The sequence below is a fragment of the Rhyacophila brunnea genome, unplaced genomic scaffold (assembly GCF_057557595.1).
Source record: "Rhyacophila brunnea isolate RB1 unplaced genomic scaffold, BYU_Rbru_1.0 scaffold_18, whole genome shotgun sequence".
In the NCBI taxonomy this organism is placed as follows: domain Eukaryota; kingdom Metazoa; phylum Arthropoda; class Insecta; order Trichoptera; family Rhyacophilidae; genus Rhyacophila; species Rhyacophila brunnea.
The window spans coordinates 20,337,072-21,490,504 of NW_028232837.1; the positions used below are offsets into that span (position 1 = coordinate 20,337,072).

The 1,153,433-nt window shown below is 33.1% G+C and overlaps 8 protein-coding genes across 10 annotated transcripts; 7 read left to right on the forward strand and 1 right to left on the reverse strand.

Moving 5' to 3' along the window:
• The first annotated feature begins 17,949 nt into the window (after positions 1–17,949).
• On the forward strand, positions 17,950–30,977 carry LOC147073302 (saccharopine dehydrogenase-like oxidoreductase). Its single transcript, XM_085945408.1, has 8 exons — positions 17,950–18,080; positions 19,442–19,627; positions 24,391–24,578; positions 25,627–25,756; positions 27,638–27,833; positions 28,781–29,177; positions 29,869–29,963; positions 30,367–30,977. Exons 2-8 carry the CDS (start codon positions 19,456–19,458, stop codon positions 30,479–30,481), a joined length of 1,293 nt encoding a protein of 430 aa, XP_085801534.1. The 5' UTR covers positions 17,950–18,080; positions 19,442–19,455; the 3' UTR covers positions 30,482–30,977.
• Positions 30,978–45,838: 14,861 nt separating this feature from the next.
• Positions 45,839–54,802, forward strand: LOC147073303 (receptor expression-enhancing protein 5-like). Of its 2 annotated transcripts, none has more exons than XM_085945411.1 (4): positions 45,839–46,089; positions 46,166–46,398; positions 47,504–47,627; positions 53,403–54,802. In XM_085945411.1, exons 1-4 carry the CDS (start codon positions 45,960–45,962, stop codon positions 53,441–53,443), a joined length of 528 nt encoding a protein of 175 aa, XP_085801537.1. In that variant the 5' UTR covers positions 45,839–45,959; the 3' UTR covers positions 53,444–54,802. The 2 variants fall into 2 exon arrangements, with proteins under 2 accessions (XP_085801537.1, XP_085801538.1); XM_085945412.1 differs by having other exon boundaries at positions 53,421–54,802.
• A 1,338-nt stretch (positions 54,803–56,140) lies between these two features.
• On the reverse strand, positions 56,141–59,718 carry mRpS16 (mitochondrial ribosomal protein S16). The gene is made up of 3 exons (XM_085945416.1): positions 59,499–59,718; positions 58,804–58,963; positions 56,141–57,190 (listed from the first exon to the last, which is right to left on the reverse strand). The coding sequence occupies exons 1-3, from the start codon at positions 59,622–59,624 to the stop codon at positions 57,081–57,083; spliced, it is 396 nt and encodes a 131-aa protein (XP_085801542.1). The 5' UTR covers positions 59,625–59,718; the 3' UTR covers positions 56,141–57,080.
• A 24,470-nt stretch (positions 59,719–84,188) lies between these two features.
• On the forward strand, positions 84,189–136,668 carry LOC147073305 (ATP-dependent DNA/RNA helicase DHX36-like). The gene is made up of 24 exons (XM_085945402.1): positions 84,189–84,368; positions 85,012–85,115; positions 88,399–88,823; positions 90,031–90,119; positions 93,170–93,356; positions 95,342–95,562; positions 97,366–97,479; positions 98,171–98,224; positions 100,459–100,606; positions 113,495–113,705; positions 117,179–117,298; positions 117,700–117,854; positions 118,043–118,173; positions 119,731–119,914; positions 120,075–120,238; positions 121,764–121,917; positions 123,210–123,346; positions 124,729–124,917; positions 125,267–125,431; positions 126,239–126,455; positions 127,639–127,813; positions 130,211–130,290; positions 131,356–131,914; positions 136,002–136,668. The coding sequence occupies exons 1-23, from the start codon at positions 84,242–84,244 to the stop codon at positions 131,639–131,641; spliced, it is 3,837 nt and encodes a 1,278-aa protein (XP_085801528.1). The 5' UTR covers positions 84,189–84,241; the 3' UTR covers positions 131,642–131,914; positions 136,002–136,668.
• Positions 136,669–137,832: 1,164 nt separating this feature from the next.
• Positions 137,833–146,554, forward strand: RpS11 (ribosomal protein S11). Its single transcript, XM_085945413.1, has 4 exons — positions 137,833–137,862; positions 138,490–138,606; positions 144,838–145,043; positions 146,355–146,554. The coding sequence occupies exons 1-4, from the start codon at positions 137,851–137,853 to the stop codon at positions 146,476–146,478; spliced, it is 459 nt and encodes a 152-aa protein (XP_085801539.1). The 5' UTR covers positions 137,833–137,850; the 3' UTR covers positions 146,479–146,554.
• A 14,624-nt stretch (positions 146,555–161,178) lies between these two features.
• Positions 161,179–169,486, forward strand: LOC147073307 (uncharacterized). Its single transcript, XM_085945330.1, has 3 exons — positions 161,179–161,349; positions 162,426–162,564; positions 167,779–169,486. The coding sequence occupies exons 1-3, from the start codon at positions 161,278–161,280 to the stop codon at positions 168,090–168,092; spliced, it is 525 nt and encodes a 174-aa protein (XP_085801456.1). The 5' UTR covers positions 161,179–161,277; the 3' UTR covers positions 168,093–169,486.
• Positions 169,487–190,541: 21,055 nt separating this feature from the next.
• LOC147073308 (anosmin-1-like) lies at positions 190,542–262,853 on the forward strand. The gene is made up of 9 exons (XM_085945405.1): positions 190,542–190,894; positions 199,285–199,589; positions 255,596–255,785; positions 257,925–258,126; positions 258,822–259,152; positions 260,189–260,330; positions 261,640–261,793; positions 262,082–262,166; positions 262,492–262,853. Exons 2-9 carry the CDS (start codon positions 199,371–199,373, stop codon positions 262,660–262,662), a joined length of 1,494 nt encoding a protein of 497 aa, XP_085801531.1. The 5' UTR covers positions 190,542–190,894; positions 199,285–199,370; the 3' UTR covers positions 262,663–262,853.
• Positions 262,854–267,114: 4,261 nt separating this feature from the next.
• Positions 267,115–953,962, forward strand: LOC147073309 (peripheral plasma membrane protein CASK-like). Of its 2 annotated transcripts, none has more exons than XM_085945407.1 (11): positions 267,115–267,791; positions 279,495–279,607; positions 379,006–379,111; positions 396,662–396,739; positions 482,503–482,684; positions 538,659–538,834; positions 539,966–540,088; positions 540,871–541,063; positions 564,230–564,345; positions 620,744–620,893; positions 952,124–953,962. In XM_085945407.1, exons 1-11 carry the CDS (start codon positions 267,733–267,735, stop codon positions 952,151–952,153), a joined length of 1,326 nt encoding a protein of 441 aa, XP_085801533.1. In that variant the 5' UTR covers positions 267,115–267,732; the 3' UTR covers positions 952,154–953,962. The 2 variants fall into 2 exon arrangements, with proteins under 2 accessions (XP_085801533.1, XP_085801532.1); XM_085945406.1 differs by lacking the exon at positions 952,124–953,962 and adding an exon at positions 684,270–684,893.
• Positions 953,963–1,153,433: the final 199,471 nt, after the last annotated feature.

Below are 1,153,433 nucleotides of genomic sequence, written 5' to 3' on the forward strand. Positions count from 1 at the left end.
CTTATTTTTCTGACGGTTTAAAAAAAATTGAGAAACGTCTAACCAAGTGTATTGAGCTCCAAGGAGATTATGTTGAGAAATAAAAAAAAAATACAAAAATAAAAACTGTTTTAATGCTTTTTTCTAAGGAATTATTGACCCACCCTCGTACCAATTCAGTAACCTTCGCGGGTGTTGGCAAAATTACTGACGAAAGTTTTATTGCAATCCGATGAATGGAATAGGAACGCATACGAATAAAAGAATATAGAATAGAAGAAGAAGATGGTTGTACTGACTCAGAAACCTTTGCGGGTGTTACCACAACAACTGACGAAGGTTCCATCGCAATTGGATGAATGGTATAGGAACCATACGAATAAAAGAAGATATAATGAAGAAGAAGATGGTTGTACTAATTCAGAAACCTTCGCGGATGTTGGCACAACCACTGACGAAAGTTCATCGCAATCGGATGAATGGTATAGGGACCATACGAATAAAAGAAGATATAATGACGAAGAAGAAGAAGATGGTTGTACTAATTCAGAAACCTTTGCGGGTGTTACCACAACAACTGACGAAGGTTTCATCGCAATTGGATGAATGGTATAGGAACCATACGAATAAAAGAAGCTATAATGAAGAAGAAGAAGAAGATGGTTGTACTAATTCAGAAACCTTTGCGGGTGTTACCACAACAACTGATGAAGGTTTCATCGCAATCGGATGAATGGTATAGGAACCATACGAATAAAAGAAAATAGAATGAAGAAGAAGAAGAAGATTATGATTTTTCTAATTCAGAAACCTTCGCAGGTGTGCATACAATCACTTACCAAAATTTCATCGCAATCGGATGAATGGTATAGGAACGCATACGGGATAGACAGGCAGACAGACAGACATACAGACAAACAGACAGGCAGACATTCATTTATATATATTATAAGATATAGCCTATACTTTTCGCGAAAGTGCAAGCAATAAGTTGACAAAGTTTTATCGCAATCAGATGAACGGTATGGCAGGGCATAAAATACGAACAAACAAACAAACAAATATTGATTCTATATATTAGATAACATTCATTTAATACTATACATAATAATTAACAATGAAAACATAAATAAAACCCCATAAATTCGGTATAATTAGTGACGCTATATTACTAAAACACGTCATACATTGTCATTATCCTGTTTTCAGACGTTTTAGAAATATAATTATTAAAAAAAGGCAACGTATTTTTTTTCCAAAATTTAGTTCATTGCTGAATATTATTTTAACTGACGTAATATTTACATAAGAACAGTGTTCAACAAAACGTAAGCCAGTCACAGGGTTGCCACATATTTTATAAGGTAGGTTGCGTGAATTTCTTGAAATCAAAAATATTTTTATTAGATTTTTGTGCACGTTAATTTAAAAGATAATTTACTAAACTATATTCTTTGAAGGTGGCTTCGTATTATCAAAATAAAATCGTGAACGGTACATTTGCCAAACCAAGCGCTGGTCGCCGTCGAAGTGGAAAAACATCTCAAATGATTGCCCAACGGTAAGTCTAATATTTTTTTGTATCAGATAATCATGCCTTTCCGTTAGCAATTTTTTTTTTCGACGATGTCCGATCCTGATAGGATCATATGGGCCTCCACAGAGTGGAGGTTTGTATTGACAGATTTTGTTTTTTACGAGAAATGGATGTCAGCCACTTGCTCAACCTATTAGGTCCATACCCTGACACACACAAATTGAAAAACAATATGTGTACTTGCCAGACCCAGGATTCGAACCTGGGACCCACGGCTTTATAGTCCAACGCTTATGCCGCGCGGCCACCGTGGGCAATTTATTTTAAGATATTTATTATTTATTATTTTTAAAATTATTTTTATAACACACCCACGATGGCCGCGCGCCTTAAGCGTTGGCTTATTGCGTCGTGGGTCCCAGGTTAGAATCCCGAGTCTAACAAGTACACATAATATTGTTTTTCAATTTGTGTATGAGTCAGAGTATGGACCTAATAGGTTGAGCAAGTGGCTGACATACATTTCTCGTAAAAACAAAAATCTGTCAATACAAAACTCCACTCTGTGGAGGCCCATATGTTCCTATTAGGATCGGACACGGTCGAAAAGAATATTATTTTTTTACTATCCCACAATGGAGTAGTTGGCATAGCGAAGTGGGGTGGGTTCGAATCCCACCTCTGGCAAAATTACATGTTTTTGCAATGTGTGTTTAATCCAGATTAACTACCATTCCTCATAAAAAGTCTGATAGTATTAGCCTCCATATGCTACGCTGTGGTATTTAATGTAACATAGTTTGTTGCCACCGGGGCATTTTAATTAATGTAATAATTAACATGATATTTGCCATTTAAAAATTAATTGCGCATAATGCGTATTCCACGTTCCCCGGTGCCAATGAGTTAGTTATCTAGCCGCAAACGCATTATTATGGATACTTACTTATTTAAATGTAAGAAATCAAACATTTTAAAAAAATATTTCAGTGGACAACCCTCGTCCAACGTTGTGTAGCTGCTGACAAAATTATATGAATACATTTGAAACTCATCGAAATATGAGCTCTACTCGCATGTAGCGAACAGCGACATTGCCAAGCCATATTGAATTGCATATACCATTTTCGATATTATCGGCTCATTTTCATTATTATAGGCCGGTCAGTGGGTCTATTCTATGCTTATCGACCGCTAAAGTGATAAATATTATCAAACTTAGGGTAGGTTTGTATCAAAATATTAGCACTTATTGTAACAATTACACGACGCTGGTTTTTATTGTTGCAATAAGTGCGATATTTTAACAGCAGCAAGATAGGTGCTGTTAAAATATCGCACTTATTGCAACAATAAAAACCAGCTTCGTGTAATTGTTACAATAAGTGCTAATATTTTGATACAAACCTACCCTAAGTTTGATACTATTTATCAATTTAGTGTTCGATAAGTATAGAATAGACCCACTGGTGTTATCAATAATTATAATCATATACATTAAATAGTTTCTTAATTTGGATATAAACAATTTTTGGATTGATTTAATTTTTAATACGTGTATTGTTTCAATGATATAAATGACAGACATTTCACTTCCCGTTTTTATTTATTATCTATACTATAATTTCGAAAATATATTTGGATGTTTGTATGTTTGTACCGTTGTGTCGGTATTTGTTTATAAAAATCCATACGCGCAGTCGGATTTCGACAATATTTGGAGGGTAGACGGAGGCTGACGAGCCGGAGTGCGTGGTGGAGGTCTCGAATTTCAGATTTAACCCGCTTCTTCTTCTTCTTTGCATACATATTAATACTATTTATAACGTTTGCATATTTTGGATTCGATTTTAATTTAGTGTTTTTTGTTTGACCTTTACTCCTATTAGAATTATTTTCATATTGCCATATTATATTGCACAGATATTTTAGATAAATGTATCCACGAAGCGACCCTGTATTGTATAATTTATTTTATACTTTCATTTATTTCATAAATGTGCGTCTGTTGGGAAACCCCTTTAAGATTTGGATGGACGCCGCATTGTAAATTTTAATTATTGTTTTAATCGCTTCATTGAAATATCAAGTAATTCAAATTTTTTTTCATGTACTATAGTGACTTTATATATATTTTCCGAAGTTAGAAGAGGGTCGGTATCTGAATTTGTTATTAAGTGTAATATGTGTGACTTATCTTTTACTCTCAGTACGGATGAACCTAAAGCGAAGCAAAAAGGGTTAAACGTATAATTTGTAATGAGATTATGAAAATTAATAAAATTATATTTGTTCACACTTTCGTTTTTTTTTGTATTCATACATACCGATTTTGCCTTGAGAAAATTATATAATACTTCTTCTTGGTCGTGCACTCATGGCTGAGGGTCGTGACCACATTCAAATTTCGCCATCCTTTGAGCGACCAAGACCCTCCATCCTTCTCGATCCTCCGCTTCTCTCAGGGCAGATGGTGCCCCCAGTCAGCTCTTTCACTTGGTCGCTCCATCGCGCAGACGCTCTTCCTCTGCTTCACCTTCCCTGGAGGTTACCCAAAACTACCAGTTTCTCCAGGTTGTCCGGTCCGCGCCTGACAATATGTCCAAAAAACTGCAGAATTCTTCTCAGACATATCGTCGAGAGCCGTTCCTTTATCTTTAGTCTCTGGATGATTGACCGGTTCGTCCTGTGCTCCGTCCAAGAAATGCGAAGCATTCGGTGCCAACATCACATCTCAAAGGCAGTGCTCGAAATGGAACGGAACGCACCGGAGCGCCGTTCCGACTCGTGACATTTGTAAAATTATCGCTCCGTCTCGTGGAAAAAATATGTTGTCCGTCTGAGCTAGATAGGCCATAGAATAGAAAATCTGACACACTTATCTTTATAAAATACACGTACGATTTGATTACTATGTAAATATCTTTAGAAAATTTGTCGAGCGCTCCGGTTCGTAAACTTTTCCATTTCGAGCGCTGCTCAAAGGCATCAATTGCCTTCCGTTCTCTTGCCTTCAGGGTCCACGACTCGACTCCGTACAGAAATATCGAGAACACTAATGTTTGCACAAGCATCATTTTTGTGGCAATCAAAATTCGCCGATCCTTCCATATAGTGGTTAGGCGGTCATCGCATTTTATGCAATCTGTGTGGGCCTTCTTATTTCCGATTCACATCCGCCCTTTCCACTGATGGTCGATCCAAGATATACCAACTCGTCGACTGTTTCGAGGTTTTGGAGTGTATTTGGTGTTGGTAGAAGATTGGCCCGATCAACAACCATTAACTTGGTCTTATTCCTATTAATAAGGAGGCCGTATTTGCGACTCTTTTCCTCTACCCGGTTTAGCAGCTCTGTGAGTTCTCTTTCATCAACAGCGATTAGTGTGGTATCATCGGCGAAACTTAAGTTGTTTATTTTCTGGCCATCAATTGTTATTCCGCCTTGCCAATGATCTAGGGCTCTTCGCATTATATGCTCTCCATATATTATCTTGAATAACTGGGGAGATAAAACACATCCCTGACGAACTCCCTGCTCGGTTCGGAAACGCACTATTTACTCTTACCTTTGTGTGGCTATTGTTATATATATATATATATATATATATATATATATATATATATATATATATATAAAAACTTAAAAAACTACATTTTAATAATAAATATGACCATAAAATAATATAAGTATAATAATAAGATGGGACACTTTAACAAATTCTCATTCAAAAGTAACTAAGTAGTTTATCTTAAAATAGAAAATATTTTTCTTTTTAATGTTTTCAGAATAATATTAATTAATTATTTATACAGTTGAAATTACCGCAAGGTGCCTCTCGTAGGTAAAGACTTCGCCTTCTCACGACTTCATTGTCAACATCACGTATATTTTCTATCTATTCCTGTATATTTGCAAGACAATATTTTATCAATGATAATATAAATGCTGACCCAAATAACAATATTTATCATTTTAGTATGAAAATTTCCACTGAAAACTTGATTACCATGCTTTTTTCATATTTATATGAAAGTTCTTTATTTTATTCCAAATTTGCCTGGCCTAGGTGTATCCACCTAATAAAATTTGCTTGGCATTGGGTAATTAAATGGGTAGTTAACTAAATTTAAATTATATATTAAAATTATGTAATAGTTTTGAATTGTAGTGACGGTGCAAACTAGCAAGTTACGTCAGCTATAACCATAGATAACAGACGTATATATATATATATATAAGTAAATAGATTATATATCTATTTATACAAAATTTTCGAGATAGCATGTTTAAATGAAACAGGTAAATTATTAAAAGGATCAACGGTAGAGAAATACATATTATAATTTAAAAAAGAGCGCCGAATAAAGGAGTTTTGTGCATAATTAGAACCGCTACGACTGATATGGTACACAGTTTGGTTTCGCGTAAATCTTTATGGACAATGGAAACCCACCCTTTCGAGTAGGTTTGGCGAGTCAACAAAACCATTGATAATTTTAAAAAGAAAATATTGATCAGATATAGAACTTCGACTTTCCAAAGATGGTACCATAAAAGTTGCAGTGGTCGAAGTAGAATTAGATAAATCATAACAGTAGGCTTTAAAATTAACGTGCTTGCGAAATCGTTTTTTCACCGCTTCGAGCCGATTTATATAATATGTAACGTACTGTGGATTCCACACGACAGAGGCATACTCAACTAAGGATCTAACATATGACAAGTAAAGAACCTTCAGAACATCAGGTGATCTGAATGGTTTAGAGATCCGAAGAATAAAACTTAGTAATTTTAATGCTTTATTGATAGTTTCATTGATATGAGCGTTAAAATTCATCTTATTATCCATTAGGTACCCTAATACCCAGGTAGATTACCTAGGTCAGGTATTTTTGAGGTGCGTTTCAAGGGTTCGACTCCTAGTTTGTATTCTGTGTTGATGGGTTTCATACTTATGGAGAATGTTATTGACGAGCATTTGTTGACGTTTAGATAAAGGTGATTCAGTTGACAGTATCTATACAGTCTATCTAAGTCAGATTATAACTCAATACTATCATCGACTGAAGAGATATTTTTATATATTTTTGTGTCATCTGCATAGATGGAAAATTGTGAGTTGTGAAACAGGTGCTCATATCATTAATATATAAGATGAATAATAAGGGACCAAGGTGGGTCCCCTGCGGTACTCCAGATGGAATGTGTATAAAACTCGAGACGAATATTTTAATTGCAACAGCTTGCGACCGATTTGAGATGTATGAAGAAATCCAACGGAATAAATCCCCGTGAATCCCCAGGGCCCAGAGTTTTTTTTAAGTAAGATGCAGTGATTGATTTTATCGAAAACTTTAGAAAAGTCCGTATATATCGCGTCCACTTGTGTTTTACTGCCCATAGAATTAAGTTTGAAATCAGTGAACTCGAGTAGGTTAGTTTCTACGGAGCGTTTCCTGAAAAAACCATGTTGATTTGGTGTGATGAAGTTACGTAAGTTTGGATATCGGCCTGTAATTAGTAATGACGCTTTTGTCCCCACTTTTAAATATTGGAGTAATTAATGCCTTCTTCCATACATTAGGAAAACATCCGCTTTTAACAAAAAAGTTAAATAAAATTGATAATGGGGAGGCCAATTCTTCTCCACAAGAAGCAATCAAAATGGGAGGAATACGATCAGAACCTGCACCTTTATTTATGTCTATGTTTTTAATGTATGAAAGAACTGATGACGGAGTGAATATTATTGAACTAGTTATCATAGTGCTAACATCTTGCAAAACAGGTGTCTGTAAGTATAACGGAATAAATACAGATTTAAAATACCTAGTCATTGAATAAATTACATACAGATTTGCCATTTGAAACAATTTTTTCATCAAGGAGCATTTCACCGGGAATATTGGACCCATTGGATTTGGATTTAACGAATGACCAAAAACATTTTGTTTCGCTTAATGGATTTTTCTGCCCGTAAAATGAAATCTTCATAACATTTTTTAGCAAGGCGTTTTTGCCTTTTTCTTAAAATGACAAATGTCCATTTTTTATGATACGAGGGTGGGTCAATAATTCCTTAGAAAAAAGCATTAAAACAGTTTTTATTTTTGTATTTTTTTTTTATTTCTCAACATAATCTCCTTGGAGCTCAATACACTTGGTTAGACGTTTCTCAATTTTTTTTAAACCGTCAGAAAAATAAGTTTTCGGAAGGTCCTCAAAATAAGCATTTGTCCGATCGATGACGTTGTCCACTTAGCCATTTTTTTAAGTTTGGGAAAAGGAAAAAGTCACTGGGGGCTAAATCTGGCGAATACGGTGGGTGGTCGACCAATTCGAACTTCAATTCTTCAATTTTAGCCATTGATCGTAAACATGTGTGAACACGGGCATTGTCCTGATGAAAGAGGATTTTTTTCCTGTTTAAATGAGGCCATTTTTCTTCAATTTCGTTTTTTAGCTGGTCCAATAAAGATGCATAATAATCCCCTGTTATTGTTTTTCCTTTTTCCAAATAGTCAACGAAAATAATTTCACGTGCATCCCAAAATACAGTAGCCATAACCTTACCAGCTGATTTTACGGTTTTCGCCTTCTTTGGACATGGTTTGTCTTCGCAATCCACTGCTTTGACTGTTCTTTCGTCTCGGGAGTATATTGGTGTATCCATGTTTCATCTACAGTCACAAAGCGACGAAAAAATTCATCCGGATTGCGTTGCATGAGCGACAACAGGGCTTTAGAGGCCACCACCCTATTGCGTTTATTGTCGACTGTGAGCAAACGCGGCACCCATGTTGCAGAAATATTTTTCATGCCCAATTTGTCATGTAAAATAGAAATGACGCTACCTTTTGAGATCCCTGTAACCTCAATTATCTCACTCAACTTTAATCTTCGGTCACTTAACACCATATCGTGGATTTTATTGATCATTTCTGGTGTAGTCACCTCTACAGGACGTCCTGAGCGTGGTTCATCCTTTGTTGATGTACGACCACGTTTAAATTCATTTAACCAGTTATAAATAGTTGCAAGTGAAGGAGCAGATATGCCGTGAACTAAGTCCAACTCATTTTTTATTTCCTTTGCTGTTAACCCTTTTATATTAAAATGTTTAATAACAGCTCTAAACTCAATTTTCTCCATTTTCCATTTTTCCATTTTCCACAAGCAAATTTTTTTTTAAATGTACGAAAAACACACAACAACCCGACCAATCTGATTGAAACTTCGCAGCATACTGAATCGGTAGTGCCGCTGCATGAAAACAAACCGCTTACAGTACTAGTCGCGCCACTTGTCGGCTTTTCTAAGGACTTATTGACCCACCCTCGTACTTTAGTTTTTCATTTATAACTTTTATTAAGGGTTTGGAAAACCAGGGAGGATAACGATGACTTGGAGTTATGCATTTTTACGGTACGTTAGTATCAATTAACTCCCAAAGTTTATCATAGAAACAAGCCGAGGCATCCTCCATATTCATGTTTGGTAACATAATAGTTTCCCAAGATACTGCGGAGAGATCCTTTTTGAGTTCGATATAATCGCAATTTTTAAATAAATATGTCCACGAACAGCCGCTTCTAACGTTGTCTTTTTGGTTATACTAAAACTAATAATAAGGGATTTATGATGTGCATCTTCTGGAGTAAGGGGTGTAATACACGAGATAACCACGCAGTTACTAATGTGAGAAATTACAAGATCAAGAATACGATTATTAATATTACATTTAGAGTTAAATTGATGCATGTTCGTAAAGGATAAAAAATCAGTTACACTGGTACAAAACGGATCATTGTTGTAATCAGGGTGGAAATAATTGACGTCATCAGATGATGTCCAGTCTACATTTAGAAGATTGTAATCTCCTACCATAATAAAAACTTCATCAGTATGAGAATGATATATGGTAGAGCTTTTTTCCAAGTGCGCGCTCAGATTGGTTTTAAAATCAGTTCCGCGTGGATGGTAGGAACAACATAGATTTATAATTTTAGTGAGACTTTCAGTCTTCAAGGTAACCCAAAGATCCTCAGCACTACTATTCCATTGAGGCTGAAGGGATGCACTGAATTCCAATTTTACTGCGATTAATACACCACCACCCATTTTTTCCCCAACTGATTTATAATCGCAATCTCGGCGAAAAACGTTATAAGTACCTAAAGTCAATTAGTTCGTGATCCCTAATTTCGTCCAAAAGCCAGGTTTCAGTAAGACAAATTATATCATAGTCGCAGTTAAGGACACTATTTAAAAAGTCATACGTCTTCGTGCGGACTCCACGTACGTTTTAAGAACAACTGGTCTAAAGCTACAATATTTATGTCGAATTCCACCGAAAAAAACGTTTTTTAATTTACACCACCACCGCCTGTGGTGGGCACGGCCCCCACATCATGAATCGGGCCCTTAGGCGAGGATGTTTGGCGGGCCCCCTTACCTATCACCAGGGTTAAGGGCAATGTGATGTTCTACAGTAGTGTTCCCAAATGGTATTCCGTGGATTTATCTACCTATATTTTTAAATAATCCCCCTGAATTATTGATTTGTCGGACCTCATATCATATTATCGATCGTTATCATACTATGAACCACTGGTCACGACCCCTCTTGTGGCAGCCAAGTAGCATTCGACCCTTCGATATTGGATAAAATAACCATTTTTATTTTTCTAGAAACACTAAAAATAATTGTAACTAATATAAAATGATACACATACCTACTACATATTTTTTATATTAATTTTGATGAAGAAGTATAGCGCCACATGCGATTTTTTTATAATATAATAAATATCTGGTGAGTGTTTATCTCACAATTGGACGAGCCACCACGCCGGACTCTCTTAGGCCCGGGCCCCCAGGCTGTAGCCTTGTCAGCCCATGGTGGCCATGTCAGTAATGGGTCATGGTGGTGGGTGTAGTCGTGGTTTTCGCCGAATTTTATCGTTGATTTTGGATTTTTTTAAATTGAAGTTCCAAAATATTAATTGAAAATGGAAAAAAAGTATTATTGCATTTAACTTATACACAAACCTACCCAAAAGAACTCAGCCTAATTTCTCGTTTATCGGACTTTTGTCTATTGCACTTGGTGTACACCACTCTGGAATTCGGGTGGACACCGAGAATTTTTTGACATTTCCATTTGAGATTGGGTTTCTCAAAAACCCCGACATTAGTGTTTCGAAATTTTTGTGCTGGTGAATTGAAATAATTTTTTTGCCGGGTTTTTATTTGTCTAAATTATTGGCTTTCAATTTCAATGTTTTTGGGGGGTGCCAGGGCCTATTGCCCCCCCCCCCCCCCCCCCCCCGGGTGCGCCACTGCCCTCTACTAACGTTAGAAATAAGAAATTAGAAAAATTATATGGATTAATCGATCAAATGGTCTCTTTATGTTAATTTTGCAAAATAATTATATATCCAAATCGTCTGAAAAGAGGATACACACATGATACGTACAACGTGTTTTGGTAATATAGCGTCACTAATAACAGAATGTATAGGGTTTTATTTATTTTTTCATTGTTGATTATTATTTATGGTAATGAATAAAAATGTTATATTATAATAAAAATACATTTTTATTGTGCAGTGTATATTATTTTGTGAAAAAAAATCATTCAATATTGGCTAATTTATGCTCAAACTAAAATGGCTTTAAAATCTTTATTTATCTGACATTAAAAAAATTACGTCAATTAATCAAATAATGTATTATTTTACATATTTCTTTCATACATTATATACCTCCAAAACTATTATTAATTTTACAGGCATTGTGGCGTGAGAGTAGTTTTGGCCAATTTCGAAAACAGGACCGACTATTTGTCATTTATTTTAAAAAGTAACGCGATTCGTAAAATTTTAATGAAACAAATAGTTGCATTGGAATACTATTTATCAGATTTTGAATAAATAAAGAGTTTATTGTCTATCAATTCGTTTTAATCGTGCATGGAATATACATGTTTCCGAGAAGACAGGAAAAAACGGGTCCAATGGCCTTAATAGACATAGGTACCTAGTTTTAAGTACTTACATTATTATCTATTTATTTATAGGTACTACATATTATATTAATACAAGTGAATATCATTTGATATAATTTTATGCGACGTAATAAGGCAAAGAGGCGTATCAGTGTAGTAAAATGTGCAAAGTTATAAAACACATACGTATTTTACATCACTTCGCACTATCTATGCTTTGCGAAGACAATACCACAAATCCACCTGACGCGCGCGGTAAGCTCATGATGGTTTGACATCCGCTGCTCGCTCGTTTCCCGCACTGGCGCCCTTCCATTCAGTGCAGTGACATCCCTAGACAAAATGCCGCCCCTAGGCAGCGTCAAAATGCCGCCCGTGGGGGGCATGGTATGGATACCTACATTACTAACAAAATATCATATACCTACCACTAAGCTGAAACATACAAAATTAAATTTAGATATTAATAAATAAATAAGCGAATAAAATATATAATATTAGTTAGACACTTACCCAAATCACCAGTCTGAGATGCTATTTGGTTGATATTTCTGACACATTTGGTTTGTACAATGACGGGTTTGTATCATTTTTAGTAATACGAGGGTGGGTCAATAAGTCCTTAGAAAAGCCGACAGGTGGCGCGACTAGTACTGCAAGCGGTTTGTTTTCATGCAGCGGCACTACCGATTCAGTATGCTGCGAAGTTTCAATCAGATTGGTTGGGTTGTTGTGTGTTTCTCGTACATTTAAAAAAAAAATTTGCTTGTGGAAAATGGAAAATGGAGAAAATTGAGTTTAGAGTTGTTATTAAACATTTTAATATAAAAGGGTTAACAGCAAAGGAAATAAAAAATGAGTTGGATTTAGTTCACGGCATATCTGCTCCTTCACTTGCAACTATTTATAACTGGTTAAATGAATTTAAACGTGGTCGTACATCAACAAAGGATGAACCACGCTCAGGACGTCCTTTAGAGGTGACTACACCAGAAATGATCAATAAAATCCACGATATGGTGTTAAGTGACCGAAGATTAAAGTTGAGTGAGATAATTGAGGTTCAGCGCTCGAAATGGACAGGAACGCACCGGAGCGCCGTTGTGGTTCGTGGAATTCCAAAATATACCGTTCCGGCTCGTGGATTCATTTAAAATTGCGTTGCGGTTCGTTAGATTGAGGTATTTATGTGTGAATGTATCTTTTAAAGTTTTTCTCAAAATTAAAAATTAACGAAGTTATGTCATGCCGGGCGTGCAAGGGTTAAAAATAAAATTTATGACATCCCTAAATTTCTTTCAATTTTCTTTTTTGTGTCGATACATCCGTGTCTAAATGCATTGTCTAAACACTCCAAATAATTGCATACTTACATAAAAAAAGTAACTACAGCTGCAAGCTACAAAAGAATTGTGCCTTTGCTGACATTGTTTGAAAACCTTTTGTACTTAAATAACTTAAATTCAATAAAAAATAAAGATGGCACCTACATATTTGTATAATAATTTCTAAAGTATGAAATATCTCAGTACAGTCTCGCTTTTACCTTTGACTGGTATGCATTGCGAATTTACTTACCTACTAATTTATTACTTATATTTTATTGTGAGTGATAAAACTTATTTATTTTCATCGCCATCTAATCGCCGTGTTAATTTTATACCCACGTCTATTTTTGCGGGCAAAATTTTCGGTGGGAAAATTAATATGATAAAGTTTGGTAATTTAAATCGTAAAATTCCGCTAAAATCTACTTATTAGTGATAATCGCTTGTTTTTTAAAACATTTTGTATTATTTAAATTTGTTCTCTTGAAATTTGGTTAAACATCTCAGCAGGCGATACCTTTCTATATATTACATATAAGTATATTTTTTGTCGTTGGTATCCAAACTGATTTAACATATAATGCTGTTGACCATTGGCCACAAGCAGAATTTTTTCGTTTTGAAAATGATAAATATGAGTGGATATTTATAAATTTTATGAAGGTTTAATTAAGTAGTAGGTACTTCGTGTAAATCTGCTAAAAAAATAAGAATTCACTCCGATAAGCATTTAAGATCGACAATACAGTTGAAACAGGGTTTTCTGATTCAATGTCATTTCGACAATTGACTCGACGTGTTAAAAATATTTATGACGTGTCGTAAACCCTTATTTTTACAATGAATAATAAATGAATGCACCATTATGCCATTTTCCTACAAAAATGTTTTTGGTATGAAACTATTGAATAGCCTACCGTAATTAGTTTATTTTTAAGGGACGTTTCTATTGTGTTATTACATACGTTGTAACTTGCTACTTTAAAAATAAAAGAAATAATAGATACCTACTATGTAGAGAACTTTTAGTTAATTTTTGTTTGTAAATTTGTTTTAAAAAAAAAGAAATATCCTCCAATAAAATTTTATTACTATCATAATAATAAATTATTGTTCTGTACCTATTATCATTATTCATCACCGTGGCAATAATAATGACTATAATGAGACTAGGTAAGGACAAACATCACAAATTGAATCGTTTAGTTTAAAATACACTCACAAATTAGGTAGGTACGTGTTCAGTGCGGGCAACAAATAATTTTAGATGGTAGTCATAGATTAAATAAATACGGTGGTAAGTTCTTTAATCTGAGGTGGTAAGTGTACGTATATTACAATAATGGTAACCAAAGCATCATCATTGTAACATATAGGTCATGGTCTCCACAACGAGGGGCTGAAAGGGCTCTAGCCTGGGAGCCCGTGCTCAGGAGGAGCCCGGCGAGGCGAATCGACCAGATAAGTGAGATAAACACACATCACAAATTTGCTTTAATAGTAAAAAAAAAGAATTTTCTTACAATACTATTATTTATAGTTATGTGGTTATACGAAACAATTCTTAATTGTTTATCAATACTCGACATCTCCATAATTCGTATGGATGTTTTAAAATATACAATAAAACACTAAATATACAGATTATTGTTACCCCGTACATACTGCCTTTATTCTTAGCGATAAGAAGGGGGCCCCACCAAAGATCCTAGCCTGGGGGCCAGCTTCACGATGTGGGGCCTATGGTATAGGTATATACATACACTACAATATTAGTCCTTATAATGTTGAATATAGGTAGGTACCTACTGATTAATGACAATTTTATATTATTCTATAGGAATCGTGTTTAGCAATTCGAGTTGCACCTTCCGTCATGTTTTATCTTATATAATTAATGATACTTCTTCTTCTACCCTGTCATGTCCTAATATTGGGGCATAGGGCAAGCATTGGCGCCACTTCCCTCGGTCCATCGCCATGCGCCTCCCGCCATGTCAGACCTGCAGCAAATAGGTCGCTTTTGTAGCACCGCTGCAGGGTGAGGGAGAGGCGGCCACGGCGATGGAACCCTTGAGGCTGTGCCACAAGGGTACGAAGTGCCGCACTCTTTGGCGGCATCCGGAATACGTGTCCCAGCCACGTAAATCGTCTCTTCGTGATAACTTCAATCACCGAAGGCTGCTGTGCTCACGAACTCGGGTATTTGTAACGCGGTCGTACCAATGTACCCCTAAGATTCGGCGGAGACATCGATTCTCAAAGCTCAAAAGCCGATAATTAATGATACACCATTGGTAATTTAAAATGCTATAATTACGTAGTTTGGTGATGATAGCTTGAAGCTTTTCTTAGAAGTAGGTATGGCCTAATGGCCCTTATGGTGGAGAAGGTCCAAAAGAAATCTTTGAGGATCCTTTGTTTGAAGCTGTGTGGATGCCATCCATGGCTTTATCCGATTGATTTATCTTAAGAACGCTTACACACTGTGTTCAACCAAATCGCTTCGGATATTGGTATATTCCTCCTGCGTGAGAACGAGTTTATGTGAACGATTTATAAATTCTTAGTTTGATAACTTCTTAAATAATTAAATGGCGTAGTTAGCTCTATCGGTATACAGATATGTACTGTATAAATTTTGTATTTACTCGTCTCTGTATAGGTACTTACTATTTTTTCTAATAGTTGCTGCATCTATTTCTTTATTTTTAAACACTATTTTAATACTATTTCTTTAATTTTTTTTAAAATATTCTGTGCTCGTCTTGAATCTATAATCTGTAAAATTTGTTATATGTAAATTAATTTTTAATTTGAATCTTTATGGTAGGTATGTGGATATGTTGTTTTTTTAAGTTTAATTAATTAACAAACTGAACTATCCCAAATGAGACAGTAATATAAGTTATAAGCAGTGACGAGTGGTGGTAGAAGTAACATGCCTGCTGATTATGGGTGGTAGATAAAGTAAGAGTAAAGAATAATAAAATTCTTGACGGTATACTTTGTTGAGACGAGGTTCTTTCGCCTGCGGCGCTGACAATCCTTGCCCACTTGCTCAATATACATCCGCGTAAGAAGTTCAAAGTTTATTGTTGCATTTATACATCCAACGTACGTACGTATGTAAAGAAAAAAATTAAGCATACCGTTTTTTCGGAAAATTATAGAGCGTTCCTGTTCGTGAAATTTTCCATTTCGAGCACTGTTGAGGTTACAGGGATCTCAAAAGGTAGCGTCATTTCTATTTTACATGACAAATTGGGCATGAAAAATATTTCTGCAAGATGGGTGCCGCGTTTGCTCACAGTCGACAATAAACGCAGTAGGGTGGTGGCCTCTAAAGCCCTGTTGTCGCTCATGCAACGCAATCCGGATGAATTTTTTCGTCGTTTTGTGACTGTAGATAAAACATGGATACACCACTATACTCCCGAGACGAAAGATCAGTCAAAGCAGTGGATTGCGAAGGCAAACCATGTCCAAAGAAGGCGAAAACCGTAAAATCAGCTGGTAAGGTTATGGCTACTGTATTTTGGGATGCACGTGAAATTATTTTCGTTGACTATTTGGAAAAAGGAAAAACAATAACAGGGGATTATTATGCATCTTTATTGGACCAGCTAAAAAACAAAATTGAAGAAAAACGGCCTCATTTAAACAGGAAAAAAATCCTCTTTCATCAGAACAATGCCCGTGTTCACACATGTTTACGATCAATGGCTAAAATTGAAGAATTGAAGTTCGAATTGGTCGACCACCCACCGTATTCGCCAGATTTAGCCCCCAGTGACTTTTTCCTTTTCCCAAACTTAAAAAAATGGCTAAGTGGACAACGTTTTTTTTCAAATGAAGAAGTCATCGATCGGACAAATGCTTATTTTGAGGACCTTCCGAAAACTTATTTTTCTGACGGTTTAAAAAAAATTGAGAAACGTCTAACCAAATGTATTGAGCTCCAAGGAAATTATGTTGAGAAATAAAAAAAAAATACAAAAATAAAACCTGTTTTAATGCTTTTTTCTAAGGAATTATTGACCCACCCTCGTACCTACGCCAGGGAGGGCAAACTTTTTGGACGGAGGGCCAAATTCAAGAATTCAAAATGAGCGGCGGACCGCAAGTAAAATACTATTTTAAGATATACACTATTTATTATCACGAAAAATAATCATTGCAAAAAAAAAAAATGAGAAGAATGAAACTCTTGTACATTGATGAGAAACAGTTGATATTGTCAAAACTGCTTGTAAATGGGCTTTTAATTGTTGAATTTTTATTGAGGTTCATGATCGAAAATGTTTGTTCACATATATAGGTTGATCCAAAAATAACGAACATTTTTCTTACATAATCTTTCAAGCTGGTCGAATTTGTCTGAATAAAGGGCATTGTAAAATTTGAAGATTTCTTCACGACGATGCAATTCTTTTAAATCAGTGTCACACTGCAGATCAATAATCTCAAGTTGTAGCTCTGTCGGCACATTATCAATATCTATTGAAATCGATGTTCAACGTAGAAAATAGTGGTTACATAGTGTGAGACGAGGCGCAAGGAAGACGTACTGAGATAATACATTTACAAAATAACAAATTCTTCAAATTTTAATCTATTGTCAATATTTTTTAAAAAATTATAAAAAAGTTATTCGTAATCAGAAGTACAATCAATGATGGCGGGCCGCAAAAAAATACCCGGCGGGCCGCAGTTTCCCCCCCCCCCCTGACCTACGCAGATGTATTATTTTCACACAATTTTTCTATATTGTATTATTCCATTTTTTTAAATAATAATTATAAGACAATAAGGTTGATAATATGAGGAATATAATATTTTGATTACTGGCAGCTCTTACTATTATAGCATGTCTATAGCAGTGATGCCAACCGTACTATAATTATAGTACAATACTATAATTTTAATTCCACGAAAAATGTAAAATACTATAATTTTACGCCAAATATATCAAAATACTATAATTTTAAATGATTCAAGACGAAAAATGTTCCTGTACTATATATTTTTAAGAAATACTATAATTTTTACGCCTTCGTACTATAATCAGCATATAAAAAAATGGCAACACTGGTCTATAGTCTAGATCGATGTCATGTCATATCGTCAATTTACTCAATTTGTGTAAGTTGTAAACAGGCAAATAAAGATTTGAAAAGGATTTGAATTTGTTTATCTATTTCTCCGGTATCGACGCATAAGGTGAATAATAATCATTGAATATTTTAAAATACATAATATATACGATACGTGTGTTAATTAAATTTGAAACTGTTTAAATAAGTTCGTGCTTATAAAAACGCATCAAGAATAATACCGGATTATTATTTTGTGTGGGTAATCGCTTTTCAAGTCCATCGCCCGGTTGCCAATTAGTTATTTTTACTGAAATATAATACTGTATAATATATTAAAATAATAAAGGCATAATAATTGATATCCTTATTTGTATTTTATATAAATTAATGGAATATTAGATAAACTAATCTCGTTTGCTTCATCATGCTTGACTGGGATTAAAGTCTTACTTTTTGATGAGTCTGATATTTTTTTTCTTCGGGCCGTATTATAATTAATAAAAATGTGTACCTAAATCTACTGTGATATTATCATTTATGATATTAAATCAATTGTTTTAAATTAGCAAATCAATATTGCTGATGTGTTCATATTATCTTATTGGGAGCACATGTTTGACCAAATTACTGATGTGTATTATCTTAACTTGTCTTTTGTAACTAAGTAGGTATGTATTCTAAATTCAAATAATTACGTGATAAAAAGAAGTTTTTATATACAACGTTTTTACATTTCCTGTTGAATTATTATGCTAAATATGCTCAAACTTGTACTTGATATGAAGTAAATAAAAAACAAACAAATATAGAATACTGAAATGTCATTTTGACATTTCATTTTGATTTCCATAGTTGCGCACGTATATATTAATAATTTAGTTGCTAGGACCACCCCTTAGCAACCAATAATAGTCTTACTTTTACGGATTTTTCTGAAATAACTTTCCATACAGAACAGAATTAACTGAAAATTAATTAAATTCTGCTTAAAGATGGCTAATAGTATTTAAAGAACGCATTGGCATCGTGTTCTGATATATTCTAAAAGTTTCGAATGTCTAGCTAGTCGGGAAGTTAGTTAAAAATCGATTGCAAGACTTGTACTGGACAAACAACCACCGGACAAACAAGAATACGAGCTAATAAAAACGTTGTAAAAATAGAGAGATAATATTTTTAGCCATTTATACCAACATTAAAAAAATATAACATTGTTTGATCAATAAGTACTTAGGTATTTGGATTAAAAATTAATAGAAATTTGACATATCTTATTTGAAAGCTACTGTTCATAATTTTTGTTTTAACCTATGGATGCAATCTATATTTTATTAGTGATGTTATTTTATATTTCATTTTATAGTTAGAAATTATCTAAAATGTTTACTTATAATTCATAATATTTACTTAATACTAAAAACTAAAGACTTTTCACCCCAAAAATATAGTGCACACCTGTCACACATAATATGTTTTCCTTTGCAGTTCATATTATCAAAATGTCTCCACGGTTAGATTTGATAATCTTCGGAGCCACTGGCTTCACTGGCAAATACACTGTCCAAGAATTGATCAGAATAAATAAGAACCAGCCGAACCTAACTTGGGGAGTTGCCGGAAGATCTAAACCTAAATTAGAGGCACTTATGAAGGAATTACAAACCAAAACAGGTGATGCTTGATAATTTACTCAAAATACGTATATATTAATTTAGTAATATATTAATTAGCTACTATAGCTATATCCAATGTCCACTATTACAGTCAGGCCGTGATACGAAACTGTAAACTACGATGGTAATGCTAGTAATTTCCATTATTTCGAGTACAATATGGTAAACTGTAGAAAATGACGATTGTTGCATATTAATAATTTGAACGAAATAATTAATATGCAGACAAAAATCTTAATTTAATGCAAACAGGTTACCGCATTGCATTCGAAGATAACCAATAACGATCACTACCATTGTAATTCGGTCTTGGGTACATCATTACAGTGGCACCAGAAGGATTCATATAAACATTTTATATTGCATGCAAGATTTGACACGTATTTCGGAAATTTTGTAGTGTGGATGAATTGAGCGTAGTTATGAGCAAAGCAGCTAGTCCACACAAACCTCAAACAGAGATAGAAGCACTCTTATGTAAAGTGTTTCTATAAATCCATAAAGCCTCTGTATACTGTTTATACCTTTTGAATGATAGATATTATATAATAATATATATTATATACCTATGTGATTTTGTGTAACTTTTAAGCATTAAATCTATTAAATTTTGGTGTTTTAGCAGTCCAGGCTGTCTTGTGCAAACCGTTGGTAATTGTGCCGCAGAGGTGGCCATGAGCTTTTATATTTTTTTTTACGAAAACAGTTTATTCCATGTAGACAATTATAATACCTTTTTCTGTCGGCGCATCGGCTTTTCGATCCAATAATTATTAATTGAAAATTTGAAATTTTCATACATTTTGGTGCACCATTATCACAAACTAAGATTATACGAGGTAATATTAGGTTGGGGTAGGTTAGATTAGGTTAGGTTTGGTTTGGTTTGGTCTAAAAAGAAAGTTGTAAAATCTCATGGCCACCTCTGCGGCACATTTACCAAACCGTTTTTTTAGAATGTTCATTCTGCAGAATGCAGCTAACTCTTATTTTTGCATCTATTTTCTTTAAAAAAAAACCTTCGAAGTTACATGGGAATTTCAAAGTTCTGAAAATAATTGGAAAAACTTGTAAATTATAAATTAATATTTAGCTGCCTTGCACTAATTTTTACATGAAAAATCAATATATTATATACAATAAAATGAAAAACATAATTGAGAAAATAATGTTTATTAATAATTGAATGTAGAAAAACACACCTTACACAGTCAGGATTTTAATAATTACATAATTTTATCATGTGGTTGCTTTATGCAGATCGAAAATAGCATATTTTAAAACGCATTTATATGACATTTTTGTGTGACAGTGGCTTGGTCGCTTTATGCAGATTGAAAATGACATATTCTGCTATAAGCGAAATCTTTAAAACACATTTAAATGACATTTTTGTATGACAGCAGCTTTGCTGATTTGTGCAGATCGTAAAACAAACGTGTGAGATTAAGGCAACCATAAAACTAATAATACGCTATGTGTCGGCAGCATAAATAATATGGCGGCCTGTTGACATGTTTTGTTATTTGCTTTTTTGTGATTGTTCATCTATAATCTATATATTCTATATAATGATTTTTTTTACTAAAACTCCGATATCTGTAAAATCTTTACTAAGTATAACAATATTTCATTTACCATGTGTGTGTACATTGTAAATAATGAAAATCACACTAAATATTTTGAAAAGATATTTGATAGTTACTCGCAAATATTCTTTGAAGACACGGATCCAGTGTAAATTTTTATTTTGACCTATTAACGAATTCAATGTGACCTATCAGTCCTAATTATTCAGACAATTGGTGTCCGTTTGTATCGTCCACCCATGTACAGTATCTTTAACAATTATTACCTACACAGTTTCATTATATCTTATTGTTGCACCGTAATATACTATCTTGAAATATTTCGCACCTTTGCCTCGCTTGACAAATTGTTTTCTATAACAAGCCTACATACCTGATAAAATAATCAGATAAGCATGACTTATCTGAATCCTAAATAAATATTTTTTCATATTTAAAGTATTATCACTATGTGCATAATCACTCTAGGGTCATGAACTTACGTTTCAACAAGAATAGTAGATAATCTCTTCCATTTAAAAAAAAAATGAATTGTACATTTAAACAATTATTATAAAATACATTATTGCATACCAAAGGTCTTGAAGAACATCTTCTTCTCTTATGATGTAGCCTAAATATATGAAAGTGACGTTGAAAAATGGGTTACTAAGGCGATTTGATTTTACACTGTCAATTTTGTCTGTGTCGTAATGGTCGTAACTCAACATGAGTTTTTCCGCGGTGTAGCTTGTCTTTTTGCCGGCAGGTTCACCACTATCATTCTACTAAAAATCCCAACTGTCGCATGAAAATTTGGAAGCCTCCAAACTTTTTTGATTCATGCATGCAATCTTGCAACTGCAGGATAATACGTGTTTACACGTACATTTTCTTGTTATGGCCGCGATAATACGTACTGACAGCAGTAAATCCACGCACATGTAAACGGGGTATAAACGTCGATAGCAGACCACCATTTGAATCTATAATTATTATCAATTCAACCTTATTAAATTCATTCTTGCATTGCTGTCAAATGTTGTGAATGTTGAATGAATGTTTGAATGGGTTCCTCTTAGGTGCATACGGAAAATGGTGTAGGGTTTTACGATGCAATTTGATCAGTATTCATCTCGTACAACACATCGCAACATCAACACCACGCCACGCTGTGAACTTTGCACCTTTCTATATTACAAACTGTTGCACAATTAAATCATCCTTTGGTCATAAAACCATTATGAAACATTTTAAAAAAGAGAATGTAAAAAACACGTAATCGCATCATTATTTTATTGAACCTTTAACCTGTTTTTTGCTTACTCATTTTTAGTTTTGTTCAGTTTATTCATTATACTACAATTATGTCAAGTCATTCATTGTCAAAAGTTTGAAGTTCATTTATCTATCTATCGATATTAATCATTTATGACACATTTTTATATGAATATGAAATAATATGAATGTATTAATTCGAGTGCTTAAAGTCAGACAACGTTATCTACAAAAAAGTGTTTTTTTTTTTTTTTTGATATAACGTTAGTTTACATTTACGGCTACATGATAGTCTTCTTTCTTTCTTTCGACCATGTCCGATCCTAATAGGATCATATGGGCCTCCACAGAGCAGAGGTTTGTATTGACAGATTTTGTTTTTTACGAGAAATGGATGTCAGCCACTTGCTCAACCTATTAGGTCCATACCCTGGCACCCACAAATTGAAAAACAATATGTGTACTTGCCAGACCCAGGATTCGAACCTGGGACCCACGGCATTATAGTCCAACGCTTAAGTCGCACGGCCACCGTGGGCGTTAACAAACAACGTTATGTCAATCTTTTCTAATTTCTTATTAAATCGTCAGTAAAGTTTAACGCTAACTATATAAGTTACCCTTGTTTTCATATTTTTTTAAAACTATCCCTATAAATTTTCATCATAAGCAAGATAAATGTACAATACACAATAAATTATAAAATATTAACATTAGGTTTTAAATAAACATTTCCCTTGTTGAGTTACAAGAATCTAAAATAACGATTTTTGGCTCTCCTGCAAAGTTGCACTTTTGTAGATAGTGTTGTTTGACATTAAGCCCTCGAATTTAATGATAACATTCATTGATTTCATGGGCGCCGCCAGGATTTTGTGTAAGGTGGTGCATGTAAGAAAATTCATATTCTTATTCATGACGGCCCCCCTACCTATTGTAAGGTTAAGAGCGGTGTGCTTTTCTACAGTAATGTTCCCCAAATGGTTTCCGCGAAACCCATTGGTAAGGGTATGCCATGTAATTTTAGCGATTTTGAAATAAATCCAGTTGGTTTATTGAGTTGTCGACACTCAGCATCATATCATAAAATACTTAATATAAGTCATATTGGATAAATAGCCAGTAAGTAGACTATTTTAGTTATAATAGGAATTTTTTTTTTTACTATTGGAGCAAATTTGTGGTGTGTTTTTCTCACTTAACTGGTCGATCCGCCACGCTAGCCCCCAGGCTAGATCCCTGCTAGCCCCCCTCCCCTGTGGAGACCATGGTTCCATATCCCTTCGACATTCACTTACTTATACCTTTCTATGCGGCTAGTAATTCATACCTAAACTTCGAGGGTTATCCAAGATTTAAAAATCAGGTAAATTTTATTTTTACAAAAAAGAGCATGCAACATTTTAGGTACATATCCCCACTATTTTTCGACGTAGTCCCTGTTTCGATCGATAGGTAGGGCTTAATGAATTTTAAAAAACTAACCAACACCATCTGTAATAATATGTATTCTTAATTCAAATAAGTATGATTGAACAAGTGTGCACTATTTTTGTCGGATTGCCCAAAGCATGCCTAAACTATTATGGTTTGGATTAGGTAGGGCTTAATTGAATTTTAAAAACCAACCAGCACCATCTGCAAATTGTATTCTTAGTTCAATGAAAACAAATAAGTATGACTGACAAAGTTTAGTGTGCACTATTTATGTTGAATCTTAACAGCCTACCTGCTATTTACCCCGTTCACTTGCATTCAACTATTACTATGAATAACCGAATGTGGGTCTTAACTTAACTTCCTACAGACTCCCGACTATCCGCTGAAGGTTTTTTCCATTTTCGTGGACCCAAAGATACCGTTTCTTGAACTTTCGCCATATACTAACCTAACCTAACTAAAATTATTTTTTCAGGCACCGATTTATCGAATATCAAGATCTTTATAGCCGATGTAAGCGATGAGGACTCTCTGAAGGATATGTCGAAGAACGCCAAAGTGATGGTGAATTGCTGCGGACCGTACAGGTTCTACGGGGAAGCTGTCGTGAAGGCCTGCATAGAGACGCAGACCAACCATGTTGATGTCAGCGGAGAACCAGCCGTGAGGCATTTTTATATGACTAAAAAAGATAACAATTTATTGAACAGCTGAGGGCAAAGAATATGATAATATGGGCAGACTTTGACAAAAGACAAGATGGCAGTATTGCAATAGCTTAAAGCCTCACTCTGCCAAAAATATGTCACCTAAGACACACTATATCTAAATTATAATGCAAGAAGCTGGAGACATTTATGAATACAGTCGAACTTGGTTATTATGATCACGGAAATAGCGAGATCTCGGATGTAATGAGGAAACATTCGTTGACATTTTAGTTTATGATTTTCTCCATACATTTATTCACTTTTGTAACGAGCTACTTCTTCATTTTCGACCCTATCCGACCGGGAAGTTAACTAGACCGATGCCACCGGGATCGGATTACGTTTATGACACTAGTTAAGTGTCTGAGTACCTAATTGGTGTTTTCGTCGACAACATTGAAAAAGTATCCACGCATATGGTTGAAATTGCATGTAAAAAATCCAAGCTTTGTGAAGTCAGTAGGTACCTACCAGCGCCGGCGGCTCTGAACTTCATTACAATAAACAACTTCATTTGTAGTTTATGAAAGCCATGCTTGTTTCGGGGATTTTTACGATGGTTTCAGATTTTTTATGTTCTATGCTTAAATAGAACGTGGCGCGAAAAATATAATATATAACGAGTAATGCTCATAACGAATAAATTCAGTCGGTCCCATCTTCCTCGTAATAATTAAGTTCGACTGTAGTACAAAATTATTGGTCCAATACTCCTAATTCAAATTTATTTGCTTTGCATTGCAGATATAAGAGGGTTTCAGAAATTTCATCTTAACTTATCCCATTTTTTTTAAATTTAATATTATAATAATATATATAGTTATTCTATTTTATTTACTTCCGTCCAACAGGCATCTGGTATTAACTTCTACAGATTTTTAATATGATTTATAATCTCATTTTATAAAATGGAATCTACTAAGTAAATGCTAACTCAATTAATCAAGTAATTCTTATCTATATCCTCAATGAAAATCTTAAAAGTATAATATTATTCATAGTTCATGGAGCGAATGCAACTGGAATACAACGAGGCAGCCCAAAGAGCAGGTGTTTACATCATCAGTGCTTGCGGTTTCGACAGCATTCCTGCCGACATGGGCGTCATATACTTACAGCAGCAATTCAAAGGTGAATGGAATGTTTCAAACGAGATTCTCAACGTTGTCTCCTAAATGTAACTTAGAAATTTTATTAGCTGTCCCTTTCTCACATTACATTGGTCTTCTTCTACCCCCACCACACAGTATTGACAATGATGATTCTAGTATTACATAATCAATTAAGTGAAACACAATATGTGAAATAATTTGTGGTGATTACAAAGTGAAAAGTACATTTAATTTACAACATTTTTAACTGATGTTGTGTCAAAGATATTGGAAAAAAACCCTTCTCCATTTGTGGATATTGCCAAAATAAGCCTTGAATACGTAAATTCATAGTATTAGATGGTATAATTAACGCTTTCGCTGCTGAAGAGATAATGAGATTTTAATTGCCCCCTTTAAAATGCACGTTAATTACATCGATCGGCCGCCTGGTCATTACGCGCCGTATGCGTCTTCCGCGTCCAAAGTATTAAATTCCACTTCAATTTGACATTTCACGCATCTCACACATTGCTGTGTTGTCATAAGTGGACATTTGAATATAAAATTCAGCTATATTATGTAAATACAAAAAAGATATTCAAATTCTAATGGATTTAAGACGATACTTTAGTGAAACGGAAAATAATTTTCAACTATAGGCACGACGAAATTTTGGACTTGCTGGCAATCGGAAGGCGAACGTCGAGGTGTGAATACGTCAATTTGTTTCGTGATGGCGACGGCGGTATAAATTCTTAAATCGTGTAAAGATGACTAAAAACGTTAACCATTTACTTGAAAAAGAAAACATGTCAATGAATATATTATTATTGTTACTAATAGAACAATAAACAGAACATTAAATGGACGCATGTTGGATTTATATGACAAATTATATTTCGTTCGGTATGCGTCATTTGCACCCGTGACCCGCAATCCGCGCATCGCCTAGCCACGATCTTTTTAGATCATGACTCAACTGAGGTATAGCCTTAAGTTTTGTACTATTCCATTTGAGTCGTTTTTTGCGACCCGGGTTTCGCCTTTCGACATCTTTAGGCACTGTGTCCACTCACCAAAAGGCAAATACACACTCTCAGTGAAGATGCTGAAAGGCGAAACCTGGGTCGCAAAAAATGACTTAAATAGAATAGTGCAAAACTTAAATCCATTACAATTTAAATTCAAATTCCATGAAGTACCTTCGATCGATAGTATTAATATTAAAAAAATATTCCTTCTTAAATTTCAAGTGGGCAGTCAAAAGCAATACATTGACCATTATTTTTAAGTTGAATGATCACTTAAAACACCGAGAAATGCGTGCGTAGGTTATATAAATAAAGTAATAGACTTAAAACCAAAATGCACCTGCCATTTTGTTTTTGAGGCTGCCAATAGCAGAAGAAAATAATGAACTTGTTACCAATACAATCACAAGTACAATTATTGTTTGATTCGAAAATCAAAGTGCCCGGAAAATTCCTAATACGAATGAGTATACGACCCCAAATTCGTTGACACAAATGGAATTTTGCTGTGACTAATTTTGGTTACTGCACTTCTATATGCAAAAAATACTGGTCCGAGGCCGCCATATGAATATTTTTATGGGGATATGTAGTGAACCCATTAAGTCAATGCTCTGAATCGTTTAAAAAAGCCAAGGTATGAATTTAACCCAGCTGCCGGATTTAAACCTGCTACTTTCCAACCAGGAGCTGAGCATGCTAACCTCTGCTCTACACTTCTCAAGTCAACTCTAAATAATTTAAGGTGTTCATGTTGTTATAAGTTTTGTTTTGTGGTTAATTTTATTGTTTATGTAATAATTCATAATCCTTTTTCAGCTAATAACGTTCAATATTTCGTAAACATTGCATCTGCGGGAGTGTATTAATAAATTGGAGTGTTATAGGCGAGATAAATTCGGTGGAATCGTATATTCGAAGCGATGTCCCGTCCAAGTACCGTGAATTCGGCAAAGCTGCAATCCACTACGGAACGTGGGAATCGTTGGTTTACGCACTCGCTGAAATGGGAGAGCTGGGAGCCCTCAGAAGAAAGTTGTACCCTGTACGCGTTGAACCAATGCTACCCAGATTGCAACCAAGGTAAAGTTAAGTCAACACTGCAGTGAGTTAAGTCATTTATGACTATAACATATTTCTAATGGGTTAATCCTTGGTTAACATTGATACTGTATCCTAGTTTTAACTTAACTTACACATATGTACTGATTTTATACATTTTGATTATGTTACATTGTTTAATTTTGTGTGAAAAATATAAATTCTCAGGGCAGCTATTTGTACCCTTGGCATTCTGTGGTAAATCAGATTATATGTTTTTGGATGTTTTTAAATTGTAGTACCTAAAATGTTTGTAAATTCTCAAATAGCTGCTTTGAGAATTGATATTTTTAGACTTTCAACATATTCACAACAATTTTCCAATTTTTAAGTAGGTATTCCTTTGTGAAGTACTTTATACCAATGGTGAAGGCTCCATACTAGCTGATTATTTAATGCCTGACTTCTAAGAAAAATAGACTAAAGATGTTATAAAGTTAAAAAATAAACAGCTATTCGTCTTCGAAGTGTCAAACAAAATGATAGTAAGTATTTTAAAACTGGAAAAATTCACCAGATGGTAGTGCAACCTGTCAACGTTCTTGTCGACATGATCAATAATACTATTTAGTTAAAAATAATATCATAAGCAAAGCAAGATGTATAGGGTAACAATATTTATAGCTAGAGAATGCATCAATTTGAATACCAATATAGATTGGTAGGTATATATTTCGATATAGCCGGTGTATTTTACATGTGTAAGTATGTGAGCGAAATGCATATTCGAGATTAAGTGCAGAGCACAAGAGAGGGATGCAACGTGTGTTTTCTATTCATTATTAACTCGTTCGCATGCAAATTTACATGCGTCAGAGAGAGACCTTGTGCATTACAGACAGACAGATAGATGAATTGAGACAAATATATAATGTAATTTCACATACCATCCTATTTCGGTAAAATTTTTAATTGCTTGTTGTTTCCAGGGGTGTTATTCACAAGAGTAAAGTAGACAACGCATGGTATTTACCATTCCCTGGCTCTGACCGTTCAGTAGTCATGAGGTCACAGCGTTACCTCTACGATGCGGAGAAGAAGCGGCCCGCCCAGATGCATGCATACGTCGGCTTCCCCTCACTGCTACCCCTTCTGGCGGTTCTCTTCGTGGCCATCTTCATCGGAGTGCTCACCAAGTTTTCTTGCTCAAGAAAATGGCTGCTGAAGTATCCCAGGTTGTTCTCGTTCGGGACCGTCTCCCATGAAGGACCCTCCGAGGAACTGATGATCAACACCACGTTCTGGCACACTCTCTACGGAGAAGGTTGGGCAGAAGGAGAGAAAGATATTGATGGAAAGAAACCCACCAAAAGCATCAAAGTTAAGGTATATATTATTGACTGTACCTTACATGATATTTATTATTTCCACAACATTATAATGGAGTTATTATATTCTATTTTCAAATATTATTTACTATTTAAAAGTTTAAAGAAAAGTGCATTACATACCATGGTTTTGGTCCTGAGCAGAGCGTATATGCAAGAACGTAGCGGTCGGTGGCGCGGCAGCGGCGCGCAGAACTCAAACGTATAACCGTGTGTAAAATGTTTGTAGACAGTGTATTTTTTTGAACATATTACACACGGTTATATGTTTGAGTTGTACACGCCGCTGCCGTCCCGCTGCCCGCCCGTCACTGTGGCCAAGCGCTATGAGTTACCACAGGGTGGTCATATTAACAGATTTTTTTTATAAAGAATCAAAGTGAAATTCGTCAAACTGGTTGGGTCGTGCACTCGATCAAACACGCATATAGTATTTTAGAAAAAGAGCATTATGTATTGCACACTTTTACTCATTTGCAGCTAATTTTGTACCAATGTACATAATATTATTTTTTCTATGGCTACCAATTCAATACTAAGTTGTAATACAAATAATTCTCATGCGTCCCCCTACTTTTAGTCAAAAATTTTTGGTTTCCTTGTTTGCTTAAAAACTACGCTGTTGTCTTGTAGATTGCAGAATGTTTTTTAGTAAAATTCTAAACAGGTTTATTATATCTCTATTAAAGGTCTCTGGAACAAATCCTGGCTATGGGGCGACCTGCACAGCACTTCTGTATGCTGGGATTACCGTATTGAAAGAATCTGACAAAATGCCAGGAACGTAAGTATATTAGCAAATACGTATGAGTCTGATCAGTCAAAATCGTCTTGAATTGAATTTGTCAATAATTGTTGGTTTTCACAAAACGCATGTAACTTAATGTACCATCGCACACAGTATGAATTCAATGTTTTGGGTTGAAAACAACATCTGCTATCGCATGCAATAAATTTCACAACAAATGTTTTGGTACCGCATACATAGATGTTGCTCTACGCGGTCAGTCATTTGTTTCGGCTTAAGATATATAAACATACCATGGTTTCGGGCTAGCTGCATAATGTCACTGTCGCTTCAATTTCCCTGCTATGTGAAGAGAGTGGTGACCTTGCTTTGATTTATAGCCATATTGCAGACTAAAATAAATTTCATCTGAACGTATTTTTTTCTCTTCTTCTTTCAGTGGCGGTGTATTAGCACCCGGTGCTGCTTTCGCAAAAACCTCCCTCATCGAAAACCTGAACAAAAACAATTTAACGTTCGAAGTGCTCAGCGTGGATGACATTGCTGCCGAATAAACACTACTTCAAAATTCTTTTCAATTAGTATTTATACTTTCGCACAGACAGCTTTTTTGTATTTTCTTTATGTGATGGCAATTACTAATTCCTCTAGATATATACCAAAAATAATGCATTAAATTTAACCATAAAAGTTGTTTATTGAATAAAATATTTTATGCCTTTACAGCGATGAGCATATTGTAATTTTTTGACAGCAGTTGGTTGACTTAAGCACCGGCTAGACGCTCATGCTTTACGACAAGCTTACCTGCGCAAACCGGTTTGTATCAGGAAGCCCGTGTGTATGAACGGGAAAATTGTATGTGCAAACCCAAAAGTGCTGTAAAAGTGTTCCATATTTTATACCGCGCAGGCAAGTCACTGCCGTCTAGCCGGCGCATTACTCAATATATTTTTAAACTATATATAATATAATACAGTGAAACCTCTTTATTAGGAAATTCAATAATATTATGTATAGCAAAAAAAACCATAAAAATATTTTTTTTGCAATTGTATAACATTATTTTTTATTTAATTTATATTAGATCAATATCAGTGCTGACTAAATTATGGTTCAGTGAAAGAATTATTAATAAAAATCACTAAATAGAATTTATGAATTTTGGCAATCATTTTGATTTACAGCGTATTTCGAATTAACTGTTTTCTTATTGTAGTAGATTTTTGGGTTTCAAACATTATATAACCGTTTTCTTATTTATGAGGTTTTATTTGTATAGATTTTCACAAAGGAGTAGTAGCTGTTGCATTTCTCGTAGCTTTGTGATGGCAATTATTAATTTATAAGAAGATAATATGCAATGCATTTAATTTATACAATATTATACCAAATAACTACTAACAATATTTTTTGGTAGTAAGTAAATAAATTAATATATTATAAAGGATATTTTTTTATTATATATCTATGTACTAGGAATAACATTATCTTCTTTTTTTTAAAAAAGTGATTATGTAGTAGTGATGTAATAAGTGTACATATTTCATTACCAGAATCGTATTTATAAAAAATATCTTATGGCTAACGTTTTCCAATTAACATAAATACTATTTTATAAGTACTTACTAAACGCATTTAAAACTGATACATATTATTATCTTTGTAACCCGTTTATTATTTTATATGATTAAATCATAACAACACACATACTCATACGATAATAGGTACAAAGGGCACATATTATCTGTAAATGTTGAACTGTAGATTTAAGATTAAATCATAACTATTATTATTGTGGATTCTGTCTGACCCGTTCCTATAAGCAGACTGCATATTTGATTTATATTTACTTTATAACAATCGAGTGTAGGTTTAGTATTATCAATAATTCCCATGACAATAATCCCAATAGGGGAAGGTATGCTATATCGTACCACTTGTACTTAACTCCCTTTATTTATCGATTGAAAAGAGTCTAGAAAGTGAAAGAAGATTTAAATGAAAGTTCATCAAATTTCAGATAATATTTTATTAAAAAAAAAACTTTTTAATAACTGGAACACATTAAAATATCAAGTTTTAAAAAAAAGGGCTTTCGGTACGATTTGTCAAACTGGTAGGATAAATCGTACCACAAGTTCGGTAAATCGTACCTAGGTTCAACATTTCAAATTTGCAAACAGGAAAATAAAATATGTTTGGCCATAATTGGCAAAAATCCCATTGGTAGTATTTTTTTGTCGATGTCATCTGAAATGATAACATGAAAACAGTTTGTCACAAAATCAATAATGGTTTTAGTGTGGTAAGGTAAATCGTACCGGTACGTCTTACCAAATCATGGGTGGTACGATTTATCCAACTCTGAGTTTTGTAAAATTAATATCACCAAAACATAACCTTTATATTTAAAACATTTTTACCGTGACTCAATATTAAACTGTATGAACATGTTAGCAAAACTTTGTTTGAGAAAAAATTAAAAGACTTACCTTCACCCACGAAATCACCTTACGCAAGATCCGAAAAAGTTAGATGAAGAATCCAAAAAAGCGAAATTACTCAATAACAAACGCACGCGTGCATTAAACATAAATCAAATATGACAGGTCAACTATGAACTTGGCTACGCTTTGCTGAATGTTACTAGTCTTAAAAAATGTTGGCTAGTTTTAGAGATATTGAGGTGGTACGATTTATCTAACGGTACGATATAGCATACTTGCCCCTATATAGTCAAAGTTTTTTATGCAATTTAACATGATTATTGTCTGTATAATTAGCAACTTGCATTTAATTTAACAGCCATACAACAGCTTAAAGGCAACTCTAGGATGAATGGAACATAAAACATAACTCCGTTAGCGTATGGTCATTGTTTTATTTTAATATGCCTCCTGTAAAATAATATGAAACAGTGTAAACCAAGAAGGTACATGTTAAAAAGACTAGCGCACGGGTAATGCGACTTGCAGCGAACTGATGTAATTATGTACCGCATTGTCCTAACACGCATGCGCTGTGATGTGGCCACGTGACAGTGATAGCTTTCGCACCTAGTTGGCCATCCATTAATAATTTTAGATGTGTTTTATCTTTAGAATGTCCTGTGTTTCTGAAGTAAAGCTTACGCTACAGAATTTACATTCGCTTTTGAACTGAGATATGTGTCGCTAAATTTTAAAACCAGCTATAACACCTTTTCATTGTTTTGAGAAAATCAATAAAATCTTTTTGAACTAAAAATGTTACACATAGTGTTATAGCGGGAATTGATCGACGCATTAATTTTGTTTCATAAATGACAGTCAATCGTAGCGGATTTTGAAAGAGGCGATAAAATTTCTTGTAGAAATTTTAATAACGAATCCATTGATATATCATATATCTTAATTATTTCAAAAAAGTGTTATATTTAGCGACACATAATCTTTGGTCAACCAACAACCCTTATATTCAGGATTTCCACCCAATTATACCTATATTTTGGTTTTCTTTTAGCTAGCTTAAGTATTTGGTTCGTTTTTGTACTTGAAATTTTAATAAATCATTAACAATACTTGCACTGGCAATAGGTTCTTGCCTAGTAAGTGTAGAGAACACGATTAATCAATTGCTTTAAATTATAATGTATCTAGCTTAATCCTTTCCACGCGGACGACACACCTGTTTGTGCCCCCACTATTTGGCCAATCGATATTATTAGCATGTTATTTAAATGCGGTAATTAAATAGTAAATGCTCTGTGCTCAACAAGTTAAATAATACGATGACAGATCATTTTGTTGCACTGCGCATGCGCGGGGTCGCAGTAGGAGTCTGCCATAGACTAATATACTATGAGTCTGCTTCGTGTATCATTGCAGCGGTTAGAATGTGTTAGTCTATTTAACGTGAACCAGATTCAATATTTTTGGTGTAGACAATAGAAAGAAGAATATAAAAATAATCCCAAATAAGACTCTTATACTATAATATTTATTTGTTCAGAGTTGCAATTATTGTAAAAAATGTGAATTATATATTGTAAACATATTGTAAAACCAAATTTATTTATTATTATCATCTGGCACCTAGGTATTTACTTCAATTTGTATGTGTATTATTTTATTTGTAAGAGGCAATAATTTGTTTTTGTTTATTGATTTGAGGCTTCCTATACATGTAAACAATAAAGGGTTTTGATATTTCATTATTTTTTTACTTATACCGTCGCCTGTAGCAAAGGGTGGAGGTAGGCTTTTAAGATCCACCATAAATGGACGGTGGTGTTATGCAGTAACCATTTATCCACCAAAATGGAGTTTTGAGTAATAAGCATTTGAAGTTAAAATCTATGCCATTTAGTCAAGATAATGAAAAAAGTTATAATTTAAAAATTGTTTTGCTATATCCCACTATACACCCAAAGTGTGATTTTATATTAACATATAAATCCCCTAAATCCATAAATATCCCCATCAACAAAGGTGTCCGGCAAGGTGATACCATTTCACCTAAACTATTCACCGCTACTCTTGAGGACTTATTCAGGAAACTTGATTGGGAGGAAAAAGGTGTTCCAATTAATGGGGAGCACCTCAGTCACCTGCGCTTTGCAGATGATATTGTTATATTCTCACAAGACCCAAAGGACCTCCAAGGTAGAATGCAAGAACTCGCAGATGTCAGTCAAACGGTCGGCCTAAAGATAAATGTCTCAAAGACAAAAGTGATGAGGAACTGCTTTTCGGACCCTGCGATTATCTGTATTAATGGCACCCAACTCGAGCAAGTCAGCAGCTGCGTCTATCTCGGACAGCAGGTGCCCATAGACGGAAGCATGCACGATGAAATTGCTCGCAGAACAAAGCTGGGATGGAGTGCTTTCGGACGTCTGAATTGTATCTTCAAGAATGACCTACCATTATGTCTTAAGCGTAGGGTGTTCAACCAATGTGTGCTGCCCGTGCTCACGTATGCGAGACGTGGACCCTCAACACGAGAGATGTCCTTAAGGCTAAGAGTTGCATGGAGAGGTGTATGTTGGGCATCATGCGAAAGGACCGTAAGAGAAACGAATGGGTTAGGAAGCAGACAGGAGTACGCGATGTAATAGACGTTGTCAAACAGCTGAAATGGAGATGGGCGGGGCGGGGCACATTGCTCGCTGAAAGGACGGCCGCGGGAGAAATGCCGTCATCCAATGGTACCCAAGGGGCATGAAACGGCCACAGGGTCGCCCTAAAAGCCGCTGGATTGACAAACTGATAAAGTTTGGCGGAAATACGTGGCAGCGAATGACACAGGACCGAGAGAGTTGGAAGAAACTTGGGGAGGCCGATGAGGATATTAACATATCAGTTATTTAAAAAACATAGTTATCATTATTAAAAAACAATATAAACATGGAATATTTATTACAAAATAATGTGTTTATTACAATATAATATGAATAACTTCATTTGATAAATAATTATGGTCAGTTAATGTCTATTTTTGGTTCCACTTCATTTGGTAAATGATGCTGGCCATCATTCATCATTCGAAAGAAATATAATATAAATACATCGATTTGTTGTAAATCGAAAACATTAGTGGTAGGTTGTCTATTAATTGAATCTAATGGAGAACTAATAAAATCTTGAAATTGATGAGAATTAAGTGTGTGAAACTTGGACTGTATTATCGTTTAATGTGCCTCCAAAACTAAAACCATCTTCAATAACATTGACAGTATTATCTACTGGTGAAACAACACCTTCTTCAATCATTACCGAGCTGGTAAATAGTGGTAATGACTCTTCTATTTTTAAAAGCTATTTCATTTCTTGCTATAGCAACCATGAGTTTGCCTCTATTCATCCGGGAAATTAGGGAAACAAAATATTAACACCAATAATCCCCATTTACACAATATAAATAAAATTATTTTAATAGAAAAAAATCCTTACAATACATTTTATATACTTATTAATGAATTATTAATAATAAGATGATATTAATGTATAAACCAAATATTTCAATAAATCGTTTTGTAACTACTAATTAAGCACCAAATAGAATTTAAAACGTAAATCATATTTCGCAATAATCAGTTTAGCAACTGATTATGCACTATAAAAGTGTGAAGATATCTTTTGCAATAATCAGTTTAGTGACGGCTGAAAATGATAGATTCTAAATACACCATATTTATTATTCAATCCAACTTACCTTAGCCTTGTATTTCCACTGAAACTTATAAAACAATAATTATAATGAATTTAAGTAAGTGGGACGACGATAACTAGGCAGATATTGTAAAAAAAATACAAAAAACGACAATGTGTGACAACAGCGGCCATGTTGTTTGGTGGATGACTGTTTACTGCAAAATGGATTTGTTTATTATTGTATACACACATTTTTTTAAAGTCTCAGATGGCAATACAGACCGAATTTGACCATGATCTTTTTTGCAAAACGTAGAAATCATATTCATATTGTCGTTAAAACGAAAAACACTTGCTTAACTGGTTAGTGCATAACAACGTTTAAATACTGCACATTAAACTTTGTTAGTCATATAATATATGTATTTGTTTTTATTGAACTAAGACTACAATTTACAGATGGTGATTACATTGTTTTTGCTTCAACTCACCAAGTTTGTCTCTATCCATCCCACAATAACATCTCATAATATTTCGATTCACCCAAATTTACAATACCTTCACTACATCACTGGCGAGGGGTGGAGGTAGGCTGTTAAAATTCGCCATAAATAATGCACATTAAACTTCGTAGGTCATATGTATTTCTATTGAACTAATCTAGAATTTACAGATGGTGTTGGTTAGTTTTTAAAAATCAATTAAACCCTGCCTAAACCAAACCATAATAGTTTTGGTATACTTTGGGCGATACGACAAATAGTGCACACTTTTTCATTCATATTTATTTGTTTTCGTTGGATTAAGAATACCTAATATTACACTTATTGTTGGTTTATTTTTACCAAACCATAATCGATAAAAAATATTCTTCTGTATGTGTGGTTTAATTTTAATGGCATAATTTTAGATATTATTTTATAGATATACTAGTATTTTTTACTATTATCTATTATGGATTGGTTTCACAGGGTTTAATTGAGTTTTAAAAACTAACCAACATCATCTGTAAATTGTAGTCTTATTTCAATGAAAACAAATACGTATGACTAACAAAGTTTTGTGTGCTCTATTTATGGCAGAATCTTAACAGTCTACCTCCACCCTTCGCCACTGGTATTAGAGTACATGCTTCATAACTTTGTACTCTGGCTCTAGGATGAAAATGGTGTAATATATACTAAAAATATTTTATTTACATATATTATCTACGCATCTATTTATTACTACATATATTAATACAACTGAATATCATTTGATCTAATTTTATGCGAGGTAATCAGGGAAAGAGGTGTATCATTGTAGTAAAAAGTGCAAAGTCATAAAACGTACGAGGGTGGGTCAATAAGTCCTTAGAAAAGCCGACAGGTGGCGCGACTAGTACTGTAAGCGGTTTGTTTTCATGCAGCGGCACTACCGATTCAGTATGCTGCGAAGTTTCAATCAGATTGGTCGGGTTGTTGTGTGTTTCTCGTACATTTAAAAAAAAAATTTGCTTGTGGAAAATGGAAAAATGGAAAATGGAGAAAATTGAGTTTAGAGCTGTTATTAAACATTTTAATATAAAAGGGTTAACAGCAAAGGAAATAAAAAATGAGTTGGATTTAGTTCACGGCATATCTGCTCCTTCACTTGCAACTATTTATAACTGGTTAAATGAATTTAAACGTGGTCGTACATCAACAAAGGATGAACCACGCTCAGGACGTCCTGTAGAGGTGACTACACCAGAAATGATCAATAAAATCCACGATATGGTGTTAAGTGACCGAAGATTAAAGTTGAGTGAGATAATTGAGGTTACAGGGATCTCAAAAGGTAGCGTCATTTCTATTTTACATGACAAATTGGGCATGAAAAATATTTCTGCAAGATGGGTGCCGCGTTTGCTCACAGTCGACAATAAACGCAATAGGGTGGTGGCCTCTAAAGCCCTGTTGTCGCTCATGCAACGCAATCCGGATGAATTTTTTCGTCGCTTTGTGACTGTAGATGAAACATGGATACACCACTATACTCCCGAGACGAAAGAACAGTCAAAGCAGTGGATTGCGAAAGGCGAACCATGTCCAAAGAAGGCGAAAACCGTAAAATCAGCTGGTAAGGTTATGGCTACTGTATTTTGGGATGCACGTGAAATTATTTTCGTTGACTATTTGGAAAAAGGAAAAACAATAACAGGGGATTATTATGCATCTTTATTGGACCAGCTAAAAAACGAAATTGAAGAAAAATGGCCTCATTTAAACAGGAAAAAAATCCTCTTTCATCAGGACAATGCCCGTGTTCACACATGTTTACGATCAATGGCTAAAATTGAAGAATTGAAGTTCGAATTGGTCGACCACCCACCGTATTCGCCAGATTTAGCCCCCAGTGACTTTTTCCTTTTCCCAAACTTAAAAAAATGGCTAAGTGGACAACGTCATCGATCGGACAAATGCTTATTTTGAGGACCTTCCGAAAACTTATTTTTCTGACGGTTTAAAAAAAATTGAGAAACGTCTTACCAAGTGTATTGAGCTCCAAGGAGATTATGTTGAGATACAAAAATAAAAACTGTTTTAATGCTTTTTTCTAAGGAATTATTGACCCACCCTCGTATATTCTTAACACATTATGGCAAAAGGCGAATCACCATTTCAATCGGATGCGGAGGTATGTCAACAGACTGCTTACGCGAATTAGTTGTTAGCCATTTGTCCATATCTTATTCACAGGGAGGACATACAAATTTATTTATCAACATTACAAATTGTAAGTTTAAGATATTCACATTATTAAAAGGAGATGTCCGACCATGTTCTGGATCATCATTGATACTACAACTTAATACGGGTATTGCGTGTCTCCAGGAAGCATCACCGCTGCCCTCTGTTGCGAGCTTCCTTCATAGCCCAAGCTAGAAGGATGATGTCGTTTTACACAATCCGACCGAATTAACTTAGATCTTCCAGACCCTAGTTTTTCCTTCTGGTTAGTTAAAGAGGAGCCTCTTTGGTGGTTGGATGCCTTTTATCGATGTCTTTTATTGATGAGCGGAGACGACATTTGAGTGAAGAGTAAAACCGGATAGATCGTGCCAGTGGTGTATGACCAAAGAAAATAGTGGTGGGTATTTAAAATATTAACCTCCCCTCCACCCATAAGCGCATTCTTCATTATTATGGTTAGTTATTATTAGTGGCAATACACTTTCTCACAACTTTTTTGGAATTGGACTGACTAATCGCTTCTTTCGCATGTTTTCACTCAGTTGAGTATCAATATAATATGTACTGATACCACTATTGAAGAAGACTGGAGAGGGTGGAGTGGCAGTACCTCATTGCCAAGATACTTAGCAAACATTTTGAGAATACAAGTTATTATAGAATGAAAACATGATATTCGACAGTGTCATCTTGGTTTACTGATTCATTTGAGATAATAAAAGATACAAGAATAATTATTGAGCTACACAGATACGGCAAATTATTTAGCCCCATGTGTAGATGTATATGTCCGAACTCTACCCCGGGTAAAAGATGCCCAAAAGAAATTCGGTCTTCAACATTGAACAAACATAGGCCGTCGGCCTGTTGGAGGGACAATGATGGAGCGATATGATATACGAAGAAAGTGTGTCATCAGACATCAGCTGTCCCTTTGTAGAAGACATGTTACTGTCGGTATATTGAAGCAGATTTAAACTTGCTGAAATAAAAATTATTGTACTGTTGGCAGCACCCTGATGTCTTCATTTGATAATAAGTACCTACCTATTTAAATTTTCAATATTTTCCCATGTTAAAAATAACAATCACCTAACTAAAATTAATTATTGTGTGTAACATAATATTGATGAGAACTGGTCCAGGTATGCGAGACGATAGGGGGATGTACAATGCATACAGTCATTAAAATCAAACTGTGGTCAATGGTATTAAGATACAGTCATGATAATAATTTCATCTTCACATACCAAAATCCAGGTATGCAAATTTAGTCAGCGTTTCTCAAATAAGGTTTTCATGAAATAAGATTAAGGATTCTGTGAAAACTATAAAAATTTGCAGATTCAAACTTTAAAACATTGTATATCTTAACTTATTTGTAAACATGGTATATCTGGCTGACAAGACAACAATTGGGTCAGGTCATTGTTACTGCACAGTTTCTATACTAAGGGTTTCTCAAACTATGTTCCGTGGAATACTGGTGTTCCGCAGAATGTGAATAGGTGTTCCATGAATTTATGAGAAGGGTACCCAAGTGTGTCAAAACAAGCTATTATTGTTTTACTTATGTTTACTACGATTTATTTATATGAATCAGGATTTTCTTATTACGCTGCAACAAAGTCCAGGAACAGGCTGAAAGCCACGCCAGAATCAAGAATTTAACTTATTAATATTGTAGATTGTTGGCGGTTAATTCAAAATGTTGTAGTGGGTAATTCAATTACCCGCGGGTTGCCGACCGCTGATCTACTGTATTATACTACCGTACCTAAATACAAGGAAACAATACGAAAATGGCTGTGGTTTATGGTTATCGTTCCCCGGGTCCCCTCTCAGTACTCAGTAAAATGTACAAGTCGCAATGTGGTTCCGTGTGCTATCCGCACACAGGGCCGGATTTACATTTGAAAGGGCCCTGGGTGCTTTAAAAAAATTTAAAAATTAGGAAAGATATTTTTTTTGAAAAACATGCAATATTGACTTATGTGATTGTTCCCACCCCGCCGAATTGATAATATGTTTGACCTTGAAATTATATCCTTACGTGATGCATTTATTTTTAATTAGATGAGCCAGCTGGCGGTCGACAGTCTGTCCCGCTAGGTCTTGCAGACAGCTTGGCGGTGTTGGATATTAATATAATTGTGTAGTATGCATAGACGGCGCCATAGTTTTCTCTTCGGGATGGATTTTCATTCACCTCAGTTTGACATTTTGCTGAATGTCAGTTTTACGATTTGCAAGTCGTCACTGAAATATAAATTTGGGCTCAAATGGGTAGTCTATTCTGGAGTCTGGCCTTCACAATATCGTCTGACACCACCTCAGGCTCTTACGCCTAGCAGAATAGCTGGCAAACGACGTTTGCTACCACTGACATTTTAATAGAATATAATATGTTTATATATTGCACTTTTTAATTCATACTTATTTGTCTTCGTTGAACTAAGAATACATATTACACATATTATGTTGTTGGTTAGTTTTTTATAATTCATTAAACCCTGCCTAAAATAAACAATAATAGTTAAAAATATTATTCTATCTATTAAATATCCAAAATGATGTATGATTTAATGGCATAATTTTAAATATTTTATAGACAGGTGCATATTATGGCTTGGTATCACTACTGTTGCTACCACTGACATTTTAATAGAATATATGTGTAGGTTTTTAAATGTTTAGTTAAATCATGTGCAGTCATTCGAATATAAAGCAATATATGTGAATATGATAAATAGTGATCCAATATAATGTGAATATTAATCTCCCACGGGACCCATTTAGATAATAGAAGAAGGTTAGCAGTGTAAAAAATAAATTTAAACATTATTTTGTTCCATTGTCTATAAAAAATAAATGCTTGCAGCTGTAGAATAATATTTAAAAAATCGTTTGAATTAAAATTTTACCTTACAATATAGTTTTGGTGCGGGACATTCATTTCGAAACAAATGTTGATAAATAATGAAGCAATACATCTGAGAAAAATAGACCAATTCTGATGAGAGTAGGGATTTATTGGACCCAAAGGTGTGGAATCAGCTTAAAGAGGCCTTTATCCAGCAGTGGATTGATACAGGTTTTTGAAGATGTAAATGAGTAGGTATATAAAATCACAAATTTTGAAAAATATAGCAATTTATATGACCAAGAACAGTAGAATTAGGTTAAGATAACCTTCATCTAGCAGTAGATTGATCCTGGTTGATGATGATAACGACGATATGAATAGGTAAATATAATATCAGCCATTTTGATAAATATAGCAATTCATATGTCCGACAGAAATAAAAACAACTTAGAGAGGCCCTCATCCAGCAGTGGATTGATTCAGGCTCATGATAATGGCATTATCAATAGATAGATAAGTATATATAACTTCACCGATTTTGATAAATATAGCAATTCATATGACAGAAAGGAGTCCCATCAGGTTAGGGAGGCCTTTATCCAGCAGTGGATTGGTCCAGGTCGATGATGATAAGGACGATAAAAATAGATATAATATCACAAATTTGTATAACCGATAAGAGTAGAATCAGATTGCGGAGCTCTTCATCCTGTTGTGGATTGAAATAAATAATATTGTAATATGTAGATAATATAGTATGCCGCGCGGCATAAGCGTTGGACTATAAAGCCGTGGGTCCCAGGTTCGAATCCTGGGTCTGGCAAGTACACATATTGTTTTTCAATTTGTGTGTGTCAGGGTATGGACCTAATAGGTTGAGCAAGTGGCTGACATCCATTTCTCGTAAAAAACAAAATCTGTCAATACAAACCTCCACTCTGTGGAGGCCCATATGATCCTATCAGGATCGGACATGGTCGGAAGATATTACAATAAGTAGGTACTATAATATCACCCGTTGTTATAATAATAATGATGTCTTTCACTAAAAATGTCTTCATTCTTCGCAATGATTCGAATTAACCATAAATAATTAGTACTATTTTAATAGCTTCAAATATATTTAGGTAATTATTCAATAAAAAAATAGTGTGTGAACAGCCACAAAGACGTATTTAAAACGATTATCTATGGAATTAAACCAGTGACAGCGCTGACAGACAATGCGAGGATTTCGAATCGTTGCAAAATTATAGTTTTTTCACCGCAAAAAAATTAAGTGCGCCAATGTGTACATAGTGACATTTGAATAAATATAATTAGTTCTATCTGTCAATAAGGATTAGAGAGTATTAAGCGACGAAGATGTAATTTTGATAGGCGTGAACAGTAAATATGATCGTACACGGTATGTAAGAAAATATCGGATATAAACATCACGCAGTGGCGCACCCAGGGGGAGCAAGGGGCCCTGGCACCCCCCAAACATGAAAATTATCAGAATGATTTTAAACATTGAAATTGAAAGCCAATAAACTATACCTTGGGCTTAGGACAAATAAAAACATGGCAAAAAATGATTTGTAATTCTCCAGCACCGTTTTTAGAAAAATTTCTTAGATTTTAATTTCGAAACACTTGGTGAGCAGTTGGTGCGTTTTCCAAAATCTCATAATATATTATAGGAGATGCTGCATTATTATTTTTATGAGGTTCCATTATTTTTCTCAGGTTTCTCATTTCAATTTATTTGAGAAACACTGATTTAAACAAAATAAATTAACATAATATGTACATAGCTTGGCTACAAACTTCTTGAGATGTACCTATATATTTGTTTATCACTAGATAATAATTACGTAAGGTTAGTCGGGGTAAGTGTGACATATAATAGGTGTGTTTTAAACAGTTGAAAACTTTACCGTAGGATCTACAAAAGCATTACAATTATTATGTACAGAAGAAACCCACTGTATATCTTACTATAATAGGTACGAGATTTTAATATTTTTTGATCACTAGTCAGATTGTTACACTTACCCCAATATTGGGGTAAGTGTAACTAAATTCATCTTTATTCCAAAAATACTTCAAAACCATAATGTATTATATGCATAGAAAGGTAATATTTCATTTAATGGATATTGTGCGAGCCTAATACTACAAGGTTCTAAGTGTTCGTCCTTGAAAAAACAAACCCAACAATGAAGTAGTATTCTAATCTGCCTCATTGTTACTTTTGTTTCTCCAAGGACAAACACTTAGAACCTTGTAGTTCTCCACTCGCGATTGAGTCTTGAGTTAAAACTACAGTATAGAATTTCAACAAAATGGACTAAAACATTTTTATTGCGGTAAGTGTGTCATACTAATGTATGGAGCGCTAGTGATGTCCCGAAAGAAAAACGACGTATTTTTTATTAAATAACGTAGGTAGTTGACTGAAATCCGATGACACTAACGAGTTTACTTTTTGAAGGATCGTGGGAAAAACTTGTTATGTCAAGTTGACAGTCAACATTATGTATCAATTGTGGACATTCCTTTAAATCCAGGTTGATGATTGTACTGTTTAATAAGACAAGTTATAGTACCAATTGATTACAAAAGGATCGCAAATTTTTCAAACATATTTTACGGCTTGCGGTTTTTAGCATGGAACATGCTTTTATCTTGACCACCCGGCCGGATTCTTTACAAAAACATCGCACAGGCAGCGGTAACGAAAACAAAAAATAAAGTCTCGAAAGTAGCAGCGGCGCGGCTGGAGTGGCTTCAGTCTGCCGCGAACGGCGCTTCGGGAATGACGTATGACTCGCGCCCCGCAATTTATTTTATTTTCCTTCGAATTTGGACAACCAGCATTCAGAGAATTAGTGGGCAAAGCATGTTCCATGTTTAATAATTTTAGCCGTTAGGGTTTAAGTAACCATCATATTCAAATAATAACTTATTTCTTTTAATAAAACCTATAAACCAATTGTGTCCGGGTACTTTGTTTTTAAGCGGTGTGTTAATACTTATTATTTTCTTTAATATACTGTCCAATAATTAATTCGAGGACTACTTTTTTTGTGAGAAATGCTTTTACAAATTTTCTGCAAATAAAGATGTTTCAATCTCTTTGGGTAATATTGTACTTCTGCTAAAACTGTCTACTCGTCTTTCGTAAACATGATTATACATATTATCCATGACATATCCTGTTTTTTGTAATTTTTCTTGGTCGTAAGCTCCTTTATCTGTCTTTCGTTTATACTTACATGTGGGAAAAATGCACATTAATTATTATCACATGTTAGATAAGCACTTATTTTAAAAACTTGTGTATTAAATTGAAACACATGCACTCTTCCGAGTACCTACCTACTTAGCTAACATAAAATTATAACAGTAAAATTATAAACATTTTATTTCAATTGCGAACATTTTTTCGATCGATATAAATAATGCGTCGTGTCCCATCACTAGTTAAAATAATGACTATGCGAATTCATAGAAAATATATGGGGGAAGTGTGACACAAAACAAAGTTGCACTTACCCCACGCATTTACTTTCGTGGGGAAAGTGTGTCTACTCGATGAAAGCTTTAAAATGCTTATCAATAAGTAAAACGACACGTGAAGCGGGGTATCAAAACACATATACTCACCAAATTTTACATCCATAATATACAGGTTTCCGTGTTTTAAAAAATAGTTTAGTAACAGCTACCATCTCACTCATCGACTTCAAAATGTCGTCTGGAGAATAAGCCATGTAGTCACCTCAAAAAACATTGTATCGACACCATTAATTCTGATTATTTTTATAAATCGGTGACTTTCCTATCACCTTTCCATAGATGGCATCGTCCAATTTGTAGTAGATACTGAGATATCTTAGTAGCTACACTTACCCCGACTCATCTTACTTACCTATCACAACGTAACAATCAAAGATTTTTTTACAAAGAGATATTTCTCAGGGTTATAAAGTTTTTGAAAGAATGTGTAGGTAAATTAAAGTTAAAAGTGATTTAATTTTAAAGAGGGTTATAATATTTTCAAAAAATGACTTTCGGATTACCTTGAGTAACAATAAATTTAATAGGTAATTGACAAGAAAATTATTGATTAGACGCGCCTTTACAATTTATTGTAAAGCCATACTGGCCGTTCAGTGTGGCCATCATACCGGATGTTAAGTAACTGTACAACATTGAACATTCGGCAAAAAAGAAGCCATTTCCATTTGTCAACGATCGTTGTGGCGCTTAGCTCGTCAGGTGTTTCAATTTTTCTTCCGATACACCTTCGTGTACTTTCGTAAAAATGGCAGCAAAATTGATGGAATATCGTGATGTGCTCCAGAAAAGTCTAAACGACAAATCGAAACCGTGGACCAAGTGGTTAGAGATGGCCGAAGCGAAAACGGGCGTAAATCGGTTATATTTATTTGCCGGTGGGTCTCTGCGGTGTCATTTTTTAAATTTTTTGCGGCTATTTTTAGGTCTTACTAAATGATGGCATTATTTTAGGTGGAGCCGCGTTTCTCGCGCTTTATCTTGTGTTCGGTTTCGGTGCTGAATTAGTATGCAATACGATTGGTTTTGCTTATCCAGCCTATGTGTCAATGAAAGCTTTGGAATCGCCACAGAAAGATGACGATACTAAATGGCTCACATATTGGGTTGTCTACGCCTGCTTCTCCATCGTCGAATACTTTTCCGATCTGCTGGTTAGCTGGTTCCCCCTTTACTGGCTCGTTAAGGTAAGATATATCACAATAACTAAAAGTGTACCCTCGACATTTAGACGTCTTAATTAGTTTCGTCGTAGTATTTTTACCATTATTTCACAGAGCTTAGCCTTTTTATCGATTTGAAAACCATTCATCTACCGTTCATAAAATTTGCAAAATATAATTATGGATCATTTTATGATTCTTCATCTCTCTTCCACTTGCGATGTACGAATTTTCAATGTAAAAAATATTCCATTTAAAAACAGGTTTGGATCAAATTTGATTCAATCAATACGCATCATTATTTTTATGAGTCACGTATGTAATTTACGATTTCCGAACGTAACAATTGGCTCACATCATTGATATTTTTATTCTCTATCTCACGCTAATTACACTACCTACCTGTTGGATACCTACATCAATTTATTTTGTTCAGAATTGGCATTGAGATTCATACAAATTGCGAAAAAATATATTAGGCTGACGATTATTTTTATTTTTTAGTTGTTTTGTTAAATTGTGTACCTATATTTGTAGTCATAAATCAATTCCATTCTATCTTGTTTGTATTGCAAAGGCACTAGGATTTGAATAAAATGTTGCCAACTAATCAAACATTTACAGTAGGTGTTTGCACTCTAACAGAGCAATATTTCATTGTTTTTGCGCCTATGAGTATTCATTTTATGTTTCCATGAGATTTTGAAATTATTTGTGCTAGGTAAGGTACACTAGATGTTGAAATTGGTAAATGTGCCGCAGATGCTGTCATGGGATTTTATAACTTTCTTTTTAGACCAAACCAAACCTAACCTAACCTACCCCAACCTAATATTTCCAAATATAATCTTAGTTTGTGATAATGATTCATCAAAATATATGAAAATTTCAAATTTTATATTAACAATTATTGGATCGAAAAGCGTATGCGCCGTCAGAAAATGGTATTTATTATTATAATTGTCTACATGGAATAAACTGTTTTCGTAAAAAAAAATGATAAAAGCTCATGACGGCATCTGCGGTACAATTACCTTGAAATTCTTTGTACACAACACAGACAGCTTGGAGCATTGTACAACAGCTTGTTATTTTCTCTGTAATTAAAACTGTTTGACGCAATTTGCAGTGCATTTTCCAAATATGGTGCTTTGTACCCCTGGACATCAACGGCTCTCTGTTGATCTACCGCAAGGTGATCAGGCCATATTTCCTGAAGTATCACAGCCAAATCGATGAGATGGCCGACACAGGTATAAAGATATATCAATATTTCTAACTACAACATTCTCTAGACCTAGAATTAACATGCATAAATTTAATTTGACAATATTAAATTTGATTGTCACTGAGAATAGCACAATAATAAAGAAGTATTTTATACCATTATCTACATCGAGAGATTATTAATTGTTCTGTTTATTGAATTGATATAAATTTTTATCTCATGAGAATCTCCTATACAGCACTATAAAAGTGACTTTTGTCACTGTTAAGTTATGCATGTTAATTCTGGCCAATTTACAAACATGAGGCGTCTATTTTCAAAAACTGAAGTCCGCATATGCTTAAAACCTAACAATTATTGTATGTACTTACATATTATTCAATATACATAATAACCTCCTAAAGCTTCGAAAACCCGTGTAAAAGCATACAATAAAAAAATAATAACTTAATTACAGAAACTGATTAGGAAGATACATCATAATAGATTTATGGGTTGTCTGTCACTGTGTGTTCTTCCTTTTACCGACATTTCGGGCTCATTGCAAAACTCGTCTCTTGAGAATGCATCTGCAACGAGCCCAAAACATCGAGGAAACCAAATTTTGGTAACACCATGAAAGTCAAAAAATTATACAAAAAAGATAAAAACAATATACAGTATAACCTCGTTTTTACGTGCCCGGAATTCACGTTTTCCCAGCAATTGCGTGTATTTTTTTCAGTCCCGGTGTATTTCAGTACATTTAATACCCGCATTTACGTTTTTCTTTCCCGCGATTTACGTCGGAAATATTCAAAATATGCGAGTTACGCGCACTTGACAATGATTGGGTCGTGACATTCGAACGATTTTTCAATAAAAATTTTAATTGAATGTTGTTTTTTAGTAAAAACGTTATTTTTTTAGAAACATAAAATTTAAATGTTCTTTTTTTCAATAAGTACCCCCTCCTTTTACATTTTCCCTCCAATTAGGTTTTTTTCTTCAGTCCCTTAAAAAACGTAAAATAGGGGTTATACTGTAGGTACAATTTGTCTCACTTTTATTTTGCTTATATTTATTTCAATGAAGGGTTGATCTAATGCTAATACTTAACGCTGGAAACATTATTTTTATTTGAAAATACAATACGATGAAAAAAGAAACTACCTTTAAAACACATTATTTATGCTTGAAACACAAAAACATTGTTTAGCACAAATATTGACTTGTAGACATATTTTTTTTGAAATATAATATTCATAAAAATTCTCACCAGTATATAATGTATTTTTCCACTTTGTAACATAATAATCATTTCACTGGTCAAAGTGTTGGATAAGTAAATTTGTTTTTTTTATATTAACTTTGACCTTGCCAATATTGAATGCCAAGGTAACTTATCTGTAGACCTCGTTTGACCTCTGTGTTTTAATTGTTTTATAATACAAAACGTGTCTTTTTGCCACATTTGTTTAACCAATGCATGATTTCGCCTTATTATTATTATCTATTGGCTAGAATAACATACAAGCTTTATTTATAACAGCAACTAATTTATTAAATTAAAGTTCAGCCGGAAACAAGGAAAAGTAAATCATTTTGAGTCACATATGCCAGCAAATTTAGAAATGTATTATACTCATTAGATGGTTCAAGGTCACTAAATGGGACAACATAGTGAACTTGGCCAATTAGAGAGGAAACATGTCGTAAACTTGTTTTTTTTTTAATTCAACATTAAACTTTCAAACACCATTTTCTCTTATCGATAGTGTTCCTATTCGTGTTTATTGGATTGGTTTATTTAACCAATAAGTAAAATGAAAATTCTGTATCAATGTATTTTTTACAGACATAGTCCAAGATACATGGATAACCGAGTTACGTTAAATCGAAATAACGCCAACAATGCATAATAGTCAAAATATAATGACAGCTGCGAAAATTGCTCGCTATTGAGACAATGTCACATTCGAAGCCAGAATTATTTGAATTTACCTATGATTATTAATTTTATTTTTGTCATACAATGGTTAAGTATGCCAATGGCACAACATCATTTGATTAATAATCTATTATAAATTAATAGTTAATATAAACTTTAAATGATTATTGATTACTTTACCACATTGTTTTATTTGTAAATACACGTAAAGTATAAAGTATACCTACAGTGTTATTTATTTTTTAATGTAATAAATTTAATGTTAATATTTTTTATTGACATTGCATGAAATTCATATAGTACCTACATATATATACTTACGAAAATACATAAGGCGGCTATCAATGGCTAAAGTGATAAATTTTATCATATTTATGAATTGGGGCGGTTAATTGTTACAATAAGGTAACCGTCAAAACTATCTATCTCACTCTAAAAGTTAATACAGCCAAGAGGGGCTGTTAAAACATAGCACTTTTTGATAGTTTAGACAGTTAACTTATTGTAATGATAATTAACCGTCTCAATCCATAAATATGGTAAACTACCGTCGATAGCTGCCATGTGTATAGAATAGCTTTGTTGATGTAGATGTCAACAAATTTAATAAGACATGTCATAATGCTAGTTTTTTGTGTTTGCATATAATAATCGATACTTAAAATAATTTTATTTTGTCAGAGACAAGTTAACAGCATTAAAATCAATTTATTTGGTTTTGGCGTTTTGTGCGCATGAAATAGCGTTTATCAGCTAATAAACAGTTCAATGGCATATAACGATTCGTGACATTCCATGCATTTCGGCTATAGTTATTAAAACATATTATATAAAATCTTTGGATCGATTTGACTCGTTTGCTGATATAAAATGGCAACTATTTTGTCAGATAAAGTGTTTTGAAAAATATAAAAGTTTAAATATTGTGTGGCTTTTAACTCATTTTCGAAACATTGGTTGCACTAATGTAATCGGCGGTTATGATATTAATTTCTTATCACAATATAACACATGTAATCTCTGTAACCATATGCTTTTATTTTATCTTTTCGATTACAACTTCATTGTTTACATTGCACCTGATAATTAATTTCAATGTATTAAAAAACTCTCATTTATCTATAATTTCAAAGCATTTTATAATTCATCATACATTATATAATTTTCTAACATTTTCACTAATCTATAATTTGAAAAAATGTTGAATGTGTTAATTTTTATACATTGTTAAATCAACCAGTTCACTTCTGGGCAGGCATATATAAATATACATCCATTGTTAAGATATCCCAATTACTTTGTATGGGGTTGTCTGCTGGACCCGGTACGCTCAATCTTTTAAGCGGAACTCTGGGTCCAAATGCATTTATTTATAACTAAATAAACATATTTTTTATCATAAATGTGATTGAAATATAAAATCATGATTTTGACTTCTATAACAATTAAAACATAATTAACATAGAATTTGCATTCAACCTTTTTTGTTTTATTTAATGGTATTTTTGCTTAATTTAGTCAAGGTACATGATATTTTTTAAGAATTAATTACTTTGACCATTCCAACATAATTAAAAATAAACGCATATATATCATGATTTGGAAACTTTCAATTAAACCACAGTAAAACCTCGATTATCCAGATTCCGTTTTGATTTATGTATCAGTTTTAGTTGTATGATAATCACGGATGATTGTTAAATTTTTCAATGAATATTATGAAAAAATGTTTATGCTCAAAGTAAAATACATTTTTTTTTGTTTTTTTTTTTATTATCCTTACTGTGCCTTCATACCCAAATAGTCCGGATTATCGAGGTTCTAATGCAATACAAATTACTAACATTCCAAAATAACATTTTATTGTATAAAATTAAGGAATTTATTGTCTTTGTACAGTTTTTTTTTTTACTTGAACCACATTGTTGGGTATCAATAATACATAAATTTTCTAAAATTACAATTGGTCCAATGATATAAAATATTCGATATATATGAGTAGTCAGTGTTCTAGTTACTACTAATAAACAATGACCTTGCAGATTGTAAAATCGTCCATACCAATTGATAAGTTTTATATAGCTTTATTTGTAAGAAACCGATTAATTCACTGCATAAAATGAGTAAAACATGGATTCGTTCTGAACAAGTCTTATCTTGTTCTAATTTAAATTCTATTCACCTATTTGGAATTATACACAACTTCTGTTTTATAATTAAACAAAATACATATTGATTGAAAGAATTTTGAATTATTTAGGATCTATTTAATTTTGAGCTATCCATTTAACTTTGTAGGCAGGATTAGTTCATGGCTTGTGATATGTACTAAGTAGCTAAGTTATTCATAAACCCAAAAATATTCAGCAATCTCTTATACACGAGTACGCTAAGTAACCGAAGCAATAAATCACTTGGAAAATGCTTTGAATGTAGTGTGATTTCTTGGGATGTTGGTAATATGTATTCAGCAATTCAAAATGTTTACGAAACCGGAGAGGTAAAAAAAATATTCAATTCTTATGGAGGTTGATAATCAGCTGGCTGGGTTTTATATAAAGACTGACTTAAATAGTGATTGCGCAAGCTGACAAAGTGGTGATGGACCAAATCCACCGGATCGGGACTAAATTAAAAAGTGCCGGCTTACTGAAATAATTAAATGTAGGTAATTATTCGTCTTCTCTTTAATTCAAGACATTTTTGCTTTTTTTCATTTTGTATGTGGAGGGAAATATTTGGTTTTTTTTTTAATGTGGTTTCAGATAATTTTGTAATGGCTGTCGTTTGGGTTTTATTGATCGGTCAAAGTTACGATTTTGTTATGGCACTCGGCCAACAATGTGTCTTGTCAAATAGCTGAAATGCCTTTCAAGCAAACAGTTTTTTTTTTTATTCTGTAATGTATTCGTAAGAATAACTGAATATAGTGTATAAAAAAATTATATTCAAACTTCGATGATTATCTTTCGTGATAAAATGTTCTGTCCGGTTAGGTGAATGTTATAGGGCATTTACACACACAGATTTACTGTTGATAATATTCACTGGCATAATAGTATAAACAACATACAAATTTTAACATTGCATTGCATGCAAGTTAGTAGCCTTCTGACATTTTGTACTACAAAAAATAAGCAAGCTATATAATATGTTATTTCTGTGCCTGTTTAGTAATAATTTATAAGCAAAAATTGTAAATCTGAAATGCTTATAGAATTTTTAGAAGCATATAAATAAAATAGAGAACAAGAGAGAAGAGTGTATATAATATAAAGATGGTGAGAGCTATGGATATTGATGGTTTGAGTTCTACGATTAATTTAGTTTTAGGCTAAAATATGTTTTATAGGGAACTCGATCGAACTATTGGCAAAAATGGTAAAACATTGGAAGTTCGGAACAGAAGTCATTTATGCACCAAAAGTAACCATGGGTAAAATTTTGCATCGAATAGTAGAATCGCAATTTAATATATACAAATAAAAAATTGTATTATATGTCATGTTATAGTTATTTTGCACTAATTATCTTGTCACATCACCATTCGCCACACGTTATAAACATTATGCACAAAATAAACCAACACTTGCACTTGTAAAAAGAGATTGGCGAGACAAACTAGCATTTCCGTGTGTCGACAGAAAATCTATGCAGTGTAGATGCCCTATTATATTATATATGCAAGTAAATTTCATGCTATAATAAAAGAATGAATATAGCTTATGCGATAAATGTTTTATTTCTTGAGCAATTGCTATTAAAACTATTCTTTTCTGATCTTTTGCTTATCAATCGATTGTATGTATCGTTCGTAATAATACACTAATGCTTTACCTAACATATATATTTTTTGTACTCTAATTGCAGCTTCCAAATTTGTCTCAGATACAATTAAGAAGGCCCATTGAAGAAAGTAATGCGCATCGTCGACAGACAAAAGAACATTCACCAACATCAGCTTTCTCACATTAGATTTTAAGAAATTTATGAAAGTCTAGTTTCTCGTGCACTACCTTTTATATGAATGAATTGTAACTGCCTCATTGTTCATGCAAAGCATAATATTTATTTAACTAGAAATAGTAATCAAAACCGTCACTGAATCTCCTGTAGTATTTTTATCGGGTGCAGGCCAACAAAATTGAAGCATTGTCAAAAACAATATGCTTACTGTGCATATATATATATATATATAGTGGATTAAACAAAAATGTATCTATGGATATTAGTTTAAGACGAGCTTGGGTTAATTAATATATTCGTATTTTTGGCATCGTGAAATGTCTCGTTAGCTGTTTCTACTGGCTTAATACTATTTCCAAAGTGTATTGACTTTTATTTGGCATGCACAGTGAAGTTACGGGACCGTCGACTTTTAAAATGTACTCAATTATAACAAAAAAAAAAAATACAAATTATTCGATAAATCATTTCACACAAAAGATTTATGTTCTTTATATGAATTAAAATATACAGAAGTTTATTGTGCGACGGATATTTGTGTATTGATGTGTGCCTTTTACAATGTGTAACTTGTATTCTGTTTTTTTTTTACACAAAAAGGGCAGAATTTTTATGAATCTGATTATGAGGTGCTCACTGCTGGAAATTATGCATTGTTCTTACATAGATTTTAGCATTGTTACCAAACATTTTGCCATAAGTTTCGTATTAACACACTCATTCTATTGAAAAAATCATTAACTCTAGTGTGGCTTGTTCGAAACTAAGTTATTAGTAATAACTGAGGACCCATTATTTATTTTCATATACTGGACTGACACAATTCAATGCAATTTTTAATGTTTTAACCTACTTTAGTGATAACTTATTGATTTTATTGTACTGTAATTTAAATTTTAGTCATCACAGTAGTCTGAAACAATTTTTCTCTGAATTGTATTAAAGGCATGTTAGCTTATTTTTTTTATTATTTAATTATGTCATATACTTGCTCAATCTAATTCGTACTAGATTACATACTGTTATTCGTTACCATATTTTAACAACTTGAGACCCGATGATTATTAATAGAGCTTTTTGTATTACGTGTTGATGCAATTTTTATCCTAAATAGAATAAGTTTCTCAGATACTTTTTTTACTTTTGGTAGAGTTAAATAAAAAAAAAAATCATGTGTTTTTAGTTTGGAGGTGGGTTTTCTTTCTAGCATTCGCTTGATAAACTATTCTCGTTAATGCAATGCATACAATTATTTAATATTTTGTAAAATTGTTACAGATTGAATAAAATCTTGTCTGATCTTATTATCTGTATTTTATTTATATTTACTTACACCCCTTCCCCCACACTGCAGTGTTTTTCAACCTTAGTAAAATGGGACCCTTGAACCTATGGCATACCAAGCATTGATATACAGGCGGCCCTCGACTTTCACACGTAATTGGTTCCTGAAAATGTGTTAGTAAGTAGAGGGATGTAAAAAAAACATCAAAAAGTGTACAGACCTACAAACTTATCTGAAGAATGGGATGGGGGAGCCACTGTCGAAAACTACCCAATCAAGATTCGTAACTGGACAAAATCTGACATTCAAATGAAATTTACAAGATGGCGTCCTATGGTCGTTTTTTAGTTCCATTTTTGGCCATTCTACAGATAAGTTTGTAGGTCTGTACTTAAAAATATTTATTTATCAATCTGTATAATAAAGTTAACGAGGCGTATTAGCAACAGGTGTTTTCTTTATAAACTTGTCAAGAGATAGTTGAATATCATCCTTTTACATATTTGAGAAGGTGGCTGAGCGGAGGAGAGAGGAGTGACTGCATGGACCTCTATTAACACAAAATTTCCAGTGTGTATTTGGCTCATAAAAAATGTTAAGACGCTCGATTGTTTCTTCATCACACAGCATTGCGCATGGTAACAGGTTCTGTTGTCATGTGGCGTGACTTTGGTATGTTAATAGGATTTTATGTGTATTTTTATAAAATTTTAATATTGTTTTTGAGAATGTTTATCTAAATTCAGGTAAATTAACCAATATTTTTCTATCAACCTGCTTTATTATATAATGGACACCCCCTTACATCAAGGTTTATAATAATTGGACATGGTGGTGTTGGTGTGAAAATCCTAGTTCATAAAGGTGTGGTCTAGAACATAGTTTCTTAACCGGTGGTCAGCGAAGATTTTTGGGTGGGCCACAAAAATTTTCTGCAGTTCAAAAACAGTTAGTGTCCATTTTTAAAAGCTTCTATTAAATTTCAAGTGATAAATATCTTTCAGAACTCGTGCACCTACAAGGGTTCACAATGAATTAACAAGTCATTTCTGGAATGAATGACACTATTGTATATAGTTATAAATCGTTTCATAGAATTTCATAGTTCACCTAGAAACCCAACATTTGAACTGAGGTTGTATTATATTTCGACAATTGTTTCAAAGATAGTGTAAATATAAATATTTATTATTTTATTCCAATGTTGATGGTCCGCAAAACATTTTTTGATTTTTTTGTAGTCCGCGGATGTAAAAAGGTTAAGAAACATTGGTCTAGAAAATGTTATAGCGTCAAGAGTTTATTTTCTATAGTTCATGCCACGCTATGCTATATAAATGTTTATCCAGATTTTTTTGGGAATATATCCAAAACTCTCATCGTTCAAATAGGGTTAATTATTTCTGCTCCATCTTGTAAAAGGCTTTGATAAGGAAAAAGATTTTTATTGAATATGCTAGTATGTATTATTAAATTGCTGCCAAAGGTTGGTATGTAGATAATTTAGAGGTAACGTATTGTGTCTATATAAATCTACATGCTAGAAAAAAAAATTAAGGTCATCTGATTTATAAAATCAATCATTATTTAAATTTGTCAAAATAATGATCAATTTGGTAGGTATGAGGTGTTTGAGAGAGTAAAAAACATATAATAGCTTTCCATCTACTAAATATCTTGAAAAGTACTACATACTATTTAGCTACAGTTTTTGTATAATTATCTTTATTTTGTCATTTACTTCTATCAGACTTTTTACCTTGTCATTTTGTATAATAAAAGGCTAAAAAAAACTACATTTGACAATATGTTTTCTTGATTCTTCCACTGATACACAAAATTAACTAAAAATATAAATAAATAATATAAGAGTTCAATACCTAGAAATTTAATATTTAAAGGATTTATTTGAATGCATTGAATAATAAATGACTTACATGAATCAGTGTGCCTTTTTAAGTGATCCTCAAAAATTCACCATCTCCAATACTATAACAGGCCATGAGGCCCAATAAAAGTAGTGTAGTAAAACAGTAATTTAGTAGTAGAAGTGAAACAATCAAACACCCAGGCTTTGAGAAAATCATATCTTGCGTGTCATAGAATGCTGAGAAAAGTGGTACCAACCTGTTGTGAAGGCTTTTTAACAGTGATGAGGTCTTGACGAAGAAGTAATATTATGAAGTGGGGGGTGGGGTTTGGACACAACTCTGCAGTAATAAACAAATAAGTATTGCTTTCAAATTAATTTATTTTACATAACTAAGAATTCTAAAGATAATAAAATGATAAAAACATCACGCTTCCCCTTTCGATATCTGTTCTTCTTTGGATGGCATACCTTCCTTTCTATTTCTCCACGCCCTCATGTATGACATTGGATGAATGGGAAGAAAGCCTGATAATCCTGTAAGAAATGAAACAATGTCTGTAAATACAAAAATATTATAGCAAGTATACATACCTCACCAGTATGTTCAAGAGGAAAGTATTATGCATTTGGTTCCACCAAATCTATTCTGACATCACATCCTTACTAATGTTAAGCGCTTTGAGTAATATAAGCCCAATGCAGACATCTTGATTGACTCAGATGGGCCTGTCATGTTAGATGCAATGGATTTCGAGCTCTCCATAAGCTTTGTGAAGAAACTAGCCTGGAGGAGACGAGTGGGCAATATCAAGAGGGAGGGATTCAGAGAGACTAGGTGTGATGTGATCCTGGCTGGAGAGCTCAGGATAGAGATTCCCGGAGCAAATTTGTGTAGTCAGGCATGGACCTGAATAGTCTAATACCAGTTTAAGAATATCATTTTTCATTGGCTCCATGATCCAATGTGGATCTTGGTACCTCATAGAGGTCTTTTGACGGATTTTTTTATGAGAAATGAATGCTAACCACTTGCTCAACCCATTTCATGGTCTGGGTTCAAACACAATAAGTAAACTTTGCCCGACCTATGATTCAAAACTGAAATCCATGAGTGAATGGACAAATTACTAATTTTCCAACAGGCGTGTAAGGGAGAATGTATATCTATGCTGAACAAATCCCAGCAATGTGGAGGTATTGTATCAGACTTTCTATAAGCAATGGTTGTTCAAATTTTACTCAATACATAATATTGTGCAATTTCTCAGACTGCATTTGAAATTACGATGCCAGTGCTGCGACACTACTACTCGACAACAGTGGCAGTAATACTGCAAGAAATTAATTTAGGCATGAGCATTCAATTTTTTTTTAAATTTGGAACGTGTACACCAGTTTATATAATGAAAAAAAGTCACTGAATGGTTCATTACCATCTATCGATGACAGAAACAAATGCAGTATGATAATACGTGCTTGTACGATAATACGTGTTTACACTTGTATTTTATTGGTATGACCGCGATAAGACGTACTGCCAGCAGAAAATCGATGCATGTGTAAATAAACTAATATATGTTTATTTAATTCATTAAAAAATGTAAATTACAGAGCATTTTTAGAGTTTATTTTTATCGATATAGAGTAATGTATCTTTACCGAATGAAAAAACATATCGTGGGAGTACAGGCAAAAGTAACTAACTCCAGTTTTGACGAAATTGAGATTTTAATGTCATTATATAGAAAAAGTAATGCTGCTTGACTGGCAGAAGTCACGATTTAAGATTATTTAACATATAAAAGTAATGAATAACTCAATAAATAAAGATTTTACAACCATTTTAAGAATACCAAAAAACACAAAACATCGATTATCTCAGAACTGTGTATTTGGAGTTAGTGACTTCTGCCTGTACGACCACAAATTATATTCTTTACATTGCTTTCAAATATTCTTACTGAATTTAAATATCAATTTCGCTAAATAAATAGGAACTCACCACATGGGCATTGACAACAAAATGTTAAAAAAGATTTTAGCCCGGAGACAAACTCTTAAGTGATACTTAATGCATTGGTTGAATCTTGATTCCTTAAAAACTAGAACATAATAGCTTTTTAAAAATATTACATAAAACAACTTACCTAATAGCTCAGCGACTGGTTTAGACATCTGTGCACCTTTGCCCAACCATAACCGAATTCTTTCATAGTTGAACGCCACTAGTTTTTCACCAAACTGATTTTCCATCGGGTCATAGCTGCCGAGTTGTTCAATAACTGGTTGATGCTGATTTTTCATTCGCTGCAATGGAAACAATATGAAAATTAATTGTCCATATGAGAGGGCAAACAAATGTCATTTTTTTTGTATAAGATTGATATTATATTGAGATACACATATCAAGAGTCAATGTTAATAATAAATAATATTTTCAATCAATTCAGCAGTTTGATCCAAACAGATTAATTTACAATACCTATTAACTTCAATACAAGGCACAGTAGTTAGTATAGCTTCCAGTTATAATATACAAGTGTCTGTTAACCTGTACAATTAGCAGCTCTTGCAGGATGTATTATACCATTATTCGAGGAGGCAAAAGATTCATTAACATAATATGTTAACTAACACTAGCAATATCTCTATAAATATTATAATACAACATAGAAGTTGGATCATGCTTTAAGAGCTATGGGTTCCGGTTGGGTATTAGGGCAATTAATTTAGCAGTAAATCCAAGATAATGTATTTTACTGCAACTAATAGTATCGTATTCGAGAATAAGTTTATTTACTGCATCTATGTATGTAATGAGTATTAGTATATTGTACTTTACATCCATAACCACAATGTGAAAGAAGGGCCGGTTTGCACATCCATAACGCACGAATCTGATAATTTTACACGCACGATAAGCGGATTTTCCTATACCGCTTGCAGGTGTAAGGGTTAATAACGGCATTTCTATGTTGTGGATCAGAATAATATCGGACTTAAATATTAAAGTTTAACAATAAATAATTTAATTCACACTCCTCTTTTGACGTTTATTTAACACATAGACAAGAGCAATAGTATATTAGTCTATGGACAAGAGTATTTTAGTCTATGGCTTAAAACACAGACAATGTTTGCTAATATTTTTTCAAAAATAATGCTTCAAACACACTCTATGACGATCGGTCATTTATTATATATGTCGAAAAACCCTTTTCTTATGTTGGCGTCCTGTGTAACACAGTGTAAATACGATGTCATAGACTGTCACATATATGTCAAACGATCTATGACAGCCTTCAATGTCATAGTTTTTCGGCTCAGTGTAAACACCTCGGTTATTTTGTGTGACTCTCGTTCCTTGTATGTAACGAAACAGAATACCTAGTAAAGAAATGGAGTAAAGAAGTCGCAAAATAGTGTTGTAGTGGACGGATGAAGCAATTGTTAATTTAATCGGAATGGTGGAAGCTAATCCACTATTGTGAGATTGTACAATGACCGATTACAAAAACAAAGTCAAAAGAAATGCTGCTTGGGTCCAAATCGTACAAGATTTGGGCCTTGAAAGCAGTTCATACTCGGTGTATGATGCCACACGAAAGTGGCAGAGTTTGCGTTGCTAATACAAGGACTACAAAAATAAAAAAAAGCGACGAAGAGTGGCCAAGAGACCAGCGACAGGTACCACGTGAGATGGAAGTTTTTCCGGCCTCCTGAAGTTCCTTGACTGCGACTCGATAGCTGTCGCCACTACTTCAAATTTATTAAGTATCGCAACGATTTTTATTAGACATTCCACATCGAGTTAAGTGTTTCTCTAGCGGCAAGCTATTCCAATTCAGATAACGAGCTTTCTTTGCAAAGTATATTATTATATGAAATGTATATAGGTACCTATCTACACAACAGACAATAAACAGCCTTGAGGTACGTTCCTTCCTGTAACTTGGTATTGTATTCGGCAGATGCTCTGTGAAATTAAACATAATGTCCTATGCAGTAGCGCACCCAGGGGGGGGGGGGCAGGGGGCCTTGGCCCCCCCCAAAATATGCAAATCATCAGAATGATTTTACACATTGAAATCGAAAGTTAATAAACTATACCTTGGGCTTAGACAAACAACACGGCAAAAAATAATTTGTAATTCTCCAGCACCCTTTTTAGTAAAATTTCTTAGATTTTAATTTCTAACACAAAAATTTCGAAACACTGATGTCAGGTTTTTTTAGAAACCCGTTCCCTAATGAAATTCTCGGTGTCCACCCGAATTCTGGAGAGGTATAGGTGATTGTTTGGGATGGTTGACAGGGCTCTAGCCTGGGGGCCCGGGCTGTGGGGGGCCGGCGTGTCGGGTTGACCAGATAAGTGAGATAAACACACCCCATAAATTATCTTTAATAGTAAAAAAAGTCGTCTGCGGCGCTATTACACTTCATGACTATGAACATTTTAAATTATATAATTGTCCAATATATTTTCAGATTATTATGTGTCGATACTCGACAGCTCCATTATTAAAGTAGATGTATTGAAAATTGCCAATAATTCACTGTAAAGTACCCTCAATTTTAACTAAAACACAATTTGAAAAACGTTAATGTAGTATTTCACACTGTCTTTAAGCTAAGCGGTGGATAGGGGGCCCGTAAAATACCCTAGCCCAGTGATCGGCAAACTCATTAGTCAATAGAGCCAAATATCAACAGTACAACGATTGAGATTTCTTTTGAGAGCCAAATTTCTTATATGCGTAGGTAGTAAGTAGGTACACTGCTAATTTACTTAATGAACTTTAGTTAAAGTTTTAAGTCCTAATTAAATTATAGGTAGGTACACTGAATAAAACTGAATATCATACGTAATAATGATCTTATTTATTATTAAAAATTAAATTGTAAGTCAGGTATCCATAAAATTGAACCATGACAATGACTGACAAACTCAATGTGAATAATGGCCTTGCATCTCCTTGTAAAGTTTGGGTAAGTCAGGTTCGTATGTTGTTGATTTAATTTTAAGCACGATTTCAGGTTCTCATCAGTAAATCGATTTCTCAATTTACTCTTGATTTCCTCTCTTGGAAATCTTTTTACTAACCACAAAACTTGCAATATTAACATTGTTGAAAGATTTTATTCAGTACCTAATTAAATTCAGAACTTTATTTTTCTTGACTCTTCTTCTCAGCTGCTTTCTTCCTTGCATCATCGACAGAATATTTAGCGCAAAATTACGAGTTTTTAGTTGTAGTATCTCTCTAAATTTGAATGCGCTAATTTTTCCCGACACATAAATAAAGGTCGGTAAGCCATTTAAGTTTTGAATAAACGCGAAGTCTCGGTCTATTCAACATTATATTTGCGGTTATCCTCTTCCATTTTCTTTGCTTCTTCTTTTTAGCCATGTCAAATATGGCAGAGAGCATCTGTGGCAGAGCCGCACTCAAGGGGCCAAGGAGCCGCAGTTTGCCGACCAATGCCCTAGCCTGAGAGCCCGTTTCAGGATGTGGGGGCCATGGTGTAGGTACACCGAGTGCAATAGACAAAAGACCGATAAACGAGATATTAGGCTGTGTTGTATTGAGTAGGTTGTGTATAATTTAAAAGCAGTAATACTTTTTTTGTCCATTTTCAATTAATATGTTGAAACCTCAATATTAAAAAACCAAAAATCTACGATAAACATTCGGCGAAAAGAACGACTACACCCATTACGGTGGTGGTGTAAATCAAAAGAACATTTTTTTTTGTGGAATTCGGCATAAATACTGTAGCTCTCTAGACCAGTGTTCCCCAAACTTTCGACATCTGTGTACCCCTTCTTTAATTTTCGTAACACTGAGTACTCCTCATCAAAGAACAATGCATATAAGTACTTTAATAACAATCAAAATATATTCCTTTTGTAGTACATGAACAAAATAATGATAAACGAAAAATAAAATTCATTCATAATAAAATCTGTACCTCAGAGGCAGACGGATGCAACTCCGTTTTTGGGGAAAATGAGTTTTTTTAAGAATCGTCAGCATAAAGGCTTTATTTATTAGAGGCAGAGAGATGAAAGTCCTAGTTGCTATAATAAGAAAGATATAAAGAATAGCATAAAGATGCAAATGCCATACCTACCTTAGAAGCAGAAAAATGCAAATCCAATAATCTGCAATATGTACTAAACGAGAACCAGCCGGGAGAAGAAGCCGGCTTTAGAAGACGATACAGAACTATGGACCATATCCAAGTCATCAGAGAAATCAGAGCGGTAACAGGAATACAAGCTGCGCTATCCATGGGTTTTATAGACTATGAGAAAGCGTTCGATTCTATAAAGAAATTTTCAATACTCGATGCACTCATAAATCAAGGAGTCCCCGGGTGATATATAAATATTTTCTCCATAAACCATCAGCAAAGGAGTCCGACAAGGTGATACGATCTCACCTAAACTATTTACAGCTACCCTTGAAGACTTTTAAGGCAACTTGACTGGAATGGCAAGGGTCCCCATAAATGGAGAATACGTGAGTCATCTGCGCTTTACCGATGACAATACATAGTAGTTTGCAAGACTCAGAAAACCTCCAAAGCAGAATGCAGGAACTCGCTGAAGTAAGCAACAAAGTAGGCTTGAAAATAAATGTATCAAAGAAGAAAGTCATGTTCAACTGCTTTGCGGGTCAAAAAGAGATCCTCATCAATGCCATTCAGCTCTAACAGGGGAAAAACTACATCAATCTGGGACAAGTGTCTATAGATGGATGTATATTTGATGAAATTGTTCGCAGAGTAAAGCTAGGCTGGAGTGTTTTTGGGCGCCTGAATAATGTCTTCAAAAGTGACCTTCCACTGTGCCTAAAGCGCAAAGTTTTCAACCACTGTGTGCTTCCCGTGATCACAGAAAACGAGATCAAGGAGAGATCCAGAAACATACGAGTAGCACAACGTGGTATGGAGAGGTGCATCCTGGGCATAACGCGAGAGGACAAAAAGAGGAATGAGTGGATAAGGAAGTAGACAAAGGTTTGCGATGTAATAGAGTTTATTAAAAGCTTTAAATGGAGATGGGCTAGACACATAGCTCGAAGAAGAGACAATCGTTAGACAAATCTAGTCATACAGTGGTATTCAAGAAGTAAAAAACGTCCGCAAGGTAGACCCAGAGGCCGCTGGATTGATGAAATGATAAAGTTCTGCGGAAGTACATGGCAACGCAATGCACACAACTGAGAGAAGTAGAATCAGCTTGGAGAGTAGCGAGGCCTTCATCCAGCAGTGAATAGATTCAGGCTGATGATGATGACATAATACAAATTGTTTTATTTTGGCTAGATAAATAAGACACAAGTCCACATTAACAAAATATCTTTAGAGGCAGAAGGATGCAAATTCATACTACGTTTTTTATTTTATTTTTTAGATATACAATTGTATTATATTTCTTCCTTTCTTACATGTTCCAGAAGTACTTTAATTGAATTCAAATTCAAAAAATAATGATCAATCTATGTATATTTTCTTGGGAGTTATGAGTATTCGTTTAAAATAAAAATTGTTTTTGTTTGTTTTCTGGCTTTCCTGAACAATTGGGTATTTGGCACTTGCATCCGTCTGCCTCTGAGGTACAGAAATATAAATAAAAGTTATATTATAAAAAATAACATTCATTATAAACCATGAGAAGGATGAAATTATTTTTGTTGAAATGACAGATCATCATAATTTGGTTCCCTGGTTATTAATTTTAATCTGAGATGCGGTTCCACACCCAAAGGCTGTTCCTTTTTTTGACTTAATGTCTACAAATGCTGAAAAAGCAACTTCGCATAGATATGAAGTTGAAAAATGCAATGTATTTCAGGAATTTCTCTGTTAAAACTGGATACACATGTTGCATTTGCAACCTTAATGATGTTTAAGTACACTCCTTATATTTATTTTGCAAGAATCCGTCTGAAGCTAATAATTCCAACAATTGCTTTTCTTCCGCATGCGATAAACCTTCTAGCAACATCCATGTATTAATGCTTGTTGCACCAGGCGTAGCCATAACCCGGTGCAGCGCGTACCCCCACCAAACTCTTCCCGTACCCCGGGGTGTATGCGTACCACAGTTTGGGAAACACTGCTCTAGACCAAGCGGGTAGCACAGCCGATATTATTTAAGTAATGTTTAAGCATACTAGGTACACATGTCCAGCATGGTCGCTGTTCACTTCCAATCCGCCAGTCGCTGATGACACGCTCAACGGTTACCGCCACTATGCCTCCAATTTAATAAAAACTAGGAGAAACTGTACAAATTTATCGCCGTGTATTGTGAAATTATGTAAAAATATTAGTATGAAGAAGAAAAAGAGCCTATGGGACTAATGTCCATTCTCCTCCTTCGCCCCCCCCCCAATAATAAATCCTGGGTGCGCCACTGGTCCTATGACCATTCAGTCTCAGTTCTCTTTTCAATTCACAACTTGTTTAGGCTATTAAGCTAGGTAAAGATACTCTTCTCCATATCGTTGTGATCTCAAAACATCTTACTGTAACCCTAAAATAATTAGGTTTTTATGTTTTGGTCTAGGCCAGGGGTCGGTAGTTTGTCAAGTGAGAAGAGCCAAATTGTCAAGATTGTATGTGATGGATGTTGACAACAGTAAAACTGCACTAGGTATGTTTATGTTAATTCAATCCTTTTTGATTCTATTTTTGGAATTACACATAAATATATTAACTTAATCATATTAAGTGTATGAGTAAAATTCAACAAAAATATTGTGTAAAAGAAAAAATATACTCACATGTTATAAGCACAATATATCTACGGAGCTATCTATGATAATAATATAATATTATGTACTTAGAGGAGGTACCTAACCTTTATATTTACATGCACATAAAATTATTAATCTTATTGCTTAATGCAGGCCAAGATATACCTACCTACATAATAATACATGAACAGAAGTTTAAGAACATCTCAATTAGGTTTAAAATGTTTGTAGGTATACAAATTAATGTGAAACAGAAAACATTGGTTATGTTAGGTAGGTACATGGAACATGTAGATATTATCTTGGTTCGCGGTCGGAACTGGTCAAAACCAGTTTATTAGCTCAATATACCTATACATAATGAAGGAAATATATAGTAGGTACATATCGTTTTTGTGATTGAGGTCTTTTGAGATCAAAAAACAAACACAACCTAGGTACGTCCTACTGTAGGTAACCCAATAGTAAGTAGGATGTGTAAGGTTTTGGTCTAAAACCTTACAAAATACCACAATGACGACATGGAGTACCTACTTCTCTACCTATATGTATATTATATCTTTAGCCACAATAGAAATGCTATGGTGCATAATGTCAGATGCAAAAAAATAATCTTAAAGACTACCTACCTAACCTAAAAAAATATTATCGACGAATATAAAATGGGTATTTTCGTGACCGATACCGAATATGATTGAAGTATTGTAAATGATACCTAATTATAACATTATTGATATGCTCGAAAGTCGAAACCAAAACGTCAAACGATTGCAATCAGTAAGAACTGTCAGTGCACTAACAATCAAAGTTATAAAGTTTCTGTTATTAAAGGCTGTGCATGACGCAAATTAATAATATGTATTTTTTTAATATCGGGACCTTAGATTAAAGTTAATTATTTATAATAGCGTATTCATGTTGTCAAAAAACTTTACATACTTAGGTTAGACAGAGATACCTAAGTACATAATATTATAATGACGACCTTCTTACCATTTTCAACAATTTCCCTGACAATTTCATCCAATATCTTATCTTTCTTTCTTGTGTTTTGTATTCACTGTCAGAGAAATCATAAAGGATTGAATATTTCCGGACCAACTCGATCAGCTGCTCGATATCATCGCCATTTTGATTTTACTAATTCCCTTGGCGAAATCTGTCCGCCGCGAATAATTCGCTGTCGACAGAGTTCCCGAAAATCGCAGCGAATATTCGCTGCAAATTCGCACTCAAGACGCAAGGCGGTCTCGCAAGCGTGCTCTGTCCCGTAAGCCAATACGAGCTTGATTGGCGAATAATTCGCTTTGGTGTGTGGACCCCTTTAGAACAAAAAAAGATAACAAATTTACTTTTCCAAAAAAAATATTAAGAAAAAGAAAAATTATACCTACTCACGTTTGTTAAAAATACATAAATTTGGAGCACTAAAACATGATATATTAAAAAAATTATAACAATGTTTGCCAAGAAAAAGACAAATTATACTCACATGTTATAAAATATACATTTAGAGCAATAAAACATAATGAAAGGAGTTTTACCTACCAATAAAACTCTTATTATTCATGTTGACTTTGAAGTCCTTGAGATAGGGTTTGCTCTTTCTTCTTCGCGTGAGGTTATATTCTACTAATTTATTTTCCCTTTTCTTGTCGTTGGTCATTCCTCCTTTTTTATTTACTGGTCATACCCGCGCGTCAATTTTTTATTTAGGGAGCTTGGAACCCCTTTGTCTTCATTATGATATGGCTCAAGGAACCAGGTAGAAGTTACCTGGACTTCAAAGTCAACATCACAACAAGAAGTGTGAGGTCATGAACCCTTCGTCCCGATGTAGACAGAGTAGGTAGCTGTCCTGCGAGACGTTTCGAATACGTTGTAATCCACCGGTGTTGTTTTCCTAAGATGATCTACCACTTGTTCTGGATCCCAAACCGGTGGTTTGACGGGTTTCGTTTTATGTACAGAAATTGCCTTTAACATATTGTGTTGTACTACCACGTTGATGCTGATATCTACAATGATAATCGGTTTGCAAAATGTGGCTATGGCTGACTTATGCACCAGGATGGTGTTGTACGACAAACCCTCCATGTTGTGCAAGTAGCCTAGGTATCTGGCCAATTCCATTGGTTGAGGGCTATTATGATCCATTAGGTTCATGTTACACCATGTCACTGTCTTCCATTTGTTCCAAGCGGGTTTAAAAGTTTTTAGAGTCGAAGGCCGCCATCTGGAAGTAAGGAGTGCCCTTTCTTCCACCATTCAATTTGATGTTATTTCACCCCACCCGAAATTATATATAGTTAAAGGGACAGGTCCTGGGTCCTTGGAGGTGGATGGTTGGTCTCCGTATCAACTAGTGTCGTATGTAGGTGAGGTATTGTATAAGGAGGTACAATCGCCCTTTTTCGTAAGTCCACTCCCCAAAAGCATTGTTTCCAGCTCGGTGCGACTAGTAAGTACTTCCCTTTTGCTAAGTTCAGGTGCACTAGGACTCGTGAAAGGAAGTTTGGTGGGGGAAATATCCACGCTAGTCTGAAGTCCTATACTCGGCTGAAGGCGTCGTGAAACAGCGCGCCACTGTCTGTAACGTCTCGTGAGACATACGTTGCAACGACATGTGCTGTTTCGCTTGCGAATAAATCGACCTCGGGAGCTCCCCATCTTTGAAACAGGGGGTGGTTGCGGTGTTGATGAGGTGATCCTATCACCTGGAGCCACCACATGATGTCCTGTTAGGCCTGTGGTGGGATTGTCGTCTATTGGCGAGAATGGGACCTCGACAATATTGATAACTGGAGCTTTGTAGCCGTCGGCAATGTAACCTTCCTCGTGGAGGTAGGATGCGAAGTTAAGTCGCCCCAGAAGGGATTGAACATGTGCCTGTTTGAGGGACTAACTACCTTTTTGTACCTGCGTTGTATCAACTCTGAGGATCCTATCGCCTAGAGTCACCACATGATGTTCTGTTGGGCCTGTGGTGGGATTGTCATCAATTGGCGAGGATGGGACCTCGGCCATATTGATGACTGGAGCGTTGTAGCCGACGGCAATGCAACCTTCTTCGTGGAGGTAGGATGTGAAGTTGAGTCGCCCCAGAAGGGATTGGATATGTGCCTGTCTGAGGGACCAACTGCCTTTTTGTACCTACGTTAGCAGATGGTGACGGAGTGCTACACACTTCTCCGGCGACAGAAACTTCCGCTTGTTGTGTGTGTCTCACGTGATGTCCAGGAACCCTCATTGTTGGCTTGGGATCAGACAAGATCTTTTTATATTTATTAACCACCCTAAAGACTGTAGGAAGGTTATCCTGTATTCCACCTGAACCAAGACTGTTTATCGGATTTGTTGGCTACTAAGAAGTCGTCTAGGTAAGTGAATATTCTCAGCCATTCTTTCGTAGGCGTTCGGCGACCCAATTGGTTAGAAATGCAAACATAATCGGAGCGGCTGACAGCACGAACGGGAGACACGTGAATTGTAGGAGCTTCCCTCGGTAGGCTAGTCAAATGAATCGACGATGTTGAGAAGCCATGGGTACCTGGAGGTACGCCTGGCTTAGATCTATTATTTCTAGCCAGTCTTCTTTTTGTAAGACGGCTGGAACCTTGTAATGGTGAATTAGTTTGAATGGCTTTGGCTGTAGGAACGCATTCAAACGCTTTCGGTTGAAAACAGGGGATAGGGTCCCATCTTGTGTCTTGATCAGAAACAGGGTTAAGAGGGAGAGTGACCTCTGCTGATTGCGGGTTAAATTCTTTCCGTAAAAGTAAAGAAGGACTTACCAATGGTGATGTCCGTACAAAAGGTATGCGGGCTACGGCTTTTGTTTTACCAATGTTAGGGGGGAGGGGGTACCCTACGCCATCCAGACTCCCCGAAAGTCTCTTAGGCGGCCCCCAATGTTGTTGGTCGTCCAGATGCGGTCACCTCCGCTTGGAGTACAGATCCCTGGTGGAGCCCGTACCTCCCCTGGAGAACTCCCTTCCCACAGGACGTCTCCCCTTGGGAGTACCCCGGCTATAATGTGAGTTTGAGGGCCTTCCGGGACTCTGAGTTCGGAGGAATCCTTGATAGTGCCTCCCGAGTGAAGGTTTCCTTCACTGAGGACGAAATCACCTAGCGCCGAGCTTGCATAATCTGTATGCATCCAGTGACGTCCCTAGACAAAATGCCGCCCCATTTTTTTTATCATCCTTTCATTACTCCAATATCAAAGAAATGTGTTGTATGAAGCATGGCCCCCTCATCCTGAAGCGGGCCCCATGTTTAATATATACACTTGAATTATAGAGTTTTTGAGTATCGCTACACAATTATAAATTGTATTGTGTGACCACATAATTTTAAATATTATCATCATTGAAGAAAAATAGCGCCGCAGGCGAATTTTTTTCTATTAGAGCAAATTTGTGATATGTGTTTATCTCACTTATCGAGCCCGGGCCCCAGGCTAGAGCCCTGTCAGCCCCCCCTTGTGGGGGCCATGGTATGGATACATTACTTATAAAATATACACCTACCACTAAGCTGAAACATACAAAATTAAAATTAGATATCAATAAATAAATAAGCGAATAAATATAATATTAGTTAGACACTTACCCAAATCACCAGAGTCTGAGATGCCATTTGGTTGATATGTCTGACACATTTGGTTTGTATCATTTAGTAATACCTACGCAGATGTATTATTTTCACACCATTTTTTCTATGCTATTATTGTACCCTACAACATGTATACAAAATAATTTTCCTCATTATTTTTTTAATATAAACCTAAATTTAAGCATAAATACACTATTAATTAATAGTCTCAACATTCAACCGTTGATGATTGAAATAAACTAGAAATCCACACTATTATCAGCAAAAAATATGTTTACAAAAAAAACGACTTAAAAGAAGGTATTGCACAGTATTGTATTCACAGCACGATGAATATGATATAATCTAGGTAGATACCTACTAGTGTACATTTTTATTACAATTAGCTGGTACTTAACGTAAATACCTATTATATGCACGAATACTAAATGATTATGTCAAATGTAAATAAGGATTGATAATCATTATGAATAGGTATCTATTTGCAATAGGTACATCCGGCAACTTTAAATCTCGCGAGTGACTGGCAAAAATATTTGGTTAAATTAAAAAATACGGTATGTACCTTCCTATAAATCTCTACCATAAATTCTCCTTGTTTCGTTACCAACGTTGATATAATATTATTTTCTTTTAATAACTATGGCGCGACATAATTATTGGCTTTTGCGCAGTATACCTACCACTGTTATGAAAGAAACTTTTTAATCTGAGTAAATGACATTATATTATTATGACTGATTTATTATTCGTTTGTGGTGTTTTACATTTATAAAAATATTCATAATGTGTCTAGGCGCCAAGTTTATTAGCATTTGTATACGAAGCCGAGCAGTCAAAAATAAAATAAAAAAATCACTAGCGGAGCGTGGTGACATCATACTAAAATCGCTGCAAGTACCTACTGGGTAATAATAAAAAAAAGCATCCGGAACAAAACATCCCAACGCTCTGGCTATATTATAACTAAGTTTAGGTAGCTATTTTTATATAATACCAAATGATTCTCCTCGATTTGCCGCCTCCAAGCGACGCTCAATCTGCCTACCCCCACGGGACGTCACTGTATGCATCTGAGTTATGTCCTGGAAAATTTGATTATGCGTTGTCCCCAAAACTCTCTTCATTTTTTTTTGGTACAGGCCCATTCCTGTTATGATGTTTTGAGGATTGGTTGCCCAATCCACTAACCCTTGGATACCATTCCAGAAGCTGTCCCGTTTGGAAAACATCGCATTCTGGAAGGCCGCGATGGTCCTTTCCGTCAGATGGTTAGCTGATGACGAGTGGTCGCACCGACGCAACTCGTCATTTAGACCTAACTCTACGATCGCAGGGGCCGCCAAGAATTGTTTTTGGGCGTTGTGTCACTTCTTGCCGGTCCCCCTGCTGAAATAAGGTACGTAACGAGGATACCTCCAATATCAGCATCTTATGCCAGCGCTCCATTGGCGAGCCAAAAGTCCGACGACAATAAGTCTTCAGATTTTTCTACGTTCTGCTACTGGCCAACAGACGTTCAACGAAACGAGTATATAATTAATTTGACGAGTAAAACAGTCGACTTTGACAGCATAGATAATATACGTATATCTGACAGTTAAATCGTGATGGCGTTAAATGATACCGACGTTTTATGTTTTTTGGGTTATTGGGTGGCAGATAATGTAATAACGAAGCAAAGGGTACACAAATACTGGGTGAAACATTGGATAAGGAAACGAACGACATTATCCCACACAAATTTAATACGAGAATTGCGTTTGCAACCGAGCGATTTCCGCAATTATTTGCGAATGTCGGAGGATGTATACACAGAACTGTATAATTTGGTCTCCCCATTTATTAAAAAAAAAAATACTATGATGAGGGAAGCTATATTTTCTCCTCATGATAGATTATGTGCAACCCTGCGATTTTTGGCTGCCGGCGGAACATTCACTGACTTGCATTATAGAACTGCGATTGGAAGACAAACTCTGGGCAAGATAATTCCCGAAACTTGCCAAGTCATCATTGACGTTTTGAAAGGAGAATATTTCAAGGTGTGTATTATATTATACGTCATCTAATAAAGTTGGGCAAATTTACAAATATATCATTAACAAGTAGACATTGGTTGGTCTTATAAAGTGAACGTTTAGTGGATTGTTTTACCTATATAAATCATAGACGGCAACATCATAAGAATGGCAGACAAGATGCATTTGAGATAGGTATATATATAGTCACAAATAAGGCCATCGTTGACATGCTAAATATTCAATAGACCATTAGAATGCTGTACCTAGCCAGGACTCTCCATATAGGCTGTAAGCAAGCTGCTTAATTATTCCTGTTGAATGTATTGTAATACTAGTCATATTCTTCGAAAAGCAAGCATGGAATTTGATTTCTAAATGAGGCCACATAATAATATAGGTTTGCTAACATAGCTCAAATACTTACCATTTGTTGTATCGCTTAAGCTAAGGTTTATAGGCATAAAAACAAACAAAAAAACAAATATTTTTACAAGATATTTATTCATACAAAAAACATTAATTTATTATACCGGCTTTTGTACATTTTTGCTTAATATACGATAAACTGGTTGAGTATGAACAGTAGTTGCTGGCGTTATTTTGTCACTTTGTCCCATAAAGGCAACTTCATGCATCAGCTTCTCGGCCAGCAATCTTTGTCCCTGTGACATCGATCGTAGTTTCATGGCCATCATTTTGCCAAAAACATCAAATTCATCTTCAGTCTTGCTTAGTTTGTCGGTGATTAATTCTAACACTTTGTTGGCGCTATCATTCGATTTTTTTCGTTTGAACGATGGGGGTTCTGGTGCTCTATTGAGATTCGACCTTGGAGTAGTCGACAACGTGGATGTTGAAGGCGAATATTCTATCTGTAAATAAAATGTTGATTATTTTTTGTTGCAGTTCCCTGTTACGCACGAAGAAATGGAGACGATTGCAGAAGAATTTAATAGTAAATGGCAATTTCCATATTGCCTGGGCTCAGTTGATGGGAAACACATTGCAATCGTGCCACCTGCAGGCGCCGGCTCCCACTTTTATAATTACAAACATTTCCACAGCATTGTTTTGATGGCGATTGCAAATGCTAATTATGAATTTATTTATGTTGATGTTGGAACAAATGGACGTATTTCTGATGGAGGCGTACTGAGAAAATCTGATTTTTTCAAACGTTTAGACGAAGGCAGATTAAAAATACCTGCACCAAAAAAACCTACTGCTAATTCTGATGCACTGCCATTTGTTTATATTGGCGATGAAGCCTTTGCATTACGTAACGATTTCATAAAGCCGTATTCACAAAGGCAATTAAATCACAGTAAAAGAATATATATTATCGGACATGCAGAGCCAGGCGAATTATAGAAAATGTTTTTGGCATTTTAGCTGCTAGATTCCGCATTTTTCAAGCTCCAATAAACATGAAAATTGAAAATATCAATACAGTTGTATTAACTTGCTGTGTGCTGCACAACTTTCTTCGTCGCAAATCAACACATACTTATACTCCTTCTCATGACCTTGATAGGGAAAATCCTGAGACAGGTTTAATAGAGCTCGGACTGAGGTCACAGGACACCTTAGCGCCTTTGGAAGCAACGACTAATCGGAACTCGACTGCCAATGCTAAGAAAGCGCGAGGAGATTTCGAAAAATATTTTAATACTACCGGGGCTGTCACATCGTCGCTATAGGATTTGTTTCCCGAATATCCATTTTTGTCGAAATCGACATTTTAATGCAGTTCAATTTCTTTTATCGAACTCTACCGAAATCATTTATAAAAACAATACATTTTTATCTAGGAACAGAGATATTTTTTTAAAAAACCCGAATACGCCATGTTAAGTTACAATTACTCCGTGGTGTTCTCCCGAATGTCCAACTATTCGTACCTGAATATCCAAGTTAATTTCGGTCGAAATATATCTCTGGCTGAGTGTTTATTTCCCGAATATGACTTTAGCCAATCAAACCGCGCTCACGCCGTGCATCTCGCTCCCACATTCACGCTGTCTAGCTCTAAAACAATCACGCCCACTTTCATATTTTTCGAGCGTCCGGAGACTTCTTTCAAATTTCGTCTTATTGATATTGTTTTTAACGTTACTATTGTTTTAATAGTGAATTCATCAAATTTGAAGAGATCATTCATAGCTTATACATCTCCAGTTCGCCCTGAACTTACAGTAGAGTTGTGGAAGTGAGTATTTTAACCTAAATAACTGCATTTTGTTTTGATAAATGACACAAAATCCCAACGGTTATATGAATTCTACAGTATGACCTGGCAACTACTATGACGTAAAAAATAATTATTATTTCAAATTATTATTAATCAAACATTGTTTGTCTTTATTTTACTTTTAATCTAGGTATTTCTATGAAAATAAAGGCGATGCTATTATTTATTTTTGAATGCGCTGATAGTTAATTTAATTTGATATGTATGTTAGTAACTATTTATTTGGTGGATATTATATACTTAGGATATTGGTACCTACCTAATATTAGCAGCCAATGGTAATTAATTTATACATGCTATTATTTTGTGTTGTTATTCCTTACAATAGTAAATATATAATATTTATTTGATGGTTTGTAATAAGTTTAATTGTCATTTATAGAAATATATAGATATAATAATATACAGATATATATAAATAGATTTTTTTTTTTTTTGGAAAAAGTATTAATATAAAATTGTTAGCAAGTACGAGTAAGTATATACGTATTGTCCCCAATAAAATTATCTAATATTATCTGCTATTATCTCCAATAAAATATTGGAGAAATGACCGTGACGTCGGTTAGTAATTGAAGTAGTAGATACCTTATATAATATATTTTCTCAGAAGTGATTTAAAAAAAATATGTAAGTATGTTCAATTGTTAGAATGGTACATTCTTAAATCTTGTGAATTATTCGTTCAATAAAAAAATAGTTAATTACTTAATCCGAAAAAAATCGAAAAAGCGATTGCTGCATGTTATTATTACATACGAACTTGGGTAATTACGCTCATTAAGTATTTAAATAGTAGAGGTAATTATTAACAATTATCGTGTAAATAAATATAACATTTGAGGCGCGTACTTTTTGACCACTCAGTAATCTGTGGGCCGTGCAGCAATACGCTACGGTCTTAAATCCCGAACGTCCATGTTTTGTCCCGAATATCCATTATTCTGAGAGAGCGCTAAAAATTTCCCGAATATCCACAGTGAGTACTTGGAAATAAAACGCATTTTCTGTGCATTTAATGATTTATACCAGTATATTATTCTTGGAATCTATTTTTAGATAATGTTGCAATCATACAGTGTAGAAAGAATGATTGATACATCTACTGATATTAAAATATACGACAATGAAATTTGTTTTTCGTTTCCTGTAAAATTGACATTTGGTCTATTCGGGAAACAAATCCTATAGCGACGACATGGCAAGAAAGTATGATAAGCAATAGATAAATTAAACCAATGTAACAATTTAGTTAAAATGTTTTACCTCAATACAATCTTCGTTGTTTAACGAGTTGGAGTAACTCTCATCAGGAGACATGTTTTCCAAATCGTCCACCATGCTGGATATTGAGCTCGATTCTGTAAAACAAAATGTAAATTGTTAAAATACAACATAATACTCAAACTTGTTTTTTATTATCTCTCCCCTAAGTACCCATTCCTTCATACGGTTAATATTGATATTGGTATAATTGGTGTAATCCAGTATATCGGGTATTTTCAAAATGTGTTTTCCGCTGTATTCCTCATAACCAAACTGTACCATTAATTTTGATTGATGATTGACGATTTATTGATTGTCTCTGAAGGAACCTAACTCGAGCGATTTTTGATTTTATGATCATTTCTTTTCTTCTTCTTTCGACCATGTCCGATCATAATATGGACCTCCAAGGAGCGGAGGTTTGTATTGACAGATTTTGTTTTTACGAGAAATGGATGTCAGCCACTTGCTCAACATATTAGGTCCATACTCTGACTCATACACAAATTGAAATTCAATGTGTACTTGTCAGACCCAGGATTTGAACCTGGGACCCGACCACGACTCAATAAGCCGCGCTTCCACCGCCATGATCGTACCTATATATTATTATTTCTTACCTACCTCAGCAAAGAATAAATAATTTTATTGTGACTAGAAATGATTCATAGCTGTATGTTTTAATTGCTTAATAGTAGCTAATCTAATGCGATGTCACTTTCAGAGATACGACAATGTCATAGTCTGCACGTGTATAATAAATAGCTTTAAAGCATTCCCTCGTACCTATATATTATTATTATTTATTACCTACCTCGGCAAAGAATAAGAAATTTTATTGTGACTAGAAATGATTCATAGCTGTATGTTTTAATTGCTTAATAGTAGCTAATCTAATGCGATGTCACTTTCAGAGATACGACAATGTCATAGTCTGCACGTGTATAATAAATAGCTTTAAAGCATTCCCTCGTACCTATATATTATTATTATTTATTACCTACCTCGGCAAAGAATAAGAAATTTTATTGTGACTAGAAATGATTCATAGCTGTATGTTTTAATTTCTTAATAGTAGCTAATCTAATGCGATGTCACTTTCAGAGCTAGGTACGACAATTTCATAATCTGCACGTGTATAATAAATAGCTTTAAAGCATTCCTACGTACCTTCCATTTGGTCGTTCAAGAACTCCAAATTTTTATAGTACCACAGTTTGGGTAGATAAACTGCGTCTGTGCCGGCTCCGCTTCGATATGATGTCCTTACTTTATTTCTCTCCTTTCTGTAACCCGACCTCAACGTCTGTATTTTCTTTTTAACATCGTCGACCCTTGCCTGCGGCTCCACCTTGATTAAAATCTCCAAAAGTTCCGCATACGCCAAGGACTTGGCATCACGATTCTTGTATAGTGGGCTGGTCGTCTTCCACAACGATGGGTTGTCTTTAAAACAACTAATAAAATCTTCCAAGAAACTTTTCGAATGCACTCGTAGATCTACCATTGTTGTTATCGATGTGAGATGTCCGAACACTTTGAATGACAGTAAAATAATGATGGCGCTGTCGTCCGTCGGCATAGATATAAATAATGTGACGGTAAAGCGTGGTGAACGTACGAATTTCAGCGGCTCGGCGAGTAAAATATCAAACATGTTTGAAATCCAACGAGCCTGGTCTGCGGATTAAAAAGTCCGCAGACCTGGGGTGCTCCACGCGAAAAAAAAGTCCGAAGACTGTAAATCGTCTGACTTGCGTGCCAATGGAGCGCCGGCATTAATCGACGCACATACGTTGAACTATTCCTCCTGTAGCAGTTCTGCTTCGTCGTCTGGTGTCTATTGCTTTTAGAATATCCTCCTCACGGTCATTCAGATGTTACGCCATAATCACTGATCACTTAACGTTCACTTAACGGTCGTCCAAGATATATTTTTTTTGATAGTTAGAAATGAAATGTCAAACGCAACATCTAAACAGTAAGGCCTACCGCGCATGAACGATTTATTATCGTACGGCCAACAATCGAGGAGTTGTCACCATCGTATTGCAATGCAACCCCGCGCATGGACGATCGAGCGAACGGCCGAGTTGAAAATCTGTGTTCAGACACAAAATTTTACACCGATTTGAACCAGCTGGGGCCCCATTGGCAATGCTTTGCCCGCGCATGACACGTCATAGCCGGCCGAGAGTGCACTCATGCATGCACGCACAAGTGACGCGGTCGCATGGAGCGCACGCATACATCGAACCATTACGAGATCCACATTTGACAGTTCATCGATGCGTACCTATTGGCTTTGCATGCGCGTACCAGTCCCATTTTTTCAGTTTATTTCTTCATAAATTAATAAAATATATATACCCACATTTTAAAACAGTTTGATTATCTATACAAAACCTCTATATATTATATAATATAAGCTCTACAAAATCCATTATAACGTTTCTTATCATATTGCGTGCACCATTTTTCGGTGCGGACTAATATATTTAGTGCGCGCGCATTGCCTCCGATGTATTATCACGCCATGCGCGCTCAAAAATACTGGCCGGTAATAAATTAGACAATGCGCGAGTAAACCAACGATTGTCCAAATGCTACCGGCCGGTTATGTAATCGTCCATGCGTGGTAGGCCTAAGAAAGCCAAATCCAGAATGAAGACAAAGGGGTCCCAAACCCCCTTCATAAAAAATGGACGCGCGGGTATGACCAGTAAATAAAAAGGGAGGTATGACCAATGTCAAGAAAAAGGAAAATAAATTAGTAGAATATAACCTCACGCGAAGAAGAAGAGCAAACCCTATCTCAAGGACTTCAAAGTCAAATTCGACTAATATATTTTAAAAATAATAAATTTACTTTGCAAACAAAAATATTAAATAAAAGAAAAATTAAGTATATTCACATAATATAAAAACATACTTACATACATTTGGAGCACTTAGATAATTATTATATATTTAAAAAAAAACTACTTAATAAGCATCTATACGATTATACACAATAGGTTGAAAATATATTATACATGTTATAACAATTCACATAAATTTTGAGTGCTTACGCATAACAATGATATGAAGTAGGTATATCCTTCGAGTAATTAAACATAATTATATTGCCATGCCACTTTCCCATCAGTCACAAAATAATAAAATCAAAATAAAATAAATATCATCTGCAACCATTACATAAGGCACCGGTGTAATACCATTTTGCAATGGTCGTGCACTCGGTATATTTAATGAGTTGGATTGTAATGCTGCAGCATTAGATTATAGACTGCAGCTAATGTGGACTCATTAAAAACACTCCCATCTGATGCCCGACCGTTACAACCGACATCAATATAAGTAAATTTATAATTGGCATCAAACATCGCCATTAAAATAATGCTGTGCATGCCCTTATAATTGTAATATAGACTGCCACTTTTTGCCTGGCGGCACATGCTTTCCGTCGATCGCACCTTTGCAGTGGGGAAAATTCCACTGCTTTTCAAAATCATTGGCATGCTGTAGCCACTCATATTCAGTATTCTTACATTTATTTGTTTTATTTTTCAGTCATCGAGTACGGACTCATTCATCGATGAATTATGTACACCGACACCGGTCTCCTTAGCTCGAGGAAAAAAAAAGATCGGGTACAGATTTCGACATAGAAGCTATTCTAAAAAGGGCCATCGACGTGATATAAAAGCCACGGGACGATAACCAAATATGGGGCATTCCAGCACAATTATATGAATTGAGTTATTAAAATATAATATATATTGTTACCAAACAAGAAAGAAAAGACCCCGGCGCGACAATTTCAAATTCCAAATCCACAATTTAATCAAAGTCAGGGGGCCCCGGCCGAAGATTTGAATTCTCTGCCGTGCGAGATGGCGCTCCCGCCTGACCGACGATTTCTCAGAAGAGCCGATTCGCGCCCGAAATGCACGGTCCGAAGCGGCGACAAATAAGACGCCCGCGCCCCTCGCGTACCGCACCTTCCGAGCAAAAAAGTGCACCGATCCTCAAAATCTGTGATTTTAGATAATTGTAGGACAGTACTTATTCTCCCGCCAAAGTGGAAGCTGGTATCTAGGGCTGCACCCTTGGTGTGGCCCGGATTCTTTACGATGTAAACTGTAAAGTCGCGCTCGTTTCATTATTATAAATCAGTGAATCCCTTTTGTGTAATCGGCTCAATAATAATCCCTATAACCACCTCAAAACCACGCGTCGCGTCCTCGATAAAACGCTTTCGCGCCAATTTGGCTAATGTGTTCAAACACGTGCTCCCATATAATAACTGTGCGATAGCTAAATCTAAGACTCCTTTAAGTGTAATTCATGATGTAATCCAACCGATGTCTGAAAAATTAATGTAATTAAACGTCCCTGCGCAGGGAAATTGTTAAATCAAAAAGATGTGTTTTATATGATTAAACCCCGTGATGTCACACATCCCTCGATCGAAGTAATGCTCCAGAAGAAACCTGCCAGTCCAGCATGTCTCCATTCCATTCTTCTGGGTATTAATATATATATATATATATATATATATATATACTAGCTGACCCGGCAAACATTGTTCTGCCATATAAATTATTTCTAGTAAATATTTTGGTTGTTAAATAAAAAATAACGAAAGTATCGTAAGTGTGTGGGGATGGGATATATGACAGAAAGAGGAATAGAGCGTTGTAGACGATGACCGCCGATAAAAACAAAAAAACATCAACCATTCATTTTTTAAATTCAAAATGAGTAATGATGTTCATAATGAATGAATTACCTGTGACAGGATCTCGTTGTTTAATGTTTATGCAATATCCGTCTTGTCCCTTCTAGAAAATTAGCGGATATTGGAGAGCGTCCTATGAACGGTGTGTGTCAGCGATGAACTCCGGATTATTGTTTCTTCTTCGAATCACGATTTCTCGCGTCGATGTGCGGTCGCCAACCATGATTCCAGCAATGTCGTCAACAACAGGCGCATTGAATCGACGCACGTGCTCTCCAGCTGGTGTTTTATCAGGATTGATGACAATAGCGTGATTGTCACTTTGCAATTCGTGCATGTGTGCTTTGAAGAATTTCAATAATTCATTGTGCTCATTCAACAGGGCGTCCAGTTCGCCGACGATGTGCTTGGCATTAGGCGAATTGAGGCTATTGTAGCCGCAACGTGCATCCACATGATTGATGTCCTCACCGCCCATGAAGTAGATTTGTAAAAATTTATGTGGTTCGTTTGACATTGGCAGCAATGAGCCTACTTTGTGGTATACTTGGCCTTTGATTTTGAACGTAGAATGGAATTGTTGACCATTTGCCGCAGTATTGTGAACTATTTCTGTTGCTCCGAACGAAGTCATTTGGAAGCATGAATCGAATGTGCGAATGGACTTCAGGAACAGGTTTGAATCTGGAACCGTGCCGATGAGCAAGCCGTTCAATGGTTCTGGTGGTATCTCAATTTCAATTTGCACTTTTCCTGATGCGCAACACATTCCGGCTGACTCATGTTTGAATTTGAGCGCATGACAATGGGGACATTCTTTGTCCATAGCACCAATCAGCACTTTTGGATGAGCGGAATATTCAATATCTGGCTCGTACTCGAATGCGAGACGAAGGAACGAAGCGGATGTAAATGTTCGATGCACTTGTTGGCGTTGTCGGCCATTTGCTCTGCATATTGTGTTAACTACGAACCGGCGCGCTTGGCTCTGTTCCAATTGTCGTTATTGATTTCGTTCAGCTCGTGCCTCTTGTGATTGGGATGCACGCAATTGCGACATGCTTACACGCACGTTTTTGTTATCTTGTTGGATTTGTTCGTCTGTTCTTTCTGCTCTACTATTTCGCATGTTTGTTGCTTTATTCGTTCGACGGCCCAAATAGCCCCCTGGCATTGTGCACTGTAATACACGAACATAAAAATAGATAAATTAAAATAAATCGTACAAAATTTTGCACGCACTGCGTTGTGATATGCCGAATGAAATGTCAAAATGACGCGACGCTTCTCTTGAATTCTTCTCGGACGTAGCGCCATCTGTCATTCAACAACATAAATAATTTCGTTTTGTTTGAAATAAGAACGACGGTTAAATTTGTTCATACAAAAATAATAAAATCGCGATTAAAAAATGGGAGGGTAGGGGTAGGAAAGTGAAAATTTGGGGTTATTGGTATTTTTTTATTCCAAATAATAAAAAAAATACAAAATAAAAATTGTCAAAAAAATAAAAGAAAATTTTTCTGGATAGAGATATTTTAATCATTTAGCGGTATGAAATATACTTGTTGACCTATTCTCATACCTAACAAATATACATAAAAAAAATTCATAAAAATCGGTCGAGCCATTTCGGAGGAGTTCGACCACAAATATCGTGACACGAGATTTTTATATATATAGAGATATATATATTAATTAGATTTTCATTCATCTGCGTCTGATATGTATTTACTAACGAAACTTTTGAATCCGAAAGCATTAAAGCAACCATGATTGAATAAAATGAAGCACCAATTAAAGGATCAAATGTAAAATAGGTAATACCATTCGACAATAATCAAAATAATTCACTGAATCATAATGAAATACGGAAGAAAACAAGTACGTATGACAATTATTCTTATCAAAAAACGCGGGCTGTCAGTTGCAATCTGTCAAACATCGACTCTGTCATTTAGCAATCGGTTCGCTAAACTTTATGGTAGAGGGGCATTCTGTTTCTAGATTCGGCGAGATGCTTATATACAAAATCTGGATAAACGCAATTATACGTTTTGCACGCCATCTGGCGTAAAATCGTATTCAAAAATATTGGGTGGATGGCCTAGGCCCTAGGTCTTGTAGGTGGAAAGCAGTATGCATCAGCCATAAATTTCATTTATAGTCTTCCCATGTTCTTCTTATTTTAAACTGTGTAATAAAATTGTATTATGTAAAATTATAATAGGTATTGTTTAATTTACCTTTAAATAATCATCCTTGAGGACATCATTATAATATGGCGTCGCAGACCTCAGGTTTGATACCGGATATTTTTGTCTGAGGTACACGAAATATGTAAATCAAGGATTTATAGGAATCACCTGGAAAATTGTTACACTACATTGTAATTATAGGTCAGTATTATTATCGTAACCGATAGATTCTACCAGTTCTACCGCAAGGTTCGCAGAGAATGGGTAAAACTGAAGACAGCCGATCCTTACAGTACTAATTTCGGTTCCAATCACGATCATCAGTCATAGAGTTACGACGAGAAAGAGATTGTTACAGCAATTTCCAATAAATAATAATTACTGAATGATTGATCGGCTATCAATATTAACGTAAGTAGAAATGGAATCTTTATACCAAGACAAGGAATGACCAGACACCGCCAAAATAAATATAATATTATATGGGTATGTATTTGATTAGTTGGACCATACATACGCTGACACGAGTTTTTGGTAGGTAATTTTATAGTATTCCATATCGTTATTGTGGTTAAGGTGTTTTGATACGCAGAACCTAATTATTTTTGGGTTACGTTTGATTTATCGTCACAAAAAACTATATGGACAACTATAAAATTACTGAGTGTTCAAATAAAAGTCAGTTGTGAAGCACGATGTATATTTCAATTACGTGAATAGGCATGTTTTTCTTACCTGTGGCTAAATAACGCAATGTTATTGCCAATCGCTCACCGGTCGCAATGCATTTACGCATACGGGTGTCTTTTTTTATAATCAGCTCAACCTTTAACAATAATGCATCGAAATCTTCCAGCGACAAGCGTACGAAATTTTTATACATTGCCGTATCCTCAGCTCTTAGCTCTCTTATTAAATTACCTACTGTAGCATCCATGAGTCTCCCGTCTTGCAATCCACTCACTCACTCACGCACTCAAGCTCTTCTGCGCCTTGGTTTTGTATTGTCTACCAACAATAAATATGCCACGATTGCCGCGGCAGTAGCTCTATCCGCCGGCATTGTAATATGATGTGGACAGGAACCAAATAGTTAAATAAATTTAAAATCTCACTAACAAGCCTATTGATTTATTTCGTTTTATATTATTATCTGCTTGGCGTTTACGAAGGCGTAGCAACCATAAAGTTTGTCAAACGTCATGTTGGTAGTATCTTTAGGTGGCAAATTACGTGACAAATAGATTTTACGGCATCGAGTGTAAACATATTGGCATATACGGGTGCCATAGATTCTATGCCCACGCCTCTGTCATAGATTTTTTGACATATATTCGCTTATGCGTTAACGGAAAGGCATAGATATGATCATAGACACTAAACGCTCTTGGCACATATTTGCCCAACTAGTCTATTTGAACCTTAAAACAAAATCTTACACATTAATTGAAACAAATATAATATTATCTAACTTATAATTACTAAAAAAATCTTTCTGTACTAGACAGAATTCAATGATTTTTTAGTCAAATAGGTAGAGAAGTAAATTTCCATTTTTTTCAAAGTGGAGGTTTTTTTCTTAGCTTCCATTCAATCGGATACGTATATTATCTATGGTCGGATGGCAGAGAATATCTGTGGTTGAAATACCTATATTATCTATGGTTGAAATTGACAGTCTGCGAACTTCAAATTTCATGAGATTCTCATAAAAATGTGGTCTTATAATTCTTTACGCTGCAGAGTTTTCAGTCCATCTCATAACCCATTAAAATTGGCTATTTCGAAATTCCATGGAATCAACTCGAGCCAAATATCAGCGTGCTGGATAAATTCTATCGGTGAATATCTAATAACCTCAAAATTATTAACAATATATTATACAATACATACATGTCATAATTATTACTGAAGACGCAGGTCTCTACTATTATGTATAATCTTTCGGATTATTTAATATTTTGGTACTATACAACAGTAGTGCAAAATTCTGTTTGAGAAAATGCTTGTGTATGAGATATTGTTTGTTAGAGAAAATATCAATTAGTACATATTATTATAGCTTATAATATTAGGTTAATTTACCTAATTTACCAGAATCAATGCCTGTTTCACCAGAAGTCTCAGATAGCGCAGTTATTAGGTTAATATCTGTAAAGTTAGTAAGTAGTTACTTGTGTCGGTCGCTTAATTTGATGCCCGGAAAATGAAAGATTTATGTTCAAGGATTATTCTAATATTCATCTCTTTTAGACTTTTCCAATTTCCAATGAGTGGGGAGGGGGGGGGGGGTTTGGTTATTTAGAATGGACCTGTCACAAAACCAATAAAATATAAAAAATTACCCTCATTTTTTCTGGGAATAATATATTCTGTGACAACATTGTACTTACTGATATTGATAATTTTCAACCAATTTATTTTTTAACAAATGGGGAATAGTTCAAAAGAGAAGTGTTAATGAAGATACAATTTGTTATATAGGTACAAATGAAATCAAGCATACAAATGTGCACAGACATCTGCAGAATGTCTCTTACTCGAAATGGATGAGGTCCAAACAGGTGTACGCATCATTCCCGAGTCTGGTAATTTTTTGTTTTCCCCTATTAAAATTACTTAATTTACTTTCGTTTCTTTCTTTTTACTTATAACATAGAATATTATGGATTCCAATATGTGAGGTGTCGTGAGCAATCCTCTACCTACCAGAGATGCCTAGCGGAAAAATACGGAGCTTGCAATTTGAGACATTTTTTTAATAATTTACAAGACTCCATACTGGGCAATTATTTATACTTCTTAAGAAAAATATTTTTTAATTGCATTTTAACGTATTTATAATATGATCACTTGATTATTTTGTATTCCATAAAAATAATTTAATTAACGACAGATGTCGTATATGTAGGAATGTAGTATATTTAAAAATATATACCACAGCGCGCCATCTGTCTTGACGTAAATAAATGTCGATTATCTCTCAAGGAATTGTGAATTTTTTTCGTATGGACTTTACGTCACGGAACCCCGCCCAGTCTATCGAATTGTATGAAAATGGTAGGCTCCTATCGTAGAGCCTAAAACTGTCGTGCATAATATTAAGTCTGTATCATTCAACCTGAATCAAACAAATGAAATGGGACCGTTTGGTAAATGTCCACGGAAACGCTTTTCTGACGACTAATCAGTGTTGCCAGTACTTAAATAAATTCATAACATATTAGTCTCTAAAACAGAAACATATTTATTGAAACGTCAACTTCTTATGAAATTCTAACCTCCTATCGTCGTCTACAATAATACAAATTCGTATTCATTCATTTTAAATGTACAAAATATAAAGAATGCTTCGTGAATAGGTAGCCATTAAGTTAATTTATAAGATTTATAGGTATAACAAGTTTTTAAAAAATACTTTTGATAAGAGCTTTTTATAATTGACCACGTCTTGTTCATGTCGACAGTATGATTTTGTGACTTAGACGACAATCGAACATATTAAATTGATAAAATTCGTTAGGTAGGTAATATAAAGATCATTCCAGGTTGATTTAACACAGTTTGTAGTTTAGAATCTCCGTTACAAAATATAAATAAAATAAAAATATAGGTATTCTTTGCATAGAAAATATGTCTGGATTTTGAGATAATAAGACCAAAGGCGGCGTCTTGTTCGCGTATGGTTACTTATGAATAATAGGTATTGATTATTAATCTATAATATACATAATTCAAGTAAACTTCTATGGTGTAAATGTCTAACATATTAATATGAACACCTCACGATATATAAATGCCGAATAATGCTTATCAACACTTTGACAGATTGCCATTAGTCTATGGATCGCCCGAATCGGTTTGACGTTTCATGTCAAACTCATCTGTCATTTCTGATGGTCCGAGAACGGTTTGATTTTCAATGATACACTGAACCAAACGTCAAATCTCAAACCATTTCCGGTCTACTTTCTACTCATACAATTGTACGTATATTGTCTATGGTTTAATTTGATTTGTTTCGTTCAGGTTGAAAGATACGAACCTATTGTTGTCATGACCAAAATAATTAATAATTAGATAAAAAAAAATATATATATATATCTGTGGCGTTTCATCGCATATTAATAAAATATAGATTGTTTTTAAAGATAAAAAGAAATTTTATCTAATGATTTTTGATGTGTATAAATGTTTTGAAAAATATGTAATTTAAACTCTTTGCTCAATTTTATGTCGTCAGTGAGTTTTTGAAATTCCATTGTATTAGTGTGTCGTTATCATTAGTGAGTAGGTGAGTAGGTACCTATTCATCATAGTAATATCGTATTATCTACTTATTTCCCGTACCTGACAAGTGTGTTCATTTTCTCTGATGTCCACAGACTACCTCTTTCCAAAAGTCACCCTTCGCCACTGATAAATAGGTATGTATCTGAAAACATTGAAAAGAAAAATATTTTAAATATATATAAATAAAAAGGATTTCAAGTTAAGTATACACATTTTCATTTTTATAAAGAGTCGATGGTTTTTAAAATGAATATAAAGATAATTAAAACTATGAAGTAGTCAAAAATCTCTTGATAACATTATAGAAAACTTAATAAACTAAATTCTTATAATACATATGACTATAAAATAATATGTAATAATAAAATGGAATCCTTTAATAAATTCACATTTTATACATTTTTTTAAAATTGTAAGTAGTTTATCTTTGACTTAAAATAAAAAATATATATTTTTTTAATGTTTTCAGATACATATTTATTAGTTAATACAGTTTAAATTGTAAATCATCAAAAAAATGTCTTAAATTTCAAGCTTCGTATTTTTGATCTACGTGCCTCTGGTAGGCAGAGGATTCGCCTTAATGCGCAATGCACACTGACATTCAAGTCGACATCAACATAATCACAAACTCATAAATGCCAACCAATTTGTATTTACTTAATTCATAGAGTCAAAATTTGAAACACCAATTGTTAAAATAATCAAGCCGGATAAACGTCATTGTACATCAGACAAAGACAGTGTTTAAAGAAATAAGAAACAGTTGGAAATATTCGGTACATTGAAGTTAAAGATCTTACCAAACCAACCCATCCAGCATCACACCTGGGCTTAATTAGGTGTCTCACAAGATCCTACGATTGGTGTGAAGCATCAGTAAATTTTTTATGACTCGAGAGCAGCTATCCAATACTGTAGTCGAAGTAACTTTAAACTGTTTACCGATTGGGTTAATCTTGTATCCACAGCAAGTATGCTCTGAAATCTGAAACAGTAGACAAATATGTATACTGGTATCGACCATGAGTGGAAAAGGCAGATCTGAAGCTGAAATTAGACGGTTGCACACAGATTGCGTAAAGAGCAATGGCACGTCTTACCACGATATGGAACGATTGAGGAATTTCAATTGCCATGCAAATGATGCTTGTGCAAACATTAGCGTTATTCATATTTTTGTTCAGTGGCCATGGTGTGATCAACCAAAATCCATCCATGCGATTGACTAGTTGGACATGCTTGCGCTACAACAACATTTACGTTTAGCGTTTCCAATTGTGTTGCATGCATCAATAGGTTATTTTTCCAACCAACAGTGTTACATAAATGGTACATTAGGTTACATGTGTTTTGTGAATGCCAACAAAATTATTACTTGTTCATTTTTCATAAGTGGATCTATTACAGTGGCATCCCACACCTTGTATGTGTTACTCCCTCCATGATACCATGTTGTTACTATCGGGACTTTTACTTTCTTGATGAAAAACCTCGAAGAAATCCTGTTTCAAAGGCGTCCCTAATTTTTTGTATTACAAAAGGTTTCAGCAGTACATCTATTATTGTTTTTTGCAGGTCCATGGAAATGAGACTAAAAATAATATCGATCTGCAATCACAATTTATCAATGATTTTACCCTTATTATAAACTCGAGGGAAAGTCTAAGCGGGCAATTCTATTTCAAACCGTTTCACATAAATAAAAGATTCCTACACACCAGTTGCACGAATGACCAAAAGAAGAAGAGAAGTGCCCGAGAAGTGAGCCTGTATGATGATGAGGATGTTTTCAATCTAAACGAGGAGGAAGTCAAAGATGTTATCTCCAAAAGGTATCAACCAAATAATGATTCTGACGAGAAGTCAAGCGGAAAACAGTCTATATATTTCGAAGAAGATGCTGGCTTTCAACATGACAGAGAGAATGTCCGCCACAGAAGAAAATCATCTTCTCTCTTGTCCAAACGTCCAGACTATACAATGGAAAAAGAATCTAATAGGTATCTATTATTATACTATGTATTTCACTCACTCTTATATTTAGTAATGTTGTTCCTGTAAGATTATATATTTTGGGTGCTTACACCTGATAACCACTCGTGGATGCAACAGATCGTAGGCCAGATGTTCATTGAGTGGAATGGATGCGGGAAAATGCGGATTCCGTGGAAGTTACAAGACGCAGTAAGGCAGAGTGCGAACGGGACTCCAACAGCTAGTTGTTGGAGTGTAAAGTATTCTCTGTCCGGTTCACATCACCGCACATTCCTCGCATACATTTTTAACACCGAAGTGACTAGCAAGTCTGCCACTTATTCCACCCCTGAATACCGTACAGCTAGTTGATGCCTCTGCATATTATGTAATAATTACTATATATATATTTTATATTAAATTATATTTTTTTCATTCAAACTGAATAAACACAAGATTTAAGAATGTACATAATTTGAAAACATCTCATGCATATGCACACTAGAAAAAATCATTTTGTAGAAGAAAAAAAATACGACCCCCGATGGGACTTGAACCTATATCTGCTGGATTCACGCCAGTATGCTTTATGCTTATTTGTTGAATAAAAGAAGTAGCTTATTAAAATTATTAACAAGAAATTATGTATATTCAGTATACAGAATGTTACATTCTGAAATCTTGTGTCTTATTCGTTGAATAAAAGAAGTACCTAGTTTATTAAAATTTAAGAATGTATTTGTTGAAAATACATAACATTGAAGAGCCTCAGAAATCGGGCCAAATGTGGTTTGAATACACAACTTTCGCTGTCGGTGAGTGCTTTATTCATTAGGCAGCATTCATTACTGGTAATTCAATTTCTAAATTTTTAATCATCTTTTTCTCTAATCAATTTAAGTTTTGTACTATTCCATGGAATAATACAAAACTTAAATCCATTAGAATTTAAATTGAAATTCCACCACATATCCTCAGTCTCATTAGTTCAATAATGATTATGACAGTCTAAACTTTCAAAATTCTTCATTTTGAACGCTATGTTAAACGTTTTTTATTCTATTACAAACCAAAAAGGTCTTTTGTATTGTGTACTCTTTAAGATTTTTTTAAGAACTTCTTCGATGCTCAGGTCGGTTTATGTCGAGACGGAAATCGAAATCGAGATGGAAATGACCAGAAGGAGGAATATTGCGTCTGGTTCTAGATTATCATGATATTTTTCACTTACAGTGCTTCTCATCCAATCGAGGCTGACAAAGAAGTTCACGTTGAAGACAGCACGGGTTTTGCCAAAGAAATGTCAGATCTATCAGCAAATGGTGAGTCTGTCTATATCTATCATCGACAGGAAATGCAACCGAAATGCAATTGCATGTTTTCGAGGGACTTAGTACATTTATTATGTTTCAGTGAATAATTTCAAAATATATTTTTTTTTGAACTTTTAAAAGCCTTATGAAATTTCAAGTTTCAATCCAAATATTGAAGAAACGATTACAGTAATCATATATTTTTTTTACTTATGCTACTATAATATTGAACTACAGTACTCTCTCAGTAATCCGCCACCCCAAAAACCAGACAAGTGTCCAATTAGTGAAAGCGGCGGATTATAGTGCATACATACAAAATATGGTAAAAATTAAAACAGGTATTTCGTAAAAACTATTTTTTGAGAAATTTGTACTAGCAAATTACGGTTTTATTTAGAATCAAAATCAAGTATTTCCTAAATTATACATATTTATAAACTAAATATTAAACAGTAAATCACTTGACACAACCAGTTGTTCAGTGAGGCAGATATTCTTGAATGGCTTAGGATTCCTGGCTTTCCCTATGACCAAAAGCTTCAGTTTGTGTGTCCTGGTTGCATTGGAGCACGGCATAATTGTGATTCTTGGGCACTTTCCTCCCTGGTGCATTACTTTCTTCGTGATGAACGTACGTTTTATGAAGGAGAACTTTCCAAAATAAACCTCTCTCATCTGCGTTGTATACTTGTACGTGGCAGACTACTGAATTTGACAATCGAATACCGGCGAATTATAGAGTTTGATTTTGTGCTTTCAACTAGTAAAAATAATGGCGAATTATAGTAGTTGTCGGATAATCGAGCGGCGGATTACTGAGAGTGTACCGTATCTTATTTTTTCGATTTACGGCCTCGTTGAATTAATGTACGAGGGTGGGTCAATAATTCCTTAGAAAAAAGCATTAAAACAGGTTTTATTTTTGTATTTTTTTTTTATTTCTCAACATAATTTCCTTGGAGCTCAATACACTTGGTTAAACGTTTCTCAATTTTTTTTAAACCGTCAGAAAATAAGTTTTCGGAAGGTCCTCAAAATAAGCATTTGTCCGATCGATGACTTCTTCATTTGAAAAAAAACGTTGTCCACTTAGCCATTTTTTTAAGTTTGGGAAAAGGAAATAGTCACTGGGGGCTAAATCTGGCGAATACGGTGGGTGGTCGACCAATTCGAACTTCAATTCTTCAATTTTAGCCATTGATCGTAAACATGTGTGAACACGGGCATTGTCCTGATGAAAGAGGATTTTTTTCCTGTTTAAATGAGGCCGTTTTTCTTCAATTTTGTTTTTTAGCTGGTCCAATAAAGATGCATAATAATCCCCTGTTATTGTTTTTCCTTTTTCCAAATAGTCAACGAAAATAATTTCACGTGCATCCCAAAATACAGTAGCCATAACCTTACCAGCTGATTTTACGGTTTTCGCCTTCTTTGGACATGGTTTGCCTTCGCAATCCACTGCTTTGACTGTTCTTTCGTCTCGGGAGTATAGTGGTGTATCCATGTTTCATCTACAGTCACAAAGCGACGAAAAAATTCATCCGGATTGCGTTGCATGAGCGACAACAGGGCTTTAGAGGCCACCACCCTACTGCGTTTATTGTCGACTGTGAGCAAACGCGGCACCCATCTTGCAGAAATATTTTTCATGCCCAATTTGTCATGTAAAATAGAAATGACGCTACCTTTTGAGATCCCTGTAACCTCAATTATCTCACTCAACTTTAATCTTGGGTCACTTAACACCATATCGTGGATTTTATTGATCATTTCTGGTGTAGTCACCTCTACAGGACGTCCTGAGCGTGGTTCATCCTTTGTTGATGTACGACCACGTTTAAATTCATTTAACCAGTTATAAATAGTTGCAAGTGAAGGAGCAGATATGCCGTGAACTAAATCCAACTCATTTTTTATTTCCTTTGCTGTTAGCCCTTTTATATTAAAATGTTTAATAATAACTCTAAACTCAATTTTCTCCATTTTCCATTTTTCCATTTTCCACAAGCAAATTTTTTTTTTAAATGTACGAGAAACACACAACAACCCGACCAATCTGATTGAAACTTCGCAGCACACTGAATCGGTAGTGCCGCTGCATGAAAACAAACCGCTTGCAGTACTAGTCGCGCCACCTGTCGGCTTTTCTAAGGACTTATTGACCCACCCTCGTATTAAGCAGGTTTTATTGTATTATTTGATTCTTTTAGAAATTAGATCACTGAGACATTAGTATGTAATAGAAACTTTGTTTCCCATGAGTAATAGGTATATCACTTGTTTCATTTGTTCGATCGTAACTAAAATGGTAAAATTACAAAAATGCAACTGAAAGATTTTACGCTTGCACTCGAAAATGAAAGCATCACAGTGAATATTTTCCCCATCACAAACTGTGATTATATTGAGTTGAGTAGGTACCTAGTCGAAAACTGCGACTTGCAGATGTCCTTGAGAACGTCAAAGAACTGAAATGTGCCTTGAGATTGCGAAAAGACAGAACAGATCGGTAAAATCGTTTGTTAGCTCTTTAACAGAATTTAAGAGAATCGAGAATAAGCTAATTTTATCTTAATCTATTGTAAAAATTCAAAATTGGAAGGAACAAAAAACATACTTTGTATTTTATCTATGTGGACGGCCATATTATGATCCTCTTAGGATTGAACGTGGCGATCACAGAACAGATTAATAAATGGAATTCCGATAGGGTATACCCCAATACACTACATTTTGACGAAGGGTTTTGAATGTATGAGTGTCCTATGAAAATTAACCACACATTATAGACATGTTAGAGCCTTCAAATATTGAATAAGCATCAGTGCATAAACCGAGCAGTTGTCAGAACGAAGTACAAGCGTATTCTTGACACGTGTTTAAGTTTATCCCATATTCTTCCATACTCTAGATCGGTTACCTATTATGCCACACACGTTAGGTATTTTAGTTCCCATTATTTCTGAGTTCCCTAGTGGCGATGTAATATATGTAGATTTATTATTATTATTTGAACAGTATAATGTTATGTACCTATTATTAATTTATTTTTGCAGATGCGGAAAAAATCACTAAACTATTTCCAACTCCAAAGGTGACACTTAACAATCTGCAAGTCATGTTGGGAGAGAAATTCTATGAGGAGACAAGTAAGCCAATCAAAACCAAAGGAAAAACTACACGGCAAACACCGTGGCTTTCCACATACCGCTTGACGTGGCCGGAAACTATACAGTTCCACTCGTAAGTAATTCTTTATTATCTAATGATTGTGGTCTATAATATAAAATAACAATATTTTTCCTCAAGAATGAATATTTTTGTAATAATACATTACAATTTCACTAATCCGCCTCTTCAGAGGTCCCGTATGTCCATAAATTCAGCCCTATCTGAGACGTGGGCTGTGCAGGTGATCGAGTCTCGCCATAATACCCCGTTTACACGTGCATGGATTTACTGCTGGCAGTACGTATTATCGCGGCCATAACAAAAAAATGCAGGTGTAAATACGTATTATCGTGCAAGTTGCAAGATTGCATGCATGAATCAAAAGAGTTTGGAAACTTCTGAATTTTCACGCGACAGTTGGGATTTGTTCGAGTTCGCCTGCGCAAAATGAATCATGATCAAAAAAATGAACTGCACCGCGCAAACTCATTTTGAGGTTAACCGTATTTCACGACCTGTCAAATGGTACCATACAGTGACAACATCGCGTCTTGCGTACTCTCGAAGAATGATATTGGCGAGACGGTCAGCACTTTTACGTGTTAACAGTTATTATCGCGATAGTTTAGAATACACACTATTGGTGCAAGTAAATCCATGCACGTGTGCAGGTGCTATAACACTTTTATTTGTTAATACAATAACATTATGTTTCACTACTATATACCTATAAATGCCTGATTTTAATATGAAATATGTATGTATTATCTTTAATTATGTACAGTGAAAATTGGTTTGGAGTAGATTATGTCAACGTGTTCTTTCACCTTTTCGAGAATGAACTTTTTTTGCTTTATTTGAACATAGATGTATAAAAAAAAAATAACACTTATGCAACCCCATTGTGTAACCTTGGTCGTGAGCACTGCTGACATGTCTATAAATAGAAAAGGAATTGCACACATGCATCTGGAATTCATTTCAATGATTACTGTGCATTGAATTGAATGTGTTCAAATAGATTAGATTTTCAATTTTAATATGTGATTATAATTGAATTTTGAATATGTCAGACGAAAATTGCTGGAAATAAAAATGTAAAACTGGGAATTAAATATACTGGAATGAAACAGGACTGCAGAAACTATATGCAAATAGTGGGATTACGGACACCTAAAATCGGGGTTCCATTGTATTTGATTTTTCAGTTTTCTATACAATCAAGTAATCCAGTAATCCGGTAAGTACCTTTAGGTTTATATAGTGCCAAGTATACCAAACAGTGCTGGTATTTATTTAATGGTCTTCCAGTACACGTGAATTCGATTGTCTGAAAGTAAATGCAATACAGGTGGAAAGTATCTTGTGGAATCAGTAGCGATGTTGCATTGATTTAAATTTTGTCACAATGATCGCAAAACTTAGATGTATTGAGACGCTGCATGGTCCGCTCGTGTATTTCCTCGTTTCGGACAAAATCATACTACCGCATACCTAATATCTGCTACAAATATCGTCCCGAAGCTCAACATACGGTTGTTCCGAGTCTGTGACTCGATTACGTAAAGCAGTACCGTCAGAATGAAAGTGTTGAACGGTCGGTATTTGGTTTTAACTGAGTACAGCTTTGAGTCCCAGACATTCCGCATTGGGTAGAATTTCCAGTCATTCTCATTCATTCGAGCACTCACTGTGCATCTCCTGTAATGCGCACGTATTTAAAGCTGTTGACACTCTCAATGCTCTGTCCATTGCTAATCACAGGGAAATCCGGATCGGTACAGTCATGTTGATTTTAAAACTGTGAGGAATTATAATGCAGGCTGTCAATTGTTTCTTGAATGCCCTTGATAGTACAGCATCATCAATGTACTCCAGGTCACACAGCTTCAAAGTTAGCATGCAACTAGTAGATAACATTGTTTGATTTAAAATTATCAATTTTACCCCGCCGTGCTATTCGAATCGAGCGTGTCGACTTCTACTTTGGAGACAGGGGACAGTGGATCTGTATTAGGGGATTAGATGCTAATACATACATTTTTATTTAATTTCAGTCAAGCGCATACAAAGTCAATTGCCTCCAATAAAGCGGCCCTGAAGGTTCTTCATTATCTTTATTCAAAAAACAATATAACTGCGGAAGGCCAGATGGTGCATTCGAAAGAAAAAATTGACCAACTAAGGAAAGATCTCAACCCACCTTTGTTATTGACCATCACGCCAGAAGAGTTAACCAAAATCAATGACATTGTGAATAAATTCGAAGAGTTTATTGGTAAGCTTTGTTTTTCGATTTTTGATTATTAACTTTTTTATTAGCTGAGTTGGCGTTTACTTGATAAGATTGTAAATACGACTCATAACGACATGTGTATATCAAACAAGGCATTTAAGGTAATCAAAACTAAACAAGCCCAATCATCATTGGTGAATGCTGTTCTTTAGAGGCACTCCTTTAGAGGCTGTCCTTTACAGATGGGGTCTGGACCCGAAACCGGGGGGGGGGATTTCCCTTGTGTGCCTGCTACACGTAACATTTGTTTATGTGGCTTATTGATCGTGAAAGCATTTCACTATGAGGATGGTACTATGGTAACACTCATTCAAACTCACTCTAATGACAATATCGGTATTGATAACACGCGTACTTGTAAATCTTGTATATTTATTAATTTGACTATCCTATTAAACATAACAACAGTGAGTGTATTTGTATTATTAATTTTAAACCCATTCAATGTGTGTAACATAATAATATTATACTTAGTCTTAAGTACGCTGTACTTAGATTATCCAGGTTCATATAGTGTGATCATCAGTTTCATAAGATTATAGGAAAAATCTATGATGAATAAAAGTGGAAATTTCAAAAAATAATTTTAAAAATACATTCGAACTTGGTTATTACGAGAAAGATGGAACCGACTGAATTTGCTCGTTATAAGCATTACTCGTTATATCATTACATAAAATCTAAGCATAGAACATAAAAAATCTGAAAACCATCATAAAAATCCCCGAAACAAGCACGGCATTCATAAACTACAAAAGAAGTTGTTTATTGTAATGAAGTGCTGAGCCGCCGGCGCTGGTAGGTACCTACTGACTTCATAAAGCTTGGATTTTTTACATGCATATGTGTCGATACTTAAGCAATGTTGTCGACGAAAACACCAATTAGGTACTTAGACATTTAACTAGTGTCGCATCGGTCTAGTTAACTGCCTGGTCGGATTTTATTGCTTAGGGTAGAAAATGTTGTTTTTAAACGGTCGACACATTAACAGTTTTGCTCAGTATACCCGAGAAGTAGCTCGTTATAAAAGTGAATAAATGTATGGAGAAAATCATAAACTAAAATGTCAACAAATGTTTCCTCATTACATCCGAGATCTCGCTATTTCTGTGATTGTAATAACCAAGTTCGACTGTATTAGATTCTTTATTACATAATTTTCAAACATTTAAGCCCTATTTGTTAGCACCTATTTTTAAATATTTTTACATATTCTAGGTTTAAGCACATATTTTCACATATTTTCACATAAACACAAAATTTCAATGTTCCTGGACCAATTAAATAGTGTTTTAAATAAAAATACTGGACTTCAAACGCTGCAAAATATTAAAGCTGTTTTGGCGAAATCCATCAGATGCCTCAGATGTTTCAATTTTTTCTACTTCAGAAATAGTTTCATTTACATACACAATAATAACATAATATGTAGAAGTGGAAAGAAGATCAAATCGTCAAAGATTCACTTTCGAAAATTTGAAGCAATATTTTATTATTTATTGTATTAAAGCATTTTCTGTTTGTGAATAAATAATAAATTAAACTGTTGAAATATGATTTGTTGTAATATGTACTTATTTAAATTTTTAGCACCTATTTAAATTTTTTTAGCACATACATATTTATGAAATTTTAATAACATATTTTCCAATTATATCTACATATTTTGGGTACCTATTATTCATTTTTTAGCAAAACCTAAAAATCCTAAGCCTAATAGTAAGTGTCTCGAAACATAGCGATTTTTTGTGTTTTACTCATGTACATATCCTCTTATTACAGAACCCCTCTTAGAGAATGCCAAACATAAGCTATTGAAAGAAAGACAGTCATCTATACAAAACATACCTATTGATTTGACAACATCAGAAGTGAATGAAGAAATGGAAGAAGAAGGTATTTGTTTATTTTATTTTTTACCATTTATGTAAAACCAATGATATAAAACAATCGCACTGTGGCGTAGGCTGTTAAGATCCGCCATAAATAGTGCACACTAAACTTTGACAGTTATACTTATTTGTTTTCATTGAAATAAGACTACAATTTACAGATGGTGTCAGTTAGTTTTTAAAATTTAATTAAACCCTACGAAAACAAAGCCATAATAATAGTCAAAACATACTCGTCTATCTATAAAATATCTAAAATTATGCAATTAAATCATACATAACTTTAGATATTTTATAGATAAAATGATATCTTTTATCTATTAGAGTTTGGTTAGGCAGGGTTTAAAAAAATGAACCAACAATATGTGTAATATGTATTCTTAATCCAACGAAAACAATTAAGTATGAATGATAAAGTATGCACAATTTTGTCACATTGCCAAAGATTATTATGGTTTGGTTTAAGCAGGGTTTAATTGGTTCTTAAAAACTAACTAATACCATCTGTAAATTGTAGTCTTAGTTCAATAGAAACAGAGACGTATGACCAACAAAGTTTAATGTGGACTATTTATGGCGGATCTTAACAGCCTACCTCCACCCTTTGCTACTGCAATCACATAATATGATGCTTCCTCTAATTACACTTGAAACTATTTGGACGTTAACACGATAAATAACTCTCATTTTTTCAGATGGCGGTCTTCAGAATGAGACTGTAGCTAGAAACGTTCACAGTCTTAACTCAAGTAAGTATTTTTATGTTTAAATTAATTAATAATCATACCGATTGCTCATGATTACTGTCAAATATTAAGTTTAACGTTGCCCAGAGTCAATATTCGTCCTCACATCTTTTCACTTCTGTACATTCAAACATATAAAACCAATCTAGGTTACTGTTATCCGGTGGCTCGACTCTGTAGAACTATGAATATTCACAGTGATGGAGTGGAAATGTTTTGTTCTCTAACCTCTTTTAAATTAACTTAATCCAAAACGACTGCTTTTTTGATTATTTAGTAGTTTTTCAATTTTTCATTCTCTCAGGATTAAGTATGTATTATTTATGTGTTTTACTCTTTTAATAATTTAATCTCTCTGTCGACCTAACAAAATAAATAAATAAAAAAAAGTATTGGTTATCAAAATTTAATAAACTGTTGTTAATCCAGGTTTGTTGTTTTTGATACCATATTTTGTTGTTACCATCAGTGGCGGCTGCTTGAATACTATACAAGTGCATTGCACTCCTTACAATTTTATAAAATAAAACATCACTCAATCTTAGTATTCACTTACGTGAGTGAAAGATGTCTTGACCGACAGAACGTACATTTATTTATATAAAAAATTAAATTTGGAAAAAGTACTAAAAGAAAATAAATTGTACTGTTTAAGGCAGGGGGGGGCAAACTGCGGCCCGCCGGGTTTTTTTTTGCGGCCCGCCATTATTAATTGTACTTCCGATTACGAATAACTTTTTTAAATGTTGTATATTATATTCATACAATTATATTCTTAAAAAATATTGACAATAGATTATAATTTGAAGAATTTGTTGTTTCGTAAATGTATTATCTCAGTACCTCTTCGTCTCGTCTCACACTATGTAACCACTATTTTCTACGTTGAACATCGATTTCAATAGATATTGATAGCGTACCGAGAGAGCTACAACTTGAGATTATTGATCTGCAGTGTGACACTGATTTAAGAGAATTGCATCGTCGTGAAGAAATCTCCAAATTTTACAATGCCCTTAATTCAGACAAATTCGACCAACTTAAATTAAAGATTATGCAAGAAAAATGTTCGTTATTTTTGGATCAATCTATATATGTGAACAAACATTTTCGATCATGAACCTCGATAAAAATTCTTTACGATCAAATATCTCCGATGCCCATTTACAAGCAGTTTTGAGAATATCAACTACAAAATTAACACCTGAATTTAAAAAAAATGTTCAAAAATGTACAACAGTTTCATTCTTCTCATTTTTTTTTGTAGTGTTTAGGTTTGGTGATAATAAATAGTGTATATCTAAAAATGGTATTTTACTTGCGGCCCGCCGCTCATTTTAAATTCTTGAATTTGGCCCTCCATCCAAAAAGTTTGCCCCCCCCTGATTTAAGGTGATGAATGCAATAGGTATTTGAGAAATTACCTGAATTCCTTCGCAGTGAGTAATCGACTGCCGTCAAATGCATGATATAATATGGTTTATTAAATCGTAATTCTTGTATAATAAATTTAAACTAAACTATATTTGAACATACATAATTTTGAAAACACTCATGAGAAAATATAGCCAATATGAATCGAACCTACGTCTCTTGGGTTTCGCGCCCTGTGCATTACCACTATGCTACAAATGCCATGCTTAATTGCGACAAACTTTATAACTATTTGCCTTATTAATACCTGCTCATAAGCGCTCTCTTTGTTCAATAATTAGAATGGTACATTCTTAAATCTTGTAAATTATTCGTTGAATAAAAGAAATAGTTAATTACAAACTATATTTATTTTCATTATTTTTGCATTGGGACCGGGATTGCAATTCTATAAGTATCCAATTAAAAATAGTCCCAGAATAATGCAATAATTGATGTATTATCAACTTAATTTCGAAGTGAATCAAAAAACAAATTAGCTACATCAATCATTCAATATTATTACGATATATTATTTGGTATAAAAATCCAGACAACCATCACTTTTATTTCTTTGATATTTTGATGTAAGTAACCTTTTTATATATTGTTTGTGATGGAAAATTGGATTGTTTAAATAAACAAATATGTATATAAAAAATACTTAATATTCACATAAAAATATCTAGGTATCTTTCGAAAGAATCATAATTATTTTGTTTTCTTCATATTATGCTTGTTTGTAAACAAGTCTCCTGATCTTGCGATTTGTTGTGTTTCAGTCATATTTCCTTATAATTAAGAGATATTGTTTGTTCATTTAGTTCATCCGGATAGTGGCTTCATGGACCCAATATTCAGCATGGCACCCCAAGACAAGGACCCCGCCAAGATGAAGAGGAGGAACACACAGCTGCAGTACAAGTTCGAAAATGCCAGACCAGAAACACATCTTCCAATTACTCCGTTCAGGTTTGTGACTTTAAGATACTTTGATAAATGTTTTAAGGGGTATATGTGATATAAAAAATGTAATGTGCACACAATGTTTTTTATGAAAATATATAAGAGCTATAGATTCACACCGAGTATGAGGAAGCACCACATCGTGTTGGAGGTTGTTACTGCATCTGGTGGATTTCTGTCATTCTTATATCATATTTTATTATTAAATGGGTAGATATCAGTGGTGAAGGGTGGAGGTAGGCTGACTTTGTCAGTCAAACGCATGTGCTTTCATTGAACTAATACCCCGTTACACATATATGGATTTACTGCTGACAGTATGTATTATCGCGGCCGTAACAAGAAAATGCATGTATCAAAAAAGTTCAAAACCTTCTGAATTTTCACGCAACAGTTGGATTTTGTGTTTTGGAATCTGGTTGCGATTTAGTCAAAATGTTAATCGATAATGTACTATTGGCTATAAAAATAAAAGCTTCTGCGCTTTCTGTACAAGATATTCATAAGCATGTATCTAGATCATGGGTGGCCAACCCGCATGCGGCCCACTGGGTGTCAACTTGTGACCCGTGGAGCAGTGAGAAAATAAAAATAAAATCAAATACTACCGCTAGATGTGCTAATTTCGCAAATTGAGATTCGATATTGGCTCATGATTTTAAAAACCACCTTGTGCTTTTTGCTGCATTTGCAACGCCATTCTCCGTAGACGTGAATTTATTACCGGGAAATTTACAAATGGAACATTGTGAAATATGTTGCGATGAACAGTTAAAGGAGAAATCAGGTTGGTTTGGAAGAGTTTTACAAAACATATTTGGACAAGGAGAAATATCCTGCATTTTACAAACATACTCTAATGATGACTTCGCTATTTGGAAACACTTACACGTGTGAACAGTTTTTTAGTTAGATGAAGCATATCAAATCCCGAGTAAGAACACGAATCACTGATTTGCATTTGGAAAACTGTTTGCATGTAGGAACAACCTCACTCGATATCGATATTGATGCACTTAGTTCTGCCACACAAAATCAAACTTCTCAATAAAATTCAAATTCGTCAAACCTTGACTTAAATTTTAAACTTTGTCATTAAAAAAGAAACTATGTATGTGTTTGTGGGTGGGGGGGGGGGGGGTGTAAATTTACCGCACCGGATGATACCAACCCTGCACAGATGCGTTGGTGATCCACACACACATTAGAAAAATTAGAGGGAACATTTTTGTATTGTAACATTTTGGCCCAATTGCGAATTCCACATCAAATTAAAAAATTATTATATTTCTTTCAAAAAAATGTAGGTATAGCCAGCATAATAATAAATTCTAAAATAAAATAATAGGTAGATACATACATCCAGTAAAGCAAATTTACTTGAATGTGTCAAATCATTTCTAAGCATATCGGCAAGGGTCATAAGTTTTTAAAATAAAATTGACAAAAGCAAATTTACAAATACGTCGCACATGTGAGACGCTGTAGCTGTAACTGAATACGGTAGGTACGGTAATGGTAGACTCCTAGAGGCCTAACGACCTGTGTGGCACCACACCGAATCATCGGTAAACACTATGTGATATCTGATTAAAAACAATGCAACATGTAGTTGAAGTGCTGTTATATATGGGAAATTTTTTTCTTGAGATCATGAAGTGTAATATAATAATGTATTTTGATTTTAAATTTACTGTCCCAATTAAGAGATATAAATAATTATTGTTAGTTCTTTGGTTTGGTTTCCGTTCCTTGAGTTTAGCCAAAATAAGAGGCTGCCCCAATTAATCGGTGGTCCACTTAGTCGGCTCGCACATCGGAACTCGTCTCGCCTAAAAACGTGTCGAGTGCGTCGATGTGACGTCATCGTTGTTTACGAAACAACATAACACGCGTTGCCAAATGGAGCTTCGCAGATTGATCGAATGCAACTGTTTCGTCTGAAAAAAACATCTGGCTGTTGCATTCGACATGTTGCATCCTTCTCGGGCTCCGAGTCGGAGGGTCGAAGTCACAAAGAAACACATACGAATTTGTCATTCCTATACCGGCTCGCCGATCACCGCAAAAAATCTTAATTTCACATTTAGATTGTTGAAATCACCAATAGGACATGATTTTTATAGATTTTTTAAAAAAATATTCATGCCTAATTGTAAGCTACCGGTCAATTAATGGGTAAGTGGTATACATCACAAAACAGATTAATAAATACAATTCCGAAACCCCAATATACTACATTTTGAAGCAGGGTTTTGAATGTCTGAGTGTCCTATGAAAATGAAACACACATTATAGACGTGCATTAGTGTGTGTTGCAACCTTCAAATACACCAATATTGAATGAGCGGCAATGCATAAACTGAGAGCAGTTGTCAGTATGAAGGACAAACTTAGAATGACGTATTCTTGACACGTATTTAAGTTTATCCCATATTCTTCCACACTCGAGATCGGTTGCCTATTACTCCACACCCGTTAGGTATTTCAGTTCCCATTAATTCTGTGTTCCGTGGTATACATACTCCACATCTACAAGTGGCTGTCTTTAAATAAAAAAGTAAGCCGTGGTTAACGGGTTCGAACTGACATCCAGTCAAAAATTCATTTATATCCGATCCTGTGCAAGGACCCAATGGGTTGGGAGAATGGCTAACAACTACTCCTCGTAAAAATAATGATTCTTCATTGTATAAAAACAACATGGAACATAAATGGCTATGCGTTTTTATCACAGTGCGCTGCCATGCCAAATACATATTCTCAGAGTGCACAAATGTGATGTTTGCTACAAATGAATCTGAAAAGGTGATTTTCACACCTCTTCTCTTAATAGCTTCTAACAATTCTTGAACACATTTTTTATTATTAAATGAATAAATCATAAGATTTGAGAATGTAACATTCTTTATTCAAATTATGTATGTATAATATCTTTTGTTTGGAACCAATTTATTTTCCTCAAAACATTACCAAGGGGTTCTCTGTAAAACTGTTTTTGACCCCCCCCTCACTTTCATGGTCACATTTTTTAATCCCCCTATTCGTTGAAATATAAATACATACTAAGTTTATATTTTGTTTCCTTTCGTCACATTTTCTTCACCCCCCCCCCCCTAATCATCACATTCACAGATCCCTCCCCCCATTAGGGCGTGGTGTCATATTTGGACGATCTTTATCAAAATGAACATTCGAGAGCAGTTTTTCCTTGCCTTTTTTCCTGACTTGTTAGCGGTATATAATTATTATATTTGTGGCGATTTGGAAATCCTCCGTGACCCAGTGTCGACGCGCGAAATGTGGGCCAGTCCGCTGCAACGAAGTGATGGCGAATCGGGGTAACAAGACCGCCGACCGCCTTCGCGACTTAAGAAGTGGGTAACCAGATCTAGGCCAGTCCTACAAAGCCACAAGGAAAGTGTAACACTGACATTATGAATGTCCTCTTTTTAAAACTCTCTCGCTTATTGTGCAACACGCTGTTGCGACTCATGAGTTTTCTATAGAAATGACGCTAAAATTACGTGCAACAAGATGTTTACAATTCGCATATACTATGACGAGTCTGGCGTCATAAATTTCCGTTTAAAAAAACGGAAACGGAAAAAAGAGCGTACTTCAGTGAAACGGCAAATAATTTTCAACAGTAGGTGCGACGAAAATTCTCATCAGTCGCCAATCGGAGACTGACAGTTGAGCTGGTGTCCTCGCGTAGATTTGTTTTGTCATGGCGTCGGATGAAAATATTCTTAAATCGTGTAAAGATGACTGAAAAACTTTACGTATGTACTTAAAAAGAAAACATGTGAACGAATATACTATTATTATTAGTAATATAACAATAAACATAACATTAAATGGACGCATGTTGGATTTTTATGACAAATTATATTTCGTTCGGCACGCATCATTTGCACAAGCCGCGCATCGCCTAGCCACGATCTTTTTAGACCATGCCTCAACTGAGTACCTATGCCTTTTCAACCGCGGTAGTGTAAAATCGCCCGAAGGAAAAGATTGTGAGACTAAAATTTAATTTAAAAAGGAATTTAAAATATACAACGTTTCACGCAAATACGATATCCTGGTCATTTTAGATACAACATTTTGTTGATTTTTTAAAACGTTCATTTCGATTTATACACTCCCACAATATCTTATTAATTGAACGAATTTCACAACAATTTCCATACTATGGCGATATTTAAAAATTTGTGTCTCCTATTCGACACCATACTTATTTTCATCTTCCCGTCGACTTATCACAGGCCTGAAACCTTTTATCTGATTATCACCTACATACTTTGTATATAATTATAGTACGGTTGGAAAAACTGATCACCAGTCTCTCTCTTTCCCAGAAAAAAGACCAAAATGACCTAGATGTTCTAGATTAGTTCACTAGCTAACGTGCGAATTTTTTAAAAACAAATCTCGTCAAAATACATTATTTACCACTTTTTTATTTAAAAAATCCTTATCTCGCGGAAAATTCTTGACCGTTGACAACCCTACACACACGACCAGCGTAACCCGCGCTTCACATGTAATTTCCGCGAAAAAAAGCTCACATCATGTCAGCGAAAAGTCAACAAACAAAATAATTCCTACTTATCCGCCCAAAAATACCTTTATATGCATTTTAATTGACTGTCAATGACTTTTATTATGATTATCATATTTCTACCATTCGTGTCGTATTTGACCGACTTTCTCGTTTGCCGTGCATGGAAATTGATTTCACTTTCGATTTCTGACCCACATTTCCTCTCACTTTCGTTTACTATTAAACAATTTTTTACGGAAATCTACCTACCTAAACGTAACCGAGATGCTAACCTGTTGATTGCCTCGGTATATTAGTCATCTGGTATCAAAGCTAGCAGTGGCGCACCCAGGGGGTGGGCCAGGGGGCCCTGGCACCCCCCAAAAATGAAAATTATCATAATGATTTTAAACAATGAAATTGAAAGCCAATAAACTATAACCTTTGGGGTTAGACAAATAAAATACGGCATAAAAAATGATTTGTAATAATTCTCCAGCACCGTTTTTAGAAAAAAATTTTAGATTTTAATTTCTAACACAAATATTTCGAAACATTAATGTCAGGTTTTTTTAGAAAATCAATCCCTAATGGAACTGTCAAAAAATTCTCGGTGTCCTCCCGAATTCCGGAGTGGTGTAGGTCATGGCTGGGGAGGGCTGACAGGGCTCTAGCCTTGGGGGCCCGGGATGTGGGGGCCCTGCGTGTCGGGTTGACCAGATAAGTGAGATAACCATACATCATAAATTAGCTTTAATAGTAAAAAATCTGACACCACCGCAGAGATCCGAGGACGTTCCTTACAGGAAGACTGTAAGTGACATTGTGTACAAGACCGCATTTGCGGCATGGCAGGCGAGGTGGACCGCCTCCCCCAAGGGGCGGCACACTTACCGTTTTTTTCCAGACGTATTCTGCAGGCACCAAACTAGAAGACTCCAACCTTCGCACTGGATTAGCCAGTTCCTCACCGGCCATGGCAACTTCGCCGCCAGACTCCACGAGTTTGGCTTGATAGTAGATGGGCCGGGTTGTACCTGCGGGCATGACCACCAAGATGTTGAACACATCCTCTGGGATTGCCCGCTTATGGAATTCGAACGAGCGGAGCTGTTTGCCAGAGTCCGTCCTCACACGGGCCCAATTGGTCATGGAGATCTGGTAGCAACCGAGGCCAACTTTGCGGCATTTGAGAAATTTTCAGCGTCGTATGGGGTGCGGGATAGTCCCGACTCTTCTGTAGACTCATCCATTTCAATTCGTGACACTCAGTATGCGGATTCACAAAGCGCTTAACGTCAGCGGACAGCAGAGCCAGTCCAAAAACAAACATTTTCTTTCTTAACTTTCTTCTTTAAGCACTACGGTGCATGGTTGCAGCATCAGTCCCGTGCGGCTCCGTCTCGGGACGGAATGAGCACTTAAAATCACTTCTTTCAGACACGTTTAAAGCGTCATAGAAAGCGGCCGTGCATATCCACGGTTGTGCATATATGACGGGTGGTGGTGGGCACTTTAACTTCATGCCCATGAATATTTTCAATTAAGACTCATATAATTGTGCCATATTTTTTTTTATTATTATTTGGATACTCAACAGCTCCATTATTAAAGTAGATGTATTAAAAATCGCCAATAATTCACTGTATAAGTACCCTTAATTTGAACTAAAACACAATTTGAAAAACGTTAATGTTGTGTTTCACACTGCCTTTAATCTTAGCGGTAGGTAAGGGGCCCACCAAATATCCTAGCCTGAGGGCCCGTTTCTGGATGTGGGGACCATGGTATAGGTACACCGAGTGCAATAGACAAAAGACAGATAAACGAGAAATTAGGCTGTGAAGAAGAAAAAGAGCCTATGGGACTAATTTACATTCTCCTCCTTGCCCCCCCCCCAATATTAAACCCTGTGTGCGCCACTGAAAGCTAGAGTTATCCCATAGGTATTATACCGCATTACATGGGATAGTTCTAACCACTGGCGGCTCCCTCTATAGGTCATTCGGTCATTGACCTGCCAAAATAAATACCTTACAATCGACATAATGATATTAATAATATGTGCAATGTCATATATAATAATATTAATAATAATCGGTGGATTTGAAATTATAGGGCGCGCGATATTGTGTCAACCCAGTCTATAATTCCCCGAACAAAAATATTGTGTTCGCCGGCAGTCTGAAAATTGACCCAAATTGAATATTTTTATAAAATTTTCTCTCTCGTTTCTCATACATAAGACAGAGATCGATATAACACAAAATACGAGATCGAAGCTTGTAACGGTGCGTGAATTACTGTAATATCGGCAATGCCCGAGTGTGAGACAAAAGATTTTTTCACCTAATTAAATGAAACAGAATGATAACACTGACTAGATAATTGGTCTCAAGACGCAACTGTGTATGCGGTTCGGATTCGTTGACAGGTTTTGACGAATGCCTTTGGTTATTTTAATAATATATAAGGAGTTTTTGGTGATTTATAACATTTTTGTGAAGCAGTTAGTACGCACGCAGTAGCAATTGAAGTCTGTGATACAATTATAATGGAAATGGAAGCACGATTTGCATCCAACGATCATCTCATTATATCCGATTTGTTCAATAAAGAAAATTACACTGATTTTAAAAATAATTTTCCCACACGTCAAGTAAATTTGGTAAAACTGTTAGAAGAAATAAACATAATCAAGTTAAAAAATGAATTATTGGTGTTTTATCAACGAGATGATTTGCATGGCGCTATTAGTGCAGTTTCTCTTCTACATTTTTTACTCAGCAATAATTTCAACGAAACATTTTCCGAGTCGATCAAAGTTCTCCAATTTATTTGCGTCATACCAATGACAACAGTTGAAAGTGAAAGATGTTTTTCCACTCTCAAAAGAATAAAAACCTTTCTACGCAATAGGGCCAGGATAGACTGACCGCTCTTGCAATGCTCAGTATTGAAAAAAAATATGTGGGAAAAATAGACAATTTTTATAATCGTGTGATTGATGATTTTTCAAAAAGCAAAGAAAGAAAAGTGGACCTGATTTACAAAAAATTATAACGCGTTGTGTGCAATTTCGGTTAACGATGGGTTGGCGTTATGAAAAACGGACATTTTTTGAAGGGTTAGTAGGTACCGACCTATAACAATTTCTAGCACTTATTCTATAATGTATAAAAAGTCAATTTGCAATACGTCTTTTCAGTATACAACGAAAAGGCAAATTAAAATAATATATTCAAAATTGACCTGCTAGGTTTTTCCGGATTAAGCCGCCAATGGTTCTAACTATGATAACAAACGACTCAAATCGCATTAAAGGTATCATAATATGTTATTACTACGAAGATGCAGAACATAGTAGTCCAGAGCTGGAAATAGGATTGTAACCGAAACCATTGATTCCGAATATTGAGACCCAGACCGGAACTCGAACTAATTTATAGCCTTCCGGAGATTCCATTGTTCTATTATTGTGGTCACCAATCACGCTGGAGCCAGTTATTCCAATAAAATAATTTTAGAATATATTTACTTATAATAAAGTTATTTTTCCGATTTGTCATTGATTGATGGAACCGAACCCAATTTGATTTTTCAATAAGAACCGAACCTTTGAAAATAGCATAGTTCTATCCAGGGCTTCGAACCGTTATTATTTCGTTTCAGTTTTCATTCCGAAAAAATAACGGTTTTTCTGGTCTTCGGTTCAGCTCCGAATGATTAATTTTTAAATGTTTCCAAGACCCAATATGTAAGAGTATTGCGCCTACGACAATCGAATGACAGCTGAAGTGAGGAGTAAGATCACGCTAACGCGCGTGTTTGAACATGTACCGTACCGAAAAAACCGATATTTTTTTCGGTTCGGTTCCGTTTTTCGTTCCGATAAAAATAACGGGTTTTTCCGGTTTTCGGTTAATTTCCGGTTAGAGGCCCTGCACCGCGATTTCCTAACTATCGACTCGTGTGTCACCCGACGACATGACGTAATTGTGACGTCAGCCAATACATGCTCGATGCATGCCGCCCAACACGCACTGCTCACCATAGATATTATTATGATGAAACACCTATTTGTGTATGGTGACAATGAATAACGCCACTATTTGACTAGCGTTATTTTCTCGAATGCTATTATCACTCCGGTAGTAGGTCACAATGATGTCATATGACGTCATGTCGACCGGGCGGCTTGGACTCGCAAGTTCTAACATAGGGCCCCTGGTTCTAACAGCTCTGTGTAGTACGCAGTATCAACCTTAAGTTTCACGGCAATACATAATTGAACCCTAGAATCTGGAAATCTCTTTCAATATACAGCCCTTTGCGACAGCGTTTTGTACCAATCTAAATTCTAGTTTCCGATTTTCATGTTTTCATTCTGGAAACGCGCTTTTTTATTTATAGTAAGTACCCGTGCATAATATTAAATAATTATATACGTACTTAATAATAATATGTTGAAATGTTAATGTAAAATGAATGTGTCATCGTGTGATATCGTCACGCATTCGAATTTAAATTCAATAATATCCTTCAACTACCTTCAGTCAATAGTATTTTTTTAAATATACGATACTTACTATATTGAACATGGAACAAAATTTCTATCAATATCTCACGGTGATAAGTATCTGCACGTTCTCACCTATGTTAGAGCTAATTATTGAAAATTCCGTATGCGATTTTCACAAACAGTAAAGTGGTAAGAACCCTGTTTAAAGTTTCAATACCCGGATTGCGATTGTTGTGGTTTCGACAGACTTTATTTACTGATTATTAGCAATTCGTCAAACTCATTAAATTATTGCTCTGGATCAAACACAATGAAAAAATAACGCGCTAATCTTCCTGCCGTAAATTTATTTTATAATAATAAGTAGGTAATAACGCATGGTCGTAATTAATTGGAAACGACCGTTTGGCAATATTTGCCTACCTTTTCAAAAAAAGTTGGGTAAATGATCTTCTTTTGTCTTTGATATTATTCCATTTTCAAATTTATGTTCCGGTTATATTTAATGCTTGCCCCGTTTAAAAATCAATTGCAAATCAATCAAACCTTGGATGTGCATTATAATAGAGTTCCGCGCGAAATCGGAAGGTCGTCGAAGTTGGACGAAGCACTCCGAAGGTCCCCGATCGGGGTACAAGGTCCTGCTAGGTCAGAGCGTCGAATGGGGGTCGCGATTTGCTCTGGGAAGGTTAAATAAGGTCACGGCCCTGCGATCGTGGGCTACGGACGAGTCCAATTTGTCGTAATGCGGGAGGTGTTGAGGGTTAACACATTAAATGCTGGTAATTTTATTACTTGCTCGACTTACTGCAATACTTTGAATTTGTCGATGTGATTTTGTTATTATTCACAATAATGACATGTAACCTATTGTGCTGCCGCACATAGCGTCGCTGCTATAATTTTGTTAGAAATACAAGTGGTTGTCGCGTGCAACAAATTTCACTCGAAGCTGTTTTTTCATTCGTTTCGGTTGACCGTGTGACATCACTATCCCGGCATGGTCTCGCTTGCGTGCTGAAGAGAGTTGCAACATCACGCCTGGTTTTGATTTATGACCATACGTGCGACCGGACTTATACAGTAAAAATAGTGTACGTCCAAAATGCGGCATTTGAAATGACTATGTCCTCATTCAAATAATATGTTCATTTCGCCCTTCGATTTTCAATTGAGTCAAATCTTTCAAATTCGATTTCTAACATACATCATTGGACATACGACATGGGTGTACTAACTAATCTATTTAATTTATCACGTTTTCGGATGTGTGTTTACGAGAATGAATGAGTTGTTGATATTACGTTTTATTGAAAATGTAAGATTGGTTCTTGTCTATTTAGTCGAAGTCAGCGGATTTTTTTTTTTTTTTGTTAGGTTATCATGCTTGAATTCAAGAATTTTGCTGAAATCGGCTATGAAAATTGCCGCTGTTCTCGCCTGGCTTCCAGTAAACAGACTTGTACTGTAAATTTTTTTAAAAACGAATTTGAAAATATTTACTTTTGACCAAAATCGTAATTTTTATAAAATACTTACCATTTTTAGTTGAATAAAAATATACCATTAAAACGATTGAAGCATTCAACAAGTTAATTTTATACGTCACAATTCGAGTGGCCATGAACGGATCTCATGACGTCACTGCCTTACTTTTCCTTTCGTTGACTCGCGCCCGGTACGTCACTTCTCATCCGTGACGTCACTATACTTCACTCTCGATTTCGTTGTATCGTGACGTCGCGCAGATTTCTCTTCCTTCACTCTCGCTTTCGATTTGAAAATGGAACCTTGGGCGAGTTCAAAAGTGTGTCGCGGATTTGGAACGCTTTCTAGTTTGAATTTAGAAAGATCTTCTGCCAACAGATGGCTCTCATGTTGGGTACAATTAATTATTACAAAAAATATTATTTTAATATTCAAAAATTAAATAAGTATAGGTATATAATATTATGTATTAAAAAAATATGCCTTTTAAATTTATATTGTAAAGCGAGAAAAGATCGATACATCTTGTGATATCTGTACAAATACGGTGAAAGTTTTATGAAGAGAATTTTTCACTGTTTTAATGACATTTGTAATATTAATAAAATTAATCAAAATTGGTCCATCCAGATGGCATTATTTATAAATTGTTTTTTTGTCATTTTTATCACTTTTATAATCATCATCGGCTGGTGCATATTTATTAGGTATTGAGTGAAGGGCATCCCAAATTGCCATTTCGAATTTGCTCAACATAGTATAGCCGGTATTATAGCACATTTTATAATCGATTTGTGTGTGCGTTTAAATGCAACAAAATTGGCCTTTGTGGCGTCAAGGTCTGATGGGTCCAACAACTGGTTGAACCGACTTGAGCAGCTCATCCCTTTCCGTACACGTTTTGGGACATTCCTAGAGAATGTTGTTTCCATCATGTATTTTTCCGCCACATGGGCATGTTGAACAGGTAATACGACCAAGCTCATAGAACCTGCCAGCGAAGTCACCATGTCAAGAATTGACTGGTGTAATGGATATTGAGTCAAAGTGGTCATCTCCATTTGGTATTTGGAAAAAAACATATTATATGCCTGCCTTTGGTGGAGGTATCCAGCATCATTAGACAGACGGTCCGCTTTCTCTTGAATAGTTTTTCACTATCATTGCGAAAATTTGCAGCGGCTTATTGCCTTATTGAAGATCTCTTCACTTTTAATATTCGGCAGTTTTGTATTAGCCGGCTCGCACATCACAACTCGCCTTGTGTGCCTGACGGCCATAAATCAAAACTTCCGAAACCCGCCGGTCAGTGTTGCATGACACAACCTCGCACATCTCGACATTCGCGCGTAATCTCCTGAAACGTCAAAATATACTCTAGCTAGACGACGCAATTGCGCAAATATGTCATCAGACTCGGAAACAGCGATTATTATGTATTGGTACCGCAGACATTTAAGTAGAAGGCTCTCTCTCGTCTGCCATTTTTGTTGATGTTGATGATTTTGATGATGTATGGACAAACGTCAAACGCGGCGACCAGCGATGAGCGAGCAATGACAGTCTAGACAGAGACAGAGACAGAAATGGCCGATTGTGCGGCTGTGCGCATGCGCGGAGTCGATGTCGACATGCAGGTTCTGACACAATGCAACTCGACGAATGCGGCAGCAACATATTTTTTTCAAGCGTCGCAGTTGCATCGGCCCATCTGCGAAGCTTCATTTGATAACGTTTGTTTCTTGGTTTACGATGACGTCACATCGACGAATTCGACATAAGACGCATGCGGCGAGTTCTGATGTGCGAGCCCACTTAGCTTTTGTTACTACAATTTTAAATTTTGCCTCTACATGCTCCTCTCTCCCATGGGTACTTAAAGTTATGTAAATTCAGTCAAAGCACATTTGAGTGCATGGGTATGGGCATGGTACCAATAATTGGGTAACTGCTCCTGAAACATTCCCAGTCATAAAAAAAATGATGCTTCACAACTAAACATAGGGAGGGTCCTGTGATACACCCGATTAAGACTGAGTGTGGTTTGGTGGGGCCATTAACTTCAATGTGTGTGCGTTTCTATTGAAATCTCGTTTGTATAAAACGTACATTCAGATTATTGCAAACTGCACAGCGTGCGTGTATGCGTATTATGATAGCTCTGCGATATTTTGAAAATGTTTACCTAATATTGTATAACAAGGAAACTAAAATAAACAAATGCAATTTATGAAGCAATAATTGAACTATTATTATTATGCTCCTAATCTACAGCATGTATGGATAGCACGCCATTGGTATCTACATGTTTAAAGTTTATTTCCTGTTTTTGCAGACAAGAGTTGGTGGAGACAATCGCTGCAAACCGAGCGATGGTGGTCCGGGGTGCTCCTGGATGCGGTAAGTCGACACGGGTGCCGTCCTACATCCTGGATTCATTCAGTGAGCGCGGCGAGGGCGCCAACTGCTCCATACTCATCTCACAACCAAGGAGAGTGGCTGCTTTGAGTTTGGCGGCGCGCGTTGCTCACGAGAGAGGAGAAAGGGTGGGTCAAAATTGCAATCATTTTATCACGGCCCATCTCTTCCAGAAATTTCTTCTTCCCCATCTGAAAATTTCTCACTTTGTATGACGTAATTCCTGAGATTTGGCTGCGATGCATCCGAGTGTCCTCAGTTCTAGACTTGCAATATATTATATTTGATTTTTAAATTTAATAATCCTTGCAAAATACTGATTATATAAAATAATTACAAGATAAAAAGAACTTTTTATATACAACATTTTTTAATTTTCTGCTGAATCGTATAAACTTGACTTGACTAGCTTAAACGATCAAAAAAATTTGTACTTGATAGAAATAATACTGAAATGTCATTTTGACATTTCATATTGAGTTCCATAGTAACGCACGTGTATATTAATAATTTAGTTGCTAGGACCCCAGAACCCTAGCAACCAATAATAGTGGATTGGATTACGGATTTCGTCCGAAATAACTTTTCATACAAAACAGAATTAACTGAAAATGAATTCAATTCTACTTAAAGATGGCTAAAAGTATTAAAAAAATGCATTGGCATCGTGTTAGTTAATAGTAATAGTAAGTTGCATAGTTAAAAATCGATTGCAAGATTTGTACTGGATAAACAACCACCGGACAAATAAGAATATTACCTAATAAAAACGTTATAAAAATAAAAAATGCATGTGTTTCTATTCGTTTCTTCTGCCACGTTCTTTGTTTGAATAAGTTAACAAAATGGAGTCTTCTCGAAAGCGTAAACATGACACACCAACTTTAAAACAAAAATTGGAAATTTTACAAAAGATAGATAGCGGAGCTTCATTTACTGACATTGCTAAAATGTACAATATTGGTCGCTCAACTGTTTATGGTATAAGAAAGAACAAAAGCATGATTGAAGATTTTGTGACAACCGCTGACTCTGGAATTGGGCATCGGCAAAGAATGAGGACGGGCGATTATCAACAGTTAGAGGAAACGCTTTATTCGTGCTTCTTGTAAGAGCGTCAGCGACATACATTGATTTCTGCAGACATTTTACGCCAAAAGGCACTGTTCTTGTATGAGAAAATTTATAAAAAAAACGATTTCCGAGCTAGCGAAGACTGGTTAAGTAAATTCAAAGGAAGATTTGGCATCCGCATTTTAACTATGACCGGAGAGAAGTTATTAACTATTATACTTCTTCTTATTGTGCCATCTCCTAGCGGAGGTCGGCCACCATCAAGGCGATCTTATCTCTGTTGTCTGCTACCCGAAACAGTTCAGTGGAGCTGCACTCAGAATCACGGAGGTTCTTAAGCCACGAAATGCGGCGCCGTCCTCTGCTACGCTTCCCATTGATCTTTCCTTGAATGACAAGTTGGGGAATGCTGTATTTTTGTCCTCTCATAATGTGGCCGAGGTATTGTAGTTTCCTGGTTTTCATACTACGTAGAACTTCTCGGTCCTTCCCCATTCGGTTGAGAACTTCAACATTTGTCACCCGGTCAGTCCAAGGAATTTTGAGGAAGCGTCTATACAGCCACATCTCGAAAGCTTCAAGTCTCCGTGACATCTCTTGGTTTAGCGTCCATACTTCCAAACCATAGAAAAGAATTGAGAGCACATAACATCGTACCATACGCAGTCTCAGACCTAGGTTAAGATCTCGATTGCTAAGGAGGCGTCTCATTTTGAGAAAGGCGCTCCTTGCGATCTCAATTCTAGTTTTTATTTCCTGAGACTGGTCCCATTTCTCATTGACCCATGTACCTAAATATTTATAATGGGTCACACGTTCGATTGGTTCGCTGTTAATGACAAAATTTGTGTTGGTGTCTGGTGTCGCTGTTTTTGATACTAGTAATAGTTTTGTTTTCTTGAGGTTCATTTTTAAACCATAAGAATTACTGACCTCATTAACCTTTTCTACCAGTTGATGTAAAATCTTTAAACTATCAGCAATCAGCACAGTATCATCGGCATATCGTATATTGTTAATATGTTTGCCATTAACCATAATACCCACCGATTCACCTTTTAAGGCTTCCTTGAAAATAGCTTCCGAGTACATGTTAAATAGCAAAGGTGACAATATGCACCCCTGTCTTACACCGCGACGAATTTTTACCGCTCCACTGATTTCGTTTTCAATCTTAATATTCGCTGTTTGATTCCAATATAAGTTAGCTATCAGTTGAATGTCTCTTGCATCGATGCCTTTCTCCTGTAAGAGTTCGAGAAGTTTAGGATGCCTAACAGTATCGAATGCTTTCTCGTAATCGATGAAACACATATAAACATCAACATTAACATCTAGGCATCTTTGCACTAGAACATTCAAGCTGAAAAGTGCTTCGCGAGTGCTCAAACCACTTCTGAAGCCAAATTGTGTGTCATCCATGTCTTCTTCGCATTTTCGAAAAATCCTATTATGGATGATTTTTAATAAAACTTTTAACATGTGGCTATGTTTTTAGAATTTCGTATTGCGTTTATTATTTCTGCCCTATTTATGCATGGGGCTTGTTCACATTCATTAAAAGTATAGCCAATAGGTCCCCTATCATCATCAAACAGATTTTCAATATGTCTTCCAACGAGTCAGCTTCTTTTCTATATCTAATATAATACACCCATCTTCGTCTTTCAAGATAGTTGATAAGGTTCCTTTCGTAAGATAGATAGCGGAGCTTCATTTACTGACATTGCTAAAATGTACAATATTGGTCGCTCAACTGTTTATGGTATAAGAAAGAACAAAAGCTTGATTGAAGATTTTGTGACAAGCGCTGACTCTGGAATTGGGCATCGGCAAAGAATGAGGACGGGCGATTATCAACAGTTAGAGGAAACGCTTTATTCGTGGTTCTTGTAAGAGCGTCAGCGACATACATTGAATTCTGCAGACATTTTACGCCAAAAGGCTCTGTTCTTTTATGAGAAAATTTATAAAAAAAACGATTTCCGAGCTAGCGAAGGCTGGTTAAGTAAATTCAAAGGAAGATTTGGCATCCGCATTTTAACTATGACCGGAGAGAAGTTATTAACTATTATACTTCTCCTTCTTCGATGGCGCTACAGCTCAAGTTGAGCCCTGGCCTCCTCATAACTATTATACTAATTTGTACAAATTTCTCAATAAAAACTATTTTTACGAAATATGTACCTGTTTTAATTTTTACCATATTATTTTGTATGTATGCACTATAGTCCGCCGTTTTCACTAATTGGACACGTCTGGTTTTTGGGGTGGCGGATTACTGAGGGTGTACTGTATTATAACCAAACTTCTTAAGTCGTAATTTTGATTATTTTGTTTTAAATGTATTCTGTGCAAATAAATTACTTATGAAGGTAACTCGCAGTTGTAAGGTTACAATCCCGATGTAGTAGTGATTGTTATTTTGTGACATACAATCATGAGGCTTGCGATGCCCAGTGATTGGCATTCCTTGTTAAGAATATCCACTGCAAACACAATGTAATAAGCATAATCTTGGTTATAGGTTGGCGATGTCTGTGGACATCAGGTGAGGTTATCGACAGTATTCCCGGAGCCACCCGGTGGTGCTTTGCTCTACTGCACAGCTGGTGCGTTGCTCCGACGATTTGCAGCTTCACCCGAAGTAAGTAACAATAGTTAAAAAAAATAATTAACAGATTGCACTAGTACATAATATATATCACTTCCAAATGTTTATAGACCTGGGGCCTTATGTTGTAACTTGCGAGTTGAAGTCGCCCGGTCGACATGACGTCATATGACATCATTGTGACGTATTACCGGAGTAATAATAGCATTCGAGAAATTAACGCTACTCAAATACTGGCGTTATTCATTGTCCCCATACACAAATAGGTGTTTCAGCATAATAATATCTATGGTGAGCTGTGTGCTTGGGCGGCTCGCCTCGATGCGTGTATTGAGGTTACGTCACAATTATGTCATGTCGTCGGGTGACTTCATGTCGCAAGTTATAACATAAGACCCCTGTGCCTCGATTAAAATGGTATTTGTTTATTTTAGTTACCCGGTTGCAGTCATCTTGTTTTGGATGAAGCCCATGAAAGGTCCGCTGACTCGGATGCAGTTATGGCCCTCTCCAAAAGGGCTATGAAACTTAATCCTAACCTCAAAGTTATCGTTATGAGTGCTACAATCGACACAAAGTTATTCAGCAGGTACCAAAAAATCCTATTCATTTAAGTCACTCTCAATCTGCTGCTGGATGAAGGCCTCTCCTTGCTGTCTCCACTTTTCTCAGCCTGTAGTCTTTCACTGCTACATATTTCTTGGAGAACTTCAATCTCTCCTCACAAATATGTTGTATATAAGGTGCTAATATTGGTTTGTTTTATCTTTTATCTAGGTACTTTGACAATTGTCCAATAATGGATATCCCTGGCTTCACGTATCCTGTTGAAAGTCATTACCTCGATGAGTTTACTTCTGGAAATTGGCTTTCTCTGGATAAAACTTGGGAAGCAAACAAAAGAGAAGGTTTGACCCAATTATGACATTTTAAAATTTTACTTTAAAATTCATAGATATTATATGTAATACCAAACACGTTGAAGAAAACCTTCAGTAGAAGATGTAGCCTTAATAAATGAAAGTGATGTATTGTGAAGAAGAGAAACAGAAAAAAGAAACTTTTAATTCCTCTCAATAGTGCCAGTATCTGCTACAGTGTTGCCATCTTTTTCTATGTTGATTATAGTACAAAAAGGTAAAAATTATAGTATTTCTGATAAAGCTACAGTACAGGAACATTTTTCATCTGGAATCCTTAAAAATTATAGTATTTTACATTTTTCACGGATTCAAAATTATAGTACAGTTGGCAACACTGATCTGCTATGACAAATGTGATGTGCTGTGATGTAAAAGTTGCACTGTATATTGTTGATCTCGGTGAATATTGTATTTTTAACCGATTGGAGACAATCAACGCCGCTGTTGCAGGATGCAGGACATGGTGAAAATCAATCATTTTTAATCATATTTTGATATATTTATTATTTAATTATAGAGGTAGTTACCATTTTTTGGTGTTGCAGAGTCCGATATATTTTTTAAGAATTATTTGATTTATAAAATATATTTTTATTTAAATTTGTTAAAATAATGATCAGTTCGGTAGGTATGAGGTGTTTGAGAGAGTAAAAAACATAATATAATGGCCTTTATAATAATATAATAAAATAATAATAAAAAAATATAATTTTCTAAATATCTTGAAGAGTTATTATGTTTAGCTCGATTTTACAACGTTTTTATTAGGTCATATTCTTATTTGTCCGGTGGTTGTTTATCTGGTACAAATCTTGCAATTGATTTTTAACTAACTTCTCGACTAGCTAGACATTTGAAACTTTTAGAATATATTAGAACACAATGCCAAAGCATTTTTTTAATACTTTTAGCCATCTTTAAGTAGAATTGAATTTATTTTCAGTTAATTCTGTTTTGTATAGTTGTTTTGGAAGAAATCCGTAATCCAATCCACTATTATTGGTTGCTAGGGGAGGGGTCTGGGGTCCTAGCAACTAAATTAATAATATATACATGCGTTACTATGGAAATCAATATGAAATGTCAAAATGACATTTCAGTATTATTTCTATCAAGTACAATTTTTTTGATTGTTTAAGCTAGTCAACTCAAATTTATATAATTCAACAGAAAATTTAAAAACGTTGTAGGAATATAAAAAGCTCTTTTTATCTTTTAATTATTTAGTATATCTTTCTTTTATCGTATATAGTATATCTACTTCTATCATAGACTTTTTATCTTTGTCATTTTGCATAAGAAATGGCTAAAAAACACAAAAAAAAAATATTTGACTTGTTACAAATAAATACCAGGAGAATACGATACCTTTAAAAAATATTTTAAAAATTAATTTGAATTAAACGAGTTATATCAATTTTAGTAATCAGTGTACCTTGTTATATTAACTGATTCTGCCAAATCTACCTTGTTTCAATGGGTTTTAATATTTTACTTACGTATTTTTAATTGTCTTTTTTTGTTGTTATTTTTATCATTCAGATGGGAAGGCCTTTGTGGACGCAAATGATGTTGCAGAGATGATTAGATGGGTGGACAAGACGAAGCCAGAGGGCGCCATTTTGTGTTTTCTCCCTGGGTGGGGTGAGATCAGAAAAGTCAAAGACCAACTAGAATACCAATTGGGAAACTCCAGGGCCCATTTTATATTACCTGTTCATTCAAGGTAAGTTAGTACTTTACCTGCTATTCTTGCCAACACGGCGTCCTGATAGTAGTTAACTGTTACGATAGGTATTCATAATTCCATCAGATCACTATTTAATTATTTAGAGTGACATTCTTTATTAAAAAAATGTAACTCTAGAAATAATTTCTTCAAAAAGGCTATCAAATCAAGACCAGCAGAAAATATTTTCGGCTCCTCCTCCCGGTGCCAGGAAAATTATTCTCGCAACTAACATCGCAGAAACCAGCATCACTATTGACGATGTCGTCTACGTGATCGATACTGGAGTGCACAGAGAACAGCGACTAATGGACGCCAAAGGTACATATGATATTTTATCACTTAAATGCAGTACTACCCTAAGTCCCTGATGTATAGAATGTCGATGCTATGTAAAACTAACACAACCATAAAAGCTATGTATCATTGGCGAAGGGTGGAGGTAGGCTGTGGAGATCCAACATAAACGGTGCACACTTCGATACGATTCTGGTATCGATACTTTTTCTTTAGATATGACGGCCCTGGTCATGTGTATGTTCAAATAAAGGTGTCTTTTCATGTTATCACTTTTATACACTACATAATATTTAGGTGATGTTTTTACTTTGTTGTTGAGTTATGGTATTAAATTAATTATCTATTAATTTTGATTATTTTGTAATTACACCACGGTCGCATTGCCAAAAAAATGATTTTGTATATATCTTATTTAATTGTGAAACACTTAATCATGAACATGCGCAGTTGTAATTTTTTATAGTGCGCAGTAATTATGCAGGACTAATGTGATTATTGTTACAGTTTTTATTGTCGACTTCACTTACACGCAGCCTATTGTATCGCTTTCTCTCGCTCCCATTATGTTTTGTTTCGTGCCAAAACTATATAACCTCACACTTGTGTTACTACAATATGTTTATAGTGGTAACACGTTTCTTTCATATATTCCCCATCACTGAATCTCTGTTTGCGGCAAAAAACAAGCAGCTGTTATATTTGAATGACAGGCGGTACATTTCATTAGGTTTATTGATTGAATATTTTTATTAATAAAACTGAAAAGACACGCATTGCTATGTCATCATTATGTTTTAATAGTATTACATATATCGTCGCCATAGATGTCAAGGGAGTCAGTCCACAAAATCATAATGCTGAGAAACAGGCATGCAAAGATTTTGTGTGACAAATAAAAATGACATTTTTTTATTGAACTTTTTTGTTTTTAAAGATATACCGGTGAAACTTTGAACATAGAATATACTTTGTGGTGTTACCTTTTTATTATTTTGTACAAATAACTAAAAAAAATAGTTATGTGTTAATATTGAAATGTACAAAAAATGTAGTCAAAAGAGTTTTGTGGCTTAAATCCATTGACCACTGCATCTTTGATGATTTTAAAATGCTTTTATATACTTAACTCATTTTCTTTCAAAAATCTTAACACCGCTGCACATTCATGTACTGAAATATGACTATATTCTAAAACATTAGAGCGAGAGGTTTAAAAGAACACTATTTTATGTAATAAAAATACTTTTTGCAGTCATCAAATGTTTAAAATAAATATAAAGGATAACAAGGCTTCAAAATTATATAAATAGATTATCTACAACGTTTAAGGAATGTCCAGGATCATGGTTTGAAAATGCAATAAAAGTTCCATTTTGACCTACGCTGAGCATGTCCCCCCTTAATGGTTTTGAAGTTTTTTTGTTAATTCTATTTTATGTTAAAATTTTATATTAAAATATTATGAGCGGGCTATAAACCTATTTTTGGAACGGTTGAGTATAATCGCCAGTTCAATTAATTAACTATAATGTTTGCTTGCTTACAGGAATATCATCATTGGACAGTGACTGGGTGTCTCAAGCAAATGTCGCGCAGCGTAAAGGCAGGGCCGGCAGAGTGAAGCCAGGCCATTGCTTCCATATGTATACACAAGAAAAGATGCACTCCTTCATTGAGAATCCTACACCTGAAATTTTACGGTTAGGCCCGTTTCAGACGTGACACCGGTGTCGCGCTCGTATATAATAAGGAGGCCATTGTATTCGAATAAAAGGGCCTTTGTATTATGTTTATGAACGCCCCGAGCTAATGAGTCAAAGCGTGTCCGGTACACTTTTCCGTTGGCCGCTACATTCTCATGCCGCCGATACACGTGTTTTTATGACCGCAGCCAGTTTTATGTTCTAATTTATATCGTGAAATTATGCGTTGACTCATTAGCTCTGGGCGTTCATAAACATAATACAAAGGCCCCTTTATTAGAATACAGATGCCTCCTTATTATATACGAGCGCGACACCGGTGTCCCATCTGAAACGGGGGTTAGAATAATTTGATTTCACTATCAGTATATTTTTCATTCAAATATTAATTTCTATTTAATTTATATTCACATTGTAATGAATAAATATATCAAAGGGTCGATGCACAGATTTATGTTCAGTTTTATATATCTTCTGATACTTAAAGTTAATATTTGGACGTTTTCATCATATGTATATTGCAAAAAACAAAGATTCCTGCAAGAGTTATATATGTATTCATCAAAAGTCAGCTGTCTTTGGGCAGCCGTTTTATAATCAAGAGAAATATGAGTGTTCAGTCGATGGCTGTTTTGATTTTTGCATCATTATCAAGACTACTCATAGATTCTTTTATTGTGTTTACTGTCAATTCATGGTGGAATGGATTGTATTATTGATTAATTTAATAAAACGCAAAATTTTTAGTACTTTATTTTTATTATTTAATAAATCTGGACCGGTTTCGTCCGCCTCAGAGGGACATTTTCAACTGAATTTTCATCCGAATTTTTATCTGATAGTGTCCCTATGAGGCGGACAAAACCGGTCCAGATTTATTAACTTGTTGACCGCGGAGCATTTAATGACTATATAATTACTACATTCAAATTTTGCGTTTTATTAAATTAATCAATAATACTACTCATAGTCTCGGTGGAAGTGTAAATGGAAATCGTCCAAGTCAATACTAACCAGTGATGCCAACCGTACTATAATTATAGTACAATACTATAATTTTAATTCCGTGAAAAATGTAAAATACTATAATTTTACGCCAAATATACCAAAATACTATAATTTTAAAAGATTCAATACGAAAAATGTTCCTGTACTATATATTTTTCAGAAATACTATATTTTTTTACGCCTTTGTACTATAATCAGCATAGAAAAATATGGAAACACTTATACTAACCCAATTAATTAAATAATGTCTTAAATCTAAACTTATGTTACCAATGTTTTAGTGTACCTCTGGAGAAGACTGTATTGGATTGCAAAACATATAGTGAAAAAGAAAAGGCTCTGGATTTCTTAAAACAGTTTCCACAACCGCCCCGTGCAGAAGCCATTGAATTGGCTGTCAATGATTTGATAGATTTGGGTAAGTCACAAGTGCACAGCGAACAGCTATCGAATATTTACTTTGACTCGTAAAAATAATTTGATTATTAGAACAACATAATACCTAGAAACTGACAGTGGCAAAGGGTGGAAGTAGGCTGTTGAGATCCAACATAAATATTGCATACTAAACTTTTGTCAATCAAACGTATTTGTGTTCATTGAACTAAAGCGTCAATTACATTGAGCTACTTTACGAGCTGTTTGTTGGCAAATTTAAAAGCGGGCGATTCAGCTACTGCGATTGTGATGATGACACACAAAACTTTCCATTCGCTGAGAAGCCACAAGCCAGCGACTATTTTGACAGAACGTAGTTCGCTTTTTTACCGGGAGTTTGCTACTACGCTCTACTGCGCAGACGCAGTAAGCCCGGCCCACACGCCGGCGTGTAGCGTGTAAAGTTGACCGGCTTTCATCTTTTCTCTGTAGATTGTTTACAATCTGCTTGTTAGCTTGTTCAATGATTACACTGGGCGACTTTACATGCAGATTGTAAATTCGCCAACTAACAGCTCGTAAAGTAGCTCAATGTAATTGACGCATTAGCCTACAATGTGTAGATAGTGTTTGTTAGTTTTTAAAATTCAATTAAACCCTGCCAAATCCAAGCCATACTAGATAATAGTCAAAAATATTCGTTTATCCATGAAATATTTAAAATTATGCCATTTCATAATTTAGATATTTTGTAGATTGAAGAATATCTTTTATCGATTATGGTTTGGTTAGGCAGGGCTAAATGAATTTTATAAAACTAACCAACCCCTTCTGTAATAAATTATGTGTTCTGAAGTCAAGAAAGCCAAATAAGTATGACTGAAAAAGTGTGCATTATTTTGTTGGATCGGCCATAGTATACATAAACTATTATGCTTTGGTTTAGTCAGTGTTTAATTGAATTTAAAAAACTAACCAGCACCATCTGCAAATTGTATTATTAGTTCAACGAAAACAAATAAGTATGACTGACAAAGTGTAGTGAGCAATATTTATGTTAAATCCAGCCTACCTCCACCCTTCGCCACTGGAAACCGACAGCTATAACTTGGGGTGCTATAACACAATACACTGGCAATACTCACATTGTGTCACACGCCTCAAGTTATAGTTGTAGGACTATATATACAAGAGAATTCCTATGAATAACGTGATTTGATTTAATAATTAATAAAATTACAATGTAAGAAATGAACGACACCTTTGAATACCATGAAATTGTTGGTCTGTAATTGTAACTAGTATTTTTATGAAGATAGCTGATTAGTGCTGTGTATTGTTATTCTTTTCATTTCGTTATAATCAGTAATATATAAAGTTTCAGTCTGTCCAGTATGTATGATAATTTGTTTTTATTTAAAGGTGCGCTTGACAAGTTTGAGAACCTGACATCCCTCGGAAGACGTATTGCGTCGTTCACTACGCACCCTAAATTATCGAAGGCTCTTGTTCATTCCACCATTTTCAAAGTCGTCAGTCCGGTGGTTGATATCTCTACAATTTTATCCAATAACACTGATGTATTTACCTGTCTAGTCAACCAACGAGATGGTAAATATATTACGTAAATTATGTGAATTGCATTTTAATTAACATACATAATGTCTCTCCATCAAGAATGGACAGTTTACAGCATTGAAGCGATACTAAATCATTCAGATCTCTACATATTACATTAATAACAAATGACAATAAAATTTTGTTTATGGTATGTTTATTAAGTTTTTGTTTATACTAAAAATTTTAAATTTAGAATGTTTATACATAAAAATTTTGACAATTCCAAATTGATAACAATGAATGTGTAGATTTAACATTCAACATAGCATACACATATACCACATTATTATTTTTGATGTATTAAGACTCAATTATTACGTTCTGTTTGTTAATATTACAGAGGTACGAAGAACCAAGCGCAAATACCATCCAACATCTGACCACCAAGCGCTGTATTGGTTGAATGACCACTATGAAAGAATCAAAAGGGAAGAAGGCTTCAGGTCTGCAAATGATTTTTGCCGACAGTATTACCTAAGGAGAGAAAGAATGAATTCAATAGGAGGTATGCCTAAGAATAAATCGCGGAAATATATTTTTACCACATAAAAATGGCACATCAATCAATCATCGGCGCAAAATACTACTTATGTATGTGTCCAAATTCCCTACATGACAGTTTTGATACTTGTCCAAGATAGATGACACTGTGACAGATGTTTATCAAATGACTAACAAATATTTTTCAAAAAAGATGTAAATGATTTTGAAATTTTCCACGATATGAGTGAGTGACTGTAATTTCGTACTATTTGCCCTTTGATCAGTGTTGTGACTATTTCCATGATATTCAAGCACAAAATATACTGTCGAACAAGTACTTCTTGTCCACATGTTAAAACTGTGAACTAACAATCCCCTCCAGTGCAGCTAATCGTACTCCCATTTTGAAATGATTAACGCCCCCAAATTTATCATTTCATTTTATGCTCCCGTAGTGTACAGATCTGTCAATTTACGTAATTTGAAGCTTTTTAAAATAAAAAATATGTCTAAAACGATCGGAAGTAATGTTAGAATTTTTATTAGTAAACGTTTGGTTTATTGCAAAGAAGAAAAGAAGTCATTAAAAAAAAAGAGTCGATACATTATTTAAACACACTTCTATCATGCGTTGCCATGCCATGACAGTGCACATTAAATTGCATCAAATATGCATATACACGGCATGGCACTCATGCAATAGAGTATATTTCTTCATTGTGTATATTTGTCTACATTTTATTTCTGTTTTTCACGTGGGCAAAGTCACAGGTCATTGCTGGTCCGTCATGTAAACGTTGCATGTATTGAATGTGATTGTCCATTTCAGATTTGCGCAAAATCTGCCTGGAGCATTTGCAGCAATGCAGGATGTTGAGCAAAATTCATGATTACGACAATATCGCATCCATGAGGGAGAATAAATATGCGTCGGTGGATGAACTCGTCAAGGGAGTGTTGCTATCTGGACTCAACACTGTCATTCAGACCAGGTTCAATGTCAAATCCAAAGGCAAACTCGAAAAAGTCAAAGACGTTTTTACCGAGTAAGTGAATCACTATCTACTTATTTTTTATGACTGATTTTTCAAACGATGAATTCGAATTTATGATACAGCAACTAGTAATTTTTTTGGTAGATCTAACCAAGACGTTGTGTAACAAAAAACCGTCATAGGCAATTTTAAGATTAAAAAAAAACACTCACAGTGATAGGCCATGCGGTCAGCCACAAATTACCAACCTTTCAGTTGACAGCCAAGCGTGCACCAAATGCACCATTGAGGTCGTAGCAAATGTGAAAATTTTTGAGAATACACAACCAATAAAATTCTAATTGATTTAATTCCATTTGAGTCAGTTTTTGCGATCCGGGTTTCGTCTTTCGGCATCTTCAGGTGCCTGGTCCTTTACCTAGGCCTTGTCCACATGGCACATTTTGACTCGCGCGCATTCCAAGTACATGTGACCTCATTGAGCCGTCCATGCGCACTCGCACTGTGGTAACTGTTGCGCGCTATTGAGGTACAGGTGACCTCTTTGAGGTGTCCACATGCACTCGCGGTGAGACACGCGCTATGTGGACAAGGCCTTAGCATGTAATAAGGTTTTACATTCTTTTGTATTAATTTGTCACATATATAAACGAGAGTAGTCCGTGTGCATTTACCATTGGTGAGTGTGCATAGTGCCTGAAGACGCCGAAGGGTGAAACCCAGGTCGCAAAAAATTACTCATGGAATAGTACAAAACTTAAATCAATTAGAATTTTAATTCAAATTCCATCAAGAACCTTTTAAGTTTGTTATGTCTTCACATATTATGTAAGACTCAGTCCTATTATTGTGGGTTCATTGCTCATGTTTTTATTTTTTTGCTAAAATCTTTGGATTCAACTATCTCAAAACTATGATCTTTCACATAGTACTGTCTGGTTCCAGGATGGTGACATTTATTACCTATTTTGTCTTTTACATATTATACAAATCCATGTCACAAAGATAATTTTTTAATTGACAAGTGCCTTTGTATGTGGAGAACCTTAGTATGTAGAAGTGAATATGAGATAGTTTACAGTGATGACAAGAATTCGATCCACACTTGACGATGGCAATGTTGAAGATTATGAAAATGGGGAACACGACAAATAGCTTTACTTCTGTCACCTTTTTTATATTATACTTTATTTTTCAATCACTTTCAATATGTATATTTATTTTGCTCTTTCAGCCGTGGCCAGCGAGCATTTATGGCGACTGACAGTGTGAATCACCAAGCACAAAAACTTATCCCCGACGGAGTGTATCTTCATTGCGGAGCTGTCCATTCTGAGGAAAGAAGAGGCGTTCTCGTCAGGGATACTTCTCTATTGTCACCCATAACACTTTTTATGTTCTGTTCTAAGGTCGGTACCTTCTGTTTAACTTTATTTAACTATTTCGGTTGTAATAAATGAAATATTGTTGGACATAGCAATATCTAATTTAATTTTACTAAAATCCACTTTACATAATATGTGAATTTGGCTCAATTTACCGAGAGTACACCGCAGAGAAACGTCAGATTTTTTTAGTCAATACTTGAAAGCATCTAAGCGCCACTTTTTGAGCATAGACAATCATTGAAAAATTGCTATTATATGGCTTAATCGCTATTATAAGCGTAGACAATAAGCACAAATATAAAAATCTTTTACAATGAATAAAATTCAAACATTTTCAATTACCTAATAAAATTCGCCGTTTTCAAAAATCAGTATAGCATATTAGAGTTCGCCAATGCATTTCATAAAATTTAAATAATTATAAAGTAACTTTTGACACAGACACTCGTGCTTAAACCTTCATATAAAAACGCTCTAAATAGGTAGGTAAGTATGCGAAAATAAGGAACATTTATCAAAATAACGTTATAGATAACAATATTTTCATATATTAATCACTAATCAAAGAGTAAATACAAGCCATCCAAGCCATTATCACTCGTATTTCTTATTTTATTGATCAAATTTGAGTCGGAATTATCTGAAATTATAACAATGTCGTTTAGTTAACACGGCTCAATTTTATATATAAAATATTGTTATTTATAACATTATTTTGAAAAATGTTCCTTATTTTCGCATACCTACTTACCTATTTAGAGCGTTTTTATATGAAAGTTTAAGGCTCGCACAAACCAACGCGAATATTCACCAAGTACCCCGTCAAAATATCCCGAAAAAAGCACCCGCCATCGGAAGGTCCGGTCAAAAGAGTCTCAAAAAAAGCCAATGCCGCTGTAATGCTCCCTACTTACCTGTTGTTAATGAACAAACGTAACATTTATTCACGTAGGGGATCAAAAGATACAATGAAAGCCATCAATTTGTCATATATTTGGCTATTTTTTTAGACTCTTTTGACCGGACCTTCCATATCGATGCGGGTGCTTTTTTCGGGTTATTTTGACGTGGTAAATGCGAATGGATGGCAGTGTCGGAGACAAATAATTGTATCAATGATAATATAAAATTATTGATATATTATTTGAATGCTTGATACCGAAACGTCAAACAATCGCAACGCTCCATATTGAACTTTGTAAGATAATATCTTAATTCCCTTCCGAAATCTGAACGTCGCGTGCTCTTTCCCGTAAGCCAATACGAGCTTGATTGGCGAATATTCGCTGCGAATAATTCGCTTTGGTATGTGCACGAATGTCTTAGGTTACTTTATAATTATTTAAATTTTATGAAATGCATTGGCGAGCTCTATTATGCTATACTGATTTTTGAAAACGGCGAATTTTATTAATTTAAAATGTTTGAATTTTATACTTACATTGTAAATGATTTTTATATTTGTACTTATTGTCTACGCTTATAATAGCGTTTTCGCCATATAATAGCGGTTTTTTCGCTTAGATGTTTTCAAGTATTGACTAAAGAAATCTGACGTTTATCCAGGGTGTACGGTCGTAATATAGAGCCGTGAATTTTTAATTTGGAATGACAGAAATATTTAAGAATGATGTTTCAATTAATGTCCTGATTGGGTAGAAGTTAGATGGACCGGTAGGGACCACAAAAATGTGGTTACCTGTTATCAATGGCCAGTCACACTCGACCGTAGGCAGTCGCAGGTTTGTGGTCGGTTGCTGTACATTGGCAGATTCTGACGACGACCGTTTGCCACGATCGACACCGATCGTAGAATGCCACTTTGGATCGTTCCCTGGAGTCATAACCAAAATAGAATAATTCCTATGTTTAGTATCAGATTCACATGCCGGTTAATAACAATTGGGTCGAAGATTTCTAAACGAAAATATCCGAAATAATAATGAGCTTTTATATAAGATTCGCACGTGGCGTGACCTGTCTTGATTTTGACATAGCACAATTTTGACGTTTACATAATGAATGTTGCTTGACTTTATTCATTATTTTATATGTATTGTAGAAAATAAAAATAATATGCCAATAAATACAATCAGCAACCTGTTACTTGTCTAAATGTAATCTCTAATAGTTTCCATTGGTATTTAAAAGTAGCAAGATATGGTGAGGGAAGACTGTTTAGTGTTGTCACCAAGCTGACTTTTGGTTTACTCATAATTATTATTAATAACCAATCAAACCAAGCGTCAACACGGTCGGACCGATAGTATAATCATGTAATTTCTATTATTTAAAGTCAATGATTGCTCAGAATGGTCGGCGTGGATCGTTGAATATTATTGGGACTGTGAGTTTGCCGATGTAATTAGGCTTTAATACATAAATAGTAATTGTTATATTTTTTTTACATTTTTTCAGATCAAAAAAGTATATCAAAATGAAGAGAAAGTCGTGTTTGAAATTAACAACCGAAGAATAATGATGCAGTGCACTCCAACGTAAGTTACTATTATTTCTTGATGTCGTTTATTTTCTTCCTTTGATAAGTTTCTTTCAGCGTATTTTGGTAAATCTGGTAAGCAGATTAGAAATGTAAAAAGCATTCAAATCTCTGTATTATAAAAGTAGTGTCAAACTTTTTTTTAAATTAATTACTGTTTAATTGTGTTTACAAAATCGTCTGGTTTCCCTGGCTTACACTCTATAATCTATATGGTTATTATGTCGATATGAGTCCAAGACGAGTCTCATTAGTATTTTAAGCACAGGGGAAGATTTTATACAACGAATTATCATTATTTAGATGAGCAATTAATATGTAATATCGTAAATAATGTTACCTAGGTGAGAAAGCAATGTAAGAGTGCCAACATCAGGGCGCATTTGTTTTTATTTACAATATTTTCAGTACTGCCAACACAAAGAGAATCAAAATTTTCTATAGTTTCAAATTAAGCTGTTTTGTGCAACAATAATCCAACCCATTTTACAACGTTTTTATTAGCTCGTATTCTTATTTGTCCGGTGGTTGTTTGTCCAGTACAAATCTTGCAATCGATTTTTAACTAACTTCCCGACTAGCTAGAAAAAATTTAGAATACATTAGAACACAATGCCAATGCATTCTTTTAATAGTTTTAGCCATCTTTAAGCAGAATTGAATTCATTTTCAGTTAATTCTGTTTTGTATGAAAAGTTATTTCTATATTTGTTTGTTTGTTTGTTTTTTATTTACTTCATATGAAGTACAAGTTTGAGCATATTGAGCATAGTAATTCAACAGAAAATTTAAAAACGTTGTATTTAAAAAATTCTTTTAATCTTGTAATTATTTTAGTTTAATTTGAGTTATATACATATTTGAAATCTGTGTTATTTCTTCGTTACTCTTAAAGTTAAATAACTGCATACCCAGTATAGGACCCAAATATCTGTTCTCGAAGCTCAGTACATATGTGATTATTGTGAACCTTCGTGAGGTGCCATGATTGCCATATAGCAGCACTGTGAAAATACGAACGTTAAATAGTTTGTGGTTAGTAAATTTATATTTCTGTTTTCAGTGAAGCCGATGCCTTGGTGCAGTTACGTGACATCACCTGGTCTATAGTCGAATATTACATCGACAACCGCGGCTTCAGGCAGCACGACAAAATGGACGCCTACAGAAAACTCCTTGATGAAGAAAATTATAGTAATGCGAAAGATAAAAAGGAAAATGACGATTTCAATATCATTGAACATTTCAGAGAATCTCTCATCAAAGTTTTGGCCAAAATGCTGAACGACTCAGAAAAAATCATTGATTATTCTACGCCAAAAATGCCAAAATACAGTAAATACGATTGAGATGATTAATTTAATCTAATGAATATGTCTTATTATTCAGAACATAATTTTCTTTACCAATTGTGATAGTTAAATAAATTATTAGTTTAGTTTCATAAGGATAGATTAGTTGTAATCTGACTGTTTCGATTTATAAAATATGTTTATCAGCATTCTTGGTGTCCTTTCAGTTCAGTAGTGTTGCGAGTTCTAAAATTATAGTGGTTCTCCATAAAATTCTATTGTCTTTGTTCAATTTATGATAAGTGTAAAATTGGTAGGTAATTCCGAGCAGTGGCGCACCCAGGGGGGGGGGCAGGGGGCCCTGGCACCCCCCAAAATAAAAATTATCAGAATGTAATTCACCAGCACCTTTATAGAAAAATTTCTTAGATTTTAATTTCTAACACAAAAATTTCGAAAATGTCGAGTTTTTTTAGAAACCCAATCCCTAATGGAAGTGTCAAAAAATTCTCGGTGTCCACTCGAATTCCGGAGTGGTGTACACCGAGTGCAATAGACAAAAGACCGATAAACGAGAAATTAGGCTGTGTTGTGTTGAAGAGGTTTGTGCATAAGTTAAATGCGATAATACTTTTTTTTTGTCCATTGTCAATTAATATTTTGGAACCTCAATATTAAAAAATCGACAATAAAAATTCAGCGTAAAGAACGACTACAACCACCACAGTCGGCGGTAGTGTAAATCAAAAGAACATTTTTTTTCGGTGGAATTTGGCATAAATATTGTAGCTCTTGAGTCTAGACCAGTGCTTCTCAAACTTTTTCATACCACGGGCCCCCGAAATCAGAAAATAAAAATTCAAGGCTCACTTCCCCAAAAATTTTCGTCTTTAGTGACCAACAGTACTTTATTTACCATTAATTATTATTAAACCTATTATGTATATTTTTATTTAAAATAATAGAACATTTTCATTTACTTGCTTGTAAAGCAAAAACAAAAAAAATAACTTAAAATGCATTACAGTTCAGCCTACAAACACAATTTAATGAGAGGGGAATGATAGCATGCATATTTTTACATAAAAGATCAAAATCCGGTACAATGTTTGAAATGATATTTCACAGGGTTGTTCCCATTGAAAGACATGTTCTGTGTTTATTTTGTATTACCAGTAATAATAAAAATGCTGTTTCGCATAGATATGACTTGTCGCAATTAGGTCAATATAAATTTTGTATAATATTTTGTCTATCTAAAAAATCTAAATAATTTAGAAATATTAGCAGATTATTTATCCATATCGGATAGTGTTTTCGAAAAATTTGATCCGAGATTTTAACTGGTTTGTATCAGGTATCACATTTTTATGATTTTTATTCAAATACTTATTGAAATATTTCGCGGCTCCCTAGTAGGAGCTACAGGGTCCCCTAGGGGGTCGCGCCCCCCAGTTTGAGAAGTACTGGTCTAGACCAAGTGGGTAGCATAGCCGTTATTATTTGAGTAATAGTTTAGCATGCTCCGTTATATAAGCCGTATAACTTAACTAAAACATAATATTAGTCTTACGACGAGTCGTTTTTTATTTCCTGGAATATTTTTAAGTATTTACAAAATAATTCATATTGCATTTTTGAGATTACGTCATATAAATAGCACTTGGTAAAATTCGGTAATTCGGGGAATAATTTCAGCAACACCGATGTAAATTATTGATACGCTGTGATTGGTGACATGCTCTATTTGAGTTGTATTAATTAGTCTAGACTCTTAGACGCTACGTAACAATACATGCTAATCACCTCGCCAAACCTAAAATTGGCGTTAGTGTTGAAGTCACAGGCCCATATTGCACTCTTGGTTTAAGATTAACAAAGTTTTTATTTAGCATTTGTAAATTTGTTTCTATCATTAATTTAGTGAAGTGAATTTGTGTAAAAGATTAAGTGAATTTTGTGCTTTCAAATATGGCTGAAAAACGTAGGACAAGTGATATATCGAACTATTTCTTAAAAAAGCTGAAAAAAGATACTTCAAATGGGAACACCAATATCAACGATATTGAAGACAATTTGATTTCGGTTTCAACAGTCGCAGGTCAAAATCATCAGGATCATCCCAAAGAAATTTCTTCTTCAGTCGTAATTATAAATAATTCTCACGATATCGCAATTTTCAAAAATTATTATATTTATTATTATTATTATAATAACTTAGATATCGTGAAAAAATTATGGAAACCTGATCCAAATTATAATTTCCCCGCAACCTGTACAGGAAATCATAACAGAAGGTTCCAATATATATGGTTTGAAAAATTTACATGGCTTGTGTACTCTAAGATGAAAATAATGCGTACTGTAAATATTGTGTGTTTTTTGCACCTACTAATGTTGGAAAATCTAAATAAAAAGATCCCGGACAGTTAGTTACGCTAGGATATAATAACGGGAAAAAAGCCATTGAAAAATTCAATAATCACCGAAAAACAAACTATCATATTATAAAGTCTATTATGGCTTACGAGATGCTCCGTAACATTCGAGACGGAAAATGTCTTTCAATCGATCGGGAAATTGATTTGGGAAGTGCATCACAAGCAGAAATTAATAGAAAGCGATTAGAACCGATTATAAAAACCGTGATTTTTTGTGGTCGGCAAAATATACCGTTGAGAGGACATCGCGATTATGGAGAATTCTCATTTGAACTGGAACCAACCGTCAATGAAGGTAACTTTCGAGCATTGTTAAGAGCTCGAATAGATGTGAGCAATGAACACCTCACCGAACATTTTAAACATGCCGGAAAAAACGCTACCTACGTTAGCTGGAATATACAAAATCAGATTATAAGTGCATGTAACAATATTATTTTGAACCGTTTGACAGAAAAAATTAATAAGGCGAAATGTTTTTCAATCCTTGCTGACGAAACTTGTGACATTTCGACAACGGAACAATTTTCTTTGTGTGTTAGATACATCGACGATGAAAATAACAACAAAATTTGTGAACAATTCATCCAATTTGTTCCTGTAACAAGCACCACAGGAAAAAGCTTATCTGACAAAATATTGGAAAGTTTCCTTAATTTTGGTATCGATTTGTCATATTTACGTGGACAAGGTTACGACGGTGCCGCATCAATGAGCGGGAAGTTTAATGGTGTCCAATCTCATATATCCGCCATATATCCACAAGCTTTATATGTTCATTGTGCATCACACAGTTTGAATTTAGCAATTGGAAATGCTGTAGCTGTGACTGAAATAAGAAATTGTATTGGCATTATTGAAAAAGTATATAATTTCTTTAATACCCCTAAGAGACAGGCAGTCCTTGTTGAAAATATTGATAAATATTCACTGGAAACTAAAAGACAGAAACTACGTCAAGTATGCCCAACTATGACCATGGTGGAACTATTTGATGCAGTGATTCATAGTTTAGAAACAATTACTTGTTGGGAAGATAGAGATTCGTCTTCTAACGCAAAACTTTTGAATAATTCGTTATGTGATTTTGGTTTTATATTATCATTACTGTGCTTGCAAACTATATTTGCGTACACCTTGCCATTGTCTAAAATATTGCAAAAATCAGACAGTGACCTTTTAACTGCCCTAACTTTTGTTGATGATGTTGTGGGTGAACTAAATACCGTTCGCAAAACAACAGAATCTTCATTTAAAGTTATTTATGATGAAGCGTGTGCAAAAGCCAATACCTTTAATGTTGATATAAAAAAGACGCGAACTACATCGAAGCAAACATTGAGGTGTAATGTTCCAGCTGATTCAGTAGAAGAGTATTTTAGAAGAACTATTTGTTCCATTTATTGACCAAATATTAAATCAGCTCAATGAACGTTTCATACGACATCGCACAGTACTGAAGCAGTTTTTAACTCTTCTTACAACAAATATTGCAATTTTGAACGCCGAATTGAAATTGTGGTACAAAAAGTTCGATAAATCAAATGCAGTCACTCAATGCAGAAATGTTGTTGACGCCATTTCAAAATGCGATAAAACGATTTACCCCAACATCTATAATTTACTTAAAATATTTGGAACACTTCCCGTCACAACATAACGATCATTTTCTACCTTACGCCTTTTAAAAACATACTTAAGGTCTACCATGACGCAGTCAAGATTAAATGGACTGGCCTTACTTTATATACACAGAGACATTAAAGTAACCACGGCCGAAGTAATTCAAGAGCTTTGCAAAAAGAAAAGAAAACTTGATTTTGTTCTGTAAATTGTCTAAATTGTAAATTGTAAATCTGGTTGTTGATCAAATCCTAGGTATGTATTATTTTTTTTTTAATTGCATGAAAAATATATTTAACCTTCTTATTTGGCCCTCCCCAATATTAAATCCTGGGTGCGCCACTGATTCCGAGATGGGTATATAGTTAATTGAGCTCTTTCGTTTCATAAATACAAACAATATGTAGTATTAAATATGATGGTTAGTTATTTTAATTTTTCCTTCTCGGTTAGGGAGAAATTAAAGGTTCAAACATTTCTAATGAAAAATATCAGTTATTTATGCACTTATCGTAAATTGACCAAAGGCCACAGAATTGTTAGGTTTGATATTTTAGTCAAGTCGAAATACAAACAAAACCGTCTTTATTAACATGATTCTTAGAATTCAGGTTTGGTATGAAATCTGGGCATTTAATGACATGAATGTAAGGACTGCAAGATTTATCCAAATGAAGATATATTTTCGCCATTTTGAAATACAGAGCTCAAGTTCGGTATGATAATATTTGCATTATTAAATATTACCCATTCCACACACCAATACCATTATTTTTTACAATGCCTATCTGTATTTGAAGTAATAGCTTATAGAAATAAGTAAAGTTTAGTTGAAAATTGGACACTTTATGATACGTTATTACATTCGCTTTAATGATGCATTGTCGGGTGGGTGACTATATCACATTCATCATAATTTTATTTGTACACTAGAAATAAAACACTGTAGGATTGCTGATTTATAATGTTATTTTTTTGTTTTGTAAGAGTTTTTTTTAAATAAAATATTAATTGAAGCCTATTTTTTCTTTTTTCCTATTATTTCCTGTTATATTCCCATACAATCATTCTATGAATTTATCAGAAACGATCCAAATATGAGTGAGTATATTATTACTGTTTTCGATCATGACCCTACGCTTTATGTCAATGAGCTGTTTATGGCTAAAATGCAATATTATATTTTTTAATTCAACTATTTTTCTATTCAGTGAAAAAATAATACAAGACTTAAGAAACGTAATGTGATGAAAGTAAAAACTGCTTAGTTTATAATAATATGGTATGATTATATAGATAGGTAGGTATTTCAGTGTTATTTTATTCTGAATTCACTCTTGAGAAAATGTGAAGCTCTCTTTAAGGTCCCGCCTACTCGACAGCGAAAAAATACGAACCTTGCAATTTGAGACAATTTATTAATAATCTATCTGCATATCTAAAAACTTTTTTAAGTCAAAGGTAAACTTACAATAAAATGTGAATTTGAGGATCCCGTCGTTTTATTAAATTATTTTAAGATAATAACTATGTTTAGTCAAAGAGGCTGGACGGTGCCTTCAATCTCTGTGTTCATCATTAAAATTAGGATGTCTCTCTAATGCGTAAAAATATTGTTCAATTATTTGCATCTATTATGAAGGTAGGTACCTATTTTACATATTATTTTAAAAAACATCGATCATTATAAAAAATAAAAATGTGTAGGTACCTACTCGTAAATCGTTGATAACTGATTATCGATTCCTTTTGGATGGAGACAGCTTCAATAATAATTGTGTTCTTTTGTTATCAGTTAGGTATATAAATTGCATATACTATCTATTAAAATAAATGTATGTAAAAGATAGTTGAGTAGGTACATACCTACCTAATAATGATAATAATTGAAAAACAAAATTACGTATGGGTATATTATTAGTACCTATTTACTTTGGGTAATCCTTGTTTATGAGGCACCGGGCGAGGGCCCTTATCCCCTTCCTTTCTAGTTGTATATCTGTAGTGTACCTAATTATAAAATAAAATTCTTTACACTGACTGGACAAAAATTTACCTACCTATAAATTCGTCGTTTTTTTAAATTTAAAATAAACATAATTTGCTTATGGTTTTAAATTGCTGGATTATTTTATGCTAATGGCCACACAACCATAATGACCATAGAGCAAGCTAGTTTCCTTTCTTTTCATCGCGGGCAAGATGGCTGACCAGGTACGGAATATTGAAATATCCTTCCGCGTCAAGGAAATCGCCTAATACATCAGTTAATTTGTCATCCAGGAGTGTTAAAATCTGTATTATATCAATTTATCATATATATACATGCAATTTACTTGATTCTCATCAGATACAACCACATATTTTGTATTGTGTATGTCCACGTGGTGGGCATTGCCGTTGTGGTTCTGATTCTCTAAAGTGAATTATTACACCTATTCGGCGTAATTACCTTATAGGAATGTAATTAATAGGCAGTTGTGATATAGTTTCAGCCGATGAATGAGGTTTTGTTCATTCGCTGACGTTTCATTGCAAGATAACAAGGTTCGAGGTTAGCTGTCATCGATGGTCCTCTCCGTCTGTCATCGGACGACAAGTTGTGTCAATGTATTCAAGCATGTGTTGTGGCAATTTTACAGAACGAGCGCTCATTTCAAAAGCAGCCGACGGTATTTTTAAACCGAAAGAAGGGCGTCAACGTGAAGAAGGGGCGAAAATCCGTACGCTACCACAGGGATGTCGGTCTGGGTTTTAAAACCCCGCGCGAGGTATGTGCCGGTGTCGCGCTTCCTGTGTGAGCATGGTGTGCTAATGTAGTTGTGATTATTTGTTCTGCAGACAGAGAAAGCTTTCCAGAAGCAGCCGACGGTCAACTTCAATAAGAAGGGCGGTCTGAAGAAGAAGTTTATGCGATACCATCGCGATGTCGGGCTAGGATTCAGGACCCCGCGTGAGGTAGGCGACCATTTTAACGAATTTACAGGGCGATGGGACGCAGATTGATGAGGGATCTTGGGATCAATCCTGCTGCTGTCTTACTACTGTTGCTTTGGGAATGCTTATTAACATTTTATGGTAAATTTTCAATGTATCTAGCACATTTATCTCAATATTATTAGAACTGGAATTAACATATTCACATGCTAAACAATATGAACAAATCAAGATTAGTCCCACTGAATATCATTTAACGAGTGTTTGGGCTAATGTAATATTAATAATTCACTTTTCAAACGGTAATTTACAGCAGGTTGTTCATGTTCTATGATATTATCATAGAACAACATTTAATTGCTCTCGGAATTCAGTTACTCCAATTTCAGAGTATAAATCGATCTAAAACGTGGCAACTTCATAGTATGTATCAAGTGTGCCATCTGCACCGACTTGATAATTGTCCATTATGAAAAATTAGATTAGTAGGTAACTGTGTTTATTTTTGGAATTGGCTTAAATTCCATAACTGTTCGTGTGAAGCACTTGCATCTATTAATTTAGCGTAAAGCTGAGGTTACTTACAATGATACCTGCCGTCCGGATGTCTAAGCTTTGTGAGAACAGTTACATAGACCATAAAATTTCATTTTGCAAAGCGTAATTCAGGTATACTTTATAATGCAAATATCAGCTAAAAAATGTATTCCATTCATTTTGGCTTGTGAATGTGTTTTTCTATCTAACAATATTTAATACAGATGTGAATCTACATTGTAAAATTGCCATATTTTATCTTACTGTTCGGTTGCACTGTTCGGATTTTTAACCGAGTTTATACCTATTCATAATATTTTTGTTGTCTTTGGTAATTGGACAAAGACAACTTGCGAGCCTAATACTACAGGGTTCTAAACCATGGGTGGGCCCGTTTTTTCAGCAGCCAGGCTAGATTCTAAAAATGAGATATCCTACCGGGCCGCACAACCAATTTTTTTTATTATACAAAACAAATAAGAAATATATAGGTATTAATAAAATAAAACAAAAATGAGAATCAAATATAGTTTAGACCTATAGAGTTATTAGATTAGACCCTTTTTAATAATAAAAAATAATAAATTTTAGTGAGAAGTCTATTTTGTGTGGCAGAACCATTGATATACTACTAGATGAGCAGTTCCCAAACAAGTGTCATTTTAAAAACGTACCACAAAAGATATAACAAATATCGTCTTATAATATTTCCTTGTAGGTATAATGCGTTAAGACCGTTAACATGGATTCCCGAATTTCACCCGTATTGCCCTGGCTGTAAAACTAAATTTGCGTTCTTGGAATAGTGAACCTAAGGGTGGCTGCAACGCAAAACAGACAGAGCAAGTCGTCATGCGCTGACTATTAGTTAGAGTAAGATGCAAGCTAGACCGGGCTTACTCAGTAAGTTTTAACAAAGGCCAACTCGCTGAAAATCGGGCGTCATTTTAAGAAGCATATGATTCATCCAGTAGTATATCAATGGGCAGAACTAAGTGCATCGATATCGAGTGAAGTTGTTCCTACACGCAAATAGTTTTCCAAATGCACATCAGTGATTCGTGTTCTCACTCGGGATTTGATATGCTTCGTCTACAGAGAATGGCGTTACAAGTGCAGCAATAAGCACACAGTGCTTTTTAAAATCGTGAGCCAATATCGAATCTCAATTTGCGAAATTAGCACATCTAGCGGCAGCATTTTTTGATATTCTTTTTATTTTCTCAGTGCTCCACGGGCCACAAGTTGACACCCAGCGGGCCACATGTGGGCCGCGGGTTGGCCACCCATGTTCTAAATGTTCATTCTTGACTATAATTATAAGCATGGCCCATGGTGCTCGATATATTATGAAAGGCTTGTCAGTATTGTAGTTCTCGAAACGACCACGCTTCACGTTAAACTTGCCGCAGTCTAAGCTCTCATTGTTACTTTCGTTTTGTCAAAAACAAACGCTTAGAACGTTGTAGTTCTCCCCACGCAAACTGGATATATGTAAATTGTATGTATTACATTTTGGCATACTACAGTTCACTGTGATGTGTCGTACTGGAAAGAGATAGCCTTACAGCATTGAGATAAAAAAATGACATGTTCCAATTTTATCACAGGTTAATTAATTTGTTGTTGATCGGTTTCAAATATCAGGATACTTACGGGCACCTACTTTTGAATCATTTAGTGTTTTATATAAATCTATAATTATGATATTTATTTAGTTACATATATATTTTTTCTGTCTCCCTTGTACTCGGGTGGTTTGTTTGTATTACATATTTTAAAGTGTTTTATTTAGATATGAATTTGATCTCCATGGTTTCCAATACAACATCTCACAGTCAACTGTACGGTGTAAGTGTACGGGTAATGCACAATTTTCCGGACACGTAGCCAACTTAAGGTATAGGCTCGTTTCAGATTATTCCTAGTTGACCTGCAGTGCTGAACTTATTTTCCAACACAGATGGTTCAACTGATTAAAGCAAGCCGTGACTGCCAAGTGTAACCATGGCAACTAATAATTTTTGTCATTTTCCTTAGCTGATAAAATCAGGCTACATCATTTGTTTCACCCAAGTCCGCAGTGTTACTGAACAGCATTATTATTTTAATCAATACATGACTTACTAACACATCTATCAATTATTAACTTTGTACATACACGTGTCATTCATTCTAAAATAACTGCCTGTTTTTACTCTCATAGTTGACAAAAAATTCAATTTAGGTAGATAGGTATACAAAGATTTCTAACACGGTTTTACTAATCAGAAAAATTGTATAATCTTTTTATGTCAATATTAGTTATTAAATTTATACTGTAAATAACCAAATTCCTAACATATTTCTAATTAAACATACTAACTATGAGTAACTATGAAAATTTTCAACACAGCTATTTTTTTACGCTTGTACGGATTTGGATGTAAAAAATAAGTACTATATTATTTATAAATGCCTATAGTATTTAGGTATAAGTCTGTTTACTGGAAGCCAGGCTGGAACAGCTGCAATTTTCCTGGCTTATTTAGGTGAAATTCATGTATTCAAAAATGATAACCTAACCTAACAAATAGTTTAGTATGTGTGTGTTAATTCATTTTACCTGACAAAAATTAGGTAGGTATTACATATTTGGAGTTAGACACGTACATTTTACTTGCAATTTATGTTATTACTATAATATCGTCGGTCCCTATTAAAAAAGTCGGATCTGAAATTTTGTCATTTTCGGATTATTACGTAAAAGTTATTTAAACACTTTAAACATTTATACCACAATCACAGTTTTTTTGTTTGTTTGAAAAATTTCGAGATATTCCAGTTAAAAATGACGGATCTACAGAGAGTGTCCGAATGACAATGTCGGTTCTTACCAACCGACATTGTTGGCTGGGCGTGGGTGAGCAAAATGCTTCGGATCTGACAGTGCTGCTATGTTCACCGGACAGACGGATGTTTTTATAAACGTTTAGAGAAGTTTCTATAACCCGTATTTTTATTCATTATGGTAAGCAATAGGTCACAAAGGATATTTGATGAAACATCTTTGATTGCTCGTACTGAAAAATAGCATTTTGCAGATCCGACTTTTTTAATAGGGACCGACGATATATTAACATAAAACAGTGCATAACGTAAACAATGCAATTACAATGATATTAATTGTAAATTAAAGCGAATTGAAAACAATTTCAATTGAGAAGTATTTTTGACACATCACATATCCTATAAATCGCATGGAGGTGTTTTAAGTGAATTAGCAAATATTGTATTACTTTTCTCAGATATGGTGAAATCAATTAATCGATAATAGACAATTAAAACACAATATAAGTTGTAACAGGCCGTTTCATACCGATATAGATAGAATTTACAATAGCTCTACTCGTGTGTGATATAAAAACTTCAAGATGTAATTTTAAACACTAACAGTTCTTGTCGGGATTATTTGTTGCGTCCATATTAACACCACACTTTTCAAGAATCATTTTGCTTCGTTCTGTTGCCATTTTCACTCAATGTTTATACTTTAAATGATGTTTTATGAAAAGACTGTCGAAATCCGTGTTAACTGTCAAACGACTGACTGAGAAATGTACGTGGCTTAAGTCTTCCTTCTGGTTCATAACCTTACCTGGTCGGCCGGCAGAGTTTAGTAAAACTACCATTATTTTTATACATTTGCAACCTAAGATGCAAAATGCCTTTTTCCTTTCCGTAAAAGATTACTTGAACTACTAATGTAATTGATGTGGAATAAATCCTTTTTCCTGGACGCAAATTTCAAACGTCCTTCTTTTTTAAAAATTAAAAGTTAAAATTTATAATAATTTGGCATTTTGCAGCTTACATCCTTTAGACAGAACGTGTATTTAGTTGTGTGCAATGTTATTCAACAAAACCTATTTTGCAAAAAGTGAGGGTTAAATCCTTTTGCCTTTCCACAGTCGACATGTTATTGTGTCTTGGGCCGCTGCCCGTTACGATAGCAGTCTAGGTAGATTAGGGAGATTACACAGGGGAGTGCCACATGCCCAATCTTCGCTCTTCAGTTATAGTTCTTCAAGTCATAATAAAAAAAATACAATTTTAATTGAAAATATAAAGTTTTGGTATTGAATTTTATGTGAATGCCTCCAATTTTTTTAATGACAGGTATATATTATTCTTATTTTTAGCACTTCCTTTGTGAAATCAAATAGGGACAAGTAATCGCTTCATTATACTAATTAACCTATTCCACAAAACATCACATAAACTAAACAATTATTTTCTTTTGCATTAATTATATGGTAAGGACTCGTCTCATCTTATTCTACTCTCTCGAAGTAAGTTCCTTCAATTCAAATGCATCCTGTTTTATTGCGAATAGTTTTCGTAGTGGTAGCATATTTTTTCTTGATATTAGTTTCATAACTGATGGTCTGTTTGTATTCGATTTTGCATGCTAAATAATTCCAGTGATATTCTTGTTTGTAAATTGCATATTAATATTTTCATGTTTTGTGGTTAGATTACTGTTTTATGTGAATCTCTCGAAGACAGTCAATTTAGTTTCCAATATTTTACCAGCGCATCTATTATATTATACACAAGGCTGCTATCAGCGGGTATCGAGGGTAGTTTTATCATATTTATCTATTGAGGCGGTTTGAAGGGTGTCTGTCTGAATTTTCAAAAAGTGCTATGTTTTATCAGTATCTCTCTTGGCTGTGTTAACTTTTAGAGCAGTTTTGACGGCTAGTTTATTGTAACAATTATAATACCTCAATACATTAATATGATTAACTACCGTTGATAGCTGTGATAGATTGTGTATAGAATAAACCCATAGATACACTAAGGGTGTTATTGGTTGTGTTTTATGGCTACAAGATATAATGCTTATGGCATGGGATACTTGGAGTAACTATAAAAGATTTTTTTCCGCTTATACCTATGCTTTGGTCAATAACTGTGTGTGTCAGTGTGTGTGTGTCAGAGTGTCAAACTTTTTATAATAAAATTTTACATTTTTAAAAATACTTTGAACATAATTATTGAATTGAACTCCCGTGTGCTTGTGTGTTTCAATCTATAGGCCCCGTCGTAGCGTAGGAGCGTTGAGTGGCGCGCACAACTCAAACGTATAACCGTGTGTGAAAATGTTAGTAGACTATGTCTTTTTTTTGGTTATACGTTGCGCGTGCCTTAACGCTCCACCGAACGCGCCTACGCTGGGCGGGGGCTCAGTTTTCGATTTGTTTTATTGTTTTTCTGTGGTGTGTTTTTGGCATGTCCATGATACAATGTTAGTAGGCTTTTGTTTACATTGGAACATCTAGACTGGTATATGTATCAATAACTATTTTTTTCTTATGATGATCCAGACGACGGTCTTCTGAAACATGTATGAAGACGAAACGTCTCTTCTGATTAAATTTTAAAGACATCTTTACCATAGATACTAGGAATTTTTGACAGGCATAATGCAATTAATCTTCAATATACTAATGGTTTATTTCTTTCATGCGTGATAGATTAACCATTCGTTGACATCATTCATGAAATAAAAATATACCAGATATTTTTCAGAGGATTAATCGCATAATGTCATGAATCTATTTCCAGCAATACTAAGCCGTTATATTTGTACATAACAATGTCTATTATATTGCAGATTAATTCAAGTATTTCTGTGCATATAATCTAATATATTTGTTATGTTGTCAGGCGATAGAAGGCACCTACATTGACAAGAAGTGTCCATTCACTGGAAATGTGACAATCCGAGGCCGTATCCTCACAGGAGTGGTGCAGAAGCTCAAGATGCAGAGGACCATTGTCATCCGAAGAGATTATCTTCACTACATCAGAAAGTACAACCGCTTCGAGAAAAGGCATCGCAACATGTCTGTTCACTTATCACCTTGCTTCAGGTCTGTATTTCATTAATACTTTGTCATAAACTATTTAAAGAGTATATTCTAGAAACCAGGCTCACCTGTTCATTCCGTAGAGAATATAAGATTCGTTTACTGATGTCGAAGTAATTTGAAATGATTTCTCTCCAACATGTATTCAATTATGAACATTATCAAGTAGACTGGCAAGTATAACGTGAAGCATGGCCGTTTCTAGCAATTCACTGACAATACTGCCTATGAGCGGAGCATATGGACTCAAACACGTTTTTTTACGAGGAATGGTTATTTGCCACATTGGGTTTTTGTACTTAGTTCGAACATACACTAAAAGAACAACCAGTATTTTTTGTGTGAGATTGAACCTGCCACCCACTGTTTCAAAGACAACTGCTTTACCAAGCAGGCCACCATGAGTGGCGTATAGTGACTATAATTGGATTATCAAGCATTAATTTGTAATTCGCAAACTGTAGACTCTCCCTGGAACAATTTTTGAGAATACCGTTTTAGTGTTGCACTGCAAATTGACAAATTATCTTATTGACTCATATTAAATGCTCGCAAACCAAGTTTAATGCATACATATTAATCAATATTCATAATTATTGTACTGTTTCATTTTGCCATATTTTTTTTTTGTTGATTGACGATAACATCCTGGAGTCTTTCATTCTCTCATTGTCAATGTCAAATGAAAGAGGTTGTACACACACAGTTATTTATTCTGAATAATTATTTCGAGTCAGTAATAAAATTATTGAGTGAAGTCCACAGTAAAAAATGACATTGTAGAAATTAATACAGCTAGCTGAAGAATATGATTTATATGTCAATAAAAATAGTGATTGTTTCACAATGTAGTAGGTATCCTCTGTCTGCGCATTGATCATTATTATATTTGTAGAATACTTTATGTATGACGGGCCTGTTTAGATATGCCATGTTCTCGCCTGGCGATTTTTGTTGTTCTAACTGTCTGATGAATGTTGAACAAAAAATCACAAGGAATGTTCCCACTTACCTATCGATTTAAGTTGAACCAATAGTCATAATTAAAATGGTGTCGAGTGAAACAAACAAGTTTGACATGCTGATGAAAGTTGTTGTCATTTAACATACAAAGTTCCATAGGAGAAATCCTCAAAAATACTCCTGGTTTCTAGATATTCAATATTTTTATATGATGATAACACACGACGGTCTTCTGATACCTATTTGATGATATCGTTTTTCTAAACCAAAATTTCTGAAGAATCGATTCCCTATCTGTGACTTGTGTTATTATGACATGGTACTAATGTATTTTGGTTGATTTGTTCACAGGGACACAGAGATCGGAGATGTTGCGACGATTGGAGAGTGCCGACCCCTCTCCAAGACCGTCAGATTTAATGTTCTCAAGATCACAAAGGGCAAGGGATCCAAGAAGAGCTTCAAAAAGTTCTAGATGACTAAGTCTTTTATAGCTCATAAGTTGTACAATAAAATGGCCCGTTGAAATAAATTATTCAATTTGTCATCAATTTTGTTGTTTTATTCCATATTTGCCATTTTCGATTTATAACAACATTGATAAACATATTTACAGTTATACAGTCGAACTTAGTTATTACGATCACGGAAATAGCGAGATCTCAGATATAATGAGGAAACATTCGTTGACATTTTAGTTTATGATTTTCTCCATACATTTTTATAATGAGCTACTTCTCAGGTATACTGTGCAAAACTGTTATTGTGTCGATCGTTTAAAAACAACATTTTCGACCCTAAGCAACAAAATCCGACCGGGCAGTTAACTAGACTTGCTGCCGGGATCGGTTTACATTTATGACACTATTAAGTGTCTAAGTACCTAATTGGTGTTTTCGCCGACAACATTGAAAAAGTATACACGCATATGGTTGACATTGCATGTAAAAAATCCAAGCTTTGTGAAGTCAGTAGGTACCTACCAGCGCCGGCGGCTCTGCACTTTATTACAATAAACAACTTCTTTTGTAGTTTATGAATGCCATGCGTGTGTCGGGGATTTTTACAATGTTTTTCAGATTTTTTATGTTCTATGCTTAAATAGAACATGGTGCAAAAAATGTTGTATAACAAGTGATGCTTATAACGAGCAAATTCAGTCGGTCCCATCGTCCTCATAATAACCAAGTTCGACTGTGTTGAGGTTTTGATAGTTTTGGCACGGAATATGATAGTGGAATGTGCAAAAAATGAGTGAAGCGATGCAATAGGCTTGATGTAAGGTGGACAATAGCAATCATAACATTTAGATTTGCATAATTATTGTACACTAGAAGAAATCGCATCTACGCATGCATATTCATGGTTAAATAGTAACAATCTATTGAACATACAAATAGAAAAATTCTATTTAATAGTGGATTGTTCATATAATTTATGGTTTATGAAGGAATTATAAATTGGAAAAACTCAGCAATTCTTATTTCCGGGACTGAAAGTATACTTTTCATGAGTTCACAGTATGAATGTTTTGTGAACTACATATTATTGTGAGTTTCGTCGATGGAATTCCTATTTTAACATGTAACGAATGGCTCCTATTTCTACGCGCATAGCCATTGATTTGAATAAGGGAATGAATGTAACTTTGAAAGGAAACACATCAAGTAACATTCCATAATTACTGTTCTAGATTTTTTTCTGATGGAACCTGCATTGGGACCTAATGCTAAGTACCCGCGCACGTTCTTGCTCGATGGTTTTACTCTCATTCGAACATGTGTCAACGTGTCTATACCATCTCGCTTGATGCTTTTTTGTTCGATGCGAAAAAGATGCAAGGGCCTTAATTCTTGCTCGATGTTCGACAAAAATTCGCTTGATTATGACTCAACGTGTGCGCTTTGACTGAGCGTCTTGTGTTGAGCTGCTCGAGCGTTAGGGCGCAACGACGAGCATGTTCGATCAAGCAAGAACGTGTGTGGGTACTTAGCTTAAGGTTATAAGTAGGGAGCGGATTTATATGCAACAAAAACATGATTATATGCACTTAAAATCATTAATATATGCACTAAAACCATAGAAATATGCAGTTAAAAATCAATTTTTTACGGAAAAAAATTGAATAACAAATTAGTAATCGTAATCAATATACCTAGTACAATAACAAAAAAACACAAATAATCAATATAAAGTTAATCAATTACAATTTTCAAAATAGTTTGATTACAGTACAAATAATTGGATAAGAAATGCAATGTAAAATAAACACAACTTTAAAAAACAAAAACAACACTTAACTAGGTATTCCTAAATACTATTTTTTGTTTTTTTGTCCGAAAAAAAAGTTAAGTACAATATTTTTTCCAATATTATGCTTTGGCATTAAATTTTTCCGCATATTTGTCAGTATATTGTTGATATGCGTAAAATGACCTCTCAACATTCACAGAGGTGATATCGCAAAATTTAATTAAAGATGCCCTAGTTGACTTCACTTTTTCTGATAAATCCACAGCTCGGGGATGCATCTAAACTATCTACCTACCTAATTTAGCTATATTTCGATAAAATAATTAAAAAACATTAAATGCAAAAACTTTAAAATATTCATTTATTTATGAAATATGCACTAATGTCTCAAATATGCACAATAAAATTTTATTTTTGGATTCTGCATCTTTCAAAACGGATTTCTATGCAACTCTCATAGCTGCGCATACACCATAACAAAACATGCACTACCATATAAATCCGGTCCCTAGTTATAAGCATTGTGGATTGTTATTAGATGTATGGTCACTCCGGCTATACCATTGGGATATAAGGAGAGCAGTAGCTCCTACCTCTACTAAGCAGAGATACTGATCAATGCTGTTAAATTGGCCGAGTATCAGATATTCACAGATGAGGTTGTGTAATTAACGTTTCCTACAAAAGTTTGATAATGATTATTGCCAACAGAATTGAAATGTTAATAAGATCTCAAAGAATTAAATTTGTAAGAAATTTATACCGGTTTATGTTTATTGATTTGTTACTATGATTGTTATGTCAGAGTAACACAGACAACGATACGGTGAACACTAATAAAACGCAAGGTAATAAAACAAAAACCAGGATCAAACATTTACGGCGTGAGCTGCGTTGCATGACACACTTATTCTGTGGAAAACCCATATTAAATATTACATACCTTTACTCATATTTTTGTATGAGCGAGTTTTATGGTAGGTCAGAAGTGTGTCAAAGAGTTTTATGTTTTTTAACAATGAGACTGCTTATATGTGTATATGTTGCAATCATTGTCAAAACGTTCTGTATGCACAAGTGTGGTGAATAATATAAAAAATTATATTGAAATATTTTGGCTTTTGCTTAACCATTCCATTGGCACAATTTTAAGATTTATTCTGTGTTTTTTACATTATTATTTTTTTATTCAATATTTAATAAACATGAGATTTAAGAATGTTGTATTCTTCTTATCGAAACCACATGGGAAAACATACATACCTATTAGAAAAATTCTTCTGAGGCATCTGTAGCACATGGCAGCGCTCGAAATGGAAAATTTTATAAACCGGAACGCTCGATAATTTTCCGAAAATAGTACCATATATTTTATCGAGTCTGAAGTATGTTAGATTTTTTGCTATAATATAGCCTACCTAACTCAGACGGTCAAATTACCTTTTATACGACACAGAGCGATGATCTTGGGGATTTCACGAACCGGACTTACGAAGCGTTCTGGTGCGCTCTAGTCCAATCCAGACCCAGTGTCGCTTCTTCACTCTGTGATGAAAGGCTGTATGATTCTCTCTCTCTTATCTTCTATACTTCTAAAGTTATAGCCTGGGAGCCTGTGCTCAGGGCGGGCGTGGCATGGCAGGTCAACCAGATAAGTGATATAAACACACATTACAAATTTGTTGTAGAGTGTCACACTGCCTTTAACCTTAGTGATAGGTATGGGGGTCCACTTCAGGATGTGGGGACCATGCACAGTATAAACTGCAAGCATCTGTTAGTAAGGTGCCATGACTCATTATGCTAAAGCAGTACCGTCATAACGGACAATTGATATTAGAGTTGAATCCCAGACATTCCGCATAAATCCATGTTTTTATTCTTCATAAAACCTAAGCTTGTTTCAGTATAAATAAAAATGATTTATTTTATTTTCTAAAAGAAACATTGTTTTTTACATAATTATGATAAAAGAATAAACTACTTATTCAAAAATCTCTCCCAAGATATCCTCTTAGATAGAACAGACCGCTTAGTAATATTGTTTTTTAAATGGCAAGTTTATCTGCACTTAAAAATATAGTTTTACCCAGGTTAAGAAGCGCGCATCTGACTCAGTGGTTCTCAATCTATTTGATCGAAAGAACCCTAGGAATATTTTGTAAAATCTCAGGTAAGTCTTCCTCCTGACCTGACGGATAAAATATTTGGTACCAATCTATAGTTTCGTGATGTTAACCATGACTTTTTAAATGATTTAAAAACAGGTGGCATGTCACAGGTGATTGGGAATCACCGAGTATATGAAGCGCCTAGTTTGAAAAGCCCCTAAAACGGTTTTCATAAAATTTTGAGTATAATATGTTGGACAAAGTTATAGTTTCAAAAAAGGCCTAAAACCTTATTATCAAAAATTAGGCTTAATTTCAAAACCCCCTAAAACAATTGGCGTGTGAATTTCAAATCCCCCTAAAATGAATAAGCCAATCAGCGACTGCTCTGATGGTCATGTGATACGGATTTCAATATGTCTACCTGAACAAAATTAAAGTGACTTCGTGTTGATCGCTCTGTAGATTAATAGTATTTTTCGATATTTGTGTGCTAGATTTCAAAATCAGCCAAGTCCATAATAGATGAATAGGAGAAAAACACCATTTTGTTTTCTCAAATACACAGTCACAAGGGTGAAAGTTTATATCATTTCGAGTATAGAATATTTAAAATGAATAAATTCCACATTTTGATTATGCAGAAATGTTAGAAAGCAGTAGTTCTTCAGCAATTCACAAAAAAGTAAAAAATACCTAAAGGTGGACTTGGCTGATTTTGAAATGTAGCGACACATTTAAAATGAATGCTTGAATATTGGAAATTTCTGCGTGTTATTTGTCCAATAATAAAGTGGTGTCTCGTCATACTGTCCCTATTGTTGATTATAAAATTACTTGATTTAAAATAATTACAGTTTACCATTGAAAACGTTAAATATGTACCTATACTTTTTTCACATATTTTATTAATTATCAGGACCGGTTTTACCAACTTATTATTTTGTATACAAATATTTAAAAATGCATAATAACAAAATATAAAGTAGTAAAGCCACTAACTAGAATATAAATAATTATTTGTACACTATACCTATACCATTCATCCGATTACGATAAAATTTTGGTGAGTTATTGTGTGCACACCTGCTAAGGTTTCTGAATTAGAAAAATCATCATCTTCTTCTTCTTAATTCTATCTTCTTTTATTCGTATGGTTTCTATACCATTAATCAGATTGCGATGAAACTTTCGTCAGTTGTTGTGTGCACACCCGCAAAGATTTTTGAATTAGTACAACCATCTTCTTCTTCAATTCCATCTTCTTCTATTCGTATGCATTCCTATACCATTAATCCGATTGCGATGAAATTTTGGTGAATTGTTGTGCGCACGCCCACGAAGATTTCTGAATTAGTACAACCATCTTCTTCTATTCGTATGCATTGCTATACCATTCATCTGATTGCGATGAAACTTTCGTCAGTTGCTGTGCTCACGCCCGCGAAGGTTTCTGAATTAGTACAACCATCTTCTTCTTTTTCTATTCTATCTTATTCTATTCGTATGCATTGCTATACCATACGTCCGATTGCGATGAAACTTTCGTCAGTTGCTGTGCTCACAAGCGCGAAGGTTTCTGAATGCTGATTGTACTAATTCAGAAACATTTGCGGGCGTGCGCACAACAAGTCACCAAAGTTTCACTATAATCGGATGAATGGTATAGGAACGCATATAAATAGAAGAAGATAGAATAAATGAAGAAGAAGAAAAAGATAGTTGTACTAATTCAGAAACTTTCGCGGGTGTGCGCACAGCAGCTGACGAAAGTTTCATCGCAATCGAATGAATGATATAGGAACGCACACGCATACAAGAAGATAGAATAGAAGATGGTTGTAATAATTCAGAAACCTTCACGGATGTGCGCACAACTGAAGAAAGTTTCACTGCAATCGGATGAATGGTATAGGAACGCATACAAATAGAAGAAGATAGGATAGAAGAAGAAGAAGATAGTTGTACTAATTCAGAAACCTTCGCGGGTGTGCGCACAGCAACTGACGAAAGTTTCGTCGCAATCGGATGAATGGTATAGGAACCATATGAATAAAAGAATATAGAATAAAGAAGAAGAAGAAGAAGATAGTTGTACTAATTCAGAAACCTACACGAGTGCGCGCACAATAACTGACGAAAGTTTCGTCGCAATCAGATGAATGGTATAAGAACGCATACGAATAGAAGAAGATGGTTTTTCTAATTGAGACACCTTCGTGAGTGTGTGCACAACAACCGTCGAATGTTTCATCCCAATCGAATGAATGGTATAGGTACCATACGAATAAAAGAAAGTAGAATGAAGAAGAAGATGATGATGATTTTTCTAATTTAGAAACCTTTGCGGGTGTGCGCACAACAACTCTGACGAAAGTTTCATCGCAATCGGATGAATGGTATAGGAATCATACGAATAAAATAAGATAGAATGAAGAAGAAGACGAATAATATAGTTTTTCCAATTCAAAAACCTTCGCTGGTGTGCACATAATAACTCACCAAAGTTTCATTGCAATCGGATGAATGGTATAGGAACGCATGCGGGACAAACAAACATTCATTTTTATATATAAGCATAGACTACTGTTCTATTTCATTATTATTTGTAATATTTTTAATTATATAATATGTATACAATAGTAAATTCTATATCGTTAACATAATTTATATTGTTAATTTTAGTTACCCACTTCGAATAAATATTTTTTTTTAATTTGTACAAAACATATTTATTTTTTCTCCAAGAAATATAACCACAGGACGCCTTTTGCAATTTCCTCATGCGCCATTGCTATAATGTAAGTTTCATGACCCCCTAAAATCATACATGTTAATTTCAAAAGACCCTAAAACGGTAGTTGAGTTTCAAAGTCCCCTAAAATGAAAATCATTTGATTTTTAATATATTCTCTCAGTAAAATATGCAAAAAGTGAGTAAAGGATACTAAATATTATACTCTATAGTGTATAAATCAAATAATAAATACATAAAATTCACGCATTCAATAGATATGACTTTTTCTCATTTTTCTCAGAACTGTCAAAACTCGTTTTAGGGGCTTTTGAAACTAGACGCTTCATAATATGTAGTAGTAGGAGATAAGTAGGACGTAGTAGGTAGGTATGTTAATGTTGGTTATCCACAGTGTGGAAAAATATGCAAAACAATGATTATTAAATTTTGTCTTACTAATAAAATAAATATTATTATTTTAATGCGATCTATCGATTAAATTGGGGCTAAGTAAATATTTAAAAATAATTTAAATAATACAAATAATGTAGTCCGGATGTCAATGTTTTTTTTGTAATATGATAATATTCTTGAAAAAACATTTACTATCATTACAGGGTTGTGCACAAATTTTAAATTGCTGGCAATGCTCTCAAAGCGAGAAAATACATTCTTTTTATTTTGTAACTGCCCCTACAGACTATGTACCTCAGTGGTTTGTTTTTCGTTGTTTGTTTTTCAATTTGTGTGTGTCAGGGTATGGACCTAATAGGTTAAGCAAGTGGCTGACATCCATTTCTCATAAAAAAACAAAATCTGTCAATACAAACTTCCACTCTGTGGAGGCCCATATGATCCTATCAGGATCGGACATGGTCGGAAAAAAAAAAAACTTTGTCAGTCATACGTAGTCTTTTCATTGAAATAAGACTAACTAACTAAACTAACCAACACCATCTGCAAATTGTAGCGTAGTTCAATAAAACAAATACGTTTGACTAACAAAGTTTAATGTACACTATGGTGGATCTTAACAGCCTACTTACACCCTTCGCTACTGAATTGTACCTATATACAAATCCACGATCGACTGCACAACCATCTCCAGGACACTTTATCTCTCTCTAGTCGGTCAGACTCAGTCTCTCTGCATCTCCCTTGACATTGTCCGCATGGGTGATGCAACGTGGAGATAGGTAGGTCATGCGTTGCGTAAGGGCGGCAAATGAAGGAACTAGTACGAATATTATAACTGTGAAGCAGACGATTCAGTCGATTCGTTGAAAGGTACCGACTTGTTAGTTTAAAAATGAATGGAAGCATTTAAAAATCCTGGTAACCTATTTTTGTATTGAAATACCCAATGGCGGATTATCGCACAGTAAAAATGTTCACAGGGGGGCTTCAAACCTGTTAGATCCTCAGACCTACACGCATGGGCGCCGCCATGATTTTGTGTAAGGTCGTGCATGTAAGAAAATTCATATTCTTATTCTACCAAATTTTGGATATTTCGCGTAGGCGTCGCAGTTTATAATTTGCAGCCACCCCATAGTTCCCTGGATGACCCCGACATCCTGAAGCGGGCCCCTAGGCCAGGATATATGACGGCGATAGTGTGTGTTTTTCTCACTTAACTCGTCGATCCGCCACGCTAGCTCCCCCCTTAACCCGGGCCCCTAGGCTAGAGCCCGAGAGGGGGAGCATGAGAGCATAGAGAAGGGGGGAGGGGATGGTTCCCTGTCCCTTCGATATTCACTCACTTAAACCTTACTATAACGGTACCGCTTAAGCGGCTAGTAATTCATACCTGAACTACGAGGGTCGTCCAAGATTTAAAGACCTTTATTATTTAAAAAATCGGGTAAATTTTATTTTTACATAAAAAGCATGCGACATTTTAGGTACTCGTACATAACCCCACTATGTTTTAATTAATTTTGTTTTGTTCTACTCTTAACATGATTTTTTATTTGTAGAACTTGCTTCAATAAATAATATTGTTAAGTATATTTATATATTATAAAAAATTATCTAAAAAAAATTTAACCAAAAGTGGTGCACTTGCAACACGCTGCCGGCGTCCATGCCTACACGTACCTACAAACACCGCTGTTTGAGACTGTCTTTCTCTAATCCCCAGTAGATAGGTAGATGATGACTAATAAAATAGGTCGGGAGTAGGGAATCCAATCCCGAGCCAAAATTCTGATCCCGGGATTTCGGGATTACAATTTGACAATTCCGGGACTGGTCCCGGGATTGGCATTTTTTTCCATTGTTAATATAAAATTTTAATATTTACAAATAACATTGATAAAATCGGTCAAAAATAAATCTAGTATAATTTATACTATTTAAGACATTTATTGTTAATATTGTATACGTTCAATCTTGTTCAAGTTTAATGGAGTAAATGATATTGTAATATAAATAATAATGTAAATTTAATATGAAATTGCTGTTTCTGATAGTAAAGACTTAATGAATGGGTTATCGAGATTTAAAATAGTAAAGCAAATCATGGTGTACTTATCAGTGGCGAAGGGTGGAGGTAGGCTGTTAATATTCGCTATAAATAGTTCACACTAAACTTTTTTAGTCATATGTATTTGTTTTTATTGAACTAAGACTACAATTTACAAACGGTGCTAGTTAGTTATTAAAAATCAATTAAACCATGCCTAAACGAAACCATAATAGTTTTGGTCTAATTTGGGCAATACGACAAAATTGTGCACACTTTTTCTTTCATAGTTATTTGTTTTCGTTGGATTAAAAATACATATTACACATATTGTTGGTTATTTTTTTTAATTCATTAAGCCCTGCCTAAACCAAACTATAATAAATAAAAAATATTATTATATATATAAAATATTCAAAGTTATGTATGATTTAATTGTATAATGTTAGATATTTTATAGATAGACATGTATTTTTTGACTATTATCTATTATGGCTTGGTTTCTCAGGGTTTAATTAAATTTTAAAAACAAACCAACACTATCTGTAAAATGTAGTCTTATTTCAATGAAAACAAATATGTATGTCTGAAAAAGTTTAATGTGCACTGTTTATGACGGATCTTAACAGCCTACCCCCACCCTTCGCCACTGGTACTTATGGCCTTTCCGCTTCATAAATCTAATTAGTCAGCCAAATATGAAACTGCCGTAAAACGTATGAGATCATGGTGGAATTGCAATTTGCAATTTAGCAAGATTAGCAAAGCATTGTTTTTATGAAAAAATAAAATGAATCGGCAACTTACACATGGGTATAAATCAAATTCATTCAAACTCAGTTTATTTCTAATGTAGTTGTTATTAAAAGTATTTTTCTGTTATATTTTCGTCCCGATCATAATCCCGAATGTTTCGGAATTATGTTTATCAATCCCGGGATTCATAGGTATCGAAAATAACTCGGGATCCCGGGATTGGAATACATAGTCGGGAGGAACTCAACAAATTTGCATTCAATTTGAGACTAGAAATGAAGAGGCATGGCATTCTAAATTTGCTTAAGGCCGGCACTTTGGCTTAGGACGTCACTGGTTCGCATGAATACATAATAGCACCGTGAAATTAACACAATCCCTATTGATTATTCCAATTAGAATCTAATATGAGTATTGATTAGGTACCCAACAGTAATTATTTGTGAAGCTACGAAAGAGAGATACCTATTTATCCACATCTACCTACCATATATTAAATTAAATGTTGATCGTACCTATCTAACTATAATTTATATTATTAGTGTATTAGGCATGTAACTTTCGTTGCGTCGTATTTTGTCGATCATCGGTGATCGTCAACAACGACAATGTGCGACCCTGCTTGTTTATAATATTTTTGTTAAATTTAATGACAAAACTAAATAGGAACTTAATTCACAGTGGGCACCAACCATGTAAAAAATGTTTTTGTAACTTTATATAATTATAGTAGATGGTACCAACACTAAAAAAAACTTAATAATTCGTTCGTATGATGATAATCGATAATAATAGGTCGCTTAGTAGAGAATATATCAATCAGGAACGGCATATTTTCTTCACAGTTTCTTATAAAAACGAGGCTTAGGCATAGCGCAGACAAAACCAATTGTGGTTGCAAACAATGGTAGCCACACGCTGCGGATTTCCTTTCTCATACTGTTTGCGAAGCGTAGCATGCGCGAACGCGTGCTTGTGCTGCAGAAGTTGATAAACCGGCAGCTTTTCGGAATGATCGCACCTAAAAAACACGGTACTGCGACGCCAACGGCAACATCTAGGTTGTAGCTGTGACCTGTCACATCCATAAGTGGTTACGTCGGGGATAGCTTTTAGTAACTTGAGACCTACTTATCTTTAAGGCTGGTTTACACGGGCTTAGTGCTAATCATTAGTCATGAACCCCACAAGGGGAGGGGGGTGGGCTGACAGGGCTCTGGCCTGGGGGCCCGGCGTGATGGGCTAACCAGATAAGTGAGATAAACGCACTTTAATAGTAAAAAAGTCGCCCGCGGCGCTGTTTTACTTCAAAGGTATGAACATTTTAAAATATGTGGTTATGCGATACATTTTTTTATTATTGTGAGACAACTCCATAATTATTCAAGTAGATGTTTTCAAAAATACGAAAATCGCTGAATAATTTTACCTCGAACACCATTTGGAAAATGCTTGTATAGTATCACACTGCCTTTAACATTAGCGATAGGTAGGGGGGCCGTCAAAGATTCTAGCCTGGGGACCCGTTTCAGGGTGTGGGGCCATGCCATTACTGCAACGTTCCCTGTAAGGTGTGCGCAGGGAACTCAGAAATAATTTCTTTTCTATTAATAATTCTATAATATATCTATATATAATAATATATCTAATAATTTTCTTTTCTGTGGGTGTGCGCGTGTAAGGTGTAAGGTGTGCGCGCACACCTACCAAAATGTGTCCGCACACATCTTTTCATCCCCCGCACAGTCCTCACACAAAAATATTGTAGAATAAAGTTTCCTTTGGCAGATTTCAGTAATAACTACAAGAGTGTTAAGTGTACGTAACAAACAATTCAAGTGAACAATACAATTGCTTGCACAGTTATATATTATATTGTACAATAATTATACTTATTAATATATAAATATTTATTATAGAAAACTTATCCACTAAAAATGTCAAAAAGGAGTGGATGTGATGCGATCATTAAGAAGAAATCCTGCGATAAATTTAAATTGGAATGGCTCTGAAATTGTCGAAACAGAAATGCCATCTTCAATGCATTCGCAAAAAGTAAGAATTTGTGATATTATAATTTTTGGTGATTCGGAAACAGATGATTACGTCAAATGCATCATATTATGCACCGCAGCAAATATGCAAGGAGAGTTCACGTCAGGAAAGAAGTGGATTAAATAGAGGTTGTATCTTTTAAAGGCGTACACCGGGATGCTATTACGAAATTGAATATTTTGAAAAGAGGTGACTTTTGAAAATAATGACGGAAACACCCGAAGAACGAAAGAATAGGATGGAGATCGCTGAGCGCATAACAACTGGTTGCGATTTAGTCAAAGTGTTAATTGATAATGTTGATTGTTAATTGGCTATAGAAATAAAAATGCTTCTATGTTTTCTGGGCAAGAGATTCATATTTATCTAAATACACAGATATTCCCGAAAGCTGGTGAAGTAAAAATTATGCGTTAGAATTTGTCATGCAGTCATTAAAAAATATTTGTTGACGAATTACGGAAGTCTAGGTTTCATACATTAATGTTGATGAAAGTACGGATATATCTGTGCACTGGGTGACGAGCAATGACATTAATATGGACGAAGCATCTGGAAAAAAAAATGTCGGGTCTGCCGAATGGCATAATCTGTTCTAACGCCATTACAATAAAGGTGATATTGCTATAAAGTACCGATGCTTTTTGTCGGGTCTGCCGAATGGTTCGGTTCGAACAGGTTCGCTCAAATGAACATTGACACTAGAAACACTGATCTAACGCCATTACAATAAAGGTGATATTGCTATAAATTCCCGATGCGTGATATCGTATATTGGAAATTGCGTGACGTCTACCTAAACATGAGCGAATATCGCTATGCGCGAATTTACTTGCTAGCTACTGTATTGAGTGCGTTGTCTATTAATAATGTCATTGGTGACGAGTGACACTGCTCAGATGCGTTGATGATCCGCACATACAATAGAAAAATTAGAGGGAACGTTGGACTCATTAGTACTCACTACTACATTAATGATTGGTACTAAACCCTTAAAGAGCACTTTAAACTGATGGTTACCAAGTAGTATTTGAGTCTGATGCGATATTGTATTAATTATGGCATCACCATACCCGAAAAAGTAAATTCAATACATAGGTACTTATACACCAAGCCAGTGACCTCCCGTGGGCGTAGGCAGGCTACGCATTACTTAGGGGCGCTTCAAATAAATAACATAATTAGTCTTTTGAGAATAAAACACGCCGAATTAAAAAGATTTTGCCTGCGGCACTCACAGAGTTATTCGGGTAGGTATGCAAGGCTAGCGGAAGTGTTCTGTTGAATTTTTAAAAACATTACATTTTTCCGCAAATAAATTTAAAATGTCTTTGGAAATGAAACTACATAAAACGAATGATAAAAAGGGTAAAGGTCGGCATTTCTAGCGACGGCACTTTGCCTATGAAGTTACCGCATCAAATCCATCTTAGACTACAATATAAAGATATACCCATCCAAAGCAATTACTCCGTACCACACACGGGCTATCACGAGACCCTACACAACAATTTACAATTTCATCCGTAAAACTAGATATTTAAAAAAACTTTTTATTTTTCAAAATATTATATTTAAAACACTGACGAATGACTAGGTACCTACAAATATCAGGTAATCAACAGTCAGAAAATACAATAATACGCTGAATTTTGATCACAAAAATCTTAAATTGCGTCAAATCAATATCTTGACTTGACAAAAAACTGAACAAGTTAATGGCTTAACTCACTGAACCATTTTAATGTGTTACATTCATCAATTAAATGATATAAAATTAAAAAAAACGATTAAATAGAGTTAATTTTTATTTTTAAAAACAATATACTTAAAGGTATTTTTTTATATGTTATATAAATAATATTACTATAATATTATGCGCAAAGGTTTTAGGCTTCGCCTTTCGATCCTACCGTGTTGCATACATTTCGGTAAACGGTGCTGAGGTCACGTGACCTAATGGCCATACAAAATAAATCTGAATTCCTAACAAAATAATCGTATAAATACAATAATAGTCGAAGACAAATGGCGCTGTCGCATATTTTATACCTTTATAAATTCAATAACTTAAGCCTCAATTACATTGAGCGAGTTTACAAGCTGCTAGCCGGCGAGTTTAAAAGCGGGTTAGTCAGCTAGTGCGGTAGTAATGATGACACACAAAACTTTCCGCTCACTCAGTAGCCAACAAGCTGGCGAGTTGAAACCATGTGTTGTTTATTTAATTTGCTCGTATTCGCAGCTAGTTAACTAGAAACTATGATGACTCACGGGTAGTTTACTAGCTAACAAGCCCACACGCCAGCGAGTAGCGAGTAAAGTAGCCCGGCATACAACTTTTCTCGTAGATTGTTTACAATCTGCTAGTTAGATGATTACACTGGGCGAGTTTACTAGCAGATAGTAAATTTGCCGGCTAGTAGCTTGTAAACTCGCTCAATGTCATCGAGCCTTTAAGATTCTGACAACAGATGGTTCTGTTTATTATTTAAATTTATAATGTATAGTCTATTTTTATTAGAACTCCGCTTTTTTATGCGCCATTGACAGGCGTAGTACTAACTTTTATAATGTTTCGGGGGAAAAAATGCTTCGATATCAGTTTTTATTACATCTGCAGGTTCATGTTTGTCACCACTGGTCTAATGTGTCATATTTTCGTACGGAAGAAAGGTACGTGCGCCAATCGTCAACGACTCATTGTTTAATTTTTATTAATGCATATTCGAGATTATTTGCATAGGTGCTTGAATGTTTTCCACAAATAAAACTAATTCCAACGAAGGCTACGCGCCGTTTCTTTATCACTGGAGATTAGCATACACCGACTATAAAAATGGATAATTGGCTAAAAAGGGATCATTCAGAAATAATCCAAGAAACAAGTGCGACATGTCGGCCAGAAACCTTTTTGTAATTTTGTTAATTGGGGTGATCGCCAAAGATGTCGGTGTTGCATCAAAAGTGAGTAAATATTCTTCTTCTTCTGTCAGTGCTAGGATGCGTCTCCTGGAAGATGCCTCGGTTACTGTTTCGGCCGCATCATTGTTTAGTTGCCTCCCCATGATAAATAATCAATCAAAAACTATAAATTCAAACTATCAACGTACCAAGTAAAAATATCAACGTATCTCTTTCTAGAATCACACCCTGTCTATAAAAATAATTATCATTGCATAGTGATGACACCTATTAATATTACCTAGTGGCTTATTTGTCATGTATAAGTACGTACGTTACTCCTGACTCCTTTGATGTTAGTTGCAGAGATTTTGTTGTAGAGTCTGTTTTCTATAAGCTGGCGTGCCGGTTTCCCCCCGCTTCAGCATCCCATTGAAAACTTTCAACAGTTGAACGCGATGACACAATGCTTTCCGTGTGACGTGTACGCCAATTTATAGAATACAGACTCTAGTTTGTATAATATTAGTGAGAAAAATGTATAATTTTGGAATAATTTAATAATTGTATGGCTGGCTTAATCTATTTCGAGGCTCCCTTTGAATCCCATGCCGAATCTATTGCGTGAAAATCATGGAAAGAAAAGTAGATGAAGTGGGGCTCGTGGAGAGAACCTCACATCTTTTTCCTGACTTGGTGACTGCTCTTGTCTCTTGAGCTATCCTTTATGAGTTTATGGACCAATATTACTTTTCACGTGATATATTGCAGGCCCCAAGTGCCTACATGGGTCGTCAGTCCTAAAAAGATCATATTATATCCCAGGAACTGTGGACTATTGGTAAAAGTGTTTCTTCTAGCAGGTAAATATAGTGATTTCTTTTGCAAAAGGACATTGTCAACAGATACCCTGATCGTTATCAAAGGTTATCTATACATTTCGTTCTGTCTTATATTTTAATATGGTTACTTTCCACCAAGATAAACGATATAATTATCTGACTCTAATGTCTGTTGGGGTTGTTTGGCGAACTGTAATTTGTAAACTTACATGTTTTAATAATGTCGTTATAATTATCAACGTATAATTCGGACAATTAAATAATTGACTAAATTTTCATATTTTTATTTTGTTGCAGCCATGCTTCAGTTCACTGAGCGCTATGATTGACAGCCTCTTCGGAGGAGACTACTCTTCGGAAGAAAGCGGAGAGTCACACAAGAAGTCTACGACTACTGCGAAGCCAGTTATTCCTCCAGTTATCACTGTTTTGTTGAGTAAGTATCACGAGTTAATAAACAATAATTATATTTATTGTCTATTGCTAAAAAAATGCATTTACTACAACATAATAAAGGAACAACTTTTAAATTTATAGGTAGGTAGATGATAAATTAAAAAATACCTATACGAATAGATCGAAATTGGAATAGACAATAAAATTGTGTATACCAACTTTAATATATTTTAAAATTCGAACACATCAACCTTATAATTTTATTACTCTTCATTCGACTGTTTTGGTCTGGACGCAAGCTTTGTTAAAAACATAATACTATTTATTTTAATCTAAATAACCTAATAAATGTGGTAAAACATGTCTCAATCGTACTGTGGGTAGATATTATTTAATGTTATTGGTGGCAAATTCGCTATAAATTACAGAGAAGAAAAGATGCTCATCTTTTTACAGGGCTTTAAAAAAAAAACAAAGGTGTCGGGACTCACTTATTGTCAAAATTCTTACCTACCATAGACTAATATACTATATACTATAGATAAGCCACATCAATGTGTAGAAGTGGTTCAAAATCATTCTCTATATATCTCTCTCTAATTTGGACTGGAGGTCATCGTTTTAAAAAATGGCTCGAATCTTGAACTGGAGGTCTTTGTTTTAAAAAGTGGCTTGAATCTTGGACTGGGACTTAGGCGGGAATTAAAAACAAAAAAATATTATATGTTTGACATTTTATTTTTTGAAATACACAGAACAGCATATACAATAAAAATATAAATACATAATATTACAACAAAATATCATCAGATTATCGAAAACAGAATGTAATATGACAAATTCAATAAAATCTTAAATCAAAGTAAGGTTTAACATTTTTCAATTAATCACAAGAAATTTTACTGAAGGCTTATATAATTTATATTAAATGAGATAGCATTTAATTGGAATAATTCCATTTGTAATGCAATATTGAAACTATGTACACTGATAAATGAGCGGAAAACATTGCAAAAATAAATAGGTACATTTTCATTATAGACGATTAACGCCATGTTAATTTAAATACTTACACAAATTAATTCATGTAGTTTTATTTAATCTATTCAAGGTTCAAAATGATAAAATGTCATTTACTCTTAAAGAGTATTATATTATGATTCTCGCTAGAGAATCGATTTTTTGAGGAACACATTAGTTTATTTAAAGTACCCCTTAAAATATCAAATTTATCAAAAATCATGAGAATTTTTATCCTTATGTATAAATAGGTAGGTACCTTCTTCTTCTTTCTCGGCACTACATCCCGGGGCGGGATTTGGCCTCCTCTACAATTGTCCTCCACACGCACCTTTCCCTGGCTGCTCCTCTCCAGTCTCCAGCCCTCCCCATCTTTCTCCAGTCCTCTTCGATACAGTCAGCCCACTTCTTCTTTGGTCTGCCCCTAGACCGTTTCCGCTGTGGGATCCACTTGGTCATGATTTTTAGCGTCCTGTGCTCAGGCATTCTCTCAACGTGTCCAGCCCACCTTAGTCTTTGGGATCGACAGAATTTCACCACCGTTTCATGTTTTATTAACTCTTCTTACTCGTGGTTGGTAAATTATCACACCCTTTTACTGCACACCTATCCTTTGACATTATTTAATAAATTTTATCTAATATTAATTATCACTAGTCAATTATTACGAAAAATATTTAATTTCACACACGTTTTAGTAGATTTCAATGTGTTTTTCACCAATCCGGTTGTGTTTTGTTTCATATTCATTTGACATTTGAAAAATCCAGTAAACAAAATATAAATATTCAAAATAAGAACTCTCGACCTAATAAACTTATTTTCATAGGATAAATATTATGATGTATTATATTCCATTTTAACCTCTCTGCTGCGAATGTCTCAGAGCAGAGTACTTATGGTTAGTACGTTTGATTCCTGATCGGTGTGCCATCTGTTGAAAGTCACATTGTTTTTTTTTTTTTGCAATACCTACCTCATGGATTCATGAGTGTTTTCATTTTGGATATGATCTGGAGTTAAGCGAATGATGAATAATTATTTATTTGTAAGTCAGTTAAGATGACACAACGAAAATGATAATTTACACATTATTATTTAAAATAGAAAGGCTAGATCAAAAAAAAAAATGGCGCATCAAAAATGTTAAAAGATAAAAATATACAGTACGACAAACACTTATTAAATCAATAAGCACGATATGGTCACAGAGTAAATTGAATCGAGATTAAGGTACAAATTTACTGACGTATATTTATGTTTGGCCCATGATATAAACTTGTAATCTCTATCTGTCTATCCGTTTGTCTGATTTTAACGCAAAATCCACTCAACCGATATACCAATTATACAACCGAATATAGCAATTCAAATGACAGAAAAGAGTAGAATCAGGCTAGGGAGGTCTTTATCCAGCAGTGGATTGGTTCAGGTCGATGTTGATAAGGATGATAGAAATAGGTATAATATCACAAATTCGTTTAACCGCTAGTAATAGAATCAAGTTGAGGAATCCTTCATCCAACAGTGGATTGACCGTAGTTGTTGATGATGATGATGATAATAACGATATGAATATGTAGATAAATATAATATTAACGATTTTGATAAATACAGCAATTCAAATGACAGAAAGGAGTAGAATCAGGGTAGGGAGGCCTTTATCCAGCAGTGGATTGGTTCAGGTCGATGTCGATAAGGATGATAGAAATAGGTATACTATCACGAATTTGTTTAACCGCTAGTAGTAGAATCAGGTTGCGGAACCCTTCATCCAGCAGTGGATTGATCCTAGTTGATGATGATAACGATATGAATATGTATATAAATATAATATCACTTATAGTAGGTATGGTATAGGTAGGTATTTTTTTGCAACAATACTAACATCCATATATCACAAATTAAATAATATGTCACAATTTATTATAAATTATAACAATATACCTAATAAACATGCTGCACAATAAAAACTCTGTAATATGAAATATTATTAATAAATTATCTAGAGGATAATTAAATTACTGGAAATAATTGAAATAAGATTTCTCCACTTGATAAACACAAGGTTCAAAGAATATATTTATTTTATAAAGAAACATTAATAAATAATGAAGAGATAATAAACATACATTATAATTATTTAATCCTTCACGATCCTGCTGGGTGTCGTATTTGTTTCAAAAAGATTTTTTCTAGTAGTTATATATTTTTCAGAAGTGTTTTAAAATTATGTAAGTATGACATTTCTAAATCTTGTAATTATTCGTTGAATAAAAAAAATATTTATTACACATGGCAAATATAAATGTACAATATAGCTGGATAACATCTATGATAGCTGGTCACATTTTTCACCGCCATTTTGTAACAGTAGTTCTAGTAGATATCTACAATATCCTGTCACATGACATACCGCCATTTTGTTAAGCAGTCGATCCAACAGATCTCTACAGTCTGGACTGCATACAAATCATTTAATACCTCTTAGGTGTATGCCTGATACACCCCCCTGTTACCTACTAAAGAAAATTATATTCAAATATCATTTAAAGCAACTTATGCCACGAAGCGTATAAAAATTAAACAAATGAACAACTAAAGTTGTAAAAAATGAAACTGTGAAAGTGATGGTATTTGAATAGTAGGTAAGTATAAACAGTTTTTCAGGATAATAATTGTCTTTTCATATAAGATGATTCAGGAAAATTAACTTTTACAATATAAGCGCGAACATTGTTTCGTTTAATTGGTTTTGAAACATTAAAAATACCGTGAAAAAAGGTACCGGAACGCCGTTCCACCGAGTTACACGATAAAGAAACCCTGCATATAGATACATGATTCAATCATTGAAAGGTCAATAATTGGAATTTTGTCGAATATATCAGTATAATTGAGCGGTTTTTCTAATTAATTAACTTATTTGCCACCACCTTTCCGCCACGGATTTACCCCCTTCTGCCGCAGCGTCTGTCAGTGGAAATGTTTCAGGAGCAATTTTTACGACACTAGATTGTGTTTTTAAATAATTAACCCACAATGAACCTTTCGCCGAGAAAAGTCGCAAGCAGACGCAGTACATTACAAGGGAAGCGAGTAGTCAGTTTAATTCCGAAGAAATTACGGAAAAGTGTTCTGCTTTTTTCATACAGTGGTAAAATTTTAAATTTCCGGTACCTAATCATCAAATTATTGAAGTGTTTTTGGTAAAGTGTATTGGGGTGGGTAATTAAGATTATAAAAACCTAGTGAATCGGCACTATTTTATTTAGCTCTACACCATTGTTCATGAACATATCTAGATAATAGAAAAATGTTTATACGAATTGAGATCTAGGTACTTGGTCTCCACATTATACTGCCCTCCAAGGAGAAGGCAGTAACTTGCAAAAATTGTGAAATTGAGTTATAAATGCCATCCGTTAGGTAATTTTGAAAGCTTTAATATTCTGTTCACTTTAATATCAGTATTACCAGTAAAATAAGTTAAAACCCTTAGTGAAAAAATGGACATCTCCTAAAATGATACACATTTCTTAGCAAAAAGGCAGTCATTGCACCTATATATTGCATTTACTGCTGTGTGTATGTGTGAGAGTCAGATACTGCCTTCATCCTTGAAAGGGCAGTATAGCGGCCTATCTTTTGATGTTATACTCGTATCACCTTTTCATTTTGTCAGAGAAATGTTTGATTCTCCCATTTTGCGGACGTTCGTCCTCACTGCTGACAGTTGACAGACCCTCACTGACCGAAGAAGCTGTGTTACCCTCGACTATCCTCAGCAATTCTTTCCTGCACTCCTCTGCTCTTGGTAAAGTGATGTCCATGCGTTTTTCACCTGGTCACTCCGTTATAACGCACCTACTATGTATTAATAAAAAAATAGTTTATTAAATTATTAGCAAGTGTAAATACGTTATAACTAAATTTTGGAGAGATCCTGACACCAAATTGTAATTAAGGTAATTGATACTTTGATTTAAAATACAAAAGCCAACTAGCAAAAATTAACGGAAGTTAAGAAGCGCTTCAGAGGGAATTGTAAAAACTACTAGTTATTTAATCGCAATTAGATAAGACTCACATAGCTTAGTTGGTAGAGCACATTTGCTCGGATCGAATCCCGCTGGGCGTCGTATTTTTTTTTTCAAAAAGATTTTTTCTACTGGTTATATAATTTTCTCTGAGCTGTTTTCAAATTATGTAAATTACTATTTGTCAATTTCAGCGCCTACAGCAAATCTATCAGACCTACCAGCCATCCTTCAAAACGGATCTAACGGAAATATTTTCCTGCTGCCCGGTCTGTTCCCCCTTCAGTCTGGAGGCGCCGCAACCACTGCGGCTCCGCCCGCGACGACTGCGGCCCCACCGCCGACGACTGCCGCTCCGACTGCCGCTCCAACTGCCGCTCCCGCCCCCGCCGCCCCAGCTGTAGCCCCAGCCGCTGCAGCTCCGGCTGCGGCTCCAGCGGCTGCTCCTGCGGCGGGCGCACCTGCGGCTGCACCGGCCGCAGCCCCGACGGCGGCACCTGCTGGATAAAAGACAAATTTTTACACTTACAATAATAATTAGGAGATTAATACCTTTAATGAACTATACGTTTATGAAGCATCAATTTTACCCTCGTCTGTAATTTGGCTGACGATTTTCATTGTCATTGATTAGTTGTATACACTCAATAATCGAAACACAACCGAATGTGTCAAAGTTTTTGTTTGTCTAATTTGTATGCCAAGGTTACAAAGTAACCCGGTTTAAAATCTCTTTCGAAAAAGTCTCGTTCAAAAAGTCTCTTTATAAATTTTATTATTGCTTGTCTACATTCTTAAAAGTTATGAAGAGACTTTAAGAGGTTTTAATAATAATACAGATATAAGAATAATGACATAATTTCATGAAATAAATATATTTAACCCAATAATGGACTACGCGTGACTAGGTTACCTGGAAAATTAGAAGAATCCCATTATAGTCACCTGTATATTATTAATTATTCAATATTATATAATATTTTCTAACATTATATTATAAATACTTATTTGTATTATTAAACACACATTTTAATGTTTGTAAACATATATTTTTTTAAATACTTTCGTGAATGGTAATCGTGAGTTTTTGTAATAATTAATATTGTATTGTGTGCTATGAAAACATTTTAAGTATATTTTTTTACGCCATATATATTATAATTCTATCATATCCATATGTTATATTATATTCTATACTATTCTACTATATTGTTGTTCAATATTATTACTTACGCTTTCATATAAAAAAATGTGATGAAAAGAAGATTTTTTATTAAGCGCTTTTCCCATAAATAATCATTTTTGAATCCAAGCCGTGAAGAGGTTTTTATAAAAAAAAATCCTTCCGAGCGGTTTCTTGAAATTGACTATGGTTAAGTTCTTTTCCTACAATGCTGTCAACAATCTTAATTTCAACCACACTAACTTTACAATACACGTGGTTTTTATGAGAAAATCTTTTTTAATCTTCAATAATAATAGTTATTATTCATAATACAGTTTGAACCTAGCAGTGGTGAGGGATGGAGGTAGGGTGTTAAGATCCGACATAAATAGTGCATACTAAACTTTGTTGGTAAAAAGTATTTGTTTTCATTAAACCAAGACTACAATGTATAGATAATGTTTGTTAGGTTTAAAATTCAATTATACCTTGCTTAATCCAAGCCACATTAGGTAATAGTAAAAAAAATGTTTATATTATATATACTCGTAAAATATCAAAAATTATGCCATTAAACCATACGTCATTTTAGATATTTTATAGATATATAAATATTTTTATATCAATTATGCTTTGACGAGGCAGGGGTTAATGAATTAAAAAAAACTAACCAACACCATCTGTAATAATATGTATTCTTAATTCAATGAAAACAAATAAGCATCATTGAAAAAGTGTGCACCATTTTTGTCAGATCACCTATAGCATACCTAAACTGTTATGGTTTGGTTTAGGCAGAGTTTAAATGAGTTTTTAAAACTAACCGGTAGGTACTATCAGTAAATTGTATTCTTAGTTCAATGAAAACATATCAGCATGACTGACAAAGTTTAGTGTGCAATATTTACATAAGTATCTCAAATCAGAACAGCCTACCTCCACCCCTCGCCACTGATACCTAGTTTTATTATTACATTCAATATTTCTCGAGAACATCACGCACGTACCTACCTAAAGATCGCGCGAGATTTGTTTGCCCTATTACAGTGGTCGGCAAACTCGTTAGTCAACAGAGCCAAATATCAACAGCACATCGATTGAGATTCATTTTGAGAGCCAAATATCTTAAATTAAACTTAATAGTATGTAGGTACATACACTGTTTATTAACTTAATAAACTTTAGTTGAAGTTTTATGTCTTCATGAAAATATAGGTACAATGAATAAAACTTGATATCATACGTAATAATGATCTTATTTATTGATAAAAATAAAATTTAAATTATGTGAATAATGGCTTTGCATCTCTTTGGAAAGTTTGTGGAAGTCAGGTTTGTATGTTGTTGTTTTTAATTTTAAGCACGATTCCAGGTCCTCATCAATAAGATGACGTCTCAATTTACCCTTGTTATCCTCTCTTATAAATCTCTTTACTAACCACAAAACTTGCAATATTAACATTGTTGGAAGGGGTTACATGTAAGTTGTACGTATGCAGTTCTTCGTGGGACACTTATTCGTGCGCCGCAGTACGTGAAACATGAGTTCGTGCAACATTTAATCAAATGACGAGTTCTTCGTTGAACATTTCACCGTGGAATACGTATTCTACAACATGTGGCGCTTAATTAAATACAGAACTTGATTTTTCTTGACTATTCTAAAGTTCCTAAACTGCTTTCTTCTTGCATCACCAACATGATGTTTAGTGCTAAATGACGCGGTAGGGCGTGTTTAGTTGTAAAGTATCTCTCCAAATTTGACTTCTTGTTATACGCCAATTTTTCCAGACAAATAATACATGTCGTTAGGCCATTTAAGTTTTGAATAAACGCGAAAGTCTCGGTCCATTCAACTTTAAATTCATAGTTTTCGTCTTCCGTTTTTCTTTGCTTCTTCTTTGTAGCCATGTCAAATAGGGCAGAGGGCATTTGTGGCAGAGCTGCATACAAGGGGCCAAAGAGCCACTGTTTGCCGACCACTGCCCTATTATAAAAGAACGTTTCCTAAACTTGACATAATCACGACTCAGTTTCTTCAGTAGGTAATTGTTAATTTTTTTGGATCGTTGTATAGATCGAAAGAGAAAATTGTACCCTCGACATCCCTACTTGGTGCTTTACTTTCACTCAAATCGTAGTTAGTTTTATTTGTCTTTAGCCGTTTGGTTGCGTAGTTATCGATAAACAAACTTTATGTATATAATGACCATGACGATATAGCTACGATACCTACCTAAACGTATTAATTTACTACTATTTCTGGGACCCAGTACTGGGTTACGACCCACCGAAAGAGAATTGCTGTCAAAGAACGGTAAGAAGGTTGGATCGTATAGATCAGGGGTTCACAAGCCTTTTCGTCAAAGTGACAATTTTGAAATCAAAAATATTTGGCGGACCGCCCTTTCTTTTGTTAATATTTTGTTTTAAAAAATCAAAAATATTTCATAGTGTAATCTTATATTTTTAACTAAATGTACATTGTTATTACTCTTATTAATCTACTAAAAAATAATATTTAAATTTTTTCACCATGTGATTTATGCAATTGTTTGTTTGAAACTAAATTCTGAAATCTAGGCTCAAATTTTCTGGATCATTCTTTCTTGCCGGAGGATATTTAATTTGAAATGTAATTTTTAATATTCGATATGAAGAATATAAACTAATACAGATTTAACATAACTCTCGTGGGACATAATTGGCCCGCGGGACACAGTTTGTGAACCCCTGTTATAGATAGTGGATCTTTAAATTTTAAAATATAAATTATCGTAGATGGAAGAGTATCCAAGTAGATAGATAGCTGTAGTGAAGATAATGTAGAGCGGGGGACCTCACCGGGTACAGTTAATTAAATGGTTATAGTTTGTACCCTTGGCCGGTTGCCGTGGTTGGAATTGCAATTTTATGGAAATTCGCGTTCGCATGTGCGGTCACTTTCTACGAATCGGGTTATTTATGACTAACTTACTTAACTCGCCGAACTTCGAATTTTGCGCGGCGCCCCGACTATGCACGCCCGGGTTATAATATTACAAATAGCAGCTGATTCTTAATCCGTGGTTCCTAGGGATACGTAAATTATTTTTCTGATTTTTTTTTTTTAAACAAAATACATATTTTTCACATGACGCATATTACAGACATGCATACTCAACTCAGATACCGGTGGCGAAGGGCGGAGGTAGGCTGTTAAGATCCGACATAAATTAATACATACGACATAAACACTAAACTTTGTCAGTCAAAAATATTTATTTTCATTGAACTAAGACTACAGTGTGTAGATAGTGTTTGTTAGTTTTTAAAATTCAATTAAACCCTGCCTAATCCAAGCCATAGAAAATATCTAAAAGTAGGTATGCAATTAAACCATACACATTTTATAGATATAAGAATAATTTTTATCGATTATGGTTTGGCATAGGCAGGGTTTAATGACTTAAAGAACTAACGAACACCATCTGTTATATGAATTATTAATTAAACGAAAACAAATACGTATGACTGAAAAAGTGTGCACTATTTTTGACGGATCGCCCATAGCATACCTAAACTATTATGGTTTTGTTAGGCAGGGTTTAATTGAATTTTAAAAATTAACCAGCACCATCTGCAAATTGTATTTTTCGTTCAATGAAAACAAATAAGTATCTGACAAAGTTTAACGTGCACTATTTATGCATAATCTTAACAGCCTACCTCCACCCCTCGCCACTGACAGATACTTAGCATAAATACGCAGTCATCATTCATAACACCATCAAATGGGGTCTAGGACGATTCGGCGCCGCTGAATGGACGATGGGAAGACTGGGCACCGTTGAATGAAAAGCTAAAAGGCTCATATACTTACATCAGGTTTGGAAGAACAAGTAGACACGAGAGTATATATACTGCAATGTATTAGTAATTTTCAATATATTGTGGTATCTATCCCATATTTTATTCCACTATATCTATCAATTAGAATGCTCCTTCACAATTTGGAATACGAACTACTATCGGTTCTAACCTTAGACTATAGATACATCTAGACGCCACCATTGCATTGCTAAATGAAACTGCGTGCCGTGCGTTTGGCAATTATTTGGTAGCTAGGATTTTTTGGGACGGTTCGACGCCGCCGACTTGACGGAGGAACTGACTACGAATTTCTGGCCACCTGGGCACTGAAATGTTACCTGTTAAATTACCTGAAATGCGTAAAGAAATACTACGTTACGAACCAGAAAGTAGACTAGCAAGTCTAATACAAAGTATCCATAATAAAGTGAGCTTTATTGTTGCAAATACTCATGCCGATGTAAAAATAATATAAAATTTGATTTTGGAAAATTGTTTTTTTGTCGTAGCTTACATTCAATATGGCTTTTAATTTTGCACGTTATTGAATGAAATGAATTGAGGCTGTACCCAGCGCTCGAAATGGAAAAGTTTACGAACCGGAGCGCTCGAAGTTTTCTGAAGATATTTCCATAGTTATCAAATTTTATGGGTATTTCATAAAAATAAGTGTGTTAGATTTTCTATTTTTGGCATATCTGGTTCAAATGGTCAAATTATTTTTTCCACGAGACGGAGCAATAATTTTACCAATTTCACGAACAGGAACGGCGCTCCGGTGCGCTCCTGTCCATTTCGAGTCCTGGCTGTACCTCTCTAGTGAGTACTATGTATTATTTGATAATATGTTTAATTTTATAGAGTATCTACATGTTAATATTTATTAATGAAGTTTATATTAATTTAAAGAATATTATATTTATTTATTTCCTATTTTTAAAAAAGTTGAACGGCATTAGGAAATGCGACCACAATCACAAAAGCGGCCATTAAAGATAGAACAAACGAACCAAATGAATATTGTTTTGACACGACACGGCATTTCGCGCACTGCAACGGTGCATTTTATGTAGATACAGGCAATATTTTATTATACATCGGAAAACATGATTTTTAATACTAATAACAAGGTATTTAAATGTATATTTCAGTGTACATTTTTGTATTATAAATTAATCTATTTATATATTATATTTATATCAAAGTATGTTTCTACGATCTGTTAAGATGCCTTCAATCCTCTGAGAGATTTATCCCTAAGCTCAAATTACATTGATATATTCTCAAGCCAACGGTCCGGCCCGACCGTCTGCCACGATTGTGAAAAATCACTTTTGAATTGTTCCTTGGAGTCGTAAGCGAATTGGAACAATTCCTATTTTTTTTTTGGCACGATCGTGATAATTGACATGGAGCTTCCATGAGTTGCCGCGCGAGCGTTTCCTGTCTTGCGTTTGACATAACAATACAAATTTGAAGCTTACATAATGAAGGCTGCTTGACATTATTCATTATTTTACCACACAAAAATAATATCCTAAATCAGCAACTCGTTACTTGTCTAAATTTCATTAAATTTGTTGCTTTACTAACTTATTATTATTGTTCATACTAGCAACTGAGCTTATATTATGAACCAATCAAACCATGTGCTAACACGATTGAGTTGGTAGCTGAATCGTTCCGTGTAATTGCTATTAATTTAATGTCGACGATTGCCCACGACGATCGTTGAATCTGGTTTGGTCTGCGGGTTTGATGGCCTAGTTAGGCCTTTATAAGAACCTAAGCTAATATTATATTATATTGGGGACCTAAACATTTTATAAATAACAGACATACACCCTAAAGTGAATTAAAATATGTTCTAAGTGTTAGATCTTTCGAATGTGAATACATTGACTTGGTAATTTATAACAATCAAAAAGGTTTAGTTTGCTATAAGTTTATACGTTCTTTAAAAGCTTTAAGCGTAATATTTTATTATAATTCCAAATTTATTTATTTCACATAGATTTTTGTGACAATATCAGTTTACTGTAACGGTGGAAAAGGTTTTTTTTAATATTCGAAGTTAATGAAAAACATAAGAACATATGGAATCGACAGTGTTAATAAGAGATTCAACATCCTTGCATTTTTTTAAATTGAAATTGTGAGGAATTACAATAATTCTTGTAAAATAAAAATATTTTTGATGATAAAAATGTACGAGAAATTTTATGATGTTAATTTGGTATTTTTTTAATATTATTATCAAAATGTTTACTGTCTGGTAGATTGTTAAGTGTTCGGGGTCTGCTATAATAGGCTCTCGCTCCAGTTACAGGTGATCATGCAGGGACGGCAGATTATAAAGAGCGGTAAGTAAAGGAACAATTAATAATTAATCACAATCATTTGGTACAACTTTTGAAAGCAATGATGGTATTCCATGAAGCGGGTGATTTGGTCACTTCGTTAGAACGTACTGACATCTCAATATGTTTTAACATTCATAAGGGACCTCTAAACTTGTAAACAGTGCCTCAAATCTCTAGACACCCTAAATCATTACCATTTAGAGTATGTTTCGTGGAAATGCTCTAATCCTAAGTAGATGATATGTATATATTTTTGTTCAAGATTTTAGTTGGATTTGTCACTGTTATCTGTTTAGGATAATTAATTGGGTAGGTGTACACATTTTTGAATACAAATTGAGACTTAAAAAGAAAAGGGGACGGCATTCTATGTCTGTCTAAGGGCGGCTCTTTGCCTAGGGAAGTCACTGTGCATACACATACGTTATAGTGCAGACATATCCAACTGTAATATAATATGATTGTACTCAACTATACCAACGATACCATCATAAATAAATACCTAAGTTTCCATTAATGGTGGTCTTCTTTAGTTTAGGACACTCATTAAATTCATCGTTAAACGATTAATCTACTATGAAAAGGGCATATTGCGAGACGGCAATCACTTAAGTAAATATCATTTTTTAAAACAAAGTTTACCAGGTTATTTTATGGTGTTGCGCTGCAGGTTCTTATGGTGGTCGTAGGCATGGTTTTATTGTAAAGCTTTATTGAGTGAGGTGTGTCTTACAACTAAACTTGAACATTTGAAAATATAACGAAGCCAAGAATATTAATTTAAAATTTAGCTCATTTTGATTAAGAACCATAAAAAATAAAATATTATTTATATTGATCGTGCATCGACAATGATTTATGTAATTGATATATTATAGAAAAAGGATACTTCTTCAGCCATATCCGCCCCTTAGTTGGAGCATATGGACACCATGTCGTGGCGCCTACAAGAATCCCTGTCGCTACACAGCCGTCTTGCATTATTCAAGGTCATACCACCCACCGTCGTGTATACTATATAGATAGAATTTAGCGGTCTTCCAGGATGCCCTAATCTGGTTGACTTGAAGAACAGGCAAGCCAGGTCGTTATCTTCTAGCACCCGCATCACGTGGCCGAGCCAGGTCCAACGTCGCCTCTTCACTCTCTGCAGCACCGTCGGAATGTAAGCATCGAATAGGCGGGGTTTGCTTTTGACCGAGTACAGACACTCCGTATCGAGTTGAATGTTGCTCCAGTCATTCCCATTCAGATAGCGAGCTCTCTGTAAAATGCCACGTATAAATGGAACGGCGTGCGCCTAGAGTCAACCGTTGTATGTTTCGTTGATTTGAAAGAATCGAATCGAGTCAGCCTTCATTATGTATTATTTTTTATGTTCGTATTCCGCAGGGTAGTCTTCCCCCTTTTATAATAATATGTATTATACATAATTGCAAATTTAATATTTTGAGTAGAAGTGTTCGAACTATCAAGCACTATCATTATTTAAATAGTGTTACTAATAGACTGACCGCAAAATCGATAATTTTCCTGCTAGAATTCAAAGATTGGATTTTTAGCGTGTGTTATAGGTATCTGTTAGATAAATATTAGATACATACCTATGTATAATGACAAGTCACAACAATGGTTTTTATCTACATATTTAATAAATCAACAAAACCTGTCGTCGCAATGTCATGCCTCATTGGCCGACATCCCAAATCGTGGCAGCATAGTCTAGGGTCAATATCGCATGTGGTGATAGAAGATAGAATAAAGCAGATACGGATAGTTTGATAAAAGCATACTAATAATATTATGAGCTACATACCTACGTGTGACGTAATATATTATTTTGACGTAAACAAATCACTGATTGCAACGGTTTGAATTCAGCTGATTCAAATTGGTACGTAGCATAAATAAATAAAAGACAAATAATCTTATAAAAAGAAAATTACTTCGCAGACAGATCTAATGGAGGGCCGAACGCACGTGTAAAGTGATTTAGTATATTCCAAGATTGTATATTTACGTAAGTATTGCGCAATAGCATTTTTTGTTGCAAGGCCTAATTGCAAAAAGATTTTCCGCCAGTGACGTGGGATGTTTTGATGCAAACATTTTTGATTCCATGTAATTGTACGTATACATTACGGTTGTGAACATTTAATCAAATGACAGGTGGCATATCAGAATTCAGAATCAGTTCTCTGAAGAACCATACATAGTTAGCATAGTTAGAAGACATAGTTATCATTTTTTTTTGTATATATCATAAAAATAAGTATGTTAGATTTTCTATTACATGGCCTATCTAGCTCAGGCGGTCAAATTGTTTTTTACACGAGACGGAGCGATAATTTTATCGATTTCAGGAACAGGAACGGCGCTCCGGTGCGCTCCGGTCCATTTCGAGCCCTGGTTACAATACTTACAATTAAGTTGAATTAGACAATTTGACAGTGATTCATATCAAATGTCTGATAGTGATAACTGATAGGTAACTTAAGTACTTGCCAGAACCAACTTAATACTTACTTACTTTTGTATTATTCAGAATTCTTCCTATACATATCGACGTTAGAAAGGAAAAAGGGCCTCAGTTTTTTCAAAATAGGTTTTATTGCATAATAACGCTGTACACGATTAAGCTGTAAATGCCGATGTATTATCTAAATTTAGCTAGCAATTAAAAAAAGAAGGAAGTGACGTGGGAAAAACGACTTAACCATAATTTTTGTTGTTGTTTTTTTTTTAAATTAACTATATAATTAATATCAGACTAAGGATATAAAAACCAAATTATTCATTATCATGTACTTCTAGGTTATGTCTATTTTGTATTTTATCTTTGACCGAAAACCATAAGCAACAAAAACGTTCTTGTGCCTCCTGTAAAATTTGATTTGCGTGGATTACGCCCGCTTCCTTTCCACAGTCGACATATTATATTTTTGTGTTATTAATTTAAAATTGAAACTATATAAATATAATACGATATTATTGTATTTATAACATACCTGTATATTTTCTTCTGTTTTTTTATTATTATTCCGGTAGATTTTATTATTATTACGTATTTTTTATTATTATAGGTCAATCAAAATAATATGTAATATTTATTTAACCCTGGCGATACTAAACATAAACACAAATTATATTATTAACATATTCTATAAAAATCTATTAAGCGTATTACCTAATATAAATAATTAGTAACATGAGTCAATGAAGAATGGGACCAGTCTCATTAAATAAAAACAAGAATTAGGATATAAAAAGTGCCTTTCTCAGAATGATGTAATATCCTATATCCTTAGAAATCGAGAGCTTAATCTGAGACTGTGTATGGTTTGCAGTAATGTTCTCTATATATATTTTTTATGGACTGTATGTATGGACGCTAAACCAGGAGATGTCACAGAGAATTGAGGCTTTAGAGATGTGGCTGAATAGACGAATGCTCAAAATTACTTGAATTAACTGGGTAACAATTAATGTTTACGTTTTCAAATGACTGGGAAAACACGGAGAATTTCTGCATAGTAATAAACTCGGCGTGACAATTTTATTCAAATGTTTTTTTCAATAAATTTTTAATATAATTAATAATTATAGGAGCCTCACACCAGAAAACTACAGTAACTCAGCCAGAATTATGAGAGGACAAAAGTTCAGCATTCCCCAACTTGTCATCCAAGTGATCAGCAGTAGCTAAGTAGTAAGTAACTTAGCAGCAGATGATACCGCATTTCGTGGGTTGAACCTACGTCATTTGTATGAGTGTAATTCCCACAGAATACTACCCACATATACATAATTCCGATAGGTTATATTCCAATACACTACATTTTAACGCAGGGTTTTGAATGTGTGAGTGTCCTACGAAAATGACCTACGCACTATAGACGTGCAATAGTGTGTGCTATAACCTTCAATACACCGATGCATAAACCGAGAGCAGTTGTCAGTATTCGACGTATGACGTATTCTTGACACGTGTTTAAGTTTATCCCGTATTCGAGATGCGAGATTCGAGGTTGCCTGCTTTCCCACATCCGTTAGGTATTTCAGTATCCATTATTTCTGAGTTCCCTGGCAATTCCACTGAACTGTTCCGGGTAGCAGATGATAAAGTAAAGATCGTGGTGGTGGTAGCGGCCGACTTCCGTCTTGAATCTTGAAATAAATCAGTTTTAGCACCTACCACCGTCTTACTTAGGTAATTATACTTGATATTATTTTTATAATGTCATGAATAATTATGTACAGTAAATATACCTAATGTATCATAATGTATACTTATCTAATAAACGTTAATTATCTACAAAGATATTGCTTTTCTGTCGTCTATAATCAAATTGTTGTCAGGATTCTTCAGTTGGGGATTTTTTTTTAAATTCATTGTGATTTTTAACACTAATAACTGAAAAGAAAATATTATATTAGTAAATGGTACGCCAATGGCGGGCTTCTTGTCTAAATCTAGCGAAACACAATATTATGTCTGGTATATTAGACGTTGAAATAAATAATATTTTTTTTAGCCGAATTACTCTTCAATTGAGAAAAATGTTAGACTACGTAATTGAGTTCTATAATCTACAATTTTTCGACACAAATAAAATATTTTCACATGGAAACAATACTCAATGTCACTCAATGGCGAAGGGTGGAGGTAGACTGTTAAGATCCGCCATAAATAGTGAACACTAAACTTTGTCAGTCATACGTATTTGTTTGCGTTAAAAAGGACTACAATTTACAGATAGTATTGGTTAGTTTTTAAAATTAAATTAAACCCAGTGAAAACCAAGGCATAATAGATACATAATAGTCAAAAAATATGCAATTAAATCCTACAAAACTTTGGGACATTTTATAGATAGAATAATATTTTTTATCTGTTATAGTTTGGTTAGGCAGGGCGTAATGACTTTAAAAAATGAACCAACAATATGTGTAATATGTATTCTAAATCCAACGAAAACAAATAAGACAGTATGAATGAAAAAGTGTACTTACACAATATTTTTGTCGTATCGCCCAAAATATACCAATATATGGTTTGGTTTAGGCAGGATTTAATTGATTTTTAAAAAGTAACCAACACCATATGTAAATAAAATTGTAGTATCAGTTCAATAAAAAACAAATACGTATGACTAATAAAGCTTAATGTGTACTATTTATGACAGATCTTAACAGCCTACCTCTACCCTTCGCTACTGAATTGGCACCACTTACGTATGTACAGGCTTGATAGTATGCATGCCTTATAATCAAGAAAATAAATTATACAAATTTTGCATGTCCGAGTTTAAATTTATTATTTTATATTTCGAACAGACACATTTAAAATACGGACGAATGACAAGGGCTACATGGACAGCTAGACGGACAATAATTACTATATTATTTTCTTGTACATATTTACTTTAAGGAGCACTATCTATTTTAGGCTACATAGAAGGACAAAGACATCTACATAAAAAATTTGCAGTTCATAAGGGCGAACAAAAATTATAATTGTGGCCAAAAATGCAGCAAACATAAAACTATACTTTAGATTTTGGTCAATTCGTAGTAAATATATTTACTACACAATCAAGATATAATAGTTTCAGCGCATCTTTTATATACACAAGACTGCTATCGGCGGTTATCGGAGGTAGTTTATCATAGTCATGTATTGAGGCGGTTAATTGTTACAATAAGTTAACCGTCTGAATTGTCAAAAAGTGCCATGTTTTAATAGCATCTCTCTTGGTTGTTATAACTTATAGAGCGAGATAGACAGTTTTAACAGTTTAGATGGCTAACATATTGATGATATGATAAATTATCCTCGATAGTCACCAATAGCCGCCGATAGCAGGTTTGTGTATAAAATAGATGCGCTGGTATAGGTTATTATTGTGTGCAACAAGGTTCACTTCGAATTTGTAGTAGGCACCTATTTACGTATATCACGCATTTTTAGAGTTGTTTTAGTGTCTCTCTAAATATATTTGTTAATTTTTATCAATAAGAAATATAATATACCTTCGTATAATAACAATCATATCGTCTATAAATAATTTGAAAAAACCTCGGATAGGTATATACATATTTATTTGAAAAAAATCTCTGATAAAATACGACGTCGGGTGGGAATCTAACCCGCATCCATCGGATTCGCGCCAATGTACTTTACCATTCAGCCACCTGCGTTCTACCCGATTACCAAAATTAGCTAATATTAATACATTTGAAATGCTTTGCAAATTGTGTCATTTTTTGGCAACCGCTTTGTGGTTCGAATCAAGGTACTAATAATAATTGGTACTTACTCTGAGGCGATTTCAAATTATATAATATGTACAATAAAAAATGTTATAGGTATCGACTACTTAATATGCAAACCATAATAGAAAAAACATACCTAATAACTTAACTATCGAGCGGAATTTAACGCTTGGATTTTTTTTTTAAATAAACTTTAAATGAATTGTACAAATGAATTAATACATTATTATTTTAGCTTCCCTTTTAATATATAAAGGAAATTTATATAAAGAGCGGAGTTGTTCCATTTATGATATTGGAAATTTGGCACCTGCAGTTGAAAGTTTTGCATAAAGCGTGTCCGGAAATTTGTACGTATCCATGTACGTAACCGTGAAATAATGTATAGGAAATGGCTATATATTAAAGACCGTCCAACCTCTTTGGGTCGTATAGTACATACTGACATAAAATTCATGTCTAAATAAACACGGTTATTGTCGGTTTACACTTTATAGTAAGCCAGCAGCAAAAAAAATTGAAAATAGCCAATATACTGGATTATTTGTTAGGTTAGATTCTTAAATTCGTGAATTTTGCCAAAATCAGCTATGAAAATTGAATTAATGTTCATATTGAATTTAATAAAATTGGTGACCGTATAGTATACGGTCATCTGTTTCCGATAGGAAAGCTCACGGCGAACTGTGCTACGGTGAAATGTTTTACGTACAATTTACATGTCACCGCGTGAATAACGATAACGCATTTATTTATCGCTTAGGAGTTTGAAATTTTGTGTGAGCATATCTTTCTAATATCTTTATAACAAAATGTCAACAAAATATCAATTCTGGTGAAAAGTGCAGTTGGCTGCTTTGCAGATTATGCAGTCGATATGTATTATCTAATCTTGCTAATTATTCGTTGAATAGTTTATTAAATCATATCGTCCTTGAGTTAAAACCTCCGATGTGACAAAAAATAAGTTTTACAGGATAAACAAAATCTACTTTCAGCAACAACAGACTTTCATTTTTTATGCAAGTCCCTTGAGGAAGGCTTGTCATCATCGGGTGTTTGGAATAATAGCTCTGCGGGATGACTTCATACAATTTAAGTACATGTTCAGGTCTTATTAAAATGAGGCTTACGTGGGACGTTTCTATATATCATTATTTTAATTATATTTTGTTGGTAGGTAGGTATATATAACATTGAGGGTTTTACCAAACCATGCGGTCACAAAATAACGGAAAGTTTATAAAAAACTTTTGACAAAATTGTCACATCAGAGGTTTTAACTGCTCCACAACAATGTGACCTTTAAAGATGGAAGGGCGAGGTGTCTTTTAGAAATATCGCACGAGGTCGATTTTGGCAATGTCAAAACTGGCAATGTTGAAGATTTGAGAAAACGTGTCCGTAAAACGATTCTCCTATTTTCAGTGGTCCGCAGGTGTAAAAAGGTTGTGTGACACTGAGCCTTACAGCATGCGAGTCTAGTAATGACACACATTGATAGTTTTACTAGTTTTATTTTATATTTTATTGCGGGTGCCTCTAAATCAGTCAGTACCTCGCGTCTCTTAAGTCACTACTTAAACCCGCCACTGATTGGTGTGAGTATAAACAATTATGTTTGATCGTAGACGCATTTGACAAAATTAATAACAATTTGTCATCATGAGTGAAAAATTAAATAAATATTTTATATTGTTTATGTTTATGTTTCGTAATTTAAAATATTATTCGGAGGAGTAGTTAAACTAGTGACAAGTATATATAGTTCAAAGGTTCTCAACTGGAGTAATATTAAAATGGCGACATTTCAGTATTGTACCCAGGACCGGTCTCAGTACGAGAGAGGTACGGTTGGAGCATTGCGCGACGCCCCTGACGAAAATCTTATATTACCTTCCAAAAATGGTTAACGACGGTGAGGAAGATACTTAGTAATACGAATAGTTTACTGTTTATATAATAAAAAAAATACGGGACATTTTAATACCAAATCTAATAAAACTCCCTACTTACCCAATCAATATGATATTTTTGTTTGTTTATAAAATCTAAATTCCCAACTTCTTCAGTAATAGTTATTAATTAATACATAGAATTGGAAGACAGCAGCATACTTGATTTGTAGTAGAAAAGGTTATAATACGGTCGGATTTTGTTGTATAAGTGTCCCGTATATATTTCATAAAAAATAAAAATCAATTTTTGTTTTTAAGATTTTTTTTTGTTTATTTCTAAAGACGTCTACAGGGCACGGGGTTCCCTAGTGTGTGAGTCAAGATGGAGCCAAATCGGTCAAATCGCATTATGACTTTGGATTATAATGATAATATAAAGATCTAGCTGTAGTACCCGGCTTTGCACGGGTCATTTGATCGATATACATTTCTCAAAATAACCGTCTTTAGGCATACAATGTGTTTATCGTGTAATGTCTTGTCTGACGTGGTATAGTTTCCAATCCTGATATTCTAGAAAATTTGAATTTCTATGAAAACTGTTACCACTAGTGGTATATCAGGCACCATTATCGAAGGCTGTGCGGATGGTCAATGCGCTTCCTAGAGACATGGACATTTTTGTTAATTTTTTTTTGTTTAGAAAATTTTCTTTCATTGTTTATTTGTTTCTACTTATAAGATTATTATTTGATTTAATTTTTCTATTATAACTTGATTGTAACTTGATTTACCTTTTTTTATTCTAAATGGCATGTTGTGCACTTCTTGAATCAATAATTTGTTATGTACTCATTTTTTTTAAAATAAATAAATATCTAGTGGTAGATCAACATATTCATTAAAGCCGCGTTGACACGGTCCAAGTATGAACCAAGTATACTTTTTTTTTTTTTTTTTTAGACATTAATTTTATCTCAATGCTATACGGCCATCGGTTTCCGAAATAACAGATCGTGGTGAAATGTGGTACGGCCGACTACAAACGGGCCCTATGGTACTGTAAGCTGTAAGCTATAAGCGAAAAACATACTGACAATTTCATGACAGATTCGTATCCTTCGACAGCCGTTTTGTTCAGACGATAATACAATTTAATTTGATTTTCTCTTCTTGACACGTCGACCATTCGTCCCTAATTTTCGAGGATATTCTTCTGTTTTACTGGAGTGTGTGACACGGTCGTGTTCTCTTGATTTCAAATAATCATTTATATGTTCAAAATTTTAATAACGAGAAAGAAATACCTTTAAAAACGACACATGGGTTGACTCGTAGAAAAAAATCTCTTGATCGATGAAGATAGTGGTACGCCGGTGCGGAGTCACCAATCAAACCTTGTCATATTTTGGTTTGTAGTAGGGGTGTATGGATGGATGGGAATTGGTAGGAAAAGGTGGGAGTGGATTGGATAGGGATAGGAGCGCGGAGAGCATGAGACTTGCGGGAAGGTGCAGGGTCGTGAGTAGATTGACAATACCTCTAAGACCTCAGTTACCTGTCCGGTTACTTCACTCGTTCGTATGTGTTCGTATATTAATAAAAGGCATAATTATGGAATTAATATGAAATCTCGGTTTGAGCGCCACTCTATGAAATGCAATAGAGACAATATGATGAAAGGTAATTTAAATAAAAAGCATATAAAGAAATTTCAACAAATGTATAATTAATGTATATAAAATTTACTTGCGGGCAACAGTGTATAAAGTTGTATAATTAATCAAATGAATTACGAGCGCCTAATGCCATATAATATTTAGACAATTTAGCACAAAAAAAAAGCTAGTTCGGTGGACCGTAACATAAAGAGAACAACAATAAATACCAAATACAAAAATAGGCTCTTCAGTTTCCTTCGCCGTCCTCGAGTCAGGTCCATGGGGCTTCCTTCAATCTCCTGGCATGATGGGAACGTCCTTCAGTGGGACCATCATCAACGTCTCCAAAACGTCAGGAAATCAAGGCCATGTGCCCCCCATGACTTCGTGTAAACAGTTATTGTCATGATAGTTTAAAATAAGCACGCGTACAGGTGCTATAATACTCGGTATACAAGTGCATGGATTTACTGTTCACAGTAAGAAAATGTATGAGTAAAGATGTATTATCCTATAGTTGGCAAGATTGCATGCATGAATCAAAAAAAATTGGAAGCTTCTAAATGTTCATGCGACAGTAGGATTTTTTCGATCTGCGCCTGCGCAGTAGAACGATAGTGGCGAACCTGCCGGCAAAAAAACGAATTTTCAGGTAGACCGATTTTCATTGCCTGTCAAATAGTATCAACGAAATAGTACCATAAAATGACAACATCGCGTCTCGCTCATTCTTAAAGAATGCATTTCTACGTTCGCATTTTTACGTGTAAACAGTTATTGTCACGATAGTTTAAAATACGCACTATTGCCGCCAGTAAATCCATGCAAGTGTGCAGATAATGTATTAAAATATTTATATTTAGAATTGGTACGTGTGCTATTTAATATAAGCTGAAAGTGATACAAAGTTTGCTGGTGTTTAACCAAAAATAAGTTTATTTAAAAATAAACGCAATCTGCTAAGTCATATTAAAATTAGAAGTATAGGAAAATCAGTTAATACGACAGAGGCAATCGGAACTTTTAACTTATTATTTATTTATACCAATCACCGCTTAAAATAACTTTTTTCATACTGTTTGTTCGTATACTAGTTCGAATAATGCGTTAGATCCGTATATAATTTATAAACACTACAGAAATGAACAATTTAATATTTTAAAACAAGTGGGCGATGATCCAGGGTTGAAATGAAAAATTTGAAAGTTTATACATTTATATCATTCCCAAAACAGAAAACAATATTATAAATTCGGCTAAGTATTCGAGAAGAATTGTTTATTTCAGGTGTAGGCGTTTGTGCAACTTTAACTTGTTACGATGAGATGAGATGTTTGCGGATAGTTTTTCTTTTATAAATATTTATAATGTAGAAAAAATATTAATATATACAAGAAAATAAGGTTCTTGTCTATTTAGTGGAAGCCATCGGCAAATATTTTTTTAAAATAGCCGATATATTGGATTATTTATTTGGTGAGGTTAGGTTATCATTCTTGAATTATTCACGAATTTTGAAAATTGCCGCTGTTCCCGCTTGGCTTCCAGTAAACAGACTTGCACCGAAATTAAATTGATATAACAATACTTAGTAAGAAAACTGTAAAAGTAAAAGAGTTGTGGTTTAAGAACAACTTATTATCAACTAAGTTACTAAGGCCTAGTCGACGTTGCGCTTTTTGTGACCTCATTCAGTCGCCCACAAGCACTCGCGCCGTGACGACTGTCGCGCGCGGTCGAAGTACAGGTGACCTTATTGAGGCGTCCACACGAATCGCGATGGGTTTGGTCATAAGTAGATAGGTATTGGCAACTAGTGAAATTTATACTTCCATCAAGATTTTGTTTTCCGTAATAATAATTGAGTCACCGAGTCGCGAAACCTGCCCTGGACATTTAAAAAACCCATTTATTGTAAATTGCATGACATTTCCTTGCAAATTAGGGTAGATATTTGTCATCACCACTTTATATCAGTAAATATGATATGAGAAAATAAAATCTGTAGTAAGATGGCAAAACACGATATGTCCGTTTTTCTAAATTGTTCAGGAGAACAATTTTAAACTTCGAAAGAAATTCAAATAGTGGACATATCATATAATATTGACACAGCTTATTTATCCCAACTTATAAGATCTAGACATACCATATTTTAATATCTTGTAGATTACATTTCAATGAGACAAGTTTAGTCTGGAGGTATACATAACTCAATTTGACAAAATACGGACATATATAATGCTTTGACATAAGCTTATATATACTTAATTATATATGTTACGCCGAATGTGCGAAATTGACTATTACATGAAATGGGCAAAATTTTGGCTAATTCATGTAATAGTCAAGCATGTTGCCTTATTCATGAATTGGGTAAATTTTCTGCCGAGTACGTGAATTCGCCAGGTTATGGAATTCTTAAACTGTCAACATGACAGTAGAAAAAGTAAATTTAATACGGATGGTTTTATTAGTTATAATTGGACATAATATAATATTATTATTATTATTATTAGGTTAGGTTAGGTTTGGTTTTGTAATTCTGAATTATTCAACTGAATGTCAATTTTGAGGTTAGCTAACAAGTGTCAACTAACTATCACAAACATACAATTGACCATTGCACGATTGATACCCAAGCACGAACCAAATCGCGAAAATACCTTTCAATAAAATTCTTCCGTTATCATATTATAGTTCTAAATTTTTTTGCGCATAGTAAATGGAAATGAACGTCATTGTAGTTATTGATTGGTATATTCTTATATTATAATCAATGACATTTGACACATTTGGTTAGTTTGATTAGTTGCAAAAAACACCACCGGAGCGCGACCATCTATTTTGACCATAGATAATATACGTACATTTTGACCAATGCATGAGCATTTGACACATTTAGTTTAGTTGCAAAAAATACCACCGTAGCGCTATTATCTAATTTGTCCAATGCATGAACTAGGCAGAAAAATTACTGCCGAATTCACGCACTCGCCAGATATTTTGTTGATTAAATATTGGCTTGCATTTTTCATGATTTAGGCAAAATTTTGCCCATTTCATGTAATAGTCAATTTCGCACATTCGGCGTAACATATTATATATTGACTTAGAGGTGAAAACCATTTTCTGTGATTGTAAGAGTAATCCTCTATTATTAGAATTTCAATGTTATCATTTTGGGGTATTAACTTCCTGATGACGTCATACCCTAACAGTATTTAAGATTCAAGTATTACGTATGATAGGAATGTCCAACCTCAAGTAGGTTGTGATGTACTATCCAGTATCAAAACTGGCAGTTACTTATGATAATCTCCCATTGTCATTTAGATCGGGTAGGCGGTGGGTCTGAGTACCTATACATAATATGAGAGACGCAGTTTCTCTTCTGATTCATCTACCTGAGTCGATATTGTAGACGAAAGGTCATTATGCCAGCCCCAGAAGTGATCGTGGCTCCCACTCCTCATATCCGAAACTTGGCACTTCAAGGGACTGTGCGCTCGCCTCGGTTTCGTATATGAAGAGCACATTTTCTTTTGTAATTCGTCTACCAGAGACAATAGTAAACACGATAAACAGAGCTAGAAATGGACCGGAGCGCACTGGAGTGTTGTTCTGGTTCATAAAATTGCCGAAATTAACGCTCCGACTTGTGGAAAAATTAATTTGACCGTCTGAGGTAGGTAAGTCACATAACAAAGAATCTAACACACTTTTTTTATAAACCAACTACACATAAAATTAGATAACTGTGTATTTACATGTTTATATCTGTAAATATTTTCGTAAAATTATCGAGCGCTCCGGTTCGTAAAATTTTCCATTTCGAGCGCTGAGTCGACAAGTCACGGTACAATCCCCAGATAAGGTCATGTATCCCAGTCCTCACTGGTATTTCCAACTGCCATCGACAAAAATATTCCAGATAGGGTATGAAAACAAGCTAGAATTTCTTATAATTAAAAAAATGTAGGATAGAAATTAGCACCACAAAAAAAAATGTTTTTCATAATTTTGAACATTGGTTTGCAAGAACAGAATAATATATCGAAATATAATTAATTGCTACGCAACTCATGTCAATATAATATACGAGTACAACACATTAATAATCATGTACGAAATTTGGTCACAGCATTTATACGATACTAAAGGTACAAGAGGTCAGTACCTATGTTAATTTTCAAGCAGATTAGAGGCTTTTGAGAGAAATTTTATGCTGCATGCGGTGTCGAAAAACCCTAGATTTAATGCTATACGTATAGTAGATGCGTATTTCTCAAGCTAGACGTCTATTAAAAAAATGCCAGATCTGGCAAAAAATACGCTGGTCTTTCTCGAACTTGGTATATTATATGCACGCTGACTTATGTAGTGTTAAGTAGGTGCCGTTTGATAACATTATTCTTCTTCTTCTTCGTCGAGAACTTAAGGCTTATTATCAGGACATGAATGATTTTTCCGTCAGTCAGGAGACTTATCAGGGTGTGACTTATTCTACCCCTCTCGACATACAGTGGCATTCCCCGCGTGGTACTTTTGATTTTATCCAACCATATGTATTAAATTTGGCTGACGATACGGACGTGTTACAAAATAAATTATTGAATTTTTTCTCAATATCAGTAGGAAATACTAAAATTTCCTATGCGTTATGAAAAGTCTAAGGTTATGGGTGCTCATTACACTTATCATTAAACTATTATCCTGTTGTGCAAAGAGTCTACCGCGTAACAGTAAGACGAACTACGCCTCAGTTAAAGGCAAGGGGATTCACATATTCTCCTTTTCTCAATTCTCTATGGTAGCTCGTGAGTAATGCGATTCAAATCAAGTGATACGATAAGGTTATGCAGGCTTCCTCATAGTAAAACCCAATTTACACGTGCATGGATGTACTGTGCACAGTAAAAAAATATATGAGGAAACATGTATTATCCTGAAGTTGGCAAGATTGCGTGCATAAATCAAACAAGGTTGGAAGATTCCAAATTGTGATGATTTATTGCGCGCAAGTAAGATTATTTTCGATCTGCGCCTGCGCAGTAGAGCGATAGAGAACATGCCGGTAAAAAAAACGAACTACCTACTCATTTTGAGCTCCGATTTTCAATACGACCTGTCAGATAGTAGTATAAAATGACAACCTCGCGTCTCGCTTACTCTTGAAGAATGAGATTGGAGAGAAAGTCAGCACTTTTACGTGTAAACAGTTATTGTCATGATAGTTTAAAATAAGCATAATTGCCGACAGTAATTCCATGCATGTGTACAGGTGCTAATAATTTAAAGAAGGTTTTCACGCAAGCTGTTTATAGAAATAAAAATAAGAATGGTTCATGCTTCCCCTCCAAAATATCAATGAAATCAAATTATAATATTACAACTAAATTTACACACTTTTACATTTTCAAGACCAAAAATTCATCCCGCGGTCGATGTCTGTCTGCTATGGCAAACTTATAATCACATTCGGTAGGTAGTTTTCACGTGGGAAAGCAAATAGTGAAAAACTCTCGTCTATTGCCAATAGGACAACTGAAACGGGCTAAACTTTGGATTATACGTGTGATAGTATCATTTTAACCTTTCAATGTCACGTAGGCAATAATACCATTATTTCTTCCATGAAATGACGTTGGTATCGTTGAGTATTGGGGGTTAATATGGAGAAATGGGAATAGCCTCAACACTGGATTGGATTGGATAACGTGCTTCCTTTATTCGAGATTCAGTCACGGCTTGCACACCGTTCGCGCAACACCTGTCCTCCGCAACCTCGCATTGTTTCACATAACATTTACGCCACCCCGAAAAAATTATCGCTACGAGTTTAGTTCACGGCGGGAATTCGCGCCAAAACTTCGCGCTTTTTCATTTGACAGCTCAGATAAACTTTTCACTGTTGACATAATATTATTGTTCCATTTTCAAATTGAAAAAAAAACATAGATAAAATAAATACTACTATAATATTGCCATGTTAATTAAATTTTATTCCATATCATAAACACACTTTGTATTATTATTATCGTTCTGCATAATTGTGTGTTACGTAGTGTTTTGGATTTCTACAAAAATATCAAGTAAGCTATTTACGAAACATAATTATTATATTTAAAGTGTTTAATGAATTATTTATTATTTTGTAAAGGTTTCATATAACGTAGTATTAATACTATAATAATTTTATATTAAGCATTGCAGTAAATTATGTTCCGTTGTTAATTACATTAATTCTGCGATTCTGTTTGGGAGGGGTACCATATTATTTTGTCCTGCAGCGGACTGAATAATGATCGGTGATTACAAATTTATCAATATAATATCGGTTATCTATGATTATTCCAGACTAAGACACATCTGTTCTTTAACGAATGAATATTGTATAAAAACTGTATACCTACTTACAAACATTCAAAATGTTCTGATAAAAATAATGTCAATGTTATTTTTTATATTCCACCACGAAGAGAAATCATTGCTCACGTACAATCACTGATCTAAGTACCTATTAAACTTTAGTTCTCAACCCTTTTTTGTCATAATATGTGTATTTAATTTTATTTTTAATTAAAATAAAACATAATATATTATATTAGAAACCTACCTACGAAATTCACATAATTTAATAAACATTGTAAAAAGTGATGTTTATAAATTGTTGAAAAGGTGAATATCATTCAAATATACCTACAGTCGAATTTGGTTATTACGAGGAAGATGGGACCGACTGAATTTGCTCGTAATAAGCGGTACTCGTTATATTAGAGAATATGTATTTTTAAATGAGCGGTCATATAACAAAAAAGTCGACAACAAAAAATCTGAAAACCATCGTAAAAATCCCCGAAACAAGCATGGCCTTCATAAACTACAAAAGAATTTGTTTATTGTAATGAACGCTGGTAGGTACCTACGGACTTCACAAAACTTTTTCATTATTGTCGGCGAAAATAACAATTAGGTAGGTACTTAGACACTTAACTAGTGTCATAAACGTAATCCGTCCCCGGCGATTTTATTGCTTAGGGTCGAAATGTTTTTAAACAATCGACACATTAACAGTATTTAAAGCTCGGTATATCCGATAAGTTGCTCGTTATAACAGTGAATAAATTTATGGAGAAAATCATAAACCAAAATGTCAACGAATGTTTCCTCATTACATCCGAGATCTCGCAATGTCCGAGATCGTAATAACCGAGTACGACGGTATAATATAATAGATAATTATATTAAGGGAGCAGAATTATAAATCCACTGTGAACAAACTTTGACACATTATTTTTGAAATTGTTTGCGAAAATTCATTTTGACAAAAAAATTAATGAAATTAAGCTATTCATTTTATGATAGCGGGTCATTACAATTTATTATTCTGAAACCAAAAAAATTACATAGGTGCATATCCAGATATATATTGCCTGATAGGTTTATTGTCCTAAATCAATTATTTTTGATGGTTTTCAATAAATATTGATTGCTTTTCCAAAGACAGGTTCCTGATATGGTATTTGATCTTGTAAAACATAATAGTTACCGATAAAAATTAATATGTATAATATGATAGAAAAAAATATTAGTCTGTTGCTACGCGATGTTGCTACATACAAAAAATATTAATATGCGTGAAGTTCTTTCTCGCAGAAAAATTCCGAATCCTCGTATGTTGTCAAAGAGTTGAAAATATGTTTTATGAATCAATGATTCCATAACATTTGTTATAATTTTTTTTAACTGAAACTAAAAAATATCTTATTGTGGATTCACATCTTCCGAGTTTCAGGCTCAATAATTGGAAATTTGTGATTTGTGACACACCCTTGTAACTTTTGTTTATCGCTAGAAGTTTTTAAATTTCCGTAGAATGCACTAAATGACAATCAAATATGGCGGAGATGAACAGACGGAAAATAGTTTAACGTTAAATTTAACTTTGGATAATACATTAAGCAGATAGGTAGGTACATAGTAATTAAAGAAAATTTTATTCTTTAAAGATGGAACCTAAACGTATGAACATTTTAACTTAAGGGCCTACATGCCAAACGAAGGTCAAAATGGAGATTATATGGTATTTTCAAAGCAATAGCCTGAACATTCCTTAAACGTTGTAGATAATCTATTTATATAATTTTGAAGCCTTATTATCCTTTATATTTATTTTAAACATTTGATGACTGCATAAAGTATTTTTATTACATAAAATAGTATTATTTTAAACCTCTCGATCTAATGTTTTAGAATATAGTCATATTTCAGTACATCCATGTGCAGTGGTGTTAAGATTTTTTACATTTATTAATTTTTAAACGCATTTATAAAAAAAACCTTTAGTAAAATTTATGTTGACATTACTATAGTGAAATATTTACGATAAAAAAATATATTTATAATCTCTGTGATCCCAAATTTGACAAGAATTAGGCATTTTATTATTAAAAAAATGGGCAAGATTACCACATTTGAAGATAATTATAAAGATACTGATTTTAAGCTATGTCTTTGATCATTCAAATGTGATAAACATCCTACGAATAATGATTGCTTTATAATAATTATTGACCTAAGAATAAGGGTATTTTTTGAAATACGCTATTTCTATTGGCATTTCCCAGTGGTTTGGCTACAACATTCGGCCGTAGCCATAAATTGACAAATTATAACTGAAGTAGGGAGTAAGATCATGTTAACGCGTGTGTTTAAACATGTACCAAACCGGAAAAAAAATCGTTTTTTTTTCAGAAAATATTTCGCGCGTTTGTTTAAAAAATGTAGATTTATGAAATTAATAATTATGAAACGTAGGTTCTTGTACAATTTCCGGTAGTCTGTTCAATGGAAGCCAGGACTACTTTCATAGTCAATTTCGGCAAGAATTCATGAATTCGAGAATTGTAATCTATCAAACCTAACCTAACAAATAATCCAGTATATCAGTTATTTTAAAAAATTGCTTGCCGCTGGCTTCCACTAAACAGACAAGAACCAAAATATATTTCTCCCAATTTCCCAAAAGCCCCAATTGGTTCTGCGAGTAGGGCCACCGAATGATTAAGTTCGCCTCTGGATCTCACCTATTAATCTATGGTTTCACGCATATATTCAAAGTTACGTATGTTATGCAATATCATAATATTAAAATTCACTTACCGCTGTTTCCTCGTCTGAGATATTCGACCATAATAATTTGATTTTTAGTTAGGGTGTCTTATTGTTTATTGTCAGGTAAGGCTTAGGTTAGGTTAGGTTTTTTAGAGTTATTAATAACCATGTCCTTGCTTTTTCGTACAAGGCGGTTGTTAGTAATTTTGAACAATCACAAACACACAGACTTTGAGAAAATTACATAAATACTGTGTCCTCACCGGGAACGAACCCAGAACACTCGGGTGGAGTTAGGTTAGGTTGCGGTAGATTACGTTAAGTTACGTAGAATTACGCTAGGTTACTTTACGACACAAAGTATCAAAATATAAGTTGTTGATACATTCGCATATTCAAAATAGCTTTTTAATAATATGTGCACGTAATGTACTACAAAATTAAACATAGCCGGTATGTTATAAACTCTTTTACACCAGTTGTATTGATTGATTTATTGGCTTATGAATGAACCATTACAAAATCGCAATGTTGAATGCGCATTTTGAAAAGCTCACAATACAAAGAACAATGCGTATTCTCAACACTTTGTTATGTGGAAGAGTTATTGTAAATATGTTCAATACTTTGTTTATTAATTCGGCTTATTTTAGTACCAACTTACTTAATTCATTGCTTACTGTTCAATTTTAATACGCCAACAGTGCACGAGCATAATGTAAAAGCTTCATGCGAACGAACAGTTAAGTAGTAGAGCTTTTTGTGACCAATAAAGTTTCATTTTATATACCCAACTAGGTAGTTGTAGTTAGTATATTATTTAAGTATTATAAATAATTTTACTCAATAGAATATACCTACTACATAAAACCATCAAACTAATTCATTATATGGTGTATTTTATTAAAAATTTACTAATAATAAAACTATTACATACTGCACTTAGTTACTTATTTATTGGTAACATATTATAAATTGTACGTATTACATTTTGCTGTATCACAGTTTACTGTGAGCTATTGTTCCAGAAAGATGTGGCTGCATGGTATTGAGATCATAAAAATACGCCTTGTTCCTGGAGCATTACAGAGAGTAATGTTTAAATTTTATTAGATTCGATAAGAACGTTCATTTGATATTGATTTGTATCAAATATCTGATAATAACGCTGCCATTATTATCAGATATTCTTGATACTTACGAGTAGAGTTGGGTTTCGGGAATTTCCCGACGGGAATTCTCGAGAATTTTTCGAGATTTTCCATCCCGAATCTCGAGAATGGAAATTTTAACATTTCGGGAAATCCCGGATCTCGTGAATCTTTTCTCAGGATTCGGGATTTCTTTAGATATTATAAAATATTATTTGAAAAAACGATTTTCTATATGGACAAAGTGGACAGAAAACACAAAATTCAAGGACTGATCGGGGCATTTAACACAATTAAGCCAACGTCGAATCAAAATGAGCGCAATTTTTGCAACATCAGGGAATTTTGTGTCTCAAACGCGTATGCGATTGTCAGACGCAGCGATTGAGAGTCTGTGTTTTTTGAAATTCTATTTCAATATAATAGTGTAAATAGTAATGTTGTAAAATAATTTTGTTTTCCTTCTTACATAGATAAAAAAAATCATATTTTTTTGGAATTTGTCTGTTTTTACACAGATTTTAGAATTTTTACAAGTTTTTTTGAAATTCCCCGATTTTTCGAGAATTCTTTTCTGGAAATCCCGAATCTCGAGATTGAGATTTTCTCGGGAAATACCCAACTCTACTTACGAGCACCTACTTGTTAACCTACTAATCGACTTACCTAGCCATTTTCTTCTGTGTTTCCCTTGTATTCCAGTGGTTTTTATTACGTAATTTTAAAGTGTTTTCTTTAGAAACGAATTTCATCTAAACGTCATACGGCCATAGATTCCCGATACAACAGCGCACGGTAAACTGTGATACGATCAGCTGTATTCGTTTAAATTTCCGGACACGCCCATTTATTAACTACATACGCTTAAATTAAGTCTTAGTTAGCTAGATGGAGGCATCACTTAGGTCCTCCCACACTTTTCGGACCATAGTTAATATCTGCCACGTAAATCCGCTGAAATTAATGAGGTCGTCGATTATGTGATTGTTTAGTATGACTACATTTAATTTCATCACCATGTTCAATCCTAAGAGAACCGTATGGGCCTTCACAGAGTGGAAGCTGTATTAAGAGATTTTTGTTTTAATGAGAAATTGATGAAACAGTTTGATACATACTCCTAAACAGACATTGTAAAACAAGATCTGTATTTACCAGACCCGGGGTTCAATCCCGGGACTCAAGTTATTATAAGCTGACACACCTATTACCGATCGATTATTATGATTGTTTCATTTTTACCGCGTTTTTATTAGCTCATATTCTTGTTTGTCCAGTACAATTTTTTCTTGTTTGTCCAAGATTTGTATTGGAAGATTGAAGATTTTTAACTAAATTCCCGACTAGCTAGACATTTGAAACTTTTAGAATATATCAGAACACGGTTACAATGCATTCTTTTAATACTTTTAGCCATCTTTAACGGCCCACATGCTCGTCGTAGGTCAAAATTGAGTTTTTATTGTATTTTCAAACCATGATCCTGGACACTCCTTAAACGTTGTAGATAATCTATTTATATAATTTTAAAGCCTTATTATCCTTTATATTTATTTCAAACGTTTGATGACTGCATACAGTATTTTTGTTACATAAAATAGTATTCTTTTAAACCTCTCGCTCTAATGATTTAGAATATAGTCATATTTCGGTACATGAATGTGCAGTGGTGTTAAGATTTTTTACATTTATTAATTTTTAATCGGATTTATAAAACCATTAGTATAATTTATGACGAGATAATTTTATTAAAATATTTACGATAAAAAATTATATTGATTATCTCTGTGATCCCAAATTTGACAAGAATTAGGCATTTTATTATTCAAAAAATCGGCAAGATTAACACATTTGAAGATAATTCTAAAGATACTCATTATAAGCTATGTCTTTCACCATTCAAGTGTGATAAACATCTTATGAATAATGATTGCTTTATAATAATTATTGACCTAAGAATAAGGTAGTGTTTTTTTGAAATACGCCATTTCTTTTGTCATTCCCCAGTCGTTAAGCTACAACATACGGACGTAGCCACAAATTGACAAACTATAATTGAAGTAGGGAGTAAAATGATATTAACGCGCGTGTTTGAACATGTACCGTATAAAAAAAATAGAAAAAAATTTCGGTTAGGTACATGTTCAAACACGCGCGTTAACATAATTTTACTCCTTACTTTAATTATAGTTTGTCAATTTATGGCTACGGCCGTATGTTGTAGCTTCATCACTGGGGAATGCCAAAAGAAATGGCGTATTTCAAAAAAGCACTACCTTATTCTTAGGTCAATAATTATTATAAAGCAATCATTATTCGTATGATGTTTATTACACTTGAATGGTGAAAGACATAGCTTATAATGAGTATCTTTAGAATTATCTTCAAATGTGTTAATCTTGCCGATTTTTTGAATAATAAAATGCCTAATTCTTGTAAAATTTGGGATCACAGAGATTATCAATATAATATTTTATCGTGAATATTTTACTAAAATTATCTCGTCATAAATTATACTAATGGTTTTATAAATGCGTTTAAAAATTAATAAATGTAAAAAAATTTAACACCACTGCACATTCATGTACCGAAATATGACTATATTCTAAAACATTAGAGCGAGAGGTTTAAAAGAATACTATTTTATGTAACAAAAATACTTTATGCAGTCATCAAATGTTTAAAATAAATATAAATGATAATAAGGCTTCAAAATTATATAAATAGATTATCTACAACGTTTAAGGAGTGTCCAGGATCATGGTTTGACAATACAATAAAAACTCAATTTTGACCTACGACGAGCATGTCCCATTTTCAGTTAATTCAGTTTTGTATGGAAAGTTATTATTGCTGGTTGCTAAGGGGGTCCTATTTAGTTAAATTATTAATATATACGTGCGTTACTATGGAAATTAATATGAAATGTCAAAATAACATTTCAGTATTCTATATTTATTCAGTATTTCTATCAAGTACAAAAAATATTTATTAATACATAGAATTGTCAAGTTTATAAATGATTCAACAGAAAATTGAAAAACGTGGTATATAAAAAGTTATTTTTATCTTGTAATTATTATTACTAATTACACTACTGTCGTATGACCTCATCGTCTATTTTAGTGTTAAAGAAGAATATATTATATAATATATACATTACTTTAAATAATCTACTAGACAATTAATTATTGTAGGTGAAACTGCATTTAGTCAGTGATTATTAACCCATCTAGCGACCGTTTCATTTTCATCAGCATGTCGAAATCTATCAAATCACGTACCTTCTCATATCTGCCTTCGTATGCATTTGTCTATTTAGTGTTTTTCGCATTATGACCAACATCCATTTTCTCTTTCATTAATGTTCTGAGAACCAAATGCATGGTTACAGTTAAGTGCCTGAGTGGCTTTAAGCAACGACTATCTTACACCTTACAAGATCGCCGACTTTTTAAAAATTAAAAAATAAGCAGGGAACACAAAAATAACGAAATTGGCTACTTACCTACATTATTCTCGGTGTGGCTTTAAGAAGCTACAGTTCTCGAGTATGGAGAAATATGAAATAAACTTAAATACGTGTTAAATAATATGTTATTTTCAATATTTACATCTGTGTCACAATAATATGGGTACTGTTCGGTTATACGGAATACAGCGGAAAATACATTTAAAAAATACCCGATAATCTAGTATGATTATTTGTTTGTTTGGGTTAGTTTAGGTTCGGTTAGGTTTGGTTAGGTTAAACTAACAAATAATCCAGTTTATCGGCTATTTTTTAAATGTGTTTTCCGCTGTATTCCGTATAACCGAACAGTACCATAATATGCATTAAAGTTTGTCACGTAAACGAAACGCGGATTCAATGTGTATTAGTAATATTTGAGGACATTCAGTGGGCTTTGTATTGAATGCGTTTTATGGTCTGATTGTCATTAAGTCATACACTGAAACCGGTATCTAATCTTTAGTATATTTCTATCATATTAATTTGTTCTGCGGAAATAAAACAAGCGATGTGTTTATTAATATTATTCTTATTAAAACGTCTTAGTTAAGTTTAACTTATCTTCGATATCTGTGCATTTAACCAATAACAGTGTAAATGAATTGAATAAACATAATCATTTTTGTATAATAGAATATTAAAATTTATAATAATCAGATGTTTATTATGTATTAATGTTGGACGTCATCATTATTGATTTCAGATTCAAATCAGTGCTTCTAAAACTCTTCATATGTGATCCTCCGAGATAAAACTATAAACAACTTAGAAAATATTTAAACCATCAACATGACTGGACATCGTAAAGTCTCGTCACTTCAGTGCTGGACAGTGATCGTGGTGCTAGCCGTGTCGTTTTCGGCCATTGGTGCACGAGGTGGCAAGAAGTCTGCGAGATCAGGCCAAGGAGTGATTGCTGGGAGCAGTGGAAGGGATCAGCATGATGCTTTGAGGCTTGCCAGGTGCGACGCCAAGTGTTGGATGCAGAGAAAACCGGAGAAAGGAGAGGTACGCAAAATTTTATTATATTTCAAATGGATAGGTACCTATACTTAGGTATTGTCATCGAGGCATATGTATTTTACGAATTAGCTACCTACGAGTGTATCATAATATAACTAATCAATTAATGTCCTATGTAGAGTCCTAACGTAATAAGCTTAGTCGAGACCGACATATTTTATAGCTGTCCCAGCGCTCGAAATGATTTTTTTTACGAACCGGAGCGCTCGACAGTTTTATGGCAATATTAACATAGTTATCTAATTGAATGTGTATTTTATAAAAATAAGTGTGTTAGATTTTTTATTATATGGCATATCTAGCTCATACGGTTAAATTAATATTTCCACGAGACGCAGCGATAACTTTTGGGATTTTATTAACCGGAATGGCGCTCCGGTGCACTCCAGTCCATTTCAAGCACTGATCTATTCATAAACAAATAAACATGGTATAAAAATTATGTATTTAAAACATTTGTTAAGAATTATTTATTACATATTGCCATGTTTTGGAATGTCACCGCGGATAGAAAATATGTGCAAACACACTGATAAATAAGCAAATGTGGACATATTTTATGGAAGAATTTTACTGTTTCATCAAGAGTAGCGAAGTTAGTTGAAGCGCACATATTTGTACGATGTCGACTTTCCAAAATACTTACATTTTATTTGATAGCAAATTTTACACTTGTAGACATGCATTTGTCATCAAATAAGTAAACATTTCTTCACATGCATCTGTGTAGTGGCGAATGTTTAAAAACAATTGTATAATTTATTAGCGGACAGATGTATATTAGTCTAGCTAGACATAATAACCATCAGTATAAGAATACTATATATTTCAATAATTTTATTTTCAACGGATATTATCATTACCTACTTGTAGATAATCGTAAAGTATTTCGTATATGAGCGATTTATGAAGTAAAAATAAATTTAAGTAAGCAGCAAAAACTATTATTTTGTACAAAAGTTGTCAATTTAATACTTCCACATTTTAATCAGAGGTGAATCAGTTGATCATATAAAAATTTGGCCCAGGAAGTATTGGATGATAATATCATGTAAAATCAATAAACCTTATTTTTTGTTTGTTGTCGAAATATTATTAATTACCTACGTAATTGTTTTTAAAATATATCAAACCTACCAGACTGCAACACCATCCACACCGTAATACTTCATCTGCCGTGAACCAAGATTACATTAGATACAAATACCTAAGTATTATAGATAATAGTAAGTATGTACCTACATTGTACAGTAATACCCCGACTTACGCGAACTCGGAGTTACGCGATTTTTTATCCGACAATTTAGACCCAGTTCCACCAGAAAAGCACATGACAATAATTGCAAGGTTTACAGAAGGTCTCAGGTCAATTAGAAAGGGCTTAAAATTAAAAAAAAATATATATTATACCTACTCCAACAAAGAACGCGTTATAGCTACTAAACAAGGAATAAAAAAAATATTAGAAATGTCAGTTGTCAATGTAAGTTGTCAAACGAATTTGTTACATTTTATGAAACCATCGACATCAAAATAACCCTTTTACGTAACTCATTTGTTTTTTTTATTATCATTTTGTACATAATGATAATATGTATTTAAAAAAGAACTGCAATTATATTAAATATTTTTTTTCTAAACTAGTGTTTCTGTTATTCTTTGATCACAATTAAATGTAAAGTTATACCCCGACTTAAACGAATTCGACTTTAGCAATTTTCGTCGGACCCACCTATCGCCTAACTTCAGGGTATTAGTGTATTATATTATATTGTTCAATAGTATCATTAGAAGCAAGAGTCACAGTACGCTACTGATAAGTACAAATTATAACCTTCACAAGATTCATAGAGAAAATATACGCTTAATATGTAATCTCTACTCTTGTTAATCTATGGTTGATATAGTCATAATTTAAGCTTCGTTTACGATATTTTATCGACGCAGTGTGGTTGTAATCGAATGCTAGATGAAGCGTGAAAAGGTTTTATGGGAGCGTAAAAGCCTGAAACTTATTACACGTCGGTCACTACCAATACAATTAATTAGCTTTATTGAAAAGAAAAGTAGATAATGTAGATAGGCTTAGTACCTATAGCGCAGTCAAAATTATGGTTATTTTTATTTAAAATGTAACTTACCTTTGTTGATTAATATCATTATAATAAATTATGCTACGTCGTACCTACACGGCTGATGATCTTAATCACTACGAAATTGGTAGTGATACGTTCTGGATCAATTTTCTTTAGTTTTCCCTATCTTATGTAAGTCTTATGGTGAATTCTATCAGTTATTTTGTAAATTCCTTCATTTGGTCACTCCACTTCATTGGTATTAGTTTTCTGCTTCTTGCCAGGCTCATCCAAGGCTTTCTGGCTCACAGACAGAATGACAAAATAAACGTAACATACGACGCAGGCACACAGAGATAATCTCAAACACTAAAACAGGCCATAATAATAGCCCAATGACCACCGGCGAAGGGTGAAGGTAAGCTGTTAATATCTGACATAAATAGTGCATACTAAACTTTATCAGGCATCCGTATTTGTTTTCATCGAACTAATACTACACATTACAGATAGTGTTTATAATTCAATAAAACCTTTTGTAAACCAGGCCACAATAGATAATAGTTAAAAATATTCGTGTATCTATAAAATATCTGAAATTATGCCATTATTAAATCAAACATAATTTTAGATATTTTATAGATAGAAGAATATTTTTTATCTATTATGCAAGGCTCAATGAATTTAAAAAAAGTTAACTATCTATATTATCCAGCACTGTTTATGTCAGACTTAAACAGTCTAAATCCACCATTCACCACTGTCAATGACAGTAGTGAAGTGAAACAGTAGTGTAATTAGTAATATAAGTGCAAACATCCCAAACGATAAAACAAACGCAAATATATATATATATATATATATTGAAACGTAACTGGGTCGAACCCGGAGACCCCGGATAACAGGCCATCGCCTTACACACTGGACTACGAGGACCTGAATTTTTATTTATGACAGCTTGCTATCTTTGTATTGTATATAGGTATGTGAAAAAAATATTTATACTAGAATAAAGATAAACATAGTAATACCGATTATGTTGATATTTTCTTCATGTGTCATACTAATAATTATTGTCTAAAAACATTTTATCTAAATACTACGTAGGTAAAATTTATTATAAAGAGGTTATTTTTAATAAGGTGGGTGTTGGGTTGACGCCCTCCGAAGCTTACCGCCATAGTGGAAACCATATTTGGGCCGTATTCTGAAGGCGCCCCTGATCGTTTATCTACAAAGCAAAAAAAGTCTCAGGTTTTTTAAATTGATTGAAACTTAATGTCGCTATTTTGACCTCGGTCCGTAAGATCATTTAGCAGCGGAAACATTAATGTGACTTCACCATAATAACATGAGAAGTAAAATATTAAAGATATAATATTTTGATCCTCGTTAAAATAAACAGTCTTGTATTTCTTTTCATCGCCGATGCGGTAAAGCAATCAATGTCGAATTTATTTATTTATTTACTGCCAATTTCAATAACACATTACATTTTATTTCAAAACAATTTTTAACAAAATTATCTCTGGCTATAAAATTGTAATATAAGTACATAAAATGTCACATCACGAATCACGATTAAATAGCCATAAATAATTTAAAAAAATATTTTTTATTGTGTGTGTCTCATATGATATAATTTGAATTTGGAAGCCTGTCATGGATTATCTATTGTTTTATTTACATCGATATTGTCATAATTCATAATGTCACTGTCTGACTGTCTCAGTTATGGTTCTACCTGTGTACCACGGAAGGAAAAATAGACAGGCTTTGATGGTTGATAAGGTCAACCAAGTGCATCCTTCCTTCGTACCTCTAAAACCGTTACGTATGACGTACTAATACGCCATCAGCGGTTTACGAACAGTCACGAAATGACAGTTTTGATTGATTTATAAAATACAACACGAATATCTAGTGTTGCCATCATTTATTAACAATATTACCGCACTTTTATGAAAAGTATCTAAAAATATAGTACGGTTGTATATTACTGTATTTTTTATGTAATGAATGAATAAATAGTCCCTTTTTTAGCTTTTCTAAGCTGTAAACTGAAAACTTTCCTGTCAATGTCAGATTCGAGAGCTTTTTTAGGTATTCCTAATTGATTATTCACTCGGAATCACGTGTGAGTGTTTTTTTTAGTGTTTTAATGTTGGTAATCGAATATTTTATTTTTAGAATTAATGTCATGAAAAAAATGTGTATTTGCCAGATCCATGATTCGAGACTAGGATCCATGACATTATAAGCCGATGCGTAAGCCGCTCGGCCATCACTTAATATTAAAAAAAATGTTGTCAACGATAAATAAGGAAATATCACAATCAATAATATACCAAAACGATGAAGTGTAGTCGTCGTCTATATATTTATAATTATAAAACGATAGGCGACAGCGTGAAAAGTGTATTTGTTGGAGCATACGCATGACATATACCGTTCGGGTACTATTTTCACGCAATCACTCTGAGAATAAATTAACAGCCCTTTCTCGACCATTTCACCCGCACGCCGGCTTTGCTGTCAATCCTGATTTTAGTTATTAGATACAACATAACGATTTCGGAGGAGCTTTCAAAAATATTTTTCTAAAACTATCCATGAAAATTATGTAATGGCAACACAAATATAGACTTACAAATTTATTTCTGAATATGTACCCAAACAATATTATATTTATATTTGTTAACAAAATAAATCATTGGGAGCCGCTGTTAATAACTGCTTACTGTACAGTAGACGTATTTAATATCAATAAATCTCGCCAAATAGACAAGAAAGATGCAACCAACCAGTGGTCTCAAACATTTTATATAGTAACAGTGCTTCGTATATTCATTCTGAAGCGAAATATTAAAAAAATGCGTTGAACTCCTAGCCAGTGACGTCCCGTGGGGGTAGGCAGATTGAGCGTCGCTTGGGGGCGGCAGTTACTCGAAGGGCGGCAAATCGAGCAGAATCATTTGGAATGTATAGAAATAGCTACCTAAACTTAGTAATAACGAAAATATCTTTCCATGAAAAAATCAGCTTACTGGTTTTGTTGGGTTCGCGATATCTAGTTTACTTCCGTTGCCTTTCGACGTACTTGTTGACCAGAAACGACACGTACAGATTTTCGAATAATTAGTCTGATATTTTGATAGTAATGTATCCATACAATACTTTTCTTAGATATTGGACTCATGAAAGGATGATAAAAATACTGTATAACAAATGAGGCGGCATTCTGGCGCTGCCTAGGGGCGGCATTTTATCTAGGGACGTCACTGCTCCTAGCTGCAGTGTAGTGTGTCTGAGCCCTTATATACAAAATCATTGGTCAACGAACAGACACGCATTCCGTGATCAATACTTAATACAATAACAGCTGACGTAAGAAATAAGACATAGGTATTCAGAGATAAAAAAAAAATCAAATATTTTTTTTTTTTACGATATTTGAGATAAAACGCTGTGTGTGCTATACCTACTATAGCTAAGCCTACACTTGTTCGGATTCGTCTTCAACTTTCAGCTCCACTTTTGAACATCAATAATTGTTTAGCGCATGCTGAATGTGTTGGACACATTCCTTTAACTGTCTACAGTCTACATCTAATAGTTTTTAATTTTTCATTATTGTAGACGCGAAGAAAGTGTTGTCATTATTTTTACGCTGATTATAATACTTCTCCTTCTTCGATGGCGCTACAGCTCAAGTCGAGCCCTGGCCTCCTCCAGCCGGAACGGTCCTCCGCACGTCTTTTCCAGTTCCTGATTTTTAACAGTTGGTTGGCATCTTTTGTAATGTTATCACCCCATCGTGTGCGTGGCTTTCCCACTGGTCTTTTCCCTCCTGGGTTTCCTGCGAGGATCTTTTTTGGTATCCGTGACTCAGGAATGCGCTGGACATGGCCTGCCCAGTTTAGCCTTTGGAGTTTTATGAAGGTGGAGAGTTTTGAATCTTGGTATAAGCGGTATAGTTCCGTGTAGTACCTAATTCTCCACTCCCCACCATCATTTATGGGTCCGTATATCCGCCTCAGGGTCTTTCTCTCAAAGCAGTCCACCATTCCAGCTGCTTTCATATTTAGCGTCCATGACTCGCACCCGTATGCAACGACTGTGCGTATGACGGTTTTATAGAGCCTGGTCTTAGTTTTTCTGTGGACATTTCTGGATTTGATAATTTTTTCATTATTGTAGACGCGAAGAGAGTGTTGTCATCCTTTTTACGCTGATTATAATACAAAGGTGAACGAATAAAGTAACTGAACACAGACTTTTCTATTTTGGCGTTAACTTATAGTGCAACTGATAATTATCTATACATTTTTAACAGAATCATTTGATTTACAGGATTGGTTTGATGCAAGCCAATGCGCATGTTTCACGCATGCGTTGTGTCGCGACGCGATTCGTCTAGCACACAAATGTGAACATAGATTATGAAATCAACGTGAAGATATGTTTTAAAATAAAATTTATTATTAAACGTAACAATGATATGTCTGGTTTTGATTAAATTATGTTAACGAGTTCATCGCGCGAGCTTTCGCTGTTACCTCATTCAGATTCCTTGCATATTGACAATGACTATTGATGTTAATGATAAAATCCATTATTTAATTAGTTAACATACATTATAGTGCGGATGTACCGAGAAAATACAAAGTGTATTTAAAAATAAATGAAACAAAATGATTTATGTAGTTCCCCACGCTACCCTTGCAAAAGCTCATTTGACTAAATGCATCTCTAGTTCTTCGATTATCAATTTTAATATTATTCCCGCGAAAATGGCGAAATTAATTTGAATGAGAGGTCAATAGATAATTAATTTCCTCATAAGTGGTGGGTTATTAGTGGTGCTGTGCGATGATTTACGCTCCGCTGGGCTCATTACGTCGACTTTATGTTCTCACAGAGACGTTGGATTTCTTGGAACGGCGAAGAAAAACTGGACCCAACCCGTGAATGACCAACGAGTGCGAGGTGTATTTAAAACTGAGACGAATGTACTCCATTGACGTTATTGACGATTTGTGATGGTTACCATGGGGGGGGGGGGGGGGTATTAGACTATTCATGTTCTTTATAACCATGTATAGCGTCTAAAGGGCATTTTTTTAGACGAGCGTAAAATATTTTATAAAATTATGTTTTAAAAAAATGGAGAATGAATGTACCCAGGGTTTTTAATGTTTTCAAATAATTTATTCCTATTTTATCACTTTTTATTAGTTCGTATTCTTGTTTGTCCGGTACAGATTTTTTCTTGTGCAGTACAAATTTTTTCGTGTTTGCCCAAGATTTTGAACTAACTTCCCGACTAGCTAAACATTTGAAACTTTTAGAATAAGTATATCAGAACACGACAAGGCATCCTTTTAATACTTTTGGCCATCAGAAGCAAAATTGAATCCAGTTAGTTAATTAATTCAGTTAATTCTGTTTTGTATGTTTCGGAAAAAAAATCGTTAAAAGTAATATTTACTACTCACTATTATTGGTTGCTAAGTGGGTCCTAGCAACTAAATTATTAATATATACGTGCGTTACTATGGAAATCAATATGAAATGTCAAAATGACATTTCTGTATTCTATAATATATATTCAGTATTTCTATCAAGTACAATAAAAAGTTTTTATTAATACATAGAATTGTCAAGAATAAAAACGAGGTACTTATATAAAAAAAGTTCTTTGTATCTTGTAATTATCTGTAATGGGGATGCCGAGTTTTATAATATTACACTTTATATTTTTCGTATTCTATAATCAATAATTTTTTTATTAATTTCTTGCCGTCTTCATTCTTTTAAATGAGCTGTCATAACACAGTGGCGTAGCTACCTCACCTCGACAGTACAAAGTATTAATCCCCAACCGCAGAATCGGTTCTAAATCTCTGTTTAATTATGATGTTGTTAATGTTATTCCTATTCTATTACATTGTATCTTTCACCAAAAAGTATCGAATAAAAATAAGTCACACCAGAAATTTAAATCAGTTTAATTGTGACACGCGCGATAATCATGAATTCTTGAAAGATTTTGAATATAATGTATCAATTTGAACGATGTACATATTTTAAAACTTCAATGATATGACAATCTTTAGGTCGAAGAAGAAATTAAGCCTCTGAGTTAATTTTATTTATACGGTCATAAGATTAATAATCTATTATGTGTCGATATATTATATGTTGTCTACGCTACTGTAATAAAACAGTGTAAAAACATTCTAAATACTTACTCATTAATTATGTCAGCATTAATTATTTAGTGGAACTCCATTTAACAAGACGATAATAATGTGAATTATAATTTCTTTTATTTTTAATTTCTTTTATTTTTTTAACTGTGAATTCATGGTGGAACTGCATTGTATTGTTGTTTTTATTTAATAAAACGCATTTTTTTTGTAGTACTTATTTCACTTTTAATCAAGAGATTAGGACCGGTTTCGTCCGCCTCAGAGGGACATTTCCAACTGAATACATTTTTTTAAAACAATATAACAATAGGTACATAAATAATTATCCGTCAAATAATACCTTCCCAATAACAGATTAATTTAAAACTAATGAGGTTGGACATTAATATTTCATACTACGTCAGGGGCATTAAACAAATTTTTAATAATTTGTTTAATGCCCCTGACGTAACATGAAATATTAATGTCCAACCTCATTAGTTTTAAATTAATCTGTTATTGGGAAGGTAGGTATTATTGGACGGATAATTATTTATGTACCTATTATTATATTATTTCTATCGCTTTGGATTTTGTTTGATAAATATATTTTTTAAAAAATGTATTCAGTTGAAAATGTCCCTCTGAGGCGGACGAAACCAGTCCTAATCTCTTGATTAAAAGTGGAATAATTACTACAAAAAAAAATGCGTTTTATTAAATAAAAACAACAGTGAATTATAAATATTAAACTCTACAGGCTGTTTTTAAGTCGCTAGCTATTTCGGTTGAAACACCATTCTCAATACTATCTTCTTGGTTGTCTTGATAGTCGGCTTTCGTAGACCAGTGCATAAGGCGGTGGTCTTTCATCCGGGGGTTCTGCGTTCGATTGAGGTCACGATACATTATTTTATGAGAAATTTTATAAAGAAAACAGTTTTCACTTCTTTCGCGTGTGCATCGTTATACTGTCATATTGTTTTATAAATTATTTTATTGAATATACTTTCATAATTTTGAAAACACTTCTGAGAAAATATATTATAACCTATAACATTCTTAAAACTTGTGAATTATTTGTTGAATAAACAAACAGTTAATTAAAAATTATTAGCAAGTTTAAGTAAGTTACAACAAAAAATCTTGGAGTGATCCATGGCGTCGGTGAGTAATTATAAGTAACACCTACTTTGGTTTAAAATACAAAAGCCGATCGTCAATAGTAGTTCAATTTGGAAAAGCGCTTCAGAGAGTATTGAAAGCCATTAGTTAAAATTTGTCGCAATTAAGTAGTTATGGTGCCTTTAGCTTAGTGATCTGTATGTATGGGCGCGATATCCGAGAGATGCAGGTTCGATTCCTTACTTTTTTCAAAAAGATTTTTTCTACTGGTTATAATATATTTTCACAGAAGTGTTTTCAAAATTATGCATGTTCAATACCTAATAAGAATGTTACATTCTTAAATCTTGTGAATTATTAGTTGAATAAAAAAATAGTTTATTAAAAATTATTTTATTGTAGTGAAGATAGGGTTATACGTATTCGCGCATCGGAACTGTTTGACGACAATGAACGTCGCGTCGCACTTGGTTGACAAAAAACTCGGAGAAAATTACTTTGTGAGGCCCGCATTACTTTATTTGGAGCGGCAAATTAACAACGATTTTGAATCACTCGCCCTAAGTGCCGGCGAGTGAGCTTTTTTGCGGCCGCGGGAGCTTACATTGATATGTCAAAGGAATGGACACACCGCACTGATTGGCGACATAAAATTTATTCCACGGTCTTATCCTTATTTATTTGTGTGTTTAGTTCACACCAAATTTCTTATGGTCGCTATTTTAAAAGTATTTTTTGTATTTATTTTAAGGCTTCCTCTATCGAAATTGAATAAGTAAGTTAACTACCTATAAATTGTAAAGATCCACGGTAGGCGATCCCAAGATTTAGAATTTAGATTTATGATTAAACATCAAATTTAATTTTGGTATGGTCAAGAAGATGGGCTGGACATATAGCTCGAACAAAGGACAATCGTTGGACAGTGGTACCCAAGACGTAGAAAACGTCCGCAAGACCTAGCGGCCAGTACGTGTCAACGCAACGCACATGACCGAGAGAATTGGATTCAGCTTGAGGAGGCCTTCATCCAGCAGTGGATAGATTCAGGCTGATGATGATGATGGTCAATATATTGAAGTACGATTGTCGATTAGATATAAGTAAATAAAGAAGGATTTTAATTTATTAACACTTATATTTTTTATGAAATCGAAATTTTTTGGAATAAATATAAAAAACATTAAAGCTATGAATTAATCAAAAATCTTTCTGTAAGTAAGAGAAAAATTAATAAACTAAATTTAAAAAATAACCATAAAATATTATGTAATAAGTTTTGTTTTTTAAATTGTAAGTTCATCTATGACTTAAGATAAAAAATATTTTTCTTTGTAATGTTTTTAGATATGTACCTACGTATTAATTAAAATACTTTAAAATGTAAATTATCAAAAGAATGTCTCAAATTCTTAGACTATAGATACATCTCAAATTGCAAGCTTCGTATTTTACCGCTAGGTGCCGCTGGTAGGTGGAGTATTCACCTTAAATAAAGAAGGGAGGGGGGTTGACAGAAAAGTGAATTTATTTTTATAAACAAGAAAGGCTTCTCAAAAGGGACAAAGGATCGAAATTAATATATCATGTTTTTCACGCACCTTTAAGTCACTAGACTTTACATACAACCAAATTTATTAATTCCTTCTACAAGATAATATAAAAAATATTCGTAAATGCAACTGACGCCATCTGTAATAATTTAATTACAATAATTACCTTGATTAATTATTACAAAAGCTAGTTGCAATTCCATTTTTGGAATTTGTAACATCCGATTAAGTTAGTTGTTAGGTTTAATGCGTATGTTTTTCAAGAGTTAATTAAATAAGTATTTTCTGTATTGATTAAAAAAAAAAAAAATTCTTTCTATAAAAAATGAAGATTAATATCATTTTTTTATGAATACAAAGAACATGTCTTAAATGAAGTTATAAGTTTAACAAAACACGTAAAATTTATATTCAATTAAAATCACAACACTATTAAATTTACATAATTTAACATCGTTATAAGACAAGTTGTGTTGACTTATATAATTAAGTATGCTAATTTCTTGTAAAATCTTCACTACGTTAAATTATACTGAGATCAGATTTCAGATTATAACGGGATTATGTTAATTTGTATGTAACTAATTATTAATTAGGACTATTATGAAGGCATACTAATGGTATCCGTTTAATCTAGATATAAATAATCAGTAGATGCTGGTTTGTTTAAATGTCAGTTGTTAGTTGTACGAAATTCGTTTTTTATCTTTGAATCAACATGGGTACATATTGAGCTGAATCGTTGAATGTCATACGTTAGGCATGTCCAACGCGACCGGTCGATTGCGGGATGTAATGCAGGATGCGTGCATTCAGTTGTAATATAGTATGATATCATTGAAATTTTGAATATGAATGGCTATCGAGGGTGGTTTGTCATATTTATGCATTGAGGCGGTTAACTGCTACAAAAGTTAACCGTCTGTACTGTCAAAAGGTGATATGTTTTAACAGCACCTCTCCTGGCTCTGTTAACTTTTAGAGCGAGATATACAGTTTTGACAGTTTAGATGGCTAACTCATTGTAACAATAATATCTCAATACATAAATATGATAAACTACTCTCGATAGCCGCCGATAGTCGCCGATAGCAGCCCTGTATATAGAATAGATGCGCATATGTGAGAATTTGCCTTAGCAGTACTTTATTAGTTAGAGATAGTTATCAGCATGGCCCCCACAAGGGGGGGGGGGCTGACAGGGCTCTAGCCGGGGGGCCGGGCTCAGGAAGGGCCGGGCGTGGTGAGTCGACCAGATAAGTGAGATAAACACAGATCACAAATTTGCTCAAATGGTAAAAAAAAGTCGCATTCAATGATATTGATAATTAAAAATATTTAGTTCTAGGCACGATACCATTTTACTGGTATTTTTTCTGGATGTACCTACATATTAAAAATACAAGAAAGCTACAAATACACCTTAATTTTACCGCGTACACCATTTGTAAAACGAAACTGCAGCGCGTCCCTTACCCTTAGCGATAGGTAGGGGGGCCGCCAAAGATCATAGCCTAGAGGCCCGCTTCAGGATGTGGGGGGCATGGTTATCAGGGTCACAGATCGACACAAAGGAAAAATAAAGTTCTCACTTCATGTCTTTTGAGTCTGATAATAGTTAGACTAATTAATCAGGAAATTTCTGGTTGTCAAAATCATAGCATCTGTAAGGGATGTACTAAAGAGTCAGTGTGTTAAAATATTCAATCATAATTCAAGGCATTTTTTATCCACAACCTTGGGACAACTAGATATAAACTTTCATTCAAGATTGTAAGCCAATTTTCTTACATGTATTTTTATTTATAAATACGCTATGTTAGCATAACTATTTTTTTATCAGTAAATAAATATTTTTTAAACTGACAACTTTACAGAAGGTAAATCCGTTAACGAGGGCGTTTTTTAATAATAATGTTCATCATAACACCTGAACGAATTTCGTTTAACGTTTAAAAAGATTAAGATTTTTAACGTTGATAAAGGTTTGTAGGTAGTTTTATAAAAAAAAAACAAGGCAAACGGAGAACTTATATTATTAAAACATGATAGAATAACAAAGATTATTTTGCAAGAAATAAAGAAGAACAGTTTATTTTTATAATACACATTTCTATTCTTATCTATAGAGAAATGAGACGAAATTACTGATTAAAGAAAATATTATTTTGTGACGTATATTCATACATTCTTTGTTAGTCATTTTTTTCTTCTTTTAATTATTCAGTGGCGGATGTTGGGATGTGAATGCCCGAGGCACTGCGTGATTTTCAGGCCCTTCACGATAAAAATAAAATAAAAACCATAAGTTCTAAATAATGGAAACTGAAATACCTAATGGGTGTGGAATAACAGGCGCAAACTTTCACCGCTAGTGGCTCTGCCTGAGCAGGGCATTTGCACGCGCATATCCGTTGTACACTAATAAAATTACTAGTTACCCGATTATCGGCTGATTACTAATTAGAATTATACGCAGTGACGGCTCGACGACTTTCTAGGTGGTGGGGTTTAGGCATTAATTATTAAATATACATACCTACCTACTTTATCATATTATACATTATGTACCAAGGTACTTATAATAAAATACTTTATTAATGAGGAAATGAGAAAATTTTCAGAATAAATATTATAATTATCTTCATCGTACTTAATTACATCTACAAAGCATGCTTAAAATATTAACTTAATTAATAATAATTATTATAGACCATTACCATTATCAGTTTTGAACAACGACATACAGCGAGCGTTTTTACTCAACTAGGTGTTATTCGATTCGCTCCCCAGTATGCGTATTAACGCTAATGCATGCACATCCATTGCAGAACGAAATTTGTACCGCGGCGACGGTTTGGGATTGAGTGACCGCGGTCAGCAAAAAATAGATGCCATAGCTTTCTTAATGTGTACGTAGGTGTCGCCGTGATATAAGGCGTATTTAATTTAATTACTTAATTATTTTAATACCACGTAATCATCATTATGCTATTTCATAATTTACAGTCATTGCTTTATTTATTTTTATAATAATTATAATAAATATCTTTATAAAATTGCGACGGGATTAGATGGATAAAATAAATGAAATAGTTAATTTAAACACGTAATTAAGTGGGTATATGATAATGATAAAAATATCGGACGTGTATTTTTGAGTTGATAACGATGTGGGGATGGTCCCTACGAACCCTTAAGGTAGAGCCGCCCCTGGTTATACGTATCAAGATTTAACCCAATTATTTATTAAATCCATTTGATAAATGTAACCTAGTAACTATTGAAAACAATAAATTAAATTGTGACTTCTCTTTTGGGTATTAGCTTGCAAGGCTTTGTTTTCAATGGCCGAAAAGAGAACAAAAAAAAGACACAAACACGCCAACTTGGCAAACACGAAAGGCTAGGGTAGAGACATACTAGTCGAGTCAGGTGATTTATACTTAATTAGTCATCGCGAGTTTGCCGCGATTTAGTGACTTATTCATCTGTTCGAAGTAGAATGTTCATTGATCACAACTTTACTGTGTGACCGCGGTGTGGCGTGCTGAACGCTTCAGGTAGCGGGCCGACCTTAATGGGTTGCGATAAATCTTCACATACTTCTGTTTCTAAACATACGATGCTGCCTTAAAATGCACTTTATTCTTTTTCGCTTTCATGTTCAGGGCCGAATTTAACACAGGGCTAAAGGGACTGTAGCCCGGGGCCAAAATTTGGTCTGCTCGCCCCAGAGTCCGACAAATAAATTCAAAAGATCCATATTATGTGAAACATTGAGGCAGAAAAAGCAGTGGCTATTTTCCGAGCCAGGCTCGATAGAAGTGAGTAGTTAAATTAACATTAAAATATAATAATATTGAAATCAATCGAAACTGTGGATCTAAACATTGGATTACTTAGTTTGTACAATTTTTAAATTACGAGTTTTACAAGTCAACGTTCGAGTGACAACTTTTAGATTATATTATTAAACTGGCGCTAGGGGCCGTTAAGGTCCATGGCCGACTGCACAACGTTTCTCCAGGAATCTCTGTCCAGCGCTCTCTCTCTTCCCAGTTGACTATCCCCAGCCTTTCCGCATCCCTTTGAATGTTGAGTGTTTTAGATTCTAGAATATGGAAATTACCTTTGTACATTTCCAAATGTTCATATTGGTTTGGGAATTTTTATTGGGTACCTGCAACCTGCAACTAATTGTCAATGCAAAAAGTGATTTTCCACATTGTCATGGATGACAAAATATTTACGCAACACCATTTATTAGGTCACCAGCCAAAATCGAAACGTTTGAAATGTGGAATGATAAGAAATCCTCGAACAAAACGTAAGAAGATTATTCAAAAAATCCCAAGGTTCAATAAGTTATTATAATGTGTATTAACAATGTGTATTATCCCAGGACCCCCCCAAGTGTGAATACGGCTCTATTCGTGTTCTTTACTGTTGAGGATCACGACTCCGATAAAAATGGTGAAGATAAGTGTGTTGTGATTCCTGATTTCCACCGTCCATAGATGAATGTCTTGACAGGACTATTATAACAGCCATCATTAATTTGGTCATTTGTAGGGCCAACGTTGCGACATCTATGTTTCCGCAACGACGAGTCTTTCCAAATTATTGATTTCCTTTCTGGCTATATGGCCGAAGGACTGGAAGAATTCTCTGGAGACATATGTTTGACCACGCTAATTTCTTTCGGAATGGAGATATTTATCTCCTTTGCCATCCATGAAATCTTTATCATGCGTCTCCAAGATGATATGTCAAAGGCATAAAATCAATCGGACGGCTCTCTTTTTCCCATGATCTTGATCAGGTGATCTTTGGTTTCACAGAACAGAATAATAAGATAGAAATGCGAAAGCCGGTCGCCGTAGAACGAGGCTTTGCAGCCAGTATTCATTTGTTATCTAAGGTCCTCAAATATTACCAGTATTGAATGCGCGTTTAATTTACCCGACAAACTTAAATGCATATTGTGATACTGATGTAGGTAACTATTGAAAATATAATTTTGCTTAATATGTGTTTAAGTCTATCCCATATTTTTCCACCTGAGAATTACACCTTCTTACTTTGTATCGTAAGTTTCCACTGCGGAAGAGACAAGGCGCGGTAACCCAGAATGTGAGAGGCCAATAGAACTTTACTGTACTATATTACGTCCTGGCATAGAAATCAATTATCACAATCTAAATCCTACATAATATATTGTTGGATTCTTTATTTATTTGTTATTTTTATAATCAGCCTATATTTTAAAATTACGTTGGGATACATTGTTTAACGTATCAAAATAATATAATATATACCTATATTATGTCGCACCCCCAGTAAGATACTGTCGTAAGTCTGAAATCGGCGTTTTCGAGTTATGGATGTGGTTGGATTCGTATTTTTTTTTGCTATTTTAATAAAATATTGTCATATCTCAAACTCAAATATTGTCAGAGAGAAAGCATTTAATACAGTACATTACTTTCCGAAAACTGTTAAATCGATAATAAAATAGTGTTGTAACTAAGTTACGACAGTATTTTACAAGAAGCTTTCTAAAAAACTAAAACAATATTTTTCAAAAAAATACTGTTGTAACTCTGTTACTACAGTAAGATCTTGAGATACATCGTAACTTTCTCACTAGTTGCATGGATATTATTGTTCCAAAGTATTCAAACAAAAAAACTGGAAGCAGCAGAGGCAACAATGTTTGTTATCAACTTCAATTAAATGGAAGTAAAATACAAGAAGTATGCAAAAAATACTTTATCAACACATTTGGGGTGAGTGAAAGGTACTGCTACACTGTGTGGAAAACAAGGGATCTTCTTTTCGGAACGCCAATTCCAGAACAAAGAGGTCACCATGGCAATCACAAAAAAATTGAAGATGATTTAAAAAAATATATAAGAACTCACATTAAGTCTTTCCAGTGATCGAGTAACATTATTTGCGTGCACAGACATCTAGATTGTATTTAGATGGTAAATTAACAATTGCTGAAATGTATCGGTTATACAAAAAACAACAAGCTGACAGCAATATGCCATTTGGAAAAGAACACTATTATACACATCCATATTTAATGACGAATTTAATATTGGCTTCTTTAAGCCTAAAAAAGATTTGTCGGTTGAATGCGACCCATACAATAATTGTTCACCAGAAGAAAAAGAACAACTTCAAGAAAAGTATGAGACACATCAACCTGGAAAAAAAGAGGCAAGGGATGAAAAGACCAAAGACGTAGCAGAGTCCCGAACTAATGGCCAAAACAGCGTCATTAATGTAGCTGTATATGATTTGCAGGCTGTTTTACCGCTTCCTTGCGGAAATGTGTCAACTTTCTATTATAAACGAAGTCGGCAATGTACAATCTTACAGTCTATAATATCACTGAAAATATTGCAAACTGATACATGTGGGATGAGAGTCAAGCTGCATGAAGATCCAATGAAATTGGTAGCTGTGTACTCGATTACATTGCATGTGAAAAATATCATCACATTGAGCTTTTTATTTTTTACAGAGACAATTGTGCCGGGTAGAATAAAAATAAATACATTGCTGCAATGTATTTATATGCCATCAGGAATTCACAAAAAAATAAAACGATCTCTCATAAGTTTTTGGTCATCGGGCATACCCAAAATGAAGGCGATATTGTCCATTCTACAATTGAGCAGCAGAAGACTAGGGCTCTAAAAAGTGGACCAATATTTGTGCCCGGCCAAATGATTACCATTGTACAAACAAGTTATAAAACAGGACAACCATACATTGTTAAACCCATGACAACAAATAATTTTCACAACAAGAAAAAACTAGCAGATGAAATCGGTAAAAATTACAACACGGATGAAAATGGAGAAAAATTTTTGTGGCAGAAGATTAAAGTTATAAAAGTAGACAGAGACTATCCATACATTATTTTTTTAAAACAAGTTATCATGAAGAATGTAGTAAATTGAATGTTCGTCAATGGAAAATAGGTAAACCGTTACCGATGGATGGTCTCGATTCATCCAAAGCATATCAAGAGCGGCCAAAAATAACGACAATTAAAAAGAAGGATTTGCTTTCTCTCTGAAATGCTAAACATCGTGAATTTTATCATGATTTTGTTGCTTCTCTTCCAAGTGATGTTTAAAAATTAAAAATCGTATCTAGAAATTTTATTTGCCCATTAAATAAAATAATTAAGTATTTTTTTGTTGTTTTGAACTAATAATTGTATTTTTCTTGTTTTTTTTCAATAAATCTTTAAAGATTGTACCATAACTTAATATTTTGAAAACCTTCCTTTACAGTGCCCAACAAATTAGTTGAAATTATTAGAGTGATGGTAGGGAAATTTACATAGAAAATATTGAGTTGATTCAAATTTTACCATGAAATTTTCAAATATCCTAATAAAATACTGTCGTAACTCAGAAATATTCAAATATCTTTATTTGTATATGTTTTAGAGAAAAATGATGGATACAGTTGAAAATAGATCATGTTTTTCCATAAAAATGAGGAATAATTTTTACATTCAGACTTTTCCTGTATTTACAAAGAATATTTGAAACTTCAAATGGCTCTCCTGCAAAATGCCATTTTCTGGATTACTACAGTATTTTACTGGGGGTGCGATGTGTTGAAAGTCAGCCGATTTCGGGCCAACATTGTTGTCGATGTATTTATTGGCAAGCTCTCACAAATAAATTAGCGGGCGATTGCATTTCAACCCCTTCGATGCCCGCCAAATTAATCACCGCTATAAATTCGTAACTAGTTACTATATTATATTTACATATACTGTGATTCATATAAAGTTTTATAATACACAATACTATGGTACTTGTTACCCGAAACTGTTGCGTGATTGTGGAAGTTTATATTCGGTAGGTAGTATAAATTAGTGAAATTTAAAATGTTTGAAAATTGGTTAAGAGTGGAATATTATTATCATACAATACATATTATTATATTAAGGCTATACTTCAGCTGGGCCACGGTCTAAAACGATCGTGACTGCGCGACGCGAAGAATGTACAAACGACGCGTGTAGAACAAAACATAATTTGTCATAAAAATTCAACATGTGTCCATTTAGTGTTATGTTTATTGTTCTATTTGTAATAATAATAATATATTCATTTACATGTTGTCTTTTTCAAGTAAATGGGTAACGTTTTTTAGTAATGTTTACACGATTTAAGAATTAATTCCCCCGTCGCCATCACAAAACAAATTGACATGTTCACAGCTCGACTTTCGCTCTCCGATTGGCAGCCAGTCCGAAATTTCGTCGCACCTATGGTTGAAAATTATTTGCCGTTTCTCTGATGTATGCTCTTAACAACAAATTTGTAAATAAGTTACCCCAATACAATTCAGCATGTCCTATCATTACGTAAATTTGTAAGATGTGCAATTCTCGGCATAAAAACAAATAATGAAAATAATCATAAATCAAATCATTGGCAAACGAAACTTGTTACATTTATTTTGCAGAAGACAAGTATTAAAAAAATCACAAAGGATTCAATTATTAACCAATTGGCCAGAATTTCTGCTGATAACATTAAATTTGACAAATCCGAAATTCTTAAAACATTGACGACATGAAAAATAAATTGTGTTTTTTCCTAAGTATTATTATTATTGGACATCAGGTAGCCTGGCTCATGGTTACACATTTTTATGATTTTTGTGTAAATATCAGAGAATTCTCGAGGAAATAATTTGTCATAAATTTCGATATTCTCATTTTACGACAAATCATCAATGAGAGTCTCGAGAATTCTAAAAGTTAATACGATACTAAAAATGTTGCGATGTCGAATTTGATCTGAAATTGAATTTGTGAAATTTTCCGGTAGATTTTTTTTGGATCATCGACTTTTCCGGATGAGTGGAAACAAAAATTAAAGATAATTCCACTGCATACAATAAAGCTCGAGAGAGAGAATTCTCGAGAAAAAAATATTTTTGAATTCGATAATTTTTGAATCTAGAGAAATGAAAAAATTTGAGAAATCACAAGCTCTAGGTACTTGGAATATGAAAAATATTTGGGAATAGATCGTTGGTAAACAGGTAATGGATAACATTATGGGTAAAATAATATTTCATTCATAAACGTTAGTATTACAACAATGACATTCATATAATGGGAATACAAACTATTAAACAATATGATTCTATGTTCACTTGTTACATATATAATTATATAGGTATTATTTACGGCAGGTAATATAATATTTTATGACAGTCAATGAAAAAATGAATACATATTATATTTACCGGATATTTGTCTAACAGCTGAATATACGAGATTTTTTTTTATATCACCTGGATAAATAGAAAAATATATTAATTTATAATTCTTTTCTTTTCTGAAATTTATTCTTAATTATATTTTTCCATTGCCTCTACAATTCCATGTGGATCTCACCACCTCCTGAAAGATGTTTCTTTATAAAATTCTAAAACGGAATTGAGTATCGTGAAATAGACATTTATCACCCCAGTTAAAAATTGTTGCTAATGCGATTTATTAATATTGAATTGAAGATGAAATCCGGTTATGTACGATATTGGTGTATTATGAGAATATAATTTAGGGTAACAGAGACCGGTTGATAGAATATAGCAATACCTGAAGAGAGATCAAGACCATACATGTTTGTGATACTATATGGCCATTAAAAATGTAATTTTCCCAATACAAGTTAGACACTCAGTGGTGAGTTTAAGGACGTGGATATTTGAGGCACTCACTAGTTTTGAGGCCCCCCACGATAAAAAAAATATCAATACAAACCATACATTCTAACTCCTGACGTACCTACTAAAATATTAACGTAATTCCTTCCTTCAATCACATACTTACTGTAAATAAAAATATTTAATATTGAAGATGACAGTGGATAATAATATTTATAGTTTTTGGGATTTTGTTTTCATTTTATACTTTCTCAATTTGTAAGATATACGAATCTTTTAAAGATTTTGGTGTGATTTTGGACGCTTCACACAGAGAGTGTCTATAATATGCCAAAATACAATATCAAGTAATATTAAAATGTTTGTAACAAAGAAAATAAGTATTCCCAAAATAGTTCTAATAATCTTCTTTCATGGCAATATTGCGACATCGCCTTGAGAGTTTGGAAGGATTTTTTATCAATGGCACTCAAATAATCAAAATATAAACTTTTTGTGGTCAATAATAAATAATAGATTTACTGTAAATATAGAATTGTCTTATATGTATTACTATTTATAATATTTTTTTGTTTTTAAGCCAAACAATAAATGTAAAAATTATGTAAGTATTTTAGTAATTAGGTGTTATAATATACCTCTTCCAGCGAGAGATTGGCGAAACGTGGAAAGAAAATTTTGGGGAATCCCTATGTATCTCGTCTCCAGAAATAATAAAAAAGGTCAATCTCGAGAAATATTTTTTTTTTAATTTAGAGAATTATCACTTCTCGAGAATGAGAATCTCGAAAATAACTACCGACAGAAAACGGAATTTTTAAAAATCGCCGTCAAAAAAATGAATCACAAAAGTTTGATTGTTTCAATTTTGAACGCAATTTCTAGAATTCGGATGAAACCGGTTTTCGATTAATATTTTTTTTCAGACCATATCCGATCCTAATAGGATCATATGGGCCTCCACAGAGTAGAGGTTTGTATTAACAGATTTTGTTTTTACGAGAAATGGATGTCAGCCACTTGCTCAACTTATTAGGTCCATACCCTGACTCACACACAAATTGAAAAATAATATGTGTACTTTCTAGACCCAGGATTCGAGCCTGGGACCCACAGCGTGATAGTCCAACGCTTAAGCCGCGCGGCTACCGTCAATTAATATTAATATATTATATATTGCGGAATTAAAAACAAATAAAACATTAAGTAAACATTCAAGAAGTGTTTTTCCATACAGAATTTAGAGTAAAAATTATATAAATTTCGTATTGATATCTGTTGTTTTTTTTATAATTAGCCAACATAACTATTACTTGAATATACTCAAACTAAAATTCGATTTATGTACCTATATTAAGTTGTTTATGTTAATAGCAACCCACGTGAAACCCTTGATTCTTTCTCTGCTTTATTCATCAACAACAAAGTTGACGTGATGCATTTTTATTCAAGTTTTTGCGAGTTTTTGAGAAAGTCGAAATTATTTAGCTAATAGTATGCTATAACTAGAATTCAGAGAATAATAAATTGAGTGCAGGGTAGAAGAAGCGTATGTAGAAGGAGACTTTCTTGGCAACGTAACCTCGGGAAGTGGCTCAATATCCAAGGCGTTGGGGATCTGTTAAGGTTGATCCAAGATAGGGAAGTGTACTATAGGTTAGTCACGAATCTTTGTTAGAAGACAATGTATTGTTAAGAGGATTTTTACAACGTTTTTCTTAGCTCGTATTCTTATTTGTCCGGTACAATTCTTGCAATCGATTTTTAACAAACTTCTCGACTAGCTATACATTTGAAACTTTTAGAATATATCAGAACACGATGCCAATGCATTTTTTTAAAATACTTTTAGCCATCTTTAGTAGAATTGAATTCATTTTCAGTTAATTCTGTTTTGTATGAAAAGTTATTTCAACACCATTATCGGTTGCTAGGGGTCTGGGGTCTTAGCAACTAAATTATTAATATATACATGCGTTACTATGGAAATTAATATGAAATGTCAAAAACAATTTTTTTTGATCGTTTAAGCTAGTCAAGTCAAGTTTATATGGTTCATCAGAATTTAAAAACGTTGTATAGGTACAAAAAGTTCTTTTTATCTTATAATTAATATAATATTGTTATCTTTTGGTATTGAAAGACTAAAACATGATGAAAAACGTGATAATTGTAATGTAATATAGTACCAAAATGCACATTGTTTTTGATTGCGGCGAATCTTTGAACTCTGTCGCTGCAATACCTACTAACTCAAGAATCTTGTATAATGATATTTTATTATTTCGTTTTATTTTGCAAACGTTCATAATCTTTTATTGATATTGAGCCTAAATAACAAATTATGAAATGTCTTATTTCTCGATGTTTTTCATCCATTGTGTCTCAGCATGACCAAATCACTTTTCTTGGTAAAATTTTTACGTAAATATGTTTTTATATAATATTTAAAAAACACCTTAAGTCGGTAAATATTTTGATATTGTGTTTGGAAAAGATTATTTAACATTTAACTCTTTATAATTCGTTAGGGATTGCAACACCGAACAAAAATACTAATACCGGTATTATATAAAAAAGGTCTTTAAAATATTAATATTTTATGGCACGTGCCATTACTGATCTCCATGGGCGTTGAAGGGCAACGGAAGTAAACCAGACATCGCGTAACCCGTCAAAAAATACCAAATTGAACCTTTTTATGTTAGATAATACATTTTGTGTCCACTTTTAAAACCGAATATATCGGTATTGTTCGATTTTTAAAACCGGTATTTCAGTATCGAAAAATACTGGGATACCAGTTTTTAAACACCGATATTGCAATCACTATGCGTGATCAAATATTTTTTCCCATTCATATTTATGCAGGACTTGTAGCAGCATTCGAGTGAGGAGGTGAGGTGGGGTAAAGGAGACGCGCTTACATCCAACCGTCGTCGATCGCGCTGGCTCCACTGGGCGGAGGGATGCATACCTAGAACCACTCGTAGTCTAAATCATTGATATGAAAAAAAATCGAATTAGTTTATTTCTTTATTTTATTAGTTTTCGATGCCGTAATTTACGTTGAACACAGTTTGATATAAAAACGTAGGACATGAGTTTACATTTTGACATACCTAGGGCTATTTTTATTTCTTAGATGCCTTTATGGATACTTCGTATTTACTATCCAGGTTTCATTGGATGGTGGACCTTGGCGCTCAAACTACTCTACTTGATGCTAAGTCAGTCGCATTTGTGCCGATTGAGAAAAATGTCTTAATGAAAATAATGCATTTCCGCATCGGGAATTGGTGATTTAGATTCGGCCATGGTCTATGAAACCGCGTTGCGAAAACCCTAGAAAACTTTTTGTAGCGCAAGGCGGTGGTGATGAAGCTTTAAATTTGACCCAAAGGTCACGCAGTCTGCACCGGTTCTGTTGTTGCACCGATTAACGGACGTCATATTCCAGCAGCAATCTAAGTCCCCTGGGTGGCTCTTTCGCTGGCTCCGTAACCAAAGGGTCCTCGACAAGAAAGTTGAAAGGTGTATTTTGTAGGCGATGTAGAGTGGAGTGGGGCAGTGGGAGAGTGGGGTGAGCACGCATGCGCGTTTTAATTGAAACGTATCGGCCGCTCGCGAAGCTGCGTGTGGACCTGCCGCAAAGCGCTTGAAAGCATTCAGAGGAGGTTGGGCTAACTAGAACATGATAATTTATTGAGTAGAATTAGATTTAATATTTTTTTTGTGGCATTAGATTTAATCATGGGGTGTCTGTTTTTTACCCTCAGTTCTACAATGATGATTTTTTTAGTATGCCCGACAATCCAAGGAATACTGAACTGATGTTTTCACAAACTCTGAATCATCGATTAGCTACTATTATATTTCATATTTCTGAAGTACGGAGAAGACAAAGTTTTGCGCGAAATGCATTTGAATCAACGATTATTCGCCTCTGTTTTTCCACATCCTTTCAGACAGAGACATTTCAATCTTCCGTATTATTAGTTCTCCATTACATGCTCTACAATTGTCGATACACGGTCGCAGATAGACAATCTATGTTATAACCATAGCGATCCTTAATTTCATCCAGAAATCACTTCACTGTAATCATTTTTATGGGTCGTGGATTCCTCCAAAAACTTTTTCCATCTTTCCAGTTGCTTTGGCCGAGCATCCCATATCGCTTAGTGGTAATAAATTGGAAGTAACACCCAATACTACTTCATATCGACTGCTTAATCGGCAAACCGGCTAACTCTATTTGGGAAAATTTTTTAAGAAGGAGAAAAAAAATACTAATTTAAATATAGAGCGGAATTTAACAATTCCAAAAATACACTTGTAATTTATTTTTTTACAAATAAGCTGCACCATGGATTAATACACTATTTTAGCTTCCCTTTTATATATAAATAATTACAAGATAAAAAGAACTTTTAATAAACAACGTTGCTGTAATGCTCAAACTTGTACTTGATATGAAGTAAATAAAAAACAAACAAACAAACAAATATGGAAATATTGAATACTGAAATGTCATTTTGATTTCCATAGTAACGCACGTATATATTAATAATTTCGTTGCTAGGACCACCAAGCAACCTTAGCAACCGATAATAGCGGATTGGATTACGGATTTCTTCCGAAATAACTTTTCATACAAAACAGAATTAACTGCAAATGAATTCAATTTTACTTAAAGATGGCTAAGAGTATTAAAAGAATGCATTGGCATCGTATTCTGATATATTCTAAAAGTTTCAAATGTCTAGCTTGTCGAAGTTCGTTAAAAATCGATTGCGAGATTTGTAGCGGACAAAGAACCACCGGACAAATAAGAATACGAGCTAAAAAAAACGTTGTCATAGCGGAGTTGTTCCATTTATGATATTGGAAATTTGGCACCTGCAGTTGGCTATTTTGTGTGAAGAACGATACCACATTTATTCATAGGTTGAAGAATTTGAAATTTTGTGTGAGCATAGAAAACATGGTTTATAACAAAATGCTATCTAAATCTCATTTATTGGTCAAAAGTGTAGTTAGCTGGTTTGAGCAGTCGATATGAAGAATGTCTTAGATCTAATCATCCCCACAAAAGTTGCTTTGGTAAAATTTGGGCATTCAATAACATTTAGATAGCAGCAGTTGTCGATGATAGTTGAGGTGCAGCATTAAAAAGCAATTAATTTAAAGTACCCAACTTTTTAAGGTTTCGTTCTACCCGGGACTCCCCACCGTACTTCATTAATATCGAAGTAACGGCAAACTGAACAAACATGATATATTGTCGACAGCCGTTCACCAACTTGCTTCTTAGAGGCGTGTGGGACGGTTCCCAAACTTCCTGCAACATATTAATCGATATAATAAATTATAATCCATTAATCTATCCGATGCAATAATGGATGAAACAATAATAGACATGATTATTGACATATAACGATACTTATAATAAATTCAAGATTTAAAAATGTACTTCTCTTTAATTTCTTCTGTAATTAATATTTTTGAACTTACACAATCCTGAAATACTTCAGAAACATCTTTTTATGTCATATTCGCCCTTTTACTAGAGCATATCGTACCCTGAGATCTATAGGGTCATAACTGCAAAAAAACCCAAAAATAACTTATGAATGCAGCTCGATAGAAAAAAATCTATTTTTAATGCTATATGGCATTAACTGCTACTTGGAAGCAGTGGCCTCCTACACAATTGTGTCCACGGTTTTTTTATATTTTAAAATTTAATTTAGAGCTATGTAGAGGCATTATCTTACATGAGGCCCTTTTGCCTAAAAATATTTCACCTTTGGTACAATATTTATTGTGCTAGACCGCCGTATTTTTCAGCAGTCTACTGCAATTAATTAAATTGTAGTTAATTATTTAACATTCAAACTCAAATTACTCAAGAGAATGTTATTTGCAGTTATGACCCTATAGATCTCAGTGTGCGATATGATTATGGACACCACACGGCGCCTCCAAGAATTCCTGTTGCTCACAAGTCTTCTTGCGTCATTCCTGGTCATAACAGCTCCGCCGCGTACACCATACAGAATATATAGATAGTATTTAGTGGCCTTCCGCCGGAATCTGGTTGGCTTGAAGAATAGGCAAGCCAGGCTGAAGTTCTCAGAAACACACCTATTAGAAAAAATCTTGAATACAATAATATAATCCAGCCCGGTAACATATATATATATTTTAAATATATGTAATATGTTTCAGAGGTTATTCCAAATTATATAAGACATTTTTTTAGAATTATTAATAACCATGTCCTTGCTTTTTCGTACAAGGTGGTTGTTAGTAATTTTGACCAATCACAAACGCCCAGGCTTTGAGAAAAACACATAAACATTGTGTCTTCACCGGGATCGAACCCAGAACTCTCGGGTGGAAGGCCAGCACCTTACGCACTACATCACTTGAGCCGCTAAAATAAGTCATATTACACGTCAATGGGTATGAATATTGAATGAAATTGGTGACGACGTACTTAATAAAGTAAGCAGAAATTCTTCGCTGACGGCTAAAATATCGTGCTTAATATTTTACCAAAATGACGAAGAGTCGCTTGTGAAGATCTCGTGTCTTCCCAATTTGTATATATGTCTCTGAGATGTATATTTCTTATATTATATTATAAAGGCAGAGGCTAGGTGATTTAGAAAGAGGTGCTTATATACTAATATATTAAAAAAATGCATGATGTGTTTGAGAACCACTTTTCTGGTCTTTTTACGCTTTGTTATACATGCAAAGGTAAATGAAGCAAAAAATGGCCCACCCCAGATTTATTTGTCCATAAATTTTTGGTCCGATAGTTAGCGACGATTGTTTCAATCAGGAAGCGAATAGCCCCAGGCTTCAGCCCAGTAACGTTACCAACACGTTGGCTGGAAGGGTCATAAAATAAAGAAAAAAATCACAGTAACTACCTATTGTATTCATTAAATAATTTAAAGATGGAACTTATTTGTAATGTCAGAATAGATTTTTTCTCAATATGGTGCAAGCTAAATATTATTATTTTCATTCATCTATTGCAGCGGTTCTAAGAGCAACGTTTGCATTAATATAACCAAAAGTATTTGATATGTAAATAGTTACAGAATTCACCCAGGATGAACAGACAGAACACGCAGGATGGCCGCGCGGCTTCCTGTAACGCAATGGATCCCAGGTTCGAATCTTGGGTCTGGCAAGTGCACATATTGTTTTTCAATTCGTGTATCAGTAAGAGTATGGACCTAATAGGTTGAGCAAGTGGCTGACATCCATTTCTCGTAAAAACAGAATCTGTTAATACAAACCTCTACTCTGTGGAGGCCCTTATTAGGATTTATTAGGAGGATCTTATTAGGATCGGACATGGTCGGAAAAAAAAAGTTACAGAATTTGAATGTAGAAACCATCCACGGCCACGTCTTGAAACTATCAAAAAAATTCTAGTTTCATGACAGCAAATCAGTCGATCAAAGATCTTAACAATTACGATCCAAAAATCCCCAACAAATTTACGGTTTGAGACAAAAGAGAAGCCATTTAATTCCCCTTTATCTGCATATACAGTTATTTTCTTATTTCACAATGCTAATTTCGTCAATTCGAAGGAAAAATCGCTGTAGGTATAAATAGATGTAAACTATATATAAATATAGAGTTTTTCTCCCCATAGACCCACTAAGAAGGGTCATGAGCTTTTCGCATGTATGTATACGATAATAATTGTGAGTACCACACATTATGACGCGGATGAAAGGACGTTTGGCCTTGGTGCCTCATGGTATACATAATAATATATTATATACAATATAACTGACTCACGTATCTACTCCGAGGATCGAAGGAAATTCGATGAATTCATAGTGAAAGTCTCAAGCTTGATATAATTTCAAATTTTTAAACCCCATTTGATCGTTTTATGATGGGGACACATCAAACAATTTAGGTAATTGTTTGATGTGTCCCTACCTACATTACCTACATCATATATATTTAGACAATATATTATGATCAGTACATACAAAAATAATTCTATTCAATAGAGGAATTCCAATTATAATAATTGAATAATAAAATGAACCATTTATTATCAATAGTTTGAATTGATCAATCGAAAGAGCTCACAAAATTTTGTAAAACTGTATACCTACCTACTTATCTCTAAATTACTAATTTAAGAAAATATTTCTATTGGCGATATGATGATATGATATGTTAATTTCGTCGTAATTAGATAAGTCGCCCGTAGTTTAATCGATAAAGCACATTGACGCGAATCCGGTGAATACAACATCAAGTACCGTCGGGCGTCATATTAAAAAAGGTTTTTCTAGTAAGTATGTAGGACCTATAAATATATCTGAGGTATTTTTTTTTAAATTTAATTAATTTATTAGTTTTAACAATGTGTAAATATTAATTTACCGACAGCCGATTGTTAACCATTATCTAAATCAGTATTGAAAACGTAAAAAACTGCATTTAATTCTTGGATTAAAACATAAATATACCTACTATTTTATGTAAAATTAACAATAACTTAAGGTTTAATTAATTTTATTATATACCTACCTTCATTGTAATCATGTTACCAACTTAAAAGCATATTTTTATTGATAGTTATCTTTAAAGAGCCATGCAATTGTGCACAGTTTTAATTACTTATATATATTATCTAATTATGAATTGAAAGGACGTCACTGATTCAAATTTAAGGGACCGATACATTTTTTTGATTTTTTTTAAATAACCAAAAAAACCAGTTATCGATTAATCCTGCTTAGCAAACCATTGAAAGGGTATTATTTATTGACTTTAGGGTGAATAATCAAAAACTAATATATGTATTAGTTTGTAGAGAATATTTTGTTTTAGTAGTTATTTATTAATATTAATAAATAGTGAGTTAGTTATTTGGGTTCCTTTAATTTTGATAAACTTTGCTGAAATTGGTTTTTATGATTAGTTTGAATACTTTTGATACCTTTAATGTTTAATATACCTGAAACAAAATCCTAAAATTCTGAGTAGCGCTAGCATAGAAAGGTGCACGTTGGGCATAACGTGGAAAGATCACAAAAGAAACCAATTGATAAGGGCGCATATAAGAGTATAGGTATGATGAGATATAAGTTTCCAAGATGATGACTTGTCACTCAGCGAGTGGCCAACTGCCTAAAAAATGTAGTCACATACCCTAAAACACGCTGGATCGACGAACTGGTGGACGATTTTGGTGGATATACGTTGTAGCAGCAAATAATTACTGACCGAACTGAGTGGAAGGTGCTAAGGAGGTCTCCATTCAGCAGTAGATCTATCCCGATGGTGATGTTTTTTATAATCTGTACTTCGAAGCAGGCTTGAGAGTGAGTCTGTCGTTTGGGCCCCATATCAGTAGAAGGACGGCCTTATGGTAAAGGGGATCAAAATAAATTTCAGAGACTCCTTTATTTGAGGCTGTATAGATGCCAACCGTGACTTTAATGTATCTACTGATTTTCTATTAAGTATGCTTATATACATACTGTGGTCGAAAAGTTAGAATATATATATAGATAGCAGTTGGTTACGTACTTTTTGGATTTATACTCAATGTAAATGAGAACGCTGCCATTCTTATGGTAGTGGTGAGTGGTGACCTATATAGTATGTGTCCCTAATAACTATCTTAGAAATCGGAAACATCAGTTATTTATTTTCCTAAGGTACAAAACTAACCTTTAATTGGTAATTCCTATTGGGCGGGTAAGAACTGTGTTTAACTAATTGGCTTTGGATATTGATAAATTCCACCTCCGTGAGAATGAGTTTAGGTCTTTCGGTGTAATTCCGCGTACCTACCTACTTTATGATTTTTGTATTTATTTACCCTTTATAATTAATAGATACCTACTGTCACTTAACTATTTTTACATACCATGTTGCGAACGTCTTGAATTTGTTAGTTGAAAGCTTCACTATGATACGTAAAATAAATAAATTTTAATACGAATATAACACTCATACTACGATCAAAATCTAACCTATTTCTAGTTGATCGTGGTATTGATGATTATTGGATATTTATAATCATTACCATGCAGGTTATTAAATTTGTCACTTTTGTGCGAGTTCGGAGAAAATTAAGACTATGAGCATATTCATGTAGAGTAGTTATATTTAGGCCTGGCATGGCGTACGGAATTTTCAGCAATATAGGTACAAGTCTTCGGCTTAAGGCGATACTTCAGTGAAACGGCAAATAATTTTCAACTAAAGGCGCGACGAAATTTTGGACTAGCTGGCAGTCTGAGAGCAAACGTCGAGGTGTCAATACGTCATTTTGTTTCGTGATGGCGACGGGGGTATTAATTCTTAAATCGTGTAAAGATGACTAAAAACATTACCCATTTACTTTAAAAAGAAAACATGTCATTGAATATATTATTATTGTTACTAATAGAACATACGTTAAAGTGCCCACCACTACCCGTCATAATATATGCACAGCCGTGGATATGCACGGCCACTTTCATTCATTCCGTCCCGAGACGGAGCCGCACGGGACTGATGCTGCAACCATGCACCGTAGTGCTTAAAGAAGAAAGTTAAGAAAGAATTAAACATAACATTAAATGGACGCATGTTGGATTTATATGACAAATTATATTTCGGTCGGCATGCGTCATTTCCACCCGCGACCCGCAATCCGCGCATCGCCTAGCCACGATCTTTTTAGACCATACCTCAACGCCCTCAACTGAGGTATAGCCTGCTTAGGCGGATGAGTGGGGTTAACTCAAATCAGTTTTTACTCACTTATCTGCACCATAATGTGTATTAACACAATAATAGTTCTGATAAAATTGACTATTGGTGGCCGAATGCTCATATCTTCATTCGGACATCATGTCTAATTGTACGAAGTCTAACTGCACATAGTTTTCCCGGACCAGTCTCTGCATTCACATGCTGATCCGATGCGGTCTTGGCATAGGTATAATATATTGCTCCATATCATAATTATGTGAAATATTGCTATATACCTGCTTATTTTTTTAATTCTTGCAAATCACTAGTTTGGCTAAGTAGTGGTCATTGAAACAAATTTCATTCGGATTGAATTTAATGCTATTTGTGAATCGGCCTGATATTTTCGGCTATTTTTCTATCGTATAAATGTTTTCGTACAAATTACAAAATACATATAATGATTTGACTTCATTATAAAATAAATAAAAAGGGCAAGGACTCTATGAGTTTACAATGGCGCTGAGGAAAGCTCAGTCAAACCGGTTTCGATTAATATGTCACATAGATAGAACGTAAGCTCCATAAAACCTCTTAATTAATGGTAGTTATAAAATAAAGATATGCGGAAGCCATAATTAATAAATCGATAAATATCGAATCGATGTATTGACATGTCGCCGTAAATAAAAAGAATAATGTCCTATCTAAAAACCATTAGATTTTGAGCGTAAAATATAAGTAGGTATTACAAAAAAGCGAAACAATTATTTAATACCAATATTTATAGGTTAGATCTGACAGAAAATTTTGTTTCATTTGTTTCGAATGCTTTGTATCTAAAATAATGTCTTCATGTTTTTCAAAATATTGTGTTTACGACGTTTACGTCAAAGGAATTTTACATTAATGTTAGTGTCACATTTATATGCAAAGAATAATAAATGAGATAGCTTATGTATACAGAACAGATTCTTTGTTCCCTGCTTATCTAGTATTTTTATCAGGGTTTGTTTGTAAATTAGTGGTTCATTTTGCCATCGTTTAGACGGACTCCCATCGAGTACATTCATCATACTCAGACTCTCCACACGTTAAGATTAACATCTAGCCTGCAGCAATAACTACACGTGCTCTCCTGCAAGTTATTGTGGTCTGTCTGACGTGTACTAGAGTGTGCGTGATTCCTACTTTCATATATTTTGAATCGGGTCGGAATGAGCACTTAAAATCACTTCTTTTAGACACGTTTATAGTGTCATGCAGTGACGTCCCATGAGGGTAGGCAGATTGAGCGTCGCTTGGGGGCGGCAGTTACTCGAAGGGCGGCAAACCGAGGAGAATCATTATGTATATATAGAAAGCTACATAAACTTAGTAATAACGGAAATATCTTTTCATTAACAAAATCAGCTCACTGGTTGGAAACAAAATATATCTATTAATTAGATAAGTACTATACTTACTTACAATTTTTAACAGGTCTTTATTTTTTGTCGGGTTCGCAATGTCTAGTTTACTTTCGTTGTCCTTGGACGTCACGTTCTTCACAGTCACTCGCGAGTTATGGAAGTTGTCAGGTGTATTTTTAAATATACCTATCTGAATCCGTATTGAATCAATATTGTATATTGAAGCAGAGATGGCATTTAAGTTAAATTTAGTAGTATAGGTACCTATATATTGTTAGTAATGTATACATACAATACAATAATTAGATATTGGAGTCATGAAACGATGATAAAAAGTGCTGAATAAAAAAAATGTGGCGGCATTTTGGCACTGCCTAGGGGTTTTGTCTAGGGACGTCACTGGTGTCATGGAAGGCGGCTATGCATATCCACGGCTGTATATACATGACGGTTGGTGGTGGGAACCTAATCTTTCATATAGTCAATTCTCGATAAGAAAATTCCTTCTCGCTCGCCATTCAATGCCGCAAACTTTTTGAAAGCTGGGAAATTTTCCCTCGAAGATTCCAAGTAGCAATGACAGTTCCAGAGGATCTGATTGGCGTCCTGCAATTCGCCACATAGGCGAGTCGGAGATTCTATTGAGCCAAGCCAACGCCATATTTATTAATAAAGCCCGAGCATATCTTTTTGCACTAGCAACGAGTGGTCCACTGTTCAGCTGTCAAAATCAGATCCCAGATTGCTTGACACATTGATTCGCCCTTTCTCGTTTCAAATTGAATTATAAAAAATTCTCAAAGCAAATATATTATTAACTATCAGTGTTATTTATAAAAAGTATACATTCCTATTATTCATCAGCTGTCAAAGTCAGACTAGTCCTTCACACAAAAACCGGTGGTAATATCGATTCCCAAAAAATATGTAGCATTCATTGACCTATGCATTACATTTGTAGAAGGTGTGTTAATGCGAGTGTACTATTTTTTATCATGTAACTTATCTATTCAAATCAAACCATTCCCTGTGTGAACACGACAGATGCGTCAGTATGAGCACTCTATAGAACAATGACAGGTAATGACAGGTCATCCATAGACAACAACGGGAGGGGCGGAAAAAATAGGACCAGTCGTTGTGAATGTATCGGCTTTCTACTTGAGTCGGCAATGGCCAAGCTTACAGAGCTTGGTGGCAAAACCGTAGTGTGTCCGGTTAATAACTGCATGATTTTGAATTATCCTAGTTATCTCCATGTGCCACTTCATATTTGCGAATGGTCGACCACATCTGGCGATGAATATGCATCCAAACTGACAAACACATTTTACAGCATACAACTACAAGAAAGTCGCATGGGATATTGCCAGTGCCAACGTAATGATGATTACTTTTCCATGCAAATTGACATGCAACATCGAAACGGTTATTGCTTGCAGTTTTCTGCTTTACCGACCTGACAACGGTCGCAGATTTCTTTGGCTGATTGGTAATTATTGCACTATATAGATACCGACCTCCGTGATCTGAGTTGGCAACATTTTGTAGGTATAATTAAATCGACGGTAGGTACTTCAAAAGAAAATTCGATGTGTGAGCATAATATGATTTACATGTCATCAATAACTGGTGTGACTGTGTCACATACACACGTGTTTACCTACAATAAAAAACAACAATTTCACGTCCACGAAATCTACTATAAAATATGTATAAAATATTCATAGGTTTTGCCTTAATTTAGTGACTTAGCAGCGCATGATATGCATATTCTCACGGAACCTCAATACTTTTAACATTTATTAATAATAGTTGAGCGTTTATTCCGTGAAATCTAAATCAATATTATTAACATACCTAATAAAATACATCAATTTGTGAGGAATACACATTTAGAATTTTGTATAATTTAAAAATTATTATTGCATAACTGGTTTCAATCGTTTGAAGGTTGCCTTTAAATATTCTGACGAATCGGTTGCGTCATTTACGTCAAAGAAAATCGCCGATGCAAACACAAACGCTGGGGTCCGGACCGCCCCATAATAAACAATAAACAGTGATCTCACATGAATATCGTCCATCTATAGTCGTAATACTCCAAACGTAATTTTTTCTTCTTCGTAAAAACACTTTTCTAGTTTAATTTACTACCTTGAAGTAATGTCGAGTCAATAGTCAGCAGTGATTCCCAATGAAGTTCTGCGAGATTCGGCTATGTTTTGCGAGTAAGATTTACCACATTTTTCATATATATTTAAATATTCAATGTTTTCATGTGGCCTAGCCATGAATGAAGCTCATTGTAAAAAGGTTTGTCGTTATTTTACACCTGTCTAATTTAATATGACGTTTCAACCAACCAGATAGGGGTCCGCTGAGATTTAAAAAAACACTTCATGGGTTTCTTCACTCAAAAAATGTTGGGAACCACCGTAAAAGATGATTGGCATGAAATCTAGTGGGTCCGTATTAGTTTGGTTTAACTTTGATTTTTGTTATGATTCTCTAGTTAGGTATAGTGCCGCCCTGATGCAAACTTTGAATGCCACCCCTTTCATTTTTAGTTACAAATTGCCTGACAATTTGTTAGGTATCTATCTTACAGACAACTACGCCAAAAAATTGACATACACCATTTGCGGTGAATTAGAGTATTTAAAATAAAACATACTTTTAAATAGTGTTGGTTTTAGGTACGTGGAGGTTTTGATTTGAACAGATTTGAAGGTACCCCAGTGAAAATTTCACCTGTACGATAAACCGCCATTACATTATGCATTCGATGGGTTTTACAGAATAACAATAGGTAGTTAATTTTTAATGTTGATAAGATATCGATAGTTTATATCATTGAAACCCAACACTGTTTGATCATTGAAACCCAACACTGCGTTCAAAAGTTGTAATATTAATTAATTGTATTCGTACCTTTAATCGCCGCCCTTTATTATGTGTCACCCCTATGCAACACATAACCTGTTTACCCCCACGGGGGTTACATGTAAATTGTACGTATTACATTTCACCGTAGCACAGTTCGCCGTGAGCTTTCTATCGCACCAAGATGAAAAAAATACGCGTTGTTCGTGGAGCATTGCAGACAATAATGTTCCTAACCTAACTTAACCTAACATAACCTAACAAATAATCAAGTGTATCTGCTATATTAAAAATTTATTTGCCGCTGGCTTCCTATATGCTGACAAGAACCGTGGTAGGTATATGACCATATTATAATTCCGATTTTCCGGCAACATTTCACGGTGAAGTGTGATACGGCGAACTGCATACGTACAGACTTCCGGACATGCCCCACGGGACGTCACTGGATATCCATATTTATTCCCGGATAGTTTCCCGGGATAATATGTACCTAATCAAAATGTATGCATAAAATCAATTAATGATCTTGCCCATTACGAACGGCTTATTAACCTATGCAGAAATTGGACGTATTTATTACAATTGCAATTATTTTAGTATGTATTCACTGAATAAGACGTAAATAAAAGTAATGATAATAATATTATGACAGTCGATGAAAGATTTCTCACGTTGTAAGTGGTAATTGGCATTTCTTCGAATGGTTGATTTGAGCTGCTGAAACCGTTTAGCAGAGGGAAGTGTCCTCAGGCATTTGTTTCAATAATAAAATGAAATTGCTCTCAGTTCCCACCGGTGTGAGCGGCCGCTTAGGGCCACACTAAATGGTCTCGTACAGTGCTCGAATTGGTACAATTGGTCTAATAATTAAAATTTTACTAAAAACTTAAATGAAATAGTATATATTATTCTATCATATTGTGTAATATCTTTATTAAGAGCGTACATAAGTGAAACGGCAAATAATTTTCAACTGTATGTGGAACGAAAGTTCGGCCGCGTTGCCATTCGGAGAGCGATAGTCGACCTGTTTGCACGTCAATTTGTTTTGTGATGGCGTCGGAGGAATATATTCTTAAATCGTGTAAAGATGACTAAAAAACGTTCCGCATGTACTTGAAAAAGAAAACATGTCAATGAATATACTATTATTATGACGAATCTAATAATAAAAATAACATAAAAAGAACGCATGTTGAATTTTTATGACAAATTATATATCGTTCGGCTCGCGCCATTTGCACAATCCGCGCATCGCCTAGTCACGATCTTTTTAGAGTTTTAGACAATGCCTCAGCTGAGGTATAGCCTTAATAAAGAGGTCTTGGCTGAAAGTCAATTATTAAGCTAATAAACTTAAGAAGGTGGTTTCATATTAGGTCACTTACATGGTTACGTCGGCTTTCTCAGATACAGTGGTGGGTTTAGGGATGCGAAGGCCCGACGCACTGAACGATTTTGAGGCCGTCCATGATAAAAAAAATAGAAACTATATAAAACCTAGTACAAATATCAATGTATCTCTTTCCTAAATCACACCATTTAAATGAAAATAATTAGGTATTATCAAATATGACAGTATGCCACATAATAAAAGGGATGGTTTATTTTTTTGTACTAGTACCTACATATTATTTGTTTCAATGGGGGCCTGTTATGTTAGTTTCAGGGATTTTGATGTGCTTTCGGTACTAGTTATTATTATTACAACGTTTGTATTAGGTCGTATTCTTGTTTTTCCGGCGGTTGTTTATCCATTACAAATCTTGCAATCAATTTTGAACTAACTTCCCGACTAGCTAGACATTTGAAACTTTTAGAATATATCAGAACACGATGCCTATGCATTCTTTCTTTTAGGCATCTTTAAGTAGAATTGAATTCATTTTCAGTTAATTCTGTTTTATATGAAAAGTCATTTCGGAAGAAATTCGTAAAAAGTAAAACACTATTATTTGTTGATATGGGTCTGGGGTCCTAGCAACTAAATTATTAATATACACGTGCGTTACTATGGAAATTAATATGAAATGTCAAAATGACATTTCAGTATTCTATGTTTATTCAGTATTTCTATGAAGTACAATTTTTTTTGATCGTTTAAGCTAGTCAAGTCAAGTTTATGTGATTCAACAGAAAATTTAAAAACGTTGTATATAAGAAGTTCTTTTTATCTTGTAATTATTTTATATTCAATTTGTGAGAAATCTATTTTTAAAATTTTAATATTAATTAATATTTTTGTATAACTGGTTTGAACTGTTTGAACTGTTTGAACGCTTTGCATGCAATGTGCATTTATTTTATAATATTTTATGACTGGCAAATTAATTCTGACGGATGTCTATCAATTATAATATTATCTATAATGTTATCGATGTTGAAAATAGTATACTATTTTAGGTATATGTAATAGGTATTTCTAGCTAGAAATATGATTACGAAGTGCATATTAACTGAAATATTTACAGTTTAACGTGCTGGGTAACCTAAGGTGACATTGCAGTAACGGGAGTGTTAAAACCACAGAGATTTTTTTACTATTTGTAAAACAGAATAATCCATCTTCACGCACTGCTTGCACTGTGGTAATTAGTACCTCGGCGGGTCGCAGATCCTGCAGCGTATCCCAAAGGCCGCATCCTCGGCCTCGCCGTGCCCTCACTGGCAGTTTATTAGGGCAGCGGCCTTCTGGAGAGGCGCTTGCGAGGCCACGGCGGTTCTGACCTCAACTCCTGCAGGCCGGGGCTCATTTAATGTGATTTTAATCCGAGCGTAAATCACTGCTGTTTATGGTTTTGACGGTGGTCGCATTTTTGGTATGATTTGATGTGTGGCTAATTTTATTCATCATAAACTTACCGTTTTTATAGGTGGAAATATACCTACTCAAACAAAATGTACCGGTCGATTGCACTGTTAGAAAACCTTACTCGTGAAGGTTATATTAATAACATTATAGAATTCGATATATGGTTGGTTTTAATCAGGCACGCACACAAGGGGGGAGTTTTCGGGTAAGGACTAGGGATTGATATACGAGATGAATATATCAATACCGGTATTTCGGTATTTCTTATTGAATACTCGTATTAATACCGGTATAAAACCGGTCAAAACATATTATAGGAAAAAAGAAGAACCTATCAATAAACATAACTATTAAAATCTATTTAAAACACTATTTTATAGCAACCTAAAGTACCCACCGACATATAATGTTGAACTTTGTAAATATTATGTATACCTAGATCATAATATTTTAAAAGTGCTAACTTTTACAAAAATTTCTAATATAAGTCCGGATATAGAAAAATCTCTATTCAAAGTTTGATGATCAATAGTTATAGGATAATAATTGCAAGATAAACAGAACTTTTTATATACAACGTTTTTAAATTTTCTGTTGAATCATGTAAACTTGACTTGACTAGCTTAACGGCCCACATGCTCAGCGTACGTCAAAATGGAGCTTTTATGCTATTTTCAAAGCGTGCTCCTGGACATTCCTTAAACGTTGTAGATAATCTATTTTACATAATTTTGAAGCCTTATTATCCTTTATATTTATTTTAGACATTTGATGACTACATAAAGTATTTTTCTTACATAAAATAGTATTCTTTTAAACCTCTCGCTCTAATGTTTTAGAATATAGTCATATTTCAGTACGTCCATGTGAAGTGGTGTTAAGATTTTTTTGTATTTATTAATTTTTAAAAGCATTTATAAAACCATTAGTAAAATTTATGTCGACATTATTATAGTGAAATATTTACAATAAAAAAATATATTGATAATCTCTGTGATCCCAAATTTGTCAAGAATTAGGCATTTTATTATTCAAAAAATGGGCAAGATTTACACATTTTAAGATAATTTTAAAGATACTGATTATAAGCTATGTCTTTGACCATTCAAATGTGATAACCATTCATATTCGATAAATTCATTTTTGAAAAACATATATAATACGTGTATGCTTTCTGAATACCGAAAATACACGTATTTTGGATTTTTGAAACCGGTATTTTGGAATCAATAAATAATTGAATACCGGTATTGCAATCCCTAGTCCGGACCATCCAAAAACTGTTTTTAGGCATATGGAATATTACTTATTCGTTTTCTTCGTCAGGGCTCCATGACTTAGGATTGTGTCCGGGATGATTTTGCTGTCGAGCAGGCTTATCAGTGGGTTAAGCTAAATCATTTTATTATACGACTGACGATTGAAAACCTACATATTCATGAATTGATGCAACCATCTGAGGCATCAAATGTTTGCTTTAATATTTTCACGTGAAGACGACGCGGACGACGCAAATGGGCACTAACGATTCTAATAATAAGGATGTCTGCCAATATCAAAATAAATTTTATCCATTGGGTTTACGATGGTAACTGCCGCACAAAAGAAAGGAAACTACACAAAACGGAAATGAAAACTTGCTCATTACTGATATAGTTAACACACAATAGTTTGATTTATTTGACTGCAAACTTGCGGAGTCTGACTGCGGGCGTGAAGATCTATTCACATTATCTTTGCTGTCCGTATGATTAGCTTCGTTTTCTTTGTTATATATACCTTAAATACACTTTCTTTATCGTAATTTCTATGTGCTTTTCTCTTCCTGGCACCTTGCATTAGAGTAAATTCTTTGAACTCAGTCAGAGCTCACCTTGAGCGTAGCAACCTCAGTCTTGGGTATTTTCTTCCAGGGCATTCCCGCGCAAAATTGAAATAGATGCTTCATATCGCCACTGTAGGGTCCCGTAATACGCTCGATTACGACCGAGTGTGGTGCGGGGCGGGTTTTGGTTTGGAGGGATTAACTTCAATGACTGCCAATCTATTTACAATACTCATCTTATTAAAACGTCATTAGATATATTATATGTAGATATAGTATATGTGTGTAAATTTCTTTCAATCAGAGCAAATTCGACTTAATGTTTCACGTCATATTTTTATTGCATAACAATGTAGAAAATAAACTTTCGCCTTGGCAATTAGTTGTAGGAATACTGAGTGAAATCTGACATAATAATTTTTCCCATGTCAATTTCGTCATTTAATTCAATAATTCTATATTTTATTGAGTCCATAATTATATATTTATGTACTTCTGTCGAGCCTTTGATCCCCTAAATTCATTAGCATAGAGGCTGCGGATTCCTATCAGTCAAGTTATTTAAAAAATATATTTTCCAGGCCTGATCTATATAACTCCATTGGTAAATCCAGCGCTATAGGTTTCTGCATTAATATTGATAGAATGTCCTAGTATAAAGCAATCGTTGTCATACAGTTTTTATGATTTCGTCTAGATATAGTGAAAACTTTTCGGTGAAAATATTAATATTAGAATCTTTACCCGAAAAGAAAGTGTTATTGTAGCCATGGAGGTAACATCCTCGAATTACTATCGAATCGTGTTGATTGATCGCATTCTAGATAGCCCTTCTCGCTTGCATGCCATATAATTTCCTATGTTTTTAATTTATTTTTTTGTCCATCCACTGAACACTGAATGTCGGCCATAAAAGGGCAAAGCGGTAATCTGTTTTACCATAATCAAGATTAATACGATCATGATTTCACCTGCCAACACCAATTTATTTAAAATTAAAAAATGAACTCTCGTTAACCAGCAGTTTCGTGATGGTTATTACAGATAATAAGAGGTAACCTATTTATTTGTTATACCTACATCCCCGTTTTACCCAATTTATCTTATCTGCGCTTAGTTTACAGTGACGTCCCTACACAAAACTGCCGCCACCTTTTTTATACGGTACCTTTTTTCATCCTTTAGTTTCATGACTCCAATATCTAAGAAATGTGTTGTATGGATACATTACTAATAACATATTATATATATTTTCAGCCGGGGTCGATCCACTGCTGGATGAAGGCCTCCCCCAGCTCCCTCCACTCTTCCCGGTTCCTTGTTTTTCTCTGCCACGTACTTCCACCAAACCTGACAAGTTCGTCAATCCAGCGGGTTTTGGGGCGCCCCTGTGGCCGCTTAGTGCCCCTCGGGTACCACTGAATGACTGCATTCGTCCAGCGGCCGCCCATTCATCGTGCAATGTGTCCGGCCCACCGCCATTTCATCAATTTAGTGACCTCTATCACATCTCTCACTCTTGTTTGCTTTCTTATCCATTGGCTCCTTCTGCGGTCCTTACGCTTAATGCCCAACATGCACCTTTCCATGCCACGTTGCGCAACTCTCAATTTTTGGATATCAAATACCTACCACTAAATCTAATTTAAATGCAATCTCTGGTTCAATAGACAATATTGCGAGTCTACGAAATACACTTGACAACTTTACTTCCAAAACTCGCGAGTGACTGGAAAATATATTTGGATAAATTGTAAATTAGGTATGCACGTGTCATTGCTGTTCACCAAGAATGTGACGTCCAAGGACAACGGAAGTAAACTAGACATCGCGAACCCGACAAAAAAATAATGTTCTGTTAAAACTTTTATAGTAACTAATTAATACATTTTGTTTCCAACCTGTGAGCTGAATTTTTTAATGGAAAGATATTTCCGTTATTACAAAGATTATGTTGCTATTTCTATATATACCTAATGATTCTCCTCGATTTGCCGCCCATTGAGTAACTGCCGCCCCCAAGCGACGCTCAATCTGCCTACCCCCACGGGACGCCACTGTTGGTATAACATTATCTTTTTCAGACTATAATCAAATCAACTTGTAGGTAGGTATATTGTGAACTGGGTCACGTGGAAATTTTGTTAATATCGAGGTAACTCTCTTCTCTGCATGGTGCTGTATTCGATTGAAGCAAAACCAACAAAATTTGGTTCATCCTCCTATCCTGGGCTAGTGGAATCAGATAACCTACGTATTGGAGACCGAGGTTGCATAGCCAAAAGAATTCCTTTCTCCGTATGCATCTGCTTTACCTTTAATTATATTTCTCATTGCAGAAAATATGCAGTTTGTCTACATTTTACTGTAGGTAATTATTTGGCAAAACCACCATATTGGTAGGTAACCACAGAACAGATAATTAATAGAATTCCGATAGGTTATATTCAATACGCTACCTACATTTTGATGCAGGGCTTTGAATGTGTTAGTGTCCTTCGAAAATGAAACACGCATTGTGCACGTGCAATAGTGTGTTTAATACACCAACATTAAATAAGATAATAACCACAGAAAGAACAGAATATAAATAGAATACCGATAGGCTATATTCAATACGCCGCATATTGATGCAGGGTTTTGAATGTGTGAGTGTCCTACGAAAATGAAACACGCGTTATGCACGTGCAATAGTGTGTGTAATACACAAACATTAAATGAGCGTAAATGCATAAACCGAGAGCAGTTTTCAGTATTCGACGTAAAACGTATTCTTGACACGTGTGTAAGTTTAACCCGGATTCTTCCTTACTCGAGTCGGTTACCTGCTATCGCCTTACCCGTTGCGTATTTCAGTTCCCATTATTTCTTAGTTCCCTGATAATAACAATAAAAACAGATAATAAATAAAATTCCGATAGGCTATATACCTACTAATACTAATACAGTAAATTTTGGCACAGGGTTTTGAATGTGTGAGTGTCCTACGAAAATGAACCACGTATTATAGATGTGCAATAGTGTGTGTCAATGCATAAACCGAGAGCAGTTGTCAGTATTCAACGTATGACTTATTATTGACACGTGTTTAAGTTTATCCCGGAGTCTTTCTTACTTGAGATCGGTTACCTGCTACTCCTTAGTCCTTACCCGTTAGGTATTTCAGTTCCCATTATTTCTGAGTTCCCTGTGAATGATGTCTTCTTTTGACGCCGTCTTCTATCGAAGGTTAGCAACCAACTTTCAGGACACCTCCTCACAAAGATTTACATCACCTTGGATATTGAGCCACTTGTGTAGCTAAGAGAATACCCTTCTACTTAGACTATAATACTGTCCTATTTTTTCCCCTTACATCAGTGGTCTCCAACCTTTATGTTACTACGCCTCCCTTTAAAAAAAATCTAATCTTGGCGCCTCCCCCCCTTTATTTCATTAAATAATACAGACACTTTTTTAACACACAAGTTTTTACTACTTACTTATATTAAATTCATTTTTTAATAAATTTTTTTTTCATGCGACGAATGAGCTTGTTTATTACCACAATCAATTTTAATAGAAGTCAACCAAATTCATCATCGTTCATTGACAAAAATTAATGGATTCTATCATGGGCTCCACATACTGAATAGGGCCCACAGGCCAGGATCTTTCACCCATATATTTTTTTTTTTTACTAATAATAAAATAATATGAAAAATGCATTAGCAAACTAACCAAGAACTCAGGAAATAGATTTTTGTTTGCTTCAATATATCTGGCGTAGAAATCATTTAAAAGTGGAGACATGTATTATTGTTATATTATATTAAAGAAATCACGTCAAAAACAATTAAAAAAAACAATATCACACCCTGCCTACACGCTTCAGTTGACACTTTAGCTACGAGTGACATTTAAATTTGAGGTTATTGTTTTCATGCAACCAGCGGTCGTTTTGTGCATTACCGAAACAGAGCGTTTGCAAAAGCGCCATTTTTAAATTTCTCCGCTCCAAATATTTTTTAATAGGATTTAAATATATGTATTATGTATTATATATTAAAATAAACATCCATGCACTGAATTTTCACTGTTACGTTAAGATATGAAGTTTTATTTATTTGTAGATATTATGGTATAAAAATTAATTTATTAAAAAATTTTGGCGCCTCCCCTGGCAATAGATCGCGCCTCCCCTGGGAGGCGCGCCTCCCAGGTTGGAAACCGCTGCCTTACATTATAAGTTGGAGTAAACCATACTTCTCATTGAGGGAAATATTTTCGAAGTATGAAGTTTTTCAGCGCTTTATAATAATAACCACTAGTTCTCTTATCTTATTGGTTGTGTGAAATCTAAATCGACATAATGTAAAAAAAAAAAACATTAATTGTGTGAAATAAGTAGGTACATATTTTTTGATTTTGATATAAGAATTGAAAAATTTATGACGTGTTTGAATAATTTGGAGGCCGAGGAAACTCAGAAATAATGGGAACTGAAATACCTAATGGGTAAGGAGAAGCAGGCAACCGATCTCGAGTAAGGAAGAATACGGGATAAATTTAAACACGTGTTAATAATACGTCATACGTCGAATACTGATAACTGCTCTCGGTTTATGCATTGACTCTGATTTAATATTGGTGTAATGTCTTTGTGTATTACACACACTATTGCACGTATATAATGCGTGGTTCATTTTCGTAGGACACTCACACATTCAAAACCCTGCGCCAAAATGTACTGTATTGGTATTTATAGCCTATCGGAATTCTATTTATTATCTGTTCTGTGGGGCCCTTTTTAAAAATTCCTGACGAATCGATTGCGTCATCTAATATTCTAGTATGCGAAAGAATGAGTAAATTTATTGTCCAGTGGTGGAGGCGTTTAATTTTGAGTTGATTGTCAAAACTATCGGTGGCGGACAGCGGACGGCCACCCTTTCGATGTTGTTGGCATGTTTACTGTTTAGTGCCGAATATTGTTTTATTTACCGGCATCGTAAAAACCAGAGCAGGAAGACGTTAAACGGCTGTGGGCAATAAATAAAAATCGATTTCATTTCGGGCCATAAAACCCGCGTTCGTTTTATGACATTAGAAGGTTGTTCGGATAGCGGGAGCAAAATCACAGGGTCGAATCGAGAGATGACCCTTGGAATAATATTTTACGGATTTTTTTGAAAATTATTGTAATGCTATCCATTTTTTAAGACTATTGACCGGTCCTGTTTTCTTTTGTGAACACGCGTCAGTGAGGTGTCTATTTTCAAAAACCGCTAAGTCCACATATGGTAAAAATCTAACACAATCATTTACCTACTGTAGTCTGTGACCTAATGAATTCGTTAATAAAAATGGCAGGCGGTCAAGCGAGATTTTTTAGAGGGGGTTTAGAGTATTTAAAAATTGGATTTACCACGTGTTCAGATTTTTTTAAAATTAGAACAGAATTTACATTGAGTATTAAACACTTAATTTGGTATAGTTATATAATACGTTGGCAAATGACAGGCAGGAGAATGACTCCCCACAGTAAAATCGGTTAAATACATTTTTAAAATCAATTTGTTTATCTTCTTGGCCACCATTTTGGCAGATAGCGGCCGACTGACTTTCTGTTGGTTGCCTCTATTGTTCCGGCGATCCTCGGCACTAATATCACTGGAAACACGCACCTCTGTTGATATATATTTTTTGTGTTATGTGCCATATTTTCAACTTAGAATAATTAAACATAAACAGGCCATGTTATTCTTATTCCAATCAGAATAATCCACCGGATTAGAAATTTCTCTATAACGTTAGCATGGTGGTAACACTAGGTACATGTTCGTTATATATGCGATTTCACACACTATGACAAAATTATTTATAACTTACAAAACCAGTCAAAATCATAAAAGAACGTTTAAAAATTCAATGAATTAGGTACTAAAACTGATTAATAAAAATTTTACAAATACATCCCGATATTATATCCGATTTTACTCTGCTTAAATTTATGACAATAATTATTGGATACAGATAATAAAAGTAGGTAGGTATGTATATTTTTCTAATTTGAATGAACGATACAATGAAAAAAATAAAGTTTAATATTAAACAATACATTCACGCTTGAAATACAAAAAAAAGTCTTTTACCACAAATTTTGAATAGTGAACTTATCGGTATTTGAAAATAGATACCTCCTATCAGGTACGTTTATAAAAACCTTCATTGTTTTATTGACTCTCTGTTTATTTTAATGGCCTGGTTTAATAATATTAATACATGTAACGACGTAAAACACATTTAAAGTAATATTGACGGTTTCACCGATGGACACAGTTCTTGGGTTGTCACTCCCTGCGGTCCTGCGTAGTAAACACAGGCCGAGCGGGAAGTTCAAAAACCTTTAGAAATGAGTCCCTCCTCCCTGGGCCACGGTCCGACTGTGGGACCGCCATGATCATCATAGCAATCTGACTAATTATCTTTCTGGTTCTGGGAAACGATCTTGCAAACAGACGCCGCCTCCTGTCTTCACGTGGGTCGTGGGATTTCGAATCCTGCAGGTAATTGCTTGTCACGTGATGTTCGAATCGCACCCAGGATATCTTCATAACTGATATCTATTTGAACTTGATTGGTTAATTTCTCTTGTATTAAACAAAAGCCATCCCTTGAATGGATATAACAGTACGATCATGAATAAATTAGAGATCGTAGAGCTCAATTGGAGTAATCATTATGTTCTAATTATCTATGGATGTAAGTTTTGTACTATTCCATTTGAGTCGATTTTTGCGACCCGGGATTCGCCTTTCGGCATCTTCAGGCACTGTGTACACTCACCAAAAGGCAAACACACACTGATAACGAATACTATTAACTCTAACTTATATAACAAATCAATACAATAAAGTAGATAAAAATTATCTATTTATTTATTTTTTTATTTTATTTATTAAGGAAACAAACAGTAACATATTGATTACAAAAATATAAAATATAATAATGAAAAGTTATTGCAACCAGCAAAGTTTCCATGTATACATTATAATATAATTAAGCCTAACAAGATAGAGAGTTAGAATAACATAAATATAAAGAAATTACATAAGAAAATTACATGAGAAAAATGAGGAAGAATAATGAATAATTAAATTATATACAAAAGAAAGTACTTAACATAAAAAATATATATACTTACTTAAGTATATATATATCTATTTAAACAAAATTTTGGAGATAGCGCGTTTAAATGAAACAGGTGAATTATTAAAAGGATCAATCACCTACCTATCTATTATGTCAAGGATTACAATAAAAAATATAACAAATTACGAACAGATGAAGTGTAAAAAACTCCCTACCTTATCATCTTATCAATAATAATTCACTCGATAAGCGTATAATAAATCGTCAAAACCTAATAATGGATCATTAGTAATATTATAAACAATAAAAATAGTACACTCAAGAGGTGTAAAATCGTCCATTCTGGGAACAATCGCAATGTATTGGGAATTAATGGAGTTAATTAATGAGATAATATATATATATGATAATATTATATTGTGTGAAAATTAGTTTACCTATGCATTTAATTACCTACCTGGACTGTGTTTATGGACGTGGTGGTTCGACTCACTAATAGACTTTGAGAGGGAGAGAGAGACAATAAAAAAAAAACCACAAATCACATTGTGACTCATACAATATATATTTTAATTAGCAAGCTAAATTGAGACAATATTATAATTATACGTAACATGCCATTTTTTTTCTTTTTAACTTAGGAAGTAATTATCGAAATGGCAGAGCTAAACTACTAAGTTGTTCAAATAACACAATATTATTTAATATTCAAAGCGCTTTCCAGCTTTGTATTATTGTTGTATACAGAATAAATAGCTTATGGACTGTCGGAAGTTTGTTCAAACAGGATTTTCAAGTAATTCTTACAATCTACTCTAATTGAAACGATAACTGACTTAATAATCCTGATATTATTATTAACACTACTTAGAGTTTTAATGTTAGTTGTAAACACAACGGTTACAAAGAGAATAATAAGTAGGTGTGTAATGAGATTTTGAAGCTCTTCCATATTTTCAAAAAAAAATATTTTAAATATGGAATTTGAATAAAAATAATAAATTGGTAAGTAAATCAAATTAGAACAGTGTGAAGAAAACAATGAAACGTGAAAATTTATCATGTGAGTAATATCCTACCTACAAGTACTTTACAGATTTTACAAATTTTAAAGCCTAAAGCGAGTATTAGTCTTTGGCCCTGAAAACATAGATAACAACAAAATTATACATATTTAGAATATTTCATGCTTATTGCTTGTTGATTAAAATAATGGGGTACGTTTTGCAAAGCATAAACAAATATTGGAAGGTTTTATAAGACACTGGCCATTTGGATGACTTCAATAATTTGAGACATTATTTTCTTTGGCATGGATAAAAATATGATAGAATTATGTACCAAGTATAATATAATAACCCAATAGGATTCCGGCGTCCTGGAAGGCCGCTAAATACTATCCACAGAGTGTAAACGGTGAAGCTATTGCATGGCGAGCGACATGGATTCTTGGAGGCGACGTGTGGTGTCCATGTGCAACGTCTAAGGGATGTACGTGGTCAAAGAAGAAGGGGGCTTTATGCAATCCTTTTCTTCACGAGCATGTTCGTAAATTATAGATGCCAGCATAAATTAACAAGAATTTAGATATTATTTCGTGCATCCTTCGATGCGATGGGCTTTCCACCTAGTTAGTTTATCCAAGGACTGGATGTTTTGGGTTTCATGCTCGCCCACTTTGAGGTGTTTTATTATTCTTATGAGATACGATTGCATTCTTTCTTTCGTGATACTGTTTTGGTCGTTATGCGGTACATTTCGCCCTGATTAAGTTGGCAAAACGCAATATAGTCACCACAAAACATTATTCTGTAATGCAAAGGGTAGTGTAACGTGAATCACATTCTATATGACGTGTGTCTTGTCGTAAGTTGTGGATTATTTTGGTGGACGTTCGAGAGTTGTTCGGATGCTTCTGTATTATAATATATACATCAGCGAGATTCGCGCGTAATAAAAATACTTCAAGAATGCCTCAAACACGACCTAATTGTGTCAGTGAATAAAAACATTACTTTTTTTATATTTTGAAAAGTATTTTTCCATTGTTGTCGAAAACGTATGTTTCAAAAAATGCGCCAATAATATGACGATACCCCATGTCTTATTGCAAATAATGTAAACACAATATTATTTATGGCGAAGAAGCCATTTTGGTTTCAGCTATTACTGCCTTATTTACTGGTGGGGTTGCCGGAAAACGAATTATTTTGAAACGCATGCATCAGCGGCTTATCGCTCCCATCGACCAATGGAATATAAGGAAAATGAAAACGACCGGAAACGGATATTATTTGAATAATATTCGATTGTTCGAAAAATTCTTTACTACAAAATAAATACTTATACATGCATCACGAATCTGTGGCAATTGTATCACGGAGTAAGTCATGAAACACGAAATTAGCTCAATATTATTACTAACAAATATTACCAGGTGGCAGAACCACCTGTCAACATTATCATACATCTTCTCCCTGTTTCCCATATCTTATATGTTATACTGTCTGTTTCCTGGTGTATTAGACTCAATTATATGTCTACTTTGCCGAGCACGTCATCACTGCACTCGTTAATTTGCTGATGGTTCTTCATTATTCATAATGTTTCTATTTTTATTCCTTGTGTACATTTTCTTAGGTTAAAGTAGGTTAGGTCTTTTAGATAATACACCAATTTCTCCATACTCTAATCATTTAGTATGCAATTACCGCACTGTAAGCATCGGTCAAACTACTATGAGAGTATAATTTTGTTCTCTTTCACGACCCATTTAAAATAAACGACTCCTTGGATTGTTTCAAATTTAGAATTTGCGTTTATACGTGTGTGTTTAATACGCATTCTCACTGTATCGCTCTTTCTTAGACATTTTCATATGTTTTCTCTCGTGCGTTACAGATAATCCAAGACACAAATATATTATATTGATACCTACCACATATTTTAAAATGTGTATCTAAATCTCTATGGACAAATTAATAATAATGCATGTTAATATATTGAATTGAAAACTATAAAGTAAGCGATAGTTTATCAAATATTTACTGCACTTGTCACAATTAGGGATTTCAATTCCGGGATCCCAAATCCCGAGCTATTTTCGATACCTATGAATTCCGGGATTGATAAACATAATTCCGAAACTTTCGGGATTGATTTTTTTATCAATTTTTATGCAAAATAAAATAAAAACGAAAATATAACAGAAAAAATACTTTTAATAAGAAATAACTACATTTGAAATAAACTGAGTTTGAATGAAGTTTGATTTATACCCATGTGTAAGTTGCCGATTCATTTCGATTAAGTTGCGGATTGTCAAATTGTAATCCCGAGATGAGAATTTTTGCTCGGGATTGGATTCCCTAGTCACAATATTATTGTAAAATGAGTCAATCATGTAATGTTGAAAGGGACTGTATTTTTTTTTTCCTAGATGCCTTTATGGATACCTTGCATTTACTATCGAGGTTTCTTAGGGACTTTGGCACGCAAACTACTCTACTTGATGCTCTCTTCTTGGTCGTGCACTCATGGCTGAGGATCGTGACCACATTTAAATTTCGCCATCCTTTGAGCGACCAAGACTTTCCATCCTTCTCGATCTTCCGCTTTTCTCAGGGCAGAATGGATGGTGCCCCCAGTCAGCTCTTTCACTTGGTCGCTCCATCACGCAGACGCTCTTCCTCTACTTCGCCTTCCCTGGAGGCTACCCAAGACTACCAGTCTCTCCAGGTTGTCCGGTCCGCTCCTGACAATATGTCCAAAAAAACTGCAGAATTCTTCTCAGACATATCGTCGAGAGCCGTTCCTTTATCTTCAGTCCCTGGATGATTGACCGGTTCCTCCTGTGCTCCGTCCAAGAAATGCAAAGCATTCGGCGCCAACACCACATCTCAAAGGCATCAATTGCCTTCCGTTCTTTTGCCTTCAGGGGTATAGGAATATCGAGAACACTAATGTTTGCACAAGCATCATTTTTGTGGCAATCGAAATTCCCCGATCCTTCCATATAGTGGTAAGGCGTGTCATCGCACTTTTTGCAATGCTTTTTGCAACGCAATTTTTGATGCTAGTCAAATGAAAATTGTGGCGGCTGAGAGAATATGCCTTATTGAAAACTGTTCTTCTACCTGCATCGGGTATTGCTAATTTGAATTCGGCCAGGGCCTACGAAACCGCCTTGCAAAAACCCTGGAAAATTCTTAGTAGCGCAAAGCGGAGGTGATTCTGATGAATATTTTGTCATATTCATTGGGAACTGAGGACTGCGATTTGTAGTCGAGTTTTTTTTTCCCGTGGTAAAAGAAATGTCACATAGGACTGATATTCTGAGCATATACTTATCCTATCTTATATGATTGCAGTCACTGGATCTGAAAGGCATGAATCATCTTTACATGTCGCCATTTATTATTTTTATTCTTTTTATTACATCAATACAGAAATTAAATAGTGCGTCTCTTCCGGCCCGTTTGCCATGGTCCCCGGAAGGTCTCGAATGTCCGCATCTGCCATCTGTAATAAAAAGTTCAGGTTGTGCCGCTCCTTGCTAAAGATTTGACAATCTAGGAGTAAATGTAGGACGTCCTGGTCGCTTCCGTCGTCGCATGGACACTTTCCATCAGATGTTATTTTAAACCGGTGCAGGTATGCTCGCATGACTCCGTGACCTGTAAGAATCTGAGTCATCTCGAAACACAGCCCCTTATGCACCCTGACGTCTCGTGCTGCTAAAATTGAAGGTAAAAACTTTCGGGTCAACTCCCCTGTCGATGAGTTTATGTATCGTGAGTTCCATTCGTTTTTCACCATATCTGAAATTGTAATTTTCGCGTAGCTCAGAGGAAATTTGTCATAAGCTATCGCGGTCTTGGGTTCAGAGGCACCATGCCGAGCCAATTTGTCAGCTCTTTCATTTCCTTCTATCCCGGTGTGTCCCCTTATCTACTTGAAGTGCACCTCGGGGTGGCGCCGTCTCAGTATTGCGGACTCGCTGTGAATAGAAAAGACAATCGGATTAGTAATTTGTCATATATTTCTTCATATACCTAGGTAATATGTATTATAACATATTATATTATTATATAACCAATAAAAAAAATGGAAAAAAATCAGTGCATATATTTTATTATTCAATAGCCTACATAACGAGTTGCAGACATGAATTCTCTCTTATAAGACAAGTACGAAAAGAAAGTTGTCCTCCCTCTTCACGCACACTTACTGTTCAAGAATTAAATGCTTCCCCCGTATGAAACTGATATCCGGAAAAAGGGTTGTTTTACCCCAGTTTTACAAGAACGCACTTGATAAAACCTAAACCATACATGCAAAAACGTGACTCGCGAATGTCACGCAATGATAGCGAATGTTCACTATTATTAGATAAGAGATAAGTCTCGTATACTTTGCAGGTAATTAATACACTTTTTTAGTTTAGTTAAATGTGTGGCGGGTTTGATTGAAGCGCAAGATACGCTCGCTACGTCAGATAGTCGAATATGCTTGATGATGATGACAGAAGAAGATTTAAAATACAGTCGAACTTCGTTATTACGAGGAAGATGGGACCGATTGAATTTTCTCGTTATATGCGTTACTCGTTATATCAGAGAATTGGTATTTTTAAATGAGCGGTCACATAACACAAAAAGTCGAAGAAAATTCATAAACTACAAAAGAAGTTGTTTATTGTAATGACTGATTTCACAAATCCTTGGATTTTTTACTTATTTCAACCATATGCGTGGATACTTTTTCAATATTGCCGGCGGAAACACCAATTAAGTAGGTACTTAGACTGCGACCCCGGCGGCATCCTGTCCGGTCGGATTTTATTGCTTAGGGTCGAAAAGTTTTTAAACGATCGACAAAATATTAACAGTTTTAAGATAATTTTTGAGAATATTTTAGATCGGTATATATTATCCGATAAGTTGCTTGTTATAACAGTGAATAAATGTATGGAGAAAATCACAAACTAAAATATCAACGAGTGTTTCCTCATTACATCCGAGATCTCGCTATATCCATGATCTTGGCCCCCATATCCCGAAGCGGGCCCCCAGGCCAGGATCTTTATCGGGACCCCCTACCGATCGCTAAGGTTAAAAGCAATGTGACGCTCTACAGAAACCTTTCCCAAATGGTGTTCCATGTAAAATTAAGGGTACCAATTCAGTGTATTTTTAGCGATTTTTTGTATTTTTCAATAAATCCACTTGAGTTTTGAAATTTTCGAATATCGACACACAATAATCGAAATTTGCATCTCACAATCACATATTTAAAAATGTTAATATTCTTAAAGTAAAACAGCGTCGCAGGCGACTTTTTGACCATTAGAGAAAATGTGTGATGTGTGTTTATCTTATTTATAAGGTAGTCTCGCCACGCAGGGCTCCCTCAGAGCCCGGGCCCCCAGGCTAGAGCCCTGTCAGCCCCCCCTTGTGCGGGCCATGTCCGTGATCGTAATGAACGAGTTTGACTGTATGTTTAAAGTCTAAACAAAAAGATTGCGGCACATTTAGTTACGGTATGTTTGACGAAATGTAAGTTAAAATTAAATACCTAAATTAATATATCTACCGTCTACACGTAGTTAACAGATTGATGTGTGTGGGTAAATACTTCAATTTGTTAATAAAATTAATTCAATGTAATCGGAGTATATACATAATTATAAATTTAGTATTTAAAAAAAAACCAAAATTTAATGTTTTATGTTTTACTTATATTGTGGAGGACCAGCGCCCAGCTGCCTCTGTTAGTATTGGATAATAATATTATTGTCCGATATAAATATTATGGTGTCAATGGATTTGAATACAAGATCGTAGAAAAAAATCTTTTTGAAAAAAGTAAGTCGGGGTGTAAAAGTAGGGAAAAGTAAGTAAGTAAGTAGTAAGTAAAAGGGGGGAAAAGTAAGTGAAACCCGAGAGATGCAGGTTAGATTCCTGCGGGTGTCCCACTTTTTTCAAAAAGATTTTTTCTATTGGTTTTGATATAATATTTTCTCAGAAGTGTTTAATATTACACATATTACTTCGTTTTAGTCGTACATGAAAAATATATTCTAATGCAGGGGAGGGCAAACTTTTTGGATGGAGGGCCAAATTCAAGAATTCAAAATGAGCGGCGGGCCGCAAGTAAAATACCATTTTTAGATATAGGTACACTATTTATTATCACGAAAAATAAACATTACAAAAAAATTAATGAGAAGAATGAAACTGTTCTACATTTTTAAACATTTTTTTTTTAAATTCAGGTGTTAATTTTGTAGTTGATATTCTCAAAACTGCTTGTAAATGGGCATCGGAGATATTTTTTCGTAAAGAATTTTTATTGAGATTCATGATCGAAAATGTTTGTTCACATATATAGGTTGATCCAAAAATAAACGAACATTTTTCTTGCATAATCTTTAAGTTGGTCGAATTTGTTTGAGTTAAGGGCATTGTAAAATTTGAAGATTTCTTCACGACGATGCAATTCTCTTAAATCAGTGTCACACTGCAGATCAATAATCTCAAGTTGTAGCTCTGTTGGTACACTATCAATATCTATTGAAAATGGATCGCGTACTATTGCTAAACTTGTCTCAATTTTCAGTCAAGTCACCAAATCTTTGTGAAAAATCGTCATTCAGAGCTTTAATAATTTTACCATATTCTTCAAATTTATATTCTGGTATATTCAGCAACTACAAAGTTGGAAAGTGGTCCACGTTGTTATTCGATATTGGTTGAAGGAATAACTTGAGTTTTAATTAAAATCTATTCAAACTTTTTACCATATTGGCATATATTTTTTTCCTTGCAACGCGGAGTTAAAAGTATTTAAAAGTTATTCGTAATCAGAAGTACAATTAATGATGGCGAGCCGCAAAAAAATACCCGGCGGGCCACATGCGGCCCACGGGCCGCAGTTTGCCCCCCCTGTTCTAATGGATCCTAAAGAATAATAATCTACTATTAGGTTTCGACGATTTATTATAATAATGTGCTATCGAGTGTATTGTTATTAATAAGATAGGGTTTTTACTAATTAGGTTTTTTTTACTGACACTTCAACTATTCATAATTTGTTTATTATATTTTTTGTGACCTCTGACTAGATTGGTAGGTAATGGAGATTTTACCTACTTTATTGTATTGATTTACTATAATTATAAGGTAGAGTTAAGAGTGTTGTCAGTGTGTGTTTACCTTTGGTGAGTGTACACGACACCTGAAGATGCCGAAAGGCGAAACCCGGGTCGCAAAAAACTACTTAAATGGAATAGTACAGAGCTTGAATCCATTAGAATTTAAATTCAAATTCCATCAAGTACCTTCGGTCGATAGTATTAATATTATGAAAAATATATGTTTTCGACAAGACAAGAAAAACGAGCGCAATTCCCATGATGGCAATTAATTTTTTTATCCTTTATTTAACATTATACTTTACAGCATGTAAATTTAAATGTGTTTATTTATATCTATTTCAGTGTGTTTCGACGTGCTTGTCAACTCAGAAGAAACCGGGGCTGTGCGCGACGGCGCGGGATATGAACGCATGGGACTCGGCGTGTGTGCGCGCGTGCGCGACGGACGCCAGGTGCCCCGGCGTGCTCAAGTGCTGCCGGCACAAGTGCGGCGCAACGTGCCAGCTGCCGAGAGGATTGCATGATGCACCAGGTCAGGAAAACTGTCTCTTTGCTTTTGGCACGCTGTTCACTCAATCACGTGGCGATTTTTGTCGTTCAACCGTGTGTTACATGATAGTTGAAAGTCAATTGAAAAGTGACAATCATATTTCAACAAAGTTGATCAACTTTTAAATTAAATTGAATGAAGTTGAGGTCTTTTCTACTATTTTCTACTATCATCATTCGATTCGCCTAAAGTCATAACTCACATTTTACAATTTTGTATTTTTTTTGTTAAAGTACCAAGTGATTCTAAAGACATTAGTCTATATAAAGAAAAATAATTGGCGACCGAAGGTCACTTTGAACCATGTGAAAATCGTTGACAAATTTTACTGTTGGTGTCATAACTAACATTTTCAAAGAATAATGTGAGTTCTGTCATCAAGGCCTTTCTAACCAATCAGGGAGCTCTATTTCTCATAGTGTGCTCACTCACTCATTAATATACAAGGGAGTCCAATACTGTTCTTCTAATTACAAAAAAACAGTGCTCTGGTGAGTTTTTGCGATTATCTCAAAACTCGATTTTTGGAATTTATGTGAGTTATGACTCTAGGCCAGTGGTTCCCAAAGTTGACTGGGCTCCGACCCATCTAACAAAAATTTCCAATCTTGGGACCCACCTCTTAGCTGTCTTAGAGAAAAGAGGGCATAAATATTGGTAATGCTCAGATTCCCTAGTGGCGAGTCGTGGAACTACTTAATGCTGTCTTTTGTTCTAATTGAAATAAAAAAATATTTTTTATAAGTGTTACCAATATGAATGAAAGACTGTTGAAATAAGAAACAACTTAAATAAAAAAAAAATATTACTTAAATACCTACACCTGCAAGGTTTTTTTACAAAGTTATTTCAATGGGAAGGATGTATTTGTTTCTTATTTTTCTTCATTACAGTTTTAGCATCAACTTCAACTTTAGTTACTTTTAATCGCAGTGAGTTTGATATATCCAATTTATTTCGGTATTTAGTTTTAATGTTAACCATAGCCGAAAATCCGACCTCACATAGATATGAGGTAGTAAAGAGGAGGAGGACTTTCACAGCTTCATCGAACAGGCAAGGATAATTATCAGCAAATGAGAGCCAGAATTTCGTTGACTGTTTACGATTGAAACTATTTTTCAGTGACGTATCTTCTGATAAATCAATGAGTTGTTCACTTGCTTTTGTTTACATACTAGTTGGTAAGTCGTCTTGAAATGGGTTACAAAACCAACGCAACGAATCAAACTTTTTCATCTCTTCTTTCTTCCCTTTCTCCTATCTCCTCTTTCTTCTATCTCCTCTTTCTCCGCTAGCTGGCGATATTCCGCGACTGTGCTGCCATCTGTAGTGCATTGGCAATTCAAATTATTACCTATTATTTTATCACAATATTTTCCGTAACTTAAGTTTATTTAAATTTTTAGGAATTATAAATAGCTGAATGAAATATCAAATCTATCACTTCCTATTTTTTTAATTCATGTATACAGTGGTGAGGGCCCACTCAATATTCGCTCGCGACCCACTGGTGGGTCGCGACCCATAGTTTGGGAAACCATGCTCTAGGCAACTCATTCGATTCAACTGATTGTCTTGCAAGTAACCAAAGTGAAAAATACTCCATTGGCATGTAAAACATATTTGTTTTATTTGACGCCATCTTCATTACGACTATCGGTTCAACTTGAATCGATTCGTGGTTACTTATATTCCTTTCAATTTCTTGTTCAACGTTCAACATCGAACAGCCAGTTGAACGACAAAACTCGCCACGTGAGAATGCGGCATAACGCTCCTTTCACATTATACGGCTTTTACCGTACCTACGGCAAAAAATCGAAGGCGACATTCTTTTAGTGGCATGAAGAAGAGCAGAGCATCATGCAAAGAAAGACCCATAGAGTAAAATTAAACGGGGATATTTCAAATAGCCAACTGAAAAATTCTTGACGTTGTGACATGTGACGGTCCGGCGTTCAATTGAGCCACGTTAAAATTAATTTTACTAGTGCCCCATGTTAACTAATCATAAATACAGAAATGGTTTCGGAAATGTGTCGCCATCTGCAATTAGGATAAAATATAATTAAACAATATTATAGAGAGACAGAAATAAAAATATTTCTTTTCCACCAGGTTTACCAAGTGTCCCCGCAAACGTGACGATATGTGAGCATCGCCGAGGCCGTGCTTTCAGAGTTCGCTGGGCAAGTCCTGACGAGCTGACATATTCGGAGACCACTCCGTTACTCTTTGTCGTCGAAGAGCGCCACCACGTTGGGAGACACTTTGCGGAAGAGAGACTGGGTGACTGGACGCCGAGGCAGAGATCAAAAAGGTCCTCATTTGAAATTTGCCAGCCATGCTAATATTTTGTTTTATCTATTGTACTTTAAAATAAAAGAATGTTCCAAATAGAGAACACTTTATATCCAATATTCCTTGCTTAAAGAAATTAAAAAATTGTCTAAAACCATAGAGGTATTAAATAAACAGAGGGGCAAGGAATCGACTTTCTCATACAACTGAATGAAGCACGCCAACAATAGCCGACAACTTACGAGAAATAGCAACGCGATAAAAAAAATGCAGGGCAACACGGAGGATTTACTTTGGTGATTATAACGTACCCATATAATAAAATGATAACGTGGAAATTGATTACCAGCCTGGCTCACCATACTTTTTCACCATCCTTTCATATAACCTGCCACCCTTAGTCTAAAACACAGCAGCGATTTTCTTTGACGCAAATAACACAACCGATTCATCAGAAAATTTTAAAGTGGGTCTTCAAATAATTAATTAATTCAACAATGTTTTAATAAGTGACGTTCTATGAAAGTAGGCAGATCATACTGTGTTGCTAAGAGACAGCAAATTAAGACAGAAAGTGTAGATTTCGTGGATGTGAAATTGTCATTTTTTGTGGTAGGATACCTCAAAATCAGGCATAGTTCTACGTCCCTAAATACGCCACTGGTACAACATGTGAACAATAATGCAATTATAAATTACTATTAAACATTCCAGATCTAATATATCATTGAAGAACGTCGTTAAACTAGGGAGATGGTACCAGTTCCGCGTGGCGGCAGTCAATGAGAATGGGACAAGGGGCTTCTCCATTCCATCGGCACCTTTCACTGCATCGCACGGGCCCAGACCACCTGGCCAGCCACTGACTCTTGCAGTAGATGGGTTACGACACCATAATGGATCCCTGCGGGGGACACTTTCCTGGAGACCACCTCTTTCTTCTGATCTCCCAGTGCATAAATACAAAGTCTTTTGGAGTAGACGGCTTCAAGGAGTCGATCAAGAACTTGATTCGGTGCTGGTGAATCATCATACAGTTGGAAAGGTAGTTATTACTTTTTCATTTCATTCAATCATTGAAACTGTTAAAATTGTAGTGTTTTGTATCGGACAACAGAATATTGTAGGATCAGGGGTAAAAACAGTGAGGGTTTTAATAATGAGGAGACCCAAGGCGCCGACTGAGTTTCAGCCGTGCAGGTCTTCTTTTACACTTAAGGCTATACCTCAGTTGAGGCATGGTCTAAAAAGATCGTGGCTAGGCGATGCACGGATTGCGGGTAGCGGGTTCAAATGACGCATGCTGACCGAAATATAATTTGTCATATAAATCCAATATGCGTCCATTTAATGTTCTGTTTATTGTTCTATTACTGTAATAATATATTCATTGACATGTTTTCTTTTTAAAGTAAATGGGTAACGTTTTTAGTCATCTTTACACGATTTAAGAATTAATACTCCCGTCGCCATCACGAAACAAATTGACGTATTGATACCTCGACGTTCGCTCTCAGACTGCCAGCGAGTCCAAGATTTTGTCACGGCCTATAGTTGAAAAATATTTGCCGTTTCACTGAAGTATCGCCTTAATGGATGTGTACATTTTGCTTGTACGGCATTCCATGTATGAGGATGATTCAGCACTCTTTGCATTTTTATATGTCACATGTTTGTGTCACTATTCATTAATTAAATATACTCCTAACTCCTCTTTATATTTCAATCTAAAATGACATAGGATTGTCCTCTTAAATATACTTATCCATTTTTATCTCTGTGTGCTGATTGTCCTGTATTTTGATCCATATCTTAATAAGGGACCTAGTTCTGCAGAACCATTTGATACCAAAATAGCAATAATTGTAGGTGAAATGGTACAGAAATATTATTGTTATCCCTTTTTTATTCTAAGACTCCTATGTGTCTGATTGATCACTTCAAACAATATGAAATTATTATATAATTTATATGCAGCATATTCACTAAATAAATGTCAAAGCTATTATTACTTATGTGATTTTGGTAAAATTTTATTTGCACCTAAATGCAACTCTACAATAAATGGTATTTTTTTAAAGGATCAAACATCGTTTGAGCTAAAAGGACTTCAACCGAGATCTCTATACTTCTTACAAGTTCAGGCTTTGGCGCAATTTGGGACTACACGATTGAAGAGTGAAAAATCAGCAATAGTTCTCAATACAACAAACTATTCAAATGGTATGTATTATATAAAAAGATATGGTACAGTTCGGTTATGAGGAATACAGCGGAAAACACATTTTGATAATACCCAATATACTGGATTATTTGTTAGTTTGGGTTAGTTTAGGTTAGGTTTGGTTAGGTTAACCTAACAAATAATCCAGTATATCCGGTATTTTCAAAATGTGTTTTCCGCTGTATTCCTTATAATCGAACTGCAGTGGCGGCTCGTTGACTTTCTAAGTGGTGGGGTTTAGTCATTAATTATCAAATATATGTACAAGTATGTACCTACCTACATTATCATATTATTATAGGTAGTTACATTATAAACGAAGCTACTTATAACAATATGATTTTATTAATGAGGAAAGGGGTAATTTTTCAGAATAAATAATATGATTATCTGAGTCGTTACTTAATCACATCTAAAAATCATGCTTAAAAATATAAACTTAATTAATAATAATAATTATTATAGATGTACCATCTTCAGTTTTGAACAACAACATACAACGAGCGTTTTTACTCACCTATGGGGTCCTTCTATTCGGTCCCTAGTATGCGTGTAATAACGCTAATGCATTCACATACTTTGTAGAAAGAGACTTGTATCGCAGCAACGGGATGGGACTGAGTGACCCCGATCAGCGAGAAATAGACGCCATAGCTTTCTTAACTTGTACATAGGTGTCACCGTGAAATAGAGCGTATTTAATTTAATAAATTATTTTAATACCGCGTAATCATTATTATGTTATTACATAATATACTTACAATTATTGTTTTATTTATTTGTATAATAATAATAAACATATCTCTAAAATTGCGACGAGTATAGATAGATGAAATAAAATAAATAATTCATTTAATCATTTAATTAAGTAGGTATATTATAACAATGATAGCAATTTCGGACGTTTTTTACGCATTTTCCCCATGATAAGAATGTGGAGATGGTCCCTATGAACCCTTAAGGTAGAGCCGCCCCTGCCGAACTGTACCAAAGATATTATAATATACTGGGAAGCAATAATATTATGTACTTACTAGATTCTAACAATATCATCAAGAATCAATCAGTTTGCATTGTTTGTTTTCACTGAAAAGCGTTAAAAAGTAGTTTCTCTGTTATACAATTAAAAAGATTGGATTAAAATAACTACTGATATTATGTCACAAGAACATTTAGAAACAAATTAATTAATACCTAAACAATCCTTAGAAGATACCAATTATAGATATATTGATCTTTTAAAATATTAATAACAATATGCTTATTATGAATAATGAAATATAATATCGTACCTTGTATTCTTTTCAGATTCAGTGATACCATCGGAAGGCAACAGTTCGAAAAGAAGTGCCGAGGATAGAATTGAAGGAGTCGAGGTACAGAAATTCTTTTGGAGTAAAGATCAGTTACTCGCTAGGGTCGTCTGGAAACCAGTGTTTGGAAGACCTGGAAGGACTATAAGGTACATTGAAATTTCTGTTCATTCTATAATATAATCAGAAATTTTAATTATATTTAATGTCTTACTGCCATCTATAAAATATTATGGATATCAATTTATTAATCATCTTTCACTTAATCCAAGTTTCAAACCAAATGACATAAATAGAAAAACTGTTTTATCAATTTTATTCCAGAATACAGTTTTTCTAAAATACTTTTTTGTTATTTTTACCATTTTCTTTATTATTAAATAATAATCGGATAGAAGAATCGTTATTACTAATTAAAATAATTTTTATTATTTCAGATATTCAGTAGAATGGTGGACAGGTCCATGCGAAGGAGAAGATAAAGGGCACAAGATAAGAAAACAGATTGCAGTTACAACTGATGTAATTTTATTACAATAATATTACCTACCTACTTATAATTTTATAATTCTCTCTTTTAGGATACATATTCCTTTATTTATGAATAAATGTTCTAAAACTATTTCAAGATTGTTAATTTACTAAATAATAAGTAAAAGTACAATAAGTTTACCATGAGCAGAGTAGTGAACACTCTTTTCTAGATTGTTTATTTAGGAAGCAATATTAATAGCAACACTAAAAATACACGATTATCATAAAAGAATGAGTAATTTAACAAAGCAATGCAAATATCTTTGATTTTAAAAGACAAGTGAGCTACAACAAGCCTGATTATTGTTTCCAGGTGCCGAAACTCCATCTGTATGATCTCCATTTTAGTTGTAAATATTTTGTTCACGTCAGCAAGATATCTCCCGATGGAAGGAAATCCAGAGAAGCTGTCATCCGCTTCAATACGCCGTCCTGCGAAGAGTTTCAGATGTCAGCGAAGAAGGAAATAATTAAATGCAATTGAATTGAATGTTTTATGTTGTTAATTACTGTTGTTTTTTTTATTGTGTTATTTTAGTATTAATATTTGGATTATTGTAATTACTTCTTTATAAGATAATATATAAGGCTATTTTAATACTTTGTGATTGCTAATTAAAATTTAATTATTGTATTCTTTAATCTCTTTTTGTAAAATATAAATGTATACTAGCTAATTGTGAGTATTCATTTGTTTAACCATCTTTATTTACTAATTATCAATTTGCTAAAGAAATATTAATTGACCGACCTTAATCTTTACCTTACACGAAAGATCAAAGACTATTTTGCAGTGACAGGCAATGTGAATTTTATTATTAGAAGATTTTCTTAAGCCAAGAATTTCGAAATGGTTGGAGCGCATTGGAACTCGGCTCCGGTTCATTAAATCCCCAAGATTATCACTTCGTCTGGTGAAATAATTAACTTGAGGGTCTGAGCTAGTTAGGTCATATAACACAAAATCAAAAACGCTTATTTTTATAAAATACACATATAATTAGATAAATATGTTAATAGAGCTCCGGTTCGTAAAAATTTCCACTTCGAGTGGTGTCCTAAGCAATCAAATCAAAACAAATAAAAGATTCAAAAAGAGAAACCTATACAAAAATAAGAGCATTTTGTTTATCATCCGTGTTTTCAAAAATATTAAGGCAATACTTCAATGAAACGGCAAACAATTTTCAACTATAAGCGCGATCAAATTTTGGACTCGCTGGCAGTCTGAGAGCGAACGTAGAGGTGTGAATACATCAATTTGATTCGTGATCGCGACGGGGGTATTAATTATTAAATCGTGTAAAGATGACTAAAAACGTTACCCATTTACTTTAAAAAGAAAACATGTCAATGAATATATTATTATTGTTACTAATAGAACAATAAACAGAATATTAAATGGACGCATGTTGGATTTACATGACAAATTATATTTCGGTCGGCATGCGTCATTTGCACCCGCGACCCGCAATCCGCGCATCGCCTAGCCGCGATCTTTTTAGACCATGCCTCAACTGAGGTATAGCCTTAAGATATTCGTTCTTACAAGAACCAAGTAGTGAATTTTAATGAACATGATGTCATTATCCACTATACGAGTGCTTTTTTATGGATTATCATTTCGTCGGTCCCTATTAAAAAAGTCGGATCTGAAATTTTGTCATTTTCGGATTATTACGTAAAAGTTATTTAAACACTAAACATTTATACCACAATCACAGTTTTTTTTGTTTGTTTGAAAAATTTCGAGATACTCAAGTTAAAAATGACGGATCTACCGAGAGTGTCCGAATAAGAATGTCGGTTCTTACCAACCGACATTGTTGGCTGGGCATGGGTGAGCAAGATGCGTCGGATCTGACAGTTGCTGCTATGTTCACCGGACAGACGGATGTTTTTATAAACGTTTAGAAAAGTTTCTATAACCCGTATTTTTATTCATTATGGCAAGCAATAGGTCACAAAAAATATTTGATATAACATCTTTGATTGCTCGTACTGAAAAATAGCATCTTGCAGATCCGACTTTTTTAATAGGGACCAACGATTTTATTGGACATTGAATAGTATTCTCAGCGCTCGAAATGGAAAAGTTTACGAACCGGAGCGCACGAAAATTTTCTGGGGATATTAACATGGTTATCAAATTTAAGTGTGTTAGATTTTTTATTATATGGCATATCTAGCTCAGACGGTCAACATATTTTAACCACGAGACGGAGCGATAACTTTACAGATTCCACGAACCGGAACGGCGCTCCGGTCCATTTCGAGCCCTGAGTATTCTTCATAAAAGAATAAAACATCTTTTTTGTAATATTATAATTTATGGGGGTACACAATTTGGTACACAAAAATTTGCAGGTTATCAAGACACATTTTGTTCTGATTTCAAAACAAACATCATAATATAATAATATTATTATGAATAAACCAATACAATATGATTTTTTTGATAGATTATATGAATATAAAGAATATTTTATAGATATGTTTGTTTATTTATCCAATTTTAGATGTTATTTTATAACCGACTGCAACAAAACATCAAAAGTTTGCTTCATCGAAGAAATAAAAGCGATAATCATCTAGTTTTTTTATACACACTATAATAATTATTATCATCATAATATTTAACATTTTCTTTTTAGATTTTCCTTGAAATTTGATAGTTGAACATAAATTATTACACACTGTTTACTATTAACCATTTACAATTAAAATATTACTCTGCGAGACATTTATCAAATTCATCACACGTGCGACACCTCACTAAATGGCATGACGTTAATTCTATGACAAATATTTTCACGGGACATGTAGTAATTTTTAATACAAAATGACTAAATTATAACGTAAAAACTTTATTCTTATTGTGTATTTTACCACTGCTTACACACATATCACAATGTGACTAATGTACTACCATAAATCCAATGGCATCGAGGTTAAAAATACAATTTAAAATATATTATGTTTATATTTATTAAATAATTAAATTATATAGGTACAGGTTATGGAGATCAGTATAATATACAATTTTTTTTACTTTGAACATGTGGCTTCCGCTGTTAGCAGATAGTACAAAATGTTGACAGAGTGTGCCACATAATAGATCTACACCTATGTAATAATTATGATTTTAATTATTATTTCCTTGAAAAGATAATATCTGTGATATAGATAATAATGGTTTTATGTTGATTATGTAAGTATCTTCTCATAAATGGTACAAGAAATAAAATATGAATATTGAATTAAAATTATTAAATGCAAACTGTTACATTATACGTGCGTAATGTGCATTGCACAACGCGGGTGAATTAAGGGGATTTAAAATAATCAATAGATCACATGGAACTGCCATAAAATAATAACATCTGCCTACTAGAAAAGAATACACGAATCAGGGCTGGATTGACACACCAACATGTTCAAAAGTAATTAAAAATGGTTTTTTCTTCATATTAATAACTATTTTTCCTATTTTTTTGTTGTTTTTAGATTCCATTGACGTTAGGGCAATCTATTTTGGTCAATGGTGTTGTAAATAAGTTTTGATTCATGTTGGTACAGAACATGACCTTTCGCATTGCCAATTAATTTCATGTAGGCATGTATAAATGAAGAAACAATCTGAAAGTAACTTAAATGTATGGCAATATACTGAGAATTGGGATCCATTTTTTGAAGTGCTCACATTTAAGCCATTTTAAATTTTTCATTGTCGTCTTGAATTAATTCTTTCTATTTTTTCTAGATTTCAATGATAGTATATTATAATAATTATTATTGGTACATATCATTGGACTTTTGCTTGCCCGGATGCCATTGAAAAAAATAAATAGGTACCTATGCCTATTATGTGCTATGGTAATTCTGCCATATTCTGAACATATTATTTAATATATGAAAAAATGTATAATTTAACGTAAACAATAACGATCAACTGCAAAAGTTTCCGTAAATATATTATAATACAAATGATGTAAGTAGGTACAGTTAAGTAAAATTTGCCTTAAAATTATGCAAGAAATTCCAAAAAAAAAATATGTTTCTAGGGATGCTCCACTGGTACCTAACAATTTTTGTAAATCTTGGGTGGATGCTTTTTTGTCTAAAAGCTTTTTTCGGATTTTTCCAATCTGTTTTTCTAGCCATAGGCTGAAGCCTCTTTAGGCCGATGGTAAATCCAGCACTGGCAACAACAGTAAAATAATTGTTTTTGCCTAGCACCTGCAGCTATCATTTTTTGAATTTGAGAAATTAAAATTTATTTGTTCATTTATTCTTTATTAATCTTTTTGCTTTTTTATTTGCGAAATCACTTAAAATTTCAGAAAATTGTAATTAATTTATTTTATCTTTTTTTTCTATACTTACTAACTTCGAAGAAAAAAATGTTTACAAAGATATTATTTTGAATAATTTACCATTTCTATGACAAACAATTAAAATTCTTCAAAATTCGGGGGTGGCTTTTTGGGAATTCGTATAGGGGCGGCCGAGTCATTTGTGGCGAGCCTGCTAACAATAAAGATAGGTGAGTAATACAAAAGTTGGATTTGAAGGAAAACTAAACATTAAAAATAAATTATTATTATGCTTACATGATTCCAATTGGATAAAACATGGGTGGGTATTATGATATAAAAATTAATAAATGGGGTCATGAGGTTAGAATATTATCTTTCTATTGTGTTTTTGTGGGTAGAATTTAGTATTATCTGAGACGTCGAACTAATTTAATTGGTTGTTTCAAATTCTATAGCGATAATTAACCATAAATTTTAAACGAGATTGACCGATGAAATATTCAAAGGGTTATCCCATGGTTATTCATCCCTGATTGAAATGGTTGCGGTCAGCTGCATCAAGGATCTGATTTCCAGCATCCACGTGCTCGCGCGCACACCTATTGCGCAACGAATGCAGCCAACTTCAAGGCGTTCCAATGTCATTCCTGCCCTTAGCAGTCACTCGCGTCTACTTTCGCGTATAAATTGTTTTTGACGGTTTTAAACCGACTCCTCGCCTCGGCTATGTGATTCCATAATAATTCTCGTGCGAAAACCGCAGTGCGTCGAATGTTTTTGTGTCACGCATTCCGCGAAATGGTTCAGTGAAACTGTGAACTGACAGCGCGGCCATGTTCGTAAACCGAAACCGGGCTCCTAAGTACGGCCTGCAATAGTAACTCGCGATCGACACGCCCCTCCCCTCCCCTTGTATATACTACACTACAAACGTCAAAATATATGTTTGACAGATTACATTTATTGACAAAATTTATTCACATTTTAAAATTATCAAAGCACTTATACTTCTCGCACGATTACTGCATTCAATTTCACAATATATCGTAGTGATTCTATCTGATAAGATTCCAATTTGAATAAGTATCTCGTATGTTTTTGACATAACGTTCTGTGGGCGTAACCTAACCTCAATGTGCGGCAGATAAAAAAAATACCCGACAGTGTTTTTGTTTGTGACAGTGTCCGTGTTGTTGTGATTTTGTGATAATCTTGTGCTAAAATAGCGTGGAAATATGGCTGACGACGAAGTGTTATTTGACGATGTGTACGAGCTCTGTGAGATAATCGGAAAGTAAGTATCTGACAGCTATGTTTGTTTTCCTCATTTTAATCTCACCTGGTATGGCACAATGAAGTGTCGGGGTCCCAGGTGGACGGCTCAATTTCCTAATTAATATTTTAATACAATTCGATAATATTATATATTTGTTTAGAAAATGTAATTAATATAAAACAAGATGATAATACCGTCGTTCCAAGCTAAACTGTCAAATGAACCAAGCGGAATCTTATATGAATCCTATTACTAAAATAAATCAATCGTTGCCTCATTACCGAGGATCGTGATGTTCACGAGCAGTTCCCACACTGCTCACAATTCTACCCTACGTGTAGCTCGACATCCCTAAGTATAAATTTTTAAAATAATCCTAAGATCATTTTCTTACTCTTCATTCGTCAATTCACACTATTTAATCGAAATCTATTAAATTGAACATTTCAGACTCTATTGATATAAGAAAAAGAGGTGATATCTTTGACGCTAATGACGCAATCTATTAGTCAGAAAATCTAAAAGGGGGGCTCGAAACAGTTCAAACCAGTCATACAATTATTAAATTAGGTACCTATCTACACAAAAATATTAATATAATATGCGTATACCTACTTCTATTGAATATGAAATATTATCCAAAGCATAGCAAAATCATTGCAAATAACATCAACATAATCACTACCACTTACCTAAGCATTATAATATGCTGTCAGTCTCATTTTTATAATAATTAATTTTGGTTAAAGGATGGTTTTTATTTAATTTTTTATCGTAGGGTCAAAATGGGAGTCAAAATTCAAAATCACTCAGTGCATTTAATCTCCACGTCCCTAAACCCTGCCACCGATTAAAGGAAGTGAACATGATCAACGTTGACTAAAATGGTGTTTTTAATGCTGAGAGCAGTGATAGGCAGGAACAAGATGGGTAAAATTATCGTTGACGTCCGAAAAAGTATAATATGGCACATAATGAAGTAATAAATTGAACCCGGCTTCAAAACCTTGGTCCATGGCGACTGGCTATCACATTCATATCTAATTATGATTAACTTCTGTTAATCTTCCTTTTTTACCGTTTACTTTGCCAATCATGACAAGTCTCTTTTTAGGTACGCGGAGGCCCAATACGCCGATAGTTTTAGGTTAGAATTTGGCCTGGGCTTCTTTTACGGTTCGATCAAGTTTTGGTGAAAGATCAAGTTTTGTGAAAATACGGATATTTTAAAATTTTTGATACTTTCTGCTGCTTCTACTGCCTGGTAATATGTTTCATGAAAAATCGCCACTGGCAATGAGTCAAATAACATACTTTAACCACTCAGTGTTCATTTTAAAGGACATTAACGATTTAAATAATATTATGTTCAATTACTCCCAAATGGTTTTAAAGTTACGTAGGAAAAATATTATATTGTATATTTATCATAAAAATACTTCTCTTTTGAAGTGACTGAATTAATAATTATTACCAAACTGTAGGGTAGACAGTCTGGCCCGAAAGAATTTAACATGACCTATTTAAATTTAGTAAGAACTAGTGGAATTTAATAGGAAAGCTACACTGCCTGAAATCTAATAAAGCGTTTTCTTTATTTTTTTGGAAAATAAAGATATTTTAAAATTCATGTCATGTTGACAGATTTTGCCTCCATTATCTCATTTAATATTTGAATTATTATTTTATCTGCATGTTTAAATAATTTTTTTTGTTAATTTTAAATAAATTATAGATATCTAAGTATTAGTATCTATTACTAATTGTAAATTAATAAAGATTTACTCCATTTAAGCCTCAATATGGTTTCCCAAAGACATTAAAATATCTCAGGAACCATAAAAGTTTAAAAAAATGTAGGTACTTTATGTAATAACATAATTTGGCAAAATCTCAGAAACATACCAGGACGGGACCGGGGATCCATCGAATTACGTGTTTCAAAATTATGTATGTTATATTCATCTAGTGAATTATTCGTTGAATAAAAATATAATTTATTACAAATCTGAAATAATGTAGCTACTTAAGTTCCTAATTATAATTTAAAGACATGAACAAAGCTGTTATTTTTGACCTATATTAAGGTTCTGAAAGGGTTAATTGTGGGTACTTAGTTCCAAAGTTAGTTACCTGCATAAACTTTTATTTACTTTAGTATGACAGGCGGCTTCAACAATTTACTCGGAATACAAGTTAATGGAGTTTTGTCTTTGTGAAAGCGAATCTTTCCTTGTCAAACATATTAGGTATTATAGAATAATTAGAAATGCTAGTGGCGAAATATGAAGACCAAATTGTACACTCTCATTAGTAGAAATCAATATTTTCTATTAGTTAAAATATAGTGTTTCTATTTAATATTTAAACACAATTCGAGGGCTTAGTGTCAAACAACACTATCTACAAAAGTGCAACTTTACAGGAGAGCCAAAAATCGTTATTTTAGATTCTTGTAACTCAACAAGGGAAATGTTAAATGAAACCTAATGTTAATATTTTATAATTTATTGCGTATTGTACATTTATCTTGATTATGATGATGTTAAAATTTATAGGGATAGTTTAAAAAAAATATGAAAACAAGGGTAACTTATGTAGTTAGCGTTAAACTTTACTGACGATTTAATAAGAAATTAGAAAAGATTGACAAATCGTTGTTTGACTATCATGTGGCCATAAATGTAAAATAACGTTATCTCAAAAATAAAAACACTTTTTTGTAGATAACGTTGTCTGACTTTAAGCACTCGAATTTTGCCGAGGAAAGCAGCTAGATTATTAATGAAATATATATGAACTAAGTGCTTAATTATTTAATATCTAAGCAAGTAGGTAATACTAAAAAGGTGCTTCTTCGTATCTTTTGTCTCATTACTGACGATGGTGATCAGTTCATTTACAAGCGTTGCCAACAATTTTTTACCATCTGGAGTGATCCTGCGCTGATCTTTTTGCTTCCTTGATGGTGCTGCTTCAACTGGAAAGCGCACGCGTTCGTGACACTCTCACTTCGACACCATCTGAGATCATTCTTTTCTCCTATCTAAGTACGTAGGTACATGCTAGAAAATAGTGCTTAAAGAACACAGTTGTTAACAAATAATAATATAAAAATAAAATCGAGGAATATCTTCAATTGTATCTATATTGAGCTCTCTGTAAGTCTTTGAAATTAGCAAAAAAACATGGTTTAGCATCTTCTCATATAATATACCTACTATGATAGGCATGGCCCCCACATCCTGAAGCGCCCCCCCAGGTTAGGATGTTTGGAGCCCCCCCTACCTATCGCTAAAGGTAAAGGAAGTGTGACGCGCTATAGTAGCGTTTTCCATGGTGTAAGCGGTAAAATTAAGGTGTATTTTTAGCGATTTTTTGTATTTTTAATATGTACATCCATTTGAATTATGGAGTTGTCAAGTATCGGCACACAGTTAAAAATTGCATCGTACACTCAAATGTTTTAATTATTAATAATTATTGAACTAAAATAGCGCCGCAGGCGACTTTCTTTTCTATTAGACCAATTTTGTGGTCTGTATTTATCTCACTTATCGGTCGACTCGTCACGCCGGGCCCTTCCTGAGCCCGGGCCCATAGGCTAAAGCCCTGTCAGCCCCCCCCTTGTGGAGGCCATGATGATAGGATACCGAATAGGAATATTATAATCAGCGCTCGAAATGAAAAAGTTTACGAACCGGAGCGCTCGACAGTTTTCTGAAGAACAATACATAGATATCATAGTTAGAAGACATAGTTATCAATTTTATGTGTATTTCATAAAATAAGTGTGTTAGATTTTCTATTATATGGCCTATCTAGCTCAGACGGTCAAATTATTTTTTCCACGAGACGGAGCGGTAATTTTGCCGATTTCACGAACAGGAACGGCGCTCCGGTGCGCTCCGGTCCATTTCGAGCCCTGATTATAATATGTTCCGTTTATCCTCCATATTCGAGTCATAAGTTAATACTAATTGGACGGTGTTCCAATGTATCCAATTGGAATGGTCTTGCTTGATTCCAATTAGATGCATAATTTGGAATCAACTGCGTTTACACGGAGCCGTTTGCCATGATGTCTAGGCCCTAAGCGAAATTTCTGCCAATTTGATATTAATTAGTGTTACTTGATAGTGTTTAAAATTTGATATTAGAAATATTATGTAGGTATGTCAATCCAGGGCTCAATTCAGTTAATGAATATTTTTACCTATTGCTTATCTAAGTTGAAGGTTATTATTATTATGTAGTTAATAGTATGAATATTCATAATATATGTAGGTATACTTTTCCCCAATGTAATGTCGCTTCATACAAACTCAAATCTATTTAGGTAAATTACATGTACGAATATATAGAAAATATTAGTTAGGACGTTTACAAGTCGTGATATAATGCAGTGACGATCCGTGGGAGTAGCAGGTCATACGTTGTTTAGAGGCGGCACATTGTGAAGGACAGTTAATGAAGGAATGAATGAGAATATTATTACAACTTTTGAGAGCAGTGACGGTTTTCCACGAAGTAGCCGATACGTTCGCTACGTTAGAAGGTATCGACATCGGCCGACGAGGGGTCCTCCAAGCCTGTCAACTCCTCAGACCTTCACGCGGTTACCTAAAGACACCGCTGTAGATTTCGTGAAAATGCTCTACTCATCAGTAGATGATAAGTATGTACATATGTGACCTTTTAAAAGATTTTTGTTTAACTTCTTGTATTTAAGATAATAAATATGTCGTTCAACAATTATTTGAGATTAAAAATGAAAGGGCTACGCATGCTGAGGCTGCTTAGGACGGCACTTTGACTAAGGACGTCACTAATAGAATGAAAATGGCTGAGTTAATATTAATATAATTATCGAATAAAATACCTACTAACAAAAATTATAACTACACATTTTAAATAGGTATCTAGATACTTGTTATTTTCAATCACATAACAGAGTGAAAACAGTGAAATATTCCTAACAGCCTTATAATCAAAAATGTTGTGGGTACAAATAATATACTTACAACATCTGCATCGTTATCCCGCTAGGCGTCGGCACTGCTGGTTTCGCTTTAAGTCGGTTATCACATCTAAACTCGCCTCGTGTGCCGCACAGCCATACATCAAACCTTCCGAGAACGGCGATCCAGTGTTGCTTATGAAGACCGCGCTCGTCTACCTAGCGGCAGTCGCGCGTAGCCTTCGAAGCGTCTACATATTTGAATGCGGCGATCGGCGAGCCGGTATAGAAATGACCAATAATTGGACCAATAATACGAATTATTCGTATGTGTTTATATGCGACCTGGCGTCGTCGACTCGGAGCCCGAGAAGCACGCGACTTGTCGATTACAACAGCAGATGTTTTTTTCAAGCGAAACAGTCGTATTTGACCAATCTGCTGAGCTCCATTTGGCAACGTGTGTTTTATGAATAACGATGACGTCACATCGACGAATTTGATACGTTGTAGGCGAGACGAGTTTTGATGTAAGGGCTAGCTACAACGCCAAATGATTACAGTTATAAATATTTCTGAAGTAAATTAAGTTTCTTGTTCAACGACATCGACGATAATATTATATCCAATCAACCAACAACAATTAAATTGCAATGTTATAAAAATATGTATTTAAAAAAATATATGAAATGCGAAAATGAGTCCGCGGGCAACAGGGTTGGGAATTCCTGGCTATAGAGGTTCTAGTTCAGCACAATATTATTTGTGAAGGTTATCATTGCAAAGAGATCCGTCTTGATAAAATTTTGTGTTTACTAAAACTAGGGATTGCAACACCGGTATTTTGGTATTTCTTATTGAATACCGGTATTCGTCAAAACATATTATAGAAAAAGAAGAACTACCTATCTATAAATATAACTATTGAAATCTATTTGAAACACTTTGTAAATATGTATACATCATAATATTTTTGAACTGCTAATTTAAACAAATACTATCAGTCCGGGCACAGGAAAATCTCGCTGAAATTCAATGTTTGTTGGATGTACTATCAATGTTGGATCAATATAAAATTATTGTTGATTTTTTATTTTATTTATTTTCCTATAAAATTATTTTTTGCTTTGTTTTTTCTCTCTACTAAGTTCATTTATCTGTACTTTTAATTCTAAATGTCATGTTGTGAACGTCTTGAATTAATATTTTTTTATGTGCTCAATGTGTCTTTTTTAAATAAATAAATAAATACTTATATGGAAATATTTGCTACGAATGTTTTCTTTTTCGAAATATTTTAATTCATCGCGATAATTCTATAAGTATATTTGAGAAATTTTATTAAAATATTGTTTAGCTTTTGTTGATTTCAGTCAATATATTAATTGCGTTTTGGCAGCGTAAAAGTTATAAGTACACTAAATTAAATATACAATATAGTATAAAGTAGTAAGTAGGTAATTATATTCATTTTTGAAAAACATATACGTGCATGCTTTCTTAATACCGAAACTACCGGTATTTTGGATTTTTGAATAATAAACAATTTAATCCCGGTTTTGAAATACCGGTATTGCAATCCCTAACTAAAAAGGCACATAGCGATGGAATGAAAGTATTAAATGTTTGCTTACGAAATATTTCATATTATTTGTTTACAAAATGCTTCAAGAAAAAAGAAAAATAATCGCCCGAGTGTACACTATACAATATTATGCTAACGTATTCATACAATATTAAATGTTTACACATCGTTGTGTTTTAAAGTCAATAAAAGTCATAATCTGTATCAGAAAACGATAAGAAAACACGCTACTAGGCTACTGGCAAAACAGCTGACTTTTAGTATGTAAGTTCTTACTTAGTTATTCTAGTGCGGTTGATAGCTCACATCTGGTTAAGTAATCATGAATAACCAGTAGCCAATAGGTTAATAAAGAAAATAACGTTATTATAATTCTATATTTAACTTATATAGTTAAGTAAATGATAATATTACAAAAAAAACTATTCATACTTGTTGATTTACTTCAATAAATGGAATTAAGTAGGTTAAGTCATTGTTATGTCACGTACCACGTACCTATTGCTTATCAGTACACTAAAAATGGATTGATGCAAATTATCTTCATAAAATACTTAGCTTACAATTATTAGAAAGACAGCTTATTCATTCACAGAAGGGCCTGTGACCCTGTAACCATGGCCCCCACATCTTAAAGCGGGCCCCAGGCTAGGATCTATGGCGGGCCCCCCTACCTATCGCTAAGGTTAAGGGCAGTGTGATTTTTCACAGCAGTGTTCCTCAAATGGTTTCCACGGAACCCTAGGGTTAAGGGTATTCCGTGTATTATTACCGATTTTTTTGATTTATTGAGTTGTCGTTGAGCATAAATTATGAAGCACTCGCGACCTCATTTTGTGGTAGGTACCCAAGTAACATGGAACCCTTCGCCATATTATATTCGCCAGAAAACACACAAAATAATTATATAACAAAATTCTACGCGTGAATTATCAATCAAAATATCACATCAAATTATATCGCACAGACACATATTTTTAAATGTCAATAATACTGAATGACTGAAGAATAGCGTGAAAATCTGCATTTCTTAAATTTACCTACAGTTTTCTACATATTATACATTATTATCTGCGTAGCAGTGGCGTCCGATGACCTTTAATTGTAAGGATCTGTTGAAAAAACATCATATTATAGGTTTCCAACTTTGAATTAAGTAATATTCAACACTATATTATAATAATGCACAATAACTGAACAACAATCAAATAAGACGGTACCTAGATAAAACGTACCTATAAAATTGATATTTTAGCCACCGTCTTAGTATTTTATGGGCTTCGAATTGGAAAACTTTAAAGTTTAATTTCAAATTGGTATTCAGCACCATAAAATACTAATTCAAATTGAAAATCAATGAAATCAGACGGTATTTATAGAAAATTAAAATTTTCTTCGCCATGTTGGAATTTAGGGGCTTATGGATAAATTTTGAAGTGGCTCTATATCTTAAAAATGCGTTTTATCATGATTTTATATAAAGTGTACATTGAAGTTAATGGTCCACCAAACCAATACCTAAAGGTCCTAAAGCCTTGTGGAACGCGAATTTCGCATGACGAGATAGAATTTTATCCTAATAGTATTTAGCTCTACGCCGAGATTTGTGACTATCTTAACACTGGTATCTCCCATGCGGACTGTAGATGTCTGCTTCATTAACATATTATCTAGTCCCATAAGGACAATGTTTTCAGTTTTATTTGATACAAACTGTCAGTCTAGCTCTAGCCTAGCAGCTAGGTAGACTCTGGTATGTACCTATCTGACAAAATAGTTGACCAGGCTTCGTTGATAGCAGTCTCGCCCTGCCTTTGGCTTCGACCACACAAACACGTCCTTTAAACCAAACCCGCCCCGCTACACACTCGGTCCTAATCGAGCGTATCACGAAGCACTACGTTTGATGTGAAATATCTGTACAGTTGCTTCGATCAGCAGCAGCGCATCATCGGCATAGGCGATGTACGGACAATTATCTTCTTCTTCTTCCACCCTGTCACGACCCAGCATTGGGGCATAGCCACTTCCCTCGGTACGCCATCAACTCTTGCGCCTCCCCCCATGTCAGACCTGCAGCACGTAGGTCGCTTTTGTAGCACCGCTGCAGGGTGAGGGAGGGCTGGCCACGGTGACGGAACACTTGAGGCTGTGCCACAAGGGTACGAAATGTCGCACTCTTTGGCGGCATCCGGAACACTTGTCCCAGCCACGTAAAGCGTCTCTTCGTGATAACCTTTATCACCGAAAGCTGCTGTGTCTGCTCACGAACTCGGGTGTTTGTAAGGCGGTCGTACCAATGTACCCCTAAGATTCGGCGGAGACATCGATTCTCAAAGCACAAAAGCCAAGACTCTTGAAGCTTAGTAAGATGCCATGTGCCACAGGACAATTATACTCATCGTATAATTTGTACTCACGTTGGACTAGTGAGTAGAGCGGTTGTCTTTATGTAAAAATGAAGTCAATGGTTCGAACTCGTGGTCGGTCAAATGTGCATGTTATTTTTTCAATGTGTATTTGATCCAGTGCAATGAGCTAATGGGTAGACAACTGACTAACAACTTTACTATTCTTCATAAAACTCTGATTATTTATACAACTACAAGCGCATATGAAGGTACCGATGTGGATGGATCATTGTAATTTACTTTTGGTGACCGTTAGACTGAATATTGTCTATATTTACATTCTTCGCCCAATTCTTCTTCCCTCAATAAAGGTTGGAAGCCATCTAATTTCATTTATATCGGTACTTAAACATTGCAAATAATGTCCATCTTCACTCCCACCTCTACCACTAGGGAATCCAATCCCGAGCCAAAATTCTGATCCCGGGATTTTGGGATTACAATTTGACAATCCCGGGATTGGCATTTTTTCCATTGTTAATATAAAATTTTTATATTTACAAATAACATTGATAAAATCCGTGAAATATAAATCTAGTATAATTTATACTATTTAAGACATTTATTGTTAAGGGGGGACATGCTCGTCGAAGGTCAAAATTGAGTTTTTGTTGTATTTTCAAACCATGATCCTGGACACTCCTTAAACGTTGTAGATAATCTATTTATATAATTTTGAAGCCTTATTATCCTTTATAGTTATTTTAAACATTTTATGACTGCATAAAGTATTTTTGTTACATAAAATAGTATTCTTTTAAACCTCTCGCTCTAATGTTTTAGAATATAGTCATATTTCGGTACATAACTGTGCAGTGGTGTTAAGATTTTTTACATTTATCAATTTTTAAACGCATTTATAAAACCATTAGTATAATTTATTACGAGATAATTTTTGTAAAATATTCACGATAAAAAATTATATTGATAATCTCTGTGATCCCAAATTTGACGAAAATTAGGCATTTTATTATTCAAAAATCGGCAAGATTAACACATTTGAAGATGATTCTAAAGATACTTATTATAAGCTATGTCTTTGACCATTCAAGTGTGATAAACATCTTATGAATAATGATTGCTTTATAATAATTATTGACCTAAGAATAAGGTAGTGTTTTTTTGAAATACGCCATTTCTTTTGGCATTACCCAGTGGTTAAGCTACAACATACGGCCGTAGCCATAAATTGACAAACTATAATTGGGATTCGTAGGTATCGAAAATAGCTCGGGATCCCGGGATTGGAATCCCTATCTACCACTAATTGCCTATTCATATTGACATATTCTCAAACACTCCGTCCTTTTTTTTTAAAATGTGGTCAACAAACGCTCAACACTCTACTACTATATTGAGAATATCCATGTTTGTGATTATATCCACCCACTCCATTCGTGTTATCCGTCGATAGCGTAACATGTTTGTGCTGATAAACCCACATTACTGACCTAATTAGCCCGGTCGCACATTGAAAATTATCTCGATTAGGATACGGTCATAAATCAAAATCATGCGCAATGTTGCCACTCTCTTCCGTGCGCACAGGCGAGGCCGTGCTGGGACAGTGTCGTCACGAGGCTAGCTGAAACGAATGAAAACATTTTGTTATTTTACTTGCGTTCCATGTCGAGTTAAATGTGTTACACGCGACAAGCAGATGTTTTTCTCCACCAAAAATTTCCCACCGATGCTATGTGCGGCAGTAGATTAAGTTATATAATATTGTGTTTTGAGAATGTCATCAAAATCACATCGACAAATTCGACGTGTTGCCGTCGAGACGATTTTCAATATGCGACCAGGCTTACTGGTGTATCATCACGTCATATTATGATGTGTAGGTTACCTTCTGTTTGTGGCTATGGAAAAATACGTTTCTGAAGTGTGGAGAAATATATATGGGATAAACTTAAACATTCTTAAAGAAAATATTATTTGAAATATTTATGTCTGTATCATACATATTATGCATAGGTATATGCATTAAAATTTGTCAGGTAAACGTAACGCGTCTTTGGTCTATATTCTATAACGATCGGCTTTCGCATTTCTATCTTATTAATCGGTTCTGTGTTGAGTAGTTACCAGTGGCGAAGGGTGGAGGTAGGCTGTCATTCGAGTTAAATAATGTACACTAAACTTTGTCAGTCATACTTATTTGTTCCTATCGGAGTTCAGCCAATTTCATGCCGACCATAGATTTATCTTCTGCTACCCACAATAGTTGATCTGTGGAGATGTACTTGAATAGATCTTGTGCCACTAAATGCGGCGTCGTCCTCTGCTACATTTACCGTTGTTCTTTCCTTGGATAAATTAATTGGGGCATTCTGTACCCATATCCTCTCATAATGTGATCGATGCACTGTAGTTTTCTAGTTTTTATACTACGCAGAACTTTTAGGTTATTAATATTTACCATTCGTTTGACGTATTTAACATTTGTCACCCTGTCAGTTCTTTTTTAAATTCATGTAAACGCTGAATTAAAATTCGGAGCACGTAGGTGTTTTAAAAAATATACTTACGGACATCCCAAAATAAATTCTTTCTACCCTTTCTTCTGCTAGCCTATTCCGGTCATCCGTCCATTGAGATTTCATTAATGAAAATATTTTTAGAATTGTTGCCAGAAATTGTATTGAAAATACGAGACGTATGACAACTTAACCTAACAATGAATATTATTATTCGCATGAATAGTATCTAATTTGTGAATAAGCTGTGGTTGATCTGTTCTAATTCCATGTGCTTTTTTCCAGGGGTCCTTTCAGCCTGGTGAGGAGATGCATTCACCGGCAGACCCAGCAGCAGTTCGCTGTGAAGATCGTGGACGTGGCCAAGTTCACGGCGAGCCCTGGACTTAGCACTTCTGGTATGTGACCTAATCCCTGATGGAGAGCTGATAATAATAATAATTTAAAATACACATACAATACTATTATACAAGGTTACTTTATTAATTTGTATTTTGTATTTTACGATAGCTGACTGTGTAACTAAGTTGTCTCGCACATAATATTAATATATTATTCTCTACGCGAAATCAACTCATTATCTATCATAAAATACTGTGAAAGAGGAATCGTCTTTATGAGGTTCTATTTGTGACATGTAATAATTTGTATCAATATATATTATATGAACAATTTAGGTATCATACATATTATTATTGTGTTGTTATTAACAGGTAAATTGTATATAATATACCTCAGAATCTCTCACCTCAGCCCCCGTAGTTCAGTGTTTAAGGCACTGGCTTTTTATCCGAGGGCTTCCGTTTCGATACCCGGTAAGTTCGCAATATAGGTATTAATGTTATTTTATCAAAGCCTGGGTGTTTGTGATTGTTTCACTTCTATTATGTACTACCTACATTATTGTTTTACTACACTACTATCGTTGGGCCTCATGGCATGTTGTAGTGCTAAAAAGAATATATTATATGTATCTATATAAAAAAACATGCCTTTTGGTTTACCATTGGCCGGTTAATTTCGCTGTAATTAGGTAGGACGCAGGTGGGTAAATTGGTTAAGTACGTTGGTCGGAATTCGAGTCCCATTTATATTTGTCATATTTTTTCAACATTTTTGCTGATAGGTATATTTCTAATGTGTTTTAAAAAATTGTAGTATGTTAAATATACAATGTTGTACCTATATAAAGAAAATATCAAATATCGTGAATTATTTTACGTATAAAAATAATATTACATTACATTATTAGTAAGTACAAGTACGTTAAGACTAAAATTTGGAAAGATTCCTGACGCTGGTTAGTAATCATACGTAATTACCTATTAATTGTTGGTACCTACCCAGTCGCCAATATTAGTAAAGTAAACTAATGTAAAGCGCCTCAGTTGTATGCGTATGTACTATAGATATACCAATATAAATCGTTAAGTGTTCGAATTTAGAACTAAGTTCGTCAAATGTTAAATGTCGATATGTCAAAGCATGTGGCGCCCTCATTCAGCGGACAACTTATACCTACAGGTGGATTAATAGTTAATTATGTTGTAATTAGGCTGGGCAAAGGTGGCTCAATTAGTAAAAGCACATTGGCGTGCCTGGTATCTTATTTTTCCCCTTTATGTATTTATGCGGTGTTTTCAGATTATGTGTGTTCAATAAAGAATGACACATAATATTCAAATCTTGTGAGAATAAAAATATTAGTCTAGTAAAATATATCATTAAAACATCCAAGGAAATCTGTAAGTTGTTACGTATTTTATTCAATTTGATTGATGATATGTTGATGAATTATAATAATAATACATTATGTAAAACTGACAAAATATTATAATATATTATCATGAATTGAAAACATGACATGAAATAAAAGAAAATACTCTGTTTATTCCTACATTATTTTCGTCGATCTTACGTATTCGAAGTTCGTTCTGATTTATCATTCGTGACATCAATAGGAGATTTCTGGTCTGACTGTGTTCGCGTTTTTTTTTTATTATTTAGGTACACACAGGTGGGGTACCCTGGCTACCTGCCTGTGATGTGTTATAATATTTTATTACGAAATATCAACGTACGAAAGTTTTCACGCATGGATGAGTTTCATGAAAGTATCAGTCAACAATATTAGGTATTTTGAAAGTTTATAATTTATACAATTTTATAATGGGGTTTAATTTATTTCGACAAGGTTTACAATAATGAAGAGGACGTTGTGACCTCCATTTCGTGAAAGCTAAATAGGTTTTCTTATTTATTGAGTTGTACGTAGACCGCCAGGCAATGGCGAAGGGTGGAGGTAGGCTGTTAAGATCCGCCATAAATAGTGCACATTAAACTTTGTCAGTCATACGTATTTGTTTTCATTGAAATAAGACTATTATTGACAGATGGTGTTGGTTAGTTTTTAAAATTCAATAAGCTCCACCTGAACCATGGGTGGCCAACCTTTTCAGCAGCCGGGCCAGATTCTAAAAATGAGATTTCCTACCGGGCCGCACAACCGATTTTTTTATTATACAAAACAAAAAAAAATATATATTAATAATATAAAACAAAAATGAGAATCAAACATATTTATTAGCTTAGACTTTTTTTAAATAATAAAAATAAACAAAATAATATAAATATAAACAATAAATTTTAGTGAGCAGTTTGATTTTGTGTGGCAGAATTAAGTGCATCAATATCGATATCGATTGAGGTTGTTCTTACACGTAAACAGTTTTCCAAAAGCACATCAGTGATTCGTGTTCTAACTCGGGATTTGATATGCTAAGTGTTCCCAAATAGCGAAGTCATCATTAGAGCATGTTTGTAAAATGCAGGACATTTCTCCTTGTCCAAATATGTTTTGTAGAATTCTTCCAAACCAACCTGATGGAATTTCTCCTTTAACTGTTCATCGCAACATATTTCACAATGTTCCATTTGTAAATTTCCCGGTAATAAATTCACGTCTACGGAGAATGGCGATGCAAATGCAGCAAAAAGCACACGGTGCTTTTTAAAATCTTGAGCCAATATCGAATCTCAATATTCTAAATTAGCACATATAGCGGCAGCATTTTGGCAGCGGGTTGGTCACCCATGACCTAAACCAAACCATAATAGTTTTGGTATATTTTGGGCGATATAGTCCGGGTACAGAAAAATCTCTCTGAAATTCAACGTTTGTTGGATGTATTATCAACGTTGTATCAATCGTTATAGAATAATTGGAAATATTTGCCATGAATTTTTGGAAATAATATGCTAATTCGTTGCGACAATTATTCTATAAGTATATTTGAGGGATTTTCTTTTAATATTATTTAACCTTTGTTGGTTTCAGTCAATATGTTTGAAATTTGGCAGCATAAAACTTATACACTAAATTTAATATACAATATAGTAATAGGTAATGAAAAAATAACATTAAATTAATTTTTGAAAAACATAGGTTGTGTATGCCACCAATATTTAGAATTTCTGAAACCAGTATTTCGGTATCGAAAAATAATTGAATACAGGTATTGCAATCCTTACTTTGCAACAATACTTTTTCAGCACCAAGGTTTGGAAGCAAGGTGAAAGTCACCAACAACGGCCTTCTCACCTTTGAGGAGCATCGTGGATGCACCGCGAGTGCAGTCAATCCAATTAGAGAATTGACCCCCAAAATCATCACGAAATACTAAACAGGATAACACAGAAACAATACATAAAATATGTAATAGGTACTGGCCATAAATAAATTAGGGGATGAATGGAGGAAAATAGCAATAATACGGTAGGTACCTGTTTATCAAAAATTTCTCACCACAGACTCCATTTTAAACCCGAAATGTAAATATACTATAGCAATTTGTAATATTTTATACGTAACCTAACATTAATTCATCTTTCTTATGGATGCTCTCTAAAATTGCAAAATATATAGGTAATTGAAAATATATAATATGTCCGACCGTGTTTAGGAAAAAGGACGTAACCCTCACTGAACAAATTTTACAGGAGAGGCAAAAAACTTTTATGAGAGTTTTTAGTTTAATATATTTTTTTAAATAGGCACAGACATTGGGTGCATGATGATTGATGATTTGGTGTAATATATTTTTGATCTAATAATAATTAAAGAAGTTATTGCAGAAAAATCATTAAAATTGAGGATCAATGCTTTTTTCCAAAAATAAAAATTAATTAATCCCAATTAAAACCTGAATTTAGATAATAATTCGGCATTTGCGGCTTACTTCCTTTTTATAGAACGTGTATTTAGGTATATACATTGTTAATATCTAATAAAAGCACTTTTCGAAAAATCGAGGGTTACGCCCTTTTTCCTAAACACAGTCGATTGTGTGATATAGTACAGTGGAATCTCGATATAACGGACTAATGCGGGTGAGGGGCTATCCGTTAAAGCCGAAAGTCCGTTATATAAAAACACAAACAAAATTCTATTTATTCGTCTTCGAATGATATAATCACACCCATTGTGGAGTGATGTTAATGTTCGATGTCGACGCGCTTGCTTTCGACAATCCTGCTTAATAATTATTGATAAAAAAGATTCAAGTTTTGTTCGCACTTTTAAAGTCTGCTGGTTTTTTATAATCAACTCTCTAAAATTATGAAAATGCGTGTAATATATAGAATTTCAGAAAGTCAATAAATGTTATTATATCGTCGAGATACTTTTTCTTTGTTTTTGGGCGTGTTGTTTCTTTTTCCACGCTATCTACACTTCCATCCTCATTTTCCAAGTGATACTCGGGGTCACCTTCATCTACTTCTTACCATTGTAAACTTATTGAATGGAGTAATAAATGCATCCATTCGCATCGAGTAAACAAATTATTAAACATTGTTTACAAGCGGTGACACTTGGATTTAAACATGTATAACATTAAGGCTATACTTCAGTTGAAGCATGGTCTAAAAAGATCGCGGCTAGGAGATACGCGGATTGTGCAAATAACGCGTGCCGAGCAAAATATAATTTGTCATAAAAATCCAACATGCGCCCATTTAATGTTATGTTCATTGTTATATTACTAATAATAATAGTATATTCATTGGGCTACGCAGATGATTTGGTGGTGCTCGGAGAATCTGAAGAAGAAGTCAGAGATATTTTCACTCCTCTGGAGGACACAGCGAAAAGGTTGAACCTACGAGTAAATGTGGGAAAGACCAAGTATTTGAAAATGACAAGAGGCATTGAACCCTCTGGAAACATTGGAATAAGAAACTCCTCGTTCGAGAGAACCTCTCTCTTCAAGTACTTGGGCTCCAACATTACCTCTAAAAATGAAATGTCCCTAGAGCTCTCTGACCGACTGAGAAGTGGAAATGCAGCGTACTTCGCGCTGAGTCGTCTGTTCAGGTCCAAAATGCTGTCCATCAAAACGAAATTCCGGGTGTATAACGTGGTCATCAAGCCAATCGTCATGTATGGATGTGAAACGTGGGGTTTAACAGAAAAACAAGAAAAGGCGCTCCAAGTGTTTGAAAACAGAATCCTCCGGAGAATACTTGGACCCGTCAATGAGAACCACCGGTGGCGCATCCGCACAAACGCTGAGCTCTTCGACCGATACCAACCTAGAATCACTAATATTCTGAGGTCAAGAAGGCTCAGATGGGCGGGCCACGTTGTACGATCTGAAAGATCTAGAACTCTCTATAGGATTTACAAAGGCACACCAGCTGGCACTCGACCTCTTGGCCGCCCTCGACGGAGATGGGCGGACAACATTCAAAGGGATGCGGAAAGGCTGGGGATAGTCAACTGGGAAGAGAGAGCGCTGGACAGAGATGCCTGGAGAAACGTTGTGCAGTCGGCCATGGACCTGAACGGCCCTTAGCGCCAGTTTAATAATAATAATATTCATTGACATGTTTTCTTTTTCAAGTACAAAGTTTTTTGGTCATCTTTACACGTTTTAAGAATATTTTCATCCGACGCCATGACAAAACAAATCGACGTGCGCACACCTCCCTGTTGGTCTCCGATTGGCGACGAGTGCGTAATTTCGTCGCACCTACTGTTGAAAATTATTAGTACGCTCTTAACATAATGTTTTTAACAATTTTCACACTTGACCGTAAACTTTGTCCGTTTTATCGAGGTTCTACTGTATAATAACATGATAACCTAGTATGAAAAAGCAAGGTTATTGTTAGTAAAAGGTAGTAATGAAAATTTCATTAAATAATAGTAAAATTTTCTAGCTAAACGTAACGAAGAAAGTTGAATCTTTTTGGGGTAAAAATCTACTTTAACTGAGTGTAATTTTTCACATTTGAATCCTATAACTAAATCGTTTGGAAAGCAAAAGTAGTGCGATATCTAACACCCTCCCACTCGGGTGTTGCGTAAGTAGGCGCGGACCAGAGAGGCGGTTTTCATTATGGAATTTAATGGTTCGGCAACGGGAAATGGCGAAAAAAAACAATGGAAATCTCGACAATCAACACGATTAATGAAACGAAAAACGTGTTCGTATATTTCGCACTTACCATGCCGAAAGACTTGGTTGGAATGAAAATCATTCTGGCTGTAATCCTGTCACAAGAAGACCGACAATGAATAATTCGTGGTGTTACTGCTAAAAGTCTCAAAAACAAGTTAGACCATTTTAAAGTCTGACCTTCTATTAAACCAGTCTTTTTATTTTTCTTTAAACTAAGTTTTTTTTATTAATATCATAAGTTATGCGTCAATGACATTGAGCTACTTTACAAGCTGTTTGTTGGCGATTTTAAAAGCGGGCGATTCAGCTACTGCGATTGTGATGATGACACACAACACTTTCCATTCGCTGAGAAGCCACAAGCCAGCGACTATTTTGACGGAAAGTAGTTGCAGATCATAGACAATAGATACTATACGTACTATACCAATGTTTTAGTGTACCTCTGGAGAAGACTGTATTGGATTTCAAAACATACAGTGAAAAAAGAAACAAAAAGAAAAGGTTCTAGATTTCTTGAAACAGTTTCCACAACCGCCCCGTGCAGAAGCCATTGAATTGGCTGTCAATGATTTGATAGCTTTGGGTAAGTCACAAGTGCACAGCGAACAGTTATCGAATATTTACTTTGACTCATAAAAATAATTTGAATATTAGAACAACATAATACCTAGAGACTGACAGTGGCAAAGGGTGGAAGTAGGCTGTTCAGATCCAACATAAATATTGCATACTAAACTTTTGTCAATAAAACGTATTTGTGTTCATTGAACCAAAGCGTCAATTACATTGAGCTACTTTACGAGCTGTTTGTTGGCAAATTTAAAAGCGGGCGATTCAGCTACTACGATTGTGATAATGACACACAACACTTTCCATTCGCTGAGAAGCCACAAGCCAGCGACTATTTTGACAGAACGTAGTTGCAGATTATAGACAATAGATAATATACGTAAAAAAGCGTAGATAAAATACACAAGCTAGCGAGTTGAAATCATAATATTGTGTTGTTGTTTACTTTTATCGGGCTCTAACGCTATGAAGTGGAACGGAAATAAACTAAAATGCTTGCCGAATAATGTTTCCATTTTAAAACGTCAAAACGGTAAATGTCAAAATGAGTAAGTAGTTCGTTTTTTTACCGGGATGTCGCTACCATCGCTCTACTGCGCAGACGCAGTAGGCCCACACGCCGGCATGTAGCGTGTAAAGTTGACCGGTTTTCAACTTTTCTCGGTAGGTTATTTACAATCTGCTTGTTAGCTTCTTCGATGATGATACTGGGTGACTTTACAGGCAGATTGTAAATTCGCCAACAAGCAGCTCGTAAAGTAGCTCAATGTCATTGACGCTTTAGCAATAATTCGAGTGCGAGAGGTATGACGTGATTATCATTTGTAGAATATTGTTTACCAGCGGTGACAGTTGGATTTAAACATGTATAACATTAACAGGACGTTTTTAACAATTGATCGGATATTTTGTCCGTTATATCCGAAGTCCGTTATATCGAGGTTCTACTGTATTAATCTTAATTTCACAAAAACGATGATTGTCCTTTAACTTCAGGTCAATTATTTAAAAAAGGTAACTTGTTACTTACTATACTTTATACCTACATATGTGGCGGTCAACGGGTCCGTGAGAACCAAAGTGTCAGCAAAATCTTGACATACAAATTTATATTATTTATTTATTTTAATTATTGTTTATTCATTGTTCAGAGGCCGTCGGCAGTTTTGAATAATGCTAACTCGGTGAGAAACGCCGAACATATCATTGTTTATTACATGTATTTTTCTTGCATACAAGCTTCACACAATCTAATTAAAACTTGCAAATAAGCACTTTTCACCTCAGCAATAATTAATATTTATGACCGAAAGCCTGGGATACTCAGTCTAAGCATTTTCAATCGTGATGGGTTTCAATAAACAGGCTATCACGATTGAACGAATATCTCACTCCGCATTTTATCTTGGTAGAGAACTGTCACTAAGTAACATCGTGCCTCGGGCGAAAATACCTACGTCGCTGTTATCTTTTATCGTTGTACCTATGTAAACTGTATCTGTCAATTCGGAAATAAACTCGCCATCTCCGTTAGCAGCTACTAGTCTACATTCTTCACACATCACCCTCATCATCCATCATCATTCACACACTTCATGCCAAACATACGAAATATATGTATACACAATCACAATTCCTACTATCAGAAATAATATTAAATCCGCTGAAATGATACAAACATTTCTACTCGCAGTAGCTTATTGGAATAATTGAGTATATTTACTGTCGATTCAGTTAATTGAGCTTTTGATAGTTACAGCTTTTTGACCGAATCGTTTATTACTAATTTATGAAAAGCTGTATAAACTTTCGTAAACGCAAAAGCTTATCTTAACTCTCAACGGCTTTTTCGTTTATTTCCGTATACTCAGAAAACATGGCAAATAAAAATGACATAACCGCACTATGGTAAATCGATATTGATGTAATTCGCACACAAAAGCCATGATCTATGACGAAATAACGGGGATCGAGGGATGACGTGTCAACTTATAATATCGTGGCTTCTGGGACCAAATTCTGAGTCTGGCAAATTCATATTAGGTATGTTGTTTTTCACCAGGTGTTTGAACCTGGTGGTTTACTGTGACTAACACCCATTTCTTAAAAAAAAATCTGTTGATACAACCTCTGCTCTGTGGAAGCCCATACTATGATTATCTTAAAATCGGACATGGTGCTGCAATGTTTCTTAGTCTTTTAATAATATTTTCTGTCCAAAATCTTACTTATTGTTTTAATGAGAAATGTGTATTCAAAAAACATCAATACATTTAGTTTCTTTATAAATTTAAGGTTGGTGTTTTTTTAATTGGCTGATTGCTTTTGAATAATTAACTATTTTACATGACTAATAAAATAATTAATAGAACAATTAAGCATTTCGAAAATTCGGCGTGTTACATATTCGCGTGATGGTTTCCTATTATCGAACACTTTGAAAAAGAAAAACACACACAATGGGTATAATTAGAAAATATAATAAATTTAAACAATGTTTGTTTTTGGTCAGCAGGTAAATGACGCCACGCTTTGTCACAAGAAATGATACCCCCTGTCTACATTACATTACATTTTTGAACTCTCACGTCATTCGTTAAAAAACAATTTCATTGAAAATGATTTATTTCAGTAGAATGTTCTCACAGAATATTTTGCCTATCTGAATATCTCACCTCGCTCTATTATTACCTTCTTCACAAACCATCACATTATATCCGGCAGTCCGACTGTCTTTCATTTTGGTCATAGATGGACGTCCCCTAAATCGTAATCAATATTAATAATTTTTTTATCCGGTGATGTACCCTTGATTTTGTAATTATTTCAAAGATAGCATACCAAACTAATTGATTTGGGCAGAATTTAATTGAATTTAAAAAATGAACAAACACTTTAAGTACATATCGTAGTCTTAGTTCGATGAAAACAAAATACGTTTGACTGACAAAGTTTAGTGCGCACTATTTATGTCGGATCTTAACAGCCTACCTTCACACTTCACCACTGCCACCTACGTGAGTTGAGTTTAGGTGATCGTTGTTTGATAAATTCTTAAAATAGGGTATCATTCGGCGTACTACCATGTAGTTCATACTTTTTGTATTCAGTCTTTTACTAATATTTCTTCTGTTTCTTTTTTTTTTAATACTGTTTTAATATTATTTCTTTGTTTTCCCCTGTTATTATGTGAACGTTTTGAATGTGTAATTTGTAAAGTTCAGTGTATGTAAATAAATAGTTTGTAATAAACCATTTCTTTTATTCAATGAATAATTCACAAGATTTCAGAATATAAGTAACATTTTATATATTGAACATAATACCTATGTACCTAACTTGAAAACACCTCAGATATATACTTACCTACTAAAGTACTAGAAAAAATCACATTTGTTAAAAAAAATACGACACCCGACGGGATTTGAATCTGTATATCCACTGGTATCGCGCCAATATGCTTTAACCAATTAAGCTACGGACCTCCTACTTAATTACGATAATTTAAACTAGTAGTAGGTCCTACATGAAATGCTCATCAAATTGCGTTATTTTTTGTGTTTTAAATCAAGGAATCATTAATTTCCTACTAACCGACGCCCCGCTCTCGCCAAATATTTAGTTATAACGTCTACTTGAACTTGCATACAATTTTGGTTAAATTGTGTTTCCAAGTTATGCATGTTAAATAAATATTAGTTTGAACGTATATTGTCTGCATGGCCCCACATCCTAAAGCGGGCCCCAAGGCTAGAATATTTGTCCCCCCCCCTACCTATCGCCAAGGTTAAAGGCATTGTGATGCTCTACAGTAGCGTTTTCCGAATGGTGTTCACGGTAAAATTAAGGGTATTTAGTGTATTTCTAATACTTGCATCCAATTGAATTATGGAGTTATCAAGTAATGACACAATTAAAAATTACATCGCACAACCATATATTCTAAAATACAAACAATACAATAGGAAAATAGCGCCGCAGGCGACTTTTTTTACTATTAGAGCAAATTTGTGATATGTGTTTATCTCATTTATTGGGTCAACTCGCCATGCCGGGCCCCCAGGCTAGAGCCCTGTTAGCCCCCCCCCCCCTTGTGGAGGCCATTATTGTCTGTACCTACTTAGTTACTAATTATATTAACTGTGGACTTGTGGCTAATTGATATCTTCAGGAGAAAAACCAGTTAGGTTTGTTCGCGTATTTTTCGGGTGTGTGAATATAGCGTGCCGAATGAATTCGCAAGTCGAGCATTATCTTCAAAAGGGAAAACTATTTATTTGTTCGCCGATAGCAACAAAAAAAAACTTGGCAAACTGGCTTACGGTTAGAAATCCGACAGGCCACAATCTGATTCAATCTAGGGACTTTAACCCTTCGTGACAAACGACTTTTGCTTAGCCGCGACATGGAGGGAAAATAGGAAAAACGCGTCGGAAAAACACTCGGCGGCACGAAGCCTCGGAGGGTTTGCGTGATGCTAACCGCCACTCGATGATTGTATTATTAATGTATATATTTTTAAATAATGGCAACTCACGTGAGAATATCATTATGCATGCTATTTAACTATTAAGTAGGCATGTTTTGATGTCGGGTTTGTTTTAAAGTATATTTCTTTTGTCTAGACTCTAAACTGGTGATTCCCAACCTTTTTCGAGTGGTGGAATACCTACTTGAAAATATTTGTATAATCTTGGGAAATGCCTACATGACTGACACAATACATCAAGGTACAGAGGGGTAACATACAAAATACATGTATGGAATGCTGACAAAATGCCACCCCATACTGTTATTAGTAAGTACTAAATGTTATATAGAATATAATTCTATTTAAATACTCATACAGAAAATCGTTCAATTCCAATTCAGATTCATACATAAATGCAGTCTGCGAATGCCGCAGGCGAAAAAGTGTCATATTCTTGCAATTTACTCTCAAAATATGCATTATTCGCATCCCTTCATTAATTTGAACGAAATACGGAAAATTCCCTCCCAAGTTAAACGTTCGCTTCTTCACAGATCCGTCTATAGTCTGGCCAATGCACTGAATTGTGAGTTCCGGTGATAGTGCTAGTTATTGCTTAACCGCAATGCAGTAACCTGTTCTCAGTAAATGAAGATTTTAGATTATATAATATAAATACAATATAATTTCATTATCAATAATCACTGTTTTATTACATTGTATTAGACGTATAAGCAAAAACTTGGACTAGGTACCATTGAAATTCACAGTTTCGTGCCAAGGCCTAGAGGGCCTTTCAGTTCTTCAATAATATAAATGAATAATAATGTAATCATACTACTGAAGGTTTTAAAAATAGGTCTTGATATGGTACCAGAACGTACCTAATGCTTCACAAGCTCACTTCGAATTATCTGATACGGCTCACAGAACTTCATGGTTTCGCGGAACCCTGGTTGGGAATTACTACCCTAGGCGTATATTGACTAGACGCTGAAAATAGGTTTATTTCCGTATAACGTAGGTATAAAGGCTACATGAATTAAATCAATATTATATCCGGTACCAATACAATGAACAACACAATATTATTTAAATATCATTCGGTACCGAATTCATATACCTACTTACGTGTTAATATACAAAGGCAAGTAAACTAAATGCCATTTAGTAGAAGTCAAGTAGGTATATACCTAGTGCATAAAGGGGTTTATTTACTACGTACTGTAAATCAAATTAATTTTTTTTTATTAGTTCATAATCCAATATACAAAGTCTTGAAAAAAATATGATGCCGGGCAGGCGTCGAACCCGCATCCGTTGGATACCGGCCACCATACCAAATTACGACAAAATTAGCTAATATGTGTGTAAATGATATGTTTATAAAATGTTAATATTCTCAATTTAAGCGCGGGGATTCATGGGAATCCTGTGGCAGGTCGTGAGAGATGTAATATGAATCAAGTGATACTCCAATGTTACGTGAGCTTCCTGACGGTTAATTTGGAAACGACTTTCACGTAAGCTGGTTAAGGAATGGTTAATTATTTCCTTAAAATTCTTAATGAAATTAAAGTATTTATTACAACTGAATATAGGTATGCACTTTTCACATTTTCACAACTTAATGTATATGGGTGGAATGACCAAAATCCATTGAACGATTGACGTGTCACTTATAATTTATAATATAAGTTATAAGAAGGTATGTAGTCGTCAGTGGCGAAGGGTGATTTTTGGAAAGAGGTAGGCTGCGGAGATCTGATAAAAAGAACACAATTGTCAGGTATACTTACGAGAAATAAGAAGATAATACGATATTACTACTAATCAATATGTAGGTACACACATTAACAACGACACACTAATTTAACGAAACTTCAAAAACTCACTGACGACATAAAATTCAGCGATCAGTTTAAATTGAGTACCTATGTATTTTTCAAAACATCTATACACATATAAAATCATTAGATAAAAGTTCTTTTTATTTTTAAAAACAGTCTCTATTTATTAATATTCCATTAAACACCGTAGCATTTTTTTTAAATTATCTAATTATTTAGTTTAAGGTTCTGCGATCGGAGCTTACCTTAGTTCATACAATTCGATAGACTGGGTGGGGCCACCTGACGTAAAGTCCATATGAAAAAAATTGAGAATTATTTGAAACATAATCCGATCTTTATTTAGGTCAAGACAGATGGCGCGCTGTGGTGTATTTTTAAAACCTTTGCAGATTGTTTTGTAAATATCTGTGTAATACATTCCTACACATACGGCATCTCTCGATGGCAAAATAAATTATTTTATAGAATATATAATCAAGTGATTATATAAATAAGTCAATATGCAATTAAAAAATATTTTTCTTAAGAAGGTAGGCTTCAAATAATCGCCTAGTATGGAGTCTTCGCCACTGGTAGTCGTTATTTACTTTGTTCCAACTACATCCGTTATTAGTTTGATGTCAGATAGGTTGCTCGTGTGTATGTGACGTGCGTTTGGGTAGATATCGACGGGCCTCAGAAAAACCGTTGTAAGTCTGAAATCACAAATATTATGAATAAGAATAATACACGAGTTGGTGTTTTATATCGTTTATATTATGGCGCACATTAACTTGTTTGTTATTTACACGGCAATTAACATGGTGTTAAATTATATTATATCACTATGGTTTAACATGAGCCTCTTAACTTGAGAATTCAGCGAATGACTGGATTGTCCTTGCAACCTGTACACAAGAAAGAGGTTTCTAGACAACTGTCAGATTCTTATATCCGCTTCGCCATTGTCTACGGCCCAAACATGAGCATAGACAATGGTGTGGAAGTTATAGATTTGGGTAAAACCTCTACAGAGTTCAATTAACCTTATGGATTTAATCAGAGTGGAATTTTATGTGAATAATTGATGCCAACAACTCCATGTCTATGCTATGTTAAAAATGTATATCACTACAAAAAGCACAGTTATTTTAACATTTTTCCTGAGCTTTCAACATCGACCCACTGGCCCGTAGCGGCCGATAGAACCAATCCTCGATATATTTTATTAATCCTACTTCCAAATAAATATCTGAACGCTCGGCGGGCGGAGGAAATAAAGAATCGAAACTTACGAGGGGGTGCAAGTACAGAAAAGAAACTCGTAGACCTTGCGGCCAGGAGACAGTGTCGATGGGCCGTCATAAATCTTGTCGATCTATTGTGTGCGCCGTCACTGGACGCACCGGACCGGCGGTCGGCCCTGACGTATACTTTGCCAATTCAATACGTACAAAAGGTGGGAATATTGTAACTGCGCCATGTGGTAAAAAATCGTTCTACCTTCCCGTATCTATAGAAAATTACAAGGTTTTATTATGTGATATTTATAGAAACGGGGTATTTGATGTGGGAGATTAGGACTCAAATAATCGGACTCGAGTGTAAAGATATCAGTAACATCAGTAGCGAAGGGTGGATGTAGGCTGTTAGGATCTGCCATAAATAGTGAACATTAAACTTTGTTAGTCATACGTATTTGTTTTTATTGAATTAATACTGCAATTTACAGATGGTATTGGTTAGTTTTTGAAAATCAATTAAACCCTGCCTAAACCAAACCAAAATAGTTTTGTTATATTTTGGGCGATACGACAAAATTGTGCACATTTTTTTATTCATACTTATTTGTTTTCGTCGGATTAAGAATACATTTCACAAATATTGTTGATTTTTTTTTAAATTCATTATACCCTGCCTAACCAAGCTATAATACGAGATGAAAAATATTATTCTATCTATAGAATATCCAAAGTTATGTACGATTTAATTGTATAATTTTAGATATTTATAGATAGACGATTTTTTTATGACTATTATTTATTATTGCTTGTTAAATGAAAACAAATACGTATGGCTGACAAAGTTCTGTGTGTACTATCTATGGCGAATCTTAACAGCCTACCTCTACCCTTCGCCACTGAGTAACATTATACACATTGTCTATCAGTTAGTGCACAGATGTTGTTATCCAGTTTTTTTAGCGAATCGGATTGAGATTAGAATCAATTGGAAATCGAGAATAGGGTGGTTATAATTAATTACCTATGTATTTGAATGAGGCATATTTTGAAGTACAATATTTTTTCAACATGCATATATTTTGCAGGCGGCAGTGACGAAGGGTATCTATTAAAGGAAAGTAGGCTGCGATAGGTAGTATATTATCTATGGGTAGGTAACTGAAAAAAAAATCATGTCAATTGGGCGGGAAATAACTGTGTTCAACTGATAAAATGATGCAAAAAACTTTTAAGCGATCCTTTGTTGTATATTTTCAATCTATGTTTAAGTAAATCTACCTTCCCTGAATGTTGGAGCTTAACTCGTATACGACCGGTGTATAAAAATGGCTCGGTATCTGAAATAACTAACTTCTGACCAGTGGCTGTTCTCTCTGCACCGGTCAAACTATTTGAGTCCATTTTACATAAATATATATATACACATGTGGATGGTCAGCTGACTGACGCTCAACATGGTTTTCGATCTACTCGATCAACAGTTACCAACCTCATGGAGTACACTGAATACATATCTCGTTCACTAGACAATCATTGTCAAGTTGATGCACTTTATACGGATATGTCAAAGGCTTTCGATCGAGTTGATCATGATATTCTTTTAACTAAACTGAGTGCAGTAGGCGGATCTATTAATTTTGTAAATTTTTTCAAATCTTATTTTTCGCATCGTTGTCAATATGTCGAGTACGCTGGGTGTGCATCTGAAGTCTTTCAAACTCTTTCAGGTGTTCCCCAAGGATCAAATCTTGAACCAATTATGTTCCTCATATTTGTCAATGATATAGTTAAAGCCATGGATGGAGTAGATTTGAAATTATATGCACCGATTTGCAATGAGTTGGACTGTTGCATGTTACAGATAAATCTCTGTTCAATTGAAAGTTGGTCAAAAAAGAATAAATTAGAATTTAATACTGACAAATGCTTTTGTATTACTTTTTCTAGGTCAAGAACTCCGATTAAATACAATTATATTATGTCAAAAAATTCTTTAAAACGTCAATCTGAGGCGAAAGATCTTGGGATAATTTTTGATTCTTCATTATCCTTTCACTCGCATATAACTTCCACGGCTCTACATGCGAGTAAGCTTCTAGGATTCATCATGCGACAATCCAAACCATTCAAGAATCCTAATGTATTACGTACACTCTACGTCTCATTAGTGCGTAGCATTCTTGAATATGGGTCGATTATCTGGTGTCCTTATGAGGTTTCCTATAAGCTTATTTTAGAACGCGTCCAGAAGAAATTTCTTCGATGTCTTTATTTTAAAACATTTAACTATTTTCCTTTCGATAATTCGTCAGATGATTATTTTCCGACTGCCTTTCTACAAGGCATGCTTACTTTTCACTCTCTTGAATCTCGTCGGTCTCTTCTGCTGTTGAAACACTTTTGCCTGTTATCGCGAGGGATGGTTTCCAATCCTGGTGTCCTAATGAATTTGAATTTCCATGCGCCGGTCAATTACCTACGTGGTCGCAGTCATGATGTATTCTGGATTGGAACCGTTTCCTCGCGTCAAGCCTATCAGGCACCATTAGCGAGGGGTGCAAGACTAGTAAATGCGCTCCCTAAAGACATAGACATTTTCAATTATGTACTTTGCATTTTATTTTTGAAACTGTATTTTTCTGTATAAAATTGTATATTTTCCGTTCTCAAAAATTATATTTTTCTGTATTAAATTATACTTAAGTATGTTTTGATTATTTTTTTTTTTTTTTTTGTTATCATTATTGTTATTATATATATATTTCTTTTTCTATATTCTCTTCTCTCTTGTGAGGGTAATGTTTGACTTATAATGTAAATCTCATGTTGTGTACGTCTTGAATTTAGATTTGTTATGTCCACAATGTTTTGTATTCTTAAATAAATAAATAAATAAATATTTCACCTACGTGAGAATAAGTTTATGACATTGATGTATCATATATCAATGGTTTATGAGGACACTGTTTTATATATTCTTAATGTAAAGTTTGCTTAGCTCGTTCGGCGTACTTCCGTGTACTTCATAATTTTTGTATTTACTCTTTTACTAATTATTGTTTCTATTTTTTTCTGATTATCTGATTATTTGTTTTTCCATGCCATGTTGTGAACGTCTTAAATTTGTAATTTATAAAGTTCACTAAGTAAGTATATTATGTGAATAAATTAATTTGAATTGAATATTTACGGGACTCATACAATTTGCCGAACATAAAATATTATAACATTTTTCATTAAAAAGACAACATGCACTAAAATAGATATTTTACAAAAAAAAAAGTGATCGCTCAAAAAATTCTACGACTTCGTTAGTTGGGTTTCTTGCCCGGTAGGTCACCCGGACTTTGTCTATTGTGTGCAAAATAACAAAGCAATACCTATGCGAATAAAGAGCAACAGTCGTTTCATATAATGAAGTAGTCAGTTTTTAGGTGTCACAGACATCATATAAAAACTTTGGATTGTATAAAGCCTTTATTTGCATGTTTTAGTAGAAGATTCCATAGACTTGGCTACAGTAGGTATAACATGCGTCCGCATCTGTTATCGAAGCTTAGTTAGTATACGGATACTCTGAGCATTCGTAAGGTGAACATAACTCGCTACCGCAATTCAAACGTCGAACAGGCGGCATTTGGTTTCAACTGAGTATAACCGTGAGGGAATGGGACGACTGCCCTCCGGACAATTGGACGCCGCACTGTCGTAGACACGTGTAGACGAGGTATTTTAATCAGTTTCTATCTACTACTTAGTAGTTTGAATTCATTTTACTCTTAACATAATGTATTCTTTATCGCGGATTGAGAATTACCATGCCTAAGGCTTTTTATAAAATAAAAAACTCTTTTTTCATTGGAACTTAAACATATGCACGATTAAATCATTGTTTACGTCTGCATATTTACATTCTTACCAACTATTTAATCATAATATAATCATTGAAGTATAAATAATAATATTGAATATTTTTTTTAAAGTACCTATAAGTACATAATGTCTATTTACTTTCGAATTCCGTGGCGTCCAGTTGTCCAGTGCCAAATCGTCCTAGACCCTAACCGTGAGTACTGGACATTTCGCATAGAATTTTCAGCCATTCCCATGCGGATAACGAGATTTTTTCACTAAATGCCATATTGTGTTCGTTTAGTTATTTAAAACTGTCGACATTCCTAGGTTTTTTCCCCGTCACTAATCAGGGGGAAATCTGAGTTTTCTTCGCGTTGATTTTCATTATTTTCATTAAATTTCATATTAGCGGAGTTTCCCTACTAACTAATTAGAAACAGTCTACTTTTAAGTTACCATAATATAGCAGCATTGATGTTAAGTGTGTTTTGTAAGCATATTATATAATTTTCTCTCTGCATGCATAAAAGCTTTAGCGTGTAATGACTACTGTTTCGTTAAAACTAGGGAAATAAATTAGATTAGGGCCCAGTTGAGCCCTGTTAATGACACGGAAAATCCTATCTCTTGTAATTAGTGTCTGCTAGCACTTAACTGATGGAAATCGTACTGGCATGCACTCCCTTGCAAGCTGTATTCTCTGCCTATTTATTTCTGGACAATAAATTCTATTTACAGCAAAGAGTTCTGAATAAACAAGGAGTGTTTTGTGCTCTAATAAAACAGACTTCGGCGGAAACTTGGATGCACGACTTCAGCGGTGCCGATTCTGTCAATTAGGATCGCGGTTTAATTTAACCAAAGTATCGTATCTTCGACTTACCAAACTTAAGTATCAATTAACCTGCATTCAACACTTTAATGTAAGCTGCCCTTTTAGTTACTATCTTCAAAGAAGGTATATCGTCACCTCAATACTACAACTAGATAACTCTGATTTGGTTATTGTTGGGAAAATGAAATGTAAACTTTACTTGATTAAGGCGATGTCTTTACCTACCAGAGGCAACTAGCGGAAAAATACGAAGTTTTCAATTTGATACATTTTTTTGATAATTCACAATTTCAATGCTTCGTAATTCGGGTAATAGATAACGTGACCATTTATTTTTACAACGTTTTTATTAGCTCTTATTCTCGTTTGTCCGGTGGTTGTTTGTCCAGTACCAATCTTGCAATCGATTTATAACTAACTTCCCGACTAGCTAGACATTTGAAACTTTTAGAATATATCAGAACACGATGCAAATGCATTCTTTTAATACTTTTAGCCGTGTTTAAGCAGAATTGAATTCATTTTCAGTTAATTCTGTTTTGTATGGAAAGATATTTCAGAAAAATCCGTAAAAAGACTATTATTGGTTGCCGAGGGGGTGGTCCTAGCAACTAAATTATTAATATATACGTGCGTTACTATGGAAATCAAAATGAAATGTCAAAATGACATTTCAGTATTCTATATTTGTTTGTTTTTTATTTACTTCATATCAAGTACAAGTTTGAGCATATTGAGCATAATAATTTAACAGAAAATTTAAAAACGTTGTATTTAAAAAGTTCATTTTATCTTGTAATTATTTATATCTCAATATCTTATATTTTATACTGTATTTTAATTTGTGTTAACTGTGTTTTCTACTAATTTTTAGGTTAGTAACTATATGTGTATTCAAGAAAACGCATATTTTTCTTCATAATTTTTATTTATCAATGAAAATAACAGGAATGAATACGTGAAAATAAATAATTTGTGTGGTATTATATTTTTCTGAAGAACAAAGTATATTTGGTTTTGATTTCAAATATAAATGAAATTCTTGGCAGTGCTTCTTAAAATTAACTTTTGTAATTAACATTGCTTTAAAAACTGCGACTTGCATCTGTGTTTTTTCTATCGATGTTTTTATGTTTCGCGCCTTTTTTTGAAATTGTTACCGCGGGAGTGCTCTCTTTCTGAAAACGGGACATTTCGGCGTCCCGAAGCAGTGCTTGGGGACAACGGGATAGGCTACCTAAAAACGGGACGTATGGTCACGTTAGTAATAGATGGCTCTATGAAATCGCAACTTTTGATGTGACCCCCCTTAAGATTGATAACGAGAGGGTGGGGTAAATCACAGCCAGTTTTGATTATCAATAGTAGATTGCAACCTTCTTGAAGTTGGACATGCCTACTTTACCGTTAGTAGGTACACAAATAATTTTCTCAACTGTAATATCATTTTGATTTTTGACGAAACACTGTAACTCGTCGGTGGATTGATTGCGATGATGGATCGAATCGGTCTGATTAACAACATACGGATTTCTCATACAATTTATTGTAAAAGAAATCAGTTTGCGTAATAATTTTTTCAAGCGTAAAATCTATTTGTTGCAAGAAATGCAATTTTCCGATAATAAAATATTGTTAATTCGATTGGAATTCCTATTCTAGAGCTTGATCATAATATATTTTATGGATAATAAAGGTGACATTGGGTCGATCACGCCAGTAAAAGCTAATATGGTTAAAAAACGTACATGGAAGCACACGGAGTGAGTTAAGTTAAAATTTTATAAAACAACATCCACCTAAACTCTCCCTCAGCAAATGAAATTTATCGGTATCTGAAACTATTTGATTGAACTCAATGCTTGATTGTCTAACTGTCTTTTCGCCGTGTTTGTTTTTTTGCGTTGTGTATTCCTGTTTATATTGTCGAAGCTGGGAGATTTAACAATCTTCGGTAGCTTTATCCAGGGGCCTAGGGCCTAGGCCAGGGGTCGGCAATCCGCGGCTCTCAATCGGCGGCAATCCCAAATTACCAATTCACAATTTTTATATTTTATCATTGATTTGTACTATATATAATGACATTATCGAGAAACTAATTTTTCCTCCGTGATGGTTGATGCAAAAAGGTATGATTGTTGTTGTTTTAAATCCGCCCATTGCAAAAGTCGACAAATTAAATTTTTCTCCATTTGATATTTCAACAATAAAAACATATATTTACGTTAGTTTTATTCGGGAAATCTTCTTTTATTAATAAATTCATTTAAATAAATCATATTCATAAAAATATTCGATACCTTAGTTCTATAGGGAAATTTCAAGGTTTTGAGTTAATAATGCTATTCAATGTAGAACGGTTGTATCTTCATAATTCAATAAAAAAAAATCTCTTAAACGGGTCAAAAAATCGAATAACAGTTTTTGGGATTAATCATTATTTCAAATATTAACGGGAATGTCTGAGTTAATTATTGTTTAACAAATAACATTTTGTAACATTTCATTTTTCATTGCTAAGTTAATTTGAACTAAATAAAAAATAAATACATTTACTTCAAAAATCAAGGCTTTAACATCGAAATGAAAATTTGTTAAAATTTTTCAAACGCCATTATCTTGGAACAAGGTGTTTTGAGTTGTTTCCCTATAGAACTAAGGTATCGATATTATGTAGGTATGGCTCTCGAATTTTTTTAAACGTTGTGCCACTCATATTTGGCTCCTTTGGTCGAAAAGTTCGCCGACCCCTGGGCCCTAGGCGATATAGTATGTACATAGTAAATTGCTAAAGTTAAGTCATATAGAGACAGATACGTAATTAATGTGTATTAATAATAAATTGCCGTTGGACACGCCAATATCGACATTGGTATTTATTGTCCGGCAACTTCATCTTGGCTACGTGGCAAAACTGTGAACTACAATCAGCTAATCGAACTTCCGGTTTCAAAAAAGGAACGCCCCCAAATTATTCATTACATTTTTTGACAGTCGTATTGGACGCATCTATCAATTTACGTAATTTGAAGCTTTTTATATTCAAAAGATGTCTAAAACAATACGAAGTCATGTTCGAATTATTATTAGTAAACTTTTGATTTATTGTGAAGAAGAAAAGAGTCGCATTTAAAAGGCGAGCCTATAAAATATCATATCACGGGTTGCTGTCATTGTCAGGTATGTCAAAATTCAGTGTGGTAATACTAGAAATATTTTCCCAAAAACTGGGAATTATGTTTGTATATTATATAGTTGTGTGTATTGTAATCTATTTTATTAATATTTTTGTCGTATAATAATTAAGTATAAATGATCATTTAAGTACACTGGCAGTGTAATAATAAATTGGCAAGAAGAATAATTTCAAGAATAAACATTATTGGCATTAAATCAATTATTACAAAGATGTAAAATTTACAAAAATGCTTAAAATTATCTAGATACTTATACGTAGTGTATCATTAATTTACAAGAATATCCCAATGACAGTTTGTAGAATCATGAAAGAAATGACTACAGCGAGTGCCTCCTCTTCAAAAATCGTAACGCCTGGAAAAAATAAGATTCCATTGGGCAGTATGGACTAATGTACCATACGTCAAAAAGTGCAGGAGTTTTATACTGTCCACAAGCAAGTTCCGACGCTGCAAAACTTACTGGTTTCCTTAGGAGAGTGCATGGATTTTCAAGGAAGCAAAGAATTTTTACGGCGACGGTTACATAAGCTAGGGTTTTAATTAAAAAAAAGCATTTCTAAAAGAAATGTTATCATAGAGAGACACGGCATAGTTGCGTGGAGAACATTCCCACAAATTCTATAATAGTTATGGATATTGCCCCTTACCATAGCATTAAAATAAATAATCCGCCAACTATGGCCAATAAAAAAAGCGTTATGCAAAAATGGCTGAAAGACAATAATATTATATTCGAAGAAAATATGGTTAAAACTAAATTAAAAAAAATAATTGATAGAAATAAACCACCACCAAAGTATTTATTCGACGAGCTGATTAAAGAAAAAGGCTCAACAGTAGTTCGTCTACCACCATACCCCTGTGATCTTAACCCAATAGAATTTATCTGGTCACTTGTGAAAAGAAAAATTGCAAGTAATAATGTTGATTGCCGAACAGCTGACACGCAGAGGCTAACAGAATATGCTTTTGGAACGATAACACCGGACGATTGGAAAAAACAATGTGAACACACAACACATTTGGAAGATGATTATATGGTAAAAGATCGTAAAATCGTTAAGAAAAGTATCGAGTGATGATGAAACCAATATGTCTGGTGTAGAATACCTCACATGATGATTGGTTTAATCTATTGTTTATGTCGTGTCCTTGGAAATATACTTTTAAAAGTTGTGTTGATGACCTTATGACGTTATCAATTATTTTATTCTTATTTGTATTTACGGTTAGTTAATTAATTGTCCTTGTATTTTTAAACCGATAAGTAGGAACATATTGTTTTAAAATTTATAAAGTTAGGTGGATATAATTTAATTTATAGACAATTATTTTCACAGTAGGTATGTGATTCGACAACAATTTTACTAAAAATACGATATAAAAGACATCATTTGTAAATTATAAAAAAATGTGATTGGGTCATCAAAATAATATTGAATATGTTATATCTTTCACTTCTACTTATTTAGTCATAATTTGTGTTCTCCTAATTATTTAATTAATAAATAGGTACCTGCAGCAATATTATCAGTTAATGTGGGTTCAATGATATATTTCCTTCCAAATTCAATAATTACGCTGTATTAATTATCCTAATATAATAGTAATAATTAAGAGGTGAAATTATTTAAAATAATTTTTCTATTGATACTTATCGAACAATAATTGGACTCCTAAATTAATTACTTAATGAGAACTTACTGATTGATATAAATTAAAAACCTAATTTCGCGGGATTTGTTTTCTCAAAAAATGACAACACTGAGAAATATTCTATGCGCGATAAGGGCGACTTCCTGTTGTCGCCTAAATAATGTTGTCGTACAGTAGGTACTAATTACATATAATATGTCAATTTTATAATAATTAAGTAGGTACTATTTATAATAATTAGTTACCTAATCACCTACACACAGTTACTTTGAAAAGTAAAACAGTGCTTCCTAACCTTTTCACGCTACGGTACACTAGGTACGTATTAAATATTGTACAGTTTTCATAGCACGTCGAAGAATATTAGCCCTTTTCAAAATATTAAATTTATATAGGCACCTACCTGTGGATATTTAAAATGAACAAAATAACCGGACCAAATTCCTTGTAAGGGCGCAGACACGACACTGCATCCGATTTGAATCGGGAATTGGATTTGTTTTACCCAATTCTACTGCAATACCGTGTGTCTGCAGCCTAAGAGAGGTTTTTTTGTACGAGCATAAAATAATATTATCATCATCATCAGCCGGGGTAGAAACTCTACTGGATGAAGGCCTCCCATAGCTTCTTCCGCCTTTTCGGTCACTAGTTCTCCACTGCCAATTACATCCACCGAGTTCGTCGATCCAGCGGGTGCTATGCCGGCATTTGTCCGTTTGCCGAGCGACATGCCCAATCCATTTCCATTTCACCCACTTGGTGTCCTTTATCACATCGCGTACTCTTGTCTGCCTCCTTATATATTGGTTTATTTTGTAGTATTTCCGTGTTATGTCCAACACGCACGTTGCGCTACTCGTATTTCTTAAATTCATGTGCGACGAATTTTGGACTCGCTGGCATCCGGAGAGAGAACGCCCAGCTGGGAACACGTCAATTTGTTTCGTGATGGCGACGGGGGTATTAATTCTTAAATCGTGTAAAGATGACTAAAAACGTTACCCATTTACTTGAAAAAGAAAACATGTCAATGAATATATTATTATTGTTACTAATATAACAAAAATAAGTGCCCACCACCACCCGTCATATATGCACAGCCGTGGATATGCACGGCCGCTTTCTATGACGCTTTAAACGTGTCTGAAAGAAGTGATTTTAAGTGTTCATTCCGTCCCGAGACGGAGCCGCACGGGACTGATGCTGCAACCATGCACCGTAGTGCTTAAAGAAAAAAGTTAAGAAAGAAAATTTTTGTTTTAACGGTAAGTGTGCCGCCCCTTGGGGGAGGTGGTCCACCTATATAACAATAAACAGAACATTAAATGGACGCATGCTGGATTTATATGACAAATTATATTTCGTTCGGCATGCGTCATTTGCACCCGCGACCCGCAATCCGCGCATCGCCTAGCCACGATCTTTTTAGACCATACCTCAACTGAGGTATAGCCCTAAGACACAATGCAGGGTCATTTATGAAGATACTATTCAGGCGCCCAACTGAGCTCCATCCCAGTTTGGTTTTGCGTACAATCTTTATTTATAACTGTATAATATTGTGATGTTCAAATGTTTGTTAATATTAATTGAAAATGTCCGTCAGGGACAAACCAATTTTGTGTTAAAAATGATAAATTAATCACGGAAAAAGTACAAACAATAATTATAACTTACATATTGTATTGTTTGTTATTGGCTTCGAATCCTGGGTCTGGCAAGTACACATATTGTTTTTCAATTTGTGTATGAGTCAGGGTATGGACCTAATAGGTTGAGCAAGTGGCTGACATCCATTTCTCGTAAAAACAAAATCTGTTAATACAAACCTCTACTCTGTTTTTATAATATCACATATTTCCATGAAGTATTGACAGTTAAAAATTAATAATAAATCTCGTTTTCTGTTTATTTTAATAGTAAATAAAATACATAATTTTTGATTGATCGAATATTTTATTGGACAGCCAGCCATTGGAATTAATAACAACGATATGCGATAGAGCACGCGTGCACACACGGGGGATTTTTGTCCGGATCACCCCCAGGAACAAAAAAAATACTTACATTTAGTTGAGTGGAGTATCGCTTCTACTTCTTCTTCGCTAGGATCTCATGACTGAGGATCATAACCCAGATGATTAGCTGTCGACAGCGACGTCCCTAGGCAAAGTGCCGCCTTTAGGCAGAATTGGAATGCCGTCCCCTTTCATTTGTAGCCTTAGGCATAAAGTCCACTAAAGCAGGCTTTTCGTGCATTTTCTATGTGAATAATCGAAAATACAACGTAATCAAATACGCCAGCGCACACTGGATTTGACGACGCATTCTGCCCGCGTACCCCACGATTCATCGTTTTTTGGCTTCTCAGCGATACGAATTAACGAAAATAAAACGTAGTCCATTCATTGAACACGGCAAGCAAAATCACGCTCCTCGAAGCGTCGTCGATAGACGGGCGAGAAGCCATTATTTAAGAACAGTGATCTCTTTGTTTAGTTATTGCGTGACCGATATTAATTACAAGCCCCGAGAAATTTAATAATATTTTTATTGCTTTGTTATGAGAGACGCTGATAATAATAATTATTTTGTGCTCCTTGAGCCCCTTATTACATAGGTGAAGGGTAATGCGCGGGTGGGAGGGGGACTACTCAGTAGTGAGCGCACCGAACGCTTTTTTGGTGGGCTTTATGCCTTAAGGCTATAACTTCAGCTGGGGCACGGTCTAAAACGATCGTGACTACGCGAAGCGAAGATTGTACAAATGACGCGTGCAGAACATTTGTCATAAAAAGTCAACATGCGTCCATTTAATATTATGTTTATTGTTCTATTACTAATAATAATAATATATTCATTGAAATGTTTTCATTTTCAAGTAAATGGGCAACGTTTTTTAGTTATCTTTACACGATTTAAGAATTAATTCCCCCGTCGCCATCACAAAACAAATTTACGTGTTCACAGCTCGACTTTCGCTCTCCGATTGCCAACCAGTCCGAAATTTCGTCGCACCTACAGTTGAAAATTATTTGCCGTTTCACTGAAGTACCGTCTTAAATTTTATGCAAAATTGTCAGGTGCGTACCTACCTAGTTTAAACTCAATAGAAAATGCAAAATAAATCTTGAAAAAAATAACGTACACAATAATTACAATCTATTTGTTTTCCCCTCCACCATCCGCCACGTCTCCATACCTGTTATGTAGGCGTATACCGTGACGTATATTATACCATTTCCACGAAACCTACTCCCGATAGCAGTGGTTTTAGGTATGTAGAAATGGACCGCAATACCATTTCTCTGTGTACGCGCCTGTATTATTATAGCAATCCTCACACGATTGCGCTTCTTTCAGATACCACATATTTATATTACTGCGTCGATGCTTGAAAGAGCTACTCACAATTATTTATTCGTGGTCAACACATTTTAATGACGAGTCTTTTAAATACTTGATAATAGAAATTGACGAGAAAATGGTAGACAAAAATCTCTATTGAATTTAACATAACGTATAAACCTTTTTTTACATTCAATTTATTCAGGCATCTGAATATACCTATATTAAAAGAACACTATTTCAATTTATCTTCATTTTTCTTTCAAATTAAGTTCGAAATATTTTTGGATATCGATGAAAAAGGATGAGACAATGAAAGCCAAATGCAACGAATCTTGCGACACTGAGTAGGTAGGGATTGCAATACTGGTATTTCAAAACCGCTATCCCAGTATTTTTCGATACCGAAATACCGGTTTTAATAATCAGACAATACCGATATATTCAGTATTGACAGTGGAAACACAATGTATTAATTAACACAAAAGGGTTAACAGGACTGTATTTTTTATCAGGTTACGCGATGTCTGGTTTACTTCCGTGGCCCATCATCGTCCTTGGTGACCAGCAGTGACCAATGCTATATAATATTAATATTTTAAAGAGATTTTTACATATATAAAATTTGTTAGTAGATACCTAATTCTGTTTTTTTTTAAACTATTTTTCGAATACCGGTATTCAAAAGGAAATACCGAAACACCGCTATTGGTATTTTTATTCGGTATTACAATCCTTATTAGAGTAGGTAGGTGCATATTATTATTCGCTTGAGTTACTGTATGCATCTATTATTTTATTTGCGACACACGTATCGATTGCTGGAGGCACATCACTTGGGAAGCTCTGTTCTATCATTATCTACTTATTGTTCTTGGTGACCCTGTATGCGAGTAATTGCCGGTAGCTGACCTCTGGGCGTCGATCAATTAACGAAATGATGTCATGCGACATTTCTGTTGGTCGAATGGATACGAAATTCAATTTAAATTACAAAATAAATCTGGAGCTATGTTGTAGTGACGAAATTATCGGTTTATTGCACTATTTAGTCGTAGTGCCCACTGGGTATCTATTGACAAATACGGCATTCGGTCATCGTGCAATTAATATCACCTAGTGATTAAATGTCTGCTGTCAATTCTGCCAATAACAAACTGGGATTATAACTTATAACAGGGTTCGCGAACCTTTTTATGTAGGCGTGCCAAAATTTCCCAAAAACTATTTTTAGACTGTCTGACATGCCAGTTTTTTTTATGGGGGTGGTTTTTAAGAATTCTATTACAATTTACAAAAAAATACAATTGAGTTCTTGGGATCCTACTTTCACTGTGTTTATAGCCGAAGGCATGTCTTTTGTTCTTTGAATATTTTTTTTCTTGTTAAAATTTTAAATTGATTTCCTTGATTTTATGATGGAGTGATTTATGGTTAATCTCATTATAACCATTTTATAGACGAATTTCCGCATACAACTGTCCAGAATACAAAATAAATACTACTTTATTGCCTTCGTTAATCATGCTATATTCCTGAGTCCACCAACTTAATATAGATAATCTCTGGTGCTGGATTCTAATAATTTTGTTTTTTTTTAATTTCTACTAGCCATGTTAAATTAAATAAAATGCATGCACTTATCTTCCACTGGACAAGACGTAGTGTTACTATGGCGAACATTAGTTTGATCTAATAATTATTGTAACCAATAACAAACATAACTTCCAATAATAACTAATAATAAAATCATATTAAAAACCGAAGAAAATACGCATGGCTATGTCGTCATTATTTTTTAAATTATTATAGGTGATTTTATTTTCTCTGGTGGTGGTGGTTGTTAACGATTCGTTTTTTGTCGGTTTAACTCATTTAATTGGTGTATTTTCTCAAAGTCTGTGTGTTTGTGATTGTTTCGCTTCTATTACTAACTACACTACTTTCACTGGGCCTCATTGCCTGTCGCAGTCTTTAAAATAATATATATGTAATATATTATACAGTTCAGAATATTACATTCTGACAGGGCTCGAAATGACCGGAGCGCATCCGAGCACAGCTCCGGTTCATGAAATCCTCGAGATTACCGCTCCGTGTCGTGAAAAAATAATTTAAGACATAGCAAAACTTATGTATATTTAATATAATATATTATGTAAGTACCTAAATTTAGATACATATGTTAATATTTTCAGAAAACTATCCAGTGCTTCGGTCCGTACAATTTTCCATTTCAGAATAGATAGTGTTACATTCTTGAATCTTGTAATTTTCCACCCATGTCATTCGTAATTCTACTGTACCTTTTCGGTTCCATGACAGAACAGTGACAAAACAGAACAACGATAAATATAACTATGACCTTTCAGGAAAAATATAAATTTAATATTTAAATTGTCCTATCTCTATTATGTTGATAGATTTTTAATAGTACAGATTTTCAATACGCCATAATAAATAAAAATAAATTATATACCTAATAGCCTTAAATAAACGGGACTTTGCCGGCAAGTTTAAGATATTTCATCTTAATCAATATACTATGTTCAAAATGATTGGGTGACTATGTACAACGAAATAATGACCTAACCTAACCTAACCTAAATAGATTCCACAAAAATTAATGTTTCATTTTTCCCCTGGCTGTTCTGTTTTGTCCGGTTACCACCTTTTCAAATACTTAATAACGCACGTGGTTTTCCATGAAAATATCGTATATTGTGCAATTATTGGTCTATTTGATTGTACCGCTTTGATTAAACGACCTACTTATTTGTACTAACTCATTAAAAAAATTAATCGCGTTACTTACTTTATACACCATTGTCTGTTTTTTTCCTACAGCACTGTTCGAGCCATCGCCTAACTAAACCCTTCTCATCTCACCCTTCAGCTTCTCGATTTACTTACCTAATATTTAACTGTTTTTTTCCGTACTATATATTATAATATGTAGCGAATAATTGGCTATCATGGCTCATAGACTATAATGCCGTAATATTGGAATTACATACATAAAAGAAATATCCAATATTGTAAATCCCGGATAATTTCATCAGATTTTCTGATTACTTAGATGGGAGTAAGTATTACGGACTGTAATAATATCCCAATATCTAAAAGCAAGGAAAAGCCGATGTTATGTTACAATCCTACAATATATCTGACAGTAAGTTACTAACATCTCCCTAGCTAAAAGGCTTCGTATTTGACTTGTAAAGTATAACATGACGGTCTTATTTAGGGCTTTCTGTGGGGATAATAATATTACAACGGGGGGACTAAATGGTCCGTAACAATTCGGCCTGATATATTGTAACGAAAAATTACCATTTTCGTGTATATTTTTTCTTAGCTTTCTGCATGTAGTTTGGTGCACTATTGAAGGGGTTGCAAATCTATAATATGCGTGCCATTTTAATGTAAAAAATAAGTACATGTGAGCACACTTAATTAGATAATATTAGTATCTATATATACGTAATTTTTTACGCCAATGGCACAGTAATCTCCGTCATATTAATGTATATTTTATTTCATATATAATATACTATTGTGGATCCATTTTACTACTTAATTCTTTTTTTAAAACATTTACTGTGGAGAATTGTGGTGCGAAAAATGTGGGCGAACAATTGTGAATGAATAATGTTTCGGACACCCTAATGAATCACTGCAATTATCTGTAACGCATGAGAGAAAACATGTGAAAATATGGGAGAGAGCGAGTTTGGAAGAAGACGATATTATATTAAACGTACACGTATAAACGTAAATTCTATTTTTTTTTTAAATTGAGTATCATTTAAAACAAGTGATGCTCTCTTAAGAGCATACTTCAGTGAAACGGCAAATAATTTTCAACTATAGGTGCAATGAAATTTCGGACTGGCTACCAATCGGAGAGCGAAAGTCGAGCTGTGAACACGTCAATTTGTTTTGTGATGGCGTCGAGGGAATTAATGCTTAAATCGTGTAAAGATGACTAAAAAACGTTACCCATTTACTTGAAAAAGAAAACATGTCAATGAATATATTATTATTATTACTAATAGAACAATAAACATTACATTAAATGGACGCATGTTGAATTTTTATGACAAATTATGTTTTGTTCTGCACGCGTAGTTAGCACAATCTTCGCGTCGCGTGCGTAGTCACGATCGTTTTAGACCGTGCCCCAGCTGAAGTATAGCCTTAATAGTAGTTATGGCAGATTCTTACATTGCGGTAATAGCATATCGAGTATTGTATTTATACATGTTGACAGGTGACACTGCCACCCGGTAATATTTGCTAGTAAGTATGTATTCTAAACAGCTTATATTATTTGGGTGCGTATGTAAACGTTTGGCGTAAGTATATACGGGTGTTTCGCTTTTTGTAGTTCACTTGTACCGTAACTCTCACTAGGTACTACTAACGGGACACAGCACCAAAGTGATATTGCATCCAACAGTAACACAATATGTGTGAATTCTATACAACATTAAGAGCAAATACACTATTGTACGTATGTTCAACGTTCAAGCATTTTCTTCCATGTCATTGTTCATTTTAATTGTGATATAGTTTTATTTATGTGAAATCATTTGTTTTTGTTTAAAACTGTTTCTATCACATAGAGAAAAGATAATCGTTGGATAAATCTAGACACCCAGTGGCGCTCAACTGTTAGAAAATGTCCAAACTTTGCTGGTTGCAATAACTTTTCATTATTATATTTAAAAAATTTGTAATCAATATGTAACTGTTTGTTTCCTTAATAAAAAAAAAATGTAGACCCAGGGACCTGAAAAGAAATACTTAAATTCTGAAGTAATATATTAAATGACCGGGATGAATACAGTAAATTTTGACAGGTCTTCATCCAGCAATAGAGAGATTCAGGCTAATGATAACGCCGATCGACTAGATATTAAAACTATTTTACAACGTTTTTCTTAGCCCGTATTCTTGTTTGTCCGGTAGTTGTTTATCCAGTACAAATCTTGCAATCGATTTTTAACTAACTTCCCGACTAGTAAGACATTTGAAACTTTTAGAATATATCAGAACACGATGCCAATGCATTCTTTTAATAATTTTAGCCATCTTTAAGTAGAATTACTTTCATTTTCAGTTAATTCTGTTTTGTATGAATAGTTATTTCCGAAGAAATCCGTAATCCAATCCACTATTATTGGTTGCTAAGGAGGTGGTCCTAGCAACTAAATTATTCATATGTACGTGCGTTACTATGAAAATCAAAATGACATTTCAGTAAGTATTCTATATTTGTTTGTTTGTTTGTTGCAAAATAGCAAAAAAATGATTTGCTGACAATTGCCTTATTTGTCCTAAATTATTAATGCATAGAATTGTCAAGTTTATATGATTCAACAGAAAATTTAATCGAATACTTATACATAATTTAAAACACCTCAGTAGTAACATAATATATCTTCTTTTTATTACACATTATAATCCGGGCGAGAGTTTCTTGTAAAAACTAACTTTTTGAGAGAGGCGGCGTAACCAATGTTTCAGACGGAGATAGTTAGTAATAGATACATAATATATTAAGCATATTCAAAATTTAAAAAGACATTAAGCTAGCAGTTTGGAGCGATATATTATTATCTGACATATCCGCACAGTCGTTGTGTTCTGTGTGAGTAGTAGTACATACGATTTTAACGAGCAGGAAACATATTTTACTGCCCCAGATTTATGTTGTTTTTTAGAAAAGCTTGAGAAAAGCTCGGAACGTGAAAGGCAGAGTAATTGTTAACACTATATGTATTGTTGTTGGGAAGAGAGTGTACAATATGTAAATGACATGGCGCGTTAATTAAAATATGTAGCATATGTATCAGTAGCGAACGGTGGAGGTAGGCTGTTAAGATCCGCCATAAATAGTGCACATTAAACGTTGTTAGTCATACGCATTTGTTTTTATTGAATTAAGACTACAATTAACAGATGGTGCTAGTTAGTTTTTAAAAATCAATTAAGCCCTGCCTAATCAAAACCATAATAGTTTTGCTATACTATGGACGATACGACAAAATTGTGCATCATTCATACTTATTTGTTTTCGTTGGATGAAGAATACATATTATTATTTACACATATTGTTGGTTCATTTTTTTAAATTCATTATGCCCTACCTAAATCAATATTTATAATAGATTAAAAATATTCTTCATTTATAAAATATCCAAAGTTATGTATGATTTAATTGTATACTTTTAGATATTTAGTAGCTAGACTAGTATTTTTTTGACTTTAATATACGATATTATGGCTTGTCGCAGGACTTAATTGAATTTAAAAAACTAGCCAACACCATCTGTAAATTGTAGTCTCATTTCAATGAAAACAAATACATACGACTGACAAAGTTTAGTGTGCACTGTTTATGGTGGATCTTAACAACCTACATCCACCCATCGCCACTGATATGTATAATAATGTCTATTAGGCGGCTCATGCACTGTCGATGGGTCTCCAGTAGGAGGGCTGGAGTGACTAGTAGAGCAGATAAACAAACATCAACATTTTGCCCTAATAGTAAAAAGTCACCTGCGGCGCTTGTTTTACATATTAAATATATGATTATGCGATGCAATTTGATGTAATATGATGATTGGTAGAATTAAAGGATAATTGACGTGTAGAATTTTATAGACTTATATAAATGGCTATTTATCTAATATGGCGAAGGGTCGCATAATACTCGGTATCTTCACAAAATGAAGACGAGTGCCGACAACTCAATAATTCAAGCGGATTTATGTAAACATACAAAACATCGCTAAAATACTTGAAACTGGAAACTTGGAGTTCCGCGGAATATCATTTGAGGAGTACTGCTGTAGAACATCACACTGCCCTTAACCTTATTGATAGGTAGGTAGTTAGCGCTGCAGCATTTGGGGGCCTTTGTTTAACCAGTAACCAGAAAGTGTCTCCGGTTGTCAAAACCACGTGCGTAAGGCTGCCCGGCGAACCAGACGATTCTTCAGAGGATTCTGAGGAATCGTGAGGATTCGTTGCATCAGGTGGAGTGTGTGTGGCGCGGTGTACAATTGATTTAACGCAAATAGAAATAAACTCAACTGGTTTACGGAAAATCACTTTAAAGTATTTACTTGTTTGAGGAAATGGTATTCTGTGTTGATAATATTATTAAATATGCTTACTTAGTTTATACATTTGGGGCATTGCCAAATATTACATTTCATTGCAGTAGATTGATATATTATTTTCATATAAAGAATTTAATTTGTATATAATGTTATATTAAGTTTTTTTTTCCATCGTTAAATTGAAAACATGAAAATAAAGGTGAAACTTTTCGAATGCTTATGGGTTATAATAATTGAAGAACAATAGACCGTTCAAAGAACTTGTGATTTATTGTTTAAAGATGCATCCCTGTTAATATAAAATTCATAAATATCCATGAACCTTTTAAGTAGACACTCCAATTTCAACCACACCGACAAAAATAATACCCAATAATAAAATAAATACAATCAGTTATTCAACTTATTACTCATTTAAATTTAATTTGTTGCTCTACAATTCAGTATTACAATCAAGCGTCAACATGATTGAGTTGGTAGCTGAATCTATCCGTGTAATTGCTTTTAAAAGTCGACGATTGGTCTGGTATAATTAGGCCTTTAGTAAGTTTGTCGGTAAGTGTAAAGTGTGAAAGTTGGCCGTCATTTTGTCAGTATTGACAGAGTACGTGTCCCCAGAATACTGCAACCCTGCCTCTGTTCAAGCTGCGCTACATTTAATAAAACGATATCTCGTCGACTCTTCGGGAATGTTTTCTCCCCTCCCCTCCGTTCGCTATCTCCACGTGGATCGCCACCCTGCGCCCCTCCCCCCTGCGAAGTCTCCGACCCCTACCCCGTCGCGACGCTTTTCTACAACTGCGTTTCCGAGTCGAGTCTGGCGAGTGTGTATATAAGATTTCGATGCAAACCGCGCCCCAAAAGGAAACCTCGATCGACTACTATATTGTAATATTGGTACGAATTTTTTGCGGTGTCAGTACCTACTACCTATGTCCTATACAACGGTAATTTATCATTTTCGCTTCAATATATTATTATCATCAACACAAATAAGATATGAGGCGTAGAGTTACTAAACCCGCTCTTTTTCTAGACTTTTTTGAGTTTTGAGTAAATCACGAAAAACTGTTTTGGGCATATTATGATGATTTAAGTGTAATAATTTGAGATGTTATATTTCTTCCGTTACATACGGAAAAGTATAATAAAATGTCAAATCCAATGTATAAGCCGTATTTATTCAAATAAATGCATTTTAATTATCCCAATAGTGGTCTTTGTCAATCGCTACCTGACAGAGCGGCGTTCGACGCGGATTTTTTTTGAAAAGAGCGGTGTTGAGCGATGTTTGTGGACGTGTTAAATAGGTTAAATTTATAAGTGTATATATTAATCATGTTTATTTAATATTTACATAAACACATGCTGTCTTTTCTACTTTCTTGTTATATTAGTTGTTATTTGTAATTAAGACATTTTTATAAATTTGTATTTATTATGTATTATGGCGCATTGGCCAATCGCTGTAATGCCGTAATACCATAGACTATAGATACATCCGTAATACTCTTTTTCTAAATAAATAAATAAATAATATTTAACAAACATTAAGTGGTTGTTATTCGATATTCTATACTGCCCTTCCAAGGAAGAAGGCAGTTACTACTCTCACACACTTTCGAGATAAATGATATACTAAATGTTTTTTTTTTTTAATTTTAGTAAGTAGGTACTGTGAATTAATAAAAAAAACAGTGGTATTTTTTATAAGTAGGATGTGAAATTACAAACAAAGTAATAATAAACAAGCAGTAATTGCACTAAATAGGTGCAATGACTGCCTTTTTGCTTAGAAATGTATATCACTTTTACAGATGTCCATTTTTTAACTAAGGATTTTAACGGTATTTTAGTGATAATACTGATTTTAAAATGAACAGAAAATAATATGGCTTTCAAAATTACCTAACGAATGGCATTCATAACTCAATTTCACAAATTTTGCGAGTTACTGCCTTCTTTGCCTTCTTCCTTGGAAGGGTAGTATATATAGTGTAGAATTTCCCGAAGTCTGGCTATTTTTTTCACGATCTTTAAATGAATTATTTTGGTATAAAACTTGTAATTAATTATAGTGAAAGTTAAGTTTGCATTTGCCTGGCAAGTGTGTAATATTGTCTGAAGATGCCTAAAAATGAAACACGGCTCGTATGAAACGATTCAAATAGAAAAGTATAACACGTAAATCAATGAGACTTTGTATATAAATCAAGTACCTACCCTTAGTCGATACTATCGACTCCATAGTATTGATTTTATAATATAATAATATGTGATTGTTATCCCCAGGGAACACAACATTAACGGGAACTGTCTTATTTTATTGGGTGTGGTATAACTAACGCGACCATATATTTTTTCCCCAAACCGAGACACCTAAAAAAGGTAGGTACTTATCCATTTTAGGCGCCTCATACTTTCATACACAATTGACAAGATAGTAACGTTTTTCCATGTCATATTAGGTTACCTATTTTATTTATTTATTTATTTATTTATTTGAAGATTATCGGTAGGAATGTTTGAGTAGACGCATACAATGCTTGTAACTTTTTAATAGTACATATTATTTTATTTATTAATGAAAAGTACACACAGGTAATAAATACATGAACATTTATCTGATGTTATAGTTTTCCGAAGAACAAATTTAGTATAATATCTGGTGTCGATTTCAAAAACGAATGAAATTCTTGGCAGGATTTTTTCGAATTTACTTTTATAATTAACATTGCTTTAAGGACATCTACTTTCAACTGTGTTTTTTTCTCTTGTCCACAACTTATTTATAAGAGAGAAGACCCTTTCTACTGGTACATTAGTGCCGGGCAGACATAAAATATATTCAATAATTATACGAAAATTTTTGTGATCCAAATTATTGGCGCGAAAGTGTTTGAACAATTCCACCCAACGACTTTTGGTTGAAACATTCCCAGTGTTCCATTCAGACACTTTTTGCGGTGTAATGTAATTAGAAAAAAGTGAATACTCATCAAATATTTCTGTATCTTGGTCACAAGTTTCTTTCTTTTCGAAAACGGGACATTTTGGCGTCCCGAAGCTGTGGGGGACACCGCCTGAAAATGGGACTGTCCCGGTGAAAACGCGACGTCTGGTCACATTAGGTATAACCGGCAACGAATATCGAGTGCGGACAAATATGGTATACACTTAAGCGTAATAATACACATTAATGTAACGTGCATTCACTATTGAGGGCAGTCGGCACGCTTTGTAATACTTAGGTTTTATGGTATGACTGTCATAAATTACCCTGGTTCAAAACCTTGGTACTTGGCTATGTCGTTTAATTTATTAGTCTGTTCTATGGTTATCCCCTAAATAGGATCGCACAGCTACTATCCACGTATAATCCTTATAAGATTAATATGGTGTGCGATTTCTATAATATGGTTCCTATTTAAGAGGCTTTAGGGTATTTCACTAGTCATATAATATTTATAATGTACCTACTATCTACCAGAGAATAGTCTCTCATGCAGTTGAGTATGCTCCTCTTGGACTTATATCCCAATACATACTTAAATAAGTATTTGCAATCAACGTCCCTCTATTTTACAAGTTTTTATTAGCTCGTATTCTTATTTGTCCGGTGGTTGTTTGTCCAGTACAAATTTTACAATCGATTTTTAACTAACTTCCCGACTAGCTGGACATTTGAAACTTGTAGAATATATCAGAACACGATGCCAATGCATTCTTTTAATACGTTTAGCCATCTTAAAATAGAATTGAATTCATTTTCAGTTAATTCTGTTTTGTATGAAAAGTTATTTCGGAAGAAATCCATAATCCAATCCACTATTATTGGTTGCTAAGTGGGTGGTCCTAGCAACAAAATTATTAATATATACGTGCGTTACTATGGAAAGCAAAATGACATTTCAGTATTCTATATTTGTTTGTTTTTTATTTACTTCATATCAAGTACAAGTTTGAGCATATTGAGGATAATAATTCAACAGAAAATTTAAAAACGTTGTATATAAAAAGTACTTTTTATCTTGTAATTATTTTATATTATGTATCCGGATTATCAACTGATTTTTGAGAAGTAAATTTTGTAAAAAAAACAAACCATTTTTGCGTAGATAAATGAATTCGTCAATTTATTATCTAGCGTCATATTGTGACGACATTCGTCCTGTAAAAAGTAGTTTATTAAGTGTTGAATATTATTTAGTCTATTTGGAGCATGGAGGAACCAAAAATATAGTATCGCATACTAGGTACTCAAATTTCTGGAAAAAATTATGCGGATTTTTTAACAAGTGTTCGTGCGCACACCTTAGGACCAAGACACATGGGGGTGCAAATCGACACAGACCGCAGTGCCACAAAGCAAGAACTATCACAGTTCCAGAAAATTTGCTTCGTAGCGTGTTAGATAGAACATCGTTAGCAATGTGACGTGTGTTTAGTATAGCTAAAGTTTCTCAACTATTAGTATTACTATTATCAATGTTGGCTTAATTTCCTTTAGGTGGCAGGCTGTAATTTATTTTCTTACACAGTTTGTTTGTCCGCAGTGTCCGTAAGTTTGAGAAGCACTACGTTCACACAAACGGGTGTAATGTGTAATATAGTTTAGTTTAGATTCTCTGAGTGTGGTAAACATCACTTAAGAAAACTACCCCCTGAATTACACCCCCGTATATAATTATGAACCAAAATGCTTATTTTAGATCATTAAATCTCGGTTACTTACATATGCCATGAATATTTCATTTAAGCCGACATTAGGTTTCTGTTACCCAAATGTAGAGCTTTTAGCAAAGTGATAATGACGTTGTATGAAAGTTTGCTTGATTTGAATCTACGCAGTTAGTTTCTATTTTATATTTACCATATTACTGGAGCAGGTTTTCCTTGTTTAAGCCTATTTTGCTAGTAGTTAAAACCACCTGAGACTTTTCCAAGAAATTTTCTTTATGTAGAGTAAGTAGGTATCCATATCATAGCATTATAAGCCAGCTATATTAAGCATACAATTATGTAATTACTACCTACAGTATATTATGTGAATATTATGTGCCACGTGTTACATAACATTATTACAAATAGGGAATCCAATCCCGAGCCAAAATTCTGATCCCGGGATTTCGGGATTACAATTTGACAATCCCGGGATCCCGGGACTGGTCCCGGGATTGGCATTTTTTCCATTGTTAATATGAAATTTTTATATTTACAAATAACATTGATAAAATCGGTCATAATAAATCTAGTATAATTTATACTATTTAAGACATTTATTGTTAATATTGTATACGTTCAATCTTGGAAATGGAGTAAATAATATTGTAATATAAATAATAATGTGAATTTAATATGAGATTGCTGTTTCTGATAGTAAAGACATAATGAATGGATTAGCGAGATTTCAAATAGTAAAGCAAATAATCATGGCGTACTTATGGCCTTTCCGCATCATAAATCTAATTAGTCAGCCAAATATGAATTTGCCGTAAAACGTATGATATCATGGTAGAATAATTACTTTGTTAAAAGTGCGAAGCATTGTTTTTTCCCAACCTTTCCCATTTTTAATAATTCATGTGAAAAAATAAAATGAATCGGCAACCTACACATGGGTATAAATCAAACTTCATTCAAACTCAGTTAATTTCTAATGTAGTTATTTTTTATTAAAAGTATTTTTTCTGTTTTATTTTCGCTTTTATTTTATTTTCCATAAAAATTGATAAAAAAATCAATCCCGACATCACGGGATTATGTTTATCAATCCCGGGATTCATAGGTATCGAAAATAGCTCGGGATCCCGGGATTGGAATCCCTAATGACAAACCTATAGCTACCATGTAATCAAAATTTAATATAAAATATCACTACTACTACATCACTCCATCACCAGTGGTGTACTGCTAAATAATGTGGTCTCTAACTAGCTTTTTTTTAAAAACCAAACCCATATTTTTAAAAGCACGGTGTTCAATGTTTCAGGGTGTTTAAATAGGTACAGAAAATTGCAAGTAAAAAAGACAATATATTTTAATTTTTGTATATTCAAGTGATTCAAAATTATTATGTGTAGGTATTGTGTATATTACACGTGCATGTATTTACTGCTGACAATACGTATTACCGCCGTTATAACAAGAAAATGCACATATTATAAACAGGTATTATCATGAAATTGCAAGATTGCATGCATGGTTCAAAAAAAAAAAAAACACGCGACAATTGAAACTCGTGCGATATCTGCGCCTACACAGTAGAATGATAGTGGCGAACCTGCCAGAAAAAATACAAACTACACCACGTAGAGAATTTTGACGTTTCACAATTTTCAGCCATCAAAAATAGTACCATAAAATAACAACAACGCGTCTCGTTTACGCTTGACAAATGAGATTGGCGAGACAGTCAGCACTTTTGCGTGTAAACAGTTATTATCGCGATAGTTTAAATTACACATTATTGGTGCCAGTAAATTCATGCACGTGTACAGCGCTATAATATTGATAGAGTATGAGCCACGACCACTTCCGGTCCTGGAACCATAACTTATCGTGTATACTGTGGTCTCAGGTAGACGAATCACTAGGAGCCCAATGCACAATTCGTACTTACCAATTTTTCCTTAAGGAATCGAAAACCATGTGGTAACTATAGACTAAAGAGTTATGAACACGTCGCCTTCTGTATCCATACAATAACGAACTGTCATTTTGAGAGTAAATTTTACGGAAAAAAACTAGGTCAAGTAGGCAGTGCACTTTCCACTGTCAAAATAAAATCGCGTGTCTATATAACAGTACATACACACAAATTCATTAAAAAATATCTTAATATAAATGATGTAATATATAATATACTAATAATTGTACGTCAGCCCAAAGAAATATGAAGATTGATATTTTTTGAAGATCGATAAATGTTTCGTTCGACGCTTGACAATAGTGTTACCATGTTAAAAAAATATCTTACGGGACCTGTGAAATCACGTATAATGACTGATAACGGATACATAAAAGTATTATAATTAAATATTAATTGTGTATTTATAGTTATTGCATTTATAAAGTGCAGTTGTCATATTGTTGTCAACGTTTAACAATTACAAAATAATTTACCTAAATTATGGAAAAGACATATTTTATATATGGTATTATTTTCAATAGAAAAAACAGAACGAAGCTATATAAGATATGGTGGACCATAGACAACTCGATCATAACTATGACAGGCTTTCAGCATAGTGTCTTGTGCTAAGGAAATTTTAGTTATGACAGACGGTTGTGCATTGGGCTCTACGTAAATAAACTACCTCTTTAATAAAATTTGTGTAAGTATACGAAGATGGTCACAGCACCTGGAATATAATACTTTTTTTTATCAATTAATACCACTTTTACGCTGTCATTTTTTTCGAAAGTAAAACGAATTTGTTTCGTCAGCGTAAAATGTAAATCCGAATGTGAAGTGAAATCGTAACGATCAATCCAATGCGTCGACTTTTAAATGTGCAAATAGAGTCGCCAATGACGTCACGTGTGCCATCTACTCAAAACGACCGTGTACCAGTTGATTCGATTATCGGAATACGGTACTTCCTTCCGCCAAATGGTAAATAAAACGTTTCGTTAAAAAAATACATTGCTCGGCATTTTCACAGATTATTTATTTATTCAGGAAAAATGTTGCATCGCAGATATTCGACATTAGTCCACAATAGACAGTACATACATAAAAAAAATGTACACAGTAAAATTAAAGAAAATGCAATAGATATAAAATTAAAACTGTGGCGAAATGAACAAATTAATGGTTTTATTGAATTTGTCAAAAAACCAACAACAAATTTATGTGTGATGTGATGCTCGAGGCTGCCCTTATGGTCCAATGCGGTAGGCGCTGGTCTTTCATCCGGGGGCTCCGGGTTCGATCCCGGTAAGGTCATAATATATTTATGGAATTTTCTCAAATCCAAAAAAGGATAATTGTGATTGTTTTACTTCTATTACTACACCACTGTCATTAATTAGACCTAGTAGCCTGTTGTAGTGCCAAAAACATATTTTACTTAACGCTCGCTAGTAATTAAAGTAAGTACCTTGATTAAAATGGTTGTAAAACATTTCAGCTGAATGACTACTAATTAATTTTGTCGTAATTAGCTAGGACGCAGCTGCCTAAATTGGTAAAGCGCATTTGTCAGAATCCCATTTTCTACCCTTATTTTTCCACATTCAAGAATCCCTTCTCATTTACATTATTTTATGTTCCATGGTGCTCAGAAGCCATGTCTTTTCACGCGGAAAAGGTATATTAATTTAATTATAATCTTTAAACTATCTAAGGTTGGTCTACAATGTTTGCGAACTAGTCCTATTGTATCGGGTTGTCTCGCCCCAACCCTCGCTTTTTCTTGTTATCCGCCCGAACTGTCGAACCTTATTTACAATACAGTAGGTACCTACATTTATAGTGTTGACAATAAATATGAAAGCTGAGTATAATAGATTTGGTATGAATGTGGAGGTACGTTAGGAAAACAACAGATACGATCAATTATTAACAATGAAATTACTTCAAGCCAAACGGATTCCGGCGTCCTGGGAGGCTGCTTAATACCATTCACAGGGTGTAACTCCGGAGATAAGGGTGCTGACGTGCTCTGCGACGATGCAAAGGGACTCTTGGACGAGCTACTTGGTGTTCATATCTTCCATTTATGCAGCAGACATTGACGAAGAAAAATAATTTTATCTAGTTGTCATAAATTAAATATTAAATAATTACAAGATAAAAAGAACTTTTTATATAGAACGTTTTTAAATTTTCTGTTGAATTATTATGCTCAATATGTTTAAACTTGTACTTGACATGAAGTATACAAAAAACAAACAAACAAACAAACAAACAAATATAGAATACTGAAATGTCATTTTGACATTTCATTTTGATTTCCATAGTAACGCACTTATATATTAATAATTTAGTTGTTAGGACCACCAAATAATAGTCTTTTTCGGATTTTTCTGAAATAACTTTCCATACAAAACAGAATTAACTGAAAATGTATTCAATTCTGCTTAAAGATGGCTAAAAGTATTAAAAGAATGCATTGGAATCGTGTTCTGATATATTCTAAAAGTTTCAAATGTCTAGCTAGTCGGGAAGTTGTTAAAAATCGATTGCAAGATTTGTACTGGACAAACAAGAATTCGAGCTAATAAAAACATTGTAAAATAGTATTATAGAAACTTGAGTCAAACGCGAAAAAGTCGTAAGGTTTCGGGTCACCTTTTCGCATAGCAAACATTTAATAACTACAACGAATTTTTTGCAAGTTAATTTTTCGTGAATAGTAACTAACTATTTTTTTTGAGTTTTTTTTTGTTGGTTATCAAAATCTTCAAAAGTTATATAAAGTTCATGTAAAAGAAAAATTAATAGCCAAACGTCATAATATTGGAAGTAATCGTACATTTTTATACATATTAGACTATCGGAATAATATTAGATTTTTTTGTATAGGTAGGTATATATTTTATTTTTTTAATTTACTTAGAAATTAGATCGTTAATAGATAAACTATGGCTCATGCCTGGACTACTTACAATGACTTACAAGTCAAAATGTACTCCGCGAGATGTCTGCACAATCGTCTGTTAGATTAGTCAAAAGTTAGTTTATCGAAGTGACAGGACTGTAACCCATACTTTGACGCATTTGATTTTATTTATAATAACAAAATTACTATAATAGTACTTAATATCTCTATGCTTGCACTCGAAAAATAATACACTCCGTTGAATATATTATACCCTAACACGAAGATAACGATAACAATTATTACAATACGTTTTAAATTATTGAATGATAAATTAAGAAATCTTAGAGCATCGTGTATTTTTTCTTTATTTTTTTATAAATACAATCAAAAAATCTTGATAAAAATACATACATTTTTACGAAACCTACTCTCAAACAGCGGTGATTATAGGCACGTGAAGGTCTGAGGCGCTGGCAGGTTTGGTCATTAAGATGTCGGTACTTTCTAACGAAGCGTCCGCATCGTCCACTTTATGGAAAACCGCTACTGCTTTCAAAAGTTGTAATCATCGTATTAGTTCCTTTATAATTTGCCGCCCCTAAGCAACGCATGGCCTACCTACCCCCGCAAGACTTCAATGGGCACTTTTTTCTTTCTTCGTCCTAGATGCCTTTATGTATATCTCGCATTTACTATCGAGGTTTCTTTAAGGACTTTGGCACGCAAACTACTCTACTTGATGCTAGTCAAATGACGGCTGAGAAAGATGCTTTATTGAAAACCATTCTTCTACTCGCATCGGGTATTGCTAGTGCACTTGGACAGTTAAAGAATTATCAATATAGTTCAAATTATATGACTCATTTACATCCTTATAACTAATGTCTCATATGGATTCGGTCTCTGCTACTCTCAGGCTTGGGGCAACGCATACATGGCAACGCAGGTCCTACTTGATTCCAAATGCATACAATTGGAATCAAACAAAACCATTTCAATTGGATACATTGATTCCAATATGATACATTTTGAATCAAGTGAGACCTACGTTGGCGAAACGCCGTCTACGTTGCTGTGTGTTTTGGCACTAAGACGCCATTACTGCACCGTTGGTGTTGAGAGAAGATTCTATCGAACTGAAAATAAAAATAAAACTGACAAAAGTCACTTTCGCTTGTCGATCGCGTAAGAAGATCGTTGTCATTTTTGCGGGTAGGAAGTTTCATCCTTCAATACATTCTACAGTCCCTAAGCATATCATTAATAAACTTTAAGTCTCACTTTAGGGGCTGTTCATCTAAGTAAATATTGATTAAAATAAATTGATGAAGAAAAATAACCTCTATAATTTATCAAGACAAACTTGAAACAACTTCCAAGAGTTTAGCTAGCATAATGTATAAATTTGCATGCTTAGACTCATAACAATAATAAAATAACACCCTTGAGTATTTTCTCTTAGGAGAAACGCTTGATCGCCGCCCATCCCAGCATTTCACCGCCTGGACCCCAAACCACACAGTAATTTAGATGACAGACCCAAAACCTGAATCAAAACTACGCATATATCACTTCTATTAATACAAATTTAATATTAAATCAGGTAAATTGCAACGTTTAAAGTTATTGGAAATAAATCTGCTGTCGATTAATTGGTACGTTTAACTCATAGGTGGAGGTTAATGTGAGAGTGGTTGGAATCCTTGATTGAAGCGCTCCCTACCTATATCGACCGCCCATTCCGCCGCCGCCCCTGCCCTCCTCCACCAACCCTCACCACTTCCTCATTCCATCCCTGCTGGTGTGTGTAGACATGTTTTGAATCCAGCTTCCCATGCCTGTACAAATTGTGTAGGTACGTCCGGAAGGACAAGGCTGTATGTTATACAGTGCTCATTAAATTCAATTTAACTATTAATTATTATGTTGAATATGTTAACGATAATCTTCTTGCAATAATTAATTTTCAGTTTAAATAATGTATTAGGCAATATTCCTGTTAAGACTGCGTTCTGGGAACATCAGACGTGATTATACCGTCACCACAAATTTAATCATCGAAATCTGAATGTTCCTCACATGTAATGACAGTATTATGTACATACCTATATTAGAAACAAATAAAGTATGCATATTCAACGCGTCGATCGCGGGGATTTATTATAAGTCAATCATACCATAGGCCCATAGAAATTGAGTCATGGGAATGTAAAAATGCACATTCAGTAAAGTTGTAATATAATATTATTTCATTTTTTTTTTGAAGGTAATACTAGGTAACCTCAGAGTAATAATATAAAAAGCGTGGGTATTATTCGGAAAACTGATGCCGCGTCTTTTGCGTATAACGCACGGTAGAACCTTAATTTTATTTTTATTAACTGAACTATGAAACGTTATACCACCACGTTGCTTCTCAGTAACTTTATATTTAACACAAAAACAATAAGTTTCAACAACACGTACTCGCAGTTTTTAAATGACTGTAGTCATTCAAATTCGTATTTACCGGCGACGTGTAAATACAAAAAAATATTTAATTCAGCTGTAGAAATTCTATCTTACTCTAACGCATATTGCGGATATATAAGCGTGCCGAATGCTTTCTCACTCTCACTTATGGTTCGTTCATGTTCAGGTCTTAGGAAACACTAACTATTCCGTTTAATTTAGACCACAGTCTAATTGAAGTTGGACATGTCTAGAATAAAGGAAGATAGAACTCGAAGAATTCACATATTGTGAATCATCCATCGTTCCTCAAAATGACACCAGCCAATGCGTTAGGTAGTAGAAAAATATTAATTTTTGCGTCTTCCACTGTTGAGAATCATGACTACAGTCCAATGTCATAGTTATGTCTCTCCAACCTTTCATTCTGCCGTTCGCATAAATGAAGATGTTGAGAAATCTGTATAGTCCTTCATTTGGGTAGATTAGTGATGTCCTGTGGGGGCAGGCAGGTCATGCGTTGCTTATTGGAGGCAAACCCTAAAGGGATTGATTCTTTTTTCAAAGCAAAAGCTTACTAAAAGCAAGCGCGTCGACATCGAACATTAACGTCAATCCATAACGGGTGTGTCTGGATACATGTATCATCTGAAAACGAATAAACAGGATTTTTGTTTATATTTTCATATGACGGACACACCCTCACTCGCATTAGTCCGCTGTAACCCAGTATTATTTTTATCAAATGTTTCTGTTTAAATTGACACTTTTATATCCAATTCATACGTTTTTATTTTTCTGACCAGACCGTGCTGGAATGGCATATACACCATTCAGTGTTTACTTGGATACAACAAACGTTTTTAGCCTGAGGACGATAGAGAATTCGCTGAGCAAAGTCTCCATCATACAACCCCGGTACTTATCTACACAAATCTTCATAATTTATTTCTTTCCTTCATATTTCCAAGAAATTCTTATGGCATTTATATGTTTTCTATGAGAGAGAAAAAAAACTATGTCAGTATTAATTCTAGTGGTCTGACAAAATTATGTCACATTGGGCAAAGTGAATAAAAATACTTAAGTGACTATTTTTGCTTTATATTTTTGTGAAGTACTTTTCTGGTTAGGTACTTCTGTTTCCCGTAGTAACTTGTAAGGTTTACCAAACAATTGTGTTCAGCGGTGAAGCAAATTTAATACTTATTTTCATTTACTTGACCCATTCCCGCATACAACGTACCTATTTAAATATTCAGAACAATATTCATTACACGTAAATTTCTCGGTCATATGCTTTCACATGTTTCTACGCCTCCCTAGGGGGAGGGTAAAAAGGATACGGATAAGTGTGAACAATGTTCACTCTTGATTAAATTTCTTCGTAATTTTATTTAAAAAAAAAAATGAGTAGGTATAGGATTTACTAAAGTTAAAAAAAATTCTTCTTTTTATACTTATACTTAGGTATCAAAGATCGTGACTCTCTTCGTCGCATCTCTCAGGCGATTTTTTTCAGTTCACCCCTCGTATAGAAAATATCGAGAGGCTTCTTGCTCCATTCACTTGGTCAGACCATTTAGTAGGAGAAAACCTTCTTTCGCCTCAAACCCATATATTTTCGGTGACAATGCACCTGTCTAAATTGACACAATCTCTTTTGACTGTGGGAGCTTCTGAAGATACATTTCGGAGAGCCGGTCCTTCATGTTTATTTCTTCTACTACGGAAACTTCGTCATTTTTGTTCTTTTTTGCGCATTGTTTGCATTATAATGCTCAGTGGTGGAAAGTGGTTTTTTTTATTCATTTTTTAGTCTGATACAATTTCATACTTTTTAGATACACAAGTGTAGGTACACGTTTAAGTCTGGAATTATATCTACTTATACGGTTTGCTAGCTTTAAAAAGTTAACTAATACTTGACACATGTACATACATAAGTCCACATACTACGCATTTATTTTCTTTTGTACATTAATAAATAAATTTCCTATTATGAAACCTGAGTTATGCTTTAGAAAATTATAAGGAGTGCAGTGCACTTGCTTGGTTTTTAGTTTGATTATATTGACATCGCACTGTTTTTCCATAATTATTCTGTTGAATGATTTATTTATTTATTTAAAAAAAAGACACGTTGAGCACATAACAAATTATTAATTCAAGACGTTCACAATATGACATTTAGAATAAAAAGTACAAGTAAAAACAAGGTAGAGAAAAAAAAAACAGGGCAAAAAATTTTTTTTTATATAAAAGAGAGCTCCTGTTGCTTTTATAATAAGTCGAGGTAAACAAAGTCATAAACTATCTCCAGACTGTGAAGTGAGTCGTTATTGTGCATCAGACTGATCCAGTTTATGATCAAGATTCAATATAATATTAGCATTGCTAAATTTGGTTCTCTTTGACCACGTAATATTTTCTCTCATATCGCTTCTTTACCTGCTTAGTATGTTCAGTACCGAACTGTCTGTACATCTTTACCGGAAAAATAGGATACAACCAGTATTTTTGCTCGTATAATAATACTCATTTTCTCAAAAGTGAATCAAAAATTCTCGCTGATAGCATTCATATTATTCATTGACTCTTATAATGGTAAATTGTCGATGACATATTGCACAGAAAAAAGACTATGCCAAATTGTTCATTCAAAACAAACAGGGATGTTCAACAGGTTGACAGCGGAAAGATTTTCAGCCATCCATTGACAATAAATTTTCGCGCTGTTTCGTGGAATTTTTGAATGATCCAGAATGTTATATTATTAGAATATTTCGACCACTTTATAGGTCGAGATTGCTCTTCTATTTAAGCATTGTAATCATTTTATTTAACCTTTTTTATTAATAGTTTTTATATATTTTTATATGTAGATAATGCTCCTACTTATATAAGTATGTGAAAAATTACCTAGAAAAGATTTTCCTGTTTTTTGTTAGTAATTTGAGAACTTTGAGAAAAGACGCTTCGTATAACTACTAAATTTTCGCCCAAGGTAAGGGTGAAAAAGTTAAGAACCCCTATTCTAGATGTGGAAATCTTACAATATTTATTAATTATTGTAAAACTATCTGATATTATAGTACTGATATTATGGAGCTCTGTTGTGGGTAAAATGGAAATTACCATAGTCGACCATCGCATGGAGCAGAGGTTAGCGCTTTGATATTGTTATCATAGTGGGGGATGTATGGAGTTCAGCAATTGGCGAGCAAATAATTCCCATGAAACTACTTTAGATACATTCACACTGCAGATCCATAATTTATTCCACCTTGGAGCGAAAACGGTGATTTTTTCCCTTCTATATTTAACATACCGTTTATAGCGTAGGTTACTTTCTTGACGATCCTGCGGGTTTTAGAGGATCCCTGTTGGTCATTTAGTGCAACTTGGGTATGATTTTGTCCAGCTTTACTTCCAGATTACTTGCCGAGCGATATTCCAGGCCATTGCCATTTCACCTACTTGGCAACCTCTACCACACCACCTCCTTATCCATCTGTTTATTTTGTGGTCTTTCCGCGTTATGCCTAACATGCAATTTTCCATGTCACGTTGCGTTGCTTGATTTTTTATATTTCTTCAATATTAAGGGTCTATGTTTTACGTGCATGTGAGCACTGGTCGTACACATCAGTGGAACACTTTTACACTTAAGCCACTATGGGAGGTTGGTTTCGAAGATGCTATTCAGATGCATAAATGCACTCTATGCCAATTTGGTTCTGCGAGCAATTGTAGAGGTTTCGTATAACTCTACAAACTGTCATGTTGTGGTCTGTGGTCATTCATAGACCAAAGACAACATCTTCCGGCCTAGCTACAATGTAGTCGATACGCCCGCTCGTCCGCGTATCCTTCTAAATTCATCAATCTACTTAAATCAACCAATATAGATGTGACAGTCATTTCTTCTGTGCCGTGTTTATACTAAATTTATTACTACGATATAAACCATGAACATACTATCTCTGTGCGTTATTCATCACGTCCCGAAACACTCCATGTCACGTACACATCCGCAACCTTCAAAACAGATATTCATAACATGCGGAACTACCAATCTTCTTCCTATTACCACCGATGCAATCACGTAATGCATGTCGATTTGAGTGTCATTGATAAGGATCGTTTTTGGTTCAGCAAAGCAGTTTTTCATTACTTTTGTCTTTGAGATATTTATTTTTAAACCTACTTTATAACAAGTTCATAAACGTACATATTTTCGAGCGCTGGCACTGTTTTCTGGTGTTACATTAATATTACATGACATAATAAAAGTAATGACAGACGACTTGCTGTCCGGAATTCTTTTTTGTATAATTAATTATGACGACGTAGAAAATATGTCGGAGCGTAGTTATTTAAAAAAAAATATCTGATCCAAATTATTTTTGATTGAGAATCTTTGTCTTCGTCAATCTAATGCTCTATTTTACGTAACATTTAAATTAAGGTGAATTTTCTAAATTTTAATTGGAACGATTTTACAACGTTTTTATTAGGTCGTATTCTTATTTGTCCGGTGGTTGTTTATCCGGTACAAATCTTGCAATCGATTTTTAACTAATTTCCCGACTAACTAGACAACTTGAAACTTTTAGAAAATATCAGAACACGATGCCAATCCATTTTTTTAATACTTTTAGTCATCTTCAAGTAGAATTGAATTCATTTTCAGTTAATTCTGTTTTATATGAAAAGCTATTTTGGAAGAAATTCGTAATCCAATCTACTATTATTGGTTGCTAGGGGTCTGGGGTCCTTCTTTCATCCATGTCCGATCCTAATAGGATCATATGGGCCTCCACAGAGTGGAGGTTTGTATTAACAGATTTTATTTTTTACGAGAAATGGATGTCAGACACTTGCTCAACCTATTAGGTCCATTCTCTGACTCATACACAAATTGAATAACAATATGTGTACTTGCCAGACCCAGGATTCGAACCTGGGACCCTCGACACTATAGACCGGCGCTTAAGCCACGCGGCCGTCGTGGGCGTCTGGGGTCCTAGCAACTAAATTATTAATATATACGTGCGTTACTATGAAAATCAATATGAATGTCAAAATGACATTTCAGTATTATTTCTATCAAGTACAATTTTTTTTGATCGTTTAAGCTAGTCAAGTCAAGTTTATATTATGATTCAACAGAAAATTTAAAAACGTTGTATATAAAAAGTTCTTTTTATCTTGTAATTTTGAATTCATCTAACTATAAAATTAAGTTTTCCTGGTTTAGTTTAGTCGAGATATCAAGTGACCCGAATACACGTGTCTTTTACACCAGGCATTATCACGACAGGCCCGCGAGACGTTAGCTGTTATCGAGCTGGCTTTCCTGTCTTATCAATGGACTGATTCGATAAATCAATTTGTTCGAAAAGCCGATGGAATTGTTTACCTCAGGTTTACAATCTGACACTTATGTTAGCCCGGCCGGAGTGTTTGAACGACGGAACGGGATGAAGCGATTACGTCGATGTTAAGATAGCTGTGTTTATTCTGAGGCTTTTAATGTAGATACAACATTTTTTTATATATACAACAAGCAGTTTTGAAGTAAAGGTAAACGATACAAATATAAATACAAATTTTACAACCTAACCTAACCTTATAAAGGGATAAATGTTAGAACCATGGCCCCCACATCCTGTAGCGGGCCCCCAGGCTTGGATCTTTGGCGGGCCCCCCTACCTATCAGTAAGGATAAAGGCATTGTGAGACTCTTCAGTAACGTTTTCGAAATGGTATAGATATGCGGTAAAATTAATGTGTAGATATATTTAGTGTTTTTTTTTTTAATATATTTTAATACATCCATTTGAATTATGGGGTTGTCGAGTATCGATACACAATTAAACAACCACATAATTTTAAATAATAACATCACTAAATGAAAATAGCGTCGCAGGCGACTTTTTTTTTAAAATATTAAAGCACATTTTTATGATGTGTGTTTATCTCACTTATCTGGTAGACTCGCCTCGCCGGGCCCCTCCTGAGCCCGGGCCCCCAGGCTAGAGCAGTGTCAGCCCCCCCCCCTTTGTGGGGGCCATGGTTAGAACACAAGATGTTTAGCTAAGAGTAATCGTAGCTCATAGTATAATCAATATGCACGATTATGATTTATCTATCTGTCTATCACTCTGTCTGTAACGAATGACTTTTTAATGAAGATACCTACAACATTTTTTTATACATACAGCAAGCAGTTTTGAAGTCAAGGTAAACGATACGAATATAAATACAGATTTTACAACCTAACCAGCCTTATAAAGGGATGAAAATGTTAGAACACAGGATGTTGAGCTAAGAGTCATCGTAGCTCATTTATAATCAATACGTAAAATTATGATCCTCTAAGGATCGAACATGGTGAAGTAAGAAGTACAAGTAATATTATTAATATTAAGTAAGTAGTTATTTAAAAAAGATATCAAAGCTTCCAGGCTGCAGGACCGTACACTATATTGGTCACCCGCCAATACTAGATTAATTACAAAAATCAGTCGTAATATTTAGTAAATTACGTAAGGTTCAACAGCTTCAACAAAATCCATATAAGCAAAAGTTACCATACGCCACTGGTATACAACACTTTTGTTTCAGCGTTCATATGATTTAAAAGTAAAATATTTTTGTTTATTTGATTCAACAGCACTACAATTTTCACCTCTTGCCCTTTGACTTTTGGAAAATGTTAAAATGTATTTTTATTTTTGGCCGGTACATAGTAGTAGGTACATGTGTTGTATTTCAGAATGTCTCGACGGCTAATTTCATAACCAAACACAGGGGAACCACTTTTTTTTTGAATAAACACATCAGTATTATACATGTGAAAGTGAAATGAAAATAATTCACTGAGAATTATTAACACGTGATGCTATAAATTATGGTATTATATTTTATTAAAAATTCTGTAAGCAGCATTATTACACGCCTACGTAGTTTTTTTACCTTTTGAATGGTCCCCATAGGGCAGTGGTTTTGAAACTTTGTCGTTTCAGGGCGCCATAAGTGTAGGTATAAAGAGTTAAAAAAACCATTTCTTTTATTCAACGAATAATTTACAATATTTAAGAATGTAAAATTCTATATTGTATTATTGAACATACATAATTTGAAAACATCTCATGCATATATATCCACAAGAAAAAAACATACCCGACGGGACTTGAACCAATCTTGATTTAATATACAAAAACCGATTTACGCAATTTTAAAAGCATTTCATATAAGAACTACTAGTTAAAATTGTCGTAATTAAGTGGGATGCCCGTGGCTTAATTGGTAAAATACACTGGCGTGAATCCAACAGTTACAGATTCAAGTCCCGTCGTGTGTCTTATTTTTTTTTCTAGTGGGTATATGCATGAGATGTTTTCAAATTATTTATTGTCAGTATAAAGAGTTTTTAAAGCACTCTAGAATTATGTACCTGTTATGTTAGAAACACGCCACGTTCGTCGCAAACAGTGTGCAATGTTATTTTATCTCCCGTCCCGTAACACATTTTCAGCCGAAAACGAATAGCAAAATCTGCCAAAATATCAGAAACACACTAAGGTCATCTCACGCGTATCACGCCATACCACCAACCGCAGGCGTGATACAACATTTTCAGTACCTACATGAAAATATACAGATAAAAATGTTTGGAACAAGTCGGTTTACGGGAAGTCGGGCGGGACCGCGCCAATTGACATGGTTTTGGAAAAATTCATGAATTCATGAATGAAAACCTAACCTAACCTAACCGAAACTAACAAATAATCCAGTAGGTATTTCGGCTATTTTCAAAATTTGTTTGCCCTTAACTTCCCTTAAATCAACAAGAATCAAAAGTTCTGAAGTAATGATATAGGAGGTGTATTATGTCAGCGACGTAGGCGAAAATTCTCTATTCCAAGAAACCTCTTCTCAAAAGTTTGATTAATATCTTTCTTTCCTTTATTTTCCACTCCATATAATGTGACGACTGCCACCCTAAGCAGTGGGTGGCCTGACTATTCCCATGGGACGTTAATGGGTGAGCCTGTTATTCATCAAGCATTTTCTAAACTCTTGGAATCAAAGTAAACATAGCTACTGTTATACTCCCAAATGGTCCCCATTTGGGGATGTCTCTGTGGATCTGGAGAAGCCCGAATCAGTATCAAGCCGACAAATAATAAGGGTTGATTACGAAAATAAATAATAATAAAGCTGGCAATGCTGTAAATCGCGGCCGTTTCAAAAATATCTGCAACGTCGCCATTGTAGACCGCTTTCAGCGGAAGAGGTCGCTGAAAGCGCTGTCGAAAATGGCGCATCTCGCTGAGAGATGGCGGACACAATGCTGCAGACAGTCAAAGAGTAAACATTATTAACTCGCGCTACGCATAAAAGAAATTATAAAAATGTAACTTAATAATATTACACAAAATAAACCTCGTCGTTTCCGACCACAATTCCGGTGTGTTATTTGTTCACCTCCAAGTCCCGAACCCAGACGAAAAACCTTAAAAAATAAAAATGACAGCATCTTTTCACTTTCGTAAATGGAGGGAGATGACACTACCATCTTTATATCAAGTCTTGAATCAAACTTGAACTTAACTTAAAATATTTATGAAATCACCTGAGATAATAATCGCTTTTCAAAATAAAATTGTATACCGTGTCGGAATCGGAAGTCATCATTGATGTGAGGTCACAAAATGATATAGCAATAATTGTGACCGTGTGGTGTATGTCAGCGCAATCAATTAAAATTATCTGAAATATTTATAAAATTTGTCAACAGCCTGCGTCGCCACAGAGCGCGATTACGTACAGTTTGAATACCACTGCCTTAAGGGAAAAGAACATATTTTTTATGCACCTAAGTACTTTAGTAACATGACTGTAATTCTTCTAAAACAATCGCTATATTGTGTGGGTACTTAAAAAAATTTACATGACTGGCGACAACATTTTTTTATGTACATACGTTACGTGGTTATTACCTACCATCATATTTTTTTACTTTTACATTTATTATATTATACGAGTTATTTTTGCCAATTAGCTATTTTTGCCAATGATAGTTGGCAACACTGATAAATAATAAATAATAACAGACAATTTATATCAAATAGCAATTTACTAGCAATGGGTTACTGGTGGACATGGGGGGCTTACATGGGGCCGACGAGTGGATTTTTCGAGGGTCGCTCTCCTGCAAATATACAATTTTCAAATTTACGAATAACGGCAGGGCCGCGCTAAGGGTTGTCGCCGCCCGGGTGCCAACACAAAATTGCCGCCCTCTCCCAAAATATAAAAATATTTTTATTGGGTATTGAACCTATTGAGACTTCGAGAGAATACTTTTAAGTATATTTTTGTACAACTGTGATGTCGGAGTTCTTTCGATAAGTTTTCGATTCACCGCCATTTGGTGACTGTCATGCTTCGGTAGTATGCAACATGTATAATATATATTATGTATCTACTTTATACAGTTCAACATTAGATTAGGTATTATAAGTATAGTATTTTCTTTATATTTTAATACCCCCTAAGTAGTGACGCCCGAGTGTTGCGCACCCCTAATACCTCTGCTTGGCGTGACCCTGGATAGCAGGTTATGGCGAAAAACAAATTATATTTGTGTTTTCGGCCAACACAAATGATTTGATATGCTGTCCGATATGTGATTTCGCAGAATAATAACTTACCCACTGTCGAATTATTTTATTTTCTTGTATAACTGAACTGAAAAAATATTGAAGAAATCGCTTGTAACCAATATAATAAATCATCCCCATAAATCGCAACACGTCATTCCGTTGTAGACAACTCGGATCCGCGCGTATTTTTTCTCCTCTCGATGATTGGCGGCCGTGCGCTAATGGCGTTGGCGCGCCGCAGACAAGTCTGACGTTTTATTTGTCAGAAACGGCGTATCACCGTGACCGATTTATTCGTCCGCCCGGGCATTAATCTGTCATTCTTCGGCCGCCATGACGTATCGGTACATCTTTCGCGCGCGCATCCTCGCGCCTTCCGCCGGATGTGACGTCACAATGGAACAGGTGAAACATAGTATACCCGCCTTGAATTGTAAGCAGATAAATTTGGTATTTATTGTAATTATTATTGTTTTCCATATTCCACCGGGTTTATTCACTCTAGTTTGCTTATACAATATCATATAGAATCGTGGGGTTACTGTCAATATCTATGAATCTACAATGCCTAATATAAGGAAAATATCGCTATGTGGCATTGTGTGGGTTCACGTGACAGTCACTCGGTATTGTATGATATTATTAATAGTATCTATTATACCAATCAAAGTTCCCATAACTAAAATTAATTACAATAAACAAGGAATACTTATGTACGTGTTAGAAAAGCTCTCGCACTACTACACAGTGATGTGAGTGTCTATACGTATTGAATTCAGAATCCGTAATATTGCGAGTGCAATAGCCTCGATCCTGCACCCTGCACAATCCTGCATTGCGGAAATGCTCTGGCAGGGATGTGTGAACATTATCTCAATAGACATGCAAAAGTAAGATTTTTTTTAAAATATCCAGTAAAATGCAAGAACACGTATTGCTTAAGCCTTAAATTAAATTATTTTAAATTAAATGCGATCGCTCGATTAGCAAACAATTGAAAAAAAAACGGTTTTTGTGTGGCATTGCGTCAATTGTATAGATATTCAAGAAAAGACAAACTTCATATTACAACAAAATACTCTTCTAAAAACTTAGTAAAACTTATTTACCGTAAGTAACCTTCCTAAATTAAAAGTATGTCCAACTTAACCACTCACATGCCCTGTATAGGTCGTAAATGAAGAATTTGGGGTATCTTTGGAAGCTAAGTCTGAACAATCTATAGACGTAGTGTTATTATTATGCCCTCTCGTATTCCTTTCTCAAAATTAACGTATATATAACAATATATTTTACACCATAAAATAGTTTTATCGTATGCATTTTGAAATTGGGGATAACGCCATGTTTTGATGTCTACATCAGATGTAGCACATTTACAAATTACTCTCTAGCCAATATGTGAATTAAGTATATCTTCAATTTAAAAAATAAACAACAATATTATACATACCTACATAACTTGAAAACACCGCAAATATGTATGCCCACTAGAAAAATCACAATTGAAAAAAACGACGCCCGACGAGATTTGAACTCGTTTGAACTGGTATCGCGACAATATGCTTTAATCAGTTAAGCTACGGGCCTCCTACTTAATTACGATAATTTAAACTATTACAAAGGTCCTACATGAAATATGCTTATCAAATTGCATTATTTTTGACTAAGTATCGGTTTTTGTGTTTTATGATGGGTTAATATATTACTATCACTAGAGTTATTCGAGAAAATGAGAGATTTTGACAGATTGTTTTTTTTATTCATTATTCAAAACTGAAGACTCGAAATCTTTTTCATTCCTTCATCTTTTATAGACAAACTAATAATATAATATCCATTTCGTCGTTGGTTTTATGTCTATCATTCACTTTATTTATTTTTATGATCTCGTTCTTTACGGTTGTTTCTTTTCGAAGCGAATGGAAGAATATTTTCTTGTATACTATTATACGACCTTTTTGTTTAATCTATTTTCCAGTTGAATAATATTGTGATTTCCATAATTTGATTCATGCTGTTTTGTTAGAATACCAAAGAAGTCCAACAGGCATTCGGTAAGTCATCATCATCACCACCATTCGTGGCGCGACAAGTCATCCTCATTCTGATATATCCACTGATATCATCCTAGCATCAGAGACGTTGATGTCTTGAGCATTCTGGATTACACCATCCAACCACTGTCCATTTAGACGTGCGACCCTCATGTATGATATATTAAAACTATATGAGACAGATGCTGACCGTAAATCAGTCGTACACCAACCATTTTCTACGTGCATGCGTCATAACTGATTCATGACGTCTTGGATAATATGCAATGCTTTCATCCAGCGGACGTGATCAGCATTTTTCTTGTCAGATATAGCATTTTTCAATAGGCATCTAGCTTATCCAGTCAATCGTCTGTGCCGATCGTGACATGTTATTTATGAATCGTTCGCTGTAGTCATGTCCAAAATAGAATAGGGTAAACTAAGCTTTCTCTGTGATAGTTGCATAATCCGCGATAGTTCTCATTTCTATGATAAAAGCGTAACCAAGCAAGAATTAATATCTCTATTTAAAAAAAACCGTTTTTTTTAAAACCATATTTTTTAAATTGATCTGCTTAGAAATATGTTAAGGTGACGCATCAGTGAAACGGCAAATAATTTTCAACTGTAGGCGCGACGAAATTTTGGACTCGCTCGCATTCAGTGAGAGAACGTCGAGCTAGAAACACGTCACTCTGCTTCGTGATGGCGACGGGCCAAATAATTCTTAAATCGTGTAAAGATGACTAAAAACGTTACCCATTTACTTTACAATAAACATAACATAAAATGGACGTATGTTGGATTTATATGACAAATAATATTTCGTTTGACAGGCGTCATTTTCACCCGCGACCCGCAATCCGCGCATCGCCTAGCAACGATCTTTTTAGACCGTGCCTCAACTGATGTACGGCCTTAACTATGAGCCATTGATGAATATTGTCGACGCATTTGCTGAATTCCTATGGATCAACACTTAGCCTCGTGATTTATGAGTATTTTCAATACATTTCATCGGATATTTATACAATTTATATTAAAATGAAACTAAGCAATAATTCGTCAGCTAAATGCAGAACTCTTAACTCACATTTTAAATATCTTAGAAGGGAGTTCTTTGAAGCAACCTACTAAAAGTATTTATTATTTGTATAGATAGATTTATACATCATAAATGTGTCTATATAAATAATAAATAACTTAAATAGGATGTTACAAAGAACACTTCTGTAAAATATTTCAAATGGGAGTTAGAATAGTTCTAGGTGACGAATTTATTGTACAAAATATAGTCTAACAGAACCTAATGATTAATTTACAAAAATGGTCGGCTGAACTAACTATTTTATATTACTACTCGGTGGTTACTATTTTACAACGTTTTTCTTAGGTCGTATTCTTATTTGTCCGGTGGTTGTTTATCCGGTACAAATCTTGCAATCGATTTTTAACTAACTTCCCGACTAGCTAGACATTTGAAACTTTTAGAATATACCAGAACACGATGCCAATGCGTTCTTTTAATAGAACCATCTTTAAGTAGAATTGAATTCATTTTCAGTTAATTCTGTTTTGTATGAACAGTTATTTCGGAAGAAATCCGTAATCCAATCCACTATTATTGGTTGCTAAGGGGGTGGTCCTAGCAACTAAATTATTAATATATACGTGCGTTACTATGAAAATCAAAATGACATTTCAGTCTATATTAGTCAATATTTTACATTTTATACTTTATTTTAATTTGTGTCGGGAAAATATTTCTTTGACAACCAGATTATGGCAATTATTAAAGATGTAGAAAAAAACTACATTTTTCCTATTCAAAACACCGAAAGTCATAGCACGACTCAGTGGATGATTAGTGACGGCTGGGTCGACGATTACAGTGCGTTTTTGATAATCGTCGATCCAAGATGATATTTCACGAAGGGAAATAATTGGCGTAGACCATGGTTTCCCAAACTATGGGTCGCGACCCACCAGTGGGTCGCGAGCGAATATTGAGTGGGCCCTCACCACTGTATATATGAATTTAAAAAAATAGGAAGTGATATATTTGATATTTCATTCAGCTATTTATAATTCCTAAAAATTGAAATAAACTTAAGTTACGGAAAATATTGTGATAAAATAATAATAATGCTATTATAATAAGGCTATGTGCGGGAAAAATAGCAGTGTGGTTACGAGAATTCTTGTACAAAGTCCCTGTGCTTTGTGGACATACTGTAGCATTCATAGAGAAGCACTGGTTTCCAAAGCATTGCCCGATATGATTTCAAAACAGCACTTGATACAGCTGGGAAAATTGTAAATTATATTAAAACAAAACCCTTACAAGCCCGCCTATTTCAAAAACTATGTGAAGAAATGGGTAGCCGCCATACATCTCTTCTTCTGCATACAGAAGTTCGCTGGTTATCCAGGGGAAAAGTACTGACACGATTAGTGGAATTGCGTAATGAAGTTATAATTTACTTGGAAGGAAAAACTGAATATATTAAACATCTACTGGACGAAGAATTCATTCTCAAGCTCACTTATTTGGCGGATATTTTTTTGAAAGTAAACGAACTTAATTTGTATTTGCAAGGATCAAACGGATCAGACATTTTTGCAGTTCCCGATAAAATTCGAGCGTTCATGAAAAAGCTTATGTTGTGTAAACGTAGTATTGAAAATGGCAAGTATGATTGTTTTGAAACTTTTATTATTGAAAACCAAGTGCAGCCTAAGATGAACGTACTATCTGAAATTTCCAGTCATTTATCACTGTTAATAAATAACTTTGACGACTATTTTGGGGAAGAGATGAAAAAGTTTGATTCGTTGCGTTGGATTTGTAACCCATTTCAAGACGACTTACCAACTAGTATGTCAACAAAAGCAAGTGAAGAACTCATTGATTTAACAGAAGATACGTCACTGAAAAATAGTTTCAATCGTAAAGAGTTAACGAACTGGCTCTCAGTTGCTGATAATTATCCTTGCCTGTTCGATGAAGCTATGAAAGTCCTCCTCCTATTTACTACCTCATATCTATGTGAGGTCGGATTTTCGGCTATGGTTAACATTAAAACTAAATACCGAAATAAATTGGATATATCAAATTCACTGCGATTAAAAGTAACTAAAGTTGAAGTTGATGCTAAAACTGTAATGAAGAAAAATAAGAAACAAATACATCCTTTCCATTGAAATAACTTTGTAAAAAAACCTTACAGGTGTAGGTATTTAAGTATTTTTTTTTTATTAAAGTTGTGTTTCTTATTTCAACAGTCTTTCATTCATGTTGGTAACACTTATAAAACATATTTTTTTTATTTCAATTAGAACAAATAAGACAGCATTAAGTAGTTCCACGACTCGCGACTAGGGAATATGAGCATTACCAATATTGATGCCCTCTTTTCTCTAAGACAGCTAAGAGGTGGGTCCCAAGATTGGAAATTTTTGTTAGATGGGTCGGAGCCCAGTCAACTTTGGGAACCACTGGCGTAGACGATTGGCTTGAAAATTTGCCCGTGTAATCTGGGCTTTAAACTCTCAAAGGTTTGACACCTTTGTTATACGATTATCATGACCGTGTCGTGGTAAATTAATACACAGCATTTCTATACACGTATAACGTTAATCTTAATTAAAACTCTGAATGTGGAGCATATTTAAATTGTCAAATAACTGTGATGCAAGTATTATCCCTAGGGCAAAATCGGTAAATTTGTATGACGGTGTTTTCTGCCACACTATTTAGCTGTGCACGATATTGTCTACCGGATACAGGGCCTAAAAAGAAATCAAACTATATAAATATAGAATAATTTGACAAATAACTAGGAAGATTTCCGAGATAAATAATAATTGGGTGGGTACCTTTATACTTTTCAGATGGTGACAGTATTTTAAAATACAAAACTAAAATTAAAATTTACTGCCAGCCACAGACGTGCGGATGCTCTTTGTTATTCGGAGCCCTTTATGTGAATAATTTTGAGATAATCTGACTGCGCAAACTTGATTATCTGATTCCTTAATTCCGTTTACACGTATTCTAATTAATTTTCAACAATAAAACGGTAAACAGTCCTCGGATTAGTAGCCAAAGTTCGCGGGTTTATTTATAAAGCCTACCCACTATCAGATACAAAGTCAACATCAAAGCTTTCACTGTGTAGCCATTTTATTCGCTTCAAATGCTTTTAACAGTTCAATCTGTCGCCACATTTGAAAAAAAAGATACATTTCAAAAATATATTTTGGTATTTTTTTAATATTGGCGTATTTTATAGTGATATATATAACCGGAAAAGTTATTTCAAATTTTAAATCCCGACAATTGATAGCAAGACAAATAAACAAAAAAGATATCAGAAAACAAAATCACAAAACTAGTCGCATAAATAGTCAAAGTGGTACTGGCAAAGGATCAGATAATAGCCTCTTGTTTGAATTGGTATACAGATGAAATTCCTCCTGGGAAGGCACGTACGTTGGATAGTTATATGAATCTAACCAGACTCGCGAGGTGAGGATTCTTTCAAGTACCTACCACTATACATCATGTTATTATTGTAAGTTGTGTAAAGAAAGCCCTAGACAACTGATAATAAGTAAGAAAAAGTTACCTTATCTCCCATCAGAAAAATACTCCCGATTTTTGTGTGTTGGTTATAGGGATTGCAATATCGGTATTTCATAACCGGTATTTTTTATTTATCGATACCGCAATACCGGTTTCAAAAATCAAATATGCCGGTATTTTGGGTATTAAGAAAGCATGTACGTTTATGTTTTTCGAAAATGAATTTAATGTTATTTTTTCATTACTTGCTACTATATTGTATATTAAATTTAATCTATAAGTGTTGTATGCTGCCAAAACGAAAATAGATTGATTGAAAACAACAAAAGTTAAATAATATTAAAACAAAAGTGAATTGTCGCGATGAATTATTAACATATTTCTAAAAAAAGAAAAAAATCGTCGCAAATATTTCCAATTATTCTATACCTAAGCATTGATCCACCGTTGATAGTATATCCAACAAAAGTTGAATTTGATACGAGATTTTCTTTTACTTGTAAAGGTATTTTATTTGTAAAAATCAGCAGTTTTAAAATATTATGATTTATACATATTTATAAAGGTAAACAAATTAAATGCAGGTATGTTGCTATAACATAGTGTTTTAAATATATTTTAATAGTTTTATTTATTGATAGGTATTTCTTTTTTCTATAATATGTTTTGACGAATAGGTACTGGTAGATATTCAATAAGAAATAGCGAAATTTCTTTTATTTTGTTAACTGTCAATTCATGGTGGAACTGCATTGTATTGTTGTTTTAATTTAATAAAATGCATTTTTTTTGTAGTACTTATTCCACTTTTAATAAATAAATTAGGACCGGTTTCGTCCGCCTCAGAGAGACATTTTCAACTGAATACATTTTTTTTTATATAAAACAATATTTATCAAACAAAATCCAAAGCGACAGAAATAATATAACAATAGGTACATAAATTATCCGTCCAATAATTCCTTCCCAATAACAAATTAATTTAAAATTAATGAGGTTGGACATTAATATTTCATACTACATCAGGGGTACTAAACAAAATAATTTTAAAATAGTAACAAAACACAAAATATGAAACAATCAACACTACAATAACATTAATATCAACAAATATTTGTGATTGTAAAAATTTACAATAAAAAATATATAAAAAGTAATAAAATTAACAATATTATCAATTGAAGTAAGATCGAATACAAAAAAAAACAATTACAACCAAAATATGAGTCAAAATTAAATAAAAAAAAAAAAAAATAATGCATAACATATAAAGTTATGTTATAATAATCCCAAATATTAAATTTTACTAATCATAAATATTTGTTGATACTAATGTTATTGTAGTGTTGATTGTTTCATATTTTGTGTTTTGTTAATATTTTAAAATAATTTGTTTAATGCCCCTGATGTAGTATGAAATATTAATGTCCAACCTCATTAATTTTAAATTAATTTGTTATTGGGAAGGTATTATTGGACGGATAATGTATGTACCTGTTGTTATATTATTTCTGTGGCTTTGGATTTTGTTTGATAAATATTGTTTTATTTAAAAAAAAAAGTATTCAGTTGAAAATATCCCTCTGAGGCGGACGAAACCGGTCCTAATTTATTGATTAAAAGTGGAATAAGTACTACAAAAAAATGCGTTTTATTAAATTAAAACATCAATAAATAGCGAAATACCGGTATTGTTACATTCATTCGGTATTGCAATCCCTAGTCGGTTGTATATATTTTTTAAATTACTTCAGAAAGAAGTCGAGAGCTTTTTTCTTTTGGTATTCCTTATAATATTTTTAAAACTCCTTCAGAAAAAGTCGACAGTTTGTTTTGTTTGATCTACCGGAGAAAAATCACACCTAAAATTGTAACATTTCAACATGACAACTTCTTTTCTGGTTTGCTGAAGACGAATCTAAAATCGTCCTCTCACGAGATTGTGGTGGCACATTTTTATGCTTGCTGAAAAATTAAATCTTTCTCCGTCTCTCTTCAACCAAAAAAATAGACACTTTACAACATTTATACATTTTCAATTGATTGAAATACATTTGAATTTGACATACTTACATACAAATAATTACAATAGTGTAAAGGGTCCCAGGTTCGAATCCTGGGTCTGGCAAGTACACATATTGTTTTTCAATTTGTGTATGTGTAGTCAGAGTATCGACCTAATAGGTTGAGCAAGTGGCTGACATCCATTTCTCGTAAAAATAAAATCTGTTAATACAAACCTCCACTCTGTGGAGGCCCATATGATCCTATTAGGATCGGAGATGGTCAAAAAAATATAAACTTGACTTGACCAGTATATAATGTAAATAATACTGAAATGTCAAATTGATTTCCATTGTAACGCACATAATATATATTAATATTAATAATTTATTTGCTAGGACCCACTTAGCAACCAATAATAGTTTTACTTTTTACGAATTTCTTCCGAAATAACTTTTCATACAAAACAGAATTAACTGATAATGAAATCAATTCTACTTAACGGCCCACATGCTCGTCGTAGGTCAAAATTGAGTTTTTATTGTATTTTCAAACCATGATCCTGGACACTCCTTAAACGTTGTAGATAATCTATTTATATAATTTTGAAGCCTTATTATCCTTTATAGTTATTTTAAACATTTGATGACTGCATACAGTATTTTTGTTACATAAAATAGTATTCTTTTAAACCTCTCGCTCTAATGTTTTAGAATATAGTCGTATTTCGGTACATGAATGTGCAGTGGTGTTAAGACTTTTTACATTTATTAATTTTTAATCGCATTTATAAAACCATTAGTATAATTTATGACCAGATAATTTTAGTAAAATATTTACGATAAAAAATTATATTGATAATCTCTGTGATCCCAAATTTGACAAGAATTAGGCATTTTATTATTCAAAAAATCGGGAAGATTAACACATTTGAAGATGATTCTAAAGATACTTATTATAAGCTATGTCTTTGACCATTCAAGTCGAAATTCAAGAAATCTACTGATATTTCTGATTTTGTCGATAGGATTTTTTTTGTCTAAAAAAAGAAAAAAGGAGACGTCAATTATCTTTGCTGCTGTAAAAATGGAATTATTTGACTTTGTCGATATGGATTTGTCTAAATAAAAGGATATGTTAATTACTTAATGTGTAAAAACGGAATTACTTTGCCGATAGTAACTTTTGTCTAAAAAAAGGAGATGTTAATTGCGCTTCGTGTAAAAACGGAATTTATCTGGAAAAAGATCTCATTAATCACTTTTTCCAAAATCTACTGATATTTTATGGAATCTACTGAATTTTTTTTTCAAAATCTACTGAAATTTAAAATTTTGACTTGGCAACACTGGTGTATACTCTGCGAAATTGTGGAAAAAATTATATTCCTTTTCGTCAAGGCAAGTCAGGGTAGTATTTAGTATTTTTATACCCTTTTATATAAGTCCTAAGCTGTCAACCGCGAGTTGTAGAAGTGTTTTATTCTACCGGCGCCCCTGTCGTTATCGCATCCCGCTAATAGCCATCCGCTAAATGTCGTTAATTATTGCGAATGTCATTCGCGCACAAGTCAAACGTTTTAACCGCCTTTAATTAAAACGCGCGTGCTCTTTATAAGTTACGTCGCAAACAATGATATATTAATAATATCAGACGTTCAGACTTCAATTCTAAACAGCTTTCAAGATGATAGACTGCTCTGTTTGGTAAACAGAATATAATTATTATCCAATGGAAGTGAAGTTTTGTTATTTAGTGCAGGATCCCATAGACTTGTCGTATACATAATATGCGGAACGCATTCTGACAATTGGAATAGGTTTTAGGGGTCACCAAGATATATAATGTCGATGTTGCCAGGCGATATTAGTGGTCAATTTTTTTTTATTGAGGTTTTAATTTTTTTCTTATAACCCACCAAAAATTGTTCTGAATTCTTCAATAAAACCAAGACCGAATCAGGGATTGATTGAAAATGCAATAATTGTACCATGCCATCGGCATGGTCGTAGAACGGTTCGTCCCATTTGAAAAAATAAAAATAGCGGGTAGTGCAATGTGATCAAAATTATCGATTCTTAGGATCCTCCTTGGCTTAAATTATTTTATTTAGTAGCATTTTTGATAAAATCACTCAGATTGGTTTCTTTACTATATCTATGCTTATGACATTAGTTTTAGTATTATGGTTAATCCAGAAACAGTGTAGGTTGCATATAGAGGTAGGTGAATAAATAAATAACGATAACCACTAACCACACTAAGTACACATTTATTAAAAAAAAGAAACAACAAGTCAAGTGTTCAAACTGCTTTAAGTAAAGTATCATGATCACAGTTTTTACAAACACTACTTACACATTTGCACAATGATATACATGTCAAAGCCGATTTCTTATAACTACATGATAATGTACGGCAGTTAGAATTACATTTGCATGGTTTAACTAAATAATTTGTTAAAGGTTCATTCGTGATTAATTATCTTGGATACAAATTATTTTCTCGTAACTCATAGCCAAGTTGAAGGAAATAAATAGGCTCAATTAGTGGATCAGGTGAGCTTTTCCATAAATAAACCTGTGCTGAAGCCCTTTAAATATTGTAAATACGATGAATCATATCACTCTTGACAAATTTAAACTAAATCCAATATTTTGGGAAATAAATTTACATCGAAGTTCATCCGCTGTTGTTTTTTTGTTTATAAATGAGTAAGTGCAAACTTTTTCCAGGTCTTGTAACTGCTGTGGTCTCCAACAATCCATTTCATAAAGCTGAAAGTGCATCTTGGACAAAACTCATTAACGAGATCGTTACAGCTTGTTTTTTTGTACCTATTCGACTAGTGGTGCCGCAGCCGGTTAAAGAATGTAATGCCGGCAAAATATTACAAATATTTCAAGAGATTCAGCTGCCAAATGGCATCCTAAAATACGGGATTTCTTCTGAGATCTCTTAAACCATAATCCACGGCAACCAATCGTTGCAAGTTTATTCCAGAAATAAATGCCTAAGATTAAAACATCTGTATCGGGACTGTAATAATCTCCAAATTTTGCATTTTTACAGCATGAAATATATGAGAGCATTCTAGAGTTTGCTTCTAAATGATTTTTATTTTAAATCAATGGCGTCAGTGAAAATTGATCCCTTCAATTTAAACCATAGTGTGTGGTCGTCAAATCCACCATAAATGTACAGCTCACTTTCTTCGTTGATTTTTGCAAATGTGAAGCAAAAGCAAATAAATTTAAAAAGCTGTAATTTATTTTGAGGGCTCACAAAAAAATCTTTGCAATTAATCCACCACATCTAAGGGACGATCTCCAAGGCTTACATCTTATAAGTATTTACACTGTTTAAGGGCTTCAGCACAAGTTTATTTAAGAAAAAGCTCATCTGATCTACTATTGAGCCTATTGATTTCCAATAACTTGGCTATGAGTTACGAGAACATAAATTGTATCCAAGACAAATGACGAATGAACCTCTACCAAATTATTTAGTTAAACCATGCATATGTAATTCTATCTGCCGTACATTATCATGTAGTTCTAAGAAATCGGCTTTGACATGTATATCATTGTGCAAATGTGTAAGTAGTGTTTGTAAAACCTGTGATCATGATACTTTACTTAAAGCAGTTTGAACACTTGACTTGTTGTTTCTTTTTTTTAAATAAAAATGTGTACATAGTGTGATTAGTGGTTATCGTTATTTAATTTATTCACCTACCTCTATATGCAACCTACACTGTTTCTGGATTAATCATAATACTAAAACTAATGTCATATGCATAGATATAGTAAAGAAACCAATTTGGGTGATTTTATACAAAAATGCTACTAAATAAAATAATTTAAGCCAAGGAGGATCCTAAGAATCAATAATTTTGATCACATTGCACTACCCGCTATTTTTATTTTTTCAAATGGGACGAACCGTTCTACGACCATGCCGATGGCATGGTACAATTATTGCATTTTCAATCAATCCCTGATTCGGTCTTGGTTTTATTGAAGAATTCAGAACAATTTTTGGTGGGTTATAAGAAAAAAAATTAAAACCTCAATAAAAAAAAATTGACCACTAATATCGCCTGGCAACATCGACATTATATATCTTGGTGACCCCTAAAACCTATTCCAATTGTCAGAATGCGTTCCGCATATTATGTATACGACAAGTCTATAGGATCCTGCACTAATTCAGGTAGGTATATGATATGTCATTGGGTATAGATAGGCGATGTAAATTGTTATACTTTATAATATTGATGTAGATTTTTCGTTGTTTTATTATCGACTACGACGGTCGTGTAAAATCACATTTTTAAAGGATTATGTTGTATTTTGTTGTTGTTGATAATACGATGTATGTTTTTGAGGTTGTAAAATAAAAAAACGTTCATATTTTAATTAAACATTGGCAGGTGGACTTAGTTGGTGAAATGATTTATAAATAATTACAAGATAAAAAGAACTTTTTGTGTACCACGTTTTGAATATTTTCTGTTGAATCATATAAACTTGACAATTCTGTGTATTAATAATTTAGGACAAATAAGGCAATTGTCAACAAATCATTTTTTTGCTATTTTGCAACAAACAAACAAAATATAGAATACTGAAATGTCATTTTGATTTCCATAGTAACGCACGTATATATTATTAATAATTTAGTTGCTATGACCACCCCCTTAGCAACCAATAATAGTGGATTGGAGTACGGATTTATTCCGAAATAACTTTTCATACAAAACAGAATTAACTGAAAATGAATTCAATTCTACTTAATTATGGCTAAAAGTATTAAAAGAATTTATTGGCATCGTGTTCTGATATATTCTAAAAGTTTCAAAAGTCGGGAAGTTAGTTAAAAATCGATTGCAAGATTTGTACCGGACAAATAAGAATACGAGCTAAGAAAAACGTTGTAATAAAATACAAAACCATCTAATTATACTACTTATCACACTTTTGAGCTACTGAAAAATTGTTGTGTTAGGTACCTTTAATAGGTCAACTAAAATAATATTACCTGCTGATACTCCGTAAACAAGACAGAACCGGCATTTGTCGGCCAAATAAGTGGAGTTAGCGGCAACATTTTTGATTAAGTTTAATTTTTGTATGTAATGATCGGATTGTATAGTTGGTATGTAATTAAATTTGAATTCAGTTTCATTTTACATTAATTTCATGCATCTCACAATATATTGCCGAATCAATGAAGATATTTGAATATTACATATAGCTATAAATACCCGTTGAAAGATACTTTCTCGTAAATTTACTGTAGGTAACCAAAAGCAATACGTTGACCATTATTTCTGTGTTTGCAAGGTAAAAGTTCATAAGTCGCGTTTTTCCGAAATTAAAATTTCAATGCCAAAGTGTGTAAAGAATTGTACGCTTTTTTGTGTATCATAGATTTTGTCACATGTAAGGAAAATAAATAGATATTTACTTACCAATTTTAATTTGTAGAAATAGTTTAAATTGAGAATATCATTTTTAACTATGAAGTAAAATTACTTATTTAAAACATTGAATATAACACAATATCAAGAACTTAATTATATATATATAAATAATGTAAAAAACAATGAAAAAAATTTACAGCAATTAACTTCTAAAGAAATGTATTTTGAAAGCTTGGATTTATTTAAAAACCGATTATCTCAGCTGACACCAAACTGACTTAACGGCCCACATACTCAGCGTAGGTCAAAATGGAGATTTTATGGTATATTTAGAGCATAACCCTGGACATTCCTTAAACTTTGCAGATAATCTATTTATATAAATTTGAAGCCTTATTATCCTTTATATTTATTTTAAACATTTGATGACTGCATAAAGTATTTGTATTACATAAAATAGTATTCTTTTAAACCTCTTGATTTAATGTCTTAGAATATAGTCATATTTCAGTACATCTGAAGATAATTCTAAAGATACTGATTATAAGCTATGTCTTTGACAATTCAAATATGATAAACATCCTACGAATAATGTTTGCTTTACAATAATTATTGACCTAAGAATAAAATTCTTCAAAATTATATAAATAGATTATCTACAACGTTTAAGGAATGTCCAGGGTTATGCTCTGAAAATACCATAAAAGCTTCATTTTGACCTACGCTGAGCATGTGTGCCGTTAAGCACTTTTATCACGAAACCACAATTTTTTTATGATGAATAATCCTGCAAAACACCGTGAAATGCGTGCGTAGATTGTGTAAAAAAAGCAACAGACTTCAATCGGCACGCGAGCCGCTATTTTGTTTTTGAGCCTGTCGTTAAAAGAAGAAAATATTGAACTCGTTACCAGTGCAACCACGCGTACAACGCTGCCTTCAAAATTCGTTTAATACCTACTCCTTCCATCTAGACTCCATAGTAAAAAATATTTGGCTGGCCATAATATTTGTTTGCATTGTACGGGCGCTTTTATGTTGTTTTGTACTTCTGATGAAATGCAGAATTAAAACCGAATAATATGAGTTAAAATGAGTAATATTCCTTGGAAACGCTACGAGATGAGCCCTTTATAAACTGCGCGCCACTGAAAAGAATGAATTCAGTAGCGTACGCGTTCAAGTACGATGTAGCGCACCTTCCACGTCATCCTCTTTTGTGCCCAGTGGCGGAGAAAATGAAAGGTTTATTTATTTTCTCAAAAGAACTGTTTAACTGTTATTAATTAACCTATAACGCTTTTATATGTTAGAGAATCGTGTTTATTGGTTCAATGGTGTGATTACATTATATGTAAACAGATCAAAGCTGTTAAGGTAGTTATAATTTGCTTAAGGCGGGGTGTTGCAAAAACTTTAAAATTGTTTTAACTACACAATTAAAATAAAACAAAATATTTCTTACAGTTGACATCACTTTCATTAATTAATACACGACATAACATCGGAACTGTGTGCCAAATATTCTAAAAAAAGTAATTCAACAAAAACGTCGTTAACATAATGTAAAATTCAAAAATTAATTATTTTACAACGTTTTTTTATTACAACGTTTTTTTATTACAACGTTTTTCTTAGCTCGCATTCTTATTTGTCCGGTGGTTATTTGTCCGGTACAAATCTTGCAATCGATTTTTTACTAACTTCTCGACTAGCTAGAAATTTGAAAGTTTTAGAATATTTCAGAACACATGTGCATTTTTTAAATATTTTTAGCCATCTTTAAGTAGAATTGATTTCATTTTCAGTTAATTCTGTTTTGTATGAAAAGTTATTTCGGAAGAAATCCGTAAAAAGTAAAACTATTATTGGTTGCTGAGTGGGTCCTACCTAGCAATTAAATTATCAATATTAATATATACGTGCGTTACTATGGAAATCAATGACATTTCAGTATTATTTCTATCAAGTACAATTTTTTTTGGTCGTTTAAGCTAGTCAAGTCAAGTTTATGATATGATTCAACAGAAAATTTAAAAACGTTGTATATAAAAAGTTCTTTTTATCTTGTAATTATTTTTAGTGAATTCGAATACATTTACAACATAAAATAAATAAAGTACATAAACGTTGAATAACATTAAATCTTTATACATTCTAAAATAAACCCACAAACACAATAGATTATTAGATACAATTTATAACATTTGAGTTTATATAATCACAATAGAAGTTATACACTAGATGTCACCGCTTACGTTTATGATTTGGATACATATTGACAGTTAATCTAATGGGCCGTTGACTTTATTTCATTGTAGAATCTCAGGCATATCACCGAACTGTCAGGGAAGGTACAATAGACACATAATAATATGTTTTACTTTCACTAAGCCCAAATGAAGTATTCATATTATGTTTAGCTCAATGCGAATGCGATTATAAAAAAAAATGTTGTCCAAGTGTGTGCTTCCCGTAATCACATATGCGTGTGAAACACGGACCCTAAGTAAAAGAGAGATCCAGAAACTTAGAGTAGCACAAAGTGGAATGGAGAGGTGCATGCTGGGCATAACTCGAAACGACAAAAAGAGGGATGAGTGGATAAGGAAGCAGACAAGGGTTTGCGATGTTATAGAGTTCATTAAAAGCCTCGAGTGGAGATGGGCTGGACACAGCTCGAAGAAGAGACAATCGTTGGACAAATTTAGTCATCCAGTAGTATTCAAGAGCATGGCCCCCACATTCTGTAGCGATCCCCCGGGCTAGGATCTTTGGCGCGCCCCCCTACCTATTGCTAAAGATAAAGGCAGTGCGAAGCTCTACAGTGGCGTTTTCTAAATGGTGTAGGTACGCGGTAAAATTAATGTGTATATATAGTGGTGTTTTTTTCTATATTTTAATACATCCATTTGAATTATGGAATTGTCGAGTATCGATACACAAATAAAAACTGTGTCGTACAACCACATAATTTAATAACTTTATGGAAGAAAAATAGTAATTTTTTTTTATTATTAAACAGAATTTGTGATGTGTGTTTATATCACTTATCTGGTCGACTCGCCACGCCGGGCCCTTCCTGAGCCCGGGCCCCTAGGCTAAAGGCCTGTCAGCCCCCCCCTTTGTGGGGGCCATGTCCAAGAGGTACAAAACGTCCGCAAGGTAGACCTAGAGGCCGCTGGATCGATGAGATGACGTTCTGCGGAAGTACGTGGCAACGCAATGCACAGCAATGTAATTAGGTGGTATCCATGTAATACAATATGTAACAATTTATTTGCAATATAATAATATAATTTCAATGAAATATTAGAATTTTAATTCAAATTTTATCAAGTACCCTAGCTATTAATAATTATTTGGGTTCAGTATGGGTTATAGAAACTAAGCTTTTAAAATAAATACATTGCTCAAAACTGTCTAAGTTGAAAAATAAGTCTTTCCGCAATTTTTTTTTTGTCTTAAAGTTATTGTACACATAAATCACAAAGGACTGACAGGTAGAATAGAAAAAAAATGTCAACCCCCGCACCCAGGGCGCACTTTTTCACCGGCGGAGCGGAAAAAAGCACCGCTAAAGTCTTGTGTCAAGCCTCGTATGTATACTCTATATTAAATCGTTTATCGCTATGTCTATTTTTTAAATGGCTCTCCAGCGGCCTGACTCCATCCGCCCTGGGGCAGGGCCGCCCACCTGCACCTGGGCGCCTGCCGCACCCCCGGCCTTCCTGCGCGAGATGTATAGCCCTCTTCTGTGTGCATCACGCGAAGTTGTAATCTCGCCAGACAGTATGCGAGATATTAAATGCGGTCATTAACTGTAGCTGCTTGGATTATTTATGAATACATGAAATAATTTCTTATGATATAGGTAGTGTGTCATTTATATCACTTTTGTTGTACTTTGAACACGTCTGAACACGTAACCAGACGTAGCTGAAGCAGTGTTGCCATCTTTTCAGAGTAGAATTATAGTACAGTGCCTCCAAAATTATAGTATTTGGGGAAAAAATATAGTACGCGTTGTCATTTTGTTGAAAATGTACAGGTTTTTTGTTTCTCAGAAAAAAAATAACGGAAAATTTGAGAAACTCCGAGATCCCTTTTTATTTAGGTACCTCTTCTGACCAAAAATGCTTACCGAAGAATTCAAGAAATTTCAATTTTTTTCAAAGTTCTCCAATTCTTCTTATATTGCGAAATTATAGTACTTTGCACCAATTTATCGAACGGAAATATCGAATTTTTTGTACTTTTTACATATTTTTTCCGATATTCAAAATTATAGTATTTTGGGCGTACTATACCCGTTTTATATCGTACATAGTACGCGGACCAAAATTATAGTACAAATACTATAATTATAGTACGGTTGGCAACACTGAGCTGAAGTAACCTCCTGTCACAATATTTTTTATCCCCCTGTCTGAATTACGTCACATTTTTGAATACCCACGGAATATTTTATTCTCAGTTGACAATTTTTTGGTTTTGTTATATTTTGATTGGTCACATTTTAGACCAGCGATTTCCAAATTGGGGCGCGAAAAGTTTAACACAATAATGTAGCCACAGGTATGCAGTTTGCAAGTGCATAGTTTATAAAATGGCAGCTAGTTATAAACTACATAAAAAAACAGTCCTATAAAAGTTAGGTTGTTTTCAAACCTGTATGAAGATATGGAGACTAATTTTATTATACCCCATTTCTATACTATTGTGCATGGCCCCCATAAGAGGGGGACTGACAGGGCTCCTGCCTGGGGGCCCGATGTTGTGGATCGACCAGTTAAGTGAGATAAACACACACAACAAATTCGTTCTATTGGTAAAAGAAGGTTACAGCATATTAACATTTTATAATATATCTATGTGTATGTGTGATAGATTTTGATGTGATTGTGTTGTGTGTGTGATTGATGATAATTCGCACGTAGTATTTTATTTTATAATTATTTGTAGTGTATTTCCTGACTAATAAAAATGGCTATATGGAAACAAAAACCTTTGTTTAATTTTCGTTGAATCGTACTGAAGAATAGTATAATACTTTGTCAAAAAAAGCAATGCAAGTAGGTAGGTACTGCTACCATTCGTAATATCATATTTATGCGAAACGGAATTTTCTGCATTAGATGCAATGAAATCCATATATCGAGCCCGTTTAGTAGAAAAAAAGCACTTTGTATCAAATGAAATAAATGGGGGGGGGGGGGGGGGGAGGCGCCAAGATTAAATTATTTTAAAAGGCAGGCGTAGTAACGTAAAGTTTGGAAACCACTGTTTTGGACAATCCCCCTTACCTCTTCGTCTCAAATTATTACATAATTACAGACCTCTTCCTCCGATAGGTTATTACGTCACAATATATTATGGACGACCACAAAGCCCACTATAGTTGGGCTGTAACATGCAACTGTAAATTTCGATCGTACTACTTGTTATTGCTCATACTTCGAGTGCAATATGGCAAACTGTTTATGTATAATGATTAGGGCCCGGATTTATATGCTAGTGCATGTTTTGTTAGGGTGTATGCACAGCTATGACAGTTGCACAGAAATCCGTTTTGAAAGACGCAGAATCCAAAAATAAAATTTTATTGTGCATATAAATGTATATTTGAGACGTTAGAGCATATTTGAGACATTAGTGCATATTTCATAAATAAATGCATATTTTAGGGTTTTGGTATTTATACTTTTAGTTTATTTAAATTATTTTATCGAAATATTACTAAGTTAGATAGGTAGATAGTTTAGATGTACTTGCATTTATAATGGAATCCCCGAGCAGAGCACAATATTGTAACTTTTTTTCGGTTAAAAACAACAGTAAATAATATGGTGTATTTCGGGGTAGATTTGTTTTTTAAAGTTGTGTATAGTTTGCATTTCTTATTCAATTATTTGTACTTGTAAACAAACAATTTTTATAATTGTAATTGATTAACTTTATATTGATTATTTATATTTTTTGTTATTATGCTATATTGATTGAGATTATTAATTTGTTATTCGATTTTTATCAATAATATTGGGTGAAGTGGGTGTTTACAATTTTTTTTCCATAAAAATGTAAATTTTTAACTGCATATTTCTTTGATTTTAGTGCATATTTTAATGATTTTAAGTGCATATGTGCATGCATATAATCATGTTTTTTGTTGCATATAAATCCGCTCCCTAATAATGATGATTGTTTAATATTGAAATACACAGTAATACGTTAATTGATTTGAACGAAATGTCTAAATCAAAAATCTTCATTTACTGCGATCAATAACTAGCACTACCATCGTAACTTGTAATTCAGTATACCGGTCTTTTTATATAAGGTTTTTGGACGAACACTATGTGTATTGGAAAAACTAGTGAAATTTTTCTGCTAGTTGAACACATCTAGTAAAACTCATAACATGATCTTCCTTACACATACTATGGCCACTTGTGGTAGCGACAAGCCGCATGTGCTTGTTTCTCCCCCGCCGTTACGCGTCATCGCAATGACTGTTTAGACACATTTCTGTGATCAGTTGTGGGAATGTATGTGCGAGGAGATCGGTGAGTGGAAGCAGCGATTAGCTGGAGATACAACCGTTCAAGCGGCGACACTGTGCGTGCGAACCAAGTGCGAAAGTGTCATGCAAACAGTTACCTATAACAAACGCATTCAAATTATTCATATTTTATTTTTAAATGAAAGTTCTACAGCTAGTTTCCATTAGGACTGTGTTCCCCAACTCTCGAATCATAATATAGGCTACGCTCGAGCCTAATTTGTGTTTTCCTCAGCTATTTCTAATAATTGTAGTTATGATATATAATGAACTGATATATGAGTAAATGTAGGTACTTGTCATATCCATTACATCATTAGTATTCAAATAAGACACGACCGTAAAAAACACCCAGTCAATACTTGAGGCAAAAGCTCTGGCCGCCGGCAGCTTTTATAAACTTTCCAGTTTTAATGGATTCATTCGAAAGTTCAAACTTTTTCATAGAGCTTTCCCGGCGAAAATTATATATTCAAAATTCTCTCGCTAAGTACTTCAAAATTTCAATACTTTTCTCACGCGAAAGTATTACAAATTTTTGCCTAAAATACTTTCAGTTATTTTGGGCTTTTTGGGATTGCTACTTAATACATTATACTTCATTTTGTATCTACAACTCTAAAATCAGCAAATAAAAAATATAAACTAGATTCGCTTTAATTATAGTATGTTTCCAAGAAGAGTAGGGGAACGCGGGGTATAATGGTATACTTAAGGAAAGGGGTTGTAGAACTCTAATATAACAATATGATACGAATGTTTTGTTTGATATTATGAGATATTTGGTTATAGGAGAGATAAGTAAATTTATTACAGGCTTTATATTTTCCCTACGTATTGTTCCAATTATTTAAGCTAACAACAATTTGGTCGAGTTTAATGTACTAGTTGGACACGTAAGAATATGTAACTAGTTGAAACAATACTAAAGTAAAAAGTAATGCATGTCAGTAAGACTGGTTCTATCGACAGTCACAAAGAAAGTCAAACGCTCTAGTGTAGATGATTGACGCTTGCGCTGTTCCTACTTGATATAATTTGAAGACTGACAGTATGAATTATATTGGCTTCCAACTCGCTACAATATATTTATTAACATTGTGTCATATATAAAAAAGGTGTTTATTGAATGTGTATAGATAAAAAATAAACACAAAATGTTCATTATTTATATGAGTTCTTATGGTCCTTTTTAAATGTGTGTTTGGTGCATAGCAAGGTCCTAATAACTGTGAAAATGGCTAATAACAATTCTTCATAAACAAACTGGGTAATTAATTTAGTTGTCATTTTTTGAATGTAACGTTAAGGGTATATCATACGGGTTAAAATTGTAGGTACATAAAGCGAACATGACTCGATGATGATAGCTATAAGATTTTTTTTACATCTAATGTAGATAGGCATGGGAACTTTCATCACTATCTTAGACTTTTTTTATTTATAGTTATATTTATTTATATTTGACTATAAAACACAGTAGCTGAGCTTTTGTGGACTGTAATTTTGAAGGGTGCTGAATTGGTGAATTCCGGATCTGGGGGGTGAGAGGGGGTGGCGATTTACACGAGAATACAAGGCACTGACCTTTGATGTAGGAAGGGCTGGCGCGCACTGGCACTGGTTCGGTGTTCACGCACTCACGCACTGGTAAACGGACGATACACTTTTGTATGGATGATATATTGTGAGGTTGATGAATGATGAGAATGAGTTCAGGATAGATGATATACACGCGACGTTCGCTGAAACCGTATCAGATTTAGCGTAAGAAAGTCGAACAGATGTGTTTTATATGAGTCACGCTATAGTTAGCGACGGTAAAGGTATAACAAATTTATGCGCTCGAACTAACTATTCTTCGCAATTACCGTCGATTCATGACCCGTAACTGTCGGTCGCCCTGGTCTAGCGACAATAATTAAGAATGGTAGGTGTGCTATATTTTTGCGAGTTGGATGGGATTGAGATTATAATCGGCCCAATCACACAGTTATGAATATTAATATTTCTAGACGACGACTTTACTAAATTCCAGTTTTTTAGCTACTTTTTTGAATTTCGGATGGTAAAATAGTATTGTTTTAGTCGAACAAATTTCGGGGGCGTTCTGTTATGCTTCGGGTGTCCGATATGTCCCGTGTTCCCCTAATTATTATTACTGTACTAGGAATGCTCAAAACAGTCGTAATCAGTCTGTATTACATACAGAATCCTATATGGGAATGTTAATATCGTCGTGAAGAGCAATCCTTTCGCAGATCTGGCACTTCCCCCGATCACACGCCGGCAGGAGCCGAAACGGGAAAAGCCGGGAAGCTCAGCTTATGTGTAATTTTGTTTAACTTCAGCCCGCATTAAGTCGGGTTTACAACGTGTAAGGTTGCGTATTATTTCCGCCGAATGTTTCACAATGATAATAATTGTGTGTCGTGTGTTGATTTCTATGAAGTTCTGAATGGCACGATAAGTGTAACATTCAAAGATACCCTTCGCTATAAAATAAACCCTAAGGGGCTTTATTTAAAAAAAAATATATGTAATATGGTTAACCATTTTTACATATAAACTACCAATAATTTAATTAAATAACATCTTTTGTATAGGGTCTGGCGATATTTTTAAATTGACTGTAATTTTGAATGTTGGGTTTGGTAGCGTAAGGAGTATGAAGGGACTCCGGGCACTAACCTTTTTTGTTAGGTGGATAGAAAAAATTTTCCTGGATTCCTGGAGCACCACAGGACACTCACTCGCAATATCGTTATGTATTAATAATCAGTTCGTTGTGAGCTTTCTTATCAAAAAGATATGGCCGTATACTATACGGTTATCTTAATAGCACCGATATGAAAGAATTGCGCGTTGTTCGTGGAGCATTGCAGATAATAATGTTCCAATTTTAATATTATATATTATCAACCTTACCTAACAAATTCTTCTTTTTTTTTTTCTTTAGACCATGTCCGATCCTAATAGGATCATATGGGCCTCCACAGAGTGGAGGTTTGTATTGACAGATTTTTGTTTTTACGAGAAATGGATGTCAGCCACTTGCTCAACCTATTAGGTCCATACTCTGACTCATACACAAATTGAAAAACAATATGTGTACTAGCCAGACCCAGGATTCGAACCTGGGACCCTCGACTCTATAGGCCGGCATTTAAGCCACTCGGCCATCGTGTTTACCTAACAATTTACACACAACTTAACAATGTGTATTGTTTTATTTAGACATGAATTTTGTCTCAGTAGATACTATACGGCCCAAAGAGGTTGGGCGGTCTTTAAATACGACAATATATTTCTGATACAACATTTTTCACGGTGAAGTGTGATTTAACATACCTGGAATCCCAATCCGAGACCTACGACTTCAAAAGTTTTTGCCACTCGTCCATCGCGAGCGCCGCTAGCATAACAATATGGATTATGTAAATATGTTTGCGGTAGACAATTAAGAAAATCCTCATTTCGTATATTGCCGTTAGGGGCGCAATTGGGGGTTTAATTACTGCCCTTATGAATTTGAAATTCGGAAAAGTTTCACTCACATGCAATATAAATGTGGCCCCAGAGATTAATTGCCTTTCTTATATTAATTTATCAATATTATATACGTAGATATTCGCTGATGAACTACAAAATTAACGTTTGCAAATTAATCATGTCTTTATACGGTATAACGAATGGGTACGGTCGTACAGATGACGTATCCATCCATTATTTTTAATGACAGTAACATTCATAATGATAAATTGCTAGTTATGGATACGTTATGTACCTAACAGTTAACAAAATGCCATTTTAAAACAGTATAAAAATTCGAGTTTTAATTGGTGGTACTTTTAGCAGAGGACTCTAATTTGAAGGTGATGGTGGTAGTGGATTGGGTATATAGGAGAGGGAGGGGGTTTACACAGGATGCCAGACACTGACCTTTATGTTGAGAGGGCTGGCGCGCGCTGGGGCCGGTTCGGTGTTCACGCACTTACTCACTGGTAAATGGACGGTACACTGTTGATGGATGATATGTGAGGTTGATAAATGATGAGGATAAGTTCAGGATGGATGATATTGACGCGACGTTCACTCAAACCGTAACAGATTTAGTGAAACGAAGGTCGAACATAATAATTATGCGTTTTGAGTCACTCGGTAGTTAACGACGGCTAAGCTATCAGAATAATAAAAACTGGCGACAATAATAAATAAGGATTCGAGAGTAGGTGGGAAGAATGGATGAAGGCTAGTATATTTGGCCCAACGACTAATTGATTTTTTTTTTACACTACAATGATATTTCAAATTGAAAATATCATCGAAAAAACAGAGGGTTGGAGCGGAGTCCGGAGCAGGAGCACGTAGCAGTGGAGCAATGCAGTTTTACCTGTAGCACCGAAAATTTGTAGTGCTCCACTGCCCCAAATGTTTTTTTTTTATTAAAACATTTTCGTCCTAAAATCCATTGAAAATATTGAAATAACCTTACTTTTTTTGACAAAAGAAGCAGATAATGAAAGACGTTTCTTATGATTAATGAAAATGACGAATAATAAACATTATATCAAAATTTTTTTTTAAGATTTGTGCATATTACAATACAAATTAGATTTTTTTAACCGGAGCAGAGCAGACCCCGGAGTATTAGGTCCCGAAGCAAAGTGGAGCGGAGCAACTCAACAAACGAAAAAACACAAAGAATTTTGTAATAAGTATTAGCGGTATTTATACAGATAACAGTGATCATTGATCAATATTAGAACAATAAACAGAAACATCATCAAAAAAATACTTCCATACACTGATATAAGCTATATAGACCCTTTTAAAGAATTTACAAAACAACGTCCACCTAAACTCATTCTCACATAAGTACATTATATCAATATTTGAAGCCATTAACTATAACACAGTTTAGTAACATCTATCAATATAAAATATAACTAACGATTTCGGACGGTAATTAAGTAGGTATTCGTGATTCGAACTTATCATATACATTAGATATAACGACTAGTCGATATAAAACATTTCAATCAAGCAGTTCACATATTAATCTCTCAATTAAATAGTCATTAGAAATACTGTGTTTGTCCGAAAATGACGTAACACTATTAAATACATAGATAACTAAATTTAACTATTATCTAAATATTATTATAAGTACATCCTCAAATTGTAATACAGCGTACAAGTGCATACAATAAAACAACTGTTAAAACAGTTCTGTGTTTATTAATCTGATATGTATGTATCCATATACGATTAATAAACTTTGTAGTTGGACATCATACCGAATAAATAACTATAAATGCTGATCCTGACGAAAAATGATGAACGACTTGAACAGTTACTAACTGCTTTACCAATGGCAAGTTAGTATTGCACCTTGGGAAAATAAACAACTGATGCTCCCGATTTCTAAGATCAGGGAAACAACGGCAACCAATTAATATTGGCAGAGTTCTCGTTTACACCGCATAAACGTCGGAATATATGTTGTTAATAATACAGAAGGATGAGTAATGATGTATTGTTTCGTAACATAATTGGTTTGGATCAGTTTCGGAATCCGATAAATATATATTATTTAATTTAACCCATGTGAATAAAAATGACGCCAGCGATGGCCGAGCGGCTTAAGACGATACATCAGTGAAACGGCAAATAATTTTCAACTATAGGCGCGACGAAATTTTGTACTCGCTGGCATTCGGATAGAGAACGTCGAGCTGGGAGTACGTCAATTTTTTTCGTGATGGCGATGGGGGTATTAATTCTTAAATCGTGTAAATATGACTAAAATCGTTACTCATTTACTTGAAAAAAAAAAACATGTCAATGAATGTATTATTATTGTTACTGATGGAACAATAAACAGAACATTAAATGGACGCATATTGGATTTATATAACAAATTATATTTCGTTCGGATTGCATCATTTGCACCCGCAATCCGCGCATCGCCTAGCCACGATCTTTTTAGACCATGCCTCAACTGAGGTATAGCCTTAAACGTCGGCCTATAATGTCATGGGTCCCAGGTTCGAATCCTGGGGTCTGGCAAATACACATTATTTTTAAATTTGTGTTTGGAGAGAGTGGCTATTGTTCGGCCAAATGAATCCGTGTTTCTCGCGTATAACACACAGTAGAACCTCATTTTTTTATTATTAACTTAACTATTAAACGTTATACTAACCTTGTTTCTTAGTATGGCTACCAAATTTTAACATAACATAGTAAAACTTATTTTCTACAAAATTAACTAAAAATAATTAGTGTTAACTTTATATTTAATACAAAATAATAAATTTTAGCAACACCTATTCGCAATTTTTAAATGAATCTAATCATTCAAATCAATATTAATTTTATTACCGGTGACGTTTCCAAAAAATATTTAATTCAGCCGTAGAAATTCTATCTTACCCTAACGCATCTTGCGGAGATATAAACGTGCCGAATGCTTTCTCATTCGTTCGTTTTTGTTCAGGCCTTGGTTTGTAGTCAGAGTATGGACCTTATAGGCTAACATCCATTTCCCGTAAAAGCCTGTGGAGGCCCGAAGAAAAGAAAGGTTGTTCATCACTGGTATAGACGAACATAATATTTTTTTTAGATTAAAAAACATATTCGTTTTTTTCATAACATTACATAAAAAATATTCAAAAAAAAAATACAATCTTTTTACAATTACACATTTTTTCAAGTGATGAGGTTTTTAATTAACATGCTAATAAGGGTTGCGACGCAGAAATATGATAATGTTAAACAAATTTGCAATGTACGTATTTAAATAAAATGTGAGATTTGTATATTAACATTTTTTAATTCTTTTGTGTTCGTCTTCTTGGATTTCATGTTAATTTACATATCAATGTAATATTATTTTCTCATTCGTCATATTATTATGCTGTTACAAGTTGACAATAGAACGGTTAACGTATGAAATATATAGTAATAATGTGAAACTAACGTATTATTAATGCAATGCGACGCTTTTGCACTGTCAACAAACGACTCATTTGAATATCTGTTAAATATGATAAGGAAATTCAAACCTCCGTGGTAGGTGTAATATTCTATATTCCTAGTAGGTAATTGGTGTTTATTTCAGAAACGTTTTACAATATGTTGTGTATAATAATAATATAATTAGGTTCGATTTAGTCTTGTCGCCAGATGGAGGGATCTGGGGTACAAGGTTTTTTTTTACTTTGTGCAAACGACGCCATCTTGGTAAAATGGTGACCAAAAACTGTTTTGGGGGTAATATTTCCGTAACCGTTATCTTTACAGGAATTTTATTCAGATATGAAATAAAGATCGTTAAATTCTACACAAAAATATGTTTCACATATTTTTTGGTATCTTAAGTTAAACGGTTTTACCACAATTTGAGAAATTTATGTTAGCATTTAGCTGTCAATTCTTTGACATGTTTTGTTAAAACAAAGCGAACAACCTTGTTTAATTCTTCGTATACTGTTGCAATACACTGCTGGATGAACACATCCTCAAGATCAATCTACTATTCTCAGTTCCTTGGTATTCACTGCCACATAATTCTGACGAACCTTAATATTTTGTCAACCCAATGTACCTTTAAGCAGCCTTTCGGTCATTTTATGCCACCAGGAACTACGTTAAAGTTCCCACCACCACCCGTCATATATGCACAGCGGTGGATATGCACGGCCGCTTTCCATGACGCTTTAAACGTGTCTGAAAGAAGTGATTTTAAGTGCTCATTCCGTCCCGAGATTGAGCCGCACGGGACTGATACTGCAACCATGCACCGTAGTGCTTAAAGAAGAAAGGAACTACTGAATCATCGCATTCATTAGACCTCTCTATTGCTATATCCTGGGCTATTGAAGTTAATATTGCCCTACCAAACCACATACGCTCCTCACCACATACGGTTTTAATCGGGCGTATCACGGTGATTTAGCCTCAGGATCAATTATCCAAGACTGAGGCTGCCATGCAAAGTATTTTGACTAGATTTACATGACTAAACGTAAACCCAAGAGATGCAGGTTCGACTCCTGCCGGGTGTCTTACTTTTTTCAAAAAGATTTTTTCTAATGGTTATAATATATTTTCTCAGAAGTGTTTTTGAAAATTATATATGTTCAATAATTAGAATGGTACATTCTTAAATCTTGTGAATTATTCGTTGAATAAAAGAAATAATTAATTACATGACTAAGTTAAAAGTGCCTATGGGTCTAACGGTAAGCATCAATGACGAAGGGTGACTTTTGGAGAGAAGTAGGCTGTGCAGATCTGAGAAAAAGAGTACACTTTTCAGGTATAAATGCAAATGTACTTCTATTTTTTTTTATCTGCCTTTACCTTCCCCTGCACTCTGAGATGGAGTAAATTATACTTATCATCGCGAAAATATGACCGAAGTATTCAGTTTTTTTTGCGCTTCATAGTAGTTATAATTTTTCTTGTCTTGACTCATCTTAAAATCTCCTCATTGGTAATGTGATCAGGCCAGAATAATATCTTATTAATTGAGTTAGCATTTACTTGGTAGAATTCCATTTTACAAGAAATGAAAATATAATTAATATTAAATTCTACAGGTTTTTAAAAAGGTTTGTCGATAGCTATTTCGGTTGTAACACCATTATCAAGACTATTCAGATAGGCCGTTTGTCTTTGCTTAAATACCATACGTATAGATAAAGACAGAATACATGTTCTTATTCGTTCAAACGATATTATGACTTTGTATACTTATTATTAATTGTAATATTATTAATACTTTGAAAACCCTAAATGGGTTTTAATGGATATCAAAATTTACAAAATTTATCAAAAGTACAGTGTTCGAGTGCTTTGGTTATTGATTGACATTATTAATCAATTAAAATATTATTAGTATAATTGTCTTAATCGTGTGCTTAAATTATATTTAATAGTGGCGATGAATGCATTATCAAATTTTTATTAATTATGTGATTACTTTTGGATAATTCGCGATTAATTTCCAACTGTTCGAGTAAATTTAATTTTAGACCTTTGTTACATATATGCAAACATTCTGGCGTTATATTATTATTGATGCTATGCGAATTAGATATCAAATATTTAGTAAACTGAGAATCTGTTTTACCATTCCTGATCCTATCTGAATAGTCTTGATAATGGCGTTACAACCGAAATAGCTATCGACATACCTTTTTAAAAACCTGTAGAATTTAATATTGATTATATTTTCATTTCTTGCAGAATAATATCATTCATGGTCTGCCAATACAGCGAAGTTTCGAAAGCCTCCAGTCTTCCTATTGTTCGTTCTTTTAACATCCAGGCGAGTGCCCAGAGCTATGTCTTGATTAGTGAAGAAAATAAATGGTATATTTAAAAAAAATGATTCTGCCGTGCGTAAAAATTAATTAATAAATAAAATATTTCTAATACATTGTCGTAATTTAATTATATTTTACAAATCGTTGTGAACATTAAATAATCGTTTTGTACATAGTCTTGCCATTGTTGGGTACATGTTGTATTCTCTACGTGGCGCTTGCAAATTTCCGTCTTGGATGTAAAGAGATGTTCTGTAAAACGCTTCGAATTTTCCTCGCGGAATTCCATGTCGAGTATTGTGTCGTAGTATAACTGCATCAGTGATGGTGAAACTCGAAAATATTAATTCGTTTCGGTTAACTAATATATGTCGTTTTAAAAAAAATGTATTTTGATCAAGACAGTGGCCGTTTCAGATACGGGGACGCCCGAGGCACTGCCATATTTGAAGGCCCCATTCTGAGAATGTACGTGATAAACCACCGTTAAGTGTTGAAAATACACTTACAGTTGTGTTGCCATTTTTTAAAACACTGATTTTTATACTCACTTTTTAAAATATGCGCATTTTCTAAAAATCAACGTGATAAAGGTTGCAGTGTTTCATCTGTCCAGTGGGGACACGAAACTGGATCATTATTATTAAGTGTTCAGTGCAGTCGAAGGTTGAATTAACAGTTTTAAGCATATTCGAAAGGTCAGGTATGAATAGATTAGTTATCTATAATAAATTACCCGCTGTAGATAATAGATTCAGCTAGAATAACATACTAATAAAACGTAGAAATTTACGTTGGCATCTTTCGATAGTTAGGATGTAAATATGTCAATTATATTTTATTGTCTCTTCCCGGCTCTTTTAATCTGACAAGTTCAATGAAAATATTAAAATTAATAGCAAAAAAATCAATTTATTTGACACATTTAATATAAATATGGAAAGATGATGAGTAAAGTATAATCATTCACTCTGTAAATTACTTTGAAATAATTGCAGTTTTGTTGAAAATAATTATTGTGATTAAAAACGTCAATACAGTATTACAGTATACAGGTATACAAAGGGAGATTGTAGAGAGTTAAACAAATTATTCGATACCTTTATTTCAACGTATAATATATAACTATTTTCCTTTTGATAATTTTCCAACCGTAGCTGTTTTGGATGAAAATATGCATTTTATTTCAAATATTCGAGTACAGGCGGACCTCGACTTACGAACGTTCGACTTTCGCACAATTCACTATTTCGCACATTTCAAAAAAAATCGTTTTTTTAAAACGTCGCGCTGGCCGTGGGGTTAAGATATCCCCTTCTCGCTCGCTCACAAGCAAGTGCATTTCTTGCGTACTTGCATCCTGCTCGCACCCGTCACTTTGCTTGTGAGCTAGCTAGGATAGGTGTCTTGCGCAGGAGCGCGTGCGGGCGTGTCATGTTGTGCGTTTTGCTAATTTTCTTCATTTGAAATACTTCACCCTAAAAATTTATAAACATGAGTGAGAAACGGAAAAACTGCAGTGTTGATACGAACAAAAAGAAATCAAGGACTTATAAACTTCACATGACGTTCTGATTGCGGTGAATCTTTTGCTTCAATCGGACGTTCGTATGATACAAACAGGTCTACTACGATATGTTCAATTTTGAAAAATAAAAATAAAATTAAGGAATACGTTCAAAATTGTGGAAATATATTATCTTTAAAGGTTGTTTCTAAAGGACACGGCATAGTTATGGATGAAATGGAAAAATATTTGTCATCATGGATCGAAGACCAACATCAAAAAGATGTCCCTCTGAATATTTCAATTATTCAAGCGAAGGCTCTTAGTTTGTACAAAGATTGGAAGGCTAGAAAAAGAAGATTCTAACACGATTTTTCAAGCAAGTAACAGTTGGTTTATATTAAAATCACTGGAAAATCGGCTGATGCGGATAAAGATGCTGCAAAAGAATTTATTTCCTCATTATCCAAAATTATTGAAAATGGAGAATATTCCTCTAGCTAAATATTTAATGTAGATGACACAGGTTTATTTTGGAAAAAATGCCTAGTCGTACATTCTTATCTAAGGAAGAATCAGTTGCCCCAGGGCATAAACCTTCTAAAAACCGATTGACATTGCTTCTTGGTGGAAACTTGGCTGGTGATTTAAAATTGATGCCAATGTTAATTTATCAACCAGAAAATCCCAGAGCATTGAAAGGAAAGGATAAAGAATTGCTTACAGTAATCAAATAAAAAAACCTGGGCTTACTGCGTTAATATTAAAAGATTAGTTCACTTTACATTTCGTGCCAGCAGTTAAGCAATATTGTAAAGTTAATGATTTACCATTTAAAATATTTTATTTAAAATAAGAAAAAGAAGCGTGGCAAAGAGCTAACTCTTGATAACTTTTTAAGGGAAACACCCGCAAACCCCACTTAAACATGTCTCTTAAACATCTTATATTTACTTGATAAATAAATATTTCAAAATACACACATTTTTTTTTTTTACTTCCCTCTACTTTCGAACATTCAACATTCGCACACCTTTTCATGAACCAATTATGTGCGAAAGTCGAGGTCCTCCTGTACTATGGCCCTCGTAGTCGAGTGTGTAAGGCACTGACTTCTCATTTAGGAGCTCCACTTGCGTCTTGCCAAACCCGCGATATATATTATAATGTGACAGAGCACAGGCAATTTTCGCGCCTACATCGATATAGTTTTTGGCAGCCCCATTTCAACGTCGCCAATACAAACTAATCGGAAATCAGTATATCGCAGTGCCTTTGACGCGAAACTGCTACGCGTTTAGGCGTAAAACTAACTTAACGCAGCGAGTGGGGCGTTCGCGCAAAATTTCACAAGTGGCGCGTAAATCATCGAAAATACAACGTAATCAAATACGCCAGCGCACACTGGATTTGACGACGCATTGTGCCCGCCTGCCCCATGAGTCACCGTCATGTGGCTTCTCAGCGGCACGAATTAAGGCCGTGCATTAGTTGAGGCACGGTCTAAAATGATCGTTGCTAGGTGATGCGCGGATTGCGGGTCGCGGGTGCAAATGACGCCTGTCAAACGAAATATTATTTGTCATATAAATCCAACATACGTCCATTTTATGTTCTGTTTATTGTTCTATTAGTAACAATAATAATATATTCAATGACATGTTTTCTTTTTAAAGTAAATGGGGAACGTTTTTAGTCATCTTTACACGATTTTAGAATTAATTGGCCCGTCGCCATCACGCAGCAAAGTGACGTGTGTATGGCTCGACGTTCTCTCAATGAATGCGAAGCGAGTACAAAATTTCGTCGCGCCTACAGTTGAAAATTATTTGGCGTTTCACTGATGCGTCACCTTAACGAAAATACAACGTAGTCCATTCATTGAACACGGCAAGCAAAATCACGCTCCTGGAAACGTCGTCGATAGACGGGCGAGAAGCCATTATTTAATAACAGTGAACTTATTGTTTAGTTATTGCGTGTCCGGTATTTCGCTGGTAGAATGATGTCATCGTGAATATTAATTACAACCCCCGAGAAATAATATAATATTTTTACTGCTTTGTTATGAGAGACGCTGATAAAAATAATTATTTTGTGCTTCTTGGGCCCCATATTACATAGGTGAAGGGTAATGCGCGGGTGGGAGGGGGCCTACTCAGTAGTGAGCGCACCGAGCGCCGCTTTGGTGGGCTTTATGCCTTATACCGCTCATATAGAATGTAATGCTAAATCCTATTCGTACACTGCCAACGAAGCAAAATTAAATAACATCTTATATTTAAAAAAAACTGAATACGACCAAATAAACTCAAAACCCAACATATTTTTTAGAACTTATCATTCATAATACGATTTACAAAAACTGCTTCTGCCTTGCTTTCTGATAAGTAGGGTTCGGGAAGACGCCTCCGGATTAGATTTCTGGCAAGGTCATAACACAATTGATTTATGTCGTTTTCTCAAAGCATGGATGTTTATGTAATAGTTTTATTTCTACTAGTTACTACACTGTCATTGGGATTCATGACCTGTTGTAATGTAGTTTAGTTCTATATAATTTATAATCGTATATTTTAATAAGTCGATATATGATATTAAAATTACATACGAACTCGGTTGGAAATAAACAAATCTTCATTCATCTCAAATATCTTGCAAATGTTGTTAAACATTTGTTGAAATTATTAAAAATAATATATTACAAATACTCGACTAGTTGACTGTCACTGTAGCATAATATTGCAATATACTTATCCACATTATTATATCTACGTTTATACCGAAAACAGTTCAGTTATATTACATACTTGAGTCTTTAAATGTTTAAGTTATTTTGTATAATAAATGCGTACACATTTTAGCCTACATAATTCTCTTTATAGCAAGTAAAACTTTAATTATTATTATTAATCAAACGGGGTCCAGGGAAAAGACGTTTTGGTTAAAAACTTTTTGAAAGCGTTTTAATGCCTAATCTGTCTTTACATCCATGGAAGCTTATTTCAGTCGCCATAACAAATTTATCATTTTGAGTACGTTACTGGTAAAAGAAAATAACATGTTCATTATTTTCCAAGTGTACGTCGAACGGTCGGCTTAACTTTAAAGCATCATTTAGAAAAGCTTCGTGACTTACTTTCTTATACTCCCTGTATCGAACATCGGTTTTATAATAGTGGGCGTTTAATTTTAATTTATCTTAGTTTTGTAATATTATATTTGAATTGTTTTAAGCAACCCAAGTTTCGCTTTTCGATAATTTCAGACACTAATGCACATTAACATACAGTAGCATTCCACTCAATTGGTCAAAACAATATAAGAGTGTCGGCGCTGGATCGTCCAGGATGCAGGAAGTTTTTGAAGGAGGCCAAGATCCACCAAGGGTTGTAGTGCCATAAATGATGAAACATTCAACTGACACAGATTACCATTACTTAATGCTTATTTTAACAATTACAATAAAACACAATAATTATTAATACAATGCATTTCCACCATAAATATACAGTTAACACCATAAAAAATTCCTGCTTATATACTAAAAAAACATGCGTTACACTTGTTCACCGCGACCTCGTTATATTCACGGAACATATTAATAAATATAATTCCGATAGGCTATATACCTCATAACAGTCATAACACTACATTTTGAAGCAGGGGTTTAAATGTGTGAGTGTCCTATGAAAATGAAATACACATTATAGACGTGTAAATAGTGTGTGTTGCAACTTTCAAATATACACCAATATTGAATGAGGGTCAGTGCATAAACCGAGAGCAGTTGTCAGAACGAAGGACAATCTTAGAATGCCGTAATCTTGAATTATATTCTTAAGTTTATTCCATATTATTTCACACTCGAGATCGGTTGCTAGTTCCCATTAATGATGACATGTGTTCCATGATTATATCAATTGATATAATTGATTTTTTCATTTCGTACTTGTTTTGATGTGCCACGTGCTAGGAATCATCATAATGAGCGGAATCACGTGTAGGATCAGATTATTTGACAGGTTAATTCGACACATTAAGTCTAGACAGGTTTTGTTTGGAATTTTGTCAGTCTATCGCGAAGCGATTTTACATTTATATATTGTGTATGGCGTTTATTTTGTTATTAATTGTTTATTGTAGTTTTAAGTTTTCATATTTTAAATTGTTTTGTTTTTCAAATTCCCAATTACATACCCTATTATAGGTCGACCACCATCAGAATAATCTTCTTTTTAGCGTATACAACATAGAAGGCGTCAACTCTCCACAGTGACGTCCTAAGACAAAATGCCGCTGTTAGGCAGCGCCAAAATGCCGCCCCATTTTTTATACCGTATTTTTTATCATCCTTTCATGACACCAATGCCTAAGACATGTGTTGTATGGATACATTACTAACGATACCTATATTCTAATTTATATGCCATTTCTGCTTCAATAGACAAATATTGTGAGTCCACGGTTTTAGATAGGTGGGTGAATTTTAAAATACAGGTAACAACTTCCAAAACTCGCGAGTGACTGGAAAAATGTTTGGAAAAATTTTAAATTACGTAAGTATGTACCTACCTATAATTAAAATGTAATTCGCAAATCTGCGTATGTCATTGCTGATCAAGTGATCACCAAGGACGCGACGTCCAAGGTCAACGGAAGTAAACTCGACATCTCAAACTCGACAAAAAAAATACAGTCCTGTTAAGCCTGTTATAGTAATTAATACACCTTGTATCCAACCAGTGAGCTGATTTTTTTAATTGAAAGATATTTCCGTTATTACTAAGTTTAGGTAGCTATTTCTATAAATAACTAATGATTCTCCTCAGTTTGCCGCCCCCAAGCGACGCTCAATCTGCCTACCCCACGGGACGTCACTGACTCTCCATGATAGTTCCTTGTTCAACGTCAACACGTTATCAAAGGTATTAATAAAATACTCGCATAGTTAGTTAATTATGATTCTGGGTAAGTACTTGTTATGTTAGGTAAGTACGGGATATAAATAATATCTGACGTGAAATATTTAAAGTTAATGAACTGGTACTACGCAGTACCCCGCTGCGAGCTTTAAGCTCTTACGAAATCTAAAATGTCTACACTTACACATTATTTGCGCTCTGAATTTTAAAGCTAACGGCATGTTCGTGAATATTATATTTATATTAGGTATTCTATTCCTTTGCAAATTTAATACTGCTACTATTTCAAATGTTTCTCTGCATCTAGATTTATTTCACAATATTATTTTACTTCACACAGAATAAGAATTTACATGAGTTTATGTCAAATTGTATTTATTATAACGTTTTCGTCCATCAATTTTCAATACTCATTGTATAAAATTGAATAAGTCAAGTGTTACACATAAATATTATCACATTGCTACGATCTCATTCTATTGGCATTCCAGTCAGTCAGTTTCGTCACAAAGCAACTCGTTATGCTTCCAAAAATAAGCTACTGTTTACATAATTATGACTAAATAAGCCCATTTAAGCTAATTAAATCAAGTATGTCTTAGCGAAAAGTCTGTTGTCCAACAACTCGTGGATGTACATGACAAATGCACAAATAATTGTGTATTAAATTTGTAGACCTAGTTCCACAAGTACTACGACTGTTGTATTTGCGAAATATTCATGTTCAAGTTATGAAATCATTTGCTATTCTTTGACCATTTATCAATTTTTTCAAGATTTTTATTTTTACGAAAAATGGGTGTTATTTGTTATTTACAACTTATTGTGTCCATACTCTGGGTCCAACCATAAATTGAAAAACAACATATTGTGAATTTTGCCAGACCCTGAATTCGAACCTGAAACCCACGAGATCAAAAGCCGACACGTTACCGCTAGACTATCTTGGATAGAAACTAACAATATATGCTAAATATTACCGCTTATTATTATTATTATTGTAGAGATACTTAATATTTCTCAAAAATAAAATAAATTACCATGAAATAAATAGAAAAAAACCAATTTCGCAGGCATTAAAAATGACAAAACACTTAGAGGGGAGGTATATATTTACTGCTTTCAAAGAAAGTTGTGAAGGCACAACTTTGACGGCATTATTTTTATCTGTGAGTAAGCAGCGTAGACCCCCTACGCTTCTACGCCGCTCACGTAGCCCGTAGGAGCGTAGAGGGTTAATCGTCTGCCCGACAGGTTCTCGCTCGCGCTGCTATGAATTCGCAATCTATCATCGTCGTGATTAGGGTTGGGTCATACCGGTTTTTCTTTTCCATTATACCGGGTTTTAGAATGTTTCAATGGCCATCGAAATACTGAATAGTTTTTTTTTATTTCATCGGTGTATATGAAATAGTACTGCGAATGATTTATGACAATGTTCAAGAGAGACAAAAACCTTGTTACTATGCGGATTTACTTTCACGTAATTCGATTGTGATTATTCTACACTATAGTAAATATACAAAACTGTACTGTGTTAAGCTTCTAGCGACAGAATTTAAAAACTACAATTATTACTTAAATAAACTTTACTGATCAATTTCATTTTTATCAATACCTATATATACCATTAAAAAGATTTTCTTATGTGTAAAAGTACATAACATAATATTACAACGAAGCTTTTTCTATTCGGCATTATCGACTGCGCGACCTCTTGAAGTATATCGTAGACTTATTTATTTTCTATTACCATGTTTGAACACAATATGTGTACTTATGTGTCCGCAGTGAAGTAGTGGATTGATGTCTGTCTCCCTTTTCAATGTATGTTTGGTTGCAGAGAAAACATATTATAGGTTTGCCAATTGGCTAATAATTTGTTCACCTAGAATCTAGATAGTCTCTTAAGAGCCAAGGTGCTGTGTGAAGTGTGTATCTTTGTGCGCTTAGTCTAAATAATCTGTAAACTTTGAAAAACAAATAAATATATCGTTCTACCTTGTATTTTCTCATCTTAGAAATTAAAATTTAATGACTGCATAAAATATATTACTAACGTAAAAGAATATTGCTGTAAATAGACTATATTTGACTATAAGTCGTAAGATAATAGACTAAGTTGTAAGATAATAGACTATATTGAGAATAAAGCCATAGTTGGTATATCAGATGTCCGTAGTTATAGCACTTTTTATAATTATTATTTTATCAATACATGTATTATATCTTCAATATTCATTAAATTTAACGGACTATCAAATAATGTATTCGGGAAAATTTTCAATGGAGTTTGTAATTAGAGAATTGGAGGTTTAAAAAATGGTAAGAGACAAGTTATCATAATGTCATATTTGTTTTTCGTACAAAGTCTACAAATTATCCAGGCTAAGGTCATAAATATACCCCAAATTCTTAATTTTAGACCTTTACACAGCCTTCTGTATTATCAACTATGTACAATAAATTACACTGAGCTAAAAAATAGAATTTCTGACACTGCCGTTGTAACGGTTTGCGGTATGTATTTGCCATGATATGTAGGTATATGTATTTATTTTTTGGACGGTTTCATTAATTTATAAATAATTATTATCTGAACGTCTATTATTTGCCATTCAAAAATGCTAAGATTAAAATTTAAAAAATCAATTTCTATTATAAAAATAAGGTTCTCAAATGTTTTTTTTTCCATCTATTTAAAACTTTTTATAATCTTATTTAAAATGTTTTCAGCTAACTAACAATTAACTGAAAGTTGGTGGCGCTTTTTGCAGTGGACTGTATAACTATGAAGGTGATGTTGATTCCGGATCTAAAGGGGGGATTTAACAGAATGCCAGACACTGATCTTTATGATGATTTATGATGGCTCCGTGGTCTGGTTGCACTATCGCTTGCGCGGTATTGTTTGTCGGGTTACCCGGTGCGCGGCACTTGACGGTACACTGTTGATAGATTATATAATATGGGGTTGATAGATGATGATGATAGGTTGTATGAATGATGGACGCGACGTTCACTCAAGCCGTAACAGAATTGGTGCAACGAAGATCGAACTGATATGTTTTGAGTTTACTTTTGAATCACGCTGTAGGTAAAGTATAACAATTTGCCCACGTCCGCTTGCTGCATATTACTTGAGCTAATTGAATGTTATTTGCCTCACGGTCTATCATGACCCGTGACTGCCGGTCATTTGGTCTTGTGACAATAATACTGGGATTTGAGGGAGGTGGGAAGTAAGGATAACGGCCACCATAATTTGGCGCAACCAATAGTATATAGTGTAACTTTTGATAGTGTTTAGGGGTTTGAAGGGAATTCAATTTTAATGTTGCGATTCTTATGACTTGTTATCCTGAAGACCGATTTTCGATTGTCTTATAAATCTGAAGACCGAAAAACCGGTCATTCATTTCGCACCGGTAATTCGCAATCCATCATCGTACGAATGAAAGTTTCTTCGTGAAATTGTGCGGCCGGTGGGCGATACTGAGTAATCTGAAATTGATTCGTTCCCCCGTAAGCCGATTTCAGGAAATTATCGATTTCTATAGAAAGGGCTATTCTGCCTTAAAAGGTGCATTTACGGATGAGGGCTCTTTGAATACGATTCACACGTCAATAAGGGGGTTTTAATCATGCACTTAGAAACGCGGACATGGTTTTTAGGGCTGTGTGTATTTAAATTACGTTATTACAAGCTGCTCGGTACTGCTACTTGTGGCGTCGTGTGGGAATTCCAATTAATTGATAGTATTTACACAAGCAATTCCCCGTTATTTTTATAAGCACCGTCAACTATATATACGTATAATTAAGGCACGAATGGCAGTAATAATGCATTATTTTGTTTTGATCGGTCATCGAGTAGTCAGTAGAAATAATGTTATTTCAAAATTAGTATATGCGGCGCGACAAAAGCATACCTATACAACCAAAGGATCGTTTTTGTATCATTTCACAATATCTTATGTGCCATCTTATGAACGAAGCGTTTTCCTCATTTAATACGGTAACATGTAAATTGTACGTATTACATTTCACCGTAGCACAGTTTGCCATGAGCTTTCTTATCGGAAAGAGATGACCGTAGATAAACTAAACGGTACAGTCATCTCTATCGCACCGAGATGAAAAAAATAAACGCAGACATTGCAGACAATAATGTTCCAATTTTATTAGATTCAATATGAACAATAATTCAATTTTCATAGCGGATTTTGGCCAAATTCATGAATTCAAGAATGAAAACCTAACCTAACCTAACCTAACAAATAATTCAGTATATCGGTTATTTTCAAAATTATTTTGCCGCTGGCTTCCTGTAAAGTGTAAACCGACAAGAACCGTGTTTTATTTAGACATGAATTTTATCTCAGTAGGTATTATACGACCCAAAGAGGTTGAACGGCCTTTAATATATGACCATGTATTTCCGGTACAACTTTCACGGTGAAGTGTTGTACGGCTAACTGCATACTTACAAGTTTCCGGACACGCTTTGAGACCGCTGACCGGAACAACAAGATTAATATTCTTTGATGACAGTTTGTATTTGGATTCTTCAACCATTTTGTGATTAGTCTTCTGCTCGGTCCTATATTTCCTGGAGTCTTCTCATGTTTAAGTTATATGAGGTGGCACAATTTCTGTACTTTGTGGGGTATGATTAAAATGGTTGAAGCTGCTTTATATTTATATTATATATTAAATATGTTACGCCGAATGTGAGAAATTGACTATTACATGAAATGGGCAAAATTTTGGCTAATTCATGTAATAGTCAAGCCTGTTGCCTTATTCATGAATTAGGTAAATTTTCTGCCGAGTACGTTAAAAGTAAATTTAATACGGATGGTTTTATTAGTTATAATTGGACATAATATAATATTATTATTATTAGGTTAGGTTAGGTTAGGTTTTGTAATTCTAAATTAAATTATTCAACTGAATGTCCATTTTGAGGTTAGCTAACAAGTGTCAACAAACTATCACAAACATACAATCGACCATTTCACGATTGATACCCAAGCACGAATCAAATCGCGAAAATACCTTTCAATAAAATTCTTCCGTTATCGTATTATAGTTCTAGATTTTTTTGCGCATAGTAAATGGATATGAACGTCATTGTAGTTATTGATTGGTATATTTTTATATTATAATCAATGACATTTGACACATTTGGTTAGTTTGATTAGTTGCAAAAAACACCACCGGAGCGCAATCACCTATTTTGACCATAGATAATATACGTTCGTTTTGACCAATGCACGAGCATTTGATTTGACACATTTAGTTTAGTTGCAAAAAATACCACCGTAGCGCTACTATCTAATTTGTCCAATGCATGAACTAGGCAGAAAAATGACTGCCGAATTCACGTACACGCCAGATATTTTGTCTAATTCATGAATAAGGCAACGGGCTTGCATTTTTCATGACTTAGGCAAAATTTTGCCCATTTCATGTAATAGTCAATTTCGCACATTCGGCGTAACATATATAATATTATTATAATACCGTGTTGTTTATTTATTATCTTGTCTTTTTACGATAGTTTAAGCATTAGTTTATGTATCCAACACTTAAGACAATATGTATGATACATCGTTTATGGTTGCCCCAAATCTGGCAATAAACACCCTAAATAGGACTGTCGCTTCGCTTGCTTTTATGAATTTGTGATTTACGAGTATGATGAGATTATTGATGATTGTAAATAAATATCGTTAAGTATTTTCAGATGCAAGAGTATTGTTATATTACGGCATTTATTAGGATGTGATGCTTACCTAAGTAATTATATTGTTTGAGTAAAACGATAATTTGGGATGATTTAAAAATATCGATTTGATAACTTAGAGCAGAGATTCCAAGAGTTATTTGACCTACTGCCGCCTTTTTAGAGAACAATAAACAACGCCCTCCTGGAAGCTACCTTTAAGTGAACAAACTGAAAGACACAGTGATAGAGCTGCGTTCTATGTATCTATATTTATGTCTATGGAACTTGGTAAAGAAAGATGTTATTGAAAATAAGATGTTCTGAAGCTTTAACAACGAAATTATCTATTTAAGATCAATCATAGTAACATTCGCATTAAATACAGAACATTAGGATAACGAAACATAATTGGAATAAAATTAAAAATAATTCTAATGAGAAGGATGAATCTAGTGCGCTGCTGCCAATTTATCACTGTTCAATTTTATTTTTGTCAGCAGCACATATTCCTGCCGACAAGCTCACCTTCCAACACTTGTTTATTTAAGACCTATCAGCTGGCATAAGTTTTATCTTTATATAGAAATCTTTGCGAATTTAACTGTATTTTGACAAATTAAAAATGTATAGTTTTTCAAAATTCACTTTTGCGTTCTTTGCTTCCACCGCCCCCTTATTTATTACCACGTATTTATTAGCTCGTATTCTTGTTTGTCCAGTACTATTTTTTTTTGTTTGTCCAAGATTTGTATTGGACGATTGAAGATTTTTAACTAACTTCCCGACTAGCTAGATATTTGAAACTTTTAGAATATATCAGACCACGACGACAATGCATTCTTTTAATACTTTTAGCCATTTTTAAGCAAAATTGAATTCATTTTCAGTTAATTCTGTTTTGTATGGAAAGTTATTATTGTTGGTTGCTAAAGTAGTCCTGGCAACTAAATTATTAATATATACGTGCGTTACTACGGAAATCAATATGAATAATGTCAAAATGACATTTCAGTATTCTATATTTATTCAGTATTTCTATCAAGTACAATAAAAAGTTTTTATTAATACATAGAATTGTCAAGTTTATATAATTCAACAGAAAAATTAAAAACGTGGTATATAAAAAATTATATTTATCTTGTAATTATATACGTATAAATTCAATAGAGGGCGATATTGTCTAATTTGAGAAACGTCATATAAAGTATTTTTATTATCCTGCTGGCCGATAATTCTGGGGACTCCACTAGTCAACCTAATTGCAATTACAGAGAGTAATTTCAAGTTGAGTTGACACCGATCCGATCAATATATTGACAATTAGTTTGTTGGCACTCAGGAGTCTAACTTGGTGTATTATGATTGGTTTCAGATCTGAAGAGGGAGGCTACCATATGCCACATGCTGAAGCATCCTCACATAGTAGAGCTCTTGGAGACGTACAGCTCTGAGGGAATGCTTTACATGGTGTTTGAATAGTGAGTATATTAATTAAATAATATTGTCATTAAGAATAAGCCTGCTGACCGGTGACATTTTGCAATGGATTTATGAAATATAAAATTTAATACAATTTTACAAATTTAATTGTAATGGTAATAATATTTTCAATTGATTAGTGAACGAATTATATTAAAATTTACCTAGAAATTACTCAAAAGAAATATGCTTATTTGTCTACAATTTCATAATGAATGAAACTTTTCCCGTCTCTTTATTAACCTTTAGGGGTGGATTGGCGGCCTGAGACTGACTTGCCGGGGAAATTTTGTAGTCTATCTACTGGACCAAAATAAAATTGTATATTATATACCACTTAAATTATCGAATCCCAGAATATTTAATGGCTCGGATTGTGATAGAAATTTAATAAATACAACACGACAATGCAACAAGATTTATTCCAGCAACCAGGTGACACAAAAACGAGTCGGGTTACCATTTGGGCGTGGCCGTAATAAAGTACAATTGTTGAGTGTGGAAAAATATTGAATAAACTTAATCACGTGTTAAAGAATTTGTCATGTAAAAGAAACGCGCATTTAATATTGGTAATTTTATGACATGGCCGTCATTAAGTAATATTAGACCAAAACTGGCTTCTTAGTATTGATCTATGGCGACTGACTTTCGCATTTCTATCATATTAATCTGTTCTATCCATGTAACAGTTAAAAATAATAAGTGATGCCATAATTGGAATCTTTACATGTGTTGTTTCCGATTTGCAATACAAACGTTTAGCAATACATTTGGGTGTCCCTCTGGGCCAATCCATTCCTGCTTACCGCCCTAGTTGCATAATTTTCCCTACCAGTATAACTGATTTGATGGATCAAATGGAGGGAACAGCGTTGCGTTCGTATGATAGTAAGCATATTGACGAGCATTTTACGAAAGGCTTTCGTTAATTTATCTACCTCAGAAACCGATGACAGATCTGAACGATTTTTTTTCTATTTTTTCAATATAGTTAGTTCTCTGACAGCTCAATGCACTCTGTTCAGTTCTCCTGCAATAACGTTGACCCAACTAAAAAAAACCTTTCTGCTGTTCTGCAAACCTGGCCGTCCAATTCTCTATGATTTCTTCACCGCTTGAAAAGCGCTGCCTTCAAAGATTTTAGAGTGGAAGTCGCAGCACGTTTGATGTGAGGTTTCCACGCCTTTTATCATCGGTAGAAATTGTCATTTATTGATGTACATCCAATGACATTAATATGGACGAAGCATCTGGAAAAGAAAATGACACTCACTTTTTTGTAGATCTGCCGAATGGCATAATCTGTTCTAACGCTACAATAAAGGTGATATTGCTATAAATTCCTGATGCTTTTTGTCGGTCTGCCGAAAGGTTCGGTTCGAACGGGTTGGCTCAAATGAACATTTACACTAGAAACACTGTTCTAACGCCATTACAATAAAAGTCATATTGCTATAAATTCCCGATGCGTGATATCGCATAATGAAAATTTCGTGACGTCTACCTGTACATGTGCGAATGTCGCTATGCGCGAATTTACTTGCTAGCTTACTGTATAGAGTGCGTTGTCCATTAATAATGTCATTGTGTAGGTACATCTCTCTTCTTATGATTGAGTTGAAAAAGAATAAGACATCATCATCAGTGTTCGATTCATTGATGGAAGAAGGCCTCTCCTAGCCCTTTCTACTCTTTTCCGTCCCTAGTTCTGCGTTGCCACATACTTCCACCACACTTTATTAGTTCGTATATCTTGCGGTTTTTATAGCGTCTGTGTGGTCGTTTTCGACGTAATTTGTCCAGCCAGCAGTTATCCACTCACCGAGCGATATCTCCAGCCCACTGTCATTTAATCTGCTTAGCGACCTCTACCACATCGCTTGTCCTTGTCTACCTCCTTATCCTTTAGTTTATTTTATGGTCTATACAGATAATAATACATATATAAATCGAGTCACTTAAAGTCTTCGCGTAAATTACGTATCGTCTCGTTCTTACTGATTAAGTCATTCGAGTCAGTATGAAAAGAAAAAATCTCATAGAACGTATTCAAGGAAAACGCGGACTTGCTTATATCTTCAGAGCGTTCACTATATTATACAGTCTGACTTGCTCCTTTATTAACAGCGTTGATAAAGTACCTACTCAATGACTCGCGATTGTTGTCAGTGTTCACAAAAGACGTTGGTTGGATGGAGACGTAGTTTTTATTCATAACATCTGAATCAGTCATAACGCATGTACAGACCTACAAACTTATCTGGAGAATGGCCAAAAATGGAACTACGAACTACCATAGGATGCCATATTGTAAAACGTCATCCAAATGTCAGATTTTGCCAGTTAGTCGTGATTGGGTAGTTTTTGTCAGTGGCTCCCCCGTCTCATTCTCCAGATAAGTTTGTAAGCCAGCGCTCCATTGGCGAGCCAAAAGTCCGATGACAATAAATCGTCCGATTTGTCTATGCTCTGCTATTGATCAACGAACGAATAAAAAAGTCGAGCTAACAAAAGTAAAAAGTTGCGATTATCGTAATGTCTTCCGATAATCCTATAATTTTGTGTTATTTATATGTAGATTTGCATAAAATAATATAGCAGTGAAAACAACACAAGTTTTACTTTTTCTTTTTTGAATTTCATAAATATAAATAAAAAAATAATTGATAAATCTCTCATTTTCTAATGTGTAAATTAACAAATTAATCAATGAAAAGTTTTTTTTCTGTCCGAATGATATTATGTATGTCAAATCGAATTTTCATAGTGATCGACGGATGAAGTCTGCCAACTCGGAGAGTAAAATATCAAACATGTTTGAAATCTAACGAGCCTGGTATGCGGATTAAAAAGTCCGCAGATCTGGGGTGCTCCACGCGAAAAAAAAAGTTCGAAGACTGTAAATCGTCTGACTTGCGTGCCAATGGAGCGCCGGCAGTAGTAGAAGACGCATGAAACCTGGTGAATGACTGTTTCATGGGTAGTAAGTCTCTGACTCACATTTTTGAAGTCAGTCGTACATGAACGACGCATGACTAATTTGCATCTACATCCGAATTCATTTTTAAGACGCTGTCCTGGCGTTATCCGCACTGTCAGCCCATAATCGTTAAAATATTTTTATGACTCAATTTTTATTCAATAATCTCAAGCAAGGCCTTTTCCATTCATTTTAGTATTACCATAAAACATATTTTACAACAAAGTGAGATAAAAATGAAATCTTTTAGGGAAGCTCCATCATTCTTAATTAATTATTTTTACAACGTAAGATAAAATCGCGTATTTAAAATATGAAAGAAAAATGCTTTTCACAAAGAACGTGAATGTATGAATAATAAATATGACATAATTAAAAAAAAAAACGGGAATTGGGTTATCGCTTAAAAATAAAATCTTTGTCGAGCGTTTTTTTTTATTCATTGGGAGATTTCCTAAAGCTTTATTATGTATTAATTAAATCAAAACGACAATAAATTAAACGGAAATTCGTGGTATTTATGATCAGTTCATCAGTGCTCTGGTGGATTTTTGCGATTATCTCAAAACTTGATTTTTGGAATATGTGAGTTATGAATATATTATTATACACATAAATGAAAATAAAGGAATCGTTTTGTTGAGATATAGCCGTCTAATAGAATAATATAATAGAATAAAGAAGTACGAGTCGATATCTAGCGCTCGCTCCGCCGAAGCTAGATACCGACTATTGTTTGTAAGAGGGAGACAGATTCTTCTTCCCCCTCTTATGCCGCACCTGTGTGTGTGGCGTGATAGTATTTAGTTCTCATCGGTTATTTGTAACACGCGCATATAAAATGTGATCCTTCTGTATATAATTATTCATGCAGTTTAATATAAATAAAGTTAATCGTATATTAAAACTACGTTGCTTGTTTACCATCCTCAAAACAATCCACAATTCCCAACACGTTTATTTTGTGAAAGAAACCAAAATGATAATGTACCTCCTCTCATAATAGATTGAAGATGATTTTACATGTGATTTTAATAAAAAAAAAAAAAGGTTGCACAACTAAGCCACATCGAAGAATGTTGACATATAGCATTGCCATGTAGTAAATAAGTACTCAAAAATATAAAAACCATAAAAAATAATTTTAAACCAAACTGAAAATTATGTATGACAAGTTAGGTATTTAGTTACATTTTTTTTCCTGCAGACACGTCTTATTTTTAGTTTCCGGATTTTTCTGTGTTTTTATTCTGGGGTATATCATTATTAATATATCTAAATTAGCACTACTAAGGTATCACTACTTAACATAGTGCATCACAGAAACACAAATATGATTGAGAAAATCATAATATAATAATATATGAATATTTGTGACCTCGCCTAGTGACTTGGTAGTGTCAGAAGCCAGCGTCTTATGCATTGGACTATGGGGGCCGCTACATTTATGCCGAGTTTAATGTTTTATACCCCTTATAGATAATGTGATAAATCTAGACGTAAGCTTTTCAAACTTCAACATAATTGTATTAGAGAATATGACAAAGCTCTCTCAACTTTACGGAAATTTCAACCGAAATATACAATGTCACAAAGTTCATAATTATATGACTCGATGTTCCGAAGTCGGGGTTACAAATGACTTGATAATAATCAGCTGCGAGAATTACACCAGCTGCACATATGTTTGTGTAATTTGGGAAGCTATGCATATGTTGTATCATAATGTTAATTATACTCCGTCCAACAGACTAATAACGACCCCAAGTTAAAGGACCTCTAATATTAATTACACTGTGATATATAACATACTTGTTCATGTATATAACTCATAAAGGAAAGATGTACCTACTATTAAATTTACTGTTGATATAAATATATTCATCTTTCTGCTGGTTGAAGTCCTACCCAAGCTCATTATAATATTCCTCTCGATTCTGTATAATTATAGTGTATTTTATATTAGGAATAAAATATACATTAAAATCCTGAGTGCTGTGTGATGTTCGAAAATAAAGAATTTGGAAAAGGTATCCTTGCGAGATTAGTCTATGGCGATATTACATATTATTACAAATCGAATTAATAGGCATTTCCATGTAGGTATCAAGTCAGAGATAACTTTGTAAATCAATGACCGCGACAATAATCTTTGTATATCTGTTCTCACTTAGTTAGTTAATAGCCTAATTATTATATAATTATAAGTTGATAAAAAAATAATCAGTACGTCATGATTGATAAAAAGAGAATTATTCGATTGTAAGTTTTCGACTGAAGAATATCGCTCTGTGCTGTGATTCGCATTATTGTAACAATTGTACACCTGTACCTACCTATGCAAGTTAAATAAACTCACACCCTTCATAATCACTACAACGACTTCTCATCTCTCCTCGTCACAACTCCATTGGCCCTCACAGCGACGACCCCCTACAAGTCTATTTAATCTGTAGACTGTGTACAAAAAATGTCATTATAAGATATTGTTTTATCTCATCTTAAAAATGAACTTAACAACCATATTTGGTACATCAGCGCATCTATTCTATATACAAGACTGCTATCGGTAGCTATCGAGGGTTATTTATCATATTTTTATATTGAGGAATTATAATTGTTACAATAAGTTAGCAGGGTAAGTCAAAATGGTCTATTTCGCTCTAAAATTAAGCACATCCAAGAAAGCACTTATTGTGACAATTACAACTAACTTATTGTAAAAATTATAATACCTCGATACAGGAATATGAAAAACTACCCTGGATAGCCGCCGATATCGGCCGACAGCAGTCTTGTGTATAGAATAGACCAAATGTCCGTTGTTAAAGAACTTTTTCAAATAAATATTCTATCAACACACGTATAGTATCTTCAATTTTCATCAAATTTATAAGATTATAATTACAAATATATTCGGTAAATTATTCAATTGAGTTTGTAATCGACTCATAATTTTGGATAATTGGAGTTTTCTAAAATGAGAAAAGACAAGCTATTATTATGTCATAAACGTTTTTCCTACAAGTCCACAGAGTAAGCAGGCTAAGCTCAGTAAGCTCAAAAAGATGTCCCAAATTTTTCTACCTTCTAAAACATATTAATAAGTACCTAGGTACACAAAAAGAGAATTTCTGACACTGTCTATGAATTAATGTTAGCTAGCACCTGATGGTAATTCGTTAATTTAAAATCACAAAAGATGTACGCCAATATTGGAGAATTTAAAATTACACCTAAATGCATTTTATGTCCAGATTTAGCGTGTCCGAAATTATACGTATGCAATTGTCCGTATCACAGTTCACTGTTAAATGTTATCCCGGAAACAGGTGAACCATGTCGCATTGGGATCGCGGAGAATCTTTGTTACAAAACACAAAGCAAAATATTTTGTATAATTAATTGATGATTTTTTAAGTAGTATGTAGAAAACCATTGGCTGTATAGCATTCTGGTCGAATTCATGTCTAAATAAAACACTTAAAAAACGTAATAATAACTACCGAAATACAAGATAAAGACAGAAGACAATATATATAAATTGGAAATTAAATCATATTCTGTGTATTTATATAAATGATAAAAATGACAGTGTTGATATCAAATTAATGTTATTATTGAATGTAATCGAATTGGATCATTACTGTCTACAATGCTCTACGAACAACACGTTATTTATTTATCTCAATGCTATACCTACGGCCATGTATTTCTAGTACGACGGCTTAACGTTGACTATGATACGGTGAAATGTAGAAATTACATGGAACCTTTACGTAGTATTATATTTATAATAGTTACAGACAGACAGATAGATAAATCAAGACACATTAGAATAAAAATTCAGGGTCATCCGATTTATAGGTAGAACATGCACACACAGCACAAAGAAATTACCATTATGTCCGATTTTAGACGGCATGTCAAACTTCAAATTGGAATTACTCCATAACATGATTTCGAGACTTTACAACTTTTGGCAGTAAGCCACGATAATATATTGTAATTCATTTTAAAACAATTACAGAAATGTATGGTTTAAAATAAATTCTTTCTTCATTAATGTCGTAGAATCTACGACTAACGTAGATGCTTATATTATATCGTACGGTATCAGATATCGCCGGCTAGACCTGGTTTCTAGACGGTGTCAATAGTGACGTAATAACACTGGCACTTTCTATATGCACGTGACAAAATAAAATACCTTGTTTTCATATTGGATTGGATTTATTAAGCGTGTGGGATGTTGATACTAATGTAAGCTGTGTCGCCGCAATAGAATTTTAGTTTTCTTTTTACATCAGACTGATAGTTTCAGTACCTATCGTAACCCCTGTGATGTTTAGGTTTTTAAATTAAGAATGAGCCCGTGTGATCTCGTTGTTTTGCTTGATTCGTATTGAATTACTTAACTTACGACTTGCCGCTGAAGTAATAGAAAAAGAAGATCTGAATTCCCCCGCCATAAGCTGAGGTATAATTTCCTCTTATCGTTGCACAGTAGGGCCTTTACAGAGTTTGAGATGAGTATGAGTGCACTCAGTGACGCCCCTAGATAAAATGCCGCTCCATTTTTTATACAGTATTTTTTATCATCCTTTCATGACTCCAATATCTAAGAAATGTGTTGTATACAAACATTACTAACAAAATATAATACCACTAAATCTAATTTAAATGCCGACTCTACTTCAATATACAGTATTGCGACTATTGCGAGTCCACGGTTTCAGATACATTTAAAAATACACCTGAAAACTTTAAAAATTTGCGAGTGACCGGCAAAAATATTTGGATAAATTAATTAGGTAAGTACGTAGGTACCGACCTATAATTCTAAATGTAATTCGCAAATCTGCACGTGTCATTGCAGGTCATCAAGGACGTGACGTACAAGTACAACGGAAGTAAACTAGAGATCGCGAACGAGACAAAAAATTACAGCCCTGTTAAACCTTCTATGCCAATTAATACATTTTATTTCCAAGCAGTCAGCTGAACTTTTCAATGGAAAGATATTTCTGTTATTACTAAGTTTGGGTATCTATTTCTATATATATATATAGGTACCGAATGATTCTCCTCGATTTACCGCCCTTCAAGTAACTGCCGCCCCCAAGCGACGCTCAATCTGACTACCCCCACGGGACGTCACTGAGTGCACTGAGTGTCCAAAATAAGACAAAAATTATCATATTCACGACACGTGTGTATGAGTATTTCTTTGTTCTGGTAAAAGACAAGTGTTTTTGTTTAATTTGTAACGCCTCAGTGATTTCAGTTAAATATTATAATACGTTTACTCAAGTTGACGAATGGCAATAATTGGTAGAATACTGCAGGCTTGAATACTGGATAGCAGTGGCGAGGGTGGAGGAAAGCTGTTAATATTCGACATAAATATTGCATGCACATTTAACTTTGTCAACCACACGTATTTGTTTTTATTGAACCAAAAATATAATTTACATAAATGGTGTTGGTCAGTTTTTAAATATCAATTAAACCCTGCACTAACCAACCCATAACATGGTGATGGTTAGTTTTTTTTAATGCATTAAGCCAAACCATAATCGATAAAAAATATTCTTCTATCTATAAAATATCTAAAATTATGCCATTAAACCATACATAATTTTAGATATTTTATAGATAAACGAATATTTTTTCACGATTATATACTATGGCTTAGATTAGGTAAGGTTTAATTGATTTTAAAAAAACTAACAAAGACAATCTACATACTGTATTCTTAGTTCAATGATCACGAATACGTTGGACTGATAATGTTTAATGTGCACTATTTATGGCTAATCTTAACAGCCTACCTCCACCCTTCGCGACTGCTGGATAGTACCTAGATAACAGCCTATTTGAAGCTGTTCGACATGCCTGCTATAAGCGATTGCAAATAGCATACAGTGCGTTTGCTATGATGCCCCATGATGCGCGTAAAGATTCCAAGCAAAAAGATCATCTAGCTCTCAAGCAATTTGTAGAGTTAATTTTTTTTTTCTAAGCTACCGGCAACTTGATTTCAGGTTTGTTGTCACGTGTATTTATTGATTAATTTAAAACATACATAATTTCGTTTGCCTTGTTATGAAGCGTGTGATTGTTTAATGTACATCTGACAGTATGTATTCGCATTTGAGTTGCATAACTGATTATGATTTTGAAATACCCAATAGAACATTATTAATGAATAAAAGATTGCCGTAAAATCAGTAAAGTTGACTGTTGACGTTCAATAATTATGTAGGTATGACGTCACACCCAAGAGGGGTCTTATATGACGTGTAGAACGGAATAAGGGGTGATATGGAAAATGGAAACCAACATATAAACTGGTTTTATTCACAGAATAAAATATTATGTGAGAACAATATAATGTAATTTTCAATTTAAACGAATTTGTTTGTTAACGAATGTGTAAAATATGATGTAAATAAATAGGAGGTGAAGGATTTATGACAAAGTATTACAATGGGAGAGGCGGGGTCATGTATGACCTTTTAATATTGCTTCAGAACACAAATATATACAAGTATTTTTCCTGTTTAAAATTAAAAAGTTTATACCGGTTTGTCAAACGTTATATTGATCTAAACTCGTAGCATGGTATTTGTTCGTAGTGCCACATCCTGGTTCGTTTCTATCGCATACTGTAGTTCAATTTCACTGATACATGACAAAGTAAGGTTCAGAATGACTTTTTCTCGCCGAAGCAGACGAGGATTCAATACAAATATTGACTTACCATACAAATCACCTGTGCCGCTATAGTTTGCATTATTTTTATTTGCAATACGATAGAACAGGCTTGTATTCTATGAGCGTGTAGCAAGTTTTGTTATGGACATCTCGTATCAAGGGGTGGTCTCTTGCAATGGAAGTATATAACGTACTCCGATATTTTTGCAGTGAAACTTTTTTAGTCACGAGTGTAACTTCGTTCAATGGAAATCAAAATTTTAAACCGATAGGCTTTAAACGGTGAGAGTAGCACGTGGCGATTTCTTTATCACACTTGTAAGTGAGTCGAGAGAGTGACCAACATATGAATCGCCCATTGCATTGGAAATTATTTGCTACGGTTCGAACGAGGTGGACGTGTCATTTCGTGAATATTGGTGATTTGCGCAATTTTTTTTTAGATATTTATAATAATTACTAAGTTACAGTAGCTCTATACAGTACACACAATATTTTTTTATTGTAAGATCGTTGCGATTTTGATGAGGCTATCTGTATTGAAGAGTCTTATAATTATTTATATTAACCCGAATTCAGTACAGATGTTTTTAAACGTAAGACAAATATTTGGTTATAATGTAAATTTTATTTTATATGTCGAAATAATGAAAAGCGTGAATTATACCTTGACCTCCAAATGCCGTCGTCGTGAACAACCCTAAAGATTTTTCTCAATACTATTCTCAAGATTTTAATTTTTCTTTCATCCTAAGTGCCCGGCGTACGTTAATACTGGGCGCAGGGGAGTTTTATATAGGGTTGTTTTGGGTTTCCTTGTCAGTGCCTCGCTACGAGACCAAAATAGCATGTATTGGCGAGGTTGATTCATTGAAGTTAATGGCCCCACCAAACCACACCCGGTCTTAATCGGGTGTTTACTGGACCCTACGTTTGGATGTAAATAATCAGTATTTTTATGACTGGGAATGTCTCAGGAGCAGTTACCCAAGATTTAGGTCGCCATACATTTTTATGACTAAGTTAAAAGTGTCCAAGTGAACTAGGAAGCTATTATAAAACTGCCGGACAATCTAAGTCAAGAGATCTTCGCGTTGACAGTATGTCGCAGCATTTTTTTTAATTCTACAAAATTGGCCTTTGTGGCGACCAGGTCGGACGGTCCGATGGTTTTGCTTTAACTGACCTGAGTAGCTCTTCCATTTCCTTACACATTTTAAAACATTCCCAGAGGATGTGGTTTGCATCCCGTATTTCTTCGCCACATGGGCATGTAGAACGGGTAACAAGACGACCCTCATAGAGTTTCCAGCGAAGCCATTTATTTCGTCGTATTTGTTATTAGTGTTTGTGATAAGGGTCCTAGAAAAATAAATGAATCCATAGTTACAAAAGCACTGCCGCCAACAATAAGGCTTAATATAGTCGTATATATACTAAATATTTAATATTGCTTAAGAGTGGAAAACAATTTGAACAAGCAATACAACTTTGGTCAAAGTTTAACGGAATTGGAAAACGTCAGCAAAAAGAAAACCTTTTACATAATATGACACACCCACATATATTTATTGTATGTATCTGGGAAAGATAACATATAGTCGACCTGCGTCTAAAATGGTCTTCAAAAACTTTTTGTAACATTTTTTATGTTCTAACTTTCTGTACAAGTTTCTGTTTGGTTGTATACAAAAGAATAAGTCGTTTATCTATTCCAAATTACTCAATTAAATATCAATAAACTTTTTTTTATTCAACGAATAATTCACAAGATTTAAGAATCTAACATTATGTATTGAACGCAACATACATATTATATTTGGCAAGTCTCGTTGTAGAAGGACGCGACCGCCGTAGGAGGTGACTTGGAGTTGAGATGAAAGTCTGATTGGTGGTTGCTCCAATGGATGAAGGATGCGAGTTTTTATTGGAGTCGGTACAAGAGTCATGTTACTGGTCGAGGTCCAAGGCTCGGTGGATGAGATGCTGTATGAAGCGATGCAGAGACTGAGATCTGACTAACACTAAAATTACTGATCGGACTGAGATTAAGATTTATCTACTATTTATATACATAAATATTCGGTAAATTGCGAGAGTCATTGTTGATATAAGTTGTAATTGGGAAGTCTTTGCATTATTGCAACTTCGAGCGTTTCGATGACCAAGCCCGAGGCATTCGAACCCAATCGAAGAATGTCACGCGTATAGAATATGCTGACTATAGATAGGACGATTATGCAATAGTTAAATGACTTGCTAATTCTCGAACCACGTCCATCGAATTCCGATCAATGCAATGCAAATTTTTATAATAATATATAACAATCGCACCGTAGGTGTAAAACCAAGGCATCTGCAAATTTTTCAATTTCGAGATTAAATGCAAAACAACTGCAAAAGTCGTGAACTTGATAATGTAAAAGTGAAGTAACTGAAAGAACATGCAATATAATGTAGATATAAACCAAATATTATGGTTTTTTTAGAAACTCTATTTCTCCTAACAAAACGAAGACTTCAAACCCTAATATATCCAAAATATTTCTTTTGCAGATGCCTTGGTTTTACACTCACGGTGCGATTACTGAATTCGCGTTAAGAATTATTGTATGATAGTTACTCGTTAAAAATATTCAACGATTTTTTGGTGTTTTCTATTGTATATTTAATTAAAGTTATGTTAGAAATTTAAGGATATACCTACTTCAGCTGGGGCACGGTCTAAAACGATCGTGACTACGCGTCGTGAAGATTGTGCAAATGACGCGTGCACAACAAAATATAATTTGTCATAAAAAGTCAACATGTGTCTATTTAATGTTATGTTTATTGTTCTATTACTAATAATAATAATAATATATTCATTGGTTTTTTTTATTTTTCAAGTAGATGGGTAACGTTTTTTAGTCATCTTTACACGATTTAAGAATTAATTCCCCCGTCGCCATCACAAAAGAAATTTACGTATTCACAGCTCGACTTTCGCTCTCCAATTGCCAGCCAGTACGAAATTTCGTAGCATCTATAGTCGAAAATTATTTGCCTTTTCACTGAAGTATCGTCTTAATGCAATATTTTATATGATAGCCATATAAAACATGGAGTCTTAAATTAACCAAGTTATGGCCTGTTAACCTCAAATTAATTCTAAAGTTAAACAACTGCCATTTCAATAATGTAAGCACTGCCGAATTTATGACGATGACATAGTTTTATTGGTGTGACTCCAGGTTCAGGGTTCCGCAAAACAAACAACTCGCAAACTCAATTATGGTTAAATCGATTCGAAGAGATGGTCGTGCGTTTTGCCCTACTGAAGTGGCACTTCCAACTTTCACCATTGTCATAAAATCGACTCGTGTAATATTGTAAAGCTTAAATAAAGTTCTGAAGATGATAATTTGGGTTATTTGATTGGCTCATCCTAAACGTATAAAATAAATGTAATATTATAATATATAAGGTTACTAAAGAAATTGAATTACTTACCTACATAATAAAACGTTTTTATACTCGAATACGTGATAGTGATTTCAAATCGTTTTTAGTGTGATTGAATTGGTAACTGTGTGGAGTGCCTACTTTAGTATGTAATTATTATTATCAAAGTCTGGATGTTTGTGATTGTTTTACTTATATTAGGTACTACACTACTGTCATTGTAATGCTATAACGACTGTTTAATCCGCAAGCCGGCTAACTCCACTTGGGAAAATTATTAAGGAAGGAGATAAAACTTAATAATTTAACTATCGAGCGAAATTTAACAATCTCAAAAATACGCTAGGATTTTTTTTTTTCAAAAATAAGCTGCACTATGAATAATTAATACACTATTTTACCTTCCCTTTTATATACATAGATTTATATAAAGAAAATTTGGATAAAGTGCGGAGTTGTTGCATTTACGATATTGGAAATTTGGCATCTGCAGTTGGCTATTTTGTGTGAAGGACGATAACGCATTTATTTATAGGTTTGGGAGTTTGAAATTTTGTGTGAGCCAATGACATTATTAATGGACGACGCACTCAATACAGTAGCTAGCAAGTAAATTCGCGCATTCGCATGTATAGGTAGACGTCACGCAATTTCCATTATGCGATATCACGCATCGGGAATTTATAGCAATATGACCTTTACTGCAATGGCGTTAGAGCAGTGTTTCTATTGTCAATGTTCATTTGAGCGAACCCGTTCGAACCGAACCATTCGGCAGACCCAAAAAAAGCATCAGGAATTTATAGCAATATCACCTTTATTGTAATGGCGTTAGAACAGATTATGCCATTCGGCAGACCCGACAATAAAGTGAGTGTCATTTTCTTTTCCAGATGATTCGTTCATATTAATGTCATTGGTGTGAGCATGGAAGACATGCTTTATAAGAAAATTACACTAAAATCTTTTTTTGGTCAAAAGTGAAGTTGGCTGGTTTGCAGATTAAGTAATTGATAAGAATTCGTGGTGTTACTGCCAAAGGTTGTAAGTTGTAAGTCCCAATTTTTTTTATGGGCACATCTTTTATAATCACAATATCAAATCAAATACACCTTATAGTTTTTTTTAATAGATTGGATTATATTTTATTATCTCAATATGATAAATAGTCTATCGATGGTGCAGATCACAAACCTTCTATGTCAAATTTTATGATTTTGACTTTATGGTGTCAAAAAATCAACAAAAAATTAAGGGATCTGTTGAACTTTACCTCCTATGTCAAAGAGAAAAATAGCCGAGTTTATTGATCTTTTAATTAAAACTCCTATGTCATATTCATCGTATTATGCTGCAAATAAATCAGTTTTAACCTTCCCCTGTAAAATCCTATTTTTTGACTAAGGAGGTTTGTGATCTGCAACATCGCTATGTTACCTAAGAATTATTAAGACAATAAGTTATTTATTAAAAAACGGCAATACTTACCAATTTTTGGCAGAAAAGATTTTACATATTATTTTGATAATTTACTGTGTATTCCTATTGGAGTCTTGGATCAAAATCATCGAATAACATAATATCGTTGTGGTCCCGTTGTCAATGTACTTCTTTCAGTAAAAGTTAAACTACCCATGTTATAATGATACAATTTATCCACAATAATGGAACTAGTAATTTATATCTTCCAAAGATGGCAAAAATTGAAAAAATAGCATTTATTACAAAAAAACCCTTCGTAAGTAGATATTAGTTTAGTTTGACATATTTTTTGAATCAGAATACTATAATTATGACATTAAATTTCATATAAGATTACTGTAATCGGTTTTACAAACCTTTTGATGTGCAGATTCAGATACAGGTTTAACAATTAAACCTACAGATATTAAGTGTCGACTTACAAACTTTTCCCTGACCACACAAACTTTTATCAATAATATGACTATCTACTTGAAAAAGTACCTTCCCATGGACGGATCAGATCCATATTTATATGGGTACACATAATTTATTATTAACTTAAAATACCAAAAATGTCGACATACCAACTTTTGACATCAACCCTACGATATAAGAATATCGGTTTAAAAAACAACGATCTTGTAAATGCGCTATGAAACTAACTTTTAATAAATAAGCTTCTGGATAATTATGAGGTAGACTATTCGTACCTTTTCCGACCATGTCCGATCCTAATAAGATCATATGGGCCTGAGGTTTGTATTAACAGAATTTGTTTTTACGAGAAATGGATGTCCGCCACTTGCTCAAACTAGTAGGTCCATACCCTGACTCAAACACAAATTGAAAAACAATATGTGTATTTGCCAGACCCAGGATTCGAACTTGGGACCCACGACGCTATAGCCATCGTGGTCTAACAGAAACGAATAGTATAATATATACTTGATTACTAAATGTATGTATGACACTTGAAGTTAAAAACATTGACATGTATATTCTATCGATGTTTTATCATAACATAATATAGCAATGTAAAATATTGAAGTATGTGGATTATTGGTAGGGTACATTTGTGAAAGTGGGGCGACTCAGTTGGGTGGGCCACGTCTCAAGGATCGATAACACCCAACTACCAAATAGGCTTATTTTCTATAGTACGAGTACCAAATGAAAAATGATGGTTGGAAGCGCTAAACTGTGGTGATTAGACTTTGTAGAAAGATAGATGAGCTTGTGGCTAACAGAGGGGAGATTCGCCCAAGAGCCACATTTGGTGTGTGGCACTGGAATCGAGCCCGCAATTCACATTATGACGCCGCCAAATAAAGACATAATATGTAACAATATTATTATTTATTTTGTTATGTAGGTAATGGTGAAGTACCTTCTAAAAATATCTATCTTAGTTTTTTGAAAGAGGTTTTCATAAGTAAAAACGCTTTCGTTATTATAATATCAACATTTTTTCAGTTGTTAGTTTTCACGTAAACTACGCCCGATGCTGACTTTTCTTTCCGTCGCTTTCCCAGCGTGTGATCGGAAATATTAAAATGTCCCTCAATACGTATAGAACATTTCACTTGTGACGTGGGGCAGGGAAAACTGTCAAAAGCAGCTTGTAGCGCGAATTTTACTTCCCTCGCCCATAGCCTTTATGCAGTGGGGGACTTTTATATTATGAACAAACTGTACCTACGCACTTTTACGATTGCGCTACAGGGAAAATGTTATTTTTGCCCACCTAGTTGAACTGGAGTAAGTGCTATTACTCGCGGCTTGGTGGATATAGCGGTAAAACTTATGATTTTTAAATTATGACTTAAAATAAATATTATCATAGTTTTTCTGTTAATAAAATCAACGGCCGTCATCATCATCATCTATGAAGATGGAAGTAACTAACTTGAACAGCATAATTAGGAAACAGTAATATGTACACACTCGTACAATGAGCAACTGCATTATATAATTAATCAGGCCTGTGCAAAATATTTATTTTTGATAAGCGTATGGCATATTATAAGAATGGAAATTACCATTTCCAGTCCTACGCATATGAGCTTCCACAGAGATGAAATTATATTAACATATTTTTTAAGAGGAATGGTTAGCCATTCACCCATCCTATTGTTAGAGTTGTGTAGGTAACGCCGTAATTACCATATAAGTAATAGTAAGTAAGCTTATGAAAATAAATTGGTGTTTTAATTTCTGTATTTTACGGAGATAAAACATAACTTCGCAAGTTATTGCAATCCAACTAATTATAGGTACCTAAAGATGGTGTATTACTCTAAAACGAATAAAGAAGTTAGATCTCCAATAGAAAAATAATAAACAAATGGTTGTATCACTTTGAGTTTGTCATACTAAATTGTATTATTTGAAGACAGCATGTTGGAAAATCCCTTCACGCTCTATGTCTATGAAATATGTCTATATGGCCATGTCGGAATAAATAATGATTTCTGGAACATTCTTCATTCGTCGCCAACAATTCTTCGCCTACAATTTTCGCCCAAAATTATTCGTCGAAAAATTCTTCGTCTAAAAATTCTTCGCCTGCAATTCTTCGTCCACAATTGTTCGCCCATAATTATTCGCCTATAAAAGTTCGCCTACAATTCTTCGCTTACAATTCTTCATCCACAATTATTCGCCCAAAGTTCGTCTACAATTATTCACCCAAAATTCTTCGCCTACAATTCTTTGCTCACAATTATTCGCCTAGCTCTAGCTAAGACATGGCTAAAGAGAAATGAACTACACACACGAAACAGTTTCTAAAAACGTAAAACAATTTGAAAAAATATGTTTATTATATACCCGTACGGCGATGAATTTTCCAGTCGAAGAATCGCGGGCGAAGAATATTAATACCTACTACAAATAATTAATTTATGACTAATACATTTATTGTTATTTTGTTTTTCAGTATGGATGGATCTGACCTGTGCTTCGAGGTGGTCAGAAGAGCAATGGCCGGTTTCGTCTACAGCGAAGCGGTCGCATGGTAAATATTTTTTTTCAATATTAGGTACGAGGGTGGGTCAATAAGTCCTTAGAAAAGCCGACAGGTGGCGCGACTAGTACTGCAAGCGGTTTGTTTTCATGCAGCGGCACTACCGATTCAGTATGCTGCGAAGTTTCAATCAGATTGGTCGGGTTGTTGTGTGTTTCTCGTACATTTTAAAAAAAAATTTGCTTGTGGAAAATGGAAAAATGGAAAATGGAGAAAATTGAGTTTAGAGTTGTTATTAAACATTTTAATATAAAAGGGTTAACAGCAAAGGAAATAAAAAAATGAGTTGGATTTAGTTCACGGCATATCTGCTCCTTCACTTGCAACTATTTATAACTGGTTAAATGAATTTAAACGTGGTCGTACATCAACAAAGGATAAACCACGCTCAGGACGTCCTGTAGAGGTGACTACACCAGAAATGATCAATAAAATCCACGATATGGTGTTAAGTGACCGAAGATTAAAGTTGAGTGAGATAATTGAGGTTACAGGGATCTCAAAAGGTAGCGTCATTTCTATTTTACATGACAAATTGGGCATGAAAAAAGTTTCTGCAAGATGGGTGCCGCGTTTGCTCACAGTCGACAATAAACGCAATAGGGTGGTGGCCTCTAAAGCCCTGTTGTCGCTCATGCAACGCAATCCGGATGAATTTTTTCGTCGCTTTGTGACTGTAGATGAAACATGGATACACCACTATACTCCCGAGACGAAAGAACAGTCAAAGCAGTGGATTGCGAAGGCAAACCATGTCCAAAGAAGGCGAAAACCGTAAAATCAGCTGGTAAGGTTATGGCTACTGTATTTTGGGATGCACGTGAAATTATTTTCGTTGACTATTTGGAAAAAGGAAAAACAATAACAGGGGATTATTATGCATCTTTATTGGACCAGCTAAAAAACAAAATTGAAGAAAAACGGCCTCATTTAAACAGGAAAAAAATCCTCTTTCATCAGGACAATGCCCGTGTTCACACATGTTTACGATCAATGGCTAAAATTGAAGAATTGAAGTTCGAATTGGTCGACCACCCACCGTATTCGCCAGATTTAGCCCCCAGTGACTTTTTCCTTTTCCCAAACTTAAAAAAATGGCTAAGTGGACAACGTTTTTTTTTCAAATGAAGAAGTCATCGATCGGACAAATGCTTATTTTGAGGACCTTCCGAAAACTTATTTTTCTGACGGTTTAAAAAAAATGAGAAACGTCTAACCAAGTCTATTGAGCTCCAAGGAAATTATGTTGAGAAATAAAAAAAAAATACAAAAATAAAACCTGTTTTAATGCTTTTTTCTAAGGAATTATTGACCCACCCTCGTATATTAATTTATGAGATATCAACAGTGATATATTAGATGGGTAATATACTTGTTAGAGACATAACTTGCTTGTTCTACGGTGGTGTCATTCATAAACCACATGTTTCGTAAGGCAAAGTAATTAATGTTACTTTAACTTTATAAAAGATCGCAAACATCTTAAGTATTTTGTTGCATGTACGCTGGACAAATTATTCCGCCATACACTGGTCCACAAGGTGCACTAAATGTCCAGGGACGCCCTAAAACCCGTTGGATAGACGAACTCATTCCATTCCAAATCAAGTTTGGTGGATGTATGTGGCCAGTGACGTCCCGTGGGGGTAGGTAGATTGAGCGTCGCTTGGGGGCGGTAGTCACTCGAAGGGCGGCAAATCGAAGAACATTTGGAATATATATATAAATAGTTACCTAAACTTAGTAATAACAAAAATATCTTTCCATGAAAAAACTTAGCTCACTGGTAATGTCGGGTCCACCATATCTAGTTTACTTACGTTGCCCTTCGACGTCCTTGGTGACCAGAAATGACACGTGCAGATTTGCGGATAATTAGTCTGATATTTTGTTAGTGATGTATCCATACAACACAATTTTAGATATTGGACTCATGAAAGGATGATAAAAATAATGTATAAAAAAATTAGGCGGCATTTTGGCGTAACCTACGGGGATTATCTAGGGACGTCACTGTACGTGGCAGCAAAGAATCAGGGACCGAGACGAGTAGAGTTAGCTAGGGGAGGCTTTCATCGAGCAGTGGATCGATCCCGGCTGATGATGATGACTTAATTTCAATAATATTATGTTGAAAGTCATATAATGACACCATATACAATTTTATTGTACATTACTTTGTTTCCCGGCAGTTTTTCTCAACTTTTCTTATACTGTACATATTTGAAATTTGTGCGTTAGGACCATTCAGTGTTTAAAGGAACTGCCTTAGATACAACATGCCAATATTAAACTGAAGTCAAATACGTGAACAGGAATTTGAAATGTGATATTGCGACTTAGATAATAATTCATTTATAGCGTATTTTATATGTAGTTGAAATATTTAAGTGAATACGTGCGTATACGTTCGGAGAATGGGATAATACTACCGGATTTATTTAAAAATAAAACATTCTGTACATAACAATTTCTAGTGCAGGATCCCATAGACTTTTCGTATACATAATATGCGGAACGCATTCTGACAATTGGAGTAGGTTTTAGGGGTCACAAAGATATATAAAGTCGATGTTGCCAGGCGATATTAGTGGTAATTTTTTTTTTATTGAGGTTTTAATTTTTTTTCTTATAACCCACCAAAAATTGTTCTGAGTTCTTCAATAAAACCAAGACCGAATCAGGGATTGATTGAAAATGCAATAATTGTACCATGCCATCGGCATGGTCGTAGAACGGTTCGTCCCGTTTGAAAAAATAAAAATAGCGGGTTGTGCAATGTGATAAAAACGTGAAAACAACGTGAAAAAAATTGACCACTAATATCGCCTGGCAACATCGACTGTATATATCTTTGTGACCCCTAAAACCTATTCCAATTGTCAGAATGCGTTCCGCATATTATGTATACGAAAAGTCTATGGGATTCTGCACTATTCAGGACATAACATTTAAATCGAAAAATAGCTGCCTACAATCAAATAAGTTAAATAAAAATACAAAACAAGCATTATTTTATAAATTCTAAATAGAACCTAACCTAGCTAATTTGGCGTACTTCCATGTGGGTACTTCATAATGTCTATACTTTTTACTATATTACTAATACCTATTATTTTCGTTTTTTAAATACTGTTTTAATACTACTTCTTTGTCTTTCATGCCATGTTGTGAACGTCTTGAATTTTTAATTTGTAAAGTTTCACAATTTTATGTGAATATATAAATTTGACATTTGAATTATCCCCAGATAAAAAAAATGAACAATGTTAAACAATAAAATTCAATTTCAAAAAAATAAAATACACAGTTCATAGGGATTGCATTGATTTGCAATATTGTGGGTAGCATTAGCGAAGGATGGGTGCAGGCTGTTAAGATCCGACATAAATAGTGCACACTAAACTTTGTCTGTCATACGTATTTGTTTTATTGAACTAAGACTACAATAATTTACAGATGGGGTTGGTTTGTTTTTAAAAATCAATTAAACCCTGCCTAAACCAAACCATAATAGTTTTGGTATATTTTAGGCGATCCGACAAAATTGTGCACACTTTTTCATTCATACTTATTTTGTTTTCGTTGAATTAGAAGTACATATTACGCGTGTTGTTGGTTAATTATGCCCTGCCTAACCAAACTATAATAGATAACAAATATTATTCTATCTATAAAATATCCAAAATTATGTATGATTTAATGACATAATTTTAAATACTTTATAGATAGACGACTATTTTTTGACTATTATCTATTATGGTTCGGTTTTACAGGGTTTCATTGAAATCTAAAAATTCTGTATATTGTGTTTAATGAAAGCAAATACGTATGATTGACAAAGTGTAGTGTGCACTATTTATGACGGATCTTAATAGCTTATCTCCACCCTTCGCCATCAATTATTATTATTCATTTATCAACACCAAGTACCTACTAGAATGCGGTGATGGCAGAAGCAGTCCTATCGTTTGATGGTTGTTAATGTCTACAATGGTGTTTGAAGACTTGTCCAATCATTGACGCTGAAGCAATGTTGCCCGAGTGATTTCATTTTTAAAACCAATTATCTTCATGCTAAAGTAGCTTTTTCAAGTGTTCAACTTTGTAAGTGAGCTTTTATCAACCCTTTCGTTGAGGGTAGATTTAAAAACAACCAGTAAATTCGAGAAATATTTTTAAATATGTAAATTTATTTTATTTTCAATGATTATAAAATACGGGTTTTACAAGATATTCGTGATTGCCATTCGCTAAATTTATTAAGTCAATCACACATTTAAAAAAACAGCATGCGAATTTGCCAGGCGATGTATTTGAACCCGTGACCATGATTTTAGAAGTGAACATGCTGTCACTTGATCACAGCGTATGTTATTCTAATTTACTGGGGTTGATTATTTAAAACTTGATAAGGTAAAAATATATTGCCTACTATTATAAGACGTGTTATTCTAATGTATAATATTGTGTAGTTCTATGTATATGTATATCTAATATATAATAACATTGTTCTAATAATATATGGACAGTAAAAAATATTTGACACTCATTAAACAAATTGACTGTACCTATGAACTTATAAAATAAATAAAATAAATATTTTTTGTTAAGGTCGCAATATCATAGAAAATCGTTGTGACAAATTTCAAACGCACGATACACGGCAGTAAAATTTTAGGTTATATTTTGTGACCGAAGTATTGTCAGTATTGTAATTTTGAATACTTGCCGAACCTGAGAGAATTTTCATATTAATTTGGTAGCCGCTATCAAAATTTAAAAACACGCTGACAATGTTTATCTCTGAAACTAAATATCGTAGATTTGGCCTGTTTCACGCCGGAGATGTGCAGAGAACTTAATGCTTAGTGAAAAACATATTTGAATGCATATTCTTCTTCGATGGAGTCACGACCGAATTTAAGCATTGGTCTCCTCCATATCTTTCGTTACTTCTCCTCCATTCTTCTGTGCTGCTCTATTGTTCAGTCTTTGATATTATGCTGAATGAAAATTGCCGATATAAAATAATGTATTGATATGCAATCGATCTATTATTGCGATCAATGTTTAATAATATGACAAACTAGCTGTTCTTGTTTTAAATTTAAATCTCGCGCCGTTTTGCTCTAGGTATTTAAGTATATGGTTAATATAATTCACATAGATGTACGTGTGGTGTAGACTGTAGACCAGAAGTAGTCAACATTTTTATACCTACCGCCCACTTTTGTATCTCTGTTTGATTGATTTTCATACAAACAACTTTTGTGCATATCATAGTAAAGCTACATAGCATTATTTCTTAATTTGCGATATTATTGATTGCTTAAATAAATTAGCATTATGACTAAATAATTAAGTAGGTTATTCTAAGTCAAGTTGGTAAGGTATTCACCCTACAGTAGTAATATTTTCTAACCGCCCACCGGATCCACAGTAATGGTGATTTATACAATTTATAAAGCAGAGTTACTGCAAGTTAAAGGATGTAATAATAATTACTTATCAAATACTTTATGTGAAACTTTCGCTAAGTTTGGCAGAATAAATCTTTACAAAACAATTTACTGTAGTTAAATCTATCTTTTTATTTATACTTTGCATACATAGAAGCATCTGAAGTCTGATGAAATTATATTTAATTACGTACATTATTAATGAGATCCCTGAGGCTGATGCTGCTGGATGGATTGGGTTTGGGCCCACCATGAAAGCTAGAACGTCCACTAGTGGGCGGTAGAGACCAGGTTGACTACCTCTGCTGTAGACGGTCGACAAAATACAGTAAAAGTTGTATTACGGATTATATAATTTATTATGCAAATAATCATGCTATTTTGCGGAATTAGGAAAAACACCACGTTGTAACAAGCAACAGTTTTGGACTTTTGAAAAAAATAAATCTTCCTTCGTGGCTTTGTGTCCAGAGAAATGTGACCGCAAGTCTTGAGGTTACCATACATGTAATTCATCTCCACCCTTGATCACGGGATGGAATTTTTATTAGTTTTATCGCAGGCATATGGGTTAAATTCGCAGGATGTTGAGGGGGTAAGATTTCATTATTTCCAGGCACCACGCCGCGCCGCTCCGAACTCGGCTGGGCAAACTTTGAATATTTGCTCGCTCCGATCTCTTTGTGATTTCTGATCTCCGGGTATTGATTTCCGTCAAACTACTTAAAAATTAACGGCTACCCCTTCACCCCCTAACCGTTCTAGGGTATTGTGTTTACTTTATGTAGGCGCGTGTGTTTTTTCGAAATCATTTCATCAGCAAAAAGGATGTTTTAAAAAAACCTCAGTGTACTAGTACCTACAACTGTAGCGATTATTTATAATCAGTTATAATATTGTAATATAATATTATACATATATTAAATATATTAACATCCCTGATACCTAATGCCCGATTGGAGCATGTGCGTGAGGCCCCTAGATAAAATTGAACAATATTACAATTTACTAGACATCTTGATAACATTATCAAAAATCTATTTACCTGATCAAAATGATATTATATTTCTTGCCGTTTTTAGCCACGGAAGAAAATTGTTTTTTTGTTAATAAAAATCGTATAAAAAAAATTGCAAAGTTTTTCTTAAACTAATTTATTTTCTTTTGACCATGTCCGAACCTAATATGATTATATGGGCCTCCACCGGGTGGAATAACAGATTTTTGTTTTCATGAGAAATGGATGTTATCCACTTGCTCAAACGATGTCCATACTCTGAGTCCAAACATAAATTGAAAAAAAATATGTGTATTTGTCAGACCCAAGATTCGAACCTGGGACCCACGACAATATAAGCCGACGCGTAAGCCGCTCGGTCATCGTGGGTGTCAAAACTTCGTTTTTTAACTGTGGGTACGTTTATTGTTTGAAACTTTTACGGTTATTTATTATTGTAAACGTTTTTTAGGTTATTAGCACACGTTCTTCCTCTTGCTTTCCTCGACGTTTCGGGCTCGTTGCAGATATCATTCTTAAGAACGTTAAAGAAAAAAGGAGTAAGAACACGCGGTGACGATCTAAAATTCTTTTACGATCTATGTTTATTTTTAAACTAATAAAATCAAAAAAATGTATTATTACCTACATTCCAAGTTTCAAATTCGCTCGTAGAGGCGCTACGGTCACTCTTAAAGTTGGATCTAAATTTAAAAAGGATAATAATATTGAGGTAAATACTTGCATTACGTGGAAAAGTCAGTCAGAAACCTACCTACTATGGTGTCATTAGATGCATCGCTACATAGCGGAATACGCACCTATGTTCGAACCTAATTCGGTGAAAGTTTCCAAGTTATTTATTATCTTTGAATAATACTGTAAAATACACTCTATCCATTATATTATTTTATTTTGATTATATAGGTATCTAAATTGCAACATGATATCATAAACTACCCTTATTAACTTAAATACAAAGTGCCGAATGGAGATAACCTCATTGACTACATACCATCGGATATACTTGACTTTGAATCTCTGCCATCTAACATGTTTAATTTAATCATCAGCTAAATGTGTTAAAAATAATATTCTTATTGGTGTCCCGGGTCTGTAGCGTGTATGACAAAACCAAATCGTGACACTATCAGAAAAGTACGGTATCTTTACAAAATGATTTATTCACTAGGGAAAGGTGTGATAAGACAAGACACCTTTCCTTGCATTGGGGATATTGTTTCGTACAAAACATTTATACTTGTCGAAAGGTATATACGACCCTGCCGTCATACATTTGTTACGTCAAATAAGTGTCCACGCATAACTATAAATCTTTCATGCTTCTTGCATTTTTGATATTTTACAAGGCACAATACAGTGGTGGTCAAACAGTTTCATATGCAGTCCAGGATTGGATAATAATATTATCCGCTCCTGGGTATTATTATGTTACGTTAACATTTTATGTTAACATGTTATGTTAGACACATTATGTTAAGTTAAAATTTTCCGCCGTAGCAGCTCGTATATATAGTCGTACGTTTTATTTATTGCAGAGGGTCGTAAAAATATCTGTGTACTCTTGGTAAGCCTTATAGCGCCTGTACACGTGCATGGCTGCATGCATTAACTGGCAGCAATAGTGCATATTTTAAAATATTTTCACAATAAACGCTTACACGTAAAAGTGCTGACTGTCTCTCCAATCTCATTATTCGAGTATAAGCGAGACGCGATGTTGTCGTTTTATGGTGATATTTGACAGGTAGTGAAAATCAGTTAACCTCAAAATGAGTATAGTTTTTTGCCGGCAGGTCCGCCACTATCGTTCTACTGCGCAGGCACAGATCGAAAAAATCTCTACTGTCGTATGAAAATTCAGAAGCTTCCAATTTTTTGTTATTCATGCATGCAAGCTTGCAACTGCAGGATAATACATGTTTACCCATACACTTTCTTGTTATGGCCGCGAGAATACTTACTGTCAACAGTAAATCGATGCACGTATAAATGGGGTATTATTCTTCGATTACAAATTCATTACCTTTCCGGGAATTATACCATTAAGTCAACATATTTTTGGTTTTTCCATCGCTATCTTCTTCAAGTAAATATTCACATGGCCATTTTTTATTATTATTGAAATATTACAGTAATTACAAACTGTTTTCCGAACTTACTTAAGATTTCTTGACACTATTTTGTTTTATTCAACGAATAATTTACAAGATTTGACAATGTTAACATTCTTTACATATTGAACATATAGGTATAATTTGGAAACAACTCAGAAACATACCTATTGGAGAGATCCTGACGCTGGCAAGTAATCAGGGCAAGTACCTACCTATTATTGGTTCTTTGATTCAACCCACAAACCCAGTTGTCAATATTAGCAAAATTTGTAAAAGCGCTTCAATTGCATGACTATTTTTTAATAATTTAGACGTAATTAGGTAGGGCGCAAGCTGCTAAATTGGTAAAACATATTGGCCGGAATCCTACAAATACAGGTTCGAGTCCTGTGCGTTGCCATATTTTTTGAAGATTTTTTCAAATACTGTTTCAATCTAAGGTGTTTCCAAGTATTTTATTCTCTATACTCTATATCTACCAAAGAATTACTTAATATGCCCAGATAAATATAGGTTCTAATTGAACACATTTTCATCTTTAATCGTGTTATTTGAACTAGTAGGTAGCATACCTATATTATATATATCAATGGCGAAGAGTAGAGGTACGCTGTAAAGATCCGATATATCTACTTATATGCATGTATGTTTTCTTGATTTCATCTCAACTGAGCGAAACGCTTGCTTTGTGAGCTTGTACGTCTACCTCGAGTGATTTTCAATTATTGAGTTTTACGCGTATTGGATATGTGTGTACTTTCAAACGTTTTCAATTAATTTAGTCAGTATTATCCCCAAAATCGATAATAAATGAGATTAAAAAGCTTATTTAAGATGTTTACTCTATTATAATTCTACAAAGATTGGTATCTACCAATTGATATTCCGATGCAATATTACGGTCAAAATATTTTTTTTGTCTAAACATACCTAAAAACATTAGACTAAAAACAGAAATCTGTTAATACAAACTTTCACTACCTAACCGTTTTTTTTTAAACGGTACATGTTCAAACACGCACGTTAACATCATTTTACTCCCTACTTCAATTATAGTTTGTCAATACATGGCTACGGCCGTATGTTGTAGCTTAACCACTGGGGAATGCCAGAAGAAATGGCGTATTTCAAAAAAACACTACCTTATTCTTAGGTCAACAATTATTATAAAGCAATCATTATTCGTAGGATGTTTATTACACTTGAATGGTCAAAGACATAGCTTATAATTAATATCTTTAGAATTATCTTCAAATGTGTTAATCTTACCCATTATTTGAATAATAAAATGCCGTCAAATTTGGGATCACAGAGATTATCAATATAATTTTTAATCGTAAATATTTTACTAAAATTATCTCGTCATTAATTATACTAATGGTTTTATAAATGCGTTTAATAATTAATAAATGTAAAAAAATCTTAATACCACTGCACATTCATGTACCGAAATATGACTATATTCTAAAACATTAGAGCGAGAGGTTTAAAAGAATACTATTTTATGTAATAAATATCAAATATTTAAAATAAATATAAAGGATAATAAGGCTTTAAAATTATATAAATAGATTATCTACAACGTTTAAGGAATGTCCAGGATCATGGTTTGAAAATACAAAAAAACTCAATTTTGACCTACGACAAGCATGTCCCCCCTTAAAAAAATATAATTAAATATTTTTTGCTAGTGGGAGGCAGGCTTCCCTTCATTTTGTATTATGTATATATAATTTATGTATCCATGTCTAAGGTTGTGTTCATAGTGTTTAATACCCAAGTCAATTACTTTGTTTTAAATAATAATAAATACATAGATTTTGAATACTCCAAGACCCCTCTAAGAAATCTCGCTCGATCGTCTGCCATTTTTTTTAAATTTTTATTACCTATCATTCATCATACGTCATACGCAGGGAACTCAGAAATGGTGGGTACTGAAATGCCTAAAAGTGCGGCCACACCGAAAACAAGTCGCGCGACAACTCGTTAAATTTTACGATAAGCATGATAATTATCGTAAAATTTCTTAAGCAATTATGATAATTATCGTAAAATTTAACGAGTTGTCGCGCGACTTGTTGCCGGTGTGGCCCCGGCATAACGGGTAAGGAGAAACAGGCAACCGATGTCGAGTAAGGAAGAATACGGCATAAATTTAAACACGTGCCAAGAATACGTCATTCGTCGAATACGGACAACTGCTCTCGGTTTATGCAGTGACGCTCATTTAATATTGGTGTATTACACACACTATTGCACGTCTAAAATGCGTGGTTCATTTTCGTAGGACACTCACACATAGAGTTGGGTATTTCCCGAGAAAATCTTAATCTCAAGATTCGGGATTTCCCGAAAAGAATTCTCGAAAATTCTCGAGATATCGGTAAATTTAAAAAAAACACCTGTAAAAATCCTAAAATCAGTGTAAAAACAGACAAATTCCAATTTTTTTTATTTTTTTTATTTATGTAAGTAGACAAACAAAATAGAAGTAGGAAAACAAAAATAGTTCAAAACATTACTTAGAAAAATGGAATTTCATAAAACATAGACTGTCAATCGCTGCGCCTGACAATCGCGTACGCTTTTGAGACACAGAATTCCGTGATGTTGCAAAAATTGCGCTCATTTTGAGTCGACGTTGGCTTAATTGTGTTAAATGCCCCGATCAGTCTTTGAACGTTTTGTGTTATAGGTATGTCCACTTTTTTCATATAGAAAATAGTTTTTCAATTAATATTTGATAATAAAGAAATCCCGAATCCCGAGAAGAGATTCTCGAGATCCGGGATGTCCCGAAATGTTAAAAATTTCAATTCTCGAAACCCAACTCTACTCACACATTCAAAACCCTGCGTCAAAATTTAGTGTCAAAACTGGTATATAGCCTATGGGAATTGTATTTATATCTGTTCTGTGGCCATACGTCATATATGATTCGATTTTACTGTATACAGTCTACAATGCTATCTAAAGCATATGTGATTATCTATTTTGTAGTAGGTACTGATATCCAAAGTTAAGTACATACAATTCGATATGTAAATAACAACACTTAAAACCTAGTAAAACAAAAATAAAGGAAGTGAGTTATCTTCTTGTTGTGGCTATATGAAGCTACGATTTTAGAGTGTGGAGAAATTCGGGATAAACATAAACACGTGTTTTTTATGTCATGTTGCAAAGTTTACTATATGTAAAAATAAATAAATTTGAATCTAAAGAATATGTTATGTTTAATATTTACGCCTGTATCATTGCATTGAAGTTTCTCAATATTGGTAAATTTGAGAACGCGTAGTGGGATTTGTGTTTATTGCATTTTATTGACAATATCGAAAAGTACCGATTCCTTACTGTGTGGGCTTCGCACCTATTTGATAGATGGAATATTTTTGTACCTATAATAAATTCTGGTTGCCATTACCAACATTACGTCTCTGAAAGAACCCGCAACATTTTCTTCTTCTTGGTTTCTCTCTGCAAAGTGAAAAGTTAATATCCATACGATATAAAAAAGGAGCAGTGGTTTCCAGTCTGTTTTGTTTGTAGGGACATTTGAAATATTTTGTAAAATCTCAGGAAATACCTACCTGTCTGACACACGTTACGATCGACAAGGGTAAAAATACAAATATTTTTACTGTTTGTCTGGCCAACGGGATTTAAACAAATATACGTTGTGAATACGTATGATTTATAATGATTTTGTGTTATTATAATTATTGTAAATTTATCGAATTGTTGAATTTCAACCACTTTTTTCTCTCTGAGATTAATTTGTGGTTTGTATATATCTTATACCTTGATGTACCTGTTCTTTTTATTCTAAATATCATATTGTGAACGTTTTGAATTAGTAAGTTTTCAACCAATTTGTTTCTTATTAAATGAATAAATAAGTAAATAAATTTGGCGACAGAATGCTAAGCATGCGACGAAATACCGTAATGATCATTTACATTTTAAAGTGTTTTGATTACTAAATCAATATAAAAACAGCAAAAATTAAAAAAATATTTTTAATTCTAGCTAAATATATCTAGGAACGACCTTTTTGTGGAAAATGTGGATGTGAAGCAGAAACAAAAAGGCGCACACGGATTGCAATAAATACGATGACACGTCTTACCACTATATGGAAGGATCGGGAAATTTCAATTGCCACGAAAATGATGCTCGTGCAAACATTGGTGATCTCCATTATATGTTTGAACGTTATCGAGTCATGGACTTTGAGGAAAAGGGAGCGGAAGGCTTTGAAATGGCTCTCGAAAATATATCTGAGGCGCATTCTGCTGGCATATTGTTCGGCAGCACGAACCGGATAAATTGGAGAGACTGATGGTTTTTGGTAGCCTCCAGGAAAAGCGACGCAGAGAAAGAGCAATCAATTGAATGAGCTTACTGGGGGCAGCCTTCATTCTGCCCTCAGAGAGGCAGAGGGCCGAGAGATGTGGAAAGTCTTGGTTGCTAAGTAGATGACGAGATTTCGACGTGGTCACGATTATCCGCCATGAGGGCACGACTTAAAAGAGAGATAAATATTAGTTATTTTTAAAAAAATAGTACGCATCGTATTGTCACTAGGGATTGCAATACCGGTAATTCAAAACCGGTATTCAATTATTTATCGATACCGAAATACCGGTTTAAAAAAAATCCAAAATACCGGTATTTTCGGTATTAAGAAAGCATACACATTTATGTTTTTTCCAAATTGAAATTAATGTTATTTTGACATAATTTTGTATAAGTTTTATGCTGTCAAAATGCAAATATATTGACTGAAACTAACAAGGGTTAAATAATATTAAAACAATATCCCTCTAATATACTTACTTACAGACTAATAATTGTCGCGATGAATCAACATATTTCGAAAAAGATAACATTCGTGGCTTATATTTCCTATTATTTTATAACTATTTATCCAACGTTCATAGTATATTCAACAAACGTTGAAATTCAGAAAGATTTTTCTGTATCTGGACTTATTGTATTTGTAAAAATTAACAGTTGTAAAATATTATGATCTATGCATAGTTGCTATAAAATAGTGTTTTAAATAGATTTTAATAGTCATATTTATTGATAGGTACTTATTTTTTTCAATAATATGTTTTGACGAATACCGGTATTTAATAATAAATACCGAAATACCGGTATTGATATATTCATTCGGTATTGCAATCCCTAATTGTTACTAGAGTGCCTAGTACGACTATGTTTCCATTTTACGTGAAAACGTTTATAATTTTGATTTGTTTAATTACAGACGTTTCATATTTAATTACCGTATTAAATTATAGCAGAAACCCACAGTTGGGAATCTATTGATCAGAGTATCAACACTTTTTGATAATGGAATTCGCTTCATCGCATAGCGATTTATACACGAAGCTAACATAGTTCAGTGGTGAGAAAATCGCTTTCCTTCGCCGCGCCTCTACACTTCGTACGCTCCCTCAGTTAATCTGTCTTATAGACGCAGTTCGTAGATGTGACAGTGACGAGAATGCCTCGTTCTTCTCTCGGTTGTCACTGCTCGCCGGACATATTGATTGCTAGCTATCTAATTAAGTGTTCTTCCGTCAAGTACATAGATATCCACCTCTCCATACTCGAGGTTTTCTGATAGCGACACGCTCTCTTGACTGGAGTAAATTTTATATGTTGTACTAGGAAAGTATTGATTGATTAACGAAAGATTTATTACTTTTCATGCGTTACTAGTAATGCTGTTATTTAATATTTCCAGCACCTACTTACAGTCTGGTCACATATATTATGTATAATTAAAAAAACACCCTAATTTTTTTCATGAAATAGGTTAAAAATTATTAAATTTAATCATTCCCTTGTTATAATATTCACATACAATCATTGATAGAAAAACGTAATTTTCTACATTTTATTAACACTTGTTATTACAGCTATTTGTTAGAGATAACTAATCTATATGTTAACTGTAAGTTCAACCATCGACAGTCAAAATGCCGCCCCTGGGCAGTGCCATAATGCCGCCCCATTTTTGTATAAGTACCTACCTACAATATTTTTTATCATCCGTGTTCGTGCCGTTTCTGGTCACCAAGGACGTCGAAGGGCAACGGAAGTAAACTAGACATCGCGAGCCCGACAAACAATTCCAGTCCTGTTAAACCTTTTATGTGAATTAATACATTTTGTTTCCAACCAGTGAGGTGATTTTTTTTAAAGGGAAGATATTTTCGTTAGTTAAGTAGAAACTCAGTTTAGGTAACTATTTCTATATATACCTACCAAATGATTCTTCTCGATATGCTGCCCTTCGAGTAACCGCCGCCCCCAAGCGATGCTCAATCTGCCTACCCCCACGGCACGTCACTGACCATCGACTCCTTCGAACTATGCAGTGTGATTCAGTTTCGTGTCCACACTAGGCAGATGAAAAATTGTGATTCCGTTGATTTTTTGAAGCCAACCTCTGTATTCATTCTTAAATAACAAGGATTTATTCTCTTTCGAATAGTTCTTATATTAACTTGTTCAATATCTCCATTCAGACACTGTCGCACTGCAGTAAATGATTTTTTTTTGTATCTATCCACGTTAAATTCTAGACGTCAAACGGTTGACCGTGTGGTCGGACCGGTGACACTTATCACGTTGATTTTTTTTAAACCCAACATCTCCATTTGTTTTTCAAAATCAACATGTTAAATACCTCCGTTCAGAAAGTCAAACACCGCAGTAAATTAACTTTTCTTATGTGTCTACTCAACTTGTTTTTAATAATAATATAATATGCTGATTTTATTGTATTTTTTACAACGTTTTTATTGGGAATGGGACAACTGGACGCCAGGACAATTGGACGCTGCACTGTCGTAGACACGTAAACAGAACGTAGAAGAGGAATTTTAATCAGTTTATATCTACTACATAGTAGTTTTAATTCATTTGACACTTAAATTAATGTTTTTTTTATTGAGAATTAAGAATTACCATGCCTAGGCTTTATATAAAAATAAAAAAACCTCTTTTTTAGTTGGAACTTAAACATATGCACGATTTAATCATTATTTACGTGTGCATATTTAAATTCTCACCGACTATTAAATCATAATATAAAAATTTAAATATAAATATTAAATATTATTTTAAAAATTACCTATAAGTACCTAACATATATTTATTTTCAAATTGTGTGGCGTCCAGTTGTCCCGGCGCCAAATCGTCCTAGACCCTTTTTATTAGCTCGTATTCTTGTTTGTCCAGTACAAATCTTGCAATCGATTTTTAACTAACTTCCCGACTAGCTAGACATTTGAAACTGTTATGAAAAGTTATTTCTATACCATTATTGGTTGCTAGGGGGTCGTAGCAACTAAATTATTCAATAATATATACGTGCGTTACTGTGGAAATCAATATGAAATGACATTTCATTATTCAGTACTACAACTTTTAGAATATATCAGAACGCGATGCCAATACATTCTTTTAATACTTTTAGCCATCTTTAAGCACAATTGAATTCATTTTCAGTTAATTCTGTTTTGTATGGAAAGTTATTTCAGAAAAATCCGTAAAAAGTAAAAGACTATTATTGGTTGCTAAGGGGGTTGTCCTAGCAACAAAATTATTAATATATACTTGCGTTACTATGGAAATCGAAATGAAATGTCAAAATGACATTTCAGTATTATATATTTGTTTGTTTTTTATTTACTTCATATCAAGTACAAGTTTGAGCATATTGAGCATAATAATTCAACAGACAATTTAAAAATGTTCTATATAAAAAGTTCTTTTTATCTTGTAATCATTCTTTTTTTATTTGTAATTTTTTTATTATTATTCTGTATGCTTTGTTTCCCTGTTTTATCGTATATTATATTTCCTTTCTTATGTGCATAATAAATAAAATATTAATAAATTTATGATACACAATTTCTTAAAGTCTTGCTTCGTCGTAAGTATTCATTCACATAGTATACTCATTCATATTGATAGACACACATTAATTATCCGGGTAGACATTTTGAGTGATACATTTTACTGCCATATACCGTGGTGCAACTTCATTATAAAACTGGAAGACAAATCGTTCATCATATCTCATTGTGTAATTTCTTAGTTTTGAGCAAAGGATCTCAACTGGTTTTTGATAAGGAACACATTATTTATGATCAGTAAGGGATAGGTGGGCACTTTGGTTTACACCAAATCGATATAAGTATACTAGTAATACACAACCGGGACTCCGCGTGTAGTGCCATGGATTCTGTAATTCACATAAATTCTTTGGTGACATAGTAAAAACAATAAATGAAAACACACTGAATTTAAGAATGTAGCATTCGTTGTGGGATATACATAATTCGATTGATACAAAGTACTATACTTAGACTCTCGGTTTGATATGAAGCATTTAACAGTATTGTATACCTGGAAATGTCTTAGGAAACCCAAGACTAAGGTCGCCACACACTCAAGTGTGCTTTGACTGATTTTACTGTGACTGGTTCTAACAAAAGTGCCCATGGGTAAGGGAGCACGGTAACCAAACAAAAAATAAATTATGTATTATATTTAAAAATATATATTATTCAAAAAACAAAGCGCAAACAATACTGACAGACAAAACTATGTGAAGCTATAGTCTATGATGTGAAGAGATTTTCACGTTGTCACTATGACGGCGCAAATTTTCCAAATGCAACAATGTTTGCCCTCGTAACGACTATATCGGATGGTCTGATGGGCCCTGTAGTTGTTTATTCACTCTCATCGTGGTTACCATTTGTAGTTGATTTATAATAAAATTTATTTTTTAAGTTATTACGCACAACTACGTTTTTTTGAAATTTGGGATATGTTCACACTAGAGGTGAGTTAGAAATGTAGGGGTCATTACCCTACCATCTGCACGAGTTAATTTATAATTACAATGTACCTTGCAACATAGCAATGTTGAAATAGTAGAACAAGCGATTTATGTGAATCGATCAATTTTTAACAGAAAGCTAATTTAGCAAAATAATTATATTAAATAATTATTTATAATTTACAAAACAACATGATGTGCACAAAATTGTTTATATGAAAATCAATCGTGCCTAATAATTAAAAAGTGCTTAATTGTCTAAAAATTAAAATCAATTATTTATAATTTACAAACAAGCTATGCATTGCACAACAAAGCATGATTATCAAATATTCAAGTACCGATAACAGCATTTTCTATTGTATCGAATCACTATAAAAACACCCAGTACATGAAAACAATATTGTCAGTCAGTTATCAAAGATTTAACCGTAAGGTTATCGTTCACTCCGCCCGATCGACTTCGCAATTTCTCATAACGCAATACACGTGCTTCCATCCTGCTAAATTATAATCCGTAAACTTATCTGTAATAATTAAATTAATATTTATTTGGAAGGAGATAATAAAACCAGGGTTCATTTAATACACGCATCAATCTTCGTATTATTGGAGTCAAACAAACCTACCCTCCGGTTCCCTATTTCATCTCCTAACAAAAGAAATACTGTCACCAGTTTGTGTACTCAAGTCTCGGCATGCTACTACCCGTACTCAGTACGTGTGGACCAATAAACTTATTCGAAGTTCGAACGCATGCGATGATATTATCGCCGCGACTCGCTAGTTGGTACTGTTGGTAGACGTTCAATACTATTGGCATTAAATGCCCCTCAGCGAGATAGCATAATATATGTAAGTCGAGCCATGATGTAGGTATGTACTCAACTGTCATTGGCGTCATTGCTCTCCCTTTCTCCCCAGTTGTAAAGTTGGTATAGTGAAGGACAGAAATGGTGACAAGTTCGTTTTATATTAATTTACGCGTCTATCTGGTTTCGTCACGTCGAGTTTCTTGATTGTCTAGTGTTATAATTGGAACTTATAAACTGAATTCAAATTTTATGCGTGATTGTGTAAATGGATAATAATTATATAAACAATTTGTGTAAAAATGGCTTCTAAAAAGCACTGCTACAGCTTTGCACGCCAAACGCTATATATAATGTCTCAAATACTAGTAAGCATTTTGGAAAAAGTTTCGATACCAAGTATTTTTTATACTGGTAGTAAGTATACTTGGTCTTCAAAATCGACCAGTTTTCCCACCTCTAGTTCACATTATTGTTGTTGTTGACTATATCACGATACACATACCTATATATTTCGAACTGTAATCTTATAACAATATAACGAAAAAAACAGTTTCACCTACGGATAGACTACGTCTAGTTGCACTGACTGTTGGTGACGTGTGTTTTTATTGCATCACGTCGAATAAGTCTATGTGATTTTGTTGGCATTCACAAAACACATGTAACTAAATGTATCGACGCACATTGCATGATTGCAACCTTTGAATCTGAAAAAAAAAAACAGCTGATGTCGCATGCAACAAATCTCACCCGAAATTCAGCGCAGGCTGAATCCCGAAATGTCGCACTTCGTCATAATTTTAGCTTGTCGTAGGCATGACGTCACTCTCCCGGCATGCCCACGTCTATTTTAGGATGTGGTTTGCATCCTGTTTTTCTCCACCACATCGATATGCTGATCGGGCGACAAGTCGAAGCTCATATAACCGATTGATTCCAATATTTTTTCTAATAAGTATGTTTCTCAAGTGTTTCATCATGAAATTGTTTGCAGATCAAAGTTACTGTGGAGTGCTTTTGGTCGCCTTCCTTTACTATCAAAACTTTATTATTTAAACTATATTACTTATTTCATCCTCACTATCAACATTTTATCTATTGGATTTAGTTCGAATCAATAACTAATTGTGAATAATATATCACGAAAGCTATTATCCCAATTGGAGGCTCTTAGACTTATATACTATTATAGTATATACGTTTTGCGGTTCTACATTTTGCCTAGTGAAAATTGGTATCGGTACGAGATTGACGTGTGAAGGCGCACATGTGTACATTATATACAACGCAAACTATCGGGAACATAAACCTGTGAGTTTTATGTGTTCCAAACTGAAAGTAGTTTTCCGACTCGCGGCTTACGGAGCTTTTAGAAAATCGACGTTCGGAAAAGTCCAAGTATTATTTTGATAAAGTTTATTTTATTTATGCCACAACTTATTCTCATTTTATTGGATTTATCTTTTTAGTTTCATTAGAGTAGTATTTTCTTGTACGTTATCTATCGTCTTCCACGAAAAGATATTTTTATATAAACTATATAAGTATTTGGGGATCAATGGTGAGGTAGGCAGCTGAGTGTATTGAGGCAGTGGTAGTAACGATGAGTGTATACGTTTATTGTCTTGATACAGTGTACAGAGAGTTACAATGGTCGTAGTAAAGATTAACCGTGTAGAGTCATTGCGGTGAGCTTGTGCTCAGACCGAGGCGCGATCCGGTAACGCTGACTACCGATCTACTGTTAACGATAATAGTGTGAGCAGGTGACTGTGTCTAGTGACCCGACTCCAGTGGAGTAGTTGACTGTGTCTTCCTGTCAATCGTCCTTCGCTATTTATATAAAATGAAATCAATACATTGCAAAAGTCATTGTCGCAATTGAATAGATCGTGATATACACTGTTGATCTGGGTTATGATTGAAGAAACTGCTGACAATCACTTCCGCCACTCCGACTTGTTTTGAAAACAAAACATGAATGTTGAAGTGTGTCACACTTTTAATGCTGAATGGTATGATTACTACAAGTATTACTAATTTTTTCACTATTATTTATTTGGTGGTCTTTTTATAAAAGATCTTGAACACTTCACTATACAGCTATAGTGCAGCTTTTATAGGAAGTCTTCTACGTCACCACAGTCGTTTCTGGACCCGGCTGGCGCTTTTACTTTCCCCGCGCCCATGATTCAGTGTGTATTCAATGTCGCGTTTAGTTTTATTAACATTAAAATGCCTGTACCGTTGCGGAAGCAAACGAATAGCATTATTTTGAATGTAGAATTATTCGAAAGCAAAGAAAAATAAAAGAAAACTTTTAATTCCTGTCAATGGTGCCAGATATAAAGCATCTGTTATGATATATATACGACGATATATTTCGTGTCAACACGAAAAGAGCACATTACTTAATACAGCGCGCAAAAACCATGTGACGGAATAGTGTCAGCGTATGCAGCTTGTTAGCAGTCATGGTGTATTTTTGGTGGCACTCTCAAGATTATATAAGTTTTCAAATAAATATTTTCCATTTTTAACCCACTTGTTACAAGACAGTTAAAAATTTGTATTAAAACATAACAAAAACTTAATAGTTATGTCTTATTTTTCATAGTAATTTCCAACAATTAAATTTTTTCCATGACCGGTTTTCATCCTTAGGGCACGTCGCAAATCACAACCGCTAAATGCAACCAAAAATCGCAGGAACTAGCAGTCTACGTTTACGCTATCATTTCGAGGCGCGATGAAAGAGACTACTAAGTAAAATAATAGGTACGATATATATTATGTACATAGTACAAAAACCTAGTAGATACATGGTAAGCATGCGAGAAAAATAAATTATGTGTAACATACGTCTAGGCCACGATGTGTATGAGGGGTGGAACATTTTATATACTTGAGTTTTAATCTGGACACACAGAACAATGCAGCAGAATAGCTGAATATCAGTATGATTGCAGGAGAGTGACACTGATATTATATGCACGCCTGCAAACGACTGGCGGAGTCCTAAATACTAGACTGAACAAGCAAACTCTTGATATATCAAACTACAATAAGGCCTGTACTATGACTGTAAAAAATAGTGCCTAAGCCAGAGTGAAGAAAATACGTTAGCAGTATTTGAAAGAACTTTTGAAAATAGCGTATATGTACATAAGGAAAATGAACCCATGTGGTCGACATCCTAATGACCTAATGGAACACTGTACATTTTGTAAGGCGTAAAGACTGCGATGGACGAGTCACATTGAGATGTCAACCAACAGTCAACTAGATCATTTTTTATAACCATGATCGATCCTAAGAAGATCATATGGGTCTGTATAAAGTGGAGATTGTATTAACAAATTTTTGTTTTTACGAGAAATGAATAAGGCTATACCTCAGCTGAGGCATGGTCAAAGATCGTAACTATGCGACGCGCGGATTGTGCTAATGACGCGTGCCGAACGGAACATAATTTGTCATAAAAATTCAACATGCGTCCAATTAGTGTTATGTTTATTGTTATATTAGTAATAATAATAATATATTTATTGACATTTTTTCTTTTTCGAGTACAGGCATGACGTTTTTTAGTCGTCTTTCCACGATATAAGAATATATTCTTACGAAGCTATCACAAAAAAATAGACGTGCTCTCACCTCGAATGCCGCTCGGCGATTGGTGACGAATGCGAAATTTCGTCCCACCTATTGTTGAAAATTATTTCCCGTTTCACTTATGTATGCTCTTAATCTATTCGGTCCATACTCTGGTTCCAAACATACATTGAAAAACAATATGTGAATTTTTGCCAGATCCATGATTTGAGCCCGGTATCCACGATATTATAATCCTGACGCGTAACCTTACCAAGTAATATCTACCCCATTAGAAGTAATTTAGAAGGATACCAAGAATGATGTAAAGTGGTTTTGTAGAGGAGGGTTAGAACAGAATGTAAAGGTTCGAAAACTGGAGAGGACTGGTGAAGGATATGAGTCAGTTGACGAGACTTGTGGAGAAGGTTAAATCCCACTCTGTGATATATATTCTTTTTAGCACTATAACAGGCTATGCGATGCAATGACAGTAGTGTAGTAATATAAGTGAAACAAACATAAACACCTAGCCTTTGAAAAAATCATGTAAATATGTTACTATGATAAATGGCCAACGCCTTACGTACTGGACTACGAGAGCCGCAGCGGGAATGTAGCACTGTGAAAGAAGGTAATTAATATGTGCGTATTTTTAAATTCATTGGCGAAATTAATAACATAAAAATAAATAAAAAGTACCATTTGTTAAGGTTGAAATATAAGTTTCAATTATATTATTCTTCTAACAAAAAAATATGTTTTTATAGCAATGATATTGTTTTCGACAATACAATAAATCCCCATGAATGTCCTACAGAATGAAATTGAAATAATTTGACAAAAGAGGAAGCGTCCGTAGCAAGGAGGGCGTCTATGGTTGAGCTTGTGTAGACATACCTACCACCTCATTACTGTGGATCTGCGTCACAAAATCACAATGCTCTGGGAGGAATACACGCAAAAAACACAGCCTTTCTTGATTCAATAGGAACAGAGAACAAAATTAGAGTGCCTACTGCCTTCCTACTACAATACTTCTCATTAATAAGTATTGTTAAGTGAATTAAATTGAACAAGGAGTTTCAATACATAATTTGAAAAAAAACCTCCAAAAAATACTTATTAGACAACATCCTGCGGGTCTATTCTATACACAAGCCTGCTTTTGGTCCGCTACGGCAGCTAAATAGGGTAAGAAAGTATCTAATTATTAACACTTATTGTAACAATTACAATAAGTTAGCCGTCTGAACTGTCAAAACTGTCAATCTCGGTCTAAAATGTATCACAGCCAAGAGAGGTACTGTTAAAACATAGAACTTATTGAATCAATTATAACTAAATTATTGTAAATGTCTCAATAAGTGTTAATAATTAGATATCTACTTTCCTACTCTATTTAGCTGCTGTAGGGGACCGAAAGCAGCCTTGTGTGTATAGAATAGACCCGCTGGCGTCGAGTGGGATTCGAAGTCAGATCTTTCACTGTCACGGTGAAGGCATAATATATTCTTTAAGCTACCGACCCGTCTATGACTTATGTGAACTAAGCCTTATAATTACGTCATTATCTGAAGTGTCAATCAACTTTATAATTTTATCTCGGTATGATTAGACGGCATCAAGATGTGTCATTAAATATATTTTTTCTTTGATACATTGAGAATTTTGGATTTTTTTTAATATTTATAATTTTGAAAAACCTAGAAAACACCTATTTAAAATTTGAGCTCTGAAGATATTCTTTGGAGTACTGGACCGCCCCCAAATTAAAAATAATAATTATAGTATATTGTTGTATTATCAGATTTGTGCTTATCTTTAAGGCTGTGGATACAAGGAAAATATGCGAAAACGCTGTTTACAAACAATTAATATAAAACTTAATGGCATTATCATCATGGGGTCAATCGACAGCTGGATAAAGGCCTCCCATAGTTCCTTCCACTCTTTTAGGTCCCATTATGTATCGGGCAAGAATCCAACGAATTGGAAAATTATTCGGTGTGATTGCGATAAGGATGTCTGCGATCTAATTTCTTTAAGTGAATAAAAAATCCTTTTGACAAATTTGAATTTGGTCAGTTTATGTTATAGGTATTTGTATTTGAAGGAGATGCTTATCGGATAATATTATTTACAAATTATTTATAAGCAGATTACAATTTAAAACACAATTTTCTATTAATATTTATCTAATATCCGAATGTGCATTCGAAGTTTAAAAAAATCTAAGTTATTAAAAATGCTCTTTACATCAAATTTTGATCACTTTTTCTTCAATGTAAACAATTTTAATTGGAACGCCTGCTTTCCACCTTTTTTTTTTTAAAGAAAAATGCTGTTTTTGGATTTTTTTTAAAATAATAATTGGTACGCGCCTTTCCACTGGTAATTCTCGCGCATCTGGCATAAAATTAACACTGTGGCTTGAATACACACTATTTGATAGATTACACAATTTGATTGAATTATGATACAGCACTTTTTCATTTTCCTCATTGGTAATATTGTGGTTTGTCGTAAAGATCGTCGCCTCTCTTTCTTGCCACTCGAATTTTATATGATAACCTGTTTTTTTTTCTTTATTTTTTCCGCGAGCTGTGTTGATTTTTTCTCTCTCCCTGCGGTGTCTTTCGCTTCATTGACTTAACCTGTCGGTGTACGTTAAAGTTTATTTTTTCTCGACCAGTAAGACGTAACGTACGTATTTTTCATATATAAAACTGAAAGAATGTGAGTTATAAAAATATATATGATTTGGCTTAAAATATCTGTATAATGAAATATACCCCGTTTACGCATGCATGGATTTACTGCTGACAGTACCTATCATGACCCCCACAAGGGTGGGGCTGACAGAGCTCTAGCCTAGGGGCCCGGCATGGCGAATAAATGAGTTAAACACACATCATACACTCTAATAGTAATAAAGTCGCCTGCGGCACTGTTTCGCTTCAGGGTTATTACCATTTTAAAATATGTCGATGTGCGATGCAATTTTTGATTGTTGTGTGTATACTCGATAACTACATAATTCGATGTGTTAAAAAATCGCTAAAATATACTGAATGCTATTTGACCTCGAATACCATTTGAGAAACGCCACTGTAGAACGACAAACTGCCATTAAAGTTAGCGATAGGTAGGGGAGGCGCCAAAGGTCCTAGCTTGGGGGCCCGCTTCAAGATGTGCGGGCCATTGTACCTATTATCACGGCCATAACAAGAAAATAAATCTGTAAACACGTATTATCGTGCAAGTTGCAATATGACATGCATGGATCAAAAAAGTTTAGAAACTTCTGAATTTTCACGCAATGATCGGTATTTGTATAGTGGATGCGCATGCGCGCGCGTGCGATAGTGGCGAACCTGCCGGAAGAAATACGAACCTGCACAGAATATTTTGGGGTTTACCGATTATCTACGAACCTGTCTGCATCTGTCAAATAGCACCATACAATGACAAATAATATCGCATCTCGTTTACGCTTGAAGAATAAGATTAGAGAGACAACCGCACTTTTACGTGTAAACAGTGTTATTATCGCGATAGTTTAAAATGGTTCTAATATGCAATGTCGTAATAGATTTTTGCATTGTCACCACGTGTACTTTCTTCTTCTTTCCTCAACATTTCGGGCTCGTTGCTGACGACATTTGCAATACATAATTAATTATTGTACTATTAAGTGTACTAAAAGGTGTATAAATGCAAACGTCGCTCTAAGTATGTCAAAAAGGGATCTGTTTAGCTGAGAAATAAAACGAAGTATAAAGTCCTCCAAACCTTGCTTGCTGCTCAATATAATAAATAGTTGATTCCAATTAGTTGTCGCCTGTCACAGAGAGGACTTTCAGGGTATTCACATAGGGCCGATTTTAGTAAGTGCGAGTGCAAATATTGTACCCCCCTTAAAAATGGTCAATGTTTGTTTATCGGTGCGTATAGTTTAATTAAAAAAAACTTAAATCGTCATGTTTGTGTATAGTACGTATAACAAATATATAATAAATACATACACCTACCTGGGTTATCTCCATCTAACAATATTGTTTTGATGAGTTACTTTTGAATTTGGTTTTCTGAATATCTTTATTAAAAACACGTCGACGATGTTCTTAAATAATGGGGTTGGATATTTACAAAAATTCTACGATGTTATCACACAAAGGTCTCTCGTTTAAAACTTTGTTCTTACCACCAAATATGATACTCTTTTTTTTTGTAATTTCATTACTTTTATTTTTCATAGGCATTTTCACATAGGGCAGTGGTCGGCAAACTCATTAGTCAAAAGAGCCAAATATCAACAGTACAACGATCGAGATTTCTTTTGAGAGCCAAATATCTTAAACTGAAATAATATAATATGTAGGTACACTGTTTATTAAGTCTTATCGATTTAAGTCTTAATTAAACTATAGGTACACTGAATAAAACTTGATATCATACTTAATAATGATCTTATTTATTGACAAAAATTAATTTGTAAGTAAGATATCAATAGTCAGGTTTGTTTGTTGATGTTTTTAATTTTAAGCGCGATTCCAGGTTCTCATCAATAAAACGACTTCTCAATTTACTCGTGATTTCCTATCTTAGAAATCTCTTTACTAACCACAAAACATGGAATATTAACATTGTTGGAAGATTGTATTCAGTAATTAAATACAGAACTTGATTTTTCTTGACTCTTCTAAAGTTCCTCAACTGCTCTCTTCCTTGAATCACCGACAGGATATTTAGTGCTAAATGACGCGTGTTCAGTTGTAAAGTGTCCCTCCAAATTTGACTCCATGTTATGCGCCAATTTTTCCCGACAAATAATACAGGTCGGCAGGTCATTTTTAAGTCTCGGTCCATTCAACTTTAAATTCACGGTTTTCCTTTTTCCATTTATCTTTGCTTCTTCTTTAAAGCCATGTCAAATAGGGCAGAGGGCATTTGTGGTAGAGCTGCACTCAAGGGGCCAAAGAGCCGCATGTGTCTCGCGAGCCACGATTTGCCGACCACTGACATAGGGCAATACAACGAGGTCTGATTGGCCCCAATCAGTACAAAGAGCAGGACTTGGTGTACAAATTATTTATGACCACCTCTGTTCGTAATTTAATATCTTGAACGTATATCACTGAGTTCGAACAGATAAAAATGTGATTTATGTGTACCTGGATTTTATCTCGAGTAAAACACTGCATATCCAAAACGGAACAGCGGTACCTGGCCTCTTGCGGGATATCCGTTTTCTCGCCTGCCGCAGTGCATTGCTTTCATAACTTATTCAACACATTTACTGTAGCCGGCGCGCTACATAGTAAGTATTTTGCAAAGGTTTATTTCGCTTTGCCGCAGTACTCTCTCTGTCTTGTTAAACTTTTAAAGTTTATCAACTTTGACGGTAACCGGACGGCGCGCCGTATAGTCTTTGTTACTTTGATTCTAGTGACGGAATATGAAATATTTACGTATAGGTTCACCATTTTAAGTTGGCATAATGGCAAAATTATTACCTTCTCCAATTTCACTCAACGTGGTTTCCCCATTTACATGTCAACGCCCATAATTTTTGTCAGGTAGGTAAAGTGTTGCCATGATATATTTTTCCACGTATTCTGGAAATATTCGTTGAGTATATTGGTCACTCGTCAATAGAAGTACAATGCCAGTATATAATCTACTTCGAAGAAGATTATTTTATAAAAAAACGATCAATGTATTGCTACTATTTTCAATAAGATTTAATAATAGTATGTTCCAAATTATATTGTGTAGTTTTAATTATGTAAGTACTACATTTCAAATTTTTCAATATTTGTTATAATATCTGAGGTTTATTAATAATTTATATACTGTTATTAATTGTTATGTATTATTTTATTTCAATGTAGTTATAATATGTATCTAGGTTATACATTTTTTAGGGTATTTCGTTGTAAAGAGTCGAGACCGCTTTAGGGGTGACAGCTGGTGTAGATATGAAAATCGGATTGGAGGTTGCTCAGATGAAGGGAGGTGTGAGAGTTTATTGCTGCGTAACGCTATACAGTTAGTAAACAAGAGTAAATGGTGGAGGAGTTACGTTAGCGGTCCGAGACTCGGTGGAAGAGATGCTGTGCCGAGTGATACTGAGGTTTAACTGATACAAAAATCACGGAACTGACCAAGCAGACTGAGCTGACTGAACAAACTCATCTAACTCACCATAGGTACATGAACATTCGGTAAATTGCGAGTCATTGTTTATGTAGTTTCCAATTGGGGAATCTGCTGAGCTCCGCATTGTAACATACTTCGAGGCGTTTCCATAACCAAGCCTGAGGTAGTCGAACCCCATCGAAGTATGTCACACTTGTAGAATAGGCTGATTGTAGATGCGTAGAGCCGACGTTTGTGCGATAGTGTAAATGACTTGCCGATTCTCACGTTGTCGAAATACCGCTGACAAGACCCGCGGTCGTTGCCCGCTATAATTTTACTTTATTCTGAATAATTAATTATCTTTGTTTAAAACGTCATCTCATTTAGTAAATATGTTTCAAATTACAAATTACATGTATAATGTAGGTAGTTTTAATTCAAAACTTAATCTATAATTTGAAGTATGTAAAACCTGTAGGGTGAATACCCTACTATCCAGCATGACTTGGCAGGAAACCATTAATTTATAACTAAAGGGTGTTTTTTTAGAGGTATAGAACTTTGAAATGGAATAAAACAAAGATGACTTTTTATATTGACATGAAATTTACTTTATTCGAGAGATGCTCTTCTGGCATTATAATTTAAATATGACTTCTGGCATATGACCGCCACGGCTGGCTCGGACGTAGTCTAATCTGGAGGTCCAATTTTCGATGACTTTTTCCAACATTTGTGGCCGTATATCGGCAATAACGCGGCGAATGTTGTCCTCCAAGTGGTCAATCGTTTCGGGCTTATCGGCGTAGACTAGCGACTTACATATCCCCACAGAAAATAGTCAAGCGGCGTTAAATCGCACGATCTTGGAGGCCAATTCACGGGTCCGAAACGTGAAACTATGCGGTTACCAAACGTTTCCTTCAATAAATCAATTGTCGCACGAGCTGTGTGACATGTTGCGCCGTATTGTTGAAACCACAGCTCCTGCACATCATGGTTGTTCAATTGATGAACGAAAAAGTCAGTAATCATGGCTCTATAGTGGTCACCATTGACTGTAACGTTCTGGCCAGCATCGTTTTTAAAGAAGTACGGACCAATTATTCCACCAGCCCATAAAGCACACCAAACAGTCAATTTTTCTGGATGTAACGGTGTCTCAACATACACTTGAGGATTATCATCACTCCAAATACGGCAGTTTTGTTTATTGATATATCAATTCAACCAAAAGTGAGCTTCATCGCTAAACAAAATTCGCTTATGAAAATCGGGATCAACGGCAATCTTGTTTTAAAATAAATTTTCACAATTTGGAAGCGTTGTTCAGGCGTCAGTCTATTCATATTGAAATGCCAAACCAAACTAAACATAAATCACTTAATAGCTGACAAAATGGCCGCCAATTAAAAAAGTGCTGCCAGCTTAAAGTTCTATACCTCTAAAAAAACACACTTTACAATGCATCTTGCAAAATAATGTTGTTAAAATTCCAAAACAAGCGATTTATGTGAGTCAATCAAATTTCAACAGAAAGCTAATTTAGCAAAATAATATAATAATTCATTAATCAATAATATCGCAAATTAAGAAATAATGATATGTGATATGCACAAAAGTTGTTTGTATGAAATCAATCTTACGCAATTATTAAAACTGCATAATTGTTCAAATTAAAATCAATTATTGTTTATAATTTACGAATAAACGAATCATGCATTGCACAATAAAACTCATAAGCATGATTATCAAAAATATTCAAGTACCTAGTTGATAGCAGCATTTTCTATTGTATCGAATCAATATAAAACACTGGGTAGAAAAAAGCAACATGGTCATTCCGTTATCAAAGATTTAACCGTAAGGTTATCGTTCGCTCCGCCCAGTCGATCTCGTAAATCCATCAGAACGCATAATCGTGACTTCACTCAGCTAAATTATAATCTGTAAACTTATCTGTAATAATTAAATTAATAAAACCAGGGTTCATTTCATTCACGCACCAAATTCTGAGTTATTCATTCCAAACCAACCTACCCTGCCAGTTCCTTATTTCATTTCCTAACAAAAAACCTAAGTATTTGCGTATCTCCTTAAATTCAATTGATAATACCTATCACCAATGACTGATAATAAAAATATTATTATTTAAAAATGAATTTCATTAGGATTTTTTCCCTCATAATAATTACAACACTAGATATATTTTTAACTCGACATATAACGAAACTACATTGGTTTTCCCTCTTCTTACAGTGGTAAAACTATAGTTGTGTTATTTGGGTCACATAAAGGTAATACTGAACATGTGCCGATTGCAATTAAAATTCATCCAACGGGCTTTTGGTAGTCGTGCGAGGGGTAATTTTGACCCTGAAGATTTTGTAAATTTGCGGCGTCGGAGGATCAGAGAGGAGAATGGGATGATTTGGCGCCGCCATTTGGAGGTCGCTGACTTGGATACGCCATCTGGATGCCTGAGCACCCGGATGATTGCTAAGCGCTATGTTATATGCCACGACACAAATACTAGTAACACAAGTGTAGAAATAAATCGCCTGATCAATTTCGCCAATTAGTACTATTTTGTTCTCGAAAGGATTGAAATCTTAAGCAAACAATCCTATATAAACCTCTCCTGCGCCCAGTATTAACGTATGTATCAGAATACTGGGCACTATTTTTGAGAGAAGAATATTGAGAAGAATCTACGGGGAGTGTTAAATGACTTTTTTAGTTCAAGATACGAGGGTGGGTCAATAATTCCTTAGAAAAAAGCATTAAAACAGTTTTTATTTTTGTATTTTTTTTTATTTCTCAACATAATCTCCTTGGAGCTCAATACACTTGGTTAGACGTTTCTCAATTTTTTTTCAAGAAGGTCCTCAAAATAAGCATTTGTCCGATCGATGACTTCTTCATTTGAAAAAAAACGTTGTCCACTTAGCCATTTTTTTAAGTTTGGGAAAAGGAAAAAGTCACTGGGGGCTAAATCTGGCGAATACGGTGGGTGGTCGACCAATTCGAACTTCAATTCTTCAATTTTAGCCATTGATCGTAAACATGTGTGAACACGGGCATTGTCCTGATGAAAGAGGATTTTTTTCCTGTTTAAATGAGGCCGTTTTTCTTCAATTTTGTTTTTTAGCTGGTCCAATAAAGATGCATAATAATCCCCTGTTATTGTTTTTCCTTTTTCCAAATAGTCAACGAAAATAATTCCACGTGCATCCCAAAATAGAGTAGCCATAACCTTACCAGCTGATTTTACGGTTTTCGCCTTCTTTGGACATGGTTCGCCTTTCGCAATCCACTGCTTTGACTGTTCTTTCGTCTCGGGAGTATAGTGGTGTATCCATGTTTCATCTACAGTCACAAAGCGACGAAAAAATTCATCCGGATTGCGTTGCATGAGCGACAACAGGGCTTTAGAGGCCACCACCCTATTGCGTTTATTGTCGACTGTGAGCAAACGCGGCACCCATCTTGCAGAAATTTTTTTCATGCCCAATTTGTCATGTAAAATAGAAATGACGCTACCTTTTGAGATCCCTGTAACCTCAATTATCTCACTCAACTTTAATCTTCGGTCACTTAACACCATATCGTGGATTTTATTGATCATTTCTGGTGTAGTCACCTCTACAGGACGTCCTGAGCCTGGTTCATCCTTTGTTGATGTACGACCACGTTTAAATTCATTTAACCAGTTATAAATAGTTGCAAGTGAAGGAGCAGATGTGCCGTGAACTAAATCCAACTCATTTTTTATTTCCTTTGCTGTTAACCCTTTTATATTAAAATGTTTAATAACAGCTCTAAACTCAATTTTCTCCATTTTTGTAAACAAGCAAATTTTTTTTTTAAATGTACGAGAAACACACAACAACCCGACCAATCTGATTGAAACTTCGCAGCATACTGAATCGGTAGTGCCGCTGCATGAAAACAAACCGCTTACAGTACTAGTCGCGCCACCTGTCGGCTTTTCTAAGGACTTATTGACCCACCCTCGTATAGTGAGGAGCTGTATATATATTATTAGAGCGAAAATATCACGTGGTATCTTATGGAAATGCAGACACCGCTGGATCTGCCACGTGCATAAATATACCAGCAAGGTGGGTGTAGAGGATTCATATAACCCTACAACCGACATGTCATTGTCTATGGTAATTTATAGACCATAGACAATAACGCAAAACGTAAATGTAAACAGTTGTCTTTCGGCCTTAATCCAATGTAGTCGACACGTACCACTGTTCTGTGTCTCGCACCGTATCTAAATTCCAAATCAATGTAAACCTTTCAACTCAAATTAAAATTAATGTGACGGTCATTTATTTGTGCCATGTTTATCCAAACTTTATTACTACAATATAAAACCAAGAAAATACCAACTCCGTGTATTATTTATATCTACCCGAACGCACGTCACACACAGACATCAAGCAACCTTCGTCGATTAAACATAACATCGGGGATAAGAACAACACGATGTTCATCCCCCGATAGGGCTATGTACGCAACTACCGAGGACAAGAGAAGACCTGAACGGCCGAAACTGGGATTTAAGAATGTTCAGTCAAAGCAACTGGATAGTGTTGGCGCTGGATCGTCCAGGATGGAGGAAGTTGGAGACTAAGACCTGCCAAGTATATTGTAGTGCCATAAATAATGACATACCCCGACGTCGAAATAAATGTTTTATCAATGTATAAAACTATATCACATTATTTTAAAGTTGACTTATTGCGGATGAACAAATTGACCATTAAAAACCGTTTTTGACTCGATGCATAAATTGCAAATAAATTGAGTAAATAAAAAATAAATGTTAATGTTAGTAAAATCAATCGCAACATTGTCAATAAAAATAAATAAATCAATGACTTCTCTGTTCCCACTAAACGTAGAACCTTGTTGATTGTGATCCGCGTAGCTTGAGGATTCTTAGATTATATATTCATTGAGAAATAACAGAGAATTGAATCTATATTTCAACAAGTATTTCGTTGCAAATATAATGAGAACACGGAATGGTTTTCCAACAAGTCTTGGAAACGTAGCTAGTACTTAACTCATACAAAGTCTTGTTTTCGAGCATTTTATTATGTAGTACGTGTTATTAGTAAATACACATTTTTGTAAAGGCGGGTAACTAGCATAATATATTATTATACTAGATAGAATTCATGATACTCGTACTTTCCTTTCATATTTATGACATTATCAGAACACAATGCAAGAACACAATAAATAAAAAATAAAAACGTGTAGCGGCCATGACTTTGAAAAGAGACTCAAAGAGACTCTAGGATGGCGCTGCCCACTTGCCTGGAAGTCGCAAGCATTATGCAGACGGAATATGATTCAACTCTATGTTCGCTTCGTAATATTTGCTTTGTCTGAATAGCTCTGACCCTTTTGATTATACAGGTCTTCTATTTTTCCAGACGTATTCTGCAGGTACCAAACTAGAAGACTCCAACCTTCGCACTGGATTAGCCAGTTCCTCACCGGCCATGGCAACTTCGCCGCTAGACTCCACGAGTTTGGCTTGATAGTAGATGGGCCGGGTTGTACCTGCGGGCATGACCACCAAGATGTTGAACACATCCTCTGGGAATGCCCGCTTATGGAACTCGAACGAGCGGAGCTGTTTGCCAGGGTCCGTCCTCACACGGGCCCAATTGGATATGGAGATCTGGTAGCAACCAAGGCCAACTTTGCGGCATTCGAGAAAGTTGCAGCGTCGTATGGGGAGCCGGATTCGTCCATTTCAATTCGTGACACTCAGTATGCAGGTACACAGGGCGCTTAACGTCAGCGGACAGCAGAGCCAGTCCAAAAACAAAAAAAAAATCTTTTTTAACTTTCTTTTTTAAGCACTACGGTGCATAGTTACAGCATCAGACCCGTGCGGCACGGAATGAGCACTTAAAATCACTTCTTTCAGACACGTTTAAAGCGTCATGGAAAGCGGCCGTGCATATCCACGGCTGTGCATATCCACGACTGTGCATATATGACGGGCGGTGGTGGGAACTTTAGCGTTGGTCTTTTATTTTGAGATTAAGCACCTTACATTATTGAGATCCGTTTCTAGTACTAAGTGTGGTTATCTAGTTGTCAAATGCGATACACACCTGAAGTGAACTAATAATGTGGTGAGTTCATCTGCTAGTTGGGTCGAGCGAGTCATCTTATATTGTTAATATATTTCCGTGTGTCCGTTTGAAGTATTCTCTTTTATTGTTGATCAAACTCTGAATATGTAGGTACATATTAAAACCGGAGGTGTTTCTATTGAAATACCACCGACGCTTGTAATGCATTACATCGTAACGACTAATTTTAGATATCACTTGTTACTCTATGCATACTAATTATATTGTTCACTGCGCAAGGGAATAGACGATATAGCATGGGTATGATTATCCCAGCTAACTGCTACCCTAAATCACCTCGAGTATAAATTTAATATTGAATATTTATTAAATGAGCTTTTCTCTGAATCGATTTTGTTTCTCAACTTTGTATTGCTAATATTAATTTCCATTCGGATAAATATGATGAAGAATTTCTTCCACAACTTAATACTCTTCTATCTAGCTTACATACGTAGAATAGCCTTCGCCCGGAAATGCAAGCATCGGAGCAGTGGCGTACGCATGTATAACTGAGAGGGCCCGGAAAACCCTTTCAGCCTAAATTCGGATATCGGAAACGGATGAGATGGCTGGGTTTATGGTTATATACATATATACAGTCCCCATGTATTGCTCCATAGGTTTCAAACTATTACTATAGATTTAATAACGCGGTGAAAGGTTTTTTTTTAAATTCAGGGTTACTCGTGATAGTCGCATACAAAATAAAAAACAAACGAGAAATATCGTAACAGTTATTTTTATAATACTGTGAAAGCTCAAATGAATTCTGGAGCCTACCTAGTACTGACCTACATACACATGTCCGCAAACAAAAAAAATGTATGAAAGTTATTTAAAAATTACAAATTAATATTTGTTTAACATTTTTAAATTTCGCGTCGGATGGAAAACAATAATATGCAAACCACCAAGTGAATCTATTTGCGTGAAAATTTTACTGTTTCATTGGAAATAGTGGCACATGGTCTTGTATAGTTTTAAATAAAGCGCAAAATTGTCTACGATGTGGACTGTTCAAATTATAGATAACTTGGTAGTTGTGTGCTTGTGTAGATAATTATGCTTTAATTTTCAAAAAAAATAATGTTCGTGCATGTTTAACAATTGGGTGGTTCACAATAATTATGGATCAAGTCCAGCAAAATGGATCCTGAGATATTTAGACCTAAAGTTAAAACTCCTTTTGTAAAATTCAGGAATGTTTTCACTGTATATACTGTATATACTTACCATATTTTGATAGTCGAAACATAAAGTGTATTCAAACTTTATTAATATTAGCAAATACCTCTCTATACTGCCGAAGGAACTGTCAAAATGGACATAATTCACATTCAATTTGATGTCTTATCAATACTAGTATTGCCATTTTTATGCGGAAAATTGTAGAACTACGATTGTGATACATACCATATAGAAATCTGTTTTATCTAGCCACTGAAACAAAAAAATCGAATTTTATGAAAATTGGATTTGATCCATAATTATTGTGAACTGTGAACTAGAGGTGAGTTGGAAATACTGTCGCCAGTTTGTGTACTCAAGTTTCGGATGAAACTACCCATACTGAGTATTTGTGGCCCAATAAACTTATTCCAAAAAACTTGTGAGAAAAACATCGCGAGTCGCTGTTCTGTGCACTCGTTGGTAGCTTTCACCACTATTGACATTAAATGCGCACGAACGAAATAGCACTTGAACATAGGTATATTTTAATTTATTAGTCTATTGCGTTCGAATGTATGAATAATAATAGGTCATAAATTTTGTGTCGCAGCACAGTGGTGAGATGACGCACAGGCTTAGGCTTATTAAATACCACTCAAAACATGTTTACAATTAAAAAAATCACTGTTATTCATTTTTGTTAACAATAATATTGTAACCTAACAGAAAAACAACTCATAAATTTAAAATTGTATAATAAATGGGACTTTTCGACAAACGGAGCTCAGCGTATTTTTAGCGATTATATTGAAGCCGATACACCGTCTGAGTTCCCTGAGCCGATACGTATTTTAAAATACTAATAATATGGAGTTGGTTTTAGTTTCAGTCGAGTATGAAACTTTTGTCGCATACGCACGCCAAACGATCTATATAGTATTCCAAATACTAGTAAGTATTTTGAAACAAGTTTATATGCTAAGTATTTTTTTATACTGGTAGTAAGTATCCTTAGTCTTCAAAATCGACCAGTTTTCCCATCTCTATTGTGAACCACCCAATTGTATTGTTTGCGAGATAGTTATGTCGGTCTGTAAGTATTGTCTTAATATGTCTAGGTATGTTATTTTACATTATTCAAACAGGGTTGCCAACTGTTTCTCGTTACACTGCAATTCAATGTGGGTATTGGCCGTTTCTAAGAGACGTCTCGACACCCCTCTCTAGCTCCCTCTACTGTATATTGAAGAGGAATCGCTCGGGTGGTTGGGTGTCTTTCATCCATGAGACATGCATCCCTATGTTCTAACTAGTGATATAAAGTCACCCGACAACATGGCGTAATTGTGACGTCAGCCAATACACGTTCGAGGCAAGCCGTCCAACGCACACGGCTCACCATAGATATTATTATGCTGAAACACCTATTTGTGTATGGGGACAATGGATAACGCCACTATTTTAGTAGCGTTATTTTCTCGAATGCTATTATCACTCCGGTAGTACGTCACAATGATGTCATATGACGTCATGTCGAGCGGGCGACTACAACTCGCAAGTTCTAACATAAGGCCCATGGTCTGCCCAACATATTCCCACCTCTTTCACGTATGCAACCGCAAGCATAAACTTCATTGCGTAAAGCCTTCGAAGATCTTTATCAATAGGTATCCTTTCATGTCCGAACTCATTCATTTTAATTTTCTTTGAGGGGTCTTAATCTAACTTGTAGTGAGATTTTTTCTAGTATAATAATTTTATTATGAACGTGATGCTGGTTTTGCATAGATTTTTTTTTAGTTTACTGTGAGAAGTCTTGGTCCGAAGTGTATCTGTAAATCGTGTTCAACTCCATCCGAATTCTACTACCAACATCGGTGATTTGATGTGTGTTTTGATGAGTAAGCCGTCTCGCACATCAAAACTCGTCTCATCTGTAACCTGTCGAATACGTCGATGTGACGTCATAGTTATTCACAAAACACACATTGAGATACGCACATTGGGGTGGAATGCGACTTTTAAGTTTGAAAAAAAAAAACATCTAGTGCTTCTAGCAACAAATCGCATGCGTCTCGGGCTGTGAGTCAATGCCGCAAAAACGCATAAGGACACCCACGAATTGGTCATTTCTATACCGGCTCGCCGGTCGCCACATCCCAATATATCCATGTGCGCGGTCTTCATATGCAACATCGGAGTGACGTTCCTATTAGGTTTGATTTAAGACTGTGTGGCAGACGAGGCGAGCTTAGATGTGAGAGCCGGCTAACACGTGATCCCAGATTACGTGAATTCATAGACTTTCTCAAAATTCTAGCCATTAGTCTTGAGTTTAGTGGGGCCTCGCTTCCGGGAATGTATTATATCATAGTGTTTCGATTTCATAGATTAAAATTTACGCCAAATGACCACTAGTATATGTGAATTTACTTTTTACATAACACGTACACATTCCGTTATCTAGAATATTTGAGAAACATTAACATCTAATGCTATATTGCATTTTCTTCGACTAAAATTTTGAACACCTTTACGGTAAATTCTCCAACTGAAGATCCGACGTGAGATGGTAACTCTGCAATCGAATAAACATCTGAATTGTAATGAAAATTTACTTTGTTGAGTCTCATTTATACATAAGAAGAATAGAGTCACGTATCGTTCACGAGAATGGAATGACCGTTTAAATGTATACGTTCATTGTGTGATACACATTGAAGCAATGTTACGTTCACGTATAAACAGGATTATGAACGAATAAGCATTAATTAATTATATACTTACAGTTAGTAGAGCCTCGGTTATATGTACGTCAATTATCCGGATTTCTTTTTGATCATAAGTTTCGCATGATTATAAGAAACAAGGTACATTTTAAAATATATAAATAGTCAAAAAGTAAATATTAAAAAATGCTGTTAAAAAGGTTTTTTGTATAACGTAAAATTTATGTTTTATTATTTTTTTAGATTATCCGCATTATTTTTATTCCCAATTAGTAAGTATAGTAGAGAGATCACCCCGTCTCATTTTATGAGTTGTATACCTAGTTACCTAAGTGTGGATAGCTAAATTATGTATCTTTGTAGTATGACTATAATTCGATATATTATGTTATATTATCATTTTGTTAACGTACCTACTAATTGTATTTCCTAATGATTTTAATATTTTTTTGTCCTTATGAAAACAATCCGAATCGTTTACCTTCTTTAAGAGCATACTTCAGTGAAACGGCAAATAATTTTCAACTATAGGTGCGACGAAATTTTGGACTCGCTGGCAATCGGAGAGCGAAAGTCGAGCTGTGAACACGTCAATTTGTTTCATGATGGCGACGGGGGTATTAATTCTTAAATCGTGTAAAGATGACTAAAAAACGTTATCCACTTACTTGAAAAAGAAAACATGTCAATGAATATATTATTATTGTTAGATACTAATAGAACAATAAACAGAACATTAAATGGACGCATGTTGGATTTATATGACAAATTATATTTCGTTCGGCTGCGTCATTTGCACTATCCGCGCATCGCCTAGCCACGATCTTTTTAGACCATGCCTCAACTGAGGTATAGCCTTAACTTGATATAGATTGTAGAGTTTTTGTATATAACTCTAAAACTGTCATCAAACTATCAAACAAAGACTTCAAGTACTTAATTTGGTACATTTCACAAATATACCACATAACTCGTGTTGTAAAAAACACACACAAAATGTCAAAACCAATGTCATACTATTACGTGACCCGAGGCTGTAGGTATTTACACCTGCACTTTTGATGTAATTTTTGTAAAATTCATTTCGGCGCGCCGGACCCGACAGTAAACAGTGTTGCTGTCTAAATGCCCGACTAGCGTGATATAACTAACACACTTTTCTAGTCCGAGTTCAATCCGTGGTTGGGCATTACTTTTATTTATATCTATATTTGTGCCTGTTGTCTGAAGATGAAAAAAAATCAAATTCATGTATTGTAAATAGGGAATGGGAGAACTGGGCGCCAGTACAATTGGGCGCCGCACTGTCGAATGAAATAAATAGACTTTCGTTACGATGTTATAAAAGAAGTAGACAAGGAATTTTAATCAGTTTCTATCAACTACTTAGTTTTCAATTGCGGATTGAGAACTATCATGCCTGAGGCTTTATATGAAAAATAAAAGAACTCTCTTCTCGTTGGAACTTAAACATTATGCACAATTAAATCATTATTTAATTTCTCACCAAGTATTGAGTAATAATTTTAATATAAATACTAATATTAAATATATATTTTAAAAGTAGGTACGTCATATAAGTCACGAACATCTATTTATTTTCGAATTTCATTCGATTGCGTGGCGCTCAGTTGTACCGGCGCCGAATCGTCGTAGGCCTGTAAATATGGTTGTCATATGACTTTTTTCAGTTAACTACCACAGTCTACTACATACCTTCAATACAGTACAGGAAAGCGGAATAAAAGATCGTCACTGTTCTGGCAGAAGACACTAATTCGAAAAAATTACATATTGAGTTAGTACCAAAATGTTCTTTATTTCTAACTTTACCGTCTGGAAACCTTCTTAATAAATAAACAGTCTTTATTTTAAAGTCATTCTTTTTACGATTACTTAATAAACTCACATGATAGACCATTATTTCAATCTTTTTAACAACTTCAAAGTCAAATTACTCAAAACTCGTATTCTCCAGTTAGTGTGTTCTGCCAGAACAGAGACGACTGATTATACTATTATGGCGTGTTAGACAGAAAGAGATTCTATATATATTTGACAACGTAATCCTATGATAGTAATGATTGTTATGAATAACATAAGTTAGTGTGCCACTGCGATAGAATCATATTATACGACTTAAGCCGCAGTCTTTGCTTGGACACGGATACTGTACGGGCACCATGTTTGCCGTGTAAAAGGTTCACGCTGGGGCACACCTGCCATATTGGATCTCCATACATTCAAAGGTAATACAAAGCGGTTTTGCGGAACCAGTTAAGTTAAAGGGATGAACCCGATATTTATAATACGCCCGGCACGACAGGGTTAACTAAATATTGTATTATTTAGTTGGGGCAGTATACTATGTAATGAGATTTAGACTTTGCGTTAAGTTTAATTGAATATGATCAAACATTCACACAGTTTGTTATTTAGGTTGTTTTTGTTTCAAAGATTTATCGGAGTGTAAAGGATTTAGAAATTTTAACTTAAAAAATATTGTGTCAACATCATTAAGTACCTAAATCTATCTTTTCTCAGTAGTTGCATCGTTAACGAGGATTGTAGTTTTTATGAGCAGTTCCTATTCTGCAAATGACTCTCATTCGTTTTTGGATTGCCAAATCCAGGGGGTCGTCCACAAATGACGTAACGAGATAAGAGCAGGTATGCGGTCTGATGTGATATTTTTATCTAAGGGGTTGTAGAAAATGTGACGTCATAAAACCACTACAATGATTAAATTACTGTTTGATTTAACTATGCTCTAAAAATTAGACTAAAATTGTACCTATTAGGTACATATTATATATACATATACATTATTTATGTTTAACAGTAGTGTACTTAGTAATAGAAGTAAAACAATCACAAACACACAGGTTTTGAGAATATCACCTAAATATATCGTGTCCTCGCTAGGATCAAACCCGGAGCTCCCAGATGAAAGGCCAGCGCCTTACACACTGCATCACGAGAGTCTGCTATCATTTACTTATTTATTTTATACCTTATATCCACATAAGTAGATACTTATACAATATTGTATACTTCTGTATTTTGTCCTGTTGGTAGACTAGATTTCAATAAGTACCTAATTAGGTATAATAAAAAACTGAGCTCGATCATTGTTAATTAATTTGTATTTTTAACGAATGTGGGGGGTGGGGTTTAAATCATCATCATCACCATCAGGGGCGCGACAACCCGGTGTGGGTCCTGGCCTCCTCCAACAGCTCCCTTCACCTGTCCCTATCCAGTGTGGCCGTTTTCCAATTCGGTACCCCCAGAATACGGTAGTCACTGGCAGCTCCATCCAACCAGCGAATCTTTGGCCTCCCTCTTCTTCTGCCCTATTGGATTGCTGGACATCACTCTCTTTGCCGGTCCATTGTCATTCATACGGTGCACATGACCTAGCCATCGCAGTCTCCCAATCTTAATTGATTGAACTGCGCTGCAATCTTTGTACAGCCCGTAGAGCTCAGCATTATATCTTCTCCTCCAATTGGTGCCATCCCTGATCGGTCCATATATACGGCGGAGAATTTTTCTTTCAAAGATGTTCAGGGCTCGTTCATTTCGCAGAGTTAATGTCCAGGTTTCCGATGCGTAGGTGAGCACTGGCTTTACAAGTGTCTTGTAAAGAGTGCTTTTAGTTCGGCGAGCTATTATGCGGGACTTAAAATGTCTTAACAGGCCAAAGTAGCATTTATTCGCAGACATGATTCTCTTGTTGATTTCTTCTGTAATATCATTATGTCGAGTTACAAGAGATCCAAGGTATATGAAACTGTCGACCGTATTAAACTTGTATGCACCAATATCTTTGGTGCGCCTTCTCCTGGTGTGACATAGACAGGCATGTATTTAGTTTTTGCCTCGTTTATCTGTAAGCTCATTCTTTTGGCAGAGGCTTCTAGTGCTGTGAATGCCTTTTTCAGCGCCAATTCTGATATGGCAATGATGTCGATATCATCGGCATACGCTAGCAGCTGCACAGGCTTAGGACCAAATGCTCAATTCGTACTTACCATAAAATAACAGTAAAAATTGTAAGTAGCCGAAATCCATCTGTTAACTATAGATTATAGAGATAAAGAATCCTTAACCATATACTACTTTTGTTATGAACTCGCCCCCTTGCCCCCCTTCCGTATTGCCATTTACCACTGACAGCTGCTGTCAAAATAAATTGACGTGTCTTTAAAACGGCCAATACACTCAAATTCATTTAACAATTGATCTCAATATGGGTATTGAACAACTATTAAATATCCGTGACATTTAATACGACATATTTTCCTTTAGTTTCTTGATTCTGTACATGTCTTAATTTAGTAAAACCGATTATCGAATTGAAATGTCAGTGTCAATGAATTATGAATTAACTTTTCTTATTCAGATTTAGATATTTATGTAATATTAAACCAATAGATAGGTAGTTGAAATATATAAGTACTTAGTTACCTACACACCAACATGGTAATATTAGTTTTAATCACTCTATATAATTATTCACATCATGGCATATATTTGTAATAATTGTAAATGACAAAATCTGACATTTCAACGGCAAGTGTTACCGTATCGGGAAAACATGGTCAAAAAATAACTTATATTATTCACTAATTGCGGAGACATTTAATCATTTTTATTAAATATTAATTGTGTATTTATAGTTATTGAATTTATTTTGTATATTTTTCATATTTTTGTCATCGTTTAACAATTACAAAATAATTTACCTAAATTATGAAAAAGATAATTTTTATATATGGTATTATTTTCAATAGAAAAACAGAACGAAGCTATTGCAGATCTGGTGGACCATAGACAACTCGATCATAACTATGAAAGGCTTTCTGGATAGTGTTTTGTTGTAATTTTGTTGTAATTATGACAGACGATTGTGCATAGGGCTCATAGTAAATATCGTGTCGCTGCCACGGGCATCGATCTTTGCATCCCGTATCGCCTTTTCTAGTGCAGGTGGGGGTTTAAAGGTGACTTTATATAGACAGGCGGTGGGGGGAAAGGTTTTAGTGATGAAGTGTGCCGAATTCGGGTTGGGCAATACTCTAGTAAGATTCAACTGTCTGGTCAGCGTTGGGACTTAATCCTAATCCATATGTATAAAGGCATTATTAGGACATGAACTTTACACCTCGTGTCCTGTAAATCTATCGATTACTATAGTTTTTGAATTTGGAATGTTTTTTAAACCTTTCTCTTGCTCTGGTAGTGTATATAACAGTGGCGAAGGGTGACTTTTGGAAAGAGGTAAGCTTTGAGATCAGAGAAAAAGAGCACACTTGTCAGGTAACTTACGGGAAATAAGAAGATAATACTTACGATATTACTACTGATGAATAGGTGCACACTAATGACAACGACACACTGGTCATAGGTTTCACCGCTGAATTTGTCAAATTATTTAAATCACTTTTGGCAGTTAAATTCCACGTAGACTTTTCTTTAGCAAACAATACGCATTGCCAACAAAAAAGTTTGTTTAATGTATAACTGCCAGTTAAAAACAAATATTTATCATATAAATTGTTGTGAAAATTTCTAATATAAGTTTTTTTTGCTGTATTCAAATCTAAATGAACCCTTGGAAGGTCAAGCTTTGATAATTTTTAATTTTTGAAGAAACGTCAAACTCGGGAATGATTTTTAATAATGCAATCGTTCGCACAACATCTTCGATCGGGACACTACACAATTTAATAAATACTTATATATTTAAAGCACTGGCGAATGATTTCCGTACAATATGAGATAATTTATCCACATTCAAAACACAAGTAACTCATTAAATTTTGTATTATAAAATAAAACTTTATCAACTGTGAATAGCATGTTATGTTTGTCTATGACTGAAGTAACCTAAATAATAATCGCGAATTAATATAATATTTATTTTTAATAAAAAAATATAAATTATATGTGATCGAACACAATAGTTATTTTTTTTAATCATCCTTATTATTTATTATTTGCTTAAAAAGATAATCATAGACAATAAACAAATCAACATAGCGCGTATGCTTGTCCTGTAACGCTGGAACAAAAACGCAGACATGTATGAAGTTGGCAACTGAATTGCGGTAGAAAATTCGGCTTCGATTAACTAACTAACTGACGAACTCACGTTGTGACGTTCCGTCATTTATTTTTGATTCGAAACTTGACTAAATTAAACGCTCTACTTCTAAATACCGATGATAGATGACAATCAATATTTTTATTATAACCTAGTCCTAAACAATATAGATATTTATTTATTTAAATTAAATACTTGACAATAGAAGGTAAGCTTTAACACCACTGGTATATAATATGTAGTGTAAATAGTGATTTACGATATGGTTTTAATAGCAAATACTGATTTATAAATATTTATTCGTTGTTATTTACTTATGTTTCATTGATACTAAGAAGAGCTAAAATATGAAATGAATATAATTCATATTTACTAAAATATGAAATAATTAAGATTCTGTATAATGTGATCTGACAACATAGAATGGGCACAGTATCCATATGAATCGGAATAAATAAAGCGCTTCTTCTATATATATATATATCATAGCAGGACGCATTAAACGAAGAATTCTACATTGGGCATTGGATATTTGTCTTCCTCTGTGAAAAGTAATTCGTTCTGGAAACTACATTAGGTTTACTCCGACGTAAGCGATCGGTAAAGCTCATTCGGCAGGCAAATCACGTGCCGGGGAGAGTGTTTTACCGATATAGAGCAAGCGATCGAAACCAATTCCGCAAATTATCACTTTACTTTTGAGTTTACCCAATGCGAATCGCGAATTACGACAAATACTTTTTACTTACTTTGATGGTGGGGGGGGGGGATACCGCGTTTTCACTTTTTTTAAGTTGATCAATACGGCCGCGCCAAATAAAAATGACGTTTATACTGCAACGATCCATATAGGTTACCGTTACCTTCCACTATGACTAGTCACTAGACTGACGACAGCCACGAGGTGAGAATTCAGTTTGAGAGGTTAGTTTGTTCTAAAATAACTAACGAATTTTGCGAATCGAATTTTACAACGATTTTAACGTTGAAAAGAAACATGCAAACATTGCGTCAGCTGAATGCAGAACTATTCTAAGGCTTACCGCGCATGGACGATTACATAACCGGCCGGAAGCATTCGGACAATCGTTGGTTTGCTCGCGCATGATCCAAATTATTACCGGCCAGTATGTTTGATCGCGCATGGCGTGATATAGATCGGAGGCAATACGCGCGCACTGAAGATATGCTTTCGCACCGAAAAATGGCGGACGCAATATAAGAAACGTCAAAATGGATTTTGTAGAGCTTATATCAGCGCTCGGAATGGACAGGAACGCACCGGAGCGCCGTTGTGGTTCGTGAAATTCCAAAATATACCGTTCCGGCTCGTGGATTCATTTAAAATTGCGTTGCGGTTCGTTAGATTGAGATAATTATATTTGAATGTATCTTTTAAAGTTTTTCTCAAAATTAAAAATTAACGAAGTTATGTTATGCCGGGCGTGCAAGGGTTAAAAATAAAAATTATGACATCCCTAAATTTCTTTCAACCTTCTTATTTTGTGTCGATATGTCCATGCCTAAATGCATTGTCTAAATAACAAGAAACAACCAGCTGCAAGCGTAAATTACTTTATTACCCAAAAAAATGTGCCTTGCTGACACTATTTGAAAACTCTTAAAAAATAAAGTATACATTGTTTAATAATTTCTAAAGGATGAAACATTTCAAATCTCAATACAATCTTGCCTTTGACTTACGCATTGTTAATTTACTTACCTACTAATTTATTATATTATTTTATTCGGAGTGACAAAAATTATTACTTCGCCATTTATTTTCGGGTGAATGAATTGTGTTTTAAAAGTTTTGTGTTTCTAAGTGGATAATCACCCTTACAATTATCGTTTTTAATAAGTACTTTCCTGTGGGATACAAATTCGCCATTTTTACATAATTATATTATTACATATATACCTATATAGTATATACTATTGTCGCTGGTATCCAAACTGATTTAAGATAATTCTGGCCACACGCACAATTTGATAATTTTGTGGATATTTATAAAAATAATGAAGGCTTAATTACGTAGTAGGTACTTCGTATAAATCTGCTAAAACATTAGGAATTCTTTCCGGTGGACAATACAGTGGCAACATCTGTTCTGTGATTCAATAATTATTATCATCTCAACAACTTGACTTGTGTTAAAAAAATATTTATGATAAGTCGTAAACCCCAATTTTCACAATGAATAATGAATGATTTTTTCTACAAAAATGTGTTTGGGCCATTGATGGTTTGGGCAGAAAATATTGAATAGCCTTCTGCAGAGTTTATTTATTTGGGACGTTCCTATTGTATTACAATTATTATTACATGCATTGTAGCTTGTGACTTTAAAAATAATAGAAATAATACATAGGTAGTGTGGAGAGAACTTTTACTTAATTTTTGTTTGTAAATTTGTTTAAAAAAAATATAGGAATATCCTTTAATAAAAATGTACGACTATCATAATATCTGTATTGTATGTAGGTACCTATTATCATTTCCATGGCAATAATAATGTGAGTAGGGAAGGACAAACAACATAGATTGAATCGTTTAGAATAAGTAGGTACTAACAAATTAGGTACCTATGTGTCCAGTGCGGACATCTAATTATCTTAGGTGGTGTTAGTCATAGATTATTAAATAAATACGGTGGTAGATGTATATTACAATAATGGTAACCAAAGCATCACCATTGTAACATAACATGCATACAATACAATATTAGTCCTTATAATGTTGAATATAGTAGGTACTAATTAATGATAATTTTATATTATTCTATAAGAATCGTGCTTAGCAACCTGAGTTTCACCTTCCGTCATGTTTTATCTTATATAAATGAAAATGACACACCATTGGTAATTTAATTACAAATAATGCTATGTTTACGTTGTTTGGATGACTTGAAACTTTTATTAGATGTAGGTACGGCCTTATGCCCCTTATAGTGGAGAAGGTTCAAAATAAATCTTTGAGAATCCTTTAAAGCTGTGTGGATAGTGGATACTATCCATGGTTTTATCCGATTGATTTCTCAAGACGCATGCTTACATACTGTATTCTGAAAGTTAAAAAGAGAGCTAGGTATTTAGGCTACGTACTTTTTCCAACTTATATCTACCCAGTACAAATGAGAACTCTGCCATTATTGGTACTTAGTATTGATTTTATTATATATTATTTTATAACTTTCTTGATAATCTAAGTTGTTTGTTCTGCCAAGGTGCAATAATTGCTAATGATAATTGGGCAGGAAATAACTATGTTCAACCAAATCGCTTCGGATAATCGTATATTCCACCTGCGTGAGAACGAGTTTATGTGAACGCTATTTTATAAATTCTTGGTATAGGTAGGCACTTACTGTTTTTTCTAATACTATTTCTTTATTTTTTAAACACTATTTTAATACTATTTCTTGATGTTTGATATTCTGTGCTCGTATTTAAATGGAATTTGTAAAATTACTGTTTTTTCTAATACTATTTCTTTATTTTTTAAACACTATTTTAATACTATTTCTTGATGTTTGATATTCTGTGCTCGTATTTAAATGGAATTTGTAAAATTTTCTATAAGTACGTAAATATTTTTTTAATTTGAATCTATAAGGTACTTATGTGGATATGTTGTTTGTTATGACTAATTAATTACAAACTTATCTATCCCAAATGAGACAGTAAGTTACAATCAGTGACGAGTGGTGGTAGAGGTATCATGCACTGGTTATAGTGGTAGATAAAGTAAAAATAAAGAATAATACAATTTTTGACGGTATACTTTGTTAAAACAAGATTATTTCGCCTGCGGCGCTGACAATCCTTACCAACCTGCCCAATATAGATCCGCGTAAGAAGTTTAAAGTTTATTGTTGCATTTTTATATCAAAAGTACGTACGTACGTAAAGAAAGGATAAGCATAAGTACTTAGTTTCGGAAAATTATACAGCGTTCCTGTTCGTGAAATTTTCCATTTCGAGCACTGGCTTATATTATATAATATATAGAGGTTTTGTATAGTATATCAAACTGTTTTAAAATGTGGGTGTATACATTATTAATTTATGAAGAAATAAACTGAAAAAATGGGACTGGTACGCGCATGCAAAGCCAATAGGTACGTATCGATGAACTGTCAAGTCAAATGTGGCGGTTCGATGTATGCGTGCGCTACATACGACCGCGTCACTTGCGCGTGCATGTATGAGTGCACTCTCGGCCGGCCATGACTTGTCATGTGCGGGCTCTCATTTAAAAGCATTGCCAATGGGACCCCGGCCGGTTCGAATCGGTGTAAAATTTTGTGTCTGAACACAGATTTTCAATTCGGCCGTTCGCTCGATCGTCCATGCGCGGGGTTGCATTGCAATACGATGGTTACAACTTCTCGATTGTTGACCGTACGATAGGAAATCGTTCATGCGCGGTAGGCCTAACTCACATTTGAAATATTTTGCAGAAGATTTTTTTGAAACAGCCTACTTCAGTTATTTATTATTTATATAGACAAGTGTATGTGTTACGCCGAATGTGCGAAATTGACTATTACATGAAATGGGCAAAAAATTGCCTTCATGAATTAGGTAAATTATCTGCCGAGTGCGTGAATTCGCCAGGGTATGGAATTCTTCATGTCTTGTCAACATGACAGTAGAAAAAGTAAATTTAATACGGATGGTTTTATTAGTTATAATTGGACATAATATAATATTATTATTATTAGGTTAGGTTAGGTAACATATGCACCGATTTTCTTATTGATAATCCTACTAAAATATGATTCGTACATTTATCCATAAAGATAATAAATAATTTCAGTAAGTAGTTTCAAAAAACTCTCTCTTGAAATTTTTTAAATGTAGGTAAGTTAGCATAGTTCTGCATTCAGCTAACGATTGCAAACATACAATAAAGGAGGAATAATATGTAATTAAGTTAATACGGTTTTCAAAATAGGTGCTAAATATTGAGGTAGATTCATGAATAAACTGAAAGAGAGGAATGATTTAGTCTTTGTCTCAGTGTTCGAAATGGACCAAAATTATCGCTCTATCTTGCAGAAATAATATTTTTTTGACCATCTGAGTTAGATAGGCCATATAATAAAAAATCTATCATTCACCTTTATAAAATACACATAAAATTATATGCTTAACTATGTTAATATTTTCTGAAAATTATTTAGCGCTCCGGTTTGTAAAATTTTCCATTTTGAGCGCTGCTTTTTCTGTGAGCTAAATATTTAGCAGAAAGGAATCGTTTGTCTTTGTAGACTTGATAATAGTGTGATAACAACACTGATAACGTAAATAGCTATCAAATAATAAGCCCACCTATAGAGTTTAATATAATTTATACAATCATTGATTGTATCAAATACATACAAGTATGTTCAAACAAATTATCGGTATTTTTCAAGTATGTACATATTGTGTACAAGTCAAGTCGTCCATGCGTTTTTACGTCCATAACCCGCCACTGCGTGTCCGATTATGGAGTCGTGGGCATGGCCCCACATCCTGAAGCGGGCCCCCAGGCTAGGATCTTTGACGGGCTCCCTACCTATCGCTAAAGATAAAGGCAGTGTGACGCTCTACAGTAGCGTTTTCCAAACGATGTACGTGGTAAAATTAATATGTATATTTGAATTCATCTATTTGAATTATGGAGTTGTCGAGTCTCGATACACAATCAAAAATTCTATCGTACAATCACATAATTTTATACAATAACATTATTGAATATAAATAGCACCGCAGGCGACTTTTTTTTACTAATTGTGAGAATTTGTGATGAGTGTTTAAATCACTTATCTGGTCGATTCGCCATGCCGGGCCCTTCCTGAGCCCTGTCAGCCCCCCCTTTGTGGGGGCCATGGTCGTAGGTCTCTGGTTTGAATGTCGGGTCTGGTGAATTCAAAAATTCTTTTTCAAGTGGTTAACATACATTTCTCGTGAAAAATCTGATGTGGAATCTTTTCGTGAGGGTATCGGATTGTATAGTCAATGGAAAAAAAGAAACAATCAAACTGAGGTAATATTTTAGATTATGAAATATGTGAGTATTTCAGACACCTTTTTTACGGAATTTTTGGTAAACTGTAGGTATTTTAGTTTTCAAAAATTTATTGACAAATTTCGTAAAAATCCTCTGAGAATTGAAAAAAAATGAAAAATCGAGGTACCTTTATTTTCCACTGAAAAATGTCCCTTGCGAATAAATGCCATAAATAATTCCGGAGTGTTGTAATAAAAAGTTTACCGGCATTATTCAATGACATTTCGCGGGCTTTATTATTCCTGTTAAAATGTCGGAGTTAAAATGGCGTTTTGTTTATTTATTGACGCGACAAAGAACACTATGACGTAGACTAACCGTTGTCTTTGGTACAGCGAAGTTGTAATTAGGAATGGTACTCAGAAGATGTCGTTGGTGACGCATTTACTTTATCGCAAATTAAAAATATTTTGGCGTAATTTTACCCCGTTGTTGAAGCTTTATCTCGACGCTAATTACATATTTATACTGCAACTGAAAATAGAACGAGTCAGATAAGTATTGGATATCTTGATATTATTATCTTTGTTTTATCTGTACTTCAAAATATATACTTTATAAAACAAAAATAAAGCCAGAAAATTTTCGTGAGGTAAATTCGATTGTAATTTGATAAAGTTCTCTAAAGGATCAAAGCTGGCAGACAGGGTAGTCGATGGATTAACACGAAAATCAAATGGTACTCGAGCGCATAAAATTACCGAAAAGGTATCTTTGATTGGCGAAATTTTAAGGTTCAGAACACGGAACTTAAAAGAGTAGAATGAGCTTGAGGAGGTCTCCATCTTGCAATGTATTGAACCAGGCTGATGATGATAATATAAAGAATCAAACAGGATTGTTTGTTTTATTTTAACAATCCAAGTCAATAAAAAGAGAAGACAGTTAAATGCTAGCATTATTTTCTTAAATTATTATGGTAAAACCGTTGAACTTTGTAAAAATATTTAAGTAGCCTGCCTTTTTTGTGTAAAATTTAACGATATTTATTTCATCTTTGAATAAAATTTCTGTAAAGATAACGGTTGATGAGATATTACTCAAAAACCGTTTTTAGCCACCATTTTACCAAGATGGCGTCGTTTGCTCAAGGGTGCTAGACGGCAACAACTTAGTCATAGTCTCTCAAACTTCCTGGCGACCAGACCAGCTGAATGCAGAATTACTCCAGCTCGCATTTGAAATATTTTGGAAGGGGGTTCTTTGAAGCATCCTATTTAAGTTATTTATATAAACACAATTATATGCATCGTTTTTTTTCATAAAAAGTCCTACTTAAATATGATGTATATATTTTTTATATATTCAAATAATAAATAATTTAAGTATGTTGTTTCAAAGAACTCCCTTCTAAAATATTTTAAATGTGAGTTGGAATAGTTCTGCATTCGACTGAGGAAATGGATCGGTGTTGTACTGAAACATTGCAAAAACTGTACATTTTCTCTGCTTATAAAATCTTTAATAGTCTGTATTTACTCCATCAAAAATACACAAATATGTGATAATTCGTAAAATTGTAAGTAGGTACATAATATTATATTGTTTCCACTTTTCAAAATCATGGTAGTTTCATTACAAAACTAGATGTCCGCTACTAACTTCTTAATCATAAAGATGCCTCTAATAATAATAATAAAAAAAACAGTTCGGAACGCCTGGCATACGCGTTTAGTATGAGAAAATTCGATGAAATTCTATCCATTACTAAGGTGACAAACTGTGGAATCTACTCACACGATACATCGGCGAAGACTGTCTGTTGGACGGCGATAAACGAAAAAAATAATATCACATTTAGACAGTGATCAATGTGTTATAGTATAGTAAAGTTATATAATAAACTTACAGTATGCGCACAGGATATTCAGTTTAACCCCGCCATTTTAGAATATCATGTTAAGTTTATTTTGAATATTATTTTTGTATGAAAACTTCTGAATATTTTTTATATTTATATTAAGTATGGCACTACGTATGTTTAGAGTTGGGTATTTCCCGAGAAAATCTAAAGAATTCTCGAGAATTCCCGAGAAGTCGGGAAAATTAAAAAAAAACCTGTAAAAATCCTAAAATCAGTATAAAACAGACAAATTTCAAAAAAATATGTTTTTTTTTTATTTATGTAAGAAGACAAAACAAAATAGAAGTATGGCAACTAATATAATTCAAAACATTGCTTATTAAAATAGAATTTCAGAGAATAAAATAGAAACAGAGACTGTCAATCGCTGCGTCTGACAATCGCGTACGCTTTTGAGACACAAAATTCCCTGATATTGTAAAAAATGCGCTCATTTTGAGTCGACGTTGGCTTAATTGTGTTAAATGCCCCTATCAGTCCTTGAAAGTTTTGTGTTTTCTGTCCACTTTATTCATATAGAAAATCTTTTTTTTTTCAATTAATATATTTTTGATGATTAAGAAATCCCTAATCCCGAGAAAAAATTCTTGAGATCCGGGATTTCCCGAAATGTTCTCGAAAAAATTCTCTAGATTTGGTTCGGAAAATCTCGAAAAATTCTCGAGAATTCTCGTCGGGAAAATGCCGAAACCCAACTCTAGGTATGTTCATACAATGTTGCTGCCAGGCGCGCGCACAGGGGGAGGGGTTCGGGTCCAGACCGTCTCCAGAAACGGAAAAATACAAATTATTTAGGTAAATGGAAAAATGAAATATCATTTCTTCTTAGTCCTCGCCAGCACCCGGATGATTTGACTGTTGAACAGCCTTCTAGGGTTAGTTCCGTTTCTCTCGGCATTCTATATCCCCGTAAATGGGTGCGACTATCTCGGGCATCCAACGCTTGCTTTAATATTCCAATCAGTGTTGCCATCTTTTTATATGCTGATTATAGTACAAAGCCGTAAAAATTATAGTATTTCTGATAAAAATATAGTACAGGAACATTTTTCGTCTTGAATCCCTTCAAATTATAGTATTTTGGTATATTTGGCGTAAAATTATAGTATTTTACATTTTTCACTGAATCAAAATTATAATATTGTACTATAATTATAGTACGGTTGGCAACACTGATTCCAATGCGGGATGTTTAAAAGACCAATCAACACAGACGACACACTAACTAGGTATTTATTACAATATGTACTCAAAGTGTCGAGTATCTGGGTACGGGGAACGTGCCTAGAAATGTGCGGTGGGTACTCCGCGATTGAAACGACGAGAAGTAGTAGGCGCGATAAAATACGGAAGTTAGTGGCGTCTGCTAGATTTTGTTAACCCTGCCATTTTAAAAATTTAATAAAAAATATTATTGATATTTTTCAAGGCCCCCCCTCTCCAAATCATTCTAATGTGTGGGCGCCTGGTTGCTGCAATTACAGAGCACTTATTATTAGCTCGTATTCTTGTCTGTCCGGTGGTTGTTTGTCCAGTACAAATCTTGCAATAGATTTTTAATTAACTTTCCGACTAGATAGACATTTGAAACTTTTATAATATATCATAACACGATACCAATGGTTTCTTTTAATACTTTTAGCTTAGAATTGAATTCATTTTCAGTTAATTCTGTTTTGTATGGAAAGTTATTCCAGAAAAATCCGTAAAAAAGTAAAAAGCTATTATTGGTTGCTAAGTCGGTGGTCCTAGCAACTAAATTATTAATATATACGTGCGTTACTATGGAAATCAAAATGAAATGTCAAAATGACATTTCAGTATTCTATATTAATTGTTTGTTCTTTATTTACTTCATATTATCAAGTACAAGTTTGAGCATATTGAGCATAATAATTCAATAGAAAATTTAAAAACGTTGTACCTATATAAAAAGTTCTTTTTGTTTTGTAAATATTTTATGTATGTATAGATGGAACAATAAACCAATTCGCAATATTGCGCATAATTTAATACTAATTGTGGTATAAAAAATCTTTTATTTAATATTGTATAAACATTGCAAAAAAAACTATAGTAATCGCAGACAAAATGTGATAAATAACCAACGCAAATATGTTATGCACGTGAAAACCGGCACGCGCGTCGGTTTGATCGGAAGTGGGTGAATTTACCCTTGGAGTGATCGTGTGGCAACATCAACAAAGTCCCTAGTGCCGTGTGTTTGCAGCCTAATGAGTATGCTCGAGTAAAGCCGTCTTTTCATGCTGTCGCTACATATATAGACGACGTCTTTACCTAATTGTCGTGGTATGTTATGACCCACGAGGTTATGATCTATCCCAACAAATCGATTCCCAAGTTCTATAGGGAAACAACTCAAAATTTCAAGGTTTTGAGTTAGTACATTCGATGTAGAAAGGTCTTTTTTATATAATACAATATTTTTTTTCAACGGGTCATAAAATCGAGTGACACTTTCTGGGATTAATCATTAATTCAATTATAAACGGGAATATCAGATTTGATTATTTTTTTTTGTGGAATCGTAAAATTTCATTGTGCCATTGCTAAGTTCATTTGAATTTAAATAATTACAAGGTAAAAAGAACTTTTTATATACCACGTTTTTAAATTCTCTGTTGAATCATATAAACTTGACAATTCTATGTATTAATAATTTAGGACGAAATAAGGCAATTGTCAACAGATCATTTTTTTGCTATTTTGCAACAAACAAATATAGAATACTGAAATGTCATTTTGATTTTCATAGTAACGCACGTATTTATTAATAATTTAGTTGCTAGGACTCCACACCCCTTGCAGCCAATTATAATGGTGTCGAAATAACTTTTCATACAAAACACAATTAACTGAAAATGAATTCAATTCTGCTTAAAGATGGTTAAAAGTATTTAAAAAAATGCATTGGCATCGTGTTCTGATATATTCTAAAAGTTTCAACTGTCTAGCTACTAGTCTGGAAATTAGTTAAAAATCGGTTGCAAGATTTGTACTGGACAAACAACCACCGGACAAACAAGAATACGAGCTAATAAAAAAGTTGTAATAAACACGTTTACTTAAAAAATCAAGGCAATCATTGAAATAAGAATTTGTGAACAATTTTCGAATGCCATTATCTTAGAACACGGTATTTTGAGTTGTTATCCTATAATATAAAGTGAGTGAGGTATCGAAGTGTTTTAATAATTTTAACAATTTTAGTAAATTTATGTTACCTACATAATCATTGTGCGCACGCTGTTTATTTCAGAAGTTAATGTAAATGTTAAATACGCTTTTCGGTTTTTCGTTATTGATATAATGATGTATAATATCAACGCTCTAATTGTCACACGAGCACTGTCAGAATCACAGTAAAATATATTATTTCTTCGATCAAAAATTTCGTATAATATTTGCGAATGCGGCATACCTACTCTTTTAAGAGAACAGTGATTAAGGCGGAAATATCACCGCAGATAGACAATTTCCGACAGGAAATGTCACGGGAAGAAGGAGATTACAATACCCCCGAAATTAATGTATTCAATTCAATTAAAATAATAAAAAAATCGACGTTTCTTTAAACATTTTTCTGTCTCACTGGGGGCGTACAGTTGATATTGGAAAACGTTTTTTTCCCTCAATATATTCTTTTTAGTACATTATGGTGTGATGGCACCGGGGAACACAAAATTAATGGGAACTAGCTTACCCTACCTGCAGGGTTATTCTAAATGTCGTTGAGTAACAAAGTTAAAGCGTGTTGTCTGATTATTTGTTATCCAATAATTGGAGATTCTTCTTCTTATTGTGCCATCCCCTAGCGGAGGTCGGCCACCATCAAGGCGATCTTATCTTTATCGTCTGCTACCCGGAACAGTTCAGCGGAGCTGCACTAGTACCAATCACGGAGGTTCTTAAGCCACGAAATGCGGCGCCGTCCTCTGCTGCGCTTACCGTTGATCTTTGGGGAACGCTGTATTTTTGTCCTCTCATAATGTGGCCGAGGTACTGTAGTTTCCTGGTTTTGATACTATGTAGAACTTCTCGGTCCTTCTCCATTAGATTGAGAACTTCAACATTTGTCACCCGGTCAGAAAGGAATTTTGAGGATGCGTCTATACAGCCACATCTCGAAAGCTTCAAGTCTCCGTGACATCTATTGGTTTAGCGTCCATACTTCCATACCATAGAAAAGAATTGAGAAAATATAACAACGTACCATACGCAGTCTCAGACCTAGGTTAAGGTCTCGATTGCTAAGGAGGCGTCTCATTTTATAGAGATTCTAATGAGATGCATTTGCAGTGTTTGCCCGTGGCGCGATGACATCTGAAAAATCAATCACGATATTAACAATAAGCATTATTAAACGTTAGTTTACAGTCAAACGAAATGCCAAGATCCCTTACCCTTAGTTTTATTGCTAGAGAACTCTGTCATGCATCGATTATCGAAAAAAAAACAATGCCTTTGGGTTCTAGTAAATTACAACAGTTTGCATGTATTAATAACAATATTAAAGTTTAATCTGTTACACCTGCCCCAATCTAATATATTATCTTATCATGGGGATGACGATGATGTTTTCTTACCCCTGACGTTAAGTTTAAAGTTCTGAAGGTTGCTTGAGTGTCACAGTGTGAGACATAATATATTTTGGCAGTGATAAAGAGAAACACATGTTGGTATTTTTGATGTTATGTATTATGGCAAAGATATTTCGTAGTTATCACACGGCACACTACAGAATTACATTATATCAATATTGGTTGAATTAAGTTTTGAATTATGATTACAAGAGAAACGGACGAGCTGCGCGTATCGACTACATTTTGGAAAGGCACGATGACAACTGTGTCCTAGGAAGGCACAATGACAACTTGCATTTCCGTTGCGTTGTTGTCTATGGTCTATCAATGATCATAGACAACAAGATGACAGTTTTAGAGTTATATACAAAAACTCTACAATCTATATCAAGTTAAGGCTATAATTCAGCTGAGGCATGGTCTAAAAAGATCGTCACACGCAGATTGTGCAAACGATGCGTGCAGAACAAAACATAATTTGTCATAAAAATTCCATTGTCCATTTAATGTTATGTTTATTGTTATAATAGTAATAATAATAATATATTAATTGACATGTTTTCTTTTTCGAGTAAATGCGTAACGTTTTTTAGTCATCTTTACACGATTTAAGAATATATTCCTCCGACGCCATCACAAAACAAATTGACGTGTTTACTCAACCATCGCTCTCCGATTGGCAACGAGTCTAAAATTTCGTCCCACCTATTGTTGAAAATTATTTGCTGTTTCACTGAAGTATGCTCTTAAAGAATCGTCCAAGGCGATAATCTCAAAGAAGAGTTTCAAGTCATCAGCGATCAACAAAAAACATTTTAATGGCCGTTGCTACGTTATTTATAATAATCAAGAACTAGACGGCGGCACGCTTAACGTGAAGCGTGGCCGTTTCGAGAACTACAGTACTGACAATCCTTTCATAATATATCGCAGCGCCATGACGGCGGCCATGACACTTCAGCTTATAATTTTCGCACTATAGAAAATGTTTTAAATATATGTGACTGATCTAGTAGTAGTTGACTCTACTAAGTAGAGGGATGGTGGTCTTCCAATACGTCGATGTCTCGTCCTAGACTCTCATCCCTTATATTGACATAGGTATAATGCGATGGACGATGAGGGTGAAGTTAAATTTGTTTGCCGATAGATTTTTTATATTATCCCTAAATACCTTTTCCCCATTGATCGTTATATTATTATTCATTGTGATAGTGACGTCCCGTGGGGGTAGGCAGATTGAGCATCGCTTGGGGGCGGCAGTTACTCGAAGGGCGGCAAATCGAGGAGAATCATTTTTGGTATATATAGAAATAGTAATAACGAAAATATCCTTATATTAAAAAAATCAGATCACTGGTTGTAAACAAAATGTATTCATTAACATCAAATATTTAACAGGCTGTAATTTTGGTCGGATTTGCGATGTCTAGTTTACTTCCGTTACCCTTCGACGTCCTTGGTGACCAGAAACGACACGCGCACGGATAATAAAAAAAATACTGTATAATAAATGGAGTGGCATTTTGGCGTTGCCCAGGGGCGGCATTTTGTCTCGGGACGTCACGACAGAGCAGCGTAATTGGTGATATACAGAAAAAAGAGAGGTGTCAGTATTTGAAATATAATAAAAATGTCACCAATTATTAAGTTGGTCCGGTCATGTGTCGTGTTTGTTCGCGTATTTCCGTTTTCAACACGTCAACGGAAAATAGCCTTTTCGTGGCCGGGTGGCGTGTCTTGAATTGTTAAAATCTATTAGGTACTCGTTACTGCGGATGATACGGACGGCGCGAACGTTTTAAGTAGCAATGATTATTAATGCGAAAAATATGTTACGGCGGTCACTACGGATCGATTAACCATAAGCGGGCTTTAGCGGGTCATTTTATGACCATTGCCGTAAAGACGCCTGAAATACGTACGGGGGACTTCCGTTCTTGCGGTTCGCGGATACATGTGATTAGAGTTGGGTTTCGGGAATTTCCCGACAGGAATTCTTGAGAATTTTTCGAGATTTTACATCCCGAATCTGGAGAATTGGAATTTTTAACATTTCGGGAAATCCCGGATCTCGAGAATCATTTCTCGGGATTCGGGGTTTCTTTATTATCAAATATTAATTAAAAAAACGATTTTATATATTATGAGAAAAGTGGACAGAAAACACAAAGCGTCTAGAGACTGATCGGGGCATTTAACACAATTAAGCCAACGTCGACTTAAAATGAGCGCAATTTTTGCAACATTAGCGAATTTAGTGTCTCAAAAGCGTACGCGATTGACAATCTGTGTTTTTTGACTTTCTATTTTAATAAGCAATGTTTTGAATTATTTTTGTTTTCATACTTCTATTTTGTTTTGTCTTCTTACATAAATAAAAAAAATATCATATTTTTTTGAAATTTGTCGTGTTTTATACTGATTTTAGGATTTTTACAGGTTTTTTTTTAAATTTCCCGATATCTCGAGAATTCTTTTCTGCAAATCCCGAATCTCGAGATTGAGATTTTCTCGGGAAATACCCATCTCTACATGTGATTCTGTTTTGAATATTATATTTAAATCGTAAAACAGGGGGCTCTTGATTAAAAAACCTAAAATTATAACTAAACATTTTCAAGTGCTGGTTATTTCTAATAACACGTCATTATATCAGTGGCGAGGGGTGGAGGTAGGCTGTTACGATTCGATATAAATAGTGCACACTAAACTTTGTCAGTCATACTTATTTGTTTTCATTGAACTAAGATGACAGTTTGCAGATGGTGCTGGTTGGTTTTTCAAATTTAATTAAACCCTGCCTAGACCAAACCAAACCATAATAGTTCAGGTATGTTATGGGCGATCCGACAAAATAGTGTACACTTTTTCGGTCATCCTTATTTGTTGTCGTTGAATTATTAATAATACATACCCATTACAGATTTTTTTTAATTCATTAAGCCCTGCCTGAACCAAACCATAATCGATAAAAATATTTTTCTATCTATAAAATATCTATGGTTTTATGGCATAATTTTAGATATTTTATAGATAATCGAATATTTTTTGACTATTATCTACTATGCCTCGGATTAGGCAGGATTTAATCGAATTTTAAAAACTAACCACCACCATCTACAAATAATTGTCATCTTAGTTCAATGAAAACAAATAAGTATGACTGACAAAGTTTAGTGTGCACTATTTATATCGAATCATAACAGCTTACCTCCACCACTCGCCACTAGTATAACGACATGTTATTAGGAATAAACGACGCTTAAAAATGTTAAGTTATAATTTTAGGTTTTTTAATCAAGAGCCACTGACAAACTTTAGTACCTATGCACAATTTATGTCGGATCTTAACAGCTTACATCCATCCTTCGGCACTACGTTGGTTATACCAAGGATGAACAGTGTTAAAAATTAATAATATATAAAAAAAACTACGATTCATTTGGATTTAGTACAGCAAACATATTTTTTGACAGCATAATTATTATGATGTCAAGGTTCATGCGTCGTAAATTTGCATCGGGGGGGGGACATCTACGGTCTTTTCGTGAGTGAAGAATCGCCGTAAAAGGATGTCTGATCTTCACTTCTGGTAAATTAGTAAATTGTCACAAGGGACATGAAAGTTCTTCCCCCTTTGCGGAAAGAAATCTCGGAAATTAATTCGCTTGGATGTTCGGGAAGGAATTTTTCCAGGATTTGCGTTATTACAACGTTTTTCTTAGCTCATATTCTTATTTGTCCGGTACAAATCTTGCAATCGATTTTTAACTAACTTCCCGACTAGCTAGACATTTGAAACCTTTAGAATATATCAGAACACAATGCCATTGCATTTTTTTAAATACTATTAGCCATCTTTAAGAAGAATTGAATTCATTTTCAGTTAATTCTATTTTGTATGAAAAGTTATTTCGACACCATTATTGGTTGCTAGGGGTCTGGAGTCCTAGCATCTAAATTATTAATATATACGTGCGTTACTATGGAAATCAATATGACATGTCAAGTACAATTTTTTTTTTGATCGTTTAAACTAGTCAATTCAAGTTTATAATATTATGGTTCAACCGAATTTAAAAACGTTGTACTTATATAAAAAGTTATCTTGTAATTTTTTTTATGATAATATTAACCATTGCTTTAAATTAACGTAAAATGATATACTGTATAGTATTGGTTTCCTAGAAATCATACCCGGGTATAGAATATCATCATTTTACAAACATATGTACCTATACGCGAAAGATTTACTATTTTGTATAAGTAATCAATTTGATCTATTTTATGAAATTATTAATTTACAATAGGTATTATTAACATGTCATATAATGTTGTACAAAATTTAAAAAAATACGAAGCGAGTAATATAGTATATTAATACGTTATGTTACACTGCGTATGGTAGGTAAGTAGTTTTAACACTGTTGGACGAAGCCCTAAGCCAGCCTCTGATTTATGACGATGCTTCGTAGGAGGGGTCCAATAATCAAAGTTGTTGCGGAGAACGGGTTTTATTTAAATTTCAAGATTGAGGAGAAGGACTGACAAACGTCTGAATGATATAAGTAAATAATTATGTTTGTCTGTGATTGAACTAACTTATACATATTAATTATTTTTATAATAATAATTTAAATTAAATATTTAAAAATCTATTTTTCTATGGTAAGGTATGTTGATAAGGTTGGCTTTAAATAATCGCCTAGTATGTACCCTTCGCCACTGTGGCTTATGGTTATTTACGGAGAAAAGCAGGAAACTCGCTATGATTTCAATTCGAGGGATAGGTAATTGATAATAGGTACTTCATTATGGTCGGGTCCGTCCAAACACATTTATTTTTATCCTCATTACATAAAAGCACATGTATATGATAATTATACTCGTTTGTAAGTTACATTTTTTAATCGGCTACTTTAAAACAACACGATGGAAAAGTAACTGATCTTCTCAGGTATATGAATTCGTAAGCGCTTACGTTATTCGCTTTCGCCGTTAGGCCGTGCTAAAACGGCGCAGATTTTAAACAACAATCAAACTGGCTCTGCTTTGGTCAATTAATCACGTGTCCGGAAACTTGTATGTATGGTGTTCGCCGTGAAATGTTGTATCGGAAATGTATGACCGTATATTAAATACCGTCCAACTTCTTTGGGTCGTATAAATAGTATTGACATAAAATTCATGTCTAAATAAAACACGGTTCTTGTCGGTATACAGGAAGTCAGCTGAAAACAACTTTTGAAAGTGGCCGATATACTGGATTATTTGTCAGGTTAGGTTAAGTTAAGTTAGGTTAAGTTAGGTTAGGTTAGGTGAGGTTTTCATTCTTGAATTCATGAGGTTTGCCAAAATCGGCTATGAAAATTAAATTAACGTTCATATTGAATCTAATAAAATTGGAGACCGTATAGTATACGGTCTCCTTCCGATAGAAAGCCGACGGCGAACAGTGCCACGGTGAAATGTTTTACATACGATTTACATGTAACCAATTAATCACAATTAGTTATGATTTATGATTATTGTGACGGTAACAATATTATGTACTTACTATAAAGAAAATACAAATTTCTTACAACGTTTGCTTCTCACCGTTATAAGTTATGTTACATAAAAGCCAGGTGAATGTAAAATGTTCAAAAAACTTTTTGTAACTCCTTAACGAGAGAATTTGTTGAACAAAATAATATGTAAGATACATAATAAGTTTTAAAGTTTTTTAAGTTGTATTGGTTACGAGACATATCTACAGATCTCCGGTTTCAGATAGGCGAAACCCTTTAAATTCTAACTTTCTGAACAACTTTCGAATTTTCCCAGAGAGCAGCGACGTAATAATCGATCTTAAGGTATGCCGTGCTATCGACGTCTTCCAGAGGTTCCTCTGGAACTTTAACAAAAAGTTCCCGAATTTACTTTTAGTTAACGTTTCGTACACCCCGTCTATCTCCAGCATTCTGGTCATTTACGTATCTTCCTCCAGATGCGACATAAAAGTATTCTAACTTGGGAGGGCAATAACTATGTTCAGCCAAATAATTGCTTCGGGTGTTGATATATTCCACTTGCATGAGAGTGAGTTTAGGTGGACGTTATTTTATAAATTCTTAAAATAGGGTCTCCTTAGCAAACTCGGTGTAATTCTTTGAACTTCTATAGATGTATAATTGTATTTTCACTGCTTTTGTGTGTTTATATTATGTTCTCTTTTTATATTTTCATTTTTATCGCTTTTATTACTTTTTTCCCCTTCTTTATAATAATATTTCATGTCATGTTGTGAACATCTTAAACTTATAATTTATAATGTCCACAATATTAAAAAAAAAAAAATGAATTGGATTGAAAACTCTTACGCTTTAGGTTACTTTATAATGGACGGCAGAAAAGTATTCGTCGTGCTTTCATTTCGAAAGAGTTGTGTTTGAAAAGATTAAAAAAAAAATATAATTAAGCAACAAAGTCTCAGCTGAAGCTTATTTAGTTATACATTAATTATACATTTGTATAAGAATGACTATCGAAACAAAACATCTCTAATTTAAGTGGATATTTTAAATTCTTGAAATATGGCTCGCATGGAAAATAAATTAATGCTATTTTTTTTTAATTCGTACTCAAGTGCCGATCGATTGGCCTTTAAGGCTATATATACCCAGGGAACTCAGAAATAGTGGGAACTGAAATACATAACGGGTAAGGCGATAGCAGGTAACCGACTCGAGTAAGGAAGAATCCGTGTTAAACTTACACATGTGTCAAGAATACGTTTTATGTCGAAAACTGAAAACTGCTCTTGGTTTATGCATTTACGCTCATTTAATGTTGGTATATTACACACATTATTGCACGTGCATAATGCGTGCTCCATTTTCGTAGGACACTCACACATTTAAAAGCCTGCATCAACATGCGGCGTATTGAATATAGCCTATCGGTATTATATTTATTATCTGTTCTGTGGCTATACCTCAGTTGAGGCATGGTCTAAAAAGATCGTGGCTAGGCAATGCGCGGATTGTGCAAATGACGCGTGCCGACGAAATATAATTTGTCATATAAATCCAACATGCGTCCATTTAATGTTCTGTTTATTGTTCTATTAGTAACAATAATAATATATTCATTGACATGTTTTCTTTTTCAAGTAAATGGGTAACGTTTTTTAGTCATCTTTACACGATTTAAAAATTAATACCCCCGTCGCCATCACGAAACAAATTGACGTGTTCACAGCTCGTCGTTCGCTCTCCGATTGCCAGCGAGTCCAAAATTTCGTCGCACCTATACTTGAAAACTATTTGCCGTTTCACTGAAGTACCGTCAATGTATTTCTGCCATTTGTGATCGGTGATTTTGCGGTATCTTTGAGAGCTTAATATGAATAACATGTATATTTATATTTAGGTAAAATGTAAATGTACCTACCTATATGTAATTATGTCATCGGTATCACAAGCAGTCATCGATGGAAATTAGGAATAATGTACTTATTTCAGTAGGTGCGTCGGATGGTAATAAATGCCACATTTAAAAATTATTCGGTTCTTGTCTGTTGAGTGGAAGCCAGCGGCAAATAAATTTTGAAGATAGTCAATGTACTAAATTATTAGTTAGGTTAAGTTATGTGGGTTAGGTTAAGTTAGGTTAGGTTAAAATTCTTGAATTCATGAATTCTTGCAGAAAATCCCGCCTGACTTCCAATAAACAGACTTTTATTCTTCTGTTAGTACGTGCAGTATATTTTTAATTTAAGGCGAAGTAAAAAATATTTTTCTTTTTAATGTTTTCAGATACATATTTATTCATTAATACAGTTGAAACTGTAAATTATCATAAAAATGTCTCGAATTGCAAGCTTCGTATTTTTCCTCTAGGTGCCTCTTTAAAAAAGGCTCAGTAAAGACTTCGCCTTAAATAAAAATAACAATATTATATTGTAAAATATATTTAGAAAACTTTTCGTTGAATTTTCTTCAAATTTCTGTATTTGACATAATATATTAAGTATATTATTTATGATGTAAATATTTGTCGTAGTAATTGTTCAATTTTACAATTTAATTGGATGTCCTATATTTTACAAAAATATGTATCGTATCGAAAATAAATGCTAATTATTTTTTTAGTCGTGCAAAAGTCGATGGAAATTTGATTCGGCTTGAATGTATGCCTGCCATTTGTGACTCGGCATGATGTTTTCGGCTAATTTTCCTTCGCGCAAAATACCGGGCACACTTTAATGTTTAAAGGGCGATTTTCGTTCGGTGGAACACGGTACACGCCTGTATTGTAAGTGCGGAGACGCGGGGGATGATATTAGAGAGAGAAGCGAGATTCCAAATCACCACCGGTAGCGATATGTGAACGGAGTCTATTTACAGTTAAGTTACACTTTGCTGTAGGTGGTACTTAAACTCCCCCAAGGTGATCGAGCGATAAAAAAAACTCATTGATACATACTTACAGAGTAAAAGTTACTTTTCGTTTTGAATTATTTCTACAAATGATGAATTATTTTAAGAATTTTAGATTCACAGTTTTACCAGATTAACGTGGGACTTCTCACCCTTGAGTTTTATTAATAAGTTTGTTCAATTTTCTTATGAAATCGTTCATTCATTAGTTTAAAGTTGAAATTAGTGTAATTTTGATAATATAAAGTAAATTGCGAAAAAGGTTGTAGGTACTAACAAACTGCTTTTTTGGGGTCCGGATGGATAAGGAGTGTAATCGCGGGAGAGAGAGGTGGAATGTTTTTGGTGAGGGGGGGGGGGGGGGGGTTGCTCAGGATGAACACTGATTATCGACAATTGATTTATTGACACGGTAGAAATTATAAAGATGGTTTCCAGTATTGTGTATGCACAACGCGTGTGCGAGAAAGAAGTTTTAGTTACGCACACGTTTTCTTGGTTCGACGGGGAGGTCTAAACTTTTTTTATAAAACTATTTCTTACCACGTACAACGCGTGTACAGAAGATGAGTATAAGTATCGGTATTGTCTGATTTTGAAAACCGGTATTTCGGTATCGAAAAATACTTGGACACCGGCTTTGAAATACCGGTATTGCAATCCCTACGCAGAAGTCGTTTTAAATTTAACAATGAGGAAACCCACGTGACCTAATACATTAAAAATAAACTGAATTTGTATGAAGTTTGATTTATTACCCATTTGCCAATTCATTTTATTTTTTCACATAAATTAATAAAACTGAGAAAGATTGGAAAAAACAATGCTTCGCACTTTTAACAAAGTGATTCCACCATGTTTTTTAATGCATTTGTAATTTTTTTTATTTTAATTGAACTTGTATTTGTTATGTTTTCATAAATTAATAAAACTCTTTTACTTTCACATTATTATTACACATATTACAATATTATTTACTCCATTAAACCTATGTATTTCCAAGATTGAACGTACACAATAATAACAATACGTGTCTTAAATAGTATAAATTATACTAAATTTATTTTTGACCGATTTTATCAACGTTATTTGTATATATAGAAATTTTATATTAACTATTGAAAAAAATGCCAATCCCGGGACCAGTCTCGGGATCCCGGGATCGTCAAATCGTAATTCCGAAATCCCGGGATCAAGATTTTGGCTCGGGTTTGGATTCACTAGTCATAATATTAGGGAAACATTTAAGTACCTAGGTAAAATAAGCTAAGTATTATTTTATAGGAATAATAATATTATAGATACTGCATAGTTTTATAATACTCTTATAGAGCGTAGTGATTACAAGAACATGTGTAGAATAATTTCAAGTATACATTTTAATAATGTAAATTTCAAATAACCACGGTGGCGTGGTAACGGGGAGAAGTTGCATAGTTACATACACTAGGTTGGTACTTACAGAATATTTATAATGATAATGACTATGATATATGAAAAATCATAGTCATTAACTTATATTCGTATATTAAATTGTAATTATTGTAATAATATAATTACTAAAACATCCTTGCATTAATTAAAATTAATGATTCATTGAATAATTGTTATTGACATAATATTATTATTTATTAGATGGATAGTTCAATGTATTGGTTGATTATTTGTGTCACCTTTTGAATTTGTTTTGATAAATGCCTGTTGTATAAAGATTATTCAGTTCAAAATGTCCCTCTGGGGCGGGTGAAACCGGTCCAGATACAATTAATAATAATTACAAGATAAAACTTTTTATATACAACGTTTTTCAATTTTCTGTTGAATCATATAAACTTGACTTGACTAGCTTAAACGATCAAAAAAAAAATGTATTTGATAGAAATAATACTGAAATGTAATTTTGACATGTCATATTGATTTCCGTAGTAACGCACGTATATATTAATAATTTAGTTGCTAGGACCCCAGACCCCTGGCAACCAATAATAGTGGATTGGATTACGGATTTCTTCCGAAATAACTTTTCATACAAAACAAAATTAACTGAAAATTAATTCAATTCTACGTATTCTAAGTATTAAAAAAATGCATTGGCATCGTGTTCTGATATAGGCATTCTAAAAGTTTCAAATGTCTAGCTAGTCGGGAAGTTAGTTAAAAATCGATTGCAAGATTTGTTCCGAACAAAGAACCACTGGTCAAATAAGAATACGAGCTAAGAAAAACGTTGTAAAAATGGAAAAGGTACTATAAAAAATTGCGTTTTATTAAATTAAATTAATAATATGGATCATCTGTTTGGTTTTAGTTGTATTAAATAAAATGGCAATGTTATGCTGTCTATGGAAATTTGTAAGCGTTTACCGAAGAAATAATAAAAAAAAATTCCCCATTCCCAAATATATACATACACACTGTCATAGAGTAATATTCAAATATTACGTTCACCGTTGGACTCCACTCTCATCAGTTCGTTTTTACCTACGTGATTGAAGTGCTGGGCTTTATATAAAAAATAAATGACGAAGCTGGCATTTTTTAAAGAGGATGGGTAATGGCATTTTTGCGAATTGTTTTAGATTTTTAAATAAAACGTCTACAGTTTTACTTCTTTTATACATACTATTATTTAACAAACAAAATATTTTTGTCAATATGATATGCGAACAATTTTGACTATGTGATGTAGAAGGTGTTTTATTTATACACTATGAATTAATTTGAACGTATTTACTGAACGAATGAATTAGTTTGATAAAACACACAGATATTGACACCGCTATATTGCTCCATATCTACATAGGAAATAATATTAAGGCTATATATACTTCAGCTGGGGCACGGTCGAAAACGATCGTGACTCCGCGACGCGAAGATTGTGCAAACGACGCGTGCAGAACAAAACATAATTTGTCATAAAAAGTCAACATGCGTCCGTTTAATGTTATGTTTATTGTTCTATAAGTAATAATAATAATATATTCATTGACGTGTTTACTTTTTCAAGTAAATGGGTAACGTTTTTTAGTCATCTTGAAACGATTTAAGAATTAATTCCCCCGTCGCCATCACAAAACAAATTGACGTGTTCACAGCTCGACTTTCGCTCTCCGATTGCCAGCCATTCCGAAATTTCGTAGCATCTATAGTTGAAAATTATTTGCCGTTTCACTGAAGTACCGTGTTAAGAGAAGGTCAATAAAACTCTATGTAACAGTAGCGTTTTGTCGCCCTACATATTGCCTACCTATCGGAAGTGTCCGGAGAAAGAAGAACAAAAGAAAATAAAAAAAATATATGTACCTCATATTTCAAAGAAAATGCTCATTATTTCACACTAAGCTACCTACACTGAAGAATAATATAAGTCATGTAGTATAACAGTTACTCTTGAAGAGTATTCAGTTCGAGCACCGTCTGAAGAGATTAATGGCGGGTAGTTTAAAAAATATGACGCCGAACAGGGGGGCTGGGGGGTGCTGAAGTTGCGAATGAGAACCGCTGGGGAGATGGAATAGAACCAATAGAGTCGTCGCGGAAGGAAACGAAGTGGAGGCCGCGCTTTATCTGGAGGCCATTTTATGTTTTAACCCTTCGCCGCTTAATGACCTCGCGTTGTGATGCTTTTTTTCCGTTTCCACTTTTATTACCTGTCGTTCCGGGGTTAAATAAAAATATTATATTCCAAAGCAGTGGCGAAGACTGCCTGCTGGATGAAAGTAAACGATATAGAACATATTTAACAAAAATACTTTGAAGCCAGTTTTGGTTTCTATCTTAATGACGGTTAGGCCATTAAACGCAAGAAATACAAAACGCCACGAATGTCCTAAAATATTTTTAATTCGTTTACATGGCAAACTTTACCTAATAACATATTAGTCGTTAACACGTGTTTAAGTTTATCCCATATTTCTCAATACTTGAGAATTCTACCTTCTTTTATTTTGTTAACTGTCAATTCATGGTGGAACTGCATTGTATTGTTGTTTTAATTTAATAAAACGCATTTTCTTTGTAGTACTTATTCCACTTTTAATCAATAGATTAGGACCGGTTTCGTCCGCCTCAGAGGGACATTTTCAAATTGAAAATGTCCGCGTGCGTTCAATTAAATTAAAACAACAATAAATTCTACCTTCTTACTACCACACCCAGAAGGTAACCCATTTGTCTTATTTTTGTGTGCCCTGGTAAACGATTATAACAAACGAAAACAGTAATTATAATTACACTATTACTTACTTCACCTTGTTACACCCCAGAATTGGGGGATAGGGCAAGCGCAAGGCCGCATCATTTCTCCCAGTCCATCATCACGTCTCGCGTCTATCGCCATGCGAAACCAGGAATGCGTAGATCGCTTTTGTAGCACCGCTATAAGGTAAGGGATGGTCGGTTATGGAATCCTTGAGGCTATGCCACGTGGGTACGGAGTGTCGCACTCTTTGGCGGCATCCGGAACACGTGTCCCAGCCATTGATAAATGTATTTTATATTAATGAAAAAAACATCGATTTAAAAAAAAACGTATCATTTGAAATCCTTTTATTTATATTTAATCTAGTATCGGAACGGTCAAAGTATTGACGTCAATTTGAAAAACTTGATTTTTAAGAGTTAAGTTATATAGCAACATAGAGACAATAACTATTAAACTAATAATTACAAGATAAAAAGAACTTTTTATATACCATGTTTTTAAATTTTCTGTTGAATCATATAAACTTGACAATTCTATGTATTAATAATTTAGGACAAATAAGAGCAATTGTCAACAAATCATTTTTTTTTGCTATTTTGCAGCAAACAAACAAACAAATATATAATACTGAAATGTCATTTTGATTTCCATAGTAACGCACGTATATATTAATAATTTAGTTGCTAAGACCACCATCTTAGCAACCAATACTAGTGGATTGGATTACGGATTTCTTCCGAAATAACTTTTCATAGAAAACAGAATTAACTGAAAATGAATTCAATTCTACTTAAAAATGGTTAAATGTATTAAAAGAATGCATTGGCATCGTGTTCTGATATATTCTAAAAGTTTCAAATGTCTAGCTAGTCGGGAGGTTAGTTAAAAATCGATTGCAAGATTTGTACTGGATAAACAACCACCGGAAAAACAAGAATACGAGCTAAGAAAAACGTGGTAAAAATCATTTAACATGTTTACCGATGACTAACCCATTTTAAGTCCATTAACTTATATTAATTGACAGCGTGATAAAACTGTGGGAAAATTAACAGAAAGGTGTGTGTATTGTATAAGCTAAATCAGTATGTATAAGGTTTGTAAAAAAATTAGGCCATTGCAAAATTCTGATCCTTTTCAAAGCGTCGTTCTGGTTCGCGTCTTATCTGAGAAGGTCGCTTTAAAGTGGCCCTCTCAAACAAATCGATAATATCTCGTGCCCCTAATATGAAAAACGGTATTTGCGTTAGCTGCTATCGCTTTTCCGTTATAAACTCATTTTCACGCCGAAATTTTATTCGCTCGCAGGACTGAAATTCTTTTCTTCTAGGCAGGGGTGAATTACGCATTTGAGCTCAATAAAAGCGGCCGATAAACTCTGTTGGTAGTGTAGGTACTATTAATTAACAACTTTATCACATTACTCCAACCAAGAGATGTCACGGAGACTTGAAGCTTTCGAGATGTGGCTGTATAGACGCATTCTCAAAATTCCTTGGACTGACCGGGTGACAAAATGTTGAAGTTCTCAATCGAATGGGGAAGGATCGAGAAGTTCTACGTAGTATCAAACCAGGAAACTACAGTACCTCGGCCACATTATGAGAGGACAAAAATACAGCATTCCTTGTACTTTAACTTGTCATTCAAGGAAAGATCAATGGGAAGCGTAGCAGAGGACGGCGCCGCATTTCGTGGCTTAAGAACCTCCGTGATTGGTACGAGTGCAGCTCCACTGAACTGTTCCGGGTAGCAGACGACAAAGATAAGATCGCCTTGATGGTGGCCGACCTCCGCTAGGGGATGGCACAATAAGAAGAAGAATCACATTACTAAGATGTCCGAAATTTGTTTGTTGAGGAAAATTCTCGCATGGTGCTACCTACCTATATGAAAATATTTGACTGATTAGCTATATATAACATTTTTAGTGATATGTCTTTTTTGTGTCAAATAACTTTTGATTAACGATGTATTGCTTGATTTAACATGGAATTAATTACCCCAATAGACAAGTAACCTGACGAGCGAAACGAATATTATTTCGTCCCTTCACTCCAGCTTATATTCCTTATTTGTCCGAGAGCAGAAGGATGTTTGTTAGTAAATACTTAAACGAAAATGTGTGTAGCAATCATAGCACTCACCATTATAAGGTTGACACACTGTAATATTTATGTTTTGTTGTCAAAACAAAACAACGGAGCAGAAGCGAGCAGCAGGGTTTATTATAGTTTGTTTAATTGCTATAATGCCTTTTGTAATGTATGAACTGCATTTGTATAAATAGCAATGACAATCCATAAATCCTCACCCCACTCGAGTCAGTCACTCGGCGCACTACTCATCTCGAGTCCAGTCTCTCGGTAATAATATAGTCTCATCAGTACATGCGTACCCGCGATTATAATACCACTCTCTCATCGTATTTATTTTTTCTTGTGTCGATAAATGAACCCTCACCCCACAACATCCAAGCAACAACGACTTTATCTCCTCCACCTCATCATCATCCCAAATATGCAAAAATTGTTTTTTTAACCCTTTCTTTACGATGCTAATAAATTCCGTCCGTTTCGGTGATGTCACCTTGGGTTGTAATAATTGTTACAATAAACTGTCTATCTCGCTCTGAAAGTTAACACAGCCAAGAGAGGTGCTGTTAAAATATTGCTTTTTTTGACAGTTCATATGGTTAACGTATTGTAACAGTTAACATCCTCTATACATACATATGATAAACTACTGTCGATAGCCGCCGATAGCAGTCTTGTATATATAATTGATGTGCTGAAATATTTTCAAAATATGTATTGTTATCAAATTTTTTACATATTATAATATGTATCCATCAGTGGCGAAGGGTGACTTTTGGAAAGAGGTAGGCTGTGGAGTTACCACGCTTGTCAGATATATTTACGGGAAATAAGAAGATAACCCAATATTACTACTGATGAATAGGTACACTAAATCGATGAAATTTCAACATCTCAATTGGTTTATAAATAAGCAATTAGATTGAATTATGTATTTTCCTATAAACGTAACATACGCTCAAAATATATTATCTATCATCTTTGAAAATATCCGTTGTTGTGTATAATATGTTCCATAAAAATTTATAATTTAACCCGTAAAACTAGACATTTTAAAATACTTCTATATTTAAAACACAGACTTTGGTATAAATAACTGATAAATAAAAATCGCGAGATAAATTATTTTATATTTTTAACAATCAATATTTATATGTGATTGAATCCCATAGAAATTATTTTTTAAATTATCTTATTAATAATTATTTTGAATAAATGTTCCCTAGAGATCTAAGCGCATAGTAAACAGCTTATTATTTCGGAATAAAAAGCCAGACAGTGGTTGGCGCCATGAGACTGAAGTCATACAAAACAGATCTGGAAAAGGGGTCACATTAATTCATAATATAGTTGGAATCCAGGCGGCGCTAGTATGGGTTATAAACATTATTAAATAAAACAAAACTTCTAAATTTTCACGATATATGACTCTGCATTGGATTGATTTTTCTTTGTTAATTTTTTTTTTTAAATTAAATTGGTTACTTGAAGATCTATTTTTCTTAGAAGGTAGGCTTTAAATAATCGCCTACTATGGAACCTTCGCCACTGGTATCCATATCCATATGTCTTGTCCCATATCAAGTGTGTAGTTGAGCGTATTTTGCAGAAAGCAGCCAGTCCACAGAACACAAACAGTGTAACAAGAAGTAGCCATTTTTGTGTTAGGTGTGATGTTGAAAAATTAAAACATATATTATTATCTTCATACAGCATATTATTATTTGTATATTGATAAATACCACGTGCTGTTTTAGTAGTTTTTTAGCGTTTTATTATATTGTGGTGTTAGTGTAGTGCGGCTGTTTCTTACAAATCAGAAGTGGCATATTCTGCAATCAGTGAATTTTTTTATGGCTTTTAATAATATAATATATTTTTTTGTCACAGATTGTGGAATGGCTACTTTCTGCATACATTCACTTCTTCCCCTGTCTAAGCTAGGTATCGTCGACGAGGTTATATTTTCGGTTAGCAAAGCAGTCAATTTATTATGTCATTTTATTTTTTACCCTACTTTTTTTCATTCTTCAGTGATTTTTTGACATAAAAAATGTTTTAAACTCGCTCGTCATAATATTATAATTTGCTGCTTTTCTTCTCCTTACAAAAGGCTTAGTCAGATTTTCTGAAAGCCCGAATGCTTTTAGCCGGCCCTGCTCCCAGGAGTGGACGCAACATGCCGAGGACCGACCGCAGAAATGTCGGGGACACTGCATTGTTTACGGAAAAATTCTGAAAACAGACGAAGAATGGAAAATGGAATATCTGATTTCAAAACGTGGCGGCCTTTATTCATGCTGGGATTTCGTGCTGTGACTATTTGATTTTTTTTAAAGGAAAAACTTCTCTGGGCATGGTTGCTTGTAGATCAAAATTCGTCACGAAATATTATAAAGTATCAAGGCAACACGCTCTGCAAGGAAGTGTTTAATTCTATTCGAATGCAGAATAAAAATAAATTTTAAATATAGAATAGGTATTCGAAATAAATGAAAAGATTTTTCGTTATCAAATTAATGAATTGTGAAATATGCGTAGGAATCCTACGAATACGCGGTCATCGGCTGGCTGCCAGGTATTTAGTACGGTTCCCCATCTCCACGCACACCATCGACCAACCGAAACAAATGAACTTCAAACAATCAGGATAAAATATCATTGATTTTATGTGGAGATTTTAATGACAACACATCTCGTAAGAGGCTGGTTGAATGTTGAATGAAAACAACCATGCGATCTAAAATGACAATTGACACGATATTCGTTATCAATGTTATCATAAACCAATTGTTTCGTTTTTTAATTGTAGATTTAAAATTGATGTATTTATATTTAGGTAAGTACTGTAGCTGTATTGGCGCATCCTCAAAATTCCTTGGACTGACCGGGTGACAAATGTTGAAGTTCCAATCGAATGAGGAAGGACCGAGAAGTTCTACGTAGTATCAAAACCAGGAAATTACAGTACCTCGGCCACATTACGAGAGGACAAAAATACAGCATTCACCAACTTGTCATTCAAGAAAAGATCAATGGGAAGCGTAGCAGAGGACGGCGCCGCATTTCGTGGCTTAAGAACCTCCGTGATTGGTACGAGTGCAGCTCCACTGAACTATTCCGGGTAGCAGACGACAATGATAAGATCGCCTTGATGGTGGCCGACCTTCGCTAGGGGATGGCACAATAAGAAGAAGACCTACGTTTTAAAAATTACAGAAAAAATCTTTAAAAACATTTGACATCGCTTTTACTTTTGCTGCGAGTGGTATACATAACCAATACAACATTTTTAAATTGTATGTATTACTTATTTAATAAAGGATTGTTTAATTAATAATATATTTATTACAAAGTTGTCATGGAGTGCGTTCGGATGTATAAACGTAATTTTCAAAAGCGACGACTCACTGTGTCTTAAGGGACCTGATATTATTATAGTGTCTGTTTGTATTGTCTTCGCTCTTTTGTCTCTTAGACATACCGCGTCAGAATATTAAAGCAAACATTGAATGCGTTATAATATGGTTGTACCAATTCATGAGATCCACTGACACTGCTTTGCGTGTCGTCGAATGCCAAAAGGAAGAGGACCAACTCGTTGAGAAATTATCCGGGCTACGATCGTCGGTCATGAGATCTTGACGAAGGAGAAGTTATATAATATTTACCTAAATAATTTGTATTTTTTTGTTTATGGAGGGGTGGGTCCGGGCCCGGAACCCCCCCCCCCCCCCCCCATAGTGTACGCGCCTGAAGCTATGTAATGTGAGAATGAGTCAGCTGTTGAATGTGCAGCAGGGTATGGCGACATTGTGGTGAATACCAAGTGATAAATACGTACATGTTATAAAAAAACCGTGTTTCATTTGTATACAAAGGCATGTGATGTTTGACCGTAATAAATTTCTCTCAACTTTTCAGCGGAAATTGCTGAACTCTACCTTTGTGAAAGTAATATCGTTCACTAATTTAATACTCCCAACTGAAAATTAATTCTTTTATGAATTTTACGGAATTCCACTGATTAGTATTCCGAGGGCAACTCGAAAAAAGTGAAATATCTTTGCTAATCTACTTAAAAGAACGAAATAGAGATGTATTAAATTAGTCGCGTAATTAAAATTCATTTCCGTAAAGTTGATGTTTCTCACAGTTATTAATGGAAGTATGAATATTGTGGTAAAACTAAGAAGGGTTGATCGCTTTTACACACTCAATGTTTTATTTTAGTAAAAAAAATACTTAACTGTTCATGCTTTTTTGAATCGAACCGGCGTCTCTCGGGATTCGCGCTCACGCACATCGACCTCAATGCTATAGGTATCCTATCTAATTGCGACAAATTTTAACTAATGGCTCTTACAATACTCTCTGAAGCGCTTTCCAAATTGAGTTACTATTGGCAATCGGCTTTGTATTTTAAATATAAGTAGGTATTAATTACCTTAATTACTAGCCGACGTCCCGGATCACTCCAAGATTTTTTGTTGTAACTTACTTGAACTTGCTAATAATTTAATTAACGATTTTTTTATTCAACAAATAATTCACACGATTTAAGAATATAACATTCTTTTTTATTGAACATACGTAATTTTAAAAACACTTCTGAGAAAATATATAACTAATAGAAAAAATCTTTTTTGAAAAAACTACGACACTTAGCAGGAATCGAACCTGCGTCTCTCGGGATTCGTGCCCACGCACATCAACCACAATGCTATAGATGTCCTATCTAATTGCGACAAAGTTTAACTAATGGCTCTTACAATACTCTCTGAAGCGCTTTCCAAATTGGGTTACTATTGGCAATCGGTTTTTGTATTTTTAAATCAAAGTAGGTATTAATTATCTTAATTACTAACCGACGTTCCGGATCACTCTTAGATTTTTTGTTGAAACTTTCTACTGTTTTCAAAATTATGTAAGTTTGTTCAATTAAAAAGATTATATGCGGCCTCCACATAGCAGAGGTTATATTAACAGTTTTTTTTTTTTTTTTAAATAGATTTTATCTAAAATATATTGAATCAGGCGTGTAAGATTATTTAACAGTTAGATATGTACCAACATATTTTACATATGTGCAGACTGGCAAAGTACGGTAAATCTCTTTAACTGAATGTTATTTTTTCAGTTATATTAGCCGGCTCGTAGATCTAAACTCGTCTCGTATGATACGTGTCGAATACGTCGACGTGACGTCATCATTATTCAGAAAACACACGTTGCCAAATGGTACTCCGCATATTGGTGGAATGCGTGATTTTAATTTCACAATTCATAATCAACCATTTTCACCCGAAATGTTGCACTTCGTCATTCATTTTGGCTTGCCGTGTGACGTCACTATCCTCGCACGGCCTTGCATATAAGCACATAAGAAAGTTGCATGTTGCGCTCTGTTTTGATTTATGACTATTATCCCAGTGGGGACGATTTTCAATGTGCGACTGGGCTACTGTTGTTTTATGTATGACGTCTAAGATGTTAAGTGTATTAATAATTTGTTTTGTTTTTCAAATCCCCCTTTGATCGCAGCTGCGCAATCCGTAAGTAGGTACCTTTGTTCACGGATTTATAAGCAGGCACGCATTCAATCCACTGAATGATCACAAAAAATAAGCTCGTTTAAGGGCCCACATGCTCAGCGTAGGTCAAAATGGAGCTTTTATGGTATTTTAAGAGCATAACCCTGGACATTCCTTAAACGTTGTAGATAATCTATTTATATAATTTTGAAGCCTTATTATCCTTTATATTTATTTTAAACATTTGATGACTGCATAAAGTATTTTTATTACATAAAATAGTTTTCTTTTAAAACTCTCGCTCTAATGTTTTAGAATATAGTCATATTTCAGTACGTCCATGTGCAGTGGTGTTCAGATTTTTCAAATTTATTAATTATTAAACGCATTTACAAAACCATTAGTAAAATTAATGTTAACATTATATAGTGACATATTTACGATAAAGAATTATATTTTATAATCTTTTTGATCCCAAATTTGACAAGAATTAGGCATTTTATTAGTCAAAAATGGGCACGATTAACACATTTGAAGATAATTATAAAGATACTTATTATAACATATGTCTTTGACCATTCAAATGTGATAAACATCCTACGAATAATGTTTGCTTTATATTAATTATTGTCCTAAGAATAAGGTAGTATTTTTTGGAAATACGCCATTTTTATTGGCATTTCCCAGTAGCTAAGCTACAAGATACGGCCGTAGCCATAAATTTACAAACGATAAATGAAGTAAGGAGTAAGATCATGTTATCGCGCGTGTTTGAACATGTACCTAACCGAAAAAAAAATATTTTTTTAAAAACGTCAAAGGAATGTCCAGGCTTATGCTCTGAAAATACCATAAAAGCTCCATTTTGACCTACGCTGAGCACGTGGGCCGTTAAGTATCGCAAACTATTCAGGGTAGAAGCTAATTATTGCACAATTATACCCAATCCTCAGCTGTCTAATAAATCTCGTTTCGTGATTACAACTATAGGTCCTTATTTGGGGAATAAAGAAGACTCTTTATGGGGACATTAGGAACTTTCCCCCTAACATTAATTGAAACTTATCGACTAATGGACTGTGAAAACTTCGCTATCCCGTACCTATTCCATGCAACAAACTTTTCCCGTTCAATTTGAATCAACATCAATTCAATTATTTGACAAGAGGTCCTCTCCACGGAAATAATTAATGATACTAAATTTGCTCCGGTTTTTATTTCTATAATTTCCTGTCAAATTTCCATGGCATCGCTTTACACTGCGCCGATTCTCTGGTATTTGGGATATTTAATTAACGGCATGGTATTTCTCAAATTATTTTTTTAGACGTTGATTTCAAAATATTCGTTATTTTTCGTTGGCTCAGAGAACTGTTGATGAACTTGTATATAATATATTTTATGTATATATTTTTATTATTAAAATTAAATGAAGATTTAAACTCCTTGGTTTATATACTAACAATATACATACACACTATTATTATATTGTAATCATTAAATCTTATGTCTTAAAAAATGTTTTAATATAATTACAAGATAAAAATAACTTTTTATATACTTACAACGTTTTTAAATTTTCTGTTGAATTATTATGGTCAATATGCTCAAACTTGTACTTGATATGAAGTAAATAAAAAACAAACAAATATAGAATACTGAAATGTCATTTTGATTTCCATAGTAACGCAAGTATATATTAATAATTTAGTTGCTAGGACCACCGCCTTAGTAACCAATAATAGTCTTTAACTTTTTACGGATTTTTCTGAAATAACTTTCTATACGAAACAGAATTAACTGAAAATGAATTCAATTCTACGTAAAGATGGCTAAAAGTATTAAAAGAATGCATTGGCATCGTGTTCTGATATAGGTATTCTAAAAGTTTCAAATGTCCAGCTAGTCGGGAAGTTAGTTAAAAATCGATTGCAAGATTTGTACTGGATAAACAACCACCGGACAAATAAGAATACGAGCTAATGAAAACGTTTGAAAAAATAGTGCTATGGAAACAAACAAAATTCAAGGAATTTTCTTAGTTTAGTGTGTTTAAAGTGTTTAGGGCGAGATGCATGGAATATCACAAATCGCTATACGCTATTTTTCCGTTTATCGACTGTTTATTGGATAGCGAAAAAAGTAAACATACATGTTGCGTGTAAGAGCATGCGCGTAGGACTAGTGACAGGTAACATCTGTCGAGTATTCAAACTCACTCAGCTGTATATGCATGTCATTTGGGCTATATATCTATGCGTTATGGAATAAATAAAAATACCAATCACAACTCTGGATGTCATTTCAACTTCAAAGTGATGCTAATGTCATACTGCACAGCCGGTTTGTTTTGTTTTTTAATTGAAAAATATTTAACCTAGAGACCAACAACTATAACTTGACGTGTGGTGCTTTGAATAACTAATAACTGGCTCGCAATATATATATATATATATATATAGATATAACAAGTAGACAGATACCTACTACCTACCTACACAATATCGAGTAAAATACTGCGTCGACTTGATTTTTTTCAAATTAATTTATTATGCAACTATAAGATCTAGGCGCGCCTCTGCCAGGCCGTTCCATTTCTATAAATATACAGTCAGTGTAAAGCTCAAATTACATTGGCAGATTGCGTCTGCCCTATTCTCTATGGTTTTCAAGGATCGTGAGCGATCGGGACAAAAGTGGAAAATTTTCTATTATTCCGTCGTGTGATCCATTCATTAGCAAGCGAAGATTGCCGAATATGCTCCCGCTCGCGAGCCGCGCAAATGGTCGTTCATTCTACTGCTCGATTTCAACAACTAAAAGATGGCGAAATCTCAAAAAAATTTATGGACTAGCGCTGAGGACACAGTCCTCGTCGAAAAATGTCAAACGGTCGCGCAAATTTCAACAGATGCTCGCTAGGTTTGACAGCTCAGTTTTTTTGACGTAAAATTGTGCGGGAATACGTTCAGTGTAGCCACCAATCTAAGAAATATCTCGTTTTCGGTCAACCTATATTTTTAATACTAGCAACACTATGTTTATTTTAAACTAATCAAAAGCAAGGACCATCGCGATTGAATCGTTGCGTGTAATTGCAAATAGTGTTAAAACGTTGGCCACGACGGTTATTGGATCGGGTTGGGTCTGCGCGTCTGCCAATGTAATTAAGAGAGCTCGAGTGATCCCGCGCACATCACCTCACCATTTCACCGCTGCTATCCGACCACTTCAGCTACTCGCATACGATTCACGGTGAATTTTTACAAGTGCGCTATTTTCAAGAGGTTTTATCCTGTAACTTCAAAACCTTTTGGATTATCGTGATGCTGCTATATTATTTTGGTACTAGCAGTGTAGGCTATAAGCTTGGCATGTTTCATCAATATTGGTCCAGTGACTGAGCCGACAGATAGACTTATAAAATGTTAAAAATATATAGGTATATTATTTTGTCCTTCTGTATCATATTGTGAATAGTGTAAATTTAATGTAAATCGTCGTAACACTGATCTAAAAGTTAATATTTTGAAATCACAGGCAGACGTTTTAATGAATTATTATTTGTGAATGTTTAGTTTTTTACATCGGTTTTTATGCCTAATCGCATAATGGGGTGGGCTTCATACACTTTTACATAGAAGTTTACAAAATAATGCTTAACCCTTGTCAGAGACGTCTAATTAATACGGAGGTAAAACATGATTGTTTCAAAATATTTAACCAACCCTTTGCAAGACATGTCACTTGCAGATTGTATTCTTTGCTACTATTCGACAAGCTTCATTATTTAGCTTTATTGACTCCTTTACTTGAGGTTGTATGGATACTATCCGTGGCTTTATCCAACTGGCTTCCTGTATGCTTACATAGGTACATACTGTAGCTTAAACACTTGACGATATTTATATTTTTCCAACTTATACGCGGTGAAAATGAGACCTCTGCCATTCTTGGTAGTATTGACATGTCATTATTCGGTGTACTTCCGTGTATCTGATTTATATATAAGTATATATATATTGTGTGTCATTATTCGGTGTACTTCCTTGTATCTGATTTATATACAAGTATATATTATATATTGTATTTACACTATTATACTGTATAACTTTTATGTAATACTATTTTAATAATATTTCTTTATTTCTAAATGTCATGTTGTGAACGTCTTAAATTAATAGTTTGTAATGTTCACTATCTGTAAAAAAAGAAATAAATATTTAATTTTTATTTGAATTTGAAATTTATTATAATATTTGATTATAGAATTCGATGAAAACTGTTTGCTATAGGTATATAACTAGCCCGACATAGATGGCCGATTCAGTTTTTGTCGTGGGTGTCGGGCAGTGACGTTACTAGGCAAAGTGCCGCCCTTAAGCAGGCTTAAAATGCTGTCCACTTTTATTTTACAACGTTTTTATTAGCTCGTATTCTTATTTGTCCGGTGGTTGTAAGTCTTGGGAATCTTCTCCCAGGACACTCCCAGGCCAATTGACGGGTCCCGTGATACTCTCGATTAAGACCGAGGGTGGTACGGGGCGGGTTTGGTGGAGGGAATTTAACTTCAATGTCCGGTACAAATCTTGCAATCGATTTTTAACTAACTTCCCGACTAGCTAGACATTTGAAACTTTTAGAATATATCAGAACACGGTGCCAATGCATTCTTTTAATACCTTTAGCAGAATTGAATTCATTTTTAGTTAATTCTGTTTTATATGGAAAGTTATTTCAGAAAAATCTATTATAAAAAAGAATATTATTAGTTGCTAAGGCGGTCGTCCTAGCAACAAAATTATTAATTTATATACGTGCGTTACTATGGAAATCGAAATGAAATGTCAGAATCACATTTCAGTATTCTATATTTGTTTGTTTTTTATTTACTTCATATCAAGTACAAGTTTGAGCATATTGAGCATAATAATTCAACAGAAAATTTAAAAACGTTGTATATAAAATGTTCTTTTTTCTTTTAATTGTTTAGTTTCATATTGTTGTCTGCAAGTTCACCTACTAACCTATTTCATTATTTACTTTCGGCTATCTTAAACAGACAATTACAACAAAAATCATAAATTGACATACACGCTATCAACTGAAAATTGGAACATTTTCACGAAATCGAAATATATCTCAAACAGTGGTAGTTTTAGATACGTGTATGTCTGTGGAGCTGACAAGTTTAGATGCACCCCTGTGGACATTTTGCCTGTGCGATAAATCGCCATCATAACACGTATTACAATGGGTATTACCATACAATAATAATTATATTGCCAAGCTTTTCATAGTCGAGAGGTCTATTGTGTGTACATTTTCCGTTAGTGAGTGTGTATAGTTCCTGAAGATGCCGAAAGGCGAAACCCGGGTCGTAAAAATTACTCAAATAGAATAGTACAAATCGTTTAGAATTTAATATCATTAGTATTTTATCGTCACTTTTATATATTTAGACTAAAGTTTTCTTGAACGTTTTCCGTCTTTATTATGGTAATATATAACATCGATATAATATTATGAATGGCGATCTATTTTATTCATATAATAAGTATCCATTCACCGATAGCACGATTTATTAAAAAAAATATTTTTTATCTCATCGAAAGACGATTTATTGTTTATCTCCGCACATATCGGAAATACATAGCACAGGAAAATTGCGTAGGTTTAATCATACAGTAAACAGTAATTTATAAAAGGTTTTTTTTAGTTGATGTTACCAAAATAATGATGCATTAGTACTTAACAGCCCACGTGCTCGTCGTAGGTCAAAATTGAGTTTTTATTGTATTTTCAAACCATGATCCTGGACACTCCTTAAACGTTGTAGATAATCTATTTATATAATTTTGAAGCCTTATTATCCTTTATAGTTATTTTAAACATTTGATGACTGCATAAAGTATTTTTGTTACATAAAATAGTATTCTTTTAAACCTCTCGCTCTAATGTTTTAGAATATAGTCATATTTTGGTACATAACTGTGCAGTGGTGTTAAGATTTTTTACATTTATTAATTTTTAAACGCATTTATAAAACCATTAGCATAATTTATTACAAGATAATTTTTGTAAAATATTCACGATAAAAAATTATATTGATAATCTCTGTGATCCCAAATTTGACTAGAATTAGGCATTTTATTATTCAAAAAATCGACAAGATTAACACATTTGAAGATGATTCTAAAGATATTTATTATAGGCTATGTCTTTGACCATTCAAGTGTGATAAAGATCTTATGAATAATGATTGCTTTATAATAATTATTGACCTAAGAATAAGGTAGTGTTTTTTTGAAATACGCCATTTCTTTTGTCATTCCCCAGTGGTTAAGCTACAACATACGGCCGTAGCCATAAATTGACAAACTATAATTGAAGTAGGGAGTAAAATGATATTGACGCGCGTGTTTGAACATGTTCAAAACAATCACATAAACTGCCGTACTTTATCACATAAATATATTGTGATCTCACCAGGAATTGAACCGAGAGCGATGCCAACAATATGACCTCTACTCACGAGGTACATAATATTATGCTCTGATTACGATCAAACATGCTAGTTTTTATTATTGAGAGTTTGGAAAAAACCACATACAGTAGACTCTCGTACATAATTGAAAGCAAGGAGCATAGCCTGTTTAATCAACAACATTTTAACCGAGAGATTGTTTAGTATGCCAGTTTGTGCGTTTCGCTCCGCTGTCACTTACTTTCAGTATGTTAACCGGAAACGAGACACTGAGCCAATAAATTAAAAATATTGCCGTTTCGTGTTTTGTTTTATATTTAATAAATGAGTATTAATTAATACGTACAATATATCTAACCATTATTTTGGGGGGGGGGGTGGAAGTAAAAATATATATAGGTACTTGCATGAAATGGGTATAAGTATTTAAGTAATTAAAAATATTTTTTCTCTTACCTATGTATTGTCCCATGTAGTACAAACGGCCAATCCTATTTGTATAATATTCACTTATGGATAGAACGACCCGCAATAAACATTTTTTTATATCACTCAAGGGTGCGGAATTGATCGTTATTCGCCACGCGAATTATCGGAAATCCAGTGCAAATAGCCGGCGAGAAAAATGCCCACAATTACGGAGGCCATTCGCTAACATTAATTTATTTTACTTTTGCCGCCGAAAAACCGCACCCAATTGTTTCGTCTTTCATTTACTGACAACTCCTTCCGGGTTGCGCCGTTAAACTGTATGGGGTTGCTCTTAATAAGACAAACGAGGTCTATTATATTTTAGTGACTTGAATCTCAATGAAATTTTCTCACAGAATAATAATATTGAACATGACAATCTCCTTTGGTCGTCCTACAACGATGTTTAATTATAGTGATTATTTCATTGTTTCTGTCGTACCATCAATATTGATTAGGTTCGTATCCGGTAATTTGTACGAAGGATAATTATTGGCCGAAACCGATAGATTCATAAATGCAGAAAAGCATTCAATCCGAAAAGAATTTTGAATGATGAAACGATGAATATCAATACCGGTATTCATCAAAACATATTATAGTTAAAAAAAATACCTATCAATTAATATAGCTATTAAAATCAATTGAAAACACTATTTTCTAGCAACCTAAAGTACTTACCTACATTTAATATGTTGACCTTTATAAATATGTATATGTCATAATATTTTGGAATTGCTAATTTTTACAAATACTATAAGTCCGGGTGCAGAAAAATCTCACTCAAATTCAACGTTTGTTGGATGTACTATTAACGTTGGATCAACAGTAAAGTTATAAAATAATTGGAAATATTTGCCACGAATATTTTCTTTTTTGAAATACATAATATGTCAATTCATCGCGATAATTTTATAAGTGTATTAATTGATGAATTTGTTTTATTGTTATTTAACTTTTTTTGATTTCAGTCATATATTTGCGTTTTGGCGGCATTAATCTTATACACTATATTTAATATACAAAACGTAGTACGTAATGGAAAAATATCATTAAATTCATTTTCAAAAAACATAAACGTGTATGCTTTCTTAATACCGAAAATACCAATATTTAAGATTTTTGAAATACCGGTATTGCAATCTGTACTCGAAATGGTAATTCGTGCAGAAGTTTTTTTTAGTAAGTATAACATTTCTTAGTGAACTAAAAAAAATATCTGGTGGTAGTGAATATTGATAGGTATCGACATTCTTGTCTATGCGCTTAATAATTCTATTTTTATGTCATAAGAAAAGTTATATACTTAAGTGATAATTGTATATTTAACTATCCGTCATTCCAACGACCTTTAGGTTTTCTTTTCGAACATTTTTTTGTGTCCATAAATTTAATACGTTTAAATTGACCAAGTTGGCCGTATCACAGTTCACCGTGAGCTATTGTATCAGAAATATATGGCCGTACCTATTCGATATTGACACGCGTTCATTGTTTTTCATATATTTGAGAATGATTTTGTCGATTCGGGTAAGGAAATTAGCTCTGTCCATTGGTCGCCGATTGTTAGTATGAGTTGTAGTGTGCAGCCAATGTTGCAGCTAACTTCATTGTAGGCAAAATTAACAGTGGCAAGGTGTCTCCACAAGTGCACAACGATAATATTTAAAACCTCATTCTATTCTATTCTAAAAGTATTCTCATAAAGAAAGGGTTTTTACTGTGTGACTAAGTTAACATTTCTTTTTATTTCTTATTTTAATGGTATTTTATTTTTCTTTCCTTCCAGTCACTACATGCGCCAGATCCTCGAAGCCCTGCGATACTGCCACGAAAACGACATCATCCACAGGGACGTGAAGCCGCACTGCGTTCTGCTGGCCAGCAGAGAGAACTCGGCGCCCGTCAAGCTGGGAGGGTTCGGAGTCGCCATCCAGCTAGCTGGCGGACAGGCCGCGGCTGGACCTCCAGGTACGGGGAAGCCCACTTGGCGGGACGGTACAACAATAGCTTTGGCTTGAAACACATTGATCATTCGCGGTGGAGACATTTCGCTTTATCATCACTCATTCGGGTACCCCCCTTATAAGAGACGGTAGGCGTGATACTGGGGAAAGGTATAGGGAAAGCATTCATTGTTCAAATGCGGTTTGGTACAGAATACATTATTGTTCATACGTGGTTTGGTACAGGATAAATTAAATTGCTTCATGTTGAATACAAAAGATTCGCACCGAAGTAACACATTTTTAGGACCTGAGTATTAAAAAGATACAAGTGCATAAGTAATCAAGTTGAGTATTTAAAAAAATATGCTTTTATAAATTTTACATAAAAGCTTTCGAAATTCTACAAATGAGAAATAATTCATTCTAAGTAAAAAAAAATAGATACTTACGTCTTTATGTGTATTAGTATCTTCAACCTTCAAATTAGATGCATTGTTATGTATCTAAATAATAACAATATTTTATACACGTTCATGTTACTGCCAAAAGTTGGTAAGTCTCGAAATCATGTTATAAAGTAATCGCAATTTTAAAGCTTGACGTGCCATCTAAAATCAGGCATAATGCTAATTTATTATATAATATTTTTGTGCTTTATGTGCATGTTCTATAATATAGGTATAATCCTACAATCTGTTGTTAACTCTAAATACCTAAATTATCGACTTACCAACTTTTGGCAGCAACTCTATGAATTTAGTCAAATTTTATTAACAAAGTGCTTATAACTTTTCGTATAAAGCAATTAAGTACATGGTTGAATCATTTTTCATGCATAAACAGGTGCTTATGTGGTGATGTGAAAACTACTTCTAACTACTTTTTTTGATTATATGTCACTTGTACTCGTTTAACACTATGCACATCATTTGTTGTTAACACGTGGTTTGGTACAAGACACATTATGCTACCTTCTCATTTAATGTACAAGAATAAGTGTTCATATAATGTTCATGCTTGGTATAGGTATAAGAAATTATTTTCATTTTTTATTAAAGACAGTATTCATTTTCGGGGTAACTTTTTATTTGAAAGCGAGAATTGATGCAACATGTATTATGGTAGATATGTACTAGGGAGGTACGGTGACTTTTGCTTCCAAGGATGCTGTTCAAAAAATACATGAGCACTTACTATATTCTAAATTATTATCGTTTCATGGTTGTGGAACTAATCTCTGTCAAATAATTTTGCATAATATAAGAGACAAGGTAGTTTAAAACTTGGGTTCTCATTTCACTAAAACTAAAAACACTGTCTTTTTACTTAGCAAAGCAGTAAAATTTACCATATAATTACTGTGTAATAAATTCTTTTCTTTCGACCATGTCAGATCCTAATAGGATCATATGGGCCTCCACAGAGTAAAGGTTTGTATTGAGAGATTTTGTTTTTTACGAGAAATGGATGTCAGCCACTTGCTCAACCTATTAGGTCCATACCCTGACACACACAAATTGAAAAGCCAGGATTCGAACCTGGGACCCACGGCGTTATAGTCCAACGCTTAAGCCGCGCGGCCACCGTGGGCGATAGTAAATACATAATATTATTATTACGATATAGTAATTTATCGAATATATCTGGGCATGCTCCTCATCTACAGCATATATGGACCGCACGCCTCTAGTATGTAATGTACATTCAATTATCCTTCATATATATGCGGTTTGTTACAGAAGAGATTATGTTGCTTAATTTATTAAAGAAAGTAAACGATTTGCGCTATTTTCATTTAATACATCATATTATGAGTAAAACATATTTTTTGACGTGTGATAAGATGTAGTAAATAAACAGATAGAGTGAAACTGTACAAAGATACTACTAAGTAAGTACGATAGGGAATTTCAACTAATTCTAAGAATTGACAATATTGTGCTACTTACCTACTATTTTTTTTAGAATAGACGAACCGTTTTACAACTGTTCCAATGGCACGTTAAAAGTTACAGCGTTTTAAACTGATTGTTTAGATTTGATTTATCATTTAAATTGTTCAGTTAGAATAAATCATGTTGATCTTCCCAAAAATTCGTCAGCGTGATAGTGTTACATTTTTTTAGTACATACTGTAGTTAATGAAAAATTCTCGTAAAAGCTCTCGTAAAGATATAAATTGTCACTATTGCACTTTTGGCTCGGCAATATCGACATCATTACGGTTGAGGGTGACATATTAAATGTGCTTTGTTAATTATTTGTGGTTTGGTATTAGAGTCGTTTCGTTTCGATATTTACACTTTGAAATGTACATACAAGACACTTCGCTTTCTCTTAAAGTGGCATATTATAAGTCTATTGGTGGCATACATTGACACGTTCGCGTATATGTTAATACAAAATATATTTTGGCATATTATTATTATTTGAGATGGCATTACAGGGATGGCGAACCTATGGCACGTGAATGTTTCATTTTGAAGACAAAAGAAATATTAGATACTATTTTATATAATATATTTAAAAAATGTTTTTTTTTATAAAAAAAAAGTTACAGATAATTATAAAGTAGTAAAGTACTTAGGTACTTCTAATATTAAAAAATATTGACGACATAGCCATGCGTATTTTCTTCGGTTTTTCATATTATTTCAACCTACCAATCGATGCGGAAACGGAAACGACGAAATTCATTTATAAATAATGACAAATCGCATTGTATAAAAAATTGCAGGCAAAATCATTTTAAAGAATAATCGTTACGTTTAATGTAAATATACGATTACATAGGTCGGTCCTTAGGATCGTGGAATTAGAAATAAAAATATACAATCAACAAACCTTATAAAATGAATTATCGGCAGTCATTCAAATATAATAACTGCTTGTTATTTGACCTCAAACATAATCTCTAAAAATGGAAAACCGCTCAGTGATGGAGAATTTAATATGAAAGAAAAATGGTTTAAATGCGTCCACGATCTAATTTAGTAATTTGAAAACAAGGAAAAAAATATTCAAAGAATAAAAGATATGCCTTTGGCTACAAATACGGTGAAAGATAGAATATCAATAACCCAATTGTATTTTTTAAACCTTTTTAATAGAATTCGTGATAAAATGACGTGAAACTATTAAATACTAAATTCACATTGATAACTTAATTAATATTATCTAAATATTATATACATTTAAAAATGTTATTATATACTTATACGCTTATTAGATATATAGATCTCGTGTTATTTAGTATTATGTTGGTCACTGTGTTTTCAATAGCTTTCCACTCTTAATATATAAATATAAATAATGTTTGACAGGTAAACTTTTGATCAATGATATTTATTTATAGATATATTGGAATAATATTTGCTAAAATACGGTACATCTTTTTGACTTTACTGTTTACCTAGCTCAAATGATATGTTTTTGAATTACCTACGTTATTTGTTTGGTGTGGCCATGGGGTAGTAATAGCATCCCCTACTTCAATATGAATATTGTATGAAACGTATGTAATAATTTGAAAATATGAGCTCTGGATATTTACTCGTTTTATACAGCAAACATTATTTAAAGGTTAAAAAGCTTGAACACTTCAAAGCAACTTATTATCTATAATGGTTAGGTTGTTAACATTTTGTTTTTGAATTAATTTGTGTTTTGATATTAATTTATTGAAAGCGAAATGAAAATTGATATCTACATGAAATTAATTTACCAACCTGTAGTTTTTAGAATATAATAATTTTACCTAACATATTTAAAATATATAATAATATACTTAGGTATCCATTATCGACTGCTAAGCGAAGTAAAGAGTATGAAACACAATCAGGTTATCACTGTGGTATTCGCGACATATAAATAATATTGTTTGTATGACAAGTGGTCCGTTCAGATGTGAATGGGACAACTGGGCGCCAGGACAACTATTGTCGAATGAAATAAATATACGTGCGTTACGATTTTAACATTAAGTAATTTTAATCAGTTCTGAGTAGAAGTGTTAGTAGTTTAAATTCATTTTGTGCTTAACATAATGTTTTTTTTTTTATTACGGATTTAAAATTAATTATCATGCCTAAGGCTTTATATAAAAATAAAATATCTCTCTTCTTGTTGGAACTTTAATATATGCACAGTTAAATCATTATTTACATGCGATATTTAAATACTCAGCAAGTATTAAATAATAATTTAAATATAAATAATAATATTAAATATATATTTTAAAAGTACCTATAATAATTGAACGTCTATTTAATTTCGAATTTCATTCGATTGCGTGGCGCCCAGTTGTCTCGGCGCCGAATCCTACTAGACCCATTCAGATGGTAAGCTTTTTCAAGTAGGTACCTACGACTATCGAATTTTACAGAGTTTTTCTACAGTTATAATTAATATCAATACTATCTGGTGAGGGTAAAAGAGTCATGTGTTGTAAGAATAGTTTATATAATAATAGTAATAGTAATAAGAATAGTTGAAGTTATTATCGAGTGAATGGGGTGGGAGTTTTTAATTGGAAGGAGTAGGGAGCAGTAAGGAAGTCATTCGATTTTTAAACATTTTTTACGTATGTTTTTACGGAAGTTATAGATACATCATTACACATAGAATGATTACATACTTATGGTTTTTGTATGATTTTAATGATTATGGACTTTCTGCAAATGTGTTAATGTGATTTTTCCAAATACTTATACTCATTTCTTTACTGAGTTTTTGACGTTTATATAACTGAGTGTCACTGTGCATTTACCATTGGTGGGTGCGCATAGTGTCTGTAGATTCCAAAAGAAAAAAGGGCGTTGCAAAAATTACTATAATAGAATAGGCAGTAAAAAACTTAAATCAATTAGAATTACAGTTCACCGCTAGCTAGAAGGAAATAAATGGGGCCGTATAGCATTGAGATTAAAAATTACATGTTGGTCGTGGAGTATTGCAGACATTAATGTTCATATATTTATATTAGATTCAATAAGAATATTAATTTGATACTTGATAACCTGTTTTTGAATCATTCAAAATTTTATATAAATATAATATTATACGATATGATACCATTTGTAATTTCACTTCTGAGAAAATATATAACCAATAGAAAAAATCTTTTTTGAAAAAAAAAGACACCCAGCAGGAATCAAATCCGTGTCTCTCGGGATTTGCGCCCACGCGCATTGAGCGCAATGCTATAAGCACATTATTGTCTAATTGCGACGAATTTTAACTAATGGTTCTTACAATACTCTCTGAAGCGTTTTCTAAATTGAGTTACTATTGGCGATCGGCTTTTGTATTTAAAATCAAAGTGGGTATTAATGGCCGCGGTGGCCGCGTGGCTTAAGCGTTAGACTATCATGCCGTGGGCCTCAGGTTCGAATCCTGGATCTGGCAAGTACACATATTGTTTTTCAATTTGTGTATGAGTCAGGGTATGGACCTATTAGGTTGAGCAAGTGGCTGAAATCCATTTCTCGTAAAAAACAAAATCTGTTAATACAAACCTCTACTCTGTGGAGGTCCATATGATCCTATTAGGATCGGACATGGTCGGGTATTAATTATCTTAATTACCTACTAACCGACGTCACGGATCACTCCAATATTTTTGTTGTAACTTACTTGAACTTGCTAATTATTTAACTTGTTAACCGCGAAGCATTTAATTACTTCTTAATTACCCCATTTAAATAACATGGTAATTATGTCGAATGGCCAATTAATTAGTGTACAACAGGTGTTCCGTCCGCGTGAAACAGATTTTAATCAACTATTTTTTTTATTCAACGAATAATTCACAAGATTTAAGAACGTAACATACTTTTTATTGAATACTTATGAGAAAATAGATAACCAATATAATACACCCAGCAGGAATCGAAACCTGCAAGTCCTGCAAGTTAAATCTTGTGAATTAGTCGTTGAATAAAAAAAAAATTGTTAATTTCATAACTAAATGTCTTAATTCTAAAATACAAATTTTTCGAACTACATAATAAAATACGTATGTCACTTTATAGATATTATTAAATATACAATTGTCTGATGTATTAACATTAGAAAATATAACTATGAGTACCTAATAACGTATATCTAAAATATCTGAATCAATTCCACCGTTCAGGCTCTCTCGTTATTGCAAGCCTTTGGAGTTTCGAATGGTTCCAGAAGCAATTTTGCGAAAGGTCAATAGTTTACTTTGCCATTTCAAATATTCATTCGGATGAATCCGTGACCCGAGGAGGTCAGCTCAAGAGATATCTTTAAAATTCTACAAGTAGTCTTTGTATAGTCTTCGACGATTTATCTGTATGAAAAGAGATGAATTTTAAACGGGTCAGTGCCGCCACCCCGGGGTTTCATTGCATAATAATGATAATTAGAATATAATTTTGAAAAACCCCAAAAACGTGCATTTTAGAAAAAAAAGGTTGGACCGAGTGGGACTCAGAATACATGCCTTTTACTTTCCTTTATTATAAAATAATTATTTCTAGGTACTTTAAATTCTACCAATCAAAGGGCTGATTTGGCTATACCTCAGTTGAGGCACGGTCAAAAAAGATCGTGGCTAGGCGATGCGCGGATTACGGGTCGCGGGTGGAAATGACGCATCCCGAACGAAATATAATTTGTCATATAAATCCAACATGCGTCCATTTAATGTTCTGTTTATTGTTCTATTAGTAACAATAATAAATTCATTGACATGTTTTCTTTTTCAAGTAAATGGGTAACGTTTTTTAGTCATCTTTACACGATTTAAGAATTAATACCCACGTCTCCATCACGAAACAAATTGACGTGTTCACAGCTCGACGTTCGCTCTCCGATTGCCAGCGAGCCCAAAATTTCGTCGCACCTATAGTTGAAAGTTATTTGCCGTTTTACTGAAGTACCGTCTTAAATAGTTATCTATAAGTACGTTTTAACTGAGGTATTTCAAATTTTACCGATCAGAAGGCTGATTTTGTGATCAATTAAGAATTAGGATAAGACCAAACTAGACAAAAGACTTTTCGATTAGCGCATCCATCTCGCCCAATTTGACATATTATTTGTGACGTCATCGGCGTATGTGATTATGGCACAGAACATTTTTTTATGTTAAGAGGATCGATGGGGGAGAAGGTGGTGAGCTGATACAGACAGCAGTGATGTAAATATTTATTGCATGATGCATAGTACAGATAGTTAATCTAGTCTGAACTCTAAAGAGCTAGTCAGAGTAATAATGGTCGGAGTAAGATAACGGTACAGTGTAATCGTGGTGAGCTAGGTGCTCAGATCGAGTCGCGATCCGGTAGTGATGATGATCAGGACGAGCACGGGAGTCTGTGTGCGAGAGACGAATGTCGAATGACGAGTGTCGAGTGACTGTGAGCAGGTGACTTGTCTTCATCACTATCAATCGTCCTTGGCTATTTATATAAAATTAAATTAATACATTACAAGAGTCACTGTTTATCTAAGTTAATACATCAGTCATTGTTGAAGTAGGCTATGATTGAGACACCATCTGACCGCCGTGTCTTATGACTACGAGCAAGCATGATATAGGCGATTGCTATGTCATTGCCTGTCAAAACGCTGACATTAGATAAAGCAATAATTGATAGTTAAATGACTTGTTGATTTTAAGTTGTCGAAATTCATGCTGACCAGGCATAATGCGCCGGCTAGACGGCAGTGACTTGCCTGCGCGGTATAGACTTTTACAGCGCTTATCGGTTTGCGAGAGCTTCAGTTTTCCCGTCCATATACACGGGCTTCCCGATACAAACCGGTTTTCGCAGGTAAGCTTGTCGTAAAGCATAAGCGTCTAGCCGGCGCTTAAGGTTATTGATCGCTACATATGTTTTCTGTTGAATACGTGGAAAGGCTGCGATAGTCTTACATAATAGTGGTTAATGCATTAAATCATTTCGTTACAAATCCACGTAAACATTAAAATGTTAAATAAGAGTTTGTCTATCGAGTTTTATACGTTAATAATCAGGATTATTCATTTTTATTAGATGTGATTTAATGTCTCAAAAATCGCCCAGTATAATGTCTTCACCACTGTTGTATCCTCTTCTGTTATTTACTCTGAGTACGCCACTGACTAGACTAAATAATTGATCCCTGTATGTGACCCAGTGCCATACATACCTCTTATATTATGCAAGCCGCACAAAGTATGGCATATTTTCCAAGCTACACCGTATGTTTAATAAACATGTAGATTCATCGTACAATTTATGTTTGTAGAAACGTATACGTACAAAATAATAACATGACAATTGGAATACTAGTGAGTATATTTAAAAATCGATTCGTGTGATGTCTAAACGTAAAATATCATGTCACGTTAAATCGAAATAATGTCAGTATAACATGCATATACCAGAATACAATGACAGTTGCTAAATTCTTAAGAGCGTACATAAGTGAAACGGCAAATAATTTTCAACAGTATGTGGGACGTAATTTTGGCTGCGTTGCCAGTCGGAGAGCGATAGTCGACCTGTGAGCACGTCAATTTGTTTTGTGATGGCGTTGGAGGAATATATTCTTAAATCGTTATATTTCTTTTGGCGCGTTTGGGAAATCAGATCAGAGTGTATGTGCAAAACGTACTCGATTGGATTCGAACCACCGATTGTTCGGTTATCAGCCGAACGCACTACCTTTACGTCACAGTATGATACTGCAATCATGACGATTATACAGTATAATATTATAGTTTAGAATTGTTCCGTTGCCTAGGCAGCGAATTTATTATTGTCCGCCATTTGTAATTCCTTACGTAAACAAACGATTAAAAGTCAGATTAACATTTGGTACTTTAAAAATAAAAACAACGAGAAACCATTATATAATTTAGTAAAGTGTATAGAAATAAACCAACGGCGTTCCAATAAGCGGTCATTTTTCTTGAGTGTGTAATTTAACAAGATAATTAAGAGCTAGTTAAAGAATCTAGTTTATCACAGGTTATGTTTTTGTTTTGTTACGCCGAAGAAGTATAACTTTTAACGCGTGTAATAAGTACACACACCGATTTTTTTTATTTAAAAAAATTACAAATGTCAGATTTTGCATGTGTGCGTGATTTATACGCTTGTTTACGTCATAGTGTTAGCGTTAATCAGCCGATCAACAGGTAAATAATAAAGTGATATTCTATATATTTCAGTCTCGTGAGGTAGTGCGATTTATCCTACTGTTTAAAGTCACTGAAAATTTAAATCCTTTATACAAAATAAATGAGTCTCTTACAGTTGCAGGATGTTTAACAATCTATTAATAGGGAACAAATACAAAAAAAATGAATTTAACAATATCGATTCAGACTGTTTTGTTATTTTCTTTTTCTCACCTGTTTCGTCGTTAGATAGCTAATTCCATCAAACGGTTCGCCAACCCGTATATATCCCCCTGCCCTATCTCCGGCTAGCGACAATTCCAAGATAAAATATATTATTTTTAAGGGTGAATTGAAAATGTCTGGGGGTGGTTCGAATCAACGCCACTTTCACTTTGAGAACCATCCCGCTGAGCAATTTACGACGATTTTTTTTTGTATTTTTTTTCTCCCGACGAAAATTCGACCGCCGCGGATCGATGAATTATTTAAGAGGTTTCGTGATATTTTACCCAAATGACAGATGGAATCTCGCAGTCTTATATTTATTACGTGACAGAAATAATGATGAGACGGAACGGCGTGGATTTATTTGATCAATCAAAACTAAATCAATGGCTCTACAAACTGATGGGCGTATAACCTCTTTTAACGAAAATGTTGGTTTGCTGATATTTTTTACTAATTACTATAGATTGTAATTGTTACTTGTGGCATTTTTGTAACCAACGTTCCCTACACAACACACATATATAATTTTTCATTAAAACTTATATTTTTAAGTTTCAATGATTTTTTTTTATATAAATAAACATTTATAAAAAATGTGTTTCTTTTCACCCTGACAAATGAGGTGATGCAACAATTATTACAACGTTTTTCTTAGGTCGTATTCTAATTTTTCCGGTACAAATCTTGCAATCGATTTTTAACTAACTTCCCGACTAGCTAGACATTTGAAACTGTTATGAAAAGTTATTTCGATACCATTATTGGTTGCTAGGGGGTCGTAGCAACTAAATTATTAAATAATATATACGTGCGTTACTATTACAATATGAAATGACATTTCATTATTCAGTATTTCTATCAAGTACAATTTTTTTGATCGTTTAAGCTAGTCAAGTCAAGTTTATGTGATTCAACAGAAAATTTAAAAACGTTGTAAGTATATAAAAACTTCTTTTTATCTTGTAATTATGTTTTTCTTATTAATTTTTCAACTACGTAAAAAAATCTTTCTCCGAATTTTATCGCATTTCTATTGTACCTACTTTTTATACAATATATATAAAAAAATATTGTATGAACTGTGATGTTTTCACAATAAGAACTATTATGAGACTGTACTGACAATGTTTCTTGCAAGTTGAAACATGTCAAAGACTAAGAAATGTATAAAATCCGGCAATCTTTTCGTATACTTTGGCATGCGATAGAACGGGACGGATATAGTGATCCCGCTCGACGTATAATTTCACTTGCGTGCTCGCGTTAGTCGCACTTGACCTTCGCCTTCCGATAAATGAATCGAAGAATTATTGTGCATGTAATGATTTCGTGCATTCGAGTAAAACTAAAATCTGGCAAAAGAAACTTTATTTTACAATATTTTTGTATGAGTACTGTGCGGGGGATGAATACATGTGTGCGGACACATTTTGGTAGGTGTGCGCGCGCATACCTTACAGAGAACATTGCTTGTAACGGGATTATGTGGCATGTATTTAATTAATAAACTGCTATGATATTTTTTTAATTCCCAGTGAGAAATGTTACTCCCATTATAATTCCCATTTATAATTATTATTGTTGATAAAAATATAGTATTATTTATAACCGCCTTACCCTTTTATTGGTTATGAGATATCGGATTATTATTTTAATACATTACGTGCCTTATTAAATAATTAAAAAATGTTTGAGGATGATGAGGTAGATGAGATAAAATACCGTTGTTGCTTGTATGTTGTGAGGAGAGTTTATTAATCGTTACAAGAATAAATAAATACGATAATAAAGAAGACCGCGTGAGGTTATAATCGCGGGTCCATACCTGATGTACTGATGAGATCGATGCGATCGAGAGATTGATTATTATTAATGAAGTGAGAGACTGGACTCGAGTGAAGGACTCGTGACGATAGTAATGCGTCCCGTGACGGACTCGATGAGTGAGTGAGGATCCTGGATTGTCCTTCTTATATACATACAAATACATACAACAACTTATATACAAATGCAGTCCAAGAGATATTGTCGCAATTAACAAATCATAACAGACCCTACAGATCTAGTTATAATTCAGAAAATGCTGACAATGGTTTTCGGTATATTGTTTTGACAACAAAACATACTTATTAAATGTTGAGCGGTATGATAGCTAGAAATGATTAAATTTGTAAAACAAGTTATAAAGTTAATCATACTTGATTAAATGGATATGTCACTAGTAAACTATTTTACTCAAATTCAAAAAGAAATAATAATAAAATAACCACAAAATAATATATTTTATTTGGTTGTACGTAAAACATTTCACCGTATCACAGTTCGCGGTGAGCTTTCTATCGGAAAGTTATGACCGTATACTATACGGTCTCCAATTTTATCAGATTCAATATGAACATTAATTCAATTTTCATAGCCGATTTTCGCAAAATTTATGAATTCAAGAATGAAAACCTAACCTAACCTGACAAATAATCCAGTATATCGGCTATTTTCAAAATTTGTTTGCCGTTGGCTTCCTGTAAACCGACAAGAACCGTCTTTTATTTAGACATAAATTTTCTCTCAGTGGCTACTAACTATTACGACCCAAAGAGGTTGGACGGCCTTTAATATACGACCATATATTTCTTATACAAAATCTCACGGTGAAGTGTGATACGGCGAACTGTATACGTACAAATTTCCGGACACGATTTTATTTACGTTACCACTGAGGATTTCCAGTATTTTTTTTTATATTAGGTAAAACAATTTCGTTTTACACTATTTTGCCTATCGCCTTTTTAGAGGTTGAAAACGCGTTTTGATACTACGTACTATCATGATAATAACCCCACCCCCCCATAGGTCGCGCAGTCGTAATAACCCATCGATATACCTACGTAACGCCGATTTAGGACGGATTTACATTGATTATCATTCACCTTGAAATCGTCCGTTTTGGCTCGCTTACACACGACCTTTTAGAATATTCCAGTTAGCTAGCATAGTGGTAAAGTACGGATTACAATATGAGATAGATAGCTCGTGTTAGGCTGAAAATAATATACTTCATAGTTTAATTCTTTATTATATCTATCAAAATAAACCCGTTTTGCTTTTAATAACTTCAAAATATAACGTATATGTTTATGTATCGTAACTAATCTCTTGATGATAATGGTCGATGCTTGAATGAATATGCACCTAATGTGCGTAATGGCTAAATTACACGTACAGGTCTGGACGACTTGTAGATTTACGTGAGGATCTTCGTGAGTAATCGTCAATCACAAATTACTATATAACGATTCATCTGCCAATTACATAATCTCAAACGGCTTATAACATACGTTTCTGTTGTATTGTATTTTATTATACCAAGAAATATCTTTTATATTTTTTGTTTTAAATGTCACTGTAAACCGTTCGAGATTGTCATCATCATCATCAGGGGCGCGACAACCCGGTGTGGGTCCTGGCCTCTTCCAACAGCTCCCTCCACCTGTACCTATCCAGTGTGGCCGATTTCCAATTTGGTACCCCCAGAATACGGCAGTCACTGGCAGCTCCATCTAACCAGCGAATCTTTGGCCTCCCTCTTCTTCTACGTCCTATTGGATTGCTGGACATCACTCTCTTTGCCGGTTCATTGTCATTCATACGGTGCACATGACCTAACCATCGCAGTCTCCCAATCTTAATTGATTGAACTGCGCTGCAATCTTCGTACAGCCCGTAGAGCTCAGCATTATATCTTCTCCTCCAATTGGTGCCATCCCTGATCGGTCCATATATACGGCGGAGAATTTTTCTTTCAAAGATGTTCAGGCTCGTTCATTTCGCAGAGTTAATGTCCAGGTTTCCGATGCGTAGGTGAGCACTGGATGATTCTCTTTGTTCGAGATTGTGCTTTTAGCAAATTACTGAGTATATTTACTATAATTTTTGTTTCCGTAACTATGCTATTAATATACTATTTAATTATTTATTTATTTAAGAAAACAAAACATTGTGGACATAACAAATCTAAATTCAAAACGTACACATGAGATTTACATTAAAACAAATATTACCCTCACAAGAGAAGAGAATATATAAAATAATAATAAAAAATAAAAATAAAACATATTTAAGTACAATTCAACACCCACGGTGGCCGCAGGCTTAAGGCCATACCTTAGTTGAGACACGGTCTAAAAAGATCGTCGCTAGGCGATGCGCGGATCGCGTGTCGCGGGTGCAAATGAGGCATGTCAAACCAAATATAATTTGTCTTATAAATCCAACATGTGTCCATTTAATGTTCTGTTTATTGTTTTATCAGTAACAATAATAATATATTCATTGACATGTTTTCTTTTTAAAGTAAATGGGTAACGTTTTAAGTCATCTTTACACGATTTAAGAATTATTACGGCCGTCGCCATCACGAAGCAAAATGACGTGTTTCCAGCTCTACATTCTTTCTCCGAATGGGAGCGAGTGCAAAATTTCGTCGCGACTATGGTTGAAAATTATTTGCCGTTTCACTGATGAATCACCTTAAGCGTTGGACTATAACGCTGTGGGTCCCAGGTTCGAATCATGGGTCTGGCAAGTACACATATTGTTTTTCAATTTGTGTCTGTCAGAGTATGGACCTAATAGGAGGTCAGCAAGTGGCTGACATCCATTTTTCGTAAAAACAAAAATCTGTTAATACAAACCTCTACTCTGTGGAGGCCCATATGATCCTATTAAGATCGAACATAGTCGAAAGAAAGTACAATTATTTTATACAGAAAAATAAAATTTCGAATACAAAATACATAGGATGTCACTGAAAATGTCTACGTCTTTGGGGAGTGCGTTGACTAGTCTTGCACCCCTCGCCAATGGTGCCTGATAGGTTTGACACGAGGAAACGGTTCCGATTCAGAATAAATCATGGCTGCGACCACGTAAGTAATTGACAGGCGCATGTAAATTCAAATTCATTAGGTCACAATTAAGACTGACAAAGTTTAGTGTGCACTGTTTATGTCGAATCTTAGCAGCCTATCTACAATCTCCTCCAAAGACTACAAAATAATCTAAGCTTAGTTCTCAAAGATACCCAAAATTATTATTTTTCAATCTTTGTAAAACATTTTCGCCCTTAATTGGTTGTGTAAAATCCCCTTCCAATTATTTTTTAATTAATTATTTTTCAATTTTAGTAAAACGTTCTAACTACCTCTGTAAGTATCGAGGTGCCTACCTACATCAAAAGAAAGGAAACTGATAGTTTCCTTCGTTTTCTTTGTGTTTACACTTAACAAAAGATCAAACGTCAAAATCAGAGATGTGAAAACAAAACGGCTTTTTTTGTCACGAAAACTAATTTCGTAGATGTCTATGTAGGTATTTATTTTGTTATTTCAGATGTGTACCCGCATGAAATGTACACTGAATACAAAGTTGCGGATCCGGATATGGCAACTATAGATACTTGGATATAGGTATATATGAAAGATTTCCGCAATTCTTGGCCTTTAGCAAACACATAATAATACTTATAATAATTAGATATTTCATATAGGCACCTAATTATTTTTCTTGTGTAATTTTGATTCTTGAATTCAGAGAATAGTGACCACAAATAAAATTTGACTCAATTATTTTTCGATAGTTACCTATATAACAGTGACGAAGGGTAGCGGTAGATCTAAACTTTGTCAGTCACAATTGTTCCCTTCCATTTAACTAAGAATATAAATTGCAGATGTTGTTGGTTAGTTTTTAAAATTATTGAATACTTACTGTATAATCCATATTTTCGACCACGATGATCGAGCGGTAATGTTTCTGTTTATAAAGTCAAGGGTTTACGGTCCGAATCCCAGGTCTGGTAAAATCTCATGATGCCTTCCTTTTCAAGGAGTGTTTGTTGGAACAAGTCTGTAGAGTCTAAGTAGGCACCTTACCTCATTCCATACTGCATATACCCATTACTCACATTAGGATATTAGACAAACTGTACTTATACCGCTAATTTGATAATAATATAATATACCTAAGTATTATTTATAGACATATACAAACTTGTTATGCATTAGTTATACGAGGGTGATTTGATAAGTAAAGTAAATTTGATAAGAAAAGTAAAAAAAAAACTAGGCAAAATTTTACAGAATTGGAGTGAGAACCTAAACGGCAGATCCCCTTCAAGAAGAGAAGAGGCGATATGACAGCGAGTCGCAGTCAAAGCCTCGGTAAAATCACAAAAAAAGAAACTTTTCACCATATTATGCATTTTTAGCACACTAGTTATTTCCAGCATCAATCTAATAACCGATAATTTGTTTCCTTCAAGTTTTTGCGTTAGGTTTGGGTAAAATAAATGTTTATGGCTTGTTGTGTTACCCGTTACTTTGTCATGGAAACAGTATTATGCCAAATGCGGTTGATTTTTATATCCTATATTTGCTCTTAAATGTAGCAAAATGTTTTTTGACAATGAGTGTCAATCATTTAAACCGATTTCTTAAAAAAAAAAAAAGATTGTCACGGAACAAATCTCTTTTTTCCACATCTGAAAAAATAACTGATCATTTTCTTTAACGAACTGCCAAACGCAAACAAAAACCAAGCAACACATCGAACTGTAACTTAAAATCTTCTCCTTTGACGAATTTAAGAAAATTGTGGTGAAATATCACACTTACCTTACTTATCAAAGTGTCCTAGTATTAGGCGTATGTATTTAGGTTCTATTATGTATCCTTTTTTGTACGTGTTAACTAAAAACTGAATAAGATTATTTCCTTATAAAACAGTTCGTCGATTTAGCCGCAAAGAGCATAACTAACAATAATAATTTATTATTAATTTAAATTTTCAATAAACACGAGCGAAAGAGAAAGAATAATAATTGTTATGTAAATGCCCCGATGTGGGTGAATTTTTACCAGTGCTGTGCCTGGGGAGCTTCACTCGGAAGGATTGATAAATTATTCACATTTTTTTAAACTAACATTTGGCAAGAATGTTTTATATTTAGAATATGATTTCTTATTTGCAAATTAAAGTTAAAAATATTATTTATGTTGACTTTGACTGCGAACCGCTGTCATATCATTTTTTTTTTCTTTGAATGAAGATCCGTTATTCTGGAGCTTTTTCAAATTCTACTGTAGAACTTAACAATTATTATTCTGTCAAGCTTTTCTGCTATTCCCGGTATCAGGCTATTTTCTGTGACACGTGAACGTCATAGCTGTGTTTAGCTGGTACCTGATCTTAGTTTCAACATTCGTAATATAATTAAATTCTGAGTCAACTAGGGTGGTTATATGTAAATATTATAAGTAAATATAGTAAATAAGCATTATATTTCGCCGTACTACAGTTCATCGTGAGCTATTACACTAGAAAGTTATGGTAATAAAGCATTGAGATGTCAAAATGACGCTTTGTTCTTAGATAATTGCAGAGAGTAATATTCCAACTTTATTAGATTCAATAAGTACATTAATTTTGATATTGAACGGTATCAAGTATCTGATAATAACGCTGTTATTATTGTCATATATTTAATGTTATTAACTTCAATCTTACGAGCATCTAATTGCTAAACTACTTTTGAATCGTTCGGAATTATACATAATATGTATTTCTAATTTACTTAATTGCGTAATTTCTTCTGTTTTTCCCTTGTATTTTAGCTGTGGTTTTTAAAACGTATTTTAAGTGTTTTATTTGGACATAAATTTGATTTCAATACCTATTACATAATGAATTGTAATACAGCCAACTGAATACGTACAATTTTCCGAATACGAACTCGGGCATCTTCATCTCTTCATCCATTCCTTCATCAACCAATCGTTTTAATATTGCATTTCAATTAATTAATCTATATAAATATGAATGTGACAATAGACTAAAAGAAAACACGTCGTGAAAATCGTTAAACGAAGTGCATCTGACCGTTGAAAAGGGTCATTTAACAAATCGATATCCCCTTTCGCTACATCTGTGCTCGTGGGCAGATTCGCTTAAGGGCTTTGTGTGCCTATAAAATGTGGTTAGGGAAAATCAAAGAAACACACGATTTTGTTAGGTGTATATATTGAAAAAAAAATGGTAAAACTATTGACGACCTAAATAAAAAATTCAGTTTGCACTTCATATTTATATACCCGCGTCTGTGAAAAACAGTGTTTGTTTTTTTTTGATTAATCATAATTCCGTAAATTTATAAAAGCTCAGAAAAGACAACATCTAAAACATTTAGTATTGATTTATGAATTAATACGTAAACTGCTGATTACATCAATGAATCGTGTTCAGATTGTGTTGGAATCAAAGCATTCACACTGTAGGTAGTAAAAAATGAATGCAAGTATAAGCCGGGTTGCACATATAAATTCGTTCGACAGCAAGACGTCAAATAATATGTCGATGTGATTTTGTTGGTATTTACAAAACACATGTAATTTAATGTACCGCCGCACAGAGCTCGAATGCGACATTTTAGTATGAAAAAAAAAACAGCTAGTGTCGCATGTAACAAATTTTACCCGATACGGGGCGTATAATTCGAAAATGTCGCACTGGCGCAAGCGCAGGAGCAGCTTTTTACTTCATTTCCGTTAACCACGTGACGTCACTACCCCAGCATGGCCTCTCCTATGCGCACAGAAGAAAGTTGCAAGATCGCGCCCAGTTTTGCTTTATGACTATATCTTATTTTTCAAAAAAAATAAATAATCAAATGGATAAGTCACAGGATTTGAGAATGTAGTGTTAAGAAAAAAATGGTTTTATGCCGGCGGGAGGTGGTGGGGTTAACAATATATAGCATTTGCTACTGACTTCCACATACACTTCCCAGACGAATTATTGTTAGCTGTCGCATCCACAAGTAGAATGCGCACGGCTTAACGGTCATAATTATTAGAATCGTTAGTGTCCGTTTGTGTCGTCCGCACTGTCTTGTCTTTTAGATATGCCGCATCTGAATATTAAAGCAAACATTGTATGCCTTAGATAGTTGCACCAATTTCTGAGTGCCACGCGTCTACTAGTAGCCTCAGGTTTTGCGTGTCGTAGAATGCCGAGAGAAGTGGGGGCAACCCGTTCATAAGCTGTTTAACAACCAAATAATCTAAGTCACGATACTCAGTCATGAGAAAAAAAGAAAGAAAAAAAATAAGTAATATTCTATTTACCTAAATAATTTGTATTTTTTTTTCTGTTTTGGGAGGGTATGGTTGGCCGTACGGATCCGAAAACTACCCTTTGTGTGCGTGCCTGTACCCTTTATTTTATAGTCACTTAGGTATGTTGATATTAGTGTAATAATAATATCTTCTTAAAGTTTTTCACCATTTTAATATGAAAGTGATTCCTTTTAGCACTTCACTGTTTCGCGCAAAGAGCAGGCTTTGTCAATTATATATTCAAGACTTCTTTTGTTTGCGCACACTTTTAAGGTGCCCGTTTTCTTTCTTTTTTATCCACCCTCTCTCTGCGACATTCATCTTTTACTTTTCATACAATTAAATTTGTGTTTACACATCGCGAACTGCCTCTCTATGGTACATCTGGGATTTTTCATATTCTCGCTTTACAAACAAGATTATCTTTAACTTTCGTATTTGGACAAATGCGAAATTGATTTTATCTCCACTTTTAAAGTATTATTTTTACAAAGTCTAATCTTTTTAGTTCTCCGTTTCTGAATGATGTTGTTGAAAAACTAGCAGGGTAGTAAATTAATACTATCGACCATTGGTGAAAGGTGGAGGTAGGCTGTTAAGATCCGCCATAAATAGTGCATATTAAACTTTGTCAGTCATACCTATTTATCATTATTGAAATAATACTACAATTTTCAGATGGTGTTGGTTAGTTTTTAAAATTCAATTAAGCCCTGCTAATACCAAGCCATATGCAATTAAATCATACATAACTTTGTATATTTTATAGATAGAATAATATTTTTATCCATTATAGTTTGGTTAGGCAGGACTGAAACAAATGAACCAGCAATAGGTGTAATATTATGTATTCTTAATTCAACGAAAAGAAAAAAGTATGAATGAAAAAGTTCGCAAAATTATGTCGTATCGCCCAAAATATACCAAAAATATTATGGTTTGGTTTAGACAAGGTTTAATTGATTTTCAAAAACTAACCGACACCATCTATCTGTAAATTGTAGTCATAGTTCAATACAAACAAATACGTATGACTAACAAAGTTTTATGTGCACTATTTATGGTCGATCTTGACAGTCTACCTCCACCCTTCGCTATTGCTATCGACCCAGGATACCTGACGGAATTTAAATTATAATTCATTTAAGTTTGGTACTGGCCATCTTCTGGCCCTATCAGTGTGCATTTGCAGTTGACGAGTGCGCATAATGCGTGAAGATGCTTAAATGCAAAGCACGGGTCGCAAAAAGCTACTCAAATGGAATAGTACACAACTTAGATCTATTAGAATTTAACAATGTAGTGTTGTCGGTATTATAGACATCGATTGACGGAATTAGAAGTGAATGCAATTTAAGTAGACTGTTTGCATCGGTGTACTGCCGGGTCGCGATTTTATATACCTCGTGTTGAAGCACAAGTCACATTACCCCCGTTTTATACACAGCGAAATTATTATCACGCGACTATTGTTCGCCGACGTGCAATATGAAAGCTTCAATCCGGTTCCGCGCTTTACTGCAAATGCTTGACGGGAAATGCTCTCACGAATTTGTATCGGGCGATAATATATTATTATCGTAGCGACTTGTAATATACGTTAAAGCTTAGTAAAAATCTTAGTCCGTTTCCTGTACCAAACAATTGAAAAGATACCTTTTACCAATTATTATTATGATCGTAATAAAAACAGTTAGGAAACTTAGCATGAGCTTGTAGACGCACTGGACAAAAGTTCCAAATTTTTCCACTTGTTAATTAGGGACATACACAGAACAGATAATAAATAGAATTCCGATAGGCTATATAGTATATACCAATACGGTAAAATTTGACGCAGGGGTTTGAATGTGTGAGTGTCCTACGAAAATGAACCACGCATTATAGACGTGCAATAGTATGTGTAATACACTTTAATGCATACACCGAGAGCAGTTGGCAGTATGCGAAGTATAGCGTATTATTGACGCATCTTTAAATTTATTTCGTATTCTTCCTTACTCGAGATCGGTTGCCTGCTTCTCCTTACCCGTTAGGTATTTCAGTTCCCTGGGGACATGGCTTTCAATATTTGGGATGAACCACCTCTTCCTGTGGCTATCTTGAATTTTATGACGGCCATCTTAAAATATAATATTAATATTAATATACTGGTGTCTTAAACGACTTAAGCGGTTAGGATTATAATGTTACTAAGTAGTACACATGTTTTCCAGTATAATGTAATTTTGTAAATAAATAAATCGTCGGATGCATTTCCAATTTACTTATTTGTATTCCCCAATCCTGTAAATATATTTTGACATACCAAAATTGTGATCGTGAGTGGTTTAGAAGCCGGAATATTGATAATTTAGTTATTATTTCAAAATGGCCGTTATAAAATTCCAAATGGCTGCCGTAGGAAGTGGCTTCTATAAAAAATTTAATGCTATGGCCCAAAGTAGGACATGGAAAAAATGTGTTACTTTTTTTCGGATGTTTCCATATTCACATCAAAATCGTCGTTAAGCTGCAAACTTTAAATAGTTATCTCGATCTGAAATTAGTTTTTATGAAGACAGTAGAAGCAGAGCTTTTGCAAGCGGTTGCAACATTTTAAAACTGCCAAAAGACACATTACATTGTAGACCGACTAGGTTGCAAGTTGGACGTTTTTTGAGTAATAGTATCATGCAACGTTTTGAGATATTCAACATACAACAAACTATCCATATATCCGATATGACAGACGTCTTAAACGCGTCGATCGCGCGATGGGTTTTGGTTGAACGCATTATAATCACATTTACAATCTAAAAGTCGTGTATATCCAGTTGTAATAATATATAATGGTTTTATTAAAATTTGTAGGGCAATCATTAACCATTCCAAGTTCTATTTCCGTTACCATTTTACGTCAAAGTCGTTTTTGATGAGGAAGCCCACGTGACTACGTCGTATTACTTGATTGATATTTCATCACTTGTTGCTTGCCGCAGAAGTTAGAGAACGAGAATATCTGAATTTTTGTGCTTTAAACTGAGTTATAGTTCCCATACCGTCGCGTAGTATTCTCTTTGCAAGTAGAAAAATAGTTTGACAATGAGAACTCAAATACTTATCATATTTCACGACGACTGGAAAATTAAGTATTTTTATCTGTTAGTGGAAGACAAGCGTTGTTGTCTAATTCGTCATATATCACAGACTTCAGCCAATACATACATTTTTTCAAATTAAAGAAAGACATTGGAAGAGTGGGGTAGATTGCTCCCAGTTTAGATAGTAGATCACAGAATATTTGAATTAGGACACGTCTGCGATGTGATATATGATCCGTATATGAATATAATATATGGGTTCGATTATAATTTAAGAACTTTGACCAGAATGTATGATTTTAGACTCCCCGTAGCTCCCTAGCTGACATAGAAAAAAATATCTTACATATATTTAAGTTATTTTTATTGTTATAATTGCATGAACTTTTTACTACCATTTTGTAACATACTGTATATTTTGCTTTATCATTTATTTATACCCTGTGTTATGTAAAATATACTTTTACCGTTGTCATTTAGTCTCATTAAAAATTAGCGTCTTTTAAAAAGCATCACAAACGCCGGCATACGCGTGAGCCCCGAAAAGGGACGCCACTGTTTTTAGTAGTAATAGCAGTATAAATGCGTTATATTTAAATGTGTGTAAATAAGAAGACGGCGCGTGTGTCGGGTATTTGTGGCGCTCCTAAAACGCGTAAGGAGTCTTAAGCCTGGTTCAGATTAGGATTAGATTCGTATTTTAGTCGAGTGCAAACATGTGTGAACAGACTAATTTAGTAAAATCATTTAGTGGAGTCAATCCATTTGTGGTTCTAATTTTTCGGTCTAGTGACCCCTATCACTCCCCACTAAATGACAAATAAACTGAGATACAATTCTAAATGCGTCATCAGTAGTAAAGTAGTCAAGTTTATTATTGTGGTAATGATTTTGTTTTTGCAAGAATTGCACTTCAATGGGCCTATTCTATACACAAGGCAGCCATCGGGGGCTATTGACGGTAGTTTAACATATTTATGTATTGAGAAATTTTTTACATTGTTACAATACTTTAACCATCTTAAATGTTTTGACAGCCCCTCTCTTGAATGTGTTAACTTTTAGAGATATAAAGTTTTGACAGTTTAGACGGCTAACTTATTGTAACAATTATAATACTTCAATATATACATATGATAAACTAGCGTTGATAGCCGCCGATAACCGTGTTGTGTGTAGAATATGTCCACTTAAACAGGTAATCAGTACGTCGAATTTGTCACTGCATTTTTATCAGAAAGTTAAAACAACTAATAATGTTGACAAATAATCTTTGAGTTATTCTAATTCTATTTCCTTGATAAGAACATTGTAGCTTGTAGTCAATTTCTCCTATTGATTTATTTTCTTGTCCGCATTCTTGTCTCGTCTTCTATCCCAATTCTAATAAACCATTAAAAATAATTTTATTTATTTTAACTTTGCATTCTACTCTATTCATATTGGCACTCTACTCGCTGATGTTCTTTGTTCGGACACTTTTCAGTTACTAAAAACTAAAACGTTTAATGGTTACTAAATCACTCGCCACTCGACTAGGTACTAACATAGTCTGAACTACGCCTTAACGTTATTTGAAGAAGTCTAGCAATTTTTATGTATGTTTCTCTTTTTTCTTTATCACAACTTACTGTAAACACTGTGCGCAGTTTATTCACGTCAATTAATAATCATTTATACCTACCTATTTTGAGATTAGATATTTAGTAAATGTGCCAAAGTTTTTTTTGTATTTTTTTTTAAATTTTCCCTTTCGTTTTTGTTTATTTTGTGTTATTTTACAAATATTTTTTCTGGTAAAGTGTTCAGTATATCATCTGTAATTATTCATAAAATTACCACCTCGGTATGTACATTTTGTATTATAAATCATTATTCATTATTATAAACCAGTAAAGTAAATATCTCCTAATTCCTCTGTTATTTTTCATTTCTGTAAGAATAATTTATGGCTTTTGGTTTTTTTCACATTATCACTGGAAAAGGATTTATGTTTCATTTTGTAATTATTTTTCAAACATAATGCTTCTTGAAAAGCTTTTATATGTAAAATGTTCTGTTTTTTTAATGGGAATAAATTTTAGCAGTATTTGACGTATTATATATTTTAAATGATTCAAAATAAATTAATCTGTATAGATCTACCATCATAAATTGGCATTTCAGCGAGGGCGCTAGTATGACATTGAGAATATTACCATAACTAACAAAAAAATGGTAATTTATAATTTTTTATTGGTAGTAGATTTCTGTACAAATATTATGCAATCCATAATTCAAGAAACATGTTGTAAAATTAAATGGAATTTGTAACAAATTTATCCTCGATAGACAATTTTAGTTTCAAATTCGACCGGCTGCCAACTTACGATGGTAGATCTTTAATATTCTTCAATTAATGGAAAGAATGAATAGCAAGATATCACACAAAAATGCTTTTAATATAGCCATTTGTTTGTGGATATAAAAACAAAGAGAAGTAACTTGACAACTGGTGCAAATATGTATCTATTACTATGATTTTCACCAATTGCGTTTGAATATATGATGAGTGAACGTTTTCATTAGTAAACATTTGTGATGATTGAAACCACCACGTGCTCACATTTTTATACAAATAAATACTTGCATACTCTATATTGCATTTAATACTCCTGTATTGTTACATGTAACAATAGGAAATTAACATTTTCTTGCTAAACACCATTACAGAAGGAAGCTCTTAATAGTCTTATTCTTTTAGCAATTTACTCATCTTGCTGGGTTCCTACGCTGAAGCAAATACACATTAAATATTTTTGTCAAAAGTAGGCATTGTATTGCAACCACGCTTTCAGTGAGGGAACTCTAGCCCAGTGGGACAGATACATTGTTAGCCCAGAAGATTAACAAGTCTTGTGATTGATAATTATAACAAGTCTTGTGATTGATAATTAAAAGTTGTAAAGTATTGCCGAAAGTTATTCCCATTTATTATTTATTTATAATTTTCGACTAATTTTCTGTCTGTTATTTCAACTAACTTGTATTATTTGTCTTTATACCAATCCTTATGTTTTTAAACACTATGTTAACATTTTCTCTTGATTTCCTTAATAAAGTTATTTTTGTTTTATTTGATATTCTGAGTTTTATTTTACTTTCTTTGGACGCGGGCTTTGTCTATCTGCTTTTATGTTGGTAATAAAATTTGGATTATGTTTTTTTGTTCCCTTTATAGATGCTGTGAAAGTTTACTGTGGGTATGGCTGTTTAAAATGAAATCAGAAAAAGAAACAGGCCGTTAAAAAGTATTGCTTAATCCGCAAAGTTAATTTAAAGCAATAATTAATTTTGCCTTTAACATTTATTCACTTGTGTAAATATCAAATGCCTTTGAAAGAATGGTGAAGGATTACAGGTGAAGTAATGATAAATCTGTTTAATATTTTAAAAATTACATTTAAGGGGGGACATGCTCGTCGAAGGTCAAAATTGAGTTTTTATTGTATTTTCAAACCATGATCCTGGACACTCCTTAAACGTTGTAGATAATCTATTTATATAATTTTGAAGCCTTATTATCCTTTATAGTTATTTTAAACATTTGATGACTGCATAAAGTATTTTTGTTACATAAAATAGTATTCTTTTCAACCTCTCGCTCTAATGTTTTGGAATATAGTCATATTTCGGTACATAACTGTGCAGTGGTGTTAAGATTTTTTACATTTATTAATTTTTAGACGCATTTATAAAACCATTATTATAATTTTTGACGATATAATTTTATTAAAATATTTACGATAAAAAATTATATTGATAATCTCTGTGATCCCAAATTTGACAAGAATTAGGCATTTTATTATTCAAAAAATCGGCAAGATTAACACATTTGGAGATGATTTTAAAGATACTTAGTATAAGCTATATCTTTGACCATTCAAGTGTGCTAAACATCTTATGAATAATGATTGCTTTATAATAATTATTGACCTAAGAATAAGGTAGTGTTTTTTTTAAATACGCCATTTCTTTTGGCATTCCCCCGTGGTTAAGCTACAACATACGGCCGTAGCCATAAATTGACAAACTATAATTAAAGTAGGGAGTAAAATTATGTTAACGCGCGTGTTTGAACATGTACCTAACCGAATTTATTTTAATTTTTTTATAAACGGTAACTATAAAGGATAATAAGGCTTCAAAATTATATAAATAGATTATCTACAACGTTTAAGGAGTGTCCAGGATCATGGTTTGAAAATACAATAAAAACTCAATTTCGACCTGCGACGAGCACGTGGGCCGTTAATAGTACTTTATTTTTAAAGGATAGGTTAGTAGTTGTTAAAGTGTTCGTTGAAACAATTAAATCACAGTAGTGGCGCAGGCTCTTTTGATTTATTTTTTTCCAAAATCCAGACATTTTGATGTTGCCTCAGTTTGTGAAATCAAATAAATTTATTTTCTCTCATAGTATAAAATTATTTTTGAAATACGCATATCTCAAATTAAAAACTGCTTTCAAAAACATTTAGAAAATATCACACGGCTTTAAGATCCGAGGGAAGTGATGACAGCCGTTTCTAGTATTTTTTTTTTAAACCCGGAGAGTGCCATGGACGAGTTAACTCGCCAAAGTTTGTATCTACTATCAAGCCACAAGCAAGATAACTCGCGACTTCCTTGTCGACATCACGTATATTTTCTGTCTATTCATATCTATATAATATATATTTCAAGACATTATTTAACAATGATAATATAAATGCTGACTCAATTAACAATATTTATCACTATAGTCCGAAAATGTTCCCTGAAAAATTCGAGAAACATGCGTTTTTTATATTATTTTATTCAAAAAATAGCTGGCCTACAGGTATCCACCCAGTAAAATTTGTACGGTAGTAAAAAAGGTTAGTATCGTGGATCGCCCGGGAATTAATTGTTGCACCCCAGGGAACATATTAATGGTATACACCAGTGCCATATCGACTGCTTAATCTACAAACCGGCTAACTCCACTTGGGAAAATTGTTCAGGATGGTGAAAAAACTTAATAATTTAACTATCGAGCGGAATTTAATAATTCCAAAAATACAAATAAGCTGCACTATGAGAGTTAATACACTATTTTAGCTTCCCTTTAATATATATAGAACATTTATATAAAGAGCGGAGTTGTTCCATTTACGATATTGGAAATTTGGCACCTGCATTTGGCTGTTTTGTGTACAGAACGATAATGCATTTATTTACGGGCTAAGCAATTTGAAATTTTGTGTGAGCATAGAAAACATGCTTTAAAATAAAATGCCATCAAAATCTCATTGTTGGTCAAAAGTGCAGTTAGTTGGTTTCCTGATTAAATATTCGAAATGGGAAAACAATAAAATTATGTAAAGTTAATAATTATTTGCAAGGGTTTTATAAAATATGGCATATTAATTAATGTGTAATAATTCTGATCGAAGTAATAGTTTTATTAAATACAGACTGTTAGTTTTAAACACAATTACCTGTCCATGTCCGTTATATAAGATGGAGACCGATCTGAAAGATATGTCTCTACATCCGGTCTACATCCAACAATATAAAATTTTCTGATGATAAGAGTAGAGGAGGCTTATGGGGTAAATGATCTCTACAATAGCATTATAACCTTTTCTTTAGTTACAAAAGAATGTAAGAAAATCCTATTTTCTACCCACATTCCTACTATAACAAAAAAACGTCAAATCTTTCAAAGAAAAAAGGCGCTCATTATAATCCACTTTATAGAACGTTTTCCTTGAAGAGGAAAATAGTTTTCTAATGAGAAAATCTTTCATGGACGAAATAATCACCGCGTATGTACTTAGTTTATTCTGTAATATAAAAAGAAACGCTAAAAACTGTCAAAAGAATCATTCAATAATAACGATTTTCCGACCCATGTCCAATCCTAATAAGATCATATGGGAATCCACAGAGTGGAGGTTTGTATTCACAGATTTTATTTTTACGATAAATGGATGTCAGCCACTTGCTCAACCTATTCGGTCCATACTCTGACTCATACACAAATTGAAAAACAATATGTGTACAACTTGCCATATCCAGAATTCGAACCTGCTACCCACGACGTTATAGGTCGATGCTTAAGCCGCGCGGCCATCGTGGGTTTTAAATACAATTATTAATAAACAGTACCTACCTAAATCTTTCCAATTAAAAAAATCAGAAGAATATAAGTATTGAAGTAATCTGAAAAGCTAAAAATAAAAATTTCGTTATTTGAAGCATCCTCATGTATTGATAGGCATTTAAACATTTTCGTTCACCAACAATTGAACGTTAAAATTCATGTAGGTTTCCAAGAATCCGATTTCTTCTTCCACCCTGTCACATCCCAACATTGGGACATAGGGCAAGCACAAGTTGCCGCCACTTCCCTCGGTCCATCGCCAACTCTTGCGCCTCCCGCCATGTCAGACCTGCAGCACGTAGGTCGCTCTTGTAGCACCGCTGCAGGGTGAAGGAGGGCCGATGCTGTGCCACAAGGGTACGAAGTGTCGTACTCTTTGGCGGCATCCGGAATACGTGTCCCAGCCACGTAAAGCGTCTCTTCGTGATAAGTCTGCTTACGAACTCGGGTGTTTGTAACGCGGTCGTACCAATGTACCCCTAAGATTCGGCGGAGACATCGATTTTCAAAGCTTAAAAGCCGAGACTCTTGAAGCTTAGTAAGATGCCATGTCTCACCGCCATACAGGAGCACCGATTAATCAGTCCTAATAAATGATGAGACATTAAACAATACAAATTAAAAAAAATCGTTATGAATATTCCACATCGAATAATTTTAACGAAATAATAAACATATCCACCTCAACAGTTTTATAAAAATATGACTTACTCTTTCGTCACCTCAGATACCTTACCTAAATATGTAATTTTATGGTAACAATGCATAATCATGAGGTGAATTAATCCTAAATTGATAACATTATAATATTTCAGATAATGTATCCGTCTCTCTCAGTCTCTATTTCACTATCTCTGTTACACACACGTCTTCATACAATACATACATACAAAATGAACGGATTATAATAATAAGTAATATAATTTGAGATTCAAATCAGGTATAAACCAGTGGCGGCTCTAGTACTTTTCAGATGATAAGGTCGGACATTAATAAAAGTATCTACTATTACACAGTAGCGATGGGTGAAGGTAGGCTGTTAACATCCGACATAAATAGTGCACACTAAACTTTGTCAGTCAAATGTATTTATTTTCATTGAACTAAGGCTACAATGTGCAGATAGTGTTTATTAGTTTTTAAAATTCAATTAAACCCTGCCTAATCCAAGCCATAGTAGATAATAGTAAAAAAATATTCGTTTATCCATAAAATATATAAAATTATTCCATAAAACCATACATAATTTTGGATATTTATTATATTTATTATTAAATTTAAAAAAACTAACCAGCACCACCTGTCATATAATATCGTCACTGTTCTGGAAGAAGACACTAATTCGAAAAAATGACATATTGAGTTAGTTATACCAAAACTTTCTTAATAAATAAACAGTCTTTATTTTAAAGTCATTCTTTTTACGATTACTCGATAAACTCACATGATAGACCATTTCAAACATTTTAACAACTTCAAAGTCAAATTACTCAAAACTAGTATTCTCCAGTTAGTGTATTCTGCCAGAACAGAGACGATATATTCTTAATTCGACTAAAACAAATAAGTATGACTGAAAAAGTTTGCACTATTTTTGTCGGATCGCCCATAATACCTATATATACCTAAACAATTATGGTTTGGTTTAGCCAGTGTTTAATTGAATTTTAAAAACTAACCAGCACCATATGCAAATTATTGTAATCTGGGTTCAATGAAAACAAATAATTATGATTGATGTGTGCACTATGTATGCCGAAGCTTAACAGCCTACCTCCGCCCCTCGTCACTGGACTATTACATAATATTGTGTTTTTCTCATAAATAAAGAAATTGTTTTCTATTTTAGACCTAATACTTCCAACAAAAAATAAATAGTACCTACCTACATACTTTAAACCCTTATGTTTTTACCACATGGTAGAGTGCTCGTCTCTGAAGTCGTGGATGCGGGCTCAAGGCTTTCTCTATGTGTGCATGATCCAGAGTATGTTAGGCGAATGACTAACAAGTATTCCTCGCAAAATGTTTGTTAATAGATCTTCCACGAGGTAAAAAATTATATATATGATATTCAGGTATACCTTACGGACTTTTTATAAATATTGGGTAGCACTGGATGGCCTGATTTGATCAACGATCGTTTTCGGAGCTATATATCCTGCTCATTTAATATTTTAAAGTTAAGGCGTATTTATTGTGTAAAATAAAATACGTGTGCCATATAATTCTTGGAAAAGGCTGATTCCGTAAAGGTAAACATACCTACTCTTTTCAAATCATCAATTTTCAACTCATTGTTCGGGGTATTATCCCATTGAACCCCTAAGGTAAAGCCGTCACTGGACCTGACGGTATTAAATACATGACAGAATACACGGGATATAACGTAATAAAGAAATGAATAATCCTATCACGTAATCTCCCCATTTAATGCCACTCAGTGTTGCCAGGTCGTGATATGATCTTTTCAAACAAAAACAACAAATAAACTTAAAGCTCAACTGAATCTAGGACGGAGTGTTGTCTGTTTACCTTAACTTCCACGTTTATATTTACAGTTTCTACTTTTGAGGACATTTAATACAACTATATTAATGATATAACTTAATTATTAAATTACAATTAAGTTAGATCGAGAAATTTCAAAATAACTTGTAAATGGCGTAGTTATTAGGGAAAGTCTGTAAGAATGGCACTTTAATCGGTAGCTTAATAATTGAGGATTGAACAAATATAAGTACAATGGTGAAGGTCTCGTTTTAAAACTAAGTTATAACTATTCCACGTAAAATATTTAATTTGAAATATTTTTACTTAATGTTTTTTATTTAACTATTTCTTTTATTCAACGAATAATTCACAAGATTTAAGAATGTACCATTCTAATTATTTAACATACATTATTTTGAAAAACACCTCTGAGAAAATATATTATATCCAATAGAAAAATCTTTTTTGAAAAAAGTAAGACACCCGGCAGGAATCAAACCAGCATAGCAAGATCGAGTAAGTTAGAACATAAAATATTGGAGAGATCCGTGACGTCGGTTAGTAATTAAAGTAGTAGGTACCTACTTTGATTTAGAATACAAATACCGATTGCCTTAGAAGCTCAATTTGGAAGAGCGCCGATGAGCAAAGAATTAAATGCCAATAGTTAAAGTTTGTTGGAATTAGTATGTCACCTCGTAGCATAGTGGTCTATGTGCAGGGCGCAAAACCCAAGAGATGCAGATTCGATTCCTGCCGGGTATCTTATTTTTTTCAAAAAAGATTTTGGTAATTGTGCCGCAGAGGTGGACACGAGATTTTGTATTTTTTTTTTTACGAAAACAGTTTATTCCATGTAGACAATTGTAATAAATACCTTTTTCTGTTGGCGCATCGGCTTTTCGATCCAATAATCGTTAATTGAAAATTTGAAATTTTCATACATTTTGATATACCATTATCACAAACTAAGATTAAATGAGGTAATATTAGGTTGGAGTAGGTTAGGTTAGGTTAGGTTTGGTCTATAAAGAAAGTTGTAAAATCTCATGTCCACCTCTGCGGTACATTTACCGGTTTTAAAAATCATAAAATAATACATACAGGTATTAAATCATATCACTGCCTTATGTGCTAATTTATCGTGCGAATTTGGTAGATAGCTCGCGACCATATTTCTGTGCAAATAACAAATTGGCCACCCCTGTTATGCCGTGTTCACATTGGCAACAAGTTGCTGGCAACCCGCACCATAACCATGGAATATACTCCAATATTGGTAATAAAACGATTATGTATAATATATTTCCATACAAAGTAATAAAATGTTCGAATTTATTTTCACGTATATATTATATAGGTATGTTGTAACGTAATACACATTACAATCATGTTACGTGAGAGTAGGTACGTGTGTTCATGGTAACCTCGCGCCGCGGGCAAGTACAATGTTGTTTTTCTTGATATTTAAAATGTTATAAAACTAATATTCCTCGTATCCGGAAATTCGAACGTAAACAGTTCACCGCAGGACACTTATTCGTGCGCCGCAGTACGTGAAACATGAGTTCGTGTAACATTTAATCAAATGACGAGTTCTTCGTTGAACATTTCACCGTGGAGTATATTTGTACGTATGCTATAACATGTGGCGAATTTTATGAGATGTCTTTACTAGATTAAGTTAGGTTAGGGTTAATATAATTGGAACAATACTATTTGCAAACTATCGCCGCATTTTGTAAGATACGTACAAATGTATTCCACGGTGAAATGTTCAACGAAAAACTCGTCATTTGATAAAATGTTATACGAACTCATGTTTACGTACTTCGACGCAAATAAGTGCGAATAAGTGTCCCACGATGAACTGCATACGTACAACGTACATGTAACCAATATTCCTATCCCGTAGAATATTGTGAACGAAAATCAAATAGTGTCAATTGATAGCATAATGCTATAAAGACTTTTATATCATGTGACGGGAGTGCATGTGCTATAAATAACAATCAAAATATTAAATAAGAGAAACCGATAACCCACAACATATTATGACAATTACCGGTTAATTGTAGCCCCCTTCAAAACCACTACAACAAAAAATACGTCACTCAATATTGTGTAAAATTTCAGAAAATAGACGTACTAACGTGCTTGTGGTTGTTTGCTTGTAGCTTAACCACTGGGGAATGCCATAAGAAATGGCGTATTTCAAAAAAACACTACCTTATTTTTAGGTTAATAATTATTATAAAGCAATCATTATTCGTAGGATGTTTATCACACTTGAATGGCCAAAGACATAGCTTATAATGAGTATCTTTAGAATTATCTTCAAATATGTTAATCTTGCCCATTTTTTGAATAATAAAAAGCCCAATTCTTGTCAAATTTGTGATCACAGAGATTATCAATATATTTTTTTATCGTAAATATTTCACTATAATAATGTCGATGTAAATTATACTGATGGTTTTATAAATTCGTTTAAAAATTAATAAATGTAAACAATCTCAACACCACTGCACATTTATGTACTGAAATATGACTATATTCTAAAACATTAGAGCGAGAGGTTTAAAAGAATACTATTTTATGTAATAAAAATACTTTATGCAGTCATCAAATGTTTAAATTAATATAAAGGATAATAAGGCTTCAAAATTATATAAATAGATTATCTACAACGTTTAAGGTATGTCCAGGATCATGCATTGAAAATAGGAAAAAGCTCAATTTTGACCCACGCTGAGCACGTCCGCCCTTAAATTAAATGGCTATATATAAAATAAGTGCGTATGCGTATCCGTACCCTGAATCATAATGACAAAAAACGAAAATATTCCATTTAAAATATATTGTGTGATATTATTTGGCATTGCCATATTTTTTGTAGGTTTAATCAAAGTATTCATTAAAAGCCAATTAAACCAAAGTAAAAAAATACAATCTCATTTTTGGTCCGACTGAAAAATTGCTTTTTACTTAATATGCCACCAACAGTATTCCTCGAATTCAGCATTATCAAACATCGAATTCGTAATATACCTACCCACCGAAGTTACTTTCTTTAGAAATGTCAAATATGTAAATGGTTTTATTCCGTAATTCATTTAATTGTGAAATGCTCATGTTTATGGTGTTTTATATTGTGATATAAATAAAATGGGTATTATTAACATAATATTATTATACTGTTCTTACTCTGCTTTGAAGATGTATTATGGACATACACGGCCGGCACACATGACGATTTTGAAGTCACGTAGACACCATTATTGGTACATCAATAAATATACATACTTAATAATATTTTATGTAAATTAAGCATTTTTAATGTTATACTTTCTATATGGCCGTAAGGTTGTGGCGTTGAATCAATCATGTGTGGCGGCCACCTTAGGGACACCTTATAGTTAGGTAGGTACCATATTTGGCGATCGCGTGGCTATTATTTCCACAGAGTGAAGTTTGTAATAACATGTTTTACATGAGATGGTTGTTAGCCATTTGCCAGTCCTTGCTTAAGATCGAACACAGATTAAAAACAACAGATGTACTCTATATCGAACCAGCATCCACGGTATTAGAGACGGGTGCTCTATCATGTACGAGGGTAGTTTGAAAAGTTTGTTCATTTTTTTATAATAAAACAATTTCTATGCATTCTTTCTTTTTGTGTTCTAGATTTTCCATTTTTTTCCAACTGTCTGAAAATAGTTATTTTTAGGCGACGACTTCTTGATTAATACCGAGCCAATTTTTAAATTTCTAGAACAGAAAAAAGGGAGATATGATATATGACAAACCAATTCGAACCGAAATTTTCCATTTATAACTTTTTTGTTTCATCAATCTTGTCCGCGTCACCTGTCTTTCAAACGATCCAATAACACGGCATGATAACCCCCTGTTATTGTATTGCCGTTTCTCAAAACAATCAATTATGATTTCTTGATAATATACTTTGTGAATAGTAGTTTAGCAAACTTGTCAAACTACCCTAGCATTACGTCATCGTGGTGTTAAGCTAAAATTGCGAAGCATAGTTTTTCTCTAAGTACACCATCATTTGGTCGACCGTAGCAGCCTTTTATGCAGATCACTGTTACGACCATATTTTGGGGGTGATACGACAGCGCAATATTATGTTGCGCGTGACGCGCCCTTAAGGGCTATTCTACACGAGCAGATATAACACCACGGCTTACCGGGTAGCGACCGCCTATAAATTTTACAAATAACACGTGACCGCGCGTTGCTCATCTGAGCGCAGAACACAAACACTGTGACTTATAAAGTAATGGTATGAGGTAACCGGTATAGTAGAACAATTACTCGCTACCGCCTCCTGAGGCGTTCCAAACGCCTCCCGCCGAACCGCTTCATTTTACCTGCTCGTGTAGAATGGTCTATAGCTATTTTCATTGTCCTACTCTGCTAAGTTTCCCAAAATTCATTCGATTTACTTACAAACCCTTAAATAACATATCATTATATTGATTAATTTATTTGTGTTGTATTAAAATAATGTGAACATTTTGTTGGCTCTCAGAGTTGGTGTCTGACTGTCGGCCTGTCCTCAGCTCCAGAGGGCAGCTCTACCTCAAATCAGACGGGGAGGGTAAGAAGCAAGGGGAGGATCATAAATCCTCGTCTTCTCTCTGTATTTGTAGCACTTTTTCACTACGTGTATTTGGTTTCGAACAAAGTCACTATTGCACCTCAATAATTGAATATTTACAATTAGCAAGAATTCTTCGTTACTCTATACGAATCATGAATAAATTATGTACAATTAAAACTATGGTAGGTATTAAAAATTAACACACATCGTCTTTGAACTGTTAAAACCTATTATGTGACAATTTTGTCAAAATATTTTTTTAATAATTATTTCATTTATTTATATTAATTAGTAAAATTCTAAAATATACAATAAAATACAATTAATTAATCAGAGAAACCACAATATTAATACCACAACTAAGTATTTTATTTTAATAAAATTGTAATTCTTCTTTTAATGACGTGTTTGTTATCATATTGACAAACAATCCACAGTGACGAGATTCTCATTAACCGTTATTTAGATAATTCAAGTCATTCATATTATACTTTTAAAAAGGTCAACCTTCACTTTTGTGACTATTAAAAAAAAATGTCACATCGGAGGTTTAACAGTTCAAAGTCGGTATAATTACAGTTAATAAATACACTTAATCAAATTACTACACAAGTTTACTAGGGTTAAAATATCATTATTTTTGTTTGCTGTTTGTATACCAACAATTTTATAAAAATGAGATTTGTTATTAAATAAATAAATACTGAAAAGTCTCCTTGCCAATAAGTGGATGATAATAAAACATCAATCATTTTCTTATTTAAATAGTGTAGTAATACATATTTTTTTCAATATAATAAACTGTATGTAACTAATAAGTATGTACATACTATGTTTACCAATGAAAATCTAGGGGATAATGTATTTATTTGAATAGCTGAAGTAAGGATTTTGTGTACATATTATTTTAAACAAATTATTTGAGTCTCAACTAAAAACTATTTATAATTGCAAGTATTAGTAAGAAGAAGTTAAATATAATATATCTTTTTTTGAAACCAAATACACCAACCCCACATTTGATTTATCGCTACCCCTTTAAAAAGCAACCACCAGACCACTGATTGTTCACATTTTACCTCATTAAAGTACCTGGCTGAATTACACCCCGCTTTATCATCACTCATCATTCGTTGAAACATTCACTTTTATCAAATAATCCAAATTTATTGCATCCAACTAACGTATTTTAGTAAAATTAGGAACACAGTCAAGATGAGCTGTAAATAAAAGACGTATTCACGAACGCCGACGGAAAGTCGTGAATTGTCATTCGTGAATGCCGAATACTACTAGAAACTCCCTATGACATTCATTAAATGCTCATAGGAAAGTGAAATTATATTTCGCCATGTCAAATAAAGTTTCACGTTGATTATTGAGTTTCGCTAACTCAACTTTGGTGAAATCAGTCGCACAACGATTGAAAGCAGTGGCAAAATTTTTGGCTAAAATTAGCACTGTCATAAAATTATTATGGATCTGCTAAATGCATTCAAGATATTACAATGTCACTAAGAACTTCATTTATATGAGTTTAGCACAAAATGGTAGAGATGTTGGAATATTTAAACAGTATCAACTTACCAGTGAACACAATATATTCTGTAGAATAAAAGATTTCTGAATAAAATCTCAGTTTGTCGATGCAAATTGAATTCACGTGTAAACAGCTGACATAACTCTACTGCGTTGAAATAGTGGATATTGCAATGCCTTGCATTAATTGTATGTCCTCTTGAAGTATTGGGACAAACATTGCATGTTGTAATATTATAATGCTGTTGCAAAATTAATTGTGCATTAAACCTACATTACAATATGAGTGTATATTGAAATTTGATGTTCACATTTTTGACTCATTCTGCTAACGTGTCCACTTAATATTAATCTTTTGTAGAAATATGATGTTGAGGTATACTATCAGTAAAATATGCCGAGAAGCAAGATTTCTCGACGCTGCTGCAGCGTGTTGGTTCTATAGTCATATTATACTGTTCAATCGGTAGACTATACGTTTACTCCCTGGGAAAAAATATTTCGACTTTACAATCAATTTTTTAACACTAAAACATTCCATAGCCACAGTCTAGTAGTTAGCGTCAGTGAAACAATCACAGAAATAACTAGGCTTTGATAAGATAACATAAATGTATTGTGACTTTGCAGTAATTGAAACTCGGATACTCGGATGAGAAGCCAAGCCTACGCACTAGACTGCGAAGGCCGACAATAGATGAAAATTGTCGTATTTTTTATGATTTTATTTTGGTGGATATCATAATGACATACTAATAGGTTTTAGTATTATAAGAAAAAAGAGTGATAGAATGATATAGTCATTAAGAGATATAATGTACAATTAAAAATTAAAGAGTAAAATAAACTACGTTAAAGTTCCCACCACCACCCGTCATATATGCACAGCCGCTTTCTATGACACTTTAAACGTGTCTGAAAGAAGAGATTTTAAGTGCTCATTCCGTCCCGAGACTGAGCTGCACGGGACTGATGCTGCAAAGAAGAAAGTTTAGAAAGAAATTTTATGGTTTTAGTATTGTATGAATTCTAACAACCAGTTCGCAAAATGGATTTTCTTCATAACAACCGGCTCGTTCAAACCAGATGAATGAGATTATTTTACATAATTCATCATGATCGTCGGTTTGCTTCGCCTCGTCTCTCCAGTAAATTTTCATCTCAGAGGACCAGTGGTGGGTATCTACTGTTACGTTTTGTGCGTGCTCCCCTGCTACAAGACTAACAATTTTACCCGAAAATGCTTTTACTTACCTGCTCGTTTTTTTCGCGCGAAATTCTTATTGAGACTCGACGTTTCACCTGTCAACGGGAAAATAATATGTCAATTTTTGCCTTCCGTCAGATTATTTTGGGACAAAATCAATACGCTTTCATAACACAGGATATCCTGTCTTATATTTTTTTAAGGACACACTTTATATAGGAGACACAGACAGGCCCGGTTGCAGGGCAATTGGGCATAATCAGCTCTCATGTTTTAAGTGGCTTCATATGTCACAATAAATTAAACGACATGAGAAAACGCGGCCATGATAATATAATATTATTTTTAAAATATCGGCGACAGCCTGCACCTCAAAGGTAGACGTACATTTGAACGTAGTGTACATTTTGGGGTTAGGGGTTGTAAAATTAAACGAGGGTTAATCGCAAATGCCACCAGAACACTGTTTTTTACCACGTTTTTCTTAGCTCGTATTCTTGTTTGTCCGGTGGTTGTTTATCCAGTACAAATCTTGCATTCGATTTTAACTAACTTCCTGACTAGCTAGACATTTGAAACTTTTAGAATATATTATCAGAACACGATGCCAATGCATTTTTTTAATGCTTTTAGCCATCTTTAAATAGAATTGAATTCATTTTCAGTTAATTCTGTTTTGTATGAAAAGTTATTTCGGAAGAAATCCGTAATCCAATCCACTATTATTGGTTGCTAAGTAGGTGGTCCTAGCAATTAAATTATTAGTATATACGTGCGTTACTAAGGAAATCAAAATGACATTTCAGTATTCAATATTATTGTTTGTTTGTTGCAAAATAGCAAAAAAATGATTTGTTGACAATTGCCTTATTTGTCCTAAATTATTAATACATAGAATTGTCAAGTTTATATGATTCAACAGAAAATTTAAAAACGTGGTAAATAAAAAGTTCTTTTATTAGAAATGAATTATATTAATTATTAGTAATTAAAAGAAAGGTATTTGAATATTAATGAGTGAGTGAGTCAATTTACATTATTTAAAAAATATATATATATATATGTTACTCCTAAGGCTGCAGACACACAACACAATATGAGAAATACATCTCCCTGATTAGTTAGAAAGGTCTTGGTGACAGAACTCACATTATTCATTAAAAATGTGAGTTATGACAAAAACAGTCAACTTTGTCAACGATTTTCACATGGCTTAAAATGACTTTTGATACTCGATTCTATTTATGTTAATGCCAGTTATCAGTGTTTTATTAATTTAATAAAAGCAGGCACCGCGGATAAAGTATATTCCTAATATTTGGACAATACTGACCGATTTGCAAGTCGATATGTAAATACTGTAACACACGGTCAATTGAAGCACGCTGTGTAAGCTCATATTATAATATTCATATTAGAATTGAAAATAGTGATGTGTGTATATGTCTCTGATAATTAAACTAACTAAAGCCTGAATCCACTTATTTAGAAATATACTATTTACTTGGCCCTAAGTACCCCTAAGTATTACCAGCAAATTTTAGGATAACATTATCGTCAATTTAATATAATAACAATCTATAGAAAGTATTCTAAGACTGGTTTTCAAACCTATTACTATACCCGTTATTATTGTATTAAATTCACATATATATTACTTAAAATCTACTAGTAACTACGCCATTAAATATAATATTAAAATACATAGAGTTTTCCCGACGTATTTTTTAAATTCTCGTATTATTTGTCTTCGTTTCCTGCCGACTATAAAAGAAAATGATAAAAAAGAAACGGAAGCTGCATTCACAAATTCTTTACAAGTGAAAATTTACAAAAAAGAATTATACTATATTATTATGAAGACGGTTAATTATGGCAATAACTTATTTCTTTTTTTATGTATCTACTTTTAGCTAAAACGGATGCATGTTTTTAAAGAAAATATCAAAAAAAAATATTGGAAGCATGGCTAAATTACAATGAAATAAAATTATAGTCAACACCAGAATTCGGCCACCCTTTTTCCTGTGGAAGGTGCAATATTTTAAAGTCGCCAAAGGCACATATATTATATCGTTTATATAACATATTAAAAGCTTCAAATATTATGTAATATCATGGAAGCAAAAATATTAAATAGGTAAATTTATAAAAAATGTATGAAGAAATATGACCTTTTATTAGAACTTACAAGATTTAATAGTTTTAAAGGAAAACTAGGATTATTTCATCCCAAATAGGTTCTTTTCTTAACCTTTCTCCCATTTTTTTTCGACAAGACTGAAATTATCGATACTTGTGAAGGTGCACGGAATATCCTCCGCAGACTACCACTGACAGTTGCTGGAACCACGTTAACGATTCCTGTTTTTCGACGATTCGTAGACTTACACCGGATGTGATCAATCGTCAATTATAAATCAATAATAACTTACTATTACGCACAACGACTTATTTGATAGCCTCGACGTTTTTCGTAATGGAGGGTATTGGTTTGAAATACAGTTTCTTCTATGTTTTTTTACAACGTCTTTCTTAGGTCGTATTCTTATTAATCCGGTGGTTCTTTATCCGGTACAAATCTTGCAATAGATTTTTAACTAACTTCCCGACTAGCTAGACATTTGAAACTTTTAGAATATATCAGGACACGATGCCAATGCATTCTTTCTTTTAGGCATCTTTAAGTAGAATTGAATTCATTTTTAGTTAATTCTGTTTTGTATGAAAAGTTATTTCGATACCATTATTGGTTGTTAGGGGGTCCTAGCAACTAAATTATTAAATAATATATTCGTGCGTTACTATGGAAATCAATATGAAATGACATTTCATTATTCAGTATTTCTATTAAGTACAAATTTTTTTGATCGTTTAAGCTAGTCAAGTCAAGTTTATATGATTCAACAGAAAATTTAAAAAAGTTGTTTTTATCTAGTAATTATTTTATATTCTTTTGACCAGTTTTATACATAGATTTTTATCAATTTTAATGACGTTTAATTTTTTTTATGTCACTATTCGCTTTACTAGATACTAAGATGTTGACGAAGATAATATATTCTATTTGCTATCCCAAATAAGCTTGATAGTTTTTTGTAATTATTTTTAAACGCCGGAATAAGGAGGTAACATGCTGTGAATCTAATAGTGACCAATTGTAGCTAATACATAGAATATATAATGTTGCCTTGCAGACAACTTGCAGGTTACAGTTAATCTTTTATTGCATTACTAGCATATATTACCACAAACTATTGTGTGTTTTAAAAGTAGCACGTTTACTATATTTTATTTAATATAGTGTTTGTTTAAATATTGAATAACCCCAGAGTGACAATATGACACAAAATGTCAACGTGATAAAACAAGCATGCGGCGATCCACTATAGGGCTTGTGCAGGTGACATGTGGACAGTTCAATAAGGTCACCCGTACTTCGACCGCGCGCGAGAAGTGATACGCGGCGATGACATGTGGATGGTTCAATGAGGTCACATGTACCTAGAATGCGCGCGACTTTTTATGCGCGAGTCAAATCGCGCCATCTGAACAAGGCCTTAACTGCAGATAATCGCTGAACATATCCATCAAGAACAGAAACGTTTCTATTTCGATCTAGATATAAACACATCAGACGGTCTACAGTCTTAGGTCGTTTCGTGTAATTTAGACATAATTGTAATATCGGTTTTTGTCATGAATTTTATTGACCTAAGTTGTAAATAATAACATCATTGTCATGGAGTTTTGCTATTGGATCGGTAGGAAAGGATTATTTGATTTACGTGAATGTTTCATTGCCTTGTTAATTGGGATAAGCTGCTAAGCTGACAAGCAAGTTTCCCGAAGTTAGTTTCTTAGTTCCATTATTAGTAGAATTACTTATTTAAGTCATTTATTACTAATTGTTGTTATTGTTATTATTCCAGAATAATTTATATTGGAGTTGTTTGTTATACATATAATTTACAATTTAAGAATAAACTACCCTGAAACGGAACGCATCGCAGCATTCGACCAAGCCCGGTCGCACATACAAACTCGTTTCGACTACAATACGCCGAATTTGTCGATGTAATTTTGTTGGTATTCAAAAATTACATGTAAATAAATATACCGCCGCATACAGCATGATTGTAACAATTTAATATGAAAAAAATAACTGGTGTATACAACAAATTTCATCCGACAGTTGCAATGTTTCACACAGTTTTGATTTGTGACTATATCCCAGTCGAGACGATTGCCAATGTGCGACTGAGCTAACGTAATCCCACAGATAGCGCCGATGCAATATTTTTTATTGAAAAATACATCAGCTGTCGCATGTAGCTCATTGTGCTCAACGCGGCCGGCTATTCTTTTTGGCAGGTCATCACTGTCAAGATGTCATTGATTTGTACTGTCCTGACTGTGTGCGCGCAAGAGAGTAACCAGAGATGCCGGATCGAATATTGGATTTTGCTGACAGTGCTGGAAGCCATGACGTTTTTAACTGTATTCGATCATCCCGATTAATATTTTCAGGGTTTATATGGATTGCGATGGCCTCCTTCACCAATCGGTAGAAAATCCAATATTCGATCCGGTATCTCTGGTCGTAACGATTGACACAATATTACTCTGAGCAACGTTTGCTCTTAGCTAATCGCATTCCTTTTACATTCATACACTCTTCCTTTCATACATTCTTACACTTCATCATTGATAATGACCTTTGCACGAGCCCTAAACGTCGAAGAAAGAAGGAAGAAGACATGCGGTGAAAACCCAAAAATCTATTACGTTAAAAAAAACAACCGTGGAAGTCTCAAACATTACATTGAAGCATTTTAATAGGACGAGGAATAAAGAAACAAAAATAATCCCAGTAAAAAACTAACCCATGATGGCCGCGCGGCTTAAGTGTCAGCCTATTGCGTCGTGAGTCCCAGATTTGAATCCTGGGTCTGGCAAGTACACATATTGTTTTTCAATTTGTTCATGAGTCAGAGTATGGACCTAATACGTTGAGCAAATGGCTAACAAACATTTCTTGTAAAAACAAAATCTGTTAATACAAACCTCCACTGACTTCCACTGTGTGTGGAGGCCCATAATGATCTTATTAGTATCGGATATGGTCGGAGATTTGTTATATTACTGATCTTTTTCATCTGGATTAGTAACCAACACATTTATTATCAACGGCTGGTCGGCCCCAAGTGGACACATTGACGCCAGTAGATGTGTTCATAGCAAAAGTTGGGAAATGCCAAACTGCCAGCAAGTCCCATCTGCTGGCCTCCCCGTGGCGACCTCCGGGCAATGCAGCGTACGCTGTAGCTAACAGCAGGGGGCGAAGGGCGAGTGACCGGCGCCATAAAACTGGCCTTCTGGCTAAGGGAAGGAAATCCCCGACAGAAAAACCTGGTCGAGCCGACCTTCAGGGCCCTCGTGGCTCAGGCCTCGGGAGCGCTGGGCTAATCACCTTGCCTCCTTAAACGAAACAGATTAACAAAACACCTACACAGCAGCCTCGGACGACAACCGGCTCTGTAAAACGACGACCTTGCATGGAAATGGACAATGAAACAGGTAGAGTAATCCTCTCTAACAACTCGAGTATGCGCATTGGGACATATAATGTTCGCACCCTGCGTACCCCCGGAAAGGACCTGCACGCCACACGCATCATGCACACCTATGGTGTGGACATCCTAGGGCTGAGCGAAGTGCGCTGGAAAGGAGCCGGGAGAAAGTTGATTGAGGGTTACTCTATTGTCTACTCAGGTCAGGAGCAATACCATCGCCAGGGAGTGGCAGTGTTGATGTCAAAGAGAGCGGCCCGTTGCCTCGTGAAATGGGAACCAATCTCGGAGAGACTGATACGTGCCTCCTTCAAGACGCCTGGTAGCTCCTTGACCGTCTTTCAGTGCTACGCCCCCACTGAGGATGCCGACGCGCAGACAAAGGATGCTTTTTACGATTCTCTCCACGCGGCAGTCTCCGCCATCCCCCGAAGAGACCGCGTGATTGTAATGGGGGATTATAATGCGAGAGTAGGAGCAGACCCGGTGCTTGGCCCCACGGTGATGGGACGACACGGCCTCGGTGACCCCAACGATAATGGTGAGCGGCTCGTAGAATTCGCCACTCTGAACGAGCTTGCAATCGGAGGCACTGTTTTTCCCCACAAAGACATTCACAAATATACGTGGACGTCTCCTGATGGACGCACGAGGACGCAGATTGACCACTTCTTATACAGCTTGAAGCACCGAAAGGAACTTCTCGACGTGCGTACTTACAGAGGCGCCGATATCCATAGCGATCATGAGTTACTTATTGGAAACATCCGAGTAAAACTCAGTCGCCAGGCGAGGCCTCCAAAGTGCGAACGAATTGACGTTGAGAAGCTCCGACGCCGAAGAATTCGGACCGACTTCGAAACTGCTGTACGAGATAGTGTAGATCGTATCTACGAGCGGCACAAATCTGAATCCGACCTCATTGAGGCGGACTGGAGCCTCATAAAGAGTGCGATTGTGTCGTCGGCTCGTACCGTCCTTGGTACCAGAAGGAGTGAGCAGCCAAAGTGGATGTCTGACGAAACGTGGGTTGAAATTGGTGAACGAGCCAGGCTGAAAGCCCTGAGAGACGAGGAGAGAGACCCCGACCGAACCGAGGACCGCCGGACTGACTACCAGACCCAAGACAGGGTAGTCAAACGATCCGTGCGGTTGGACAAGCGCAATTTTATGAACCGGCAAATTGAAGCGGCAGAGGAGGCAGCAAGCAGAAATGACACCAGGAAACTCTTCCGAATCACCCGTGAAGTCTGCGGCAGGCGACCACCGACTCCCGGAGCCATTCGTGGTCCCAGTGGAGCAATAGAGTCTGACGCAGAATGCGTCAAGAAGATTTGGAAGAATCATTTCTGCGGAGTGCTGAACCGCCCACCCCCCTTGGATCCCTTTGACATATCTGCGGAAGCTTTACTTTTGGACATTCCCCGAGCGACCGACATTTCCGATTGCCCGCCCACGCACACCGAGATAAAATCGGCTGTGAAAAGGCTCAAGAACGGAAAGGCACCGGGGGGAGACGGGATTCATCCTGAATTCCTCAAGTACAGCTTGAGCGCAATCCTGCACCCTATGTTTCATCTGATGACAAAGGTGTGGGAAGAAGAGCGCTGCCCAAGGGACTGGGTGAACGGTGAAATCATCACACTTCTTAAAAAAGGTGACCCTCTAAGCTGCGACAATTACCGAGGCATTACGCTACTCAGTGTTCCGGGAAAGATTTTGGCAAACATCATTTTGATGAGAATAAGGGACCCAATAATGCACGTCCTCAGGAAAAACCAAGCCGGGTTTCTACCTGGTCGAGCGTGTGCAGACCAAATCCACAACCTTCGATGTCTTCTCCAGCAGAGCCATGAGTTGAACAGTCCGATGGCCTGCTGTTTTGTGGATTATGAGAAGGCTTTCGACAGTCCGCACCGCCCCTCCCTCTGGATGATACTGGGAGCATACGGGATCCCTCCCAAGATCATTGCCATAATCAAAAGCCTGCACGAGAATAGCGAATGCTGTGTCAGAATTGGAGACACTGTCACGGAATGGTTCGGGGTCACGACCGGAGTCAGACAGGGTTGTGTCCTTGCACCGTTTCTCTTTATCATTCTCTTTGACTTCATACTACGGAAGTCAATACCACCCGACCGAGGCATACCTGTTACCCCCACGGTGAAGCTATGCGACCTGGAATACGCCGATGATGCTGTCCTATTCGACAACTCAATCGAGGGCATTCAAGAGACAATCGACAGGTTGCATAACAACTCCTCTCGCGTTGGTTTGAAAATCAACGCGAAGAAAACCAACGTCTTGTGCAATAGCACCTGTCCTGATCCAGATTTCCCTCTGATTAGCGATGGACAGAGCATCGAGAGCGTCGACAGCTTCAAGTACCTGGGGGTACACATCACGGGAGATGGCATTTTGCAGAAAGAGCTCGCTATCCGAATGGGAATGGCTGGAGCAACATTCAACTCGATGCGAAATGTCTGGGACTCACGATTGTACTCGGTCAAAACCAAATGCCGCCTATTCGACGCTTGCATTCTGACGGTGCTGCTTTACGGTAGCGAATCATGGCACCTTACGAAGGCTCAGAGCAACCGTATACTGAGCTTCGAAAACAGATGTTTGCGACGAATACTGGGTGTGCGGTGGTATGACTTTAGGAGCAACGAGGAGATAAGAGAACGTACCAAGCAGCCTCTCATCACGCTGAAAGTGAAGAGGCGACGTTGGACCTGGCTCGGCCACGTGCTGCGGATGCCAGAAGAGAACTTTAACCTGGCTTGCCTGTTCTTCAAGCCGACCGGATTCCGGCGTCCTGGAAGGCCGCTAAATACAATCTACAGAGTGTATACGGCGGAGCTACGGGATGCTGGTTTGACCTGGAACGAAGCAAGAAGACTGGCGAGCGACAGGGATTCTTGGAGGCGCCGCGTGGTGACCATATGCTCCAGTTAAGGGGCGGATATGGGCAAAGAAGAAGAGTTTGTTTACTCAAAAACATTACACTTTTGTGCACTTGGTTTTTTAAAATTTTAAATAACAAGCTTTATATTTGGTATTACAGTAATGGTGTCTGCTGGTGAAGAAAGACAGACTAATTTTAATTTTTTTCACCAGTAACTGACTGACAGCTAAATTCCTTGATTTTCTGTCAATAAATTTAAGTGACGAAAGTAGATTTCTCGTGTGTCACTTATACGTAAAATAAAATAAATAAAAGTGAATATAAAAATATTCCATCCGTAGATGATCCGTATTTGAGAGTTTGTTAATGAATCTTAGTAGATTTTTACCCCCATTTAATTGGAAAACCTAATTTAAATGTACACATTTAATTCGGTTGCGATGATTGTATGGTATCATCGCATAAGTATACTCACTTAACATATTCGTGATAAATTATTATTGTGTTATTTTTATAAGATATAATCTTAACTTCAGAACCTTTCAAGATTTTGAGGTGAAATTGAAACCCATAATAAAGTCTATTAGCTGTGAAAAGGTTATCAATATAAATATCGTATTTTTTCTACAATAACGGAACAAACAGAATATAGACAACACAATAAACTATGTATGATGATTTGGTATCATGGAAATAGTTAAAACGCCGATAAAAAAGGAAATATTTTGAAATTACAGACACATAAATTATATTATTAATTTATAGTAGTGTATGTAGAGTTGGGTTTCGGGAATTTCCCGATAGGAAATCTCGAGAAATTTTCGGGATTAGCCATCCCGAATCTCGAGAATGGAAATTTTTAACTTTCGGGAAATCTCGGGATTCGGGATTTCTTTATTATCAAATATTAATTGAAAAAACTATTTTCTACATGGAAAAAGTGGACAGAAAATACAAAATTCAAGGACTAATCGGGGCATTTAACACAATTAAGCCAAGGTCGAATCAAAATGAGCGCAATTTTTGCAACATCAGGGAATTTTGTGTTTCAAAAGCGTACGCCATTGTCAGACGCAGCAATTGACAATCTGTGTTTTTTGAAATTCCATTTTAATAAGTACTGTTTTAAATTATTTTTGTTTTCCTACTTCTATTTTGTTTGTCTTCTTACATAAATAAAAAAAAATCATATTTTTTTGGAATTTGTCTGTTTTTACGCAGATTTTAGGATTTTTACAAGTTTTTTTTTAAATTTCCCGGTTTCTCGAGAATTCTTGAGATTTTTTTTCTGAAAATCCCGAATCTTGAGAATTCAAAATTTCATCATTTCGGGAAATCCCGAATCTTGAGATTGTGATTTTCTCGGGAAATACCCAACTCTAAGTGTATGTGTTAGTTACCAATCTATTTAACCAAACTAAAATCGTTGTAGAATTGTTATCAAATGCTTTAATAGAAAAATCGTATAATCCCCATTTTTACATTTCAAACTCGTTATTGAGAAATAATACCAAACACAATTCTTAAAGTCCAATGTCTCCTAGCTTAAGAAAAAGAATTGGGACAATTAAAAAAAGGTTTTTTTCTCCTAATTAAGGCATGCCGTTGCAACGTAATTTGAATTGAAATTAGGATGAGGGGGGGATTTGAGACATTATCAAGGGAAAAATAACTGACATCTAAATTAGCAACAATGACAGATGCAACGAATTAAAAAATGAGGAATTTTAATTAATTGTATAAAATATTTATTCCGTGTAAATCTGCATAATATTATTGTAATATAATGTGTATTAAATTGTAATGATTTTGAATTCATAGTCGAGTCACTTATTTCCAATAATTGTCTTGTCCAGTTTTCACCAAAAATTAACTGAATATGGGTTGGAAAAAAATATCATCCAATTTCAAAATGCATCTTTTCCGTCTGGTGGCAATTTTCTAATATCATCTCTTCCATTGTTACATATTGAGTATATTGAAACTATCGCTCAATGCGGGAAAGTATATCATGTTTCGCAAAACTTTCAAGTGTTTGATTGGAAAAGCTCTGTAGTTAAAATATTAAAAGCACCCGCCCAATGGCCAAAGAAAAAAATGTTTATTTTTTCTGTGAAGAGGTTCCATACTCGTTTTTTGTGAATATCTCAAAACATAACAAAATGGACAAGATGAATTTTGGAAATAGGCGACCGTATTCACACTATTTATATAAAAAAAGAGACGAAAACCAGAGGCGTAGTTATTTTCACAAGGGTATGTTTAGCAATGAGGACGAGTTGAACAAGGAGTCCAAATGACATTATTATTATGATGAGGTAATAGGAACTTTACCGAATGAGCTAAAAATACCCTATTTGAATATTATGCAAGTATATTATATATAAAAAAACAACGTATACCTAAACCCACCTACATAAATATCTAAAGCAATTTGGTTCAACACTGTTATTGCCTACCCAATTAGCATTACCATTGTCAGGTTAGTTCTGCACCTTAAGATAGCAGTAACCGATGCTCCCGATAGTTATCAGGGACACACAGATCTACCAAAAATGTATTCTAATTCACACCCGAGTATAATTCGGAAAAAATGCATGGTCAAATACATATTAAAGATATCTCGTAGCGTTCAGACTACAGTATGTAAGCATACGTAAAGAAAGTCGGATAAAGCCACGGATAGTATCCATACAGCCACAAGTAAAGGAGTTTCAAAAACGTCTTTTGAATCCTATCCATCATAAGGCCACTATTCAAATGACGTGGGACTCAAAATATAGACCTAAACCCAAGCCAACTTCGAAATAGGAATATTTACTAAATATTCCTATTTAGATATAATAAATACGATAGGTACCTTTGTTGATATAATACGTTCATGAAGTATTATAAAGATTAAACATACAATACTCGGAACTGTGAATTTTTTTGATTGTTTGTAAGTTTCACTAATGACCATTGATATACTACTAGATGAGGAGTTCCCATAAAAGAGTAATTTTAAAAATGTACCACAAAAGAAGATATTACGAATATCTACTTATAATATTTCCTTGTAGGTATAATCCGTTAAGACCGTTAACATGGATTCCCGAATTTCACCCGTATTGCCCCGGCTGTAAAACTAAATTTCCGTTTTTGGAATAGTGACCCTAAGGGTGTCTGCAACCCAAAGCTTGCAAGCTACCAAAAATTCATGTCTGAGCGGACAGAGCAAGTCGTCATGCGCTGATTATTAGTTAGAGTAAGATGCAAGCTAGATCGGGCTTACTCATAATTATTGCCAGGTCGTTTTCGAGACAAATATTAAGTGAGCTTATATCGAGTTAAGTCCGCTGATATTAAAACAGTAAGTTTTAACACTGGCCGAGTCACTGAAAATCGGGCGTCATTTTAAAAAGCATATGATTCATCCAGTAGTATATCAATGTTAATGACACGCAATAATTATTCTTGATGTATCGATTATATCATACACAACTTACGGGGAATCATTATGACACATAATATTTAGAAAGAGAAGAAGAGAGGAGAATGAGTACTTGCATGACATTGTCATCTTTTGTAGGTATATGGCATTGCAGCCCTTTTAGGTATCCTCCGTCACCAAGAATCCCTGTTTTGGACAGTCTATCCAGTATTTTACTCCCAGTGTCTTGAGGTCACATTCAATATTACTCAACCATCTTGCACGTGTTCGGCAAATACTTCTTCAGTCATACGTTTTAAAAGGGTCATTTATTAATACTAGCTACGCCACTGAAGAAAACGGGTATGTTTTCTCTGTATTCTATATTATCTCTCTATTCTCTGGGGCTTCTGTAAGATTTTGTCATTTAGATAAATCTTAAATAAACATGTAAAATCAGTAATAAAATGATTTGTATGGGATAGTGAAATATTACAGAGAAATGCTTTTTATTGTGGATAGTTTTTCTTATAAAATAATTAAAATGTGCCTAACAACCATGACTACAAACTAATAAAAGATGTCCCTATAGAGAAGGGTTGTAAGGATGAATATTCAATTCTGGTTTTCATACAAAGTGCTTCATTAAAGAAAATAGCTTTTGCGATAAGGCACTTAGGTCAAACAATTCCTCAAAACCAATTCTATTCTTCTATTTATGTACCCATTGTAAAATATACGTCTGGCTATTACCATAAAACGTATTATTTTTGCTCATTGTAATTTACAAAAAAAAAATCATCTTGAAGTTAAGCAGTGGAGAATTTTTTATTTTGAAGAACTGAAAATATAATTAATATTAAATTCTAGAGGTTTTTAAAAAGGTTTTGTCCTCTATCTATACGTATAGTATTTAAGCAAAGGCAAACGTCCTATCTGAATAGTCTTGATAATGATGTTACAAACGAAATAGCTATCGACAAAACCTTTTTAAAAACCTGTAGAATTTAATATTAATTATATTTTCATTTCTTGTAAAATGGAATTCTACCAAGTAAATGCTAACTCAATTAATTTTCATTTTGAATTTATGAATTTCCATTAATAGCACCGTTCGATGAAATGTAACAAGATCCTCGATAAATATAGCAATTAAGTTAGATTATAATAATATTATGGTCCCAATAACAGACGTGGAGTATTTATACTTCATAACTTTGCACTCCGGCTCTAGGATGAAAATGATGTAATATATTCTAAAAATATTATTTTTGTTTACTTATAATATTACCATCTATTCATTAATTTATTTATTTATTACTACACATTATATTAATACAAGTGAATATCATTTGATTTCATTTTTATGCGAGGCAAAGAGGCATCTCAGTGTAGTAGAACGAGAAAAAAAAATGCAAAGTTATAAAACATATACTCCAGTCCAGTGGCGAAGGGTGGAGGTAGGCTGTTAAGATCATACATAAATATTGCACACTAAACTGTATCAATCATACGTAGGTATATGTTTTTATTGAACTAAGACTACAATTTACAGATAGTGTTCAAAATTCAATTAAACCCTCCGAAAACAAAGCCATAATAAATAATATTAAAAAAATGCTCGTCTATCTATAAAATATCCAATAGAATGCCATTAAACCATCCATTATTTTTCATATTTTATAGATAGAATAATATATCTAATTTATTATGGTTTGGTTTGGACTGGGCTTAATTAATTAAAAAAAAAAACAACCTACATCATGACGTGTAATATTTAGAAGGTATTATTAATTCAACGAACAGAAATATGCATGAATAAAAATGTGTGCACTATTTTGTCGGATCGGTCATAGCTTACTAAATCTATTATGGTTTGGTTAGGCAGGATTAAGTTGATTTTTAAAAACTAAATGATACCATCTGTGAATAGTAGTATTAGTTCAATAAAAACAAAAACGTATGACTGACAAAGTTTAGTGTGCACCTTTTATGTCGCATCTTAACAGTCTACCCCCACCCTTTGCCATTGAGACGTACACAGGAAATAATAATTATTAAAGCAGCCAGTTTACAAAACTATTTAGTTTTTATAAATATAAAGAAGTTTGAAACACATTATTTTAAAGGAAGCATGAGAACACACTCGATCGCTATAAAACGATTTATGTTAAAAGCGTAGTTACTAAAACATTAACATTTTGTTGGTGGCAAGTTAATCACAATAAACTTATTTTACCTAGTATGTTAATACAGTACCTAATATAATATAATTTCATTTTATTTCAATTTATTTATTTTTTAATATATTTTGGACATTGCAAATTATAAGTTTAAGACGTTCACAACATGACATTTAGAAACAAAGATATATAAATATAACAGTATTACATAAAAAAAGAGATAGATGAGTAGATAAATTAGATAGGTACAAGGAAGTACTCCGGATGAGTTAAGCAGACCCTGTTTTAAGAATTTATAAAACAACGTCCACCTAAATTCATTCTCATGTAGGTGGAATATATCAACACCCGAAGCAATTTCGTTGAACATAGTTATCGTAATTATAATATACTATTAATAGTTTGATTTTGTTAAACACGTATTATAATAGTATGAGCAAATACATTTGTTAGGATAGGCCGTTAGCTAAATTCACATAGATTTCATAATATGTACACATTTTTCGATAGTTTGTAAAGCATTTGGAGCCATCCATTGGTCAGCGTGTTAGTATAAAACGATATGCAGCCTATGAGATATCGACTGATAACTACAAAGTGGTTTTCAGCCAATGGTTTTATATCGGGTTTACCCACATTTGTTTGTAAAACCACCATGGTTTAATTGAAATTTTGATGCGGAAAACTGTACTGTCAAAATAAGCAAGTGTGGCCATATTTGTTGGATTTCCTGTTTCATCAGAAGTAGCGTCACGTGGTCTTGTGAAATGTTTTTTTTGATTAAAAATATGTACGATGTGGACTGTCTTAGCAACATATCATTTTATATACATCGATACCCTAGTTTAATAGGGGAACAACTCATAAAACTTTGTTCCAAGATAATGGCGTTTGAATTTTTTGCAGTAATTCTCATTTTAATTTTAAAACCTTGATTTCGATGAGAGTGTATGTTTTTATATATTTAATTTAGTGGAATTCATCAATGCACAATGAAATTGGACATTTTAATAAAGAATTAACCAATAAATTTGATTATATAACGGAATTACTGATTAATCTCAGATAGGGTTATTCGATTTTATGACACATTAAAGAAATTATTGATTATTTTTTTTGCTGAATTCCGGTAAAAATGAACTTTTTTGATTTCTTTCTGGCAATTTTTTCCGAAATGTTTACTGTATTGCTTCCAGAATGAAAGTCGATAGCTTTTTTCGGTCTTCCGACAAAAAAATATACGGAATGTTATGGCTTTGTGTTCATGATGCAAGTCGATTTTTCTTCGGGAAATTCCGGGACAAAATTTTGGAACGATCCCGGCCAAATCAGAACAATTGGTAACCCAAGTTGTGACTCGTTCGCTCAACCCATTAGATTATTGCACTGTATCGAATACACACTAAAAACATATTTTAATAACAATAAATACCTACAATAACAATATATGACAGATTGAAATAAGCATTACGTTTAATAGAAATATATAATTGGATTAGTCGATCCTTAGGCTTTATGCGTCAGATATAATATTATCGCACTAACCTCATCAGGCGACGGGGAAGTCGTGCCACGAGCCTCTGATTTTAATCGATTTACAATGCTTGAGATCACTGTAGCGAGAGAATTCCTGATCCGATCGTATCAATTTTGGTGTCAATTTATGCGTAAAAAAACAAACTAAGCAATAAAATAACAAAAAAAACAACATTTCCAGCCACAAAAAAGGCTGTACAAAATAGGAAACAAAAAGGTGGTGTAGATTATAGTAGTAATTCTGGCCAGTTTCAGGGACAATTTCAAAATTGGTGTACGGAAATTTTTGGCATAAAAAGTGATAAAGCTATATGTATGCTTTGTTTTATTAGTTATATTCAGAATATCATATTTTTAAAAGAATTCTTTAAAATCATCTTTTCTCCATGAAAAACTGCTCGGCTCGGATAGTCGAAAAATAATATTTGAGAAATTTTGGCTCGCCTACGTAAAAAGGTTCACAAACCCTGACCTAGGTATTACGCTCGATATTTCTACTAGCCAATAAAGGTAAAACAATAGGTATATTATGACGTACAACTTCAGCACCATATTGGTGAGCAAACTACTAATTTATCCGTATCTCCAATTAAGGGGCATTAAAATACACAATTTCCCCTGCGGATAGAGGAAGCGGTCTTACAGAGGATTCTTGCCAATTCACCTGAATAATGCATTGTTAGTTCTGATTGCTTGATCCCCGAATCATTCTGAGCTTATGTTTGTACAGGCGAATAACTTTCCGAAAGGCACATAACACAGTTTGAAGATTCCATAACAATACAATATAGGTACAAGGCTTTTCTGGTATTCGGAATATAAAATATATTGGATATTCACATAGTAATAATATAATATATAATGACCGTTTATTTTACAACGTTTTTCTAAGGTCGTATTCTTATTTGTCCGGTACAAATCTTGCAATCGATTTTTAACTAACTTTCCGACTAGCTAGACATTTGAAACTTTTATAATATATCAGAACACGATGCCAATGCATTTTTTTGAATACCTTTAGCCATCTTTAAGTAGAATTGAATTAATTTTTAGTTAATTCTGTTTTGTATGAAAATTTATTTCGATACCATTATTGGTTGCTAGGGGGTCCTAGCAACTAAATTATTAATAAATAATATATACGCGCGTTACTAAGGAAATCGATATGAAATTACATTTCATTATTCAGTATTTCTATCTAAGTACATTTTTTAATCGTTTAAGCTAGTCAAGTCAAGTTTATATGATTCAACAGAAAATTTAAAAAAGTTGTATGTAAAAAGCTCTTTTTATCTTATAATTATTTTTGCTTACATCAGTAGGAAAACTTTGAAAGGCCGACGTGATTTATTTTTCATTTTCATCTCAGAGTAAGCAGTGAGAATAGGGAGTGGATTTTGCTATACGCAATTAAAGTATTAGAAACAGTAGCGGGTTTAAGGACATAGAGGCCCGACACACTGACTAATTTTGAGGCTATCTACAAAAAAAAATAGATAACATAAATTGCAAGTATTTTTTTATATGAATAATTTAAACTCATTTACGTATAATAAAAATAATGTACTTATATCATTCTAAGAATCTCATACTTTAGCTAAATATATTAATCATTATTATGATACAGTGTACAAGTCCATATGTGTTTGAGTGTTATGGGCCCCTTGAGTGTTAGTTGAAACTTATGCTTTCGCTAATATTTCCAAATAAATTTGTGAGTAAGTAATAAGTATAATTTAATATTTGTATAACTAGTTTGAACCGTTTCGATGACCCTTTAAAATTTTCTGACGAATCGATTGCGTCATTTGCGTCAAAGAAAATTGCCGCTGACTAGGAATATGACGCACGGAGAGCTTCAAGTATACAGACTAGTAGACAGTATATTTCAGACGAAAATACGAGTACTATAGATATCTACTAATGATAAATGACAGCCAAAAAATAATATTCTTATTTAATTTTATATGTGGAACGTTCGTAAATTTTAGATGCCGGTATAAAATTTCTAATAATTGACAAAAATTTAGATATTTTTTCGGACACCTTGGATGAGCTTTTCACCTAGTTTATAATAATGTTGTATGCATGACATATGCTTTATTGTTCTGAATGACTGAAATGTTATTTAATTGTATGTTGCATGACATTATTTCACCATTTTTGAATGTTAAAATGCAATTAATGGATAAAAAATATTTTTAACTTAGGTTAAGAATACTTTTTTATAATTATTTATATACCTATATTAAGTGGCGATTTTATTTGTGCGATCATCGCAGCATAGTCCATCAAATTTAATGGCAGTGATTTTACTTGTGTATGTTTTTACATTTCGTCATTATACTATGCATTTTGCTTTGTAATAATAAGATGATCGCATAGCAGACAAATGCATTATAATGAAATTACTAAGTCAATTAATAGTTTTGATTTTGTAGTAAGTAATTATTATACATTTATTCTGATTCAAGTAGTCGTGTTAAACAAATATAAAAAAAAAATATTTGAAAACAAAAACGACAGTTTCCATTCTCTTCAAATATTGGCAAGTAGAAAACAATGTCTTATTTCTTGATAGAACTTCTAAAATTAGAAGAAAAGCAAACAGTTAAGTTATTAATATATTTTTTATAATCATGTAATAATTATATGCGGAACACTTGTAAATTATAGTGTAGTATAATATTATTATTGACAATGTTAACTATCCTGATTAGGTCGGATAGGAACCCCTCACTACATGGCTCCTGAGGTGGTCTCAAACCAGCTGTACGGTAAGCCAGTGGATGTCTGGTCAGCAGGAGTGCTTCTTCACGTACTCTTAAGTGGAGCCCTGCCCTTCAATGGTACCAGAGATAGACTCTTTGAGAGCATATGCCGAGGAAGATTGAAGGTAACAATGATAATTTTTATTACTAATTATTTTCATATTATCTTCGTCGTAAAAACTTAACAGATGCAGATTACCAGGAATATGTTATACTACCTCCCGTAGAAAAATAAGACGATGAGATTTTACGTCTTCTTTATTTCCTTTCTTATCAGAGGTTGGGTATAATCTTGATGATCTGTGTCATCGAAACGTGGTTTCGAGATTGTCATAAAATCTGATAACTCCTGCCAAATGATGGTATGTCTCGAAATCATGTTATGGAGTACCTAATTGCAATTTGAAAGTTTGACATGCTCTCTAATATCAAGTATAATGGTAATTTTTTGTGCTTTATGCAGGGCTCTAAATGGAACGGAACGCACCGGAGCGCCGTTCCGGCTCGTGAAATTTGTAAAATTATCGCTCCGTCTCGTGGAAAAAATATGTTGACCATGTGAGCTAGATAGGCCATAGAATAGAAAATCGGACACACTTATTTTTATAAAATACACATACGATTTGATGACTATGTAAATATCTTCAGAAAATTTGTCGAGCGCTCAGGTTCGTAAACTTTTCCATTTCGAGCGCTGGCTTTATGTGCATGATCTATTTATTTGCACGACCTTGATTTTCTTCTTCTAGAATACATTATATACATATAATCTGTTGTTAACTCTAAATACCTAAATTATCGACTAATCAACTTTTGGTAGTAACCCCACGAATATAATATATCATATAAAAGGATACATCTAGCAGCGAATTTGGAAATCTGAAATAATTAAAAACAGTTCACTGTACATTTCTAATTTAAAAAAAAAACAATTAAAATTCAAAGACAAACTTATAAAAATACGTTATAAAATGGAATGGACCGGATAGAATGGATTTTGAAAATAATTAGTTTTCTTCTTGTTGTTTTTAGACACCTGCGAATTAATTAATTAGAAAACTTTTAAAGGCAATTTTTCAGTACTTAAATTGTTTAATAAGATTGAATGTTTTGTGAATCTATCACTAGATATCACTAGTGTTGTACAAATCGATTTTTACAAGAATATTGGGAATTGTTAAATGCATTTTGTATTAAATTTAGTATGCAACATATTATCTCATGTGACGTTTCTCTAATGTGATTATTTCTGACAGTTTGACGCACCGCAGTGGGAGTGCATCAGTGACGCAGCAAAAGATCTAGTCCAGAGAATGTTGACAGTGGATCATTCCCATAGAATCACCATACAAGAAGTGCTCAACCATAGGTGGCTTAGGGTAAGAGTTAAATTACTACCTTGATGTAACCGATTTTGCAATTCGCCCATCGCGGACACTGACGCACACTCAATACAGACAAAATACACTCGAATTGACACGTCGACATTCGGGTCAATGTCCTTAGTCTTGGGGTACTGACAATGGAAAGGAAGTGGTTTTCCATTCACATCAATATTTTTTCCCGTTCGTGTGGGGGGTGAGGGGAGAGGGGTTCAGACCCAAAACACCTTCTCCCTTATGTGCATACATGGTTATCGTTTGTTGCACCACGAGATATGTCTAAAATGGTATGATGGGTCGGCTGTCCAATTTCAAAACCTTAGTAACTGTTTCAACACAAAATGTTCAGGAAGATCAAAAAACATATTCAAGTACCTTGACCAACAATAATTTTAAAAGTCAGAATGTATTGTATGTGATGTATTTTCTAAATATATTAACATAAAATTATGATTTTTAATAATTTTGCATGTTTTATGGCACTTGCTAATTTATATGTTGTTTTAATGAGGAAAGTATATTGTCTCTTACTATGTTTTTAAAAGAAGTAATTTCACCCACATAGATACTGATTTCATACAATATTTCATGACTGCATTTAGTTTGCAACTTAGTAATAACACAATAGCAAAAAACAAAATTAAACAATATTTTCAGTTTCTAGATTTTGAAATTTTGAAGCCTAGGTGGTGGAAGAGAGTATGAGAATTCTCTCATAGTGATATTCAGTAAATTAATGTAACATACATTTATTGAAATTTTCGTTTTTTCGTGATTAGGACCGAGACAAGCAAATGCGTATCCACCTCGGAGACACTGTCGAAGAGTTGAAGAAGTTCAACTCCCGTCGCAAGTTGCGAGGGGCCGTGCTGGCAGCGGTAGCCAGCCCCCGATGGTCTGACTGCGACGACCCCGATCGGGAGCCCAGCGATGGATTCTCCGACTACGGAGACGACGAGGCGACATCTTCAGGTAAATAAATATACAAATCTATATCTGAAGTTATTTTGTTTACAAAGATTTTGGTATACCTAATTCTATCATTGTATGTTAATAAAGAGGCACCTACCGGAAAAATAAGTAGCTTGCAATTTGAGATATTTTTTCGATAATTTATAATTTTAACTGCGGGCACGACCATCAATACGCTGAACACGTCTTCTGGGACTGCCCGTTGATGGCATCCGACCGAGCGAAGCTGTTTGCCAGGATCCGTCCACACACGGGCCCGATTGGCCACGCCGATTTGATATCAATCAAGGCCAGCTTTGAGCCATTCGAAAAATTTGCTGCGTCATATGGAGGACGGAATAATTCCGATCCTCATTTGATTAATCACTTTCAACTCCTGACTCTTCTGTTTCGGCAGAGTTTCAGTACACGGGTACAGAGGACACTTCTTCATGTCATTAATGATAAATAACGGCAGAGCAAGTCAAGATTCTTTTTATTTTCGAAAACTCTTTCTTCAAGTACTAAGGTGCATGGTTGCTACATCAGTCCCGTGCAGCATCGCTTCGGGACAAGAATGTGTGGTACTAAAATCTTTTCATTATGACACGTTTATAGCGTCATGGAAGGCGGCCGTGCACAAACCACAGTTGCATATAATACATGCCGGGTGGAGACGAGGAAACTCAAATCATTGTAGTAATTGAGCTAGCAAGCTCTTTAAACTTGGTGTAGTTACCCGTTCAAGATGTCCATGTGGCGGAGAAATACAGGATGCAAACCACATCCTCTGGGAATATCCTAAAATGTGTACGGAAAGGGAAGAGCTGTTCAAGACCAGGTCGGACTTTATTCAATAAAAACAAATACGTATGACTAACAGAGCTTAAGGTGCATTATTTATGTCGGATCTTAACAGCCTACCTCCACCCTTTGCCACTGCAGTCAAGTGGTATTAATTTTAGTATTTTGGAGTCAAAGCGGATGATGATGAGAAATGAAACACGACCTGCTTCCGGTCGTGAATCCGTAGCCATTTCGTGGAGTTTCACCAATATTCTTACAGTATTCGCTTTATATAATATATATTTATACGATGAAAAAATGGTGTTCATTTAATGGGTCGGATTCAAGCCCGTCACGTTTATTCAAGAATCAAGAAACTGAAAATGGCCAAACTCTGCTATACTATGTAGGTACTACTGTGGTATAGTATTTATTTTTGAAACAAAACACAATTCTGAGACTTTCTTTATTAATTCTAAATAATAGATAACAGAAAATTCTGATAACACCCATGAGAAAATATAGCCAATAGAAAAAATCTTTTTAAAAAAAGTATTAGAATGGTACATTCTTAAAATCTTCTGAATTATTTGTTGAATAAAAGAAATAGTTAATTAAAATTATTATTAGCAAGTTTAAGTAAGTTACAACAGAAAATATTGGAGTGATCCGTGACGTCGGCTAGTAATTAAAGTAATAAATACTTTAATTTAGAATACAAAAACCGATCGCCTACCGTAACTCAATTTGAAGAGCGCTTATTGCAGGTATTAAAAGGCCAATAATTAAAATTTGTCGCCATTAAGCATGGCAGTCGTAGCTAGAGTTGGGTTTCGGGATTTTCCCGACGGGAAATCTCGAGAAATTTTCAAGATTTTCATTCCCGAATCTCGAGAATTGAAATTTTTAACATTTCGGGAAATACCGGATCTCGAAAATCTTTCCGCGGGATTCGGGATTTCTTTACTATCAAATATTAATTGAAAAAACGATTTTCTAAATGAAAAAAATGGACAGAAAACACAAAAGTTCAAAAACTGATCGGGGCATTTAACACAATTAAGCCAACGTCGACTCAAAATGAGCGCAATTTTTGCAACATCAGGAAATTTTTTGTCTCAAAAACGTACGCGATTGTTAGATGCAGCGATTGACAGTCTGTGTTTTTGAAATTCTATTTTAATACGTAATGTTTTGAATTATTATTGTTTCCCTTCTTCTATTTTGTTTGTCTTCTTACATAAATAAAAAAAATCATATTTTTTTGGAATTTGTCTATTTTTACACTATTTTAGGATTTTAGGATTTTTACAGTTTTTTTTTTAAATTTCCCAATATCTCGAGAATTCTTTTCTGGAAATCCCGAATCTCGAGAATTTAAAATTTCATCCCGAATCACTAGATTGAGATTTTCTCGGGAAATACCCAACTTTAGTCGTAGCATAGTTGTAATGCACAGAGGGTGATACCCAAGAGACGCAGGTTCGTTTCCTGCCAGGTGTCTTACTTTTTTCAAAAAAGATTTTTTCTATTGGCTATATTTTCAGTGTTTTCAGAATTATGTATGTTCAATAATGAGAATGGTACATTCTTAAAATGTTGTGAATTATTCGTTGAATATAAGAAGTAGTTAATTAAAAGATTACATTTGAAAAAGGGCGGGAAGCCAAGAATTTTTTTGAAAAATAGTCGATTAATATAGAATCCTTTTCTACTGCTAGTTAAAGTTAAAGTTTTAATACCAATCTGTTTTCAAAATGCCTTATAGTTTCTTAACAGTGTGTGTGAAAGCCTCCAAAGTCCGCCTGGGACAAGTATTAATTAATGGAACGTGTTGAATCTGATGAAAGTATAAATTTTCATTAGTGTTGGAGATTTCTATCACAGCGAACGAGAACTAACTAGACAAACTAGAACCCAATTAGAGCCGTGCACTTCCCTCTGGGATATTATATAATGCATTTAATAGCTGGAAGTAGGCTCTGTGCTTCAGTTCAATTGCGCGAAGAAAATATGAATTTCTTAAGAGGAGAATGAACTAGGAGTTGAAGTGTTGGATACTGTATAATTTATTTAAAAAAAACAGTTTTATATTGCATTAGCTTTTGTTATATGAAGATTTTTGAATATAAAAGTTTATGTGTGTTAAATTTGCAATGAATTGTAATATACTTAAAACGAAATGTCAGCTAGTTTATCCATATAACATGAAATAAATACTTAGTACTTTTTAATCTCAAAGCGCTCAACTCGGCTTTCGGTGAACTTGAACTTTCCTCAAAGAATGCCCCATTCTGTAATTAACTTTAATAAATACCCATTGTAACCTTGATTGTTATAGAAATATATTATATTTGGGTGCCTTTAGAAAGTGTATACCTATTTTACAAATAGAAATGAAAAATGAAATAAAACACAGCATAGATTTGTTAAAAATGTGATTGTTTAATAATACAACACAATTACAACATTTAAACTTTACAAATGGTACAGAAATGAAAATTAATGCTACGATGAAATATGTTTTATTGGCACGGTGTCTAATAGTCTAATTGTTACTTAACTTTAATGTAGGTTGAATTCTGCATACTCTCAGCTTGGCTGGAAACTCTGATTTGCTAAACTTATCCCTTGTCCGAAAGGGATTCGTCAAAATGGCGTAGAACTGTTATTTACAATTATCCGGGAGACATCCGATCTGGGGCCTTATGTTAGAACTTACGAGTTGTAGTCGCCCGGTCGACATGACGTCATACGATATCATTGTGACATACTACCGGAATGATAATAGCATTCGAGAAAATAACGCTAGTCAAATGCTGGCGTTATTCATTGTCCCCATACACAAATAGGTGTTTCAGCGTAATAATTTCTTTGGTGAGCAGTGTGTGTTGGGCGGCTTGCCTCGAGCGTGTATTGGCTGACGTATCAATTACGTCATGTCGTCGGGTGACTTGATATCACTAGTTAGAACATAGGGCTGCTGCTTCGATACTAATTACGGAGTGACATATTTCGTGGGCGGAAACAGTAGCTTGGTCCTGACCCTCTCCACGTATAGATTATTGCATCATCCACAACAAGCGGGAAGATTTTTTATTGGTTTATTTCTTATAACGGTTATTGTTTATGCAGGGTTGACACGCATTATCAACAAGGATGTGTCTAACGGTATTTATTATAAAAAGTTGCATTGAAGAAGATGTAGACATGTCACAATGAAATGTAACATGATAATTTACATGATTTAACTGCCATATTAACACGAATAATCGGAAATAAATTACTCTACAGTTTTACAAAAGACATTTAATAAAGTATGGCTGAGCTTTTTATAGTGGACTGTAATTTTGTGACGGAATGATTCGGATGCTGGGGGGGGGGGGGTTATTTTAAGGATGCCAGGCACTGACCTTTTATGCTGTTGATACTGGCTCCGTATTGTTTATTGGGTCGCCTGATGCAGTCAAAAATAGTTTAGGTTATAAGTGTTTATAAGCGCACGGTTGATGAATGACTATATTAACAACGGTTTAGCTGTAACAAGCCTAGGTACGCTCGTTGTCTTGAGGTAACTAAATGTTTTTCAATCACTGTCGACTGATGACCTGTAACTGAGTTTGCGATAATAATAAGGATTTGAGGTAGGAGGAAAATATAGGGGCGAGGGCGACCATAATTGGCCCAACTAAATTATATTATTATTATAAATTTTATTATTTAAAATAAAATACATTATTCGCACCGTAACGAAAGTTGGATGAAGGTCAATTTTTGACAAAAACTCATTTTCGTCAGAATAATTTTATTCATGGTACTATTTTCAAACCGTATACCGGGCTTCAGGAATCTCAAATACTTCCAATGAAAACTGTGTATGGCGGAATGAATTTAATAATAGGTAACTAGGATTAATTAAATTAAAATTGCATATATTATGTTGGTAGGAAGCCGTCTTGTACATTTCCTATTTGCAAGCGTGTCCGACAAGGCGACGCAATCTCACCCAAATTATTTACCGCTACTCTGGAAGATTTATTCAGACGATTTGACTGGGAGGTCGTTAAATTATATTTGAATGCGAATAGTTCAGTAACCCGTGCTTAGCTGATGATATTGTTGTATTTGCCAACGACTCACAATGTAGGTTTAAAGTTAAATGTTTCGAATATATTATAAATAATGATAAACTGCTTTGCAGAACCAAAAGAGATCCTCATTAATGGTAGGTACTCAAATCGACAGAGTCAATAACTACATAAGTATATCTTGGATTATAAATGTCAATTATTGACGGTAGTATGTATGTATGACGAGATTGGTCGTAGAACCAATGGCATGGAGTACATTTGGGCGCTCTAATAGTATCTTCAAAAGTGATCTTCAATGGTAACATAAGCGTAAAGCAGTGGTTCCCAAAGTTGACTGGGCTCCAACCCATCTTGGGACCCACCTCTTAGCTATCTTAGAGAAAAGAGGGCATACATATTGGTAATGCTCAGATTCTCTAGTGGCGAGTCGTGGAACTACTTAATGCTGTCTTATTTGTTCTAATTGAAATTTAATTTTTTTTTCATAAGTGTTACCAATATGAATGAAAGACTGTTGAAATAACAAACACAACTTAAATAAAAAAAATATTACTTAAACACCTACACCTGCAAGGTTTTTTTACAAAGTTATTTCAATGGGAAGGATGTATTTGTTTCTTATTTTTCTTCATTACAGTTTTAGCATCAACTTCAACTTTAGTTACTTTTAATCGCAGTGAGTTTGATATATCCAATTTATTTCGGTATTTAGTTTTAATGTTAGCCATAGCCGAAAATCCGACCTCACATAGATATGAGGTAGTAAAGAGGAGGAGGACTTTCATAGCTTCATCGAACAGGCAAGGATAATTATCAGCAACTGAGAGCCAGAGTTTCGTTAACTGTTTACGATTGAAACTATTTTTCAGTGACGTATCTTCTGATAAATCAATGAGTTCTTCACTTGCTTTTGTTGACATATTAGTTGGTAAGTCTTGTCTTTGTCCACTGCGCTGCCATCTGTAGTGCATTGGCAATTCAAATTATTATTATTTTATCACAATATTTTCCGTAACTTAAGTTTATTTCAATTTTTAGGAATTATAAATAGCTGAATGAAATATCAAATTTATCACTTCCCATTTTTTTAAATTCATGTATACAGTGGCGAGGGCCCACTCAATATTCGCTCGCGGCCCATAGTTTGGGAAACCATGGCGTAAAGTATTCAACCAATGTGTGCTACCAGTGTTGACATGTGAATTGGTTCTTAATGTAAGAGAAATCGAAAAAAAAATACTAGTAGCGCAACGTGGCATAGAAAGTATGGTGGGCAATACGCAAAAACACCACAAAAGAAACCAATTGAAAAGGAAGCAGACAAGAATATACGCGATGTGATAGAGGTCATCAAGCAGATGAAATGGCACATCTCATCAAGGGTGAGTGGACATCGGCTGGACAAATGTCATCATACAGTAGAACCCAAAGGGCACGAAACGACCGCAAGGATGCCTTAAACCCCGCTGGATATCATCATCATCATCAGCCTGAATCTATCCACTGCTGGACGAAGGCCTCTTCAAGCTGCTTCCACTTCTCTCGGTCTTGTGAATTGCGTTGCCACCTATTTCCGCAGAACTTTATCATTTCATCGATCCAGCGGCCTCTAGGTCTACCTTGCGGACGTTTTGTACTTCTTGGATACCACTGGATGACTAGATTTGTCCAACGATTGTCTTTTCTTCGAGCTATGTGTCCAGCCCATCTCCATTTAAGGCTTTTAATAAACTCTATTACATCGCAAACCCTTGTCTGCTTCCTTATCCACTCATTCCTCTTTTTGTCCTTTCGTGTTATGCCCAGCATGCACCTCTTCATACCACGTTGTGCTACTCTAAGTTTCTGGATCTCTCTTTTACTTAGGGTCCATGTTTCACACGCATATGTGATCACGGGAAGCACACACTGGTTGAACACTTTGCGCTTTAGGCACAGTGGAAGGTCACTTTTGAAGATATTATTCAGGCGGCCAAAAGCACTCTAGCCTAGCTTTACTCTGTGAACGATTTCATCAAATATACATCCATCTATAGACACTTGTTGTCCCAGATAGATGTAGCTTTTCACCTGTTCGAGCTGAGTGCCATTGATGAGGATCTCTTTTTGGCCTGCAAAGCAGTTGGACATGACTTTCGTCTTTGTTACATTTATTTTCAAACCTACTTTGTTGCTTACTTCAGCGAGTTCCTGCATTCTGCTTTGGAGGTCTTCTGAGTCTTGCGAGAAAATTACTGCTAATTACCGCTGGATATAATATATTATATCACCATATTATGGTGAAGTATATTATCACGATGAATAACAATTTTTTTGGTTAGTAATTCGCCATGCCCATTTGGCCTATGATCTGAATCAATAAATAAAATTCATTAATAAAATGCATGCAAATGTTTGCCAAATATGTGATTAGAACTCACGTCTACAGTTTCAGAGACGGACGGTCTGTGGGTTAGGTACTCAACCGTGAGTCTACCTGCAGAAAAATGATACCTACATTTATTATTCCCGTACGACTATATTTAAATAAGTACTTTAATATAACCTGTCAGCCAAGGGCGAAATCAGCCTTTATTTAGGGGATGAAAATAGTCGTTCTATATTCAAAATTTCGGAATATGAAAGGCATGGCTATATTTTATTATGTGATGATTCGCTACCTTACTTTTTGTCAACCGACTGACCTCCGTCTGGGATTCACCTCAGGCGATTTTCTTTTCATGAAAATATGACAGATTTACGACAAGTCTTATTTCCATTTTCATCGCTTTATTTTCAATAAATAATAATTTATTTTCCCATAAAACAATTTCGCAAAAGCTCTCAAGTCGTTTATATTATAATAGCCTAGGTCTCTTTACCACCGACCCATGTCAATTAAATAATAATTAAATCATTTGATAATCATTTATATTAAACGTGGGGTAAATTACCGCAAATGGGGTTAACCAAGGTTCTCTATAGTCAGGTTGCGGCAGGAAACTGGGAATTTCGATTGCACTGCTAGTTATAGCTTATACTTCGAATGCAGCATGATAATTATTGTCTGTAGAAAATAATGATTTCAAAAATCTTCATTTACTGCGAACAGGTTATCGCACTGCATTCGAAGTTGAGTGGTGAATGGGACGACTACCATCACAACTCGTCATTTAGTGCCGTCGCCTGGCTATAATAGAATTAAAGGTTAATTCAGTGGAGATTTTTTACCAAGCAGATTAACATAAAGGGTTCGCTTCATCATAATATTAACGTATTTTCACAGTTTGAGTACAAAAACTCAATCAAATAATAAAACAACGTATACAACATCCTGGCAACATAACTCTAGTGTATTCGTTACACTTAACGGCGCGGCACTTATCGGTAGGCAATTTTTGAAAAGGGAGCCACGAAGCCTGTCAGAATCTCGGGCCTCCACGTGCCTGATACTTCTACTTCTTCAACGTGAAACTTTTGGTAGTAATGAACGCCAACAATTTGTAGTAGTATGCTGTAGTTCAGAGCCAGTATGTCGTATGTACGATTTTTCAGAAAAGGTGTTATGTAGAGGTTTATACATAAAGTAAAATATTATTTTTCAACACGAACATAGATCTCTTCAAACCAACCCGGTTCGCACCACACTCGATCTTAATCGAGCGTATCACAAGGCGCTACACTTGATGTGAAGGATTAGCTATTTTTTACGCAAGGGAACATTTCAGGAGCAGATATCCTAGACTAAGGTCACCATGCAATTATGTGTGCTTTGACCGGGTTTACAGAGACTTTCTAATAAAATTGCCCAGCACCACACTCGGTCTTATTGGTGTATCACGTCGTCCTATATTTAGATGTTAAGCATAATCTGTTTTTTACGTATGGGAAAGTCTCAGGAGAAGATACCTAAGACTAAGGTTACCATGCACTTAAGTGTGATTTGACTGACTTTACAGAGACTTTCTAATAAAAATGGCCACATTGACAGAGAAGCATTCATAATTAACTAACGAAATTAAATGACTTGAAATTACTAAAACCAAAAGACGCAAAGTCTATATAAAATCGGTGTGTCTACTTATGTACGCGCGTTAAGAGTTATACCTACTTTGGCGTAACAAAACAAAACTTGTGATAAACTAGATTATTTGACTAGCTCTTAATTATCTTGTTAAATTACACACTCAAGAAAAAGGACCGCTTATTGGAACGCCGTTGGTTTATTTCTATACACTTTAACTTATATTACTAAATTAAATAATGGTTTCTTGTTTTTTTTATTTTTAAAGTACCAACTATCACTCTGACGTTTGATAGTTTGTTTACTTAAGGAATTGCAAATGGCCGACAATAATAAATTCGCTGCATGGGCAACGGAACAATTCTAAACTATAATATTGTACTGTATTATCACCACAATTGCAGTATCATATTGTGGCGTAAAGGTAGTGCGTTCGGCTGATAACCGAACAATCGGTGGTTCGAATCCATTTGAGTGCGTTTTTTTTCGTGTGAAAAAATAAATTATGTGTTACATGTCACACGCCAAAAATACACTCTGATCTAATTTCCTAAACGCGCCAAAAGAAGTACAACTTCATAAATCAAGGGGTTGATTTTTTCAAAATTACCTTTCACCAATGTACGATACACTGTCTCTCAGGCACAAATATATCATTAATCTAAAATATTTGTAATACTTTTAAAATTGCGTATGCTAACGCCTACAAGCTACTGATAACATTAGTAACAACTTGGATTTGTGCACAAAGATTTTTTACCCTTATCATTTTGAAACTACGGTTAGACATTTATGTACCTTGAACCTTCAAGAAATCTTTAAAGATAAGTTTCTCTGACACAAACAAATTGTAATATCAATGTTGTTTTAAAAATAATAATAAAATAATAATAAAATAAAAAAAATAAAAAAAAAAGAATATATTTTACGAGACCTGAAGTGAAAATGTGCTCAAAGAAAATCTTTTTCATGTGTACTGTTAACATAAGCAGTCATTTTTAAATAAATGACACGATTTTAAGTATTTGAACAGTATAAACTACCCCCCCCCATTCGTTAAATAACAAGTTCGTTGAAAATGATTAATTATTTCATTATTTAAATTATCAATTTATATTTAGTTGATGTCGTTACTTTTCTACATCAGCTTTTACCCTTAGCTACAAATCATTACAATATATCAGACAAAGGCGTGATGTCATATTATATGAATAGTTTATACTTAATTTTAAGGACGATTAACTTGTTTTTGTTTCGATGGGGCGAAATTGTTATACATATTTTTCGAAATACACAAAAAATTCTCTAATCTTTGTGTTAAATCACTTTTTATTTTCATTATTGTTTGATCGCCCTCCCCGTCGTCACAAAAATCATTTACCCTTGTCTAAATTGCGTCATATTTTTGAACTCTCATTAAAATAACAAATTCGTTGAAAAAATTCAGTAAATATAGTGTTATCACGGAGTTTATTATTATTTTATTGGCCTATTGCGTCACATTCTTTACACAGATTTTATCTTTACCGCCCGACCCGTTATGCAGACATATACCATGGCGTAAATAACGTTAGGAGCTCTTTAATGTTATGCTGAGAATGTCCCAGGAGCAACTTCCTAAGACATTGCTTGGCGTGTACTAGAGTTTTTATATTTTACACAACCTTCCCTAACAGCTTCGTCATGAATTATACGTCACATTATATTAGACTCTCTTTCTCTCACCTTAAAGCGTGATATCACATATGGACAACCCCTTCCAGTATGTGTTACTTTAAAACCATTATAATGTCGTGGGTTCCAGGTTCGTAATCTTGTTTCTAGCAAATACGCATATGTTGAGAATGTGGCTAACATCATTTCGCTTAAAAACAACATTTTTTTAATACAAATTTCCACTCGGTGGAGTCCCATAATATGGTCACACCAGGATCGGACATGGTCAAAAGAAGAAGAAAGAATTAACTATTGATATTGAGAGAATTTTAATGGCAATTAACATGCCATTGTTTAATTTAAAGTGTTCAAATCGATACACAGTTCGGGTAATACTCAAAAAAAGTTCTGTGATCCTTGTAACAAACCATTATAAAAACACTTTTCATTCTATGCTGTCTTTATCCGACTGGGGGTTATCAGTTCTATCGTGAGTTATATAATATAATATATATTTTGTAAGTTTAAGTACATATAATATATTATTTTTCCGATCCACAGTTCAAGTGGGCTGTTCTGACCCCTACCTCAGTATTGTAATAACTCAGACGGTTGGATATCTTCGCCCCGATCTAGAACGATCTTTTGCTCATTCTGTTATACTTTGTAAAAGATTTCTATTTATTTGGCCAGTAGGTATATTTGAAAAATTTTAGCCAGTATATCGAAAGTGCTTTAAAATTATTTTTTATTAAACGTAAAAAATTATTATTATTATGTTATTCCATACTGAATACACGTAAGATAATATAAGAAAGTAAGTTTATTTACTGAATAAAAAATAGTAGGTATATAACCACAGAACAGATAATAAATAGAATACCGATAGGCAATATTCAATGCGCCGCATGGTGAAGCAGGCTTTTGAATGTGTGAGTGTCCTACGAAAATGAAGCACGCATTATGCACGTGCAATAGTGTGTGTAATACACCTACATTAAATGAGCGTAAATGCATAAACCGAGAGCAGTTTTAGTAGGTAAAACGTATTCTTAACCTCCCCTCTAACTCTCCCTCTAACCCGGATTCTTCCTTACTCGAGTCGGTTACCTGCTATCGCCTTACCCGTTGTGTATTTCAGTTCCCATTATTTCTGAGTTCCCTGTATAATACTATGCAAAACTTTTAGATAGTGCCGGACGTGGGTTACTCACGGTGGGGCTCTCACATCCTAACTCGCCGCGTCTGCAACGTGATGTGACGACGATATTATGACGTTATTCACAAAACACGCGTTGCTAAATGGAGCTCCGCAGATTGGTCGAATACGATTTTTTAGTTTGAAAAAAACATCTAGTGCTGCTCAACAAATCGCACGCTTCTCGGTTTGCTTGTCAAAGATGCCAGAACGCAAACGAACACCTACGGATTGGTCATTCCTATACCAGCTCTCGGATCGCCACATCCAAACATCTGTACGTTTCGAGAGGTTATGTGCGACTGCCGCTAGGTAGGTGTGAGCGGTCTTCATACGCAACAGCGGATCGACGTCACTATAAGGTTTGATTTATGGCTCTGCAGCAGACGGGCGAGTTAAGATGTGTGAGTCGGCTTAGTTTTAGTTTAGTTAGTATTATCATTTCAATTAATTCATTCGTTTGGCGGAATGACCTCAGGAAAAAACGTAGTTATTAGAAATAATTCGCATGTATAATAGACGGGTCCAGCGGGTTTTTTTTTAATACTAGATGATGCAATCCATTCATTAAAAGGGGGTCTCGAAACAGTCCAAACCAGTCACACAAAAATTATTGTGTGACAAATTGAGGTTCTTAAGCCACGAAATGCGGTGTTTCCTTGGATGACGAGTTGGGGAATACTGTACTTGTATCGTCTCATAATGTGGGCGAGATATATAATTTTCTGGTTTTGATACCTAGCAGAACTTGGCAGTTCTTTCCTATTCGATTGAGAACGTCAGGTAGCACTCGTAGTCCGTAAGGCGCTGGTCTTTCACCCGGGGGTTCCAAAATCGATTACCGGTGGGGTCACAATATGTCTGGGCATTTGTGATTATTTCTATTTTATTACTAACTACACTACCTATTGCATGTTAAAAAATAAAAAGGAAAAACACTATTTGTCTCCCGGTCAGTCTAAGGAATTTTGAGGATGCGTCTATACAGCCAAATTTTGAAAGCTTCAACTCTTCGTGAGGTTTAGCGTCCATACGTCCTACATAGGTACACTAGAAAATGATTGAGAAAACATGACAACGAACCATACGCAGTTTCATGCCTAGATTGATGGTCTCGATTGCTAAGGAGGCGTCTCATTTTGAGAAAGGCACTTATTGCGATCACAATTCCAGTTTTTATTTTCACATTAATTCTCATTGACTCGTGCATCTAATTATCTTTAACCATTCGAAATAAATATCCACCAAAAACACGAATCCGTTATACTGAACATCAGGATCTTGAAATGTTTAAATAAAGCAAAGTTTTTAATCCTTATTTCAACATTAAAATCTTATCTCATAATATAAAATAAGATGAGAGTTTGCAAGTTTGTTGAAGATTTTATCTCGGCAATATTTCATAATGGCAATAATTCAGAGAAGCGGAACAGACAGACGAGATCTATTTTATAACGAATCGTAGTTTTTTCCTCTTTTGATTGTGTTTTTCAGCGAAGTTTGTAGCGGGCTGTATTAACTTCAAGAATACGAGAGAAGATTATACTTTGAATGGGAATTCGATACTATTTTGATTTATTTGTATTTGTTATGAGTGGCTTGATAAATCGCTATATATTAAATTTACAGATATATTACATACATGTCTGATTATCTAATGTATTATGTAAATCTATCAATGGTGTGTAATGTTTTTTGAAATCGGGCATACTCTTCTAAAATATAAAGCATAATTCGATAAGGGATTTTTTATAAGCCGGATGTTCCAATTTTGAAATAGGTATATTATTTCTACTGAATACTCGATGACAAATTTTTCAAACGAATGAATGTCGTGTTACTTGTCAATAATGTCTGAATTCAATTATACGTTAAAGACGGTCTTAAAATAATGGGGAATAATGGAAAAGATACCACTCAAGAGTCTCACACCACACCACATTAAATTTGCTCCGATAAGAAGCAGTACCGGGCAATTAGTATATCATTAAATTTATTGGTTTTATGTATACTCATACTATCAAACGCAGCTCTAAGCTCCGGGTTCAAACCCAGTGAGGTCACAATACATTTATGTGATTTTCTTAAAGCCTGGGTGTTTGTATTGTGATTTTTTGACTTCTACTACAATAATACTATTTCACTACTCTACTGTCATTGCGTTTGATTTAGGCACTGCAGACGTGTTTATAAATATAAAATTACATGACGTCCGCAACTATTTATTTCAACGATTTGCCAATTGAATGTGTGAAAATAAATAAAATATTTCAGACGTAAATTTAGGGAAATAAAAACGTAAAACCGGGTATTAAATGTTGTAAAAGGAAACAAGACTGCAGAAACTATACACAAATAACGGAAAAGCGTGATTGTAGATTGTAGTATTTGTCTGTTATTGAGAATTAACCTTAATAAGGATTTTTTTTATGGCAGGTATATCTAGTGATTTACTATGGGATATATATTTTGCCTTACTTCCAAGTATTGGACAGGGTAGCCCCGAGGGACTCAGCCACCCCCGTGCGAAATCCCAAAAAGTCACCCCTATTATTAAAACAAAATAAATAAATTTGACAGCTATCTATTTTAATTGCCTGTAAATATATCCCTACGCTAAGAACATCGTGCTTAGTGTAGTTTCTAACTAAAATAAGCTAGTGACTTAGTAAATAGATGTTCCATATTATTATTTGCTGTATGTCTTTCTATCGGTAGTTTCGTTCATTTTTCGTCTGCTGGGAGAATATCTCTGTAAAATGTAGTAGGTACGGTATTCAAAATTACCGTCATAGCGGTATTATGGAAATAACCGGTAAAACGGTAAATATAATATGAAGTAAGTTAACATTAGATGAGTAAGTGTATTAGATATTCTATATCAAGATTAACAAAGGATTATAGAGCCAAGGGGAGAAGTGCAGCTTCTCTTCAATGAAGTAGTGATTATTTATGCCATAACATACACGCATTGGAAGAGTCCCCCACTATTGTCATTGTATTGTTAAGTTTCTTCTTCTACCACGATCTCTATTCTGCGCGACTTCCTTTTCTACTCTAATTACCTTACACTATATCCATCTTGTACGTAGTTGTACAAACCTTATTCTACTGTCAAGCTTCTGAAATATCAGTTCTTTTCCTGTTCGTGGCTTGCTCATCACAATACATGGGCCAACTCTCTGAGACGACAAATCTAAATAGTTTTCATGATATGCAGGTTCTTGTATACTTCATTGAGGTCTTCGTTATATCTCTTTATTCACACTGGTCCGTCCGAAGATATCACGAAATGTTACCATTTCGTCACTGTAGGATTGGTTTGTCGAATAGACCAAATGTTCAGCAGACGAAAAAAAAAATTCGTAATCCTGTATTTCAATACATGGACATATTTAAATAGTTATTTTTACAGCATATGAATGATGTATTCATTACCATTACAAAGTAATTTACAGAAAAGGATGGTTCTAGTCCATTTAGATACAAAAAAACATTCTGCATTAAAAGGTCGATTTCGACAAAAACGGATATTCGGCAAACCAATCTATAGCAACGATTTGTCCAAAGATTACCAGTATTCTCTCTGTATATTTGGTTATTGACCAGGTTACCGATTTATATACGATAACCACCATTATTAGTGTCTTTTACAACAAATGGCAACCCAACGTCTTGGAAAGCAAAAACTTAGTAAGGATTCAGCGATATTTGTTAACAAGGTTTAATAATTATTGTTATTAAGTCAAACAATAATAATTCGTTAGGTTACCCACCTACTAAATATATAAATATTATATTTTTGTAGGATTTTTGAAGAACCACGTATGCATACCAATAATTGACGGTATGTGGCTCGTAAACTTCGGTTTGCCGATTTCTGTCTTAGACTTCAGATACAATTACCCTACTTATCATACATTCGTACAAGTAACTCCTCTAGGGTAGCATTAAACGCGGAATTGATTTCAACAGACGACGTTGAATGATGAGTCATGTAAAAAACTAATAAACTATCAATAAAAACTACAAAGTTTCAACAAATATACGTTACTTTGTATATTTTTATAAAAGTAATCAGTCGATATCAAATAAAATAGTAGGAAAACAATGTAGCATTCAATTGAGAGCTTTTCCTTACTATTACAATTTTATGTATTTTAGATTCTAAATTTTGTTTTGTACCTCTAAGTCTAAAGTAAAAAAGTAATAATTAAAATAACGTAAATAATGGAAGAGATCATTAAAAACTTATTGAGAGAAATGGCAGTTTTTGCTACCAATTTTACTCTATATTCACGACAAGGGCTTATAATATTATTAAAAAAAAGAAAACAACGAGATAACAGTTAATGTACCTAGCTGTCTTAAAACTTCGGTGATTTTTCATGTTTTTTTTACTTAGAGGAAAATAGTTCAAACTGATGTCATATTAAATAATTATTGCGTAAAAATACAATGAAATTGTAGTTTTTGTATTAGTTGACAATGTCTATCTAAGCCAGTAAATCCCAGCTGGTGTCTGGAGTTATACGTGAATTTAAAACGTAGAACTTGTCTCTGTGATTGAGTTAACATTTTTTGTTGTTAACCTTTACAATGTTAAACAACGATATATCGTTGTTTGTAATACCCGCGAGAAATGTTAGCTACGTTCGTTGTTGACGTCAAAATGTTTAGCATGATACATTATTTCGGGAACTTCGTACTATGCCATTTTTAAACCGGTTTGTATTAGTTTTGATTTTCACATTTAATTAATTTTTCCAGTTATTCCGTGTGATCGACAATAGTCGGACGTCTCCAATAACGAGATAGCGAGTGTTTACAAATTAATAATAACCAGTTGTGCGTGCGGCGTAACAATAAATTATTGTTTACATTTAAGTGTCTCTGACTACAGGGGCGCTTATTAAAAATCAAAAAATACAACGTTGCCAGCAATGGATCACCAAAAAAAAACCCAACAAACAATGTCGTATGCATCAGTTGCTCAAAAAATGCAATTTCCGAAGAAGGAGCAAGCCATCGTTCTAGATGCTATCGATGGCATCTCTATACGAGAATACACACATCACGTATCACAAGCATCAGAGCTGGTATTAACGAACCGGGTTATACACATATTTTAAGTTTCCGGAGACAGGTTTATGTAAACCCAAAAGACACAATAAAACTGCCAGAGTCAATGAAAATAAATTTTGATAATACCCTGTACTGGATTTACTTCTCCACCGAAAAATTGACATGCTTTATATGCAAAGAAGAGGGCCATCTGGCCAAATATTGTAAAACAACTGGAAATAATGAACCTCACACTGTACAATCGCCTGACTCTCTCAATGTACCAAAGGTGTTAACCTCTCTTTCGTTAGAGAGAGAAAATACACTCCAAGAGGATGAACTAGCCGCAGATATAGAGTCGGACAACTCTATTATCAACAAGGATACGCCAATCGGTTCAAAAAGGCCGTTGACAAGTCCAACTGATATCAGCAGCGTAGAATTTGAATTTGAAGATACAGTGAAAAAGAATGCAATCACACGCATTCATGCACTCCAACAGACACCCAAAAAATCGAAAAAAGTATCCACTGAGGATACAAATGAACTGTTGTTACCTGCCAAGGAACATGTTGAAAGTAACCGTCATAGATTTCTCATCGACTATGAAACATTACTCAGTTTCCTTGTGAAAACACATGGAAATCCCAATACCGAAATGATTGCTAATGAATTTACTACTGATATAGAAGCTCTTAATAACATGCTCACATAAATTTATAGGTATTTAAAAGAACGCAGCATTAAAAGTCGCATAACAAGGATCAAGAAAAGACTCAGCAATCCACAATTAAAAGTTTCAAGTGAAGATATTAGTTCGTTGGAAGGACAAGAGGAACAATAACATAATGCATAATTCCAGCAACAAAGTTAACCAATTTATTCAATCTGATATACGTATTGTTTTCTGGAATACAAGAAGCATTCTTAATAGACTAGAGGAGCTTAGAGTGATGCTAGATGAAATTGATATTTTTATAGGCGTGGAAACATGGTTAAACGACACTATTTCTCACATAGTTATTAGCTTCCTAGGTTTTATGGTGCTTCGGCGAGACAGGACGTACGCCAGAGGAGGAGGTATAATTTTCATTATTAGAAATACTATAGCTTACAAAGCTATTAACAACCTCATCATTCCGAACATATCCACTGAAGTTTTGGGCATTACACTGACTAACCTTAAAGACAAAATTAATATCATTGCAGTCTATAGGCCCCCGAGCAATAACGGAAATAATACAAATCTGTCGCTACGGAATGGGATCAAGTTTTTAGTAATACTGTATTAGATGATAAAACCATATTGGTGGGAGACTTCAATGCCCACAATGTCGCGTGGAATTGCAATAGAAATGATATAAATGGTTCTAGAATCATCTATACTTTAGCTGATTACGACTTAATTTTAATAAATAATAATACTAAAACCCGTATTGATCTGCGACGAGGTACAAAATCAAATATTGATTTAGTTTTTGCTTCTCCTAATCTTCTACAACAGATTGTATTAAATATAGATGAAGACCCTCGGGGATCGGATCACTATCCAGTGCGTATTAATTTATCTATACAAAAAGCAATTTATTTCAAAAAGACTTTCAAGTTGCAGACCAAAAAAACCAATTGGGTTAAATTTAAAAATACAATGGCGGAAAATATTAATGAATTCAAATCAGATTCTTTTCTCAGTTTAAGTTCAGTCTCGCAGTATAAATTCCTCATTAAAAAAATCACACAAGTAGTCATAGACTGCACCCCAAAAAAGGGAATAATCCCCAATTTCGCCACAGCAATCCAGTAGAATGGTGGGATTCAGAGTGTGATAAGGTAAAAAGAAAAAGAAAAGCTGCCTTAAAAAATAGGAATTTACCTTAGATTTTAAAGACTTAATTGAATACAAAGCTGCTCTTGAAAAACTATGCCCACCGTGGGTTCCAAGTAACACTAACATTTTCCCTGTTACCAAAAATAACACGCTATTCGACACTCACTTTAGTTTCATAGAATTCAGCATAGCATTAAATTCTCGTCAACATAATTCCACACCTGGAACGGACGGGATAACGTATGAAGTCATTGATATGCTTCCCACTTCAATAAAACATATATTCCTTGACATTTTTAACCTCATGTTTCATAGCATGGAATTCCCTGACGAATGGAAAAGCATATTTATACATTTTATTAATAAACCTAATTCGGATAGCTTAAGACCTATTGCACTGACCTCATGTGTCTGCAAAATCTTAGAAATCATGGTTGCAAATAGATTTCGCTGGTGGCTGGAAAGAGAAAAAATTATCCCGGATACACAAACCGGATTCAGGAAAGGTTTTTCCTGTGCGGATAACCTAACAAATGTTGCAATGTATATTGAAGAATCTTTTAATGAAAAAAACATACGCTAGGTATTTTTTGGACGTGATTGGAGCTTTCAATAACGTTCAATCAGATATTCTCGTTGAAATATTGGCACAAATAGGGTGCCCCTTAAAACTCGTTAAATTCTGTTTTTTTCTTGTCTACGAGAGATTAATCTATACTAATTCAAACATAGATCTCCCGAGGGCACTATATAAAGGCGTTCATCAAGGAGGAATTTTAAGTCCGTTGTTTTACATTATATACGTTAGCCACATTGCTCGCAATATACCGAAAGCTATAACAGTCTCCCAATTTGCAGACGATATATCTTTGTTCCTTAAAACTAAAGACCCCAATCAGGATAAAAATATAATGGAATGTGTACTAGAAACAATTAGAAATAATCTATTTAAACTGGGTTTGGATCTATCTCCGGAGAAAACGGTATTTGTACATTTCAACAAAAACAAAATACTGCCGGGAGAACTTCAAATTAAATTGAATGATATGATGATTAAATCAACTGACTCAGCCAAATTTCTAGGTATTTATTTTGACTTCAAGCTTTCTTTTGATAAACATGTCAATAACATTGCCCAGAAAGTCAATAGAGCCACCAACATTATAAAGTTCCTCAGAAGTACTTGGTGGGGATCACACCCTTCCACTCTAATAACTTTCTATAAAAGCTACATCAGATCCATAATGGACTATGGAAGCTGTATTTACTTCCCAAAAAATAAAGGAACAAAGCTACAGTTAGAATGAATACAGAACCAAGCTATCAGATTGGCTCTTGGCCTAAGAAAAAGTACCCCTACTAACATACCACTTGCCGAAGCCAAGATAACATTACTAGAAGAAAGATCTAAATTTCTATGTAAAAACTTCTTGGTAAAATGTATGTCAAACCGTACTTCTAATACGAGATACAATGTCAACAGATTTCTACAAACAACTATAACGCGAGATCGTACTCCGAAGAGATTTCAAATTTTAAAAGAAAGTATCCAAGCTGTAAATTGTATTGATCATCTGATTTTAAAAAGAGACTTCTACAACTTTTTTAATTATACCTATGAAGATATCAGTGGCGAAGGGTGGAGGTAGGCTGTTAAGATTCGCTATAAATAGTGCATACTAAACTTTTTTAGTCATATGTATTTGTTTTTATTGAACTAAGACTACAATTTACAGATGGTGTTAGTTGGTTTTTAAAAATCAATTAAACCATGCCTAAACGAAACCATAATAGTTTTGGTCTAATTTGGGCAATACGACAAAATTGTACACACTTTTTCATTCATAGTTATTTGTTTTTGTTGGATTAAAAATACATATTACACATATTTTTGGTTAATTTTTTTAATTCATTAAGCCCTGCCTAAACCAAACTATAATAAATAAAAAATATTATTCTATTTATAAAATATTCAAAGTTATGTATGATTTAATTGCATAATTTTAGATATTTTATAGATAGACATGTATTTTTTGACTATTATCTATTATGGCTTGGTTTCTCAGGGTTTAATTGAATTTTAAAAAACTAACCAACACTATCTTTAAATTGTAGTCTTATTTCAATGAAAACAAATATGTATGTCTGAAAAAGTTTAATGTGCACTGTTTATGGCAGATCTTAACAGCCTACCTCCACCCTTCGCCACTGGAAGATATTATATATAACGTTTTAACTAATACAAAAATAAAAATGGAGCTATCGCACTCCGACTCTCCCGACTTATTATTCAAGTCCAAATTTAGCAATCAAAATGTACTCCAAATTTTTACGGATGGAAGCAAAATTCCCGATCCACCTTCAGTAGGTGTAGCAGTGTTCTTCCCCCAATCCAACACGTCGGTTACCAGAAGTGTCCACAGATTCACTTCCATCTATACAGCAGAGTGCTTAGCCTTATGCGAAGCCACTAAAATTGCACTTAATTACAAAAATAAAAATATCAACATTTTCACTGACTCCTTAAGTCTGATTCACTCGCTCGAAAATCCAAATTTCAGCATCAAAACTAATGACTACATTCTTAATATTAGAACCAACATTTCCAAATTTAGCAATAGTAACGAAGACGGTTCAAATATACAGATATACTGGATTCCAGCACATAAAGGAATTAATGGCAATGAAATTGCTGATCAATTGGAAAAAAAATCTGTAAAATACCCATCAGAAAATATAAGAATTCCATACACAGATTTTAAAGCCCAGTTTAAACAAACAATGAGCGAAAATAACGGTGAATATTTAGAAAATCTTGGGAAAGAAAAGGGAACAGACTACTATCAAAACTTTTATAGTAGATCTCCTAAAACTTGGTTTAGTAAACATTGTAAAATAAAGCGAGATGTAATAGTGACAATAGCTAGAAGCAGGACAGGGCATTACAGTCTCAACGAATCATTGTACAAAATTAAAGTGGTAGATAGCCCTCAGTGTCAGTGTGGACATCCCACTCAAGATCTTAACCACATTGTCTGGCCACATGCCTATGACCAGGACAGAAAAATGTTATTAAATAAGTTGGGAAAATGCAGGTTATACCCTCCTTTTACGATTAATTCGTTCCTGGCAAAACCAAATATTTCAGTTATGAAAATTGTACATGAATTTCTCCAAAAATGTAACGTAAATGTCTAGTGTATAGTGTAACAAAAATGTAATTCTGTATCATTAATAATTTAACTATTTATGTCTGTCGTTAAAAAAATGTATGTATACTTTTGTAAACCATTGTAAAGCAGAATAGCCTTCCATTCAGAGAAGAGCTCAATTGCTTCCAAATAAAGAAAAAAAAAATATTATGACACTTAAATGTCAGCTGGCGAGATTTGTTTTAACAAAATATCTCAAGTGTTCCTATTGTAGCGGACAACGACCTCGGGTCTTGTCAGCATTATTTCGATTCGGCTCCATCTACAGTCAGTATATTTTATACGTATTACATTCTTCGATGGGGTTCGACTACCTCGGGTTTTGTCATCGAAACGCTCGAAGTTGCAATAATGCAGAGGCTGGCAGATTTCCCAATTGAAAACTACACCAATAATGACTCTCGCAATTTGCCGAATATCTTTTATATAAATAGCGAATCATAGTTGAGTAGCTCAGTCCTCAGAGTAATGATATATAGAGAAGGCCTAATTTTTAGCAAAATGAAGCCGCGTTTCTAGCGTATAACGCACAGTAGAACAACGATTTTATTATTATCAACTTAACTATAAAACGTTATACCATCGTGTTACTTCTCAGTACGACCACCAAATTTAAACTCAACATAGTTAACCATATATTCTATTAAAATAACTAACAATAATGACCACTAATTTTATATTTAACGCAAAAACAATAAATTTCAGCAACACGTGCTCATAGTTTTTAAATGCATGTAATCAGCCAGATATTTTTTTCCGGCGATGTTTTATATTTTTAAAATCCAGCCGATGGAATTCTATCTTACTCTAACGCATAAAGCGTAGATATAAGCGTGCCGAATGCTTACTCACTCGCACTTATGGTTCATTTTTGTTCAGGCCTTGGCTTAGTCCGATTTGTAAGCTTCGTGTCGGTCAAATCTCAGTCTCCGTATCACTCCGCACAGCATCTCTTCCACCGAGCTTCGGACCGCTAACGTAACTCTTGTATCAATTGTATACTGTTAACGCAGCAATAAATTCTCACTAAACATCTTTATCGGAGTAATCTCCAATCTGACTATCATCTCAACTCCCGGTCGCCTCCTACAGCCGTCTCTTCCCTTTACAACGAGACCGTCAAACTATTAATAAAATAAATAATATGTTGAAAATCACTGCTTTAAGCAAACAAACCCGATAGTTTAAGCCATATAGATTAAGTACTATGATTATACATATGTTTAAAAAATGGCTTGTTGTAGATAGTGAAATAGCAATTATGTATAAATAATTCATATGAAAAAAAGTAACTAAAAGTGTGTTATGTATTATATTCATTTGAGGTAACTATTTGTCGTTTGTTGCAGCCGTGAACCTGGTTCTGGAGTCGTTGGACGATATAAACTGCCTTCAAGACCAATCGTGCGACCAAGACCTGTTCATGGGACTCCTGGTTGACAGACAACTGCACTCTTTATTAGAGGTAAGTCATAACTTATATCGTTATCCTTCGCTCCTAATCAAGATCTTCAAAAATAAAACTAATCTCTATGAAGACAATCAGAGATTCTTGATATCGCAAATGAACGATTTTTGACTTTAAATTTTACCACTGGAAGACGTTAGTATTGTTTATTAATAAAGCTAGTATTTTCGAATTATTTAACGGAAAAGACGCGCTGTACCTAATTACTCTACAAAAAATATCACATTAGTGCATTGTGTCTGTATTGTGGATAATTAATGCTGATAATTTATTCAATATACATATTGAATACGAACTCTATTCAAATGCACCTTTTGCCAATTTTATATCCACTACCAGGTGAACGCATCTCTGCAGGGTTATTCTATCAAGTTAACGCGGTTACATGTTTCAGTTATTTTTCATGATCAAAAATGACACGGATATCACTCGAGGCAATTTCATATACAAGGTGGTTATCTAAAATAATTGGTATCACAGTGATAAGCGACTTGGATAAATAAAACCCAATTTGAGATTTCAATCGGATGCAATTGGAATCAAATATGACGTATTAAAATAGATGTGGCAGTACTACTTAATACGAATAAATTATAAAAATCGCTGCACCTCAATTATCAATATGTAATTGTCGTACTATATCTCGCTTTAAATAAGTTAATACGGTCATGAGTAGGGAATCCAATCCCGAGACAAAATTCTGATCCCGGGATTTCGGGATTACAATTTGACAATCCCGGGATCCCGGGACTGGTCCCGGGATTGGCATTTTTTCCCATTGTTATTATAAAAATTTTATATTTACAAATAACATTGATAAAATCGGTCAAAAATAAATCTAGTATAATTTATACTATTTAAGACATTTATTGTTAATATTGTATACGTTCAATCTTGGAAATACACAAGTTTAATGGAGTAAATATTATTGTAATATAAATAATAATTTGAATTTAATATGAGATTGCTGTTTCTGATAGTAAAGACATAATGAATGGATTAGCGAGATTTAAAATAGTAAAGCAAATAATCATGGCGTACGTATGGCCTTTCCGCATCATAAATCTAATTAGTCAGCCAAATATGAAACTGCCGTAAAACGTATGATATCATGGTAGAATTACTTTGTTAAAAGTGCGAAGCATTGTTTTTTTCCAATCTTTCTCATTTTTAATAATTCATGTGAAAAAATAAAATGAATCGGCAACCTACACATGGGTATAAATCAAACTTTATTCAAACTCAGTTTATTTCTAATGTAGTTATTTTTTATTAAAAGTATTTTTTCCGTTATATTTTCGCTTTTATTTTATTTTCCATAAAAATTGATAAAAAAATCAATCCCGAAATCCCGGGTTTATGTTTATCAATCCCGGGATTCATAGGTATCGAAAATAGCTCGGGATCCCGGGATTGGAATCCCTAGTCATGAGCGACCATGTTAGACAACATTATGAATGACATTTCACATCCCGGGAAAATTAACTGTCTGAATACGATACAGTATATTTATCACGTTGTTCTTATTGATTTTGGAGTTAAGTGTTATGTTGGAATAGCCCTGCTGAAGTCATTCTTGGTGTTATTATTATGCAACGCTATGGCTTACTTTATCGGTTCGGAAGATATTGAATACGTATTATAAATAATTAAAAACATATTAAATTTCTAATGATAATAATGTAACATAATATGAAATATTCTTTTATGCGTCTAATTTACCCTTCTAGATTTTAATACTCGTATATCAGATAGTCGATATTTTACAAAAAGAGTTCCACCAATCAAAAAGGTGACAAACCACTGCTCTACGGCGTCTAACGTTTTTTTTTTATTATAGTAAGTGTTATTATAAAGGAAATTTCTCAATTTATTTTTCATTTTACCGGCTGCCAATTTCTAAATTTAGTTTAGTGAAAAATAAATGATGTTTTCAAAAAACTTTGCGTCCTGAAATTGTCGTCTTTAATATTTAAAGAATTTTACAGGTGACATATTTGATGACTCACGTACGATGTTGAATTTTTTATAAAAAAATATCTTGCTTCCTTATAACGTGGAAACTAATCTTGTAAAATACAAAACTAGACTATTACTAACGTTTTAATAAAGTAATATAGTTGTACACGTTTGAATAATATACAATCTTTAAACCTGTACAATGTATTTTATATTTTTAAAATAATTTTCTGTTCTTTTTACGGATTGTTGGCGATCTTTTCTTCGTTTAAAAAGCTTTCTTCTGCATTTCTCCGTCCGTATGGCAGAACAGGGTATACATTGGTAGGTTTATTAAGGTATTCTATATAAAAGAAGTAGATATCCGCCTTCTAGACTTAAAAAAATGTATTACAGTCGTCTTAGAAATTGTCCAGTATTTAAATAGCCAGAAAAACTGTATTAAGGCTTTCACCTCAGTTTTCAGAAATAGAGAGATTTTGTTTTGTACGAATTAAATGTTTGTGGATTTTGAAGCCCACTGTGAATTTAAAAAAATAATAAAAACCACAAATTCCAACTAAAAACGTACTTTAAATATCAATGTATCTCTTCACTAAAATCAGGCCCTTTTGATGTTAGCTGTAAGAATTTTATTGTGCTTTGGGCAGTATTGTAATTTTAAAGAAATATGCGTCTTTTAAAACAATTGATTGACTTGTTTTAGCTGTTTCGTGACACCCTCTTAAAATATCCCAATAAGTCGATTGCATAATTTGCGTCAAATAAAATCACTGCTGTGTATAATTAGTATTTAATGAATAATAAAATTTACTTAAAATCATAATTACACAATAACAAATTATTGTTTTCAACAAGGCATTTTTATCAGACGGTATAAATATTTCTTATGACTTAGCATCAAGTTAGCTTGCCAAAGTAATTTAAAAAAAGCCTCCATAGTAAATGTGAAGTATCCATAAAGGCATCTAGAAAAAAAACATAATATGAATAAGTCAAAACAAGGCTTCTCTCCATCACAGGGAGATATGCGCATAAAAATAATGCCACAGTTTGTGGGGGCTTTAGGTACGAGTACATTATAAATTTTATTATATTATATTTTTTATATAGTGCACTGAGCTACTTTGACTATTATTTAAATTAAGAATAATAAAGTTATTTGATATAATTTCAAATAGTGACTGTTGTGCATTTCAAAAATGGAGAAAAATCCTTTATATTATTACCTACTGATATTATCTAATTTATTATAGTCAAAACAGGCTATTAATAATTGTGCTATTTTATAAAATGTAGATTAAGTTAACGTATTTATTTTTGTATCTACGAGAACTTCTTCACTTTGCATTTAGTTTATATGTCGTTTTCAAAGAAATACTAAGTAATGCTTTCGTTTCATATGATGATAAACTTAATAACACGTGAAAAATATCCACGTGTCATTCGTAACGACCAGAATGATATCACAATCAACATAAATTTCACGAAAACCTTCTTCATAATATTATGGAGATGTCTGAAATTTGAATTCGCATATAAAATAATATCTCACGCGCCAGAGAGCAGACTTTTCAGAACATCAATCACGTTTTAATGAAGGTAAGAATCGATTTAAAAAAAAACAATACTGAGTAAATAATATTTTTTTACTCAGCATATAAGTTTTTAATTCTATATGAAAATTGATAATCATTCTATAATTTAAATTATAATTTATTATTCTCCTCATCTCCAGTGTCGTCTCCAGCAGCTTGCCAGTTATCGTGTATCATTCCAAATCATCATATGATCTTGTAGCTCAGCCATATACAACTAGTGAATGGTATTTAATCAGGAATCCGGTTTGCTGGAAGAAAAGGCAGTCTAAGTTTTTCTGAGACATCCATAATAGATGACTGCACCAGGTACAACATCGCTTCTTCACCATCGATTAGACGTGAAGATGCATATTCTGCTTTATTTTCTTCTTGTTACTTTTTTAGCAATCATACTATAAATCAGCATTGTAGATATGACACATTTCGGTATTCAAGTTTTGTTATTAAAACAAATCGAAGTTGCGATGGGCAGTTGCCAGAAGATTTTTCAATCATAACCTAGATCAATAATGACTATTATGATTTATGAAATATGAACTAAGATAAATAATGACTCTTATAACGAATTGAATACTCAGTTGTATATATAGTGAAGGACGTTGGTGGATAAGGTCACTACTCACTAGTCGCTCGTCAACAACTTTAAAACAGTGTTCAGTTATTAAACGCCCCCTAAGTGAAAACAAAATTCCAAAAATACATTATTGTTTATTTATATGTACTTACATATTTCATGTAAAGCATTTATGCTAGGTACTAATAAAAATGTTATTATAATATTACTTCAACAAAAAGTCAAAGATTCAATAGTAGATATGAATATTTTATCAGAAAAAATAAAAATATTCAATGAGATCCCTGAGTCTCATTTGACAGTTGAATTTTGACATCATTTTCCATTTCATCAATTCTTTTCGAATGCACAATCGAGATGTTTCTTCAAAAAACATTCATTTAATCACGATGGATTCATGGCCTCTTTAGAAAATACGTGTTGACAACGTAAATACATTGAGAATTGTTGATTTATAGAAAAAGGAAAAAAAAATATTCTATAGAATATTGACGATGCTTCTTCTATTTTCTTGACATCTTGCAATAAGGGAAAAAATATATTTAAGTGATTTTAATACTGAATGTCGCGGATACACTGACGCAAAGTAATGAATGTGCCTGTCTCACGAGAATTGACATATAATATGACAATCGTCACAGTCGGGTTTCAGTAGCGCCTACCCCAAATGCTAAACATATAAATACGCCCCCATTAATAAACACTGGTTTATAGTAATACCACCACGTATCTAGTATCTATCTGCCACTAGGATGAGTTGTAGAGATGGGAAAACTTGTCGATTTTGAAGACTAAGTATACTTTACTTACTACCAGTATAAAAAAATACTTAGTATAGAAACTTGTTCCAAAATATTTACTAGTAATTGGAATACTACATAGAGCACAGAACAGCGACTCGCGATTATATCGTCACAAATTTTTCGGAATAAGTTTATTGGGCCACACATACTGAGTATGGGTAGTGTCATCCAAAACTTGAGTACACAAACTGGTGACAGTATTTCCAACTCACCTCTAATGAGTTGTTCTCAAAGTTGAGTGTGGTAAACTATTGCTCTGAGCTTTTGTAAAATGCTATGGCTACCAGAAAATAGAACGTCAGAATTTAAGACAAACGGGCGGTATTTGCCCTTATACGAGCCCCAAATATTCTGCATCGATTTGAATGCTGCTCCAGCGATTCTCCTTTGAAATTCAAGCCTTTTTCCGAAGTGCCTCCTTGTGTGATGGTATGTATTTAAATGCTGCCTCCATGTATTTAAAGCTGTCGATTCTCAAGATGCTCAGTCCAACACTGATCAGCATTCAACTACATAACATCAAATACCACCGTTTTATTATATTTCTGAGATCCATGATAACTTCAGTGTGTTAGTAAAGGATGTAGTAAGTGTGGAAAATAGTTATCTGCATTTATCTTAAAGGGAGTTTGTACCCGTGCTCGAACTCGTGGTTCAGGCAAGGTCGTGCTTGAGCATTTAAGTTAATGTCCTCACCAAACCGCGTCTACCACACCAGGCCTCAACCGGACGTATCACGAGATCCTAAGTTTGTGTGAAGCATCTGGGAATGTCTTCACGACTAAGGTCACCATGCCATATATATGACTTTAAGTTAAGAATACCCATGGGAGAGAAGAGCATTTATGAAAGCTCGCTTAGTGTGATGGCGCGCTTTCGTAGAGCGCTGGTGCTAACGTCAGTATAGAATAGTGAATCCAATCCCGAGTCAAAATCTTGATACCGGGATTTCGGGATTACGATTTAACGATCCCGGGATTGGCATTTTTTCAATAGTTAATATAAAATTTCTATATATAAAAATAACGTTGATAAAATCGGTCAAAAATAAATTTAGTATAATTTATACTATTTAAGACATTTATTGTTAATATTGTGTACGTTCAATCTTTGAAATACATAGGTTTAATGAGTAAATAATATTGTAACATGTATAAATAATAATGTGAAAGTAAAAGAATTTTATTTATTTATGAAAAAATAACAAATACAAGTTCAATTAAAATAAAAAAAATGACAAATGCATTAAAAAACATGGTGTAATCACTTTGTTAAAAGTGCGAAGCATTGATTTTTCCAATCTTTCTCATTTTTATTAATTTATGTGAAAAAATAAAATGAATTGGCAACACATGGGTAATAAATCAGACTTTATACAAACTCAGTTTATTTCTAATGTATTTGCATGTTATTAAAAGTATTTCTTCTGTCATATTTTCGTTTTTATTTTATATTCCATAAAAATTGATAAAAAAATCTCAATCCCGAAAGTTAAGATATCGAAAATAGTTCGGGATCCGGGAATTGGAATCCCTAGTATACAATGAAGATCCAGCGTTTATCTGAATGAGGCACTCATCGGAACCTCCGTTTAAAAGTGGTATTTTGTATGAATACACAAGAATACAGCATATCATTTTTATCACAATTTAGGATGATTTTAGAGTTATGCTAGAATATACTGCAGGGGAATTATGGATCTCGACAAGTGCTATTACATTGATTATTTATTGGAGACTATGATTATCTCTTGAGTTATTACATCGTCATCGGTATACTCCAAGTCATTCAATTTCACCATGAGGGTGATACTTATGCTACAGTCAGGTGACGTTGACTTCCAGTATGGAGTCAAATATATTATTGCAGACAAACGGATCAAGGACACAAGCCTTGTAAAAATAATATTACAATGCAAACAATTTATTACAATTAATCACATCAAATATTATTAACATAAAATTTTGTAAACAATTATAATAAACAAAAACCCGATTCATTTAGATTTATTTACATAACGACATTAATGTTTAGCCTGAAGTACCTATTAACTTATATTAATGAATTTTGTGGGGCGAAATAAACTAAATTAAATGTGTTTTGTACACAATATATTACATTTAATTAGTTTTATGTTTGGCATTCATTTTTCTTTTTATAAATAGCTGTAAAATGTATTTTTGTTTTTGTTAACAACGTCCTTCAAAGTCAAAATTTCACACTTTTTCGCAAAACCACTTATTACTATTTTATCAGCACAAAGACCAGCATATTGAATAATCTAATACATTGAAGATTACATATAATAAAAACTCTATGGTAGGTATTTGGTGTATAAACAAGCAAACGGTCATTTAAAATATATAAAATGACACATACCGTTGTTCAAAAAATATTGAATTTGTCTTTCACGTACATACAGCCTACGATTCAAAATAAATACAACGATTATGGTGACTCGCACATCTAAACTCGTCTCGTCTGCAACATGTCGAATACGTCGATGTGACGTAATCTTTATCTTATGGACCTTCGCATACTGCTGGAATGAAACATTTTGGTTTGAAAAACATCTGGTGTTGCTAGCAACAAATTTCATGTGACTCCGCCTGCAGTCGCACGCCGTCCGAATTGCGGTTACGCACGCGCACACGCTACAAGTTGGGCATTCTGACCGTTCGTATTAAGACGTAAACCTTGGTGGTACTCGGTAGCCATGCCCAAAATGGCAGATGAGCGCGACAGTATCTACCTCGGTCAAGAAAATAATAATGTCCATGTATATATGACTATACTAGGAGATGTGCCAAATTGACGGATGAACCCAATATTTTCGACTACTACGTCAGGTTCTGCTGTACTAATATAATATAATAATTGCTGTTTGGCATCTGATACTGTGATGGCATTTTTGACGTTTCGAGAGGTTACGCGCGTCGCTATTGCTAGCACCCTATGTGCACGAACAATAATTATGCAACATGCTTGCGACATTCATACAAGATTTAATGAGAAGAGATGCGCTGCAAATGAGTCGAGTTTAGATGTGCGAGCCGGCTTATATAGATATTACAGATGAAGTAGGCAAGTGTCGATTTATATTATTTGCCACGTATGAGTAGTCTAGTTACCACCTACCGCTTCCTTTTTTTTAAAGTGTTCCCTCCCTCCTTGAATTTTCTAGTACTTCAAAGGGGAGGTAGTGTTTACACTGGGGATCAGTATTAAATTATAAAATAAGTACATACTACTATATATTATAATATATACCTTAAATAATAAATACACATCAGTTCAATTAATATTTTATCATGTATTAATTTTATCATCTAATTTATATCGGATTCCAAGTATTTGTATTGTTTTTAAACTAGGTAAATTTCATATAAATATTTTTTAATTTATTCAATAGGATCCAATAGGAAGCAACAAATACGTATAACTTGCTTGGTGATATTTTTGTTAAGTTACGAAATATATCTAAAAATACTCATTCTATCAGTCGTGAAAATGTTCCAACATGTAAAAGCATTTTTTTCGCGCGCCGTGTTATTTTATTCCTTTGTTTTTCACCTACCTGTCATCATTTCACTCGATGTCTATTTCTGTAATGGAGGAAAATCATTGTTCCCACAATATACTACAATCTATTTTATATAGGCAGTATGATTTTTCATGGTTTATATAAGTATGTATTTACCCGTTACCTTATTAATCATATATTTCTTATTTTGTTTTGTAATAAATTAACGATTATTAATTATTTTTCGTTAAATAATATTTGGACTTTAAAATTCCTGTTTGTAATTTGAATAAAAGATGAAATATATACCCATATTATGTCATTACGTTATTTTTAAGGTAACCGGACAAAACAAAACATGAAGAAAAAGAACAGTGACAAAATGAGACATTCATTTTTTATGTATCTATTTACTAATGAAATACTTATAAAACTTAAGTTTATAAAAGAAATAATATATAAGTATTTAATATAAAATATTATAATCGCTGCATGTTGGCAATTCGGCGTAAAAACTTCAAGTTATCTGCTTTATTTTGGTAATCATGCACAACTATACAGAATTATTAAACTCATCAATTCGTTGAACCTAGTCACCCAATCATTTTGTATATATATTAATATATTAGAATGAGTAAGACAAGATATACCTAAGTTGCCAGCAACACTGGGGTGGTGAGTCCTGTTTAATTGAGGCTTTTCAGCGATTAGAAATTCAGAAATTATATGATTTGATTTTTTACGGCATATTGAAAACCTGTGTTATTAAAAACCTGTACGACGTAATGTATATAATACCTATATGTCAATGTCAATATTAAATGTCATATTTTTCCTGAAGTGTCATAGTTATGTTTATCGGTGCTCTGTTTTGTCACCGCTATGTTTTTATATGGAACCAGTTTATTACTTAATTACAAGATAATTTTGAACTAATTTCCATAACCTATAAATAATATCATCTTTGATTATTGTGTTGTTGGGTATCTGTTTTCACTTCTATGGTATCTCCTCAACAATAATGAACTGTATATGTTGTGTAATTTAATTCATATATTATAAAAGATGCGTTTCATCGCCACCCCAAGGCACTAATTGTAATATATTGTTGAGAATATTCGATAGATATAGTTTGTTATGTTCATTTTTAAACATAATCAACTTTAACCCGCTGGCAACTCGAATTATTATTATCGATGGTCAATTTGGAAGAGCGTTCTGCGAATAAACAGATGTCGCTGTTGAAATTTCCGGAGACAATGTCAGGTCGCGTCGTGTGACAGTAGAAACATGGCTTTTTGATTTTGTCTGCCACACAGAACAGTCGTGCTCCGGTTGGGTCTAACCAATAGTAATCATGGACGTCACCTAACGGAGCATGATGAAGCCATCATGTTAAGAGTCTTTGATCGTTCCAATTGGGTATTCTAAAACTATTTAATTGATCTACCATTCTTGCTTTATTTCTTTTCAAACTTAGCCGCTAACTTGTATTTTAAGTTAGATATTTCAAATTTCAGTATCGAGCTGCCTAATATCCATTTAATGTATTTTAAATTATTGTCTTTGCGATAATATATTTTCTGTCACGTATAAATCGCTATTTTATTTTATTTGTTCCCATATTCCACACTGTTTAATATTATCTTTTACAGTCGTAAGATCGTGTGATGCCCAGATATTTATTACGTTATTCTTAACTCTGGATTCCACGAGTCTTCATCCGTAGGAATCCCCTTTTTAATCCAAATTGCAGTTATCAGTTGCCAGATTTCTGAAGGAGTAGCGGAGTTCGGCTTGGAAAAGATCAGGTAACTTCACGACCCGGTTTCATGTCTCATGCTCATGTTTGCTTTAGATGAGAGTTCCATTTATTTTGTAATTGTGACTTCAAAAATCACAATTACAAAATTTTATATATAACAAGTTTCGAATCTTGCAAGGGATATCTGTATCAATATTACATCACGATAAGTCCTAATATATTCACTAGTCACCTTATCTCACAGTGTTACTTACTATACACAATATTATGTATAACCATTTTTACATCAACTAAGCGTCACTAATATGTCTTACTAACTATGTCATATTTTTTTTTCTTTATTTGGAAGCAATTGAGCTCTTCTCTGAATGGAAGGCTATTCTGCTTTACAATGGTTTACAAAAGTATACATTTTTTTAACGACAGGCATAAATAGTTACATTATTAATGATACAGAATTACATTTTTGTTACACTATACACTAGACATTTACGTTACATTTTTGGAGAAATTCATGTACAATTTTCATAACTGAAATATTTGGTTTTGCCAGGAACGAATTAATCGTAAAAGGAGGGTATAACCTGCATTTTCCCAACTTATTCAATAAAACTTCTCTCTCCTGGTCATAGGCATCACATTGCCAAACAATGTGGTTAAGATCTTGAGTGGAATGTCCACACTGACACTGAGGGCTATCTACCACTTTAATTTTGTACAATGATTCGTTGAGACTGTAATGACCTGTCCTGCTTCTAGCTATTGTCACTATTACATCTCGCTTTATTTTACAATGTTTACTAAACCAAGTTTTAGGAGATCTACTATAAAAGTTTTGATAGTAGTGTGTTCCCTTTTCTTTCCCAAGATTTTCTAAATATTTACCGTTATTTTCGCTCATTGTTTGTTTAAACTGGGCTTTAAAATCTGTGTATGGAATTCTTATATTTTCTGATGGGTATTTTACAGATTTTTTTGCCAATTGATCAGCAATTTCATTGCCATTAATTCCTTTATGTGCTGGAATCCAGTATATCTGTATATTTGTACCGTGTTCGTTACTATTGCTAAATTTGGAAATGTTGGTTCTAATATTAAGAATGTAGTCATTAGTTTTGATGCTGAAATTTGGATTTTCGAGCGAGTGAATCAGACTTAAGGAGTCAGTGAAAATGTTGATATTTTTATTTTTGTAATTAAGTGCAATTTTAGTGGCTTCGCATAAGGCTAAGCACTCTGCTGTATAGATGGAAGTGAATTTGTGGACACTTTTGGTAACCGACGTGTTGGATTGGGGGAAGAACACTGCTACACCTACTGAAGGTGAATCGGGAATTTTGCTTCCATCCGTAAAAATTTGGACTACATTTTGATTGCTAAATTTGGACTTGAATAATAAGTCGGGAGAGTCGGAGTGCGATAGCTCCATTCCTATTTTTGTATTAGTTAAAACGTTATATATAATATCTTCATAGGTATAATTAAAAAAGTTGTAGAAGTCTCTTTTTAAAATCAGATGATCAATACAATTTACAGCTTGGATACTTTCTTTTAAAATTTGAAATCTCTTCGGAGTACGATTTCGCGTTATAGTTGTTTGTAGAAATCTGTTGACATTGTATCTCGTATTAGAAGTACGATTTGACATACATTTTACCAAGAAGTTTTTACATAGAAATTTAGATCTTTCTTCTAGTAATGTTATCTTGGCTTCGGCAAGTAGTATGTTAGTAGGTGTACTTTTTCTTAGGCCAAGAGCCAATCTGATAGCTTGGTTCTGTAGTCGTTCTAACTGTAGCTTTGCTCCTTTATTTTTTGGAAAGTAAATATAGCTTCCATAGTCCATTATGGATCTGATGTAGCTTTTATAGAAAGTTATTAGAGTGGAAGGGTGTGATCCCCACCAAGTACCTCTGAGGAACTTTATAATGTTGGTGGCTCTATTGACTTTCTGGGTAATGTAATTGACATGTTTATCAACTATGTCATATTTATAACATTGTAAATGATTGATGTATATTTCTACTCAGTTAATTCGATTCAACTCTACTCTTCGAATTATCTAACTGTAAATCAAACTCTACTGAGTTTGTTCCGCTTTAAAACTATGATACTCATAACATTTGACAAATAAACCCATTGAAGTTTAACACCCACCGAATTTTATTACTGATCATCATCTTCCACTGGACGACGTGAAGGATTGGAGCCCATTGGTAAAGATTTCCATAACTAAACATAATAACAACAGTCTAAACCAGCTGTGGTGAATCAATGACACGCGAAATAATTGTAAATTAAGTCAAATTTATCAATTTATATATTTGGACCGAGAATATTGGTTAGTATGTATCACAATTATTGCAATATTGATGTCATTATAATATTATAAACATACATCAGATTTCAACTATTTTTACCAATAAATAATATTTTTAGGTACATAGTCATTCCTTTTATTATTACAATTATAAGCCGGCTCGCACATCACAATTCGCCTTGTGTGCCTAACGGCCATAAATCAAAAGTTCTAAGACTTTCGACGAATGTTGCATCGTACATCCTCGCACATCTGCCTAGCGGCAAACGTCAAACACGAAAAAAGAGAAGTCTCTCGTCTGCCATTTTTATTGTGTTGATTGTATGAACAAACGTCAAACGCGGCGGCGTGAGCGAGCAATGACATTGTAGACAGAGACAACGACAGAAATGACCGATGGCCGTCAGCTGTGCGCTTGCGCGGAGTCATCTTTTTTTAGATACGACATGCAGGCTGTAACAAATTCGACATGTTGCATCAGCGGATCGTCTAAGTGAACCAAAATTGTTTTTAAATGCAAGGTTTTTTAAGAGAGTGGCCAAATATTCTGCTCGTATAACATTATGAATATGTATCCAAAAATTGATATATGTTTTCATCAAAAATTTCTTTTGAGTTCTCATCCATTCTACTTTTAAATTCACATAGGTACGTCATATATAATAAGCATTGCCAACTTAGCATTTTCCTTGCCAGATCTAGCATAGATATGAATCTAGCATGTAAAATTTGCATCTGGGCTTCAGCGTAATATCTAGCATTTTTCGACATCGCGAATACCTTAAAACCTTCCATAAAAAGGAAGACTATTAAACCAGATTTGCTTAAACATTAACACGATTTTTGTACCTGATAAAATATTACAAATAAAATACTTATTTTATTACATATCAAACTTTATACATTCAATGGTTTTTAGCTGTTTTGTTTGTTTATTTATTGGTTGTGAAACAATAAATCCTTCTTCAATCTTTTTTTTCGCAAAAACCATGTTCATATTTTTGAAATGTTAGTTTATAGCCTTTTTTATTTCATGAAGATCTGTCATTTTTTTTGTCATATTGCTTATTTTCTTACTTTATCTGGCATATTTTTGCGAATGACTGTTGGCAAATTTGCATATATTATCAGAGCGTTGGAGCAGACCCCTTTTTGAGTTGCTCCGCTCCAACTCCGCTCCGGGACCTAGTACTTTGTCCAGCTCCGCTCCAGAGTCGGCTCCGCTCCGGGTTAATAGGTGTTATATGTCTACAATGCTAAAAATTTTAAAAATATTAATTTTGAAATAAGGTTTATTATTCGTACTTTTCATTATTAATTCTATTAAACGAAATCACCGTCAGCAAATCGTCTTTCATTATCTGCATCTTCTGTCAAAAAAGTGCGGTTATTTATCACCTGGCAGTGTTGCCGTATTTCAAATAATTCCAGTGTTGCAAAGTGTCAAATATACTTTTTTCATTGGAGTTTAGGAGCACTACAAATTTAATAATAAAAATAACATCCGGAGCAGTGGAGCACTAAAAATTCTCGGTGCTCCGGGTAAAATCCATTGCTCCAGTGCTCCGTGCTCCAGCCCGAGCTCCGCTCCAACGCTCTGTATATTATGTGATTTTTTCATGTATAACAGTATCTATTGCATGTAGGTATATGATCAAGCATCACATTTTCTTTTACATTTCACCATTTTGCGTCATTTTATATGATTTCACCTAAAATAATAATTATATTTATTCATGCATATAATACGGACATTAAATTTGAGGATCGTTTCGAATGACATAATCACGTATCTACGTGTACACGGTATACTAAATTATACTATTGATCTTGTTTATTTACAAATGAATATAAAACGAATTGGGTACGTTTCATACCGAATTAAAAACGTTTGATCTTCTTTCGTTCACTGTGGAAAAGAAACATAATAAAATTCATTTTATATCTTCATCCCCGATATCAAAATATGGCATAATACCGCCCGTATACAGAGATAAAAAAATATACATGGCATAACGAGAAACATCGCGGGAGCAAGAATATTTGCAATTTATTCATGGGACGGTTCGTCTGTTTCCATGATTCTCGTTTATTATACCAATACCAACGATACCTTTTCGAGATATCCTAGTAAATGAGAAATAATTCATTCTAAGAAAAAAAATATTGATACCTACGTCTTTATGTGTATTTAGTATCTTCAACCTTCAAATTGGATGCATTGTTATGTACCTAAATATGAATATACATGAAATGTTCATTACACGTTCATGTAATTAATTATGCTGTCAAAAAATTTGAATTATATTATTTCTTGATTAATGTTAAAATTAAGAGATCCATTTTTTTTAAATAATTTAACGAATAATTCAGAAGATTTAAGAATGTAGCATTCGTGCGCATACATAATTAGGAATACCTATTAGGGAGAAGCATTTTTTTTATAAAATATTGGTACCTACTGAGTCGGACATATTATACCTGCATCCCAAGAATTCCGACCAATGTACTTTACCGATTAAGAGCGTACATAAGTGAAACGGCAAATAATTTTCAACAGTATGTGGGACGTAATTTCGCCGCGTTGCCATTCGAAAAGCGATAGTCGACCTGTGAGCACGTTAATTTGTTTTGTGATGGCGTCGGAGGAATATATTCTTACGTCGTGTAAAGATCACTAAAAAACGTTCCGCATGTACTTGAAAAAGAGAACATGTTAATGAATATACTATTATTATTAATAATATAACAATAAATATAACATTAACGCATGTTGGATTTTTATGACAAATTATATTTCGTTCGGCTCGCGTCATTTTAACAATCCGCACATCGCCTAGTCATGATCTTTTTAGACCATGCCTCAGCTGAGGTATAAGCCTCAGCATGTACTATAATACATCGTACTCCAGTGCGTAAAGCACTGGTTTCTCTTTCGCATACTCCGGGTTTGATTTCCGGCGAGGTCACAGTGTAATGTGGTTTTCAGTGTTTACGTGATCGTTTCCCTTCTAATACTATACCACTTTTGTCATTGGGCTTCATGGCATGTTGTAGTTTGGAAAAAAAAGAAATATATGTATCCTAAATAAATATATATATATTATGTAATTTATTAACAAATATATGTGTCAGAAGTTTAGTCTCACTCTGTTCCAATAGGTTTTCAAAAATGTTTGTTCTTAAATCTTTTGAATTATTCGTGGAATTGAGGGATGGTAGGGCGAGTAGACTCGTATCCAGAAATTTGTACGTAAACAGTTCACCGCAGGACACTTATTCGTGCGCCGCAGCACGTGGAATATGGGTTCGTGTAACATTTAATCAAATGACGAGTTCTTCGTTGAACATTTCACCGTTGAGTATATTTGTAAGTATGCTACAACATGTAGCGAATTTTATGAGATGTCTATACTAGGTTAAGTAAGGTTAGGGTTAATCTAATTGGAACAGTACCATTTGCAAACTATCGCCGCATTTTGTAAGATACGTACAAATGTATTTGAGGGTGAAATTTTCAACAAAGAACTCGTCATTTGATAAAATGTTATACAAACTCATGTTTCACTTACTGCGGCGCACGAATAAGTGTCCCACGATGAACTGCGTACGTACAACTTACATGTAACCGAGTAGACTAATTTTTTAATGTGTTTGATGCAGTACAACGACTCAGTTAGTTGGACAAGTGATATATAACATCCACAATGTGGACATCTAAATGCTTCCCTTAGAAATAAAAATGGCAATCAGCCTTTCTTTCAGTTTTACTTTCATATGATTAGAGAGGATTTTATTCTGAGTCTATATTACGCTTTCGTAGTATCTTACCATTAGGTTAAACTAACGTTGATACTACTATTGGCATTTTGAACAAAGGCGTGATTTAATGTCAACACTTCGAAAAAAAAACTATTCTTTTGTTCTGCTTTGACAATAAAATCTGGCGGTATCAATACATTAGGGATTAAAGAGAGTGCGATGACATTTAGCTTATGTTTTGTGAATACGAAAACGCATTATCTCGAAATGTGACTGTAAATAAGTGGATAAAAGTATTACTTACAGCTTTTATTACTGTTATATTATATTATATTGTATCGTTTATTTTATAATATAATGATTTGAAGGTTTTAAGAATAGATATGTCACGTTTTATTGTCAATTTTAAATCATTGTATACCTATACAATATCAAGAAGTTCACGGAGATGCCGCATGGTGTCCGTATTAATATTTAAATAATAGTTATATTAACTAAGTGTCAGAAGCGAAGACTCGTTATTTTTAAAACATACCTTTTTAACAAAATATATACATTTAAATAAACTAAAGACATTATTCATAGATATAAAAAATCAACAGAGATATAATAATTATGTATTCTCAAAGAAGAAGAGTAATCTGTCTCTAATAGGATTCACATACACATATGTACCCAAGTCTATCGAATATTTTACTAACACATGTAAACAGATGCCTAGGTAATGCATAGTTTTTTTTATAAGCTTTGATGGTGTTTGTCCTTGAGACCCGAAAACTTACTGTCTACTTCATTATATCTTCTTCGTCGTGTCGGGTCTTCAATAGCTAAAATGTGTCGCTCCAGAAGTTTGCGAAGGCAACACCATTTTCCTCGGCTTGTAGGATCTCGTCGAAATTGCAGCTTACTGGGCAAGCCTTGCATGAAAAAAGGTGCTTCATGCTTTGGATTTGCACACTCGCGGATTTGGTCATCAAAGAACCCCCACTTCACCATGTTGTCTCGAGTGCGCCCTTCCAAGGTTCTCAGTCTGTTTAGGGATTTCCAGTAAAGGCTCAATATATATCAGTGCATTTTCATCAGTTTGGTGGATAGGCATATAGGGCGCAGGTCTCAACATATGCTTATCGGTTTGAATATACGCTATATTTTCGGGGGACTCCTTGAAGCCCTTTCATTGATGAGAGATTCTTACCCCCAGATGCCTATCATTCAAGGTGATAAGCTTCTTCAAGCACTTTGTTTCAACCAACTTCTCTCCTGCCACCCAGGAAGTCTTTCTACATCGTATTCGAAATATCGGAGGAGAAATCATAACGATATAAAACGGAAATCTACCTAAAAATTACATAATTAATGTTATATCATTAAAAAATAAAAATCTATCTAGCCAAGTTTTGAATGATTAGTATGGGATTCATAAAAAAACATATTTTTTGCCTTTACTGGTCATTTTTTAGCCGCATGCCTCGACGGTGTGGAAATATTCCTAGGGTGTCGCCAAAATTATGTAATTTGACGCTGTTTATACGTTGTGATGCATACAAGATTGGAAAGCACGTATATAAATTACAATCAATGCCCAATATCATCTATCCAGAGCGTCTATGTTGACGGAAACAGAGAAATATGTATTAAAAGGAATTGATCCGACTATCAATTTAATTACTGCCAAAAGGCGTTATTGGTAAGAAGGTTAAGAAATTGAAATACAAGGTTAGTTTTATTATATCGAAAGTTTATTAATAGCTTTTAATAATACAAATAGTATTGATAAATAATAACCAATTAATAATCAAATTTGAAACTAAAATGTTGTAATATTATTACAATGTGTTCATTATATTAATATTTTGTGATCATACCTCCCTCTCCCCGGCACTCTTAAATAGGACGGGAGAGGGTAGAGTGGTAGAAGGTAGGTCATCACTAAGGTGGTTAGAAAATATTTTGAGAATACGGGTTATTATATAATAAAAATACGATATTTAGCGGCGTCGTCTTAGCATATTGAGCTACACAGATTGCGACAAATTATTTATCCCCGATATCTGTCAGAACCGAACCGCGGAGGAAAGGTTTCCTGACTGTCTTGAATAAAGAATGTCAGTATCTTCAAAATTTAATAAATAAAGGAATCTCACTCACTGAATGGAGAGAGATGGAGCGTTATGATGCAGGGAGAATGCGTGTCATAAGGTGTAAACCTAGGTAGGTACGTGTCCTTGTATAAACAAGAAAGCAGGTATATTGATATACTTTATAAAATTTCACAAAATATTTAAACTCCTTGTTTTGACCATGTCCGATCCTATTAGAATCATATGCGCATTCACAGAGGGTCACATGTAAATTGTACGTATTACATTTTACCGTGAGCTTTCTTATCGGAAAGAGATGACCGTATAGTATACGGTCATCTCCATCACCCAGATGAAAAAATTACGCGTTGTTCGTGGAGCATTAGAGACAATAATATTCTAATTTAAACCTAACCTAACCTAACTTAACCTAACTTAACCTAACCTAAGAAATCATTCAGTATATCGGCTACTTTAATAAATGTTTGCTTCTGGCTTCTTGTATTATCTCAGTAGAGAGGTTAGATGGCCTTTAATATATGACCATATATATCCGATGCAACATTTTCACGGTGAAGTGTGATACGCGAAAATAGTGTCGGCTGAGAAAGATGCCTTATTAAAAACCATTTTCTACCCGCATCGGGTATTGCTAATTTGAATTCGGCCAGGGTCAATGAAACCATCTTGCAAAACCCTGGAAAATTGTTTGTAGCGGAAGGCGGTGGTGATTCTGATGAATATTTTGTCATATTCATTGGAAACTGAGAACTGCGATTTATAGCCGAGTTGTTCCCATGGTAAAAGAAATGTCGTATATGACTGATGTTCTGAGCATATACTTATCCTATCTTATATGACTGCAATCACTGGATCTGAAAGGCATGAATCATTACTACGTGTCACCGTTTATTATTGTGATTCTTTTCATTATATATCTATACAGAAATTAACAAGTGCTTCTCTTCCGGCTTCTGCCATGGTGCCCGGAAGATCTCGAATGTCCGCATCTGCCATCTGTAATAAAAATTTCAGGTTGTGCCACTCCTTGCTGAAAATTGGACAATCGAGGAGTTAATGTAGGATGTCCTGGTCACTTCCGTCGTCGCATGGGTACTTGCCGTCAGATGTTATTTTAAACTGGTGCAGGTATGCTCGCATGACTCCGTGACCTGTTAGGATCTGAGTCATCTAAAAACACCCCTTGTGCACCCAGACGTCACGTGCTGCTTCTGAAATAGAAAAACTGAGATGGTTAAATAAGTTAAGCCTCACATTAGATTGTAATAATTATTTAATAAAAACATTATGTAAATGAGATTGGGTTGTTTGTTGGTCTATTTGAAATACTCTTGAGGTTTTATTGTTTATTGTTGTGTAATTAAAAAGAGATGGTTTGTATATTACGGGTAAATCCCACAGGATAACGGCTCTGTGCACGGTTGGCCAGGCAGGATTATGAAAATCCGGGGGACTTTTCTCCTGTTTGAGAGCAAAAAATAAAAATCTTTCAACGGGGAAATTGTTTGTTATGATTTATTAATGCCTCGAAAAGGTGTCGAAATGGATTATCTTTAGCTTTCGTTGCATAAAATATTCAGTGTGTTATTATTTACTATTTATTTTAAACTAAAAAAAAAGTTAGGTGTATCTTAAAGGCACGTGCAGCGGATTATTAAAAAAAGTAATCTTTTTTATACTAGATACGAGTTATGGGTTATGTGTGAAATTATTTATATGTATTCTTCTACTTTTTTTCTTTTGGTGGCGATTATTGCTCAACTCGTGCTACTCCATCGCTATCTTATAGTCAGAATAGTTCTCTACGGTTCCGGTGTAGTGAATTACGTAGGGTAGGATTATTGCGTTGCTCTTCACCCCTCCTCACAATGCCTACGTGGCATCACGACTAAACTTCTTCCTCCCAGGTTCCCATGTCACTGCCATGCTCTGGACATTGGTTACCCAGTATCATGTATCCTGGTACCTATATGCAATAAAATTACTTCATCATTATCACACTGGGTCGAGCCATTGCTGAATGAACGCCTATTATAGCTCCGTATCGGTATTTAGTTCTTCAGGATTTTAGGGCGCCCCTATGATCATTTAGTGCCACTTGGGTACTAGTCTATGACGATATTTTTGTCAAGCAATTTATCTGCTTAGCCACCTCTATCAAATCGCTTACCATAGTCTGCCTCCTTATCTATTGGTTTATTCTATCGTCTTTCCGCGTTATGCCTAATATGCATATTTCCATGCCACGATACGCTATTTGATTTTTTTTTAAATTTCTATCTAGTTAATGTTTCTCACGCATATGTGAGCACTGGTAACATAATATATTGGTTGAATACTTTACACTTAAGACACAGTAGGTCACTTTTGAAGATACGTCTTTAGAATAATAGTTATAATGCCCATGTCGTTATTATTGATTATATATTATTATATTAATAATAAAGCAGTAATATATTCACTTCGTCTTCGTTTGCAACGTCTTCTATATCATTGTTTTATTGGTTGCTATGGTTTCCTACTGTTCTATTTTCTGCCATTCGCCGGTGTTACCATATCTGCTGTCATAATACTTTGTTTTTGCTAGCAATCTCGTCACACATACCACCATAAATAAATTAGAATTTGTTATCCAAGAGACGTTGATAGTTAATAACATTGATAGATATAACTAAATAATTATTATACTTACTTAATTTTCCTTATACTTACGTCTGTTAAGAAATCTTTTAATGAGGAGGTCCAGATCAACATGGGTTTCTTTACTCAATCAAAAAAACTAGCAACAATGTGTGTTTACAATACATTATATCAGTGGCAAGAGGTGAAGGTAGGCTGTTAATATCCAACATAAATACTGCCCACTAAACTTTGTCAGTCGAACGTATTTATTTTCATTGAGAACCAAGTCTAAAACGTGTAGATAGTGTTTGTTCGTTTTTAAATTTCAATTAACCCTTGCCTACTCCAAACAATAGTAGATACTCGTCAAAAAATATTCGTTTGTCTATAAAATATCTAAAATTATGCCATTAAACCATACATAATTTCAGATATTTTATAAATTTTTCGACTGATCGTCTAATACTCAATGTTTTTATATTTGATTCTATATAATTCTATTATATGTAATAAGAGTAATAATTAGTCTTGTTTATGGTTGTTGATTTTGGTTGCTATGGTTTTCTATTCTTGTATTTTCCGCCTTTCGCCGGTGCTGCCATCTCTACTGCCACACAACCCCCTTCCCTTAATTCCAGCGTTAACGGAAGTTTGGACTCCTGTGTGGGTTGTGGCTTGCGTCGGTACGGGTGGGTGGAAGTGGTTGAGCTTGGGGTGGTGGTGGTGATGATGTTTCTGGTCGTAGTTGTACTGCTATGTCTTCTAGCCTCTCATCCGACAGATCGCGGTACTCCTGCAAGAGCTTGAACATTTTCGTTGACCTCAGGGCTGTGATCGTTGGGTACTGGTCGGTGGTGATATTGGCTTTCGTCTTAACCATCTGCCTTTTAAAACCACTAATATTCCGCAGTGGGATAGAAAATTAGCGCATATTATCGATTTTTTTACTGACACAACGGTGAATGTCCATTGGAAAACTCGTCGCATTTTGAGGTCAAGCTTGATCACCCTTGCTACGTAAACTGAGATGGCCGTACCGTTTGCCGCTGCAAGCTGTAATGCCGACCCAAGTCGTCGACACTCCTCCAGTGTGGGTGAATTGAGAGACACGTCGGCCCTAGTATCAATTAAATACCGCCGAGCTGAGGTTCTATCTGTCACTGTGAGACGGCTTGTTGCAATGGCTCCGCTATGTGCCGCTAGTAACTGTTGGGAGTTTCCCAACTTGAACGAACATGGGTCTCTGCACCGCTTCGCATCTGCTCCATATGTTTCGTGGAACCAACAGATGTTTCCTGTCCCTATCGGCTTTTGGCTGCGGCTGGATGAAAGGGAAGGATGATTCTCGCCGCTGGTAGAGCGCTGGTATCGGCTGGGCGCCTGATATTCAGGTGTGCGGTATCCTGGTCGTGTCTGAGCAACATCTTTACCATCATCCGTTCCAATCTGTCCAATCAGTCTTCGACAGGTCTGCCTGCGTGCTCCGCCTGTTGCCGTACTACGCAAACTTTCATCTGGCTGAGGACTTCATGCACACGGTCGGCTAAGACAGCCATCTCCTCGATGGGTTCCCCGTCGCTGGCTAAGGACCGCTTGTACGTTTGCAGCCACAAACTCCGTATGAACCGACTTTCCTGGTCCTCGCCTCGGTTTTTTGGTCAATCAACTCCATCCGTATGATCTTCCGTAATTGGGACTGCTCTGATTCGATAAAATAGTTGATCAACCTCTTTTTGAACGTAGTGCACAGGGAAACCGAAGGTGGGTCCGCAGTAATGTCACTAACCACTTCGTATGTTTGTTCGTCGTATTGTGCCAGCACTGGATACAATTTCGTGGTGTCATCCGTGACCCGCGCGATCTTAAACCATTTTTTTGCATTATTGACCATAAAGGTGGAATTTTTAGTGATACCGCGTTCACTTCTGGCATAGTAGGATTGGCGATTTTATTTTTCTTTTACTAACCGTAAGTCGTTCGGTGGTCTTAGTATTCGGTGTACTACGTTCGGTCTGTTCGCCATTTCTTATTATTACTTTACTCACGTTGGAGTCACTTCTTTAGAATAATCGTTCAAATACTCAATGTCTTTATATTTATTTGTATATAATAGTATTGACAGTAATAATTCGTTTCGTGTTCGTTGCAATCGGTCTTGTATGGTTGTTGATTTTTGTTGCTATGGTTTCCTACTCTTCTATTTTCCGCCTGTCGCCGGTGTTGCTATCTGTGCTGCCACAGATATAAGAATATTTTTTTATCGCTTATGATTAAGTATAGACAGGACTTAATGAGTTAAAAAAACTAATCAACACCATCTGTAATTTATGTATTTTTAATTCAACGAAAACAAATAAGTATGACTGATAAAGTGTGCACTGTTTTTGTTAAATCGCCCATAGTATACCTAAATTATTATAGTTTGGTTCATACAGGGTTTAATTGAATTTTAAAAACTAACCAGCACCATCTGCAAATTGTATTCTTTGTTCAATGAAAACAAATAATATGTCTGACTGACAATGTTTTAGTGTGCACTATTTTTTATGTCAGATATTAACAGGCTACCTTCACCTTTTATTTGTCACCGATATATATATATTATATAGATATACATAATATAATAATTTTTAATACCACAACGCAAAAGTAATGTGGTGAAGCAATTAATAGTGTATTTAGTTAATATAAGTGAAACAAATTACGCCCAGACTTTGAGAAAATCTCATACAATATAATATATTGTGACTTCACTGGCTTCACCGCGATCGAACCGGAACATCCATATGAAAGGCCAAAGCCTTACGCACTGGACTACGAGGGTTAGTGACCATGGCTATCGATCGCGTCTACGCGCAGCGTGAAAGTATTCTCAAATCGCCTTCAAGTATTGTAATACCAAAAAAAATTATTTCACGCCCTCTACTATGGATACCAACAACAATAACTTGATGTGCGGTTTTCGCGTTAGTGCCCTGCGAATATATTCTTCACACAACACTGCTCTGCCCTTCTAAGGAAGAGGGATTTCAACGTATTTTAGTGATAATACTGATTTTTAGGTGAACAGAATTATAGTTTTCAAACGGATGGCATTCATAAGTCAATTTCACAATTTTTGCGAGAAGCTGCCTTCTTCCTTGGATGGGCAGTGCTATCGACGGCTATCGAGAATATTTATCATATTTATCTATTGAGGTATTATAATTGTTACAATAAGTGATATGTTTTAACATCACCTCTCTTAGCCGTGTTAACTTTTAGAGTGAGATAGACACTTTGGACAGTTTAGATGGGTAACTTATTGTAACCATTATAATAGGTACCTCAATAAATAAATATGACAAACTACCCTCGATAGCCGCCGATAGTAGTCATGTGTATAGAATAGATGCGCTGATATGTATATTATCGACCTGTTAGTTTAAGTTATAGTTTGTATGTTTCTAGTATTCCAATGTAACTAAGAAAAGAAATTATCGAAAAACATAAAATAATAATGAATCGGTGAAAAAGTTGTAAGAATGGCTCAACTCAATTAGGCTGTAATCAAATCTTTGTCTTCGCACCAAAGTTGTGAGTTGCCCCTAAAGTTATACTAGTTTGACGCAGTTAATGTTATAATAACTTCTAACATTGTTATGGACCCTTTCAAGAAAGCGACGTGTCATGCGTGACGTCATGGATATATCATCACAATGTACCTATAAACCACTTCGTATGCGCACAATGGAAAACATATAGGTATTTTAGTCCCTGATCACTTGGGTTGCCCAATAGGAAAAGTGGTTCGCATAAACTGAATAGAGATGGTGAGAACTTTATAATACCACAATTTTGCAAACCCAACAAACAAATTTGGATCCAGATCATGTAAGGGGTTTCAAATTAGTACTATAAATTTTTAAAACGTCATAGTGGCCATTTTTTCTGATTCCCACCACATATTTGACATTTGTGTTCAGTATTGTTTGGAAATCATCATGAAAAGATTCACGGTTGTACAGCATATAGGTACAAATGTATTTAAGCTACGTTTCGGGCAATTCTCACATATTGTCAAAATAATCGACATACAGTTTAATATTCGTAATTTAATTGGAAAATTCGAGTCAAATTGTAATGTTTGTGATGTTAAGAATTCAACCCTCCCCGCCTAGAGTCAACTAACATTTTTACATTTTTGAGTTAAATATAGGTACCAAAGGATTGTTAAGGCATTAATCTATAGAAAGAAAAATAGTTGGCTATCAAAAGTCACTTTTAAGCATGTGAAAATTGTTGAAAAAGTTAACTGTTGGTGTCATAACTCACATTTTTCAATAAATAACGTGATTTCTGTCATCAAGGCCTTTCTCTCAGGTAGCTCTATTTCTCATAGTGTGCTGTGTGTATGCAGCCAGATGCAGGATATATATTTAAAAAAATGTAAATCCACTCAATCACTCATTAATATTCGTGGGAGTTCAATATTTTTCTTCTAATTACAAAAACAGTGCCCTGGTGGTTTTTGCGATTATCTCAAAACTAGATTTTTGGAGTATGTGAGTTATGACTCTAATAATTAAATACTTAGGCCCATTTCAGACGGGACACCGGTTTCGCGCTCGTATATAATATAGAAGGCCTTTGTATTCGAATAAAGGGGCCTTTGTATTATGTTTATGAACGCCCCGGAGCTAATGAGTCAACGCGTGTCCGGTACACTTTTTCGTCGGCCGCTACATTCTCAAGCCACCGATATACTTGTTTTTATTACCGCAGCCAGTTTTATGTTTTAATTTATAATGCGAAATTATGCGTTGACTCATTAGCTCTGGGGCGTTCATAAACATAATACAAAGGTCCCTTTATTCGAATACAAAGGCCTCCTATATTATATACGAGTGCGATACCGGTGTCCCGTCTGAAACGGGCCTTCACCACAGATACATAATATTATAATAATAACGAATAACAACGCACACCTATACGGTAATTTTACCAATCTTGTCGTGAAGTAATATGCGAAAGAGAAGACATTTAAATATTACTTCCGGTGTAGTAGTAAACACTCGTGGTGCTATGTTTAGAAATAGTATATATTTTGGGTACATTATTACCTAAATTAGCGGTATAAGTTAGACGAATACCCTAATGCCTTAATGTAATGGGTATATGGAATGAGGTAAGGCACTCAGATACTACAGACTTATTCCAACAAACATTTAGTATTCACTTCATGTCAAACTCTAACTTAAATACCGATAACTATTGAAATAGGTAGGTAGTGAAAATAACTGAAGCTTTCCAAGTGTCGCAAAATGATCCGTAGTACGTGATCGATACAAATGTGCGAATTATAGATAGGCAGTCATTATATTTCGAGTTATAATTATTTTTAGTGTATTAAATCTATTGTAAACGTTTACTTTCGTGCTAGGATCTTGTCACCATGACGGAGTTGCTCTGACTGAGTAATTACGCCATCATTTTCACTCATCATGAAATGCTAAAGCCAGTCGCCATAGACCAAAACATTGACGGTAGTTTTCGTTTATGATTTAAGGCTATACCTCAGTTGAGGCATGGTCTAAAAAGATCGTAGCTAGGCGATGCGCGGATTGCGGGTCGCGGGTGCAAATGACGCATATATATAATACGCAATATAATTTGTCATATAAATCCAACATGCGTCCATTTAATGTTCTGTTTATTATTCTATTAGTAACAATTATAATATATTCATTGACATGTTTTCTTTTTCAAGTAAATGGGTAATTTTTTTTAGTCATCTTTACACGATTTAAGAATTAATATCCCCGTCGCTATCACGAAACTAATTGACGTATTCACACCTCGACGTTCGCTCTCCGATTGCCAGCGAGTCCGAAATTTCGTCTAGGTGTCTTAATGTTTTAGTAACTACGCTTTTAACTTTTATCGTATTATAGTGATCGAGTGTATTCTCATGCTCCCTTTAAAATAATGTGTTTCAAACGTATTTATATTTATATAAACTAAATAGTGGTGCACACTAAACTTTGTCAGTCATACGTTTTTGTTTTTATTGAACTAATACTACTATTCACAGATGGTGTCATTTAGTTTTTAAAAACTAAATCCTGCCTAAACCAAATCATAATAGAGTCCAATTTCGTCGCGCCTATCGTTGAAAATTATTTGCCGTTTCACTGAAGTACCGCCTTAACACGGGGCAAGTAGTTAAACGCAATAAATATACACCCCTACGCATATATTCTATACACTAGACTGCTATCGGCCTCTATAGGCAGCTATCGAGGGTAGTTTTTCATATTTAAGTATCGAAGTATTAGCAGTTATTGTAGCAATTACAATAAATTAGCTGTAATTGTTACAATAAGTGTTAAGTTTTAACACCACCTCTCTTGGGTGTGCTAAATTTTAGAGCAAGATCGACAGTTTTCACTGTTTAGAGTTAGACGGCTAACTTATTGTAACTGTTACAATAAGTGCTAATACTTCGATACAAACCTAGCCTAGATAGCTGCCGTAGCGACAGATAGAAGTCTTATGTATATAATAGATGCGCAAAATGCGTTTATGTGGCAAACTTTTATGCATACTATGGTACTCGTACATAGCACACTTCTATCGCGATTATTTTTCTAATATTTCCATGTAAAACTATTGATATTTCGTTTGAAATGGGTTTTAAATGAAAATTTAAAAAAAATATGTCGTTACTATCAAGTGAAATACATATTTTTTTCAAAATATTCATATATTTGAAATAATTATTATTCGATGTTTTGTTATGCGAAAAAGTGATCACAAAATCAAAAACAGTGCTTGTAATGGAAAACTTTTCAATCTGGTAGACTTTAAGAAAACCATTTCCGGAACTGTTGTACATATTAATAAATTGCGCTTAAACTGAATTTAGAATAGTGCTAGTGCAAACCCTGTTGAAAATTACACAATATTCTTATAATAAGTGGGCTGATTATAATATTATCCCACAAACCGGCGTTCGTTTTGGGTAAGCGTGAGCAATATTGTTTTCTTTATAGCCGTTATGGTGAAGGCTGTATTACCTACATTATTTTATTATGTTATGGGGGGGTTGATCGTTAGTTACTTCGCGCGCACTGTTACCCTGTTATCGTTAACCCTCAAATAACCAGCTAAATAATGGTAAAACCAAAGAAAAATATACTAAAACGTTATACTAATTATCACGCTTTTACAGTAAATTGTATTATTGATTGAAATATCCGTGCAACGTTAATCAACCAAAATATAGTAATTGTTGTTATTTGTTTAACTAATAATATAATTCCTAATAGGATCATTTGGGCCTCCACAGAATAGATGTCAGCCACTTACTCAATCTATTAAGTCCATACTCTGATTCCTACACAAATTAAAAACCAATGAGTACTTGCCAGACCGAATATTCGAACCTAAAGCCCACGACGTTATAGGCCGACGCTTAAGCCGCGCGGCCATCGTAGTTATTAATAATATAAACTTTTTTCGATAAACAGCACATTACTATTTATATACATACCTATCTAATTATTTTTGATTTATTTATAAACGGAACAGGCCATTGCACGCGGGACTTGAACCTGTAACCGCTGGATTCGCACCGGTGTGGTTTTCTAATTAAGCTATGGGCATCTCACTTAATAACGACAAATTTAACTAGTAATTCTTAAATGAAATGATTATCAGCAGTGAATGAGTAAGCACACTAGCGCGAATCCAGTGGTTACAAGTTTAAGTCCCGTTGTGTGTCGTATTTTTCTTTCTTTCTTAAAATGATTTGTTCTGGTGGGTATATCCATGAGATGTTTTCAAATTATATATGTTCAATATAATATATAGAGTGTTGGTTACATTATCGAATCTTGTGAATTATTTGTGAGTGAAAGAAAAAGTTACTACAGTAACCGACCTTTTTTACCCGCGTACGTGGCAGCGAAGAATTAAGGAGTTATTAGGGACTTAGAAAAGTGGAGGGAGCTATTGAAGTCCTTCATCCAACAGTGGATCGACACCGGCTGATGATAATGATAATCAATATTAAATCAATGTTCTTATTGAATCTGATAAAATTGAAATATACCGTCTGCATCGCTTCACGTGAAACGTGACATTTTTTATCTCAATGTTATATTGTAACCTCTTTCAGGTACGACAGCTCAAGGTGAACTATGCTACGGTGAAACATAGCGGAGACAATATGTAACCCGGTACAATGCCGGATAATGACAATTTCCATTTTCAGCATTGTAAATTATTAATTTTCCGAACTGCAAAATAAATTCCGATATATACAAAGAAATATAAATTTTCAGTTCCTGATGAGCTCTAATCACTTTGCCTGAATCCGCTGATTCGAAACGCGAATTGATTAAATTACTGTGAACTCTGATCGAGTCCTTATTTTAGTTTGAGTATGGCATCAAAAGACTCTGAGCACTTAGCACATAATTGAATTAGAATCAATGAATCAATAGGGAACTATTCGTAATTCTCAACACAGCGTTATTCCCTAATGTGAACTGCTTTAGTAGGAAATAAATATAAAAACATTTCAAAAGATTTTAATTTAGTAAGAAATTGAATAAAATCCTAAAAAAACGTATTGAATATATCTTATTTTATTGGAGTGAGACTACGGTTGTATAATTTCGACAATGTTACTCTATATTAATTTAAAAAAAAAACACGCCACGGAAAATAAACAAAATCCACGGTAAAATGTTAATGATTCCTGAAGGCAATTAAATTATTTTCCATTAAAGTCATTTATATAAACGAGCGAGTATAATATTATGTATCATACATTTATGAACATAGATAAGATAAGAATAAATAAAGATCCCTTCTAAACTTTAAACTACAGTATGTAAGCATACCTAAGAAAAAGTCAGTCGGATAGACCCATGGATAATATCCATACAGCGTATCAGTGGCAAAGGGTGGAAGTAGGCTGTTCAGATCCACCATAAATAGTTCACATTACACTTTGTTAGTCATACGTATTAATTTTTATTGAACTAAGACTACAATTATATTTTAGAGATGGCGTTGGCTAGTTTTTAAAAATCAATTAAGCCCTGCCTTAATAATAGTTTTGGTATACTTTGGGCGATACGATACAATTGTACGTACACACCTTTTCATTCATACTTATTTATTTTCGTTGGATTCAGAATACATATTACATAAATATTGATGGTTCATTTTTTTTAAATTCATTAAGCCCTGTCTCAACCAAACTATAATGGATAAAAAATATTATTCTATCTATAAAATATCCAAAGTTATATATGATTTAATTGCATAATTTTAGATATTTTATAGACAGACAAGTATTTTATGACTATTATCTATTATGACATGGTTTTCGCAGGGTTTAATTGTATTTTAAAAACTAACCAATAGCATCTGTAAATTATTGTAAACAAATACATATGACTGACAAAGTTTAGTGTGTACTACACTACCAACTAAGTTAACGTGTGGTATCTCTACTGTAAATTAAAAATGTAAGTGACATACATTAGTGTTGTTGCATTTATAAAATGAGCTCCGTAACAGCGTAGGATAGTTTTCCACTAATATATTATTTAAATTTAAACCGACGTTCGCGCGCCGAGTAGAGGTGAGTTGGAAATACTGTCACCAGTTTGTGTACTCAAGTATCGGATGAAACTACCCATACTCAGTACGTGTGGCCCAATAAACTTGTTCCAAAAAACTTGTGATGATATCATCGCGAGTCGCTGGATAGTTGGTAGACTTTCAATACTAATGACATTAAATGCGCGCGAGCGAGGTAGCATTTGAATACAATTATATTTTAATTTATTAGTCTATGCATGCGATTGACATTATCTTATGTATGAACAAATAGGTCATACATTTTCTTTAGCAGCATATTATTCCCTCTGAAAAGTGGTGAGGTGACTGAGGTGAAGCAGTTTACAATAAAAAAATCATTGTTATTCATTTTATGTTAACATGAATATTATAACATAACATAAAAACAATTCATAAATTTAAAATGTGTTTAAAATTTTATAATAAATGGGACATTTCGAAAAGCCCAGCTCAGTGTATTTTTAGCGATTCTATTGAAGCCGATATTTCAAATACTAATATGGAGTTAAGTTTTAGTTCCAGTTTAGTATGAGATTTATGTCGCATACGCACGCCAACCGCTCTATATAGTATTCAAAATACTAGTAAGTATTTTTTTTATACTGGTAGTAAGTATACTTAGTCTTCAAAATCGACCAGTTTTCCCACCTCTAGCGCCGAGCCGCTATTCGATTCCTTTCACTTAGGCGAAAGTTTTTCACTTGCCCCGCCAACTGGGTGGAACAATATTTCTAATTTAGTAAAATGTTTCGATTTTTCCGTAAGATTACGGAAAAACGCGGGAAAATTCAGCCACCGAAGTAATTTTCAAGTGCATTAAAAAAAGGCCGACCCCACTTTGTTAAATTTCCTGTGAAATTTTCATTTTCGGCAAATATTACTTAACAAGACGAGCACTTCGCGCGGAATGTCGGGCACTGCTATGTTCTCGTCAAAATTAAAATAACCTTGAGATTTTTCGCCGCCAAATTTACTTCTCAAAAACAAAGTTAATTTTTAAATATAATATTTTAATCCAACCCTGTAATTCTGTCATTTACACTCGTATCTTTGTGTCTTTCATCTTTCATTATTTTTTATATCCATAGGTAGTACAAATATTTTTTAAATAAAGAATGTTTTAAAAAAATTATTATATTTCAGTAGTCATTATATTATTATATAGTACCCACGGTGGCCGCTATTAATACTTTGGACGCTGAAGACGCACCTGGCGCGTAATGACCAGGCGGCCGATCGATGTAATTAACGTGCGTTTTAAAGGTGGTAATCAAAAAGTCATTATCTAGTCAGCAGCAGCGTTGGACTATGACGCCGGGGTCCCAGGTTCAAATCCTGGGTCTGGCAAGTACACATATTGTTTTTCGATTTGTGTGTGAGTCAGGGTATGTACCTAATAGGTTGAGCAAGTGGCTGACATCCATTTCTCGTAAAAAACAAAATCTGTTAATACAAACCTCTAGTCTGTGGAGGCGCATATTATGATCCTATTAGGATCGGACATGGTCGAGAGAATATCATTTATTTCTCTATAACACGAGAAAAATCTGAAAACGTTTAAAAATAATTCTATAGTATTATAAAAAAATGTTTTATTACTAAATTAAAATACGTATATTATAAAAATACTATCTTAATATATATATATCTTATATTAAATATTTTTTTATATACTATTGAATTTGAAGGCTGAAAAAGAAATCATTGATCATGGTCAGTTAACCCAACGGTCTACAATATGCCTGATTAAGACAGCTAAAAATTCTTTATAACGCCTTAAGCAGATTTGAGGGTCGGTCACGAAGTATAGACTTATGGTGGATAGGGTCCAGAAGAAAATTTTGAGACTCTTTTACTTTCGGCTGTGTGGATATTATCCGTGGCTCTATCCGACTGACTTTCTCTTAGGTCTTACATACCGTAGCTTAATGTTTAGAAGGTATCTTTATTTAGCTACATATTATGTTCCGACTTATACGCGACGTAAGTGGAAACTCTGCCATTATTAGTGGTATTGGCTTATGTGTGTCTGATAATTATCTTAGGAATCGAGGGTATCCGTTGTTTGTTCTCCCGAGGTGCATAACTAACCTGCCATTGGTAATGCCAATTGGTAGGGCAATAACTCAGTTCAACCAAATCACTTCGGATATTGACATATTCCACCTGCGTGAGGATGAGTACAGGTGGGCATTGTTTTATCTCAAAATAGGGTCAGCTCATTCGATGTAGGTACTTCCTTGTATCTAATTTATATTTATTTGAATTTACACTTTTCTACCGCTTAATGCTGATCTATTTAATTTCTTCTAAATGTCATGTTGTGAACGTCTTAAATTAATATTCGTAATGTTCACTTTATGTAAAAATAAATTGAAATTCGAATTTGAATTTGATAATTAAATATATCGTTCCACTGCACAGCGCCTGATATAATTATTCGGAATATTTGGGTCCGTTGGGGGTCCATAGTTTAAGCAACATAGTAGATGCGGTAAATGCAGAAGTCAATGACAAATGCTATGTTTTATTAACCCCACAAACTGCTGCCACTTTAAAAAATCAAAAATAATTTATTATGGATATTTTTGTAAAATGGACTCTCCCATAAAAATTTTCTGTATGCGCGCCTTGTTTGGAGGGTCTATGCTCGTGTTGTTTTCCATGCATCTGCCCATGGTTTAATATGGAAACAGGACTACGAATCTGAACTTTCGCATTCTAGAACGATCCATTAATACCATATGGGTCATCCTCATATTATGTATGTATGGAAGGGATGTAATTATGTAAACACTTGTTGTTTTATGTCTAATTATAAATAATAATAAATTATTCTCTATGGTCGCTTTTTCTTCCCAAAATTATTTAATATTCACCAAAGGGATCGTCTTATGACACCCTTATGAAATCACAAGTTTTTGCATGTGTGTATTTTTGTTTTGTGTACGTGCGCGAGTGTGTGTTGATGGATAAACAGTGGAGTGCTGCGTAGACAAAAAAAGGAGTACAGTGTACTACATTATCTAACTTATAAAACGAAAACTCTACATTTCTTGGGAGTGTTTTTAGTATTGGTCACTATAAAAAAAAATTAGAAACATTAGTTGTTTGTTCTACCAAAGTGCATAACTAACTTGCCATTGATTGGTGAATGGTGATGCCAATTATTATTGGGAACATCACACACATTCACACACAATACTAACAGGCCACTGAGCCTATCTAATCAGATTCAAACTAAGAGATACTAACAGCTGTCCATGTTACGGCTACATGTTGCAAACAGTGAGGCATGTCAATGTCATGAACGACTGCCTAATATTAGAAAAGAAGCGATGCGCTCTCGGAGCTTTATGCAGGCAACATACTCACAAAATCGATCTTCAAAAGCATTGATTAACAATAAAATAACACAAGAAAATAAAATGGAACGAAATAAAATATCTACTTTTGACCATTAAAAACATAACAATATAATCCACTGGTCTTCACCTTAAACTCTAATCTGACAGTATTTTATTATCTTAATCTCTCACAATTGCGAATATATAATTATCTCTATGAACTACCTTCTACAAAAAATCAAGGGCATGGCTTGTAATAAATTTAGAGTGCAATAAGTGTGTTTCAGTCATCCGGACATCCACGATGGCCGCGCGGCTTTGACAAATACACATACATATTGTTTTTCAAATTGTATATGAGTTAGAGTATGGACCTAATTGGTTGAGCAAGTGGCTGATATCCATTTCTCGTAAAAACAAAATCTGTTAACACAAACCTCCACTCTGTGGAGGCCCATATAATCTTCTTAGGATCGGACATGGTCGGAAAAGTGTGTTCAATATATTTCATTTACGTGACGGTACTTTTAAGTACCTAGACGTTCTTTTCCGATAACATTTTTATAAGAATAAATTCGTATAGCTCGAAGGGTAGGAGTAGGTATGAGCCGGTAAAAGCACTCATCCTAAAAAAGATGTGACTTTAAATCCCATTTGGTTGCTTTCTTCTAGAATTTTTTTTGTAATAAGATTATTTCTGAGGTTAAAAAAAGTATATTTACAATGTCACGTATTTTAATGAAAACAAAAAGGAACGGCACTGTGCTGACTTTAAAATATGTATTTAATCTGTATAGAAATAAACGTGTATATAAAGCATACATTATAAACACAAGTTAAATTTGTATTCACATCCCTTGACCGTATCTCTTTCAATGAATGTCCACAAATTTATTATGAATAGTCGGACAAACAACTACACATTTCAAAATATAATATTAAATTCTCCCACATTAAATATTTACATAGTATCAAAGGTGGTCATACTAGTACAAATTGTTTTCTATGTTACAATGCCTACAATGGTCAACTTAAGCAGAAAGCCTTTTTAATTAATTAAGCTTAAGTTTGGCAATAGGTATATTCTTTAAAATATCAGACTTGATATATCACGATAAAAGTTTTTCTGTAAAATTTGCTGGGGTACTAGTACTAGTATTTTATAGGTGATTTGCAACCTTGTGCATGTTTTTTTTCCCGACCATGTCCGATTCTAATAGGATCATATTATGGGCCTCCACAGAGTTGAGGTTTGTATTAACAGATTTTGTTTTTTACGAGAAATGGATGTCAGCCAAACCTATTAGGTCCATAGCCTGACTCACACACAAATTGAAAAACAATATGTGTACTAACCAGACCCAGGATTCGAACTTGGGATCCACGGCGTTATAGTCTAACGCTTAAGCCGCGCGGCCACCGTGTCTGTAATGCAAGTTTAACGTTTCATATTAAATTATTATGATATACTTTTCTACACTGTTATTTTAGCAGATGTCCGCAACTTTAATATAGGTACCTAAAATAAGGACTAGATATGGTGGAACGTGTCCGGAAACTTGTACGTATGCAGTTCGCCGTATCACACTTCACCGTGAAATGTTGTATCGAAAATATATGGCCGTATATTAAAGACCTTTCAACTTCTTTGGGTCGTATAGTACCTACCTACTGACATAAAATTTATGTCTAAATAAAACATGTTTCTTGTCGGTTTACACTCTACGGGAAGCCAGAAGCAATCAAATTAAAAAAATAGCCGATATACCTAATGGATTATAAATTTTTTGGTTAGGTTAGGTTAGGTTAGGTTAGGTTTTCATTCTTGAATTCATGAATTATGCCAAAATCAGCTATAAAATTGAATTAATGTTCATATTCAGTGACGTACCATAGGGGTAAACAGATTGAGGGTCGCTTGGGGGCGGCAAATCGAGGAGAATCATTTTTAATCTATAGAAATAGCTACCTAAACTTAGTAATAACAAAAATATTTTACCATTAAAAAATCCAGCTCACTGGTTTTGTCGGGTTTGCGATATCTAGTTTACTTCCGTTGCCTTTCGATGTTCTTGGTGACCAGAAACGACACGTGCAGATTTGCGAATAATTAGTCTGATATTTTGTTAGTAATGTATCCATACAACACTTTTATTAGAAATTGAACTCATGAAAGGATGATAAAAATACTGTATAAAAAATGAGGCGGCATTCTGGCGCTGTCTAGGGGCGGCATTTTATCTAGGGACGTCACTGTTCATATTGAATCTAATAAAATTGGAAACCGTATAGTATACCTACGGTCATCTCTTTCCGATAGAAAGCCTATATATTATTATACCTATAATATGTTATACCTACATATATTTTATTGTTGACGGTGGTCAAGGGATAGTACCAAGTCTAAAACAGGAATCTACAATTCGGAGCCCGAGAATGATAATACGCCTTTACCAGTGTTGTCAACTTTCGTCCACAAAAATATCTTAAAGTGGGGCCACACCGGCAACAAGTCGCGCGACAACTCGTTAAATTTTACGATAATTATCATAATTGCTTAAGAAATTTTACGATAATTATCATACTTATCGTAAAATTTAACGAGTTGTCGCGCGACTTGTTTTCGGTGTGGCCCCACTTTTAGACTCCTTATATTTGTAAATACATATAGCAAACGCTTATAATTAGTCAAATTTTATTTAAATTTGAGTTGGGTTTCGGGATTTTCCCGACGGGAATTCTCGAGAATTTTTCGAGATTTTCCCGAATCTCGAGAATTGATTTTTTTAACATTTCGGGAAATCCCGGATCTCGAGAATCTTTTCTCGGGATTCGGGATTTCTTTATTATCAAATATTAATTGAAAAACTATTTTCTAAATGAAAAAAGTGGACATACCTATAACACAAAACGTTCAAAGACTGATCGGGGCGTTTAACACAATTAAGCCAACGTCGACTCAAAATGATCGCAATTTTTGCAACATCAGGGAATTTTGTGTCTCAAAAGCGTACGCGATTGAGAGTCTGTGTTTTTTGAAATCCCATTTTAATAAGTTTTCCTACTTCTATTTTTAAATTTCCCGATATCTCTAGAATTCTCGAGAATTCGTTTTTGGAAATCTCGAGAATTCAAAATTTCATCATTTCAGGAAATCTCGAATGTCGAGATTGAGATTTTCTCTGGAAATACCCAACTCTACCTGCAGCTTTTACATATACTTTTAGACATGAATTCAACCAAAATATCGGCGGCGCGTTCAGTGGCCCGATACTCGGATACATTGACGATTTTGAGCAAAACATACGATTAAAAAATAACAATTTTACATTTACGAAATCTACTATGAAAGGTATTATAATATTCGCAATTTTTGCCATAATTTACTAACTCTTAGCAATGCATGATCTGCCCACTTTCACAAGACGTCATTGATTTTAACATTGCTTAATGATAATAATTGAGTTTTCGTTGAAAACATCAATTTATAAGAAATACACATCTGTATAGACTTAGGTATAATTTAATAATTGTATAACTGTTTTGGATGTCTCTTTATAAATTTTCTGACGAATCGTTTGTATCATTTGCGTCAAAGAATATCGCCGCTGCAAAATAGTATATATAGCCTTTTCTCGGTTGTAAGTAGGTACCTATCCATTTTTTCTTCAATAAAAAGAAAAAATAAACTTTTTCTCTCGATTCCCTAGAAACTTTCTTATCGATAATGGGTAAACTTGTGAAGATTTAAAGAAATGTATCGAGAGCCGCTGTGAAAATGTATTACAATAAAAATGTATTTCCCAAACTTTTATTCAAATATATTATTTAAAAATATTGCCTAATATAAAAATGTCTTATTTTTTATTTATTTTATTTTATTTTATTTGGGAAACCTCACAGTCGACATTGAAAGTACATATTACAACTTTTTACATAATATACAAGGACCAATAATGGGTTTCCACATTTATTATTACATTTATATTAAACTAAAACAAAGTGAGATAGAAGAAACAACTTTAAAATAAGTATATAATATAAGGTATGTGTTTACGTGCGTGTGTATATATGGGTGAGAGTGCGTGGGAGTAGGCTTTGGTATTTATTGCGGTAGTGTGAAGTTAGTTTTGTATGTTTTTTCACAAATTGTTTTTGTGAATGTGTCAAATGTTAGGTGTAAAATGTCTGTATCGCTGAAAAAATTATTGTACGTAGTCATTATTCTAACGAATACAGCATTACTAGCGTAGTTAGTGTTGTGTTTAGGTATATGGAATAATTTTTGAGAGCGCGTGCGTTTCTGGGGTACATTTAAACATATGCTGGACTGCACTATTTCGATCGAGTCAATGGCGTTATGTATGATTTGGTGTAGGAATTTAATGTCGTGGACAGTGCGTCGTGATTCCAGGGAGTTGATGTTGTAGTTATGTGTGCTGGTGGAATTATGTTGTGTTACTTGGGTTGGAGGTGATGATTTGTGATATCTTAGGTGCTTGATGAATCGTTTTTGTACTTTTTCAAGTCTGATTTTTTGTGATTTATAGGTGGGTGACCAAATAGTAGAAGCAAACTCTAAGATGCTGCGTACGTAGGAGAAATAAAGTAGTTTTATGACGTGTGTGTTGGTAAATGGCTTACCTGTACGCAAAACAAAACCTAATGCTTTTGAGGATTTTTGTGCAATGTGATCAATATGAGCATTAAAGTTTAGTTTTATATCCAATAGGACACCCAGGTCTCTGACTACCGGAGTGAATGGGATTGGCGCGGAATTAATTTCATACTGAAATTTTATTGGTGTACGGTTTCTTGTAAAATAAATAGATTGACACTTGGAAGCATTTAGAGTAAGGAGATTCTGGACACAATATGATGTTAGGCGTTCTATGTCTTCTTGCAGTCTATGGCAGTCAGCAAGGCTATTCACCTCCGTGTATAGCTTTAGATCGTCTGCATATAAAATATAGTTTGCGTGTTGAAAACACTTGCCAATGTCATTGATATATGAGTTGAATAAAAGTGGCCCCAGATGAGAACCCTGGGGAACGCCTGAGGGAATAGAGATAAAGTTTGAGCGGTGTCCACCAATAACTACGGCTTGGCATCGGTTGTGAATGTATGAAGTAAGCCAGCGGAGTAGATCTCCGTGAATACCAAGTAGTTCTAGTTTCTGGATCAGGATAGTATGATTAACTCTATCAAAGGCCTTAGAAAAATCGGTGTAGATGGTATCTACTTGCGATTTTTTATCCATGGAATTAAGAAGATAACTAGAGAATATTGCAAGATTTGTTACCACCGACCTGCGTTGCATGAAACCGTGTTGTTTTTCGCTAATGTTTTTACATATAGCAGGGTAAAGTTGATCATATACTATACGTTCGAAAAGTTTACTGAGTACTGATAGTATCGAGATTGGTCTGTAGTTTTCTGCTCTCGAAGTGGAGCCGTTTTTGAAAATTGGGATCACAAACGCTTCTTTCCACTTGTGCGGAAATGTACCGTCTCGGAGAGATTTTTTGAAGATTATGGATAAGGGGTATGCAAGCTCATCTGCGCAGTTGATTAGGTAAACTGGGGGAATATTATCGCTTCCTGTGCCTTTGCTTACATCAATGGTTTTAAGGTATTTCAGGACGATGTTTTCGGTGATGATTATATTTGACGTCGCGGCGATGTTGTTTTTTGAGTTGATGCTGGATAGGCATGGATCTAGATTGGGATCAGAATTGAAAGTTGTCAAGAAATATGTAGAAAATAATTCGGTGACTTCAATGTCATCTGAAGCAGTGACGCCGTTGTAATGGATGTTTTTGGGGATTGTATGAAATTTTCGCTTGTTTTTGACGAAGGTCCAAAAATATTTAGGGTGGGACTTAATGGAGCGTTCGGATATTGTGATGAAATTTTTATAGCACTCTGTCTGCAATTTCTTTTGCCTTTTCCGTAATATACTAAAAGATTCATAATCTAGATAGTCACCATGAGTTTTCCATTTTTTATGGTACTTGTCCTTTTCTTTAATAATTTTGATAAGAGGTGTCGAATACCATCGAGGAAATGCTGAATTTTTTGTAGCTTTTTTAGGAATATGTAGCTCGATACTTTTGTTGAGAATGTTATAAAAACGTTCTACGGCGTCATCAATGTGAGGTGTGCTAAGACATTGAGACCAGTTGACAGAAGATAAATAGTTATTAATGGATGCATAGTCGCCCCGTCTAAATGCGAGTGTTTGTTTTTGATTTAACTTAATTCCGGGAGTTAGCACAGTATAAGGAAGATCGATCTCGAGAGCTGGATGATATGTATCCTCTGGGACTAATGGGTCATTTGAGTGACGCACTATTACGTCATTGTTTGACAAAACTAGGTCTAAGGCTCGATTTTGGATATTAGTTTGACCGTTATATTGGTTGAGTCCAGCTAGCGAAATACTGTCGACAACCAGAGATTCTGTAAAGTTATTTGTTTGAGATGGCGAGAAATATTGTGAGTGAATATGTTTCGTCCAAGATAAAGAGGGTATATTAAAGTCACCGATGATGAGGAAACGATCAGCAGCATATTCTACAGTCAGTCTGCAGATCGATTGAAAAAAGATAGATAATTTTTGTGAGTGGTAAGAGGTCCCCCCTGGGATGTATACGCATGCGACGTGAAGGTTGTAAGGAGTTCCGAGTGATTTGGAGGTAATAGTTACCCAAATACATTCAATGTTCTCAGGTTGCCAGGAACATTGTCGAACAGCGTTGAGGGTACGCATGGTGCACAGAAAAACACCACCGCCCTTGGATTTTTCAGAGTTAGTGAAGCTACGGTCGCAGCGGAACACATCGTACCTGTTGTCAGTGATTTCGGCATCAAAGATATCTGGTTGCAACCAACTTTCAGTGACACCTATGATGTCGTAGGCGTTACTCATAACGTTACTGGAAAATTCGTTAGTTTTCGAGCGAAGTCCACGTGTGTTTTGATAATATATAATAAGATTAGGCATATTTTACAAAAGTCTTATTGAATGTGTTTAGGCCAAAAGTATAAGGGTATGCCATAAATAGTTTATTATTTTTATTTATTAGCAAATTAGTGCCAGTAAATAAATGATTTAGATTCCGATGATAATTGTGTATATTATAAGTATTACAGTGCTCAAAGTAGATTATCAAAAAGCATTGTACGTAACGTAGGTGACTAATTGGATTATAAGTATTCGATGTAAAGATAATAATTAGTGACACTAAGTTGCTTACGATAATATCTATAATGGTATATTTACTAAATGGGTAATAACATCGTAGTGTTAATGTGTGTGTTTTGTGAAACGTAATATGAAGAAAACAGAAAACATAAATGAATATTATAAGTGAAAAAAAAATCCATGTCCATAATATCGCCGTTATCCTTTGGCCAGCTTTTCTAGGTCCCCCTCCGAATTTATGAGGATAGCTGGAGACGTTTCCAGCTTCCTCACGAATATTTTTCCGTTTCGCACCCAAGTAAAACGGAACCCCAGGTCTTTCGTGATGACTTTGGTTTTGCTGAGGAGAGCCTTAGTTTTTTGCGTGAGGTGCTCGTTCACGTACACCGGGAACGATGGGCCTAGAATGTTTAGAGCTGATGATTGGCAACCACCTTTTTGAGAGGCCAATCTGCGCATGCCAGAGATAAGATCAGTTTTCAGCTGCCTGCGGGCTAGTTTCGCTACAATAGGTTTCGGCCTGCTGGGGGTCGGTGAGCGTTGGGCCACCCTCGTCGCGAAAACTATATCGCTGGCACTAATTTTGACTCCTACCTCGTTACCCAGTTTACTGATGATGGCAGAGAGGTCCTCTGACTTTCCTTCGGGCACTCCAAGAATTTCTACACTTTCAAGACGGTCCCACTTTTCGATGTTGTCGAGGCGTGTTTGCAGCGTGTCGACTGTATCTTTAAGTTGGGTGATGTTATTTTCGAGTTTATCCATGTGTTTGATTTTTTCGTCAAATAATTGAATTTTTTTTTCCTGTTCTTGGAATTTATTGTTTATGAATGCCATTGATGTTTTGAGATCAGATAAATCATCTTTCAAAGATTTGAAAAGTTTTAGGTCTGATTGAATGGATTTGATCTCGTTCATTATCAGCTGTAGAGTAGGTTCATGTACTGCACTCTGAGTGGTAGGAGTAGACGGTAGAGAAGAGAGTTGGGTACACGTGGGACATTTCCATTGGCTTTTATTTGGCTTTGACATCTTCCTAAATTTCGCCTCCGAAATTCCCACACAGTTTATGTGCGAGAATTTTAAGCACATTGCACACTGAATAGCATCGGTTTCTCCGATTATTTCATTGCACCGAGAGCACTCCATATTATTTTTAGTTGATATATTTTTAGTTTAAATGATAATAGTTTGTTGTTTTTGTTTTATTTTTCGCACTGGCTTTATTTGCACGCGTTAATTAATTAAAATTATAAATAAATTATAAATAAATTATTATAACGGTCCGCCGTGTCCGACAAATTAATTAGTCTGGTAGTTATCGTTAGTTAACAAATTAATTCGGTTTGCAGTAAATAAATTGTTAGCGCGATACGTCTGTCTCGGTCTGTAGTTCAATTATTATTATATATTACACAGCAAAAAATATAGTAGAACCAAAGATGTTGACGAAAACCTTTAAGAATTTGGTCGAAATTCCTTTAGTATTATCAACTGATTGAACAAATGATTTAGGTACAGTTTTAAGTTAGACAATTAATACGTCAACAAACAAATATTCTGAGACTAGGCCGGTTCGGACCGGTCGAGTGATTTAGTAGAGTGGCGAGTGATTTAGTGAATTAGTAACTGAAAAGTGTCCGAACACAGTGCATTAGTGAGTGACGTGTCAAAATGAACAGAGCGACGGATATTTCAAAACTGACCCCGTTTGCACGACAAGAGAGTGCTGCTGTCTGTCAGATAAAATTGTAACTTCAAAAAGAATTCGAATGTCAATATACAAAAATGGCGTTGACGTAATTGAATCGATTTATGCTCCAAATTCCTATTGATGGATACTAATTTACATAGGATACCTATTTTTTTTGTGGTTTCATAATTTTGTATGCTTATCTATATACTTTTGTAGTTTGTTTAGGTAATAAATAGGTATTTTATGCTCCATGGTCCTTACTGACTATATAAAATAAACAAAATGATAAATGAATGTAACTTATACTTTTATTATTCTTATGAACACTAGGATAACGTGTACCTACCTCTTTACTTATTCTCAATAAAAACAAGCTTTCTGTGAAATATTGCCATTTATCTACGAATCTATCACCACACGTTCGCGACGGTTATCTTAATGTTTGTCTCATTGAAGTATAATTATTACTTATTATGTTTATGAACGCCCCAGTGCTAACAAGTCAACGCATAATTTCGCGTTATAAATAAAATTAGAACATGAAACTGGCTGCGGTAATACAAACAAGTGTATCGGCGACTTGAGAATGTAGCGGCCGACGGAAAAGTGTACCGGACACGCGTTGACTCATTAGCTCTGGGGCGTTCATAAACATAATACAATGGCCCCTTTATTCGAATACAATGGCCTCCTTATTATATACGAGCGCGACACCGGTGTCACGTCTGAAACGGGCCTAAGTCTAACGTATTTGTCGCGTACATACATTAAAAAAAACATATTGGTAAATAATACAGTAAGAAAAAAATAACAGCAATACTTGTGAAAACTGCTGCCATACGAATAAAGGTAGACAAATATTGTATGTCGCCGCCTAAATTATATGAAAATTTAGTGTCATTCGGTTGACGAATTAATTTCAATATTATTCCGGTGATTGTTGAAATAACCTATTCCGGACTCGTACCGAAAATTCTGACAAAACCTTACGCCACATAATTTAAGAAACCTCACCTTAATGCGATAAGTATCTCAAAATAAGGTGCCGGATGCCTTCAAGACTGAGCAAGGTCCTCGATGAATTTAAATTTCTATAGCGAATGGGGCGGCCAAGCACCCTGAAAATGAGGGTCAACGACGCGAAGAAAGTGCCCCATAAAGTGCTTTGTTAACTCGACTGCCTTTTGTAGAAATCTTTCGCCAGATATGTATTTTATTATTCCAATATATTTATTGATATTTCGCTTTTTGTGTAGTGATATTATTATGTTTATTGAGAGTTCAGTTTTCGTTATCTTATTATCTCTAAACACCCTCTGCGCTTAAAATAATATTGTGATCAAGAATTTCGAAGATAACATTTATTGTCATTCGCTGTTATGTAAAAAAACGGTTTATTATTTTTTTTATCATTCGAAATTCAGATTTAATTTAAAAATATACTATATTATGTAATCTTTGGATTTTAAAGCCAGAGCTGTAAATGCAGGGACGTCCTGTAGGAGCAGGCAGACCATGCGTTGTTAATGGGCGGTAAATTAAGGAATGAATACTATCATTATAATTTTGAACGCAGTGTCTATTTTTCTTTAAGCGGATAATATAGCCTTTTCGTTAGAAAAAATAGTAGACATATTAATTGAAAGTCAAAATAATGTCAGTGTCTCAGATCTTCACATACCTAAAACTATCACTGTTTGGTGGTAGGTTTCGTAGATATACTTCAATCCTCAGTATATGATATGTACCTTAGTAATTTTTTCAAGATTTTTGTTGCATTGTAGTTAAAATAGGTAAGTGTACCTAATAATTTTGCATACAATTTGAGACTAAAAACAAGACAAAAACGGAACGCCATTTTAAGGGCGGCAGTTTGACTAGGGTCGTCACTGTGTGAAAGATACCGACAGCGGAACTCTTTATTCGAATATTGGGAACCCCGAAACGGAACCGAAACTTCTTGAAAATGTTGCGGTTTTGGAGGTTCCTTTCTGTTTTTATTTTTATAATATGTTACTATACTATATTATTTTTGCTTATATCTCATTCGTGTTGGGGACAATAATCATTCAATATACCGACAGAGCAATTAACAATATATATTACTATTATACATTAAGATGTAATGTTTCGCAAGCGTTGTAACTAATATGGTTAACGTATTTACATCTTTTTGTTTGAATTCTAAATGTATTTCAAAATCCATAATACACCTATGCCAAGGTAATTATTTTGTATTTTTAAATTACCATAGCCTAACTCTGAAATCAGGCCTACGTTTTTCTAATTGATAGAACTGAAACACATTCAATGTTTTCACTGGAATCATACCAGTGGGTCTATTGTTTAACTGTCTATTTCGCTATAAAAGTTAATACAGCCAAGAAAGGGCCTGTTAAAACAGTTTAGACGGTTAACTTATTGTAAAAATTAACCATCTCAATACATAAATATGATAAACTATTGACGATAGCCACCGATAGCCGCCTTGTGTATAGAATAGAACCACATAATCATGTATTTAATACAATTGGTAACGCGTAACAGGTGTGATTTGAACTCTTCCCGCAAACCGAACGGCATAGATTCAAACGCATGATAGCTCAGAATATAAGTGTATATAGTGAAAAATTACAAACAGTGACGTCCTGTGGGGCAGGCATACTATGCGCTGCATAGGGACGACAGTTCTACGAAGGGCGGACAATTAAGAAAGAATGAATGTTCTAATATTTTTTCGATTAAAAAATCAGCTTACGTATCGTAGTTAATTATTAGCTGTGATATTACCAAAAATCATAAATCTTTAACCTATAATATCGATTCTAGAAAGAGATCAATAACGAGTCAATTCTTTGTTTAGACGCAAATATGACTAATAAAACAATGGATGACTGCTATGGAGATGACTAGATGCTAATGAGATTGTATGAAATGACTAATTATTATTATGGTCGGTTTGATAAAATGATGGGGCGGAATTTTCAGTATTTCTAAGGGTGGTACTTTACCTAGGAACGTCACTATTTATAGATACTAATAACATTTTAGAAAATACACAGCATATGCCTAATAGGTTATAATATATACCCAACCAAGCCGATTCTCTTTTGAGAAAGATTTGAATTTGGCGCCATTTTCGTAAGAAACATAAATAAAACGTTAAAAAGCCAAATGTCACAGTTTCACGGAAAACTTTGCTTGGTCTATAAAATAATGCAGTATGTACGTAATTCAATATAAGTAAAGTTGTTAAAATAATTCTGTGTCCTGTTAAAAATTTTTGCTGTCATTTACGCTGTCAACTCTCGTAGTTATATTTATATTAACGTTAAGCGGTCTCCCCCACAGATGTCACCCCCTTCGCGCTGTCGTGGGAAAACAAAGGCTGTGTAAAATATTTTACAAGCTTATCCCAAGTGGCTAGCGACGCACGCGCAGTACTTTCACACTTTTACGCATGCGCGTTGAGTAACTTGTCGTCTTATTATATTTTGAGCAATAAACGGCCGGCGTCTGTCAACAAAATCAGCCATCTAGTATGATTGCGATTTTGAATTTTGCGAAGATTCGGTTTTAGATATCAGCCAGGGGTCGGGGCGACTGACTCAGCTGAAATTGGAATTAATCTATATGCCTTCTCTCTCTATCGGGAATCTATGATATTTAACACTTATTTTGTAAAAGGGATGTTATTTGATTCGCGTAAAAGATTTTTTGCTTAGGTGGCAGGTACCTATTCATTTATTTTCGAATACTTAATATATTATAAACCAGGGTTATGACATGACCCGGCTCACGGCTAGCTCAATAACACTACCGGGCCGTCACTGAGGAGACTAGTGATGAACTAGGAGAAGTGGATCTCCTTTGTAGTATCACAACTTTTGAATTCCCGAATAAAACTCTCAGCTGGTGTGGTGCCGAATTTATCCAGGTACCAGAGTTCACGGTCACACAATAAGGTTAACTGTCATTGTTCCCGTAATTAAATCTCATTAAAGTATCAGTAAACTATTTATTTGTTCACTATAGGATCTCTGTGAAATCTTTCACAAATTCCCAAAAAGTCACACCTAATTCAGAGAATGTATACGCAGATATTCTTTGGATATTTTTAATTCATGAAATATTTTCCCATAAGAAAGAAAATATAATTTATTCTTTGGTCACACAGTATTAGGTTTATAAAAAGAATAGAATTTATTTTATTGTTGTTTATAAAGTTTATTTATGTTCACAGCATGTTTACAAATATTTATTTGTGTTTACAAACTTGTTTACAAAAGGTTTGCTTAATGTTTACAAATTTATTTACTAAAATTTGTTTTTATGTTTACAAATTTATTTACTAAAATTTGTTTTTATAATTAGGTTTACTTAATAAAGTTTCAAAAATTTATTTTATAATTCCGAAATGATTTGTAAAATTTATTATTACAAGCTGAGTTTATTAATTTGTTTTTTATAAAACAAATCCGATCGCGTAATTTATCCCGATTACATCACCTCGTACGATGTGTAATAAAAAATAAAGTTACTCCGCGACGTGCGTCACTACCGGCAGATACGTGGTATTCGCGCTACGTTTTAGCGGCATACGTCACTACCGACAGATACGTGGTATTCGCGCTACGTTTTGCCCGCCGAAGGGGACTTACTAGTACGTATGTATCGCGAATGTACTGAGAACCGTGTCTCACAACTTGGCAGTGAGGACTGCTGCTTGTTGAAGATCGCCGGTGAAGAGTGTAGAAACTAATGAATCTACGGAAAAAGGATGTCACCTTTTATACCCTCTGGATAGAGGTTTAACAGGAAACAGTCCGTAAGGGAAAGAAGATATATCCCTTTCTCTCATGAGATAAATTTACGTATATCTCCCGTTCTTGACAACTTTTTAATAGAGATATCTTCTAATTAAATCGGGTTAAATTTACTCTACCTTATTTTCACAAAATAAAGTTTCAATAGGGGTGTTTCAAGCACCCTCTAGAACAAGTCTCTTAAATACGCAGTTGCGATGACGTAAGCAAAGTAGTTGATTTTATATGATTTTTTTGTGTTCAAACGAAGGGGAAAGTTTCTAGCTTTCCAACGAGGTATCGGAATAGGTATTCGGGTACTAGATAAGGGAATGGCAGTCTTTAAATTTAAAACGTCAAAACGAAAGGTTGACACCCACGTGCTGGTCCTTTCCACCACTCTTGGCCTTTTTAGGCCAATAGAATTTTACTAAGTTTTAATAAAACTGTTTGGTGCCGCAGAAACTTTCTCATTCGATATTTACCTTTCGGACGAACATTATTACGTGAAAATACTATAATATTATACTTAACATTTCAACTTAAATATATAAATGCTTTATCCTAACAAGATGTTAATTACGAGCGACTACAACTTTATTTAATCTTTAATAGTGGCTTTTCCATAGTAATCTAAACGCAACCTTGAATCTATTTTTATCTTGCAACTCAACACAGCTGGGCCGTAAATTCGAGTCGAACAGAATTCAGTTAAAGTTCAAGGTCACACGTCAATTTGTATTTTTAGTTGTAGTATTTGATTCTTTTATTTACCCAAGATGCGATTAAGATTTATTATTGTTTATGGGTAGAAACCCATCTATACCAGAATCTTAAGTTTTTCCAATTGTTACTTTTACAATATTCATTATAGTCAGTGAGTTATAGTATTAACAAAATCTATAATTATAATTACGCGTCTATAAATATAGGTACGCGTTTACAGTATTTTTATAACGGTAGTTAGCTTCTATCTTGTATTGATAAAATTAGTATCAAAATTCTTTATTCACAATTATACAGTATATAAATTTATAAATATTCAATTTTCTTTTTCAATTTTCATACATTTCCATTATTGCTATAAAAGTTATTGAAGCATGTACTTGCTAAATTTTACGTAAACAATCTCTCCCATAACTTATTTTCTAAGTTTAATGGAGATTTCCCGGAAATTTATATCAAATTAGATCGCGTTGAAATTTCATGACGTGACATTTCGAGGGCTGTGGTCACAGTGTTCCAATTACACTTGAGCAGTCTCGATCCTCCGAGGTGAAATTTTTACGTAAAATTTTTATTACATTTACAAAGAAAAGGTTAACAACATACATTTTACTTCCTATTACTAAACGATTACGCTACTGGTTACCTGTTCATGGTCTTTTTCGACCATTTCTTCCCTGCTTCTTCCATAGTTTAGAACCATGGGACTTATATATCCTGTTTATACCTTGTCGCGAGGTTGTCGCAAGGCTATTGAGAAGTAGAATTGACTACAAGGCTAGATTTGTATAGTTATGTCGTTAAACCATACTCTGCCACAAACACTAACTGAAGGTCGGCGTTTCTGCTCGTGTCAGTTAGTCAACCTTTTTATACCTAGGTACCGCACACTTTTGTATCTCTGTTAGTAGTAAATTTTAAGAGAAATTTAGGGAAGTACTTACTATACTTTATAAAATTTATAAAGCAGAGTTACAGCAAGTTAAAGCATATAATAATAATTACTTACCAAATACTTTGGGGCCTTTCATCCAATATTTTCGAATGCGAAATGATTATGCGAATGCCAGATGGCGTGCAAAACGTATAATTCCGTTCATGGAAATTTTGTACATAAGCATCTCGCCGAACCCGAACACCTAATACCCATCTACCATAAGTTTAGCGAACCGATTGCTAAATTCGGCAGAGTCGACTTTTGACAGATTGCAACTGACAGCCCGCGTTTGTTGATAATTGTCATACCTAGATACTTGTTTTCTTCCGTATTTCATTAAGATTCAGTGAATTATTTTGATTATCGTCTAATGGTATTATCTATTTTACAATTGATCCTATAATTGGTGCTTCATTTTATTCAATCATAATTGCTTTATTTATATGTACTAAAATTTGCTTTCGTAGATGAAGCTAATTTACAATGCCGCAAATTTCGTAACAGCGGCGACGCTTTCGAATTTAAGAGTCTCGTTAGTAAATACACATCAGACTCAGATTCATGAAAATCAAATAAATATAATATAATATTTTTAACAACTCAATTCACATGATTATGCTGGAATCGATTTATGCGTAATAATTATATGGTAGGTAGGTATACTATCACGATAACCATTTACTTTCATTTGTTTATATTGTGATGATTATATTTATTCAATAACGTTTATTCGGCATTCGGATTATCCGGCCATAATGTAGTATTAATCGAAAAATATAAGAAATAATGAGTATGTAAATGACGTAGCGATTGGCATTGTATTACTACTAGAGGTATCTCGCGGCAAAATGCAAAAATTACGTCCTATGTCATTTTTGTTTGACGTTTAAGCGTCCATAGACATCAAACTTGTTAAAAAGTGACCATTTACAAGAAGTGACCTGACCAGAAAGATATTCTTCTGATTTTGGTAGAATGAATACTTGATCCAAATATACGAGCATACCCGAACACTATGATTTTAGTGAAGCATAACGGAACACGAAGCGATGTCTGTATTCAATTTCGCAAGCACTTCATTAACACTCGACTAGTTAGTAAACGGTTGTAAACGGAAACAGCGTAAGTTTGGAGGGTAATAAACGATTCGGTTTGGCTTATTCCATGGATAGGGTATAATACCATAATAATAAATATAAATGGCAAATAAATCTTTATAAAACAACTTACTGCAGTTAAATCTTTCTTTATTTATACTTTGCGTACATAGAAGTATGACGTCTGGTGAAATTACATTTAATTAATTAAATTATTCATGAGATCCCTGAGGCTGATGCTGCGAAACTAAATACTGGATATCTTGCTCAATTTTTTGAGGAACAAATAACGAAGGTCTCCTCTTTTAGAAATATTCAGGCGGTTTCTTTCTTTGGTCATAATATTATTAACAGCACTAAATCACTTTTTATTTTACCATAGGTTTTCATATCCAACACTATCGAATTTATGTTTACTTTCTTCATCATATCTAATTTCTGTTTCTGTTTTTAATACTCCTACCGCCCACAATGAAAGTTGGAACGCCCACTAGTGGGCGGTAGGGACAAGGTTAACTACCCCTGTATAAACGATATTCAATAATAAAATAATCAGATGCAGAGGCGCGTATAGTGACGTAGAGGCCCGACGCACTGACTGATCGATCACATTCACATAATATTTAAGATTTTTGTATAATTTAGTATCTTTAGGACAGGTTTGAACCATTTCGAGGTCCCATTTTTAAATTTATAACGAATCGATTTCGTCATCTACCTTTGCAAATATATTAAATGGTGGCAATTCATCGCCCTACTCACATTTTAACCACGAAATGGATCGGAGCGTCGTCTCGGTTCATAAAATTCCCAAAACTATCATTCCGTCTCGTGGAAAAAAATATTACACCGTCTGAGTTAGATGGGCCATGTAACGAAAAATCTGACACACTTATTTAAAAAAAATACATAATATAAAATTAAATAATCATGTTAGTATTTTTGTAAAATTACCAAGCGCTCCGATTCGTAAAATTTTCCATTTCTAGCGCTGATTTTACCGTAATGCCCGTTTCACCCACAGAGATTTTTGGAGACAGTTGTTAGCTCTGCAAAATGTCTGTAATAGTTATTGCTGCCGCGTACCTACCTGACTTATTGCATGTTTTTAGACATCTTATTTTAATTGCAGTTGCGATTCACTTGTAATTTTTTCACCTTTGTTTAATTATTGTCAAATTTTTAATCAACGTAGTTTTTTTAGTATTCGAAGTAATGACATTGTTGAGAGTGAAGTGCTCATTTACTTGATAGAGGAAATCCTTGCACTTCCGGTCAACTATTAGATATAATATAAATACACAAATGGATATAGGTACGAAAGTAAATTAATGAACTCGTTCACGTCCATCTGTAATTATTCTTCATCGACTACCTATTCGTTGATTTCTGGATGAGCATAACGGATTCATCTTACTTAGGAATATTCCCGCGGATGATGATATAACCATACCGCTGCGATTTGTGTCAATTCAAAATTCGTGAAGGTGAAAGAACCGCGCGGGTTTTTATCATGTAGAAAAAAACGCTGTGTGTGAAGCAATCCTACGGTGCAATTTTATGGTTTTAAGTCAAATATTAATATTGGAGTGTTTTGAATTTTGAACTTGAGTTTAAATCCATATATTAGACGATGTTGGACATGATTATTGTAGGTAGCTACTACGCAGCGACGTGTTATTCCTTTATTATTTCTTAACGGGCAAATAAAAATAAGACAATAATATAATGTATATAAATTTTGATTAACATGGCACTGTCTTTAAGATTTTTGACATAACTATGACCGCTGTATGCAAAAAGTCTTGTCATTTTCACAAAACTTGTACAAAATTGTTATTACAATTAGCATTTCACTTATATTTTTCGACCCTATGCTCTGTATGACCTGCCTACCCCCACGGCACGTCACTGCTACTACGTCAGAGTAGAATTCCGGATATAAAAGGTTTCAGTCAATGGATCAAAATATTATATCAGGGACTACGAGATAGATGTCAGCTACGTAGATGTGTGATATACCTAATTATATATTTTTTTAATAATTAATATTGTCCAATACGATATGGGCAATGAATTATCATAACTTTGAATGGTGGATATTAGGGATTCCAATCCTGGGTCCCGGGATCCCGAACTATTTTCGATACCTACTCCCGGGATCCTCCCGAATCCCGGGATTGATAAACATAGTCCCGAAACTTTCGGGATTGATTTTTTTTGTCAATTTTTATGGAAAATAAAATAAAAAAGAAAATATAACAGAAAAAAATACTTTTAATAACAAATAACTACATTAGAAATAAACTGAGTTTGAATGAAATTTGATTTATACACATATGTAAGTTGCCGATTAATTTTATTTTTTCACATAAATTAATAAAAATGAGAAAGATTGGAAAAAAATAATGCTTCGCACTATTAACAAAGTAATTCCACCATGATCTCATACGTTTTACGGCAGTTTCATATTTGGCTGACTAATTAGATTTATGAAGCGGAAAGGCCATAAGTACCTACACCATGATTTGCTTTACTATTTTATATCTCACTAACCCATTTTTTACGTCTTCACTATCAGAAACAGCAATCTCATATTAAATTCACATTATTATTTATATTACTATATTATTTACTCCGTTAAACTTGTGTATTTCTAAGATTGAACGTATACCTACAATATTAACAATAAATGTCTTAAATAGTATAAATTATACTAGATTTATTTTTGACTTATTTTATCAATGTTATTTGTAAATATAAAAATTTTATATTAACAGTGGAAAAAAATGCCAAAAATGCCGGGATCCGGATCCCGGGATTGTCAAATTGTAATCCCGAAATACCGGGATCAGAATTTTGGCACGGGATTGGATTCCCTAGTGGATATAATATAATAATATATACTTACTTACTATCCATTATTAAAAACAAAATGTTCATTAATTAAAAAAATAACGTAAGTAAATTTTGTCGTAGCAGAGGTAAAAGGTTTTGAAAAAGGACACTGAAATTACTTTTATTTTTATTATGAATTTCCCGTACGATTGGAAATTGGGTCGAAAATTGGGATTATTAATTTAAGTTACCTACATTCGCTAAAAGGATTTTTAATGAAATAATGGTGGGTTTTTAAATTTCCTAGTCAGAATGTTGCCACAACCAAAAAAATGTTTACTTTGATGGCCTAAAATGGAAAAAACGGTGAAAATTGTGTTATCATTATGACGTGCTATTAGTATTTTTTTATGAAACAGCTAATGAAATAATGTTTTGCACACAATATTTTATTTTTATAATGACGTGCTGTCATCTGTCATTTTTATATAAATATAGATCAAATTTCGTATTCATAAAAATAACACAATTTCTACACGTTTATTATATTACAATTATTACTACATTTATATCAAGTACCATTCTTGATATGAAGCGTCTAGTTACAAAAAGCGATAAAACCACATTTTGTCGAAATCGAGGAAAAATACGTTCGTATTGTACGCGTAATTTTACACCATGTGTGAAAATTTTATGTTTCTAAACCCGATATAAACCTACAAAAAAATATTTAAATTCTTAATTTAAATATTTTTCTTAACGTATATTATACGTAATATAATAATATCCGTAGAATTAATGTTGTATATATACATATTTTTTATAATTTATTAATATGCTTACAGAAACAATTTGAGTCTTTATAATAACGAAAATAATAATGCTATTTTTATTTTAAATTCAGTAATATTTTATAAATTTGTATCACTGCCATCTGTGATTTTCTATTCAAAAAAACCTAGAATGTGGTTTTGCAAACATCTTCACTACCGACTAGACATTAGTTAGTTATACCATATTGCAACAGATGGCATAACGTAGTCTCCGTACGATAGGAAACTGTTTTATTTCCGAATAGTTACTTCTAAAAATGTTAGATGTCAGTATTTGAAAATTTCATTTTCAGCAAGTTTATTCCCTGAAACACCTATTATGAAATCAAATGAAATTATAATTTTATTAAATTTATTAGAATTCTGACCGGTTTTGTACTAATGATAAATCTTTAATAATACGAAAAAAGGAAAAGTAGATATTAATAATTCATTGGATATAAACAGGTTCGGAGAGAATATATTATTTAAGAAAAGCCTTCTTCTGTAACGTGGCTGAAGGTTTTATATAAGATTATAAGTGAGTTGAAAAAAGGTTACTAAGCCTGATGGTTAAAACATTAGGTACATGCACAATGTGAACCTACTTCATTTCTTATTGTTGATTCATTCGTAGCAAAACTAACACGTTGTCAGAGCAGCCAGTGGCGATTTTAAGTAAGTGTAGGTTTCAAGCATTGACAGACTTGGAAGACCCCTTGAAAAGATGTTGCCTATTACCTACTGTAAACTATGAATAATTTCTACAAAATATAACTACATTCAGATTGTGAAAAATACGCATGATTTGAAGATTTTCATATTTTATGACGAATTTTATCTTCGGACGTATCTTTGGGTAGTTAGCAGAAAGAAAAAGCAAACACCTTACAATAGTTCATATTACAAAAATGTACAATTAGTTTTTATAACGTAGGTAAGAATGGACTGGAACGCACCGGAGCGCAGTTCCGGTACGTGAAATCCTCGGAAAATGGCGCTCCGGTTCGAAAATTATTAGATACGACAATCATTGCATTAATAATTTACATTTTTAATAAAGTTAAGAAACTGGACATATTGTCGTACACACTTATTTCTGAAAGCAATAATAATATTTTGTGTTGTTTTGTTAAAAAGTTTTTATGCGATCTTAAGGGGTATGATCTACCTACCAGAGGCACCTAGCAGGAAAACACGAAGCTTGCAATTTGAGACATTTTTTTGATCATTTAATATTTCAAGTGTAATTAATAAATATGTACATAATATCTGCAAACATTAAAAAGAAAAATATTTTTTATTTTAAGTCAAAGATAAACTTACAATTGTAAAAAAAATGTGAATTTGTTACATATTTACGTACACAGTTACGTTAATATTACATTATATTTTATGGTCATATGTATTATTAAAATTTAGTTTATTAAGTTTTCAATTTTTCCTCGTACAGATTTTTGACTCATTCATAGTTTTGATATTTTTTATATTTATTTAAAAAATATCGATTTTTATAAAAATATAAATGTGTATAACTTTAAATCCTTTTTAATCCGGTTCATAAGCTTTTCTGGTTCGAGCGCTGCCGATACCGATTTTCTTCCGATATGGCATCCTTAGGTGGATGTAATAATAAAAAAATAAGTAAATTGCCACTTATACGGCAGGACGAACAAACTGTGGTTGTAATTTATTTGATATTGTGTTTAAAAAATATAAAACATATTTTGGCTCAACATAGTACGCACACGGTGGAGTAGTAAAGTTAGTACCTGAGTGCATATTTTAAACACCGCGATTGCTGGTTCATGCGGGTCTATTCTATACAAAAGGCTGCTTTCGTCCGCTAAAACCGCTAACTAGGGTATGTTTGTATCAAATTATTAACACGTATTGTAACAATTATAATAAGCTGGTATTAATTGTTGCAATAAATGCTATATTTTAACGGCATGCCCCCTGCCTGTGCTAAAATCTAGAGCATGAGCGATAGAGAGAGAGCGAGAGAGAGACAGTTTCGACTGATTAACTGATCACAATACAATCACAATTATAATATTTCAATATAAAATGTATGTAATAAATACTAACACATCACGTTAGCACGTTAGCGGTCGATAGTCGCCTTTTGTATAGAATAGACCCGATGGTCTGGCATTTATCGCATCTTATTGTTTTCAATCTGTGTTTGATTCGAAATACGCAATTGGTTGGGCGAATGCTAAAATCAATAAATTTATTATATTTTTTCTTCCAATAGTTGTACGACCGCATCGGAAGTCGCGTGGTGGTAGCTGCTCGAGCGCCGGCGCCTGACGCATCATCGAGATGTCGAGACCTGGTCGCCAGACTACGTTCTTCGAGACACGCCTCCGAACTCAAGGAGCTGCTTACCAGACCCCATGTCAAGGTTTGTCATGATGCTTATCTTAAAATTTACAACGGAGCTGTTTGAAGGAAGTTTGTTTATATTTTATATTGTTCATGTTCTTTTACTGTCATGTCTTGTGGATTATCAAACATCGTATTTTAAAATGTATGTTATATTACCTTTAGAAGAAGTAAAGTAATATTGTATTGTAATAGAATTTAAAAAACCATACGTAATCACAACATACCTTACTGATTATTTCTGGTGGTGCTCTGCATCTACATGATTTATTAATTCTACGCCACTGATGGCTATGTATTTTCAATTTTTGATTTAAATAATTTTAATATGAATAGATATCTCATCATGCATACTCATTATTGTTATATTGAAAAATAAAATATAACACCTTAATTTTTAATTTCTTTATTAATTATTACATGGCAATTAATTTTAATTGATTATCAACTTTTTTTGCGGCCGCCGGGTAATAATTATTATGTTCTATTTAAATTCAAAACAAAAAGAAAATTTGGCAAAACATAATCAAACGAACGAGCTTTTAAAAGCAAAAGTTTATCTTGTTTTATTTCCCACAATATTATTCTTTATAAATTAGTATTGTTTTCGACACAACAGCGAACAATGAAGAAGTGGGTAGGTAGGTATAATTTTTTTGCAAAAGTAACTCGACATAATATGATCGAATGCAAACTATAAACATTTCGAGTTATATTTTTTCCCCAGAAAGTTGTGCGGCTAGTGTAACTTTTAAAATCTCATTTCGGCGCCATTAGGACAAAGTTTTCAGCGCGGACGTTTACCAGCGCGGGAAAGTTGATGGGGAATTTAATAAAACCCCTCCCCACGCAAAACGGTGGCTTAGGCGGGATAAATACAGCCTTGCCGCGCATCGAACCCGATTAAAAGCCCTCGCAAATAAGGGCTGCAATCCCGGATTGAATTTTTAATTCCCGGATTACGAGATTAGTTTTTTTTTCACCAATTTCGAGATTAGATAAAAACAACTGGTTTTTTCCTAGAAAATAAATGTGATACGAATTTATGCAAACAAAGGAGCTCTGGACAGATAAAGTAGTGGGCTTATACGTTGAATGTGGGTTTCTATTCCAATTAGCAACGCTTAATGCATAAGCCTATTTATTTTAGGGCATTCTACACAAGCAGGTAAAACTCTGAGAGTTACTGGCTTATGACTGCCTCGAAATTTTATATCGCCTATTCATATGAGAAAATCCGAGTGTGAAGAACGCAAACACTGTGACTAATGTAACCGATGCAGCAGGACGACCGCTCGCTGACGCCTCCCGTGGCGTTATGACCGCCTCCTCACGCGACCGGCAAATAGTTCTTGGAAATAGGCTAGTTCGGTAGCGGATGCACCGCAGCGTTGCACCTGTTCATGTGGGTAGAATGATCGTTACGTAAGTATAACATATTATATACATTGGGTCCATAAAAGTTTTATTGTGATATACAGTCCAACCAGCTGTTGGGGCCATCTGACGGTCTGACCTGGTCGCCACAGAGGCCAATTATATTGCATTGAAAAAAAATGCGGCGTCTTATTTTTGACGTGAAGATCTCTTCACATAATTTTATTTGTCCGTATTGTTTTAGCTATTTTTTTGTATCTTACATATCATTAAATTTATTTATTTCTGGTAAGTCTCCGCGGCTTTCTCTTCCATGGCACTTTTAATTAAATTACGTGTTTCGATAAACTCAGTCAAAGCTCACTTGAGAGCGTGGCGATGCCCAATACTTGGGCATCTGCTCCTGTCAGCCATAAAACACTGCTGATGTTTCACATCCAAACCAAGTCACCAATCAAATCCAAGGTCCTCTCGATATGCTCGCTTAAAACCAGCGAGTGTGGGGCGGGTTGGTTTGGAGGGGTCTATATTTGTGTTGTGATATATCAATGGTTGTGATATACTCGTTTAAGCGGTTAATGTCAAAGATGTTGGTAATCTGATATGACAGGTTCTGGATAGTGAAATATAGCAAACGGTATCAAGAGAAAAGATAAGATATTTTAAGTATTCAACTATCGTATTATGCTCTCCTGGTACTCACATATGCATGCATCACATAGACCCAGGACTCGGTAAAAAAACAGCTTCATACAATAATTAGTATAATACAGCGGTAACCGGACAAAACAGAACAGCCAGGGGAAAAAATGAAACATTAATTTTTGTGGAATCTATTTTGGTTAGGTTAGGTCATTACATCGTTGTAAAGGTCACCCAATCATTTTGAACAGATTATATTGATTAAGATGAGATATCCTAAGCTTGCCGGCAATACCGAGTTAAGTCCCGTTTATTTGAGGTTTCTGGCGATTAGGAATGCAGAAATTAGGTATATAATTTGATTTATTATGGCGTATTGAAAATCTGTTCTATTAAAAATCAATCAACATAATAGAGATAGGACAATTTCAATATAAAATTTTTCTTGAAAGGTCATAGTTATAATATTTATCGTTGTTCTGTTTTGTCACTGTTCTGTTTTGTCATGTTCTGTTTTGTCATGTACTGCACGCTGGGATAACCTATTAAGCTAAAATTATATCGACATATTCTCAGGCCGACCGTCTGTACCTACCGATCGTGATGTCACTTGTGAGTCGTTCCCAGGAGTCGTGCCCGAAATGGAACCATTCATGTTTGTTGTTAAATTTATTTTCTTCAGACAAAAAAATATTAGTTTGTTAAAGTTGAAAAATAACAATGAGAGCGTGTGAGAGATCACTGTCAGTTTTGATTTTGCAGATACTGCATAAACCTACTTGGAATTGGACACGCCTGGCGTAATAGTAGAACAACTATTCCTAAAGTTCCTGGATTTTAGTATTTCAATCCGAAAACATTTTTTTTCGAATTTCAGAATCCCGGGATTCTTAGCCCTACTCGAATAAAACACAAAGTTTTTTCGTCTTGTGTACGGGATTCGGGACGCTAAATTGATTTCGCCAAACAATCAGATTATAACGTGGGTTCATTAGACAACGATAATATTTCTAGTGATTGGTATTTATTTATAGAAATGAATTGTTCTGATTTAGAATTGATTGGAAAACTTTAGACTGAACGACCGTTCTCTTATAATATTATATTCTGTGGATTTACCATTACGCCTTTGTTGTTATTTTTATTAACGTGCTATCCAAGTTTAGCATTAACTATAGAAATATTCTATTAATGTACTGTAGTGAAGTCAATAATTTGACAGACCTTTAAACTCCCGTAATGTCATCAGTGACACGAACTTCTTGTTTAATGCATAACGAAATATATATAGGTATACCATAAAATGAGGTGAGATAAGACCAATGATATTTTCAAAACTTTTTGTACCTAATTTAAGTTTTTTGCCTAAAACTTGGGTCTAAGACGATTCGGCGCGGGGACAACTGGGCGCTACGCAATCGAATGAAATTCAAAAATAAATAGACGTTCGTGAATTATAGGAACCTACATATTTTAAAACAATTTCAATTTCAATTTATTTATTTTTAACATATTGTGGACATTACAAATTATAAGTTTAAGACGTTCACAACATGACATTTAGAAACAAAGAAATATAAAAAAGTATAACATAAAAAAAGAGATAGATCAGTATAGAGATAGATAGTATGTCATTAAACAGTAGAAATGTGTAAATACAATAAATATAAATTAGATAGGTACAGGGAAGTACACCGGATGAGTTAAGCAGACCCAATTTTAAGAATTTATAAAACAACGTCCACCTATACTCATCCTCACGTAGGTGGAATATATCAACACCCAAAGTAATTTCGTTGAACATAGTTATCGACCTCCCAATTGGAATTAGCAGTGGCAGGTTGGTTCTACACCTTGGGAGAATAAACAACTGATGGTCTCTATTTCTAAGATATTTATCAGGGACACACAGGTCAACACTGCCCAGAATGGCAGAGTTCTCATTTATCCCTCGTATAATTCTATATATAAGTTAATATATATTTAATACCAAGTGAGAATTTAAATATGCACACGTAAATAATGATTTATTGCGTTTAAGAACCAACATGACGAGAGTTCTGTTATTTTTATATGAAGCATCGGGCATAATAATTATTCTCAATCGGCAATAAAAAAGATTATGTTAAGAGCATAATGAATTAAAACTATTAAGTAGAAACTTATTAAACTTAATCGTCTACTTTCTGTATCAAATCGAAAAGAACGTTCATTTATTTCATTCGACAGTGTGGCGCCCACTTGTCCCAGCGTCCAGTTGCATGTTGCTAGTTACATGAACGGAGCCACACTGGATAAGCATAATAAATTATTGTCAGCTCAATACAACAATGGGGTCTGGCACTCCAGTTTTATTTATTTTAAATATTATATTACAAAACATTAAAATACGAGTAAGTAAGTATTATTATTATTTTTTGACAGAAGACTTACGCTGGCGACATAATATGCCAGGCATGTCTATGACAGCTGACTGCACAAACTCTTAGAGAAATCTCTACTTCGAGCTGTTTCTCTCCAGTATCCCTTTTGACCTTGTTGGCCCAATGCCCAGGAGCCATGCGCTTAATGAGGTTCCTTCATAAACCTTATGGAGCTCTAGGTCAATCGCATCTAACAACTTCACACCCTCGAGATATTAACTATATTGGGGTCAAATTGCTTGAAGCGCTCAGTGTTGGTACGGGTCCGTCATCTATGCGTTGCTGTAAAGCAAGGGGGGGCAAACTGCGGCCCGCGGGCCGCATGTGGCCCGCCGGGTATTTTTGTGCGGCCCGATATCATTAATTGTACTTCCGATAACGAATAACTTTTTTATATTTTTTTGAAAAATATTGACAATCGATTAAAATTTGTTTAGTAATAGTACGCGACCCATTTTCAATGTATATTGATAAGTGTACCGACAGAGCTACAACTTGAGATTATTGATCTGCAGTGTGACACAGATTTAAGAGAATTGCTTCAAATTTTGCAATGCCCTTAATTCAGACAAATTCGACCAACGTAAAGATTATGCCAGAAAAATGTTCGTTATTTTTGGATCAACCTATATAATTATGTGAACAAAAATTTTCGATCATGAACATCAATAAAAATTCTTTACGATCAAATGTCTCCGATGTCCATGTACAAGCAGTTTTGAGAATATCAACTACAAAATTAACACCTGAATATAAAAAAAATGTTAAAAAATGTACATGTTTCATTCTTCTCATTAATTTTTTTGTAATGTTTATTTTTCGTGATATTAAATAGTGTATATCTAAAAATGGTATTTTACTTGCGGCCCGCCGCTCATTTTGAATTCTTGAATTTGGCCCTCCAGCCAAAAAGTTTGCCCCCCCCCTGCTGTAAAGTGTAAAGAAGTATTCTTCCGAGAATTTTATTTTGGCGGAAGACACGATAATTTAAAGAAATAACAATAACACACTTATAATTATTATGTTGTTGAGGTATTTTTATTTTATCTAAGTATAGACATTAATAATTACAAGATAAAAAGAACTTTTTATATACAACATTTTTAAATTTTCTATTGAACCATTTGACTTGACTAGCTTAAACGATCAAAATAAATTGTACTTGACATGTCATATTGATTTCCATAGTAACGCACGTATATATTAATAGTTTAGTTGCTAGGACTCCAGACCCCCTCGCAACCAATAATGGTGTCGAAATAACTTTTCATACAAAACAGAATTAACTGAAAATTGATTCAATTCTACTTAAAGATGGCTAAAAGTATTAAAAAAATGCATTGGCATCGTGTTCTGATATATTCTAAAAGTTTCAAATGTCTAGCTAGTTGGGAAGCTAGTTAAAAATCGATTGCAAGGTTTGTACCGGATAAATAAGAATACGAGCTTAGAAAAAATTTGTAAAAATATATTTCATAAACAAATAATTCACAAGATATTAGAAATTAACATTATTTTCTAAACATACTTACATAATTTGGAAACATACCTCAAAAAATAATTCACCCATTGAAGACAGATTTAAAAGAGTAGAAAAATAGAATAGCCAGATTAAATTATGAAGTAGGTAAATTTGAAAGGAGTTTACTAAAACTGACTTTTTTATTATAAGTATGTTTAATTTCAATATTTTTATAAGCCTGTCTAAGTATTAAAACACTTCAATTTATAGGCGCTTATCTTTTTAATTATGAAGAAGAAGAAGAATTCGATTTTGCAATAGTTTAATAATGATACTAAATTCATTTTCACTAGTATACAGAGTACCTTACCCATGATGGTTGAGACGAAACCGTGGGTGGATCAGTTCCATCAGCTGAGAAAAAAATGTATGTTGTTTTTCCAATACTAGGACCTAATGGGTTGGGCGAATGGGTGACAACTTTACTGTCAAGGTTCATATGAGAATTATATCGATTCAAAAACAACAGTTTGTATAATTATTACATTTACTATAAATATGTAACTCATATTATGAATACACACGATTAACATTATGATAAAATGTATAAACATCGTAACAAAGGTTTTGAATAATCATGTACTTTAATGAATAAATTTATCGTAAGTAAAATGTTACAATATGTAAATATTTACATAAAATATGACAACACATTCTTAGTAAATGATATGCAAAACACTTCCCTATGATAATGTAGTGTAATGTACAAAACATTATGCAATCTTAATAGGCAAATGTTTCTTGATTATCCAAGTAATTTCGAGTCATCAGACCTCTCTTCTCCCTTAATTTCAACGGAGAATAGTAGAATGTTCAGTCGTTTTGTTTAACGGTATCATTTTCACTAGGCAAAACTTTCATATAATTAACCGTACTAACCAGAATTTGGTTTTATATAATGTTTAGTAAAACGACAATTTTGTATATTATATTATGGTTACTAAGGAACATAAAAATAAAAGAATTGGGTTACCTTCTCGGTGTGGCTGTAAAAATGTACAATATAAAATATATAGACACAAATGTTCAATATTTTCGTCTGAATAATATCTGTTGAAGTTTGTCACGTAAACGAAATACGTCTTCAATATAGAAGTCTTCAAATAATAAATTGGTCTATCTATGGTGACTGACTTTCACAGAATGAAAAAGTAGGTGTGCGCCCCTCAACCAGCTGTCCCGATTATTAAGTATTAAATATTAAGTACCTTCACAAAGAGCTTAAATAACTGACGACTCGAGCTTAAGTGAGCTTGCGTGATTGACAATGGTTGAATGTAGGCGCGCACCCTCTAACTGGACGTCACTTCACTGTCTAATCCACCACTGTTATGTGACTGTTTTACTTATTTGGATCACGATTTACGATGAATTGTTGCAAATAATTATTTTCTAGAAGTTATAGCTTAAAGTTATTGGGATGAAACTCTATCAAATCGGCTCCCCAACAACGTAGTCTACAAGTTTTACGAGTTTCATCAATATTCCTCCAGTAGTTTTTTATAGTTATAACGAAAAATTTGGACTTTTATCATCATCATATAAGTGGCCCAACAACCCAGAGCGGGCCCTAGCCTCTTCCCTATCCTGGGCTAGTGTCCTCCAAGTGTTTGCGTCGGCCGCTCTAGCATCTTTGTTGACACCGCCTAACTACCGAAATCTGGGCCTACCCAGTGTTGCCATGTCGACTGAAATTTCAGTAGATCTACTGATATTTTTGGCAATAAACTGAATCTACTGATATTTCTTTATTCCACAAAATTCCCACCATCCGGGAAAAAAACGAAACGAGTCGTCTTTGAAAATTCGGGAACCTGCGGCCGGCGCTAAAAAAACGAGCCGACTATGAAAAATCGGAGACCTGCGGCCCGCGGTGAAATATTTCTCCTAAAAAAACGAGCCGACTATGAAAAATTGAGAACCTGCGGCCCGCGGCGAAATTTTTTCATCTACTGATATTTTGTCGAATCTACTGATTTTTTTTTACACATTCTATTGAAATTAAAATTTTTGACTTGGCAACACTGCTCCAACCGTCCCGTGTGGTATCCACGATTCCCATTTTTAGTTATTCCATTCATGCAGTGCATGGCCCACCAAGCGGAGTCTACCAAGCTTAAAAAAAGCGGAGATACATTATTTATTTGGAAAATCGTAGTGATCTAGGTTATGCTGAATACGCAATTCTTCTTCTTCTTTTAGTATAGGTCTATATACTACGCAATACATTATTCTCAAATATATCGAGTACATGCTAATAGGCATCGGTGAGAGTAGGGATTCCAATCTCGGGATCCCGAATCCCGGGATCCTGAGATCCCGAGCTATTTTCGATACCTATGAATCCCGGGATTGATAAACATAATCCCGGGATTTCGGGATTGATTTTTTTATCAATTTTTATGGAAAATAAAATAAAAGCGAAAATATAACAGAAAAAATACTTTTAATAAAAAATAACTACATTAGAAATGATTATACCCATGTGTAGGTTGCTGATTCATTTTATTTTATCATGTAAATTATTAAAAATGGAAAGAATGAAAAAAAACAATGCATCGCACTTTTAAAAAATTCCACTATGATCTCATACGTTTTACGGCAGTTTCATATTTGGCTGACTAATTAGATTTATGAAGCGGAAAGGCCATAAGTACGCCATGATTATTTGCTTTAATATTTTAAATCTCGCTAATCCATTCATTAAGTCTTTACTATCAGAAACAGCAATCTCCTATTAAATTTACATTATTATTTAAATTACAATATTATTTACTCCGTTAAACTTGTGTATTTCCAAGATTGAACATTTTATTTATTTATTAAGGAAAACAAACAGTTACATATTGAGTACAGAAATTTATAATATAATAATAAAAAGTTAATGCAACCAGCAAAGTTTCCATAACATATACAATATTAACAATACATGTCTTAAATTGTATAAATTATACTAGATTTATTTTTGACCGATTTTATCAATGTTATTTGTAAATATAAAAAAATTATATTAACAATGGAAAAAATGCCAATCCCGGGACCAGTCTCGGGATCCCGGGATTGTCAAATTGTAATCCCGAAATCCCGGGATCAGAATTTTGGCTCGGGATTGGCTTCCCTAGAGTCTAAAACTCTGAGCCATACGTCAGTATGGGTCGGATTATACATAGTCTTGTACAAGACTTAATTTTTTTTAAAGTAGCATTTATTCAAGATATTAATGAATATTAATGGTTTCGGTGGATAGTTGATAGGAAAAATGGGAATCTTATTGATTTGAGGTATTTGGCTACCTTAATAGTAGTTTAATGCAATCATGCTGGGAAGATTCACTTCTTTATCAAAATAGTAACAAAACGAGATAAAGTCATTTAATAATCACTTTTTTAGAATGTAAATAATAATAACATACGCATTGCAATAAAATTAAAGAATAAGTATTTCAAGTCGACTTAATTGACCCTTTTCATCGTTTCTCGATACTTAATGCATTTATTTTGCATTCAAAGGTTTTTAATTGCTCTACTTTGCAGCTTAAGCTTTTATCTTAAGTTTTAGTTATAAAAAGTAAGAATTTAATCTGTTCCACATAAATCAGTGATGGGAAAATAAATCTATCAACCGTTTTTTTAAATAAAATCTTTAAACGGTAAAAGTTTTTCATGTCAGGGTTGGTTAGCGTAGAGTTATTTTAATGTAATAGTATGTACATACATAATAGTACATTGAATATAAGTAATGTTGTAGAATATAAGGCATGTTGATTTCATTATTCAAAACGGATGTTATATAATAGTATGTACCGTTTTATTCATCATATTATATTATAGCGAGTGTAATTTTTGTGGTATTTCGATTTTTAATACACGGTTTTGTGGAGAAATTGGACGGTTTTAATAATTTATATAAGTAATAACCAAATTTGAACGGAATGTATTAATTCATTATTAGATCTATTAATTACAAAAACCGTCAAACTTCTCCCACCATATCCTGTAGGTATATCGTGAGGTTTTTGAAGGTTAATTTTGTAGTAGTGTTGTCTGCACAGAGCTCCGAGAGTACATAGCTCCTATTCCAGTATTAGGCAGTCATTAATGATACGAAACATCATTTGAGAGGTGTTGCCATCACATGATCAACAGTCATCAGCCCTCAATTCAGACCCTTCAAATATATTGAAATGAGTTAATTTTGAATTGATATGAAATTTAATACAATTTACTGAAAATTTACATTAAATAGCGTTTTGAATAATTAGTACATTTTTAAGAATATTAAAATGAAAAATAAATATTCAAAAACATCTACAATAGACTTAAAATTTAATTTAAAATGTGAGCGTCGGTTAAATTATTTTTATTCCATTGAATAAATACTGTACTAGAAACTCAACATGTGTTTGTTTTGAAGACTTGTGTTACCTTACCGAAGCTTGTCACCAATATAAATATAATGAATGTGAAGTTAAACAAATTTTACTTGATACACAAATCGATATCTATTAAATTAAATAAAAATAAATGAAAAATTCTAGAAAATTTATCAAACTGAAATATTATAAGACATTGGAAAAAACATACATATATTATGTAATTTTAATTTCACATCACAAACATAAACCAACCCGCCCGCACCACACTGTGTATTAATCGAGCGTATTACGAGGCCCTACGTTTGGATGTGAAGCATCAGTAGTTTTTTTTATTCCTGGGAATGTCTCAGGAGCAGATATCAAAGTCGGTCGTCACGCACTCAAGTGTGCTTTGAATGAGTTTACAGATACGTTCTAATGGGAAATGCCCATGGCAGAGAGAAGCACGGTGAGCTAACACAAATAAAAGATTCTAATTAATACATATTATATAGTAAAAAAAAAAACGCTAAAACAATACAGACATACAAAACTATATGAAGATTTCTTAACGTCCACATTTTTTAAAATGCAACAAATTAATTTCACAATGTGCCAGAACCCAAGTTTTTCTGGCCTGTTGTTTATAATGAGAGAAATAAATTTGGAATAAGGGAATATACGAAATGTATTAGGCCTTAAGCGCCTATTCTTATTTCCAACTAAATCGCATAATAATTTACTCTAAAGCCAGTCGGAAATATGACCTCGCATTCGAAATTTCCAATAAATTTGTTCCCCGAATTGTATTAGTGTTTTAAAGTTGGTACATGTGAATAAAATCGGTTTTATATTTAACTAGATGTAAAAATACATTGCAAACTTGTATACTCCTTCGTTTATGGAGATTTAATACCGTTTTAGAGTCGATTCACTGCTGGATGAATGCCATTTTATAGCTTTTTATATTTTTTTAGATCCCTAGTTCTTGCCTGTCACGTACCTAGAAATATTTATTAATATTTATTAATACTTTTAATATTAATTAATATTTATTATGTTAAAATGAATTTCTCACCGAAGGCATGGAATACTGTATGTCAGCATTATTCAATCGTGAGGATTTCAATAATTTGGCTATCACGATTGAATGAATATCTCACTCCTCATTTTATCTTGGTAGATAACTGTCACTTTGTATTATCGTGCCTCGGGCCATAAATGTCTATCTGGCTGTCATCTTTTATCACTGTACTTGTGTCAATCCGTCAAATAAACACGCAACCGCTCTCAACAATCATACTTCAGTTAAATCCACATCACATCATCAACCATATACCTCCAAATATATATCTGTAGCGGTCAATGACTTCAGGCCTTGTCCGCATTATTTCGACAGTGTAAGAATTAGCAAGTCATTTAAACTATCGCACAATCGTCGCATCTACAGTCAGTATATTCTACACGCATTTCATTCTTCGATGGGATCGAAACGTTCGAAGTGGAACAATGCTGAGGCAAGCATATTTCTCAATTGCAAACTTCATAAGCAATGACTCGCACTTTACCGAATATTCATGCATATAATTAGTGGGTCATAGTTGATGAGTTAGTCAGTCTAAATACCTATTAGTATCAATCTTAATCTCAGTCCGATCAGTAAGCTTCGTGTCAATCGCTCCGCACTGCATTCTGTTCTACTGGGACTCGGACTTCGGAACATTATCATATTTAGAATTTTAACATAACGCTCTTGTAACATACTATTGTACCGACTGCAACTAAAACTCACTCCTCTATCAATCGGAGCAACCACCAAATCTCGACTTCTCATCTCTCCTCCTCACAACTCTCCATCTACACCTCCTGATCAGCGGTGGCTTCTCTAATACCATGCATGTGCGCTACACTCCTTTTCCCTAAACATCACTTAATGTGCATCAATGCTATTCATAAGTCATCAATCGTTTATCGCAATTTAATCCAAGTAAATTTGTAGCAAAAGCATGAACCCACTGAACAGTCATTCAAATCGAGCGCTCGTGTGAGCGCCCTAATATCGATATTAGTTTGCCATTCGTATTACATTGTGTAATAACAGTTCAACCCGACACGTGAAAGACATAAACAAGTAATATTTACTCAAAATTGTATCGCTGCTTCGGACGCAGCACAGCGTTCACAAAATTCGATACAAAAAAAAAACAGTATACCATGTTCTTTTACCAAGTGAGTGAATTATTGTAACATGATGTCATATTTTTAACGCTTGAGTTTTATTGTATTTTTTAGACGAGGCGAGTACGGGACTGACGCGTTGTCGAGTCGAAAAATACGTACCTACCTATTCAAAACAATCGATGGTTATATATTTTTTTTTAATATATATATTTTTTAAAATATTATTTACCTCCAATACAATTCAGTTTGATTTCTGTCGTTGCCATCTATATTCGGCTTTAAATGTTTTGTCACGTTACCTATTTCGATAATTTTGTTTATAAAAATAAATTTTGAATAAAAGATTCACAATAATACATATAATTATTGTTTAATCAGTGAAGTGTATGTGTTTCAAAATGATGTCGGTAAACGTGGACTTTATCAAAAATAATTAGAATTCTTTCGAAGAAAGAGTCAGAATTAAAAAAGGATGGTCCGATGACATCTGTGGAAAGTGAAAGGTGTTTTTCAATTAATTGAATGAATTAAATCGTCTTTAAGAAACACCATGAATCAGGACAGACTTAACTGTCTATCTGTGTTAAGCATCGAGAAAAAACTTTTACAAACAGTTTCAGACTTTAATGACAAGTGATCGAGGTGTTTGCTAAACAGAAACAACGCCGAATTGATATTCTTTTTAAATGGGGTAAGAAAATTCTGAGTGCACCCCCAATGAAACCAATTTTGGAAACCACCAGCCGCCACTGCTCCTGATCATTCCCAATCACAGCAGTCTCGCCCATCAACAACGAGACCCGCAAAATATCTATTAATTACGTCTATCTTGGACAACGAAATGTCAATTGACGGTGGTCTGCAAGACAAGATTATTCGCAAAATCAAACTGGCATGGAGTGCAATTGGGCGCCTGAATAGTATCTTCCCAAATGACTTCCCATTGTGTCTTATGCGTAAAATGTTCAACCAATGTTATGTAGTGAGTATTCAAAAGAAAACTAAAATTTATCAGTTTCATTTCGAATGTGAAATTGAATATTTTATTTGGAAACTCCTCAGTATCTTACGCCAAAGTTAAACGATAATAATAGGAAAGTATGGGTAATAGGTATATTCTCGCAAGACTCAGAAGACCTTCAAAGTAGAATGCAGGAACTCGCTGAAGTAAGTAACAAAGTAAGTTTGAAAATAAATGTAACAAAGACGACAGTCATGTTCAACTGCTTTGCAGGCCAAAAAGAGATCCTCATCAATGGCACTCAGCTCGAACAGGTGAAAAGCTACATCTATCTGGGACAACAAGTGTCTATAGATGGATGTATATTTGATGAAATTGTTCGCAGAGTAAAGCTAGGCAGGCTTGGCTGCCTGAATAATATCTTCAAAAGTGACCTTCCACTGTGCCTAAAGCGTAAAGTGTTCAACCAGTGTGTGCTTCCCGTGATCACATATGCGTGTGAAACATGGACCCTAAGTAAAAGAGAGATCCAGAAACTTAGAGTAGCACAACGTGGTATGGAGAGGTGCATGCTGGGGATTACGCGAAAGGACAAAAAGAGGAATGAGTGGATAAGGAAGCAGACAAGGGTTTGCGATGTAATAGAGTTTATTAAATGCCTTAAATGGAGATGGGCTGGATACATAGCTTGAAGAAAAGACAATCGTTGGACAAATCTAGTCATCCATTGGTATCCAAGAAGTACAAAACGTCCGCAAGGTAGACCTAGAGGCCGCTGGATCGATGAAATGATAAAGTTCTGCGGAAGTACGTGGTAACGCAATGCACAGGACAGAGAGAAGTGGAAGCAGCTTGAAGAGGCCTTTATCCAGCGGTGGATAGATTCAGGCTGATGATGATGGGTGATTACTGATAGTTTTCATACTGGACCATTAAGAAGATCAAATGATACTAATTGATGTTAGTTGTACATGCCTGTTATATTATAACGTTATCTACTACAATATCCTTGTAGGCATCGTAGAACTATGTCAATTATTTTTGACAGATTGCTGTGTTCTCTGCCAATATATTATTATAAACTGCGTTGTCTATTTTCGCATAATATATTTACGTACAAAATAGTGAACCTTTAATAGTGACTGATGAATGAAGCGGCGTTATCCTATCAATCAGGAATAATCACTGACCTGCTATCGAATCAAATATTGATCTACAATCCCGCCTCTCTAACTGACAGGTGAAATAATCTATCTATTTAATTGAGCCTAACTGAACCAAATGTTTTATGTTAACACTGACATTCTATTATTTGGAGAAATTTGCCATTATTTAGGATTTTTATTAATCATTTGGTTTAGTGGTTTAGTATCCCAAATATATTATATACTAATAATACGTCATTGTTATGTATGTGTCGACCATGTCCGATTCTAATAAGATCATAATATGGGCCTCTACAGAGTAGAGGTTTGTATTAACAGATTTTGTTTTTACGAGAAATAGATGTCAGCCATTTGCTCAACTTATTAGGTACATACTGTGACTCATACACAAATTGAAAAACAATATGTATACTTGCCAGACCCAGGATATCAACCTGGGGGGTGCCGGACGAAATCCTGAAGGCCGAAATCCCGAATGCTGAAATCCCGAATGGCTGAAATCCCGAATGGCCGAAATCCCGAAAGCCTAAATCCCGAAAGCCTAAATCCCGAAAGCCGAAATCCCGAAAGCCGAAATCCCGAACGCTGAAATCCCGAATGGCCGAAATCCCGAATGGCCGGAATCCGGAAGGCCGAAATCCCAAAAAATGAAAAAAAAATATACTTACATCAATAATTGCGCAATCTTGAATTGCGCAATTTTTAAAAGAGAGACAAAAACCCAGAAGAAGAAGAAGAAAGAAAGTATTGAAAAAATGCATTGGCATCGTCTTCTGATATATTCTAAAGATTCCAAATGTCTAGCTAGTCGGGAAGTTAGTAAAAAATCGATTGCAAGATTTGTACCGGACAAAGAACCACCAGACAAAAAATAAGAATACGAGCTAAGAAAAACGTTGTAAAAAAACATTGTAAAATAAGTTCAGTACGCCATGATTGGATTTTGTAATGTTCATTTGGGAAAAGTAATTGGGTAAGTTGATATTAAGGTGATTGCTAAAAGATAGATGATTTATTTTAAAAAACGTTTTTGCACCCGTTCCAATCTGTTGATAGTATTAGGACACCCTTATAAAATTTTGATTGTTATAATAATTCAATTGTGTACCTGCCGATTAAAGACCGTTTTCATTGTTTACGAAACCCGAATTTCCCGGAAACCTTTTCATTGATTCGTATACAAGAAAAAACACGGCCTGTGTTTAATTAAAAGTTTATTGAGCCTAACAAGTTGTTGTACGACGTAAGATATTCTAACAATGTAACTAAATTATTTCTCTCCGATTTATACGGTTTATTTTCGGAAAGTAAATTCTAGATTTTGCGTTACTACGTTACGATGTGTAATAATAATATATTAATTACATTATTTTTTATCGAATTAACAATACACAAGTTTTAATGATGTTACATCCCCTAATGAGTGTATAGAAATGTTCTACATTGTATGTGTTAAATAATAACGAAGGTTGTACCAATTCATACTTCGACGATATTTTATATTTGGCCACGTATTTATTATACGCGGTGAAAATGAGAACTCTACCTTAAGCTGTGTGTCCCTGATAACTGATCCCTGATCTTAGAAATAGGGAGCATTAGTTGTTTGTTCTCCCAACCAAGGTGCAGAACTAACCTGCCATTGGTAATGTCAATTTGGTGGGTGATAACTCTGTTCAATCAAATAACTTCGGATATTGACAATATATTCCATCTGCGTGGGGTTGGAATTTCATCTTAGGTCATTCGGTGCACTTCCTTGTTTTATTTTATTGTGTTAACTCTCAATTCATGATGGAACTGCATTATATTAATAATTAATTTAATAAAACTCAATTGTTTAAAATACTTATTCCACTTTTAATATATAATTATAATTGTATTATTATTTAATTATTAATTAAAAATGTCTCTCTGAGGCGGACAAAATCGGTCCAAATTTATTAAATAATAAAAGTGGAATAAGTACTAAAAAAATTTGCGTTCTAAAAAAATTATCAATTTATTTATATTTTTTTGTATTTACACTTTTCTACTGATTAATAACTTTTATATAGCACTATTTTAATAATATTTCTTTGTTTCTAAATGTCATATTGTGAACGTCTTAAATTAATAATTAATAATATATGTAAAAAATAAATAAGATTTGAATTTGAATGTGTTTTATTCAATAAATAGTACACTGGATTTAAACTTGTAGCATTTTAATTGATCGTTTCTAGCTAACGTGCTTTACCAACAGTCATATATACCTACATACGTTTTTGATCTCTGAATGGAGAGAAATGCATTCCATTGAAGAGCAAAAGAAAGAAAATAACAATAAAGGTTAATGCTCAACTTTTCCACCATCAAATTGAAAATAACTGATAACTGTAAAACCTTTTCATTTTATGTTTATTGAAATAAATTAAAATCTGAAATTTAAGCATACTTCATTAAATTTTGTATGACATAGATTTCAATGTGTCAGAAACAATAATTTTCAAAAAATATTTATATCGAAGTGATTTACAGATTCTTAAAATAGATCCCCTATTTTCTTGACAGTGCCGTTATGTTGTGATAATTCATTATTTCTTGAATTCACTCCCTTTTATGCGTATCGACCGGTTCTCCATTAAAACCCTACGGAAATTACAAGCCCTCAGACGCAGTCGAAAATATATTATTATTCCGATACCCACTGGGACCTTTTCTTTATTTATCTTTTTGTCGGGCTTTTCTAAAGGAATGACCGAATATATTTTATAAATATGTACATATATATTTTATTATTGTATTCAATAACATAATATAATCATAACAATATTGGAAATTTTATGTTGCATATAATTATTAATGCATAGCTTTAAGCTTGGATCTGAATAAGATAATTTTGTTACTAGCATTAAACAAACTATTTTTTTTATTCAACAAATAAGATACAAGATTATTTTAGAATGTAATATTCTATATATCGAATATACATAATTTGAGAACATCTCATGCATATAAACACTAGAAAAAAAATGTTTTTTTAGAAACAGGTCCAAGTCCCGTCGGGTGTCGTGTTTTTTTTCCCGTAAAAACTAAATAATGGAGTAATCCTCGACGTCGATTAGTAATTAAGGAAATATTTAAGATGCTCGTAGTTTAATTGGAAAAGCATACTGGCAAGAATCCAGCAGATACTGGATAAAGTCCCGTCGGGTGTCGTATTTTTTTCTACAAAATGATTTTTTCTAGTGTGTATATGCATATGTTTTTTAAATTATGTATATTACTAGCATTTATAAACTATAGTATTATTTAATTTTTACTACAAATAATGGAAAATATTTTATTTGTCCATATAATACATTAGGCACAGCCAGCCGGAGGACACTAGCAAAATCTATATTATAATTTCAATGGTTTCAATAAAATTATTCGAGTATAATTATTAGTATGAAAAATGCTTAAGTCATTCTGTAGTACAATTACATAACTCCGGGCACTCACCTAATGCCGTGGTGATATTTAATAAAGTTTTATAATACGATATAATTACATAAACATTTATTAAAATAACACAATTAACAGTGATTATTATACATAATTTGGTATTATATTGTCCGGTTAGAGAAGCACATTGTCAAAAGATTTTCATGTGAATATTAATATTATGGAAAAGCAAAATTTTAAAACTAAATAATATTTAAAAAAATGAGCGTTATATCTTCAACTTCATTTTGATAATAATATAAAAAAAAAGAATTGTTTGTATCACCATAACGGCAAAGCCTACTACCCAAGTACGTTCTTGCTCGATCGCGCATGTTGACTTGGAAGCATGCTCGTCGTTGCGTCCACACAGTCGAGCGACACGACACAAGACGCTGTGAGGCCACTGTCGTACCACCACGACTTCGACCACGAGTGAGAGCGAGGCCAAACAAGCCTTGCCGGCGCGTCCTCACTCCCTCACTCAAGCTGCATCGAGCAAGAATTACGGCCCTTCAATCTTTTTCGGATCATGCAATTTGATCGATGTCGAACAAAAAACCATCGAGCCAGATGGTACACACGTTGAGAAATGTTGGAATCAGCGTAAAACCATCGAGCAAGAACGTGCGTGTGTACTTACTATATGAGTGGAAGAATTTTATCACAAATTGTTTGTAACATTTAACGATATTTTATAAACAACAAATTATAATGGTTCTGGGTAACTTTAATGAATATATTAATAAAATAATACTATATAATATTATATAATTCGTATGTAAAAGAGAAAAGGTAGATTCACTGAGCTAAGTTAATTTAAACACTATAAAAAAACTTCCTAGAAACTGATTCTCCTCCAAGCGTTTTGAGTTGGTAGGGGTGTATCTTGTAATTAGTTTTCCAATCCACTGTACTGTAATTGATTCCCGTTCAACGTTGTTCTTTCTGTGAAGAGTTTAAAATAGAAAACGGAACACGGGGTATATCAGTTGAGTGAAATTACAAATCACTAACAGATATTGGTTAATTACATTATGGAAGGTTTATTTAATGCTTGAGAAATCCTGTAGTTTTAAGGCTTTGCTAAAATCGCACCCATACAGTAAACGCACCAGCGATTAAAAAAGGCATTAGTAAAATTACTGTCACATATTTTATGGAAATTTGTATTATATCCGAATGTTATATAACAATTTGATTTACCTACACTCAATTAAAAACAATGTTTTTATTAAACTATTTTTTCTTTATAATCAAATCATAAGGCGGCGTCGATCCACTACTGAATGAAGACCTCCCTTAGTTTCGTCTACTTTTCACGTTCCCTAGTTCTTCGCTGCCAAGTTCATAGAAGATATTTTGATGTATCATATTCAATCAATCAAATTTATTTATTTTACATATAATGAACATAACAAATTATAAATTCAAAGTGTTCACGACATGACATAAAATAAGTGTTAATAATTAAAAAAAAATAAAAATACAGAGAAGTGTGAGTTAATAATAGAATAAGAAATAAAATAACAAAATAAAAGTAGATGGAAACACACAGAGTGAACTTTGATAGACCCTATCTTAAAAACTTATAAAACAATGTCCACCTAAATTCACCCTCACGTAAGTAGAATATACCTATCAATATCCGAAGCGATTTCATTAAACATGGTTATTGCCCTCCCAATTGGTATTACTACTGGCAGGTTAGTTCTGCACCGTAGGAGAACAAACAATGGATGCCCTCGATTCAAAAGGTAATTATCAGAGACACACAAGCCAACACCACCAAGAATGGCAGAGTTCACATTTACGCCGCGTATAAGTCTGAAAAATTATGTAGCTAAATAAAGATCTTTCTAAATTTTAAACTACAGTATGTAAGCATCCCTAAGAGAAAATCAGTCGGATAGAGCAACGGATAATATCCATACAGCCGAAAATAAAAGAGTCTCAAAAATTTCTTTTGGACTCTCTCCACCATAAGGCCGTACTTCAACCGATGCGGGGCCCAAAATAAAGAACCCACTCTCAAGTCTGCTTCTAACTAAGGAGTTATAGAGAATTTTTAGTACCGTAACATCCGAAAAGACCCGGGAAGTACGTAAGACAAAGCCCAACATCGTCAACATCTTAGGCTGTCTGGGCGGGTTCGTGAGTGGTTTTCTGTCTGAGAGTTCCTTCACGTTGACAAAATGTCTTTTGCCTTTAATCCTTCTCTATTAGCTACAGGTGGGCTACACTTTCCTAAGACACATATACATTTCCCGAGGATGCCGCGTGGAGGCTAGAGATAGGATTTGTTGGTGACTATTAGATAGCGTCTCAACCTTTTATAGAAGTATATCTATTGCCATTAGTATACTTTATTGAGACCGTAATCAACCTTTCGTCGCTTAAACTATATTTTATTTTATTAAAAATACAAAAGATTGAAAACATACATTCATGATTGAACACAGATAATTTAGAATACATCAGTTAGTCCGCGCCTTAGTTGGAATGTATAGTCAACACACGGTGCATCCTTCCCAGCTCATGCCAGTATCTTGTAGTTTCGCCGTATAGGTACACTGTGTGGATGGTATTTAGTGACCTTCCAGGATGCCGGAATTCGATTTGCTCGAAGAACAGTTAAGCCAGGTTGAAATTCTTTTGAGGTATCCGTAGCACGTGACCGAGTCAGGTTAATATCACTTCATCCCTCACAGTACGATGAGACATACGTCGTATCATTTGGGCTCTTCTCGAAATAGAAATATTTATTTTTAATTATATATTATGTGTTTCTGAGAAGGTTAAAAATTGCCTCAGATGGTCTTTTTTTTCTTTCACGAGACGGAGCGATAGTATTGGAAATTTTATGGACCGGAACGGCGCTTCGGTCCATTTATAGCCCTGAATTATTCCCAGAAACTACAGATTTTTGAAAATAGGATCTTACAAAATACCCTTGCTCTCATCTAGAGTTATTTGGAAATGTTGCTATAATCGAGAACTGGTGGTCTACAGAAAACTTGTGAGCGCTACGAGTGATCAAGTGTAGAAGGAGAGTGCCAGTGGAAAAGTATATGTGGCTATCTGACAAAAGAGTACCAGGACTCGAAATAGACCGGAGCGCACCGGAGGGCAGCTCCAGTTCATGAAATCTCCGAGATATCGCTGTGTGTCGTGGAAGCATCAATTTGACCGTCTGAGCTAGGTTAGTCATATAATACGAAATCGAACACATATTTATTTAATATATACATTAAATTACCTGGATAAATATGTAACCAATTTGAGTGCTAGAGTACATACATATGTAAGACATACGTAGGTATATAATTTTTATTTATTTTGTTTGCTGTAAGTACATTCTTACTTTTTAATTTACCTCTACAATTTAATTTTTAAAATGACATATGTACCTAGCTTACTAATGAAAAAGTAACATGATGAATTCTTTAGATGTAAAATATGTTTTATATTAAATTACGCTCTTTGAAAACCTATATTCTGTTTATAGGGTAGTGCAAATGTTATTTGTTTTATTTGGTAAACGAATATTTTTCAAAACTACCCTTTCATAATGGAATCAGGGGTTGATTAATCGGATGATATTGGTAGTGAGTGCATGCCGACAGAACTACGATTGCAATACCAGTATTCAATTATTTATAGATACCGAAATATTTGTTTTCAAAATTCAAAATACCGGTATTTTCGGTATTAACAAAGCATACACGTTTATGTTTATCAAAAATAAATTTATTGTTATTTATTCATTACTTACTAGTTTATATATTGTATATTAAATTTAGCGTGTAAGTTTTATGCTGTCAAAATGCGAATATATTTACTGAAACCAACAAAAGTTAAATAACATTAAAGAAATATTCATGGCAAATATTTCCAATTATTATTCTATAACTATTGATCCAGCGTTGATACTACATCCAATAAACGTTGAATTTGATAGAGATTTTCCTGTACACGGACTTATCTATAGTATTTATAAAAATTAGCAATTCTCAAGTATTATGATCTATACATTTTATAAAGGCTAACATAATAAATGTAGGTAGGTACTTAATGTTACTATAAAAGAGTGCTTTAAATAAATCTTTATAGTTATATTTCTTGATACTTCTGCTATCTCTAATACTTCTTTTTTTTCTATAATGAATATGTTTTGACGAGTACCGGTATTAATACCGATATTCAATAAGAAATACCGAAATACTAGTATTGATATATTAATTCAGTATTGCAATCCCTAGCCATAAAGCTCCAAAGTCCTTCGATTTATTTTGACATTTGTAAGTTTTCATCACTATAATCTTATACCATAAAAAAAATCTTAACAAAGTACTGGAAGACATCCACACAGTTTATATTATGTGACGTATATTAGAACGCACTGATAAAAGGAAACACACACACCAAAACATGTTATTGCGGATTCATATAATTGAACAATATATTACTGTGATAACCCTGCAGAAATCTAATAAACTCAGAATTGTATTCCCAAAAGAATTTAAACCTGTTTCATTATTCATAATAATTTAAATATAATATTTTATCTGGTTGCGTACAGTTTTATATATTGCCAGATTGTTTTCATATTGTTGTATTTATAATAAAAAAGCAGGTAAATAAAAAAAAAAACACTTGAAAAGCTCACCTTAATGCTCGAGGGAATACAAACGTTATATTGTTAATCTATATTCATCAGAGCAGGTAATATGCTATCTCTTCATCACCATCCGTATCCACATAGGTACTTTCAAGCATATACTGTGGTATTAGAGTTCTACGTAGCTCTGCTGGAAACATCCAGGAAAGAATTTCACAAGTCACTACTTTTAAAAATGATGTACACTAGAGAGTGCAGGGTTCCAATTATTTAGATTTTCATTGTTACTTAAACTTTTTTCTCGGTATGCTACAAAATTACTAATCGTCAAGTAATTTTCCATTGTGACATTCAGGTTAAAATATTTGATTGGCACAACTAAAAGATGGACAGAATCTGGGTACCTACTGAATTATCCCTTTTAACTGATACTTTTTTAAAAGCCTCTCTAGAAAGAGATACGCATAAAATTAACTATTGGCTGTGACTGAAGCTAAGCATCCCTATGTACTATTTTTTTTTTGTTGAACGAGTGTCGCAAACCGGTCATGGAAATAAGGTAGTTAACATATTTAAACGTAGATTAAAACTAATTAGGTTAATTTTCATATAGATTAAAACTGTACAAACTAATTATTAAGATAGATTTAAGTGGCACAAACATGGTGTAATATTTAATACTTGATTATGAATTACATGTTGACGGAAAGTGATGATAGTCTGATTAAACCAAATCTATACAATTTCTGGTGATTTTATGTTTTACTTATAAAGTTGGTAGAATAGTTTTTGTATCCTATAATTGCCATCTGAAGGTACAATAATTATTAAGTTTGCACTGTACACACTATATATTACGATGAATTTGAACGGCACGAACATGCAAAATATTTAAATGTATAGTTTCCCCCCTTTTTTAACACTATAACAAGCCAAGAGGCCCGATGACAGTAGTGTAGTAAAATAGTAGGTAGTGTATTTAGTAATATAAGTGAAACAATCACAAACACCCAGGCTTTGCGAAAATCACGTAAATATATTGTGACCTCGCCGAGAATCGAATCCGTAACTTCCGCATGAAAGGCCAGTAGCTTATGCACCACATTATCAGTCGTATTACATGATAACAGATCGAGTTAAGGACGGAAAGTGATTATAGGCTGCTTAGGCTGATTTTTGTAACTTATCATTGATTTTATATAAGTTTCCATCTGATTGTTCAAATCCATAATTATGTACATAGTTAAATACTTAAATATTTTTAATAAATTTGTATATTATTTGAGAGAAGACGCTACAAAAACGTTATAATAACACATTATCAAGATATTATCATATATAATACATAGCATGCGAATTTAGCCGATGGGTGTTAATACGTTAACGTATATGTTCTATCTTACTGTATTTGTTCTGGTGTTTAAGACTCAATTATTTGTCTATAAACTGCTGCATAAACCTATCTGAGTCATAGTAGAGTATCATAAGTTTGCCGAGCACACCATCACTGAACTCGCTCATTTGTCAAACGGCGATGCTTAGCCGATGGCTCTTTCTCACCCATAATATTTCTATTTTTTTTATTATCAAAGTTTCCCAATGTTACAGGAGGTTACAGCATCCTATTTCTATTATAATTACACTTAAATCTCTAGGATAACGTACTTATTTCTCGATTTTGTTATCCCACTGCAAGACAAGAGTGTCATTTTTTTCATGACATAATTAAAATAAACGATTCCTTCAATTTTTCAAATTTCGAATTTGCGTTTATACGTGAATGTTTATTATGTCTTTCCTCTGTCTCACTCTCTCTTCCATTTTTTAATATGTTTTCACTCTTACGTTACAGATATTTTAAGGCTTACATATTTATAAGGTAAAGCTAATAATAGTGTTGAGTCGTATCAATCATTTATTATTCAATTATGACATAATTCAATATTATGAAATCGAAAAAAAAATAATATCAAGAAAAGCCATCTTGGAAATTGAGAATCACTTGTCATTGAATATCAATAATTTGAATTGGAATCAAACTAAAAATTAATTATCAGAATCTCGAAGAATACGTCATATTGTCAAGATCGAGTCCGTTAACCCCTTCGCTTCTAGGGGAGTATTTTTTGTGATTCTGGAATATTTTTTTATGTTTGAAAGCTGTCAATGTATCTGGTTAACAAAAAATAATGATTTATTGACTTATGAGACTATACAGAGCCTAACATGGGCGTATCGCAAATACAGGCATATTATTTATAGCGATCGTTTTATGTCATCATCATCATCATCACCATTATTATTTTAGGCACTCTCGATCCAATATTATGTGAAGGTCTCTCCTTTCTGTTTCAATTCTATTGAATACTTGGTCGTTCATTGCAATGTACTGTAGTAAAAATCGTTTGTCCTATAGATATAATTTTTTTAACCATGTCCGATCCAAATAGGATCATATGGGCCTCCACAGAGTAGAGGTTTGTATTAACAGATTTTGTTTTTTCATGAGAAATGGATGTCAGCCATTTGCTCAACCTATTAGGTCCATACCCTGACTCATAAACAAATTGAAAAACAATATGTGTACTTGCCAGACCCAGGATTCGAACCTGGGACCCACGGCATGGTAGTCCAACGCTTAAGCCATGCGGCCACCGTAACACCACAATAGCCTCTTGATATTGATACTGAAGCTTTCGAGATGCTACTGCATAGTTGCATACAATTCCTTGAATTGACAGAGTGACAAACGTCTTCAAATGAAAGGGAAAGGACCATAGGACAAACCTACAGTATTTCCCAACTTTTTATCCAAGGAAAGATCAGCAGTAAATGTAACGTTACATATTTAAAAACCTCTGTGATTGGTACAAATGTAACTCCATCCAACTATTCCGGGTATTAGATGATAGAGCAAAGATCATCCTGGTGGTGGCAGTTCAAATAGGGGATGGTACGGGAAGATTAAGACTACTGGGTAATAAGATTTTTATAGCGTTGAACTATTTTTAGAGAAGAAGTCTACTATTCTCTAATTTAAGGTATTTACAACTTGTATTATCTATAATTATACCCTTATTATCTTTGTTAATAATTTATCTGAGTTATCTACGAAATAAAAAATCCCATACCATAGTCGCTCACATACGAAGTAGTAACAAGCAGTAAGCAAATTATTAAAATTTGATATAAAACTTTTTTTGTCACGCTGGATATTACAATTTTAAAATATGTACAATAATTTAACCTTAATACTATTATGACAGATTTTAGAAACAAATGAATGTCGAGTTAATGTCATTATTTCCTAAATAAATTATATTATGCGTATACAGTTGATGTTAGATTTTCAAATACCACGATAAAGACACTGCCAAATAGCAAGTCCCACACCACATTTCCTCCCATATAGAGCAGTACCGAACAACAGTCAAATATTAGTCAAAAACATAATAAAATAAAAACGCTATTTTCTACATAGTAGATAACACCACAAAACTACAGACAGACTACAAGTTTAAGCTTAGCACAAGTTTCTTTGATCTATTTGATAGATGCATTGAACACATTCATGGACGAATTACTCAAAATATATTAATCCTTGGTATTCGAGATTACACAGAAATTGTTATTTGTGAATATTTAACTTTAAAAACATAATGTTATTAGTTTAAATGAAATGTGACTGGACCAGTTATATTAAACATAAGTTGGAAAAAAATCAAAAGTTCCTATACGTGTCATATTAAATTTAGAGAAAAAAACCTTAGATGAGTGGGGTTAGAAGAAAACACATACAATATAATAATAATAAAAATATGTATTTATTACCTACCTTAGGTCTGCATAGGTTAAGATAGTAATCGGGGAAATTTTAATATCAGTCTCTCGGCGTCTGTTTCTCATCTTGACGTCGCGACGCTTCTTCTCAGAGAACCAGCCGGTGAAGTATTCTCTATCTTTTATAAAGCAAACTGGATCTCTCAAAATGATCGTTATTAAATTGCAATAAATTTATTCTCTTCCTCTCTCTCCACTTTGTCTTCTCGATTCATAATAATTTATTCGTCGACTAAACATATTTTACAGCACTGCTCGAAGGAAAATTATTCATTAGGCGTTTTCGACAAATCAGTTTTTTTGTTCTCCGTTTTTCCGTCGACTTTTTTCCACAAATTCGTAGTAGGTACTTACGTTTTCGGAGTAAATTATTAAATTATTCTTTTCGCGAAAGAAAAAATGAATTAAATATTGTTTCGGAGATACAATGTTTGACTGGAGTTTATCTTCCTGACGAAACATGTCGAGCTTACTAAGCCAAAAGGGCGTAATGTTAATTTTTGATAAAATTTAATAATTTACATAGGTTAGGTTACGTTAGCCAGGTAAAAAGAATTATTTATAGAACTATTTTTGATAGAGTAGTTTGTATATAGTATAATGAACCAATGAAACTCTTATTTCAATTAAAAAAATGTGACATACGCCTTTTTGACGTAATCGACAAAATATTATGCTATTTAGTATTTAAGCACATCTGTAGTACCTTTATAAGGTAAGATACTGATCAATAATTTTGAAAGTATAATTTTTACTGCTTTATAAAAATACAAAAAGCCTTAAGTAACATTTGTGTAAACATGGCGTAAGTAATGATTGGGACGTTATTTGTCTTCAATAGTTTTATAATACATTTGTACTGTTTATCTTCAATGTATATTTTCAAAACTATGGTTAACAGACAAATTAACATTGTTTATAACTAATTCTGAAGACGCAAGGCTTCAAGCTTGGTGGATGGTAGAAAGTCCCTAAAAAAACATACATGATTCTACGTCATATTTTGTAATTAACTTTCTTCGAAGTCACATAAAGAGTAATGGTTTAATCGCCATTTGTCTTGTACATTGATCATTGCGCAATGTATGTAGTTATAGCCTATGCTGTATTTGATTCTGGAAGTTCCATCATTCGTTCTATCAAGATGAAAGCTCCTCATTCAATGTGCCTTACATTTACAATGATATAGTTATCTAGGCTTATTGTTACTTGAAAACAGCTCCTGTCTTGTCAGTTGTCACGTAAAAGGCTTTTTTAACTGGCATATGTGCGGAGAGATCATATCAGTGTAAATCGTGAGTTAAGAGTTTTATAAAAGTTTTTTACACTTTCCTACAGTCACGGCCGAGCTTTATCTTTTCTTTATAGTCGTGAATTATGAGAATTAAAATATGAGTGTCATTGAAAGCTTCGTGTTTAAAATATAATTTGGCTTATATTTGATATGAAAAGGATTATTGAACAAAAATATATTCGCGAAAAGATAAAATTTGACCCTTCTTAAAATAATGCGAAAAGGTGCGCGCGAATGAGAGCTTTTTCTATCCCGCTGGAATTTAAATTTAAGCTCGGTTTTTTAAAATAAAAAATCATTTTGGCAAAAATATGATTCTATGCCAACCAATATTTAAATAATATTCGTACCTCTTGAAAATGTGACCTTTTGAAAATAAAATTGAAGTAGGTACGTATATAACTACCTATTGCAAAGTAAAAACCGTTATTCAATGCAATATCTTGTATCCAATTACATATAATATCTATATAATCCTAGATAGATTTCTATACATAAGTATGGAAAGCTAAATCATAAATTTGTACATTACACTCAGCACGCCCATCAGGCTGTCCGACTTGGTCGCCACATAGACACATTATATTGCATTTCAAAAAAATGCGGCATCTTATTGCGGACGTGACGATATCTTCACATAGTTTTATCTTTGATTTTTGTATCGTGTATAAATCATTAAATTCATTTATTTCTGTTCAGTCTCCGTACCTTTCTCTACCATTGCACTTTTTATTAAATTCCATCGCCTCAGTCAATAGTATCTGCTCTTGAGATATTATCAGACGTTGACAACTGCTGATGCTTCACACCCAACGTAGGGGCTCATGATACGCTCGATAACACCGTGATACGGGGGGGGGGGGCGGTTGCTTTGGAGATTCCATGTTTGTGTTTGTACCTTACAATATTTATTTAACTTAACTTATCTTTATTGAATTATAATATTATAAAGATACCATACAATCTATTATTTTAATACATTTAAAGTGTGGTATTATGTGAGATTTGTTATTTGATAGAAAACTGCAATAGAAACATAGATAGTATGCAATATTAGATGTCACGTTCGTTCGGTTTTATTCTTCAAATCTTCTATTAAATGAGTACAATACATAATTTTTCGAAAAATGAACTTTAAAATTGAAATAACGGAAACAGAATTGGTTACAAATAAATATCGGACAATACTACTTATTTAATAATGTAAATACTAACTGATTTTCTAAATCAATTTTTTTAACAAATTAATATTTTCTTACCCACAACCAATTCAATATAAACGTATCATAATAATAAGACCGACATCTTATATAGTAGTGTTAGCCATTGTTTTTAAGTACACTACAAGCAAAATTAAAAAAAAGAACTTTTTATATACAACGTTTTTAAATTTTCTGTTGAATTATTATGCTCAATATGCTCAAACTTGTACTTGATATGAAGTAAATAAAAAACAAACAAATATAGAATACTGAAATGTCATTTTGACATTTCATTTCGATTTCCATAGTAACGCACGTATATATTAATGATTATGTTGCTAGGACCACCCTCTTAGCAACCAATAATAGTCTTTTACTTTTTAGGGATTTTTCTGAAATAACTTTCCATACAAAACAGAATTCACTGAAAATGAATTCAATTCTGCCTAAAGATGGCTAAAAGTATTAAAAGAATGTATTGGCATCGTGTTCTGATATATTCTAAAAGTTTCAAATGTCTAGCTAGTCGGGAAGTAAGTTAAAAATCGATTGCAAGATTTGTACTAGACAAACAACCACGGGAAAAACAAGAATACGAGCTAATAAAAACGTTGTAAAATTAGACACACTGGTATATTTTATGCATAATCAATGAGAAACCTTAACATAATATTGTTTGTTTATTATCATTACGAATAGCTAAAGTATTTATTTTTTTAGTATCCATTATTTTATGAGAGAATTTCATTAAAGTTAAAATTTATGCTTAAACTAAAATTGCTTAAAATACTTTGTTTTTAAATATAATAAATGAGTTTATTAATGGTTTAACTTATTATATTTGATAGCAATTTCATAATCACCATGCCAGTAATATAACAAAACAATATGAAAACTAATCAACGGGTTTATGTGTAAATTATTTCAATTTTCAATCAAATTATTCATTTATTTTGACACATTATTGCTTGCTACAAAGTATTAGTTCTATTTCTATAAATCAATGACATTAATATGGACGAAGCATCTGGAAAAAAAATGACTCTCACTTTTTTGTCGGGTCTGCCGAATGGCATAATCTGTTCTAACGCCATTTACAATAAAGGTGATATTGCTATAGATTCCCGATGCTTTTTGTCGAGTCTGCCGAATGGTTTGGTTCGAACGGGTTCGCTCAAATGAATATTGACACTAGAAACACTGTTCTATTACAATACACTACATTACAATAAATAGGTGATATTGCTATAAATTTCCGATGCGTGATATCGCATAACGGAAATTGCGTGACTTCTACCTATACATGTGCGAAGGTCGCTATGCGCGAATTTACTTGCTAGCTACTGTACTGAGTGCGTTGTCCATTAATAGTGTCATTGGTATAAATTCAAATACGCTACACACGAAGCTGTTAGTTTCATAATCGGTTTGAGATAATTGCAAAAACTCGTCAAGCACATTTGGGATTACAAATAGATTCTCTTTTAATAATTAAAAAACTCGATTAGCAAATTAAAATCTTCTTATAGTCATTAAAAATATAGTTAGTGGTAAAATGTTAAAAAAGGCGGCTCATGAATATAAACGACATTCAGTGTAATTCTATTTAATTAATAAACAGAGCTTAATTTGATATTTTATGAAAATAGGTACATACGATGGAAAAGTACTTACAGAATCAAAAAAAAAAAAAAAAAGGCGGTTACCGACTTTGAAACTAATAGCCTCACGTCAAGTGAGAAATACAGTAAGAATAGTATGAAGTTACCGAACATATTTAATGTTTACCGATTACTGCTTGAGGTTTAAAAAATATTAATCAAACGAATGGCTTTTTTTTGTATATTTCATTACGTTGAAAATAAAACTAAAACTGTAAAGTATTTATGAGTTAGAAGGTATTGCACGCCGACTGTCAAACCAAATTTCTTACCGGAGAGGCACCCTTTCGAAGGTAGCGTTCTTGCCATAATAGCAACGGATGTACTAACTGGCCATTTGTTTGCCAAAATGGCTGCCGGCCCTGCGAAACTACATTGTTTTTTGAAATTCAGTGTTTCAATTCTCAACCGAGACGTCAGGCCGGCTATCTTTACGACCTATTCGTTTTCACTTTGGGATCTCAAATGGCCCGCGTGCCCTTGTTTCCATGATTATTATAGAACACAGGTTCTCAACCATTCTCGAGTCATGATCCCCAGCTACATTGACATGCAAATACATTTTTAATGGAGATTGGATTGTAGGAGTATTGCAGATGATAGATTGGTCCGGGGAAGATGACTTGAGAAAGCCAGGGCCTACCCTGGGCGAATGATGAATGATTTGGATTATTAGCATCTAAATTTATAATAATTGACAACATTTTCTTTCACTCTGTTTATTTTATAACGTTTTTCTTGGCTCGTATTTTTATTTGTCCGGTGGTTCTTTGTCCGGTACAAATCTTGCAATCGATTTTTAACTAACTTCCCGACTAGCTGGACATTTGAAACTTTTAGAATATATCAGAACACGATACCAATGCATTTTTTTAAATACTTTTAGCCATCTTTAAACGTCAGTTACCGGTGGAGAATAAAAAAAAATAATACAATCTTCAAATCAATATAATTGTCAAACGTTGCATTTGTGGTATTTTTTTATTAATTTTATAAACTGTTAAAATTTTGTCAAACTGTTTGTTCCCGTTTTTAGTAAAATTCTCTGATTTTCAGACAACGATATTAACCTCGAATGGCTCATAAATACATGTACATATTATTTTCCACAATTTAACTAAGAAATTCCGTACGAGGAAGGTTCATATTATTTAAAATTAATTTTGTACACAATCATACATTGGACGCTAAAGACGCGCCTAGCGCGTAAAGATTAAGTGACCATTCGATATAATTAGCATGCTATTTAAATGTGGTAATTAAAAAGTAATTGTATAGTCAGCAGTCAATGTGCTCATCACAGTGAATATTTCTTTCAGTTTTCTCTTTATTTATTGGAGATCTCATAAAAAAACTTCTCACGACTCATAGATTGGGAACCAGTGTTAAAAAATAGGTAAATATTTTACGTGTCTATTCAACGAAATTCGTTAGACAGTTTAAAGTATTTTGATATCACGTATCAAGTGGTATATAGTACTTATATACCTTTAACCTATGTATAATAAACGGCCTCACCAAAACTGTTGAAGAATTTTTTTACAAAGATGTATATTTTATACCTGTGCTATTTGGGTAAAACTGTGTAACTCTAAGGCTAGGCCTACAGTACGCGGAATGCAAATCAACCAGATCAAGACAACCGAACTTCCGCGTTATGTGCCCGATGACGGCAAATTATATGTAATACATGTATTGGCGTTCCGTCGTGGATCCTCCGCGACGAACTTTCCGCGTAGTGTGGCCAGCGCCACATTGAATACAATAAAATAAAATGTATAGGCGTTCCGTCGCCCATCTTGAGAGCACTTTTTAATAATTAATAACGCCTATTAGAGGAATATGTACATAATTAAAAAAACTAAATTAAATACACCCGTACCTATATAAAATATTTTCTCAATTGGTTGAAAATTTAAGTGGACTGTATGGATAGAATAAGGTAGTCATAGGGGCACTAGCCTGGGTGTTGTCTGTTGACGAGGAACATTTCAATACGTGCAATGCATTGTTGACGGCTTTTAAGAACACTGTGTAGTCGAAGGCGGACCAGGCACTAACTGAATTTTAAATCACTATGTTGATTTTCGTTCCCAATTGTAGTGCTCATCTTTCGAGTTGACTGAGTTGAGTTTGAATAATAAAATTAAAACCATCGCCATGAGTTTCCTTAGTACCTACCTAAACCGAAAAATGCCAAATTAAACAAAAAAAACCGACATGATTTCATTATTATAATATTACACAAGACTTTGGAATTTTCATATATCACTTTATATTGCAAGATGGAATTTTATATTTAACCATTTCGTGACATACATTAAAAAGAGATTTCCATCGTGCTTGGAAATACATCAGCGGCGAAGAGCGCCTGTTAAAAAATATAAATACTTAACATCGTGAATTTTTTTTCGAGTCATTATTAAATTATCTACTTTGAAATTTACGAATAAAAAATTGACTAACACCGTTTAACTTTTAATATTTTATATTTGTCCTGTTCAAATAAATACAGATTTACTATTGTCCATTAATAAAACTAAGTTATCATGGTTTAAATATTGATAATATCTTTAGCCCAGATCCAATTTATCGGATATATAATTTTACAGAAATTGACTTATGTATAGATCTCAGTGGTGAGGGTGAAGGAGGGCTGTTAACATTCGACTTAAATAGTGCACACTAAACTATGTCAGTCATACTTATTTGTTCGCATTGAACTAAGTATAAAATTTGCAGATGATACTGGTAAGTTTTTAAAATTCAATTAATCCCTGCCTTACCACGATAGTTTAAGTATGCTATGGGTGATCCGACCAAAATAATGCACACTTTTTTCAGTATTTCAAACATTTGGTGAAACAGTCGGTGAATTTAAAATAAATAATAATAAACGTAGTAAGATTTGATTTATTAGGAATATTAAAGTAGAATTTAATATTTAAGAAGGTCACTAACACCAACATAATATTTGTTATCCGATAGAATTTGCTTGGTATGTATTTGTGCAGTCTAGCACCCTCATTGGCTAAATTCAAAATTATTATTAATATAACAACGTAGCTCAAAACAAAGCGCTTGAATATACACGTTATTCGGACATTTTCTTGTTTAATTTTCAACTAGCTTCGTTCATTTTTATTATTACCAGTAATATCTTTATCCGCATAATTTATATGATGTTATCAAAAATTGGACGTGGTATTTATTTGAATCGACAGAGTAAGGAAATTATTATTACATAATGCAATAGATTTTTTAAAGAATTTTAACACAAAAGCGAAAGTAGATTAGCAACACCGAAGTAACACTTGTACTGTGTTTTTGGCTGCCACCCGTTTCGTCGAGTGCTTTAGTGTGTGTGTTTAAGGTTTAAAAAATAAACTATAATCAAACATTATTTGGCTTGGTTTACGCAGGATTTAACTATTTTTTTTAAAAACTTACTGTCACTATCTGCCTATTGTAGTCTTAGTTCAATGAAAATAAATACTTATGACTTGCAAATTTTAGTGTGAACTATTTATGTCGTATTTTAACAGCCTCATTCAGCCAAAATTCATCAAATTTATACAATATAACACAAGTTTGTTGTTATTTTTTTCTAATTTTTTATTATTATTTTTATGTTTGCATCATGTGTAATGGCTTAAAATATACCTGTAATTATTAATATTAAGAAAATATAATTTTAAATGATATTATCGTATTTTATTACATACTTAAAATCCCAAGTCCATAGTATTGATTATACAAAAGACACTTTAGAGCAGATAGTGTTGAAGTCCAATAATATCCCAATTATGAATTAATAAAAAATAAAAAAGTGTAACCTCGAATGGCCTTTACAATTCACAAATTTAGCAAAATAATTGAGGATGTGACTTGAATTTGTGACTTCCAGTGTTTCAGCTCTAAGGTTTCTGGTAAAGCTTTATGTTTTATGATTTGATTTCACAAAGATTTACATTTGAACCAAAATTTTTTTTTTTAAATTAAATTTTATTGTACCTGTTAAATCTTTTAGTATAAACTATTATTTTTGAGCCGTTCTGCACCAAACCTTCTTATAAATATGCACTGAGTCTACCTATATACAATGGGTACCTAAGTACTTACAGAGTCATATTCAAGGAAAATATAAAAAATGGTGGTAACCAATTTTGAAATCAACAGCCTCATAATAATATTATATACCTACTGACCTTTATCTACAGCTAATATAAAATAGTTGTATTTTTTTTTTTAAAAGGAAGCTCTTATTAATACTTTTCAAAATGGATTATCTCGTTTATTTACTCTGTTCGCATTTGCTTGATGATGTTTATGATTTAATTATTAATTGTAATGTTTGAAATACGAAGTTTGTAACAAATTACAGCGTGTTTCATAACTTAGTGTAATGGGGTGTAAGAAAATTGCACTTAGCAATGTAAGTATGCCCAACATAATAATATATTTTGCGTGTAGTACGCTCAAAATTTTAAAAGCTATCTTTAGCATTCTATAAACAACTTTTGTTAAATGTGAATAATGTGGGTCTTGTGTCTAGTGTCTTGCGCATTATAATAATATGGTCTCCATAGATGCAAACGAAGCCCACCTTCATACGGTCTTAAGACAAATCCGTGTAACCAAACGCTTTTGTTATTTTTTTATACAAAACTCACGTTGACTGCCAGAATCATAATAGGACGTGTTTGGCATAACAGACTTTGTTTATGCTTCTTGTAATAACCTGTGAAAATAAAGTTTAAAGGGCTCCGGGTTTGAACGCTTATGGGATACAATACATATATGTAATTTTATTGAAGTCTGAGTATATTTTACATATAATAATTACACTAACAGAAAAATAATACCTTGAGCAGGAAAAATAATACCCTGAACGAATAATTCACAAGATTTAAGAATGTACCATTCTGATTATTAAACACACATAATTTAGAAAATATATTATAACCAATAGAAAAAATCTTTTTGAAAAAAGTTAGCCACCCCGGCAGGGAATCGAACCTTGTATCTCCTGGGTTTATGCCCCGTCCGTCGCATTTACCTCTATGCTACGCAGTGACATACTAATTATGACACATTTTAACTATTGGCTTTTTAAATACCTACTCATCAGCGTTCTTCTAAATCAAGCTACTTTGGCAATCGGTTTTTGTTTTATTAAATAGTAATAGTTAATTATTAAAAATTATAATAGTTAATTATAAATTATTAGCAAGTTCAAGTAAGTTACATCATTAAAAATATTGGAGAAATCCACGACGTTCAAAATCAGATATGTTTTTGTTTTTTGAAAGTCCATAGGACGAGATATCCGACATGTCGACCAAAATGGACGCCGTGCAAAAATTATAATGAGATTTTTTGGCTACCGATCAGTTATTCGAACAGTTGTATTTTTGAAGTTATACTTCTTTTAGCGCGTTTGGAAAATCAGATCAGAGTGTATTTTTGGTGTGTGACACGTAACACATAATTTTTTTTTTGATTGGATTCGAACCACCAATTGTTCAGTTATCATCCGAACGTACTACCTTAACGCCACAGTATGATACTGCAATCGTGACGATTATACAGTATAATATTATAGTTTAAAATTGTTCCGTTGCCTAGGCAGCGAATTTATTATTGTCGGCCATTTGGAATTCCTTACGTAAAAAAACGATTAATCGTCAAATTGACATTTGGTACTTTAAAAAAAAAACAACGAGAAACTATTATATAATTTAGTACCTAATATAAGTTAAAGTGTAGAAATAAACCAACGGCGTTCCAATAAGCGGTCCTTTTTTTCTTAAAATATTACGATATGCTCATATAGGTGCCAAGTTTATCATAATGAATTGTAATAAAACGCTCGATGCATCTCAGATATGGTGATGATGACGACTACTGAATATGTACTGAACGTAACACAGAACCAATGCAACTGTCCTCTGTAAAGGGGCAGATAGTAAACAATGATGAGGTGGTGCAGCTTAGTGGAGAAGTTCATTGAACAACTGACAAAAATACAATAAGCTTGCAATGCTACGTTTGCAATGTTCAGGGTGAATTGGGGAAGGCTGATTCAGAATTATTCCTCAGTACCCATTCTGCATTGATGTTGAGGAAGACATACGTACATTCAATCGTTCAACGTTCAATAATTGTCTTCAACTTCGGCTTGGTGACATACGCAATTATTTCTATTTGCTGTGTGATATATTTACTACATAATATTATGTATGGTGAATACCACCATGGCTTAGTATAACCTACTTAATTATTTAGTCACCATGTAAATTTAATTAATCAATTACGAAACAAAATATATCAATTACTAATGTAAACACACCAGATGAAGCAATAAGTTCAAACATGCATTTCATTGTCATTGCAAAATAATAAAAAAAACATATACATACGCAGCAAATTTTCAATCAATAATTGATAATGCACTGATAACACTTTCCGAACATTTCAATAGAGGCACATCTGACGTTACTTTGTTACGTAATTCTTGTTAATTTACATCGTCATTTGAATAGTGTATTAATTAAGGCGCTAAGTACCAAAAACATAAAAATTGACATTTTTATAGAAAAATGTTCTACATACCAACGCCAATAACTTCAACTATAGTCTAAGTGCCTCAAGCAAGTAAAAAAAATACAGCAAAATAATTAAACCTGTCGACGTTGTAAGTCCGTTGGTGTGTTTTATTTATAATGGTGTAAGTAGCACTGCAGTGGTCAACGCCATTCAATATAAAATAGCTGACGATGGTGTGTTGACACTTGCGAGTTCTTAATACCTAAAATTATAGAAGCTGCCGTGATTGCTTCACACTGTAAAACTACATTTTTCAAAAGGTCTTCTTCATGAAATTTTACTGCAATGACTCGGTATTTTGTAACTACAGGCAATACTACTTTTTGGTACTTAGAACCTTATTTAATACACGTATTCATTTGCTTTCTTACTACTTGCCGCAGTATTTCTTATCTACGTAATGTAGTAGTCATAGTAATTTTACATTGTCATAATATTTGTATTTTTTATGGGGGAATAAACTGAGTATTTCTCGTAATCACACGCATCCTATCTGAGTCTTATAATTGCAACTTCACCTACCGTCGTCCTTATTCACATCCCCATAGATAATGAATACCATAGTTACTTATTGTTATTTATGATAAAATATGCACTCAATCGCAATCCTTATGTAATCCACTAAATGCAGTGACACATAAATTTCCATTCCAATATTGCACGACATTATCCCGTGTATAAAACAATTGAACGGCAGATTTAAAACCAATATTCTCGCGCGCAATAAATGGAAGTCAATAAAGCTTTTCCGGTTTATTCCCGCGAACCAAAATGGCGGGATTTCCGGTCGCTGAAATGTCTCGGTACACCTGCAGTAGATTAATTCTTGCCGCCACCCAGTCGTAAAATAAGACTACGCCGCCGAGTGAAGCTTAATATTTTTGCTTTACTGGGAGTACGGGAAAGTGGTTAGTTTCTCGATGGAAGAGCGACTTAAGTTACATTATTTATATTATTTTCACAATTCGTAGCGTAACAACCCCAGGTAGAACCTGTCTTTGTCTAGTATCCGTCAAAATTCCGATCTATATTATGTAAGGCTATTCTAAATAATTAACACGGTAACACGTTTTCGTTATATTTATTGTTTCAAAATAATACGGATATCACTCGGAGCATATTTACATAAACAAGGCAGTTATATAGGGTCCAAGACGATTCGGCGCCGGGACAAAATGGGCACCACGCAATTGAATGAAAAATAAATAGATATTCGTAAATTATTGGTAAGTAGGTACTTCTAAAATATACTTAAAATTAATATTATTATTTATATTTAAATTATTATATTATTATTATATAACTTGGTGGGAATTGAAAAATGCACACGTAAATAATGATTAAAGTGTGCATATGTTTAAGATCCAATGAGCAGAGTTCTTTAATTTTGAAAATTCTCAATCCGCAAAACAAAACATTATGTTAAGAGCAAGATGAATAATAATTATAACTACTAAGTAGTAGATAGAAACTGATTAAAACTCCTCATCTACTTTCTGTATAAATTCATCTATTTATGTCATTCGACAGTGCGGCGCCCAATTATCCTGGGGCCCAGTTGTACCATTTTCGTTATCTACATCAAATGCATATGATTAGAATAAATTCAAATGTGTTAACTGTGTTACTCAATGACATTTGACATCTCGCGGCCATGAACAGCCGTGTTAAAAATATCACTTCCCGGGATAATTAACTGCCTGAATACGATAAATTATATCTATTATTTTTTAAATATTAAGTGATATGTCCCCTTTTTCAATTTTGTATGCATTTGTTGTTTACGTGCGCTACCTGATCACCGCACTTGGATCTCTAAACACTCACCGGATGGTTTCGCATTTAAAACGTTTCAAAATATAACTGTTCGGTCGATGTCAATTCATTGGGATATGTCCAGCCCATATTGGCAGTGGTGTAACAGAGGGTGTACGGGAGGGCCAGCTATCCCAGGCGTAGCTGTTGGTAGGGGCGAAGAAGTGGAGATTCTTTGAACGTGAAAGAATACATCTCTTTGGTGTTTATTATCTTTAACAAATTAATTGTGTTTACGCAATACTGAAAAATGTTTTTTGGTTATTGTTTATCAATTGTTTAGCACTGTTGTTTGATTAATTGTATTCACAGTTGATTACATTACATATTGGGTAGTAGGGGCATTGTTTGTTAATGACCCTACTGTTAAAACGCTTTGTTACGTCCCTGCATCTTAGTTAGGACATATTATAGATGTTTGGATTGTTTTGGGTTCATCAAATGATATATTGACACATATATATATATATATATATATATATATATATATATCACACACTGCATCTTCATACATAATATATCGATAATTTTGTTTTATAAAATAATTTTATTTTTTACTGGCTCTACAATTCTATGTAGACCTGCGTGACGATTCTATATACAAGATAGCGATGATAATTTATCATATTTATATATTTAGGAGGTTAATTGTTACAATAAGTGAACCGTTCAAAACTGTCAAAAAGTGCTATGTTTTAGCAGCCCCTTTCATTGCTGTGCTAACTTTTAGAGCGAGATGGATAGTTTAGACGGTTAATTATTGTAACAATTATGATACTTCAATACATAAATATGATAAAGTGATAATATTTATCACTTTAGCCGTCGATATCCGCTTTGTGTATAGAATAGGCCCACTAAACCGTTTCGCGGAGAAATTTATTTACATATTTTTCTTTAACGAGAAATGGATGTAAGTCACTTCATCAACCTATCAGGTCCATGTTCTGTATCCAAATACATATTAAAAACAACGTGTGAATTTTCCAGACACAATTAAATATCAATGGTAAATAACGTGATTGTGCGTTAAGGGGGAGAGGCACGCCAGCAGAGAACCTAGCGGAAAAATAAAAAGGATTTCAAGTTATACACATTTATATTTTTATAAAAATCGATGTTTTTTAAAATATATATAAAAATATTAAAACGATGAATTAGTCAAAAATCTAAACGACAGAAAATCTAACACTTAATAAACTAAATTTTAATAATAAATATGGCCATAAAATATAATGTAATAATAAGATTTGACCCTGCAACGAATTCACATTTTATTACATTTTTTACAATTGCCAGTTTATCTTTAAATTTAAAAAAAAAATAAAAAATCTTTTTAGTGTTTTCAGATACATATTTATTAATTACTACAGTTTAAATTGTAAATTATCAAAAAAAAATCTCAAATTGCAAGCTTCGTATTTTTCCGTTAGGTGCCTCTTTTCGATTTCAAAAACAACGATTTATCGTTGCGTAGCATTCTAAGGGTTAACGGTAGTTCCTTTTTATTTCAAATTTTATTTTCAAATTAAAATACTATGCGTATTTTTGTTACCTACCTGATTAACCCCTATTTGCAATAAATATATAAAAAATGAAATTGAACATTTAAAAAATGATTTTAGCGTGTTTTAGAAGTTATAAATCATAACAATATATTATTGAACATACATAATTATTCTGAAAACACTCATGAGAAAATATAGCCAATAGAAAAAAATCTTTTACGAAAAAAGTAAGATACCCGGCAAGAATCGAACCTACGTCTCTTGGGTATCGCGCTCTGAGCATTACCACTACGCTACGACTGCCATGCTTAATTGCGACAAATTTTAACTATGTATAAACTCATTAGTGCTCTCCAAATTGAGTTACTGTAGGCGATCGATTTTTGTATTCTAAATTAAAGTATTTATTACATACTTGAATTACTAACCGACGTCACGGGTGTCTCCAACATTTTCTGTTGCAGCTTACTTGAACTTGTTTATAATTTTTATTCATAATTCTGAAAACACTCATGAGGTTCGATTCCTGCCGGGTGTCTTACTTCTTTCGAAAAAGATTTTTGGCTATATATTCCCATGAATGTTTTCAGAATTATGTATGTTCAATAATTAGAATGGTGCATTCTTAAGTCTTGTGAATTATTTGTTGAATAAAAAATAACATATTATATTATTTATTAGTTTTTGTTATTTGTTGCTTCATATTTTCTATTATTTTTTTTGAAATGGTGTGGTTTATAAAAGTTATAACTCAGGCTTTTAGGGTTGAAATACAAACTTTCGAAAACTGTAGGAGACGCCTTTCGTCAATGATTAAGTTCTGCTCTCGACGAAATTTTCCTATTTAGTTTACATAATACCATAAATTTCTGGTTCATTTACGCCCAAGAAGTGCCTAAGTACATAAACGTTAGAGGCTGTCCACACAGAGTGTTCCGGTTTACGAAACATTTTTTTATTATGCCGCTGAGGGCATATCTTTTTTTATCTGTCGTCGTATCTCTCGTATGGGTAAATCGTATATTATTTTTACATCAATATGTACACGTAACATACATATGAAATATACATTAGAGAAAAGCTTGAAAAAATACTGGTGCCGAGTGGGGTTCGAATCCGCATCAATTGTAATCCGGCAAATGTGTTTTACTAATTTAGCCAACTACACTGTACCTAATCACGACAAAATTAACTAATAACTGTAGATTTGAGAAGTTTATCAATTTTCGTTATAATTGACGACCATTTTTTGTAATTTTGAATCATAGTAAGTACAAACAATAGTTCATTAATTCCACAACGGCTTCAGGATGTATAAATGTATGTTCAATAAGAAATATGATATAATTATTATGTTTTAAAAAAAAGTCACATTCTTAAATCTTGTAAATAATTAAAAATATTAAATTAATATTAAAATAAAGACATTGCGCTACTAACTGTCTGGAGATAACATCATATTAAGATAATGGAAATTGATGACTGAACATGAATCTTTCATAGAGTATACGCTTTATAACGTTGCAGTTTTTATTATACTGATACGCCTCTTTGCTTAATTACCTCGCATAAAATTAGATCAAATGTATTAATCACTTGCATTAATACATGTTGTAATAAAGATATAAATAGATAATATATGTAAAAAAATATTTTTAGAATATATTACTTACATCATTTTCATCCTAGAGTCGGAGTGCAAAGAGATGAATAGGCAACTCTACCTTGTAACGACTTTCATATTCGCACCAACTCTGCAGACTTAATTGCTGAACGAATGTAATGTTTTATAATGCTGTCTATTGTACGTCAACCTACTAGCACCATAAAAGTTAATCTATTTTTTTTATTTTTATTAGTGTATTGGATAGCTGAATTTGAATTTTCAATACTAGAAAGCCATGTGTTTTCGGAGGTTTGTACAGACAATACAATTATTATAATATTGACCACAAAAAAACCTAACAAACTTAACAATAAAATAACATGGAAACAATACACAGAATATCTAATTATGACAATTAAAAAAAATATAGAAATAAATGGACTAGGCCACAGACTTCATCTAAACCTCGTAATGAAAATGTACTTTATTTTTCAACCTTTTAAAAATGATAATATGTAATTAACTTATCTCAATGTAATAACAAAATCATCTTGTATGAAAAAACCAAGCGTTTGATTTATTATAAATTAGTTTTATTTATTTGGTGGTTTGTTCAGTCCTATCAAATTAAGATGTCAAATGTTTAACGGTGATAATATGATTAAATTTTACTTGACAAATCTATTTCAATATTTAGTTTTGTCCACGAAAAGACCGACGAGTAATAAATGCTGTGAGCCGAAGAAAAAATTTATAAATACTCTTAACTACCCGATCCCTGATAGGTGACGGAAGTCAGGCTTCTAAAGGGTTTTAAGCATCCGTAGTGGATGTAAGGCTCTATAAGTAGGAGAACTTCCGATGTTGGCACCCTCAACTCTTCTATTAATAAAGGTTTCGGATGGGTAGGATCATTCAAAAAAAGTAAGTTTTTTTAAGAAGGTTCTATGGAGTACCGCTTCTAAATTTAAATAACATATCTTTTCACCGTTAGTACACGTGTATTAAATTTCAAGTTTTTGGGTATACGGGAAGCAACGGAAAATTAAGCGGAAAAACTCTGATACAAAATTCTAACAGAGAATTCTGATAAAAAAAATATTGCAGTTTATGGCTAATCTTTTTATATTACGGAGCATCGAATGAATGTAATACAATGATAGGAACTTAAATATTTTATTTTTAAATTACTGTACTTGTGAAATTTATTATTTTTGAGTTAAATAATATAAAGTTGTTGGTAATTATTTTTAGTTAATTTAGCATAAAATATGGTTGACTATATCGTGTTTAAATTTGGTAGCCGTACTAAGAAGAAACATGATGGTATAACGTTTCATAGTTAAGTTAATAATAATAAAATTGAGATTATACTGTACGTTATATGTAAGAAATATGGCTTCATTTTGTCGAACAATACCCACTCTCTTTATATTATTACTCTGAGATCTGAAGTCATCGCCAATATCCGGTAACAGATATAAGACGAAGATCCGAGTAACCATATTATATTGAAGTTAGAATAAGAATTACTATATATTGAAGTGCCTGTAATTAATTCATAATAATATAATAATCATATTTATTCCAATCCTATATCATATGACAGATAATATCATGTAGTAGTTTATACAAGTTCATACGGCTTCACTAATATCAGGTCTATACTATGTACTCTTTCTGTTACAGGCATATCTAACAATATCTCACAAGAATTTACGATATTACTAATTCAAAAACCCTTTTACTTGTAAAGCGTGGATGGTTAATTACCAAGCATTATATTCAATTTGATATTTCACAGAGCTAAAAATAATCCGGGAACATGTTATCGTATTCACTAAAACAAGGACGAAGTAATTCACCTAAATGTATTACCTAGTTATAATAGAGATAGTACTTATTAATAATATTCATAAAGCTTCTTCGTTATATTTTTTACTACAGCCCTGGGTGGATCTAACCCGCTTCAGTCAGCTTTTTTATACTTTAACCGGTTCTCCACTGTCCTTACCAGCAGCAAAAGTTGGAAGTAGGTTCTTAAGATCCAATGTAAATCTCATGTTGTGAACGTTTTGAATTTAGATTTGTTATGTCCACAATGTTTTGTTTTCTTAAATAAATATGCTTCACGCAAATAATGACGATGCGCACTAATGCAATGCTTAAGTTAGATCATCTCAAAAAGTAAATCAATTACACCTTTATTTTTTACGTTATCTAGAAACCGTTCATTAATAATTATTTATGATTAAGTCGATCAAATGTTAAAAGAATGTATAAACGATTTCTTTTATTTAACGAATAATTCACAAGATTTGAGAATGTAATATTCCATATACTGAACATACATAACTTGAAAACACCTATCTGAGGTACAACACCCACTAGAAAATATCACATATGAAAAAAACCAATAGTCAATAATAACGCAATTTGAAAAGCATTTCATGTAGGATCTACTAGTTTAAATTATCACAATTAGGTAAGAGACTCGTAGTTTAATTAGTTAATGCATATTGGCGCGATACCAGCGGATATTATACGGGTTCAAATTGCGTCGAGCATCGTATTTTTTTTCAAATGTGACTTTTTTAGTGGGTATATATATATATCTGAGGTGTTTTCAAGTTATGTAAGTTTAAAAACCTGTAGAATTTAATATTATTTATATTTTCATTTCTTGTAAAATGGAATTCTACCAAGTAAATGCTAACTCAATTAATTAATTAATATAATGTATTATCACCACATTAGTATCTGCGTACCTATATGTGTATTTTACGTTTCTGGGTATACGGAAAGTAGGCGAAAAAAGACAGTCATAGAAAAACCTAAAAGAAAAGCGTTGTAGAGTTTGTCTATTTTTTATATTATGGATAACTAGTATGTATAATTCCGTATTTTACTTGAAATTATGTGAAAACTACTGAACATAATATTATGTCAGTGTTTGATGGTTTGAATAAAATACCCGGGTAAGATAGTTAAGACGATACTTCAGTGAAACGGCAAATAATTTTCAACTATAGGCGCGACGAAATTTTGGACTCGCTGGCAATCGGAGAGCGAACGTCTAAGTGTGAATACGTCAATTTGTTTACAATACAATAATTCTTAAATCGTCTAAAGATGACTAAAAACGTTACCCATTTACTTGAAAAAGAAAACATGTCAATGAATATATTATTATTGTTGCTAATATAACAATAAACAGAACATTAAATGGACGCATGTTGGATTTACATGACAAATTATATTTCTTTCGGCATGCGTCATTTGCACCCGCGACCCGAAATCCGCGCATCGCCTAGCCACGATCTTTTTAGACCATGCCTCAACTGAGGTATAGCCTTAAGTGTAAAAATAATATTTAATATATATATGATATTCTCAACGAACCACTACTAGAATATGATTTTATAAGGTCTCGTGATTTTCCACGTCCGTCTTGAAATTAGTCTTTCCAAGCGAGCGCTGAGTACTTCTATCATGTCCTAGAGTAAATAGGTAACTTTAAATTAGGAGAGGACAGATTTTTGGTGTATTAACGTAGATAAAAAGTTAAAATTATTCGTGTGTACTTCATACAATTAAATGAAAATTTACGCACCGTGAATAAAATACGATTTGGATGTTCTGATAAAATCGAGAATCAAATACTTATACATGCTTAAATATGTATGTTCTAAATGGTTTATAATACTAATATATATATATATATATATATACTCACGTAAATATAAAACAAAGACAAGAAAATTGGTAGTTAGAAAATTGTACTATATTGTATATAGTTTCAATATTAAATTATTTACAATTAATAAAGACATCTTATAATTATAAGAAGAGAAAAAAATATGAATAATTTAAAAGTAGAATTAAAAGTACATACTTGTAATTAATATCAATTTGTATTTGGTTGGGCCAATTATGGTCTCTTACATCCCTATATCCCTCTCCTATCTCAAATCCTGAGTTATTGTCGCAAGTCCAGGCGACCAGCAGTTACGGGTCATCAGCCGACCGTGGTTGAATAAAATTCAGTTACCTCAAGTTATATGAAGACAATAGGCTTGTCTAGGCTCGTTACAGCGAGACCGTCGCGAGTAATTCAAAGTGCATGTGTACAGAATGATTCAAAATTTATCCGTAGACTACGGCCGGGTCAACTTGATATAGTGTGACTTTCGTCCAAGCGATAATTCTAAAAACCTGGCAAGCCGTGATACCGGCTCTTGTCATTCATTAACCGTGTGCTCATACACTCCATCTAAACTACCTTTGAACATCAAATGCCGCGCATCGGATGACCCAACAAACAATACTGCGCGAGTGATAGTACAACCAAACCATGAAGCAAGATCATCAACAGCATACAAGTTCAGTCCCTGGCATCCTAACATAATCTTCCCCCCCAGCATCGAGATCCACTATCACAATCAATCTATCAAAATCAATTACACTCCACTCTATTAAAAGCGCAACCAGTATCTACATAATAAATATAATAATAATGATAGCATTAAATATAATCTAAAATGGTCTTATTTTATCTCATAGTAAACATTACTGCCTGCAAAATAAGCACAGCATCTAAAATCAACAGAAGTTTTTTTTAATACCTATAATTACGTCTACTGTCATCCGTTATCGGTACAAAAGCACACGGCGAAAATATATACGGCGAACTGCATACAAACAATTTTCCGGACACGATGTCAATTATTATTGGTAGACTTTATTTAATTTAATCTAGGGCGATATTGTGATTATTATTTAAATGAGTAATATTTATTTTCAGCTTGCAACAAACGAAGTAGTGTTATTTATAAATAAAACAATACATAGCGGTGAAAAAATATTTAAATGCGATGTTTGTTCAAACTACACGCAGCACATGTCATCTATTATATTATATACTGTATACATATAAAATATACTGGAAAGAAATCATTTAAATTAAGTGATTTTTCTTTTCTTAAAAAAATCTGTTTTATTTATTGTTGCGTCTTTTGATAATACGGGCGTGTTGGTGCCAATAATCGTGGCGTAAATCCCATCTCATATTTCCACCCTACCTACTGCTACACTCATTGTTATCATCCAGGCACAAATCATTAATTAACAAATGACTGCTCAACCGTGTTTGAAAAACGGTAGTTACCTGTAGACCACGAAAGCGTCGAGACTTGCACTGGTTTGCCCGCTATTGCGTCATCAAAGCAGTAATTTAATTAAGAGTTACAGTTCAAACCACATCGAATCAATCACTGTAATTCATAAACAATCATAAACCAATTACTTACCCATCCGCCAAAAGTACATGGTAACCGTGAGAGTGATCGTACTTGTTGTGTTAGTGCGTGAACACGGAACCAGTTCCAGAGATCCAACCATCTCAATATCAAAGGGTTGTGAATGTACTGAATCCCTATGGATGCACCATCTACCGTCCATTAAAAATCATCACGTTTTAATGTCACATCTACTGGCTCATTAGCTTACACTCACCCCAAGTAAGGCAATTATTGTCCTCAGTTTGGAAGCCTGCTTCTTATAACAAAATTATTCCATGTAGTTTGCAAGGCAACATAATCGCAACAAATATATTCCTAAAAAGAAAGTTAGAATTCTTTTCAAGAAGCAGGGGAAACTCGGCTAAAGTTTATGATCACCAAACTATTTTCTATCGTGGTGCTGAGTCACGTTTCGTAAGAAAAAAAATCTCCCCCCCGGAAAATGGTATATGAAAATGTAGACAAATCGCAAAATATCATCGATATCTAGCAGAGAAATTCAGTTTAAAAATGAGCTCGCGACATGACACGATTCTGAGAGAACTTAATTTACGACTTTGCAGAGGTCACTAAAGTTCTACCAGAAATATAAAAAAGTGACTTGAGTTATCGCGCGTTTTTGAATTGTCTAATATTTATGGCGGCCTTTGTAATAATCTATCACTCTTATTGATATAAGCCGCATCGTTTTTTAGAATTACGAATTTTCGGTAAAAAAATAACCTGTCTACAAGAAGAATTATTTCTGGTTGTTTGTTTTCATAGTTTGACTTTGTTTGAAGAAAAATTGTAACTTTACAATGTTTTATTTAAAAAAAATGCTTTATTCTTGAATTCTACATTTATATTAAGTAGACAGTCTTGAGAAAAAAATATAATTCGTATTCTTGTAACTGTTTCATTTAAATTCGGAGACTGTAAAACTTTGTTTCAAAGTTGTAGCGATAAATCGACTATACCACAAAACAGTCACATAAAAAAAAAAAAAAAAAAACAATATGTACGTTCGTTATTCCATCATCATTCCTTTGTCGGTAGAGATGATTATACTTGAATTTTTATTTCAGTCTTTTCACAACTGTGAATATTTGGTTCCAATGAACTGAGATATACTACCAGAACTAACTGTACGCGGTATAGTTTTTAAGTAGTAGTGTCACAATATGCGTGCAATGCTGCTCACTGTTATTATATTATTGAGTTTTCTTAACTTTTCTGGGCTACAATAAAGTCAAGCAAAAATAGCTAGGTAAATATTTAAAATGCATCTTTATTTAAAAAAAAAAATAACATACCGTCACTTAAAAATATATAAAGTTATATTATATTATTATGTATTATACTAGTTACACACATTACTATTTACATGTCATGTTATTTCTCTCATAAATATGTCACGGCTGCAATTAAATAGGTTGTTTAATTAAAGCTAGGGGCATAGTGAAAGAATGGGGCTGAATAGGTGTGATTACTGGAATAAATTATTAAAAACATATTTAATAGTTTTTTTTATTTATATTTTCATCTAAAACACTTTGTACTATAGACATGCTGTATTCAACAATTTATTATGTTGACATTATTTTTAAAAATAATTATATTATCATAAATAATCAATCAATCCAGTAATATTTATTCCCGATCAAAATCTAATGTTTTTGTGGTTAAAACTAAATTTCAATATAGCCGTTAAAATCCGGCTCATACATAATATATTATTATAATAATACTCGTATCATCTCCGGCTCGCGTCGTTTGATTTAAAAAAAATGATATCCAACAACCACAACTTACAGTGACATCTATCGGCTAAATTGAAATAATGATTCCTACTTTACCATTGGATATAAAATGTATGATAAAATCGATTTCTATTTTGCTAAAAAAAACCGAAACTAAAGTTTGTACTATACGTAGTTCAGTATGCATTTGAGGGTTAAGCCGTTTATCATCATGATATTGACAGTGACACATAAAATGACAGATACAAGAAAAAAACATTTAAATGCGTTGTACCTATATTTTTATATTCTCAATGGCACTATGGCTCAAATCGAGCCTCCAGATTTTTTTTCTTCCATTCCCCTCAACCTCCAGCCAGTCATTCAATCCGAGTGGATCCAGCGCGTTCCTCTTCAATCCATTGATCCAGCAGGACTACAATCTTTCGACATTTAGTATGCATGCACTTTAAAAAAATATATAAATACAATAAACTATTCTTTTAATCATCGAATAATTCACAAGATTTGAGAAAGTACCACCATTTTTTATTGAACATACATAATTTGAAAACAACGCAATTATATAATTATATTCTCTATTAAATTATAAGCAAGTGCAAGTACGTTTAACTAAAATTTGGTGAGACCCTGACGGCGGTTAGTAATTAAGGTAATTGATAACACAAAAGCTGATTGTCAAAAATTAACTTAATTTGTTAAGTGCTTTAAATTATAAAAGCTACTAGTTAATTTTGTCGTAAGTATTTATATATAATGCATGTGAGTCAATTGGTAAACCACAGTGGCGTGAATCTAGTGGATATGGGTTCGAGTCCCGTCGGGCGTCGTATTTTTTTCAAAGATTTTTTCTTGTATGGGCATATCTGAGGTATTGTCAAATTATGTAAATTTATACAAATGGAGGTGAGCAGTTTTGATTTGTATTATTTGCCTCCTTTTAGCAGCCTAGCGCACATCTGTGTATTACATTACAATCCACAAAGGACTTTCATGAAGTATTTCAAATCTACTACGGATTGTAATAATTTATAATACATGTAACGCCGTGTAAATAGAATGCATTCACAGCGTCCGGGCAGGCGGCGTTCGCAGTTTTGTACAGTGTAGCAATTGCTTTGCATTTCTACCGCAAACAAGGGGATCGGTGTGAATTGCAAATAGTGGAAACGTGGGTATTCATACAGTGCCACAGAAATTACGAGCATACTTCACGCCCTGGCCGTGCCACGCGATTTGAAATTCACTTTGTGGTTTACAAAATAATATTGTGATTTTTGTTTATTTTCTGTCATAAATATTTCGGACGTAAACCGAATTCAATTAATTTTAAATAGACTTTTACACGATTACGGATTATAATATAATAAGTTAAATTGAATATTGGATTAATAAAAGCAGCTCCCAAAGTGGAGGACATGCGTAAGGTACCGGTGTTCACCCGGCGGTCCGTTCGATTCCCGGTGAAGTCACAATATAATAATTATATGGTGTTCTGGATGTTTATGTGATCATTTCGCTTATCATCATCATCATCATCATCATCATCATCATCATCATCATCATCATCATCATCATCATCATCATCATCATCATCATCATCATCATCATCATCATCATCATCATCATAATCATCATCATGATCATCATCATCATCCTGAATCTATCCACTGCTGGATGAAGGCCTCTTCAAGCTGCTTCCACTTCTCTCGGTTCTGTGCATTGCGTTGCCACGTACTTTCGCAGAACTTTGTCATTTAATCGATCCAGCGGCCTCTAGGTATACCTTGCGGGCGTTTTGTACTTCTTGGATACTACTGGAAGACTAGATTTGTCCAACGATTGTCTCTTCTTCGAGCTATGTGTCCAGCCCATCTCCATGTAAGGCTTTTAATAAACTCTATTACATCGCATACCCTTGTCTGTGTCCTTATCCACTCATTCCTTTTCTTGTCCTTTCGCGTAATCCCCAGCATGCACCTCTCCATACGACGTTGTGCTACTCTAAGTTTCTGGATCTCTCTTTTACTTAGGGTCCATGTTTCACACGCATATGTGATCACGGGAAGCACACACTGGTTGAACACTTTACGCTTTAGACACAGTGGAAGGTCACTTTTGAAGACATTATTCAGGCGGCCAAAAGCACTCCAGCCTAGCTTTACTCTGCGAACAATTTCATCAAATATACATCCATCTATAGACACTTGTTGTCCCAGATAAATGTAGCTTTACGCTTATACTACTACATTATTTCGTGACACTGTTGTCATTGGGCCTAATGGCCAATTATAGTGTTAAAAGAATAAAATAGAAAGAATACATGTTTTATGTGTGTAATTTAATTATGACCAATTCTTATAAATCCACTTGTGGCGGGGGGTCGTTTTTTTTCAAGTTTTCTGACTTAACAGAATGTTAGTACACCTTTAAAGGTATACATTTTACTGGTATACCCTATTTTTGACTTTTTCGAGCAGAAGCGTCACCAATTAAACCATTCAATTGAATGCCTCGGCAGAAAACACACGTTACACAAATTAACATTATTTAAAATCAAATCAAATAAACATATATTATATCAAAAGTGTTCACATGTTTTTCACTGGAGACCCACTAAATCAGATTCGTTCCACTATGGATCACGTCGGGGTCACCATTGTGTGATTTGGTTTGGTGATAATATATATATATATATATATATTAATATTTGAACTTGTGTGCATTGCAACAAGCATGCCAGCTTAGTATGACCGCGTAACGTGCGTACGTTCCTTCTGCCGAGGCTTGCAATGGAATGGTTGAATTTGTGACGCTATAGAGCTGTAGCTAAATTGTTTTTTTTACCAATCTAAACATATTATTATTCCGATAGAACGCGAATGTCAAGATTTTCTATTATAAGACTTCGTTAAGCTTAATCTTTAAGCTATCAATATTCGTTTATAATGCACTTCACGTTGAAAATATAAATATAGAAAAAGTGTGATATTTTTCTATATACAAAAAATCAATTGTAAGAAATTGATATATTTATAAAAACCGATTTTATTTAACTTAAAATTCTTTCGTTGAGAATACACGTGATTTTAGACGTATATCCAATCCAAGTGAATTCCGACATCCCGGGATTTTGGGATAAAGAAATCGAGAGAATCCTTATGTTTCGTTGTATCTTACACATACCATTTGCACGTAGGGTTCCTAAGATTTTTGTAAATATCTTCATTCTAATATTTTTTTTTTTCATTTTTTTTTATTAAGGAAAACAAACAGTTATATATTGATTACAGAAATTTAAAATATTATTAATATTATTTAAAAAGTTATTGCAACCAGCAAAGTTTCCATATATACATTATAATATAGTTAAGCCTAACAAAATAGAGAGTCGAAATAACATAAATATAAAGAAATTACATAAGAAGATAACATGAGAAAAATGAGGAAGAATAATGAATAATTAAATGATATACAAAAGATAAAAAAGAAAAATAATAAAATAACATAAAAAATAAAATAATATATATATATGTGTATAAGTAAATACATTATATATCTATTTATACAAAATTTTGGAGATAGCATGTTTAAATGAAACAGGTGAATTATTAAAAGGATCAACGGTGGAGAAATACATTAAACAAGAGCGCCGAATAAAGGAGTTTTGTGCATAATTAGAACCGCTACAACTGATATGGTACAAAGTTTGGTTTCGCGTAAATCTTGATGGACAATGGAAACCCACCCTTTCGAGTAGGTTTGGCGAGTCAACAAAACCATTGATAATTTTAAAAAGAAAATATTGAAAAGATATTGAACGTCGACTTTCCAAAGATGGTACCATAAAAGTTGCAGCGGTCGAAGTAGAATTAGATAAATCATAACAGTAGGCTTTAAAATTAACGTGCTTGCGAAATCGCTTTTGCACCGCTTCGAGCCGATGTATATAAGTAACGTACTGTGGATTCCACACGACAGAGGCATACTCAACTAAGGATCTAACATAAGAGAAGTAAAGAACCTTCAGAACAGCAGGTGATCTGAATGGTTTAGAGATCCGAAGGATAAAACCTAGTAATTTTAATGCTTTATTGATAGTTTCATTGATATGAGCGTTAAAATTCATCTTATTATCCATTATAACACCCAGGTCACGTATTTTTGAGCTGCATTTCAAGGGTTCGACTCCTAGTTTGTATTCTGTGTTGATGGGGTTCATACTTCTATAGAATGTTATTGATATGATAATATATCTAGAGGTGTTCTGGTATGCATTCTACTTTGATAATCTCTAAAACTTTGATCAGTAGGATTGTAGCATTCCAGGGTTGCTATTAAAAGAATGATAAAGAAATGTGAAACTGTGTGATTCATTAAATGCTCTGAGGCTAGACTTCTGGATCTAAACATTAAAAAACAACATGTCAATTTTTGCCAGATCCGGGATTTGGACCCGATATCATTGACTTACCAAGCAAATATGTTACCACTCGGCCATCGCGGACGCATAATTTATATTATTAACAATATAAAATATTTACTTCTAATTTTTAAATAATATTAAATATACTTATATTTTCATTGGGGAAATGATATGTGAATTTCTACTTGGAGAAATTTCATTGTAATATTAAAATAATTCCGAATGGCTTACGTTATGTATATGCTTGATTAAAGGCGCCTTTTCATGCTGTCAAGTATTTCTGCATAAGTACGCCATCTTTACTTCATTATTATTATTATTTTTTGTAACTGCAATTCAGGTTATGAGTTATTATAGGTACTATCACAATAATTAATATTGTGTAAATTATTGATGACAACACTAATTGTTGGTCTCACTATTAAAAAAATATCTAAGATTTTTTCTAATTGAGGTAAGGAAACTTTGAATTTTCCTTTGTTGAAATAAATGGATGATTCATAATTACGCTACGGAGCATCGCGACGTTTTTTTTTTTCAAATACAAAAAAGCATTTCAACATTTCTTTTTCGAAATATTATATACCTTAGGGACGTAAATTTTATATCATTTCTGTAGGACTGCCACACTCGTAAAATATGATTTCGAAGGTAGTTCATTGAATTTTTTTAAGAGGGCCATACATTTTATATTTTTTATATTTACTGTGCCGTTTTAAAGTGATTGTATTATATATTTTTATATTTCTAGAAATAAAAACTCCAAGAAAAATCCAACATGAAATAATGATGACTGTGTATTATATTATTGTATAATATGTAGTTTGATGTATCGTTATTTATATATTACATACATATGCTTAAAAAGGTTTTTTGTTTTCGACAAAATGATTTGTTACACTCAGTCGCCTCTCGAACGTGTCACAAAAAGATCTTCTTACATATTATGCTGAGCAAGGTTTTATTTCTTTCAGATTATGGGTAGGCAAAAAACGACAGGGACATTTTATCGACTCGTGCTCTGATCACGAAATTTGTGAAACTCATTGTCGTAATGTCAAAACATAACTTATACTCAAAACAACATAATCATATTATATTGAAGTATACTACAGATTCTGGAAATAGCACGATTATAACTGTAGCATTTGAATAATATGTTTTTTTCCTACCTACTTTCAATTACTTAAGGGCGGACGTGCTCAGCGTGGGTCAAAATGGAGCTTTTTTTCTATTTTCAAAGCATGATCCTGGACATACCTTAAACGTTGTAGATAATCAATTTATATAATTTTAAAGCCTTATTATATATTTATATTTATTTTAAACATTTGGTGAATGCATAAAGTATTTTTATTACATAAAATAGTATTCTTTTAAACCTCTCGCTTTAATGTTTTAGAATATAGTCATATTTCAGTACATAAATGTGCAGTGGTGTTAAGATTTTTTACATTTATTAATTTTTAAACGCATTTATAAAATCATCAGTATAATTTATATCGACATTATTATAGTGAAATATTTACGATAAAAAAATTATATTGATAATCTCTGTGATCCCAAATTTGACAAGAATTAGGCATTTTATTATTCAAAAAATGGGCAAGATTAACACATTTGAAGATAATTCTAAAGATACTAATTATAAGCTATGTCTTTAACCATTCAAGTGTGATAAACATCCTACGAATAATGATTGATTTATAATAATTATTGACCTAAGAATAAGGTAGTGTTTTTTTTGAAATACGCCATTTCTTTTGGCATTCCCCAGTTGTTAAGCTACAACATACGGCCGTAGCCATAAATTGACAAACTATAATTGAAGTAGGGAGTAAAATGATGTTAACGCGCGTGTTTGAACATGTATCTAACCGATTTTTTCAACGGTAAATAGATTATCTACAACGTTCAAAGTATATCCAGGATCATGCTTTGAAAATAGAACAAAAGCTCCATTTTGACCTACGCTGAGCATGTCCCCCCTTAATGTAATGTGTATTATTACAATTGATTACAAACAGTTATTTAACATTTATGAATTACCTAACTCAATTTGTAAAGAAATATTTTAATAACTTACGAATTTATAAATCACTTACGTATATGTAATTACTAATTATTGTCAAAACAATAATAATATTTAATTGTTTATTTAGATAAAGCTGTGAATTCTGCATAATATTATGAAACTCACAATTATTCAAGCCTGCTCGAAAGTTTCAAAATCTAAACAGATATACTATTGATATTATTAATAATTTTCGAAAGTGTATGGGTATACGAGGCAATTAGCGACGAGCTTACTGAATACCAGAAAAATAAAACTGTAATTCAAATTTAAAAAAATAAATCAAATAACAGACTATGTCTGCAATGTGACAACGATTCTTGCTATTTAGGAGATAATCGATTTTTTCCGTTGTGTCGATATTATTTCAAAGTATTTGATAATTGATTTCTGAAATATATTTATATATTTAATACTACAATAAGCCATGATATTATTGTAGTGAAATAATAGTGTATTAGTAGAAATAAAACGATCACATTAACACCCAGTTTTGAGAAAATCGTATAAATATAATATAGTGATCTCACCGGGGAATCAAACCCGGAGTCCTCGAGTGAATTCCCAGCACTTTACACACTGAACTACGTGGGATCATATTGTGTTTTATGGGTAAGTACATGTATCTTACACATAAATTTTTGAACCAAAACAAACCAAACAATTTAGCAAGGTAGTCTAACACAATTAAAATGGAGTGTATTCGTACGCCAGAATCGTATCTTAAAAATGAACTTCTCATTGTGAATGTTAAACTAACGTATACTACCAGTACCAGTGAATGGTTATAATAAAGGCATACCTATTATGAATCATGGATACGTTTTACAACTTACTACTGTGCGATAAATGTTGGGCATAACGCGAAAAGATAACGAAATAAACCCATGTATAAATAACTAGACACGATTTCGTGATATTGATTGAGGTTACCGAAAATGGTTATAGTGGTATCTGAGGGGTACTGAAATACCATAGCCAGCAGAAGTACATGGCAGTGAATAGCTAGAAGAATGGAAGAGATTACGAGAAAATTTCATCCAGCAGTGGATCGATCTTTACTGATAATGAGGATATAATGAGCTATCTAATATCAAGCGCTTTTGTGGGAGTTTATAGGTTGTTCCGTGCGTATTAAAAATACTTTATTGCCAGAAATAAAATATTGCCAGAAATATAAGCCTCAAAACGAACGTAGCAACACTTTTTCAGTCCATTATAAAATGAGTAATTTATTTTTTAAATTCCAAAAGTGAGATCAAGCACCTTTCTCAATTACATTAATCTCAAGTTAAGGCTTTCTTTGTACGTCAACCGCTTTTTTTGTTTGAAACAGTATCCACGGGGGAAATAATGAAAAAAAAGCTTTCTCTAATTTAGCAGAAGTGAATGAATGCTAAAATAACTGCCTGTATTTAACTTAATGAAAATGAAGTTAGTCTTGGAGCAAACTTTTGTCAATTAGGGAGTCAGATAAATCTTTCATATTAGTATCTTATTACGAACCCAAATTATTATGGATTTGGTTTCTTTTATTAACTTAGGTGAAGAAATATGTACAAAGTTTGTTTGAAAGATTAATTAGTTCAGTAAATTAATATACATTCAAAGTTTCGATTAACATGTTTCTAATATTTATACTTTACTGGTTTTTTGTGATTAATTACTGAAAGCAGTGGCGGTTTAGTAGTTTGATATTCAGGGCCGGATTTTTTTTAGTAAATCGCCCCAAAGTTAAACAGTCTTAATAGTTCTGAATCATCTCTTCTGCAATCCAGACATAGGTCAGGGTAGTTGATGGAAGGCATTTTTATATACCTAATTATTATTATTAAATATAAACATTTTGTATTAGTTATCTGTACAGAAAATATAATGAATTTAATTTAGGTACCTACTTATCTAAATGTTTACATAATCTATGAATTTTATTATTCTTACAGGTCAAAATACTATGGCTGAAAAACAAACAAAATCGATTTAGTCTATACAATAATTCACCCGTTGAAGAATCATTTTACGGTGAAGAGTTTGATTAATAAATACAGTTTTATATATAGAGTTTTAATCTCTTCCATCCAATGACATTATTAATGAACAACGTACTCAATACAGTAGCTAGCAAGTAAATTCGCGCATAGCGACATTCGCACATATATAGGTAAACGTCACGCAATTTCCATTATGCGATATCATGCATCTGGAATTTATAGCAATATCACCTTTATTGTAATGGCGTTAGAACAGTGTTTCTAGTGTCAATGTTCATTTGAGCGAACCCGTTCGAACCGAACCATTCGGCAGCCCCGACAAAAAGCATCGGGAATTTATAGCAATATCACCTTTATTGTAATGGCGTTAGAACAGATTATGTCATTCGGCAGACCCGACGAAAAAGTGAGTGTTATTTTTTTTCCAGATGCTTCGTCCATATTAATGTCATTGCTTCTACCTCATAATAATCGTTGAACGCAAACGGGGCCTTATTAGATTTAAATAAACCCATCAAAGGTTGCGAATAGACAAAGAATATTGAACGTAATAAGCGACGTTATAATATTATATTGTGATAACTTGGATAAACAGGATTTTATAAAGATCAGATCATATTGTAAATTTATTTAGGATAATACTTACTTCGTTTGGCGCTATAGTCCATTCAGATCCATGGCCGACTGCACAACCATCCTCTAGTAATCTATATCTAGTTTTCTCTATCCAGTCGGTCACATTCAGTTTCTCTGCTTCCCTTTTGATGTTATCCGCCCATCTCTTCTGGAAATGGCCGAAGGACCGAGTACATGTTGTACGGATTCCTTCATAAACTTTATGGAGAGCTCCAAGCCCATCGCATCGAGCAATGTGACTGGACCATTTGAATCCTCGCGCCGTCAAGACATTGACCATATTGGGTTTTAATAAATTGTTCGCAGAGCTCAGTATTTACTCGGATGCACCACCTTTGGTTTTCTTTAACCAATCCAAGAATTCTTCGGAAAATTTTGTTTTGGATAACCTTACTTTAATAGCCTTCGATTGTTTACCCGTTAAGCCGTATTTAGATCAAGCGAGCGAATGTTTGTTATTCCCCCACTCCAGCGAAATTGTTATGCTCGCTCACCAAAAAGCATTTAAGTTAAAAGAATTTCACTGGAGTGGGGGAAGAGCAAACATACGCTCGCTTGGTCAAAATGCGGCTTTAGGCTCCAAGTTTTACACACATTATAGAGCAATTGGTTTCACTGTCACATTGTATACCCGGAATTTTGTCTTTTTGGACAATAGCTTGGACCCGAATAGACTTTTCAGTGCGCTATCATATATTATATAATTATATTATTATAATAACGCTGCATTTCAACTCTTCAGTCCGCTGTAATAAAATACTTTAAAACAGTGCTGCTCTCAAATGTCAAGTTACACACCAACATATTTCTTGGATGTCTATTCTTTCTCGACACTCTTCAGTACTCGGTTACTTCTCAATTTTAATCTTTAGATTTACTCGTTTTGCTGCAACTTACAGAGGAGTAAAAATATATACACAGATATATATTATAATACTACAATAGGTCAAGAGGCCCAATGACAGTGCGATAGATAGAAGTAAAACAATCACAAACACCCATGCTTTGAGAAAATACACATAAATATGATATTGTGAGCTCAACGGACTGGAGTTCCCAATGAAAGGCCAGTGCCTTACGCACTGTCCACGCATCGTGTATGTGTGTTCCTTTTTCAGTGTCACCAGATCATTTGTATAGCCTAAAAGAATGCTCTATTAAAATGTTGGATAATTCGGGAGTGCTAAAATCGAAGTGAAAATCTTAAAAACAAACAAATTGAAGTTTACATAAGAAATTAATGTGTTATCTAAGATATTTTAGATTAATTATTATATATAATATATATATATATATATATATCAACACTTAAGACCATTAACCCAGATAGTAAATGACATGAAATCAAATCCCACCTTTTTACAACGTTTTTCTTATTTGTCCGGTGGTTGTTTGTCCGGTACAAATCTTTCAATCGATTTTCAACTAACTTCCCGACTAGCTAGACATTTAAAACTTTTAGAATAATATGTCAAAACACGATGCCAATGCATTTTTTTTAATACGTTTAGCCATCTTTAAGTAGAATTGGATTCATTTTTAGTTAATTCTGTTTTCTATGAAAAGTTATTTCGACACCATTATTATTTACTAGGGGGTCCTAGCAACTAAATTATTAATAATATATACGTGCGTTACTATGGAAATCAATATGGAATGACATTTCATTATTCAGTATTTCTATCAAGTACAATTTTTTTGATCGTTTAAGCTAGTCAAGTCAAGTTTATATGATTCAACAGATAATTTAAAAACGTTGTATATAAAAAGTTCTTTTTATCTTGTAATTATTTATTATAGATTTATTTATAAGATTTTTTACGAATAGGTGGGTACCTTTTTTAGCTTTTTTAAATCATCAAATACATTTCGTCACCTCAATACTACAACTAGATAACTTGATTTTCACTGTTTTTGAGATATCTATTGAATATGGTTCTACATTTCCTTCTCTACAAAACGATAAAACTAGGTAAGTCAGAAGTTAATGGGAACTGTATTAATTTTATATTAGGTAACTTACCATAACCATTAAAAACCAAAAATGCATTTTTAGATAAATAAAATAATATTTCTACAATATTTTTTCATATAATTGAACATTATTTAATTGTTCTCAATTACACAAGCACAATTTTTCATTTTTATTTTAAATAATAATTATAGCCTAGATTTATGTTACTCAAGTAAAGTTAAATTTCATTTTCCTAACAATGACCAAATCAGAGTTATAGTACCTATTGAGGTGATAATTTATTTTGGCCAATAGTTATATTTATTAATAATTTGTATTTCGTGATAATATACAAAAAAAATGCCTTACTAGGCCTTACTGAAAAAAAAATGTTACAGCTATTCAAATGTCCGGAAAAAATATTAACACAAAAGTTCGCATGCGCATTCCTCTGCTGCAAAGTTTTTAAATGATATTTTAAAATTTATTTTTCGGGCTCCGGGGCGAATTTCGGGATCAATTTGGAGAGCAATCAATTTAGGCGTGATAATAATACAACACTCTGTCGAAGCCAACGTGCTGAGGCTAAGAACAGGGCACACAGTGGGCAAAATATTTGATGTCCTCATGGGAAGAAGCAAATCGCAACTCTGCGATGAATGTCATATTGTTTTTAAGGAAATTGTACATAAAGCACTACAATGCCCTAAATATGAACTACACAGAGTATAGTTGCGAATTGCGGATATCTATGAGAATGTCGACGAATTGAAAGGTATACTGGCGGTGGGTAAGACGGAAGAGCTAGGCAAAATTGTAAAGTTATTTAACAGAATAGGAGTGAGGACCTGATCGACGGATCCGCTTCTAGAAGAGAACAGGTGATATGACAGCGAGTCGCAATCAAAACCTCGGTAAAATCACAAAAAAAATAGTTTAATTGTTTTTTCCGATATTTTGTATTACACAATATCATAGTGTATCGCTTCATATCAAGTTAGACAATATTAAGAAAGTTATACGCTAAAACTTTATGCATTTCATTTCGAAAGCGCATTACACTTTATTTCAATTGTCTGATGTTCTTTATTCCACAACAAACAACAAAGCTTTGTGAAGAAGTTTACTACAGTAAAGAGCTGTGATATCTTCAAACCTAAAGGGTCTTCTTACTCGTGTGACTTTTCACATTTTAATCAATCATTACTTCCGGTAGATACCTACTATCGAATCTGATTTCAAAAACGGAACGTTATATTATTATGTATTTAAGTAGGTAGGTATTAATTAAATAATAACACATCATATGTTAATGTGAATAAGCGCATCTATTCAATACACAAGGCTGCTGTCGGTGGCTATCAAGGGTAGTTTATTATATGTAAGTATTGAGGAAGTCAATTCTTATAAGTTAACCGTCTGAACTGTCAACAAATGCTATGCTTTAAGGATATACCTCAGCTGAGGCATGGTCTAAAAAGAAAGCCGTGACTAGGCGACGCGCGGATTGCGGGTCGCGGGTGCAAATGACGCGAACCGAACGAAATGTAATTTGTCATAAAAATTCAACATGCATCCTTTTTATGTTATGTTTATTATAATATTTGTAATAATAATAGTATATTCATTGACATGTTTTCTTTTTCAAGTACATGCGGAACGTTTTTAAGCCATCTTTATACGATTTAAGAATGTATTCAGACGACTCCGTTCCTCTCCGAATGGCAATGCGCCTCAACGCGGCCAAAATTTCGTTCCACATAGTGTTGAAAATTATTTGCCATTTCACTTATGTACGCTCTTAACAGCACCTCTCCTGATTGTGTTAACTTTTAGAGCGAGATAGACAGCTTTAACAGTTTAGACGGCTGACTTATTGTTACAATTAGAATCCGTCAATACATAAATATGCCCTCGATAGCCGCCGATAGCAGCCTTGTGTTTAGAATAGATGCGCATGAATGGTTTTGTAAGGACATTAAATATAATATAGGTACAGACAATTTTGAAGAATATTTAATTCATATTATTAATTAATTTTGGATAACTGAAGATCATATCAGTAATATCGTCACCTTGATTAAATTACAAAATTGGTTGTTTTTAATTGGTAGAAATTGAAAAAACTCGAGTAGCGTAGTTATTAAAATTAATCCAGATGAATAATGAACGGATTTATAGGTTGAAGAATAAGAGTATTCACCCAGATATGTGGCTGTCATCAGATAGATTCCTGTAATCCAGCTCTCAATTATTTATAATATTATTTATTAAATATTCATTTTTCAAGTACAATCAGTCAGTACCTATATATAATATGATTTCGTAATGTTATGGGATAGCGGATCTACAATTTCATAACATTACGAATTAATATGATTGCATAATAATTTCAACATATTATTTCATAGTGTACCGGTCAATAAATAGCGGGTCAGAAATGATTTTACGTTAAAGACACATCGTACCGAATAATCGATATATTTATTATATTGCATCAATTGTACTCTTGTAGTTATTTGAAACAGTAAATAAATTCTCGAGTCCTCCATCATCACGAACAAGTTCTACCATTTCATCTGCAATACAATATCCTTCACCGAACCAGAATATTATAGATATGAATTTCCACTTGGTTATTTTTTGTCTCGGATTTTTTCTGATAACATCTATGATCACTGATGTTTTTGAAAAACTTGTATTTTCAGTCATAGTGGTGATCTACTAGGCCTAGGGCCATTGTGGAAACCTAATTTAATCTCTCATTTTCTAGGCTTCTTTTATAATATGTATGTTTCTCAAGTTTTTCAAACTTATGTATTTACATATTCAAATGAAAATATTATTTTTATTAATTAATATTTGAGTAGTAATATAATTATAATTATATTATGTAAGTTTTTCACTCGTTAAATATTGTATGAATCTAATAAATGTGGTCTATATTCATTGTAAATGTTTTAAAGATGTATTTATTTCTTATAACATAATTATAATATGTATTTTTTTTATTTGTTTGCAGGTAAGGATTTGGGCTTATTTATATCACAAATACCTACAAATACACAACAGAAAAAAGGTTGGTGAGTAAGGAATATTTTTTTTATAAAATCTATATTGTAATGGAGAAATATCTACTACACTGAATTAATTAAGTTATCATGGAACAAAGAGGCAGACAGCCAACAATGAAAAAAAACTACACTTTGTTATTGTTAGGAAATATTCAAAAGGCCAATATTTCAATATCATAAACATACAATTCAAATTTAATTCGAGTTTCTTAGAAATCGGGAGCATCAATAATTGTCTGTTCTCCCAAAAGCTAGAGGCAGACCTAACCTGCCATTAGTAATGCCAATTTGAAGGTACAATATATATTTTTTACCTAGTCGTTCCGGATATTGATATATTTCACTTGTGTACGGATGATTTTAGATACCTAGAGGATGTTTTATAAATTCAGTCAACTTAAGGCGAAGTCTTTACCTATCAGAGGCACCTAGCGGAAAAATACGAAGTTTTCAGTTTGTTTGAAACATTTTTTTCAACAATTTACAATTTAAGCTGAATTAATTTATAAAATATGTATCTGAAAACATTAAAAAGAAAAATATTCTTCATTTTAAGTCAAAGATAAACTTACAATTAAAAAAAATGTTATAAAATTTGTTAAAGGGTCCCATATTATTATTACATATTATTTTATGGTCATAATTATTATTAAAATTTAGTTTATTAAGTTTTCTATAATGTCATGAAGAGATTTTTGACTAATTCATAGTTTTAATATTTTTAATATTTATTTTAAATAACATCGATTTTTATAAAAATATAAATGTGTATTAGTAACTTGAAATCTTTTTTTATTTTTTTTCTAATTACAGTGTATTTTTATGGAAATATTGTTATTTTTTTTTCGTACTGTAGACGGCTTGAATTTATAGGTTGTAAAGCTCAATAAGTAAGTATATGTGAAATAATTTAATATAAGATAAGATATTGTAAGTCCCAAAGACTACGATGGGCGGGATATGTGGAGAGAATGCCTGAAGTTAGAGCGCCAAGGATCATGGCGAAGTGGCTACCCCAACGGAAGAGACCCAGAGGCCGTCCAAGAAGGAGATAGGCTGACGCCGTAGAAGTGGACTGGGTTCACATAGGAAAACCCGGTAACTGGAGAAGTGTGGCAAGAGAACGGAGTGAGTGGAGAGTGGTTGTGGAGGAGGCCAAATCCCACCCCGGGATGTAGTGCCGTGGAAGAAGATGTGAAATAATTTTGAAATTTAAAATTGTATTTACTAGTATAAACTATAGAATATGTGCGTTGAAATTCCAATCAATTCTGTCACACCCCTAACTGTTAAGGGCTGAATAAGTTAGTTCCCGAAATATAGCCCTGATAAAGTATTCATACAAAAATCGAATCTGATTATGCCAAATCCACTTATCCACGTCTAGGTACTTTGCGAGAAGAAAAAAAAACTTTTGAATTCTAAGCTTTGGCTTGGAGGAAATTTCCTAAGCTCAAACGAATATTTTCAGTTTCGTCCGTATTGTGGGTACGTAACTGAATTTGGCAAAAGTTTTCACAATAAATCATCTCAGAAACGCAAGCCAGGTCTATAACGTGACCCAATAAGATGTGGCCTTAGCAGAACCTACATAACGTAGTGATTTAGCTTGTCATGTGTGTTTGAAAGCTGAAGTACCTAACTATATTTTACTTTTGATCTGTTTTAAATTTTCCTGTTCCATATAAGCTATATATTTAGTATTTACCAACGATGTTAACAAGAGCTTTGTATTGTAGAGATGGAGTTTAAATTTATAAAAATTAGACTGACAAAAGAGCTCTGAGTCCCCTAATTTTCATACAAATTCTAAAGAGTCAGTAACTATAAAATTACAAAGGTTTGAAGTAAACATAATTTTTGTGACTGTAGAAAAAGTCACCAAAGCGAATTTTGTGACTCGTCGATTTAATTCTTAAATTATTATAAACAAGGCCATGTTATGTTATAACCAAATAATTTTAACTATAAATGAAACGAGTTTAATACGTTTTTTTCTGTTGTAATATTTTACATTATTTTGCAAGTGCATGAAATCACTCAGTTGCCATTTCAATTTTATTACATACGTAACGGCGGCCATTTTTTTATCTTCATTGTGATTACTTACACGATTGCAGTTATGAACGGGTTTACATCATTTTTACATGACTTTTCAACTAAATAGCAATGCCGAAGTGTAGTGTTATTTATTGGCTGCTTGTATACTCATCATGACAGATTGTCTTTTTATACGTCCTGAAAATCAGTAAATAAAATTATGTCAGAGCAGTAGTGTAAAGTTCTTTATACATTAACCTGCAATGCAAATAGTTTTTTAACCGGTTCTATGCTTTCAGCGAGTTATTTCGCCCGACTTTAAACTCAAATTACTAGCTACTGTAGATTGATTTGTATAATTAAAAAAAAAAAACACAGTGACATCTGTTTGAATAATTATGAAATAATAAGTCACACATTATCGGTATTACAGCGATTGTAGTAAAAGCTTTGCTCTACATTCAACATGTGTCGTTAAAAATCTGCAGTCTGTCAGATTCTGTCTCAAATGAATATGTTAAATAAGTACAACGAGAAGTTTACAAATAATATTTACGAAGATTGTGTTTGCAATGAAAATTACTTTACGTCGAAACGAGAAGCGTGTAATTAGTTTGAATGATTTGAAGATACTAGGATACTGTTGTATTGTGACATTTGTTTTTATATTAAAAGAAGACAAAGGAAATGCCAGAAACGGCGTGGATTGTTTCCTAGAATTTTGTCTGCGAAATTTGACTATGACACAAATGTTATCAATTAAATAATGGATTTCTAACGACAAAGTAGCAGAAATGCACCATTTACTTGTTAATTCTTGTAATACGACAGGTGAAACCTGACACGTAAGCATTCCTTCGGACTGCGGGAAATGCTTACACGTCTGTTTGCACGGCCGAGTTTACTGATCGTAAAAAATTATATTGTTGTAAATTTAGGTTTGCAATACACTTTAAGATTAGTTATAAGATGTACATATTTCTAGGTTTTCTTAACTATGACTTAAATGCTATTGACAAGTTGCACTTTTCTGCGCCACCCTCATTTATAACATCATGACAATTACAATTAAATAATAATGTTTTATTTTTTCATTTATATCATACATAATCTGCTAGGTACCCTATTTACCATAACCTGTTTTCTGGGATTTTTAATGGTGTGACGAGTGACCATAAAATAATAGTCTTAACGAACCGCTAACTTATGACCTTCTATTAACAGTAAAGCTTAATCTTATAACCTTATAACCGGCCTAGTTCTACTTGTCCACCCGGTATATATATATACGTATATTCCACTACTAGCGCACGTACATACATCTCCAAAAGCTCTCGACGTTTTGAATAATACCTACGCGAAAAAAATCTTACGGCAGACTGCGCATAAAAAAAGGTTACGCAGACATGACGGAATACGAAAAATCAAACGAGATTAGCATATTATTTTGACGTTACGAATATTAAAAAAAACTTGTATATTCGACAATTTTCTGTGTGTTCGGACACGGCCGTTAATGTGAGGTGATTTATTTTTTTATCGATGGCTTGCGTAAAATATTCGATAAAAGTAAAATTATAAAAGGTTTAGGACGGCGGTAATATTTTGACCTGTTTTGCGTATTGGTAGAAAAATATATTTTTGGATCTGAAAAACATATTTTAATTGTATGTGTCATAGTTATTTGATATTGGACTAAGTATTAGTGTTTATTAAAGAGACTTTACAAAGTTTCAAAGGTCTTGACTTTCACGCTGAATTTTAAGGGTACGTTGGTACAACTGCGTTACAAACACTCGAGTTAGCGCGTGGACACGGCAGCCCTTGGTGATTGAAATAATTACGAACAGACGCTTCACGAGGTTGGAACATGTATTCCGGATGCCACCGAAGATTGCGATAATCCGTATCCTTGTGGCACAATCTCAATTGTTCTGTCACTGTAGGCGACCCTCATAAAAACGATCTACGTGCTGCAGGTCTCAAATATCAGAAGGCTCAAGACGTAGCTGTAGACCAAGGGAAGTGAGGTATGAGAGGGTGAAGTATGTAGTAAATACATAAAAGGAATATTTTTACAATAACAATACTATATTCTCATTCAAAGCGTTTTTGGTGTAGTTGAATTAGTACACATAAAAAAATCTTTGTAACATTACTTATTAGTATCAATCATAATCTCCGTCCTGTAAGTAAGCTTAGTGTCAGTCGCTCCGCACAGCATTCTATTCCACTGAGGTTGGACCTCGGAACAGTATGATAAGTATTGTAACATAACGTTCTTGTAACATACTCTTGTACCGAGTGCTTACGCTGCAAATAAAACTCGTTCCTCCATCCATCGGAGCAACCACCAAATCTCGATTTCTCACCTCTCCTCCTGACGGCTCTCCATGAACACCTCTTGGTCATCCTCAAATACAGCTCGCTCGTCCATTAACAACGAAACCCGCGAAATATTTTTCTGTCATTATAGACTATGAAAAAATAAACACCCACCTACCTAATAAAAGAAAAACTTTCAAATATTATTCTTTCCACGCTTTGAATTAAAACTTAATTAACAAAACATACATTATGTAAAAAAAAACTTTAAGCTTTTCACATCATTTATATAACACAAACAAACATTATTTATGAAGAGGCAGAGCATAAAGTATAATTTTTCAACATCACCCAAATGGGATGCGCAGTGCACTCGAGCGAGGCTTTGCGATAGGTGGGTGCTTGAATATTAATTCGCCATTGGGAATGCTAATCAGCGACACGTTTTTAAAATACGGCGACACATAGTAACTCTGGGCGTAGGGAGAGACGCCGGTGTCCTTTTTTTTATTCACTTAACATTAGCAGTTTAGACGCCGCTTCCACCAAAGCTCGCTTTGTCAAAAGTTATTTATTTTACTACCCTTTCGCTATAAAAGTGTAGCAAAGATGATTTCAGTACAAAAGAGTTTATCTAAGTTATTAAAGTATTAAGCTGGAATAATATACCCATCCATTGGTATACAACAGGTACATATCGACGGAAATGAAAAAGGGCGTAATTCACACAAATCAAATTTTACAGGAGGTAAAAAAACGTTTTTTTATGGTTTTCGGTAAAAGTTAAAACACAAAATGGACATACCTAACCTTGAAGTGCATGATAATTAATAATTTGGTTTTTATATGCCTTATCTGATATTAATTATTGAGTTAATTATTAAAAAACCACAAAAATTATGGTTAAGTCATTTTTCCCTCGTCATCTCTTTTTTTTAAAACTTGTTAGTTAAATTTAGATAATAAATCGGCATTTGAAGCTAATATCCTTGGGACACAATATGTATTTAGTCGTGTATAATGTTATTATGCAATAAAACCTATTTTGAAAAAACTGAGGGTTACGTCCTTTTTCCTTTCTACATTTGATATAATATCTGAATGTTATACCCAAAGGTAATTGTCCCGATAAAATAGTTAAGTTTTGCAGAAGTACGTGGCATTGAAATGCACATAATCATGAGGAATAGAATTAGCTTGTAGAGGTCTTGATCCAACCGTTGATTGATTCGGGATAAATTATTTTATTCTTAAATTAAATTAATTTATTTTTTGAGATTATGGACATAACATAATATTAATTCAAAACGTTGGAACGAGTTATACAATACATAATCAAACGAAAACGTGTCAAGTCTACCGAATTAATTAAAAATAATATCCTATATTAAGAAGTTATAAAAGAGGTTATCTTTTACACTTACTTAAGTGGAAACAATTTGGTCGCCCAAGTATCACAGCTATTAATTGCTCGCACAATTTGCATATATGTGTCGCTGCATTTCAAAATCAGCCAAGTCCACCTTTAGGTATTTTTGACTTCTTTGTGAATTGCTGAAGAACTACTGCTTTCTAACATTTCTGCATTATCAAAATGTGGAATTTATTATTTCTATACTCGAAATAATATAAACTTTCACCCTTGTGACTGTGTATTTGAGAAAACAAAAAGCTGTTTTTCTCCTATTCATCTATTATGGACTTGGCTGATTTTGAAATCAAGCGACACATATTATGATAGTTTTGAAGAATAAACAATAATGGATGTTTACGATGTATTGTATAAACAGATAAATACTAACATAAATGTAGAGTTTTTCACGCATAAGTCGCAATATTTTTAGATAATTACGTGGGATTACTGCTCAAAGATGGTAAGTCTCGAAATCATGTCGTGCAGTAATTGTAATTTAAAAGTTTGACATGCCCTTTAAAATCAGGCATGATGCTAATTATTTATTTGTTTTTTATAATAATATTATGTGCATGCTCTATTTATATCAGGTGACCTTGAATTTGTTTTCTACCATACATTTATATATATGAGGTGTCTGGAAACAAAAACGGCAGTTTTAAAAAAATGATAAAAACAAAAATGGAATTGTTTGACACCAGAATATTGCCGTTTTTGTTTCTATCGATTTTTTTAAACTTCCGTTTTTGTTTCCTGACACTTCATATATATTACACATAATCCGTTGTAATACTTACTTACATAATTATAGACTTACCAACTTTTGGCAGCAATTATTATATTTAAAATAGCTAAGAATTAGCAATGTTTTACTTATGTTGCTTATTTTTAAGTGAATTTTTCTATATAAAATATTCAGGTAACAAGTCCTTCAATGTCTTATCTAGGGCCATTCTTTTGTAAAATAATTCATATTATTTTAATTCTTCACGTAAATATCAATAGGAGAAAATTAGATGACATTGTTATACCTTTCGAAATCATTAATGATACCAATAAAATTATCTTGTTTTGTCTAAATATATTCCAGTGGTCTAAAGTATTTATTTTATTTTATTTTATTTGGTCATTTATTTATTGAAAAATAGCATGAAAATACGAAATATAATTATTATTTACAATATTTTAATTACAATTTATTGGATTTTGGAAATTCATTAAAACATTAATTACAGATAATTTTATATTTTTCGTTTGTGCAGACAAAGTTTTTTTGTTTTCAAGGTAGATTTATAATTTGAGTCTATTCTTTGTTATGGCAGTAGTACTAGACAGTTAGGAAGTGTGTGGGACATAAATGTGTATTCACAAGTTCGTCGTCACCACTTAAAATAGTATACAATAGTTCTGCTCTGCGACGTTTCGCGAGACCCACTTTGAGAAGAATAGCCCCGCAGCCTCCATAAAACTCGCTTCACAAAGCCGGCGCTGCGAAAACCAGGCGGCGATAGTTCCGCCACCCTGCGGGTCTACGCCGAACGTCCGACCGTAGAGCCCCGTAGCGATCTCGTAGACCCAGCGTAGCCAGTAGCGGCATCTGTCGCCGGCGCGCGGGTGTGTTCTGCGGCACGCTTGCGAAATGAATATTCCGACGATTCATTCTTTCGTTGTTGTTATTAGGGATTTTTAAGTTTACTATTGTATCAAAAATGGGGTGATTTAATAAATATAACAATTAAATTCTGGAACGTATGGTTCGGATTATGGATAACAGTGTTTAATCTGCATTGTTTTAGCAGGTGTGAATTTGTTTTTAATTAATCAGATAAAAGATTATAAAATAGTGTCGTGATTATAAATAAATAACAGAGCTCATAAAAAGTAGCTTTTACAATGAAAATATGTTTATCTATAATTACCTAAATATAATATATATATAAATATAAATAGTACGAATATTATTTTATTGTTCATTAAAAAATTATGACTTGTTTTTTTTTTTGTAAAATTGAAGACAGTTGGTTAAAATACTTGGATTATATTTTTTTATTAACTCTATTAAACGGTTAAAAATATATATAACTGAGGAATTTTGTTTAAGTTTTGATAATGCGTTAACTACAATTGGTATAAAATGTTTTCAAAACTTGAAAATAATATGTTTTTTTCTCTATAATATATTTCGGTAAATGCTTTGACACTTTGGAAAAATGTAGGCGTTGTGGAATATTGTAGTATAATGTTACACCACCATGTGCGATTAATGTGACAGAAGGAAATGCGCCAAAAAACCAATTTGAAGTGATTTGCGTCCACTGAGATTTCTTTTTTTAAACCTGAAGAGTGTTGCTATCGCAGAAAAAAATCATAAAAAAAAATACTTTAATTTGAAACTTTTAAAAATAGTATTTACTTAATTAAGCATTAAATATAGTAGGTCCGTAATAATGTATAATTAAAATGTGTTCTAAAACTATTATTTAAATAAAATATTTATAATATAATAATATTGATATAATTTTAATGATAAAATTAAAAATATTACTACTTATTAAAAAAATAAATAAATAAAAAGTATCTAAAATGAAAGTGTTCATTAATTTTATTGTTGTTTAGAAAATAAAATCAGTTATGTCGAGTTCTGTATTATTCAGTGTTTTTCAGTCATATTATAAGTGTGTACTCTTTGATAAAAATCTAACTATGTAAGTATAAACATTTATTTTTCGTCTGAATTTATATGATAGATTATCTGGCGTTTGGCAGTGGATGGTTTTAGATATTGCATTCGTTCTTCTGTTTTTATTTGGCAGTGATAGTTCGCGAATTGTTTCCGCAGAAGTAAAACTGAGGTATCTTATCTGGTTTGAATGAAAGCAGAGACTGTTTGCCAATGCGGTAAAATTTTTAAGGTTTCTTCAACTAACAGCGATAAAGAGTTAAATGTACTGTCGTTAAAATATTATTTTACTGTCATTTGCGACAACTCTAAAGTCATTTATGTGGAATTCAACGGATGCTTGTTAGTGATTTTAGTGTAGTCATTAAGGGATTGATGGGATAATTTATCATATCACATTTTAAATCTAAGGGATTAACGATAGCTGATAAAACTTTACATATAAAATATGAATCACGAGGTATGTTTTAAAAACTAATGTTGGAGTGAACATATACATTTTTTCTTCTTTCTGTATAATATAATATTATGTTATCAGATATGTATCATTAATGATTTTGGTAATATTGTCGCTACTTTAAAAAGCTCACAGCAGTCTTCGAGAGATTCTTGAGTCAGTGTATTCTTCTTCTTCCAGGGCCTTGCTTATCGGAAATTTTCCCTTTCACTTTTGGAATTTTACAGTAAACGACCGTAGTTATTATTTTTTGTCTTAAAATAAAATAGAAAACATGTTACAAAAAATACGCACACACAAATACACGTTGGTCGTCGTAGTCCAGTTCGCAAGGCGCTGGCCTTTCAAAAAGGGGCTCAAGGTTCGATTCCCAAATAAGGTCACAATTAGAGGTGAATTGGAAATACTGTCACCAGTTTGTGTTTTCAAGTATCGAATGAAACTACCCGTACTTAGTACGTGTGGCCCAATAAACTTGTGATGATATCATCGCGAGTCTCTCGCTAGTTGATAGACTTTCAATACTATTAACATTAAATGCGCACGAAAGAGATAGCAATTGAATACAATTATATTTTAATTTATTAGTTTATGCTTGCGAATGACATCATCTTACGTATGAACAATAGGTCATAAATTGTGAGGTGACTGAGGTGACGGCAGTTTAAAATAATAAAAAAAAATCATTGTTATTCATTTTATGTTAACAAGAATATTACAACATAACATAAAAACAACTCAAAAATTTAAAATGTGTAAAATTTTTATAATAAATTGGACATTTCGAAAAGTCCAGCTCAGTGTATTTTTAACGATTCTATGTATTAAAGCCGATATTTCAAATACTAATATGGAGGCAAGTTTTAGTTCCAGTTGAGTATGAGACTTATGTCGCATACGCACGCCAAACTCTCTATATAATATTCCAAATACTAGTAAGTATTTTGGAACAAGTTTTGATACTAAGTATTTTTTATGCTGGTAGTAAGTATGCTTAGTCTTCAAAATCGACCAGTTTTCCCACCTCTAGTCAGAATATATTTATGTGATTTTCTCCAAGACTGAGTGTTTGTGATTGTTTCACTCTTACTACTAACTGAAACCACTATCATTGGGCCTCGTGGCTTGTTGTAGTATTAAATGTAGGCCACGATGGCTAAGCGATAATGTATCGGCCTATAATGTCATGGATTTTGAGTTGGAATCCCGGCTTTGACATAAAAAAATCACATGTTGTTATTCTACTTATGTTTAGACCCAGGTTGGACAACAGGTTGAGCAAGTGGCTAACATCCATTTCTCTTAAAATAAAAATCCGAGGACCCTTATAATATGGTACAAATATATATATATTTAAATATAACATAATACGGCGTGGCGACAATTTTGCCATCATTTACCTACCTTATTCTATACAAGGATATAGTGCTGAGCTTAAATCGGTGTCCATGATTCTTTAGTCAAGACTTTCTTGTTCTAACATGATATCGTTTAACGAGAAACTTTACTTGAATAATACAATTAAGAAGTTAATATCATAATATCTTTCAGGATACTGCGAGATATAATCGAAGTATACCATCTACGAGTGATTGTTTCTTTGGTTCTTTTGAAATCACCTGGACGTTCATAACTTTAACTTTGCAGCTGATTCAGTTATTTTTGCAATAGCCCACGCCTCCTTTATATAGCATCTTACTATTTTCATATTCATTTAAGGGCTGAGATTGTAGCTACATAGTAATTTTTTTGTCTTTTAAAAGTTGACCTGGGGGTCTCAACTCGGTTTTTCAGTTCTTTAGTATATTCCTAGTTATTATATGGAGTGAAATCTAATTATACAACAAAACATGTTCTATTCAATGGTACTACATTTGCATTGCATATTTTGCCACATGTGTATTTATAAATCACTATGGACTTACAATCGTTGTTGCAAATATATTATGCTCGTACACTAATTACAAAAAAATGTTAAACACTTTATGAACAACTATCTCTTTTATATATTTTCTTCAGCGATCACTACTTTTTGCAGTTAGCATTACTAGAGGCATTTTTTAGTTGTCTTAAGCCTCAATTACATTGAGCTTCTTTACGAGCTGTTTATTGGCGAATTTAAAAGCGAGCGATTCAGCTACTGCGATTTGATAATTACACACGTTCGCCATTCGCTGAGAAGCCACAAGCCAGCGACTATTTTGACGGAACGTAGTTCGTTTTTTTACCGGGAGTTGGTACTGCGCTCTACTGCGAAGACGCAGTAGGCCCACACGCCGGCGTGTAGCGTGTAAAGTTGACCGGCTTTCAACTTTTCTCGGTAGAGTGTTTACAACCTGCTTATTAGCTTATTCGATGATTACACTGGGCGACTTTACAGGCAGATTGTAAATTCGCCAATAAACAGCTCGTAAAGAAGCTCAATGTGATATGACAAAGAATATAGAGAACAATTTTTTGATATGGTATTTTACCAGACCGTATGAGCAAACACGATGAATTTGAAACAAAAAATACTTGCACGGTGTTGCCTTTTAAGAGTAAATTTATAAAATACAAATAAATAATATTCAGAAAAGTAATGCTCACGAATAAAAATGAACGTAACGGTTCAAAGTTAGACCAAAAGGTCAAAGTTATCCGAAATGAATATTATATACGATCACTTAGGAATAATATTACTAATGTTGATAAGACAAACAACAATATGTACGTAAATTAAACTTCTCGTCAGAATAAACATGTACGAGTATGTTATTATGTACATATATTTAGTTGATTCTGTTTTGAAATATAATAACTCTGGCAAAATATACAATGATAACAAATTTATTATGTCAGAAAATGTTTGTTGTGGAACGGAGATTGCATAAGGCTCATTTTCTAAGAAAACCCTGTATCATTCCTTACGCCTTTAATCAAATTTTCTGTATGCCTGGTAGTTTGTAAAATGTTTAATATCTTATACGTAACATGGAAAAATCTCAGAAACACAAAGTAAGTTATTATGTTTGATCATAAACGGGGCATATGGGCATAGAGTGGAGGTTGTATAAACAGATTTTTATGGGGAATAATTGTTATCTATTCGCCCAACCTATTAGGTGTTTGCGTTTGGTGAAATACATAAATTGAAAAAAAAACGTGCATTGTAAAAAGTAGCCACGGGTCTTAACTTCGATCCACTACTTTGTATATATTTTTGCAAAAAATGTATGTTTCGTTTATTTACCATGTTATGATTTTCAATAGAATTATAAACATTCATAATAAATTATTTAATCTTGAAAATATTTTTAAGATTGTCAATTAGTCGAATTGATAAACGATAATGAATGATTTTAATATACTAATCTAATAACATGTCATTTTTATAAGAATTAATTAAGTTAACATAATAATTAATAAAAGTAATAAACTCATTTTAAAAAACAAGCAAAACCTAGTCACGAGTGGGGTTCGAACACACGTGTTTTGCATATTGAGAAATCGGTTATAAGTGATTCCTAAACCCAAGGGTCGCGGACCCCTGGTATTTATGAATATTTATTTAAATTTGTCAGATAAGAATGCATTATGCGAACTTATTAAAATATTTATATTCACCGAAAATAATATTATCAAAAGACAAATTACATGCATGGGAGATAATATTAAAACTCAACTAATATTTAGGATTAAACACAGTAAATTCTTTGAAATTCAGCTCTATGAATCAACTAATATTACAAACTACCCACATTTAATAGTATTCCTCGTAATGTTATGACGATTTGCTTTTCTGTCGGAATTTTTTTGGCAGAGGGGGGCCGTAGTATGAAAATTTTTGAGAAGCACTGACTTATATCACTAATCCTAATTAAAAAATATCACTAATTTTGGATAATTCACAATATTAAAAGCATTTAATCAAAAAATTTTACTCAGTCCAGATGTCTTTTATGAATCAAATTTTGTAAAGATTTTTTACATTGATCTACTATAAAGACGGTAGCCATTTGTTGACGGAATTTATAGTCACACCTTATATAAAATACTTGTAAAATGATATGTACTTATTTTAGCAGGTATATAATTAAGCATTTATTTATCCAGCGGGTGAATGAAAACTGACCTCAGTTAAAACGTAGTTATCAAAGATAATTTCCATGAATCATAAACGGATCGATTGCTTAGAGGCCGAAGCACTCGTTTGGAATACTATTTATATTTAAAAACTATCTATGTAGTAACATAATTTTATTATTTACTAACCATCTTTAATATTAGAGTACCACTTAAGCAAACCTCCTTAATCAGCTGTTAGATGAAAGTATTCTGAAAAGTTTATTAGTCTCGTGCTGGTTGCTATATTCATTTTTTTTTATAATTCACAACTGCGCCCTTACTTTTCTTCCCTGAGTGAGAATTCATCTTTTAGCCCTCTAATCAATTCTCTAAAAAAATATAATCTTACCGGACCCTTCCATCTTCTCCAATACCATGACACGTCTGAGCTCTTAGAATTCTCAAAGACATCTGTAAGTTGCAGTTCAACTTTGTGTCGTTCAAATTTAGAGCATTGTACTACAGTATCTGTACAATGTCCTCCTTATACTACATTCATTTCAGAGCTGCAAGTCTATTCTCTCCATAGGGATATCAAATTTCTTACTCATGGTAGTATGACCTGACCATAGTCTGAATATCAAGTTAAGCGCTCAGAGGCGAATCGACAAACTAGGGAAATGAGCATAACTACATTTCCCCTTGTACAGGGATGCCCTGTGGTAGGAATTTATCCAAATGCTTTGGCATATTTTCTTAATGGACTCATTCCAGTGTAACATGGGATACATTGATGTAGTGTGCCAGATTGGCCTATTTTTTGATATATCACCCGCTTTTCTATTCCCCTCAATTAACGTATTATTAAATACATGAGACGTTATTAAACATATAAAAAATATTCGTTAATGTTAGTTTGAAAACGGCATGACGTATGTCGAAAAAAAACATACTGTTGGGATAATGGATCGTTTAGAGGATGTTATATTATGAACATGGTTTTCTTCATATGATTAACTTTATTATTATCAACTTCATGAATAATAGTATACAGAGTAATAGATTACATTTTGTTATGCGACCGTTACAATAGACCTTCGATTATACACTAATGTCATGCCGGACACTCAAGTGAACATTTAACTGTAATTAGTATTTAGCATTGGCCGACAGCCAGTGCCGTAGTTAAACGTAGTAATAATATTCTTATATTATTACTTATAATATTTAGTTATGTTATTATATTAGACGGCTATATATATCAACACGCCTCTTAGCCGTTTAATTACTTTTGTATCTGTACACTAGATTAACTTCAGTCTTTGACGATTTTCCAGGAAGCTCGTTTTATCCAATGCTTTGGTAAAGATGTCCGCTATATTATTTTTTGAATCAACTTTTACTATGTCAATCGTCTTGTTTTGGTAGTGTTCGTTTACATAATGAAATTGAATTTCAATGTGTTTAGAGTTTTTTGTAAAATTTCCAAACTTTGCAATAGCGACCGCTCCGCTATTGTCCTCGTGAATTTTGATTGGTGTATTTACTTTTAAATCAAAACTTTCGTTACATATATTTCTCACAAATAAAATTTCTGTGACTGATTCTGACAGTGCTATATATTCCGCGAAAGTGGAGCATTTTGTAACCACATTTTGTTTTTTTTGACTTCCAAAAAATTAAATTTCCGTTTAGTCGAATAGCATAACCGCTCGTCGATTTTCTGTCTATATTGTCGCCCGCATAGTCCGAGTCGACGTAACAATCAATTTTATCGTTCTTTTCGTTTTTGTCATATCTTAATTTTAGATCTTTGGTCTTTAATAAGTATTTTAGAATTCGCATCGCATACTTGTAATGGGTTTTGTCGTAGCAGTTTTGAAAACGGCTTAAGTAATTAACGCTGTACGCGATATCAGGTCTAGTGCCTGAGCTTATGTATAAAAGTTCGCCGATCAAGTTTCTGTATTTTATTGATTCATCTGTTTCGCTCGCTTGATCGATTTTTAGGTTTGTCTCCATTGGAGTTTCGTATAGTTTAGAATTTTCTAACTGATATTTAGAGGCTAATGATTCGATATATTTTGTCTGGCTTAGCTTCATGTTGTTTTGATCTTTATTGTAATCAATATCGATGCCTATATAACTTTTAACCTCATTAAGGTCTTTCATCGTAAATCTTTTCATTAAACTTTTCTTAATTAAGTCAATTTTTAATTTGTCTTTCCCACAGATCAACAGATCGTCTACGAATACCAGGAGATATATTGATTCCTTATTTTCGGTTTTTACATAAAGACAATTATCGTATTCGCTTCTCTTGAAATCTAATTTTTTTACATATTCATCAAATGTTTCGTACCACGCAAGTGGACTTTCTCGCAAACCATATAACGCTTTCTCTAGTTTGCAGACTTTATTTTTTTCCTTTTGATAGCCTTTTGGCTGGTAAATATAAACTTCGCTTTTAACTGGTCCATTGAGAAATGCGGTCTCAACGTCCATCTGGTCAATGAAGAGATTATTCGTTGTGCAATAACTCACAAGAATTTTAAAAGTTAACATTTTTCCCACGGGGGAATAAACGTTTTCCAAGTGTTCTCTTTGTTGAAAGCCGCGTACTACTAGACTCGCTTTATATGTATCATCGCTCTTTCTTTTAAATATCCATTTTACATCGATTATTTTCTTATCAGTCGGCTTATCGACTAGACGCCATGTTTTGTTTTTATTTAGACAGTTTATTTCTGAATCCATCGCCGCTCGCCAATGGTCAGAGTCTTTTGAGGTTAAAGCTTCCTCATATGTACTTGGCGCATTTGCGTTTATGTAATTAACGTATATACAGTGAGCTATAGGATTTCCGTAACGCTCAACTGTCTTTTTTTCGCGTGCGGATACTCGTCTAGTTTTAACTTTGACCGATTCGCTCGCCTGTTCATTTTCAACAAATACTTCTTTATCATTATCATTTTCACGCTCATTTTCACTTTCGCTTAATTCGATCTCCGAGCTCTGCTCATTTAGATCAATGTTTACACGGTTTTGTGATTCGTTATTTCCGTCGAAAGTGTTTTCATTAGTCTGATTTTCTAGGCATATTAGTCTTGTACCTTTTTCGATAACCTGCACATGTCTTGCCTCGATCACCTTATTTTTAACCAAAACTCGGTACCCGAAATGTGTATATCCTACGAGTACTCCGATTTGTGACTTATCGTCCCATTTTTTTCTGTTTATTTCCGGAATTCGGACAAAAACTCTTGAGCCATAAATTTTTAAATGTTTGGCTTTCGGCTTAAGCCCGAAAAATATTTCATAAGGCGTTTTATTCTCGCACGTATTTGCGATAGTTCGATTTTTTAAATAGGCAACTGTATTTATTGCCTCGGGCCAATAAATTTTACTTATGCGCGCCTCTTTAATTAAACATCTTGCTATGTCCATTGCTGATCTGTTATAACGTTCAGCGACTCCATTGAGTTCGTGTACGTTTGTCGGACATGGTAAAATTTCGATTCCCTTTTTGTTTGCAAATTCGTATATTTCTCGATTTAAATATTCGGTCCCCTTATCGCATTGCAATCTTTTTATTGATTTCCCGAATTGATTCTCTACAAAGTTAATGTGATTTTTGAGACACTCGGCCGTTTCTGATTTATTTTTTATACAATAAATTTTTGCACATTTGCTGTAATCGTCTATGACAGTCAAAAAGTATTTTTCACCTTTATAGCCCACAATATTGTGCGGACCGTTTAGATCGGTGTGTATTATTTCGTTTATTGCTGTTGTTTTCGCGCGGTGATTTTCGAAAGGTAAATTTGTCATTTTACTTTCAATACATGTCGCGCATTCCATTTCTTGTTTTTCAAGATGGTCTGGTAGTCCATCAAGTAACTTATCTTTTACTATTTTTTCTAGATATCTAAAGTTTACATGGCCTAACGCACGATGCCACTTTTCCTTTTTTGTTAATCTCGTTGTATTTGTGAAGGCTTCATTTGGATAATCATTGTATGTACTAATCTTGCTTGAATCTTTAGGATTTTTTACACAGCTAGTCATGTAGTATAAATCATTTATTTTATTAGCCACTGCTATAAGGTTTCTGGTTTTTTTATCAAAGATTTTGGCGTTTGAATCGCGCGCTACTATTGTGCAATTTTGTGTTATTTTTGAAAAACTTAACAGATTTTTCTTTAAACCTTCTACTAAATAGACGTTTTTTAGTTCTACTGGCTCAACATTGTTATGGTTTTTAAAGTAACTTACAATATTTCCCACTTTTGTTGCTCGCAACTTTTTTCCGTCGGGTAGGTTTACGTCGATTGGCTCTTTAAGCTCAACGCAACTTGAATAGAACTTATCGCTTTTCACTAGGTGATCTGTGCACCCGCTATCGAGTAGCCACTTTATTTCACTCTCACTTGTTTCTTCACTGTTTGCACTGAGTTTATGATGATTAACTTGAAGAGCCCACGTCTTCAAGTTTTGTTGTTGTTGCTGATGCTCGATGCCTCTGCCTCGGCTGCCGCCTCGCTGGTATCTGGTGCCTCTGCCTCTGTGATATCCAAATTTCTCGTAATTGTTTTTGTTCGTCGGCTGTTGTGATGTATTGCCGCTGTTTCTGGTGCTGGGCCCATATCCCTGCTGTAGATTGTCGGTTTGATTTGCGAACCAACACTGTTGCTGCTTGTGTCCTTGCTTATTACATATATAGCACAGGGCTTTTGTTTTTGTTTTTGTATTGAATGTGCTTACATTCGTCTTTTGTGGATTTTCCGTGTTTGTTAGGCTTTTTTCCTTGATTTTCGATTTGACATATTCCATTGTTTGTTTTTCCGCCGGAACTATGTCAATGAAATCACCTATCGCACTATAGCTTAACGGTAGTGCCTTTATTAAATATCTTATCTGCTCTTCTTGTTGAAGAGTACCACCTGCATTTATATATTCATTGCAGGTTTTCTGAAAGTCTAAGAAGAAATCATCGACAGTTGCATAGTTTTTCATTTTAATTTCCTCGATTTTTGACCTGCAGATTATCTGCATCGGCGTTGATTTCGTTGAGTGTATTTCATCTAGTTTTTTCAGCATTGTCAATGTAGTGTCGCAGTTCTTGATAAATTCTAATTGGCTATCGGAAACTGCACTAATTAGAATGGTTTTGGCTTTTAAATCTAGTTTTTTCCATTCCGCATATTTTTCTGTTGTTTCCATTGTTCGGATTGCTGGCGCTTGACACTCGTTGTATTCTAGAATGTTCAGCAATCTGTATTTCCAGCTGTTGTAATTCCTTCCTTCGAAGATTGGTATATTTACCTCTGTGATCTTCGTTAGATTTGCCATTTTCGTAATAATAATTTTATTTATTATTTTTTTTTATTGAATTATTTTGCAGCCTTACGCCACCACTGCGTTTCACTTAATAAAGCGGTCGGTTTTCTGATCCGCTGTGATCGCACTTGTATTATTGTTACCGTGAACCCGCGGTACAATTTACGGAGCACTGGTTTTACGTTTTAAACCACGTTGCACTTGTTTTATATTTGAACCAACAATACTATTATAACCACGTTCTGCTACCATGTTGGGATAATGGATCGTTTAGAGGATGTTATATTATGAACATGGTTTTCTTCATATGATTAACTTTATTATTATCAACTTCATGAATAATAGTATACAGAGTAATAGATTACATTTTGTTATGCGACCGTTACAATAGACCTTCGATTATACACTAATGTCATGCCGGACACTCAAGTGAACATTTAACTGTAATTAGTATTTAGCATTGGCCGACAGCCAGTGCCGTAGTTAAACGTAGTAATAATATTCTTATATTATTACTTATAATATTTAGTTATGTTATTATATTAGACGGCTATATATATCAACACATACTTTTATAACATTACCTTTTTTCCTGTTTATAACTATGTAAGTAATGCGATAAAACACCACATACACATTTTGGGACTACCTCTTTGGTATTTTTTGTTTGAATGTACATAATCGTGATTATGTGACTGGGAATTCGTAATTGTGCAAAGGTATTTATAAAGGTATTCCATATTATCCTACATACACCTTTATGGGAGCAGCTTACATTTACCTATTCAAGAGTATTTATATAAGGAAACCAAATTCATGTAATTTTCTTCGTTCATTGAAATGAGTAATATTAACTGATTAGGCTGAATTAATAATATTATTTTCTATGTGCCTTTCATGATGGCTCTTTGCTACCCACTAAGCTGATGGACACGCCTTGAATGGAGTAAGGATCTATCGGTGTTTCTTCAGTAAGAGCTATCTCTTGGAAAATAACTCTGTGTTGGCAACTTTATGAGTGAATGAATAAATAAGGAATTTAAATGGATATACGTTTGAATGATAGCCATGATAGAAATTTAGTGGTGTGTTATAAGATAATTTAATATTAATACTATATACTGTGCGTAGTAATAAGTAAGAAATATGCATTTTTAATATTAAAACATATTGTGCGCTACTGTGGTGTACAAAGTTTTAAATATTTTAATGGAATAGTTGCAAAATATTAAGAATTTAAAAGTCGCTTACAACTTTTCAATGAATATGTGACAGAAAGGATGATAAAATTTATCGATTGATATAATATTATAATGTATAAACTTCTTTAAAACGGTGCGATATTCAATCTAAATATCTCGCGGATGCGAATAAATAAAAATCAAAGTGTACATGAGCGACGTTTAAATGGTTCTCTTGTACTGTATGAATGTTGGTCGTCTCCTGAATAAATTTCTTAACAGATTCGTTTTTATGAGAAATCACCTTTAGCAAAGCCGATTCATAGGCCTTGACCAAATTTAACTCAGCAATACTCAATCCGTATTGATGAGTTGAATTATTTAAAATATTTTTTTTAATTTGCAGCGTCTTATTGCGGACGTCGCTTCACATAGTTTTTGTATGTCCGTATTACTTAAGCTTTGATTTCGTGTATACCATTAGATTCATTTATTTATGTTAATTATTCGTGATTTTCTTTTTCATGACACTTTCATTAAATTACGCCAATCAGTAAACTCAGTCAAAGCTCACTTTAGAGGGTGGCGAGCTCAGTTTTGGGTATCTGCTCCTAAGACATTACCAGGCGTAAAAACTGCTGATGCTTCAAACCAAACGTAAGGCATCGTGATACGCTCGATTATAACCAAGTGTTGTGCGGGGTGGTTTGATTTGGAGGTGTCTTTATTTGTGTTGTTTTCGACAGAGCGTTTTTCTCAGTCGGCACATTTTTTCATTAAATTATTATTAATTACAGTAGTTTGCATACCAAAGTATCAAATATTATATTATATTGTATTTTATTTTAAATGTAATTATAATATTATTGTAATTACATTGTTGAAAGCGCATTCTTGTTTAAGTAAAGTCATCCAACTGTATACAATTCAATTAAGGCTTTCAAAATCATTAGAGCCTGATATATAGTCCTTTATCTTGCATGTTAATTGCAACAATAATTATTCCTGCGCATCCATTTATAAAACCGCCCAGCGCAGTTAGCATCGCAGTATATTACCTAAATACACATGACACAGATTTTCACTTTTCCGGTTCCGTCGTGTTTCTCTCCCTCTATCCCATTTTCAAGCGGGTATATAAATAATACCGTACACTGTACAGAATCTTTGTTGCTTTCTCGTTGCGGCAGTCGGGAGACGCTGGCCCTGTTTACGTAAGCGGATGAAGGCTTTGCGAGTGGCCTCTTGTGTCCGTTACTTAACCGACTGACACATGGATACGCGGAGACATTGACGATTTGTCTTGTTATCTTATGCCCGCCTGATACAATCCAGACGTAAAACCAATTTACTTCTCACATATAAATGTGTAATTTTCAATGTTTAACAGGATTTTATAACTTATTATTTTCTATTCGTTATTTTACTAATATAAAATTAAATTTACAATATACATTGATAAACTATTTCTTTTATTCAAAAGAATAATTCATAAGATTTTGAGAATGTAACATTCCATATTATATTGAACATACATAACTTGAAAATACTTCAGATTTATATATACCCACTACAAAAACATCGTATTTTTTTTCAAATATATTTTTTTCTAGTGTGTATAAATATCTGCAATATTTTCAAGTTATGTATGTTCAATATTATTTGATGGCACCATAAAGGTTGATTTATTTTTTATTAACTATATAATGTTTGTAGACGTGTTAAATAGGTTAAATTTATAATTGTATATATTATCATGTTTATTTAATATTTACATAAACACATGCTGTCTTTTCTACTTTCTTGTTATATTAGTTGTTATTTGTAATTAAGATATTTTTATAATTTTGTATTTATTATGTAATATGGCGCGTTGGCCAATCGCTATAATGCCGTAATACTCTTTTTTCTATATAAATAAATAAATAAACGGAATGTTACATTCTCAAAATCTTGTCAATTATTCATTTGAATAAAAGGATTAGTTTATTAAAATTGTTAGCAAGTTCAAGTAGACGTTAAAACTAAAAATTGGCGAGAACCGGACGTCGGTTAGTAAGTAATTAAGGTGTTTTTTTTTACTATATCCGATCCTCATAGGATCTTATGGGTCTCCACATAGTAGAGGATTAAGGTGGATTAAGGACAATTAAGGTGTAGGTAAGTAATAATATTCCTTGATTTAATACACAAAAACCGATAGTTAATAATAACGCAATTTGATAAGCGTTTCATGTATAACCTACTAGTTTAAATTATCGTTATTAGATAGGAGTCTCGTAGCATAATTGGTTAATGCACAGATTGGCACGACACCAATGGTTATACGGGTTCAAATATCGTCGAGGTTCGTATTTTTTCAAATATGATTTTTTCTAGTGGGTATATTATATCTGAAGTGTTTTCAAGTTATGTACGTTCAAAAACATTGATTTTATTGATCTTATTTTAAGTGCTTATTGCTTCATAATATTTTGTTATATACATTAATAATTTCGAATATTTTGTTTAGTATCCTTAATGATGTGGTAAATATTATTATCCAATTTCCTTAATTTAAATTTAATTGTTATTGACAAAGTATTATTGGATGAATAATTCAATGTATTGGTAGGTTATTTGTGTCACTTTTGAATTTGTTTTATGAAGTGTGATAGGTACGATAAACTGTATACGTACAAATTTCCGGACACGACCTCAAGTATAATGCGTACATAGCCCGTCTTATTGGTAATTCCTCCGATATTCTATTCACATGACTAATCCAACGCAGCCTCTGCATTTTCATTTATGCCACGTGCTTTTTCGTCCTCATATAGTAGCTGATGTACTGTTCCTCGTTATCCCTTGTTATCCAAATGTCGTATTCTTAAACAGCCCCAAAGATTTTTCTCAATTTTATGGCTTAACTTAACCTTAACCTAACCTAAGCTAACAATTAATCTAGTATATCGGCTATTTTCAAAATTTGTTTGCCACTGGCCTCCTGTAAACCGGTAAGAACTGTGTTTTATGTAGAAATGAATTTTATCTCAGTACCTACACAATAATTTATTGTTATTGCAAACTATTGTTTTAATATATAAAATATTCATTCTTCTAATAGTTCTTCTTCTTCCACGGCGCTACATCCCGGGGTGGAATTTGGCCTCATCTACAGCCGCTCTCCACTCACTCCGGTTTCTCGCCATACTTCTCCAGTTACCGGATCTTCCTATATGAAGCCAGTCCACTTCTACGGCGTCAGCCCATCTCCTTCTTGGACGGCCTCTGGGTCTCTTCCGTTGGGGTAGCCACTTTGTTATGATCCTTGGCGCTCTAACTTCAGGCATTCTCTCCACATGTCCCCGCCCATCGTAGTCTTTGGGACTTACAGTATCTTATGATTGTTTGCTGTTCAATCAGCTCATCCAACTCGTGGTTCATTTTTATTCTGTAGTTCCCATTTTCCAACGTGGGTCCAAAGATTTTGCGGAGTATTTTGCGCTCGAAGACAGCTAATTTGTTTCCTCGTTTTGAGTTAAGCACCAAGTCTCACAGCCATAAGTGACCACTGACCTTATAATTGTTTTATAAATTAGAAGTTTACTTCTTCAGCCTAGAATTTTCGACCCCACCAGTCGCTTGCAGGCATGCCAGCATTTGTTCCCGGAGATAAGGCGGATTTTTATCTCCTCTGCTGTCTTATTTTGGGTATTTAGGCTGGATCCGAGATACGTGAACTTTTCCACCCCTTCATATGCATGCTGTCCTATGTATATATTCTGCAGCGGTACCTGATCGCGTTTGCTGACCATTTACTTAGTTTTTGACTGGTTTATATGCAGCCCAGCGTTTTCTGCTTTTATTTTCATAGTGCCACCATGGTCGATCATCCTCTGTTTGGATCTGCTTGTAATTACTATATCGTCAGCATAAGCGCACATCTGCGTTGTATTCTTCTAATAGTACCTACATTAAATAATTGGTTATTCAATCGTTTTATGGTTGCTTGATATATTTTAGATAAAAACATCTTACTTCTAATTGTTTAAGTGATAATATTATCAATAATATTCATTATAATGATGAATGCTAGAAAAAGACATTGCCAATTTTATTCATTCCTGTAACTTTTACGAAGGTATAGCATTCAAATCGAACCAAATGATTTTTTACGATAAGCTCTTTGTCGACGGCGTAATTTATACGGATTTAAAAATACGTGTTATTCATTTGAGACACGACGTTTATTTGTGAATCGGCCTGTGTTTACGGACAAGTTATCTCTAACAGATTTATTTAGCTTGTCATTTCATGGTTGCCTGATACAAACCAGACATAAAACCAATTTATATACAACGTCTACATGTTTAATATAAATTTAATTTATTATTGGTTTATCTTTACTTCTGGTAATGGTTTTAGTGGGTTTTAGACTGTCTTTTATTTATGTGTACTAAACCTTTTCGCACATATAATAATATATACGTATAGATTCTCGATGGGCTTTGATGTTTTATGATCACCTGATACTTTTCAGAAGTAAACTTTGTTTTTATCATTAATTATTATTATTTATTTTCAATTGTGACGATGATCAATGAGTAACGTTTATTACGGTGTGAGTCTACGAAAATCAGAGGTTGTTTGTTTTCTATATATTTATACAAAAAATAATATAAAAATATTAGTATTAAATACCTTTTTATGATTTTTTAAACATCTATGTATAAAATTAGTGTTTATAATGTCCTTCAAAACGTAAAAAACTAATCCTGATCATAACATATAAGCTTTTTTATTTAAAAAAAAAAACAAGTTTTCAAATAGAATTTTGATAATTGATCAGTTAAAAATAAGATCTTATTTAAAGAATGTCATTGATTTGAATGTTCATAATCTCATATTATGACATACTCAAATGGGTCACCTGTGTACACCAGCACCTCAATAATATTTAGCGCATAAAAACCGTGTTTAACCAAAACCGGTTAACCGGGTAATTTTCCTAAGTTAAATTTAATGTCGCCTAATATATAAAATAAATTATATTTCTATTTTTATTTACATGTTGATATTAGGTTACTATATCGTTTAATTTTAATATATTTAGGTACATAGGTGAAGTTGTTTTTTTATTATATTTTGAAAATATTTATTATATACCTCTGTTTTATAGTAACGTTTAGTTTTAATTAAGTATAAAAAAGTACACAGGTAATATATTTCACGTTATTATTTCTATCAAAAGTATTTAAAAATACATAATATAATTTTTAAATCTTGTCCAAAGGGCGGATGATCTGGCAAAGGAAGCTGGCCATTCAGGGGTACCAGAAAACCTGGACTAAAATGAGGCTATAAAGAAAATGGGCCAAAGTATGTGGATAGATTTTCACCTTAGGGCATCATTAGAAAAGGGGAAATGGTGTAAGTCTATTCTACCATCACCACGAGAGGTGCCCTGGTTTGTAGAGTCTCCTTTGACGAGGAATGAGCTTAAGTTAATATTGACGACAAGAACAGGGCACACAATGGGCAAAAGATTTGACGTGCTCATGGGAAGAAGCGAATCGCAACTCTGCGATGAATGTCATATTTTAGAGGACATTGTACATATAGCACTACAATGCCCTAAATATGAACTTCACAGTGTACAGCTGCAAATTGCGGATATCTATGAGAATGTCGACGAATTGAAGGGTGTCCTGGCGGTGGGTAAGACGGAAGAGCTAGGCAAAACTGTAAAGTTATTTAACATAATAGGAGTGAGGACCGGATCAATGGATCCTCTTCTAGAAGAGAAGAGGCGATATGACAGCGAGTCGCAGTGAAAGCCTCGGTAAAATCACAAAAAAAATCTTGTCCATTTAAAACGGTTACAAACTGTGATATTATTTTCTTTTAGCCATAATGCTTTTCCATCACGAAAAAAAAGTTAATAAACGGTTATTTATTCATTAAAAACGTTAACTGGTAGTATTTTCAGCTGGTTAATTTGATATTCTACAGTATATTAATATAGTTTCGGACAGAAAAGCGTTTCTATGTATAAAACTTTAGAGCTAAATTATCACTATACTATTTAATTAGAGATATTTATTTTAACTAGGCAGAGCACCTATAGTATAGGAAAAAATTGACTCCTAAAACCATTACAACCAATGTGATAAATTTAGTCACTCGCCCAAGTTGTAACGAAATTGTACCCATTTATTTCAAATATTGACACATCTATGTGACACATTTTGGATGTTTCACCATTCCGTGCGGTAAATACAACTCTCCGTCCGTTATGTCCCATGCGTAGGTATCCATACAATTCACCAAAGTTCTGACATTTTGTTTATCTACGTGCTTTTTTGTCAGGCCGCACTGAAGTCCTCCTATTCATAATATTATTATCACACTGCGAATAGGAATTGAATTCGAAAGTCTCCCTTTACACTGATTTTAATATTATACTGTAAGATTCAATTCGAATAAACCAGTCGCGAAGATCAAATTTGAATCGTTCGCATAAATCGCATTTTTTATAATATAAAAATATCTACACGACAAGGATGAGTTAAATAAATACTGATATCTAATAAACATTCTTTTATTCAACAAATAAATCACAAGATTTGAGAATGAAACATTCTGTATTATGTTGAATATAGGTACATCATTTGAAAACACGTCAGATATATAATAGGTACCTACTAGAAAAAATATTTTTGTTTTAAAATACGAGTCTAACGGGACTTAAAGTGTAATTACTGGATTCGCGACAATCTGCTTTGACTAATTAAATTACAGGTATCCTAATTAATTACGACAAATTTAACTAGTGGTTTTACATTAATTGCTTACATTAATACTGACTAACGGTTTTTTTGTTTTTTAAATTAAGGTATCATTCTTCTTCTTATTGTGCCATCCCCTAGCGGAGGTCGGCCACCATCAAGGCAATCTTATCTTTGTCGTCTGCTACCCGGAACAGCTCAGTGGAGCTGTACTCGTACCAATCACGGAGATTCTTAAGCCACGAAATGCGGCGCCGTCCTCTGCTACGCTTCCCATTGATCTTTCCTTGAATGACAAGTTGGGGAATGCTGTATCCTTAGATTATAGAAAAATATAGATAGAGCTATCGCATGTGTTTGTCCTTCAAAACATGACGAACTTTTTCATGCACTTGCCTCGCCCCCTTCACGCTTCCTCCGCGACCCTTTCCTGGGTTGTTCGAAAATATGTGTGACAGTATGCGTGTCGTAGTGTTGCCAGATATCGAATATTTATTCCAATGTTATAATTTTACAAGCGATGTTTTTATAAATTATATTATGGCAACACTGGCGTGTTGGCTATGCACTTGGTAAAACATTGCTCACTAAAATCGGTTCATGCTTAGGGCTTGGCTATATTTTTGTCCTCTCATAATGTGGCCGAGGTACTGTAGTTTAGTAGGTATCATTAATAATTATTATTGTCTTAATTACTAAGTATTTTCAAATTATGTATATTCAATTTATAGAATGTTACATTTTTAAATATTGTGAATTATTTGTTGAATAAAAAAAAATGGTTTATTAAATTATCTAAGTACGTTATAACTAAAAATTTGGAGTGCTCCGGACGTCGGTTAATATTTAGGGAAGAATTTTATTATGACTGTCAGACAAAATTATAATATTTCCTAGTAGAGAGTTGTACATTGCACACAAAAGTAGAAAGAGATACTCAAGACTCACTAGAGGAACTATCTCCAGGACACAAAATGCTTTTCGACAAGGATAGGATAAACGCCGATCTTTGAAAATATAAAACTAACCTCAAAAATTAGGTTTTCTAACCAGTAACGTTGCAGTTAATCAGTATGTGACACGATTTTGTAGAATATCAAGTAGAAAGTGCGTAGTTCAAAATATTTATTGAATTTTGTTATTATTTGTTGCATGGATGACTCACAACAACTCATTTTAATAAAATGTATCCATGTTGTAGGGTCTATATGACAAGTATCAGTATAAAGTATCGTCTCTGTTCTGGCAGAACACACTAACTGAAGAATACTAGTTTTGAGTAGTTTGACTTTGAAGTTGTTAAAAAGTTTAAAATAATAGTCTATCATGTGAGTTTATTAAATAATCATAAAAAAGATGACTTTACAATAAAGACTGTTTATTTATTAAGAAGGTTTCCAGACGATGCAGTTTGAAATAAGGAACATTTTGGTACTAACTCAATACAGTATAACCCCTTTTTTACGTTTTTTAAGGGACTGAAGAAAAAAAACCTAATTGGAGGGAAAATGTAAAAGGGGGGTATTGAAAAAAAGAACATTTAAATTTTATGTTTCTAAAAAAATAACGTTTTATTAAAAAACAACATTCAATTAAATTTTTTATTGAAAAATCGTTCGAATGTCACGACCCAAGCATTGTCAAGTGCGCGTAACTCGCATATTTTGAATATTTCCGACGTAAATCGCGGGAAAGAAAAACGTAAATGCGGGTATTAAATGTACTGAAATACATCGGGACTGAAAACAATACACGCAATTGCCGGGAAAACGTGAATTCCGGACACGTAAAAACGAGGTTATACTGTATGTCATTTTTTCGAATTAGTGTCTTCTGCCAGGACAGTGACGGTATGATAGAATACTTAACTTTAAAATTATTGTAATATATTCAAATTCAAGTAATCACAGTTCACGTATTTTGTTATTATTATTAAAAATACTAAATTGTGTCTCTCAGTATAATATGGTCATCGCTCATTCAGCCATTTTTTTTACATTCCCGACCGTTGCTATGTTGCCTGTATAAACCCACAGGCACTTTGTATGTGGCGTAACATATTTCGTATGACGGAGATTTTTTCGGTTCCGTGATTTTGATGTGTTAACCCTAAAATACTTGGGGGATTTCCACATGTAAATAGGACAATGAAATTTTCCTATGAACTGATATATTATACAAGTTTATGGGATAATGTCTTTATTATTTACAAAAAAAACATAAAATGTAAGTTATTTTTACACAGATATTTAATAGCTTCTATTTTAATGCGTGATATTATTTCAAAATTGAAGAAACTCTTCTATAAAAAACGTAGCCTAAATATGGTAAAGCTAAACAATGGTTTTTTTTTTGAACCATGTCCGATCCTAATAGGATCATATGGGACTCCACAGAGGAGAGGTTTGTATTAACAGATTTTGTTTTTACGAGAAATGGATGTCAGCCACTTGCTCAACCTATTAGGTCCATACCCTGACTCACACACAAATTGAAAAACAATATGTGTACTTACCAGACCCAGGATTCGAACCTGGGACCCACGTCGTGATAGTCTAACGCTTAAGCCGCGCGGCCACCGTGGGTGTACGGTATTGCAGCTTAATTTGTAGCGAACTTCATACCATTATTAGTATGAGGGATACTTGTCAATAACGGAAGTGGTTACCGGCCAAACAGTCAATTACATAAACATGTGCCGATAGATATTATCGAGATAAACGAATTTTTTTAAGAATAGACGGTAATATTTTATAGATAACTAGATACATGGTAAACTTGTACTAAAACATTCATAGTATAATGAATGTAAATGTTACCATAACTATTTACTATATGCAACACTTCGTACCCTTGTGACACAGCCTCAAGGGTTCCGTCACCGTAGCTGGCCCACCCTTACCCTGCAGCGGTGCTACAAAACCAACGTATGCGCTGCAGGTCTGACATGGTGGGAGGCGCGTGAGTTGGCATTGGACCGACAGAAGTGGTGCGAACTTGTTCTGGCCCTATGCCCCAACGCTGGGGCGTGACAGGGTGAAGTAGTAATAGTAGTAGTATATGCATATAATTATTTTATTAGTAGCTAATAAAATGAAGAAGCTAAGTCACATTGTTCTGGAGTTTAAATACATATATAGTTTGGCGCCATTGAAGAATTTGTGTTCTATCTAGATTTTCATTTTAACCAAAAAAACACATTTTTAAGTATGTGCTTAACTACCTGAGGCCTAAGCTATGCCAGATTTTTTCTTTTTATCATAATTATCCATCCTTGTCTCTCCGGATATCGACAGTATATTGTATTAGCAGTTTATAGTGCTTGCAGTAATTTTCCCAGTAGCCACTCAGATGTAACTTATATCCCAGTTTAGAAACCATTTTATTCGTCATTATTTATTAAATTATTTACTGATATATACAAAATAGAAAGTGTAATAATTAATGTCTCAATAAATGTATGTCTGGCAATCACTTTATACTATCTATATTTTCACTTTAACAATATGTATTTTTGTGTATTGTTTGAGGTGTGAGATATTAGTAGGGATATCTCAACTTTCTAGCTCTTTTTGAGGAAAACGGTAAATGACTGAGTGAGAGTACTTCTTTGCTGGAAAGCCAAGTATTTTAGAGAAGCACTGGTTTTACTTGGAGTCAAAAATACAGAAGTTTACATTAAAAACGATAAAAATATTTTTTATTAACCCTGTGGACAGACCGACATATCTAGCACGTAGTGAAGGGTACATCAGAATAAATTTGAAAAAAGCAAGTGGGTACAAACTTAGACACACAATAGATTCTCAAAACTATGTATGAGGAGCAAGGATATGTTTATTTTTCTACATATCACAGCATTAAAGCTCCAAATATAAGTAATATTTTACGCAAAATTCTACCTAGATAATTTTAGTAACTCAAAACTGAATAAAACATAAATTGCACAGAAGCACCACATTGACCCTTACATCTGGCGACAGTATTTTATACAAAAACATATAGTCACAAAGTTAATATAATGCTAATTGGTCAGTTATAAAATAGTTACTGGTAGCATCCATGGTAGGCGAAGCAGAGGAAGAGCGTCGGCGCGCTGGAGCGATCAAGTGAAGGAGCTAATTGGGGGTAGCATCCACTCTGCCCTGAGAGAAGCAGAGGATTGAGAGGGGTTGAAAGTCTTGGTCGCTCAAAAGATGAAAAAATTCCAAGGTGGTCACGATTCTTAAACAAAAAGAAGAAGAATGATAATACACAAGACACCGTTGAATATATTTTAAAGATTATAAAATTTTTCACGATATTATATAGAGCTTACGAATTATATTATATCCTTTAAAAGTCTTTTGGTTCTGTGGTAATTAGGAACGTTAATTCATCCTAATTAATTATTTTCTTTTAATATTCTGTAATTTTTGAAGAATTGCGTTTACTAGGCCTGATGAGATGGGGTTGTAATTAAAGAATACTGCTGTTCGTAGGAATTTAAAAATTCTTTTATTTGCAAGGATTTTTTTCCTAATCCGAATCAAGCTTTTTAAGTCTTATTTTTTGTATAAATACAAGCCTAATAATAATGTTGAGTAAAAATATTACTTCAGTGGTAGGGTATTAAATATATTTATCGGTATAAAATATATTTTATTTTTGTGGAAACGTAGATGCTAATAAGAAAACTCTGAATTTTTCAAAGTAACCATTTTTCAACGATAAAAAATGAAATAAAGAAAAAAGTTTATTTATTATCATTGCTAAAGGACAATCACCTCAGTAAAGACGATCAGAGAAGTTGACCCGGCGAAGAAAGCTTACGTGGAAAGCTAAACGCACAAAAATAGAACACGTCCAACGCACTTCTCTGTCTTTTAATTATCTCGGAAAGTAGATCGACGATATATTATAATATTGCCGATTGCCAAAGTAGCTTGATTTAGAAGACCGCTGATGAGTAGGTATTAAAAAGGCCAATAGATAAAATTTGTCGCAATTAGTATGTCACTGCGTAGCATAGAGGTAAATGCGACGGACGAGGCGTAAACCCAGGAGATGCAGGGTTCGATTCCCTGCCGGGGTGGCTTACTTTTTTCAAAAAAGATTTTTTCTCTTGGTTATAATATATTTTCTCAGAAAGTGTGAAAAAATTTATCCATTCATCGACGATTTAAGGTCGTATCCTGAGAGGGATTTTCCATTTAAAAACTCCCCGTGGCGACAAATTGTGTCACCCACACTTGGTGGGCTCGCTGTATTATTATCATTGTCGTATATATTGCATTTTTGATGAGTTGTTGGATCGCTCGCAAAAATGACACCCGCGTTGTCACCATGCCACATTCTGCCCACTTAATGTATTTGACCTTAGATATTAATGAATGAAGATAAGTCAAACGCCATAATAAAATTATACTACGTTATATTTAATAAACCTTCCTTATGAACTATTACACTTTGAATTTTGAAAACGGATTGTTTTTTTTATGCATTATACCGCAATTCAATAACACATTAGTCGCATAGCTATTGTTTCATTTCGTCGTTATGGTGCAGATGACAGAATTTGGTAGAGCCTAATGGATACGTGTTCGGTTCGGTTCGGGTTTCGGGATACGGGTTCAGTATATATTTTTGAGTTGTTCTGAATTATGTATATTCAATAAATAAATCACGATTAATCTAATTCTAATTAATGTGTCAATCACTAGTAAGTATTTATTTATATTTGATCATAACAATAAAATATCTACTCGAGAATTATATGGAATATTAGTGGTTTATAGAAATATTTTTATTATTTATTGCACGCTAAGATGATATGTACCGAATTATTTCGTAGAAAAAACGCTTTCTTTGGAAAAATATTATCTTTCTTGTCCATCCGTGTTGCAAAAAAAAAAACACGATAGAGGCAAAAGAAAAGTCAGCAAAAATACACCTACATTTTTTTGTGTAACTTATTCCAAAATAGGAGGAAAAAGGGAAAGCCGAAGCATTTAAGAATTATTATCTAAGGAAAATGTTGTGGCCCTGCTCCATTGAGCAAAGTGAAGCTTGCGTTTTGGATAAAGTCGAATAATAATGATTTTAATAAAGATTTTCCAGCATTACTTTTCCGATTGTCAAAATTCGTTCGACCGTTAATTGAAATAAAAATAGATAAGTCGAGTTATCTACCGGGGGAATATAATTCGGATTTTGTCATTGGTCCGTGGTTGGGAAATCATAAATCATTAAAAGTAAGCTACGCGTAGTGAAACGAAAAGTTATCTGAGTATTTCTAGAGTATTTTTTGTATTGTAACCTAATGAATAAAAGAAAATATTATGATTCCTGCGAAAGATCTAAAAACATTTCCTTGTTGTGTAACTAAATATTTTTTGAAACAATACCAAACGGAAAATATCGAAGAAATAACGGCGTATATGTTGAAGCTTAATTCTTTTATCTTGTACTACAAGAGTCTACGTGGAACCTGATCGCATACAACAAAAAAAGCTTCTCTCTTTCATTTCATCTAAAGTCTTTAAATCCAATTTGGCACTATTTATCTTCTTCTTCCGTCATGTCCATGCGAGGGATATGCATAACTCGATTCTTTTTCATACCTTTTGGTCGCGTTACTGGCTTCAAATCTTTAATATGTATAGTGCAGCTCGTTAGAACGAGTGAACGGATCATCACATGATACTAACACTGTATCTATAGCATTTTTCATAAGTTTGTAAATATATTAGTAAAATTACATTTCAAAATAACTAAATTTATGTTATTAATTACGTTTGAGTTTATTTGGTAAATTTATACTACTAAAACAGTATAATAATTTATTAAGTTGTATTAAATTATACAGGTTGATTTATTGGTCAAAAGCTATTTTACAACGTTTTTCTTAGCTCGTATTCTTATTTGTCCGGTGGTTCTTTGTCCGATACAAATCTTGCAAACGATTTTTAACTAGCTTCCCGACTAGCTAGACATTTAAAACTTTTATAATATATCAGAACACGGTGCAAATGCATTTTTTAATACTTATAGCCATATTTAAGTAGAATTGAATTCATTTTCAGTTAATTCTGTTTTGTATGAAAAGTTATTTCGACACCATTATTGGTTGCTAGGGGTCTGGGGTCCTATCAACTAAATTATTAATATATACGTGCGTTACTATGGAAATCAATGACAATAATATGTCAAGTACAATTTTTTTTGATCGTGTAAGCTAAAGTCAAGTTTGTTGATTCAACAGAAAATTTAAAAACGTTGTATATAAAAAGTTCTTTTCATCTTGTAATTATTTCATATTATTATAAAACAACTTTGTATTGACTAATATAGATACAATTACCATTAAGGCGATAACTTTACCTACCAGAGGCATCTAGCGGAAAAATACGAAGCTTGCAATTTGAGACTTTTTTTATTAATTAATAAACATGTATTTGAAAGTATTAAAACGAAAAATATTTTTTATTTTAAATCAAAGATAAACTTACAATGCAATGAAAAATGTTATATAATATGAATTTGTCAAAAGATCCCATCTTATTATTACATATATTTATTTTTATGATCATATTTATTATTAAAATTTAGTTTATTAAGTTTTCTATGTTTAATCGTAGAGATTTTTGACTAATTCATGGTTTTAATATTTTAATATTTTTACAAAAATATAAATGTGTATAACTTGAAATCGTTTATATTTATATCACATCGAGCTTCAATATTGGGACTATACTTTAATACGATTGAAGTATTACTGTTAAAATATGTGTGTTATAATCATTCGTTTTAAAATGAATTCAATGCATGATAATGTTTGATGTTAGTTTATGCAAAAATAAATTGAGTTCACTTACGAAAAAAATTCTAACATACAGTTTGTTCCGGTTACTCGGTATATTGTATTTACGAAAAATAGCAATAATATTATGTTCTCTTATAACGAAGTTTACTGTATAAGAAATGTAAAAAAGTACTAACAGAGCGTTTTGTGTTTTCTCTTCAAAATTGATACGTAAAAAAGTGTAAAAATATTCCCAAACAAAAAATATTACAGGAAAATTTCTTACAAAAGCCTAGTCAAATATCTTTCATACAGCTAAACAATAATGATACTTGACAGCTGAAAATTGATGAAGCGGGAAATTTTACTTTAAAGATTTTTTTATTATTAACTTACAAACTTTCCACCATTGGTGATGAATTATTAAAATCCATGATTCATTACGATAATCATACGTGGAATACCAATTGTATATAATGCTCGAGAGTATTGTATTTAATGATGTAAACTTCGGTTTTAAATTAAGTCAGCACACATTTAAGTACAGGATAATAATGATATTGCATCCGTGGTTGGCGGAATCGAATCCCGCAACTAGATAAAGTAAAATTAAACCACTTCTAGACTAGCATGGCATGGGATGTAATAACATACGATATAAATCCTTGAATGCCTTTCTTTGATTCAGTGTAAGGACTTAATAGGTTGAGCGAAAGGCTAACAATTTTACCTTATATAAAAACCTTGCTAATACGGTTAGGTACATGTAAATTGTACGTATTACATTTTGGAGTAGCACAGTTTACCATGAGCTGTCTTACGGGAAAGAAATTCTCGTTTAACATTGAAATAAAAAAAAGACCGTTGTTCTTGGAGCATTGCAGACAGTACTGATCCAGTTTTATTAGATTCAATAAGAACATTAATTTGATATTGATTGGCATCAAATATGGTTCTAGGACGATTTGGCACCGGACAACTGGACGCCACGCAATTCTAAAATAAATAGACGTTAGCTACATAATGTAGGTACTTTAAAATAATATTTAATATTACTATTTATATTTAAATTATTATATTATGATTGAATAGTTGGTGAGAATTTATATATGCACACGTAAATAATGATTTAATCGTGCATATTATGTTTAAGTTCCAACGAAAAAAGAGTTTTTTATTTTATATAAAGCCTTAGGCACGGTAATTCTCAATCCGCGATAAAGAATACATTATGTTAAGAGTAAAATGTAGTAGATAGAAACTGATTAAAATATCTCGTCTACGTTCTGTATACGTGTCTACGACAGTGCGGTGTCCAATTGTCCGGAGGCCAGTTGTCCCATTCCCCTATTTTGTCTGTCTTTCCCTTGCGTTGCGGTGGTTTTCATGCAAGAAATCTCAATATTTTATACGGTCATCTATTTCCGATAGAACCTCTCACGATGAACTGTGTTACGGCAAACTGCATACGTATAAATTTCCGGACACATGTTAAATACAACCTAAAATCTACTTAGAATCTTACATGGTCAATTATTTTACATACTAATATTACTTAATTCAGCCTAAGTCATGCCCAGTATTGAGGCATAGTGCAAGCATAAGGTCCCACCATTTCTCTCGGTATATTCCTACGTCGCGTGCCTGCCGCCTAGATAAAACTTTTCATAAAGTTTATTCAGTAATCCCTGTAGACAATCGGCCACCCTTGGAGGAAATGGCCGGTTTGTGTAGTCTGTCATATACCTGAATAATCTGTAGCGAAAGCTTAAATAAGTAGGTAAGTATTATTTAGATAAACAATCGTATAACATACTTTATAATTAATTAATAGTTACGTTAACAAATGCAGCCATTTTATGTTTTATTTACAGCGATCACGATTAAAATGTTGTAATAGCTATGTACCTATAGTTTGTACTTTATAGTAGGTACTGTCCAAAATATTTGTTTCTTCATTACCTACTACATCATTAAATTAGCTGTTTGAATTTTTCTTATGTAATAATATAACCAAAATGAAGTTTACTGACCTATATAAAAATAACATAGTATTATAATTTATTTAATATTCCAGAATATATTTTTTAGAGTAGATAATTAATTACCAAAAAAATAAACATAAAAAAATCCTTCATTTATCACTAACAGCGGTAAAAGTTGGCGCAATTCCAAAAGCTCGTTCGTTTACTTAGGTTCATAAAAAATCTATACGTTTTAAAGCAAAATAAATTATTCTATTGCACTTATGGCAGAAAATTCCAACTTGCAGTTAAAGTTTTATAGAATATTAAAAACAAACACCGTGCTTACGGAAAGTTTGTTTCTGACTCTTCGCCTTGAGAGAAAAACTGCGGTTTCGGTTTAGTAATGGGTTTCAGCATTCAAAGCACGCGCTTTGAGCTTTTTATTTAGCTTCAGGTAAAGCTTATTCACCGAATGATTCCATTCGTCCATCCATATGACTTTCATCAACTAATATTGCATGGTCACTATCAATGGGGCATTTATTGACGTGGAGACTCAAGGCACTGACTGATTTGGAGACCCCATGATAAAAAATAATAAAAAATATACATTCCAACTACCAACGTATTTTTTTAATGTCTTGGTGTAATTCAATAATTGTATGACTAGTTTGAACTATTTAGATGCCCCCTTTTAATTATTGCAACGAATCGATTGCGTCAAAGAAAATCGCCTCTGGTTATCATGGAAAAGTTATCTGAGCTAGTCAAACCAGAGACGATATTGAATATTATTTTACTTTTGACTAGAAGGTTTACGTCTCATCTGTTTTCCTTGGACATCCAACTTTGACTTTATGTTTTACGTAATATTGAGAAAAATACTTCCAAATGGACAATACTTAGGTTTAAAATTATCAGTTTTCTAAGTTATCCTTTCAAATGACGCAAATTTTATAAAAAATCAAGTTTTTAAACAACTATACTGAAATACTGTCTAAGTTAAGAGATATCTTTGCTTGTTGAGTACAGTGGCATTTAAAATATGACATAATAATAAATATACCGCAAAGACGTCATGTTTATTGATAAGGATTTTAAATTTATTATTGCATTCGTGTCATTTCAAAATCATACAATGTTATGGCGTGTATAGGGATTGCAATACCGGTATTTCAAAACCGGTATCCGAGTATTTTTGAATACCAATATTAAAAATCAAACAATACCGATATATTCGGTATTGAGAACTGTATTATTTTTGTCAGCTTACGTGATGTCTAGTTTACTTTCATTGCCCTTCGATGTCTTTGGTGAACAGCAATGACATGTGTAGATTTTTGAAATACATTTGCATTTTCGGTAGTTATTTGCTTAATTTTAAATTTATCCAGTCGCTTGTGGGGTTTAAAAGTTGCCAGGTGTATTTTTAGATGTAAAATAATATTAGTTTGTATAAACATTAGTAATCTCAGTCCTAGTGGCGAACATTAATAGGTATCTATAAACAACAAAATATCATATATTACCTTCACCTTTTTTTGAATGTTTACATAATAATATAAGTATATATTTGAATATTTTTGCTATAAAATATTAATATTTTAAAGAGATTTATATTTATTGGTAGATACTGTTTTTTCATATATTTCATGAATATCGGTATTCGTATTTTCATTCAGTATGCAATCCCTAGGCTTGTATAATATATATTTAAATCTGAAATTACCAAAAATACCACAACTTTATATCACACAATAATATATCGATACTGAATCATAACCACAAAAACGCCCACATCTACAATGGTGACGCATTTATGATATTTTTTTTATAATAATCAAAAAAATCCTAATATTATGTAACATTATGGTGATGGTACATATACGTACAGTACCAATATTTGTGACATACCTATTATTTACTATATTGAGTATACCAAATGGGCTAAACATACCGTATATTAATAATTAATAAAATAAATTCCGCAGAAACTCATAACTCTCACTCTCATGGAATAGATCGAAGAGCTACGTCGGTAATCGTATCTACCTAATTCTAGGCATTATAATCTATATATTAATATACGTAGTCCAAGGTCCTTCGACAACGTTAACCAAATATAAATTTCAACCGGGTAAAATTTACGCCTTTCAACCCTCACTTTGAAATATTCTTACTAGTTTCATTTGTTTTATTATTCAAATTCAAACTGAATCCTCTTTAATATCTAATTTTGATAGAGCTTTAAAATCGTTTACAGAATCACTGCGTGAAATGACATCCACTTTCGAAGAGTAATGAGAGCTTTTTAGCTCTACCTGTGACCTGTTCGAAAGCTTTTGAAATCCCATAGTATAAACGAGACCGTGCGGTCTCTTGTATGCTGCAAAAAGCTTACATTTACTCGAGACTCAGTATATAAGTACACTTAATTGAAAACGGCCAAAATGGATTTCGTATCGAATTGCACTAAGAATCTAATGCCTCCTTATAAATGTTGATACTTCAAAACTAACAAACCGACTATAACGTTTATTACAGACTCGTTATAGAAAAAGGTTTCATAATAAAAGTTGATGTATTTAATGTAATTAGATTTAATCTACATCAGTAATTTGTCTATACGGAAAAAACCATTGGACTTAGAAGGTTAAATATGATTATTAATATTATATTACATGAATATTATGAGGTACATGGAGTACAAATCTTGTAAAAAATATCTCTGTTTTTTTAGTTTAATTTTTTCGCACATTAGTTGACAATACTTATATTTTTTAAGAATTGAAAGGTTTCAAGATGATCAACGAATTAATTAGAGTGTTATGACAAAAGAATTTTAACTATAATAAAAAGAGCGTTATACAATATTTCTGTTATGATATTTGCAATTTTAGTTAACTGATGTAGCTTGATTATAACTCCATAAATATTAACAATGTTCAGTTGCCATTCCTATTTTCTTACTTACACAAAATCACAGTCATTTTTATATGCATTATGATTCTTTAATTGAGTTTTGTTATAAACGGTTTACACACGTTTTACAGGATTTTTGAACTAAATATTAATGCCGAAGTGTAGTAGTATTGGCTGCTTATATACTTGACTTGATGTATTGTCTTTATAATAAATATAACAGCAGTAGTGTGAAGTTCTCCGTAAATTAACCTGTAATGCGAAGCCATTTGTAGCTAACTTAATCAGTGGTTCTTTTTTGATTCAATTTTGTACATTTAGGCTCCATCTCTATAAAAGAAGGTTCTTTTTTTCATATTTGATTATGACTATACTCCGGGTTAAATTTTTTACTTAGTCCAACGTGTATGAGAAATGAAAAAGTATGTATCTTCGTCGTATTTCCGTTTGTTATGAACTTATCACTTGTGATGTTCTCTCATGAAAATAAATTTAATATTAAAACGATAACATAGCATTTTGATTTATCAATGTAATAAATAACGATTGAGCCTAAATAATGTAAAAATTTAAAGCCAAAAAAGCTCTGGTTAAGTTATCTACTGCGAAATTTTATTATACTTTCAGATTCACCCATATTATTTAATTACATGAGTACCTTGGTATCAAAGTAGGACAAACGCCAACTCCCACTAAATTCATGTTTTAATTGATTATGGTAGTGCAAGTGATGTTCTTTTCAAAAAATCCACCAAAAATATCAAAAACGGTAGTTTTCATACAGATTTTTGAGTTAAAAGTTGGTATGTTATATGAAAAACAGACACTTTTTACACATGTTTGTGAGTCTCCTGTACATTTTTTTAAATGGCTTATATCCCACTTTGATACTAAGCTTCTCACATACATGATTATAATATTTAGTGGGGTTGTTTCCAAAAGTTGGTAAGTCGAGCATTTAGGTTTTTAGAGTTAGCAACGGATTGTATGTTAGAAAAAAAGTCAAGGTCATCCAGTACATGGATCATGCACATAAAGCACAGAGAAATAAGCATTATACCCGATTTTAGAGGACAAATTTGAATTTTTATGCACCTGTCAATTACATGCGTGGTCGCAGCGCAGCCATGACCTACTTCGGGTGAAAACTGTTTCCTCATGTCAGGCTCACCAGGCATCAATAGCGAGAGCTGTGCAGCTGGTCGATGCACTCCCTAGAGATATAGATATTTTTAACGATGCAATATGTATTTTGATTAGAAAATTCTCTTTTATTGTATAATTTGTATTTTTATTAAATTACTGTTGTTTTTTTTAATTTAATTTCTTTTGCTATAAAATTATTTTTTGGTTTGTTTTTCCCTCTACTAATTTGATTTACCTGTACTTTTTATTCGAAATGTCAGGTTATGAACATCTTAAATTAATACTTTGTTATGTGTTCAATGTGTCTTTTTAAAATAAATAAATAAATGTCAAAATTCAATTGCAATTACCCCATAACACGATTTCGAGACTTTTGGTAGTAATCTCACGATATGCATCTTTATATCACATAATATACTGTCATATCAAACCAGACATTTGAATGTGAAGTTGAGCTATAATTAATTTATCTGTCAAAAAGTTCTTTCTCGTAAATTTTGTGTAGGAAACTAAAATCAATCGATTGACGATTATTTTTAAGATTAAAAATCACGTAAAACAGTAATAAACGCGTACGTAGATTATGTAAACAAAGCAATAGGCTTCAAACCAAAATGCGACCTGCCATTTTGTTTTGGAGCTGCCAATAGAAGAAAAAAAAATTTATTACTAATACAATCTGGTGTATAATCGTTCTATTCAAAACTCGAATTGACTTCAAAATTCTTAATACGTAATGTGTATAATACCTTTTTTTATGCTTTATACCTTTTTATACGCTTTACGCTATACGTTTTGTATACTTTTTTGAGACGCTGGCGTGTAGTAAGAGATAACAATGTGTACTTTTAATATTTTTCACTTGGGTGGAGTAATAAGCCCACTCACTTGAATCGAGGTTTTTCCCCCTAATCTAATTGTCCTGTGGTGATTGTACTGAGCGGAATCAGTGTGCCAAAGTAAACAAAGTTATGATAACTCACCAGACACTTGTAAAGACATACGCACATCGCGACAAACTGACAAGGGTTAGAAATACAAAGACGATACTATATAAACAGATAACGCATAGTAAAACAACTTTAGAGAGCTTTCACTGATTGCGTCAATCAATTGGTATTGAATAAGCATTCAATATATATTATTATGTTTTGTACTTCAGTAAACAAGTACAATTATTTATGTATGATTTGATAGTGTAAGGCTTAGAGCATAGTAATTTTGAAAGACGTGCTTGTCAAAAAATTAGACGAGAATGAATTTCTATTTTAGAACCTTAAATATTAATTACTGAAAAGACATTTTTAATGCCAATTTTAATATTAACAGTATTGATTGAATGATTTAATTCTAACTAATTTTATTTTGAATTAAACTATATTTGATTCAGTTAAGAAAATCTACATAATATGTATTCTTAACATCATAATATTATTATGATGTTAAGAATCTAATATAATTTGAAATACGAGGGTGGGTCAATAAGTCCTTAGAAAAGCCGACAGGTGGCGCGACTAGTACTGTAAGCGGTTTGTTTTCATGCAGCGGCACTACCGATTCAGTATGCTGCGAAGTTTCAATCAGATTGGTCGGGTTGTTGTGTGTTTCTCGTACATTTAAAAAAAAAATTTGCTTGTGGAAAATGGAAAAATGGAAAATGGAGAAAATTGAGTTTAGAGCTGTTATGAAACATTTTAATATAAAAGGGTTAACAGCAAAGGAAATAAAAAATGAGTTGGATTTAGTTCACGGCATATCTGCTCCTTCACTTGCAACTATTTATAACTGGTTAAATGAATTTAAACGTGGTCGTACATCAACAAAGGATGAACCACGCTCAGGACGTCCTGTAGAGGTGACTACACCAGAAATGATCAATAAAATCCACGATATGGTGTTAAGTGACCGAAGATAAAAGTTGAGTGAGATAATTGAGGTTACAGGGATCTCAAAAGGTAGCGTCATTTCTATTTTACATGACAAATTGGGCATGAAAAATATTTCTGCAAGATGGGTGCCGCGTTTGCTCACAGTCGACAATAAACGCAATAGGGTGGTGGCCTCTAAAGCCCTGTTGTCGCTCATGCAACGCAATCCGGATGAATTTTTTCGTCGCTTTGTGACTGTAGATGAAACATGGATACACCACTATACTCCCGAGACGAAAGAACAGTCAAAGCAGTGGATTGCGAAGGCAAACCATGTCCAAAGAAGGCGAAAACCGTAAAATCAGCTGGTAAGGTTATGGCTACTGTATTTTGGGATGCACGTGAAATTATTTTCGTTGACTATTTGGAAAAAGGAAAAACAATAACAGGGGATTATTATGCATCTTTATTGGACCAGCTAAAAAACAAAATTGAAGAAAAACGGCCTCATTTAAACAGGAAAAAATCCTCTTTCATCAGGACAATGCCCGTGTTCACACATGTTTACGATCAATGGCTAAAATTGAAGAATTGAAGTTCGAATTGGTCGACCACCCACCGTATTCGCCAGATTTAGCCCCCAGTGACTTTTTCCTTTTCCCAAACTTAAAAAAATGGCTAAGTGGACAACGTTTTTTTTCAAATGAAGAAGTCATCGATCGGACAAATGCTTATTTTGAGGACCTTCCGAAAACTTATTTTTCTGACGGTTTAAAAAAAATTGAGAAACGTCTTACCAAGTGTATTGAGCTCCAAGGAGATTATGTTGAGAAATAAAAAAAAAATACAAAAATAAAAACTGTTTTAATGCTTTTTTCTAAGGAATTATTGACCCACCCTCGTATCTTATTCACATACTTGTTAGAAAAAAATATCACCGGAATCCGACTTAATCCTGGGACGTTTATTTTTAAGGTAAAATTCGATGTGATTCGTATTACACTGGCATTGGTTTATATTATATTGGGGATAATCGATGCTGCTTATATTCATTTTGAGATATTTTTTTTTACAAATGTCTTCATATTTAAAAAGACTATTTTAAAATTAAAATGTTGTAATAGGTTACTAAATATTGAAATTAAATAAATTGTAGCAGTTCTAGTATATTCTTGTCAAATTTACAACCAAATTAAATCTCTCTGTTGGTCCATTTTTATATTAGTCGGAATTTAGTCAAGGTTGAGTTACTCTTAACACAAAATATATTTGTTATAATAATATGTATATTTCTAACATATTTTAAATTGTATATATTTATTATTATGTCGATTTATATATTATTTTTTTCGATCATGTCCAATCCTAATAACACTTAACCACTTGCTTAACCTATTAGGTCCATACAGAAATTGAAAAACAATATATGTGTACTACTTGCCAGACCCAGGATTCGAACCTGGTACCCACGACATTATAGGCCGACGCTTAAGCCATACGGCCATCGTCGGTGTGGATACGTTTTAGTATATAGGTATTATTAAGTACGAGTATTATATTCTCCAAAGTAGCAGTAGTATAATACATATTTTCGTAGCGGTGAGAAAATTTTATTCTTTTTGAACACATCGTATTTAAAACTTGTTTGATAACTATTATGAAATAATATTAAAAGGTTTTTTGACAGAGCTGTGATAATATAATTTTTGAATTAATTGATATTTTTATTTTGAAACTGAATGAAAACGACCCTGATCGTTATACTATATACTGTAATTATTCATTCAATAATAATTCCACCAGTATCACCATTTAATATAATTTTTTTATTACAACGTTTTTATTAGCTCATATTCTTGTTTGTCTGGTAGTTGTTTGTCCAATACAAATCTTGCAATCAATTTTTAAATAACTTCCCAACTAGCTAGACGTTTAAAACTTTTAGAATATATCAGAACACGTTGCCAATGTATTCTTTTAATACTTTTATCCATCTGTAAGTAGAATTGAATTGATGTTCAGTTTATTCTGTTTTGTATGGAAAGTTATTTCAGAAAAATCCGTAAAAAGTAATAGACTATTATTGGTTGCTAAGGAGGTGGTCCTAGCAACTAAATTAATAATATATACGTGCATTACTACGGAAATCAAAATGAAATGTCAAAATAACATTTCAGTATTCTATATTTGTTTGTTTGTTTTTTATTTACTTCATATCAAGTACAAGTTTGAGCATAATAATTGAACAGAAAGTTTAAAAACGTTGTATATAAAAAGTTCTTTTTATCTTGTAATTATGTAATATAATGTTGACTAGACTTTAACATCAATCGATTGAAGATTCAACACTGTTTTGTTTTAATTTAAAAATGATATTATTCATTGCGATCATTATATTATTAGCAGCGCGTATACAAATTTATTGTTTTGCTTCGACGCATTAATCCAATGTGTGCTCAGCTTAAGAAAGTACTAGCAATATTATATTGAGGAAGCTTCCTATTTCCAAACAAATATCAAATAATAATATAACTTATGTATGTACAATTGACACAACATTCATTAAGATAATCACATAGCAGAATTTATCATGGAATCTTAACAATGTGATTGTAGAATGTTATAATATTGTTAATTAATACCGATCAAAGTCAGTTCCGGTCGCTTAGACAAGCACTGTCAAATGATTAATATATATAAACAACAGATAGATTAAGTAGGACATATTTGATTGTAGGAACGGTTTTGCTAATGTAACGGTATATGCTAATGACTTACTTCTGCTTAATGAATTAAGTAGATAATAAGTTCAAGAAAAATCAGAATTGAAACGCAAATAATTAATTAGTATTATATTAATATACTCGTATAATAAAATTGTACTACAAAAATAATATAACATATCAATGTGACAATTAGAATAAATTCATTATCACTTGTTTACCATGTCCAATCTTAAGAAGATCATTGTTTAAGACACTGAACAGGTATTAATTCAGTTGAAGAAATATTCTACCATAACAGAGGGCACTTCTAGAGCAGGTACTGAATCAGAATTATGAATCAGTAATTGATATTCAGAAAAGATCATTAACATTTTTGATAAATACATCTACTGATCTTTTTAAATTGCATAGGTATTAAGTTAGGTCATTTAGTTTACATTACATATACATCACCTTGTACGATCCAGAGAAAATAACATGGACCAGGGAACATAGAATTAATGGGAACTGAAATACATAACGGATGTGTAGTGACAGGCAACCGATCTAGAGTTTGGAACAATATGGAATAAACTTAAACACGTGTCAAGAATACGTTATTCTAAGCTTGTCCTTTGTTATGACAACTGCTCTCGGTTTATGCACTGACGGTTATTCAATATTAGTGTGTTTGTAGGTTGCAACACACACTATTGCACGTCTATAATATGTGTTGTCCATAATGTTTATATTTTTTTTTATTGAAGTTGCTTCATACTATAATACTTAAATCTCTTGGATAACATACAAATCACTCAGTATGCTATTGGTGTACTATAAGAATCTGTCAAATTATCATACGAGTATCATTTGTTTTTTTTAGAACATGATTAAAAAGAAGATTCCTCCAATTTTTCAAAAATCGAATTTGGGTTTATACGTAACATATTTGATAAGTTTTCTCTCTTATTCGTGCTCTCTTACACATTTTCGTATGTTTTCTCTCATGCATTACAGATAATCAAAGAACAATATAATATAAGGTAATGTGTTGGTAAATTTGTACGTTTATAATTATTGGTGTGTGTACATTGTACCTTTTCACATTTCTTTAACGGATTTAATCTACCATTACAATATTATAATTATGATGTTCTCTAGACTTACTGCGACGTATCCAAGATTTTCATGGACTATGTAGTAAAAAAAAGACTATTTCATATCTCACATTCGGCTTCCTTGAACTATTATTGGCCATCCGCCAAAAGTCGACAACTCCTTATATCAGTGGGAGACGACGAGAACCACTTCTTTTGTTTAGACGAAAAATATTGTATTTTTGCTGTTTGAAAAACTTCACGCAGAAAATCGATAAGTGACAAATTATACGAATTCTTTGTGTGAAATACATTTACAGCTATTTGCACCTAAATAACATGTTACCGAGTGTATCCAAAGAAGGGTAGTTTTGTTAAATTGTGTGTACATAAAAAGTTTCACAAGAGAAATGTGGTTATGTTACTCGTATTTTTTTATGCAAAGTGTTGTCCTACCGTAAATCTATTGATAACAACTAGCGATAAATAGCGTCCGATATGGATGAGTGGGGTAATAAAGATAGGTTTGAATCCTAATTAAATGTGCTTTGAGCAAGTGGCTAACATATTACATTTACCGTAAAAATAAACTCTGTTACCAAGTTTCATAGTGAAGCGGCCAAGATCGACATCGGACTGTAAAAAACATTTTAAAGATCTTGACCTCCTTCAAAATCTTCCTCCCTTCTAGACGATTCAGCGCCGATACTCTCCAGTTACTTTGGTCGAGCATTTTTAAATCGCATGTGTCACAGTCCAGCAATCTCACAATACCTCAAGTGTTACGTCATGTAAATTATTGTAAGTGTTACATTTCACCGTAGCATACTTTGCCGTGAGCTTTCTTATCGGAAAGAGATGACCGTATATACTATACGTCATCTTTATAGGACCAAGATGAAAAATACGCGTTGTCCGTGGCATATTGCAGACAATAATGTTCCAATTTGTTTTAGATCATAACCTAACCTAACCTGACCTAACCTAACTCAATCTTACCTAACCTAAAAAAATCTAGTGTATCGGCTATTTTCAAAATTTGTTTGCCGCTGGCTTCCTGTAAACCAACAAGAACCATTTTTTATTTAGACATACATTTTATCTCAGTACTATACGTCACAAAGAGGTTGGGCGGTCTTTAAGAAACGACCATATATTTCCGATAAAATATTTCATGACGAAGTTGTGATACGGCGAACTGCATAATTACAAATTTCCAGACACAACCTCAAGTAATGCGTTCGTAGCCCGCCTTATCGATAACTCCTCCGGTATTCTATGCAAATGAATAATCCATCGTAGTCTCTGCATTTTTATATGCCTCGTGCTCTTTTCATCCTACTGTTCGGTTAAAGCGGATACAGCGGAAAACGCATTTTGAAAATAGCCGATAAACTGGATTATTTGTTAGTTTGGGTTAGTTTAGGTTAGGTTAGGTTGGGTTAGGTTAGGTTAGGTTAGGTTAGGTTAGGTTAGGTTAGGTTTGGTTAGGTTAAACTAACAAATAATCTAGTTTATCGGCTATTTTCAAAATGAGTTTTCCGCTGTATCCGCTTTAACCGAACAGTACCAGATATTATACTGTTCCTCGTTATGCCTCGATATTCAAATGTCATATTTTTATACAGCCCTAAAGATTCTTTTCAATTTTATGGTTAAATATAAGTGGGTATCTAAGAAAGGTTCAGTTTTTCATATTTAAATTTAAAACTTGGCAAATATTTGAAGTTACCCTTTTTGAATACAGGTCAATATGAGAAGTGTAAGCTCCCGTTTAAAGCTTCTAAAGAGATTTTTTCAAACGTATTACACTTATGTAAAAGTCTCAAATAAAATGATTTCTATAATGGCTTATATGATCACGCGTACGATATAATTAAAAGATAGGTAGAAAGATATAATAGCAAATATTATAACACTTACTCTTCTGATCGTATAAAACGTGTACGTTTTAAAGACGTATTTACGTACAAATGAGGGTAGGTATAGTTTTATAGAAATATTATTAAATCAATTAAAAATATTAGGAATTTAATTTTTTTTATATAATGAGAGTACAAGATGATTTTCTTTGTCTCAAAGAAAGGTTACTTTTAAAAGAAGTTATTCGTTTTTTCGTAGTTTGTTGATTTATATCGTTATAAGTGATTTTTCAGTTTATAACAAATAAAATCAACATGGTAAAATACTGAAATGATAAAAACATAATATGGTATATAATATTTTTATATACATTATGGATTGAAATTATTAATTAAGTATAGAAATTAAAATAATAAAAAAATCAATTGAACAATAGTTATTCCACTTATTTTAATATATAAAATAGTATTTAAATTATTGTATTAATTGCCATCCTCGAAGAATAAATAAATATTAATGTTGAATACTACACAATGAAATTAATGGCCCATTAAACCATAGTTGCTCCACACCATACGCGGTATTAATCGGGCGATTCGTGGGATCCTGTCTTTAGTGTGAAGTATAAGGAGATTGTATTGACTAGGAATGTCTCAGGATCAGTTACCCAAGACTGAGGTCACCACGCATTAATGTGTAATATAACTATATTATTATTAATATTTTATATATTCTCTTCTTCTCTATTGTGAGGGTAATATTTGTTATAATGTAAATCTCATGCTATCTACATCTTGAAATTAGATTTTTTATATCTTCTATGCTTTATTTTCTTAAATAAATAAATAAGCTGAGTTTAATAACACTTTGACTCAGTGTGGTCACGGAAGAGAGGAGCACAAAGAACAAACATAAATTAATAATAAAATATAAAACGAAATCTAATAAAAGCTGACAGTAAGTATGACTAATTTTGATTTCTAAATGTAACAAAATTGGCCTTTATGGCAAATTCTTGATGTAGTAACCATACCATGCCAGTATATATGATATTAGGTATATGATGTTATTTCTAATCTAAAGAGATTAATTTGAATAACATAACGGTTTGGTCACAGGGAGCGGATTCGTAGAAACGTAAAAAAACCTTGCAACTTCCGCTGTTTACCGAAATACGTGTATTGATATAGATAACCGTACATTAATAGAACGCTTTTTTCCGTTTACACAATTCCGTTCAACTGTAGATAAATTCTATAAAAGTGTTTCATAATTTTATAAACTTGTTAAGTCACCTGTCGGAATTTTACCTATTGGAATATGGATGTACGGAACTCGGTTTTACGTTTTGTTTGTCATTTGTTTTAGAATACTTGTTAGAAGCAATCAAATCGTGAAGTTTATTTGACAGAATGTAAGTCGATTAGGACTATATAAAACATTGGTGATAAGACTGATAAGTCACTCTTCATTTCATCCCAGCTCATAATTTGATTACATGCCCATTTTCCGAGAGGCGTTGGAAACAATTACCTCGGTTCTATGTCATCTTTTCTATAAAAAAAGTATTACGATTCCGAACTAAAATAGAATCATTTCCTTGATAGCTTCGTCACGGAAAATTGAGACGTAAACGATATTGATCAGATGGATTGGACCGGATTAGTAGATTGGTGATTTTTTTAATAATATATATATACTTATATGAACAACAAAACAGTGAATATGCAAAGATTATGTATGGTGTATTATTGTGATTGAAATTTAATGTGGATATAACTGCTATTTACTTTGTGTAGTACCTAATATATTTTTCGCAGTCGAGTCTTATTACTGACATACACCTTTCACTGGACCATGTGAACGATCGGGGCCCGTTGGTGAGGATTTACGTTGCCGAAAACATAACAACAGCAACTCAATACTCGATTATTAGTACATATTTTTTAATTTCACAGTAATTATTAATTTTCTTCAATATCCTATTGAAGGAGTATTTTTTCCAATAAACGTGTAAATCTATCCACATTGCATATTATCTGAATACGGATTAGTAATCAAATATACCTACTCAATACTAACTTGTTTATATTATTGTTTGCGTTTAACTCTATGTTCTAAATGACGTATTGAAATATACGAGTCATCATCATCATCATCATCAGCCTGAATCTATCCACTGCTGGATGAAGGCCTCTTCAAGTTGCTTCCACTTCTCTCGGTCCTGTGCATTGCGTTGCCACGTACTTCCGCAGAACTTTATCATTTCATCGATCCAGCGGCCTCTAGGTCTACCTTGTGGACGTTTTGTACTTCTTGGATACCACTGGATGACTAGATTTGTCCAACGATTGTCTCTTCTTCGAGCTATGTGTCCAGCCCATCTCCATTTAAGGCTTTTAATAAACTCTATTACATCGCAAACCCTTGTCTGCTTCCTTATCCACTCATTCCTCTTTTTGTCCTTTCGCGTTATGCCCAGCATACACCTCTCCATACCACGTTGTGCTACTCTAAGTTTCTGGATCTCTCGTTTACTTAGGGTCCATGTTTCACACGCATATGTCATCACGGGAAGCACACACTGGTTGAACACTTTGCGCTTTAGGCACAGTGGAAGGTCACTTTTGAAGACATTATTCAGGCGGCCAAAAGCACTCCAGCCTAGCTTTACTCTGCGAACAATTTCATCAAATATACATCCATCTATAGATACTTGTTGTCCGAGATAGATGTAGCTTTTCACCTGTTCGAGCTGAGTGCCATTGATGAGGATCTCTTTTTGGCCTGCAAAGCAGTTGAACATGACTTTCATCTTTGTTACATTTATTTTCAAACCTACTTTGTTGCTTACTTCAGCGAGTTCCTGCATTCTGCTTTGGAGGTCTTCTGAGTCTTGCGAGAAAATTACTATGTCATCGGCAAAGCGCAGATGACTCAGGTATTCTCCATTTATGGGGATCCCTTTGTCATTCCGGTCAAGTTGCCTGAATAAGTCTTCAAGGGTAGCTGTAAATAGTTTAGGTGAGATTGTATCACCTTGTCGGACTCCTTTGCTGATAGAAAATCTGCGCGATGGTTTATGGAGATTTACAGATGCTGTTGCGCTACTGTATATATTATTGAAAATATTTATATAGCGTCCAGGGATTCCTTGTTTTCTGAGTGCGTCGAGTATTGAACATTTTTTTATCGAATCAAACGCCTTCTCATAGTCTATAAAACCCATGCATAGTGGCAGTTTGTATTCCTGGTACCGCTCTATGATTTCTCTGACGACTTGGATATGGTCCATAGTGCTGTATCCTCCTCTAAATCCGGCTTGTTCTCTCGGTTGGTTCTCGTCTAGTACATTTTGCAGACGGTTTGAGAGAATTTTTGTGAACGTCTTGTAGAGAATAGGGAGTAGACTTATTGGACGATAATTTGCTAGGTCTTCTCTGTCACCTTTTTTTGTGAAGAATGACAATGCTGGCATTTTTCCATACCTCTGGGACATCCTCTTTGCATATGCAGGCTGTGAAAAATTGTGCAAGTACTTCATTTGCATCCTTTCCTGCTTTTTTGAGGATATCTATCGTTAAACCGTCTTCCCCGGGGGCTTTCCCACTTTTCATGTAATTTAAAGCATGGGTTACTTCCCAGGATGTAATTTCGGGAGTATGGTCTTCCGAATTTCCATTTCTCTGAAGATCTAAGTCTATAGTCGTATTGTCAGTGTCATCACTGTAGAGATCGCTGTAGAACTCTTCAACTCGGCTTAACAAGTGTTCCCAATTTCTGACGATAGAACCATCTTTTGCTTTTAGTGCTGTGATCTGACGTTTTCCTATCGACAAGCATTGCTTGTTTTTGTTTAAACTTCTGCCTGCTTTCACAATTGCTTGTATGAGGTTTACATTGAATTTACGAAGGTCTTCTCTAATCTTCCTTCGGAGGGTTTTGCAAAGTAATGAAAACTCCATATCATTTTGTGCCTGTCTATCGCTCTTGGTTTTCCTTCTCTGCTCCATAAGATTCAATGTTGCCTTCGAAAGCTTGGTGGAAGGTTTAACTTCTGAGCTTTTTACGCCTGTTTTTTCTGCACATTGTAGAATAATATTCGTTATATCCTCCGCGTTGGATAGGAAAACGGTTTCGTTCTCATCTAAGAAAGCCGATAGTGCATTTTTGAGTTCATTTTGGAATTCAGTGTTGTTCTGCAGGTATACGCGAGCATTTGACTTCTTCTGCAGTTTGGATCTTTCTGATTTGACGTTCAATCTTATCTTACATCTCACCATCCGGTGATCACTGCCAGTGTTAAACTGATTGATCACCTTACAGTTTAAAAATGTATATTTTCTGTCAGTGAGGATGTAATCGATTTCGCTGGTCCTTCATGTCGGGCTTCTCCACGTCCATTTACGTGTAGGTTTATGTTGAAAAAAGGAATTCATGATGTGAAGATTGTTGGTTTCAGCAAACTCCACAAGCATGTCCCCTCTACCATCCCTTGAGCCATGTCCGAAATGTCCGACCGCTACGTCATCTCTTTGGTATGATCCAATACGTGCATTGAAATCTCCCATTATGATGTTGAAGTGGCATTTACTTTTATTTTTCAAGGATGTTATTTCCTCGTAAAACTCTTCCACTTTTTCATCAAGATAGCTCTGTGTCGGAGCATATACTTGCAAAATCTGAATCCGGTACCTAGCATTGATTTTAAGTATCACGCTTGCGACCCTGTCAGAAATGCAGTTGAACTCGACTATGCGGTCCCTCCAGGCTTTGTTGACAACAAATCCAACACCGCTCGTGCGTCCTTCATCGGTTCCTTTGGAGTACAGCACATGTCCGCTTTGTAAAGTAATAATAAAGTAATAATACTCTCACCTTTACGCCTTACTTCGCTGAGTCCGACAACATCCCAGTGGATATTCCGGAGCTCTTCTTGAAACTCTACAAGTTTGGCATCGCTGGACAATGTTCTTGCGTTATATGTAGCAATGGTCATCTGTTGGCAGCCTTTTCCGGGTCTCCGGGGATTGTTAGCACCCTCTGCCTTCCTTCGCTGATCGCTGCCGTGATCAGTATCAGGTTGGCCTCCGGAGAATGAGGGCCGGGTTCTAGAAGTTTTTGTTTTCATATGAAGGTTTTGGACATAACACACCACGCTGTCCAGACGGGTTGGTGTGTGGTTTTTCTGTCTGGGTGATCCTTCCCGTAGCCAAAGGTCTCTCGTTTTAAGGCGCCAGAGTTTCGCCTTGCACCCTTCTCTATTAGCTACAAATATTATGTTGCGTTATACAGCACATTATCTGCATTGCCCGGGGGACGCCACGCGGAGGCTAGAGATAGGATTTGCTGACTTTCTTGGACAGTGGCGTCTCAACATTTTTTAGAAGTATACATCATTGAGGCCATAGTCAGCCCAGTGAGTACATTACTTTAATTTGAAGATACGGCGATAGTCCTATTTGATTTAAAATAAACAAGGATAACATATTATTAAGTGGAGGGTTTGTTTTTACTTTAATTAAACCACAGATTTAGGAAAATCGAATATTAGGTATATTTTTGGTTTCACGCAGGACATATGACATAAATTGCCTCTGCGTCAAGACAGCCATCATGCGGTGCCCAGTCCATTGATATTTTTCCAGTTGATGAGAGTGATGTGTTAAAATTTATTAAAAAACTAAAAAATACTCACTCTTTGGGACCTGATAACGTCCCTACATTTTTTTTAAAGGGGTGTGTTGATTTTGTCAAAGGCCCACTTGCATATATTTATAATCTTACAATGGAGACAGGTATCTTTCCGGAAACGTGGAAGATGTCGAAGGTTACTCCAATCCATAAGAGTGGTACAGAGTCATCAGTGGAAAATTACAGGCCGGTAGTTGTTCTCTCTGCACCAGCAAAAGTTCTTGAGATGATCATGCACAACATGATTTCTCCAAAAATTGAGTCATTTATAATAAATGAACAGCATGGATTTAGAGCAGGCCGATCAACGGAAACTAACCTGATGGTATTTACCAATTATGTGTCATCGGCCCTGGATAGAGGACACCAGGTTGACTGTTCTTACAATGACTTCTCGAAAGCATTTGACAAAGTCGATCATGATGTCCTGATGGAAAAACTCCAACTTATTGGATTGTCTGATCGATTTTTGAAGCTATTCGGGAGTTATTTTAGGAACCGTCAACAATACGTATCGTACGGCCTTTATCAGTCACAGACCTTTAACACATTTTCTGGTGTCCCTCAGGGCTCAAACTTAGGGCCGTTGCTGTTCACGATTTTTATAAATGACATAGCATTGGTAATAAAAAATGCTATGTTTTTGTTGTTCGCTGATGACTTGAAACTCTTTTTGGAAGTTGTCACCTTGGACGATTGTCGTCAGCTCCAACTTGATATAGATAATATATTAGATTGGGGCAGGCGTAACAAACTAGAATTCAATATTGATAAATGCAATCTTTTGTCGTTTACCAGAGCCTCAAAAGTGTTGTTTTTCCAATACTCGATGCATGGCAGAGTTCTGTCACGAATATCATCTGTAAGGGATCTTGGCATTACGTTTGAGAGTAGACTGACATTTATTAGCCATATAGTTACCATTTGTAACAAGGCGCTTAAAATGTTGGGCTTCGTCATGCGTACTTCCCGGGTCTTTTCGGATGTTACGGTATTAAAACTTTTATTTAATTCTTTAGTTCGAAGCAGACTTGAGAGTGGGTCTATTGTTTGGGCACCGCATCAGTTGAAGTATGGCCTTATGGTGGAGAGGGTTCAGAAGAAATTCTTGAGACTCCTTTATTTGAGGTTGTACGGATACTATCCGTGGCTTTATCCAACTGACTTTCTCTTAGGCATGCTTACATACTGCAGTTTGCAATTTAGAAGAAATCTTTATTTAGCTATGTATTTTTTTCGACTTATACGAGGTATAAATGAGAACTCTGCCATTCTGGGCAGTGTTGACTTGTGTGTCTCTGATAACTATCTTAGAAATAGAGAACATCACTTGTTTATTCTCCCAAGGTGCAGAACCAACCTGCCACTGGTAATGCCAATTGGGAGGGCGATAACTATGTTCAACGAAATTGCTTCGGGTGTTGATATATTCCACATACGTGAGGATGAGTATAGGTGGACGTTATTTTATAAATTTTTAAAATAGGGTCTGCTTAACTCATCCGGTGTATTTCCATGTACCTATATAATTAATATTTTTGTATGTACATATTTGTTTAATAACATATTATCTATCTCTTTTTTATGTCATGTTGTGAACGTCTTAAACTTATAATTTGTAATGTCCACAATTTGTAAAAATAAATAAATTGAAATTGAAATTGAAATTGAAATTGAAATTGAAAAAATTGAAATTGAATAATGTTGATGGAAGCAATAAAAACATAAGTGAAAGTTTATGTAATATTTGTCATTATTGGGAATGAAACACTGTTCATTTTTATGCACTGGTTAAAATTAATTAAGAACTTTATGTTTGAATTACAAATTATTATTAAAACTAGACTGATAGGTACGCGCGCTTTAGCGCAAATTACGCGAAAGTTGAAGTTTAAATTATGTTCAAATTCCTAGAATTCTTTAGTTTGTTCTTAGGCATAGATATATTTGCTGTTACTGTCGCGTTTGAAAGTTAGAAATATTATTCCAAGTTAAATATTTATCTATGTTAGCTTTATGATTTTTGAATCAATAGGTTCTACAATTTATTTATTATTCTAGAATTAATAACTTGAATGATATTGCATAAAAGGACCGAATAGCTCTGCGTAGTATCAAAACCAGAATACTGCAATACCTCAGTCATATTATCAGAGGACGAAAGTACAGCATTCCCAACTTATCATCCAAAGATCAACGGTAGCCATAGTAGAGGACGACGCCACATTTTGTGGTTTAAGTACCGTGACTTGTACGAATGCACCTTCACTGAACTGTTCCTTGTAACAGATGACAAAGCTAAGATCGCTTCGATCGTAAGTGGGATTTGTAAAACGGCGAATTATTATTGTAAGCATAATTTAATTGACCGAAACAAACCAAGTTCAATTTTATAAAATTCAAATGTCCCGCCATTTTCACATAGGTAGTATGCAAAAATACAGAAAAATACATAAGTATGGTTTTTCTGTCATTCATTCGAATCTAACTTCGTTACAGTAATATAACTTTTATATTTAGGAACATAAAGGTTGTTGGTTGAGCTTTTTTAAGTGGACTGTAATTATTTTAAGGGCAGATGAGGAGGTCGGATCTAGAGGTGGGGGAGATGGAACAGAATGCCAGACACTGACCTTTGTGATGATGTTTAATGGCTCCGTAGTCTGGTTTCAACTGTCACTCGGGCGGTTTTGTTTGGCGGTTTTTTGTTTGGCGGGCTTGTTTTGGGTTACCTAGTTCGTACACTCCCGCACTTTGTAACACAGTTTTATGGATTATATGTGAGGGTGTATGAATGATGATGATAAATTATGAATGAGTCTGTATCTATTGAGTAAATCGCTTAAGCGACGGAAAGCTATTAAAAGCCCGCACGCGTCCGCTGTCGAGATGCAACTGAATGTTCTTTGTAACACCGTCTCTCATGACCCCTAATTGCTTATTGAATGTCTTGTAACAATAACACTGGGGATTAGGAGGTGGGTGAAGAGATAAGGAGTGAAATGGGACTATAAATGGCCCAACCAGTTGTCAATAAACTAAATATGACCAATATATTATTTGAGGGGTATATTTTCAATGTTCACTTATTCCACTTAAACAAATTTTTGGCAAACGCCAAAATACTGTTTGCGGTGTTGATTTTACTTGTGTTTTTGTATTGGAATAAGTTACTTTTGTAACTAACACCGATTTTTAAGTTGATTTTTCTACTGGATTGAATGCTATTAGGTGTTTCCATACAAAAAATACTTGTTCAAAAATATGTTATCGTTTTAATTCTGGCATTCATAATTCATTTTCGTCAAGTAGTGAAATAAGTTCACTTTAAAAATACACCACTTATTTGTCGATCGAATAATGTAGAGTCCTGCCCTTTAAAGAGTATTTTTATAATATACGAAATGTGTGATCCTGTATCATCGTTTTTGATATCTGTTCTCCCATTACCTGCCTCGCTCTAACGCGAAATGAATCAATCACATTTTTTCATGCGATGACAAATAAATTTTATTCAAAGGCAATTGAAAAAATAAACAAAAGAATAATGATTACACATAAGCCTGTGAAAAATAAAAATATAATTTAAATAAAATATTCGTATGTTTATTGGCTCGAATTACAAAAGGTGGATTGGAATGAATCGCTTGGTGATCCAAAGTAATCACATAAAATGAAATGTGATTCGATTCATATCGTTGAGTCTTTCGATCTTTTCCTCAAAACCGTTTCTGAGCTTGGAACTCATATTAAGCCTTCATTCCTTTCCAAGGCTTGGGTAGGTACTTATAGGTTTTTGTTAGAGAATTTTTAAAGTAGGTAATATTATTATTTTATTTTATTTCACACTTTATCGTTTATTATTGCTTGGTTTTCAGTCAATACGGTATGTGAACATACATAATTTTGAAAATACCTCTGAGAAAATATATTATACCCAATAGAAAAAATATCTTTGAAAAAATTAAGACACTGCAGGAATCGAACCTGCATCTCTCGGGTATCGTGCCCACGCACATAGACCGCAATGATAAAAACGTCATACTTAATTGCGAAATTTTTTAACTAATGACTATTAATATTCACTAAAGTGCTTTCTAAATCGAGCTACTATTGGCGATCGGCTTTTGTATTTTAAATCAAATTAGGTATCACTTTAATTACTAACCGACGTCACGGATCACTCCAAGATTTTTTGTTATAACTTACTTGAAGTTGTAATATTTTTTAGTTAACTATTTTTTTTATTCAACGAATAATTCACAAGATTTAAGAATATAACATTCTAATTATTGAACATAAATATTTTGAAAACACTTCTGAGAAAATATATTATAACCAATAGAAAAAATCCCGCATTGTAACATTCTAATTATTGAACAATTTAGAATGTTACATTCTTAAATCTTGTGAATAAACATTAAATAAAAAAAAATCGGTGTGTGTACTTATCTACGCGCGTTAGAAGTTATGCTTCTTTGGCGTAACAAAACAAAAACAAAACTTGTGATAAACTAGATTCTTTAACTAGCTCTTAATTATCTTGTTAAATTACACAATCAAGAAAAAGGCCCGCTTATTGGAACGCCGTTGGTTTATGTCTATACACTTCAACTTATATTACTAAATTATAGGTATAATTATTTCTCTTTGTTTTTTTTTTCAAGTAACAACTGTAACTCTGACATTTAATTGTTTGTTTACGTAAGTAATTGTAAATGGCCGACAATAATCAATTGCCTGCCTAGGCAACGGAACGATTCTAGGCTATAATATTATACTGTATAATCGTCACGATTGCAGTATCATACTGTGGCGTAAAATTAGTGCGTTCGGTTGATAACCGAACAATTGGTGATTCGAATCCAATCGAGGGCATTTTTTTTCGTGTGAAAAAATAAATTATGTGTTACGTGTCACACGCCAAAAATACACTCATTTCCCAAACGCGCCAAAATAAGTATAACTTGAAAAATCTTCTTCTTCTTCTTCCACGGCGCTACATCCCGGGGTGGGATTTGGCCTCCTCTACAACCGCTGTCCACTCACTCCGGTCTCTCGCCACACTTCTCCAGTTATCGGGTCTTTCTATATGAAGCCAGTCCACTTCTACGGCGTCAGCCCATCTCCTTATTGGACGGCCTCTGGGTCTCTTCCGTTGGGGTAGCCTCTTTGCCATGATCCTTGGCGCTCTAACTTCAGGCATTCTCTCCACATATCTCACCCATCGTAGTCTTTGGGACTTACAGTATCTTATGATTGTTTGCTGTTCAATTAGCTCTTCCAACTCGTGGTTCATTTTTATTCTGTAGTTCCCATTTTCCAACGTGGGTCCAAATATTTTGCGGAGTATTTTGCGCTCGAAGACAGCTAATTTGTTTTCCTCGTTTTGAGTTAAGCACCAAGTCTCACAGCCATAAGTGACCACTGGCCTTATAATTGTTTTATAAATTAAAAGTTTTATTATTGAATTTGTTATGAATATTAAAACAGAAATGGTGATTTTATAAACTAAAACTATTCCAAACTAAACTTGTTTATATTCATTATAATCTCCACAGCTGCATACATATTTTAGTATGCAGATATTAGAGAATGTTCCACATAGTTGTATGCACAAGTGCACAATGCCGGACATCCAACTTAATTCAATATTTCGCGACGAGATGGTTTACGCAGGGTTCGTCCAGTGTATTTCGGCTATTCCGAGTATTGTTTGCAATACAACAATCGACGAGTTGGCTATTGCAATAACTGGGAAGCCGTACTGAGATAATTATTATGGGACTGTGGCTTGGTTTGCATAACGGAACGGTTCGTGGATATTGGTATATAAATTGTGATATATGTTTTTCGATAACACGTTGTACGTAACAGAATGTTTGGAGTATTGAATCTTATCTAAGTAATTTTAAATTCAAATTGAATCGTATCATCCTATTGTATTTATATTTGTATAGATAACTATATTATATAATTCTTAGCAATAGAGACTATGGTGATAAACAACTCAATTCGTGTCAGGATATCGATCGGCGATATTAAATACCCGTTTCCCGTAGTGTCCAATTATGGCAAACTCAGTAGATAGCTGATTGCAATGATTGTTTCCGCGATATCCATTTTTCCGGGAATGGGACAACTGGACGCCGAACTGTCATAGACACGTAAACAGAACGTAAACGATGAATTTTAATCTGTTTCTATCTACTTCTTAGTAGTTTTAATTCATTTTACTCTTAACATAATGTTTTTTTTATTGCAGATTGAGAATTACCATGCCTAAGGCTTTATATAAAAATAAAAAACTCTATTTTCGTTGGAACTTAAACATATGCACGATTTAATCATTATTTATGTGTGAGTATTTAAATTCTCACGAACTATTAAATCATGATATAATAATAATTTACATTTTTCTAAAGTACGTGTAAGTACCTAACGTCTATTTATTTTCGAATTGCATGGCGTCCAGTTGTCCCGGCGCCAAATCGTCCTAGACCCATTTTTCCACATCGTGAGCTATATCCGATGACGCAAACTCCATAATTATAGTAGTTGACTCAATTATAATAATTATTTCTTAAATATTTTTTTCAAGATATTATTTTGATTGTATGTCAATAAAAATAGCGGATCATAATTCATTGGAGATGTCACTCGAATAAAAGTTACAAGTCTGTTAGTATTTTAGTCTATATCACTCCGCACAATATCTCATTCTACCGAAATCGGACCTCGGAACAGTATCATAAGTATTGTAACATAGCTACTGTAATATACTCTTGTACTGACTTTTTACGCTGCAAATAAAACTCACTCCTCCATCCATCGGAGCAACCACCAAATCGCGACTTCTCATCTCTCCTTCTGACGACCGTTTCATCCATCACACAGCGATGACCCTCACAAGACTATTTTTGTAAAGTGTATTTGTATAAAGTCAAGTGATAATAAACGTAAGAAATAATAAAATTATACTATGTAGTACGTACATAGTACGGAACAGTGGCGAAGTGTGGAGGTAGGCTGTTAATATCCGACATAAATAGTGCACACTAAAATTTGTCAGTAATATTTATTTGTTTTCATTCTGTGCACTATTTATATCGGATATTAACAGCCTACCTCCACCCTTCACCACTGGCACGTAGGTATGTTATGATATTTTTGGTTTTTTAAACTAGAAATATTGCAATGTATTATTTTTTAACGAATAATTCACAAGATTCAAGACATATAACAATCTTTATTGAACAAACGTAATTTGAAAACCGTGAAAATCTTGAAAAAATATGGTGTGCATCCATCTTATTCTGGCCAATGTGCTTTACCAATTTAGCTACCTGCATCTTACCTAATTGTAACGTAATTCACTGGTAGTATATATTATAACTGAGCCGCATATTAAGTTACGTAAATATTTGCATGCTTTGTATAATGCATGCTATTATAATAGGTACTTACCATAATTCCGACTCGGCGTCAGGATCTCTCCAAACTGAAATCATTGCGCACTTGCCAATGATAATATAAAACATTTTCTTTATTAAACTAATTATACTTACGAATTAAGAATGTAGCATTCTTTATTTAACATACGTAATTCAAAAACACCTCAGAAACATACCGAAACATACTACAAGAGTCTATGAAAAAATACGGTACCGGAGAGCCAATATGCTTTACCAATGTTAAACGCAAATTGATTAGCGCTTCAGTAAAGTTGTATATATTGCTACTCTCCGACAAGAAGATTTACGCAAAAGCCGAAAGGCGCTGTTATCGACTAAATGGGAGGAGCTTGTTAGTTTATAATAGAATTGCGGTTAAAAATGGGAGGAGCTTGTTAGTTCACAGTTTTAACACGTAGCCAAGAAGATATTGTTTGAGTTTAGCTAATTTCTTTATAATAAAACAGAGGTGGCTCAATTAGTAAAGCATACCTAATTAGTAAGTATTTTTGACAGATATGTCACAGAAAAGTCGATATATTGCTATCTTGTTTGATGAAGATATGGTATTTCATGAAAGACTCCCGCGATTGTTATCATAGTGAGGTGAAAATATGAAAAATCGTAGAAAATAGATGGAATCATGTCAAGCAGGAAAAAATGCAACCCCGTCCATATTTTCTGCTACCCTGCTCCTTCTCTCTAAGACAATCTAATCATTGCGTAGCTATAATTTTCATCTGTATTTTTCTTTCTACACACACACATACAAGGACGATGCAACGGCCACCAATGTAATGTAATATTAAATTAAAATAGTATTACTTTGATAGTATTGGCTGAGTGTGACATCAATAACTCTGACGATTTAAGGTGACTAACAGTGACACCTACAAAAAACCGTAAACTAGTATACTAAATAATCTCTCGATTAAAATTCTACTGTGCTCCCTACTTGAACATTATGAGCGATCAAATTTTTCATAGAATCAATTTAATTTTGAATAGAAAAAAACCTTGTTTGTCAGTTTGATTGTGAACACTTACCTGATTCCTGAGTTTCACATGATTAGGGATTGCAATACCGAATGAAAATGTCAATACTGGTTTTTCGGTATTCCTTATTGAATACCGGTATTAATACCGGTATTTTTTAAACAAAAAAAACAAGAGTAGTTTATCAATAAATATAGATATTAAAATCTTTTTAAAATATTATTTTATAGCAAAAACCTACATACCTACATTTATTATATTGACATTTAAAAATATGTATTGATCATAATTGAGCCCATATCCGGAAAACGAGCGTTATACTGAAAACGGCGTTCAGAGATATTGGCAGTTAAACATTTCAGTTACGGATAAACAGCGTGCAATGCGTGCTCAGTTTGGATTGTCTGCTGGCACCATCAAAGAATATCAAAGGAATATTTGGTGAGTGCATGTTTAGGTATATGCCGCGTTATTTAAACCGATTTACCAAAAATCGCATTATCACGATATTGCTCGTTTTCGGATATGGGCTCAATTGTAGAACTAGTGAATTTTTTATAAATAATTTGAATATATTGTTAATTTTAACTACAGCCCTCAAAAGTTCATCAAGTTAAAATCAGTCCCGGCTGCAGGAAAAGCTTGTTAAATTCAACGCTTGTACAGTCATCAATAATTATTATAGAATAATTGAACATTTTTGTCACGGATGTTTTCTATTTCGAAATAATATTATGATAACTCATCGCAACAATTACTTATATAAATATATTTGATGAAATTTGTCTTATTATTTATTCGCCTCTGTTGGATTCACTCAACATATTTGCATTTTAGCAGCACATAACTTATAATTCATTTTCAAAAACGTAATCGAGTGTGCTTTCTTAATACTAAAAATTCAGGTATTTTGGATTTTTAAAACCGGTATTTCGGTATTGATAAATACTGGAATACCGGTTTTGAAATACCGGTATTGCAATCCCTACATATGATAGATTATTATTGTTTATCTGAAGCCTCGATTTATACTATAAGACACGTCGATTTTATGTGTTCTTATTACAGTACCAAGAATTCAATACGAGAGACAAATCATTTATACGTATTAGATACCTGTCTAGTGAACGCCGTGTTTTATTTCAAAAGAAAACGGCAAATTGCTCATACTGAGTCTCATAACATTGCTCTGAAAAGAACGAAAGAATTTTCGGTATCTATCTAGGTCGAATGTTCGCGATATAAATGTCACTCTTCGAATGCATTCGAGAAGAACATTCTCGCAATATTACTCCAGCTTGCCAAGATGTAAACTCTAAAAGAATGACACGCATAAATGTCCAAATATACCGGAAATATTAAAATATATTGCATGAAATTATTATTACTGTGTACAAAGATTCCCAGTAATAATCGTGTCCCGAAATTTATACGTATGCAGTTCGCCGTATCACACTTTGCCGTAAAATATTGTATCGGAAATATATATGGTCGTATATTAATGACCGTCCAACCTCTTTGGGTAGTATAGTACTGACATAAAATTCATGTATAAATAAAACGCGGTTATTCCCGGTTTACAGGAAGCCAGCGGCAAACACATTTTTAAAATAGCCGATATACTAAATTATTTGTTATTTTAGGTAAGATTAAGTTAGGTTAGGTCAGGTTAGATTAGGTTATGATCTAAAAAAATTAAAACATTATTGTCGGCAATACTCCACGGACAACGCGTATTTTTTTCATCTTGGTGCTATAAAGATAACGTATAGTATACGGTCATCTCTTTCCGATAAGAAAGCTCACGGCAAACTATGCTACGGTGAAATGTAACATTTACATGTAACCATTTGAGGTATTGTAAGAATGCTGGACTGTGACACATCAGTGTAAAAATGCTCAGCCAAAGCAACTAGAGAGTATCGGCGCTAGATCGTCTAGAAGGGAGGAAGATTTTGAAGGAGGTCAAGATATTTAAAATGTTTTTTACAGTCCGATGTGGATCTTGGCCTTGGATTAATATACTAGATTATTTGTTAGGTTAGGTTAGGTTTTCATCCTCGAATTCATGAATTTTGCCAAAATCGGCTATAATTTGGCGCGGTTTCCGCCTGGCTTCCTGTAAACCGAATTGTATCTAAAACAGTTACAAAATACATAATAAAAACTATGCTAAATGTAAAGGAAAAACAGTAGAAAATAGGTATGTAATTAAATTAGAAATATGGAACAACGCGTATAGATGACCGTATAGTATACGGTCATCTCTTTCTGATAAGAAAGCGCACGGCAAACTGTGATACGGTGAAATGGAATACGTACAATTTACATATTGTAACTGTAATAATCGTTTGCATATAAATCAGTTAGAAAAAACGATAGAAGTTTGATAGAATGGTTTCTTAAGAAATCTTCTACTACATATAGCATTTATGTCAGATTTTCGACACATTTTTTTCTTCTATAGCTGGAAGGCGTCTAGCCAAATATTATTTATCAGAAAGCAACATAGAGATAATTTTTGCGCCTATATCTATGACGTAGCTTTGGATGATCGCATTTCAACGTCACCCATATAAACTACAGCTTCAAACCCTACTTATCAGTAGCGTTTAGCGCAAATATTAGGGGAAGGAAGGGAGACATGATCCCCTGGGAGACTTGTTCACCCACCAAGAACTCGTTAATGTGTAAAAAAAATCTTTCAATATTGGTAACATTGGCTGCCCGCCATATACCATAAACGTCAGAGTATATTCAGAGCTGTCAAAATCAGTGGAGTAAAGAACACGTCTGACCGAACTCTTTTTGACAATTTAGACAAGTTTTTCTAAATCTTTAGACTTCAATATCTGCTTTTTACATAATGGTGAGTGATTGCTGTATTTATTCAGTCTATATATATATATATATATATTCAAGATTTATTTTCTGTTAGTAGTTGTTTTAATTTCGTTTGTAGTTACCGTTTTAAATAAATAATTTTGATTTTACTAGTATTGGGGACACTTGATCACGTTTACTATGGGACACTAGATCCCTAGGGATCACATCTCCCATAGCTCGTTTCTATAGGCTATTGAGGCAGAATATATGGCCAGGGAACATAAAGGGGACAAAGAAAATAGAATGGAAATCAGAAAAGCAAAAATAAGTTTAAAAACTAAGAAAAATTTGAAACAAATTCAAAATTCTTCGAGTTCATCGGAAGATGATGTTCCCGTTCCTCCATCGCCTGATTCTCTTTACAACCTAAGTGACGAGTCCTCGAAGCTGATTTTTTAACAGAGTGCGAATCAGACGGCGATGATGACTTTGAGCTTACGGCAGATGATAGGATAATTAGTCGTCAACTTTATTTCACACAAAAAAAAGCTACATCGTTACGTTGGGCAGATTCAGCAACAAACAGCAAACAGATTTACAGGCGTATGCATATAACAGCAAACTGAATTCAAGCTATTTACTGCAAATTTGCATGCATAAACCTAAATGTATCTGACGAATAGTGACGTCACGTCGCCGACGTAATACGCGTCATGCCATGGGTAATGTTACCTAATTTTAAATTTAAATTTCCCGAAAATTAATTTAAAATTTTGAAATTGTGAATCGGTGTAAAAATGTGCAAACGGTACCATATAAATTTAATAATTATAAATAAATAATTATCATGAACTTTAAATAATTTATTTGTTATAAAATCATATTTATTTTATACTTCATAATGCACGAAATGATCAAAGTATACCCAGTAAATATTTCCATAATATGGCAATACAGCTTCACGGATCATTGTCAATATTTACAAACACTTCCATTGACCCACGATCTCGATCATTTTTACAAGCTTAGCATCATTTTCATTTTCATTTTTTAGCATCATCATGAATCCTATTGTGACACAACGACGACGGGCAGTTAACTTCACGCAAGATGAAAAGGAACTATTAGTTAGCTGTGCCGATAAGGAAACATTGATAATAAATTCGCGGATAACAAATGCGTTCAGCACCGCGCGAAACGTGTCGCCTGGGCTAGGATAACAGTCGAATTCAATAGGCGAAGCCAAGGAATAACAAATGTCCATATCTCTGATGTATCTTTTTTGCAGTCGCAAGCGTCTCCTCCTTTCTGTTTCACACACATTTTCGCAATAATTTATAAAACCTACGAAGGTTTCAAGCCTCCTACTAAACGCTTGTTGTGATGAAGTCATTGTGTATTAAAGTGACACTGACAGCTCGCGCAGATCGCCGCCATTTTAAGTTTGGTGCGCATTCCTGTGCGCATCTCGTAACGTATGCATTTTTTATAGTTTCCTTAATCGGCCGATAAACGGCTTACTACGTTGAACGCGGTTCAAATGTATATGAATACGGCAGTTAAAGTGAAATTTGTCAGGAAACGTGACCACAAGACATTTAAATGGCCTGCAGTCGAAGAAATAGGTGATGTAGCGAGATATCAGATTGCAAAGAATCTACTTAAACCAATTTTTAAGTCTATGAGCAAATCTCTTCACAATTTTAGTGTTGAATGATGTGCCTTAATTTAATTATTAAAAGCATAAATTATTATGTAGAGTTTAAGGTCAATAAAATATTTTCTTTTAATAACTAGAGATATTATTTATGATTATGACTATCATACATATGTGGGATCCTCCCTAATCAAGTCTCCCATATGTAGTGATCAAGTCACCCTCATTGGGGGAGACTTGATCACTTTTCCCTTACCTGACAATTTGTTAAATATATTTTTTTTGAATCAGTTCCACATTTTGTGAATTATCAACAAATACCTAGATAAATTTTGCAACTAATAGGTTATAAAGAATTACTACAATCACAGTAGGAGAAAAGTTATAACAACAAATATAAAACGGGGATCAAGTCTCCCTCCCTTCCCCTACCACATTCCTATAGAATCTACTAGTGATAAATCCTAAATATGCGTAACAGAGAAAAATGAAATAATATTCATCCATTAATTGTTTTTTGGTAAGTGTAACGATGTAAAATTTATCAAAAAGCATTTAAAACTCTTGATTATAAAAGTGTCCAGGCAAAAAAGATCTTTTACAACATTATTTCTTTCTGTGTCATATCCGTGATGACGTTATGTCACTCGGTGATAATTTTTGCCATTTTTTTCCTGCCTGTGGGAGAGATGTCATATTTCACAGTTATATAGGAGCAAAAATTGCGCGCAAAAGTTGGACAATCAGGATTCGGTCCTCAAACAATATAGCGGCGACCTCCACGAGACAATGTGTGTGTTGAATGCAGATCCTGCCACTACCATATGGGTGGCAAGTTTACTTGACCTGACCTTGATCGTTGTCAACCTTTGGTAACATTATTGTGTTATTATGTTGTCGTTCAGTTCAAATTTGTAAATATGTTTCTCATTTCTCTCCCCTATATTCTTATTCTATAAATAGGGATGAACGTTTCATTAATTAAAAAAGTCATCCGTGCATTTTGTCTGCTTATAGATTAATATAAATTATATGAAAAGTGCATTTTTTTGATGTGCGATTTCTTTAGTGAATTATAATATTTTTAGCATTTAAATATTTGCAATTTAATAAGAACCTTCGACAGGGATAAAAAGATTTTTGAAAAATATATATATTTATATCAGTCAACTATTAATGCGGACAAACCTTGAATTGACATAAATAAAAAAGAATTCAATGTATAATCATTTATATTTTATAGAAAAACGATGTTTTTTTTTTTTAAATTGAAGTATAAAATTTTGTCCCCTAAAAAACTTGATGAAACTATATTTAAATAAAATACGATGTACTTATACAAACGGATTTCCAAAAAGTATACTTAGTTGTTTTCTGAATGATTGTAAGGCTATTTTAAAATGCTTCTTTTTAATGTTTTTAGATACGTCGTATTGATTATTTGAAATTAAATTTGATGAATGAAATATTGTGTTATAATAGTGAACGAATAATTCTCAAGATTTACGAAAGTTACATTCAATAATATTGAACAGGTGTTGTATTTTTTTCAAAAAGATTTTTTTAGTGGTAATGTAATATATCTCACAGGTGTTTTCAAATTATTTATACAATGTATTTAATTCTCATCATAAAAATCGGTCGAAGAGACATGCCGTTGCTTTTAATTTATTGACGTTAAAAATGTTTAAACTCTTTTACGGACGATAATAGTTTTATTAAGTACAGCCCAGGGGAGAAGTGGGACAACTGGACTCCAGGACAAGTGTACGCCGCACTATCGTAGACACGTATACAGAACGTATACGAAGAATTTTAAAAAACTCTTTTTTCGCTGGAACTTAAACATATGCACGATTAAATCATTATTCACGTCTGCATATTTACATTCTCACCAACTATTAAATCATAATATAATCATTTAAATACAAATAATAATATTAATTTTTTTAAGTACCTATAAGTACCTAACGTCTATTTATTTTCGAGTTCCGTTACGTCCAGTTGTCCCGGCGCCGAATCGCCCTAGACCTGCCCAGGGATCACAGATTTTATGGGAACTGTAATATCAAATGGGAATAACAAGCAACCGATTTTTAATGTGGAATAATATGGGATGCACTTTAACACGTGTCAAGAATACGTTATTCTAAGCTTGTCCTTGGTTCTGACAACTTCTCCCGGCTTATGCACTGAATATTGCAATACACACTATTGCACGTCTATAATGTGTGTTTTATTTTCGTAACACACTCACACTTTCAAAATCCTGCTTCAAAATGTAGTGTGTTGGAGTATAGCCTATCGGAATTATATTTATTAAACAGTTTTTTGGGACATCCAATTACCGACATTTTATATTCTCGCATCTGCCACTTCACCCCTTCACTAAATGTAGAAATAATATGATATAGGTAAGTAGGCGAATAATAAATTTTGGTGTGTTTATTTTACCACTCAATTCGATTTGTTTATTTGTAGCATTGTTTGATGTTGACATTTGCAAACGCGTTGTTGTAAAATAAATGACATTTTATTTTGAAAAATGTGTTTCAAATAAAACAAAAAAGTATTTTAATAAAATTTAAAATCATAGCAGTTTATTACATTTGACAATATAGGTAAAAAAATCATCCTGCTTGTCAAAATAAAAATAAAATAAACAAAAATTCGATGTTTGTTTTTTACAGTTATTAGATTACAAAATCCAATTATAAATCTGACGGCAGCGGAAAAAAACATAATTTGTAAAGGTTAATTGAAAAATGAATCCAGAACTTTTTTGTCTATGTATTTTTCCCCCGCCGTTTATTTCCCTAGGGTCAATCGAGAGTCCGTAGCGATTGCCCAATGGCAACACTAGATGTGGGGCAATTGAAAAATTCACTTTGAAAAGAATAGAGAGTTCCGCAAAGTTTTATTACATCTCAATGCCGGATGAAGAGATAGTATACTTAGTCGAATTTGAGTAGAATCGAGTCCCTGGTACACTTCCAGCGATGTCATAATGTCGTTTCGATAAGTGTTTATATAGAAAAGGGTTGCAAGTATAAGATTTATTTTACACGAGTTGAATTGCCCGGCTTTACAGGGGATTGATTTATGGTATTGAATATTTGACAGGCGTGCGCTTTTGTTTCCTTATAGTTTAATTTATTATATTTCTTTTGAGATATTGAGAGTCAAAAGTTTATTTTGAGACATCGAATAATGAAATATTCAAAGTCAATTATCTCGAAAAGTAAACCGACAACGTTTACTTTTTTTGGATTTATTTTTAAAAACTGACTGCGAAAAATCTTTTGGTGATAATTTTAGATCGATAGCACTATTTCAAAAATTCTTTTTTTATAAGGTTATAAATGGCATCCTATATTTGGAGCACCAGAAGAAAATAAAACTACTAAATTTGTAATAACAATTTGCTACCAATTTAGCAATTTTATTTTTTTCCGTTTTAAATTCTTCTTTTACTTTTGACCATGTCCGATCCTAATATGATTATATGGGCAACCACAGTGTGGAGGTTTGTATTAACAGATTTTTGTTTTTACGATATATGGATATTAGCCACTTGCTCAACCTATTAGGTCCATACTCTGAATCCAAATGCAAACTGAAAAACAATATGTGTATTGGTCAGACTCGGGATTCAAACCTGGGATCCACGACATTATAAGCCGACGCGTAAGCCGCTCAGCCATCTTAGGCGTTGTAAATAGTGCACACTAAACTTTGTCAGATATACTTTTTTTTGTTTTCATTGAACTTAGAATACAAATTGCAGATGGTGTTTGTTAAAATTCAACTAAACGCTGCTTAAACCGAATCAACTTAAAATAAACTAGCTGAGCCAGCTGGCTCTTGCCAGTCTGTCTCGCTAGGTCTTGCAGACAGCTTTTCGTCATAGTGACTTGGTGTTGGATTTTAATATAATAATTGTAAAGTATGTATAGACGGTGCCATAGTTTTCTCTTCGGGATGGATTTTCATTCACGTCAGACAGTTGAACATTTAGCTGATTTGTCAGTTTTACGATCTGCATGTCGTCACTGCCAATACAAATTTGGAGTCATGTGCGTGTTCTATTCTGGAGTCTAGCCTTCTCAATATCGTCTGACACCATTTCAGGCTGCTAGGTTTAGCAGAACAGCTGGCAATTGCCGATTGCTACCACTGTTATTTCAATTTTAATACAATATATGTGTAGGTATGTGCATTTAAATATGATAAATAATTATACATCTCAATTGTGATTATCATAAATAGCGATCCAATATAACGCGAATATTAATCTCATACGGGTCCCATTTACATAATAGAAAAAGGTTAGCAGCATAAAAAATAAATTTAAACATTATTTTGTTTCATTGTCTATAAAAAATAAATGCTTGGAGTCATAGAATAATATTTTAAAAATCATATTTTGATTTAAAAATTAACCTTAAACAATATAGTTTCCCGGTGCGGGACATTCATATCGACACAAATGTTGATAAATAATAAAGCAATACATATTATATCTGATAAGAATAGGTATTTATAAGACCTAAAGATGTGGAATCAGCTTAAAGAGGCCTTCATCCAGCAGTGGATTGATACAGGTTGATGACGATAATGACGATATAAATGGGTAGGTATATAAAATCACAAATTTAAAAAAATATTGCAGTTTATATTACCAAGAAGAGTAGAATTAGGTTGGAATAACCTTCATCCAGCAGTAGATTAATCTCGGTTGATGATGATAATGACGATATTATGAATGAGTAAATATAATATCAGCAATTTTGATAAATATAGCAATTCATATGACCGACAGAAATTCAAACAACTTAAGAGAGGCGTTCATTGATTGATTGATTCAGGCTCATAATGATAATGGAAATATAAATAGATATAATATAATATCACCGATTTTGATAAATAAGCAATTCAAATGACAGAAAGGAGTAGAATCAGGCATGGGAGGCCTTTATCCAGCCGTAGATGGGTTCAGGTCAATGATGATAAAGAAGATAAAAATAGGTATAATATAGTAGTAGAATCAGGTTGCGAAACCCTCCATCCAGCAGTGAATTGATTCTGGTTGATGATGATGACGATATGAATAATTATGTAGATAAATGTAATATCACCGATTTTGATAAATACAGAAATAAATATCACATAAAGGAGTAGAATCAGGCTAAGGAGGTCTTTATTAAGCAGTGGATTGGTTCAGGTCGATAATGATGATGATGACGATATGAATATGTAGATAAATATAATATCACCGATTTTGATAAATACAGCAATTCATATGACAGAAAGGAGTAGAATCAGGCTAGGGAGGTCTTTATTAAGCAGTGGATTAATCCTGGTTGATGATGATGATGATATGAATATGCTGATAAATATATATTATCTATATATATATTTATAAATACAGGGAATCATATGACAGAACGGAGTAAAATCAGGCTAGGGAGGTCTTTATTAAGCAGTGTATTGGTTCAGGTCGGTGTGATGATGATGATGATGACGATATGAATATGTAGATAAATATAATATAACCGATTTTGATAAATACAGAAATTCATATGACAAAAAGGAGTAGAATCAGTCTATGGAGGTCTTTATTAAGCAGAGGATTGATCCTGGTTGATGATGATGATGATAACAATATGAGTTTGTAGATAAATATAGTATCACCGATTTTGATAAATACAGCAATTCATATGACAGAAAGGAGTAGATTCGGGCTAAGGAGGCCATTATCCAGCAGTGGATTGGTTCAAGTTGATGATGATAAGATGGAGAGAAATATGTATAATATCACAAATTCGTTAAACCAATAGTAGTAGAATCAGGTTGCGGAACTCTTCATCCAGCAGTGGATTGATTCTGGTTGATTATGATGATGATTATGATGACGATATGAATATGTAGATAAATAGCATTAGAAATTCAATACTGTCAAGAATACAATCAACGTAGAGAGGCCTTCATCCAGCAGTGGATTTATTGAGGCTCGTGATAATAATGGCATTATATAAAGATAGGTAGATAATAATATAATATCACTGATTTTGATAAATATAACAATTCATGTGTAAGTAAGGAGTAGAATAAGGCTGGGGAGGCCTTCATCCAGTAATAGATAGGTCAAGATTGATGATGATAGGGACGATAAAAATATGTAGATATTATACAATATCACACATTTTGATGACTATAACAATTCGTATTAATTTCTTTTATTGTTTGCAATGGCAACTTTTTTAGTTTAATATGACTATCTGATCTATGGAAATTAGTAGCCTAGGTAATTATTCAATAAAAAAAGATTGAGTGAACAGCCACAAAGTATTTAAAAAAAATCAAATTTGGAATATCACGTTATCTATGAAATGGCGTCAGTGGCGTACCCCGCTGTCAAAAGATATTATACGTAGTAAATTGTACCAAGATTATGGCTTTTTCACCGGAAAAAAGTGCGCCAATGCCTACATTACGATATTTGAATTAAAATAATCGAATCCTTTTGTCAAATAAAGGATTAGAAGGTCTTAAGCGACGAAGACGTCATTCTGTGAGGCGTAAACAGTAAATATGGCGATTGTATACGGTGTGTACGAAAATATCGGATAGAAACGTCACGTACATGTAAAATAATGGAAAATTTCTGAAATGTGTTCAATTCAATCGGTAGATGAATCGGTAGCGCACATTTCGAAGTGAAGATGTAAAAATAACAATAAAATGTCGCTTAAATGAGCTGTTGGTGCATTTTCTAAAATCTCTTAGGATAATAATATTTAGGAGATAATTAGAATGATTGGCAAAGCTTAGTGCGCACTATTTATGTCGGATCTCCACAGCCTACCTCCACTGTTCACCACTGCGTAGTAGTTATTTGTTTATTTGTACAATATTATATTTATTATTTTATAAATAGTTTCACATTAAAGAATGCGCACAGGCAAAAGGTTTAAAATGTAGATTTTTATGTATATATTCAAATGCCCAGTGAAAACTATGTGACAGATTTATAAACTAAATAAAAATACAATTGCTGTCATTTGCAATCAAAATTCATTGCGCTCTGAAAAATCAGTTATTCAAATATTATTATATTGGTTGGTCAAAAAACCACGTTTTAGGTATGTGTATGTTAATACAATAAATTACGTATGCATATTCTACGTCCATGGATGAGTTTTTCAGGTGGTATACAATATACTTCGTCTAAATCATAATTTCAATTTAAAAAATAGGTCATAGAATACTGATAAATGTTTTAACATTGTTATAGATTTTCTTTGCTCATCTAGACTACAGTTAGAGGTAGGTTTTAACTTCCGAATTGACACACTATGGCTTATGGTATTTTACGGTGGATGGCAGAAAACTCTACATGATTTCGATTCGGGGGTGGGTAATTGATAATGCGTACTTTCATTTACGGTTGAAAACGACCGAATACATTTATTTTATTATTTTGACAAAGCACATTTATATTATTATGATTAGTAATATACACGGTTATGGTGTTGTTTGTCAACTTATTGAAAGAGGTTTGAGGTTACTACACGCTATCTTGCTTCAGAAAAAAAATATCTTGGGGAAGTAACATTTTGAATCGGAATCGCCAGCCAATTTTTACTAGGTGGACACTTCTTGCAGGCCAGCTATTTTTGAAATAAAATAAATCCCTTAAAAAACATGAAATAGGAACAGAATGATAAATATTAATTGTGAAAACTTGCCAAATCAATATGTTTCTCGAGTTCAATGTAAATATTTTCACACTAAAATTATAAATAATATTATTTAGAAACTATACAAAAAGAGTTTATTCAGTAGTTATGATGTTTACAAGAACGCACGAGTTAAACTCATCCATGGCCTGATGCAACATACATGCTTTAACGAGTAAACTCGGCTCTGGCAGTGCCTATATAAGTCGTCGCTTTTGCTGGACGGGAGCGCGTGTTGCTAAAAAGTGCGAATTTAAAACAAGAATAAAACTGGTTCTGATCACGATTACAATAATACAACGGTTCATACATGTTATCAATTGTATCAAATGTGTTATTACGATGGTATCAGTAACTACCATTTGTCACTATCTAAAGTGATCACACTCCAAATGACCACTCACAAGTGTATGGTGCAGTGATTGATAGCAGCAATGTTATCAGCAGATTTTTCTTTTTCTCTCTCTCTCTGCTAATTTTTTTTTTGTGAATAAACAATAGTAATAATCAGACTGTTTTTTTATTATTTATATTCATCTCTAATTAAATTGGGCAAACTTAAATGGGCTTTAAGAAACACTGGTGTGATTTTGAAATTATTATAGGCTCCGTTCATAAGACTTCAGTTATTACCTTACTTTATATACATTCTAGAGCAGCGTTTCTGAAAAAGCTTTATGAATATTTAGCGTGCTTAATAAGGCTGGGTTAATTATTATTTTGCATATTTAACAGAAAAAAAAGTCCCTGCAAATTTATTATGTTTCAAAACTACGCTGTTGAACGTTTGATAACGATTTTCACGCGTTTTAAAGTTTTAATTTCAATTTTTGTTCACTGCTTCTCAAAAAATTTGTTTATTGAAAATAATCTAGAAATATACCTATTGGTAAAAATATTAGACCAATTTGGATTTGAACTTCACCGTGTATTTTCGACTTAATTTTTATAGCTACGACTTGTTTCAAATTCTGCTATGATAACGCAAAAAGTTTAATAAATCAATTCTAAAATAGCTTTAGAATGTATCCAAAAAATTTTACGACGATCTTGTACTTGAGAATAATAATTATATAAACATTATTTAATACATACTAAATATATACAAGACGAACAGAATTTTTGCTGAAACATTTTTTAAAGAAGAACATTTACACACGCGATGGCCGATGTCGGCTTACTAAATTGTGGGTCTAGGGTTCAAACCCCGTGTTTTTTCGCAGTGTTTGTACAAATAGCATGAAGTAGAGAATACGTTTTATAACTGCACTTTTTTGTACTTTTTACTACAGTGATACGCCTTTTTACCTGATTACTTCGCATAAAATTAGATCAAAATGATATTCGCTTGTATTAATATAAATGTAGTAATAAATAAACAAATAGATAATAATTTATGTAAATTAAATATTTTTGGAATATATTACATCATTTTGATCCTAGAGCCGGAGTGAAAAGTTATGAAGCATACTATACCCCCCCAATAGGTTTGAAAAAGTGACCAACGTCTATTTTCTCTTAAAATAAAAATTTGATAAAAAAAACCTCTTTATGAAATTCACAAGATCAACATTGGATTGTAAAGTAAATTAAAAAAGTATATAACAATGAGAAGGTACAATATTACGTATGTAACTGGGTATCTTCTGGGTATTTATGTACTGCTAGATCTATAAATTCTAAATTGAATATATGTGAATCGAAACATCAACAATCTGATAACGTGCTCTTTGTAAAAAGCTCTATATCTTGAGATATAAAGCTCCATGTATTTAAGCTTTCGACATTCTCAATGCTCTATCGGTAGTCAGTTTATGTCCGTACGGGGGTTGCCTTTTGAATTGCAACAATGTTTCTTCAGATATACTTTTTTTGTTAAAACCGTTTTTACTTCTGTTTATCCTTTTGTTTGCCAAGTAACTAAAACGAAATTTATTGAAAGACAATTAAGTATTATGTAAAACTCAATTAGATTTGTATACACAACATTTGAAATACCCTACATAATAATATACACTAGAAAAATCATATAAAAAAGGAGACCAAACGAAACTCGAACATTATATCATTCACTCTTTGATTGAGTGCTCTTATGTTTTGAGCAATCGGTCCACCTTTTGTTAATTGTAAACATACATTTGTTGTTTTGGTATTCCTTGTTGTTGACGATTTATAGTTATTGTATAAGTGCTAGTTAAACACATTAATAGTGTTTTCTTTGTTTTAAAATCCACACAGCTGAAAGAAACTTTAGCTGAATCAATCAATCTTTGAAAATCATTTATTACTAATATTTTGATAATGCTTGAGTTAGATACTTTCTGATTTCAATTGTATTAATAGAGTTTTTATTTATATTAAATAAATATCAGGTATTTTTAAACTTTAAACAACAAAAGGTTTGTAAAAATGTTCATCAATAAAAACTGGATTCATTTTAAATACTTTTCTACGTCATTGTATATCATAATAATAGTTTCAAGCATTTTTTACATGTAAATATAATTTACCAGACACGGTGGAAGTCAGAGTTATCAAATCTCTTCAGCATCCGTTAATAATTAATTTTCTTTGAAGGCTTAAGTATTTGTTTATTACATTGGTTCTTATTTTGGTTTAAGGTTTTAGGTAGTTTTTTCATAATTGTAATTAAGTGCATCAATGAAAAATGCTGTATTCTCCAGATGTTCATCAACTGCTGGAAGAAAAAGGGATTTACTATATTATATGTATATCACGATAAAAATGTTATCGACTTACCGCTCATGCGAGATTGATGTAAATTTACAACGATGTTTAAATGTATTGAATTATCAATACGGCGGTGTGTTGAAAAAGTTTGACGAGCAGCTTTCATTTATTCATCCAGTTATACTCAATTAAAGCCGCCAATAATGGAACTGTCATTATAGAAACCAAATTAATATTTACACTGTTAATAACTAATAATATCCGCATTAATATATATTTTGTTTCTGTATATAATTTGCTCTTATTGCCATATGAGAAGAGAAATGATTGCCACATTTAGTTGATTAAGTAAAATAAAATATCACATCACTTCCAAATAAAATGTGCAATGAATGAACTAAGTTGGTTTCATACATTTAATATTTAGGCCTGATAAGGTTACGAAGATAAGGCATGGCAATTAGCGATGATGATAGTAATCTCATTAGCTTTCTCTCTGACTTATTTCCAATGTAATAAGGCCGGAACCAGTTCGCTTTTACAGCTTGTCAGGCTAATCTAAAACCATTAATAATGTCTGGCACTAAGAAAACGTATCGTTCACGCTATTTTTCTAACGATATATCATACAAAAATCGTTTTACGACACCATATAGCGGTATGAACTTTACGTGTGCAGCATAAATCAGAAAATGTAATTCTCCCCTCGCAGTTTTTCGCAACAAATTTTATATTTAGTTCGCGCATTATTATGAAGCTTGTACTGTGGAAAATATCGTCAGCTTTCTGCAAGAAACCGCCAAAGTGGAAACTATAATATGAGTTAGCAATACTGTATGCGACAGAGTTTTATAAAAACTTTGCTACTTAGCCGGATACATACAATTTATTTAGATACTTAATAAGGCGCGCATACAGAAAATTGGTATGGGATCTCAAAAATGTTAAATAAGTTTGTCATGAAAACCAAGTATCAAATTCCGAGAAAATCACAGTTATGACAGGCAATATAAAAAATAATTTTAAATTAATGGTTCCCTTCTAAACCAGTTGACAGCTGTTAATGTCGGCGATACATTTTTTACAACGTTTTTATTAGGTCGTATTCTTATATTTTGTTCGGTGGTTGTTTATCCGGTACAAATCTTGCAATCGATTTTTACTAACTTCCCGACTAGCTAGACATTTGAAACTTTTAGAATATATCAGAACACGATACCAATGCATTTTTTTAATCATTTTAGCCATCTTTAAGTGGAATTGAATTCATTTTCAGGTAATTTTAAACGTTGAATTGGAAGAAATCCGTAATCCAATTCACTCTTATTGGTTGCTAGGGGTCTGGGGTCTTAGCAAATAAATTATTAATATATACGTGCATTACTATGCGTTACTATGGAAATTAATATGACATGCCAAAATGACATTTCAGTATTATTTCTATCAAGTACAAATTTTTTTGATCGTTTAAGCTAGTCAAGTCTAGTTTATATGATTCAACAGATAGTTTAAAAACGTTGTATATAAAAAGTTCTTTTTATCTTGTATTTATTTTCTTTTATTATAACTGTATTAATAGAAAAAAACTGTTCGATTATTTAAAAAAAAATGTTCGATTTCGTATTCCAGTAATTTTAAATACCCTCATTACATGAAATTTTCTTCACCGATCCATGAATTTCACCGTACGCATATCTAAAGGTATTGTGGGGTTTATAGCGTCTTTATCCCTGAGTATATTACATTCGTATTCCATGTCTTCTTGACCTCCGACGTCTGTCTTCAAAAAATTCTACAGTTTTTTGACCACATGGCCAGATGGAATAACAATAATTTGTAGAAGCTCATTTAAAAGTTAATGAGATCTAGTTTTTATTATGACGATTTTTTCTAAGTATAGCATTACATGTTAAATACATTTTTTCAGTATAATTTTCATATACATATAGTTACCGATAATGGCCGATGTTATATTGAGAGTGAAGCTTGATCCCTTGTATTTAAATTACTTTATTGTCTTGAATGCAGAGTTCTTGGTCGTGAGCGGCTATTTTGGATAAGACAGACATGGAAGTATGAATTTATCGTAGCTTCAGTCAGCGGCGCACTTTTTTTACGCAAATGACGCAACCAATTAGTCAGTAAATTTAAAAAGGGGTCTCCTACGAGTACTTATCTATTATGGTTTGTAAGAGAGGAGACTATTTCAATATTAAACCACGTTTGTATAATTTATACAAAATTGAAATGATAAATTGATTATGAATGCATAAGACTTATTTGTAAAATTAAAACTTGTTTTTAATAAGCTGGCTCCGTGGTCTGGTTCTCACTCACTAGCACTACCATTCTTGTAGGTTTCCTCGTTATTGAGTCACCCTATGTGCGGAAAATTACGGTCTTAATGTTTAGAGGTTATGGGTGTTTATAATCACACGGTTGAAAAATGACTTCTTGTTAATAGTAGGTCTGGCAAAGATAATGATGTTAGGTGGGTAAGACATTTGAGGCATCTAATTACAAAAAGCGACAAGTCCACAATTCGATATTTGCGGGAAACAACGTTTTTATGTTTCAAGTTTCAATTATTTGTTTTAACGTGAGATTATTTTTTCGGTTGGATTCTATGTTGAAATTAGAACCAAATAGCAATTTGTTTCAGCCGATAGACTCTTAAATGTAATAAATATGTCAAAATAAAATTGGACGTAGCGCTACTTGTACCTCACTTTTTATTTTTTTCCGCATAAGGCACATATTTCTGTGGCACTGTCATGAATTTACCGGATGCTACAGCATGGAGACGGTATTTTTAATATTAAACGTTCCTTTATCGGTTGACTTAAACACGCGCGAAATCAACCAAGCTTTTAAAAAATATGAAACACGAAACGGGGCGCTTTTTGTAATACATCAAGACTTAAAATATTTTTTTTCGTTGGGTTTTGTCGCGTTTTGGAATTTACAGATCAAAACATATTATGTAAAATTACACAAAGAATACGTGCGTATTTTTTTCTCGATTTTGACCAAATGTGGACTTATCGCTTTTTGGAATATGACGCCTGATTTATAATACTGTATTAGGACCGCCATAATTGGCCCAACTAGGGTCACTTGAAGTCTTCATTTTACTATGATGATATATTTTATTGCCGGATAGATTTTATTTATGCAGTGTTTACATTAAAATAATATTGTGGTTAAAACAATGGGGTAAAATTGCGGATTTAAAACGTTGTTTAAATACTTCGTATTTAGCGAGTAAATATTTTATCGATCTTCACTTTTGAGCGCTCAACAAAATACCAACGCTGGTTTAGGTAAATAAACATCTAATACATTTGAGCACAATTCGTCGAATTGTTAGGTAGCTACTCTATTTGTTCACGAACAATCCCAGATTTCCATTGTTTATTTAAATTGTATAATATAACAATAACAATGTATACTTATAGCGTCGCTCATAAAATGTTCTCCGTAGCGCGTTCGTGGGTTTCTAACTGATGTATTTTTGTTATATTATATATTATAAAATTTACACAATTTTAAAAAATGCATGAAAATGGCATATTATACCTACTATGCAATTTATTCCAAAATCAAATGTTGTGTGGTACAAAGAAAATGCTATCATTGAAATTGGGCAATTTTTATCGTGACAGTGATAATAATATACACTATATTATTGTCATTCTTTTGACTTATTGCACTGTTATATTGAATAATCATTGTTATTAATAAACCATTTATTTTATTCAACGAATAATTCACAAAATTTTGAGAATGTAACATTCCATAATATATTGAACATACATAACTTGAAAAATTAAAAACTTTAAAAATGATAAATTGTTAGCAAGTTCAAGTAGACGTTATAACTAAAATATTTGACAAGAACTGAGCGCCGGTTAGTAATTAAGGTAATAAATATTCCTTGAAATACACAAAAACCGATAGTCAATAATAACGCGATTTAAAAAGCATGTAGGACCTACTAGTTTGAATTGTAGTTATTAGATAGGAGGCTCGTAACATAATTGCTTAATGCACAGTTGGCGCGAAACCAGTGGTTATACGGGCTCAAATCCCGTCGAGCATAGTATTTTTTTTCAAGTGGGTATATATCTGAGGTGTTTTCAAGTAATGTATGTTCAATCACTGTTATATTGATAATCACTGTTTTTAATTTACTAGGTTAGTAATTTAAAAAATTGATTTTCAGTGGATTAGTGTGATTATAATTATCTTGTCGTTACATTATAAATTATATTCTTCTAATAATAAATTTTAATTCGACCGTTTTGTGAATCTACGCGTGGATTTTATACGACTGTATGACTAGCAGAAGTATTGTGAAAATTTAACTTGTTTTTTTTAGTTTTGGAGATGACTTGTTTTGTTATAGCATTTTGAAATCCTTCTTTGTTCTGCCGTTTTATTCGTTGTTACCCCGTTTTAGGCTATTGTTATTAGGCGAACTAATCTTTCGATTTGTTTCGCGTCCGCCAAAGTCTCCCGGAATAATATTTCAGACTCTGCTTTACAATCGGCATGCCTTTTACGTCATTGATGCTAACGATGTCGCTTTTTTCGCTATTCGTTTTGGCAAGGATTTATGCCGAAGCGCCCCGTAAGTATTCTTGGAATTTTATAGCCATGAATGTAATCTGAAGTTTAAATTTATTTACACGAAAATCAATGATGAATTCTTTTCACTATACTTGTACCTACATCAATGCCGACTACATTCATGTCGTAATAATAGATAGTCAGGACTGAAATACGAATTACAATGTTAGTGCTCCTTATTCATTATTTTGAAATGAATACGGTAAATCTGTAATAACTGAAGATCTTCATAATTAACTATTTCTTTTATTCAACGAATAATTCAAAAGATTTAAGAATGTACCATTCTAATTATTGAACATGCATAATTTTGAAAAACACTTCTGAAAAAATATATTATAACCAATAGAAAAAATCTTTTTGAAAAAAGTCAGACACCTCTCCTAGGTTTACGCCCCCGTCCATGCATTATCATCTATGCTACAAGGTGACATATTAATCGCGACAAATTTTAGCTATTGGCCTTTTCTGAAGATTTTCAATTGAATATTTTGTTTAAATTATTACTATTTATTTCAATCTGAAAAAATGATGTTCTACAAACAATTTACCATGCCTATTAATACTTGCATTTAAAGTATGGGCAATAAATAGTAAATTTGTGTAGTCCCATATGATCTTCTTAGGATCAAATATAGTAAAAAAAATGGTTTGTTGAATAAATAAAATTGAGTCAATCCACAAAAGCCAATTTTATCGCGTTTTGTGAAATGATCGAGTTGTATTAATTAATATTAGTTAAATTTGTCGTAATTAGGAAATAGGTTGTTCAATAATTGTAATAACGAATTAGCCGGAATCTTGCATGCGGATTTAAGTACCTCTCGGTGTTATATATATATATATTTAAAACTTTGTGATAGTTAGTACGTTTTTGTGATGTTTAAAATTATGAATCTTCAAATAAGATACTACGTAACTACATATAAATAATGGCATACAAATAAATTATACCGACAAAATCATATGACACTGCTAACTGCATTGTTCATCTTTGTACAACAAAATAATAATAAAATAATATATATTTTAATATAATATATAATATAATATATATAATAATATAATATATATAATAATATAATATATAATATATATCTAGGATGCGGGATCTGCACCCACAACTCAAATACGGGCACTTTACTACTACGCCATTGTAGAATTACAATGAAGATTGAAAAATATTATGAATTTTTGCCTTTGCTTGCAGTATGGTACTGTTATTAGGTACAACACAGAGATATTAAAATTTTCTTTGATACAGTAATAAAAATAAACGCTTAGTTACTTATTGATATTAAATTAGCATGAAATTCACATTTCAAAATATTATCATCTAATGTGTCCCGTTCGATAATTTCCTTGTGCCTAATATGGTTTCAATTGACTAATACTAAAGTTTATGGCCGAGGGTTTAAAAAACTATACATTCAAGAAAACAAAACAATATTATTAATTGAGTTAGCATTTACTTGGTAGAATTCCATTTTAAATAACATGTGGCACATGTAGTCTGTGCTACATTGGTCAATCTGGTAGGCCCATAAAAACTCGTTTTGAAGAACACCTCCGGTCTTTCAGGAACGGTAAAACAGATTCTCAGTTTGCTAAACATTTGATATCAAATTTGCATACCATCAGTGGAAAAATAACGCCAGAGTGTTTGCATACATGTAACAAAGGTCTAAAATTAAATTTACTCGAACAGTTGGAAATTAATCGCGAATTATCCAAAAGTAATCTCATAATTAATGAAAATTTGGTAATGCATTCGTCGCCACTATTAAATATAATTTAAGCGCATGATTAACAACATTATACTAATAATATTTTAATTGATTAATAATGTCAAGAAATAACCAAAGCACTTGAACACCGTACCTTCGATAAATTTTGTAAATTTTGATATCCATTAAAAAACCCACTCAGGGTTTTAAAGTATTAATAGTATTACAATTAATAATAAGTATACAAAGTCGTAATATTGTTTGAGCGAATAAGAAAATATATTCTGTCTCTATCTATGCGTATAGTATTTAAGCAAAGGCCAACGGCTTATCTGAATAGTCTTGATAATGGTGTTACATCCGAAATAACTATCGACAAACCATTTTAAAAAAACCTGTAGAATTTAATATTAATTATATTTTCATTTATTTCAAACAATATTAATTTAATAATCTTCCTTAAGTAACGTTAATTAAGTTAATACGGTTTATATACTCCTAAATTCTGAGATAGTATTCACGTATATTTGCCATAACAACAGTTAGGGAGGATTCCGTTTCTTTTTGTGAGTAGAATTCGAATCATTTACCGTTATAGTTTTAATAATACTGTGATTACCTACATAGCTATCGACTAATACATCAATCTGTGGAAATTAATAAAATTTATATTATCATTTTGTAAAAAAAATATACCGAATATATGCTAACTCAATTAATACGTAAATAATTCTATGATTTTATTCTTTCTGTGAGTAGAATAATTTAAAAAAAAATCGAATCATTTACCGTTATAGTCGTGATAATAATAATGTGATATTCGAAATATATATCGACTAATAAATCAATCTGTGGAAATTAATATAATTTATATTATCATTTTGTAAAAATTATACCACATAACATATTATGCTAACTTGACAATTCTGTGAATTTAAGTAAGGTTTTCATTAATACACTTTTGTTTATGGTAGACGTTTTTTATAATAATTAAATACTAGATGTCAATAGTTGGAAAGATATCTTTCTTTTTACTTACAAGTAGCTTGTTACTTAACGTATTATATAGATTTTATTCTTAACGCGTTCGTAAATGTATCGTCAAAAGAAAAACAAAATTCCTTTGAAAAGGCTCATCTAGGCTTCTTTAAGCAGCCTAAATTGTTGCTCATGTTGATAATGCAATAAAATTCCACATGATGAGAAAATAACAAATTCTCGTTTATTAGATTGAGGAGGCGAAATTGGTTTTCGCAGAGGCGATAAATCTCAAAATTTTCTTATCAATGCTGAAGAAGAAAAGGTCAAAAAGTTTTCAGTCGTCGAGTCGTGTTGCCGATTTTTCAAAGACCTTAGAGATTTTTCATTATAAGATACAAAGAAAATTGAATATAACGTACCCAATTTTTTTCATATACTTAATGCCCATAGCAGTTACAAAAACTCTCATAATATAACATGACTTGTAAAAATTAATTCGTTGTGTAGGTACTAGAGGCATTAAATATTCACTTGTCGTAGCTAGTTGATGGTACATCCTGAAGAGTATATTTTGAAGTAAGTATTATAGTTTGTCAATGGTATAAGAAAATAAAAATAAGAGAGTGTAACAATCATTATATTATAGTAGAGTTGCTGCTTCATAACTTTGCACTCCAGCTCTAGGATGAACATGATGTAATATATTCTAAAAATGTTTTTTTTACATATATTATCTATTTGTTTTCTTATTACTACATATGCATATTAATATAAGTGAATATTTTTTTAATCTAATTTTATGCCAGATGATCAGGCAAAGAGGCGTATCAGTGTAGTAAAAATTGCAAAAAAGTGCATGTTATAAAACGTATACTCTAGTAAATATCATAGAGAATAATTAAAAAAATAAATACATCGGTTTATGATTAGTATAATGACTTGAGTTATCTTCACCCGTAATGTATATGGCCGCATTCCATGATGTTATATACGTGTCTGACTGAAAAGATTTTAGTGCATCACTTTATTGTCTATAAGTGATGCTGCACAGGACTGATGTGTACCAAGTTGTACACCTTGGTGCTAATTTTAGAAAGAGCTTAGACAATAAAATAAATAATTTTGCCATAATAATATATCTTTAGTGACATGATTAGTCATTATCCTTTGTATATAATAAGCACAGTATAACACGTAAGTCTGCTGTATGTACTTTGTATACTGTATACCGTCAAGCTGGTGACCAGATTCATGTTCTTAGGTGCCACAGTTGCTGACAATGGTGGTATTTCTAGTAAACTTGGAATCCACGTGGGTGTGGCGGGGTTGCATTCAACAAACTAGGAATCGCATGTGGGTCAAGGCTGTATTCTGTGAGGACCAAAATATGTCGTTTGTACAACGCGTGCATGCTACTTGTGCTCATGCATGGCTGTAAGGGGTTTGGGTCGAAATCCCGAAGGTCGAAATCCCAAATGCTGAAATCCCGAATGGCCGAAATCCCGAAATCCTAAATCCCGAAAGCTGAAATCCCGAAGGCCGAAATCCCAAATAACGAAATCCCGAATGGCCGGAATCCCGAAAGCCGAAATCCCGAAAAATAAAAAAAATACAAAGACCCAAAAACACAAAAAAACCTTAGGCGGCTCTCGTGGTGAAGTTAGTTAGGCACTCGCCTTCCACCCGAGAGTTCCTGGGTTCGATTCCCGGTCGTGACAAAAACATTTATGTGTTTTTCTCAAAGCCTGGGTGTTTGTGATTGTTCAAAATTACTAACAACAACCACCTTGTACAAAAAAGCAAGGACATGGTTATTAATAATTCTAAAAAAAAAAAAAAAAACACCCAAAAACCAGTATTTTGTGGAAAAATGGGTGTTTGTCTCTCTTGTAAAATTTGCGCAATTTAAGACAAGTGTTAAGATTGTGCAAATATTACTGTTTGTATTTTATTATTTTTCAGGATTTCGGTCTTCGGGATTTCGGCTTTCGGGATTTAGGCTTTCGGGATTTAGGCTTTCGGGATTTCAGTATTCGGGATTTCGGCCTTCGGTATTTCGTCCGGCACCCAGCTGTAAGACGTGGCATCTTACAAAGCTTTTGAGCTTTGAGAATCGATGTGTCCGCCGAATATTAGAGGTACACTGGTATGTCCACGTTACAATTAGTTGAGTTCATAAGCGGAAACGGCAGCCCTTGGTTATTATGTTATCATCTACGTGCTGTACGTTTGACATGGCGGGAGACGCGTGAATTGGCATTTGACCGAGGGCGCAAACTTAAAGTAGTAGAATACTATGTTTTTTCAATCGTAGTCCACTTCATTCAAACCGTAGCAAATAATTGGTGAGTAATTGGTCCACACGTTAGCCACTCCCTTTTTGGTTTGATACTATGAGTGTCACGGAGAGAACGTAATGCGTTATTTCCACCATACAATTTTTTTGACCGTTATACGTCGCCTGGACCCCTAATTATTTTTTCCGGTTTTAATTAATTGCTCTCAGATTTAAAGGCAGAAATTCATTTAGCAAGTAATAATACATAAACAGAATTTCCTAAGTAAGTACCATCTCATTATGTATAGTAGGTACCCACTCTGCCTCTCCATAGAATTACAAAGTACTTACTACAGATGCTAGAAATAATTTACTTTGAACCTTTAAAACGAGCCCGCGCATGTTTGTTTAAAATCTTTATCACGCGAAGGGCGGGCATCCCCCCACACTCCTAAATGTTGGATTTTCATGTTACATGTTTTAATTAGAGGGCTTATGGACTCTGTCAGGTATTTTATGAGAATGTTGAGGTATGCAAAAGTGAGGAACGATGTGTCGGAGGTCTTCAGGTTGTAATATTATTAATATTTATTTTTAAAATTCCATATAAACGTTTAAGTGTCCCCATAGTGGACGGTTAACGAATTAAATACAGATTTACAAGAAGAAAAAAGTGGACCAACTAATTGCCCACCAAACAACACTTGCCCGCACCAAACCCGGTCTTTATCGGGCATATCACGGGACCTTACGTTTGTATGTGAAGCATCTTTTTTTATGATTGAGAATGTCTCAGGAGCAGTTACCCTTGACTGAGATCGCCGTGCACTCAAAAGTAGACTAACAGACAAATTATATTTTCTAGTAAATTGTAGGGTTTTATCAAATATTTAAATATGAAAAATATATTTTTGACGACGATTGTCTCCAATGGGTTAATTTTTGTTTCAATTTTATCAGGCAACTAGTAATCACTCGCGACTTTATCTGTGTAAAATAAAGTTTAAAACAGTAGTTTTCAAACCCATAATCACATAGTACAGGCAAAGATTTAAAAAGTTGTTGTATACACACATAATATACATATAACATTAGGCGCAAAAATCGACTATCATAAGTTAATTTGCACTTACCATTCCATCAATGCATGAATTCCTATTTACATGATGCGATGTTTCTGCAGCTAACCTCATTTCTCATTTCAATGAATACACAGGTAACCGTAACCCTCTCAGAGTCAAGTGAGCTATTTGATTAAGCTAGGTACATGGTCGGACTATGCCATAGTTCCATTCTCAGTTACCTCGAACTGGTTGTGCTTGCGTTTTGTACTACGTTGTGGTTGCCTTATAAAATTTATTTTTAATTCCATTAGATTTTTTTATTCAGTAAAAAGTATAACGTATGAAAAAATTCAAAATAAGTGCGTTGATCCAAATATGGCCTAGGAATCTTCAGTAAAAATATCAGCGCTATAGAGCCTACCGTTTTGAACCCTTTGAATATCGGACAATCTTTATATTTTATAGTATAGATATTTAAAACAATTATGTGCAACAGTGGTTTCCAAACTTTATGTTACTGCGACTCCCTTTAAACAAATCTTATCTTGGCACCTCCCTTCCCATTTATTTCATTGAATAATACAGACACCTTTTTAAATAGTCAACAATGTACTCATACAAAAATGAAAAAGGCATTACATCAAATTGCAACGCACAACCACATATTTAATAGCTTTGAAAAAAAGCAGCGGCTTTTTTTACTATTAATAAAATAATGTGAAAAGTTCATTAGCAAACTAACCAAGAACTCATTAAATAGATTTTTGTTTGCTTCAATATATCTGGCGCAGAAATTTAAAAGTGGAAAGATGGCGAACTTATTTTTTTTGTAATTTTGATTTCCTAAGCTCTAATTTTTTATGAATGCCTTCACTTTGTCTTTTTAAATCAGCAAATGCATTAGTGGTCCTTGCATTGATTTAATCACTCATTTTTTTTAATTTCAACCAAATAGACAAGTTTAACAACAAAATTATCGTTCCGAAACAAATTTGCCTCAAATTTTAACATTACGATTTGACCCTTTTATTTTATTTTTCACGAGATAGCCAGCGCGCTTCACAATAGTATAGAAGTGAGGTATTATAAATAATTAGTCTCCGTATTTTTCGACAGGTATGCAAACAACCTTTTATAGGACTGTTTTTTATTTTTATTTAAACTAGTGGCCGTTTTATAAACTATGCATTTGTAAATTGCAAACCTGTGGCTACGTTAATTGTGTTAAACTTTTGGCGCCTCCCTTTGCAACACTCCGCGCCTCCCAGTTTGGAAATCGCTGATGTAGAATAATTAACAATATCATTTTATATTGAATTTATTCATTGGTGCACGCAACTTTTCAGCACTTCAATTATGTAGAAACACCGAAATATAGTATAATAAAATATGTGTATTCAGAATTTTTAATACATTTTAACGTAGCAATCACCCCACGCAATTCTGTTCACTTGCCGCCAGTGTCGTCTCATTATGAATAATTTATTTAATTCATGTTAATATTACTTTTGTGATGAGAGTGGAAAATTTCAAATTTTCATATGCGTAATAATATCAACAGGGTATTATATTACCAGTATTATATTATAAAACCTTTTATGCACCAAGTAGTAACATGAAATTATTATTTTAAATCTCTAATTGAGTCGCCCATTTCTAAATTTCACCGTGTCCATTTTGTTTATTTTGAGATGTTCAATTAAAACGTGTATGGAACCTCTACATAGAAAATAACCATTTTTTTTGTTGGGCCATTGGGCGGGTGCTTTTAATATTATAACTAAAGAGATTTTCCAATCAATTACTTGAAAGTTTTGCGAAACAAGATATAATTTCCCGTATTGAGCGAAAGTATCAATATATTCACTATGTAACAATGGAAAAGATGATATATATAAAAATGTACACCACATGTACAAGACGCATTTTGAAATTGGACGATGTTTTTAAACCATTATACTGACTGCAAAGGACTAGTTGTTTTAGAATATGTGTATGCCCTTGTGAATAGGGAATAAAATTGCATATCCAGTTAATTACGGGTCAAAACTGGACATGATGATTTTTGGTAATTTGCGACTCAATTTATTAGCAAATATAGAGATTAACACATAAATATAATAAACAAAACGTTAGTAAATAATCTATTTTAGATGATTGGTCAGACATCTTAAATTATAAAATCTTTAAGATCTATAAGTTGGTTGAATTAGTAGCCATAAAACAATTGATTATCCATAAGTTGGCTCTTTATATTATAATGATACTAGCAATAATATATTTTGCTTTTTGTGACGTTTCATTATTATGTAAGTTTGTATTTATAATAAAACAAGACCCAATATAGTAAGGCCATACTGCATTGTATTCAAATATAATCATAACGACTCCCTTCTTAACAGTGCCGCAATCTGATTATTGTAGGCTTTGATATATTTTTTTAATTGTTTATCTATTATTTTAAATTATGATTTTTCAATTAGTTTGGTTGCGCACCAATGTTTAATAATAATTGATGCTGTTTGACTTTTCCCAAGTAGATATAGCTACATTTTCATTAAACATAGATTGTATAAAATTGCATATATTGAAAACTATTTCGTGTATCAAATGGATAATACATAATTAAAAAAATCACATTAAAAATAAATTCCATTTTCACGGGTTATTTAACGAATTATTAGACATTTAATAATTTATTGCATTCACTGTTTTAGTTAATGTAAAACGTTTTTGGTTTTTAAACAAACGATGCCAGTATGACAAATGCGATGTAAAATAACTTCTAGTTATTTATTATAGTTATATTATAAGTACATACCCTTTAGTTTACTTTCATAATCATTATATTCCGGCTGTATCTATTTGAGAAGGGTTTTTTAACGTCTTTCTTCTTCTTCTTGTGCCATCCCCTAGCGGAGGTCGGCCACCATGAAGGCGATCTTATCTTTGTCGTCTCTTACCCGGAACAGTTCAGTGGAGCTGCACTTGTACCAATCACGGAGGTTCTTAAGCCACGAAAGTATAACGTCTTTGATCCGGCTTAAAAATTGGAGGTATATGTTATTGAGATTAACATGAATCATCAGAAGGCTTTAAAAAGCTATCATATTTAAAGAATGTGTTATTGTATAGAATATTTAGTCAATACATAATAAGTCAATATGTATTACTTGTAGTTTAGTAAGCGCAATGCTTTTAAATTATTATTTAAATCAAGTTTTAGCCATTTTTGCTTAATCGCTCGAGTTCATGCTTTGAATAGAAATTTATATATTAACTGCAAAAAAAACATGACGTCAATTTTAACCGATCAGTGGTTTTTACCGATCGGATCGCTAAGCATTATTATCATTACTCTCTGAGTAGGATTGACTTAAAATAATCATTAATAATTGTGCAAAATATGCTAATCCTAGTTTTCTTAAGAGCCCGGGTGTCGTATAAAAGTAAAAAATGAAGAATTTAGAATAAATTAAATAGGCCGAAGAATCTGTAGACTTTGTAAAAAATATGACGTGTACTTATATATTATTTTTATGATACTCTGGCCTTTTTTACAATAGAAAATAATCAATATATATATAAAAATATATTATTGCCATAAAAGAGTATTACAGTACGTAAACGTTGTCGTTTTAAAATTGAGAATAAAAATTATTTTGGTCATCAAAACTGAAAACCACATAACAAATAAAAGAGACAAAATGCGGAAGCTAGTCACCATAGACAAAGACAATGAAGACAGTTGTTGTTGTTTATGGGGTTACGAGGCTCAGAACCACCATAAATACAAAATATATTGAATGTTCTCAAACATTATCAATATCGAATGCGCGTTTCGTTTACGTGACCAAATTTAACCCTTAAATGCATGATTTTTCCGATTTTGATTAAAAAAATATATTCATATGTAGTTGATTGTCTATAACATGGGAAAAATAATAAAAAAAAATTAAAATTATTTTTTGGACAAATTTTAATATAAAAACCGTTTGTATTCATATGAATACACCATGCATTTAGCTCATAAAAGTGAAAGTTTACAATATGAAATAAAAAATTTAAAGACTTAATTAAAACCTTATAATTATAAATCAAATTCTTATAATTACTAACAAAACAATATATAATACATTATGGAATAATTTAAAACAATTTTTTGCTTGATTAAAGCATAATACAATTCCACATTTCTCACAATATACTCTAGATTGTCCTATATAATAGTTATCAAAATACACGATATGATTAATGTTTTTTGAAGCATTTCTTAATAATCTGACGACAGTATTCCCACTTGCTCCCAGGCCTGGTTCAGACTGAAGTCTGTTTTTTGCCTCATTTTCTTGTCCAGAGTATATCTCAAATTGGTAGGCAAAGCCTGACACATCACACAGCACAAACAACTTGAAGCCCCATTTATTTGGCTTTTTCGGCATGTACTGCTTCATGTAATGCCCAATTTTTTACGAACACATTAGTTCATCTACACACAACCTCTGCTCCATAGGAATTTTACAGAACATTTGATTTAATTTACCATAAATAGGCCTAATTAATTTATGTAGCCTATCGTGGTTAGAGTCAGTTTGGGAAGAAGCGTTGCATTTTGGTTCAGCAGAAAGTAACGAATCTTTTCAAATTTATTTATAGATTTATAGATTTTATTGGTTAAAACGGATATATATCTGACCAATATCAACGAGTTCCAGGATATCGAAAGACAGACATGAAAATAATTATGCCTATATACTGCCTTATGTCAATACAAGAAACTCCCATGGGCTTACTCGGGTCTTTTTCAATGGAAAACAAATTCGTTTGAGCAACTATTTCTTCAACTATATCATCGGTAAAAAAATAATTGAAGAATTGTTAAGGTGTTTTGAGCTCTAATGTTTCTTGAAGAAGTGGTGTTCTGCCTAAAAAAGATAAGCAGGCTTCATCCAGTGTTATATTTTTCCTTTTCCATAATAGTTTTAGGGTATTAGTTTTTGAAGGTGGAAGTCTTGAAATTGAAGGTATTGGTTGATCATAGGACTCAGGTCATTTGGATCATAAGTGGAAACTTCCGCTTCGTCATCTTGCATCCTCCATCTATCTCTGGTCAAAATTCTGGTTCCCCAATACTGTCATCGTCACTGAAGTCCATTCTATCCTCACTGTCAGATAAGTTTTTAGCATACTCTTCAAGTTCCTTGTCAGTTAAATAGTGTCGGCGAGCCATGTTTGAACTAAAAAGGCCAAAATATGTTTAAAAAAATTAGCTTCCTATGTGGTAAATATTACCCGTTAATGCATGGTGTATTCGAATGAATACAGACGTAAATATCACATTATTCTAGAAATATACAAAAAAATCTAAAATATTTTATAAAACTTTGCTTGACTGACCTTCATTCAGTATAAAATGATTTTTTATAGGACTGGAAGATCTATTATGTCATAGATATAGCACTGCAAACATGGAGAAACGTCACGATCCGGTGAAATGTCAGATTGGTGTGGTTAAAGCGTAATAAAAAATAAATTTGTGTCATCTGGTTGTCAAACGTGAAACTAAATGGAAGCATAGACTTTGATAATGATTAAAAGTATTACGTCAACACTAAATCTTGGAAGATTTAGACAATAGATGCCATATTATGCTGTGTATTCGTATGAATACACCATGCATTTAAGGGTTAATGGATATTATGACACATACGTCATACATATTTAAAATAATATCACTCTTCATCACGTGTTTAAGGCTATACCTTAAATGAGGCATGGACTAAAAAGATCGTGATTAAGCGATGCGCGGATTGTGCAAATGACGCTAGTCAAACGAAATATAAGTTGTCATAAAAATTTCACATGAATCCTTTTAATGTTATGTTTATTATTATATTCGTAATAATAATAGTATATTCATTGACATTTTCTTTTTCAAGTACATGCGGAACGTTTTTTAGTCATCTTTACACGATTTAAGAATATAATCCTCCGACGCCATCACAAAACAAATTGACGTGCTTACAGGACGTGCTTCACTTATGTACGCTCTTAAGGGGGGACATGCTCAATGGACAATTATAGTTTGTCAATTTATGGCTACGGCCGTATGTTGTAGCTTAATCACTGGGGAATGCCAAAAGTAATGGCGTATTTCAAAAAAACACTACCTTATTCTTAGGTCAATAATTATTATAAAGCAATCATTATTCGTAGGATGTTTATCACACTTGAATGGTCAAAAACATAGCTTATAATGAGTATCTTTAGAATTATCTTCAAATGTGTTAATCTTGCCGATTTTTTTAATAATAAAATGCCTAATTCTTGTCAAATTTGGGATCACAGAGATTATCAATAGAATTTTTTATCGTGAATATTTTACTAAAATTATCTCGTCAAAAATTATACTAATGGTTTTATAAATGCGTTTAAAAATTAATAAATGTAAAAAAACTTAACACCACTTCACATTCATGTACCGAAATATGACTATATTCTAAAACATTAGAGCGAGAGGTTTAAAAGAATACTATTTTATGTAAAAAAAATACGTTATGCAGTTATTAAATGTTTAAAATAAATATAAAGGATAATAAGGCTTTAAAATTATATAAATAGATTATCTATAACGTTTAAGGAGTGTCCAGGATCATGGTTTGAAAATACAATAAAAACTCAATTTTGACCGACGACGAGCATGTGGGCCGTTAAGTTTTTTTCCATATTTCTCAATACTCGAGAATTAGAAATTAACCCATTCTTCCATATTTTTGTATCCTAGTTTCCAAAAACCAGCTATGTACACACAAAATCTCGTTAACTGTGGATTAGGTTTTCCCAAAGTGATAGTAAATTTAATCAAGCATCAGTTTACACTCAGCATTAAATAATATCATCATAAGCCTGGAAAAAATCAATTTCGGATGGAAGCCTCTCTAAGCTGATTTCATTTTTGGTATTTAACCAGTCGCAGAACTTAATTACCTCGTTGATCCAGTTGCCTCTGTGTCTATTTGTCCGAAAGAGTAGTCTTGTAGCCTAGTAGTCTTGGAGACTACCAGATGACTAAATTTGTCTAGCGATTGTCTCTTCATCAAGCTATGCGAGCTGAACTTCTGGTTAGTAATATGCCTAGGGCTGAATTATTTAATAATAAAAGTTCCGATTAGTTTTGCTAACGAGCTAGTTGTTTTGAAAACTGATGACCTTGCTCGATTTTTCATCCCTTTTTCATTACGAGTATCCCTCGACAATTTGTAGTAAATAACTTTAAATTTTGTAGTAAATATATTTTATTTTGAAAGGAAATTTTTTATTTTCTTATGTGTAATAAATATTATGTAGAAATATTTTGTTTATTTTTATAGGAAACATGGTTGATTTAGGTAAAATTATGTTTTTTATAACGATTACCCATGTACCGGAAGTGCTTTTTCCGGAAAACTAAAATACCAAACCGCAAATCTGTTTTTCCGTTATCCGCGTATAAAATATATGTTTTCCCGGAAAGCACTTACGCGGCCAAGATGGCGCGATGTATTTTCAATGGCTCGTTGGAATAATTTTCACTCTGACCCGAATTTAGGGGTTTCCCCCTGATCAAAACACGAACGTCGATAGTGTCTATTAGATTAAGAGTAGGTAATGTATCTTTCGTTCTTCTTCGCGCAGGGATTATATCATTGGAAAATGTATGAAGTTATTGTGTTTAGATGAGAAAGGATCTCGAGTGTCTATTGTACAATAAGGGTTGGAATAATTCCCGAATACTACGACATCCCTTTTCATAAAAAAAATATACTTCGTGAAAATATAATATATATATTGCGCATAGAGTCTTTCAGTATTTACGTCGTATTTAATTAATTTAAGAGTAAAATTTGACGCCCACGGTGGCCGCGCGGCTTAAGCGTTGGACTATAACGCCTTGGGTCCCAGGTTCGAATCTTGGGTCTGGCAAGTACGCATATTGTTTTTCAATTTTTTGTGTGTCAGGGTATGGACCTAAAAGGTTGAGCAAGTGGCTGACATCAATTTCTCGTAAAAAAACAAAATCTGTCAATACAAACCTCTACTCTGTGGAGGCCCATATGATCCTATTAGAATTGGACATGTTCGAACGAAAAAGAAAATTTACTTGCATTTTAATGCTTGATTGATAAATATCATATTTTACATGTTTTGAGAAAAACTTAAATTATTTTCAATTGATATTGAATTGAACTATTGCACTAGTATACTATTGAACTATTAAACGATTAGAGATTGATCGATTTAGTTATTAAACAATCGAAACTAATGAACGAGTGAACTGTTGAACTAATAAAATAATGAACTAAGTAACTGATTAATGATTGAACTAATGAACAATTAATGAACTAACGAACTAAGGAGATAATTAATGAATAAACTAATGAATCAATGATCCATTGCACTAATAAACTGTTGATCTAATGAACTAATTAACGGGTGAACTAACGAACAAATGAGATAATAAACGAATGAACTAATGCGCTAATGAACTGATGAGTTAATGAACCAATGTGCTAATGAACCGATGAGTTAATGAACTGATGAACGAATGAATTAATGAACGAATGAGATAATAAACGAATGATAACTCTAATGCACTAATGAACTAAAGAACTGATGAACGGATAATTTAACGAAATGATGAATTAATAAACTCGTGAAAAATCACAACATTGAACTATTGGGTTATTAAAGTATAGAACAATTGGACTATTATTGAAGATATAATAGTATATTATATTACAAACACATCATTATTATGTATGATGAATAAAATAATACATAATATGTACCGATATTTTCAATTATTTTATGACGTTGGATAATAATATAAATTCCGACTATCTTCCGAACAACTCCGAGGAATCTCCAGTCAAAACCGAGTCAAAATTATGAATGTCAATTTTATTATTGATACAGTGAAATACACTTGACATAATATTACAGGTAGGTATATTATTTTTAAATACGAAACGAAGATTTGCATTTTATTATAATTTTAAACATCATTCGTCTGAATCACATAAGAATACATCTTAAGCCACTTCTGGCAATAAAAACAACTGCATTTTTAAAATTCTTGTAATTTTTTGCTATTTTTTTGACCTATTCGAAGAATCTGATCGTAAAGTATAATAGTAGATATAAGCCAAACTAAAATATTTAGTTTTATCGAGTAGTTTTATGTTTTTTTTTGTTGAAAACTCTGCATAATATAATGACGCCGTAAAATACATTTTTTTAGACATTCAATACTCTACCTTTCAATTGTTATGCATTCAAAGATTTTGCCAGATAACGTGGACTGCATTATGCATTATTTATTTTGTAAAAATATATTCAAAATCTTCCATCTAAATTTTCGTAGTACATATACTTTTTGCATAATTTTATGGAAATTGAAGAAACGTACCGAGGTTTATTTTTTTGTTTTTGTTTTTTTTTGTGCAACACAAACATTTTAATGAATGCAAAATTTGAATATCTCATATATTATATTTTTTGCCAAAAGAAAATGCACGAAGCATGCCATTTAATCTAAACTAACCTCCTCATGCTAACGAGTTTGGAGGTATATTATGATATGCATGTGGTAAAGTAGACTTACTTCCATGAATAAAGAATGACATATTATTCTGGGCGCAGCTTGACGTGTAACGCATGCTAAAACCTTGAAGGCTTTCTTTCTTTTGTTTTTTTTTTATTTTTCAAAAAAATATACAGGTAAATTTCTTAACTCGTATTCTTGTTTGTCCGGTGTTTGTTTATCCAGTACAAATCTTGCAATCGATTTTGAACTAACTTCTCAACTAGCTAGACTTTTAGAATATATCATAACACGATGCCAATGCATTCTTTTAATACTTTTAGCCATCTTTAAGTAGAATTAAGTTAATTTTCACTTAATTCTGTTTTGTATGTAAAGTTAATTCGGAAGAAATCCGTAATCCAATCCACTATTATTGGTTGCTAAGGGGGTGGTCCTAGCAACTAAATTATTAATATATACGTGCTTTACTATGGAAAAAAATGACATTTCAGTATTCTATATTTTTTCGTTTGTTGCAAAATAGTAAAAAAATGATTTGTTGACAATTGCCTTATTTGTCCTAAATTATTAATACTTACATAGAATTGTCAAGTTTATATGATTCAACAGAAACGTGGTATATAAAAAGTTTTTTTTTTATCTTGTAATTATTTAAGATTAGTAGGTACCAGTGGTGAAGGGTGGAGATAGGCTGTTAAGATCCGACATAAATAGTGCAAAGTAAACTTTGTCAGTCAAACGTATTTGTTACTATAATATGTAGATAATGTTTGTTAGTTTTTACAATTTAATTAAACCATGTCTTATCTAAGCCATGGTAGGTAATAGTCAGAAAAAATATTCGTTTACTATAAAAAAATGTTATCTATTATGGGTTGGTTAATAAATTTAATAAAAACTAACACCGTCTGCAATATGTGTTCTTAATTCAACGAAAATTAATAAGTATGACAGACAATGTTTAGTGTGCACTATTTATGATGGATCTTAACAGCCTACCTCCACTCCTCGCTGCTGAGGTACACAGTATCAAAACAAAAGTGTGCATTCTATTTGTCAGATCGCCTATAGCTTACCTAAATTATTATGGTTTGGTTTAGGCAGGGTTTATTTGATTATTAAAAACTAACCAGCACCATCAGCAAATTGTAGTCTTTGTTCAATGAAAACAAATAAGTATGATTGACAAAGTTTAATGTTCACTATTTGTATGGAATCTTAATAATCTACCTACACCCCTCGCCACTCGAAGGTACCTACCTTCTACCCGTGTCCAATAATTTATACGAAAATACGTCTTATACGAAAACAATTTGACTGAATTCACCACGCCTATTCATAAAAGGCATAAAAGCATTTGATCCAAAGTAATTGAATACCCATCGTAGTTATTATCTAATATATTTGATTAACGTAGCTACGATTCCTACGTCCAAAGAAAACTATTGGTAGACATCATATAGGAAAAATATTATTAATTAAATGAAATAGTTACTCCATTGATTAAAAATGTGGTTTAAAAACTTGGTATCAGGAATGCTCTAAACCAAAAATAAGTGGACGCTACGAAGGCAAGAGTTGAGGGCATTGGAGAACAAGGGAGCGCTATGCTACTCGAAAATGATAAATAATAAAATTCAGTACCTCTCACGTTCATTTGCTTAAAGCATTGGATAATATTTTTTAAATCATAGAGATGTAATGGATATAAATAAAAATAATCACAAGATAAAAAGAACTTTTTAGATACAACGTTTTTAAATTTTCTGTTGAATCATATAAACTTGACTTGACTAGCTTAAACGATCAAAAAAAAATGTACTTGATAGAAATAATACTGAAATGTCATTTTGACATGACATATTGATTTCCATAGTAATGCATGTATATATTAATAATTTAGTTACTAGGACCCCAGACCCCTAGCAACCAATAATGGTGTCAAAATAACTTTTCATACAAAACAGAATTAACTGAAAATTAATTCAATTCTACTTAAATATGGCTAAAAGTATTTAAAAAAATGCATTGGCATCGTGTTCTGATATATTCTAAAAGTTTCAAATGTCTAGCTAGTCGGGAAGTTATTTAAAAATCGATTGCAAGATTTTTACCGGACAACGAACCACCGGACAAATAAGAATACGAGCTAAGAAAAACGTTGTAATAACAAAATTCTAATATACTTAACTGGTTTTTCCTGAAATATGTGTCATTTTATGTGTTTTAATGCTGATACGTCCTGTTTGCATAACTTGGAAATTCCAATGAAGTATGACTAGTACGTGTCTTATACCCCTTTTACACGTGCATGGATTTACTGCATTATCGCGGCAATAACAAGAAAATGTACGTGTAAACAAGTATTATCGTAAAAGTTCAAAATCTTCTGAATTTTCACGTGATTATTGGAAATTGCATGACATATGCGCATGCGGTGTTTAACGATTGTGGCGAACCTGCCAGAAAAATACTAATTACACCGCGCAGCGCACTTTGACGTTTACTAATTTTCACAACCAGTAAAATAGCACCATGCAATGACAACAACGCGTCTCGCTTACGCGTGAAGAATTCGTTTTTTCGAGACAGTCATCACTTTTACATGTAAATAGTTATTATCGCGATAGTTGATTTTACACATTTTATTGGTGGCAGTAAATCCATGCACGTGTACAGATGCTATTATTTTATATGTTATTTTTAAGTCCTCTGTTTGTTTAATAAACATCAAATTTAAATGGAAATTAGGCAGGATGCGTCATTTTACGTAGCTTTAAATTGTGATGTGTTTCTCTCGTATTTGAAAAGATATAGCTTAATATAAACTTTTTTTTATTAAAAAATATACTTATACACTTATATCGTTTTTGGATAACTTTGTGAGAGGGGAGGCGCTGGCGAAATTTACTGTATTAACGTGTCCATTTATGGAAAAGGTTGGGAAACTTTGCTCTAGACGTTTATAAAAGACTTTTTCATGTTTTCAGTATCGTTCAACTCTAATCCTTGTTTATGTGGTTAATTAGTATTCCCGACTTTAGGGGAAAACTTTTCTTATTCACAAGTATGTGTAATTTTATATGTTTTAAAGTATTGATTTGTTTTGTTTGTATGTATTAGATGAAAAATAATATTTCTAATAACTTTATTAGAAGTGCTGATAAGCTTTAAAAAAGAGTAGTAGCCTGAAAATGTTTAGAAAACTCTGTTCTAGAGAAACATAACTTTTATGTTCAGTGATTTTAATAACAAACCCACAGAAGACTTCGCTTGGAAATAGTTTTAAGATCTATGGCTCAAAAGTGCTCATAATAAATTTATAGAATTTTTTTTTTGTAAGAAAAGACTTTTTTCTTGTCAACAGCATCCCTTCAACTATATTCCTTGATTAGATTGTTACTTAGTTTAAATGACTTTTAATCTTCCGTGAAAAACTTTTCCTCTGAGATGAGCTCCTTATCCCATGGTCGTTAATTACAAATGAGGAGATAAACAATGCGCTGATTTAGTGGAAACAAAGGATAAAACGTTCACTAACTTAATCTAACAACTTTTGACTTATTTGTACCTACTAGACGTGCGGGATATAAAAGAAATAAATACTTAATAGTTTTACTTCAACGGAATTCTGTTTCATTCGTATATACAATATAGTAATTTTGACGTAGCATTGTTATTATTTATATAACAAAAAATCAGATAATTTTGAAATAGGTAATAATATATGATAATTGAACTATTCAAAAATAGCATTTTTTAACGGCTTTGCTCGTGGTTTTTCGTTGGAACTTGTGTATTTTTACTGTTCTGTATTACTTTATAAAAATTAAAATGATGACTGTGTTATTAGTCCTCTTGTCAAGCGTGTTAACACAATGCTTACTGGCCCTTTTAATTAATTTTGTAATTAACGTGTTAATTTGCATTTGAAAAGTAATTAGCAAAAACACAATGTTGTGCGGCCCGTAAGCTATGGGTTAAAACTTTATAGGTTCTGATTTTTCAGCCTTGAAATAAATCAAACATTTTTTTAAATTTTGAAATGACTCTTATAAGGTTTTTAGATCATCCGTTTATTAGATTACACCATAATATTGAACTATTCACCGTATTACTTGTTGTTATAGTGAAGGTATGGAAGATCGACAAATCACAGGGAATCACTGTGATTATGAAAACAAAAATATTTATGTTGATCTGCCTGCTTCTAGTCCATGTTGTCCATTCATTATAAATTGAAGAAATCAGATAGTGCATGATCAGCTCAAGAGCTATTTCTGGTACAGCGATAACAGTTACTCACCAATCCCTATATTCGAAACAAGGAGAAAAAGTTTATGATTTTATATAATATATTGTTAAATCAGTTTGTAATAAATTTAATGTAATATAATACTTTATCTACCTATAATTGAAATTCTAACCAGTAATTCAAATATAATTTGAAAATACCTTAGATATATTATACCAACTAGAAAAAACCTTTTAAAAAAATACGATGCAAGGCGACACTCGAACCGGCATTCAACTGATTCTGGCTAATATTTATTACCAGTTGAGCCATAAGCGTCTTACTAAATCCCAGTACCGAGGGAACTATATATTTATTCTGAAATTAAAGTCATCATTTCCTAATTTTAAACACACAAAATTGAGAACAATACTAAATTCTAATGGTTTACGCGTTCTTAAGACGGTACTTCAGTGAAACGGCAAATAATTTTCAACTATAGGTGCGACGAAATTTTGGACTTGGAGAGCGAACGTCGAGCTGTGAACACGTCAATTTGTTTCGTGATGGCGACGGGGGTATTAATTCTTAAATTGTGTAAAGATAACTAAAAAACGTTACCCATTTACTTGAAAAAGAAAACATGTCAATGAATATATTATTATTGTTACTAATAGAACAATAAACAGAACATTAAATGGACGCGTGTTGGATTTATATGACAAATTATATTTCGTTCGGCACGCGGCATTTGCACAATCCACGCATCGCCTAGCCACGATATTTTTAGACCATGCCTCAACTGAGGTATAGCCTTAACTAAAAAACTTGTCAAACACTCACTTCAGTTATATGAGTACTAGTTAATTTTGTTGTCATTAGGTAGGTCGCAAGTAGCTCAACTAGTAAAGCGCTTTAGAGCGAATTCATTAGATGTGGGTTCGAGTCTCGTCCGGCGTCGCAATTTTTAAAATACTTTTTCTAGTAGATATATAATTTATTATCTGAGGTATTTTAAATTTTGTATGGATTGACTGTTGAATTAATTACACTTTAAATAATTAAACGACTTCTTTATCAGTGCTTTAATTATCAATGTATGCACCGTGGATAAAGTATTCTTAACATTATTTTTTATGAATTTTTGAATATTTTTATTTCTTGTAAATACAAAGTTATTTAACAATATATATATTCTCTTTGTTTCGCATATAGAGGGATTGGTGATGTGATCACGTGTCGTAGCATAAGTTTGTTATGCAATATTGCCATTCAAATGCATCCTATACGTAGCGTGGTTTGATGTTTTGTAAACAGACAAAGTTAATTTCCGCAGGATATATGACACGACATCAGAACTCGACTCCTTTCCGGTAGTATGCACTAGTATACAATTTGAAACAATAACTTCATACTCGCGTATGAGTTTACTATTTCTACATATTATATCAAAAACTTGATTTTCATTAGCATTAGCTGCTATGATATTTTTCCTTATCTTTTACTTAATAAATAAATCTGATAACCCACAAAAGAATATTGATTAAAAATGAATTAAATGTGCAAAACTGATAAAATAAAAAATGGTTTGATAATCGTGCACTAGACAGTCAATAAAATTATTTACCATACCAGGCATATTATGACATCAAACAAAAATCATTGTTAGCATTTATTTTCTCGCTGTTATTATGACAACGATTTATTTCATCGATTCAACGGTCTTTTGCATTCAAATCGTTAAATATTATACGAGTTTGGAGCGAAAGAAGAAGAGCGAAATACAATTTTATTGGGTTTACTTCAAGATATTATAATATCTTAGTGTAACTTTTTCACGGTATAAATCGTGTTTACAGGACTTTCGCGTCTTTGAAAATTAATTCTAAACAATTTAACTTCATAAAGTAATACATAATATTAAATTTGTCAACACGTCTTCTATGACCTTTTGGCTTCGCAGTCACAACAACACAGCTAGATTCGTGGGTATTCTGCGAAAAAGAACTAAGTTAAAATTTTGCTGTTTTGACTTAATGATGAGGTAATCTTATTAAGAGTACGCTCTACAGTCATATCTATAAAACTGGCGAAGATAATTTATGTTATAAGTCAAAAAGACATACATCTATTCAGAGAAAAAGCACTAAATGGACTTAGTGCATTTGCTTCTCTCTTCTCAGGCTATATTCATAAAATTCTGCGTGCGAAACTGCACTAAGTCATACTCACAGAAAGAAATTTGCCTTTTATATATATAAAAAAAGTTAAGACCGTCCAAACTTTCAAACTCGATTATCTCAAAACTAGTATTTTTGACTTAATGCTTATTCGCAGAATACCCACGAATTTTGTTTCATTGATATAAAAAATATTTTGTACAAAGATTTAATGCTTTTTCTTCCTGGTGAGTTTAGTCTCCTCCAGCATCAGCTTTTATCCAGTTTTAAAAACTATCCTTTTATCTTATATAAGATCAACCAGTTTTTCATTTTGATTCCGGATTTCCGAATGTTACGTATGTAATGTGCATGATCAAGCCATCTAAAGCGGCCTAATTTGATGGATTGCACGATGCTGCAAGTTCCAGTACAATAATGCTGTACAGTAGTTATTTACAATAAGTAATTGATTTGAAAACGCATTATTGAAACATATTTTTTTTTGCATTGATGAAGACATTGTAGTTATCATTTCATATTCAGCTCTCGAAATAGAAAATTTTATGAATCGGAGTGCTGAACAATTTTCCGAAAATATTAAAATGTGCATGTTTTTTGTTATATAATACCTGCATACCTTACACAGATGCAATCACAGTCTTTAGATATTTGTTTTTCACTACTGTTAAAGATTTAGGGAAGTAATATTTTTCAGCGCAAAAAAAACGTTGATTTTGAAACATTTTGTTGTACGAAATATGTTGTCAATGTTCTTTCATTTCCTAACATTTTTCCTTCCATTATCTGCTACATATAAGCAGTGCATGGCATGTCTACCCCGCTGAATGTCATTGCTGTATTATAATGATGTATTATTTATGATTGTTTAATTAATTCAATTAGTAGAAGTAGTCATACAATATCCACATATATTGAAGGTGTCATAAGGCGAATTCTATTGATTGGCACAAAACTCTTATTAATGAGAATGTATGTTATATTTTAAAAATTTGTAACAAAACAACACAAAATCTTATTATTGTTTGTAAAAATATTTGTAGACAACATGCCAAGTTTCTAATTAAACTTTGTTTAAAATGAAAATTTATTGTAGATACATAAGGGATTTTCATAATAATTCTCGAACCGGATCGCTATTTTTAACTTTTCCATGTGACGGAGTGGAAGTCGCTAGGATTTACGTTTCGTTCCATTTCGAGCGCTGTTCATACATCTGGGTGTATAAAATTATTATTCTTGTGATACTTAAATAAATGATTCCATGGGATCATATTGCGTCAAGTGGATTAAGATAAGATTGAAAATGAGTAAACGAAACGAGTGGTTAACTTTGATCGTACCTGTGATTTTTGAAATATTCATAATATAAACTCACACGCCTTACAATATGATCCACCACAACTGTCAGCTGTCAAGGTGAAACAACACAAAGAAACGCTCGGAGTTTTGACTAGATGGATTTGCTACTATTGTCAGAATCAGTAGGAGTTATTTTCTACTAGATTCTCCTACCTATCATGTTTGTTTCCTTTGTGTTTCAAGTTTTTTGAGATGGAATATTGGAAAAAAGAAAAAAAAACTTTATCGCTACACAGAGATCCTTCAGATTGTTGTCATAGTGATATTAATATATATATATATATATATATATATACCTTTACAACATCAAATAAATGAACCCTTGTAAATATTAATTTATTGTTTTTTAGTCTTTGTATTAATTATAATATAATATTAATTATTTACTTATATTTTTTACAACATTGTAACCCCTTTATTTAAACCTGAATTTAAACAATGCAGTATTATTCATTGAGATTTTTTCATGAGTTAAAAGCATAAATATAATATTATATTACCATTAATTGGAATGTAGGTACATTATTTTAATATTATAACTATGGAAATTCACTGCAACTTAATTGAATAAATAATTATTTTTAAAACAGTACTTAATTATAAGTTTAAAATAATTACAAGATAAAAAGACCGTTTTATATACAACGTTTTTAAATTTTCTGTTGGATTATTATGCTTAATATGCTCAAACTTGTAAGTAAAAAAAACAAACACATATAGAATACTGAAACGTCATTTTCACATTTCATTTTGATTTCCATAGTAAAGCACGTATATATTAATAATTTACCCCCTTAGCAACCAATAATAGTCGTTTACTTTTTACGAATTTTTCTGAAATAACTTTTCATACTAACCAGGATTAACTGATAATTCTGCTTAACGATGGCTAAAAGTATTAAAAGAATGCATTGGCATCGTGTTCTGATATATTATAAAAGTTTCAAATGTCTAGCTAGTCGGGAAGTTAGTTAAAAATCGATTGCAAAATTTATACTGAACAAACAACCACCGGACAAACAAGAATAGAAGGTAATAAAAACGTTGTAAAAAAATAATTAGGAGCATTTTTCTTAAAACCATGTTTTACTTATTAAATAAATTTTATGCCTGAAAAGGGTTTCAATGTGTACCGCTTTATTTGAAATGTTAAATCTATTTTATTTCTTATAGATATAAAGACACATAATCCATTGCTAACTCTAAATACGTGAATTGTATATGATACGTGTTCTTACTTAGTCCTCATTGTAATTTGTCAACTTCAGTATTTGATATTATTTACAGGGTTCTTTCTTATGTTATAGATTTTATCAGTGAAAATAATATAACAACCAATAAACGATGAATAAAAAATGTAAATACCTACAGCTAAGTCGATTTATTCTACTTGGGTTTTGTAGATTTTTTACGCCATTTGAGGGGTAGCTGATAAATTGCTTGTTTACTATGAAACGATTTCATTGCGATCTCATTTTTTATTCCCTGCGCCATATCATTTCTACATACTATAGGTAGTATTACCTAGAAACTTTCAAAGGCTTTCGTATACGGTCGTATATTTCATCTCGTCAAAATAAATTACACCCCAAGCTCTACAATCTGAGCTGTAGAAATCTCATTTTTCGTCCGGTTATACAATTAGATGCTAGAAACAAAGTTTTTTTTCTAAATTCACGTTTAACTTTCAAGTTTAGTGGAGCATTAAGCTGTACATATAGTTATTTTAAACCATTTACGAAATAGCGTTGGATTAAATTAAATACAAATCAATGAAGAATTACTAATTGTTCTCAATATAATTCACATAAAGTAGATCTATGTTCATAAATAATAAAATTATTCTGTCCGTTTTCGTTTATTCAGTAGTTATATTTTAAAAAAATCCTTATAGTCGGTTTCCAGATAAGAATTAAAAAACGTCCTTTTTGAGAAAATTAACTTTGATTTGATATCTCAAAATAAACTCTTAACAATAAAATTGAAGACTCAAAAGAAATTAATTAATTTGAAAAACAAAAGCTCGCGCTTATCGAGATATTACATAAGTATTGTTATAAAATATTATTAGATATTAAGACATGAATCAATAAGTAAATCCATGACTGACAGAATTCCAAAAGTATTATGTTATATTGTTAAATATAATGACAAAGGATGTTTTTATATAAATAAATACAGCATACATTTTAGATTAAGTACTGATTAGACTAGATTTTATGTATAGCTGCTTAAGAACTAGCTATATTTCTACGATATTGTAGAGGGTGTAATAATATGAAGTGTGATGTTCACATCATAAAATCGATAGTTTATGATGTTTTTGTGGAACATCTGTTATATTCTCTGTACAGATTTTTATATCCCTAGCCAGTGAGAGGATTCCATGTATGTATATGATAATAGATGCCTGTGCAGTGTTCGACCTATGTATTGAGCATTATAGTTAAAAATAGGAAAACTCTTGTTTCAGACGTCATACCGATAAGTTATGTTTAAATACCCGATTTTACAATTGTCAATTAATTAGTTTCAATAAGATAAAGTCATTAAGTACTAATTTTTGATAGTTATAGCATCCTGGTTAAGCCGTACTATAGCAGTATCATAAAGTAGATAGAGAATGTGCAAAACTTCAATATAAAGCCATACGTTTTTCTTTAATAGCTTCTGATATAGATTGAATCCAGATATGGCGATTTGACACATATTTGAAGGTTACGAAAGCTATAATTCTTCATTCGTAACACAAACCAACCGTATAGCGATTCCGCGATGAAATTATATCCGAGCAAAATTATTGGCTACTCTAGCTTGTTATATAATTGTACAGAGATATAGGTACGTACTTATTGGTAAAACAATAAAAGTTTTTCCACCAAATGCGATTTGACCACACTAATATTGTAATATGGGTGCTGAGCTTATAATTAAGCTTCCGCTACGCTGAAAATTCCTAAAAGTATTTAATTTAAGTTTTATTTAAAACTAGCTGACCCGGCGAACTTCGTACCGCCTCTGAATCAAGAAATCTTGTGTTAACTTATTAGCTTAATTTAATTCAGTTTTTATGAATACTCAAAATTAATTAAGTTCAATAAATGTGCAAAAATCAAAACAAAATGAAAAGTATTTTAATTACATTGGAATGAATGTAATTCACGTGGCAGCAAGGCATTTGCTTTATTTAAGCGAATAGATATGATTCGCGTAGCATTGTTGCACAACTCTCTGTTAAACTATTTGGTGGATGGGTTGCACTCAGGTCGATTCCCTTCATTGAAGTAGCTTGTGCTATACGACATTTTTCATTTTGTTGTCAAGTGCGAGAACGAACAAAGTGGATGGTTTGCCGACACGTGGTCATGCTACGTACAATTGACCGTGAGAGATACATTCATTTTTTAGATTCAGGCCACAAATACTCAAGGATTGGCCTTGTGATTCGTTGATCGTGATTAGCAATGATATTTGGGTACACTTTGTTGATGAGGTGGTCCTTCGTTGAGATGAAATTGCAAAAATTCAGTGGAAACGAAATCAATCCATTCGATTCGTCGACAGGAACACGGCCGTTACCGATAGTCAGCAATTGCTTGGAGAAATCTTCGGCAGATGCATCGTTTAGCAATGCAACGCATGTTTGTCGTCAGCTGAAGTTTCTTCACATAGCGCCACAGAGTCGATGATTTGAGGCAAAGGTTTATTTCATCGGCAACGGTCAATCTTGGAATGACTGGTAGTGTTTGGGGGAAATCGCCAGATAGTAGAATCATTGTGCCTCCAAAACATCTTGATCGCAGATCTTTCATAGTTCGATTGAGTGCTTCCAATACGCGTTTGTGCGCCATTGTGCATTCATGCCAGGTGATGATTTTACTTGCTTCCAAATCTTTGGCCATTGCTGAGTGTTTCGCAACGTTGCATGTCGGTTTTTGAGTCGTTTGAAAGTTTAACGGCAGTTTAAACGCTGAATGAGCCGTTTAGCATCCTTTTAGCAACGTGGCCGCTATTCCAGAAGAAGCAACTGATACATCAATTTCAGATCTTGCACGAACAGTGGAATCATGAACATGAGGAATGTCTTCTCAGTTCTACCGGGCGCATCGAGGAAAAATAAGCCAGCATTTTCATCATCAATTGCCTTCATTAACGTATCGTACACTTCATTCTGTTGGGGGTTCAACAGTGGTACATTCGTTCGAACTGATTGGTTCAATGCATCTAAATCATATTCACGTTCACGTTCTAGTAATAATTAATCTAGTAAATAATTATTTAGGAATTCCTAATTCTAGATTGAAAGAGTCGTTTATTCCACAATGTGGCGTTGGCATTCCTAACTTGACTAACAAACTGCCGCACATGAGGTAACACATGTCTTCGATCAAAAGCAAAGCCTGGTTATGTATCTACTCATTCACCCTGAGATTGGGATTCCCTGAACTGACACGAATTCAATGTAAAATGTCTTCTGACATGTTATCCTTGTACTTGTTTCACAGTTCAGGTGGATTCGATGGAAAGCATGTCGAAATAATGATAGCAAATAATGTGCGTGTCTGACTTGGAGATGCAGAAACAATAATTACCTCAGCGATTGTCATGTCCCAATGAGTATCGTTTTCAAGTAAATTGAGCCGTTGACATGCAGCACGAAATATTAGGCACACTACACCATTGACAGTTTGAAGTGATTCAAATGATGTCGGCCCACGAACATTCACCGGCAACAACCGCAAGTAGAAGCATTCGTCATTCTTCGGATGAACTGTGTAATGCGACCAAGAGCATCAGTAAAACGCACATCTGTATGATCAGGAACTGCATCGCCTTGCTTCCGACATTGAAATTTCTTCGATAAAGCGTTCCAAGTGTAATAACGTGGCATCTCAGAGTAGAGCAACGTTCGTGCAAACGGATCACTTTGGCAAATCGAAAAGAAACTGGTCAATGTTGTCGCTGGAGGTGTTTCAGCACGTTCAACAACATTCTATGCGTTGAAATAAATTTGTTGACCATTCTCCAGATGCACCGCCAAATGTACTATGGTGTGGTGACGTGAATGGGGAATGAGAAAATACGCCAAATCGCTTCATTGCAGCTCACATATTGACTAACTTGATAGTGCGTGATTTTATCGTTGGTATTGGGAGTTTGAACACCAAAAACCATCATATCGCTGCCTTTGGTGACATATTTGAAAATGTATTTGATGGACTTCACTGAATTGCAATACGCCACGTTGCAATGCGCCTTGAATGTTTTGGAAAGAAGTGGCAAATACGGAACAATCCAAGTATTGTCGACCACGATATCGTTTCCTTTCACTTTCGTTATGATAGTTCTACCGTTATCATCGGGTGATCGACACCGATATAGTGGATAACCATCGTTCGCAGTGATAGTCTCCGCCGTCAAATTTTGTGGATAACGCTTGTAACACTTGCTGTCGACCATGCACGGTGATTGGGGGTTGATGGCGCCACACGGTCCGTGAATCATGTTAGTAATTACAACATCATGCAGGTCTGGATCGGTTTCGGGATCAGGAATCTCGTCACATATATTATGATGTCATCTATTTGGTCTGGTCGACTTCATTCAACTTACCAAATAAGAATGTGTGCATGTGGTAAGACTCGTTTTTGCTATTCAATCGAATACATCCAGCATCGAGTATCACCAAAGACGCGATGATTAACAATGTAGTTCATCAGCGACAGGATTTTTTGTTTGAAGACACGTGCGGTGATGTCGCGCTGATCATTTGATGTTTGTCCGGGGGCAGCAATTAAACAATTTCTATCCATTTTGGATTGCACGTAAATGTGATGAATAGATCTGGACGACCGTAATGACGAACATAATATTATGTCATTGCATATTTTGCATATTCATGCATATGACGCGGGCTGCCTATGTACGTCGCCAGTAGAATAGTCAATCGACCAACATTAGCTGCATCTCCTTCGGTGCTGATTGCATCGCGTAAATGAATATACCCCTCCGAACGCAGTTTGACTTGGTTCAACCGAATGAAAGTGAAGCGCTCCGTTTCGATTTTGACATACAAAACGAACAACAAACGACGAACAAATGACGAACAAAAAAATCATCGAAATCAGTCAATCAGTTCTCGAGATATCATCAAAAAAGCCGCTCCATACGAAATGTATGAGAAAATGAATTTTCTTCACAATTTTTTTCCGTAATTTTTTGGATGTTTTAATAGTTATTCTGCTATTTGGGGCGGAGAAAAATCCAACAAATCAATGATCATAGAAATTGGTCCAGCCGTTCTTGAGTTATAAATGGTATAACTCGTATCGTTTTCACGCAAATTGAGCTGTTGACATAAAGCACGAAATGTTGGGCACACTACACCATTGACAGTTAGACATTTTGACTATCATTCTTTCTTTTGTTTGTTTGTTTATTGTTTCTGTCATGTATCAGAGATGGCGTTGTATACGAATTTAAATTTTTTGTGATTTTCTTTTATTTTCGAATGCGCGAGCTTCATCATTCAAATTCATCGATATCAGTCAAAAGCCGTTCCATACAAAATATATGACAAAATGAATTTTCTTCACAATTTATTTTTTCCGCGATTTATCCGATGTTTTAATAATTATTTTGCTATTCGGGACGGAGACGAATCCAACAAATCAAAGATCATAAAAATCGGTTCAGCCGTTCTTGAGTTATAAATGGTGTAGCTAACCCGTTTCATATATATCATCATCATCATCATCAGCCGGGGTCAATCCACTGCTGGATGAAGGCCTCCCCAAGCTTTCTCCAACTCTCTCGGTCCTGTGTCGTTCGCTGCCACGTATTTCCGCCAAACTTTACCAGTTCGTCAATCCAGCGGCTTTTAGGGCGACCCTGTGGCCGTTTCGTACCCCTTGGGTACCATTGGATGACGGCATTTTTCCAGCGGCCGTCCTTTCGGCGAGCAATGTGCCCCGCCCATCTCCATTTCAGCTGTTTGGCAACGTCTATTACATCGCGTACTCTTGTCTGCTTCCTAACCCATTCGTTTCTCTTACGGTCCTTTCGCGTGATGGCCAACATGCACCTCTCCATGCCTCGCTGTGTGACTCTTAACTTTTGCTCGAAGAACAAAGCTGGGATGGAGTGCTTTCGGATGTCTGAATAGTATCTTCAAGAGTGACCTACCATTATGTCTTAAGCGTAGGGTGTTCAACCAATGTGTGCTACCCGTGCTCACGTATGGCTGCGAGACGTGGACCCTCAACACGAGAGATGTCCAAAAGTTTTATATATATAGATTCCGTTAATGATGTAACCATTTTTTTTTTAATTTTACATCAAGGTAAAATAATTAGATCCAAATTTCCTAGACAAAGCGAGGATCTCACTTAAATTTCGTTTTTACATAGGTACATCGCAATATTTTTTTTTATTAAACTATTTTTTATTCAAATGAATAATACATAAATTTAAGAATATAGCAAGGCACACTATTATATACGCAACGCAAAAAGCTATACCGGGGGAAATATATTTCTTAACTTTACTGTAGTGTATGTATTAAATCTTTTGTAGTACAATATTTTTTAAAAACATAATAATATATACCTAATAATAATACGAGTACTACATGGCATGGAAAGGTGTAAGTAGGGCATACTACTGAGAGATCGTAAAAGAAAGCAATGAATAAGGGTTAAGATTTTTTTTTATAAAACGCAATATGACAAAAACTGCTATATAGTGGGCACTAAGCAACCACAGGGGTACCTACAATATTCTACTCTTCTAAGGAAGAAGGCAGTAACTCGCAAAATTTGTGAAATTAAGTTAAGAATGCCATCCGTTACGTAATTTTTAAAGCTATATATTCTGTTCACTTTAAAATCAGTATTATCACTAAAATACCGTTTAAATCCTTAGTAAAAACATAGACATCTTCTAAAATAATACAATTTTTTAGCAAAAAGGCAGTAATTGCACCTATTCATTGCAGTTACTGCTTGTTTATTATTACTTTGTTTGTATTTTAACATCCTGCTAATAAAAATTACCACCGTTTTTTTATTAATTAACACAGTACTAAAGTTTGAGAAAAAACACATTATGTCATTTATCTCAAAAGTGTGTGAGAGTCAGTTACTGCCTTCTTCCTTAGAAAGGCAGTATTATTGTTAGACGATCTCATAAAGTTCGGCGGTCATACTATTACGTGGCAGCGAAGAACAAGGAACCAAAAAGAGTGTAAGAAGCTAGAGGAGGCTTTCACCCAGCAGTGGTTATACATCGGTTGATGATGAAGTAACATTGCGTGTTATTTTACTATTGACAACTTGTCAGTGAATGAAGTGAAATTTAAAAACTTTAATTTATGAGCTTTACCATCCATTTTTCACGAACACGACTTCTTTTAAAATCTCTATAACGATCTTTGAATTTAGAAAAGTTAGAGGTATTGAGAGGCAAATAGCACCCTTTACTTAAATAAATCCAAGGCCTACTATTTTAGTTTAGTAGCACGAAACTGTGAACTTCGATCGTAGTGTTAGTTATTGCTCATACTTCGTATGCAATTTGGTAAACTGTTTGTGAAAAATGTTGATTATTTCATATTGAAAAAAAATGTTAATACTTTATTTAATAATATTAAGGAAACATGTAATGGAAAATCTTCATAAACAAAAAAAGAGACAAATCGCTCATCTATGAGGATTAAACATTTTATTTTTCATTCTTTCTTTGAAATAATAAACAAGTCATTAATTCAGTAAGCGATAACCGAACCATTTATCATATTGACACTCGTTGTGATCGACAAGCGAAGTTTTTTTAATGGAAGCCATATTGGCTTCGAGATGCAATCACTATTATCAGGCAATCAGCACAGATATATTTATTTGATAAGATGAGAATTTATGTTATGCTAGTTACCAAATCGGTCATATAATTGTTAAAGTATACCAAAATATTAAAAAAAAAGATCTGCATTTTTTAATTTAAAAAAGATAATCAACACCATCGGTAATATGTATTTTTAATTCAACGAAAACAAGTAAGTATGCATGAAAAAGTGTGAACTGTATTTTTAAGATCGCCTATAATAGCATACCTGAACTATTATGGTTTCGTTTAGGCAGGGTTTAATTGCTTTTTAAAAATAAAACCAATACCATCTGCAACCTGTATTATTAGTTCAATGAAAACAAATAAGTATGACAGACAATGTTTAGTGTGCACTATTTATGATGGATCTTAACAGCCTACCTCCACTTCTCGCTGCTGAGGTACACAGTATCAAACACAGGGTCAAAGCATAATAAAAATCCCTACTACTAACATCATAGAAGGCGATAACATAATCTCTCAAACAGATATGTACTTGTAGACAAAAATAACCACTGATATTCTGATAATTTTATCATTATCGTATTTAATAATAATAAGTTTTAGTTATATGGTTTGATTCTAGGAATTTTTAGTGGGTACGTCAGAATTTATGGTTTTTATTATATTTTTATCGTGGGGGGCTTCAAAATCAGTCATTAACTCGGGCATCCACACTCCTAAAGCCACCACTGGTGATAATTCCAATCCGAAATTTAAAAAAAAATCGGTATTAGTGCTATTGATTCATATACACTATGTCCGCAGACATAAATAATAAATAATATAATAATAAAAACGCAGGCAGAAAATACTGCTATCGAATTAAATGTAGTTTGGACAGTTCACAAAGTAAAATTTGCGCGATTTATTAAAAACAACATTCCACAAGACCACGCGTCGTAACTTCTAGTAAAATAGTTAAATATTACCCCAAATATAGCCACAATTATTAGTGTCATAATGTAACAGAGGTATTGTAGTTATCTGATTGTGTTACCTTTCAATTCGTTTGAGGTTGTCGGGAACCTAAGTGGAGTTGATACATTTTGGTAAGTAAAATTTAATACACAATATGCAATAGTATGTAATATTTTACAACGATTCTTTGCTGGCTAATGGTGAAAAAGCTTTTTTACCTCAGTTTAATATCGTACAAATCTAATTTGAACAAGTAAAATATAAAACCAGGTCTCTAATCACAAAAAAATAAAGCGCCGTGGCTTTGTGATCCGCGACACACAATGTTTGCAATATTCTTTGTTGGAAAGAAACATTTTCATTTTTTTTCTTTAAATAAAACCGCGAAAAGCGTGAAAACGAAAAAACCAACCCCCTTCTCTTTGGTTTCCGCGTTTGTTGATTGTCAGAGAAGTCACGTCGCCGCATTTTAAAATGGAATTAAAAAACCGTTCTTCTATTCATTACGCTTTTTAAAAATAGAGAAAAAAAGTTTAACTGTGTTTAATGACCAAGAAAATAGACAGTTTGGTTATTTTTTTTTTTAATATTAATTTCATGAGAAAATTAAAATTGAAATAAAAACGTTAAGAATATAATGCACCGTGAGTGTAAAACCAAGGCATCTGCAAATTTTTAAATTAGAGTAATTAATTAATTTAAAAAAAAATGCAAAAGTCGTGAACTTGATAATGTAAAAGTGAATTAAATGAAAAAACATGCAATATAATGTAGATATAAACCAAATATTATGGTTTTTTTAGAAACTCTATTTCTCCTAACGAAACAAAGACTTCAAACCCTAATATATCCAACATATGTCTGTTGCAGATGCCTTGGTTTTACACTCACGGTGCGATAATATTATGCCCATTATTTAAAAGCAGTCATTATAATTTTGCTTTACAGATTTTTTCTCAATATTAATAATCCTTTGTCTTGTCAACGCTTCTCAAAGATTAAAGTCATTCTGATGGTGGGCTTATAGCCGATAATGGCCACTGACGATACCTAAAAAAATAATTGTGTAATATTTTACGATACAATTTTTTTCACATTGATTATTTATGTATTATTTATTATTTCAATGCTAATAGGTACCTAACTATCAGTGCCCTAGGGTAGAGGTGGGTTAGATTCGACATAAATAGTGCACACTAACATTTGTTAGTCATACTTATTTATTTTCGTTGAACTAAGAATACAATTATTGGTGCTGTTAGTTTTTTAAATTCAATTAAATCCAGCTTAAACTAAACCATAATAGTGTAAGTATGCTATGGGCAATCCGACAAAAATAGTTCACACCTTTTCAGTCATACTTATTATTATACAGATGGTGTTGATTAGTTTTTTTAAAGTTATTAAGCTATGCCTATACCAAACCGTAATCGATATAGGTAAATTATTTGTCTAACTATAAGATATATAAAATGATGTAAGTATAATTTATTGCTTGGATTAGGCAGGGTTTAATTGAATTTTAAAAACTAATAACTATCTTCACTTTGAATAACATACATATTATACATATTGTTATTTTTTTTTTAAATTCATTAAGACCTGATTAACTAGACTATAATAGATAAAAATATTATTCTAGCTATAAGATATCCAAAGTTATGTATGATTTAATCGCATAATTATAGATATTTTTTTTATGGACGAGTATTTTTTGACTATAAATTATGGCATGGCTTCGAAGAGATTGAATTAAAAAAAAATTAACCGACACCATCTGTAAATAAAATTATTGTAGTCAAATTTCAATGAAAACAAATACGTTTGACTGGCAAAGTTTAGTATGCACTACATATTTATGTCGGATCTTAATAACCTACCTCCACCCTTTGTCACTGCTACCTAGATACCTACTTATTTAGTAAGAGGGTACCTACTATTAAATTGAAAAATATCTACGAAAATTATTATATTATGCAACAAACAAATCGTTTTTTCTTATTCTAATGGCATTGACGGCAATTGACGCGTAGTCATGGTTTCTCACATTTTACTTCCCACGTATGAGTTCGGTAAAGATTATTTTCGGAACCTCTCTGTATGGGTTTGCTGGTATTAAAAACAATACTAATAATTTACTTCTTCTTCTTTCGACCATGTCCGATCCTAATAAGATCATATGGGCCTCCACAGAGTAGAGGTTTGTATTGACAGATTTTGTTTTTTACGAGAAATAGATGTCAGCCACTTGCTCAACCTATTAGGTCCATACCCTGGCACACACAAATTGAAAAACAATATGTGTACTTGCCAGACCCAGTATTAGAACCTCCCACGGCGTTATTATAGTCCAACGCTTAGGCCAACGTCTCCCTTCTTCATCAATCACGCGTAGTCATGGTTTCTCACATTTTACTTCCCACTTGTGAGTTCGGCGAAAATTATTTTCGGAACCTCTGTGTATGGATTTGCAGTTATTAAAAACAATGTTTATTTACAATAAAGTTTATATATTTGAATTCACTTGTTAATATATTATAGTCACACAATAGTTTTATTAAGTATTAGGTAAAAATATAATATTTTAAACAGAAGTTATTGATGAAAGTACATGATCGAGAAGAATAAAAGCAGCTTATAAATTACTTTCATCCAGCAGTAAATTGATCGAAACTCATGGTGACGGTTCTGTGCAACCGTTTGAATATATTATTATATCTATTAATTCTCTAAAAAAGTAGCCTGCAAAGCTTGGATAAATATACTGAATTCTCGTAATATACATGTTATGTTGCGAAAATTATTCCACAAAATCATATGCATTAACGTTTTCCTCCATTCTTTATGGTTTCATTTGCGTTTAATGGAGCAGAAATGAAATGTTGTCAGATAAATTTGCTTTCGTTTTGTCACACATAATCCTGAAAAGAATTTCTAAAGTTATTTAAAATATTCATCAAAAAGGCTATCGAAACGTATTTTCAAATTTATACTATCCTCTTCTGATATTCTATATAAACTATATAATATAACTACTAATCATTTGAATACAATAATATTGTATATTCATTCTAAATTTATTAAAGTTTTGTTTTGTAAAAAATATAGATACCTAGTTATAGTTTAATAAAAAAAACTATGAAGACAACCTCCTCGAAATAAATAGTATTATGGTACTGCGGGATAAACCTCATGGAAACTCTTTATTTATTTATTAGCATGTAATAATATATTACAATGGCAAAGGGTGGAGGTAGGCTATTAAGATCTGCCATAAATAGTGCACATTGAACTTTGTCAGTGATTTGTTTTCATTTCGATTAGACTACAATAATTAACAGATGGTGTTGGTTAATTTTTTTAAATTCAATCCCTTCGAAACCAAGTCATAATAGATAATAGAAAAAAATACTCGTCTATAAAAAAATATCTAAACTTATACAATTAAATCATTCATAACTTTGGATATATTATAGATAGAATAATATTTTTAATCTATTATAGTTTGGTTAAGCAGGTCTTAATGAATTTAAAAAAAATTAAAAAAACAACAATATTTGTAATATGTATTCCTAATCTGGCGAAAACAAATTAGTATGAATGAAAAGTGTGCACAATGTATCGCCCAACATAAACCATAACTATTATGTTTTGGTTTAGGTAGGGCTTAATTGATATTTAAAAACTAATCAATACCAGTAAATTATAGTCTTAGTTCGATAAAAACAAATACGTATGACTAAGAAAGTTTATTGTGCAATATTTATGGCGGATCTTAATAGCCTACCTCCACCCTTTGCTGCTTTTCTTATGATAGCTTGGTAATAATACATAATTGATAATTTTTTGGAGAATAACTTGTTAACAGTCTAATTGAATACAGTCGATGCTTCCTTTTGGCTGAGTTGATACTTAGCTTAAAAGCTAATATGCTTCTATATAAAACAAACCATATCGATATTAAGTATAGGTAGCATTCTTAGACATTTAGGTTGATAAGAAAAGTATACATATAACATACCTACTATAAGAAAAAAAGCGTGAAAAAATGGGTGATAAAGCAAGCTTTATAAAATGCATTCTCAGACGTCCGTTATGCTGCTTATTAAAACTCGGTATTTTTAAGAATAGTGGAGAAATTAATATAAAGATAGAGCCAGATATACTGCCCCCATAAGTAAAAAGGCAGCTATTTGCCAAAGTCACATTTTGAGATAATGAGACATTTACGTTTTTTCAACATTTCTTAATAAATTTAAAAATAATTTGGAATTATAATTATTAATATATAATATTTTTAATATTATTTATATACTATAATATTTATAATTATAATGCTGTGTTTTTGCTTATGAAACTCGTAAATTAATAAATTTTATATCGTTTTTGATTTTATGTCAAATGGTTCAGAATTTCACGTAGATCATTATCTGTATACTAACTCAATTTGTGATTTTTGTCAAAAAGCTGCCTTTTTCCTAATGATAAGCAGTATAACAATATACGGAGCCTAAATGTACCAAAGTTAAACAGAATATCGGATAATGATCAAATAAACTAGAAGTTATTTTGCATTGTAGATTATATTATAGCGAACTAGACAGCTATCGCACGAGTCTATCAAACGCCGAAACTATTTTAACACAATTTTGGATTCAATTAATCAGCCAATTTCATACGCTATTAAACCTGCAGATACTAGCAAGATAAAATATGAAACATTAATCATTGATAAATGGATGGTTACTTATTATAATTGTATTAAACTATCACACAAAATTTAAAAAAACGTACATAAATAATATTAGATATCAATGTAAAAAGACAAACACTAGATTAATAAATTATTTGTAAATAATATTAAAATATTTTGTAACTGTTCATCTAAATGTTTGTGGCTGTCATTGGATTCCTATAACGCAGACCTCAATTATAATACTAATAATTAATTTTCATTATTAATTAAATATTCATACAATATGATATGTTAATGTTATGAGATAGCAGATCTGCAAATTTATAACATTCTGAATTTATATTATTTCATAATAATTTCAACATACTTATTATTTCATAGTGCGACGCTCAATATATAGCGGGTCAGAATCAATTGAACATCTCACTCGATTATAAGTTTCCGTTAAAGACACATCGCACCGAATTACCGTTATATTTATTACATTGTTATTTGAAATAGTAAATAAATTCTCACCTCCTCCATCATCACGAACAACTACTATCGTCTTTCATCTGCAATACATATCATCCGCCGAACCAGAATACCACATATTCCAAATGAATGTTCACAAAATAATCGATTGTCATAATTGTATATTATAAGTAATCAAATATGAAAATAGGTCGCTATCTTGTTTATTGTCCAGGATAGTATTAATTAGTTTATAGATACAAGCATTTAAATATTTTAAACTATTAACCTTTTCCACTCTGTTCACTTTTTTACAAAACATATCAGCTACTCTGATTAAAATTCGGGACTTTCTTGGAAATGTTTAATGTAGAAAATTTGTGATATATACATTAAAAAAAATATTTAATTACTGCTCCAGTGAGTAAGAAACGTCAATAGAATTGGCTGTAGTATTTGAATATCTAAAAAAAAACCTTATTTTTGTATTCGCCATCAGGTATTTATAGCAATACAAAAATGTCATCAAATACGTATAGTTATAGACTATGCATAAGTCATTTGAAATATTCTCCAATAGTTATCGGTAATTAGTGTCAAAGGACGGTGAAAAGTTTCATGAATTGAGTATGAATATTTTCCATTTATACTAATCGTAGAAACAGTTAAACATATTATTCACTTGTGTACTTGTGGATTTCAGTCTACGAATAGACAATTAAATTATTGGTACATTTTGTCAAGTACATCAGTTGTGAGATTCTACATTAATTGCTTGTTTATATTGTGGCAAATTACAAAATTACGGAAATAACTATTATTTTATGATGTAATTACTTTAAAGATATGTACACTTAAATATGAATATTATTCCCTTAATAGGTAGTTAATAGATTTATGTACATACTATCTGTAAGAATTTAATACATATTATGTAAAACATAAGGTTGATTTAAGAAAAGTTAATAAACATAGCCTGATCACAATCTTTTGACTTATTTTGTGCTGTGCTGACACGACTAATAATTTCACCCTCTTCGTAAAGCTTCACCCATTTACTTTCGTCTACCTAGTTGTTTGCCTTTTGTTCTTGATAATTACCTTTTTATAATGTCTTTTGTTTTCACTTTAAAAATCTAATTGCGGCCGTGATTGTGATACCAAAGATGCCTTCCGAAAACAAAACAAGTCAGAACTGGCGTTTAACATCCAAATAATACATCTCTAATAATATTAAGTAACTTTTTTTATATAAAAATAAGTTTTAAATAACTCTAGCAAAATTACTGTATTTATCGAAAGTGGCTGCGCTCAAATTTGGTATGCCCACTATTTTCTTATTAGTTAAAACTATTTTCATAATATGATGTATGTCACATAATCGAGGCAGCCTGCCAATCCCGATGTCGAATAGACGTGCAAATTGTAAAGCTCAGTGAGTTATTTTAATAACAAATATGTGAAGCAAAAAAACTTGAAAATTTTATGTACTGTTTAATAAAGCCATCAAAACCAGCTTCAAATATTTAAATCTGAATACACAAAATCGAACAGAGCGAGAGTTAAAAAAGCATTACAAATTTACCTTAATAAATCCCACTCCCTTATAATAAATATTTCAAAGCAGAATTATTTAGGTTTGTAATAAAAAGGTACCTAGGTACCATACTGATTAACTTCATTTGTTATTTCCACGTATTTATCGTTGAAGAGAGTATGGCGAAGCTTTTTCAAAGCCACTTCACAAATAAAATATTGTCGTCATGCGTAAAAAAACGAATCAAATATTATATTTCAAATTCGATAGAATACATTGTGAATATTTTTACCAATGATATTGTTTTTCAGCTGTCTCACAAAAGCTTAATTACATATTATTTATTTTATTATCTTGTATGGGTATCAGTTTTCCAAAATACTCACATATAAATACGTCATAATCAATATGCGTAAAGCACGGGTGTCAAACCTTTTTGCAAATAAATTTTAAAATATTTATTTTTTATTATAATTGGCATTACATTTTAATAACATCAGTACCTATTTCTCAACCATTTATGATTGGCGAAACTATTGAAATTTTTCCAAGGAACCATTCTGTGAGAGAAAGAAAAATGGCGATAAACAAAATGAAACTAGAGCGATACTTAGTATTTTTGTGTGCAAACGGTTATTGTCACTATATTTTAATTTATGATATGCTATCGTTGCCAGTAAATCCATGCAAATGTAAAGGTACTATAGTTTTACTACATGAGTAAACTTAACACATATCAATATTGTTAATAACTAAAATATTGTTTGGATGTTTTCTTTAATTTAATGACACTTTAAGCGGCCTTCGCGGTTCAGTATGTAAGCTCGCTTGAAGGCTCCGGGTCCAATTGCCTGTGAGGTCACAATATAGTTATGTCTTTTTTCAAAGCCTGGGTTCTTATGTGAACGTTTCTTTTCTACCACTTAATTACTGTCATTGGGCACCATGGCATGTTGTAGTGTTAAAAATGTATTTGAAGAATACATATATTTTTTTAATTAATAATAATGTCTAGCTAGAATATGCTTTTAATAAACCACACATGAGGCAGCCTCATAAGACATCACTGAAAGTAGGGTCAGAGGAAATATTAATTAATATTTTTGAAAGAATATAATATATCTTTACATATTTATTTCCAATAATATGCTGTACTATTTTCAGGATTCAATTAACAATCTTTTGAGAATACTCGTAGATTCCTGGTTGGAAATTACTGACGTACAGTGATATTAAACTCTGAAAGACAAAGAAATAAAAGGTTGAATGCCCCAAAATGTGATATCAAAGCTTTATCGAATCACTTAACGTACGTCCATATGATTATTCGATGATGATTACATATATCTTGTCTACCCCTAGACCCTTTTCTCGTAAGGGAAAGCTTTTGTTATCTGGCTCACTGTTAATAATTCGTATGTTTAAATGTAATAATATTATATGCTTATCATCTAAGTAACTATATGAATATATTTTACTATTCATAATTTTAGTCGTCACTCCATTTCTAACTAAAGGTCGAATGAATAGTCTTAAAGTATCGGCCATTATCGGCGGTTCGGAAATCTTCGGCATTGCCGGATGGACCGAAAGTGTTTGAAAATAAAATAAGAAATGGAACATATGCATATACAAAGTAACCTACAAAAAAAAATCGGTGTGTTTACTTATGTACGCGCGTTAGAAGTTATACTTCTTTAGCGTAACAAAACGAAAACAAAACTTGTGATAAACTAGATTCTTGGACTAGCTCTTGATTAACTTGTTAAATTACACACTCACGAAAAAGGACCGCTTATTGGAACACCGTTGGTTTATTTCTATACACTTTAACTTATATTACTAAATTATATAATGGTTTCTCGTTGTTTTTATTTTTAAAGTACAGACTGTCACTGTGACGTTTAATAGTTTGTTTACGTAAGAAATTGCAAATGGCCGACAATAATAAATTCGCTGCCTAGGCAACGGAATAATTCTAAACTATAATATTATACTGTATAATCGTCACGATTGCATTATCATACTGTGGCAATAGTGATAACCGAACAAAAGTGGTTCGAATTCAATCGAGTGCGATTTTTTTCGTGTGAAAATATAAATTATGTGTTACATGTCACACGCCAAAAATACACTCTGATCTGATTTCCCAAACGCGCCAAAAGAAGTATAAAAAAAATTAAAACACACATTACATACTTATTATGTTGTGGTTAAATTGTTTCGTAAATAAGCGCATGTTCACATTTTGAGTAATGAAAACCACATGGTATTCTTGAAATACCTTTACATCTACAAAATATAAATTAAATTTTTGGTATGGTTTATGGTCTGGAGGTGTAATTATTGGACCGTATTTTTTTTGAAAACGAAAATGATAATGCAGTTACTTAACTGTCAATGAACAACGCTACACAAACATGATTCCTGATTTTTTCTCGCATGAATTAGATGATTTTGATCTGGACGATGCGTGGTTATAAAAGATTGTGCAACATGCCACGCGGCTCGTAACACAATCAACTTATTAAGAAAAAAGTTCAGTATTAATATTAATTAAATAGGTATATTCACCTTTTCAAATGTTTATTGAATGGTGCGATTCCATCTAGCGATCAGTCATTGTCACAATATCTACTCAATCACTACATAACGCGTTATTCAAATTAATTATAAAATTTGTTACTTCTGACAGATTGTCTATGACTTTTTTGGTGTACATAATAAATATAATCATTTTAACACGTTATTGCATGACTATTGCCTCATTGCCTGCATATTATAACGTCTTGTAAATGGAATATTTTGAGTTTGTAGCCAATTTTAATAATACTGTAGCTGTTAGTGTATAAGCGTTTAAATATATATTTTTAATGTATCAAATTATTTGACTGCAATAATAATTTCTCAGCGACTCATTCAATTCAATTCATTTATTTTACATATTGTGGACATTACAAATTATAAGTTTAGCACGTTCACAACATGACATTTAGAAACAACGAAATATTATTAAAACAATATTAGGTACATAACAAAAGAGATAGATCAGTATTAAGTTATTCTACAGTATAAATGTGTAAATACAAAAAAAATATATAGGTACAAGGAAGTACACCGGGTGAGTTAAGCAGACCCTATTTAAAGAATTTATAAAATAACGTTCACCTATACTCATCCTCACGTAGATGGAATATATCAACATCCAAAGCGATTTGGTTGAATTATTGAGTTATTGCCCTCCCAATTGGCATCACCAATGGCAGGTTAGTTCTGCTCCTCGGGAGAGCATATAACGATAAACATGTTTACTGTTTAGCTGGATCAGCAGATTGATTGGCGATATGAAATGCGGTATCGCAATGGAAAATTAGTCGAATAATCCTTTCACATAGTATCATATTATAGTATGACTGTAATAATAAATACAATTCACAAGCTACTCGTATTTAAACCGCTGACTCGTTCAATATAATTATGTACGTGAATATAATGTTTATGTATTACTTTTGACTGTATAAATAACGAATAATGATTTATCAAAATGTCACTCGAATATAAGTACCTGGCTCGTAACTATCTCAGTAGATACTGTTATTATAATATATATATACTATTGTACCGATCGTTACGCTGCAAATAAAACTCGCTCCTGTATACATCTTCGACTTCTTCATCATCCTTAACACCATAACCCACACATCGAACACCACGGTGGTGACACCAACAATACTAAATAAATCAATACCACATTGTTGTAACAATACTAAATTTTAAATAAGTTTTTTTGTGAACCACTTTTTATAGTTTACGAAGTTTATTGCTTGGTGATAATCGCCGTTTGTCTGGTTTGATTTATAAATCAATAAAGCTATGATTTATAAAACAATTCGCAAATTATTAACGGTTCTAATTTCTTTATTAACGTTTTTATGGTATTTAATGGGGAGTGTGTATATTGGCGGTCAAATTCATCATTTCCCCGCGTCCCGAATTACCTCTCGTCTATCGACAACTAACGAAAGTTTACGAGTATAATGAACATAGCTGAGTCCTTTTATTAAATATTATTTAGGAAATTAAATATAGTACACTGTGTATTAGCTTGATTGAATTAATTACCCCGTAACCATGGCAATAATAGTCTGCTATAATTTATTGTTATTACAAATTAAGTAATAACAAGATGTAATATCGCAATATTACTTTCAATTTCCTATCTAATTGATATAAGTTTTGTATTATTTCATTTGATTCTTTTTTTTTGCAACCTGGGTTTCGTTTTTCCACATCTTTATGCACTATACGCACTCTCAAGTGGTAAATATACACTGACAATATTAAATACAGTTAATTCTCGCTTAAGTATATTATAATACATTAACACAATAAAATAAAAAATAAAATAAAATTTTTATTACCTACCTAATGTCATTTCCCTCCATTTTATAAAGTGAAAACATGCTGTCACTTTGCTTAGTTGTATGGATTTTCGTCTAGATTCGGGACTTGGAGGTGAATAAATAACACACCGGAATTTTGTTGGAAACGGCAAGGTATATTTACGTTTACGTTTACCTTTAGAATATAGGTTACATTTTTATACAAATCTTTTCAATTTATGGTTTTGTCGGATAGCGAGGTTAACACTGCTTACTGCGTTGCCGTTAAAAATCTTCTCCCGCTAAAACAAACGGTCGCTTACGAGCCGTACAAATGCGGCGTTGTCATTCGTATTTTTTTTAACGGCATTCAGACAATGTTGCCGGTCAGATATTTAACATTATTTAATTATTTTCGCAATCAACCCTTACTATTTGTTGATTTGATATCGATTTGGGCCACTCCAGATTTACAGAGACATCCCCAAATGGGGGCTATTTGGGAAGGTAACACTATCCACTAAGTAAAGGATCTAGTTAAGTTAAAAACAATTTTTGACTATTTGTAAAAATCCGTAGCAGGTACATTAAATAGTCACTAGGTATTAATAATTTCAGAAAGCAAATTAAATTGTCATTACTAATTAATCATTATCATCAGCCGGCGTCAATCCACTGCTGGATGAAGGCCTCCCCAAGCTTCTTCCAACTCTCTCGGTCCTGTGTCGTTCGCTGCCACGTATTTCCGCCGAACTTTACCATTTCGTCAATCCAGCAGCTTTTAGGGCGACCCTGTGGCCGTTTCGTGCTCCTTGAGTAAAACTGGATAAAGTGTTGGGAATTTAATAAAATTGGCTATTGAGAAATGTCACTAAATATCGACGAATATCAATTATATTTTATTTTCTTATATAATAGGATTTTTCATTTTACAAAAAATTGAGTCTGAAATGTGCACGAATCTTCTCTTTGTCACAGTTTCAGTTAAAATATATAATATAAGTTGATCACAGGTGAATAAAATATACGAAAATACTGCTGTTGTCATTTGAATTCCGCATTGAGTTATTAATTAAATTATACGTAAATTTGTGGTTCCTTAAAATAGTGGGAAACATTTTGCAAAGCAGGAAAAATATTTATTCAAAGGTTTAGAGAGATTCGGTTCATTTGGATGACTTCATATTTTATTATTAAGTGTAGTTATAATAACTTTATATAAGTACGTAAGATATTTTTATTACTAGTAGTAAACAAAAATATAATGGGATTAACTACCAACTTTATAGGGGTAGTTTAGGCAATATTTTTCAGTTATTTTAGATGTGGCACATTTCTCAATTATAGATGCGATCATTAGTTTGTAATAATAAACAAGAATTCATGTATTTATTCGTACATCTTTGGATGGGCTTTCAATAGAGAACAATAAAATCGCAGTTAATAATTCGTTAATAGTAAGTACTACAACATATTTGCTCCCATATGTAGCAGTAATGGGCAGCTATTACTGGATCTAATTGTTAGTGTTTTAATATATATATATATATGTAATACATGTAATGAACAACCAGTTAAGAATCAATGTCTCAGTTTTCTACGGAGCTTTCAAAGCTCACCGAAACAAGCTGTAGTAAAAGTCTTTAAATTTAATGCAAATACCGCCAGCTTTTGTTAGATAACTTGTTATTGTCGGCGGTAATGTAACTAAGTTAGCACGCTTTTATCAGTTCCGTTCAAAGTTTTCGTGGTAATTGCCTCCCGACCATGTTTGGGTTATTATAAATATATTTAATTGTGTGAACTGAGGCGATTCGGTCATTTTGAATGCGCTATAATAATCGAATTATGTACAGTTCCTTAACTCAATGCTAACTTGCTGATTAAATCTAATTTTAACGTCGGTGTATTTGTAACTACGCGATAACTACGTAGATTGTTTCAATTAATATATTACAACCAATGTTAAAGCATTGGATAAACACAGCAAACAATAATTATATTACGTATTAGAAAGACAAACTTTGAATACACAGGTTTACGTAGTGTTACTATCTAAAATGTATTTGGAACAGTTTTAAGTGACAATAGTAATAACATAAAGTCACGCACTCCTATCTGTTTAGAAGTATTTAGATCTCACGGTTCTAACCATATCGCAGGCATGTTCATTGCGTTGATCGCGACATAGATTTTGGTAGGTCGCACCGCATGTTTATATGAATTAAAAAAATGTTTTTGTACCTTGATCCTTTACTCAGTAGGTAAGTGTAAAGCCGAAATGCAAAACCCGTGTCACAGAAAACGACTCAAATGAAATAGTACAAAATTTTAATTAATTAAAATTAAAATTTAAGTACCTTTGCAGAAAGTATTAATTTTGTAATATGATTTTATTGGGATGTAGTAAAGGTCACGTTTATTATTCTTATAGTTATTTCACTAGCCATATTAATATGTATAATATGTAAATATACGTAGTTTTCAAATTCACCATGATGAAACCCGCGTGATCTCGTTTTATCATTAACGGCATGCCGCAGGTGTAAAATAAACAAATGTGAATCCCCGCACTTTAAACTGAGGCGTAGTTAACTTTTACCGTCATACAGTCGGCTATTTTTGTAATGAGATAATAGTTTGCATAATACGTAAAACTTTAAATGTTTCAGGATGTATTTTGATGCAGTAAAAGTGTGGTAAGTTTTTACGGTAAATATTAATTGTTTTTGACTTTTTTTATCTTCGACATCATCTTGACGTTTATAGATTTCTCTTTCCAGCTGATACGAAGCACGTATCTGTATATTTATGTGTGTAAAGCTTTATATGCGTTGTTTTTTTAAGTATATGCCTTTGCTTCGTATACTAAAACCAAATAATTACAAGATAAAAAGAACTTTTTATATACAACGTTTTTAAATTTTCTGTTGAATCATATAAACTTGACTTGAATAGCTTAAACGATCAAAAAAAATTGTACTTGATAGACATACTGAATAAATATAGAATACTGAAATGCCATTTTGACATTTCATATTGATTTCCATAGTAACGCACGTATATATTAATAATTTAGTTGCTAGGACCCCAGACTCCTAGCAACCAATAATGGTGTCAAAATAACTTTTCATACAAAACAGAATTAACTGAAAATGAATTCAATTCTACTTATACATGGCTAAAAGTATTAAAAGAATGGATTGGCATCGTGTTCTGATATATTATAAAATTTTCAAATGTCTAGCTAAGTTAGTTAAAAATCGATTGCAAGATTTGTACTGGATAAACAAACACCGGATAAACAGATAGATAGATAGTCATATAGAATTACGCCTAATCTATTCGACTAATGATAAGTATGTTACCAGTTATGATGCAGAGTGCTACCTTAGTATATTATTTAATCTGCTCTCTGTAAGGGCACTCTATTTACTTAGGAAAATGTTTTACCTTGTTCTCCAAGTTTACCAAAGGTTGAATATAAATGTGTCGTGACTCGAAAAGGAGCATAGTAATTTTGTATAAAAGTTATTTACTTTTCAAGCTAAAACTTTGACAATACCCACACACTGTTCATGCGTGCTTTTCATCCAATGTGTTAGTTCGCATAAAATCAACATTTATTTAAATGCTTTGTTATAAATATATTCCATACATTAAAATACAAGTACGCGGAAGTTGCGCCAAGTTCAAGTGTCAGAGCTTTCTACAACAGAAAAAAATTGTCACACTCAAGTGAAAGTTTCTTGAAAAGCGTTGTGATTATTTCTGAGAAATTTTGCAGCTTTGCCGAAAACAACCAAGATGTGCTAACGAACAAACAGATTGTGTAATTTCGAACAAATGTCGCTCGGAAAATTTTCTTTTAGGCGCCCAGAGAAAATTATACGAAGACATTTGTGCAATATGGTCAGGGCATACAGACATTATTTTTTATTGCTTCGGTAAATATTGGGGTCTGCATTTAAATTGTGTCTTGTAATTTTGGTTTAAGTGAAGCTTTTACAGGATGTCTATACTGAAAATAGCCTCAATTATCTTTCTATATAGCTTTTGTTGCCCTATATATTTATACAGTATAAGATATAAATGATTTAATTACGAAATATTTTTAAAATTTATTATAAATGCTACAGCTTTACTTCGATAATGGCATTTTTATTATTTGTTATTTATTTATTATTATTATATTAACACAAAACGTAAAGTCGGTTCATATTAGTCGAGTAATTTAGTCGTGGGTTGAGTAATTTAGTTACTAAACGTGTCTGAACTGACCAATTTAGTAAAATCGTTTCGTCGAGTCAATCCATTTTGTTCTAATTTTTTGGTCGAGTAGCACCCCCACCACCTCTAACTAAATACTTAACAAGCCACGAGACAAGTCTGAATACGTTATCTTTAGTTAAGTTCATTTGTTGTGGTAGAATTTCTTCCTCCAATTCTTCTAATATAACCATTACAAATGAAGTTATTAACTTAATTATTTTTTGAACATACATAATTTGAAAACACTTCTGAGAAAAATATAACTACTTATATATTTCTCAGAAGGGTTTTCAAATTATGTTTGTTAAAAAAAAGAATGTGACATTCTTTAATCTTGTGAATTATTCGTTGAATAAAAAATAAGTTAATTATTTATTCTTGCTATGTTGCATTGTGCTCTGTTCAGTTTGACACGTCACTCACTAATGTACCGTGTTCGGACACTTTTCAGTTACTAAACCTTTTAGTGATAATCATTCGCCACTCGACTAAACTAATCGACTAATCTGAACCATTAGAATTTATTATTAAATTATTCGTATTTTACAACGTTTTTCTTTGCTCGTATTCTTATTAATCCGGTGGTTGTTTGTCCGGTACAAATCTTGCAATCGATTTTTAACTAACTTCCCGACTACCTAAACATTTGAAACATTTAAAATATATCAGAACACGATGCCATATTTAAGTTGAATTGATTTCATTTTCAGTTAATTCTGTTTTGTATGAAAAGTTATTTCGGAAGAAATCCGTAAAAAGTAAAACTATTATTGGTTGCTAAGTGGGTCCTAGCAACTAAATTATTAATATTAATATATACGTGCGTTACTATGGGCATCAATATGACATTTCACTATTATTTCTATCAAGTACAAATTTTTTTGATCGTTTAAGCTAGTCAAGTCAAGTTTATATGATTCAACAGAAAATTTAGAAATGTTGTATATAAAAAGCTCTTTTTATCTTGTAATTATTTTTAAATTATATTTTAATAATTAAATTCAATGTAAGATAGAATCAGATTTCTTCTGAAAACAAACATAGGGTGCATTTAAGTGCCCGAATAGAATTTCCAAATGCAACTTTTTACTGTGCCTAGTCGTGAAATGTGCACGCGTAGGCATATAAAAAGGTCATTGTTATATACGTAACTGTGGGAAAGGCCACAAAAAAAAGCAATGGAAAATGAGGCAGAAGAGAGTAGGTACGTCGTGATGTCTGCAAGCTGATGAAATATCAATAGGTTGGATATGTGACTCGGTGAGTGCCGTCATACTGTGGTACCCAAGGGGTATTAAAGAACCACATGGCCACTCTACAATCCGCTGAATTAATAAACTCGCCAAGTTTGGCTAATGTACGTGGCAGTGTAAAGCCGGAGACTATTATTAAAAGTAAGAGTAGCTAAAAAAAGCTTTCATATAAAACAAAATATTAAATTGTTAAGCTCATTTTTATATTAATTTATAGAATGATATTTAGTTATTTAATTGAAAACAATTTCTGCTATTTCAAGTAGAAACTTTTTCTATTTCGACGAATTATTTATTAAACACATATTATGTATTTATATTAACGTACCTATCTACTTCAAACGTAAGTATTTGGTATATCCTTGCATTTGGCTTGTACAAAGCCTTCTAAAACCACGTCACTTTAAGATGATCTCTTCGCAGTCGTCTTAAAGCTCTATATCAAAGCTTTACTAGCCAGGATCAACCTGCCTACAGCAATGCCCACCTTTAGTTTTGGTTCCAAGAACCACCCCCTTACTTACGTTTCATGTTATATTTAAGCTACCCTAAGTTACACATGTGCTCAAGGTTTTGTAATTATTAGAGAAATTGAAAAACTTTTTACTTAAATAAGTATCGTGTAAGTTACATTTTTCAGATTCAAATTTTTGTTTGAGTTTTTATTCAGGCATCATTTTATATATGTCGGAAACTTAAAGCTTTCAGAAGCTTTAAGTTTGTTATTAATTCATTTATGTTATAAAATTCATTCTGTATAAAAAATCTTTAAAACTTTTTCAATTTTATTCTGTTTGACAAGTTCAGATTACTATTTAACTATTCAACGAAAACCAATTAAGTTTTCTGACTTCTTAAATATTTTTTCTTTTGTATTGATGAAATAGATTAGTTTCACCATAACTTAAACACAATCTATGTCTACGATATAATTTGTTTGCTAAAAGTTTACAATTCGATATAAATAATAGTATTACAATCCAATATAAATATCGCAATATGTATGTTATATTAGATTTAGATACAATCGTATTTTATACAATTATATTTATCAAATACCTACTGAAGTTTATTTATTCAGACTTGTATTGTATTTTTGATTTTATATGATTTTTCCAAAAATAACACATGTTTACTTGAAATTAAAAAGAATTGTCAACGTAAAGCCTTGTTGGTTAGTAAACTAGACGGATGTAGATTTAGAACGCGATGCTGAATCATTTGGATTAAGTTGGCAATAAAAACTATCTAGAGTTGCTAATTTAGCTTTGATTTAACATAGTTCTACAAAGAAATTAGACGAATTTGATGGTGCAAGCAGTTATATATCGAATTTTTTCTCATCTCATTCTTCTATGCTTTATATTTGTTCTCTAGAGAATGTTGTAAAAGTTGCTATTGGCAGAGTCATCCCAAACGTAATTAATAATCCATGTGTATGATCTGGTAGTGGGTGCTCCGTGAAAAACAAGAACATATAACTACGTTATATTTTAAGTCTTTTGGAGGATGCTGCGAAACAAATTAATCTAAATGTTAAATTAAAAATACTAAGTACATAAATGTTGAGGAAGAACAGGTGACCAGATTACATTTTAGTAGGTTATTCGGTATTCGAAAGAACCGCTGTTTTTATTTACTTGTACTTAAATATTTTCTAAAGATGAAACTCGAACTCACTAACAGACTTTAAAGTTCAATGCAGTGTTATTCACACTGCTAAGTAAAGTAAAGTCCAGGATACTGTCCAAAAAGATAAAATTTCAGGTATACAATGTGACCGTGAAACAATCGCTCGTATGGGTGTGAAACCAGGTTAAGTGTGCCTAAAATGGTTTCGTTCTGGGCCACTGCCTTTTATCCTTAGATTTATTACCTGATCCATGACATATTATTATATATGGATTCTGGAGACGATGGAATTTAAGTTGATAATATTGGCCTTTAAAGATAGGTGCGTACCTTAGAGACTAACGTTCCTAAGTATGGTTCTCTTGGTATTCTCCTTAAACCGCATGACATGTGCGCGCATACAATCTTTTGAATCAGTGCACGTAAGAAATTGATTGCCATATGTAGCAAAATTGACTCGCTAACCAAAATATAAATTTTTTTTAACAGAAAAATATTTTTTTGTGTTTATATTATCTGCATATTGGCATTTTTCATATATATATCTAACTATAGTGCATTTATATTATTAAGATATTTACACATACATCTAATATCAAATTAGAAAGAAGATAGTTTATGTCAAAAATATTTTACAAATGTAAGAATGTGGGCATACATTGTGGGCATACATAGGTTGAGCAAGTGGCTGACATCCATTTCTCGTAAAAAACAAAATCTGTTAATACAAATCTCTACTATGTGAAGGCCCATAATATGAACTTATTAGGATCGGACATGGTCGGATAAAATACACTTTTCAATCTAAATTTTGTAAATTAGCAAACTCTGTTGAACCTCTGTCTTACCAGAGAAAGTGATTGTCTCATTGCAGAGATACCATGAGATGATTGTCGCATTGCAAAGATGCTTCAATATAAACATACGGTCAAGGTACGAGTGTAATACTGAGGTATTATTACAAATTCAGTTAAAATAATTAATATAATATAATAATAATAATAATAACAAAATAATTTTTATCTTTTTGAATCAAGGTACTCGTATCAAAAATACATATTTTGATGTTTTATAGTGTCAAAATCTCGTACTTTATCGTACTTGCACTTGTTAATAACTTTTGATTAAGCCGAATAATTCTTGCTTTTGCTAAAATTTAATTTAAACAAGGCCATACGTTGCTTTCACTAGTTTTAAATATATTATATTATTAGGTATGTAGAAGCTATATTTAATGAAACATTGCATAATAGATTTGAAGGCATTGGAATGATAATAAAACCTAAAGTGTGTGAATGATACTGTAATACTTGCAATATATATTGAAGAGCTTTGGTGTATATAGGCAACGTGAAGTTTGCAATTGACAAACATGGCTTAAATACACACGGAAAGAAGAGTGAGTGGATGGTTCTAGGTTACAAATTAGCTCTCATTAATACTTCTCTCAGCATTCGTGGAGTTCTCTTTCAATGTGTAGATACTTAAGTTGCATAGTTAATGAATACTGGAACTAAAACACGGAAATAGGACGTTGGATTATGCGCCACAGAATTGCGTTCACCGATTTGAACATCCTGTAAAAATTTCGCCCAAGGGCGTGGTTGCCTAAATACTATGTCTTATTTATTGGCACAGTCATAGAGTATCAATATCATAATATAATTCATAATTAAAAGATAAAAAGAACTTTTTATATGCAACGTTTTTAAATTTTCTGTTGAATCATACAAACTTGACAATTCTATGTATTAATAAAAAAAATCCTTTTCAATACAGTGACAAGTTTTTAGAGATTCATCATACCTGATGTTCATTATTTATAAAAATTTAGGACAAATAAGGCAATTGTCAAAAAATATTTTTTTTGCTATTTTGCAACAAACAAACAAATATAGAATACTGAAATGTCATTTTGATTTCCATAGTAACGCACGTATATATTAATAATTTAGTTGCTAGGACCATCTCCTTAGCAACCAATAATAGTATTTTACTTTTTACGGATTTCTTCCGAAATAACTTTTCATACAAAACAGAATTAACTGAAAACGAATTCAATTCTACTTAATGATGGGTAAACGTATTAAAATAATGCATTGGCATCGTGTTCTGATATATTATAAAAGTTTCAAATGTCTAGCTAGTCGAAAAGTTAGTTAAAAATCGATTGCAAGATTTGTACTGGATAAACAACCACCGGACACACAAGAATACGAGCTAATAAAAACGTGGTAAAAATAAAGGATTTAGAAATAACGCGTGTTTACTAAAAAATCATGGATACAATAAAGAGGAATGAATGCGCACAATAAAATAGACTGTTTTCACTTACTAACGACCAGTGGCGGCCGGTGGTTTCCAAAATTGCTTTCGTTGGGGGTGCACTAAAAATTTTCTAACCTTATTTAAAAAGCATATCAATTCAGCGTTGTTTCTGTTTAGCGAACACCTCAACCACTTCTCATTAAAGTCTTGAACTGTTTGTAAAAGTTTTTTCTCAATGCTTAACACAGGTAGACATGTTTAGTTAGTCCTGATTCATGGTAAGTATTTCTGAAAGACGATTTAATTCTTTTAATGGTTGAAAAACACTTTTCAATTTCCACAGATGTCATCGGACCATCCTTTTTTTTATTCTGACTCTTATTATTATTATTGATAAAGTCTACGTTTACCGACATCATTTTAAAATACATACACTTCACTAATTGAACTATAATTATAAGTATTAAGTATTATAAATCTTTTGTTCAAAATTTATCATTTTAAAACACACACACTTCCCTGATTAAACAATAAGTATATATATTGTTATGAATTTATTTTTATGAACAAAACTATCGAAATAACGTGACAAAACACCTAAAAAAGCCGACTATACCGACGACGGCAGAAATCATACTGAATTGTATGTAAGAAATAATATTTGAAGAAAATATTAAAAAAACAAAATGAGTAACTATCGATTGTTTTGAATAGGTAGGTACGTATTTTTCGACTCTCGACAAATCGTCAGTTTCTTCGTCTACAAAAAGCAATAAAACTCCAGCAAAATGCCTGCATTGTTAAAAAATATGACATCATGTTAATAATTCACTTACTTTGAGAAAGAACATGGTAACTAAGATTTTAATTTTTTAAAAATTATATTCAAATATTTGCAAATATAGAACGAATAAAGGATCGATCCACAATATTTATGTTGATAATCAATTTGTATTCAATATCAGCCTATTTTCAATGAATTTATATGAGATTTAAATAAAAAAAATCTATTTTTTTATCAATCCTGATAAATCTCAGTTACTAAATTTTTCCGCGTTACTTTTGAGCTGCGTCCCAAATGGTCATAAAATTTTGTGTATTCATGAGTTATTTATCGTTTTCACGTGTCGGCTTGAACTGTTATTACCCAATGTAATATGAACGCCAAACTAAGATCCATATTTGTGCGTTCACGACAAGCGCACGAATTCGGTGACTGTTCACTGAGTATATGCTTTTGGCATAAATTTACATGGATTAAATTGCGATAAACGAGTGATGATTTATGAATAGCATTGTTGCACATTGAGTGATGCTTAGGAAAAAGCAGTGTAGCGCACATGCATGGTGTTAGAGGAGCCGCCGCTGCTAACGACAACATTGAAAAAGAAGAAATTAAAGTCGGAAATGGATGATTTTCACAAATGATCGACAGCTGTGAAATAGTAGATTTTCACTATAGAAAGAAATACGTAGGCAATTATTTTTCAACGTCACAATAATTTAAATGTAAATAAATAATTTAAATATAAATAATGTAAATTTTTTCTAGGATTTTTCTGATATATGCATAATACTTATATATGAGTAGTTCACAAGCATAGTTAACCAAGTCCATTCTGGTTATTTTTGAGTAAGCTGGGTTGAAACCTGATATTTGATTATTTATTATTCTGTAAGGGTATGATTTCCCTTACATAATAACTTAAATGTACTCAAACTAACACTTCAGAAGTGCAATCATACCCTTGTAGAAATAGAAATACTCAAATATTGTGTTTGAACCTAGCTTACTCAAAAATAACCGGAATGGATTTGGTTCACTATGCTTGTGAACCACTCATATATTTTTGAGGTAATTAAAATGTTTTATGTAACTTTCATAATCTTAGAGCGCGATGCAGAACCATACTTAGGCGCGTAAGTCCTCAAGATACGCGTCTAACTTTAAGAGGCCGATTTTGACAACCTAAGTTCAGTGAGAAAAACATATATTATGCTTATTAGAATGCCTAAATAGAAGAGAGATAGAACACGCCACATATTTTTCTTGTTAGAACGGCTGTTTCACGTCGACAACTTACACTCTTATGTATTAACTAATCTCGAATAAAATACAAAGAATAATTAAAAAAGACTAATATACTTACATATTAAAATCACAATTTAAAAGATAGCATGAAAATATAAGATAACTAGGTTTAGTAGGACACTATTAGTTTTATGACAGTATGACGGTGGCCGCGCGGCATAAGCGTTGGACTATAAAGCCGTGGGTCCCAGGTTCGAATCCTGGGTCTGGCAAGTACACATATTGTTTTTCAATTTGTGTGTCAGGGTATGGACCTAATAGGTTGAGCAAGTGGCTGACATCCATTTCTCGTAAAAAACAAAATCTGTCAATACAAACCTCCACTCTGTGGAGGCCCATATGATCCTATCAGGATCGGACATGGTCAAAAAAAAAAAAAAAAAAAATTATTAAGTACATATTATATAAACTTACAGTTTGATTTAATTCTTAGAATTAATAAAGATTAAGTAACGTGGCGTGTCTGTAATCGAATACTGGAAGTGGTAAAAGTAAGAATTATATATAATAAGTCGCCATCTTTTACTTTGTGGCGATGCGGTGTCTTTGGCGGGTTCACCACAAAGTGAAGCGGAAACGGAATACTGAAAATAGCACAATTGTTTGGTTGTCATAGATACAGCTGGAAATTATGTCAAGATATCTAATTATTGTTTTCGGTTATATGATACCGGGTACGCTGTCTTTGTTAAACAAGATTTCCTGTGAAATTATTACAATAATTGTTTGATATGATATAATATATAATAGTCATTTATACGAGCTGGTAAAGTATTGCAGATCACCCATATTGATAAACACCTAAAAATAATATAATACCAAAAATACATACATAAAACTCATTCAATTTAAATAAATAGTAGTAAGAATCTTATTAAGTACATGTTAAAAAGACTACCGCACGGCTAAAGCGACTTGCATTGAACCGCTGTAATTATATACAGAATTGTCTTAACCCATAACTTACGGGCCGCACAAAATTGTGTTTTTGCTAATTACTTTTCAAATGCAAACTTAATTAAAAGGGCCCGTAAGCATTGTGTTAATACGGATGCGCTGTGATGTGGCCACGTGACAGTTGACAGCTTTTGCGCCTTCTTGCCAAAACAAACCTGCCACTGGTAATGCCAATTGGGAGGGCGATAACTATGTTCAACGAAATTGCTTCGGGTGTTGATATATATTCCACCTACGTGAGAATGAGTTTAGGTGGATGTTGTTTTATAAATTCTTAAAATAGGGTCTGCTTAACTCACCCGGTGTACTTCCTTGTACCTATCTAATTTTTTTCCCTGATATACCTCTTGTTTATGTAATACTGTTATATTTATATATCTTTGTTTGTAAATGTTATGTTGTGAACATCTTAAACTTATAATTTGTAATGTCCACAATTTGTTAAAAAAATAAATAAATTGAGTTGAATCATCCATTGATAATTAATATGTATTTTTTTATCTTTAGAATGTCCTATGTTTCTGGAGAAAAGCTTACGCTTAGATTTTTGGAGGTAACTTCCGTGATTGTGTTGTCTACACAAAGCTCTGAGAGCCCATTGCTTCTTTTCTAATATCGGGTAGTCGTTAATGACCTGTTAAACGGTTTGAGTCTTGCCGTCACATGGACAACATTAATCGTCCCTCAATTTGAATCTCTTTAGATAAACTCTTTGTGCTCTTCTGTGGCCTGTTGGTATGTGTGTAAATGGCGCAAGTGCTTTTTGGTTGAGTATTTTAAGATTTTTTATCGGTTCACCAATTGAAAACATCATAAATAATGAGTATGTACTCAATACTCCTCTAATTAATAGTTAAATTTAATTCAATTCGTATTAGAAAGTAAAAGCTCACGTCGCTTAGCTTTATTCTGAGCGCAGTATCAGGGGATGGCGAGTGAAGCGAAAAGTGGCTTCGGGGCGGTATGAGTCGTAAGCTATGCGCCAGCTGCCAGCGACAACCGCACCAAACTTCGTTCGAACAACTTTACTTTACACTTCCTGAATATTGCTTTCATTTAATAGGAACCGGTACCTATACCACCTAAGAAGAGGAATTTAAACTTTTTACTGATACTCCCGAACAAAATACGAACTGAAATACTGTGACAAATGCTCCGAGTAAACTTCAAAGTTGTACTTGAGTTATATTAATAACTTAAATAATTATAAAAAACAAACTTTATATCAGAAATTATAAGCTAACAAAGTCAACCGCAATTATTAATAAATACTTAATTTCTCTCCTAACCAAGATAGAAGCTTTTTAATGGAGAAATTTGAAGTATTTATTTAATTCACTGATCTGCGAGTTATCTATATGATTTACGTTTAAAATTATATTTATATTAACATAACATATACAAGATAAAAAATATAATATTCCTTACATACTTATGAGAGAAAAAAAATACAAATCATTATACATCATCATTACAAATCATTATGACTCATATGAACCTGGGACCCGCAACGTTATAGGCCGACGCTTAAGCCCCGCGGCCGTCGTGGGAATGAAATATATAATCAAACAATATACAACTTTATTAAATTCCGTTAATATAGATCTTAATCTATATTTTTAATCAAGGTCTTAACAATAACAATAATATATCTTGCACAACATATTTTTTTAAATACTGATATATAAAATGAAAAGTTACAAATTTAAAATGAAAGAAAAGCATATTAAATTAGTGTGTATATATTTTTTTTATTATTAATTGGGTAAATGACTTGGTAATTCGTCTAAAATAACTAACCTTTGAAGATTATGGGATGTTTTTGAAGAATTAAGAAGAGTTTTGGGGAGATAGAGTGACCAGGTAAAAACTCATACCATCAACCACGAAGCTTGGTGAGAGTAGGAAATTATGTATGAAGAAAGGTGGTAAAGGAAAGGACTGAATACCTACAAGGCATTTGATTTTTCTTTACATACTTATATGCAATGTAATTATCGATATTTTTTGACCGTTCGTCTATAAATTCTATGTATGTTCGTATGTTAAATAATGAAAGCTCTGGAAAATAAATCTCAAAACAACAAGTCTAATATTGCTACAAATGAATCTGTAAACCCTTTTTGTTTTACTTTTATAATTTTTCCGATAGACGTAACTTGTACTCAACATTTTTTTCACTACGTATGGATAAATAAAAAAAATTGACCAAATTAATTTTATGACCAGCATTTTGTATAAATTATATTGAATTCAACTGAATGTGTACGGTTGTAACCTTGATAATGGTGTTACAACTGAAATAGCTATCGACACAAAAAACAGCTTGTAGAATTAAATATAATTTGGATTATTATAACTTGAGCTTTAAATCAATATTCGTAATACAAGTGCTAAGCTGACAACGGAACTTAAACTGTAATCGTACTAAAAATGCACTATTATTCTGAAACTGAAACTATCATTTCATAATTTTCAACAGCCTAAACCAGAACTGGAATCAAGAACAATACTGTTGAGTTTTTCAACGGTTCCACATGTTATTAAAAAATGTATATTAGGTAAGCTCTTTACTATATATTTTTTTACGCCAAAACTTAATAATGTTAGTTTGTCGGAGGTTTGAAACTGAACAAATAAAATTTAAAAAGGTTCGACAGGTCTGGCCTGGTGTAGGTATCAAGGCTAAAATAACATGACTTTATTTTGTAATAAAATTATATTAAAACTGGATCCACGGACACACCCTCCCCACACTTACCCCATATTTGTTATACCCAAAAACTTATTTAATGCGGCACAATTAGTAAAATCATTTATATTTCGCAACAGCTTTCGTATTTCATATTATATTTCTAACTATTAGTCAAGCTCTCTGTCATTTGTAAAGGAGATTTTTTGCTCTCTCTTCAATTCAACCTCCTGCTTTCTTTACTTTCTGTTTGGTAATAAATAGAAGATGATTAATTTCCTGTTTCTCTGGATTGCCGGTCAATAGTTAATATTTCCTTTGCACAGCCAAAGCCTTATTTTTAAAAAGCTTCATACATTTCAAAGTATAGAAAATTGAATACTATCGACGCATAGAAACTGTATCGCGATATTTATTATTCACAGTTATGGGTTTAGTGACTTAGAAGCCCGAGGCATTGATTATTGATTTTGAACCATATTAAGTATAAAAAAAAATATAATAAAACCACAAAATCCAAATACCAACGCACGTACATACTATTTCCTAGAATCACATCGTGTAACATACAATAATTATTATTGAAGGTAATAGCTATGATACATAATAATAATTTAAGTGGTTTATTTATTAAGTACAAGTACGTGTCTACTCTATAAGTTGGTATAATTTAATAACTGGGTGACTGGTTTGAACTCCTTTTCTGACAAATCGATTGTCTCATCTACGCCAAAGAAAATCGCAACTGATTTTCTAAAGATGTTGACGAAAGCTTTCTTTTTAAAGTATAAAACGAGAATACGGTACACTATTTTACGAGGGATGGTTTTGAGCCATTAAATTCACTCGCTATCCTTTAAGTATTGGGTAGGTACCGTGCACCGAATTAAATATGTATTAGAAAAAAAAAATGGTTTGGGGAAATAAAGAAAGCTTAAAAGTAAAGGTGGAAAAAGGGTTACTAAAACTAATGATTAGACTAACTGAAGGTTATTTCACACTGTTTATTCGTTTGTTGTAATCCCTATAATCCTTAAAACTTGTATCATTAATCATTTCAAATATAAAAGATGTTCGACTTGTACTGGAACCAAAACATTAACATCGTAATTGAAATGCAGCTCATTTTAACTATTTAGCCAGTAGCAAAATTGCAGGCCGAAAAGGAGTCTTGTCACGACGAGTACGCTCCTTTCACATTACTTATACGATTTTGACCGTACGGCAAAAAACCAAACGGCGATATTCTTTTAGTGGCGTGAAGAAGGGGATGGGTCTTTTCATATTACATGGCGACGGTTAAAAACCGAAACGGCGCCGTATAGCAACCGTCCATTACCACTGTATTCACGGCGCCCGGATGGCTACCGATGACTCAGTGCTGTACGTGTGTGCTAATGCACGCTTTCACATTAAACGGTTTTAAATCGTATAAACAGCACAACACTCAACTACAAACTGAACTTGTGACGGGAAAAAACCGTGCATAAACCGTTTAGTCTAAAAATAGCGTGAACTTGTTGCTGATTCGGATTTTTAGCGTTCGATTTTTTCCCGTACGGTTAAAACCGTATAGTGTGAAATAAGGTTCTCGCACTAATAGGCCGCAACCGAAATCCATATGAAGTGCCTTGTCATATTATGTTTTAATTATTTTTTTAATACGCTATTGTAAAATGTAGTATCATTACAATGTCTGTAGCTAAAATTAGCATATTAAAATAGACAGAGAGATAACATCTAGGTAAGGTGTTTACTTTAAATAATGGCGACGGCTGAAAAGAGAACTGGCAAATAGAAATGGTATCCTTGATATAAAATCGAGAAACTTTGAATAGAAAACAGGGAGCTTTATCTTGAACTTAATTATTATAAAGAAAACGTGGTTGAAGTATTCAATGAAATTTATTAATACATATTACAAAACAATAGGTAACTAAAAGATATATATTGGTCGATAGACTAGTATTGCGAGATATTCTCTCAAATTATCCAAATCTATTGTGATGTTGAATTGTTTTATTTTAGACTTATTGAATTAATTGTCAGGTTGTATTACAATTATGTTGTAACTACTTGTTAAAAGAAAATGTAGCATATTTATAATAATATTTTCTATAGATATTTGGTGTGGAGATGAAGATTGCTAATGGTGATGAGCGAAGTATAAAGACTTGTAGTTGCTGGAAGATGTCGAGTTTTATTTCCGAATTGACAAATGCAGTTTATATAGGTACAATAAATACAATCATATAACATATTATTACAAAGAAAACTTGTGAGGTATGCAGCCCGAGGCTTTACGATACTGAGTGACTGTTACACGATCAAGATAAAAGCGGAGTTAGATATTCATTTAATCTTGATAATTAAACCCGTCACAATTGAATAATGCTGACACTGAATATCATAATATGCCTTCAGTGAGAAATGCATTTTAACCTAATAAATATTACTGATTTAAAAGTTCTTATTTGCAATTGGTAATTAAATTTGTGTGAATTTTGAATGCTAAAAAATGTATGTACTAAACAATCTATCTACCTAAATTTGAATACTAAAAAAGAAAGTTTATGGCCATAATTGGCCAAACCTACAATTGTATTTTCCTCCAATTTTAATCTGTATTCTTGTTTTTATATTGGAATGTTTTTTATCCGTTGAGAATTTTAATTATAAATAAGTATGATTAACTATTTCTTTTATTCAACGAATAATTCACAAGATTTAAGAATGTACCATTCTGATTATTGAATATACATAATTTTGAAAAACACTTTCTGAGAAAATATATCGGTTTTTGTTTTTATTAATCAAAGTAGATACCTATTACTTCAATTACTAACCGACGTCGTGGATTTTTTCCAATATTTTTTTATAATGTATCTTACTTGAACTTGCTAATAATTTATAATTAACTATTTCTTTTATTCAACGAATAATTCATAAGATTTAAGAATGTACCATTCTGATTATTGAACATACATAATTTAGAAAAACACTTTCTGAGAAAATATATTATAACCAATAGAAAAAAATCGATTGCCAAAGTAGCTTGATTTAGAAGAACGCTAATGAGTGGGTATTGAAAAGGCCAATAGTTAAAATTTATCGCAATTAGTATGTCACTGCGTAGGATATTAGTAAATGCGGCAGACGGGGCCTAAACCCGGAAGATGCAGGGTTCGATTCCCGGCCGGGGTGGCTTACTTTTTTCAAAAAAAGATTTTTTCTATTGGTTATAATATATTTTCTCAGAAAGTGTTTTTCAAAATTATGTATGTTCAATGAACAATTATATGTTATTTAATATCATTATAAAGGTACATATACTATTAAATAATAATAAAACTCAATTACCAACCTATTTCTGTCATTCGCTGCAATAATTTTAGTAATATCTAACAAGCCATGATTGAATATAACTTCAGAATATAGATTGAAGAGCAGTGGGGTACCTGTTCCCATGGCAAATATTCTTATACCCTTGCCAAACCCCCTTGAGTATTTATTTTTACGTCATCGATGACTAGGTACGTTCCGTAGTTAATGATAATAAAGGAATATATTTTTTGTTCAAATACAAGGCATAGATATTTTATTTATTTACCCTCATACATTCATACCTCTTCATGCTCTAATAACAGTGACATTTTGATTGATAAACTATACCGTTGCTCACTGCGGTAATAAATACCCATGTAGGGAATATAAACTTTATCTGGTAATGGAAACAGAGAAGGAAGTGCCTATGTCAACCAAATAACTTAGCGTTTTAAGTCATTACTCTTCTAGTTCGCATCAATCAAACTGACGTTTCGCTGATTAAATGTTTTTTGCTACTGGTAACTATCTTTTAGTTGGCTGATAAAATCGATTAACCATTTTATATCTACTTACGTATGTGACTATTAAACACTAAGATACTTGGCGATAATTTGGATTGAAAACGGTATTGAAACTTTGCAAACTACCAGTTTCTTAGACCAAACTCGCTCGACGCCTCATGGCACCATACGATATATTATGTATGTATCAGTGGCGTGCGGTCCATACATGATGCAGCGCACCCCTAAATTATTTTAAGATAATTAAAATATTAAATAAAAGATTTAAATTTAAAAATGAAGTCGGTTTTCATGCACTCACGCACTGGTAAACGGATGATACACTTTTGATTGATGATAATAATATATTATGAAGTTGATGATAAGTTCAGGATGGATGATATAGACGCGACGTTCACTCAAACCGATCAAATTTAGAGCAACAAAGATAAAACATATGCGTTTTGAGTCACTTGGTAGTTAACGACGGCTAAGTTATCACAAGCCCGCAACGCGACCGCTTTCTTGATGTCACTTGAGCTAACTTTTGAAGCAGTCTCAATTAAATTAATAAATAAACTGTGGTCTAGCGGTAACAAGCCTACATGCACCAGTTGTCTTGAGCTAACTAAACTCAAGTCTCATCACGGTTTTTATATTTCCCCAATTACCCGTATGTTGTTTTGATCATTGCGTTGCCAATGTTGCAGTAAAATTTACATTATTTTTACGTGTTTAACTCTACTTCAATCAATATATATTTTGAGCCTTTAATTCTCCGACTAAGTATCTCTCATATTAATAATCACTGAATGCAACTAGTTTAGAGGTATATATATAAGGCATGTCCAACGCGTTCATCGCTGGATAGATTTTGCTTGATAGCACTATATGCTCATAGGAACTGAGTCGTGAAAATATAAAAGAGTGAGAAAAAGATTAGTTCCTATTTTTATTTCATTAACTAGCTTACGTGAAAGCCGTTTTCAAATTAACAAAAAGGAAGCCCGTATAACCTCGTAATATAAATTTTCTATAATATTTTTATCATTCAATCATAAATAGTTTATCTGGTATCCAAAGATTGCTTCGAGCTGTTTTATCTATTACCCATATTAAATTTTTAAAAAATCATTTTATCTCATATTCCTGTGACTTTTAAACTTTTGCGTTTTGCGCCGGCTTAAAAATATCAATCAGTTGAATAGGTGAGCTTGTTGTGTAGCGCCGCAAGCAAAAAAATAGCTGATTGTATTTTAGAATCGAATCAGAAAAGTTATATTATTTACAATAATTCCTAAATTTTCTTTCCCATTCCGACATTGACATAACAATATTTGGTACAGTTTGCTTTTGAGGAAAACAGCGGAAAACACATTTTGAAAATACCCGATATACTGGATAATTTGTTAGTTTGTTAGTTTAGGTTAGGTTAGGTTGGGTTAGGTTAGGTTAGGTTAGGTTAGGTTAAGTTAGGTTAGGTTAGGTTAGGTTAGGTTAGGTTAGGTTAGGTTAGGTTTGGTTAACCTAACAAATAATCCAGTATCACACACCACATTCAAAATGTGTTTGCCGCTGTATTCCTCATAACCGAACTGTTCCCAATATTTTATTGAAAGTATTTTCTAAATCAGTTGTTAAGGCGAGATATATGCTGTTAATAAATAATAATAAACATATCGTGTAAAGACGCGTAGTAGGTCATAATTTGGTATGACATTGTATTGAGATTGTCTTAATTTTTTATTCAAACAGCTTTAGACGCCCCTGACTATTAGTTGCAAATTGGAAAATTATGTTTTCAAAAAGTGGAGGTTAAATTAACAGTTTTTTTTTTACAAAGAATGGTCGTTAACTTTTTGCGCTATCTATTGTGTCTTTTCACGTAATCAACACACATTTTTTGTCCAACCGCGGGATTGAATCCGAGACCCACGCTTTTACCAACTCGGTTGCCATGCGTTAAGAAATTATTATCGGATTGTTTATTCTTCCAAACTTTATATTATTAACTTCATTTGGTCTATAAATTATTATATTATATCTATACGAATATCTGCAAACAACTTTTTCGTTTATTTCTCGTATAAATAGAGGCTTGATTTATTCCATTACGTCTTTGCTCTCTCTTATATTTGATCATTAAATCAATGAATAATAGAATAAGATCTCAGGATAAGTTAAATAGGGTTTAGGGTAAGTTTAAACTTTTAATATGCTAACTAAACAATATAACTGATCGTAAATATTTCAGATGATCAGGGGTTGATTTACTATACGTATGATGGAAATCGGTCTTGTGTACCATAAATTAACAATATACATGAAAAAATCTGGAATTTTAGAGATCAAAAAGCTCGAAATAATTGTGTGCAGCTAATTTCATAAAGTAAAATATTATTGCAAACTATTACAAAATTGGCAGTGAGATATAATATATTATATAACGCACAAATATATCAGAAACCGTCCATATTTTTATGGAATAATCAGATGATATGACAAGCAAAACTTTTTAGTTTTACATCGATTTAACACTTCATATAGACGTTGCCAAACAGCTGAAATGGAGATGGGCGGAGCACATTGGTCGCCGAAAGGACGGCCCCTGGAAGTTAGAAGAAGCTTGGTGAGGCCTTCATCCAGCAGTGGATTGACCCCGGCTGATGATGATGATGATCATATAGAGTATAGACGATAACATTGTGAAGTTTGCTTTAACTTATTTTTAATGTGAATCGTTTTTAGATACGCCTTTATTTAAACTCCATTCAATTAGGTACTATATAGAAATGATTTCTCAACGTCTTTAGTTATGATATTTTTATGCTAAGTCGAAAGTTCACCCAATGATGTAAGTACGAACAAATATCTAAATTCTTGTTAATTATTAAGAGCTTTATGTTGTTATATATTAATATAACTCAGTAACGTTACACATACAAAAAATAAATAACAGAAAAGATTGCCTAAATTCTCCGTATAAAGTTCAAACCTAATCTCATCATATTTTTTATCTATTGTGAAAGAAAATTTCATGTGTATGAGAAAATATTTTTCCCTTACTTAATAATTAGTAAAGCCTTCCAAATAACCAAAGTACCTTCTAAAACCTTTCAAAAATGTTTATAATGCTTTGTGTTACCCATAACTTTAAGCAACCACTACATAATATAATTTTTACATAATTTAATGTAAACGTGTGTCGTGAGAATGACAATTTGTTTGTTAATCTGTTGTTGTTTTGAAATCATTTTTTTTATTTGGAACAACACAAAAGATTTGTAAAAATTTTAGGATTCATTTTCTGAATAATTTATAATTATATAAAATGGAATTCACAGGCTATGTTATGATCAAATGTCTAAATTTTCTGGCTCATCATCACAATATATTTGTTGGTGATGTAGTTTTACTGTTCTTCAGTAAAGCTACATTTGTTAAAAAACTATTATCTTTTCCAATAAATTAGCACTAGAAAGCACCGTTGTCTTCTTTCAAAAGAACGAGATGAATCTCGAACATTCTCACACCTCGAAACTTCATACTGAAAAGTCCATTCAGGTCCTAGCTACTATCCAATTTAAAAATAATTGCGGGTAAATAATGTCACTAGATGTGCAACCTGGAGCTTAAAGGAAATAACAAGAGAAAGCTCTCAAATTAATCGAAAACAAAAGAACACTTGTACCTGTTAAAGAAACACAAAACAGTTGTGACACAGATGGGCAGGTCACTTTGTAGATGATAGGGATCTAAAGCTCTTCATAAAGTCTATTAAGAAAACCCAGCAGGCACTGGGCCACCTACGGATGAGATAGGTGGATTGAGTGTGATAGAGATTATGACTGTAGAGAAAGAGTTTGGGATAGAGATCCTTGAAAGATCGTTGTGCATAGACCTATGCGGTCTGTAGAGCTAGTTTAAGTATTTTTCGACCATGTCCGATCCTAATAAGATCATAATATATAAGCCTCCACATCGTGGAGGTTTGTATTAACAGATTTTTGTTTTTACGAGAAACGAATGTATGTCACTTGCTCAATCTGTTAGGTCCATACTCTGACACATACACAAATTACACAATATATGTATTTTCCAGACCCAGGATTCAAACCTGGGACCCACGACGCTATATGTCGACGCATAAGCCATGCGGCCATCGTAGGGTCAAGTAATTAAAGAAGTACCTAATTAAAAACTGCACAACACGATTATATGTATACTAACAGCAATAACAACATAGCAACAACACAGCAACATAATATCAGTGGGCTGCTATTTTTTTAACATTATAATAATAGTTAGTTATGAAGAATCGAAAAAATATAGGTATATATATTTTCATTGTCCAGAGTGACTATAATAAAATTTTGAAGAGCTATTCCGGTCCAGTAAATTCGACTAAATTTCCGAGTACTGAGCTTAAATAAGTAATTATTATTCCGGTATTGGTTTCTGTGCTCTTACAGTTAATTAGGGAAATACAATATATTTCCAAAAAAGTCTGGGCCATAATTGCGTAGAGTGGCAATAAACACAAAGCGTAACGAATAGTAGCTTTCTTAGGGCTAATTTATGAGGGTCTTTAAGGCACATTTTCTATTTTTTTGTTTCTGTGAAATAAAAACACAACAGCTCTCAAGAATGCTCTACATTATGAAAGCATGTACTAAACCTAATTATAGTATTATATATTACTTAGGCACATATATTTCATTATAATTGTTGATTATACAATCTTTGACATCTCTTGGCATTCTCTAGATACATTTTATATCTCTGAAGATCCAGTGCTGCCGTTTATCAATTATTTTAGCCGTGCACCTTCGAACCTCCAGTGCTGCCGTGCAAGTCTTTTCTTGTACTTAACTTAACATCTCATCGCGTTAGTTTTTCGGTATGATGTCGCAGGTTTGATGCTCAATGCTTTTCGTCAATCAATTGAGTTTTTGATCTAGATTACGAGAGGGGGGGGGGGGGTTATAAGTTATTCCTGAGGCCCTAAGAAGTCACCAAATACTAATAAATATAAATACTATAAAAAATTGACTAACATTCAATATAAAAATTAATTTTTAAATTGGTGTCCCGATGCTTAATATCAAAATTGCTTATTTTATTTATTTAATAATTTATTTATTTTCATATTTTTCAGTTGTTTATTTATTTCTTTATTTGATTACGTATTTATTTATTTTGTGTAAAATGTAAGCGTATGTTATTGTATATTAAGATTATTAAGTGATTTAGTCAAAGTATTAAAGTATTAAAAAATATTTTAAATATGATATAAATAAATAAACAAATATGATGGAGTGTTGTAAGTTACATAGTTATTATAAAAGGCAGTCATGAGTGTTTAAAAACCGTTTTATAACCGATAGACATAAGAGAAATATTATAAATTATTTGATTTGTTTAATTGTGAATACAATTTTTTTTTTTTTGCATATTTGCTAGAATACGTGATAACCGTGACATCAATGTTGTTTCGGAAAGATAAATCACTGCATTGAAATCCATTCAATTTTTCTATTTAGTTTTTATTACTAACATGGCCAAAAAAGTCTTTTCACTCCAATATGTAGTCAAAAACCCTGTCAATAATTTAAATCATTTTAGTGATATCCAAAACAGAGGTAATACTTGTATTTTATGTCTGAAAACCAAAGTGGTATTAGAAGAATATTAATATCTGTATATATATTTATATATATTAATAACAATTTGCTAGAAAATTTTGGCCTATGCATTTTAAAATGGGCGACAATACTATTTGCGGACCAGCGATTGGAAACACTGGTTTAGATAACACCTTGTTAAACATGTATATTTTTTCAAAGTATAATTTCAGAAGCTTAGGGGATAGAAGCTCTGCCAATACTTCACCGCAGGTACTCTAGAGAGGGCATTAGTCAACTACTTATATTATATTCGATAAACGAAAGTCAATAAGCCTTAAAATGGGCTCGGATTATCAACAAAATACTCCCTCCAAAACTCAGGCAGTAATTGTTAAATTGAATTTAAGCATAGGTAGATTAATCAAGGCATACCCCTTTCTATACATACACCTTACGTGGGGCTCTATCACTTGCTTTTCAAACATTCAAGTTTCGGTTGGGATAATGAACTGGGGCTTGTATGATGGGTGGATGGTGGATGGATGAAATGCGTATCTAACTTGTTGATGATACCTCATTAATCTTATTCGCTTTTCATGGCCGTTCCATGTAGGTACCGGCAGCAATTGCATGGGTGTCCAACCGTCTTGTCGTTTTTCATTTTGATGGCGATTGCTTTAAATATAATTAAAATAATCATGATCACCAATAATCGGAACTGATCTACTGCTAGATGAAAGCCTCCTTTAGTTTATTCTAACTCTTCTCAATCCATAGTTCTTCGCTATCACATATCTAACCTAACCTAACTTTATATGTTCATATATCTAGCGGGAATAAGAGCGTCTCTGTGGTTGTTTAGTGCATTTTGGGTATCAATGTATGACAGCATTATTTGTCCAGCGGTTGTCCACTTTCTGAGCGACTTATATATCCGCGTTATGGCCATGCACCAGAGGTGAAGGGTGGAGGCAGGCTGTTAAGATCTGACATAAATAGTGCGCACTAAATTTTATCAGTCAAACATATCTGTTTTCATTGAACTAAATCTACGATATTTAGTATTTGTTAGTTTTTAAAATTCAACTAAAACCTGCCCAATACAATCCACAGTAGATAATAGTAAAAAAAATCGTTTATGTATAAAATATCTCATAATATATGCCATTCAGCCATACATATTTTAGATATTTTATAGATAGAAAAATATTTTTTATCGATTATGAGTTAATTTAGGCAGAGCTTAATCTATTACACCATTAAAGTGTGCACTATTTTCATCGGATCGCCCATAGCCAATCTAAACTATTATGGTTTGGTTTAAGCAGGGTTTAATGGAATTTTAAAAACTAACCAGCACTATTAATTAGCATCTATAAATTGTATTCTTAGTTCAATGAAAACAAATAAGTATGACTGACAAAGTATAATACCATTTATGTCAAATCGTAACACTGCCATTCACAGACTGCCCATTTTTTGACCAAATGATTTTGTATTGGTGACTGTAGTTTCATTAGATATGTTTATAACGTTATCATCTACAGCTACTAACACCACCCATGTGAATAAATAAAAATAAATATTTTTAAAATCCTACCACACACGATACCTATTAGTAATGTAGCTGTCAGTATATTATTGATCATTATATCTATTTTTAATATATTAAATAATTCGACCGCAATACTAAATTCCCAGCGACGCATATACCGGTAAACAACTGTTTACTTGTGTCAGCAGATTGATTGGCGATATTAAATACGGTATCGCAATAGAAAAATAGTCTTATATCCATTCCCATAGTATCATATTATATTATGACTGTAATAATAAATAAAATTCACAGTTACTCGTATTTAAACCGCTGACTCGTTCAATATAATTCTGTACTGGAATATAATGTTTAGGTATTACTTTCGACTGTATAAATAACGAATACTGATTTATCAAAATGTCACTCGAATCTAAGCACCTGGCTCGTAATTATCTCAGTACATAATAATATGTACTGTCATTGTATTTATACTATCGTACTGACCGTTACGCTGCAAATAAAACTCGCTCCTGCATACATCTTCGACTTCTTCATCATCACACCCACACATCGAACACTACCGTAATATAAGAAACTCATATAAATGGATTGACGATATATATTATTTTTGCTTCACGATAAATTGAAATCTTTGGTTGGACTCACCTGGCGCATAATAACAATTTCTGGCTTTAATCTTGCAATCTGGGCTAAAATTGTTGTTGTTGGGAATTAACGGAAACGATAATCAGCGCTTAGCACCGGGAAGGGGTAGTTTTTGGGAAATTTCAGAATTTTTCAGACGCGTAACTTGGCGAAGAAAAATAATTCAAAAATTATTTTCTTTCTTGTAACAACAATATAACACAACGTCAACCGTATTGGAAATATCTAGCTAACTTTATCTTAGGTATGCTTACATACCGTAGTCTAAATGCTGGAGGATATAATATAATATATTTCGCACACTGAGATCTATAGGGTCATAACTGTAAAACAAACACAAAAATGACTTATGAATGCAGTTCGATAGAAAAAAATCTATTTTTTTAATGCTATATGGCATTAATTGCTACATGGTAGCAGTGGCATCCTGCACAATTGTGTCCATGGTTATTTTATATTTAAAATTTTAATTTAGAGCTATATAGAGACATTATCTTACCCTTTTGCCTAAAAAATATTTATTTTTGGCACAATATTTATTGTGATAGACCGCCGTATTTTTCAGCAGTCTCCTGCAATTAATTAAATTGTAGTTATTTATTTAACATTCAAACTCAAATTACTCAAGATCATGTTATTGAATGATGGTGTGCATGAAAACTCTACCATTTTTGGTAGTATTGACCTGTATCTCTGATAAGTATCTTAGAAACCGGGAAAATCAGTTATTTATTCTTGCAAAATGCAGAACTAACCTGTTATTGGTGATGCTAATTATTGGGAGGACAATAACTCCGTTTCACTGACATGCTTCTCTTATTATGTCATATATCTTATACTGTTTATATTTATTTGTTTTTTTTTCCAATACAGTTTCAATTTTATTTCTTTGTTTTATTATGTCGTGTTGTGAACGTCTGGAATTTGTAATTTGTAAAGTTCACTATATTATTAAGTATGTCAATAAATATATTTAAATTTTAATTGCTTGTTATAGTTACGTACGTCATACACGTATCATTTTTGTGTTAAGTATTTTCGAATATACCTCACAGGTTCGCCACTTTAAATCGAGTCCACAATAAATTTCTTCAATAGTTGTTATATTTGAGGATTAATTTTTCCTTTGTGATATCGATAATCTAAAGAATTTTCCGTCAGGTTTCCATCGGGATACGCTATCAACGCAATCCCTGACTACCCGACGAGTGATTGTTATGTTAAAGCATTTATTTTTACTTCTTCGTGGGTTTATTTACGATACTATCTTTTTACGGAGAGTCTCTGCTCTAATAGCGATGGAGAATCTCTCATGATGCCGCATAGTGTGGCCAAATTTTGCCAAGTATTTACCACTCTGATTATCTTAACCTCGACATTTTGTGTCATTGATTTTCAATATAATCATCTTAATATAAAAACTAACCTAATACAATATTATTATAGTACCGTATCCATAAATTGAGTAAGACAAAACGTTTGCTTTAATATAGTCTCATAATCGCCGTGTCAAAATTTAGGAATCTGTCAAATTCTGAAAGTAATCGGGGTCACTTTTATCCATCCCACTTGACTACGTTATTGCTTTTATAATTCAAAGTATTAACCCTGACCGTCCTTAGTGCGGACCTGCTTTAAACTGACTTATTAATCTTGGACAAACAAGCAACTAAGCGGTCGTGTTTTTACTATTAATAATTTTGTACCTATTTAACATTTTGGCCTGTTTCGAAAGCTGATAATGAATAAGTGAACATTTTAGGTAAAATCTAAATTAAAAAATATATTAACTATTAGCTTAAATAATATAATCACCAATTGTCATTAATTTAAGATGCTTGAAAGTAGGTATATTCTTGAGTTTAATATAAGTTAAAGAATGGCCTTATGGTATAGAAAATTCAGATTTTTACAATTGCTTTGCTGGCAGTTGAGGATCCCAATTTGTATAATATATTATTAGTGGCCTAGAGTCATAACTTACATTTTGCAATTTCGTTATGTTTTTAGTTAAATATACCAAGTGATTTTAAAAGCATTAATCTATTAAGAAACATAATTGGCTATTTAATGTTACTTTAAACCATTTGAAAATCGTTGACAAAGTTGACTGTTGGTGTCATAACTCACATTTTTTAATGAATAATGTGTTATGTTATCAAGGCCTTTCTAACCAATTAGGGAGCTCTATTTATCATTATAGTGTGCTGTGTGTCAGCAGCTTTAGTAGTTAGTATTATATATATTTAAAAATTAATGTGAATCGACTCACTCATTAATATTCATGGGAGATAAATACTTTGTACTAATTACAAACAGTGCTCTGGTGGTTTTTTGGTATTATCTGAAAACTCGATTTTTGGAATAAGTGAGTTATGACGTATGTGTGTGTGAGAGAAAACTCATATTAACTCGATAATACAGACAAGGAAAAGCCAGAGGTGATTTACAAATTTGGTACTGAATATGCATACTGACAGCTTTATAGATGGCCAAACGTCCAAAATCAATGAACTCTAGATTTGTGACAGACCCTTCTCGATTTTTCTTCACCGGACTCTTAAATTTTCATATAGCTCGAAGAAAAAATGATAATCCGGAAAAGCCAAATGACAGATAAGATAAGAAAAAGTTTCCTTGAGATACTCGGATGGACTGAAATAATGCAACGGATTTCCAAGTGATATAAGCTTTGCCGCTGCCCAATACTAGAGGAGATGGAGCCAAAGCACGGAGAAGGTTGTCAGATGGTAAAATCATCCGGGTCATGATTGTTAGTCATATATGGTCCTGATGAAGAAGAAAGAGAGGCCGTGTGGATATTATACGTAGCTTTATCCTACTAACTTTTTCTTTAGTATGCTTACAAGTGTCCTTAATAAATTATCTAAGAAATTCAGGTTGTTATTAATTTCAAGGTGTAGAACTAACCTACAATTCATGATTTCAATTGAAAGTGAATTAAACGATATTTATTCAGAAATCAATATATCAATAAACTTACGAGTGTGTGTTAATTTAGACAAGTTCTTATCATTACTTTTTATAAGAGCCATAAAAAGGTTAAGGTTGTAACCATACAAAGTAGTTAAAACTTTATATTTTTTAATTGCCCATAATGTGTTCGGTTTAATTTAATTGAAAATAGAGACTAGGGTGGGTATTGGCATTATTCAACAACCCTTTTCACGTGTCTCCGCCAAAATTGGCCACTTTTTAATTAGTTATACCAAACATGCGCCTACAATAATTAATACTAGTTGTTTATGTATAGGTATTCTAATGACTATAAAGATGGATCGAGTCTTTATTACTCTCATAGAAGCAGGAAGGAATGGGTAATTTTATTCAAATGACTATATTTCAGGATATCATAGTCTTCAGTCACGAGGGTAAGACCTAAAAGAGATAAAACCGTATATTAATTATTATGTCTTAGATATATATTTAAAGCCATCATGAAATGAAATCCATTTAATAATTTTTGACAGATACATTCGTGACCCCAAATTTGAATATGGAAATCTTTATCAAGCATTCGGATTATAACGGTATCAAAGCGAAACGTATCGCATAAAGGGACTCTCCGCGGCTAAAATTCCGTCTAATTTATTATTTCCATAAAACCGTTGAATACGCTTGACCATTATTACCTCGAGGAGAGATCCTTTTTGTTGTTATGGCCATTACATTATTATTCGCCTCGCAGAAGGGCCGATATTTCTACCATAGAGAATCTACATAATTTTCCAATATGTCTTTGTTAATATAATTTTGTCTTTGGAAAATAAATTATGGCGCGATAAATTTTAAATAAGGAGAATACGTGGCGGATATAGACGCCCGCTTTCCTTCAGGTTGCGCCGAGATTACTTGGAGCCTATCATTAATATTATATATACAGGTCTTGACAGTGGTGCAGGACTGAGAGGAGTGAGGGATAAAATATAAAGTCGGAGGTAAGCTATTAAGATCCACTATAAATAGTACACATTTTTTTAATATAAATAACCATGCCCTTGCTTTTTCGTACAAGGTGCACATTAAACTTTGTTAGTCATGCATATATGTTTTTATTGAACTAAAACTACAATAATTTATTTTGTGCAATTTAATTTAATTTGTGTTAGTTCGTTTTTAAACACCAATTAAGCCCTGCCTAAACAAAACCATAATAGTTTTGGTATACTTTGGGTGATACGACAAAAATGTGCACACTTTTTCATTCATACTTATTTTTTTCCGATAAATTAGGATTACTTATTGTTGGTTATTTTTTTAAAATTCATTAACCCCTGCCCAAACCAAATTATAATAGATACGAAATATTATCATATCTATAAAATATCCAAAGTTATGTATGATTTAATTGCATTTTAACTATTATTTATTATGGCTTGTTGTCGCAGGGTTTAATTGAATTTTAAAAACCAACCAACACCATCTGTAAATTTTAGTCTCATTTCAATGAAAACAAATACGTATTACTGACAAAGTTTAGTGTGCACTATTTATGGCGGATCTTAATAGCTTACCTCCACCCTTCGCCACTAACATATCCTATTGGAGACGACGTGAATAAACATATTTATGTTGATACCGGTACCAGACTATAAACAATATTATTTAGGTATGGTCTCAGAATTGAAGCTCGATTTGATATAAAGAAAAAGGATTTCAAGTTATAAATATTTATATTTTTATATAAATCGATGTTTTTAAAATATATATAGAAAATATATTAAAACTATTAGGTACAGCATAGAAAACTTAATAAACTAAATTATAATAATAAATATGACCATAAAATATATGTAATAATAAGATGGATTCTTTGACAAATACACATTGTCTAACGTTTTTTTACAATTATTGTAAGTTTTTTTTAATGATTTCAGATACATATTTATTAATTAATACAGTTGAAATTGTAAATTATCGAAAAAATGTCTCAAATTGCAAGCTTCGTATTTTTCCGCTAGGTTCCTCTGCTAGCTAAAGACATCGCGTTTATACACACACATAGAGTTTGGAGCTGTAGTCTGTATGGGCAACGTTGAAATGCGGTCGCTAAAGGATACATCGATGTAGATGCGAAAATTAGCTATTACTTGCTTTCTGATAAGTAGGATTTTGGTAAGACGCTGAAAGGATAGTGTCTTTAAAAGTGATTTACCATTGTGTCTTAAGCGTAAAGTGTCCAATGCTAACAGTACTTGTGTATGCATGTGAAGTATGGGTACTGTAGAAAATATTATGTTAACTTATCTTAGACATAAAAAGCGCAACGAACAAAAGATTCCACCTTATTTTGAGTCTAAAGTACTGAAGCTTTTAAATCCTCTCTACTGCTGAACCATACTACTTAAAGCTATCAAGTCGATTCATAGTAAACTAAAGCTTTCGAGTGGATATTATTATATTCTTCAATAAAAGACAGATATCTTGTAATAATGGGTCGGCAAAGCTCATGAAATCGCACTTTGTACTCTTCCGGTGCACTTTCGAATCTAGATTGTGAATTACCCTGTGAAACCCAGAAACACTTTCCATGTCAAGATTGCTTATTTTTTTAACAATAAAATTTAAAAAACATACACATAGTTCTAAAATGCAGGTATTTTGGGATAAATCTCTTATATTATGTAAAGGCTATACTTCAGCTAAGGCAAGGTCTAAAACGATCGTGGCTAGGCGATGCGCGGATAGTGCAAATGACCGAACGAAATATAATTTGTCATAAAAATCCAACATGCGTCTATTTAATATCATGTTTATTGTTATCTATTACTAATAATAATAGTATATTCATTGACATGTTTTCTTTTTTAAGTACATACGTGAAGTTTTTTAGTCATCTTTACACGATTTAATAATTAATTCCTTCGACGCCATCACAAAACAAATTGTCGTGCTCACAGGTCGACTATCGCTTTCCGATTGGCAATGCTTGCGAAATTGCGTCCCACCTACTGTTGAAAATTATTTTCCGTTTCACTGAAGTACGCTCTTAATATAACGATAGGGTTGCTTTCGTGTAAATGTGAATTTGTCAAAAAGTGCTCATTCACCGGATAATTATTTTAATATATTAAATTTAAACACCTCTTAAACATACCTGCTAGAACTAGCCGGGACTTAAACTCGCAATATGCTTTTTTAATATTTGATCCACTCTCGCTGTACCTTATTACGGCGAAATTAACTAGTAATACCTAATACAAATGCGTTAATATTGGCAATCGAAGAATTAACATACGTGCACTAATATAACATTCTTTGGCAGCAGTAAACTGTATTAAACGGAATAATTCGGATGCTGGGGGGGGGGGTTATATCAAGAATGGCAGGCACTGACCTATTGATGATGAGGCTGGCTCCGTGGTTTGGTTGTCACTCCCTCGCACTACCACTCTCGCGCGTTACTATTTATTGAGTAATCCTGTGCGTGGCACTTGACGGTCAAAACCAGTGCACGTAAAAGATGTTTTCAGAGCATACTTCAGTGAAATGGCAAATAATTTTCAACTATAGGTGCGACGAAATTTTGGAGTCGCTGCCAATCGGAGAACGAAAGTCGAGCTGTGAACACGTAAATTTTTTTTGTGATGGCGTCGGGGGAATTAATTCTTAAATTAAGTAAAGATGACGAAAAAACGTTACCCATTTACTTGAAAAAGAAAACATGTCAATGAATATATTATTACTAATAGAACAATAAACATAACATTAAATGGACGTATGTTGTATTTTTATGACAAATTATGTTTTGCTCTACACGCGTCGTTTGCACAATCTTCGCGTCGCGTAGTCACGATCGTTTTTGACCGTGCCCCAGCTGAAGTATAACCTTAATATTATACAGGTTCTATGTGCTTACAAATACACGGTTGCAGAATGACTGCCTGTTATTAGTTGGTCTAGCAAGGATTTTGATAATGATCTGATGATGGTGATAATTGACATTTATATTAACAACCATTTTTTATTGATAACATTAATTATAACAATAAAGATACGTATTTACATTCTCAAATGTTGCAAAATATTAGTTAGTTTTATTAAAAACACAGTTTTAAGTAGAATTGTTATTTATTAGAGACTTGACATTTTAGGAGATACTTGTACTGTTTTATATTACGATATGTTACGTCTCTGCAGTATTTAATTTAAAATTTAACTTATACTGTATTAGTAATGCGAGTAGCTAATACGACGGCTTGATGATCAAGAATAAGTCCGATATTGAAAATGCATGAATTTAGCATTATATACTGATGTTAATGAGACATAGTTTTATAATCAATTGAGCTTTGTTGTATTATTGATTGATATAATATTTAATTGATAAATTCTGATGGCATATTTATTATAATACTACACACACAAGTGCATATGGTTGATCTGATGCTTAGAAAGGTGCAAGAATTTAACAGGCAGAATTTGGTTATGAACCGAGGGTGCCAGACATTCCGCATTGATCTGTAACTTCTGGAGTTATTTCTATACGACATCCCAACATATACATAATAATATTACATTTCAAATTTAGTTGAGTGATTAATTACGTGAAATATGTTTGCATTTTGGTAAAGTATTTAGTTATTGGAAATAAAATTCTTACTATCGATTTTGTTGATGGTTGATTTTCATAACAAGTAACATCAGATAAACATTTACTTTACATATGTGGGAATACATTTTTTATTTATAGAAAGCAAACGCAAGTAAGCAGTTGGCATACTTACCTTCCCCTAAATTTAAATATTCAGATTCGATAAAAATATTTATTTACCGTCACAGAAAATCGAATATGCCGCGAAAAGCCCATTCTCTGTCAAAATATCTTTTTTACATATCTACATATGTACTAGTATTCACGGTTAGCGTCGTTTTGGTAGATTTATAAATCAGCACATTGGATTTTCCTCTCAAAAGAAAATGTCATTGATTTGTGAGAGTTTGACTTTTCCTTGTAATATTGTTTTACCACTTTCGGGTCCCGCAGCGTTAAGGCATTGTCCGTTCTTATGTTTTATGGTACTATATTACAGGGAACAATCAAACATTATTTGGAAAATCTCGCCGACGAAACTCTTTAGCGTGGAATTGTTCAAATAGTTTGTATTAAAAATAATACTCTTTTAGATGTGAAAAATGTAGTAGAAAGTTTGTTGAGATAGCTCTAAAACACGTTAACAAAAAATAAACATTTTCACTGACTCTTTGAGCACTCTTCAATGCAAAGTTTATTTTTTCAAAATTTACGTAAAATCCTATTTATATATATTTGAAATTAAAATATATTCAACACATTTATACAAATAACTTTTCTGGATGGCGGCTCTCGTGGTGCAGTGGGTAAGGCGCAGGCCTTCCATCCGAGAGTTCTGGGTTCGATTCCCGGTCATGACAAAAACATTTATGTGTTTTTTTCAAAGCCTGGGTGTTTGTGATCGTTCAAAATTACTAACAACCACCTTGTACGAAAAAGCATGGACATGGTTATTAATATTTCCTTCACATATGGTAATCCAAAAAATGAGAAAGCATTTGTCTTAACAAAAATAGCAACATACTATTAAGTGGAGTATAGATACATTCCCTATACCTTATATAGACGTTTTTGGATTATCTAAGAAAGCAGCTAAAACTAAAATAAAAAATGAATTATGAATATAATAATGAAGAACAGGGCATAAAATGAGGCAAAAAGTATTTTTAATCGTATCAATTACAGTTGTAAAACCAAACCCAAATCAAATAATTGTTATAATTAAACGCATAAATATTTAAAAAAAAAAATGGACATTTGTATTACCATTGAGAAATGACAACGTCAATGATCTCGAGTCAGTTCCGTTAGGTTAGGTTAGGTTAGGTTAGGTTAGGGATACCTTTATACTAGAAACACGTTATTAGTGGCACAGGCGTACATTAGGTTTTATGCTCATACATGATGACTGATTCATAAAAAAAATTACGTTTCCATATAGAGCAGGGATGGCGAACCTATGGCATGCGTACCACGCAAGATGATTTTGCATGGCACGCGAATGTTTCATTTACTCTTTTATATATATATTTAAAAAATGATTTTTCTTTACAAAAAAGTTTTATAAATAAATATATGAGTAAGTACTTATATATAATATTACAAAAATAATGACGACATAGCCATCCGTATTTTCCTCGGTTTTTTATATTATGTTTACCAATCAATGCGCAAACGGAAACGATGAAATTCATGCATAAATAAATGACAAATCGCATTGTATAAAAAATAGCAGGCAAATTCTTTTCCAGAATAATCATTACGTTTAATGTAAATATACAATAGCATAGGTCTGTCCTTAGGATCGGGCAATTAAAAATAAAAATATTCAACCAATAAACCTTATCTAATTAATTATCGGCAGTCATTCAAATATAATAACTGCTTCTTATTTTGCCTCAAAAATTATCGCTAGAAATGGAAAAATGTTCAGTGATGGAGAATATAACATGAAAGAAGAGTAGTTTAAATGCTTCCAAGATCTTTTTGAGAATTTTGATAACATGGAACAAAATATTCAAAAAATAAAAGATATGCCATTGGCTAGAAATACGATGAAAAATAGAATATCAAGAATTGTAATTTTCAAGCTATTTTAATAGAATTCTTAAAAAGTATTTTTTTAGAAAACTTTTTTGCCATGAAAAACTGCTTGGCACGTCAGACAGTCGAAAAATATTATTTGGGAAATTTTGGCACGCGTACGTAAAAAGGTTCGCCAATAATGATCTAGGGCCTACCTAGGGTACGTAATTCTTGAATAGTTTGTGAACGCGTTCGATGACAAATTTTGGTAATTTACTTACGTGCAGATTAAACTGATTCATTTCCTTGACTACTGTGTACTCATATCTGGAATTGTAATCGAGTTGTACCGTCTAATAGGACTTTCACGCCGTCCGAGCGACGTAGCTGGAGAGGCGTCGCTCGAGAAAGGCCGATGCCGACGTCGCCGACGCCCACATAAAGCCTGTTCAGATTTCAGCATCGCCGAACGCAGCAATAAAATTCTCCAGCTTCTCCGTATTGACTTACAGCCAGTCTGCCACTAACACAATACGCCCCTGCCTAGCGAAATGTTATGTTGAGATTATAATGTGTCGTAACTTTGCTACACATGGGGGCTATCTATAATGCTTCCTCTCATGTACAAAATTTACTTGACGTTATTACCGATATTGGCAATATATTGTACTGATGCTTTGTTTTGAGATTAATGTATCGGAAATGAAAGAAATTTAATGTGTTATTGCTATGCCTAATAGCAAGGAAATCTCGGTGTAAACAGACAAATGACCATATTTATTGATGCGGTTATAGTTTCGGTTGTTATTACAAACTACCTATCAACTTATTGATCGATATCCACTCGAATTATGCTCCTAAAAAATGTTAAATTGCGTTTTCCCATGAGTGTTCGTTTTGGTCTGGAGTAGGGATTCCAATCCCGAGATCCCGAGCCATTTTCGATACCTATGAATCCCGGGATTGATAAACATAATCCCGAAACTTTCGGGATTGGTTTTTTTTATCAATTATTATGGAAATAAAATAAAAACTAAAATATTACAGAAAAAATACTTTTAATAACAAATAAATACATTAGAAATAAACTGAGTTTGAATGAAGTTTGATTTATACCCATGTGTAAGTTGCCGATTAATTTATTTTTTCAGATAAATTAATAAATATGAGAAAGATAGGAAAAAACAATGCTTCGCACTATAAACAAAGTAATTCCATATTTAGCAGCTGACTAATTAGATTTATGAAGCGGAAAGGCCATAAGTACACCATGATTTGCTTTACTATTTTAAATCTTGATAACCCATTCATTATGTCTTTACTATCAGAAACAGCACTCTCATATTAAATTCACATTATTATGTATATTAAAATATTATTTACTCCATTAAACTTATGTATTTCCAAGATGTAATGTATAAAATATTGACAATAAATGTCTTAAATAGTATAAATTATACTAGATTTATTTTTGACCGATTTTATCAATGTTATTTGTAAATATAAAATTTTTATATTAACTATGGAAAAATGCCAATCCCGGGACCAGTCCCGAGATCCCGAGATTGTCAAATTGTAATCCCAAAATCTCGGGATCAGAATTTTGGCTCGGGGTTGGATTGCATAGTCTGGAGTTATAGGGTTTCTTTGTTACAAAGATTACGATTGTTATATCTATTAAATTACAAGCTTTGCAGTGTACAATTTTCTCTACAATATCTTATTTATTCTATAAATATAACTATAATATAGAGTCATTTCGTATTGCAGATTTATTTGTAACAAATTAATACAATACTATTATCGGTGGAATCTGTCAAAAGCTGCAAGCACTTTAAAACTCATTTAGTGCTAACACCGCGACTGGCGCGTTTGGAGCAGTTGGCCATTAGATATAATTAACGTGTTATTTAAATGAGGTAATTAAAAGGAAAATAAAAGGTCAGCAGTGATTGTGTTTTAACACAATTTTAGGTTCACCCAGTCAAAGTCCTGATTTTTTTTGAATGAATGAATGAGATGTATTAATTGATTAATTACTACATAATATACACGAAAGGTGTTCGACTTGTACCGTAACTAAAGCATTATTGTTATAATGAAAATATACTTATTGTACATAAATATAGGCAGCCCAGGCAAACGCCTAAACGCCTAGAGTAATCAAAGTAATATCAACATAATAACCCTGTCACGACACTTGCCACTCGCGGTGGGAATTTTAAAAGTTAAGACTTCATTAGTTTGAATTTCGAGTTCAACACGGGTTTAATTTTATTTTCAGTCACCTATTGATGGTTTATTGTTATTTGATTGCGTTTAATTTACACCGGTTTGACTGTGTTCACAAAAAGCTCTGGATTCAGGAGAATGATTATTTCAAATTATGTCGGTAGAATTATTACTTCCGGTAGACAGTTCCTCGCTATATGCAAAAACCTCCATGAGTTTAAAAAGAAAGAAAAAATACCCTTTCAACCGGATATCAGAAGTGGCAGCGGGTACCATATTGACTGTGCCGTAATATAATATCAGCTCCCCATATTGGTTCGGTTCCTAGATAAAAGTGATAAATTCGGCCGCACGTCACTCACAGGCGCTGCTAGCCAATTCAACCCAATAAAAATTAAATAAAAATCCACCCGGTGCCCATTGAGAGATTTATGCTCTCGGAGAGTGGGACTCGGTCGGTATTTCGATTTCAATTGAAAATACGCAAGGAAGGAATGAAATACTTACAGTAAAGTTGGAAAATGTTATTTATTCGGCGGCTGTTTCCCTTCATTCATTGTTTGTCGGCGGCGACCGCTCTCAAACAATGGCGGGATATTTATTACTCCCGCGTTTTATTATTGTATTTAAATTTATGTTTCCTCTTTTTTATCAAGAAGTTGACGAATAAAAAATACTGTTGCGTCGAAGAAGGCCTACTGCTTAGAACAGTGAAAAAGTGAATAGCTATAGACCAACTTTTATATCAAGCTTTCTACGTCACAGCGATGCATGCGCTAACACTGGTATGTCACGCGTTGGCTTATAGCGAATAGGTACGCATCTCTGGCACTATTGAAAGGGATTCAAAACTTTCTTTACAATACTTACATTTGAAATAATGCTCTTTGTCTGCTTCCGCAAAGGTTTAGGTATTTTAATGTTAATGTAACAGTCACACGATGGCTGCGCGGCTTAAGGATCGGCCTGTAGCGTCATTGGTCATAGGCTCGAATTCTGGGTCTAACAAGTACACATTATTGCTTTTCAATTCACGTATGAGTTAGAGTATACATCTAATAAGTTAAGCAAATGGCCGACATCCATTTCTCGTAAAAACCAAATCTCTTAATAAAAACCTCCGTTCTGTGGATGCCCATATCATTTTAATATTAGGATCGGACATGATCGGGAAAAAAAATAATAAAACTCCACGCGATGTCAAACACACGCTGAGTTAAGGGAGCGGGGAATATAGTAACGGTGATACGGGGGCGGGTTTTGGTTCCAAAAACGACTATAGTGACGTAGGAGACTCAATATGAAAGTTGCACTCTCTATTTATTTACTTCATCTTCTATTTTCCTTCAACTTTTTGATTCTGCTTTTTAACAACGAGTAGATTACGCATGGTTTAGATTGATTATAGGAAAGCAGTGATACCACCTTTTTGTATGCTGATTGTAATGTATTTTGTAAAATCTGTTTTGAATCATTAAGAGTTATAAAAATTTTGTCTTATTTGACGCAACATTATAGTAGAATTTATTTAATACTATACATGTTTTGCGGAATCATTCAGTAGACAACACTGACGTGGTGTTGAACAGAAATCTAAGCCGGCTCGCACATCAAAACTTGCCTCGTGTGCCTGACCGCCATAAATCAAAACTTCCGAGAACGGGCAGCCGGTGTTCCATGATACAAACTCGCAAATCTGCCTAGCGACATCGACATTTGCCGCATCGCGGCTGCTCCGAACGCGGCTGCTCCGAACGCGGCGACAGTCTGGGGAGAAATGGCCGATTGTGCAGCTGTGTGCATGCGCAGAGTCGATATTGGCCGATGTCGACATGCAGGCTCTGGCCAACGCAACTCGACGCATGCGGCAGCGTCGCAGCGTCGCAGTTGCATCGGCCAATCTGCGAAGCTCCATTTGATAACGTTTGTTTCTTGGTTATCGATGACGTCACATTGACGACTTCGTCGTAAGACGCATGCGGCGAGTTCTAATGTGAAAGCCCTCTAATGCCGGCGAAGCTAGATGCGTTAGCATTTTCGTCACGAAAAACGATTATTTTTAAACTGTTTTGAGGCAGCCAATACGCACGCTACGCACGTTCTGCGATGCGTTTCTCTAGCGTAAGAAAACATGCATAGATGTAAACATAGGTAGCTAATGAATTATCTTTGTAATGTGAAAATAATATGATCTCCAACCATATTATTTTCTCGACGATTCAGTCTCGTTGCAGTAGCCATTCTCAAAACATTTGATCAGTCCTCGCATTGGTTAATCAGAAAGGTCAAATTCTTTTACACAATAATGTGCGACACACTAAAAATTTAATGAGTTTGGCTATGAAATATTGTGTCATTCACCATAAGATTCACTAGATATCTCCAACTTCCTACAATAGGGTAAAGCCATCAACAACTAAACACCAGCCAAAAGTAAATTAATTTCTACATTGTATCAATTTCAGAAACCCAGAATTTATCGCACTGGAGTAAATTTTTTTTTTTTTTTTTCTTTATTTGGAAGCAATTAAGCTCTTCTCTGAATGGAAGGCTATTCTGCTTTACAATGGTTTACAAAAGTATACATACATTTTTTTAACGACAAGAATAAATAGTTACATTATTAATGATACAGAATTACATTTTTGTTACACTATACACTAGACATTTACGTTACATTTTTGGAGAAATTCATGTACAATTTTCATAACTGAAATATTTGGTTTTGCCAGGAACGAATTAATCGTAAAAGGAGGGTATAACCTGCATTTTCCCAACTTATTCAATAACACTTCTCTCTCCAGGTCATAGGCATTACATTGCCAGACAATGTAGTTAAGATCTTGAGTGGGATGTCCACACTGACACTGAGGGCTATCTACCACTTTAATTTTGTACAATGATTCGTTGAGACTGTAATGCCCTGTCTTACTTCTAGCTATTGCCACTATTACATCTCGCTTTATTTTAAAATGTTTACTAAACCAAGTTTTAGGAGATTTACTATAAAAGTTTTGATAGTAGTGTGTTCCTTTTTCTTTCCCAAGATTTTCTCCTCCTCTGGCGTACGTCCTGTCTCGCCAAAGCACCATAAAACCTGGAAAGCTAATAACAATGTGAGAAATGGTGTCGTTTAACCATGTTTCCACGCCTATAAAAATATCAATTTCATCTAGCATCACTCTAAGCTCTTCTAGTCTATTAAGAATGCTTCTTGTATTCCAGAAAACAATACGTATATCAGATTGAATAAATTGGTTAACTTTGTTGCTGTAAATATGCATTATGTTATTGTTCCTCTTGTCCTTCCAACGAACTAATATCTTCACTGGAAACTTTTAATTGTGGATTACTGAGTCTTTTTTTGATCCTTGTTATGCGACTTTTAATGCTGCGTTCTTTTAAATGACTATAGATTTCTGTTAGCATGTTATTAAGAGCTTCTATATCAGTAGTAAATTTATTAGCAATCATTTCGGTATTGGGATTTCCATGTGTTTTCACAAGGAAACTGAGTAATGTTTCATAATCGATGGGAAATCTATGACGATTACTTTCAGCATGTTCCTTGGCAGGTAACAAAAGTTCATTTGTATCCTCAGTGGATACTTTTTTCGATTTTTTTGGTGTCTGTTGGAGTGCAGGAATGCGTGTGATTGCATTCCTTTTCACTGTATCTTCAAATTCAAATTCTACGCTGCTGATATCAGTTGGACTGGTCAACGGCCTTTTTGAACCGATTGGCGTATCCTTGTTGATAATAGAGTTGTCCGACTCTATATCTGCGGCTAGTTCATCCTCCTGGAGTGTATTTTCTCTCTCTAACGAAAGAGAGGTTAACACCTTTGGTACATTGAGAGAGTCAGGCAATTGTACAGTGTGAGGTTCATTATTTCCAGTTGTTTTACAATATTTGGCCAGATGGCCCTCTTCTTTGCAAATAAAGCATGTCAATTTTTCGGTGGAGAAGTAAATCCAGTACAGGGTATTATCAAAATTTATTTGCATTGACTCTGGCAGTTTTATTGTGTCTTCTGGGTTTACATAAACCTGTCTCCGGAAACTTAAAACATGTGCATAACCCGGTTCGTTAATACCAGCTCTGATGCTTGTGATACGTGAGGTAGTTTTTATCTTTAAGTCATTGAGTTTTGATTCCAAAACGCTGTGTGGGATTATAGGACATACGTTTGATATTATTATCCTCTTTGATTTGGTGATCAGCGGCCTGATTTCTAGTATGTGGTTTCCAATTTTAACTGTTTCTTTATTTTCTGTTAATTTATCTGATTGTTCTTCACTACTCAAGTATATACATATTCTTCCCTGGGAAATCCTAGATACATATCTTATATGACATGGACCTACCTTATTCCCGATCGATAGCGTGTATTCTCGTATAGAGATGCCATCGATAGCATCTAGAACGATGGCTTGCTCCTTCTTCGGAAACTGCATTTTTTGAGCAACTGATGCATACGACATTGTTTGTTGGGTTTCTTTTTGGTGATCCATTGCTGGCAACGTTGTATTTTTTGATTTTTAATAAGCGCCCCTGTAGTCAGAGACACTTAAATGTAAATAACTTTGTAATAATAATTTATTGTTACGCCGCACGCACAACTGGTTATTATTAATTTGTAAACACTCGCTATCTCGTTATTGGAGACGTCCGACTGTCGTTGATCACACGGAACAACTGACTGGAGTAAATTAATTGACAAAAATGTGTTTATTCTAATGGTGTTTATTTTGTTTACTAAAGTTCATTATTAACTGTCAAAAATATACCTAAATAAATAATATCTGGACTACAAAGCCGTGGGTCCCAGGTTCGAATCCTGGGTCTGGCAAGTACAAAAATTGTTTTTCAATTTGTGTGTGTCAGGGTATGGACCTAATAGGTTGAGCAAGTGGCTGACATCCATTTCTCGTAAAAAACAAAAATCTGTCAATACAAACCTCCACTCTGTGGAGGCCCATATGATCCTATCAGGATCGGACATGGTCGAAAAAAAAAAAAAAAAAAAAAAAAATTCTTATATAGGTTTAATTATTGTTTTACTTGTAATTAATAGTATTGTCTTAAGGCATGGAAATACATATATTCACGGAAACAGTATTTAATCCTAAACCTGCACGAAAATAAATTAGTTGGTTTAAATTAATACGGTTTCCAAGTTAGTAGATATTATTTTTAATAAAATGGAAAAATAAACGATCTTGTCTCATTCTATAATTATATTGCAACCGAAAAAATATCGACTAATACAAGAATCTGTAGAATGTTATAATTTAGTCGCAAATATTTCCCTAGCAACATAATAATATTATCGTTTGTAATATTGATAAGGTTTTCTTTGGTTTTTCAGTTCCGTTTAAACGGATACCGTGTTTATTTACATTAATTTTACAAACAAAACCTTTGATGATTTATTAGCAAAATTAAGTGCGCCTTCGAATTAAATTTCATTACTGCCAACATTATAATTACGAAAAACAACTCCTCCCCACAGCATAAGCGGTTGAAAGCGTGTGAACTTTGAATAATATTCGCATTTTACACAGCTACAAAGCACCTCATAATCCCAGATCAACAATTTAGTATTTATTTGTGTAAATTTGTTTATGAATACCGGAATGAGTCCGAAAATTCGGCGAGATACCATTATTTGCTTATTTCTCATGGGACACATAATATTTTAGTCTGGTAATCTGGTGACATTGACTTATAATGGGACACTCTCACTCTGACTAAGGAAGCCACAACAATGGGGAATCGAAAAATTTGGAGCCGCCGACTTGACACCTCCAACTTAACACCACCGACTGGACGACGCCAATTGGACGACGGATATCTTCCAATCGCTTATAACTTATGTTCTTACAATATAAGTAAAGTGACAATTATTACAGATCCAGTAATTTAATAAAATTAGGCGTCGTTAGTTTTGTCACATTTTTCATCTTCACTTTCATTTTTTCTTGTGAATGGAACAATAAATAAATTTCCTTTTACGGATTAAAGTCAACGTTAAGGGGGGACATGCTCGTCGAAGGTCAAAATTGAGTTTTTATTGTATTTTCAAACCATGATCCTGGACACTCCTTAAACGTTGTAGATAATTTATTTATATAATTTTGAAGCCTTATTATCCTTTATAGTTATTTTAAGCATTTGATTACTGCATAAAGTATTTTTGTTACATAAAATAGTATTCTTTTAAACCTCTCGCTCTAATGTTTTAGAATATAGTCATATTTCGGTACATAACTGTGCAATGGTGTTAAGATTTTTTACATTTATTAATTTTTTAAACGCATTTATGAAACCATTAGTATAATTTATTACGAGATAATTTTTGTAAAATATTCACGATAAAAAATTATATTGATAATCTCTGTGATCCCAAATTTGACAAGAATTAGGCATTTTATTATTCAAAAAATCGGCAAGATTAACACATTTGAAGATAATTCTAAAGATATTTATTATAAGCTATGTCTTTGACCATTCAAGTGTGATAAACATCTTATGAATAATGATTGCTTTATAATAATTATTGACCTAAGAATAAGGTAGTGTTTTTTTGAAATACGCCATTTCTTTTGTCATTCCCTAGTGGTTAAGCTACAATATATAGCCGTAGCCATAAATTGACAAACTATAATTAAAGTAGGAAGTAAAATTATGTTAACGCGCCGTTAAATTATTAATAATATGCGAATATAGTAGTAATCGTTTAACGTTATCAGAATAGGACAACGATGATCCAAAAACACGGTATTGCTGTTATTGTAAAATAAGTACAGATAATTTTTTAAATCTTAATGTTTATACTATATTTGCGATATAATGAAATTTGTATGAGCGGACTCAGATGTCTTCACATAGTAGTTTACGGGGTATTTTATTCATCAGATAGTGCGTACCCACTTTAAATAATAAAATTAATAGACATAGTCTTAGTAATACGATGTTATTTATAACAAAATTAACTAATAACTATCATTTATACAATTTACATGTAACACAATAGAGTTAGCCAGTTTCCATTAATTTCGTGTTCCGTACTTGGACCACTTCAAAGGCCAGCGTAATAATAATATAATTATGTACTTCTATATATTTAAATAAAACAAAGATTTTATATAAAAGTAATTAGGTATATAAATTCCACGAATTATATTAATTACGACTGTCATCAAACAAATGCCTCCAAACCGGCATAGAAAAAAAAGATTATATTGATATTCTATCAACGATTAAGAGTAAATAAAATTAATTGAATACGTAAAGCTAATTTTGTTTATTTCTCATTATATTATTTTGCTTTGTGCTGTTGATTTTTTTTTGTATTATTCGCAATTTTATTCAATGGAAAAAATGCGAACTCAGTTTCAATATTTGGTTTACGTTTTAAAATTTATCTTGTGTATCGAAATTAACTTTTTCGGCAATAAACTTTTTTGTTAGATATAACACTACTTTTCAGCGAAGCTTTTTTTAATTTTTTGGATAAAACACTGAAGAATAAAAAATAAAATAAATGCTTTCGAAAACAATTCATTTTCAAGTAACTTTCTTTAATATTAAAAGTATTTTTTAGGATAGATATGCAATCAATACAATTATTGTACTATACTTTTACTTTCCAATTAATGAGTTCATTTACAACTATTCTATATTGGCACGATACTTGTTAATTCTACAGTATCATGGCAACCTATTATATTGACAGTGACTATTGTGCGGTTAAAATTTTAAATACCACTATTAAGTTTTACATAATATATTTTATAAAGTATTACTTTAATGAACGTCATAGATGTATTAAATAAACAAATTTAGTATAGTGTTGAGTATATACATATACGTATGTTATTTATGGTGAAAACACATAACTACTGATGCTGAACCAACCTACAAACCATCAAATGATCGTGCCATTGATAGTATGGGTTTGCGGATATTAAAAACAATATTAATTTATAATGCAGTTTATTTATTATTGATAACAGACAAGTGACAAATCAGGTTAAGGCTGCAAACACACGGTATTGGAGTTGACGTACGTCGACGCAGAGTCTTATTTGATTCTAATCGGATGCAATTGGAATCAAATAAGACCTGCGTCAATTCTCGTTTACACACGTCGGTAATTCCACGTGTATGCGCCTTGTTTGGGAAAGCTTTGAGAGTCAGAATAATACAATATGATAAGGAAGCTACAAAGGACTTACAAATGTTAATTGCTTACCTTCTGGTAAATTGATGGCGTAATAAGGTGTGATTCACGTTTGAGATTAGTATTAAGTATTTGCAATGTATATAACAACTTAACGTATATATTTTTTAAATTTTGCCAGTACCTAAATAAAATTTGGTTAATGGCCTCTAAAAGCTCTTCCAAAAGCTTTTCTGTATCGGCTGTGGTTAAACTAGGCTCCTAGACGAAGTAAATCGAATCGGGACGGTTGGCAACCCTAAATATATGTATTGGCTAATAACTATTATACCATCATAATATGTCAAACTCGTGAGTTTCTTTGAAGAGGCACTTTGAGGAAATATAAATAAGAACCACTAATAATAAAGAAAACTGGATTAATCGGAAAGGTCTTATTATACTAAGCAAGATAAAATGTTTATTAAAGGAGACATTATTTCAGTTTCCAATAACCATTATCGTAAAGTGACTTCGCGGAATCTGTGAGGAAGCGATTTATTTTTCTCCCTTCGTTAAAGCCGTGTAAGTATATAAACTTTGGTCTCATCATAAACTCTTTTATTACGACCATCTGGTACTTGGAATTTTAGGTATTTACTTAATATCTCTGAAGTGTATCTGTTTTTATTAGAGGTATAACGGGATAGATTGCAAAGATTTACAAAGATATGTGAATGCTATATAAAAGGTGAAATAGTGAACTAAAATATTTTCAAAACGCAATCATTTAATGATATTTTATATTTTAATTATTTTACATTTGACTCTAGAAAAGAAAAAGGACGTAATCCACACAAATCAATCATTACATGATAGATATAAACGTTTTTGTTATGGTTTTCTGTCAAAGTTAAAATACACAATAGACATAACCTTGCAGTGCAAGATAACTAATAATTTAGTTTTTATATCCCTAATATATTGAGTTATTATGATATCTATTGAATAATCATTAAGTTAATTTAATTGGAATCCTGGATCTGGCAAGTACACATGTTGTTTTTCAATATGTGTTTGAGTTAGAGTATGGAGCAAGTGGATAACATCCATTTCTCTTAAAATCAAAAATCTGTTGGTACAAACCTCTACTTTGTGGAGGCCCATATCATCTTATTAGAATCGGACGTGGTAAAATAAAATAATAAATAATTAAAGAAAAACCAATTAAATCGATGGTTAAGTCGTTTTTCCCACTATACCAATTTTGAAAAAACAGATGATTACGTCCTTTTTTCCTTTCTATAGTCGAATTGTTGTGGTTGGGTTATATAAGGTTAGGCTAGCTATTTCTTTTCAATAACGCTTGATATATGAGATGACACGGAGAGTTGAAATTTCCTTGGACTGACAGGGTGACAAATGACAAACAAATGGAAAAAAAAACTGAAAAGTTCTGCGTAGTATCAAAACCAAAAAACTAGTTCCTAGTCCACATCATGATACGACAAAGGTACAGCATTCCCCAGCTTGTCATCCAAGGAAAGATCAATTGTAAACGTAGAAAAGGATGGCGGGACGTGGCTTAAGAACCTCCATACTTAGTACGAGTGCAGTTCTACCGAACTGTTCCGGGTAGTAGATAATTCAGCCAAGATCACTCCAATAGTGGGGACTAGAACCTGGCATAGCAAGAATATATTATATTAGCACCATTATTTTGGTACATCCATTCTTGTAATCAAACCCAGATGTCCGGTAAAATCTTTGTAATTCCTACGCCGGTTTTAGATCTAGTATTTTCATAGAACAGATTAATAAGAAATAAACGTATAAATTAGTCGCCGCGGACCGAACTTTGCTTTGCGACGTATTGACGGTCACACTATAAAACGCGAGGAATATTTATATTTCTGAGGTGTTTTTTGTACAAATTGTAAAAATATAAAAATATATTAAACTGTGTGGCATTCAAACACACTGTTATCAAATGTCAAGCGTGTACCTATTCAAAAAGTTAACTAAATATTTTACTTAATACGTAGGTATATCAGATACTTTAAAAATTGAGAAAAAAAATGACCAATATGTGCTTGTTTTATTTTATTGCAACAAACCATGTAAATACATAACATTCTATATCTTTTTAATTATTTGCATAGTTTTTTTTTTTTTATAATTTATAAATATAACCATGCATCTACCTTTTATGGGATTATTTTTCCACTTCATGGTAGGAGTATTTATTCTGTATAAAATAAAACTGCACCTTTCTCAGGGTTAAAGCAGTAACTCCCTATTATTTGGAAATACTTATGCCCCAAATAATATATTTTCTAGCCAACGAGCTTTAAATCTGTCAACCCCATTTCTATCGGATGCCATTTAAACGTAGATCTTAATCCTTTATATACACCGTTTCACTTAAATATTCCAGTCACTAGCACATTCTCATGTAATATGTGCGATCTATACAGACCGATAGACATCTGATAAAACTATTCTGAATCATATGAAAACTATTTTATTTTCAAATTCGATCAATGTGCCTATTTCTTTTAGCTGATAAAACTTTTTTCAATAGATATACGCAACAAGACATATCAAAATTAATTGTATATACAATTTCTGTAAATTTTTAGGTTATTAAAAAAATATCATATGATTTTGGTGCGTTTTAGAAGTTAAAGATTATTAGATACTTACATATTGTATAAAATTGCCTTTGAGAGGTACTGTTGTCATCGTAATATTATATCGATAATACGTGTTTACTGATGTTTTATTATCGTCGTGACTAATTCGCACCGTGAGTGTAAAACCATAGCAAGTGCAAATTTTTCAATTTCGAGATTTAAATGCAAAACAACTGCAAAAGCCATAAACTTGATAAAGTAGAATTGAAGTTACTGCAAACTTAAAAAATTTCATTAAAAAAGACAGATATTTGGGTTTTACAATACAAAGATTTACTTCCATTGTTAATGTAAAACCATAGTATCTGCAAATGATTATCCATGACTAATTGTGAAACCCGAGCATCCGACGCATTCTTTTGGTGAATGCAATGTGGCATTGTTTTTATTATTGTGATAGCAGGCAATTATTGAAATGATTCAGTGTTAAGACTTAGATAACGCATCCAGACGTATTCTACAATACATTATTGTTTCCTTTGATTCAAGTAATGTAGTGCAGTGTATTTTGTTTTTATCAAATATGAGTTTAAGGATTCGAATGATGGTGGAGTTAGCTTTAAAAGCTGAAAAACTTCTAAAAAGGTAAGACTTTGTGATAAATATTATACTAAAATGATATACAAAACTAACCTTAATATTATTATTGTTATGAAACTTATTATTATCGACTTATCTTATGTACCTATGTATTTATTTTATGCACCTACAATAATAAACTCTTTCAATTAACACAGCAGTATATCAATCAGTTCTATGATATTTTTGTTTTTGCAATGTTACAGATTTTCAAAAATGTGACAAGTACATTTCCTGATGCTGAAGAACTCATGTTGGGTATAGATAAGGATGCTGCTGGTTTGCAAGAGGAACAATACCCATTATAATATAGGCTTTTTTCAACCAAACAATGACCTATGTGACTTTTGTGAAAAATATAAAAATTGCAGTATCGAAGAGAAAAATATAATTCAAGTTAAATAATATATGACATTCATCAAAAAAAATAAACAATTATCGAGAACACAGAAGGCGAAAGACGAATAAAATAGTATATTGCTATAATCTGCAGGCCGTATTATCAACACCAAATGCCCAGATATCAGTGCTATATTATAAAAGAAAGCTTTCAACCTATAATTTTAGCATCTTACACACATTAATAATAAAAATTGTTACTGTTTTGTTTAGCATGAAGGGACTACAAAAAAAGGGGCCAATGCAATTGGTTCTTGTGTTGTAAAATTTTTGGAAGACCAATCAATTGGGAAGGAAGTCATTTTTTATTCGGATAATTGTGCCGGACAGAATAAAAATAAATTTATTACAGCAATGTATTTATACGTCGAGAATTTTAATATCCCAAAAATCACACACAACTTTTTGGTCGTAGGACACACCTAGAATGAGGGTGACTCTATAACACTCTTGCATAGAGAAACAAAAAAATAGTCTTGAAGTCAGGTCCAACTTATATACCAATACAGTGGATTCCAGTGATTCACTGGAAATTGGCACTGACGAGATTTTTGATTTTCACAAGTTAGCAAATGAAATGGGCAATAATTTTCAACTCAACGAAAATAGTAAAAAGGTTAGTTGGGTAGACATTCGCGTTATTGAAGTGAGGAAAAACAATCCTTATTGCCTGTTCTATAAAAATAAGTATGAAACAGAAGTGTTTAATGTAATAAATATTAGAAAACGTCAAGGCGGACGTCAATCAGTACAACCTCAACTACACAAAGCATTTATAAAACCGCCTCGGATCTCCGAAGCAAAATTAAATGACTTGATTTTCCTATGTTCATCAAAAGTGATACCAGAAATACACCACATTTTTTATAAAAAAAACTTTCATCTACACATTTAAATACAGATTCAGATAATAATTGACGTCGATAAAATTAATTATAAAAACATTACAATTATTGTAATTTGCTATTTTTATTTTGGTTTAAAATTGTATGCATCTATTTTAATAAATTATAGTTAGTAAGCTTAAAATATCAAAATATTATAGGTAAATATCATTCTTGATTTATTTAATAATAATATAATATATTATATTATAATGGTATTACCAAAGTTCCCAATAAAAATCTTACTGCAATTCAGGTAACTGCGAAATATCAACATTTTCTATGCATCATGAAAGTGTAAAACCATAGCAACTGCTAAAACTTGTAATCTTGATGGATTTATATGAAAAAAAAAAAATTAATAAAAGAACATGTCATAATGTATACATACACCAAATATTATGGTTTTATTTTAGAAACTCTATTTATCCTGACCAAATGAAAACTTCAAACCCTTATATCTCCAAACTATGTCATTTGCACATACGTTGGTTTTACACTCACGGTGCGAATTGATCAAAGCAGAACCAGTTTGATTTTTGTTTGAAATTGGCGCCATTTTAGCAAGATTCGCTGTCCCCGATGAAACAAGTAGTTCGTTTTCAGATACACGACAAAAAGTTAATTGCCCTTCCACTGTGTTGCTGATTCAAATATGTAATTTCCGTTAGTTTTTCTTGAGCTAAGAGAGCATGATGCAACCTTGAGCTCTGCCAATAAGTTAAGAATCACTTCCATAACCGTGTATACTTACTATATAAATCGTCACTTCAACACTACAACTAGATAACTCTGATTTGATCATTGTTGGGAAAGTAAAGTTTAAATTTTCTTTGATTAACACACATCTAGGCTATGATTATTATTTAAAATAAAAATGAAAAATTGTGCTTTGTCTAATTGAAAACAATAAAATATTGTTCAATTGAATGAAAAAATACTGTAGATAGTTTATTTTATTTTTATTTAATGCATTTATTGTTTTAAAGTTATATAATATTTTTAAACACAAAATTAATACAGTCCTCATTATCGCCTGACTTACCTAGTTTTATCATTTCGTAGAGAAGGAAATGTACAGTCATATTCAATAGATATCTTAAAAACAGTGAAAATCAAGACGTTATCTCTCGTATTTATAGTATTATGCCGTGTCCACATTGGCAACAAGTTGCTGGCAACCTCATTAAATTTCACGATAATTTAATTAATAGGTATCAAAATAAATGTTTTTAGTCGGACCGACTATAAATGAATACCTATTATCAAATAACTATACGTCAAACGATATATTAATATCGAGTTTCCTATCATTCCCAGCAAAGTACAATAATTAACCCCTAGTATCACAGTACGAATTTCTTGTTAGTTTTACACATTGGTGTAAACTACTGGATGGAGCATATGCTTCTTAAAATGATCCCCAATTTTCAGCGACTCGGCCAAGTGGCGAAACTTACTATTTTAATATCAGTGGACTTAACTCAAAAAAAATTTTTTTTGAGACTCCTTTACTTTCGGCTGTATGGATATTATCCATGCCTCTATTCGACTGACTTTCTCTTAGAAATGCTTACATACTGTAGCCTAAAATTTAGAAGGGATCTTTATTTAGCTACATATTTTTTCAGACTTATACGCGGCGTACATGTGAACTCTGCCATTCTTGGTGGTGTTGGCTTGTGTGTCTCTGATAATTACCTTAGGAATCGATGGCATCCGTTGTTTGTTCTCCCAAGGTGCAGAACTAACCTGCCATTAGTAATGCCAATTGGGAAGGCAATAACCATGTTTAATGAAATCGCTTCGGATATTGATATATTTCACTTAGGTACATGATGGTGAATTTAGGTGGACGTTGTTTTACTAGTTTTTAAGATAGGGTCTAACAAAGTTCACTCCTAGGGGCGACAGGTTATATGAAAGTATGGTGAAGCAGGCTAGTATGGTGAAAAAGTATGGTGAGGCGGGCTGGTAATTAATTTGTGGCAAAATTTGAACGTTAACATTATATTATATGGGTACGTTGTATTGACCAAAGTAAATCCTCTGTGATGCCCTGATTTTTTTTTATCGGGTCGCTATTTCTTGTAAGTTGTCGGCTATTGTTGGCCTGCTTCATTCAGCTGTATGAGAAAGCCGATTCCTTGCCCCTCTTTTAATTTAATACCTCTATGGTTCACTCTGTGTGCTTCCATCTACTTTTATTTTATTTTATTATTTTATTTATTATTTTATTACTTATTATTATTAACTCACATTTATCTGTATTTTTATTTTAAAAATTATTTATAATTTATTTTATGTCATGTTGCGAACGCTTTAATTTGTTATGTTCATTATATATGTAAAATAAATAAATTTGAATTTGAATTTGAGATTTGAATACTCACGAGTAAGCCCCATATCTTCCACATTACTCGAAACTTATTGGTTTTAATGACGTTTCACTAAATATGTGTCTAATTAATTGCTTTTAGTATTAGATATCTCATTAATATACCCAATCAACGTGATTTACGGTGAATTTTAAATACAATACCGAAATTAACCTGTACAGCGGAGTATACAATATTTCATCTAAATATCTACTATGTAAGTGGTGCTACCACCAAACCGCTTAGTGTAATTATTATTTAAATAATTATTATTTTATGTCACTGTTTATTAAAATTGATAACAACCATGTACCTTAATGAGTGATTTGGGAAATTACCATATTGCCTCATATTACGTACTTTGATAATTGATAAGATTATAAATGGTATAGGTATTGTGATTATATTACTTGCTCGCGATCACTCACGGTTTCTCTGCTTGAAATAAGGAAATAAATAACAAGTTTATAAATAATATATCTATTGGTACATCATCATCATCATCATCATCAGGGGAGCGACAACCCGGTGTGGGTCTTGGCCTCCTCTAACGGCTCCCTCCACCTGTCCCTATCCAGTGTGGTCGGTTTCCAATTTGGTACCCCTAGAACACGGCAGTCATTGGCAGCTCCATCCAGCCAGCGAATCTTTGGCCTGCCTCTTCTTCTACGCCCGATTCGATTGCCGGACATCACTCTCTTTGCCGGTTCATTGTCATTCAGACGGTGCAAATGACCTAGCCATCGCAGTCTTCCAATCTTAATTGATTTAACTGCGCTGCAATCTTCGTATAGTCCGTAGAGCTCAGCGTTTTCTATTGGTACACAAAATGATAAATAGACTCTCGTATTATTAATCGTAAGATTTTTAGGTCTATGACTTTATACCCTCGTTTCACGGGTTACAATATGTAAATTGTGCGTAAAAATTTCACCGTGGCACAGTTTACCATGAGCTTCATCAGAAAGAGATCACCGTATACTAAGCGGTCTCCAATTTTATTAGATTCAATATGAACATTAATTCAATTTTCATAGTTGATTTTGGAAAAAATCATAAATTCAAGAATGAAAACCTAACCTAACCTAACAAATAATCCAGTATATCGGTTATTTTCAAATTTTGTTTGCTGCTGGCTTCCTGTAAAGTGTAAGCCGAGAAAAACCGTGGTTTATTTAGACATGAATTTTATATCAGTACTTTACGACCCAACGAGGTTGGACGGGCGAACTGCATACGTACAAGTTTCCGGACACGCGTCTCACGCTATGTTGTTATAAGTGCGTTTCTTTTGAGATATTACGAATCAAGCAAAAATTTTATATAACCAACATTGTTATCTATAAGCTGTGAAAGTTTCATCAATAATTTTATTGATCCAGATGTTTTTTAGTTGAGCCAAACTTATAATCAAACAAACAGACGAACATAATATTATAGTTATATAATTGTATTTGTAACCTATAGAATATACATTTTCAAGAGTCTACTTTATAAAATGCCTCCATATTTGAATTCAAATTAAAAGAATTTCTTTATTTTTTGTGACTACCCCATTCAATATATTCTATGAATTTTCTGGACTGTGCTTTAGAAAATCCTTAAAAATATATACTGCAGGACAGAAAATGAAATAGTTGATACATGATAAAATGAAACAATTAGTTTGTTGTTTGTTTATTGAGAAAAGTGGAAAGTTTAAAATTAAGCAGTGGATTTACCCCGATTGTTGATCACAGTTACTTACTAGAAATAATTTATTTCAAGATTATGGTATGTATAATATAAAACACATAAGCACAGGAAAAATCTAGAAATGAATACGTCATAAGGAATGCTACATGATCATAATATATTTATAATAAAAAAAAATGTAAGTATCGGAAAAACTCTGTATTGTATAAATAGGTAGATACTCATTACTACCTACCGTAATTATTATAATATATTATAAATTATTTATATCAGAATATAAATTACTTAAATTTACTAATTGGAACATCACTTACTCTCAAGAAAATAAACGTGCCGCCAAATTACCATTCGGTCAAATGCTCCACGAACAATGGGCCATTTGGTCTCAATGATATACTTCCATAATGTTTTTGGTATGCAAAGACATACCGATCTACGTAGGTACAGTTTACATTTCTTCCCATAAGATTATGTTAGGTAGATATCAGTTTATGGATTGTTTTTTGAAAACCGGTTTTTATGTAAGTATTATTTTTTATAAAATTTTTGGCCTGGCTTTTATTAACTGGATTAAACTTTTTATTTTTCGAAGGTTCGTTGACTTCGTGTCCCGGGGTATTTTACAAAATAAATTCATTTATTTTCTCAAAAGTCACCCCCGCTGACGTCTCGCTATATTGTTTCGGTTCGCCAGCAACGTTGCCTTCAAAAAAATATTCCAAGAAAGTAAAAAATTCCTTTCACTGTTTTCATACTTCGGTATGTTTGTACTATTGTGCGAAATATATATTAAACACAAGTTTTTTTGTATACAGACAGTGCTCGAAATAGAAAATCTTACGAACCGACACTTACATAATTATGGGATATTATCAAACGTTTGTCAGTGACGTATTTTTCAACGTTTTTATTAGCTCGTATTCTTGTTTGTCCAGTGGTTGTTTGTCCAGCACAAATTTTGCAATCGATTTTAACTAACTTTCCGACTAGCTAGACTTTTGAAACTTTTAGAATATATCAGAATACGATGCCAATGCATTCTTTTAATAATTTTAGCCATCTTTAAGCAGAATTGAATTCACTTTCAGTTAATTCTGTTTTGTATGAAAAGTTCTTTCATAAAAATTCGTAAAAAGTAAAAGACTATTATTGGTTGCTACGGGGGTGGTCGTAGCAACAAAATTATTAATATATACGTGCGTTACTATGGAAATCAAAATGAAATGTCAAATGACATTAATTTGTTTGTTTGTTTTTTATTTACTTCATATCAAGTACAAGTTTGAGCATATTGAGGATAATAATTCAACAAAATTAAAAAACGTTATATTATATAAAAAGTTATTTTTATCATGTAATTATTTCGATTAGGTATGACTCTTTTAGCATTGTGGTCAATGCGCGTAGGCATGATACTCGAGAGACGCAGGTTCGATTTTTTCTATTGTTTATATTATATTTTGTCAGAAGTGTTTTCAAAATTATGAAGTTTCAAAAAATATAATATTTGATCTTTTTATAATAAATTTTATACGAAAAAGAGGCAACATGCACTCAAATAGATATTATTATTAAAAAAAAAAAAAAAATTCCCAACTGCGATTTGAAATCCGCTAGGCTTAAATATCAAGATCCTCAGAAATTGTGATAGTATAACACTTGATTTGATATCGTGTATATTATGTGTTTTTTTTACAATACTTGTCTATGTTTGCATTAAATGCGTGAAATGTTCGAAATTACTTATATTCGTCTAGTAGTGCCATATCTGTCGGTTTGTTTATGCATGCGGGCAATAAATTTACAATACATACATATTTTGGTAGAATATAATATTATTATTTAAATACATTAATAGGCAATTTAAAAATATTTTCCTGAATAAGGTGGGGCGGGGTTTAAATAATCGCTTAGTATGAAGTCTTGGCCACTGCCTTATTATATTGCAGGTAGTGATTGTTTTTTTTTTTTTAATTCCATCTGTGTTTATTTTTATGAATGAATAAAATGTATTAATTAACTATTTCTTTTATTCAAACGAATAATTCACAAGATTTAAGAATATATCATTCTGATTATTGAACATTATATTATTTAGAAGAACACTAACTGAGAGAGTATATCACAACCAATAGAAAAAACTTTCTTTGAAAAAAGTAAGCCAACCGGTCGGGAATCGAACCCGGCATCTCCAACGGGTAAACGCCCCAAACTAGTCGCATTCAGCCATTATGCTACGGAAGACATACTAATGACGACAAATATTTAAGCTATTGGCTATTAAATACCTACCACTCAGCGCTCTTCGAAATCATGTTACTTCGGCAATCGATTTTTGTTTATTAAATCAAAGTAGGTAGTTATTTTACTATTACAACGATTACTAACCGACGTCTAGGAATTTCTCCAATATTTTTTAAGCAACTTCTTGTACTTGCTAATAATTTTTAATTAACTATTTCTTTTATTCAAACGAATAATTCACAAGATTTAAGAATATATCATTCTGATTATTGAACATTATATTATTTAGAAGAACACTAACTGAGAGAGTATATCACAACCAATAGAAAAAACTTTCTTTGAAAAAAGTAAGCCAACCGGTCGGGAATCGAACCCGGCATCTCCAACGGGTAAACGCCCCAAACTAGTCGCATTCAGCCATTATGCTACGGAAGACATACTAATGACGACAAATATTTTTTGTTAATTATTATTAATTAGTTAGTTATTATTAATTATTATTATTGTTAGTTAATTAATTATTGTTATTTAATTTGTTGTTAATTAATTAATTAATTAATTAATTATTGTTAGTTATTATTAATTAGTTGTAATAGTAAAATAACTACCTACTTTGATTTAATAAACAAAAATCGATTGCCGAAGTAACATGATTTCGAAGAGCGCTGAGTGGTAGGTATTTAATAGCCAATAGCTTAAATATTTGTCGTCATTAGTATGTCTTCCGTAGCATAATGGCTGAATGCGACTAGTTTGGGGCGTTTACCCGTTGGAGATGCCGGGTTCGATTCCCGACCGGTTGGCTTACTTTTTTCAAAGAAAGTTTTTTCTATTGGTTGTGATATACTCTCTCAGTTAGTGTTCTTCTAAATAATATAATGTTCAATAATCAGAATGATATATTCTTAAATCTTGTGAATTATTCGTTTGAATAAAAGAAATAGTTAATTAAAAATTATTAGCAAGTACAAGAAGTTGCTTAAAAAATATTGGAGAAATTCCTAGACGTCGGTTAGTAATCGTTGTAATAGTAAAATAACTACCTACTTTGATTTAATAAACAAAAATCGATTGCCGAAGTAACATGATTTCGAAGAGCGCTGAGTGGTAGGTATTTAATAGCCAATCGCTTAAATATTTGTCGTCATTAGTATGTCTTCCGTAGCATAATGGCTGAATGCGACTAGTTTGGGGCGTTTACCCGTTGGAGATGCCGGGTTCGATTCCCGACCGGTTGGCTTACTTTTTTCAAAGAAAGTTTTTTCTATTGGTTGTGATATACTCTCTCAGTTAGTGTTCTTCTAAATAATATAATGTTCAAAATGTATTAAATACTCAGGGAGACAAACTTTAATATATGCAGCGTTGTATCACACTCTTAATCTATTTAATACGTCAATGTCTGCCATTGACAAACTATGGTCATGTGATTAGGTCACATGACGAGTAGAATCCATGGTTCCATGTCGTCATGTAGTCTAATACATTGGTTATTAACTTTGAAATAGGTATCAGTAAATTTATGTGCATAGCATTTTTTTCAGTAGCTTGATAGATGCTTTCCAGTAGAAAAGCTCTCTGACAGCTTTGAGCAGAAAATGCCGAACTACACTCTCGGTCAGGCCTGTCCAATAGAAAAACTTTGCTAAGTATATATTATAAGATTGTCATACGTAATTTATATCCAATTGTATTAATATTTATATGGATATTAGTTTGATATATATATATATGACACGTGAATTAATTAATCATTGTCTACTTTTTACTTGTCTACTAGCTTGCTTATGCGATGATTAATTTATTATACATATTATAAATCATAATATATTTGGTCCTTACTATGTTATTACTGATATTAATATTCCATTATGCAATTATTTCTTATATATCCTTGTATTTTTTTGTATAATACTACAAGACTAAAATATATCATATATTCTGTAAGAATGTTCCTTTAGGTTGAACTACACACGTAATAATATTCGACAATGTGGGTCACCAACAATGGCATTAATATGGACGAATCATCTGGAAAAAAATGACACTCAGTTTATTGTCGGGTCTGCCAAATGGCATAATCTGTTCTAACGCCATTACAATAAAGGTGATATTGCTATAAATTCCTGATGCTTTTTGTTGGGTCTGCCGAATGGTTCGGTTCAAACGGGTTCGCTCAAATGAACATTGACATTAGAAACACTGCTCTAACGCCATTACAATAAAGGTTATAATGATATAAATTTCCGATGGGTGATATCGCATAATGGAAATTGCGTGACGTCTACCTATACATGCGAATTTACTTGCTAGCTACTGTATTGAGTGCGTCGTACATTAATAATGTTATTGGTCACCAAACACACAGTAATCATGTATAAAAGCGCTACATTTTAATCGTTAATAACGAGTCTAGGACAATTCTGTGCCGGGACAACTGGGCGCCATGCAAACGAATAAAATTCGAAAATAAATGGACGTTCGTGAATTAAAGGTACCTACTTTAAAAAAATATATATTTAATATTATTATTTATATTTAAATTATTATATCATTATCTAATACTTTGTGAAAATTAAAATACGCACACGTAAATATTGATTTCATTGTGCATATGTTGAAATTACAATTAGAAGAGGGTTATTTTATTACAACGTTTTTATTAGGTCGTATTCTTATTTGTCCGCTGGTTGTTTATCCGGAACAAATCTTGCAATCGATTTTAACTAACTTCCCGACTAGCTAGACATTTGAAACTTTTAGAATATATCAGAACACGATACCAATGCATTTTTAATACTTTTAGCCATCTTTAAGTAGAATTGAATTAATTTTCAGTTAATCCTGTTTTGTATGGAAAGTTATTTCGGAAGAAATCCGTAATACAATCCACTATTATTGGTTGCTAGGGGTCTGGGGTCGTAGCAACTAATTTATTAATATATACGTACGTTACTATGGAAATCAATATGAATGTCAAAATGACATTTCAGTATTATTTCTATCAAGTACATTTTTTTTGATCGTTTAAGCTAGTCAAGTCAAGCTTATATGATTCAACAGAAAATTTAAAAACGTTGTATATAAAAAGTTCTTTTTATCTTGTTAATATTTTTATATAAAGCCTTAGACATATAATTATCAATCCGCAATAAAAAACACTATGTTAAGAGCAAAATGAATTAAAACTACTATGTAGGTAGTAGATAGAAACTCATTAAAATTGCTCGCCTACTTTCTGTATAAAATTATAACGAACGTCTATTTCATTAGACAGTGCTACGCCCAATTGTCCTAGCGCCCAGTTGTCACTTGCCCTTAATAACCTTTGAAAAAATAAACATATCGAAACAAAAATTATACCAATGTATTGAAAATAAAAGTACATAGTCGATAAATGTCTTGTTAAAACCGATCTGACTTTCAAGTTGGCTAAACTGGTAAGAGAAAACAAGCCCCAACAACTGTGTTGCGGCGTCCATTCGCACAAAATCTTCTCGCTGTCAAACGTAGTTCTACGTCCATTAAGGTTTACCTTGCTAGCAGTCCACGGATTTTCTTAAAATTTGGATGAGTTCTGATTATGGTACATTTACACATATTTGGTACACAAACACCCACGGTGGTCGCGTGGCTTAAGCGTTGGACTATCACGCTGTGGGTCCCAGGTTAGAATCCTGGGTCTGGCAAGTACACATATTGTTTTTAAATTTGTGTGTGAGTCAGGGTATGGACCTAATATGTTGAGCAAGTGGCTGACATCCATTTCTCGTAGAAAACAAAATCTGTTAATACAAATCTCTACTCTGTGGAGGCCCATATGATCCTATTAGGATCGTAAATGGTCGGAAAAAAATTATACATTTATAAATTACGATAGAAAAGTAATTACTTTGATTAAAATTACAAAAGTGTTTGCCATTTGAGCAGTGGCGAATAAAATAAAACAATTGAAGCATCCTCTTTAATAATGATCTATGTTATATTTGGGCATTTTGAGATATTTAATCAAATAAAACTATTTTGTTGAGAATAAATTATTTATAATTAAAGGGCTTCTCTTCAATTCTTTAATCACTTATTTTTTATTCCTCTTCCAATTTTCCATGTGAATTTTTCTCTGTGAAATCTTTTTGCATCCGCAGGGTTAACAAAAACTCTCGTGTCATCCTCCATTTTGACAGATGCATAGATCATTATTGTAAGGAGGCCAACATAACGGATGAAAAACAAGCGACTTAATATTTCTAGATCAAAAAAATAAATATGACAAAACAGAGGCAATGTGATGTAGATCATTATTGCATATTCAGTTGAAAACTGCCAAAATGATCATTATTTAGATGGAGGCTTCAATTGGTGAGTGACGTCACTGAACCAAATCCTACCTACCTAAAGCTATTTTAGTCATTCTTACATGTACTTACTTTGTATCTCCGTGTATGAAATTTGTGATCTTATTAATTATACGTCATATCTAAGTAAACAAGTTTTAAATAGTTTTAGTTTTTGTAAACTAAGTATTCCTAAAGAATACGTCATATAATATCGACATGATAATTATTGTGAAACATGGTGCATGTTGAGTATATCTGTCCTCAACCGCAATGTTCCCCTAGCAGACCGAGGTTTGAAATATGTCCGTTATTAGAGACGTGAGGTGGGTTTTAGTTTTCCTACAACTAGTGTTGCCTTACTCTCTCAAAAATTTATAGAATCTTCACTATATTTGAAAATAACACAGAGTGCACTATCGATTTACGAAGATGGCATATTTATTCATTGAAATGTGCATAGTATGTTAAGGAGAAAAACATAACTTTAGAAACGAAATATAGCTGTATTTTTCAAACGAATATTTTCCAAATATCTTTCTTTTAATGCATACTAGTTTTTCAGTATATTAAAGCTCGTAGGTAATTTCTACTCTTAAAGCATTTTGTCTATTCTCACGTAGCATAGCTGTTACAAATCCACTGCTACGGGAATGTACATGCACTCATTGAGCATCAAATTCATTATAATGCACGTCACGTACTGTCATGTTATTACGGTGACAAATTTAGTCTATGGTTTTGTCATTCTGCAAAATATTTTGAATGATTACTATCTCTATAAATTCAATGATGGAGAGTGCCAACTCTAATGTATTAGTATTTTGATTTATTATTCATGCTAATTTCGATTAATTTTAACAGTTTATACGTGTGCGTACGTTAAAATTACTTGCGATATTGTATCCATAGATAATATTTTTAACATAGCCCAACCTACAGACCATAGATAATAGACAACATTCTTATATAAAATACATTGTGCCAACCGGTAAAAACAAAAAACACACGATTTTGACATGCGTTGAAAATGTATATGCGTGTAGAAAATGATAAAAAACCTTCACTGAGACATGCGGGTGTCGACGACGTGCGGTTCGCGTGAGGTGACCTCATTGTTGTTCTGGTGTTTTCGGCAGATTTTGCTAACTGCCAATGTTCGTTTAAAGGTTAAATGTTCAAAACGTGCTACGGGATGGGAGCATCAATCTGATAACATTTTAAACACCAAGAAAAACGACATTTCACCCTTTTTTCCCGTAGCTGCAGCTTACTGTTACATCACGCGACAGTATGCGACGTGCATCATAATAAATATTTGAAACTTTAGAGACGTAGAAATGTTCAGTGAAGTGGCGTATTTTGTTATCACTTGAATAAACAACTGCACTGCAATACATATCGAGCAAATATGGTAAGCTTTATTAGGTATGTGTATCAAAATAACGTTTGAGTGCCTACAATGTTATAGTTATTGTCAATACCGTGCGGCAAGAGTAAGAAAGGAGCTGTGCAGTGTATGAAATGCATATTTGTCTGAATTCGAAGAGGGAAGGAAGAGGAACAATTATGATTTAAAATCTTGTTAATAATATACATATATTTTTTTTTATTTAAATGCTGTGAATAGTGATAAAGTTTACGTATAAATTATTGTGAATTACCACAAAGGAATCTTTGAAGAGATTTTATTTTATTGTTTAAATTCTTACCTGCGATTAATACTTGCATTCTATTAATATTATACTTATCTCTAACTATCTAAACCTTATTTATTATTATGCACGCTTTTGTAGTACTTATTAATAAAATACAACCTCACAAACATAACTACTGAAAAAATCACAGAGAAAACAGTTGGACCAAGTAGACTCACACCTTTAACTGCCTCGGTGAGTGCTCTTGCCTTTGAAATATCGATTATTCCATAATTATTTCTAATAACTACGATTTAACTAATTTATTAAAGTATAGTACATAACTAATAATAAATTTGTTATTAATAAGTTACAAATATCATATAGGAAGGTACCTTAATTAATCACGGCGGGATTTGTAGTAGGTACTCCAGTAAAAACGTAGTTATTAGAATCATTAAATAAAAATACTTTGATACATACATACCTACCTACAATAACTAAATAAAATTTTAGAACAAAGGGGTTAATTAATATCTTTCTTACAAAGTTTACGGAGTGTTCAGACACTAAGTTAGATTAGGTTAGGATAGATTAGATTAGAAACACACCTCATTAAGTTTTTTTTAAATGGTGATATTATTTTTTATCGTGTAGTCAATAAGATGTATAGATTACGTAAACCTTATTAAAGTATGTTAAAACATTTGTGTAATAAAAGCTCTATTTTTTATTAAGTCATTTTCTTTAAATTAAGATGATATTCTTTGAACTGGCAATATCGCTCTAGTTCGACATACGGCAACCAGTTATAGTTATGCACTGCGGTTAACAAGAACGCAAACTTACGATGGGCAAGTCAGAATTGTAAAAAGTTTTAAATCGATATATATACCGATATTATGCGATGACCGCTTGTATAGCGGGAATAGTGGTGAGAAAATAGTGGACAAAGGGGCATGTACATAGTATCTAGTACTTATTTAACCCTTAAATGCATTATTTTTAAACTTTTTAATAAAAAAAATATATATCCATATAAATACAACGCATAAGTGTGATCACGGAAAAATATTTAATAATTTTTTCTTTAAATTTTCACCGAAAACACTTGAAATTATTTTTAACAATTTTATTATATTATTATAATAAATAATAAATCAATCCATCTTACAGAATGAAATAATATTTTTTTCTCGATCTGAATCTAATATTTTTGTGGGTAAAACTGATAATAGCCGTTAAAAAATAGCTGCCAAAATCCGGCTCACACATAATATAGATATAATAATAATCATCTCCGGTTCGGGTCATTTGATTACAATAATGCTATCCAACAACCACAACTAGCACAACTTACGATGACATCTGTCGGCAAAATTGAAATAATGAAATGGTAAAATCGATTCCTGTTTTGCTCAAAAAATCGAAACTAAAGTTTGTACTATACGTAGTTACTTTAATCACTAGGTGGTGTATAGTCAGATATATAATAGTAAATAGTGACTTATGACGAGTAACTTACGAGGCCTGAAGGGATGATTCATACTACGCCGGGCCTACGATTTAACGCAATACGCCAGATGCGTATTTTGCAAGTTGGATGAATATTAAAAAATTCTAGAGCTGACCTAGAAATTTCACAACGCGGTGTCTTTAACAAGTGTTAAAAAATATGTTATTTTTTCGTAGGACCCACGCCATTATAAGTCTATATCCAGGGGGGGCAAACTTTTTGGCTGGAGGGCCAAATTCAAGAATTCAAAATGAGCGGCGGGCCGCAAGTAAAATACCATTTTTAGATATACACTATTTAATATCACGAAAAATAAACATTACAAAAAAATTAATGAGAAGAATGAAACTTGTACATTTTTTAACATTTTTTATATTCAGGTGTTAATTTTGTAGTTGATATTCTGAAAACTGCTTGTACATGGACATCGGAGACATTTGATTGTAAAGAATTTTTATTGATGTTCATGATTGAAAATGTTTGTTCACATAATTATATAGGTTGATCCAAAAATAACGAACATTTTTCTTGCATAATCTTTACGTTGGTCGAATTTGTCTGAATTAAGGGCATTGCAAAATTTGAAGCAATTCTCTTAAATCAGTGTCACACTGCAGATCAATAATCTCAAGTTGTAGCTCTGTCGGTACACTTATCAATGTACTCGTACATTGAAAATGGATCGCGTACTATTACTAAACAAATTTTAATCGATTGTCAATATTTTTCAAAAAAATATAAAAAAGTTATTCGTTATCGGAAGTACAATTAATGATATCGGGCCGCACAAAAATACCCGGCGGGCCACATGCGGCCCGCGGGCCGCAGTTTGCCCCCCCCTGGTCTATATGTTACCACTCTCCCATTGTGGACGTATATAAAAAATGAACCACACATATTATGTCTCACATTCATCTTCAAAATAATTATTTTTAGTAACCTACATTGATATTTTACTAGAAAAATTGCTAGTTAGAATTTATGGTTATACTTTTTTTTGTCATGGGGTGCTATCCCTAAATTCACGGCTTAACACTATAAATTATAAATTAGAGGTTGCTAGAGTGATGAAATATTTTATTCTGAGATAGTGGATTGAGACGGAACGATAATGAAATTATGCAAAAATGTATTTTGTTTGTTGAATTTATGAATTACTTTGGGTATCGTGTCAAAAAAGTGTGTACTAGACACACCCATAAAAGTCTGACAGATTCGTATGTGTGTTACGACACACTTTCTACCTTCTTCCGTTTTTCTTTTTATACAAAAAGCAGGCTTTACTGAGATTTTGTATAAAAAATGAATTCTGATGATATGGGTTTTCTGTGACGAAAAAATATTTCAGCTTTTGTGAAAATATATCCGCGTTGCTTGACTTACGAATGGATGCAGGCAGCATGTGAAAATGCTCATAAAATTTAGTAAACAAATAATTAAATACAGATGGAAGTGGCTGAAAAAATATCTCTATCTGTATTAAAATAAGGGTCGTTTTGCAAATTGCATGCATGAATTTATATAAAGGGGAGTATTATTGCAGTAGTTAAGGGGGATCCTTATGCCAATAGAGAACCTAGCGAAAAAGTACGAAGCTTGCAATTTGAGATTTTTTTTGATAATTTACAATTTTAACTGTATTTATTATGAATACCTACCTGTGTATCTGAAAATATTACAAAGGTTTTTTTAATAAAAAGGCTTTCAAGTTATACACATATATATTTTTTGTAAATATCGATGTTTTTTTAAAATAAATATAAAAAATATTAAAACTATGAAATAGTCAAAAATCTAAACGTCAAAAAATTAAAACTTAATAAAATAAATTTTAATAATGAAAATAATCATAAAAATGTAATAATAACGTAACCTATGACATAAATATATAAAAAATTCACATTTTTTTACAAATGTAAATTTATTTTTGACTTAAAAAAATAAAAATCTTTTTAATGTTTTAGATACATATTTATTAATTAATACAGTTGAAATTGTAAATTATCAAAAAAAAATCTCAAATTGCAAGCTTCGTATTTTTCGGCTAGGTTCTCTGTTGTTAAGTCTTAGAAATACCTATTCAACAAAAAATAATTTATATGTCGTATGAAAGACATTTTTTTTATAAGTTAAAGTAATAGCCCGCGATTACGTCCGCGTGAAATACGGAAATTAAAAGTTGACAGATATACAGAATGAAGATATCGACACCTCCTACGTAGAGTATTGTAACTTCAAAATCGCAACTTTACAGGAGAGCGGTTTAAAGATACAAAAGCTTGGTGTAAGTCGACCTTTTGAATGTTTTGCACCAAATTTGGGATATCAATTGTAAATTATAAATAAATTTGTTTTGCATTAAAGGATATCTAATATTTTCTGTGGTTAATCAGAAAATGCAGTTACAATGTTATAGTGCGGAAAAGAATTTGATCCAAATATTGTATAAACCACATACAATAGTTTACGGCGGAACCTCTTACATGCATTTAGTTGTATGTGATACTTATCATAATTTACGTCGTCATGGTTTTGGTGAAATATATTGTATATGTTAGATACAATCCTTCACCTAGGATTTTTTGCGTATTTAAAATCATAATTCGGTAATAACAATAATTAAAAGTTATGGTATGGTTCGTCATATAGGTAGGTTGGAAAAAATACTCTATATAAAATTGCTTTTATTGTCATTTAATAAAACATTAAATAAATTTAAGACTTTCATGACATGATAAAAATTAAACATACAGAAAAAAACAGAGAAGAAATTATTTCAATCAAAAATCCAATTCAAGGAAGTATGTAAATATTGAAATGAAATCAAAAGCAAAAAAGAAAAATTACAATCACTTAAAACCAACGTTTTTGGTTAAATAATATATCAAATATCAAAGGAAAATCAGACAAGAGAATAACAATGGGTGATTAAGTGGAAGGGTGCACTTCAGGGTAAAATATAAGTGAAACTGAAAAAGAAATCATTCTGCAACTATATTTTTAGTTTGGAATTAATTTTCAATTATATGATGCGAAAAAAGAAGCATGCACAATTTAAAACATACAACCGAAAAGAGATTTTTTACACTGACATATTAATTATTAAGCTGATTTTATTTTCATCCTACAAAAACACAATTTGCTATAGGTGTTCGTATTTACAAATAATAAAATCAATCTTCCTCAGAAACTGCTGGTGGAATTTCAGTGGTAGGTATTAACAGGTATAAAATTACTGAAAAACTCAAGATAACGCTCAGGAATGATTCCATTGCTGCACATATGCAGTAAATCATCTGTCTTAGCTTTTGGAATTGGCAATATTTTTGAATAAAGAACCTTTACCGAAAATGAAGTTTCTCGTTGCGTGTGCTATGTGTTACTTTTCACGACCATGGTCGAGTAGACAGTGCTGGACAAGTCGCACTTGTAATTAATCTTAAACGGATCATTGTGATTTACATTAATTTGTACTAGTCCATATATGATAATTTAATGGAGCTCTGAAATCAAACATACTACGTGATTGATCTCTATCACATCCTCAGGTTTTCCTTCTTGTTTTGTCCATCCAACTAAACAGTACCATTCTGGAGGTGCAAAAATTTGTTTGTTTGTCGAACATCTTTCAATCAGGGCTTGAATGCAGTCCTCTTCATTTTGCGTACCTCCCCTTTCCAAAAATGTGTGCTTTACATTAACATTGTATTTATGGACCAAATACAGTCATGTTAAAGTCATAAACAATGCGATTTCTGTTCTGGCCTATATTGTTAGAGCAAAACCTGAATTCTTTTGCTTATAGACCACAATAAGTAAGCAACTTGAGTCCTCATTTGCACCTCGTTTGCCTTCAGTTTCCTGCTATATGTATCATGTAGCTACCTTTTGTGTAAATTGAAAAACTGTGAAATTTCAAACTGATAATTTACGTTTATAATAAAATGTACTTACACAAATTTCCGTGAAGGGCATTCAAAATTTTTTTGAAGTCAAAATTCGCAGATACAATTTTGCTGTGTAATGATTGAACATCATTTTTATCAAATAATCTTAACTGACGAGCAAGGTTCTTGCCATAAACTGGGAGTTGCTCCGTGGATGCTACTCGGACTTGTAAGTTTTTGAAAATGTGACATTGGTCACACTGGTCTTTTTTAGGGACATAGTGACACAACACAATTTAAAATTTTCATTGATTATAAATTATAATTGATACTGCCTTTCTGTTTGAGCTTTATGTGTGTATATTATGGGCTCATACCATTCATTATATAGTTTAAATAAATGGGTAAAATCCAGGTCGCCATCTAAGTAAAGTTTGCTTGATCGCTGTCGAACATAATCTGATTCGACCGGTTGGATGGACTTAACATGGTCGGAAACACTGGTATTCATATCTTCAGTTAATACAACATTGAAATTTTTGTGTTGACTTCGTTGATCAGGTGTTAAAACGGCGGTTTCATTATCCACCTTGTCCAAAGCTGTGAATACGAATTGGTCACAAATAGAGAATGTAGCAAGAAACTTTTTTTGCTGACCTTAACCAGCTCCATGTTATTTTCATTTTGATATTTCGTCAGATGATATTTAATGGTAAAACTTCGCCGCGACTGAGTTTCAGTAAAAACTCTGCGTTGCTTTTCATTTATCGCTAATTTAGCAACATATTACCACTTTTATTTCGATCACCCGAAACCTTAACCATTATAATTGAGGTTTTTTTAAAAAAAAAATGATTATAAAGCATTATAAATCTCATAGTTTATGATAACAGTACCTCTTGAGGTGATTTTTCACAATAATAGCTCTATATTTTATAATATATCCAATTACTTTTACTGTTAATCTTTTCGAGAGAATGTAGTCTGTTTGTATCAGCAACGCTGGCACTAGTCTCATCATTGTCACAAATAATGTCTAAAAGTTCCATTATCATATTTTAATCAGCACTTGAAGGCAGTGATGACTCTGTAAAAAGCAAAACAACTAAATAAACATGAATTTATAGAAGTTTTTACGCGTATAATGTTGCAACTAAAATTGTATGTCGCCGTATAATATGATAAGTACTACATACAATTTATTTTACTAAAATAAGCACGACGTAAATTATTATAAGTGATAGATACAATATTTTTTTTTCCGACGTAAAATATGGTAAATATTACATACAATAATAGTTACAAGTAAAGAAACGACGTAGACAATGGTAAGTATAACTTACGATACTTTTTGTTGTCGTACGAGAAAAAGATTAAAAATATTAACTTACCTTGAATCCTTAAGTCACAGTTTCCCTGGGTAGAATTTATTTCGTCCATTGTTGTTTTACTATTATTATCCGTTTCTATAATATTATACGCTGTACTATTAATTGTCCCATCTGGCCTAATCACACATTTTTGTGCACGCATAGATTTTCTATCAATTTTTGTATTCTTGACACTAAAGTCCTGTAGGGGCGGATATATTGCGCAATATTTATTGACATTGTCTAGATCTCTCCATTATGGTATTTAATATTTACCAAACCATACAAAAATACAATATAACCGAAAGTTCACAGTGGTAGCGGTGTGTCACCTCCCGTCCGAAGTGAAGTATCGTAATTAGCAGTAACAATACACCCGCGCGGCAAGATCTCCGCGCGTTTCCCGCGTATAGTATTGCTAAATACGTTACCATACTTCACGTCGGAAAAATTTCAAGAAATTTGAGATACAATAATATGCAATGCTTGAAAATCGCACTTATAATACGAATTTTGAAATTCTGTAAATTGCATCATATGTAATACATACTATCGATACGAAAAATGAAAAAAAGTGAAAAACGTTATTTTGTTAGTTACAATAGTATACGTAGGAGGTGTCGATATACTGATTCAATTTGATTTGTTTTCAAATCATTGAGATATTCTACGATTGCATACATGCGCGTACCTCACCTTACCAATTTACCACTGCAATCTGACCAATACTCTTACTACATGTTTGAAAATGCGTGATTTTTGAGAAGTTTTATCTTAATTTCGTAGGCATATGAGATATCTAGATTGTTAAAAAATAGACAGATAAAAACTTTTCTTACAGATCATGAAAATAGTCAAAACGTTGACTAAAAGGCAACTGTGTTGAAATGACAACTGCTTCAATTGTATTATTATTACAGATATCAAGAAATGATACGAGTTTTTTAATATCTATAACATCAGAGCCATTTATTTCCTAATCGCATTATATGGAATTATGTGTACCTATTTTCAGAGGGTAGTTTAAAGACGTCCCTACCTAAATATTTTTCTCTTTTAGAAATGTATTTGTAGTTACTTAAAAAAACGTTTTTATGATTTCCTCAGCAAGTGGCGTAGGTATTATATATTATTATATAAAGAAAAATACCTACACAAGTTTCTTGCTTGAGATATATGTTGCATGTGTAATATATGAGGTTTTTTGAGTTGCAAAGACGACCCTTTTTTTCAGGTTTATTCCACTCTCAGAGTTGTTTTATTATTCTTTGAATAAGTATGCAAAACCGGGGATACTTTTCGTCATATCTCACGGACAAGTGAATCTCTCTGAAAAATAGGCGACGTACATAAGATACGTACACATATTCTGACCGTCAAATGTATGGGAAAACCTTTTAAGAAGATATGTTATATATACCAGTGGCATGCTGTGACTTTTGAGATTGGGCATGCTATCAAAATATATTTATTTGGGGACACTAATATATTAGAAAATGAGATTTCTTATTCGTCGTGAAAATTATAAGTTGTTGTATTCTTTTGTCCAATCATTGTTAAACTAATATACCACGGTGTAAAGGCTTTCTTGCATGACGATAGCAGGAAACATGTTTAAAGCACATGGATTTACACCTTCTCTATCCTTCACTCCTGTGGCAAGCTGGCGGTGATAAAATATAAATCAAGTGATAAACACTTCTATGTTTATTTTAAAAACTACTTTCAAGTATGCTGGTTAAGAAAATAAAACTTGGAATGGTTAATGCTTCCCCTTCAAAGCCCTAATAAAATGTATTACAGCTGAACACCTTTTATATTTTCACGTCTCAATTTATCTGGACATATGATGCGATCAACTAAATTCCATCCCATGGTCTACTCGTGAACATGCTTGCTTTTTGCAGACAATGAAATATTAGTTAAATGTAAATTGTACGTATTATATTTCACCATCGCACCGGTCGCCGTGAGCATTCTTATCGGAGAGAGATGATCTCTGATTTTGGAAAAATTCAAGAAGGAAAACCTAACCTAACCTAACTTAACAAATAATCCAGTATATCAGCTATTTTCAAAATTTGTTAGTCGTGACTTCCTGTAAACCGACAACAATCGTGTTTTATTTAGACATATATTTTATATAAGTACCATAAGACCATATATTTCCGATACAATATTTCAGAGTGAAGTGTGATACGGCAAACTGCATTCGCACAAATTTTTACACACGTGAAGTGTAGGTACCCACTTAATAATATGTTACTAAAAAAGTATATTAATATATGTTTCGTAATAAGACAACGTTAACTTTTTCTTATTTTTACGGTTTTTCATAAATTAATGTTATTTATCTTATGGATATGTCGAAAATAATTTAGGGATGCACCGCACATATATAGTCGAACGCCACTGCTACATAATATTATATTTATATTTTAAAGAAAATTTCTATTATAAATGAGTATTTGCCTTAAACTTCAAGCTCTCTATATAAAATGTTGTATTCGTATTTTTTTCGAATTCTTTTTCTTAAATCTCTCCATTTACGGAATAATTTTCTTTTTGTTCAGCGAAGCATTCTAAACTCAACTGATTATTTACTCTAATTACGTCTCTCTGATTCTACGTAATACAATTTCATTGTTTGTATTTTATTTTTTATTCTTTTTTATTATCCCTACTGATGTATTTAGTTTGAATTATGCTCAATTTTATGTTGCAAACATGCTTAGCGATTAAAATGATTACTTTTGTATTTGTATTTAAAATCATGACAATCAAATATAAATAAAAGACAATAACTTCATATATAACGCTATTGTGTAAAGTTAGTATTTTTTTTACTGATTTTGTTGTCGCTGTTTTATATTGAGTCGCATTATAATGTTTAAATATTATTCCGAATAAAAAAGTTTTTAGACAATATCTCACACAGTTATAAATCAATAACTTATTTTTTATAATACTAATATTAACAGAATGTTTGATCCGTTATATTTAAAAGTAAGCAACTCATTTTTCAAAGTAATTTTAAGTCGACAAAATAATAGTTAAGTCAACTTAATGCGTTTTTATTGGGACCCGTCGATATAAATTTAAAATATTATTTTGTATTATTCGATTCTTTGAAACTTACAAATCAATCTGTATTATGTAGAATAATTCGTTTGAATACTAAACGAATATTAAACGCTTACTTTATTCTGGCTGACCTGCGTTGGTAAAAATTCTACCTTCAGTATAATTCAAATTTTAAGGTTTATATAATTATTTTTATTTATTTACTCAATTAGATACATACGCTTATAGAAATATGAATTTATAAATCTGTAAATTTAATCTGTCTTTCAATTTAAATATATATTATTGAACTCATAATTTTTGTTTATTTAGTTTTCCTGTTTAATATTCACTTTTAGGTTTTTTTTACATTTTAATACCACTAATATGACAAAAATAGACTTAATAAGTGTGTGGCATAATATCTGTACCTCAGAGGCAGACGGATGCAAATCCAAATACCCAATTGTTCAGGAGAGCCAAAAAACAATTTTTATTTTAAACGAATACTCATAACTTCTAAGAAAATATACATAGAATGATCATTATTTTTTTTATTCTAATTCAATTAAAGTACTTCTGGAATATGTAAGAAAGGAATAAATATAATATAATTTTATATCTAAAAAAAATAAAATAAAAAACGTAGTGTGGATTTGCATCCTTCTGCCTCTAAAGATATTTTGTTAATGTGGATTTGTATCTTATTTACCTAGCCAAAATGAAACAATTTATAAGTTAAAAAAATTTATAGGTATAAATATAACAAAACATTTTTTTTAAAATTTTTATTATGTTATCATCATCATCACCAGCCTGAATCTATTCACTGCTGGATGAAGGCCTCGCTAATCTCCAAGCTGATTCCACTTCTCTCGTTCCTGTGCGTTGCGTTGCCAAGTTTTTCCGCAGAACTTTATCATTTCATTGATTCAGCGGCCTCTAGGTCTACCTTGCGGATGTTTTTTACCCCCTGGATATACCACTGGATGACTAAATTTATCCAACGATTGTCCTTTCTTGGAGCCATGTTCCAGCCCATTTCCATTTGAGGTTTTTAGCAAACTCTATCACATCATTAATCCTTGTCTGTTCCCTTATCTACTCATTACTTTTTTTGTCCTTTTGCGTTATGCCCAGCATGCAACTTTCCATACCACGTTGTGCTACTCTAACTTTTTGGATCTCTCTTTTACTTAGGCTCAATGTTTCACACGCATGTGGTTACGGGAAGTACACACTGGTTGAACACTTTGCACTTTAGGCATTTTCGAAGAAATTATTCAGGCGGCCAAAAGCACTCCAGCCTAGCTTTACTCTGCAAACAATTTCATCAAATACACATCCATCTATAGACACGTATTGTGCCAGATAGATGTAGTTTTTCACCTGTTCGAGCTGAATGCCATTGATGAGGATCTCTTTTTGGCCCGCAAAGCAGTTTAACATAACTTTATTCTTTAATACATTTATTTTCAAACCTACTTTGTTGCTTACTCCAGCGAGTTACTGCATCCTGCTTTGGAGGCCTTCTGAGTCTTGCAAACTACTATTTATTGTTATCGGCAAAGCGTAGATGACTCAAGTATTCTTCATTTATGAGGACCCGTGTCATTCCAGTCAAGTTGTCTAAATAAGTCTTTAAATGTAGCTGTAAATAGTTTAGGTGAGATTGTATCACCTTGTCGGACTCCTTTGCTGATAGGAAATGCGCGATGGTTTATGAAGATGTTGTTGCGCTACTGTATATATTATTGAAAATATTTATATAGCTTCCGGGGATTCCTCGATTTCTGAGTGCATCGAGTATTGAAAAATTCTTTATGGAATCGAACGCTTTCTCATAGTCCATAAAACCCATGGTTAGCGGCAGCTTGTATTCCTGTTACCGCTCTGATTTCTCTGATGACTTGGATAATATGGTCCATAGTGCTGTATCCTTCTCTAAAGCTCGTTCTCTTGGCTGGTTCTCGTCTAGTACATATTGCAGACGGTTTGAGAGAATTTTATCTTAGTGGATTATTGGATTTGCATCCTTCTGCCTCTAAGGTAGGTATGGCACTTGCATCTTTATTCTATACATATCTTGGACTAAGACTTTCATCTCTCTGCCACTAATAAATAAAGCCTTTAGCATGACGATTCTTAAAAAAAAACTCATTTTCCCCAAAAACGGAGTTGCATCCGTCTGCCTCTGAGGTACAGATATTATAATACAAAAAAGGAGTTAACATCAGTTATCACATTATTAAATACCTGCATAATATAATATATTATAATATATGCGTGAAAGATTGGGTTGAGGCATAGCATTATTACGATCTATGACCACCAATTTCGTATCAGATATAGGTATTTAAGTTGTAATATTATAATATGCACTATTATATATATACTGCTTATTAAATAATTCTGTTATTTACTCAATCAGTTAAGTAAGTCATGAATTAAAAAAATATAATTATACGATTATTCTCTGCTTTTACATTTATTTTGACAAGGTGACAAGAATTGAAACACGTTGACAGCGTGACGTAACATTCTCGCCATTAGCATAAAATCGCTTTTAAACACTTCGTTTATGCTTAGCAATATCATTGATGTGTTCATTTGGGCGCCGTAATTTTTTTTATAGTCCGCCATTTTATTTTATTTAAAATAGCACTTGAAACTTTTTTTTTATGTCTTTCGTTGTTTTGACGAGTTACAATGAAAAACCATGCGGAATAAAACGGTGCTTTTTAAGACCATTTAAAGTGGATCTACGCAGAGCCGGCTCTGTTGACTATTTGGCACCCTTGGAAAATTATATTTTGTCACCCCTTTCCTTACTACACACTTCCACGCGTACTGTGTTTATACGGTTGCTTAAAATAGCTTCGGATAGAGCTTTGTGCTTTTTGGACAAACTTATAATAAAGCTTCAAGTACTTATGTGCGCAGTAAGTATTTCGGCCACATTATGAAAGTAGAACAATACAGTCTTCAACTCAATATCCAAGCAAAGATCAATAGTATGCATGACAGAAAAAGATACTGCATTTCTTAGTTCATCATCCGTGACTGGTGCGAGTCGAAAATATAGCTGACAGTCACCTCTAAGTGCGCGTTGAATAGTACGATTTCCTAATTAATATCGATGGCTGCGACCACTCAGGTTGTTGTCATGGCTGTATTATTGTACGCGTAGCATATGCCGGATCTCACACCTAAACTTGCCTCGTCTGCCTCTCAGCCATAAATCAAACCTTCTAGGAACGTCGATTCGGTGTTGCATATGAATACCACGCACATCTACTTAGCGACAGTCGCATGTAACCACTCGAAACTTATAGATATTTGGATGCGGCGATCGGTGAGCCAGTATAGGAATGACCAATTCGTAGGTGTTCGTATGCATTTTGACATCTCCGACTCGCAGCCCGAGAAGCATGCGATTTGTTGATAGCAGCTCTAGATGTTGTTTTCAATCTAAAAAGTCGCATTCGACCAATTTTCGGAGCTCCATTTCGCAACGTGTCTTTTGTGAACAACGGTGACGTCACATCGACATATTCAACACGTTGTAGATGAAGCGAGTTTAGATGTGAGATCCGGCTAAAAGAAGATCAAATATAATATACCAAGTAGTAGATTTATGAACCCAAGAGACAGGAGCAAAAGTAGATGTATACCTAGATATACGATACATTCTAATGCAACCGGAATCATCCAGGTTTGACGATCAGTCCAGAAAACCTGCCTGGCTTGTCATTTAGTCCCGATTTATTATCTTATACTCTTATGGTGATACACACGCAATATATCGTTAATTTGAGCTATAAAACGTAATAATATATTGTATGTTTTGTACTAATTAAAAGTAAAAAGAGTAAACGATTATTATATTAATACTATCGAGTATCGACCGAAGGTACCTACTTGATGGAATTTTAATTTAAATTCTAATGGATTTAAGTTTTGTACTATTCTATTTGATTAATTTTTTGCGACCTTGGTTTCGCCTTTCAGTATCTTCAAGCAATGTGTACACTCACCAAATATTTGTCTTTTACAAAAAAAAATCAAAACTTAAATCCATTAAAATGTAAATAATTATAATATTTACATTCATTCATATCTATAAACCTATATTTGTCAAAAACGACTGTTTATAATTTTAATTATATGTTGTTTAATCGTTTATTATTATTATACGTGTTCATATTACGATTGGCAACACTCGAATGATTTTAGTAATACTGCCAATACGTAAGCGTATTAAGCTAAAGTGTAGTCCTTTACCGAGATAGATACGCCTAGCCAGGTTTTAAATCGAACGTACGTACAATAAAACAATGTTAAAAAAATCTAAATTTAGCGCCCCCTAAACATCGTCGTCTCGGCGGTAATCGTTATCCACAATGCGGCCCTGTGTCTACGTTTTAACATTCGCAGTGAGCATTTCCCGCGATTGCTTTATACCGCACGCAGCTACGTTATTACACATTTCCAGGCATTTAAGGCTACAAACAAAATTGTAGCCGTTAAATAACCGACAAAAGAATTTGAATATTTATTCCAAAAGCGATTTTTCTCTTTTATACTTTCCTTTACTGTCTTTTATCACGATGTAATTAAGTATATTTTATCTCTGTTAATGGGCCTCAGATTATCGTTTATCTTGTGAACCACATTACATTTGTCAACTAAACCTAGATTTATATAGTATTCAAATGATTAATATAGGTAATTTTTTAACATTAATCACAACTTTTCCTGCATACAAGTATCTCATTGGTAACCATCTACCAATCAATAATCATAGATTTGTAATAATTACAAGATAAAAAGATATTTTTATAAACAACGTTTTTAAATTTTCTGTTGAACCATATAAACTTGACTTGACTAGCTTAAGCGATAAAAAAAAATGTACTTGACTTGTCATATTGATTTACATAGTGACGCATGTATATATTAATAATTTAGTTGCTAGTACCCCAGACCCAATACAATAATGGTGTCGAAATAGCTTTTCATACAAAACAGAATTAACTGAAAATGAATTAAATTCTACTTAAAGATGCATTGGCATCGTGTTCTGATATATTCTAAAAGTTTCAAATGTCTAGCTAGTCGGGAAGTTAGTTAAAAATCGATTGCAAGATTTGTACCGGACAAAGAACCACTGGACAAATAAGAATACGAGCTAAGAAAAACGTTGTAAAAATACAGAGGCGTTACGTGTAATTAGAAACAGTATTGTTAAATGCCATCCACAATAATATGCCAGATAAGACAAGAAAATAAAATAGATGACATTATAATTTATAATATAAGTCATAATTATTAACATTGTTTTTGCGAGAATAGAAATTGAAGAAGAATTTTTTGTTTCATCACCAATAAATAGATTATACAACTGAAACTATTGTACAAAAAGGCAATATTGTTAATTTTCAAGAAACTTTGTTAAATTTTCTAGCTTTTTAAGAAAAGTTTTAAACTATTTTCGATGTGAAAAAACGCCAGATTGAACGCCATATTTTGCGATCAATTCACTTTTATTGATAAATTGGTATACTACTGTTTTACTACACTACTGTTTAGTGGCAAGGGTAGAGTTAGGCGGTTAAGATTCGACATAAATAGTGTACAATAAACTTTATTAGTGTTTTCATTGAACCAAGAATACAATTTTCAGTTGGTGCTGGTTATTTTTTACAATTCAAGTAAACCCTGCCTAAACCAAACCAGATAAGATTAGGTATACTATGTGTAGTCCGAAAAAAAGTGCTCATTTTTTCTGTCATACTTATTTGTTTTCGTTTATTCCATGAACGATAGTAGAATATGCGATTCAATTGAACTATTTTATTCATGGTAAACTATTCATTTCTTGCGTCAAATGGTTTGGGGATTTTTTTATAATAATGCAAGTAGTCACCGACTAAATTGGATAAATATGTTCTGCCGGTACAAGTCGGTTATCCTGGATACAGCGGCAAACACATTTTGAAAATAGCCGATAAACTGGATTATTTGTTAGGTTAACCTTACCAAATCTAACCTAACCTAAACTAACCCAAAGTAACAAATCAGGTGCTTAAAGTCAAACAACGTTATCTACAAAAAAGTTTTTTTTTTTTTTGAGATAACGTTATTTTACATTGCCAGCTACATGATTGTCAAACAACGTTATGTCAATCTTTTCTAATTTCTTCTTACATTTTCAGTAAATTTTAACATTAACTACATAAGTTACCCTTTTTTTCATATTTTTTCTTAAACTATTCCTATATATTTTAACATCATCAAAGGCAAGATAAATTTTAAATGCACATTAAATTATGAATATAATTATAAATTAGGTTTTAAATAAAAATTTCTCTTGTTGAGTTACAAGAATCTAAAATAACTATTTTTGGCTCTCCTGTAAAGTTGCACTTTTGTAGATAGTGTTGTTTGACATTAAGCCCTCGAAATAATCCAGTATATTGGGTATTTTCAAAATGTGTTTTCCGCTGTATTCCTGATAACCGAACAGTACCAAATATTCTTCTATCTAAAATTATGTATGGTTTAATGGTATAATTTTAGATATTTTATAGATAAATTAACATGTTTTTTGATTATTATCTACCATGGCTTAGATTGGGCAGTGTTAAATTGAATTAAAAAAAACTAATAAGCACTACTACATAAATTATTGTGTTTAATATCTACGATAAGTATTACAGTGGATATTTTAATATTTCGCCAAAAATAGGTATGTATAGTGAATGTTGAATTAATGATATTTGGTAATTTTTTAGTTCAGTACGTACGTATTTAATTAATTCGTGCTCTCTCAGCGTTGATTAAACAAAATTTGCACAATTTGTTAACATGCAGAATGTGTTAAATACGCTTTCGCAGCATAATATTGCGCGCACGTACGAACGAGCGTGGCCGAGTAATTATGTTCTAAAATGCGCTTCTGCTTAATTTCGCAGCATTATTAGTTTCTACGAATGCTCTGTCCCGTGAGTTGAATTGCGTTACCTCGCAATACAGCGTGTAATAAGCACTTTGAGCTTAAAGCTCACGTGCCTTGTTTATTTTAGCGGCTAACGTACATAAAAAGAAAATAGTATAGTTATTTTTGTTTAAGAAAAGCGCTCGTGAAAAGGTAAGTGATCGAGAGTAATGCTCGTATTGGGTGTATACGTAGATTGAAACAGTCGATTAATTACTGAAACAGTGGAACGTAACGCGATATACCTAACTATTGTATCATATTAAACGTAAGTATCTATAATAAATAGTACGTGATTGTAGTATCTTTATAGAATGAAGATAGTATAGAATATATAATGTTATGTAATATGTTGCTTGTTGTTTTTATACGTTTCAATTAAATACTCCGGACATTTACGACCATGTCCGATTCTAATAGAATCATATGGGCTTCCACAGAGTAGAGGTTTGTATTAACAGATTTTGTTTTTTACGAGAAATGGATGTCAGCCACTTGCTCAATCTATTAGGTCCATACCCTGACTCACACACAAATTGAAAAACAATATGTGCACTTGCCAGACCCAGGATTCGAACCTGGGACCCACGGCGTGATAGTCTAATGCTTAAGCTGCGCGATCACCGTGGGCGTGCCACTCCGAACATAATAATTCTAATTTATTGTATCAGAAAAATATTTTTTTCACAAATGTATGTTTTATTGTCGTTTTGGTAGGCGTTTCTATATATTATTGGCGGCGCTTTTTATAGTGGACTGTAGTTTGAGATGATTGTGAATATGGATGCTGGGGGAGGGCAGCAGAGAGCAGGTCCCGGGTCATGCACTCACGTACTAGTAGCCAAATGGTTCTGGTTATCACTCGTACGGTATACAGTTATAAATATGAACGATGATCACAAATTTATATGAGACAATCCATGCTTGATAGGTGATCTAATTGACTGAGATTCGAATTGAATTATTGCTTGCACGTCGGTCACGCTGTATCAAGTTGACCCGGTCGTGGTCTACGAATAACTAATTGTTTATCAATCATGGTCAACTGATGAGCCGTAACTTAGTTGCGCCTGGACTTGCGACAATAGTTTGGATTATAGATAAGAGGGAAATATTGGGATGAGGGCGACCATAATTGGGCCAAACAATTATCAATCAGCTATTCGGCATATCCACCTCTTAGTTGGAGCATATATACACCACGCGGCGCCTACAAGAATCTCTGTCGCTCGCCAGTCTTCTTGCATCATTCCAAGTCATATCAGCATCCAGTAGCAACACCGTATACACTATATTGATAGTATTTAGCGGCCTTCTAAGAGACCTTAATCCGGAGCCAGGTCCAACGTCACCTCTTCACTCTCAGCGTGATGAGAGGCTGCTTAGTACGTTCTATTATCTCCTCATTACTCCTAAAGTCATACCACCACCCCACACCCAGGTCGCAAAAATCTGTTTTCGAAGCTCAGTATACGATTGCTCTAAGCTTCCATACGATACCATGATTCTGCATGCTAACGATGCTGTTTTATGGTAGCGAATCAAATTATAATAGCATTCTGTAACTAAATATAATAATATATAAAAAGAAAGCGGTATATTTTATTTTCTTATTTTTATAGAATTATTTTATGACAGGTTATGTCGTTAGTTATTTATACAAAAAATAAAGATTATGGGGTTTACCGATATCCCTGATTAATTGCATTTAATTTACAGGGTGCTCAATTTTGGATGGTTGAACTTTACTTCGTATTTAGAGTGCTTATTTGGTAATAGATTGCCAGTAGTTACTAGTAATTATTTAGTTAGACTAGTGTCATAAACAACCGATCATTCAACCACTAGGCGTATAATTACATTAAACGATTTGACTTGGGGATGTTGACAGCTGTGGCAAGCTTTACACGCATCATTGTTTAGTTTCAAAATATCGTGTTACCAACTACAGTTAACTCCAGATTTTCCGTATGCGGATTATTCAGTTTGCAGATTATCCGTGCATGAAATTAATTTTTAAATAATTACAAGATAAAAAGAACTTTTTATGTACAACGTTATTAAATTTTCAGTTGCATTATTATGCTCAATATGCTCAAACTTGTACTTGATATGAAGTAAATAAAAAACAAACAAACAAACAAATATAGAATACTGAAATGTAATTTTGACATTTCATATTGATTTCCATAGTAACGCACGTATATATTAATAATTTATTTGCTAGGACCCCAATATTAGTTTTTACTTTTAACGGATTTTTTCCGAAATAACTTTTCATACAAAACAGAATTAACTGAAAATGAATTCAATTCTACTTAAAGATGGCTAAAAGTATTAAAAGAATGCATTGGCATCGTGTTCTGATTTATTTCAAAAGTTTCAAATGTCTAGCTAGTCGGGAAGTTTGTAAAAAATCGCTCACTCTCGTAAATATGAAGTTAAGGGAAAAAAATAAAAAATCTCCCTGTTGATTATTACAACCAGAAAAGAGCATAAATGAATGAATCTTTGAAAATTAGTTCAAAACTAAATGGGTTCCAAAAGTGATAAATTTTTTTTGACAAGTAAAAGGTTGCCACAGAAAACAGTGCACATTTAACTATAAAAGTTTTTGAAAATTGTAATAATTGAGCTTACGCATTGACTTATGCTTATAATGTCATGATTCCCAGCGGGTCTATCCTATACACAAGGCTGCTTTCGGTCCGCTACGGCAGATAAATAGGGTAGGAAAGTATCGAATTATTAACACTTATTGTAACAATTACAATAATTTAGTTATAATTGTTACAATAAGTGCTATGTTTTAACAGCACCTCTCTTGGCTGTGATAAATTTTAGACCGAGATAGACAGTTTTGACAGTTCAGATGGTTAACTTATTGTAATTGTTACAATAAGTGTTAATAATTTGATATTTTCGTAACCTATTTAGCTGCCGTAGCGGACCGAAAGCAGGCTTGTGTATATAATAGACCCCCAGGATTGAATCCTCGCTCTGGCAAATACATATATTGTTTTTCAATTTGTATTTGAAGTCAGAGTATGAACCTAATATGTTGAGCTCTCGTAAACCCATTTCTCGTAAAAACAAAAAAAAACATCTGTTAATGCAAACTTTCAGTTTTCGTATATTGTAAAATTACCACTTATTTTTGTTCTCTATTCTCTGTGACCCCTAATTACTATATTTATTTGAATTGTTGTATTATTTAGTGGATTAGACTATTGATGCATTTAACTCCACAATCATTCAAGAAATAAATCTAAAAAAAATTAAGAATATAAAATTGTATATATTGATATCAATTTGATAAGCATTTCATGTAAAAACTACTAGTTAAAATTGTCGTAATTATATAGGAAGCCCATAGCTTAATTAGAAAAGTACACTGGCGTGAATCCAGTGGTTATAAGTTCAAATCCTGTTGGGTGTCTACAACTAGATTTTTTTGTGTTTTAAAATTATGTGTGTTAAATAGATAAATAAATAATCTACGTAAATACAAATCCAAGTCATATGACTTGAATTTGTATTTACTTAGGTTATTTATTGGCTATATACCTACAACTTTTTAATTTGATCTCCTTCATTCGATCACTCAACGTCTTTAGAATTTAATCTCTGTTCTTTTTATCTGGTATACTAACGCCGACAAGACGTCAAAAGTCCGAGACACGCAGTGATCTAATTTGCAGAAAACGAGTACTTACTGTCATGTGGTGGTTCTTGTTTGAATTAATTTGGAATAAAATAAGTACTGCATTGATGCAACACAGTCTGCGTCGATATGCTGTCATATGTAAAAAGTTACACTTGCAATAATGCTATTATTCTTAAGAGCGCACATAAGTGAAACGGTAAATAATTTTCAACAGTATGTGGAACGAAATTTCACAGTCGTCGCCAGTCGGATAGCGATAGTCGACCTGTTTTGTGATGGCCTCAGAGAAATATATTCTTAAATCGTGTAAAGATGACTAAAAAACGTTCCGCATGTACTTGAAAAAGAAAACATGTCAATGAATATACAGTTATTATTACGAATATATTAAAAGGACGCATGTTGAATTTTTATGACAAATTATATTTCGTTCGGCTCGCGTCATTTACACAATCCGCGCATCGCCTAGTCACGATCTTTTTAGACCATGTCTCAGCTGAAGTATGGCCTTAAGTAAGAAGGAAAGTGTATACACAGTTAAAGCTAGGTTAATTATTAATATCAGAGTGTATGATCGCGCTGTCACGTAGATTTCACTATCAGAAGAACTTGAATCTATAGCATATAAATAATATAATCATCAGATATCAGTAGAATATAAAAGCTATTAATTAAGAAAACCTTATAAGTGTATGTATAATAGTAGTAATTAGGGCACCATATGCGATCTAAATATCTATCTAGGATATTTTCAACAGACGTAGTTCAATGGAGAGCTTAAAATAAAACGTAAAATTATTAGAACGTATTTCTATACCTATGAACCTATTTGTAAGAATATTTCAAAAACTTTCGAAGACTTAAACTATCTCTCAACCGTTATGTAAACCATAAATACAAAACAATATTGGAAAAGTTTTGTTACAAAACAAAGTCTAGAGGGGTTAAAAAGGTTAATGTTTATATGATAAGGTTAAAATGAAGGACAGGACGCGACAGCTGACCTCGTAAATAAAATATTTTTACTGATACTAAACTATATTCCCGAAGGTATTATATAATAGGTATTTAATATTAATACTAATATATTAGCGGCTTTTTAAAAATGTATCTAACTTTTAAGTGTCGCGAAATCAATTTATTGAATATAAAAAAATATATTTTGTTACTTATCGTGACATCCCTTAACGGATTTTTAATCGATGTTTATTTTTCACTTGAGTTACGAAACGAATTATCCTTTTTATAATAATTTGTAATAGTATGTACCTATACTAAATAATTATGTCTACTGCTGAAAAGTACCGGCATGTAAATGTGTACGCTTCCATGAGTCTTTTAGGTAGATGACAGATCAACGTATAAGAAATACTTTACATTGTATGGTCATATAATATTTACATACTAATATGAGAGGCTCACTGTTGTATTTTTTTTGTGGAACTGTGGGAGTTCGCTTCGGCAGTGGGTAGGTGTTGCAGATGAAAAACAGTGGTAGTTGTTCGTGATGATGGCGGAGCTTGAGTTTATTTACTGCTTAAATAAGACGTACAAGGATATAAACGGTAAAATTTAATAAATAGGATGCCAATACGGTGCGATGTGTTTTTACTAGGAAGGTATAATTGAGTGGCATTTTCAATTAATTATTGTGATTTGCTATTTATCGACGTAGTCATAATCAAAAGAATATTTAGGGAACTATTATAATTGATTCAGCTATTTTATATCGAGAGTACGATAATTGGATATGGCAGACTATATGGAAAAACGGTTATTGCGGAAATTATAATTGCAGTCAGAGCTATTTACTGAGTTTGTAATAATTGGATACTATGAGAAATAGATATTAAGGAATTCGTTATTGCGGTCAGCTATTTAATATTGCCAATCAATATGCTGACACGGGTTGAGTAGTTAATTCCCATATAACTATCAATTCCCTACATCCAGTTTTAATTGTTTATTTATTTATTTATTTAAGAATAAAAAACATTGTGGACATAACAAATCTAAATTCAAGACGTACACAAAATGAGATTTACATTATAACAAATATTACAATATAGAATATAATAATAATAATAACATAAAAACAAATTAAAGCAAAACATAATTAAGTACAATTTAATACAGAAAAAATACAATTTTACACAGAAAAATAAAGTTTCAAAAACAAAATACAAGTACAAGTACATCACTGAAAATGTCTATGTCTTTAGGAAACTTATTTAATAATCTTGCACCCCTCCCTAATGGTGCCTGCTAATTTGTAGTATAAAATTATACTTCATTATACAGTATTATTTATATTTACCCTTTTATCTATTTATACCAACCCCTATTGGAAGTTAGTTACCACTATCGCGTTCCATTTCCAAATTACAATTATTGGTTAGATGAAATGCGATAACATTAGGTTAAAGTAGCTGAGGCTAATATATCTATAAAAGTTTGCTTTTTTTTTGTGAACACGATGTTATTTTATCTTATGCATAATCATTTTGTATCATATATTATTAGTTATTGTTACATTCTTTATTATAGTGATTTCGCATACAAGTGTTGATGCTAAGACTAACTAGAAATTTCACTCTACGCATTAGTAGTAATTTGTAATATTTGACACATGCGCTATACATCATCCGCTAAAATGATTCAAAACGATCTATCATAAACGTAGTTATAAAAAAATTACCAAAAAAAATTATCTTGCGTATACTGGGCTCATAACCTGTTATGCGGTGGCTAGACAGCAGCGACTTGCCTGCCCGGTATATTTTGTGGAAACTACTTTTATAGCGCTTTTTGGTTTGCGCGAGCTACAATTTTCCCGTCCATACACACGGGCTTCTCAGTATAAACCGGTTTGCGCAAGTAAGCTTGTGGTAAAGCATGAATGTCTAGCCGGCGCTTTAGGATTAAATCTGATGCTCAGGAGAAGTAAAACGTTTTTAGTGACAAGAGAATTGGTGAGAATACACTTTCTTTAATTGACCATAGACAATAAAATAAATGTATGGCAGATGAGCGAATAATAGTAAAATAAAGTGTGGCTATATAATATATTATTATTTCATTGTGTTTCTACTAGTGATGTTAAACAAAAACCTTTATTCTTATAGTTATCGTTATTGAGATGTAAGAACCTACGATGTGATAACTTTCACAAAATAGTTTAAATCTTCTATCCGTTTATATAGTTCGGTTCTATAGTAAAACAGTCAATATTCGATATACTGTTAGAATGAAAATATAGTTATTTATAAAAAAAAACTTACGATTAAATGTTTCCTTTTAATAAGACCATAACACCTTCAATATACGTAGATATCGGAGCTTTTATAAATACTCAATGATGGTGGAAACCTTACAATATGACAGAGACTATAAAAATTAAGTCTACCCTCATGATTGCGTTACTTATTATATTATATTAAGAGTTCAACGGCTATTTGTAATTAGACTAGTTAGAGCTTTCATAAATGATTTTCATGAAAAAATAATTTGTAACAAACTTCTTCGTTTTTACCAACTGTAAAACAATAGTAATAAATGTATAAGTAATGATTTTGAGGAGTGAATATCAGGAGGTTTGTTTTCACTTATGTGCACAAATTGAGGGCAATTAGATATTATGTATGGCTGTGAGAAGTAGCATATTACTAAGCTTCAAATGTTTTGACTTTTGAGCTTTGGGAATCAATGTATCCGCCAAATCTTAGGGGTACATTGGTACGACTGCGTTACAAACACTCGAGTCCGTGAGTGAACACGGTAGCCCTGGGTTATTGAAGTAATCACGAAGAGACGCTTCATGTGACGTGGACATGTGTTCTGGATACCGCCAGAGAGTGCGACACTTCATACCCTTGTAGTACAATCTCAAAAGTTTCGTCGCCTTAGGTGACCCCCCCTCATCCTGGCACTTGTGACTTAGGGCATGACATGGTGAAAGAAGAGGAAGATGTAGAACAGAGATGTTTATGTATAAAAAAAACAGATGCATGTTTATCTTTCATAATTATCAAGATATCACAGGCATTTTATTTGTCGTTACTTATTTATTTTATTTTTGAGTTTAAGAATTTTGAGTTACAAATTATTATTAAAATATCGGCAGGTACCTACGTCAAGGTTCTTCAAGCCACTCAAAATTGGTATAATTATTTATTGTAGGGTAAAAATAATTGTGTGTCGAGATTAGAAACAATTATTATAAATTACATATTTGTCTGCCTAACTCTGTCTTTTGGCAAGATATTAATTGATATAGAATTTAGATATTTATAATAATAATTATAAACTTTACTTTAAATCCACATAATGTATGGAATTATATTTGTATAATAATTTAATTGTTCCAATGCAAAGCAACCTAAATTACCTAATAGTTTCCTATTTTAACTCACTAGACGAAATAATGGAATGCACAAAGCATTGCGGGTTAATAATTTTACAGACAGACGTTGTATCTTATAGTAAATTGTTGTATCTTATTTATATACGAATATGGTTGTATTTTATTTTATAGTAGTAGTTGTATCTTGGAAAGCTCTTCCGAAAGCTACTAAGAGCAAATCATTTCTGTGTAGAAAGCTCGCAGCTCTAGTTGTAAATCCGCTTTTATTGTAGTCTGATAATAATACATAGATTTTATTTCATGCAAAGATTCCATTACTTCTCTTAAAAAAATAGATATATTTTGGTAGTATAATTTTATTGACCAAGGAAAAGTTATCGCCTTTTAATGTTTATATCCGGTTAAAACTGTAAATGGATCTTTCACCTATTTTCAAAGATATCGATCTTAAATATTCACACATTAACTTCCTCGTTTTGAGTTACTAAATATAAATGTAAAAAACGATACTTGTCTTTGCGATTTAGTTTCCGAGATGGAAATGGCAAAATGGCAAAGATTTGAAAAAAATCGCTTTACAGTATTGTGTTCAATTTGGGATTTATCAACAAACGTACAATTTTAAATTTGGTTGACAATAGTGCAATTAGTAAATGATACTTTCGTTATCTATACTATAATTTCGAAAATATATTTGGATGTTTGTACCATCGTGTCGGTTTTTGTTTATACAAATACACACGCGCAATAGGATTTCGACAAAATTTGGACAGTAGACGGAGACCGACGAGCCGGAGTGCATGGTGGGGGTCTTGAATTTCGGATTTAACGTTAACTGCTGATAGTTTTACGGTTTTTGCGGAAAATACCGCTGAAAATGCTGCAACCCCCATTTTTTTTTTAAATTAAAAATGTCGCTAGAATGAGTACATTAAAAAAAATATTGGTGTTTATTTCAGCTCGATCGGAGGTCAAACGGCAAAGTTAGATGCAAATAATTATTGTGTTATTAGAATCGCTAATCGGCAGGGAGTCAACCGAGCTGCCGTGGCGCGGGCGATGTAGTGCTGCAACATGAGATCGAAATGCTTCACTCATGGACAATTGTATGTAGCGGCTTCAAAAGTGGGAAGTTGTAAAAATCTATACATTTTGGCACCAAATGGAAAAGCCACAAATATTGTATATCGAAAAGCCCTGGAATGATGTATTAGATATTTATATTATGGATGAATTTTTATATTATAATATAGAAAAGCCTTAAAATAATAAATTAAATGTGTACTACTTTTTAAGATATTTAAATGCAATACATGTACGAAAATATAATATGTTCAAAATAAAAATCTCCAATATAATATTTTTTACTTTTTTAAATTCAATCCTTTACACTCTACTTATTAAATTTAGAATTTTTATTTTCAAATATTAAACCATCCACTCCCGGGCAGCGCCGGGTGATACTGCTAGTATAATATATGAGAAGATTTATTTGGCTCTACAATCCTGTATAGTTCTTGCGAAAAGGTTTCGTAACAGACTTTTTATAAATATATTATATTAGCTAGGTACTTGGCCAACCAATTAGAGCCATGCTCAGGGTTCAAACAACATAGAAATTTTTGCCGGACTAAGATTCATACCCAAGCTATTCGACATACCAAGACTATAAGTTATCCGGGAGATATTATGTTTATCATTATTCAACCTTCCTTTGACGATGCCAATAAATTCCGCCCGTTCCAGTGATGTCACCTTGGGTGACCATACGAAGTTGATAATATTACAGTAAGTAAAAGCAAAACGCCTAGCTTGGCAATATAATAATTTGATATTTTTGTTTTATCTAGAAAATGATCAAAAAGACATCTAAACTTAATTATAATCATACGAGTATTTCTATACATTATAACAACCTACAAGCCATCATATAACCTTAATATTACACCTTACTTTCATATCGCTTTTTTCAGAATTAAGTCGGTATGTCTCTTTTTGTCGCATTTACTTTTACATCTATCTCTTTTGTTCGTAATTTGCATTTATAATAGGTAGAATATGACAGGAAAATAAAATCTGACATCAGTTACGTGCATTAACGTGCAGGATTGTTAACATTCACAATCTAATATTGATTTATTCTGAAATCACCAAACTTTAATATTCTGATTCTATAGTCCTCGTCCAAAGTATTTGTTTTAATTGTTTTTATTTCCTTTTTAATATTATATTAAATATAAAGAAATTAATGTGTGCAGGACCGGAATCCTTAGGTGCAGACTTTTCTATCATTCGATTGTTTATTCTTTTGGAAGAATATATTTCTTTGAAACGATTATTGCATTCGGTGTCTTTATGTATAATTTTGGCGTAACATGAATTATTTATAAGACACTTTAGTACATACATAGTTTTATTTTTATTACAGTTATGTGTCTGTCTATTTATGACAAATTTACCGCTACATTAAATAAGGGTTGGGTGAGGTATTAAAATTCACCAAGCGCACTACGTAAATACGCACATAATTCAAAATATCTTACGGAAAAAGATTGTTATAACATTGTTAAAGTGAGAACAAATCTAAGGTTTCATTAATGAAACGAGCCCAAAACGCCCATAAAATATCCATAAAGGTATTTTTATGACCGAGAATTCATGCTATGCTTCGTGTTTAATTAAAACCTTTCATAAAACCTGTAAAAATAGTTAATAGTTCATATTATTAAACAGTTTTATATTGTGTAACACACTTACACAAAAGAGGTATTTTTATTTGTCATCACTATCCGGTATATGGATGAATTCAACAAAAGCTTATTTTTCATACATAGTTAAATATTTTTTTTCCGAATTATTAAACATACACATTATTGAAGAAAAAAAGCCGTTTATCACTACATTATTGCATTGGTATTTTAGCTATATTTTGCTACATTATTAATTAATAATTAATTGTCTAATGAAATTGCTATTATGATTGTATTATTACGATAGATATTTTCAACATACAATGATAATAATTATTGTATACAACCGTCGGTTGCTCTAAGTATATTTTTTGAAAATTATTTAAAATGTGGACATTATTGAATAAAATTTGAGATTCTTTAGATATTATAATTATTAGACATATCTACATAACTTGAAAACACTTCTTCTTGAAAAAATACAACACCCAGCAGGTTCACACCTGCAATGGCCACTAAGATATACAAGTCATAAATCTAATTTAAAAGAATGTTACATGTATTGTGAATTCTTCGTTGAAAAAAAATTGAAGTTTGTTACAATTAATATTAATAATTAGAGTACCTATATAAATATATCATGATTTGATTTATATATTAATTATTGATATCCATTCACTGTGATGTATGTATATTTTATAATTTTATTGCATGGCTTTTAAATGGCACAATGTCACCTCAATATTATTATGTAAACGAATGAAACAAACATGATCGACATCGTAATAAATACATTTTGTATACCCTAGGTACTGGGATAATACAATATGTTCATTAAACCATTATTATAATAGTGTATTATATATTTTATTTAATGGCACGGCCTATGAAAATTAACAGAGTATCAAAAACGTGCATGTTCATAATATATACAAGGGTTTGTTTAAGCACTTGTGATTGTTTCATAAACAGATAGATACAGATGAAATACATAATAATTATAAATGTACTCTATCTACATTGAAATAATATATGATTATTACATTTTGATTTTTTAAGAAAATCTGGTGTATTATTTTAACTTCAGCTGTTTACGGTGTCAAAAATCGTCAGATTTAACGTCATATGTATGCTACATTGTCAAAATAAAACAATACGTTGTCAACTTTGATCCATACATTCATTATACCTTCCCATGTAGATATTAGTCATTGATGTATCGCGTATATTAATGATTAAATAAAATTTAATTTAAAATGTAAAACTGATTGAACGTATGTAGGTACATAATATTATATAATATATTTGGTATAAAAATGAATACGGGCTTGCCTAAGTAAGAAAGAAAAGAAACGATTCTCAATAAAGCGGGTTTTTGTAATATGGAGCCTTATTTTAAAACTGCGGAAAAGCTTTACAAAAAACACGTTGCTGAAAATAATCTACAAGATTGATTTCGAAATAAAAAATTCAATAAAAGCTACACGTGAGCTTAACTGAAAGGAATTTCATCTGAAAAGTTAAATTAGAAAAGTTCCTCTCGGTACGTCATGTTATAATTTTTAATCGAAAGCGTTTATTTTGCACTGCGTTATGAATTATTCATTTTATAATAGTATGCAAAGTGATACTGCTTGATAAGTAGCCACATGTAAATGTGTACTCTGTCGTGAACAAATTTCAGACCAAAGTATGATGGAGACTTTACATAGTTTGGTCATATAATATTTACATAATTTGAAATATAGTACGCTCTAGTAACTTTTTTTTTGAATTAGCATTTGCTTACATTATAGCTTTAAATAGTAATTTGTAGTATAAATCGTACTTTCTTATACGGTATTATTTATATTATATTATCTTCTTATATCTTCCATCTTTTACTGAAAGTCAGTCACCATCTGAATGATCTTTGCTCTATCATATTCGGAAAAACATAACACGGAATAACAGTTCAGTGGAACTGCACTTATACAAACCACAGGGTTCTTAAGCCACGAAATGTAGCGTTGTTCTCAGCTACGTTTACCGTTGATCTTTCCTTGGATAACGAATCAGGAAATACTATACTTTTCTCCCCTCATAATGTGGTATATGTATTATAGTTTCAAGTGAATTGGGATTGGAAAGGTAATAAATTAATATGCTCTGAGTAAACCAGATAACTAGTTTTTACTGTCATACTTAGGGATTGCAATACCGGTATTCTAGTATTTATCAATACCAAAATACCGATTTTAAAAATCCAAAATACCGGAATTTTCGGTATTAAGTAAGCACACTTGTTTACGTTTTTGAAAATGAATTATAAGTTATGTGCTGCTAAAATGCAAACATATCGAGTGAATCTAACAGAGGTGAAAAAATAATAAAGCAAATTGCATCAAATGTATTTATATAAGTAATTGTCGCGATGAATTATCATAATATTATTTCGAAATAGAAAACATCCGTGACAAAAATATTCAATTATTCTATAATTATTGATGACTGTACAAGTGTAGAATTTAAGAAGCTTTTCCTGCAGCCGGGACCTATTTGCATTTGATGAACTTTTGAGGGCTTTAGTTAAAATTATCAATATATTGAAATTGTTCGTAAAAAATCACTAGTTCTACAATTATGATCAATACATATTTTTAAATAATGTCAACATAATAAATGTAGTTATTTAGGTTTTTGCTATAAAATAATATTTTAAAATAGATTTTAATAGCTATATTTAATGATAAGCACCTACTTCTGTTTTTCCAATATCTAAGAAATACCGGTATTAATACCGGTATTCAAAAAGAAATACCGAAAAACCGGTATTGACATTTTCATTCGGTATTGCAATCCCTTGTCATACTACGTGGCAAGTAGACGAGTAATATAAATAGAGTCTCTCCCTCACATGACCGTGTGTATATGGTGTCAGCACTATATTATTATATAGATGACCTTGTATTGGTTTTTAATTTATATTAATTTAATTTAATTTAATTATTAATACCGATTTTTTTAAACATTTAATTTTTTATTTAATTAATACCGTAAAAAATAATCTATAGCGGAAAATAGAGACTTCGGTACAACGTATCTACATTACATGTAGTGTTATCATCGCAATAAGGCATTGGTAAAACAGTGCTAAGCAAGACGTGGCTGAAATCTATTCCTTTATAAAAGCAAACTTTGTGGAGGCCCATATGATTTTATTAGGATCGGACATTGTCGAAAAACTTAAAAATTCGAAGAACTTAGCTTACTCAAAAATAAACAGAATGGACTTGGTTCACTATGCTTGTGAAACACTCAATTATTGTAACTGAGTCAGCTACTATATGGAGTTTGCGTCATCGGATATAGCTGACTATGAGGTAAAATGGATATCGCGGAAACAATCTGCTGTAAGCTATTTACTAAGTTTACAATAATTGGACACTCCAGAAAATGGGTATTAGTAGGGAATTTGTAATTCCGGTAAGATATTTAATATCGCCGGTCAATATGCTGACACGGATTGAGTTGGTATCACCATAATAAGTGACAGTGTGAAAATGTGCCTTTACTCGAGCATATCATGACGTATAGCATTTAGAATTATATCACTGTTTTATAAGGGCGAGTTAAAATGTTTCTATATTTAAAATTCGATACTATTAATGTGGTGAAATGTATTTCTTAAATTAAAATTTATTGAGTTCAATTTTTACTAACGAAACGTACTGTCGTTTGAAAAGAAGCTCAATACCCTAGTAGGTATGTTCTGTACATTTCGATGCCTAACTATTTTTGAGCTTATCGTTGGGGATATTTCAACAAATCGAGGCCATGCCTAGTGATGCGAGATTTTTGCATCAATCGTCGCTGAAGCGAACGGAAATTTGACGTTTCGTAAGCGGTTGCAATATCTGGGAACGAATTTTTCAATATTTTCCGTTTAACCGTTTGGAATAATCGGTGCAATTTTTAAATGCTTGGATACCTTGTTATGGTAACTATCAGAGTCCACTGCTAGATGACTGTAATATTTTTAGTCTATACCTACTGCTCATCTCAGTTATTGGCTTTGGGGATTCAGATACTATTGAATTATTTTTGTTGCAAATTGTTTTTATTATCTCTGCAAAATCTTCTTTTTCTTTTGATCATATCCGATTCTAATAGGACAATATGGGGCTCCGCAGAGTGAACGAGAAATAGATGTTGGCCACTAGCTCAACCTATTGGGTCCGTATTCTAACTCCTAACTCAATTTTTTATTTATTTAAAAAGAAAAGACACGTTGAGCACATAACAAATTATTAATTCAAAACGTTCACAACATGACATTTAGAATAAAAGTACAAGTAAATAAACTAGAGAAAAAACAAGCTAAATAAAAAACAAAGGTAGATAAAAATAATTTTATAGAAAAAATACAAATTAAACAATAAATAGAATTAAAAAATAGAATGCATAATGCATCGTTAAAAATGTCTATATCTCTAGGGAGTGCATAAACCAGCCGCACAGCCCTCGCTATTGGTACCTGGTGAGCCTGACATGAGGAAACAGCTTTCACCCAAAATAGGCCATGGCTACGAGCACGCATGTAATTGACGGGTGTATACACATTCAAATTTACCAGAATATCGGGATTGGAAACTATACCACGTGAGAGGAGGGAATTAAAAAATGATAAGTATATTTACCAGACCCAGGTTTCGAACCTTGGATCTACGATATTATAATCTGATGTGTAAACTGCACGGCAATCGTGACTCTGTATAAAGCTAAATAATAATGATAAAAATATAAAATGGCCGTATCCATGTAGGTACATGGTGTAGTTATTTTCTGATTAAGTTTTGTACGAGCAAATTGCTCCATTGACCATTTTGTACAATGTATTCCGTTAATAATGCTATCTTACCATCATTACGTTATTTTTCAAGGAAAGACAAGACGTACTTAAAATAATGTGATTTGTTGTAACTATTTTATTTTTATTCTTTGGTCAAGTCCGCCCCTTACATGGAGTATATAAGAATACCTGTCGTTTGACAAGCCTTTTGCATCTTCCAAGGTCATGCCAGTATCATGTAATTCTGCCTTTTTTTACTCTGTATAGTATTAAGCGGACTTCTAGGACGCTGGAATCCGGTTGTCTTGATGAACAGGTAAACCAGTTTGAAATACTTTTGAAGCATTCACAGTACATGGTGCAGCCAAGTCCAACATCGCCTCTTCACGCTGAGTGTGATGAGAGGCTGTTTAGTCCACTCTCTTTTCTCATTCTTCTAAAGTAACGAGGAGGAATTGCATATTTTATATATATTATACCTATGTAAATAGGTGAAAAAAATGTCGTTATCGATTGCATCTAACCTCTTATTGACATCGCAACTTTACTGTTGATTCTCTCACCATTGTAGTACAATTTATTACAAGAAAGAGGGGGTTTGTTATAACACTATTTAACCAGGCTGCGATAATTACCCAAAATTAGTTATAAAAAAATATCTTAATTTATTGGATTCAAGTAATTTATAATTGTTAAATCAGGAATTTAAAATAACTTAACGATATGGGGTCTGAATCGAGAGTCTCGTTATATTGGTTACAGGTTCAATATGTAGGTTGAATACTGTACTTATGATATCGTATAATCGGACAATAGGTATATAAGCCCTCTATACAGCATATGTTCTACAAAAATATCATAAACTATTGATTTTATGATGTGAACTTTACAATTCATAATAATTCATACTTTACAATATTATGGGAATACACAACAAATCCTAATATAGTCGAATCAGTACTTAATCTAAAGGTTACTGTTATTTTATTTATAGATGGTTCAAATTATTACAGTACTATTTTGATAGTCAACATGAAGACCCAAGCGATAATGCATCTTTTTATCATATTACCACTTCTTATAAAGGGGTACAAATGCAAATTTAAATCATGCTCGGAATGCGTTATCATGTACCCTTAAATACCCTTTTATATTGTAATTATCATGCACTTCACATGAAGAGAGGATAGTGATATTACCTGATATAATATAAAAATAAATTATTATAATTATATTAAGTATACCTACATACATATTATATTATGATACACCTTTATTTCAAAATTTTACACAAAACAGTCTTTGTTTATTGTGATTTCAATCAATTTTCAGATGATTGATGAATTACAAAACTGACATTTTAAACGTGAATATTAAATACAAAACATTTCGGCACACTAAAATACAGAGTCGATAAATCTCTCAGCTTTTGCGAAAAGCAGCTGGGAATTTTCTGGCGCGAATTCTCAATTTTTAACTTTATTTCAAAGCCATTCAAAAGTCACAGTTTTTAGAATTTTATTGCCTGTACCGTTTTCACAGTTTTCATTATTACAGTACGGAATATATTCCAACTTATTGCTGCTCATAAACTGTGAAGCGTATAAAATTGTTCAGGTGTAAAAAGGTGTGGTATATTATATTTTTAAAATTTAAAACATAAATTACTATTTATATAATATAATATATTTAGAAATTAGCTCATGGTTTTAATTTAAGTGGACTGTATGGATAGGTGGGTAGGAACGATGTAAGTGTGGGAGCCATGGCCCCCACATCCTGAAGCGGGGCCCCTAGGCCAAGATCGTTGGCGAGCCCCTCTAAAAACTAAGGTTAACGACACTGTGATGCTTTACACTGCAGCCTAAATTGTTTCCCAAATGTTGTTCCGTGTAAGTGTATTCAGTGTATTGTTGAGTACCTACCTAATCTACTCTAAGATTTAATATCGACAAACTATAATAAAAAATTGTATTACAAAACCAAATATTTTAAACTTTTAATAATTTCGAAGTAAACTTACGCAGGCGACTTTTTTAATATTATAGCGAATTTTGATGCGTGTATATAGTATAGAACGCGGACCGAAATTATAGTACACATACTATACTTATACGGTTGGAAATATTGCACCAGACCAGTGTTTTTGTTCTTTGTGATCAAATAATAATACGTGGTCCCAAAAAGTATAGTATTTTTCTCATTTTTAGTCATATTTTTACCTCCAACTATACATTTTTTCAACAGCGAATATGAAAAACTGTTTCGTTTCGAGGACTGTTTTTTACCTCACAAACCTATTGTTCTCTTGGTTAACAAATTCTTCTCTATTTTTTTATTGTAGAAATGAAATCATTAAGGAAAAAAACTTTTATCCGATACTCAAAAGTATAGAATTTTGGGCGTACTATACCATTTTTATATCGGATATAGTACGCGCACCAAAATTATAGTACTATAATTATACCACAGTTGGCTACACTGCCAGATATGTCAGAGACTTCATGACAGACAGGGATATGAGTTATAAATTATTTATATATTGCACCTTTTGTTAAGTTAATTTTCTTTGTCGGCATGCATTATTTCAAATAGGGTTAATTATCAAAAGAAACACCTGAAACCTAATGTCATAAATTTTACTCTAAAATACCACCCCACCGCAAAGTAACGCTTTTTGTCTCTGCGTATTTTTATTGTCTTTGCAATTTGAGCTTTAAATCAAACACAATAATTGATTTACTTACTAATGTATTGTATTATATTACTTTAAAAAAAGACAAGAGTGCTTAGTGCGTATACACGGCGATAAACATTGTAAATCACAAGCGCCGAAATAATTAGGTATGATAAAAGAAATAATTGTGTTGTGCTTAATAAAATAATTCATTTTAGTTGCATGACAAAATTATTAGGGTCAATATTTTATAAAGTTTCTTCTTCTTTTCTGTTCATCTTATTTAGCTGGTCGCCACACCGGGCCCTCCTAACCCTGGGCCCCCAGGCTAGAGCCTTGTCAGCCCCCCCCCCCTTGTGGGGGCCATGGTGGGGAGCACTGGCACTTACCTTGATGTTAAAGTTTTATGGACGACCCGAATCTCATAATTTCCACTGTGTGTCGTGGAAGACAGGCCAAAACACTAACGAAATTTTTAATAATACTAGACAACGCTGGTACATACCTATTACTTGAGTCACAGCCTGTCCACACCAAATCTATCCCAACCTCCACGAAGTTTACCCTGTGACGTCGAACAACTTAGATACTTAAGTCGTCTCCACATTAGCAACAAGTTCAGAAGGCCAATTCTTGAATGAAGCAGTAAAAAACACCGCTTTAATGAAGCACGTAAAATTTTTAGTTTTACAGGAGATATTGAGTTTATAGAGCTTCGAACGAAATGCATACGTGCGAGTGAGAAAGCATTCAGCATGCTTATACCTTATATCCAGAGATAAGATAGAAAGTAAACATGCCAAAACGAACCGTTTGTGAATTTCATGGAAATTAAATAACATTTTTATCCATTTTGGTAATGACTTTATATTTAATCAGTACTTACCGTTAACGTTGCATGATTAAATCATTCATTGTTAAAGTACGTAGCCAATTAATCTTTAAACAAGCTAGTTACGTCTCCAATACAACAATATTACAACACGGAATTTCCGTTGTATTTTGCAAACAAACATGTGTTTTTCTGTATTACAAAATCACAATAAATATTTAAGTGAGAATTAAAACACAAACTAATACTTTCAGCGGTGTTAGTTGTGTAAAAGATAGAAAAAATAGAATGGCAGCCTGCTCACTGCACACCACCGGTCGACTTTTAATATACTTCGTTGTAGTAGGGTTGCGCTTAGGTTGTGCAACCGGTAATACTGCTTCATTCAAGAATTGGCCTTCTGGCAAACTCATTAAATTTCAATTAAAATAATTTTTGGTCAAACAAATTTTGATAATTATAGTGAAAATATAATGAGGTTGCCAGTGTAGACACGGCACTATATAGAAACTATGTTTCATATATTTTTCGTAAGTCTGGAAATCTTTCCCAAATTACAGTTAGAACAATAGCAATAGTAGTTACATAATATCTTTTGAATAACAATCCTGAGTCTGGACGACATAACTAAGAACGTTCATTTATGATGAAGAGTAAATAGTAAGTTCATAATTAAACTTTTGATTATGGATGTCATCAGTAGAAATCGTGATTTACCTCAGGTGATAAATTATTAAAAATACTTCTAAAAAAGTAAGACAATGCATTCAAAATTTAATAGACTTCTTGTAGATGTCTTGAGAAAGCCTGAGAAGGTATGGATTTACTTTTTTTAAGGACGGTTGTTTGAAATTGGAAAGCTTTGTAAAATAGTCCATTGTTTACTTTTGGTAAGATTTCAAGTAAATAAATATAAACATTTTGTTATTTTTTTTCCTTTCAATGTGAAACATGAAAATAAAAAATATTTTTTATACTTAATATCAAAACAAAAAACTCATGATACCGTTTTGTTTAATATAATATTACTTTATTCTTGATATAATAGAAAACGGATTTTTACAGTAGGTGTACTGAATGGTTACATCATAATGTCCATCTGGAAAGTTCTCTTTTATTTAATTTAAAATAAAGGATAAAGACATCATCATCATCATTATGCGCACTACAGCCCGATGTGAGTCTTAGCCACATCCAAAACACGTTTTCACTCCCAATTGTCAATCATGGGCCTCGCAAGGGGAGGGCTGACAGGGCTCTGGCCTAGGGGCCTGGGCAGAGGGGGGGCCCGGCGTGGTGGTTGACCAGACATACGAGATAAACACACATCTTAAATATGCTCTAATAAGTAGTAAAAAAGTCGCCTGCGGCACTATTTTATTTTATTTTTTTATAAAATATATGGTTGTGCGACACAATTTTTGGTTGTTGTGTGTTAAAAAATCTGCACTGAATTTTATATGACCTCGAAAACCATTTGGAAAACGCCACTGTGGAGCATCAGACTGCCTTTAACTTTAGCGATAGGTAGAGGGGGCCATGTTGTCAATAGAACACATGTATATTGATTTCCATCCTTGAGACATGGATTTCCCATGGAGTCAGTTTACTCTCACGTGATGTATTATGATAGAGAGATCAGTGTACATGATATTATGATAAATCGATAAATCTCCATACTAAATGGACATTTCCAGAATATGTCGATGACATCCGTATCCGGATATTTATACGTAAACAGTTCACCGCATGACACTTATTCGTGCGCCGCAGTAAGTGAAACATGAGTTTGTGTAACATTTAATCAAATGACGGGTTCTTTGTTGAACATTTCACCGTGGAATATATTTGTACGTATGCTACAACATGTGGCGAATTTTATTAGATGTCTTTACTAGGTTAGGTTAGGTTAGAGTTAATCTAATTGGATCAGTACTATTTGCAAACTGTCGCCGCATTTTGTAAGATACGTACAAAATGTATTCCACGTTGAAATGTTCAATGAAGAACTCACCATTTGATAAAATGTTATACGAACTCATGTTTCACGTACTGCGGCGCACGAATAAGTGTCCCACGATGAACTGCATACGTACAACTTACATGTAACCGATGACATCAGAATCTGATAAAAATCTGCAAGAATTGAGCGTATTTCAATGTAAATTGAATTACTTTATAAATATATATATACCAATAATTGTGTGTATACTTACATTACACATCTGGCGATATAGCTGTAAATGTGTTGGCAGAGAATTATAACAATGACAATGCGGGAAGTGTTTATTTTTCAATAGCATTAATCTGTATATTTATCATTTTACGAAAATACAATTTGTATGAGAGGGCTCATACAGATTAAACAAATTTACTTACTTAGTTATTTCACAATATCACGTCACAGTATAGAGGCATAGGGCAAACACAAAGCCGCGTCACGTCCCTCGGTCCAACGCCACGTCTCGCGCCTCCTGCGCGTTGATGTAGCACCTGGGTAGCAAGCTTTAAACGTCTCGACGTTTGAGCTTTGAGAATCGATGTCTTCACAGAATTTTAGGTGTACATTGGTAAGACTATAAATGATCTTATTAGGATCGAACATGGTCAAATAATAATAAGAGTATTTGAGACATGGGTTCCGGATGCCGTCAGGGAGTGCGACACTCCGTATCTTTGTGGTACAACCAGCGCTCGAAACGGAAAAGCTCACGAACCGGAGCGCTCGATAATTTTCTGAAGATATTAACATAGTTATCAAATTTTATGTGTATTTTATAAAAATAAGTGTGTTATATGACATATCTAGCTCAAACGGTCAAATTATCTTTTCCACGAGACGGAGCGATAACTTTACCGATTTCACGAATCGGAATGGCGCTCCGGTCCATTTCGAGCCCTGTAACAACATCAAGAGAGACGTAATCATGATCGACCTTCTCTCACCCTTCAGTAGTGCTACAAATTAATTTAAAAGGAATGGTATCTGTATATTATTTTCTCAGATTATCTATTTAATACGATTAAAATATAGATTAATTCGCAATACTCTTAAATGTTTGATACACCCCTGATTGTAAGACACTGCGAATGATATTCTATTTTGTATTCAGAACCGTTACGTCAAGTCGCAAATTCAATAATATCTGTTCGTAAAAATACGCCAAAGCCAAGTACGAATATTAGGGTAACCAACCGATCTTACAGTCTGTTTATGAGATGAGAATTTTCGCATAATATACGTTTCCGGTTATCTCTGCGCCGACGGCAGCTTTTGTACGTAAAAATGCTTTAGTGGCCCTTATTCTTTGACGTATACGTTGAAAGTTCTCGTTACGTTAACCTTGCTCATTCTATGCTGTCATCTAATGTTACAAAATAATGTATAATATTTCAGTTAATATCAGTCGTTATAACAAAAAAAAAAATATTGACATTTTACAAATAAGATATAAAGAAATACAGTGGAGTATTTAGATAAATAATAATCGGACAGCTACTAGATATTATGTTATAAGTGCAAAAAATACTAAAAACATACCAGAAATTTTGTACGAGTATCATAGCTCTAAATTATTAATGATGGATAATACTTATACAATTGATTCTGTATAACTTTTGTGAGATTTATTTATTTAATATTTAACTTTTTTTAAATTCTTTAGAATGAAAAACGATGAAGCAAAATTTATAAATTTACAATAAATATATTATTTATAGGCTCCAAAGGCCTAGAATACTTGTGTAAGCATTTATTTTAACTGTGTTCGGTTAAATAAAAAGACTAGGACGATCGAACAATAATGTCTCACTCGTAATACTCACTCCAAATAGGTCACTTGATGTTTTCACTTCGTAAACTCACTCCACATTGTATCTTCCTAGAGAACTTGGTGCTCCGGAAAATAAAACCTACCTCTTTTATACATATTGTACAATTGTATCACTGAATTACTGTACTTCTGTCAAACCCACAATTAAACACGCAATCTACATCATCATCAGACTTCAGTCCATCTCCTCTTCATCATGACTACGTTTTCAAAAATACTAAATACATCAAATATAATAATATGTAGGTACAATGTACGCCAAAAGACAGGGACAGCATGTCTGGCTTCTAACGACAGATAAACTAGTACGCTAGTAGTAGTACGGTAGCATAATGCAACGGCATATGACGAAACGAAATATTTCGAGCACGGTAAGACACAGGTTTAAAAAAAATCACCATACTTATTGACGATAAGTATAGGCAAGCTCTTTCTTGGGGACATTATTTTTTTTTGTTGAGAAAAATGTTTTAACTTATTAATAATAAATTTCTCATTCATAATAAAGTTTTATGGCATCTCTCGTGAGAATTCACATTCTGATTATGTTGTAAATATTATATTAAATGGCACACCAGTGACGTCCCGTGGAGGTAGGCAGGTAATGTACTGCTCAGGGACGGTATATTCTAAAAAAACATTTTTCTGCTATTATAATTCAAATTTTAATTCGAATTTATTTACATAATATAGTGAAATTTACAACTTATAAATTTAAGACAGCGGAGTTTGTATTTACTCATTCAATATGCTCACCGCGCCTGGCACAAGGCCATTAGAGGTCATTAGCATGTTATCCAATTAGGGTAATTAGTAGCTCAGCAATGAATGTATTACAAGATTTTGTTTTAACGTGAAACGAATGTCAGCCAATTGCTCAACCTATTGTGTCCATACTCTGATTCTAAATACAAATTGAAAAACAATATGTTTATTTGCCAGACCCAGGATTCGAACTTGGGACCCACGACATTATTAGCCGACTCTTAAGCAGCTCAGCTCAGTTTAATATCGTATGTCTAGCAAATTCACAAGTTGTTTTTGAATGTGTGTTTGGGTATTTGTCTTCACCTTTTTATGTATGCAAAAGAAAAATAACTTAAAAAATATATATTTTCCACTGTGGAGTCATATTATATTGCGGCGATTTTGGTATTTTTTTTTTTAAAGATTTATTAAATAACATATTTGTGTTGATGAATCAAAGAAACTATATCGCTGCTCGTGAAATATACATATTCTGATACAATTTGAATTTTTTCATTTCGATTTTTTCCCTTTGAAGTTACCTTATTGAAGTATTTACACAACAAGTCAAAGCAAGCGTAAGAGTGGTATGTTTTTTTCCAGTTTTTTTACAGAGGGAAATTCTTTATTTTCAAATATAATACATTTGAAATCTCCTAAGTTTGTAACATTCTTTCGCAACTCCAGAATGACTAGCAGTTTGTTAGGAAAATATTGTTGTTGGTATTTGTAATAATATAACCTTAACCTAGTTTAATAGTGGAATTTCGGATCAAATTCTTGACTGAAGATAATCATTAGTTTGATTTTATATTAAATTAGTATTTTGTCACGATTATTCTGTTTCTAATGCTTATGTAGGTACATCATCTAAAGAGTTATATTTCGAAGATTAAAGTAAAAAAATGGAGGGCTTCGAACCGAAACTGAACCGAAAACCGAAAACACCGTTATTTTTGTCGGAACGAAAACCGGAACCGACCCGAAAAAAATATCGGTTTTTTTGGTTTAGTATGTACATGTTCAAATACGCACATTAACATGATCTTACTCCCCACTTCAGTTAACGTTCAGATGTCGTGACGCGTCTAGACTAATTAAAATTAATAATACGTATATAATTATAAAACAATGGGTACAGTTGTGCGGTGCAGCATAACCATTGGTTTCGGAGCGTGGCGCCGGGCTATCATACAAGTACCATAAAATGTTCTAAATTGTTGTAGAAAATACATTTTTAATACAAATAAAAAACTTAAATAAATAAATCACTCGGAGCTGAACCGAAAACCGAAACCGAACCGATTTATATATAATATAATATATTTTTACTTGAACCGGAACGAAAGCCGAAACGAAAAAAATAACGGTTCAGAGCCTTGAAATTTTTTTCACATATCGCAGAAAAGTAACACTTTTGCCAATTTCAGGTGGATCTGATATAGCTCATAAAATAATAGAAAAAAAATTGCTTGGGTATTTGTAAATATCTTTTAGCGATACAAATGTGGACAAAAATAATAAGCTGGAACGACAATTTGAAATTATTCACTAAATGCCTCTGTACCATTGACACCCAAGTCTTAGATAAAATTCAAATATGTTTAATATTTACTACTTAAGTTCGATTTTACATTAATACGCAATCATTGTTACCGAAAAAAAACTGTAATTTATTATATTAAATCATTATTATATGCAATCGCTACAATTTTGTACTCCATCTATGAATGTATGCATTAAGTTATAATAGATAGTAATATATTATTTAACAGACTAAGTGATGCGATTGGCACGTACTTATAACTGTCAATTAGGATTTATTAAACTTCCACTAAGTTCGAAGACGAATTGTCAATTATTGACGTAGGCTAGGTATTTTAGTTGGAAATTTAACCTCAACCCCACAAAGCCGTTAAACCTACTGCCTTTACTCGCTCGACTAAGTCGTTAATGATTTCAGTAAATCCGATAATATTTTAATATAAGTAGATAATTGTTTCTATTATGTAGTTGACAGTTGTCGGAAGCAAATTTAATTAAGTCAAAACATTGTTCTCGGTACTGAAACAAAGTTTTCTTATTTCTACAAATTTCTGTAACCTGAAGTTAAATGGTTTTGACACATAACTTTACTTATCGTCAGATAATGACGAGTTATTTTGTGATATAAATAATTTAAGACAACTGTCAAAATCAATAACTAGAATTGTAGGATTAACGAAAACTTAGTTTCAAGTAAATTAAAATAGAGCTCTACTATGATGTACGTAAGTGTCAGTTGAATTATTGATACAATCAGGCGTACACACAGAAACATGGTTTGGGGGGGTCTATTTTGAAAAATTATCTCTTTTTATTGATTCTCGAGGAGACGGTAGGAGGCGGGGTTAACAAAGTTTTTCAGATGCCACTGTCTTTCACATTTACCCCGCCTACTAGAAAAAAACTCTACTTATTGATACTTCTCACTTCAACCACATAATTTTGCATTTACTTTGAATCTAGCTATAAACACCTAACCTGCAGGTAAAACTATGAGTATTCACCTACGTATTATTGCGAGCTGTTGCATCAACAATTAGGTGTTTCACAAGCATATTGAACCAAGTCCATTCTGATTATTTTTGAGGAAGCTAGGTTCAAACATAATATTTGAGTATTTCTAATTGTGTAAGGGTATGATTGCAATTTTGAAGTGTTATTTTGAGTACATGTTAGTAATTATGTTAAGAAAATCATACCCTTACAGAATAAGAAATACTAAAATATTACGTTTGAACCAAGCTTACTCAAAAATATCCAGAATGGACTTGGTTCACTATACTTGTGAAACACTTAATTATTAATGTCTATCGTATGCACATGGGTTCACAGATATAATTATTAGATTATTTAGTGACTATTTGTGTCATCCGAAACGTAATGTATTTGTAGATATGCTGCATCGGAATATTAAAGTATACATTTGATACCCCAGATAGTTTCATCAATTCATGAGTGCTATGTGTATTTAAGTAGTCACAGATCTTGTGTGTTGTAGAATGCGAAAAAAATGGGGCCAACCCGTTGATAAAACTGTTTGGCTATTAAATCATCCGGGTCACGATTCTCAGTCATCACGTCTTGACAAAGAAGAAGAATAAAATAAATAATATGTCACTTATCGTGTAAGTATTTTGTATTTTACCTGACCTAAACACGAGTTGATTCCAAAAAAGGCATAAGTAATAATTTTTATACATATCAATATTATATGAATGTAATCTTGCGGAGGTTTACGATGTCTATTTATCCCTGTTTTTAGATTTAAAAAATATGGCATAGATCAGAAGTTATTATTATGTAGGTAAGTCTGAAAAATCGTTGTTTCTACAAAAACGTCATAAATGTTTCAAAGGTTTTTTCTCTCTCCAGAAAGAACATATTTTTTAACAAAATGTCGTTTTTGTAATCAACTCGTCATATTTTTTAATGAATAAAATAAATTTACAACAAAAAATAAAAGAAAATTTCGCACTTCATAGAACATTTGAAAATCCGTAAGTACTTGTTAACTAGATAGATTCGAGGAAGAACGCTATATCTATGTAAATAATTAACGAGTTCCTAATTATATATATAATTTCCGTATAAATCATTATATATTGCGATGTTTTTCCTAGCTTCATTATAAACAATGCACCCCGTACCCGTAAAATAATTTTGGCTCAGATAAAACATTTTTATTGTATCACAATTCTCTTGTTCCAGTAGCCTGTGTACAATGCTAAAAAACTTTTTCATATTATTAATTCCTGTAATTTGTCAAACAGGGCAGCCATTCTGTCCGTCTCAATTATTATCCTGAAAACAAAACAACAAAGTGCTTCACGTTTTATTTTTCGCTTATTTCGAATCGTAAATTTCCATCACTGCTCTTATAAAAGTGACTTCCTGTCATCACTCTAATTATCCCAGTATGAAAGAATTTTTACTATAAATAGAATTCGTAGTTCTTATATTATATAATTTATGTTATGACATTTTAACTGAGTTATGGTATAGTTATGCCAATTATATTGTAATTTGGTAGGTATTACGTCCAACTACTAAGTTTCTGATTTTTACAACGTTTTTCTTAGCTCGTATTCTTATGTATCCGTTGATTCTTTGTCCGGTACAAATCTTGCAATCGATTTTTAACTAACTTCCCGACTAGCTAGACATTTGAAACTTTTAGAATACATCAGAACACGATGAAAATGCATTTTAGCCATCTTTAAGTACAATTGAATTTATTTTCAGTTAATTCTGTTTTGTATGAAAAGTTATTTCGACACCATTATTGGTTGCTAAGGGTCTGGGGTCCTAGCAACTAAATTATTAATATATAAGTGCGTTACTATGGAAATTAATATGACATGTCAAGTTCAAATTTTTTTGATCGCTTAAGCTGGTTAGTCAGGTTTATATGGTTCAACAGAAAATTTAAAAACATTGTATATAAAAAGTTCTTTTTGTCTTGTAATTATTTTTTGCTTATTTCGAATCGTAAATTTCCATCACTGCCCTTATAAAAGTGACTTCCTGTCATCGCTCTAATTATGCCAGTATTAAAGAATTTGGATATAAATAGAATTCGTAGTCTTATATTATAATCTATGTAATGATAAATTTAAAATAAGGTATGGTATACTTATTTCAATTACATTGTAATTTGGTAGGTATTACGTCCAACTACCAAGTTTAGTTTTTTTTAATATGTATGCAATAGGTATATTTAATTTATAAACACAGAACTGTTTTTATGGTTGTTTATTTTTTCGTTTGTATTAATTATTAGAATGATAGTATGGCTTTATTATTTTCGTGGTTTTATTGCGGATAAAGTATGCGAAGAACGATTATTCAATTGAGAGAATATTTGTGAACTGCTTGATTAAAAGATTTGATATTGACTACTAATTATATAGTATAACAAATTCAGTTTTATCTGTTTTTGTAACGACTACTTCATTATCGACTAAGATCGCTAGATCTATTTTATATCGATAAATGTATGTGTGTGAGGGATACGCCTTCTTTCCAAAGACACCTTGGGCACCATGAATACCGCATCATTGGTTCACTATTCACATTTATAGGTACGTGAACTCTCAACGAGTAATATACGTAATAATGAAGGTTTTAGATAAATAAGTTGTTAAAAATCATTGTAAGAAAACTCCATGGATAGAGTACCGGAATGCCTCCAAATTTAAATAGAATAATATATTGTCACCGCCTTAGCACCAGCTGTGTAGCGAATTTCAAGTTTCTGTGTATACTGAAAATGAGAGAAACGGGTATTCGAGCGTGATAGAAAAATATTAGCTAATTATAATATACATACTGTTACGGCAGCGGGGGGGGGGGAGGGTGTGTGAGTCCAATAAACAAAAACTTGGGTGGAGAATAGTTTATATTTTACAGTGAAGGATTTAAGGCTGCATGTAGTAAGCGTTACCGTTAGTCCGATATTTCCGGCTAGAGGCCGGATTAATTAAAATGCATTTTTTTTTGTATTGACTCAACTTTTTTATTTTAAGACGATACTTCAGTAAACCGGCAAATAATTTTCAACTATAGGCACGATGAAATTTTGGACTCGCTGGTAGTTGGAGAGCGAACGTCGAGGTGTGAATACGTAAATTTGTTTCGTGATGGCGACGGGGGTATTAATTTTTAAATCGTGTAAAGATGACTAAAAACGTTACATATTTACTTTAAAAAGAAAACATGTCAATGAATATATTATTATTGTTTTTAATAGAACATACGTTAAGGTGTTCACCACCCGTCATATATGCAAAACCGTGGATATGCACGGCCGCTTTCTATGACGCTATAAACGTGTCTGAAAGAAGTAATTTTAAGTGCTCATTCCGTCAAGGGACTCCCGCAAGGGTCTGATGCTGCAACCATGCACCGTAGTGTTTAAAGAAGAAAGTTACGCAAGATTATTTTTTGTTTTTTGGACTGGCTCTGCTGTCCGCTGACGTTAAGCACTTTGTGTACCCGCATACTGAGTGTCACAAATTGAATTGAGTCTACAGAAGAGTCGGGACTATCCCGCTCCCCATATGACGCTGCAAATTTCTCGAATGCCACAAAGTTGGCCTCGGTTGCTATCAGATCTCCATGACCAATTGGGCCCGTGTGAGGACGGACCCTGGCAAGCAGCTCCGCTCGTTCGAGTTCCATAAGCGGGCAATCCCAGAGGATGTGTTCATCATCTTGGTGTTCATGCCCGTAGGTACAACTCGTCCCATCTACTATCAAGCCAAACTCGTATAGAACAATAAACAGAACATTAAATGGACGCATGTTGGATTTATATTACAAATTATATTTCGTTCGGCATGCGTCATTTGCACTCGCGACCCGCAATCCACGCATCGCCTAGCCACGATATTTTTAGGCCATGCCTCAACTGAGGTAGCCTTAAATAATTGTACCGGTTTTGTGCGCCTCAGGGAGAAATTTTTAACTGATATATAATAAAAGAGACATTTTATAATAACCGAATTAAAAAAGGAGACAGTAGTCTATCCAGCAGTTCAAGGCACTCACGTTTAGTAATTAAAATGAATAAATTAAATATTAATGTTTTTTTCTTTGGGATACTACAACCAAATGTCTAATTATTAATACAACGTAAAATTAAAAGAATACTATTATGAAGCAATAACCACTTACTTACTAACACACTATGTAAGACAAAAACTTTTGATTACCTACTCATTATTTATATACATATTTAATATAACATGATACATAAAATAAGTACTTAATTAATTTATAATTTTACAATAATATAATATATTTGTTGGGTCATTAGTGTGGTGTTCGATGTGAAGGTTGAGGATGATGATAATGAAGTCTACGCTGTAGTAGGGTGAGATTTATTAGCAGCGTATCGATACAATAGTATATTATACATGATAGTTACGAGCTAGGTACTTGGATTCGAGTGACATCTAGATAAAATATTCTTCGTAATTTATACAATAAAAAGTAACACATTAACATAAAATTCTGGTACATAATCATATTAGACTAATTATAGAATCAGCGTTTTAAATTGAGTAGCGAAAAGAAATATTATTTGTTATTACAGTCGTAAGAAAATATAATACTATGAAAATGATTATTCGGCTAATACACCGTAATGGAATAATGTGCTGTGATGTGATGTAATAATACAGCGTCTCTAATTTCGCCAATCGACTTGCTGGTCTAGCTAAGCTGTTTACTGGAAATGGATTCGCTGGGAATATATTACTGCAGAGTAATTTGATATAATATATATTTAATCGTTTATTATTCTGAAGCTACATATTAAAACCATTATTGGAAATTTTGCACAAATAATGCAATATTATTAATTCTAACCAGTGTTGCCATCTATGTTGATTACCTATAGTAAAACATGGTAAAAGTTATAGTATTTCTAAAAAAACTATAGTAAAGCAACATTTTTCGTTTTGAATCCTTCAAAATTATAGTATATAGGCATATTTGCGTGATATTATTATATAGTATTTTCAATTTTTCATTCAAAATTAAAGTACTGTACTTTAATTATAGCACGGTTGGTAACACTGATTCTAAAAGAAAGAATAAAAATCTAAATACATAAAAAAATAAATAATCAATGTACAATCTTTGAATATATGTTTAACAGTCAATGAGCCAAAATTGATCATAAACATGATATAACAACTGAGATGACACAAAATTCAATATTAATCGTTCAAAAGGTTTGAGTTAGGCATACATTTATACCTATTAATCTCTAGGATTTTTTGTTCTTATTAATACAATGTATTTTCACCGTGAATTGACAGTTAAAACAATTAAAACAAAATTATTCTTAGTTAAATTGCAGTTATATATAACTATAATAGTACACAGTAAAGGCGGTGAATTTCGTTGGTATTAGTATATTATACAACCGTTAACATTGATAGGTACATAAATTAATACATGATCTTGCGTAAATCTGTATATAATATATTGACAAACAATACGTTAACCATCTCGCCTTTGTTATGTTGGAATAATAGTGTTTAAAGTTAAGACCAAATTATTGTTTTAGGACTTTAGGTTGTTGAATAGGCTAATAGACAATATAATTCCGGTGTACCTAAGTAGTATTATAGTATGTAGTGTAAGTCCACTTGTACCGTATTATACTTGGAGTTCATATGGTTTCATCTCATGGGTATAATTACAAAGCAATAATTATTTGAAAACAGAGCCTGAGTACTCATACGTTTACCTCAATCTGGTTGCAATTAACTATTATCTTCCAAACGTCATATTTATGTTTTTCTTTATATTTTTAATTAGCAAAACAAGTATGAACAATCTCCGAAATGTACATTTAAAAAAATATTACTAATTAACTAAGTATTTTTATTATTCAACGAATAATTCACAAGTTTTAAGAATGTAACATTTTAATTATTAAACATAATGAAGGTTCGATTTCTGTTCGGTGTTTTCCTATTGGTTATAATATATTTTCTCAAAAGTGTTTTCAAAATTATGTATGTTCAAAATATTAATAATTTGCATGTTTTCGGGATTGATTGAAGATATCTATTTTTCGATACAAAATGATTACACAAGCTACTGTTTATCTAGGTTTATAAATCATACTACTCATTGTTGAACTAGGTTATGATTGAGAAACCACTTGACCGCAGTATCTAAAAACTACAAGGTGTTTTTATAAGCAATCTTGCGATAGCTTATTGCTATGTCATTGCCTGTAATAATAACGCTGATGCTAGATGAAGCAAATTATAGTTAAATGACTTGTTGATTTTACCTTTTCGAAATTCATTTTGACCATTAATATGGTTATTGATCGCTTTATATTTATCGAATAAAAATTAGTTTATTAAGATATTATGTACTAATAATAGTTACAATGAAATATATTTCACCTGAAGTACCCGAAAAATCAATATTATATAAACCATCGTATTATGAGCTAAGTTATCCATTCTCACACTTACGTTGGGGAAGGATTACATATACTTTTCTCGAGAAGTGTTCATTCTAACCCTATAAGTATCTATTTAAAAATAACCCTTCTAACCCGTTCCCACCTAGTAAGCAAGCATACTTGAAGTTTTTACCAGACCGTTTATTTTATCATGTGGCAATAAATTTTAATTAGGGCTATAAAACCGTAACAATTGTGATAAACAAACCATTCATACGCTGGATTAATCCTTTATTTTTTCTACTCAGCCTTGTAAACAGGGTTAATTCCGTGAGATAATGCCGTGTTTTTGCAGCCATCCTTCATGATTTTTATGAGCTCTGCCTAGCCAGGATAAGGCACAATTAATTCCAGTCCCTTGTCATGTTAAGGACCTTTTATCCAAAAAAAAGGACAAGAAAGAAACACATACGCGTGTAGTCTGCGCCAGTATTTCTCAAACTGTTTATTGTATCTCATCGGTATTGTTTTTATATCATCTGTTCACACACAGAGAAATGCATTATCAGTTGGCTTATTAATCCTTGTAACTAATGCAAACTAGCAGGTTTTTTTTAATATTGACATTGTTTTGGAGTATAAAATGAGAATATGCTTAAATATATTGTATACTTCTAAGAAAGGTGAATTATTATTTTTTTTAATCATAATTTTGAGTGATATTGATATTGATATTAAGTATGCATATCATTCAACTAACAAATAAAGGGCTTAGTTGTAACTTTTTTATTGGCCTCTTTAAAATGGTTGCCCCATAAAATTTTCAATAAAAAACCATTACACTTTGGCTTAGTTAGTTTGGAATTCTTCATGTTTAATATTATATTAAAAAAAATGCGGAAATTTTGAAATAAATAAAATTAAACTGTGTCTCTTTAGGTCGAACAATTATTTAAACCGTAATAATGTATCGGAATATCATAGGTATAACAATAATAATAAAATATAATTTTTGGGGTTGCTTCCAAAAGTTATTAAGTCGATAATTTCGGTAAGTATTTAAAATAATTAACAACGGATTATGCGTATATATATATATATATAAATATGTATGCTTAAAAAAATTCAAGGTCATCCAATATATAGAACATGCACATAAAGCACAAATAAATCAGCATTCTGCCTGATTGCAATTACTTCATAACATAATTTCGAGACTTACCAACTTTTGGTAGTACCCCACGATAAAATTCTAACGATTTTAATTTAAATTCTTATTTATACATAGTAATTTGTTGAATTATTGATGTACTTTTAATCAGCGCTTGAAATGGAAAATGTTACGAACCGGAGCGCTTGATAATTTAACAAAAATATTAACAATGTTACTTATCTAATTCTATACATATTATATGTATTTAAAAAAACGATTTTGTAATATGACATATCTCGCACATACGAGAGCGATAATTTTGGGGATTATATGAACCGGAATGGCGCTCCGGTGCGTTCAGGTCCATTTCGAGCCCTGTTTTTAATACATTAGTCTAAGATTTATCCAACATAGTAATTCAGATGAGGGGCGGTCAAATGATTCCAAAGTGATTAACAACATTTCTTTCGGTTTTAGACATAGACATTTAGAAATAGTTACAATAAAATGTTGCAGAACCTAGCCGACACTTTAGAGTTTAGAGATAGTAATAGCCAATGAAAACAATATCAATAATAGTATTTTCGCATTTCTAATAATTGAATAGCTACCAATTTAATACGGACTTTTTTCACATTTTTAATAGACTGGTAGACAATTTTTCAAGGTCAAACACCACCTGTTCGAGATCTCATAGTTTGAGTAACATTGGCGTAGTCTATACGGTAATTGAACAAAGAAAAAAAACCACGCGTGTTTTCCGCATAACAACCCCCTTCTGTGATGATAATACGTTATGAGGATTCGGGGTTGGTTCAAAATTAAGTTATTCTGTATAGATGATGTCAGTTGGAGCGTTTCATTAGTTTCGGTATATTATATAGCGCAACCTTATTATATCGCAGGAATGTTGAACCTTTTCTTATAAAATAGTAAATTTTTCTTGAAAAGTAGTAATTTTAAACTTTTTTTCTCTCTCGAAATTTTGTAATTAATTATGGCTTATCGAATTTTCTCAATATTAGAACAAGTTAGTTTTTTATTACGATAAATAAATACCTTATATCGAGATACATAACTATATTGTATGTATTTAATTTTAAAAAATCTTTTAATTCTCTCATACAACCTTCATCATAGGTTTAATAAAGGTGCTACGTTTCTAGACATTGAACAGTCACTGGAAATGTATATAGTACAAAACACCAATAAGTCCAGATGTTATCTATGGCTTGGAAACTCAGTGCATTACCCAACACATTAAATAAGTGCTGGGCTCATTTGAGCGGGCGTGTTACGCGGTATCTTCGGGTCCATCGATGATACACTCAGGATGGAGACCGAGGTACGATAACGAGCCAGCCATATCCGAAAAATTTTACCTATGCAGTTGGTCGTATCTCAATTTTCATAGTGAGCTGTTGTATTGCATATCGATTGCCGTATAGTATTATCAAATTTATGTCTGAATAAAATACTTTAAATAAAAATCATCTGAATATACGAGAAAGACAGAAGAAAATAGGTAGGTAAGTAAATTAGAAATACAACCATATCATATTTAAATAAGATTCTGGTAGGCGCTGCTAAGTAGGTATCGAGTCGTAGTTATCCAATATCTGATAATAATGACAGATTATCAGATATTTGATACCAATCAATGTACAATTATTTTTCTAATTGAATCTAATAAAATTGGAACATTTCTGTCTTATTTTTGTATCACAATGCTATAAGGTCATATCTTCCCGATCAGGTGGCGAATGTTGGTGTTATGGCGAAATGTAATAGTGCAATTTACATTTCACCATACAGTCTATCAAAATCGGGCCGATTTAGATGGCCGAGACCAAGGTCGATTATATTCAGGCCTTGGCCCCTAATTGAAAATTAGGGTAGTAGTGATAGTTATTGATTATCTTAAAATGGCATAACCTGTTTGTAATAAATGAAGATTATTGATGGAATATTTCGTTCAAATTGTTACGTTATATTTAAATATGCAACAATAATCATTTTGAACAGACATAACTTGAAAACACCTCCTAGAAAAAATCACCCGATGGGATTTGAGCCCGTATATCGACTGGTCTCGCGCCAATATGCTTTAACCAATTAAGCTATAGGCCTCTTACTTAATTACGATAATTTAAACTAGTAGGTCCTACATGAAATGCTTATCAAATTGCGTGATTATTGACTATTGGTTTTTTGTGTTATAAGTAATATATTATGTAAGGAATATTAATTATTAATATATCTTAAATATTATCCAACGCCTAGTTTTCGCCAAATATTTAGTTATAACGTCTACTTGAACTTACTAGTAATTTTTAATAAATCATTTCTTTTATTTAACGAATAATTCACAACATTTGAAAATACATAACTTAAAAACACTTAAGATATATATATAATATGTACTTTATTCTAGTGGGTATCTGAGGTATTTTCAACTTATGTATGTTATATAATAAATGGAATGTTACATTCTCAAATCTTATAAATTATTCGTTGAATAAAAGAAATGGTTTATAAAAAGTCATCATTTTCTATAAACAGTTTACCATATTATTGCAATCGAAGTATGAGTAAACCTAGCCCTACCATCAAAGGTTTGTGACGCGGCCTGACTATAATATAGTGATTCTTAGCTGGGTCATGTAAATTGTCAAGAAAATTGAATTCGGGAAGTCGAAAATTTAATGAAGATCTAGTCGACTTTGTGCACGATGAAGAGATTGTATCGGGCTTGAAGCGGTGATGGACGAGCATGGATGGAGGCAGGTTTTATAGGACGCCAATATTCACATACGTTTGTGGTGCTAAAGAGAAGAATACAACCATAAATAATTACTAATCTACCGTTACGATATTGGTACATACTCGTTTATACGGCTATATCTAGGGGGGTCTAGGACGATTTGGCGCCAGGATAACTGGACGCCACGCAATTCAAAAATAAATAGACGTTAGGTACTCATACGTCGTTTAAAAAAAATATTTAATATTATTATTTATATTTAAATTATTATATTATGATTTAATAGTTGGAGAGAATTTAAATATACACACGTAAATAAAAATTGAATCGTGCATATGTTTAAGTTCCAACGAAAAAAGGATTTTTTTATTTTTATGTAAAGCCTTAGGCATGATAAATCTTAATCCACAATAAAACACATTATGTTAAGAGTAAAATGAATTAAAACTACTTAGAAGTAGATAGAAACTGATTAAAATTCATCGTCTACATTCTGTTTACGTGTCTACGACAGTGTGGCGTCCAATTGTCCTGGCGTCCAGTTGTCCCATTCCCAAGGGATTACAATACTGGTATTTCATAACCGGTATTTCATTGGTATAGATATATTCGGTATTAAAAGTGGAATCAAAATGTATTAACTAACATAAAAGGTTTCACAGGACTGTACATTTTTTGTCGGGTTACGCGATGTCTGATTTAGTTCCGTTACCATTCGACGTCTAAGTGTAAAAAATGCAATAAACTAATAAATCATTAGGTTGAATTATCAGTGGGGCACATACACATCTATTATTACTTCATAATATAAATTTATTGAGAGTTCATTCGAAAAAGAACGTGCCAATCATTCAATTACTAAGTATTTTGTAAACATCAACATCCCTACCATATCGTACGTTTACAGTTTTTTTTTTAAGATTTACATATAATTATGAAATATTAATACTTAAAGGAGATTTTTATATCTACATTTATTTGTATATACTTCTATGTTTTCCATATATGTCAGGAATACCGGTATTAATACTGATATAATATGAAATAACGAAAAAACTGTATTGATATTTTCATTCGGTGTTGCAATCCCTAATATTATCCACATTTTCTTTATTGTATAAACTACTGTTGTGACAAATCTCTTAAGTACCTACACAGTTAACAAGGGATTACACAAATTTCTAGTCCAAATTATATTTCCCTGGACACAAAGAAAAGCGAAGATTTTTCATACTGTACAGTTAGCAAGAAATAATGAAACAATTCAGTACCTACTGTGGTATAAAGAAAATGTAAGATAAACTCTGAACTAAAGGAAATTCTCCATTACTTTAATGTGTGTGTCTTTAAGAGGTCTACGAGTATTTACTTTTATCTCATAGATAGTAATATATACTGAGAAAAATACGAAATTTTAGCATTAAAACACTTGAGGCCATTTCTGAAATGTGTTAAGTATGATAAATTCGATAAACTGAGAAAAATTAACATTTTGTTTTTCAGTTGGGCAAATGAAATTGAAACACGGCGGTTTTCGATAGTTTTGACTTAATATTTAGGATTTAATAAACTTAAATATTTTTTTATTTATGTATTCTGTATGTTCAATAAAAAAATGTTACATTCTTAAATCTTCTTAATTATTCTTTTGATAATAAAAATAGTTTATTAATTATTATTAATTTGTAAGTACGTTAAGATTAAAATTTGTAGAGATACTGTCGCAGGTTAAGAATCAAATATTAAAGAAATTTCATGAGTATTAGTTAATTTCATCGTAGTTAGGTAGTATTCACACGAGTAAATTGGTAAAACACATTAATCAGAATCCGATGGATAAAGATTGGAGTCCCTCCTGATATCATATTGTTTTTCAAGAGTTTTCTAATAATATGTAGTCTGAGAATTGTGATTGTTCATCTGAATATTTTTTAATATCCTGGCACCTATCAGCACATATTCCGGTGAATCCATACACTTGTTACGTGATTAATTCCGATTTAATCCGTTTTAAAAGAATCTATTTCACGATTCATTTCTTACTAATTTTACTATAGCCAACTATTGTAACCCGTGTAAAAAAATCCTCTAAAAATAGGATCTATTGAACTTCCCATACATATACCATAATAATGTATATTTGTTAATATTCGTTTTAAATTTATTTTACTATTTATAAAATCTTCTGTAATAACTACCTATGATCTTAGTTGATTTGAACTTCTGGATATTATATTTTAAACTATGTATAACTATACATAGTTTAAAATATAATATAGTGAGTGTTTCCAACATTAACTTAACTATAAAAACAGTGCCATGACTAGAGTTGATTACATAAAATTGGCAACATGGTTCGGCTTGTTCATTAAATCTCGATAAAAGAATTAAAAATAATCTGATGATATTTAATTTTATACGGAGTTAGCAACAGGTATATAGCCAAATTAAAAAAATATATACTTATGTTATAATTAACTATGATAATTATAATATTTATTCAGATTGGCAAGTTTTTCTTTGTACGTATAAAACTTTTTGTCAACATTAGGTATTTTTTTAAATAATCATACCCTTGTCTTTTCAAACAAGTTGGTTAATAAGGTTAATAACATTGATGTGCAGTTAATTATGTTCCTTCATTTATTCATGTTCAAAATTAGGTGTAGTCTTCTTGTGTTGTTTTGTTGTTTAGTATTTCGTGAGGTGTTTGGAGGTCAATTCCATGGTTATGCTGTCTAAAGTTCTGAGAGCTCATTGCTACTTTTATAGTATTGGGCAGTCGTTGATGGTATGTTACATAGTTTGATTTATGTAGCCGTTACATGGACAACAGTTATCGTCCATCAATTTAAATCTTTTTAGATAGGCTCGCAGTGCTCCGTGGCCTGTTAGTATCTGTGTGATTTCTGTGATGTTTTTTATGTTACTGGCAACAGTTGGTAGGTATTTAAATATATTTACATTCGTATCTGTATTAGTATAGGTTTTATATCGTAGGTAGGTAGTAGTATTTTTAGTCAGCACTCTTTGAGTTTCCTGGAATTTATATATTTTACTATACAATTTTGCACTTTTTGAGAGCTAAAAATAATTGTGTTGATCTATAAATCGAGAAAGATATTTTCAATAAAAATTCGCTTATTGTTTGTGAGCATTTGCATCCTTCAGTCTTGTATTAAAGATACATTTGGAATTAGTTTATAGATAGCATTTTATTTTATAATACAGTGGTATTCAAACTTTGTATCGCATTGTAAACTGTTTAAAATTTAATATACACGTTCCACTGGTGCACCAGTTTGTGACCAGCAATGTTACTATGCTTTATATGACTATATATAAATGTTTTTGAACATCATCTATGTCACAATTAGCAGAGAAAATTTGCAGGAAGATAATTATATGAAGAAATTTACATGTATTCAAGATTTGATGGAAATGCTAGACGTAATATATTGTAATGGTGTAAAATTGAAGGAGGAATACGAATAATACTACATTTTGAATGTAGATTCTGTAAATTTGATCATTTTTTCGCCTGCAGCATTAATGATATTTGCATGCTAATATTAGAATTGATTATTATATTATACTTAATTAATTCTATAGCATTATTTATTACAGTAGAGATAGATAATGACTTAGTAAGGGGCGGCATTTTCAGTCAACTTAACACAATGCTTACGGGCCCTTTTAATTAATTTTGTAATTAACGTGTTGATTTGCATTTGAAAAGTAATTAGCAAAAACACAATTTTGTGCGGCCCGTAAGCTATGGGTTAAGAACGTCTGCCTAGATATATCACTGGGATAGCTCTATCTAGATTGATTAATAGATTTCCGAAACTATAAACGAAGAACAGCAGATACTCCCACTTTGTTAATTGTTATTTTATTGAAGGTTCCAAAATCTTTAGATACTAAGAGCACCGTGAGTCGGAAAAGTTTGATTAACACTGAATATCAAAAATAATTAATTGCATATAATTAATATTTTCTCGTGTAAATGATACACACATGGTATGGATAAAATAAGTAATGATATGGTTGGTGATCACTACCATTAGGCCCAAAGCCAAAGGTCAACCACTGAATAGTTGAGGCGAGGCACATAGTGTAATTATTATAAATAACAGCTTTTGTAATGGGAGGGCTTATTCGACCTTTACACGGGAATGTATTGAAGGATCTTTGGCATTTATAATTATTGTACTGAAATTTACAATTCCCATACAAACTCGTTTATATTAAATAGATAACATTATTGGTCCTTGAAGTATGGCTTCTTAAATACCAAAATAAATACATCAGTATAAGATGTACATATAACTCGTCAGATAACTCTACACGTCTCCATAAATATATTAGATGATGCAGCATATTTATCTCTTTTTTAACCGATTTTCGAGTTAAGTGATAATTTATAATGTTTGAATAACTCTGCAGGTGTAGTTCCTACAATATTACATGTATAGTTTCTCATATAATGCTGATCTCCGTTGAACGTCACGTCAATGAACGATCACGATAATCTCAACATTACTATAATATACGAGTACCATTGGCTATCAGCTGATGAATGAACCAATTCCCTAAGTAATTATAATCATATGTAACAATGGTATGTCCTATTCACTAGTGTTATAGCCCCGCAGCTTTGAGCATATCTTTGTATTGTTATCAAAAAATATGAATAAGCATGCATAATGAATGGCTGAAAATGCATTTGATGAAGATTTGGTTTATCGCACCATTCTTCTTATCAATCTAAGCGCCTGGAAAACAATACATCTTTATCGCTCATTGTTTCAGAGGACACATTGACTTCATTAAATCACTGTATCAAACAGGGAACTCAGAAATAATGGGAACTGAAATACATAACGGGTAAGGCAAAGCAGGTAACTGACTCGAGTAAGGAAAAATCCGGGTTAAACTTACACACGTGTTAAGAATACGTTTTACGTCGAATACTAAAAACTGCTCTCGGTTTATGCATTTACGCTCCTTTAATGTTGGTGTAATACACACACTATTGCACGTGCATAATGCGTGCTTTATTTTCGTAGGACACTCACATTCAAAACCCTGCATCAAGATTCGGCGTATTGAATATAGACTATCGGTATTCTATTTATTATCTGTTCTGTGGTATCAAATCAGACTGTTAACAAGTTATTGTCTAAAACATAATCAATTATAATATAAAGCCAATTTAAATATAAAAAGTGTTTATATCATGAAGTTGATCTGGCCATTCCATAACACTAGCAGCAGCAGTATTTGCGTAATACAGAATACAAAAAAATCCTAATTTTAATACAAATTAATGACAATAGAACACCTTAATTTTTTACTCAGAATTTCCTTGTTAATTAAATGAAATCAAATTATATTCAAAGAATTTCAAAGACTTCTCCATTCACCGTCCAAACATTGTAATTACGATTCTGGAATTAATTAATAACTTCGGCTAAGGGGAAAATAATAATGTTCTTTGCAAATTTCCCGAAACAAAAACGGAGATGTTTGTTATTGCGGAACACCTGAGGACAGAAAGCTTGTTTCGTAAGCATTTTAATAAAACAAAAAAAACATATGAAAAAGCAAGCCTGTTTTCACAAGACCATAAAAGAAGTCTTCTCGAGCGATATAAGTATTATTAAAGTTTCCAACTTTTCCAGATTTTTGTGTATTCATATGTATGATACATTGTTATGTCCATGTTGAACTATATTATTCGTAGGCACAAAGATGTGTCATAGTAATTGTATGTTTTATAATATTTACAAAGAACTTTTCCAAGGCTGTTGTCATCGAATTCTTAACAAATAATATTACATTTATTAAATTTCTTTCGATTATTTTCTTTTATTTTAAACACTAGGTACTAATGCCATAATATGGCTCAATGAAAGTTATGTACTATTAGTAGTAGTAAAAAACTAAGGCTTTGATATAATTATATAAAAACATGTATTATTTATACTATCGACCGAAGGTTTTTGATGGAATTAGAATTTATCGAGGGGTTAGTGTCAAACAACACTATCTACAAAAGTGCAACTTTACAGGAGAGCCAAAAATCCTTATTTTAGATTCTTGTTACTCAACAAGGGAAATGTTTATTTAAAACCTAATGTTAATATTTTATAATTTATTGTGTATTGTACATTTATCTTGCTTATGATGTTAAAATTTATAGGGATAGTTTTAAAAAAATATGAAAACAAGGGTTACTTATGTAGTTAGCGTTAAACTTTACTGACGATTTAATAAGAAATTAGAAAAAAATAACATAACGTTGTTTGACTATCATGTAGCCGTAAATGTAAAATAACGTTATCTCAAAAAAAACAAAAACATTTTTTGTAGATAACGTTGTCTGACTTTAAGCACTCGTTATATTCTAATGCATTGAAGTTTTGTATTATTCCATTTGAGTCGTTTTTTGCGACCCGGGATTCGCCTTTTGGTTTCTTCAGGCACTCTGTACACTCTATTCTATTAGTCCATTAATTCCCAATACGTTACCATTATTCCCAAAATGGACGATTTTACACCTAGTATATAGTATTTTTGTTGTTTATAATTACTAGTGATCTATTATTTGGTTTTGACAATTTATATATGCTTATCGAGTGTATTATTATTAATAAAGTAGGGGTTTTTTTACAAACACCAACTATTCATAATTTGTTTGTTATATAATTTTTATTGTGATCCTTGACTTATTAGGTAGGTGATAAAGTTTTTATATACTTTATTGTATTGATTTATTATATAAGTTAGAGATAATTGTATTATTTATTATCTGTGTATATTTGCCTTCTGGTGAATGTACATAATGCCTGAAGATACCGAAAGGCAAAATCCGGGTCGCAAAAAACGACTCAAATGGAATAAATAGTACAAAACTTAAATCCTATAGAATATTATGTTTTGTAACTCGATGGTTTGGGTTTGTAAAATCGTTCATATTGAGTTAAGAAAGACTTCATAAGAGCTTGTCAAAATTATAATATTGTGTGTTTTTCGTAAAAAAATAATCTGTTCAGAAATCTCTTCATGAAGCGGCTAAGATCAGAATAAAAATATTGAGATAATTAAAAAAAATGTGTTGTAACCGCACCGTAAACTGAACCCAAAGCGCCCAGATGAAAAATCATAATATATGAAAGCCACATACATCATCATCAACAATTACTTAGATCAATACATTACTAAATGAAAGCCTCTTCAAATGATTACATTATTTCTCATATGGGATATATTCACATGTACTTCCAAAAACTACGTCGTCAATCTAACAGCTACGGGTCTACATTTTAGACGATTTCTTCTAACGAACTATATTGTATTTTGCAGCTGTGATCTTACCCATATACATTTACTTAAAGTTATTGGTAAACTATAATACAATTACATCACATACCCTTACTTGTTTCCTTATTATTATTTTTTTCTTTCTGTTTGCCTTGCAGCTTTTTACCGTTGATTATAATATAATATATATTATACTAATATGATCAGCAAAATCTATGACATACGAATCGATCGCAAAAATAATATTTAATTATTTTTATGTACATTTTTCACAGGCCATCGGCGACATCGGTTAGTGCTTATTTAGTGAGAAACGCTTACGGCGAAAATAAGATTATCCACAAATTTGAAATAAGAACTTTTACCTCAGTAATAATATGTATTAACATTTATATGTTCAAATGCATTTATCATCAAGATATGGGATACTCAGTGTCAGCATTATTCAATTACGAGGGTTTCAATAAATAGACTATCACGATTGAATGGATATCTCTCTACGCTTTTATTTTGATCACGTAACAGTCACTCACCATCCATATTAGTTTTTTATATCATATATTGACCTTATTGTACCTATGTAAACTGTACTTGTCAATTCAGAAATATATTCACCATCTCCACCAGCAATTAAGAGTTTCCATACTCCGCTCATTCACCTCTCACATCATCAGTAATTCTCAACTCCACGTGCATGCATCACTTCCAAACTACGATGGATTTCATATACCTCGGCTCATTCCTCAATGATCCATGTTGCTGCTAGAAGTCAATAATTATACAAAGAATTGGGATATCCACGTACGCTATGGGTCATCTCACCAATATATAGAAAAATCGCGGAATCACAGAAATCAAAAAAAGACTCATTACAACGCTGATAAATGTTTAATCTTTATATATATCTACAGTATTAACAAATCGACTTTTAGAGAATTTACGTGTGAGAATATGCGTGTGAGGCTTTACCTTGAGGCTCAAATTAGTTTATGTCAATAAAGAATAAAATTTGTTTGTTTTTCAATAGCCAATTACTCAATTAATTATCAGTTATCTTGTTATAAAATATATTTTAGAAGAAGAGCTTTTATACAACACAAAATTAATAAAGCTCCAATACTTTGCAATACAAGTATACTAGATTAATGATGAGTAAAATTTACAAATAATGTGGTTTTGTCAAAATTTGCGTAATAATTAATAGTTTGTACTTTGTTTTCGTAAAATTTCACTTTAAAACTAAAAATTATTATATGAAACGCCAAATGATATAATATTTTACAATATTTTACATAATGGTGTAATTTTATTTTATTATTTTTCTTTTACAAACAAAATCACATACCGTTATCTGACAGTGTTATAGTCGAGTTATAGTACGACATTATTATCAAAAGAATTTCATTGTACAAAATATAATAACCTTCAATTTAATATTTTTGAACATTGTTTTTACCTTACACAATAAAAAAAATATAATTTGATGAGTTCCTTTATAAAGAACTATTGCTTTAGTAAAAAATTGTATCTATATGTATTATTACGAACACAATGACACATTGTCGATCCACGCGATGCGATGTACGTGAGTTTGAGATTCATTTTAACCCACACATTATTTTGTATCAACCGAGTATATTATACCTGTTTCGTTCCTTGCACATAGCAGTGGCGTAGTTTTTATTTATTTTTTTACGAGAGTACTCCTTGTATTTTTTCAATGTTTTTTATTAGGTCGTATTCTTGTTTGTCCGGTGGTTGTTTATCCAGTACAAATCTTGCAATCGATTTTTAACTAACTTCCCGACTAGCTAGACATTTGAAACTTATAGAATATGGGTATCAAAACACGATGCCAATGCATTCTTTTAATACTTTTAGCTATCTTTAAGTAGAATTGAATTCACTTTCAGTTAATTCTGTTTTGTACGAAAAGTTATTTCGGAAGAAATCCGTAAAAATAAAACATTTTTATTGGTTGCTAGGGGTCTGGGGTCCTAGCAACTAAATTATTAATATATACATGCGTTACTATGGAAATCAATATGAAATGTCAAAATGACATTTCAGTATTCTATATTTACTCTGTATTTCTATCAAGTATTTTTTTTTATCGTTTAATAGTCAAGTCAAGTTTATATGATTCAACAGAACATTTAAAAACGTTGTATATAAAAAGTTCTATTTATCTTGTAATTATTTTTCATAACTTTCATATCACGATAATTTTCTGTTTGAATTATTATCGATTGTTCTGAGGATGGGAGCCATAAAAACTCAAATATCGTTTAGTTAATACAATTTAAATTTATAATGTATGGATGAATATTAATGACGGAAGTATGCACTGGCTTGAATATTTGTTGTTTATATTAAAATTATTACGTGATAATATTTTATAGGTGAAATTTATATACAAATATAATTATGGCGTAGGTACGTGATCGAAGGCGAGTTAAATAATACTTATCATGTTGATGACTTCTACCATACTAGTACTTGTCGCGTTGACGGCTTGTAATACACTAACTTGCATTCGGTGGATTCGCTGCCAAGCTCTTTGAGTTTGGACTTGTCACCCGATCAAAATGTCCGAGGATGTGCTTTGAAAGGGAAAAGATGCTCAAGTCGGTTCAACCAGCTGTTAGGATTATTAGATCGTCCTACCTGGTCGCTACAACGGTTAACTATAATGCTTTAAAAATATTGTAGATGCGAAGATCTCTTCACGTAGTTTAGTCTGCACGTATTATTTTAGCTTTGTTTTTACATATTATATGTAAATTAATTAGAATCATTTATGTTTGTTAATTCTTTCTCAAAGGCAATTTTATTAGAATGTTTCTGTAAATTCAGTCAAATCATACTTGAATGCGTGGCGACCTGAGCATCTGCTCCTGAAACATTCCCAGTCGTAAACAACTACTGACGCTTAAGGCGATACTTCAATGAAACAGCAAATAATTTTCAACTATAGGCGCGACAAAATTTTGGACTCGCTGGCACTCGGAGACCGAACGTCGAGGTGTGAATACGTCAATTTGTTTCGTGATGGCGACGGGGGTATTAATTCTTAAATCGTGTAAAGATGACTTAAAACGTTACCCATTTACTTTAAAAAGAAAACATGTCAATGAATATATTATTATTATTACTAATAGAACAATAAACAGAACTTTAAATGGACGCATGTTGGATTTATATCACAAATTATATTTTGTTCGGCATGTGTCATTTGCACCCGCGACCCGAAATCCGCGCATCGCCTAGCCACGACCGTTTTAGACCATGCCTCCCAAACGTAAGGCCTCACGATACACTCGATTAAGACCGAGTGTGGTGCGGGGCTGGTTAGTTTGGAGGGAACTATTATGTAGTCAATGTAGTGCATTGTATTGGTTTGGTATCAGTTGTGATTGTTTTTATTGTAACAGCCAGGAAGGTATGAACGGAAATGTGGATATTAGTATTTGATGAAAACACGTCTTTATTAATTAAAAACCACAATTTATTTCAGGTGATATAACAGTTAGTAATAATAGTTATATAATACTAAGTAATGAAATTCATGCATTTTTCTTCATTTGTAATTATAAGGTATCTAGTTTCCACCAAAAAAATGGATTGCATATAATATAAATGTTTGAGAAAACTACACTGAGCATATCAGAAATTCTCCCGAATGACCACCAAAAATGTATATATTGTACATTTTCGTCACGCAGGAAAATATTTTACTAAAATAATATCCATCATATATAATATATACAATATATTATGTACATAAAATATTGCCGGTCCATACTCTAGGGGAAAACGTGTAAATTCAAGAGTAAGTAAGTATACTAGACCAGATTATATCCCTCAGACATTGATTGATGTATACGGCAAAATATACAACTTGTATATATTGTGTTTTTAGGAGCCCTAATTTTGACAGTGGCCCAAGTATTCTTGAAATTCTAACGGAAAACTAACTACAGTCTTATAACCTAAGATAATTTTAATGGGAATCATTTTTACTCCGTGATTGAATATTTATTATCGAAGGCCGAAAACAATAATTATACCAATTGTATCATTTAGTATTTTATATCCAAATTGTTTACCACTTCTTACGATTAATTTCACATTATCAATAATTAGAATATTAATTTGCAATCTCTTTCTCATGTTATATAATATTCTTCCGAAAAGATAGAATTGATTCATTTTTTTTGTGATTTTACCGAGGCTTTGACTGCGACTCGCTGTCATATCGCCTCTTCTCTTCTAGAAGTGGATCCGTCGATCAGGTCCTCACTTTTATTCTGTTAAATAACTTTACAATTATTTTGCCTAGCTCTTCCGTCTTATCCACCACCGCCAGGACACCCTTCAATTCGTCGACATTCTCATAGATATCCGCAATTCGCAGCTGTACTCTGTGAAGTTCATATTTAGGGAATTGCAGTGCTATATATGTACAATGTCCTCTAAAACATGACATTCATCGCAGCGTTGCGATTTGCTTCTTCCCATGAGTACATCAAATTTTTTGCCCATTGTGTGCCCTGTTTTTAGCCTCAGTATTAACTTAAGCTCATTCTTCGTCAAAGAAGACTCTACAAACCAGGCCACCTCTCGTGGTGATGGTAGAATAGACTTACTCCATTTCCCCTTTTATAATGATGCCATATGGTGAAAATCTATCCACATACTTTGGCCCATTGAAATGATGAGTCAAAGTATCAAATAATAGTGAAATAGTTTATTGTATCAAATTATCAAATCTTATCACCAGTACCAGTTTAAATAATGTAGATAAGAGATTGTTACTCAAAATCAAAACTATTTTTTTCATTATTATTATTCAGCTACGATGCCTCAACTGAAGCTTATATATTTGTAAATTAAATTTATACACTGTTGTTAAATTTCATTTATATAAAATTGAGCCTTTGAAAACTAAAGTGGTGTAAGTCACCTTTTGCACATTTTGAGTTTACACCATAAATCGAAAGATTGAGCATGATTCTATTTTGTACAAAAACGGTGTAAGTATAATTTAATTATTTCTCCATAGATCGCAGAAACAGTCTAAAAGTGGCCAACCGATCAGCTATAGCGTTTTACGGAGTAGTGGTGTATGTCACTTGTTGGTGATATTGCTTTCAGATGCGTCGTATTTCACCATCCCTTTTTAACTCCCTGAAGACAGGAAGTACAATCGAAGATATCGGTCCCCTTGAATACGCCGAAGAAGTTGACGAGTGATTAGTTTTAAGCCTAAATACTTAATTTCTTTATCAAATGTTTTAATAAATATGTTTATTCAGTTTTTTATTCTTAATAAATTTATGAAAACATTTTAGTCAAATTTATTCAATCCCTATTTTCTGATGACAGGTATTAATGTTAAAGTTAGGTTTAGATACATACAAAAATGGTGTAAGTCATTGAAGTAAAATATTTTAGAAAACACTCTGAAACCAGAAATGGTGTGATTCATTTTGACAGTAAATAAATGATACATTTTCCAATATATTCAGGTAAAAATATCACTATTAGTTAAAGATGCTTTTAATGAATAGATTGTGCAAAGAGCATCAATTTTTCTCTTACACCAAGCTTTACAGAGTTTCTACTAAAACTTCATTTTCTGGAAATCGACTTTTTTTGACTTACACCACTTCAGCATTCAACGGCTCAATTAATGATTATATTATTATATATACACAAGATCATATTATTATTCATAATGGGTAGATATATAATATTACATGTTAAGTTCAACCATGTAGTATCGTGTAATTTATACTTGTGGGTTACGTTATTTCAGCTAAAAAAACGCTTTGATATCTGGCTGAGCTATAAAAATGTCAAGATCAAAGAGCGTTTGTCTTTGAATTTCATATAGCGTACATTGATAAAAAATGTGATTTATAGCTATATTGTCATTTGTTATACGTAAGAGAGCTGGGATGCTGAACAATTTTAGTGATCCGCTCTGCAGCGATTAATAATTGTTACAATTATTATTGTTTTCCTATCAAATATTTTATTGGTTTATAATGTAATGTAATACGATTAAAAATACTTTTTTTCCTTTGGTTACATTTTGTTCTTTTAACGTGTTTTCTATTTGAGTTTTCGGTGATTTACTAAATAATTCAAAAATGTCTATATATATAATATTATGGGGAGTTTACCTATGTTCCTCTCAAAAGTTGTTGTTTTTACTAAGTTAATACTCCCCATTTCTCCAAATTCCAAATAACTGAGGGTGGAAGGAGGTTCCGCAGACAACGTGCAACGTGTCAATAGCATTTAAGTCATAGTTAAGAAAACCTAGAAATATGTACATCATATAACTAATCTTAAAGTGTATTTCAAACCTAAATTTACAGCAATATAATTTTTTACGATCAGTAAACTCGTTTGTGCGAACCGACGTATAAGCATTTCCCGCAGTCCGAAGGAATGCTTACGTGTCAGGTTTCATCTGTTGTATTACAAGAATTAACAAGTAAATGGTGCATTTCTGCTACTTTGTAGTGAGAAATCCATTATTTAATTGATAACATTTGTGTCATAGTCAAATTTCGCAGACAAATTTCTAAGAAACAATCCACGGTGTGGGAACAAAACAACGGTCAATCAACCCATGCCGTTTCTGATATTCCTTTGTCTACTTTTGCTATAAGAACCAATGTCACAATACAACAGTATCTAGTACCTTAAAATCATTCAAACTAATTACACGCTTCTCGCTTCGACGTAAAATAATTTTCATTGCAAACACAATCTTCGTAAATATTATTTGTAAACTTCTCGTTGTATGATCTGTAATTGAATTTGTATTTTTGTTTGTTAAGGGATATTAAATTTGGGCTACTTTATCACGCATCAACTTACCTTCTGTCAATTCGTACCCAAGATTGAATTTTTGGTGGTCAAGCATTCAATAAACCAACCTTACGTCATTCCTTACCTACATAACTTATAGATTTAGTATTAGATATCACACGTAAGGTATAACTATGTAGTAATACAAGCTCGTTTGTAAAAAAGGCTGTACTATGTGTCATTGCAAGTGCTTGCAAAAAGTTTCACAGTAAACAAAATTTTACGGATTTATCTTTATATGAAACTGTTTAAAACAATATCGAAGCCTGAGTAAGAGAAGGGTTAAAAACGGAAAGAAAGGAGTTTATTCTTTTGCAATTTTTAATTAAATAAAATGTTATTGTAGCATAATATGCTACCAAAAGTTGGTAAGTCGATAATTTAGGTATTTAGAATTAACAACGGGTTATGTATTTTAAACATAAAAATTAACACTAGAATGGTCATCTGATATATAAAAGATGCACAAAGAAATTAGTATTATGCCTGATTTTATAGGCCATATCAAATTTCAAATTGAAATTACTTCCTAACATGAAATCGAGACTTAACAATTTTTGGCAGTAACCCATAGGGATATATGTTACCTTTTAAATGGAAGAATATGTGGAAAATTAAGGACAATCGTAGGTAACGCGAGTATCAATTTGACTCTCCCCCCCTCCGCCCCCCCTACGCCAAGAAATGGTGAAAGTGACCAAATTTTGATGTCCCTATAAAACATAGTTATCTAGTTAAATAATTTATTATAATATTATGGCATATATAATTTTATTATTACTGTTCACTATAAAAATATTCTAGAGTATTAAAACATGAGATGGGGAAAACTTTAAGTTCTTTAATACCGTGCCAAGACTTTTTATAGTAATTACTTGTTCTCGCGAGACATGCAAGAACCAATTTTATAGACTTCTTAAGCCATTAAATCTAAATAATGTGTCCGCGGAGCTCCGTAAATCTCGCAAGGTGAAAAATAAATTCGGAAATGCATTTTTCAGCGATGTTTTCCGCGAACAGAGGAGAAGAGGAATTAAAAAACCGTTAACGCAATCACTTAGAGTGAACCGTCCGCACTTATAACCATAGATTAGATTTTGCCTACGTTGTTTGGGTCCGTTTTTTGTGAACACTGACAAACAGGGCTTGCGAATTTTGGGATGAAGCATTACCGTAGTCGATCAGAACACGTGACCCGCGAGACGTTTGGCGAATGGTTAGAAAGTATTTTTTTTAATATTTTTATCGAATATAATCAGTATAATCAAAATTTGACAACATACATATTGACCCCCCAAACCACACCACCCCATACTACATTCGGTCTTCATTGTTAGAGGTTCTACTTTGGTTGTAAAGCATTACTAGTTGTGGATCTCAAGATTAATTAGTCAAGACTGAGATTGACATGCACTCAAGCTCACTTTTAATGAATTTACATGTGTTTAGGTTAACAGTATATTCTAACAAACCACCCTTTGTCTACGGACGAATACAAGGAGGAATCGCAAGAGGATTGGAATGTTTTTGGTGGGGGCGTTGTTTCTCCATTAACAATGTTTTATTGACCCAGTACAAATTATAAAGATGAGTATAATATATTATGTTAGAATACACAGGGCGAGAAGTATTTTGTAAAAAACGCATCTTTTTGGTTCGACAAAGAGGTTGAAACTGAATTCAAAACACTATTGATTTGAAAGGGGTGATTGGACTCTTGGAATCGTTTACCGAAATGTGTCGCAAATTAGTTTTTATTACCGATAGCATGGGGGGAGCATTCAGATGGGTCCTTTAAAAAAAAGAGGTACCTGTTGAAACAAACACTATGAATAATAAAATATAAATTAAAATCAGTTATAAAACTGTCGAAAGATCTAAGTGAAAAGATCTTCACGTTCAAAGTATGACGATTGAACTGACAGGGTGTGAAATGTATTTGAACGAATCGAAAGGTGAAGTATTATTAAAATCAACCCTCCCAACTCATCAATACTCCCAACCCATTATCCAACTTAAGGATAAACTATAAACATAACTTAAGTAGATATTGCGTTACGTAGATTATGAACCTTGATTTTTACGAGTTCAGCTCCTCCAAACTATTAATAGTAGCATTCCTTGCTGCTGGTCTACTTTCGATAAGGGATGACTCGAAAATAAATAAATACATAAGATGTAAGAATATAGCATTGTTCAAAGATGGTAGCTATAAGTAACAAAATTTCAAACTCGTCAGATAGAGTAGTTATTAGGTGATATCGGTAACGAAAGATGATTTTGAAGCTTTTACATGCGGTGTATTTTTAATTCCTAATAAATTTTAATATTTTTGCGCTTTTATAATAACACATGGGCGTCTGAATAGATGTTTCTTAAATGAGTTTTGATAAATCCTATAAAACTGAGTTAGTAAAGAAATCACTGCTGTATTTATAAAATTAATCATGATGTTGAGATTTTTTTTTTGATTACATGCGAGAAAAGGTTTAATATATCTGAAACCTATATGCTAGTGTCTTTGTGATACAAGAAAATAGAGCCACGTTTTGAATCTGGGTGGGGATTGTTGACAGCTTGTCGTTGGTATAATTTTTCACTATAATGGTCTTAACTGTCAATATTTGGTGTAGAGCTATTATATTAAATCTTCTTCATCTTTGGATTCTTCGTTGTTGAAGATCGTGATTCAATCACATCAAAAAATATACGATAATGTTAAAGTTTTCGAACTCTTTAAATAATTAAGACAAGATAATAGCTTACTTTACTTTGTCTGTTGATTAATAAAGAAAAATACAGCATTTCAATATTATCAGCCATTTTAACTGAAGTTTGTGCCCAAACCTTCAGATAAGTACATTCTGTGCATATGCCGTAGGCTATATTCTATACTGTTTAACCTCATTGAACATAGAATGTTACTTTTGACGGAATAGTTTCTAATCTCAAATTCTGGAAGCTTTAAAGACGAGCTTTCGCATCCAAAAGCTTCCTCGATCACAAAAGCTCTCGCCGTAAAATCATTTTAGGGGAAAAGCGCTCAGGCCAAAGTGTTTCCTTAACTACTAATAATTTCAGTAATGCTTGAATCAAGTACGCTAAAAAGCTTTGTCATTATAATATAATGCGTATTTTGTACTGTTTATCAAAGTCTATGAAAGCAATGTATTGTGTTTAGTATTACGTATATTTATTGTATGCGCGTCTGAGAATTATATTTATTTGAATACCTTTCCTCTAGCTATCATATAAACATATATGTTAAACTTGTAAGGGAAACTTCGAGATGAATGTTATTATATAACCATTTCCGCTACGCCGGATATTCCAATTTTAAAATAAAGTATTTGAACACTCGTTTTTTTTAAATAAACGAATATGGCACCTGACATCAATTGCACACAAGAGTATACTTTCGCACTGAATATAATCAATAAAAGATGTGTATTCATGAAAAAAGAATTTACTAATAATTCTTAAAACGTATTTTGCTTGACGAATTATGATTCTGTATTCATCGTTTAAAACTTATTGACATTAAATCTAACAAGCTCATCTATATTAGATTTAGCCAACATTATGTGTATGGGGTGATCTCTTCTACATAGATCAATATCCACAAAAACACAATTTAAGTAGTTTTCTGCGAATATAGTAAATTTTCGTTTATACAACAAATTAATTCAATAAAACAAGGTTCCCTTATTAGCTTCTAAATAAAGGATGAAATAAAATAAACAAATTTACAAATACCCGTAGTGGACACATTAGATGCTTACTATTAATAAATTCATTAACCATATTAAATTGCCATTATCAGTATACATTGAAACTGGGTGACGTGTTGGATTTTTAATAAATACTAAGTAAAAAAGAAATATACAGTGTTGTGTTATCTGTAATTGGTAAACTGAATGCATTTACCACATCACCAACATGTCAGGCTTTAAGAAAGTATGATAGTTAAACATTAATACTACAAGCTATGTATTAGTAAGTTTACTGAGTAAATCACTAGTATCCAATGTATTTACAACGGGTTTTTACAAACACTTCAAATGTATAAAATTTGGTTTTTATTCTTGATCCTTTATTTAGTGGGTTATAAGTTTTTACCCTATTTTAATGCATTCATTTGTTATTATAGATAATGTGTAAATGACGTTTGACTGTATTCATTGGTTGTGTGCATAGTTCATGAATATGCCGAAAGGCAAAACCCAAATCGAATGGAATAGTAAAAAAATTAAATTTATTATAATTTAAAATCAAATACCCTCACTCATTGAAATGGTGGAAAACAGTCCTTTTTATTATACGTACACATTGTGTATTATTTTAAATAATACAAAGTCTCTCTGCCACGAATAAAATTAACAGATAAACCGTAATAAAATAGATCTATAATAGTAATCTTTTAGACTGATCATCAAATTCTGTATTTAGATACGTTAACTGATTCGTAGTCAGATGAACTAAAATATTATTATATGATGTTTGTGAATACAAAATATAAATCTATATATATTACATTGCACATAATTGTAATTTATTATTTTCTACATTATTAAATGCTGTTATATGCATTTTTTTTTCAATTAACTTGACACACGTAATTAATCACAGCTGTTTTATAGTCTGCTTTATCCTTTGCGGTTAATCTCTTTTAAAGGCAATGAAAAATTGGATGGTATTATAAGAAAGAAGGACAAACTATCAGATATTGCTAGATCGTGTTTTTAACACGATATAATTGAACTGGTACTTAAGTGCTCAAAGTTAAATCATACAATACGGTAATGTACAGAATAAAAGTGATCAGTGGCGAAGGGTGCCTTTTGAAAAGAGGTAGGTGTGGAGATCAGAGAAATACAGCAAACTTGTTAGGTATACTCAAACGGAAAATAAGAAGATAATGCGATATTACAATTACTGATGAATAGGTACACTATTAACACACTAAATCGATGAAATTTCAATAGTTCACTGACGATATAAAATTAAGTGACGAGTTTAAATTTTATTATGTATTTACCTAAGAAGAATTTACATCAAAAATAGATATATATTATATTCATTTATATTTTTAAAAACAATTTGTATTTATATGTGATTGAATACCATAGAAATATTTTTTTTAAATTATCTTATTATTATTAATTTAATTTAATAAAACGAAAATTTTTATCGTAATTCCATTTTTTGGTCTCGTCAGCCTCAGAAGGACATTTTCAACTCGAATAAGTACGATAAAAAATTATTATATTAATTTAAATACAATGAATTTCCACTATGAATAAAATTGACAGTCAACACAATAAAATAAATCTTATCATTCATTATTTTAGACAGAGCTACAGCCATAGACAATAATATTATACGGAAAGGTTTTAGGCTTCGCCTTTCGAGCCTACCGTATTGCGCGCATTTCGGTAAACGGAGCTGAGGTCACGTGACCTGACGGTGATACAAAATAAATCTGAATTCCTAACAAAATAATCGTATAAATGCAATAGTTGAAGATGGATCGTGCTGTTACTTTTTTTTTTTACTTAAATTCAATTCGATGTATGAATTCGAACGCAGCTATGAATGTGTCAGTTGAGTTTAGCTTACAACAAACGTTACTCAAAGTAAAAAGGGTACCTAGGATTGTTTTTGGTATTATAAATACGTTAGAATATCTAAACTACTCACAGAAGGTTACTAAGTTGAATATTTTTCTACTAAACATACATGTAAATAAAAGGTTCTTATCTTGAATCCTAAATAAACATGAATGTTTATTGGCTAGAGCAAAGAAAAGGAAGTTATATAAATATCAAAACACATTTATTTTGTAATTCTACATCAGTCATGTTTAATATATCGATCGTGGGATAAACTTCGTTTAAATATTTTTTTTACCATAGGTCTATATAAATTGTGTCGTAAAAATGTTAAAAAGGTGTACATTCAGTTGCAAATATATTATGAGATTTTTAAGTGCAAGAAACAATCATTTTTATATTTTTATTAAATAAGTGTACATGGAAGTCGTTTCCAAATTAATCAAAAGAAAGCCCGCGTGACCTTATCGTATTACTTTATTTGTATTGTATATCTCACGGCTTCCTGCAGGGGTGAGAGAAAGTATGCGTGTAGTCGTTGTTATTTTCTTTCAACCCCTTCTATGGTGTTGAGGTTTCGATGCAGAATCAGGAGATGTCGTGTGGGTTTGAGGCTTTAGAGATATGGCTGTATAGACGCATCCTAATCTTTTAAATGTCTCAATTTCGATTAAAATCAAATTCATATATTTTTCATTTTTGGAGTAAGAATTCGTATTTTTGAGTTTGTTATACTTGATACTACGACCAAGGAAAGTCCGCTAAGTAGATAGGTGCGGTAGGAGGGGATGGCCTGTTTAGGGGACTTTCTGAAATCACACTGTCATAAGTGCCGCCATAAATTCGCTTTAGAAGTCTGCAAAGTGGAGGCAATTTTCCACTTTTGAATGATTTAAATAAAGTTACACGTACTATTTTATCCGTTTGCGGACGTTTCACGTACTTCTGCCATGTTAATATTATTAAAAATTCAAACATCGTCAACGTGTTTAATATGTTTTATTTAAGTAGGTATATAATATATATATATTTTAAATATTTATATATATCGACGGCGAAGACTCCATAGTAATCAAAGTAGTAGACAAAACAGAACAGTAAAAAAAACAGAACATGACAAAACAGAACAGTGACAAAACAGAACAACGATAAATATAACTATGATTTTTGAGGAAAAATATAAATTTAATATTGAAATTGTCCTATCTCTATTATGTTGCTAGATTTTTAATAGCAAAAATTTTCAATACGCCATAATAAATCAAATTATATACCTAATTTCTGCATTCCTCATAGCTAGAAAGCCTGAAATAAACGGGACTTTGCCGGCAAGCTTAGGATATCTCATCTTAATCAATATAATATGTTCAAAATGATCGGGTGACAAGTAACAACGAAATAATGACCTAACCTAACCTAAATAGATTCCACAAAAATTAATCTGGAAACCAGGACGACTGCCTGCTTCAATATAATATAAAATGTGTAATAATTTTAGAAAAAACCTGCCTATGTATTCGATTTGTGTATGTTAATTTATGCACGGCGGCCAGATTTTGAATGGCTCAGTGGACAGAAAGTCTAGCGAGACTTTAAATTCGATTCCAGGGTCGGCATAACTTTTTTCTAAAATATCTATTTGCGTGGATTGATATAAATTAATAAAACGCATTTTATTAATTTAAATCAATAACACAATGCAGTTCCACCATGTATTGACAGTTAACACAATAAAAGACACATATTATGATCTTCTTAATGGCCTACATGCTCAGCGAAGGTCAAAATGGAGCTTTTATGGTATTTTCAGAGCATAACCCTGGACATTCCTTAAACTTTGTAGATAATCTATTTATATCATTTTGAAGCCTTATTATCCTTTATATTTATTTTAAACATTTGATGACTGCATAAAGTATTTTTATTACATAAAATAGTATTCTTATAAACCTCTCACTTTAATGTTTTAGAATATAGTCATATTTTAGTACATTCATGTGCAGGGGTGTTAAGATTTTTTAGGTTAATTAATTTTTAAACGCATTTAGAAAATAATTAGTTAAATTAATGTTAACATTATATAGTGATATATTTTCGATAAAAAATTATATTTTATAATCTTTTTGATCCCAAATTCGACAAGAATTAGGCATTTTATTATTGAAAAATGGGCACGATTCATACATTTGAAGATAATTCTAAAGATACTGATTATAAGCTATGTCTTTAATCATTCAAATGTGATAAACATCCTACGAATAATTTTTTAATGTTTGCTTTATAATAATTATTGACCTATATATATATATATATATTGTTTTTGCATAATAATGTTGTACACGACTAACTACACGTTGTATCCAAAGGATGTATGCTGCAAATGCTGATTTATCATCTAAATTTAGCTCGCTATCAAAAAAAAAAAGAGGAAGTGACATGGGAAAAATAACCTAATCATCATTTTAGTTGGTTATTTGTTTAATTAACTCAATAGTTATATCAGACTGGCATAATTATATCAGGTATGGGATTTAAAAACAAAATTATTAATTATCATGCACTTCACGGTTATGTGTATTTTGTATTTTAACTTTCACCGAAAACCATAACAAAAACGTTTTTGTGTCTCCTGTAAAATTGAATTTGTGTGGATTACGCCCTTTTTCCTTTGTATGTTCGATATATTTATTAATAAAAATATCAACAAGCTAGTTTAACAAAAGCTGCTCATATATTATAGAAATCTGACGATACATTTATTTTGTAGTAGGTACCTAATTCATTAATTTTAGTTATAATCACATACTTATATTAATTTTAAGGATTTATTGTAGTATTTTGGGACGACTTTATGTCTTTTATACCTTTATTTTAAAGGTAATATAGTCAAAATAATGTAATTTCGTCAAGATATAATAATGTAGTTGTATGTCTATGACAATACCGGGTGACATAAAAAGTGTCCCAGTAAAGCTTTATGACCGTGGCCTATTCTAGATTCATCTACTTACTTGCACCACCCAAACGGTCACCCTAATAAAGGTTGAACAGTAAAAGTTAAGGGTTCATTTATTACCCTCGCAAGGTTTTCTCGTTGGCAAGACAGAGTGTATAAATCATCTCGAATTGTGTGTATATTGTAATATGGTGGAAACTGGGAAGCCACAATGAATAATAATCTATATGAAATATAACGTATAATTATTTATACAGAGAAGAAAAAAGACTCATTTGCCAGTGTATAGACTTTTCGTATTTTTATCAATTATATTATTGAATATAATTTTAGCCGTGACATGAACCGATAAACTTTGGCAGTAGTGCCATTAGTCATACTTTGAATGCGATACGGTAAACTGTTTTGTAAAACATGATAAGTATTGCATATTGAAGTAAATGGTAATAAATTTAACCAAATATACAATCAAAAATCTTCATTTATTGCAAATAGGTTACCGCATTGCATTCGAATTTAATTACTAACTAGCCCTACCATCGTAATTTGCAATTCAGTGCCTCGGCCTGTACTTGGTCAGCTTTATTTTATGTGCTTTATATTTTGTTATTTAACTTTCTTTATTCTTAATTATCTGACATAGTGAGAATACACCAGTGGCGTGTGGTCTATAAATGCTGTAGGTATAGATGAAGAGCTTCTCTATAAATAATCAATAAATTTTCTTTAAGTGTGTCATACTATCAAGTAAGTAGGTAGTTATATTATATTCTGTAATAATTGTATGCTAAATTTTACTTTTTTAGAATATATCAGAGCTATTGAAGATGGTATAACCAGATAACATACTATTTCGTTACTAAACATCAACCATATTATGATATGTAGCAAATATACCTAAATGTGATGCCAAAAAAGACCACTATAATCACGAATTAAGTTAGCTACAGATCAATCTCGCAAATTTTGTAGAAAATTAAAAATGGCATAATATTGATTTTTTTAATAATATTATTTATAATCGTGAACTTTATATTGAGTACATAATATTAACATTACGTAAAAAATTAGAAAATTATTTATTTTGGAAAAAAAACAAAGAATAGATTTTTTTGGCAGGAACCAACATATTTCTATATGCACAAGAGAATTATTCTTTACTTAATGTCGCCCAGTGAACTCAAAATGTTAAACAACCTATGGAATATAATGTACACAATCTTTTTAACCAACAGAAGATTTCCCACACCCTTTGGTACAGCACCTTAATCCGCCGAAAACATTTACCGATTCACGTTTTATCAATCTGACAATCGTTCTTGTTTTGATAGACACTGTTTATCTGTCTAATCTTATATAGACAGTAGCTTAAAGGGATTCGATTTTATTTTCATTAAAAGGTATTTAAAATAGAGGCATTTTTATTTTATGTTATCCACAATAGGATACGCCTGTTTTGTTTATGGGGAAAGATATTTCACCTTCATAATTCATGACATATTTGTGACAATCAACGTGTCTTGTGAGAATAAGCTGGGTCTTCTCATATTAATGTCATTAAATTGATTTTATTAACATTTTTCACAAGCCATCAGCGGTATCGGTGAATGCTTACTCATTGAGAAAAGCGGACGGTAAAAAATAAGAAAATATTAAAAAAAAAAAAAAAACATCGATTTTTATAAAAATATAAATTTGAATAACTTGAAAGTCTTTGTATTTATATCAAATATTATTTAGGTATGGTCACAATATTGAAGCTTGATTTGATATAAATAAAAATAATTTCAAGTTATACACATTAATATTTAAATAAAAATCGATGTTTTTAAAAATGAATATAAAAAATATTAAAACTATAAATTAGTCAAAAATCTCTTAGAAAATGCTTAGAAAACTAAATAAACTAAATTTTAATAATAAATATAACAATAAAATATATAAACAAAATTCATACTTTATAACATTTTTCTTAAAATGTAGGTTTATCTTTGACTTGAAATAAAAAAAAAACATCTTTTTTATGTTTTCAGATACATATTTATAAATTAATACAGTTAAAAATTCTAAATAATCAAAAAAGTGTCTCAAATTGCAAGCTTCATATTTCTCAGCTAGGTGCCTCTGGTAGAAAGGCTGAGTAAAGACGTCACCTTAATGGCTAATTTTGACAATATACACATATGAATAGATACTTGATTTTTATCTTAATCTAAAATTGTGTTGAATTCGATGAAATTGATTTATAACACTGTAAAGTTTATGCATCTGCAACTATTAATGCATCTGCAACTATTAATGCATCTGCAATATAAAATTATTTGTAGCTAAGCATCGTCGTGTATTAAAACATGTTTTTCTTAATTATGTTCTGATATATAATATACTAATTATGTTTTTTTCTCTTGTTTCAGGTATGGACGTCTATCAAGTTTATTCTATGAATGAATAATTCTACTACCAGTTGGTAAATAACGATGTTGTCTTTTGGCAGACGAAATATACCTCCACAGAATATATTATATTATGACATATATGAAAATATGTTGTACGTTCAACCTTCGTCGTTTCGTTACGTCACAATTTTTTTTATTGTGATCAGAGACTATGAATTTTGAATGGTACTAGTTCAGAGCGGTGAAGGCATCTTGTAGAACTCACCCGTATGGCTTTGGTATACATCGCTATGTGGGTTATTGCCAGAAGTTAGTAAGTATCGAAATCATGTTATGTAGTAATTGCAATTTGATGTTTGACAAGCCCTCTTAAATCAGGCATACCTGATGCTAATTTCTTTGTACTTTAAATGGATGTTCTATACTACAGATGACCTTGAATTTTTTCTAGCCTACATATTTATATATAGACGCATAATTTGTTGTTTACTCTAAATATCGACTTACCAACTTTTGGCAGCGACCCATGATATATCAGTTGACCTAGAATTTTTTTTTCTAGATTAAATATTCATATATGGACACATAATTCAGTGTTTACCCTAAATACCTAAATTATCGACTTACCAACTTTTAGCAGCAACCCCGCAAATCGGTTATGAATTAGATACATAATTAAATATAAAAAAGTAATTTACGCTCAGAAGGGAAGCATTAAAATCTAAAATTCTTAAGATTTATTTATTTACATAGAGTGAACTTCACAAATCCAATAAAACTAGTCTTCGATGTATTACGTTAATTGTGAAATAAGGACTAACAAAATTTATCAATTTTAGGTATTTTTCATTTCTAATGAAACATTTTATTAGTTGCCATTTTGGTGGTTTACTACTTAGAAATTTACCCGAATATTGTTATTGTAAGAATATTCAAGAATTAGTGTCTATCGTATGATTATTTTGTTGAAAACTTTTTCAACTTATTTCCGAGTAAATGTTGGGCAGAATATTCTCGACAAACGGAGGAAAGAAGAAGAATAGTATTTCTGCTTAACGCGAAATGAAAGTCCTAGGCTGACTGGATGAAAAATCTGTCTCACAAAGGATTGATTGAGAGATTGCGTAACGTAATTTAGAAATTTTTGTATACTGTGTTGAATTCTCCGTTCTATCATTCGTCACACCTTCGTGACTATATTGAAATAAAGACAGCTTACTTAGATTAAATTTAAGACTGAAAGATTTCAGTGATTTTACTTAAAAACATTTAATTGTTTCCAGACAGTTTGAAGTTTATTTGTACATTTTGCTGACAGATAGTGAGATTAGTAAGTAAACTATATATTTTTTGTTCTTTAGATAATTACATTATTCTCTATTACTGACTACAAAAGTGGATTTGTTGCTAAGCTCTTTAAACTTATTACCCGAACAACGTGCAAACCACATCCTCTGGGAAGTAAAGATATACTTACGTCTGTCCAACAAGCTTTTAAGTCCACTGGGCTGTCCGGCTTGATCGCCACAAAGCTAAAAACTGTATGTGTATATTTTAATCAGGAGAAGGGGTGGTTTTTTGTGATTTCGCACAAGGCAGTTATGGCCTTTGGGGTGGACCTGGCTATAAGCAACGTCCCATCTATTATAAGATAGATTTTTGGTTTGGAAAAATAGACTAAAAAAATGCCCAAAAATGTGTTACACCTATCAAATTGTGTAGGATTATGATTGACAATTTAGATAAAAATAATTATTTTCTTGTGAAATTGGTACCCAGTTTTTTCATGGTATAGTAATTTGACATGTTCATTTATCTACACAAAAAATAACGTAAAAAAATTGACTGCGCAAATGTAAACAAAAAAAAAAGATGGAACGTTTGTTATAATCAGCTGTTATAAATGTACGCAGTTTGAATTCAGTATTGACAACTGTCATTTCCAACAATATGTCAGATAAGGTAAGAAAATAAGCTATATTCTGATAGAAAAAATGCTTGATATTAAAAAAAAAAACTAGCGTTTAAAACAATATGTTTTTATTATTAACACTGTTTTTACAAGAACACTGATCGAAAAATAATTTCGAATTTTGTCAATAAGTCATAAAATTCAAATCTGGTAAAATATTGTAGCTTTATTATAAGAAGTTAAAAAACGCTAGATTAAACGCTATACGCCGGATGCTAATTTTTGCCTATTCAAAAAAGTTAAATCTATAAAGAAAAACACTAAGTTGGCAACGTTGGGTTTGATACTGGAATAATATAACAGTGGATGGGCAATAATTTATTTAGCATAGCAGTAATAATTCTTAGGTCAAAGATGTTTAAGAGCATTTCCATTCCCGTGAACCTTTTAGAAGTTGTAATTCCTTATAATCTCTTAGCGAGTTTCACAAAGCCGTGTTCGATGAGATGTTTTGCAATCATTAATGGAGTGTACAATTTATACAAGCCAGTTAGTTTCATATGATCCCTTTGTCTGAGTATTCTTATTCCAGATTAATGGAGTAATCTCTAATAAGTTTGTAGCTTTCAAAGCCAGATGAGCTTGAATCTTTTCAATAAACCCGGCGTCTACTTTGCGGTAATCCATGGTAAATTATTTACAAGTTTAAAAATCACGATTCGCTAGCTCAATATTGGATAATTTGGATAATGCTTACTAAATACTTCTTATAAAATATATGGGAAGTTTATAATATATTTTTAAATTTACTGAATTCGAGTTATTTTAATACTATTTCATGTATCATGATATTTTGTATTGAATCTAAAAAAAAACATTTTATAAAAATATAATACCAAAAGAGCGTAAGTAGAAATTATTAATTATAGCAGTCTAATTACGTATAGATAGTAACTTAAGGGGATTTTATTTTATTAGGTATTATTATTTTCTACTAACCGGTCTAGTATCATTATTTAAGATATGCACGTTATTTATAATGATATTGTACTATAATAGAGACTGCTAAGACAAAAAGACGTAAGTGATAAATTTTTTTTTTGCAAAAGAATCTTATTGATATCATCAAAATTTTTTCACTAACTAATCTACCACAAAATAATTGTAACTTCAACACGGAACTACTCTTGCTGATATACTTTTGCGACGCTAAGGATAACATTATAAAATATAATAATGTAATCCTTTAAATAACGAATATTGTCTATAACTTCTGTGATGCTTTTTTGACTCAGCTCCATTAAATTAAGATCTAAAATGTTGTAAAACATAATTGTAGAATGTTTTTTTTCGTAATTTTGCCTATTTTATTTAACAGATTTAACTGAAATTTCATTTTACATATTTTACATACAGTGATAAAAAAAATAATTTAATATATCAGCTATTTGTTTAAAAGCGGCCTATGTCATTAACTCACATGTCAGAATGTAATAATTGGTTGCTGAGCAACGACATAAAACCAATTTAAAAATAATTACAAGATAAAAAGAACTTTTTATATACTTACCACATTATTAAATTTTCTGTTGAATCATATAAACTTGACAATTCTATGTATTAATAATAAGAAAAATAAGGCAATTGTCAACAAATCATTTTTTTTGCTATTTTGCAACAAACAAACAAAAAATATAGAATACTGAAATGTCATTGTGATTTCCATAGTAACGCACGTATATATTATTAATTTAATTGCTAGGACCACTCCCTTAGCAACCAATAATAGTGGATTGTATTACGGATTTCTTCTGAAATACCTTTTCATCCAAAACAGAATTTACTGAAAATGAATTCAATTCTACTTAAAGATGGCTAAAAGTATTAAAAAAATGCATTGGCATCATGTTCTGATGTATTCTAAAAGTTTCAAATGCATAGCTAGTTGAGAAGTTAGTTAAAAATCGATTGCAAGATTTCTACTGGATAAACAACCACCGGACAAACAAGAATACGAGCTAAGAAAAACGTGGTAAAGTAGAAAATACTTCGAACATTGGTGTTTAAAATTAGATATCTTCACCAGAAGATGGAAATACAACAAATAATATTTATGAACTAACCTGCATTATGTTAACACTTCTAGTGTGAAAAATAATTCCTAGTTTTGTGCCGTTCATTATTGAAAACTTGAGAAGTAAAAATATTGTTAATATTATAATAATTATTATAATAGATAACCGATAAACTACCTATATTACGTATTTACACAATATTATCTATTATTCTTTCAAACGCAGATCTACATACAGTAGACATTTTGTTTTGTGTGGTTTTCTTATTTGGTTGAGTTGTTTTTGTTGAGTTCCGGAATTAATTCTGTTTCACATACCTTTGAAAAAATATTTACTTAAAAATAATATTTCTTATATGCAACATTATTTACCACCATCTAGATAAAATATTCTGAAGCTTAATGTTTTCCTGCTATTGAGTGAAAACTTTCCAGATTTCCCGGCGCATATTTTCATTTTACGAATAACTTTAGTCATACGTCACTAGATGGTACCAAACATTTTGGTTTGAATCTTCAATAGAGAAAACAATTTTTGTGGCGCACATATTAATTTTATTTTTCAGGGATTCGTTGAGACGAATTTTCACAGATGTATTACAAATTTTATTAGGTAATATTATATCAAAGATATTAATATATAATTAAGTATATTTTTTATCCAACGGTTATGGTAATGATATTACAATAATTTAGGTAACAGATGTATTAACGTAGATTCAAAATTCTTGACAGAATTTTGAATATAATAAATACAATGTGAAATAATAAATAATATATATCTGTTGTTATTTATATTTCGTTTAGTTTGTATCGTTTATTGACTTATACCAGAACACACGAAGTACTACAATATTAAACCGTGTTATGTTCATTATATGTAAAATAAATAAATTTGATTTGATTTGATTTGAATATCAAATTACATTAGACAGATTCTTACATAATAAAACGTTATGTTTCAGTTAATATCAACCAATTCATGTGTTTTATTTTCGTAGAGTCATTTACAGTAAGCTATGTAGCTATGAAGAAAAATATTAACAAATCAATATTGATAAACCTAGCATTATCATTTAAAAATACGTATTGTCATATAGGTACAAAAAAGCAATCTGATAGCAAAGGACGTAACTGCATTTATTGGAATGGTAAGAGAAGGGTTAAAGTAAACACTGAGATATGGATCTTGGCCACCTCCTTACGAAAAAATGAATATAATCCGCTTGTTCAAGCTATTAGGTCTATGATATGGATCGTAATATAGCATTCCGGTATGCTTTTTTTTCAAATCCCGGTTAGAATAGAAGTCGAGACCTTTTTTTAAAAAAAAGAATAAGGGATTGTTTGCATCCAGATTGAGAGTCCAGAGTTTTTTTTTATTTTAGATATTATTCCGGACACATTTTTTTTTTCGTGGTGTTTAAGGGTTTGCGTCTATGATGAGGGTTGATTTTTTCCGAAGAAACGAAAGGATATCCGTGTTTTGATTTTGTTTCTAAAAATGTGTAATATGTGCATTCCGGATATGCTCTACCGGGATCTTGAACTAGGACTTCAATTTCGGAACGTTTGACAATATATAAATATATCTATTTGTACAAAATTTTGGAGATAGCGCGTTTAAATGAAACAGGTGAATTATTAAAAGGAACAACGGTGGAGAAATACATATTTTAATTTAAACAAGAGCGCCGAATAAAAGAGTTTTGTGAATAATTATAATCGCTACGACTGACATAGTACAAAGTTTAGCTTCGCGTAAATCTTGATGGACAATGGAAACCCATCCTTTCGAGTAGGTTTGGCGAGTCAACAAAACCATTGATAATTTTAAAAAGAAAATATTGATCAGATATAGAACGTCGACTTTCCAAACCGTCGACCATAAAAGTTGCAGTGGTCGAAATAGAATTAGATAAATCATAACAGATGCTATTTTAATTTAAATCGAATAACTAATTGGATTTCACAGTACATTTTTTAAAATTAATGCTGGTCTAGATAATATTCATCAGTTTACGATATAGAGTTTTAGAAAAAAATGCTTACATAGTTAAGACGTTAAACTATTACGTAATTGAAATCATAGGACTGAGGCGGAAATAACTAAATTATAAAGCTTCTCAGCAGCGCTCAGTGTATATTTCAAGACTTTCAAGTGCTTGAGGTAAAGCAAATTTCTACCACATTTTACCCGAGAGCTTGCGTTAAACGTATAGATGGCAGGGTATCATATTATATGAGAATGGAATCGTAGACACTCGCACTATATTATAAATTGAGTAATTAATTATATCTACTAGTTACTTTAAAATAATATGATACAATAACAAAGCTCAGCTTTAATAAAATGAGCTTTTATACTGATTATAATATCGGTGTTCTATGCCAGTGACTTAATGAATTTTATAATATGTGTATTTGCCAGATATTTGCGTTATTTATTTTTTTTAATTTCTTTTTAATAATATATTTAGTGACAATTACAAATTAAAATTTAAGACTTTCACAACATGACATTTAGAAACAAATAAATATTATTAAAACAGTATTATAATAAAGTTATTAAACAGTAGAAAAGTGTAAGAACAAAAATATATAAATTAGATACAAGGAAGTACATCGAACGAGCTAAGCGGACTCTATTTTAAGAATTTATAGAACAATGCTCACCTAGTATAGGTATAGAGTATAATACTCATCCTCACGTAGGTGGAATATGTCAATATCCGAAGTGATTTGGTTGAACAAAAAATCAAAATTACTAACAACTACCTTGTACGAAAAAACTTGGATACGATTATTAATAATAATAAAAAATGCATAGAATTAACAGTATGTAATGAGAAATTAGAGAAAAACCAACTGATGTTCCCGATTTTATAGATAGTTATCAGAGACACACAGATCAATACTTACTACCAAGAATGGCAGAGTTCTCATTACCGCGTATAAGTTGGAAAAATTACTTGGCCAAATATAAATATCGTCTAGTGTTTAAGCCACAGTATGTAAGCATACCTAAGAGGAGTATGAACCTAATAGGTTGATCAAGTGGCTAACATCGATTTCTCGTAAAAATAAAATCTGTTAATACAACCTCCACTATGTGATATAAGAATCGAACATGGTGAAGAGTATTATTAGTAAATTAATAATTTTACTCATCGCGATGTATAATATGTCATTTTAAAAAAGATTTAGACGCTACCAGAGATTATGAAGCATGTAATTTAATATAAATTTATGACATTAAACATTTTAAAGTGTTTTAAATATCGAATAAATACCTTTCTAAAAATTATAATAATAAATTCACAATACCCGATTTTTATTAGAACATCCAATTTTACTATAAAATATACTTTAAATAGGGTTATTCGAAGACTATAAAAGTATTTTTAATGTATTTTATAATATTTAATTTAAAAAAACGGAACTTTTTTTAAAAAATAAAAATGTGCACATCTTGATATCCTTTTTATTTATACCGAATCGATCTACGGTAGTGTGATGATCTATTTTATTTTTCTATTCACTTATATCATGACGAGGTGTGAATTAATGAAATATACCCTAAACAAAAGGAAGCTCTTTCTGGTAGAGCCATAATATGAATGCCAGCGGGTTTTTATCAGCCTGGCGGATGACAGAACGTCTCCCGGAAAAGGCTTACGCGGCGCATGAGCTGCTTATTGCGTTAGATTGCTAATACCTTTTAGTTTAACATCCTGTCAGCAAGATTAATTCCTTGACATCGGAAAATACATGCGCTAAATTAATAAAAGTAATATTTTACTTTACTCTTTTTGAGTATTAGTAATGCGAGTAATACACCTCATGAAAAAAGATATTTAAAAAAAGTTGAGAGGAATGGCACATGAACTCATATATTTTACTCTCCGGGTGAGTACTATATCCTTTAAGCTATCGATCCGTTTATAATTTAGCGCTCACGATGACCGCGCGGCTTAAGCATCGGCCTATAATAACGTCGTGGGTCCCAGGTTCGAACCCTGGGTCTGGCAAGTACACATATTGTTTTTCAATTTGTGTATGAGTCAAAGTATGGACCTAATAGGTTGAGCAAGTGGCTGACATCCATTTCTTGTAAAAACAAAATTTGTTAATATAAACTTCTACTCTGTTAAGGCCCATAATATTATCTTATTAGGATCGAACATGGTCGGAAAAAAAATTGATGCAAATTATCTATGTATTTATATATTATTAATTAAATATGTATTTAAAATTCTATCACAATCGATAAACGATTGGCTTTGTAACTGACTCCCGGCCCTTGTCAAATTTTATTAGGTATTAACGTTCTCGTACATTATACATAATATAGTGAGGTTGCTGTCAAAAGTTGGTGAGTTGATAATTTAGGTATTAAGAGTTAACGACGGATTATGTGTCTATATATTATATAATATGAGGCGTCTAATTCCAAAAAGCGATAAGTCCACATTTGGTAAAAATCTAGAAAAAATACGCACGTATTGATCTATAAATTCCAAAACGCGACATAACCCTACGAAAAAAAATATTTTGAGTCTCGATTTATTACAAAAAGCCCTAAGTCCGTGTTTCATATTATTTAATTTCCCTTGTGTTTAAGTCAACCAATAAGGGGACGTTCAATATTGAAAAGGGCATCTCCCATCCTGTAGCATCTGGTAAACTCATGACAGTGCCACGGAAATAATATGTGCCTTATGCGGAATAAATTAAAATGTGAGGTACAAGTAGCGCTACGTCCAATTTTATTTTGCCTATATTTATTACATTTAAGAGTTTATCAGCTGTAACAAATTGCCATTTGTTTCCAATTTCGACATAGAATACAACAAAACAAATAATCTCACGTTAAAACAAATAATTGAAGCTTAAAACATAAAAATGCTGTTTCCAAAAATATTGAATTGTGGATTTGTCGCTTTTTGTAATTAGAAGTCTCATATATATGCTAAAAAAATCAAGGCCATCCGATATAAATAGAACATAAAGCACAAATAAAATAAATTAGCATTATGCCTGATTTTATAGGGCATGTCAAACTTTAAAATTGCAATTACTTCATATTTAGAGACTTACCAACTTTTGGGAGTAACCCCGCGATATATATCTGAGGTTTTTAAACTATTATAGGTATTATCAATAACAAATAATCAATCATTTTTAAATCTTGTTTATTATCAGTATTGAATAGAAAAATATTCTTTTTATACTACCGATATGATAACAAATTAGGTATGACATGTTTGCTATGTCTTCGGCAACGGAAATCTTTACCAACGGGCCCCGATCCTTTACGTGGTCCAGTGGACGGTGTATGTCAGTAATAAGACTCGATGAATGTTAATCTTCAGAGATATTTATTCGTAAATTCGTCAATTTACAGTGACATGGTGTATAAATAAACGGGAAAGAACTCAGGAGAGCTTGATCCGCAGTGAATCAACTCGGTGAGCAGAGCTGAGCTAAGTTTGAACAAGTTCAATGGTCCGAGTTGAATGATATCAGAATCATTTACAATAGTATAAATATGCAATAGTAATTAAGCAATATTAGTGAAGAAGTACAAGGGTTTATATGTGTGTAGTAACATAGCTAGATAGGGTGGATAAATTGGGGTTGATCAATAATATAATATTGAGAAGGTACATTGCAACAGTCGAAATCACACCGATCGAATATTCTTAATTCTAATAGAACTAATTTAAATGGAACATTATAAATAAAAATATAAATAAAATATAAAATACTAATTTGTCCCAGTGATCGACACACTGTCGATTACTGGGATTTTTAAATGAATGTAAGTACCAATATTTGACATGCTAAAGTTTGACTTTGGACTACTATTAGAGCCTTTTTGAATAGTTAAATTTCCTCTAAATCATCATCATCATCAGCCGGGGTCAATCCACTGCTGGATGAAGGCCTCCCCAAGCTTTCTCCAACTCTCTCGGTCCTGTGTCGTTCGCTGCCACGTATTTCCGCCGAACTTTACCAGTTCGTCAATCCAGCGGCTTTTAGGGCGACCCTGTGGCCGTTTCGTACCCCTTGGGTACCACTGGATGACGGCATTTGTCCAGCGGCCGTCCTTTTGGCGAGCAATGTGTCCCGCCCATCTCCATTTAGCTGTTTGGCAACGTCTATTACATCGCGTACTCTTGTCTGCTTCCTAACCCATTCGTTCCTCTTACGGTCCTTTCGCGTGATGCCCAACATGCACCTCTCCATGCCTCGCTGTGTGACTCTTAGCCTTTGGACATCTCTCATGTTGAGGGTCCACGTCTCGCAGCCATACGTGAGCATGGGTAGCACACATTGGTTGAACACCTTACGCTTAAGACATAATGGTAGGTCACTCTTGAAGATAATATTCAGACGTCCGAAAGCACTCCATCCGAGCTTTGTTCTTCGAGCAATTTCATCGTGCATGCTTCCGTCTATGGACACCTGCTGTCCGAGATAGACGTAGCTGCTGACTTGCTCGAGTTGGGTGCCAGAAATACAGATAATCGCAGGGTCCGAAATACAGTTCCTCATCACTTTTGTCTTTGAGACATTTATCTTTAGACCGACCGTTTGACTGACATCCGCGAGTTCTTGCATTCTACTTTGGAGGTCTTTCGGGTCTTGTGAGAGTATAACAATATCATCTGCAAAGCGCAGGTGACTGAGGTGCTCCCCATTAATTGGAACACCTTTTTCCTCCCAATCAAGTTTCCTAAATAAGTCCTCAAGAGTAGCGGTGAATAGTTTAGGTGAAATGGTATCACCTTGCCGGACACCTTTGTTAATGGGGAATTTACACGACCGTTTGTGGAGTTTCACGCATGCTGTGGCATCACTGTATATACTGTTCAATATGTTTATGTAGCGTCTGGAAATTCCTCTAAATACTGTGATGAATCAATAAAATAAGTAAATTTACAGTTAGTGTCCACAGTGATGAGCTAAGACACAACCTACGAGATCACTCATATTCTGAAAATCGTTACAAATCGTCATAATTCGTCGCAGTCTTCACAAGGGGGATTTATTTTGAAACACAGACGCCTACAACTGAAAAAGTGTTGCAATGCTAAAAATATACATGTCCCAACTTTTAATTACGATATTCCTTATTTTTATACAAGAATATGTTGACATTAATACAAAAATTTAAAGACAAAGGTGTCGATAACTGGGACTATGTCAACCACTGGTACATTTATCTAAATTAGTAGTAAACCTTTAGGCAGGGGGGGGGGAAACTGTGGCCCGCGGGCCGCATGTGGTCCGCTGGGTATTTTTTTGCGGCCCGCCATCATTAATATATATACGAATAACTTTTTATAATTTTTAAAAAAATATTGACAATAGATTAAAATTTGAAGAATTTGTTGTTTCGTAAATGTATAATCTCAGTACGTCTTTCTTGCGTCTCGTATCACACTACATAACCACTATTTTCTACGTTGAACATCGATTTCAATAGATATTGATAGTGTGCCGACAGAGCTACAATTTGAGATTATTGATCTGCAGTGTGACACTGATTTAAGAGAATTGCATCGTCGTGAAGAAATCTCCAAATTTTACAATGCCCTTAATTCAGACAAATTTGATAAACTTAAATATTATACAAGAAACGTTCGTTATTTTTGGATCAACCTATATGTGAACAAACATTTTCGATCATGAACCTCAATAAAAAATCTTTACGATCAAATATCTCCGATGCCCATTTACAAACAGTTTTGAGAATATCAACTACAACATTAACACTGAATTTAAAAAAATGTACAACGGTTTCATTCTTCTCATTATTTATTTTGTAATGTTTATTTTTCGTGATAATAATTAGTGTATATCTAAAAATGGTATTTTACTTGCGGCCCGCCGCTCATTTTGAATTCTTGAATTTGGCCCTCCATCCAAAAAGTTTGCCTCCCCTGCCTTAGGGTGTTGATGAATTAAACAAAAGACAATTTATTGTCATTGCGGAGATACTCGTATCATAGAGAGGGGAGTTACTGATACATAATATGTTTTTCCATTTGTTATATTGCAGAGGCTTTTATTGTATTTTTTCTTTCAAAACCTTCTATGAAATAAATTAAACAAAACCTTCTACTACAATAAATTGCAAATATATTTAACGGATATAAGTTTTACTGGGAAATTTGTATTGTCTTATTAAACCTTCGTTTTTTAACTATACGAAAATTCATTCATTTGTACGATCTTCAATTCTTCTTTGAGTAATTTTCCCTTAATTCCGTTTAAGGCTCGGTTGGTTCCGTCAGTTTATTTCCCCGGGTAATCCGGATCTTTTCTCATTAACCGTCTGCCGGACCTCTTCAATGTTTGAAGCATGAAAGAGGTATTCTAGATAAAACATATCGTGAAAAATAAAACTATTATTTCTAACATGGCGCCGTAAACTGCTTGAAAGAACTTCAACAATGAGATATAACATCTCGAGTTTCTAAAAAGGTCTCATAAAAAATGATAACATAATCATTCTTATAAGATTTATTAAATAGCGTACGTAGATATTTGCTATTATTACTAGGAAGAATGAACACGAATCTTTAAAAGTTCTTTTTCATTATGCTTTTTCTTCTTTGTAGTCGCTATACTCACTGTCATGACTTTGTAGTCCAATTCGTAAGTCACTAGTTTGTATTTTGAGATACGGGTTTTGATTCCTGATGAAGTTACACTACATTATTTTGCATACTTTTATCTTTTTTATCTGCTCAATTATTGTAAACTTGTCTGTATCAAATTGTATCATTTATTGTGGGGATAATATATTTGGTATTTACTTTCATCACGCATCAACCTTCTATTCATTGAAGTCACTCAACCTACCTACCCTCAATCATCCCTTACAATAAATGCTTTAGTTTTACCAGTATAACACTACTTTAAGTGTTCCTCATCGTTATATAATATCATCGTCTCGTACTTAAAATAAAATAATTAAAAAAACAAAACATTCCAATCACGAAAGGCGATGTTTTTTTTTGTGCTTATTTTCTGATTTTCAATTAATTTTTTAAACATATTGTGGACATTACAAATTATAAGTTTAAGACGTTCACAACATGACATATATAAACAAAGAAGTATACTTAAAACAGTAAGTGTTACATAAAAAAGAGATAGATAGTATGTTATTAAACCGTAGAAATATGTACATACAAAAATATTAATTAGATAGGTACAAGGAAGTACACCGGATGAGTTAAGCAGACCCTATTTTAAGAATTTATAAAATAATGTCCACCTATACTCATCCTGACGTAGGTGGAATATATCAACACCCGAAGCAATTTCGTTGAACATAGTTATCGCCATCCCAATTGGCATCACCAGTGGCAGGTTGGTTCTGCACCTTGGGAGAATAAACAACTGATGTTCTCTATTTCTAAGATAGTTATCAGGGACACACAGGTCAACACTGTCCAGAATAGCAGAGTTCTCATTTATACCTCGTATAAGCCGAAAAAAATACGTAGCCAAATAAAGATTTCTTCTAAATTGCAAACTGCAGTATGTAAGCATACCTAAGAGAAAGCCAGTTGGATAAAGCCACGGATAGTATCCGTACAACCTCAAATAAAGGAGTCTCAAGAATTTATTCTGAACCCTCTCCACCATAAAGCTATACTTCAACTGATGCGGTGCCCAAACAATAGACCCACTCTCAAGTCTGCTTTGAACTAAAGAATTAAATAAAAGTTTTAATACCGTAACATCCGAAAAGACCCGGGAAGTACGCATTACGAAGCCCAACATTTTAAGCGCTTTATTACAAATGGTAACTATATGATATTTTATTGAGCTGTTCAATGTACATATCTCGGTGCAGTAATAAATAATATATGATTAAAATAGAATTGCCATAAAAACGTTAAGCTACGGTAGGTAACTTAAAAAAAGTCCTACGCCGTAGTTATATTTACGGAACTTTAATTTGAAATTTGTTTCATCTTAAGTATTTTACTGATACAATAAAAAATATTTCACTAAAAAAGACAACATGTACCAAAACAATATATAGTTTAAAAAATACGTGATGCCTAACGGCAATGGCTTCAATAGGCTTCTTCTTCGGTATGCCACGTGCATTTTGTCCATTGTTAGCAAAATAACATAACTATTAAGGTACATAAACGTATGTACACGATTATACAAATAACGAAACTTTGCTTTACCACGTTAGCATGTTTTATTTTCATTATATTGTCACCTCAATACTACAACTAGATAACCTGATTTTTACTGTTTTTGAGATATCTATTGAATATGATTCTACATTTCGTTCTCTACGAAATGATAAAACTAGTTAAGTCAGAATTTAATTAGAAATGTATCAATTTTGTGGTTGAAAATATTAGATAACTTTAAACCAAAAATTCATTTAATAAACACAATAAAATATCTATATTTTTTTATTTCATTGAACATTATTTAATTGTTCACAGTTAGACAAAACACAATTTTCTATTTTATTACAACGTTTTTATTAGCTCGTATTCTTGTTTGTCCGGTAATTGTTTGTTCAGTACAAATCTTGCAATCGATTTTTAACTAACTTCCCGACTAGCTAGATATTTGAAACTTTTAGAATATATCAGAACACGATGCCAATGCATTTTTTTAATACTTTTAGCCATCTTTAAGCAGAATTGTATTAATTTTCAGTTAATTCTGGTTTGTATGAAAAGTTATTTCGGAAGAAATCCGTAATCCAATCCACTATTATTGGTTGCTAAGTGGGTCGGTACTAGCAACTAAATTATTAATATATACGTGCGTTACTATGGCAATCAAAATGACATTTCAGTATTCTATATTTGTTTGTTTTTTCGTTTTTTTATTTACTTCATCTCAAGTACAAGTTTGAGCATATTGAGCATAATAATTCAACAGAAAATTTAAAAACGTTATATATGAAAAGTTCTTTTTATCTTGTAATTGAGCCGTTGCCCGGAATAATGTTGTATCCAACAAAACTGTCAATGTTGAGTTATTGATGGAATAATGTTGGGTATGTTATTATGCATCTTTTAAGGTAAGTATTATGGTCGGGAAACAATATTTAAGCTTGTGGCAGCATTTTAAAGTTATTGGTTTATGGAAGAACGTTGTCTATGCAGTTGTCAAAATGGCGTCGCCGTCCGTCAATATCACGGAGCGTGGCTTAATTCATGTAAATAAAGGAAGAAAACGGACATCCAATGTTTTAAACTGGAGAGATAATAAAGCCAAGAAGTTGAAGGATGCAGGAAAAGAATATTTATCCAGAAAAAATATTATTAAACCTGCAATTGAGCCACCGAAACAGGTTTGTGGAATAATGTTGTATACGATTTGACAGTTCTATTGATGTCACGAATAAAATTACTATTTTCGACATATTATTCCTCGTCGAACGTTAATCGATTGTATTCAAATGATTTATCCATATTGTTATTTGATAATAATGCTTGCATTATATTACTCTTTATATTGTTACTTAATATAATACCTTTTCAAATTTTTTAATCGTTTCTTTCTATTTTTCGCAGGGTCGCGTTTGTGCCGAAAAATGTTTGAATCGCGGATGTGTTCTCGATTTTAACATTAAGACAGAAATACAATCAGCATTCAGGTTGCTAAATCATAATGGACAGAGTCATTATCTCGTCTCATGTATCGAGAAATTGAATGTCAGACGCCGTATTCAGAGAGCAGACGAAGATAGTGCTAATTATGATAATCACTCACCGATTGACTTATGCTTTGTGACCGTGAATTTGCTTTAATAGAGCAAAGGAAACGGGTTTCGAAGGTAATGGTGCCGGATCAGTGGAATCAGGTTATTAAAGAAAGCCGTCCAAACAACCCATTTCATATACAGAATATGGATCGCATTGACTTTAAAAATTTCACAGATGTTGAAAATGCAATGCAGAGACCAACAAAAATGAAGATCACTGGTGCCATTTGGCTTCAGCTCTCTGCTGATGATCCCACGACAATCAGAGCTCGAACCTCCCACAATGAACTGGAATCATGGACATCATACAGTCTTCTACCACCTCTTCGTGGAGGACGGGGAAGATTGGCTAACGTACGGAGAAATTTCATGCAGTTAGGAAGCTTGGAACTCACTCCAATGTACTCCAATCCGCTGCCAATCAAGGCTGCTAAGCTCAAAGACCTCAATGATATGTGTGAATTCATGCTAGATGAGCACGCTGCTTTCTATAAGGCACTATTGAGTGAAGTAGAATAAATAAAAAGCATTTTGTGGAATAATGTTGTATGTGAAATTTTCATATACAACATTATTCCATTAATTCACTATATTTTTTTGTAATAAATTCAAATTTAATTGTCTTTCTTCACACTTTATATTTTAAAACTCTTAATAATTGTTTGTTTATTGTATTTCAAATATAAAATGTAAAAAAACATAACTGATTTAGTTTTTTCCATTTTTCTCAAAACAAGAATATTGTTGGATACAACGTTATTCCGGGCAACGGCTCAATTATTTATTTTAAATACTAATTAAAGCCTAGATCATATGTCAATGAAATAAAGTTAAAATTTTATTTTTCCAAACAATGACCAAATCAGAGTTATATAGATGTACCTAGTATTGAGGTGACGATATGTAAGTAGAATATTCGATAGACTTAGATACAGTATATTATAATATATTATGTGAATCCTAAATTCAAAACTTACTTACGGATGACTGTACGATATTTTTTACCTTTGAAATGTCTTTATATTATTTAAATTTATATTTCTTAAGAACATAGTCATTAAATAATTGCCTAGTATTGAGTTTTGCTACTGCTTACCAATGATGTATACATACTTTCTTTTTCAGGAAATAATACAATATTGATAGTATTTTTACCCTTCCGTAATGATATCATTTGGAGAAATACAGATGCTTGAAAAGCTTTTCCATAAAAAGAGTGCTTTGGTGAAAAAGTGCATGTTATAGAAAAGATAACAAGGTTTGCAGAAAAAATATAAACAGAAGGTTCTATGGGCCATGAATGAACAAACGATGCTATGCCGTAGCACGCGTAGCTATGTACGCCGGCCTCGTAGGCCTTGGCGTAGACCAGCGCATATCAAATGAATATTTTTGATTAAATTACAAGATACAGAGAATACGACAATTTAATTTTTTATCTCATTTAAAAATAATATTGTATTATTTTTAACCTTTTTACATGAATCATAATATTATCTTATTAAACCCAGATCTCAATGATTATATACATCATCATCATCAGCTGATTCCACTTCTCTAAGTCCTGTGCGTTGCGGTACTACGTAATTCTGCAGAACTTTATCATTTAATCGATACAGCTGCCTCTAGGTCTACCTTGCGGACGTTTTTTTTCTCTTGGATACCACTGGATGACTAATTTTGTTCAATAAGCACAAGTAAGCACAAGAAAGCTAACCGGATAGGTATCTATACTATACATGATCATAATAACTCACTTTTATAAAATTTGCATTACCAACCCCTCTCTCCACAACATGTCGCCCCTTCACTTCTTCGAATCGTCGTGAAAGGAGGTTTGTTGGATGTGGTTAGAACATTGATGGGTTGATCACTATAAGGCTTACGTAGATTTCCCATTCTCTAATAATTATTTCACCGTGTGATTGAACAATGAATAATCAAATTCTACAACAGAATACGAAGATACCCTTGTCGTGCTTACCGTTACCGTGACAGGTGTGAGGGAACACGTTGCTCTTGCTAAATATCAATTACTCACCCTTCTCCATGTTGAAAAGTGCAGAAAATCTTTCAGAAATGACGAAACCGATAATTATATTCGTATTAGCTTGACACAGAATTAACTAGCAGTATCTGATTTATAATGTATTTAACCACGAGCATTTTTAATGCAATCCCCAAGCACCACAATAACGAATTAAAGATGTTCATATTAAATATTTGCATACTTAAGCTGGCACTACAGACCGCTCAGGTATCCTTTCTTTGAGCTATGTGTCCAGCCCATTTCTGTTTGAGGTTTTTAGAAAACTCTATTACATCGCAAACCCTTATCTGTTTTCTTATCGAATCATTCCTCTTTTTGTTCTTTCGCGTTATGCCCAGCATGCACCTCTCCATACCAGGTTGTGCTACTTTAAGTTTATAGATCTATCTTTTACTAAAGGTCCATGTTTCACACGCATATTATGTGATTACTGGAAGCACACACTAGTTGAACACTTTGCGCCCTTAGCACAGTGGGAGGTTACTTTTAAAGACATTATTCAGGCGACCAAAAGCACTCCAGCCTAGCTTTACTATTATAATATTATTTATTAAATATTCATTTTTCACATACAATCAGTCAGTACCTATATATAATATGATTTCGTAATGTTATGAGATAGCGGATGTGCAATTTAGAAATATTATTACTTAAATATGACACCCTATTGCCGTATGAGTGAATTAGTTAATATTATTATATAATTACATGCCAACATTTAAGTGTGTTTTCAGTAGATTATTATATAATTTATAAAACTGTACAAGAATATATTTATGTAGATGGAGAAACTTTGGTGTAGAGGGCATGCTCATTAAAAAATGCGTGACCCCTGAATGCAAAAGCCTTCATGTTAACTTTGGTATTATACAAAAATGGACCCTATATTTACATAAAAGGGTTTCGGCATAATACGGAGACTTATCCTAAAATATCCATACTGCTCAGTTTTTGGTTTTTGCCAGCGATGTTTACTATAGACTCTTCCATGAGCTGTTTACAAATTAATGAAGGATAATTTGCATAAAATTGTCGAAGAAAACCTCTTTTTATAATATGAAAGTGATGGCACAAAGGACCACTTAGATTTAACATGGTCATACAAACTTGATAATAATAATTATACTACCGTCCTAACGTATTTTTTATAATATAAAATGACATAATCAATTAGAACTTGTTTCGATTAGCGTTTTTATAGGGAAATCTTAAAAGGCTCCAACTGAAAGAAGATTCAACATCTATTATTTAAAGTTTCACATTTACAGTATACTTTAATACACACTGTTTTCATATAAGTATCTTTAAAAATATTAGTTTTTAGTTAAATTAGTTTATGTCTTCCTTCTTGTTGAAGGTTTTGTTTTAGTTATTATGGTATTAATTATTTTTTATTCGATATTAAACAGTTATAAATCGATTTAAAAATGGTAAATTGTTCTTATTTCAAATAAATAATTTTGTAATCTCAGAAGACATACATATTTTAAAAAAATCTAGATTTTTTTAAAGCAAAGTGGAAGTCGAACTTCATATAAAAATATTTTTTCTTTCAATATATAATAATTTGACGTGTTCATCTATACAAAAAAAATTGCGCATGTTTTTTTTTCATTCTTAATAATCTAGCCTAACTACTATAGTTTATTTGATTGTATACTATGCAGAAATTCTCGGGCATTTCCCATTCAATCAAAAACGTCACCAGGTTAGTCCAAGGAATTTTGAGGATGCTTCACACAGCCACATCTCGAAAGCTTTAACTCTCCGTGATATCTCCTGGTTTAGCATCCATGACTCTGTACCATAGGAAATGATTCAAAGAACATGACGCAGTCTCAGGCCTAAGTTAACGTGTCGATTGCTAAGGAGGCGTCTTATTTTGAGAAAGGCAGCTCTTTTATTCTGAAATCTAGTTTTAATTTTCCGAGTTTGGTCCCATTCCTCATTCATCCGTGTTTCTACATATTTATAATCGATTCGCTGTTAATGAAAAAACTTGTTGTTATTTTGTTTTTTTTATGTTCATTTTTGGTTCCATGACAAAACAGAACAATGACAAAATATAACAACGATAAATATAACTATGATCTTTTAGAAAAAATATAAATTTAATATTAAAATTGTCCTATCTTTATTATGTTGTTAATAGCACAGATTTTCAATACGCCATAATAAATCAAATTATATACAGTGTTGCCGCACAGTATATATAGTGTTGCCGGCAAGCTTAGGATATCTCATCTTAATCAATATAATACTTCTTCTTATTGTGCCATCCCCTAGCGGAGGTCGGCCACCATCACCATCACCATCAAGGCGATCTTATATTTGTCGTCTGCTACCCGGAACAGTTCGGTGGAGCTGCACTCGTACCAATCACGGAGGTTTTTAAGCCACGAAATGCGGCGCCGTCCTCTGCTACGCTTCCCATTGATCTTTCCTTGAATGACAAGTTGGGGAATGCTGTATTTTTGTCCTCTCATAATATGGCGGAGGTATTGTAGTTTCCTGGTTTTGATACTACGTACAATATAATACAATATGTTCAAAATGATTGGATGACTAGATACAACGAAATAATTACCTATCCTAACCTGACCTAACCTAAATAGATTCCACAAAAATTAATGTTTCATTTTTCCCCTGGCTGTTCTGTTTGTCATGTTCTGTTTTTTCATGTTCTGTTTTACTAATAATTTTACTAATACGCATCTAAAAACATGAAAAGAATATTTTTTTTAATTCAAAGACTTATAATTGAAGAAAAATCCATTAAAATGTTCATTGTTTTATTTTCTGAAACTGATCCGATTTCATATTTCTTAATACATACTTAACTCCTAATACTTTAATAATGATTCTTACCTACCGGTTTTGGTCGCTTAGAGTATTAACCCTGCGTAAGAACTTTTTGGGTGGGTTTAATCCAAAATATTTTTGTATTAAATGATATAATCCAGTCCCGGACTTCAAAGTAAACAAAAACAAGTTGATTGCTATTAAAATGAAGAATAAATATATTTTCACTAAGATCAAGATTTAGATTAATGAAAAGATACATACTTTATTTAATACAAGTAGCATAGAGAGAAAATACGGATGTTGAATAGCTGAAGCATTTCATTTAGAGCATATCAACTGTCTTCAGCATCCGAGCGATTTATTTACTACTCATTCGAGTTAAAATAGAAGAAATTCTAGATTTTTCCAACACCTTTATCATGTCAGTTTAATAGGTATGTGTTTTCATGGGCTTTTCTTGCTCCCTTTTTTTCTAAACTCCTAAAGATAGACTTTAGAATACGGAGATAAAGACAGACAATAGCGACAGTCTTGTAAGAACCATTAGTTGAAATTCGTTGCAATTAGATAAGATTTCTATTGTATAGTGATCAGTGTACATGGGCGCAAATCCTGACAGACGCAGTCATATTTTTTCTATTCGTTATATTATATTTCTCAGAAGTGTTTTAAAATTATCTATATTAAATAAAAAGAATGACTTCTTTTATCTTGTGAATTATTCGTTGAAATAAAAAAAAAATAGTTAATTATCTGCAGTGTTTTTGATTTTTGAGTCGCTCATTTTTATGTTCTTGTTCAAAATACTTCAAGAAGAGTATTTATCTTGAACCTGAACTTAATAAAAACATGTTTTTACCTATAAAATTTTATAACACTGACCCACGCAAAAACCTATCGAAAATATTTTCCGATATACTATCTCTCCGTAGAAATTTCTGTTCTAATAATTCAGATAAAAAACCGCCCCTTTTCCGCTATTCCGCTCGTACATATTCGTACTTTTGAAGTGTAAATGCACCGTAAATCGGGGCGGTAACCTACCATAAAGGCATATTTACACACCTTGGTTGAAATAAGTTCAACATGCGCATTGTTCTGGCACTGTCCGTTATTAGATTAAAAAACAATAATATTATGTGGAAAGTTATTGTGAACTATATGTATAGTGTTTACTCTAAACTATAAAAGCTAGTAAGTACATATTCGATTTTTTCACAAAGAGATTCATTTTTTGTTGGATCTGACGGTGCTATTCAATATTGCTTACGTCGCAGTATTAGAATTATACAAATTTTACGGTACACTTAATTATATTATGTTATTATTGTACTAATTTCTAAAATTGTGGTTACTAAAAGATGGATTTTGTACAACCGTTTCTTGTCAGGTGGTCACCTTTTATTTGACTTTGAGTAGCGTAAACTATTATTTAATATGATAAAATATGAACCATATACATAAATTTTCCTTAACCACAGATATAACAAATTTATACAAAGGTATATGATTATACCTCAGTCAAATTTTACATTTCTGTCCGTCACACGAAGACGCATAATCAATGATTTAGTATATTATGCAATGGCGAAGGATGGAGGTAGGTTGTTAAGATCCGACATAAAATATTGCACACTAAACTTTGTAAGTCAAATGCAGTTGGTTTCATTGAACTAAGACTGCAATGTGTAGATAGTGTTTGTTAGTTTTGAAAATTTAATTGATTCTTGCCTGATCTAAGCCATAGTAGATAATAGTCAAAAATATTCATTAATTTATAAAAATATCTAAAATTATGCCATTAAACCACATATCGTTTTAGATAATATATAAATACAAGAATATTTTTTATCGATAATAGTTTGGTTTATGCAGGGTTTAACTAATTTAAAAATACTAATCAACACCATCCATAGTATGTCTTCTTATTTCAACGAAAACAAATAAGTATGACTGAAAAGGTGTGCACCATTTTTGTCGGATCGCTCATAATAGCATACCTTAACTATTATATTTTGGTTTAGGCTGGGCTTAATTAGTAAATTTGCAAATTGTATTAATATTAACTGACTGATAGAAGCTGACAAGTTTAGTGTGCAATATTTATGTCATATTTTAACACCCTACTTCTACGCCTCGACACTGATATTATGTTCTATTTTACTAATGAGATATTGTTTTTGTAATTGTATCATGTGGAATAAGTTTTCGCATACAATTTTTATGCTTTGAACCAAATAGTTCTTTTAAGTATATCTTTACGATCATACCAGTCAGTACCTATGCATATTTAATGTACATATTATAAATAATTGCAAGATAAAAAGAAATTTTTATATACCCTGTTCTTAAATTTTCTGTTAAATCATATAAACTTGACAATTCTATGTATTAATAAATCCTTTTTTTGTACTTGATAGAAATACTGAATAAATATTGAATACTGAAATGTCATTTTGACATTTCGTATTGATTTCCATAGTAACGCATGTATATATTAATAATTTAGTTGCTAGGACCCCTTAGCAACCAATAATAGTGTTTCACTTTTTACGAATTTAAAACTTACCATATAAAACAGTATTAACTGAAAATGAATTCAATTTTGCTTAAAGATGGCTAAAAGTATTAAAATTATGCACTGTCGTCGTGTTCTGCTATATTCTAAAAGTATCAAATATCTAGCTAGTCGGAAAGTTCGTTAAAAATCGTCAATCGTCCAATAAAAATCTTGGACAAACAAGAAAAAAATTGTACTGGACAAACGAGAATACGAGCTAATAAAAACGTGGTAAAATAGGATTTTATTCTGTAGTGATCAATTTTTAAAAATAATCTGATACTGACAAGACTGATAGTGCACTGACGTAGCGATGTGGTGTGTAAATTGGCCTTGTAACAGGTCGGTAAGATAGCGCTGGAGTTGCCAGCACTTAACGTGATCTGATATGTGATTGAGTGGTGGTTGGACGGGCGGAACGGGAGCTGATAGGAAAATTCAGATAAAAGCATTATTATCATGCTGCCTGCGTCGCGAATTTTCCATTACCGATTTTGCTTATGGAGGCTCAATGTTATTACTAGAGCCTGGGCGCTCTAAAAGCTTGTTTGTGAATTAATTTTCACGAGAGTTTTTGAAAGTGAAATTTTTTTCGTGGTTGATAGGATAGCGGAACACTATTATACTATGCGATCAATTTTGCGTATTATAAATACTAGGGAATGCCATTACATTTGGGAACCAGTTTAATATAACATATTGAATTGAATAAACGCAAACAAGTGATATTAGTTAGTATTTACATTTTAAGGCTATCTATCAACGACAATATATTATAATATTAAAAAATGTCTATGTCTTACATATTAATGAGTTGTAAAATCACATTTTACCTACTTTTATGGACAGTTTTTAAACCATGGCCAAGATGCATAGACTGCAACTAATCATTAAAATTTAATGGTTTTCGTTCAGGCATATAGTATTTAGTGCTTGATAGAGTTGCATACAATGGTCTGGTAGCATTAATATTTTACCAAATATTAAAAAGACACAATAAAATTATTGATGTTGTCAAATAATTTAGTTTTGACAACTTAAATTATCTTGTATACTGATTATATACGCAAACACGAAAGACTAGCAGTATAATTATATTATTCACACCATTGATATCATGTTGACATACATATATAACTATTACTATATACTATATACTATTATAAAAACCCTATTTCTAGATACTGTATTCAGGATACGTTCATTTATTAAAGTAACGACGTATGAAACATCAAATAAATCAAATTTTAAAGAATATACTTATTATAAACTATTAATATATATTTTTTTTCATTTTTTTTAATGCAGTTTCCATATTATTATTAATGTCTATATAGAGATTATGAATGATATTATCAGGCAATGGCAACAATGTTCATCGCATAATGCGTCGTTGCCTTGCTAATTATGATTTTTGCATTAATCGTTATGTTTGCTTTAACGTAACATCAATTTACTATGCACGTGAACACCAAAGAGATTTATCAATCCAAGGAAGGAGGGCGATTTGAATTTTTACTCTCACGTTGAGCTAAGAATAAATACATATTATAATATAACTAATTATTGAAAGCAACGTGGCCTTTCTCCATCACCTACATGTTGAGATATGCGGATAAAAGTAATTGCGCATAGTTTTAGTTAGTTGATACGTTAGTTGTAATTGTTACAATAAGTTCTATGTTTTAACAGCACCTCTCTTGGCTATGACAAATTTCAAATCATAATAGTCAGTTTTGACTGTTTAGATGGCTAACTTAGTGCTCGGCCGTAGTCATTTGGCGGGCGCGGCGCGGCGGCGTCTTGCGAAACTCAAACGTATAACCGTGTGTATTATGCCCCAAAAAAGACACTGTCTACGAACATTTTACACACGGTTATACGTTTGAGTTTTGCAAGACGCCGCCGCGCCGCCCCCGCGCAATCACTACGTTCTTGCACTTAGTGTAATTGTTAGAATAAAGTGTTAATATTTCGATACTTTTTTACCCTAGTTAGCTGCCGTAGCGGGCCGAAAGCAGTCTTGTGTATAGAATTGATGCGGAGTAGGGTAAACTGAGAAACTAAATCCATTTTTTAAATATAACATATTAAAAACAATATTTGTCTTAATTTTAACACTACAAAAAGTGGTTGCTATCCATATTAAAATTGGAGAGTATCACTTTTTCTTCTCACCTATACATATATTATATACTTTTTATAAAACCATTTAATATTTATATATTTTTAAGAACTTGTATAAATAATAATCCAACAATTAAAGCACTACTATTTAAATACGTATACAAACACGTCCATATTTTAAAATTATACCTTCAATTAAATTAATTAACTAAGTGATCTAAAAAAGTGCGCTGAGCTTATTTTAAAATGCGCAGAATATAATATGTGTCCGTGAAGTGTTTGCGATAAAATGCGAGGCGCAAGAGACGACGGAGGCTTCGGCGGTCCGTCGGCGGCGCCGGCGATGGTGAGGGATTTGTATCCGGCGTCGCCGCGGCCCGCCAGTTGGATTGGCGTCGAGACGCGTCGGAGCATGCCGCCGCACGTTTACAAGTACTACCTGGCGAGGACGAAAGAATACCGTAGACAAAGCCTGATGCATAAGGTAAAGTATCTACTATATATATAATATCATATGGCGAAAGTACACAAGTTGCATGACTCTTTAAAGTTCCACTAATGCATTATATAAGCAAATTAGGATGCCCACGCCAGATTTGGTTCAAGCGTATCCTATATTTATGCAAAAGTCGAGGTTATATATTATTATAATCAGATCACGGCAATTAACTGTGAAATACGATTATAGTGTTAATAATCATTGCTGTGTTAATAATCACTGCTACGAGGGTGGGTCAATAATTCCTTAGAAAAAAGCATTAAAACAGGTTTTATTTTTGTATTTTTTTTTTATTTCTCAACATAATTTCCTTGGAGCTCAATACACTTGGTTAGACGTTTCTCAATTTTTTTTAAACCGTCAGAAAAATAAGTTTTCGGAAGGTCCTCAAAATAAGCATTTGTCCGATCGATGACTTCTTCATTTGAAAAAAAACGTTGTCCACTTAGCCATTTTTTTAAGTTTGGGAAAAGGAAAAAGTCACTGGGGGCTAAATCTGGCGAATACGGTGGGTGGTCGACCAATTCGAACTTCAATTCTTCAATTTTAGCCATTGATCGTAAACATGTGTGAACACGGGCATTGTCCTGATGAAAGAAGATTTTTTTCCTGTTTAAATGAGGCCGTTTTTCTTCAATTTTGTTTTTTAGCTGGTCCAATAAAGATGCATAATAATCCCCTGTTATTGTTTTTCCTTTTTCCAAATAGTCAACGAAAATAATTTCACGTGCATCCCAAAATACAGTAGCCATAACCTTACCAGCTGATTTTACGGTTTTCGCCTTCTTTGGACATGGTTTGCATTCGCAATCCACTGCTTTGACTGTTCTTTCGTCTCGGGAGTATAGTGGTGTATCCATGTTTCATCTACAGTCACAAAGCGACGAAAAAATTCATCCGGATTGCGTTGCTTGAGCGACAACAGGGCTTTAGAGGCCACCACCCTACTGTGTTTATTGTCGACTGTGAGCAAACGCGGCACCCATCTTGCAGAAATACTTTTCATGCCCAATTTGTCATGTAAAATAGAAATGACGCTACCTTTTGAGATCCCTGTAACCTCAATTATCTCACTCAACTTTAATCTTCGGTCACTTAATACCATATCGTGGATTTTATTGATCATTTCTGGTGTAGTCACCTCTACAGGACGTCCTGAGCGTGGTTCATCCTTTGTTGATGTACGACCATGTTTAAATTCATTTAACCAGTTATAAATAGTTGCAAGTGAAGGAGCAGATATGCCGTGAACTAAATCCAACTCATTTTTTATTTCCTTTGCTGTTAACCCTTTTATATTAAAATGTTTAATAACAACTCTAAACTCAATTTTCTCCATTTTCCATTTTTCCATTTTCCACAAGCAAATTTTTTTTTTATATGTACGAGAAACACACAACAACCCGACCAATCTGATTGAAACTTCGCAGCATACTGAATCGGTAGTGCCGCTGCATGAAAACAAACCGCTTGCAGTACTAGTCGCGCCACCTGTCGGCTTTTCTAAGGACTTATTGACCCACCCTCGTATTAATGCGATTTAGTAATTATTGTTATATTCTCAAATCGTCTGAAGTCTTCGTTAAAAAGATAGTTTATTAAATTAACAACTAGTTGGACCAATTATGGCAGCCCTAATACAATATAAAGGTTCTACCCAGCTGACATCATTATCTTGCTAGGCCTATTATTAACAGGCAGTAATTCGCCAATCGTGTGGTTGTAAACACATATCACCTGTAAAATATTAAGACGTCATTTACGTTCACTGGTTTTGACACAGGTTGACTCAATAAATAGTAACGCGCGAGAGTCAAAACCAGACCACGTAGCCAGCCTCATCATCCTTAAATATCAGTGCCTGGCATTCTTGATAATTATAACCCTCCTCCCCTGCATCCGAATCATTTCGTCATATTACGGTCCACTGAAAAGCGCTGCCAACAACTATGTAAATAAAATACATCAAATAAATTATTATACTAGTAACTAGGTGAATGCCCAGATTTTTTAAATCGTATAGCAGTGGCGAAGGGTGACTTTTGGGAAGAGGTAGGCTGTAGAGATCAGAGAAAAATAGCACACTTGTAAGGTATTCTTACAGGAAATAAGAAGATAATACTTACGATATTAGTACTGATGAATAATAATACGAGTATGTCCACACTAATGACAACGAAACACTGAATCGTTGAAATTTCAATAGCTCACCGACGGCATAAGGTTGAGCGATGAGTTTAAATTATATATTTTCATAAACATTCATACACGTAACATACGCCCAAAAATATATCATTGGTGGCTTTGAAAAAAGCCGTTGTTGTCATTTTGCCATTCAAAACACAAAACACAATTAATATAAAGGCTTATTTAATTATGATCATTTGTACTCTAAGTCAATCCGTCTGTTTTTCTGCAGAATTTTTTTTAAAACATCATCATAAAATGTTTGCCCACGTTTTAATTTATTAATAATTCTTTTTCAATAGCTATAATTGAAAGATTCGATAATCTAGTTTGATTTTGAGTATTTTGACAATATGTGTGGACACATAAACGTCAAACTCGAAAACGATATTTTTAAAATTTGATCCGTACTACAACAATCAATGACCAATTTCAATTGGAAAACTAGACATTTTTACAAATAATTTGTAATTAAAGCACTGACAAATGACTTAGGGTACAAAACAATATAATCTATCCACATTCAGAACACAATAAATCACTGAATTGTCTCACAAAATAAAACTATACCACCACGTATTGAACAAAAATCTGACTGAATTAAAACGATATAAATTATGTTTGTCTATGACTGAACTAAATAAATCTTATTTATTTATTATTTGCTTAAAGCAGCAGGCATAGACAATAAACTTTGCAAAAAGAGTTGGAAGCGGGTCTCTCGGCGCTTCCAAAACGCGACAAAATTTGTAGACTTGCTTGAAGAGATGAGTCATCATAAGTATAGAAAACAATTTTCGATTATGTTGTCAATAATCGTCATTCAAAGAACAAAAACAGATGTCGCTACTCGCTTGTAATTTTTTGTTTGATTCTAAACTTGACTAATTTAAACAGTCGGGCCAATCTACATTCTAAATTCACATCATAGATGACTCTTAATATTTTGAAATATTCCATATGTATTTAAATTTGAAATAAATACTTGAAGATATAGTTTTCTTAGAAGGTAGGCTTTAAATAATCGCTTAGTATGGAGCCTTCTCCACTATCGTATAGTGACTGTAAATAAGTCATAATTGTTTATTTAAATCTACGTTCTCGCAAAAAATTTACTTTTTCATCCTTTAGAGAGTACAATGTAACTACAATAAATACTTCAAATATTTACCTACTAAAAAATACTTTGAAAAGAATACAAACTCTTGTTAAGATTAACTTAATTTGACAAACGATTTATATTATTATGTATATAGTACTAGTGATTTTCATCATAATTAAGTAAGATACACGTGACACATAATTAAATTATATTTTTCTAGTATATCAAAGTTAATTTGGTTGGTATAAATTAATAAAATATTATATAATAGATAACACAGACTAAAGAAAGTTTTTTAAAATCCCAAGCGTTCACGTGAAAACACTAAAAAGCTCATTTGTGCAAACAATACTTGCGAGAGTAAAATAAATAATGTCAGTGAAAAGTTTTCCGAGCTTTCCGAATAGAACTTTCATGCGCTTCGTGTTGGGTCTGGGTTAAACTGAAAAAGCTATCAAAAACAAAGTCAACCAACTACTTCAACGACTCACCTGGTTATATTTCATTAGGTAGCCCAACTGCATTCTGGGGTCGAGTGGCGTACAGACAAATTGCCTTTTGAGTAAACTATTTTGAATACGATGAAAGCTATACGTAATATGATGATGTTTTACTTATTTTATATTATTTTCAGTTTGGAACTAAATGTATATATAAGTATTATATTATGGAAATTTGTCCCTCTTTTCATTTTGAACCTGTCGATTCCCTGTGATACCAGGTTTCAATAATAAGATAATTGAATATAAAATCAGCTTTATAATGAGTTTAAGCGTGGTATTTCCATGAGATGGGTCATGGTGTTTTCGATACCAAGATTCTTCACCCTTCTTCAGTTTTCTTTTTTGCAGCTACTGAAATCATTGAGACTTGTGCCAAAATAATGTTTACTCATTTGTTTTATCTTTATTGTCATGAAGTCAGGAGTTGAATTTAAGTTTATTTTATAAACTCTTTCTTTAAGCACCAATGCGTATGATTCCTACATTGGTTCCCGTGCAGTTTCGTTTCAAGACAAGGAAATGTGGCACTAAAATCTTTTCATTATGACACGTTTATAACGTCGTGGAAGGCGGCCGTGTATAAATCGCGGCTGCATAATATACTAACTATAATAACTCAAATCATTACCTATTTGTATATTGAAAGCGATTTAGTATATTGACATGGGCAAGCTTTTAAACTCGCAATACAGATATACATCCCCCCAAATCAGTCCAGCCCACACCACATTCGGTATTAATCGAGGTCCTACGGTTGAAGCTTTAACATTTTTTTAGTCTGGAAATGTGTGTGTTTTGACTGATTTAACTATGACTGCGAGAAAGATTTTGAATTGTAAAACTAATAAAATAAGTCATAAAATTTAAAATGAATGCTTGTAAACAATAATTCATCATTTTGTATGAAACATTACTTTTATTATAGCTAATGTACTAACATCTTGTAGTTCCAAACGACGTCCCCGTAGTGATGAAGGGTGGAGATAGGCTCTCAAAAATTTGCATAAATAGTGCTCACTTAACTTCATCAATCATACAATTTCATTGATAAAGACTAACCAACACTATCTGGATATTGTAGTCTTCAAGTTGTTCTATGAAAAAAAAATACGTATACCTCCACCCTTTGCCAGTATATTTTACGACTTGGATGTTGATTCTCAATGTAATCTCGTTCAATATTTTAACCTTACCTTACTCTACTGCGACTGCTACAACAGATGCAAATTTTACAGGTTCGATGCATATTCCTAGCAAGAAAAACGTTAATTTACAATGTTGACCACTTCATATTATGGAAGAAAGAAAGCACAATAATTATTACTTTCTTTTTTCGTTACATCACTATGATTTTTTCTATGTCAATGTTTCAGCGCGTAGATCACTCTTATAGCATTTTTACCGGTTAATACATCCACCATCAAAATTCACGTCGAAATATTATGTGAGTACAGACTTGAAATAGAGACTGCCTCTGAACACATAGCTAGAGTAACTTGCGCAAATATGGACACTGCACTTATGTATGTCTACATTTGAGTTTCAGAACTCGCACGTAGTGAGGCAGCCTTTGCCTTGAGTGTGTTCATTCTTTTGGATGTGGACTGGTGCAACTGCATCACGAATGCATGAGTTCATGAGTGGATAATCTTATTATCAAAACGAACAAATATTACAGTATTAATACCTAGTTATCTTAATTCAATTCAATTCAATTTCAATTTTATTCAATTCAATTTTTTAATTCAATTTTTTTTTTTACATATTGTGGACATTACAAATTATAAGTTTAAGACGTTCACAACATGAGATTTAGAAACAAAGAAATATTATTAAAAACAGTATTAATACTGTAATTATGCAATATTAAGTTATTTATTATATAGGTACAAGGAAGTACACCGGATGAGTTAAGCAGACCCTATTTTAAGAATTTATAAAATAACGTCCACCTATACTCATTCTCACGTAGATGGAATATATCAACATCCGAAGCGATTTGGAGAGCGCTATGAAGTTAGGTATAATATGTCAAATAGTTTTTATCGACCGTAAATCAAAAATTGTAAAAAAGATTACAGTTTACCAATCTAGAATTTTTTTAATAAACTTTTGGTATCGTATTTTTTTATAATCGTGTCTGGTGGAAATTTCGCAAATTTGACCATGAGATGTTGTATCGGAAACTGATTACTGATTACTGAAATATTTATTTTCAATACAATGGCTCACGATGAAATATGATGCAGCTAACTGCATATCTAAAAAAAATCGAACACAGCTTTATAAAGCAAACAGCTCGTTATCGTACCTCCGTCTCTATAATCTATCTCACGGTGAACTGCTTTGATACGGTCAACTACGTGTATACAAATTTCCGGAAACGGTTCCTAATTATGTGTATGGAAATATAAAATGAAATTAATCATACATAATTAATTGGTCGCGCGGTTTACGCATCGATTTATCATGTCGTGGATCCCAAGTTCGAATCCTGGGTCTGGCAAATACGCATTTTGTTTTTCAATTTGTGTTTAGTCTCTGAGTAAGGACTTAATAGGTTGAACAAGTGGCTAACATCCATTTCTCGTGAAAACAAAAATCTGTTAATACAAACTTTCACACTATGGAAGCCCATATGATATTTTTAAAATCGGCCATGGTCAAAAGAAGAAAAATTTGAAAACATCTCACGTATATACTAGAAAAAAATCTTTTTGAAGTTATACTTCTTTTGGGGCGAGAGTGAAATTGAGAGCTGCGCGCGCACACCGTTACGACAGTAAGAAAATAGCTGCGAATCAGTCAGCTGTATACAAATGCAAGTTTTATAGTGGAATTGTTCCGTGGCCTAGGCAACGAATTCATTATTGTCGGCCATTTGAAATTACTTACGTAAACAAACGATTAAGCGTCAGAGTGACAGTTGTTACTTTAAAAATAAAAACAACGAGAAATTAAGAATACAGACATCTAAGGCGTAAAACCCACTTAACGCAGCATGTGGGGCTCTCGCGAAAAATTTCACAAGTGGCGCGTAAATCATCGAAAATACAACGTAATCAAATACGCCAGTGCACATTGGATTTGACGACGCATTGTGCCCACCTACCCCATGATTCATCGTTGGCTTCTCAGCGATACGAATTAACGAAAATACAACGTAGTCCATTCATTGAACACGGCAAGCAAAATCACGCTCCTGGAAGTGTCATCGATAGACGGGCGAGAAGGCATTATTTAATAACAGTGAATCCATTGTTTAGTTTGCTGCGTATCCAATATTTCGCTGGTAGAATGATGTCATCGTAAATATTAATGACAAGCCCCGAGAAATAATATAATATTTTTATTGCTTTGTCATGAGAGACGCTGATAATAATAATTATTTGGTGCTTCTTGGGCCCCTTATTACATAGGTGAAGGGCAATGCGCAGGTGGGAGGGGGCCTACTCAGTAGTGAGCGCACCGAGCGCTTTTTTGGTGGGCCTTATGCCTAGAGCTAGTCGAAAAATCTAGGTTATAACAAGTTTTGTTTTTGTTTTGTTACACCAAAGAAGCATAATAATAATTTCTAACGCGCGTACACTACACGCACCGATTTTTTTAAACAAAACGACACCTTATGGGACTTAAACATGTAATCACTGTATTCACGCCAATATGTTCTAATGTTACATTGTGAAATTATTCGTTGAATAATAAAAATGGTTAACTAAATTAAATTATATGGATTTTGGCATCTACCTGATTTATATTATTAGTGCATAATTTTTTTTATTGCATAATAATAAATAATAAAATCATTTGTCAGAAGTAATAATTTCTTAAAATACCAGTTTCAAATTCACAGTATCAGCAGACCAGACCCGCAAGCCAAACAAAGGGATCTTTTTTAATTTATTATTTTAAAATAGGCTACGAAGCCAGATTCGTAATGAATTGGCTTTTTAATTATTTTTTGCTGCTTCAGTTACGATGCTATTTCTGACCAATTAATTACTTTGGGGGTGCAACATAGCTATTATCAATCATAATAATATTTTTTTATCAAGTTTAAAAGAGTTTTTGTGTAACCTAGAGAATGGAGGAATATACGAGTTGTCGCGAATCTACTCCGGACATTAAATTTGGAAAAGCCGCTATGTATATTTTTAAAATCTTTTTTTTATAAATTTGATAATATTTCCTTTTGAAATTTGAGTAGGTATTTTTCGTCACCATTTTATGTCAATAAATATGACGTGAAAATATATTTACATAGGTATATTTTTACGTAGTAGATTTAAATCAAATTTAGGCATGGTCACAATATTGAACCTTGAATACATATAAATAAAAAGGATTTCAAGCTATAATACACATTTACATTTTTATAAAATTATTTTTCAAAATAAATATAGAAAAAACATTAAAGCAATGAATTAGTTAGAAACATTTATAGTACAATATAGAAAACTTAATAAACTTTTAATAATAAACATGGCCATAAAATAATATGTAAAAAAAGATCCTAACATCCTTTAACGAATTCACATTTTACAATTTTTAATTGTAAGTTTATTATAATGACAAAAGTGACTTCCTATTGTGTCTTAAGCGTAAAATGTTCAACCAATATGTTCTACCAACGCTCACATATGCATGTGAAACATGGACTCTTAATGACTCAATAGAAATCAAAAAATTACGAGTAGCGTTACGAAGCATGGAAAGGTGCATGTTGGGCATAACGTGTAAAAATCACAATATGGATAAGAAAGTATACACAAGTACGCAATGTGATAGAGGTCGCTAAACAGATGAAATGGACTGGATACATTGCCCGGCGAGTAGACAACGAAACCATTGCAGATTAATTAATAATAGTGGAAAAAGTACTATAATTTTTTTCGTTTTTTTTTTAAATTAAATTGATAATACAATGCATTTCCACAACGAATTGACAGTTAACACAATAAAAGAAACTGCTTATATTTCTTTGTTGTGTTCATGTCATGTTGTGAACGTGTTTAATTTGTAATGTATAAATTTAACTTCGTGTAGATAAATAAATTTAAAATTTGAACAAAAGAAGTAGAAAAAGTCACAATTTATAAATTAATGTACTGTGCATTAGTGGGACTCCATCGCCAATATATATATATATATTTTTAGTATTTTAATTTAATATTTAGGAATATTAAATAAAACAATCGGTGTGTGTACTTATGTACGCGCGTTAGAAGTTATACTTCTTTAGCGTAACAAAACAAAAATAAAACTTGTGATTAACTAGATTCTTTGACTAGCTCTTAAGGGGGGACATGCTCGTCGAAGGTCAAAATTGAGTTTTTATTGTATTTTCAAACCATGATCCTGGACACTCCTTAAACGTTGTAGATGATCTATTTATATAATTTTGAAGCCTTATTATCCTTTATAGTTATTTTAAACATTTGATGACTGCATGAAGTATTTTTGTTACATAAAATAGTATTCTTTTAAACCTCTCGCTCTAATGTTTTAGAATATAGTCATATTTCGGTACATAACTGTGCAGTGGTGTTAAGATTTTTTACATTTATTAATTTTTAAACGCATTTATAAAACCATTAGTATAATTTATTACGAGATAATTTTTGTAAAATATTCACGATAAAAAATTATATTGATAATCTCTGTGATCCCAAATTTGACAAGAATTAGGCATTTTATTATTCAAAAAATCGGCAAGATTAACACATTTCAAGATAATTCTAAAGATATTTATTATAAGCTATGTCTTTGACCATTCAAGTGTGATAAACATCTTATGAATAATGATTGCTTTATAATAATTATTTACCTAAGAATAAGGTAGTGTTTTTTTGAAATACGCCATTTCTTTTGTCATTCCCCAGTGGTTAAGCTACATCATACGGCCGTAGCCATAAATTGACAAACTATAATTGAAGTAGGAAGTAAAATGATATTGACGCGCGTGTTTGAACATGTACCGTTTAAAAAAAAAAAAAAAAAAATTCGGTTAGGTACATGTTCAAACACGCACGTTAACATAATTTTACTCCCTACTTTAATTATAGTTTGTCATTTTATGGCTACGGCCGTATGTTGTAGCTTAACCACTAGGGAATGACAAAAGAAATGGCGTATTTCAAAAAAACACTACCTTATTCTTAGGTCAATAATTATTATAAAGCAATCATTATTCATAAGATTTTTATCACACTTGAATGGTCAAAGACATAGCTTATAATAAATATCTTTAGATTCATCTTCAAATGTGTTAATCTTGCCGATTTTTTGAATAATAAAATGCCTAATTCTTGTCAAATTTGGGATCACAGAGATTATCAAAATAATTTTTTATCGTGAATATTTTACAAAAATTATCTCGTAATAAATTATACTAATGGTTTTATAAATGCGTTTAAAAATTAATAAATGTAAAAAATCTTAACACCACTGCACAGTTCTGTACCGAAATATGACTATATTCTAAAACATTAGAGCGAGAGGTTTAAAAGAATACTATTTTATGTAACAAAAATACTTCATGCAGTCATCAAATGTTTAAAATAACTATAAAGGATAATAAGGCTTCAAAATTATATAAATAGATTATCTACAACGTTTAAGGAGTGTCCAGGATCATGGTTTGAAAATACAATAAAAACTCAATTTTGACCTTCGACGAGCATGTACCCCCTTAATTATCTTAATAAATTGCACACTCAAGAAAAAGGACCGCTTATTAGAACGCCGTTGGTTTATTTCTATACACTTTAACTTATATTACTAACTGACGTTTAATCGTTTGTTTACGTAAGGAATTGCAAATGGCCGACAATAATAAATTCGCTGCCTAGGCAACGAAACAATTTTAAACTATAATAATATTATACTGTATAATCGTCACGATTGCAGTATCATATTGTGACGTAAAGATAGTGCTTTCGGCTGATAACCGAACAATCGGTGGTTCGAATCCAATCGAGTGCGTTTTTTTTCGTGTGAAAAAATAAATTATGTGTTACATGTCACACGCCAAAAATACACTCTGATCTGATTTCCCAAACGCACCAAAAGAAGTATAACTTTAAAAGATGTTTAAATAACTTGCAAGATTTTAATGAAACCTACATACATACATTGTCCAGTTGCATTATCACGATGTATCGTTAAATGTTGGATGGGTTTCAGTTCAAAGTTAAATCAGTCATGCGAAACACTCCCTTTCCCTCGGTGAACGGAAACTTTGGCAATGTCCAGGTTAAGGTTCAATATGGTCATCATAATATATTTCAAGGTTTAAGTTGTTTGGCTACGTTGTTTCAAAAGCGCACTACAGTTTTGAATATCGAATATTATAATGACATTCTATCTTAAGTTAGACGATATACTCGTAGATTGCTAGCAAAGTTCCCTCTATTGCATATTATACGGATCATAAACGCATGTAATAAATTTTTATTTGAAAAAAATATTCAATATATTTGCGTAGATAAATGAACTCGTCAACTTATTTTGCCGCGAAAGAAAGTACTAAATTAATAAGGAAGTAATTATTGTTATCTTTCATTTTATGACAATTCTATTTGTAGAGGTTGGACACATTATTGTAAGAATATTTTCATAAATCTGTGCTCATTGATTGTTCGTATACGAACAAGACATACGATAATTTTTAATCCTTGTTTTAATTTTTCCCGCCAATATCACTCGTAACTTTGCGAAATTAAATTGTTTTAATTATTTTTCTTTAATATTTACATAATGATATACTTTCTCTCTTTATGTCTCGTTTTATGTTATATATAATCAGTAAAATTATTATGTATTTCGTATTGCATTTTATTATTATATATGGCGCATTGGCTCAGCTATTATACAATTATACTCTTTTCTAAATAAATAAACGTAACACAGTATGAGAACATATTTAATGGCTTATGAATCTACCTGATTAGTACGAGTGCAACTCCACCAAACTTCTCCGCGTAACCAATACCAGCTTGCGGGTATCAGATGATAGAGCGAAGAGAATAATACGAGAAGAATAAAAAATATATAATGTTTGAGACTTTCAAAGTTGTTTGTTGTCGTATTTGTAGATTTATGGGTTTTCACTGTGTGTACTTCTATCTTCTTCTTCCGGTATCTTTGGTCATCATAACTGATGCAGCGCATTACTCTGAGCAACGTTTGCTCTCAGCCAATCAGATTCCTTTTGACATTCTGAGATCGGTGTTTGCACTCATACACCTACACTACACTTTATGATAGCATTCATAACATATCTCCTAAGAATTGCCTCTGCAACGAGCCCAAAACGTAGGAAAAATAAGGTAAAAAATATATGTACATAGATAATTAACTATTTCTTTTATTCAACGAATAATTCACAAGATTTAAGAATATATCCTTCTGATTATTGAACATATATTATTTTGAAAAAAACACTTTCTGATAGAGTATATAATAACCAATAGAAAAAATCTTTTTTTTTTGAAAAACGTAAGTCACCCCGATTTGGAAGAAACGCTGATGGGTAGGTATAGAAATTGACCAATAGTTAAAATTTGTTCGCTATTAGTATGTCACGCCGTAGCATAATGGCTTAATGCGACGGATGGGGCGTATACTCGGGAGATACAGGGTTCGATTCTCCGTCGGGGTGACTTTATTGGTTATTATATACTCTATCAGAAAGTACATAGATGTTTTTCAGTTAACTAAAAAATATTTCAAAACCACGAAATCTTTGAAATTTAATACTTGTTATGTATTTGGCACTGAGGAATATATTATATACATATAAAAGACAGCATTGTGTTAAATACCCGTTTGATATTTTACTCTAAAATTTCTATTAATCGCTTCTTTCCTTCCACCCTGTTAACTGAAACACCGTAAGCATACTACTCAGTATTTTGTAGAATCCACCACAGAATGCAATACCACTAAGAGGTTTTTGGAGGCTCAGTGCTTTTTGCTCAGCATTTTGCGGCCTTCTATGTCTTTGGCACACGTCTCGCGGTTTCTGGTCCACTTCCCAATTCAGCCCTGGTGGAACCGTTTCACCCAAGAATTCCGGTAACTCACACATTCGCCTCGTTTTATACTCACTCAAACCGAACAACTATTCCTAAAATTCAATATAACAATTTAAAATATTAATTTATATCGTGTTTCTTATTTATAAATATAAACAATATTTAAATAATATATATAAGTTATAGAGATAATTGAAATTGTGATAGGAATCTTAATGTGAAATTTATTTTCTCTAAAACAGATTTTGGCTGGTGAAACACATTAGATAATTTTCCCTACAGTTGCAGATTTTAATGTTTTTTCAGGTAATGCGGATATTTTCAGCTACTTTAAGCAAAAATTCTACGTGCAGTTGTATAATAAAAAATCTAACAGAATATTTTTTAAGCCGCATTATAAAATACAATTTTATGTAAAAGATAATTTTGTTGACAATTAAAATACAAAATACATTTTTGATGATTAACACTTCATCATTAACTCTTTTTAAAAATAATAGTTCAAAAATAATAAAAAATAGTAATATATAAGTCAAATTTAAAATTAACAAAAATTTGCTTTACTATAATATTATAATATTCAATCAATGTTTTTAAAAAATAACGTTTAACAGTTTTTACGTTTTATGTCAATGTTAGGATATAATAATTTTCGATAATATTAGACCTTTCATTTGTTTTTGTTTTTTGTTTAACAAATAAATCTAGTACATAATATTGCGTTAATATACTTCCCCCTTTCCCATACAGTAATGTAAAATATTCGATACTAAGTGATAACTTAGCGCCTAAAAATGACACTTAATAATTACAAGATAAAAAGAACTTTTATATACCACGTTTTTAAATTTTCTGCTGAATCGTATAAACTTGACAATTCTATGTAATAATAAAAACTTTTTATTGTACTTGATAGAAATACTGAATAAATATTATAGAATACACAAATTGAAAATCAATATGTGTACTTGACAGACTCAGGGTTCGAACCTGGGACCATGGCCCCACATCTTGAAACGGGCCCCCAGGCCCCCAGGATCTTGGGCGGGTACCTTTACCTATCGCTATGGTTAAAGGCAGTCTGTCGCTCTACAGTGTTGTTTTTCAATTGTGTTCGATGTCAAATAAAATTCAGTGTATTTAAGTGATTTTTTAACACATCGAATTATGGAGTAGTCGAGTATTACTCAATACATCAGAACAACTATATATTTTATAGTGGTAATAACTACGAAGTAATATAACGCCTACTCTTATACCAAATTTCAGATGTGTGTTTATATCATTTATCTGGTCGACCCGTCACGCCGCTCCCCCCCCACTCCTTGAGCCCTGTCAGCTCCACACCTCTTGTGCGGACCATGCCTGGGACCCACGACGCTATAGGCCAAAGCTTAAGCCGCGCGGCCGTCGTGGGTCCTACCATGTCATTATATACTACATTAATGTTGTAATAATAATAATATGACACAATATTATTATGTATTATGTAATAATTCCCCAATGGTTCGTAATATGAATGGAATACTTAACATAAAGATCCTCCCTACAAATGATTAATTGATATCATGCGATTACCTGCTCGCTAATTGGGGGTTTATTTCGGTTCTTAATTCCGACAGACAGGTTGATGTGTAGTACTTAAGCTCAAATTGGTATCCGTCGAAAATTCGTAATTTAAATTTGTAAATGGATTTCCGGTGTCATGGCGCATCGAGGTCGTAAAAGCCCGCATCCGGTCGGCCGGTGTATTTCACATATTTTACGTGACGTTCAATTATTTCTACATTTTGTTCGCAGGATCAGAACACGGAACGTACAGTAGCCGGTATTACGAGCCAGAAACAATACGATTCCGTATAAGTACTGGGATAATAAACATCACGAAAGCAGATCTTGTCTGATATTCATTTCTGCTCGATAAATAAAATAATAAATTTTACAGTACGCTTCTGCGACTTGTGGAGGTGGGTTTTCTGTAGAACAATACGTCGTAATGGCATTTTGGAAGCTATAAAAATTTATTTAAATCCATTTTACATTAATTTAATACAGAAATAATATAATATTGAAAAAATCTCATTAGGATATATGTGGGGTTCGATTTGAGTTACCACTGTGGGAGTCGTCGACGTGTCGTAAGTAATGTTGTTGAGGATAATGATGAAGAAGTCGAAGATGGATGGAGGAGCGAGTTTTATTTGCGCCATAACAGTCGGTACAATAGTATATTACAGTAGTTATGTTACAATACTAAACCTATGATACGGATCCGAGGTCCGTATTTCGCTACAATGAGATGTTGTGTGGGACGATATGGAGATAGAGATACTAACATACCGGAAAAGTATATTCGAGTGGCATTTCCGATGAATTATTATTCGCTATTTATACAATCAAAATAATATTATTTTTATTAAAATAATTGAGTGAGCTATTATCTGGCGTTTGCGTCAATGGATGACTAACTAAGTGAAAAACGGATATGCGGAATTTATTATTGCCGTCAGCTCCTTACTGAGTTTGCTATGATTTGACACTATGGAAAATATATTTTCTTTTAAATATATATATTTAATTTGTAATTCTTTATCTTTATTTATAATATATTAAGAAAAAAATCCTTTACTATAAAATGTTTCTCGAAACTCTAATTATTATAATATGGGGAAACAACTCAAAATTTCAAAGGTTTTGAGTTAATAATACCATAATCAATATAGAAAGGTATTATCTTTATAATTCAATAAAAAAAATCTTCAACGGATAAAGAATTAAATAACCCTTTCTGGGATTAATCATTAATTAGATTATAAACGTGAAAGTCTGGGTTGATTATTTTGTTAACACATTTACTTAAAAAATCAAGACTTAAACATTGAAATGACAATTTGAGTAAACGCCATTATCTTAGATTAATAAATTTTGTCTTATTTCCCTTTTAACCGAGGTATCGAAGTTATTATTTACATTTGTTTTTAATTTTAAATATAATATATTCTTTTTAACCCAACACAGCCTTATGGCTAATGACAGTAGTGTAGAGAAATTATCACCGACCATGTCCGATCCTAATAAGATCATATGGGCCTCCACAGAGTGGAGGTTTGTATTAACAGATTTTGTTTTTACGAGAAATGGATGTCAGCCACTTGCTCAACCTGTTAGGTCCATACTCTGACTCATACACAAATTGAAAAACAAGATATGTACTAGCCAGACCCAGGATTCTAACCTGATACCCACGACGCTATAGAATATAGATAGACTGACGCTTAAGCCGAGCGGCCATCGTGGGACTGTTCGAGTTAGAGAAATATGTGTAAGTTATACAACCAGTATAAGGGAAACAATTAAATACCCAGTCTTTGAGACAATCACAAATTATGTAAATGTATTATGAGCTCACTAAGATCAAATCCAAAGCCCCAGATGAGAAGCCAGTGCCTTACTTACTAGGCTACGTTGGACCGAGTGAGACTCAAACTTGTGTCTTCAATTTTCCGTATAAGTGCTTTTATTACAACTACGTTTGTTCTATCCTTATCTATGTATTTATATTATAGAGTAGATAAACAGCGGCAATATAACGTCATGCATTTCAAATGTCATATTGTGAATCATATAAAATTTACATTGCCTTATTTTTAAAAAAAAGAAAAACGCATTTCCAGATTATATGACTCTTTCATTCGGAAGACCGCAGATGTCGTCAAAGGCAATGTATGTATACGCGGATTTAAAATCCTATAGGCGGGCATACCTTCAATTTTAGCTTCGAAGCAACCTTTAAACTTTCCACGGAAATATATGGAATATTGAAACTATGACGGTTTTCCAAATGCCTTGCTTTGCCTTCCCGAGAATTTTATTGTCTTTGGTTTTCTTCGCTTGCAGGCTCGCTTTTCCAGCTATTTTCAAATGCAGGAGACTTTTATTTATACAGAATCCATTCATATTTTATATATTTACTAAAGTACCTTACAATATTACCTTAATTTTCTTGTTATGTTTTTTTATTTATGAAATATTATTCCGTTAAACTGTAAAGGACATAAATAATTAGATCATAGTTGAATACCAATTTTACAACATATAATAAATTAATAAGTCGATAACTATAAGCAAACAAACACTGCTACTTGGGACGATGATTTATCTAACATTTTAAATGGTTATTTATTTAAGTAACTCATTCTAAGAAAAAAATTGTCGTACATATAGATTTTATGATTTTTTAAAACTTAGTAAACTTTTATTTTCTGATTTTTGATCGCATATATGGTTTACTAACAATTTTTGATAAGACTAGTGCATTTCTTGGTCTATTAATATAGCTTTTTTTTTTAAAGCTTAATCTCTATATTTTAGTGTCACTCATTGTTGAGAATGACATCACTGTCACTTCTCTAACGATTACTATATTACACCACTATATATGCATATTATGAAACCTTTTTTATATGCGTTAGGCCTAGCTAGACTCTCGAGTACGCGCGTGTTGAGCCTCGCAACTCGATTCAACGTTTTTTTCCCATTGAAAAATGAATTACATCACCTAGCTTGTACAATGCCAATAATGTATCTTACCAGTATATAGCGACATAGTGAATCTCAAAGGAGCCGTGTGTCACGATTGCCCACTGCCAAATGAATCGCGTTATATGGACGCAAAACGTACTATATGGTACTTGCGAATAAAGCGCGGTGAGACACGTGCCATCTAGACAAGGCCTTAGAAGTAAGAAGCTTAAATGTTTCAGCTGACGATTATTCCAAAATAATGTTATTCCTTCTGGTTATGTGGAAAAAGAATTCTAGAGTTCTTTAGAGACATATTTTAGACAGGCGGTGTTTCACATTAAAGCTAAACATTTAGGCTAAAGATAATTGCGACGTTTGCAGATATTGTGGTATTTTCGAATACTTTATCGGGTATTGAAAATTATGCATATTGATTGTGTAAAGTTACATAATATGATTCTGACAATGACATTTTACAACGTTTTCATATGGTCATATTCTTATTTGTCCGGTGGTTGTTTGTCCGATACAAATCTTCCAGTCGATTTTTAATTAACTTCCTGACTAGCTAGACATTTTAAACCTTTAGAATAACACGATGACAATGCATTTTTTAAATACTTTTAGCCATCTTTAAGTAGAGTTAAATTCATTTTCAGTTAATTCTGTTTTGTATGCAACGTAATCCAATCCACTATTATTAGTTACTAGGAAATTATTGATATATACGTGCGTTACTATGGAAATCAATATGAGTGTCAAAATGACATTTCAGTATTATTTCTATCAAATACAATTTTTTTTGATCGTTTAAGCTAGTCAAGTCAATATGATTTAACAGAAAATTTAAAAACGTTGTATATGAAAAGTTATTTTTATTGTTATTATAATCACTATAGTTAAATATTATAGTTATTGTAATTACTTTATTATAATTTAATACATTTTACAAAACTAGATGAATTAGATTTTTAAGACATAGTGCTGATATTTGAATTGCAGTTATAATAAAATACACATGTCTTAAAAGCCCTGATAAGTATGACAACTCAAAAATGGTCTTTGATTCTGAGATGAGTTTTATATTATTCCTAAAATACATTTTACAGAATCGCCCCCTTCCATCATGTCAGCGAGTTTGAAACGTGAATGTAATGTTATAAAGAAGAGAAGATATGACAGTAACAAATTTTTATATATGACTTGACTATTCACTCGAATGAAGGGTAAATGTTTGAAGCATTTTGTGTTTTTTGTGGCTATTTATCACTGTTATATGTTCATAAAAGACTCGCATTTTAATATAGGTTTTGATATTTAAGCTACGTAACATAGTAAAATGGTTGACTTTAAAAGGTTTTTTTCCTGATTAAGAGGGTTCAAAATAATCTTTTAAAACCTCTTCACTTTCCCTTATTTGTATTTATATACTACTGGCAGTTTACTTAAATGCTAAGTTATAATCTTATAGATAAACAGGAAGTTAAACCATGAGATGTCATGGAGAGTTGAGGCTTTCGAGCTGTGGCTATATAAATGCATCCCCAAAATTCCTTGGATTGATTTTGGCACATGCAATTAGCTGTTTTGATAATGCATTTATTTATAGGTTAAGGAATTTAAAATTTTGTGTGAGTATAGAAAACATACTTAAAAACAAAATGCTATCAAAATCTCATTTTTGGTCAAAAATTCAGTTAGTTGGTTTGCAGATTAAGTAGTCAAAATGGAGATGATCTGGTTCGAATGGAAAAGAACCGAAAAAACTATACGTAGTATTAAAACCAGAAATGGGACCAGTCTCAGGAAATAAAAACTAAAATTAAGTTCCTTTCTCATAATAGGGCGCTTCTTTAGCAGTCGAGACCTTAACTTAGCTCTGAGACTGCGTATAGTGCATTGTTATGTTTTCTCAATTATTTTCTATGGTATGGAAGTATGTATGCTAAACCAAGAGATGTCACAGATAGTTGAAGCTTTCGAGATGTGGCTATATAGATACAATATATTCAAAATTCCTGAGACTGACCGCATCACAAATGTTTGAACTTCTCAATCGAATGGGAAAGAATCGAGAAGCTCTGCGTATTATCAAAACCAGAAAACTTCAGTACCTCGGCCATATTATGAGAGCATTTCCTAACTTGTCATTAAAGAAAATATCAACGATAAGCGTAACAGAGGATGACGCCGCATTTTGTGACTTAAGAATTTCCGTGATTGGTAAGAGTGTAGCTTCATCATACTGTTACGGATGATAAAGCAAATAATATTGTCTCAATGGTGACCGACTTTCGTCACAGGATGGTACGTATAAGAACAATAAGACTAAAAAATGAGAAAATCTATCTTGAAAAAGTATTGTTCTGTCTTCCTCCTAATAACTATCAAATAAATCGGTAGTAATAATTATTTTTTCTCCGAATGTGTAGAACTCAATTATCATTGGTGTTGCCAATTGGGAAGGCAATAGCATAGAAATGTTATGAGTAAAGAAATATTGTATTGAGTATCGTTTATCTACGCAAACACCAACCTAATAGAAATGAATAATTTGTCTTACCATGCGGCGGGTCTAGGACGATTTGGCACCGCGAACTGGCCTCCGCCGATTGGCCTCCGGTTATTGGCCGCCGGTACAATTGGACACCGACCCAATTGGCCTCCGGGACGATCGGACGCCGGTACAATCGGGCGCCGGCCCAATTTGACACCGGCCCAACTGGCCGCCGGGAGATTGGACGCCGCACCGCTGAATAAAATGCGCAAAGGAAAAGACCTACGTAACGACTTCGTAGAGAAAGTAGACACGACACTTTAATGAATGCTTCTATCTACTTACTGGTTGTACCTAATACATTTTGCGCTTAATATATTTTTATTATGATAGATAATAATTATTATTTATGCTTTATGCTGTTTATAAAAGAAAAGAATTCTTTTCTCGCCAGAACTTGAAGATGTGCATAATTAAGTAATTTTTGTGTATACCTACCTATTCATATTAAAAACATCAAATATTAATAATGAATTAATTAGTTAAAATATTGTCTTTCGGCGTTTTCTCGATTTCATGTTATTATTATTGAACTTTATATGTGCACCTATATCACCCGTAAATAATTATTTTGAAGATTATGAAATTACAAACAATATAAGTAGGTAAACTACTTGAAAGGTATATACATATTACATTAGATATTATGTTGACAAAGCGAATTTGTAACTTTATTGGAAGTTTTAGTCATTTTTATTTAAGTATAGTATATATATATGATGTTTATAAAAATAATGGAATTCTTTCCTCGTCTTTTAAAGATGTGCACAATTAAATTTACGTATTTTTATTTATATTTACAAATCTGTAGGTGTTCCTAAAAAGGGGATAATTAAGTATATGTTATGCGAAACTCAAAGCGAGGAAAAACACCAAATAAAAACAGTAACCAAAATATATGTATTCGTATATGGTATTTTTTTAAAGTTTATTAAATGTATATCATTTAAAATACAACCATAAAACACTAAAGCTATTGTTATTTATTTCGTCGTGTGTTTTTTATTTTTTTGCCTGTTTCTAGTTTATTAGTTAAATTGAGCCAGTTTGAATGAAAATAATATTCTTTCAGACTTTTCTTAAATTAAAACAATACATTTTAAAGTGTGTTTTAGGGTAAATAAAAATATCTTTAAATATTTAAGAAAATAATCTGCTGTAAATATTTCAGTAGGTTGATGGATAAATATGTAAAGTAACCTTATAGTAATTAATAATATTCACTATTTGCTAAGTCATATTTTTATAATAATACTTACATATGAATTTCTTTAACGGTATTAACGCACAGTGAAGCCTTGATGAAAAGACAGTACCTATATTAAATAATAAAATAAAATAAAACACAATATTATGCAGTGCTAAGCAAAATTGATAAATAAAACGACAATTATAATATTAATACATTTATTTTCAATGACAACCTATTTTAGACAATACATTTTAATAATATAAAAACAAAATGCAGTTCATAAATACACATCGTATGGGTATTTTATAATCCTACTTATGATATTTAAATAACATAATATACGTACATATTCATCTCAAAAAACCTCATAACAAAATAACATACGAAAACTACACAAAATATTTATTACTTTCCATAAAAATAAAGGAATAAATGGAGGAACCTAATAATACAATATTAGGTACCTTCCTACCTATCTACCTAAAACTTGTAATGTAAATACACTTTTAATATATTCTACCTAACCGAATATTTTACTACTTTTCTTAATAACCTCTCAAAAATTCAACATACCTATATATTTGAAAGTAAGTAAACTAAACGAATAAATTTTAATGGATTGAAGTTTTGTACTTTTCCATTTGAGTCGTTTTTTGCGACCCGAGTTTCGCCTTTCGGCACCTTCTGGAACTATGTGCATTTACCAAAATATATATAATAAAGTAATACAATAAATTAGGTGAAACTTTATCAATATAACAAACAAATTATGAATAGTTGAAGTGTTTGTAAAAAAAACCCTACCTTCTCACTAATAATACATTCGATATGAGTATTAATCGTCAAAACATAATAATAGATCATTGGTAAATATAATCAATAAAAATACTTACTACACTCAAGAGGTGTAAAATTGTCAATTCTGGGAACATAGCAACGTATTGGGAATTTAACGGAGGTTACTAATGAGTTACCTATATCAATGATATCAATCTTGTGAAACAAATATTCGATATTATTCTTAACATGCTACTTTTTTCCACTTCACTTCAAATACTTCAACTAATCATAATTTATTTGTTATTTTTTTATTATTATTTATTGTTATATTTTTTATTGTGATCATTGACTTAATAGGTAGGTGATAAAGTTTTTACCTACTTTATTGTATGAATTTGTTATATAAGTTAAAATTGACTGCATTCGTTGTCAGTGTGTGTGTCACACTCTAACTTTCCATGCCCGCGTTCGCTCATAATCTGCCCTTCCATTGCGAATATGGTATTTGTCACTAATTATTGCCACTTGAGTTTATTTTGAAATTTTGGCCCACGTACGTAAAAAGGTTTGCCAACCTTGATCGAAATAATACTATTAAACCTATTTTTTCTCAAAAAAAGGGGTTTTCAAACTGTGTTCACTCGTATAATTCTGTTTAATATAATATTTCTTTTATTAATTATGTTAACTGTAAATTCATGGTGGAAATGAATTCTATTATTGATTTAATTTAATAAAACGCAATTTTTATCGTACTGACTAGACTAGCCTCTGGGTGGACGAAACCGGTTGCAGTTAAAAAACGTTCATGTGATTGGGTCATCGATATATTTAATAATATGTTTACTGTTCAATTCTACTTATTAAGTAATAATTTGTGTTATACTAATTATTTAATTTATAAATACGTACTGCAATATAATCAGTCAATGTCGATTTAATGATTTATTTTCTTCCAAACTCAATAATTACCCAGTATTATTAAATTTAACCTAACTAAAAAAATACGACATCCGACAGGATTCGCGCCCAGATGCGTGCTCTGGCCACTAAGCTATACGAGTCCTATCTACTTGTATCGAAGTGAGCTAATGCTTTTATAATTCTCTCTGAAGCACTTTCTAAATTGCGTTACTTATTGGCAATCGGCTTTTGTATTTTAAATCAAAGTAGGTATTGAATTATCGATTTCAAGATCACTCCAATGTTTTATATTATATTTTGCTGATATTTTTGGACGAATTCACTGGACAGCCGGCTCTTAGACTGTTAGCCGATGAGTTAGACATTTTTCGAAATTCTTGTCCTATTAAAAATATTTTTAACGCTATTATAATATTTTGTATAATTCTCATGACAAAGGCCAATCATTTTTTAACCCCTGATAGAGCTAATGAGGTAGTTAGATCAGATTATTTTTAAATATCTGGGGCTTTCCCACGTACCCAGGTATTTCCACAGATAAATTAAAAATAATTCCCTATTACAAACATCGGCTTCCTAGTGATTAATATAATAGGTATTATATATTTCAACGTAGTTACACAAAACAATACAACTCATAAAATATAAATCCATGCTTGGTGAAATGTTTCACCAGTCAATATATTTTTTTTTCCTAGATTATTTATTTTCTTATTATCTTCCCAAGTCATGTCACCATTCTGTATCCACCATATATATAATGTGTGGATGGTTTTTAGTAGCCTTGGTCAGGTGACAGGTGGTGGTATTGACTTTTGTTGTCAAAGAGGATATATAATTATTAAGTTTACACTGCTACTTATTACTATTTTGTTTTACTGTTTTTGTTATATTATACGTATTCATATTCCAAGAGTGAATTTTCCATTTGTGAGATTTTCTTCAGAAATAAATATTTATCTTCTTCTTCTTATTGTGCCATCCCCTAGTGGAGGTCGGACACCATCAAGGCAATATTAGCTTTGTCGTCTGCTACTTGGAATAGTTCAGTGGAGATGCACTCGTACTAATCACGGAGGTATTTAAGCCACGATATGCGGCGCCGTCCTCTGCTACGCTTACCTTTGATCTTTTCTTGAATGATAAGTTGGGGAATACTGTACTTTTGTCCTCTCATAATGTAGCCGAGGTACTGTAGTTTCCTGGTTTTAATACAACGTAGAACTTCTTGGTCCTTTCCCATTCGATTGAGAATTTCAACATTTGTCACTCTGTCAGTACAAGAAATTTTGAGGATGCATCTATACAGCCACATCTCTAAAGCTTCAAGTCTCCGTAACATCTCTTGGTTTAGCGTCCATAATAATGTTTATAATAATGTATTAATGTTAGCCATACTATTTATCTTTCAACAAAAATATGTGTACACATTTTAAATTAAAGGTGAAATTTTTAACATATGAACATTTCGACTTAAATTAATATCTAGTACACTCTACTCCAGTTATTTTAAAAATAATGTAAAAAAATATACCACACTATGAAAAAATATTCATTTACCTATGCACCGTGCTGAATTTTTTGAGTCAACTTTTCTTGAAATTTATCTAATGTGAGTAAGCGCGTTTTTTATAAAATACGTTTAGTAATAAAAATAGAATAAGCAATTTTAAGCCGAAGATACCTAACACCTATTTCAAACGATAGTCTATTGACAATAATATGCACCTACATACAAATTCGCTTTGTCAACATAATATATAATAATGTAGGTACAGAATACATGTAGGTACTGAATACGGTATAGTTTGTTAATTATTATAGACTTATTTTATTTATTACGTAAACGCCTTGATTAATATAAATTGTACCTAATTATTAAAGATCGATTGACCAACACATTTCAAACAATAATATAATATATAATGTAATATGTAGGTACCTTTCAAGTATTTTACCTACTTATATTGTTTGTTATTTCATAAACTTCAAAATACTTATTTACGGATGATGAATAAATATAAAGTTCAATTATAATAACATGAAATCGAGAAAACGCCGAAAAATATTATTTTCACTAACCAATTCATTATTAATATATATATTTTTTTAATATGAATAGGTAGGTATACACAATAAATTACTTACTTAATTATGCACATCTTCAAGTTCTGACGAGGAAAGAATTCTTCTTTTTTTATAAACAGCATAAAGCATAAGTAATAATTATTATCAATCATAAGCGAAAAATGTATAAGGTACAATCACTAAGTAGATAGAAGCATATTAAAGTGTCGTGTCTACTTTCTCTACCAAGTCGTTACGTAGGTCTTTTCCTTTGCGCGTTTAATTCAGCCGTGCGGCGTCCAATCTCCCGGCGGCCAGTTGGGCCGGTGTCCAATTGGGTCGGCGCCCGATTGTACCGGCGTCCGATCGTCCCGGAGGCCAATTGGGTCGGTGTCCGATTGTACCGGCGGCCAATAACCGGAGGCCAATCGGCGGAGGCCAGTTCGCGGTGTCAAATCGTCCCATTCCCCCATGCGGCGCCTCCAAGAATCCCTGTCCCTCGTCAGTCTTCTTGCTTCATTCCAGGTAAAACCAACATCCCATAGCTTTGCCGTATACACTCTATAGATAGTATTTGGCGGCCTTGTAGGAATAATTTGTAAGCATTTGTAATAATAGATTTCCGTAATCGATGAATTTTGAAAAAAATGGCGTGTTGCAATAATTATTATAATGCATACAAATTATTTCTCGAAATATATTATCCGCGGTGGATGAATTAACAATTTAAACACAAATAAAGTTACCAATAAACTGATTAAAGTTTATATTGGCAATCATTTTTTCCCCACGATCGCCGAGTCCCAGATTCGACTATCAGATATAGATAATTCACATGTTGTTTTTCAATTGAACCTAGAGTATAGACCTAACCGACTTGCATATGTCGCGAATTGTGCAGGATGCCGATCACATCCTCTAGGAGTGTACCGATGTGTCAGTTGAAAGAGAAGAGCTTCTCAAGCTGGTCCAACCGTCAGTTGGATTGGTCGACCATTACGATTTGGTATATTACGATTTGGTATATACAAGGGAAAATTTGTCAGCCTTTAAAAAGTTTGCTGAATTTTACAATGAGCGTGAAGGTCTTTTCTCATTGAGAATTGACCGTAATACATTATATCGAAGTGGAATCATGTACACTCTCGTGCACGACAATCTAGATATTGGGAAGCTGCTCCTAGGACACTTTCGTCACAACTTTGAAGAGCGTCTAACGTTAGTTGCGCCACGGTATACGTCTGCATAACGGGCGTGGAGACGTAGCGGGTGGTGGAGGGAAAAGCAAGTATAGACCTAATAATATGTTGAACAAGTGGCTAACATTAATTTGTCGCATTTACTAAAATCTGTTAAAATAACCTCCACTCGATGGAGGCTCATATTATGATTTTCGTAGGATCGGGAAATGTCATTAAAAAAATATTAAATAATTTAAGAATAAATGTATTTTAAAAATTAATCGCGACCGAAAAGCTTACTTATCTGTAATTCAATTTGTTTTTGTAAATAGCCTTGTTATATAACAACTTTTACAAAACATTAATATTGTCTGCGACAGGCTCTAATAATATTTGAATTATTTTGTTTAACACAATTTAATACTAATGTAATCACTTTCTCACATAAAATATATCTGTATGAAGTAATAATATTATAGTAACTTAAATAACTTTGCTTTTGGTATACACTATTATTATAACTTTCCTTTTTATTTATACTCTAGTAATATCCCGCTTTTAATGTATACGACTAGTTTGAAAGTATGTCGACCCGTATTTTCGCCTTTTGTTTTCCGCGCCGGAAGTCGAATTGAAAGGTTTAGTTCGAAATTGGGATTACCCCTTTGGACTGAATATTGCAACTTCTTGATGCTTTGGTATCTTCTGTGTTTGCGTTCAGGCTTCAAACTTTTCTATCTGCCGTGCATTATAGATTGGTGATTCCGATAGTCTAAACTCTAAAGTATTGCTTACTTTATCCATGTTTTATTTAATAATATTTATAACCATTTATTCGACGAGTAATTCACAAGATTTTAGAATGTAACATTTCTATAATACGAGTTGCCTACTCACATATTCCAAAAATCGAGTTTTGAGATAATCGCAACAAACCACCAGATCACTGTTTTTTGTAATTAGAAGAACAGTATGGAACTTCCTTGAATATTCATGAGTGAGTGAGGTGATTTACATTATTTTTTTTAAAATTATATATAAGTAATACTCCACACAACACTTTGATAAATAGAGATCCCTGATAGGCTAGAAAAACCTTGGTGATAGAACTCACATTATTCATTGAAAAAGAAGAAAGATAGAAGAAAAGTATTGAACTCCCTTAAATATATTAATGAGTGAGTGATTGGGTTTACATTTTTTATTTTAATATATATAATAGTCCTAAGACTGCAGATACACAGCTATACACAATATAGCTCCGTAATTGGTTAGAAAGGCCTTGATGACAGAACACAGATTATTCATTGAAAAAAACACCAAAAATCAACTTTATAAACGGTTTTTTTCTTTATATAGATTAATGCCTTTTGAATCACTTGGTAATTATACTCAAAAAACTCAAAAATGACAAAATTGCAAATCTAGGCGACTCATATTGAACATACATAACCGAGCGGACGTCGGTTAGTAATTAAGGCAATTGATGATTCATTAATTTAAAACACAAAAACTGATAGTCAAAAAATAACGCAATTTGATAAACATTTCAATTTAGGACCAGTTAAAATTATTGTAATTAAGTAGGAGGCCCGTAGCTTAATTGGTTAAACCATATTTTTTGAATTCTATTATGATAACGGAGAAACTTACAAGTACTATGATAGCATAATGATATTTTACTTATGGTGTGTTGCTCGAAGTTAAAAAAAATTGGCGTTTTCTTTTTTTAAATGAATAAAAACCACATAGAAACTCGTTTAGCGTCATTATGATTGCGCGAATGAAAATATTTGAACGATTTCCGACACGGCGAATTGAATTTTTCGCCAAAGCTCAAATCGAGTTCCACTTTTATTACTTGGAAAGCTCCTTTCTTCGCGATTTTTTATTTCATTTTCCCAACAGCGAGTGCCGTTTTTATGAATCCTTGCTTAACGAATTGGGATTATGAAAGATGTTTCGTAACGTAATCGAAAAGGTTTCGTTTTAAGCTCTTTGTATTTTAAGCACTCTTGGTAAAAGTATAAAACGGTATTACTTTGCAATATCAAAGAATTTTATCCAACTAATACATGACTAGTTTTTATGTAAACAATATGAATTTTTATTGTCTTATTAAATAATAATTTAATTAAAATTAAAAATTAAAATCTCCAGACCATACCATATTATTCTGTATTGAAGCATGTGTATATTATGGGAAAAAATACCAATTTTGAGTACTAGACAATTGGCTTATATTTGTTACCTATTTTTATTACAAAGATTTGTTGATCTTACCAAAAAAATATATTGTTTTTTAATGTATTTTACAACGTTTTTATTAGGTCGTATTCTTATTTTTCCGGTGGTTGTTTATCCAGTACAAATCTTGCAATCGATTTTTAACTAACTTCCCGACTAGCTAGACATTTGAAACTTTTAGAATATATCACAACACTATTCCAATGCATTCTTTTAATACTTTTAGCCATATTTAAGCAGAATTAAATTTATTTTCAGTTAATTCTGTTTTGTATGAAAAGTTATTTCGGAAGAAATCCGTAATCCAATCCACTATTATTGGTTGCTAGGGGTCTGGGGTCCCAGCAACTAAATTATTAATATATACGTGCGCTACTATGGAAATCAATATGACATTTCAGTATTATTTCTATCAAGTACAATTTTTTTGATCGTTTAAGCTAGTCAAGTCAAGTTTCTGATTCAACAGAAAATTCAAAAACGTTGTATATTATAAAAAGTTATTTTTATCTTGTAATTATTTAGATCTACGAATAAATCGAAATTGCTAATTTAGGTAAATTTTACTACAAATGGTGGTGAGTAAACTCCAAAAATCACAAAAACTTGAATGTCGTAGAGGAATTTAATTGAAATAGTATACAATAACGTATACAATAATTCATAGCAATGTCAATTTACTTATGCACGTTGGCAGGGTGTGTTGGCGTACTAAAATTACAGAAGCCCAGAGTGACTTCTTACCTGCGCGATCTCAGCTAAGTGGCAAGTCACGACTAAAGTTGGGTATTTCCCGAGAAAATTTCAATTCTTGAGATTCGGGATATAAAATCTCGAAAACTTCTCGAGAATTCCCGAAACCCAACTCTAGTCACGACAAATATTCTTTCTTTTCATATTCTTTTTTAATACAACAACAAGCTATGAGGTTTAATAACAGAAGTGTAGTGAAACATAAGTGTATTTAGTAATAGAAGAGAAATAATCACAAACACATTTTGATAAAATCATATAAATACATTGTGACTTCACCTAGAATAAAACTCCCGGGATTCATTCATGGTTGGCATTATTCTCTTTACCTGAATGCAGTTGTTAGCTAGCTTACCTTATGACCTAATTAAAGTTTTAGGTGCGCTAACATTCTATTGAGCATGCATTTGGTTATAATTTACAATTCTTAAAACTTTTTTTCACAATGATTTATTTCAAAAAATTGCAAAAAAAATCTTTAATAGAATACGTTTTACAAAACGAAAATCAATTACAATATAAATTCAAATTCTATCAAGTAAAAGTTAGTAAAAAGTATTCAATATATTATATTGTGCAGTTTTAATAAGTTTATCATTCCATCTTAATTATAAATAGAATTTACTGAACGATCAACTGAGCTTTCCTAGTAGCCCTTTGTTATATCCTATATTATGATGTATTACATGAGACTATTATATGGTCAATTGTATTGACGCAAAATTTATATATGTTTGTATGAGAGTTTATGGATGAGAATTTAGGTATGTATATTATATTAGGTGAGTTATATATTATATTAAGCGAGTTTATATGTATAATTTTGTTTTTGTTAAAAAATAATGTTTTTAAAATTAGGTACCTTGTAAGAGTATTATTAAAGACTAATATCTCATAGTTAACTCGATTAATTATTTTTTCTTAGAATTGACGATTTACACCTCTTGAGTGTAGTATTTTTATTGTTATAAAAAATTTTGACCTATTATTAGGTTTGATGATTTATTATAATAATATGCTGTCCAGTGTATTGTTATTAATAAGAGAGGGTTTTTACTAATTAGGTTTTTTACTTCAGCTATTCATAATTTGTTTATTGTATTTTTTGTTGTAATTTCTGACTAAATAGGTAGGTAATGGGGTTTTTACCTACTTTATTGTATCGATTTACTATATAAGGTAGAGTTAAGGGTGTTCGTTGTCAGTGTGTATTTGCCTTTGGTGAGTGTACACGACGCCTGAAGATGCCGAAAGGCGAAATCCGGGTCGCAAAAAACGACTTAAATGGAATAGTACAGAGCTTGAATCCATTAGAATTTAAACACTTTCAATCACCAAAAGCTATGTTCCTGTGTAAACTTTTGTTTTACAAAACGCCGAGATTCTATGCACACGTGTTTGAGTGATAACATTTGTATAGTTTCGGTGTCATATATATAACATGTGTCGCTAGATTTCAAAATCAGCCAAGTCCATAATAGATGAATAGGAGAAAAATAGCATTTTTTTTTCTCAAGTACACAGTCACAAGGGTGAAAGTTTATATTATTTCGACTATAGACTATTTAAAATTATTAAGTTTCGCATTTATTGCAGAAATGTTAGAAAGCAGTATTTCTTCAGGAATTCACAAAAAAGTCAAAAATACCTAAAGGTGGACTTGGCTGATTTTGAAATCTAGCGACACATATATTCTTCAATGTTTCTAGTAGCTATGAAAATATGTTGTACTTTTAATAAAAATGTATCATTAAATCCGGCTTTTGGGCAAACCGTATTAAACCATGTCACGAAGCCTTCGTTGACATCTAAAATGATTGAAGGCCATTATACGTATAAAAGTATATATATTTAAGTACAAAAATCCATCTCGAGGACTGTACATATATATATTATTTATAACTTATTGTATACCAATGTCATGAAATTTGTTGTGGTTGACAATGCATGAAATTGATAATTATAAATATATCTTACACCCTATAATACAATGATATCTTTATTGTCTATAAAATAATAAATAATCTATACTTAAAAGAGTATTCCTCAATACTGTTATATTTCAGTTAAAATTTCTGTGGTCAATGGTAAAATTATATTAAGTAAAAAGTTGATATTTATGAACTTCCATTAATTACACCTCCAGACCATAAACCACACCAAACTGTTAATTTTTGCAGACGTCAAGGTGTTTCAAGTAAAGCATTTGGGTTTTTATTACTCCAAATGTGACAATTGTGTTTATTCACAAAGCCATTTAACCACAAATGAGCTTCATCGCTGAAGATGATAACGTATCATTAAATAATGGGTCTGTTTCAGGTTTCTCTAATGGTCATTCGATTTAAGTTATTTTTTTTACCTTTATTTTATACGCCTAAAAATGCAAATCTTTATAAATAATAGTCCATGTAGTGCCATAAGAAAGTCCAAGAGAACCACGTGTAATTAATTGATCGTCATGGATTTTCATCGACACTTTGATTTACAATATAATATAATTATTATGTCCAGCAGTACGTTTACGTTTTTGCTATTTGACTCGAATTTTCCAATTAAATTACAAATAAGCTCTCTAGGTAGATTATTTTTACTATAAATTTCACGTTATACCCGAACCGTAGATCGAAAAGTTTAATTATTGTTGTAATATATTTTAACAATTTGTATACGCTGTAAAATTGTTTATCTTTCCATGATGATTTAAAAAACAATACTAAACATAAAAATATCAATTTTGGCGGGAATCAAAAATAATTGCTACGATGACGTTTTAAAATTCTATAGTACTAGGGATTGCAATACCGAATGAAAATGTCAACACCGGTTTTTCGGTATTTCTTATTGAATACCGGTATTCGTTAAAATATTTAGAAAAACAGAAATATGTACTTATCAGTAAATATATTGTGAAGGGAAGAGGAGGTTGATGGATGTGGTAGGTAGGTTGACTTCAATGAATCGAAGGTGAATGCGTGATTAAGTAAATACCCAATTTATTTTCCTCAACAATAAATGATACAAAAATTACAGACAGTGTATTTATAGTTGAATATTAATTTGACAATTTAAATTATGACGACGTGTTATGAGAAAAATTACTGATGCTGCGATCAGAGATTCGACCGTAGGTTGGAAAGCTTTTACGACGTATGATGAGGAGTTTCTCGAGTTTTTATATCAATCCAAACAAAGGAAATCTACAATAGCTTGGGGACTTATGACCTGAGGCTGCATCTCACTGTTTATTCCATGAACTACGCGGGGTTCACGCAAATGTGACACCCTCAGCATTTCCTGATTGCCTTATAAAATAATTAACGAGACATTTCTAAATACAATGTTGCTGCGCGTGCATTCCAGATTAATACAAATAGTTAATTTTATCAAGAAAGCATTATGTGTTGTTATGAAATTGGCGTCGGGCAAATAACTGAGGCGGGTTGAGTGACCTAGGTACATGCTGTCAACCAGATTTCATGAATGATGTAACAAGCATTTCTTATCAACTAACTTACAAAGTAAAATGAGTTATTGGGTACTTAAATAAATTATCATAACTTATATACTATGATGATGGGAAATTTTATGGTACACCCACAAACATATCTATTAAAATATCTTTAAAACATTATTTATAGCAAAGACCTACCTACCTACATTATTTATTATGTTGAATTTGAATATATTGATCATTTTAACAAAAGCCCTCAAAAAGACTAGTCCATCAAGTGAAATAAATCCGGCTGCAGGGAAGGTTTCCTAAATTCAATGCTTGTGCAGTCATCAATAATTATACAATAATTGAACATTTGTCACGGATGTTTTCTATTTCAAAATAATATTATAATAATTCATCGCGACAATTATATGAGAATATTTGATGAATTTTGTTTTATTATTATTTTACCTCTGTTGGACTCAGTCAATATATTTGCATTTTAGCACTACATAACTTATAATTCATTTTCAAAACGTAAACGAATGTGTTTTCTTAATACTGAAAATTCCGGTATTTTGGATTTTTAAAACCGGCATTTCGGTATTGATAAATACTGGAATACCGGTTTTGAAATACCGGTATTGCAATCCATATATATAACTAATTTGATAATCCTGTACAATATTTTAGAACTTGTATAATATTACTTGATAATTATTCTTGAACGGATAAGATTAACGCGATGTTTGTTAGTTTGATATTTTGACACAGCTTCCTTAATGCATTTACAGTAAAGTTAATTATTTGATAAACTAAAATCGATAACTGTTTAAACGCTGTCGTCGAGCCTTGTTTAGCGCCTTGCCAATTAATTAAGTGAGCCTTTGATTAAGGTAGTTAAGTTCTGTACTATTCAAGATTGGCACAAGGTAACTAGGATTCAATTAAACTCGAGAGAAATCTCGAGAAGATCTTGTTCATCCGGACAATTAACCACTAAACTTACCGTTTTCTGATATCATATTGTACTGTGACAAATGAATGAATCAAAATGTTAAGTTTCTAGTGTAGTAAAAAAAGATTCATTCAATAATTTAGTACTGTAATATTATTTCAACCTACTAGAATCACATCCAACAATGGCGAAAATTATCTAAAGTTTTTTTTTTTTTTTTTTTAATTAAGGCTATACCTCAGTTACAATACAACACCCACGGTGGCCGCGCGGCTTAAGCGTTGGACTATCACGCCGTGGGTCTCAGGTTCGAATCCTGGGTCTGGCAAGTACACATATTGTTTTTCAATTTGTGTGTGAGTCAGGGTATGGACCTAATAGGTTGAGCAAGTGGCTAACATCCATTTCTCGTAAAAAACAAAATCTGTTAATACAAACCTCTACTCTGTGGAGGCTCATATGATCCTATTATGATCGCACATGGTCGGGATACCTTAGTTGAGGCATGGTCTAAAAAGATCGTGGCTATGCGATGCGCGGATTGTGCAAATGACGCGTGCCGAACGAAATATAATTTGTCATATAAATCCAGCATGCGTCCATTTAATGTTCTGTTTATAGTTATATTAGTAACAATAATAATAAATTCATTGACATGTTTTATTTTTCATGTAAATGGGTAACGTTTTTTAGTCATATTTACACGAATTAAGAATTAATACCGCCGTCGCCATCACGAAACAAATTGACGTGTTCACAGCTCGACGTTCGCTCTCCGATTGCCAGCGAGTTCAAAATTTCGTCGCACCTATAGTTGAAAATTATTTGCCATTTCACTGAAGTACCGTCTTAATATATTTTTATTTAATTAACATATTATTATCAAACATCGCATATAACCAAATATTATCAAAATATTATACATACTGTCATTTCTAAATAATAGTAATACAATAAAATCTACGTGTGTTGGTAGTATATGATATATTACGTGACTGGTGATCGTTAGATCTAAGGTTAGAATCCGCATGCCATGTTTTTTATTTGAGAGCAATAATATTGTTATATTGCTGAAATTGTCAATGACTCACGACTAATTTATTATTAAATTCTAATGGAGTTACGTTCTCCACTACTCTATTTGAGTCGTTTTTGTGAGCCGGGTTTTGCCTTTCGCCATCTTCAGGCAATATGTGCAGTGTGCACTGTGCACTCACCAAAAGTTAAATACACACTGACAACGAGTACAGGTAATTCTAACTTATTAGTGATGAGATATGGGTTTTTTACAATACTTTAACTATTCATAATTTGTTTTTTTTTTTTTTTTATAGTGATATTTGACTTAATAAGTTAGTGATAAAGTTTTCACCTACTTTTATGTTAGAATTAACTTTATTCGTTATCAGTGTGTATTTGCCTTTTGGTGAGTGCATATAGTGGCTGAAGATGCCGAAAAGCAAAACCCGGGTCGCAAAAAACGACTCAAATGGAATAGTACAAAACTTAAATCCATTAGAATTTAAATTTAAATCTAAATTCCATCAAGTACCCATCGATAGTATTAATATTAATTTACTATTAATGACTTTCTTATATTGAAATTTATATGTGGATCTAATTATCTCTTTCTCTCTTGTTTCAGGTATGTATTACTCGAGGCTTATTCTGTGATTGTCCCTTCTACCCATAATTTATATTGGTAAGATTTTTTTTAAATAATGGTTGATAAAAGTGAATACCAAAACCACATAGCGGGAAAATGCGAAGCTAGCGATTTAAGTCAATTCAGAGATAATTTTCATTTATATTTGAGAAGTCTGGAAATGAAAATGGCAGTTACATTTTTAGAAAAGTATATCCTAAAAGAAATTGTATTATTTTAAGACATTTTATATTTATTTAAAAAAAAACACATCGATTTAAAAAAAAATGTGTATAACTTGAAATAATTTTTATTAAATCTATTATACATACATGTAGAGAGAAGTAATAACTTTTAATTAGATTTATATAGTAGCGAAGATTTGTTTAATATTTTGTGAAAACATTTTATGTGTAAAGATTGTGCAGTGTTAATATTGAAGATAAAACAGAGCGCTGTTAGCAACTTAACATTTTCATATTAAGCTTATAGGTACTCGACATCGTACCACAGTAAGTATATTCGCACGCCTTCCCAAATGTACGCAAAACTTCAGATTAAATCCAGATTAGAGGAAATAGCTAAGCCCACTCGACTCGTAGATAAATCTCAGAAACTATATGCCTCAACCTCCCCCCCCCCCAAGACGTATAATCGAGAATCAAGTGCAACATAATTGGCTAGTCGTCCTCATATGAGGCCGTTACCGTAGTGATGGGGATCGAATCGAATCGATATTTCAGAATATTCATAAAGGTATGTTTCATATATGAAAGATATAGGATTTTGGAACGCACACGTTTTATATTTGTATTTTGCTTGTTTATAAAGGACGTATGCACTGTAGAATAATAATATAACTTACATATTAATAATTATTTATTTATTTATTTATTTAAGAAAGCAGAACATTGTAGATATAATAAATCAAAATTTTATTCTGTCTTCTCATTTTCAGAAGTTACATCTTATTGTTGGTGTCACGACCTCATCTACTGTTTGACACGCCTTCGGCGTTGCCCTTAAGGACGCCATATTTGTAGAGCTAATTATTTGATTTATTCATTAAATATAATGGACTTCATACTAATTAAATCAAATCAAATCATGGAATAAAAATAGTTTTTGAGTTCAGCCGAAAAACCTTCTCATTAAGACTATTTCAACCGATACATATTATGTAATGTAAATGTAATAATTTAAGATTAAACATGTATTTTTTAAAATTTATGTTCTACTATTTATTTATTACACAAAATATTTTATTGTAAATAATTCAAAATATGAATATAAATAAAAATAATTACAAGATAAAAAGAACTTTTTATACACAACATTTTTAAATTTTCTGTTGAATCATATAAACTTGACTTGACTGGCTTAAACGATCAAAAAAAATGTATTTGATAGAAATAATACTGAAATGTCATTTTGACACTCATATTGATTTCCATAGTAACGCACGTATATATATTAATAATTTAGTTGTTAGGACCCAAGCAACCAATAATAGTGGATTGGATTACGGATTTCTTCCAAAATAACTTTTCATACAACACAGAGAATTAACTGAAAATGAATTTAATTGTACTTAAAAATGGCTAAAAGTATTAAAAAATGCTTTGGCATCGTGTTTTGATATATTCTAAAAGTTTCAAATGTCTAGCTAGTCGGGAAGTTAGTTAAAAATCGATTGCAAGATTTGTACCGGACAAACAACCACCAGACAAATGAGAATACGACCTTATAAAAACGTTGTAAAATCAGCCAATAGTGTCGCTAGCTCAATTAAATAATTACAACACTTTTATTATACTATGAAAAGCATTAAAAAATATTAATCCGATTGCATTTTACAAATTTTTTGATGTACGTTGTCACGTGTTATTGAAAACATTAAATATATAGCTTCAAACAATTAAAAACAACTGTCATATCGCCTTATTAGCTCAACTAAACAGCTGTTTTCTATCCGCCATTTTGTTGATGCCATTAAAACCGATTGTTCTATTTACAAAATACTCTAAAGAATAGTTTTTTGAGCTATGTACGTAACCAGTCGGCTTGAGTTAGATTGTTAGAAACTCGATATTTCTCACCACTAGTCGTTAGAACAAATGTGGAGCCACGGGTGGTATTTCGAGCCACAGTAATCGGTGATATGTATTCAGCATTGTGGCAACTCAGGTTGGATTTTCGTTTCATCTATATGAGATCAGTAATAGCGCTGGGATTAGATTTTTTGCGGCGCTGTTTCGGGGAATTTTATGATAATACGACGTAGTACAAAGGAAGGTCGTGAGAAAAGTGTTATTCCAACGTGTTTTTGATAAATAATTATATGGCAATACAGGAGAAATTTAAAGAGGACTTACATTTACTTACTATAATAATTAATATAACAACATTTTGCACACAAACGTGGAAGAGATCAGTTTGTTATTAATGCTCTAATAACTAAGCAATGGTAATCACCAATTTTGTCTTTATAAATAGCTTTATACTGTTTATTTGAAAAATTCACCCGAATCATTATTTAATTGTATGGATTTATCAAAGTAACACGATTATCCAACACTACTTACTCTGAACTATCAATTCAGGTGATTTGACTGAGAGAATAGTCCTCATTAACGGCGAATATTTCAGTTACCTGCACTTTGCAGTTGATATTGCTGTCTTTCAGAACAGGCTGAAGGAGTTTGCAAAGAAAGCCGCAAAATAAAATTAAAGAAAGAAGTTTTATTGACAAAAGTAATGTGCCAACAATTATGTATATTTCGGACAACACATATGAGATTGCTTCCATAACCAAACCGGAATTAAGCGCTTTGTACGCTTGAAATGCACTGTATCTGATTCGTAAAGTATCCAAAATGTATCCGACCAGTGCTCACGTTATATGTATATTGTGAAACATGGATCCCAAAGCAAGAGAAACCCAAAAAAGTCGCCAAGCTGATGAAATGCACATGTCGCATAGGTCATAGACAACTGCTGGATAAATGCAGTCATACAGTACGTCAGCTGAATGCAGTACTATTTTAACTTACATTTAAAATTTTTGAGGAGTGAGTTTTTTGAAACAACTTACTGAAATTATTTATTATCTTTATGGATAAATAGATGCATCATAATTTAGTAGGATTATTTATGAAAAAAGTGGTGCACACACTTTTCCATATAAATAATAAATAACTGAAGTAGGCTGTTTCAAAAAACTCTTCTGCAAAATATTTCATATGTGAGTTAGAATAGTTCTGCATTCAGCTAACGAGTAGTATCTAAGGGACATTAGACGATCACAAGGACGCATTTAAACCCGTTGGATAAACAGACAATTTATGTTCGGTGGAATTAAGGAGCAGCAAAAAATTAGGGATGGAGACGAGTGCAATGAGCTGGGGGAGGCCTTCATCTTTCAGTAGATCGACCCCGGCTGATGATGATGATAATTTCACTGGGTACCTAGTGTTATTTAAATAATTATTCAAATACACGTGGTTTTTCACTTTAATAATATATTGTTATAGTGAACTTACTAATAATAAATTATAATAATTACAAGATAAAAAGAATTTTTTATATACAACATTTTTAAATTTTCTGTTAAATCATATAAACTTGACTTGACTAGCTTAAACGATCAAAAAAATGTGTTTGATAGAAATAATACTGAAATGTCATTTTGACATGTCATATTGATTGCCATAGTAACGCACGTATATATTAATAATTTAGTTGTTAGGACCCTAGCAACCAATAATAGTGGATTGGATTACAGATTTCTTCCGAAATAACTTTTCATACAAAACAGAATTAACTGAATATGAATTTAAGTCTACTTAAAAATGGCTAAAAGTATTTAAAAAATGCATTGGCATCGTGTTCTGATATATTCTAAAAGTTTCAAATGTCTTGCTAGTCGGGAAGTTAGTTAAAAATCGATTGCAAGACCGTACCGATTGTACCGGACAAATAAGAATACGACCTAATAAAAACGTTATAAAATAAATTTTTATTAAGAAGTCTGTAATGTAATTTATGTATGAAAAAATACTCTTCTACTAGAATTTAGGTTGTTTTCAGTAGATGTCGTGACAATTTTTAAAGTAATATTTTTCTGATATTTCACTATGGTGTTCATGGCTGAATGTGATCAGGCATGCATAAAACGTAGCAATATATTTTGATCTAATTTTCTTTAGACTTCGTATATAAGTCTAAACAGCTCCTCCTGTTGTAAACGTGCGTTTAACGCAATATAAAAATTGACACTTTTATCGAAATATGGTGACCAAAGATGGTGAAAAAAGCCATTCTAAAGAATATAATATAATATAGTATAAAAATATATTTTCCTTTTTCAGAAACCAAAATGTCAAAAAACAGAAAGACGTTGAACTGAGAGTAACCATTGCTCATTCAAACAATAGTTATGACCACAAAATAATTTGTAAATGAGGGTTACTGTTTTGTGCACTGTATCAGTGTAGACATGTAATGAGGTTAGGTTATCGCACATCGAAAATAGTTTAAAAAATATCTGTAAATCATGACAATGGATATACATCAGTGACGATGATTAGGTTAGGTTTGGTTGATTTTTTTAAAATCTGATTAAACTCTGCCTACAGCAAACCACAATTGATATAACATAAAAAATATTTTTCCTTCTATAAAACATCTAAAATTATGCTATTAAATCATACATCATTTTAGATATTTTATAGATAGAAGATTTTTTTTATCTATTACGGTTTGGTTAGGCAGGGTCTAATTGATTTAACCATCTGCAATTTGTATTAGTTCAATGAAAACAAATAAGTATAACTAAAAAATCTGTGCATTATTTTTGTCGAATCTTCACAACCTACCTCTACTATTAATTGAGTGCTTCACGTGCAGAGTGAACCGAGTCTATTTTCGTTATTTTTGAGTAAGCTAGATTCAAACATAATATTTGAGTATTTCTTATTCTGTAAGGGTATGATTTCCCTTACATAAAAACTTAAATGTACTCAAAATAACACTTCAGAATTGCAATCATACGCTTATAGAATTATAAATACTAAAATATTATGTTTGAATATAGCTTACTCAAAAATAACCAGAATAGACTTTGTTCACTATGCTTGTAAAACATTCAATTATGACTTGCTTTAGATAGTGAAATCTTAATTGAATTTAAAAAATAAAACTAACCAATCACATCTCCAAATTTTATTATTAGTTCAATGAACACAAATATATATGGCTGACAAAGTTTAGTGTGCAGTATTTATGTCGGATCTCAACAGCCTACCTCCATCCTTCGCCACTGATATGCATACATACACCAGAATAAAATTAATTAAAAACTTTTCAAGGCATTATTGTTACATAAGCAGGGATTTAATATAACCTAGGTGTAATTTAATTTGACTTAATTTTTTTGTAAGTATATGCATTAGTATACAAAGGGTTTTTATTATTATACTATTTGCCTCAGTTTGATAAAAATGACAGGATATTATTTTATGTATTCCCTTGATTGTTAAATATTCTTTTCTCACTGCTCCTGCAACGATATTAACTCTTTTTTAATTGTTCTAATAACCAGGCCTTACTGCCTTTTTGAAACAATATAATAAACTCAACGTAAACGTACCAGTGGGAATGTAGTAGAAAAGCCTGCAGGTTTTTTTGCCAGGTTGAATTAATATTCAAAAGAAAAGTTTTCCAATAAGATGCATTGACGTGATTACAAACAAAAAAAAATGAATTTAAATCTATATCACATTATTCAGTTTTCTTTGTCAAACACCATTAAGTATGACAATTCGCTGACCCATTTTTTTTACCACAATGGTGAACTCACGTCGAACATGTTTTCGTCCTGCGCAAGGAAGTGTGCAAAAATCCGTGGAGATTTTATTATGGAGATAAAAATAGTTGCTGACACCCGCTCATACAATATTCATAAAGGCGGAAGACTGTGGTTAGCTACTAAAAAGCACAAGAAATCATATTTTTGTTCAAGTTTCTTAAAAATGAATTACTTCGGATAACTGCTTCTTAAAAATCTTAATGACATTTTTGTATTTTTTTCTACAAAATAACAAAGTTTTATCCATATTCTTTGTAAATCTTGTACTAATCGTAGTTTAATAAAAAATACTGAAAAATAAAAGTTTCCCTATTTGGATAATAAAGCCTAAAATATTATTTATATCTGTGCGTGAACAAATAATTAATATTGTATAAACGTATATTTATAAGATTTTTATCACTCAATTTATTATGCTGACTGTATAAATTAGATAAAATTAAGTGTATAATCTTAAGTCACACATAAATTTAATACTATTACATTTAATTCAGCATTTTACTACGAGGGGGGTTCTGTAGTATCCCGAAAGAAGACAGTGACAGGTCTCGGCACTGTCAATACAAGTTTATAAATTAATATCTGTACACAAACTCAAATAAACGGATATTAAAACTATGAAATCACCCCCGTGGGTGAATTAATCTTACATAAATAGCGGTTGAAAGTTGTATAAAAACTGTCTTCGAAAATTCAAAATGTTTTTGTGAAAAATGGTAATCCGCTGCGGATGGAAAACATATCCAAAATACTGACTCTGTCTGACTGTAATACTGACTGAAATAAATCTACTGTGGTCATGTTTGGTAGAAAATACTTTATTTCATCGGAAGTAGCGACGCTTACTCTTGCGGAATATTGCCTTAAATAAAGCACACACATTTCTTTGACCTAAAATATTCAATCTATATTTAATTTTATTGTAATGTTTGTTGGTGTGAACGTGCGATGAGTTTTAAAAGTTGACTGTGTACAAACATTTGTGTTTTGCGGAAATTTCCTAGAGCGTGGCTGTTCAGTTCCGGGAAGGCAGACTGAGTTTGGGTTAATTTTTATTATTTTAAAAGAGAGATAGAAGTTTTCAAAATGAGAGGGCGTGAATAATACATATTTGAAAACTTTTGGCCAAATTCGGGCCACAAGTTTCATAGACTCCATATTAAATGAGATACAATTTGCATAACATAACATTTTATAGTGGTAGTGATAGAAAATACACGAATAATTAATGTACCATAGATTAGAATATAATATCATAAATAGATTATTTACTCATAACTAAAACTAATCGAGTTTCACTGATTTCCGGAATGGAAAGCCACTCACTTAACTGTATTAGGCGTTAATTAAGTTTGGAATTATAGACTATCCATAGACAATCAAGACTAGATGTAGAGTTAATCAGTTATGAATATTGTATGTTATGTATATACTAATAACTATCTATAAACAAATGCTATTAATTTAAATTTTATCACATATTATGGTATCAATCGTAATAATACCAATGTATTTCTTGAGAATTATTTTGTTGAATTCTTTGGTACTAGAGTGTTATCGTCTTATCATCTGTGTTTGTGTTAGTGTTAATCTCTTCTTCCCTTTTCGACGTTTTGCGCTCATTACTGAAGTCATTATGTGGTAATACCCTTTATAACTAGCTCTACATGTCGAGAAAGTGAAAAGAGGGTAGCACAGATGGCAATAGCCAAAGTAGCAAAGAATTTGATTTTATACGCATTCTGTATTAGCAATTTTGAAAGCAGTTCGATATTTGATTCGAATGATTGTACACGCGGTTGTATTGGTAATAAGTTAATTATTTTTCTTTTTCAATTAACAGCTCCAAAAACAAAATGGCGGCTTCCAGTTTGAAGCCTATTGTTTGGTTTCTATAATCTACGAATATATTTGTCAGTATTTTACGTGATTATTCATTTTAATATATGAATGTTAAATAAAAGAATGTTACATTCCTAAATCTTTTAAATTGACCGTTGAATAAATTAAATAAATTATTAAATTATTAGCAAGTCCAAGTACGTTATAACAAAAATTTGGAGCGATCCTGATACCGGTTAGTAATTAAGGTAATTATAATACTTTGATTTAAAATACAAAAGCTGTTTACCAATAAGGAATGCAATTAAAAATCAATTCAGAGGGTATTGTGAAAATCATTAAGTAGTTAAATTTGTCTCAGTTAGATACCACACGCATAGCATATTAGTCAGTACACATGGGTTATGTTTGAATCCTGCTAGCTGCATTTTTTTTAAAAGATTTTTTCTAGTGATGATATTATTGTAGAAGTTTTTTCAAATTATGTATGTTAAATAATTGCTCCAGTGATTATTATGGAAAAAATAAGATTCAACATCATATTGTAGAAAAAAATAGTTAATTTCGTGGTCAAGTTAGTTTGTCAAAGTACAAGGACGCGGTTCGAATCATGCTGGATGCCGTATTTTTTCAAAAACGATTGTTTTAGTAGCGTTTTCAATTTTTGTATGTTCAATATTACAAAAATCTTACATTATTAAACCTTGTAAATTATTCACTAAATAAATAAAATAGTTTATTAATGGATATGTCCCAAAAATGTGTGTGATCTAAAAAGCCTAATTAATTAGTAAGTATTTTTTCTTAGCTTGAGTCTATCCCACATCAATAAAAATATTATTTAGTCATTTTTTATTGCATCAGGCGTCAATGAAGTGAATTCACGCTACGCAAGCACTTAGTTACTTTTCCAGTCTATCGATCAAAGTAAGATTTTGTTAGTTTCATATAAAACGTGAACGATATGTGATATAATATATGGCAGACTATTTTTCATTTCGAAGTTCTCTTTTTAGTGCTTCCGAAGGTTGTATTCTCACGCGAAAGCTTTTCAAAGATCCGGTCAAAGCTTTCATAGACCGTCAGTTGCGGGCGTAAAATGAATTTGCAGTTTTGTGTGAAAACTGTCAATATCAAACTGGAAAAGGTGTTTTATTCATACATCGAATATTGATGCTGCTTACGGATTTGAGGATTTGTAAGAATAAAGCATCAATGCATATTGCGCCGAATTTCATATACTAACCAAACTATATTTTCAATATCTCAATGGATCTCTTTTAAATCTTTTATGTCTATAAAATACATCTTCTAGTATATAGGGCGAACCAAAAAAGCTTGATTATTTTCATTTTATGTTTATCCATTTTGACTTTGGCAGCTCACGATGGCAAATCGGCTTTGCGTTGGCTCACGCGTCGGCTTATAATAATGTCCTGGGTCTGAAAAATGATACATATTGTTTTTAATTTATGTTTCGAGTCAAAAAATGGACTTCATATGTTGAGCAAATGGCTAACATCCATTTTTCATTAAAAAAAACTGTTAATATAAATCTCTACTTTAGGGATGGTTATGTTTTGATCTTATTAGGATCGGACATTGTAAAAAAAACTTAGTTGTTTGGGAAGTAATATTTCAACCGATGCCATTGTACTTATACATGGACGAATTTATTCTTTTCTTTCCATGCCACACCCGTTACCAGATTTCGGCGTTGATTTTGGATATTTTTTGTCTGACGTAGGTGTAAATATGAATAAGTACTGAGCTTAAATTAATCTCTGAGATTTTTGAGTTGGGACGTTCTTTTTCAGCTAGGGACTTGCTTAATGGTAATCTTATCGTTGAATGATAGGCGTGTTGCCGTCACAACAGCGGCTCAGTTCTATAGTACGATAACTGAAAAAAATCATGTTTTGAGATATGCTAGCCATTATATTCGTATATCACTCTTCTTCAATTCCACAAAATTACAACTTCAAATAATTACTAGTTGTTTTCGAAGGGGCGATGTTTTTGTCAATTTTCTACAAGTCAGTCTAGGTGAATCAAAACTTTAATCAGCCATTACTCAAAACTACTAATTCCTAGTTAACACTATAGAACTGAGCAATAAACATGGACAGCAGTCGTAATATCTCAGTTTTAATCTTAAAATAAAGTCACAAGACTGCAAAATATTGACAACCTTAAACAACGTATTCGGCACGAAATTGTTGCAATTCCAAAACGAATTTTACAGAGCACAATAAGAAATTTGGAAAGCAGGTTGTGCAGAAAGAAGACATGTATATACATAAGTTGAAATCGTTGCGTAATATTATAATTTAAAAATAAAAATCAAATGTAACTACGTTTACAAAAACATCAGGTCTTTCTGAATCAACCTGTATATGAATGTTACGTAATATACTATTTCGAAGTGTCAAATTCAGGAAATGTAGACGCCGTGTGACGCAATAAAATAAAATATCGTTACAGACTATTTTCAAAATCATTTATTTTGTCAATTTAATAAATAAAATGGCAACAATGTTATAAAATAAAATATTTATTTTTATCTGAAATTTTTATATTTATTAAAATAATATAATATTATATTAAATAGTTAATGATGTATTGTGAATGATTACGATCCACTTTTCTGTGTCCTTCTTGTAATAGATAATATTATATCGCAATATTATAATCCTCGATTTGAAGCAATCGATCATTCGGATTGCTTTCTGGATTATGGACATCCTTACGCAAGACGTATTTCTAGCAACGCTTCAAGGGTTTGCTTAGCAATATGTTACATATATGTCTCACTGAATAATATACGGAATATTTTTCAAAGTATCAAAGATTCTGTTCATGGCCATTCCTTCGTGGGTAAGGATTATAACCATCTTTAATTTCTGTCATCTTTAGAACGATCAAAACTTTCTACCCCTACTGATCCTCTGCTACTCTTAGAGCAGAGTGAATGCTGCCCTAGTCAGCTCTTTTATTTGGTCGCTTAATCGCGCCTCATTCTTCCTCCGCTTCGCTTTCCCTAGAGGCTACTCAAAATTGCCAGTCAAAATCAAGACAAAAAAAAATTGACATCTCAAAATAACTCGTACACAGTCGAGCTTAAATATTGGGACCATACCTAAATAAGATTTCATATAAATAAAAAGGATTTCAAGTTATACACATTTATATTTTTTATAAAAATCGTTGTTTTTTAAAATAGATATAAAAAATATTAAAACTATGAATTAGTCAAAAATATAAACGGTGAACATTTTGCAACTTAATAAACTAAATTTTAATAATAAATAAAAATAATGTAATAATAACGAAAGCTATGTACCAAATATGTAACAAATTCACATTTTTTACAATAATTGTAAGTTTATCTTCGACTTAAAAAAAAAATCTTTTTTATTGTTTTCAAATAAATATTTATTAATTAATACAGTTGATATTGTAAATTATCAAAAAAACATCTCAAATTGCAAGCTTCGCATTTTTCCGCTAGGTTCTCTGTTGGCATATATATGAACCGCCCTAACGGCCCACGTGCTCGTCGTAGGTCAAAATTGAGTTTTTATTGTATTTTCAAACCATGATCCTGGACACTGTTTAAACGTTGTAGATAATCTATTTATATAATTTTGAAGCCTAATTATCCTTTATAGTTATTTTAAACATTTGATGACTGCATAAAGTATTTTTGTTACATAAAATAGTATTCTTTTAAACCTCTCGCTCTAATGTTTTAGAATATAGTCATATTTCGGTACATAACTGTGCAGTGGTGTTAAGATTTTTTACATTTATTAATTTTTAAACGCATTTATAAAACTATTAGTATAATTTATTACGAGATAATTTTTGTAAAATATTCACGATAAAAAATTATATTGATAATCTCTGTGATCCCAAATTTGACAAGAATTAGGCATTTTATTATTCAAAAAATCGGCAAGATTAACACATTTCAAGATGATTCTAAAGATACTTATTATAAGCTATGTCTTTGACCATTCAAGTGTGATAAACATCTTATGAATATTGATTGCTTTATAATAATTATTGACCTAAGAATAAGGTAGTGTTTTTTTTGAAATACGCCATTTCTTTTGTCATTCCCCAGTGGTTAAGCTACAACATACGGCCGTAGCCATAAATTGACAAACTATAATTGAAGTAGGGAGTAAAATGATATTGACGCGCGTGTTTGAACATGTACAGTTTAAAAAAAATAAAAAAAAATTCGGTTAGGTACATGTTCAAACATGTTAACATAATTTTACTTCCTACTTTAATTATAGTTTGTCAATTTATGGCTACAGCCGTATGTTGTAGCTTAACCACTAGGGAATGACAAAAGAAATGGCGTATTTCATTCTTAGGTCAATAATTATTTTAAAGCAATCATTATTCATAAGATGTTTATCACACTTGAGTGGTCAAAGACATAGCTTATAATAAGTATCTTTAGAATCATCTTCAAATAATATGTTAATCTTGCCGATTTTTTTAATAATAAAATGCCTAATTCTTGTCAAATTTGGGATCACAGAGATTATCAATATAATTTTTTATCGTGAATATTTTACAAAAATTATCTCGTAATAAATTATACTAATGGTTTTATAAATGCGTTTAAAAATTAATAAATGTAAAAAATCTTAACACCACTGCACAGTTATGTACCGAAATATGACTATATTCTAAAACATTAGAGCGAGAGGTTTAAAAGAATACTATTTTATGTAACAAAAATACTTTATGCAGTCATCAAATGTTTAAAATAACTATAAAGGATAATAAGGCTTCAAAATTATATAAATAGATTATCTACAACGTTTAAGGAGTGTCCAGGATCATGGTTTGAAAATACAATAAAAACTCAATTTTGACCTTCGACGAGCATGTCCCCCCTTAAACATTATCAGTATGCAAATAACATTCCAAAATACTTTTTTTTCAGAAATTATACCTATAAGAAAGATGTACGACGTTTTTAAAGCCTCGCCAACACATTGCAAAAATGCCGTTTTTGTTTCCAGAGCCCATAGTTAATTTTTATTTATATAACAATTAAATACAATAAAACTACTTGAAAACCTTGTTAATAAGTAAAAATCAAGCGTTAATCGAGTGTTCGTAATATAAATTTAAACTATTTTAGGCAATGGATTACATATTATTAATATTAAATTATAAATAGAGATACAAAAGGTTTTAAATTAATTTTCTGACAAACCTACTCATACATCTCGTAGAAGTAGCTACCTACATATATTTGACATATTTATATACATTTTTTAAAGTAACGAAACTTCACTTTTATGTATTATTAGTATTACAGTAATTGGTACATACATACCAACATAGAACATTTCATATATTTTTTTATATATGTAAACTGCTTATTTTACCATTTTTTTCACTCTGAGATATATGCTTCAGAGTTTTTTCGCCTCATTTGATCCCAAATACACACAATAAAACGTGACTTTATTCACTATTTTTGGTTTGAATAACAATTTTTGACGGAACAGTTTTTTAATATACAAATAAAATACACATTTTGATTAAATATGACGTATTTCTTTTATATTTCATAGTTATCCACGCCCTTAGTAATCGGATGAGTGACGCACAAGATGTTCATCAGGGAGATCAGGGTTCGATTGAGGTCCTCAATATATTTTTGTGATTTTTTTAAAGCCTGAGTATTTGTGTAATTGTTTTACTGCTACGGCTGTTTTATTACTTTCATAAACTTCATTACGTATTCTATTGTTAACAGGAATATAAAAAAATAAACGATATTACTCCAAGAATTGTAAAAACACCTAATCTGTCGTTTTCACTTTCAAGATTTCAAATTTTATTTCAATGAGTAATAATTGTTAGTCATTTGTAATAAATCATGTAATGTATAAACAAAATAAATTTTACACTGTAGTTAACACGTTCAAAATAAATGATTAGTTAAAAGCAAACAGGCTTTTATTCATCACATTGAGATATGCTTATACAAATATTGATATAGTTCTAAGAGGATTTCAGATAAGGTCTATTATATTAAGTATATTAAAAAAGTATTTTGAGCTACCTACTTAAATTAAATATAGCTAAAAAAAATCAAAAAAAGGGAGCACATCACTAAAACGTATATTATCTCTCTGGAGAGCACATTGATTAATATCGCAGTCTTCCCTAATGGTACTTGCTAAGCCTGACACGAAGAAACATTTTCTAATATAGAAGGATTAATACATTTAAATTCATTAGGACGTCATAATTGAAAACGATCCCCGAAGTTGCAAAAATGCCTTAAGGGGGGACATGCTCGTCGTAGGTCAAAATTGAGTTTTTATTGTATTTTCAAACCATGATCCTGGACACTCCTTAAACGTTGTAGATAATCTATTTATATAATTTTGAAGCCTTATTATCCTTTATATTTATTTTAAACATTTGATGACTGCATAGAGTATTTTTGTTACATAAAATAGTATTCTTTTAAATCTCTCGCTCTAATGTTTTAGAATATAGTCATATTTCGGTACATGAATATGCAGTGGTGTTAAGATTTTTTACTTTTATTAATTTTTAAACGCATTTATAAAACCATTAGTATAATTTATGATGAGATAATTTTAGTAAAATATTCATGATAAAAAATTATATTGCTAATCTCTGTCATCCCAAATTTAACAAGAATTAGGCATTTTATTATTCAAAAAATTGGCAAGATTAACACATTTGAAGATAATTCTAAAGATACTTATTATAAGCTTTGTCTTTGACCATTCAAGTGTGATAAACATCTTACGAATAATGATTGCTTTATAATAATTATTGACCTAAGAATAAGGTATTGTTTTTTTGAAATACGCCATTTCTTTTGGCATTCCCCAGTAGTTAAGCTACAACATACGGCCGTAGCCATAAATCGACAAACTATAATTAAAGTAGGGAATAAAATTATGTTAACGCGCGTGTTTGAACATGTACCTAACCGAATTTTTTTTTATTTTTTTTTAAACGGGACATGTTCAAACAAAATAAATATAAAGGATAATAAGGCTTCGAAATTATATAAATAGATTATCTACAACGTTTAAGCAATGTCCATGATCATGGTTTGAAAATACAATAAGAACTCAAGTTTGACCTACGACGAGCATGTGGGCCGTTAAGTGATAGCGAGCATGCCTTAAAGAAAGGCAATAGAAAAATAATTGTTTAAAGAATAATTATCGAAAGGAAAATAGTCATATATATTACGTTAAAAAGAAGACTCTAAAATAATTTTGCAGGAAACAATGAGACGTAGAGTTTACGTACGATATTTGGATTCGTGAAAAGCTTAGGTTGTCGCATGATAAATCCTATAAGCTAACTTCCACGTAGAGTTGTTACTGTAGAGGTTATGTACGAGTTAAAAGATAATATAGAGTCAAAAATAATGCCAAGATCGTTCACCTCGAGTAATCGCTTTAATAAACTGTTTTACATTATGTAGTTATTGAACATATTATATAATAATTTATAAAACACTTCTGAGAACATATATTATAACTTAGAATATTGTTCAATATTATTTTCAATAATTAGAATGTTACATTCTTAAATCTTGTGAATTATTCGTTGAATAAAAAAAATGTTAATTAAAATTATTAGTAAGTAAGTTACAACAAAAAATCTCGGAGTGATCGCTGACGTCGGCTAGTACACTAGTAATACCTACTTTGATTTAAAATACAAAAGCCGATCGCCAATAGTAGCTCAATTTGGAAAACGCTTCAAAGAGTCATCAGTTAAAATTTGTCGCAATTAAGTATGATTCCATAAGCATAGTGGTTTATGTGCATGGGCACGATACCCGAGAGATACAGATTCGATTCCTGCTGGAATTCTATCTTATCTTTTCAAAAAGATTTTTTCTATTGGATATAATAACTATTTTCTTAGAAATGTTTACAAAATTATGTATGTTCAATAATTAGAATTCTTAAATCTTGTGAATTATTCGCTGAACAAAGAAAAAGTTAATTATATAGTTATATTAAATCGGGAATCTTGACATATAAGATGTAGTACAATATTGAATTCAAGTTCATTTTTTTTATCTTCTGGAAAGATTTCTGGAACGAAATTCTAGATAATTACAAACCCAATGTGGTGGTGACACACATACCTACTATAGCGATACATGTGAAAAGAAATACTGTAGAATCGTTTTTCTACGTAATTCTGTGTGACCAGACCTTTAATGCCGCATCGTTTAAAAAAAAAACCATCTAATGGCCCGAACAAAACTTTCAGTTTACCTACACGAGCTTTAAGCTTAAATTGTATAGGGCTTGCGGCAGCCTTCGTCGACTGCCAAGTGTGTAAAAGGCATCCGCGATATATCAGCTCTTGCAAAGTTCTTTTTCTGCCTTTGGTAGCGTTCCAAGTTGACTTTTTTCATCGTTCACATCGTGTAACATCGCTCCAAGCTGGAATGTTAACGTATGCGGTGTGGATTAAAATACGGCGGCCCGCGGGCCACATATTATACAATTTACAATTTATTTAAGCTTTATAAATTTATGTACTACAAAACCAAATAATAATGTTATGAGTTGATGTCTGATGGATATTAAAATTTTTAATGATATCGACTGCAGAAATGAAAAAAGGACGTAACCCTCCGTTTTTTTTAAATTGGTTTTATTGCATAATAACGCTGTACACGATTAAATACACATTATGCCCAAATAATATTAGCTGGAAATGTAGATTTTATATCTAAATTTAGCTAGCAATTAAAAAAAATAAGGAAATGAAAAGTGAAAAATCTTTTTACCATAATTTTTTTTAATTAACTCAATAATTAATATCAGATAAGAAATATAAAGAACTATAAAAACTAAATTATTAATAATTATCATGCACTTCAAGGTTTTATCTATTTTGTATTTGAACTTTGACCGAAAACTATAAACAAAAACGTTGTGCCTCCAGTGAAATTTGATTTGTGTCGATTACGCCTTTTTCCCTTTACAAATTCGATATTAATTAATAGTAAAGTTTGTAATATTATATGTATATAACATTATAAATAATCTCATAATAATGTTATATAATGAACGAAGAATTTAGAATATAATATAACAATTGCCGAGTCTTCGTCCATTACAAGAGTGAGTGGTCCATACCAATAGATTTTTATGTCTGCTTCTGATAAGAATTTGCGATAATGATGTAAATAATCTTAATCACTTCTGTCAGGCGTCAAGAGTGTGATAAGAACAAAGAATTTTAACTGTTTCCTACCGACGAAAATTGAAAGTTAATTACTAATAATTTCAGATATCGTCGCTAATTTTCTACAAACACGTATCTCAATTTTTGTCAGTTTTGAGTTGTTTGATGTAATGAATTCAGAATTTGAATACGCACATATTCCACTAACACGTATCTCAAAACATACTTTACAACATAATAGATTTAAGCAATAACAAAAACTTGTATCACAATTAAAGACTTCTATAAATATCATAAACTCGTATCTTGAGTTACGTGTTTGTAAGTATACAGAATACTGAACTCCGACAGATAATTGTACTGAAGATCTTTCTCGTAAGTCAAGATACGTATTTGCTGCATTAATATTCACAGTAAATTTGCAACGCATTCTCGTATCTCCGACAATATGACTGATTGGTCGAAAGTATAGTGCGATAAATTGAAGAAACATAACATTTTTTTCATGAAAATATGTGTAACTATACTAAATGGATATTTCATAGAAGAAATTTTATTCCTAAATTAAAAACTGAAAAAATAGTGTTATTATTTGCCTCTCCTGAAAAGTTTTGATTCTTGAGATACGTGTTTGTAGAAAATTACAAACGATATGGTACCTATTTGCAGTAATATTATATTAAACTATTTTTTTTATTCAACTAATAATTCACAAGATTTGATTATATAAGATTCTTCATTGAACATCAATAATTTGATAGTAGCTCAGAAATATACATTATTACAGAAAAAAAGTATGTTTATTAAAAATATTACACTACTTGGCTTAATTAGTAAGGTACGTTTACCGGAATTCGATGGATATGGGTTCAAGTCTTGTCTGGCGTCGGGCATTGGCAGTCGCAAATTTTGTGAATTATTTATTGAATCAAAAAAATATTAGTTATTATTAATTATATATAAGTGCAAGTACGTTAACACTAAAATTTCTGACGTTGACAGGTAATCAAATACCTTTTATTGATAACTTGAGTCAAACCACAACATATTTTTTCGGAGTCATTTACACACATAATATGATTGTCACATGTTCCAAATAAACTCAGAATACGACCTCCTCAAGGTGAACCGTAAGTAAAACTAAATGAAGTAATTTACAGATGACTAAGCTGATTAAAACTATGATTATAAGTATATCTGACATTATAATTATTAGCCCAAATCATTCCACTGGTAGATGAAGTCGTCTGCAAAATGGTTTTATTTTTACAGTTCTTAATACATTTACTGCTGACCAGTTAATTACTTTTTAATTACCACATTTTCTAATAGTCAACTACTGCAAACGCGCCAGTCGCGGTGTTAGCATTAGATGAGTTAAGTTGCCAATTATTTCCGCATAACTATTTCACCAATATACTACTAAACTAAAGTATAGCAATAATTGAAAAGCTCTTATCTATAAGATAATGTTTTAATATGGCATTTGTTAAGCTACTGTAATATAGTTTCATTATGTTAACTTTTCTTGTACGTTATCTACTACCCTTAATAACACACATAATTTGAATGCTTTTAAATTCCGTAAAATAATTTTAGTTGCCTTTTGCCTTGTGGTTTATGTATATTTTTGGTATGCTGTCGGCGTGATATAGTAAAACATAATATCAATGTATTTGAAATTCTTATGGAATGCCAAACCCCTGCAGTATGCGGAACTCTATTGGCTGAGAGAAGCAAGTCGAATTTATGTTGAGTATAAATTGTGAGCTGTCTCGAATATTGCAAAGTCCGCGACTGTTTTTAGTTTAATTAATTCCCACCATTGTAGTCATAACTAATTCATGTGAAACACTCAGGATACTCTGACCTACTTGCTACGTATCGTATTGTTTGTTACGTATGCTCACTTGGTAATGGATTTTATTACGCGAGAGGTGTTTAAAATGGCGGATTACGAGGCGGAAGTTGTATCACATTAACTATGTGCAATTATTAAATGACATTGGCAACATCATCCTAGATTTATTCAATTCTGGATTAACACCTTTCCAAGTTGATTCCATACCTTTTTGTTGCCGGAAAATTATATAAAAAAATCCTCAAATCCATACGTAATGTTTAATTAAAACAATATAAGACGTTCTATCATAATTTTGGATCACAAAAAAATCATTTGGGACTCGAAACAAAAGATTTTGTACATATTAACAGATCTGTGCATGAAAAGCTATGAGCTATGAAAAAACAGCATGTAAATTTGGCAGACGGAAGATTCACAATACCACAACAGTACATAAGCCGACATATTGCCGCTCGACTATTGTTGGAATACAAAAATGAAATAACATATTTTGAAGTGGACACGATCTCAACGAAATACCCGGTTATTCATTTTTTAATGTTAATTTTATAAGTGTTACTATTCTTAAAATATTGTATAAATTTTTTTATTAGGCTACGAAGACTCATATAAGTCTTATTTAAGTATACATATATATTATTATATACACTGTTAATACTTATATTAGTACTTATACAATATTAATTATTATAAAAAACATATGTATATTGTACAAATGTTAGCTTCAACCATGTAGTATTATAATTTTATACTTGCAGGTTGCATTCTCTCAGAAACATTATGAAACATAAAAACGCTTTGATGTTTGGCTGAGTTTCAGAAACATTTCAAAATTAAATGATAATTGAAAATTCTGACTTCTAAAATTAAACACATTTCACACATTTTAAAACATTTTATGAATGACTTCTTCAAGTGAGATTCATTTTTAGTTTTAATTGAATTTAGCCTTGAAATCGGATTAAAGGTGAGAAAAATCACTTAACATAAATAGATTATAGCATAACATAACCCAAACGTAATATCATCTGCTGGATAAAGGCCTTATCGAGCTTCGTGCACTCATCTCATTCCCCAATTTTCCGCTGCTACATATATCCAGTGAAATTTGTGAGTTCGACGATCAATTGGATTGTAGTTAAGTGCCCTTTGAGTGTTCACTTGCCATTTCATTAGTTTAGTGTCAATGTCCAAACACCCCAATATTATATAGGTATACACATATATAATATAATATTTATAAAGAAACCAGTTCTTTGTGCCTGCGGCTTACAAATAGGATGTTCGCACACCATTTTTTTTATAAATCCACAAGCAAAGCCCCGTCATCTATTTGTATGAGAAGCTTGACCTCTATTCTATGGAACCACAATTAGGCTGGTATCAAACAGAGACTTACAAAGTTCTTATTGCTCTTTTGCCCGACCATCTTTTTAGAAATGTCTACGCTTAACAAACGTTATTGGGTAGTGAAAACAGTTTTTGTTAAAGTACCTACATACTTAGTATTTTTAAAGACCAGAGTAAAATTTAATATATTTATTTAAAAATAATATTTTATAAGAATGCATTTTATATCAATATTGCGCACTTAATGTTATGCATTCTTGCTAATTGAAAGATCAATATTTCCACCTACTGCCTCTAATTAATTAATTAAATTAATTTAATTAATACGTAAATTATGGTAGTTTTTCATTACAGATCAGCAGGATTTAGAGCATTGAGAATTTATCTGTACCGCACATAACCTAACTAATTCTAATTATTGAATATAAAAAAAATATGTAAAATTCGAATTTAAAGATAAGATTTTTCCAACTACTATCTTGATTTTTTTGGTATACTACTACTACTACTACTTCACTCTGTCACGCCCCAGCATTAGGCCACGGCGACGGAACCCTTAAGGTTATGCCAAAAAGGTTGCACTCTCTGTCGGCATCCGGAACACATGTCCCAGCCACATGAAGCGTCCTTTAGTGATAACCTCAATCATAGAGGGGTGTCCCCAGTCGTACCAGTATACCTCTAAGATTCAGCGGAGACATCGATTCTCAAAGCTCAAACGCCGAGACCTCTGAAGCTTTGTAAGCAGCCACGTCTCACAGCTATACATGAGCACAGGTATCACGCACGCGTTGAACAAACAACATTTGGTCCTCACAGAATAAAGCCTTGACCTCCATTATTATAACTAATCTAAATAATTATAGATCCTTGTATTTAAAGCTTGTCGTAGAGATGTTAACCATTAGTTAACTATTTTACACATTCTATGTCATGTATTTAGTTTTAATTTCATATTTTACCATATTTTAATGAGCTTTCGTTAAAATAGCGTTTATTTAAATCCTCTCATTATTTTCTACGAATACTAAAAATTTCTATGTTACTTCTTTGTAAAAAGAAAATCTACATTTTGATAATACGTTATGTTTTTCCAGTCTTGTACAAAAATATTTTAACATAAGAAAACAATGTTTAATAGTAACCTCCTTCTATTACTAAATGGTATAGTGTTTAACCAGCGTATTAGAATATTAAAGTAAGATTGCAAAATATAAGCTGTTAATTTAAAAGAGATCAAAACAAATATGATATAAAAATAAATAAATGGGTAAAAAGGGTAAATGAATTAAACTAAAAAATAAGATAAAAGTGAAAATAAAATGGTAAATTTCTCGAAGAACAAAAATCATTGTTGGATAAGTCTCACCATTAAGTGATATTAAGTGTCCGCAAAAATGTACGTATGCAGTTTGCTATTATAGTACAGTTGATCGTGAGCCATTGTATCGGAAATGGTTGGCCGATATTACATTGTGACCAATTTCATATCTAAACGACCGGGATACAAGGAAAAGACAAGAAAATAGATATGTAGAAATACAATGATATCGTAATAGAATTTCGAATAATTCAAAGAAGGTTTACATCGTGCTCGTGAAATGTTCCATGAACAACGCGTCATTTTTTATTTCAATGCTACACGGCCATCTGCTACGGCAAACTGCATACGTAAAATTTACAATATGTAACCGTAGTATCAAAAATATATTAAAAATACTGAAACAGCGGCTATAAACAGGCTAGATTGACGAGATGATCAAGTTCTAGGGAAAATACGTAGCAGTAGATGAAAAATAACCAACCAGTAAAATAGATCGAAAGTGGCTAAGATGAAAAATGTTCGTAATAATATATTGAAAAAAATATTATATAAGTAAACATAATGGAAATTTATTTTGTGCTGATAAATAAACGATGAAAAGTAATTTCACGTACAATTGGATAGTGCTGTTAAAAATGTAAATTTAACGTTGCCTTGTGAATTTGTATGGCGTAGACCCTCTACGGTGTAGACAAATAAATACGCAATGTCTACACAGAGACTACGGCGAGATAGCCGAATGCCTCAACATGGGCTTATTATGTCCTCCCATTTGCAGGGGCACATTTAAGAGAGACTGATGTGCGGGATTTTTTTTTGTTTGTTATACGCAACCACCCTGGACACGGCCTAATTAAGCTTCTAAGTTCTTATATAAATACAAATATACTGGACAGTAGCATGTGTTGTACGTATATTTATTTAGCCTATGGGAAATATTATGTCAACCGTGATATAACTGGATTTAATAATATTCTTCGGGGTGATTCTGTCTAACTTTATGTAGTGTAGAGCCCAATAATATGTTGTCACTTTACACGCCCTCCCTGTCACTTTGAAATGTGTTGAAAAGGAGCGGGTATCTGTACCTCCTTGTAACCTGATCAATGCTAGAGTCGAGTTAACTTGTCGAAGCATGCATGCCGCATCAGGCCATGGACGAGTTAACTCGTGCATTCTTGTAAACGTCATAAGTTTTGAATAAACTGTTTGTGTATATTTTCTAAACAATATTTTACTGTAAAAATATTCACAATAAACTCAATATACATGTTGATTTGATAAGTATTCACAAATATTTATCATTCGGTCCCACTTTTATATTTTAAGGGATTTATTTTATTCCAAAAATAGCCGAACTACAAGTGTCCATTCATCTTCTAAAAATTGGTTGGCAGTTATATTTGGCAGCATTATTGTAGAGTTAAAATACAATATTTATGGCTGCATAATCTTGATTCATTGAGTCACTATATGAGATGTAATAAAAGATATAAAAAAATATTAAATGACACAGATTATGTCAAATTATTCATCCCCAAGTGCGGGCGTATATTTTAACCGAACTCTACCGGGGGCGAGCGGTATTCCAACTACCTTCTTAAAAATAAATCAAGTGTCTTCTCTTTAAACCAACAAACGCTACACGCTAGAGGGACAAAAATGGCGCGATACGGTGGAGAGAGAAAGCATGTCCATGTATTCATTACAAAAATATACCTATAATTAAACAGAGAAAACTCAAATTGTAATGTCAGCGGTACTCTGATGTTTTTGTTTAATGATAATGTGTATTTGGAGGTATTTCAACTATTCACCAACTCATGACTCTCACATCCTGAAATGGCCCCCCTACCTATCGATATGGTTAAGGGCAGTGTTACGCTATACAACAGTATTAATCGGTCTTCTGCGTACCCCAAGGTTCTGTGAGGTAAAATTATTAAGGGCATTCTGAATATTGTTAGCACAATTTCCTGTGTTTTCATTTTTATATAAATGCACTTACACTATTGAGTGGCTGACACTTTATATCACATAAATTACTAGTTCCCAACATTAAATACGTAGTATTGTTTGATTTAGTGGATAGGTATTGTAAATGAGATACGGTAGTAGTTGCTCGTGATGATGGAGGAGGCGAGATTTTATATACTGTTATAAGGGAAAAAGTAGGTACTTCCTTAATAAATTCGTTAGGGTTTGTTGTGTTGTTGAAGGTGTAACTATGGCGAAACCTGAGCTCGTGCCTGGCTCACCACAATAGCTCACTGTACACTGATAGGGTTACGGGAAGCCGTGTATACCGTTTTCAGAGTAAGGAAGACTACTGTGTTGAGCTGGGTTTTGCAAGAATAGCTCACTGTGGTCTAATAAGGTTACGGAAAGCCGTGTATACCATTTTCAGATCAAACAAGACTACTATGCTGAGTCAGGGCCAAGATGGCCCAAGGTTAACTGATGATTATAAGCCGTGTATCGCCTTATATTGCCAACCAGGCGACCCCTTCCTCGCCGTCCAGCTGATAAGGCCGGTGCGCTTCGGTGGAGAACGCCTCGATAGTGGGAACGCGCTGTGGTGGGGGCGCCCGCGTTGACTGTAGGTGACGACCAATGTGCGAGAGAGAAAGTATTCGGAGGTCCCGTGCTACACTGTTTCAAATAAATACAGTGGTACAATCGATAAAATATAATAAATATAACGGTAGATCGGTGGGATGTGTCTTTGACGGAAACTTGTAATCGAGTGAAAATATCCAATCGATTCTGACCCGCTATTTATACATATTATGTACACTATGAAATAATGTTATGATTATTTATTATACTAGGTGCATTCAGCGCGTTGATCGAAATCGACCAATCGTTCTCAGGATGGATTTCGGTTGATTACACCATAGACCTATTTGAATTGAGTAGGTAGTGAAAATGTAAAATGTTTGCACATTACGTTAAACAATGTGAATGCATTCAGATTTTGAAGAGAAGTATTGATTATTCCTATTTTTAATTCCATAACCAACTTACGTAAAAGCCGTTGTCAATTAATTAACAACAAAGAATCCTGCGTGACCTTTTCTTATTACTCGATTCATTTTACATCTCTCATGGTAGTAGAATAATTTTATTTTTAACCAAAATTACATAAATCAGTACTATGATGGTAGACATTTATAACTGCAGTTTTTCTCTTTTTAAGTTTTCTTCCATAATATTTTCAAATTGTACATTTTTTGATACGGAAAATTATTAGAACTGCAACTTATTATAACTAATTGGTCACAAAATAACGTTAAAAGATATCTGCATCTGACCAAATGTGAAAAAAGTTAATATGGCAAAAAGAAATATCTTCTTAAAATGAAAGATAAATAAAACATCAATCTTTTTAAAATAAATGATTTGAAGTTTGTATTGGGATGCTAATTCCGCTTATTTTGATATAAAATACTTCAAAATATTTTATAACTAACTCTTTTCAGACTGATTTCAAAACTTTATCTTTGCTCTCCTATAAAATTGTGTAAACAGCAGTTTGCCATCACAGTACCGAAATATTATAAGATATTAGCCCATTTTATATTATATTATAGAGTACCCGAGATATACCCGAGTATATTATAGGCTTTTGTAGAATGAAGATTATTACTTTTGGTCAGTTTTTACTGAGATGGAAAGATAGATGTTAAATGGCGTCTTGAAAATGAAATTACTGTCTACTTGTAGGTACAGGGTTCGTAGAAATTTACATGCAAACAGTACGGCATTGTGATTAATGCTCGAAAGAGAAAAAAACTTTTTTCATTAAAAATAAAATTAGCCTTATCTTTTATAAGTACAATATTTCGTGTGATAATTTTGCTCGGGCTAATTTGAATACGAAAATATTAAATGGCAAGGGCTTGAATAGAAAAGAATTAGCGAAGCGTAATGAAAATTTCTGCTTACTTTTTATTATTATTTTATAAACGAATGGAATTTAAAAATAAATATAATATTATACAACACGTTGCATGGTACAGAAAGATTCGCGCTTATAGAAGAGTGTTTCGGTTTTAAGTGTTAAAACGTGTACTTTGAAAAATTATAAATTTGCGTAAATGAATTGGTTTGTTGCGAGAAAATACTTTTTACAATAGCGTCTGATAAAACATTTTGCGAAACCAACAAATTTAAATTTTAAAACAAAATATTCACACATATATATATATATATATAATATATATATAAATTGATGGTGGTTTTAGCGCTGGACTGGTGGATTACGGATCTAGAAGGGGTTGTTTAACCAGGATGCCAGGCACTACTAACTGGCCTTTTAATGTCACCTGAAAATGTCACTTTCACGGTTTTACTTGGTTTTGGGATGAATTATGATGAAAAGTTCAGGATGGATGATATACGCAACGTTTGCTTAAATGAGAATTAGCGCTACGAAGGTCAAATATATGCATTTTGAGTCGCTATGTAGTAAGCGATGGCTTAGTTATAACAAGCCCGCACACGACCGCTTTCTTGATGTCACTCGAGCTAACTCTATGTTAATCGCAATCACGGTCGCCTCAAAACCTGTAATTGCTGATTGCCTGGTTTTGACAATTAATACTAAATAATGTGAGGTATGTGGGAAATAAGGAATGACGGCCATCATGTTTGGCCGAACCAATAATATTAACGTTATCATTTTTCCTATATATTTGGGGCATGATTATTCTTCAGCTATTGTTATTCAAATAGTGAAATCGAAATTGAGAGACAAAGATATTATATTATACAGAATAAAGTAAATAATACAACATTTAAAATTGTGCATATAGAACTGAAGAAAACGCGACAAGTATTTCAGTGCGTAAGGAAGGCGTTGGCTTTTCACCTGGGAGCGCCGCGTTCGATTTCATGTAGAGTCACAATATGTGATATTTTTACATATTATTTTATTTTATCCAATCCCATCAGTTTGAAACTACACTACACTATTATCATATACTTATATTATACCTTTGTAGATAAGTAATTTTACTCTTATAAACATTAAAATAATTTATAAAAATTGCTTTGACTTTGAAGAGATTATACAAGTTTCTCTGAAATAAAAAATACTCACAATATCAATATATTTTTAATAGTTAAATAAAACGCAATACTTAATAACTAATTCGACTTTTTTAAAATTTACTTTGATCGGTTCAATAATATATTTTTTTAAAGAGGACATAGTTATAAAACAATGCATTTCCAACATGAATTGACAGTAAACACTATTAGAAAAAGTAAAGGAAATAGTTTTATTAAAAATAACACCACCCTTTTCAAGTGAAGATGTTTATAATGATGTGCTTCAGTATTTCAATTATCATGTTCAAATCAAATCAAATCAAATTTATTTATTTTACATATAATGAACATAACAAATTATAAATTCAAAGCGTTCACGACATGACATAAAATAAGTGTTAATAATTAAAAAAAAATAAAAATACAGAGAAAAAGTAATAAAATAAGAAAATAAATTAAATAAGTAACAAAATAAAAGTAGATGGAAGCACACAGAGTGAACTTTGATAAACCCTATCTTAAAAACTTATAAAACAACGTCCACCTAAATTCACCCTCACGTAAGTGGAATATATCAATATCCGAAGCGATTTCATTAAGCATGGTTACTGCCCTCCCAATTGGCATTACTAATGGCAGGTTAGTTCTGCACCGTGGGAGAACAAACAACGCATGCCCTCGATTCCTAAGGTAATTATCAGAGACACACAAGCCAATACCACCAAGAATGGCAGAGTTCACATTTACGCCGCGTATAAGTCTGAAAAAATATGTAGCTAAATAAAGATCCCTTCTAAATTTTAAGCTACAGTATGTAAGCATCCCTAAGAGAAAATCAGTCGGATAGAGCCACGGATAATATCCATACAACCGAAAGTAAAGGAGTCGTAAAAATTTCTTTTGGACTCTCTCCACCATAAGGCCGTACTTCAACTGATGCGGGGCCCAAACGATAGACCCACTCTCAAGTCTGCTTCTAACTAAGGAGTTATAGAGAATTTTTAATACCGTAACATCCGAAAAGACCCGGGAAGTACGCAAGACAAAGCCCAACATCTTTAGCGCCTTTTTACAAATGGTATCTATATGACCACTAAACGTCAGTTTACCGTCAAATGTAATTCCAAGATCTCTTACAGATGCTATTCGCGAGAGAACTCTGCCATGCATCGAGTACTGGAAAAACAATACTCGTGAGGCTTTAGTAAACGATAAAACATTGCATTTATCAATATTGAAGTCCAGTTTGTTACGCCTGCCCCAATCTAATATATTATCTATATCAAGTTGAAGTTGACGACAATCGTCCAAGGTCACAACTTCCATGAAGAGTTTCAAGTCGTCAGCAAACAACAAAAACATAGCACTTTTAATTACCAATGCTATGTCATTTATAAAAATCGTGAACAGCAATGGCCCTAAGTTTGAGCCCTGGGGGACACCAGAAAATGTGTAAAAGGTCTGTGACTGATAAAGGCCGTACGAAACGTATTGTTGACGGTTCCTAAAATAACTCCCGAATAGCTTTAAAAATCGATCCGACAATCCAATAAGTTGGAGTTTTTCCATTAGAATATCGTGATCGACTCTGTCAAATGCCTTCGAGAAATCATTGTAAGAACAGTCAACCTGGCTGCCTCTATCTAGTACTGACGACACATAATCAGTGAATACCATCAGGTTGGTTTCCGTTGATCGGCCTGCTCTAAATCCATGCTGTTCATTCATTATAAATGACTCAATTTTTGGAGAAATCATGCTGTGCATGATCATCTCCAGAACTTTTGCTGGTGCAGAGAGAACAGCTACCGGCCTGTAGTTTTCTACTGACGACTCTGTACCACTCCTATGAATTGGAGTCACCTTCGACATCTTCCATAATTCCGGAAAGATACCTGTCTCCATTGTAAGATTATATATATATGCAAGTGGGCCTTTGACAAAATCAACACACCCTTTTAAAAAAAATGTAGGGACGTTATCCGGTCCCAAAGAGCGCGTATTCTTAAGTTTTTTAATAAATCGAAACACGTCACCTTCATCAATTGGGAAGATGTCAACGGATTGGGCACCGCACGATCGTTTTCTTGACGTTGAGGCGACATCCAGATTCGGAATACTACTTGCGTAGACGGACCTGAAATGACCAGCAAATGCTTCTGCCATTCCATGTCCAGTCACCTCTTCGCCCTTCCAAGTCATCGAATTGGCAAATCCACCATCCTTTCTTAATGATTTTATATAATCCCAAAACGATTTAGGATTTTCGCGAATGCAATCCCTTACCGATTCCATATATGTTCGATAGGCCAGCCGAACAGCTTGTCTCACTCTCATACGATAAAGGCCAAACATTTCATAGTCATGCTGACCATGCTTAGCCTTCCAAGCTGTATGATAGTAGTGTTTGACTCTAATGTCTTTAATAATTTCCCGTGAAAACCACTTCGGATATCGTCTTCCACCTCGACATAGTGACTTCCTTGAAAAACATTTATTAAACACATTATATACAACATTATAAAAGTATTGTACCGCCTCATTCACATCAAAAATCTCACGCAACTCACTCCAATCTACTTCACTCATTAAAGAGTAAAGCAGCTTGAAATTTCCACCATCAAACTTCCATCCCCCACACCAGTTAGCTCCGTGTGAGGGAATTTCCGTTCGCAGCGGGCGAATCGCATGAAATACGTGTAAAAAAACCAATGTAGGGTGGTACACATCCTCTCGTATCAAAGGTAATGTACATCTCGAAATTGATAAAATAGCGTTACTGAAAATCCTATCCAGAAGTCCACCTTTAGAGTTATTATACAGTGTCACTGTGTACGGTAAAAGCTGCTTGCAGTTGTAGTAGTATTATTTGCTAGCATTGAAACATGTATTGCCGTAAAGAATTTCAAAGACCTTCCTAATTCTGAGATTGATTGAGAGAAATTTATTCTTAATTGCAAGATAAGCAGGTGGCTTCTTTTTACAGTTAGTACTAGTTCTATCAGTCTCGTCTTTTACTATGTAGGGTTAATATCATTAATAACAATATTTTGGATACTACATAAACATATACCCCAGTATATTTATAATTATAAAACTCTCATAGCCTAAATATTGAGCTATATGTACATTGATTGTCTCTAGAAAGTCCTTATTTACAACAAAGATATTAATTTTAAAGATTGTGATAATCAATGATTTTATAGTACATCAAATATTGTTCATACACCTAATATAATATAGGTTTTTTTAAACTCTGAAGGGGGAATACAGTTGTTCCGGTCGCCTGCCTACCAGAAATTTTTTCTCATATGCGCCTTAGAAGCAAATAACACACGATAAGACTATTATTCACATCACGAACTTTGTTTCCTATTACTTAAGGCTATATTTGGCAACACGCCATCAAAAAGTGCTGACCAACACTCTCGGGAGTGGATTTTAAGTCGTGTTAAAGTTTACGATCCTTTAAGGACTACTTATGGGTGCAAATGACATTAAACGTATTCAAAAAGCTCCAAAGCCCATCCGAAAATATGCAAAAATAATGCCAAGCTAATCAAATCTCTGCTGAATGACCTTTTATCTTCAGACATGTTTGCAATGAGTGTTGTGAATAGTGTTGCCGACTGTTGTTGACAAAATCATGACAAATGGGTACGAAAACGAAGTGAAAATAAAATTTCAATACCTGTTTTTGAAAAAAATTAGTATAAAGATAAAAATAACACCACACTTTTTCTGAAACTCATTTTAAAATACACAAAAAATAATTAATTAATGTAACACCTACGATAAGTAATAATTAAGTGATGCCAGAGAGTGGAATCCCCGATAATACTCAAACCGATGCCACATGCCTAAGCACACATTAAATTATAATATCTGATACCATTATATCACTATAACGCCAAGAATGTTCCTACTGTTTCATTGTGTTGTTTTATTTACCAAGTACCGACCTACATTCATTAAATACCTAACTGATGGTCAGAAATTTGATGTGAAAGAAAATAATAAATAACTAATTTATAGCTTATTTTCAGAATATATAAAGATGTTGAAGGCATCAAATGCCAATGAAAACGCCAAAAGCTAGAAAAATCGAAATAAATATTTAAAAAATGGTATATAAAAGTATTAATTACAAGATAAAATACGACGTTTTTAAATTTTCTGTTGATCATATAAACTTGACAATTATTCCATGTATTAATAAATACTTTTTTTGTACTTGATAGAAATACTGAATAAATATTATAGAATACTGAAATCACATTTTGACATTTCATATTGATTTCCATAGTAACGCACGTATTTATTAATAATTTAGTTGCTAGGACCCCCTTAGCAACCAATAATAGTGAGTAGTAAATATTACTTTTAACGATTTTTTCCGAAACATAATTAACTGAAAATTAATTCAATTCTGCTTAAAGATGGCCAAAAGTATTAAAAGAATGCATTGTAATTGTGTTCTGATATATTCTAAAAGTTTCAAATGTCTAGCTAGTCGGGAAGTTAGTTAAAAACCTTCAATTTTCCAATACAAATCTTGGACAAACAAGAAAAAAATTGTATTGGACACACAAGAAAAAATCTGTACCGGACAAACAAGAATACGAGCTAATAAAAACGTGGTAAAATATGCGCCTATCGAAAAATGTTGGATCTGGCAAGAAAAACGGTCAGTTAGGAACGCTGGTTGTGAATGCAAATCATATAAAATCTGTCCTTATTTGTTTTTAAATCTGTTTACAAGTTGACATTACAGTAATAGAAGTCTTAAAAATACTAGTAGTTATTTAGTTTAAAAATAACCGTATCACCACAACCATACATTTTCCAAGAAAATTAAATGTCGTAAAATATTGCGGCTGTATTGCATTACACACGTTCTTCAATACAGAGTTTATGTTTATAATAAAGTTGATAAAATAGACTTAAGGCTTATTGGAGCCGGAAAGTGGCAGTAAAATGTTCGCAACGACTGCAGTAAAGTATGGCCAGTTTATTGATGCTGCGCAATCTCGCCGAGCTGACATTTCAAATTGTTTAAATTTGTTTAGCAGCGCCAATATGTCTTGAAACTTTGCGCATTCTTCTAAAAATAATTCAGTTAAGTCTCACTAATTGGCTTTTTCGCTCATTAAAATACTTTTCTGACATTTTCCACTTGCGAACCGAAGCCATCACAACTATGTAATACAATATATTCAGAGTAAACTACTCTAAAATGCTAAACATTTCTCAATTTCAGATTCTATTCTATGTAGCCATTTGACTATGTAATTTAAAATTTTGTCAACCTATAAACCTGGTCGCTAACCATATCGAAAATGTATTTAAAACTTTACAAGAGATTCATTGTTTACTTTGTCAAAATACTATTATTGATGATACTTTGTGAAAAGTATTTAAATATTATTATCTCACACTGTGTGTATTCCAATATTCCAAGAAGTAAGTATCGAATTTATATCTTATTAGGTATCAAAGGGTGATTATCGATTAGCGAAAACTGTCTGGTAGAAGAAAATCAATTTGAATCAGAAATTTCAGATACTTATTAGTTATTAGTACTTACTACTCTTTTCGGTCATTCCGTCACCCCTATGAATCGTGACCACCCTGAGTGACTAAGTTCCTCCACCCCTTACGATCATTTATTTATCTCAGGGAAGACTGAAAAATGTCTTTAAGATTCTCCACTTGGACGTTCCAATACGCCAACGTACTTCCTCTGCTTCGCCGTCTTTGGTATCTACATAAAATCACTATTAACGAGCTAGTTAGTTTTGTCCTCTGTCCAAGAAACACGAAGCATTCAGAGTCAGTACCATATTTCAAAGTATCAATTACCTTTCAACCTTTATCCTCAGGGTCTATGACAATACTATACAATGTATGGATAACACTTATATGTTCAGAAGTACCATTTTCGGTGCAATTAAGATTCATCGATCCTTTCATATAATAATTAGATGTATCACCGCATTTTTTGCAATAAAAGTTCGTCTTATTATTTCCGCTTCACATCCACCTCTTCCACTAATGATCGGTTCCAGAAATACAAATTCTTCTACAATTACTGAGATATTGCACTGTATTTGCTATGGGCATGGGGTAAGCCCGATCAATAACCTTTTATTATTCCTATTAATTAAGAGATTATATTTACAGCTATCTTCCTCCACTCAATGTATCACTTCTATGAAATCATTTTCATTATTAGCGATCATTTATTTATTTGATATTATATATTTGTTTAAATTAGCAGGAAATAAATAAAATATTGACAAAATCATCGACAATATCCTGTAACGGATGTGGCATAAAAATAGAATAAAATATATTTAATTCTACAACAAATGAATTACGTAACTCAAACAGTCATGTAAAACTGTTATAAAAAAAAGCTTATAATGTTAGAGTACATTATATATTAATAATTATTTAGTTCCATTTTTGAACAAGTCTTTCTGATTATTATGTTAACTCCAAAAAAGGTATCTACTTATGCTAAACCTAATTAATATAAAGCCCCAGCTATAAATCACGGCATAAAATTTGGTTTCCTTAATATTACACCTAGGGCAGAATTTAGTCGTCTGCAAACGACTGTTAAGATAATAAGTAAAGTGATTGATGAAACACCTTTCCATTTATCAAAGTTTTCTATCTAATATTACTCGGAGGGAAAACAGAAATCTACTTGGAATATTGCTTGCATTACAAAGTGATTAATTATGTCGTCTTGGGGAGGGTAATGCATTTTCAGTGCAAGGTATACGTAGATGGGTTTATGAATATACTTCCATCTCGTAATATTGAGTAATTGTATAATTAATGAAGGTAATTTAATGTCTAACTGATCTATTATATTGTTGTTTTAATTGTCTAGTTATTTAGATAAGCCTTAGACGTAACTTGTTAAGACAAGACGAAATATATGACTGTGAGTGAAGCTGGGATCATACATCATTGCTCAAAACGACACCTGTCAAGAAATTACTTGAATAATAATTGAGGTGTTGAAGATTAAATGAGTATAATAATATATGACTAAGGGTTACAATACCGGTATTCAATTATTTATAGATACCGGAATACCGGTTTCAAAAATACAAATACCGGTATTTTCAGTATTAAGAAAACATACACGTAGGTATGTGTTTTTCAAAAACGAATTTAATGTTATCATTCATTGAACATAATATATAATTTAGAAAAAAACTTTCTGAGAGAGTATATTATAACCAATAGAAAAAATCTTCTTTGAAAAAAGTAAGCCACTCCGGCCTGGAATCGAATCCTGCATCTCCACTGGTTTATGCCCCATCCGTCGCATTTAACCAATATGCTACGGCGTGACATACTAATTGCGACAAATTTTAACTATTGGTCAATTTTAATACCTACTCATCAGCGCTCTTCCAAATCAAGCTACTTTGGCAATCTTGTGAATTATTCGTTGAATAAAAGAAATAGTTAATTATAAATTATTAGCAAGTGCAAGTAGTTACATCTAAAAAATATTGGAGAAATTCCACGACGTCGGTTAGTAATCGAAGTAATAGTAAATAGTTACCTACTTTGATTTAAGAAACAAAAATCGATTGCCAAAGTAGCTTGATTTGGAAGAGCGCTGATGAGTAGGTATTAAAATTAACCAATAGTTAAAATTTGTCGCAATTAGTATGTAATGCCGTAGCATATTGGTTAAATGCGACGGATGGGGCGTAAACCCGTGGAGATGCAGGGTTTGATTCCCGGCCGGGGTGGCTTACTTTTTTCAAAAAAGATTTTTTCTATTGGTTATAATAATATACTCTCTCAGAAAGTGTTTTTCTAAATTATATATGTTCAATAATCAGAATGATATATTCTTAAATCTTGTGAATTATTCATTACTTACTACTTATAATATTGAATATTAAATTTAGTGTATACATTTTATACGGCCAAAACGCAAGTATGTTGACTGAAATCAACAAAAGTAAAATAACAATTAAACAAAATCGAAATAAATAGTTATAGAATTGATGAATTAACATATTATTTAGAAAAAAAAACATTCGTGGCAAATATTTCCAATTATTCTATAACTGATGCAACGTTGTACATCCAACACACATTGAATTTCAGAAAGATTTTTCTATACCCGGTTTGGTTAAATGCGACGGATGGGGCGTAAACCCGTGGAGATGCAGGGTTTGATTCCCGGCCGGGGTGGCTTACTTTTTTCAAAAAAGATTTTTTCTATTGGTTATAATAATATACTCTCTCAGAAAGTGTTTTTCTAAATTATATATGTTCAATAATCAGAATGATATATTCTTAAATCTTGTGAATTATTCATTACTTACTACTTATAATATTGAATATTAAATTTAGTGTATACATTTTATACGGCCAAAACGCAAGTATGTTGACTGAAATCAACAAAAGTAAAATAACAATTAAACAAAATCGAAATAAATAGTTATAGAATTGATGAATTAACATATTATTTAGAAAAAAAAACATTCGTGGCAAATATTTCCAATTATTCTATAACTGATGCAACGTTGTACATCCAACACACATTGAATTTCAGAAAGATTTTTCTATACCCGGACTTATAGTATTTGTAAAAATTATCAGTTCTAAAATATTATGATCTATACATATTTACAAAGGTCAACATATTAAATGTAGGTAGGTTATTAAGTTTGCTATAAAATAGTGTTTTAAATAGTTATATTACCAGGCTATACAATACGGTATACGTATATATACCAGTAATACCTACTTTGATTTAAAATACAAAAGCTGATCGCCAATAGTAGCTCAATTTGAAAAGCGGTTCAAAGAGTATTAAAAGCCATTAGTTAAAATTTGTCGCAATTAAGTATGACGCCGTTAGTATAGTCATCTATGTGCATGGGCGCAATACCCAACATATGCAGGTTCGATGCGTGCGGGGTGTCTTACTTTTTTCAAAAAGATTTTTCTATTGGATATAATATATTTTCTCAGAAGTGTTTTCAAAATGATGTATGTTCAATTAATGCCTTAGTTGAAGTGAATTATTTATTTTTGTTTCTTTGTTTAAATTAAGCACCGTATGAAAAACGAGCGATGTTTATAAGAATTCAATAGTGACAAGTTATGTATATGAGATTATTTAACTGTACAAGTATGTAATCATTTTAATTAGAATTTAAAAAAAATCCTAGTACTATTCAGTGGTAAAAATATAATGAAAGTATTTATTAGTATATAATGTGTAATTCCTGTGTAATTTGAATGATTCACATTGGTTGTGTTTTTAAAATTATGAAAGTTTGGATTAATCAATATTAATTTTCTCATAAATATAAACTTTACGTTCAGAAATCACCATAAAAAATATAACATTGTTCTACGAAAATAAAACAAACACTCCTAAACCTAGTAGTGTAATAAAACTGAACTGGTGTGTATGCATGTAGCACATTCCTTTTCTGCTGACATGGCAAAAATTATGCCTTACCACATTTAAAGTAAATATGTGTCGTCTCTGAAATGGCATCGGAAATCCCCGCAGAAAGCGTATGCCCCACCGCAATATATAATAAAAATGATAATTATATTGCGAGCGGCGAGATCTGTGTCAGTGGAGTGACGCTGCGGGAAAGTGTGTCGTAGGCTGTGTGCCGTTGCCATGGTGACCGCTTGCCGCCCTTGTCCCGACTAGAGCGAGACGGCACCATGCGATTTTAGGGGATGCGGAAAATTTTCACTCCAACAGTTCGTCCCGTAACAAATACATATGGCACAGAATATCAAGATAATTTTCAGAGAATTTTTGTAAATTAGTCTCACTTCTTGGTCGTGCAATCATGGTTGAGGATCGTGACCGCATTTGAATTTCGCCATCCTTTGAGTGACCAAGACTTTCCATCCTTCTCGATCTTCCGCTTCTCTCAGGGTAGAATGGATGATGCCCCTTAGTCAGCTCGTTCACTTGGTCGCTCCAGCGCGCAGACGCTCTTCCTTTGCTTCGCCTTCCTTTGAGGCCACCTAAAACTACCGGTCTCTCCAAGTTGCCCGGTCCGCGCCTGATAATATTATGTCCAAGAAACTGCAGAATTCTTCCCAGACGTATTGTTGAGAGCCGTTCCTTTATCTCCAGTCTCTGGATGATTGACTGGTTCGTCCTGTGCTCCGTCCAAGAAATACGAAGCATTCGTCGCCAACACCACATCTCAAAGGCATCGATTCGATTGCCTTTACTGTAAATTAGTAAAGTAGCCAAAATTATACCTATGAAAATATAAATATCGCGTAAAAATGGGAATTTTGATATTTTTTTCATTTTTATATTCATTACTTATATAAATTTTCTATATACGAGATTATAAAGCCAATTTTATCAAAAGAAAATTATTTTTTTTATTACCTACTGTTGGATATTCACGTGAATTTTAAATAAAAATTTAAAATATTAAAAAGTAGGTATTTAATCAAATATTTTGAATTTTGTAAAATAGAAATTTATGTTTTTTATTAATTTAAAGTATCGCCATATTATAGAACTTATTTTAAAACTGATCGATAATAATAAAATTGTGTAGCATAAGATAAATCCTGGAGAAACGTCATCAGTTCGACATTAATACTCACCACTCATAGACTTTAGCAGTGTATGAGTGACACACCATTGGAGTAGAAATGAAGATACAATTCTGAACTGTACGCTTTATTTAAACAGGGGCACGAAAATCGTACATTACATCAAATTAGGCTGCCTTAGATGGTTGGGTCATGTACATACCACACAAGATGAACAAGTCATGCATGACAAAAAACTGACATTAAGCAATCCGGACGCAAACTAAGATATGGTCGTCCTCGTTCAAGATAGATGGATGGTGTTGAGTTGGATTTGAAGACCTTGGGCGTCCTAAACTGGTGGAAAAAAAATAATGCCATAGACATACATTTCAATATTAAGCTTACAAACTACAAATCAGCATTCACATCCTTCTCAATATGAATCTTTAAAAAAGTTTTTCTGTATGCCTAAGTAAATGGCTAATTCACATATTACTATCAGCTGTTGTGTTCTACTATTTATGTTAAATTAACTGTGTTTTTAACTGACACTTATATAATATAATTAATCGTGTTTATTGGCATTTAATTTTTGGTGACAAACTGTTCGTAATACGTTGTAATTTTTGTAATAGTGGGTGTTGTGTCGACCCAAGGGCGTCGCAATGAGAAGATCTCTCCGTCGATTCAGACGGCGGCGGCGGCGGGGCCTCGCTATGAAAAGTTTGATTATCTGGGTGGCTTTCCGAATCGAGGGGATTCCCGTTTTTGGCATTATGGAAGTGATCGACGCAGAAAATTACGATTATTATACTTATGAAATTGTTCGGACCGGAATAGCCGGAAAAGCATTGATAAAAAAAAATAGAAGGGTCTGAGCTTTCACTTATACTTACAGTAAGGGTCATGTTTTTTTTTATTATCTTGTACCTAACATAAAATATTATTTAGCATACCATTGTAAATATAGTATAATAAGAATATGCAAAATGTTATATTTGTGTTAATTAGAAAATAGATAATAACCACAATATGGTAACTACAATATTATAGATCTGGTTACATAAGAAGTCATAGTGGAGCCGGAACGGTGTCAATCCACGCAACAGCTTTTGGGTCGGTCTAATGTATGGCAGAAGCTTTTCTGAGCTGCCTGGCTTTAGGTTTTCATGCATTGTGTTTGAATCGATTCCAGTTTAAGGCATTCCATTTGTACTTATATTTGATAATTTATATTCGTGAACCTTAAAATAGTCCTCGATTTATGCTGAGTTTCAGACTACGTAGTACATCGTAGGACCACGTATATTTGTTAATACTTAATAATGTTTTTGGAGAAACTTAATTTAAATTAAATAAACTTATTATCATTTCATTTTATGGATTTTGTAGTTGCATTATATTAATTAATAGTGAGTGTTGTATTAAAATTATTTGCCAGGACCGCACTTAAATTAAATATGATTTAGTGTTAGAAACGTAAAGTAGTTTTTATACAATGAGCCAACAATATTATTATAATAACAATATTAAAGTTCTATGTAAAAATCAGGGTTGGCACACTACGTTTAAAGACATATTATATTCTGATAAAAAAAAAGATATTTTTTAGTGTTTTACGTAAAGATTTCGTAAGTTAAACTGTTTGCTAGTATATAGAGATGGCGCATTTACCAATATATACCTACCAGGAAACTAGACTACATTATGTTTAAGCCGTGTCGCATATAAAAACTCGTGTTAACTGCAATATATCAAATTATCGATGTGATTTTATTCGCATTAACAAAACACATGTAATTTAATAGCGTCAGTGCGACATTTTTGAAAAAAAATATTTTGAAAACATTTTGTAATAAAAAATACTTGACACAAGCCGCAAGTAGAAGGTAGAAGAGCAAAATGTTGCATCGTCATCATCATGTACATATGCTGCTTTTCTCGGGCAGTCATTCGTTTCGACTAGCCTCGTGATTTCACTGTCTCGGCATGGTCCCGTTTGTGTGTACGGAAGAGAGTTGCAACATTGACGGTTATCTTGATTTATGACCACGTCAAGGTTAAAGAGAATACTTTTGGGAATACGTTATTTAAGATTGTTATCCCCTGTTAATGTACTTATGGCAATATTATTTTCAGAATTTTATGTTTTTTGTTATGAACATATGAATTATTGGACATGACAGATATAATAATTTAAGAACCTACAAAATCTGTACTAAACTTATTTTCTTAAGACACTTAACACAATGCTTACGGGCCCTTTTAATTAATTTTGTAATTAACGTGTTAATTTGCATTTGAAAAGTAATTAGCAAAAACACAATTTTGTGCGGCCCGTAAGCTATGGGTTAAATTTCATTTTTAATACATATGGTGAACATTAAAAATTATAAATTTAAGACGTTCACACATTTAAAGACAAAGAAATAGTGTTAAACAGTGTAAAGAAGAAATAAATATATGCAAAAAGTAAAAGGTACAAAATTATAAAAAATATAAAAATTTGTTTATTTAGTTACAGGTAGTTTAAACGTAAAATTAGAAATGAGAAGCACTAGTGCTAATCATTATAATATTAGATTAGTTTATAATATTCACTAATATAATATCATGTTTCACTTGTTTTATCTGAGGATTTCTTTTCTATGGATGTAGTGAGATAAAAAAAAACCCGTAATAAAACGTTAATGTTTCGTGCAGTGGAGTAGTTTTTAAAACAACAAGCCGTCACGCAAATACATAAAATCTCAAATTACAGTACATAAGAAAGTAAGCAAACCGAGAATCTATAATAGGCTACCATTTTCTTTTTTGTTTTAATTTACAAACAAATTCAAAAAGTTCGAAATACTTCCTCTTTTAACTTTAAAACCATAACTGCATTAAATAAATAAAATAAGATATCTACAATATTTTTTCAAACAATTATTGAACATTATTAAATTTAATGCTTCCCAATTAGACAAGCACAATTTTTCATTTTTATTTTAAATAATAATTATAGCCTAGATTGATGATAATCAAGTAAAATTTTTATTTCATTTTCCCAACGATGACCAAATGAGAGTTATCTAGTTATAAGGGGGCGATATATTTGTATTTAAATGAGGCTATAATTTTTAAAGTCAGTAACCTCCAGTTTAAAGAAGGATGGGAGTGGGGCTAACAACCTCATCCTGTAAAAATCATTATTACGAAACCTACCAGAAAAAACCTCAGATTTGGATTGATTCTATGATGACGATGAACATTTTTTTTCAAAACGAAGTTTTTGAAGAGACCAAGATTTGCCAAGGGTTGTAGTGTCATAATGATGATGACTCTTTAAATAATTTTCGATCGCTACATCCACATGCTAACATTTTACATAGCATTCAATATTTTCTATACTGTGAAAAGCGTAGTTTTAAATTCGGACACCGGACGATTTATTATGGTATATTATTATAGTTCCACTTATTTCCACTTCTTTATTAGCTCGTATTCTTGTTTTTCCGGTATAGATTTTTTCTTGTGTGTCCAGTATAAAGTTGTTTGTCCAAGATTTGTATTGGACGATTGAAGATTTTTAACTTTCCGACTAGCTAGACATTTAAAACTCTTAGAATATATCAGAACACGACGACAATGCATTTTTTTTAATACTTTTAGCCATTTTTAAGCAGAATTGAATTCATTTTCAGTTAATTCTGTTTTGTATGGAGAGTTATTATTGTTGGTTGCTAAGGGGGTCCTAGCAACTAAATTATTAATATATACGTGCGTTACTATGGAAATCAATATGAAATGTCAAAATGACATTTCAGTATTCTATATTTATTCAGTATTTTTATCAAGTACAATAAAAAGTTTTTATTAATGCATAGGATTGTCAAGTATATATGATTCAACAGAAAATTTAAAAACGTGGTATATAAAATGTTCGTTTTATCTTGTAATTATTTTAATATTAGAGAGGATCGATTTTGTCAGCTTCAAAGTGCCATTGTCAATTGTCAACTAATATTACAAGATGTGAAACTAGTACTACTTAATATCATGTTTTTTTTTAGTTTCTAGTTTCTAGCTATAAACATTCTTGTATATAGTATTCAATGTATTATATTATACAAAGGGTGCTGTTACAAATAAGACCTTATAATAATATCATCGGAGACTTGAAGCTTTCGAGATGTGGCTGTATAGACGCATCCTCAAAATTCCTTGGACTGACCGGGTGACAAATATTGAAGTTCTCAATTGAATGGGGAAGGACCGAAAAGTTATACGTAGTATCAAAACCAGGAAACTCCAGTACCTCGGCCACATTATGAGAGGACAAAAGTACAGCGTTCCCCAACTTGTCATTCAAGGAAGTATCAACGGTAAGCGTAGCAAAGGACGGCATTTCGTGGCTTAAAAACCTCCGCGATTGGTACGAGTGCAACTCCACTAAACTGTTCCGGGTAGCAGACGACAAAGATCACATCGCTTTGTGGTGGCTGACCTCCGCTAGGGCATGGCACAATAAGAAGAATAATATCATGACATCAACAAAATATACCACATTGAAGTGATTAATGGTTCATAAAAATAATAAATAATATTTCCATTATTAATCCTCAGCAAGGAAATTGGGATGTGGCCCACTTTCGGTCGAGCGGTCAGGATCGTCAAGGGCGGCAAAAGGGCCCGATGGCAGAATAGGGGGGGGGTGGGTCGAGAGGCAATTTTGAAGGGTGGCCGGCCGCAAGGGGCGATTGAAACTTTACAAATTCGAAAGAGGGTGGGGGGACGACGGATTCGGCCCTGGATCGCTCCTCCTGTCTATTGAGCCACTTAATAAACACAGACCGCGCTAAATCCTTTCGGCGCAGGATGAACTTCGCCCCGTCTATATTGGTGGGGGCAACTCGTCATACTGAAGAAAATGAGATGTCCGTAAAAAAGACACCCCGCGGTGAGCGAGGTCTTGCTTGAGTTATATAATATTTTTTCATTTGGTTTTCCAGATTTATAGTAGAGCATCTTAACAAAACGTGATCTAATATTATACCCTTTTATAAACAGACTGCGTCATGCATTTACTGATAAGGATTCTGTCAAAAAAGTAATAAGCTATTTTTGTTTTATTTCCATAAGTTTATATTTTATAGTAATTTGTCTCTATTTTGATAAATTTTCTTTCTGAGGTGCATGCGCTGTTAATATTGTATTATATTATTATATTTAAATATTGTGTTACATTATTTTATATAAAATACTTGTAGTGACATCAATTGGCGAAAATAATAAAGCGAAAGCTCGAGCGGTAATGCAGTTTACTGCATTTTCATTTGTTTTAAAAACAAATGAGCCATGCTTTAACTTTTTATTTATTTTCATTTGTTTTGGAACAAATGACCCATTTTTTCACTTGTTCCTTTTGATTATAATTTAATAAGTTTTAATTAACTCATTATCTTGATTTCATTGTTTAAAGTCTCATTTTTATATAATTAATAATATCTTCTAGCATTTAAACTACAGTATGTAAGAATACCTAAGAGAAAGCCTTCTCAAATATTCTAAATTATTCGTTCAATGAAAACATAGGTTATAATAATTATTATTAGTTCCTTATTAATTAACAAACCTCCACTCTGTGGACGCCTGTATGATGGCCCAAAAGAAAAAAAAGAAGAAGTTACCAATTAACCACTATCTTAATTCCATGGGTTGATGTTAAAAAAACACATTCATTCAAATGTTTACCACACTACATAAATTTTATGGTCACCGATTGATTGCTAGATAGGCATGAATAATAAGCATTTTTTTTTTATATACAAGTACTAACACCATGGTATTGTTTAATTCAGCAGATAAATTAAAAAAAAATAGCATAGAGTGTAGGTAATTTATTTACGAGGAATGGTTTTTCCTCCAGATTAGCATATTCCATTATTATTACTCAATTCGAATCAAACATCCGTTTAAAAATATCATGAGATTTTTTACAGGCGTGGGATTTGAAACTGGCCACCCGAGAAGTTAAACGAGAGTTTCACCGACTACCTACTCTCTTTTAGTCAGTAAAATTAATTACGTATAACGCAAATTTAATTTAGACTTCTTGTTTCTACAGACAATTAAACAGAAACTAATAATAAACATTGGATAATAATATATTCGTTAATTTAGTTTACTCGAGTCATTCAATCAAGTTTATATTGATAGGTCTTATATAAATTAATTATTGCTTATTTTGTTTCCTTCGTTTCGTGTTATTGATTTTGTTTTTCTTTATATTACAGGTAAGATGGCCAATCAAATTCTCAAGAACCAACGAACACCTTCGAAAGGTAATCAGTCTGTTTATTATTCCATAATTGCCGATAAAATAATCATTAAACTTTGGCAAAGCGGCGGGGATGGATTTTCAATGAGGTATAGAGGTGGCTGTGGGTTTGCGGATACAGGGTTTAAGACTTGACGAATAAGGGTAGCTACTGGAGCAACCCCTGGGAGTATGCCACTTAAACTTGGATTTTGGATTAAGAACTACATACATGAACGACCTAAAATGTATTAAGAGTTTTATAATTGTTGGTGTTAAAAAAAGTGTTAATCCATCCAACACCATCTAACTAAATAAATTATACTAATTATTTAAAATTAATTAAAATATGTAGTATTAGTTCCACTTTATATTTAATAATAAATAAAGAACTTAACACTAAAAAAATAACAAAGTAATTAACCCAATAAAAACTTCACTGTTTAACGAGTCAGTTAAACTTTAATTTCAATTCATTTATATTTTGTACTATTCTATTTGAGCCATTTTTATGACCCGGGTTTCAACTTTCGGCATCTTTACACCCTATGCACGGCACACTCACTAAAGTTAATTATATACTGATAATGAACAGTTATTTCCCGCTTATATAATAAATTTATTCAATAAAAGAATGTCCAAACTTCATAATATTATATCAGTACCCTTGGTTGATAGTATTAATTCTCATTCCATTCAATAACATTTATCGAGTTTTCAGAAACACTGATCTTATTGTAGATATATACATTACTACTACTACCACTTCACCATGCCCGATCCGTAGATGATCATAATATGGGCCTCCACAGAGTGAAGGTTGTACCAACAGGTTTTGTATTAACAAGAAATGTATGTTCATATTGTATTCAGAGTATCAACCTATTAGGTTGATACTCTGAATCCAAACACAAGTTGAAAAATAATATGTGTATCTGCCACATCCAGGATTCGAACCTGGGACCCACGATACTATGACTTGACGCTTAAGCCTCACAGCCATCGTGGGCATTTTGCCACAAGTATTAAGCTGTATAAAACGTATATTCATACATAGGGTGCCGGATGATTTTCCAAAGGCTAAAATCAAGGCCTGAACAAAACGATGCATAAGTGCGAGTGAGAAAGTATCCGGCACCCTTATAATCTCTGCGACACGTGCTAGAGTAAGATAAAAGGTTTACAGATGTGTGAGATGGTTTGCTATGGTGTCGCCGCCAAATCTTAGTTTATTGCTTAACTTAGCGTCGGTAACCTGCGAGCGCGTGTTGCTAAAATTGATATTTTTTGTGTTAAACATAAAGTCGGTGGTAAATATTTTTAGTTAATTATGTAGAAAAGATGGTTCCGTGTGTTGTATTAAAATGTGGTAGCCGTACTGATAAGCAAAAAGATGGTATTACGTTTATATATATATGTAAGTTGATACATGTTCGTGATAATTTATTTGTATATTATTATATATTTTAATATCAAGTGACCTAGTGTTTCTTTAAAATAACTTAAATTATGTACATTTTTACCTAATGGTTGCATTTTGACTGCTTAAAAATACTATACAACGTAAAAAATAGAAAATTATATTTTAATTCTGAGCGTCTAGTGCGAGCACTTTGGGCGAGCACTAGCGAAATGGTCCATGGTCTCAAACATTTGTATACGAATGCGTTCGCTCGCCCACAAACCAAACGCACGGCACGCAGCTTCATTTAGCAATGCAATGGGTGGTCTAGATGTATCTATAGTCTAAGGCTAAAATCTAGTTATCAACAGATTGTATCATTTACTCTAAAATATCACCGTCAGAATGAAAGCATTGTTTATTAGTTAGATAATTTTTTCCCGGCACATATTATTTAAAAAAAAAACATTAATGTTCTTTTTACATCCATTGTGTCATTACTGAGGATGATGATTACTGAAATTACAAGCGTTGCCAATAATCTTCTTCCATATAAAACGATCCTGCGTTGATCTTGTTGCTGTAGTTATTGTTGTTCAGTCACTATCCTCGATGCCAATTATTAATAGAGATCACTTTTCTCTCCAAACTATTCGGATCTCTTCTTAATACGTTATGTGCAAGTTCTTTCAGTACAAAGCAATTTGTATGCTTGACCGTCCATGGAATATAGAGCATCATTCGCCAACACCTGACCTCAGATTTTATTAAAGTCCAAGTTTCAATATTGAATACCGAACCTATAAGAAGATTGAAAATATTAATGTTTTAACCAGCGCTCGGAATGGAGCGGAACGCCCCGGAGCGCCGTTCTTGTTCGTGGGATTTCCAAGGATGGCGTTCCTGTTCGTTAAAACCTCGAAAATGGCGTACCGGTTCGTAAAATATCCGACGGACAGCGAGTCGCCTAGTAAAATCCTCAAGCGTCATACTTATTATTACGTTCCAGGTTAGATTTAAAATTTACGAAAATGAATTGATAGGTACAAAGGTACAAAAACATAAATATTTTTTTTATTAAAAAATAATTTTACTGATTTAGAACCACTGAATTTTCTATGACCCGTACATAATGTACTTAAGTTTTTTTGAAATAGTGATAGAGTAAATGTAAGACAACGTATTTGAGAACTAACCTTTTTCAAGACAATACTATTTTCAACGAATTTGGCATTAAATGCACTAATAGACAGACCCTTTTGCGTCAATGGTGATAAAACAATAAAATTGTATACAAAGAAATGCACTGGGTAAGATTTATTGCATTGTCGCACGCACGTATGGGACAATAATTATTTTGAAAAAAAAAGGTTTTTATGATTGTAAGGAAAGGTGGAAGCTATTTTACATTGGAATGTAGATTTACTGTAGTATTAATTTATAAAACGAGAAACTAATTTTTTTCAATTTCATACATATTATTTTAATACAGTTAAGGTACATGCCTAAATATAGTGAGTTAATAACGTAATAGTTATAATGCACACTGGAACTTTAAAATTTTTAAATGAAACACATTAAATACATATATTATCTTTACTGTATAAATGACATAATTAATTTGTTAAATATTGCACAACAAGAACATAGTAAAAATAGTGTGAATAAAACTACGTGCCCTACCTAAGTATCTACCGAGATAGGTATACTATATCTGTCCTACCGAGGGTTGAAATTCTTGAGCACGTTTATGATCAATACGGCAGTAGTAGGCAATTGTTTTTTGTAATGAAACTTTAAATTTTGTATCGAGGCAACCATAATTGACCGAATTGTCCATTTATCATATTATTATGTTAACGAAATTTACATGGGTTTGACGCGTTCATAGTTTTTGTATTTCATAATGCAATCGGGGTCGTTCATTGGTCGTTTATCAATATTAAGTTGTATGCAGCCAATGATAAGCGTTTTCATCAGAGGAAGCGACAAAATTAGACTCCTTATTTTTCCAAATTTAATCATTTAAAGTTGTGTTTTTTTGGTATCCCATTACCTAACCGGTAACCCCCATGCTTTGCTGCTCTACACTAATTTATTTTGTATATTTCTTACATTATTGATGAATTGATAAAGTTCAGCGGAAATACTTTGCAGTGAAAAACTAAGTAGGTACCGAGAGAGATGGAATAAAATAATGGAGGCCTTCATCCAGCACTGGATCGACCAAGGTTGATGGGTTGGGTTCTAAATAATTATTATTGCATACATGAAAAAACCTAACTATTGCAGCTGCTTTGCTAAATTTTTAAATTTCCGAAAAACTTGTGCTCTGACATCGTTTAAAAACTCTTTGTAGGTACTTAATAGCTTAAATTGTTGTTTAATAATTTCTTAGGGGGTAAAATATTTCATATTAAATAGTAAATACAGTCATGCTTTTCCCTGTGACCAGAATCTACGTATTCGCTGTTTTACCTACCTACTCAACGTTACGGAATCGCCAGATAATAATTATTTATCGTAATCTATTATAATATTTTACATTGAGTGACAAAAAAAAAATCATTACCTCATATATTTTTATTGTTTTAATTTTATATGGATATTTTTCGGGTTGAATGAACTGTGTCTTTGATGGTTAAATATTTAAATAAATCAATCAGAATCCAATGGGATAAATATATGAAAAATTTCCCTGTATATAACAATTTCTATAACATTGGAAACCTATTAGAATAAATTATCCTACATGTCCACATGATGTAAATATTTTTTTCTAATAATATGTACCTGCACTTCTGAGGTTGTTTAAAATGATTCATATTTAATAAAGAATGCTACATTTGTAAATCTTGCGTATTACATATTTTTTTTAATTAATTTATTAAAACCCATGCCCTTGCTTTTTCGTATACGATGGATTTTAATTTGATTAAAAAATAGTTTACCTTAATCAAAATATTTCGAATTTACGAAAAATCAGAGCTTTGAAAAAAGCCCTCGTATTTTGTTTAAGCCGAAGTATCTTCACTCATATTTCTATCCACTCTTAGTTGCATATTTTTATTCAAACTGCTAACGAAACCAATGGGAAATTGTGATTAGTTTGTCTATTATTTCATGTATTTTAATAATGTTTCCCACTCCAATTAGATTCATATACGTTTAGTTATTTATATTTGTATAATTATTAATGTATTTTTAAGAAAACGATTTCGTAAACTAAAATGACTCTATATTTGTGTGTTACCACTAATTGTTATAGCCGATAGCGTATTGGGCGAAGATGATGATGGAAAAAGTACATCGTGTAAAACTAAAAGTTATTTTTATGTTACAGATATTATTATATCTAATATCACACATTTTTGGAAAATTGTCGAGCGTTCCTGTTCGTGAAATTTTCCATTTCGAGCACTGGTTTTAACGAGTCCTTTTTAGTGGTTTTTGTGATGCCGCGATTTTTTATGTGTATGAACGTAATCACTGTAAAATGAGAGAAAAAAATCCAATATTTTACAAGACGATGCATTAAATTTACTCATATTTTAATACAAACAACCTATAAAGTCTACGTTATTAAAATATATGTATAGCGAAATGGCTTATGTTTACAAGGCCGTTAATAGGCTGGGTACTTGTATCTCCACGGTACGTAAGTCAAGTTTATGAGTGGACTTAAAAAATAATTACTTACGACCAAAATTCAATTTCCGTTTAGGCACTTAGGTCTTTTGCGAATTTCAAATCATGTAATCGTGATTAAAAATAAATAAATATAAACAAGTTTTTCAAAAAAGAGTCTTATAATATTCACTAAAAAAGCAATTTTAAATTTTTATTAACCGTGATATTATGTTATATTGAATGATTCAATTTTTTTGAAACAATTAAGTAAATGTTGCGTTTTTAATATAATGTATTCAGATATGGTCGAGACCGAAATCTTATATGAGTTTTGAATGTCTCCACTACACTAGATATTCTTCTTTTTCTTCCATCCTGTCACGTCCCAACATTGGGGCATAGGGCAAGCACAAGTTGGCGCCACTTCCCTCGGTCCATCGCCAACTCTTGCGCCTCCCGCCATGTCAGACCTGTAGCACGTAGGTCGCTCTTGTAGCACCGCTGCAGGGTGAGGGAGGGCCGGCAACGGCGACGGAACCATTGAGGCTGTGCCACAAGGATACGAAGGGTCGCACTTTTTGGCGGCAGCCACGTAAAGCGTCTCTTCGTGATAACTTCAATCACCGAAGGCTGTTGTGTCTGCTCACGAACTCGTGTGTTTGTAACGCGATCGTTTCAATGTATTCCTAAGATTCGGCGGAGACATCGATTCTCAAAGCCCAAAAGCCGAGACTCTTGAAGCTTAGTAAGATGCCATGTCCCACAGCCGTACGGGAGCACAGGTAGCACGCATGCGTTAAACAAACGACATTTGGTCCTCACAGAATACAGCCTTGATCTCCATGCGACTCCAAGTCCTAGATATTTAGCAAGATTATAATACTGTATCTCTTTCTATACAGTCCTACCACCGTACTGACTACTTTATATTTATAAAAAAAAAATCAGATATTATGTCATTTAAAAAATACATTAACTAAAATGCTAATATCAAAATAAACCAACCGCTCGATGAACGGCATTATGAAACACCAAGTATGTACTATAATATAGTATAATACAACAAACCGTAAAACTACGATTGAGCTTATTGATAATATGAAAATTAATACCTAAATATAAACCAATAATAAACCCTTTATGAACCTAGTTAAAATATATTTCAAATTTACTTTAAGTGAAAATTACAAATTTAAAATTTGAGACGTTTACAATATGATATGGGGTGGGGCAGATATATATAAAATACGTAGTATTATTAATAAAATTTAATTCAAAACTCAATAGAGAATAAAGTATATGCAAAGTCATAAAATGTACAAGATGGCGCAGTTAACTTATACGCAATTAGATTAAAAATTAATAAAATTATATTTTACCTTGACTCACCCTCACGCAAAGTGAAATATGTCTAAAAGTTATAACGTTAATCTTATCTCTTTATAAAATATGACAATTTTCGGTGCGATTCTCCACTGTGCTTTTTTGTTATTGTTATAACAATTAGCATTGTCAATGGCAGGTTTATTCTCCACATTGGGAGGGCAAATATTAATGATGCTACCGACACATTACTGCCAATAATGACAGACTTATATTACATAAAGATGGTTTGCGTTAGTGTTGCAACCATAAATTAAGTTTTTAATGATACTTATTCAGACCAACACCCACATAAAGTCATTAGATTTACAGTTTTAATCACTGAAATTGGTGGTTTAACATACTGATTTTCAGGCCTTCTACTTTGTAAGTTTTAAATATAAAATTAAGTATTTTATTAATTCTCTAATATCAGTCAACAAAATGTACATAATAGTAACGTCCATTTCGATATTTAAAGAAAACTAAGTTTAAAAAATCCTTATATCCGCAATGATTCGTTTATACGCGCTTTTTTATCAGTGTCGACTATAAATACGTAACATAGGATTGTGTCGTTTTTGATAAATTCGGTATTAAATAAATATACATTTTATCAAGTTTGTGGTTTTAAAGCTTGAGTTAGGAAGTCCCGCGGTTATACATTGTTAGATAAAATAAAGTGAATAATTATGTCACTCTGGTGGGAAGACCTCTTACTCTTGTATGAACTTCTTCTTGTATGCGAACTACTGTCCCCGCGATTGGCTCTAAAATCAAGTTAGAAACATAACCGGCGGTCTCCTTTATTAATTTGAAACAATACCAGCAATATCCATTTCAGCCAATAATTATACAATATCACTCTAACTTTATACGTTATATTAATAATAAATAATATTTATTGTCGTTACAAATACATTCTGATATAGAGTATACGCTTTATAACTTTGCACTTTTTACTAGACGGCAGAAGACACTAAATCGAAAAAATGATATATTGAGTTAGTTATACCAAAATGTTCCTTATTTCAAACTTTACTGCCTGGAAACCTTCTTAATAAATAAACAGTCTTTATTTTAAAGTCATCCTTTTTACGATTACTTAATAAACTCACATGATAGACCATTTCAAACATTTTAACAACTTCAAAGTCAAATTACTCAAAACTAGTATTCTCCAGTTAGTGTGTTCTGCCAGAACAGAGACGATATAACATATTATAACAAAAATATTTTTAGAATCACCTTACAGATGGAGTGCATTATTATGAAGTGGCAACTCTACTTAACCTTAATAACTACCTATTTATTATATTATGTATTTTTTAAATTATTTATTATGTAATATTTAAGATCGGTTACATTGTCTACTAATAGATAGCAGTTTGTAACGAAATCGGTAATGTACATTATGATTTAAAATAAAACTTGAAATAAGTATTTTTACAGTTTTCAATTTGGTGCCGTCTTCTATCGAAGGTTGGTGAACAACTTGCAGTACACATCCATATCTTAGGCATCTGTAGTTAACGGTTGTTAATCGGGCATATTAGGGCTATGATTGAATTGACACGACTTTAAGTTAAGGGTGGTTACCCATGAGAGAGAGAAGCACATAATATATTTGCTATATAAAAAATTATAATATGTAAAAACAAAACAAATACAAAACTGCCGGCATAACTAAATGAAGAAATCTTTATGCTGGCATTACGATGCAAATTTCTAAATATAACATTGGTCTTTGTGACGACCAGGTCAGACGGTTTGATGAGCCCAACAGCTGGTTGAACCGACTGCCTTGGGCCAGTCATATTATAAACCCAAAACCATTGATATTAAGCAACTAGTGGGGGTTATGTAGAAAAGAGAATCTACTAACTTATGCCTATATATTATTGGCCCCTGTTCTGGGAAAAATATATAACCAATAGAAAAAATCTTTTGAAAAAAATACACGAGCAGACACCCAGCAGGATTCGAACGTGCGTCTCTCGGGAATCGCGTGTACTGACGATATGTGACCACTATGCTATAGTTATCATATCTAGTTGCGACGAATTTTAACTAATCGTTCTTGCAATTTTCTCTGAAACGCTTTCTAAATTGTGTTACTAATTTTATTAGCAATCGGCTTTTGTATTACATTTACCTTAATTACTAACCGATGTCGGGATTGCTCCAAGATTTTTGTCATAACGTATTTGAGTGTTCTAATAATTTAATTAACAATTTTTTTATTCAACGAATAAAATTTAAGATTATAATATTCTTTTATTGATCATATTATTATATTTTGAAAACACTTAACTGAACAATATAAAACCATTTATTATACATAATATGTTTGAAATTAGAATATTAGAGGGGAGATATTTCAACTAGCAATGTTTCCATATATACATTATAATAATATAGTAAAGCCTAACAAAACCCACGGTGGCCGCGCGGCTTAAGCGTTGGACTATAAACCCGTGGGTCCCAGGTTCGAATCCTGGGTCTGGCAAGTACACATATTGTTTTTCAATTTGTGTGTGTCAGGGTATGGACCTAATAGGTTGAGCAAGTGGCTGACATCCATTTCTCGTAAAAAACAAAATCTGTCAATACAAACCTCCACTTTGTGGAGGCCCATATGATCCTATCAGGATCGGACATGGTCGGAAACAAAATAGTAATAACATAAAATAGAAATGAATTAATGAAGAAAAATAGAAAAAGAATATTGAATTAATATATAAGTTAGGTAACATTTTTTTTAATATACTCGTATATATGCGTGTATGTTAAGTATTATTGAAATTGATACATATATCAGTTACATAATAAAAGAGAATAGAAAACGAGAATAACAAGGAAAGAGAAAATACATATATTTGAAATTCCATTAGTGTCGATTATACAAAAATTGGCATTTAAATGAAGCAGATGAATTATTGAATGGGTCAACGGTGTAGAAATAACTATCATAATTTAAACAAGAATGCCAAAATAAGTTTTTTCGTATAAAATTACAATCACTACGACTAAAGCTTAGATTCGCGTAAATATTGGTGGTCAATGAATGAAAGAAATGGAGTAGGTTTGGTGAGTCAACAAAACCATTGATAGTTTTTAAAAGAAAATATTAGTCTGATAGCGAACGTGAACTTTCCAATGAAAAATAGAATTTGTTAATGTATTTGCTAACTAATAATATATTCTATTATATATGATTATTATATGATTATTTCTCTCTGTAGTTGTTTAGTTTTGGCTAAAATCCTACTGTATCAGGTAAAAAAAAAACAGTTGATATTCAATAATATGTTAATCTGGATTATAGGGATTTCCCCGTTTAATATTCATTGTATTATAAAAAAGATCTCTTACTAGGTATATCGTTTTAGGTTTAATAGTATCGGAAAATCCGTTTTTGGCCGACTTCATTAAAAAATCATATCTTGCTTGTTGTTTTTTCGCTAACGGTTCTAAATTTGAACACCTAATCGCCGTCGCCCGCCGCCGAACATAACCGAACACAATCTTTAGTACGCTTTTCTCTTTCACCCCTTAGCAAGCGTCTCTTTCGTTTTCCACCCGTTTTCCAACCCCCGCTGCGAACAGCCTCCGCGGTCCACAACGAGCATTCAGTAGCGTTTGGGACGCCGCATTTGGCGTTTCTGTCGATATGTCCGTCGCATGTCTTGTAACTCAACCGGGAAAATTTGTCTATGGGCAGTTTTATTAGAAATGGCGATTCTCCTCGTGATTATAACACCACGTTGTTTTTTTCTGATCGAATAATTTCAATTACCCTCTCTGTGTGAGTGTGGCAGGATGTTTACCACTACAACTACGACGATCGTGATAGTGTGTGCTAGGTGAATTTTTTTTAGTGCTCCGAGCTTTATAAGTGTCAACTGTATTAGTATTACCCACTTTTTTGCAAAGTCATGCCGTTTTGTGCTTTCTGAATAATATAAATTGGTTTTATAATCCCGTGATACATGTGTACAGGTATAAAAATTGGTTCGTAACGTGTATTTTTATTATATTATATTTTCCATTTTTTTTTTTTAATATTTTTATCACTTAAAGGAAAGTCAATATTTTATTTACCTCAATATCTAAATATTTTTTTTATTTCTTATAGTATCTACCTATAGTATAAGGCAGTGATGAATGGTGGAGGTAGGCTGTTAAGATCCGCCATAAATGGTGCACACTAAACTTTGTCAGTCATACGTATTTGTTTTCATTTAAATAAGACCACAATTTACAAATGCTGTTGATTAGTTTTTTTAAATTCAGCTAAACCCTTCGAAAACCAAGCCATAATAGATATTAATAAAAAAATACACCATATAATATCTATAAAATATCTTAAATTATGCAATTAAATCATCCATAACTTCGTATATTTTATAGATATAATAATATTTCTATCTATTATAGTTTGGTTTAGGCAGGGCTTAATGAATTAAAAAAAAAATTAACCAATAATATTTATCATATGTACCTATTCTTAATTCGAAAACAAATAAGTATGAATAAAAAAGTATTCACAATTTCATCGTATCGCCAGAAATATACCAAAACTATTATGGTTTGTTTTAGGCAGGGTTTAATTGATTTTTAATAACTAACCAATACCATCTGTAAATTGTAGTCTTAGTTCAATCAAAACAAAAATGTATGTATAACAATGTTTAATGTGCACTTTTCATGGCGGATCTTAACAGCCTACCTCCATCCTTCCCTACTGGTATTAGGTATATTGTAAACGTTGTGAGTTATGTCCACATGAATTTTGCATGTTCATATCTCCGTTTACAAATTATGTGATGAGAGTGTACGAGTCGTATAGTATAGGTAAATCATTCTACAATGACACCATAGGCGATTCGCACGTGTATTGAATTGCTTGCGACGATGCCTGTTTCAATGCTAGCAAACAATACCACTACAACTGCAAGCCGCATTTGCCGTACCCATGGTGCCTCTGTAAAACGATTTACCTATACCTATCTCCATTTTAATTAATAATAAACATTCAATAATATATATACGACGTATTGACTTTCATTTAAGTCAGAAAAAAATATAATATTGTATTTTTTTTTATATATTTTTACCAGTGATGATCGACGTTCCTTATGACATTGGCAAAATAAAAAAATAAACAAAAAATTGGAGGTCGTATATAAATTTTGATTAATCATTAATACGTCTTCTCATGAAATCCACTCTGGACATTTTAAAAACCCCCTTCGTTATACATGAGGTACACGTTGTTCATTGAATATTGTGATATAAACAAATTTTATTGTCACTTTTTATGTCAGTTATGCAATAATAATTTAATATTCGTGGGGTTGCTTCCAAAAGTTGGTAAGTCAATAATTTAGAGTTAATAATGGATTATGTGTCTATATTTATAAACTTGTATGCTAGAAAAAAAAATCAAGGTCATCCGATAAATAGAAAATAAAGCACAAATAAATAATTGGTATTATGCCTGATTTTGAAGGATAGTCAAACTTTCAAATTTCACTTAGGTACTCCATAAATAACATTATTACAGTATTATATTGGCATTTTCTTTTATTTGTGAAAGTCGACAGAGCGGATTTTGTGACTCGGCAATACAACTATCCAAACCGATGATTTTACAAAACAATAAAATTTAATTCATTCTTTGACATATTATTATTTTAAAAATCTTTACTAAGTAGGCATATGTGGCCCGCGGGCCGCAGGTTGCTCATCACTGGTTTATACTAGGTATTTAATATTTTCAACACAACCTTTTTCTTGACGTACAAAAATAAAATTCATGGTGTAAGTTAACACCTTCGTTGGCGAAGGCCTATCAATCGTGTAATTATTATTTTGAAGCTGTTCCTAAACTGACTTTACCCTCATATCTGTAAACTCCCTAATAACCACATAAGTTACCTACAGTTACTACCCAAAGTAAATTGCAACATCCCTAGAGTAAACATTCAGCCTCAAATTTTCATTCTACTACGTATTCACACATACAAAATATATTTCGGGTAGGTGCTATAGTTTGGTACTAGAGCGCACACAAGAGCAGGGGGAGGATTTGGGTCCAGACTCCCCCATGAACGAAAAAATACAAATTATTTAGATGTTTCATGGCTTACTAAATCTCACTCTTCTCCATCAGCACCTCACAATGACATTAATATATGGACGAAGCATCTGGAAAAAAAATGACACTCACTTTTTTGTCGGGTCTGCCGAATGGCATAATCTGTTCTAACGCCATTACAATAAAGGTGATATTGCTATAAATTCCTGATGCTGTTTGTCGGGTCTGCTGAATGGTTCGGTTCGAACGGGTTCGCTCAAATGAACATTGACACTAGAAACACTGTTCTAACGCCAATACAATAAAGGTCATATTGCTTTAAATTCCCGATGGGTGATATCGCATAATGGAAATTACGTGGCGTCTACCATGTGCGAATATCGCTATGCGCGAATTTACTTGCTAGCTACTGTAATGAGTGCGTTGTCCATTAATAATGTCATTAGCACCTGATAACTGAGAAGAAACATCTTTCCAACGGGTTGTCCCCTCACCTTTAAAAACTGTACGACACGCAAAGTCTGTGTCAATAAAACTCGTTTTTTTTGTTTTTTTTTTTACATATAGTGAACGTTACAAATTATTAATTTAAGACGTTCACAACGTGACATTTAGAAACATAGAAATATTATTAAAACAGTATTATATAAAAGTTATTAAACAGTTCTAGACAAGTGTAAATATAATGCATAATACGAATAGGTGCAACTGTCTGAGGCATATGATAATATTATTTGCTATAATATTCTGACATGATATATATAACAGACAACGATCCTGATGATAATTACAACTGTCAGGTCATGCGCATTCGATAATCACTCATGGATTACCCGCAGTAACAACTGCAGACCGGATGATGATTACTAGAATAAAAATGTGGAGTGTCTGGGTACGGGGAATGTACGCAAAAATGTGAGGGGCGTGGTTGACACGACGAAAAGCTATAAGTTGTAGACGGGGTAAATGCGGAAGTCAGTATCACCTGGTAGAATTTGTCCCGCCCTCCCCAGCATTAGAAATTAAAAAGCAAACTATGGACCCCTCTATACCATTTGTCTGTGTGCGCGACTGGTGTGGTGCCTCAACTCAATCGTAGTGGTGAACATTTACATTATCCTGTATCATAGGTACATAAGTCACCTCAATACTACAACTAGATAACTTACTTTGCACTGTTTTTGAGATAGGTATTGAAAATGATTCTACATTTCTTTATCTACAAAATGATTAAACTAGGTAAGTCAGAAGTAAATGGGAACTGTATTAATTTTGTGTTTGATAATATTAGATAATTTTAAAACCATAAATACATTAAACAAATAAAATAATATATCTACAATATTTTTTCAAACAATTGAACATTATTTAATTGTTTCCAATTAGCCAAACACACTTTTCCCATTTTTATTTTAAATAATAATTAAAGTCTAGATTTATGTTAATCAAGTAAAGTTTAAATTTCATTTTCCCAACAATGACCAAATCATAGTTATCTAGTTGTAGTATTGAGGTGACTATATTATCATTACAAGTCAGCGTAAGCTTAAAGCTAAACTTATAGCTTTGTTCATAAATACAGAATAACTGTGAAAACAGACTACTTAAATAATTGCTCATCATTTTGTGGAGTACTTTATTTATCATGAATTGGTCATGTAGGCGGACTTATATTAAACGAATGTAAAAATGATTTTTCCTAATGTGTTTATTGAAATGAATTCTTATATACCAAATTAATAATATAAGCTCTCTGTCAATTAATCTTATTAGTTTGTTTTCTTAAGTTTTTACTTCTGCGAATAATATTAATTGCCATATAAAAACTCAAGCAGACAGGAGTACGCAATGTCATCAAGCAGCTGAAATGCCAATGGGCTGTACATGTCACTCGGCGAGTGGACAACCACTGGACAAATGCCGTCAAACTGTAGTACCCAAGGAGCACTAAAAGCCGACAGGGACGCTCAAAAACTCACTGGACAGACGAGCTCATAAAGTTCGGTGGATGTACGTAACAGCAAAGAACTAGGGACTGAGAAGAGTGGAGAGAGCTATGGAAAGTATATCGACCCCAACTGATGATGATGATGATATAAATAATTAATTTTAAATATTATTATACTTGTAGAACTAAGTATTTCTACAGTATCTACAACCCCTAATTCAAAAGTCAAGGGATCGTATCGTCAAAGTTGAGCAAACAAATAATTTGTATCCTATTGGTTACAAACTTTTGCGAGTAACGTCTAAAGGCAATAATTACTCACAGAGGTCACTTTTGGGTTCCCTATTGTTGTAGCATAGGTATCTACTTTATTTAGAATGATGTTTAATATTTAATTAGCATCAAAGGATTGAAAGTAAAAATATGTTATATATTATATACAATTGAAAAGGTATTCAAAACCTTTATATTCTTACTGTGTCAATAAATTCCGTTACTTGGTTTTACGATAAAACATTATTGAATTCAAATGCGGTTTTTACTGTATACAAGTGTATATATAGTAGATTGATGAATCGTGATGAATATTTGGTATTTTTTTTGTGATTTTAACGAGGCTTTGACTGCGACTCGCTGTCATATCGCCTCTTCTCTTCTAAAAGGGGATCCGTCGATCAGGTCCTCGCTCTTATTCTGTTAAATAACTTTACAATTTTGCCTAGCTCTTCCGTCTTACCCACCGCCAGGACACCTCGCAATTCGCAGCTGTACTCTGTGAAGTTCATATTTAGGGCATTGTAGTGCTATATGTACAATGTCCTCTAAAACATGACATTCATCGCAGAGTTGTGATTCGCTTCTTCCCATGAGGACATCAAATCTTTTGCCCATTGTGTGCCCTGTTCTTAGCCTCAGTATTAACTTAAGCTCATACCTCGTCAAAAGAGACTCTACAAACCAGGGCACCTCTCGTGGTGATGGTAGAATAGACGTGATATTAATAGAATATTTGATATTTCATATAGATATTTGAAAAAAACTTAAATATTAATATACTATTTAATTACTTTGTAGGTAGGTATTATTTTATAGTGTTCGTTATAATATAGAATCCGATATATTTTTTAAAGAATTTTTTGATTTATAAAATCTATTGCTATTTAAGTTTTCCAAAAAAAAAATACTAGTTCAGTACGTATGAGGTGTTATGAGAGGGTAAAAAAATATAATAACCCACGTTCTTCTAAATATCTTGAAGAGTATTATATTTAGCTTCAGTTTTTGTATATCTTTTTTATCGTTTATTTTTTACCTTTGTCATTGTGTGTAAAAAAGGATAAAATACAAAAAACTATATTTGATATGTTTCTTGATTCCACTGATACAAAAAATTAACTTAAAATATAATATATAATAAAATAATTTAATACCTGTAAATATTTAAAGTATCAATGAATAATAAAGGAGTTTTAATAATTTTTGTAATCAGTGTGCCTTTTTAAGTGATCCTGACAAATCTACCTTGTCTCCAATGGGACCATAGAACAGATTAATAAATATAATTCAGATAGGCTATACACCAATATACTACATTTTGAAGCAGGGTTTTTAATGTGTGTGTCCTACGAAAATGAAACACACATTATAAGCGTATATTATAGTGTGTATTGCAACCTTTAAATACACCAATATTGAATGTGCGTCAGTGCATAAGCCGAGAGCAGTTGTCAGAAAGAAGGATACACTTATAATGACGTATTCTCAACACGTATTTAAGTTTATCCCATATTCTTCCACACTCGAGATCGGTTTCCTCTTACTCCACAGTTCACACCCGTTAGATATTTTAGTTCACATTAATTATGTGGTCCCTGAATGAGACCATTTGAAGCATATGGCTTCTCTGCCTTCATAAAGCATTCATAAGATGTCATTAGGCACTACCATAGAGCAGCAGCGTCGTGGAATACAACAGTTTAACCGAATACAGCTGTTTATCCAAGTTATACACTATAATGCTCAGAGTAAGAGAGGGCCTATTTTTCGGCAAAATGAAGCCGTATTTCTAGGGTGTAACGCACAGTAGAACAACGATATTAATATTTTCAACGTAACTATGAAACGTTATACCATCGTGTTGCTTCTCAGTACGACAACCAAATTTAAATACAACATAGTTAACCATATTATGTTCTATTGATATAACTAAAAATAATTACTACTAACATTATATTATTTAACACAAAAACAATAAATTTCAGCAACACATGCTCGCAGTTTTTAAATGCAATGTAATCAGCCAAATTATTTTTTTTTCGGCGACGTTTTCAAATGTTTTAATTTCAGTAATATAAATTAAATCTTACTCTAACGCATAGAGCGGAGATATAAGCGTGCCGAATGCTTACTCACTCACACTTATGGTTCGTTTTTGTTCAGGCCTTGTCATATTGTGTATAATTTCCTCCAATTTAACATGTTTACGATTTGTGAAACGTGAATGTATTATGCTTTACACCAAAAAATCTGTAGTAATGTCGATTCATATCAATTCTATTCATTAAAAATGAAGTTTTTCAAAGAAGCGACCAAAACCGAGAGTCACAATTGACTCAATTTATAAAGATGAAGTAAAAAATATTCCCCCCAAAATGTATATTCCACCCATTTCTTTTTCAATATAAAGAAGTACGGGATCAGATAAGAGGGAAAGGGTCTCTTATCAGATTTTTTTCTATTGGACTCCTTTCAATTAGATCTACGAATGGGGCAGCGAGATATCATCTCGGTATAGAAAATAGATTTTTCCGGAATTTCCGCATTTTTCGTCGATATAAGACTCTTTGAAGTGTTATATTATATTATATATACGCCTAATACTTTGTTGTTTATTTACACGTCCGTATCGATTTCATTGTTTTGTTTTTGATAGAGAGAGAAAATGTTGGAAGGATATTATCCTCTGTGAGAGATGTCCATGGAAACGTAAAGAGATATATATTAGCTAATTTTGTCGTTATACCTGAAGTATATATATATATATAAGTATATATTTAGATCATTAAGAGAATCGCTTCCATGAAATATACATTTTGTTTTTTCGTAAATAAACACAAAAGATTCATGTTTACTTAGGCCATAAAATAACATACTTTATACTAAGTAAACGTTTCGCTAAATAATACTCCTCTAAGTAATGTCTTTTTTTGTACCTAAAAGTAAATACAAATTTGTATTAATGTTAATTATTATTATTAACAAAGTTACTAAATTAAATCTTCACTTGAAAGTGTGTGTATTATGAGTGTAAAAACAACAATTATTTAAAAACAATTCATGTACTTAATATCAATATTATACTTACGGCTTTATGATTTAACTAATATCTAGTTATTTTTATAAATAGATTCATTGCAGTTATAAATTGGCCCTGAAAAATATCATAATTAGGATCTAAAACGATTTGGCGCTGGGACAACTGGACGCCACGCAATTCGAAAATAAATAAACGTTAGGTACCTACATATAGGTACTTTAAAAATATTTTTATTTTTATTATCTATATTTAAATTAATATATTATGATTTAATAGTTGGTGATATGCACACGTAAATAATGATTTAATCGTGCATATGTTTAAGTTTCAACGAAAAAAGAGTTTTTTATTTTATATATAGCCTTAGGCATGGTAATTCTCAATCCGCAATAAAAAACATTATGTTGAGAGTAAAATGAATTAAAATACTAAGTAGTAGATAGAAACTGATTAAAATTCCTCGCCTACGTTCTGTATACGTGTCTTCGATAGTGCGGCGTACAATTGTCCTGGCGTCCAGTTGTCCCATTCCCAATAATTAGGATTCAAAATCTATACCCAATTAGCTAATTTTCGACGAAATTAAAATTTTATTACATTGGTTCCAAGGTACAGAAATTTTATGTACGTATTGGTTTAAAAAAAAGGTAATTGGTATATTGTATGTAATTACTTAATCCCACTAATGTAGGTCTGGGCAAACTTTTTGAATGAAGGGTGACATTAGGAATATAAAATGAACGGCGGGCCGCTAGTAGAATACTATTTTTAGACATACATTATGTATTATCATGAAAAAGAAATTTCAACATAAGAAAATAAATGAATTTAAGGAGAAGAATGGAACAGTTTTACATTTTTGAACATTTTTTTTTTCATTTCAGGTGTTCGTTATTTCCTTTAAGTTAACACTACCTTGTATAATATGTCGTAATATTATAATTCATAGTTTAAGATAAATTATATTAAGAGATACCTATTCTGCCAATGTTTTAATAATTAATTATTTAAAAAATATATAATATCGTCCATGACAAAAGAACGTGACCTTTAATTGACTTTATATTTTTTCGCAGCCAGATTTCATCTGAAAATTTTTATTCTTTTGTTTGCAAGAAATTAGCATTTTATATTATCAAAGTACAAAACTCTCTTCGTTTCTACGCCATTATGAAAATTAAAACATATTATTTTAGACCATTTAGTGTATTCATACAGCTCCAAAGAAATATTTCCGTTGAGTTATAATAATATAATAGTATATATAACAGGTCGACTGGATAAAGTCTCGCAAACTTTTAGTAGAAAATTAAGTATGAAAAGAATTGGTTCTGAGAACCTTATGATATATTTCATTTATATAAGAAAGAGCAGTCTTACTATATAAACAACCTTCATTGTTGAACGACTTACGAAAGTAAACTGATAGACGTAGATATTCGTATTCTTTTATTCGTTAATATACATATTCTAGTTAGTATTATTGTTCACAAATGAATTAATGCCACCTACCTCTTTCTATTCTTCTCGGTATGCAACTCTTCGCTGCTGCCTATTTTCATAGAACTTAAGCATGCCGATCTAGTGGGTTTTCACACGCCAATTAATTTGTCCTAGCTGTTACGATTTTATTTGCTTGAAAATGACTATTTTCCAGTCAGTAGATGCACCGATGACAGTTGATGAAATTGTTCACAGAATAAAGCTAGGCTGGAGTGCTTTTGGCCGCCTGAATAATGTCTTCAAAAGTGACCTTCCACTGTGCCTAAAGCGCAAAGTGTTCAACCAGTGTATGCTTCCTGTGATCACATATGCGTGTGAAACATGGACCCTTAGTAAAAGAGAGATCCAGAAACAAAGAGTAGCACAACGTGGTATGGAGAGGTGCATGCTGGGCATAACGCGAAAGGCCAAGAAGAAGAATGAGTGGATAAGGAAGCAGACAAGGGTTTGCGATGTAACAGAGTTTATTAAAAGCCTTAAATGGAGATGGGCTGGACACATAGCTCGAAGAAGAGACAATCGTTGGACAAATCTAGTCATCCAGTGGTATCCAAGAAGTACAAAACGTCCGCAAGGTAGACCTAGAGACCGCTAAATCGATGAAATGATAAAGTTCTGCGGAAGTACGTGGCAACGCAATGCACAGGACCGAGAGAAGTGGAAGCAGCTTGAAGAGGCCTTCATCCAGCAGTGGATAGATTCAGGCTGATGATGATGATGATGATGAGATGCACCAAATTGTATAAGTTCCTCGATCCAGGGCAAACCTGTGGTCATTTAATACCCATCGCATACCGCTGTATGACGGAATTTATACATCGATTGTTCACTACCTCGTCTGCTTAGCGAAACCACCATTAGTTCATTTTGTGGTCTTTCTGCGTTATGCTTAACATGCACATTTCCATTTAGCTACTTGTAATGGTCGGATTTATGTTACATTGAAGGCCCTTGTAGGTAACACATCCATACATGAGCATTGGTAGCACTAATTGGTTGAAAATTTTACGCGACATGTTGAGAGGTTACTAGGTACTATTCAAACGTCATAAAATGCCTTACGCCAGTTGGATTTGTGAACAGTCTCGTTATTTATTCATCTGTAAATTGATATTTGCTATCCACGATGGACGTAGATATTGACCCGCACAATTTTAGTGTAATTGATGAGAATCACTTTTGGTTTAACAAAGTAGTTTATTATTACTGTTATTGTTTAAGTTTACAATATAATTTAGAGCTATCATAGTGGTATAATAAAATATCTATTCCTGCACCAATAAACAATTTTGTAAACTATTGCATATCTTACAGACTATCAATATTGAAGCCATCAACCCGAAAAAGCCTAGAACATCAGACCCTTCTTCACCCGTTAAGGCTTTTCCATATTATCCGGTTGCATGACTAACAATAATTATTCGCATCATATATTTTTCCACCGAATTTATCCATCATTCAATCGAGATATTGTGATATTATCATTCCTCAATAGTGTACATAACTCAAGATTCCATATAATGCGCCTCACTGTTGGATGTAAGTATATATTTTACGGAACCTTCTTTTTAGTAATATTGTCATATATAGGTTTTATAAGTTACTATATTTAGATATACCTATAATGTTTCCAATAACATATTATTGTCATGTTGATAATAATAATATTATAAAAGTTGTTATGTATTCAATTTTTAATACTCAAAGCAGATTTTATAATATATTATAAAAAAAAGTTATCTATGTTATTTTCTTCCGAGACAGATAATATATACGTAAAATAATAACCTAATTTTGTAAAACCGCGTATAATCAATTACGCCTTTTTTCTTTGTGAGAGCAAAATGGATCTTATCTGTTTTAGCTCAATCCACCAAAGTTTTGTTTGTATTCTATTGAGTCTGTAATGAAAACAATGAATATTTTGGGTACTTAGTCTGAAGGAATATTGGAAATTATTTAAGAATAGGTACTGCTCAGTTGTTTTGTTAACGCCTCTTTCATTTTAATCCTCGGAGACTGAATCGATATTGTTAATCAACAAGGGCGTAAGAGATATTTTTAAACGTTACAGTCATTTGAAGTAATAATTTTATCTGTTGATTTATAATATATCTCATAGCAAAAATAGTTATATCTTCTGCACGAAATAACTTTTTTTGACGTACCTAGTATCACTTCCCTCCATTTTGGTAAGAGATTTTCTCAACTGTCACTTTATTTTTTAGTTTTCTTTTTTATCGTCTGTATTTGGGATTTGGAGGTGGATAATTGACACACCGGAATTGTGATGGAAGCGGCGAGTTTATTTACGTTTATTATACTATATGGTTACATTTATTAATAATTTAATTCTACGGAGGGCGAAATGTACGCGTTCGCGATTTTGCTGCTTGTCGCGATCTGCGCGCCATCTTGAAAAATCATTCCCAACGGTTTTTTTTTTGGGCGACGTTGCATATCTCCAACGGTCAAAGACGATGTTGCCGGCCGACTTTTAACATTATTTATTTTCGTAATCAGCGCTTTATTATTTGTTGGCTTTGATACCGATTCGGGCGTCTCCAGATACACAAAGACATCCCCAAATGGGGACCATACGGGGGTGTCACACTAGGTAGATAAATTGTTTGAATTAAATTATTAACTACTATGTCTCAATAATAGTCTGATTTACATGAACAGTATGGTGTACAAATAATAACAATCTCTTCTGATTTATTGATTGTACAATTATACCAGTATCTATATATTTTATAGGTATTTCATAATATATTAGTAATAACTTCAAACAGCAAAACAAATACTTAGGGTCAAATTCATAGTCATACGTGCTTACGTAACTTTAAGTAACGCTTAATCTTACACCGACAAAATCGGAAACTTCAACGAAGTGAGAAATTCAAGGGACGACTTAGTTGAGGCTAAGTTTACATAGATATCTCTGCATTTAACCATAACATAATTGGGTTAATTTTGGATACGTTTTTATGTTTGTATTGATTTTGTATTGTTATATAATCAATAATTTATAACGGTAAGAAAACATCGGTAGATACATTTTTTCTTCTTTTAATTTTTACCTATTTTCCATGAATTCAGAGATTTTTAAATTGGAAGACAGATATTAATGCGATGGATCTATCAAAAATTTGGTGCAGTGCGGTACTCCAAATACGGGTCTCTATAGAACGTCGTTTGAAAAAAATAACTTTTTGTGAATGATTCTGTCAATCAAAAACCTTTGCTTATAGATTCCTTATGAATGATTTCCAGATATAAAATAGGTACCGTCAATGGACTTTTTAAAATAATGAAACATAGTCATTGAAATAGTGAGCGTCGTCTTTTTGTGCATATATAAAAGAGAAGGTAGGAACTCTGGTGGGCTGAATTATTATAAAAGTTTGGATTGTAATGGAAATATACATGTTGTATTGTCATATAAGTCAAGTAAATTGAATTAAATTTTATTTTTAAATACCTACCTACAGTTGAATTTGGTTATTACGAGGAAGATGGGACCGACTGAATTTGCTTGTTATAAGCATTACTCGTTATATCAACACTTTTCGCGCCACGTTCTATTTAAGTATAAAAACATAAAAAAATCTTAAAACCATCATAAAAATCACCGAAACAAGCATGGCATCCACAAACTACAAAAGGAGTTGTTTATTATAATGAAGTGCTGAGCCGCCGGCGCTGGTAGGTACCTACTGACTTGAAACATGGATTTTTTACATACAATTTCAACCATATGCGTAGATAATTTTTCAATGTTGTCGGCGAAAACACAAATTAGGTACATAGACACTTAACTAGTGTCATAAACGTAATCCGATCCTGGCGGAATCGGTCTAGTTAACTGTCTGGTCGGATTTTATTGCTTAGGGTCGAAAATGTTGTTTTTAAACGATCAACGCATTAACAGTTTTGCTCGGTATACCCGTGAAGTAGCTCGTAATAAAAGTTAATAAATGTATGGAGAAAATTATAAACTAAAATGTCAACGAATGTTTCCTCGTTAGATTCGAGATCTCGCTATTTCCGTGATCGTAATAACCAAGTTCGACTGTAGATTGTTTTAATAATATAGAGATGGTATTTCTTTATACAAAGTGCCTTGTTAGTTCGTATAAATTAGGGTACGGGGATAGCGCGTTACTGAAGCACAATTACATTGCTACCAACGCGTCGCACGGATTGATGTATCGAACCTGCGTAATTGCACGCTTCGACGTGATTGAAATTCAAATCGCGCTGCGGCAACCGACGCCATTCGAACCACGAGAAAACGCGTCGCGACGCACTTTAGATATAGCTGGCCCTTTCCTGAAAACCCAAATGATTATCTAAAAACTTAAAATTCATCGGAAAGTATTCTATTCGCATGAATTTTATGTGACCTACATTTTAATAATAATAATTAATCAATTCATTTTACTTTGTATACAGTCGAACTTGGTTATTACGAGAAAGATGGGACCGACTGAATTTGCTTGTTATAATCAATACTCGTTATATCAGAGAATATTAATATTTAAATGAGCGGTCACATAACACAAACAAAAATACACAATTAGAATTTCCCCCCGAAACAAGCATGGTATTCATAAACTACACAAGAAGTTGTCTATTGTAATGAACGCTGGTAGGTACCTACTGATTTCAGCTTGGATTTTTTACATGAAATTTCAACCAAATGCGTTGATACTTTTTCAATGTTATCAGCGAAAACACACATTAGGTACATAGACACTTAACTAGTGTCATAAACGTAATTCGATCCCGGCGGCATCGGTCTACGGTCGGATTTTATTGCTTAGGGTCGAAAATGTTTTTAAACGATCGACACATAAACAGTTTAAAAAAAAATTGACAATATTTTTGTTCGGTATATCCGATAATTAGCTCGTTATAAAAGTAAATAAATGTATGGAGAAAATCATAAACTAAGAGCTATATTACTACTCTACACTATACTACTCTTTAGAGCTATATTAAAAGCTTATATTCACAATATGCGAAGAGGAAGTTTCAACACTGCCTCACCAAATAACAAGATACAAATCTCATTATCTTAAATGATATTCTATATGAGTGACAGGCCTCTCCGACCAATGCACTCTGTAAGCTTCACCCATTATTTTGGAAACCGCTGAGGTAAAACAATACATTACACCGCGTATGTCAGTTGGTAGTTAAAGTCTACTGAGAGAATATGTGTCGCTAGATTTCAAAATCAGCCAAGTCCACATTTAGGTATTTTTGACTTTTTTGTGAATTGCTGAAGAACTACTGCTTTCTAACATTTCTGCATTATCAAAATGTGAGTTTTATTAATTTTTATACTCGAAATAATATAAACTTTCACCCTTGTGACTGTGTTTGAGAAAACAAAAAGCTGTTTTTCTCCTATTCATCTATTATGGACTTGGCTGATTTTGAAATCTAGCGACACATATAATGTCATTTGTATATTATACTTTAGCTATCGTATCTTCATATTTTAGTAGATCTCATATCCTAAGCCAGTAGTATCAGATAACTAATATTGCAGACCTTTTTATGGGATTATCTATATTATAATATATATACGCCGCTATTACTCTGTAAGCTTCCATGTATTACAAATATCTTGGGGTCATTCAAAGAATATTTCAGCTAAACCCTTTTCAACGGGACAGTTTCTGGTGCAGTGCAGGTGCAGTGCAGGTGGATGGTTAAAGCCTCCCATCTCTCTTATGCCTCTACGACTTGTCTTAAATTTTCAACCATTTACCGAACGCAATGCCATCAAGTAAAGAGTTAAGCTCCATATCTTCTCTTTAACGAGCGAATTTTCCTGCATCATAATGACTTCGTTCACAAATTCACCAACTAGCTTACGTATGAACAGAGAAACCGTTAATAGGTGTGTACTGACTGAGCGAGCAGCTTCGCGTGGTCGCGAGGCAGCTTCGCCATAGAAAATATACGTAAAAGCCTCGCGAGGAAAAATACTCAGTCAGTCAGTACGCGACTCGCCCGAGATAAACGCACGTACCACCTCACCAGAACATTGCCACAACCAATCCAATCGTTGTTAGTTTATCGATGTTCAAAGGTACTGCGCGCGGTTGTCTCGCGTGACGTTAATTTTGTTTTGCGAAGCAAATGCTCAAGGTTGCTCGCTCAGTCAATACGCGCCTAATAACAATATTAATTATAACCCGGTAATAACTTAGTGGACTGTATGTACTTTGGGTGTGAGGGACCTCGGGCACTCACTTTTAGTTGTAGATAGGTAGATCATGGATCATCCTGTAGTTCGCTGTTTATTGTTGGAATGGTTACTGTATAAATGTCGTTGAAGTGTCCGTCAGACACGTAGATTGGAAATTATTTAATGGGACTATAATTCTTTATGGTAGGAATCAACCAACGATCAATGACAGTTGAGTCGACGATTACAGTACCTCTTTGTTCTCAATATCGAAGGCAATCGGCGTGAGGTGAGAATTTGCTAGTTAAATCTGACGTAATTACTCTCAAATTTTGAGGATTCCTATATATATGTATATGCGTGAAAATAAGTATAGGTGGGAATTATTTTATAAATTCTTAAAATAGGATCTTCTAAGCTCATTCGGATCCTTGTATCAATTAATATTTTTTTTGTATTTACACTCTTCTACTGTTTAATACTGATATATTTCTTTTTTATAGATATGTAATACTGTTTATTTAATATTTATTTGCTTATAAATGTCATGTTGTGAACGTCTTGAATTAATGTTCACTAAAAAAAAATATGAATTTAAATATATCTACACTCTACACCTCAAAGAACTCAACTGGTCGTAATATATCTTACTTCGGCGTCCATCTTTTCATGCTATTAAAAGATAGAAGATATATAACGTTTTAAATATATTACAATATTTTTATAATATAATATTTATAAATCTGGTAGTGGATTCAGGGAAAACCCGAATATAATAACCGGCTCGATACCTACTGGATGGATATTATTATTGCTTTGTAGCCTGGCGTTAGTAACGCCACATCGGTCGCTATGGTTACTCAGCAGGGCCGGATGCCTCTGTTGTCAGCTCGGGGGACCCTAATCTAAGTTGACAGGCGCCGGCCGAATCAAATCTATTATTACGACAAGGCAGGGGCGGAAAAGGATTTTTGGGCGCCGACAGTGAAGTTTAGTTTATTTAGCATTGCGATGTACTGCGGCTAGGGTGAAAATTTATTTTCGTAATAAATAATATTGCACACCTACTGAAATGAAATAATATTTTATTCATATATATAAAAAATCCCTTAACTTTTATGACCACTATAATTTTAAATCTCATCATAAACGTCCTCGATAAGTGAGTTATAAAATATTTTTTTATTGACGACCTTAAATTGGGAATGGGATAACTGGACGCCAGGAAAATTGGACGTCGCCCTGTCGTAGACACGTATACAGAACGTAGACGAGGAATTTTAATTAGTTTCTATCTACTTATTAGTAGTTTTAATTCATTTTACTCTTAAAATAATGTTTTTTTTATTGCGGATTGAGTGTAACCATGCCTAACGCTTTATATAAAATAAAAAAACTCTTTTTTCGTTGGAACATAAACATAATAATTATGTACGATTAAATCATTATTTACGTCTGCATATTTAAATTCTCACCAACTATTAAATCATAATATAATAATTTAAATATAAATATTAATATTAAATATATTAAATTACCTATAAGTACCTAACGTCTATTTATTTTTGAATCGCGTGGCGTCCAGTTGTCTCGGCGCCAAATCGTCCTAGACCCCTTAAATTTATATTGGAATATTTGAATATAATACTATATTATATGTCTAATTAGGTTATCGTTTCAATAAAATTCATCAGTTTTTAAAGGTGGCAAAAATAAATGCATTCTATTTTAATTAAGGGATGACAATGTCACAAATTAGAAAAATATGTAACTAAAGCGCGACGCAAATTGGGTGCATGTCGCTGACTATCACGTGACATCACAGTAAGCTGCCGCTACGGGAAAAAAGCATGTAACATCGTTTTTCTTGGTGTTTAAAATGTTATCAGACTGATGTTACCATCCCGTAGCACATTTCGAACCTTTAAACGAACATTGCCAGTTGGCAAAATCTGTCGAAATCACTAAAATAACAATGAGGTCACCTCACGTTGAACTGCACTGCATCCATACCTGCATGGCGTTTTTAACGTTTTTATCATATTTCAAATGCCTACACTTTTCGAATGTCATGTCAAAATCACGTTTTTTTTTGTTTATAGCGGTTGGCACTATGTATTTTATGTAAGGATGTTGTCTATTATCTATAGTCTGCATATTGTATTCTGTTCAACATATTATCTATGGATGTCATGTAAAAAGTAATTTTACAGTAGAAACTATTAAAATTAAATGAAATTAGCATGAATAATCAATAATAATTCAAATTACCAATACATTATAGTTGGCACTCTTCATCATTTTTCAGCGAATTTACCGAGATGGTGCCCGTTCAATATATTCTGCAAAATGACACAAAATTTTTCGCCGCGACGGCGTGACAGTAGGCGACATGCACTTCAATTTGGTTAGCGCTTAAGAGTAAAAATTATTTATTGATTTGCACTTGAAATATAAAACCATCGTAAAACATCTACAATATCAGAGATTTACAATATAATCGTTGCATTGATGCCGATTAAATATTATTTTATTACTAAGTTCTGGCATTTGTATAGAATTATAATCGAATAATTATTGTAATATACGAAAACTTGAATCCCCGATGTTTGTCAGTATACATGTCCGAAAAAATTGTACGTAAATTAATAATACCCAGTACGTACAAATTATGGCAGTGACCATTTATTCAAATATCAGATGGCGGACAAGAATGGAGACCGAATGATACGTTCTTCGTCGAATATTCGCACTTTAAAAACATATATGAAATAATCAATATGATGGTATTTAGCGAATTTTCAGTGTACTGTAAAATCCAAACGATTTAAAGTAAAAGCAAGCCAAGTTGCGAGTGGCAGAGCTAGGCCCAACGTCGCTTATTCATATTTTGCATGGTTCACCTTCTTATTTTCTCGTTACTTTTAAAATTATATCAACACATACTGGTGGCGAAGGGTGGAGGTAAGTTGTTAAGATCAGACATAAATAGTACTCACTAAACTTTGTCTGTCATACGTATTTGTTTTCATTGAACTAATAATACAGATTGTAAATAGTATTGATTAGTTTTTAAAATTTATTCACACTGCATAAACCAAGTCATAATAAATTATGAATAAAATATGTATAATAACGCCAATAAATCAAACATAATTTTGTAGATAGAAGAATATTTTTTATCGATTATGGTTTGGTTTGGGCATGGCTTAATGGGTTTAAAAAAACTAGCCAGCACCATCTGTAAAATGTATTATTAATGCAACGAAAACAAAATAAATAATTATTACTGACAGAGTTTAGTGTGCACTATTTATGTCAGGTCTTAACAGTTTACCTCGACTCCTCGTCACTGGCAGATACTCAGTATTCCCTGGAAGCATGTATTCTTTACGCTTAATATACGGTAGCTCTGACGAAAGATGTCATGACTGTAAAGCAGCACCGTCAGAGTGTAAGTGTATAATTAGCGGTATTTCGTTTTTAGTATCGATTATTTAACATAAACATTAAATAACAGTCTCTGAATCTTCGTTATCTTATTCTAAAATCAAAATAGTTCCTATCGATTCGACGGGTAAAAAGCATTCCATTTACTGTTTGAAACTTATTATGAAATTATTTTTTTCTATTATATATGATAATTATTTCACTTCTTATTTGATATGTATATTTATTGCGTGGAATAACACGTGGTATAGTTAATTAATCAATAACAGAGTTGCTTAATATTGGTCCTTTTTGTAAGCAACCCTTAATAATAAACATAGGTACCTAATTTGAAAACACTTCTGAGAAATATATTATAACCAATTTAGAAAAACTTTTTTGAAAAAAAATACGACACCCAGTAGGATTTTAAACTTCGTCTCTCGGGATTCGCGCCCACGTGCATTGACTACTATGCTATAGAAATCTTATCTAATTGCGACAGATTTTAACTAGTGGTTCTTACACACTTTCTGAATAGCTTATTAAATTACGTTACTATTGGCAATCGGCTTTTGTATTTTAAATCAAGGTAGGTATTAATTTTCGTTAATTGTTATTACTAACCGACGTCACGGATGGCTCCAAGATTTTTTGGTGTGACTTACTTGAACTTGCTAATAATTTAATTAACTAACATTCTTAAATCTTGATAGTTAATAATATTGAGTCACTTTTAAGTATTCTTTGAAATCTTGTTAAAATAAGATCATTTATAAGTTGTATTTTACCACGTTTTTATTAGCTCGTATTCTTGTTTGTCCAGTGGTTGTTAGTCCAGTACAAATCTTGCAATCGATTTTTAACTAGCTTCCCTACTAACTAGGCATTTGAAACTTTTAGAATATATCAGAACACGATGCAAATGCATTTTTTAATGCTTTTAGCCATCTTTAAGTAGAATGAATTCATTTTCAGTTAATTTTGTTTCGTATGAAAAGTTATTTCGACACCATTATTGGTTGCTAGGGGTCTGGGGTCCTAGCAACTAAATTATTAATATATACGTGCGTTACTATGGAAATCAATATGACATGTCAAAATGACATTTCAGTATTATTTCTAATCAAGTACATTTTTTTTTGATCGTTTAAGCTTGTCAAGTCAAGTTTATATGATTCAACAGAAAATTTAAAAACGTTGTAGGTATATAAAAAGTTTTTTTTATCTTGTAATTATTTATATACATAACTGCACAGTATATTAATCGTATATTAGTATTTTCATAAATTTATTGTAATAAAGTCAATCAATTACATAATATTATTTAAATCTGTCACTTCCTTTGATCCATCGTTTTAAAGCGTTTGTAATTTACATAGCCCTTTATCTCGTTTAATTGAACCTATTACCGCAAAAAAGACTTTTATTTTTGCGGTTTTAATGTTCTTCCTAATGACGAATAAGTAAAATAATACGCAACCGCCGACATCGTAAATTTTCTCAATTTAAACCGTTTTACTGTTTGTTACAAACAAAAAAAAAACATTTTTTTGAAAGCAATTTGAAAGATACGTATTCAATTATATTATTGGCAATGTTTATGTGAAAGTATTTTTATTTATGTCTGGTAACATTAAAAGCCCTATTTAAAAAGGTGTGTTTTTTCTCATTTTCACTAACTTTAAAGCAATTAGAACTTGCTTGCGCCTTTTTATGGACTGTATCAGACGGAATGAGGGGTGATTCGGATGCTGGGAGGTTATATAAGGATGGCAGGCACTGACCTTTTGTGACGCTGAAGCTTGTGGTCTTGGTACTACCACTCTCACGCGTTACTGTTTATTTTAAGTCACTCCGTAGTTTGTTATTAAGTTGTTTTGAACTAACGGTACGTTTCTTGGCATTGGTGACCGATAGTTCGTAATCGAATTGCTTCTTTTACGCGCGTCTAACCGCGTTAATAGTTTGAAGGTAACTAAAATGTTTTGTATCGCCACCATAATTTGCCTAACCAGGCTTTTATTATTTTGTCCACTTGGAGCAATCTCTTTTTTGTCACCGCCTACCTTCAGAATAGCTGGTTAACAGATAATAGAGAGGGATACCAAAAAATAAAAACTTCAGAAGTCAATACTTAAATAAAATATGGAAATATTATCCGGTCCCAAAGAGCAAGTATATTTTAGTTTCCTAATAAACGTAAATATATCACCCTCATCAATTGGAAAACTATCGATGGTTTGGGCACCACATGATTATTATCTCGACGTTGAGGTGACATCCAGAGTCGGAATACTTCTTGCGTAAACTGACTTAAAATGGACAGAAGATGATTCTACCACTCTACGTCTGGACAACCTCTTCGCCCTTCCACTGGTCACATTGGTAAAACCATCATCCTCGTTTAATGATTTATCATAATTTTATACGCGATTATGGAGTTCATTTTAACTTAATCCTAGGGAAGTTACATTTGGAATCGGACGCTGACAAAACTGATCCTTTATCAAGTAGAAAAATAGCTAAAAGCAGTTACATCAGCCTGTACTTAAACACTTTCATTTCGTTCTTTCCGGTGATGTACAAAAATCAACCTTACTTTGGCTTCATAAAATATATCATATTAGTAATTCCGATGCACTATTACGATAAGTTATTATAAAATAATGGTTAAGTTTAAGCAGCCATAAACTACCCACGGTGGCCGCGCGGCTTAAGCGTTGGACTATAACGCCGTGGGTCCCTGGTTCGAATCCTGGGGCTGGCAAGTACACATATTGTTTTTCAATTTGTGTGTGTCAGGGTATGGACCTAATAGGTTGAGCAAGTGGCTGACATCCATTTCTCGTAAAAAAAAAAACAAAATCTGTTAATACAAACCTCTACTCTATGGAGGCCCATATGATCCTATTAGTCCTATTAAGATCAGACATGGTCGAAAGAAAAAACTATTCTAATTCACTTAACATTTTTTGGTCGCTTAAAGCGATTTGTACATTATTTGTTCAAAAAATGTTTAAAAGTAAGTACCTACTTTTAAAACGGAAAAAATTTTCTGATGTGCCTACGTTATATAAAAAAAAGCCATCAAATTCTAAAATTGAAAAAAAAACGTTTAAAAAAACTTAACGTAAAAAGCGTTCAACAGTAATGACATTATGTGGGGATTTGTAAAAGGAGGCTTTGCGGGGTAGACGTGGGAAATCATATATATGCCGCCACAGCATTACCAAGGAAATCTCCTTGCCCCTTGACATATTACGTTATAGATTACGTAAGGTATTTTCGTTTATCAAACTCAGAATGTATAATTGCTAATTATATACTATTAGATTAGTTATAGCGAGATGTTAAGAATAAATTAAATATAATATTACGGATGTGGCTAGGGAATCCAATCCCGAGCCAAAATTCTGATCCCGGGATTTCGGGATTACAATTTGACAATCCCGGGATCCCGGGACTGGTCCCGGGATTGGCATTTTTTTCCATTGTTAATATAATTTTTTTAAATTTACAAATAACATTGATAAAATCGGTCAAAAATAAATCTAGTATAATTTATACTATTTAAGACATTTATTGATAATATTGTATACGTTCAATCTTGGAAATACACAAGTTTAATGGAGTAAATAATATTGTAATATAAATAATAATGTGAATTTAATATGAGATTGCTGTTTCTGATAGTAAAGACATACTGAATGGATTAGCGAGTTTTAAAATAGTAAAGCAAATAATCATGGCGTACTTATAGCGTACTTATGGCCTTTCCGCATCATAAATCTAATTAGTCAGCCAAATATGAAACTGCCGTAAAACGTATGATATCATGGTAGAATTACTTTGTTAAAAGTGCGAAGCATTGTTTTTTTCCAATCTTTCTCATTTTTAATAATTCATGTGAAAAAACAAAATGAATCGGCATCCTACACATGGGTATAAATCAACCTTCATTCAAACTCAGTTTATTTTTAATGTATTTATTTTTTATTAAAAGTATTTTTTCTGTTTTATTTTCGCTTTTATTTTATTTCCCATAAAAATTGATAAAAAAATCAATCCCGAAATCCCGGGATTATGTTTATCAATCCCGGGATTCATAGGTATCGAAAATAGCTCGGGATCCCGGGATTGGAATCCCTAGATGTGGCATCACAACGTAATTATGAACCAACAGTGGTTTTGAAATCATATCTTTTTTTAAAATACTATCACAAAACAAGTTATTTTTTCGTAGATATTCTTGTTTTGGTATAGTCTATTATCGATGATTAGCGATCAACGTGCAGTAGGTACATAGTATAACCAACGTTTTATTCATTGATTCACTTACATAGATTGCGTAGCCAAGAGTCTGCATTATGAGGTTAAAGTAAATCGTCTCACTACTTACAATATGTTTAAAGTTTGCAGTCTTTTTGCGCTTGATAGCAGTGATACATCAGTGGCGAAGGGTGGAGGTAGGCTTCTAAGATCCGCCATAAATAGTGCACATTAACCTTTTTCAGTCAAATGTATTTAGTTTTATTGAAATAAGACTACATTTTACAGATGGTATTGGTTGGGTTTTAAAAATCAATTAAACCCTGTCTTAACCAAACCATAATAGTATTGGTATATTTTAGGCGATATGACAAAATTGTGCACATTTTAGTTAGATTAAGAATACGTATTACACATATTGTTGGTTCATTTTTTAAATTCATCAAGCTATGCCTAAACCAAACTATAATAGATGAAAATTATTATTCTATCTATAAAATGTCCAAATTTATGTATGATTTAATTGCATAATTTTAGATATCTTATAGATATACGAGTATTTTTTTACTATTATTTATTATGGCTTGGTTTCGCAGGGTTTAATTGAATTTTAAAAATTAACCAACACCATCTGTAAAATGTAGTCTTATTTCAATGAAAACAAGTATGTATGACTGACAAAGTTTAGTGTGCAATATTTATGGCGGATCTTAACAGCCTACCTCCTCCTTTCGCCACTGTGATACATTATCTTGGTATATTGTCTTATTTCTAAGCCTTCGTATTGACAATGGCAATGAAATCCACACCTTGAAAGCCTCTTATTATTAGCTGTAAAGACCACTAATGTGTGTAAATTAACTAATTAATTGTTAATACATACATCTATATTATTTTTAAAAAGCACTCAGTAATAAAGTGCTACCCTACGACTAATATGAATATATACATACATTATTCAGATTCAGCCTATTGCAGGGAACGCGCTTCTTCTTCTTCCTTTGGAACCTTTCTGTTCAAAAGTTCTCTTGACTTATTGGTTTGCCTTAAAACATCCCCATTGCTAATCGGCACAATAAATCTTCATGGCTTGCTGATACAGCTACCTATATCTCGAAAGCTTCCAGTATTCTTATCGTCCAATTCTTTGACATCCAGGCTTTAACTGTTTATACAAATGCAGATCTTTTTCCTGTTAATAAGTAGCTGCGAATCATCTCATAACCTTTTCATTGGTAATGCGATTAGCCCGGCATTGCAGAATACGGAATAACTAGAGGCGATATGGCAGTGGATCGCAGTCGAAACCTCGATAAAGTTATAAAAAAATACGCCAACCACAAAAAAACCGCACGATATGCAGCATCATGAATTATCACAACCATCCAGTGGTAGAAATCATGACTGACTGGTAGGAATCTGAGATACCTAATACTATACTATATACTTGCCAATATAACGTAATAATAAATTAACTTACAAATAAGTAAAACGCAATGTTTTTAATTGAAAATTGCTTTTCAGGTGGAAGTACAAGATGTATATTGAAAGTACGCCCAGAAAAAAAGTATAAGAATTTTTTGTTAGTTGAAAAATAATTTAATATATTATATTCTTATATAATATTAAATAATTACAAGATAAAAAGAGCTTTTTATGTACAACGTTTTTAAATTTTTTGTTGAATCATCTAAACTTGACTTGACTAGCTTAAACGATCAAAAAAATGTGTACTGATAGAAATACTGAATAATGAAATGTCATTTCATATTAATTTCCATTGTAATGCATGTATATATTATTTAATAATTTAGTTTCTAGGACCCCCTAGCAACCAATAATGGTATCGAATTAACTTTTCATACAAAACCGAATTAACTGTAAATGAGTTCAATTCTACTTAAAGATGGCTAAAAATATTAAAAAAATGCATTGGCATCGTGTTCTGATATATTCTAAAAGTTTCGAATATCTAGCTAGTCGAGAAGTTAGTTAAAAATCGATTGCAAGATTTGTACCGGACAAACAACCACCGGACAAATAAGAATACGACCTCAGAAAAACGTTGTAATAAAAATGATGATGAGCCTATCCAGCGTCATAATAACTTTGTGAATCTCTGACTGCAATCATTTTCAACCAACTATTTTGCATACTATTACAAAGTACTCATATAAAAAAAACTTTCAAATAACATTTGGGGATGTAGGTAAATATTCATATCTCTCATAAAAGGATGGAGCAGAGTGAGGCTTATTCAAAATATAATATTGAAGCTAAATCCGTATGGGACAGGAAACGCCTTCTATATCCTGAATACCATTTTTCCAATATTATTATGTTTACTGATATCTCTCCTCAGATATTCAATAGAAGATGAAAGGCATTCATAAAAAAACTTTGAGTATTGCATGGAACTGTCCTTGTAAATACGTTTTATATCTTATGCGTAAGTATATGATTACAGTGAATAACAACTGTTTTGATTATTGTAATACACTTATACTGAGGCTCGTTATATGACTTTTAGCTATATCAAGAAAATTCTATTTACTAGTCATTGTTTTTTTTCGAACAGCGGTCAAAAAAACAAAAAACTATGTAGACTGATTAGGATTTATCTCTATGTTAACCCCGTAATTTTTATCATTCATAGTTATACAGCTAGTCAGCTTGGTCTGATTAGTTCTCACCAGGGAATCCTATTCCGTCCCAAAATCTGGATTCCGGGATTTCGGGATTACAATTTGACGATCCCGGGATTCCGGGACTGGCCCCGAGATTGGCATTTTTTCAATAGTGAATATTTAATTATTATATATACAAATAACGTTGATAAAATCGATTAAAAATAAATCTAGTATAATCATTTAAGTATACTATTTAAGACATTTATGTTAATATTGTGTACGTTCAATCATGGAAATACATAGGTATAATGGAGTATATAATATTGTTATATAAATAATAATGTGAAAGTAAGACAGTTTTATTTATTTATGAAAAGATAACAAATAAAATACAAGTTCAATTAAAAAAAAAACCTATTGTGTTGACAATAAATTAATACAATATAAAAAATTAAAGATTTAAGTTATTATATATATTTTATAGCTTCATATTAATTTAAGTATAAAGTTGAGTCCACACTGGTTGAAAATATAATAATAATTTATAATAATAAGTATATTTTCTCTTATATTTTCGTTTTTATTTTATTTTCCATAAAAATTGATAAAAAAATCAAACCCGAAAGTTTCGGGATTATGTTTACTAATCGCGGGATTCATAGGTATCTAAAATAGTTCGGGATCCCGAGATTGGAATCGTTAGTTCTCACCCATTTGATCATACAGGTCCTTAATTTTGAAACTAAGCACCTTACACTATTGAGATTAGTTTCTAGTGATAAGTGTGTCTCTCGTTGTCAAATATAAAACCTACCTGGACTGAACTAATTATTTGACAAGTTCATATGGTTGTTTGGTCGAGCTAGTCATATAATCTTGTTAATCTGTTTTCGTGTACCGTTAGAAGTATTCTCTGTTATTGTTTATTAATCTCTGTGAACTCTGAATAAATACTAAAACTTTTTCTATTTTATAAATTAAAACATACTATACTGTAAAATTTTATTGTGCATTGCTGAATTCCACCAAACTAAATAAAAAAAACATATTTTTTTCCGACCATGTCCGATCCGAATAGGATCATATGGGCCTCCACAGAGTAGAGGTTTGTATTAACAGATTTTTTTTACGAGAAATGGATGTCAGCCACTTGCTCAACCTATTAGGTCCATACCCTGACTCACACACATTTTGAAAAACAATATGTGTACTTGCCAGACCCAGGATTCGAACCTGGGACCCACGGCATGATAGTCCAACGCTTATGCCGCGCGACCACCGTGGGGGGGGGGGGGGGGAAACATATACTTTCCTCAAAATTAAGACTTTAAAATTAAAATGAGAATTTCTACAAAAAATTCAAACACCATTGTCTTGAAACAAGGTTTTTTGAGTTATTTCCTTATTTACATATGGTGTCGATGTGTCAAAAACTAACCAACTGATAGTTAATCTATATTCTAGAGGGATTAAATTATTGTTAAATTAGTTTCTAATTTTGAGCAAGGAATGAACATCATAATATTTAAAATTAATCCTGTTGTAAAACGAATTTGTTAATTTAATGAAAATGCAATTGCAGATATTATTCATAAATATATACAGTTAGAACATGGCTCTGACCACGGTTACATGTAAGTTGTACGTATGCAGCTCATCGTGCGACACTTATTCGTGCGCCGCAGTACATGAAACATGAGTGAACAGTGAAATGTTCAATGAAGAACTCGTCATTTGATTAAATGTTACACGAACTCATGTTTTACGTACTGCGGCACACGAATAAGTGTCCTGCGGTGAACTGTTTACGTACAAATTTCCGGATACGTCTGGCCACACGTGTAATAATTGACGTATCTATTTATATGCCTCATGTTTTAATAAGCGTAAACCATTTTACCACTATTTTGGATTTAATCAATTATAAAATTGCATGCGTTATTAAATAGTATTATATTAACAAGATCTATTCTGAAACTTAAATTTCTTATATGACAATTATACACTTTGAACTTTTTGAATTGAAAACATGGTCTATGTTTACCAAAACTTTTATATAAAATCACATTTAAATGCAAATTTATCTTTATTTACACTAATTGGCAAAATAAAGCACTAAATTTATTTATTTTTTCTCTCACTTAGAAGTAAATAATATATTATATTAAGACGTTAGATATTTTTTTTTGCGAATAAAAAATATTTCATTTCGAAATATTTCATTCAATTTGTTTTGTTTGGAATCCACATCCGAAGAACCAATTAAAAGTTGTTTCTTGTTATTTTCGAAACGAAATAAAGAAACCTTAAAATATTATTTGCCAACCATAACCAGTTAACAGGAAATCGTTAGAAGATTTGGGCTGTCATGTATTCGGGAAAATTGGGCCTCTTAGAAAATTCTTTCTTAACAAGTACAAACTTGCGCTAACTTGGTTACAAGTTGCGCGATGGTGATATCCTTTTTACCTGAATAATACGGTAACGTAAGCTTTGTTTCAAAGCTTTTGTACGGGTATTTAGTACTTACCCATCGCAGCGTGAGACAAAGTAATTTTTCAAGTTTGAGCTTTATCAAAGACTTTATTATCTACTTTTAAACATTTTTCGAGGTGAATAATTTAAACCAAATTTAACAGTAATTATTAAATTTCTTTTATATACATGACGTTATATAATCCGTTATTCTAAAGGTTTTATGAATAACCTTGTGTGTGAACAGAAGACCTTAAGATCAGGATGCAGGAGCTTGCAAATGAAAGCCGCAAAACAGGTTTAAAGATAAATGTGTCAATGAAAAAAGTAATGATAAAATGCTTTGCTGAACCAAAAGCAATCCTTATTATTGGCACTCAAATCGATCTGGTCAACAACTACGTCTATCTTTGCCAACAACTGTCAATTAACGGTGGTGTGTATGACGAGATTGCCCGTAGTACCAAATAGGCATGGAGTGCATTTGGGCGCGTGAATAGTCTTTAAAAATGACCTCCTATTGTGTTTTAAGCGTAAATAGTTTAATCAATGTGTTCTACCAACGCTCACGTATGCATATGAAACATTGATTCTTAGTGTAACAGAAATCTAAAAATTACAAGTAGCGTAACGAAAAGGTGCATGTTGGGCATAACATATAAAGATCACAAAAGAAGCACAGGAAGCAAACAAGAGTGCGCGATGTGATAGAGGTCACTTAGCATATTATTATGAAATGGCAATGCCCCAGGGACGCCTTAACACCCGCTGGATAGACGAACTCATAAAGTTCAGTGGATGTACGTGGCATCAAAGAACTAGGGACCGAGACGAGTGGAGGAAGCTAAGGGAAGCCTTCTTCTTCTTCTCCGGTGGATCGATCCCAGCTGATAATAATAATGATGATAATCCGTAGTAGATATAATTATTTATATTGAGTGATGGAATTACAAGACATTTAATTTACCTTTGGCACGGCAATATTTTAGGAAATATTTTTAATCTCTTTATAAAACAAGAATTATAATATTATAATATTATACAGTCCATTGTCAATATATTGAACTAATTAAAATATTATTTTTATTATGCAATCAACGTAATTAAAATTAGAGACGTATTATAAATAAGTTAATAATTAAAAGTGTATCAATAAATATCATATATATGGAATGGGAAGTATCACTCGTATCGGTCCAAACCGGGGTCATCGTGCCGCCCGACATGGTCGTCATAAAGGACAATTATTATTTCATTACTTTAGATAAATGAGAACGTGTTGATCCATTCGATTAGTCATTAGGTTATTCGACAGTTATAACTTTTTAAGCTTTTAGATAACGTAAGCTTTTGTTGTATTATTATTATTTTACTTGATGTGGTTGTCTCTCGTTTAAAGTCTCATTAACCTTATAAAATCACACTTGGGTGCGTGGAAATGTCAATAATTTTGAATAGCTATTTCAAAATGTAGAGAGTCGCGTTATGCCCAATTAATATCGGATGTAGTACGGGGTGAGTTGGTTTAGAGTGGTCTAGGGTTGTGTGATCTTAATAAAATCTTTATAAATACCGTAATAATAATATTATAAAGCGAAGCTTGGTTAAATATAAATAAAAAATACATCTAAACATTTTCAATTCATTATTTTTTTATATTATGATATATTAAAAACCACACCAATTCTTCAGTCCCAGCATCTCTGAATGTATTGAGAAGCTTACAAATTTATTAAATCAAGCAGAATAGTAATAAGGCTAGCTTTTTCTTCCAACGTGGACCCTCGACACTTTCGCTTAAAACGAGGCCGTTAGATTCAAAGTCAGCAACCTTAATTTTTACGTTTCTCATTCTGTAAGTACTTTTCCATCGTAACTATATTGTTAGTTAAATAAAATTAAGGCTTGATTGGAGAGAAGTCATTTATATTCATTAGGCGCTATTTTTTGTACCAATTTTTTTAAAATGTTTTTGAATGCCAGTAAGAAGATTAATAAATAATTTATTGCATACTAATGTTTTTGAGAAAAAGAAAAATATTATATTTTCATGGCCTAAATTAATGTGGTTGACCGTTTCTTGCGATTACCTCGAAATGGTAAAATATGGTGTGTTATCGACTTTGAAACTAATAAACTCAATAGATACTCATTACCATTTCATCAATTACTAAGAAACTGTAGAATTAAATAATGATATTTTTGAGAGACAAAAGACAAAAGGTAATAGCAAAGAAACCAAACAGAATGAACAACACTATTTTTTATTCCACTGTATGCATACCTACATGAAAATCGATTTGCATCGGTAAATAAAATGTATTTACAACGAATAGAGGTTTTATAAGAAAATTGGCAAATATTTCAAATGACTCAAAGAAGAACTTTTAATTCTAAATGAGTGAAGTGTACCTATTATTGCGTATTTATTATTAATCCGAAGTAAATTTAAATCATCCTTTCAATACAAGAAAGACCGTCTTAATATTATTACATTTTAAAAGGAATAAGCACTTAATCCCCTCTTCCAATTTATCTTTTCCTTGTGTTAATCCACTTTTAATTGGAGTACGAGCCGTTTTAATTTGTTTCAATTATCGTGTTTTGGAAATGAATGCAAAATCATTCCGACACTTTGTAGACAGTTCAACCATATCTCGATTTCAATATTTTTTCATTCATCATAATGATTCACTTGTTGAACTCTGATAATTGTATGTATAGTATTTCAAAAATATAATACTGCCCTGTTAAGTAAAATAACAATGGTTTTGTTTTTGTTAACAATTTTCTCTTATAATATGTAAAATTATGCAAAAACAATCTAACAATTTACATAATATAAGAGAAAATATAGTTTAAAATTTGGGTTCTCATTTCTACTAAAATCAAAAACACTGTATTTTTAATTAGTAGGGCAGAACATACATAATTAATTCTAAATAAAATAGATTATAATTTACTCACTGATAGGATTCGAAATTTTCAATAACCAGTTCTCATTTTCCATTTTCATGGTTTTTTCGTTAATTCAGTTTTATTTAAATAGGACCAAATTGTATTTAACTTTTAATACAGATTAGGCATGTCCAACCCATGGCCCGTGGGCCGCATGCGATCTAAGTAAGTAAACAACGAAGCATAACAATATGCAACATCGTTTTCCACTTTGATATTATTATATCCTTATGAGAACTAACAGGTGTCATGATTTCCTCAAAATTATCATTTCAAATTATCTGTTTATCTCTCCTTCTAAATTGTGTTACAGTTGATAATCGTGAAAGTAAATTACACATTAAATCAGTGAGGAGATTGAGGGGATAGGATGTTAAGGTTCTAAATAAATAGTACACACTAAATTTTGTCAGTCATACTCATTTGTTTTCTAATTAACTATTTCTTTTATTCAACGAATAATTCACAAGATTTAAGAATATATCATTCTGATTATTGAACATATATAATTTAGAAAAACACTTTCTGAGAAAGTATATTACCTACTTTGATTTAAGAGACAAAAATCGATTGCCAAAGTAGCTTGACTTGGAAGAGCGCTGATGAGTAGGTATTAAAATTGACCAATAGTTAAAATTTGTCGCAATTAGTATGTCACGCCGTAGCATAATGGTTAAATGCGACGGATGGGGCGTATACCCGGGAGATGCAGGGTTCGATTCCCGACCGGGGTGGGTTACTTTTTTCAAAAAAGATTTTTTCTATTGGTTATAATATACTCTCTCAGAAAGTGTTTTTCTAAATTATATATGGCCAAAAATAATAGTTTAGGTATGCTTTGGCCGATTCGACACAAATTTTGCACATTTTTTTCTGTCATACTTATTTGTTTCCGTTGACTTAAGAATACATTTAACAGATGGTGTTAATTAGTTTTTTTTTAATTCATTATGCTCTACCATAATCAATAAAAAATTTCTTCTATTCATAAAATATCTAAAATCGTGCATGGTTTATTGGCATAATTTTGAGATATTTTACAGATAAACTAGTATACTAATATCTACTATGATTTGGGTTAGGCAGGGTTTAATTGAATTTTATAAAATAACAAACACTATCTACACACTGTAGTCTTAGTTCAATGAAAAAATATACGTTTGACTAACAAAAGTTAGTGTGCACTATTTATGTCGGATTTTAACAGCCCACCTCCGACCTTCGCCACTGACATAGTATAATATACTTTTAATTACAGTATGTATTTAATGTGTGGTCGTAAATCCGAATTACTTAAAATTTATTTGTAATAGTGATAATATTTTTTTTGTCAAAGGATTTTGAATATTTTTTTCTATCCTCCCTTGTTGGAGCAATTATGCTACCACTGGTTAGAATATAATATCATGTAGCCGTAAATTTAAAATAACGTTATCTCAAAAAAAAAAAAAAAACACTTTTTTGTAGATAACGTTGTCTGACTTTAAGCACTCGAATATACTCTGACTTATTCATTTTCATGCATTTTCCTTACATATTTATCATTTTGTAACTACGCTACAATAACCGCGGGCATATTTTCCTTTCATTTCCCAACACTTCATTGTTGCTCTGGGCATCTTAAAAAGAAGTCTTTATTACTGCACCAAAGTCATGGTGTATAGCGCTTCCGCCGTCTTTTGTGCAATTCTATGGACGAGATTCTGCACGAAGATTAGTTACGTCTTAAGACCGTGGTTTGTTCGTGAGTCGCCCGGATAAATTATTGTAATGGATTCCATTTACGCGGTGCAGCAAAGTGCTTTAATGGAACTCGTAGAATAGAGAGCTTTTTAAAATAGAGAAACGTGTTAAATATAGTGCTAAATCGTATAATTAGAGGCTGTATTTCATATTATTATAACGTAATAGTACAGGGGTGTCAACTAATCTTTACATAAGATCTACTTTGGAGAGAAAAATTCTCCGTGATCTTTTCTGAAATTAAGGATATTATAATATATACCATCATCAGCCGGGCTCAATTCACTGCTGGATGAAGACCTTGCCAAGCTTCTTCCAACTCTCTCGGTCCTCTGTCGTTCGCTGCCACGTATTTCCGCCGAACTTTACCAGTTCGTCAATCCAGCGGCTTTTAGGGCGACCCTGTGGCCGTTTCGGCGAGCAAGGTACCCCGCCCATCTCCATTTCAGCTGTTTGGCAACGTCTATTACATCGCGTACTCCTGTCTGCTGCCTAACCCATTCATTTCTCTTACGGTGCTTTCGCGTGATGCCCAACATACACCTCTCCATGCCTCGCTGTGCGACTCTTAGCCTTTGGACATCTCTCGTGTTGAGGGTCCACGCCTCGCAGCCATACGTGAGCACGGGGCACACATTGGTCGAACACCCTTCGCTTAAGACACAGTGGTAGGTCACTCTTGAAGATATTATATATACATAAATGGTGGCGCTTTTTGCAAGTGGACTGTCTAATAATGGATGATGTCGATTCCGGATCTAGGGGTGGGGCAATTTAACAGAATCCTAGACACTGACCTTCTTATGACGTTGATAATGGCTCCGTGGTCTGGTTGCACTGTCACTCGCGCAGTATTGTTTGTTTGGGTTACCTAGTACGCGGCAATTGACGGTACACTGTTTATGGATGATATTAAGTTGATGTATGATGATGATTGGTAATATGAATGATAATAACCGGTATCACGGCTTAGCAGGTATTCAGAAGTATCAATTGTACGACGATTACACTATATCAAGCTGACCTGGCCGGGGTCCACAAACTACTTCTGAATCAGTCTGTTTTTTACGCGGTGCGGCAATACGCACCCGATTGTATTCTTGATCTGGCCCACGCGCGACGGCGGTTTTGATTTAACTTTTGAATCACGCTGTAGATAGGAAACGACGGTAAAGTTTAACAACTTGCGCACGTCCGCTGGCTGCCTATTACTTGAGCTAACTGTATGTTATTTGCATCACGGTCTATAATTACCCGTAATTGCTAATTGTATGGTCTTGCGACAATAATACTGGGATTTAAGGGAGGTGGGAAGTAAGGATTATGGTCATCAAAATCTGGCGCAACAATATAATATACTTATTATATAAGTATAGTATATGATTATAGATATATTTTTAAACCAAAATCAAATCTTGTACATAGAAAAATTTTACTTACCCAACTGTAGTTATTTCATTTTGAATATATAAATTTGACTTTGAGCTTCCAAATGCTTCATAGCTTAATTACTTACCATACGTTATAAGGTGTCTACAATTTTTGAACAGTCTTTTGAAGTTTTTAAAAATGGTTAATAAATCTTCACCGAGTGTTTTTCTTTTTATCCGAATGAGTGTTGATAGAAAATTAGATAATGAAAATGTTGGATAATAGAAATATATAATAAATAAAATCCCATTATACTTCCAAAGTATGAATAAGTAATTAAATTAAATATTTACGTGAATGTTAATGAATAAGTAATTAAATTAAATATTTTTTTATATTAAATACTTTTGGCACCCCTGCTATAGTTCATATATAATACAATCAGTAAAAATAAGCGATAATGTACTTTGGCGGGAAATCCTTTGCAAGACTATTTTCACTATTTTTCTCTCTTTATGTACTTATCCACGTAATATAATATTATATATATTATGTAATATGCTTTTTAAGATTTATACGCGGTGTAAATTCAAACTTTGTCATTCTTGGTATTGTTGACATAATATATGTGTTTCTGATAACTATCTTAAACATCATAACAATTAGCTGTTTGTCTTTCCAAGGTGCAAAATTAACTTAAGTAATTATCGAGTAATGATAATTGGACTGACAATAATTGTGTTCAACCAAATTGCTTCAGATATTGATAATAAATATTCCAGCTACGTGGATATGAGCTTAAGAGGTCGCTATAAATCCTTAAATACCGAAAACTACTTATATAGACAATATACATAGGTAATTATATGTAAATTTAACTAAAACTATCACCTTTTATATAATAGTGTCACATCATATCATATGAATAGTGTGCATTCTTGTTATTGATATAATATTAGTAATCGTCAAACAGTGTAAAAAAAATGTTGGGCCTTAAAAGACAATATATTATTTATTTTGAGATATTTTAACCATTCATATTTATTTCCAATCTCAATGTTGGTATCCATTTTTCTTATGTAAGTAATAATATGTAATTTTTAGTTTTGTTGTATTATATTGGCCGTATACGATGGCCGCGGGGCTTAAGCGTTGGCCTATTGAGTCGTGGGTCCCAGGTTTGAATCCTGGGTCTGACAAGTACACATATTGTTTTTTCAATTTGTGTATGAGTCAAAGTGTGGACCTAATAAGTTGAGCAAGTGGCTGACATCCATTTCTCGTAAAAACAAAAATCTGTCAATACCAACCTCCACTCTGTGGAGGCCCATATGATCCTATTAGGATCGGACATGGCCGAAAGATATTTTCTCTCGGTATGGAAAAAATAGGGAAACTTAGATATAGAGAAGTATTTCTCAACTCTCAATCATTTTTTTAAAACTATTATTTAACATTATATTTTATTTGAAAAATAACAAGAGGAAATTATTTATAAGTACTTAAAGGTTTTTTGTAATGCGATATTTACTTTCGTCAAAAAAATTTAAATTTTACAGGATACAAGAAACAGCTGCTTTATAATATATTTTTATAATAGGCACCTACGTTACTACATCTTCAAAATACTGACAACTGATTCCGTGTAGTATTATTTCTAAAATGTACACTTATTAAAAGAAATATAATATAATATATAAAAGAACGGTTTTTTTTGCTAAAATTTTCAGAGTATTAATTCGAAATCACTAGTTTATACAAGTTGCGTCACAGTAGGAAACAAAAATATAGTAATACAATGAAATACTTAATTAAATTCACGACTAAATAAAGGTCATCTTGAGGCATCTTCTATATAATAAATCTTATCAACTTATCCTACATATTCATGAATATTACATTCTTATCATTTCCATCTGTAATATTATAGGCAGCCATCTTTACAAAATGGGGGATCCTCCGACATATTTATGACGTCACGTGCCTCATATTTACAATGAAAACATTGTGTGTAGGATGTTAGGTCTACGGGGTTATGTTTCCACATCGTGGGACATGGTTGACCCACTTATGAGGGGTATTATTATTATTAAATTCAGGGTTGCGATAACTCACGCTTGAAAATTTTCACTGTAATAATACGCCCTAACGAAAGTACAATATCCGATAAAATTGAAATATTTTATTTATGGTAAATTATTCATTTATTGCGTCAAATGGTTTGGGGATTTTATCATAATTCAAGTAGCCATGACGTATGAGAAAAATATAATATTATCAGTCACTCACTTACTTAATTGGATAAATATTTTCCACCTTCATAGTCCTGTGCGTAAGGTGCTGGCTTTTGAGGCCCTGTGTTCGATTCTTACAGGCCTATTCTAACATATTAGTTAACATCTAAAAAGAGCTAATTGTGATAAATATATCACATTTATCACTTAACGTATTCTGGCAGTTAATACTGTAAACAAATTAACCGTCTGAACTGTCAAAAAGTGCTATCTTTTAACAGTCGCTTTCTTGGCCGTGTTAACTTTGAGAATGAGAGAGAACGTCAATTTTACATATTGAGAATTGAGATACAAGATCCGATTGTTTTGAAATATGATAACGTCACGGCCGCCATCTAAATTTATAGTTCCCCGCGAGCTGTCAAATATTGAGTGGCTAGTAACAGCTAGTAGTAACATATTATTTGTTTTACTGCAATTACATTTTTTGCTGCAATCGCAATAGCATGACTCAGTAAATTGTAGTTGTTGTTATGTCTGACGTGTCTGGAATAGTGTGTTAATTTGGACTAATGAAAATAAAAGTAACATGCTAAAGTTGTAACCCTTAAGAATAGACCCGTTGGTGAGGTGAACATATAGTTATGTAATGTTAAGCTTAGTGTTTTTGTTTTGTTTTAAAATAGTAAAATTCTTCCGATTTTACAAATTCTTTATGATTCATGTAAAAAAAAGCAAGTATGATATTAAAGAATACAAAACAAAAAAGCTTTATGTACTTATAAATATTTAGAATACGCCAATTTAAACCAACATAATAGTTTTTCATCGATCAGTGTCACTTATGGCTGTGAGACTTAGTGCTTAACTCAAAACGAGGAAAATAAATTAGCTGTCTTCGAGCGCAAAATACTCCGCAAAACCCACGTTGGAAAATTGAAACTACAGAATAAAAATGAACCACGAGTTGGAAGATCTGATTGAACAGCAAACAATCATAAGATACTGTAAGTCCCAAAGACTACTATGGACGGGACATGTGGAGAGAATTCCTGAAATTAGAGCGCCAAGGATCATGACGAAGTGGTTATCCCAACGGAAGAGACCCAGAGACCGACCAAGAAGGAGATGGGCTGACGCCGTAGAAGTAGACTGGTTTCATATAGGAAGACCCAGTAACTGGAGAAGTGTGGCGAGAGACCGGAGTAAGTGGAGAGCGGTTGTGGAGGAGGCCAAATCTCACCCCGGGATGTAGCGCCATGGAAGAAAAAGAAGAAGAATAATTTTTCATCGATATCTCAAAACAATCATTATTTTAGTTAATGACTTCTTGCAGAAAACCAACGAATTATTATTATACCCAGATGATTATTAATTTTAGTATTACTTTTTCCTAAGTCTTTAGAACGAAGGTCGGTTTGGCACACCCCTAATAAAAGCTCCCAGAAAACTTGTATAATAGTTGTACAAAGTAATGATTTATATATTTAAAATTAATCGCTTTGTATGTACAGTGTAATAGTTTGTAAAATAATTATAATGGGTATATTTTAACAATTTAAATTAACTGTCAGGTTATTATTATTATTTATCACTTAAATTTCCGCACACTATCAACTGATGACAATAAATTGATGGAAATGGTATTTAAATTCTAATTGATAAGAATTTATTAATAATAGAGAGTATATCTATTGTTTCCCTGAAAATAATTATAAATGGGAAATGATTTAAATGTGACGAATATTCAGAATCTGTAGTAGTTTAGGGATTTAACCCAGAAAATCTAAGTACATAATATACAGTTATTAATTATACATATATCTAATTTGTCTTTGTTTCATTATGATGCTATATGTTTTCTTGTCATATACTCTATTATACATAGATTTAATGGTGTTATACACAGATTGATAAATATAAACTACATTTTGACGCGGGGTTTTGAATGTGTGAATATCTTACGAAAATCAATCACACATTATAATCGTGCAATAGTGTGTGTTGTTACCTTCAAATAAACCAATATTGAATGAGCATCAGTGCAGTTTTTAGAACGAAATACAATCGTATTTTTGTATGTGTTTAAGCATATCCCATATTCTGCCACACTAGAGATCGGTTGCCTGTTACTCCACGCCCGTTAAGTATTTCAGTTCCCATTATTTCTGAGTTTCCTGGTTTAATACTGTAATAGTTTAATTTCAAAACCTATCTGTATTACAATTTTAAATAAAGCCATTTTACCTCGTTTCGTAAAAATATCAGTTCGAATTATTCTTTTATAAGCACGCGCATTATGCATTTAATTTGAATTATGAATGAGCATTATTAATAATGTGAATGGTAAAACTTTATATTGTAGGTCCCAATTGACTCGTAATTTTAGTATTTCTAGTAGTAAGTATCATCTCAATATGGATTTTCATTCATTAAAAAATATTAATTTAGTATTATTTTGATCGTATTGTACCTAGTTTTACCGTATGAGGGAATTATAATATCACTAATTTAATATCTTTCTTAGAACGTTGATGGTTTGTTCAGGCGTGATCTAACATTTCCACAAATAATTATTTTAACCTTTCTATCAAAATTGTTTCTGACACCAAATTCTAAAATATTGACTTATTTTGAGCACGTTTTACATTTAGAGTAAGATGGAATCTCAACTAAGTTTAACTCTTATTAAAATATGACGTCTCTGGAAACAAAAACCGAAGTTTCTTTTTTCAAATTGAAGTCAACAAAAATGTATAATTATTTATATGTAATAAAAGGACTTATTCTAAAAGTGTGTATGTATACTAATAAAAATAATATTTTTAACAGTTTTTAGAAGTTATATATAAATATGTATTATATAAGAAAGAGATAATATATTTTTATTAACTTGCCAACATTTTACGAGAATGGATATTAACTATTTTTGTTCCCACAACCCTCAATCACATACAAGTATATATAGCTCACTTGTTGTATCTTGGATTATAGGCCGCAGCTGCAGCATTGCGGTTGCTAGTTAGCATGTTAATTTGATCATGTTTTATGGTGCACTGTCAAATTGCGTTAAAATTATTCTTGCAGTGGATTCCCGTATACATTTAACCTATGGGCATGAACAAAATTGTTTATAATATAATACTTTCAACGTCTTTAGATTCATAATATTAATCCAACAGTAATATTTCATTCATTATCCGTGCATAATTTCTTATTAATTTGAATGGTGAACTAAAGTTAAAGTTTTATAATGTGTTTTTGTATGAATGTATTAGACAAGTCGGGGGTGTTGAGCATTGATAATTAGTTCACTAGGTATTAATAATTAATTGTCGTTATGTTTAGCATTATGATATTTGAGTGACTTAAGATACTATGTCTACACGCGTATGTGCTAGCGATACACACCAAGAATAGGACTAGATTAAATTTGAGTGGGTGTTGCCATAGTACCCCCCTCGTAGTGAAATACGTTCAAGGTCAATAACCATATTTAAAAAAAATGTTACTGTAGTGTCTAAAAGTGATGGAAATAAAATACACACCGTTACAATATTTTGCAAATTATTTTTAATTTCATAACGTGACACAGTTTTAGTCAAAAAATCAACATAATATGAACAGGGCCGATCTAATACGGCTTTAGGGCATTTCTATTTTCATTTAGTACCTCTTGTATACTACTTTATGACTGCATTTTTAACGGTTATCCAGTCACCAACCGACATGACTGGCTTTTTGCGATTTCGTTATCTTGGACACCTCTATTGCGCAGTCTTGTCTGCAGCCAAAAGGTAACGATAAACTGCTTTTCTGACTCAAAACGGGACTGAAATCGAGTGGGTTAATCAAATTTAATAAATAATATAAATTAGTAATTAATGTAGGCTATAGACAATTATCGACTAGTGCGTCGTATGTACGATTAGCTATGCACAAATTTGTATTTAAAGTATCATATCTGCCAAAATCCGATAGTATTAAAACAATAAAGCTTTAAGTATGTTATAATAATTAATCTGGAATAAAATATCTTACCTATAAGTATTAAGTTTTCCCGAAAGTTATACTTTTAGACTAACTTAATGTAGTCTGGTTTCAGGCAATAAATGATGTTATCTTTCAGAGCCAATATGCCTTTTGAGCCTGATTTTAATAGAAGCCAGAAATTCCTAAAACCAAAATGAGTTGCGTTTTCCTGAAAGTGTTATTTTTGGACTTAAGGCTCATTGGCTCTAATGTAACTACGAATTTTTAATTGCCCTTGAAAATACTCACACCTCGACATAGTGAGCGATAGTGTAAATTATAACACGCTCGTGTTTTGGCTACATTGCTTATTCATTGTGACGACAGCGTTGTTTGAATTAACTTTCAAAAGTGCTAATGAAACCGGGGCTGACCGGGCTTTACGCCATCCCCTCTTTTCTATAGCACCTACTAAAAATTAGGTGCACGAAACCGTTTCAGTAAAAGCAGCGAAGAGCTTTTAAGTTATTAAGCTTTTTATAACTTACAACGGAAAGCTTCTTTAGTATTTTTGTGAAATAAAAATTCAAACTTTACAAACTTCCCTCTATTTACCGCAGTGACCTTGAAGTTTTTCTTGTTCCGTGTTACTCCCCAATATCTTAGTTAGGGTGGACTAGTGTGCGCGCGATACTTTTTTTGATTAAAGTATGCTCAAGTTTTGGCGTGAAAAGATCTTTTTTTTAATATAAATTATACAAAATAATATTTTTGTTACCTTCAAAAAAGTTTTTTTAAATTGAGCTATGAATTATATTATACTAAGATGATATGTAGGTCTATAGAAAATGTAAAATCGAAATCACTTACATTAAAAAAAAAAAAAAACATAGCGGTATAAAAATGATAAGTATCACTGTGCAGACAAAGGAATCACCTGACGGTAATTTTTTTTTCGACCATGTCTGATCCTAATAAGATCATATGGGCCACCACAGAGTAGAGGTTTGTATTAACAGATTTTGTTTTTTACAAGAAATGGTTGTCAGCCACTTTCTCAACTTATTAGGTCCATACCCTGACTCACACACAAATTGAAAAACAATATGTGTACTTGCCAGACCCAGGATTCGAACCTGGAACCCACGGCGTTATAGTCCAATGCTTAAGCCATGCGGCCACCGGTAACGGTAAATAGCTGGCTTAAATTAATCGGAATCTTAAGCACGGTTTGGGGAGGGGGGGAAACATTTATCGATAACTGCGTTCCGACGGTCGTTTTATTTTCATAAAACTGTAAGAACTTAACCGATGCAGTACGTTGTATACATACGTTGTACTTTGTAAATTATTCATTCATTCACTTTCAAAACACAATCAACATTTATTTTTCTAATACTATAAATTCTAATATACTATATACTAATAATTTCTAATATAACTAACATAGTTTATTTAGTAAGTTTACCTACGAGTATAAACTCTTTCACTTGAGTGAACCATTGAAACTTTTTTTGAATAATTAACATCACAATAGATATTGATCTATAATAATTACAGTATCACCGGAAATTTAAACTGGATTTCACGAGAAATGGATCGTATCGATTCATCATCACATGGTGATACTGTATGCCATGTATTTCATTAATACTTATAATAGAGCTTAAAAAGTAAATCCTTAAACTAATGTGTAATTTTTATTTTATAATTTAAAAATGTTTTTAGCCCCATGTCTGCGAAACGTGCGAATTCACAAATTCACTCGCTTCATTACCTGCAGCGCAATATGCAGGTCATGCATGGCAAACTTTTAATCACTCCCACCCTTCCTTTAGGGGTGGTTTTGTTGCTAAATAATTATTATTATACGCTTTAAAGTCGATTAGTGACACCTGCTGAGTTTGCGTTATGAAAATATTTGCATAGTCATAATAATTCGTTTAATTCGATTATTTTAAACGCATTAGCAGACCATAATACGGATTATGGTCATAAATAAACAGAATTTGAAACACATTATCACATTAGAGCAATATTTAATACTAAGAAATCTTGTTAGATACCATCATTTTCACTAGCCGGGGTGAATCCACTGCTGAATGAAATCTTTCCATAACTTCCTCCACTCTTCTCGGTACCCAGTTCTTAGCAATCACATACATCCAAAGAACTTTATGAGTTTATCTATCCAACGGGTTTTAAGGAATCTCACTGGTGGTTTAGTGCCCCTTCGGTACCACTGTATGACAGCATTTGTCCTGCGGTTGTTCACTCACCGAGCGACACGTCCAGTTTATTGCCATTTCATCTGATTAGTCACCTCCATCACATCGCATACTCTTGTCTGCGTATTTATCCATTGGTCTATTTTGTCGTCTTTTCGCGTTACACTAATTTTACCACGTTTTTATTAGATCATATTCGTGTTTGTCCGGTAAAGATTTTTTATTGTGTGCCCAGTACATTTTTTTTTTGTTTGTCCAAGATTTATATTGGATGATTGAAGATTTTTTCAACTCTCAAACTTCCCGACTAGCTAGATATTTGAAACTTTTAGAATATATTATCAGAACACGACGACAATGCACTCATTTAATACTTTTAGCCATTTTTAAGCAGAATTGAATTCATTTTCAGTTAATTCTGTTTTGTATGGAAAGTTATTATTGTCGGTTCCTAAGGGGGTCCTAGTAACTAAATTATTAATATACACGAGCGTTAGTGTGGAAGTCAATATGAAATGTCAAAATGACATTTCAATATTCTATAATATTTATTCAGTGGGCGGCTCTCGTGGTGCAGTGGGTAATGCGCTGGCCTTCCACCCGAGAGTTTTGGGTTCAATTCCCGGTCATGACAAAAACATTTATGTATTTTTCTCAAAGCCTGGGTGTTTGTGATTGTTCAAAATTACTAACAACGTAAAATTATTAACAACTAACAAAAAAAGTTCTTTTTATCTTGTAATTATTATGATTTATTTTACATTATGTGCTCATGTCTGACAATGGGAGGTCACTTTTGAAGATACTATTTAAGAACCAAACTGCATTCCATGCCAGTTTGATGCTGCGAGCAATGTCATCATACATACCATTGTCAATCGGCAACTGTTGACGTAGTTGTTGACCCACTCGATTTTAGTGCCATTGATGAGGATTGTTTTTGGTTCAGCATTAATTGATCATTACATTTGTATTCAAAGCATGTATCTTTACACCTACATTGTAGCTATCAATTGCAGGCTTCTGCATTATATTCGAATATCTTCTGGGTTGCTAACAAAGAAATAATATCAGGTGACTAAAGTATTTGCCACTAATGGCGATTTTACTGTTCTCACAGTTGATATATTAATATTTTGTAGTTGTGATCATTGTCGTCACAACTACAAAATAAAAGAGAAATAGTCTCTAGATAGGATGGAATATATAGAGTGTAAAGTGAGCATGAGACATAAGCAAACAAGAAAGGGCCATGGATTACCTGCATCCTTTTCAAGCTGAACAATATTTACTTCCGTAACCTCGCAACTGACAACTGTAAAATTAGATTAGAAAACAAGAAGGCATTACACGGCTGAAGGCACGTGCAATCTATGGTTAAAAATGTAAATAATAATGTCCTGGGCGCCACACGATATTGAAACCGTGGAAGATAATAATTATTAACAGTGTGGAAGAAAGGGGGAATAATAAATGAAAGAGCAATTTATGTACTTGACCGAAACTATATTATAGCAAAAACAAGAATATTACATTAAAAGGTTATTAAGGAAATACTATAATAAAGGCAAGCAGCTAAGTTTTAAAAGAAACATTGGAAGATAAGTGAATCAAATAATAATAGTTTTAAAATACCAAACTTGGAACGACACAGAGGCCTCAAGAACTGCGGCTGCAATCGTGCTGCTTTAAGTGACGTCCATTATAAATGTTGGGTAAAACCAAAGCAGAGCACGACTATACTAGATGACAGACAGAATAAAAAAGCCCTGTTGCTTCTTTCACACCTCGCGACGTCCGTCGCGGCCGGAAATTCTGTCAGCGACATCTGTGCAATGACGTACGCTCCATGACGTGACCATAAATATTCGTCGGGGTTGCCAGAGTATGAATGTTAGTTATGTTCATTTTGAACATAACACAGTCAAATCGTCGGAATACTACAAACTAATCGAGAGTACTTAATCTGTATGAATCTGATGTAATGAGATTTATTAAAACCCAAATTCTTCGATAGGCTTGCAATGCAATACGTTCGAATGAAAAAGCACTTCCAAAGCACCTCACGTTTAATGACGAAAACTGAGTGTAGGAAGATGACGACTACAGTGACTTAATGGTCTGCAAAAAGACTTCACAATCACTTAGTGTGATCGACTAAAGAAAGAGAGTTGAGGACTTTGTTTGAGCTGGCCAAAATCTACATCGGGCTGGAATGCCAAATAAAACATACTTTAGTAGACGCAAATATGAATTAATTTGGTCAAAGTATATAGTTTCTATAAGTTAACCTTTTCTTGCTCAGTGGTTTTACTGTGAAACCACTTTTTATAATTTGTGTGCTGATTTTACCATTTTCTTTTGATTAGCTAAAACTGTAACTTACTTAATAAAACTAACAAACACTTGGTATTTTAAAATCATTTTTAATTTTCTGGGTTGGGCTCTATATGCCTTACTTAACTTAGGCCGCTGTGAATAAGAATAGTTTCAGCTGGTTTACTAAATAGTGTGGTAGGTATATTATTTAAGTAATACAAATAATACGAACATCCGTAATATTCATTTCATATTGTTGTTTATACCTACAATTGTAATTAAAATCACATACCTTTGTATACTTACCACCAATTAAATTCTTGTAATGGCGCATTACGTTTGTTGGAGAAATTAATTTTTTGTCCAGTTAATGAAGGTTCACATTATTACGCACTTCCTTTTTATGGGGATGTAAACCTTGAAAGCCTTCCTGCACGACCCAAAATCCTTACACCCTCGTGAAAACGATGTACCTACCTCTACTCTTGACGTGAGAGATTATCAACCGTATATTATGTTCCTGGCACACTTACATGACACAAGGCCTACAGCGATTAATAAAATAATTAGAAGTGCCAAACGAATCTAAGTTAATTTATCAAAGTATCATCGTTAGCATTAATTTCGAATTTAACCCATGTTAATGTGTAAATTATACTAGACCTCCAAAACCGCTTTTCTACTATATTATATTTTTCCCCCAGACAAATGAAGGTAAACTAAAAACTAGTTGTAAAGTCAGTAAAGTTATGTTTTTTTATTTAGATATTCACATAAAATATCTATAATTGAATATTTTCAACAAATTTTATAAGTACTTATTATTGGAATAAAATGGGAAAATAATAATGACCTTATAGTACAAACTTTAGTTTAGGTTTTTTGAGCAAAACAGAAATCGATTTTACCATACATTTTATATCCAATGGTAAAGTAGGAATCATTATTTCAATTTTGCCGATAGATGTTATTGTAAGTTGTGGTTGTTGGATATAATTTTAAATCAAAGAGATGGTAATAATTATGTATGAACCGGATTTTAGCAGCTATTTTTAACGGCTATATTCAAATTCGGTTTCAACCACAAAAATATTAAATTTTCATAAGGAAAAAAATAATACTGGATTCTATAAGGTAGTTTGTTTGATTATTTATGATAATTATAATTGTTAAAAATAATTTCAACAAAAAAAATAATACAGCATTTTTTATATATCGTATATACTTTTTATTAAAAGTAGAAAAACATTCATTTGAGAGTTAAAATCATTTTAGTTATTTGAAAACCATATTTTGTCAAAGTTATACTTCTTTATGCGCGTTTGGAAAATCAGATCAGAGTGTATTTTTGGCGTGTCACATGTGACAAATTTATTTTTTCACACAAAAATAAACGCACTCGATTGGATTCGAACCACCGATTGTTCGGTTATCAGCCGAACGCACTACCATTACACCACAGTTTGATACTCCAATCGTGACTATTATACAGTATTATATTATAGTTAAGAATTGGATCGTTGCCTAGGCAGCGAATTTATTATTGTCGGCCATTTGCAATTCCTTACGTAAACAAACTATTAAATGTCATAGTGGCAGTTGTTACTTTAAGAATAAAAACAACGATAAAGAATTGTATAATTTAGTAATATAAGTTACTTAAGTATAGTTAATAGTTAAAATTTCGTTAAAAATTGTCACTTCACCTATATACATTGTGTGACATATTATTATACGGACGTAAATAAGGATACTATAACTTAAATCACTTTTAAATAGTAATTTATTATTTATAGCTCAATGTCTAGATTTGATGTAATTCACATGTTTCCACCCGGCCATCGGCACGGGGTGGGTTGGCTTGACGGGCTTATGTTTGTGTTGTCGCTTTTCAGTGATAGCGTGCCATATTTAAGTGTTTGGTGCTTCCCCTAAATCAGTGCGTCAGTTTATTTAACCATTAAGTTTGCCCCACTTTTTTGCCGGTTGGCACACTACAGCATTCTCGCCCGGCCCGCCTAATGACGGTCAGCTGCCGCGATGCTCCATCGCCATTCATAACTCGATTAGTCCGCTTCGCTCCACAGGCGGGCATCCCTCCCTCACATTTTCCAAACGTCAATATTTTCATTTCGAGCATAACGCCCACTCATTTTAGCGTAGTTGCTTGTACCAGAGGTCATACTATTATGAGTTTTTTTGTGTAAATATCTCTGAATAAAAGATTACATAAAGTAAAAGATATGAGTTTGGGTCCCACTTTGTTTTTTTTTTCTCGAAAATTTTCTAATAGGTATCAGATTCTATGAAAATTTATGTGGTTTTTCAAAAATATCTTTTGTTTCTTTAATAAGGAATCTTAACCATTTCATTTTCACGTGGTTTTACTGCAAAACCATCTTTTTATTATTTTTGTACTAATCTTGCTATTTGGTTTTGCGTAGCCAAAACTATTTTTTTACGATAAAATATAGAAGCACCTATTTATTAAAAATAAACATAGATACTTACAAAAAAATTCGAAGATGAAAAAAACCAAAGAAATAAAAACAAGAAAATTTGGCATACTTTTGCACGGTTGGTGTCACATCATGCGGAATTCTGGAAGATACCAATGACTGCATGATATCATTCAACGGGAAATCTCCGATAAGCAGAGCCTTGAAAAAAGAATAATGTCCTGGCTCAAGAACCCCAGAGACTGGTTTGAGTTCACTATTCCACCCCTATTTAGAGTAGTGGTAGACAGGGGAAAAATGGCCAAATTCGATAACGGATCTGTGTGCCAAATCCAGATGAATTGATAGTTATATATCCACCACACTGCATCTTTACGTTTGATTTTAAAATGTAAACGCCAGAAAAAAATACAACTTTATTAATGTAGCAGGATTTATAATATGTATACTGTAGTGTCTGTTAAGAATTAGCTGTGAACTTAAAGATGTTAGAGCAAACAGCAATAATTTAATTATATAATAAGTCTGTTTGCTTCTCTTGTTGAATTTGTAATAATGTTATTTGAACTCTACACATCAGTCTGCGAGACGACAAATGCACGTGTAAATCAATTAATTATGGCTAGATGGCTTCTGGGGAACTGTTGGCCTAACAAAATTCAAGTTTCCGTATTCTGTCTAATCCACACATTGATTTAATAAATTAGTTTTCGGCGCCGATATTAAGACAAAGGGGAAGTCCCAAGGGAAAAACGCGGCGAAACAAACTAAGTTACATTATTATTACGTAACATATAACGTATATCCAGACGTTTTCCGAATATATGTGTATTGTTCAGTTCTCTTTGGTCTTGTTTAATATTTCACGTTGAATGAAATATAAAAAAAATAATTCACTTTTGTGTTTTACTATGTTGGTATTTATTACTGTTGGTTTTTCCTCTTTTCCCTGGTACTTTAAAGAGGGCGGTACGGCGGAATAGGGTAACTGTACCTCTCTGCCAAGACCAAACAAAAATAATGGGAATTGGGTTGCCTTCTGGTCTATTATATAACAGGCACGTCCACACTGTCCATCGCGTCATAGTCGTATATTATTGCTCTATATTATATTCGCCTATTTTTTCGGTTGCTAGATGAACGCATCATGCTCAAATCGGTTTCAAAATGGCCATTTTAACCATTCCTATTTTTATTTCCTTAGCTTAGGTGAAACTTATTTTCAAATAAACCACGTACAGTCATGCTGCAATAGTGAAAGAAAGAGAATACGTTACTAGCCATGATTTAAACTGAGGCGTAATTCCTCTTACCGTCTCGCAGTAGAATCTTTACACAGCAGAATAATATTATACTGACGATAAGTGCAATGAGTGAAGAGGAAAATAAATACAACTGTCATTATTTAGCAGTGGCGAAGGATTGAGTTAGACTTTTAATATCCGGTATAAATAGTGCACACTAAATTTTGTCAGTCATACGTATTTGTTTTCATTAAACTAATACTATTACTATGTGTAGATAGCGTTTGTAAGTTTTTTTTTTAAATTCAATTAACCCCTCTATAATCCAATCCATAGTAGATAATAGTAAAAAATATTCGTTTATCTATGAAATAACTAAAATTATGACATGAAACAATACATAATTTTAGATGTTTTTATAGATAGAATAATATGTTTTATCAATAATAATTATAGTTTGGAATAGGCAGGGCTTAATGAATTTTAAAAAAACTAACCAAAACTATCTGTAATAATATTATGTATTCTTAATTATGTATTCTTAATTTAACAAAAACAAATAAATATGACTGAAAAGGTGTCCACTATTTTTTTCGGAACGCTAATAGCATACCTAAATTATTATCATGGTATGGTTTAGGCAGAGTTTAATTACATTTAAAAACTAACCAGCAAAATCTGCAAATTATATTCTTAGTTCAATAAAAACAAATAAATATGGCTGACAATTAATTTTAGTGTGCACTATGTATGTCGACACTTACCAGCCAACCTCCACCCTTCGCCACTGTTATTTAGTTAGTTGTAACGCCTCAGTATACTCTGCCAAATATATTACGTTAAGTTAAATTTAATAATGATAATGAAGGAGTATGATAGATACTTGAAATAAGACATGTCCAATATAGAAGACAAAAATAAAATATTGTAGAGTAAAAAAATGTTTCACAACCATTATAAGTAATACTATTATCGATATTTACACATAAGCATAATTCTGTAATAGTGTTAGTTAATTATTGGCTTAGTCCCCAGGTCTACAACAATAATCGAATACCGCACTAATAGTTTCCAATATTGATTAGAGCGTCAAATGCACCTAATATATTGGATTGGCTCGAGCCCCCACCGTCTTGGGTATACAATAGCAGTAATTGATTGTCCATTTCGGGGTAAACAATCTTGGTGTACCTAATAGGACAACCGGTAATATGTTAGACTGAGCAAATTAATCGGCGTACGTGGATTAACTATTGATATATGGATGCCTACTGAAAAAAAACTATCATACATTGTTACAAGTAATCGCTACTTTTATTGGCCTTAGGTAAGTCGCACAGTATAGAGACTCGTCACGACCACGACATGCTAATTCCGGGTCGGTCCAATGTTTATTTCGCCACGTACATCTACCAAACTTTATGATTCTTGTGGTTGCTTAGTGCCCCTTGGGTTCCACTGTATTTTACAACGTTTTTATTAGCTTGTACTCTTATTTGTTCAGTGGTTGGTTATCCTGTACAAATCTTGCAATCGATTTTTAACTAACTTTCCGACTAGCTAGACATTTGAAACTTTTAGAATATATCAGAACACGATGCCAATGCATTTTTTTAATACTTTTAGCTATCTTTAAGTAGAATTTAATTCATTTTCAGTTAATTATGTTTTGTATGAAAGGTTATTTCGGAAGAAATCCGTAATCCAATCAACTATTATTGGTTGCTAAGTGAGTGGTCCTAGCAACTAAATTATTAATATATACGTGCGTTACTATGGAAATCAAAATTACATTTCAGTATTCTATATTTGTTTGTTTGTTTGTTTTTTATTTACTTCATATCAAGTACAAGTTTGAGCATATTGAGCATAATAATTCAACAGAAAATTTAAAAACGTTGTATACGAAAAGTGCTTTTTTATCTTGTAATTATTTATTCAACGTTTGTGCACTTGCCTGACATGACCAGCCCATTGTCATTTAATCTTGGTAATATGTACTACATCGTGTACCTACTAAGGAGTAACTCCTGTCTGCGTCTTTATTCTTTGGTTTTTTTTGTAGTCTTTCTGCGTTATGACCAACATGCACTTTTCCATGCCACATTGCGCTACTTGTAATTTTTGGAAGGCTCCGTATTTCATATGCATACGTGAGCACTGGTAACATATTGAATGAATACTTTTTCCCTTAGTCAACATATGAAGTAACTTTTGGAGTACCATCGATTCTGCACGTAACCTCGTAATTCAAATAGTCATTAGGTACCTACACTAAAAACCAACACGTGAATTTTATCTATCTATATTTTATTGTATATTTCAAATTAGGGCATTATAAGCCAAAATGTTACCGTTCGGTCATGTATAATAATATGGAAGTGTGTGAAAAATAAAATTACCACAAAATTTTCTTTGACGGAGTCTACCAGCATCATTCCAAGTTATATTATTATTTCGTAATTAATAAATTAATTAAAATGAAAGTGAACTCTACATGCATTGTAATAAAGTATAATTTCCAAACTGCGTTATTTTTGTAAGTATATTATGTAACTTTTATGCACAGGCTAGACAACAGCGACTTGCCTGTGCGGTATATTTTATCCAAACTACTTTTACAGCGCTTTTCCGTTTGCGCAAGCTACAGTTTTCCCGTCCATACACAAGGGCTTCCCGGTACAAACTGGTTTGTGCAGGTAAGCTTTTGGTAAAGCATAAGCGTCTAGCCGGCGCTTTATTGTCACTTGACAATTATTCAGTTTAACGAAATATTTTTTTATAATAATTTATTGTTGTAAGCTCCACTTTGCAATAAGGGTGGTTAATACAGATTTTTCTCAAATAGCTATATTTTCTCCTGGAAATTGTAAATTGTAAATGGTGTTCCTAGCATGTATAATATAATAATATTGGCGTTATACAAACAATCATTAATACTATTGTAATTTAAACTTCTAATTGGTTTACTTTTAATTGGTAAAACTAAATTGCAAAGTTAGAACATAAGTAAATAACTTATCCAATTTAGCTATATAGTTTGCATAGTAATTAGCTTTGATGCATTTCCACTAGATGTTGTTTGATTCATCGCAACATTTTGACTTCGGTTTATTATTTGTTTACCATGTTTGCTAATTCGAAGTCAAGGAGGCTTTGGTTTAACGCTGCAAATCAGTTTATTTTGAATAGATCAAAGAGCTTTAGGGAATCTGAGATTGTCTTTTATAATTAATATGACTTCTACGTAGCTTGTTGTTATTTTTCCAATTGTATATGATTTAAAATTAGAGATTTGTAATCAAATTTCGTTTGTAATACATCAACTTACTCTCAAACTCTGAATATTAAATTATCTATTTTTAAATAATAAAACATTTATAACAAGTTGTCGTCGAATATATTTCGGGTGATTGTCGAAGGAAGACTGGTGGTTGTTGGGTGGATTGAGTTAACGAATAAAGAAGTTTTTAATTAACTATTTTTTTTATTCAATGAATAACTTACAAAATTTAAGAATGTAACATTCTAAATTTGAACATGCATAATTTCAAAAACACTTCTGAGAAAATATATTATAACCAATAGAAAAAATCTTTATGAAAAAGTCGGACACCCCGCAGGAATCGAACCTGTATCTCTCGGGTATCGCACCCACGCTCATATACCACTATGCTAAAGAAGTTATACTTTATGTCGATTAGTGATTAAAATAATACTTTGATTTAAAATACAAAAATCGATCCCCAATAGTAGCTCAATTTGGAAAGTGCTTCAGTGAGTAGTAAAAGCCTTTAGTTAAAATTTGTCGCAATTAAGTATGATTCCTTTAGCATAGTGGTCTTTCTCATACGTACATTGATATAATATTGTTATTAACATAAATAGTGTGATGCCATGTAACTCTATAAATTTTAAATCTAGCATAAACAATGTTTGAAAGATAGCCAACAGGCTCTTTCAAAAGCTAAAAAACATCTAGTGTATAAAATGTTCAACCACCAGCCTTTACTGCGTATCGCAGTGACTATCTGCTTTCTTTACAAAAGGGTCAATCCATTTTTGTAACTACTTAATGAGTGAATATGCATGACGTAGCCGTATAGAGGTGCAACTGCACGCAAACACCTCCTCACACATTCCAACTGCTGTCCAGTTTCCGAAAGCTTCCTCCCGCATGTTCGTGTCGACATGCTAATTATAAATAAATGGTTTTATTTGACGGTGCGGTCAATAATGGATAAGCAACCCTTATAATCAACAAAACATTTTAACTACTCTTTTAGCTTCGTGTAAATTATTACGTAAGCTTTAATTCGTTAAAAAAATAACGCCATACTTATAAGTACGTATTGTAAAACTTATCACAGAATTCGCGACGAGAACCTCCCTCCGGAGCGGCGGCGGGTGACGTCAAAAGCGCCAGAGCTAAATCGAATTACGAGACAAAACGCACTTTATCAATAGTTGAGCCTAACAAAGGTTCGCTGCCATTGTTTTCAAAGGGGGGTATGTACCGACGCTATTTAACATTCATCACCAGTTCGCCTTTGTAAGCGAGCCTTATCGTCAGTTTTAAAGATACTGTTCTGGATATTTATTTATACATTCATTTTGATACCAGCAGTTCTATGAAGATATACTTAACATTGAAAAACATTTCGAAATGAAAAATATTTCATAAACCTTTGTGTAGGTAGTATTGAATTTTGTCTTTTTAAAATAAATATTCACAATTTCTTGTTCCTATCATATCTAAGAATAATCTTAATTCAATTAGAACTTTGGTACTGTTCGGTTATACGGAATACAGCGGAAAACACATTTTGAAAATAACCGATAAACTGTATTATTTGTTAGGTTAACCTAACCAAACCTAACTTAACCTAACCTAACCTAAACTAACCCAAACTAACAAATAATCCAATTTATCGGGTATTTTCAAAATGCGTTTTCTGCTGTATTCCGTATAACCGAACAGTACCATAACTTTATCTTCAGGTGATTTGAATAAATTCCAAGAATCAATCATCGCAAAGAACCGGACATCCATATTATGGGTACAGACCAAAGATGTTGAATTGTCTGCCAGATATAGCCTTCTGTGATATCCATGTAATCACTGAAGCAATTATTTAACTAACATAATTATTTGAAAACACTTCTGAGTAATATAATATAACCACTATAAATAATATTTTTGAAAAAACCGCGACACAATGCAGGATTCAAACCTATGCCCCTCGAGATTCGCCAATATGTGCACTAACCACTGTGCTATACGTGTATTATCTAACTGCGACACATTTAACTAGTATTTTTACAATACTCTCTGAAGCGCTTCCTAAATTGCGTTACTTATTGGTAATTATCTTTTGTATTTTAAATCAAAGTATTAAATTACATTAACTCATGTAGTGCTAACACCGTGACTTGCGCGTTTGTAGTCGTTGGCCATGAGATATAATTAACGTGTTATTTAAATGTGGTAATTAACTCATTCGCTGCTGACTAGATAATGATTTTTTTAATTACCACCTTTAAAATGCACGTTAATTACATCGATCGGCCGCCTGGTCATTACGCGCCAGGTGCGTCTTCGGCGTCCAAAGTATTAAAAGGTAACTAAAAGGTTAGCAGTGATTGTGTTAATTACTAATCGGTGTCAGGATCGCTCCAAATTTTTGTTATAACGTACTTGCACTTGTGAATAGTTTAATACATTATTTTCATTATTCAACGTTTAATCAAAAGTATTAATAATGTCACATTCTTTTATTTAACATACATAATTAAGATGAATAATCACGTAAAACACTGACAAATGCATTTATTAGTAGGTTAATGGATAGATGAATGGATTTACAATAGTCTCCGAAACGCTTTCTAAAATGCGTCACTTATTGGTAATTGGCTTTTGTATTTTAAATCAAAGTAGGTATTAAATTACCTTAATTACTAACCGGTGAAAGAAGAACTCAAAATTTTTGTTGTTAAATATATATAAATGGTGGTTTTTCTCTACAGAGTTTGTATGAAAATTAGTTATCTTCTTTTACTATCACTATCATGCATTTAGGCATCTCTATAATAAAAAGCTCTTCTTCAATATCATTGGTTAGTTAGGTAAATTCTTCATTAAATAAATAATATTATACATTGGTAGTTATAATAATATACTGTTTATTATCTTTCCAAATATCTTCACACCATATTAAAAGTCTTTCACAAGAATATATACTATTATGTATTTTACACAATAGTAAAAGCAATCATAATAAATTTGCTTATGTAATCTACACAGAAACACATACCGTAGTAATTTTAAATGCATTTCCATAATCAAGAAGCACATTCCCAAGACGCATGTACTTAGTTCCATCAGCCGGGATGAGCCTGCAGGCTTTATATGTATATATTTTCTTATTGAAATGTAAATTTTCCTAGACACGAAGCCGGCTGACAAATTCCCAAAACCGAATTCTTTTATTCATCGCAAAGTAGGGGATTCCAGCGCGCCGGTACGTTTTTCTTTGCACCTTTCACCGCGATTTTTCTTCGCCTTGCTTAGCGCCTGAGACTACAAGAAAATCCCTTTCAGAGTTTTTTTTCAGCATGACGACAGGTCGGAAGTTTTCTCCCACTCTAGTTGGTCTTTTGAGGTGCTCTAGTATCAACAGCTTTACTGACATTACATAATAAGAAGCGTCTATTTTCAAATACCGATAACTCAAGAACTCTGTTTTTGGTAAACGACGTTTTTGTATTTCAAGCGGAAGTGGTTGGTTTAAGTATATTTTTTCAATTGTATAGTTTTTCCCTCTATTACAATAATTATGTATTTTTTACAACGTTTTCTTAGCTTGTATTCTTATTTGTCCGGTACAAATCTTGCAATCGATTTTTAACTAACTTCCCGACCAGCTAGACATTTAAAACTTATAGAATATATCAGAACACGATGCAAATGCATTTTTTATTACTTTTAGCCATCTTTAAGTAGAATTGAATTCATTTTTCAGTTAATTCTGTTTTGTATGAAAAGTTATTTCGACACCATTATTGGTTGCTAGAGGGTCTGGAGTCCTAGCAACTAAATTATTAATATATACGTGCGTTACTATAGAAATCAATATGACATGTCAACATGTTTTTTGATCATTTAAGCTAGTCAAGTCAAGTTTATATGGTTCAACAGAAAATTTAAAAACGTTGTATATAAAAAGTTCTTTTTATCTTGTAATTATTATATTTTAAAGTTTTTGATGTAATTGTAGTAATTGTAATTGTGTTAAATTACACATAAATTATGTATTTTACGGATTTATCGGTAAGTATAAGTATAAAGTAAAGATGCCGTATACATATTATTATGTAGCGACATAGTCCAAAAGCGCCTTCACTCGAGCACATGCTTAGCAAAAACCGTTAGGGATTTAGTAACTGTTTTGACACTAGGAGAAAATCACATATCCCTTCCGAGACCTAGTGTGTTGCTTGCGCGAGATTTGTTGCCTGAAATTTGTAATGGTTTACTATAGTACAATTAATAATATGATCGTAAAACCGACAATATGCATATATTTATAAAGTAGAACCCTAGGATGTCACAAATTATCATACCTATATAAAATGGATTATTAAATTAGGTTTCATGAAAACTTTTAGAAGAGATTTATTTTAACATTTTTTACATCAACGAATGACTTTTACATTAATGAGACTAATATAATAATTCTCATGGAATTATCGAATTAGACTTTTAATTAAGTAGTGGCGATCAACGATTCCTGTGAGAATAAGCATTGTTAGCGTCAAATTCGTGATTTAGAAGTCTTCTCAAATTAATATAATTTAATTGTTTTGTATACATTTTTCACAATCCGTCAGCGATATCGGCTAATGCTTACTCAGTGAGAAACGCAGAGGGGAAAAAATAAGATCCGTTTAGTATATAAATTTTTAGCATATAAATTTCACAGAAAATCTAATAATTACCAATTGGAAATAAGAACGATTACCTCAGTTATGTTATTAATATTTATTATACAAAAAATAATTTCTCATAGAGGGCATGGGATACTCGGTGTAAGCATTATTCAATCGTGAGGAGTTCAATAAATCACGATTGAACGAATATCTCACTCCGCATTTTATCTTGGTAGAGAACTGTCCCTCTGTATCATCGTGCCTCGAACCATAATATCTACGTCACCGTTATATTTTTTCATTGTGCATAATATTATATAAACTCTACATGATAATTCGGAAATAAATTTCGCCATCTCCATCAGCAACTATCAGTCTTTATGTTCTGTTCTATTCATCACATTTCACATCATCAGCAATCCTCAACATCTCCACACACTCACCCATCATACGCCTTACATTCAAAAGTTGTTACCGTATTCTCCTACTAGTATTAAATTTATATAATAATAAATATAATTAATCTGCACAATTTAGTAACATTTAATTTGTACCCGTTCGTGTGGCAATATGTCTGGTTTCGAAGCTGTGGGTTGAATAAAAAAAATCTTGTAAAATCTCTACAGTATACGGCCAAAATACACACCGTATTGTTGATCATAATATAAAATAATATTACTGTGATACAATCAATCAGCCTACCAGTTTTATCCCGAAAATTTTAATCTCTGCCGGCGAAAGTTGCTTTAAGGTTTCGTTTCACCTGTAAAGTGAATTCATTAAATAAGAATAAAGGCTAATTGGGTTCAATCAGTCATCCAAGACGTTTTAATTTATTCAAATTTATATTTTTTGCCCTGAAACATCAAAAGGAAACTTTCGTTAAAAGTTGAATAAGTAACCTAATTATCTAAAAAAATAATTTTGACTTCTAAAATTTTGATAACTCCACCAAAGTGATTAATTACTCTCTTTTATTATTATTTGTATTTAAAATCTGAAAATTATTTGAATCTTGCATAATATATAAAAAGCAATTATTCAAAGGTGGATATTCCGTACTAAAACCAAAATTGAAATTAGTGTAATTTTAGTGTTACTCTTTTTGTGAAGAAAATGTGAGTTTTAATATGTCACACTAAACAATCGCACACACGAAATTAGTTTATAATCTATGGCGTAGAGGGTCTACGACGTGATATTTATTAAATACAAAATTGAAATTATTGTAATTTTATTGTTACTCTTTTTTGTGAAGAAAATGTGAGTTTTAATAGATCACACTAAACAATCACACGGACAAAATTAGTTTATAATCTATGGCGTAGAGGGTCTACGGCGTGATATTTTTAAAATTTTAAATTGAAATTATTGTAATTTTACTGTTACTCTTTTTGTGAAGAAAATGTGAGTTTTAATAGGTCACACTAAACAATCGCACAGACAAAATTAGTTTATAATTTATGGCGTAGAGGGTCTACGGCGTGATATTTTTTTAAATACAAAATTGAAATTATTGTAATTGTTATTCTTTTTGTGAAGAAAATGTGAGTTTTAATATGTCACACTAAACAATCGCACAGACAAAATTAGTTTATAATCTATGGCGTAGAGGGTCTACGGCGTGATATTTTTTTAAATACAAAATTGAAATTATTGTAATTGTTATTCTTTTTGTGAAGAAAATGTGAGTTTTAATAGGTCACACTAAACAATCGCACAGACAAAATTAGTTTATAATCTATGGCGTAGAGGGTCTACGGCGTGATATTTTTTTAAATACAAAATTGAAATTATTGTAATTGTTATTCTTTTTGTGAAGAAAATGTGAGTTTTAATAGGTCACACTAAACAATCGCACAGACAAAATTAGTTTATAATCTATGGCGTAGAGGGTCTACGGCGTGATATTTTTTTAAATACAAAATTGAAATTATTGTAATTGTTATTCTTTTTGTGAAGAAAATGTGAGTTTTAATATGTCACACTAAACAAACGCATATACAAAATAAGTTTAAAATTAATTAAAATTAATTAATCTCTTCTTTCTTACCCGACCATTTGTCGGCTCGCTTTTTGATGTGAAGTTTGTTGCTTTGTTAAAATATATACTATGTTTGCTTGGTATTTTTCGTCATTATTTATTTTGAAAATAATGGTCAATGTATTGCTTTTAGCTGCCTATGTGTTGTCGTTTCAGAGTTATTTATAGTTAAATTTATATTTTAGTGTCTGCTTGGGTACTGCGTGAAATGTCAAATTTAATAATTATACACTATCTTATTTTGACGATATCTGTACATGGAATCGTGTATGTAATTACCTAATTAGGTAAATTTGAAATTGTAGTAGAACTTTGAAGTTCTCTTCAAATGGACCAGCAATGTAAAACCACCAGTTAAGTAGTTAACTTAATCACCAGACCAGAAGTCCCTTTTTTATTCAACTTCATGTCTATACTGCCCTCCTAAGGAAGAAAGCAGTAATTGACTCTCACACACTTTCGAGATAAATGACATAATGTGGTTTTTTTCCAACTTTAGTACTGTGAATTAATAAAAAAACAGTGATAATTTTTATTTGTCGGACATTAAAATACAAATAAAGTAATAATAAACAAGCAGTAACTGAAATAAATAGGTGCAATTACTGGCTTTTTGCTAAGAAATTTGTATTATTTTAGCAGATGTCCATTTTTTCACAAAGGATTTTAACGATATTTAAGTGATATTTCTGATTTTAAAGTGAACAGAATATATAGCTTTCAAAATTACATAACGAATGGCATTCATAACTCAATTTCACAAATTTTGCGAGTTACTGCCTTCTTCCTTGGAAGGGCAGTATAGAAGAAGGTTTTTTTCAATATTTTTGATATTATCAAATATCTCTTTTGGATATTAAATCACGATATTATCCGGCACATTAGTCAGACAAAAATGACACCACGCGAATAAATGGGATTTGTAAAAAATATTACATGCGTCCTCCCAAATATAAAGATCAGTCAGATAAAAGAATCCACTGATAAAATATCACTATTTGGGCGAGGGGTAGGTATGTGTGAGGGTTTTTTTTTTACAAAAGCGTTAGTTCGCAGGTGGCGGCATACATGCGTTGGTGCGGGTGGATTTTTACTTTTTGGGATTTCGTTAAATCCACGTGGGAATAAACAGACTCATACTGATAAAAGACTATTTCATTTTAAGCCTCGAATCCGATAGAGGTAGAATTTCTGTAAAAGGGAATGAATAATGTTTTAAATTTAAAAGAAAGGTTGTTTTGTAAACAAATTGAACTTAGCAGGTAAAATGTACATATATATTCAAATCAGATGAGACATATTCAACTTACGATAAAAATAAACCCACAATTCAATATTTGTGTTAAACAACTATTTTTTTTTTATTTCAAGCAAATGGTCAGTGTTAAAACCCATTAAATACCCGATTATAGGAGAGACAGAAAACCATTTTTTGTGTACAAATGGAAAATAAGATATTAATAATAATTCGAGTGCTTAAAGTCAGACAACCTTATCTACAAAAAAGTGTTTTTTTTTAGATAACGTTATTTTACATTTACGGCTACATGATAGTCAAACAACGTTATGTCAATCTTTTCTAATTTCTTATTAAATCGTCAGTAAAGTTTAACGCTAACTACATAAGTTACCCTTGTTTTCATATTTTTTTTAAAACTATCCCTATAAATTTTAACATCATCATAAGCAAGATAAATGTACAATACACAATAAATTATAAAATATTAACATTAGGTTTTAAATAAACATTTCCCTTGTAAAGTTACAAGAATCTAAAATAACGATTTTTGGCTCTACTGTAAAGTTGCACTTTTGTAGATAGTGTTGTTTGACACTAAGCCCTCGAATTGTCAATATATATATGTATGTATATATTTATTGCATTTTCTTTTATAAAAGTACTATTTTTTGCTTTCAAGTTGGTATTTGTGGAGAATTATTACTGTTTGTATTTTTCGGGATTTCGGCCTTCGGGATTCCAGCCATTCGGGATTTCGGCCATTCGGGATTTCAGCATTCGGGATTTCGGCATTCGGGATTTAGGCTTTCGAGATTTAGGCAATTCGGGATTTCTGCCATTCGGGATTTCGAGCGAAATCCCATTCGATTAATGCTACTTTAGTTTTTCCATCGTATTGTATTTTAAATAAGAACAATATGCCCATTTGTATTACCTAATAAACCCTGTATTACAATCAGCATAAGCAGAATAAAATTAGTTAATATGCTGGAATTTGTTTATATCTATTATGTATTTGATAAAATAATTCTGTAAGTTACCCGTTCACTGCAGACCTTTTGATTATTATTTAATTAACACATTTAAATAACATGCTAATTATATCTAATGACCACCTGATAGGCAACGCACCAGTTGCGTTGGACGCAGTGACCACAATTAATTATCGTGGTAATTGCTACACGCCAGGCGTGTCTTTAGCAGTGGCCGACTTATAGTAATTAACTGGCCAGAATGAAACGTGTTAATGTATATCATTGGCGAAAACTCCATGCTGCCATTATGTAAAGCCAACCATCTCAAGAAAAATAGTTTTCATTGCATATTTAAATAATCACTTATATTCTATAAAAATAATTTAATTTGTCAACGACATCTGTTTTTAAGGTACAAATCAGGTAATCTGTATTTAAGGTATCAAATTATTCGCCGAGAATGCAGATGTTTTTTTTTTTGTATGGAATTTATATCACGTGACCATTTCTATCGCAATGTATGCAAAACGATAGGCTCTGATGCGTAAGCCTTAAATCTTTGCGCATAATATTATTGTATATAACTGCAGCTTTGTCCAAAATAATTAATAATCAGACAATTTAAAATATGGGTATGGCTTTCAATCATATATAAATAAAATTTTAATATAGATTATTTAAAAAAAATAATGATTTTGATGTTTGTAAATGTTTATGAAAATACATAGTTAATTTAAACTCATCGCTCAATTTTATGTCGTCACTGAGCTATTGATATGTCTAATTGATCACATTTAATGTTTAATTTTATTATAAATGGACAGTCTCAACTGCAGGTTATAACTACTTTGTCAGCACACTTTGTCTATTGCAGACAACTATACAGTTTAAGTTTTTAAATAAAATTTCATATATACAAAAAAAATATAAAGAACATTACAGTTTTGTTGCTGAAAGCCAGAAATTTCTTAGTGTTATTTCTTTTAGATCTTTTAGTATGTAGATGTAGTACCTATATACATGGTAGGTATCGGTATTGTCTGAGAGTTGTACGTTTGTCTTTGTTGGGTTTGAAATACCTACCCCTGAGAATGCCGAAAGGCAAAAAATGATTAAAAACTGAATTATTTTCGATAATGTACGTAGCCTAAGTAGATGCTTTTAATTTTCTTAATATCTTAATAAACTTGAACCAAAATATCAATGCAGCGTGACATAATTTAGACGTAGTTTATGCCATGTTTAATGTTCGTAGAGCTTTTCTAGCAAAAGTCACAATATAGCTTAAAAGTTACGCGGCTAAAAGTTTCTGTGACAACCTTCAAAGTGACCCGCAAATCCCATAAAAGGTCTTCGAAAGCTTATTCTATAGTCCGCCATAATAGTGAAGTGGCTATTGGTGGAATTATGTTACTTAAATTGCGATTGAACGTCGACAAATAATAGTGACTTTAAGTTGACTTCAAACGTGCTTTGTCTCAATATTCTGAATATTATAAATAAGTAACAGTGTTGTACTGTCAGATTTGTAAATTACCCGTTAGATCAGACGTTGCCAACCATTTTAACTTATGACCCACATTCAACTTTTAGTTTTCATAATAGAACCGCAAACTTTGACGATAAAATAGAAAATGTAAAAAATACTACAATGCTTGTGGAATAAAACATAAAAGCCATTTGAAATACAGATCGTTCAAAATATTCTACATAGATTAGTTGTTACGTATTTATTTTTGGTTGGTATTTGTTTAGATAATCGGTAGTTACTCTCTTTATTACGAAACTATATTTCACAAAATGTAATTATTTGGCATATGTTAATTTTGCTTTAATGCCACCGGCAGCGTCATCTATTATTTCTTATGCATCTATTAATTTGACACATTGGCGCATAAATTATTTAAATACGTACTGTGACAATCGTGGTATTATGGCCTAACTAAATAATTGGTTTACCTGGAAAGATGAAATTTTATTTCATTTATTCAAAATTCCCGCTCTTTCGGGACATAATTTCAAAATATACCAATTGCGGCGTATGCCACGCGATCACTAGATTGCTAGTACAAAGTATCTGCAGTAAGGAAAAACGTTACTTGACAAAAATGCCGGGCGCGCATGTACGCTATTTTTATTATCAAACATATCAAACTCATGTTCAAACAAAATACAATCGAATAATATTTGTCACCTGGCGACGATTTCCTTGTGGCCCATTCAATCACGACATAATTTATAACCGTTTGTACTTAAGGCTTACTTCAGCTGAGGTATGGTCTAAAAAGATCTTGACTAGGCGATGCGCGGATTGTGCAAATGACGCGAGCCAAATGAAATATAATTTGTCATAAAATTCAACATGCGTCCTTTCAATGCCGATCATAATAGGATCATATGGGCCTCTACAAAGTAGAGGTTTGTATTAACAGATTTTATTTTTACGAGAAATGGATGTCAGCCACTTGCTCAACCTATTAGGTCCATACTCTGACTCATACACAAATTGAAAAACAATTTGTGTACTTACCAGACCCAGGATTCGAACCTGGAACCCTCGACACTATAGACCGGCCCTTAAGCCACGCGGCCATCGTGGGTGTCGTTATAATAATAGTATATTCATTGACATGTTTTCTTTTTCAAGTACATGCGGAACGTTTTTTAGTCATCTTTATACGATTTAAGAATATATTCCTCCGACGCCATCACAAAACAAATTGATGTGCTCACACCTCGCTGTCAATCTCCGATTGGCGACGACTGCGAAATTTCGTTCCACATACTGTTGAAAATTATTTGCCGTTTCACTTATGTATGCTCTTAAATGTAACTTACTTGCCTTGAAGAATAAAAGTGTTGCCACGCGCTACATGCAGCGTTTAAAACCATAAAATCCACCCTCTCCAAGAAATATCGTTCGATTTGATGCTGTAGTTGAATTAATGTATTTAGTTAGAAGTAGGAACTACCATGCATATGGGTCTATAGGTACGCTATATTAATAGTAGCTATTTTGTTTGTAGAAAATATTAATGCGGTAAAATTTCTTTTGGGATATACTCTGAAATGCTGAAAGTGATAGAAGTTTACATTATAATACTACAAATAGTTTAACCACTAAATGGCTTCCATAAAATAATCCCCGACGCTCTTTAGGATAAAGTCCTCTCGAATTATAAAAGCTCTATCTATTTTACGAGGCAATTGCCTTGTATCACATTACCTTTCAATGAAAAATAATATATTTATACAACATAATATTCAAGGGGTGTTTTTGATTGACGCAGAGACACAATTGATTCGCCATAAGACTTAACAGAGGTCCTCAAAACAGTTAAGGCTATACCTCAGTTGAGGCATGGTCTAAAAAGATCGTGGCTAGGCGATGCGCGGATTGTGAAAATGACGCGTGCCGAACAAAATATAATGTATCATATAAATCCAACATGCGTCCATTTAATGTTATGTTTATTATTCTATTAGTAACAATAATAATATATTCATTGACATGATTTCTTTTTCAAGTAAATGGGTAACGTATTTTAGTCATCTTTACACGATTTAAGAATTAATACCCCAGTCGCTATCACGAAACAAATTGACGTGTTCACAGCTCGACTTTCACTCTCCGATTGCCAGCGAGTCCAAAATTTCGTCGCACCTAAAGGTTGAAAATTATTTGCCGTTTCACTGAAGTATGCTTTTAATATAATAATCAATAAATTATACCAAAATTCTTTAAAAAAAAAATACACTTTTCTCACAAATCGAGTATAAATAATATTACTCAAAGTATAACATGTAACTATCATTAAAAAGGCCATTGAAAAACAGTGAACGTGTTAAGGCATATCATATAAAGAAATCGTATCTTTCTCGAGACTGCATATCTCGGACTTTTACATTTTTCACAAGCTAACACAATAATTCACGACATCAAATGGTACATTCTTTTGAAATATTGATAAATATTTTTTGCTAGTGCCAAAGTACCGAAGAAACGCTGGTATAAGTGAGCAAATAGTAGTTCCTAATATCCGGTAAATTTCGCGCGATCTGCTCGGTCCTTTGAAGTGAAAAAAAAATTCTCTGCGATCTGGGTCAAAGTTTCTTGCTACACACTGATGACAACTATACGAAGAAAAAGTACGCAAACGATTGGGCACTGGCATATTTTTTTTAACTTTTTTATATCGTCCGTTAGTTGAATAAAATGGTTTATATTATAAAAAAAAAACATTATTTTCACCATTAAATTAACGTCGTATACTGTTTCAAATAGTAATTGATTGTGTCACAATTATTGAAGTACGCAATCGAAACATGTTCTTTTATTTGTGATACTTTTGATACAAACTATCTGTTTTATTACCTTTAATTTTTCTGGATAAGAAGATTTAAAGGGATAGCCTGAGACAAAGAAGCTGACAATTATGCTAAACAAGGAACAAAAGACAAAAGTCATTCAATTTATACATACTTATCCCTACAAAGTTACGTAAAAAAAACTATAAGAATACACAATAGAGCTATAAAACAGCAGATACACTTCAGGATCAATAATACAGAAATTTATTCAAAATATAATCTCTTCCACCATCTTGTTAGGAATATAAAATCATCACATGAACTCACTGAGTACTGAGAGCCTATCTAAACAGATTCAAATTAAGGGGCGATGACTGCCATCTTTGTGATGGCAACATGTCTCAAATAGGGTTACATGTAAGTTGTACGTATGCAGTTCATCGTGGGACGCTTATTCGTGCGCCGCAGTACGTGAAACATGAGTTCGTATAACATTTTATCAAATGACGAGTTCTTCGTTGAACATTTTACCGTGGAATACATTTGTACGTATCTTACAAAATGTGGCGATAGTTCGCAAATACTAATGTTCCAATTAGATTAACCCTAATCTAACCTAACCTAGTAAAGGCATCTCATAAAATTTGCCACATGTTGTAGCATCCGTACAAATATACTACACGGTGAAATGTTCAACGAAGACCTCGTCATTTGATTAAATGTTACACGAACTCATGTTTCACGTACGGCGGCGCACGAATAAGTGTCCTGCGGTGAACTGTTTACGTACAAATTTCCGGATACGCTCAAATAGTATGCATGTCATTAAAGACTGCCCAATACTTATACTTCAAATGAGTAATGAGCTATCGGAAGTTTGTGCTAGCGATATTATCATGAAATTGACTTCTAAAGTCCTTTCGAAATATTGAACAATAAAATAACAATCAAATTTTGGTCATTAAGAAATAAACTGATGAAGTCAACTCACTTCAGACTACACCTAAAACTCTACTTAAGAAAATTTTTAATATCTTAAACTTTCACAAATGCGAAATAACTGCAAAGTACCTACATGGTTAATAATAAATTCAATTTTTAAAAATCGGATTTCGAAGATTCCATGCAACCTTGATGATCCAGATTCTCTGGGTTTGATTCCCGGTAAGGTCACAATATAATTGGTATGAATGTTATTTGTCTGTACAGGGAGTAGTATCAATAGAAACAAGTTGCGTGGTTGGGAGTGGCACATTCCGTGAGTCACAAATATAGGAAAGAGATGTGAATATCACAATATTAGTTGTGAGTAGTTCTCGTGAGGATAATGTTTTTTCGACCAAAGCCTATGTGATCAGCTGTCTTACATATGGCAAATTTTAATTACACATGAGTTTTTTATACTAAGGGGCTTCTCGCAAATATTCCAATGGGGTCGCGCACTTGCTCGTATCAAGCCTGGTTGTTTGTATATAATTTCATTGAGAATTGCAGTACCTACTTGGCAAATTAAAAACTTGTAAAAAAAATTGCTTAAAATTGAAATAATTGACAATGCAACAATGTTACGTTATTATTTTTTTATACGAAGTTCTAATTTATGGACTTCTGGAGGATATCTATGTGTTACATATAAAAAAGAATATAGAAAAAATACTATTTTTATAAAATTCACTTTTAATAAAACCTTGATTGATACTTTGAAAATACCATCATGCGACGAACAGCCTGCAAACCACAGTTGGCGAAAGAGCGATCGTCGATCATGGCTTTTTCGTTAATTAAAAAGCGAACCTTTTTGAGCTTTCGCAGCGAGCTTTGAAGCTTTTTTTCAGTTAACGAACATGAGTCAACCAATTGGAATCGACTTTTTGGGACAATTGCTTTCGTCGCCTCCTCTTAAAAGGCCTACTTAAAATTACAAGGAGAATAATACAATCTCCATACATTCTTGTTTTGGTGAATACTATTTATTTTTAATTATATTAAAAAAACAGTTCTAAACTTACAATATATTCTAATTTTTAAATCTTGTTTCGGAAAGTATACTTACATTAGATTTAGACAATCGCTTCTGACACATCAATCGTGATCAACCAGTCAATTGCTGGATCAATTTTGGTCAATAATTGCACTATAATAGGCTCATATGAATTAAGTCACAAAAATATAAAAAGCTCATAAATTCAGTTGTGATAATATAATTTCTTAGGATTTTGAAAGGGAAGCATTACTTATTTCATTTTGTTAACTAGTTCACGTGAAAGTCATTTTAAAATTAACTACGAGAGAGCCTGTGTGACCTCACTGACTCTCGCATTACTCACGACATGTATTGCATCACTCACGGCCTGCCACAGGAGTGAAAAAAGTGAAGATGTAAATCCCCGCGTTTTAAGCATAGGCGTAGTTTCCCCTTACCATTGCGCAGTAGGATAATAGTTTGAATGTTAAATGCAATGTGTAATAAAAAGAAGACCATTTTATGTCATTTTATTTATTTGTAAAAATACGTAACGTAAGTCTGTCAGTTATATATAATAAATCTGCATGAACTAAAACTACAAAATTTAATTTTAATTAACTTTAGGTTATTAGATTTTTTTAAATATACATTAAAACCTCTTTTTTTGGAGTGAAATACGAAGACAAAAATTACTAGAGCTAATAAAATGCTGCATTCAATATTATACAACTTTTTTTTTACTTTACAAACATATTACAATATATTAAAATGAAAAACGGTCGATCGAGAGATCTGCTGTTGTTAAATTTTCATCTATATCCAAAAATTATGTTGAACACTAATATACATAATCAACAGTCTATTAAAACTATTGATGTAATAAATAAATCGTGTAAACTATTTGAAGTTTCTTTTACATTCTGATGTACTCAATTAGCAAAAGCTATAAAAGCCGAAATCATTATGTACAACCAAAACGACAAAGTTTCATGTTACAATTCTTTACACAGCGAATACTTTGCAAAGCTTTAATGAAGTCATTAGCGATCCATGAAAGCTCCAAATGAGTTCTTCCCCTTTGCCATCCAGTCAGCTGCACCGTTACACTATGTTTTCTTGGTCAGTACATAGTATATACTTACTTACTTATATATATATCAGTACGAGAAAGCGATGTGTCTGTTAACGTACCTACTCCATTATACACCGACTCGGCCGTTTATATTTTTTTATTAACTGCACCAGTAGGAATAACTAGAAGTTTTTCAATCTTTAATCACTTCTAATTCTAGTTATAACGACATAAAAGAAAAATACAACGCAAAAATACATCAATTATATTATATCTGCGCATATATTCTATACACAAGGCTGCTATCGGCGGCTATTGAGGGTCGGTTATCATATTTATATAGTGAGTCGATTAATTGTTACAATAAGTTAACCGTTTAAACTGTCAAAAAGTGCTATGCTTCAACAGCACTTCTCTGGGCTGTGTTAACTTTTAGATCGAGATAGACAGTACCTCTGTACATATATATGATAAACTACCCTCGATTGCCGCCGATAGCCGCTGATAGCAGCCCTGTATATGGAACAGGTGCGTTGGCGTGTTTTAAAATCTGCGCATATATTCTATACACAAGGCTGTATCAGCGTTATTGAGGGTAGGTTGTCATATTTATATATTGAGGCAATTGATTGTTACATTAACAGCACTTCTCTTGGCTGTGTTAACTTTTAGATCGAGATAGACAATATCTCTATACCTACATATATATATGATAAACTACCCTCGATAGCCGCCGATAACTGCCTTGTGTATAGAATAGATGCACTTGAGTGTTATCAAATTGTGTATGTTGACATTCTCAAATAAAGTGAATTATTCGTTGAATAAAAATAATGGTAAGTATATTTTTTAAGTAAATAATAATATTTAACATTGCAAATTTTTTTAAAGTTAGTTAGTTAGAAAAAAATCCAATGTATAAAATAGTACAATAGATCCTCGTCAAATTATTTAGGTTACTTTATAAACTAAAAATTATTCTACGCGTACTACGAATATATTATTAATTAACTTATATGTTGAAAGTAATCTTTTATATTTTTTGAATATACATTAATAAATTATTTCATTAGAAACTCTATTCCAAATTTCAATGACTATTTTGAGTATAGTTAATACGTAGTAATATATAGGTATATGTTGGAAATTCGGCACGAATATAAGCAGTTTTTGCGAGTGCCATCCAGTTTTGTTTATTCAAAGGTTTTCCTTTCAATGCAGACTCCCCTGACCACTTTTTAATTAAAATGGTGTATATTTTCCACGGCAGCTAGCTTTTCCACCAATCAAGTTGTTCTTTTAACTTCGCGCAGTTTTGTGTTGGCGAGAAATATACATAATATTATATACTTGCTACTATGGTTATTCTATCATCTAGGTATCTACTGTAGCCACAGTGGTTTTATGCTGGTATGAAACATTAGATTACCATGGTAGTATTATAATAATATGGGCCAACAGAGAGTGGAGGTTGTATTGATAGATTTTTCATTTGACGACAAATTGATGTTAGCAACTCGCTCAACATATAAGGTCCATACTCTGACTCCAAAATCTAAATTGAAGAACGATATGTTGTGTATTTTCCAGTCCCAGGATTCAAACCTGGCACCCACGACATTATGAACCGACGCGTAAGCCGCTTGGGACTCGTGAACGCAAGCTGACTTACCACTTGGTTAACGTATTAGGTCGGTACTATTAGGCCTTGTCCAGATGGCGCGTGTCTCGTCATGCTCTACTATCCAGTACCAAATGTGTACTGCGTCCATATAATGCGTTTTATTTGACAGTAAACAAGCTAGATGATGTTTGAATCGACAACAAAAATAAGCGCGAATGCGAGAATAAAGACTGAATACTCAAAAGTGATACACGGCTCTTTTGAGATTTAATATTATCTCGCGATATACTGACAAGATTCGGCATTGTACAACCTAGATGACGTTATTTATGTTGCAATTGCCATTTATAATTAATTTTGGAATGGCTATAAAAACGTCACGTTTTCGAGACTTTGGCGAATGCTTGCGCTTGTCGCGCGGCAGATGACACATGACATGTGTACCTGAAATGTGTACGACTTTTTACGCGCGAGTCAAATCGGACCATCTGGACAAAATCTTAGGATTCCAAACGCGCATTGAAAATGTGAATGAAATCGGCACCCTTGAAATTATAAACCGGCATTTTACCGCGCTGTCATCTTATGATAATAGAATTAGTACATGTTCCTTTTCTAATATAATATCTCATAATACGTATCTTCCAGCTAGAATTTCACAAAATGCTTGTTTTAGGTGAACAAAGTAGACATAATTTTCTAATACTGAATAATTTTATCGCCTTTTCTTTAAACCGCCTGACTTTGAATATTGCATCAATTAATTAATTCTTTATAGACACCTAATTTAATGATTAAATATTATGTATTTATTTCCGTAATATATAAACCACATATATTATGTGATATCACAACCAATACTTCCAATCATACTATATTATATTGTATACTTTTATAAATACATATTATATTTATGTTAAATAATTTACCTCTATAGTAAACGAAATAAGCCTTCTCCTTTTAGAGTACTTACCTAAATTAAGTTCTAACAACACTCGAGAGGAAAGATTACCTCTAACAAACTACGTGCATACACATACGCTTTCATAGTATATGTACTTAACCTATGTAAATTTGAGAGGAAAATGTATTTCACACTAATGCAGTTACGTGCTGCATTACTCCTAGTGCAGTGATTGTAGTATTCGAAAAATTTTGACAACAATAGTTTAATAATACTCGAGGATTAGACGAGTTCAATTGAAATGTAATCATTGTAAAAAACAAAAACAATTTTGACTTCAATTCGTGGTATTTTTATGTCTTAAACAAGATTCAATCATACAACTCGATGGTGTTTGCGATATCCTGGTAACTGCTTTTTTGGTCATTTTATGTTAAGAGTAAAAACTTGGTTACTTTAGTATAATCTTAAGTTTGGTAACAATCCAATATCCATGTTTCATTTGAAATGCTCAAAACGCTATGGCAATAATATGATGATAAATGTGAACAAACACAGCGGTTAGTTTGGTCAAAACACGACCTCATAGTTTGATCACTGATAAGTGACATTATTTTCCTAATTAGTGGAATAATTGAACATCTAATAATTATTAGATACTGTTCGGTTATCAGGAATACAGTGGAAAACACATTTTGAAAATAGCCGATAAACTGGATTATTTGTTAGGTTAACTTAACCTAATCTAATCTAACCTAACCTAACCTAACCTAAGCTAAACTAACCCAAACTAACAAATAATCCAGTATAACAGGTATTTTCAAAATGTGTTTTCCGCTGTATTCCTGATAACCGAACAGTACTAATTATTGTCATATTCTTCTTCAGCTATTTATTTTTTAAAATATTTTCTAAATGTAAGAGTAAAAATGAACCGAGATTTATATGGGCAATTTAAAGCTTAAAATTGCTCTCATGTAAATTCAAGATTAGTAACAGTTATGTAATGTTATGTCACAGTTTATGCCCAAACAACACCGAACTGCTTTGTATTAAAAGTTAAAAGTATTAAATTATCCTTCACTATGTACACACATAACTACGTATTTATATAAAATTTTACAATTTTTTATATTTTTCAAAGTTGCAATTAATTTAATTACCTATCAATTTGTTATATATAAAAAAAACTAAACAGAACTATGCCATTAGTGTGCGAAAATCAAAATATGGAATAACAAAATTTAGTTTTAAGTTTAGGAACTTAATAATTATTTTATTGTTGTTCTGAAGATGGTTTCACAGCCCGGAACAGCTGTCAACATAAATACTTAAATTATAACACATAATTTGAAAACCGTCCACCTCAGAAGGACATTTTCAATTGAATAATATTTATAAAACAGGTATTTACCAAAATAAATTCAAAAGGTGACATAAATAATCTACAAATACATTGCATTATCCGTCCAATAATTAAATTAAAATTAATGAGATTTGATATTAATATTTCATAGTGGAATAACTACAATTTTTTGTGTTTTATTAAATTAATCAATAATACAATGCCGTTCCGCCGTGAATTGACAGTTAACACAATAAAACAAACCCTTTATAAAAGCTTTATCTATATTTCAAAATATGCTGCACTATTGTGTTCACGATCACTGCTTCAGTGTTTACACATGACCCCGATTGGCGAAGTGTGAATGTCTTTTATGCACCAAGTTTAGTTTGGGCTGGCGCAAGGCTAATTACGTTGGCAGTGGTGTTAACTCGTATAAGATTTGTATTAGCTATTCTAGTTTACTTCTGGATGCAGTTGATTTACGAGCCGCTCCGTGAATACACATCCAATAACGATCGTGCGAAGTACCCAGCTACTTACTGGGTGCAATATTAACTTGCATGGAATGCATTGCGCATCGAAATAATAAGACAATACTAGGTATCGTTAAATTTTAATAAAATAATTAAAAGTTCAGGTAGACGTTATAACTAAATATTTGGCAAGAGCCGAGTGTCGGTTAGTAATAATTCAGGCAATTAATATTCCATGATTTAAAACACAAAACCGATAGTCAATAATATCGCAAGTTGATAAGCATTTCAGGTAGGACCTACTAGTAATTAAATAGGACGACTGTAGCTTAATTGGTTAAAGCATATTGGCGCGATAGCAGTGGGTATACGGGTTAAAATTCCGTCAGGCTTCGTATTTTACAACTTTTTTCTTAGGTCGTATTCTTATTTGTCCGGTGGTTGTTTGTCCAGTACAAATCTCGCAATCGATTTTTAACTAACTTCCCGACTAGCTAGACATTTGAAACTTTTAGAATATATCAGAAAACGATGCTAATGCATTTTTTTAATTCTTTTAGCCATCTTTAAGTAGAATTAAATTGATTTTCAGTTTATTCTGTTTTGTATGAAAAGTTATCTTGATACCATTATTGGTTGCTAGAGGGTCCTAGCAACTAAATTATTAAATAATATATAGGTACGTGCGTTACTACGGAAATCAATATGAAATGACATTTCATTATTCAGTATTTCTATCAAGTATAAATTTTTTTGATCGTTTAAGCTAGTCAAGTCAAGTTTATATGATTCAACAGAAAATTTAAAAACGTAGTATATAAAAAGTTTTTTTATCTTGTAATTATTTTAAATATGATTTGAAGTTCAGTTATATAATTATTACGAATATATTGTATATAGTAAACCTTACAAATCTTAAACAATTAATTTTTCAGAATATTATATACCTATATTATGGATAGTTAAAGTCTTCAGAGCGCAAAGATGCGATAGATCTATTTCTTGCCATAAAGTTTATGAAGGATGGCCGTGTAGGCACTCGGGCCCTGGGCGTCTCTCGGAGGAGATGGGTGAATGGGAACGCAGATAAGCTGAATATGACGGGCTGGGGAGAGAGAGCTCGAAATTATAGTTACCATAGAATTAATGAGAACTGAACTACCTAACGGGTGTGGAGTAACAGGCAATCGATTTCGAGTATGGATAGAGTACGAATATGTGATCAACTTAAACACATCATTCTAAGCTTGTTCTTCATTCTGACAACTACTTTCGGTTTATCCACTGACGCTCTTTCAATATTGGTGTGTTTGAAGGTTGCAACATACACAATTGCACTATATACTGTGTATTGGGGGGTATAAGCCTATCTGAATTATATTTATTAATCTATTCTGTGACAGTTACCGATGTACCCGAATGGTCTGTTGTACCAACTTAATCAATCAAATTGTATAAATCGTCCTATTTTTGTTTTAAATATAAATTCAAAATATTAAAAATTAACACACAAAATTACAATAACTCCTGGTAGGTATTTACGAGTAATTTAAAAGAATTTTATACCCACATAAGTTAAAATAATATATAACTTACTATTGCCCTTCTGATTGGCATCGTCGATAGAAGGTTAGCTCTGCACTTTGGGCAAATAAACGTTAATATTTTATTCTATTATTCAAAAAACATGTTGAAAGGTTTACAGTATACTGTGTACAATTTAACATAATAGAAAGCTTTCCGTTTTAAACTTTTCTTTCCGATTTACCGAAAAAAGTAATCAGTTATAAATGAGCTTTAAGCTTTGGTGCAAAGTTTATTAAGTTTAGCGTAAACTCCCACAGCATTCTAAGTCGAATTTCCTAATTAAAATTTTCTTCGGTCCGGGTTTTTTTTAAATATATACATAGCTACCTAATCTAAGTGCTGGAAATTACGTTCCTTTTTTTTCAAATTTAATTTTCCCCTCGGACCCGACTCGGTATACTGAGAAAATAACAAATTGGTATGCAAATGTGAATGCAAATTGGCCTCGTAACTAATAATGTCTTTAGGGCAAAGAAGCGTTAAAATTGTTTTTTGTACAGTTAGTAGCATCGTCTGTATTTAGGTATTTATCTCATGATACTCGTACATTTAAATAAAAGCCTATAGTATTTGAACGTGGGCAGTCAATAGTTTTATAATTAAGTATTTTCATAAGCCATGGTTGATCCACTGCTGGATAAAGGTCTCCCCTAGCTCTATCTACGTCTCTCGGTCTGTACATCTGCTAAACTTTATGAGTTCGTCAATACAGTGGATTTTAGGGCGTCACTGTGATTTTTAGTGCCTCTTGGGTACCACTGTATAACTATCTGGTACTTATTCAGCATTTGTCCACTCTCGGTTCATTGTCATTTCATCTGCTTAGCGATTTCTATCATATCACGTCATACTCTTGTCTGCTTCCTTATCCATTAGTTTCCTTTCCATGCCATGTTGCAATAAACTTTGAGCCTCGTTTGGCTTGCTATCTAAGATACTCTTTGGCGATTAGGTTTTTTTATTCCACCTTCTAGTGTGTATAGCCTACGTCGGTAATATTTATCAATATGAAATATTGCGTGATATTGATCATTCGGTCGATATATTGATAACTTGTCTAATATACACGAGATGATACATTGAAGTTAAGAAACCCGCCCCGCACCACACTCGGTCTTAATCGAGCGTATCGCGGGGCCCTACAATTGGTGATGTGAAGCATCTGAAACAATTGGACTGGGAGTGTCCTGGGAGTGTCCTGGGAGAAGATGCCCAAGACTTAGGTTGCTACGCTCAAAGTGAGTTTTGACTGAGTTTAATGAGTTTATATAATGCAAAGTGCCAGGAAGAGAAAAGCAAATGGAAATTACGAAAAGAAAATGAAGTTACGCTGTGTAGCAAAAAAACGAAGCTATTCATATGGACAGCAAAAATTATGTGAAGAGATCTTCACGCCTACATAATATGAATCTTTACAATATCCATTAATTTCGATTTATTATACGAATCTACAATAATATTTTTTCGCGCATTTCAATTATCTGTGCGATGCCAAGATGTTTAAGATCGTCCAGTGATCTTATTATATAGTTGCCGTGGCTTCCAGTTGGAGGAACCAAATCTTCATATTATATAATAATACATTGCTTATAGCGAGCTAATGTATCAGATAGCGTGTTATTTAAAAATAATAATGTTTTACCGATTTAGATATTCAGTTAACATTTTATAACGAAAGACAATTTTATCAATAATTATTAATAATTTTCATTGTGATAATAGTTACTATAAAATCATGATAAAGATATAAAAAATGATTATTCTAGAGTTGTTATGCAACACACTTCAATATATTTTTACGTTTATTGAGTTTATCGATTGCATCTAGAGCATTGCATTTATCAAAGCAAACATTTGATTGAAACTGATAATAAATCTTAGGAAAACAATTAATACCTACTGTTTAATTAAGTTTCAGTTTTACTGATGTTATTACTCTTAGGTCATTCTCCAGATAGGTAAATAAATCGAAACAGTTGTCAGCTTTGATAATAGTCATCCCTTTATAATAATATATATTGCCTCATTATTGAGAATATTAATCATTGAGATTACAAAAAAAAAATAATCGCCTTTCATTTAGAGTAATCCTGCGATAATCTTGTTGCTTCATTTATTGTTGATTCAGTTGTTTTTTTGGCAGTGTTGCTTCATATAGAAGACAAACTTTGTTCTTTACATGCCTCCAGGCTAGTCAGATCCAAAGTGTCCATAGAATTGGAGCATGCGGTTGCACTTCGCCAAAAAACATTTTTTGTTGCCAAGGTCTTCCAGTATATATACATTTTATGTACGCCAGACCGTTTATGAGCCAAGGTACCTATATGAAATCACGCACTCGTTCCAATGAAGATGAGTTCATTAATATATCCAACAATTGTAAAATTAACGCCAAATATTGTATCAAAAATATTATAATATATTATCTACTGTTAAACGCGAGTTCAAATATTTTTAAGTTACGTAATATAATTATTATTGATACTCACTAAAATTAGAAAAATAATTAATAACCTGTATTTTAAGAAGGATTTAAATGCGTTATTGTTTGTTACGTTAAGAAAAAGGTTTGTTGTACTTGTATAATATTTATTTTATTTTGTTATTCTGTATTTTTTATTATGAAGTCTTCAGTCATTCAGTCTTTATTTTTCTATTTGGTTATGTTACTTAGGTTTTTATCATATGACTTTTTAATTCAATGTTTTTAAACGAAACTTGTGAATAACTATTTCAAAACATTGAATTGAATCAATCATAAAAATCTATATAACCTATTGTTGGCCGAACGCAGTTAGAAATGGAATTTTATTTCTAATTAATGAGATTTTGTACTATACTATTAATTTATAATCTGGTTTTAGCAACCCAATTCCACATTCAAATATATTCAGACTCTGCATATGGTATGTGTACAACTGATCTATGATAGGTGTAAATTAAATTAATTCCATTACAATTATAAGTATGTGACAACATCAGCTCAGGCAGTCTATTGCGGGCCTCGGCATTGTCAACACGTACAGTTACAAGTCATATAAAGTTGTCTTGCATATGTTTGTATTTAGATTGATTATAAAATATATATAAGATTAATATATAAATTACAAGGTGCATGCTGACGGCGCCGAGGCTTGCAGAGGACTGACTGAGTTGATTTCACCATAAGTAGAAAGAAATTACACTTATAACAAGTGTCATTTTCCAGTGAATTTAACAATATATGGTCGACAGACTGCAAATAGTCATTAAGGGCGGACGTGCTCAGCGTGGGTCAAAATAGAGCTTTTTTTCTATTTTCAAAGCATGATCCTGGACATACCTTAAATGTTGTAGATAATCTATTTATATAATTCTGAAGCCTTATTATCCATCATATTTATTTTAAACATTTCATGACTGCATAAAGTATTTTTATTACATAAAATAGTATTCTTTTAAACCTCTCGCTCTAATGTTTTAGAATATAGTCATATTTCAGTACATAAATGTGCAGTGGTGTTAAGATTTTTTACATTTATTAATTTTTAAACGCATTTATAAAACCATCAGTATAATTTATATGGACATTATTATAGTGAAATATTTACGATAAAAAATAATATTGATAATCTCTGTGATCCCAAATTTGACAAGAATTAGGCATTTTATTATTCAAAAAATGTCCAGGATCCTATGTAGTATGTCCAGGATCATGCTTTGAAAATAGAACAAAAGCTCCATTTTGACCTACGCTGAGCATGTACCTCTTAAGCTATACAGTTGCGATTAGGGTTTTAATTGAATTACAATTAGTATTTTTTATGAAATATATTTATGTATATTTTTTACTTGCTTAAATTAAATATTTAAGGGTTACCAAAAAACATAATACATATTTATAAGAATTTAATTTAGTGAATTGGTGTATTATTTGTTGTACATTAAAAACAATCATAATTGTTTTTAAATATATTTTCTGATGTCTTGCAATGAAAGATTGTTATACATATAATTGTATTAAAAGTTGTGTATGTGTAGAATGTGTGCTGTTATTCACAACTCACATTCAACAAAGCTTATATTACGTAGAGACTTTTCATATTATTTATCTGTTGATTTGAACAGGTAAATTGAAATATTCTTGAATGTGCAGTTTTAAGACGAATCATAGGTTATTAAAACCAATTCTCGTAGAATAGTATAAAACCCGTATTAATTAGAATTTGAATATTATTTTGTTCAATACGAATAATAAAATGTCTTTATTTTCAGAATAAATAAACAATAAATTAAAAAACAAAAGTAATATTATACTTATAGTGATATATTCTAAAACTGGTTCAAAGTGTCCAGTGAATGTGGTGAAAGAAGTGAATTTAACAGTGCAGTAAGCACATAGAAAGAAAAAGTGACTAGTGAATAACTAACCTTACAAATGTTAATATTTAATATTTTTTATAAACATAAAAAATAACTGAACACAAAAGAAAACTAAATTGTTGGTAGAGAGTATTAAGGCTTACAAATGTAACAGTGGCAGGACTTTATTAACCCTGTATGTGCCAGTGAAAGTCGGTGGGGTCAAAATGGCCCCAGGTAGCGCCGATCACGGGGTACTTCGCCGCCGAAAGTCCAAGTAGCGGCCAAGGTGGATCCGTATAACCCGGGCGGCGGGGGTGGCGGTTGGTCGGGTTTAAACCCCCACGGTGCCCACGTCGCCCATTCTTGCCCAAACCACTTCCAACCGTTGCCCCACAATGGCCCGCACTGCAGTAACCTGGCGTATATGGGATCGTTGAGTCATGGCGGTTCGCTAAGTCATGGTTCTCTGACGCACGGCGCACTAAACCCTCATACGTGTGACGCGAGGAGGGTTCACGAAAGGCAATTGCATCATGGTATGAGGGGTGGTTCTCTTCATGGGAGTACTATACTTCATCACGGGGGTGGATGTGGTGGGAGGTGGTGCGAGAGGGGCCCACCTCCACTTGTTAGGCAGGAGCCGCCGCCAATGCCGTTTCGAGGATGTCCTGTGCATAGTCCGTACAGGTTTCGGTACGCCAATGGGATGGCTCCTGAATACTATTCTCATAATCAGGTGAGTTGTTCAAACATAAATACATTCATAAATATTTAATAAAAAATTGATTGTCATTTAAGGCCGATAATAATTGGCGATAAAACATTTTTCTCAATTATATCGTATGAAAAATATTTCAAATAACTATTTGGTACTGTTCGGTGATGAGGAATACAGCGGCAAACACATTTTGAAAATACCCGATATACTAGAATATTTGTTAGGTTAACCTAACCAAACCTAACCAAACCTAACCTAACCAAACCTAACCTAACCTAAAATAACCTAACCCAAATTAACCTTACCTAAACTAACCCAATCTAACAAATAATCCAGTATATCGGGTATTTTCAAAATGTGTTTTCCGCTATATTCCTTATAACCGAACAGTACCAACTATTTTTTTATTCAACGAATATTTCACAATATTTAAGAATGTAACATTCTTTTTATTGAACATAAGTACATATTTTTGAAAACACTTTTGAGAAAATATATAACCCATAGAAAAAATATTTTTTGAAAAAAATACGACAACCAACAGAAATCGAACCTGCGTCTATCGGGATTCGTGCCCACGCACATTGACTACAATACTATAATATTATGTATCCTATCTAATTGTGACAAATTTTAACTAATGACTCTTATAATACTCTCTGAAGCGCTTTCCAAATTAAGTTACAATTGGCATCGATTTAAAAACTGTTACAACAGATTTCTACCTAAATGATTATACCGAAGTTAGACTTGAAGAGATTTCAAGCAGAGATTATTCTATTTTTAAAACATCAAAATGTTTGGTAAGTCTTTCTAAGTATTGTTTATATTACCCAGTCATAAAGTAAATATAATTCATTAAAAGTCCTTTCAATTCAGATTAGTTGTTATTTTCAGTGTGTTAAATACTTATACGTTTTTTGTTCTAGTTGAACAGTGTTTAATTCTTTAATAACTGGACTTTGTGTAAAAAAAATATATTCATATTTTTTTTATTTATAATAATTACATGTTATTATAAAACTGTTTTAAGTTTTCGTTTATTTGAATATTTTAAAGTCTCGAGCCGCAAAAGGAACCATCTAAATAAAAGTTTTTAATTCACCGCGTAATAACTCTTGCTGACATAGTTTTTTAACGATAAAGATAAAATAATTATTAAAAGTTTAATTATTAATCGCACAATGAATTATTAATGTTTACAAAATCGATATTATTAAGCAATATATTATATTCTTTAGTGTAGGTATAGCATTTTTTTGATAGTTTATTGTGTCGCGAAAATAGTTGGGAAACACGAATGTAAGCATTGTATTATTTTTAGCCAAGGCTTACCAGAGCTTGGAAGTTGATATATTTATTTGTATAGGATTAATAAACATAACGTTAAATTTATAGCATACTGCCAATACAGGAGATGGATTTTGCTTTCGCAGTTGTTTGTGTAGGTACACAGTTATAATAATACCATATAATAGTAGTGGCGAACCCATAGCATGTGAGATTATTTTGCATGGCACGCGAATGTTTTATTTTGAAGAATAACAATAAATGACTGATTGCATTGTATACAAAATAGCAGATAAATACTCTTGAAAAATAAGCATTACATTAAATGTAAATATAGAATTGGATAAGTCGAGACTTACGCTTTATACATCACATAATATTATAATATTAACGCATTAACCTCATCAGGCAGCGGGGGTAGCCTTGGCACGAACCTTTGATTTTGATCGATTTACAATGAATGCTTGAGACCATTGTAGCAAGAGAATGCCTGATCTGATAGAAGAAATTTTTGTGACAATTGCGCACCGTGAGTGTAAAACCAAGGCATCTGCAAAATACATATTTTGGATATATTATGGTTTGAAGTCTTCGATTTGTAAGGAAAAATAGAGTTTCTAAAAAAAACCATAATATTTGGTTTATATCTACATTATATTGTATATTCTTTCAATTACTTTACTTTTACATTATCAAGTTCACGACTTTGGCAGTTGTTTTGCATTTAATCTCGAAATTGAAAAATTTGCAGATGCCTTGGTTTTACACTCATGGTGCGATTTGTGAGTAAAGGATCAAACAAAGTAATACAGTAAAAAAAAAAAACATTTCGACTCACAAAAATACCTTTACCAAATGAGAAGCAAAAAGTTGGTAGAGCTTGCAGTAGTAATTCTGGACTAAAAATTAGTGTACCGAAATGTATGGCGTAATTATTGAAAAAGGTAATAAAACTATTATGTGTGCTATGTTCTATTAGTAATATATAGAACATTATATTATTTTAAAAACCATTTTTCTCCATAATAAACTGCTCGGCACGTCATACAGTCGAAAAATAATATTTGAGAAATTTTGGCACGCGTACGTAAAAAGGTTCGCCAACCCTGCCATATAACATTATGATTACACAATAATCCCTGGGCGAAATGTTTATGAAACTGTTTACAAAATGAGTTCACTATTCTCACGTGTATTACCCGGACATTTTATAAATAAGATTTGATATTTGCCTTTCAAACTACGCTATTACAAAAATTACGTATTGATTTCGATTTTGGAAGTTGTCAAATTCTATTTTAATAACTAGTAAAAGATTTGCCTCTCCACAGGAGTCTTCGAATAGGTGATTTTATTACAAAAACTTGAGAGAGACATGAAGAATGAACTTTTTGATTTTAGAAGCAAATACCCCATTTATATTTCATTCATTATATTATACGTCAATAATTCATTATTAATATTATAGGAGACATTAATTATTAATTATTTACACCGTTACTGAGACCAAAAATAATAATTAACATGGCAATAATCATTACGGAGTTTCGAAACTACTGCTAAGATTTTGTCCGAATACTGAAAAAAGACATTCAGTCCAATTTAAACATAAATAAACAAAAAAAGATCCCGAATTTTCGGTAATAAAGGATGGATTAATATGGTAAAGAGGAACAGCCGTCGAGTCTTTAGGTTCATGCAAGGGTACCTGTCATCACAATCTTTACTGATATTAAGGCGGAATGAATACTATTCTTGACTTTATTCTTTTTCTTACTATGTCCGATCGTAATATGATCACATGTGCCTCCACAGAGTAGAGGAAAACAAATTTTTATTTTTACGAGAAATAGATGTTAGCCACTTACTCAATACATTAGCTCCATACTCAAATTGGAAAACAATATGTGTATTTACTATATCCAGGATTCGAATATGGGACCTACGACATTGTAAGCTGACGCGTAAGCCGCTCGGTCATTGTAGACGTCATTCTTTAGTCGGATTTGGGTAGACATGTAAATTTCGTGATTTATACGCGGTATAAATAACAACTCTGATAAATTATCTTAGATATCAGGAGAATCAGTTATTTTTTTTCTCAAAACGCACCATTTACCTGAAATTAGTAATACGAATTGAGGGGGCGATAGATTTGCTTAACAATATTATTACCAAGAAATGAAATATTTTCATTATATTTTCATTTCTTGTAAAATGGAATTCTACCAAGTAAATGCTAACTCAATTAATAATATTATTATCATTTGGGAAATTAATATATGGGTGTATTTCATTGTATTTACGTTGTATTATATAATAATATCATTGTGTATAATATATACATATACGTTTTATTACTTATTAGATAACGGTTTTATATTATGTATCATTCATGTTGTAAACGTTTTAAAATTTTACTTTGTAATATTTACTTAATATTGAATATAAAATAATTTGGATGGATGGGTTAATAATATGTTATTTTGCAGATTAAAAACAAATGCGTACTGATTTAAAACATAAATCGTTGCTATGTGCTACTTAATTAATTGTAACTGTATTGTAATATATGTGTCAAGTCACCTTCTAAGGCTAATTCAATAAATTGTACCACATTGTCTTGCATTAAATCCCGCCATGCAAAGCTAATGGGTTTATAAACCTGCAATGTATAGGTATACGTTACCTTAGTTGACGTGGATTTATGAGTGCAAGACTCCGCTAAGACCTATCTCGGTCAGTTTGAAGGATGCCAAGAGTTTGCAGTAGGGTGTACATTTTCTACACACCCTACTGTGGACTCACATAATCAGTGATGTGCACATGAATTAGTGATTATTTAAATTCTAAAATCACTATTAAAATACTAAAAAAACCTTTAGTTATGGCTTACATCAGGAGTAGTCAACCTTTCTATACCTACCGCCCACTTTTGTATCTCTGTTAGTAGTAAAATGTTCTAACCGCCCACCGGTTTCACAGTAATGGTGATTTATAAACTGCGTACTGACCAGTGCGATCGCATGCAAAAGAGCCTGTGCCTTTTAATGTCGTCTGCCCATGCCTCTTGCACATTTTGGATTGGGTTAACTTTACATCATTCTAGCATCTGCAGGGGTTTTAAACTAATTAATATATTGTAATATTAATTAAAAACAAGTCCCTGATAAATCTATAAATTTGTAATTTACCGCTATTCTTACAGCCTGACTGAAGTGTCTATTGGAGATAACCGGTTTGGCTGGTTAACCCTACACCAGTATTTTTTTGACTGGCCACTGTGGATTCGCTCCCAAGTTATTGAATTTGAGATTAGAATTTTCACCCGACCAACATATACATGTGGTGGATAACTACAGGATGCAAACCCCATCATCTGATAATATTCGACATCGTGATCGAAAAGAGAAGGGATGCTCAAGTCAGTCCAAATAGCTATTGGGTCCATCGAGCCACCTGACTTGGTCGGCACAAATGTAAATTTTGTCGGGTTTAAAAATATTTTTGTTAGTTCACCAAGCTCCTCTCTCCCATAGCACTAATAACATCGTACTCCCGACATTGCCATGCATAAAAAAAATTGATACTTCAAATTCAAACAAAGGGCCTTGTGATACACTCCATTACGACTGAATGTTGTAGTGCAGGATAGTTTGTGTTGGGGGAGTGTATATTTGTTTCGGCCGAATGGAAAGTGCTTGATCACACCGAAAAGTATCCATTCAGGCAAAAAATGTGCAGACCATTTTCTCAAGTACCTTAGATTCAGTCCATTACACGCCTTCTCTTGTAACTTATCTCGTCAATACATTTTGTTAAAATAAAATTCAATCACTTTTTTTGTTTTACGGGTTAAAGGGAAGTATTTTAAATTAAACGTTACCATAAAATGACAATACTAACCTTTTGAAGGTACTATTTTGCATATATATATTTATCTCCCTTCAACGAAAATGAATCATTCACTACCTACATAATATTAATAATATCAATACTATCGACCAAAGGTACTTGATGGAATTTGAATTTAAATTCTAATGGATTTAAGATCTTTACTATTCAATTTAAGTCGTTTTTTGCGACCCGGGTTTCGCCTTTCGGCATCTTGAAGCGCCGTGTACATTCACCAAAGTTAAACACACACTGACAACGAACACTCTTTACTCTAGCTTATATAATAAATCAATACAATAAAGTAATTAAAAACTCCATTACCTTCCTATCAAGTCAAAGGTCATAAAAAATACAACAAACAAATTATGAATAATTGAAGTGTCAGTAAAAAACCTAATTAGTAAAAACCATATATTTTTAATAACAATACACTCGATAGCATATTATAATAAATCGTCAAAACCTAATAATAGATCATTATTTTTTATAAACAATAAAAATACTACATTTAAGAGGTGTAAATCGTCAATTCTAAGAAAAATAATTAACGGGGTTAACTCATGAGATATTAATATTTAATAATACTATTACATGGTACCTAATTTTTTATAACATTAGTTTTTTTAATGTTTTTAATTTTTTTATGTATCTACCTTATGGGATAGTACAGAGCTTGAATTCATTAGAATTTACATAATATTTATTTAATATCGAATACTTTTCAAGACATTCTCCATATTGCGCCATATTATGAAATGTATAATAATGTCAAACTTTAGCAAATTCAAGTAACTTGGGGATTTGAAAGCAACGCCAACTGTGTGAAGTCAAGTATATATACAGGTCTTACTAGACTCTAACGTCAGTTCCACATTTGAGAATATTACGTTTCTGTAAAGGTATACGTGAAGTAAACGTCTTGGATGTAAACAACAATCTCATCCACAAACAAGCTTCAGTCTCGAGTGTACAGAGCGTGTACACATTATGATATTATTCATGGAATACGAGTTACAAACAATATTTACTGTTATAAAAGTAAAATGTGAAAGTAAATAGTGTTTGAAGTTCACCTACATTAATATAAAAAGCTTCGAGATAAAAAAAAATCTAATAACATTTCTACATATTGCGTATCTATTCTTTTTTCACACTACTATATACAGGTCCATGAATGTACTGTATATATACAGTCATGCTTATATGTATCGCTAGTTTCAAAATCAGCCAAGTCCATAATAAATGAATAGGAGAAAAACAGCTTTTTGTTTTCTTAAATACACAGTCACAAGGGTGAAAGTTTATATTATTTAGAGTATTTATAATATTTAAAATTAATAAGTTCCACATTTTGATAATGCAGAAATGTTAGAAAGCAGTAGTTATTCAGCAATTCACAAAAAAGTCAAAAATACCTAAAGGTGGACTTGGCTGATTTTGAAATGTAGCGACACATATACTGTAGTTTAAATGCTAGGAGATATCAATATTTGGCCACTTATTTTGAAATGAGAACTCTGCCATTTTTGGTAGTATTGACTTGTGTGTCCCTATCTTAGGAATCGGGAGCATCAGTTCTTCCGAGGAGCAGAACTAACCAGCCATTGGTGGTGCCAATTGGGAGGGCAATAACGCTGTTCAACCAAATCGCTTCGGATGTTAATATATTCCACCTACGTGAGAATGAGTATAGGTGGACGTTGTTTTATAAATTATTCTTAAAATAGGGTCCACTTAGCTCATTCGGTGTACTTCCATGCTTTATAATTTATATTTTTTATAATTTTTGTACTTTTTACTTTAATTTTCATACTGTTTTTGTGATACTGCATATATTTATTTCTTCTTTACACTGTTTCTTTGTTTTGAAATGTCATGTTGTGAACGTCTTAGATTTATAATGTGTAATGTTCACGGTATGTAAAAAAAAAATAATTTCAATTTCAATTTCAATTGAATATATATAAGTAAACGTAGTTTTATATATAAGTAATTAAACTACATTGGTTGCCATCTACAGGAAGATTGTAACCCAGAACACTGAATCAAGATCAAAATATTTAAAAAATCGCCAGTTACCTTACATCACATTACATTACATCGATTTGATATGTCATCGTCATTATAGTAGGTATATTTATTTAACAATAATAATTATAGTATTATAACATTAATACTATTATCGACTATAACTCCATTCTATTTTATTTTTTAATTTGTATTTTTCTTGAATTATTGTTGTTTTTTTAATTTTATTTCTTTTTCCATAATTTTTTTTTGGTTTGTTTTTTTCTCTACTATTTTGATTTACCTGTACATTTTATTCTATCATGTTGTGTTGTGAACGTCTTGAATTAATAATTTGTTATGTGCTCAATGTGTCTTATTTAAATTAATAAATAAATTAATTAATTGCGTCGAAATAATAATATTATGACTGTCGAAAAATGCACTGCTCATTTTTTTTTT

What these genes read in the sequence shown, in the direction of transcription:
- LOC147073302 (XM_085945408.1), top strand. Translation starts at nt 19,456, where the DNA reads ATGTCTCCACGGTTAGATTTGATAATCTTCGGAGCCACTGGCTTCACT. An exon ending in CTACCCAGATTGCAACCAAG is followed by an intron (nt 27,834 to 28,780) that starts GTAAAGTTAAGT and finishes TGTTGTTTCCAG; the next exon opens with GGGTGTTATTCACAAGAGTA. An exon ending in CCAAAAGCATCAAAGTTAAG is followed by an intron (nt 29,178 to 29,868) that starts GTATATATTATT and finishes TCTCTATTAAAG; the next exon opens with GTCTCTGGAACAAATCCTGG.
- LOC147073303 (XM_085945411.1), top strand. Translation starts at nt 45,960, where the DNA reads ATGGCAGCAAAATTGATGGAATATCGTGATGTGCTCCAGAAAAGTCTA. An exon ending in TCGGTTATATTTATTTGCCG is followed by an intron (nt 46,090 to 46,165) that starts GTGGGTCTCTGC and finishes GCATTATTTTAG; the next exon opens with GTGGAGCCGCGTTTCTCGCG. An exon ending in CCCTTTACTGGCTCGTTAAG is followed by an intron (nt 46,399 to 47,503) that starts GTAAGATATATC and finishes CGCAATTTGCAG; the next exon opens with TGCATTTTCCAAATATGGTG.
- mRpS16 (XM_085945416.1), bottom strand. Translation starts at nt 59,624, where the DNA reads ATGCCGTTATTAACCCTTACACCTGCAAGCGGTATAGGAAAATCCGCT. An exon ending in TTCACATTGTGGTTATGGAT is followed by an intron (nt 58,964 to 59,498) that starts GTAAAGTACAAT and finishes TTTCCATTGCAG; the next exon opens with CGAATGAAAAATCAGCATCA. An exon ending in ACCAGTCGCTGAGCTATTAG is followed by an intron (nt 57,191 to 58,803) that starts GTAAGTTGTTTT and finishes CATTTCTTACAG; the next exon opens with GATTATCAGGCTTTCTTCCC.
- LOC147073305 (XM_085945402.1), top strand. Translation starts at nt 84,242, where the DNA reads ATGTGGTCTTATAATTCTTTACGCTGCAGAGTTTTCAGTCCATCTCAT. An exon ending in GTGCTGGATAAATTCTATCG is followed by an intron (nt 84,369 to 85,011) that starts GTGAATATCTAA and finishes TTTGTTATATAG; the next exon opens with GTACAAATGAAATCAAGCAT. An exon ending in ACGCATCATTCCCGAGTCTG is followed by an intron (nt 85,116 to 88,398) that starts GTAATTTTTTGT and finishes TGTTTTTTGCAG; the next exon opens with GTCCATGGAAATGAGACTAA.
- RpS11 (XM_085945413.1), top strand. An exon ending in GATTCAGGACCCCGCGTGAG is followed by an intron (nt 138,607 to 144,837) that starts GTAGGCGACCAT and finishes TTATGTTGTCAG; the next exon opens with GCGATAGAAGGCACCTACAT. An exon ending in CACTTATCACCTTGCTTCAG is followed by an intron (nt 145,044 to 146,354) that starts GTCTGTATTTCA and finishes ATTTGTTCACAG; the next exon opens with GGACACAGAGATCGGAGATG.
- LOC147073307 (XM_085945330.1), top strand. Translation starts at nt 161,278, where the DNA reads ATGTCGGCCAGAAACCTTTTTGTAATTTTGTTAATTGGGGTGATCGCC. An exon ending in ATGTCGGTGTTGCATCAAAA is followed by an intron (nt 161,350 to 162,425) that starts GTGAGTAAATAT and finishes ATTTTGTTGCAG; the next exon opens with CCATGCTTCAGTTCACTGAG. An exon ending in AGTTATCACTGTTTTGTTGA is followed by an intron (nt 162,565 to 167,778) that starts GTAAGTATCACG and finishes TGTCAATTTCAG; the next exon opens with CGCCTACAGCAAATCTATCA.
- LOC147073308 (XM_085945405.1), top strand. Translation starts at nt 199,371, where the DNA reads ATGACTGGACATCGTAAAGTCTCGTCACTTCAGTGCTGGACAGTGATC. An exon ending in CCGAGGCAGAGATCAAAAAG is followed by an intron (nt 258,127 to 258,821) that starts GTCCTCATTTGA and finishes TAAACATTCCAG; the next exon opens with ATCTAATATATCATTGAAGA. An exon ending in AGATTGCAGTTACAACTGAT is followed by an intron (nt 262,167 to 262,491) that starts GTAATTTTATTA and finishes TATTGTTTCCAG; the next exon opens with GTGCCGAAACTCCATCTGTA.
- LOC147073309 (XM_085945406.1), top strand. Translation starts at nt 267,733, where the DNA reads ATGGCTGACGACGAAGTGTTATTTGACGATGTGTACGAGCTCTGTGAG. An exon ending in CTCTGTGAGATAATCGGAAA is followed by an intron (nt 267,792 to 279,494) that starts GTAAGTATCTGA and finishes GCTTTTTTCCAG; the next exon opens with GGGTCCTTTCAGCCTGGTGA. An exon ending in GGCCGCGGCTGGACCTCCAG is followed by an intron (nt 482,685 to 538,658) that starts GTACGGGGAAGC and finishes TATCCTGATTAG; the next exon opens with GTCGGATAGGAACCCCTCAC.